The 1,153,433-nt window shown below is 48.7% G+C and overlaps 1 protein-coding gene and 1 non-coding gene across 3 annotated transcripts; both read left to right on the top strand.

Moving 5' to 3' along the window:
- Window positions 1-509,390: 509,390 nt before the first annotated feature.
- Window positions 509,391-1,006,922, top strand: CHD4 (chromodomain helicase DNA binding protein 4). Of its 2 annotated transcripts, none has more exons than XM_069650684.1 (40): window positions 509,391-509,476; window positions 512,516-512,720; window positions 620,344-620,468; window positions 620,738-620,923; window positions 621,515-621,633; window positions 621,858-622,099; window positions 622,267-622,391; window positions 622,598-622,733; window positions 622,860-623,041; window positions 623,304-623,537; window positions 632,399-632,602; window positions 632,804-633,006; window positions 633,269-633,400; window positions 633,588-633,684; window positions 633,892-634,083; window positions 634,502-634,702; window positions 700,912-701,049; window positions 701,165-701,286; window positions 701,779-701,952; window positions 740,723-740,864; window positions 751,842-751,973; window positions 772,444-772,561; window positions 772,706-772,830; window positions 811,704-811,938; window positions 858,137-858,318; window positions 859,134-859,317; window positions 859,477-859,563; window positions 859,802-859,890; window positions 880,377-880,510; window positions 880,799-880,943; window positions 881,028-881,190; window positions 884,928-885,034; window positions 885,117-885,231; window positions 887,135-887,200; window positions 899,739-899,897; window positions 960,587-960,695; window positions 961,611-961,743; window positions 1,004,558-1,004,753; window positions 1,005,426-1,005,589; window positions 1,006,217-1,006,922. In XM_069650684.1, the coding sequence occupies exons 2-40, from the start codon at window positions 512,636-512,638 to the stop codon at window positions 1,006,232-1,006,234; spliced, it is 5,700 nt and encodes a 1,899-aa protein (XP_069506785.1). In that variant the 5' UTR covers window positions 509,391-509,476; window positions 512,516-512,635; the 3' UTR covers window positions 1,006,235-1,006,922. The 2 variants fall into 2 exon arrangements, with proteins under 2 accessions (XP_069506785.1, XP_069506786.1); XM_069650685.1 differs by having other exon boundaries at window positions 859,137-859,317; window positions 1,006,217-1,006,534.
- LOC138581618 (small Cajal body-specific RNA 11) lies at window positions 886,856-886,992 on the top strand. Its single transcript, XR_011304680.1, has one exon. It is a non-coding gene; the product is annotated as a small Cajal body-specific RNA 11 (non-coding RNA).
- Window positions 1,006,923-1,153,433: the final 146,511 nt, after the last annotated feature.

The raw sequence follows: 1,153,433 nt of genomic DNA, 5'->3' as shown, positions 1-1,153,433 counted from the left end.
ACAGAGGGCCTGCAGGGCTTTGCTCCAACAGTATGCCTCTCTGTTTTCACTGACGCCAGGCCTTACACCGTGGTGTAGGCATGAAATTGACACTGGTGACAGTGTGCGTGTCAAAAGCAGGTGCTACCGTATGTCAGATACCATCAAGAACCACATCCAGGCTGAGGTCGCAAAGATGTTGGATCTGGGTGTTATTGAACCCTCAACCAGTCCCTGGTCCAGTCCAGTGGTCCTTGTCCCCAAGGCAAGTTCCCAGGCGGGTACCAAGGATTGGAGGTTCTGTGTGGACTACCGAGGAGTAAATGCCGTCACCAAAACTGACGCGCACCCATTGCCCAGGGCTGATGAGCTCGTGGACACCATAGGTGCTGCCAAATTTGTGAGCACCTTTGACCTTACCTCAGGCTATTGCAAATAGCTCTGACGGACCATGCCAAGGAAAAGACGGCCTTCTCAACACCTGAGGGACTCTACCAGTTTAGGGTCATGCCTTTTGGGTTGAAGAATGCCCCTGCCACCTTCCAGAGATTGGTGAACCATGCGCTCAGTGGGCTGGAAGCCTTTTGTGTGGCATACTTAGACGACATTGCCGTCTACAGTTCCACCTGGGAAGAGCATTTGACACATCTGGATAAGGTGTTGCAGGCCTTGAAAAGGGCTAACCTCACTATCAAGGCCACCAAGTGCCAGATAGCTCAGGGGAAAGTTACCTATCTTGGTCATGAGGTAGGAGGGGGTCAAATCCAACCTCTCTCCAGTAAAGTACAAGATGTACAGAACTGGGGGACTCCCACTACTCAAACCCAGGTGAGAGCCTTTTTGGGCCTCACTGGGTACTATCGCAATTTCATGGCAGACTATGGAACCATAGCTGCACCCCTGACAGCTCTAACTTCACCCAAACAGCCTAGGAAGGTTAATTGGACCGAAGACTGTCAGAGGGCCTTTGATGGCTTGAAAGAAAGTCTGTGTAGGGCACCTGTGTTGTGTGCGCCTGACTACAGCCGACCCTTTATCGTCCAGATGGATGCCTGCGACACCGGAATTGGAGCTGTCTTGTCCCAGTTAGATGACAAAGGGAGAGAACATCCTATCATATTCATCAGTAGACAACTCAAGGGTAGAGAATTTAGGTGGGCTACTGTTGAAAAGGAGTGTTTTAGCATAGTTTGGAGCCTTAGGCGTTTTGGGCCCTACCTTACGGGGTCTACCTTCAAGGTTGAAACAGATCATAAGCCCCTGAAGTGGCTTATGCAAATGAAGGGTGAGAATCCGAAATTGCTCAGGTGGTCCATTAGCCTGCAAGGGCTAGACTTCACCATAGAGCACAGACCAGGGAAGAGTCACGATAATGCAGATGGCCTTTCCAGAAGGTATGTTGACCGTCTGGATGAGGGTGTCTATCCTGTGGGAGATTAGACACCCTCCACCTCAGTCTGGGGGGGGCGACTGTGATGCTGGAAATGCATCAGAGGGACAGGGCCTCTGAATCCTTGTCCTTTAATGCTTTTTATCGTGTGTACTGTCATGTTTTCTGCCCGGGTGTCCATGTGGGACTCCTGGCAGTGCAGCTCTCTCTTTTGGTTTGGTGAACAGACCCATGGGATACCCTTATGGCACCCATGGGTAGGGGTACAACCCTGTACCCCCAGTGTATGTTTTTGGGCACCTGTGGGTGGCCCACAGAGCAGGGTATGGGCTAGTGGCAGCTCCATGATGAATTTGACAGGTGCTCTGGGTGTCCTCCATTTTGGGATACCCAGGCCCTGCCATTGGGATCAGTTGATTCCTGATAGGAAACAAGATGGCCCCTGTGGCCTCTTGCTTTCTATTGCCTGTTACCTTGTTTTCCCAAAGTCCTGGGAAGCCCTGACTCTGTCCCTTCCCCCCGACTGGCTGTTGGGTGGAAGTTCCATATATGGTGTTGTTGTGAAGGCCCAGCTAGACTGACTGGAGCCTTCCCAGTGACTGTATGTTGTGGGTACCTCCTGTGGGTGGGACCTGGGTGAATGGAGTGTGTGACCAATATACACACCTTGTTGTGGTTGTCTGGTTTCTGGCATGAGAGACAAAGACTGAGACAGCCCTGCCCGAAACTGGCCTGAATGCAGTGTGTAGTGTTGAATGGCTGGGTACTTGTCCCAATCCACATTCCTTGTTGTGAGTGTCTGAAAGGGAGGAGTGTGGCCTGAATGCACTGTGTGCCTGATTGGCTGACTGACTGCATGAATGCCCTTCTGTATGTTTGGCTGCTGAGTGTGTGCCAGCAGTGTGGATGAGAGACAGAATAGTATATCTGGGGACCTCTCACCACTGGTAATTGGTTCAGAAAGGTTCAGAAGCGTTCAGAAGCTGAGTCTTCACTCTAAGAGTAACTGGAACTGCTGATCCTCGACGTCCAGCTGGAAGAAGAAGACTTGCTGTTGCATTTGCTTCGACCGATCCGAAGGCTGCCGAAATCGTCGAAGACTGACCCAAGAGAGGACCTGGTAAGGCGCCCTCTTCCCGTGCTCCGAGGGACCATCGAGCACCACTCCATCTTCGCCGAAGCGCCCTGGAAGAAAGATCCTCGAAAGGCTGCCGACCCGAGACGGGACCGCCGAGGAGATCGAAGTGAAGCACCCGGACATCGCCGCCGTCGAAGTCCATTGCCGTCGACCAGGGTTCGCAGGTTTGTGTAACCGCTGGAGGCCCGTCGAAGTTGTGTTGCCCAGCCGTGGGAACCACTTGACGCCGTGCCACCGACGACCGGAGCCGTCCGCTCCTTTGCCTAAGAACATTCGAATCGAAGGACTCCCTCGTCCGCACCGTCGAACGCTTTATCCTGCCGGAGAAAGTCGTGGACGACCAACGCGCCGAGGAGAAACCTGCCGGTGGGTTTCCCGCCACCCGAAGACCACAAAGACTCGAACGACTCGACGCCCTTGCTGGGCCTCCGTCTCCACAATCTTTGGGGTCCAGAACTATTGTCACCGAGGTGCCCCGCACGCCTCTGCCTTGCAGGACGCCGACGCTCCGACGCCGACGAGCACCGCTCGGACGAAGCTGCCGCCTCATCGACACCGATCTACCCTGTTTGTCGACGGACGTTCGACGCCCCGTGTCTCCCGCTTGAAAGGGAAGGCATTCAAGAAGGGCCGTCGATTCCCCGTCGCCGAACACCGAGTTCCTCGACGCTTCTCGACGCCTCTCGACGATCCGTGACTCCCGCTTGAAAGGGGGTCGCTCAAGAAGGATCTGTCGACGCATCTTCGAAGAACTCGACTCCACCAGGTACATTGGGGGGGTAAAAACATTATAGGAGGGAATAAGACTTGCAGAACAATATATGGAGTGGGCTTGTGCTATATCTTTATTTTACAGGTTGCCCAGGTGGGGGGATCTCCACACAGAACTGTGCCTAGTGGTAGGGGCCAGTATTCTGCCTATTGCTCAACCATCTTATTTTCTCTCCTCTCTCTATTGCTGGTTTCACTCTATTGATCTGTGTGACATTGTTACAGTATTGTTGATGCACTTTAATGAGATCTAATACAAAGGGTGGTACCACTTTAGAATTGTATATATTTGCCATTGTTGATTTTCCTAAGTACAAAGTGAGTTATTATAAGTGTACATAACCTTGAATATTGATTATATAAAGACTGTGTTCTAACCAATACAGTGTGTGGACATTCCTTTGTGGGGGCTTGGGGACTACACTGTACTTAAGAACCAGCCTGCATCACCTCCTGAGAAGCTAGGCCTTGATTGCTCGTCCATTGCTACCGTAATAGAGAATCTTGGCTGGGGTCTTCTGTGCCTCTCTTCTACCATATAGAGAGCAGAAGTACAGACACCCCCCACCGGTCTTTTCTTCACACCAGCAGCAACCAAATACACATGTTTCAGCCTTGTTGGGCCTCATCAGTGAGGTGAAGCTGCGCCTCTCTGAGCACAGTGAGCAGGGAGTCCACGTCTGGTTGCCCCCAGGTAACTTAGGGTGACCAACCCCAAGTTCCTTGCAAATATTTCAAAAAAGGTAGCTGGCGCTCCTCTCCAGTATACTTGCTTAGGCGAACAACAGTTTAATACAATCGTACAATGGTGTGATACAGTAGTAGTGGCAACAGTACGTAAGCATTTGGCGGGGCTAGCGGAAGAGTTGTGTTTTGAGTGCCTTGTGGAAACACTGTGAGGGATGTCTCTTTCCTGAGGGCGGGTGGTAGCGCATTCCAATTCTTTGGAGCTAGGACAGCAAAACTAGAGCCTCCAGCTTTGGATCTTTTAAAGGTTGGGACTGCAAGCTGGTTGCAGTGTTGGGCCCGATTAGGTCTGTTTGAGGTGGCTTGGTGAATAGTTTCTGATTGGTAGGGAGGGGCTGTTTGAGATAGGCAGGAATGTGTGACGGAGAGAGTTTTAAAGAGAATGCGCTCTTTCACTGGAAGCCAGTGGGCGTCCCGTCTGGCCTGGGAGATGTGCTCTCTCTTAGGGATGCTGAGGACCGCTCTGAGTAAGTTGTTTTGGGTGGTTTGGAGTTTCTTCAAGTTTTTGGATGATGTGCCTAGGAATAGGACGTTGCAGTAGTCCAACTTTGCTCCCACAGTAGCTCTAGCTATGGACCAGCAGTTTTTGTGGGAGATGTAGGGCTTGACAGCGTTAATGATCTTCCTTGTTAGTGCGGCAGATGAGGCAATGGCGTTCACTTGTCGTGACATGGAGAGGGTGGGATCTATGTATACCCTTAGAGTTTTGGCTGCCGCCGCCACGGTGATACTCATGTTGTCAATGGCGAAGGATGTGTACTTACTATTCAGTTTGCTCAGGACTTGTTTGGGACCTACCAATAGTATTTTGTTCTTGTCTCCATTGAGACAAAGGGCCTCATTCCGAGTATGGAGGTAGCCATGCCGCAATTAGCAGCATGGCTACGCCCATACCGGGTACCGGGTCCGAGTTCCCTGAATGGGGAAATACCGGGCCATTCCGACCTTGGAGGGCCCAGTATTTCCCCATTCAGGGAACCCAGACCCCGTACATCCTCATTACCATTTGAGCCCCAAAATGGGAATGGGGAAGATGCAAACAACGGGCCCGTTAATGACGGGCCCGTTGTTTGCATCCTGGTCTGCTCGCGGGTCCAACTAGGGGACCTGTGAGCAGACCTTGTAATGAGGCGGTAGGTGGTTAACGGGGCCAGCAGCTCTACCGGCCCCATTAACCCCTACCGCCAGGGTCGTAATGACCCCCAAAGACCATTAGCTGCCATCGAAGCCTGGTCTTATTGAGTGTGGCTGCATCTTGTTCGTATGAGCCAGAAAATGGGAGTAAAACTTATCATCAGCGTAGTTTGTATAAGCTGTGCCATGATTGTCAAGGTCATTGAATAGTGGGAGGGTGAAAATGTTGTAGAGGGTGGGCGAGGTACAGGATCCCATGGGGGACTCCACAGTGGATGGAGGTGGGGGTGGCGCAGGCCTGGTCGGGGAATACTCTCATGAGTCTTCCTTCAAGAAAAGAAGTGATCCAAAACGTGGCTTGTTGGGAGGAGTGGCTCGCATCCTTGCGGTGTCTACAAAGGGTCTTGAGATCTACAAGATCGAAAGCAGCAGACACGTCTAGGCACAGGAGCAGTGCTGGTTTCCCTCTATCCATGATTTGCTCTATCTGAATTTTTAAGTCGAGTAGGGCGGTCTCGGTTCTGTGCCATGGCCAGAATCCCGATGGTCTCTTACCCAGGATGTTGTTGTCTTCCAGGAAGTGTTGAATCTGTTGGTATGCCGCCTTGTCTAATATCTTTAGCAGAAAAGGAACAGTGGTTATGGGTCTATAGTTATTCAGTAGGTCTGGATCAACTGAGTTTTTTTTTAGCAGCGGGCTAACCCATGATTCTTTGAGGAAGTGGGGGACGATGCCTGAGGAGAGTGAGGCAATGATAAAAGCTGTGAGGAACGGGGCTAGTGGTTCTGCACAGTCTTTTATGAGAGCAGCGGGGCAGGTATCCCCTTTACAAGGGAAGGGTTTAATGCATTTCATGAGGACTAGGACTTCAGTTTCGGTTACTTCTCTGAAGGAGAATGATTTTGTGTCTTTTTTGTCAGGGTGACAGGCTGAGGCTGCGGTGTGTTGGCTTTTGATAGGGTGTTGAGGTGGGCTTTTATTTTTTCCTAGAGGGTGTTTATTTTTTGTAGCATGGCTGTTTGTATGTTGTTGCACCATGTTTCATTTTCACAGTGTTGGTTGGTGGGGACGCAAGCTCCTTGTAGATAGCGAACATTTCCTTTCACTCAGATTTCGCATTGGACATTCTGGAGTTGTAGGATGAGGATTTAGCTAGGGTAATTTCATTTTTGTACCGTGAGGCAAGTGTTTTGTAGGCCTCTACAGTGGTGTGAGAAGGGCAGTTTTTTCATGTGGTAGGCTCCATTCGCTTCAGGGATCTTAGCTCTAGTAACTCTTGTGTAAACCACGAGTTAGAGTGTTTCCTATTTTTGGCTTTTTTCCTCATTAGTGGTGCGATGGCGTCTATGGCTGTTTTAATGGTCATGTTGTAAAAATCTACCAGCGCTACAGGGTCAGTGGAGAAGGGGGTTTCAGTGGAATCTAGGAGGGGGAGGATCCTATCTTTCGTGAGTAGCCTGGATGATCTAGCCAGAGCTGGGGTTACTGGTTTGGTAAGCTTGGACATGGTTTTGGTGGGGATGTGGAAGTATAAGAGGTGGCGGTCAGTCCATTGGCAGGGGGTGTTGGAACTGATGTCCACAGCACAGTTGTGGTCCGCTATCCTGTCCAATATGTGACCTTTGTTATGGGTAGGGTCTGTAACTCTTGATGAAGCCCATGTCGAGGAGTGCTTTGTCAAGGGCTTTGCTTTGTTTGTCCTTAGGGTCTTTAAGGCCTAGGTTAATGTTGCATAGGAGGATGGCTTTGGTGTTGTTTTTTATGTTGTCCCCAAGATGGTGAAGAAGATTGGCTTGGAAGTCTAATAGTGGTGCAGGGGGGCGGTAGATGCCATGCATGGTGATAGTATCGCTGGGAGATAGGGCAAGTTTGACAGATAGAGCATCAGTGTGCTCATCCAATAAAGAGCTGATTTGTCTGATGGTGAGAGAGTCTTTGGCGATGCGCAGCACACCACCTCCTTTGTTGGTGGTCCTGTCCTTATGGAACACCGTATGTAGCCAGGTGGGAGTGCAAGATGGATGGAGGGGCCTGAGGCTTCATGCAGCCAAGTTTCGGTGAGGGTGAGGATATCGAGGTCCAGGTCAATGAGCAGGTCATGAATCTCAGTGGTGTGGGCTGGGAGAGAGCAAGCGTTAATCAGGGCGCAATTTAGATGTGATGGCGGGGCTGATGGTGAGAGAGCATTCATGATCTGGCCTGGCACGGCAGTGTTGATCTTGGCAATGGATGGAGCCTTAGGGCTGGGTATGGTAGGTGAGGGGGTGTCTGATTTAGGTGTGGCTGTGGTTGGTCTGTGGCTTCAGTGGCCTTCCAGGAGTTGATTTCTCAATAGGGTAGGCCTGGGGTGTGAGCTAGGCATGGAGTGGGGATCTGAGCAGGAGAGAGTCTTGGCTGGTAAGATGCTGAGTGGGATGGTGTGTTTGTTGGAATGGGTAGGTATGAAGTTATGTAGGGCAGGGGGGCACAGAAAAAGGATGGTAGGAAGAGCGTGGGGAGTATTCTTTCTACGTGTGGTGGTGTATAGTTCACAATAGGGTGATGAGGCATGCCGGCTAGGCAGCAAGGGTTGCTATGCGCGCTTGAAGGAGCAATAGGGGCGAGCATGGTGTGGGGTGTAGCACCTGGGCATCTGTGGCAAGGGGGGGGTCTTCACTCGGCAGGTGCTGCGGAAGGTTTGAGCAAATGGTCATCAAGTGGAGGCTGGTCCTGGAGTCAGGGATGGGCAAGGTTGCTTGGCTATAGGGGGAGCGGTGCTAGGTGCGCAGAGCGAAGATCCTAGCGCTACATCAAATAGCGGTTAGGGCGGAATGACATTGTTAGATGCGCCGTACATTCATGCGTGCAAGACATTACCAAAACAGCATTGAAGGCTGATCAAACAGTAGCAGCGAATAAGTGTATGAGCCAATACTAACAATTGGGGCTGTTCCACAATGGCAGCGTTTAAGGCATTCTGGGTGTGTCGTACATTCATGCGTGTAGAACAATGGCAGTAGCAGGGCCGTTTAAGTAGAAGCAACATTTAAGGCAGGTACGTTTAAGGCTAGATATAAATGACATTAGTGTACGTTTAAGGCTAGATACAAATGACATCAGTGCAGTTGTGGCGTACAGTGCAGCGCAGACAATCAGGATGTGAAATGCTCGTAGCTGGGCGACAGCAGTGCAGAAAAAAGGTTAGATCATAACAGTACAAGTATGGAGCTCAGTGGGTGGGTGATACTGCAGCCTTTTGCACAGTGAGCGGTGCGGAGCCTGAGAGCAGGAAGTGAGTCGCTGTCTCTGAGAGGGAGCTCGGGAGATAATCAAGATACAGTGGGGGGTTAATAAGGTGGGGGCAGGTTACTAGGTAATAGTGTACTTACAGATTCTCTTCAAAGTTAGGCACAGTGGCAGGCCGAAGGCACGACCAGCATAGACAGGCTCAGACAGGTGCCTTTGTCGGTGGGCCGGCTTGCGCCTGCCGGTCCACCCAATTGGCTTTTGTTGCAGATGCAGGGCGAATCTGGACGGAGCACAGTGGAACTGGTTGAGGGCTGGTCGCACTGTTGGAAAATCCGGTGGCCATCTTAGAAGGGGGTTGCCACATGTTTCTATGGTGGCAGTGAAGCAGTATTGAAGCAGGTAAGGATCAGTTAGCAGATTTTGAGGTAGCAGTGAGCAGGCACTGAGAGCAGCAGGATCCGAGTGTCACACAGCAAAGTGTATAGAGAAGGAGCAAAGAAGGAGTGAACAACGGAGTGGTAGGTCAGCAGGAGCAAGAACAAAATTGCAATGGAGAGTACATTGGCGTGGACAAGCCGCGATGTAGATGGAGGTAACATAGTTAAGTACAGCAAGAGCGTGAGAGTGTTGTGGCGTGGGAAAATGCAAAGCTGGTGAAAGTAATGGTGTTAGAGCGGCAATTTGAAATGAGGGAGCCAATAACAGAGAAACACACGCAGCCCAGGGAAGGCATGGCTAAGAAGGACTTTGATGCTCTGTAGCAGGGCGGCAGGTTGCAAAGCGAGGAAAGGACAAGAAAATAAATTAAGCAGTTCCTGAACAGCGTCTGAGCTTAGAAAGAAGCAGTGCGAGGAACTTACCGTTTAGACTACATTTATTCGTTCTGCTTCTCAGCTTCAGTTAGTGATCACTGCAATAGCGTCCGGGTAACAAGTACTAGCATGAGCAGTTCGCTGCAAAGGTTGGGGGAAACATGGGCACCTGTTAGGTAAGAAATAGTACAGTCAAAATGGTGTGGGACTACACAAGACTTAGCTCTTGGTATTAGGTAACCCACCTTCTAATGTAGGCCTGTACTACACAAGTTGGTAGAGTGACTGAGCAGCCAGTCTTATCTTAAGATGGGTAATTTGAGCTGTACAGCTGTACAGATCAGTAAATACAAGTATCCAAGTAAACACCTACACACTTAAAGTTATAATATAAATATTTATTTATATATACTCAAAGATATTTAAAGCATTCTTTAAAAAGCAGCAACTCATAATAACATTAACCCCATGTTCGATTCAATTAAAAAAGTGAGCAATAAAGCAGGTGAGTAGTTCATTCACATATTACACATTTTCCAGCACCAAGGGTGATGTCATTTGTTGCCAGTAACAACACTTATTTTGCATCACCTTTGCAGTATTCAGTTATAAAGGAGGGAAAGGTTAGGGTTAGATCAGAACATGCTGGTATTCTACAAAAACAGTTAGCTTCTCCCAAAGGGATTCAGGCAGACTTTTATCCCAGAAATAATAGTGTTCAACAATTAAAACCTGTAAGGGAACCAGTACTGCCAAAGCCAATAGTTTCAGAAGGGGGCTTTTAGGGAGCCAGGACAGCCAAAGACAATGGGCCAGTTCAAAATTCTGATGCTTTCTTCTTAGAAAATGTTCTTAAATAGTCAGTAGTTTAAATAGAAAATCACAGAAACTCAGGAGGAGTCGCCTTGAAGAAGCACAAGCTGAAAGGACAGTGTAAGTGTGTTGAGGGCAACTCAGAGTAGGGTAAAATAGCACTCCCAAAGATATGAAGCACCCAAATGGAAAAAGGATGGTGTACCCCAATCCCCACAGTACCTGTGAACTGAAGAATTTGTTCCAGCTGGATACCTTCTGGTTACAGTGCACCAGACCCTTACTCCTGGTACTTGGTGGTGGTGATGAAAGGGAGAACGTCTGCTGGGCTCCTGCAGCAGCACTCGAGAGAGGTACTCGGCAGCAATAGATGTTCCTTGATTTATAGGCTCATAGTGGTTTTTGGTGCCTTTTGCTCAGTGCTTAAGAAGAACAAACAACTCTGGTTAGAAGTTCCTTGATCCTGGACTCTGGCGAGGGGACTCTTGATGATGTGGATTTCCTGCTTCTGTACGGTCCTCTGGATGCCGATGGAGTTTTGGCCGGGATCACACTCACAGATGGTGAAGGGACCCCCGGGTATTGGGCTTCTGCAGCCATGGAAAATCACAGCAAGTCGGGGGTTGCGGCAAAATACAGTTTGTCTTGAGGCTAGTTGGTCCCACCAGCCTAAGGGAGGAAGTCACTCTGTACGGGTCTTCCCAGTCGATACAAAAATGGGGTCAACACAGCTGCAGGGCTTCACCGGGCACTCTGCGGTCCAGGAGGGTGCTGCTGGCGTCTCTTCACATCTTCTTCATCAGATGTTGTCCTCCAGTGGTGGAATCTCAGCTAGTCCCAAAAACCTTGCCTTTTAAGCAAGTTCCGATTCATTCAGAGCCATAGGCTGTCAATTGCCCAGCAGGGTGGCTGTCCTCCACGACAGCCAGCCGGCCAATCAGAACTGGTTTCACTCAGGCACACCTAGAGACAAAGGACAGGAACGGTTCAGGACCCTCCCTCACTTCCTGCCTTTCCAGACACACTGCAAAACAAAAAAAGGACTCAAAACTGATTCCAACAACAGAGTAAAAGCCCAGAAGAAACAGACAAGAAATGCTGAAAAAAGAAGACAAGGGCCATTTTGAGAACATGGTCATCCATGGGTGCTGTACTGCAGCTGAGAAATCAGCCTGCAGATACATGGCACAAGGTGGTAAAAAATAAAACCACTGCCACCATCCATTCAAGTGAGTTAGTGTAACAGAATGTTACATGAGGAATGGGTGTGTGTGCAGGACCCACAAAGGAAAAGGTAAGTAAGACAGGGGTCATCTTACTATTCTTGGGAACAGTAATTCACCCAAGAAAATGTAGTTAAACATTAAGAGAAGTCCAACTGACTTCTCAGTGGCACTGCACAAACTGTGCTGTGTGTCACAGTGCAAAAAGCAGACACCTATGGAGTTTACCAGACTCCATACAACCGTAAGAAACACAAAAATCCTAGTCAGAAAAGCACATGAGAGAGTGAGAAAAAAGTCCCACTCACTCAGGAGTTAAAACTAAAAAGCCCTGAGTCCAGCAAACCAGCTGGGGCCTCCAAGGTTAAAGGGAATTGGCACATAAATGAAAATTCTCCCTAACAGTGCCATATTAAGTAGGACAAAGTCCTAATAGGATGACTATTGCGCCACAAGTGCCATAAGGTCATGAATGTTGATGTTTCCTATCAAGATAAGATTAGCTTAAAAGGGAGCTGGCCCAGGGAAGCAGCTGACTCAGGTGCCCAGTGGGAGCTGTGAGAAGCTGCTTCTAGACAGGAAGGGGAGGACTATAAAAAGCCAGCAGAATCAGTCTTCAATAAGAGGTATTTGGATGAGGTCAGGAGAGGACAAAGCAGGACCACAAGACCAGAGAGGAGTGTGCAGCAGGTGGAGGAGAACTTGGAGATGACTTTGACATGTTTGGAAAGAGTGAAGGGAAGGTGTTGGGATTGAGAGAGTAGTACCAATGTTGCCTGTTTGTTTGTTGGTGAACAATAGAAGGGGGAAGGAGTTTAGTGTCAGGGCACTATATCATTAGGCATGGTTTGGAGAAGGTGTTACGTGAGTAGGTCACTATACCCCCGACAGTAATTTAGTAAGCAGGGCACTATATGCCTGGGGCCAGTACAGTGTGCAGGCCAGGGCACAATCCCCCTGGAAGGTGAACAGGACACTGTATCCCTAGCATTGGTTAGAGGAGAGGAGAGACCGGGTTCGTGGTAGGAGGTATAGTATTAAGAGGAAGGTGGAGAGTAGGAACAGGAGAAGGGTGGGAGGTTGTACGGTCAGGAGACGGAGCACAGGAAAGTGGAGAGAGACAGAAAGAGAAAGAAGGCTGGAGACAAGTGGATACAGGAGAAAGTGAGGAAAAGATTGATGAATGGTCATCCAGAAAATAAGCACAGAAGAGTAAACAGAAAACTACGTTTAGGTCATCTAGGAAGTCCCTGAGAGAGTCAGAAAGATAAGGGGGGGTAGAAGCCTTTCCCAGCCCATGCATGTTTTCGAGTAGGAGGTTGGCATCTAGTTTGTGGAGTGCCATCCGTCCTCTGTGTGTGCCTGAGCTGTGGCATCTGCCATCTGGTCCGATCTGTTCAAGGTGGCCACCAGAGCCAATAGCAAAGCAACACCTAAAGGGTGTCCCCTAACCGTGTCACGTGAGAATAAAATAAAGTGCGCAGTTCTTTGAATCGACGCTAACAGGAGAGTGGGGATAGGGACAAATCCTTTAGGAACAATTTGCCAATGTTTGTGTCTGATCAGTGCCAAACTGTTGAGTTGGGGCGTCACTTGAAATAAATGGAAGATTTGCATATAAGCTACCACTCAATATTGCATTCTCTTTAATCGCGGTTTTGTGATCGATCACAAGGGAATATGCTTGAGTTTTCAAGGCGAGTAGGAGAAGACAACCCTCTGTGTCTATGTGCAGCTCTCAAGGTGTTTTGGACTATGATTCCCCTTGCCTCTCACCATTGAATATCCCTGGCTAGGGCTGATGGTAGTTGTAGTTCAAAACATCTGGAGAGAAAAAGTTTGCAAACCCATAGAAGGGCCTACCCAGGGCATTTTTTATAACTTCTATTTTTAAAATAACTCTTAATTGTGAGTTGGAATCGGATGGGGTATTTCCAGCTTGGGGTACATAGAAAGTGGTGCCTGTGGAAAATATGGCTTACATCCCCCATGCAGTACTTTCCATTTACCACATGCCGTAAATATCTCATTTGATCCCAAATTAATTAGGTGTTTTAAAAAAATCATAGGCATTTAAAATGCCACTTGTTTTTTGCCATCACCGTCATATCTGTAATGCGGCCCTTAGTATGTCCTCTTTTATATATCACTATCACATATTTTTTGGGGGTTTGTTACTTTTGCTTCAATGTTTCTTGCGTTTAGAGTTATCCTAGCTCTATTTTGTTCCATGGTGGCCATCTTGATTTGTAGTTTTTATCTCGACCTGAGAAATGGCAAACACACCCCTCGCAGGGGTGGCATTACCGGTTTGGTAATACCCCGGGGCTATTGTTAAAGCCCTCCCATCGCTCAGACCTGTAACCGACTCCCCAGGGCATTAAAAGTCCGGTAATGCCACTGCCCCCCCACACCCGTTAGAGGTTTATTGCTTAAATGGGCAACACTTCATCTTCTTAATCCTTTTATTCATTGTCCCCGTCACCCTTCGTCTGCAGTTAGTTGATAATCAACTGGAGAGTTGTCACATTGTTGCCTTCCTTTTCTGCGAAATAAGGCTAATCCTCCCCTGCTTCTTTGTTATTTTCTGACTATTAGTTCCGAGTGATTATGCTTGTTCTGGCTTTTCTTGCCTGCTCTTTACTTGTCAAGGTTACGTTCAGGTGCATGTCTGCCTGGGAGTTCCTTCTGCGCTAATCCTGCCCTACTTTTCAGATCACATTACATGCACCTTCATGTTTCCATTATTATGTTTTCCTGGATCATATGTTACAGTGTGCTGATCCGCCTTGGAGGAACCACTTTGTTTGCCTTCATCCTCTGTTGTATTCCTGTTTAGTAAAATGATTTGTCTATTGCTTTTAACGTTTTCCAATACGTCTCAAGGCAATTTTAACCTTCGAACAATATAGTTGGCTTTGACTTATTATAGTGGCCATTTTATTTAATATGCGGTGCATTTGTTATTGTGTTGAGCGCCCCTCTATCAACACTCCTCCTTCAGCTTCTTCTACTCGATTTGGAGGTCCTTGTGCTTAGCCCTTGGATTATAATACAAGTAGATCTTCACAATCCATGCTTTGGTTAGCACCTGGATCTCGCTAGATTCTTATGTTAATGTTAAGGTTAAAGGAGATTTGTACCATGCACTATCACCACCTGGAGTGGTCCCCTGGCGCTCTGGCGGCTCTGAAAGAGGAAGGGAAGGGGGTTAGTGGGAGGAAGCTGGAACAGTGCAAGAGAGCAGTGAGGTGCTGTTGGCGGCCTCAGCCCGGTGGGTCCGTTGGCTGGGCCGGGGGTGTTTGCGGCCAGAAGCCGTTGTGTACTGTTGTGCGGGTCTATGTGTGTTTTTGTTTTGTTGTTGTAATGTAGTGAAGTTTGTGCGGTTTGTTGTGCTGTAAGTTTGTGGATGTGTTTGGTTTAGAGTTTGAGAGGTGCATGCAGAGGGGGAAATTGTTAGTGCAATTGGTTAGTTGGCATCTCTATCCTGAATTGAGGCGCTGCGCTTGTGTAATCTCCCCAAATGGGGTTCAGGAGCACCCCTGCGCCTCTGTCCTGATCTGGGCCCGTCTGGCCTTCAAGGTCCCTTTCACATCTGGCCCCTCCTCCACCAGCGTCCCTCGCAGCCCTATCTGTCTTCCCTTCCCACTCATACGGCCAGTGCACCTGTCAATGTCCACAACTCAGCTAGTGTGGTGATTGCCAATATCCCGAAAATTCCAACTAAGTGGCGAGTGCGGGTGTTGAGTGGAATTAGAGTGGGGTTGTTGACTCCGTCTCCATGGGTGTCGCCTGTGTTCCACTCACTGTCCAGGTGCCGTGGGAGCTTCCCAGTCGGTTCTGGGAGTAGTCCGTTTCCACTCTAGTTTAGTCATCCCTTTTCCTTTCTGTTGTTTCGGTTTTCAGTTTGAATCGGTTGCGTTGAAGAGCCAGGTTTTTAGTGATTTCCTAAATTTTAGGTGATCTTTGGTGTTTTTTATTTCTTTTGGGATGGTCCAGGTTTTTGCGGCTAAGTGGTAGAAAGAGGTGCCTCCACATTTTTTCTTGAGGTATGCTTTTGGTTCCAGGTGGATTTCGTTGTTTGACCTGAGGAGTCTTGTTGGCTTGTAGATTGTTATTTTCTTTTGTAGGAATTCTGCTCCTTGTCCACTGATTGCCCTGTGTGTTATGCACATTGTTTTGAAGGTGATGCGATGTTTTACAGGGAGCCAGTGTAGTATTTTTAGGGCAGGAGTGATGTGTATTCTTATTATTATGCATATTCTTCCTAAGCTTTCATTATCTCTCTTCTTGTTTCAAATGTTGTCTAATCTCTTTTTGAGGAGTTATTCATTGAGTCTGATTGTACTCAGAATTATAAAAAATTGCTTGATTAAAATACGCAATTCTGTCATTTGTCTAGTAAATGCCACAACTGGGCAGCCGGCCGCAGATAGAGTGTCACATGTTGGCACTAAAGACGTTTGTCACAGATGGCCTCAAGAACAACACATCAACTCTCGAAGATGGTTGAAGGCAAGGGTTTTTATTAAGAATTTTAAAAGGGCCCAGCAAAGGACCATCCCTCTCTGTCTCATCGTCCCAGGGTCTCTCTCACCCTAGCCCAGACTACAGATTGGCAACCCATATGGTCTAGAGTCTGACTGGCTAGTGGTGGGGCCTAAAAGCAGCCATCCTATCTTTATTACTCTCTCTGGGGTCTTTTATATGGATATTAACCCAGCGTCCGACAAGAAGAGTGATACCAAGAAGTGGTGCCTTGCAATCACCCAGGTCTCACTCGATCCTTACCTCTCAAGCTCTCGTTCTTCTCGCCCTGATGTTCTTCCCTTTGTTTCCCTTGCTTCTTCTCTCCTCCCTTGTTTTGCTCCCACTCTCCTCTTTCTCTCCCGCTCTCTTCCTCTCGCTGTCCCTCCAATGTTTTTCTCTGTCTCCTCTACTCCTTATGTTTACACTCCTCTTTACTCCCTCCTTCTTTCCTCTCTTATTACTGTTTACTACTCTCTCTCCACTCTGCTACTGTCTAATTCCACTATGCTCATCTCTCCACTCCCATTATTATCCACTACTCTCCGCTCCCACTACCCTCCACGCTCAGTACTCTCTGCTACTCTCTCCTCTGACTAGTCGCCACTTTCTTCTCTATTTCTCTTCCCTTTCTCCACTCTCCTCCCATTCTACACTACACTTCACTCCTCTGCTGGTGGGCTCTATGATGACCTGTTCGCTGGCCTACGGAATTCTAATCTCAACAGTCCTGAAAGGCAAGAGAGAAAAACACTGGCTTGCATGTTGAACTACAGGGTTGGGGGGGGGCACAAAAGTGGTATTTTCAGGCCTGGACCGGTCCACTGGGAGTTTCCCCAGTAGATCTCGGGAACATAGGGCCTCTTTTCTTGGGGGAAGGATACCTACAATGCCTGTGCAGCTGCCGTCCATAATCAAATCATGTTTGCTTGATTCTTCCTTATATTTATTATGATTGCCTGGTTGCACTGACTGGGAACGGGGGAGCGGAAACAGATACATGAGTCTGACAACCAGATCCCAGCTTGGGTGGGTGTGGTTCATTAGCATTCCATTCTGCCCGTGGATTTGGGGTTCGCACCTGCGCATTCTGGGAGTCCTCGTCGGGAACAACGCACGTGCCCTAGTGTGCTGTGCCTATCATATGCGCAGGTGCGGGCCATGCTTGGCGCTCTGGCGACGAGCTGCATTCAAGTGCAGCAAAAGCGGCCTGTCTGCTGTGTGAGGCTGACTGTGGGGGTGAGGCCTGAAGCTGCCGAGCCAAGCATCTAGCTTAGCCAAGAGGAAGACGCAAGAAGACCTCTGGCGGCCCCGCCATCCTGCCCACGAATCACAAGGCACCAGTAAGTGGGTGAGGCTGAACTTTGAGCATAGCGAGAACCGTGCAGAGTCCGTGAGAGCGCTTCTTTTCAAAACTACACAACACATACATCACAGCACATGTTGCTCGCCTCTCACAACACGGCTGTTCATTAAACAATTGCAGAATGTAAACTGTGCACAGAACAATAGAGAGATGCGCCTTTTTTTTATCAGACAGGGCTATATCTGGGCAGCAGTAATCCTTAATTCCTCACTCTCTTCCGACCTTGATAGAACGAGTCTTGGAACATTTCTGTACCATAGCATATACTTCCATGTCTAGTTTGTACCCAACTACTTAGTCGACGCTGCACTCAAAAAAATACTGTAGGTGGTAGAATTGCTTTAGCATAACAAAGAAGCAGCTGCCCTGAAGGTTGCAGATTACACGCGCTCTCACACACCCCCTCACTACTCAGGTTTATCCACATACTGACCCATATTCATTTATTTTACATTTCTCACGCCTGCTGCCAAGTCGTCTGCCTCTACTGATTTACTGCATCCTTGCCAAGTTACATAACTCTTAAGCAACCCACTCTTATTTTTTGTATTCTGGGATTTGAAGTATTGACATTACACTGTGAAAAGCAAAACTACAATTAGCTGACCGGAAATGATCAAAACCCTAGTGGATGGTCTACACTGACCTGAGATTGCTGTAATTGAGATCTCAACTCTGCTCATCATGCTTTGGGCAGTGTTAGTGCTGTGCATCCTATACATGGAAGCCATATAGGGAAACAGCAAGTGTTAAATCTGTCAGACATGCATGTGCTTGCACACAACACGCAGGCACACTCAGAGGTACAGGGCAGCAGGGTGGATCAGTGCCTTAAGTGGCACAGCAAAACGAGCTCATCAGGGGGGCATAGCCTAACGGAAGGTGCTGGGGGGTGTCACCTGGGCTTCTTAGACCATGCCCCCTTGATGAGCCTGGCACCCCGCCAAACAGTCCTTAGTAGAGATCAGCACCCTCTCACCCACGGGGTAAAGGGTGCTGATCTCTGCATCTATTACCTAAAATTATGCCTTGTGGGGGAGAGCAGCCACATTTTCAGCCTTAGTGGTGGCGCTCCCCGCCGGCCAGGCATTTGACGCAGGGAAGCAGCACCATTAATGTTAATGTTAATGTGGCTGAAAAGGTGAGGCCGCTGGAAGCTGAGGCATTTTTTCCTAAAGCCTGAAGCTCCTGCGAATAAGCGGGAGCTTGGGGCTTTAGAGAAAAAAAACCTTGGCTTCTAGCAGCCTAACCTTTTCTTCTATAATGGTGACACCGGCCCACAGGCATCTCTTGATTAAATGGGATGCCTAGCAGGTGCCAGCGCCACCATTATAGAGAAAAGGCATTTTGTTTTCTGAAGCCTGAAGCTCTTACACATGAGTGAGAGCTTCAGGCTTTAGAAAAAAAGCCTTGTCTTCTGGCGGCTGGGGATGGACACCGCCTCAGACCCATATTTCTGAGCATCCCGGGGCTCTGCCGCAGCTAGCCCGGCCCACTTAAAGACCTGGTGTGGATGGGATGAGCAGTGCATATTTCATAATGGCGTGGCAAGTATGCTTTCCACTGCTGCCCCAGAATTCCGAAGCACCATTACATGGTCCCAAGTGTGACATATCTTCATTTTTTAAGGGCTCCCAGTACTCACTCTCAAGCAGTCTAGCACTTAATCTGTGTGTTTCCTGCAGGGCATGAGTTCATATTCTGCCAAGGCTGACCCAGACATATATCGGATCAAACGTGATGACGCACTACCGCTGCTACCCACCAGACTCACAGGGCCTACGCAGAGCCCAGCTGCCGAGGACACATGTCCTTGGCACAATCCCAGGAACCCGTCAGGGGCATCATTGCTTGATAACTAGCCTTGATAAAGACTTACGGGTCGGAACATGTGTCGGCTGGCCACCATTGGGACCAAGAGCCCGCGTAATAAACCCACAAAACAAGAAACGGTGTGGAAAATCCATTGTGTAAAACAAACCAATAGCGAGGTATCCAGGATACTCTCAGATCAGACATATATATTTCTAAGATACAATAGGTGCTTTCACACTGTACTACAAACCGGCAGCAGTTAATATACCAGTTGCTAAAACAAGCGAATTGATGATTACCAGCAAGTTTTTATTAATAATGTGAAGCTTGCAATAAATAGAACAGCCAATTTTCCCCAGTTCACAAGTAGGTTATTTGGGCCTGTTTTTATCTTTGAGTTCTTCTCGAAAATGTAAAATGGTAAAATTAAAACTGCAGCAATATTAAGTGTGGCTAGGACTTCGATTTAAATAAGGTTTGTCATTTTTTGTCAGCCCAAATAATGGGGGTTGTTTCTCAGTTCTCTGTTAATTTGCTGATTCGTTGGTCACAGTCAACCCTCACGTTGACCATAGGCGTTTCCCAAATGTCAGTGGTCGAAGTGGGCGGGAGCAGTTGGGAGCGGTGCTCCTCTACTTTTTCAAATTAAGTTTTACTGCTCCTAAACTTTTATTTTAAAAATAAACTGTTCCGGAATAGTTTTGTTAAAGGTGTAGGAAGAAGTTGAAACTTGCACTTCAGTGCACTGCACTGAACGTTCCCTTAAACAGCAGGGCATGTGTTTGAGGATTTGTAGTGTGTGTGGGAGTGGTGTGGCAAAAGGGTTTGTGAGGGAGCCAGGGCAGGCCAGCAGGGAACATAGTTCCACTACATCTTTTTGTACACTTCGACCACTGCCAAATGTTTTTTGATTTTTTATACTTGTTTTTATTGTTATGCATACACACAAACAACCCCACCACAAAGACAGATTTCCCCATATCATTACAATTGTACCATCACATGTCTATTCAAACTTCCCACGGGCCGTTGCCATTCCCTTCAAACCTGACCACCCCACCCAACTTAACCAACCATTGTAAAATTGTTCATTGTCGCTTTTGGCCACACACTCTATTATTAGTCTCTCTGTGTTCCTCCCTGCCAGGCCTGCCACCCATCTTGTGTGTTTCTTCCGGGTCCACTGCTTCAGGGCTAAACATGTCCTGTGTCAATGCATTCCAGGCTTCACTTCCCTCACTTCTTTCATGCATCCCTCTTCGCAGCGCTTCATGCCACAAGGCAGATTCTGCCAAGGACCATCTTTTCAAGTACACCCACCAAGCCTGCAGTGTAGGGCCTTTAGGCTGTTTCCATGCCACTGCAAATCTACGCTTCGCCAATATGCAGATTAAATCCTTCATTTGAGAGAGGTGGGCGACCTGTCTCCCGCCCTTCAGGAATACTCCCAGTAAGCAAAACTCTGGGGGCCATGTCTGCATCTGGATACCCCCTCTTGCTACCCTCCCGATTACCTCCACCCAGAATTCTGTGATCAGTGCGCATGCCCAAAACATGTGCATCATGTATGCCCCCTCCTGCGCGCATCTCGGGTAAGCAGCGCTCTCTCTCCCTTTTATATAGGATAGCCTGTGTGGTGTCATATAAGCTCTATGCACAACCTACAATTGGGTTGGTTTGAATCTGGTGTTTCTCGATACCTGTTTGGTGTACTGCAGTACCTTGCTCCATTCGGTATCTGTGAAGGCTTTGCCTATATCTGTTCCCCATTTCCCTCACACTTTCAGCTATGTGGCTGTGAAGCCGCCTAGAAACAGGTTGTACAGTCTTGAGACCATGTGTCCTCCCTCTGACACATCGTATATGGCGTCTAATGCCGCGTTGGTCTCCAGTGTCTCTTGTGGGCCCAACCACCTTTTCTTTATCCGCCTAGCCATTCCGAAGTATAAGAAAAAGTTGGCCCTCGTGTATGCCATATTCGCTTACCAACATCTGGAAATCCCTTAGAGGGCACCCTGGGACCTATGTGATCACTGCGACCACATGTAATTGCGACAGCCGAAAATGGTGATTTTTAAAAAAATTAAATCCCCTTTACACTGCATAGATATGTGGGGGGAGACCCCCGCCATATTTCTATAATATCCCATTACCCCCCACATATATATGTGGTGTAAAGGGGTGTTTAAAAAAGAAAAGACTGCATTTTCGGCCGTCACAATTCCCAGGTCGACATTTTTGTACGATTCTGGCACCCTGCTATCACAACGGAAGATGATAAAACTCAAAACTATTCAAACATAAGGCCCTACAGGTGGGCTTCTGCCCCTGTACCCTCCGTACCCAAACCATCCTACTACCAAGGACCTCAAAATGCCCCGACATAGAACTAGATGCCGCCAAAGAGAATTGGAACAAGAATCACTCTGAACGAACCCACACCCTCACCCTCCTCCAGTAGAACCCTCCTCCAGTAGAAACTGTCATGAATACAGAACCAACCACAACAAACACTACTACCAACAGAACAAACATCATAAGAGAAGAATCCTTATACCTTAGATCGTACCTCGCAACAACCACAGAACCTCGACACTTCAACGCCACCGACCTGTTTAGACACGCTGAGAACCTATTGGAACCCCTGCAAAAAAAGAAGAGCGGACACAAGAAGAAAAAGGTACGATACCAACGCCCTTACTAAATATATCACAAAAACACAAGGGTGCCGCTAACAACCACATCAAAACACAAAAGAGGATGAAGCTGTAGAATTCACCAACCCAATGAGCAATCTAACAGACCGCCGCCTCAGTGACGAAACAGCCTCCACTGAACCCCAATGAATCTGCGACAACAACACAGAAGCACTCCGACTGAACATCTGCAAGACAATACAAGGATACAAGGATCAAAAAACAAACCTAACCACATCAAAATGATCCACTGCAATCTAATCAACGCCAGGTCAAGGTCCAAACATGCCACAGAGATCTATTTCATAACCGAAACATGGCTAGACAACAATTATAAAATCACATTCTATAATATCTCCCTGACAACTTGAAGTGTTCACAAACAAACAGGAAAAACAAAAGAGGATGAGGGTACTGCCAATATCATACAAGGAACACCTGAAAATGTAAAACAGAAGACCCATTAAGCGTTGAAAACTGTGAATCCCTAATCCTTTGCCTATCAACAAACCCCAAAATAAACTTAAAATTAATTCTGGTACACAGACCACCAACATATTATGTAACCTTCGTGGACACCTTCAAGGAAGCAATCACCAACCTAGCCATTGAACAGGAACACCTGATAATCCTTGGTGACTTCAACATCTGGTTTGACGAAGAAACACACAAAATTCATTAGCCAAACAACTGAAGACAACAAAACTGTATAAGCTAGTCAATGGAGCAACTCGCAGCTGGACATACACTAGACACAATATTCGCCAACAAAAACCTCATTACCATGGCACCACCAATACAGATCCTCTGGAGCGACAACCTCATCATCATTGCAGTAGCTTTCTGTGTCTGAGAATTAAAGGGAGTGTAGCATCGCCTTGTCTTCTGGTTTCGCTGTAGATTGACCCAAAGCTATTTTGATCTTGACCATGTGATTGGAGACCACACTTTCGAGCCTTTTGCTGCATATAATACTATTAAATGATGAACTTTTGACGCCTTCAGTGTTTTTTCATACTGCTTCAAACAGAAGTTAGTTTCTTTCTCACGTTCATTGTAGCCTTTTGACAGGCAACCAGGCTCACTCTGGCCTCGATTCTTGGTGCTTGGCCAGCCAAGCCTTTCTCCAATTTCTCCTTCGCCATCAGCTTATTTCCAACTGTGCCACACTGAAATCCTTTGCAATCATGGGGTTTCAAGCCTTGCTAAAGTGCTTTGTGGAATATCCAAGCTCTATACATTGCTATATGTATACATTGGCGCATCGCCGCAATCTATTCACTACATAGCCAGCCTTACAAATACCTTGTCTGCTTGCGTTACTGCGTCTGTACAAGTGTAAAATGACTTGGCATTTTCTTTAGTGCTTCTTTGTACAAGCATTTTCATTTCGATCCCGAAATGTTGCTTAACTCCAATACTTCAAATTCAGTTTCTATAGAATGTTTATATCTTCTCGTCTTGTGTGTTTTTTTCTGGGTGCGTCAGTTCTGCTTCGCACAACGTCACCAGACTTCTTTCTCGTTCATATGCACACTTCTCCCGAACCCCATCCAGAAGAGCACTGTTTCTTCGTGTAAACATTTAGAGTTCTCTCAATGGGTACATTGTCTCAAAAATACTTTGCAGTATAGGCATTCTCACTTGAACTGCACATGTCGCCATTTGCGGTTCCTAACATATAGGCAACATAGGGGCAGAGCGTTTGGTGGGGGTAGTTGACTCCTCCTCTACAAGTAAAAGGCTCTTACAACCATATTAGAACACCTAGGGGAAAAGTGGTTAATTTAAAACCCTATCGACTCCCGGAAGCCCGTAAACAGATAGTGATGAGGAGGTAAATAAAATGTTGAAATCCAATATTATCGAGCCTTCTTCGAGCCCATGGTCCTCCCCTATCGTGTTGGTCAATAAACCTGACCGTTCCTGGAGGTTTTTCCTAGACTTCTGTCAAGTTAACGCAATTTCTGACTTTGATGCCTACCCCATGCCATGCATCGATGACCTAAGTGATAAACTCGGACCAGACACCTTTCTATGCACCTTAGACTTAACAAAGGGGTACTGGCAAGTCTCAGTTTATGGGCCATATAAAGAGAAAACTGTTTTTTCAACGCCCCTAGGACTTTCGGTTTACACGGCGCACCAGCCACTTTCCAATGCCTCATGAATAAAATCTTACAACCCTATTCCAATTTCTGCGGAGCTTATATTGACGATATCGTCATTCACAGTAAAACCTGGGAGGACCATCTCTTCCATCTTTATATTATTATGAAAGTCCTCAGAGAGGCCGGCCTAACTACTAATCCATCTAAATGCAGACTGGCCCAATCAGCCGTGAAATACCTCGGCTTCTTTGTAGGGAATGGGAACGTACAGCCTCAACATGAGCAAGTGAAAGCCATCTTAGATATACCAACGCCCTTAGAGATCCTAGAGCCTTTCTAGGGTTAATAGGATATTACCGTAGGTTTATCCCAAACTTTTCTCACAAAACAGCTAGGTTGACTGATAAACCTAAGAGCGCAGAACCCCAGAAACTGCATTGGACGGACAAGGATGATATATGTTATAACACCTTGAAGCATACCCTGTGCCAGAATCCGATCCTAAAGGTAGTAGACTTCTCTAAGGAGTTCATACTGCAAATAGATGCCTCCCTTACTGGATTAGGAGCAGTTCTGTCTTTAGTTTGTGATGAATTAGAACATCCCATCTTTTTTACAAGTCGCAAGCTTTTCCCACAGGCAAATAAATGCTCTGTACTGGAACTAGAGGACTTGGCTATCAAGTGGGCCTTTATCCAGCACAGATACTACCTTTTAGGAAGAAAGTTCACACTCGTCACAGACCATTCTCCCCTAGTTTGAATTAGCCAACGCAAATACTCCAACCCTCGTGTCATCCAATGCTTTCTAGACCTGAAGTCCTACTGTTTCACTGTGGAACACCGAAAAGGTAAGGACCAGGGGAATGTAGATTTCCTTTTCCGGATCCCCTGTGAAACAAAATGCAGCTGCATCGCATGGAGGAAGTTGTCATCCAAGTTGCCAGGACACGGCCATCGCTATTGGATCCAGTTCCTGGGGGTGGACCAGTGAGGGAGGATCACCTGGATGGGGGTCTTTGGGGAGGCGAAGTGGAACACTGAAGGTTGAGACGCAGTATCCTCTTCCTTATGACACCTATTCCCCATCCTGCCCAGTAGGATACTTACGAACTCTACCCCCCCACCCTTTTCCAACACAAACACTTTCTCACAGCGTGATCGACAACGGACAAATACTTGTTTAGCTGACATGTCCCAACAAAAGGGTCAGGCAGAGTCAGGCAATCACTGACAACTACATACACCCAACTACCCTTTCCCTTCACCATAGGGATAAAAGGCAGAGCACAAGAGCAAACTCCGAGCAAGACCGAACGCACAAGGAGGCAGCTATTCCAGGACCGCAGTTCAAATGGTGAAGAAAGGCAGCGAGACCTTAAAGGACGTCAAGGAGGGAGTTGCACTTGCCCTTTTCAGCCCAGACCCATGAAACCTCCGATGAAAGAAACATAAGACCGGGAATCGGAGCTGACCCATGGTGTGACAGATGTCAGTGGTACATGGCACCCTCCAGCACTGATAGCCATAGCGGGAAGACGAGGTTGCCATCCTGGTACCATCCTTGACTGCCGTGGCAAAGGAACCACTAATGAGTTCAGCACAGCCGGTGAGTTGGAAGAAGCAGATAGTCAACTGGACTGTGTTAGGCCCAAGGTTGCAGTGGCAACAGTAAGAAGATAATTAGACAAGAGGTCTTTTGTGAACACATTAGTACCAGAGATAGAGTGGTGCAGCGCCACGTGGGCACCCAGTCGAAGATGTCTGGCTGGTAGCCCTCTTATGAACAAAAAGACTGTATTGAACATTGGGAAGAAAGAAAACTATGAGTACCAAGAGGCTTTAGGGAAGGCCGGTATAGAGAGTTAAGGTGTTCATACCAGGGTCGAGCAAAATCCCTTGTACAATGGAGTCCTTAACCCATTGCCGTTTTGACATGGTGAAACAGGCGTTTCAGCCCGGCTGAGGGAAACGCAGTGCGAACTGTGAATGTGTGAAACCCATGCTTGCCGTAAGCAAACAGATTGACCCAACTACGCACACCCGACTACCCTTTCCCTTCCCCATAGGGATAAAAGGTGGAGCACAAGAGCAAACTCCGAGCAAGACCGAACGCACGAGGAGGCAGCTATTCCAGGACCGCAGTTCAAATGGAGAAGAAAGGCAGCGAGAACTTAAAGGACGTCAAGGAGGGAGTTGCACTTGCCCTTTTCAACTCAGACCCATGAAACCTCTGATGAAAGAAACATAAGACTGGGAATCGCAGCTGGCCCATGGTGTGACAGATGTCAGTGGTACATGGCACCCTCCAGCACTGATAGCCATAGCGGGAAGACAAGGTTGCCATCCTGGTACCATCCTTGACTGCCATGGCAAAGGAACCGCCAATGAGTTCAGCACAGCCGGTGAGTCGGAAGAAGCTGATAGTCAACCGGACTGGGTTAGGCCCAAGGATGCAGTGGCAACAGTAAGAAGATAATTAGACAAGAGGTCTTTTGTGAACACATTAGTACCAGGGATAGAGTGGTGCAGCGCCCCGTGGGCGCCCAGTCGAAGATGTCTGGCTGGTAGCCCTCTTATGAACAAAAAGACTGTATTGAACATTGGGAAGAAAGAAAACTACGAGTACCAAGAGGTTATAGGGAAGGCCGATATAGAGAGTTGCGGTGGTCATACCAGGGTCGAGCCAAATCCCTTGTACAATCGAATCCTTAACCCATTGCCGTTTTGACATGGTGAAACAGGCGTTTCAGCCCGGCTGAGGGAAACGCAGTGCGAACTGTGAATATGTGAAACCCATGCTTGCCGTAAGCAAACAGAGTGACCCAGCGAGACGAGCTCGCCCTTCGGAAGTCTCTGTTTGGATTGGCAAGTGCTCTGGTTGGTCTGAGCCTGACTGAGGGAGACTGACTACTGAGAGAAGGATCGGTGCCCAGCTGAGGGGGATCCAAGGGTGAAGGGTAATCACCCAACGCAAAAGCATAACGGAAGGAACTTTTGCTTTGTTGTTTGAAGTATCAGGCCCTCTGAAGCATGAGCCTTTGCATGAGAAAGAGACTTGAGCACAGAAAGCCCTGATACTGAGAAAAGGAACTGTAAGCTCATGCCAGAGAAGCCCAGGAGTGTGCTGTGCTCGAGAGTCCCGCCTTGTCCCGTGCTAAAAACATGGATAAGGGATTCCCTGGACATAACATCCTGACTTATCATTTTGTGAACACTTATTTCTTTTCTTGTGAACATTATCCCACACTCTTTTGTAGCATAGCAGTAAGGATTGTCAATAGATTATTTTAGTATAGGCCCTTTTGATGTCACTAGACTCCACTATGAGTGTATTATTATTATTTGATGGTCATAGCTTGCTCCCACCTTAGATTTAGGTTTAGATTAGACGTTTATCTCACCCATTTTACAGTTTATTAAACACCCTTGAACTGTGTTCACTTGATGCCATGCCTTTCTTACATTATATAGATCTTTTGACAGACACATACAATTGCATATACTACATATTTGCTTTTACAGTTAATACATTGTTTTATATCCATCTTCTGATTGTTTGCAGTACAGAATTGTTTTGTATTTGACATTGCATTGTCACACATTGTGCATTGTCCACATTTATGAAAATCCTCCAACTCTGTTTGCCACCAAGATGTCTGATCTTTATCATCCAATTGTTTTTTGTTCATAAATGAGGGACACAAGGTAGTGCATATAGTTGGTGCCGGACTGTATGTGACAGTTGGCTTTGTGCACACAAATGGTATTATTTCTCGACCAAGCTGTAAAATATGGCAATATGTTTTTAGTATTTTAGTAATCCATAGGCATCCTGTACAGCAAGCACCTGGTAAGAAGTTTCCAGCCTGTTTGGGGACTCTTTGGGGAGTGGGGGCATTGTCTGTGTTTTAGGATAGTTTCCATCCTGTTTGGGGTCTCTTTGGGGGGGTTTTGTCTGTGTTTTTAGTGGGATATCTTTGTGCTGGGGTGCCTGTCCTTTTTTTAGTGGTTTCCCTGGCTTGCTGATAGTAATCAATTGGCATAATGTACAGGAAGCACCTGGGAAGTAGTTTGCAGCCTGTGTGGGGTCTTTGGGGGGGGGTGTGGGGGGGGTTGTCTGTGTTATCTGTGGGATTTCCAAATCCTTTTTTCTGCTGGTTCAAATTCTAGAGATACCTTTGGGGATGTAGTCCTTTGTTTGTTTGGGGTCTTTTTATACTGTGTTTTTAGTGGGATTTCCAAATCTTGTGTGGTGCTGGTTCAATTTCTAGAGAGGACTGCCTATGGGGGTGTAGTCCTTTGTTTGTTTCTGCTCCTTTTCCCTCTCTCCTCCCATCTTGATAGCAATTGGCTGAGGGAGTCAGGGGGGCCTGTCTGTCATGACCTACAGAACACGCCCCTTTTGGACTTCCTGGTCCTTGTATCAACGGGGTTTACACTCCCTGGTACTCCCAACATGGCCGTCCACTGTGAAACACCTTTCCTCACTCTACACCTTGGACGTAGCGTGTTCTATTTATAGACCACGCCTCCCGCGGCTCAGCGCGTCTCAATGCTATTGCGAAGTAGCGACCAGGCGTGTGCTCCGTAGCTCGCGGTATTGTTTTCCTTGGTTCTTTCCCCGCCAACCCCATTCCTAGTCCCTTTCCTTCCTTTCTTGATTCCTGGACTCGTGTGCTGAGTAGCGCACTCTGTAAATTTCCCAGATTCCTGGATCTTTGCATCCCGGAACTTTGAACGGAAAACAATACCGCGAGCTACGGAGCACACACCTGGTCGCTACTTCGCAATAGCCTTGAGACGCGCTGAGCCGCGGGAGGCGTGGTCTATAAATAGAACACGCTACGTCCAAGGTGTAGAGTGAGGAAAGGTGTTTCACAGTGGACGGTCATTGCTTGAGTCAGAAGAGACTCGTACAGCCTTATTCAAGACCCGATCCGTCAGCAAGAAGGCATCGACCAAGAAATCCAGCAAAGATCGAACTCAGGTGAGAAGGGGGGAACTCCTTGACAGTTTGAGACGCCACCCGACCGAACTCGATATGAACATGGAAGCAGCCGTCCAGGCCCTGATGCGTGGCATGCAAGAGCTATCAACCGAGGTGCAGAATCTAAAAGCGGAAAACGCCGCTCTCAAACAATTAGTTCTATCCCATGATTCTGCCACAAAAGAAAGTGTGTTGCTGGGCGGCATAGTGGACAAATCCGATGGGTCAGCAAAAACCCTTAGCAGAGTCCTGGATTCATGTTTGGTCCACTTTACTTTTAAGCCCTACTACTTTTCGACTCCCAGGGCTAAGGTGGGGTTCATAATTTCCCACCTTTCAGGAAACGCCTTAACCTGGGCTACGCCCCTCGTTAATTCCGGCGATGCTCTCCTAATTGACTATGATGGGTTCATACAAGCCCTTAAGACCATGTTTGACCGTCCAGAGCAGGTCTATAGTGCCCAGGAACGCCTGTTAGACTTTCAGCAAGGATCCCAGGATATGCTCACCTATGTAACCCGATTCAAGCAATTAGTCAAGGAAGCTGATTGGTCCCCTGAGGTGAGTTTTACCCTTTTCAGGAGAGGACTGAATTAGGAGATTAAGGATGAGTTGGCCAGAGTGGCTCGCCCAAACTCATTCCAGGCACTAATGGACCTTGCCATGCAAATAGATTTCCGTATCCAGGAAAGGAAGGCAGAGAAGAAGAAATCCAGAGGTAATCCTCTGAAAGTGTCCTTTGAGAGTACCACCAAGACGTACACAAACCCAGGCTCAGTCTCTTAACCAGAACCCATGCAGATAGGAGTCTTCCATGGACCTATATCCCCGCAAGAAAGGATGAGAAGGATTCATACAAGGTTGTACATGTATTGTGCCTCAGACAAACACTTGGTTAGGGAGTGTCCTCTAGCCCCTCCTCGGCGTTCTGGAAACACCAGCTCCCGATCCTAGATGGAGCAGAGCTTCGGGAGAGAGATGTTTGCTCCACATCAATTCCATCCTTGAACTCTCCTGGACAAAACAATTTGGTGATACTACAGGCCTTCCTATCGCCCTCCAAGAATAAGACCTATCCCATTCTGGCCTTGGTAGACTGCGGAGCTATGGGAATTTTCATTGATCAAGATTGGGTTGTTAGTCATCATATTCCATACGAGACACGAAGCACCATGCAGCCGGTGGAAGCAATCGACGGAAGACCCCTCACTTCAGGACCCATAAGTCTGCAGACAAAAGAGATCCAGCTTTCTATAAACCATCACCAAGAGCGGATTACATTCGACATCATTAAGTCAGCCCATTACCCCATGGTATTGGGTATGCCCTGGTTACACCTTGGACGTAGCGTGTTCTATTTATAGACCACGCCTCCCACGGCTCTGCGCGTCTCAATGCTATTGCGAAGTAGCAACCAAACGTGTGCTCCGTAGCTCACGGTATTGTTTTCCTTGGTTCTTGCACAGCCAACCCAATTCCTAGTCCCTTTCCTTCCTTTCTTGATTCCTGGACTCGTGTGCTGAGTAGCTTACTCTTTACATTTCCCGGATTCCTAGATCTTTGCATCCCGGAACTTTGAATGCACGCTGGAGTCGGAAGAGACTCGTGCAGCCTTATTCAAGACCCGATCCGTCCGCAAGAAGGCATCGACCAAGAAATCCAGCAAAGATCAAACTCAGGTGAGAAGGGGGGAACTCCTTGACACTGTCCTTTGTTAGTAGTTGCCCTGGCTTGCTGTTAGTAATCCATAGGAATCCTGTACAGCAAGCACCTGATAAGATGTTTCCAGCCTGTTTTGGGGTCTTGTTATACTGCGTTTTATACAGCACAATAGGTTCCTTATATTCTGAAATAAGAAAAGAAAACACCTACCTGAAGCAAAGACTCTCGGGAAAGATGCTAAGAGAATCCTCCTGGGTGCCCACCGCCTACCTGCCTGAATGAATCGCAAGTCAGAAGTGGGTTTCCAGGGAAACCCTCTGGGGAAGAAACCCTGATGATTGTGATGTTGGGACGTCACCTCCTGGAGACGCTTCTGTTGGAGGTTTGTCTGGAGCACCTTCTGGAGCTGAAGATTCAAATATTCAAACATAGGGTTTTGAGAATGGGGATTCCACGAGTTTCTTCACGTACAGTTGGAATTCTGCTTACCCAAATGATAGCTAGATGTGGGGCTGAATGTGTTCCATGAAGCCTTTCTGTACCGTGAAGGACTCCTGGAGGGATTGGGTAGCGCTTAAGAATGAGAAAGAGATAGATTAGGTGAGAGAGAGGTTCCCGCATCTACTACGAGTTAAGGATACCTTAGGTTTGTATATGTTTTCCTACCAGCGTTCGAAGAGGCTGCTGGATATAGCAATATTCTGATTTCACTCAAGCTTTCGCAGACTTCCGGGTCTGCAGAATGCTTGGCTGTTTGCTGTGGAGACGAAATGTTCTGACCCAGGCGAGTACGTACTTGTGCCGGTGTGACTGTAAGAATGTCAGCGGGAGTGGGATTGGAGTCCCGGGAGTCAGACCGGTAGTTAGACGTGGCAGATTCTAACAGAGGGAAAAGAAGGATAGTATTATAGGAGTGTAGTGGCATAGACAGGATAAATAGCAAAGATGGGTAGAAAGTATCGACAAACTCACGAATCAAGGCTTTGGGGAGCTTAGCAACACACCGAAGCTCTGTTGTGGCAGCTTGATAAACGATCCTTGGCAACAGGGGCGGAGTCAGCCTGGAGGAAGCAATGCAGGACACTGGAATGCTGCATATTCTCCAAAGCGCCATCTTGGGGGAACCAACAGATGCGATGCCAATGTGTCTCCATCGCTGCCACACGGACCATCTGCGCCCACAGGCCATAACAGGTCTTTTGGGGAGGTGAGCGGGATTGTCTGTGTTATCAGTGGGATTTTCAAAATGTGTTTGTGCTGGTTCAACCTCTAGAGAGGAGGCCCTTTAGGGATGTAGTCCTTTGTTTCTGTTACCCTTTACTCTGTCCTCCCATCTTGTTAGCAATTGGATGAGGGAGTCAGGGGTGCCTATTCTTTGTTAGTGGTTTCCCTGCCTTGCTGTTTGTAGTCCATAAGCATCTTGTACAGCAAGCACCTGGTAACAAGTTTTCAGCCTGTTTGGGAACTTTGTGGGGGTTGGGGGGTGTTGTCTGAGTTTTTAGTGGGATTCCAAATCATTTTATGTGCTGGGGTGCCTGCCCTTTGTTAGTGGTTGCCATGGCTTGCTGTTAGTAATCCATAGGCCCTTGCCTGCTTTTCACTCCCTCCGATTGGCCTGTGTCCTTGGTCACATGACCAGGAAACACTCTTCTTCACAGGCCCTCCCAGAGCAGCCTTGCCCAGGCAGCCATCAGCAAAGGACCAGAGGCAAAGGGCAGCTCCCTACTGAGCACTCCCTGTTAGCCCGTGTTTGCCTGGGATACCTGAAGCAGATATAGACAGTGACTGATAAGGTAAGTGTGGTGTGGGCGGGGAGTGCAGAAATTACTGCACTCCAGTAAAATCCCTCCACTCTTATTACCTAATTATCCTATACCTACTTGCATCTAGCCTAACTGTGTAACTGGTATTTTGTTATGCTGCCAAAGTTTGAATCTAAGTGGTTTTTCATTACACTGTTGAATCTAAGTGAGTTTTGAATCTAGGTGCATTTAACCACTACTGTATATTTTGAATCTAGGTGCTTTTTCCAACTACTATATAATTTAAATCTAGGTGCTTTTTCCCAAACACCTACAACTGAGTTTTGAATATAGGTGCATTTTCCCACTACTGTATATCTTAAATCTAGGGTATTTTCCCCACTACTGTGAGTTTTGAATCTGGGTGCTTTTCCACTAGTGTACATTTTAAATCGTCTAGGTGTTTTTTCCCACTGTTGTGCATTCTAAAAGCACTCAGAATGTTTAATTAGATGGATTGTTGGGGAGTAGAAAAGGTGGTGTACCTAGTTGGATTTTTTGGGGTAGGAAATGTGCCGTATTCAGATGTATTTTGGGGGTAGGAAATGTGTTACACTTAGATGGATTGTTGGGGCAGGAATGCATTTAAACTCAGATGCACTGCTGGGGCAGGAAATGCGCTACACTTAGATGGATTGTCATAGGAATGTGTCATAACTAGATTCTGAGGGGTTGGAATTGTGTTACACTTAGATAGGCTACTGAGGTAGGAAATGTGTTATACTTATCTATGAAAGACAAGCAATGAGTTACACTCAGATGGATTGTGAGAGGAGTGTGCTACTCTTTATGAATTGTGAAGTTTAGCACATGCTTGTATTAGAGGAAACAGTGTAGTTTGGGTAGGCTCATTTCTCTTGAAAGACTTAGGCTGGCACCCATATGGCCAGTGTGCGCATTACATTGACCTGGAAATGGCCATTTATGCTGTGCCCATGAGGTTAGCTGCCTCTATACCCCAGATCTATGCTGTTAATCCGTCCATTACACTTAAAGATCCTAACCCAGCCTCAGTAGCCTGATATCGCAGTTAGTAGAGAGCTGTTTGGAGCGTACATAGAACCAGGAAGATATCTAGTAGTAAACTTTATTGATCAGATTTCCCCATTAGCATACATCATTACACACATAATTGTAAAACAAAAAACTATAACAATCTTAGAATCAGTTAAAACAGAATGTTAAAAAGGGAATTCTCCCCACTTAAGTTTCAATTTAAAATGTTCTTTGAATGTCTTATCAGGGCCTTGCTCACGTAGTTACCCAAGTTTTTAAAAAAGTAAAGGTCTGGGTAGTTCCAAATAAAATATAGTGCTGCTTTACAGACCCTAATCTGATTTTCCAAGAAGAAGGACCTTAACAAATCTATTCGCAGATCTGACATATTAGAAACAAAATGCTTAAGATCCTCCCTTACTTTTAGCCCACACGTACAATTTTTCGATGGGTCTCCCATTCCCCGATTGGTGCAGGCTTTTAGTGGTAACATGTTTAAAAAGCGCCTACAGTTGGGCGAGGGGATTCTACACGCATTGCCCCCCTGCTCGGCATAGAATCTCATAGCCGAAAAACAGATTCATAGAGCATAAGACCTGAATCGCATTCCATTCCTGAATTAGGTCCCTACTAAGTATTCTCTATTTGAATCTTGATTGTAACTTTGTCAGGCTCAGGTCTCTTGCTGACGTCAGGGACTCAATCCCTGCCTGCAAGGTGTGTTCAAACCCTCCCAAAACCACTTACATTTTAAAAAGAAACCCAAACCTGCCATCTCTGATAACAGGAACTGTATATTGTCATTTTTCTGGGGAACCCACACAACCTTTGAAAAGAAAGCTCCTTGTCTCACTTTCGCTTGTCTGGCTATCCTTGTGATCCCCAGCTCCAAACGCAGAGCGCAATTTAGGATTCCCATTGGAAGACCAGTCTTGTTTTTCATAATTTTATTTTGGATGACCTCCAACTTCTCACAGTTAGAACTCCTGCAGATCTCACTGCCATAAAGTATCATATTCCCCAACGTACACTTATAGACCTCTATTGCCGCACCCAGCATGTGCTGTGAGAAACCTGAAGGTGTCTCCCTCACCATTCCCCGGGCGTCTGTCATCCAGGTGGCCAGGACACAGCCAATGCTATTGAATCAAGTTCCTGAGGGTGGACTAGCGAGGGAGTATCACCTGGATGGGGGTCCTGTGGGAGTGGAAGTGGGACACGGACGGGTGAGACCTGGTATCCCCCTTCTTGTAACACCTTTTCCTAGCCCACCATGTAGGATACTCAAACACTCTATGCCACCCCCACCCCCTTTCCAACACAAACACTTTCGCACACCACAAAAGACGACAGACAAACACCAAAGCTGTTTACCTGACATGTCCCAACACCAGGGTCAGGCAATTGACCAGGATCAAACACACCTGACAGACAGCCATTTCCTTTCCCCACAGGGATAAAAGGTGGAGCACGAGAGCACAATACGAGCAAGACAGACCGCACAACGAGACAGCTATCCAGGCACGGCAGTTCAATAGGAGGAGAAAACCGTTGAGAACCAAAATGCTGACAAGGAGAGAAGCGACCTTGCCCTTTCCGACCTAGACCCGCGAGACCTCTGTGGAAGAAATCGTAAGACTGCGAACAATAGCTCAAGTGTGTTGCAGCAGATGTCAACGGTACATGTAGCAGGACTGGAGGAAGACGCCTTCTACCGTGAAACCGGCCTTGACTCCAGATACAAGGAAAGCCAAGCGGTTCATAACAGCCCGTGAGTTGAGGGGAGAACAGATAAAAGACCAAACTAGGTGCTCACTCGAGAGACTCTGGTTAATCCTGTGTTGATTGAAACTACTGCTACCAGATGGCCATATGACAGCCGCCAAGAAAGGTCAAAATCCCCATACAGTTGAAAGTCTTTGACCCACAAACCTTTGAGAACGCAAGGGAAGTGAATCCTGCATCAAGAGAAAGCAAAAGGAAATGTAAAGTGGCAAGAGTAAACCCGATGGAGAGACGCCAATAAAGAGGGGCGAAGTCTATAGTCCCAAGAAAAAATATGTTGACAAAAGTGAACCCGGCAGAGGGATGTCCACGGGAACGGTTTAAAAAGACATTGGGCCTCATTATGAGTCACCCAGTCCGGAAACATCGGTGGCAGTAAATCCGCCGCCGCCGTTGTTTCCAGACCGGCTGATTCCGAGTTCTGCAGGTGGGAGGTGTAACTCCCGCCAGGTCTGACCTGGCGGGTGTAACAACATCCGCCTGCAGACGGAAATGGAAACACCGGCTCCGTCATAGATTCCATTGTTTCTGGTGTTTTCCATTGTCCCCATCCCTATGGAGTCCTATGGGAATGGGGATTCATGGATTTCCGCCTCCGTTTCTTTCCAGCACGGCTACTGCCAGACTCGTAATGAGGCCCATTAAGATTTGTGAATGCTAAGGCGAAAATATCTTTGCAAAAGACAGAGTGAACTTGATGGAGGGAAGCAAACGTTCGAAAAGGATCTGAGCCCAGAAGAGGGAGATCTCGAGGTGAGAAGCCATCACACTAACGACATGTAAATGCAATGGAAGAAATAATTTTGAATATGAGCCAGAGTGAAGCTGATGGGAGGGAGGCTGATATTCGAGAGGGGTCTGCGCCCGGAAGAGGGGGACCCAGTGGGGAAGGATCATCACCTCAAGTGCAATCCAAAAGTAACATTTTGTTTGTTATTTTTGAGTCTATCAGGCCATCGGAAGCCAGAAAGCTAACCTCCGAATGTCCTGATATCCATAAGAACTGTTTGGGGAATGTGAGCCCGGAAGAGGGGGACCCAGGGGTGAGAAGTCATCACCCAACGTGTATACAGACAGGATCTTTTGTTTGTTGTTTTGACCACATCAGGTCCTCGGAGACAAGAGACTTTCGTAGAAAAGCCAGTTAACCACCGAATGTCCTGTTGGCTGAAGCTGGAATTGTTGTTTCGTGCTGAGAAAGCTCGAGCGTGTTCTGTGCTCAGGAGTCCCACCTTGTCCCATGCTCAAAACGTGGGGGAGGGAGACCCCCGGCTACCACATCCTAACTTATCATTTGTGAACACTTCTTTCTTGTGAATCCTATCCCACACTCTTTTTGGTATTTAGTTGTAAGGATAGTATGTACCCTTTTATTTTGACAAGACGCCACTAGGACTGCTTTATTTTGATTTGATGGTTGTAGCTTGCTCTCATTTTAGATTTAGGTTTAAATTACCTATACAGTTTATTAATAAACACCCTTGAACTGTGATCACTTGTGCCTGTCTGTTCTTGATACCATGCCTTCCTTACATCGCCCACCAAATTTGTGGTAGAATCTAATTAACCCATTTAGCCTGAACCTGGCTTTTAGACATTCCACGTCCAAATTCTTTCCCAACTTACCATTACTGTCAAAGGTCAGCCCCAGATAACAAAATGAATCCACAACCTCGATTTTCTCACCATTGAGATACCATGAATAATCTACCTTCTTCCTGCTGTTACTAAAAACTAAAATCTTTGTTTTACCCTTATTCAAGATTACCTTATTAGCCTTAAAATACTCAGCGGCATAGTCAAGACCCGCTTGGAGTCCCATGGGGGTCTGGTCGATCAGAGCTGTGTCATAAGCATATAACAGTGCATCAAAAGACTTGCCCCCCCCAAACGGGGTGGAATGGTCCTAGAGCTAGCTTCTGCAGGGTTGAAGTCGGCTTAAAATAGGAGGAACAACAACGGAGCAAGGGAGCAGCCCTGTTTAACTCCTTGATTCGTAGAGAATACCTCCGTTAGCCGACCTTGGTGTGATGCTGGAAATGCATTGGAGGGACAGGGCCTCCCTGTCCTTGTCGTGTACTCCTTTTTCATGTGTGTTCTGTGTTGTTTCCTGCACAGGTGTCCATGCTGGCAGTGCAGCTCTTTGTCTTTTTGGTCGTGGTGAACAGACCCTTGGGATACCCTTATGGCACCCATGGGTGGGGGTACAACCCTGTACCTCTAGTGAATGTTTTTGGGCACCTGTGTGTGGCCCACAGCGCAGGGTATGGGTTGGTGGCAGCTCCATGCTGAATTTGACAGGTGCTCTGAGTATCCTGCATTTTGGGATACACAGGCCCTGCCATTGGAATCAGTTGATTCCTGATAGGAGACAAGATGGTTCCTGTGGCCTCTTACTTTCTATTGCCTGTTACCTTGTTTTCCCAAAGTCCTGGGAAGCCCTGACTCTGTCCCTTCCCCCTGACTAGCTGTTGGGCGGAAGTTCCATATATGGTATTGTGGGGAGGTCCAGGCCAGACTGGCTGGAGCCTTCCCAGTGACTGTATGTTGTGGGTACGACCTTGGGGTGGGACCTGGGTGAATGGAGAGTGCGACCAATATGCACTTCATGTTATGGGTGTCTGTATTCTGGTATGTGACACAATGGGTCTCATTACGAGGTTGGAGGTAGCTACATCCAAACTCGGGTCTGGCTCCGGGTCCCGCGAAAGGGGAATTACCGGGACATTCCGACCTTGGAGGGCCCAGTAATTTCCCTTTCGTGGGACCCGGAGCCGGTACGTCCCCATTCCCATTTGAGCCCCCATAGGGCTCAATGGGAATGGGGAGCATGGTAGCAGCTGTACCGTTTATAACGGTACCGTTGCTACCATCCTGTTCTGCTCGGGGGTGCCGCTCTGCACGCCTGGTGTGACCAGGCGTGCAGAGCGGCACCCGCGAGCAGACCTCGTAATGTGGCGGCATGATAACAACGACGCCGGTAGCAGTACCAGCGCCATTGTTGCCTTACTGCCACAGATGTAATGAGGCCCAATGACTGAGACAGCCCTGCCCGAAACTGGTATGAATGCAGTGGGGAGTGCTGAATAGCTGGGTGCTTGTCCCAATCCACATTCCTTGTTGTGAGTGTCTGGAGGGAGAAGAATGGCCTGAATGCACTGTGAGCCTGATTGGCTGCTTACCTGAATACCCGTCTGAATGATTGGTTGCCTGAGTGTGACCCAGCAGAGTGAATGAGAAACCCAACAGTATATCTGGGGACCTCTCACTGATGGAAATCGTTCAGAAGCTGAAGTCGAAACTTGAAACTGCTTACTTTTGAGGCTGAGCTGAAGAAGAAGAATAGCCTCTGCTTTCATTCGACACAATCTGAAAGCTGTCCTGTCTTCAAGGACTGATCCAAGAGAGGACCTGGCTAGGAGACGTCTTCCCGAGCTACGAGGGAACATCATGCACCAGCTAACCTTCATCCAGGCTCCATGGAAGTCAGTCATCGTAAGGCTTCTGACCGGAGACGGGGACCGCAGAGGAATCTGAAGTAAAGTGCCAGGGCGTTGAGGCCATCGACGACCATCACCATCGACTGAGGTTCGGAGGACCTCTGTAACCTCGTCGCTCCATTGCCTAAAACACTTTGAATCAAGGACTCCCTTGCTCATCAACGTCAACTGTTTTGTCCCACTGGAAAAAGTCGAGGTCGCTGCCGAACCGAGTAGAATCCGCCAGTGGGTTTCCCGCCACCCGAAGTCCTCAAAGACACTGACAAAAAGTCAGCTGTGGTCGAGTCCCGATCGCCGACGTCAATGCTGACGCCCTTGCTGGGCCTACGTTCTTCATTGACTCTTTGTGACAATTAACTATCGTCGTCGAGGTGCACTGCAGGCCTCATCTTCGGAGGACATCCACGATCGATCGTCGACGAGCACCACCAGGACCAAAGCTGGTGCCTCAACGCCATTGTTCACACTTTTCTTCGAGAGATCTCGACGATCCATGGCTCCTGCCTTAAAGGGAGATCACTCAAGAAGGATCCGTCGATGACCTGACGTCGAACTCTGCTAAACCAGGTACATTGGGGTAGTAGAACATTTATAGAAGCAAATAAGACTCTGCTAAGCAATATATGGACTGGGCTTGTTTAAAGTATCTTATTTACAGGTTGCCCAGGTGGGAGGATCCTCACACAGAACTGTGCCTAGTGGGGGGGCCCCAGCATTCTGCCAACTGTTTAACCAACTTATTTTCCTCCCAAGACTATGGTTGATACCTCTTGCTATTGATTTGCATGCCATTTTAAACTGTCAGCAGTTGGTGCATTTTAATGGAGTCGGAGAGTAATTGTGGTGCCACATAGAAATTGTGCATTTATCATTATAGTGTTGCCTGAGCACAAAGTGTGTTATTGTATGTGTATATAACTTGAACCTTATTTATATAAAGAACTGTGCTATCACTAACATAGTGTGTGGATATTCCTTTGTGGGGGCTTGGGGACTACACTGTACTTAAGAACCAGCCTGCATCACCTCCTGAGAGTTTAAGCCTTGATTGCTCGCCCATGCCTACTGAAAAGAGAATCTTGGCTGGGGTTCTCTGTGCTTTTACTCTGCCATACAGAGGGCAGGAGTACAGATAGCCCCCCTCCAGTCTTTACACTTGGTTATTTACCCTTACAGCAGCTGAGTTATCTTGGTAGCTGCATAAAATCAACTGCAACAGATTTAGAGGTATATTCATGTCCCTAAGCTTCTGCCATAAAATTTCACTGTTCATTTTATTGAGCACCTTCTCAAGGTTCAAAAAAGCCACGTACATCCTACCCCCTCTTATCAAACACTACTTCTCAAATAGGATATATAAAACCAAGCAGTGGTCCATAGTTGAAACCCCACTACGGAACCCTGCCTGCGAGGTAGGTAGCACTGCATGACTGTCTTCAACTCTCCTCTTTATACATTTGTTAAAGATCTTACTGGGAATAACCAGGAGCGAGATTGGGCGGTAACAATGGGGGTCATTATACATGCCCTTCTTAAAAACCGGGACAATTATAGCTTTTTTCCAAGAACTGGGGACTACGTTAGAGTTCGCAATAGCGTTAAAAAGTTTTCCTAAAATAGTGGCCCACCAAGCAGGACTCCACATCAAAAGGTCCGACCGAAGACTGTCAGATCCAGCTGCTTTCCCCAATCTAAGATCAGCGATGCACTCCAAGATCTCGCTCTGTGTGAAGGCTACAGGCTCCCCCCCCTTCACCCTGGTCGCACTGTGGGGGAACACCCTCCCCTGCCACTTCCCGTAGGATGTTAGTGTAGTGGGACACCCACTTATCACCTGAGATGCAGCAGGGATCAGCCTTATTTGGAGTGTCAAACCATCTGCTAAGCTCCAAAAGAGCTTGTAGTTATTTAAAACTGCTTGCTCTAACCAATTTCTCACTTTTCACATGCTCTCTGTAATTTTCCTCCACGCTCCACTGCACTGTCCTTCCCTTTGCCTGGTCTCTCGATCTGCCTTCTCCACCTTTGGCCCTACCCAAACAACTTACACTGCCCAATTCCCTGTGCCACCCTTTATACTCCTCTACCCCCTCCCATTGATCCTGGCGCCCAGATGATTCTCCATGCCATACGTTACCTTATTTTACCCTAGGGGCCGGGTTACAGATATGGGAACACATAAAAACGTAACCCTCTGCCTCCTTTTTTAACGCGGTCCCGCCAGTAACCCGCAAAGGCACTAGTTCACACTCCCCGTGGAATCAATATCTGAATTGCCAGTCTGCCGCGAGTGACACTCTGCCGCCTTGACAAATACCACCGGCTCACTCGCAGATGGATTGGATATTCCCTCCTCCATACAGGGACTTCTGGACACTACACTCTGGGAATAGAAGAAAGAAAACACTGGCTAGGACGGGATGCTAAAGCTTTAAGGCAAGCAAAAGCGGTACTTAACAACTGCATCCAGGCACATGCAGAAGGGGCAGAGGCTGAGGCCCTCCCAACTCCCTCACCCCTCTTCTGGGGCAGGACTGGCACTGGAAAACACCCTTGTAGGCTTCTTGTCCCAGGTTGAGAGGGGTCCCAGTCCCCCTTAACAGAGGCAGCTGCCTGGTCCTCTCGCATCATGTGGACACACAGGACACATGGCTAATGGCGGCACAGGCGATACAGACATCGGGGAACGATTGGGGGATTGTTACATGCTCTAGATGGCTGTTCATGATGGAACTGAGCATGCGCAGATACTGAGAGACTACTCCTCCTATATTATGCTCATGCCCAGTTAGTATAACACTACTTCTGGCACATGGTTATTACGTAACCTCAACTCTATTGGCTCCAACTAAAGGGGGGTTTCCCAGACACAATGCCTAGTTCTGTCCGTTATTAACTGTCCTGCAACTGAGTCATGGTGCTCCCGTTTTATTTGCTTCAGGGCGTTGTCTGTTGTGGGGCAATCTCCAGGCCCTGTGATCACCCGTGAGCCCCCTCCCGCTACAGACGCTCACACGGACATGTCTGTGTAGTTCGGGCTCCCCGTTGGCACTACCAAGGCCAGGACTGCCCTGTTTATTTATACGCACGCAGGGGAGTGCAACTTCACTCTGCCACGTGCTCAACCCTTAAAGGGCCAGCACCACATTGCCTACCCCAGATTCCTATTGCAGCTGTGAACATTCTTGCGTTTGGTTTATGCTACTGTCTGTCAAGAGTTGTTGTGAACTGTTCCTCATAGCTATTGGGCGAATTACCTTTTGCTCCTGTTTCCGTTGTATCTTGGCTTACTAAGTATACCTATCTCCCCCAGGTCTTGTGGCTTTGTTGTCCTTGGAGTTCTCACCCTCTATTGGGGAGTTTGGCAGCAGGCCTTACTGCACAGTCTCCTCGACGGAGGCTGTCCCCACCATGACGCACACCTCTACATTATATCATGAGATGCCTTCTAGTGAACGGAGTTATAGGAGTATTTTAAGCATTTCTGAAAGTGGGTGGGAAATCTGGATGGGGCGGGGTCTCTAAGGCGGGTTTTACAATTATGCAATGGCTGAGTGCCTCAAGCAGTTAATCATGGCACCCTGGAAATGTGTATTTTGGTTCACTCAGCATGGTCTCTGGTGTCCTTTACATCCAGTCTGCATATTGTAAATAAATCTCTCTCTGGCTCAGTTTGTAGATACATAATTCTATGTCAAGACGGAGGCGAGCATTATGCTTCATCTTCTCATTTATTTGCTCTCCAGCAGTTTCAACAAAGTCAATAAAATAAACTTTTTTTTTTCTTTCAAACTTCCATTAAAAACTTCATTTCCCATCAACCCTAGGTCCCTGTTCCCAGTGTCCTGGTCATGTGACCTAGTCCTTCATCTTCCTGTAACCTCCTCTTCTTTTCCTGCTCTCCAGAGATAAGTACCCTTTTCATCTAGCTGCGTAACACCACAGCGTTTGTATGAGGGTTTGATAGTATTTAGTTTATATTTTAGAACTGTATATGAGCATATGAGCTGCGAAGGCAGGGACCGCGCAGCGTATCATTCCGAGTTCGGATTAGGTAGTTTTGCTAACGCGGCGGCCCCGTGCTGCATTTCCAGCACTTCAGGGGTGGCGCCAGAACGTTCCGGTTTCACAGCGAAGGAACCGTGAGCGGACCCGGAGGAGCCTGTGAGGGTCTCCTCGCCTCACACTTGCAGTCCGCGATGAAGGATTGAACCCCACCCTTCGGGTGGAGGAGGACAGAGGCTTCGAGCCTGTCTGCGCCGCGGCCCGCTCGCACGCGAGCGCGGCAGCGGCCCCCACCCTTGGGGGGGCGGAGCGAGAGCTCGAACAGAGCTCCGCTCGCAGCCCCCACCTTCGCGTGGGTGGAGCCTAACGCCGAGAGACTTGCGTTAGGATTGGAGGAGCGCTCGGCCCCCTCCCTTGGGTAGGAGGAGCCGGAAACGCTTCGGAGCATTTCGCGGGCATTGCGCTCCGGTCTCCCATCTGTGACACTCGTGAATAGTTTTACCTAGCGGCACGGAGCCTTCAAAGAAAATAATTCAAAACGAAATATTGCAGATTTACAGCTCAGTGAGAGCTTTTCTCATTACTACAGTGCCCTGCACTCACTATCATAGAAACTGCCTTGCAGCACAGGTGCAGCCTCAGGAGAGAGTGATTAGTGGACGTGCCAAGAAACCTACACAGGTATTACAGGGCACCAGCCAGCACACACATCATGGCTGAATATGAATGGAGTGAGGAGGAGCAAGAAGCCACATATTCAGAAGACTTAGCCCAAAGCTTCAAAGATGTGCTAGGCGAATCACTCATAGAGGCAGTGGCTCTTGGGGTTAGACCCTGCAGGAACGCCTGTACACGATCGAATCTTTCCTGAGCCAAAGAGATAAAAGCACCTCACCACGACCTAGCACGTCCACAAGGGCCGCGCCAGAGGGCCCTCAGGGGTGTAGTAAGGCCCGGAAGAGCGCAAACTCTTCTGACCCCCCGGGCCAACTTGACGGGGTAGATCTTAAGGCCCCAGAGGCATCCGATGCTTTGCTTAGGCTGAAAGAAGCTTTTATGTCCAAGTTGGGGGTTCCATGCCTCATGACCCCCTACCCAGGGGAAGATAATATGGGAGATACAGAAGAAGAGGTCCCTCTAGAAGAGGATCCCGCCGAATCGCCGACACCCTCGCAGGAGGAAGGTGAGAAAGAAGGAGATGACGGGAGCTTGCCACCTCCAAAAAGAGGCTGAGAAAGTTGAACAATATTGAGGAGGAAACCTCTGACATGTTTCAGCCAGAGGAGATCAGAAACCCGAAATCTTCAGAATGGGTGCCCTCTCCGAGAGTGGCGCGATATATGACACAGAGGCTTCGAAAAGCACTGGAAAAGGAGGTGAGGCAAATGATGAGGGCGGAATGCCCCAGACCGGAACTCCCAGGAAAGGTGGCAGAAGCACCGGAATTAGACCCCAAAATGCTAGCCTTTGTAGCTAAATCAAATAAAGATCTGAGAAAAGGGATTGACCGCTCCTCGAGGAGTTGCCAGGAGAAGGTCCTGGATCTAGCTGGGCCTCTGGCAAAGATTATGGACCTAGCAGAACGAGCGAAGGATACAGAAGAAGAGATCGACCCGGAAGTATTGGCAAACTGGGCTCAAAGAGCCGCATGTCTGTTAGGGATTATGGGCAAACTGTGCGATATCTTCAGAGCACAGAAGAGGCCTACTCCTGAAAATAGACCAGAAATTAGGAGACCTATCCTCTTACGAGGCGGGCGAAGCGGCTCAGGGCCTACTTTTTGGTGAAACATTCGGAAAGGAGATGGGGAGGTTCGTAGGGACCTACACCTCGCTAGAAAAAGCACAGGCCTCAATAAGAAAGATTTTTCCCGGAAGGGTTTTTGGAGGGACCGGTCGATACAGAGGCCAAGCGGCCGGTCGCTATCAAACGTCCAGAAGGCCTCATTCAAACAGAGCACAATACTGGGAGGATAAGAAACCAGACACCTTCTTCCAACCCAGAGGCCGTTTCCCCAGAGGAAAGAGAGGAAGAGGTCAAGGAAGAGGACAGTATGTCCCCTCAGGTGAGAGCATCCGTATATCCCGCAGTAGGGGGGAGGACAGCGAAGTACCGGGAAAACTGGCGCGCGCTTTCCAACGACGCTTGGGTGCTGCAGTCAGTCAGAGGTTTACATATACATTTTATCCAGACCCCGACCCAGTGCAATGCCCCCAGACCTATAGTGACGGCAAGAGTAGAGAGAGAGTTGTTACACGCAGAACTGCAGAGCCTAGAGAAGAAGGGAGCTATCGAGCCGTGCAGGGCTCCGAAGTTCATCAGCAATATGTTCCTGGTTCACAGAAAAGAAAAAGTGAGACCAGTCATAAATTTAAAGGACATGAACAAGTGGGTAGTTTACAACCATTTCAAAATGGAAGGGACGCACCAGCTGAGAGGCACACTCAGACAGGGCGACTGGCTGGCCAGAATAGACCTGAAGGATGCATATCTCACGATTCCAGTAGAAAAAGAATACCGATCCTTCCTGGCCTTCGACTGGGACGGGCGATTATGGCAGTTTGCCACGATGCCGTTCGGGTTGGCGTCCGCCCCCTGGGCGTTTACGAAACTGATGAAGCCAGTAGCAGCGGCGATCAGGGAGAAAGGAATACGGATTATCATCTACCTAGACGATATCCTAATAATGGCGAGCAGCGCAGATATTCTCCGTTACCAGACCAGCTGGGTAGCGAACCTCTTAACTTCCCTGGGTTTCCTCGTGAATAAAGAGAAGTCGGAAATGGCGCCAACAAGAAGGATAGAATTCCTAGGTTTTATCATAGATACCAGGACAGCGACCCTGGAGCTGCCGAGCAGGAAGATCAGAGACTTAAAAAGGGAGATAAGGAACTGTCTCGGCAGCCCGACCACATCTCTGCGAACAATAGCATGGATTGTGGGCCTGTTAGCAGCATCGATCCAAGCGATCTTTCCAGGACCCCTGCATTATCGAGCCCTACAGAGGCTGAAGATAAGACATCTGCAGCAGGAGCTCGATTATCACCAGCAGGTACCGGTGGACCAAGAGTCCAGAACAGAGCTGGAGTGGTGGCTCCAGAACATGGAGGCATGGAACGGCAGAGCCATTTTCGGCAATCGTCCAGACATAGTGATAGAATCGGACGCCAGCAGAGCAGGCTGGGGGGCCCGATGTGGGGAGCTCCAAACGGGAGGCAGATGGAGTTCGGAGGAACTCAAGCTACACATAAACTGCCTGGAGCTATTGGCATGCTCTTTTGCAATCAGAGCCTTCACGAAAGACAAAGTGAATTCTTGTATACTGCTGAAGATGGACAACATCTCGGCAGTCAGATACATAAATCACTTAGGTGGCACGAAGTCCAGATTGTTAGCAGAGATAGACAAGGATTTTTGGCACTCCTGTCTGGAGTCCGGGACGGCAGTGATAGCAGAATATTTACCAGGCGCCCAGAATGTAGTGGCGGACTGGAACTCCAGACATCTAACAGACTCCAGCGACTGGAGACTAGACAGGACAGTCTTTCTACAGATAGAAAAGCTCTGGGGACCGATTCACACAGATCTGTTTGCGTCCAGACTGAACGCTCAGAAGAGCAGATTTTTTCAGCTGGAGGTTAGACCCAGCAGCAGCAGGGACAGATGCCTTCCTCCAAGACTGGAGGGAGGAGATACTCTATGCGTTTCCACCATTCATAATGATAAGCAGAGCTTTGACGAAAGTCCGCAGGGAGGCAGCGAGTCTGGTAATAGTAGTCCCGATATGGAAGTCGCAAGTATGGTTTCCAGCGCTGATGGAACTAATAGCAGACTATCCGAGAATATTGCCACAAAGAGAAGACCTTCTCACGGACCCAGTTGGGTTGTATCACCCTCTGAGAGCGAAGGGGACGCTGCCGCTGATGGCGTGCAGGATAGCAGGAGACGCTGGAATCTCCCAGGAATTTCGGCAGAGGCTGCGAGTCTCATCGCAGAGTCATGGGCTCCGTCGACTAGAAGGAGCTACGACGCAGCATGGAGCAGATGGTCAAGGTGGTGCAGGAGGAGAGGTTTTCATCCCGTTTCTGCCCCTTTAGTAGAGATTCTGAATTTTTTAGCGGAGCTTTTGCAGGATGGCAAAGCCTATAGAACGATTGGAGTGTATAGATCCGCAATATCAGCAGGTCATACTCCTATAGAGGGATCCCCAGTAGGGGAGAATGTAGCGGTGATTAGGCTTCTAAAAGGGATTAGATTTAGGAAGCCGCCGCAGCCAAGATACAAGTCCCTATGGGACGTTACAGTAGTATTAAGGCTACTAGCAGACTGGCCCAGTAATAGATACTTGTCATTAGGCAGACTTTCAGAAAAGCTAGCAGTGCTTTTGTGCATGATTTCCTGTAGAAGAGTAGCAGATGTCAGAGCCCTTGATATAGACAGAATGGTATACGGCCCAGATGGAGTGACTTTTCATCTGGCCAGGAGGACGAAGACAGATTCTGTATCAATATCGTACCCGTATATGCAAGAGCATCCTAAATGGTGCGTGGCTGCATGTATAAGAGAGTACGTGCATAAGACAGCTGAGCTAAGGCCGATGGGGACGACGCAATTGCAGATAGCGCGCAGGAAGCCGCATAAAAGCGTAGCAACAGCCACCATAGTGAGGTGGGTTAGAGAAGTTATGACGCTAGCAGGTAAAGACATGGCGAAATTTGGAGCACACTCAGTTCGAGGAGCAGGAGCATCCAAAGCGCTGAAGCAGGGCGCAACGTTACAGGATATACTGAAAGCAGCTGATTGGGCTAGTGATAATACGTTCAAAACGTTTTACTTTAAACCTATTAGCTCACTAGCAGAAGCTATGGTAAAAAGCTTTGAACAAGCATAATGCTCGCCTCCGTCTTGACATAGAATGAAGATCGCCCCTGCTAATAGCGCAGGGAGCTCTTGATTCTATTAAAGACCAGGAGGCGAGCATTACTTTCCCGCCCTAGATACAAAGGAGAGACCGAGGGGGGACAAAGTAATGTACTGTGTTATGTATCTGAATGTATAACAAGATTTTCCTCTCAGAATAGGGTGTGTATCCGCCGCCCTAACATGTATTGTTGTTTCCGCCTTAGGAGACGATTCGAAGAACAACTGAAGAAGTTCAAGAGAAGAACGAGACAAGTTGATCAAGATCGCAAGTTAGAAGGCGAGGGATTGTTTTCCGCTGAGGTCTACAGTTCAGAGACTTTCCGGAACAAGTTGACAGTTCAGTATTGGTTATGATTGCAGTTGAAAAGCAGTCAAAGAAGAGGAGGTTACAGGAAGAGGAAGGACTAGGTCACATGACCAGGACACTGGGAACAGGGACCTAGGGTTGATGGTAAATTAAGTTTTTAAAGGAAGTTTGAACAAAAAAAAAAATGTTTATTTTATTGACTTTGTTGAAACTGCTGGAGAGCAAATAAATGAGAGGATGAAGCATAATGCTTGCCTCCTTGTCTTTGATAGAATCAAGAGCTCCCTGCGCTATTAGCAGGGGGAATCTTCATTGTCTGTAAATAAAGCCCTCAGTAAACAAACCATTAATCTCATTCTGTGAATAGATCACCTAAGGGAAAGAGGAATGGGACAAACAGCCCTAATGTGGGTTATTGGTTGCTTTGCATAACATCAACGTGCAAATTGGAAACATGAGAATGCCCGCAGATTTTTGTATTTTACAAATATGTCTGTAACAGTGATTCAAGCATACAGTCCTTATGGAAAAGCAATGCACACTTTGCTCGGTGCCCATTCTGTTTTTCGCAACAGAAACATTTCTATAGCTACACCCCCTATATACTCACTTGGACCACCTCAGCTCGCAGTGTCAGGATTGGGCTGTCCTGCTTGAGCAGAGGTGGTCTCCTCATTTGTATTGCTAGGTACCCGCCATTCTCAGCTCATTCTCAGCTCATTCTCAGCTCGAGCACATTTCGGACTCCTGACTGGTGCACAGGAGAAATTGCGTCTGGTGCATATTAATGGGGGGGCTGAATGTGCCCCAGGGACATTTTTTGAAGACCGCTGGGGTGCCACGGTTAGCCCTGGCCCACTTAAAGCCTTGATCATGGGAGGCATTCAGAGGCAGCTGTGAGAGTTATAGGGTTTTGTGTAGGTGGGTCAGAGAGTAGTATTTCAGTATGCCTTCTTGAGAGAACGACTGCCCACATATTTGGGGATGTCTGCATATAAAACGGACTACAAACATAACACTGCAGGTGTGTTCTTGTATAGATGGTGATGCCGGACCCAACTGCATTGTTTAAAGCAATGTAACTATTACCCTTTTTTAGTTGCACTTGTTTTGTGACCCAAAACAATGTTTTTCCAACGGTGGCCCTCCAGAATCCATGAAGATGAAAAGAGGAACCAGTATCCAAATTTTAGATGCCCTCCTGCCCCATTACAACCTCTATGGGACCAGAGCTCTGGGTGACATTATGCTATGTCGCTATAGGGGCAGTGGCTGGGTGAGCCATCTGTTGTGTCTACATGTATTATGGAATTCCTGTTGTTGCCGAGGCTGGCGTGTGAGTTTGGAGTGTCAGTTGTTGCAGCGAGAGGGTTCGTGAGTATTATCCGCGGGCTGTTCATTGTGCAGGCGGTGTACACACGCATTTTCCGATGGCTGCTTTTGCAGTCTGGCTGGGGTGGGCTTGCGTGAGCTATTTGCCTGTTGGGGTTGCTGTGTTCAGTGCTGGGGGTGTGCCTCTTGTGCCCTGGAGTTATTACTGGGTTGTGTTGCGGGGGAGGGCGGAGGAGCCCGGGCAGGGAGTTGTTTTTTTGTGTCGGAAGCAGTGCAATGTGAGAACGATGCCATGCCTGCCTGGCGGGAGGGAAGGAGGGAGAAGTTCCTGGCCTGATGGCCTCGGGGGTGGAGGGAGCGTGCACTGCAGGGTGGGGGCTGGGGGTGACTATTATGGGATGCCCTTTTTTGTGTGGTGTGGATGAGTATTATTGGATGTCTCGGTGTGGTTGAATATTATGGGATGTCAGACGGCGGACGGTGGGGAGTAGGGCTGGGAATATTATTGGATGTTCGCTCTTAGGCATGAGTGCCGCCCTGGACTGTGTTAGAATGCAATGTGTGATTGTGTGTGCATGTGGCGACGGCCGTGAGCCCGTGACCGTGTTTGTGTAACACAAGCGGCAGTAACTGTGTGTATGTGTATGAGCGAGACAGAGGGGCACTTGACGGTTTGTGAAAGAGAGAGGCAGACACGTGGCTCTGTGACAGGTACATACCTTTGTATGCAAAGCATGGCACGTTTTTGTGAGATTTGTGTTAAGTAAAATTCTGTGTGCTTCAAGGACCTATTGGGAAGGGAAGTTGTTGACTTCACCCGGGTTAGCCCCCCCTTTTCATGATCTTTTATAAAAGATGATCTGTTCCGTTATATCTCTTTTAGATCTGGTTTTATCAACCATTTTTGATGTTAGATTTGCTACAAAACAGGAGTTATAAGCAATTATTTAGTGGGTGGGAGGCTAACCCATGGCTAGCCCCCCTCAATCAAAAAAATGACAACATTGTTATGTCCTGGCCTGTGGTCATGCAGGCCAGGCAGACCAAGGCTGGGGGCACCCAGCCGACATGCTGGGGCACCAAGCACACACACACGGGCTGTGGTCATGCAGCATAATTGGGGCCAGGGATCATGCTGCTTATGTCGGGATCACCCTTCATTGGCTCAAGGCTGAGGGCACCCAGCAGACAGCTCTGGACCAGGCTCACCCAGTCAGCCTGTGAGCACACAGGCTCCTCCATGGCCTGGGGGCACCCAGGCCTGCAAGGCCAGATGATGGCGGTGTTGCCCAACATGGGCACCAGCTTCCACTGGTAGATTTGCAGAGCAGGGGCTCTACATACATGGCAGGCAGCCATGAGTGACAGCGTTGCGCGGCAGGGGCACTGTCATGGTGCAGGGCCCTGCAGGGCAGGCCTTCTGCCAGCTACGCAGCACCAGCATGGTGCTGCATAATAACGACACAGCACACCATGTCTGATTACTCTGAAGACTGATGAGCGGGAGGCCGCTCATTCCTTTTATTGAATACAGTCACGTGGTTACTGCCACAAGCCCCTGGGAGATACCAAGCTTCCCAGGAGGGGTGACTCATTACAAAAATGTATGTCATTTGTTAGATCTTCGTTAGATCCAGTAAGATAAACCATCTTCAAAGTTAGATCCGCTACAGAACAGAAGTTGGCGGCAATTATTTAGAGGGGTGGGTTCTAACCTGTAGTAAGCAAGTCAACCCCCTCAATCAAAAATAGTACAAAAACGGATGTCATTTGTTAGATCTTCATCAGATCCGGTATGATCAACCATTTTCAACATTATATTTGTTACAGAACAGGAGTTTTTAACAATTATTTAGAGGGCAGTCTAACCCGTAGTGAACTAGTTAGCCCAGCCTCAACCAAAAAATTCACAAAAATCGATGTCATTGGTTAGATATACGTTAGATCCGGTATGATCAGGCATCATTTTTGTTAGATCACAGACAGGTGCTGAAATATTTGGCTGTAAAGGGATGTGTGGGGGGAGCTGGCACCCCTCAACAATATTTTGGGAGAAAAGCCATTCATTTCAATACATATTCATTAGATCCGGTAAGATCAACCATTTTTAACGTTAGAACCTCCACACAACAGAATTTATAAGCATTTATTTAGAGGGGGGCTATGATATGATATGGAATTTATAACGCGCCTATGCACAGGTGTTTCAAGGTGCAACAAGGGAAGGGAACAGAGGGACAACAGAGACAACGATCTTACTAGGCCAGGTGAAATTGAGATTGTGCAAGTGCAGGGGATGGTGGAGGGGAAAAGTTTGGAAACGGGGGAGGGGAAGTGCAGCACATAGGATACACAATAATAAATAAAATAAGAAGTTTGGCCAGCTGGTGGCAGCTGCAAGGGTAAGTGCAGACATCAGGTGTCAAGTGCAACAGCCCCAGAGTGCAAGGGTTGTCAGGGGGGTAGTGCAGGAGTTCAACTGGCGGGAAGGGGACCTGTGCCCATGAACAGAGGGTAGCCAGGTGACCAGTGCAGTTTCAGTATCAGCCAGGAGTTCAGCAGGGGAGAGGAGGAGAGAAAACAGAAGCAAAGAAGAAGGTTTTAAGGTGCTTCCCGAACCAGAGATGGTTCTCCTCAATTTTCAGAGGGGCAGGGAGGCTGTTTCAGAGGGAAGCCCCTGCCAAAGAAAGAGATCTACCACCAACTTGTTACTTGGAGAAGCGACTGACCCTGAGAGAGTTGGCGGTGGATGAGCGAAGAGCTTGAGAAGGAAGATATTTAGGAAGTGAGAGTTGAAGGTATTGAGGCCCCAGAAGGCCTTGTGGACAATGCAGAGGGTTTTGAACTTAATCCTTGCAGCCACTGGGAGCCAGTGCAGAGATTTCAGTCCTGGAGAGATACAATCCCTGGGCTTGAGGCCAAGGACAAGTATTGCAGTTCTGTTTTGGATGAGTTGCAGAGGGCAGAGAGTAGAGGCAGGCAGATTTAGAAAATGGCTGTTGCAGTAATCCAGCCTAGAGAGAACCAGAGCTCTGGAGACAGTGAGCTTCTGGGGGAAGGAGAGGAAAGAATTCAGGAGGTGCAACTGGTAGTGTGCCTTCTTAGAGACTCTGGAGATGTGGGGAGAGAAGGAGAGTGTGGAGTCAAAGATGACCCCGAGGTTTTTAGCCCAACAAGTGGGTGCAGGAAGAGGGCCAAGAGAGGCCGGCCAGAGTGTGACAGGAAAGGAGGGAGCAGGTGTGCTCATGAGGAGAATCTCAGTCTTACTGGCATTAAGGCAGAGACCATTGGCGGCACACCACTCCTGGATAGCATACAGACAGTCAGAGATGAGAGAAGGAGAATAAATGGCAGAAGGGAGCCTGAAAATGAGGTCAATGCCATATGCATAGCACTGAAAGGTGGGGCAGAGAGCGGCAATGCGCTTGGCAAGAATTGCCAGGTATTGGTTGAACAGCCAGTGAGAGAGGTCAGACCCCTGGGGAACACCACAGGTAGAGATGGAGATAGAGGAAAGGAAGGACCCAAGTTGCACCTGGGAGGGCCGATCGGAGAGGAAAGAAGTCAGCCAATTCAGGACCTGATCAGTGATACCCAGGTTATCGCTGAGACGGTTGAGCAGGATGGCATGGTTGACAGTGTCACAATGCCTGCCCCCGGAAAGCCAGACCAGACCCAGCAACCCCGGAAGCAGGCATCATGCCACTTGAAGCATGCCCAAAAACCCCAGTTAGGGGCTCTTTGGCTACAGTCTTGGCGCCTATGGCGCCAGGCTCATAAGAATAAAGTCAGTCCTGGCGCCATGGGCGCCAGGCTCATTACAGAAATCTTACCTGTTGCAGACCATGCTGCATACCTACCTGATGCAGACCATGCTGCACGAAGCCACAAGCCAAATGAGGCTTAAAGGGACTACTTTACCTCAGGGACTCCTTTCCTCTCGGGTGGGGCTGTGGAAGAATACTTACCTGGGACTTCTTCCAAGGCTATTTAAGCCTCACCCGGACAGCCACACGTGCTTCGAGTTATTCTGCTTGCTGCAGCGTAACGCTCACCGTGTCTTCAGCAGCTCCAGTCTTCAGCCACGCCCGCTTCAGCCCTGGAACACCTGGAACAAGAAAAGGAGAAGGAGAAGAGGTCAGAACAAAACCCTTACCTGAATCCTTGATCCAGCACATCGTCGATCTGGAAGATCTACGCCTTCTCAGGTGCATTGCCACGCACCTCACAGAGCCGCGCTGAACTCACCAACCAAGGCTGTATTCCTTTACTCCTTCGTGAATCCAGCATCTCCAGGCCATTCTTCAACACCTGGGGGAGGCAACAACAGATAGGTGAGCAAGGGCAATACAAACCACCCCCAAAGACTTTCCTGATTTACCATAGGGGGATACTCACCTCATCTCGGGTCGGCGTAGTCAATTCTGCATCACTGCCGCACCCCGGCCCCTAAGGGGAAAAACAAGGATAATACAAATCACCCCCAAAGACTTACCTGATTACCACAGGGGGGTACTCACCTCATCTCGGGTCGGCGCAGTCGATTCTGCATCACCGCGGCACCCCGGCCCCTAAGGGGAAAAAACAAGGACAATACAACCTAACCCCAAAGACTTACCTGATTTACCACAGGGGGGTACTCACCTCATTTCGGGTCGGCACAGTTAATTCTGCATCATCGCTGTACCCCGGCCCCAAAGGGGAGAACCACAATAGACTTACCAGGATCTTACCAATTGCCACTTGGAACTCTTCTGGTGGTTTAAATCCGCAACCTGCAAGGAATCCTGCAGAGTGAAGATCAGACTTTTGAACTCTTACGAACAATTGGAATTAGAGTCAATACTGGAACTCACCAATTCCTCCACGCCAGTGAAGTAACTGGTCGTCTACGCGGCCCTGCGCTCGACGCAGGATGGAGAGCTCATCTTCCCAAATCTTCAGGTGAGATTAAGAGGGAACTTCAGGAGTGTTCTGTGGGCAGACAAGGGGAGTGGGAAGGCGGGTTAACGCTCAGATTACGGGAGGTTAATTCCCTTTCTCCATTGCAGAAAGATATTCGTACGAGTCCAACAAACAAAGCTAAGTGGGTCTGTCCAGTCTGTCATCTCGGCTCTACGTGTTACTCTGGTGGAAGCAACAGCGGGCCAGTCCAGATCGACGCCCCGTGGGAATCAAGTGAGCGTAACAGAACACGAAGCCTACCCACAAATACCCACCTGGGCGTCATGGAGACCTCGGAAACCGATCAGTTGGCCCAATTATTAGGGAAACTAAGGGCCAAAGTGCATTCCGCCCGCCAGGAAACCAATGCCCTCAGGAGGGAATTGATAGTGTCAAAAGAACGAACTGATGATTTGGCCAGACAGCTATTACAAAGCCAGGCTGGACAAACACCTCTACCTGGACTCGGGGCCAGCCCAGCTCCGGTGCCACCGAGTAACCCTGTGCAGATAAACCTTTCTGGAGCCGTTCCCTTGGCTCCGCCTGAACGCTTTGCCGGAGACCCTAAAAGGTTTGCTATATTCATGAATCAATGTCGCTTACACTTTTTATGTAGACCTGGAGCTTTCCCAAACGATCAAGCCAAGGTAGCTTTTGTACTGTCATATCTCAGCGGCAGTGCAGCGGACTGGTCCATTCCGCTAGTAAATCAGGAAGACCGCATTCTTCGAGATTTCCAAGGTTTTCGAACTAGCATGGAAAGACTGTTCGCCCGACATTCCCAAGGACAGGCTTTGGATAACAAACTTTTATCCTTACGGCAAGGTAATCAGGATCTTTTATCTTACATTGCAAATTTCAATAGATTAGTTGTGGAAACCAAATGGCCTGAAACCAAGCGAATTACATTATTCCATCGAGGGCTTCGGGGAGAACTCAAGCATGTTTTAGCCCAAGTCGTGAACCCGCCTTTAGACTGTGCTGAATATATAGATTTTGTGGTCCAGTTAGATCACAGACTTCAAACCAGAAAGGCTGATCGAACCAAGTTTGAAAACAAGGTCTTGGTTAAAACCTACGTACCCTCGAAGGGGGTAGATGCCTCAGAACCCATGCAAATCGGGGGGGTTAGAGGACCCTCAACCCAGAAGGAAAGGGAAAGAAGACGGCAACAGCAATTATGTTTATATTGCGGAGCTACTGGTCATTTCCTTCGGAACTGCCCTGTAAAACCACCCAAGAAAACTATAGGAGCAGCAGACAAAAACCACTTGAAACCTGACTCGGGAAACGATCACGCCCGGCAAGCGTAGAGGTCAGCTTGCCGAGCTTAAAGATGGACACTCTGACCTCACATTTCACCATACCCATGGTCCTTATAGATCCAGAGCAGCCATCACGCATGCGTGCGGTAAAGGTGTACGTAGATAGTGGAGCCATAGGAAACTATTTGGACTACGGATTGGCTTCCAGGATGAATCTACCTCTCACCCGACAGACCACTACCGATGTCGTCACCACTGTTGATGGAACTGAAATTGCCTCTGGGTCCGTAACTCATTCCACTGCAGAGATGACTTTGCTGGGTCAGGATGGACACCGAGAGGTTATGGTGTTTGATTTAATCAAGACTTCACAGTTTCAACTGATACTGGGAATCCGTTGGTTGGAAAAACACAATCCCTGTATTGATTGGCGAGAGAAGAGACTAACCTTCCCAGAATGTGCTAACACCTGTTACCCAAAGAGAACTCTAAATTCAGTACTGGCCCCAATAATCCCAGCTGCCATACAATTACCTGCTGAATACCAAGACTTTCAGGATGTCTTTCAAAAGGAGCAGGCAAGCACCTTACCACCGCACAGATTGTATGATTGTCAAATAGTTCTCATACCAGTAGAACAACCACCTTGCAGCAGAATCTATTCCCTCACGGAACCTGAAAATCTCCACTTGCGCCAGTACCTAGACCAGTATCTTGCTAATGGTTTCATCCGCCCGTCCAAGTCCCTGCATCTTCCGCTTTGTTCTTCGTGCCAAAAAAGGAAGGCGACCTTAGAACATGCATTGACTACCGCGCGCTGAATCAGATAACTATCAAGAATCGGTACCCATTGCCTTTGATCCCTGAACTACTAGACCAGGTAAAGAACACTTGTATATACACAAAACTAGACCTTCGGGGGGCATATCATCTGGTACGCGTCAAAGAGGGTGACGAATGGAAGACTGCTTTTCGCACCAAGTACGGATTATTTGAGTACCAGGTGATGCCTTTCGGACTGTGTAACGGACCAGCAGCCTTCCAGTTCTTCATGAACGATGTCTTCCGAGAGCTCATCGATGTTTGTGTAGTCGTTTACATCGACGATATCTTAGTATACTCCCTATCAGAATCCGATCATGTAAAGCACGTCCGAGCAGTCCTAGAAAAGTTATGTCAGTATAAGTTATACACTAAACTGGAAAAGTGCATCTTTCACACTACGGAAGTAGAGTTTCTTGGATTTATTCTGACCACGAAAGGAATCCGGATGGATACACGGAAGGTGGACGCAATTCTTAATTGGCCTTCGCCAAGCTCAGTCAAAGGAGTGCAAAGCATGCTCGGCTTTGCCAATTTCTACCGCAGGTTTATCCCGGACTTCTCACACATTGTACATCCCATTACAAAACTATTGCGAAAGAATAAACGCTTTACATGGACAGAAGAAGCTGAGAACACCTTCCAAGAGTTAAAAAAGAAATTCACGTCTGCTCCTGTATTACAACACCCGCGCCCAGAGCTTCCCTACATAGTGGAAACAGATGCATCCAGTTCAGCTATGGGAGCAGTGCTCTCCCAAAAGGATCCCGAAACTAACCAGCTGCACCCAGTGGCGTTTTGGTCAAGAAAGTTTTCGGCTCCCGAATTAAATTATGCTATAACCGACAAGGAACTGTTGGCCATCAAGTCCGCCTTCAAGGTTTGGCGGCACTATCTGCTGGGCGCCAGGCATACCATTACGGTCATCACTGATCACCGCAACTTACAATACCTAAAGGTAGCCAAGGCCCAATCTTCACGCCAACTCCGTTGGGCATTGTTCTTCGCCGAGTTTGATTTTGTAATAACCTATCGACCAGGTTGTAAAAATGGAAAAGCTGACGCCCTGTCCCGAATAGGAATGGGAGAAACAGAAAGAGCTTTAGAACCTGTACCCATAATTCCTGAACAGAGGATCCTTGGTCTGACATCCATACACTCTCTGGAGGACATTCAAGAAAAGGTCCATCAACTCTTTGATTCCGATGCCTTACAGGGCTGGGCAAGGAAAGGTCCAGAGTATTCTGTCACCAACAATCTACCTTATTACCAAGGCCAGCTATTGTTGCCACTAGAGGAACTACAGAAACTTGTCATTTCTCATTACCACGACACCTTGATGGAAGGACATCCTGGCATTGCTAAAACTGAAGCCAAAATCAAGAAACAGTTTTGGTGGCCCACCTGGCGAAAAGATGTCAAGTTGTTTGTCATGTCTTGTGGCATTTGCGCTCAAAATAAAGGGGAAAAGAAAAAACCCGCTGGATTATTACAACCGTTAGACATACCACCTACTCCTTGGCATACCTTGTCATTAGACTTTATCACGGATTTACCCCCATGCAAAGATTATAACACCATTCTAGTTATTGTAGATCTTTTTTCTAAAATGGCCCATTTCATTCCTTTAAAAGGAATACCTTCAGCTTCAATCCTGGCCAAGGAGTTCCTTGAAAATGTTGTCTATCTACATGGTTTTCCTTCCGTGTTAATTTCAGACCGGGGAAGTCAATTTATTTCACATTTTTGGAGGAAGTGCTGCTAGCTGGCACAAATATATGTTAGGCTTTCAACCAGCCACCATCCCCAGACCGACGGTCAAACTGAGAGAACCAACCAGACTCTTGAGCAATACCTACGTTGTATGCTACATCAATCTGAGGAGGATTGGAAAGACATTCTTTGGATCGCCGAGTATGCATACAATAATTCTGTACACTCAGGAAGTAAACAAAGCCATTTTTTTTACCATATATGGTCACCATCCTCGAACCTCAGACTCCCCAGCATTTAGAGATGCCTGCGGTGGACCATCTCCACGCTGTTATCACACAAGCCTTTAAAGAAGCGACTGCACATTTACAAAAGGCTAAGGATAAATACAAGAAAGATGCTGACCAACACAGGAGTGAAGCACCGCAATACCAAGTAGGGGACCAAGTATGGTTAGCCACCAAGTACTTACCACTCAAGGGAACACAGACTTTTAACCCCAGGTACTTGGGACCTTATTCTATTAAGGCTATTATTAACCCAGTGGCCGTCAAGTTGGACCTGCCTGGTCATATGCGTGTTCATCCTGTTTTTCACGTGTCTCTTTTGAAGCCTGTGCAAGCAGGAACTAGACTAACCACCCCACCTGAACCTATCCTCATAGACGGGGAACCCGAATTCGAAGTCAAGAATATTTTGGACTCTAAAAGGGTGAGATCAAAACTCTTCTATCTCATTGATTGGAAAGGGTATGGTCCACAAGAAAGATCTTGGGAGCCTAGTGACCATGTGCATGCACCTCAATTAGTGAAAAGGTTCCACCAAGAATTTCCAGACAAACCAAGGCCGAGAGGGAGAACAGCTTTAGGAGGGGCCTTGAGGGGGAGTGCTGTCACAATGCCTGCCCCCGGAAAGCCAGACCAGGCCCAGCAACCCCGGAAGCAGGCATCATGCCACTTGAAGCATGCCCAAAAACCCCAGTTAAGGGCTCTTTGGCTACAGTCCTGGCGCCTATGGCGCCAGGCTCATAAGAATAAAGTCAGTCCTGGCGCCATGGGCGCCAGGCTCATTACAGAAATCTTACCTGTTGCAGACCATGCTGCATACCTACCTGATGCAGACCATGCTGCACGAAGCCACAAGCCAAATGAGGCTTAAAGGGACTACTTTACCTCAGGGACTCCTTTCCTCTCGGGTGGGGCTGTGGAAGAATACTTACCTGGGACTTCTTCCAAGGCTATTTAAGCCACACCCGGACAGCCACACGTGCTTCGCGTTATTCTGCTTGCTGCAGCGTAACGCTCACCGTGTCTTCAGCAGCTCCAGTCTTCAGCCACGCCCGCTTCAGCCCTGGAACACCTGGAACAAGAAAAGGAGAAGGAGAAGAGGTCAGAACAAAACCCTTACCTGAATCCTTGATCCAGCACATCGTCGATCTGGAAGAGAGAAGCCTTCTCAGGTGCATTGCCATGCACCTCGCAGAGCCGCGCTGAACTCACCAACCGAGGCTGTATTCCTTTACTCCTTCGCGAATCCAGCATCTCCAGGCCATTCTTCAACACCTGGGGGAGACAAGAACAGATAGGTGAGCAAGGGCAATACAAACCACCCCCAAAGACTTACCTGATTTACCATAGGGGGTACTCACCTCATCTCGGGTCGGCGTAGTCAATTCTGCATCACTGCCGCACCCCGGCCCCTAAGGGGAAAAACAAGGATAATACAAATCACCCCCAAAGACTTACCTGATTACCACAGGGGGGTACTCACCTCATCTCGGGTCGGTGCAATCAATTCCGCATCACCGTGGCACCCCGGCCCCTAAGGGGAAAAAACAAGGACAATACAACCTAACCCCAAAGACTTACCTGATTTACCACAGGGGGGTACGCACCTCATTTCGGGTCGGCGCAGTTAATTCTGCATCATCGCTGTACCCCGGCCCCAAAGGGGAGAACCACAATAGACTTACCAGGATCTTACCAATTGCCACTTGGAACTCTTCTGGTGGTTTAAATCCGCAACCTGCAAGGAATCTGGCAGAGTGAAGATCAGACTTTTGAACTCTTACGAACAATTGGACTTAGAGTCAATACTGGAACTCACCAATTCCTCCACGCCAGTGAAGTAACTGGTCGTCTACGCGCCCCTGCGTTCGACGCAGGATGGAGCGCTCATCTTTCCAAATCTTCAGGTGATATTAAGAGGGAACTTCAGGAGTGTTCTGTGGGCAGACAAGGAGAGTGGGAAGGCAGGTTAACGCTCAGATTACGGGAGGTTAATTCCCTTTCTCCATTGCAGAAAGATATTCGTACAAGTCCAACAAACGAAGCTAAGTGGGTCTGTCCAGTCTGTCATCTCCTCTCTTCGTGTTACTCTGGTGGAAGCAACAGCGGGCCAGTCCAGATCGACACCCCCGTGGGAATCAGGTGAGCGTAACAGACAGTGTCAAAGGCAGAGGAGAGAACAAGTAAGATGAGGACACAGGGGGTGTTGGAATCAAGGTTAGAGAGGAGGTCTTCACGGATGTTGAGGAGAGCAGTTTCCGTGCTTCTGGCAACTCTGAAGCCAGACTGGTGGTCATGGAGACAACCAACAGATTCAGTGTGAAGATTAAGCTGGGAGATGGCCAGCTTTTCCAGGCATTTGTCCAGGAAAGGCGTGATGGCGATTGGGTGATAGTTATTAGCCGGGCAGGACTGGTCGGCAGAGGGTTTCTTAAGAAGAGGGTGTACAAGGGAGTACTTCAGTGGGGAAGGTAAGACTCCAGTGGCAAAGAGGTGGTTGCAGACGTTAGCCAGAACAAGGGCAGTGTCATGATCTCTGCTTCCAAAAGGTCAGGGTTTTCCCAACTCCCTTGGAAGCAGATCCATAACCCAGGTTCCGAGTGCCAACCAGTCCCAATTGGGACCTTTTGGACCCAGTCCTGGCGCCAGTGGCACCAGGCTCATAAATATGCCCAGTCCCAGCGCTGGAAGCGCCGGGCTCATAATGCTTGGGTGGACTTACCTGCAGCAGACCATGCTGCTTACTTGCCTGCCAGTTGAGCCTCTGATCCTCTTCTGTTTGGAACTACTTTTCCTGTTGGGTGGGGCAGGAGCCACTCCCTAGATTCAGAACACTGGAACTCTTCTGGAAAGCAGGAACTCTTTTCTTACCTAGGCGTGGCTGTGGAAGGAGACACCTAAGCACTACAGGAGGCTATTTAAACCACACCCGATGGATGAATCTTGCTTTGCGTTATTCTGCATCCTCTGCAGCAGAACGCTCATCGTGTCTTCTGCATCTGATCCTGGGCCTAAGGAAAAAGGCTTACCATCCTGAATCCAGTCTTCAGCAACACCTATAAAGACAAGAAAGAACAGGTTAGCATTACGGGCTTCAGTGACAGCTCTTCACTTACCTGGTCCATCGGCTGTCACCAACGCCTCGCTCTGCATTCCGGCATCTGAAAGACAAAGGCTTACCTACTCTTCGTGCGCTCCGGAGGTCTTCACACTGCATTCCGGCATCTGAAAGACAAAAGCTTACCAACTCTTCGCACGCTCCGGAGGCCTACGGCGCTGCATCCCGCATCTGAAAGACAAAACAAGGTGCGTTTAAAGACATTGGGGAACTTTAATACTCACGTGCCATTACTCCTTTCCACATCTAACCCAGTGGGTATTCCGGCACCCTGCAGCCGCCCCGAACTTGTACCTGCAAAATAAAAAGACAGTTAGAGCGCATCGTGAAGCAGGCAACAAGCGCTTACTTACGTGCTTCCAGGCGCTTCTATTCATCACACGGGCTCCATCTTCAACTCACTTCAGCCCGCCATCCGTCATCGCCGGAACCCTGCAAAACAAGAGACATCATTACTAAAGACTTTAAAGACATTAGAATTACTCGAAACTTACCGTTCGTGCAGTAAACGACGGACAGCAGTCCTCTGAAGTCAAGAGGCCTGCTCCCCTTATCCAGTGAAGAAACTGGTTACAGCACCCTGCCTCGAGGCAGATGGAGAGCACGGCGTTCACTTACCTAAGGTGAGAGCGTTAACCTTTGGGGTTCTACAGGAGAAGAGAAAGGGAAGAAGAGAGAGACATTCAATAACCCAGTTCATTAATCCCACATTTTCTATCTGCAGACATCTTACCCTTCGATCCAGACATACAGTGCACAGAGGTCCAGCCCAAAGAGCCAGCCGTGTGTTACACATCACCTTTGAAGATACGGTATACGCCCAGTCAAGACCGGCGCCTCTACGGGAATCAGGTGAGCGTTACAGAACGCAAAGCCTACCACAAAACTCCCGTCCAGGCGCTATGGAAACCTCGGATACCGACCAGCTAGCCCAGTTACTTGGGGAACTAAGGGCAGAAGTGCATGCAGCCCGTCAGGAAACGAACGCTCTAAGAAGGGAACTGATTATTTCCAAGGAGCGAACAGATGATCTCGCTAGACAATTGCTACAGTCACAAGCCGGACAGACCCCGTTACCCGCATCTGGGGGAAATCTTCCTTTTACATCCTCTATGAATCCAGTGCAGATCAACCTACCTGGGAATGTACCTCTGGCTCCGCCCGAACGATTTTCTGGTGACCCAAAGAGGTTTGCAGTATTTATCAATCAGTGCCGGTTGCATTTCTTATGCCGGCCAGCAGCCTTTCCAACTGATCAAGCTAAAGTAGCTTTCGTGCTTTCGTACCTTAGTGGCAATGCGGCAGACTGGTCGATCCCTCTAGTAAATCAAGATGATCCGGTCCTCCATGATTTTCAAGCTTTTCAGCTCAGTATGGAAAAACTGTTCATAAGACATTCACAGGGGCAGGCCTTGGACAATGAGCTTCTTTCGTTGCAACAAGGTAATCAAGACCTTTTGGCTTATATTGCGTCTTTCAACAGACTGATAGTGGAAACTCACTGGCCTGAGGACAAAAGGATTATGCTGTTTTATAGAGGTCTACGCGGAGAGCTCAAAGATGTGTTAGCCCAAGTAGTGAATCCCCCACAAGATTGTTTGGACTATATAGACTTAGTCGTTCAAATAGATCACAGACTGCAGAACAGGAAGGCAGATCGTTCCAAGTTTGATGCTCGAGTATTTTCCACCCGCCAACTCCTTCCAAAGGAGTAGACTCCGGGGAACCCATGCAAATAGGGGGTCTGAAAGGTCCTCTAACACAAAAGGAGCGGGAAAGGAGAAAACAGTTGCAATTATGCCTCTATTGCGGAAACTCAGGGCACTTTCTTCGAGACTATCCGGTGAAACCTGCCAAGAAGGCAGTAGGAGCTGCAGTTACCAAAGTTACAAACTCTGAGCAGGGAAACAACCTCGCCCGACAAGAATAGAGGTCCTCTTGCCGAGCGTGAAAACCAGTTCCGTGACCTCGCATTTCGTGATACCTATGGTCCTCATTAGCCCTGATAATCCGGATCGATTACATGCAATTGAAGCTTACGTCGACAGCGGTGCCATCGGCAATTATGTGGATCATGAAATGGTTTTGAGGATGAATCTAACTCTTTGTCCCAAGGCTGTAAAGGACGTCATTACTACGGTGGATGGTACGGAGATAGCCTCCGGACCAGTAACGCATACCACTCAAGAAGTGACGCTAGTAAGTCAAGATGGACACCTTGAGAAGATCGTGTTCGATGTGATCAAGGCCCCTCAGTTTCAGATTATTCTAGGAATACCTTGGTTAGAGAAACACAATCCTCTGATCGATTGGCGAGCAAGAACGGTCCAGTTTCCAGAATGTGTCTCTACTTGTCACCCTCCACCTGGTGTTGCACTGGCAGCAATTTCTTCAGAGACTCCCCAGTTACCTCCCGAATACCTAGAATACCAAGATGTTTTCCGGAAGGATCAGGCTAACTCTCTACCTCCTCATAGGTCTTATGACTGCCAGATCGACCTGATACCTGGATCTACTCCTCCTTGTAGTAGAATGTATGCCCTCACCGAGCCTGAGAACCTTCACCTTCGACAATTCCTGGATCAATACCTGGCAAATGGGTTTATTCGTCCTTCCAAGTCCCCTGCTTCTTCAGCTTTGTTCTTCGTTCCAAAAAAGGAAGGAGACCTTAGAACTTGTATAGATTATCGCTCCCTGAACCAGATCACCGTTAAGAATAGATATCCGTTACCTTTGATCCCTGAACTCCTGGACCAAGTCAGAAAAGTATGCATATATACAAAGCTGGATCTTAGAGGAGCTTACCACTTGGTACGAGTAAAAGAGGGCGATGAATGGAAGACGGCCTTCCGCACCAAGTATGGGCTATTTGAATATCAGGTCATGCCCTTCGGACTTTGTAATGCCCCGGCCGCCTTTCAATATTTTATGAACGATGTCCTCAGAGAGCTCATAGATGTGTGTGTTGTTGTTTACATTGACGACATCCTCGTTTATTCTTCATCGGAATCTGAACATCGGAAACACGTGAAAATGGTCCTCGAAAGATTGCGTCAACACAAACTTTTCGCTAAGTTGGAAAAATGTGTTTTCAACGTGACTGAAGTTGAATTCTTGGGATTCATATTATCACCTGGCGGAGTGCGTATGGATTCAAAGAAGGTCGATGCAGTTCTCAAATGGCCATCACCATCCTCCGTAAAAGATGTGCAAAGAATGTTAGGCTTCGCTAACTTTTACCGCAGGTTTATCCCCGAATTCTCTCGAATAGTCCAGCCCATCACTGCCTTGTTAAAGAAAAACAAACGTTTTGAATGGTCTACCGAGGCGGAACAAGCTTTCCAGGATTTGAAGACTAAATTTATCTCTGCACCAATCTTAAAACACCCTCACCCCGAACTCCCCTACATCGTGGAAACTGATGCTTCAAGCCTTGCCATGGGGGCAGTTCTATCACAAAAGGACCCGGTAACCAATCAGTTGCATCCCGTGGCATTTTGGTCCCGCAAATTCTCGCCTCCTGAAATCAATTACACGATTACTGACAAGGAACATCTGGCTATCAAGTCTGCCTTTAAGGCTTGGCGGCATTATCTGCTGGGGGCCCGACACACCGTTACTGTGATTACGAATCACCGAAACCTGCAATATTTGAAAACCGCAAAAGCCCAATCCTCTAGACAACTCCGTTGGGCATTATTCTTTGCCGAGTTTGACTTCATAATTACCTATCGACCTGGTACAAAAAACGGTAAAGCTGATGCCCTTTCTCGGATGGGAGTGGAAGAACACTTGATCAACCCTAAACCTGTACCAATCATTCCCGAACAAAGAATTCTGGGTGTAATCGCCACAGAATCCATAGAGGAAGTTAAGGATAAAGCCAGGCAACTGGTAACTCCAGCAGACATACAGAATTGGCATCTGCAGGGAAAGGACTTTGGAGTAAAGGACAACTTATTGTATTTCCAAGAACGATTATACCTACCCAGCACAGATTTACAGAAAAAAGTAATCTCTTGTTATCACGATTCTTTAATGGAAGGACATCCCGGTATGGCCAAGACCTCAGAAAAGATCAAGCGCTACTTCTGGTGGCCGTCTTGGAAAAAAGATATCAGAGACTTTATAATGTCCTGTGGAGTATGCGCCCAAAACAAGAGTCAAAAGGAAAGACCAGCAGGCCTCTTACGCCCTATTGACATCCCACCTCGCCCTTGGCATACGCTTTCTATGGACTTCATCACCGATCTACCTCCATGCTCCAGATACAATACGATTCTAGTAATCGTGGACTTATTCTCCAAGATGGCGCATTTCATTCCGCTCAAAGGCTTGCCAACAGCAGCAACTCTGGCCCGAGAATTTCTCGAAAACATCGTCCGACTGCACGGTTTTCCTTCGGTTCTAATTTCGGATCGAGGTAGTCAATTTATTTCTCATTTTTGGCGAAGTTGCTGTCGGTCGGCTCAAATTGATGTGAGACTATCGACCAGTCACCACCCTCAGACCGACGGACAAACCGAGAGGACCAATCAAACTCTGGAACAGTATTTACGCTGCATGCTGCAACAAACTGAAAAAACTTGGAAAGACATCCTTTGGATAGCCGAATATGCCTACAATAACTCTGTCCATTCGGGAACGGGGAAAACCCCGTTTTTTCTTTTGTACGGCAGTCACCCTCGAACCTCGGAGTTGGATCCCCTCCAAGATCTTGAAACACCAGCAGTAGACTACCTGCATTCTACAATCACCCAAGCCTTTAAGGAAGCTGTTTCTCACCTTCAAAGGGCTAAAGAACAATACAAGAAAAGAGCAGATCAACATCGGAAGGAAGCCCCTCAATATCAAGTAGGGGATCAAGTCTGGTTATCCACCAAATATCTACCTCTAAAAGGGCCACGCACATTCAACCCAAGATACCTTGGTCCCTATTCCATCACTACCATAGTAAACCCAGTAGCGGTCAAGTTGGACTTGCCCCCGCACATGAAGATACATCCGGTCTTCCACGTCTCTCTATTAAAACCCGTGCAACCTCAAACCCGACTAACTAAATCTCCAAAACCTATCCTAGTCGATGGAGAACTCGAGTTTGAAGTCAAAAGCATTCTGGACTCCAAGATCTCCAAATCTAAACTATTTTACCTAATTGACTGGAAAGGCTACGGCCCCCAAGAGAGATCCTGGGAACCTGCTGAATATGTCCACGCTCCTCGCCTAATCAAAAGATTTCACCGAACATTTCCTGACAAGCCAAAACCCCCGGAGAAGCCCGGTTTGGTAGGGGCCTTGAGGGGGGGTACTGTCATGATCTCTGCTTCCAAAAGGTCAGGGTTTTCCCAACTCCCTTGGAAACAGATCCATAACCCAGGTTCCGAGTGCCAACCAGTCCCAATTGGGACCTTTTGGACCCAGTCCTGGCGCCAGTGGCACCAGGCTCATAAATATGCCCAGTCCCAGCGCTGGAAGCGCCGGGCTCATAATGCTTGGGTGGACTTACCTGCAGCAGACCATGCTGCTTACTTGCCTGCCAGTTGAGCCTCTGATCCTCTTCTGTTTGGAACTACTTTTCCTGTTGGGTGGGGCAGGAGCCACTCCCTAGATTCAGAACACTGGAACTCTTCTGGAAAGCAGGAACTCTTTTCTTACCTAGGCGTGGCTGTGGAAGGAGACACCTAAGCACTACAGGAGGCTATTTAAACCACACCCGATGGATGAATCTTGCTTTGCGTTATTCTGCATCCTCTGCAGCAGAACGCTCATCGTGTCTTCTGCATCTGATCCTGGGCCTAAGGAAAAAGGCTTACCATCCTGAATCCAGTCTTCAGCAACACCTATAAAGACAAGAAAGAACAGGTTAGCATTACGGGCTTCAGTGACAGCTCTTCACTTACCTGGTCCATCGGCTGTCACCAACGCCTCGCGCTGCATTCAGGCATCTGAAAGACAAAGGCTTACCTACTCTTCGTGCGCTCCGGAGGTCTTCACACTGCATTCCGGCATCTGAAAGACAAAAGCTTACCAACTCTTCGCACGCTCCGGAGGCCTTCGGCGCTGCATCCCGCATCTGAAAGACAAAACAAGGTGCGTTTAAAGACATTGGGCAACTTTAATACTCACGTGCCATTACTCCTTTCCACATCTAACCCAGTGGGTATTCCGGCACCCTGCAGCCGCTCCGAACTTGTACCTACAAAATAAAAAGACAGTTAGAGCGCATCGTGAAGCAGGCAACAAGCGCTTACTTACGTGCTTCCAGGCGCTTCTATTCATCACACGGGCTCCATCTTCAACTCACTTCAGCCCGTCATCCGCCATCGCCGGAACCCTGCAAAACAAGAAACATCATTACTAAAGACTTTAAAGACATTAGAATTACTCAAAACTTACCGTTCGTGCAGTAAACGACGGACAGCAGTCCTCTGAAGTCAAGAGGCCTGCTCCCCTTATCCAGTGAAGAAACTGGTTACAGCACCCTGCCCCGAGGCAGATGGAGAGCACGGCATTCACTTACCTAAGGTATAGCGTTAACCTTTGGGGTTCTACAGGAGAAGAGAAAGGGAAGAAAAGAGAGACATTCAATAACCCAGTTCCTTAATCCCATATTTTCTATCTGCAGACATCTTACCCTTCAAGTCAGACATACAGTGCACAGAGGTCCAGCCCAAAGAGCCAGTCGTGTGTTACACATCACCTTTGAAGATACGGTATACGCCCAGTCAAGACCGGCGCCTCTACGGGAATCAGGTGAGCGTTACAGGCAGGGGGTCAATGTGGTCCTTGATGGTTTTGCAGGAACAGGGTTGAACCTGTTTTGACGAGACTTTCATAGATTGGTCTTGTCTACAAACCTCGTCTGCAGTGAAAACGGGAAAGGCAGAGAAGGCGGGAGGCGAGGTGGCTGAAGAAGGGCCATAGGGATAGCAAGTAGTAGAGGGGCGAGAGGGAGAGGAAGAGAGAGAGGACAGGATGTCCTGAGTTTTAGAGATGAAATGAGAAGCCAGAGTCGTGCAGAGGGCCTGGGAGGGGACAGGAGAGGTATAGACTGCAGCAGGATTGGCCAGCGCCTTGCAGATTTTAAAGAGTTCGGCCAAGTTATTAGATGCATCAGAGACGCAGGCTTGGATGTGAGCTCACTTTTTGGTTCAGACAGAGAGCCGGTATTGCCTTTGGAGCAGGGGGCAGGCCAGTTTGTCAGAGGATGTACCAGAAGCACGCCATTTCCTCTCAGCCACCCTGCACTTACGTTTGAGGGTGACAAGGTCTGAGTCGTACCAGGAATTGCACTTGGTTTTGGGCTTTAGGCGGATCCTCATGACAGGGTCAAAAACATCAAGCGTATCAGATATAGCAGAGTGGAGCAAAGAAAGGGCTGAGTCAGGATGTGAGTCAGTCAAAGGGGGAGAGGGGTGTGAAAGTGGCAGGGAAAGCCTCAACTGACACACGCTTCATGGGTTGGATAACCGAGAAGGTAGGTGGCAGTGCTGGAGGTAGCATGGCCTGAGCGTTAGAGAGGGCGAGCTGGGAGGAAAGGGGAAAGTGATCACTCCAGGACAGAGGAGTGGTGAGAGGGATAGATAGGGGAAGGTCTGAGGAGATCAGAACATCCAGAGTGTGCCCTGCAGAGTGAGTCGGGCCAGAGGGGAGAATAGAGAGTGAGAGAGGGTCGCAGAGGTTGCGAAAGAGTCCAGAGGAAGGACAGGAAGCATCCATGTGGATGTTAAAGTCTCCGAGAAGGAGGAGCTGAGTGGTTGAGACCAGGAGGGAAGAGGAGAGGTCCGTCCACTCAGAGAGGAAGGAGATCTGACAAGGTGGCCGATAGATGGTAGCCACAGTAAGAGAATGGCCAGGAGAGAGAGCAAGCCTGCAGACGAGGCATTCGAAAAAGGAGTAGACCTGCGTAGGAATGACAGAGGCGGGGATCCACTCAGGGAAGATCAGGGCTACAACCCTCTGGAGCGGTTGGATCTGGATCGAAGTGTTGATTTAACTGACACTATTTAAATAGCCAAATCGAGTTAGTTAAGAAACTCGCAACTGGTAAATTGTATACTGGCTTATTTTGGCAGGACATTTGGACATTAGTTCTAATTGTCCTTTCTTGTTTTTCTTTTTTCCGTAGGTAACAAGTGGATTCAACAAGGTTTTTGTTTTTTGTGGATGTATACCCTATAGAAAAATTGTAGTGGCACATTGATTTCACGCCATTATTTGTATTTCTATGTAGATAGAACTGAATTGTTAGAGACCCAATTGACGTGTTGGTTCTTATTTTTTATCTACCACAGCGCATTGGGCGCTACACAGTGCACAAATTGTAGACATAGACGTGACAGTTCCCTGACGAATTTCCCTACATTTGGTTTATACCCCTCTTTTTTTGTGTGGTTGACGGAAAGAAACATTTTGGATGATTGTATGTTGAGAAGGGTGTGTATGAAATATGTTGAATGAGAGAATGTGATATTGTTTGAGAAAACCCTGTTAACTTTGATAAACCCACTGAGTATTTGCACTTGCACAAAGACACTTTATGTGCAAAATACCTCAAACTTTGGAGGACAGTAACTGTGCCCTGCCCTCCACACCCTAGACTGACGGTTTTTTCTATGGTGTTTTTTCTATGATGTTGCACTGATGTCTTTCTCTCCTTTTATTGTTGAAACTGAAGAGCAAGGGAGGTCAATGTGAATAGAAGTAAATTACATTGTTCCTCTCTCTTGAATCACTCAATGCCAGTACAATCCTTACACATGTACTGCTCTGTTCTTCGTTTTGTGTATTGTCCTTGCATATTTTTATGATTGACTTTTTCGCTTATCAATAAAATGTATTTATTTTTCTAGAAACTGCCTGCTAATTTAATGAAATAAGGGCAGATCTTTCTTCAATCACGTTGTTGATCCATAGGTTACCGTTGTGGAATACAAACAAGATGCCTGTTTGACCCTAATGCAAAGTACTAAAGGTTGTTATTAACCCTTTTTTGGGGGCAGTCGATTACAGGCTTTTCTTCCCTTCTACCTCCTTCCGTGTTATTGGTAGCGGTTGGATCTGGCCATGGAGATGATCTTGTAGCCAATCAGGAAGGAGAGAGTCAAGGCTCGTGACAGAGCTGGCTGTGAACCATGTCTCGGTGAGACCGAGAACATCGAGGTCAAGTTCCTCCAGGAGGCGACAGATGTCAGAGGAGTGTTTGACAGCAGAGCAGGAGTTGAGAGTAGCAATATGGAGAAGTTTGCCGCCATTGAAAGACTTCCGGGTAAACCGTAGCCAGCCCCCCCTCAATCAAAAAATGTATGTCATTTGTTAGATCTTCGTTAGATCCAATAGGATCAACCTTTTTCGATGTTAGATCCACTACAGAACAGGAGTTAGAAGCAATTATTTAGAGATGGGGGCTAACCCATAGTAAGCTAGTCATCCCCCTCAATCAAAAATAGTACAAAACATATGTCATTTGTTAGGTCTTCGTTAGATCCAGTATGATCAACCAATTTTAACGTTATTTCCTCTACAGAACAGGAGTTATACACAATTATTTAGAGGGGGGCTAACCTGTAGCCAGCCCCCCTCAATCAAAAAATGTACCAAAATGTATGTCATTAGTTAGACCTTCGTTAGATCCGTTATGATCAATCATTTTCAACATTAGATCTGTTACAGAACAGGAGTTGTAAGAAATCATTTAGAGAGGGGGGGCTAACACATAGTAAGCTTGTCACCCCTACCAATCAAAAATAGTACAAAAACGTATGTCATTTGTTAGATCTTTGTTAGATCCGGTATGGTCAACCATTTTCAACTTTAGATCTGCTACAGAAAAGAAGTTATAAACAATTATTTAGGGCGGGCCTAACCCATAACCAGCCACCCTCAATCAAACAATGGACCAAAATGTATGTAATTTATTAAATATTTTTTAGATTTGGTATGGTCAACCGTTTTCAATGTTAGATCCACTACAGAACTTGAGTTATAAGCAATTATTTAGAGAGTGAGGCTAACCTGTAGTAAGCTAGTCACCTCCCCTCAATCATAAATAGTACAAAAACGTATTTCATTTGTTAGAACTTCATTAGATCCAGTCTGATCAACCATTTTCAACGTTAGATCTGCTACAGAACAGGAGTAATAAGCAATTATTTAAAGAGGGGGGCTAACCCATAGTAAGTTAGTCACGCCCCTCAATCAAAAATAGTACAAAAACGTATGTCATTTGTTAGAACTTCATTAGATCCAGTATGATCAACCATTTTCAACATTAGATCTGCTATTGAACAGGAGTTATAAGTAATTATTTAGAGGAGGGCTAACCTGTAATGATATTATCTGCCCCCCTCAACCGGGAAAATGCACACAAATCGATGTAATTGGTTAGATATATGTTTGATATGATATGATATGATATGGCATTTATAACGCGCCTATACACAAGTGTTTCAAGGCCCGACGAGGTAGGCAAGGGGGAAAAGAGGGAAGACAGACAGCGATTCTACTAGGTCAGGTGTCATTCAGATCGCGCAAGTGCATGGGAAGGGGGATGGGAGAAAGTGCACGGGGGAGGAGACAGTGCAGTACATGGGATGATAGAATAAAAACAGAAAGTAAAAGGTAAGTGGGTAAGTGCAGGCATCAGGAGTCAGGTGCTGGTCATTGGACTGTAGGGATACAGAAAACAGACCCCAAGTGCAGGGGTTGCCAGGAAGGCAGTGCAGGTGTGCAACGGGCAGGGGAGCGGACCTGGGGCCGAGATTAGAGGATGGCCAGGTAACCAGTGCAATTTTAGCCAGGATGTCAGCGGAGGAGAGGAGGAGAAAGGCAGAAGCAAAGAGAAAGGTCTTGAGGTGCTTCCGGAACCGAAAATGGTTCTCATCAAGTTTCAGGGACGCAGGGAGGCTGTTCCAGAGGGAGGCTCCAGTTGAAGACAGAAATCTACCACCACCTCGTTGCTTGGAGAAGCGACTGGCACTAAGGGAGTTGGAGGCGGATGAGCAAAGAGCTCGAGAAGGAAAGTATTTAGGAAGAGAGAGTTGCAGGTATTGTTGCCCCAAGTCCCAGAAGGCCTTTTGGACAATGTTTGATCCAATATGATCAGGCATTTTTTTGTTAGGTCACACACAGGTGCTGAAATATTTCACTGCAAAGGAGGGGGCACTTCCCAGAGCCCCCAACAACATTTTGGGAACAAAGTAATTCATTTCAATGCATATTTGTTAGATCCGGTGGTGTAGCTAGAGACATGGCTCTCTAGCCACACCAGGACGCATTTCTTCGGGAGCTCCCGCTGATCCGACACGATCCTGAATAGAAATAGCTGTAGCAACATGCGTTTGTGCACATAAATAGAATGCCAAATACACTAAACGACGGTGCAGCCCCATGATTAAGCTGGTGTCTGGATACGGAGAAATGGAATGAAATATGCTGAAGGAAGTTTGTTATCCAGCGCGAAACGGGCGAAACAAGATGGCCGGTGCTGTTGGACAAAGGACTGCATAGCAATGTGTAAGCAGCATGGAAGGTCGGCTGCAAATGGCTGGGGAAAGCACGCGATCTGCTGAGGACTCAATGCAGGTTTGCAGCGAAGACGAAAAGAGTCAGCTCAGATATTGTGGCAGGATTGTGCTACAGTAGCAACTTCAACCCGGCCGAGACAGAAAGGAAACTGCTGCGGGTCGTGATGGGCAGTGAGTAACTGGTGCCTATATACGAGATTAGCGCTAGCAGGGGGATCGCAGCGCAGACAAAGCAGAGAGACATCCCCCAAGGTTCGCTGCATGCAGAGCAGGTGGCGCAGCAGGCACGGGCAGTAAAGTAATGTACAGCGGCACAAGGGTCGTGACTGTCGGTAAAAACACACCAGCACCTGCATACGCTGCGTGTCCCAGAACATCAAAACACAACAGCGGTGGGAGGAAGGAGAGACCGAGGAGCCCTGCTGGAGATAAGAGAGGAAGATTTCATACAAAAGTTTCTAGCTGGCGAACGATGGCGAGTTACAATGTATCAGGGTCTGCCCGCATGGACGGGTAATCCGAACGCTGAGGAAGCTGAGCAATTCGTAAGGAATACATCAGAGCGGCTCGTGGGGGTTGGCCGCATAACAATAGTAGGTAAACATCGCCTACCATGACAAACAACCCAAGAGGGTAAAAGAGTCCCCCTTTTCTTTCTTTGTTTTGTAAGAACGTCCCTGCTTCACAAGATTGCAAGCCTTACCCATAGCGACATCACAGCTAGCTGGCAGGAGGATGCAAAAGCTGTAAAGTGGGCCCTGTGGTGAAGTTGGGGACAACAAGGACAAACAAAGGAGGTGCCAATTAACTCATATAACGACAGAGCAAGAGACGCTATAAGAACACTGTGTGCAAGGCGTCCAGCACTGCTTGAAAGCAGTAAGGAGCAAAGCTCAATGAGCACCAGTCTAGTGGAAGCAGAGACTGGATTTGGTCTAGATACGAGGTTAACTATGTTTAACACCAGAGGCTAATGACAGTAGCGTGGGGCAGAGCAAACATGATATAAATGTCATGATGCCTACCCCCGGGGACCCAGACCACGCCCAGCAACCCCGGAAGCAGGCATCAAGTTATCCTAAGCAAGCCCAACAACCCCTGCTAGGGCCTATTTGGGTTCAGTCCTGGCGCCATTGGCGCCAGGCTCATATGGAGAGTCAGTCCTGGCGCCTATGGCACCAGGCTCATAGATTAAAACTTACCTGATGCAGACCATGCTGAAAACTTAACTGATGCAGACCATGCTGCAAGAGCTCCAAGCCAAAAGAGGCTTGGAAGGGACTACTTTACTTAGGGACTATTTTTTACTCGGGTGGGGCTGGGGAGGAATACTTATCTGGGACTACTTTGGAGGCTATTTAAACCACGCCCGAAGAGCAGCACACACTTCGCGTTATTCTGCATCCAGCAGCGTAACGCTCACCGTGCCTGCAAGTCTGCATCCAGCCTTCTGCCACGCCCGCCTCGAGTTTGGAGCTCCTAGAAAAAGGGAGAAAGAAGGAGAAAAGTTTACAACAAGAGGCATACCTTTAATCCTTACCTGAATTCCCGATCCATCGCGCCCTCGAGCTGGAAGAAAGAAGTTATTTTATGCGCGTCGCAGCGCCTGCTGCAGCGCCACGCTGAACTCACCGGCCTTCGCAGCATCTTCACATTCCACCGCATCCTCCTGTGTGTTCCCGCCGCACTCGGGCACCCAAGGAGAAGATAAGAACAGCAAGGTGAGCCAAGGGAATACACAGAGGAATATATGTTACCCCCCATAGACTTACCTGATTTTACCACCGGGGGTACTATTCCTCCTCACGGGTCGGCGCAGCCTCCACTGCATCTTCGCCGAACCCCGGCCCCTAAGGGGAAACAAAAGGACAGCAAGGTGAAACAAACGGACTAACAAGGGGAACCCTCCTCACCACAATAGACTTACCTGATTTTACCGCAAGAGGTATTATTCCCCAAGACTTCATACTTTCTCTCAGCGCCTGAATAAGGGAGAAAGCAACAGGTTACATGTTGACATTATTTTATCGAACTGTGTTGGAAAATACAAATTCTTACCAGAATACTACCGGTTGCCACGAGGAACTCTTCATTAGGGTCAAGCTGCAACCTGCAAGGAATCGGACAAGAGTGAAAGTCAGGCATTTGAACTCTTACGAACTTTATACTTACGGCGTCTTGCCGGGAATCTCGGAGTCAATATTGTTCTGGAACTCACCAATTCCTTCGAGCCAGTGAAGCAACTGGTTATCAACGCGCCCCTGCGCTCAATGCAGGATGGAGAGCTCATTTTTTCAAACCATCAGGTGAGACTATAAGAGGGGACATCAAAGGCGATCTGTGGGGAGAACAGCAGGGGTGGGGGGATTTACGCTCAACTCCACGGGTGGTTAATTCCCTTTGTCCATTTGCAGAAGAATATTCCTACGGGCCAAGCAAACGCAGCTAGGTGGGCCAGTCCAGTCCGTCATCTTGGCCCTACGCGTCACATTGGTGGAGACCGCAGCTGTCCAGTTCCTATTGATGCCTCTGTGGGAGCCAGGTGAGCGTAACAATAAAGGCGGGCCACAGTAAGAAGGACCTCTAGCAAGTGAAGTCCAAGAACTCTGGGTACTTGGAGGAGTAAAAGGAAAGTGAGCCTCCACGCACATAAACGGTCTAGAGGCGGAAGGTGGAAGTACTGGGAACAGACAACCCCACAGTCCTGGGTGCACGTATAAAAGGCTAGTGGGAAGTCGAAGCAGGGAAACAGGTATTAGAACACATAAGCAAACTAAGGAGACCGTAAAGACACAGGCACAATAAAGCCCCCCACATTGGCAGGCTCTAACTACCGCTTGAACCACAGCGCATGCCAACAATCAGAAAGTGGTGAGGGCGAGACCACAGTTAATGGATAGAGTGCACTGGAAATGAAAAGACCCCGGAGACACAAAGAAGAAAATAGGGGAAAACAAAGAGAAATGGAACCGGGACCCTACAACACCGTGGAGAGGACATAAAGGGTCAGCGGAATTAGAACAGTGCACAGAGACCACATTAACCGATGGCCACAACAGAGCCACTAACCCCGACCCAAACACGAATACAGGAAGCAAAGGCACAAGATCGTAGCTCACAAGCAGAAAGAAACAAAGCGCGGCCAGACATACATCAAGACGTGGAAGGACGGGCCACTTTAGATTTAGAGGAGGAAGCCATTTAAGGCTAAGGCGGAGCACATGATGTCCAAAATAAACAAAACCAAAGGGAAGCACCCGCTGATGGATATATTTGCGAAATCGCCCCACACAGGAGAGATGACAAAATCTCTTGAACGCAATAAGCCGGAAGAAAACACCTCAGTGAGAGACGACCGACAGATCCTAGAAGCAATTGCCAACCTGAAAGTGACATGGGAAACTAAGCTGGGATCTGCCATTGCAGATTTAAAAACATCACTGGAAAGTAAAATAGATGCAGTCAACATATACGTCAACCTATTGAGACAGGACGTCAGAGGCCTAGCTGAACGCACAGGCAAACTAAAAGCAGAAGTGAAGATGAACACTAGTAACTGTACCACTAGCGTGAAGGAGATCACGACGCTCCAACAGCAAGTGAGTAATCTGGAGAACAGAGCAGAGGAAGCAGAGGGACGGGCACGCAGGAACTATGTCCGTATCGTTGGACTGCCACAGGGAACAGAGAGCCCAGACCCAACGAATTACATCGAGAATCTACTACTACAAGAGATCGGACCGGGTTTGCTCACACAGGGATTCATGGTCGAAAGAGCACACAGAGCCCAAACGAGGAAATCACCACCTGAAGCCCCCCTAGACCAATCATTGCCAAGATTCTAAACTATGAAGACAGAGAGAAAATCCTGAAATACTTCCGCAACGGAGGCACCATCAGCTGGGCGTCGGCAACCATAACAGCATACCCGACTACACCTTCCAGGTACAGAGACAATGGTTAAGCTACGTAGCAATCAAGAGACTGCTACGTAAGTCCAGAACTGAAATATATGCTGATGTACCCAGCCAGATTGAAAGTGCTACATGGAAACAAGACGCTTTTCGTCGAATCTCAGGAGGACTTATCGAATTGGATGGACACGCAGAATTGCCCAGCGACAGCAGATGACCAGACGGAAGGCGATGGGGATAAGTGAACTTACGTTTCGTTTATAGTAACTACGTTATGTACAGGGCTCGATTTTATAAGAGTGAATAAGTGGCGATAGATAGAGTAAACTAGAAGAGCTTTTGAAATATGGACTTGCACTAAGCAAGGGCGGCGGACACCGCACATGACTGAGATCCAACATTTTGAGACTATATTTTTAAAGATAATGTGGTTTATCCAGAAAGCAAAATGAAGCAGTACTTAAGATATATGAGTGGATAACATAATGTGGCAGCAATGCAGGAGCATGAAGGAGACGTGTCCTCACCCCCAGTAGTTAGTTTAGTTAGGAAATTAGTAGTATAGTATCCCCTTGCTGGGTTCTGAGTATCGGCCAAGGCCGCGGAAAAGGAGTAGATGCGGGGTAACCTGAGATCCAGGAATGGAGATCGGCAATTGTTGGAGGGGCTGAGAGGGATGGGGGTAGGGGTAGTTGGGACATGTAAAAGGAAGGAGGGAAGGGAAGTTGGGAATAATGGGAAGGGTAGAGCCTGCGATCACAAGCCAGTACACAATAAGAGAAGGACAGGAAATAAGGTCATGATGTACTTAAGGAGGCAGAGAATAGACATTGCATTGCTACAAGAAACCCACCTAACTAAGGATAAACTAATAGTGGCGAGGAAGAAATGGAGTGGGATTACAATAGGTGCAACGTATTCGAGATATGCCAGAGGGGTCATCACATGGATAGCACCACAGGTCCCGTTCAAATTGTGTTATGAAGTTTGTTATGTGTTATCAGTATGCAGGCTGTGCCATGCAATGCCAGGAGATATGGGAGCGTGGAACTGTTACAGCTTAAAGGTTCCGATGATGTCATAGAATATGAGTTGCATGTTCAGTCTGAGGATTCTATATTTGTCAGTTGAGTTGTACCTGTTTACTTAAGAGGCCTCTGATGTTACGGGGGTCTTTTTACCTGTTTTACTAAATAAAACCTTATGCTGAAGTCTTACCTGTTTCTGTGTGAAAGAGGAAATAGATATGGCTAAACCTTTGGGATGTTTTGATACGAGAAAATTGACTATCATTACGGTGGATGCTAGTGAGGGCGGTTTGGGAGCTGTTCTGGCACAGAAACAAGATGATGGTTCGGAAATCATTATAGCACATGCATCACGTGGTCTGAAAGGTGCAGAAATACGTTATTCAGTTCTTCAAAAGGAAGCCCTTGCATGTTATTGGGCGGTTGAAAGATTTAAAAAATTTTTGTGGGGTGTGGAATTTGTGATCCGGACGGATCACAAGCCTTTGAAAGTCATTTTTGAGACAAAGAGTGTGGACAAGATTTCGCGCAGAGTGGCTGGGTGGGTCACTAGGATGCAAGCCCACAAATTTGTTATGGAAGTGATACCTGGGAAAGAGAACACTCTGGCGGACAATTTGTCAAGGGTAAAAGTTCATTCTCAGGACAGGATTGAAGATGATAACATGGAGATGGTGTTTGTGAGCACAGAAGGCATTGTATCCAAGCAAGAGTGGTTGGATGAGATAAGGAAGAATGAGGAATTGAGTAAGGTGATCTCGTACGTTGTCTCCACAGTTTGGCCGAATAAATCGGTTTTATTAGAGGAAGAAAAACCTTTTTGGGAGGTAAGGAATGAACTGTCAGTTGCTGATGAGATGTTATTCAGATGGGAGAGGGCAGTGGCTCCAGTGGGCATTTGAGGAAAGATTATTGACTTGGCGCACAGTGGTCATATTGGTATTGCAAAGACAAAAGGGGTATTGAGAACTGATTACTGGTGGCCAGGATTTGATAAGGAAGTTGAAGTCCGGTTGAGTGAGTGCCAATTCTGCATGAGAAGCGGGAAGGGAGTAGAGGCTAAGAAGCAACCTTTAATTGATGTTGGTGTTCCGTCCAGGATCTGGAGTGATGTAGCCATGGACATACTGACACCTGTCGATTTGGGATATGGTCTGGGAAGGTTTGTGGTTCTGGTTATTGATTTGTTTTCTAGGTGGGTAGATTTCAAAGTTGTGAGAGAAATCTCGGGGGAAAGTATGGTTAAGGTATTGCAAGAGGTTTTTGCGAGCGAGGGTCTTCCAGGAAGTGCCTTACGGATAATGGCACGCAATTTACCGGTGGATGTTTTCCAAAGTACTTAGAAAAATGTGGTGTGAGCCATAAGAGGGCAGCTCTTTATCATCCTGAAACCAATGGAGTAGTTGAGAGATTGAACAGATGTGTGATGGAGAGCATTCGCATGGGGGAAGAATGTGGATTTGATAAATTGGCAACTATTCAAAATAGGATGTGGGCGTGGCGTATGGCGCCTCACGCTATCACCGGTTTGTGTCCGTTTAAACTAATGAGAGGTCGAAAACCTTATTCTATGGTGTGTCCGCCGTGGTTAGGCAGAAGCAAGGAATCTGACGTGGTCATTGACGAGGTGAGAAGGACTCTCAAGAAGAAGAAGAGTCAATGGGTCATGCGTAAAAACAAGAGAAGAGGAGGAAAGGAATTGCGTGTGGAGTGCGGTGAATAGGTGAGGATTAAGAAGGGAGTGGTAAGGAAGAAGGGTGATTTGCTGTATTCCGACCCAGTCAGGGTGGTTGCTGTGTTGAAGGGTGCAGTACGTGTGGCTGGTGGTCAGGTTTGGAATAAAGACCGAATTGCTACAGTGAAAAGGTGTCATGTGTGAGGTGGTAAAGTTGGGTGCGAAGGAGTTTAAAAAAAAAAGGGAGATGTGTTATGAAGTTTGTTATGTGTTATCAGTATGCAGGCTGTGCCATGCAATGCCAGGAGATATGGGAGCGTGGAATTGTTACAGCCTAAAGGTTCTGATGATGTCATAGAATATGAGTTGCATGTTCAGTCTAAAGATTCTATATTTGTCAGTTGAGTTGTCCCTGTTTACTTAGGAGGCCTCTGATGTTACGGGGGTCTTTTTACCTGTTTTACTAAATTAAACCTTATGCTGAAGTCTTACCTGTTTCCGTGTGTGGCATCGTAACAAATTGTTACAGCAAGAGATAGATACAGATGGCAGAAGGGTATTACTAAAGGGCCTGGTGGTGAATAAGGAGGTGAACATTATTAACATATATGCCCCGAATAATGACACTACGTTATATTTCAGGGACCTATATGCCAAGATCAGCTCATATATAGATGGAGCAGTCATAATGGGAGAAGATTTCAACTGCACAATGGACCCCAAACTTGACAGATCGGATGAGAAGGTAGTCAAGTCCAGCCCGGTGGCAAAGGCCCTGGGAGCGCTTGTGAATGATTTCCACATTATTGACGTGTGGAGGAGACTTCACCCACAACACAAGGAGTACTCACATTACTCTGCTCCACACAACCTACATACCAGGTTGGACTAAATATTTGCAGCCAGCACAGTAATTGAAGACATGAAAAATACAGAGTACAAATCAGCGGTCCTCTCGGACCACGCGCCATTGGTAGTGACGTGGCAGATCTCTCCTCCCAGGCCCAGAATTCCAACATGGAAGCTCAGGACCGAAGCGCTGAGAGACACAATATTCAGAGAGGACCTGAGGAAGGCTATAAAAGAATACTTCGTAAACAGTACAGGGAGTGTGAAGTCAGCCGGCCCACTGTGGGAAGCGTTCAAGGTGGTGGTGAGGGGAGAAGCGATCTCGAAAGCTAAAGGATTACACGGTGGTATAGTGCAGGAACTGCAAGACACTGAAAAGGAGATAGGAGCTAAAATGCAGAGAGGGGAGAATTCCCAGTGGGAGGTCAGAGGCCATACACCAACTACAAGAGAAATGCAGAGCCCACTGGGAAAGGCTAAGTAATTTAAATGATAGAAAATACATACAAAGACAGCATGCGGAAGGCGATAAACCGGGCAGACTGCTAGCCTGGTTGTGTAAGATTGAGACCCCCAGACAGGCAATCAGAGAAATACACAGGGTGGATGGGTCGGTGGAAGATACACAAGAAGGGGTGAATGAATGCTTCCATGAATATTATCAAGAGTTATACGCAAACAAGATTGTGGAAGAGGAAATTGACATATTTGACACACTGGCGGAGATCAATTTACCTAAACTCAGAGAAACTGATAGGGAGAAATTAGAGGCCCCACTCACTGTAGAAGAACTGGAGCACGTGATCCAGACACTACGACCAATATGGCCCCGGGGGCGGATGGTCTCCCAAGTGAGTTCTATAAAGCGTACAAGGCTGACTTGCTCCTGCCGATGTTGGCCATGCTGAACAAAGTGTTTGACAGGGGTAGGCTGCCAGAGACCCTCAGGGAAGCGATTATTATCCCGCTCCTCAAGCCAGATAAACCGGGCACGGACTGTGGATTTTACAGACCTCTGTGAATGCTCAACAAAGATAGCAAGATACTCACTGCAGTGATGACAAATAGACTGAAACCAATGATAAACAAACTCATACATCATGACTAGAGAGGGCATGCCCCACATAGGTGTATTTCCGATAATCTCAGGAGACTACACCACATTATAGACCAGACAGAGGGGAGATCCCAGGAAATAGCAATAGTCTCATTCGACGCAGTAAAAGCCTTCGACTGAAATGGGCACAATTGTTGTACAGTGAACCAGTAGCACAAGTCTGAACAGGACCGATCATCTCGGAACGATGGACTCTAAGTAGAGGCACCAGGCAGGGGTGCCCAAGGTCCCCGATGCTTTTCATCTTGTCACTGGAGCCTCTGGCCATATACCTAAGAAAACAATACAGAGAAGTGGGAATCAGTACGAAAGGGGGACAACATCTGATATCACTATACGCAGATGACATGTTGCTATATCTGCAATCACCGAAGGAAAACCTGCAATATATTCTGGAGGTAATGAAACGATATGCAATACTTTCTGTCATAACAATCAATCCTAAAAAGTCATCATATTCCCTCTCGGAAGGTATGTAAGAATATTACAGCATGAGCTGCCACTGCTACAGATAGGATGGACAATGGACACTTTTAGGTATCTGGGAGTAGATATATATCACAAAGACGAAAATGAACACAAATTTAACACGGAAAAGGCAGTGGGTAAAATCGAACGAAGCATAATATTCTGGGCCCGGTTACCTCTTACCATTTTGGGAAGGCACTACTGAAAATGGTAGTGCTGCCTAGGCTACTACACTACTTTGCGAATGTACCATATATGATACCCAAGCAGTTATTCACTAGGATGCAGAGCATATGCAGGGGGTTCATCTGGCACAACTCCAGGAATAGGGTAGCATTGTGGAAACTGCAGAACCCATATGATCAAGGGGGGATTAGGCTGTCAAATTTTGAGGTGTATTACCTAGCTGGCCAGCTTCAATATGCAGCACGATGGTTATCCGAAGACCCCACACCGGAGTCTAGATTACTGAGGGCTGAATGCACACCCTATTTCCTAAACAAATGGGTGTGGTTGGCAGAGCCCCCGAAGGGAAGGAAAGTGGCATTACTAGACCTGGGGAGGAGGGTCTGGCATAGAGCCTGCCAAGTGATGAGGAGTCCTCTTCTGTGCTCCCCACTAGTCCCTTTGGTGGCACTGGGAGGGGTGGATGAGCAATTAAGGAGGACTATCAGAGAGCACTGGGAACCGGTGGGGGTAACAACTGTGGGAGTTGTATGGCAAGAAGGGGAGAGGATAGAATTTGATACTCTGAGAGAAGACACAGGGTTGCATAGTGGGCAGTAAATCACTTACGCTAGGCTGCTGAAACTGATAGAGAAAACATGGTCTGAGGAGGAACTAACCCAGCAACCAGATGCTGCCATAGAAACGGTCCAGGCGGTATCTGAGGGGGGCCATGCGGTCTCCCTAATTTACAAAATAATGATGCCCAAAGTTGGGAAGGAGGTAGCTCAGATGAGAAGGGACTGGGAAGAAGATGGTGGGGAAACAAAAGATGACGAGCTGTGGGTGAGAATGCAAAGATATCCTAAGAAGGTGTCAAGAAATGTGGGACTACAACAAGGTGGGTGCCACAGTCCAGTAGGTGTCCCGTGGAAGTGCTACTGGGGCTGAACCAGAAGGACAGGTACAACAGCGGGGTTCACATAATCTCCTCGTCCACTCAAATAGACATGCAGTGTGGGGAAAAAAAAACAAAAAAAGGAGTCTTAAAAGTTGGACCCCGTACTCTGACAACGAACCAATACTCCAAAACTTACCGATATAACACCAGTTAGATAGCAAGAAGATTGAAAGTAAGATCAAAGGCCTCAAAAGAAATCAGGCCCAAGAATGGACCAATCAAATTGCTGACTGTAAATTCTCTAAATTACTTCTTTAAGAAGAACAGAAAGAACTATCAGACAGTGAAACCCTGGCAAGCATTTCTCGACATGAAATACTGACTGAACCACTTCAAACAACTATAACTAGTCCTACCTTCAATCTTCTAGCTAAAGAACCTGATGTGCTCTCATATCTGAAGAAGATAGAGAGCCTGCCGGTACTTTGATGGCACTGCAGCAAGAAAGCTGGAACAGATACCCGAGTGGACGGTCTGCGGATCAGCATGAAGGTTGGCCTTGCCACCCCCATGGAAAATCCTGAATTAGTAAAAGATGACGGAGATTCCAAGAGGCGAAACCAATTACTTGGTTTAAATCCCCCCTCGCAGTTTCCAAAGCAACGCATGGAAGAGAGTGGTTTACAGAAGGAGAAATCCTAGGAATTAACAATGACTGGGTCTCAAGAAAAATCAACCACTCCCCGCAGATAGTGAAAATTACAACAACATCGGGGTCTACGCGGAAAAATCCTGCCCTTGTCAAGGAAAGAGGTTCCATCAATCCATCAGAATTAATGCATACCACGATACTGATGCGAAGACTGAGTGAACTTCAACATCTTCCTCCCCAAGACTCCCCACAAAAAACAAAATCGACTTGTTAAGTATCATGTCTACGGTCACGATTGCGCTTGCGCCATTCAGCAAGCTCTACAAGAGTATAAATGATACCCTGCGTGACCAGGCGTCGCTTATAGCTTTGATGCACATCAAGCTGAACTACCTGGAAGGTTTCATTGTGGGGACAGAAGGGAGTCTGTCAGCCAGGATAGAACAGCCTACCAGACTGGCTCAACCAAGATCCTCTCGCCAATCAACCTCTGTCACGGAAACCTTCGGAGAACATACTTACAGACTATCAAAGCACACACAAACAAACTCGGACACAACGATAGCCGAAAACTTAGACCCAACTAGGATGTAGACCAACAAACTATGAGAACCATTGTCACTGATTCGGGGCAATCAACATACACCTTAGAAGAAATAATCGCTATAATAGAGGAAGAAGAGGAGAAAAAACAGCTTGACTCACCAAGTGTTGAAATCACTGAAGTTAAAAGAAAAGCTCCAAATCCTTTCTCATACACAAAGCCATCAGCATGTAACAGACTAAAATCAAAGGAACCGGCCAACACCCAAATGTATTCTCGTATGGCATATTGAATCAGCAAAAGCCGCTTGCACACTTCATCTCCAAACCAATCCAAAACAACATAGCTCTGACGCAGAGTTCACAAACCTGAAAGACCCGGGCCAAACCTTTGGACCATCTGTCAGCAGTTACAACCAAGCGTCAGTCTGACGCCAACCAATGGCTGGAAAACCACAGAAATGCACCCAAGAGCCTAGGCAACGAACGAGAGACACACCCGTTGATGATTGTGGACGACCAGTTGGATTGGAGTTCGCTTACGATTGAAAAGACACTTTCTGAAACCAGTGTGAGAAGAACCCCAAAAAGAAAAGCAGAAAAGATGACTACAGCAACTTCCATTCTGGAACCGCCAAGAAAAGTGCAAATAAATGACCTATCTCCATCGATAAGTAGGTCACTGCAACTTAGAAAAAAAGCCAGTGCAAGCTGCAAAGAAAAATCGAGGGTCCACACAACGCACCAAAATGAAGCAGATTCAACGTCTAAGGCTCGAGATACCAGCATAAAAAGACTGGGGTTGACGCACGAGAGTGCCCGTTTACAGGGACGTGAGCCGAAAGTCGGCCTAAAAACACCTAAATGAACTGAAGTACGTGGTACCGAAAACAGAAACAGACATTCATCACTGAAAACACACATTAGTAATAGTCAAAGAAGCTTGGGACGGCGTGAGAAGGAAAGAGATCAGAAAAACCTGTTCAAGCGAATAGAAAGTGACTGTATCTTAAGACTGAAACGTATCCACCACTAAGATGACGGAGAAACTTTGAATAAAACTACCATCCTGAAAGTCCTATCACAAATACCTAGCCTGAGGCATATTCAGAACAGGGATTTATGGATGGTGGAACCTAGTCCTTCAGGAGAAGAGACTATTCATATATACATTTGAACTCCAAAATCATCAAATTCCAACTAATGAAAGAAACTGAAAGCCTTTCGATCTTGGGTTACGATCTAACGGAAGTCAAATGCTCAAATAATCCAGAGAAAACTATGAGAAAAGTAGACTTGGAATTAGCAAGTCCCAAAACAACGGTGAGAACCATAGGTGGATCCTGTACACACTACACAAGTAGGTTGGAACATCTACGCACCTCTCATAATGATCAAGGTTCAGAGAGGCACAGAGTTCTCACATCCTATAAATCTGATGCAAACGGTCAGATGGATCGTACTCGTAAGGAAGACACCTCTGATCAATTAACGGACCGGCCACCGAGATCCCCATACCAATGGCAAAATGACATGCCATCCACAAGAACCAGAGGAACAGGTGTCAAAAACCCAGAACTGTGGTCTTGGAATAAGACATCCAACAAACTCAAACAAAAATACTAGCCATCATTGGTTAAGGACGGAATCCAACAAGCCCTAACTGTGATGAAGATTAATGGAGGAAAAATAATCTGAAGAAAGTGTATTAAATTTGGCTGCTGGAATACGCGTGGCTTTGAGCACCTAACTAAACCAACTGATGTCAATATGGGCCAATTTGACATACTTTGTCTACAAGAGACATGGTTGATTAATAAACCCCAGCTCGATGGTTACGAACTAATCTTCACGGCAGCAAAGAAAGGAGCCTTAGGTAGACCAACAGCCGGTCTCATAACCACAGTTAGAGCAGGATCAGGCGTTGATGTGTTCGAAGTCCTCTCCTCACCAGACTGGATCCAAGCAATGTTATTAAACTGGAAATACACTACCGGTGATCTTTACCATCTGAAAGAAGAGAAAAGTCTCCTAATCAACGTGTACTGGAACACGGATATAACATCTAACGAGGAATTTACGACCGTGATGCAGAACCTCTTAGACGAGGTAGATGCAAAAAATGTTGAACATTTTACAATAATCAATGGAGACTTCAATGCGGCATGTGAAGGGATAGGTCAACATGTCAAACATCCTGACCAAAATCTCCCAGTGAGAAAACGAGGGAAGCTTCTGGAAGAGTTCATGGCAGCCCGAGACTTGCATAATCTACACTGGCTGCGCCCAAAAATAAACCTAAAGATACCATCATGGCAGAGAGGATTTCAACAAGGAACGATTGATCACGTATATGTATCAAAAGACCTTCTCTCTGAGATCAACACCTTCAGGATCGAGTCGACGACGTTCAGTGATCATAATCTTCTCATCACAGAATGCCTTGCTTCTAGGCTCCAGGTCTTTTCGAATAATCCACCTATCGAAGTGTCAACTGGGGGGAAACACGTAAAAATTTCAGAAAAAGGCTTCCTCCTAATTGACACTCACTACAAACGACTGTCTGGGTCGAAATCTGTTAAAAGCAACATGGGCGATTTAGACTATACGCCCCTATTGACAGGGTATGCAATGACCGCTAAGAATCCAACTAAACCACAGTGAAACCATCTTCACTGCTACAACAAGGTCCTTGTGGAAAAAAGACAACTGCATAGATTCCTTAAGAAAATTTGTCAGAAGTCACTGTCACCTGAAAATACCGCGAGATGGGCAATTGCCATTCGTAATTACAGGAGCTGGCTCACGCACAAACTGTATCAGCGAGACGCTGAACAAATGCTTGGTGCAATTTGTGGAAACAAGCCGAAGGAGTTTTGGAACTTGATCAAGGGGGTATCAAACAAGACGAAATAACAACATTCAGAACAATGTGGGAGAGGCCCGCTGGATATCGCACTTTGCAGCCCTTTATGCTGATACCGGGTGACATAATCCAGAATAAGGCTTCTACGGGAGAGAAGATTGGAGCTAAAGTTACCTGGAACATCCCAGCTGATAAAGAATCGATCCTAAACAAAATTTCCATATTGAATAATTCAAGTGCTCCGGGGCCTAAAGGGATCTGCAATTCGGAACTAAAAAAACACCCAGAGCTGTGGGCAAATATAATGAGCAAGATATTCTCCAACTCCAACTACTGTAATAACATCCAGGTGATTCCATCATCTTGGAAAAAAGCTACCATCGTCCCCATTTTCAAAAGAGGTGCGACTGACGATCCAAAACACTACAGACCAATCGCCCTCTTGGACGTGATGGGGAAGGTGTTTGCCTCCCTGGCCCTGCATGTCTTTTCAACCTGGCTGCGCACAGCGAATTTTGCTGATCCGTTTCAGAATGGCTTTGTCAAAAATTCAGGAACCACTACAAACATCTTATTTCTTAGCACCATGAAGGCCAAAGTTTTGCAGGGTGGACCGTCTGTTTACATGGCTTTCATCAACCTGGTCCAAGCGTTTGACCAGGTCAACAGGCAACGCCTATGGACAAAACTACAAAACTAGAAACACAAAAGTACCCCCGCTCCATCTTGGACCCGATAAAAGCCCTTCATCAGGATACATCTGTACGAGTTTGTCTTAGTGCAGAAGGGCGCTTATCAGAGGAAATACAGACAGGAGAGGAGTAAAGCAGGGGTGCCCCCTTGCGCCTACCCTATATAATTCCTACATAGCAGATTTCGGGGACACATCTGATGCGGTCAGACACTTTCTACCATCTTTGGGAGGCTCCAAGATAGAGCGACTCCTATACGCTGACAACATCATTTGAATGGACCTTACTCCCATTGGCTTGCAACGCCAACTTGATAATCTGGTGCTTTATCTGACAAAAAACAACTTACAACTGAACAAAGGAAAAAACAAAATTCTGATAATGTGTAACATCGCAAAAAGGTCCCAGAATCTCTCGTGGTACTGTGAAGACCTCTGCCTAGAAAAAGTACATACCTTCAAATATTTGGGAATAACGTTGAGCAACGACAAGGAGGAAGCGGCCATGCAAGAGACGCTGTGAACGAAACAAAAAAATCTCACAGCACAAGCAAAGGCCATTGATAGGAAACACGATAGATTCTCCATTATCCCGACTTTAAGATTTATTAAAATGAAGGTTGTTACTTCCCTGATATACGGCATGGACGCTATGCCGCTGGCCCCAAACTCAATTTGGGTGAAATACGAAAGCTTCTTCTGGCGAGGCGTTTTGGGAGTGTCCTAATCAACACCAATAGCGCTGATAAGAAGAGAACTTTGTATGTCATCCCTACTAGCAACCAAAATGAGAGCAACACTTATGCTTTATTGAAAAGTAATAAATGCCCCGGAATCCAAAGTTCTGGACCTTATTCGAAGGGAGACAGAAGGTGGGGCTAACTGGATGCTATCCAGGTGGGAACAACTCAATTTAAACATACTGAAAGAACTTAATGTAACAGTGGAAACGCTGATTCAAAACCCCAACAAGTCTCAAAAAAACTCTTTGAAGCAGACTGGATTCACGCTCTGGAAGTAGCCAATAGCTACTCCCTGACGGCAAATTTGCCATTAACTCTGATGAAGCTCGACGAGGTACGTGGGTACCTAAAACAATACCCACACAAAAGGCTAAGGAGAACATTCCTAAGATTTCGATTAAATCAGTTGAAAACCAACAAAATCGTAACGATTCTAAATCAAGTCCAATCGAATAAATGCCAATTTTGCAAAATGCCTGACCAAGTTGAAACCACCAAGCACTTGCTGTTTGAAAGCAAAGGTATGGTAAAAGAAAGACGCAGGTTTCTTGTTGATCCACTGAAGAACTTTGCCACCCTCGATTTAGAAATTTATGGGCTCTGCTGACAAGTGGAAACAACAAACGAGGTGTGATCGGAGTGACTCTTTTCCTGAAGTTGCTGAATTTGTAATACTTCGGGGAAATAAGAAGAAGGGCGAGTTCGCTCTGACTCACCTCTATCTAACCATGGACTGGGGTAAAAGAAACTGGGACTTTGCATCTTTCTTTCTTTGAGGAGGATTTGTGAAATTCCTTCTTTGTTTTTTGTAAAAATTGTAATTCAATTCAATCAAAACTAATAATAAAAAAACAAGACAACAAACAGCAGCACGACTTGCCGACCAGAGGACAAGAGCAACATCCTCCAGGGCACATGAGACACGATAGCAAACTGAAGCAAGACTTGCCGACTAGAGGACAAGAGCAACATCCTCAATGGCACAGGGCACACCACTCGATCAGGACACGGGCAATGCCGGGTACCCCAGCTAGTTGCTTATAACTCCTGTTCTGTAGTGGATCTAACATTGAAAATGGTTGATCATACCGGTTATAATGGGGATCTAACAAATTATATAGGTTTTTGTGCTATTATTACCTGAGGGGAGGTGACTAGCTTACTAGGGGTTTGCCCCCTCTAAATAATTGCCTACAACCCATGTTCTGTAGTGGATTTAACATTAAAAATGGTTGATCTTACCGGATCTAACAAATATGCATTGAAATGAATGACATTTTTCCCAAAACTTTGTTGAGGGAGGCCAGCCCCCCCCCCTCCTTTGCAGCCAAATATTTCAGCACCTGTGTGTGATCTAACAAAGAAAATTACTGATCATAATGGATCTAACATATATCTTTGGTTGAAGGGGGCTAACTAGCTCACTACAGGTTAGCCGCCCCTCTAAATAATTGCTTATAACTCCTGTTCTGTAGCAGATCTAACATTGAAAATGGTTGATCATACTGGATGTAATGAAGATCTAACAAATGACATACATTTTGGTCCATCGTTTGATTGAGAAGGGGGGGCTGGCTATGGTTTAGCCCCCTCCTCAAAATAATTGCATATAATTCCTATTTAGTAGCAGATCTAACATCAAAAATGGTTGATCAAAACGGATCTAACAGAGATTAACGAAACAGATCATTTTTTGTAAAAGATCATGAAGGAGAGGGCTAACACGAGTTAGGTAAGGTGTGGCCATGAGATGTCATGTGTGGCCCGGCTTTATCTGTGTGTGACATGTTGCTTATAGGGCTCTGCTCCCTAGGTTACTTGCTTGACCAAATGAATTTTTGAGGAGCATGTGTGTGTGTGAGAGAGAGAGACACGTGTGGCTATGTATGACAGTGTGTGAAATCATGTTTGGTTTGTTTTAGTGTGTATATATATATATCCCAGTTTGCAACATGTGGATGTCTGTTTGCGGCTCATGGCTGTGCTGTGGATTATGTTATGTGGTGGGACCTGTGCTGTGACATGTGCCTGCTTTATTGTGTGCGTGTGTGTGAGAGAGAGAGTCTCCTTCAAGCAGCCCAACCCACACCCACCTACCTGTGATGCCAGTGGGCCTAGCGCACTGCGTTGTAGCGCGGGCCTGCCCGACGAACAGATAGACACTGTAGTAGGGTCTAACTGGGAGTCCCATTTTCGCAGGCTTCCCAAACTTTTATTCTTTCCTCTGTGTGATGATGTCACTGTCATCACGCCCTTAGGCTCTTTTCTCTATACCACTTCCCTCCCAACTTTCATGACAAACAACAAACTGGCCGTCAGGAGGCATTGGTGTAGGTGATACAAATAATACAATGCAACGTCATCTCACAGTTTGCCGATATACACCATACAGGACAAAGCCTCTTAGGTTTGTGGAGGGTTGCAGCCTTTCTCTCAGTGAGTACCTGGACTTGCTCCCCCATGGCATCTCGGGGCTGGTCGGTGGAGTCTCTAGGCTTGATTCAAGGGGGTCTTGGTTTGGTCAATGGGGGCTGGTAATCATGTCCTTTTCTTCACGGTCAATCGTCTGTCTTGGTGTTTCAGAGGGGTCTCGTTGGTTGGCATCCACTCCTTCCGTCCAGACTCTCGTCCCTCCACATCGCGGGTGGTACATGTCAGAAGTTACTGGTTGCTGTTTCTTGGCCTCACCGTCACCATCCCGTGGTCTTTGTCGACCACTATCCACGGGGTCAGTTCGTACAATAAGGTTATCTTTGTGGGGTGAGACCGGTTCTTGACCAGCACTGTGTCTCCTTTTGTTATGTTGCTTGGCGGGCTCGCCTCTCTCGCTCGTTTTGCTTTTGTCTGTCTTCCTCAATTTGTTCGTGGTCTATGCGTGGCACAGTCCAGCTGGAGTGAAAAGGGAGCCCCACATAAATGGGGGCCCCAAACATGAGGGCTGCCGGCAATGTGTGAGTCGATGAGTGTGGTGTCTGCCGATAGGTCAGCAGGAATCGATATACCTCTGGCAGCCACTGTGCTCGTTGGTTTTTGGCAGTGCGGATCACTTTGTTTAGTGAGGCAGTGAATCGTTCCGTGTCCCCATTCGCCTGGGGCCAGCAAGGGGTGATTCTGTGGTGTTGGATGTTCAGATAATCCAAATAGCCTTGCAGTTCTCGCCCTTTGAACGGGGGCACATTGTCGCTTTTGAGCTTGTTGGGTGCCATGTGTGGCGAACATTTTCTCGAGCGCAGTGATGACTGACGTTGCATCAGTGGATCTGACCGGTTCCACTTTGGGATATCTGATGAACTCGTCAACGGCTATGAGTAGGTATGCTTTGTTCACAACTGTGCAGAAGTCCACTCTGATTGCTTGTTGTGGTTGGGCGTTTTGCAAATCTGCTACTTTGGCCGGGTCAGGCGAGACCCCTTTTTTCGGTGAACATGTATCCAAAGAAAGATAGTTCTGGCTTGCCAAATTCACATTTTTTGGACTGAGGTCCCGAAACGCAGACCCTGAAAGCAGGAGAGACGCGCAACTGCTGGACTCGAACCTGCAAGCGAACTGGACTTGACTGGTGAAGTTTGGTCCGGAGTGCATTGAGGGTCGGGACTAGTTGCAACACTTACCAGTGACCCCTGGTGCATCCATAGACTTTAATGCACAAATGTCCCCCAAGGGCCATTCTCCTTTGTTAGGGTAACCTGTGCTACCATCCTATTCCCTATTCCTGGAAATCGCTCTGCCCTCTTGTGGAGACCCTCCTTGAATACTGGAACTTTATTCTTCATCACCTTACCCACCTTCCTGAGCCACTACAGCCTGTTGAAGAGACTTGTTTTGTACTTAACGGCATGATCGAGTGCTCCTGCGCTGTATGTACTTTTGAGCACAAGTCTCCAAAATTTGTAGGGATTGGACTGCCTATTAGTTAGGGTTTGAGTTGTTGAAGGACTGCCTACGGTATATTTGCATTGTATGACCCCCTTCTGTTTCAGGTTGTGGATCTCTACTTGTTGAAGTTACTGTATATATGTTTCCTAGTAAAGTTTTGTGTTAGTATTGTTAATATTGCTGTGATTTCACCTTGTGTTTGAGTTAAAAGACCTTTAATAAATGTATATGTATTTTTGATAGATACACCTCACTGAGAGTAATTTGTGGTCTTTACTGTGCGTGCTCATTGTGGGATTTCGATCACCCTCACCCCTCCTGAGACCTAGTCTTGATGCCGCCAACACTACCTTGATTGGTCTGGCTTGTACAGAAGGTTACCCTGTTCCAAGAAACTAGGCTGGCCTTCTTAACCTCTGCCCACCAGGTCAGAGTTCAGACATCCATTTTAACAGGAGCATTGACAGCGATCTGCGTGGACTATGCAGGGTGGTAGTCCTCATGGTATGTGAGCTGTGCGCTCCTCAGATGTGGCTTCAGATGTGTTTTTTCCAGAAACACAGTCTGCCGCCGTGCATTACGCTTGGTAGTGTTGTTGTGGGAGGCAGCGTGTGCCTATGGGCCACTTTGCATGAAGCAGCAGCGAGCAGGGTACAGGACTACCATCCTTGTCGGCAATGTGATGCCGTCAGGCCTAGCGGACTGTGACGCCCTTTGAAGTTTTGATTTCTCATTGGCGAGAGATTAGCATATTGGTCATTTACAGACGTGCATTGAAGGTTCACCAATTGAAGGTAAATCTTAGTGGTCTATTTGTTTTAGACCCGTGTGTGGTTGGCATCTTGGTTTGTGCCGGCCTCCCATTTACACTTTGTAATACTCCCTTCCCTTTGGAACTCATAAGTTTCCCCTTTCTTTTCCTTCACAGGCTTTGTTTGCCTGAAACTACCCATTCCACACGGTGTTGTGGAGAATAGTGGATGTTTTAATTATCCCCTGAAGAATGTTCGCCCAAAAGGGGCTTTGAAGAACAGAAACATGTTGGAATTATATGTTTTTTAATGACATATTGAGGTCTTTCTGTATTTTGTTATGTGTTATCGTTTGTGTCTTAGGTATGTGTATAATTTGAGGCCGAAGTTTTAGATACTGTGGTTTTTAGTGTTAGTTTTGGCACTGTGTTTAGGTGAGGGTAGTGTTTTATGTTTTAGTTGAAATATTTTGAATAAACAAAAATGTTTTTTGCAAATCAAAGTGTTGCACGCAGTCTATTTTGTCAAGACTTGTAGTGCCGGAAAATCTATCAGAGGTTCTTATTTGAGGTGAAGGGGTGTGAGTAGAGAAAATCTATCATTTTACTCTTTACTGTATGATATATATCGATATTCCTTTTGGTGGAGTAAGATGTGAATATATGAATAGGGATTTTTCTGTACCTATTTGAATATAGGTTTTATACTAGCATACCCTGGCAAAACGTATGAAATGATGGTAACTTGGACATGCAATTGTAGCGGTAGGCAAATTGTAAATGCACATGGGCATGTAATCTCAACCCTTCAACAGCAAGAAAGAAAACCTTTTAACTAGACTCATGTTAAAACTGTTGGCTTTGTTTTTTTTTCAACATATGTTTATTGGCATTTTTGTTAAGGCAAACAACAACAATCAACTTTTGAAGAAATCAAAATAACAAAGAACCGCCCCCCCTTTCCCTCTCCCTCCCCCCGATCCTGGAACTTGATATACTGTCTTTCTCGTATGCATTGTATCCCTTATGCCACTTAGCCCCCTCCTTGCTTTCCATGCTGAGGAAGTCATTAATCTCTTTCTTTTCCCTATCCTGGATCAGATTCCTCTTGCGGATCAATGATTCCCAGGAGGGTTACTGCCTTGGGGCACCATGCTCTATTCCACCCTCCTCCAAGGAATGCCAGAAGAGTGGACCAGTCTGTTGTAAATTCCATATGATGTCCTGTATAGAGTGCGTGAGCCATTCCATAGCGACCACATTTTGGTGACCCATTCATGTTCTTGGGGAGGCGTTTTTCGACTTCCACCTACGAGCCACCACCATTACCGCCGACATCATCATGAATACATATATTGTACGGAGTGATTTTGTATGTATTTCGACCAGAGCCCTGTACAAACATAACATATTCCGTCCCCTGTTTTACGCACCCACTTTCCCCATGACTTTGTGTTATAGCTTGATGTATGTATCCCCAATATGCATCTAGCTTCGAGCATTCCCACCAGATGTGGTCCCACGTACCTGCTCCTCCACACTCTCTCCAGCACTTTGGGGAGGAATGTGGGTACATTTTATGGAGTTTGACCGGGATTAAGTGCCATTGAAACATTATTTTTAGCCATGCTTCCCGGATTTGCAGAGACCTGGTGATCTTGGGGATCTGATTCCAGAGCTTTTGCCATTCCTGGTCCCCTATAATCGTGCCCGTGTCCGCCTCCCACTTGCACATATATAATCTGTGTGGTGCGTTTTCCTCTTCCTTGATATATTTGTATATGGAGGTGATCAGGCTTTTGTCTCCGGAATGGGTGTCTAGATATTTTTCAAAGGAGACCAGGGACCGCAATCCTGCTTTTTTCAAATCTGGGTGGGATAACCAGTGCCGCAACTGAATGCATCCATACCTATGTGTCTCCTCCAGTCCAAATTCCATTTTGCATTGCTCAAATTCTTTGACCTTGCCTCCCTCAAACATGTCTCGCACTCTACGACATCCCCCTTGATACCATCGATCAAAAACCAAGCTATCACAGCCCGGGGTGAACTGGGGATTTTCGAATAAGGGGGTATATGGGATGGGAACGTGGTAAACTGGGCCCATGCCACTGCGGTGTTCCAGGCCTGTCCCACCGCCGACACAATTTTACTGGCATACATTTGGGGAGTTCTGTCTGATCTTGGTTTCCATAGCATTTCCTCTAGCCGTCCTGCGACCACTGCCCTATCCATTCTCCGCCATATTTTGTCCCTGTCATCTTTTTGCCAGTATCTAAGGATTCTAATATGAGCCGCTATATAATATACCCTAAAATCCGGCTCCCCCACATCTCCACGAGAGGTGGACGTTTTCATGAGGGAAGCAGAGATTCTTGGATGTTTATGGTTCCAGATGAATTTGTTGGTGATCTTCTGCAGGATTCTAAAGAAGATACGTGGTAGATATACCGGGAGGGCAGTAAATAGATATAGCAGCCTCGGCAGTATCGCCATTTTTAAGGCGTTTATCCGTCGCAACCATGAGATAGTGAGCAGCCCCCAGTCAATCAACTAAGATTTAATCTTTTCCAGCAGCGGCGGGTAGTTTGCCTGGTAAATTTCTTCTACGGTATTAGTTAATACACCCCCAAGTATTTGATCTTAGTATTGGCCCACCTAAAGGCATGTGTGGCCTTAATTAGCTGTTCAGTGGGTCTGGGCAGGTTAAGGCTGAGTAGCTATGATTTGTTAGCATTGATTTTTAAGCCGGCTACTTGTCCGAACTGTGCTATCTCATCGCTGACCCCTCTCAAGGATTGTTCGGGACACATAAGGGTAAGTATTAGGTCGTCTGCGAAGGCGGCTACCTTGTGTTCCTGTCCCCCGAATGGTATGCCTATTATGGAATCTGCCTCGCTCACCGCTGCCAAAAATGGTTCAAGATGCAGAGCATATAGTAGTGGGGATAGAGGGCACCCCTGCCTGGTGCCCCTCTCTACCTTGACCGGGTCAGACAGCTGTCCATTAACTATCAATCATGTCGGGGTTTGATAGTTGGCCTTGGTCCTATCGATGTATTTTGGACCGAACCCCATCTTAACCATTGTGGCGAATAGGAAGCTCCATTCCACTCGATCGAAGGCCTTTTCGGCATCGATCACCAATAGTAGAGCCGGGACCTCCTTCCGATGTGTCTTTTCTTTTTCTTTTTTTTTTTTTTCAACTTTATTTAATAATTATACAGAAAATAATACAACTGAGTAACAACAGAATGGGAACAAGCAAGATATTACTCCATATACATCAGTGCAACAAAATGCAAATTACTACTAAATTAACAGCTATTCAAAAGGAAATCCGAAAACATCCCCACCCACCTATCTCATGGCAAGACGTGACAACACAAAACACAAAAAAACAACAACAACAACAGGACAAAACATATACCCCTACCAACCCCCCAACCTCAATATCCACAAAATAAACCAAAGCCTACACCTCATCCAAATAAATCACTGAATGACCCCCATCTCTCCTTGTACTCAGTTTCCCGATGTTGTCGAATTGCCTGAGTCTTCTCATACCAAGAGAGCGTCCGCATATCTGACACCCAGTTCTCGCAATGTGGCTTCTTCCTGTATTTCCACACCTTCATTATTTGTTTTATGGCCATCAACAACGCTCTATCAATCCATTCCGAACAATCCCACATCTCCACACTTCGACTATCAGTTGAAAGGAAAATCACTGACAGAAAAGTATGAGGCAGTGTCATACTAGTTACCATATCAGTGCAATCCAAAACCTCTCTCCAAAAGTCCAGCACTCTACTACACTCCCAGAGCATATGCAGATAGGTCCCTCTCGAGCCTCCACACCCCCAGCACAGATCTACATCAGGAAAAGCCTCTCTCCTTCATTTTCACTGGCGTCCAATAAATACGGCCTAAAAGACGTTGGTGAATATACCTCAGATTTAAATCAACCTTGGCCCTCAACGAAGCCCTCCAGCTATTATCCCACAAGCCATCAAAAAGATCAGTTTCCAATTCAGACACCCATTTCATTCGTAACTGATCCCAGGAATTCCTCATACAGTCCTGCAAAGGCATCAACCTAACATATGTAGAAACTGTCCTAGGAGACGTAGCAAAAATCTCACAAATCTGAGGACTACCACTTTTCTATTAGGTGGCTTATCCTCTGTACATTATCTGCCATTTGTCTACCCTTAATAAAACCTGCCTTGTCGGGTTTTACCAACTTGGGCATGATCGTATCTAACCTGGAGGCCAGGACCTTAGCATGAATTTTAGCGTCCACATTTCTCAACGCTATCGGTCGATATGAGGCGCACAACTCCGGATCCTTTCCCTCTTTGTGAATGAGTATGACCTTTGCCTCTTCCATTGACCTAGGCAATTCTTTGGTGGGGCCCAACCGATTAAATAGTCTTGCTAAGTATGGGATTAAGAATTCTTTATGGCGCTTATAGAACTCGGCCACATATCCATCGGGACCCAGAGCCTTATTTGTCGCTAAGGTGTTGATAGCTTTTCTAACCTCATCTGTTGTTATATCCTCTTCTAGTATGTCTCTATCTGCTTTTGATATTACTTCAAGCGTGACTTTGTCCAGATAGGACTCTTGCGCTGCTAAATCTGGGTTACTAGAGGAATATAGATTGGTATAGAAGCGGCAGAATTCTCTTTGTATCTCTTGATTGTGTGTAAACACCCTCGCCTATGATCCTCAGGATGTTCCTATCCTTATCCTTTTTCCTTAACATTTTTGCTAGGAGTCGGTCTGCCCTATTGGCCTTAACATAATACCTTTGGCACAGGCACAGAAGACTTAATTCCGCTGCCCTAGTGTGAATAAGATTTATTTGGCTACTGAGTGTGCAGACCTCCCTCTCAGCAGCTCTGGGGTGTTTCGTGGCCATGTGTTCCATTGCCTCTCTAAGTTTGAGCCCTAAACTTTCTTCCTCTATCGCTATTATCTTACCCCTTACCGTAGCCTTGAGGGCATCCCACCACACTTGGGGCGAAGTATCCTCCCATTTATTATGTGTCGCAAAGTCTTCCAGTTCCTGTTCTACCTCCCTCGTTAGTATGTTTTCATTGAACAGAGAGGCCGGGTATCTCCATCTCCACAGCCCCGTTGGTCCTCGTGGTCTATCAATGGTTAGCGTAAGGGGGGCATGGTCTGAGATTGTCATAGTGCCCAAGTTAATATCTTTTACAGTGCCCAATAAAGAAGCAGGAAGCAGACATCCATATATAGTCTATGCGTGAGTGGGATTTATGCGGATATGAATAAAATGTATATCCTGCCATGTCCCCCTTGATTTCCCTCCAGGCATCTACTAGGGCTAGGTCTCCCATTTTCTTTCTAAGATCCCCGGACGGCCCTCCTTGTTGTTCCCATATGGTCCTGCTTCTATCTATCAATGGGTTCTATGCCATATTGAAGTTAGTATGATTCGACCCTTGGCGAAATTGGACAGTCTAGTGAGGGACTTCTGGATGAAGGAGTCTTGACCGTTGTTAGGTGCATAAATAGTTGCGATCATAAGAGGCTCCCCCCTTCCCTCAATCAGGACCGGCAGGTATCTTCCCTGGTTGTCTTTTTGTGACGATTTGATTGGCATCTTTAGGCTCTTGTTCAGGGCGATTATTACTCCCCCTTTCTTACAGGGCTGTGTGGCATGAATCAACCTTTTGTATCCCCAGATTTGAATTTTGTGCAGATCCTTAGTTTGTATATGAGTCTCCTGGAGTGTGGCTATGTGTGGATTTTCTTTGCGGAGGAATATCTCAATTTTCTTTCTCTTAACAGGGGAGTTTAGTCCGTTGACGTTTAACGTCAGGAGTTTGAGGTGGTCCATGCTAGCCGGTAAAGAAGACTGCGATAGACTTGGCCCTCCCAGTAATTATGTCGTGAGATTCCCGAGGATCGGGGTGTGCTGCTGGGTCTTAGATGTCTAATTGCTTCCCCCAAGATCGCCCCTGCTCCCCCTCCTCCCTCTGCCATACCCCCTCACCCCCTTCCCCTCGCCGGGTGGGTCCAGTTTAAAAACCCAAGAGCCAGACCCTAGTAAACACCCGGTTTGACTCCACGCGGGAATTCCCTTTCCCATTCCAAGAAGCCGGAACATCTCCCTCTCCCCCTTACCTCCCGCACCTGTGCTGGTATTTAACTTTTCTGTTCATTTAAGCGCATTAATTCTTTAAGTGTACGCCCTCCCAAGGGATAACTCACAGCCATTGGACACGCTCTTCGAACTGATTATGTGTTCTTCATGCCGGGTTGGCCCCCCTGATCTGGTAGTTGGTCTTGGGGCCGAAGACCTCGAAGAAGGTGTCTCCGCTCTTTCCTTGATTTCTTTGGGCCCACTTCTGACCATTACCAGGGTTTCCGAGCAGCCGCCCGAGCCGTTGGAGACATGCTTGATGGCATGGAACCTTCTTCCAGGCCGAGTAACGATGTTCCTTGTTCACATGTTGTCATTTTATGGCTTTTCCCTTGCCATGTAAAATTGAGGGTGAATGGATGGAGCCATCTGTATCGCACCTGGCTATCTAAGAGATGTGCCAGAACCAGGGCCATGCGCCTTCTCCTGTTCAGGGTGGCTGGAGACAGGTCCTGGTACAACTGAATATCTGCACCATTGTGGGTAATCTGGCCCGCTTTTCTAGCCGCTTGCAGAATCCTCTCCTTCATTGTATAACTGTGAAATGGCACCAGTAAATCCCATGGCTTCGCTCCAGGTTCTTGATGTTTTGGCCCCACCCTATGAATCCGGTCGAACCTTATGTCCGCGTTCTGTTCCTCCTCTAACAGATTTCCGAAGATTGTTGTCATTGTTTCGGTCAGGTCATGGTCCTGCACAGCCTCCGGCAAAGATTTAATGCATATATTGGACCTTCTGGACCTGTTCTCCAGGTCCTCCGCCCTCAACTCTAGATTATGAGTGGCTGCGGCTAGAGTTTCTACAAGGACACCAGCCTTTCGCGCATCTTCAGACAGTTCTTGTATAGCCCTCTCATTGATGTCCACCCTTTCTTCTATTTTGTTGAGGTCCCTTTTTATTTCTTGCAGGCCTTAAACTAGGTCTTCCCGCAACCCTTCATTTGTTTCTGGCCAGCCTCTGTGATTTTTTTCTACAATTTCCCCTAGAAGAGCCTTTAGCATTGAATGGGTGATGGGCAATTCCTGTGAGTTCTGGCTGTTATCCGGTGTGGAGTCTGTGGTCCCCTCATTGGGGCGCCTAGACCCCTGTTCCTCCAAGTCTCTGGCCCAAATCTGAGCAAGAGTCCCTTCCTGGGACTTTTTCAGTGTTTTGGAGGGGCCTGGGGTGTCTTTGGACTTGTTTCTGGACATCCTGTAGGAGTGTGGGAGGGGTTTCCAGGCGGGGTGCGGATGTTATCAAGTGCCCAATTGCGCAGTGCCTCTAGGGCTTCCGTAACTTCTGGAACTGGCGTGATCCAGTAGCACCGCAGGTGTAGATGCCAATACAGGTTTCCTCTCTTACCTGCAGTTAATTGAACTCTTTTAGCTTTGGCCAATACCTGGTTTCTCATCTCATATTTATTTATTTTCTTTGTTGCATTTGTATCGTGCACCTAACCCTCAGACATCTGGGTGCTTGGCTTAAGAATATGGTTTCATTGGTTACAGAAGAAGACGACAAAAGAACATGAAAGACATCAAGTCAAAAGAAGCACGGTGTTTAGCGTGGCAGTCAAGCCCGAGTACGAAGAAACTGAGGATGCCGAGCCAGACGAGGAGTAATTATAACTCATGCTGGTCAGGCAGGCTACTTCGGATCGCCTGTTGGACGTTTGGTGACTCCATTGAATTTGTTTGGAATAAGCAGAAAAAGTAAATCATTACAAGCTTGCAGGAATACTTAGATGTTCTCGCCTACGAATTGGGTGTGAGCGAGCCCGGCTAATCTCTATACTCTATGAGACGCCTGAGGATCGAACCACAGAACTTGGAGTACATCCACCTGTGAAAACAGTATCAAGATCACGTGCCCACAGTGGTCTTGGGAACTATAACAAGGCTGAAGTAATACTTTGTTCCTCCTGAAGAAAGTTCTTGACTAAGCTTATAGAACTGAAACATGTTGAGGCAAGAGACTAGTAATGATGTATACTAGTTATATATGCGCTTTGTTTTCCTTTCAATCTATTTGAAATATGACTATGATTTATTGTTCCACTTGGTAAATGTTATTGTGAATTTTAAGGTGCAGTATACCGAAGTAATTTTGACATCAGAGTTTTTGTTTTTGTTTTCATGGTCAACAAAGCTTATAAAATTAGTAATTGTCACTTGCTTTTTGTTTTGGGTGTTGTTTGTTGTTTTTAAACAGATACTAAAATTTGTGTTTTTCTACATGGTATTTTTATGAGATTGAATAAAATGTTTTACATATTTTTATAATGAGACTGAATAAATTTTGATATTTTTGTACAATACCCTAAAAAAAAGTGTGGGTCTCACTGGAAAGGGGAATTTTGACTTTGTTGTCTTTCATGTTCTTTTGATTCTGATATACCCTTAGACAGACAAAGTCCATAGGAAAGAGTGTTTCCCTCTATAAATGTTTGTACATTGATTACAGGTCATACTTGGTTATACAGGTCAATTAGTACTGATAAAAAACAGTTGCACAGTAATGTTTTGTGCCATGATGAGTAATGACTAATAGCAGGTTGACAGTGTTGAATACAGGATAGAAAAGGATCTGTCCGCTAGGCAAGTCAAGGACTCTTAAAGGTAAGGAGGATACGACTTGGTGTCCTGTGTAAAGAGCCATGTTTTTAGTTTTTTGAAAAAGGACAATAATGAGGGATCCCACCTTAGTTCCGTCGGCAAGGCGTTTCAGTAGTTAGCTGCCATGACGGGGAAACTAGAGCCACCTGCTCTTTGTCTTTTATATCTTGGTTTAGTCAATTGCTCTAGGTAAGCTGTACGGGTGGGTCTGGCTGTTTGGTTTTTGGTGATCAAACTAGACAAGTAGCGTGGAGCCATGTTAGATAGGCATTTGTGCGTGAGCGTAAGTTCTTTGAATTAGAATACCCTTCTTGGTATTCGCTTGGCTTTGCCCATACTTGTGTCTCAGGCAATAAATTCTGTAGTGTCTGCTACATACACCACCTTTCTTTCACTCCACCCACGAGTGCTCATAACTTGCTTTTACTCTGTGTGGCATTCAAAAGTGCTTTTAATGACCATCTATTCGTTCAACATTCAAAAGTTCTTGTTTCGGTATTAATAAGTACATGCAATTATTTTCAGTTTGTGCAGTATGCAAAAGTACTTGTTTCAGCATTCAAAAGTACTTGCAATAACTTTCCGTTTGTTCGGGATTCAAATGCACTTGTTTTACATTCCCGGAGTGCCCTTTCATGAGTGTTTCCCTGGTTTCCACTCACCGGTTGCACACGGCAGCTCCTCGCTCCTCGTTCTGCTTTCCGGCTTTCACAAACTTTGGGATTCTTTCGCATGCCACAGCTCCTGCTGCGTGTACCCGATAAGCAGGGTTGCAGGACTTGCAGACCCTCTTGTGGCCAGCCTCAGCGTCTCTCTCTCTCCTGTTAGACACGGCTCCAGTGTCTTTAGCTCCCTTCTCTTCAGCTTGTTCCTTCTTCCTTCGTGTGGTGAGGATTTTTATGTGTTAGGTGTGTTAAATGACCACAGGTATGTGTCATTAAGTTTAATTGCCTGACTATGGCGAAAATCATTCAGTGGATGGGCTTGGCTGTTCCACCTGTATATCTCCATAGCCCTCTTCTTCGTCTCAGTACCAGAGTGGTGTTTGGAGATGACTGAATTAATAAAGAAAGTATGTATTACTCTGTGTTGTCTCCTCCTCGTCTTGGTACCTGACCGATGTGTGTTTGTATTAACAATATAAGGCTAACAGTTTTTTTTTCTCAACCAATTTAGGATGTGTCCTCCTAGTTGGTCTCTTCCTCATATCCGTGTTGAGTTTTTTTTTCTGGGGGATATTTTGGAGGGTTGGAAACGGAAAGGGCTGACAGTAGCCTACAAAGGCTTAAGGTATAGAGGGTTCATTATGAAAAGAGAATGGGGATACCATGTCTCACCTAAGGACGTCCTCTCCCCACTCCCCAAGCTCCCTCCACCCAGGTGATCCTCCCTCGCATATCCACCCGCAGGGTCAGGATCCAAAAGCGATGGCCTTTCACTGGCTACCCGAGAGGAGGCTACAGGGTGGAAAAGAAGTGAGGACGACCTCAGGTTCCTCACAGGTTCCTCACAGGACCCCGACAGACGGCAAGTTATAAAAATGCATACTCCATGGAGCTCCACTGATTTATAGCATATGGCATACGAATTCCCTTCCTTGCCTGATAATCCTACAGCATTCTTGGAACATTTAAATACTGCCAACACGTGTTATGGTCCTACCACTGGGGATTTGAAACAACTTCTCCATGCTGTTTTGAAAGACAATCTGTACAAACATATTAAGGATAAACTCCAGTGGCCTGATACACTGGCTCAGGGGGCCACTACTGTTCCTAGTTTAACTCAATCATCTGAACTCATTAGACAATAATATCCCACCACGTCTAATTGGTCGAAGTTTGAGGCTTGCAAGGTTAAAACACTCCAAACCTACTTCAGGCTACCTTTATAGGCTAACTGACAGTTTTATTAAATATTCCGGCATTGAAAATGCTGCTGAGCAAGCTAACACTGCCCTTGTCTCCCATTCTGTCACTGGACTCACTACTGAAATATCTAATAACATTCAAAATGTCCAAATTGGGTGGCAAGCTGAATCCATTGACAAAGCTTTGCAGGCTGCCCAACATTTCTATGATTAATAAAACACAGGAACAATATGGTGGTACTCGCCTCATTGCAGTAAAGGTACTACATTCTCAAACTAAAAAATCAGTCTCCAGGGGACGTCCTGGACCACCATACCAGCAATTTGCTCAACAAACCACAGGCCCCAGTGATATTCTCAACCATGTTTACCCCCCACACCCAGCAGACTCAACCTGGTCAACCTTTTTGCTGATATTGCAAGCAAAATGGCCACCTAATTGAACAATGTCCTATCAGGCCTCCTAGGCCATGCCAGTACGCGTCCTCCCAAGCTAACTTCTACACCCCTCCCACCCCGGGTTATCAACCGCCTGCTCTCCCTCCACCACCTCCAGCACCAAATTCTGGCTACCAGGACACACAGATTTTGTATGGCCCGCAATAGGATTCCCAGGGGGTCCCTCATGTGATATCAGCTGCTTTGCTCTACCGAGACAGTTCTGGTCCCTATTTGCATTGTAGTATTGAAGGTCAAAATTTTAAATGTCTTGTTAATACAGGGCCAGACGATCTACACTGCGCGCGTCTGAATTTTCAAATGTCTCTACTTCTAATGAAATTGTCAATGCTGCAGGGATTTCTGGCATGCCCTCTTGTAGGGGAGGCATGGTATCACAAGTATGACACTGATAAAATGGGTACAATTTGTAAAACCTTTATTGAATTGGTTGGGGTTAGAGAAACTGCTAGTCTGCCCTATAACTAAGATTGGAGTAGTCTTGATCATCAAATAATAAATAACGCAGTCCTAGTGGAGTCTGTCAAATCAAAATGGCCTATGCTAACAACACCTAATGCCTGCCCTATCTCTTGTACAAAAAAGTGAATAAGGGAGAAATGTATGCAAAAGGAATGATCAGTGTTCAAATTAATAAATGTGGTTGAACCAGCTCTCCTCCCCACGTTAGACCTCACAGAGTAACTCTGTCCCTGTAGGCAGGATGACACACTCTGGCATGGCTTCCAACACAAATACAGTTCCAGACCGTGGATCGAGGCCCGTCTGGCCTTCCACGTTTACGTATAATTTCTCGACTTCCAAAAATAATGTTTCAACCGAAAGGTTCACCAATGTCCCCCCCTGTCAGGCTCAGACCTTTCACCGGTCCCCCTCTGCTGGGCTCAGACCTCTCACAATAAAGTTCAAAACAAACTTGCAAGGGATCTCCCTTCCCCAAGCTTACTTCACTTCTGGTCTCTCTCTGTCGGGCTCAGACCACTTTCGAATGTCGAAGGCTTTTGAATGTGCGTGGCTTACTTTTCAGACCACTGCAGGACCACTTCAACGAACTCTGCCGTTTACCCGGGAGGGTCCTGGCATCCTTGAAACACAATGCAGTTTTCGCTTGCAGGATCTGGCCTTCTCCACATGTCTCTCGTGGCCTGTCGGAGATAGCGACCTCCAGTAGGGAACTCTGGGGTTTTCCGACCTGCTGCTCTCGCCACTTGGTCTGTCGCTCTGCTCCAATTGGTTTGCCTTCATCCCTGAAGCCCTGCTCGTTTTTGTGTCCCGCTTGCTCAGAGTGTGCCTTTGGGTTCTGCCTTTTATTCGTGTGAGGAGAGCTAATTGGTATCAGGTGTATGCAATTAGAATTAAATGCCTGACTTTGCCTGACGCTATTAGCGTGACTTGACCATTACGATGTGTGAAAGTTAATGTTGTTACTCTCAGTCACCCTCTTCCTTGGCTCAGTGTTTGTGTAAAAAGGGGGGGAGTTGGGACCTCGGAGCATCCTAAAATAAAGGATGGGTTGGATAAACAAAATAGGGGGGAATATAGCATCTCGCGATAGGCTGTCTCATCCCCACTCCCCCAACACCCCTCACCCAGGTGATACTCCTGCACTGGTCCACACCCAGGAACTGGATCCAAAAGCAATGGCCGTGTCCTGTCTACCTGGATGGCAAGGCCCTGAGGACTAGTGGGTGAGACACCCTTTGGTTTCTCACACTCCCCATCCCGTGTCAAATTAATTGTCTGTTTCTATTGGTCCAATTACAGATCAACTTGCCTTCCTGTTGAGCCCATGTTCACCAGCTAATTTATCGGGTATTGATCTGTTATGCAAAATGAATTGTAACATCTACTGCTCTCCTGATGGCATTGATTTGGAAGTACTACAAAAGACTGCAAGCTGAATGTTTATTTCTTTTGAAATTATCTCCCTCTTTGCCTCTAGATTGTGCTCCTCTGCTTACACCTACAAAGTCTGCACAGGTTGCAGATCTTTTGCTCACAGTTCCCGCTTAACTATGGGCATCTTATGCAAATGATGTTGGACAGATTCTCTCTGCTAAACCTGGGCACATCACACTTAAACATAATGTCTCTTTGCCTAGGACCCCGCAGTATAGGATCTCTCTACAGGCAAAGGAAGGTATTAAGCCTGTCATTGATTCCCTCATACAAAAGGGCAGTCTCTACCACACAACTAGTACCTGTAATACTCCTATTCTTCCAATTAAAATAAAAGGGTACTGTGAGGAACACAGACACAGACACAAGGACTTATGGTGTTGGCCATAAACATGTATTATAAATGAAGAGGGGTTTGGAAAATGCCTCACTGTCCCTTGTGAGGAATCCTGCGGGGTCATCACAGAATCAAAGCCTAATGACTCCTCCCATGTGGCCAGGGTAAGGTAGCCTCTGTCTGATCCTAACCCTGTGGGTGTTTTGAGGAGGGAGGATCACATGGGAGGAGAAAGCTGTCAAGGGAATGTGGTGACTTCATCAGGAGAGATGCAGTGTTCATCCTCTTCTGCGGATGAGGTTTCCCTAGTGCCTGAATATTTAATGGCATGTTATCACATTAGGGCCTCCCCTCCCAGACTTACCCAGGATGCCATGTATAAGAACCCTTTTTGTAAACATGAAATTATGTATGTAAGGGTCAGGGAGTTAACACTACTACTTCTAGTAGTTGTGATTCTCCATTGTGTTATAGACCCAAGAGAAAACCATTGCTTCCTTTAAAATCTCCCATTAAATACACATCATATAATTCACTCAATCAGAATGGATTAAATAATGTGAAAACAAATAAGAACATTATGGACGTCAAGTCCCATAATGCTCTAAGAAGAGGGGTCCAGAGTTACCAAACTGTAATGAGCGGTCTAGTGGTCGTAATGACCCACACCTGAGCAGGACCTTTAAACATTTAAAGGCCTTTTAGGTGCGGGCCAAAGAGGGGCAGTAGGAAGAAGCAGAAGTTGCCACTGTGGTGACAGTGGAATGCCATGCAAAAAACGTGGCGGAGAACGGAAGTCCTGTTTTATGCAGAGGACACGCAGCGGCAAGCAGTATTGTAGTCATCTACCCTGAGGGAGAGAAGATCTCTTGGCGTCCTGTATCCCGCTCTGGCATACGGTTCTCACCAGAGAGTGTACAGAGCTGCGAAAGCTCCATTGACAGTCAGTGCAAGCTGCAGCAAACTGACCGGAGCTGTCCAGCGCTGAGGGAGTCCAGATGCAAGTAGAAGCAGAACAGGTGAGTCAAAAGGAGACACCAGGACATGCCAGTGAGTTGGCCTGATGCAGGTGACCCTGGGGCACTCCGAAGGATACCGATGTGAAATTATGAACATTTTGAATACCGAACATTTGAATTAAAGCAAACTGGGCGCATCTCTTCTATTAAGAGATGTCGAATAGGGGAATATTGTAACCCGCATTCCCAAAGCAAAAAGGGACAATAATAAAGCAGAGTGAATATAACTTACCCAAAGAGGGATATCCAAAAAGAGAATATTGTAACCCGCATTGCCACGCCAAAAAAAGGCTATAGTAAAGCAAAGTGAACACAACTTTCCTAAAGAGGGATATCCAACAAAGGGACATTATAACCTGCATTGCCAAAACCAAAGAAAGCTGAGAGTGACACCAAGGCAATTTAAATAAAAGAGTCCCAGAACAAGATACCCATTTGAAGAAAGTTGTAAACCACATTGTCAGCAGCCAATAAGTTGTGCAAATAGAAATCAGAGAGTGCAGAAGAAAGACCTTCCTTGTAAAAAGGATCAAAGGGAGGAGAACTGTAACCTGCATTGCCGATGGCAAACAGATCAATATGAAAGTCATTATCAATTTGTGCAGTATACTTGTGGAAGAAGCTGTAAGCTAATTGTGTGGAAATTCAAAACACTAACCAGAGAAGCAGTTGTTGGTCCAACTTTCCTCATTGAGGATTTAAGTATGGAATGTTTGGAACAAACCTTACCGCAGAGTAAAAGTTGTAGTAGTAGGAGTTGTATCCTGGCAGGAGAGTAAACCAGGAAAGGGACAAATAGTAGTTAGTCCTGGCAGGCGCGTGCACCAGGAGGAAGATAATTTGAAGTACTGTGAATGTGGTAGAAGGTTGTGGTGGAAAGAAGTGGCAATTCCACTATCATGTTTTGAAGAACTGCTGTATAACCATCCTGACTAAAGTATATCTTTTTGAGAGACCCATCCTGACTATGGTGTTGCTTATGAAGGAGAAATATGATGTGATAAAAACGTGACATCTTTTAAAAGCAAAGAACATTTACACTGACTTCTGACTTGATGTGTGAAGAGAAAGTCTTTTGGTTTGCTAAGCAGAAGGTTGTGGAAACTTTAACAATTGTCCTTAAGTGTGAAGAAGCCCTTTTGAACTAAGATAGTTACTTTGCCAAGTTAAGGACATATTGAGCCTCATTACAAAGTTGCTGGTCCGGTAAAATCGATACTGGTATCACCACATTGGCATCCTTTACCGGGCCAGAGTATTCCGACTCGCGATGCCGGTGTCACCAGCATCGGCAGAGACCCACCGTGCCTGGCCACACTGTTACCGGCATCAGCGTTGCCACGCGGCAGCCGTGCCAGTGACACCGGCATCCTGCAATTAGGGCCACATTAAGAGGTGCACGGACATGGCCATGCCAGTAATAACGGATACAATGATGCTGTAAACACCAGCATCGCGTAGCAATCATTAATAGGGATCTGGTGTGTGAAAACCTGCCAGAGGTGCTCACAATCAGCACAGGTGGAGGCAATGGAGTCTGGCACAGCACAAAAGGAGCACTCCCACACACCACACCCCTCCAAAATCTACAATGCTACCATTAGCACTACCAGTACTGGAGTTGGAGGACATGCCTGCACAGTTACTCATTGAGGAGGCACTGAGCCAGAGTATCCAGTCGAGGCTCAGGAGGAGAAGGTGTGCAAGAATGGGCCAGCAGATACCCATTGCGCAGGCAGTTGTACCCGGAGGCAGTCACCAATCCCTCGCCTAAGGGACAGCTCATTCAATCTAATCCCTGCTCAGATCCACACCCTGTACCAGCTGGACAGGGACACCATCACCACAATAGTGGGGCTCATACATGATGACCTGGTGAGCCTAATCAATATCCCCCCTTTCTGAAGGTAGTGTCAGTGCTACACTTCCTTGCCACAGGCACTTATCAGCACAGTGGGGCAGCTGCATGGAATCTCACAACCCTGTTTCTCCTGTGTGCTCACCCAGGTGCTAGTTGCACTCCTGTCCCACGTACACAACCAAATCAGCTTACCACGGACTGCGGAGGAGGTTAATGCAACCAAAAAAGCATTCCATGGACTTGCAGGCATGCCAAATGTAATAGGTGTGCTCGATTGTACACATGTGGAGCTGGTTGTCCGGCATGTTGTGGAGGTAGTGTACCGCAACAGGAAGCTGTACCATTCCCTGAATGTACAGATGCTGTGAGATGCACACAAAATAATGACGCATTGCTGTGCAAGATTCCTTGGTTCCACACATGACTCCATGCTGCCCCGCTACATGGCACGACACGCTGGACATCGTACCTGGCTGTTGGGTGAGTGTAACCACAGGGGCATGAGGGGTGTTGAATGGGGGGGGGGGCAGTTACCAGCATAGGCAACCTGTCTGCTGGGTGGGCCATGAGGGGCATTGAATGGGTGGGGGCAGCAGTTACCAGCATAGGCAACCTGTCTGCTGGGTGTGCCATGGGGGCGTTGAATGGGGGGGGGCATTTACCAGCATAGGCCACCTGTCTGCTTGGCGGGCCATGAGGGGCTTTGAATGGGGGGGCAGTTACCAGTGTAGGCAACCTGTCTGCTGGATGGGCCATGAGGGGCGTTGAATGAGAGGGGCAGTTACCAGCATAGGCAACCTGTCTGCTGGGTGGGCCATGAGGGGCAATGAATGGTGGGGGAAAGCAGTTACTAGCATAGGCAACCTGTCTGCTGGGTGAGTCTGACCACAGGGCCATGAGGGTTGTCGGAGCATAGCATAGGATTGCATACATGATGAGCACAAGTGAACACTGCATGCATTAATCCATCATCACTCCTGCAAAAACCCGTAAACATTACATGTAATTGATTGCAGTGCAGAGAGACTGGGTAGGGCAATAGAACGCTAACTCAGATGAGGAATTAGACCTAGCAACCTCATCATTCCCAACCTGCACAACATGAAAGCACACACATTGAATGGAACAAGACCACACAAAGCGTACTGGGTGCCTTCAACTGTGATCATTGTAAATGAAACGCAATGTGCAACACAGCTAATGCATGCAGATGTGTAAGGCCTTCACAGCCGTGTCTACATGCAATCAACAGACACAGTGCACACACCAGCACATGTATCAGCTACATAACAAAACATGAACCACATGTACCACAATGCACCACTCTGTAGTGACACTGCATGACATACATGATCTCAGCAAAGCAATTCACAAGTCATGATGCCCTGCCAGAGAGACCACCATTTGTATTTGTATTTTATTTATTTGTAAAGCGCGGCCAAACCCTGGAGCATCTGGGCGCTGAAACGTACATGTTACAAAAGCACGAGTATACAGATAATATTACAGGTTAAAATATTAGCAATAACAGTAAGTGAAATCTATGGTACAAAGATACAATTCTGTATCAGGCCACCATCTGCCACACAGAAAAAATCAGTCACTGCACCAAGTCCACAGGTACACCGCAGATCAGTATGCCTGTCATGTCACCTTAAGGGACACCTCCAAGTTCAATGGGTCAAGTATGAAAATCGAAAAATGAAAATTATTGACTACCACCAAGATATGATTGAGAGGTGCAGCCCACGAACGCCATGGAACCGAGCCCGGGAACAGCGCAATGGCTGCCCCGGAGGCCGCAGGGTGGCACTTCCACCACCGACTATTAAGCCCCCACATAGTGGGGGCTTACGGAACCCGACCGGAGACAAATGTAGGCGCCAGCCGCACCGGCCGCGACGAGGCTCATCTGGTCCTCCGGCTGCCACTCGGGCCATCTGGTCCTACTCCCCTGGCCAGATGGCCCGCCAGCCCGCCGGCCGCGCCTGCCCTGACCCCACCGCCCGTGGGGCACAGGCTTAAGGTTGAGATCATGAGATCATTGAGAAGTAGAGGCTTTGAGCAGCGAGGCTGGAGCGTGCTCATATTTGTTATTTTTATGAAACGTATTCTGCGTAAATCAACAGTAAGTATCACCAGGGGGAGTGGCTACATGGCAACGGGCTAGGACATGATCCTTACGAGCTCCTGCTAATCCGACGCTGATCTGACCAAAAAAACATACTTTGAGCCTGCCGAGTGCTGCCTTATTGGAACTATGAATACGTGAATAAGTGTCACGCTCACCTGATTCCCACGGAGGCGCAGGTCTGGCTTCGAGTGCTGATGCTTCTTCAATGGTGAAGCGCAGGACTCTGAAGATGGACAGGTAGGGCCCCTCTACTCTGGCTTCTCTGGCTCGTAGGAATAGTCCCCTGTGCGTGAAAAGGGAGTATTACCTACTGACGGAATAATGCTCAAGCCTCCCACTTCCTTCCAACCCTCCACAAAACCCTTCCACGATTCCCCGTGAAGTCTCACCTTAGGGTCTGGAAGGATGAGTTCTCCATCCTGCTTCTGATGCAGGGGCGCGTTGAAACCAAGTTACTTCACTGGATTGAGGTTTGATGGAAGTTCAAATAAGCTTGACTATTCAGGTAAGGCGCTGGAAGAGTTCTGTTGCAAGTTCAAAAGTTCAAGCTTAATAATAATGTTCATTGTCTTATTGCAGCAAGCGCTAACACTTATGTCTTTTTCCCCTTAGGGGCCGGGGTTCGGAATGCCGGGGATATGGCGCCGACCCGAAGTGAAACGTGCAGTTCCAATAAATGACAGGTAAATTCTGGATGTGCGTTCGGGTAATGTCTTTGCATTCGCTCATTCAATGTCTTTGTCTTTTTTCCCCATAGGGGCCGGGGTCCGGAATGCCAGGAAGCGGCAGGACCCGAAATGAAATGGGAATGACCCAACTGGTAAGTCTTAGAAGGAAACTGAGCTTTTCCTATTCCCTTCCTTCTCTCACCTTGTGTTCTTGTCTTTTTTTCTCTAGGCACTGGGAAGTGGCTGCGGATCCGGATGATCGCTGCTGAAGATGGAGGTGCCCAGGAAAGGTGAGTGAAATGCAGCGCTGCAGCGATCGAAGCGAAATGCTTTTAAAAATGATGTCTTCCCCTTCAGGATCGTCGGAGTGATGTCTCCGTGATACAGCTTTAGCAGGTAAGGTCTTCTTTCTCCCCAATTCTCTCTTATCTCCCTTTGCAGGATGCTGACAGGCGTGGCTGAAGTCCAGATGCAGGAGCTGACATGGTGAGCGTCCAGCTGCGAGGAGCAGAACAACGCGAAGCAAGAGTTGCTGATCGGGCGTGGTTTAAATAGCTTTGGAAGAAGTTCCAGGTATGTATCCTTCCACCGATCAGCTATGTATCCTTCCCCGACCACACCCAGGTGGAAAGTATTCCCACAGGTAAAGTAGTTCCATTCAGGCCTCAAGAGGACCTGGATGTAGCAGCATGGTCTGCATCAGGTAAGTGCACATTGAAACACTTGAACACATGTCTAGCTTTATGAGCCTGGCGCCTAAGGCGCCAGGACAGGGGTCCAACATGAGCCTGGCGCCTAAGGCGCCAGGACTGTGTCCAAAGGGCCCCAGCTTGGGCCCGCTGGCACTTCCCTGGGGGGAATGATGCCTGCCTCTGGGGTTGCTGGGTCGGACTCGGCTCCTTGGAGGTAGGCATCATGACAGTACCCCCCCTCAAGGCCCCTCCCAAGGTTGTTCCCTCCGGGGGTCTTGGCTTGTTCGGAAATCTCCGGTGGAACCTTTGTATTAATCGAGGTGCGTGAACATGGTTACTAGGCTCCCACGATCTCTCCTGAGGTCCATATCCCTTCCAGTCAAGAAGATAGAAGAATTTTGACTTTAACACCTTGGAGTCTAAAATATCTTTAACTTCGAATTCTAATTCCCCTCCAATTTGAACTGGGTCTGGAGGCTTGGACAGTCGGGTCCCTGGTTGTACTGGCTTCAAAAGTGATGCATGAAAAACTGGATGAATCCGCATGTTGGACGGTAAATCCAGTTTAAAGGCCACAGGATTGATTATAGCCTTGATGGGATAAGGTCCTATGAATCTGGGATTGAAGGTTCGCGGGCCCTTGAGGGGTAAATGTTTCGTTGCTAGCCATACCTGGTCTCCTACTTGGTAAGGAGGAGTTTTACTTCGGTGCAAATCAGCGTTTTCTTTATACTTTTTCTTGACTTGCTGTAAATGAGTTGCAGCTTCTTTGAAGGCTCGGGTTATTGTGGAATGCAAATGATTTACTGCGGGCATTTCCAGGGTCAGAGGTGGATCTAGGTCAGAGGTCCGAGGATGGTGACCATACAAAGTATAAAAAGAAGTTTGTCCGGTTCCAGAATGCACTGAATTGTTGTATACATATTCTGCGATCCAAAGGATGTCTTTCCAATTTAACTCGGATTGGTGTAACATGCACCGAAGATATTGCTCGAGAGTCTGATTGGTTCTCTCGGTTTGTCCGTCGGTCTGGGGGTGGTGGCTGGTGGATAACCGCACATCTATTTGTGCTAGTTGGCAACACTTCTTCCAAAAATGGGAGATAAATTGACTTCCACGATCCGAGACTAATATGGAAGGGAAACCATGTATGCGAACTATATTCTCCAGAAATTCCTTGGCCAAGGTGGAAGCTGAAGGCAAACCTTTTAAAGGGATAAAGTGGGCCATTTTGGAGAATAGATCCACAATTACAAGAATAGTGTTGTAACCAGCACAAGGAGGCAGGTCAGTTATAAAGTCCATTGATAAGGTGTGCCATGGTGCCGGTGGAATATCCAAGGGTTGAAGTAGGCCGGCTAGCCTTTTCTTTTGACCCTTGTTTTGGGCGCAAATTCCGCAAGACAATACAAAAGACTTTATGTCTTTTCTCCAAGAAGGCCACCAGAAGTGGCGTTTGATTTTTTCCTCCGTTTTAGCGATACCTTCCATTAATGATTCATGATGATGGGCAATAACAAGTTCTTGCAATTCTTTACTTGGCAGAAACAACCGCTCCTGGAAGTAGGGTAAATCATCCTTAACGGTGTAATGAGGACCCTTTTGACTCCATTCCAGTAAGGCTGAAGAGTCTAGGAGTTGTTTTACTTGCGTTTGGATGTCCTCAATAGTTTGCAATGAAGTTAGGCCTAAGATTCTTTGTTCAGGTATGATTGGCACAGGTTCTAAACTCAAATTGGGTTCTTCCATGCCAATCCGGGATAAGGCGTCCGCTTTACCATTCTTGCAGCCAGGGCGATAGGTAATTACAAAATCAAATTCCGCAAAGAATAGAGCCCATCGGAGTTGTCGTGAAGATTGAGCTTTGGCCGTCTTTGAAAAAAAGTAAATTTCTGTGGTCCGTAATTAAGGTGATCGTGTGTCTTGCCCCGAGAAGGTAGTGACGCCAAGCCTTGAAAGCAGATTTAATAGCCAGTAACTCTTTGTCGGTAATTGCGTAGTTTATTTCAGGAGGAGAAAATTTCCTGGACCAAAAGGCCACTGGGTGTAGTTGGTTAGTTTCTGGGTCTCTTTGCGACAGGACAGCTCCCATGGCCGAACTGGATGCGTCGGTTTCCACAATATAAGGGAGATCTGGGTGCGGGTGCTTTAATACAGGTGCAGAGGTGAATTTGGTTTTCAGGTCCTGAAAGGCTTGTTCGGCCTCAAGAGTCCATTCAAAGCGTTTGTTTTTCTTTAGGAGAGCTGTGATGGGTTGGACTGTTTGGGAAAATTCCGGGATGAATCTTCGATAGAAATTGGCGAAGCCGAGCATGCTCTGAACTCCCTTCACCGAGCTAGGAGATGGCGTCCACCTTTCGCGAGTCCATTCGGACTCCTTGTGGTGTCAGGATGAATCCGAGAAACTCAACTTCTGTGGTATGAAAAACACATTTTTTGAGCTTTGCAAATAGTCTGTGCTGGCGCAATTTCTCAAGAACTGCCCTAACATGTTTTCTGTGATCGGATTCTGAAGAAGAGTACACCAGAATGTCGTCAATATAAACAATGACACAGACATCGATAAGTTCCCGAAGAACATCATTCATAAAGTACTGAAAGGCGGCAGGTGCATTGCACAAACCAAAGGGCATCACCTGATATTCGAAGAGCCCAAATTTGGTGCGGAATGCAGTCTTCCATTCGTCGCCTTCTTTTATACGTACCAGGTGATAAGCTCCTCGAAGATCTAACTTGGTGTACACACAAGCGTCTTTCACCTGGTCGATAAGCTCGGGGATCAGGGGCAGAGGATAACGATTCTTAATCGTTATTTGATTTAGGGCGCGATAGTCTATACATGTTCTAAGGTCGCCCTCTTTGTTCGGCACGAAGAACAAAGCTGAGGAGACAGGAGACTTGGACGGGCGGATAAAACCATTGGCTATGTACTGATCTAAATACTGACGCAAATGCAGGTTCTCAGGTTCCGTAATAGCATAAATCCTACTACAAGGTAGTTGAGCATTGGGTACCAGATCGATTTGGCAATCATAAGACCGATGGGGAGGTAACGTGTTAGCCTGTTCCTTCTGAAAAACGTCTTGGAATTCTTGGTATTCTGACGGTAGCTGTACAGGGGTGGAAGTAGCTGAGGCTAGACCCATAACTGGATTTCTTGGATAACAAGTTGGTTCACAATCAGGAAAACTTATCTTCTTTGCTCGCCAGTCAATTCTGGGATTATGTGTTTCTAACCAAGGAATTCCAAGAATTACTTGAAATTGTGGGGCCTTGATCACATCAAACACAATTGTTTCCCTATGTCCATCCTGACCCACCAGTGTCATTTCAACAGTGGAATGCGTTACAGGGCCTGAGGCTATTTCGGTTCCATATACTGTAGTAATGACATCTTGGGTTACTTTCGGGCGGAGAGGGAGCTTAATCCTGGAAGCCAATTCACGGACTATGTAATTTCCAATAGCTCCACTGTCAATGTATGCTTTTATAGCATGCAACTGCTGAGGCTGTTTTGGGCCCGCTGGCACTTCCCTGGGGGGAATGATGCCTGCCTCTGGGGTTGCTGGGTCGGACTCGGCTCCTTGGAGGTAGGCATCATGACAATAAGAGAGGCATGCAGAGGTCGTGGAGCTGGCAATAACCGTGCACGGAGTGCTGCATTGTGAGTTAAAGAAGGTAGCGAGCTTTGGTCGGCGAAAGATACAAAATAGTGTCCATGCGAGAACAAAGGGGAGAGCCTTTGGACAGCCGCATTGGGAAATCGCGAAAAAGGCGCAGCTCGCTAATGAAAGCGGATCTGAAATATTGGAGGCGACTTGGATACAAGTGAGCGGCTGCAGCAGGGATCATAGCTGACATGCTTCGGTAGTCTGGTAGATCAACACACATTGCGGCCTACACGTAACAAAGTATCGTCGTGAAGTGATACAGCCCGAAGCAGCGGAAAACGGTGCAGATCCAAACAAGATGGCGCCCGCTCCCACCCGAAGGTCGGTATCTACAGACCGAAAATAAACATAACGCAGGCTGGGGCGTGGAGGCCAGTCACACAGTCTCTGCTGGGGAAAAGTGCTGTATGTAATGGAAGAGCAGGCGGACACGCGTTGTGCACAACCCCCACGGACATATCAGTGCTGGTGGACGTTGGAGGGGCAGAGATCAAAATCCGGTCAGCACAACACATAAAGCAGTATTGATTTTGGATCCAGGACAAGGCCCAGGTGTTGGTGACTCGCAATTACTCATCCAGGAGTGGGATAATGTCGGTGAGAGGAGGCAAAGCGAAGGCTAAACAATCAATGATAGACATATTTTATAAGACTCCGACCACCCCGGCACAGACCTCCACCAGCGGGTCAGCGGAAATCGCCCCCTTGAGAGATGACCAGGCAATTCTAGCTGCTATCACAGAACTGAAAACCTCGTGGGGGACAACAATGGCAGACTTAAAAGTGGCACTGGAGACCAAAATAGACGCAGTGGGAATAGAGGTCAATCTTTTACGGCAAGACATGAGTGTGCTAGCAGAGAGGACGACTAGTCTGGAAGGTGCAGTGAAAACCAACACAGAAACCAGCACCAGCAATGCTAAGGAGGTCCACGTACTGAAGCAGCAAGTATCGAACCTAGAGAACCGAGCAGAGGAGGCCGAAGGAAGAGCGAGACGTAACACATACGTGTGGTGGGCCTTCCAGAGGGAGAGGAAGGCCAAGATCCAACGGACTACCTGGAGAGCATGATTATGCAGGAGTTTGGGGCTGGCAAGCTCTCTCAGGGATTCGCAATTGAACGCACACATAGAGCCCTGATGCGAAGGCCGCAACCAGGGGCGCGCCCCGAGCTATCATAGCAAAAATCCTAAACTATAGAGACCGAGAGAAGATCCTGGAGTTCTTCAGAAAAGGAGGGACGATAAAAAGAGCGGCAGCGACCATAACTGCATACCCCGACTACACCATGCAAGTGAAAAGACACCTGTAGTCGTGAAGAGGAGGCTACGCACAGCTGGCCCTAAATACATGCTTCTGTATCCTGCAAGACTTACGATAATACACAAGAGCAAAATACATTTCTTCGACACCCCGGAAGAAGCGACGAACTGGCTGGATGCCCATGGTTGCTTGGACGATGATGAGGATCAGAGACGAGAGGCACAAGGTAAGTGATATGAGGCAATGCAATGGGTTGCTGACAAAGGGATGTAATGGGGGCAGCCTTATGGCATGACATTGATTTCTCAAGATGAGTGATGCTGGACATACTGGCCTGGAATATAGATGACACTGTTAAATATTGATAATGATATTCCAATGTGATGACTAATGCAGGAGGCACAAAAGGGACGTGACCTACCCCCCGGTAAATAAAGTGAGGAGAAAAGCCGCTAGGGCTGAATAACCCTGCTGAGCCCCGAGCGCGCGAATTGTGGGGTTAAGGGCTAGATGCGGGGTGCCTGAGATCCAGGGATGGAGCTGGGCAACAGTTGGGAGGGTTGGGGAGTAGGGGAGGGGTAGACATTGGGCCCCATTCCGAGTATGGCGGTAAGGGATAGCGGCCACCGGTAATGAGACCGGTGGCGGTAATCCCTTACCGCCATACTCCGAGTTCCCTCTGCGCCCTCGCCCTTAACGCCTGCTTTGAGCAGGTGTTAAAGTCGAGGGCGCAAAGGGGCCTCCAAGCCAATAACGGTGACCGTAATGAACGGTCACCGTTATTTGCATCTTCCCCATTCCCATTGAGCCCTATGGGGGCTCATTTGGGAATGGGGGAGAGCCTTGGTGAATGGGGAATTACCGCCCCGCCAACCTTGGAATGGGGCGGTGATTCCGCCATCCACCAAGGCGCTGCCGGTCCGGGTACGGCGTCAACCAAGGCGTTAATAGCGCCATTGGTTAGCGCCGTACTCGGAATGAGGCCCATTGTGTTTGGGCAACTTGAGGAGGGGGATGGGGAAAAGGAGGGTGGGGCAGGTGTCAGGAAGTTGGATGTGTTGTTTGTAGTTGGGAACCGAGCCTATAAGAGTCCACACGCGGAAATAAATGTTTTGAATAGGAACTGCACCGGCAGGAGGGTGAGAGACAGATTGACAAATAATGGGAGAACTCAGAATTGTTACGTGGAACGTAAGAGGGCTCAATTGCTACCTGAAGAGGAACAAGGTTATGCTGTACCTGCGCAGCCAAAAAATAGATATAGCATTGATGCAGGAGACACACCTCACGCGCGACAAGTTAGAAGTGTTAAAGAAAAAATGGAGGGGCGCCACATATTCGGCCTATGCCAGAGGAGTGATAACATGGGTGGCGCAGCATGTCCCTTTCCAGCTGCTACAATCCACGGTGGCAGAGGATGGGAGGATGGTAACGATAAGAGGGCTGATATAAAATAGAGAAATAAGCATTATCAATACATATGCCACGAACCAAGAGACAGCGGCGTATTTTAGATCTCTGTATAGTAAGATGGGCAGGTGTCTGGGGGGCAGTGGTCTGGGGAGGAGACTTTAATTGCGTGCTGAATGCGAGAATCAATAGATCGGATGATAAAATATATAGACCTGCCCCAGCGGCCAGAGCGCTGCTGACACTGCTGACGGACTTGGGTTTGAAGATGCATGGAGAGCGCAACATATACCAGAGAGACAATACTCCCATTACTCAGCCCCATAAAATGTGCACACTGGGCTGGATTACATGTTTGTCACACATGGACTAATGTCGGAGGTAACACATACGGAATATAAAGCGAGGGTCCTATCGGACCACTCACTGTTAATACTGGATGGCAAAATCAGCCCCCGAGAGCAAGGATACTGACTTGGTGCCTCCGTGCTGAGGCGCTGAGAGATACTATATTTAGACAAAGTCTGAGAGACGATATAGTAAGCTATTTTGAAATTAATACTGGTAATGTTGAGTCTGCTGATATGCTGTGGGAAGCCTGTAATGTAGTAGTAAGGGGAATGGCCATTGCGAAATCCAAAGGACTGCAAGGAGGGATAGTAGCTGAACTACAAGAGGCTGAGAACGAGTTGGAGAAAGCGCTGGGAAAGGGTGGCACCACTGAGGCAGAGAACATAGAGATACTCGAACTGCAGCAAAAATATGTGGGATGCTGGGAGAGACTGTCTAATCTGAATTATAAGAAGTACATAGAGAGACTGCATGCGGGAGGGGATAAACCAGGAAGAATGCTGGCATGGCTCTACTAAAATGAGACCCCCAGTCCCATAATCAGGACAATTATGAGAGATGATGGGAGTACGGTGGACACCTAAGAAGGGGTTAATCAGGAATTTGTAGAATATTATCGAACCCTATATGGCGATAAAGTAGGGAGTGATCAGGAGAGAATAAATGAAACGCTAGAAGATATAGGCCTGCCACAAATTAGTTCGGAAGAACGAGAAGGGCTAGACGCCCCGATCACCTTGGAAAAATTGGAGGAGGTAGTGGTGCACTTACCCACAAACAAGACCCCGGGAGCTGATGGACTCCCGTGTGAATTTTACAAAAAATATAAAGATGAGGTGCTTCCCCCGCTATTGGCAATGCTAAACGAGGCATATGACAAGGGTAGGCTCCCGGAGTCCCTGCGAGAGGCGATAATTATACCACTCCGAAACCTAATAAGCCTGCCATGGAATGTGGATCATATAGACCATTGTCAATGCTAAATCAGGATAGCAAAATACTCACAGTGGTTCTAGCAAATAGGATGAGAAGAATTATCACCAAACTCATACACCCTGATCAGACGGGGTACGTCCCAGGCAGAAATATCACGAATAACCATAGGCGGCTCCATCGAGTCTTTGAGTATGCAAATGAAGAAGATGGAGAGATGGCAATCATATCACTGGACCCAATAAAAGCATTTGATTCAGTAAAGTGGCTGTGGATGATGGCTGCCCTGACCAGCTATGGGATAGGGCCGGGGTACCTTAAATGTGTCCAAATGCTATATAGCACGCCCCTAGCCAGGGTGAAAACAGGAGCGATAATCTCAGAGAGGTGGCAGCTTAGCAGGGGCACTAGACATGGCTGCCAATGGTCCCCAATGTTATACATTTTAGCTCTAGAGCCACTAGCAATATACCTAAGGCAACAGTACAATGTGATAGAGAGAGCGGTTAAGAGTATCTAAAGTAGTATGAAGTTCTGGGTGAAGCTTCCTCTGGCGATGGTGGGAAGAGGGGCAACGTTGAAAATGGTGGTCCTGCCGAGACTATTGCACTATTTTAGTAATAAAAGAACAAATTGGAAGAAAAAGTCACGATCCACAGCCCTTGTAAGTGTAAATTAGACAAAGAGGGTCAAGGCTGCAGGTATCTGAGTAGTGTGGGTATACTGCCAGTGTAATTCCACTGAGGTAAGTACAATTGCAACACAAACAGGTCCCAGTTTCACTGCAACAGCATAAAGGCTGTTGCTTGTACTAAACCTTGGACTTTAAAGGCTGCTCTTTCATACAAATCACTTGGACTCCCAATTTCTATTTTGCTATACTTGGCGCAGTGAAACTGGGACTTGTTTGTGTTGCTATTTTAGTAATATACCGCATATGATCCCAAAACGATTCTTTGCCCGATTACACAGTATATGTAGAGATTTCCTATGGAGTGGGACAAGAAATAGAATAGCCCTCTGGAAGCTACAAAATACACATGAGAAAGGAGAAATAAAACTGCCAAACTACGAGGTCTATTACTTAGCGAGTCAATTACAATATGTAGCAAAATGGTTATCGGAAGACTTGACCTCGGAATCTAGGTTGTTTAGACCAGAATGCGCACCGTTTTTCTTACAAGAAATGATGTGGCTGCCCAGAGCGAATATGGAAGAGTGTCCGAAAGTTATGTTGCTAGGATGTGACATATGGCACAGGGTCTGTCGGGTAATGGAGAGCCCTTCCCCGTGCTCCCTGCAGGTGCCACTCATGGCACTTGTGGGAAAAGACGCCCAACTAATGAAGACGATCAGGAGGCACTGGGAACCAGTTGGGATAGCAACGCTGGGTGATGTATGGCAAGAGGGGAAGATTATAGATTTTGAGACTTTGGTAGAGGAAACTGGATTACACAGGGGACAGTGTATTACATACCACAGGGTTGTGCGGCGGGTTAAAGAAAGGTGGTCAGAGATAATATTGGAAAGCCAACCGGATGCCACCCTGGGGGTTATATACGACATAGCAGAGGGAGGACATGAGATATCCAGACTATATGAGATGGTTATGTCCAAAGTGCGGAAAGAACCAATGCGATTTCGACAGGAATGGGAAGAAGAGGTGGGCACCCCTATGACAGATGGGATGTGGAAGAGAGCTCAAAGATATCATAAGAAGGTGTCAAGAAATGCTAGGTTGCAGCAGATACAGCTGTATATCACCCACAGAGCTTACATGATGCCCCAAAGAATAGCTCAATTTGCGAATGCAGGGCAGCAAGCATGCCCTAAATGTAACGAGAATAATGCTGGGATGGTGCGCATGTTCTGGGCGTGCCCAGTGATTGAAAGATTCTGGAGGGAAGTGGCGGATAGGCTGAACATAAAAGGGGTTAAGCTAATGATAGAATCGGTGTGGGCGTGCCTGATAGGAGGGTTCCCCAGACCACGTAAATTAAAGCACGTCAGTAAACTTAAAGACCTGGCGTATATACTTGCGAAACGTAGAGTTGCTATGAACTGGAAGGCATGCCATGGCCCGATAGTAGAAGTGTGGTGGAAAGATCTACAGAAGTGGTCAGAAGCTGAAACCGCAGTGTGGCAAGAAGCAAGTAACTCGGGTGGGGAGGAGGAAGCAGAAACCTTGACAGCTTGGAAGCATTTAGTAGCTACAGTATTTGGGCCCACGCACGATTGGTCGAGTGATCGCGACTCAGTAGAGAATTCAGATGAAGGACTTCGCCTGCAAGGCGCAGGAACAGAAGTTGTGGAAGAATAGGCTCGGGAGGTGGGTGGGCAGAGGGAGCAGTATATATTGTTGAAGAAAAGTAATATTGTAATAACGTTAACTGTACTGCAAGTTTGGTTGTATTGTTGTTAAAAATAATAAAAACTGTTTAAAAAAAAAGTATCGACAGTCAATTGAGACTTGTCACAATGGGGGATGTTACTCCACTGATGCACCTGTGCAAGACACTGCCAAAACACGCTCCTAAGCTTAAACAATATAGTGCGGAATGGGTAAAGGGACAGCAGACAAGATGTCCATTCCATGGCCACAAGGGGGATCGCTGTCAAAGGTGGTTTTGCAACACATGACCACATACTTGCATTCTGCATACACAGGGAAGAAATTGGAAAAGAGGTGCGCCCCCGGAAGTGCCTCTGCAAGGGCCTGTTGGCCTGGTGTGCCTGGGGTGCCCGGAGAAATTTGGTGCCGTTATCCTCTTGATGCTATGGTCTGTGTCATCTAACGAACTGAGTGATTTATCAGTGACTTATTACTGGACTTTACACCTGCTTGGACTTTGCTTAGGCTCTGCAATTACTTACATAACCATTTCCTTTTGATTTCTTGTTTCTTTTGCATATTTAGTTCATGTAACAGAGAAGTCCTGCCTCCCTTAGACGCACTTCCCCTATATTAGGCACGGACCCGCCCCCCTGCCTGCGTGCCCCCTATAAGTGCCTCTGCAAGTGCCTGTTGGCCTTTTTGCCGGCTTGCAGGCGGCAGAGGCGAGTTACTCTCTTTTTTTACTTTATTTCTATTTTTTTTTTTTTTCTTCTCTCATTTTATTTGTTTTCTTTAATCTGATTTGAAATACAAGATTATGATGTTGCGAAGAGCTAGGAGTGTGCGTATGGCCCCTCTGAAACCCCTGCAATCAGGTCCTTGCACGTGAAGTGTGAAACAACAAGGGGTGCGGATATATGACGATATATTATCCGCACCCTTTGTTTTCACCCCTGCGAAAAACACGCTTTGCATGGCAATGTCGCTGCCTCTCCCTCTGTCTCCGCCTGAGTTAAACGATTCTGCGCTACTACAGGCGGAGGGGGTTGAGTGTTCCCCGATCGTGATCGACTCTGGTTTTCCATTGTTTGATCCGGACGAGGAATCACCATCTACCCATTGTAGGAGGGGTGTGGGAGAAACGCAAAGCAGTTATTGGACCAGTCCTTCCTGGACACCCCCAGATTTCTTGCCTGGGGAGGTCACGCTACTCGCCCTGTCCTAGCACCTTCATGGAGAGGGTGAGTATGGGGATGACGCATTGCCCTCGGCCCAGGCTCAGTCTGCCCATCAGGGAGGATGGGTAGATTTGAGTACTATGGACATAATGGCACCAGTCCTAGCTGAATGAAAAACTCATACCACCTGCAAAACCGATACAAGGATCCTACTTGAAAGATTGATAGTGGCAGTTAAATCTCTCCCACTCCCATTATTAGGAAGTTATTAGGAAGTGTGCTCCTGTATTGGAAGTTATTGAGGAAGTGGTAAATAAGAGTGTTGTGTTTGTTGGGGATGTCTCTCTACAGGGCGGCACAGCCATCTCTTTTTCTGAACCTGTCAAACTATTGGAGGATTTATTAGGGACTACAGGACTAGGACAACAAAAAAAGAAGAAAAAAATAAAAAGCAAATGTGTAATATCTCCAATAAGCTCTCTAAAAACTAGCCCAGAAATTCTTGGCGAACATTTATTAGAGAGGATGTGATGATGAATGATGTCCTGGCATATGGGTTTGACATAGAACCAGAGGATGAGTCTCTGGTAGATATGGGGGAACATATCCCGGTGCTAAATACCATCTCAGATGAAATGTCACATAAAGGTAAAGCGAAAAGGAAAAATAAACTGAAAGTTCATAACTCGCGTAAATCCTTTAACCATATTGGGGGTATACTACACCCTTATCCTCCAAATCAGAAATCTGCAAGCACCTTTGAGGGTAGACCGGTGTATCAGCTGTTTACTAAAAAGCATATTAATCAATTGACATCTCCCTTGGTCTCAAATAGAACTTAATTACGTATTCAAGCCCTTGGCCCTGCGCCCTCGGTTAGTCGTGAGGACTCTGCCTCTACAGCAGATGTAGTTGGACTTTTCGAAGAATGATATGGATTCAATTGATATAACTGGGGTAGTAGGAACTTTGTACTCAGGCTTGCATCAAACTTAGAGAATCAGTCATGGTTGGAATCAGTGGGATTGGCGGGAGTTCATCATGTCCCAGTATTACAATCAATGTTGCTTAAGGTTTCTTTACTAATCCTAACCACGGAAAGCAGCACCCCCACCCCAGTTACCAAGTTTAAAGTCTGACTTGCCACTTCAGGGGAATTCCGATTTGGAATCCTTCACAAGAACAACTGTAGTAAATGTATTGGACCCTCATCATAATCCCACTGCCCTTGTCAATTCAACAAAATGATAAATGGGGGCTATTATCTTGGCAGAGAGCAAATCTTGTGACGGGGGTCTCAGGTGCAGGAGATGGCTATAGCTGCCACATTACCATCTCTGCCCCCAGTTCAATCGAAATTAGCTATTGCCCCAATCGGTCGAGTATTTTCTCAGGAAACTCCACACGAAAGGAAATTGGGCCTAATCCTGCCACCTCACTCTAATGAGAGGGTTTCAAACTCCCTATACCACAGTGAGCTAAAGGATATTCACTGGAGACAACCTTGTTATCCTGATAACCCGAGTGTAATACTCTATTTTTTTCATTAAGCCTCTTATCTTCGACACTACGTCAGAGTCCAGACTGCTGAGTCGGGAGTGTGGCCCATACTTCGTTAAAGAGATGATATGGCTCCCTAAGTCGGAAGTGAGAGGGTGCTTGGGGATGTTGGAGCTGGGATGGATGATGTGGTGAAAGGCATGACAGGTTATGGAAAACCCAGCCCGTGTTCCCCGCAAGTACCACTAGTGGCACTCACTGCAGGAGATGAACAATTGAGGAGGAGAATTCGTGGCCGATGGGAATCAGTGGGGATTGTAACAGTGGGAGACATATGGCAAGAGGGGAAGATAAAAGAATTTGGGGTGCTGGTGGAAGAGCCAGGTTTACAAGTGGGGCAATACAGCACTTATGTCAGAATGGTACGGCAAATTAATAAGACATGGTCCTAAATAATACTAGAGGGACAACCCGACGAAGCCATAGAAATGATGTATGACATGGCAGACGGAGGGTATGAGATTTCGAGAATTTATGAACTCCTGATGTCCAGAATTGGGAAAAAAGTGACCCAATTAAGGTTAGACTGAGGCAAGGAGGTTGGGGAGGCCATGAGTGATAGCCTATGGGAAAGAGCCCAAGGGTACCAGAAAAAGGTGTCCAGAAATGCGAGGCTTCAGCAGATACAGCTGTAGGTAACTCATAGAGCATATTTAACCCCGCAATGCATAGCTAAATTCGAGAAAGCGGAACGACAAACATGCCCCAAATGTGGAGAAGTAAATGCAGGAATGACACACATGTTTTGGGCATGTCCGGAAATTGGGAAGTTCTGGGGAGAGTTAGCCCTCCAGCTAATGGAAAAAGGGATTGAGATAAATGTAGAATCAGTATGGGCGTGCATGGTGGGGGGGTTTCCTAGGCCACGACAACAGAGGCATATAAGCAAGCTGAAGGACCTGGCATATATTCTTGCTAAACGAAGAATAGCCATGGGATGGAAGGCAAGCCACAGACCCAAAGTTGAGATATGGTAGAGGGACATGCAGAAATGGACTGAAGCCGAAACGGCAGTATGGCAAGAAGCGAGTAATATAGGGTGGGAGGAGGAATCGGGATCCCTGATGGCCTGGATACATATGGTAGCCATATTATACGTGCCCACTCAAAAAGACCCCAGCGAGCATGACTGAGCTGAGGAGCAGATTACAGGAATAGCTAGAAATGGAGGAGCAATGAGAAGCCAGTTGGAGTAAGCTCGAGTTTGGGGGGAGGGTTGATATTATACAGCAGAATTTAAATGCTAAGTTTCAGATGTCGTAAAACGATAATGTATAATGCTGGTTTGTTGAATGTTTGTAATTTGTTGTGAAAATCAATAAAAAATTGTTTTTAAAACAAAAAGCCTCTTATCTTCGACGTATAACAAGAGAGTCGATTTTATACATCCGACCCGGTTTGACCATGTGCGCCTAGTTTTTCATTCTCGCTCTGTTTATGATGCTATTGTTTCTGAAACCCATCAATTTAACCGTTTGGGTTATGATATCGTGATTTTTAGTCCTGGTTTGCTGCCTTCACAGTTCAGTCGTGAAACTGGCAATAATGAGGCACCTGTTCTGAGAGGACTATTTGACAACACTGAGTTAGAGGTGAAACCTGAAGCTGACTCAAGTTGGAGATGGCTTGCTTTATCTTTGCGAGAATCTATTTTGCAGCCACAACTACTGAAGTATTTAACCCAAATCCCAACCTTTTATTGACATCTTGGAACTCTATGGGGCATGCTCAATTGATCTCTTCCCCCGAACATTGTGCTAGGTTACTGAAAAGTAACATTTTATGTATCCAAGAGACTTGGATGACCACCCCATTATACTTAGAAGGGTTAGATGTCCATTTGATTTTAGCTGTTAAGGGTTATAGAGGCCGTCCGTCAGGCGGGCTCCTAACAGCCATTCAAACTGTAGAAGGAATTTCTATTCAGGATACTGTTTATCAGCCACCCTGTTTTTGGCAGTAGTGGTGGAAGTTACTGGTTGTACTCCTTCAGTTTTTATCCTTATTCTAAATATCTATTAGTCTCTGGCACTCAATTTAGATGAAACCATTGGCATGATCGACGGACTGATTTTGGAACTAATGATAAGGTTTAAAGGGTTACAAATTCTAGTCATGGGAGACCTGAATGCGGAAATCCCTTCTACTACAACATTGAATTTGCTTCATAAGTTGGAGGTTGGACTTCTTATGGCTACAATAGAAGGAGGGGATATAGCCATAATTGGGGGTCTTTTGGGGACTTCGAGGAAGATGTTACAGGGGCAGTTATGATATACTCATTTTCAAAATTGGGGTCTAAGTTCCATAAATTCTACTCTTAGGCCTGATATAGATCCTTATACATGGTCAGATGGACACAGGAGCTCTATAATAGATCACATTTTTATGTCTGACTTTTTATTTGATTTGGCCCATTCTTTTACTATTACTCCTACCTCTTTGAGTGACCATAGGATCTTAGAGGTTGCCGTTCATTTGGACCGGCAAACAACTCCTTGTATTAGAATGTTACAGGACCTGCAATTAAATTCTGCAAAAAATAGAGTCACTTGGCATAATGCAAATGTTTGAATATTTGATAGGGTTTTCGTAGCGGACTTCCATTCTCAACCTTTAGAATTGAGACGATCAATCTTTACGCATGCTAATGAAGATTGTACAGGCTTAACAGCTCATGCAGTCTTGATTCTATTAAAGACAAGGAGGCGAGCATTATGCTTTACTTCTTTATTTACTGCTCCCACAGCAATTCAACGTAAAAAACACATTTTTTAAAAAAAAACTTGGTCACACTGTTTTAACCCTCCCAGACTACTTGGAAGCTTACTATAAACATATGGGTATCATAGTTTGAAAAAATAACAGCAAATCTCTCTGGACTACCAATGCCCACAATCCCTTGTGCTCATGTAGTCCTGTATCATTCCCCTTGTCCAATCAGGGCAGACTCCTGTCTATAAGAGGAACCCTGCCTGTCTCCAAATCCTCTTTCTTTGGCTGGCAACCAATTTGAATTCAAAATCCAACAGTCAACGTGAACCAGCAATAGCGAAGCTGTAATCCTTCCTCTCGCTAAACCTCTGGCGTAGAGACAATGCAGCTGAACTTGTCCTCACAATCTCCACTATTCGTGATCACAGTTGTAGTCATGTCTGCTTCTGGTCTTCCCCTGAAAGTAATGGGAGACGTAATCATAAGGGTGGGTCTTTACTCAACACAATATCATAGTACAGTTCATGCTGTGTCATGACCCACAAGGGTGGGATATAATGCTCGCCTCCTTGTCTTTAATAGAATCAAGACTGCCTGAGCTGTTAAGCCTGGACAATGATCATTCTATGACAAGACGGAGGCGAACATTGTGCTTGTTCAAAGTCATTAATAACTCTATTAGCAATTTGTGAGATGGGTTTAAAATAGAAATTCTTAAAAGTACATTCATTAGACCAATCGGCTGACTTCATAATGTCCTGCAGAGACACGCCTGCTGGATGCCATCGCGCCTCTCGCTGAATGCGCGCCAAACTGAGTCAAATCTATTCCAACCCAATGCATAACCTCTCTAACCCATCTCGCTATGGTGGCTGTAGCTACTGCGTGGAAAGGCTTTCTACGCGCAATCTGTAACTGTGTCACTCCCCTAGGCCTCAGAGCCGCCGTAGCTGCCTCATAGTCTTTGATGCACTGTGCTACGCATAGCTTACCGTTATCTGGGAAATAAGGATACGAAATAATGGAAGAGTCAGACTTTGTTCTATTCGCTATGCTGAAAGCTGCTCCATCTGGGTAGAAAATCTTCCTGTCCACCTCTAAGGCTTTCACGTCTGAAACTTGTCTACACGCTATGAGACATACAAGCATGGCCAGCTTTCCTGAGGTGCCCAGTTAAAGTTTCAAAAACAAAAGGATCGAATGCAAAAGGTGAGAGTGCATTCAACCGAAAACCAAAGGATTGAAATTTTTTTTTAAATGTATTTTTTTTTTGCTCTAGTTTAGCTTTAAAAGGGTGTTTGTACACCAAAAACGGCGGTTTGGGGGGTGCCCCCACCCAAAATAAAATAATAATATTTAGATCCTTTTTTCAGTCAAATTTACTCGACCCTTTTGTCATTCAATCCTTTTGATTCGGTACTATGACCTATAACCCTTTCCTGATAATTGGGAACATGAAAGATCCTTGTTATCTGGCCAGGACATAAATAATCGAAAAACAGAACGTACATCACATAGAACTAAGTACTTGGGTTCTGGTGGTTTCTTTAGTTTTACCCCTTTCAGAAGTCTAATCACTGCAGGGTGCTACCCTATCGGGTGTCCTTCTACTTTGTCATGGCCTGCTGATATGGCAGACCTGTACACTCCGAAAGTTCTGTAAGCACAGCCCTCGCTGAACCTCTGCGCAAAAAAAATCAGCATGTGTACTAAAGGGGCTGAAATGGGATTAACACGGATGGTTGCACAGTACGACGACCATCGATCCCAAGCGGAACCATTGCTCCTAATGGTGGAAGGCGCCCATGAGCTCCTAATACAGCCTGCAGCGAGCTGCGTAATGCCTGGCAACTCCCAACGTCGCCCGAAACCCTGCATGCAAGCAACGTCAGCATGCCCTCCGCTATGAGCGGGTGAGACTGCTCGTTGGGGCTCTGCAGGAGGTTCGCTGTGTGAGGAATCACTCTCGGGAAATCCGTAGAAAGTTCCATCACTACTGGAAACCAGGGCTGTGACTTCCACAATGGTACTACGAGCACCAGCTCTGCCTGATCCCTCCTCACCTTCGCTAACACTCTCGTTCGCATAATAAATGGAGGGAACGCATAATGAACTCCTCCTGTCCACTGTTGGAGGAAAGCGTCCATACCCGCTGCTTCCGGGTCTATCCTCCAGCTGTAGAACCTGGGCAATTGGGTGTTGAGCCTGGAAGCAAACAGGTCTAGCTCCAACCGGCCCCACAGATGCTGGAGGTTGTTGAAGATGGATGGGAGTATCCTCCAATAGCTGGAGTCTACCAGATATGTATTCCAGTCTGCTATAATGTTCTGAGCTCCTGGTAAGTATTCTGCTGAAACTGATATCTGCTGGTGCAAGCAATGTTGCCAAAATTCTTTCGCTAACTCTGCTAGCATTCTGGAGGAGGTTCCGCCCAGCTTGTTTATATACCGGACCGCTGAAATGTTGCCCATCTTGAGGAGGACACAGCAGTTGACTCAGTCCCTGGTAAACGCTCTTACTGCGAAGGAACCTGCTAAAAGTCTGGAGGTACCCGCAGCGAGCTCCCCAGCCTGCTCTGCTGGTGTCTGACTCTACTACTAAGTCTGGGGTATCTCCAAAAATTGCTCTGCCGAACTCCATTGGTGTTCTGCAACCACCAATGGAGTTCTATCACGGCTTCTTGGTCTAGAGACACCAGGTGATTGTAGCCGAACCCCCCCCCCGTAGGTGTCTGATTTTTAACCCTTGAAGGGCCTTGTAGTGTAAGGGGCCTGGAAAGATCTCCTGAATCGATGCTGCTAGTAGACCGACTATGCGACCCAGATTGCGAAGCGAAATAACATTCTTTGCTATGACAGCCCTCAGTTCCTTCCGGATTGTTCGCACTTTCTGCGTTGGCAATTCTAGAACTGCTCTCTTGGTGTCTATCACGAACCCTAGGAATTCTATTCTCTGTGCGGGGCGGAGATCTGACTTCTCGGAATTGATGATGAAGCTGAGGGACGTGACCAGGGTGTATACCCAATCTGCTTGGACCTGCAGCTGAGCTGCGCTCTGACCCAGAATCAGTATAGCTTCTAGGTATATTATAATTCTTATCCCTCATTCGCGGATGGCCAACGCTACCGGGCGCATGAGTTTGGTGTAGGCCCACGGGGCGGATGCTAGCCCAAATGGTAGACAGGTGAACCTCGACACTTCAGCTCCCCACCGGAAGCGAAGATACCTCTGATGCTGTCCTGCAATGGGTATTGTCAGGTAGGCATCTTAGAGATCTAACTGGACGAGCCAGTCTCCTGTCCTGAGAAGATCCTGAAGGAGATGAATCCCCTCCATCTTGAAGTGCCTGTATACTACCCATTCGTCAGGCTCTTCAAATTTATCACGGGCCTGACCTTCTCTCATCTGTGAAATAGAAACATGTTGCTGAAAAAGCCTGGCTCCTCCTGTACTTCTCTTTCTATCGCACTTTTGACAGCTAGGATGCGTAACTCGCTGAAGAGTTGAGCCCTTTCGCTCTGCGACTTGAACATTGGTGTTGGTGCTTGCGCTTTTGAGGGAGTACCTACAAACTCTAGGTGCATACCTGACACCGCTTGCAGCACCCATGCATCGCTGGATAACTTGCGCCATGCTTGCCCAAACTCGGCTGTCCTGTCTCCTATTCTGTAGGGAGCTGGCATACTACTCACCACTCGGTGCGCCCTGCTGCTTATAGGCTCCTTTCACTCTTCTGTTTCTTGGGAAACGGCTCCTCGCTGGGAAGAAGTTGTCCTGCGGACGTGTTTCCCAGTACTGTGATCTTTGATTCTGGGGTCTTCTGTTAGAGGCAAAACGGCAAGACATCGACCCCTGTGGCGTCCAGTCCCGGAAAAAATACGACCGGGAAAAATCCTCCTGATGGAGCTTTGCGCCTTCTCCAGGGCAGAATATGTTCCCACAAACTGGTTCATTTCTTTGGCGAAGGTGGCCCCGAACAGCATTCCCTTCGCTCCTTCGCCTGTTTCATAAGAAGACAGGTCGCACAGCTTACTGTCAATCTTTAGTAGGACTCAGCACCTTCTTTTCGAAGAAAGTGCACAGTTCGCATTCCCCTATAAGTAGACTGCACGCTGTGCCCAGTTGGCCAGTATCTGGGGATCCATTGGAGTACCCGTGTCAATGGCCCTCTCGGCCAAGTCCATGATTTTTGCAAGGGGCCCGGAGAGGTCCAACAACTTATCCTGGCAACCTCGCCATTCTCTGTCCACCCCTTTTCTCACATCCTTGGAGGATTTTGTTACGAAGGTGACTATTTTAGGGTCGAGGTCTGGAGTGTCAGTGACCTTGCCAGGTAACTCTGGCCTGGGACATTCTGCCCGCATTTTAGACCTTATTTCTCATTTGAGAGGCTTTCTGATGTGGAGAGTCATATACTGGGCAACTCTGGGTGATGGCACCCCGTCTGTTGATCTAGGATGTCGTATCGCTTCTGGATCAAACATATCTCCCAAGGGTTCCTCGTCTGGGAGCTGATCCTGCGTTTCAGGCTGATGAGGGGTAATCTCCTCATCTCTGCTCTCGTCATCTGGAGTGTACCCGGCATCCTCTTTATCCCCTGTATTGTACAACCCTGGGGCTGGGGGTCGAGAGCCCTGGCACTGTTGCCCTTTTCAGAAAGGCTTCTTTCAGCCTGCTCACGGTATCCCTACAAAATATCCCCTCCAAAAATATCTCCTTACACATGGCCGTTTGTCTCGCCATAGGCGATATTTTTGGGGGGGATAATTTGTGGGAGCAGGGGTGTCCCCCGCACATTTTAAAATAATGCATGGATTGCAGGGGTGTCCACCACAGGGACAATGGGTCAGTATCGCCGCAAAAATATGGCGATATTTTTGTATTGTGATATTTTTGCGGGGATATTAACACATGGAACCCTGGTCACTAGGTCAACTGGCTCTTGAGGTATCAAGCCTACCTCTTCTGGTTTGCTCGGGGGCGTCATAGAGTCTCTGCTCTGCCAAGCCTTTTTACTGCCCTTCTAATCAACCCCAGGACCGGGGTGTCTCACTGAGGTCCCCTCGCCAGGGCTGAGCGCCCTCCTCTTCTTGGACTGGTCTTGCTCAGATCTCTGCTTGTTTAGCATAGCCTCCAGATGGTCAAGTCTTTGGGAAAGAGGGAGAACCCCTTCTGAGACTGCCTGGGATAATGAATCCCCTAGCACCCTTTTGAAGCTTAAGCTAAGGTCTTGGTCTCCTCTACCCATTCTTCTGAAGTCTACTCTGGGGATGTGGATCTGGGCTCATTATATCGTGCCATAATAGTATGGAAAAAATGGGACCTTAGTGTTCTCTATACTTCCTTGTATAGACTTCTAAAATCTTGTATTCTTTTTTTTTAAATATATGCCCAGCAATTCTGCACTCCTTAAATATGCCCACACGACTTCCACAAAATGTGCTGTTCAAGATAGAGCGTGATTATATAGCTCCGTACTCCTCCGCTCTCTGTTCGCCGTTCTCACTCTCTTTCTCTACTATGCAGTTCCGCGCTGCGCGCGGTGGCTGCTGGGGCGAGCCTGCCCGTGTCAGGAATCCCGCTGGGTCCTAGAGGCCCGACGGGAGGGCCGCTTGATGAGCGTCCGTGTACACCAAAGTGAGGAGGCGGGGCCGGGGGCCCTGTGAGAGCCAGTTCGCTCACAGCTCCAGCCCCGGCTCCTCTAATCGCTGGAAACGAAATAAAACACGACGCAGGGCCGCGGCAGTGATGACGGGAGAAAGGGTGCTTCTCCACACAAAATTTACATCGCGGGATGTATGTCTCCCGTCTTAGAGGTAATCAGTACGCTTGCGCCATACTACTCATATAGATAGAAAACTAAAACGCGCCGCGCTCTAACTCAATGACTAACACGAAAACTCTTCAAATAAACAACACTCCATTATTATGAAGGTGCACTTATCTGAGGGAGCAGCAACAAAAAAGAGGGTTTGGGGACAGGCAGGGTTCCTCTTATGGACAGGAGTCGGCCCTGATTGGACAAGGAGAATGTGTATCGCTCACCTGATTCCCGTAGAGGCGCCGGTCTTGACTGGGCGTATACCGTATCTTCAAAGGTGATGTGTAACACACGGCTGGCTCTTTGGGCTGGACCTCTGTGCACTGTATGTCTGACTCGAAGGGTAAGATGTCTTAGGTAAGTGAACGCCGTGCTCTCTATCTGCCTCGGGGCAGGGTGCTGTAACCAGTTTCTTCACTGGATAAGGGGAGAAGGCCTCTTGACTTCAGAGGACTGCTGTCCGTCTTTTACTGCACGAACGGTAAGTTCGAGTAATTCTAATGTCTTTAAAAGTCTTTAGTAATGATGTCTCTTGTTTTTGCAGGGTTCCGGCGATGGCGAATGACGGGCTGAAGTGAGTTGAAGATGGAGCCCGTGTGATGAATGGAAGCGCCTGGAAGCACGTAAGTAAGCGCTTGTTGCCTGCTTCACGATGCGCTCTAACTGTCTTTTTATTTTGCAGGTACAAGTTCGGAGCGGCTGCAGGGTGCCGGAATACCCACTGGGTTAGAAGTGGAAAGGAGTAATGGCATGTGAGTATTAAAGTTCTCCAATGTCTTTAAACGCACCTTGTTTTGTCTTTCAGATGCGGGATGCAGCGCCGAAGGCCTCCGGAGCGTGCGAAGAGCTGGTAAGCTTTTGTCTTTCAGATGCCGGAATGCAGTGCGAAGACCTCCGGAGCGCACGAAGAGTAGGTAAGCCTTTGTCTTTCAGATGTCGGAATGCAGCGCGAGGCGTTGGTGACAGCCGATGGACCAGGTAAGTGAAGCGCTGTCACTGAAGACCGTAATGCTAACCTGTTCTTTCTTGTCTTTATAGGTGTTGCTGAAGACTGGATTCAGGATGGTAAGCCTTTTTCCTTAGGCCCAGGATCAGATGCAGAAGACACGATGAGCGTTCTGCTGCAGAGGATGCAGAATAACGCAAAGCAAGATTCATCCATCGGGTGTGGTTTAAATAGCCTCCTGTAGTGCTTAGGTGTCTCCTTCCACAGCCACGCCTAGGTAAGAAAAGAGTTCCTGCTTTCCAGAAGAGTTCCAGTGTTCTGAACCTAGGGAGTGGCTCCTGCCCCACCCAACAGGAAAAGTAGTTCCAAACAGAAGAGGATCAGAGGCTCAACTGGCAGGCAAGTAAGCAGCATGGTCTGCTGCAGGTAAATCCACCCAAGCATTATGAGCCCGGCGCTTCCAGCGCTGGGACTGGGCATATTTATGAGCCTGGTGCCACTGGCGCCAGGACTGGGTCCAAAAGGTCCCAATTGGGACTGGTTGGTACTCGGAACCTGGGTTATGGATCTGCTTCCAAGGGAGTTGGGAAAACCCTGACCTTTTGGAAGCAGAGATCATGACAGTAACCCCCTCATGGCCCCTCCCAAACCGGGCTTCTCCGGGGGTTTTGGCTTGTCAGGAAATGTTCAGTGAAATCTTTTGATTAGGCGAGGAGCGTGGACATATTCAGCAGGTTCCCAGGATCTCTCTTGGGGGCCGTAGCCTTTCCAGTCAATTAGGTAAAATAGTTTAGATTTGGAGATCTTGGAGTCCAGAATGCTTTTGACTTCAAACTCGAGTTCTCCATCAACTAGGATGGGTTTTGGAGATTTAGTTAGTCGGGTTTGAGGTTGCACGGGTTTTAATAGAGAGACGTGGAAGACCGGATGTATCTTCATGTGCGGGGGCAAGTCCAACTTGACCGCTACTGGGTTTACTATGGTAGTGATGGAATAGGGACCAAGGTACCTTGGGTTAAATGTGCGTGGCCCTTTTAGAGGTAGATATTTGGTGGATAACCAGACTTGATCCCCTACTTGATATTGAGGGGCTTCCTTCCGATGTTGATCTGCTCCTTTCTTGTATTGTTCTTTAGCCCTTTGAAGGTGAGAAACAGCTTCCTTAAAGGCTTGGGTGATTGTAGAATGCAGGTAGTCTACTGCTGGTGTTTCAAGATCTTGGAGGGGATCCAACTCCGAGGTTCGAGGGTGACTGCCGTATAAAAGAAAAAACAGGGTTTTCCCAGTTCCCGAATGGACAGAGTTATTGTAGGCATATTCGGCTACCCAAAGGATGTCTTTCCAAGTTTTTTCAGTTTGTTGCAGCATGCAGCGTAAATACTGTTCCAGAGTTTGATTGGTCCTCTCGGTTTGTCCGTCGGTCTGAGGGTGGTGACTGGTCGATAGTCTCACATCAATTTGAGCCGACCGACAGCAACTTCGCCAAAAATGAGAAATAAATTGACTACCTCGATCCGAAATTAGAACCGAAGGAAAACCGTGCAGTCGGACGATGTTTTTGAGAAATTCTCGGGCCAGAGTTGCTGCTGTTGGCAAGCCTTTGAGCGGAATGAAATGCGCCATTTTGGAGAATAAGTCCACGATTACTAGAATCGTATTATATCCGGAGCATGGAGGTAGATCGGTGATGAAGTCCATAGAAAGCGTATGCCATGGGCGAGGTGGGATGTCAATAGGGTGTAAGAGGCCTGCTGGTCTTTCCTTTTGACTCTTGTTTTGGGCGCATACTCCACAGGACATTATAAAGTCTCTGATATCTTTTTTCCAAGACGGCCACCAGAAGTAGCGCTTGATCTTTTCTGAGGTCTTGGCCATACCGGGATGTCCTTCCATTAAAGAATCGTGATAACAAGAGATTACTTTTTTCTGTAAATCTGTGCTGGGCAGGTATAATCGTTCTTGGAAATACAATAAGTTGTCCTTTACTGCAAAGTCCTTTCCCTGCAGATGCCAATTCTGTATGTCTGCTGGAGTTACAAGTTGCCTGGCTTTATCCTTAACTTCCTCTATGGATTGTGTGGCGATTACACCCAGAATTCTTTGTTCAGGTATGATTGGTACAGGTTTAGGGTTGATCAAGTGTTCTTCCACTCCCATCCGAGAAAGGGCATCAGCTTTACCGTTTTTTGTACCAGGTCGATAGGTAATTATGAAGTCAAACTCGGCAAAGAATAATGCCCAACGGAGTTGTCTAGAGGATTGGGCTTTTGTGGTTTTCAAATATTGCAGGTTTCGGTGATCCGTAATCACAGTAACGGTGTGTCGGGCCCCCAGCAGATAATGCCGCCAAGCCTTAAAGGCAGATTTGATAGCCAGAAGTTCCTTGTCAGTAATCGTGTAATTGATTTCAGGAGGCGAGAATTTGCGGGACCAAAATGCCACGGGATGCAACTGATTGGTTACCGGGTCCTTCTGTGATAGAACTGCCCCCATGGCAAGGCTTGAAGCATCAGTTTCCACGATGTAGGGGAGTTCGGGGCGAGGGTGTTTTAAGATTGGTGCAGAGATAAATTTAGTCTTCAAATCCTGGAAAGCTTGTTCCGCCTCGGTAGACCATTCAAAACGTTTGTTTTTCTTTAACAAGGCAGTGATGGGCTGGACTATTCGAGAAAATTCGGGGATAAACCTGCGGTAAAAGTTAGCGAAGCCTAACATGCTTTGCACATCTTTTACGGAGGATGGTGATGGCCATTTGAGAACTGCATCGACCTTCTTTGAATCCATACGCACTCCGCCAGGTGATAATATGAATCCCAAGAATTCAACTTCAGTCACGTTGAAAACACATTTTTCCAACTTAGTGAAAAGTTTGTGTTGACGCAATCTTTCGAGGACCATTTTCACGTGTTTCCGATGTTCAGATTCCGATGAAGAATAAACGAGGATGTCGTCAATGTAAACAACAACACACACATCTATGAGCTCTCTGAGGAGATCGTTCATAAAATATTGAAAGGCGGCCGGGGCATTGCAAAGTCCGAAGGGCATGACCTGATATTCAAATAGCCCATACTTGGTGCGGAAGGCCGTCTTCCATTCATCGCCCTCTTTTACTCGTACCAAGTGGTAGGCTCCTCTAAGATCCAGCTTTGTATATATGCATGCTTTTCTGACTTGGTCCAGGAGTTCAGGGATCAAAGGTAACGGATATCTATTCTTGACGGTGATCTGGTTCAGGGAGCGATAATCTATACAAGTTCTAAGGTCTCCTTCCTTTTTTGGAACGAAGAACAAAGCTGAAGAAGCAGGGGACTTGGAAGGACGAATAAACCCATTTGCCAGGTATTGATCCAGGTATTGTCGAAGGTGAAGGTTCTCAGGCTCGGTGAGGGCATAAATTCTACTACAAGGAGGAGTAGATCCAGGTATCAGGTCTATCTGGCAGTCATAAGACCTATGAGGAGGTAGAGAGTTAGCCTGGTCCTTCCGGAAAATATCTTGGTATTCTAGGTATTCGGGAGGTAACTGGGGAGTCTCTGAAGAAATTGCTGCCAGTGCAACACCAGGTGGAGGGTGACAAGTAGAGACACATTCTGGAAACTGGACCGTTCTTGCTCGCCAATCGATCAGAGGATTGTGTTTCTCTAACCAAGGTATTCCTAGAATAATCTGAAACTGAGGAGCCTTGATCACATCGAACACGATCTTCTCATGGTGTCCATCTTGACTTACTAGCGTCACTTCTTGAGTGGTATGCGTTACTGGTCCGGAGGCTATCTCTGTTCCATCCACCGTAGTAATGACGTCCTTTACAGCCTTGGGACAAAGAGTTAGATTCATCCTCAAAACCATTTCATGATCCACATAATTGCCGATGGCACCGCTGTCGACGTAAGCTTCAATTGCATGTAATCGATCCGGATTATCAGGGCTAAGGAGGACCATAGGTATCACGAAATGCGAGGTCACGGAACTGGTTTTCACGCTCGGCAAGAGGACCTCTATTCTTGTCGGGCGAGGTCGTTTCCCTGCTCAGAGTTTGTAACTTTGGTAACTGCAGCTCCTACTGCCTTCTTGGCAGGTTTCACCGGACAGTCTCGAAGAAAGTGCCCTGAGTTTCCGCAATAGAGGCATAATTGCAACTGTTTTCTCCTTTCCCGCTCCTTTTGTGTTAGAGGACCTTTCAGGCCCCCTATTTGCATGGGTTCCCCGGAGTCTACTCCTTTGGAAGGAGTTGGCGGTTTGGAAAATACTCGAGCATCAAACTTGGAACGATCGGCCTTCCTGTTCTGCAGTCTGTGATCTATTTGAACGACTAAGTCTATATAGTCCGAACAATCTTGTGGGGGATTCACTACTTGGGCTAACACATCTTTGAGCTCTCCACGTAGACCTCTATAAAACAGCGTAATCCTTTTGTCCTCAGGCCATTGAGTTTCCACTATCAGTCTGTTGAAAGACGCAATATAAGCCAAAAGGTCTTGATTACCTTGTCGCAACGAAAGAAGCTCATTGTCCAAGGCCTGCCCCTGTGAATGTTTTGCGAACAGTTTTTCCATACTGAGCTGAAAAGCTTGAAAATCATGGAGGACCGGATCATCTTGATTTACTAGAGGGATCGACCAGTCTGCCGCATTGCCACTAAGGTACGAAAGCACGAAAGCTACTTTAGCTTGATCAGTTGGAAAGGCTGCTGGCCGGCATAAGAAATGCAACCGGCACTGATTGATAAATACTGCAAACCTCTTTGGGTCACCAGAAAATCGTTCGAGCGGAGCCAGAGGTACATTCCCAGGTAGGTTGATCTGCACTGGATTCATAGAGGATGTAGAAGGAAGATTTCCCCCAGATGCGGGTAACAGGGTCTGTCCGGCTTGTGACTGTAGCAATTGTCTAGCGAGATCATCTGTTCGCTCCTTGGAAATAATCAGTTCCCTTCTTAGAGCGTTCCTTTCCTGACGGGCTGCATGCACTTCTGCCCTTAGTTCCCCAAGTAACTGGGCTAGCTGGTCGGTATCCGAGGTTTCCATAGCGCCTGAACGGGAGTTTTGCGGTAGGCTTTGCGTTCTGTAACGCTTACCTGATTCCCGTAGAGGCGCCGGTCTTGACTGGGCGTATACCGTATCTTCAAAGGTGATGTGTAACACACGGCTGGCTCTTTGGGCTGGACCTCTGTGCACTGTATGTCTGACTCGAAGGGTAAGATGTCTTAGGTAAGTGAACGCCGTGCTCTCCATCTGCCTCGGGGCAGGGTGCTGTAACCAGTTTCTTCACTGGATAAGGGGAGCAGGCCTCTTGACTTCAGAGGACTGCTGTCCGTCGTTTACTGCACGAACGGTAAGTTCGAGTAATTCTAATGTCTTTAAAAGTCTTTAGTAATGATGTCTCTTGTTTTTGCAGGGTTCCGGCGATGGCGGATGACGGGCTGAAGTGAGTTGAAGATGGAGCCCGTGTGATGAATGGAAGCGCCTGGAAGCACGTAAGTAAGCGCTTGTTGCCTGCTTCACGATGCGCTCTAACTGTCTTTTTATTTTGCAGGTACAAGTTCGGAGCGGCTGCAGGGTGCCGGAATACCCACTGGGTTAGATGTGGAAAGGAGTAATGGCACGTGAGTATTAAAGTTCTCCAATGTCTTTAAACGCACCTTGTTTTGTCTTTCAGATGCGGGATGCAGCGCCGAAGGCCTCCGGAGCGTGCGAAGAGCTGGTAAGCTTTTGTCTTTCAGATGCCGGAATGCAGTGCGAAGACCTCCGGAGCGCACGAAGAGTAGGTAAGCCTTTGTCTTTCAGATGCCGGAATGCAGCGCGAGGCGTTGGTGACAGCCGATGGACCAGGTAAGTGAAGCGCTGACACTGAAGACCGTAATGCTAACCTGTTCTTTCTTGTCTTTATAGGTGTTGCTGAAGACTGGATTCAGGATGGTAAGCCTTTTTCCTTAGGCCCAGGATCAGATGCAGAAGACACGATGAGCGTTCTGCTGCAGAGGATGCAGAATAACGCAAAGCAAGATTCATCCATCGGGTGTGGTTTAAATAGCCTCCTGTAGTGCTTAGGTGTCTCCTTCCACAGCCACGCCTAGGTAAGAAAAGAGTTCCTGCTTTCCAGAAGAGTTCCAGTGTTCTGAACCTAGGGAGTGGCTCCTGCCCCACCCAACAGGAAAAGTAGTTCCAAACAGAAGAGGATCAGAGGCTCAACTGGCAGGCAAGTAAGCAGCATGGTCTGCTGCAGGTAAGTCCACCCAAGCATTATGAGCCCGGCGCTTCCAGCGCTGGGACTGGGCATATTTATGAGCCTGGTGCCACTGGCGCCAGGACTGGGTCCAAAAGGTCCCAATTGGGACTGGTTGGCACTCGGAACCTGGGTTATGGATCTGCTTCCAAGGGAGTTGGGAAAACCCTGACCTTTTGGAAGCAGAGATCATGACAGAATGATACAGGACTACATGAGCACAGAGGATTGTGGGCATTGGTAGTCCACAGAGATTTGCTGTTAATTTTTCAAACTATGATAGCCCTATGTTTATAGTAAGCTTCCAGGGAGTCTGTAAGAGTTAAAACAGTGTTACCAAGTTTTTAAAAAAAAAAAATGTTTTTTACATTGAATTGCTGTGGGAGCAGTAAATAAAGAAGTAAAGCATAATGCTCGCCTCCATCTTGTCATAGAGTTTTGTCCCCTATTTGGATACCTTGTAAGGGCCTTGTGCGCACACACCACTACGCATTTACACGTCTACGACTACTTGGAAAGATTATCTAAAAATGCATGTAATTGGGAGTTGAGAAGGCTCCGGTATAGTGGACTTGTAGGGGAAAAATTGAAAGCGGGATCAAGGAGACTGAAGCAAAAACAAAAGAAATTGGATTAAAGCCCATAGGTCTCTCTTGCTGAAAGCTGCCAATGAAGCAATGCTGATAGCTTTAAAAGATGGATCCTCGTGCCAATTTTGGCGGTTAATAAATGCTAATGATTTACCTCAATCTCCGGCTCAATCCAATAGTATATCGGAAAGCGCTTGGGCTGGTCATTTTATGCTCACTGTAACTGTAATTTCACAATTTCTGATATTAGAATTCAAATTCAAAAGTCAAGCTCATCCAGGGCAGCAGGCCCCAATCGATTAGCCTGCATTATATTGAAGGCGAACCCTGAAATTTGGGCAAAGGGTCTTTTTTTGCTATTTGCTGATATCGGCATCTATCACATATCGTCTCTATATACAAAAAAGGAGATAGAACACTTCCCCTACACTATCGCCCTATTGCATTGATCGATGCAGATTCAAAAATCTTTGCTGGCTTGGTACTGCCTCAACTAGAGGAATGGTCAACCTCAAACTCCATTTTGTCTAATATGCAATTTGGTTTTAGAAAAGGGGTTGGGACAGAAGCAGGTGGTCTGATAATGCCACTACTACAAGAAATTGCGTGGGATAAAAAACTGCTACTCCCATATATATTGCAGCAATTGATTTGCCCTTGGCATTTGATCTAGTGGACCGAGCAGTACTGTGGTCTAAATTAGCATCCATGGGGATGCCTGAACACATTTTGTCTATCTTATTCCACCTACATGAAGGCTCTAGGGTCCAGGTTCGCCTAACCAGTGACGGACTCCTCCCGTTTCCGATAGAGACCTCAAATGGCTTGTACCAGGGGTGTATCTTTTCCCCAGCACTATTTAATTTGTATATGTTTAATGTGGGAAGAAACCTCCAGAAAGCTTCCTTTGTCTCCTCAAAGATTGATGGGATTAGATTGTGCTGGTGTGCATATGCTGACAATATTTTATTAGTTGATAAAACTCCCTTGGGCTTACAACATCTGATCACTGCTTTTTCAAACTATATAAGCGTTAATGGCCTTGTAATAAATGCAAATAAATTTGTCATCATGCGCTTAAGTAATAGTAAGAAACCCACAACATACAACTGGTTCTTGAATAAAGTCAAGCTGGAGGTAAGAACATCAATGATATATTTGGGATTTCCATGGTTTGAAACCTCTAAGAAATTTCATATGCGAAACCATCTATTACAGAAGTCTATGCGACTCATAGCTCAAATGAGGGTAGTAGAATGGAACTATTGTGCATATTCATGGATCCCTCTGCTTCGCTATTACAAACTTAAGGTGATCCCAAAATTATGCTATGGTTTGCAACTCTCCTAAATTGGGGGAATCTAGACCGGCTTAAGATAGAATCAAGAATGTGGAGAGCCTTATGTTTTGTCTACTTAAATGTATTCCAGTGTCGGCTTTGAGGTATGAATTAGGCCTTCAGTCTCTCTCAAGTTTAGTAGAGTGGAGATCACTTTTTCTTTTTCGGAAACTGATAATGAATGAGGGTCAACATTTATTTTATGATTTGGGATCTCGTTTAAGGCAAGGCTGCCAGGAATTGGCACTCTTTTCAAAAATATCAGTGCTGCGTCAATTCCTGTTAGATAAAGTTTCTTGTGATAAGGAAACTCTTGTATCCAATCCAGGACGAGTTAAACGATTGTTACAATATGCAGATTGGGCGGACACAATGCATGATGTTTCCAATTCCACTCTCTATTATCATCTTGTTTCTAATTATAAACGTTTGGGCTCTCCCGAATTATATTTGTCACGCTTTCCAAATAGAAAGTGGCATAATTGTTTTAGGAGATTTCGATTTAATGTATTATTAACAGGAGAGATACTGGAGTTTCATGGGAATGTGCAGAGAGGGACTATTCTGTCTAGGTTCTGTAAAACCAACTAGTCACTGAAACTCTGAGACATTTGCTTTTGGAATGCCCCACAATCTCTCCTAATCGAATCTCGAGTTTTGGCAAATTTGTCCATGACATGGGGAGAGTGGATTTGGACTCATTATGGTGGGACATGTGGCATGGAAATTCAGTCTCTCTTAAGGTTGCTGTCATTAGCTTTCTATCAGAGGTGGGCAGACTAATTCAGTTGTAGTCCAGAGGATTGATTGTTCAAATTCTGGTGTCACTAATTCTGGTCTGCTTTAATAAGGAAGATAAATGGAACTAGAGATAATGGTAAAGAATTGCACCACTCGCATTGTTTGATGTACACAATTCTGAGTGAATGAACTCTAATGAAAAGATGGATGGTGAATTATATCTAAAATGGTGAATTATATCTAAAATGTCTATCAGAGGAGACGCTCTTGATTAATGAATTTGGAATATTATGCCAAAAAGCATGTTACTATTGAAAAGATAGATTAGATGGAAATTGATCTAATTGATTGAAGCGCGATGAATTTGAATGAGCAGAATTTTTAATAGAAGGTATAATTTGGAATGTTATGTTAAAGTTGATCATATTATCGAATGTGTAATTTGGATGTATCTTTGGTGTTTGGTATTATGTATTAAACTTAATCGCTGTTTTTAAAGCTAAAAAGAATACTTTCTGCATTTATATTGTACGCAGTGATGTATTTTGTCATGTCCTTATTTAAGTGCTTTTATTTTTGTATTCTAAAGGTTTTCTGTTGTAAAACCAAAACAAATAATAAATAATAATAAGAAAAGAGGTTCGCTAGTTTAGAGCTCTGGAAGATGTACCAGGAGGAACTGGAAAACCCGCCTCCTGAGGATTGGATGCTTAAACAGTGCAGGGAGGAAGGTGCTAAGCCTTCTGCTCCCCTTACCTAACCCGAAGTAAATGGCGATAGTATAAAATATCTAGAATTGTATCCGTTAAGGGAACTCAAAGCGGCAACAGGATATAGTAATCCGATACATGAACCGCCTGCTTACAGCAGTGACGATAGTCCAGAAGCGACTAAGAGAAAGGAGGAGATCTTTAAGGTTTTACAGAACAGGGAGGAGAAGAGTGAACGACCAAATGTATCAGTATATATAGAACGGGAGATTAAGAGATAGAAAGGAGAAAAGGATAAAGCTGGCGAGGTAATGCTCGTACAGAACGAATGGATGGGTGGACAGATATTGCCCAAGCTCGGTGGGAAAAATATCGAGGAAGTTAGGCAAAGAGAAGATCAAGACGAACAGGATAGAAAAGACAGGGAACGAGAGAAACGGTTGAAAGAAGATGAATATAAGAGAAAGAATAGACAGAGGCGAGAATGAATGTATCAAGAGGAGCAACACAAGAAGGAAGAAAGTGCAGATGAGCAAAGGAAATATGACAACAGGCAGAGAGCAATTGAAGAATGAGATAGGCAAGAAAAGAAGAGAGAAGAGGAGGAAGCACAGAGATTACGTTATAAAAGAATGCACAAACAAAGGGAAGAAGAAGAGCATAGAGTAAATGAGAGAAGGGGAGAGAAAAGACAAGAAGAGGAAAGGGTTAGACGAGAAGCGAGAAAGCGAAGGGAATTAGATAAAGAAATGGAGCAAAAAAGGAGACAAAGGGAACACAGTATTGATCGTATTCAGAAAGAGTGAATGGAGCCGAGTCCAGTACTATCATGGAGTCATATAGAGAAGTTCTTCCCGCCGCAGGGAACAAAGTCAGGGCCATCTAAAGTTACATTAGATGAGAATTTCGAGGTAGTGAGTATCGTAGATAGGATCGATAAAGCCTATCAAGTGATGAGAATAAGAGGTGAATCGGGAAGCAGAGGAAAAGAAGATCGATCTATAGTCGCCTAATCACTAGGTGAAGAAGGAAGCCTGTTTAGTCTCGAGCATAGAGCCTTGTCTTTAGACAGTCTGACATAAAATATGGATGAAAAAGACGAGAGTCATACTAGTTGGGGCCTAGATATGTCAGACGAAGACAGATGAGCAGGTGAAGGCACAATCATGAACATCCCTGAGATAGTGACCCCTGAATGGCCATTCTCATGCCTGGCCAAATGTAGATAAATGTGCCATGTAGCAAACGCAACAACAGCCATAGAGTCAGCCACAACCCATCACTGAACAATATATTACGTGTACAGGCATATATGATGGGAGCCTCATCCTGAAGTAAGGGATGCACCACTGTGGCAATGAGACACAGGGGGGTAGTACATGCAGTAAGTTCCCCATAAAGCAAATGGCACACATTGCAGAGCACACACGGTGCACATGAAGATACCATAATCAAAAGAAATATGGAAAAATGACCGGACTTGTTCAGCATGAGTGTCACACACATATCCATAAACATAGTCTTTGATACACTGCTGCGTGTACATTGACACCAAGTGCATGCAAATGTAACCTGCCACATAACACCTTACTCATTTACACAGGCTGCATGTATACGTCAGCCCTTGCATGTCCCTAAAGATGATGGATGTATACAAATATTGCAATGAAATAGCATGTAGCTGTTGCACACATACATGACCATAGTGCTTAGGGAATTGATGTGTATCCCTTGCACATCCACTGAACCAACCTAGGCTTAATATACACATTTTGTCCCCTGCAGGTGATTCCGGATACCCGCAGTACACCTAGCTCATGACCCCTGTCCGTAATCCACAAATTTCAGCAGAGCTCATAGGCATACATGCATCTGTGTGGAAATGGCATTTGTTTTGCTGAAGGCACGTTTCCGGTGCCTAGACCGTACAGGAAGGGCACTGATGTATGTGCCAGAGAAAGTGGGGAAAATTGTACTCACTTGTGCCATGCTGCACAATATCTGCTGCCACAGGCATGTGCCACTACCCCCGGATGCTGATGGCCAACCACCTGGGGATAGGAGTGACAATCAGCACGCACCCATAGCCATGGTCAATGCACACAGGGATGGGGTGAGAGAGGGGAGGTTAGCCAGACATGCATTGATTGACAATTATTTCTGATCTGGTGTATGGGTACATGTCACAAACATCACTTGTCAAATAAAGAGTCCTTTTGTACAGTCATGAATGTGCAAACCTTCTATGCAGTATGAACAAGATGTATTTTGTGTGGAACAAACCCCCCTGCTCCCACCAACACTCAAGCACACATTCCCCCCTCCGCCAACCAACTCGCCAGCATACATTTCCACCTCCCCCACCATCTCCCCAGCACACATTACCCCCTCCCCTCACCAACACCACAACACAGTGCATGTGGGTCCATGTGCCCGGCCCTCAGCCCAACAGTGCTCTGTCACTCTATGAAGGATATTGAAGCTTCCCACGTCTGGCACCTTCTGGTGAGCTCCGTTGGGGATGGTGCAAGGAACGTCGTCTGGGCGAACCCTGCAGGGATCCCTCAGTGGGTGTTGTCGAAGTCGATGGAATTGATGCCGCCAACTGCAGCTGCTGGTGGAGGAGGTTATTGCCCTCTCGCATCTACTCTGCATGAGCTGATTGGACCTCACAGAGTTCACAGACTCTCTGCCCAAATCCAGTGAGGGCTGCATTACACCCCTCAATGGCTCTACGGGTGTGGGCATTGTCCCACGCCATGGTCTTGGCTGCCCCCCGAATAGCACTGCTTATTTCCTTTATGTGGTGGTTGTGTGTGACCGCCATGTCCTCAATTTGTCTCTGACGTGTTTCAATGACATCCAGGCGTGCCATTACTGCTGCTGCTTGAGCTATGGGTCTGTCACATGTCGGGCTCATCGGCCTGCCAGGTCTACGCAGGGTGGTAGGGGAGCTGTTGTTAGATGTGGTGGCCTGTCTGGTGGGGCTGCCACAGATGGAGGGGCTGCCTTCAGGTGAGCCATATGAGGGGTTATCCACATCGGGCAATGGTGTGTGCACACAACATCCACGTGACAACATCAGTGCACCATGCTGTTCATCACTGGATGTGTGGCTGTCCTCTGTGTTGGTTCCACTGGTGGCCACCTCCACATCCTGTGACCCCCTAGTGGCTTGGGGCGTTTGAGGTGGTGACCCACTGGTGGGTTGGGGCCGTTGAGGCGGTGTGACTCTGCTACGGTGGGGTGAGCTGGGGTGTGTCCTACACCTTGATTTGTCATGCTGGTCCCTTCTCGGGGTGGTGGTGCTGGTAGAGGCGCGTCTGGGCGTGTGGCTGGATGGGCCTGCTTCCTCTTCTTGAACGTTGCCCTCCGATGATCGGGGCATGCCTGTAGGGAACATAGGGTCTGGTATGAGGACAGGGCAACTTACATTTGTATCATGCATTTCATGCTTTACAGGGGGTGAGGGCACATTTTGTATCATGCTTGGCCATAACATGTTTGTTATTCACAATGTTGGGATTGCTGCAATGTACTACAGGGGGGACACAGCTCAGACATGTTGGTGTGGCATCCTTAGATGTCTCATGTGAATGCACAGATCTCATGGCGCTGTAAGCGAGCGGAGGGCTTTGATACACACGCATACATGACGTTGCTGTGGCCAGGCCATGGATCTGTGTGCCTTGGTGCTTACATTAATACTTTGGAGGTACTTCAGGCCACTCTGGATACCTAGGGGTGCTAGGGTGCAGTGGTACAAGGGGCCACTCCTGGGTGGGTGCGGTACATCACGCGCAATGCACCCACAGTGCCTGGTTGTCAGCCATTCACACCGGGTAGGGAAGGGTTGGTACAGACACAATGCATTTTCCAGGGCGGGGGGTTACTCACCTGCAACCTCCTGGGTGTCAGTGCCTACCTCCGCTCCTCCCACTCCCTCAATCGTACCCATGTCGATTAGGGTGGTGATCTGCTCCTCCCACAGTGTTAGCTATGGTGGTGGTCGTGGTAGCCCTCCTCCAGTCCCCATGTTTTCACTCCTGTGCTGGGCAAGGAGCCCCCGAACACGGACCCGCAAGTCATTGAACCGCTTGCGGCAGTCCTCCCCATCCCTGGGCACACGGCCCTCCGATGTCACCTTCTGGCTGACCGCTCTCCAGATCTGTGTGCGTTGATGTGTGCTGGTCTTACTCTGCTGTGGGCCATACAGCTCATCCTGATGGCCTATTACCTCCTCTACCAGTGTATTTAATTCAGACTCAGAAAACTTGGGTTTTCTGACCCTGTCCAGGGCAGACTTGCCCCTGACACACTCCTGGGACATTTTGTAGTCTTTCCCGCAGTGGATGGCTTCCAGGGGCTTCGATTTTCAGTGGATTGTGATTTCCAAAATGGCCACTGCTTTGTTTCCGGTTCCGGCGTTGACGCATTTCCTGCAGTGCTAATAGCGCAGGACGCCGCCGGTAACGCAATGTGCTTTGGGTTGGGTTTCGGGTTCACAGCCACTGTTACCGCAGACGCTATTTGCATTAACACCACGGCCATGTGCGCATGCACACCAACTCTTGATGTGGCGTTGTTTACGCCACACATCGCAGCGTTAACGCAAATACCACTCTGCAGTAATACTGCATAGATACCGCCAAACTCGTGATTAGGCCCCTAGTGTATTCCACTCCAGAGATACATTATCTAAACGTGGACGAATTTATGTTGGCATTTAGAGGGCAAATGGCTCTGAGAGGAATGCCATTAGAGCCAGAAGTCTCTCTTCATAGGGTATGCATTTTGTTCACATGGATGCCCGGCTTAGTGGGAAAGATTATGAGAATACCTGATGAGTTCTTGTTCAGGCCCCAGGTACCTATGGACGAAGAGTGGGACAGACTATTCCCCTAGAGTTACATGCAGCCATGGTGTGAGGGGAATTGGCCAAGCTCGAAGGAACGGATGACGAGGGCAGGCCATGGAGAACAGTGATTGCCATTGGGGAAGGTTATAGATTGAATAACGTCACAGACGAAGACATGTTTAGAGATGATCCGTCAGCTGATGATTTAGTATTCGAGATGAGTATTACATTTAGTGCAGCAGCGTCCAGCATTGACGAGGACTTGGAAAAAGTGCCACCCTCTTAATGGACTACGGGCCCATATGACATAGGGCTATTTATGGTGGTAGGGGAGGTTAAGATTAAGCTGAAGCCAGGAGCAATTTTACCTCAAGCAAGACAGTACCCCATGTCCCGAGAGGCGGATGAGGGTATTTTTAAGACTAGTTCAACCATGATGGAACAGGGTATCTTAGAGATGTCAGAGTCACAGTGTAATACCGCAGTGTACCCTGTGAGGAAATCGAAAGGGGGGTTGTGGAGACTAATTCAGGACATGAGACCAATTAACCAGATTGTAGAAGCATAGTTTCCTTTAGTTCTGAATTTGGCGATGATACTATGTAACATCCCCACAGAGGCATGACATTTCACAGTGATTGACTTGAAAAATGTGTTTTTCTCAATCCCATTGCATAAGGATTCTCAAGATCTTACGTCATTTACGTTTTGTCAGACTAAGCTGAAAAGCACTCGTTTGCCCCAAGCGTGCTGTGAATCACCATCGATCTTTAATAGGGTCCTGCAGATGGACCTAAGCAACATTGATTTGCAAAGTGTTGTGCTGCAGTATGTAGATGACATTTTAGTTTGTAGCACGACAGAAGATGAGTGCAGGCAAGATTTGATTCAATGAATGACTATTCTAGCAGAAAAGGGATATAAAGTGGACAAGGAGAAGTTGCAATATTGTCAAGAAGAGGTATTGTACATAGGTCAGTTAATTCCACATGAGGGAAAGAAAGTCACACCTGAAGGAGCTGAGGTGATTATGAAAACAGCAAAACCGCACACGATAAAGCAAATGCAGCCGTTTTTGGGATTGTGCAACTATGTTAGAGCATGTGTGTTTGATTATAGTTCATACACAAGACCTCTTTTGCAGGCTCTGAAGAAGGCACAAGTAAGCAAGGAAAAAATAGAATGCACTGAGGAAATGGAGGGAGGGTTTGAAGAATTGAAGAAAGCTATTTGTACAACTCCAGTTTTAGGGATTCACAACTATTCTGAGGAGTTCTTTTTATTTTTGCACACAAATGGGACAGTTATAACAGCGGTACTTAAACAGAGGACTACACTACGGTACAAACCTCTGGCATATTATAGTGGGATTTTAGATACTGTCATGAGAGGACACTTTCCTTGTGAACAATCGCTGGCAGCAGCCACGTTCGCCAATGAGAGGTCTACCAGCATTGTGATGTGGTGTTCTATGATGTTGTTTGTTGAGCATGCATTGTTTGCCATTTTGGAGAAACCTAAGTGGACATTAGCAACGCAGAGGGCTTCCGCCTAACCCTGCCGGGCAGTGGGTGAGAATGTGCATGATTGCTCTAACTATTAGAAGTTCCATTATGATATCCCAAGAGTAAAGGAGAATGCTCTAGCAGGGGGGGAGGTTCTCTTCATTGACGGGTCTTCAAAAATTGATCGAATTGATGGGGAAAGGCATTCAGGTGCAGCCGTGGTACAGCACAGAGCTAAGCGAGAATTTCCAAGTTAAAATTGACATTGAAGAATGGATGGCTTTACTGCCTGCCCGTTGCCTTATATGCATTAAGGAATCAGCCCGGGTCGGACCACCACCTCACAACCCATGAGCTAGTGACAGGGAGACGAATGAGAATGCCTTTGTCTCCTCCATCGAGGAGCAGAAGTGATGCCCAGATGACTGCAGAATTTTTAGGAAATGAGTTACGTGTGTATTTGACATGTTTGACCACTAGTATCTCTGTCATTTCAGATCAACTCAAGCGCAAGGGGTGTCAGTCTCAGGACACATATGAAGACCATTCAGCTAGCAGGACCTAAAGAATTACTATCTGTACCTAAATTATTTGTGGGAGATGCGGTCCTAGTGCTCAACTTCACAAGGAAGTGGCACGCGCCCCGGTTTAGTGGTTCCTTCATAGTTGAGAACATAACTCCCTCAGCAGTAAAAGTCCACGAAAGGCACACCTGGATACACCTGGGCGACGTGAAGCCGTATGCTGGTGAGACTGATGCACCCCCATCTGTTGATTAGTTCAGCACTTGCAGACTCGATCGATGACGAGGAAGAAGGACGCTAAGATTGCTGATTAAATAAATGCAAGTGTGCATTTGGACTGTGGCTCACCCCGGACACTCTTTTTTAAAATTTCTTTAAATTATTTTATTGATTTTTACAACAAACAAAAAATAACTTACACTCCCGACATTTCCAGTTGCAGTTCTCATGTTATACATTCCATGCTTTTTCTTGAATGTCTTCCCCCCTTCTCCTTAAACTCAAGCTTTTCTCTCTGCACCTCTGGCTCCCCTTACTCAGGATTAGTTCTCTTCCTGGCCCTCAGGCAAGTCATCATCACTGGGGTCATTTTGGGTATACCCATGTAATGAGGCTATCAGTTGTCTCCACTCCATCAATGGCCCCACTTCCTCCCCCTCCCCTCTAATTGCCGCCTCGTACCATGTTACTGTCTCCGCATCTGCCCACTTTTGGAGATCCTTCCACCATATCTCTAATCTGGGTCTATGAGCGGCCTTCCAGCTCATAGCAATTCTTCTTTTGCCCAGAATATATGGCAGGTCTTTAAGTTTGCATACATGTCTCAGGTTTTGTGACCTGGTGAATCCCCCAGCATACACGCCCATAGGGATTCCACCTCTAGTTTGATACCCTTCTCAGATAGCTCATGTTTAATTTCACCCAGGAATTTCCCTACCTCCGGGCACGCCCAGAACATGTGAATCATCCCAGCTCCCTCCTCTTCACACTTGGGGCATTTGTGAATCCCTGCATTTCCAAATTTTGTTATCATTTGGGGGGTCATGTATGCTCTGTGGATTACATATAGTTGGATCTCCCATTGCCCATCTTGCATTGTCTCTCCCGCCTCCTCTTCCCAATCCCTCTGTAATTTAAGTGGCTCCTTCCCCACTCTTGACATTGTTAATTCGTATATCCTCGATATTTCATTCCCTCCCTCCGAAATGTCGTACACCGTTTCAATGCCAGTATCCAGTTGTTCTGCTAGGCTATTTCGGACCATCTTTCTTTCACCCTCTTGACTATTATACTGTATGTGATGTGCTGGCTGTCCCGCATGTACCTCGGTTTCATCCATTATTGTTTGGAAATCCATAGCCTCCCCCTCCTGTCAAACATCCCCCAGGGTGGGCAGGTCCACTGGCTCCCAATATTTCCGGATCGCTTTTCTTAGTTGGTCATCTGTGCCGCAGAGCGCCACCAGTGGCGCCTGTGGGGAGCACGGGGTGGCGCCTCCCATGATTCGGCACGCTTTGTGCCAGACCTCCCAGCCCAATGTCAGCAGTTTCGGCCTACCATGCATCTCTACCTTGGGCAGCCACACTAATTCTCGTAGGAAATATGGGGCACACTCATCTAGCAGCAGCCTGGATTCTGCTGTCTCCTCCTCCGCCAGCCACCTGGCGACATATTGTAGTTGCGCCACCAGGTGGTATATCGCAAAGTTCGGTAAATTTATCCCCCCTCTGTCATTCGCATTCTGTAGTTTCCACAGAGCCACCCTGTTTCTGGTGTTATGCCACAGGAACCCCCTGCTGTCAGGTGAGGACAAAGGCAGTGCTTATGGCAAGGGAAACGTGCATAAAATCACACAGTGAATAGCTTTGAGTCAAACAACATACACACAGGAGCCAAGACTCGTGTATACTAAAACCCAGGAGTGCAAACAGAGTGTGACAACAATACAAATATATGAAAAGGGATGTGGGGTAAAAACTTAGATGCTCCTTATGACTGCAAGGAAAGTCGGCAAGCTCCTTACCCACAATTGCTATTACAGGTACTGACAGCGCTAAGCCCACGTAGAGGGCAAGCAGCGACAGGATCTGTGATCTAACACTCTTGATGGTATTGAATAAGGAAACTTAAAAACAGTACTCACGAGGACAAGAAATACCACTTGAATGTCAGCAAGCCCACGAACCCTGTTGATCAAACAGGGACCCAGAAAGGCTGTAACAGCAATGGAAGGATAACTAAATACATAAGACTCAAGACAAGGGGCAAGTAGGAATAGTGTTTACAGAACAGAGAGGAAAACATAGGCATTCACACAGGAGTGAATCAGCAAAATCAGAAAAACAATAATAAATGGATTCATGCTCAACATTTATTATTGTTTTTCTGATTTTGCTGATTCACACTGTTTACTTCATTAGTCCCAAGAAGGTAGGGGTCCTTTGATTCTTCCCACTCCAGTGACGTATGCAGAATTATCTGTTGCTGTGATGACGCAGCATCTTCCACGGTGGTCCGTTTGGGGAAGGTGGCAACTCTGTCCAGCCATGGCTTCCTGTACGGCCAGGACCATCGCAAGGACTACCAATATGGCTGCCGCATGTTTTCACAGCGGTAGTCCCTTGTTTGTCTCTGATTTTCAAGGTGCTCCGTCATCGCCCTGCGCCCGTTCACGGACGCGTTCATGCTTCTTGAAAAGAGCTCTGGTACAACTGCTCCTTGTGTCTCAACGCTACAGTATTTTCCCTAGCTCAGCACTTGCCTGATCCTTGCTCCGGCCGCTCTGGTCTTGTCCTACCTTCTCTTCCTTGTCCTCGTTCTGTCTCCCTCTGGCTCTCTCCTCTTGGATTGCCGCTTCCTGCTGCTACCGAAGGAATGCTCCTTCTTGCTATGCTCTCTCCTTGCCTGGACTTCCACTTTGCTACTTCCAGTATTCCTCTGAGGCTGGCTTTTTATTGGAATACGCATCAGCCATTATCAAACCATCATATTGAGTTATCTGGAGGTTTTTCCCCCCGTTGTGTTTTTTTTCCTCTTGTTTGGAGGTTCAATCCGGGCGTCACCCCTCTGTTGCGCCTCGCCAGATGGTGTGCTGTCCCGAGAGGATCGCCCTTTTCTGCAGGACTCGCGTCTGCGCCACAAGTACCTTCAAAGCCTGCCTGGGAAGACGTCCACCAAACCACAGGTGAGCCTAAACCCTCACAGTTTGAGACGCCCAGAAAGTTCCGCAGACATGGAGTCCATGCAGGATGTTCTTAGGGCACTGCAGGAGCTCACAGCTGAAGTACATAATTTAAAAGCTGAGAATGCTGCTCTAAAACAAATGGTCCTAACACGGGACGTACTTACACAAGAGAATCCGTCTCTGCGGGTTACTTTGGAGAAATTCGATTTCCCCCAAGAAGTTACAACCTTTCCTGGATTCCTGCCCAATCCACTTTACCTTCATACCCCTATTCTACTCCACCAAAAAGGCCACAGTTGGCTTCCTGATCGATCACCTATCAGGGAATGCCCTTACATGGGCAACTCCCTTTGTGACTGGGGCCGATCCTTTGCTGGACAACTACGCAGGATGTGTGGCTGTCTTTTGGAACATGTTTGACCACCCGGACATTGCCTTCAATCCACAGGAGTCCTTGTTGGATTTACAGTAGTGTGCATCGGACCTGATGACCTTCACTAGTAAATTCCGACGACTAGCCAAGGAAACAGGATGACAAGAGAACACCTGCTATACTCTTTATCGTCGTGGCCTCAACTACGACATAAAAGACGAATTGGCTCGTGTGGCCCGTCCAACAAGCTTCAATGCTTTGGTTTCTTTAGTGCTGTAAATCGACTTTTGCCTACAAGAACGGAGAGTGGAACAGCAAAAGACAAGGTCCTACTCCTACAAACCCGCAATCGTTCCAACTGGAAGTCCTTCGAGTAACCCTCCAGAACCTGAACCTATGCAATTGGGAACGGCCTGAGGGCCCTTGACATCTGAAGAAAGAAAGCGCTGAACCGCCAAAGGATTGTGCATGTATTGCGGTTCTCGATCACACCTACTAAGAGAATGCCCTCTGGTTCCACCCCGACGGTTGGGAAACGCCAGCTCCCAGTCCTGAACGTAGCCGTGAATCAGGAGAAGGGTGAAAGCTCTGCATTTTCTTCATCCACCTTGGGATTCAGTGGTCCATCTCTACTGGTCCTGAGGATCGTTTTGACTACTCCACAACAAGACCTGTTGCACGCCTTAGCTTTAGTGGATTGTGGAGCAGCCGGTCTGTTTATGGACATCACGTGGGCCACACAAAACCACATACATACCGTTATGAAAACCATCCAACTACCCGTTGAAGGTATTGACAGCCGGCCTTTGTCTTCAGGTCCAATCACCACACAAACCAACCAGCTTACCATGGACATAGCCGAACATACCGAGGAGTTGTGTTTCCATCTCATAAAGGCCACTCATTTCCCTGTGGTTTTAGGGATACCATGGCTTCACAAGCATAACGCCTGTATAAATTGGGCAGTAGGGACATTATTTTTGGGCTCTGAATTTTGTACCACTCATTGCTCCAAATCTTTGGTTCCGTTACAATCCATCGTAACCCTGGTTGCACAGGTTCCCTGTGCAGCTGATCACCTCAATCTGATCCCAAATGAATATGAGGAATTTTCTGAAGTCTTTTCAGAGCCCAGTGAGAACCAACTTCCCCCTCATCGACCAGAGTATTGTTCAATCAATGTGATACCTCATTCCATCATCCCATTTGGAAGGATGTTATTCTTTCTGAGTCTGAAAAAATGTGTTACAGGAATACCTCCACAGGAGCATGAACAGTGGCCTTATATGTCATTTGAAGTCTCCCTGTCGTGCCTCTTTATTTTTTGTACCTAAAAAAGACCTCAGAATTAAGGCCATGCCTGGATTACAGAGGATTTAACTGTGTAACCATTAAGGATAAATGCCCCCTTCCTCTAATCTCAGACATACTAGAAAGCTTTTCAGGGCGTGGCCATATTTACCAAATTAGACCTTTGAGGGGCCTACCACCTCATATGGATAAAACATGGGGATGAGTGGAAAACTGCTCTTAGGACTCCCTTTGGGCATTTTGAATATCTAGTAATACCTTTGGACTCATGAATACCCCCTCCATTTTTCAAAGATTCATGGATCACACCTTTTCGGACATGCTGCATTACTTCGTAATGATATACCTCTATGATATTCTGATCTATTCCTCCAACTTGAAAGAATATCATCTACACGTGAAACGAGTGCACCAACGGCTAAAGGAAAATCATCTATTTGCCAAATCTGAGAAGTGCATTTTCCACCAGCCATCCATCCATTATCTAGGATATCTCATTATGCAAAACGGAATTTCTATGGATCCACAGAAGGTACGAGCGATCCTCGAATGGTCTTCCCCACGGAATGTACACCAGATCCAGTGTTTCCTTGTCCTCACAAACTTTTATAGGAAGTTAATTCCTGACTTTTCGCAAAGGGTCTTGCCTTTCACTAGACTACTAAAGAAAGGCGTGCCCTTTTTCTGGGATGATGAAACCAAAAGGGCATTCTCTTCTCTTAAGACCACCTTTACTTCAGCCCCGATCCTCTGTCAGCCGAACCCCACGAATGAGTTCATTGTCAAAAGCGATGCATTGGATTTTGCCATTGCTGCTGTGTTAAAACAGAAGACTGAGAGTCACACCCTATTGCTTACCACTCCAGAACGCTGAGTCCAAGTGAGATACACTACTCTGTGTTGGAAAAAGAGCTACTGGTTATCAAACATACGTGTGTAGAATGGAGAAAGCTTCTCCTCGGAGCAAGTAAACCAGTGATCATCAGGACCGACCACCGGAACATACAGTCCCTGCAGAACATTTAGTGTTGTAACAGTCGGCAGGCTCGCTGGGCTTATTTTTTTGCTCAATATCAGTTTGTCATGACATTCATTCCTGGGACTCGCAACACTATTGCAGATGCTCTCTCTAGAAAAGACCACCATCCGGGGCAATTGCCTATGCCCTATGAAACCGTCTTACAAAATAAAGTCTTTGTCCTTGCTGTGGAACCTTACCTGGACCAAGTACTCCATGAAACCTCTATCTCTAAGGTACTTCATGATGAACTGGATATACCCCAGCCCTTTAAAATGAGTAGCAATTAACCTGGAGATGGATGGGGATGCAGATTCTATTCATGCATCAATAATAGAGATGACTCAGGAAGTTGGCAAAAGGAAGACTGTTTTAATATAAAGTATCTAAAACAGGGAGCATAACAAACATCAACGAACTCGGTCAATCCTCTTACTCAAACATTCTTAGTAAAAACGGAGCTCTAATAAGCAATATTCGTCATCAATGACGTTAACCTACGTGTGTACTAACGTCATCCTACGTGGCAAACTACAAAAACCTAAGTGCATGGGTGATTGGCTCTGAGTGAACACCTAAGTGTACGATCCATACTAGTCTAAAAAAGTGTGACTATGTGATTGGTTACTTAACTGTCAGTTCACTCCAGTTTGATAAGACCTTGGCTTCTTGGCTCGTCCAGCTTCGTCTGCTGAGATTCACTTGGTAATTCAATTTGCTTTTTAACTGCGACACACGAGAAATGAGGCCTTCTTGCTACTGTCCAGCACTGTTATAATGCGTACTGGAAACATCCATCCTTTACTTGTCCATATGCATATATATATATATATATATATATATATATATATATATTCAATGAAAAAACGTTGTTAAAGGGATGTTATGGTTAAGTTGCGCTACTAAAAACCTTTGAAATTCAGTGAAAAAACATTGTCAAAGGGACGTTATGGTTCCAAGTAAAACCGAAAAACCCTTGAAATTCGCCAGTTATGGTAAGCTAAGCAACCATAACTCGCGCCACCACCGTGCACTGCTAAGACTAACACCCAGGACATCAAAGATGACATCACAAATGTCATTAATGACATCACTGATGACATCACATGTGTATGTACTTTTCATGAAATATGTGTGTAAGGGATTCTTATTATAAGGTTGCGAAACAAGTGTCAAGGATCATTGCAATAAATATCATACCCTAATTAGTGCATTGAACGATGCATTGATATAAATAGCATTCTATTATGGGGTTCTATCTAGTATAATAAGCTACTCATACAGAAACATAACATTGTGTGCAGCGTACAAGATGAAGGTATAATATTCGTAATGTTAATATGTTGAATAATGAAATGATAATGGCTTTCTTAATAGATTTTTGTGTACTGTGAAATATGTAATAAGTAGCTAATAAAACACATGTATTACATAATTGCATTACTATAGACAAAACACAAAGACACAAGAACACATACCAATATGGGTATATACAGGGAAAGTGAAGTTAGCAAAAAAGCACAAGTAGTAGCAGAAACAATTAATAACTTAACTGATTATTTTCATGCAAATAAATGATTGCTCTGTTTCAAAGCTGCTATTTACCCTATGTATATGTATCACTTGATGTGATTGGACCCTAAGGAAAGTAGTGTGAGTACAGTGTATACAAATATGACCATATACAAGTAAGCCACAGTACACAGTAATTTTTTTTATGGCTGTACAAGAAAGTACAGCCATAAAAAAAAAACTACAGAACTATCAGAAAGTGCTCATAAGTCTATTGATTATCTTTATGCACAAAAAGGATTGCTGTCTTCAAGCTTGTCTCTTCCCGTATGTATATGTTTCATATGATGTGAAAGGGAATTACTGTAAGAACCTACTTGAAGGATACGTCTACAAATAAACTAACATTTTTAGTTTCTGACTGTTACTGAAGAAAACCATGTGGCCTAGATATGTCAGCAAAAGAAAAAAGAATGAGCCAGACATGTGATGTCATCAGTGATGTCATCATTGACATTTGTGATGTCATCTTTGATGTCCTGGGTGTTATTCTTAGCAGTGCACGGTGGTGGCGCAAGTTATGGTTGCTTAGCTTACCATAACTGGTGAATTTCAATGGTTTTTCGGTAGAACCATAACGTCCCTTTGACAAAGTTTTTTCACTGAATTTCATAGGTTTTTATTAGTGCAACGTCACCATAACATCCTTTTCAATAGATGAAGACCACTAGCATCTTAGGTCCTCAAAGTGGAAAACCCGGGTGGTAAAAAAAAAAAAGAATTTCCTTCCTACACTGGGACGCTGTAGGAAGGAAAATCTTTTACCAAGATGGCCACCATGGTAAGGGAAGGCGGGGTGTATAAAGAGAACACAAGAGGGCATGAGCGGGGGGCGGGGGGGAACAGGGGAGACACATGGGCATGAGCGGGGGTGAGAGGGAACAGGGCACAAACGGCATGAGCAGGGGGTGGGGGGAACACGAGAGAGACACAGGGCATGAGCAGCGGGTGGGGAGGAACACGAGGGAGACACGGGGCATGAGCGGGGGGTGGGGAGGAACACGAGGGAGACACGGGGCATGAGCCGGGGGTGGGGGGGAACAGGGGAGACACGGGGCATGAGTGGGGAGTGGGGGAAACAGGGCACACATGGGGCAGAGCGGGGGTGGGGGGAACAGGGCACACGGGGCATGAGCGGGGGGTGGCGGGAACAGGGTACACACGGGGCATGAGCAAGGGGTGGGGGAATAGGGCACACATGGGGCATGAGCAAGGGGTGGGGGAATAGGGCACACATGGGGCATGAGCAGGGGTGGGTAGAATAGGGCACACACGGGGCATGAGCGAGGGTGGGGGGGAAAGGAGAGAGACAAGGGGCATGAGGGGGGGCTGGGGGGAACACGAGGGAGACACGGGGCATGAGCGGGGGTTTGGGGGGTAACAGGAGGGAAACACAGGGCATGAGCGGGGCGTGGGGGGAACACGAGGGAGACACGGGGCATGAGCGGGGGGTGAGGGGGTACACGAGGGAGACACGGGGCATGAGTGGGGGGTGGGGGGAACACGAGGGAGACACGGTGCATGAGCGGGGGTGGGGGGAACAGGGTGCACACGGGGCATGAGCAGGGGTGGGGGGAACAGGGCGCACACAGGGCATGAGCGGGGGTGGGGGAACAGGGCGCACACGGGGCATGAGCGGGGGGTGGGGGGAAAGGAGAGAGACACCGGGGGCATGAGCGTGTGGTGGGAGAACACGAGGGGGACATGGGGCATGAGCGGGAGGGGGTGGGGGTAACACGAGGGAAACACGAGGCATGAGTGGGGGGTGGGGGTAACACAAGGGAGACACAGGGCATGAGCGGCGGGTGGGGGGTAACACGAGGGAGACACGGGGCATGAGCGGGGGTGGGGGGTAACACGAGGGAGACACAGGGCATGAGCGGGGGTGGGGGTAACAAGGGAGACACGGGGCATGAGCAGGGGCTGGGGGGAACAGGGGAGACACACGGGGCATGAGCGGGGGGTGGGGGGAGGGGAGAGAGACACGGAGCATGAGCGGGGGTGGGGGGAAAGGGAGAGAGACACGGGGCATGAGCGGGGGGTGGGGTGAAGGGGAGAGAGACACGGGCATGAGCGGGGGTGGGGGAAGGGGAGAGACACACGAGGCATGAGCGGGGGGTGGGGGGAAGGGGAGAGACACACAGGGCATGAGCGGGGGGTGGGGGGAAAAGGAAGGAAACACGGGGCATGAGCGGGGGAGGGGGGAACACGAGAGAGACATGGGGCATGAGCAGCGGGTGGGGAGGAACACAAGGGAGACACGGGGTATGAGCGGGGGTGGGGAGGAACACGAGGGAGACACGGGGCATGAGCGGGGGGTGAGGAGGAACACGAGGGAGACACGGGGCATGAGCAGGGGGAGGGGTGGAAAAGGGGAGACACGGGGCATGTGTGGGGGAACAGGGGAGACACAGGGCATGAGTGGGGGGTGTGGGAAACAGGGCACACACGGGGCATGAGTGGGGGTTGGGGGGAACAGGGCCACACAGGGCATGAGCGGGGGGTGGGGGGAAAAGGGCACACACGGGGCATGAGCAGGGGGTGGGGGAATAGGGCACACACGGGGCATGAGCAGGGGGCACACATGGGGCATGAGCAGGGGTGGGGGATGGGGCATGAGCAGGGGGTGGGGGAATAGGGCACACACGGGGCATGAACGGGGGTGGGGGAAAGGAGAGAGACAAGGGGCATGAGTGAGGGTGGGGGGAACACGAAGGAGACACGGGGCATGAGCGGAGGGGTGGGGGGTAACACGAGGGAAACACGGGGCATGAGCGGGGGTGGGGGGAACACGAGGGAGACACAGGGCATGAGCAGGGGGTGAGGGGGTACACGATGGAGACACGAGGCATGAGCGGGGGTGGGTGGAACACGAGGGAGACACGGGGCATGAGCGGGGGTGGGGGGAACACGAGGGAGACATGGGGCATGAGAGGGGGATGGGGCAACAGGAGACACGGGGCATGAGCAGGGCGTGGGAGCAACAGGAGACACGGGGCATGAGCAGGGTTTGGGGGAACATGAGGGAGACACGGGGCATGAGCGGGGGTGGGGGGGTAACATGAGGGAGACACGGGGCATGAGCGGGGGTGGAGGGGTAACACGGGGCATGAGCAGGGGGTGGGGGAACAGGGCACACACGGGGCATGAGCGGGGGTGGGGGCACAGGGCACACACGGGGCATGAGCAGGGGGTGGGGGAATAGGGCACACACGGGCACGAGGCATGAGCAGGGGGTGGGGGAATAGGCCACACATGGGGCATGAGCAGGGGTGGGGGGATGGGGCATGAGCGGGTGTGGGTGGAAAGGAGAGAGACACGGGGGGCATGAGCGGGTGGGGGGAACACAAGGGGGACATGGGGCATGAGTGGGAGGGGGTGGGGGGTAACACGAGGGAAACACGAGGCATGAACGGGGGTGGGGGGAACACAAGGGAGACACGGGGCATGAGCGGGGTGGGGGGAACACGAGGGAGAAAAAGGGCATGAGAGGGGGTGGGGGCAACAGGAGACACGGGGCATGAGCAGGACGTGGGGGCAACAGGAGACACGGGGCATGAGCAGGGTGTGGGGGGAACATGAGGGAGACATGGGGCATGAGCGGGGGGTGGGGTGGTAACACGGGGCATGAGCGAGGGGTGCGGGCAACACGAGGGAAACACGGGGCATGAGCGGGGGGGTGGTGGTACAGGAGGGAGACACAGGACATGACCGGAGGGTGGGGGTGCAACAGGAGACACGGGGCATGAGCGGGGTGGGGGGAACAGGGGAGACACAGGACATGAGCGGGGGTTGGGGGGTAACACAAAGGAGACACAGGGCATGAGCGGGGGGTGGGGGGAGAGGAGGGAGACACGGAGCATGAGCGGGGGGTGGGGGGTAAAACAAGGGAGACACGGGGCATGAGCATGGGGCGGGGGGTAACACATGGGAGACACGGGGTATGAGCGGGGGGTGGGGGGTAACACAACGGAGACATGGGGCATGAGCGGGGGGTGGGGGGTAACACGAGGGAGACACGAGGCAGGGGGTGGGGGGAACAGGGGAGACACATGGGGCATGAGCGGGGGCGGGGGGAGGGGAGAGACACACGGGGCATGTGCGGGGGGTGGCGGAAGGGGAGAGACAGGGGCATGAGCGGGGGGTAACAGGGGAGACAACGCATGGGGGGGGTAGCACAAGGGAGACACGGGGCATGAGCGGGAGGTGGGGGTGACACAAGGGAGACACAGGGCATGAGCAGGGGGTGGGGGTGAAGGGGAGAAAGACATGGGGCATGAGCGGGTGGTGGGGGGAAGGGGAGAGAGACACGGGGCATGAGCGGGGGGTGGGGGGAAGGGGAGAGAGACACAGGGCATGAGCGGAGGGTAACAGTAGGGAGACACGGGGCATGAGCGGGGGTGGGGGGAAGGGGAGAGAGACACAGGCATGAGCGGGGGGTGGGGGGAAGGGGAGAGACACACGGGGCATGAGCGGGGGGTGGGGGGAAGGGGAGAGACACACGGGCATAAGTGGGGGGTGGGGGGAAAGGAGGGAGACACAGGGCATGAACGGGGGTGGAGGGAAGGGGAGAGACACAGGGCATGAGCGGGGGGTGGGGGATAACACAGGGGAGACACGGGGCATGAGCGGGGGGTGGGGGGTAACAGGGGAGACAACGCATGGGGGGGGTAGCACAAGGGAGACACGGGGCATGAGCGGGAGGTGGGGGTGACACAAGGGAGACACGGGGCATGAGCGGGGGGTGGGGAGGGTAACACAAGGGAGGCACAGGGCATGAGCTGGGGGTGGGGGGTAACATAGGGGAGACAGGTCATGAGCGGGGGTGGGGGGAACAGGGGAGACACATGGCTTGAGCGAGGGGTGGACGGGAGTGGAGAGAGACACGGGGCATGAGCGGGGGGTGGGGAGAACAGTAAGGAGACACGGGGCATGAGCAGGGGGTGGGGGAAGGGGAGAGACACATGGGGCATGAGCGGGGGTGGGGGGGAAGGGGAGAGACACACGGGCATAAGCGGGGGTGGGGGAAAGGAGGGAGACACGGGGCATGAGCGGGGGGTGGGGGAAAGGAGGGAGACACTGGGCATGAGCGGGGGCTGGGGGAAGGGGAGAGACACACGTGGCATGAGCGGGCGGCAGGGGGAAGGGGAGAGAGACACGGGGCATGAGCGGGGGGTGGGGGAAGGGGAGAGACACACAGGGCGTGAGCGGGGGGTGGGGGGAAGGGGAGAGAGACATGGGGCATGAGCGGGGGTAGGGGGGAGGGGAGAGACACACGGGGCATGAGCGGTGGGGGGAAGGGGAACGAGACATGGGGCATGAGCGGGGGGTGGGGGAAGGGGAGAGACACGGGGCATGAGAGGGGGTTGGGAGGGAAGATGAGAGAGACACAGGGCATGAGCGGGGGGTGGGAGGGAAGGGGAGAGAGACACAGAGACACGGAACATGAGCAGGGGTGGGGGAGGGGAGAGACACGGAGCATGAGCGGGGGGTGGAGGGGAAGAGGAGAGAGACACGGGGCAGGGGGTGGGGGGAAGGGGAGAGACACGGGGCATTAGCGGGGGTGGGGGGGAGGGGAGAGACACACGGGACTTGAGCGCGGGGCGGGGGGAGGTGAGAGACACACAGGCATGAGCAGGGGGTGGGGGGAAGGGGAGAGAGACACGGGGCATGAGCGGGGGGTGGGGGGAAGGGGAGAGACACACGGGGCATGAGCGGGGAGTGGGGAGGAAGGGGAGAGACACACGGGGCATGAGAGGGGGGGTGGGGGGAAGGGGAGAGAGACACGGGGCATGAGCGGGGGTGGGGGGAACAGTTGGGAGACACAGGGCATGAGCGGGGCGTGGGGGGAAGGGGAGAGACACACGGGGCATGAGCGCGGGTTTGGGGGGAAGGGGAGAGAGACACGGGGCATGAGCGGGGGGTGGGTGGAAAGGGGAGAGAGACACAGGGTCTGGCGCTGGCTCTTTAAGGGCGCGCACGCGACGGAGTGACGTTCACTCCGTCGCATGCATCCTATAAATAAACGGGGCGTTCCCGGCGGTGTTAGAGCCACCGTGGAGCCCACACGAGTATCATCTCTGTCTCCGTGTCTCTGTGCAACGGGGGTGGGGGGCTCACGGGCTGCGGTAGCGGAACACCGCTAACAGTGGTGACGAAGACCGGATCACTCCCTGGGACAGGCGGCAAAGTTTTCTCGTTGCGCAGATGATCGAAGGTGAGCGCATCAGGCAAAATCAGACCGCGGAGAGGGGAGAGACACACGCGGCCGGCGCCCATTTTGTTGAATAGGCCTTGGTTGATCACGGCTTCATAACGAAGCATTCGTGAGCCATCCAAGCCCAATTTTTGGACAATCCAGTGGCGGATAGCCACTAGAAGCAGCATGGGTCATTTCATAATGACTTATTGACAGTTTCACTGTTTTTAACAGAGTTTATGTGTGAGACTTCCAAGGAGGCTTGCTGGATGCAAGTTGTGGGGGCCCACCCTGCTCAATTTTTGGATCCTCCATTTCTGCCTGTTTGCCCAATCTACGATTTGTGGATCTGCATGTGCCTGGCTGCATCGGAAGAGCAGTGCCATCTGTAGGTGGCCTGAGGACAGAGTCAGGAGACTATCTACTGAAGAAGGTGTTGGCAGTATCTGGTGGTGAGTTGCAGCCCCATTACTCGGATATCTTTGGGGTGCCTGTGCGCTTACTACCATGAGCCAAGCTGCTGCGGTTGCTGCGCAACAACAGGCTGCTCCCGCACTTCAGCCTCCGCCCATCCTGCCACCAAGACCTCTGCTCAAGCCACCTGGCTCCCTACAACCAATGCCTGAGTTTGATATCTCGGGCAGGCCATCAAGTCTGGGACTGAGGTGCAAGATGTGGATGGACAGACTTGAGATGTACTTCAGGGCCACGATGGAGACTAGCGATGACAGTAGGTTAGCCACCCTCCTATATATCTGCAGGCCCGGCGGTGCATGAGATATTTCTGTCCCTGCAACCAGCGGATGGATCGTTTGCGGCAGCGAAGGATGCGCTCCACAACCATTTTCTGCCGATGTCAAATGCAGATTATGAACGTTTCCTTATGGGGGCTGCACGACAAAAGGATGATGAGACTCTTGATGTTTTCTATGGGCGGCTGCGCAGACTGGCGGCGCCATGTGCGTGGAACGACCCCGAAGTCATGATTCGTAACCAGCTCATACAGGGGTGTGCCTCTGGCAAACTGCGGCGCCAGATACTGCGAGAGCCTGCATCATCCTTCCCTGCATCCTGGAACTTGGAAGGTGCCATGAGGTGTCCGAGCTGCGGGCAACTCGAATGGAAGCGGGTGTGCGCCCCGGCAAGGTGGAGGAGGTCTGCGCAGTCAGCAGAGGCCGTGGATCTAGATGCCCCATGAACACCCAAGGTCCACGATCACAAGCAGGACACAACTCTTGCCTGAAATGCAGGTACGATCTCCCTCACCCAGCAGAGTGCCCAGCCACGGGAGTGAAGTGCGGCCGATGCGGGGGTGCAGACCATTTTGCCAGAATGTGCAGGACGACAGCTCCGAAGATAGTTCCCAGGGGACCTGTCCGGGCCAGTTTCTTCTGCCACCAGAGGGCATCTAACATTGCCCAGGTGGACCAGGGTGATGAAGGGGCACCTCAGGTGGGTGAGGAGGAAGAGAGGATGAAGAAAATGTCTTCTGTGTGTCCAGTGTGGGCATGCTGAGAACCCACTCCAAGAGACAGCCCAGGTGTAACGTGTTGGTCAATGGGGACTCGATGCCAATGCTAGTAGACAACGGTGCATCAGTAAATGTGATGGCCAGACAGCATTACAACGCTATGCAGGCCCCGCCAACGCTGGCTCCGCCGAGGGCACGCATCTTCACCTTTGGAGGCGACCAGCCCATCCCCCTGGATGGTGTGTTCGTGGCAGAAGTTCAGTACGGCGAGTCGTTCATCCGTGCCAGATTTTACGTCACACCGGTGAGCAACAACACGCTGCTGTGCTGTGCAGCTGCAGAGGCCCTTGGCATTGTGACATTCGCTTATTCAGTGTACCTGGACGACATACAGGTGCTTCTGGCCAAACACATCTCCCTGCTTGAAGGCATTGGACAGATGGTGGGTGAGCCTGTACACATTGATGAGTCGATCCAACCAGTGGCGCTGAAGCATCGGCGAGTACCTTTTCATCTCAGAGATCTGGTGGATCGAGAGCTGGATAACCTCGTAGGTTTGGGAATCATTGAGAAGGTTGAAGGCCCCACTCCATGGGTCTCGCCCATTGTCATTGCACGCAAGCCCAAGCAGCCAGACGCAGTGAGGATCTGCGTGGACATGCGACTCCCCAACAAGGCAATGAAGAGGGAGCAGCATTTAACCCCCACCATCGATGACATTATAGCGGAACTGCAGGGGGCGAAGTTCTTCTCTAAACTGGACCTAAGAGCAGGGTATCATCAGGTGGTCCTACACCTCGAGTCCAGCTACATAACGACTTTCACCACTCATCGGGGATTGTACAGATATAAGAGACTGAGTTTTGGGGTATCTTTTGCGGCAGAGGTATTCCAGAACATTATTAGGGGGGCATTGGCAGATCTGGATGGAGTCATTAACATCAGCGATGACATCCTGGTGTATGCCAAGTCAGAAACGGAACACCTGGCACGCCTGGCCAAGACCTTCGAGCACCTTCGCTCGCTGGGGCTCACCATGCACAAGGACAAGTGCGAATTTCTCAAAACCACTATTGAGTTTTTTGGATTTGTTTTCAAGGCGGATGGGGTGTCGCCTGATTGCCGCAAGGTGAGGGACATAAAAGAGGCTGGACTGCCAGAGAATGTCGCTGAGGTGAGGAGCTTCTTGGGCATGGTCACTTGTTGTGGCCGCTTCATCCGGAATTTGGCATCCCGCTCAGAGCCGTTGAGAACTTTGACAAAGAAGGACACTGTATGGCAGTGGGGGCCACTTGAACAAGCGGCTTTCGATGACATCAAGGGTGCTTTGGCGGCGGAGGACACCATGGCGTTTTTCGATCCGAGCCTACAGATGGAGATCGTCATGGATGCTAGCCCCTATGGCCTGGGTGCGGTGCTCACTCAGGTGGGGAGTGACCAGGAGGTCCGCCCCATAGCCTACGCAAGCAAGGCGCTCTCCGATACTGAGCAACGATTTTCTCAAATCGAGAGGGAGGCTTTGGCGGTTCTGTGGGGCTGTAGACATTTTCGCCTTGACATCCTGGGGCGACCTGTAACCGTGGTCACAGACCACAAGCCTCTGTTGCCAATCATGGTTGGCTCCTCCTCCAGACCACCAGTGAGAATAGAACGCTGGATGCTCGCACTACTCAAGTATGGTGTATCGTTAACATATCGTCTCGGGGCCAACAACGCTGCGGACTACCTCTCTAGACATCCAAGAGGGGGCTCTCATGCATCCACGTCAGCAGAAGAGGCAGACGAACACATTCGCCTGGTCGTAGAAACGGTATCTCCTAACTCCATGCAGGTGGAGGAGCTGGAGCTGGCGTCAAAGAAGGACGAGTGCTTCGCCATACTGAAAGCGGCCATGGAACAAGGTGCCTGGAAGATGGTGTTGGAGGCGTTGGACCGAAGAACGAGTGAGGCCAGAGTGGCTCTGGAGCACTATGGCTGGTGCGCGAAGAACTGACATTCTCGGAGTCGGGGCTCCTACTGAGAGGAGAAAGGATCGTGGTGCCCCAGACCAAGATCCCACAAGTCATCGCCCTGGCGCACTAGGGTCATCAAGGGGCCCCTAAGACAAAGGCTCGTCTCCACCAGAAGGTGTGGTTCCCAGAGCTGGAGCGGAGAGTGGAGGAGTTTGTGGCATTGTGCGTGTGGTGCCAGGCCGCGTCACCCGCCCAGCGCGAACCGTCCATCGAAACAATGCCAAGAGGGACAAGACCATGGGAAGTGGTGCATGTGACTCTGGATCCACAACGAGGGGCACTCACTTCCTGGTGGTGGTGGACGAATGGTCTCGATATCCTGAGGTCGAATTCATAGAGTCAGTGGCGTTTGACAAGGTGGTGATAGCACTGGAGAAGATTTTTGCCACTCATAGCCTACCCTCTGTTCTGTGCCCCGACAATGGGGCACCATTCCAAGGTGAGAGTTTCGCAGATCTCATGAAGGACTATGGCATTCAGCACAGAAGGGTCACCCCGCTCTGGCCTCGGGCAAATGGAGAGGCAGAGCGCATGATGCGCACACTCAACAAAGTATTCAAGATCGCTCAAGGGAAAGGCGAGTGTTTACAAAGGGTGCTGTATGTATTTCTGCTGGGATACCGGACTACACCCCATTCATCCACTGGTGTGGCACCTGCAGAGGCCCTATTCCAACGATGCCCGAGGGACGTCATACCTGAGGTGGGGGATCGAGAGCCGGCTGTCATTTACAACGACCAAGTGGAGGAGGACAGACGGGCAAGGACACAGATGGAAAATATCCAAAGAGGTCTGAGACCCCCAACTATTGCCCTGGAGGATGAGGTGCTAGTGAGGAATCGCCACCCGCAGGGCAAACTGTCCCTCATGTATGAACCCGCTCCCCTGGTGAAGGGATCTATGGTGACCGCCTCTGACGGGACATCATCAGTGACCAGGAATGCCAGCTTCTTCAAGAGGCTGGGTGAGCCGAGAGTGGAAAGCACGGACAACAGAGAGTGTGAAGAGGCACTGGACGAAGGTGGGGGTCAAGCCCCCGCAGTAGACTCTCCTGCTCGTGGAGGACCAGGCGACAGTACACCAGCCAGAGACGTCGGCAGGAGGTACCCCCTGAGAACAGGGTGTGGGAAACCTGCCCGTCTCACTGACTATGTGACAGACTGAGCTGGAAGGTTGGCTGGTGGACGTGTCTATGCTGTTGGAAGCACCATCGGGGGATCCAGGGTGGCTGTCAATAAATGGGGGACTATTAGGGTTGTATTGTGTGCTGTGAAATGTGTGATAGTTAGATCCTCTCTTTTTCAAGTTTTGTTGTTATGAAAAAGGAGGAGTGTGGCGCTGGCCCTTTAAGGGCGCGCACGCGACGGGGTGACGTTCACTCCGTTGCATGCATCCTATGAATAAACGGGGCGTTCCCGGTGGCGTTAGAGCCACCGTGGAGCCCACGGAGTATCATCTCTGTCTCCGTTTCTCTGTGCAACGGGGGTGGGGGCTCACGGGCGGCGGTAGCGTAACACCGCTAACACGGGGCATGAGCGGGGGGTGGGGGGAAGGGGAGAGAGACACGGGGCATGAGCGGAGGGTGGGGGGGAAGGGGAGAGACACACGGGCATGAGTGGGGGGTGGGGGGAGGGGAGAGACACATGGGGCATGAGCGGGGGGTGGGGGGGAGGGGAGAGACACACTGGGCATGAGCTGGGGATGGGGTGGGGAGAGACACACGAGGCATGAGCGGGGAAAGGAGGGAGACACGGGGCATGAGCGGGGGTTGGAGGGGAAGGGGAGAGACACGGGGCATGAGCAGGGGGTGGGGGTAACACAAGGGAGACATGGGGCATGAGCGGGGGGAGACATGGGGCATGAGCGAGGGGTGGGGGGTAACACAAGGGAGACAGGGCATAGGTGGGGGGTAACACAAGGGAGACACGGGGCATGAGCGGGGGGTGGGGGGTAACACGAGGGAGACACAGGGCATGAGTGGGGGGTGGGGGAGTAACACAAAGGAGACACAGGGCATGAGCGGAGGGTGGGGGGTAACACAAGGGAGACACGGGGCATGAGCTGGGGCGGGGTAACAAGGGAGATGCGGGGGGTGGGGGGTAACAGGGGAGACAGGTCATGAGCGGGGGGTGGGGGGTGGGGGGAACAGAGGAGACACGGGGCATGAGCGGGGGTGGGGGGAAGTGGAGAGAGACACGGGCATGAGCGGGGGTGGGGGGAAGTGGAGAGAGACACGGGGCATGAGAGGGGGGTGGGGGGAACAGTAGGGAGACACGGGACATGAGCGGGGGGTGGGGGAAGGGGAGAGACACACGGGGCATGAGCGGGGGGTGGGGGGAACAGTAGAGAGACACGGGGCATGAGCGGGGGGTGGGGGGAAGGGGAGAGACACACAGGGCATGAGCAGGGGGTGGGGGAAGGGGAGAGACACACTGGGCATGAGCGGGGGGTGGGGGGAGGGGAGAGACACATGGGGCATGAGCGGGGGGTGGGGGAAGGGGAGAGACACACGGGGCATGAGCGGGGGGGTGGGGGGAAGGGGAGAGACACACGGGGCATGAGCGGGGGAAAGGAGGGAGACACGGGGCATGAGCGGGGGGTGGGGGAAGGGGAGAGACACGGGGCATGAGCGGGGATGGGGGTAACACAAGGGAGACATGAGGCATGAGCGGGGGGTGGGGGGGAAGGGGAGAGAGACACGGGCATGAGTGGGGGTGGGGGGAACCGCTGGGAGACACGGGGCATGAGCGGGGGGGGGGGAGGGGAGAGACACACGGGGCATGAGCGGGGGGTGAGGGGGCAGGGGAGAGAGACACGGGGCATGAGCGGGGGTGGGGGGAAGGGGATAGACACACAGTAGGCATGAGCGGGGGTGGGGGGAAGGGGAGAGACACACGGGGCATGAGCGGGGGTGGGGGGGGAGAGACACACGGGGCATGAGTGGGGGGTGGGGGGAAGGGGAGAGACATGGGGCATTAGTGGGGGGTGGGTGAAGGGAGAGACACGCCGGGCATGAATGGGGGGGGTGGGGGAAAGGAGGGAGACACGGGGCATGAGCGGGGGGGTGGGGGGGGAGAGACACACGGGGCATGAGCGGGGGTGGAGGGAACAGTAGGGAGACACAGGGCAGGAGCGGGGGTGGGGGGAAGGGGAGAGAGACACAGGGCAAATGGGGGGGGTGGGGGGAACAGTAGAGAGACACAGGGTATGAGCGGGGGGTGGGGGGAAGGGGAGAGACACATGGGGCATGAGCGGGGGGTGGGTGGGAAGGGGTGAGACACACGGGGCATGAGCGGGGGGAACGGGAAAGAGAAACGGAGCATGAGCGGGGGTGGGAGGAACACACGGAGAATCAGCGAGAGGGGGAACATGGGAGACGCGGGCCATGAGCGGGGGGTCTGTGCCTCACTGCCTTTTCGTGGCCGATGCAGCCCACATCTACACGGTGCAGGCAGCAGATCCCGCTCCAATAAATAAAGATGGCGGGCGTCTCTGAAAATAGACGCACTGCACGCTTCACGGCAGCCAATAGAAAAGCACGTCAGATGTCCGCGGACATCATGCAAGCTGCTTGCCCAATCATCATCCTGTCCGCGGAGCGAACAGGGAAGTGTGTCCGCGAAGCGAACACAGATATCACTAATTTTTTCTGACCTACTTTTTGGTCATTTGAAAAAAAACTACTGGACGGATTCTCACCAACTTTTCAAAAGCACGCTTTCGGGACCAAGCCGCTGCTCCTGGTCCAAATTTGGTGAAAATCCGTTCAGCGGTTTGGGCTGTAGGCGCGAGCAAACATTTTTTCCCATTCAGTCTATGGGGAAAAAAAATGTTTTGGGAGCCCCCCTATAACTTTGCCCCCCCCCTGGACAAATCCTCACCAAACTTTGCAGAAAATTCAGAGTGGGCCATATACTTTTTTTGCAAAGTTTGGTGAGATAAGCCGCCCAAAAAGTGCTCTTCCTATGGAAACACCAACTTATCCATAACTACCGTGGCAACGTATATATATATATATATATATATATATATATATATATATTGGCGCTTGCCGCAATCTATTCACTTCAAAGCTAGCCTTAAGATTACTTTGTCTGCTTGCGTTTCTTTCGCATCTGTACACGTGTAAAATGACTTGATATCTTCATCTCTTTCTGTGGCATAAAATTCTTCACAATGATCCCAAGATGTCACTTATCCTTGATACTTTTGTGATGCCTTATAGAATATCTGCATTCTCTGGTCTCTGCATTTCTTCTATGTGCGTCATCTCAGCTCTGTGTGACGTTTAATGGCAATGGTTGACGTCTTTACCATTCGCCCTTTCTGTTTATTGGCTCTGCTTCTTCAGGGATTTCATTCAAATGGTCATCATATTTTCTTGTATGTTGGTATGGTTTTCTCAATGGGTACCTTGCCTCCTAGATTCTCTTAAGTATTGGTAATTTCACTGGTACATCATAGAGTCCATACTCTTCTCCTTGTCGATTCAACTGTTCTGTGCATGTCACATGCTCTGGTTTCCAGCATACAGGTGAAAGGGGCCGGACGGTTGAGGTAGGGGTACTTGGCTCCTCTTCTACACTCCCCCTTCTGGGCGATTTATAGACCACTCTCTCATCATCCTTCACATCCAGGCATTTTGGTCTGAAGAAAAGCTTCTTTGGGACCCATATCTTTACGACTCCCTTCAAGCATCCAGCTCATTTAACATGCTCATCTTTGTTCCATGTCATGAGACTACATTGTCCACTTGCACTGCTGTAGATCCATCTTCCCACATACTTCTTGTGATCCTTTGGATACAGGAACTTCGTCCCCTCAGGTGCATGGATACTGGCCTTCATAAAGTCTCTGATTTTTTCATTTGCGAGGTATCTGACTTTCTATCCTGAATTGACATTGAGCATGGTTTTCATCCCTATGGATTTCTTTGCTGTCTTCTTACATTGTGACAGTATTATCCTGATCACACAAACTCCAAGCAACACCAACACAATCAGGGCTTCAAGAAACTTGAACATATCTGCCATCCATTGTGGAACCCAAGAGAAGAGTGTTGCAAACCAGCTGTCATCAGCAATATCTTCTACTTCATCTGTCATCTGACCATGGAGCCTTGTCAGCATGTCTATGGCCTCGGTCAAGGTGCCCTTCTCGTCATCATGAGAAGGTACAAATGTGCAACATGATTCTCCGATTTCTGCACAAACACCTCAATCCATTGCTGTAATCATGTCCAGGACGCATCAGTCGTATGGCTCTCATCTCTTCTCTGAAAGCATTGAATCCCGTTATAGTTTTTTTTTTTAAAACAATTTTTATTATTTTAAACAAACAACACATCAAGCATTACAACCTTTTAGGACGTTCATAAGCAATATCAAAACATCTTGTTATACAGTGTTATTCTCTGTCCTCCTCCTCCCTCCCCATAAACTCGAGTCTCATTCGTGCCATCTGCATGAGCATTTTCAGGAATCTCAGTGCCTGTCGACTCATCTGAGTCGAGTCTCCCGTTTCATGATTGACCTAGTGGGGGTTAGCCATTGAGGTCACCAACTGCCTCCAGGCTATCAGGGGGCCCACTTCCTCCTCCCCCCCGGTAACAGCTTCAAACCATACCACAGTTTCTGCTTCTGCCCATTGCAAGAAATCTGCCCTGCTTCTGCCCATTGCAAGAAATCTGCCCACCATGTCTCCACTCTGGGCCTATGGGCCGCTTTCCAACACATTGCAATTCTACGTTTGGCCAGGACACAGTCCAGGTCTTTCATCCTACTAATATGTTTTTAATTACTTGGCCTGGGAAAACTCCCAAGCATCCATGCCCAAGCAGACCTTACGTCAAGCACCACTCCCCCACTGGCCATTCTCGTCCTTATTTCTTCCCAGAATCTCTGCACCTCGGGGCAAGCCCAGAACATGTGTAGGAGCCCTGCCTCATCCTCCCCACACCTGGGGCACTTCTGTATAGCCGAGCCTCCAAACCTGGCTATTCTACCGGGGGTTAAATAGGCTCTGTGAGTGACAAACAACTGGATCTGCTGGAGTCTCGCATTCCGGGACACCTTTTTGTGGTGCCTTTGAGCTCTATCCCACTGTCCCTCTGTCATGGGTTCTCCTACTTCCTCCTCCAAGTCATTCCTCAGTTGGAGGAGCTCCTTCCCTGCCTTTGCACTCAGGAGCTCACATATCCTGGATATTTCGTGCCCACCCTCTGAGACATCATGCATCATTTCCAGGGTGGCATCAGGTTCCTCCGCCAGCACCGTCTCAGGCCACCTTTCCCTCACCCGTTTCATGAGCCTTGTATAAGTAATGTATTGGCCTCTATGAACCCCAGTCTCCTCCTGCAACCTCTGAAATTCTAATGCCTCCCCTTCCTGCCATATATCTCCGAGGGTAGCTAGGCCCACCGGTTCCCAATATCTTTCAACAGTTGGGAGTCGTCCCCGCACAACACCGCCAGCGGGACCTGCTGAGATAGCGGATCTGGGTCACCCACAGTTCTCCATACTCTGTGCCAGACTTCCCAGCCCACCCTCAACAGTCCCCCCATACCCGTCATTTTAGTTGTATGCAGCCACACAGTCTCCCTCAAAAAATATGGAGCTGAGTCGCCTTGCAAGAGCCTAGCTTCTGCCAAGTCCCCTGCAGACAACCACCTAGCCACATACAACAGCTGTCCCGCCAAGTAATACAATTCAAAATTCGGCAGGTTAATGCCCCCCTTATCACATGTGTTCTGTAATTTCCACAGGGCCACCCTATTCCTCCAGTTGCCCCATATGAAGCCCCTGCACATGCTATGTAGTTTCGCAAAAAAGCATCTGGGATCAAGTACAGGACATTCACAAAAAAATGCAAGAGTCTGGGCAAAACCACCATTTTGAGCAGAGCCGCTCTTCCCATCATGGCTAGGGGTAAGCGAGACCAGAACGCCATGCTATTTGTAATTCCCTCAATTGCTTTCTCTGTGTTGTGTTTGTGCTCTACTTCTATCTTATGGTAAATGTTTACACCTAGATACCTGAATGTCACGGGCTGCCAGGGTATCTGCAGGATGAGCACTCTCTCCGGTGGGGTGCTCTTATACCTTCCCAAAGGGAACAAGCTAGACTTCCCTGGGTTCACCGATATGCCCGAGAGGGCGGCATAACGATCCATCACCTACAGCACATATTTCAGGTTCTCCTCCGGGTGGCGCAAATAGAGGAGCATATCATCTGCATACAGTGATATCAGGTGTGTGCCTCCTATTGTGCTGTTCCCCACCTCTTCGTATTGTTGCCTCAGGCAAATTGCCAATGGTTCTACAGCCAGAATGTATAACATGGGCAACCAGGGGCATCCCTGTCTGGTCCCCCTGCTGAGCTGCCATTTATCTGAAATTATATTTCCTTTTTTGACCCTCACAATCGGGGAGCTATATAGCATCTGGACCCATTTGATGTATCCTGGCCCCATCCTGTATCCTTTCAGGGTTGCCTTCAACCATGGCCACCGCACTGAATCAAAAGCTTTGACCGCGTCCAACGACACGATAGCCAGCTCGCCCAAGTCACCCTCAGCTTGATCAATGATATGGTGCAGCCTCCTATAGTTGTCTGTAATATTTCTGCCAGGGACATAGCCTGTTTGATCCGGGTCCCAATGTTTTGTGCCATATAACCAGAGATGCCCCAGCTACGTGCTACTTACCTTCTGCAACTTCTGTCTGGAAACCTGTTTCTTGGGGGCGACCCTGCATGTCCAACCAGTCCATGGCATCTTCCGGCGTCTCAAAAAACAGCGTTTTATTCTTGTGAAACACTTTGGATTTAGCTGGGTAAATCAGCATATATCTGTGGCCAGCCTCTCTCAACTCCTTTTCACCGACCCAAAGTTCATCCTGCTGCGTTGCACGTGCAAAGTGTAACCCAGGTATGCTGTGATTTTCCCCAGCCCTCTTTCAATCGTGCCTCCTTTCCGGAAGAATTCAAGTATCTTCTCCCGATCACGGTAGTTAAGGATCTTTGCGATCAGTGGCCGCGAGGAGGACGCCGGGGTTGGTCTCCTTGTCAAGGCCCTGTGCGCTCTCTCAACTGCAAAACCCTGGGTTAGTGTTCAGCCAGTTATTTCGTGCAAGAGCATGGATTCCACGTATTCCGTTGGATTCGGCCCTTCCATTCCTTCTGGCAATCCTACTATGCGGATGTTGTTGCGTCTAGCGCACCCTTCTGCCTCCTCTGCCCTGTTTTCCAGGTTGCCCACACGCTGCACCAGGGCATGCCGTTCTGATCCATGTGTGGCGCATGCTGCTGTGTTTGGGGCCATCTCCTTTTCCAAAGTTCCAGTGCACTCTGCGAGCGTCCTCACGTCCTGCCTCAGCAAATTAACTTCTTCCTGGACCGCTCCAATCTTGAGGTCAGTCCCACTTTGTTCATTGCCAGGACCAGCTTGGTCTCCCAGGCGACTTTCAGGTCCGCAATCACTGCAAGCACCTCCTGGATCGTGCCCGGCGTTTCCGTCGTATCCGTAGTAGTGTTGTCTTTGCTTTTGCCCCCTACCGCTCCTGGAGATGTCTTAGCATAGGCATCCAGCGTGGGCTGCTTGTTCCTGGGTTTGACAATTTTGGAAGACATTGTTCTGTGCTGTACAGGTTCAAGCCAGCAGAGCCGCCCCGCTTGCGACAGCCAACGTAACATCAGGCCACTCTCAGTACTCAGAGGTCGCTTCAGCCTTATTTGGGTATGTCCATATCACTCTCCGCTCTGTTAGAATGGACTGTGTCCTCCCACGTACCAGCTCTTATGCAGTATTACCAGCCAGTCCCTGCAGTGTTTCTACCAGCAGCTAGTGGTTAGGTGCCACTGACTGCACTTCCCCACTCCAACTCTTCATTGGCCCTAGGGCCTGCCAGCCCGCGGTCTTATGAGGGGTGATCCCCTCCGGCTCCACGGTACTTGTAGATATGCCGCGCAGCGGGTCAGCCCCCCTTTATTAGCAGGCCTGCACAGGTCCCCCCTGTTAGCACGTTCTATTTCTGCTGCTTCCCAGCGTGTGTGCAGCAGTTGGCGTCCTCCGTGGGGGCCCGTGCTCATCGGCCCCCACTTAAGCCTCTTATGCTTCTTCACAATTGCCCTGTGCGCTCAGTAACTAGGGTGCACAGATTTGCATTCCCCGGCCTGTATTTTTCGCCAACCTCTGGAGCGGGGGCTATGGTGTGGAGCCAGTTGCTCGTATCCAGGCCGTCCTCTTCTTTCAGCCACCTCCAGTCCGTGCGGTGGGTGGCCCCCTGTACTCTCTGGCCCACTTCCGGGCCGCATCTGACCTTATTCAATTTGTTGTGGCACCGCCGGGAGGCCAGCCAAGCACCACCCCCCAGGCGCGCTCGCAAGCAGCAGTGTCCTCGATGTTCAGAGGAACGCTGTGCCCCTGCACACTCATCCGCTGTGTTACATGTGAGGCCCCGCTCCAATGTTTCAAGGCCCCCGCCAGGGGGTACCGGCCTGATCCCGCCCCGTCTCTGCAGTCTGTTCAGGTCTCTGTTGGGGACCGCACCCCGCAGCTCGCCTGGCCTCCGGGGCTCGATCCCTCACAAGCCCCCGCTTCTCTTGTCTCCACACCTCAGGCGTTCCTCCCGGCAACCGCCCTGTCGATGGTGTGCCCCTGCGTCGCTCCGTGCCCACAGTTCCTTTGAGGGTGACCCGACGCAGCCCCCTGTTATGTCCCAGAGCCGGGGCGCTTGGGGCACTCCTGCCGCTCCTCCTCCTCTCCTGGTCCAGGAGTCCGCTTCCCATGCCAACGGGGCCCCCGCTGCCGGATCCTCTATCCGCGCACTGTCCGGGTGCTTTCTCGCACACAGGGCTGAAGCAGGCTCGCTTGGCCAATGCAGGCTCACGCTCCTATCCTCGGCTCTTCGGTCAGTTTATGACCCTTTGTTGGTGCGCCGCCATTTTTCGCGTCCACGTCGCAAGAGCCCAGCTGCATTCCGGTGGCCACGATTCACCCGGTTAAACTCTAATTTGCAGCACAAGTCTCTCCACTCTTGCGCTGGACCTTCCCCCCGTCTGGGGATGCATTGTCAGCTTGCTTTTACGCCATAATTGCAGCTTAATTCTCAGGATCTTTGTCAGATTAACGGGAGCTCCTCAAGAGCACGTCCCCTCACGGCGCCATCCAGCCACACCCCCAATCCCGTTATAGTTGTGTTCATTTTATTCAGCAATTCCCATCTGGTATTTGAAGCAATTTTATATTTGCTCCAACTTGGATTCTCAGCATGAAAATTAAGGTGAACACTGACGAGGTCTGGCTGAACAGCCTGTGCTCATAAGGAATAGAGTCAAAAGCTTCTATTGATTTGGCTGAGAAATAGTTCTCCCTCTTCATCCTCTTTATCAGCTCTACAGATCTCTTCTTCCTCAGGTGAGCATCTGCTTTTGGAAAACTGTCGAGGTTTAGATCACTCTTTGGAATCATTAATGCTGGAACATGGACATTTACCAATGTGCATATTCCTCCCCAATCCTTGGGTAACTTCATGTATGCCTTGGATCCACAAGCCCAATAATGATCCATGATCACTGCTGTCCCAATTTTCATTCCTGGAGGTTCAAATATTCTCCCACAGTTCTGATTCTCTCCAACTTTTCTTGTGCCATTGTTTCTGAAACACAGCTCTCAGCTTTGCACTCTCCAAAGGCACTATCTGCAAGGGTCCTCCTCTGTCTTCGACCCATGTCAGTAGCTTAGCAGGTTTTGACCATAGAGGCATGCACAACATCTGTGCATTCTCAATAGTTGGTTGGTAGCGACCCATTATCACCCAATGTCTGCAGATCACTACACCTTCTTCCCAGCCATCTGGTGATAACACAGTTCCCCAAATCTGCATCTGGCCTCTGTTTTATTTTATTTTTTATTTTTTTTATTACAAGGTTCAATCACCAACGTGATTTTTACAAGAGAGAAGCAAACAATCTTTAAAAGAAGTAAAGTAAAGATGGAGAAGTAACGATGAATTAGCAGAAAAAAGAAGGAAGTAGAAGTAAAAGTAAACACTGTTCTTCCATCAACGAATATCTTCTGCAGTCTTTCCTGAAACATCCAGTTTTTTATTTACTTCCCATCTGATTTCAGCTCCTTTTACACCAGGTTTTTCATATCTGATCACATGATTCTTAGTATGGGCTTTGTTTCTTGTCTTTGTGTCTTGGATATAGTCATCTTCATCTGGATCTGTCCATTCAGTTGCCCATTTGAGATAGGCTGTTCGACTCATGAACTGCCCTCTCATGCTACAGAATGCTAGATGAAATATGCGTAACATTTCTCCACACTTGGTTATGCGACACAACAAAATATCTAAATGATGCAAACTGAAGTTCAATTCAACTCAAATTTGTATTATTGAGCAGTATTTAAATGTTACAGTTGGCCCTCTGTGATAACACGTGTTTCGCATACACTATGCCTTTGTCAAATCAGGGCAAATCACAAATAAAACTGATTAATCAACACAATTTTACCAAAATAAAGTGTCAAATGCCATCATGGAAATTAATTTAAAAAAAGATAAAAAAAATATATATATATATAAAGAAGTGGAAGAAAAGCATAATTGTGCAAGTAAAACAAGTCTGTGTTAGCATAATCGTACATTACAATATTTCAAATTATTCACTGCAAATATAATAGGTACAAATACAATGGTATATGCCCAACCACATATCATTGTTTTCCATACCAGCCCATCATCACATTTCATTTGTGGTATCATTTTGCAATGGTTATTGTCAATGATCATATTATATCACATATTGCAATATGTAAATTAGTAATAGGATGATCTACAGAGAGGCGGGAAGGGGAAAGCGTAGGAACGTTTGGGATTTAAGAGAGAAAATGCACATGGGGAGAAATGGAATGAAAGAACATTTGTTAGCACAAATGAGCATTTAACGACTGCAATGGACACTGAGAGTTGTAGTGCCTTAATAAGCCTGTCCAAAAAGGTGGCATGCTGCACTGGCGTGCCATTGCTCGGAGGTAGCTCCTCCTTTTCCAATGTGCTAACCCTGCGTGCACTGTTGACGTCACATAGGCAGTGTCGCTGTACACTGTTACTTCCTGGTCGTGCACTTACCAATGTCTGAAACTCCCCATTGGCTGTTTGTTTTACCACAGCGGCACCTGTGTATCTTTGTCCATGATTTTGATCGATTCTTGAAGAACGGTCAATATAAACAATTTCTCCACCTGTCAAGGCATTTTCTTTTATTTTAGGAATTTCGTCATAGAACTCTTCATAGTTTAAACAAGCATGCATATGCTCATCGTCTGCCAGTGGTTCAGCTACAAATATGGCAGGATTCACTATTCTGCATCAAACTATTTTGATCGCCGGATTTGATATGACTACCTCTTAAGCAGAAGCCCTTTGAGAAGTCAACGTACCTTTTGGTTTCTCTAAAATGGCAAATAGTGCGTGCTCAACAACTAACGTCATAGAGCATCCCATCACTATGCTTGCAGCTTTCTCTATAGTGAATGCGGCGGCTGCCAGCGATTGTTCGCACGGAAACTGACCTCTCATTACTGGGTATAAGGTTCCACTGTAATATGCAAGGGGCTTGAACCCCAATGTGGTTCTCTGTGTAAGGACTGCTGTCATAACAGTACCATCTGTATGCGAGAATAAAAGAATTCCTCAGCATAATTAGAAATCCCTAAAACTGGAGCCATGCAAATTGCTTTTTTCAACTCATCAAATGCTCCTTCCATTTCCTCAGTCCACACAATGTTTTCCTGCGTTGCCTGTGCTTTCTTTAAGGCCTGCAATAAAGGCCTTATACATGAGCTGTAGTCAAAGACCCATGCTCTGACATAATTACATAATCCCAAAAATCTTTGCATGTGCTTTATCATGTGTGGCTTTGCAGTTTTCAAAATATCCTCAGCTCTCTCAGAAGTAACTTTCTTTCCTTCATGTGAAATCAATTGGCCAATGTACAGCACTTCTTGTTGACAATACTGTAACTTCTCTTTGTCAACTTTATATCCTTTGTCAGCAAGTATAATCATCAGCTGAACAGAATCGCGTCTGCACTCTTCCTCTGAAGTGCTGCATACTAAAATGTCATCTACGTATTGCAACACAACACTTTCTAAAGCAATATTGCTCAAGTCCATCTGCAGGACTCTATTGAATTTCGATGGAGACTCACAACACCCTTGAGGCAATCTCGTGCTTTTCAACTTAGTCTGTCTGAATGTGAATGTCGTCAGATCCTGCGAATATTTGTGCAATGGGATTGAGAAAAACTGATTTTTCAAATCAATCACAGTGAAATATTGTGCTCCAACAGGTAAATTACATAAGATTGTAGGCGAATTAGGAACTAGAGGGAACTTGGCCTCTACAATCTGGTTTATCGGCCTTAAATCTTGAATTAGTCTCCAAGACCCCCTTTCCCTTTTTTCACAGTGTAACTCTGATGTCACTAAAATGCCTTGATCAGTGTCCAGCCAAAGGATCGAAAAAAAAAGGATCGAATGCCCTTTTTTTCAGAACCAAAAGGACCGAAATAAAAAGGGTTGAATGTTTTTTTATTCATATATTTTTTAGTTTAGTATGCAAAAAAAGTTTTTTTAACAAAGAAAATGGGGGGTTGGGGAGTTGGGGGGACCCACCCTCCCCCATTAAAAAAAAGAAAAAAAAATTCAACCCTTTTTTTAGGTCCTTTTGGTGTCGAAAAAAAGGCATTCAATCCTTTTGTTTTAGATCCTATCACATATAACCGCCTTGATCCATCATGGCGGAAATCGTCTTAAAAATGCCTTCATCTGCCTCTCGAGACATGGGATACTGTTGTGCTAGCGGTAAAATTGCTCCTGGTTTTAATTTAATCTTTACTTCTCCCACCCCCTTTAACAGGCCTATGTCATACGGGCCGGTGGTCCATAATGAAGCTGGCACTTTCGCCATGTCTTCATCAAAATACTCAGGATGGTTTTGTGCTAACATCATTTTCTGAGGCACTTCTCGTTCGATTGCTCTCACCCAGAAAGTAATACTCATGTCAAATATCACTTTGTCATCAGATGGATGATCTCCAAATAGATCATCATCAGTGACGTCAGTCAATCTGTAACCTTCCCCGATGGCAATTACTGCACACCATGGTCTGCCCTTGTCATCATTCCCATCAAGCAAAGCCATTTCACCTTGCACTATGGCAGCTTGTATCTCTAAGGGAAAAACTTGTCCCTCTTCTTCACGCATAGGTATCTTTGGCCTAAACAGAAATTCATCAGGTATTCTCATTGTTCTGCCTACTAGGTCTGACAGCCATGTCAATGTCACATACTCCATAATGAAAAACCTCTGGTTCTAAAGGCATTGCTCTCATGACTATCTGTCCTGAAAATGCCATAATAAATTTGCTCACCTTTAAATAATGCATTCCTGGTGTTGAACACACTATGCCTTTATCGGTAAACGAGATTGTCATATTCAACTTTGTCATCAAATCTCGACCCAAGATATTGACAGGTGTCTGCCTCGAATATAGCAAAGGCACCTTCATGTCACATTCTCCTATAGAGACAGGTAATTCATCAGTAAAAGGAACTCTTCTAGTAGCTTCTGAAAAACCTTGAGTATTCATGGCATTGACAGACATTGAAGGCGTTCCCTCTTGTATACATGAGCGCATTGCACCCGTGTCTACTAAAAACAAAAAACATTTGCCTCCTATATTGATGTCTACCCTCGGTTCCTCGTGAGGATTCGGCGTCACGGATAGTATTGAGCACATCAAGTCTCCCAATGAGCTGTCCTATTGCGGGTACAGCCTCATTCTGTTACCTGTAAAAGGATTCCCTCCATCGACAGTGACACCCCCTACTATAGGAGTCATTAACTGTCCTGTACTTGTGCTCTGCTGAAGTTGCATGGGCAAGTGCTGCGACTGCCCTTGTGGCGGAGCCACTGCTACCTGCTGCGCTTGGAAGCCTTGCTGTACTCTCGGCGCTTGCTGGTGCAGCATCGTTTGATTCTGAGCAATCTCATCGTCATTCTGCTGCGAAAACGCAGGCGGGTTTGAAGTACCCCTTCTTAAAAACTGGCTGTTTTGCACAAACCCTTGACTTCTACACATACGGGCAAAATGCCCTGTCATCCCGCATGTCCAACATGTAGGTGGCCTCCTAATCTGCCAATCCTGCATGTTTTGTCCATCATTCTGCATATTTTTAAACCCACCTTGATTGTTCTGAAAGCTTCCCTGATTATTCTGCCAATTCCCTTGATTATTCTGAAAACCTCTTCCTCAAAACCCTCCCCTTCCTCGCGCAGTAAACCCATAATTACTCTGATCAAACTGAGTTTGGTTATTTTCCTGTGGCATATTTGAAATCTGCTGTGAATTCAATCCATCTACACTAGTCAACATTGCCCCTTAAATGGCATATTTAGACAATTATTCCTGCAGTAAGTTTGCCTCTTCGCTTTTCCGAGCATCGTCTTTTTTGTGATTCTTTTCCTGCAAGAGTCTGCAGTAATACGCAATGGTAAGTTGAATCTCTCAACACGGTTTAGCTTCTTTACCCACTAACTTCCTGTGCTGCTTCTGTACAGGGTCTGGCCGCCCTTGGCACAATACATGATAGAACACAGGTATAGATTTTCCCCAAGATTCGTGTGTCTCCAAGGACCACTGTGCCTGAAAATTCTGAATGTAAACAAGCAGATCATCTCTGTCCTGCATCTTTTTCGTCATTATGGCTCCCATATCGGACGTGCCTGGATACAATGCTCTAAGCGCTTTCCAGACTGCCGCTCTACAGTTATTGAATGGTGCTCTGTCGTGAGCAGTGTTAACTGTAAAAAAACACCAGCGTATCCTGCCCTCGTCCATACGTCATCAGCTCCCTCACCAAGTATGGCGATCAGGAGACCCTTTATGTCGCCTATAGCTAATGTGTTTCCTCCCGTCATTTTTTCTAACCCATGTATCCATTTCCCAGCGCCAGAAGTTAAACTCAGGAGTTTACACCTTAAATGATCCTTATCCATCTGTGTCCACAGTACATACTGCGGTCTGGCCCCTCCCTTTTCCAACAAGGGAAACTGTGAAACTCATTCTCATCTCTCATCATTTGTCTATCAGGCGCAGGGACAATATTCCCACATCGCCTTCTTCCTGATAATGATCTTAATCTGCTCACATAAATCGGTGACTTCCCCCTCTCACCATGGAGTCACTGTTTAGGTCGGTCTGACTGTGTCAATGGTTCTGACGCCCTAGTTACAGGTGCGTTTATATCTGACCATCTGACTTCTTTCTCCATTGAAAAACATCCTTCAGGACCACATACATTCTCTCTCTTTTCCCCATGGAAGATGTCTCTATCTTCATCTGACATTTCTTGTGCCCAACTCATGCAACTTCTCTCCTCGTCATCTTTATTTAGAGTCAGTCTATCTAGAGACAACTCCTTTTGCCTCGTATGTTGATAATTTCTTTCCTTCCCCTTTAACTCTTTCTGAGCTTTTATGTCATAATATACTTTATCAGTTGCTTCCTCAATGCTCCTAGAGTCAAACTCGTCTTCTAAATTTACTCTTGACTGGCCTGGTAATGACTTGTATTCTGGAAAGAATTCCTCTAGGTCCTCCCATGCTACTTGTGGTTCAGGGTCTCTTATCTCCTTTTCCAGGCAATCAAGATCGCATGCTCTCTGCCTTCTTTTACATTCCATATCATTGTCAAATTCTCTTAGTTTCCTTGCTTCCTCTCTGACTCTGTCTTCCTTTTTTTTCTTCATGTCTCTTCTCTCGTTTGCTCTGCGTACCTCCTAATCTTTTCGTCTTTGTATTCTCTTATTCCTTAACTTTTGTTCCTCCTCTTCCATTCTTTATCGTTCTAGCCTTTCCTGCTCATCGATCACTCTCTGTCTGTTATCATGTTTTCTTTGCTCTTCTGCTCTCTCTTGTTTTCTTGACTGCTCCTCTTCATATAATTGCTCTCTTCTTTGCCTATGCTTCCTTTTCGCTTCTTCGATTTTCAGTCGTTCCTCCTTTTCTGTATCTCTTATATCTTGCTCATCTTGATACTCCCTTTGTCTTACATCCTCAATGCCTTTACCATCGAGTTTGAGCAAAATCTGGCCACCCATCCATTCGTTCTGTAATAGCGCTATCTCGTCAGCTTTTTCTCTTTCTCCCTTCCATCTCTTTATTTCTCTTCCTATATCTAGAGATGTGCTTGCTCGATCACTTCTCTCTTTATCACATCTCTTTATCGCATCTCTCCTTGTCTGTTGGGACTTTAGAGATTACATCTCTCTCAGTATCTTTGTCTGGACCCTCGTCACTACTTTGCGTAGGCGACTCATATGCCAGGTTCCTATACCCTGTCGCTGCCTTAAGCTCTCTCAATGGGTATAACTCATCATCTTTCTTGCTCTCGTCTTCTATTTCAATTAGTGCGGGGGAGCAGAGGGCTCCTCACCCCCCTCTTTACATATATTAAGTATCCATCTCGCTCCTCCTGGTACATTTTCCAGAGCTCTAAGCTTATCTAGCTTTTTCCCTGTGTATGCTGCATGCAAATATGTCATCATATGCTGCAGGACTGCCTTCGATAGTGACCCTCCTTGCGACCATGGCATAAACATTTTATCCGCGGTTCCTTTAACCCATTTCGCACTGTACTGTCTAAGCTTAGGTGCATGTTTCGGCAACTGCTTGCAGGGATGCATAAGTGGAGTAATATCCTCCATTCACAACTTGTCTACTCTTAACCTGTTCAAGACTTTCTTATTTTTAATCACAGATTTAAAAAGTATGTTTCAGAAAAATAATACAATATGTGAAAACGAATTTGCTATAATATCGCCTGATAACATACGTTGGCCTAAGCACATTCACATCTCACCATCATATCGCAAATGAATTAACTTGAATAAGCTGACTGCAAAGCCATTTTGTTTTATCTGCCATTTTAGTTGCATTTTGTTACATGCATAGATTCTGTGTTTTCTGCTTGAACGCGGTAAGAAACCACTGCGTGAACTTTAGAATGCTTACATAGGCAGGAATGTCAAAGCTACTGAATGTATTGTTTATCCTACACTGAAGGACCTTGAAGCTAGGCAAGAGCTCTACTAATGATTAATGTAGGTGCCATCCTGTCCCGGTAGTGCCTTCTCCAGTAAGCAGTAAAATAGAATAATGTGCAGCTGACCGTTCTCCTCTGCAGAAAACCTAATTTTTGTTGCTGTAGAACTAACTGACCTTAACTCCAAGGAACAACAGCAGATAACATTAGCGAGTAAAACAAGGAATGTTACATTGTACCTTGTACTAGGAAAACATGATATGCCGGCCCCACATACGTATCCGCCTCATTCCCAGACAGTAAATTGACTGAAGGAAGACGGCAACCTATACAGTAATGATGTTTAAGTATAAATCAGTCACGTAGGCAGGTCACAAACCCCAGGCATTGCATTACATGAAGGGGGTTGGACAATGTCGTCCGGGGCTGTGAAGAAACCATATAAATGTATGTACTTGTGAAATGTGCGCTCTCTTTCGTCTCGCAATGTCTGCTTGCACACATTGTGGGGTGTTGAAAACCAAGTAGCTACTTGCTTAATAAACTCAATTGTATCTTTGTCCTTGTGACTGGCGTCTTTCTATTATGTGGTAGTAAGCCTTGATTTTGGTCTTTCAGGTGGCGCCCGAATAGAGACCCTCATGTTGATGCCACATCGCTTGGATGAAGACAAGGCCATCGGATCGGGATTGGAGAGTGATGGGGCACCCCTGCAAGGTGAGACGCGACTCCTCCACAGTACTGCCACACCCGATCTCTAGACGATGGCCAGCGTTTAGTGGGCATCGGGACGAGGATCCCAGTATCGATGCTTGTTTGAGGAGAGCGCCAGCCACAACGATTGATGTCTACTGGACTTTGTTGGTAGAAATCAGGTGAGTCGTGACCCGATTCGTAAACGTCCTGATATCTGAATTTGGTTGTAAGTGTTATATTTGCAAATATAAACATAGCCAGGTAAGACAGTGATGTTTGACATGCCTAGGAAATGGTCATCCTGCTTTGCAATATTTTTTCACTGAGGAAGACAATCTTTGGAACATGGTCAGTCGGCGCCACCCAAAGGGTTGCCGGCATATGAGATGTATTGTAAGTACAGCCTGGGAGTTATCGTATTTAATACTATTTGGCACAGACAAACCAGACATGCCCCCGAGCTTCAGTGGCCAGATTATGGCAGTTTTTGCGATCTCTCGCCTAGAGCATTTGGAATCTGTATTATTGCAGAAAAAGGCTAGGCTTGCAGCATTTGACGCTGTTAGAGATTGGAGGAAGGAAGCTATGCAGCGACTTAGAAGTAGAGAGAAGCATGCACGTAGACATATGACGAATGCCAAGAAAGCTTTATTGCATGATCAGCAGAAACAGTCAGAATCCATTAGAGGTATGGACAGGGCTTTCCAACTAGATATGCAAAAGATATATCCATCTCAGGATTTGCATGCATCAGACAAGTTAATCAAAAAATTATTGAATGAGTGTAGGACTGATTCAGGTACTGACCCAACTGTACCACCTCCTTATGCGCCCTCTCCCGTTCTTGTTCCTCCACCTTCACCGCGCCGACAGCTACCATTCCCATATTTCTATCTGCGCCAGTAGCGTTATTGAACACGATTTGTATACACTCGCTTTGCCATGTGGTTCTGCTCCACCTATACTGGTGGACAGGGCGGGAGGTGATTCAAGAATGGTGACTCGTAGCACGAAAACTATTAACAGAAAGAAAGAGTTGCATAGATGGGCTGAGACGTATATGGAGGGGGGGAGGAATCAGCCGCTTTAACTGCAATGTCCGAGCACACGGTTATTCCTGAGCAGAAGGTATTGATAGAGCAGATGGGAACATATCTCATTGAAATATGGAGTGATCTGACAGACACAAATGTCCCGCAGGAGTTGCAGGGTTTTTGAATTTCTTTGCCAATCAGGGGACACTGTGGCAAAAGGGCACGAGCATGTTGCGCATGTGTTTGTGTTTAAGAGAGAGCTTGACCGTTTGCATAAGGACAAAATTGATAAAGGTGAACGACAGGCTTCATATGTTCAGAAGCGATTTCTCCCATTAGTGAAGAGATACGTATTTGCACAAGAGACACTCTTATATGGATTTTGGATGTTTCAATTTCCCCCTTAGAAGTGCATGACATTAGTCAGTATACTCCGTCAATGCAAAGGAAAGTGTTACAGGTGATGGTTGAGTATTTGCAAGACGAATGTATGAAGAGAAAGGTATGTTGTCCCGCCGCTTTGATGGTTATTTATAAAAGAGCATTTTCACCAGATACTGCATTGACTTCTTTGTCACTTGATTTGGCTTTATTACTTAATAGACATTCAGACCTGCCTTCTTTGCAATTGCCAATGAGGGAGGTTCCGCCGACACTTGTTCTGAAAGTAGATTCCTGCCGATGGAGCGACACCTGCTTCCACTATTCCTGCACACTATATTTCGCAGTTTGTTCACATCCTGTTTTATAGACAGGAAGTGAATACCATTAGACAGTCAATCCCAGACATTAGAAAGAATCCGGCTGGGTTTTACAAAGAGATAGAATCTGTTTTGAATTGGTCAGTGTTCACACTAGTTGATATTGATTTATTGTTTCCTGTGATCCTAGCTGCTGACTTATGGAAGCAGATAAGGATTGTGGATGATTGTCAGGTTACGGAAGAAATCTCCATCTACACGTTCCACCTCAAAGAAAATGGATTTAGGCAATCAGCGCACTGGGAAAGTGCATCGCCCAGGTCTGTCGTACCAGACGCGCTGGGGATTGCCATGGCGACGATGGACCATGACGCGTATTCAGTCACGTGTTTTCCTGCAGTCCCGGTCACGTGTGCCCCACGTTGCTAGGACGCTAGGATAAAGCCACACCCCTAGCTTTGCGCGGTGCTCCTGATCTCTTTTGTGGATTCGTAGCAGTGTTGGATTTTGTTTGCTTCTTCGTTCCAGACCTCTGCCTGCTTTTTGACCTTGCCTTGTCTTGCCCCTCTGGTGTGTTGCTCTGCTGGTTTATGACTCGGATTGCTCCTGGATTGGCCTTCGTTTTTGCGGATCAAGTTGTTTTGTCTTCCTGGTTGACACAGATTGTTTACGGACTTCCTCGCCTTTCAGAACTGCTGTTTGGGCTCCCTCACAGACCTTTAAACATCCTGTATGCAAGACTGGATACACCTGCCTTAAAGAACTGGATTGTTGGACTTTAAGGATTTACATAGGCGTCCACGTGCTGACTGGAATAGGGATTGAAGTGCTTCCTTTAGCTCTATCAGACAGTAGGCATCCTTGTGCCGGCAGGATAGGTTTTCTGCCTCACCTCTTCCAGAGGATCTTCATCTACTGCATTGTCATCATCCACCGCATTTCTGACTAGAACTGGCGACCTGGTCACGTTGGTAAGAACAGTTCTATTTGTTTATTGTCAGCTCTGTTATATTCTCCTCATTTCCACTCTCATGGTAGTTTGAATTCTATCCTCAGGGTTAACAGCTAATTCCAAGGCTGAGAGGATTGGTACATTCCTCTACACCTCCAGAGACCTTTCAGTGTAGTCTCAGGTTGGTGGTCTTGACTTCTGTTTAGTTTTTTTGGTTCATTGTTTATTTGCCTTACACTGTGCTAACCACGCATTCTTTCCTTGCAGCCAGTGGAGTTCCAGTATGTCCAGTTCATCTTTCAACCAATTGAATGCTCAGCTTGTCCTTTTGTATTTCTGAGTGTTACATTGGTGGGTAGAACTCGCTTACTTCACAACGAGTTCAACAAACCACCAATCCTTGACTAATTAAGGACATCTGACAATGATCAAGCAGGGTTGGGTGATACATGGGATGCTTTGATACAAGCAGATGGGGCTAGGAAAGCCGGCGAGAAACCGCCACAGGTTATATTAATGTTGCCAAGCCACATAGTAGCTAAGTTAAAGACTTTGGTACCCAAGAAGAGGATTATATGGGACAAGCTCACAGCTTGTATTCAAGGGAAGTCAGAGGGTGCAGCAGAATATTTTAACAGATTTCAGCAAGTGTTTTCAGACTTTAGTGGCCAAGATTTAAGCACCGAACCAGGAAAAAGGTTGTTTGTTGACAAGTTTGTGCATGGATTGCTGCCTGAAGTACAATTACAGATTCAGACTTCTGAAAGTGCATGGCAAGCAAAATCATAATCCAAAGTATTACACATGGCTCAGTATTATAAAAACAGGGTGAATTCTGAGAAAGAAAATGGAAAAGAAGAAGGGCGATTTGAAGACTAGAGTGTTGTTACAGCAGATAGCAAGAGGTTCGAGAGGTGGGAATGCACAGACTAGGGGTCAATTCACACCGCAGGGGGCCACACAAATGGGTCCCGTGCACATAAACTAATGTGCATATTGTAGACAGGAAGGTCATTGGCAAGCACAGTGCCCGCTTCTTCAGCAGAGATTGAATGGCACGTATGGCACCATGAGTAGACGATCTAGAGGTCGTCCCGGAATAGGGGGTCCTGGTAGAAACCAATTTACACAGAACAAGCACCGCCGCAAGATAGTCAATGGGGGCTGCAACAGAATGAAAATAGCTGGAACATTTTCGATAATCCTTCTGATGCTTATTTTTCTGAGGACTTCATGTCTGACAATGTAGTGTTCCGCTAGGACAGCCCGAAGCAGGGTCTGGAACCGATACCTATTCCCGTCGATCAGAGAGGGCCCTACATTGAGATGAAAGTGGGGAATAGGGAGCATATCTTTTTAGCAGATACAGGGGCACAGAAGTGTTCTATTGATCATCTGCGGGTTCCAGATATTCCACTGTCAGGGCAGAGCAATATTTCTGTAGGGTTTTCTGGTACACCAGTGGTTAGTGCGGTCTCTCGGCCGGTACCCATTGCACTGGGACCATTCACTGATTGCTGTCCATTTTTATTAACAACCAATTGTGGCGAGAACTTGTTGGGATTGAATTTGTTGAAGACATTGAATGCTGTGATTTATTGTTCTCCAGATGGAGTATATTTGACGATTTTGCCCAACAAGGTCCCGTTGCACAGTTTGTGTCTATGCCTTTGCCAACTGAATTTAGTAGGGTTCCCACATGTTTATGGGCAGTGAATGACAATGATGTTGGGATTTGAGGATTGAGCCAGTTAGGATCATTTTGAAACCAGGTGTTACGTTGCCGCGTATTGCACAATATAAGATCTCGATTGAAGGGGAGCGTGTTTTGAAAAGTATTGTTTCAGATTTGATACACCGAGGTGTGATTGAAGAGATTACCGGGAGTGTGTGTAATAGCCCGATTTTACCAGTCTATAAGAAAGGGGATAATGCGATTCATTTCTGTTTCATTATAGATTTGCGTGCGATTAACAAGGTAGTAGCTCCACAGTTTCCAATGGTACCCAATGTCACCACTATTTTAACTATGATTCCGGCTACGGCTACACATTTTAGCGTTGTAGATTTAAAAAATGCCTTCTTTAGTATTCCAGTACATGCTGATAGCAGATATTTGTTTGCATTCTTCCTAGGAGGGCGATCATTCACATTCACTTGTGTTTCACAAGGATACACTGAGAGTCAGAGATTTTACAGTAGAGCTTTGAAAGAACAGCTCGACATGCTTGAATTGCCTTCCACATGCACACTGTTGCAATACATAGATGATCTACTTATAGCTGCCGATTCTGAGGCAGCTTGCAAGGAGGGCACCGTATCGCTGCTTATCCATGTAGCAGAGCATGGCCACAAAGCTTCATTAACAAAATTCCAGTATTGTCGACAGGAGGTCACATATTTGGGTTATCTCCTGTCGGAAGAGGGCAGACGGCTGACACCTGAACGCACTTAAAGCATATCTGATATGTCTGTTCCAAATACACAGAAAGAGGTCAGGGCTTTAATTGACATGGCTTCATATTGTAGACAATGGATCCCTGATTTTTTGCTATTGATATAAACCTATGTCGGCTTTGACAAAAAAGGATATTTGTTTGCCTTTACCATGGGACATGGATTGCCAGAACGTCTTTGATTTGCTTAAAGCTGCGTTGTGTTCAGCGCCAGTTTTGGGCATACCAAATTACGAAAAGGGCTTTGTTTTGTATGTGCATGAGCAAGACGGTTGCCCTTTGGCTGTTTTGACACAGGAACATGGGGGCAAGAACAGGCCGCGCGGCTACTTTTGCATGCGCTTTGCCAAAATGTTTGAGGTCTGCAGCTGTGAGTGAGTGTATGGTTTTAGGTCACTCTTTAACAGTGATGGTACCCCACTTTGCAGACGTTCTATTAAACAGAACGCAGACTCAACATCTCACATCTGCTCGACTTACAAGGTATGAGCTGATTCTGTTTGCACCGCATATCCAAATTAAGAGATGTTGTACCTTGAATCCGGCTGAACTTTTGCCGTCTGCCCAAGAGACGGGCCAAAATAAAGAGATGTCACATGATTGCCTATATGTTGCAGAGCAAGAGACTAAAGGTAGAATCGACCTGAGTGACACACCCTTGAAGAATCCAGAAGGGGAGCTATTTTGTGATGGCTCCTGTTTTAAGCCACCGGATGGTACATCCACTGCTGCTTATGCAATCACCACCTTGAACACCGTTGTAGAGAGCAAACGAATTCCGCACAATTCCGCGCAAGCTGCAGAGATTGTTGCGTTGACTACAGCTTGCGAAATTTCTGAAGGGCTTCGTGTGAACATCTATACAGATATCCAGTATGCCTTTGGGGTGGTTCATAACTTTGGACGATTATGGACTGAAAGGGGATTCTTGACATCACATGGGACGAAAAGTCGACATGGTACTCTGATAGTTCAATTGTTATGAGCCCTTGCGCTTCCTACACAACTAGCGATAATGAAATGCGCTGCACACTAGAAAGTGACGGATGATGTAGGAAACACCTTTGCGAACAGAATGGCCAAACAGACTGCTACCGATTCACACTCGAAAATGTATGTGCTTGATTCGGCTAGATGGATTACTGATACTTGCATGATGGAAGAAGGGATCAGCAGTGTGAAAGAGATTTAGGCTGAAGCTACTCCTGAGGAGATTAAACAATGGGCTGAGGGTCCAGCGGGTTTAGACGAAGAGGGTTGTTGGGTGGACAATGAGAAACAGAGATGGATGCTGCCCAACGCCTATGTCACTGCTATAGTCACCATGGCTCATGGCCCAACACACATATGTGCTAGAAAGATTTGTCAACAGTTAGATCCCGTCTGGCATAAGGCTAATATCCAGAAAGTTGCTGAATGGTTGGTTCAGAGTTGTATGATATGTTTACAACCTAACATTGGGAAGGGAACACCGACACCGAAGGGCAGTTTTGGTCCTCCCTCTATGCCATTCGAAGTGATTCATTTTGACTTTATTGAGATGGAACGTTGCCAGAACTACAAATACATATTGGTAGTAGTTTGTGCTTTTAGCAAAGGGGTTGAGGCTTTCCCGCGAAGGGACAATACAGCAGTGTCAACGGCTAAGACCATGCTTAAGGAATATTTTCCTAGGTTTGGCTTGCAGAGAGTAATTTGATCAGACAATGGCTCACACTTTATCACTGCTGTCATACTGCAAATATGTGCGGGATTACAGATCGACAAACGTGTCATGATCTCTGCTTCCAAAAGGCCAGGACTTACCCAACTCCCTTGGAAGCAGACTCATAACCCAGGTTCCGAGTGCCAGCCAGTCCCAATTGGGACCTTTTGGACCCTGTCCTGGCGCCAGTGGCGCCAGGCTCATAAATATGCCCAGTCCCAGCGCTGCAAGCGCCGGGCTCATAATGCTTGGTTGGACTTACCTGCAGCAGACCATGCTGCTTACTTACCTGCCTGTTGAACCCCTGATCCTCTTCTGTTTGGGACTACTTTTCCTGTTGGGTGGGGCAGGAGCCACTCCCTAGGTTCAGAACACTGGAACTCTTCTGGAAAGCAGGAACTCTTTTCTTACCTAGGCGTGGCTGTGGAAGGAGACACCTAAGCACTACAGGAGGCTATTTAAACCACACCCGATGGATGAATCTTGCTTTGCGTTATTCTGCATCCTCTGCAGCAGAACGCTCATCGTGTCTTCTGCATCTGATCCTGGGCCTAAGGAAAAAGGCTTAGCATCCTGAATCCAGTCTTCAGCAACATCTATAAAGACAAGAAAGAACAGTTTAGCACTACGGTCTTCAGTGACAGCGCATCTCTTACCTGGTCCATCGGCTGTCATCAACGCCTCGCGCAGCATTCCTGCATCTGAAAGACAAAGGCTTACCTACTCTTCACGCGCTCCGGAGGTCATCGCACTGCATTCCGGCATCTGAAAGACAAAAGCTTACCAACTCTTCGCACGCTCCAGAGGCCTTCGGCGCTGCATCCCGCATCTGTAAGACAAAAGAAGGTGCGTTTAAAGACATTGGGTAACGTTAAATACTCACGTGCCATTACTCCATCCACGCCGAACTCAGTGGGCATTCCGGCATCCTTCAGCAGCTCCGAACTGGTACCTGCAAAATAAAAGGACAGTTAGTGCGCATCGTGAAGCAAGCAACAAGCGCTTACTTACGCGCTTCCAGGCGCTTCTATTCCGCATACGGGTCCATCCTCAACTCACTTCAGCCAGTCAACCGCCATCGCCGGAACCCTGCAAAATAAGAGACAGCATTACAAAAGACTTTTAAAGACATTTGAAATATTCGGAACTCACCGTTCGTGAAGTAAACGACGGACAGCAGTCCTCTGAAGTCAAGAGGCCTGCGCTACCTATCCAGTGAAGAAACTGGTTACAGCACCCTGCCCCGAGGCAGATGGAGAGCTCGGCGTTCACTTACCTAAGGTGAGAGCGTTAACCTTTGGGGTTCTACAGGAGAAGAGAAAAGGAAAGAGATAGGGACACCCCAATAACCCCAGTTCATTAATCCCATATTTTCTATCTGCAGACATCTTACTCTTCGAGTCAGGCATACAGTGCACAGAGGTCCAGCCCAAAGAGCCAACCGGGTGCTACACATCACTTTTGAAGATACGGTAGTCGCCCAGTCAAGAACGGCGCCTCTGCGAGAATCAGGTGAGCGTTACAGAACGCAAAGCCTACCGCAAAACTCTCGCCCAGGCGCTATGGAAACCTCGGATACCGACCACCTAGCCCGGTTACTTGGGGAACTAAGGGCAGAAGTGCATGCAGCTCGTCAGGAAACAAATGCTCTAAGAAGGGAACTAATTATTTCCAAGGAGCGAACAGACGATCTTGCTAGACAATTGCTACAGTCACAAGCCGGACAGACCCCGTTACCCGCATCAGGGGCAAATCTTCCTTCAACATCCCCTATGAATCCAGTGCAGATCAACCTACCTGGGAATGTACCTCTGGCTCCGCCCGAACGATTTTCTGGTGACCCAAAGAGGTTTGCAGTATTTATCAATCAGTGCCGGTTGCATTTTTTATGCCGGCCAGCAGCCTTTCCAACTGATCAATCTAAAGTAGCTTTTGTGCTTTCGTACCTTAGTGGCAATGCGGCAGACTGGTCGATCCCTCTAGTTAATCAAGATGATCCGGTTCTCCATGATTTTCAAGCCTTTCAGCTTAGTATGGAAAAACTGTTCGCAAGACATTCACAGGGGCAGGCCTTGGACAATGAGCTTCTTTCGTTGCGACAGGGTAATCAAGACCTTTTGGCTTATATTGCATCTTTCAACAGACTAATAGTGGAAACTCAATGGCCTGAGGACAAAAGGATTACGCTGTTTTATAGAGGTCTACGTGGAGAGCTCAAAGACGTTTTAGCCCAAGTAGTGAATCCCCCACAAGACTGTTCGGATTATATAGACTTAGTCGTTCAAATAGATCACAGACTGCAGAACAGGAAGGCCGATCGTTCCAAGTTTGATGCTCGAGTATTTTCCAAACCACCAACTCCTTCCAAAGGAGTAGACTCCGTGGAACCCATGCAAATAGGGGGCCTGAAAGGACCACTAACACAAAAGGAGCGGGAAAGGAGAAAACAGTTGCAATTATGCCTCTATTGCGGAAACTCAGGGCACTTTCTTCGAGACTGTCCGGTGAAACCAGCCAAGAAGGCGGTAGGATCTGCAGTTACCAAGGTCACAAACTCTGAGCAGGGAAACGTCCTCGCCCGACAAGAATAGAGGTCCTCTTGCCGAGCGTTAAAACCAGTTCCGTGACCTCGCATTTCGTGATACCTATGGTCCTCATTAGCCCTGATCATCCGGATCGATTACATGCGATTGAAGCTTACGTCGACAGCGGTGCCATCGGCAATTATGTGGATCAGGAAATGGTTTTGAGGATGAATCTAACTCTTTGTCCCAGGGCTGTAAAGGACGTCATTACTACGGTGGATGGTACGGAGATAGCCTCCGGACCAGTAACGCATACCACTCAAGAAGTGACGCTAGTAAGTCAAGATGGACACCATGAGAAGATCGTGTTCGATGTGATCAAGGCCCCTCAGTTCCAGATTATTCTAGGGATACCTTGGTTAGAGAAACACAATCCTCGGATCGATTGGCGAGCAAGAACGGTTCAGTTCCCAGAATGTGTCTCTACTTGTCACCCTCCACCTGGTGTTGCTCTAGCAGCAATTTCTTCGGAGACTCCCCAGTTACCTCCCGAATACGTAGAATTCCAAGATGCTTTCCGGAAGGATCAGGCTAACTCTCTACCTCCTCATAGGTCCTATGACTGCCAGATAGACCTGATACCTGGATCTACTCCTCCGTGTAGCAGAATTTATGCCCTCACCGAGCCTGAGAACCTTCACCTCCGACAATACCTGGATCAATACCTAGCGAATGGGTTTATTCGTCCTTCTAAGTCCCCTGCTTCTTCAGCTTTGTTCTTCGTTCCAAAAAAAGAAGGGGACCTTAGAACTTGTATAGATTACCGCGCCCTGAACCAGATCACTGTTAAGAATAGATATCCGTTACCTTTAATCCCTGAACTCCTGGACCAAGTCAGAAGAGCATGCATATATACAAAGCTGGATCTTAGAGGAGCCTACCACTTGGTACGAGTAAAAGAGGGCGATGAATGGAAGACGGCCTTCCGCACCAACTAGGGGCTATTTGAATATCAGGTCATGCCCTTCGGACTTTGCAATTCCCCGGCCGCCTTTCAATATTTTATGAACGATGTCCTCAGAGAACTCATAGATGTATGTGTTGTCGTTTACATTGACGACATCCTCGTTTATTCTTCATCGGAATCTGAACATCGGAAACACGTGAAAATGGTCCTCGAGAGGTTGCGTCAACACAGACTTTTCGCTAAGTTGGAAAAATGTGTTTTCAACGTGACTGAAGTTGAATTCTTGGGATTCATATTATCACCTAGCGGAGTGCGTATGGATTCAAGGAAGGTCGATGCAATTCTCAAATGGCCATCACCATCCTCCGTAAAAGGGGTTCAAAGCATGTTAGGCTTCGCCAACTTTTACCGCAGGTTTATCCCCGAATTCTCTCGAATAGTCCAGCCCATCACCGCCTTGTTAAAGAAAAACAAACGTTTTGAATGGTCTACCGAGGCGGAACAAGCTTTCCAGAATTTGAAGACAAAATTTATCTCTGCACCAATTCTAAAACATCCTCGCCCCGAACTCCCCTACATCGTTGAAACTGATGCTTCGAGCCTTGCCATGGGGGCAGTTCTATCACAGAAGGACCCAGTAACCAATCAGTTACATCCCGTGGCATTCTGGTCTCGCAAATTCTCGCCTCCTGAGATCAATTACACTATTACTGATAAGGAACTTCTGGCTATCAAGTCTGCCTTTAAGGCTTGGCGGCATTATCTTCTGGGGGCCCGACACACCGTTACTGTGATTACGGATCACCGAAACCTGCAATATTTGAAAACCGCAAAAGCCCAATCCTCTAGACAACTCCGTTGGGCACTATTCTTTGCCGAGTTTGACTTCATAATTACCTATCGACCTGGTACAAAAAACGGTAAAGCTGATGCCCTTTCTCGGATGGGAGTGGAGGAACACTTGACCAACCCTAAGCCTGTACCTATCATTCCCGAACAAAGAATTCTGGGTGTAATAACCACACAATCCATAGAGGAAATTAAGGATAAAACCAGGCAACTTATAACTCCAGCAGAAATACAGAATTGGCATCTGCAGGGAAAGGACTTTGCAGTAAAGGACGACTTATTGTATTTCCAAGAACGATTATACCTGCCCAGCACAGATTTACAGAAAAAGGTGATCTCTTGTTATCACGAGTCTCTAATGGAAGGACATCCCGGTATGGCCAAAACCTCAGAAAAGATCAAGCGCTACTTCTGGTGGCCGTCTTGGAAAAAAGATATCAGAGACTTTATAATGTCCTGTGGAGTATGCGCCCAAAACAAGAGTCAAAAGGAAAGACCAGCCGGCCTCTTACGCCCTATTGACATCCCACCTCGCCCCTGGCATACGCTTTCTATGGACTTCATCACCGACCTACCTCCATGCTCCGGATACAATACGATCCTGGTAATCGTGGACTTATTCTCCAAGATGGCGCATTTCATTCCACTCAAAGGCTTGCCAACAGCAACAACTCTGGCCCGAGAATTTCTCGAAAACATCGCCCGACTGCACGGTTTTCCTTCAGTGCTAATTTCGGATCGAGGTAGTCAATTTATTTCTCATTTTTGGCGAAATTGTTGTCGGTCGGCTAAAATTGATGTGAGATTATCGACCAGTCACCACCCTCAAACCGACGGACAAACCGAGAGGACCAATCAAACTCTGGAACAGTATTTACGCTGCATGCTGCACAAAGTGAAAAAACTTGGAAAGATATCCTTTGGATAGCCGAATATGCCTACAACAACTCTGTCCACTCAGGAACTGGGAAAACCCCGTTTTTTCTTTTATACGGCTGTCACCCTCGAACCTCAGAGTTGGATCCACCCCAAGATCTTGGAACACCAGCAGTAGACTACCTGCACTCTACTATCACCCAAGCTTTTAAGGAAGCCGTTTCTCACCTTCAAAGGGCTAAAGAACAATACAAGAAAGGAGCAGATCAACATCGGAAGGAAGCCCCCCAATATCAAGTAGGAGATCAAGTCTGGTTATCCACCAAATATCTACCTCAAAAAGGACCACGCACATTCAACCCAAGATACCTTGGTCCCTATTGCATCGCTACCATAGTAAACCCAGTAGCGGTCAAGTTGGACTTGCCCCCTCACATGAAGATACATCCGGTCTTCCACGTCTCTCTTTTAAAACCTGTGCAACCTCAAACCCGACTAACTAAATCCCCAAAACCTATCCTAGTTGATGGAGAACTCGAGTTTGAAGTCAAAAGCATCCTGGACTCCAAGATCTCCAAATCTAAGCTATTTTACCTAATTGACTGGAAAGGCTACGGCCCTCAAGAAAGATCCTGGGAACCTGCAGAATATGTCCACGCTCCTCGTCTAATCAAAAGATTTCATCAAACATTTCCTGACAAGCCAAAACCCCCGGGGAAGCCCGGTTTGGGAGGGGCCTTGAGGGGGGGTACTGTCATGATCTCTGCTTCCAAAAGGCCAGGACTTACCCAACTCCCTTGGAAGCAGACTCATAACCTAGGTTTCGAGTGCCAGCCAGTCCCAATTGGGACCTTTTGGACCCTGTCCTGGCGCCAGTGGCGCCAGGCTCATAAATATGCCCAGTCCCAGCGCTGCAAGCGCCGGGCTCATAATGCTTGGGTGGACTTACCTGCAGCAGACCATGCTGCTTACTTACCTGCCAGTTGAACCCCTGATCCTCTTCTGTTTGGGACTACTTTTCCTGTTGGGTGGGGCAGGAGCCACTCCCTAGGTTCAGAACGCTGGAACTCTTCTGGAAAGCAGGAACTCTGGAAAGCAGGAACTCTTTTCTTACCTAGGCGTGGCTGTGGAAGGAGACACCTAAGCACTACAGGAGGCTATTTAAACCACACCCGATGGATGAATCTTGCTTTGCGTTATTCTGCATTCTCTGCAGCAGAACGCTCATCGTGTCTTCTGCATCTGATCCTGGGCCTAAAGGAAAAAGGCTTACCATCCTGAATCCAGTCTTCAGCAACATCTATAAAGACAAGAAAGAACAGGTTAGCACTACGGTCTTCAGTGACAGCGCATCTCTTACCTGGTCCATCGGCTGTCATCAACGCCTCGCGCAGCATTCCTGCATCTGAAAGACAAAGGCTTACCTACTCTTCACGCGCTCCGGAGGTCATCGCACTGCATTCCGGCATCTGAAAGACAAAAGCTTACCAACTCTTCGCACGCTCCAGAGGCCTTCGGCGCTGCATCCCGCATCTGTAAGACAAAAGAAGGTGCGTTTAAAGACATTGGGTAACGTTAAATACTCACGTGCCATTACTCCATCCACGCCGAACTCAGTGGGCATTCCGGCATCCTTCAGCAGCTCCGAACTGGTACCTGCAAAATAAAAGGACAGTTAGTGCGCATCGTGAAGCAAGCAACAAGCGCTTACTTACGCGCTTCCAGGCGCTTCTATTCCGCATACGGGTCCATCCTCAACTCACTTCAGCCAGTCAACCGCCATCGCCGGAACCCTGCAAAATAAGAGACAGCATTACAAAAGACTTTTAAAGACATTTGAAATATTCGGAACTCACCGTTCGTGAAGTAAACGACGGACAGCAGTCCTCTGAAGTCAAGAGGCCTGCGCTACCTATCCAGTGAAGAAACTGGTTACAGCACCCTGCCCCGAGGCAGATGGAGAGCTCGGCGTTCACTTACCTAAGGTGAGAGCGTTAACCTTTGGGGTTCTACAGGAGAGGAGAAAAGGAAAGTGATAGGGGCACCCCAATAACCCCAGTTCATTAATCCCATATTTTCTATCTGCAGACATCTTACTCTTCGAGTCAGGCATACAGTGCACAGAGGTCCAGCCCAAAGAGCCAACCGGGTGCTACACATCACTTTTGAAGATACGGTAGTCGCCCAGTCAAGACCGGCGCCTCTGCGAGAATCAGGTGAGAGTTACAGACGTTTCCACTTGGCCAGGCATCCTCAGAGTGCCGGTCTGGTGGAATGCCACAACGGTATTTTGAAGAATAAGTTGGCAAAAGTGTGCACACATAGCAAACTGAAATGGCCTGACGCCTTACCAATAGCCTTACTGTCTATGCTAACGACTGCACAGTCGAAAACAGGGCTCTCCCCCTATGAGATTGTCATGGGGAGACCATGTATGGAATGCACCCAGACCAAAACAATTGAGAGACATTGAATATCCGCTTTTGTCTGATTATTGTGATCAGTTGACTCAAAACTTGCGTTTGATTCACCAACAGGTGCAAGCAGCCCTTCCTGCTAAATATGAAGGGCCAGGCCATCGACTGGAAACTGGTTCCTGTTGAAAAATTTTGAGAGGGGCACCTGCCTTGCACCTCATTGGAATGGACCCTACCAGATCCTCTTGGCTATGCAAACAGCTGTACGAGTGAGCGGCAAGCCACATTGGATCCACGCGCTGCATGTGAAAAGAGTTCCTCTGCCACTGCCCTACGACAAGTGGGAAGAGAAGGAAATTGATGATCCCGACGCTCAAAAAGAGCCGGCTCTGATTGATACTAAATGTGCCATGAAAATGCTTCCTCAGCCCGTGAGGCCTGGGTTGACTGCAGCTTTTTCTTCATTGTCTACTTCAACATCGACCAATCCTGTTTCTTCATCTTCTACAGAGAACGACAACGCGTTGTTTGTTGATCATTCTGTACATGGAGTTTTAAGGTACAATCTGCATCCACAAAATCGGATTTAGTTCAGGGCCTGACATTACATTTTGGAATAGATTAGGAAAGTGTAGTGGGAATACTACACCCACAGGAAACCAACAAGAAACCTGCGTTGAGCTAGTCCCTCATTGTTCCTCTTCTAGATGAAACAAGAGGCAGGGACCATCATAGCTATCATGATCCGCAGAACACGCCCCTTTTTGACCTCATGGTCCTTGTCACAACGAGGCTTGCACTCCTTGATACTCCGAACATGGCCGTCTAACGTGCAACATCTTCCTTGTCTTTACGTCATTTACAAATAGGCCGCACCCGCGCGGGCCCGCGCATCTCAATGCTACTGCAAGCAGCGACTAGACGTGTGCTCCGTAGTTCGCTACACTGTTGTCCTTGTTCCTGTACCTCCTAATTCCATTCCCATTACCCTCTTCCTTCCTCCTTGTTTCCCGGACTCGTGTGCTGTGTGCTTATCCTCTTGGTTCCTGGATCCTGGAGTGTCTGAATCCTGGAGCTCTGAATGCACGCTGGAGCCAGAAGAGGCTCGCGTGGGCTTATACAGACCAGGACTGTGCGTAAGAAGACACCGCCCAAGAAATCGTACAAGGATCGCTCCCAGGTGAGAAATGGGGAATTCCGTGACAGTTTGAGACGCCAAACTACCGAAGTCGAAACTGACATGGAAGCGGCTGTTCAGGATCTCATGCGTGGCATGCAAGAACTAACGACCGAGGTACAAAATTTAAAGGCGGAAAACGCCGCTCTCAAACTATTAGTTCTATCCCGTGATTCTGCCACAAAGGAAAGCGTATTGCTGGGCGGCATTGTTGAAAATACGATGGGTCAGCAAAAACCCTTCGTGGATTCCTTGATTCTTGTTTGGTTCACTTTACTTTTAAGCCCTACTACTTTTCAACCCCTTGGGCTAAGGTTGGCTTCATAATTTCACACCTTTCCGGAAATGCTCTAACTTGGGCTACGCCCTTAGTCAATTCTGGTGATGCCATCCTGGATGACTACGACGGTTTCATACAAGCCCTTAAAAACATGTTTGACCACCCTGAGCAGGTCTATAGTGCCCAGGAGCGCCTGTTAGACTTTCATCAAGGATCCCAGGATATGCTTACGTATGTAACCCGATTCAAGCAATTGACCACGGAAGCTGACTGGTCTCCTGAAGCAAGTTTTACACTTTTCAGAAGGGGACTGAATGAGGAGATCAAAGATGAATTGGCCAGAGTGGCTCGCCCAGGCTCGTTACAGGCCCTTTTGGACCTTGCCATGCAAATAGATTTTCATATCCAGGAAAGAAAGGCAGAAAAAAGGAAATCCAAAGTATCCCCGAAGGCATCCTTCGAGATTACCTCCAAGGCTGACACAAATCCAGGGTCAGCTACTGAACCAGAGCCTATGCAGATAGGAGCCTTCCTTGGACCCATATCCCCGCAAGAAAGCATGAGAAGGATTCATACGGGGCTAGGCATGTACTGTGCCTCGGCTAAACACCTGATTAGAGAATGCCCTCTAGCCCCTCCTCGGCGTTCGGGAAACGCCAGCTCCCGATCCTAGATGGAGCAAGGCTTCGGGGGAGAGATGTGTGCTCCACGTCTATTCCATCCTTGAACTCTCCTGGACAAAACAGCCTAGTGATTGTACAGGCCCTTCTATTGCCATCCAAGAATAAGACCTACTCCATTTTGGCCTGGGTTGACTGTGGAGCTATGGGAGTATTCATTGATCAAGATTGGGTTACGTGTCACCACATTCCATACGAGACACAAAGTACCATGCAACCGGTGGAAGCGATCGATGGAAAACCCCTCTCTTCAGGGCCTATAATCCTTCAGACTAAAGAGATCCAACTTTCAATAAACCATCACCAATAGCTGATCAGATTTGACATCATTAAGTCTGCTCATTATCCCATGGTCCTGGGTATGCCCTGGTTACAGAAGCATAATCCTTATATCAATAGGGCAGCAGGATCCTTATTTCTTGGATCTGAGTTTTGTATGTCTCACTGTCTATTCCTGGAATCATCCGTGACACCTTCCAAAGAACCATCAATAGATCAGCAAGTTCCACTCATGGTTTCCAATATTGTATCGGTTCCAAAGGCCTATCAGAGTTATGCTGATGTGTTCTCAACTGCCATAGTCTAGGCTCTACCCCCTCACAGACCTGAAGACTGTGCCATAGACACAGAACCCTCAGCAGTGATTCCCTTTGGGAGGATGTTCATCCTATCCGAACCTGAAAAGAGAGCCCTACTAGAATACTTGTATACCAACCTTGAAAATGGCACCATAAGACCATCTAAATCCCCAGCTGAAGCCTCACTGTTTTTTGTTCCCAAGAAGGACACCAATGAACTTAGACCTTGTCTCGATTATTGTGGATTAAATCAATGCACCCTCAAGGACCGATACCCTTTACCCTTGATCTCGGATATCCTGGAAGCGGTGAGAGGAGCTGTAATCTTCACGAAACTGGATCTCAGGGGTGCCTATCATCTGATCCATATCAGGGAAGGAGACGAATGGAAAACAGCCTTTCGAACACCCTTTGGACACTTCGAATATCTGGTAATGCCCTTTGGACTTGCTAATGCCCCTGCCGTCTTTCAATGTTTCATGGATAGGGTGTTCTCCGATATGCTGTTCATCTTCGTCATCGTCTACCTGGATGATATCCTGATCTATTCCAAGGACCTTCTAAGGCATGAAGAACATGTTAAGGCTGTTTTACAACAACTACGTGAACATAGACTCCTAGCCAAACCCGAGAAATGCCTGTTTAATGTGACCTCTGTTCATTACCTAGGATTTGTCCTTAGTCCAGAAGGAATTGGTATGGATCAGTCAAAGGTAAAAGCCATATTATCTTGGCCGGCTCCCACTTCTGTGAAACAAGTTCAATCCTTCCTGGGGCTAGCCAATTTCTACCGGAAGTTCATACCCACCTTTTCTGAGATTGTTCAGCCGATCATTGCACTCTTGAAGAAAGACACTCCCTTTCTCTGGTCTACATCTCAAGACAAGGCATTCCAATGTTTAAAGATAGAGTTTACTCAAGCCCCCATCCTAGCACAACCCGACATAAATCGACCATTCATAGTGGATGTTAGGGAGAATTCTCTGTTTAGGCTGAATTTCCTAACCTAGTGAGTCCCCCAGCAGTTTTGCTGGATTTTTGGGGTTTATTTTCTTCTCCTGCCAAGAGTGAGACTCTTTTACCCTCACTCTTGGACATGATTTGAGTGTATTCCTGTGACTTGTAATGTGCTTATGGGCTTTGGGGTATTTTTCCCCATAGGCTATCATTGGTTTTTGTATGTGTGTTACACAGCACCCTCAGTGCAGTAACACAGGGGTGTCATAGTGACCCCCAAACATAGACTCCATACCCTGGGACTGACTACTGTCTCCCTGGGCATGTAAAGTCACCATTGACTTTACTAGTCTTAAATTGTGAACAGAACCAGTACAAACCATCATACTGTGGAAGTACTGGTAGGGGCAATTAGATTGCCCCTGGGTCTGTTTGTCGAGGGGGTACTGTCCCGTCCCCCCTCGCCGAGTTTCTGGCTGGTGGCAGTGGATACCACGGAAATATTCCACCGGAATATTTCCCAATGGGATTTCCCATTGATTTTAATGCACCGCTTTTTGGTGCAATGTTAAAGATACTGTCGGTTTATTTATTTAATATTAATTCACCGGTTGGGATTTTTTGCCAGAACTCGCCGCCACAATGGCGTCTGGGTTCACTTCAGTAACCCTGAACCCGAGTCTAGCCTTTGTTCCACTTTTGGCGGGCTTCTGCACAGAAGCCCTCCAAAGTGGTGCCACTGTGTCTGGGTCTACAGGATGTGTGGGAGGGGGATTTAGGCACCCTGGACTGAGTTGCCTTGGCAACTCAAGTCACACTCTTGTGTGATTGGCCCAGTGGTGAGCCCCCCGGCTCACCACTTAGCATGTTTGAGTGACAGCTAGGACTGGTGAATGGGGGTTTGCTGCATAAAAGCAGGGCTTTGGGGACTGGAACTTGAGAAGTCGCCACAGGACCTAAGAAGCCGAAGAGGGAGAAGCTGAGCTGGCCTGCCACGATGACACCACCGGTGGAGCCCTGCGGAACAGTCTCACCACTTCCCGACGACAGAGGCGATCTCCGGTCCGGAGAGTCTTCTTCCCTTGACTGGTGGGGACAACCAGTTTTTGCCTTCTTTTCGCATCCCTGGAGTATCTCGTGGCCACCTTGCCTGTGCAAAGAACCCCGGCAACCGGAATACCATTTTTTACCTCTACCGCGAAAGAGGGGTAACATCCTTTTCACCGGAAAACTCCACGGCTGGTTTCTTCCCTGGTAGTGGAACGACCTTCAGCTTTCCTCCACGTCGAGATCTTCTCTTCCTCTGGACGACGCCGCAACTTGCACTCACTACCAGGAACAACTGCCACCGCTGGAGGATCCTTTCCATTTTGAAGGTTCTGTGTTCCGCCCGGCTTCCCTTGCCACCGATTGTACGGGGTAGATTTAGCCCTCAGCTCTCGAACCTGGGTTAGCCTGGGACACCCTAACTAACCTTTTCTAAGCTTAACAGAACTTTTCTACTCACCTGTAAAGACTTTTTGAGACTTTGTGCCATTGTGTGATCTTGGGCATATTTGGCCTGGCTCTCCCTAAAGCGGGCCTGGCACTGAACTTCCTTGCTCCACAATAGACTGCCTTCTCTAAGACTTACTGTGGCTCTCTGAAAAGTGTTTTGCTGTATTGCTTTCTTAATTCTGCCTTTTCCCTCCCTTTTTAAACAACTTGTTGGAGTGCCATCTAACGTTAAGCGCTCACCTCTGTCTGGAAATAAGTGGAGTTAACTAAGACTTGTCCAATAAATAACTAGGGATGTACATATAGTAATTAGGACTGTGATTTGAATTTACTTACCTTTTTCTGTGCTAGTGTAATTTTACAAGTGTGTCTTTTAAATAAATAATTATATACTTTTACACAAGCTCTGGTCAGTGTTTGCGTGTGCTACCGTGCCTCTGTACCTATTATGTATGCTCTGTATACTGCCAAACTCTTCTTGAGGGAAGTCTGACTGCTCAGCCACAGCTACCAAGTGAATCTGTGTGGTACAAACTGCTACCAAGTGGGTTTACTGCCAAACACCTGTAGTCTTAAGTCTTTTGCAGTGGTCCCAGAGGAGATGGATGCCTCTAACTACGCCATAGGAGCAGTGCTGAAGCAAGAGTTTGAGGACAAGATGGAACACCCCATTGCTTATCTTTCAAGAACTCTGACTCCCAGTGAGACACATTACTCTGTCCTGGAAAAGGAACTGTTAGCCATCCGTCAAGCCTTCACCGAATGGCGACACCTACTCCTGGGAACGAGACATCCAGTCCAGGTCCGCACGGACCATCGGAATCTTCAAGTTCTACAATCCTTGGAGTGTAGGAACAGTCGTCAGGCCCGTTGGGCCTTGTTCTTTGCCCAGTACCAGTTCCACATCCACCATGTCCCCGGATCACGGAACATAATTGCTGATGCCTTATCCCAACGTCCTGACTACGAAACAATTGAAGAGCGAACCTATCCCAAGATGTTTCCCCACACGATTTTTGTAGCCCAAGCAGTCAGTCTCCTCGAAATTTGGATACAAACCCAATGCTCTGAACTCTGGAAGGATATTTCAAGGAAGAATCAATGGAATCTAAGAATCAAGGAAGGATACTTGTTCAAGGATAATGCTCTAGTCATCCCAACACAGAAATTACAACAAAGTATAATCAACCGCTGCCACGATACCCTTCATTCTGGACATCGTGGCATCACGAACACCCTCCGTCTTATACAAAGACAATTTTGGTGGCCTAGAATGAAGACAGACGTACACCTGTACATCCAAGCCTGTTCTATTTGCAGTCAGAACAAACACGATAACAAGAGACCAGCAGGTCTCCTACTACAACCTACTCTACCAGCAAGACCATGGGAATTCATCGCTACAGACTTCATTGTGGAATTGCCACCTTCCAGGGGATACACGACTATCATGGTTACCATTGACTTGTTCACTCACATGGCTCACTTTACACCCCTGCATAAACTACCGTCCTCATCAGAGCTAGCTGGAATCTTGCTGGAACACATTATCCGCCTACATGGACTTCCTTCCAAGATCATATCAGACCGAGGACCTCAATATGTCTCACAATTCTGGAAACATCTGTCGCATTCTGGGAATCCAACGCGCTCTCTCATCAGGTTATCATCCACAAAACAATGGAGCTACGGAATGTGTAAACCAGACCCTGGAACAATACCTTCGCTGTTTCGCCACTAAGGTTCAGGACGACTGTTCGCTCCTAATACCCGTGGCTGAGTTTGCGTACAACAATTCCAATCATTCGGCAATCAACACCAGCCCCTTTTATTGCAGTCAAGGATTCCATCCATCAGTGTTACCCTCTGTTCTTCCACATCCCACACCTGTTCTTACCGATGACTCCTGGATGGAAACACTCATCAATGTACATAAGGAAGCGAAGGAACACTTAGAGAAGGCCAGAATACGAACTAAACAAAATGCTGATTCTAAAAGAAGACCAGGGCCTTCATATGCAGTTGGCGATCAAGTCTGGTTGTCCTCAACGCTACTATCCCAACACTTACGGCCAAACAAACTCGCCCCCCGGTACTATTGTCCATTTCCCGTCAAGGAAATCATAAATCCTGTCTCATACCGACTCGAGCTACCGACTCCTGGAAAAAGATTCACCCAATTTTTCACACTTCTTTATTAAAACCCTACATCCGATCTTCCCGGAAATCTTGCAGACCCCCTGCGGGGGTGGTGAACGACCAAGTGGAATATGAAGTGTCCGAATATGCGATTCTAGAAATAAACGGGGTCAGCTTCAATACCTGGTTGAATGGAAAGGATATCCTCCAAGTGAAAGAACCTGGGAACCAGCTTCTAACCTGAATACCCCTCGATTGCTCAGAAGATACCATCTTATACACCCGGGCAAACCCGGTGGAACGAGTCTTCGGAGGGGGCATGCTGTCATGATCTGCAGAACACGCCCCTTTTGGACCTCATGGTCCTTGTCACAATGGGGCTTGCACTCCTTGATACTCCCAACATGGCCGTCTAACGTGCGACATCTTCCTTGTCCTTACGTCAGACGTAGCATATTTACAAATAGGCCGCGCCCCCGCAGGCCCGCGCGTCTCAATGCAACTGCAAGCAGCGACTAGACGTGTGCTCTGTAGTTCGCTATACTGTTGTCCTTGTTCCTGGACCTCCTAATTCCATTCCCATTACCCTCTTCCTTCCTCCTTGTTTCCCGGACTCGTGTGCTGTGTGCTTACCCTCTTGGTTCCTGGATCCCGGAGTGTCTGAATCCTGGAGCTCTGATACAGAGCAGGTCCGTGCGTAAGAAGACACTGCCCAAGAAATCCTACAAGGACCGCTCCCAGGTGAGAAAGGGGGAATTCCGTGACAATAGCTACCTTCAAGCAAGATTGGCCACGCAGTGAAGTGCAACCTACGGATGAACTAAAAAAAAAGCCTAACAGTGAGGCTTCTTAAACGGACTGTCGGGGGGGGAAATTCTGCCGGGGTCGGCCGGGCCGTCCGCAGACCTCCGGGCAGGGAGGCCCCAACTCCTCGCGTATATCCCAAAAGAGATAGAGTATGAGACACACACAAGAAGCAATGTGACTCTGCTGTTTATTAGACACAAACGGCAGGGATGGGTCAAGGATCATACGCGTCTGACCTGACACACACACAATCGTGGGGCTCGCAGGCCCTTTTTACTGTAGTATGACGCGCTACCTGCGTCACTTTAGAAAATTAACAAAAAACCTATCACCACTCTTAATTGGTTGCTCGAGTGGTAGGGTTAGTATAGCATACGTATAGAGAATAATATGAGTGGCTGAGGGCTAGTCAGGTGATATATCTGGGTTGTCCCTACAATTAGATACATGAGAATTGTTACATGAGGACTCCTAATGGTTGGTTGATGTTAATGGTGTCAGTGATAAGAGCCCCATGTTCTGATTGGTGCGCCCGTGAGCTTCCCAGCCTGGGACCATCGCTGTTCCCAGCTCTCGGTGTACCTGCAATTGCAACAATGTTTCACTATTGGTACATGTAGACAATGTGAAGACTTATTTGTGAGCTAGACGGCCGACTACTCCCATCGTTGCAGATGTCCATTGATCCTTTCAAGTGTATCTGCCTGTGTCTTGTAACGAGGGATCCAGACGCCTCCTTCCTCCTGGGCTTGGCATCTCGTCAGGTTCGGCTTGGTCACGTAGGATGGGACCATGTTTGAGGCAGAATTCTGCACAATTAATATTGTTTTTCCACAGTGTGCCTGGTCTAATTGCAGGTGCGACTTTGATGTTAGTGCGCGGCGTGCGAGGTTGCAACATCGTGCCCTTGATGGTCTGCTTTTGGAATGTGGGTTTGCAACATTACGACCTTGGCTGTCTGCTTTCCCCAGGCTCATTCTGCAGGATCAGCAACCTGACTCTTGTTCTGTTAACGTCCACGGGAGCTCTTGCTTGCGGCCTACTCAGGCCTAGTATATAGGTGGAACCGTCTGGTGCACAGGCGCTTTAGGTTAAAGTCTCATATTGTCTTAGGACCAGTATCGTGTCTTCGTTATAATTCTCATTATGGCACCCGAGTATAGGAGAAGCGTAAGCAAGCTCTTTAGGCGAGTTCATGATGCGTCTTGCGTTTCTGCATTTCTGAAAGCCTATATGGAAAATAATAAAGATGCACGTCCGTGAGTATGTCTGTCGCCTACGTCATAGCACTGAGTATATTCTTCATGTAGATTGGTGCGGGAGTGTCCAGTGTGTATGTTGGCACAGGTGTGCTATCCGTTGGCTAGGTCGTCATGGCATCTCTAACGACGTATAGTTTTAGTCCAGTTGATCCATGCCGCAGGCATCGGCATGGGCAGGGCGGGCTGCTGGGCAAGCAGATGGACACATCCGTATGTTCCTGTACCAGGGTATCTGGTCGTCTGGTAGATGGGCAAACTCTTCTCGTGGCGGGTGCTTGGGCCGTGAACCTTTAGGCCAGGCGCGAGAGGGGAAAGAGGGGAGTCTGTTTTTCCATTTTCCCACTTCAGTCCCCCCTCTGGTCGACTTGTCGACCACAAACATATCCTTTTCGTTATCTCCTCTTACTCTCCACACTTTAGTTATTCCTCCTAAATGTCCATAATGGTTGACATGATCTTCAAATGACCAATACATATACTCACAGGCTCCTCCAGGAGTACAGTATACCCATTTCCCTATGTAACTCCTGGGGTTTCTTGGATTCTCGACCTTCACCGATGGTGGGTCCAGATGGTTGGTGATGATCTGGTTGCGCAATTTCTCTCTCTCTTGTATTATTATGCCTGTGTGTTGGCCGTCATCTGCTGGCATCAGTGGGTGCATACCGACCATTTCAAGCAACTCGTCAGTGGTGCGTGCCTTCCGGGCTTTCCAAAATCCTATTATGATCAGTGTAGCTCCAGCCAAAATAATACAGCCAACTATAATTTTCAGTCCATCTGACAGCCAAGATGGCATCCATGACCATAATAGCGAAAAACCAGCTCTCGTCCTTTTTCACACCCTTACTTTCGTCCACCATTTTGGAGTGTAACTGGGCCAGTTGTGAAACTGCTTCTGTCAATGTGCCGTTGTCAGCATCATTGGCAGGAATGAATGTGCAGCATGATTGTCCTATCTTTGCGCAAACTCCTCCTTCCATAGCAGTGAGGAGGTCCAATACATATCTGTTCTGCAGTGCTACTATCCTTATTGCTCGCAGCTCTTCTTTTATTGCGTTGAATCCGTTTACTGTAGAATTGATGGTCATCATGAGTTCCCATCTAGTTATCTGGAGCCATTTTGCGTTCGCGTAAGCCTGCAGTCCTGGATGTATTATTGAGGAGAAGAACATTGCTGCTATGCTGAATAGTCTGTGTTCTGGCGGAATCGAAGTGAGTGCCGTTTCCGACCTTCCCCATAGGTAATTTCCTGTCAGAGGTTCCCCTTGTCTTTTCCGTCTGTTTAGGACAGTATCATTGCCGTTGGTCCTGTTACGTGGCTCCCCCTGAGGCGATGCAGATCTCTTATTTCTCTTGTCCCCTTCATCCATTTTGGGAAAGTTTGCCACATTCACATGCTTCTGGGGTACCACTAGCGATGGTACATTGATGTGCACCATCGTGCATACACCATTCCACAGAGGGGGCAGCGTGTGATATGCCTTTTCTCCACAGGCCCAGTAATGGTCCATTATCACTGCTGTTCCTGCTCCCCCCTCAGGTAACTCCATCACGCTTCCACAATTGGTGTTATATCCTACGTCCACCTCTCCTTTATGTTGGTAGCATACTTTAGGCGCAGTCAACGGCAGTATTGTTATCGGGTCTTCATCCGTTTCTATCCATGTGAGCATGGGCACGTATTTGATCCAAGTTGTCCAACATCTGTGATTGTGCGCATCGATAGTTGAAATAGTTTCTTTTGTTACCATGTTGCTGCCAACCACTCCTATCTCCCATTTGTTGTCCAAATATACTTTCCCCGTTATCGTCACCAGTGGCCTCTCCCAGCATCCTAATTTACCAGGGACTTCAGTGGCGTACCAATCACATGATAAGTACTGCAGTGTTACTTTCTTTGTTTCTCCTTTTGCAGGGCCACTTGTTATGTATCTAAATGCTTCAGCATGTAAACTGCTCTTGTGGTAACTCAAATAAGTCTTGAGGAAGTTGTTTTCGTATGGGTATGAGTCTCGTGTTTTCCACGTCATATGCACCACTGCTCCTTGAAATCTTCCTTTCGTTTGGAACAGTGCCAAGTATATTATGCACCGTGCCGTTTTTTCGTCTATTTCTGTGGCAACAAATGTTCGAGAAGCGCTCATGGCGTATGGTATTAATGAGCAAACGTAGCAGCTGTCTTCTGTTGTCTGCTTACCAATGCGGGTCATGTGTTGATACCATATGTTGTTTGAGACGCGTGCTGAATCTTGTATATAATTGTCAATACCTTTATTATCTGAGTATGTGCTGCATTGTACTCTATTCTGCTTGTGCGCAATTTTGCTGATATCACCTGACATAACACCTGTTGCAGCTGGGGATGGGGGTGTGTTAGGTTTGGGTACAGCAATAATATTGGTAGCATAGCTGTACTGCCATACAGAGGCAGCTACGAACCCGGTGATTATCAAAATCCCTATTACTTTTATTACATATGCTAATTTCACCGGCATTTTGCTCTTACCTTGCTGCAGTCCGGCAGCGAATTCTTGCGATGTTAGAGTTGCCCGCCTGAAAATTCTTAATATGCTGGTTAATGTTAGTTGTTAAGCTCTCCCTATCAAATAGTCATTCAGCGCCCAGGCGAAGAGCTGTTCCCAAGCTACTCTGAGCGATCTATCTCTAAGGGCAGGTGGAGGTGGGGCATCAAATATTCTATGGCCAAAAGGAACGCTGTGTAGTAAACTCGTACCCTTTTCCTTTTCAGGTAAGTTGGCCTTTTTATTTCATATACAAATTGGTGTGACAATTCTTCTGGGTAATTATCGTCTGAGGGTACCATCTACTCCTGGGCAGTGAATTTGTTAGTTATCTACTTCTTGGCAATACAATAATACGCGGTTCCTGCGTGTGCGAGAGAAAAAGAAAAGAGCATTCACGTGTTTACATGTGTATTTGTGCGAGGCAATGTCCTTTAGTACAGTTATGACTGTAATGGGTACAGGGGTCAGTACAGGGGTCAGTGGATGGTGGGCAGGGGGTGTTTGGGTTCAACCGGTGGGCGTTGTTTTACTCTTTGAGCGTGTGATCATGGGGTGGGCTGGATGGGGATCACCCCTTTCTTCTTCAGTTATTGTCTCTGGGGAGTCTGGGGAGTGACAGGGTATGGGAATACTTGAGCCGCTGGCTGTGGTAGAACCTCCTTCTTCTGTTGTTGATGTTGTTGCTGTTCTCTCAATGGACCTGTCGATGGCGCTGGGGCGGGTCTGTTGTCCGTAGATCTTTACGTCGTGTAGGTGGTTCCAGGCGCGCTTGTCCTGTAATTTTACTGCTCTTGTTGATACCTCCTCTACCAGATGGGGACCAGTAAATCGCGGGTCATTCCATCTCCTATTGAAGTTGCGAAGTAGTACGTGGTCACCTTTACCAATCTTACACAGTCCTTCCTTTTCTAGTTCTTTATCCGCGTCTTCTTGTTGGCTTCTATTAGACCCGCCCCGTGTGCGCTCGAGCTGTTGAGACACAAACACTACACTAGTAATCAAAGAAGACACATATTGGTACATTTCATCACCCAGAACACTTGCAGTGCTTTCATGGTCGCTAAATGCTCTTGACGTTGGCGTTAGGGGAAGGCGCATTTGACGTCCGGTAACCACCTCATGGGGAGTGGTGGTCGGACCCTGGCCTGTTCCTCAGCTCAAATAATGCTAATGGAAGACAATATAACCAACTCTTCTTTGTTGTTTGCTGTATCTTTGCAATTGCCTCCTTTAATAGGCCATTTAGGCGTTCACATACACCGTTGGCCTGTGGGTGGTATGCACATGCAAAGTTATGTTTAATGTTCAGCAGCGATGTGATGTGCTGAAACATCACGTTTGCAAAATGTGGGCCGTTGTCTGACCTTAACACCTCGCACACTCCCCACCTGGGGAAGACCTCCCTCACTAAGAACTTGGCTGCTCTAAATGCATCTGGGTGTGAACAGGGCCCTGCCTCAATCCACCTAGAGAATGGGCATACTACTACAATCATATACCTATTTCCTTGACATATATTGATCATATCAACATAGTCAATGTGGAGATGCCGGAAAGGTCCCTCTGGCCGGGGTATAGTACCTCTTATCACCTTTAGAGTGTGGCCGGCCGTAAACTGTTGACATGTGATACAGTTACTGATAAAATTCGACACATGCGAATTTAACTCGGGGCAGAACCAATCTTCCCTAATTCGTGCTGCAATTACTTCCTTGCCTGTGTGGGCTGGATAATGTAGTTGGCTCAGGGCAGTGTTCAAAGTGCCAATGGTATTACAACCTTTCCAGTGCCACCCTGGCGCCATAGTGCGTCAGTTGGGGACATTGTGCATCCTCTTTTTACCCATATTTCCTTTTCGGCCATTGGTGCAGCCGCTTGTAGCTCCATAATCTGTGTGGCTGGGAGATGGGTATACCCTTCTTTTAACAACATCTCTTTTGCTATTCCCCTCCCTCTCCCTCTCTGTGACTCTGGGGGGTTCCATATCTCACCAAAGTATGCAGCATACTTCGCATGTGCGTCTGCTGCTGCATTCCCCTTTGAGACGTAATCATCACCATTGGTGTGTGCGGTGCATTTTACTAAGGCTAGTTCCTGGGGGTCATTTATTACTTCAATCAGTTCAGCCAATAAGAGAGCATGTTGCACTGGGGTGCCATCAGCTCTCCTAAACCCTCTTCTTCTCCATTTCGACAACCCTGAGTGGACAGTTGATGTAACATATGCGCTGTCGGAATATATAGTTACTCGTTTGTCAAAGCTTTCCTTCAACGCCAAGATCAGTGCGACCAGTTCAGCTGCTTGAGCGGAGTAATGCTGTGGTAATTGTACACATTTCACTGCCACACACACCGGTACCTCCATCATTTTCACCACTGCTGCCCCAGTCCTCCTCACACCATCCCCCTGATCGATGGTTGATGACCCATCAATAAATAACAGCTCACCCCCCTCTAGTGCGTTTTCCTCTCCCCCTGTTATAATTATAATATCCAGCTCCTTGCATTGGGTATCCTCCTCCCAAGTTGGGCGTGTATGGTTGGAGTGGCGGCACCTGTTGTGTTGTAATCTGTGAAGGTGGTATTTGTGAGGAATCTTGTGCAGCCACTACTTGTGTGGGGCTTTGGGTCATTGTTGGAGGTGTAGTTATTAGTGCCCCTTCCATTGTGTACTTGGTAAGCTTTTTCTGTACTAGTTTAGCCTCTTCCGTTTTCCTGTCTTCTTCCTTTTGTTTCATTTTTCCTTGCCATGTCCTACAATGATGCACTATAGTCAGTTGTATTTCGGGCCATGGTTTTGCTTCCATTCCCACTACTTTCTTTAGTTGTTTCTGAACTCCTTCCGGGAGCCCTTGTACCAGTATATGGTAAAATATTGCTGGTGTTTTATCCCATTGTTCTCTAGTTTCCATGCGCCACTTCTCTTGGATTTCCTGAATATAATCAACAGGATCTTCGTTCTCATGCATTTTGCGAGATGTAATTGCTCCTATGTCTGAGGTGTCTGGGTACTGTACCCTCAATGCCTGCCATAGTGCATGTCTGCAGTTTGCGAACGGTGCCCCATCGTGCGATGTATTTGTTATTGTTACCCCATGAAATCCCGCTCTTTTCCATATGTCATCCGCTCTATCCCCTAATATTGATATTAAAAGGCCCTTTACATCTCCTACTGCTAGCTTCTGTCCTGCGGTGTGTTTTTCCATTTCATATATCCATTTACCCGCACCTCCACTTAATGATGGGAGCCTACATTTGATATTTTCTTTATCGGTATGCTTCCAAGGAACATACTGTGGTCTAGCCCCACCTCTCTCCAACAGTGGCATTAAATTATGTTCCGTTTCACCCTTTTTGTTCCATAATATTGAGTCCTCACATCCTTCCTCCACTTCTCTTTCTTCCGCATTTTCACTTTTGTTTGTATTTCCCCTGCTCATACCCCTTACTTCTCCATCTTCCTCTGTATTTAATGTGGGCATGTGTACACCTCTTTCCTGCCTGCGACTAGGGAGGTCTCTAAGCCGCCATGTATAGGGTGTCAGTTCGTCTGTGAAGGGAGCTAGTTTTATTTTGCGTAACGAACGGGAGGTGGTTGATCCTGTAGGGTGCGATAGGGGAGGGCGTGATGGAGATGATGGGGATGGGGATGTTGCGTCCTCATTTGCCCGTCTTTCCTCTACTCCTGTTTTTCCCCCTTCACTTCTCTCCATCTCATCCTTTCTCCTACTGATCCATGGTGAGTCCATATTGGTCCGGGTGATGTATAGTTTATCTAAGCTTTCCCTTTCACTCTTCCTCCCTTCACTTTCCACTCTCTCTTCCTCACTACAAAAGCTATTTATAAACGGCACCCCCCACTCGGTCTTTTCCCCCCTGATCGTTACTGTTTGTAAATCTATTAGGTCCAGTTCTCCTCTTTCTCTTTTGTCAACCGCTCCCCTTTGTGCTGATGTTGTTGCTATTTCTGTGTCATGATATATATTCCCCCATCTTCCACTCTCTCTTCCCCTATCTCCTCTTTCTCCTTCATACCTTTCCTCCATCTCCTTATTATTCTCCTCCCTCTTCCTTTTCAATTCCTCCATCACTTCACTTCTCATCTGTTCTAATATTCTCTCATCCTCTTTTTCCTTCTCCCATTTCGCCCTTTCTTTTTCTACTATACTCTCCATCACCCTCTCTTCTTCGTATTTCTTAGTTGATTCTGATAGTAACCTCCTCCTCCATATTGCCATTTCTTTTTCTTTTTCTTCTTCTTCCCTTTTCTTTTCCCGCAATATTACTCTTGATACCCTTTCTGCTGCTGCTTTTACCCTGTCAGCTTCTCTCCTTTGCTCCTCAGTTTGTTCCCTTATTTTTTCCACTTCGTTCTTACCTTCTTTCTTTTTCCTCGCTCTCTCTCTCTCTTCCCTCCCAAGCTGCTTTGTCAATTCATTCTGTTCATCCCTTAGTTTTGCTAATCGTTCCTCCAAAATCTCTTCCGTTTGTCTTAACAGCTCTTCCCCCCTCAATTCACTCTCCCTGGTATTATCCTCGTCTGTTTTCTTCACTACCTCCCTCTCTTCTCCCGTTAATGAACCTTGTAATTTTAATAATATCTGTGCAGCTACCCATTCATCATTTCCTATCTCCACAGACTGGTCTTCTCCAGTCCTCCCTTCCCCTGCTGGCATTTTCCTATGAGCCACATATGGTGGAGGGCTGTATCCCGGGTTCGAGTATCCCTCAGCCGCCCTTAACTGTCCTCTTTCTATTTCTCCCAATTCTCTTAAAGGGTACAACCCCCCTTCCTCTGTTTCTACTCCCGCTACTATGGGTATATCATTGCTCGGTTCCTTTTTTATTTCATCTGCTTTATTATTCTTTTCTCCTCCTTCACCTCTGTTCCCCGTGTTCTTTGGGTCCTCATACCCCTGTTTCCCATTCTCGTCTTCCTCCTTAATCTCTGTTTCTTTTGGTATTTCCCCCATAGTGAATATTCCATTTGGTCCTGGTCGGGACCCCTGGAACACCCTCCACAAGTTAAACACCTCCATGTGGTTTGCCATCTTCTTCCCTTTTTATATATTGTGCAGATGATTTAATAGTGAATGTTGGGCATATGGATCGAAGCTACCGTTAGGCGGCCACGGTGTTAGCATTTTGTTATCCGTCCCCTGGGTCCATTCTATGCTATACTTAATCAGTTTCTCCCTATGGGGTGGCAGTGTTGTACATATGTATTGTAGTGGCGTAGTGAGGGTGTTCCCCCACCCTCCTGATCCTGTTCCGTATGACATAGTAGCGCTCCACTCGCTACCCTCCCTTAATCTGGTGTCAGTTTATCCCACTAGTAGTTTACAATATACAACCTTATATCGTTACCTGGCCCCGTAAGTTTGGGGACTTACGATAGTTTGCTTAAGGGAGCTTATAAAAATATAGTATGTCACATTTGTACATTTTCCTCTGCCCTTCTTCCTTTATACAACACCCTTACGGCCCCCTGCGGCCGAGGTGCACGTAGCCCCCTGCGGCTGCGTACCCCTTATTACGTGCTTATACAATCATCCTGTTTTTACGTCCCCCTCCCCCTTCTACACTTGCCGTGGCCGGCGTTCTCCGTGCGCAGCCACGTTCCCCGTTTCACCTTTTCTCGATCAACTCGTTTTACCGTTTATCTCCGTTTCTACTCCCTTACCACCGTTCTCTTTCTCTACACTCTCACAACGAGGATGCCTCGTGTTTGCGATATCCTATGAAAACCCTATTGGTGACGTCACCGATCACGTAGAGCTACTGGTAAGTTCTCCATATATTCTTTAAATCCAAAATACGCCTGCAATCTACCCCCGTTAACCCCACAGCTGTCTTCCTGTCACTCCTGGAACAAGGTAACCAAATCAACACTATAATCGGCAAGGACACTGAGAAACTATGCCTGTGTTTGGGGCCGCTCATACTAATGATGACACTGACCGCTTTGCTTGAAATGGGCCTGTTTATCGAAGGCCATGGTCCCCTAGAACCAAATGGATACTGATCACAATAACAGCTTGTATTGTAATTACATTGATACCTGCATTATGGTACTTCAAAAGTATGCATCCACTCGATACTCTATTGCAAACTGCAAGTGCCTCCACTGTGTCTCCACTATATGTGCATTTGCATACCCTTCATCTGCCAGACCTCAGACATAGACAGGGTTATGATAATATCACCCTCTTGATGATAATGAATGCAACACATGCCATTTTGAACAAGACAAATTGCTGGGTCTGTTCACATCTGCCACAACATTGGGAGAAGGGGTTGGGCTGGTACATACATCCTCTCCCTTTAACCACTGCCTGTTATGCCTCACTCAGGGCATTATTCTTTGGGAGGTGGAATGACAGTATTACCAGAAATTTTGATGGTACAAATCTTAATGAATTTGAAAGATTGGTTCTAGCACTCCTGGGGTGTTCTGTGTTCTGTGTTCGCAAATAGGAGCAAGCCAAATGTTGTGTCTACTAGACCTTCTGATAGGCTTTTCAGGCCTTATCAATCTATGATCATTTTCAAAATGGCTGCTATGGGCATTAAGGATGCCATGCCTCCTTCTTACACTATTAACCATGGTCCACACTCTGTCCCATTCTGTATACGAAAGGAGGGTTCCCGGCCAATGGGTACATTCAATAGATGCATGAACACTGCTGTCCTGGCAAGCAAAGATAGGCCTCTGTATATAGGAGGTCCCGTCTATTTTGTTTGTAGGAACGAAGCATACCCATGCCTGCCAAGAGACTGTAAGGGTACATGTTATTTGGGGATACTCTTACCAGGTGTATATATATCGCGACTACTGCCGAAGTGTCCAAAGCTCGTCCTAGGCGGGATGAGGATGTTGACACTCCTATACAGATTCTGGGTGATGTTGCTAAACCCTTTGTACCATTTTGGGGGCAGATAATAAACTCACAGGGTATTAAGAAATTGGCTAGGGTTTTAGAGAAAACCATCAATGAAACTACCGACATCCTATATAATATGACACTAGAACAAAAGGCTATTTGATAAGTGGCACTCTAGAACAGGATGGCGCTAGACATCACTCTGGCTGAGTGAGGTGGTGTATGCAGAATGGTGGGATCTGTGTGTTGCGTTTTCACACCTGATTCCTCACCCACCATATTCAAAGCAATAAATACACACTTTGAGTACTGAAATACATGTTCCCGAGAGAAACTGCAACATTAGTGTATAGTTCTGGGACTTGTTACGAACCTGGGGCTGGAAGATATTCTCAGTCCTATCTATGATTCTCAGTATATGTTGTTCTGTTGTTGCTGTGTTCAGTGTCTACCTGTCATCTGTTCCATGATAGGGGGAGCTGTGCACAAGCCATTGTTAAACCGAAACCTAGTACACATTGGACTAAAACATCAATAATGCCTTGGTCATGCAGGATGTTACTATAAAGGAGTTTATGGCAATCAATGTTTATAATGACAGCGATTTGGGGTGTTCCGATGATGACACATGGTCTTCTGATGATGCTATGTTTGGATAAAGCTCTTGGCTTAGGCCAAAAGGAGGGTTTGTGAAAAATAAATTTGCTATAATATCGCCTGATAATATATGTTGGCCTAAGCACATTCGTATAACACCATCATATTGCAAATGAATGAACCTGAATAAGCTGACTGTGAAGCCATTTTGTTTTATCCGCCATTTTAGTCGCATTTTGTTACATGCATAGATTCTGTGTTTTCGGCTTGAATGCGTAAGAAACTGCTGCGTCAACTTTAGAATGCTTACATAGGCAGGAATGTCAAAGCTACTGAGTGTATTGTTTATCCTACACTGAAGCTAGGCAAGAGCTTCACTAATCAGTAATTTAGATGCCATCCTGTCCCGACAGTGCCTTCTCCAGTAAGCAGTAAAATAGAATAATGTGCAGCTGAACGTGCTCCTCTGCAGAAAACCTTATTTTCGTTGCTTTAGAACCAACTGCCCTTATATCCAAGGAACAACAGCAGATAACATAAGCGAGTAAAACAAGGAATGTTACCTTGTACTAAGAAAACATGATATGCTGGCCCCACATTCGAATCTGCCTCGTTCCCAGACAGTAAATTGTCTGAAGGAAGACGGCAAACTATGCAGTAATGATGTTTAAGTATAAATCAGTCATGTAGGCAGTTCACGAACCTTAGGCTTTGCATTACATGAAGGGGGTTGGACAATGTCGTCCGGGGCTGTGAAGAAAACATATATTTGTATGTACTTGTGAAATGTGCGCTCTTTCTCGTCTCACAGTGTCTGCTTGCAAACATTGTGGGGTGTTGAGAACCAAGTAGCTACTTGCTTAATAAATACAATTGTAACTTTGTCCTTGTGCCTGGCGGCTTTCTATTATGTGGTAGTAAGCCTTGATTTTGGTCTTTCAAATATGAGCGAGCATCAATCGTCCCAAGCTCCAATCCCTTGGGTCACAGTTTTTACTTTAATCTTGCTAGAAAACAACCATCAAGTTCAATTGTAAAAACAATCAATTTTTTCCGTTTATGACGTCATCATTCTTCAAAACCACATAAAACAAACAGACAAACTGAACCGGTCACATAAATCTCCTCCGATCTTCTCTTAAGACTCATCTTGCCCTCTAAAATACTTCATACGAAGTGTAAATTACCCCTTTAGATTCGCCTTTAATCGAATCCGATTTCTACGTGTTCCGCTACGGGACTCTGGGTTCAAATTTCTTCTGTTACGTTTGTAAAAAAACACAGGCCAGGGCGTATTCTCTTATCATGGCCTCTCTCATGATGTACTTATTGCTTGGCCACACTCAAGTCAATGGCCCTCATTCTGAGTTTGGAGGAAAGTACCGGTCATTACCGGCATGGAGCAAATACCGTGTCCGAGCTGGTAATAGACCGCTAAAAGCGGCCTATTACGACTTTGCGGGCACGAGCTTTGCGCCATGCCGGTAAAGTACCTAGCGCCATGCCACAAAAGGGCCCCAACAAGCCCTTACCGGCATGAAGCGCACCGTACATAACACTACCGCCATAGAGCAAAGCGGCAATAGCGGTGGCCGTAAATTACAGCTACTGTAAATGACGGCCACCACTAAATTGCGGAACCGGAAATATCGTCATCGCACAGGAATGGGAAGGAGCGCGGCGGCCATCTTTCAAAACACAATCCATTGCCATCCTCACCAGGCAGGACCCCTGGGACCATTGTGAACCTTGGAAAAGTCTAACAGAAGCACCAGGAATGCCAAAAGCACCCAAGAAGGGAGCAGACGGTCTCCTCAAGCAGCGCTTCAGCTCCGACGAATTGCAGATGATGGTGGACACCCTCGAGGAGCATGCCGACATCGTCTTCAGCAGAGACATGCGGAGAGGGCCAGTGCTCAGGAAGAAAAACATCTGGGCACTAGTGGGCCAGAGGGTGAGCGCAGTCGGCAGCACCCCCCGCACCTCCAAGGACTGCCGCAAGCGGTGGGACGATCTGCGGGTGAGGGTGCAGAGCATCCTCTCGGCCATCCGCAGCCAGGCCCAGGAGACTGATGCCATGGGAGGAGACGTGTGCCGGCTTGATCGGCCAAGAATCAATTGAAGGGGTCGGCAACATGGAGTTGGGGCACTGTCGTCCACTGATGAAGGTGAGTGTCCAAAGTCAACACTGCTAATGCCAATGCCATGATATACACTTGAAAGGCCTGGCCAAGGAGTCACCGCATGGTGCCCCCTTCCACCTTAAATTCATGCCAAAGCAACTGCGACCCAAGCAAGTTCCAAGTGCAAGGGCTTAACACACATTACACATACTGCAGGAAGTGGCCCATCCCATGAGGCACACTGGCCACTGTTGTGGACAGTGTGCTAGTCAGACAGCCCACTACCCGGCCAACATGAGTGACACCGATACCTGCATGCATATCCCACCCATAAATTGAATGTAGTGCTGTTGCATACCCAAATGCCCATAACCCCCAAATGACTGAATATGTGAATGTAGCCATGTATGAAAGTTGGCTCTCAAATCATCACTCATGTCGTCCCTCTCTTCTACCCCCACAGGCAGTGAGCATGACAGCGAGGGCCACGAGACCAGCTGTCCCACCACCTTCAGGGGCAAAGGCAGGGTCCACCGCATCCCAGCCAGGAAGGGCACACCTGGAAGCACAACACCGGCTCCTGCAAGGCCCATGGAGGGTGCACCACCCCACCCCTCCCTGCATTGGTCCCAGGAACATCGGCAACGCCAAGGTCTGAGGAGTCAAGCGTGGCTGGGGAGGTGGCAGCCACGGCCCCCCTGGAATCTGTAGACAGCTCCTTTTCCACCTGTGGAGCGGCAGAGGAGGAGACATTTTTAGTTGTCCACACCCTAGAAGCCAGCTCCTACCCACAGGTCTCATGCAGCGACTCGGGCGAGCCAGACACACCTGGCCAATGTGCCCGTGGACCATCACAGGAACAAGCCAATCCTGTGCCCAGTCCCCCAGGTGAAGCCCTGGCAGGTCATGGCTACACATTCCCCTGCAGGGATGACACACCATCGGCTGACGCACAGCGTGCAGCGCAGCTCACCGCCCTCATCACCGAGCTGATGCAGGACAATCGGCAAGGCAGGGAGGAGTGGCGGGAGGAATTAAGGGCAATGCGGCAGGTGGTGACCTGGAGGCTGCATGTCCTTCACAACAGGCCGAGCATGAGGACACCCCGTCGACCAGTAACTCGACACAGACAAACCCACTGCGTCGGTCACTCCGTTCACAGCGCCGTCAGGACATGGCTCCCCCTGGCCCCGGGAGCGCAGAATAACTTGCCTACCAGCCTACATGGACACCATGGGACTAGTGTTGGGGAGTTGGGGGGGTAGGGGGAGGGGAGTAGGGTGTGTGGGGGAGTTGGGGGGAGGGGGATGGGGTGAGGGTGTGTGGGGGAGTTGGGGTGGAGGGGAAGGGGGTGAGGGTGTGTGGGGGTGTTGGGGAGGTGGCGGAGGGGGGTGGTGTGGTGGAGGGTTTGTTATTCACTTAGGCATTTTCAATTTCAATACACCATTTGTGTTGCAAAGGTAAACCAGTGTGGAAACTCATCATGGCACATGTGTCTTTTGATATCTGACAGTACATAGTGTACATGTATCCCCACACCCAGTGCCCTATGTCCTCATGTCATGACACCCTCTGCTGACTTGTGTGTCAGTATTATTGTCCAATCAATGCTTGCCACACGGCATGTCCCTCCTGTGCATCGGCACCATGATGCTGTCCTGCCCCTTCTTCTTCCTCCTTCCCTTCATCATCATCTGGTGGTAGCAGTCCCATGTCAGGGGACAGGGGCATGTTCCGATGGATGCACATATTGTGCAGCATTACACATGCCATGGGGATCTTGGACACCTTCTCATGGCTGTAGAAGGGTGCCCCACCCGACCGGCTGAGGCAATGAAATCGTGCCTTCAACAGGCCAAAGGCCTGCTTAATCACCACACGTGTACGGGTATGGGAACGATTGTAGTCCTCCTCCTGCCTGTTCTTTGGGTTTCAGACAGGGGTCATGAGCCACGGCGTCAAGGGATATCCACCATCACCTGCATGAGAGGGGAATGAAGGTAAGTGTTTGTACATTCATAGTGGACAACTGAACTAGTCTTACATGGCAGCAGGTGATTTCTGCCCATACGCACATGTCCCTGGATGCATTGACCCCATTCCTGGCCCCGCTATGTGTCCTGTGCAATGGAATGATGGAGGGGCTAGCATCTTCAAGATGGTTTATGGTGTGCACTCACATCTTGTAGAACATGCATCGTATATGCATGCAGCAGTCTTGGGGTAAGATCCTTGAAGTGCTGTGTTCTGTGAGATTTGGTAGTAGCTAGTGTTGGCTGTAGTCAGTAGCATATTTGTCATTCTGCACTGATCCGTACTATGGTGACTTACAGCACTCCTATGGGTGTGCAGTACCAGTGACGCGCTGTGGTATCCCTGTTGGGCTCACATCAATGCACTCCCAGGGATGAGTGTCCTGTTTGGTGATATGCTGGAGGCAGCGACATAGTGCATATGCAGTGCATAGTGCTGGAAGCCCTTTGATGTGTGAGAGCCACCGATGACTGGTGCATGTGTTGTTGAATGCGGCCAGGTTACCTGCTAGTCATGTAGTGTTAGGTGTCGGCCTTACTTCCTCACTGTGGGATTTGGTAGTCATGTGCCCTTTCAATTGCTTTGGGGGCACAGTGTTCGGTGAGTTGCACATTGTGCACTGGCTTCAACATTTCCACCCAGGTGGAGTATGCATCTCCCCCCCCTTCCCACCCAGGTGGGTTATGCAGTCACCCACCTCACAACCCCTATACACTGCCATGGCCCAGTCAGGCAACTCACCAGGCAGCCAGACACGTCATCCTGCATGTCGCTCCATATGGCGTGGTAGCGTGGAGTTCCGCAGGACCAAATAGTCATGAGTTGATCCTGGATATCGGGCACAGCAATGTGTGATGATCTTGCTGGCATTGCATACCATCTGCACGTTGATGGAGTGGTATTGCTTGTGGTTGCGAAATGCCACCTCCATGCCATGCGGGACCACCAACTCCACGTGGGTGCAGTCGAGGGCACCTATACAATTTGGAATGTGTGCCAGTGCATGGAAGGCAACTTTTGTATCGACTATCTCCTGGGGAGTCTGTGGTAGGGATGTGTAGTCCCTTGTGTGCTTGTGTAGGGCATCCAGCACTTGGTTCAGTATCCGGGAAAATAAGGGTTGTGATATGCCATGCATGTGCCCCACTGTGTGCTGGTAGGTGCCTGTGGCAAGGAAGTGGAGCACAGACACTACCTTCAGTAGAGGGGGGATGGCAGTGCATATTTCTATGAGGCTCACTATGTCATCATGGATCAGGTCCACTATGGTGGTGATGGTGTCACGGTCAAGCAGGTACAGGGTGTGCATCTGGTCTGGTGTTAGGTTGAAGGGGGTGACACTGATGCGAGGGATTGGGGGCTGCCGGCGTGGTAACGGGGGCTGCACTGGTGGGGCATGCTGGGCTTGTCTCACCCTCCTTCTCCTCCTGTGTCTCCTCTGTGGTGGGGGCTGTGGTTGTTGTTGATGTTGTTGTTATTGCCTCCAGCTCCAGTAATGCCACTACTATTGGTATCATCTTGGTGTGGGAGGGGGTGTGGTGTGTGTGTGTGTGTGTGCCTTTTGTGCTGTGCCAGACTCAATTTCCTCCACCTGTGCTGATTGTGTGCAACTGTGGCTCTTGGTAACACTGCTCAGGGTTCTGAACACCTTCTCGGAGATGCCGTTATTTACTCCATGCCGGTAAGCTACCTTCAGTAGGCCGTTGTTTGCATGTCCGCAGGGCTTGTGATCAGCTCCAGTTTACGGCATGCCGTTAATGCCGCATGTTGTGTTGCGCACGCACGCATGGACCGCTATTTACAGCATCATATTTTATAGATGCCGTAAATAACGGTCTGGTTGGTCAGAATAGGCCGTAGCGGAAAGCGATGCCGGTATTCCTTTACCGGCATCGTTTTTCCCTTACCTCCAAGCTCGGAATGACGCCCAACATCTCATTCCCCACATATATATTACACTCTTACTCTCACGTTATGTTTTATCCCGCCACCCTCCGTTACTCACTTTGTTTCTTCACTCATCACCCATGCTTCTGCCAACTCACTCAGCTTTTTACTCACCACTATCATTTTCGTCTTCCGACTCTCAGGATCATCTGCTTTTTTTACTGCCTCTTCAACCTTCCGATCGATCTGTTTCTCGTAGACGTGGGAGGGGATTCTATGGAAACTAGGGGCCCCGTCACACCCAACTTGCAAGGTTTTTCAAATTACACTAACCACTATCTACGGGGAGCTTCATGAACTTTCAGCCAAATGGCAAAGGTCACCCAATATTGTCGGGACTCTAAAGTTTACTCATGCTGATGGCTCTGAACCATCCTCTGCTACCAAGTGAACTCGATATACCCCAGTCCTTTAGAATGAGAAGCAATTACCCTGGAGATGGATGGGGATGCAGATTTTATTCATACATCAATAATAGAGATGACTCAAGAAGTTGGCAAACTTCTGTTAGGCTTTTCCAAGGTTCTCAATGTCCCAGGGGTCCTGCCTGGTGAGGATGGCAATGGATTGTGTTTTAAAATCAAGTATCTACAACATGGAGCATAACGAGCATCAACGAACTCGCTCAATCCTCTTACTCAAACATTCTTAGTAAAAACTGAGATCTTATAAGCAATATTTGTCATCAATGACATTAAACTTTGTGTGTACTAACGTCATCCTACGTGGCAAACTATAAAAACCTACGTGCATGGGTGATTGGCTCTGAGTGAACCCTAAGTATACGATCCATACTAGTCTAAAAAGTGTGACTTTGTGATTGGTTACTTAACATCAGGTGGGGCAGCTAAGCCCTCCCCTAAAAATGACCACTATGAACCTCACTAAATACATGACTTCCCATTGCTTTACACAACTACAGGCCCCTATTTACATGGTCATCTACAATTGGTTGGCACTCTAACCTCCGTCAGTACTTTTCCACCTACGTCTAGCAGCATGCAGGCTGGCCATCCAGGTGCTGGTGAGGTCACTTCAACATTAGCTTCCCACCAATTAGCATATCAATCCATCATCACCTCAGTGGTCTACTGTCAGTAAGGCCTTTGAAGCTGGGCCTTGGGAGTGTTCTTAGCTCTGAGAAATTTAGGGAGTGAGAAGGACGGTCTGCCTTTGTGCGTAGGTGTGATCATTTCGTTCGTCCAACTTCATGGTTCCATGTGACTGTAGACCATGGAATCGAGCCTTTTTGTGTATTTAATACTATAAGCCTCTGACATCTTCCTTGTTATGTTCATGCCTTCTGAACAGTTTTGTTCTTTCGCAAGGTTTTGTATCCAATGTCAGTTGACTCCAGTTTGATAAGACCTTGGCTTTTTGACTCGTCCAGCCTCATCTGCTGAGATTCACTTGGTAATTCAATTTACTTTTTAACTGCGACACAAGAGAAATGAGGCCTTCTTGCTACTGTCCAGCACTGCTGTAATGCGTACTGGAAACATCCATCCTTTACTTGTCCATATGCATATATATATGTATATATATAATGGCGCTTGCCACAATCTATTCACTACAAAGCTAGCCTTAAGATTATTCGTCTGCTTGCATTTCTTTCGCATCTGTACATGTGTAAAATAACTTAATATCTTCACCTGATTCTGTGGCATAAGTTTCTTCACCTTGATCCCAAGATGTCACTTATCCTTGATACTTTTGTGATGCCTTATAGAATATCTGCATTCTCTGGTCTCTGCATCTCTTCTATATACGTCATCTCAGCTCTGTGTAACGTTTACTGGCAATGGTTGACGTCTTTACCATTCGTCCTTGCAATTTATTGGCACTGCTTCTTCAGGGATTTAATTCAAATGGTGCTCATATTTTCTTGTATGTAGGTATGGTTTTCTCAATGGGTACCTTGCCTCCCAGATTCTATTAGGTATTGGTACTTTCACTGGTACGTCATAGAGTCCATACTCTGCTCTTTGTCGATTCAAATGTTCTGTGTATGTCACATACTCTGGTTTCCAGCATACAGGTAAAAGGGGCGGGATGGTTGAGGTAGGGGTACTTGGCCCCTCCTCTACAATGACTTACCACAGAACAACCCCTGGAACCTAAACTTCGACATGGCTACCTCTTCAATGGAGATAGGCTCTAACTACCAGCTGACCGTGTTCAACAAGAAGCCTTGTACCTATGTCACACTACCTATCCTGCAGACCACAAAGGCACCTCAGCCACCTTGAAGACCTTGTCCAGACATTGCTGGTGGCCAAAGATGGGTCAGGATGTATACAGGTATGTTACTGCATATCCTGTCTGTGCCCAATCTAAAACTCCCAAAGGGAGTTCCGCTCGACTGCTTATGCAACCTGAACCACCATCCAAGCCCTGGGAAAAAATTGTGACAGACTTCATTGTTAACCTTCCTCCCTCAAAGGAGTACACCACCATTATGGTCACGGTCGATGTATTCTTCCATCTGGCTCATTTCACTCCATTTCCCAAGATACCTACGGCCCCTGAGATGGCATTGATCTTCTTTTCTGACATCTTTCGACTACATGGATTGCCCAAAACCATCATCTTTGACAGGGGTCCCCAATACATATCCAAGTTCTGGTCTGCTTTGTGTCAACACACCGGCATAAAGAGAGCGCCACCCTCGGGATATCATCCCCAATCCAATGGAGTTACCAAACGCTTGAACCAGAGCCTGGAGTTATACCTGTGCTGTTTTCTACCCAAGTCCAAGGAGATTGGGCCTCCCTACTTCTGATTTCAGAGTTTTGCTATAACAATACCCATCACTCATCTTTAGGACAAAGTCCATTCCTATGCACAAATGGATTCCATCCTATCATCTTTCCTACGGTCTTGCCAGATTAATCTCCGGTTCCCTCTGTTGACCAATGGATACTTAACATTCAAAAAGGACATAAAAAGGCAGCAGAGATGCTAGCTTTCGCTCAGGAAAAGAACCCTCCTATGTTGTGGATGATCGGGTTTGGCTCTCTTCCAAATACCTGCCGAGACACCTGGCCCCCACCAAACTATCTCCCAGGTATTTCGGTCCTTTCATCATCAAAAAAGAAAATAAACCCTGTTGCCTTTCGTCTTTCCCTACAATCTACTTGGAAACAGATTCCATATCTCCCTTCTTAAGCCATACGTTCTCTCACCCAGGAAAAACATCAACCCAGTGGTGCCTGTAATGATTTACGGGACTCCGGAATACATTGTGGAACAAATATGTGATTCCAGATACCGCCGGGGATGTTTAAAGTATCTCATACAGTGGAAAGTTGCTCAGAAGATTTAATTACCTCCATCTAGGTAAACCCGCAGGACTTCCCCATAGAGGGGGGCATTCTGTCATGACGCACCACCTTCCGCGTTGGTCCCTTTGCAGAAGCTGGCAACGCCCTCCAGCCATGGCTTCCTGTACGGCCAGGACCATCGCAAGGACTACCAATATGGCCTCCTCATGTTTTCACGGCAGTAGTCCCTTGTTTGTGTCTGAGTTTCAGGTTGCGCGTCATCACCCTGCACCCGTTCAAGGACATGTTCATGTTTCTTGAAAAGAGCTCCGGGACAACTGCTCGTTGCGTCTCAATGCTACAGTATTTTCCCTAGCTCAGCGCTTACCTCATCCTCTCTGCGGCTTCTCTGGGCTTGTCCTACCTTCTCTTCCTTGTCCTCGTTCTGTCTCTCTCTGGCTCTCTCCTCTTGGATTACCTCTTCCTGCTGCTACCGAAGGAACGCTTCTTCTTGCTATGCTCTCTCCTTGCCTGGACTTCCACTTTGCTACTTCCAGTATTCCTCTCAGTCTGCCTTTTTATTGGAATACGCACCAGCCATTATCAAACCATCATATTGAATTACTTGGCTGGGTTTCCCCCATTGGGGTTTTTTCCTCTTGTTTGGAGGTTCACTCCGGACGCCACCCCTCTGTTGCGCCTCGCCGGGCAGTGTGGCATCCCAAGAGGATTGCCATTTTCGGCCGGACTCCCATCTGTGGCAGAAGTACCGACAAAGTCCACCTGGGAAGACGTCACCAAACCACATGTGAGCCTTAACCCTCACAGTTGCAAAGAGTCCAAGGCCATATGTGATTATTCCTACACCAATGACACATGTGAAGACATCCCTTTCTCTGACAAGTGTTCCTATGATTCCCCCTGTAGGAAAGTCCATTTTTTATATACTCCATGACCATTATACATGAGCTCATCTTGCAAGAGGGAGACACAATAGAAACACAAGAGAAGATTATTATGAGTTAAATAATTATCTAGACAGTATAGCACATTTGGGGAATAACATGTGGTATCAACACATGACAGAGGTGGAAAAAGAACCTCCGAGGAGAATTGCTATGTTTGTGCTCTCTTACCTTATGCTATGGGGAAGTCCAAGATATTCATAGCTATAGAAATAGCAGTCCAGACAGCTCATTGCTTGACTCACCTTGCACTCTGCCATACAAGAGGTCAGTTCCAGGGTTGAACAGGATCCTTGGTATGGGTAACTGAATGGTGAACCCCAGAAGATGATGATTACGTCCAAGATTTAAAGAAAAGAGAAAGACTGCACACCAGAGTCCATGTGATAAGATACAAACAGCCTGGAATGAAGGGAGCAGGAATCAGATGGGAAATAAATAAAAAAGCCCAATTGCCAAGGAAACAATGATGAAGAAATACGAAGATGCAAGGAGAGAGGCCAGATGCAAATTTGGGGAACAGTACTTTCTCCAGATGGATGGGAAGAAGGCATAGTTGTATGCAGAGCTGTGGCAGTAACAGGACATCACAAACTAGTTATAAATCGTGTGGAAAAGGGATGCAAACCTCCGTGGCCGAAGCTTGAAAAGTTGCTGACATGGGTTGAGGAGGCCCATTGCAGATAGTGCCTCTGGCTAGTGCAGAACTATGCTTCAGAAACAATAGCACAAGAAAAGTTGGAGAGAATCAGCAGTACAGTCGAATCTTCGATGTACCAGAAATGAAGGATGGAACAGTAGTGATAATGGACCACTACTGGGCCAGTGGATCCAGAGCATACATGAAGCTGCCTAAGGACTCGGGAGGGCTTTGTTCTATAGTACTTGTCCATGTTCCAGCATTGGTCATTCCGAAGAGTGACCTGAACATTGGAGAGTTTCCAAAAGCAGGTGCTCACCTGAGAAAGAGGAGATCAATTGAATTTCTTAATCGAACAAAGAGGGAGAACTACTGTTCAGCTAAATTGATAGAAGCCTTTAACTCTATTCCGTATGAACACAGGTTGTTCAGTCAAACTTAGGCAGTATTCACAACAATCTTCATGCCAGGGATCCATACGATGGCGAATGCCCAATAGTTACAGTTAACCAGATGGGAGCTCCTGCAGACGATCAACACTACTATAAAGGGATTCAATGCTATCAAGGAAGAGCTGAGAGCCATAAGACTGATGACTCTTCAGAACAGATATGTCTTGGATATGATTACAGCTATGGATGGAGGTCTTTGGACTAAAATTGGAGACTCATGTTGCACATTCATACCTTCTCACAATGAAGAGAATGGGTCCTTGTCAGAGTTCATAACGATACTGACGAACTTGAACGTCAAGATGGAAGATGAAGTGGAAGATATTGCAAATGACAGCTGGTTTGCATCAATCTTCTCATGGGTACCACAATGGATGGCAAACATGTTCAAGTTCCTTGGAGCTTTGCTGGTGATGATCATCTTTGGATTTTGTGTGATCAGAATAATAATCACACAGTGCAAGAAGACAGCAAAGAAAGCAACAGGAATGAAGATCATGGTCGATGTCAAGCCAGGGTTTGGACCCAAAGAGCTGACAGATGAAGAAATTATAGACTATATAAAGACCAGCATTAATGCCCTGAGGGAACGAAGTTCCTATATCCAAGAAACCACAAGAAGTATGTGGGAAGATGGATCTACTGCAGCCCGAATGGACAATGTAGTCTCATAACCTGGAGTGTCGATGAACATGTAAAATCATCAGGATCTGTGAAAGGAGTAATGAAGATATGGACTCCAAAAAAGCACTTTTTCAGACAAGAATGTCTAGATATGAAGACTGATGGGAGAGTGGTTGATGAATCAACCAGAGGGGGGGGTGTAAATGAGGAGCCAAGTGCCTCTACCAGAAGTCCAGCCCCCATTTTGCCTATATGTTGGCAGCTGGAAATTGTGACATGCGCAACACCAGTGATGGTATCTATACCGCGAAGAGTACTTGAAACAAGGTATCCATTGAGAAAACCCTATATGTATCCACGAAGAAATGACAGTCTTTTCAAGGATGTTCCAGAAGAAGCGTGAAGATGAATGAAAGAGAAGACTGGTGACGTCACATGAAGCAGAAAGGACACACCCAGAAGAGATGCCAATGAAGAAGGTGAACAGACCTTATAGAATCTGATGGTGAAATAAAGAAGTGAGCAACATTTCACAAGCAAAATGAAGATTGCAAGTGCGAAGAGCACTGAAGAAAATGCAATCATAAGACTGGCTATACGTAGTGAATAGGCTGCAGGCGGTGCCGCCAATATATCTATAAGTGTGCATAGAATCTGGATGTTCCATGATGTATTTTAGCAAACTGGGATCCGGTGAATAGAAGGGCTGAAAGTGTTGCGCAGTTAAATAAAACAGCTGTCGGCAGAGAAAGATTCCAGAAGGCTTGTCTGGCCAAGTGTCAAGGGTTGGGGCAGCCAAGAAACTGGTTATCTATTTGAGAAGATACAATGAACGTGAGAAGCAAGACGTGCTCCTGTTGAGGTGTAATGGAAAAACACAAGAATTGCCAGGTTTTATTCATTTAATAGTATTAAATACAACAAAGGAGTGCAAAACACGGTCTTCTGTCACATGGTCAAGATGAGAATAGACTTTGGGAGAGCTACACCGAGACCAGAAGATAAGGCCATGCTCACGCTCCTTTTTATTCTCAGGCACAGTGATCCGTTGCAAGACAGAGTTCAAAGGACTAATTGAATGGCAGACCGTAGGAGTGATGATGGATGTTGGGCTAATTAGGTGGGGGGGGCATGAGCAAGCCAACCCTCCAGCACCTGGGGTACCAGCCTGCGTGCTGCTAGCGAGTGGAATATTCCAGAAGGGTCCAAAAGGGCCAACCAATTGTAGAGGGCCATGTAGCAAAAAGCCCTATGGTTTGAAAGGCAATGAAACGTTGTGTATTTTTATGACACGGAAGATGACTTGCTCTAAGGGTGGGCATAGCTGTCCACCTGACCTTAGAGACCCAATCACAGTCTAGTCCCCCATAGAAAGTATACTTGGATGGTCTTGTTAACCCTATCACATCCCATAGTAGGTTTTCTTATTTTGCCACGTAGTATGATGTCAGTGATGAAGAGGTTTTGCTATAAAAGAATGCTTTTTTATTAAATGTATTGAGAGAGAGAATACTTGTGCGACGTCCGTTGATGTCCATTGTACTCCCTGTTTTAGACAATTGCAATTAAAAAAAGTTGTGTTTTGCCAACTTCCTGAGCCGGTCTGATTATTGATTGATGAGTAATATCTGCATCTGCATCCATCTGAGATACTTTTACCTCGTCTTAAAGGGCATACCGGTTCATAAATCAAGCAGTTAATCACAGCCGGTAAGTCGAGGGGAGTGTTGGTAAAAAACAGAACTGTGTTGAATGAAAAGTAGCCAAAGGCCAAATTGAACTTTCAAAAGCAAAAAGATACTATTAAAGAAAGAGGGGGAAAAACAGATATAGAGGAGTCTGGCACCACGTGGGTGCTCACTTTACTTTACTTTACTTTTATTCATTTGTATAGTGCACCATAGGACCAGGAGGAATGATGGCGTGACAAACAAACAAAAACCGTGATCAGAACAAAATCAAATAGCAGAATACAACCCTTATTTAAAAATAACACCTTGACCTTTTTCCTGAATATTGCTATTGACTCAATATCTCTAAGGTCAGAGGGAATATAATTTCATACTTTGGGCACTGCCATAATGAAAGCACATCTAGTGACCTGAGTAAGATTGCATTTAGAAATGTGTTGCTGATTAGTGTTCTTAGACCTCAGCGTCCTAACAGTTGTTTTTTTTGTTAATGCGTCAGTTAAGTAACGAGGGCCAGATCCCTTAAGACATTTACGTGCAATAATCAGCAACCAAAACTGGATCCTAGCTTCAACTGGGAGCAAGTGCAGTCCCTGCCTGGCCTCAGACACATTGGGCCTCATTACGGGACTGGTGGTAACTGTGCCGGTGCTACCGGCGGGTTGCTGCCGGACCCATAAATATTTACTGGCACCTGACTTTCAGGTGCCACTGCGAGATTACAACCCGCGGCGACCCTGAATGTCAGGCGCCGGTAAAATGTAAGTCCCCATTCCCTTAGAGTCATATATGACTCTATGGGACTGGGGACATGGAAGCACCGGCACCGTTGCTAACGGTGCCAGTGCTTCCGTGACCGGTCTGCCTACGGTGGCCGATGGGCCTGGCACGGTCAGACCTGTCAGGCACGGCGGCTTTGACAGGCAGACCTGTAAAATGCCGTTCTAGAAACAACGGTGCTAGTATGTAGTAGTATGTTAGTATGTAAAGCACCAGAGGGAGGTGTCTGTGCTCCAGCTCTCTATATGGTAGAGGAGAGGCACAGAGGACCCCAGCCAAGATTCTCTATTTGGTATCGTGGACAAGCAATCCAGGCTTAAGCTCTCATGAGGGATGCGGGCTGGTTCTTAAGTAGAGGGTAGTCCCCAAGCACCCACAAAGGAATGTCCACACACTGTTTAAGTGAAAACACAGTATTTATATCATTTAAGGATCAAGGCTATACACAATCTCAATAACTCACTTTGTTCTCAGTTAATCTACAATGGCAAATATATACACAGTTCTACGTGGTACCACAATTAATATACAATTTCAATAAAATGCATCAACTGTACTTAGTTTAAATGTCACACAAATCAAGTAATAAAGGGAACCAACGATAGGCATAGGAGGAAAAGCAGTTGGGTAGAACAATAGGCAGAATAGTGGCCCCTACCACTGGACACAGTTCTGTGTGGAGATCCCTCCACCTGGGCAACCTGTAAATAAAAATATCATACAAGTCTATTCCATATATCGTTCACAAGAGTCTTATTTACTTCTAAATAGTTCTACAACCCCAATGTACCTGGAATAGCAGAGTTCGACATTGGGTCGTCGACGGATCCTTCATGAGCGGCTCCCTTTAAGGCAGGAGCCACGGATCGTCGAGATACCACAAGGAAAAAGTGTGAATACTGTTGTTGCGGCAGCAGCTCCAGTGCACCTCGACAACAAGTGTTCATTGCTGCAAGGAGTCAATGAAGAACTTTGGCCCAGCAAGGGCGTCGAGCCGTCAGCGTCTCTGCGGTCTTCGGGTGGCGGGACACCCACCAGCAGATTCTCCTCGGTCAGCGGCGGACTGACTTTCTCCGGCAGGACGAAAGCGGCCGACGAGGATGAGCAAGGGCATCCTTGTTTCAATGGTCTTAGGCAAAGGGAGAACTGTGGTTCCGGTCGGCGACGGTGGATGGTTGTCCGGGCCTTCTCTTCGTTCTCCTCGGCAGTCCCCTTCTCCGATTGGCAGCCTATCATAGGTCTGTCTACCAGGGAGCTTTGGCAAAGATCAGCTGGTGCACGATGATCCCTCGTAGCTCGGGAAGAAGTTTCCTAGCCAGGTCCTCTCTTGGACCAGTTCCTTGAAGGCACATGCAACTTTCAGATTAGCAAAGGAGAGCAGCAGCGGTTCTTCTTCTTCGAATGGGCTTCAAAGTTAAGCATTAGTTTCAAATTCAGCTGCTGAACGATTTCTAGCAGTGAGAGGCCCCCAGATATAGGGCCTGATCACGGCTTGGCCGTTACCGCCGGCGGTAATAGCCCTACCGGCGGACTCCCCGGCGCTAATAGCGCCGGATCACGAGTTCGGCGGTAAAGTAATTCCCCATTCCGCCCATTCGGGAATTCCCCATTCCCCATTGGGCTCAATGGGGAATTTTCTCGCTCTTACCGCCGGCGGATTTCCCCCTGGCTGTAATAGTGCGAATTTTCGGCGGATTTCCCCCCAGCTCAGAGCTGGGGCGAAATCCGCCAAAGCCCTGATTCGGCGGACCCTTAAATCCGGCGGTATTAGCGCTACCGCCAGATTTAAGGATTACTGCCGAAGTCGTGATCAGGCCCATACTGTTGATCTCCCATTCACTCTGCGGGGTCACACTCAGACAACCAATCACTCAGAAGGGCATTCAGGCAGTCAGGCAGCCAATCAGACTCACAGTGCATTCATGCCATTCTTCTTCATCCAGATCTTCACAACACGGGATGTGGATTCGGACAAGTATTGCGCCATTCAACACTCCGCACTGCATTCAAACCAGTTGCGGGCAGGGCTGTCTCAGTCATTGTGACAACCACCAGATACTAGACACCCATAATACGGAATGCGTATTCGTCACACACTCCATTTACCCAGGTCCCACCCCACAGGCGTACCCACAACATACAGTCATTGGGAAGGCTCCAGCCAGTCTGTCCTAGATTTCCCCACACCGCCATATATGGAACTTCCACCCAACAGCCAGTCAGGTGGAAGGGACAGAGTCAGGGCTTCCCGAGACTTTGGGAAAAGTAAGGTAACAGGCGATAGAAAGCAAGAGGCCAAAGGGGCCATCTTCTTTCCCATCCGGAATCCACTGATTCCAATGACAGGGCCTGGGCATCCCAAAATGGAGAACGCTCAGGGCACTTGTTAATTCAGCACGGAGTTGCCACCAGCCCGTAGCCACACACAGGTGCCCAAAAACATACGCTAGTACAGGGTCGTACTCCCACCCATGGGTGCCATAAGGGTATCCCAAGGGTCTGTTCACCAAACCAAATACAGGAAGAGCTGCACCGCCAGGAGTCCCACATAAACTCCTGCGCGCAGGGGCGTTGCTAGGGGGGGCTAAGGGGGCTATAGCCCCTGATCTTTTGGTTGTAGCCCCGGATAGAATCTCAGGAGCTACAGCCAAAAGACTAGCTAGCCCCCAGTCCCAACAGTTCCGACATCAGCTTAGCCCCGGGTCTTTTCCAGACCTAGCAACTCCCCTGCCTGCGCGGAAACAAGACAGAACACATGATAAAAAGCAATAAAGGACAAGGATTCGGAGGCCCTGTCCCTCCGATGAATTTCCAGCATCACATGGTAAGCTTACCGGCACCCTGTTTTCCAAAGTGGCAGGGTCATAATCAGTGGCGTAACATAAACTCTGGGGGCCCCCCTGCAAGCTATGCTGAGGGGGCCACCCCAACTCAGCAACAAATCACGAGTCGAGCCACACTCTGGGCCGTCCTAGATGACCACGCTTGCGCAATACGCACATACGTGTTGCTGAAGGGTTAAGCCACAACATGCACTAGGAGAAAGATATACATATGTGTTTTAATGCAATATACAGCACACTTTCTGAGACTAAAAAGCCACAGTGTTTGCTATTGTTGTGTAGGGTAAGAGCAATCCAAAACATGCAAGTCACCAACAGTGCACATGAACATTGGTGCTTTGCTATTAAAAATGCCATGCCACAATGAAAACATGTCCAACAGGCTGCACAATGTAGACCAGTGTAGACACATAATAACATTACATTAAAGCATCCCAGGCCACATAAAGACATACCTAGACTGGTTGCACCAAAATGCCAGTCGAAGCAATAAGACTCATCAAGAAGAGAGCACACATTCAAGCCTGTGTCTCTGCGGCCTCTAACAACACAGCCAAACTCTTTAAAATAGGCAAGGAACTGGCCAATTCTATAGCGTTTTCTACCTCTCCTGTTTCCTCAACAGACCTTTTGTACGGCTTTGGCCTCTCGCTTCTCCGCGAAAACTCAGGACATCCTGTCCACTAGCTCCTCTTCCTCTCCCTCTTCCTCTCTCGCCCCATTTGGCCATCTCTCCCTCTCCTCCTCCTTTCTCCTCTTTCTCCCTAAAACCTAACAAGGTTTCTAGACAAGTCCCTTCTATGGAAGTGTCATCGAAACAGGTGCTCGCCTGATCCTCCAGAACCATCAAGGACCGCATTGACACGATCCAGCCTTGGACGAATTCTGTAATCATTCTTTTGCCACTGGAACTTTCCCCTCTCCCAAATTCTTGGAAAAGCTGGCCAACTGCCAGCTTACTCTCCACACTGAATGTGTTGGTTGTCTCCATGACCATCAGTCTGGCTTAAGAGCTGCCAGAGACATGGAAACTGCTCTCCTGAACACCTGTGAAGATCTGATCTCTAACCTTGATTCCAGCATTCCTTCTGTCCTCATCATCCTGGAAATTTCCTCTGCTGCTTTCGACATAGTCAACCACGCCATCCTCATCAATTGACTCCATAAGAATCTGGGCATGGTGGATCAGGCCCTGGAGTGGCTGACCTCCTTCGTCTTGGACCGCCCCTCCCAGGTCCAACTTTGTCCCTTTCACTCGGCCACCTCTCTCTACATGTGGCGTTCCACAGGGCTCTATCCTCTCACCCTGGTTTTTCAACTTCTACTTGGCCCTTTTGACCCACCTGATCTCTACCTTCTGCTCTAACTTACAGTGTAAGTTTCCTTCAAGCTACCCTCAGCCTACTCTCCTCTCTCGCTCATTCCTGTTGTCATCTTCAACTCCACACGCTCTTTCTCTCCTCACATCTCGGACGTCGCCATGAAGTCCCACAACCAGCTGCACCTCCTCAAAGGGACTCTTCCATTTCTCACTTTCCCCCAGAAGCACACTGTCTACATAGCTCTGGTTCTCTCTAGGCTGGACTACTGCAACAGACACTTTCTCAATCTGCCTTCCTCTACTCTCCACCCTCTGCAATTAATCCAGAACAGGACTGCAAGACTTATCCTTGGCCTCAAGCCCAGGGACTGGATCTCTCCAGTCATGAAATCTCTCGACTGGCTCTCGGTGGCTGCAAGGCTCAAGTTCAAGACCCTTTTCATTGTCCACAAGGCTTTCTGAGGCTGGGATCCGCACTACATCCAACGCTATCTTCCAAAATACTTTCCTTCTCGAGCACTAAGGGTTAGATGCTTCTCCAGGCAGAGAGTGGGGAGGTAGATCCTTCTCCCCCGCAGATGCCTCCCTCTGAAATGGCCTCCCTGACCCTACCAAACTTGAGCCGGAAGACCTGAAGTTCCGGAAGCAGCTCAAAACATTCCTCTTCTCCTCTGCTTTCTCTCTCTCTCTCCCTTCCCTGCTGACCTAACTGTCTGCTGTACCAACTGGTTCCTTGGCTACCCTCTGTCTCACTGAGTCCAGGCTCTTTCTTGATCAGTCACGCTCGCACTGCCTCCAGGCCTACCACGCAGTTAGGGGCTGTAACTGTAACCCTACAGTCCCTTGTTCTCCTTGCACTACACAGAGCCGCGCTGCCCTGGCGGCACTTACTCAGAGCATTGCTGCCCTGTTTTCCCCTCCCCTCACTCTTGCACCTCCCCCCTCCTTTTCCCCTTGCACTTCTCGTTCTCGCACTTGCACAATCTGAATGACACAAGGCTTAGTAAGATCATTTATCTTGTCCTCCCACAGTTTTCCTTCTCTTGTCTTGTCGTGGCTAAAAACACTTGTGTATAGGTGCGTTATATATGACGTATCATATCATAACATATAATTTTATCATAGATGCCCAGAAAAATATACAGTGCCGCAGTAAGAAAGGGCTAGACTGGCAGAACCCAAATGCCAGTCTAATCAGGTACTTACACTTAGCAGGACTGCTTTATCAGAAATTCCCAGTTAAAAAAAGTCATACCAAACTGAGGAATGACTAGACTGGCTGCACCAAAATGCCTCTCTAGCCACTAATACCACAGATCATGCCTGCTTAGCATGGACATGGACGACCATTATGATTTATTGCACAACCCCACCCCCCCCCCACACATCCCTTCTCCTTCCCTCCCATCCCCTACCCCAACCTCCAAAATCAGCTCATTGGCCCAGAATTACCTCCACGTCCCTCTTCCTTGTCCCCGTTTTTACGTATGAGGCTCCTTGCATCACTGGTAAGTACTGGAGGAAGAGAGGGACTAGGGATAATGAAGATTACAGGTAGCTAAATCAGGCATTACCTTCATGTACCTCTACCTTATCCGGGTACTAGTGTATGAGGCATAGTGCCTCATACACAAGTATTGCCTCATACACAAGTGCTGGGCTGAGGAAGAATACGGCTAGGTGTAAAGAAGATTACCAATAATGAATCAAGGCATTAAACACAAGTAGTGGTGCAACACCATTGAGCTGACTGGGATTCAGCACTCCCCCCTCACTGAAATTGTGAGCTATGTTGACTTCACCTGGCTGAACTACAGAGCAGTTGCCGGACAGAAAAGGACACATATGTTAAACAGCACCTGGGTTTTGCTATTAACAAGGGCCCAGCCCAGAAATTACTAATGTACAGCATTTCACTGTTAGTACATGCGTTCAAATGCCACATTTTTTAAGCAATTGAAATTGTGATGTTGGTTTAGTACTTGCATGCCAGGGGAGTGATTGAAAGGGTAGAGTGGAAACAGAAGACCAGTTATTCTCACAGCAGCCCATAAGTGGGTGCTTTCAAACCTAAAGGAGAGAGTTAACTGCTTGTAAAATTGCACTAGAATAGTCTCATTAAAATGCGTAAAGAAGTTAGACGCCCCCACGCAAATAAGTTTGTTCCTCCCCAACACACGTGAAGTTAGCACCTCTCCCAACATTTGAAAAGTTAGCCCCCCTGAAATGTAGGTTTTGTTGCACCCCTGAACACAAGCACACACACCACTCACCATATATACACACGCACACCCAGCCATCCATATATTTAAGAGTGCACCCTTTCACCGTACAGGCACACCCAGGCAGCCACCCGTACATTTAAGTGTGCATCATTTCACCGTAAACACACACGCATACCCAGCCACCCATACATTTTGTGTGCACTTTTTCACCATACACTCACACACGCACACGTCAATACTTCAAAAATACATTGGGCCTCATTAGGAACCTGGCAGTGATGGTATGAACGGTGCCGGTAAGGCACACGCACCGTTCATACCGTCCCGCCGCATTGCGAGTTCTGCTTGCGGGTTCCTGACAGCCCTACCTGGCGGGCTGTGAGGCACCCACAAGCATAACTCATAATTGCGCCAGCACTGTTATCAATGGTGCCGGCACAACCATGCTACCCACCCCCATTCTGCCCTATTGGGCAGAATGGGGATTGGGAACCCGGCAATACCGCCACCCGCGAATGGGCAATTACCGGCCCATTCATCGCGTAATGGGCCGGTTATTGCCCAATCGCGGGATGCGGTGCAGGAAGCGGGCATGGCGGTAGCCATGCCTGCTATACAGGCACGGCTACTGCCATGCTCGTAATGAGGCCCATTCTTTCTTTTTGAAGTCACTCTGACTTCATAAAGAAATGTTCCCTTAAGGACTGAACCATAACGGAAATTATTTCTTTATGAAGGCGGAGTGACTTCAAAAATAAACTATTTATTTTTGAAGTCATAGGGCTTCCCCCACCCCATGACATGGAGGCCTCCAGCCTAGGGTCTTCATGTCACGGGGTGGGGGTAGCCATCAGAATTTTTGAATTCACTCTGCCTCCATAAAGAAATTATTTCTGTTACAGAAATCCTTTCTTTATAAATGCAAAGTGAATTCAAAAAGAAAATGTAAAAAAAAAAAATTGTGCAAAAAAGAATTCTTTTTTTTACTCCAAGTGGGGCCCCCTTCCAGAACATGTGGTCGCGGGGCCCCCCGCACCACAGGGGGTGCTGGGGCCCCTGTTACGCCAGTGGTCATAATGAGGCCCATAGTCTCTCTTTTTTAGGCCAACAATGATCCTAGTCATACTATTTTGCAGTGTTTGAAGTCGGGAGATGTCAGTCTTAGCCACTCCTGCTAAAAGACAACTGCAATAGTCAATCTTTGACCCAACAATAGCCCTAGCTACAATCTCACAGTTGGTTTGGTAAATGTAAGGCCGAAGTTGGGCCAACAATTTAGTATGATAAGCAGTAGACGACATCAAGCTGCCTATTTGTGCCTTCATATTTAAATTCTGATCCAAGACAACACCTAGGGTCTTCACTTTCTTATTGGTTTTTATGTTACAACCAGCTATTAAAAATGTTTCATAATTTTCACCCAGCTTCTTTAATTTATTTCTCGTGCCTATTACCATCAACTCAGTTTATTCCTTGTTCCTGACGCTCTAATTTCTGAGTGGGACCATCTATCAATGTATTATCTATTATATGACAGGATTTCCTGTTGGCTTTGATATTCTCTTTTATACTATCAATTTTCCACATCATGGCATCCTGAATTGTGGTACGCCACGCATCATTCTTTATAATAATGTCTGCATTAACTTTACATGGTTTTTCTAACTCCTTTAGCACTTTAAAAAGTTCTCTTGGACTCGACTGTGCCCTTGCAATCCCATCATCATAAAAATTCCTCTTAGCTGCAATCACTGCCTGTCTGAAATCTTTAGCTGCATTCCGATAGACCTCCTTCTCATGAATGCCTTGAGATGACTTATTTATTTTAATCACTTTCATCTTCTGTAGATCTGCTGAGAGCCAAGAATTAGTATTCCTCTCGACCACCTGCTTAGTTCGCAAAGGGGCCAGCGAGTCAGTGGCTTCCAGAATCGTCTGCTTATATACCCCTGCCATCTCATCAGCAGTTGTAAGATTCATGATTTTTTGTGACAGTGTTGTTAACCATGGTTTTAATCCTTCAGCTGGAAGCTTTTTCAGATTTCTAGCTGTTATAGTTATCTTTTCTTCTGTTTTTAGCATAATAGGTTTCTCAGTATTTATCCTACAATGTGTAAAAGAGTGGTCACACATATGCAAGGCAGGACATGCAAATCCTTTATTTTAATGTTATGTGTAGCTATCCAATCCAGAATATTTCCTTTTTCATGGGTTAGAGTTGACATATGTTGTTTAAAACCCATATTATCGAGAGAGTCCTCTAGCCTCGTAGCCATATGGTCGCTCTTATTGCCCAACCATAGATTCAAGTCTCCAAGGATCATTGCCCTAGTGTTGATTTTCAATATGGGCAACAGCATACTACCCAGCTCATTAGCAAAATCAGGCATAGGGGTCGGGGGTCTATACACTAAGAGCATATTTATAGTAGTTTCAGCATTGCTGATTAAAAACTCTCCCTCCCAGATATCAAGACTAGATTTAAAAAATAAATGCAATCCCTCTTCCTTTTCCTGTGGGTCTATATTGTTGTATCATGCTATATATATTTCTTTTTATTAGTAATTTGGTTTATTACAAACATTTTACTTAAACTCATCAATGAAGACTTTTCCACATTTCAAACAATCATTTGTTTGTCATTCAGTTGATTAAGGTAGTTAACTCTAACCAAAATTGTATGATCCCAAAAAAAAATTATATTGTTTGCTCAATAACAAAGATGTCCTGCGATCATCTGGATTAAAAGTTACTTCCCCTAGAGGGGGATCATCACAGTATTTTAGTCTAATCTGAGTTAGAGTGACACAGTCCATCAAGATGTAGTCTGCATGCAAGAAACATGGATTCAATTCTTGCCGGCCTGTAATGGGTATATGTCCTATTTAAATTCAGCCCTGAAAGGGAAAAAAGAGCGCCGTCTTCAGGATTGCTTACTCTAGTTAATTCAGCTTGAAGTCTAGAAGTTCAAGAAGAGTTGAATCCTAACCCCTTCATTCAAATCGTGTTTATTCTGAAGACCTTAACAAAAAAGGAACCTGCCAACTATTTCAAGCTGAATTAACTAGAGTAAGCAATCCTGAAGACGGCGCTCTTTTTTCCCTTTCAGGGCTGAATTTAAATACGACATATACCCATTACAGGCCGGCAAGAATTGAATCCATGTTTCTTGCATGCAGACTATATCATAAATCTGCAACATTCAATTTCCTTCCACGAACAGATGAGAGGAGCCGTGAGTGTTCAAACTGCACAATTTCAGTAGATATGCCACCAATATTCCTGGCTGCTAGTTTTTCTGTAGTAGTGCTTTTTTTGTCCAGCCTGGTTTATGGCCTGGTTCAACTCTCTACCTGACCAGATATTATCTAACAGCTTCTCTGATCTCGAGGAGTGGTCATCTTTATTATCAAAGTTCACTAATAGTTTGGGGAAATGATCCGTAGCTTTCCAGCTGCCGCCAGGGAGTTTGTCATTTGAGATGGCGGCTGCCTTTTGTCAGCAAGGGGTTAACTTCCCCTGTCTCGTAGGTTCTATGGTGGTCATTGAGGATCTCACATTCTTCTTAGACACTACACTTTGACTTAGCTCAAATCCTAATGTTAAGAATGCATCGCTTTGAGTGAGGATTGCTGTTTTCACTGCCTCTGAGAACAGATGTGTATGATTTTAATATCTTTGGAGTCTAGTTGTTCGAGTTTGGGGATGAATTGCAAAGGTTTTATCACATTGTTACAGCTTAAAATCAGGCCATCTGATGATTTTAATATGTGTATGATTATTACAGAGCAGAGTTGTCGTGTGGATCTCTCTAAGTCACATTTTTGAAATTTTTGGCTCAGTTCTTTGGGATCTTGCGCTCGATATTCACTTTCCTCTTGGTCGTCTTTATTAAGCACTTTCAATCGCTTCCAATATAGCTTCTGGAAAGCTTTTTCTCTAGTAGCAGCTAGGAAATACACAGCCATGAACTCTCTAGATGCGATTTGCATAGATAAAGTTGATACTTCCAAGTCGTCATCTGAGATTTCTTCTACCGAAATGTTCGGGTTTTGCCTGGCATCAACTTCTCTCTCAGGTTCTTCTTCAGTTGGGTAGACAGATAAGTTCAAGAGGATTGCTTGCTGTTCCAATTCTTCATCAATAGTTGCAGTTTCTTCTGGGGTTGTTTCTCGTGGTTGAGGCATAGATGTTTTTTCCCAAAGATTCAGTGTTATTTTGGGGGCTATTAAGAGACTCTCCACTGGTAGTCTTATATTGCGTAGAAAAGCTCTGGATTCATCTGTTCGAGGTTTAGGAACTTGCAGTTGATTTTTCTTTACTTCTTAGGTATAAACTTTGTGCTTTTGGTCTTTGGGCTATTTTTGTCGAAGATATTATAAAGTTGTTTGTTCAAAACCTCTGATGTGTCCATGCCATGTGTCACCTCTTGCAAAACAGGGGGTACATGGTCAAGAGAGATCAATGCAATCTGGGTCCTTCGTTGTGTATCCGTAAAATGATTCACCTCGGTCAATCAAGGACCTTTAACCCTGGAATTATTTGAAAAATTGGAACTATGTGTCTGTTTGTGTTTTGACACGCTCTGAGATGATTCTCAGAGGTTCCGAATTGGTATATTGATCAGGGAGGCATGTTGATCTACTGTACGAGGATTTGAGGGTTGATTTTGTGTTGTAGCATTGTGTCTTTCCTGGCGCAATATGTTCATCATATCTAGGATCGAATTCATCATCATTGTTTTATCTGCATGGTCTCCTCTTGCTATAGCAAAAACCTAGCTCGCCACTGTGCCATCTGTTCCGCCTCTTGATCTAGGCAAGATTGGATCTTTGCTGTGAAGGCTTCTAGGTGTATTTGTTTCGAGTGTACCATCGCTAGTAACGTTACCTGGTCTTTCAAGCCATCACTCATACTCTCATATAGCTTTAGAAACGGCACTAGTGAGATTGTTGGAGCACTTATTACCATATTCTGCAGCTTCATCGTGCCTGTTAACGAAAGACATGGTTCACCCCTTTTTTTCCTCTTTGTGGTTTAATGTATGGGTGAATCTTTCCATGAGGATCTAGTTTCACTGACGGAGTCATTAGCCTGGATCACTGAGCTTGTTCGTTGAAAGGGTGGTAGCTCTGTGGGTGTTGAGTGGTCTGCAGCTTTCTCTGTCGCATAGTTCATTGATATTAGCGCTTGAGCTCAAAGGAGGACGGCTGCAAAGATTCTTTTAGTCGTTGGCTAGTATCATATCCAATGTTGTTTTCTATTGCTAGTGGCGCCACTTCTGATTTGAGTGTGCTCGAGGTATTAGTTTGCGGGGTATGCTGACCGTTGAAAATCTTTCTGTTGGCAAGGTCCGAAGACCGCATTTATTTTCTGTTGGTTGTGGATTAGCACCTCAATTTCTTCCATTTTCTAGAGATAGTCTTGCCGCTCTGGCATTTGATCTATTTGGATTAGTCCTTGGTGCTGTCAGAGAAAAAGATTCCTCGAAAACGATTCCATGGTCAGCGCCTAAATGTGTGCTCCTAGTTAACATCAAAGTTTGAGTGGTCGTGGGTGGACCGAACGGACTCCCACTGTGCCTCAGTTCATTCTGCTTCTTAATTGCTATTGTCAGTGTTCCATTAGTGTTCTGTGTTTCACTAACCCCGCAGGTTAGAGGCAGTGTTACCCCAGCCACCAGCGTGGTTAAATCAACACGTTGTTTGTTTGAGATAACGCCATTCATGATCTTCAGCAGGTTCTCTGCACCCACGGAGAGTGTATTTTCCGATCGAGTTACAGACTCTGGTAAACAATTAGTCGTCACTCCCGGGCTAGTAGAGTGCAAAATGGCAGGCTGATTGCAATTTATGGGGGTGGTCTCTCTGCGGTAAAAGCAATTGAAGTCCTGCGAGTGAGTCTTGAGGAAGGATCTCTTGAACCGGGCTTCCTTCTAGGGGGAAGTTAAGGCTCTAGCCCCACGAGGCACTGGTATTGGACAGGTTGGGGGTAGGTGTTATAGGGGGGTACCATGACCTCCTTCAGCACTGGAGTTTTATTGGAGTTTGGTTGGCGCATAGGGTCACTCACTCGGTCACCACCCACCCTACTCACCTCTACATACCTCATTTTAGGATTCTACACATTTGATTAAGTTTCTCGATTTTCTGGGGAATCCAGAGCCATCTCAGATGCCATTGTAACAGTGTTTGGTTCCGCCGCATTCTTTCTCATTTGATTACTCAATCGCGGGCCGGCAGCGCTCATTAGGGGGTTGGGTCCCTCTCATCCCTCCGAGTTAACTTCAGTTAACTGTACGGCAACTCTTACGCCGGCGCTTCGCGCCCTGGGGGCAGCTTTGAAGTTACAGTCGGCGGAGCAAAGTTAAAGGGAAAGCACTTCCCATTCGATAGCAAGGAACACACGGCCACCATATTCCACAGCAATTACAGAGTATCCTCCGCCAATGCCGCCAGTTAACTGTAGGCCAAATCTCGTACCTCGGCTTTGTGCCCTGGAGGCGGCTATGAAGTTACAAGGGGCGGAGCAAAGTTAAAGGGAAAGCTCTTCCCAGTCGATCGCAAGGAACACGATGTTGCGTTGCAAGTACGAACGGCGCATGCGCGAACCTCGTTGTGGTCCGCGCATGTGCGTTGGCAATAATGAACGTCCGTGCGGGCAGTTGCCGCTGGGACGCCGAAAGGCACACACGCGCGTCCCGTGTCTCTCTGTGTGAGTGCGTGTCAGTGTGTGTGTGTGTGCGGGTTGGCCAGAGGCACGGGCTCACCCACAACATCTGGCGATGAGGTGGCATGCAACCGGAGCAACGTCATACTGGAGCATTGCCCGAATCCAACGCAAGCAAAGCGGATGGGTTTCTACGCAGGACATGTGGCAGTAGCGGCCTGAGAAGGTGCTTGTGCGCTGCTAACGTTTCACAGAAACTACAGCGAACACATTTTTGGAATCCTGACAGTTCTTGACGTCCAAGAGAACTGTCCTTCAAGCAGTGGTAAGTGGAGGGGTCCACGACCACGCTGATCACCACCACGCAGTGGCCCGAGGTACGCCTACCGTCGGATCAAGTCAGGTTTGCGGCCTCTAATTCCTGAGGAGGTGCCAGTGCGACCTGTGAACATGGCGGAGAGCGACAAAGACGCAGGGACAGCGCAGGTGGCGGTAGGAAGGAGACAACAGGGATCTCTACTACCCATGCAAGAATTCGACATGTCGGACCCACCCTCAAAATTGGGCCCAAGATGGCTGCTGTGGATAAGAAAGTTGGACATGTACTTCACTGCAACAGGGGAAACTAATGATAACGCAAAAAGGGCAACTCTACTGTACTCCGCAGGCATGGACGTCCTGCGCATTTACGAGCCCCTTAACCTTCAAGTAGTCACCTATGATGCGGTTAAGACTGCCTTAAAGAATCATTTTATTGGGGGTGTGGCTTGATGGCTACGTGAGAGGACGTTCCTTGGAGGAGCTCCCGATGATCCGATCCTGATCCTGGGAAGAAGTGATGGTTTTTGGCAGACTTTCGAGCCCACTGTGTAACCAAAGGCGTATGAAAGTGGGGGGCACATGGTGAGTGCCCTCCCCACCAGCGAGACTGCATATCCACGGAACTAGACTCTGAAGAAGGTGGCGGTCGTGCAAAGGAAGGGGAACACCCAAGATGGCCGTCTGTGGACAAAGGGCCATAAATGGTCCGATGAGCTGAGGAAGTTGGTCGGAACGTGGGCAAGCCCAACCAGACAGACGGGTCGCATGCGCCTCTGGCAGAAGGCAAAAACATAAGGGCGAGCCCACACTGAAGAGGCCCTGGATCGTGGTGGGCTAGCAGAGTGAACCCGGGTCCAGCACAACCTCACTGTGAAGAGGGCGGTGAGCGAACCCCGCGAGGATACAGCTGGGCACGTGGGCCCAACCGACTCCGCAGGATGTCCTCCAAGGTGGTGCGACCCCGGATCAAACAGCCCACGATGGAGACCTACGTTAGGTCGCCCTCGGGCGCGGAAGGGGGCAAGAGCAAAGAAACCCCTGTGGCGGCGACGGACCCACCGGGTACTATCCAGGAGGTGCTGGCAGCAATTGCCGACTTGAAGGTGGCCTGGGAGACAAAGCTGGGCCTGGCCATGAAAGAGCTGCAAGAGGGCCTAAACCTTAAGATAGGAGCGGTCGGTGAAGAGGTGAACCTGTTGCGCCAGGATGTGCGAACAATCGCGGAGCGCACTGGGGAACTGGAGAAGGAGTTGGCCCCGACCACGGAGGCGTGCAACACACACTCCAAGGAGCTTCATGCCCTTGTGCAACGAGTGGGCAATTTGGAGGACAGAGCAGAGCAGGCAGACGGGCACGCCAGGCACAACAACATTCGCATAGTGGGGATACCGGAGGGAATGGAAGGATTGAACCCCACGGATTTCGTTGAAACCATGCTTTTGCAGGAGATTACAGGCGGGGAGCTGACCCAGGGTTTCGCGGTTGAAAGGGCGCACAGGGCCCTGACCAGGAGACCGGCCCCAGGACCCCCCCGCGGCCGTTGATCGCGAAGATCTTGAACTATCGTGACTGCGAGAAGATTCTCGAATTTTTCCGGAAAGGAGGCACGATAGAAAGGGGGTCAGTGAATATAACGGCGTATCCGGATTATACGCTGCACGTACAACGGAGTCGAATGAACTTTGGAACGGTGAAGAGGAGGCTTAGAGAAGCAGGCCCCCGCTACATGTTGCTTTACCCCGCCAGGTTAAAGGTGTTTTATAAGAACAGATCCCTCTTCTTTGAGATGCCGAGCGAAGCGATGGAATGGTTGGATATGCAAGGTTGACCTCAGGAATCGGATGCCCTGACAGAAGCGGCTGGAGATAAGTAGCACGTTGCAGAGGCACCCGTGAGGCCATAGCTATGACATTGGGACTGGAATATAGTTTGATATTGTGCTTGTGTGGAGGAAGTCACGGCATCTGCCGGCGGGTCCCGGTGAATTCACTTCTCCTAAATAGATGACTGGGAGCTCCTGGGGAGCAACCTCTGCACCCGATAGTAGTATATTTAGTTAGGTCACTGTCAGATTGGTGACACCCCGCGGGGTCCTTGTTCTTGGTCACGAGACGGGTCCAGACGTGGGTAGGCCTGAGATCCAGGGATGGAGCTGGGCTATTGTTGGGGGTTGATGGGGAGGGGGGGGAGTTATGTGCAGTGGTGTGAGGTTGGGGAAGGAGGGAGGGGGGCACTGTTCGTGAATAGAAGGGAAAGAGCCAGGAAACAACCCTGCGTGGGGAACATTATGGGAAGGGGCGGGATGGAGATAGACCGACCGGATGGCATCGGGTAATCTCAGAATCGTGACCTGGAATGTACGGGGCCTCAACAGCTACCTTAAACGTAACAAAGTGATGTTGTATTTAAAGAGGATGCGCGTAGACATAGCCCTGCTGCAAGAGACCCACCTCACTAGGGAAAGGCTGGAGGTGGTCAGGAGGAAATGGAAGGGCACTGTTGTGGGGGCGGCGTACTCGGCGTATGCCAGAGGGGTTGTCACCTGGGTGGCGCCCCACGTGCCGTTTCGGGTGCTTGATTCTACGGTGGACCCAGAGGGTAGAATGGTGGTGGTAACGGGTCTCCAGAGAAGTGCACATCATAAATTTGTATGCCCCCAATAACGATACAGCGGCTTACTTTAGGACCCTCTACGGTAAACTTGGCCCCCTGGCAGGGGGTACGTTAGTGTGGGGGGGGACTTTAACTGTGCCGTAGACCCCAGAATGGACAGGTCCAAGGACAGGGCAGGAAAAACGGCACTGGCGGCTAAAGCGCTGAGTACCTTACTGAAAGACCTAGGCCTAGAGGATGCGTGGAGAAGGCTACATCCCACGGATAGACAGTACTCACACTACACAGCACCACATGATTTGTACACAAAGTTAGACTACGTGTTTGTAACAGCCGAGATAGTGAGAGATATAGAAGGAGCGGAATACAAGGCCCGAGTGCTGTCGGACCTCTCGCCCTTGGTGGTAGACTGGAGACACCAGCCCCCACGACCGCGGATTCCTACATGGAGACTTAGGACCGAGGCTCTGCAGGATGAGGGGTTTCGGGAGGGCCTGAGGGATGCCATTGAAGAATACTTTGATACAAATACGGAAGCGTAGGCTCTGTAGGCACACTGTGGGAAGCGTTTAAGGTGGTGGTGTGTGGGGTAGCCATTTCCCAAGCTAAGGGGCTACAGGGGGGGTCGAAAGGGAGCTCTGGGAGGCGGAAAGGGAGCTAGAGGAGCTCACGCGTTGCGAGAGCACCGCTTATGATAACAGAACCAAAGTAGAGGAGCTACAGTTGTCCTGCAGTGCACTCTGGGATAGACTGTGCAGACTCAGCTACAGGAAATATACGGAGAGGATACATGCAGGGGGCGACAAGCCGGGCAGACTGCTGGCTTGGCTGTATAAGAGTGAGACCCCCCGCTCGGTGATTAGTGATATGCAGGGCGAGGGAGGTTGCATATGCAACACCCAGAAAGAGGTAAATGAGGAATTCCTTAAGTTTTACAGACACTTGTATGAGGACACGGGGGAGGATATGGGTCAAGACATACTGGACACATTGGGGGACATTGAGCTGCCCACCTTAGATGATCTAGAATGTTCTGAGTTAGACTCACCCGTCACCTCGGACGAGCTGGAGTTAGTGATTCGGAACTTGCCCACTTGCAAGGCGCCGGGTTCGGATGGGCTGCCCAGCGAGTTCTACAAAACATACCAGCAAGAGTTGCTTCTGCCACTGCTTACTACTTTCAACGAGGGCTATGAGCAGGGAGAACTCCCGTTGTCCCTCCGTGAGGCTGTAATCATCCCACTCCTGAAACCAGGCAAACCGGCCGTGGAGCGCGGGTCTTACAGACCGTTGTCCATGCTTAACCAGGACAGCAAAATACTCACGACGGTGATGGCTAATAGACTGAAGAGCGTGATTAAGAAACTGATACACCCAGATCAGACGGGATATGTTCCAGGTAGGACCATCACCGATAACCACAGGAGGGTACACCATGTCATAGACCAAACTGAGGAAGACACGGGCCAGCTGGCTATAGTGTCGTTAGACACGGTCAAGGCCTTCGACTCGGTACGATGGCCCTGGCTGAAAGCGGTCCTGAAGGGGTATGGAATGGGACCTGGATACCTCAGATGGGTCCAGTTGTTTTATAGCACCCCGATGGCGAGGGTCAAGACAGGGTCCATAGTCTCAGATTCTTGGAAACTAGGCAGGGGGACCAGACAGGGATGCCCCTGGTCACCCATGCTATATATACTGGCATTGGAGCCGCTGGCAATATGCCTGCGACAACAATATGGGGAGGTGGGAATAAACACTGCCAGTGGAGAGCATCTGATATCATTATATGCGGATGATATGCTCCTTTATTTGCGCTACCCAGAGGAAAACCTACAGTACGTGCTAGAGGTAATAGAACGGTACGCCATCCTCTCGGGAATATCGGTGAACCCTGGAAAGTCCAGTCTGTTCCCCTTGGGCAGATATAGGAATGTCCCGGTGCAGAGGCTGCCTGTCCTGCCAATACCATGGCAGCCCGTGACATTTAGGTATTTGGGAATAAATATTTACCACAAGGTCGAGGCAGAACACAAGCACAACACAGAAACGGCGATTGAGGGGATCAAGAACAGCATGGTCTTCTGGTCCAGATTGCCCCTGACCATGATGGGGAGGGCAGCCTTGCTCAAGATGGTGGTCCTGCCTAGACTTTTGCACTTCTTCGTAAACGTCCCGTTTCTGATACCCAGGAGCCTATTTGCGAAACTTCACAGTGTGTGTAGGGGTTTCGTGTGGGGCAGCTCTAGGAATAGGGTGGCTCTGTGGAAGCTCCAGAACCCGTGTGACAGGGGGGGATAGGCCTGCCTAATTTCGAACTCTATTACCTGGCGGGGCAGCTGCAGTACGTGGCCAGGTGGCTCTCGGCTGAAGACTCGGCGGAAGCCAGGCTCCTGCGTGGAGATAAGCCCCATACTTTCTGATGGAAGTCGTGTGGTTGGGCAGAGAGAAACTGGTGGGCAAGGGGCGGCTACTGAGGCTGGGCTGGGAGATCTGGCACAGGACATGGAAGATTGGGGGGGACTCGGAGCCGTACTCCCAGCAGGCCCCTTTGGCGGCGCTGTGCGGGAGCGACCCCCAACTACTTGAATCGGTCCGCAGATACTGGGAACAGGTAGGCCTAGCCACCCTCGGGGACATATGGCAGGAAGGGGAGGCAGTGGACTTTCAGAGGTTGCAGGAAGAGACGGGAGTACATGGTGGCCAATATATAACCTACACTAGGCTTGTGAAAAAGACTAGAGAAAGATGGTCTGAGACAGTGCTAGCGGAAGACCCAGACACCTCCCTGGAAACCATGTATGACAGGCACAAAATATCGAGGATATATGAGCTCCTGCGAGTAAGGGCAGGGAAGGAGTTGCTCCAATTGAGGCAAGATTGGGAGGAGGAGGTGGGAGGACCCATGACGGATGGGCAGTGGGAACAGGCTCAGAGGTACCACAAAAAGGTGTCCTGGAACGCGAGATTCCAACAGCTTCAACTGTATGTTACCCACAGGGCTTATTTAACCCCCGGGAAGATTGCAAAGTTTGGGGGATCAGCTATGCAGCAATGCCCCAGGTGTGGGGAGGTGAATGCGGGATTGCTACACATGTTCTGGGCTTGCCCGGAGGTGCATAGATTTTGGGACGAGGTCAAGACGAAACTGGCCGGCGGGGGGGTGGTGCTGGATGTGGAATCGGCCTGGTCATGCATGCTTGGGCTTTTCCCTAGACCACGGCATTTGAAACACATAAGCAAGATAAAGGACCTGGCTTATGTCTTGGCCAAACGTAGGATTGCCATGGGCTGGAAGGCGGCCCACAGACTTAGGTTGGAGTAATGGTGGACAGACCTCTTGAGGTGGGCGGAAGCTGAATCCGTAGTCTGGTTTGAAGCAGTCACTAGGGGGGGCGAGGAGGAAGTAGGGCCCTTGCTGGCCTGGCGGCAATTGGTGGCCTCGTTGGCAAACCCTCACCAGGGTGACAACGAAACAGAGGACCCGGATGATGGCTGCCTAAGTATTGTGCCACCCAATGATGTTCCCGTAAACGACATGTGAGAACCGTCTCTAGTTTAAGGGGGCAGGGGGGAGTTGGGGAGTTTGAAAATGTGTTGGAATATGATGCTTTCTATGTTTTGAAACAGTTGTAGTGTGTTTGTTTGATTTTATAAAATAAAATAAAAATATTTAAAAAAAAAAGAATAATTTTATTCCGCTGCCCAATGTCGACTATGAGAGGTTCCTGTTCAACAGCGAGAAACAGCAGGAAGAAGAGTCGCTTGATCAATTCTGCGCTTGCCTAAGACAAATGGCAACGACGTGCAGATGGGACAACGAGGAGGCCATGATTAGAAATCAAGTTATCCAAGGCTGTGGCTCAGGAAAACTCTGCAGACAGGTGTTAAGAGAGCCAGGGTGGACGCTGACACAGATCCTGGACAGCGGGAGAATATATGAACTGGCAGAATCGAGGGGTGCCACAATGGACACGGCGGTGTGTCCCAGCAGGTCAGAAGAGGCGTTTGCAGTCGGGAGGCAGTCGATGTTAAAGAATAAGTGGAGCCAAAAACACCAGGAAGCAAGTCCAACGCACGGAGTGGCGTCCATTTGTCAATATTGCGGATATGATTTGTCCCGCCAAATCCAGATCCTGCAGCAGATGCAATGGACTCAGACACTATGCCCGGATGTGCCGCACTCCCGCGCCGGTGGCTATTCAGAGGGGTCCGGCCAGGTTGTTTGGCAGTGGGTCAAGGGGACAGAAGAGCATTGCAACAGTCGAACAAGATATGCAGCGGCTGAACATGGCCGAGGAGGAAGAAGAGGAGGAAGAGGTGTTCTTTATTTCGAGCATAGCTACAAGGACAAGGAAAAAGAGGCAGCCCAAATGCATCGTGGACATTCAAGGAGTCCCTACACAAGTGATGATTGACACGGGAGCCTCAGTGTGTGTACTGGCCTCAGATCATTACCAGTCGATCCCGGGACCACCACCATTGGATGTCTCGTGGGCAAAGATCTTGACATTCGGCGGCGACACGCCGCTCCCCATCAAGGGCGTCTTCGTGGCGCCCGTTTCAAAAGGCGGCAAATCCATAAAAGCACAATTTTTTGTCACTGACGTGAGCCCCCACTCCCTGCTTAGCTGCGCGGCGTCGGAGGCGTTGGACCTGATGCACTTTGCATTCGCAGTCTATCAAGCAGACATTGAGCAGTTAGTGGCCAGATTCGCACGCATTTTTGAAGGAGTGGGAAAGCTGAGAGCTCCTCCCGTGTGCCTCCACATTGACGACACCATCAGGCCTACGGTTCTCAAACATCGACGGATCCCGTTCCCTCTACGGGAGCAGGTGGAGGAGGAACTTTGCTCACTGGTCCGAATGGACATCATCGAAAGAGTGGAAGGCCCGACGCCCTGGGTCTCGCCCATAGTGGTGGCCCCCAAGCCAAAACAGCCGGGAGCGGTGCGCATTTGTGTCGATATGCGTCTCCCGAATGCGGCTATCAAAAGGGAGAGACACATTACACCCACTCTCGATGATATTATCGGTGAACTGCAAGGGGCGAGAGTTTTTTCAAAGTTAGGCTATCATCAGCTCGAGCTCCACCCGGACTCACGTTATATCACAACGTTTACGACGCATGATGGCCTCTCTCAGTTTAAGCGCCTGAGTTTTGGCATCTCGTCTGCTGCAGAAGTATTCCAAAATACCATCAGGGGGGCGCTGGCAGGACTGAAAGGTGTCTTGAATATGAGCGATGACATTTTGGTATTTGCAGACTCAGAGGCAGAACACATGAGGAGGTTGGAGTGCACGCTGAAGAGGCTCCAAGATCTGGGGCTTACCCTACACCGTGAAAAATGTGAGTTTTTCAAAGACACAATTGGGTTTTTTGGCTTCATCTTTCATGCCAACGGTGTGTCGCCCGATCCTGCAAAGATCAAGGACATTCGGGAGGCAGCAGCACCCCAGTCCCCAACGGAGGTAAGGAGTTTCTTGGGGATGGTGAACTACTGTGGGTGCTTCATTAAGGGTTTGGCCTCTTTGTCGGAACCCCTCAGAACGCTGACCAAGAATGACGCCGTCTGGGTGTGGGAAAGGAAAGAGCAAGAGGCATTTCAAGTCATCAAGAACGCCCTGTCTGACGGAGACACCATGGCGTACTTCGACCCCACCGCTGGCTGAGTCCGAGATCGTTGTGGACGCCAGCCCGGTGGGTGTAGGCGCAGTGTTGATGCAAGCGGACAAGAGAGGGGACATGTGACCCATTGCGTACGCGAGCAAGGCGCTTTCAGACACAGAAAAGCGCTACTCGCAAATAGAAAGAGAGGCCTTGGCCATACTGTGGGGCTGTCGCCATTTTCGTCTCAACATCCTGGGCAAGCCGGTCGTAGTGGTGACCGATCACAAGCCCCTCCTGCCCATCCTGGCCGGCGTGTCATCAAAACCCCCACCCAGAATTGAGCGATGGATGCTGGCCCTGATGGAGCATGGGGTTCGACTGGTGTACAGACCGGGGACCAATAACCCGGCGGACTATCTGTCGCGACACCCTAACCTGGAGAATGGGGAAAGCACCAAGGAGATGTCTGAGTGTCGAGGGCTGCTGTGTCACGTGGTGGAAGGTGCGTTGCCGGTGGCGCTGTCCAGACTCACCATAGCGACAGAGTCGTCCAAGGATGAAGTGTTCCACATCATCAAAGCGGCGGTCAGGAGCGGTGATTGGAGAGAGGTGCTTCAGAACAATGCAAGGCGGCAGGCTGACGCCCAGAAAGACCTTCAGGCGCTTTGGAGGGTGAGGGATGAGCTATCCATTTCTGATGACGGGTTACTGCTGAAGGGGGAGGAAAATTGTGATCCCACAGGCCTTGAGAAATCATGTATTGGAGCTGGCCCACATAGGGCACCAAGGGGTAGCCAAGACCAAAGCACGGCTTCCACCCAAGGTATGGTTCCCTGACCTCAAGGGTATGGTCGAGCTGTTCATAAAAAAGTGCCTGCCGTGTCAGGCTGCAAATCCTGGGGATAAAGCTCCCCTGATCAGCTCCATGGAACGGAGCGAAAAGCCCTGGGGAACTGTCCATGTAGATTTCGGCTCAACAGGTCGGGGCATGTACTTCTTAGCAGTGGTAGACCAATGGTCCCGATACCCCTAGGTCGAGATCGTAGAATCCACCGCCACCGAGTACACCACCAGGGCCTTGGACAAAATGTTTGCGACCCATGGTTTCCCCGAAATACTTTGCTCGGACAATGGACCCTCGTTCACGGGCAGCCAGTTCGCACAGTATTTCAAAGCGAGGGGCATCCATCACCGGAGAGTCTCCCCGTTGTGGCCGCATGCGAACGGGGAAGCAGAAAGGCTCATGCGCACGCTGAACAAGGTGCTGAGAATATCGGCAAGCGGTGGGGAGGACCTCCCGAAGAAGGTTGTGGAATTCCTACGAGAGTATCGGAGTACGCCACATCAATCGACGGGCGTGGCCCCTGCTGAGGCGCTATTCGGGCGCTGCCTTCGTGGCATGATACCGTAGGTAGACGGGAGAGTACCCGGGGTCATTGACAATGAAAAAGTGAGGGAGGAGCGGGCAGCCCGCAATCAGAGAGAGTGCGAGAGGAGAGGCCTCCAACACAAGGAAGTGGCCGTAGGTGATTCCGTGCTAGTTAGGAATCGCCACCCAGAAGGCAAACTGTCATTGGCTTATGAGCCTCACCCGTGGACAGTCACACACGTAAAAGGAAACATGGTCACGGCAGCATGCAACCGGGGGACCGTCACCCGCAACAGGTCCTTCTTCAAAAAAGTGGACACGTCAACGAGGGCCAGTGAACCGGACGAAAGCACGGCCTCTGAGGCTGTCCCCGAAGACCAGGCGGAGGACGCCCAGAGGGAGGATGTTCCGCAGGCAGATGGCCCCAGTGTGACTTCGCAAAATGGCCCTCACTACCCTGTGCGAGGAAACCGCAGACCGCCGGATCGCCTTAAGGACTATCTACTGGACTCGGGAGACTGAGCCGAGGGTACAGCAGCTGGCCAACCCACGTCCAGTTACCAGCTTTATGTTTAAAGGTATACTGTTCATCCTGGTTGATGTTATGTTGTTTTTATTGAAGAAAAAAAGGGATGTTGCGTTGCAAGTACGAACGGCGCATGCGCGAACCTCATTGTGGTCCGCGCATGCGCGTTGGCAATAAAGAACGTCCATGCGGGCAGTTGCCGCAGGACGCCGAAAGGCACACACGCGCGTCCCGTGTCTCTCTGTGTTAGTGCGTGTCAGTGTGTGTGTGTGTGCGGGTTGGCCCGAGGCACGGGTTCGCCCACAACCCACACGGCCACCAGTGTCCACTGCAATTACAGAGTATCCTCCACCAATGCCGCCAGTTAACTCTACGCCAACTCTCTATCCTTCTGGGATGGCTAGTGCCAATGTTGGTCCAGCTGCCTCGTGACTCCAAACTCCACCAGTAATTTTGTACATGTGCTACTGCCCCCGATTGGTCTCATAACACTAGGGCCATCCATTAAAATATCCTCCTTAGTACATAAACCTAATTGCTGTAGACATTCAATTTGAGCTGTTTTTTCATTCTGACATCTCTCCTTCCCACTCTTATCCAATGGGAGTTGTTCTATGTTCAACTCCAGACTTACTGCAGCTGATGCATTAATGCTCTCAACCTGTTGTTTGGAGTGTGTGAAGGTACACCCCATGGGTATAGGCCTATTTTTGTCCATTCCTTGGAGTAACATTTCACAGTATCATCTCGACATTTAGCTGCCGCTCCAAACGCAGCATCCATGAGCTCTCTGGTATGGTGACTCTTACTGGAATTTTCTATGGTAGATGGACGAGTCATAATAATGTCCCTGATGCCACGAAGTACCACAGACTGGCACAGACTGGCTTCTTGCTCATGCACCGGCTCTCACACACCTGGTTTGCTAATTTTCAGTTAGAAGGACTACAATACACCTGGGACTTGTAGTCCAAATGAACCTAAACAGGTGATTAAAGAAAGCAAATCTTTACAACTGCTAATATTTAAAATATAGCAGCACCTTAATGCTATTCACATTAAAACACACATTTCCTAATCCCAAACGCACATTTTTCTAAGTCATACCAACAACGCTAAACGTGCAAATTAGCAGTAAACTCTGGCTGATTACCCAATGGTAAAGACTACCGTAACCAGAAGACCTTGGGAAGAGACAAAGAATGGTCAAAGTGGTCATACAGGGGTCTCGTAAAATCCTCTGTACCGTTGAAAGTCTTTGACTGACAGAGAACGGGGAAAGCTAAGGGAAGTGAATCCCGCATGTTGAAAATTAGCACATGAACTAATGAAAAGGGGCAGAGTCTAAAGGTCCCATGAGGAATTGTTGTTAGAGGCTGGCAAGAGTGAGCCCGGCAGAGGGGAAGCCGACAATCCAAAATAATGCGTGAAACGAAGTGAACCCAACAAAGGGGTTTACATGAACAGTGTGTTACGAAAGTCGACGAGCGTGAACCCGGGCAGACGGAAGCCCACAACCAAATGTCAGCGAGAGTCAAACCCGGCAGAGGGAAGCTGACAACCAGGGGTAAAGGCGGAAAACCTGTTTAAAAAGACATTAAGATTTGTGAAAGCATGAGCATTGCAAGACAATGGGAAGGGAAGTGTCCCCCTTGTCTTCTGGAGTCCGTGCCCGACCAAGGGAGATTATGGGGTGGAAAGTTATCTCCCAAAGTTCACTGAGAAAGTAACTGACTTGTTAATTTGTTGAATACGTCTGAGGGGTCAGCGCCCAGAAGAGTGGGACCCAAGAATGAAGCCATCACCCAAAGTGTTCTTAGAACAGAACTTTGTGTTTGTTTGTTGAGAGTACCAGGCCTCAACAGCAATAGACTTTTCATTATAAAGAGCCTTAACCATTGAAGAACCTGATAGCTGATATGGAACTGTTAGCCTGTGCTGGGAAGGCTCAGGCGTGTGCTGTGCTCCAAAGTGCCACCTTGTCCCATGCTAAAAGCGTGGGCAAGGGAGACCTCGAGGCAATCATATCCTGATTTATTATTTGTGAACACTATCCCACACTCCTTCTGTAGTTAGTTATAAGGAATTGGCAATAGGTTGTTCTTAGTATAGGCTTTTTACTGTGACAAGACACCACAAGTACTGACTTATTTTTCATTTGATGGTCGATGCTTGCTCCCATCTTAGATTTAGGTTTAGGTTAGGCGTTTTTCCACCTTGGATTTACAGTTTAATAAACACCCTTGAACTGTGATCGCTTGTGTCTGTCTTTACTGTTGTCACCATGATTTCCTTATAAGACTCACATACAAACTTGATTACACAGAGGTCTTATACCACAATATGCGTCATCTATGATGTCATCCTACGTGGCAAACTATAAAACTTATTAGCAGGAGGGATTGGTTATGGGAACATATCTACTTATAGAATGTAAACGGGTTAGTACTTCATTAGCTGTCTCTTATCTGCGCGGCACGACTCAAACTACCTCTACGTATAATACTGATTATAGCAAACAAAATGGCAGTCTATTGGCCTGTGCAACATTGAATAGCAGGTTGCCCCATAGACCCAATGATTGGTTGGCATTGTCACCCAACCTTGAACTTTTGGCTCGGCTAGCAGTACGTAAGGAAACCGAAACCCAGGTGCTTGAATCACATCAGATTACTCCCCACTTTCCCAATTAGTCCACAATCTCTCATCAGTCCGGCCATGAGCCAAGATTTCCTGTCTATAGGTGACCTTGTAGCATGCTCTCTGTTCTGGGACATTCAAGAGAGTATAAGCACATCACTTTCTTCATCCGCGGCTTAATGAGTAGTCCTTGTTTTTGACCTCTGACTCACATGTGAGGATACCACATATTCAGCCTCTTTTATTACTGCTATTTGATTTCATTATACTGAGTGTCATTGCTCCTCTTGGCCTCTGGAGACTTGCTCACTCTACCTTGTATAGACTTTATACACTTTCAATTGTCCAATACTTGGCTCTTGCAGATATTTTCTTCTTCTTTAATCTAAGAGAAATATGTCTCATCCATGGCTTATCTGTCTGCCGCCCTTTGTGCTTTGCAGCTATTCCTTAAAAATAGCATCCTTGATCCCAATCTCACATAGACTCCTCTTTGTTTTGCACACAAAGATGTTCTTCTAGCGTCTCCTAACTCTGCAACCCTAATCTATTTCTGAGGTAGCTGAATTGAATATTAACACAAGCTGGCATCCATTTTCCAACTATGCCTGTCCTAGCCACGTTATATATTCCTCTATAGCAAGCTTCTATGTATCTTTTCTACCTTGCGTTACTCCGTTTTTACACTTGTTGATCAGCAAGTTACAATGGGCTTCATTATACGTTTGCCAGTCCGGAAACAAGGGTGCTGGGAAGCTCACCAGCACCCTTGTTTCCGGATCAGCAAACTCTGAGTGTGCCTGCCATGGCTGCTGTGCCCGACAGGTCTGACCCTGCCAGGACCAGCGGCCACAGGAGGCAGACCGGTCATGGAAGCACCGGCACCGGCGCAGTTAATGCTGCTGCTTTACACACAACCAATCCATAAGCCCATCCTTCAGGAGTAAGCACAGTTCCTTTATGGTGTAGTTGACCTCTTTCCCAGCATTCTTGTATTTCCTTCCCATTCTTATCCTTGGATTATAACATCTTCTTTTCTTCAATCTTGATTCCTGCTCCATTTATTCCAGGCTGTTTTCTATTTTATTATGTGATGCATTGTTCCTGGATTTTCTCTTGACTTTATGTCTTGTACATAATTGTCTTCTCTTTGAGATATCGCTTTATTCATCCACAGTATGGATGCTGTTCTTCCTTTGAACTGACCTCTGGTTAGGCAAAGTGCAAGGTGTGTAGGGCAATGTGTCTTTTTCACTAATACTTCTGCTCCTATGAATATTTTAGAGGGTCCCAAAGCATAAGGTATAAGGGAACACACATAGCAGCTTTCATCTGACAATCTCCTTCCCACCCTTTTCATGTGCTGATACCATAGGTTATTCTTTTAATGAACCGAATTATCAAGATATGTATTCATATCTTCATGATCTTCCCCAACACCTCTTTTAAATCAAAATAAATGCCTAGTAAGATTATAAAAATGTTGTTTATGATTTCATCAGGGGCATTGGTAAATGGTTCATTGTCACCCATCATATCTGTATAGTTTCTTATAACATGTCTAAATGTCATGCAAATTAGGAGGTAAACACAAATCATAATACAGATTGACACCACAATTATTATTCCATGCAAACTCATTTTCTTGATGGCAATGACACTCTTATATTCTGAAACCTCCTCATTTTTGCTCAAATTTTAATAATTAACTCCGTAAGTCTCTATGAATCACACCTTTAGATCAAGAACTGCAAGATGATTGCAATAATTATTCTAAAAATAATATGATTGTTTTTAGGATTTCCAAAAGACTTTATGATGTTGACGTATCTTCTTATTAGAGCTGGATAAGACTGTAATATTTAGGAAAAACAGCATACAAGAATGTGTGTAAAGTTATTGCAATAGGTGACATAAAGATGAAGTGTGCTTTTCTTCTTTCAACTCTGGTACTTCAATTCATTGCCTCTTGACCCTATCTAAAAATGTTCCAGGATAACTGCAAGTCTGTTTACTCCTTGTCAAATGTTAAAAGATATTGGCCTTTAGTCTAAGGTGCTGCTGTGTTCTTCACTTTCCTTGTCTTTACTCTTGGCCATAGAACTAGTCTGCATACGCAGAGCGTCTTCTCTTGCTTCACCTTGGGTAGTTGCAGGAGGGGTCGGGTTTTCACCTTTATATATGGCTTGATGGGGGGCATAGCTTGGCGGCCATGGCGTAAAACGTGCTTCAGACCGTCTCCTGCCGATCGGAATGATCCTTGGGTGCATTGGCACTGTAATCCTGAACATTCGCTACCAAAGGCAGATCAGAGTCGGTGGGAACACCAGCTGCTTCGAATGATGCCACTCTGCTCAAAATTCATCAAGTACTAGTGCGCCTACCGCAGAAATTGTGCTGGCAGTGGAGGACGGCGCCCGGAATCAAAGATGGCGGCCATGCAGGCTCTCCGAACAAAGGAACGGAAGGACTGAGGAGAGGGGCTCGCTGGCCATCCTGAGGGCAAGCATCTCTGGTCGGCCGAGATGGCGGCTTAGAGGATAATCACGAAGAGCCCAAGCTGTGCTGCTGTGGAACCCGAAGGAGCAGACACCTCAGCTGCTGATACAGGCGGCCATCGGAAACGGGAGTGCACGTGCACTCCACAGAACTGGCGGCGCACAAGCGCTGTGTGGACCTGAAGCAGTTGACATAGGATACCCCCGAGGGGCCCCGAGAGCGGTTGTGCATAAGTCGGTGGCACCCACCTGAGACTGGAGGGAAGCAGGGGCGAACAGCGGGCCCCCAATATAAGACTAGCCCATTGGCTGGCCGCCGAGATTGCGGACCTTTTCGATCTATGGCACCGTGACTAGGGGCCAGTAGGCCTCGCCTGTAACCACGGGAATGCCAGACGGCAGGAAGGCATCCAAACTGCCCAAATCCAAGGCGAAGCAGCCTACAATGGATGACTTCACCAAGATCCCACAACAAGCGGATGGGGCGCGACCTAAAGACAAGATTCCACCAGCGGACATCACTCATACATGCGTCGACCGGCAGATCCTGGAAGCAATTGCAGACCTTAAGGCAACGTGGGAAAGCAAGCTAGAGGCAGCCACTGCCGAGCTTAAGGCAGCGCTGGAGCACAAAATCGGTGCAGTACAAGAGGAGGTCAACTTGCTCAGATTGGACGTGCGGAAAATGGCGGAACGTACAGATGAGCTGGAGAAAGAAGTGACCATAAACACGACGGCCCGGACCTCGCACACTTTGGAGATCCATATCCTGAGGCACCATGTGACCAACCTGGAAAATAGAGCAGAGGAGGCCGAAGGGCATGCTCGAAGGACCAATGTGCGCATAGTGGGCCTTCCGGAGGGGGAAGAAGGCCCTAACCCGACGGACTATGTTGAGAACATGTTGCTTCAGGAGATAGGAGCTAGGATCTTCACACAAGGCTTTGCGGTGGAGCGGGCACACAGAGCGCTCACGAGGAAGCCCCCTCCGGGTGCCCCCCCCCCGAGGCCGATCATCGCCAAGATTCTGAACTATCGGGACAGGGAGAAGATACTGGAATACTTCAGGAAAAGGGGCACCATACAAAGGGCTCCGCGACCATCTCGGCATATCCTGACTATACACTTCAAGTGCAGAGGCGGAGCTGAATTATGGGACGGTGAAAAGGAGATTGCGAGCGGCGGGGTTGCGATACATATTGATGTACCTAGCTAAGCTGAAAGTATTCCATAAAGCCAAAGCTTTGTTTTTTGAGAGTCCGGAGGATGCGATGGAATGGTTGGATGGCCAGAATAGCCCGGAGGGTGCGGACGGCCGCAAGAGGGACAACACGGACGAGTGAGGCCCGATCACGGGACCGAGGGGCTGTACATATTGTGACTCTGGGACTTGATTATAATATAGAGTAGCGATGCGTAGATTCTCAGGGGCGAAGTATTTTATTGTGATATGGAGGAAGCACAATGTACAACGATAATCACCAGGAGACGAGTGGGAAGCACTCTTAACCCCAATAGTTGGTACATTAGTAAGGTCACCTAATATTGGTGACACACTGCCGGGTTCCCGACCTCGGCATTTCGAGGTGGGACCAAACGCAGGGGAGCCTGAGATCCAGGGATGGAGCTGGGCATTAGTTTGGGTGGGGTTGGGGGGCGGGAGGGTAGGGGAAGTGTGCAGTGGGGAATAGTTGAGTGGGGGGGGGGCTGGCTAGTTGGAGAGCCCAAGTTGAGGGAGGGTGGGGAACGAGCCCAATTCCATGCTGACCGGGACTGGAACGGTGACCCGGGGAGGGGGGAGGAGGTACATTTTTCACACGGCTATGGACAGTCTCCGGATTGTAACTTGGAATGTAAGAGGTCTCAACAGCTACCTGAAAAGGAATAAAGTAATGATGTATCTGAGAAGGCTGAAAGTCGATATAGCATTACTACAGGAGAGCCATCTCCCTAGGGATAAATTAGAGGTAGTCAAGAGAAAGTGGAGGGGAACCACCTCAGGAGCCACATACTCAGCATATGCAAGGGGGTGGTCACATGGGTAGCACCTCATATACCATTCCAGCTGCTTCAATCCACGCCAGACCCGGATGGGAAAATGCTAGTGGTGCGGGGGATGCTGGAGAATAGGGAGGTCAACATTGTGAACACATATGGTCCCAATGAGGACACAGCGGCCGATTACAGGGCCCTGTACGATAAAATTAGCCCCTTAATGAGCAACGCCCCCATCTGGGGAGGAGACTTCAATTGTACAATAGGTCTCAAGATGGACAGGTCTGATGAGAAATTGGGGAGACCCACCCCTGCGGCGAAGGCGCTAACGGCCCTACTGCGGGATTTTGCTTTAGATGACATTTGGAGGATGCTGCACCCGGGGGACAGGCAGTACTCCCTCTATTCAACCCCCCATAACTTATATACTGGACTGTACTACATGTTTGTGTCATCGGGAATAGCCGGGGAAGTCACAGGTTCGGAATACAAGGCTAGAGTGCTTTCGGACAACTCGCCCTTGGTGGTGGAGTGGAGGCATAGGACCCCCAGGGCGAGAATCCCGACGTGGAAACTCAGAGCAAAGGCTTTGTAGGATTCGGGATTTCGAGAGGACCCAAGGGAGGCCATAACTGAATATTTTGATATTAACACTGGCAGTGTGCAGTCGGACGGCACCCTATGGGAGGCATTCAAAGTGATAGTGCGGGCGTGGCCATATCTAAGGGCCTCATTACACGGACGGCGGTAAGGGTTTACCGGTACCGGTAAGGGCACCGGTACGGGTAGACCCTTACCGCCTTACTACGAGGTCCCTTTGCGAGTTGGTACTTTAACGCCTGCTGTTTAGCAGGTGTTAAAAACCAACCCGCAAAGGGACCAGGGTGCTAATTATGGTACCGCAATTTGGGGCACCGTAATTAGCGCCTTCCCCATTCCCATAGAGCCCTATGGGGAAAAAATGGGAATGGGGAAGGGTAATGGGGGAAGGGGGAATTACTGCCCCGCCAACCTTTAATAGGGCGGTATTTCCCCTTTCCTCCAAGGCGGTGACAGTATTTTACCGGCATGGACCAAGGTGCTAACAGCACCTTGGTCCTCCGCCTACCGTATAATGAGGCCATAAGTCTAGAGGGCTCCAAGGGGGCAAGAGCGGGAGCTACAGGAGACAGAGAGGGAGCTCAAAGAGATAATACAGAAGGGCGATATCTCACAGGAAGATACGGCGAGGGTGGCCCTATTCCAGCAGGCTAGCAGTGGGCATTGGGATAGGCTCTGCAAGTTAAATTATAAAAAGTACATTGAGAGGCAACATGCAGGAGGAGATAAACCGGGCAGGTTGCTAGCGTGGCTATACAGAAACGAAACGCTGCGCTCAGTGATCAGGGAGATAAAGGACGAAGATGGCCAGACCTGGGATACCCAAGAAGGAGTCAATGAGGGATTTCTCAGATTCTACAGGCGCTTATATGAGGACACGGGGGGAGGGGACGGGGCGAGAGACTCAGGAAACCCTGGAGGATATAAGACTGCCCAAGCTTAGTGACCAGGAGCGGGAGGACTTAGACTCCCCAATCACTCTTGAAGAACTAGAGATGGTGGTACAGCACCTACCCACGTGTAAGGCTCCAGGGTCAGATGGGCTCCCGAGTGAATTTTATAAAACATACAAGCAGGAGGTGCTCCCCCTGCTGCTCGCTATGTTAAACGAGGCGTATGAACAAGGAAAGTTGCCGATGTCCCTTAGGGAGGCGGTAATAATCCCACTCTTGAAACCAGGCAAACCAAGCTCGGACTGTGGATCCTACCGACCCTTGTCCATGCTTAACCAGGATAGTAAGATCCTTACTGCCGTGTTAGCACACAGGCTTAAACGTGTCATAGGGAAAATGGTCCACACCGATCAAACAGGAATATAATGGACAACCACAGGAGACTCTACCACATAATCGAGCAAACAGAAAAAGACCCGGGCGAAATGGCGATAGTCTAGTTGGACGCAATTAAGGCGTTTGATTCGGTGAGGTGGCCGTGGCTGCTGACGGCGCTGAGGGAGTATGGCATAGGGCCAGGGTACCTGAGGTGGGTCAAAATGATTTATAGCTCCCCAATCGCCAGGGTTCAAACTGGCGCCATGATCTAGGACATATGGCAGCTTAGCAGAGGCATGAGACAGGGTTGCCCCTGGTCACCCATGTTGTACATCCTTGCTCTGGAACCGCTGGCAATCTGTCTCAGACAACAGTATGGGGAGATTGGCATCCCTACGAAGGGAGGGACACACCTTACTTCGCTGTATGCGGATGACATCCTGTTATACCTGCGCTTCCCAGAGTAAAACTTGCAAATTGTCCTGGAGTTGATGGAACATTATGCCACCCTCTCGGGCATATCGGTGAACCCTAGGAAATCGAGCTTGTTCCCCTTGGGAAGATATAGAAGGGTCCCAGTGGAAAACTTGCCGGTCCTGCCGATACCCTGGCAGACCAGGACCTTTAGGTATCTAGGCATCGATATGTAACACTCGGTCAAGGACAAACACAAACCCAACACGGAGCGGGCAGTAGCAGGCATTAAGAACAGTATGGGGTTCTGGTCTAGGCTCCCTCTAGCCATGATGGGTAGGGCGGCGCTGCTTAAGATGGTGGTCCTGCCGAGACTGCTGCACTTCTTTGTGAATATTCCATGTATGCTCCCCAGACGGTTTTTCGGGAAACTCTACAGTTTATGTAAGGGCTTCATCTGGCACAATACCAGAAACAGGGTGGCTTTATGGAAGTTACAAAACCCGAACGACAAAGGGGGCATAAACCTACCGAACTTTGAGCTAAATTATCTGGCAGGACAGTTCCAGTACGTGAACAGGTGGCTGTCCGAGGAAGAGTTTGCACAGACCAGGCTTTTGTATAAGGACTCTGCCCCTTATTATTTGAGGGAGGTGGTGTAGTTGCCCAAAGCTAAGGTGCAGGGAAGGGCAAAACTCCTAACACTGGGCTGGGAAATCTGGAACAAAACGTGGCAGCTGGTGGAAATCCCAACCCCATGCTCCCCGCAGTTGCCGCTAGTAGCGGTATGCGGAGAGGACCCACAATTGACAGTAGCGGTCCGTAAATACTGGGAATCGTCGGGACTTGTGACCTTTGGAGATGTATGGCAAGAAGGTGAGGCATTAGATTTCAGTAGGCTGATGGAAGACACCGGGGTGCACGTAGGCCAACACATTACCCATACTAGAGTTATTAAACTGGTGTTGTACAGATGGTCTGTGGAAGAGTTATCCGAGCAACCAGATATGGCCATCCAGACAATGTATGATATCTCGGAGGGTGGGCATGAAGTGTCCCGCATATACGAATTACTGATGTCCATGGTGGGTAAGGAGGTGCTGCAATTGAGACGGGATTGGGAGGAGAAGGTGGGAGAACCCCTACTAGATGACCAATGGGACAGAGTTCAGAGGTACCACAAGAAGGTGTCTCGCAACAAAAGGCTTCAGCAGATACAGCTCTATGTCACCCATAGGGCGTATATGACCCCCGGTAGGATTGCCCAATTTGGGAACCCAGCGGCGCAAAAGTGCCCACGGTGTGGAGAGGCGGAAGCAGGGCTGATACATATGTTCTGGGCTTACCCGAAGGTGGGCAGATTCTGGACAGAGATCAAGTTGCGACTGGTGGAGAAAGGGATCATATTGGAGGTGGATTCAGTATGGGCATGTTTGCTGGGGGTGTTCGCCAGACCGCGCAACCTGAAGCATGTTAGTAAAATGAAGGACTTAGCCTACATTCTGGCCAAACAAAGAATCGCAATGTGCTGGAAGGCCGCCCAGCGCGCCAGGATAAAGGCGTGGTGGGCGTACCTCCTAAAATGGGCGGAAGCAGAAACGACAGTCTGGTATGAAGCAATCAGCAGGGGTGGGGAGGAAGAAGTTGGACCCTTGATTGAATGGAGGCAACTGGTGTCCACATTAGCAGGCACCCCCAAGGCGGGTCCTGCTGAGGACTCTGCGCAGGAGATGTGAGAGCATAATGAGATTATTTGGCTGGCGGCATGGCAATAGGGACTCGAGGTAAAGGGGAAGGAGGGGGAGGACCGTAATGTTTGATGTATGACTATATCGCAGCAGACTTGAATGTAAATGTCCTCCAAGTTGTAATGTTTGGTGTGTTGGCTATAAAAAAATATATATATATGGCTTGATGTTGTGCAAATGAAGCCAGACTCTTCGTCCTTTTAACTTGGCTGCTGTGGGTGTGACTTCTACCACCTTGCATGGACCTTCAAAGCCAGGAGTACTCCAAGTGTGTACAAATTTCGTACGAGCAACTGGTCTCCTGGGGATAAAATTGGTTGTTTTAACAAATCCTCTGCAACATCTGTGTCACTTCTCTTTGACCACTCCCTTCGATTCTTGACCTGTTGAAACATGAAAGAAACACTTGCAGTCATTGTTGTTAGGTAATCATGCATCTCATCACCTAGTGCCTTTGCTACACTATAGGTATCCACTATGGGCATCAGTTTCTAACCTAGTTGGAAGAGCAAGGGGCGTTCTTATGCAGAGTTCAGTCACCAACTCATGAGGACTTAGATGATATCTGAGCCAGGGTGGTTCCTGTAAGAAACCAAAGGATGTCTCACTTGCTAGTCCCCAGGGATCTCTCTCTCATGTGTCCAGAGCACAACCATCGCCTTTGGATCCAGACCCTGAGGGGGGACCAGTGCGAGATGATCACCTGGGTGGGGGGTCTTCGGGCAGTGGGGTGAGGCAATCGATGGTGAGACGCGGTATTCCCCCCTTTCCCATGCCCAAAACCCCATCCTATTTTATGGGATTCTCCAAAGTCCCAACTACCCCCGCCCCTTTCTACACAAACACTGGCCCAAGGAAGAGGGCGACTGAGGGTAAAAATGCTAACACTTACATATCTCATTGGACATGTCCTGCTAATCAGGTCAGGCAAAGTCAGGCCCTTGACTTTAATCATATACATCTGATACCCATTAGCTCTCCCCACACGGATAAAAGGTGTAACATAGAGACAGACTTTGAGCAAGGTGGAACAGGAGAAGGAGCAGATCTGCTGGAGCGAAGGCAAACACACTGTAGCAGGACAAACGATCGAGGGACTAGACCAAAGGGTAGAGAAACCCTGAAATTCCCTACAGGAGGTTGTTGCCTCCAGGAAGTCATAAAGGAGATGTGGAAAACGCCAAATCGCAGACAAGAGGAAGGCAGTATTGTGTTTCAAGGACGCCAGCGAGACTCCCGCATGAACGACAGAGTTGGAGAGGCCAGGCCAAGCCTTTGGTATAAACCTTGACTCATGAATCAAAGCCGCAGAACCAAGAAAGGAACACGCACAACCGGTGAGTTAGTGAAAGACATGAAAGGCCGGTTTGTGTCAAGGAAAGATTGAAGCCGCAACAGTGTACCTCACAATTTGCGCACATGCTGATGAGATGCAAAGGAAAGAAAACCAGTGATCAACTTTTAAGTTGCCGATAACTGTGAAGCCAGTGATAGAGAGTAGCGGACTGACTAGTCTGACGAAAGGAAGTAGCCCACCCAAAGGTCTCAGCAAAATGTTTGATGTCTTGTTATAAAGCGGCCAAGTGAACAAACTCTGAAATGTGCAATGGTCAAGATTAACCCCGGCGAAAGGGGAAGTGAACAGGTGAATGCTTTAAGAGAAAGATTTATTTTAACTTTTGTGCATGTGGTATGGAACTACCAAGACCAAGAGACACTGGAGAAAATAACATAATGGGAGAGCGTGAAAGTCAAAGTGGTCCTGCAGAGGTCTATAGTAAAAGCCTTGCAGATTCGAAAGTCTTTGAAGTCAGTGAAAGGACCAAGCCTGACTGAGGGAGACCTGGAATATGAAATAAGTTAGGGGAAGTGAACCCCTAATGAATGTGAATAAAGCTTGGGGAAGGGAACCCCTGCAAGTGCTGTGATTGCGAGGTCCGAGCCTGGCTGAGGGAGATCTATGTTGAATCCGGTACTTTTTTGATGAAAGGTCCAAGCCCAGCTGAGGGAGACCTACGTGAACTTTTGTTAAGCCGTGAAAGAAAAGCTTTTGAAAAGCTGGAATAAGTGACTTTAACGTGGAAGGCCAAGCTGGCCTCAACCCACGTTTTGAACTGCCTTTATTTTGATAACCTGAGCTAGAGTGCGTCATCCTGCTTACGGGGGCCACTTTACTCCTTTCTGTCCAACGTGGGGAGGAGAACTTACTCAGCCACTGTGATCTTTTATGTTGTAACACTAACTTTCCTTTGCATACACATTCCCCTTTTCACATTTTTTGTATAAAAGATAGAGATAGGGCAGGCATTAGGTTGTGTTAGTGTGGGCGATTTTGATTTAACATAGACTGACTAGGACTGTGTTTTCTTTATTATTTGATGGTAGAGACTACCCCCATCAAAGCTATAGGGCAAAGTAGGATTTTTTCCAAACCCTATGAATTTATTAAAGGTTTTGAAACTTGTAACTCTTGTGTCATTGTAATATTTGTGATACCATGATTCCCTTATATATGTGTCAGCAGTGTGATATGACTCAATTGAGACAAATTGGGGGACCTTAAAATTCCAGAAACTTAGCCACCGAGCATATATGTAGCTGTAACCCTTACCTGGACTCCTCAGGAGCATAATGCCTTCTCAGCCTGTGGAACTGGTGCTTGATACTTTTTGGATTCTCTTTCTGTTTAAACAACAATAACAATAAAAGAACACTATAACATCTACTGACTAAGATACTACTGCATGAGAAGTGTACTCTTTTAATCCCTCTCTTCTCACCTGTGTTTATTTTTTGTGGAGCTCTCCGTCCTGCTTTTCTACAGGGGCGCGTTGTGATGAAGAAAAGATGGGAACTTGGGTAGCTGAAGTATTCTATAGTCTCTTGTCACAAATGTCTTAACTTTTTTTAGGAAAGAGACTTGGGGTAAGTAACTGGAGAAAATACTGTGATCTTTAGGGCTTTGGATTAATTCCTACGTTGGAGAGATCTCTATTTCTAATAACTTGCTCTTTTTTCGTTCTTTTGCAATCATTTAGGGCTTTGGATTAATTCCTACGTTGGAGAGATCTCTATTTCTAATAACTTGCTCTTTTTTCGTTCTTTTGCAGGTTCTCTGAAGTTAGGAAAAAGAATTATGGCTGCCGAGGGCTGCGGAGTTATTCAGGAATGAGAAAACGTTTTAAAACATAATTTTGCTTATACGGAGCAACTGCAGCCTTCAGGGAAGTGCGCCGAAAGAACTGTGAGGTGAAAACTTGAAGAACTTTCAGGTACGTAAAATGCTTAGTAAACGTCTTCTTTCTTTAACTGTTAAATTCGTTATTGTTATTTTAAATAACTCTTGTCTTGTCTGCAGGTTTTCGGAAAGCTAAGGAAAAATACCTTTCAAAGATGTGGTGACTGCAGAAGAAACTTCTGACTGAAATTGCTGCAACTATAACCGAAAACTTCTGACGGAAGATGCTGCGACTAGGAGTGAAGACTGCTGACTGAAGATGTTGTGGCAGTGAGTGAAAACCTCTGACGGAAGATGCTGCGACTACAAGCGAAGACTGCTGACTGAAGATGCTGCGGCTGTGAGTGAAACCTCTGATGGAAGTTAGTTGCTTCGGAGATCACCTTAGACAGGTAAGTATTTTCTATTAACTTATTGTACTCTGTAGTTTGCTGTAAAACTAATGTCTCTATTATCTCCTTTTTCAGGTTGTGTGAGGAGAAACGCTGGTAGCATTACCCGCTGTCAGTGGAGCAGACGTGAAGCGCGTGTTCCAGCGGATGCGGGTCTTAAATAGCTCCCTCTGCAATATGAATAGAATGTGCTGCAACCTATAAAAAGGACCTTGCGGTGGCAGTGTGAAGTGTATGAATTACTGTAAAATATCTCAAATGTCTATGGAAGTGTATGCTGAGAATGATGTAAATGCCATGTGTTCCAGGCTCACACCCACCTTTGACCTGCTGTTGTGTCTAATGTTCTCTGCCTAGCCTGAAAGCCTGAATGAGGGCTATGTCCACTGACTGGGATCATGGCAGTAGCAGCAGAGAAGCCACTATGTTTCACCCGAAAAAAGGTATGATTCCCACTGACTTAGTTCCAATACCCCCTGTGGGTTGTTATATAAGACTGGCCCCAAAATCTAGAGTGGCCTGGAAATTTGGTCTGGATGTCCTAGCAGGTGTCATAGATCCAGACTTTCGGGGAGGCGTAAAAGTTATTTTACAGAACCATGGCGAGACCCCGTTTGAAATACATCCTTGGGACAAAATTGCACAGGGAATTCTTGAGAAAGTTCTATTTCCCTGTGTGATGCTAGAAATGCCTCAGAGGGACAGGGCCTCCGTATCTTTGTCCTTTATTGTCTTATCATGTATGTTCTGTCTTGTTTTCCGCACATGAGTTCATGTGCGACTCCTGGTGGTGCGGCTCTTCCTCTTTTTGCTTTGGTGAACAGACACTTGGGATACCGTTATGGCACCCATGGGTAGGAGTACGACCCTGTACTGCTAGTGTATGTTTTTGGGCACCTGTGTGTGGCCCATAGAGCAGGGTATGGGCTGGTGGCAGCTCCATGCTGAACTGACAGGTGCTCTGAGTATCCTCCATTTTGGGATACTCATGCCCTGCCATTGGAATCAGTTGATTCCTGATAGGAGACAAGATGGCCCCTGTGGCCTCTTTCTTTCTATTGCCTGTTACCTTGTATTCCCTAAGTCCCGGGAAGCCCTGACTCTGTCCCTTCCCCCTGACTGGCTGTTGGGCGGAAGTTCCATATATGGTAGTCCAGGCAAGACTGGCTGGAGCCTTCCCAATGACTGTATGTTGTGGGTACACCTGTGGGGTGGGACCTGGGTGAATGGAGTGTGTGACGAACACTCATTCCATGTTATGGGTGTCTAGTATCTGGTGTTTGACACAATGGGCCTCATTACACGGTAGGCGGTAGCCATGGCGCTTTTAGCGCCATGGCTATCCCCTACCGCCGTAGGAGTCCGGGTTCCCGGAATAGGAACTTACTGGTCTATTCAGACCTTTTTGCGGGACCGGTAAGTCCCCATTCCGGGAACCATTCCCCATTCCCATTTGAGCCCCCATAGGGCTCAATGGGAATGGAGAAGGAGCTAATAACGGTACCGCAATTTGCGGTACCGTTATAAGCTCTGAGGTCCCTCAGCAGGAACCGTCCATAACGCCTGGGCAGACCACACGTTAAGGACGGAACCCGCTGAGGGACCTCGTAGTAGCGCGGTAGGGGATTACCGGCACCGGTGCCCTTACCGGTGCCGGTAATCCCCTACCACCTACCGTGTAATGAGGCCCAATGACTGAGACTACCCTGTCCGAAACTGGTATGAATGTAGAGTGCTGAATGGCAGATTGCTTGTCCGAATCCACATTCCGTGTTGTGAGTGTCTGGATGGAGAAGAATGGCCTGAATGCACTGTAAACCTGATTGGCTGCCTGACTGCCTGAATGCCTTTCTGAATGATTGGCTGCCTGAGTGTGACCCAGCAGAGTGAATGGGAGATCAACAGTATATCTGGGGGCCTCTCACTGATGGAAATCATGCAGAAGCTGAAGTTGATACTTGATGCTTAACCTTGAGCCCACTGGAAGAAGATGGATTGTTGCTGTTGTCCTTCGCTAATCTGAAAGCTGCGTAACTGTCAAGGAACTGATCCAAGAGAGCGCCTGGCTAGGAGACATCTTCCTGAGCTACGAGGGATCATCATGCACCAGCTGATCTTTGCCAAAGCTCCCTGGACATAAGGCCCTCAAAAGGCTACCGACCGGAGAAAATGAAGCGCCCGGACATTGAAGTCCATCAGTGTCAACGACCATCGCTGACCGGAGCCACAGTGCTCCTTTGCCTAAAGAACATTGAAACAAGGACTCCCTTGCTCAACCGCTTTCATCCAGCCGGAGAAAGTCAAGGCCGCTGACAACCGAGGAGAATCCACCAGTGGGTTTCCCGCCACCCAAAGGCTGCAAAGACACTGACGACTCAACGGGTGTCTAGTCAAATGGTCGACAGACAAATGGTCGACACAATTTGGTCGACAGGACAAATGGTCGAATTTTTTTTTTAGTTATATATATTTTTTTAGGTTTTCGTTTAGGGAAAAAAGGGGTTTTTATCAAAAAAAGGGGGTTTTCACCTGTCGACCTTTTGGTGTCGACCATTTGTCCTGTCGACCATTTAAATTCAACCAGTTGACCTACAACTGACTCAATGCTGATGCTTTGCGGCAACAAACACTCGTCATCGAGTTGCACCACATGCCTCAGCTTGCAGGACATTTTCGACCAATCGTCAATGAGCACCACAAGAAGCAGAGCTGCTGCCGCAACGACTGTGTTCACCCTTTTTCTTCACTGACACTCCACAACCCGTGGCTCCTGCCTCAAAGGGAGTACACTCAAGAAGGGCCCGTTGATGACTCATCGAAGAACTCTACGAAACCAGGTACCTATGGGGTTGTGGAACCTTTTAGAAAGAGTCAAGACTATATTGAGCATAATTGGACTGGGCCTGTCAAATACACTTTATTTACAGGTCGCCCAGGTGGGGGATCCTCGCACAGAACCATCTCATGGTAGCGGGATAGTCTGTTCTGCCATTGTTTGATTTAACTTGCTTTCTTTCTGTGCTCTATCGTTGATTCATCTTACAATCTGATTTGTATGCCATTTTGAACTGTTAGCAGTTGATGCATTTTAAAGTAATCGATAGTTAAGAGTGGAAACACGTAGACCTGTGTATATTTGCTATTATAGTATTGCCAGAGTACAAAGTGTTTTATCGTGATTGTATGTATAACGTGAAACTTATTTATATAAAGGCTGTATTTTCACTAACATAGTGTGCGAACATTCCTTTGTGGGTGCTTGGGGACTACACTGTACTTAAAAACCAGCCCACATCACCTTCTGAAAGCTAAGCCTTTATTGCTCGCTACGTTTTACCAATATAGAGAATCTTGGCTGGGGTGCTCTGTGCCTCTCCTCTGCAATATAGAGAGCAGGCGTACAGAAACCCCCCTCCGGTGCTTTACACCCCATTTTGAGGAAGAAACTGAACTCGAAGAAATTGAGAGAGGTAACTTAGGCTTTGGATAGGCCGATGAGACACGTACCACCGAAAGAAAAAACGGAAAATGAACCTGCCAGCCTTTCCGACCTAGCCTTCGCCCAGTGAAATGATCCAGTACTTGCAGAGGCTTTCTTGCAAGTAATTCCTGAGGGTGAAGGACACGAAAGGGGAAGTCCCTTTTTCTTCCTGAAACAGGGATTACTATATAGAAGAGTAACCTCCAGGGAAGGCCTAAGTAAGACTCAATTAGTAATACCCAAACCCCATCGTAAGATTGTGCTAGAAATTGTACACTCTCACTTGACAGGGGGACACTTGGGACAATCTAAATCCCAAGCTCACATCAGTGGGAAATTATATTGGCTGGGTATCCATGCTGTCATAAAGAACTTCATTCAGACATGTGAGATATGCTAAAAAAACAGCTCAGAATATTCCCCTGCCTGTCCCTCTAAACCCACTCCCGATAATAGAAGTTCCTTTCTCTAGAATCAGGATCGATATTATTGGACCGTTAGAAACTTCTAAGCTGGGCATTAAAAATGTTCTCATAATTGTTGACTACGCTACCCGGTACCCAGAAGCCTTCCCCATGCGGAACAACACAACCCAGCAAATTTCAAAACAGCTGCTACCATTCTTTCTCTACGGTTGGATTCCTGAAAGAGATTCTAATGGATCAGGGATCCAATTTCATGAGTAAGCTTGTGGGTGAAGTTAAGGAATTACTACACCATAACACCTTAAAAACCTCAGTTTACAACCCCCAAAAGGCCAGATTGGTAGAGAGACCCTCAAAATGATTCTGAGAAAGTTAGTAGACGAGGATGGGACCCCTCAGGCATCCACCGGTTTCTCCCCTTTCGAGTTACTCTATGGTAGAGAACCAAGAGATGTGTTAGATGTGCTCAGGGAGACCTGGGAAGGAGAAGAAGAGGCGGCAATACCCCTCACACAGACAGCTACCCCATTGCGAGAGCACCTGAAACTAGTCCGAAGTCTAGTACACACTCAGATGGAGAAAGCTCAAGCCCAACAAAAACATACCTATGACAAGAAGGTAAATATAAGGTCATTTTCAGTAGGGCAGAAAGTGTTAGTCCTTTTACCTACCTCTGAAAATAGACTAGTTTAAAAGTGGCACAGGTCCTATGAGGTACTAGAGCAAACAGGAACCTGTACCTATAAAATAGCCCAACCCGATAGAAGGCAAAAGACCCTCCTTGTCATGAATCTACGCCATAATGCGCGCACTATACGTAAACAATGTGTCTCAGCATCTCCTTTACTACAACGCTGGCAGTTGACATGGCACCTAAGCAGACGCCATGCACACAGGCTTTGTATCGCAGCTGCTGCGCTCTTGCATTGAGTAACAGTATCACCATGGTTACCCGATGCATCACATAATGTCAGCGTGCCACACATTCTTTCCCGGAACCATAAAGAACAGCATCCCAATAGCGCTGGCACTTCTGATTGAAGTAAGTACCCACGCGTCTTGGTTTCCGTGTCCCTTTTCTTCATTACTCGCTTTGACCCTGTTTCTGCACTACAGACCGCTTTGGATCTCGATTTGGTACTTCTGTTCTGATTGCCTGGTAACAAACTATTGTTGTGTTTTGGTCTGCTTTCCGGATTGCCCCATGTTTATTGTGCTTTCTAACACTGTGAGTGTGTGGGTTTATGGACCCTAGCTTACTGCTGGACCATTGGGGGCTGTGTTGTGCACTGGACTAAGGACACTCTGCTGTTTTTCTGTGCACCATCCAGTCATTAATGCTTCCTCCTGCTGCCCGGAGTTAGGTCCCAATTAACCATACTAAGTCCTTCTTTCATCCCTTTTCCACTCTCATTTTTCCCTGGAACTGATATTCTGGTCATTGAACATTCACAGGACTACACTCTATTTCGATTTCTTTTTTTTTAATAACTCTTTTTATTATTTTTGGTAACATTACAGTAAACAAAACACTGGGTAGTGTTAGCAGTGGTTCCTCAAACACGTATACAGGTGAATCATTTGTGACATTGTAAAAGTTAATCATAAAGGCATAGTCCACTGCGGTCGGCTGAGGTGGGGCACCTCCCCCAACCTTCACCTGTTGGTCACCCTCTCCAACCCATTTCTGCAGTCCATTGGCTCAGTCGTGGGTTGTACGCCGACCACCACATTGTTGCAATAACTTTTTTTGACAGTCCTAGTGCAGTGGACAGAATCACCTTTTCATTTCTCGTGAACCCAGCCTCCCCCAGATACCAAGAGACCTCTGATCCAATCATTGCCGACAGTTTTTGAATAAATTTCCCCCAGAATACTTGTATCTGAGCACATTCCTACAGAGTGTGGAAATAAGTACCCCCACTCCTCCCACACCTCAAGAAGTTATCTAAGTCTATCACCCCCTGTCGCACCAGTGATGTTCGTGAGTAATATAGCCTGTGGAATATTTTATATTGAATCAAGCATATCTGGCAGCCATTCCAATCTAGCTTGGAAACATGAGCGCTTTGACCCATTCTACTGGTTCTAGTATCCCCACCTCCCCTTCGCACCTGCCTCTGAGCCGGGGCAGTTCCGGAGATCCGAAGGCTGTTAGTACCTGTTATAGGGTTGATGTGAACTTTGTGGGTATGCGTGCGGGGAAGACGTTTGCCTCTATGGGTGAACAAGTGGGTATCTTGTCTAGAGCAGGGAACTGAGGCCTTATCGCATGCCTTCATTGTATGTATTTATAGTAGTGCCTCCCCGTCACTCCGACTGTATTTTGCATTGTCGTGAATGGGATGAGTGCCCCATCTTGGACCACGTCCCAGAAGTTTCTCACCCCCCGTTCTTCCCATTGTCTGAAGTGTCCCATTTTCCTGAGTTCTGGGAGGAGTCTGTTGTTCCATAGAGGCTGTTCCAATTTGGGCCTCTTCCCCCACCCTGTGTCCTGGTGTGCTTCACCCCACACTTGCCTGGTGTGCTTAACCAGCCGAAGGAGGGACGCATCCATTGCCTCATCCCCGTACAGTATCTGTTCAGGTGGCCTCCCCCCATCAATCCTCTCTCCATTCCCACGTACAGCAGCCCTGGGTCCCCATGGAACCAGTCGTTCACTGTGCTGATTTGCGTCACCCAATAATACTGTTGCAGGCAGGGAATTCCTAGCCCCCCCTCCCACACTGAGCGCTGGAGCATCCTAAGAGCAATACGTGGTTGCTTCCCTCCCCACAGAAGCCCCCTTAAGGAGTTCTCAATCATGCAAAAGGTAGATTTGGGGATTGCCCTAGGAGTGTTCTGTAGCACATATAGGCATCTAGGGAGAGCCAACATTTTAAAGAGCACCACTTTGCCCATCAATGACAACGGGAGCGTTTTCCAGTGCATCACATTGGATGTGAACCGGTCCATCAGCGGGGTGTGATTGAGTCAGAGGCATTCTTCTGGTTCTGGGTCCAATTGTATGCCCAAATATCTGAGCCCTGAGGCCGAGAGTGGGAAGGGGCAACTTGGGAGGATAGCCCTTGCTCCCCCCAGCCAGCAGGAACAGTACTGACTTCTGCTGGTTCGCCTTGAGCCTGAAATAGGCCTGATACTCCCCCAATATCTTAATCACCGCAGGACAGGAGGTTGCTGGTTTGCCCATGTAAACCGGAAGCTCATCTGCATATAATGAAACCCGGTCCTTTCCTCCCAGGGCCAGCGGAAGCCAACCCAGGCCGGGTCATTCCTAAGTTTAATCGCAATGGTTCGATGGCTAAAATGGACAGAAGGCACCCCTGTCTCATCCCACGTGAGAAGGTGAACCCCTCTGATGGGACCCCATTGACCTTGATTGAGGCTTCAGGGGATACATACAGCAAGCGGACCCACCCAAGGAACTCCTCCCGGAAACCCAGGTGTCCCAAGATTTCCCAGAGTGCCTCCCATCTTACTGAGTTAAATGTTTTTTTTCGAAGTAAATTGCCAGGAGTGCTGTTGTTGTTTGTAGGTGCGCCCTCACGTCGATCGCCACTTGTACTCTGCAGATGTTGATTTGCATGGATTTGGTGGTCATAAATCCGCACTGGTTCAGGTGTACCAAAGAGTCAATGACTCCCAGGAGGCGATTGGCCAGCACACGCGCCAACACTTTGCCCTCTCTGTTGATCTCGATATTGGCCTATATGAGGAGCATCTCTCGGAAGCATTTCCTGGTTTTGGCAGGACCACTATGCAGGCCTTCCTCAGGACTGGGGACAAGACCCCTTCAGCTCTACAACACTGAAAAAGATGGTGCAACGGTTCTCTGACCCTTTCCCTGAGTCCCCTCTCTCTTTTTCAACCATCCAGCATCTTCCCAGTCTTGTCCCCAGACTCATGGACTTGGCTCTGTATAGCCCAGTGTGCCTGCCTCGCATTATCTAGTGCTAAATTGTTCATAGCGTCCTGTGCCGTGACCAGGGTCTTCAGTGTAGCCCGGGTACCGGAGGCAAGGAACCCCTCCTCTGCATTTAGAGCCTGGTTTTCCACCTCTTCTACTTCCTGTGTGTGTTCCTTTTGTGCAGCTGCTATCAGTGATATTGCCTCTCCCCGAAGTACTGCCTTGAAACCTTCTCAAAGTACAACTGGGCTATCTACAGATCCCTCATCTCTGTAAAGTATTCCCTATTTTTTTGGGACAACCCCTTGAACACTTCTGGAACCCGTAGGTAGTATGAGTTAAGCCACCACATTGCCGCTGGTCTAGTCCGGATTCAGTTCAATGAGGAGTAGTGAGTGGTTGGAAATCCTTGTAGCCAGACACTTGGCTGACATAAGCATGTGTGTGACCCCGTGGGGAAGAAAGAAGTAGTCAATTTGTGACATTGAGCTATGTGCATTCGAGAAAAAGGAACACCACACCTCAGATTCATGCAACAGTCGCCATGCATCCACTAAGCCCACCACTGTGGTAAATGATCGTAATTTAGTGGTGAGGGATGGGTTCTTGCTTCCGAGGTGTGTGCAGTCTGCCCTCAAGTCCATGACTTCATTGAAACCCCCCCCATCACCCACGAGTATGATGTGTCTAGGAGGAGTTGGGCTTGGAGGTCGTTCAACAATTCAAGCATCAGAGGGGGTGGGGCATATACGGCCATCACCCCCCACGCAGTACCCCACAGCTCCATTTGATTGATATGTATCTACCCCAGGGGTCCGATCTGACTTCTGTAATGTGGAATGGAATCCTCTTGTGAATTAATATAAACCCCCCTCTAGCTCCCCTTGAGAAGCCTGCATGATATGCCTTGGTGTAATTTGTCCTCCTAAACATTTTACACTTGCTCCCCATTAGGTGTGTCTCTGTGAGGAGCGCTATGTCCGGGGTGTGTCTATTCAGATACTGAAGTACCAGGCGTTGTTTAATGCTGGAGCCCAGTACATTAACATTCCACGTCAACAAGGATATTTTCCCATCATCCATCGTCCCGCCAGAAAACTAACTGGGCATCCCTGACCGGGGTTCTTCTCCCAACCCTGATCCATGTCAACCCGTTGATCCGTCATCCCTTTCGAAGCAACCAATCTTCCCAGTGCCTAACCATTACCCAGTCATACCTTACATAAAACATACCTTTCCCAACCCCAGAACAATAACCTGCCAAAATTGCCCTGAGAGTCCCCCTGTATCCCACCCCATACTTTCCCCCAACATGAAGCACCTGTCACCCAAAATCGTACCAACGGGTGCAAAAAACAGTGAAAACCATCTTTGGGGAGGCCGCTAAAACAGTCTCAGCGGCCCACACTCTGATTCTCTGGCTGCTTTTGCCCAAAAGTATTCTTCGTTGCATTGTTATGCTGTCTGCAGCTAGACTCCCCATGGTTGATTCCTCAGCCATTGCATCCCTTTTCGGATCGAGCCTCGTTTCATGCTGACTGCTCCGGAGGTTGGTTAGGTTACCGACTGCGTCCAGCGGGCCGATCTGGGACGGTTCACCATGCGGTACTGCGCTTGTCAGTTGGGATCCTGGTCCCAACAAGACCTGAGTCTCTAGCCAAGACCATGCCTCCTCAGGGTTGTAGAAGAGATGAATGGACCCTCCATGCTGCACTTTGAGTTGGAACTGAAAAAAGGGCATATTTGATGCCAAGTGAATGCAGTTTTCTTTTGATTGAGTCGCATGATTACCATACCTTTTGAACTTCCCTGGTGTAATCTTGGAAGAAGCCCACCCAGTGGCCATTGGTGGTGATTGGCCCTTTGGCCCTTGCCATTTGCAGTAGGGCGTCCCTATCGTGATAGTTCAACAGTCTTGCTATTATCGTGCGTGGGGACACTCCCGGGGTGGGTTGGCCTATTGGGACCCTGTGCGTCCGTTCCACAAGAAGAATTTTGAAAGTCTCTTTGGTGCAAACAGGTCTGCCAGCTAATCCTCCAGTAAATGCTCCATGCTGGGGCCTCTTCCTTCTCGGGCACACCACAATGTTAAGGTTGTTACGTCGTGCCCTACCCTTACTATCCTTCGACCCTATTCTCCAGCTGGATGAGCTTTTGGGTGACCGACATTAGCTGCTTCTCCAGTCGTTGGATTGCATCTTCAGTGTCGGAGATGCGTTATTCGACATCTCCTACTCTTGTTGCCAGGTTCGCTAGATCCTGTCGCAGGAAGGATACCTCTGCCGCAAGGCCATCAGGTTTGACTTCAATTAAGGTGCTGGAGTCCCTTATGGCCTTCATGACATCTCAGAGGGATCTTCCTCCACATCCTTGTTTCTTGCGTCAGAGCTGTGAGCGGGTGACTGGCCCCCACTGTAAATTGGTTGATTTTGCACTGTTGTCCAGATTTCTTGCCTTTATCTTTGACCATGACTTTCCTGATGCGTGTCAGCCACAGCAGCCAACCCCAGCAGGGTAGGTTCATGTATTTCCACACAACAGTAGTGGACCTGATTGTTTTCTTCCTGGGGTAAATCCACTTGTATGGACAGGTCCTCCGCAAATCAGGCATCTTGTGTACAGGTCCGTGCAGGTTGCATCCAGTGGCTGGTCCCTCCTTTCAAGTTGGGCCCCAGTCACAGCCTCATGCAGTATCTGTCTTCGACTGGGATGTAGAGCATGCCTGTGCTCTCAGGGGCGCCCCTTCTGCACCGTGTGGGCCCTATTCCAGTACAGTATTTCTCTAGCTAGAGTTCTCTTGTTTAATTCCCAGTGCATATAACTGCGCCAGGACTACCTGTCTTCAGCACCAGCCTGAGGGATCTTACTGCCCGGGTAGGTGTCCTTGTAGCAGCTTGGTCCAGTGTCCGGTGGGGCAGTCCTGAATGCTGCCTGAAATACTCCAGCAAGGAGGTCTGTGTGTACTTAACTCAGGCACCCCAAGCCCGATGTTGCAATGTGGTAGCTTGTTGTTAGTTTGAACGGCCGAATTTTCGTGGAACCTGTGCCCCCTCAGATGGTGGCTGATGCAGGGGCAGTGGTCCAGGTGCACCTCTATGCCGCCGGCGCACTCGCTCTGGTGGTGTAGCTGTTGACTCCTCTGTCTCCCCCGTATTGGCGGGTGTCCCTCAGCCCCAATGGTGGCTCACTTTGGATTCCCTCCGCCTCCTGCAGTCGCCTGCTACAGGAAGGTGGCAAGGAGGGCTCCGTGGTGCCTTCCAGCATCTATGCGGCACACAGCGGGCCTGATGGCATTAACGTTGGCTCCTCTGTCTCCCCCGTAGTGGCTGGTGGGTGTCCCTCAGCCCCATTGCCCCTTGGCGTGCAGCCGTCCTCCACAGGTGCCTCTCCTTACCTCTGGTGCTCGCAGGGTTGGAGCGGCCGTGTCTCATGACCCAGTTCCTGGGGAGGCAGTCCGGATTCTCACCGCCTCCCACATTCTCCTGCTGTAGGAAGGTGGGGGGTGAGGGCTCCTGGGTGTTTTCCAATGTTTGTGCGGCACACCACCGGTCCAGGATGGCGTTCCTGCTTCGAGGAGGCACAAAACAGTCCCTCTGGACTGATTTTAGTGTTGAATGCAGCGGCTGAGAGCTGGTGTGTTCCCCAGTTAAGTGGGGTCAAAAAATACCTCCCTAAGTAACGGCAATCACAGTATATGTTTCAGGATAACAGCGGCCTGGATGGAGCTCCTAGTGCTCAAGTCCTCATGCGTCCATGGATCAGCAGCGCCCCCACTCTATGTCTATTTCTTTGGGTAGTGTCAGCATTGGTTCCTCCGTCACATATTCACGTGAATCATATGTGATATTGTAAAAGTTAATCATAAAGGCATAGTCCACTGCGGCCGTTCTGAGGTGGGACACCCCCCGCAACCCTAACCTGTTAGTCACCCTCTCCTTCCCATGTGCCCCTCACCTTTTGAAATTTCCGTGGGCAGCCTCTGTCATTATAAATACATAGTTCGAGAGACATACATCTGTCCATTTCCGCAGTCCATTGGCTGAGTCGCGGGCGGCCCGCCGACCCCCACATTGTTGCCATTCATTTTTTTTTGACAGCCCTAGTGCAGTGGACAGAACACCTTTTCCTATCTCGTGAACCCAACCCCCCCAAGATACCAAGGGACCTCTGATCCAATCATTGCTGACAGTTTTTGAATATATATCCCCCAGAATAATTGTATCTGAGAACATTCCCACAGGGTGTGGAAAAAAGTACCCCCACTCCGCCCACACCTCAAGCAGTTATCTAGGTCTATCACCCCCCCATCGCACCAGTGATGTTCGTGAGTAATATACCATGTGGAATATTTTATATTGAATCAAGCATAATCTGGCAGCCATTCCAATCTGTCTTGGAAACATGAGCGCTTCGGCCCATTCTACCGGTTCTAGTACACCCCACCTCTCCCTCCCACCTGCCTCTGAGCCAGGACAGTTCCAGAGATCTGAAAGCTGTTAGTACCTGGTATAGGGTTGATGCGACCTTTGTGGGTATGCGTGCGGGGAAGACGTTTGCCTCTATGGGAGAACAAGTGGGTATCTCGTCCAGAGCAGGGAACTGAGACCTTATTGCATGGGTTAGTTGCATTTATTTATAGTAGTCCCTCCCCAGCACTCCAAATGTATCTTGCATTTTCGGGGTGGAGATGAGTGCCCCATCTTGGACCATGTCCCTGAGGTTTCTCACCCCTAGTTCTCCCATTGTCTGAAGAGTCCCATTTTCCTGAGTTCAGAGAGGAGTCTGTTGTTCCATAAAGGTTGTTCCAATGTGGGCCTCTTCCCCCACCCTATGTCCGGGTGTGCTTCACTCCATGCTTGCCTGGTGTGCTTAACCAGCTGAGGGAGGGACGCATCCATTGGCTTGTCCCAGTACAGTATCTGTTCAGGTGGCCTCCACCCCATCCACTCTCCAATCCCACGTGTAGAAGCCCTGGGTCCCCATGCAACCCGTCGTTCACTGTGCTGATTTGCATCACCCAATAATACTGTTGCAGGCAGGGAATTCCCAGACCCCCTTCCCACACCGAGCACTGGAGCATCCTAAGAGCGATACGTGGTTGCTTCCCTCCCCAAAGTAGCCCCTTTAAGGAGTTCTCGGTTGTGCAAAAAGTAGATTTGGGGATTGCCCTAGGAGTGTTCTGTAGCACATATAGGAATCTAGGGAGAGCCAACATTTTAAAGAGCACTGCTTTGCCCATTAATGATAACAGGAGCATTTGCTAGTTGCGTCACATCGATGTGAACCGATCCATCAGCGGGTGAGATTGAGTCAGAGGTATTCTTCTGGTTCGCGGCCCAAATGCATACCCAAATACCTGAGACCGAGACTGGGAAGGGGCAGCCCGGGGGGATAGCCCTTGCCCCCCCCACCAGCGGTAACAGTACTGACTTCTGCTGGTTCACCTTGAACCCGCAATAGGCCTGATACTCCCCCCAAGTCTTAATCACCACAGGACAGGAGGTTGCTGGTTCGCCCATGTAAACCAGAAGTTTGTCGGCGTATAATGAAACCCGGTCCTCCCCTCCCCAGGGCCAGCGGAAGCACACCCAGGCTGGGTCATTCCTAAGTTTAATCGCCAGTGGTTCGATGGCTAAGATGAACAGCATGAGGTGCAGGGGGCACCCCTGCCTCATCCCACGTGAGAGTGTGAACCCCTCTGAATAGACCCCATTAACCTTGACCGAGGCTTCAGGGGATGCATACAGAAGGCGGACCCACCCAAGAAATTCCTCGCCCATGTCCCAAGATTTCCCAGAGTGCCTCCCATCTTACTGAGTTAAAAGCTTTTTCGTAGTCAATTGCCAGGAGTGCTGCCAGTGTTTGTAGGTGTGCCTTCTGGTCGATCAGCAGTTGTAGTCTGCGGATGTTCATTCGTGTGGATTTGGTGGGCATAAATCCGCACTGGTCCGGGTGTACCAAAGAGTCGACGACTCCCAGGAGGCGATTGGCCAGCACCCGCACCAACACCTTGGCCTCACTCTTGATCAGCAATATAAGCCTATATGAGGAGCATCTCTCAGGGGGTTCCTGGTTTTGGCAGGACCATTATTCAGGCCTTCCTCAGGTCCGGGGGCAAGACCCCATCAGCCCTACACCGCTGAAAAAGATTGTGCAAAGGTTCGGTGACCCTATCTCCGAGCCTCTTCCAAATCTCTAACGGGAAGCCATTATGACCTGGTGTTCTACCCGATTGTAATTGCATGAGAGCTCTTGTAACCTCCTCCGCCGTTATATCCGCGTCCAACCCTGCTCTCTGATGCGCCGTTAGGCAGGAGAGATCCGTGGAACCAATAAAACCACAGTCCATTGGCCCAGTTTGATCCCTCAGGGTACTGTACAGCTCCTTGAAGAAGGAAGCAAATGCACCTGCGATCTCCCCATCACCGGTCAGTATTGCACCATTGGAGTCCTGTATAGCCCGTACCTGTCCCCTCTCTCTTTTCCAACCACGCCAGCATCTTCCCAATCTTGTCTCCAGACTCGTGGACTTGGCTACGTATCGCCCAGTGTGCCTGCCTCGCATTATTTAGTGGTAAATTGTTCAGAGCGTCCTGTTCTGTGACCAGGGTCTTCCGTGTAGCCCGGTTACCAGAGGCAAGAAACCCATCCTCTGCTTTTAGAGCCTGGTTTTCTACCTCTTTTACTTCCTGTGTGTTTCTCTCATGCGGCTGCAATCAGTGATATTGCCTCTCCCCAGAGTACTGCCTTGAAACCTTCTGAAAGTACAACTGGGATATGTACAGACCCCTCATTCTCGGTAAAGTATTCTGTAGTTTTTTGGAACAACCCCTCAATCACTTCTGGAACCCCTAGCTAGCATGTGTTAGGCCGCCACATTGCCGATGGTCTAGTCCGGCCATTTTTGAGTTCAATGAGGAGTGGTGAGTGGTCGGAAATCCCTCTAGCCAGATACTTGGCTAATATAAGCCTGTGTGTGACCCCATGGGGAAGAAAGTAGTCGAAGAGTGACATTGTGCTATGTGCATTTGGGAAAAAGGAATACCCTGCCTCAGATTCGTGCAACAGTCGCCATGCATCCACTAAGCCCACCCCTGTGGTAAATGATCGTAATTTAGTGGTGAGGGATGGGTTCTTGCTTCCCAGCTGTGTGCAGTCTGCCCTCAAATCCATGACTTCATTGAAATCTCCCCCTATCACAGACGAGTATGCTGTGTCTAGGAGGAGTTGGGTTTGGAGGTCGTTCAACAATTCAAGTGTCAGAGGGGGTGGCGCATATATGGCCATCACCCCCCACGCAGTACCCCACAGCTCCCATTTGATTGATATGTATCTGCCCCAGGGGTCCGATCTGACTTCTGTAATGTGGAATGGAATCCTCTTGTGAATTAATATCAGCCCCCCTCTCGCACCCTTTGAGAAGCCTGCATGATATGCCTTGGTGTAATTTGTCCTCCTAAACATTTTACACTCGCTCCCCATTAGGTGTGTCTCTGTGAGGAGTGCTATGTCCGGGGTGCGTCTATTCAGATACTGAAGTACCAGGCGCCGTTTAATGCCGGAGCCCAGTCCATTGACATTCCACGTCAACAAGGAGATTTTCCCATCAGCAATCGTCCCGCCAGAAAACTAATTGGGCATCCCAGACTGAGGTCCTCCTCCTAGTCCTGATCTAAGTCAACCCCTTGATCCGTCATCCCTTTCAAAGCAACCAATCTTCCCAGCGCCTAACCATTACTCAGTCGTACCTTACATAAAACCTCCCTTCCGCAACCACAGAACAATAACCTGCCAAATTCGCCCTGAGTGTCCCCCTGTATGCCACCCTGTACTTACCCCCAACATGAAGCACCTGCCGCCCAGAATCGCACCAATACGTGCAAAAAACAGTACAAAACATCTTTGTGTAGGCCGCTAAAATAGTCCCAGGGGCCCACACTCTGATAATGTGGCCGCTTTTGCCCAGTACTTTTTTGCATTGTTATTCAGTCCGCAGCTACACTTCCCGTGGTTGTTTCCTAAGCCGTTGCCTCCGTTTTCGGATCAAGCCTTGTTCCATGCCGACTGCTCTGGAAGTTGGTTACTGACTGCGTCGAGCGGGCCGTTCTGGGCCGGTTCACCTTGCGGCACTGCGCTTGTCAGTTGGGATCCTGGTCCCAACAAGACCTGAGTCTCTAGCCAAGACCATGCCTCTTTAGGGCTGTACAAGAGATGAATGGACCCTCCATGCTGCACCTTAAGTTGGGCGGTAAAAAAGGGCGTATTTGATGCAAATGCAGTTTTCTTTTGATTGAGTTGTATGATTGTCATGCCTTTTGGACTTCCCTGGTGTAATCTAGGAAGAAGCCCACACAGTGCCAATTGTAGGTGATGTGCCCTTTGGCCCTTGCCATTTGCGATAGTTCAACAGTCTTGCTATTATTGTGTGTGGGGGCACTCCCAGGGTGTGTCGGCCTGTTGGGGCCCTGTGCGTCCGTTCCACGGAGAAGAATTTTGAAAGTCTCTTTGGTGCAAACAGGTCCGCCAGCCAATCCTCCAAGAAAAGCTCCACGCTGGGGTCCTCTTCCTTCTCGGGCACTCCAACAATGCAAAGGTTGTTACGTTATGCCATACCTTCACTGTCTTCTGCCCTATTCTCCAGCTGGGTCAGCTTTTGGGTGACCGACTGTGATGCTGGAAATGCATCGGAGGGACAGGGCCTCTGTATCCTTGTCCTTTACTGCTTTTTATCGTGTGTTCTGTCGTGTTTTCCGCACAGGAGTTCATGTGGGACTCCTGGTGGTGCAGCTCTCTCTTTTGGTTTGGTGAACAGACACATGGGATACCCTTATGGCACCCATGGGTGGGGGTACAACCCTGTGCCCCCAGTGTATGTTTTTGGGCACCTGTGTGTGACCCACAGGGCAGGGTACGGGCTGGTGACAGCTCTGTGCTGAAATGACTGGTGCCCTGAGCGTCGTCCATTTTGGGATGCCCAGGCCATGTCATTGGAATCGGTAGATTCCGGATGGAGACAAAATGGCCCCCATGACCTCTTACCTTCCATCACCTGTTACCTTGAACTTCCCAAAGTCCCGGGAAGCCCTGCCTCTGTCCCTTCCCCCTGACTGGCTGTTGGGTGGAAGTTCCATATATGGTGGTGTGGGGAAGTGCTGACCAGACTGGCTGGAGCCTTCCCAAAGACCGTATGTTGTGGGTACGCCTGTGGGTGGGACCTGGGTGATTGGAGTGTGTGACGAATACGCATTCTATGTTGTGGGTGTCTAGTATCTGCTAGTTGACACAATGAATGAGACAGCCCTGCCCGAAACCGGTATGAATGCAGTATGGAGTGTTGAATGGCTCGGTACTTGTCCCAATACGCATAACTTGTTGTGAGTGTATGGAGAGAAGTGAATGGCCTGAATGCACTGTGTGCCTGATTGGCTGCCTACCTGCCTGAATGCCCTTACTCATGATTGGATGCTTGAGTGTGACCCAGCGGAATGAATGGGAGATCAACAGTATATCTGGGGACCTCTCACTGCTAGGAATCGTGTTCAGAAGCTGAAGTCCACTAAGATGAGTAACTAGAGTAAATGAAGCTTAACCTTAAAGCCCTGCTGGACGAGAAGAATTGCTGTTGCTCTCCTTAGCAATCTGAAAGATGCTGTGCCTCCAAGGACTGACCCAGAGAGGACCTGGTAAGGCGCCCTCTTCCCGAGCTACGAAGGACCATTGTGCACCAACTGATCTTCGCCGAAGCTCCCTGGTAGACAGACCTTCGACAGGCTGCGGACCCAATACGGGGACTGCTGCGGAACTCCAAGGAGAAGCACCCGGACTGTTGTCCGCCACTGTCGATGACAGCCGTCGCCGACCGGAGCCGACGTGCTCCAGTTTTGCCCCAAGAACTTTCGAATCCAAGGACACTCTCGTCCGCATCATCGCCGCTGTATCCTGCTGGAGAAGGCCTGACCGTCGATGCGCCGAGGAGCATCAACCGGTGGGTTTCCCGCCACCCAAATACCACAGAGACGCCGACGACTCGACGCCCTTGCTGGGCCCCAGTTCTTCAAACTCTTTGCGGTCCAGACCTATCGACACCGAGGTGCCCAGCACGCCTCTTCCTTGCAGGATGTTTACGCTTCCCCATCAACGAGCACCACTAGGAATGAAGCTGCCACTTCACCGTCGTAGCTCAACCTGTTCTCCGTCCGACGTTCGACGACCCGTGACTCCTGCCTTGAAGGGAGGGCACTCAAGAAGGGCCGTTGATTCCCCAACAAAGAACGCTACAATGCCAGGTACTTTGGGGTTGCAGAACTATTGGGAAGGCTGTTGAGAACAATATATGGACTGGGCTTGTATCTTTCTTTGCCCAGGTGGGGGGATCTCCACATAGAACTGTGTTTAACGGTAGTGGCCAGTATTCTGCCAATTGTTCAACCATCTTGCTTCCTTCCTCTCTCTACTGCTGGTTTCCCTTTATTTTATCTGTGTGTCATTCTGACCATATGCACTTTAATGAGTTCGGATAACGTTTGTGGTACCACTTTAGAACTGTATATATTTACCATTGTTGATTTTCGGAGTACAAAGTGAGTTATTGTGATAGTGTACATGACCTTGAATATTAATTATATAAAGACTGTGTTTTAACCGATACAGTGTGTGGACATTCCTTTGTGGGTGCTTGGGGACTACACTGTACTTAAGAACCAGCCTGCATCACCTCCCGAGAAGCTAGGCCTTGATTACTCGACCATAGCTACCAAATAGAGAATCTTGGCAGGGGTCCTATGTGCCTCTCCTCTACCATATAGAGAGGAGGAGTACAGACCACCTCCCTCTGGCGTTTCTTTACACTGGCGGCAGCGGTGGGATGCTTATGGTTTTAAGAATCAGTGTATAACCGTGCCACTTACGAAGGATATCTGCACTTTGTTAAATTAAGGTTTAGTTGTGTACCTGATAACTGCATTACAAGCAATGGAATCTATTGCGGATGGTAAATTGACTCGGATGAGCTTAGAGGCTCTCCAGAGTGCTTGTGAAGCCAGGGAATTAGACTTTGTGGATAAGTCTAGGGCTGAGCTGATAGCTGCCCTGGTGGACTAACAGATCGATTGTGAAACTCTTGAAGGGGGGGATGCAACCAATGAGGACTCTACCCGGGGGTTGTCGCCAAGTCCGATTCTGGGAATGCACCCAGCACTTCCTTGGAACTTGAGTTATTAAGGATGAAATTGGCCTTTGAATATCGCAAGTTGTAAATAGATGCTGAGCTTAAGAAAGAGGAGTTGGCACAGTAAGTGGAACTAAAGAATATGGATCGTGAACTCAAAGACAAGGACACTGAATTTCAGTGAATCCAGTTAGAGAAAGCTCACGTGGAGACTTCCGCTAAACCAGTTGAGAGTGTCAGGTCCCCAGCAACCACGTTTATGAAAGATTTGGTTGGTGTGTATGCGGAGGGTTCTGATATCCTCCAATGGATTGAAGCATTTGAAATGGCTTGTGCAATTCATGATGTTGATAAGAGAGATTGGGCTAAGTGTTTGTTAAGCAGAGTGCCTCAAACCGGATATGACTGTATTCTGAAACGGAGTGTGGAAGAAAGGGGTCAGTATGAGTGCATGAAGTCTGCTTTAATTGCCAAGTTTGGCAAGATGTCTACCCAATATCTTAAAAGGTTCAGGGATTTTAAGAAATGAGAGAATGTGTCTTGGATTGACTGGGTGAGTGCTGCGCACATGAACATGATGGGGTGGATTGATGGTTACAAAGTGAAAACGTTTGTTGAATTGTCTCACCTCTTGTTTTTGAGCATTTTTCGGAAGCCTGTTCACCAGAGCTGCATCAGTATGTTGCTGACCAGAACATTTTGGATCCCTTTAAGTTGGCTAGGTTGGCTGACAAGTGGGTCTCCCACCGGGTGTCCCCTAGGGACTCCAGTGGGAAGGACAAAGAAAAGGGGGCCTCCAAGAAAGCTGAGGAGTCCCAAACGCAGTCACAGTCGGGTAAACCAAAACCTTCCACTCCGAAGACCCAAAAACTTCATGCAGAAAAGTCTGCTGTGGGTGGGAGTAAGGGTAGTGGTCCGCCTGCTACAAAGCAGAGTCCCAGTGGCTCCAGTACTGTACCCCGCACTCCTGGTACTTGTTGGGATTGTGGGGCTCTGGACCACCGAAGGGGTGACCCCAAGTGTAAGGGTAGGACACTTGGAGTCCAGGCTGCCAGCCTGACCTATCCCTACTCCGTACCTGAGGTGGAGGCCACTGTCCTCCCCTCCTCTACCGGGATCACCTTTGGTGCTCCCGTAGAGATTTTCTTAGTGTCCCTTGGGGCCTGGGACCAGTACGCTCGTAGGTTTTTGAGAAGTGTCCTCTTGAATGGCCAGCCTTCTACTGGTTTGAGAGACACTGGGGCAAGCATGACAGTGGTGGACATGACCCTGCTCAAGCCAGAGGACTTTGTAGGTGCTCCTCTGAGAACCACCAGGTTAGCTGGTGGGCCTCCCAAATTATCGCCTGTATCCTTAGTCAACATTACGATTGGAGACAAGACAGCAAAGCTTCCGGTGCTGGTTCAGGACAATGTGCCTGTGAAAACTTTGTTGGGAAACGATTTGGTCGAGTTGGGGATGATCACGGATGGTCTATCCATGACCGCTGTGGTGGTCACCCGATCGCAGGCCACACAGGGTCCGGCTGCGAGCCCGGCACCTTCGCCGATGGGGAAACCCAAGGCACGAAGGAAACGGAAAAGTAAGAAGGCCACCTCTGTGGAGGGAGCCCCTGCTCTTCCTGCTGTTCCGACAGCACCCATTGGGATCCATGCTCCGGACGGGCCGGGTCCAGTGGTGAATCCCGTCTCAACTCCTGTGGGAGATGAGCCAGAAGACTTTCCTGTGGGAGAGGCTCTCAACCCGGAGGATCATCCAGACCTTCAATGCTTGTTAGCTGAAGGGGGACCCTCCGGGCAGACTTCTGTAAGGGACAGAGAGAGTGCCACACTCTCGAGGGTCTGAGGAAACAGGCCCTGTCCCAGGCACAAGGAGAAGTGCCTAGGACATTTCGGATCTATTGGGAGTTTGAGCTCGTTGTTAGTGAGCCCACTAAGCCTGAACCTGGTGCCCCAAAGAGGTTGGTGGTACCCCAGGTTTACAGGCCCTTCCTGCTGCAGTTGGCGCATGAGGTGCCCTTAGCTGGTCATCTTGGGACCAAGAAGACTAAGCAGAGGCTCTCTGCCCATTTCTACTGGCCTCGGATGGGAGTAGAAGTGGAGTCCCACTGCAGGACCTGCCCAACTTGTCAGTTGTCTGGCAAGACTGGAGGCAGTGTCATTGCCCCACTGCAGCCGTTACCAGTGGTTGGCACATCGTTTGAGAGGGTGGGCATCGACATCGTCGGTCCCCTTGACCCTCCCACGTCAGGTGGACATCGGTTCATCCTGGTCTTGGTCGATCATGCCACCAGGTACCCTGAGGCTATACCCCTTCGGACGGTTACGGCCAAGGTGGTTGCCCGGGCTCTCCTGGGCATTTTCACCCATGTTGGATTCCCTAAGGAGGTTGTCTCTGACAGAGGATCCAACTTCATGTCTAGTTACATAAAAACCATGTGGAAAGAGTGCGGGGTAACCTACAAGTTCTCTACCTCTTACCACTCCAGACCAATGGTTTCGTTGAGAGATTTAATAAAACTCTCAAGGGCATGCTAGGTGCTTTGGAAGAGCCCCTAAGGTAGAAGTGGGATCTTCTCCTGCTAAGCCTGCTGTTTGCTTACAGAGAGGTACCTCAAGAGAGTGTTGGTTTCAGCCCCTTTGAGTTACTCTTTGGACATCCCATGAGGGGTCCCCTTGCCTTGATCAGAGAAGGTTGGGAGGCCACCCCTCCAGGTCCCGCCAAGCAAGTGGGGGACTATGTGTTAGGCCTCAGATGGAGGATGACACAGATGATGGGTCAGGCAACAGCGAATCTTAAGGCCAGCCAGGAATTGAATAAATACTGGCATGACCTTAGAGCATCGCAAGTGGATTGGACTCCGGGACAGGAGGTCCTCGTGATGGAGCCTACCAAGCCTCAGGCTTTGGCAGATAAATGGACTGGACCCTTCAGGATCATCTCCAAGATGGGCGAAATCAATTATCTGGTTAACCTGGGGATCCCCGTGGTAGTCCCTCAGGTATTCCAAGTTAACAGGCTCAAGCCTTTCCACAGTCGAGCCGAAGTCTCATGTCTCTTGCTAGCTTCAGAGCAAGAAGAGGATGAGAGTGAGCCCCTTCCCGATTTGTTGCATAGCAACCCTCAGGATGGCGATCTGACAGCAGAGCAGCAGAGGGCCTGCAGGGCTTTGCTCCGGCAGTATGCCTCTCTGTTTTCCCTGACACCAGGCCTTACACCGTGGTGTAGGCACGAAATTGACACTGGTGAGAGTGTGCCTGTCAAAAGCAGACACTACCATATGTCAGATACAGTTAGGAACCACAACCAGTCTGAGGTCGCCAATATGTTGGATCTGGGTGTTATTGAACCCTCAACCAGTCCCTGGTCCAGTCCAGTGGTCCTTGTCCCCAAGGCAAGCTCCCAGGCAGGTACCAAGGATTGGAGCTTCTGTGTGGACTACCGAGGAGTCAATGCCATCACCAAAACTGATGCGCACCCATTACCCCGGGCTGATGAGCTCGTGGACACCATAGGTGCTGCCAAATTTGTGAGCACCTTTGACCTTACCTCAGGCTATTGGCAAATAGCTCTGACCGACCATGCCAAGAAAAAGACTGTCATGAACTTCAGATCATGCCCCTTTTGGACCTCCTGGTCCTTGTCTCAACGGGGCTTACATTCCGTACTACTTCCAACATGGCCGTCCAGAGCTGAAGCCCTTGCTCGCTCCATGCGCTAAACGCGGCGTGATCTATTTATAGACCACGCCTTCTGCGGCTCCGCGTGTCTCAATGCTATTGCAGAGTAGCCTCAGACGTGTGTTCATAGCTCGCAGTATTGTTTCCTTTGTCCCAGTGCTATTACCCGCTCCTGACCCTTTCCCCCTTCCTGATTCCGAGCATTACTAGCCTTTCCCAGACTCCCGGATTCCTGGACTCCGCGCTCCCGGAACTAAACGCAACCTGGAACCAGACGAGATTCGAGCAGCGCTGTTCAAGACCAGGAGCGTTCGCAAGAAGGCAGCGATCGAAGACACCGGCAAACACCGGACCCAGGTGAGAAGGGGGAACTCCTTGACAGTTTGAGACGCCACCCGATCGAACCTAAAAACGAGATGGAAGCCACCGTGCAGGACTTAATGCGACGCATGCAAGAATTATCAACCGAGGTTCAAAATCTTACGGCGGAAAACGCCACGTTCAAACAACTGGTCTTATCCTGGGATTCTGCTACAAAGGGGGGTGCACTGTTGGGCAGTATTGTTGACAAGTATGATGGTTCAGCAAAAACACTTAGCAGATTCCTGGATTCATGCCTGGTCCACTTTACCTTTAAGCCCTATTATTTCTCGACTCCTAGGGCTAAGGTGGGTTTCATCATATCCCTAAGGCAACGCCTTAACTTGGGCAACACCCCTTGTTAACTCCGGCGATGCCCTCTTAGATGACTATGATGGGTTCATGATATGCCTTGGTGTAATTTGTCCTCCTAAACATTTTACACTCGCTCCCCATTAGGTGTGTCTCTGTGAGGAGTGCTATGTCCGGGGTGCGTCTATTCAGATACTGAAGTACCAGGCGCCGTTTAATGCCGGAGCCCAGTCCATTGACATTCCACGTCAAGAGCAGGTCTATACTGCCCAAGAACGCTTGCTGGACTTTCAACAGGGCTCCCAAGATATGCTCACTTATGTGACCAGATTTAAACAATTGGCTAAGGAAGCAGACTGGTCCTCTGAGGCTAGTTTTACCCTGTTCAGGAGAGGCCTGAACGATGAGATCAAGGATAAACTGGCCAGGGTGGCCAGACCAAATTCATTCTAAGCACTTATGGACCTGGCCTTGCAAATAGACTTTCGCATCCAGGAAAGGAAGGCTGAAAGGAAGAAATCCAAGGGAAACCCACCCAAGACGTCCTTTGAGAGCACCGCCAGAACGGACGCAAACCCAAGTCCAGCCCCAGACACTGAACCCATGCAAATTGGAGCCTTTCGTGGACCCATATCACCTCAAGAAAGACTGAGAAGGATCCATACGGGTTTGTGTATGTATTGTGCTTCAGACAAACATTTGGACAGGGAATGTCCTCTGGCACCTCCTCGGCGTTCGGGAAACGCCAGCTCCCGATCTTAAATGGAGCAGAGATTCGGGAGAGAGATGTTTGCTCCACATCAATTCCAAGCTTGAACTCTCCTGGACAAAACAGTTTGGTGATAGTACAGGCCTTCCGCTCGCCCTCCAAAGACAAGACCTATCCCATTCTGGCCTTGGTGGACTGCGGAGTATTGGGAATTTTCATTGATCAAGACTGGGTTGTTAGTCATTATATTCCGTACGAGACACGAAACACCATGCAGCCGGTGGAAGCAATTGACGGAAGACCCCTCTCTTCAGGACCCATAAGCCTGCAGACTAAAGAGATCCAACTTTCCATAAACCATCATCAAGAGCAGATTACATTCGACATCATTAAGTCAGCCCATTACCCCATGGTTTTGGGAATGCCCTGGTTACAAAAGCACAATCCGTATATAAATTGGACAGCAGGATCATTATTCCTGGGCTCAGAGTTCTGTATGTCCCACTGTCTATCCCTGGACCCCTCCTCGGTAACTTCTAAAGAACCAACAAGAGACCAAGAAACACCACTCATGGTTTCCAATATCATACAAGTTCCAGAGGCCTATCAGGGATATGCTGATGTATTTTCTACTGCCATAGTCCAAGCCTTACCCGCTCACAGGCCCGAAGACTGTGCCATAGATACGGATCCCTCAGCTGTAATTCCCTTCGGCAGAATGTTCATTCTTTCTGAACCCGAGAAAAAGGCCCTTCGGGAATACCTAGACACTAATCTTGAAAACGGCACCATAAGACCCTCGAAATCTCCAGCGGGTGCTTCATTGTTCTTCGTTCCCAAGAAGGATACCAAGGAACTCAGACCTTGCCTCGACTATAGAGGCTTAAATCAATGCACCCTCAAGGATCGGTACCCACTGCCCCTGATCTCGAATATCCTGGAAGCTGTGAGAGGAGCCGTAATGTTCACCAAATTGGATCTCAGGGTTGCCTACCATTTGATCCGTATCCGGGAAGGAGACGAGTGGAAGACCGCCTTTAGAACACCCTTTGGCCACTACGAATACCTGGTCATGCCCTTTGGACTAGCCAATGCCCAGCAGTATTCCAATGTTTTATGGATAGGGTGTTCTCTGATATGTTGTTTCTCTTCGTCAGTGTCTATCTGGACGACATATTGATTTTTTCCAAGGACCCTCTGAAGCATGAAGGACATGTTAAGGCAGTTCTACAAAGACTCCGGGAACATCACCTCTTAGCCAAGCCTGAAAAATGTTTGTTTCACGTTACCTCTGTGCACTATCTGGGATTTATCCTTAGTCCAGAGGGGATTGGCATGGACCCTTCAAAAGTAAAGGCCATTCTCGCCTGGCCTACTCCCACATCCGTGAAACAAATCCAATCCTTCCTAGGACTAGCCAATTTCTACCGAAAGTTCAAAGCCACCTTTTCCGAGATTGTACAACCTATAGTGGCTCTGCTAAAGAAGGACACCCCATTTATCTGGTCAACATTACAAGAAACTGCATTCCAGCGTTTGAAGACCGAGTTCACACAAGCTCCCATTTTGGCTCAACCCGATACAAGTCGACCCTTTTTAGTCGAAACAGATGCCTCTAATTACGCTATAGGAGCAGTGTTGAAGCAGAAAATGGAGGACGAATTGGAACACCCCGTTGCTTATCTTTCAAGAACCTTAACTCCTAGCGAAACACACTACTCCGTCCTGGAAAAGGAACTCTTAGCCATTCTCCAAGCCTTCACTGAATGGCGACACCTTCTTCTGGGAGCCAGACATCCTGTCCAAGTCCGTACTGATCATCGAAACCTTCAGATTCTACAGTCACTGGAGTGCAGGAACAGTCGTCAGGCACATTGGGCCTACTTTTTTGCCCAGTATCAGTTCCACATTACCCATGTCCCTGGATCACAGAACCTGATCGCTGACGCCTTGTCTCGCGGTCCTGACTACGTGACCACTGAAGATGAGGCATTTCCTAAAATGTTTTCTCCCACGATCTTCGTAGCCCAAGCAGTTGATCTCCTGGAAGAAGTCCGATCGCAAACCCAATCCTCGGAAATATGGAGGACATTTCAACAAGAAATCACTGGAAATTAAGAGCCAAGGAAGGCTACTTATTCAAGGACAATGCACTACTCATTCCTGCACGGAAGTTACAGCAAAAAATAATAAACCTTTGTCATGACACACTCCATTCCGGGCACCTAGGTATCACCAACACCCTCCGTCTTATACAGAGACAGTTCTGGTGGCCTAAAATGAAGTCTGCTGTATAGCAATAGATCAAGGCTTGTATAACCTGTGCCCAAAATAAACATGATAACAAAAGACCGGCGGGTCTTCTTCTGCAGCCCACTCTACCCTCTAAACCATGGGAAATCATCGCTACAGACTTCATAGTGGAGTTACCACCTTCCCGAGGATATACTACCATCATGGTCACCATAGATTTCTTTACCCATATGGCCCATTTTACGCCACTGATGAAACTACCCTCCTCTTCAGAGCTAGCTGGAATATTTCTGGAACACATATTCCGACTACATGGGCTTCCTTCCAAGATCATATCTGACCGGGGTCCCCAATACATTTCACAATTCTGGAAACACCTCTGTCGGGTACTAGGAATCCCACGTGCCCTCTCTTCAGGATATCACCCTCAAACCAACAGAGCCACAGAACCCTGGAACAATATCTCTGATGTTTTGCCACCAAGGTCCAGGATGACTGGTCTCTCCTGATACCCGTTGCAGAATTCACTTACAACAACTCCGAACACTCAGCGCTACAGACCAGCCCTTTTTATTGTAGTCAGGGGTTCCATCCATCGGTTTTACCCTCGGTTCTTCCTTACCCTACACCAGTACCTACTGTTGACTCCTGGATCGAAACTCTTATCAACATTCACCAGGAGGCTAAAGAACACTTAGAGAAAGCCAGATTACAGACCAAGAGGTATGCAGATTCCAAGAGAAGACCAGGTCCTTCCTATACGGTCGGTGACCAAGTGTGGTTGTCATCAAAACTACTCCCCCGACACTTGCGACCAAACAAGCTTGCTCCCCGCTACTATGGTCCATTTCCCATCAAGGAGATTATCAATCCTGTCTCATATCGAATCAAGCTACCTGACTCGTGGAAAAGAATTCATCCAGTTTTTCACACATCTCTATTGAAGCCCTACATCCAATCCTCTCGAAAATCCAGTAGACCTCCTCCTCTACTGGTTGACAACCAACTGGAATATGAGGTGTCCTGGATTTGTGACTCCAGGTATAAACGGGGCCATCTTCAATACCTGGTGGAGTGGAAAGGATATCCTCCTAGCGAAAGGACCTGGGAACCTGTTTCAAATATCAAGGCTCCTTGGTTGCTCACAAGATTTCACCTAATACACCCGGGCAAACCTGGAGGGAAAGGCCTTCGGAGGAGGCATGCTTTCATGAACTTCAGATCACGCCCCTTTTGGATCTCCTGGTCCTTGTCTCAACGGGGCATACATTCCGTACTACTTCCAACATGGCCGTCCAGAGCTGAAGCCCTTGCTCGCTCCATGCGATGATCGCAGCGTAATCTATTTATAGACCACGCCTTCTGCGGCTCCGCGCGACTCAATTCTATTGCAGAGTAGCCTCAGACGTGTGTTCGTAGCTCGCGTTATTGTTTCCTTTGTCCCAGTGCTATTACCCGCTCCTGACCCTTTCCCCCTTCCTGATTCCGAGCATTACTAGCCTTTCCCAGACTCCCGGATTCCTGGACTCTGCGCTCCCGGAACTAAACGCAACGACGAGACTCGAGCAGCGCTGTTCAAGACCAGGAGCGTTCGCAAGAAGGCAGCGATCGAATACACCGGCAAACACCGGACCCAGGTGAGAAGGGGGGAACTCCTTGACAAAGACGTCATTCTCAACACCAGAGGGACTCTACCAGTTTAGGGTCATGCCTTTTGGGTTGAAGAATGCCCCTGCCACTTTCCAGAGATTGGTCAACCATGCACTCAGTGGGCTGGAAGCCTTTTGTGTGGCTTACTTAGACGACATTGCCGTCTACAGTTCCACCTGGGAAGAGCATTTGACGCATCTGGATAAAGTGTTGCAGGCCTTGAACAGGGCTAACCTCACTATCAAGGCCACCAAGTGGCAGATAGCTCATAAGGTAGGAGGGGGTCAAATCCAACCTCTTCCCAGTAAAGTACACGATGTACATGACTGGGAGACTCCCACTACTCAAACCCAGGCCTTTTTGGGCCTCACTGGGTATTATCGCAATTTCATGGCAGACTATGACAGCTCTGACTTCACCCAAACAGCCTAGTTGGTTAATTGGACTGAAGACTGTCAGGGGGCCTTTGATGGCTTGAAAGAAGTCGGTGTAGGGCACCTGTGTTGTGTGCGCCTGATTACAGCAAGCCCTTTATCATTCAAACTGATGCCTGCGACACTGGAATTGGAGCTGTCTTGTCCCAGTTAAATGACAAAGGAAAAGAACATCCAATCATATTCATCAGTAGACAACTTAAGGGTACTGAACTTAGGTGGGCTACTGTTGAAAAGGAATGTTTTAGTATAGTTTGGAGCCTTAGGCGTTTTAGACCCTACCTTACCGGGTCTACCTTTAAGGTCCAAACAGATCATAAGCCCCTGAAGTGGCTTATGCAGATGAAGGGTGAAAACCTGAAACTGCTCAGGTGGTCCATTAGCCTGCAAGGGCTAGACTTCACCATAGAGCACAGACCAGGGAAGAGTCACGATAATGCAGATGGGCTTTCCAGAAGGTATGTTGACCGTCTGGATGAGGGTGTCTATCTCGTGGGAGATTAGGCACCCTAACCTCACTCTGGGGGGTGACTGTGATGCTGGAAATGCATCGGTGGGACAGGGCCTCCCTATCCTTTACTGCTTTTTATCATGTGTTCTGTCGTGTTTTCCGTGCAGGAGTTCATGTGGGACTCCTGGCTGTGCAGCTCTCTCTTTTGGTTTGTTGAACAGACCCATGGGATACCCTTATGACACCCATGGGTGGGGCTACAACCCTGTGCCCCTAGTGTATGTGTTTGGGTACCTGTGTGTGACCCACAGAGCAAGGTACGGGCTGGTGGCAGCTCTGTGCTGAAGTGACTGGTGCCCTGAGCGTCCTCCATTTTGGGATGCCCAGGCCCTGTCATTGGAATCGGTAGATTCCAGATGGAGACAAAATGGCCCCCATGGCCTCTTGCCTTCCATTACCTGTTACCTTGATCTTCCCGAAGTCCCAGGAAGCCCTGCCTCTGTCCCTTCCCCCTGACTGGCTGTTGGGTGGAAGTTCCATATATGGTACTGTGGGGAAGTGCTGACCAGACTGGCTGGAGCCTTCCCAACGACCTTATGTTGTGGGTACGCCTGTGGGTGGGACCTGGGTGAATGGAGTGTGTGACGAATATGCATTCTATGTTGTGGGTGTCTAGTATCTGCTGGTTGACACAATGCCTGAGACAGCCCTGCCCGAAACCGGTATGAATGCAGTATGGAGTGTTGAATGGCTCGGTACTTGTCCCAATACGCATAACTTGTTGTGAGTGTCTGGAGAGAAGTGAATGGCCTGAATGCACTGTGTGCCTGATTGGCTGCCTACCTGCCTGAATGCTCTTACTCATGATTGGATGCTTGAGGGTGACCCAGCGGAATGAATGGGAGATCAGCAGTATATCTGGGGACCTCTCACTGCTAGGAATCGTGTTCAGAAGCTGAGGTCCACTACGACGAGCAACTAGAGTAAATGAAGCTTAACCTTGAAGCCCTGCTGGACGAGAAGAATTGATGTTGCTCTCCTTCGCAATCTGAAAGCTGCTGTGCCTCCAAGGACTGACCCAGAGAGGACCTGGTAAGGCGCCCTCTTGCCGAGTTACGAGGGACCATCGTGCACCAGCTGATCTTTGCCAAAGCTCCCTGGTAAACAGACCTTCGACAGGCTGCCGACCTGATTCGGGGACTGCTGCGGAACTCCAAGGAGAAGCGCCTGGACTGTTGTCCACCACTGTCGACGACTGCCGTCGCCGACCGGAGCTGCCATGCTCCCGTTTTGCCTAAATACTTTCGAATCCAAGGACGCTCTCGTCCGCATCGTCTCTGCTGTATCCTGCTGGAGAAGGCCTGACCGTCGACGCGCAGAGGAGCATCCGCCGGTGGGTTTCCCGCCGCCCAAATACCACAGAGACGCCGATGACTCAACGCCCTTGCTGGGCCACAGTTCTTCAAACACTTTGCGGTCAAGATCTATCGACACCAAGGTGCCCCGAACGCCTCTTCCTTGCAGGACGTTTACGCTTCCCTGTCAACGAGCTGCACTAGGAACCAAGCTGCCACTTCACCGTCGTAGCTTGACATGTTCTCCGTCGGACGTTCGACGACCCGTGACTCCTGCCTTAAAGGGAGGGCACTCAAGAAGAGCTGTCGATTCCCTGATGAGGAACAACGCCAGGTACTTTGGGGTTGCAGATCTATTGGGAATGCTGTTGAGAACAATATATGGACTGGGTTGTATCTTTCTTCTACAGGTTGCCCAGGTGTGGGGATCTCCACACAGAACTGTGTTTAACGGTAGTGACCAGTATTCTGCCAATTGTTCAACCATCTTGCTTTCCTTCCTCTCTCTACTGCTGGTTTCCCTTTATTTGATCTGTGTGTCATTCTGACCGTATGCACTTTAATGAGATCTGATAACGTTTGTGGTACCACTTTAGAACTGTATATATTTACCATTGTTGATTTTCAGAGTACAAAGTGAGTTATTGTGATAGTGTACATGACCTTGAATATTAATTATATAAAGACTGTGGTTTAACCAATACAGTGTGCAGACATTCCTTTGTGGGTGCTTGGGGACTACACTGTACTTAAGAACCAGCCTGCATCACCTCCCGAGAAGCTAGGCCTTGATTGCTCGACCATAGCTACCAAATAGAGAATCTTGGCATGGGTCCTCTGTGCCTCTCCTCTACCATATAGAGAGCAGGAGTGCAGACCACCCCCCTCCGGCGTTTCTTTACACCGACATTAGCTGCTTCTCCAGTCGTTGGACTGCATCTTCAGTGTCAGAGACGCATTGTTCGACATCTCCTACTCTTGTTGCCAGGTTCCTTAGATCCTGTCACAGGAAGGATACCTCTGCCTTTGACTTCAATTGAGACACTGGAGTCCCTTATGGCCTTCATGACAGCTCGGTGGGAAAGCTGGGGTTCCCCCATTTCTTCCTCTGCCTTCCTTGTTTCTTGCGCCAGAGCTGTGAGCGGGTGACTAGCCCCCACTGTAAATTGTCCGGATTACTTGCCTTTCTCTTTGACCATGACTTCCCCGGTGTGTATCAGCCCTTACAGCCAACCCCAGCAGCGTAGGTTCTTGTCTTTCCACACAACAGTAGTGAACCTGATTATTTTCTTCCTGGGGTAGGTCCACTTGTATGGACAGGCCCTCCGTATATCAGGCTTCTTGTGTACAGGCCTGTGCGGGTTGCATCCAGTGGCTGATACCGCCTTCAAGTTGGGCCACCAGTCACAGCTTCGTGCAGTATCTGTCTTCCACCGGGATGTAGAGTGTGCCTGTGCTCTCCGGGGTGCCCCTTCTGCACCTTGAGTGCCCTATTCCAATACAGTATTTCTCCAGCCAGAGTTCTCCTGTTTAATTCCCAGTGCATATAATTGCACCGGGACCATCTGTCTTCAGCATCAGCCTGAGCGGCCTTACTGCCACAGTGGGTGTCCTTGTAGCGCCTTGGTCCAGTGTCCGGTGGTGCAGTCCTGAATGCTGCCTGAAATCCTCCAGCCAGGAGATCTGTGTGTGCCTAACTCAGGCACCCCAAACCCTATGTTACAATGTGGTAGCTCATTGTTAGTTTGAATGGCCCACTTTTTTGTGGAAGCTGTGTCCCCTCCAATGGTGGCCGATGCAAGGGGAGTGGTCCAGGCACGCCTCTATGCCACCGGTCTACTCCCTCCAGTGGTGTTGCTTTTGGCTCCTATGTCTCCCCCATATTGGCGTGTGTCCCTCAGCCCCAATGATGGCCCAGTGTGAATTCCCTTCGCCTCCCACAGTCTCCCATTGTAGGAAGATGGGCGGGCAGGGCCCCCTGGTGCTTTCCAGTGTCTATGTGGCACACTGCTGGCCCAATGGCATTACCGTTGGCTCCTCTGTCTCCCCTGTAGTGGCTGGCGGTTTACCCTCAGCCCCAATGCCCATTGGCGTGCAGCTGTCCTCCGTGGGAGCCTCTCCTCACCTCGGGTGCTCGCAGGGTTGGAGCGGGCGTGGCTGATGACCCAGTCTCTGGAAGACAGCTGGATATTCACAGCCTCCGGCAGTATCCCCCTGTAGGAAGGTGAGGGAAGAGGGCTCCTGGGTGTCTTACAACGTTTGCACGGCACACCGCCAGCCCTAGATGGTGTCCCGGCATTCGAGACAACACAAAATGGTCCCCCTGGACTGACCGAATTTAGTCGGGAACGCAGCGGCGGAGAGCTGGTGTGTTCCACAGTTCAGTGGGGCCGGAAAATACCTCCCTCAGTACCGAGAATCAAAGTATATGTTGCGTGATAACAGCGACCCGGACGGAGCTCCTGGTGCTCACGTCCTCATGCGTCCATGGCTCAAGCGCGTCCCCCACTCTATGTCTATTTAGGTAAGGCACACATTCCTCATGAACCATACTTGCCCTTCGCAAATCACTCCAGTCAGCTCATCCTTCTATGCTCTCTTGTCTATTTAGAGTGAGAACAGAGCTTTTTCTGCCACCAGATGAACCCTTGAAATACTTGCTGAGCCCCAAGCTTCACCAAGTTTGTGCTGACCTATTTTCTTACATTTCATATGTACAATACAGTGTCAGTACTAAGACCTATCCTTATTTCCGTAGCTTGGCACATCCCTGGTTGTACTTTTGCTCTTTCATTGGACCTACACCTTTATTTGTGTTCAGTAAACAAACAGAGGGGTGTATCAAAAGGAAGGTCACCCTCATTGAGGAGACCCTACCTTTTAGGTTTGGGTTTGCAAGATCACCGGAGAGAACAATTGGTTCCATCTTCTCATCCTTTGGTGAGTACTGACAGAATCAGACGCCGAAATGGATGAGGCTGATACATTAACCACTCTTATGCAGATAGTCTCCGACCTGCGGAATGACATGACTGCTGCCCATGAAGCAATACGTCTCCGGATGGAGTCCTTACAGGATTCAGTGCAGCCTCAGCCACAGGTGGATGGACAGGCTGGAGTTGCTGCAGCAGGCCCAGCATATCCTTTACCCAGACAAAATCCAGTGCCAGTGTTAATGTCTACTCAGTTTCCATTAGCACCACCAGAAAGATTCTATGGCGACCCAAACGCATATCGAACCTTTATAAACCAATGCAAGTTGCATTTCCTGTGTTGCACTGCATCAATTCCTGACCACACCATGAAAGCGGCCTTTGTTCTTTCATACCTTGGAGGAACTGCTGCTGCCTGGGCTAACCCACTACTGGAAACTAACAGTTATGTGCTCTATGATTGTGACGCCTTAATCACAGCAATGAATCGTGTCTTTGATACTCGTTACAAGACCCGAGCTGCACATCTGGAATTCCTTAATCTTAAGCAAGGCAATACACTGTTGCCAGGTTTAATCAGTTAGCCGCCGAAACCGGTTGGCCGAAGGACAAAAAGGCAGCTGTGTTCTATAAGGGACTATCAGATGACATGAAAGAAGCTCTTGCTACGGTACCAGTGGTACCTGTGGGTTTCCCCAAGCTCTTAGACCTGATTCTACAAATTGATGCCCGAAAGGGCAAAAGGAGGCCACTAACTCCTTTAACCACGAAATCCGATTCAGTTCATCTGAACGTCACAGAAACCGAACATATGCAAATAGGGGTCATCGGGGGCCCTCTGTCAACTGCAGAAAGAGAACATCGGCGTAACGCATACCTCTGCATGTATTGTGGTTCTGCTGATAATTTTCTGTGCAATTGTCCAAAAAGACCCATCCGAAAACAGGGAAACTTCAAAACTCAGCCGTAGAAGGAGTCCCTCAGCCGTGTAGTATTCTCTTGGACTCCTAAACCTTATCTACCTTTTCTCCTGAATACCACTCTCTTTTGTTTCTTTTTCCTACCAAGGTATCCTTATAAACCTGTTCCGTAATTGACTCAGGGGCTACGGGTAACTACATGCATATCCAGTATGCCCGACAAGCAGGACTGCCTATTATTTCAAAAGAGAAACCTGAAGTTGTCAATGCGGTAGTCGGCACGGCTCTTGTTTCAGGACAGGTAATTGAAACAATCCGACTTTATTTGGTTGTCCACTGATACAGGACACCATGAACGCATTTCTTTTGATTTGATTTCAGCACCACAATACCGTGTAATTCTTGGTTTACCCTGGTTGCAGACACATAACCCACAAATCGATTGGGAAAAACATGAACAATGTGCACTGCATGGATTCTGAAGTTGTGACTAAGCACACTCCTTGTAAAGCCATTCTTGAGACAGCGCCTTTTATTGCAGTTGTTACCTCCAAGTCAAATGGTGGATTACCTAGGTTACAACCACCATACGCAGATGTTTTCGATAAAAGGAAGGCGGAACAACTACCACCACATCTGCCAGATGATTGTCTTAGTTAACTAGTTCTTGGGTCTAAGATCCCTAGTGGTTGAATATATTTGCTTACTATCCAGGAGGACGAGGTGTTAAATGTATATTTAGAGAAGGCTCTGACAACCGGGTTCATACAGCATTCGAAATCACTGGCTGCCCCTCCTTTATTCTTTGTACCAAAAAAGGAGGGTGACTTGAGAGCATATATAGATTACAGTCCTCGAAACGCCATCACTATCAAGAACCAGTACCTGTTGCCAATCAACTCTGTTCTGTTGGACCAGTTAGGTTCTTCTGTGATATTCACAAAGCTGGATCTATGAGGGGCATGCAACCTGATTCATATATGAGACGGGGATGAGTGTAAAACCACATTTAAACACGCTATGGGCTTTCAATACCTCGTAATGCCTTTTGAGCTTTGTAACGCCCCTGGACCCTGTCAGTACTTCTTGAATGATGTCTTCCAGGATATGTTGGATCAATATGTTGTTGTCTATTTGGATGACATCCTTATTTATTCACCTTCCTACGACCAACATTCAGTACATGTCCGCTCTGTCCTACAGAGATTGAGAGAACACCACTGTAGAGGAGGTCCCAAATAAAGCCTGCGCTCCAGTCGCCCATTTTGAAGTACCAGGAACGTTCACACCAAAGTATGTGGCATATGACGAGCAGATAAACCAGCAGAGAGCCGCAGTAGGGCTCTGCCCAGTACCTCAGAAGAGCAACGCCTATTCAAGTACCGATACCCAGACAACCATGGACAGTAAGGTATCCATTAAGAAAACCCTACCAGCAAATGAGACGAAACGAAGATCGCCCAAGTACTGTCCCGGAAGAAACCAAAAAAGTTGTAATGGAAGATGAATGGTGACGTCACGAGGACCCGGACAGACTCACAGATAGAAGAAATGACGACCCGAGAATGACACAAAGAGACAAAGCACCATGAATAAAGATATTGTGAACCTAAAGTGGAAGAACGATGTTGAAATGCAAAGAAGTTCAAGCTGTAAGCAAGATGAAGATATTCAATCAGTTTACACCTATAAATATGCTTCGAACCGCAAGAAATCTAAGAAAACAGTGCAGCTTGCTATGCTAAGTAGAAGAATAGTGCGACAAGCACCTTTATACATAAATCTACCTCAAACAAAGTACTTTAGTATAAGTATATTCCACTTTGCAAACAAAGCAGAATCAACTCAGGTTACTAAAGGCCGAATGAGCAGAGATTCCTATTCTAGCAAAACGAGAAGAGACGACTGAATTGAAACTCAGGAGATGCAACTCATGCCAGGAGAGCCAAGGTCATACCAATAGAAGGAATGAACAGTAGCTACATATAATTGAAACTTATGAACAGAATATCCTGTCTCTGAAATGTCAAGATAAGGAGGCATAGGCAGGTGGCAAGCTAAATAAGAATCTAATACACAAATTGAGAGAAACTAGACAAATTCAGCGAGAAGAAGCACAGGTTCACACCTACGCTTGGCATTCGCCCAGGCAGAGATACCAGAACTTTTCCAGACAGAAGATGCAGTTTCAAGGCCAACCACAGTGAAATAATTGACACATAGTGGCTGAAGCGATGATTGATTGTAACCTTAATTGGAGAAAGGCCGGGTAACTATGGGGCACCCCGCACCTGGCTGACCGCTCTACGTGCTGCTAAGCGAAGTGGAAGAATATGCATGGGGTTGGTGCCAACCCAATCACAATGGACCAAATAATCCAGGGTCCTATAGTTAGTAGAACCAATGAGACGTCGTACTTTTAGTGAAGTTTTCAGTAGTCATTTTTGAAGGTAGGGTTTAGATGCCCACCTGACAGTGTTTACCCAATCCCCTCACTTCCTTACCATATACAGATATAGTACCTATATTAAAGTTACCTTTTCCTAACCAATAGAATTGCATGTTAACTTTTGAGTGTTACACGTCAATTATTATGAGTTTTGAGTATACATGTTAAACTTGTATGAAGTTCATTGGAGTTGAAGCGAGAAGGACGATCGCATCACTGCTGATTTCCATGACTCCCCGTTTTTTAAACGGTCTCCATTTGCCAAACCATTGAGTTGTCCTTATTGATTGGTGTTGGAGTAATAAATCTGTACCCCAATCCATCTCAAGTGTGCAGCTATCTCGTTTTAAAGTACTTCAGAGCAAACCTCGACTCTATGGGCCAGCCGGGCGTCTCCGGAGTACACTTGGTAGCAGAGATTGATGGTTATCGATTATCAATTATTGATTAGAATAAGACACCCATTGACCGTCGACATAAAGTAACTCTAGGTCTTCGGCAATATCACAAGTCCTTTGCCATTCGGCTGAGTAGACCGTGAAGCTCGCCGTAGACAGTGGTAGTGTAAGAAAAAACTGCAGACCCGGGTCTGAAGGGACCCGTGTTCCCCACATTATCCCTTCCCATTCCTACAGGCAGCTGAGCGGATGAAAAGCCGAAGAAGGCAGTAACGAAGGCAGTGATCCCGAGGGTCCAGAGCGGAAATATATGAACAGAGAGTAAAAAAGATTGAGTGTTTTGGCAAAAGTGCATGCCTTAGAACAAGTAAAGTGAAAAGGTAACGGAGGGAGGTGGGAAAACAAAATATAGTTAGAAGTAGATAAGAATGTATATATATAAGGGGATAGTGACTCGAGGATAATTCAATAAATAAAGGTTACCAGGGAGGACATCCGAGAAGAGAGAGAGGTCACTGGGGAAGACTCCAGAGAAGTGAGAGGATTCGCCTTTTTCCTACGCTTTTAATACAAGCGGCTAGAAGAAACGTGTACCCATAGTCCCAAAGAAAGGGGAACAAATAGACTACCACAGCGATTAAAGACACTGTGAAAGGGGTACGTTTAGACTCTTTGAAGGGGTAATGATTAGAGGCGGAGATACCTGTGACCAGCTGGTGTTCATCTAGTCCAGTGGTATTCAAACTGTGGGGCACGACCCCCCAGGTGCAGCCCTGGGGGCCCTGAGAGCTCAGCATGAAATATTTAAAAAAAACTATTTTTGGTGGGTTTTTTTAGATTGGAAGAAATGGGCTGGGGTGGCTGACATATCTGACCTGGCAGGCCGTCCGGCACCCATCCGGCACAGCTCGTCGGATGCACCAGCACCGTTATTAACGGTACCAGTGCATCCGAGTTCCCCATTCCCATTGAGCCCTATGGGGCTGAAATGGGAATGGGGATCTACCGGTACCGGCACCCGCGAAAGGTAAATTATCAAGTGTCTGCCTAACTCGGCATTACCCGGTAATTGCCCATTCGCGGGTGCCGGACCCGGATGCAACTCCAGCGGCAGCCATGCCAGTTTTACCGGCACAGCTACCGCCAGGGTTGTAATGAGGCCCACTGTTTCAATAGTACCCAAGGGGGTGCTTTGTGTTAAAATGTAAGTAAATTGTTATATATTCAGCAACAATGGTCAAAAATACTAACTGCATAGTTAAGTAACTCATCAAACTGGTCCACATTGGCCAAAATGGTGGCCCATTTTGACTGGCCTACACTAGAATTTTAAATTTTTGGTACAGGCATTGCCCTATAGGCCAGTCCGAGCCTGGTGGCTCATCCATAATGGTGAGGGGGCGCCCACCCAGTAGCCCCTCACCCATTATGGAGGAGCTAAGGAGCCAGCCCAGTGAAACAGTGAGCACTCCCTCAGCTGCTTTTTCCAGCTGATGGAATGCTCCTGGGCTGGCTGAACTGTCAAAGGAAAACACAGTTTCCCTTTGACAGTTTAGTTTAGGTCCCCAGCCGCACATACTCACTGAGCAGTGCGTTTCAGCACCCACATGCAGGCCAATGCAGAAGGTATGGTTATGTTCACTATTTTTATTTAAACATCTGTATGGATGCGTGTATGCTTATGTTATGAGTGAGTGTATGGTGATGTATGCTCGTGTGAATGATAGAGTGATTGCTGTATGAATGTGCAGCGCCTTGCATACACACATAATCATGTTGATTGTGTTAGGCCCAGTGGGGCCCAGGGGACAGGGAAGGTATCTTTTTCCTGGACATCTATCATAGATGTCCAGTAAAAAATGTCATGCCTGCTCCCTGGGCCCCCCAGCACCAATTGCAAACTGTTTGGCTATTTACCCATTTTTTTGTTAAAAGTATGGTCTACAATGCAACATTTTAACCCATTATTTAAAAAGTATTCACAGGGGGAAACCTCCCCCCCTCGAACCTCCCTTTATTGGTTCGGGCTCCCTCACTATGCTCGGTCGCTATGGCATTTTTGGGGGAAATAGTTATGCCTCGCCACTTAAGAAAATCACCAGCCGCCACTGGCCCTCAGACTGTGTTGGGAACGGGATGGGGAAAGCCTGGGACTATGGTGGGAGCACAATGGGCGGGAACCATGGGATAGTGGTGGGAGCAGAGTGGGGAGAGCCTAGGGTGTGTGATGGGGTGGGGAGAGACCAGGGACTGGGTAGGAGTGCGATGAGGGAGCCCAGCAACTGTTATGGGAGCAGGTGACGGCATGTCCATTTGGCATTTCTGGGGGGTCCCGTCCTGTCCAGATTTTGCTCAGGGGGGCCCCGGCCAAAAAAGTTTGAAGACCACTGGTCTAGCCTGTTAAGCGTCTGTCTTACATGTTTTTTGTTGTGACGTTATACATCGAAAACATTTCCTTGAGAAAACTGATTTAAATTTTACGCGAATGAATAGCTGAGATAATATCACATATGAATTGATGTTTTTTGAGTAAAATAGAAAGTATAACATTTTGTGAAAAATCTGGATTGGAGCTTGCAGTGTTGGTGCTCGCTCATATTGTTGGAACTGTTTAAGTCACACGAAAGTGTTGACAAGTGTTATATAAGAGGAAAGGGAACAGATTTAAGCATGGAAGACATACACACTTATGCAAACGGTTGCCAAAACACGCACCCAAACTGAAGAAATACAGTACAGAGTGGGTTAAGGGAACCGCCCACAAAATGTTTATGCCATGGCCACAAGGTGGGTCCTTATCTAAAGCTGTCTTGCAACACATGACGACATATTTGCATGCCACATACATGGGCAAAAAGGTAGACAAACGCCTAGCTATTTTAGAACTTTGGAAAATATATGAACAAGAGAAGGGAGAGGAGCCGCCAATAGATTGGATACTTAACGTATGCACAGAGGGGGGTGAGAAGCCTACTGCGCCACCCGCTCCATCCGAAACGAAAGTTGAAGAAAGTAAAGACGAGGAATTATACCCGCTAAGAGAACTTAAAGCAGCCATGGGGTATTGCAACCCCGCATACGGGTCATCTATGCAAAGTAGTGACAAAAATCAAGGGAAAGATAAGGATAAGGATATTACCTCCACACTCCCACGGGACAAGGGGAGACACGATGACGAAAGAAGGGATCAGGCACAGACAAGTGCATCTCTCGACAAAGAGAGAGAAGGGAAAAGATGAAAGGGAAACGAAGATAGAACTGATGAGATAGCATTCGCAAAAGACAAATGGATGGGAGGGCAAATTTTATTGCAACTTGATGGCAAAGGCATTGATGACGCAAAACAAAAGGAGAGGTTAGATGATGTACAGAGAAAGGGGAAGGAGAAGGAGTTAAGAGACGAAAGAATAAGAAAGAAAGACAGACAAAGGCGAGAAAATCTATATCGCGAAGAGCAAGAATGACAGCTCGATCGCAAACCAAGAGCAGCCAATGATCAAGACAGACAGGAACAGCAAAGGTCAGAGGAAGAGCAAAGAATACAAGAGAAAAGAATAAAGAGATGAAGAGATGAGGAAATTCAAAGGGAAGATGAACGGAGAAATGAAAAAAAGGAAGAAGATAGAGTCAGAGAAGAGGCAAGAAAACAAAAAGAATTTGATGATGATGTAGAACGTAAGCGAATACAGAGAGCATGCAATCTTGAATATCTGGGGAGAGAGGTTAAAAAACCTGAACCTGTAGTAGATTGGGAAGATATAGAAGAATTCTTTCCTGCATACGATTCAGTACCAGGCCCGTCTAGGGTGAATATTGAAGATGACTTTGACACCAGAAGCATCGGAGAAACGATCGATAGAATATACAATGAAATGGGGCTAGAACAAACACCCCAAAGGGAGGGGGAAGACGAGCGCCTGGAGAGCACTCAGCTTTACGACACTGAGGATGTCACCCGAAGTAGTGGGAATAGGGAACTATCCCTGGATAGATTAGAAATAAGTAGGAACCAAGAAGATACAAGAAGTTGCACAAATTGGGCACAGACAATGTCCAACTCAGAAACGGAGGAATGCGAGGAAAATGAGGAAGAGATACGGAGCGAAAGACGACTCCCAAGGGAAAAAGGAATAAGATGGTCAGACACGAGCATGTCTGCACCGAGGGCATCAGAGTCAGCCACGCAGTCAGACCGACATAAAGAAGTATCTCATGGTCAGAGGGGGGTGTCTTCACCGCTCTACGTGGACAGACATAGGTCCCTATGAGGCAGGCGACGATGTGGAAATATTACCCCTGCCATAGATAGAAGAACAATGAGGGAAGAGAGAGAACTATGCATCACAATTTCCGTTACTTGAGAAAGGGGGAGTAAGACCACAATATATTCCATGGCCACACTGTAACGTTCACCTGATTCCCACTGAGGCGCAGGTCTGGCTTTGAGTGCTGATGCTTCTTCAATGGTGAAGCGCAGGGCTCTGAAGATGGACAGGAAGGGCCCTCTACTCTGGCTTCTCCGGCTCGCAGGAATATTCCCCTGTGCGTGAAAAGGGAGTATTACCTACTGACTGAGTTATGCTCAAGCCTCCCGCTCTCTTCCAACCCTCCACGGTACCCTTCCACGATTCCCCGTGAAGTCTCACCTTAGGGTCTGAAAGGACGAGCTCTCCATCCTGCTTCTGACGCAGGGGCGCGTTGAACCCAGTTACTTCACTGGATTAAGGTTGGATGGGAGTTCAGGTAAGCTTGATTATACTGGTAAGGCGCTGTAAAAGTTCTGTTGCAAGTTCAAAAGTTCAAGCTTTAAATAATGTTCATTGTCTTTTTTCAGGTGATGAATGAAGATTCCTTTGGAGACTTCTTGCAACAAAGCGCTGATGTTGATGTCTTTTCCCCGTAGGGGCCGGGGTTCGGAATGCCGGAGATATGGCGCCGACCCGAAGTGAAACGTGCAGTTCCAGTAAAGATCTGGTAAGTCCTAGATGAGCGCTCAGGTAATGTTTTTGCATTCGCTCATCTAATGTCTTTGTCTTTTTTCCCCATAGGGGCCGCGGTCCTGCTTGGAAGCAGCAAGACCCGAAATAGCCCACAGGTAAGTCTTAGAAGGAAACTGAGCTTTTCCTATTCCCTTCCTTCTCTCACCTCTTATTCTTGTCTTTTTCTCTAGGCTCTGGGAAGTGGCTGTGTATCCGGATGATCGCTGCTGAAGATGGAGGAACCCAGGAAAGGTGAGTGAAATGCAGCGCTGCAGCGATCGTAACTAAATGCTTTTAAAAATGATGTCTTCCCTTTCAGGATCGTCGGTGATGTCTCCGTGGTGCAGATTAGCTGGTAGGTCTCTTGTCTCCCTTTGCAGGTGACCCAAGATGCTGACAGGCGTGGCTGAAGTCCAGATGCAGGAGCTGACACGTTGAGCGTCCAGCTGCGAGGAGCAGAACAACGCGAAGCGTGAGTTGCTGATCGGGTGTGGTTCAAATAGCTTTGGAAGAAGTTCCAAGTGTGTATCCTTTCTCCGATCAGGTATGTACCCTTCCCCGACCACACCCGGGTGGGAAGTAGTCCCACAGGTAAAGTAGTTCCTATTCAGGCCTCAAGAGGGCCTGGATGTGGCAGCATGGTCTGCATCAGGTAAGTGCACATTAAAACACTTGAACACATGTCTAGCTTTATGAGCCTGGCGCCTAAGGCTCCAGGACAGAGGTCCAACATGAGCCTGGCGCCTAAGGCGCCAGGACTGCGTCCAAAGGACCCCAGCTTGGGCCCGCTGGCACTCCCCTGGGGGAAATGATGCCTGCCTCTGGGGTTGCTGGGTCAGACCTGGCTCCTTGGAGGTAGGCATCATGACAGACCCCCCCTCAAGGCCCCTCCCAAGGTTCTTCCCTCCGGGGGTTTGGGCTTGTTCGGAAATCTCCGGTGAAACCTTTGTACTAATCGAGGTGCGTGGACATGGTTGCTAGGCTCCCACGATCTCTCCTGAGGTCCATATCCCTTCCAGTCAACAAGAAAGAAGAGTTTCGACTTTACCACCTTGGAGTCTAAAATGTCTTTAACTTCGAATTCTAATTCCCCTTCAATTTGAACTGGATCTGGAGGCTTGGACAATCGGGTTCCTGGTTGTACTGGCTTCAAAAGTGATGCATGAAAAACTGGATGAATACGCATGTTGGACGGTAGATCCAGTTTAAAGGCCACTGGGTTGATTATAGCTTTGATGGGATAAGGTCCTATGAATCTGGGATTGAAGGTTTGCGGGCCCTTGAGGGGTAAATGTTTAGTTGCTAGCCATACCTGGTCTCCTATTTGGTAAGGAGGAGTTTTACTTCGGTGCAAATCAGCGTTTTCTTTATACTTTTTCTTGGCTTGCTGTAAATGAGTTGCAGCTTCTTTGAAGGCTCGGGTTATTGTGGAATGCAGATGATTTACTGCGGGCATTTCCAGGGTCAGAGGTGGATCTAGATCAGAGGTCCGAGGATGGTGACCATACAAAGTATAAAAGGGGGTTTGTCCTATTCCAGAATGCACTGAATTGTTGTATGCATATTCTGCGATCCAAAGGATGTCTTTCCAATTTAACTCGGATTGGTGTAACATGCACCGAAGATATTGCTCGAGAGTCTGCTTGGTTCTCTCGGTTTGTCCGTCGGTCTGGGGGTGGTGGCTGGTGGATAACCGCACATCTATTTGTGCTAGTTGGCAACACTTCATCCAAAAATGTGAGATAAATTGACTTCCACGATCCGAGACTAAAATGGAAGGGAAACCATGTATGCGAACTATATTCTCCAGGAATTCCTTGGCCAAGGTGGAAGCTGAAGGCAAACCCTTTAAAGGGATAAAGTGGGCCATTTTGGAGAATAGGTCCACAATTACAAGGATTGTGTTGTAACCAGCACAAGGAGGCAGATCTGTTATAAAGTCCATTGACAGGGTGTGCCATGGTGCCGGTGGAATATCCAAGGGTTGAAGTAGGCCGGCTGGCCTTTTCTTTTGAGCCTTGTTTTGGGCGCAAATTCCACAAGACAGTACAAAAGACTTTATGTCTTTTCTCCAAGAAGGCCACCAGAAGTGGCGTTTGATTTTTTCCTCCATTTTAGCGATACCAGGGTGTCCTTCCATTAAAGATTCATGATGATGGGCAATAACAAGTTCTTGCAATTCTTTACTTGGCAGAAACAACCGCTCCTGGAAGTAGGGTAAGTCATCCTTAACGGTGTAATGAGGACCCTTTTGACTCCATTTCAGTAAGGTTGAAGAGTCTAGAAGTTGTTTTACTTGCGTTTGGATATCCTCAATAGATTGCAATGAAGTTAAGCCTAAGATTCTTTGCTCAGGTATGATGGGCACAGGTTCTAAGCTCGAATTAGGTTCTTCCATGCCAATCCGGGATAAGGCGTCTGCTTTTCCATTCTTGCAGCCAGGGCGATAGGTAATTACAAAATCAAATTCCGCAAAGAATAGAGCCCATCGGAGTTGTCGTGAAGATTGAGCTTTGGCCGTCTTTAAATACTGTAAGTTTCTGTGGTCCGTAATTACGGTGATGGTGTGTCTTGCCCCGAGAAGGTAGTGACGCCAAGCCTTGAAAGCAGATTTGATGGCCAGTAACTCTTTATCGGTAATTGCGTAGTTGATTTCAGGAGGAGAACATTTTCTGGACCAAAAGGCCACTGGGTGTAGTTGGTTAGTTTTTGGGTCTCTTTGCGACAGGACAGCTCCCATGGCCGAACTGGAAGCATCAGTTTCCACTATGTACGGGAGATCTGGGTGCGGGTGCTTCAATACAGGTGCAGAGGTGAATTTGGTTTTCAGGTCCTGGAAGGCTTGTTCGGCCTCAAGAGTCCATTCGAAGCGTTTGTTTTTCTTTAGGAGAGCGGTGATGGGTTGGACTGTTCGGGAAAATTCCGGGATGAATCTTCGATAGAAATTGGCAAAGCCGAGCATGGTCTGAACTCCCTTCACCGAGCTTGGAGATGGCCATTTGAGGATGGCGTCCACCTTTCACGAGTCCATTCGGACTCCTTGAGTTGTCAGGATGAATCCGAGAAACTCAACTTCTGTGGTATGAAAAACACATTTTTCGAGTTTTGCAAATAGTCTGTGCTGGCGCAGTTTCTCAAGAACTGCCCTAACATGTTTTCTGTGATCAGATTCTGAAGAAGAGTACACCAGGATGTTGTCAATGTAAACAATGATGCAGACATCGATAAGTTCCCGAAGAACATCATTCATAAAGTACTGAAAGGCGGCAGGTGCATTGCACAAACCGAAGGGCATCACCTGATATTCGAAGAGTCCAAATTTGGTGCGGAATGCAGTCTTCCATTCGTCGCCTTCTTTTATGCGCACCAGGTGATAAGCTCCTCGGAGATCTAACTTGGTGTACACACAAGCGTCTTTCACCTGGTCGATAAGCTCAGGGATCAAGGGCAGAGGATAACGATTCTTAATCGTTATTTGATGTAGGGCGCGATAGTCTATACACGTTCTAAGGTCGCCTTCTTTTTTTGGCACGAAGAACAGAGCTGAAGAGACAGGAGACTTGGACGGGCGAATAAAACCATTGGCTAGGTACTGATCTAAATACTGACGCAAATGCAGGTTCTCAGGTTCCGTAAGAGCATAAATCCTACTACAAGGTAGTTGAGCATTGGGTACCAGATCGATCTGGCAATCATAAGAGTGATGGGGAGGTAACGTGTTAGCCTGTTCTTTCTGAAAAAAGTCTTGGAATTCTTGGTATTCTGACAGTAGCTGTACAGGGGTGGAAGTTGCTGTGGCTAGACCCATAGCTGGATTTCTTGGATAACAAGTTGGTTCACAATCGGGAAAACTTATCTTAAACTTCTTTGCTCGCCAGTCAATTCTGGGATTATGTGTTTCTAACCAAGGAATTCCAAGAATTACTTGAAATTGTGGGGCCTTGATCACATCAAACACGATTGCTTCCCAATGTCCATCCTGACCCACCAGTGTCACTTCAACAGTGGAATGCGTTACAGGCCCTGAGGCTATTTCGGTTCCATCTACTGTAGTAATGACATCTTAGGTTACTTTCGGGCGGAGAGGAAGCTTAATCCTGGAAGCCAATTCACGGTCTATGTAATTTCCAATAGCTCCACTGTCGATGTATGCTTTTATAGCATGCAACTGCTGAGGCTGTTTTGGGTCCACGAGCACCATTGGCATGACGAAATGCGAGGTCAAAGAGTTAGTTTTCAAGCTCGGCAAGCGGACCCCTACGCTTGCCGGGCTAGGTCGTTTCCCGAATCAGGTGTCACTAATTCGTTATCAGTAGCACCAACCACCTTCTTAAGTGGTTTAACTGGACAATTTCGAAGAAAGTGACCGGAAGTCCCGCAATACAGACAAAGTTGCACTTGCCGCCTTCTCTCTCGTTCTTTCTGCATTAATGGTCCTTTAACCCCACCGATTTGCATAGGTTCAGATACGTCGGTACTCTTGGAGGTAGCGTGGGTTTTGATCGGTGCTCGGTTTTCATACTTGAACCGATCTGCTTTTCTATTTTGAAGTCTGTGATCAAGTTGAACCACCAAGTCAATGTAGTCTGCGGAGACCTGGGGTGGGTTTACTATCTGAGCTAGAACATCCTTAAGCTCTCTGCGCAGGCCTCGATGAAACAATGTGATCCTTTTGCTTTCTGGCCATCCAGTTTCCACAACCAGTCTGTTAAAGGTGGCTATGTAGGACAGAAGATCCTGATTACCTTGTCATAAGGATAGCAGTTTGTTATCAAGGGCCTGTCCTTGAGAGTGTCGAGCGAACAATCTTTCCATGCTGGCCTGGAAGTCCTGAAAATTCTGGAGAATGGGATAATCCTGATTTACCAATGGAATAGACCAATCGGCAGCACTGCCACTGAGGTAAGATAGTATAAAGGCTACCTTGGTCTGGTCGTTAGGGAAGGCTCCGGGTCTGCATAGAAAGTGTAAACGACATTGGTTCATAAAGACGGCATATTTCTTGGGATCCCCCGCAAAACGTTCAGGCGGGGCCAAAGGCATGTGTCCAGGTAGATTAATTTGTGCCGGGTTACTCAAACCCATTGATGTGGAAATGTCTCCGGAAGTAGGTAAAGGAGTGTGCCCTGCCTGGGCCTGTAATAACCTTTTGGCTAGGTCATCAGTTCTTTCCTTAGATAAGATCAGTTCTCTTTTGAGAGCGTTAGTCTCCCGGCGGGCTGAGTGCACCTCTGCCCGTAATTCCCCCAAAAACTGGGCCAGCTGGTCAGTCTCGGAAGTCTCCATAGCGCCCGGGTGGGAAATTGTGGGTAGGCTTCGCGTTCTGTAACATTCACCTGATTCCCACGGAGGCGCAGGTCTGGCTTCGAGTGCTGATGCTTCTTCAATGGTGAAGCGCAGGACTCAGAAGATGGACAGGAAGGGCCCTCTACTCTGGCTTCTCCGGCTCGCAGGAATATTCCCCTGTGCGTGAAAAGGGAGTATTACCTACTGACTGAGTTATGCTCAAGCCTCCCACTCTCTTCCAACCCTCCACGATACCCTTCCACGATTCCCCGTGAAGTCTCACCTTAGGGTCTGAAAGGACGAGCTCTCCATCCTGCTTCTGACACAGGGGCGCGTTGAGCCCAGTTACTTCACTGGATTGAGGTTGGATGGGAGTTCAGGTAAGCTTATACTGGTAAGGCGCTATAAAAGTTCTGTTGCAAGTTCAAAAGTTCAAGCTTTAAATAATAATGTTCATTGTCTTTTTTCAGGTGATGAATGAAGATTCCTTTGGAGACTTCTTGCAACAAAGCGCTGATGTTGATGTCTTTTCCCCATAGGGGTCGGGGTTCGGAATGCCGGAGATATGGCGCCGACCCAGAGTGAAACGTGCAGTTCCAGTAAAGATCTGGTAAGTCCTAGATGAGCGCTGAGGTAATGTTTTTGCATTCGCTCATCTAATGTCTTTGTCTTTTTTCCCCATAGGGGCCGGGGTCCTGCTTGGAAGCAGCAAGACCCGAAATAGCCCACAGGTAAGTCTTAGAAGGAAACTGAGCTTTTCCTATTCCCTTCCTTCTCTCACCTCTTATTCTTGTCTTTTTCTCTAGGCTCTGGGAAGTGGCTGTGTATCCGGATGATCGCTGCTGAAGATGGAGGAACCCAGGAAAGGTGAGTGAAATGCAGCGCTGCAGCGATCGTAACGAAATGCTTTTAAAAATGATGTCTTCCCTTTCAGGATCGTCGGTGATGTCTCCGTGGTGCAGATTAGCTGGTAGGTCTCTTGTCTCCCTTTGCAGGTGACCCAAGATGCTGACAGGCGTGGCTGAAGTCCAGATGCAGGAGCTGACACGGTGAGCGTCCAGCTGCGAGGAGCAGAACAACGCGAAGCGTGAGTTGCTGATCGGGTGTGGTTTAAATAGCTTTGGAAGAAGTTCCAAGTGTGTATCCTTCCTCCGATCAGGTATGTATCCTTCCCCGACCACACCCGGGTGGAAAGTAGTCCCACAGGTAAAGTAGTTCCTATTCAGGCCTCAAGAGGGCCTGGATGTGGCAGCATGGTCTGCATCAGGTAAGTGCACATTAAAACACTTGAACACATGTCTAGCTTTATGAGCCTGGCGCCTAAGGCGCCAGGACCGAGGTCCAACATGAGCCTGGCGCCTAAGGCGCCAGGACTGCGTCCAAAGGGCCCCAGCTTGGGCCCGCTGGCACTCCCCTGGGGGAAATGATGCCTGCCTCTGGGGTTGCTGGGTCGGACCTGGCTCCTTGGAGGTAGGCATCATGACACACACATGGATTGAGAACATTTGAAGAACAAGCTTCCAATGCTGACATCAGGAGCCTGAAAGTGGATACACGAGTTAGAAAAAATGACAGGAGGGAACACATTAGCTATAGGGGATATTAAGGGTCCCCTAATCGCCATACTTGGTGAAAGAGCAGATGACACGGGCAGGCTACCCTGGTGTAACCACAATTAATACCGCACATGACGGAGCTCCATTTAACAACTGCAAAGCCGCAGTATGGAAAGCGCTACGAGTGCTTTACCCAGACACTTCCGATATGGGAGCTATAATGACACGAAAAATGAAGGAGTCTGAGGATCCGTTAATTTACATACAGAATTTTCAAGACGCATGGGTGCTCGAGACTCATGAATCTTGGACGAAATCTATATCTGTGTTGTACCATATATTGTGCCAAGGGCTGCCAGAGCCGGTACAGAAACAGCTCAAGAAATTGGTAGGAATTGAGGCTAAACCTTGGGCAGAAATACAGCTGACCATCGCACACTATTGCAGACTACTGCAAGAAAAGAATCGCAAAAAGGAAGCTGCACAAAAGGGTGAGGAAGCGAAATTGGTGCAGAAGAAATTGTCAAAGTATGCTCTTGAGGGAGCCATGATAACTAGCGCAGCTGAACCAAGCATGCAGCAGGTGACTAATCCACATCAGAATAATCAGGGTAGTACTGGGTTTTACCCACAGGGAAGAGGATTTAAGGGAAGAGGATGGCAGAGCAATCAGGGAGGCTTTCAGAATGACCTAGGAGGTTTCCAGAATATGCAAAATGGCAATCAAGATACGTCAAATGGGCAAATGATCTGACCACCGCCAGTATGTTGGGTGTGTGGGATGACAGGGCACTTAGCGTGCACATGCAGAAACCAAGGCATGATGCAGAACGTCCAAGGGACAGGAGCAGGCATGGCAAATCCACCTGCAGTTTTACAGCATGGTGTTGCACAAAATCAAACGGTGCAACAACAATCGCCAGGAGCGCAATAAGGCGTGCAACCTCAGAATATGGGGAATTTTCCACAAGGACAATCCCAACAGGCACCGATGCAACTATCGCAGACGATTGGCACAGGGCAGACCACAAACCCTGGAATGGGAAGTAACAAGAGGAATGGGGGAAATCCACCAGCACACAGTGGGCCAAATTTGTATATGAACTAGAACAGTTCCCTGGGAACCCTGATGTGTTCTATCCTATCAGTGACACAAGACCCTCACAGGGAACCAAGGGTGGATGTCGTTATAGGGAATAAAGAATATTCCTTCCTAGTTGACCCGGGTGCAACACGCTTCGTGCATACGTGAAGGCAAGTTTTCCTTGTCCGGCGAGGCCATAAATACTCAGGGTTTCACAGGAGCTACAAGTCGTGTTCCCTTCACAAATGCACTTCCAGTCTCCATACGAGAATGTGAAATTAATGTGCCTTTACTATATTAGTCAGACTCCAGTAAACATTTTGGGTCAAGATTTAATGACAAAGTTAAACATGACAATCTCCTTCACGGAGGAGGGCATAGTATGCTGAACTGCAGGAATGCACTATTCAAACGTATTCGAAATAATCAGATTATACGCAGGGCACACCGCCATGAGGGCTATACCATTAGAGCCAGAAATATTTGTATATGGTTTGCGTGTGCTTATGGCAGGACTGCCATGCCTTGCAGACAGAATCATGAGAACCCCAGATGAGTTCTTATTTAGACCAAGAATACCGATGCATGAGGAAAAGGAACAAGTATTTACCTTAATGATACACACAGCTGCAGTATGAGGGAGAATGGCCTTGATTGATGGTTATGATGGAGGGCCGACAATGGTGCACAGTAATCGTCATTGAAGAAGGGTATCGATTGACTGATGTCACCGATGACGATCTGTTTGAAGAACAAGCAGATATGGAAGAGACAATGGTGGAAGTGAGTCTCACCTTTTGGGTAAAAATGATCAAAAGAGAAGTGCCTCAGAGAATGATGTTGGCACAAAACCGTCCTGAATATTTTGATGACGACCTGGCCCAGGTGCCTGTCTCATTATGGACTACAGAGACCTATGACGTAGGCCTCTTGAAAGAAAGAAGTGAAAATTAAACTGAAACCAGGAACAATTCTACCAAAAGCCCGACAATATCCCATGTCCAGAGAGGCAGATGAGGGTATTTTTAAGACAATTTCTGCAATGATGGAGCAAGGCATCTTAGTGACATCAGAGTCGTCATGCAATACTGCGGTTTATCCAATCAAAAATGAAAGGGAGGGTCTTGGTGTTTAATCCAAGATCTGAGGTCAATAAATGATATTGTTGAGGCCGAGTTCCCTCTAGTCCCTAACCCGGCTACAATTCTATGTAATATACCTGTAACGCTCACCTGATTCCCGTAGAGGCGCCGGTCTTGACTGGGCGTATACCGTATCTTCAAAGGTGATGTGTAACACACGGCTGGCTCTTTGGGCTGGACCTCTGTGCACTGTATGTCTGACTCGAAGGGTAAGATGTCTGCAGATAGAAAATATGGGATTAAGGAACTGGGTTATTGAATGTCTCTCTCTTCTTCCCTTTCTCTTCTCCTGTAGAACCCCAAAGGTTAACGCTCTCACCTTAGGTAAGTGAACGGCGTGCTCTCCATCTGCCTCGGGGCAGGGTGCTGTAACCAGTTTCTTCACTGGATAAGGGGAGCAGGCCTCTTGACTTCAGAGGACTGCTGTCCGTCGTTTACTGCACGAACGGTAAGTTTCGAGTAATTCTAATGTCTTTCAAGTCTTTAGTAATGATGTTTCTTGTTTTGCAGGGTTCCGGCGATGGCGGATGACGGGCTGAAGTGAGTTGAAGATGGAGCCCGTGTGATGAATAGAAGCGCCTGGAAGCACGTAAGTAAGCGCTTGTTGCCTGCTTCACGATGCGCTCTAACTGTCTTTTTATTTTGCAGGTACAAGTTCGGAGCGGCTGCAGGGTGCCGGAATACCCACTGGGTTAGATGTGGAAAGGAGTAATGGCACGTGAGTATTAAAGTTCCCCAATGTCTTTAAACGCACCTTGTTTTGTCTTTCAGATGCGGGATGCAGCGCCGAAGGCCTCCGGAGCGTGCGAAGAGTTGGTAAGCTTTTGTCTTTCAGATGCCGGAATGCAGTGTGAAGACCTCCGGACCGCACGAAGAGTAGGTAAGCCTTTGTCTTTCAGATGCCGGAATGCAGCGCGAGGCGTTGGTGACAGCCGATGGACAAGGTAAGTGAAGAGCTGTCACTGAAGACCGTAATGCTAACCTGTTCTTTCTTGTCTTTATAGGTGTTGCTGAAGACTGGATTCAGGATGGTAAGCCTTTTTCCTTAGGCCCAGGATCAGATGCAGAAGACACGATGAGCGTTCTGCTGCAGAGGATGCAGAATAACGCAAAGCAAGATTCATCCATCGGGTGTGGTTTAAATAGCCTCCTGTAGTGCTTAGGTGTCTCCTTCCACAGCCACGCCTAGGTAAGAAAAGAGTTCCTGCTTTCCAGAAGAGTTCCAGTGTTCTGAATCTAGGGAGTGGCTCCTGCCCCACCCAACAGGAAAAGTAGTTCCAAACAGAAGAGGATCAGAGGCTCAACTGGCAGGCAAGTAAGCAGCATGGTCTGCTGCAGGTAAGTCCACCCAAGCATTATGAGCCCGGCGCTTCCAGCGCTGGGACTGGGCATATTTATGAGCCTGGTGCCACTGGCGCCAGGACTGGGTCCAAAAGGTCCCAATTGGGACTGGTTGGCACTCGGAACCTGGGTTATGGATCTGCTTCCAAGGGAGTTGGGAAAACCCTGACCTTTTGGAAGCAGAGATCATGACAGTACCCCCCCTCAAGGCCCCTCCCAAACCGGGCTTCTCCGGGGATTTTGGCTTGTCAGGAAATGTTCGGTGAAATCTTTTGATTAGGCGAGGAGCGTGGACATATTCAGCAGGTTCCCAGGATCTCTCTTGGGGGCCGTAGCCTTTCCAGTCAATTAGGTAAAATAGTTTAGATTTGGAGATCTTGGAGTCCAGAATGCTTTTGACTTCAAACTCGAGTTCTCCATCAACTAGGATAGGTTTTGGAGATTTAGTTAGTCGGGTTTGAGGTTGCACGGGTTTTAATAGAGAGACGTGGAAGACCGGATGAATCTTCATGTGCGGGGGCAAGTCCAACTTGACCGCTACTTGGTTTTCTATGGTAGTGATGGAATAGGGACCAAGGTATCTTGGGTTGAATGTGCGTGGCCCTTTTAGAGGTAGATATTTGGTGGATAACCAGACTTCATCCCCTACTTGATATTGAGGGGCTTCCTTCCGATGTTGATCTGCTCCTTTCTTGTATTGTTCTTTAGCCCTTTGAAGGTGAGAAACAGCTTCCTTAAAGGCTTGGGTGATTGTAGAATGCAGGTAGTCTACTGCTGGTGTTTCAAGATCTTGGAGGGGATCCAACTCCGAGGTTCGAGGGTGACTGCCGTACAAAAGAAAAAACGGGGTTTTCCCAGTTCCCGAATGGACAGAGTTATTGTAGGCATATTCGGCTATCCAAAGGATGTCTTTCCAAGTTTTTTCAGTTTGTTGCAGCATGCAGCGTAAATACTGTTCCAGAGTTTGATTGGTCCTCTCGGTTTGTCCGTCGGTCTGAGGGTGGTGACTGGTCGATAGTCTCACATCAATTTGAGCCGACCGACAGCAACTTCGCCAAAAATGAGAAATAAATTGACTACCTCGATCCGAAATTAGAACCGAAGGAAAACCGTGCAGTCGGATGATGTTTTCGAGAAATTCTCGGGCCAGAGTTGCTGCTGTTGGCAAGCCTTTGAGCGGAATGAAATGCGCCATCTTGGAGAATAAGTCCACGATTACTAGAATCGTATTGTATCCGGAGCATGGAGGTAGATCGGTGATGAAGTCCATAGAAAGCGTATGCCAAGGGCGAGGTGGGATGTCAATAGGGCGTAAGAGGCCTGCTGGTCTTTCCTTTTGACTCTTGTTTTGGGCGCATACTCCACAGGACATTATAAAGTCTCTGATATCTTTTTTCCAAGACGGCCACCAGAAGTAGCGCTTGATCTTTTCTCAAGTCTTGTCCATACCGGGATGTCCTTCCATTAAAGAATCGTGATAACAAGAGATTACTTTTTTCTGTAAATCTGTGCTGGGTAGGTATAATCGTTCTTGGAAATACAATAAGTTGTCCTTTACTGCAAAGTCCTTTCCCTGCAGATGCCAATTCTGTATGTCTGCTGGAGTTACAAGTTGCCTGGCTTTATCCTTAACTTCCTCTATGGATTCGGTGGCGATTACACCCAGAATTCTTTGTTCGGGAATAATTGGTACAGGTTTAGGGTTGATCAAGTGTTCTTCCACTCCCATCCGAGAAAGGGCATCAGCTTTACCGTTCTTTGTACCAGGTCGATAGGTAATTATGAAGTCAAACTCGGCAAAGAATAATGCCCAACGGAGTTGTCTAGAGGATTGGGCTTTTGCGGTTTTCAAATATTGCAGGTTTCGGTGATCCGTAATCACAGTAACGGTGTGTCGGGCCCCCAGCAGATAATGCCGCCAAGCCTTAAAGGCAGACTTGATAGCCAGAAGTTCCTTGTCAGTAATCGTGTAATTGATTTCAGGAGGCGAGAATTTGCGGGACCAAAATGCCACGGGATGCAACTGATTGGTTACCGGGTCCTTTTGTGATAGAACTGCCCCCATGGCAAGGCTTGAAGCATCAGTTTCCACGATGTAGGGGAGTTCGGGGCGAGGGTGTTTTAAGATTGGTGCAGAGATAAATTTAGTCTTCAAATCCTGGAAAGCTTGTTCCGCCTCGGTAGACCATTCAAAACGTTTGTTTTTCTTTAACAAGGCAGTGATGGGCTGGACTATTCGAGAGAATTCGGGGATAAACCTGCGGTAAAAGTTAGCGAAGCCTAACATGCTTTGCACACCTTTTACGGAGGATGGTGTTGGCCATTTGAGTACTGCATCGACCTTCTTTGAATCCATACGCACTCCGCCAGGTGATAATATGAATCCCAAGAATTCAACTTCAGTCACGTTGAAAACACATTTTTCCAACTTAGCGAAAAGTTTGTGTTGACGCAATCTTTCGAGGACCATTTTCACGTGTTTCCGATGTTCAGATTCCGATGAAGAATAAACGAGGATGTCGTCAATGTAAACAACAACACACACATCTATGAGCTCTCTGAGGACATCGTTCATAAAATATTGAAAGGCGGCCGGGGCATTGCAAAGTCCGAAGGGCATGACCTGATATTCAAATAGCCCATACTTGGTGCGGAAGGCCGTCTTCCATTCATCGCCCTCTTTTACTCGTACCAAGTGGTAAGCTCCTCTAAGATCCAGCTTTGTATATATGCATGCTTTTCTGACTTGGTCCAGGAGTTCAGGGATCAAAGGTAACGGATATCTATTCTTAACGGTGATCTGGTTCAGGGAGCGATAATCTATACAAGTTCTAAGGTCTCCTTCCTTTTTTGGAACGAAGAACAAAGCTGAAGAAGCAGGGGACTTGGAAGGACAAATAAACCCATTTGCCAGGTATTGATCCAGGTATTGTCGAAGGTGAAGGTTCTCAGGCTCGGTGAGGGCATAAATTCTACTACAAGGAGGAGTAGATCCAGGTATCAGGTCTATCTGGCAGTCATAAGACCTATGAGGAGGTAGAGAGTTAGCCTGATCCTTCCGGAAAACATCTTGGTATTCTAGGTATTCGGGAGGTAACTGGGGAGTCTCTGAAGAAATTGCTGCCAGTGCAACACCAGGTGGAGGGTGACAAGTAGAGACACATTCTGGAAACTGGACCGTTCTTGCTCGCCAATCGATCAGAGGATTGTGTTTCTCTAACCAAGGTATTCCTAGAATAATCTGAAACTGAGGGGCCTTGATCACATCGAACACGATCTTCTCATGGTGTCCATCTTGACTTACTAGCGTCACCTCTTGAGTGGTATGCGTTACTGGCCCAGAGGCTATCTCCGTACCATCCACCGTAGTAATGACGTCCTTTACAGCCTTGGGACAAAGAGTTAGATTCATCCTCAAAACCATTTCATGATCCACATAATTGCCGATGGCACCGCTGTCGACGTAAGCTTCAATTGCATGTAATCGATCCGGATTATCAGGGCTAATGAGGACCATAGGTATCACGAAATGCGAGGTCACGGAACTGGTTTTCACGCTCGGCAAGAGGACTTCTATTCTTGTCGGGCGAGGTCGTTTCCCTGCTCAGAGTTTGTAACTTTGGTAACTGCAGCTCCTACTGCCTTCTTGGCAGGTTTCACCGGACAGTCTCGAAGAAAGTGCCCTGAGTTTCCGCAATAGAGGCATAATTGCAACTGTTTTCTCCTTTTCCGCTCCTTTTGTGTTAGAGGACCTTTCAGACTCCCTATTTGCATGGGTTCCCCGGAGTCTACTCCTTTGGAAGGAGTTGGCGGTTTGGAAAATACTCAAGCATCAAACTTGGAACGATCGGCCTTCCTGTTCTGCAGTCTGTGATCTATTTGAACGACTAAGTCTATATAGTCCGAACAATCTTGTGGGGGATTCACTACTTGGGCTAACACATCTTTGAGCTCTCCACGTAGACCTCTATAAAACAGCGTAATCCTTTTGTCCTCAGGCCATTGAGTTTCCACTATCAGTCTGTTGAAAGACGCAATATAAGCCAAAAGGTCTTGATTACCTTGTCGCAACGAAAGAAGCTCATTGTCCAAGGCCTGCCCCTGTGAATGTCTTGCGAACAGTTTTTCCATACTGAGCTGAAAAGCTTGAAAATCATGGAGAACCGGATCATCTTGATTTACTAGAGGGATCGACCAGTCTGCCGCATTGCCACTAAGGCACGAAAGCTACTTTAGCTTGATCAGTTGGAAAGGCTGCTGGCCGGCATAAGAAATGCAACCGGCACTGATTGATAAATACTGCAAACCTCTTTGGGTCACCAGAAAATCGTTCGGGGGGAGCCAGAGGTACATTCCCAGGTAAGTTGATCTGCACTGGATTCATAGAGGATGTAGAAGGAAGATTTCCCCCAGATGCGGGTAACGGGGTCTGTCCGGCTTGTGACTGTAGCAATTTTCTAGCGAGATCATCTGTTCACTCCTTGGAAATAATCAGTTCCCTTCTTAGAGCGTTTGTTTCCTGACGGGCTGCATGCACTTCTGCCCTTAGTTCCCCAAGTAACTGGGCTAGCTGGTCGGTATCCGAGGTTTCCATAGCGCCTGGACGGGAGTTTTGTGGTAGGCTTTGCGTTCTGTAACGCTCACCTGATTCCCGTAGAGGCGCCGGTCTTGACTGGGCGTATACCGTATCTTCAAAGGTGATGTGTAACACACGGCTGGCTCTTTGGGCTGGACCTCTGTGCACTGTATGTCTGACTCGAAGGGTAAGATGTCTGCAGATAGAAAATATGGGATTAAGGAACTGGGTTATTGAATGTCTCTCTCTTCTTCCCTTTCTCTTCTCCTGTAGAACCCCAAAGGTTAACGCTCTCACCTTAGGTAAGTGAACGCCGTGCTCTCCATCTGCCTCGGGGCAGGGTGCTGTAACCAGTTTCTTCACTGGATAAGGGGAGCAGGCCTCTTGACTTCAGAGGACTGCTGTCCGTCGTTTACTGCACGAACGGTAAGTTTCGAGTAATTCTAATGTCTTTCAAGTCTTTAGTAATGATGTTTCTTGTTTTGCAGGGTTCCGGCGATGGCGGATGACGGGCTGAAGTGAGTTGAAGATGGAGCCCGTGTGATGAATAGAAGCGTCTGGAAGCACGTAAGTAAGCGCTTGTTGCCTGCTTCACGATGCGCTCTAACTGTCTTTTTATTTTGCAGGTACAAGTTCGGAGCGGCTGCAGGGTGCCGGAATACCCACTGGGTTAGATGTGGAAAGGAGTAATGGCACGTGAGTATTAAAGTTCCCCAATGTCTTTAAACGCACCTTGTTTTGTCTTTCAGATGCGGGATGCAGCGCCGAAGGCCTCCGGAGCGTGCGAAGAGTTGGTAAGCTTTTGTCTTTCGGATGCCGGAATGCAGTGTGAAGACCTCCGGAGCGCACGAAGAGTAGGTAAGCCTTTGTCTTTCAGATGCCGTTGGTGACAGCCGATGGACCAGGTAAGTGAAGAGCTGTCACTGAAGACCGTAATGCTAACCTGTTCTTTCTTGTCTTTATAGGTGTTGCTGAAGACTGGATTCAGGATGGTAAGCCTTTTTCCTTAGGCCCAGGATCAGATGCAGAAGACACGATGAGCGTTCTGCTGCAGAGGATGCAGAATAACGCAAAGCAAGATTCATCCATCGGGTGTGGTTTAAATAGCCTCCTGTAGTGCTTAGGTGTCTCCTTCCACAGCCACGCCTAGGTAAGAAAAGAGTTCCTGCTTTCCAGAAGAGTTCCAGTGTTCTGAATCTAGGGAGTGGCTCCTGCCCCACCCAACAGGAAAAGTAGTTCCAAACAGAAGAGGATCAGAGGCTCAACTGGCAGGCAAGTAAGCAGCATGGTCTGCTGCAGGTAAGTCCACCCAAGCATTATGAGCCCGGCGCTTCCAGCGCTGGGACTGGGCATATTTATGAGCCTGGTGCCACTGGCGCCAGGACTGGGTCCAAAAGGTCCCAATTGGGACTGGTTGGCACTCGGAACCTGGGTTATGGATCTGCTTCCAAGGGAGTTGGGAAAACCCTGACCTTTTGGAAGCAGAGATCATGACAATACCCGTTGAGGCAAAATATTTCACGGTGATTGACTTGAAAAATGCATTTTTCTCAATCCTGTTGCACCGTGACTCACAAGATCTGACATCATTTACATTCAGACAGATGCGTCTGAAAAGCACGAGGCTACCCCAGCAGTATTGTGCGTCTGCATCTATTTTTAACAGGGGTCCTGCAGATGGACTTGAGCAATATTGAACTAAAAAGTGTCATCCTGCAATACGTGGATTTGCAGCACAACAGAAGAGCAATGCAAGCACGATTCTGCTCAGCTATTGACTATACTGGCTGGGAAAGGAAGGTTGACAAGGAGAAGTTACAATATTGTCAACAAGAAGTGCTGTACATAGGCCAGCTGATCTCACATGAGGGAAAGAGAGTGACCCCAGAAAGGGCTGAAGCCATACTGAACACGGCTAAGCCACACACAATAAAACAGAACAGAGCTTTTTAGGCCTATGCAACTATGTCAGAGCGTGGGTCTTCGACTATGGCTTACACTAAGCCTTTACTTCAGGCCCTAAAGAAGGCCCAAGTAACGAAAGAAAAGATCGAATGGTCTGAGACCATGGAGAAAGGATTTGCTGAACTCAAAAAAGCCATTTGCACAGCACCAGTTCTAGGGATTCCCAATTAAGCAGAGGAATTTTACCTGTTTTCACACACGAACGGCACAGCAGTACTCACGCAGAGAACCACATTGGGGTACAAGCCCCTGGCTTACTACAGTGGAAATTTGGTCCTAGTAATGAGAGGTAATTTCCTGTGCAAACACAGTTTAGCTGCCGCAGCGTTCGCCATAGAGAAGGCTACAGCTATTGTAATGGGATGCTCCATGACGTTTTACATCGAGCACTCGCTATTTGCCATTCTAGAGAAACCAAAGGGCACATTGACATCTCATAGAGCCTCTGCTTATGAAGTGATCATATCAAATCCCTCGATTAAGGTAGTCCGATGTAAGATAGGGAACCCATCTACGTTTATAGCAGAGCCAGTCACTGAAGGAGAGCCAATACATGACTGTGCGAACTATGAAGAATTCTATGATGAAAACCCCAGAGTGAAAGAAAATACCTTGGTAGAAGGAGAGATCGTCTTTATTGATGGTTCTTCAAGGATTGATCAAAGTGACGAACAAAGATATACAGGCGTTGCTCTGATGAAGCACACAGCAAATGGAGAATTTTGAGTACTTCTAAGTGCATGAATACCATCTCACTATTCAGCACTGGCTGCAGAATTATTGGCTTTGATACTTGCCATTGGGAATCACACAGACCAGGAAGTAACGATGTACAGTGACTCCACCTATGTGACGTCGACAGTGCACGCAGGCTTAGCGCACTGGAAAAGGAGGGGCTAGCTCCGAGCAGACGGCACGCCAGTGCAGCACGCAGCCCTATGGGACAGGCTGATCAAGGCACTACAGCTCCCAGTGGGCATAGCGGTCGTAAAATGCACCGCCCACACAAAGGGGACAGATTTTAACTCACACGGAAATCAAGCGGCAGACACGGAAGCCAAGCGTATAACATCCAAAAATTAAACGATCATACAAGTGGAAGTTATCCATGCCAATGAGCGAATGATGTTTGCACAGATTGCACCTGAAAGTTACAGTAATTTGGTGCCAACACTGCTAATGGAACACCAAGGGGAGGCACCACAGGAAGAAAATAACCTTTGGAAACATCGAGGGTGTTCTTTAAACCCCTCTGACAGCTTGTGGAAACAAGACAGCACTGGTAAACCAATAATGCTTGCAGCCCTCTTAAAAATAGCGCTGGAGCAGTTACATTATCCGGCGCACATGACAAAAGAAAATTTAGCAGCAACACTCGCAGAAGACTGGTTCATACCGAATTTAGCCGAGCATGTTGCATTTTTTATAGTAAATTGTATAATATGCCAACAATTCACTGCTGGGCACACATTAAAAGTAATGAGAGGAGTCAGTCCCAAGGCCAAATGGGCCTTTCAGCACTTTCATGTCGATTACGTCGACATGATTCAAGTATATAACAGGTACAGATACTTAATTGTTGTGGTGTGTCCATTCTCTAGATGGATTGAGGCAGGTCCCTGTACACACCCAGACTCTACCTGTGCGGCCCCATTTTTTATGAGGGAAGTGTTCCCCAGGTGGGGTGTGTGCGAGGTCATGAGATCAGATAATGGCCCTCACTTTGTTAATGCAATATTCGAACAGATTAGCTTGCTGCTTGGTATAAAGCACAAGTTCTTGTTAGCGTATCATCCGCAAGGTAACCGAATCTGTGAGAAGCTCAACGGCTTGTTAAAGGAAAGGATAGCCAAGTTGAAGCTGACTCCAAGAAAGGGATGGTTGCACTGCCTTCCTTTGGCACTGCATGCACTTAGGAACCAACCCGGTTCTGAACATCATCTTACGCCACAGGAAGAAGAATGAGATCTCCCTTAACACCCTGAGATAGAGCTAGATGTGATGCCCAATCAACAGGAGAAATTTTAGGGTCTGAAATGCAAAACTACCTGAACTGCATGACATCTTGCCTTACTGTCATTTCAGACCAGCTGCAGCGACGACGAAAGGGGTGCAGGGCAGCATGGAACACAGAAGGAGATACCACTACATATGCAGCTCAAGGACTTTGTGTACCATCCGTTTTCCCTGGAGACACCGTCCTTGTAAGGAACCATACAAGGAAAAAGTGGGACGAGCCAAGATTTAACAGTCCCTTCACAGTGGAGGAATGCACTCCATCTGCAGTGAAACTACAAGGCAGGAGAGCTTGGATTTTTCTGGCCGATATCAAACCCTACATCGGAGAAGGCCCCCTGCCTGCACCGCAATGAGAGGAATCAACGAACGACAGGAAAGAACCACAGCACGTGCAGACGAGATCCATGACGAGGAAGAAGGACGCATGACAAGCCAAACAAAGACAAATAACTTTTTGCAAATTGTGGCTTAAATTGGATACTTCCGCTAAGCAAAAAAGGGGATAAGGACATAAAAACAGACACTCTGTGCATCCTAGTTGCAGGGTGAAGAAGAAAAATTGCATGTATAAGCCACAACATAGTCTATTGACTTTGAACTTTGGACTGAGGCACGCTTAAGCCTTGATGGAAAAGAATATGCCAAATTTTGACCGTGGACACCTACATACAGTATCCCAAATCATTCCACACCAAGACCCTATTCGGAATCACTTATGGTGTCCCACAATAGTGACATCACAAAAGACGTGATCACTTATTTTAATATAGTTCTAAGATCATACCCTTCATTGGTGGGAAGGCTCACCAGTATCACTGACTTTCTTCAAGATCCTGAAAATGAAAAGACAATAAAGAGATTGCTTACTGTTATTGCTAAACAATTTCTCTTACTTCCTGAGTGCAGTGCGAAAGAACCAAATGTCTGAAACACAGACAGAAATAAATGAGCTTATCAACACATTGGGCCTCATCAGAAGGTTGGCGCTAAAAATCTTGCCGAACCGGTATGGCGGTAATAACATGTCCGGCTTGGCACCAACCCGCACATAGCGGACGATGAAGAGTGCGCGGGCGCGCGCATCCCTGCATGCCGGTTACTGCCGTACCGGCATGCCGGTAACAACCCCCAAACCCCCACACAGCGGCATTGAGCAATACGCACAGAACGCTCCGCCCTCGGCAACCCCTAAATACCGATACCGTTATTAACATGATGCAAATAACGAGTGCGTCAATACCGGACCCGGAAGTAACGTCATCGCACCGGAACGGGAAATGCCATGGCGGCCATCTTTAAAAACACAATCCATTGCCATCCTTCACCTACAGGACCCTCTACACCCCAACTCCCAGGCCACCACTGACAACATGTCGAAGACCACCCGTAGAGGCACGGCCCGCCTGTGCAAACCACGTTTTACAGACGATGAGCTGAACATGTTGGCCGACACCCTTGTGGCAAATGCAGAAGTGGTGTTCTGCAACGACCTCAGGCGTCCAAACTAGATCAGGAAAAAGGCCATCTGGGAAGAAGTTGCCCAGAAAGTAAGTGCAGTCGGCACCACCGCACGCACAGTGCGTGATTGCAAAAAACGTTGGGACGACCTCAAGCTGAGAGTCCGGCACATATTGTCAGCTAATCGGAGCCAGGGGATGGCAACAGGAGGAGGACCACACTCCCCACTGAAATTGCCCAGATGGTAGGAGACCTGCAGCTCCATCATAGACGTGGAGTCCATTGAAGGAGTCGGTGAAGCAGAGTTTGGCGTGCCAACATCGGCAGATAAAGGTGAGTGCCCCTACTGAAAACGTAAAAATCATCATAATCACCCTCCCCCAATTGTGGCTGCTACACCAGCCAACAAATTGGCCATCATGCACACCTACACATATCCATGTACGCATTCTGGGTCTACCACCATCCCATCCCAATGCATGTTGCGGTCATACACAAATACACCCACAAGACACATATCATTGGCATGTGCCACCCAGGACGACCCTCCCAAAACACATCAATGTGCAACTGCACCCAACAATGTGTACATGTGGACACGACTACGCTATCAGAATCCACTCTTCAACATTGCATGTACACAGTCCCCTACAAATGCACGAATGCAACTGATCAGATGGCGCCACATGTCCAATGACTAATGCATGCACAATGCAAGCGGAACAATCATTGATATCCTGCCACTCTCTGTCCCCCACAGGTACGGATGCTGACAGTGATGAAGCGCAAGGGAGTGCACAATGCACAACACCAGCCAAAATACCTAGGAGGCAATCTGATGGCACAGGTCCATAAACCTCAAGTGGACCAAGGATGGGCCATGCGGGAAGCGGGCCAAGAACCGGTGCAAAAAAAGCATCACAGACAAGTACACAGGAAGAGCTGACACCTGCACCTGCATCCGTGGTCACACCATCCACACTGGCTGAGGACACAGCAGGGATGGAGGATGGCACACATTCTGCTGCTGCCCGCACAATTGGGGAGATGGCTGCATCGGCTGATCATAGTGTTGAAGAGGTAGCTGGGCCGGACAATGAGGGCGATGTAGGACGTGTCCACTCAGAGCCTGTAGTGCACACACCAAGCCCGCAGGCCACCCCACAGGACACACCTCAGCAGGACACATCCGACCAGGGCAGCCATGGACAGTGGTCTCCGGCCATGCACAGCCCCATGATCTATACTGTGCCACCACATCACCCACCAACCACAACCCACACTGCCAATCGGGACCTTGAGGGACATCTCTCCAGGATGGAGGCCCGGCAGGAGGTGATGCAAGGCTATGTGCAGCAGTACCTTGCTGAAGGAGAGACAACACGCCGTATTATCCAGGACAGCACCGCGTCCGTTATCCAGGCCATTAACTCAAATGCACAGCAAGTGCGTGATGGCTTCAATGCCTTGGCTCAGATCCTCACCAGGATTGCTGACCGCATGGACCAACGACAAACACAGCCCCTTGGATCACAACCATCTGGGTCATCCGCATCATCCACGCCATCGGACTCGAGGCAGACCAGCCCTGTGCGCATGTCCCTGTGGAGTTCGCGCCGCACAGAGATCCAACCCCAACTCCCAAGGGGGCTCAACAGTAGCAGGGCCACCCTGCATAACCCCTTTGGGCATATATGCAGACACACGTCGTGCCATAGTTGACTTTGGGTGTTAGGGGGTGGGTAGAGGGGTGGTGGTGGGTGTAGGGTGTAGTACTGGGGTGTTTGGGGGAATGGCAGTAGGTTGGGGGTTGGTGGAGGAGTGGTGGTGGGTGTAGTGTGTAGTACTGGGGTGTTTGGGGGAATGGGGGTGGGTGGAGGGGTGGTGGTGGGTGTAGTGTGTAGTACTGGGGCGTTTGGGGGAATGGGAGTAGGTTGGGGGTGGGTGGAGGGGTGGTGGTGGGTGTAGTGTGTAGTACTGGGGTGTTTGGGGGAATGGGAGTAGGTTGGGGGTGGGTGGGATGGGTGGTGGTGGGTGTAGTGTGTAGTACTGGGGTGTTTGGGGAATGGAAGTAGGTTGGGGTGGGTGGAGGGGTGGTGGTGGGTGTAGTGTGTAGTACTGGGGTGTTTGGGGGAATGGGGTGGGTGGAGGTGTGGTGGTGGGTGTAGTGTGTAGTACTGGGGTGTTTGGGGGAATGGGAATAGGTTGGGGGTGGGTGGAGGGGTGGTGGTGGGTGTAGTGTGTAGTACTGGGGTGTTTGGGGGAATGGGAGTAGGTTGGGGATGGGTGGAGGGGTGGTGGTGGGTGTAGTGTGTAGTACTGGGGTGTTTGAGGGAATGGGAGTAGGTTGGGGGTGGGTGGAGGGGTGGTAGTGGGTGTAGTGTGTAGTACTGGGGTGTTTGGGGGAATGGGAATAGGTTGGGGGTGGGTGGAGGGGTGGTGGTGGGTGTAGTGTGTAGTACTGGGGTGTTTGGGGGAATGGGAGTAGGTTGGGGTGGGTGGAGGGGTGGTGGTTATTGTAGTGTGTAGTACTGGGGTGTTTGGGGGAATGGGAGTAGGTTGGGGGTGGGTGGAGGGGTGGTGGTGGGTGTAGTGTGTAGTACTGGGGTGTTTGGGGAATGGAAGTAGGTTGGGGTGGGTGGAGGGGTGGTGGTAGGTGTAGTGTGTAGTACTGGGGTGTTTGGGGGAATGGGGTGGGTGGAGTTGTGGTGGTGGGTGTAGTGTGTAGTACTGGGGTGTTTGGGGGAATGGGAATAGGTTGGGGGTGGGTGGAGGGGTGGTGGTGGGTGTAGTGTGTAGTACTGGGGTGTTTGGGGGAATGGGAGTAGGTTGGGGATGGGTGGAGGGGTGGAGGGGTGGTGGTGGGTGTAGTGTGTAGTACTGGGGTGTTTGAGGGAATGGGAGTAGGTTGGGGGTGGGTGGAGGGGTGGTAGTGGGTGTAGTGTGTAGTACTGGGGTGTTTGGGGGAATGGGGGTGGGTGGAGGGGTGGTGGGTGTAGTGTGTAGTACTGGGGTGTTTGGGGGAATGGGAGTAGGTTGGGGTGGGTGGCGGGGTGGTGGTTATTGTAGTGTGTAGTACTGGGGTGTTTGGGGGAATGGGAGTAGGTTGGGGGTGGGTGGAGGGGTGGTGGTGGGTGTAGTGTGTAGTACTGGGGTGTTTGGGGAATGGGAGTAGGTTGGGGGTGGGTGGGTGTAGTGTGTAGTACTGGGGTGTTTGGGGGAATGGGAGTAGGTTGGGGGTGGGTGGAGGGGTGGTGGTGGGTGTAGTGTGTAGTACTGGGGTGTTTGGGGGAATGGGAGTAGGTTGGGGGTGGGTGGAGGGGTGGTGGTGGGTGTAGTGTGTAGTACTGGGGTGTTTGGGGGAATGGGAGTAGGTTGGGGGTGGGTGGAGGGGTGGTGGGGGCGTGGATTGTTGTATCATGTTGTACTTAATTCCTCACAAATACACCAGTTGTGTAACAAACATCACATGAGTAGACATTGCTGATTTATTGCATGTCAATTTATTGCTTCATGTTGATTCGCGCACATGTGCCCACACACCCAGTGCCCACAGTTCACAACACATGGCACCCTCTGCATCAAAGTACATCAGAATGATTGGTCTATGACCATTTGGCGCACTGCGCAACCCTCACGAGTTTCACGTCCTGGCCTATGTCCTACTTCTACTCCTTCCTCTCCTTCTACTTCACCAGGTGGTGGCAGCTCCACGTCAGGTGGCAGGGGTATGTTTCGCCGGATGCACATGTTATGTAGCATTACACATGCCGTGATCTTCTTGCCCACCTTCTCAGGCCCATATATGAGTGCCCCTCCCGACCTGCTGATGCAGCGAAACCGTGCCTTCAAAAGGCCAAACGTCTGCTCAATGACCACACGTGTACTTGTATGTGCACGATTGAAGTCCTCCTCGTGCCTGTTCTGCGGGTTCCTGACAGGGGTGAGTAGCCACGGCTTCAGGGGATATCCAGCATCACCTACATGGGAGCAGAAGGAGGTATGTGTGAGGATGAGGCTCAGTTGACAGGTGTGCTCAGCCTGTACATCATTCAAGGTCATATGCACTATCTCATCATTGGCAGCCACACTCACATGACTGTCAGCCCTGTACAGTGCATGCCAATCCATAGAGGGAGCCTTGTGTGACATACACGACCTAGGGTCCTAGGATTTTAAAGCACCAGGGAATGTATGTCTTGGCTAGGGGCATTTTGCATGCATATGTGAGGGCTGTGTGTCTGCGGATGACTTAAGAAACTACCATTCCCCCCAATCCATCTGTCCCCATGGTCCAGAGGGCATTCCCCTAGCATATGCATGTACCTCCCCCCCAATCCATCTGCCCCCATGGCCCAGAGGGCAGACTCACCCAACAGCCAGCCACTTCGTACAACGTCTCCTTCCATGTAGCGGGGTAGCGAGGAGTTCCGCAGCACCATGGCATCATGCGTGGATCCTGGGTATCTGGCACAGCAGTGTGTTATTATCTGGCTGGCATCACACACCATCTGCACATTGATGGAATGGTATAGGTTCCGATTGTGGTAGACCACCTCCACGACATGTGGGACTACCAACTCTACATGGGTACTGTCATGATGCTTACCCCCGGAACACCAGGCCAGGCCCAGCACCCCGGGAGCAGGCATCACGTCCCCGGGTAAAAGCCCAGCGGCCCTTTATAGGGGCTCTTTGGACATCAGTCCTGGCGCCATAGGTGCCAGGCTCATAAAGGGAAGTGTTTGGTGCACTTACCTGAAGCAGACCATGCTGCACACTCACCTGATGCAGATCATGCTGCATGAAGAACCAAGCCAAATGAGGCTTAGGAGGGACTATTTTTCTGAAGGAACTATTTTGTTACTTGGGTGGGGCTGTGGAAGAATACTCACCTGGAACTTCTTCCAAGGCTATTTAAGCCACACCCGGACAGCCACACGTGCTTCGCGTTGTTCTGCATCCCAGCAGCTGAACGCTCACCGTGTCTGCTCCTGCACCTGGACTCCAGCCACGCCCGCCTCAAACCTGGAACACCTGCAAGGGAATAAGAAGAGAAGGTGAAAACCAAGAACTATTTCAACCTTCTTACCTGCATCTGGAATCTTCACCCCAGCATTCCTGAAGGAAGACTTCCATTTAAAAGCACCGCGTTGCTCGCTGCAGCGCCGCGCTTCACTGACCTGTTCCCGAGACGCCGCCCGGCTCCATCGCGGCTCTCAGTGCCGGTCGCCACATCCCTGCACCGCACCTAAGGGAGAGAAGAAGAGACAAAAGGTGAGCAAGGGAATACAAGAGGAAAGCCGGATTTTCAGCCATATTACTTACCAGCTATTCTTGGTGAATCATTCCATATCTCGGGTCGGCGCCACATCGCTGGCAGGTACCACACCCCGGCCCCTATGGGGAAAGGACAAAAGACATTACTGGGGAATTATAAAGACATTTAGAGGGGTCGCCCTCATCACTGACTCACCTGATTTACCCCGGCAATTTAACCTCTCAACGCATCGCCTTTGTTCTGCACCTGAAATAAAGGACAGAAAAAGACAGCATAAAAGGAGGCTCACACTTGAACTTTTGCATCTTCATACTTACGGCGCATCGCTCAGTAAAGTCAAGTGAATTTGCCAACGCCATTCTAAAACCAGTGAAGTAACTAGACAAACGCGCGCCCCTGCACCAGAAGCAGGATGGAGAGTTCATCCTTCCAAACCATAAGGTGAGCTTAAACCGGGGGGTTTGGAGGAAGTCAGAGGAGAACGAAGGGGGAAAGGGGGGAGCAAGTACATTATTCAGCAGACAGTTAATCCCCTTTCTCATCTGCAGAAGGATATTCCTACGGGCCAGACAAGCAAGATTTGGGGGTCCAGTTCAATCGGTGGTCCGAATTCTGCGCATCACGCTTGAAGAGGCCACAGCAACCCAGACCAGACCAGCGCCTCCGTGGGAGCCAGGTGAGCGTTACAGGTACAGTCGAGGGCACCAATTACATTGGGCATGCCTGCCAGTGCATGGAATGCTATTTTGGTGGCATTTGCCGCCTGTGGTGTCCTTGGTAAGGATATGTAGGCATTTGCGTGCTTCAGTAGTGCATCCAGCACTTGGTTTAACACAACCGAGAAGCATGATTGGGACATGCCATGCATTTGGCCCACTGTGTGTTGATAAGTGCCTGTGGCCAGGAAGTGGAGCACAGATGCCACCTTCAGCAAAGGGGGGATGGCTGTGCGGATGTTGATCAGGCTGACCAAGTCGTCCTGTATTAATTCCACTATGTTGGTGATGGTGTCTCTGTCCAGGCGGTACAGGGTGTGGATCTGTGCTGGGGTTAAGTCAAATGGATTGGACCTTATACGTTGGATTGTTGGCTGTCTGCGGGGAGCGACTGCCTGCAGTGGTGGTATTTGCTGGGCATGTCTCACCCTCCTTCTCCTCCGGTGTCTCCTCTGTGTTTCCTGTTGTACTGCCTGCTAAAGGAGTAGCAGTGTAGGCATGTCCTCCAGGCCCAGTATGGCAAGTACAAGTGGTAGCATTTTGCCTTGGAGGGGGGTGTGGTGTGTGGGTGTGCTCCTTTTGTGCTGACCCTGACTCCATTGCCTCCACCTGTGCTGATTGAGTGCACCTGTGGCACTTGGTTACACAGCAGTTTGCTGTTTACGGGTGGTCCGCGATGCCGGCATTGCCGGCATCATGGTGGCCCTTCCTACAGGCATCTCGATGCTGGTATGTACTTGTACGTTTGACTCGTGGTCTCCCCTTCTTTGCGGCATGCCGGTATTAAGGCCTCCCCATATGCGCGCGTGCCCGCCTGCCGGTACGGTGGTGCACGGCCACAGCGGGTCCTTGGCGATGCCGGTAGCAACGGCATCTAGGGTCATGATACACCGGCCCGGTAATGGATGCCTGTATTGCCTTACCGGTGCCGTTCTTACCAGAGCGCCAACCTTGTGATGAGGCCCATTGTTCTTTCATATAATCAAAGACTGTCCAAACCTTGTCGGAAGAACAACAGACACACTCATGTTTCTTCGAGAACAAATACAGAGCTTCTGTTTGTGCCCTCCCCGTCTTTGACGTGCAAAATAATAAAACAACGCACCCCTGACGGGGAATAAAGCAAAAGAGAGCAGGCTGCGAGAGTTCAAGAAAAGATTTTATCTCTGGTGAATAGTATTCAAGAGATATCTGAGAGCGCTCTGCACAAGTTATCATTACATTACGTTTTATAGGGTAAATGATGCAACTAACATGGGATACTACGTTGGTCCCGGATTGGTCAGTTCACTTGATGTCTCAGGTGGGGTGGCATCTCTTCATCCGGGTTGGTAGCTTGGTTGGTGGGAGGATTGACGTCAGTCATCTCTGCTCCGCATGGGTGAAGGTCAGGTCGCTGGGAGGTAGGATGGTCACTATCTAAGCTAACATAATATATTCTCAAAGAATGCATGCACTAAATAATAATTGTTCAAAAGACCTTCAGTAGTTTATCACATCTCTATAAAAGTCACACATATATCTATACTATCAATAACATAGGATTATACAAGTCTTAGGTTAGGGGTCTTGACCGCTATAATACACTGGTTGAAGTTAGGGTCCACACATATAAGAATCTCTGGTATGTGGCATTTGTTAGTGGTAGGCAACGATATATTGCAGCAGGGGTCTAATGTTAGTTGAGGATCTGCTGGGTGGTCATCATGGCATGGTTAGTGGTCTGGCACATGAAAGGAATATCTTGCGGGGACACAGGGTCACAATGGTAGTACGTTTCCACTAGTGAGGGTGCGGGAGGGGCAATGACACATTTGTGGAGATGGATGAGCTATGTGCTTAGCTCATGCTGGTTCACATGCAGGACAGGTATCTCAGAGGAAGAGCGATGTTTTACATTTATTATTGTGTTGCGAGCATCTCCAGCTTCAGCGTGAGAATGGACCTGCAAAGTTTTCCAGTCAGAGTGAGAACGGGGGTGGGGCCCTGTGCCCTGCGCGCCTGGCCGGGCTTCTGCGAGAAAAGGGAAGAGAAGCGTTTTTGTACTATCGCAGTGAGGCCTAGTCACCAAGATGGAGTCGAAAGGGGGTATAAAAATGGATGGCCCGTGTCCTGCTCAGTGATCCCATCTACGCAGAAGTCAACCAAAGTTAACATTGCATAAGGGCAAGGGGCGAACCCACAACTGGAGGCATTTGGTCCGAGTTTCGTACTGAGAAGTAGAGGACGCGAGGGGCCTGATGGCCCATCACTCCCACACATTCCCCCTTTGGTTACATCTAAAGTAACAAATTATGACACTTTATTCTTTTCATTCTCCCTTCGGTAGTACTGAGCTTCAGCCACTGCTTCTTCCCAGGCAGGGGTACCCTTTATTGGCATCCATGCTCTGCATACACTTCTCAAACTATTCCCTCTTCTTGCATATTCATCTGGAGTGAATGTTAGGTATATCCCACCATCCCCGTCTAAGTCTACCCATACTCTGTTATACCATTGCAATTCTGTTGGTTCCTTTATTGTGGTGTGGTATAAATTATCAAGCCTGTCCCCGTATTGCCTGTAGTTGGCAGTCAGCCTGTACTTTGGAGGGTTATGTTCCCCTGTTTGTATTTGGGCGTCTATCATGGTTTATCATGGTTGTCGGTCGGCCCATTGTTACCATCATCATAGTCTGAACAAGTTGTCAAACCATGTACTTTCTTCCGCTCCGCCCTCTGTTCTCATCTTTTCTCCTAGATTGTGGACTGCTGTTATCACATGTGAGAGTGTCCCATTATCTGCATCTTCGGATGGCACAAATGTGCAACAGGCCCCCCCAATTTTTCGGCAAACACCACCGTCCATCACCGTAAGGAAATCTAGAACATATCTGTTTTGCATTGTCATTAGGCAAAGGGCACGGAGCTCTATTTTTATAACGTTGAATCCTTCCTCAGTGTCGTTGGCCAGTTGGATGAGCTCCCAGGGTACTATTTGCAACCATTTGGCATTTGCTCGCGCTTGGAGCCCTGGTGTTAGGAGCGATGCAAAAAATGTCTCTGCAGATGAGAACAGCTTGTATTTTTGCAGGATCTCAGCAAGGAGTTTTGATGATTCGGACGAAATGTAGTTGGATGATCTTTTGCTTCGTGACAATTTTCTTTTCAGCTCGTATTCTGACAATGGTTCATAAACTGGAAGTTCTGTGTTTTCTCGTTGGGGCTCTGTCGATGGACCAGTCGATTGCCCTGCTGCCGATTTGCCAGCCGAATCTCCTGCTGCCGACCTGCTAGCCGAATCCCCTGCTGCCCTTGGATATGGCTTTCTGGTATTACCATCAGTGCTGTATAGAGAGTGGCTAAGAAGATGCAGGTAGATGCAGGTATGCTTGCTTGCTGCAAACCCAGTACATGTCCATGAGGGCTGCAGTGCCTTTTTTCATGTCTGGTATTATTACTGTCTTGTTGCATTTTCTTGCTTCCCCCATATTCACCTTCCCTTCTCCATGGAAGCATAGTTTGTTCAGTATTTCCTTTTGCGTTTTTATGGGCTTCTCCAGCGCTGTAATCCATGTTAGCTTAGCAACATGCTGTGACCAGACAGGCGTGCACACTCCTTTTATCCATTGGAATGCGTCTTTGGCCAGCCCCCGGAGTGCTTCTGCTCTGCACTCAATAGTTTCATCGTGCCATTTGTTCTCAGCATACCCCGTTCCCTTTATGACAAGGAACGGCTCTTGGAGGCATATCACTCCTTGACACCGACTCGTGCATGTTCTTTCACTCTCCATTCTTTCCAGGCTGACTGTGTGTGCCTGGAAGGTGCTTTTTATCCTACACAGAACCAAATGAATTAAATACTGGGCCTCCGACAAGGGCACTTCCTGGGGTATCAACATTTTTGGTGTCCCTGATGCATGAGGAATGAGTGAACAGACATAGCAGCTTTCATTTGTTGCTTGCTTTGCCGTAGCACTCATGTCCGAGTACCATTTGTTAGATTGGTCAGGGTGGCGGGGGTCTTCTATTTCATCTAACCCCAGGTCATGATAAATGTTGTATCTTTTCCCTCCCGCCCCCCTTTTCCTTCTCCTTCCCTCCTTGTTGCTTCTCACTCTTTGGTAATGTGTTGGAAACATTAAGGCCCAGGTCGTGTCATTGCTGTTAAACATGGCATGTGTATCTTCTCTAGTGGTAGCAGCGTAATATGAGATAGGTTCTATATCTGACTGTGTATATGCACTTGTATTAGTTAAATCTTTCGCCAATAATAGTCGCCATCATATTCATTTGATTCATAATCATTACTCATATTTATGCCAGGATCTAACAATGAGACAATTGTTGGACCTGCAATGGCGTGTTCTGAAGATTGCATCACATTTGTACCGTTAATGCCAATGTTATAAGTTTCTTCCCACATTGTCTTTACTCCAGTCCATATTAGGGTGGAACCTTCTCGTATCATATTAACCCCGCTCAACCCTTTGTGCAAATCATTAACCAGAGATAAGAGAGTATAGTACCAGGCCATGAAAAATAGCATCACTGAAAACAAAATTGCAGCACATTTCAGAACACATTCAACATTGCTAAACCTTTTTGCCCTGATGGCATCCCTATCACTAGCTAACATAATTGCATTCGCCGTAATTATACTTCGTTGGGCCATTTGTCACCTGGAGGGACGATACAAAATTGTTAATTCACCATAATACATACATTTATTTATATATTTACATTTCATGTTTACTCATTATTTTCATTTTGTGCTTTCATTTTTATATGCATTTCTTAGCCCTGTGTGCCAATTATGTTCTCTGTTCTAGGCATTTCTATCGAGGGGGAGAGAGAGCGAGAGAGAGAGAGAGAGAGAGAGAAACAGCGAGAGAGAGAGACAGAGCAAGAGAGAGAGAGAGAAAGACAGAGGGAGAGAGAGGGAGAGAGACAGAGAGAGAGAGTGTGGAGGGGCATTGAAAGGAAATTGATACAAACATATGGCAGAGCAAACCAGAGGGCATAAAATCTTTTCATGTTTTATTAAATAACAGTGTCATTGTTTCTCAATATCGTTTGCAGTACCAGTTACACATTCCTGTTCGATCTGAGGGAGTGTACTATCGCGTGCCCTCCTCACATCTGAGAGGTGCACCCAATATTTCTGTCCCTTTACTTTGACTGCAGTCGGTGTACTATATATGACCTCATAGGTGCCATGAAACCTAGGTGAATTCCATCTCCTCACAAAGCTTCGGACGTACACCTGTGACCCTGGCATCAATGGCCCGATGGGGCTGTCTGTGGCTAGTGTGGTAGTATCAGTTGCCACATTTTCAGTGAATGGTGGTGCTATTTGGCGCGCTATGCTGTGAACTGCGTGCGTGAGCTGAGTTAAGTATTCCCTGAATTCTTCCCCCAGCACTGTGGCAGCCCTGTGTGTGTCTGACGCTCTTCTAATCGGGGAGAGCGGTGTGTGTATTCGCCGCCCAGTCACAATTTCATGGGGGCTCAGATGGTGGTCCTTGCTTGGTTGTGTTCTGAGTTGGAACAGTGCTAGGGGCAGGCAATACACCCAGTTCTTCTTTAGTGTGTTGTACAACTTTGATAATTTGCTCTTGAGCAGGCCGTTGATCTTCTCCACAACTCCATTGGCCATCGGATGATAAATGGAACACAGTTTGTGCTTTACCCCCAAGAGTGTCGTCACTTCCTTGAAGAGGTCATTCACAAAACGTGTGCCATTGTCTGACCGTATCACATCACATATTCCCCACCGGGAAAACACTTCTCGCATTAGAAATTTCGCCGCACACTTTGCGTCTGGGTGGGGACATGGACCCGCCTCCACCCACCTTGAAAAGGGACATACCACCACAATTAGAAATCTTGCTCCATTACATCTCTCTCCCATTTCGGCGTAGTCAATATGGAGTTCTCTAAATGGCCCTACTGGTCGTGGCAAGTACCTCGCAATGTCCTCAGTGTCATCCCTGAATTGTATGTTTGACGTGTTATACACTCTATGACAAACTTTGACAAATGCTCCTGTAGGTTAGGGACAAACCAATGTTCCTGAATGTTTGCTGTGATGTGTTGTTTCGCCACATGGGCTGGGAAGTGCAGCTGTTGGAATGCTACTTCTAGTAATTCTACCGGTATTACTACTTTTCCTGTTGTCTCCTGTCTCCATATGAGGTCTGTGGCTGATTGTTTGCACCGCCGCTTGCTCCACAACTCTTGCTGTGTTGTTGGTATGGGCCAGGCATTTCACCACTGCCACTACCGATGGCTCCGCTAATGCATCTATCAATTCATTCAATAGTGCAGCATGCTGTACTGGCGAGCCATCAGCTCGTTTGAACCCCCTCCTACGCCAACACAATAGACCTGAATGAACAGTGGTAGTTGCATATGCTGAATCTGAATATATTGTCACTGTGCATCCTTTGGCTGTGTGTAATGCTTCAATTAATGCAGTTAGTTCTACCGCTTGTGCAGAGTAATGGGACGGGAGGCGCTTTTGGACGATTGTTTCATAGCTATCTTCTTCCATTCGTACTACTGCCATCCATACATGTTTTTCCCCTGTTTCCGGATTTATTGATGCTGAGCCATCGATGAAGTATATTTCTCCTTCCTTCAGGACATTTTCACTTTCTTTGGGAATATCATCACCCTCCCCCTCATACGTTGCACAGTCATGTTCCTGCTTGTCCTCCATTGTGCATGGCTCTGTTATGAATGTTGCTGGGTTTACCGTTTTACACCTAACTACATGTACATTGGGGCTAGAAATTATTATTTCATATGTTGTTGCTCTTTGTGTTGTCAGTGTCGATTTTTACCGCTCGAGAATTGCAAATAATGAATGCTCGGCATATAGTGTTACTGAACATCCCATCACAATTATGGCACTCTTTTCAATGGCGAAGGCCGCAGCTGCGAGGGCCTGTTCACACGCGAAGTGACTTTGCATCACTGTGTCTAGCGTTCCACTGTAATAGGCCAATGGTTTGTGGCCTAATGATGTTTTTTGTGTCAGTACTTCTGTCATCAGTGTTCCATTGCAGTGTGAGAACAGGAAAAATTCCCTCTCATAATCTGGGTTCGCGAGGACTGGAGCATCTGCAATGAGGTCTTTTAGCCTAAACTACTGGGTCATCATGTCATGTGTCCATTTTATTGGGGCTCTGTTCTTATGCGCTTCTTTTAGTGCTTGCAGTAATAGACGTGTGTACGCTGCGTAATCAAGGATCCATGCACGGCAATAGTTACATATGCCAAGAAATGTTTGCATGTCTTTTACTCTTTTCGGTATGATTATGTTACGTATAGCAGCTGCTCTGTCTGGGAGTATTTGTTTGACATCTTTCGATATCAACTGTCCGAGGTATACAACTTCGGCATGGAAGTATTGTAATTTCCCTTTATCCACCTTGTACCCCTTTGCAGCTAAAACGTTTAGTAGTGTTATGGAGTCTTCCCTGCACTTTTCCTCTGTTTTGCTGCAGACGAGTAGATCGTCTACGTATTGTATAATGGTGCTCTCTACATTTATGTTCCCAATATCTTCACGTAGTACCCTGTTAAAAATGCTGGGGCTTTCGCAGTACCTCTGTGGGAGTCTGCAATGCTCATATCTGTTGTTTCCCAGTGTAAATGCTGTGAGGTACTGTGATCCTGGATCAAGTGGTATGGAGAAGAAAGCATTCTTCAAGTAAACCACAGTGAAACATGTTGATTCTTTGGGTATACTGCACAGTATTGATGACGGGTTAGGCACTAACGGAAATTCTTTTTGGATGACGTCATTGAGTGGGCGGAGATCTTGGATCATCCTCCACACCCCTCCTTTTGCTTTCTTTATCGGGAAGATCGCCGTATTACACGGGGAGTTTGATGGCACTATGATACCTTAGCTCAGGAGTGCATTTATTGTTTCCCTAATTCCTTCCTCTGCTTTTCTGGATATTGGGTTTTGTTTCACTCTCAGCGGTATGGCACCTGGTTTCAGTTTTATCTTTATGGGTGTCCCTTCATGCACTAACCGTACATCATGGGGGCCTGTAGTCCAAATTTCTGGCGCCACCTTGGCCATGTCTTCCTCAAATATTGTTGGTGGGGCACTAACACTGGCCATAAGCGGGTTGTGTACCTCTCTGTACTGGATCATAATGTCACATGGTATACTTATTTCCATTATTATCTCTCCATCGTCTAAGTTATCAGTGAATAATTCTTCATCAGTTATGTCTCTGAGCATTATGTTGGGATCTATACATAGCACAGTTCTCCACTCGCACCCATGCATGTCCAGGCCTATGACCACAATACGTTTACTCGATACCTGAACTGCCTCAATGTCTATGGACATTATCGTGCCTGGCACGACATCTACACTTGTGATTGGGCGAAATATAAAGTCTGATGGTGTCCTCCACTCTTTTCTTGTTATTTCAGGCACTACTCGGGCTAACACCTTGATACCATAGATAAACATGTCTATATCAATGGGTATCCTTTGCACTACAACTTCATTCATCATTGTACTGATCATCAACATTGCTCGTACTGGGCACACTCCTGGGGTGGAATACACTATTCCCCGTTCTCTAAATGAAATGGTCATATTCAATTTGCTTAACAAGTCTCTTCCCAGCAAGTTGATTGGCGTGTCTTTGTGGTACAGTAAGGGTTGCGCGCACTGTTTTTCTCCCCACCGTTATATCAAGATCTTTCGTGTAAGGAACTTTCAAAATAACCCCAGAGAACCCCTGCATTTCCAAATTCCTGCCTGAGAGCGGAAACCGCCCTTCCATAAGACATGATTTTTCTGCTCCTGAGTCTACCATGAAGATAAACTGCCTGTTTCCTATCTCTGCCCCCACTAGTTGTTCCTCTTCTGCACGTAGGGTGGTAGATAGGACTGGACACGCAAGTGCTCCCTGTGGGCTGTCCTAATCTGCATACCTTTCTTGTCCTGGCACTGAAAATACATTATCTCCAACTACTGTTACACCACGGAATAGGGCAGGTGCACCATTTGCAGCCGTTGTAAAGCTGTTATTGCTGGCCTTCCCTACAGTGTTTTGTCGTGCCATAGGCTGTGATGCACTGTGATGTGGCTGTGGGGGTGGCTGTCTTTGTTTCATTTGGGGTTTGTTATAACACTGGTCCTGTGGTCTTCCACTCCCCATTGGTAGTCCACATGGACTACCTGGGTATGGGCAGCCCCATACCTGTTCATTGTCCATGGGTGGTTGTCCTTGAAAGTACCCTGATGGCCTCATTCTGCAATCTCTTGAATAGTGTCCCCATCTTCTACAATTCCAACATGACCCTTGCTGTCCCCCTCTCATCACTTGCCCACCAAAACCTCTGTTTCCCATACCTCCAAACCCCCCTCTCAAGCCGCGGTACCCACCTCTTCCTCTGCTTGGTCTTTCTTGCCACTGCGGTCCTCTCTGTGGTTCTTCTCCGTTCCACTGTCCTTGTTCTCCTGCGGCCCACAGCGCTGCTATTCTGACTGGTCTGTTTCCCACACTTTCGTCTCCCTCGTTCTCTCTATCAGCAGTTACGCTGGCGTTTATGGCGGCGACCTTCACCAATTTGTTCTGCACTAGTTTCGCTTCTTCTGCCAACCTTTTTTGTGCTATTTCCTTTTCTCTCTCTTTGATCCTCCTACAGTGGTGTACAATTATACTCTGAATTTCTGGCCAACCCTTGGCTTCTATCCCAGTTATTTTCTCCAAGGCCTTCTGTACCTCCTTCGGGAGCCCTTTTTTGATAATAAAGTAGAACAGGCGCAGTGGATTGATTCCACGCCGTGCCAGTTTCGCTTCTCCACAAATCTTGCACTCGCAGTATGAATTGCGTAGGATCCTCATTCTCCTCCATTGTACATTGCATTACTAAATGTAAATCTGGAATATCTGGAAACGTGCACCGTAATGCGTCCCATACTTGCGCTCGAAAATTGTTGAAAGGCGATCCATCATGGCGGTCACAACTCATTGTCACTCCTGGGAACCCTGCTTTTTCCCACACAGCGTCTGCCTGATCGCCGACAGTGGACACTAGCAAACTCTTTACGTCACCTATCGCTAATGGAACTCCTGCTGTGTTTTTCTCAAATGCATGCATTCATTTCCCTGCCCCTCCCGCAGGTGGGGGGAGGAGCTTCAACAAGTTGTTTTTGTCCATTTGGGCCCATGGAATGTAGTATGGCCTACCTGCTCCCTTATGTATCAGCGGCATCTGCAACTTATGTTTCTTCCCTGTCTTATTTACTGTCCCTTTCTTTATCTTACTCACCAACATGCTCCCGACTCGCTGCCTTAATCTACCATGCCATCGTGGTGGTGATAGTTCGTCAAAATCATCGAGCTGAGATGTTAATGGGGACCCCACAGCTGCTGCTCCCTCTTCATACTCATCTAGATCACTCCATACCTCTTCTACTTCCTCTTCTTGCTCGCCATTCTCTTCGTATCCTTCCCCTCGCTGACTTTCTGGGGTGGCTGGGCGTATCATTTTCACTGGTTTATCATTCAGATGGAACAAAAATTCACCTGACCGCCATTCTTTTTCTCGCCCCTGTGACATATGTGTTCCATGAGATGATATGGATTGTGCTGGCTCTGATGTTGCTGGTGCCAATTCCCCTGTTGCGCTTAATGAGGGTGTAAGATCTGCTACGGATAATGGTGGTACTTCCCTCGCCCCGGGAGCATTTGGCCCTTATCACACAATGCTCTCAGCCTTGTTATTTCCATTGGTGCATGTGCTAGCTGGTGGTCTAGGTCTCCAGTTAATTGCGCTAAATTTACCGGGGGCACGCTCGTAGGGCCATAGAGGCCTCCTTTGTCATATGGCGGTGGTGCGTTGGCTATTGCTCCGTTAGAGGGAGTGGGGTGGGGTATGGCGGTATGTATGGAGGCTCGGTATATCCTACTGCTGGCCTTGTCATTAAGGGGTATATTTTGGTTGTGTCATTCTCAGCTGTGGTCGTCGTGCACTCACCCTTTGGTGTTCCGCCTACCTCTTCCTGCGTTTTCTCCTTTTCAATCGCCTTCCCTGTACTTACCTCTACTGTGGGGGCTATTTCCTCAAACATTTTCCACAGATCTAGCACTTCCCTTCTGTTCTGCAACTGTTTTCCCTTATATCTCGCCAATAAGTGTGTGGACACTAAATCTAACACCTGTTTGTCGAACGACCCGCCCTCTGGCCAAATTGGTGTCACGCTGTCCCCTTTTTTTTCTCTGTCACCCACTGATCGTGGTATTTTTGTATTCTATCAATATATAGCGGGAGGTGTTGGCAAATATGGGCTAGTGGTGTTATTCCTCCCATGATGATATTTCTCCCTTCACTTGTACGTGCACTTGCACCTGAGCCTGCCTTCTGATCACCCCCCTCCAACCACTTGTCCTCTTGTACAAATCAGCAATGTCAAGTATTTCTCAATTATAGGCAATTATTCTGTACCAATATTCAATGATACCCTTGTACCTATTGCATTTCTAACTTCAATAGTTCACTTTTAGCATGTATGACTTTTTACCAACAAATCACTTACAATATTTCAGCATATGCGACACAAAATGGACAAAAAGCAAAAACATATAACACATAACATGCACATGCACTACCTGCATGCTTCTATTTATCCCTTGTTCTCGTTACTGAGCACCTCTTCCCCTTCCCAGTTTTACCTACTCTACTCATTCACTCCCCACCTCTTACACTCTCTTACTTGTTCCCAAAAAGACCTTGCTTACATGGAAAGAGAATATTCTAAATAACTACTCTGAGTCTACTCAATGTACGAGACCCCTACTATTTTCTCTTTATCTTCACTTATTTATCTGCACTGGACGAGACAAGCTACGCGTTGCCGCCTTCTACCCCGTTCGGGCTAGGATACCTCTTCTTCTTTTCTTCTCACTTTTTCACAAAACCTAATGGCCATATAAAGGACAGATCAGAAAAGCCTCAACATCACTCTCACAGTCCCTACTTCTGGCTTTTAACCCACTATCACCTGTTCCCTTGTTCCTGTATTTTTCCCCCTTACCTTTCCTTGGAAACCTTTGCAACCGACACTCACGTGATCGGTCAGGTACTCCGAGGGTCACCGTTCTCGGTCTGACCCCAGTCAGGTCTGCACCCCAACCAAGCCGTGGCCTGCCTCGGCGAGCAGCTTTTCAGTCGGGTATTCGTCAACCGGGAACCCTTGACCCTTTCTTGTAGTGCACTCCCAGACTCTACCTGTGCGGCCATATTTTTTGTGAGGGAAGTGTTCCCTAGGTGGGGCATGTGCGAGGTCATGAGATCAGATAATGGCCCTCACTTTGTTAATGCAATATTCAAACAGATTAGCTTGCTGCTTGGTATAAAGCACAAGTTCTCGTTAGCGTATCATCCGCAAGGTAACAGAATTTGTGAGAAGCTCAACGGCTTGTTAAAGGAAAGGATAGCCAAGTTGAAGCTGACTCTAAGAAAGGGATGGATGCACTTCCTTCCTTTGTCACTAGAAGACAGCAGGTTAGCTCACAATGTCCTTTTTCGTCTAGTCACTGACTTTCCAGAGCTAGTGGGGAGACCGATCGATGTTGACATCCTCACATTCAGCAGAGATCCAGCTTATGTTGCACATCGAGCACCTGACACTCGTAAACACAGAACCTGAAAACAATATTGGTTAAAGGAGTATAATAAAGGTAGACATTTGGCGAATGATCGAGATGGGGGTCCAGAGCAGCAATCTGGTCCTCCCGCAGGAGGGAAGACATCCACGCTTCTTTGGAAGTAAATGCTGCCGCCTGACTTACAGGGGCGTAATGTATTTGTGTATCATATTCATCATTGTTTTACTGTCACTAACAATCAGAACTGCATTTTTATTGGTGCACAAAGCGTTCCAATTCCAGTGCACCCACGCACGCATGAAACCCACAAAAGCACCCAGATTTTACATAGTCATTCCAGTCCCTAGAATATCTGATGGAGGAATTCATGAACTTGAAATGGATTTGATTAGCAATGACACACACACTTGCGGTAACAAACAAATAGATAAGCCGGAGACAGGGGTCAGGAAAGAATGAATGAAGAAAGGTTACTGACAACCACACGCATGCAAACACTGAATGCACACAAAACAGGCCTAGTGTAAATGACTGCAGAACCACAAGCCAAAACAGTAGAAAAGAAAAGACTGCTTGCCATAAGAAATTCCACAGCAGAGGGTATGGAAAAACAAGGAGAGTTGGGAAGAAGGCCAACAGAAGCAGCCACGTCTGAAACTCTTAAGACAACAAGAGCCATCTCGGAGAAGCTCTCTTCACGAACACAACTGATAGTAGACTCGTTATGACCGTTCATAGCCAAAGCAAGGAAAATACAAGAGGAACCGAAGAATCAAACCACAGAGATTATATTGCCAAGCATATATGTTCCAACACAAGGGACAAATACCAGTTCTACGATACAACCATACACCAGACCAGCGTCAGGGTGGTTGGTATGGGCATTTGTAACTAGCAGGAGAAGGATGTATGAGGAGAGGGAAAGAGCTGCCAGACTCTTGTCCACTCAAATGGCGCAGATGAGGAAGCCTGCACCATGGACCGAGATACCTGAGAATCCTCCAGCAAGAAAAAGCCATACAGATGCATTCAGGCATGTAGTTATAGCAAACTACAGCAAAACACTAAGAATCAAGAGAAGCATGCATGGAGATGACAATGAACTAAATGACTACCTGGATAGCACAGCACATCTGGGAAACAACATTTGGTACCAGCACATGAAAGAAGGTGTAAGACGAAGTTCAGAAGGAGAAAGTTTTGTTTGCACACTCCTACCATAGAGCATGGGGAAGTCCAAGATCTTCGTAGCTGTAGAAATCGATGTCCAGACAGCACACGGTCTGTCACACGTAGCAATGTGCAAGACCAGAGGCCAGTTCATGGGTAGTGATGCCTCGTTGAAATGGGCAACTGAAGCAACGGATCCCAATGAAGACGACTATGTCCAGAACATAAAGACAAGAAACAATGGAAAGACGAAACACATTGTGATCAGGTATGAGAAGCCTGGAGTTAAAGGAGCAGAAATAAGAAGAGAAGCGAACCAGAAGCTAAATGTCCAAGGACAAACTCCAGAAGAAGCTCAGAAATGGAAGAATGGAGGCCAAATGCAAATTTGGGGAACAGATATTTCACCAGACGGATGGGAGAAAGGAGTAGTGAAATGTTGAGCATGGATAGTTTTTAGTCACTACGAGCCCACCATCAACATAGTTCGAAACAGATGCAAGCCATTGTGGCCAAAGCTTGCAAAACCTTTGACATGGGTCGAAGACAGAGGAAGACCCTTGCAGATATTCCCACTAGAATGCCCAAAGTTCTGCTTCAGAAATAACGGCACTAGAAAGATGGGAGAGAATAAGAACTGTGGACGAGTTTTTGACGTTCCAGGAATGGTGCATGAAACTGCAGTAATTATGGATCATTATTGGGCATGCGGATCCAAAGCATACATCAGACGCCAAGAGACTGGGGAGGCATATTCACAATAGTGAATGTCGACGTTCCAGCATTGGTGATCCCGAAAAGTGACCTGAATATTGACAGTTTCCCGAAAGCAGATGCTCACCTGAGGAAGAAGAGATCTGTGGAACTGCTGATCGAATGAAGAGAGAAAATTATTTCGAAGGGATTGTGTCCTCCGACGTATTCCTTATCTTAGATAGAAATCCTTCAGCTTTGCTGGCCTCGGAAAATTTTTTCGCCAGAGGGCGCTGCGCGTCGATGATCGCCGAGTCGATGACCCTCGACGGCCTCCGTGCCGACGTCGACGTCATCCTGCCTATAAAGGCCGCGCGCAGCGTCCGTTGCTCAGTTCCGTTTTTCCGCGCTTCGTTGTGCCTCGGAACACCGTTGCTCAGTTCTCGTCAAGATAACGTATATAATAACTACTATTTACCTCGATATCGATGGCATCCTCCTCCGACCCGACGACCCCTCGGTCCGGTTTCAAAAAGTGCCGAGACTGCGGGAAGAAAATGTCGTTGACGGACCCTCACAGGGTCTGTTTGTGGTGTCTGGGAATCACGCACCAGAGTTCGGAGTGTGAGGAATGCCTTTCCATGACGGCGAAAGCCTTGAAGGAGCGTAGGGGGAAGCTCGAGAGAGGTAGGTCAACTTTAACTTCCTCGAAAGCTTCTTCGGTAGAGTCGAGACGTTCGTCTCCTCACCATAAAAAACACTCTCGATCTAGATCACGAAGTGGCTCCCACCACTCGTCGACATCGAGACACTCGAAGAAGAGACGTAGGAGATCCCCTTCGTCATCTTCGTCGAGTTCTCCTGAGAGAGTTCATTGCCCCACAAAACGCAGCTCGCAAGCTGAGTGGGAGGAATTCAGGAAAAAGATGCTAAGCGTCTTCGAGAAAGCGGCCTCGTCCCCCTCGAAGACAGCTGAGGGTGATACCCCGGGTAAAAAACCCAAAAAATCTAAACGCCGCGAGTCGCAGTACCCGGCGGAAAAGTCAACCCGAAAGCGCCTCGAGCCATCGGGAGATAAAGCATCATCGACGCCATCGTCGAAAACTCCTTCGAAACAGAGGTCGGCGCCATCGACGCCGTTGTCGAAGGATTCATCGGCGCATCAGTCGATCGAGTCGACGCCGACGTCGACGCCGATATCGACGCCGGTGAAGGAAAGAACCACGGCTACTCCACAGCCAACGGTTAGACAAAAGACCTCCGACTCGACGCCGAGAACGTCGACGTCGTTCTCGAGCAAGACTCCGATCCTTTCGAGTTCTTCGAGGCCTAGTACACATTTCTCGACGCTTTTCACGGCGCCTTCGAGTACTTTCACGTCGGTGTCGACGACATCGACGTTTTCAAGGCCTGTGATGATGGCTCCTTCTGCATTGGAAATGGGGTTTATACCATTCCAAAAACCAATGTATCCCCCTTTAACCTCGATTTTTGAGGAAAGGGAGGATTCAGACCAAGATATTGATTTACAGAGGACCACATCACCAGAGCCAGAGACTTTCGCCTCTGAGGAAGGAAGATTAAAAAATCTTCAGGATGCACTTCAGGAAGCTAGTGGCTTGGACACTTCTCCTGAAGCAGAATTTATCAAACCAGACCCAGGAGAACATGCGGAGACTCCATATAGAGCTCTGATGTCTAGAATCATAGAATTTATGGGTTGGTCTGCACCTTCTCCTGCCTTTCAGCAGGATGACCTCACTGACATACTGGACAAGGGCCCACAGGAGGATCCTGTGGTTCCATTTCATTCTGCTCTACAGAGAAGGATTTTGACAAACTGGGAAACGCCAGAAATTATCCCGGCAGTAAATAAAAAACTGTCAACAAAATACAGGGTGGCTAGTTCTGACCCTGAATATTTGTCAAAACACCCTACTCCTGAGAGCTTGGTTGTACAGGCTGCAACCTCATCAGGCAGCACATCTGCATACCCCACTGCTCCGCAGGATAGGGATGACAAAAAATATGATGCCATGGCTAAGAAGGTTTTTTCTGCCTGTAGCATGGCGTTAAAGTCTATTAACGCGACCTGTACGCTCGCTAGGTTCAGCCACACCCTTTGGGAGTGCGCTTCATCAGCGGCTGACTGCCTCCAAGAAGGAGAGGAAAGGGACGCATTTTTAAACATCATCAGGGATGGTAAAGATGCGATGTGCGAGACCCTACAAACTGGCCTAGATTCTGCTGACAGTATCAGCAGGGCCATGGCGGCAAGTACCACAATCCGCAGGCATGCGTGGTTGAGGAAGTCTGGTTTTGCCTCTGACGTGCAGACCAGGCTTTTGAATATGCCCTTTGACGGTTCTACCCTCTTTGGAAAGAAGGCGGATGACAGTTTGGAGAAACTGCAAACGTCCAAGGCAGCAGCCAAGTCATTGGGAGCTGCTATCCGTCAGAATACCTTTCGTCCTTCGGGATCATCGTGGAGAGGACGGTCCTTTCGTTACTATTCCTCATATGGAAGGGGCAGGGGACGACCGGCTCAAAGAGGACAAGGAAGATTTACCCGTGGTGGACGGGGTAGGGGAAAGAAAGCCGCACCCGCAGGAGCAGGAGCCACTTTACCTTCGGCAACTGCATCAGCCGCTTCAAAACCACTCTGAGGTCTCCCCTCACAGAACACCAGTAGGGGGCAGGTTAACTCACCATCTGACGGAATGGCAGGCTATTACGTCAGATGCTTGGGCTCTGGAGACAGTAGCCCAAGGTTACTGCCTGCCCTTCCTACATATCCCTCAGAGTCATCCACCGGGGAACAACCCTTTGAAGCTTCCAGATCCGCTCCTCTTGCAGGAGGTTTTAGACCTGCTAGAGAAAGGTGCCATAGAACTGGTACCTGTAGCGGAAAGGAACAAGGGTTGGTACTCCCCCTACTTCATAATACCGAAGAAGGACGGAGGACTGAGACCCATCTTAGACTTACGGGAATTGAACAAATTCCTCCGAAAGGACAAGTTCAAGATGGTGACTCTCTCTCAGATCCTTCAGGCACTCCAGCTTCAGGACTGGTTGGTATCTCTAGACCTCCAGGACGCTTATTTCCATGTGCCGATCCATCCCAGGCACAGGAGATACCTGAGGTTCGCAATTGGCAGCTCTCATTATCAATTTCGAGTTCTGCCATTTGGGCTAACCTCCGCCCCGAGGGTCTTTACCAAGCTAATGTCGGTTGTGGCTGCAAGTCTAAGGAGGGAAGGGATTCATGTCTACCCTTACCTAGACGATTGGTTGATCAGAGCTGTATCTTCGGAACAGGCTCAGAGACAACTAGATTATGTTTGCCACTTCCTTCACAAGCTGGGCTTCTCCCTCAATTTAAAGAAGTCACAGATGATACCATCACAGAGACTCCAATTCATTGGAGCAGTCCTGGACACTTCCCTGGGAAAAGCCTTGCCACCAGAGGTGAGGGCTCGAGATATTCTGCAGATGGTCATCAGATTTCAGAATGCCCAATATCTCCCAGCCTACGACTTTCTGAGGTTGCTAGGCCTCATGGCATCCTGCATATTCCTCGTGCCGGAGGCTCGCCTGAGAATGAGATCCCTCCAGTGGGCACTGAGAACTCAGTGGTCACAGTTCTCAGGAAGGATGACAGATCTCCTTCGGATCCCGGTCAAAGTAGCCCGAGACCTTCAGTGGTGGGCCTGTCGGGAGAACATCCTGAAAGGAGAAATGTTTTGGCAACCATGGCCGGAGATAACAGTAGTCACGGATGCCTCACTCACGGGGTGGGGAGCTCACGCCAACGACTTGACCATCAGCGGTCGTTGGTCTCCATCGGAGTCCAGACTACATATCAACCTGTTGGAGCTGAGAGCCATCAGACTAGCGCTGAAGGCTTTTCTGCCGTCTGTACGGGGAAGAAACGTCCTAATAATGACGGACAATACAGTGGCCATGCACTACCTCAACAAAAGAGGAGGCGTAGGCTCACTACCACTGTGCAGAGAGGCGATGCAGCTCTGGTTTTGGGCAATTCAGGAAGGAATCTCTCTATCGGCAATTCACCTAGCCGGAGAGAAGAACTTGACAGCGGACGCTCTGAGCAGGCAGAGCACAGTCTCTCACGAGTGGGAGATAGCTCAGGAAGTCCTTCAAGAGATCTTCGCCCTTTGGGGAACCCCTCAAGTGGATCTGTTCGCCACCAGTATCAACAGGAAGTGCGACAGATTTTGCTCAAGGGAATTTCCCCCGAGAGGAGCTCTAGGAGATGCGTTCGTAGTGGACTGGGAGTTCCCACTTCTGTACGCGTTCCCTCCGGTCCCTGTCATTCCTCAAATGATCAGGAGGTTGAGAAGGTTTCGGAAGACCATGATCCTAATTGCCCCGGATTGGGCCAGGAGAACGTGGTACCCGGACCTTCTAGACATGTCCATCTGCCCTCCAATTCGACTGCCATACAGAGAGGATCTTCTCTCGCAGAAGGAAGGTCAGGTTCTCCATCCAGCCATCAAGACCCTCAACCTTCACGCTTGGTGTCTGAAAGGTTGAGGTACAAGGATTGGGACCTTCCGGATGATGTTATGGAGGTGTTGCTTTCGGCCAGAAGGCCGGCAACTAAAACTCTATACCGCTGCCGTTGGAACAAATTTTGCAGCTGGTGCAGAGAAAAGAATATTGAACCCTTTTCTTGTGGTACACCTATGGTGTTGTCATTCTTACTTTACCTGGCTAATTCAGGCCTACAGGTTGGCACAATTAAGGGCTATCTCGCAGCGCTATCAATCTTTAAGCGCACTGCAGAGGAGCCTTCATACTTCAAAATTCCATTGGTAATACAATACCTAAAAGGATTAACTAATGTTTATCCCCCGAAACCTTTTCAAGTTCCCTTATGGGATTTAAACCTAATTTTAAACTTCCTAAAGGGTGCCCCTTTTGAACCACTACACTCTTGTTCATTGAAGCTTCTCACCCTCAAAACTGTTTTGCTAATAGCATTGACATCTGCTAGAAGGGTTAGCGAGTTGCAAGCCTTATCGTGTAAACCTCCACATACAATCTTTTACAAGGACAAAGTTGTTCTTCAGGTGAAGCCTAACTTCCTCCCGAAGGTAGTCTCGGAGTTTCACATCACTCAGAAGATTATATTACCTTCTTTCTACCCTCCTCCTCATCCGGGGAAGGAGGAAGAGAGACTGCACAGGCTGGACCCTAAGCGAGCCTTGAGCTTCTATATCAGCAGATTGGCTAAGATCAGACAAGCAGACCAACTCTTTGTAGGTTATGCAGGACATAAGTTGGGCCTTCCAATAACAAAACAAACCATCTCCAGATGGATTATTTTAGCCATTCTGGAGTGCTACAAATTGGCAGGAAAGGAGCCTCCTCAAAATCTAAGGGCTCATTCTACCAGGGGTATCGCAACATCCTCAGCCCTTCAAAGAGGGGTGCCAATTCGAGATATATGTGCGGCTGCCACATGGTCGTCCGCACATACATTTACCAAATTCTATAGCCTGGATTCCTCCTCTAGTCAAGAAACTAGATTCGGCAAGGCTGTGTTACACTCTGTCCATTCTGGAAGGGTAACATAACTTTTATTACTCCCGCCTCCAGTCACAATACCACTGCTATGGGAGTCTATCTAAGATAAGGAATACGTCGGAGGACACAATCCCTTCGAAGAACTAGTTACTCTTACCTTGTAACGTTCTTTCGATGGGATGTTCCTCCGACGTATTCCTTATCGACCCTCCCATCCATCCCCGCAGTATGACTTCCTGTGGGTTTGCAGCCTATGCTCCTTCAAGGTGATTAGTCTAATCCAAAAACATTACTGGGGACTACAAAACGGAACTGAGCAACGGACGCTGCGCGCGGCCTTTATAGGCAGGATGACGTCGACGTCGGCACGGAGGCCGTCGAGGGTCATCGACTCGGCGATCATCGACGCGCAGCGCCCTCTGGCGAAAAAATTTTCCGAGGCCAGCAAAGCTGAAGGATTTCTATCTAAGATAAGGAATACGTCGGAGGAACATCCCATCGAAAGAACGTTACAAGGTAAGAGTAACTAGTTCTTCTCTGCTAAATCAGAAGAAGCATTTCATGCAATCCCATATGAACACAGGCTGTTCAGCCTCACCTCATCAGTGTTCACGACGATCTTCATGCCAAGGATCCAAGTTGGAGTAAATACTAAATGGTTGCATATAACCAGATGGGAGTTACTACAGACTATCAACACGACCATAAAAGGATTCAATGCGATCAAGGAAGAATTAAGAGCCATCCGACTGGTGACTCTCCAGATCAGATATGTCCTTGACATGATCACAGCTATGGATAGAGGAGTTTGTGCAAAAATAAGAGAATCATGTTGCACATTTATACCTTCTCACGATGAGAAGAATGGAATCCTAACAGAAGCCATAAGTATGCTGACAAACCTGCAGAACCAGATGATCAATGAAACTGATGAAATTGATGATGACAGCTGGTTTGGATCACTGTTCTCATGGGTCCCGCAATGGATGGCAGATGCATTCAAGTTGCTCAGAGTCCTACTAGTGATGATATTGCTAGGATTTTGTGTTATCAAGATAATAATCTCTCAGTGCCAGAAGACTGCAAAAAAAGCCATAGGGATGAAGATCATGATTGATGTCAAGCCAGGATGGAAGCCCAAAGATCTGACTGATAAAGAAATAAGAGACTTTGTGAAGGCCACCATTCACGCACCAGAAGGAAAAAAGTTTCTCTATCCTAGGAAGCACAGAAATTATGTGGGAAGATGGATTTACTGTAGCCCAAATGGACAGTGTCAACTAATGACATGGAATAAAGATGAACATGTAAGAACAGCAAGACGCCTAAAAGGAGTAATAAAAATATGGACTCCAAAAAGACACTTCTTCAAACCATCATGTATGGACCCAGAAGATAAAGACGGAATGAACCCAGGCGATGGAGTGAAGATAAATACAGAAGAATAAAGTAAGATGAATCCAAAGACAGAGGTGAAAGTGGTCGATGAATGGCCCAGAGGGGGGAGTGTAGAGGAGGTCCCAAATAAATCCTGCACTCCAGTCGCCCATTTTGAAGTACCAGAAACGTTCACACCAAAATATGTGATGTATGACGAGCAGATAAACCAGCAGAGAGCCGCAGTAGGGCTCTACCCAGAACCTATCAGAAGAGCAACGCCTGTTGAAGTACCGATACCCACACAACCATGGACAGTAAGGTATCCATTAAGAAAACCCTACCAGCAAATGAGATGAAATGAAGATCGCCTAAGTACTGTCCCGGAAGAAACCAAAAAAGTTGTAATGGAAGACGAACAGACTCACAGATAGAAGAAATGACGACTCGAGAATGACACAAAGAGACAAAGCGCCATGAATAAAGATATCGTGAACCTAAAGTGGTAGAACGATGTTGAAATGCAAAGAAGTTCAAGCTGTAAACAAGATGAAGATATTCAATCAGTTTGCACCTGTAAAAATGCTTGGAACCACAAGAATGCTAAGAAAGCAGTGTGGCTTGCTATGCTAAGTAGAAGAATAGTGCGCAAAGTGCCATTATACATAAATCTACCTCAAACGAAGTACTTTAGAATAAGTATATTCCACTTTGCAAACAAAGCAGAATCAACTCAGGTTACTAAAAGCCGAATGTACAGAGATTCCTGTTCTAGCAAAACGAGAAGAGATGGCTGAATCGAAACTCGGCAGATGCAACTCATGCCAGGAGAGACAAGCTCATACCAATAGAAGGAACGAACAGTAGCTACATATAATTGAAACTTAAGAACAGAATATCCTGTCTCTGAAAGGTCAAGATAAGGAGGCGTAGGCAGGTGGCAAGCTAAATAAGAATCAAATACACAAATTGAGAGAAACTAGACAAATTCACGGTGTGGGATGCACGTAACCAGCCGAGCGAGAAGACGCACAAGTTCACACCTACGCTTGGCATCAGCTTAGGCAGAGATATCAGAACTTTCCAGACAGAAGATGCAGTTTCAAAGCCAACCACAGTGAAATAATTGACACATAGTTGCTGAAGCGATGATTGATTGTAACCTTAATTGGAGAAAGGCCGGGTAACTAAGGGGCACCCCGCACCTGGCTCAACGTTCTGCGTGCTGCTAAGCGAAGTGGAAGAATATGCATGGGGTTGGTGCCAACCCAATCACAACGGACCAAATAATCTAGGGTCCTATAGTTAGTAGAACCAATGAGAAGTCGTACTTTTAGTGACGTTTTCAGTAGTCATTTTTGAAGGTAGGGCTTAGATGCCCACCTGACATTGTTTACCCAATCCCCTCACTCCGTTACCATATACAGATATAGTACCTATATTAAAATTACCTTTTCCTAACCAATAGAATTGCATGTTAACTTTTGAGTGTTTCACGTCAATTGTGACGAGTTTTGAGTATAAATGTTACAACTTGTATGAAGTTCGTTGGAGTTGAAGCGAGAAGGACGATCGCATCACTGCTGATTTCCATGACTCCCAGTTTTTTGTACTTGTCATTAAACTGACTCCCTTTACCAAACCATTGAGTTGTCCTTATTGATTGGTGTTGGAGTAATAAATCTGCACCCACATCCATCTCAAGGGTGCAGCTATCTTGTCTTAAAGTACTTTGGAGCAAACCTCGGCTCTATGGGCCTGCCACGTTCTCCGGAGTACACCACCTTTTTGCCAAAGACGAGAAATGTCTTTTAAAATGACTGACGTCGAGTTTTTGGGATATGACCTAGCTGACAAAGGCGTCAAAATGAATCTGTCAAAGGTAAAAACCGTATTGAATTGGCCAGTCCCGAATTCTGTCAAATCATTCATTGCTGTTGTTCCTTGGTTTTGCCAATTTCTATAGAATATTTGTGTATTCGTTTTCTTCTAACACTTCACCTTTTTTTTTTCTTTTTTTTATAGCTGTATTTATTTGGTTGAAACATGGAACATGGTCACAACAAACTTATACATAATACAAAGAAAGACAGTATTTTCAGCGAGGTCAGAGCTTCACATATTTCCACAGAATTCCATGTCAAGAACTGCCTCCTGCCCTGGGTACACCCACCGACCTAACAGTGGCCTTGCAAAAAGAGTTTTGCCAGTTTGGGTTTATGTGTCAAGGCCCGGACCTCACAATCGTACTCCAGCGGGGGCTCTCATGTGTCTGTAAATGGATGTAAGTGCAGGGTGGGGCCAAGAGGCGCAGACCTGGACCTTCACCCTGAACACATTAAAAAATAACCTTGGAAAAGCGGACACGGGCAGTCGGGTGACTATTGAAGGTATAGGCGACACTAACGCTGCATGTGAAGATTCCCCCCCCAATTGCATAGACAACACGCTGAGGGCATAAAAAATAAATATTGTACACAGACCAACAGATCCAGAAAGGGCCCGAGGTGCGCAAAAGAAATGAGCACAGCATAAAGCCCACAGAGTTAACAAACTAGACAGGCACTGGTGTCTGACTACATGCCGAAGATTGTGCATTGAATAGTCCACCAGACCCGTTGAACTGGCCAAGACTAGCAGAGAGACACAGGCAGTGGAAAACAACCTTTCGTGAGGGGGACTAGCCGATGAGGCAGAACCTGACTACCATCAAAGCCCCCCAGTTAGGATATGTCAAAACCACACACGCATATCACCAAGGTACTAACCTGCGCAATATGTCCCCGACAAAGAGCAAACAGAGGGCACCATGATGGATTTCTTTGCCAGAACAGGGAAACCCCTGACACCAAGCAAAGCAATGGGAGAAATGCTAGCTGAAACTCAGACGTCTACACCAGACACGGAAGAAGACAAGTTGCTTGCCGCCATTGCATCATTGAGGTCTTCCCTAGAAAACAAAGTCGATGAATTGAAAATAGACGTCCAATTGCTCCTTCAAGATGTGAGAGCACTTGCGGAATGCGTGACTAACATGGAAACTCTCTTAAAAGACACTGTGACTGCTACAGAAGATCTGGTCACTAGAATGAAATCTTTGGAGTCTAGGAACCGTATACTGGAACAAAGGGCTGAAGATGCTTACGAGATGACACCCCTCTGGTACAGCAGCAGAGAAATACATTTATCCTAGTCAAGGCTAGACTGAGAGAAAAAGGGAAAAAGATACATACTCACGTACCCGGCCAGACTGAAAGTTCTGCACAGCGGGAAGTTGCATTTCTTTAAGAACCCAGAGGCAGTGTCTATGTGGATGGAACACAACAACATTGAAGCCCTAGAAGACGCCCTGGGCCAAGACGAAGGAGCCTGTGCCTCCCAAAGACAATAGTGCATACACGCTAAACGACGCTACTGAGTCAGAACTAACAGAAAGTCCCAGAAGCAAGCCCAATGGTCTGCGTGTAGGCCAAGATGACATTTAAATAAGAAGACACTCTGTACAAGATGAGACAATATTACAACAAACCTGCAGAAGATCTTCTATACACTGGGAAAACTGATGCTAGCGGACTGGAGCAGACTGCGAAGTCGACTGAGAGAAGACTGAACTAGCCCCTAATCCAGATGGACTGTCGACATGACACTGTTGTCGGCCAGACAAACAGGTACCTGAGAACACTTCCTACTCTAGGAGACGCCAGACAGTCTCAACGGGGAAGACCTGTTGGACACTGTTGGTACCCCATGTTAAGGGGCCTGTTGTTTATGTTTTGTTACATATACCCACACGTCCTGCTGCCAGCTTCGAACCTCACAGCTAATGTTACAACACAGGTTATTCGTAATTTCCTGCTGAATTGCAATTTTAGGTATAAGGTGAACACCAAGCCCAGGACCACATCGGCCAGAGGTAACCCGCTACACACGAAAAAGTAATTATCGCTCATTGCCACAAGAAAATAATGCCAAACCACCATGGCGCACATTAAAATGTTGACATGGTACGTGAGGGGCCTTGGTACTTACATCCGTAGAAATAGAGTTAAGTCATACCTACAGCGCAAAAAGGTGTCCATAGATCTATAGCAAGAAACCCACTTAACAGCTGAATAGCAAGAAGTAGTGCTAAAGTGCTGGGGGGGGAACCATATATGGGTCCCCATACCCTAGGTTTGCTAGAGGAGTACTCCCATTTCAGTTATTGAAGCTAGATATAAATGCAACGGTCTGACACATTATCCTGCAGGGATACCTTGGTAACAAAGAAATATCCATAGCCAACACTTATTTTCCAAACCATGCGCTACCCACATTTATACAGAACTTATCCACACGCATCACCCGATACAGGGACACTCTTTTTATATGGAGGGGACTTCAACTGAATGCGAGACGTGACACTAGATAGGTCCACACCAACTCGAGGAGGGCAACCCCCAACAACAGCAGCCCTAAACACCATGATCACAGACCTGGACTTAGCAGACGTGAGGAGAGAGCTCCACCCAGGGAATAAGGAATACTCCTTTTACTCATCACCACACAAATTGTACACGAGGATTGATTATGTTTTGGTAGGCTCTGAGCAGGTACCAGAATTAATAGATGCCGAATACATGGGCCGCACCATATCTGACCACTCCCCCCTGATTGTCACATGCGACAGTGGCGCACCCAAGACCCCTGTCCCAACATGGGGTATGCCCACAGACGCTTTATTGGACACTGCCTTCAGAGAACAATTCCAACACATGCTAAGTTCCTTCCTACACGAAAACATTGGCAGTGTGAACAGCTGGGGAATCATAAGGGAAACCTTAAAAGTAGTGACCAGGGGCGAAATCATAGCCAAGGCAGGGGGTATATGAAAAAAGCTGAGAGGGGAGCTGGAGGCACTGGAGTTTAAAGTAAAGGACCTGGAGAGATCATACTTGGACGTGCAGCTCCCAGAGGGAGAACTTGAAGAAATAAGGTCACAATGCCGAACAGCATAGGACAGACTGGCAAAGTTCGATTACACTACTCGAACAGCATGAACACATTAGGAGGGACATAAGTCCAGGAAACGACTAGCCTAGCTATGCAGAAAAGAACATCCAAGAAAGCCAATTACGCTACTAAAAAATGGAGAGGGAACACAATGGCGAGCACAAGAGACAATAAACAAGATATTTGTCAGCTATTATGCTGCATTATATAGCCACGACACGCAAATTCCCCCTGGAGAAATCTCAGAGGTATTTGCAATGATTCAACTTCCGAAGCTCACCACTAACCAGCGGGATTGCCTGGACTGCCCCTTCACACTACAAGAGATAGGCGCGGCCACAGCCTCTCTGGCCTCAAGAAAAACACTGGGAGGAGAAAGCCTAACGGCTGAATTTTATAAAACGTACCAATCTACCTTGGAATCTGGATCACTCCCGAGTACTATGCGAGAAACACTGGTGGTCCATATCCTTAAATCTGTGACTCCTACTGCCCCATGGCTATGCTAAATTATGATGTAAAACTCCTTACCACTATGCTGGCCACGCGCCTTCACCGAGTGTTAGGGAGAATTCTGAGATAATGTGCCAATTCCCTCTACCTTATAGACCCCCAGCAACTTTGCTGGATTTTGCGGACTTGATGAGTGAGACCCTTTTTCCCACTCTCTCATGTGTTTTATTGTGATTTCTGAACTCTGTTTCTTTTGGTTGTGGAGTCTGACAAACTCCATAGGCATCATCTTTTACATTGTAGCACCCAGCACCTTTAGCGCAGTGACACAGGGAAGTCTCTTAGATTTCCCCATGGTTTAAATACATTCTCTGGGATAAACTACTGTTTCCCAGAGCAGTAAAGTGAAATTGACTTTACTTACATTTGTAACTTTCTAGACCCAGCACACACTATCTAACAATAGGGTGCTGGAGGGGTTCTTAGTATCCCCATTGTCTAGCTTCTCATGTAACATTTTTATGTTACCCTTTCCTCACTGAATGGCTGGTGGCAGTGGTTTCGTTTTTACTACCGCAGTGTGCGTTTGCAGCTGCAGTAAAGCACCCAAGGGTGACATTTTAATCAAAATGGCCCAGTCTTCTTTTTTCGACATTTCTTTGTGGAAAGGTCCTTCTTGAGATTTACTCTGCATGCCAAACCAGGTTTGGTCCATTTGTTCGTTTTGTCTTTGGCGGGATTCACGAGTGAAGCCTGTCTCTGACTCCAGGGTGTCTTGGGTCGGCAGGGAGTATGGAGGTGCCCCAAACTCCATGTGCTTAGTCTCCTAGGAGACCCAAATGCAATCTGTGATGATTGGCTGGCTGACTGTCCAGCAAGAACAGCCACCCTACTGGGTGACTGAAAGCTAGGCTGGAATTAAAGGGAGAGAACTGTATAAAAGGCAAGTTTTTTGGCTTGGAAGGCAGTGTCGCTGAATGGATGAAGGAACCGAAGAAGAACTTGAAGAGGACGCCTGCTGCAACTCCTGGACCGTTGGTTTGCCCGGTGAAGCCCTGCTGCAGGGCCGAAACGCCAAGTTAGCATCTACAGAGAAGCCCCTGCAAGGATGACTTCTCCCCTTGATTTGGTGGGACCAATCAACTCCAAAGTAAGCCACCTGCACATCCATCTCGGGGCTGGTTGAATTTCCACAGAGTTGCTGGTGGAACCCATAGAGCTAGGGAGAGGAACACCAGTTTGTGTGCGTTGCTTTTAAGTTGTCCAAGAGCTCTGTCAGGAACCAGGAGTGGAAATGCTGGAGTCGATGGAAGTTCCGAAACCGAGGATCTTTCTAGTCCTCATCCAACATGGCGCTTTGCCTTGGGAGTTCCGAAACCGAGGATCTTTCTAGTCCTCATCCAACATGGCGCTTTGCCTTGGGAGTTCCGATACCGAGGATCTTTCTAGTCCTCATCCAACATGGCGCAATGCCTTTAAAAGCAGGCTCCGCCCCCCTGCTCGGCGCGTTGTATCTGTTGCTGTTTCTTTCAACGCTCCGAGTGCTGTTTATTTGTATCGTCCTTCCGTGATTCAACTCCTTCTACAGCCCTCCCGTAGCGAGCCTGAACTACGCTCGTTTCCTTTCCTCTCTTACCTATCCATTCCGCCAGCAGTGTTGGTTCTACTTCCGACCTTTTGGACACAGTGCCTCTCCTTCGCACCGTGTTCTCTATTCCTTTTCGGCTGCCTTTCGTCCACTACCATCTCGGCAGCTCCTTTCTTACTTGATTCTGTACCCCAGTCCTATGCTGTGTTTTGCTCGCCTCCGCGAGGTTTATCCATTTTACCATTGGATTGTAATTTCACCTATCTGGATCCACAACAAGAGCAGCTGTGCCATCTCTTCGAATCATCATCCAGATCATCTATGAACTAGGGTTTTTTCTGCCTCGTGCTTTTTCCCTAGATTGGAGGCTGGCCCCCTGGGGTTCCCCTAGGACAGGTCTTTGCCTCTGTCAAGGTGGCCTCCGGAGGGGCTAGACCTTACCTGCACGAAAGGAAGATTCGAGCACCCAAAGGTGCAAGGATAAAAGAAAGGAGACTCCAGAAGACTGAACCTGGCCGTCAAGAATCCACCTCAGGAGAGTCAGGTGAGGAGAAGGGGGAGGTAGACTTAGAACTTGACAGAATACAACGCCCGTGTAAAACCATGGCCTCCTTGGAACAATACCAAGAACTAGTGGCAGCTATGCAGAATCTAACTGCAGAAGTCCAAGCACTGAGAACTGAGAATATCGCCCTCCGACAACAGGTGGTCTTACACCGTGACGACCGCGGGGATCTACCCGCTATGCCCCTTTCTTTTGGCAAGTATGATGGTCACCCAGGGGGATTAAAGGACTTCCTCGACGCCTGCAATGTTTATTTTGCCTTTCGCACCCATACCTATGAATCCGCCAAGTCCAGAGTCGGATTTATTATTGCCAACCTCATTGGCAACGCACTGGCTTGGGCCACTCCCCTGGTAGCCAGAAATGATCCTTCCCTGAATGACTATGACCGTTTTGTGGAAACCTTTAGGGAAAGGTTCGACAGACCAGAAGTAGTCTACTCTTCCCTGGAAGCTATATTAGATGTCACACAAGGGAACACAGACGTCCAGACCTACATATCCCGCTTCCAGAGATTGGCGGCTAAGGCGGATTGGCCGGACTCTGCTCAACAAACAATATTCCGAAGAGGGCTACACGATGAAATCAAGGATGAGTTAGCTCGTGTAGCTCGACCCTTGTCCTGCCAAGGACTGATGACTCTATCTCTACAGATCGAATTCCGTCTATCAGAACGGAGACAAGAAAGAAGACGAATCAGAGGCACCCCTCAGACTATCGGTCTACCAGCTCCTTCTCCCACATCCAGGTCAAACCTCACTCCTGAAGAACCTATGCAAATAGGAGCCACCCGAGGACCTCTCACCCCTGAGGAACGCAAACGAAGAAGAGAAGCCGGATTGTGTATGTACTGCGGTTCCTCTAAACATTTACTAAGAAACTGTCCGGAAGTTCCTCCTAGGCGGAAGGAAAACTACAACCCTCGAGCTGTCGCAAGGGAAGTCTCGGGGGAATTGCTAAGTACCCTTGCAACTGCTCAAGACCCATGAATAACCCCGAGGAAAACAGTCTGATGGTGTTCCGTGTCAAGTTGTGGCTATCTGACTCGAGTCCCACTGAAGTTCTTGCCATGTTAGATTGTGGAGCAGCCGGAAACTTTATGGACTCCAATTGGGCTAAGGAACATCAGGTTTCCTCAAGACCAAAGACAACTCCCATACCTGTAGAAGGTGTGGATGGGAGGCCTTTATCTTCCGGACCTATTACTAAAGAGACTATACCTTTGAGGATGGAATTGAGCCACCATTCTGAATATTTGGTGTTCGATCAGATCCGAGCTGCGCACTTTCCAGTGGTCATTGGTATCCCTTGGTTAAGACGACACAATCCTCAGATCAACTGGAAGACCAATAGAGTGAGCTTTAATTCGCACTTTTGTAGGTCCACTTGTATGAACCAGTCAATCAGCTTAACTCACCAGGGCGGAAGGGCAGGTCCTGCTCTAAGTCCGGCTATCATCGCTTTGGTTCCAACACATTACCAAGAGTATTCGGAGGTGTTTTTAGACATCCAACCACGTGAGTTACCTCCTCACAGGGCAGAGGACTGTGGTATCGACCTACTTCCGGATGCCACAGTTCCGTTTGGACGGATGTATCCCTTGTCTCTCCCTGAAAGAAAGGCTCTACGGTATTACCTAGACTCCAATCTTCAGAACGGGCTTATTCAGGAGTCTAGATCCGCTTGTGGTGCCTCCTTATTCTTTATTCCAAAAAAGGATAGTGCAGAATTACGTCCCTGTATTGACTATAGAGGTTTGAATAAGGTGACAATTCGGGACAGGTATCCCATGCCTTTGATCAGAGATATTCTGGAGGCAGTACAGGGGGCTATTTACTTCACCAAACTGGATCTAAGGGGCGCTTACCACCTCCTAAGGATAAGAAGAGGGGACGAATGGAAGACGGCGTTCCGCACCCCATTTGGACTCTTCGAGTATCGGGTGATGCCATTCGGACTTGTCAATGCCCCAGCCATTTTTCAAAGATACATGGACAAGGTATTCACGGATATGTTGTTCGTATCTGTTGTAGTGTACTTGGACGACATCCTGGTATTCTCCCGGACATTAACCGAGCATAGGGTACTGGTTAAGAGAGTACTACAACGTCTTCAAGAACACAAGCTATTAGCTAAACCGGAGAAGTGCCAATTCGAAACCACCTCTGTATCCTACCTAGGATTCCTTTTGTCAGAAAGAGGCATAGAGATGGATCCAGGTAAGGTTAAAGCCATCAGGGAATGGAGAGAACCCAATACCGTCAAGGAGCTACAAAGCTTCTTAGGGTTAGCAAATTTTTACAGAAGGTTCATTCCCAACTTCTCCAACCTAGTGCTTCCTCTGACCTCCCTGCTAAAGAAGGGTGTCAAGTTTGTCTTCGGAGAGGAACAACAGAAGGCTATGCTAACCCTTAAGGAGTGTTTTTCTTCTGCTCCTGTTCTGGTACAACCAGACCAAACCAAACCTTTCATCTTAGAGACTGATGCGTCGATAGGAGCGATAGGTGCTATCCTATTGCAGAAGGCCGCGGATGAGTGTGAACATCCAGTGGCATACTATTCTAAGACCCTCACCAGCAGCGAACGCAATTACTCTGTTCTGGAAAGAGAGCTATTGGCCATCAAATTAGCCTGTCAAGAATGGCGTCATCTCCTACAGGGCGCTGCCCATTGTTTTGTCATCAGAACGGACCATCGTAACCTTCGGGTACTCCAACAAATGGAGTGTACCAATGCCCGACATGCCCGGTGGGCTTATTTTTTTTTGCAATTTGATTTTGTGATAACCTACATACCCGGCTCTGAAAACAAGAAGGCGGATGCATTGTCACGAAGCATAGGGGACAGCTCAGGGAATTACGAAGGGCATGACCGTATTTTCCCCGATCTTAAGGTTTTAGCAACTACTGTCTCCTTCCTCCAAGACCTGATACCTCAATATCAGGCTTGCACAGAACTCCCTTCTTCGGTCCGCTTACGTAGTGATGGGTTGTACTACCATGAAGACGCACTTTTCATTCCCACTAAAGAACTGCAGAAACTCATTCTTTCCTGGTGTCATGATTCTCCTTTGACAGGACATCCCGGAATCCGAAAGACCTATGAATTGCTGCAACGAGGTTTCTGGTGGCCAAGGGTAAGAAAGGATGTGCACCAGTATGTCACTTCATGCTCTATATGTGCTTCTAATAAATACCGCACTGGCAAACCACTCGGTCTCTTGCAGCAGCATTCCTTACCATCACGACCATGGGAACACGTGTCTACAGACTTCATTGTCGAACTCCCTCCTTCTAACAACATGACAGTAATAATGGTCACAATAGATTCCTTCAGCAAGCTGGCCCACTTTTCTGCATTCAGGCAGATACCATCCGCTTCTGAGACCGCTGAGGTCTTTCTTCGAGACATTGTCCGACTGCATGGATTACCCCGGACTATTGTATCGGACAGGGGATCTCAGTTTACGTCCAAATTTTGGACTTCTCTTTGTCAGACTTTAGGAATCCACCGCGCTCTTTCCTCGGGGTACCACCCTCAGAGTAACGGGCAGACAGAAAGGCTGAATGCCAGCCTAGAACAATACTTGCGGTGTTTCTGCAGTCCACAGCAGGAGAGGTGGTACCATTTCCTCTCGCAAGCAGAGTTTGCATACAATAACACTCTGCATACCTCTATCCAAATGAGCCCTTTTTTGTGCACGTATGGGTATCATCCTCAACATCTACCGGGTCTTAGTTCTCCAGCCACAAGGATCCCTGCCTTGGATGGTATCTTACAGGAAATACAGGAAATTCATGGTCTTGCCAAGAAGGCACACCAGGCCAGTCTACAGACTCAAAAGAGATGGGCAGATAAGAACCGGGGATCTAATCCCAACTGGGGTGTGGGTCAACTGGTTTGGTTGTCAACCAAATTCCTACCTAGATGGGTTCATGCTGGGAAGTTTTCCCCTAGATATCTTGGGCCATTTTCTATCCTTCAACAAATCAATCCGGTAGCCTACAGGCTCAGACTTCCGGACTATCTCAAGAGAGTTCATCCGGTTTTTCACATATCCTTACTTAAGGAGTATAAGGAAGATCCGTTCCTTAGACCCATCCACAAGGGTCGCGCCCAGGTACGAAGTATCCCGGAAGAATACGAAGTGGCTTACCTGGTGGATTCCAGATACCGCAAGGGCAGACTCCAATACCTGGTACACTGGAAGGGCTATCCAGTGGAAGAAAGGACCTGGGAACCAGTTAGCCACATCCACGCACCCAGACTTCTCAGGAAGTTCCATTATCTCCACCCGGGCAAGCCGGGGGGCTCCCCGAGAGGAAGGAGGTATACTGTCAGGAACCAGGAGTGGAAATGCTGGAGTCGATGGAAGTTCCGAAACCGAGGATCTTTCTAGTCCTCATCCAACATGGCGCTTTGCCTTGGGAGTTCCGAAACCGAGGATCTTTCTAGTCCTCATCCAACATGGCGCTTTGCCTTGGGAGTTCCGATACCGAGGATCTTTCTAGTCCTCATCCAACATGGCGCAATGCCTTTAAAAGCAGGCTCCGCCCCCCTGCTCGGCGCGTTGTATCTGTTGCTGTTTCTTTCAACGCTCCGAGTGCTGTTTATTTGTATCGTCCTTCCGTGATTCAACTCCTTCTACAGCCCTCCCGTAGCGAGCCTGAACTACGCTCGTTTCCTTTCCTCTCTTACCTATCCATTCCGCCAGCAGTGTTGGTTCTACTTCCGACCTTTTGGACACAGTGCCTCTCCTTCGCACCGTGTTCTCTATTCCTTTTCGGCTGCCTTTCGTCCACTACCATCTCGGCAGCTCCTTTCTTACTTGATTCTGTACCCCAGTCCTATGCTGTGTTTTGCTCGCCTCCGCGAGGTTTATCCATTTTACCATTGGATTGTAATTTCACCTATCTGGATCCACAACAAGAGCAGCTGTGCCATCTCTTCGAATCATCATCCAGATCATCTATGAACTAGGGTTTTTTCTGCCTCGTGCTTTTTCCCTAGATTGGAGGCTGGCCCCCTGGGGTTCCCCTAGGACAGGTCTTTGCCTCTGTCAAGGTGGCCTCCGGAGGGGCTAGACCTTACCTGCACGAAAGGAAGATTCGAGCACCCAAAGGTGCAAGGATAAAAGAAAGGAGACTCCAGAAGACTGAACCTGGCCGTCAAGAATCCACCTCAGGAGAGTCAGGTGAGGAGAAGGGGGAGGTAGACTTAGAACTTGACAAGCTCCAGGAAGATCCTCCGGACTCCCAGGAAGCAGGACTGGCCGAGCCTGAGCTGCATCAACAGAGTGCGGGACTCCAGAAGCAAGGAAAGTCCATCTCGACAGCCAGGAAACCGCAGTGTTGCTATTTGCGGTAGACGTGAGGAGCTGAAACACTGAACAGCCACTGAAAGTGAAGTTTGCCACTACCAAGTTTTGACCGTCCCAGTGCAGTGCAGGCGTCCCCCGATGTCCTCCCTCTTGTCCCCACAACTGAGGCCCAGGAACAGTGAGACCTGCAGAACTGCACAGGAACAAGAGTTATCTGCTGCATCTTTTCTTCATTTTAAAGGTACTGTACAAAGTCTAAGAGGACTTACCTCTTGCTGTAGAGTTGCTTGCATATTCTACTACTCACAGGTCTAACAGCTTGTGGCCCTACATTGATTCATATTTTTGTTCAAAGACTTCTGAAACATTCTGCAAAGACTTTTCTACTTACCTTCAAAGAAGTGCTTCAGCCCATATAGACTCTTGCCTCTTGACTTTGGCTTAGCCTGTTTTAACTGAATGACTCTTATTGGGTGATCTGAAAGTATTTGCCTGCTTAGGAAATATTTGTGGTATCTTGTTTGCTCTAATAATCCGTTCCCTTTTGACTTTCTCTTAACTAATTCTGAATGCCAACAGTAATACATTAATGTCAACAGCACCCTAGCAATTGAAGTCATCTGTGGGTGTAGGTCTGTGCTGTATGCCATCCAAAATGGGTAGTTATTGATTCTGAACTTAAAAGGGTGTAACATTTTGAAGTATATTCATGTGGTGTTTTACGGTGGTCCCTTCTGAAGAAGGCTTACATTAACTGACTGGTAAATAAATGAATAATTGTTTTATCAAGAAACCCTGTGTGTAAGTGTTTGCTTTGATACTTGTCACTGTGAAACTCTGTGTAACTCCCTGTCATGAACCCTCTTGGTTGGCGATGGATGCCGCTGTTACGGCTTCGCCGCCATTAACACGGCCACCACGTTCCTTTCACGTTTCTCTGTCTACGGTCTAGTGTTTTCTCCTCTGTTCCTCATCCAGCCTATTTTACTTCCTGCTTCCCATGATTCCTTGCGTTGCAACCGTCTCCTTTCGTTTTCACGGTGAGACGCTTCCAGTGCTTTTCCCTCGCTTGCTCCTGTTTCCCCTGCTGGGGAGTTCTCTCCCTTCATTTCTCCTCCTTCCCCCGTCTCCCTGGCGGTTCCTCCTCTCCACCTATTTTCCCCTCTGCTTCTGCGTTCTTACGCTTACCGGCTACTTGCCAGCGTACCTTCCTCCCTGGTCATTTCCTCTCCTGAAGAACCTTCGTGTTGTTTACCCAGGGATTCCGAGGCTATAGAATTCCGCTTTCCATCCAGCGACGACTACAACTCCCATCGCAACCCAAGACTACAACTCAGGGGTTTTTTCCGCCTTTGGGCTTTTTCCCCTTACCCGCCTGCATACGGGAGTGGAGCCAAGGTGGTAACCTATACAGAGTTCCACCACGGCTTCCTTCCGTGTCAGAGCACTCACAACGAAGAGTAAAAAGGATTACCTTGCCCACAGACACGGCGTCGGAGCCCCAGACCCTGAAGACTCAGGTGAGGAGAGTGGTGTCTCGGGTGGGAAAGCGAAGCATTTGGACAATACCCCTACGGTGACTGCAAGTCATTCTCCAAACCGTGACAGTTTGCAACGCCTAAAAATACTCATGGCTACTCCAGAACAGTTGCAGGATCAAATCCAAGAACTATGGAAAGCCGTACAGTCCCTTTCTCAAGAGCTTCAGACTGTTAAGGCGGAAAATGTGGTATTAAAACAGTTGGTTCTGGGCAAAGAACCTTCCCCTCCCCCAGAATTGCCACCTATGGCCCTATCTTCGGGGAAGTTCGACGGTTCACCCAAGAAACTTAAAGAGTTCCTGGAAGCTGCCACCATATACTTCACTTTCCGCCCTCGTACGTTTTCTTCGGATCAGGCTAAGGTGGGCTTCCTCATTTCGAACATGGTGGGCAATGCCCTAGCGTGGGCTACACCTCTTGTGACCGGAGAGAATCCGGTTCTACAGAACTACGGGAGTTTTAAGATTCTTCTCAGGGAATCCTTCGAAAGACATGAACTCACCTACACTGCTTGTGAGGATCTCCTGGATGTCAAACAGGGAGCCTCAGACCTCCTTACTTACATAACTAGATTTAAGACACTGGCGGCAGAGGCCGGTTGGCCTGAACAGGCACAATTTGCCATTTTTCGCAGAGGTCTCAAAGAGGAGATAAAGGACGAACTGGCCAGGTCTCCCCGGCCTGCCTCTTTCTCGGACCTTTTATCCTCAGTCCTACAGATTGAACATCGTCTCCAGGAGAGACGCAATGAAAGAAGACGCTACAGAGAAAATCCCTTTACCACAGGGACATTATCCAACCCTCTTCCTCCATCTTCTAAACAGAGTGAAGAACCTATGCAGATTGGAACCACCCGAGCACCACTCACCATGGAAGAAAGAAGAAGACGAAGAGAAAGAGGGCTTTGCGCCTACTGTGGGTCTGACAAACATCTACTCAAAGACTGTTCCGAACTACCTTCACGGCGTTCGGGAAACGAATCACCCCGGTTTTAACAGGGACAGAAAACCGGTGGTTATCCAAAACTTCCAGTCCCTACGTTTCTTTGGCCGTATCCACTAAGAAGACACCGGAAGATTCCAGGCTTATGGTTATCAATATCAGTGTGATGATCCAAGACCAGTTCGTAGAGACTTTGGCACTCTTGGACTGTGGAGCAGCTGGTAACTTCGTTGATACCTTGTGGGTTGACAAGGTGGGCCTCAAAAGGCTAGCCAGGCTCGAAGACCAGAAGGTGGAAGGTGTCGATGGAACCCCCTTGTCTTCGGGACCCATAACACAGACGACTGAGGAGCTAGAAGTTCGAATTTTCCAGCATGTGGAGAAACTTCAATTTGACATCATTAGAGCTGCCCATTTTCCAGTTATTTTGGGAATCACTTGGCTCCGGAGACATAACCCACAAATCGATTGGGTATCTAATTTGCTACGTTTCGAGTCTGAGTTTTGCAAGAAGCATTGTATTCCCCAACAATCTTATCTTCAACTACAGGTCACCCCTGTCTCTAGTCAGGAATCCCCAACTATCCATAATATGGCACATCTTGGTGAGGCTTTCAGAGAGGTTTTCACAGAAGTCAAGCCAGCACCTTTACCACCCCATCGTCCTGAGGACTGCTCTATAGATCTTGAGCCCAATGCACTGGTTCCGTTCGGTCGTATGTTTTCCTTGTCCAGATCCGAGAAGGAGGTCTTGCGAACTTACCTGGATGTGAACCTGCACAATGGCCTCATTCAACCATCAAAATCTCCGGCCGGTGCTCCTTTTTTCTTCATCTCCAAGAGGGATTCCAAAGAATTACGACCGTGCATTGATTACAGAGGTCTCAACAAGGTCACTGTCAGAGACCGCTACCCTATGCCACTTATCACGGACATTCTTGAGGCAGTCCAAGGTGCACACATTTTCACTAAGCTGGATCTTCGCAATGCATACCATTTATTGCGCATTGCCAAGGGGGATGAATGGAAGACGGCTTTTCGAACACCCTTCGGATTGTTTGAATACAGAGTCATGCCCTTTGGACTAGTTAACGCCCCCGCAGTTTTCCAAAGATTTATGGACCGCTTGTTTTCAGATCTCTTATTTGTTTCAGTGATCATCTACCTGGATGATATTCTTGTATTTTCCGTCAACAAGGAAGAACACGAAGAGCATGTTCGGACAGTGCTTTCTCGTCTTAAGGAGAACCGTTTGCTAGCCAAACCGGAGAAATGTCAGTTCGGGGTCTCGAGCATTCCCTACTTGGGGTTTGTTTTGTCTGACCGGGGTATCTCCATGGACCCTCGCAAGGTGTCTGCCATTATAGAATGGTCTTCTCCCACCTCAGTCAAAGAGGTTCAGAGATTCTTGGGTTTAACCAACTTTTACAGAAGATTCATTCCCCGGTTCTCCGAAATGGTGCTACCCATAACCGCACTTCTCAAGAAATCATCTGGAACCTTTGTGTGGTCATCGACGGCAGAGTCTAGTTTCAGACATCTAAAAACTTTGTTTTGCTCAGCACCCATATTGCTCCAGGCCGATCAAACTAAACAGTTTATCGTGGAAACCGATGCCTCTTCCGCGGCCGTGGGTGCTGCCTTACTCCAGGAGTCCGAAGGTATAGAACATCCAGTCGCCTACCTCTCTCGCACTCTGACCATCAGTCAACTTCACTATACTGTCCTAGAAAAGGAGTTACTAGCTATGAAATTGGCCTGTGAAGAATGGCGACATCTGTTATTGGGGGCCAGTATTCCCTTCATCATTCGCACGGATCATAAGAATCTCAAGGTCCTGCAGTCCCTCGAGTGTGCAAATTCTCGCCAGGCACGATGGGCTTATTATTTTTCCCAATACGATTTCACCATTACCTATTTACCAGGCTCGCAGAACGTCCTAGCCGACGCCTTGTCGCGCAAGGAGTCGGTTACTGGTTCGGCCCACCACTCAATCGAACCCATGTTTCCGTCTACTCGCATAGTGGCACCTCTTCACACCTTTCTACAGGAGCTCAAAGAGGCTTCGGACGCTGAACCCTATTGTAAAGACAAAGACTTGGCGTCTCAGTTCCATACCAAGGATGGTCTCTGGTTTTACAAGAACCGACTCTACATACCTTCAGGACATCTCCGCAAGAGGATTCTCTACTGGTGCCATGACAGCCGAGTTGCAGGACATCGAGGCCAGGCAAACACCATTGACCTCGTACAACGCTCGTTTTTCTGGCCCAATCTTCGACGAGAAGTCCAGTCATACATCAAAGCATGCCCAGTCTGCGCTATGGCAAAGAATCCAACAGGCAAACCGTTAGGTCTCCTTACTCAGCCTGACATACCACAAAGGCCATGGGGGAACTTGTCTACGGACTTCATTGTGGATTTACCCTTATCAGAGTCCTGTTCTTGCATCATGGTAACCATAGATTCATTCACCAAGATGGCCCATTTCTCTCCACTAGAGGGCTTACCTACGGCCAATCACATGGCCGAGGTTTTTGCCAGAGATATATTCCGCCTTCACGGCTTGCCCGATAAGATTACTTCGGACCGGGGCAGCCAATATATATCCAAATTCTGGAAGGCCTTATGTTTCCGGTTAGGTATAGACCGTGCTCTTTCATCTGGCTATCATCCCCAGACCAATGGTCAGACAGAAAGACTCAATTCCACTCTGGAACAATATCTCAGATGCTACATAAACAAACTCCAAGATAATTGGGTACAACTCCTCCCCACTGCAGAATTCACCTATAACAACTCTAAACACTCTGCCACAGGTATCTCTCCTTTTTACTGCAACTACGGTCTTCATCCCAAGTCCATCTGGCCCATTGTTTCTCACGCCAGTAACTCTCCTGCTGCCGAAGCGGCTTTGTCGGAAATTTCTGAGGCTCACCGGACGGCCAGAGACAGTCTAGCGAGGAGCCTTAGGACCTACAAAACCCTTGCTGATCGACATCGCCAAACGGACCCCTCTTGGACTAAAGGGACGAAGGTTTGGCTTTCGACCAGATATCTACCAAGGTGGATCCGGTCCTCCAAGTTGTCACCTCGGTTCCTGGGTCCGTTTCCCATCCTAGAAAGAATCAACCCGGTGGCTTACAAGGTTCAACTACCCTCCTACCTTCGCCGGGTGCACCCGGTGTTTCATACTTCCCTTCTCAAAGAGTCACATACTGAACCACGTTTCAGGTCTACACCCTTGCAAGACATTTCACCCAGAGACTCCCAGGAGGAGTATGAAGTTTCAAAGATCCGTGACTCCCGCTACTACCGGGGACGTTTACAATATCTCATTTCCTGGAGAGGTTATCCCAGGTCTGAAGATTCTTGGGAACCCGTGCATTTTGTCAAAGCGCCCTGCCTAGTAGCTAGGTTTCATCGGTGCCATCCTGGTAAGCCGGGCGGGGTGGGCAGTAAGAGGGGGCATACTGTCATGAACCCTCTTGGTTGGCGATGGATGCCGCTGTTACGGCTTCGCCGCCATTAACACGGCCACCACGTTCCTTTCACGTTTCTCTGTCTACGGTCTAGTGTTTTCTCCTCTGTTCCTCATCCAGCCTATTTTACTTCCTGCTTCCCATGATTCCTTGCGTTGCAACCGTCTCCTTTCGTTTTCACGGTGAGACGCTTCCAGTGCTTTTCCCTCGCTTGCTCCTGTTTCCCCTGCTGGGGAGTTCTCTCCCTTCATTTCTCCTCCTTCCCCCGTCTCCCTGGCGGTTCCTCCTCTCCACCTATTTTCCCCTCTGCTTCTGCGTTCTTACGCTTACCGGCTACTTGCCAGCGTACCTTCCTCCCTGGTCATTTCCTCTCCTGAAGAACCTTCGTGTTGTTTACCCAGGGATTCCGAGGCTATAGAATTCCGCTTTCCATCCAGCGACGACTACAACTCCCATCGCAACCCAAGACTACAACTCAGGGGTTTTTTCCGCCTTTGGGCTTTTTCCCCTTACCCGCCTGCATACGGGAGTGGAGCCAAGGTGGTAACCTATACAGAGTTCCACCACGGCTTCCTTCCGTGTCAGAGCACTCACAACGAAGAGTAAAAAGGATTACCTTGCCCACAGACACGGCGTCGGAGCCCCAGACCCTGAAGACTCAGGTGAGGAGAGTGGTGTCTCGGGTGGGAAAGCGAAGCATTTGGACAATACCCCTACGGTGACTGCAAGTCATTCTCCAAACCGTGACACTCCCCTACAGCTCACATTGACCTATCTTGAGATAAGCCTGGCTACTCGTCCACACTACCAACTTGTGTAGTACAGACTTATACCAAAAGTTAGGTTACTACTGCCAGGAGGTCAGAGTTGTTTTAGTGCACCCTAAGGGTACTGCATACAATCTTGCCTAACACTGGTTCATCGCAACACTGATACACCCTGATCAGAGCGGATACATACCAGGCGTAACACTACCTCAAACCTGTGCAGGCTACAACATATTATCAACCAAACTAACACCAGCACAGAACAATGCCTCCACTCCATACCGGGCTCCAACACCGGGTTCCTGCAATGAGGAATTACCGGCTCATTCCGACATTGGAGGACCCGGTAATTCCTCCTGGCAGGAACCCATCCTCATTCCCATTTGAGCCCCCATAGGGCTCAATGGGTATGGGGAGGAAGGTAATAACAGGCACATTACAAATGACCCGTTATTAGCTCCATCTTCCCCTTGCGGGACCCGGAAAGGACGTCTGGTTTTACCAGATGTCTGTTCCAGGTCCTGCAAAGGGAACCTCGTAATAGGTGCTCCCGTAATGAAGGGTGCCGATCCCGTACCGGCACCCTTCATTACGGGAGCGCCAGGGTCGTCATGAGGCCCACTGTACACCACACCCATGGCCAGAATAAGGACTGGGCGACAAATATCAAAACAGTGGGACATGCAGAGGGGAACGCGACAAGGGTGCCCGCTTTCACCAATGCTCTACATCCTAGCACGTGAGGAGGAGAACTGACTCGGTCTAGGAATTGTTCCTCTCTCTTTTTGCAAATTGTGCCCTACAGTACATTTCTGGCACATGATACAATGTAGACTAAACTGTGCCACATGCTTTAAATGATTTGGTGAAAACCACTCTGAAAACCACTCTGCTGTTATTGTAGCAGCTATACTCTCTTGAGTCACATGCTCCAGCACTACCCTCAGTAATGCTAGAGGCATAACTGTCTTTGCAGTGCTATCCTGTCTCTAAATTGCCTCAGTGGGGGATAATAACACCCCTGTTTCTTCCAGAGTTTCTTCTCCTCTTGTATCTCAATTAACTGGACAATAGACAGCATGTTAAAGCCCTCCTTTACCAACATGCATCGTCCTATCATCTGTTTAACACTTTCTATTTCAAAATTAGAAATGGTTGGAAAATAGGCTGCCTTTTTGGCTTCTAAATCTGCTGCTTGGTTTCTGCAAGAAATTAAATCTGTCCCTTTAGAATGCGCTGTGAATTTTAAGACTGCTAGAGTCAATAGGAGTGACAGTTGTGTTGCTGGAAATGCATTGGAGGGACAGGGCCTCCCTGTCCTTGTCCTGTAGTCCTTTTTCAAATGTGTTTCGTATTGTTTTCTGCCCAGGAGTCCATGTGGGACTCCTGGCAGTGCAGCTCTTCCTATTTTGGGTTTGGTGTACAGACCATTGGGATACCCTTATGGCACCCATGGGTGGGCTGTACAACCCTGTGCCCCTAGTGTATGTTTCTGGGCACCTGTATGTGGCCCACAGAGCAGTGTATGAGCTGGTGGCAGCTCCATGCTGAATTTGACAGGTGCTCTGAGTATCTTGGGAGACCCAGGCCCTGCCATTGGAATCAGTTGATTCCTGATAGGAAACAAGATGGCCCCTATGGCTTATTGCTTTCTATTGCATGTTACCATGTTTTTCCCAAAGTCCTGGGAAGCCCTGCCTCTGTCCCTTCCCCCTGACTGGTGTTGGGTGCAAGTTCCATATATGGTATTGTGGGGAAGTCCAGGCCAGGCTGACTGGAGCCTTCCCAGTGACTGTATGGTGTGGGTACACCCTGTGAGTGGGACCTGGGTGAATGGAGTGGATGACCAATATGTACTTCTTGTTATGAGTGTCTAGTTTCTGGTATGTGACACAAAGACTGAGACAAGCCCTGCCCGAAACTGGTATGGATGCAGTGTGTGGTGCTGAATGGCTAGGTACTTGTCCCAATACACATTCCTTGTTGTGAGTGTCTGAGAGGGAGGAGAATGGCCTGAATGCCCTGTGAGCCCGATTGTCTGCCTGCCTGCTGAATGCCCTTCTGAGTGATTGGTTGCCTGAGTGTGACCCAGCAGAATGAATGGGAGTCCAAACAATATATATGGGGGCAGTTCACTGCTGGAAATCGTTCAGAAGCAGAAGTAGAAACTGATGCTCAATCTCGAAGCCGAGCCCGAAGAAGAAGGTTGACTGCTGTTACCTTCACTGCAATCCGAAAGCTGCCGTGCTGTCGAAACTGATCCAAGAGAGGACCTGGCTAGGAGACCTCTTCCCGAGCTAGGAGGGATCACAGTGCACCGCTAACCTTTGCCGAAGCTCCCTGGAAGTCAGACCCTCGACAGGCTGCCGATCAGAGACGGGGATCGCTGAGGAGAACGACGAGAAGCAACAGACATTCCGTCCACCATCGTCGACCAGGGTTCGCAGGTTTGCAATAACCGCTGGAGGCCCGTTGAAGCCGTGTTGGCCAGAAGCGGGGACCGTTTGATGCTGTGCTGCCAATGACCAGGGCCGCAACGCTCCACCTTATTAAGACACTTTGAATCCAAGGACGCTCTCGCCTGAACCGTCAACCGATTTGTCCCACCGGAGAAATTTGAGGGTGATGACACCAGGGACGTCATTTGGGGGTCGCCAGAGGTCGCAACTGCGACCTCTGAGGTCTCCCTTGCGACCTCTGTGGTCTCCCTTGCGACCTCTGTAAAAAAAAAAGAAAAAAAAAATCCCTTCTTCCGTTTTTTGTAATGCAAGGTCCTGGAGTGGCTGGCTCTCATGTTCAGGCCCTTTAAAAAATAAATAAATAAGAAAAATAAGAACAGGAGTGCCACAAGTCAGCACTGACCCGAAATAAGAAAGAATAGGAAACCAAATAATGTGTCTTTCTGGAATTCTGTACAATAATTGCTAGACTCATTAAAGGTTTATTTCAGGCACACTTCAGGGGGTGAGTCACTGATTTAGTCTGTTCTTAAACGCCTCAACTCAGCCTTTCCTCCTTCTGAGGTCGATAAATGAGTACCATGACAGGTCGGGTGATATTGGGTGTATATTATTTTCTATATAAAGCGCGTAAGTGCTATATAATAACATATCATGGTCATGGACGTCTGCTTGCATTCACAGTAATTTGGTAATCTGGGCCTATACACACTGATCTTAACGCTACATATGGCGATCCATTCTTGCATGAAATGTACATCACATTATAGTGATATCGTAACCATATTTTTCGTAGTGTGCAATGCTGTGATGTCACTTCCTGTTTTGGCAACGGGTGAAAGGTTGTGTTCCATCACTTCCCACGATATCACTTCGGGGTGGGGTCAAATGACATCACTGCCTGTGATGTCATCAGGGGGTCAAGGTTTGTGTGATGTCACTTCCGCTACCCCTGGCATTTTGGTGAAATGACGTCCCTGGATGACACGCCGAGCAGCATCCACCGGTGGATTCCCGCCACCCGAAGACCGCAGAGACGCCGAACAATTCGACGCCCTTGCTGGGCCAAAGTTCTTCTTCACAGACTCTTTGCAGTAACAAACTATTGACCTCGAGGTGCCCTGCACACCTCATCTTCGCAGGACGTCTACGACGATTGTCGACGAGCACTGCCAGGACTGTAGCTGCTGCCTCGATGCCATTGTTCACCATTTCTTTGAGGGATCTCGAGGATCCGGGGCTCCTGCCTTAAAAGGAGCCGCTTAAGAAGGATCCGTCGATGACCCAACGTCAAACTCTGCTATTCCAGGTACATTGGTATGGTAGAACTAAGTTAGAAGGAAATAAGACTCATAGAAACAATATATGGACTGGGCTTGTATTATATCTTTATTTACAGGTTGCCCAGGTGGGGGGATCCTCATATAGAACCGCGCCTGGTGGTAGGGGCTCAGTATTCTGCTAATTGTTCTAACCAACTGCTTTACTCCTATGTCTATTGTTGGTTCCATTTATTAATTGATTTGTGTGACATTTGACCAAAGTACAGTTGATGCACTTTAATGAAATTTGATAGTAAATGTGGTACCACGTAGAACTGTGTATATATTTGCCATTGTAGATTAACTAAGATTAACTAAGCACAAAGTTAGTTATTGTGATTGTGTAAATAACCTTGAACCTTGATTATATAAAGACTGTGTTTTCACTAATACAGTGTGTGGACATTCCTTCGTGGGTGCTTGGGGACTAAACTGTACTTACGAACCAGCCTGCATCACCTCCTGAGAGCTTAAGCCTTGATTGCTCGCCCACGTTTACCAAATAGAGAATCTTGGCTGGGGTCCTCTGTGCCTCTCCTCTAGCATATAGAGAGCAGGAGTACAGACACCCCGCTCCAGTCTTTACACTACTACTTCAATACGTTTATCCAATAGAGCCGCATGTAGCACCGGAGTGCCGCCTGCATGGAGGAAGCCCCTCCTTTTCCAGTGTAGAGAAGAAGCCAAGTACCCCCACCTCAATCGACCCGCCCCTTTTACCTGTATGCTGGAAACCCGAGTATGAGACATATACAGAACAGCTGAATCGACAAAGAGCAGAATATGACTCAGTCCAGTGCCAATAAAAGGGTCAGTACCTAAGAGGTTCTGGGAACCAAGGTACCCATTGAGAAAACCTTATCTGCATACAAAGAAATATGATGGCCATCTGAATGAGATTCCTGAAGAAGCAGAACCAATAAACGGCAAGGATAAATGGTAGTATTACTAGCCATTGCCCAGTGTATGTTATATAGAGCTGAAGATGAAGTACATAAAAAGATGCAGTGATCAGAGAATGCAAATATTCTATAAGGCATCAAGAACGCAATAAGGATAAGTGACATCTTGGGCTCAAGGTGAAGAAACGTATGCTTCAGAAATAGATGAAGATATTAAATCATTTTGCATGTTTACAGATGCAGAAGAAATGCAAGCAGCAAAGTAATCGTGAAGATAGCTATAAGCTTATAGTAAAATAGATTGCGGCAAGCGCCAACGTATATATACATAGGAATGAGAGAATTATGGATGTTTCCACTAAACGTATTAAAGCAGGTTGGACATTAGCAAAAAGGCCTCAGTTCAGTGTGTCGCAGTTAAAAAAGCAGACATTGAATTACAGAAGCGGAGCTCAGAAAGGCGAGGTTGGATGAGCCCCAAGAAGCCATGGTCTTATCAAACTGGAGTAAACTGACTTTGGATACAAAATCGTATGAAAGAACAAACCTCCTCTCCAGAAGGGGTAAATATAACAAGGAAGACGTCAGAGGTTTATTGGAATAAAATATTAAATACAAAAAAAGGCTTGATTTTATGGTCTCTAGTCACATGGAAGTATGAAGTTGGATGAACGAGATGACCACACCTGCGCATGAGGCAGACTGTGCTGCTCACTCCCTAATTTTCTCAGTGCTAAGAACATTCTCAAGGATGAAGTTCAAAGGCCTAATTGACAGCAGACCACTGAGGTGATGATGGATTGATATGCTAATTGGTGGGAAACTAAAGTTAAGGCAACCTCACCAGCATCTGGACGGCCAGCCTGCAGGCTGCTTATGTACGTGGAAAAGTACTGAAAATGGATAGAGTGCCAACCAATTATAGAGGACCTGCGTATTCAGGGGTCCTATAGTATGTAAACCAATGGGACGTTGTGTATTTAGTGACGTTCATAGGGGTCATTTTTAGAGGAGGGCTTAGTTGCCCACCTGATGTTAAGTAACAAATCACATAGTTACACTTTCTTTTAGACTAGTATGGATCATATACTTAGATATTCACTTAGAGCCAATCACTCCCTCTGTTAGGTTTTTGTAGTTTGCCACGTATGATGACGTTGGTAACACGTAGGTTAGAGTCATTAATGACACATTTTGCTTATAAAAGTACAGTTTTTTCTTAAATGCTTTGAGTTTGAAGATCAAGGGTTTGCGTTGATGTTCGTTATGCTCCCTGTTTTAGATAATTTACATTAAAACAGTCTTCCGTTTGTCAACTTCCTGAGTCGGCTCTATTATTTGGTCTATAAGTAAGATCTGCATTCCCATCCATCTCAAGGGTAATTTCTGCTCATCAAAGGGGCTGGACTATCCAGTTCACTTGGTAGCAGAGAGAGGATGGTTTAAGAGCCATCGATCTGAGTAAACTTTAGAGTTTCGGCAATATCGTACGACCTTTGCCATTCGGCTGAAAGAACGTGAAGCTCCCCGTAGATAGTGGCTATTGTAAAACCAAACAAGTCTCTTGCAAGACCAGGTGTGACGGGTCCCTTACTTTCAGATAGAATCCCCTCCCACGTCTGCGCGAAGCGGATCGATCGGAAGGTTGAAGAGGCGATAAAAAAGGCAGATGATCCAAAGAGTTGGAAGCGGAAAAGATGATATTGGTGAGTAAAAAATGTGAACGAGCTGACAAAAGCATGGGTGATAAGTGAAGAAAAAAGAGAGTAACGGATGGAGGTGGGATAAAATATAACCTGAGCGTACGTGTATAATATATATGGGGAACGAGATATTGACTCAAGTGTATCCGAGCAATGAAATAAATCGTGAGAGAGGCCACAATAAGAGAATACACCCTAGTCCGCATTTTTTATGACGTAACAGAAGAAGTTTAAAACCAAAATTCCATAGCGGAATATTAGGAGACGATCCTGAGTATTTTTAGAGGGCTATCGAGTATTAAGAAGAGAATTATAGGAAGTCTATGTAACCGGTTGAGTTTGTCTGTTTGTTTTATGTGGATTTTGTGCATGGTGACGTCATCAGCGGAAAACATTATTTGAATGTTTAGAATTGAACCTGATGGTTGTTTTTAGAAAGATTAAAATAACAATTGTATTTAGTGGGATTGGAGCTTGCGAAGGTTGGTGCTCGCTCATATTATGTTATTTTTCTGAAATTTGTTTTTAAAATCTGTGATTGAAAAATAAAACGAAGTGCCACACAAAGCTAAGGGTAAATGAGTTAAGAATGGAGGATATTACTCCACTTGTGCATCTCTGTAAGCAGTTACCGAAACATGCACCTAAGCTTAAACCAGTATAGTGTGCAATGGGTTAAGGGAACCATGGATAAAATGTTTATGCTGTGGCTACAGGGAGGCTCGCTATCGAAGGCAGTCCTGCAGCATATTTGCATGCAGCATACACAGGAAAGAAGCTAAAAAAGCGATTAACTAGTTTAGAACTTTGGAAGATGTACCAACAGGAGAAGGAGGAAGAACCTCCTATAGATTGGATACTTAATATATGCAGAGAGGGGGGAGAGAAGCCTTCTGCTCCCCCACCCCAGCTGAAACAGGAGACGAGAGTAAGAAAGACGATGGGTTATATCCATTGAGGGAGCTTAAAGCAGCAACAGGATATAGTAACCCAGCATATGAGTCACTGTGATGCTTGAGCTAAAACATGGAGATGGTGCGCAGTGCATTCTGGGGACACTCAGAGCCATAATGGATATTTATCCATTAAGCTGCTCTTGTACACAGATTTTCAGCTTGGTTGGCAGTATTTCACTAAAAAACATGTTTTCAATGTTATTCGTTGCTTGTGTTGGTTTGCCTGGCTCATCCAAGGACAAGGAGCTTGGAGAGGCTAGCATACTCAGGTTTTGGCTGGTACCAGATAAGAAGGTTTGTTATGCTCCGTGCCAAGGTTGAAGATGAGTTATGGAAGTGTTTTCCTTGGTGCTTTAGGAGAGGGAAGCGCTTTGCTCCTTGGGGTTACCATTGGTCGACCCGGCCAGCAACCAACGGTCACTCATCAACGCGCAAGCGCTTATGCCAGAAGGTTCAATAAATTTTCACCCCTTTTGAGGAGGGCATATAATGCTGAGCTCTGGAAAGGTCAGGCGGAAAAAGCACAAAGACCTCAGTCGGAGGAAGGATGCCTTGTTCCGACATACCTGTGGGCTGTTGTGCTCTCGGCCTGGCTGTTACCAGGGTCTTCCAGCCACTTCTGGTGAGATGAGGAATTCAGTAACGCCCATGGCGATGTATTCTTGTTAGCTTATTATCTTTTCTGTGGTTTATTCTCTGTTACAACTTATTGCTTTATGTATGCTTAACTATGACTAAATAGCTGTATAAGCGCTACTTATCTTCTAACTGTGCGTGTGGGAATGAATCATTGCTTCTGCCTACCTGCGTTCAAAGTATTTGCTCTGCTATGCAATGTACTGTTGATAAATAACTGTCTGTGCACTCTTGTCAAGCAAGACAATTTGGCGACGAGGATGGGATATTTGTGATGAATAGCTCCAAATAATAAAGAATCTGTGTTTGAAAGCAGACAGGCTCTGCTTACATTGGAAGCGAAAGTTTGTTTTTATTTGGCAGTGAGCGTCAGACTGTATTAATAAATGTTTTTTTTGTGTGCGTGCTTGCGCGAGTGAAAGAGTGACTGCAGGAAAAAAAAGAAAATGAGGTTTTGCTAATTATTGTAATGATGGATAGTTTGTTCAGGAAAAAGGGTGTTCCTGCTGGCGGTGAATGGCCCGATGCTATGATCACAGGGTGGGCTAAGGGCACATATGATAAGTTGGCCCAGGTGTGGGCATGTGGCGCAGGGCTGAGTGAACCATGGGACGATGGCTTAGGGGAGGCTGCTCCGTCAGAAGTAATGTTTTGTTTACAACAGATTTCAGTGGAACGAGGATAGAAATGCGCCGCGCTAGGCAAGCGGGGTTGGGTTCTCCTGCATGCCTACAGAAAGATACATCAGAAAAATGTGGAGTTGAAAGAGAATATTTTGCGATTAGAAAAATAGTTAGCTGCTGAACGGCAGATTGCTTTAATGCAGCAAATATAAATGAAGCTTTTTAAAGACAAGGCTGATAAATATCAGACTGTGGCAGAGAGGGCAGCAGTTAGAGTGGCCCGTTATAAATACAGGAAAAGACGAGGGGGGAGTCAACCAAAGGAAGTTGGAAGCTGTAATTGCCACAGCAGGTGTAGATTGGGACCCCGATAGGTGGGATGGAGACATTTTTGACTCAACAAACCCCGAGAGCAGCTCGGAAGGTGACTCAGATTCTAAAGCAGAACTCAATCAAAAGACAGTGACGGCTAAACCGGTTAGAAGACGGCGTGCCAGACCCCACTTGCAGAATCCTGCAGGCGGGGTTGTGGATTTAACCACGCTGGAAGATTACACTCAGTAGGAGGTTGGGGAAATCATTACTCGTTTGAGGCAAAAGTCAGGGGAACCTTTACTGACAATGATGGTGAGATTGCTGAATCGCGGGGCGGCAGGGTTATTGGTAGACGTGACAGATTCTCTGCGCTTCTTGCCTTTGTGAAATGACACCAGTATACAGGAGGTCTTAAGGGTAGGGCCGCCCCCTGAGGATGATGGGCAAGCTTCACATGTATCTTTGTTGCACTTAGCAGCCCAGGCATATAACCGCAAGTATCCTATTACCACAGATTGGCCTAGTGAGGAGAAGAGATGGTACACTTTGAAAGAAGTGATTCAAAAGGTCAGAGAGCATGCTATGAAGGAGGCAATTCACGTCAATGCACCAGGACACATGGGGGTCGTGCTGCTTTCAGTTTCAACCAGGAATATGGTGATCGGCACTGCCCCGCCCGCATACAAAAGTGTCATCATGACACTGCTCGTAGGTGTGACGGGCAAACCCACTGATGAAGTAGTGGATGCCATCCGGCAACTGGCAGAATTAGGGGAATGGGACAAGAGTGAAGAAAAGCCGCGGGAGAGAGAGGGGCGTAGTAAGAGAAGAACTGAAGGCAGGAGGCAAGATAGTAGAGACTCCAGAGTGTCCAGAAAGGACATGTTTTTGGGCTTGCTAAAAGATGGTGTGCCACGAGAAGAAATTGATGGCATTGAAACCAGGGCAATGTATGAACTATACAAAAAGAGAGGGCTTGCAGCCAAAGAGCGCTATAAACAGGTCAAGAAACAGGTGGTGACTAAGACACAGAGGGACACTTCACCTTCCGCCCCTTCTGAGGAAGAACAGTAAGAAGGGTCTATGGCAAAGGTCTTCAAACTATGGGCCGCGGCCCCCGAGGGGGGCGAGGCCGCATCACAGGGGGGCGTGAGAGCCCAGCATGAAATGTAAAAAAAAGAAAGATTTTTTTTTTCTTTTTTAGATTGGAGGAAATGGGCAGGGGCGGCTCACATGGTTGGACTGGACCATAAAACTGTCTCAGGCACCAATGAAAAAGTGGCCCGCAGTTGCAAATGGATATTCATTCCTTTAGTCACAGACTGTTTGAATAGTACCAAAGGTGGTGTTTGTTGTTAAAATGTAAGCAAATTGTGATATTTAAAGAATATTTATTCAGCAACAACGGTCAAAACTACTAGCTGTATAGTGAAGTAACTCATCAAACTGGGCCACATTGGCCAAAAAAGTGGCCCATTTTGACTGGCCTACACTAGCAGTTTGCATTTTTGGTAGGGGCATCTCCCTATTACCCTGTAGGTCAGTCCGAGCCTGGCAGCTCATCCATAATGGAGGAGCTGAGGAGCTAGCCCAGTGAAACATTGACCACTCCCTCAGCTGCTTCTTCCAGCTGAGAGAGTGCTCTTGGGCTGGCTGAACTGTCAAAACGGAAACACTGTTTCCCTTTTACAGTTCAGTTCCCCAGCTGCACATGCTCACTGAGCCAGTTTTGCTTCGCCAGCCTTGCATAGCTCATTGGAAATGCTGGCTGGGGCACTGCATGTCTGTATGTGCAAGGGGGAGCTCCTGCGCCTCCTTGCACATGCGGACAGAGCAACCTGGAGCGGGGCATTTCAGCACCCACACGCAGGCCAACTACAGAAGGTACGTTTATGTTCATTTATTTTTTATTTAAATATGTGTATGGATGCGTGTATGCTTGTGTTATGGGTGAGAGTATGGCGATTGGTCCTCATATGAATGATAGAGTAATTGATGTGTGTGTGTGTGTGTGGGTGGTGTGTGTGTGTGTGTGCATGCACGTGTGTGTGTGCATGCGTGCGTGCATGTGTGTTTGTGTGTGTGAGTGATAGTCGGGAAAGGAGGATTGTACAACAAAGGCATTTAAAAAATGCCTTTGTTACACAATCCTCCTACCCACCTGCCAAAATCAGCTCTCCTTCTGAGGTGCTGTGGAGTCCAGGGGACAGGGATGGTATTTCTTTTACTGGATATCTCCCTCACTGTGCTTGGTCGCGATGGCATTTTTGTGGGAAATGTTTTTGCCACTCCACTTAAAAAATTCACCAACTCCCACTGGCCCTCAAACTGTGTTGGGAACGAGGTGGGGGTAGCCCAGAGACTGTGGTGGGAGCAGGATGGGCATGAGCACTGGGATAGTGGTGTGAGCAGGGTGGAGAGCGCCCAGGGTCTGTGATGGGGTGGGGAGAGCCCAGATACTGGCTAGTAGTGGGATGAGGGAGCCCAGCAACTGTGATGGAAGCAGGTGAGGGAGCCCAGAGACTATACTGGGAGTAGGGTGAGTTGACGGTGTGCAATAGTTCATAGCCATTTGTACATACTGTCCATTTTGCATTTTTTGGGGGGGGGGGGCGGCCAAAATTTTGCTATGGGGGGGCCCAGGCCAAAAAAGTTTGAAAACCACTGGTCTATGGGGATTCCCTCCCCGTACCAGACAACATATGCTGATTTAAGGAAGGTGGTGAGTGCGATGTTAGAGGCAGAGTCAGGTTACACTCATTCAAAATTTGACTAGGGTTACGGCCAAGCTCCGGCAGCGTCCGCTCGCATCAACGTTGATAGGCGGACCTATGTTAATGTTAAGATTATTTGGAGGCCGGGAAATACGCAAGCAGTGCGAGCATTAATAGACACCAGGGCGGAGGCCTCTCTGATTCATGGAAATCCAACACGATTCAAAGGCAAACACTTTACCATTACAGGTCTAAGGGGGAAGGAGACCCCTGCAGTACAAACTGAAGTGGAGTTGAAAATAGGCAATTTGACTAGGTAGAAATACCAAGTGTTGATTGTCCCGATACCTGAGTACATAATTGGATTTGACATTTTAGAAGGATTGACTTTGGGACTTGAAGGTAAAACGTATCAGTTTGGGGTGAGTGCATTCACCTGCACATCCGTTACTGTAGGAAAATTGAAGATGCCCCCAGTGCAGGTGCCTGTGGCAACTAAGAGGGTAGCAATGAAACAATACTGCATTTCCGGGGGGCACAAGGACATTTCAGACACCATCGAAGGGTACGTAGAGGCGGGTGTGTTACGTCCTGTTACTACCGCGTGGAACAACCCGCTCTGGCCTGTCAAAAAAGGGAACGGGTCTTGGAGGATGACCGTGGATTACCGCAAATTAAATAAACACACTCCTCTTTTAATGCCTGCAGTCCCAGATGCCATTACTTTGATTGAGTATGTCCAAACGTTTGTGGGGACCTGGTATGCAGTGGTAGATTTAGCCAATGCATTTTTCTCTGTGCCAATTACTGAAGAGTGCCAAGAGCAGTTCGCATTTTCTTGGAACGGGCATAAGTACACCTAACCCGGCCATCTGTCACCTAGCCCGGCACAGCATTTAGACAAGATACCATGTAAACCTGACATACAAATCTCTCACTACATTGATGATTTTTTGATTCAGGGCAAGGATTAGCAAAGTGTGAGGACCCAGTGAGAAGTCATTATGGAAGGATTGAAGAAGGAAGGGTGGGAGATTAACCCGAACAAAATTCAAGGGCCAGCTGAGACAGTGATATTCCTAGGGATTCAGTGGCATAATGGCCATCGAGAGATGGTGCTGAAGGCCCAATAGAAAATACTTGAGTTCACCACTCCAATGAACAAAAAGCAAGCTCAGCAGTTCATAGGGCTGTTTGGGTTTTGGAGACAGCACATTCCCCATGTAGGGCAGACACTGGCCCCCCTCTACAAAGTGACACGAAAGAAATATGAGTTTCAGTGGGGGGAGGAGCAGCAAAAAGCATTTGATTTGACGAAAGACACAGTGCAGCAGGTGCTTGATTTGTGACCATTGAAGGAAGACGAAGTGGAATTAAATGTGTCTGTGCAAGACAATTACGCGAACTGGAGTGTGTGGCAGAAACAAGACAGGAAACGTGTGCCATTGGGGTTCTGGAGTTGTAAGTTGCCCGATGCTGGCAACACATACACTCCGTTCGAGAAGCAGTTGCTGGCATGTTACTGGGCCCTTGTCGATACTGAGCAAATGACAGTGGGGCATGATGTATTGATGAGGCTGGAAATCCTGATCATGCAATGGGCGTTGAGCTCTCCTAAAACACACAGAATAGGACATGCTGAAGAAGCTAGCATAATTAAATGGAAATGGTACATTCAAGACAGAGCTAAATCAGGGAAGGGTGGGGTTGCAAAATTACATGAGCAAGTAGCCAACATACCACCCTCACAATGCATACCACCGGAAGTGTCTGAGAAACGCGAGCCTCCCATGAAATGGGGAGTACCTTATGTCGATCTGACCGTAGAGCAGACAGAGCATGCCTGGTTTACAAATGGCTCGGCATGTGGGAACCGAGCGATACTGGAAAACGGTGTCATATAATCCCAAGACTAAAAAGATTTTGACAACATCAGGGAAAGGGAAGAGAAGTCAGTTTGCGGAAATGTACGCAGTTTACCAAACATTAAAACAAGAGACCCCTGGTCGATGTCATTTGTACACAGATTCATGGTCCGTGGCGAATGGGTTGGCGGTGTGGCTGCCAACCTGGCAATAGAATGGGTGGAAGATTCATTCAAAAGAGTTGTGGGGAAAAGAACTGTGGCAAGATATTGTAAAAATGTTATCACAAAGTGAAGTCACTGTGTATCATGTAGATGCGCATTGTGCTACAGATTCATTAGAACGTTGGTTTAATTCTGTTGCAGATGAACACACCAAGATATCATCTGTGGATGCAGAGGCTCAGGAAGACGATTTGGAGGGTTTGGCCAAGTGGGCTCACCAGAAATGTGGGCACCTTGGAGAAAAGGTTACTATCAGGTGTGCACAGGCTTGAGGAATCATCATTCCTTTAGAGGTAGAGAAGACAATCATTTTGCAATGTCCGGTATGCCAACACCAACAGCATAGGCCTATCCCTCATATAGTCCAGCGCATGTTGCGGAGAGTAAAGTTACCAGGTCACATTTGGCAGATCGATTATATTGGTACTCTGCCAATCAGCAAAGGCTGTCAGTATGCATGCACCATTGTGGATACATACTCTGGATATATGATGATTTTGCCGTGCAAACGTGCTACACAACTGAACACCATTACGTTGTTAGATCAGATCATGTTGCATTACGGTGTACCTTTGCAAATTCAAAGTGACAATGGGTCACACTTTAAAGCCAAATTGATTCAGGAATATTGTCAGGAAAAGAGTATTGAGTGGGTGTACCACGTCCCTTAACAACCGGAGGTGTCGGGTTTGATTGAGAGATTCAATGGGTTGTTGAAAGAACAGCTGCGCAAATCTGGAAGTGGCAGTTTAGCCGGCTGGCGCGATCGTGTGTTTGATGCAGTGCAGATTCTAAACAATAGGCCAGTGAATAATCATGAGACTCCATTGTTGTGATTAATGACTCCTGCTTTACAGATTCAACCCAACTCAGTTAGAGAGACCCTATTGTACTGGGAAATTACCCCAGGTTCTTTAGCTCCCTATCGAGCAACCCCAGAGTCAGCAGGGGTTGACTTGCACTCTCATGAAGAAATCAGATTAGACCCGAGAGATATTGATGTGATTGAAACAGGGATTGGAGTGCAGATTCCACCTGAACATATGGGATGGATTGCCTCTATATCTGGATTGGCATTGAAAGGTGTTCAAGTACCAAGGCGAGATCAAAGTCATTTTAATGAATAGTGGAGACCAAGTGATACTGATTCATAAGGGCGATAGAGTGGCCCAGTTGATTATTGTTCCTGTTAAGTTGTGAATGATCAAAAAGGGGGAGCCTCCCATGGTGTTAACTACTTGTGGGGATCATGGTTTTGGCTCTTCAGAGTATGGTACTGGGTACGAAGGTGTGGGATGAAAGCCAAGTGGCCCACCGGTGCCCGCAGATGTTATTGCATCAGGCAAAGACCAGGTAGTCTTGGTAATGGAACCCGGCAAAGAAAAATGTCAGTATGTGCCCACAGACAAATGTTACCTAAGAGAGTGATTTTCAACACTGATATCTCTTTTCTGGGTTTGCCTTGTAGATCCTGTGTCTGGCTGGTGTAATTGTGGGACTAAATGGACTCCGTTTGGGAGAGTCAAACGGCATGCTGCTACAGTGAGAAATGTCACACACATCTGTGCCAGTGATCCATGGGAAACTGATGCTGATGAGCAATGATGTCCGAAAGCAGCCCAATGCCGATGCCGAAAAGCCAGCCAGACCGACGAACTGGATTTGCGGAATGCGGAAAACACGTCAGGTGCAAGCGCAAACAACGTTGATGCCAGCTAGACAGGAGATGTCCTTAGGACGGCGAAGATATTCCCTGATGATTACCCAAACAGAGAATATGTGGACATATTTGGCACAACAGGTACTGAACATTACGCACTTTTGCCTTACTGACATGCCCAATGCCAAAGCTTTGCTGACTACTTGTTTAGTAGCGGTGCCGACGCCAGTTCCGGTTCTAAAGCACATTTTTGGCATCATGCACCATGATTCTGCGGTACAAGATTCCGACGTCAGACAGTCCTTTTCTGTCTACGAGTACTGCAGGTTTTGCCAGGAAACAGATCGCAAATGGAGAAACCTGACACGTATTATAACTTACAATGTGACACAAGGAGATGTCTGTTATTTTATGACCTGTCAACCAAGTGAAATTGGCAAATGCCAACAGCTGAATTTAATGAAACAGGAAATTCAAACTGCATTTGAGAAAAGGTTGCGTTAACGAGTTCCAAGCACATGTACCGATGTGAACAACACTATGTCCTGCAATCATACAGTGATAGCTGCCAGTCATCTAAATCATGTGAAACTTCCAACAAGATGATGTTCCCTTTACACCCAGCAATGTCTCGAAGCAAAGATCAACTTTTGAATCTGTGGGTCTATTTCCAGATTGTGATTCACATGTGCATTTGCTGTCAGAGGCTGAAGTTTTTGCATTAGCCCTTTCATTAGTGGGAATTTGGTGTTTAGCTGCTGGGGGTTACAAATCTGTAATTAAACTATCATGTTTAGTAGTAAAAGGACTTAATCACACTTCTCAAGCATTAGAAGAGTTGCTCCTTGATAGCAAAGTTATTAGAAAAGCTGCTTTGCAAAACAGGGCTGCAGTTGATTATTTGTTGCAGAAACATAACTTGGGTTGTAACTCAGTTGAAGGTATTTGTTGTTTTAATCTAAGTGACCATTCACGATCCATTGAAAGTCATATTCAAGGTTTGAGGGACTTAATGAAGATTGCCCATGCTAACTGCACTGGTCAGTCTTGATTCTATTAAAGACAAGGAGGCGAGCATTATGCTTAACTCTTTAATTTGCCACCAACACAGCAATTCAACATTTTTAATAAACTTTTTCAAAACAAATGTTTCTTTCTGCTTTCAGTAAAAGAAATCTTTAGTTTCAAAGTTTGTTTCTCTTTCCAGAGGCTCTATATCGATCTCCTACAAATCCCAGGAGCCTCCTTGTAAACAGTAGTCCTTCCTCCACCAATCCGGTGCCTGACTCCCCTATAAGGACTCCCCGTACAAGGTTCCTTCCTCTTTCTTTGTCTGCAGAAAATCTCGAGTCTGAATAACATTCCCACTTCAAATTCCTCCTCGAGGCAGTTGCGGTCGTGGCTTGCTATCCATAAGGTCCAAAGGGACAACTGGGATCACTTTTGCCTTAGCTAGCGATGCTTTCATGCGGGTTTCTGTTCTTCTCCTACGAGAGACACAAAATAATGTAAGGGAGGGAATGCGATGTTCTGACTCAATCTGAACAGTTTCATATACATTACAAAGTCAATCTTAATTCATCTTTTTTTGCATTCATTTGGGTGGGATATAATGCTCGCCTCCTTGTCTTTAATAGAATCAAGACTGACCAGTGCAGTTAGCATGGGCAATCTTCATTCTATGACAAGACGGAGGCGAGCATTATGCTTGTTCAAAGCTCTGTACCACCCTACTAGCCATTTCTGACACTAGCTTAAAATAGAAAGTCTTAAAAGTAGATTCTGAGGACCAATCAGCTGATTCATGATGTCTTGTAAAGACACTCCTACCGAAAAGGCTCTAGAAGCCATTGCGCCTCTAACAGAATGTGCACCAAAAAGGGTTAAATCAGTGCATGCCCACTGCATCACTTCTTTCACCCATCTAGCGATTGTCGCTGTAGCTATAGCATGATGGGGCTTCCTACGCGCAATTAGCAATTGAGTGCAGCCTCGTAGTTTTTAATGCACTGCGCTACGCATAGCTTTTTGTTATCGGGAAAATAGGGATAGGAAAGCACTCTGGAATCGGATTTCATCCTCTGCACAGTAGTAAACGCAATTCCTTCAGGATAAAAGATCTTTCTGTCTATCTCTAATGCTTTTACATCTGAAAATCTCTGACATGCTGTCAAACAGAGTAACATCGCCAGTTTCCCTGAAAGCTGAGATCTGGATAGCTGACTATTTTCTGGCCATCTCATAAACAACTGTAGGACGTCACGGACGTCCCATAAGGTAGAATATTTGGGCTCCGGCGGCCTCTTTAATCTAATCCCTCTCAGTAGCCTGCGGACTGCTGGGTGTTCTCCTACTGGAGCTCCTTCCACCCTGTCGTGTCCTGCAGATAGGGCGGATCAATAAACTCCCAGCGTCCTGTAAGCACAGCCTTCGAGAAATTTGTTCGCTAGGAAATTAAGGACCTGTACTACAGGTGCTGAAAGGGGATCCAACTGCAGGTTTGTGCACCATCGCGCCCAGGCATCCCATTCCGAACTATAGCTCCTAAAGATGGAAGGCGCCCAGGAATCTCTAATACAATCTGCAGCGATCTGTGAAATTCCTGGCAATTCCCATCTCTTCCTGAAATTCTGCATGCTAGGAGATGCAGGGAGCCCGCCTCCACTAGAGGGTGATACTGGCCGGATGGGCTGAGGAGGAGGTCCGGGCGATGCGGAATCTTCCTCAGAAAATCCAAGGAAAGTTCCATCACTACTGGAAACCAGGGCTGAGATTTCCAAAGGGGGACCACTAGTACCAACTCTACTAGGTCTCTGCGAACCTTCGCTAGAAGTCTCGTGATCATTATGAAAGGTGGGAACGTGTAATGAACTGCTCCTGTCCACGACTGTAGAAACGCATCTGTTCCCGCTGCACCCGGATCCATCCTCCAACTGAAGTAATTGGTTGTCTGCGCATTCAGTCTGGATGCAAACAGATCTGTGTGTAGGGGACCCCACACTTGGTTTAATTTGTGAAAGACTTGGGGAAGCAGTTTCCAGTCGCTGGAATCTGTCAGGTATCGAGAGTTCCAGTCTGCTACGTCGTTCTGAACTCCCGGAAGATATTCTGTCGCTCCTGTTATCTGATGCTGAAGGGTATAGTGCCAGAAGTCTTTCGCTAGTTCTGCAAGTATTCTCGATCTGGTACCCCCCAATTTGTTTATGTATCCTACTGCGGAGACGTTGTCCATATTCAACAGTACGGAGCACTTGACTCTGCCCTTGGTGAAAGACTGAACCGCGAACGAGCCTTCTAATAGCTCGAGGCAGTTTATGTGCAGATGTAATTCGTCCTCTGACCATTTTCCTCCGGTCTCTAACTGACCACATCTTGCTCCCCACCCTGCTCTGCTCAGGTCGGATTCTATTATGAGCTCTGGCCCGTCGCCGAAGATGGCGCGACCGTTCACGCTTCCATGTTTTGCAGCCACCAGTGAAGCTCTGAGATTGATTCGCTGTCTAAGATTATCAATTGATGGTAGCCCAGACCTCCTTGCAAGTGTCTGGTCTTGATGCTCTGAAGGACTCTGTAATGTAGGGGGCCCGGGAAGATGGCCTGAATGGAAGCTGCCAGAAGCCCTACTATTCTGGCTAGGTATCGAAGTGAGATGGTCTTCTTCGTTAGGACTGTCTTGATCTCCTTCTTTATCGCACTCACTTTCTGGTTCGGGAGTTCCAGTGCTGCTTTCACTGTGTCTATGATAAACCCCAGGATTTCTATTCCTTGAACTGGCTGTAATTGAGACTTGTCGAGGTTCACCAGGAATCCCAGCGAAGATAGTAAGGTGAAAACTCAGCGCACATCGTTGACTAGAGAGCATTTGTTCTGGTTTAGGATCAGAATATCGTCTAGATAAATTATGATCCGAATACCTCTTTCTCTTATGGCCGCAGCAACTGGCCTCATCAGTTTGGTGAAGGCCCATGGGGCTGAGGCGAGACCGAAAGGAAGGCATTTGAAATGCCACACTTCCCTGTTCCAGCGGAAGCGAATGTACCTGCGATGGGCTTCTGCTATGGGAACTGTAAGATACGCGTCTTTCAGGTCTAGACATGCTAGCCAATCTCTTTCGTGCAACAAGTCTCTGAGAAGATGGATTCCCTCCATCTTGAAGTGATTGTACTTTAGCCATTCGTTTAGGTTTTTTAGATTGATAACTGGACGGACTTTTTATTTTCTGTGGACGAGGAACATATTGCTTATAAACCCAGGGGAAGACTGCGTCTCGCGTTCTATCGCAACTTTCTGGAGAAGCTTCACTAGCTTGCTCTGAAGAAGCGCTGCTTCCTGCCCTGATAGGTGCATCGCTTGCGTCTCTTGGCATTGAAAGGGGTCACCTAAAAAGTCTATGTGCAAGCCTGCTACGGTGTTTAAAACCCAAGCATCGCTGGATAATGCGTGCCAAGCGTCCAGAAATTGTAGGGTCCTGCCCCCACTTGCACACTCGAAGTACTCACCACCAGTGGCGCCTGCATGTCTGTAGGATCCTCTTTGCCTGCAACCTCTCGGAAACCTCGTCCTGGAAGGGAAGAAGGCATCTTGTCCTTGGCTTTCTCAGCCAGATCCATAATTTTCATAAGTGGACCCGCTAAATCCAGTACCTTGTCTTGGCACCCTCTCCACGCTCTATCTACGCCCTTTCTAATGTCTTTAGAAACTTTCGTTACAAATGTGACCATCTTCGGGTCTAGATCGGGCGTCTCCGATAACTTGTCAGGGAGGTCTGGGCGGGGACATTCTGCTCTCATGCGAGACCTTACTTCTCTCTCAAGTGGCTTGCGTATATGTTGCGCCATGTAGAGCGCCACTTTCGGATGCCTAATGGCCTCCGGATCAAACATATCATTCGTGTACTCCTCTTGATCTAGAGTCTCCTCTCCTGCTGCGGGGTGCCCTGGAAGGTCATCCTCTTCCCCTCCTTCATCGTCGGGCGAGTAGCCTTTGTCTATGTCCCCTAAATTATTCACCCTTGGGGGAGGGGGTCTGGGCAGACATTCTTCTGACTTTTCCAGGAAGGCCTTTTTCAATCTTTCGACGGGGTCGTCTGTTTTGTGGGGGTCTTGGTCAACCCTCCTTTCTTTGCTCGGGGGGTCAAAGAGACTTTGCTCTTCCGAGCCTTACACCCCTGCTCAACCCCACTATGAGGGTGTCCAGTCGACGGGCCTTTGCCTGTGCTAAGCGCCCTCTTTTTCCTAGGGGATTCCTGCTCTTTTTGTAATATCCATGCTTCAAGCATGTCAAGTCTCTGAGCAATAGGTTGTACTCCTTCCGAAACTGCTAGTGAAAGGGAGTCACCCAATCCTTTTTTTAAACTGAGAGACAGGTCAGTTTCTTGAAGAGAAGGTTCCTCCTCCCACTCTTCCTCGGTATACTCAGGAGATGTAGAATGTTCCCCTTCATAATGAGCCATAATGTCCTTTAGTTAGCAGAGCTAACGTTCTTTGTCGACTGAGAAGATCAGGCTCACGCAATGAGGCAGCTGTAAGACTGCAGGCCTTCTGGAGTCACGCAAGAGTTACTGTAATCGCACGTGCTCCGTGACAGAAAGTAATTTTATTTAATTTTTTTTGGTCAGAGGGCACTCCACGCAGCTTTTCTCCTCACGCTCGCAATCGTAATACGAATGCCGGAGGGGCTCTGAGGAAGACCGGAAGGTTCGAGACCTCCCACTTACCCAGGATCCTAGCGCACGCCTGCCATGTGACGCGCTGTGGAGCGGGCCGGATGCCTCTCACAGGCGAGAGTGCCCGCGGCTCCGGCTCCGCCTCCACAGTCTCCCAAAGTTCGGGTTAGTACTATTCGTAGCATGCTTTAATTCATACTATTCGCTTTAATTCGTACTATTCGCAGCTCACTATAGAGCACTTCCGAGCCGCTTTAATATGATTTGGAGTCTATAGATACACTCGCAAGAGCACTAATCATGGAAGAAATATAATATAAATAATAATATTCAAAACTAGATATTTTCATATATATACGCTGCGCACTAACGTTCAATATAGTCGTTTTAATCGAATTCAGAAACAAAATTAACTTTAGAGTCACATTTAATAGAGAAAATAAGCACTTATCTCGTATGTTGGCAGCAAAAAGAAAGAGGAAGGAACCTTGTACGGGGAGTCCTTATAGGGGAGGCAGGCACCGGATTGGTGGAGGAAGGACTACTGTTTACAAGGAGGCTCTTGGGATTTGTAGGAGATCGATATAGAGCCTCTGGAAAGAGAAACAAACTTTTAAACTAAAGATTTCTTTTACTGAAAGCAAAAAGAAACATTTGTTTTGAAAAAGTTTATTAAAAATGTTGAATTGCTGTGTTGGTGGCAAATTAAAGAGTTAACCATAATGCTCGCCTCCGTCTTGTCATAGAATTTCCCAAGTGTCTCAAGATCATATGGGGAATTGGTGGGATTGGTTATTTTCATAGATTCCTGATATTGGGGGTACACTGCGTTATGCCTTTGCTTCCATTTGTATTATGTTAGCTATCATAATAGCTGGTTGTTGTTGTATTCAATGTATTCCCAACTTAGTTTTGATGTTTCTTCGGTTTCACAGACCGGCTCCTCTAACACTGGGCTATGGAAGGTAAATATCCAAGGGTGGATTGTGATGCTTGAGCTAAAATATGGAGCTGGTGCGCAGTGCATTCTGGGGGCACTCAGAGCCATAATGGATATGTATTCCATGCCTCTGTGGAAGCTGCACTTGTACACAGATTTTCAGCTTGGTTAGCAGTACTTCACTGAAAAACATGTTTTCAACATTATTCGTTGCTTGTGTTGGTTTGCCTGGCTCATCGAAGGACATGGAGCTCGCAGAGGCTAGCATCCGCAGGTGCCTGCTGGTACCAGATAGGAAGGTTTGTTATGCCCCGTGCCAAGGTTGAAGATGAGTTATGGAAGTGTTTTCCTTGGTGCTTTAAAAGAGGGAAGCGCTTTGCTCCTTGGGGTTACCGTCGGTCGACCCGGCCGGCAACCAACGCGGTCACTCATCAACGCGCTAATGCCAGAAGGTTTGAGAAATTGCCACCGCTATTGAGGAGGGCATATAATGCGGAGCTCTGCAAAGGTCAAGCGGAAAAAGCACAAAGACCTCAGTCGGAGGGGGGATGTCTTGTTCCGACATACCTGTGGGCTGTTGTGTCTTGGCCTGGCTGTTCCCGCGGTCTTCCAGCCGCTTCTGGCAAGATGAGGAATTCAGTTACGCCCATGGTGATGTATTCTTGTTAGCTTATTATCTTTTCTGTGGTTTATTCTCGGTTACAACTTATTGCTTTATGTATGCTTAACTCTGTATAAATAGCCGTATAAGTGCTACTTATCTTCTAACGGTGTGTGTGGGTGTGAATCATTGCTTCTGCCTACCTGCGTTCAAAGTGTTTGCTCTGCTATGCAATGTACTGTTGATAAATAACTGTCCGTGCACTCTGGCGAGCAAGACAGTCACCTGTACAAAGCAGTGACGAAAGCACAGAGAAAAATACTGAGAAAGATGTAATCTCTAAGGCCCAAGGGACAAAGAGAGACGCGATAAGGAAAGGAGTGATCGAGCAAGTGCATCTCTAGATATAGGAAGAGAGATAAAAAGATGGAAAGGAGAAAGAGACAGGGCTGATGAGGTAGCGCTTTTACAGAATGAATGGATGGGTGGTCAGATTTTATTAAAACTCGATGGTTAGAGCATTGAGGATGTAAAACAACAGGAAGATCGAGACAAAGTAGATAAGGAAAGAGAGGAACAATTGAAAGATGAAGGAGCGAAAAGAAAGTATAGGCAGAGGCGAGAGCAGTTGTATCAAGAAGAATAGTCGAGAAAACAAGAGAGAGCAGAAGAGCAAAGAAAACACGATAATAGAGAGCGATCGATGAGCAGGAAAGAATAGAACAAAAAAGAATAGAAGCGGAGGAACAGAAAATAAGGGATAAAAGAATACAAAGGCGAAAAGATGAGGCGATATGCATGGCAAATGAGAGAAGGGATATGAAGAAAAAAGGGGAAGACAGAGTAAGAGAAGAACCGAGGAAACTAAGAGAATTTGATGATGATGTAGAATGTAAAAGAAGGCAGAGAGCACGCAATCTCGATCGCCTAGAAAAGGAGATAAGAGATCCGGAGCCAGAAGTAGCATGGGAGGACATAGAGGAATTTTTACAGAGTATGAGTCATTACCAGGCACATCTAGAGTAAATCTAGAAGACGAGTTTGACTCGAGAAGCATTGGAGAAGCGATCGATAAAGTATATCATGAAATGAAAGCCCAGAAAGAGTTAACAGGGAAGGGAAAAAACGATTGACTCGAGAGTACTCCGTTGTATGACATAGAGGGAGCCTCATGTAACACAAGACCAAAGGAGTTGATAGATAGACTGACTCTGAGCAGAAATGATGATGAGAGAAGTTGCACAAGTTGGGCACAGGAAATGTCAGACGAAGATAGAGACACCTTCCATGGGGAAGGAAGAAGGGACGTATGTGGCCTGGAGGGATGTTTTTCAATGGAGAAGGAAGTCAGATTGTCAGATTTAAACGCTGAGAGAGTTGATGACGTATGGACGAGGGCAGGATACCCTGGTGTGACTATAGTTAACACTGCTCACGTTGGAGCACCATTCAATAACTGCAGGGTGGCGGTCTGGAAGGCACTTAGAGCACTATATCTAGACACGTCCGATATGGGAGCTATAATGACGAAAAACATGAAGGATGGAGATGATCCGTTGCTTTACGTTCCAAATTTTCAGGAATCTTGGCCTTTTGAAACACGCAAGTCTTGGGCAAAATCTATACCAGTATTTTATCTTTTTTATTTTTTTACTTTTATTTACAAGTTAACAAAATACAGACTACATCGTAGTTATGCTACCAAATGGTCTATATAATATCATATATGAATCAAATAAACAATACAGCTATTTACAGTGAAGAATGCAATTTCCACATTATCTTATAAATGAATCCATCCCACCTCCCTAATCACCCCACCCAAACACCCACCCCTACAGATACACTTTCTTATAATACATAGTTTAGTACAGTGAAAGAAATTTTCCCCAGATCTTTTCAAATAATCCTTTTTTCACCTCCATCTTGTACAGTACTTTCTCCATTTCTGCTAGTGCATGCATGTCCGTTGTCCAAGCCTCAATTTTCATGTTCAAAGCAGACTTCCAATTGCTCAAAATCACTTTCTTTCCAATCATGGCTCCTCTGAACAACCACTTTTTCTGACATTGAGTAAGATCCTCCAATGTTTCATCGCTCCCCAAAACCATTGTTTTGAAGTCCAGAACAGCTTTCCCTCAATCACCTTTTCGCAAACTGCACCCATCTCCCTACCGTTATTTGCTCCCTGGTCCCTTTGCGGCTCTGCTAAGGCCGCCTGGTAAAAGTAGTAGGGCACACAGGGATTACCGGCACCGGTGTCATTACCGGTACCCGGTATACCTTTGCGCCCACCTTGTAATGAGGGCCGCAGCCTTTTCCAAGAACGTCTCAGACATGTAATCAATGGATCTTTCTCACAACTTCACCTCGAGTTTGAGGTCAAGATTGCTCTCGGCGACAGAGGACCATTGTAACTAGTTTCTGCCAACACCCAACCATCATGTGAAGTTTCCAGGAAGGGAACAATAACATTAGAGATATATACCAGTATTATATCATATATTATGCCAGGGGCTACCAGAACCTGTACAGAAGCATCTTAAGAAATTAGTGGGTATTGAAGCTAAAGCGTGGTCAGAGATTCAGCGGACCCTTGCAAACTATTGCAGGCTCTTGCAGGAGAAGAATTGCAAAAAAGATGATGGCCGGAAAGGCAAGGAAGCAAAATTAGTGCAAAAAAAGCTGTCTAATTATGCCATTGAAGGGGCGATGTTGACGAGTGTAGATGGACCAACTCCACAGCAGAATGTAAGTATGCCACAGGTGAATAACCAGAGGCAGTTTGACCAGAGTAATAACAGGTTTACTCTGCGTGGAAGGGATGGATTTCGAGGAAGAAGTTTTCAGAATAATCAAGGAAATTGGCAGAATAATCGGGGAGGTTTTCAGAACAACCAAGGTGGGTTTCAATACATGTAGAATGACAGTCAGAACATACAGGATGGACAGGTTAGGAGACCACCCCTATGTTGGACATGCAGGATGACTAGGCATTTTGCTCACATGTGTAGGAGTCAAGGGTTTGTGCAAAATTACCAATTTTCAAGAGGGGGGAGTTTAAATCTGCCTGCATATTCGCAGCAGCATAATGATGGGTTTGCTCACAATCAAACGATGCAACAGCAGCAAGCGCTGAGAGTGCAGCAAAGCTTGCAGACACTGCAGGTAGCAGTGGCTCCACCACAAGGGCAGTCGCAGCATGCGCCCATGCAGATTCAACAGAGTACAAGTACAGGGCAGTTAACGACACCTAGGATAGGGAGTGTCACAGTTAGCGGTGGCAATCCATTTTCAGATAAGGGAACAAGTCTCTACCCGCAATAGGAGAGCTCACTGGGGGACTTGATGTGTTCAGTCCTATCTGTGACGCTGAATCCTCATGAGGAACCAAGGGTAGACGTCACTATAGGGGGCAAAATGTTTTTGTTTTTAGTAGACACAGGTGCAACGCACTCATGAATACGTCAGAGAAGGTTTTTAATGTCTGGCACCGCCATGAACACTGAAGGCTTTTCAGGAGCTACAAGTCGAGTTCCTTTCACTGAAGAGTTACCAGTTTCTATAGGAGAGTGCGACATGAAGGTGCCGCTGCTATACTCTAGGAATACACCTGTCAATATAGTGGGTCGAGATTTGATGACAAAGCTCAATATGACCATCTCGTTTACCGATGAAGGCATAGTGTGCTCAAATCCAGGGATGCATTATCTAAACATGTGTGAAATTATTAGAGCATTTACAGAACAAGTAGCCATGAGAGCAATAACTTTAGAGCCAGAGGCGTTTCATTATGGAGTGCGTGTTCTGTTGGCATATCTGCCAGGCCTAGCAGGCAAGGCAATGAGAATACCTGATGAATTTCTGTTTAGACCAAAGATACCTATGCGCGAAGAAGAAGGGCAAGTATTTCCCTCGGAATTACAAGCAGCCATAGTGCTTGATGGGAACGATGACAAAGGCAGACAGTGGTGTGCAGTGATTGCCATTGGAGAAGGTTACAGATTAACTGACGTCACTGATGAGGACATGTTTGGCGATCATCTATCTGATGATGAAGTATTATTTGAGATGAGTATTACTTATTGGGTAAGTGCAATCAAACGAGAGCTACCTCAGAAAATTATGTTGGTACAGCAACATCCCGATTATTTCGAGGAAGATATGGCAAAAGTGACAGCTTCATTATGGACTACAGGCCCCTATGACATAGGCCTATTGAAGGGGGTTGGAAAAGTGAAGATTAAACTGAAACCAGGAGCAATTTACCTCGAGCATGACAGTATCTCATGTCTCGAGAGGCAGATGAAGGTATTTTCAAAACAATTTCCGCCATGATGGAGCAGGGCATCTTAGTGATGTCAGAGTCACCGTGTAATACTGCTGTGTATCCTATCAAAAAATCTAAGGGGGGGTCATGGTGTTTAATCCAAGACCTTTGCCCAATAAACCAGATTGTAGAGGCCGCCGAGTTTCCTCTAGTCCCGAACCCGTCTACACTTCTATGTAATATACCTGTTGGAGCACGATATTTCACTGTGATTGATTTGAAAAAAGCATTTTTTTCTCAATCCCATTGCACAAAGATTCATAGGATCTGACGTTTGCATTCAGACAAACGTGACTAAAAAGTACTCGGTTGCCCCAGGGCTATTGCGAGTCTCCACCGATTTTCAATAGAGTCCTGCAGATGGACTTGAACAATATTGATTTGGAAAGTGTTGTTCTGCAATACGTAGATGACATATTAGTTTGCAGTATTACAGAGGAGGAGTGCAGATGCAATTCTGTCCACCTGATGATAGTACTTGCTGAAAAAGGATATAAGGTTGACAAGGAAAAGTTACAGTATTGTTAACAAGAAATGTTGTACATAGGCCAATTGATTTCACATGAAGGAAAGAAGGTTACTCATGAGAGGGCTGAGGCTATTTTGAAAACCGCAAAACCACACACGATAAAACACATGCAGAGGTTTTTGGGATTATGCAATTACATCAGTTCATGGGTCTTTGATTACAGTTCATATAAAAGGCCTTCACTACAGGCTTTAAAGAAAGCACAGGTGACACGGGAAAAAGTTGCGTGGACTGAGAAAATGGAAGAAGCATTTGAAGAGCTGAAAAAAGCAATTTGTACAGCTCCAGTTTTAGGGATTCATAATTATGCTGAGGAATTCTTTTTATTTTCGCACACAGATGGCACTGTTATGACAGCAGTCCTCACGCAGAGAACCACGTTGGGGTACAAGCCCCTTGCATATTACAGTGGGATTTTAGACCCAGTAATGAGAGGTCACTTCCCGTGTGAACAGTCTTTGGCTGCCGCCATATTCACCATAGAGAGAGCTTCAAGCATAGTGATGGGATGTTCCATGATGTTATTTGTAGAGCATGCACTATTTGCTATTCTAGAGAAACTTAAGCGCACATTGACTTCTCAAAGGGCTTCTGCCTACGAGGTAGTTATATCAAATCCAGCGATTAAAATAGTTCAATGCAGAGTAGTGAATCCTGCCATGTTTGTAGTCGAACCACTGGCAGAGGATGAGCATGCGCATGACTGTGCAAACTATGAAGAGTTATATGATGAAATCCCAAGAGTAAAAGAAAATACCTTGCCAGGTGGAGAATTATTTTTATTGATGATTCTTCGAGAAGCGATCAAAATGATGGGCAGAGATATACAGGTGCCGCTGTGTTAAAATACACAGCCAATGAGGAGTTTCAGACATTGATAAGTGCACGACTACTGTCTCACTTTTCAGCACAAGCTGCAGAGTCAGTGGTGCTGATTGTTGTGCTCGAGAATCATGCAGACCAGGAAGTAACAGTGTACAGCGATTCCGCCTATGTGACGCCAACAGTGCACGCAAGGTTAGCACGTTGGAAAAGGAGGGGCTACCTCCGAGCAGATGGCACGCCAGTGCAACACCCAGCCTTATTGGATAGGCTTATCAAGGCACTACAGCTTCCAGTGGCCATTGCGGTTGTTAAATGCACAGCTCACACTAAAAAGGCAGATTTTATTTCATTCGGGAAACCAAGCCGCAGATGATGAAGCGAAAATCGCTGCATGTTCAGAGAATATAATGTCTGTTGAAACACTTTATGTAAAAGAAAAAATGGTTATGTTGATGAATGTGGTTGAAAAATATAGTGATTTGTCAAAAACGCAGCTTATGGAGGTTCAGGGGGAAGCACCTCTAGATGAGAAGGATTTGTGGACACGAAGAAGGGGTTCTTTAAACCCCTCTGAAGCATTGTGGCGACAGGACAGCACTGGTAAACCAGTGATGCCTGTAGCCTTACTGAGGGTGGGGCTGGAACAGCTACACTACCTTGCGCACACAACTAGGGAGAACCTTGCTGCAACGATTGCTGAAGATTGGTTTGCACCAAATCTGTTAGAGCCTCATGAAACACAAGGCAAAGGGGTTGATAGATAGACTGACTCTGAGCAGAAATGATGATGAGAGAAGTTGCTCAAGTTGGGCACAGGAAATGTCGGACGAAGAAAGCGACACCTTTGGGGGAAGGAAGAAAGGACGTATGTGGCCTTCAGGGATGTTTTTCAATGGAGAAGGAAGTCAGATTGTCAGATTTAAACGCACCTGTAACCAGGGCTCCAGAGCCACTGACACAGTCAGATCGACCCAAGGGGCATTTCCACAGTGAAAGGGGAGAATCGCTGCCTTACGTGAGCAGATTAAGATAGCTGCCTGGTAGAAGGCGATTTGGTAATATCGTTCCTGCATTGGACAGACAAATGATGAGAGATGAGAATGAGTTTGGGGCTTTGCAGTTTCCCTTATTGGAAAAAGGAGGGACCTGACCACAATATATACTGTCTACCCAGATGGATATGGATAACTTAAGTTGTAAGCGCCCGAGCTTAACTTTGGGCGCTGGGAAATAGATACATGAATTAGAGAAAATTACGGGATGTAACATGTTAGCCATAGGGGACATTAAAGGTCTCCTCATCGCCATACTTGGTGAGAGAGTTGATGACGTATGGACGAGGGCAGCATACCCTGGTGTGACTATAGTTAACACTGCTCACATTGGAGCACCATTCAATAACTGCAGGGCGGCAGTCTGGAAGGCACTTAGAGCACTATATCCAGACACTTCCGATATGGGAGCTATAATGACGAAAAAGATGAAGGATGGAGATGATCCGTTGCTCTACGTTCCAAATTTTCAGGAATCTTGGCCTTTGGAAACGCGCAAGTCTTGGGCAAAATCTATACCAGTATTTTATCTTTTAAATTTTTTTACTTTTATTTACAAGTTAACAAAATACAGAATAAATCGTAGTTATGCTACCAAATGGTCAAAATAATATCATATGAATCAAATAAACAATACAGCTATTTACAGTGAAGGATGCAATTTCCACATCATTTTATAATTGAATCCATCTCACCTCCCTAATCACCCCACCCACCCCTACAGATACACTTTCTTATAATACATAGTGTAGTACAGTGAAATAAATTTTCCCCAGATCTTTTCAAATATCCTTTTTTCCCTCCCTCTTGTACAGTACTTTCTCCATTTCTGCTAGTGCATGCATGTCCGTTGTCCAAGCCTCAATTTTCAAGTTCAAAGCAGACTTCCAATTGCTCAAAATCACTTTCTTTCCAATCATGGCTCCTCTGAACAACCACTTTTTCTGACATTGAGTAAGATCCTCCAATGTTTCATCGCTCCCCAACACCATTGTTTTGAAGTCCAGAACAGGCTTTCCCTCAATCACCTTTTCGCAAACTGCACCCATCTCCCTCCAAAACACTCTTACCTTCCTGCAGTCCCACAACATATGTTCCAGGGTACCAGATTTATGAGTACGAGCCCAACAGTCTGACTTCTCCAAAATACCTCGCTTCCACAGTCTTTCGGGTGTCTAATAGACCTGATTTAGGATTTTAATCTGTCGTGATCTCTCTATGAATCCTAAAGAACAGAGCCGGACATTTGCATCCACAACTCCACCGAGATATCCGAACCAATTCTTCTACTCCATTTTCCCTTAATGAGTCATTACCTTTATACTCAGACACAATCATATTGTAAACACGGCTGGCTAATCCTCCTTCCCCGCTCACTGTTTTCCTTGTAAACAAATCTAGGTTTAGCCTTTTCTCCAAATCAATATCACCAATCGCACTCCTGAGCTTTCTGTAATCTGACATTTTAAAATTCTCAATGTTATATCGCATCTGTACTTCTCTCGCCTCCACTCCCAGTAAGACACACAGGCCCTCATTCCGGGCTGCCTCCAAAATCGGTCCGACTCCGGTCTGGTGAAGGGAGTAATTACCGGTCCAGTCCGAGGTCGGCGGGACCGGTAATTTCCCATTCACCAGACCCATTCCCCATTCCCATTTGAGCCCCCATAGGGCTCAATGGGAATGGGGAAGGTGCAAATAACGGTACCACAATTTGCGGTACCGTTATTTGCTTTTGGTCTGTTTGCGGCTCCTGCTAGGGCTGCCTGGTAAAAGCAGGCGGCCTTAACGGGACCCGCAAAGGGACCTCATAGTAGGGCGCAAAGGGATTACCGGCACCGGTGTCATTACCGGTATCACAGCTGCAGTGACAAGGGTGCATGGCAATACAGAACACAGAAGGTCATGCTTCAACAAATCAATTTAAAGAACTTTGTCTTCCCAAATTATTCGCCGGAGATGAGGTGTTAATTCGGAACCACATGTGAAAAAGGTGGAACGAACCTCGTTTCAACGGACCATCCATTTATCATAGAAGACGTCATGCTGTCTGCTATCAAAGTGCAGGGCAGGCGTGCTTGGATTTGTATTGGAGGCATCAAGAATTTTACTGGAAAATCCTCTCTGCCCCCCGCTCCACACTGAGAAGCAAGTACAAGCATCAGGGAAGAACCACAGGATGCGCAGACGAGATCTATGATGAGGAAGAAGGACGCAGAAGCTGACAAATAAGAAAGATAAAAAGTGTTGGACTGTGGCTTGATTCGGGACACTCCTTTTTGCTGGCTTTGAAAAGGTTAAGGGAAGCAAATTCGAACACACTGTGCAAATCTGTTGCAGGGTTAAGGGAAGATCTATATTCTTAAAGCCACAGTAGCTTATTGACTTTGGACTGAGGCATGCTTAAGCCTTGATAAGAAGAGAGATGCCAGACTCTGATCGTGGCTTTGATAACTGGAAGAGAGTGCAGTATCCTGATTGGTTCCATACTGAGTTCTTGTTCGGATTTGCCCATGGGGTTATCCAATGGCAACGTTTCAAGGATTATATTTGAAGTTTTTGTCTATGTGCTGCACTCATATCCAGCGATTGTGGGGAGAACTTCTAATATATGTACATTATTGCAAGATCCTAAAAATGGCCCGATTGTAAGGAGACTACTTGCAGCAATTATTGAGCAAGTGTTGCAGTTACCTGAATATAGTGGGGATAGCACAAATGCCCCTGTCACCTGAGGCTGCACACAGACTTGTTGGAAGGGTTTTCTTTCATCTGATTGAAGATTACCCACATATTGTTGGCAGACACACAGATATGCTCACATTTCTAAGGGATCCCAGTAACACTGAAAATGTGAGTGAGATCTTGGAGAGAATAATTATCCAAGTAAGCCTATATTCTGAGAGAACCCACAGGACGGTGGTGTGAAACTGTCCTTCGAGCGACAGATCGAGAAGGTTGCTGGCAAAGACAGACATTTTGTTTTATGCTGAAAGAGTTTCACCATGTCGTCTGGCTTAAAGCTGATTCGAGGAGTGAACTAGGAGTTGGTATATATTGTGGAACTGATCTAGACATATTGAGAGCAGCTTTCTTCTTGCTTATATTTTGCATGGTTAAAAACTAGTTGCAGAAGAATAAAGGTCAAGAGTTCATTCCTGTTATTCAGCAAGCAGACCAGTGGATCAAGGACGAAGGTGCCAAGGCAGGACAGCAACTTCCAGGAGGAGTGTGTAATGCTGATGTATTAAAACATTTCTTTTTCCATCCTTAGGCAATAAAGATGGGTAGTACTAGTTGCAACTTCATGATCCCAGACATAGAAAGACATTCACATTGTCCACGGAATAGGTGTTGTACATCAGCATACCTTTGCCTTATTTTGGATGCATTCTTTTAATAATCATACTGCTCTCACTCACAGTCCGCACATCCTACTACCTTGATATACATGGGGCTAAGACGCCATGAATCTTCCTGAGCAAAAGGAAGTAGCACTTGTGGCAACTACGAGACACCCAAGGCCCTATGTAGTTATTCCTGTTCCAAAAAAAGATGACCAAGTACCTGAGTTTGAGATAAGCACCATTAGCAATCATGCACATGCAAGAAAGGTTGTAGAAACTTTGGTTGCACACAAGAAACAGGTCTTGCAAAATGGGCATGATGAGAGGTTGCCAGACAATGTGCCTATACAAGTAATGCATGCAAATACACCTGCTCCTGTAATGAATAACCCAAAGATAACTCCTAGAAGACAGGCATATATATGGAGTTTATGCAAGACATTGTTATGCCTCAATGGGCAGCTGAGCAAAGGAAGCTCTCTGAACTTTCTCCTACCAGGGGAACATTAACAGGTGTGCCTCGTCAACTGACAGATGCGCCTATGATCTATCCAGAAAGAAGGAGATCTGATGGTACACTTAATGACATGATTCTGAAAGGTCACATGAGGAGAATGAGGACTAAAAGAAACACTCAAGAAGACAATTTTGAGCTAAATGATTACTTGGACAGTACAGCACATTTGGGAAATAACATTTGGTACCATCATATGAAAGAGGTAGGAAGAAGGACCTCGAATGAGAAGTGCTTTGTGTGTGCACTCATGCCATATAGTATGGGAAAGTCTGAAATCTTTCTAGCTATCGAAATAGACGTCCAGACAGCTCATTGACTTTCACACATAGCACTTTGCAAAACCAGAGGCCAGTTCATGGGTCGAGATGCCTACCTCAAATGGGCAACTGAATGGACAGACGCAGATGAAGATGACTATGTGCAAGATACCAAGACAAGAAACAGAGTCCACACTAAGAATCATGTGATCAGATATGAGAAGCCTGGAGTAAAAGGAGGTGGAATCAGATGGGAGGTGAATAAGAAATTGGAGGTTGCAGGAAAATCTGCAGAGGACGCTCGAAGATGGAAGAGTAGAGGTCAAATGCAGATCTGGAGATCTGTGTTATCACCCGATGGATGGGAAGAAGGAGTGGTCGACTGCAGAGCCTAGGTGATCATTGGATGCTATAAACCAGTCATTGACATTGTGCAGAATGGATGTAAGCCATTATGGCCAAGACATGCTAAATTACTGACTTGGGTTGAAGACAGAGGAGGACCTCTGCAGATTGTACCCTTGGAAAGTTCAAAGCTGTGCTTCAAAAATAATGCACAAGAAAAGTTGGAAAAAATAAGAATTGTGGTTGAATCTTTGATGTTCCAGGAATGTTATACGGTACAGCAGTGATCATGGATCATTATTGGGCTTGTGCAGCTAGAGCCTATATCAGATTGCCTGCAGATTGGGGAAGAATATGCACACTGGTGAATGTCCATGTTCCAGCTCTAGTGATTCCAAAGGGTGATTTACACATTGACAATTTCCCAAAAGCAGATGCTCACCTGAGGAAGAAGAGATCTGTGGAGCTGATAAAGAGGATGAAGAGAGATAACTATTTCTCAGCTAAGTCAATCCAAGTTTTCGATGCTATACCATATGACACAGACTGTTTAGCCAGACCTCATCTGTGTTCACGTTGATCTTCATGCCGGCTGTTCAGGTTGGAGCAAACACCAGGTGGCTACAAATCACCAGGTGGGAATTGCTGCAGACAATTAACACTACAATAAAAGGATTTAATGCAATCAGAGAAGAGATGAGAGCCTTACGATTGATGACTCTTCAGAACAGATATGTCCTAGACATGATCACAGCAATGGATGGAGATGTTTGTGCAAAAATCGGAGAATCATGTTGCACATTTACACCTTCTCATGATGACGAGAATGGATCATTGACATAGGCCATAGACATGCCGACAAAATTCCATGGTCAGATGATAGAGGAAGTAGAAGACATTGCTGATGACAGCTGGTTTGGATCACTCTTCTCGTGGGTCCCACTATGGATGGCAGAAATTTTCAAGTTCCTTGGAGCCCTGATAGTGATGATATTGCTTGGATTTTGTGTGATCAAGATAATAATCTCACAATACAAGAAGACAGCAAAGAAAGCCATAGGAATGAAGATCATGATCAATGTCGAATCAGGATGGAAGCCCAAAGACCTGACAGATGAAGAGATCAGAGACTTTGTGAAAGCCAGTATCCATGCACCTGAGGAGACAAAGTTCCTGTATCAGAAGAATCATAAGAAATATGTGGGAAGATGGATCTACTGCAGTTCAAGTGGACAGTACCAGCTTATGACATGGAATAAGGATGGACATGTGAAAACAGCAAGATGCCTGAAGCGAGTCATAAAGATATGGGACCCAAAGAAGTTGTTCTTCAGGCCAAGCTGCCTGGATGTGAAGGATGATGTGGAAGTGGTTGATGAATCGCACAGAGGGGGGGTGTAGTGAAGGAGCCAAAGACCCCCACCTCAATCGACCCGCCTCTTTTACCTGTATGCTGGAAACCAGAGGATGAGACATATACAGAGCAGGTGAATCGACAAAGAGTCCAGTCCAGTGGCAATAAAAGGGCCAGTACCTAAGAGGATCTGGGAACAAAGGTACCCATTGAGAAAACCTTATCTGCATACAAAGAAATATGATGGCCATCTGAATGAGATTCCTGAAGAAGCAGAACCAATAAATGGCAAGGATAAATGGTAGTGTTGCTAGCCATTGCCCAGTTTATGGTATATGGAGCTGAAGATGAAGTACATAAAAAGATGCAGTGATCAGAGAATGCAGATATTCCATAAGGCATGAAGAAAGCCATAAGGATAAGTGACATCTTGGGCTCAAGGTGAAGAAATGTATGCCATAGAAATAGATGAAGATATTAAATCATTTTACACATGTACAGATGCAGAAGAAACGCAAGCAGCAAAGTAATCGTGAAGCTAACTCTACGTTTATAGTAAAATAGATTGCGGCAAGCGCCAACGTATATATACATAGGAATGAGAGAATTATGGAAGTTTCCACTAAACGTATTAAAGCAGGTTGGACATTAGCAAAAAGGCCTCAGTTCAGTGTGTCACAGTTAATTACAGACATTGAATTACAGAAGCGGAGCTCAGAAAGACGAGGTTGGATGAGCCCCAAGAAGCCATGGTCTTATCAAACTGGAGTAAACTGACTTTGGATACAAAATCGTATGAAAGAACAAACCTCCTGTCCAGAAGGGGTAAATATAACAAGGAAGACGTCAGAGGTTTATTGGAATAAAATATTAAATACACAAAAAGGCTTAATTTTATGGTCTCTAGTCACATGGAAGCATGAAGTTGGATGAACGAGATGACCACACCTGCGCATGAGGCAGACTGTGCTGCTCATTCCCTAATTTTCTCAGTGCTAAGAAAACTCTGAAGGACGAAGTTCAAAGGCCTAATTGACAGCAGACCACTGAGGTGATGATGGATTGATATGCTAATTGGTGGGAAGCTAAAGTTAAGGCAACCTCACCAGCATCTGGACGGCCAGCCTGCAGGCTGCTAACGTAGGTGGAAAAGTACTGAAGATGGATAGAGTGCTAACCAATTATAGAGGACCTGCGTATTCAGGGGTCCTATCGTGTGTAAACCAATGGGAGGTTGTGTATTTAGTGACGTTCATAGTGGTCATTTTTAGAGGAGGGCTTAGTTGCTCACCTGATGTTAAGTAACCAATCACATAGTTACACTTTTTTAGACTAGTATGGATCATATACTAAGATATTCACTTAGTGCCAATCACTACCTACGTTACGTTTTTGTAGTTTGCCACGTAGGATGATGTTGGTAACATGTAGGTTAGACCTCATTAATGACACATTTTGCTTATAAAAGTAAAGTTTTTTCTTAAATGCTTTGAGTTTGAAGATTGAGCGTTTGCATTGATGTTCGTTATGCTCCCTGTTTTAGATAATAGACATTAAAACAGTCTTCCTTTTGTCAACTTCCTGAGTCGGCTCTATTATTTGGTGTATGAGTAAGATCTGCACCCCCATCCATCTCAAGGGTAATTGCTGCTCATCAAAGGGGCTGGACTATCCAGTTCACCAGCGTGACAGACCTGCGTGTATGGTTGACGTCACATAGGCAGAGTCAGAGTACTCCATCACTTCCTCATCTTTGAATTTCTGATAAGCGGGCACTAATTCTGCAGCCTGCGCTAAACAATGTGAAGACAATCTTGCGCTTGTAACTACTTCAAATTCACCTTCTCGGTTCAGCTTTACTACCGCTGATCCAGTATGCTTTTCGCCAGTCGTTTGGTCAATTTTTGAAGAACCATCAATAAAAACAACTTCCCTCTTCCAGAGGGCATTTTCCCTAGCTTGGGGAATTTCATTATAGTTTTTAGTATACATTCTGCAATCATGTACATAATCATACTGGTTCAGCTATGAACGTTGCTGGATTCACTGTTTTACATCTGCCAATTTTAATAGCAGGATTCCATATAATTACCTCGTATCCTGATGCTCATTGTGTGGTCAATGTACTTTTGGGTTTCTCTAAAATCGTAAATAATGCATGCTTAACAAATAATGTTACTGGACACCCCATTGTTATGCTTGAAGCTTTTTCAATTGTGAATGCAGCAGCAACTAAAGACTGCTCACAAGAATAATGCCATTTCATAACTGGATCTAAAGTTCCACTATAATAGGCTAACTGCTGTCATGACCTTCTCCATTTAAATGGGAAAATAAATCAAATTCTTCATGATGATCTGGAATCTAATTCTTCAAATCCTTCAGTCATTTCATCTGTCCATATTATTTTATTCTTGCCCACCTATACTTCTCTACGTCCTTTTGAAAGTGGTCGAATATAGGTACTGTAATCGAAAACCCAGGTCCTACAATAATTACATAGGCCTAAAATGTGTTGCATTTCCCTCACTGTTTTAGTTTCTAAGGTCTTCATAATTGCTTCTGCTCTTTAGGTGTCACTCTCCTCCCCTCATGAGAAATCAACTTTCCTATATACAAGGCCTCTTCCTGGCAGTATTGTAGCTTCTCTTTGTCCACTTTATATCCTTTCTCTGAGAGGATAGTCATAAGTTTAATTGAATCTTCTCTACAATCTCTTCTGAAGCACTGCTGTAAGGAAGGCATGGTATCAAACAGTAAGACAGACACAAGTGATCACCATTCAAGGGTGTTTATTGAACTTCAATTGGGTTTGAAAAACACCTATCTAATCCTAAATCTAAAGATGGGAGCAAGCTATGACCATCAAATAATAATAACTCAGTGCTAGTCGAGTCTTTCAAAATAAAAGGGCCTATACTAATAAACCTATTGCCAATCCTTACTTCTAAATACAAATAGTGTGGGAAACAATGTTAAGCAAAAGAAAAGTGGTCAAGAAATAGGTCAGGATATTGAAGCCGTTGGCTTCCCTTCCCCACATTTTCAGCGTAGGACAAGGCGGCACACTCGAGCTTAGCAACCTCTCTGCCTTCTCTAGCACGAGGATGCAGTTCAAAACTTCAACATCAGGGCCTTCTGTGCCAAAGTCTCTTTGCCATTAAAAGTATCTTATTTCAGAGGGTCTGATGCAACACAACAAACATTAAAGTTGCTTTCTTCTTAGGATTTCACATATACAACTTCTTGGGCTATTTACTGTTCACCCTGTGTCCTCCTACGCCGGGCTCAGTCCCACTTTAACACAAAACCTTCAATTGGTCTCCCTGCGCTGGGCTCGGACCAAACGTATCTACTTTTCAAAACTTTCTCTACTTCATCAAAATCGAAGACATTCGACTATGCGCAGGATTTTTCTTGACCCATCGCAGCACCACTTCGATTCTCTTCTTCTTCACATTCTCTTCTGCATATAACATTTTTCATACTTTCCCGTTTGCCACTTCTCAGCTGGATACCTTACAGAGACCTTCGATTGAGCGCACACGCAGTGCCGGACCATTCTTATCAAAGGTATTGTATCTTGCTTTTAAAGTTCAGTCACTCATCAGCAGTTCAACTTCACCTGCATCTCTTATCATACATGTTTTAACAATGTTCATTCCAGCTCTCGCAATACAATAATGCTGCTTACGAACTTTGACTTCAACAGAGATCGGTCTTGTATCGGTCTCCCCAACTGGCTGAGTTGATTTCACTGACGCTGCTTTGTTCTTGGAGCCAAGGTCGGTATCACGGCAGCTGATGATTATCCATACCTTGATTATTGACGCGAGAGGTCCCAGGTATCTCCTATACACAATGCAGGATTCTTGAGCCTGGTGTCCTGGTTTTTACGCTTTCTATTCTCGAGGTTTCTGCAAATTAGTGCTTCCTTGTCGAAAAGGTCACGGGAACTTCCCTCCTTGCGATCCCCTTCTGTTTTTCCATCTTTCTGCTCTCATTCAGCTACCATCTCGAAACTGTGGGTTTCTCGTGTGCATTGCCTCGCTCAGAGTGTGCTCTCGTGCTCCACATTTTATCTGTGTGGGGAAGCTTAAAAGAAGTCAGGTATGTGCGATGGTCAGTAATGGCCTGACCTCTCCTGATCATTGTATTGGAACACGACAGGTATACTGCTCGGGTGTTAGTCTGTTTTTTCTCATAGCGGGCTGTCCGTGAGAAAGTGTTTGCGTTGTAAAAGGCGGCGGGGGGTAGAGTTCCCAAGTATCCTACCTGGTAGGATGGGGTAAAGGTGTTATTGGGAAAGGGATATGGCGTCTCACCATTCGGTGTCCTACTCTCCGAAGACCCCTTACCCAGGTCATCCTCCCGCACTGGTCCACCCCCAAGAACTGGATCCAAAAGCGATGGCCGTGTCCTAGCCACCTGGATGACAGATCCCCGGGGACTAGTGGGTCACAGTGCACACCAAAATGTCATCTACATATTGAACTATTGCACTTTCGAGGTGAACATTGCCTTAATCCATATGGAGGACTCGTTTTAAGATTGAAGGGGACTCACAATACCCCTGGGGTAGTCGAGTATGTTTCAGGTGGATCGCTCCATACAAAAAGGAAGTCAAATCCTGTGAGTCTTCATGGAGGGGGATTGAAAAGAACACATTCTTTAAATCTATAACTGCAAAATATTTGGCCTTAGATGGGATGTTGCACAATATTGTTGCAGGATTTGGAACTCAAGAAAACTCAACTTCAACTATATTGTTTAAAGGGCGAAGGCCCTGAATAAATCTCCACCCCTGTCGATTTCCTCACTGGGTACACAGCCGTGTTATGTGGAGAATCATATGGTACCAATATTCCTTGCTTCATCAAAGCAGAAATGGTCACGAATATACCTTCATCCGCCTCTCTGGACATGGTATATTGCTGTGCACGTGGCAAACGTGCCCCTGGTTTAAGCTTGATTTTAACTGCTCCTACTCCTTTTAATAGACTCACGTCATATGGACTTGTGGTTCATAAAATCTTTGGCATTTTCTCTTTCTCTAAATCTTCCTGGAAAAATAATGGTTTATTTTTTTACCAACGCCATTCTCTGCGGTATTTCTCTATACTCTACTTTTATCCAATAAATAAGACTTATGAAGAATACTAATTCATAATCTGAGTACTCATCCTTAAACAGCTCCTTGTCTGTCACATCTGTCAGCCTATATCCTTTACTGAGGGCTATCACTGTTCTCCTTCATCTTCCCTCATCATCTGTCCCATGAAGAACCACCCTTTCCTCTCTAACCACTGCAGCTTCTACCGCCAAGGTGATAATCTGCCCTTCTGCATCATCCGTAGGGATTTCTAGTCTGAACAAAAACTCATCAGGTATTATTAATAGTTTACCTGTCAATCTGGGCAACCACAATAATAAAACAGTCACTCCATATAAAAATACTTCTGGGTCCAAAGGGGCCCCTTGTAATGCATTCTGGCCTGTAAAGGATAATATAAACTCTCTCACATTAATATAATGTATCCCTGGAGCGGAAAACACTATTCCCTCATCAGTAAAAGATATCGTCATATTTTTTGTTTGTAAGTCACACCCTAATATGTTAACTGGTGTTTCCCTTGAATAGAATAATGGCATAGACATGTCATGTTCTCCTATAGAGATTAGTAATTCGTCTGTAAAAGGAACTAAACTCATCGCCCCAGAGAATCCCTGCACATTCATTGCAATGCCTGATATTGGGTATTTTCCCTGACTGACAAAGGAGCAAGTTGCTCCATTGCCACAAGAAATGATAATATCTCGCCTTCTATCGTCACCTTTACCCTTGTTTCCTACTGGGGGTCTGGTGTCACTGATAGTACTGAACACATAAGGTTGTTATGTGGGCTGTCCTATTGTGGATATAATTTCATCCCTGTACCTGTGAAAGGATTTCCTCCTACCACAGCGACACTCCCTAATTTGGGTGCAGGTGCTTGCTGGACTCCCATAATCATATTCCATTATGGCACCTGAAGGCGAGCGTCCCCAGATAGCACGATCCTCCCCACAATGAGAGACAATAATAGACTCTCCAAGGATGGGAATAAGGCGAGGACAAAGTGCGGGTGAGCTTAAATGGGAGTTTATCAATCTGAATAGGGCATGCAAAGAACTCTGCAAACTCCGAGAGCGCTCTGTCTGACAATAGCAAAGACAGGCGTATATATTTACAAAAAGCGTCATAAAAACCTACATGCTATAGGGGGGCACAAGTTTGTGGGGATTGGGTGGCAACGCCTAACTATAGGTGCTGCTGCGATGTGGTTTGCCGTGGCTGGAGGACGTCACTGGTTACCCTCGTGGGTTGGGCTGGGCCTGGCAGGTCAGCTGGGCTCATCCGGACGGTGTTGTTGTGCCAACCGTGACCAGTGTCAGAGATTAATGTCTTTCCTGACTTTCTGCCCTAGGGCCACGCACACCACAGTCATTCAACATTGCAATATTGTCTTCCCTGGTAAATCTTCCAATAGGTTATTCTACAGGTTAATGCAACACAGGAGGAATGCCCCTAGAGTGGGGTCCTTTGGCAATACATCAATGCATGGTTACCATCGTCCTGTTGACCGGGTATCATAGGTCGCGGGGTTGGGTCTCAGGGCATGGGACAGGCGGTCCGTGTTATCATGTCACGTTAGAAGTCATTATGGATGTGTTCCTGCAGTGTTGCCATAATATTGGGTGTCCTAATTTTACAGGGGCCATTAACCTAAGGTGAGCTGGTGGGTCGTGGAGGCTAAGAAAGGGCGCCTTTGGATCTGTGTTTTAAGGCCGGGGTTTACTGCTGGGTTGTAAATAATTCAGGTGGCAGGCCGTGGCCTTGGGTGCTGCGGGGGAATGTGAAGGTTTGAAGCGGCTCCAGCCGAATTGGGGGAGTTTGAGCAGAGCAGCACAGGCCTCTGCTTTTACGTCTGACAGGCTTCACTGGGGGAAGGGAGAATGGCCTTGCATGTGCTCTCAAAGGTATTTTTCCTCGTGTGTTGCAGATTTAGGTGGAAGAGACATAAACATTTACATAATATACAATACTCATTGAGTCTTTTCAAAGCTCACATTTTTGACATTGCTAGTGCCATCCATATGGCCAATTCGAACATATTACTAATACGCTAGTTTTTTAACAACTGCAACATTTTGTTACATGTCTATACATGTGCGGTAAGTGAGGTAGTAGTAAGGTTGGTGGAGCACGCAGGAACAACTCGCCAATGAGACTGACGGCAGTGGCACATGGTGAGCTTGGTCATACATATGGTGCATTTTCATGCACCCCTTACGTGAGCTCACAATATGGTTGCATTTGTCTTCCTTTGCACTCTAGCAGCATTAGTTCATTTATGGCGCGGGACCGTGGGGTGCAGTCTTCTTGATGAAACACATAACACGAAAAACCCCCGGGACACTTTTACTATTTGCGCATAGCTACAGGGATGTGGGTGCTTCATCCCTAATTGTCACGCCGCGCGCTCGCTCGCGGGCGCCGGCGCCACTTACCTGGGTCCCTGGTCCACGGCCACAGCGGTCTCCTCCTTCATGGAGGCTGTATCCGCGGTGGCGACTCTCCTCACGCCGACCCGCGGTTCGGATGGGCGCCATGGACGCCACCATCTTGCGAGGATCTGCGCATGCGCGGATCGGCAGTATTCGACGTCCCGCGCATGCGCAGCATCGGAACATGCGTTCCAAGCCTCGTTTTGACCCCGGACCATAAATAGGCACCGCATACACAGGGACAGCGCGTCTCAACGCGGTTGTTACTGTGTATGCGCTGCTGGAGCCCTGGTGCTCGGTTTTCAGTCCTCCAGTTTCCAGGTCTACCTTTTCCTGCTCAGTCCTGCCTCTTCTCTTTACTTCTTCTTGCTTCCTGGTCCTCCTACCCTTTTTTCCCTTATTTCGTTACTAGCCAGTCCCTGGTTCAGGGTGGAGGAGGTTTGTCTGGGTTCCTAGTTGTAGGGGGGACCCCCTGTCAGTACTGCTTCTTCTTGCAGTTTGCTTTCCTTTGCCTGTCTTGTGCCCTGCCGGTACCTGTGCCTTACTGCCTTGGAAGTTCCTGAGTTCCTCCCCGTTTTCATCGGTGATTTCATCAAGCCTTCTCAGCCAGTGGAAACACTGTCCCGACGTCACGCTAATTCTGAGAAGTGCCATCCGTGGCGTTGGGAGTTGGTTCAGTGCCGTCCTGTCATATACCGTCAGGAAGGGATTGGGCTAATTTCTCGCGTTACTCTTTCATCGGCTATCAAGACTTCGACAGACTGGCAACCTCAACTCCACGGTCTACAGGAAAAAGAGGTAAATCACGATCCCGTGAAGATTCGTTTAACAGATTGAGACGCCTTAACCCCAGTTCCGACATGGACGACATACAGGAACTACGTGAAGAAATGCGTGCCATGCGTCTTGAAATGACCACTCTCCGCCAGGAGAACAACACCCTCAGACAGGCATTGGATCGGTGTTTGGCTAGTCCCGCACAACCTGTCACACCGCCAGAGAACTCCATGGCTTACACTACTCCGATGAAGTATGATGGTGATCCGCGTCGAGTGGCTGAGTTCTGTACTCATTGTCGGATCCATTTCCAGTTCAGGTCGACTCATTTTGCTCAAGACAAGGCCAAGATCGGGTACATCCTTGGCAATCTGACCGGCAATGCACTCGCCTGGGCCGCACCTCTAGTCTCTACTAACAGTCCTCTGTTGGGTGATTTCACTGCCTTTGAGAAAGCCTTTTTGGACGTCTTTAAACCACCCAATGTGGCAGCCATGGCTCAGAATCAATTAATGGAGATCAAGCAAGGGTCAGGTGACATAATCCACTACATCAGTCGGTTTCGACAATTAGCAACTGATTCACAATGGCCTGAAATTACTCAAAAAACCTTGTTTCGTCGGGGATTACGAGAGGAGTACAAGGATGAACTACTGCACATTCCGGAGCCAGAAACATTGCCTGCTTTGGTGGAACAAGTCTTACGCATTGACCACAGGTTGACCGAACGACGGAGTGAACGCCGCAGGTCTGACAGGTATCAACCGATTCCTCTTGCACAGCACCCCGGACCAGCTGTTTCTACTGAAGTAGGTCCAGAACCCATGCAGTTGGGTGCCGTCCGAGGTCCGTTGTCCGAGACCGAAAAGAAAAGAAGACGACAGAAGAATTTGTGCCTGTATTGCGGTGGTTCTGACCACTTTTTAGGCACCTGTCCGCTGCGCCCGCTGAAGAAACAGGAAAACTAACAGGCCCGTTGTTTGAGGCGAAGGCAGCAACGGGCCGCCCTTCTGATTCCGTCCTTCCTCCCATGAACTCAGTATCTTTGTTGATCCTGAAAATCGGTGTTGCCTGGCTTGGAAAATGTGTGCAGACCTGGGCCCTTTTGGATTGCGGAGCATCCGGCAACTACATCGATGCCTCATTCGCGATTGCCAATGGGATCCGTTTACATAACAAGGAACGACCTACAGTGGTCGAGGTGATCGATGGTTCTACTTTGTCTTCGGGTCCTGTTTGCCAACACTCTGATCCCTTGTGGCTCTCTGTAGAAGGGCATCTCGAACGTATCTCCTTGGACGTCATCAAATCCCCCTCATTTCCGGTGGTTCTGGGGTTACCATGGTTGTTGTATCACAATCCCCAGGTCGACTGGACCGCTCGCTCTTTGATGTTTACTTCGACACGTTGTCCTAGTGATTGCGTAATCCATGAAACCTTTCCTGCAGTTATGGAGTCCCTCAATCCTGCTGACGTATCTACTCGTCTATGTGCCACACAATCGGTACCTCATGAATATGCTGACTACCACAAGGCGTTCTCCAAGCCTGAAGACATACCACTACCACCTCATCGGTACTTTGATTGTTCCATTGACATTCTGCCTGGTGCGGTCATTCCCCACGGCAAGATTTATTCGTTGACTCAACTCGAGAAAGGCATCCTACAGGAGTACATTACGGATTGCCTGAACAAAGGCTACATTATACCCTCCAAATCCCCTGCGGGATTCCCGTTATTCTTCGTCAAGAAGAAAGAGGGCACTTTGCGCCCTTGTATCGACTATCGTCAATTAAACGAAATCACGAGGAAAGACAGGTACCCGTTACCACTCATCCGGGACATCATCGAATCTCTGAAATCAGCACAGATCTTCACCAAACTGGATCTAAGAGGGGCCTATCACTTGGTGCGGATTAGGAAGGGAGATGAGTGGATGACGGCCTTCAAAACGCCTATTGGTCACTTCGAATACAGGGTGATGCCGTTTGGACTCTGCAATGCCCCGGCAGTCTTCCAACGGTTCATGGACGATGTCTTTTCTGACCTTATTGGGATTTCTGTCTGGGTTTACCTTGACGACATATTGTTTTTTTCTGACTCTCGTACTGCACACGTAGCGCATGTTCAGGAAGTCCTCCGGAGATTAATACACAACGGCCTGTATGCCAAAATCGAAAAATGTCAATTTCATAAGGAAAGCATGGAGTTTCTGGGTTATGTGATCAGCAACACAGGAGTACAGATGGATCCCGCAAAACTGCAAGCTATACAAGAATGGAAACCACCACATGGCGTGAAGTCGCTTCAAAGGTTCTTGGGCTTTGCCAACTTTTATCGGCGTTTCATCCCACGCTTTTCTCAACTGGCCAACAGTCTAACTCGCCTGACCAGTACCAAGGTGCCGTTTATCTGGGACACGCAGGCCGAGGAGGCATTCCTGGAATTAAAGAAATCTTTCATGTCGGCTCCTGTTCTTAGACATCCAGATGATGAAAAACCATTTGTGGTTGAGACAGACGCTTCGGACTACGCAATCGGTGCGGTCTTACTACAGCAAGATGCAGTCACAGGAACAGAGCACCCGGTGGCATATTACTCAAGGAAATTGTCAGTGAGCGAGAGAAACTATGCAGTGATAGAAAAGGAACTACTGGCAATAAAAGCTGCCTTCGAGGAATGGAGACATCACTTGCTGGGTGGGAGGTACTCGGTGGTGGTTCGCACAGATCACCGCAATCTACAGTTCCTGCGCTCTTTGCAATGCAGAACTTCCCGTCATGCTCGTTGGGCCTTTTTCTTTTCACAGTTTGATTTCACTGTCACATACATTCCTTGTTCCCAGAACACGAAGGCCGATGCCTTGTCTCGTTCTTTGGAAAACAACGTTGAAGGTGTCAAGGAACCGGAACCTCTGATAGCATCCAAACATTTTCTATTGATGCTGACTCCCCGGCTCCAACAGTTTGTTGAGGCCACACGTACGGATCCCACAAGAGCACAGATACTACAACGTGCCGACATTAAGGAACGTGACGGCTTGTTGTTCCTCAAGGATCGTCTGTACGTTCCCACATTGGAACTCCAGAAAATCATTCTACAGAATTGCCATGATTCCGTCGTTTGCGGTCACCGTGGAGTCCGCACAACACAAGAACTGGTTGCACGACAGTACTGGTGGCCTGGATGGGCTACACTGGTAAAGCAATACGTGGACTCCTGTCCTGTATGTGCCCAGACCAAGATTCCTCGCAAAAGGCCAATTGGCCTTCTGAAACCCACGCCTACGCCTCCGTACCCTTGGCATACCATCGCCACGGATTTCATCGTTGACCTGCCCTTGTCCGGTGGATTTACCTGTATAATGGTGGTGGTGGATTGTTTCACCAAGACGGCTCATTTCTTGCCCTTTCCTAAGCTGCCCACTGCATCTCAGATGGCACGATGTTTTCTACATGAGGTGTATCGCCTTCATGGTCTTCCGGAGAAGATCTTGTCAGACCGGGGGTCTCAATACATCTCTTCCTTTTGGGGCCAACTGTGTCGGCATTTGGACATTCAGCGAGCCCTGAGTTCCGGCTATCATCCGCAGACTAATGGACAGACGGAACGTACCAATCAGACCCTTGAGCAATACCTACGTTGTTATGCCAATGCTACCCAAGACAACTGGTCGGAATGGTTGGACACCGCGGAAGCAGCTTACAACAACGCTGTTCATTCCGCTACTGGACTCAGCCCTTTTTTTTGCTCTACTGGTCTTCATCCTCGCCTGCTGCCTGTTCATCCAACGTATTCCAGCACCGTTCCTTCTGCAGATGCCCTGGTGTCCCTGATCCGCGATCAACATCGTCTGGCGGCCAGTACCTTGGCAGCGGCACAAGCACATATGAAGGAGCAGGCTGACAAGAGACGGAGCCCGGAGCCTGTCCTTCATGTTGGGGACATGGTTTGGCTATCCTCCAAGAATCTACCAGTACGCAACTTACCTGTGAAACTAGCCCCCCGCTTTTTTGGTCCCTTCCGCGTCTCTGAGCGTATTTCCTCTGTTGCCTTTCGTTTGTCTTTGCCTCGCTCTTGGAGGATCCATCCTGTCTTTCATGTTTCCCTTTTAAAGCCCTATGTGCCCGATGTTATGGGTCGTACCTGTTCCCGTCCTGCTCCGATATTGGTTCGGGGGGTCCCTGAATTTGAGGTGCAGGAGATTTGTGATTCACGAATTTGGCGCGGTGTTCTGCAGTTCCTGGTCAGCTGGAAGGGTTATCCAGCTTGTGACCGCACTTGGGAACCGCGCTCCTTCGTGCATGCACCGCGCCTGGTTCGGGATTTCTATCTCCGCTTTCCTTGGAAACCCGGTGCTCCGGGGTTGTCCGGGAGGGGGTATGGTGTCACGCCGCGCGCTCGCTCGCGGGCGCCGGCGCCACTTACCTGGGTCCCTGGTCCACGGCCACAGCGGTCTCCTCCTTCATGGAGGCTGTATCCGCGGTGGCGACTCTCCTCACGCCGACCCGCGGTTCGGATGGGCGCCATGGACGCCACCATCTTGCGAGGATCTGCGCATGCGCGGATCGGCAGTATTCGACGTCCCGCGCATGCGCAGCATCGGAACATGCGTTCCAAGCCTCGTTTTGACCCCGGACCATAAATAGGCACCGCATACACAGGGACAGCGCGTCTCAACGCGGTTGTTACTGTGTATGCGCTGCTGGAGCCCTGGTGCTCGGTTTTCAGTCCTCCAGTTTCCAGGTCTACCTTTTCCTGCTCAGTCCTGCCTCTTCTCTTTACTTCTTCTTGCTTCCTGGTCCTCCTACCCTTTTTTCCCTTATTTCGTTACTAGCCAGTCCCTGGTTCAGGGTGGAGGAGGTTTGTCTGGGTTCCTAGTTGTAGGGGGGACCCCCTGTCAGTACTGCTTCTTCTTGCAGTTTGCTTTCCTTTGCCTGTCTTGTGCCCTGCCGGTACCTGTGCCTTACTGCCTTGGAAGTTCCTGAGTTCCTCCCCGTTTTCATCGGTGATTTCATCAAGCCTTCTCAGCCAGTGGAAACACTGTCCCGACGTCACGCTAATTCTGAGAAGTGCCATCCGTGGCGTTGGGAGTTGGTTCAGTGCCGTCCTGTCATATACCGTCAGGAAGGGATTGGGCTAATTTCTCGCGTTACTCTTTCATCGGCTATCAAGACTTCGACAGACTGGCAACCTCAACTCCACGGTCTACAGGAAAAAGAGGTAAATCACGATCCCGTGAAGATTCGTTTAACACTAATGTCATATAAGCACACATTCTGTTATTTTTATGGAGTTTACAGGTTTTTAGTCAGGGGGGTCGTGGAGAGAAAAGTTTCACCACAGGTGGTTTGCTCATTAGTATTTGGGGACTCTGCTTTTGTCAGGGGACCGTTTTACAGTTCTTTTGCCACCCAGGCCCTGCTGGCCGGGTCATGCTGGAAACAGCGATACACTGCGGAAGGTGAAATGTTACAGTGTTGGTATCTAACACTAACTCATGTCCGTCTGTTCGTGGGAACGGGCTCTCAGTGGATCTGCCAGAGAGCTGCGGCCACAGGGATAATTGAAACTCTCCAAGGGTGGGGGCCGCGCTGCGTTGCACAGGGCTCAAACCATCTTTATTTCACAAAATGGTTTCCAGGGCCTAGCTAAATTCAGCAGGTTTGGTCAATGTATTCAGCCAGTGGCCCACCCACCACCTGGGCCCTGGTGGCAGGGGGGACCCCTGACGAGCCATGGACTTCACCGGGGGAGAGGATGCAGGGGAGGGGTGTCTCTTGGACCAATCCTCCCATACATTTCCCCCCTTTCGTTACTTAAGTAACAAATACTTTAAATCATCCAATCTCCTGCACTCTTCCTCGTCAATTATAGTGTCATCCCATGCAGGGGTGCCTTTTATGGGCATCCATGCCCTGCACACCCCTCGCAAACTCTCTCCTCTCCTAGCATATTCATCTGGGGTGCAGGTCAGGTATATACATCCGCTCTCCCCTTCCAAGTCCACCCACACCTCCTCGTACCATTCCAGTATACGGGGCTCTTTAATTGTAGTATGCCATCATTTATCTACTATATCCTTGTCGTGGTACCTGGGTACCATCTGGTATCTTGACGTGTCATCTGTTCCTGTTTGTACCTGTACTTCCTGCATAGTTTGTATTGTACAGCGGGCGTTGCCCATTGTCACCATCATCATTGCACCATTCGGCACTGCGTTAGCACAACATCGAAGACCCACCGGGCACAGGCAAAAAATGAAAAGGAGGAACACTACAGCCGGCATCAAAAATTTAACAGTTATTCCCAGCCACGATGGGACGCAGGAGAAGATATTGTCGAACCATGTGCTTTCTTCTGCTCCACCTTCCATTTTCATTCTTTCTCCTAGGTTATGTACTGCTTCGATCACGTGGGACAGGGAGCCGTTATCTGCGTCTTCGGAAGGTACGAAAGTGCAGCAGGCACTTCCAATTTTTCGACAAACACCTCCGTCCATTGCTGTCAACAGGTCCAAGACATACCTGTTTTGCATGGTCATTAGCCGCAGTGCTCGCAGTTCCACTTTTATTACGTTAAACCATTCTTCAGTATCATTTGCCAGCTGGATCAGCTCCCAACGTGTGATTTGGAGCCACTTTTCGTTTGCTCGCGCCTGGATGCTTGGGATGAGTGAGGCGAAGAACGTTTCTGCAGAGCTGAATAATCAATATCAATCCGGGATCTGTGCCAGCAGTTCTGATGATGCTTTTGATATGTAGTTCGATGATCGTTTGTTTCGGGACAGCACCCCTTCCTTGTTCCCGGAAGACAGGACATATACTTGTGACTCTGCAGTTGGCTGGGCCTCATTCTGTTGAGGTTTTTCTCGCGTTTTCTTGCTCCCATCAATGTGGCTTTCTGGGATTACCATTAGTGCGGAGTGTAGGGTGGCCAACGAACAGCTGCCACCCCAGGATTGTGGGAGGTGTAGGTATGCCAGGTTGCCACATACCCAATAGGTGTCCATTAGGGCCGCTGTCCCTTTTCTCATATCTGGGATGGTGAGGGTCTTGTTACAGTTTTTGTTTACCCCCATGGTGGTTCTCCCGTGTCCCTTGAAACACAGTTCATAGTTTATATCTTTCTGCAGCTTGAAGGGTTTTTCAATGGCCGTTACCCAAGTCAATTTTGAGATGTGTTCCTTCCATACTGGTGTGCATGTCTTTTCTATCCATTGCAGTTTCTCTGGTGCCACACCCCGCAGTGCTTCAGCCTTGCACATTATTTCTTCGTCCTTCCACTTGTTGTCTGAAAAAAGTGTCCCTTGTATTATAAAAAATGGCTCCTCCAAACATACCCCTCCTACCGCCTTCGTATAACAGGTCTTCTCATTCTGCAGCATTTTAAAAGTCACCTCATGTGCCTGGAAGGTGTTCTTAATTCTGCACAACGTGAGATGAAGGAGACACTGGGCATCGACAATAGGCAACTCTTTGGGTAACAATACTTTGGGTGTACCTGAAGCATGGAGAATGAGGGAGCAGACATAACAGCTCTCATTTGTTGTTTGCTTAGCCGTTGCACTCATGTCCGCATACCATTTATTTGTCTGGTGGGGGTGTCATGGGTCTTCCATTTTGTCCAATCCCAACCCATAATATTCATCATATTTCCTCCTCCCTGCCTCCCTTTTCCGTCTGTTATTTCTTTTTCTAAGGTATTTCCCAGCTTCATGGGCGATGGACAGTGTGGGTCCCCCTTTCTCCCTCTCCCCCCCTTTGCCCAGTCATATAACGCTTCATATTCCACTGTCATTTTTTCATTCTCTTTCTTCGTACTATCTAGCAGTGTGGTTTCTGTTGCGGGGGTGGGCGCGCTGGTGGGGGTGTTGTATAACCATGATATAACAGAGGGGTTCCGATCATTTAGGCTATGGGCATTGTAATTAGATACTTTTGGCGGGGACGGTGTGCTGTTTCGCATTTTGTCTTGCGAGCTTTCATTTGGCGAGATAGCAACATTAGGTGGTGTCGTGTAATATCCCCATACCAGCTTAGATCCGTCCCATACCAGATAATCACCTTCTTTTGTATTTACAATTGCTGTTTCATTTGTCACATTAATCCCCTTAATCCCTCCCCCCTCGTTCATCTCGATAGAGATGAACGCTATAAACCAATACGTAACCAGGCCAAACAAAATTGTAAAAAATAATGTAATGCATACAGACAATCCACACTCATACGAATATCTACATCTCTCAGCTAAAAATTCTCTATATCTAATAAATCTATCCGTTGCAGGCTGCCCGTTAGTTGCCATGGTAGTTCCTGTTTGAGATATAAAAGTGCATTAAGTGCATGTATGTAAACATTTTTGTTGGTACTACCAGTGCCAAGAGGTCATGGAAGGGAGATAGGTCTGGGTAGGGGAGGGGGGTTGGGATGTACAGAGAAGGGAGCAGACAATATACATATTCTTCACATTATTATTTACACTTAAATCGTTCTTTTTTTATCTTTATCGATAACCTGTAATATAATGTTTCTCGTTAATGATTTTATCTGTCAGTTACACTCCTCCATTCGCATGTTCACGTTCACTCATCATTTTCATTAGTATTGTTTGCTGTTGTTTGTGCCTCCTCATCCACCTCTTCCTGCACACTATTATATGCCTTTCGCACATCTGTCAAATGTATCCAGTATTTGAGCCCCTTAACTTTTACAGTTGTAGGGGTACAAAATACCACTTCATATGGTCCGTGGAACCGTGGGGCATTCCACCGGCGCACAAAGCTCCAGACATAAATGAACTCCCCTGGCATTAATTGTCCCTGTACGTCATGTTCTTCATGAGATCCTGTTGTGTTTCCTTCTTCCCTTGTGAATGGTGGAGAGAGCTGCTTTGAGATTGCGCGCGCTGCCCTAGTTAGCTTTTTCAGATATTCTGTGAACTCATCTCCCAATATCGTGGCGCTTCTGTGTGCATCTGATTGTTGGCGTAGCGGGGAATGTGCAGTGTGCATCCGTCTCCCTGTCACGATTTTGTGCGAGGACAAATGGTGGTCCTTGCTTGGCTGATTCCTCAGCTCAAACAGCTCAAGGGGCAAACAGTAGATCCAGTTTTTCTTTAATGAAAATCACAATTTGGACACTCTCCCTTTTAACAGTCCGTTCATCTTTTCTACAACGCCATTACTTTGAGGATGATAAATCGAACACAATTTATGTTTTATCCCTAATAATGTGGTCACTTCTTTGAAGAGCTCGTTCACAAAGTGAGTGCCGTTGTCTGAGCGAATTACGTCGCAAATTCCCCAACGCGGGAACACTTCCCTTACTAGGAACTTTGCAGCGCTCTTAGCATCAGGTCGTGCACATGGACCTGCTTCCACCCACCTCGAAAATGGGCACACAACCACTATCATGTAGCGTGCCCCATTACATCTTTCCCCCATATCCGCGTAGTCTATGTGCAGTTCTGTGAAGGGTCCTACCGGTTTTGGAATTGTTCCCCTGAGTGTTCGTAGTGTCATTCCAGAGTTATAGATCTGGCACGTTGTGCACTCCATTGTCAGTCTGGATATGTGCTCCTGGAGACAGGGCACGAACCAGTCTTCTTGTATCTCTGCTGCAATGTGTTGTTTTGTGTTGTGTGCTGGAAAGTGTAATTGCTGAAATGCTATTTCTAATAGTTTGACCGGCATCACTACTTTCCCTGAGTTATTTTGTCGCCATAGTAAGTCTGTGGCTGATTGGCTGCACCCTCGTTTTTCCCACACCATCTTTTCATCACCACTTGCCCCTTCCTGCAACTCTAATATTTGTGATATGGGCATGGCATTGTATCCTTCTGGGAGCTCTTCACTTGTCTTGTGCTGCAACATGTACTCACCTGTGTCATGTTTTTCAAAGTACGAGGCTTCCTTGGCAGCAGCGTCCGCTGCCGCGTTCCCCAAAGACACAACGTCTGTTTTGGACGTATGTGCTTGTCACTTTACTATTGCTACCACTGTTGGATCTTTTAGGGCCTCAATCAACTCCTTCAGTAGTTCTGCATGTTGCACTGGGGTCCCATCTGCTCTTCGAAACCCCCTCCGCCCCATCTTGCCAGACCTCCATGTACTGTTGTCGTCATGTAAGCTGAATCTGTATATATTGTTACTGCACAACCTTTAGCTGCATGTAATGCTTCTATAAGGGCAATAAGTTCAGCTGCTTGTGCTGAGAAATGTGATGGAAGGCGATACTGTACTAGTATCTCATACTCACCTTCTTCTAACCTCACCACTGCCAACCCCACATGTTGCTCTCCTGTGTTCATGTCAATCGATGCTGACCCATCCACAAAGTACACCTCCCCCTCGCTCAAGGCATTCTCGCACACCACGTGTCCTCCCCTGTTTCCCCTGTGTAAGTAAAATTTGCGTTCATAATCAGGGTTGGCGAGTACTGGAGCACTCGAAATCAATTCTTTTAGTGACTTAAATGAGTCGCTCATCTCTTCTGACCATTCTATTTTCCTGTTCTCTTGTTGGGCCTCCTTGAGTGCTTGCAGTAATGGTCTGGTGTAGGCTGCATAATCTAATATCCATGCTCTACAATAGTTGCACATTCCCAAGAATTTCTGCATCTCCTTCACTGTTGTGGGTTCTCTCACTGACCTTATAGCTTCCACTCTGTCAGGGATTATTCTCTTTCCGTCTCTTGATATCAGCTGCCCCAGGTACAACACCTCTGTCTGGCAGTATTGTAGCTTTCCCTTGTCTACCTTGTACCCTTTATTCGCCAGCAGCGTTAGAAGTGTTACTGAGTCTTTTCTGAACATCTCTTCATTCTGCGCGCAGACGAGCAAATCGTCTACGTACTGAATGATCGTGCTTTCAACTGATAAATTACCCAGGTCTTTGTGTAGTATGCGGTTGAATATGCTTGGGCTTTCACAGTATCCCTGTGGTAATCTGCAATGTTCGTATCTCTTTCCTCCCAATGTGAATGCTGTTAGGTACCTGCTTTCTTCTGCCAAGGGGATGGAGAAGAATGCGTTTTTCAAATCGACCACTGTGAAATGGGATGCCGTTTTCGGGATGCCGCATTATATTGAAGCAGGGTTCGGGACCAGTGGGAACTCTTTCTGCATGACGTCATTTAGGGGGCGTAAATCCTGGATCATCCTCCAGGCCCCTCCCTTTGCTTTTTTGATCGAGTAGATACATGTGTTACATGGGGAGTTTGAAGGCACAATTATCCCCTGTGCTAATAATGCATTTATTGTCTCTTTTATCCCTTCCTCGGCTTCACTGGACAATGGATATTGTTTCACTCGGGGCAAAATTGCCCCTTGTTTGAGCTTTATTACCACTGTTGTCACTCCATGCAACAACCCCACATCATGGGGGCCTGTTGTCCACAAATTGTTCGGCACCAGTTGCATGTCATCATCAAAAAACGATGCTGGCGATCCCACCACTGCCATCAATTGGACGGGAATTTGTCTCGTCTGAATCAAAATGTCACAGGGCATTGCTATTTCCATCATTATTTCGTCATCATTTTCTGAATCAGAAAAGAGATCCTCATCAGACAAGTCCCGTAGGGCAATGTTGGCGTTGATGCACAGTACAGTGCGCCATTCACACCCATCTATGTCTATCCCAATCACTGCAATCCTTTTTGCTGATACCTGTACAGCATGCAAGTCTAAGGATACCACTGACCCTGGTGCTATGTCTGGGTGCACTATTGGGCGGAAGACAAATTCTGCGGGTATTCTCCACTCTAGCTTTTTTAGCTCAGGAACTACTTGGGCCAGTGTTTTTAAACCTTCAATGAACATTCGTTCGTCCACTGGCAGGCCACGTATTTCCGGAGCAGTTGTTTGAGCCTGTATTACCAGTATTACACGTAATGGGCATATTCCTGGTGTCGAACACACTATTCCTCTTTCTGTGAACGATATTGTCATGTTGAGCTTGCTAAGAAGGTCCCTCCCGAGCAAGTTTATTGGCGATTGTTCATAATACAGTAAGGGTGTTTTTACCGTTTTACCCCCCACTGTCACATCCAAAGCTTCTGTGTAAGGAACTTCAATCACAGCCCCAGAGAACCCCTGCGTCTCTAACTTCCGATTAGATAACGGAAAACGGTCCTCCCTAATGCATGATTTCTCTGCTCCCATATCCACCATGAATATGAACTGCTTGTCTCCTATCTGCGCCCCTACCAATGGTTCCTCTGCTGCATCGTAGGTTGTAGATAGAAGAGGACACGCAAGTGTTCTCTGTGGGCTGTCCTATGCTGGGTGTCTCATTGCCCCCCCTGGATGAATACACTCCCTGAAACTACTGATACACCACTATAGAGGGCTGGTGCTGGGGCTCCATTTGCTGTCGTTGCGAAAGGGTTGCCTGGGGTGTAGTGCATAGTGTTGTTGTTCTGTGGGTGATTCTGTGTTCTGTAGTGATGTCCCTGCCTTTGCTCAGTGTACCCCTGCTCTGGTTCTCTTTGTTGTTGCCCCATTGGGAGACCATTGGCCTTGTTCATCTGAGCCCAGGGTATGCAATTTGGTCTCCCTCCTCTCCTGTGTATTAGTGGGAGTTGTAGCCCCCCCTTTGTCATTGTATCTGCACTCACCTTCGTTCCCTTTTTTCCTAATGGTGCCATTTTCCCCAACCTATTCCTCAGTCGTCCTGTCAACTCTTAGTCCATGGTTCTCCCTGAACATGCGCCATCCAACCCCTCGCTTTCCCCTCCCATCGCCATGCTTAGTCTTTCACTTTCCTCCAAATCTCCTCCTATATCACACAGTAGCTCTTCTCTACCTCCTGTAGTCCTTATCTCATCATCAGTGCACCCCTCTCTTCCCTCTAGTTCAACTATTCGGGTCGGTTCTTCTTGTATCCTAAACAGTATCTCTCCTTTTTTCCACCCTTCTTCAATTGTTTTATTCTCACTCTGCGCTCTTGATGCAGGCTCCGACCTAGCAGTATTCATTGCGGTCCGTTCACATGTGCTTTTTATTCTCGAGAGCTCGTCTTTTTATTCTCGAGAGCTCGTCTTTGGCTATAGAGAGCCTGGACTCTAGGTCTCATGTTAATTTCTCTATGTTCACCATTGGTGTACTTGTCATGATGCCTACCCCCGGAGCACCAGGCCAGGCCCAGCACCCCTGGGAGCAGGCATCACGCCCCCGGGTAAAAGCCCAGCGGCCCTTTATAAGGGCTCGTTGGACTCTGTCCTGGCGCCGTTGGCGCCAAGCTCATGTTGAACATCAGTCCTGGCGCCATAGGCGCCAGCCTCATAAAGGGAAGTGTTTGGTGCACTTACCTGAAGCAGAGCATGCTGCACACTCACCTGATGCAGACCATGCTGCATGAAGAACCAAGCCAAATGAGGCTTAGGAGGGACTATTTTTCTGAAGGAACTATTTTGTTACTTGGGTGGGGCTGTGGAAGAATGCTCACCTGGAACTTCTTCCAAGGCTATTTAAGCCACATCTGGACAGCCACACGTGCTTCGCATTGTTCTGCATCCCAGCAGCTGAACGCTCACTGTGTCTGCTCCTGCACCTGGACTCCAGCCACGCCCGCCTCGAACCTGGAACACCTGTAAGGGAATAAGAGAAGAGAAAGGTGAAAACCAAGAACTATTTCAACCTTCTTACCTGCATCCAGAATCTTCACGTCAGCATTCCTGAAGGAAGACTTCCATTTAAAAGCACTGCGTTGCTCGCTGCAGCGCCGCGCTTCACTCACCTGTTCCCGAGACGCTGCCCGGCTCCATCGCAGCTCTCAGTGCCGGTCGCCACATCTCTGCACCGCACCTAAGGGAGAGAAGAAGAGACCAAAGGTGAGCAAGGGAACACAAGAGGAAAGCTGGATTTTCAGCCATATTACTTACCGGCTTTTCTTGGTGAGCCATTCCACATCTCGGGTCGGCGCCACATCTCTGGCAGGCACCGCACCCCGGCCCCTATGGGGAAAGGACAAAAGACATTACTGGGGAATTATAAAGACATTTAGAGGGGTCGCCCTCATCAATGACTCACCTGATTTTACCCCGGCAATTTAACCCCTCAACGCATCGCCTTTGTTCTGCACCTGAAATAAAGGACAGAAAAAGACAACATAAAAGGAGGCTCACACTTGAACTTTTGCATCTTCATACTTACGGCGTATCGCTCAGTAAAGTCAAGTGGATTTGCCAGCGCCATTCTGAAAACCAGTGAAGTAACTGGACGAACGCGCGCCCCTGCACCAGAAGCAGGATGGAGAGTTCATCCTTCCAAACCATAATGTGAGCTTAAACCGGGGGGTTTGAAGGAAGTCAGAGGAGAACGAAGGGGGAAAGCGGGAGCAAGCACATTATTCAGCAGACAGTTAATCCCCTTTCTCATCTGCAGAAGGATATTCCTACGGGCCAGACAAGCAAGATTTGGGGGTCCTGTTCAATCGGTGGTCCGAATTCTGCGCATCACACTTGAAGAGGCCACAGCAACCCAGACCAGACCAGCGCCTCCTTGGGAGCCAGGTGAGCGTTACAGTACTTACCTGGTCTCGCTCTCTATGACTCTCATATGGTGGGGGTGCTGTTGGTCCTTGAGTGGTAGTGGTCGTTGTTGGGGGGTACATATGTTGGGTCACCATATCCTTCTGCGGGCACTGGCTTATTTAGTATTGGGTACAACCTAGTTACCTCCACCGGTGGCTCCCCTTCTGGCAACACCTTGTCATCTTTTGGTATCAGTAATGTATTGTCAGTGGTAGATGGCAGATCAGTACCTAATTCCCTTTTCTTAGGCGGGGGTATTTCTTCAAACAGTCTCCATAGGTCTAATATTTCTCTCCTATTGTGTAGCTGCTTCCCCTTGTATTTCAAACAAATGCATGTAGCTACCATATCTAGGACACTCTTGTCAAATGATCCCCCTTCGGGCCATATCTGAGGCAATCCTTCTCCCTTCAACTCTGTGATCCACTGATCATGATATTTCTTAATACGTTCAGCGTACCCAGGTAGACTCTTGCAAATATGCGATAAGGGTGTTTCTGCCCCCATACTTCGTGGTTTCTCGATACGGACGTATATCTGTATATATCTTAATATAGATGTATCACCATATGAGTCTACGTATTTGTGTCTTACTAAGCGTGGGAACCTTCGTGGTTTTCCGCCACCTGTACAGAATGAGAAATGGCTGCGTATAGCCTCTATTCTATACACGTTAGGGGGCACATACAAGAGCAAACTATCAATTACTTCAGCAATTTTACCCGACAAATCAAAGAAATAAACACTCACTTTACCACATTACACTCTTCTTTGTGATATTTCTTCTGGTCACACTTACCATAACCATACCATAATTATGCATTTCTGACCATCTTTACACACTCATTATAACAAATATGTTCTGACACATACGATGCTTACACACTCATAGGCAACACTCTATTCATAGCCCAGTTTGTCTTCCCTTTCCTCCCTTGCCAGCTGTCCCTTTCCGTTTTGCTCTGATATGTATTCGTCTTCTAGTTTTGATACAAACTTGTCTTTCTACCTATATTATCTTTTTGTTTGTACTAACCCTGTTTTTCCCCGTACCCAGAGAGAAGAATAGAAAAAATGCAGTCACTAATGTATTCTCCGTGTCCTCCTTTACCAGACACCTTTATCTCATTTTCTACTTCTTCATATATTCCCAGTACTAGTCAAGATAGCACTATGCAGCGCCGCCTTCTACCCCTTCGCAGAGCTAGGTTCCCGTCTCTTTATCTCTGTTCACCTCTTAATCCTAATGGCCATATGCAAAGAAAAAGCAAAGAAAGTTTAGAGTGGTCCTTAGTAGACCCAAAGTGTCCCCTTTCAACCAGCCTCGTTCCCTGTCCTATATTTCTTCCCCTACTCCCTTTATGGTCGCTCGCACTCAATAATCACGTGCCCGTCTTGAACCGAGAGTCTCCGAAACTGGGTCCGTCCAGGCAGTGTTGCCGTACGCTCAACGGTCAGCCCCGGCTCCGGCGAGCGGTGCTCAAAGGGGATTTTTCAACCGGGATCCCGTACCCTCTCTCTGTTGAGAGCGCACTTCTGAGCGTACCGGTCGCTGTTGGCGGGCAGCCTTCCGGAGCCAGCGCACCGTGCGTATCCCTTTTCGACCAGAGATTTTCGTGCCAAAGGGGACGGTAGGGATATATATATATGTTAGGAGAAAAATAATAATTACGCTTTCGGGGTCACCACTGAAGCCGGGCGTCTCCAGATAGCACAATCCTCCCCACAATGAGAGACAATAATGGACTCTCCCAGGATGGGAATAATGCCAGGACAAAGTGCGGGTGAGCTTAAATGGGAGTTTATCAATCAGAATAGGGCATGCAAAGAACTCTGTAAACTCCGAGAGCGCTCTGTCTGACAATAGCAAAGACAGGCATATATATTTACAAAAAGCGTCATAAAAACCTACATGCTATATGGGGGCACAAGTTTGTGGGGATTGGGTGGCGACGACTAACTATAGGTGCTGCTGCAATGTGGTTTGCCGTGGCTGGAGGACGTCACTGGTTACCCTCGTGGGTTGGGCTGGGCCTGGCAGGTCAGCTGGGCTCATCCGGACGGTATTGTTGTGCCAACCGTGACCAGTGTCAGAGATGAATGTCTTTCCTGACTTTCTGCCCTAGGGCCACGCACACCACAGTCATTCAACATTGCAATATTATCTTCCCTGGTAAATCTTCCAATAGGTAATTCTACAGGTTAATGCAACACAGGAGGAATGCACCTAGAGTGGGGTCCTTTGGCAATACATCAATACATGGTTACCATCGTCCTGTTGACCGGGTATCATAGGTCGCAGGGTTGGGTCTCAGGGCATGGAACAGGCGGTCCGCATTATCATGTCTCGTTAGAAGTCATTATGGATGTGTTCCTGCAGTGTTGCCATAATATTGGGTGTCCTAATTTTACAGGGGCCATTAACCTAAGGTGAGCCGGTGGGTCGTGGAGCCTAAGAAAGGGCGCCTTTGGATCTGTGTTTTAAGGCCGGGGTTTACTGCTGGGTTGTAAATAATTCAGGTGGCAGGCCGTGGCCTTGGGTGCTGCGGGGGAATGTGAAGATTTGAAGCGGCTCCAGCCGAATTGGGGGAGGTTGAGCAGAGCAGCACAGGCCTCTGACAGGCTTCACTGGGGGAAGGGGGAATGGCCTTGCATGTGCTCTCAAAGGTATTTTTCCTCGTGTGTTGCAGATTTAGGTGGAAGAGACATAAACATTTACATAATATACAATACTCATTGAGTCTTTTCAAAGCTCACGTTTTTGACATTGCTAGTGCCATCCATATGGCCAATTCGAACATATTACTTATACGCTAAGTTTTTAACAACTACAACATTTTGTTACATGTCTATACATGTGCGGTAAGTGAGGTAGTAGTAAGGTTGGTGGAGCATGCAGGAACAACCCGCCAATGAGACAGACGGCAGTGGCACATGGTGAGCTTGGTCATACATATGGTGCATTTTCATGCACCCCTTACGTGAGCTCTCAATATGGTTGCATTTGTCTTCCTTTGCGCTCTAGCAGCATTAGTTCATTTATGGCGCGGGACCATGGGGTGCAGTCTTCTTGATGAAACACATAACACGAAAAACCCCCGGGACACTTTTACTATTTGCGCATAGCTACAGGGATGTGGGTGCTTCATCCCTAATGTCATATAAGCACACATTCTGCTATTTTTATGGAGTTTACAAGTTTTTAGTCAGAGGGGTTGTGGAGAGAAAAGTTTCACCACAGGTGGTTTGCTCATTAGTATTTGGGGACTCTGCTTTTGTCAGGGGACCGTTTTACAGTTCTTTTCCACCCAGGCCCTGCTGGCCGGGTCATGCTGGAAACAGCGATACACTGCGGAAGGTGAAAGGTTGCAGTGTTGGTATCTAACACTAGCTCATGTCCGTCTGTTCGTGGGAACGGGCTCTCAGCGGATCTGCCAGAGAGCTGGGGCCACAGGGATAATTGAAACTCTCCAAGGGTGGGGGCCGCGTTGCGGTGCACAGGGCTCAAACCATCTTTATTTCACAAAATGGTTTCCAGGGCCTAGCTAAATTCAGCAGGTTTGGTCAATGTCTTCAGCCAGTGGCCCACCCACCACCTGGGGAGAGGAAGCAGGGGAGGGGGGTCTCTTGGACCAATCCTCCCATACACACCATACACACCATAGCCTGTTGTGTCTGTGCTTACTGCATTTGTACCTGTTGTGCTTGCATGGGTACTTGCTGTGTTTGGCCTTGTGGCGATTGTATTTGTAATGTCCCTTGATGCATTTGCTGTGGTTGCAGCACATATGTCTGAAACTGCGTGTGATTTTGCACATAATATTCCTTTGGTTCTGTATTATATTGTGGAGCATAGCCCATTTCCTCTCTTGGAGCTTGCCAATTTAGCTGCATGCCTCCTCTGCGTCTACATGTTCTGGCTACGTGTCCTATTCTTCTGCAATTCCAGCATTGTTGCGGCTGTCCACCATCAAATCCTCCTCTTCCTTAGGGTTTTGAAATCCGGCTCGTCCTCCTTTAGGCACATTTCCTCTTCCGCTAATCTGTGGGATACCCTACATTGTTTTGCTGCATGATTGCATCTCCTGTGTCACGCCACCTTCATCACTCATCAATAGCGCTCCCTCTATGGCTATTATTGACAACTTCTTCTGCATTAACTTCGCTTCCTGTCACGACCCTCGCCCAAAACCCCCTCTGGCAAACCCATTGGCCAGGTGGAGTCAGGACTCGGGCCTCTAGCGCCAGGTTCATCCACCATGAAAAACAATGTGCTTGGGAACTACTTTATTGTATTGTCAGCCAACATGGAGGCATCCACATAGCTTGGTCCCTACGAACCAAGCTATGCGGTCTAGTGTTTTGGGTGTGGTAGCCTAGGGACTACTTTACCTGGACTATTTTGCTGGGACTATTTAAACCACACCCGAGCAAGACAACATGCTTCGCGTTACTTTGCAGCTTGCAACATGACGCTCACCGTGTCCAGCTATTCCCTCGAACCTTGGAGAAGCAGAACCTGCAAGGAGACAAAAGGAACATCATTAGCAGCAGCATCCTACCTGCAGTCTTCATCTTTAAACACTCGCAGCTCCTGAGAACAGCTTCCTCGAATCTGCACGCCTCCCGGACAGAACGACCTGAAAGAGGAAGGTAGAGGCAACATTAAAGAAAGCAGTAGAGACATTTACAAATTACGAACTGCTCAAAAGGCTTACCTGGCTGGTCGCCTTTCAGCTGGCACCACTCCGGACATTCCACTCGTGCTGAAGAACACTGCGACCTACAAGGAAGGAAAACAAAGGTTAGCAAAGGCAAGACTTTGCAGCGCTGCGCATAGCGCTTACTTACCGCATCATAGCGCTCTTAATGCGCCATCATTTACCAGCAGGGAACAACCAAGCCAGTTCGCCGCGCTGAAGCTCCGCATACCTAAGGGAGAAAAAAGAGACATTTTAAACAAAGAAAGGCATGCAGGATAGCAACAAAACTAAAGAACAGCAATAAGACCTACCCGAACAATATCAAATGGGCCGGCGTCAGTGAAGTAACTGGACCGCACTCGCCCATCAAAGACAACGCGCCCCTGCAAAGAAGGCAGGATGGAGAGCACGCCTAATTCTACCACAAGGTGAGGAGAGGGTGCCAGAGGGACTGAAATCCTACGGGGGTGGAGGGAGGATACTTACCCCAGTCGGTCAGTCTTGAACACAGTCCTCCTGTATTTTCAGGCAGAACCTTCCCCGCAGACCACATCAGGGCAAAGCTGAGAAGCATACCAGCGAGTAAACCGGCTAGGTGGCGTCCCTGTGGATACCAGGTGAGCTTAACAGAACGCCAAAGCCTACAATAACAAATCCACCAGGGCGCCATGGAGACATCGGAAATGGACCAATTGGCCCAATTACTAGGAGAGCTTCGTACTGAGGTTCATTCTGCCCGACAAGAAACTAATGCCCTCCGGGGTGACCTAATAGTGACCACAGAACGCACTGAAGAGATTAGCAGGCAATACTTGCAATCACGGGCAGGACAGAAGCCTCTACCTGGAAGCAATCCAACAATGCACAACCCTGCCATACCACCCACTCCGGTACCGATCACGTTACCCGGAACAGTGCCCCTGGCACCACCAGAAAGGTTCTCAGGCGACCCACGTAAGTATGCAGCATTCATCAATCAGTGCCGCCTTCATTTTCTTTGTAGGCCTGGAGCATTTCCAAACGACCAAGCTCGGGTAGCTTTTGTCTTATCATACCTGAGTTGTAGTGCAGCAGATTGGTCGGTGCCGTTGGTAACCCATGACGATCCTCTATTACATGACTTTGGGGGGTTCCAGAGAGGAATGGAAAAACTTTTTGCTCGCCATACCCAGGAACAAGCAGTAGACAATGAACTCTTGTCCCTCCGACAGGGGAATCAGGACTTGTTAACGTACATTGCTACCTTCAACAGACTGGTTGCCGAAGCTAGGTGGCCAGAAAACAAATGAACCACGTTATTCCATAGAGGCTTACGAGGCGAATTAAAGGACGTCTTAGCCCAGGTGGTTGATCCACCCAGAGACTGTGCAGAATTCATAAAACTGGTCGTGCAGCTAGACCACAGGTTGCAGGACCGAAAGGCAGACCGGTCTAAGATGGACCCTCGGACTGGGTATATACGACCAAGGGAAAGCACACCCCGTGTACCTGAAAATAGTGTAGAACCCATGCAGATTGGAGGGATATGGCCTCCATTAACAAAACAAGAGCGGGACAAAAGAAGACAACAACAGCTTTATTTGTATTGTGGGAAACCAGGGCATTTCCTGAAGGACTGTCCAGTAAAACCCCCAAGAAGAACAGTCGGGGCCACAGAGAAGGGTGAAGCTAAGGAATCGGAAAAATACCAAGCTCGACAAACGTAGAGGTCAGTTTGTCGAGTGAGAAGAAAGAGTTGCTGACCTCGCACTTTGCAATACCAGTGATCTTAATTAACCACCAACAGTCATCAATAATGCATGCCGTTGAAGCATACATCGATAGCGGAGCAGTTGGAAATTATATTGATCAAGAACTGGCAGCAGAGATGGGGCTTCCTTTGTGTTCTAAGCCAACTATAGACAAGGTAACCACCGTGGATGGAACAGAAATCGCTTCCGGACCAGTAACCCAGTGCACAGCCAGGGTAACCTTGCTGTGCCAGGACGGACATCGGGAGTCTATTTCAATCGATCTCATCAAGGCACCTCAGTTCAGGCTAATACTATGGATGCCATGGTTGGTTGCTCACAACCCTTTGATAGATTGGCGGGCACGAAAATTAACCTTCCCTGGTGACTGCTCCCCTGCCTGCCATTACCAAGAGGAGAAACCTGACGTCTGTATCCCCATGACTCCCAGAGTGACAGTATCAACCCTGGGAGCAACTAATGCCTTGCCAAGTGAATACCATGATTTCCAGGATGTTTTCCGAAAGAACCAAGTCAATACTTTGCCGCCGCACAGGCCCTATGACTGTCAGATCGACCTTGTTCCTGGTGCACAAATCCCTTGCAGCAGTATCTACGCTCTCACAGAACCAGAAAACCTTCATTTGAAATCCTATTTAGACCAGTACCTTGCAAACAGATTTATCCATCCTTCGAAGTCCCGCGCAGCCAGTCCTTTGTTCTTCGTACCGAAAAAGGAAGGAGACTTGAGAACCTGTATTGACTACCGCGCATTGAACCAGATCACCGTGAAGAACCGCTACCCCTTGCCACTTATCCCTGAGATGCTAGACCAAGTTAAATATGCCCAGATTTATACCAAATTGGACCTTCGAGGAGCGTACCACCTGGTCCGAGTCAGAAAAGGAGATGAATGGAAAACCGCCTCCCGTACTAAGTACGGCTTGTTTGAATATCAAGTCATACCCTTCGTGTTATGCAACACTCCTGCGGCATTCCAGTATTTCATGAATGACGTCTTGAGGGAGTTAATTGATGTGTGCACCTTAGTGTACATAGACGACATCTTAGTATACTCAGCCTCGGAACAAGATCATGTCAGGCATGTTCGTTCAGTCTTCACCAAGCTCTGTCAACATCGCTTGTTTGCAAATCTTGAAAAATGCTTTTTTCACGTCACCAAAGTAGAATTTCTTGCTTTTATCCTTACTCCAGGAGGCATCAGAATGGACGTGCACAAGGTAGATGCCATTCTGAAATGGCATTCACCGACGTCTCTGAAAGGGGTACAAAGCATGCTGGGCTTTGCGAACTTCTACTGCCGGTTCATCCCAGACTTCTCTCAGGTTGTGCACCCAATCACAGTACTATTACGAAAAAACAATAAAAAGTTTGCTTGGACCGAAGAAGCAGAAGAAGCCTTTCAGGAACTTACACACATGTTTACCTCCACTCCAATCCTGCGACATCCTCGTCCAGACCTCCCTTATGTCGTTAAAATGGATGCGTCCAGTCTCGCAATGGGGGCTGTCCTTTCACAGAGAAACCCGGAAACCGGCCAGCTACATCCTGTGGCCTTCGGGTCGAAAAAGTTCTCACCTCGAGAGATTAATTATGCCATCACGAATAAGGAACTCCTGGCTATCAAATCTGCCTTTAATGCCTGGAGGCACTACCTTCTGGGGGCCAGACACACCATTACAGTCATCACAGACAAAACCTGCAATATCTCAAAACAGCCAAGTCCAAGTCCTCGCGCCAATTACGATGGGCCCTTTTCTTCGCCGAATATGATTATGTAATCACATTTCGACCAGGAGTCAGAAACGGAAAGGCAGATGCATTATCTCGCATGGGCATAGATGAAATAGTATATACAACTCCAGATCCAGTACCTATTATACCTGAAGACAAACTATTGGGTATCACGACAGACAGCCTTAACACAAGTAGAACTACGAAAAGAAATCCAACGGACAATTAATCCTGTTGCCTACCTCGCATGGCAAACTCAAGGAGAACAATATACCATCAGGGACCATCTCCCCTTTTTTAGGGATCGCCTATATGTACCCAAGAAGGAATTACAACAGCATATCATTTCAAACTATCACAATCGAAGGGCATCCTGGGATCGCCAAAACCCTAGCTAAGGTGAAAGAGAACTTTTGGTGGCCTACCTGGCGTAAGGACATCATTCAGTATATTCAGTCCTGCGGTGTCTGCGCATAAAATAAATCACAGAAACAAAAACCATCTAGTCTCCTACAATCATTGGACATTCCTCCAGTTCATGGCACACTCTTTCCCTTGACTTCATCACTGATCTACCTTCATGCCAAGGGTTCAACAACATCCTTGTAGTTGTGGACCTATTCTCGAAGATGGCCCATTTTATTCCTCTCAAAAGTCTCCCAGATGCAGCCACTTTAGCAAAAGTGTTCCTGGAGGGCATGGTTAAGCTACATGGCTTCCCTTCGGTTCTGGTCTCTGATCGAGGCAGCCAGTTTGTTTCAAACGTCTGGAAAGAATGTTGTGAAATGGCGCAGATCGACGTTCGGCTATCTACCAGTCACCATCCCCAAACGGACGGCCAAACCGAGAGAACCAATCAGACAATCGAGCAATATTTACGGTGCATGCTGCACCACGAACCTCCACTCCATCCATTGTAGGCCTTTCCAAAGGAATTGGAAAGACCTACAATGGATAGCCGAATATGCATATAACAATTCTTTGCATTCAAGCACGGGACAAACGCCCTTCTATACCCTTTATGTCAGACATCCACGTACCTCTGAACTAGACCTTCCAGCCAGCTTGGAAATGCCAGCGGTAAAGACTCTACACACAACCATTACTCAGGCTTTCAAAAGGGCAAAGGAACACCTTATTAATGCTAAGGAAAAACAAAAGAGATTTGCCGACCAACACCGGAAAAAGGCCCCTGATTATCAAGTAGGAGACAAAGTTTGGTTAGCCACTAAATTCATACCCATCAAGGGAACCCGGACCTTTCATCCCAGATTCGTAGGACCCTATACCATTAATGCAATTATCAACCCAGCAGCCGTGAAACTGGATTTACCACTGTAGTGATACACGAAATTGCAACCTTGCCAATCAGGGCTTTAGATGACAGCATTAGCCGCTGAAAGCCAATAGTGTATTCAAAGTATGTGCTAAAAATGCTGACAGTAGTCTGTTGTAGCACTTCCATTATGCAGTAGTGAGCTACAAGGAATATGATAGACAGGCAGGGAGGGCCCCCAGCTATGTAGCTAATAGGTTTTTGGAGTGTTTGGAACATCATGGCACCTATATAGCGCTTAGATAGCCAGTCTTAAGCGCTATAAACACTAAGCTATGAGTGCATGCCTTTTAGAGCTTGCAGATGGGGTTAATACATCCCTGCTTCCCTTAGAATATTCAGCCTCACTAACGTTGGCCCTGGCCCCAAGCTAATCTTCCTTTTCTCTGGGAAGGTACTGATAAGACATTCCTCAGCCAGCGCAGATGGGAACAAGGGAGGGGGTAGGAGCGAGCAGGGAGCATCTCAGAGAGAGCTGGGTTTTTTCCATGAGCCAGTTGCACAGGGAAAGTTCTGGAACTGTGCGTCATGGTGACTGACAGCAAGAAGTTATAAAATATCCATGCACACATGGATCAGGGGGAGATCGCCTGTGGACTTGATTCGTGCAGAAACAGGTGCCCGGCATTGGCTCATACGGTGTCCTTCAGCATTGTCCTCTGAGCGGGGCTTGTTTACAGCTAGCTTATGAGGGCCCAAGGTCTCCCCAGTGCTGATTAAAGGGACGTAAGACTGTGTTTCTCTATGTTTCTCTATATTTCTCTATGTTTCTCTATGTTTATCTAAGTTCCATGTTTCACTATATTTTGCATTGCTCTAAGTGTTATGCTTTCTAATATTCTGTAACTTGAATTATCCCAAATGTATATGAAATTCACTGCTTAGAATAAATATGCTAATAACACTTTGAGGGTGTCATTTGTCACTTGCATGAGATCACTGCTCAGCACAATAGAACCTGTATTTTGGGCTGAATTGGGTATTTTTGCTCTCAAAGGGCTGGCCCCGAGGAAGATTTTGCCCAATATCAAGACAACCACCTAATCTACACATCCACCCGGTATTCCATGTGTCCCTCCTGAAACCAATGCAACCCAGCACACGGATTGGGACACCACCTAAGCCCATACTTGTTGACGAAGAACCAGAATTCGAAGTCAAAGATATCTTAGACACTAAATACTCTAGGACCAAGCCATATTATCTCGTCGATTGGAAAGGATTTGGACCACAAGATAGATCCTGGGAGCCCAGTGAGAATATCCACGCACCACATCTAATCAGGAAATTCCATTGGAACTTCCCAACCAAACCTGGGCCAGACAGAAGGAACACCATGGGAGGGGCCTTAGGGGAGAGTGCTGTCACGACCCTCGCCCAGAACCCCCTCTGGCAAACCCATTGGCCAGGTGGAATCAGGTCTCGGGCCACTAGAGCCTGGCATCCTCTTCAAAAGCCCTCATGGGGCCAGTTGTGGAGCCTGTGGCGCCAGGCTCATACACCATGAAAAACAATGTGCTTGGGAACTACTTTATTCTATTGTCAGCCAACATGGAGGCATCCACATAGCTTGGTTCCTAAGAACCAAGCTATGCGGTCTAGTGTTTTGGGTGTGGTAGCCTAGGGACTACTTTACCTGGACTATTTTGTTGGGACTATTTAAACCACACCCGAGCAAGACAACACGCTTCGCGTTACTTTGCAGCTTGCAACGTGACGCTCACCGTGTCCAGCTATTCCCTCGAACCTTGGAGAAGCAGAACCTGCAAGGAGACAAAAGGAACATCATTAGCAGCAGCATCTTACCTGCAGTCTTCATCTTTAAACACTCGCAGCTACTGAGAACAGCTTCCTCGAATCTGCACGCCTCCCGGACAGAACGACCTGAAAGAGGAAGATAGAGGTAACATTAAAGAAAGCAGTAGAGACATTTACAAATTACGAACTGCTCAAAAGGCTTACCTGGCTGGTCGCCTATCGGCTGGCACCACTCCGGACATTCCACTCGTGCTGAAGAATACCGTGACCTACAAGGAAGGAAAACACAGGTTAGCAAAGGCAAGACTTTGCAGCGCTGCGCATAGCGCTTACTTACCGCATCATAGCGCTCTTAATGCGCCATCATTTACCAGTGGGGCTCAACCAAGCCAGTTTGCTGCGCTGAAGCTCTGCATCCCTAATGAAGAAAAAAGAGACATTTTAAACAAAGAAAGGCATGCAGGATAGCAACAAAACTAAAGAACAGCAATAAGACCTACCTGAACAATATCAAACGGGCCGGCATCAGTGAAGTAACTGCACCACACTCGCCCATGAAAGACAACGCACAGCTGCAAAGAAGGCAGGACGGAGAGCACGCCTAATTCTACCACAAGGTGAGGAGAGGGCGCCAGAGGGACTGAAATCCTACGGGGTGGAGGGAGGATACTTACCCCAGTCAGTAAGTCTTGAACACAGTCCTCCTGTATTTTCAGGTAGAACCTTCCCCGCAGACCACATCAGGGCAAAGCTGAGAAGCATACCAGCGAGTAACCCGGCTGGGTGGCATCCCTGTGGATACCAGGTGAGCGTAACACTTCCTCCTGCTTTCTACTGTCGGCTTTCTTCTTCTTATTCTCCTGCATTAATTGGCAGTGATGCACAATCGTCAATTGTATTTCAGACCATGGCTTTGCTTCCATTCCCACCTGTTTCTTCATTTGCTGTTTCACTGGCTCCTGCAGTGCCTGACACAAAATGTGGTAAAATAATGCTGCAGTTTTATCCCACAGTTCACGCGTCTCATGGCACCAGTGTTCTTGAATATCTTGAATATATGCAACAGGGTCTTCATCCTCCCCCATTTTCCTAGTCATAATTGCACCTATATCTGATCTATCTGCGTATTGTACTGTGAGCACCCATCATACATATGCTCTGCAATTATTAAATGACGCTCCATCGTGTGTCGTGTGTGTGCAGTCACACCTGCATATCCTGCTTGTTTCCAAATGTCGTCAGCACTCTCCCATATAATAGCTGCTAGCAAGCCTTTTATATCACCTATATCTAACGCCATTCCTGATGTTACTCTCTCCAGCTCATAAATCAATGTTCCCATACTGGAAGTTAAACTCAGTAATTTACATCTTATAATGTCCTTATCAATTTGTGGCCACGGTGTATATCACCATTTCTCTAATAATGTGAATTGTGAAAATCCTGGTCCATAATCATACCTGCCTAGACTTCTTGTCTTCCAGGCAGAGCTAGTCTTGCTCATTTGTCTCCGTCCTGGAGGTGCCCTTAATCTGCTTACATAAGGTGGAGATCTATCCCCTGCACTGCACGATCGTGCTTGTGGTCGCTCAGGATATGGTGTCGATTCTGGTGTTCTCTCTTTGGGGTCCTCTAAATCTGACAATGTTACCCCTTTTTCTACACGATTCTTTTGAAAATCTGCATGCGATGTACCTTTGCACTTTTGTTTTTTGCCTTTCTTTGTCTGACATTATCACACTCCGGCTTGTTTGACTATTATCTTTTTCCGCATCATCAAGATCTATTCTACTTAAAGACAGTGTTCTATGCTCATCTGTTATGACGTCATCTGACCTATCTCAGATTTCTCTTGAAAGAGATTCTTCTACGTTCTGTTGCATTTTATGTTTTTCTTTATCCCTCATTTGCCTATATAAATACCCAAGTCTTTTCTCTACGCCTTCTCTATCTCACACTTTAGCCCATGATGGTATTCTTGGTTTTCCTTGCAGCTCCCTGTGGGGCTGTTGTGACCCTCTCTCTTCCTCAAGTCGTTCTTGTGCTTTGATTAGCACTATGCTTCTCCCACATATTTAATCTACTTCATCATCTTTTAGTCCCCTACTTCCATTCATTTCTTCTTCCCTTCTCCTTGTCTCCCCTAATTCATCTTCCTCTCACCTTCTTTGTAACCTGCGCTCTTTCATTCTGTGCGCTTCTACCTCCTCTCGTCTCTTCACTGCTAGTCTCTCCTTTTCTTTCCTTGCCTCGTACCTTCTTTGTTCTTCCCTTCATTTGCATTCTCTCTTTTCTCTTCTTTATATTCTCTCTTCTTCATTTTCTTTCTTTTCCCACTCCTCTCTCTTCTCTCTCTCGACCCACATCAATGCCCTTATCATCCAGCCTGAGTAATATCTGTCCTCTCATCCGTTTGTTCTGTACTGTTGTTATTCCCTTATCTTTGGCCTTTATTTATTTCGGCTTCTTTGCTTCTTCCTCTATCTCTGTCTTTGTATCCTTCCTCTCATCATGCTGTTTACCTTTATCGCGCGTCAAGATATATTTGCATTCTCTGTTTTTTCTCTCTTCCGCAAAGTCCTCACTGTTATAAGCGGGAGGCTTGTATGTCAGATTAACAAACCTTGCCGCTGCTTTCAATTCCTTTAAAGTATAAAATCCCTTCTCGTCTGTGTCAATGCTCTTCTTTTCAGGAGGGCGAAGGGGAGCCAAAAGCGTTTTATATTCCCCTTTATGCGGATTAAGCATCTACTCCTTCTCCGCTGGATCTTCTTTCTCACTCTGGTACATCTTCCATAGCTCTAAAACAGCCAGCCTTTTCTGTAACTTCTTTCCCTTACATGTAGCATGCAAATACGTTGTCACATGTTGCAATACTGTTTTTGACAACAAACCCTCCTGAGCCATGACTGTTTTATTAGTCGTGCCTCAGACCCATTCCGAATGATATTTCCTTATCTTAGCTGTGTATCTTGGTAATGTTCTGCATACGTGTAGAAGAGAAGTGTCTCCCATGGTGACAAGTCGATTTCGACTGTCTATACTTACCCGATTTTTTATTCTTCTCTTTATGTTATCCAATACACAACACTGATCAATTTGAGTATGCACCATCAAATGCCGCTTAATTTTCAGAAAATCAAAAGATTTTATCTGCTTTTTAAAACTCTACACAACAATGTTCTTTTTGTTCCTTCGTTTACGCTTTCTATCAATTTTTAACATCTCGTTCTATTGTTGATATTTTAAGTCTCTTCTTTAATTATTTATTAGTTTCCTTTGATTTTTTTATCCTTCTGATTGACGTCATCCTCTTGATCAAAAAATCTAAAAACCACCTACATTTTTTACTACTGTTTTTTATCTACTAGTTTAAACACAATATAAACTTTACACTGACAAAGTTATCACCCCACACATGTGCACTTTAATACAGTTTTCTCATTTTTGCTACATTTTGGAGCTTGATGTGCACTCTTCTTGTTGGCTTTGCCTCAGGAATACTTAACACCCCTATTTGGAGTCTTTTTAGTGCATACCCTTCCATCCTCTCGGAACTGGAAATCAAGGTATATACTTGTCTTCTTAATAATCCCCAAACAATCCTGTTATATTTATATGTGTATATAAATTATTTACAACACAGTCCCTCCCCCTATTTTTGCCACTTCCAATGTTCTACTTACGTCTGTGGCTCAGCTGGAGTCCCTTGGCATTGACTCTCCTCTCCCTCAACCGACCAGTTCGCCTTCCATCCACGGGGCACCTTCAGGAATTTCGTCAAAGGGGAACCAGCCAACCGTATCTTTTTACAGATGTATTGTTTGCGCACCGTTCTCCACAGGAAGCTCTGCGGTCATCTGGCTAATGGCAGGAGCAGTCAAAAGTCCAAAGATCTGGATCTGGGCCTAGCTCAACAAGACCTGAACCATCCGCACCGCTACCGCTACCAACATGTACTCTAGCACCTTGAAGCGTCTCTTGTGCTAGATGGAATTACCATTAAAGATCTCAGACCAAATAATCAGACAGAATATGGCAAAGTACTTCTTTATTCTCAATTTAATAATGCTGGGTCAACTGGCGGACATCAGACGGCTGCTTGCACACTGACACACAAACTTGATTACTGTCAGGATCCCATGGCACATTTACAGATGTTCAAAGAGACATTACACTAGAAAACTTTCATTAAGTAGAGTTTAATAAACATTTATTTTTTAGCCTTCATCATCACATATTTATGTAAGAGAATTGATTGAGTGATGTTTGGGTTTTGGTTCAGATTTAAAGATGTCAATAGTTATATAAGTTTCCTTAATTATAAATATATAGAAGGTGCCAATTTCCCCAAGCCAAGATGGAGGTTCAGTTCAGCAACAGTGATTGGAGGAGAAGAATTGTGAGGTAGTTTGGAACATTGGCCGGAATTCTAAACTGCCCTTCATTCCAGTTTCCATAGAGGAAGGTTGCAGTTTTTATAGTTCTCATGATATTTAGTATAAGTAATTATAGTAATCCTTTTTGAGAAGAATATCTAGTGAGAATAATTACTACAGAAAAATCCTTTAAGAAGAAGTAATTGTTGTAATTCAAGAACAACTTACAGATGAAGCAAGCTAAGTTTTTAAAGTGAAATGTTCATACCTTTGGCTTAACTCAAGGAGAAGTTTATTTTCTAAGAACTAAGAAACTGTACTTATCTGCATTTTTTAAAATGAACTATTTATTACTTGTACTCTACTGCGCGTGGAACTTATGAAAGAAAACAAATGTACGTTTATTTTTCCTCTCGCGGATGCGTGTGCGGAAAATTATAGTAAAGTGTTTGTTTTGTATCGTGCATTTAAGATAGGATTATTTAGAGCGCAATATTTAGTATTGTATTAGTTTAATTAACTTTTGGATATCATGCGCGTGTAATTCTAACTTCTATTGTGTAGTATTTATTAGATTGCATGCGCGTCTCTTTCATATTCATTTTAACGCTTGAGTTCAGTTCGAGTAAAGGACCTGCTTGCGTAAATTGCGTACGTCCCAATTTTAGTGTTCTTCACTTCCTGGTTTGGCATACTAGCGTTTTCTAGTGGCTTTGTGTCGGAGTACGGCATTTTCTGTGTATTCGTTTCCTTGTGTGGAGCGGCTGAGCGTCGAAACGTGTAGCCAGTTACTTCCTGAGAGCGCGGTTCTATTTTTACTTTGTGTCTCAGTTTTCAACTCCGTTCTGATTGCGCGTAACGTCATGTTCTTCAGATCAGCTATTATTTTGTTTGCAGTGGGTCGAGTCATCAAATCCCTTCGGAGCATCAGAAGTCTACAGAATTGAACTAAATATATATGCAGATACATTTTTTCCTTCAAAGGAGTACAAATAAGTAAGAAAGCTGAAAGTAACTCAGAAGAGCTTTTATATTTCAGTGACTTATGAACTTTTATTTGAACAAATATTCTACCATATTTTGTTTTATCTGCAAAGAAAAGAAAAGTGAAAAGAATACAATTGACTAAATAAAATCTTCATCAGAAGGTTATTACAACTTAAATCTTCAAGCAAGTCAATTCTGATTTACAGCAACATTTAAGCCAAGGGAAAACCAAAGTTTTCAAGAATATAAGAATATTGAATTACACTTTATAGATATTTATTTGAAGAAAAATACGAAGAGTATCTTAAAACTATTAATGCCTATTAGCAATCAAGCATAGGCAGCAGGTACAAGATCATAGTTTATAATCATATAAATAGAAGTAGTCTACACACAGAATAGAGTAATATTAATCTGTGTATTCTTGTGTTTAGATTTCACAGACACATCATACTGATGAAACTTCATCAATCCAGTTCCAGAGAGTGAACCATCTACTGAGTCTAATTATTCTGGGAGCCTGTGTCATGTCTTGAGAACCAGTGAAGATCTGCAGTTGTTATTTTCTCCTCCATTCCCCTTTTCCCTTGGGTTTGCCAGTTTGGTAGTTTTATTTTTAAAAAGACTATTGAGCAGGCACATCAAGGGGGCCTGGTGGGCCAGCATCACTCCTGCAAGAAGATTCAAGACTGAACCTGACAATTACACAGAGGTCTTATACCACAATATGCGTCATCTATGATGTCATCCTATGTGGCAAACCATAAAACGTATTGGCGAGAGGGATTGGTTAGGAGAACATGCCTACTTATAGAATATATATGGGTTTAGTACTTCATTGGCTGTCTCTTATCTGTAATATATGCCTCTAAATACTTATAAAACAGATTTTTTATGTATTTAATTAATTTATTTATTTAAAGCATCGTGGAGCTGTTAAAGATTTCTTGCTTGGTTGTGCAGTTACATGACATTTCAGAAGTAGTGGGGACAACAAGAATGGCAGAGTAAAAATACAGGTTCTGTGGTTACAGTGGAACAGGATAGAGTGGAGTCTGGGTAGCGGGTTACAGATAGGTGGAGACTGGTCCAAGGGCAAGAATAGGTGAAGAGTTTTGGTTTTCAGAACTTTCCTGAAGACTGTGTATGATGTTTCGTTTCTGAGTGCGGTGGGGAGAGCGTTCCAGTTTTTAGGTGTTTGGTGTTGGAAACTAGCACCTCCTGCTTTGCCTCTTTTGAAGGAAAGCACATAGATCTGGTTGGTGAGGTGTGACCTTGTGGGCCTGGAAGAGGTGACAGGGGTGATTGTCTCTGATAGGTAGGGGGTGCATTGTGTGAAAGGCGCTTGTGTCTGATAGCAAGGGTTTTAAATAGGATGCGCTCTTTGACCAGCAACCAATGAGAGTCTCTCCTAGCCTGAGAGATGTGTTCCCTTTTGGGGATGTTCAGAGCTGCCCGTTGGGCATTGTTTTGTGTGACTTGTAGTTTTTTAATGTTTTTAGAAGAGGTGCCTAGGAGGAGAGCATTGCAGTAGTCGAGTTTGGTGCCTACTGTGGCCCTGGCAATGTTGAGGCAGTTTTTGATTGATCGGAATGGTTTGACGGCGTTGAAAATTTTTGCGGTGAGTGCCGCCGAGGAGGCAATTGCACTGACTTGGTGTGTCATGGACAGGGAGGAGTCGAGGTAGACTTCTAGCGTTTTGACAGAGGGTGATACTGCGATGGGTGTATTGTCGATGTTAAATGCCTTGTATTGGGGGGAGAATTTGCTGAGGGTCTCTTTACTGCCTACCAAGAGGATCTCAGTTTTGTCTCTCTTGAGACAAATACCATTTGCTGCCATCCATGTCTGAATGGCTGCATAAATGTTGGTTAAGGCTTCCGATTCTTGTTCGTAGGAGCCTGTGAGAGGGAGAAGGACTTGCGTATCGTCGGCATAGTTAGTGTAAGCTATGCCGCAATGATCCAAGTTGTTGAAGAGGGGGTGGGTGAAATGTTATGCAGGGTGGGTGCCGTGCATGAGCCCTGCGGGACTCCACAGTGTATGGCAGTTGGGGCAGCACAGGCAGAGTCTGAGAAGACCCTCATAAGCCTCCCTTTAAGAAAGGACTCGATCCAGGAGGTGGCTTCCGGTGAGAAGTGGGCAGCTTTTGTTAAGTTGTTTGCCGAGGATAGCGTGGTTGACGAGATCAAAGGCAGCCGATAAGTCAAGCAATAGGAGAAGGGCCAGTTTGCCTTTATCCATGATGTCTCCAAGTTGTATTTTAAGATCCAGTAGGACAGATTCTGTCCCATGGCCTGGGCGGAATCCAGATTGCCTTTTGCCTAGAATGCTGTTTTCTTCTAGGAATTGCTGGATTTGGGTGTAGGCTACTTTATCCAGGATTTTGAGTAAGAACGGGGTGGTAGTTATTGGTCTGTACCTGTTGGCTATCTCTGGGTCTAGCAAGGGTTTTTTCAAAAGTGGACGGACCCAAGCTTCTTTTAGAATACTGAATTGGATTTGAATGGGGCATTGATGAAGGTTTTGAGAAAAAGGAGCAAGGGTGTCTGCAAATTCTTTGATCAGCTTGGCTGGACAGGCATCACCTTTGCAGTTTGATTTTTCTCATGATGTCCAGTATTCCAGGCTTGGTTGCTTCTCTGAATGAGAAGAGTTTTTTTGCTTTGTTGCCTTCGCTTTCAGTGAGGGATTCTGTTATGATACGTTTAGAGAGGGTGGTGTGGTGGGCATGTATCATTTTTTGTAGGAGTTCGATTTTGTTGATTAGGGCTGTTTGGACACTGCTACACCAAGCTTTGTCTTTGACGACTTCTTGTGAATTGGTGATTGGTGTGATTACAATTCTTTGAAGATAGAGAAGAGTTCTCTGGATTCTGAGGGGGCATTGGTAATCCTATCATTATAAGAGAAAAATGTTGCTTTAATTATAGCTTGTTTGTATTACTTGGCTTCGTTTTTATAAGCGATGAGTGTGGATCCTTGCCATTTGCTCAGGGCTTTGCGTTTTAAGATATGTAGTTCTTTTAGTTCAGAGGAGAACCATGAGATAGAGTGTTTAATTTTCTTGCCTTTTTTGTTCTTAAGCGGGGCGATGGTGTCCACTGCGTTTTTGAGCATAGTGTTGTAGACATTATCCAGAACTGAAGGGTCTGATGAAGAGGGCTGATTGAGTGCTGGAATGTCTAAGAAGGGGAGAATCCTTTCTTTAGTGAGGTTGCGTGCACTTCTGGGTAGGGCTGGTGGAACAGAGCTAGGTTTAGTGGGGGTATTGGTGGGTATGAAAAAATGTATGAGGTGGTGGTCGATCGATGGGGTAGGGGTTGTATTGGAGGATTGGTCCAAGAGACCCTCCCGCATCCGCTCCCCCCTGTGAAGTCCATGGCTCATCAGGGGTTCCCCCTGCCACCAGGGCCCAGGTGGTGGGTGGGCCACTGGCTGAAGACATTGGGCCTCATTACACGGTAGGCGCTAAGAAATGTGATTTACCGTCATGGCGCTATTAGCGTGTCCGCCATCGTAGGAGACCGCTAATAGCGTTACATCACGAGTTAGCGGACACGCGCATAGGGCCATGACGGTAAATGACCCCACCGCCATGGCGGAAAAGCACCTTACCGGCTCCGACCAAAGTGCTGATAGCACCTCCGCCCTCATGCTGCACGCTATTAGCGGTCACCGCTGTTAGCGGTCACTGCTATTAGCGGTCACTGCTATTAGCGGTCACCGTAAAACACCGGAACCGGAAATAGCGTCATCGCACCGGAACGGGAAAGAGCCCGGCGGCCATCTTTAAAAACACAATCCATTGCCATCCCCTGCACTCAGGACCTGCAGCAACACCACGACTGGCAAAACCACATCCCAGAAGAACAAACAATGCCCAAGGCCCTAAAGAAAGCCGATGCGCGCCAGCGCAAAGAACGCTTCTCAAACGAGGAATTGAAAATGCTGGCAGACACCCTGGCTGCAAATGCAGACGTAGTGTTCGCTAGCGACATGCGGCGCCCGGCACTCCTGAGAAAAAAGGAAATCTGGGCTGAGGTGGCGCAGAAAGTCAGTGCGGTGGGCTCCACCCCCCGCACCGTAAAGGACGTGCGCAAGCGGTGGGATGATCTGCGCCTCCGTGTACGCAGCATTTTATCGGCCAACAGGAATCTGGCCATGGGCACAGGAGGCGGAGGTGGATCCCCGATGAAGATGCAGGAGTGGGAGGAGACATGTGCCAGCACCATTGGCATAGAATCCATCGAGGGAGTGGGCCGAATGGAGTGTGGTGTGGCAACAACGTCAGACGGAGGTGAGTGACCACGCAAGACACAGCAATGCCAAGCATGAGTCCCTCCCCCAAATGTGAATTGGGAATCAGCTAATGGATGGGGTCATCACACACACATGTACACAACCCTGCATATATGCCCTGCACATCCCCACACAACCACATGCATGCAGCACCTCACACACGTGTCACCCTGACACATGTCCGGATGACCCACCCATCTGGCCAACAACCTGCAGGCCCAAAGTAGATGTCCAAATCCAAAGAACTGCAGCAACAACAACATATGCATGATGCACGTTGACCCATCACTGATGTTATCCCTGTCTTGCTCCCCCACAGGGTCACAATCTGACAGTGAGGAGCTGGACTCTGCAACGCAGGCCCCACCACCCAAAAAGCAGGCCAAGGGAAAGGATGCAGGCACCAGGCCCAGTACATCGAGGGGCACTGGGATATCTGGAGTGGCCCAGCGTTCAAAAGCCACCCACGCAACGACCACACCAAGGGTCGAAATGCCATCCGACACTGTGGCAGCACCCCCACCACCCACCCCCACCACTCAGGAGCCAGTGCCAGAAGGCACGCCGTCCGCAGCCAATAGCTCCGTTGGGGAAGCAGCAGCCACGGCACCTATGAGTGATGTGGACGACCCATGTCCGACACCGGAAGGGCAGCGTACACCCAGCCCCCAGCTGTCCCCACTCCACAGCCCATGCAACACATCCAATGGCAGCATCCATGAGGTGCATGCCGGAGATGCAATGGATGGGTCATTCAGTCCCGTGGCGAGCTCACCTGATGTCGGCCACATGCAGCAAGCTGCGCCGAGGAGTAACAGGGGCAGGGCCGCAGACGACACCATGAGCCTGATACGCCAGCGCCAGGAGGAGCTCAATGCCCTGGTTGCCCGGCAAGTGAGCGAGGCTGCCTCGACCAGGGAGGAGATCCGGGTGTTGTCAAGGCACATGAAAGCTGCCATGGACATCAACACGACGCGCCTATGTGACGAGATGGCCGCTGTGAGGCAGGTCCTAACGCGCATTGCTGAGGCGATGGAGAGCATGCGTCACTCACAGGGAGCAGATCAACCAGCCACGCCCTCGTCTACTAGCTCCGACCAGACAACCATCCTGCGCAGGTCCAGCCGGTCCTTGCGGCGGTCAGACTCACAACCCCCCAATGGTGGTAGTGGAGGAGGGAAGTAGGGCCAGCCTGTCCCTGTTGACACTTGGGAACTAATGCAGCACTGATGTGCACACCATGTTCGGTGGAGTTGTGGGGGGAGGGGGGTGAGGGTGTTCGGTGGAGTTGTGGGGGGAGGGGGGGGAGGGTGTTTGGGGGAGTTGTGGGGGGAGGGGGGTGAGGGTTGTTGGGGTGGAGGGTACATGCACGTTTGAATGTCATAATGCTCAATACAGACGTAATGGCATGGATAATCACATGACTGGACATTGATAATTGTGTATGTGTGCTTTATTGTTGAAGGGTGCACTGTGATTATGTCCTCCATACACCCCGTGCCCTGAGCTGAACACCAATTGCACCCTCCTAATCCATGTGCATCAGAAACAATGGTCTATCAGGTGCTGCCGCACAGCACGTCCCTCATGGGCATCGCCACCTGCATGACCTGCAGCCCCCTCTCCTCCATCCTCATCCCCGTCATCATCCTCAGACGGTGGTCGCAGTTCTATGTCAGGGGGCATTGGCACATTCCGTCTGATACACATATTGTGAAGCATGACACATGCCATGGTGATCTTGGCCACCTTCTCATGCCCGTACAGGAGTGCCCCGCCCGACCTGCTGAGGCACCGGAAGCGTTCCTTCAATAGGCCGAATGTCTGCTCGATCACCACGCGGGTACGGGTGTGTGCATGATTGTAGTCCTCTTCGTGCCTGTTCTGTGGGTTCCGCACAGGGGTAAGGAGCCACCTCTTCAGGGGATAACCTGCATCACCTGCATGGGTGCAACAATGGGTATGTGTAAGTGTCTACATAATGTGGAGCGTGCACATATCACACAAACAAACATTGCATATTCAACGACATCCACTGATCCAAGCACGCATGGCAATCAGGGTAACTGCAATGTGGGAAGGTGAGGTGGTCCTTGCAAGTGGACATGCACCATGCATGCATACAGCAGGGATTGCCATGTCCCGCCAGAGTTTAAGTGATTTGTGTTTCCTGGCCCTGGCAACGTTAGTGCCACACTGCTAGTACACTGCCATTCCTTAGTTGATGTCCCCATGCTGTTTGATGGCAATTCTGTGGTGGGGTACGGGTGTGCCTCACCACAATGGCTACAGGGGATCCATTTGTATGCACTCATGTGCGCGGACCATTTCTGATGTTGTTCAGCGTACATTTCAGTTGTGATTTTGATATGCATGTTGCTGATTTGTGTAATGGGGGAATGGTGTGTTGTGCGGTGTGCATGTTCTTTGGAATGGCCTGTTTGGCATAATGGATTGATATGTTTGCCGTGGCACTCACTTCCGGCATGTGGTTTTGTCTCTGGTCCATTGTGGGCTGCCTCACTGTACAGTGATGCAAATATGTATGTCCATTCTTCTCATGACACAAGTTCACGCCCAGTTGGAGTATGCATCTCCCCCCCCCCATTCACGGCCAGTTGGAGTATGCATCTCCCCCCCCCATTCACGCCCAGTTGGAGTATGCATCTCCCCCCCCCCATTCACGCCCAGTTGGAGTATGCATCTCACCCCCCACTCACAATCCACATCACACTGACATGTGGTCGGCCTGCTACTCACCAAGTAGCCACGAACGTTGTCCAGCATGTCGCTCCATGTATCGTGGTATTGTCGAGTTCCGCAGGACCATTGCATCATGGGTTGAACCGGGATATCGGGCACAGCAATGTGTGATGATCTTATTGGAGTCACATACCATTTGGACATTGATGGAGTGGTATTGCTTTCTGTTACGGTACACTACCTCATTGGCATGTGGGACCACCAGTTCTACATGGGTACATTCGATGGCCCCGATGCAACTTGGGATGCCAGCCAGTGAATGGAAGCCAACTTTGGTGTTGGAGATCTCCTGGGCAGTCCGTGGCATGTATATGTGTTGACTTGTGTGCTGCAGGAGGGCATCGAGCACCTGGTTCAGTGTGCGTGAGAATACTGGTTGTGATATGCCATGCATCTGACCTACCGTATGCTGGTAGGTGCCTGTGGCCAAGAAGTGGAGCACTGTTACTACCTTCAGTAGAGGGGGGATGGCAGTACGGATGTCAATGAGACTCACAATGTCGTTGTATATCATGTCTACTATGGTGGTGATGGTATCCCAGTCCAGACGGTACAGGGTGTGTATCTGCTCAGGGGTTAGGTTGACTGGACTGGCTCTGATCCTGGGAATTGGTGGCTGCCTCTGTGGTATCACTAGGTGCACTGGTGGTGCTTGCTGCGCCTGTCTTGCCCTCCTCCTCCTCCTCCTGCGTCTCCTCTGTCCTGCCTGTTGTTGTAGCTGCTGCACAGCAATCATGTCCTCTAGCCCATGTAATGCTGCTAGTATTGCATCCATCTTGGTGTGGGAATGGGTGTGGGGAGGGGTGTGGTGTGCTCTTTTGTGCTGCCAGTCTCCATTGCCTCCACCTGTGCTGATTTTGTCCACCTGTGGCAGGTGGGAACTCTGCTGTGCTCTTTTAACGTGTGGTTCGCGATGCCGGTATTAGCGCCTTGCCGGTAAGGGTTCTTTGGGTCTACTACATGCCGGTATTGCCATGTACGCATGGCTCGTGATGCCGTGATATTAGCGCTATGCTGCTATTTCCGGTCTGAGGGGCCGCGCGCTCACGGACTTGCCGCTAATAGTGCCACCGTACTTTGCGGTGCCGCTAATAGCGGTATGTCCGGGTCGTGATTGGGGAGGGGATTTACCGATACCGGTAATCCCTTACCGGTAACGGTATGTCCCTACCGCCTACCGTGTAATGAGGCCCATTGACCAAACATGCTGTATTTAGCTAGGCCCTGTAAACCATTTTATGAAATAAAGATGGTTTGAGCCCTGTGCACCACAGCGCGGCCCCCACCCTTGGAGAGTTTCACTTATCCCTGTGGCCGCAGCTCTCTGGCAGATCCGCTGAGAGCCCATTCCCACGAACAGACGGACATGAGCTAGTGTTAGATACCAACACTGTAACATTTCACCTTCCGCAGTGTATCGCTGTTCCCAGTATGACCCGGCCAGCAGGGCCGGGGGGGAAAAGAACTGTAAAATTGTCCCCTGACAAAAGCAGAGTCCCCAAATACTAATGAGCAAACCACCTGTTGTGAAACTTTTCTCTCCATGACCTTTCTGACTAAAAACCTGTAACCTCCATGAAAATGGCAGAATGTGTGCTTATATGACATTCGGGATGAAGTACCCACATCCCCGTAGCTATGCGCAAATAGTAAAAGTGTCCCGCAGGGTTTTCATGTTATGTGTTTCGCCGAGAAGACTGCACCCCAAGGTCCCATGCCATAACTGAACTAATGCTGCTACAGTGCAAAGGAAGACAAATACAACCCTATTGAGAGCTCATGTAAGTGGTGCACGAAAATGCACCAAATGTACGTCCAAGCTCACTATGTGTCACTGCCGTCAGTCTTATTAGCGGGTTGTTCCTGCGTGCTCCACCAACCTTACTACTACCTCGCTTACCGCACATGTATAGAAATGTAACAAAATGTTGTGGTTGTTAAATACTTAGCGTATAGGTTACACGTTTGAAATGGCCATGTGAAAGGCACTAACAATGTCAAAACATAAGCTTTGAAAAGACTCAATGAGTATTGTATATTATGTGAATGTTTACGTCTCTTCCTCTTAAATCTGCAACACACGAGGAAAATACCTTTGTGAGCATATGCAAGGCCATTCCCCCTTCCTCCCATTGAAGCCTGCCAGACAAAAAAGCAGAGGCCTGTGCTGCTCTGCTCCACCTCCCCCAATTCGGCTGGAGCCGCTTCAAACATTCACATTCCCCCGCAGCACCCAAGGCCACGGCCTGCCACCTGAATTATTTACAACCCAGCAGTAAACCCCGGCCTTAAAACACAGATCCAAAGGCGCCCTTTCTTAGGCTCCACGACCCACCGGCTCACCTTAGGTTAATGGCCCCTGTAAAATTAGGACACCCAATATTATAGCAACACTACAAGAACACATTCATAATGACTTCTAACGAGACATGATAACTCGGACAGCCCGTCCCATGCCATGAGACCCAACCTCGCGACCTATGATACCCGGTCAACAAGACGATGGTAACCATGTATTGATGTATCACCAAAAGACCCTACTCTAGGTGCATTCCTCCTGTGTTGCATTAACCTGTAGAATAACCTATTGGAAGATTTATCGGAGAAGATAATATTGCAATGTTGAATGACTGCAGTGTGCGTGGCCTTAGGGCAGAAAGTCAGGAAAGACGTTCATCACTGACATTGGTCACGGCTGGCACAACAACACCATCTGGATGAGCCCAGCTGACCTGCCCGGCCCAGCCCAGCCCACGAGGGTAACCAGTGACGTCCACCGACCACGGCAAACCACATCTCAGCAGCACCTATAGTTAGTCGTCGCCACCCAATCCCCACGAATTTGTGCCCCCTATAGCATGTAGGTTCTTATGACGCTTTTTGTAAATATATACGCCTGTCTTTGCTATTGTCAGACAGAGCGCTCTCGGAGTTTGCAGAGTCCTTTGCATGCCCTATTCTGATTGATAAACTCCCATTAAAGCTCACCCGCACTTTGTTTTAGCCTTATTCCCATCTTGGGAGAGTCCATTATTGTCTCTCATAGACGGGGAGGATCGTGCTATCTGGGGGACGCTCGCCTTCAGTGGTGACCCCGACAGCGTGATTATTATTTTCTGCTAACATATATATATATCCCTACCGTCCCCTTTGGCACGAAAATCTCTGGTCGAAAAGGGATACGCACAGTGCGCCTGCTCTGGAAGGCTGCCCACCAACAGTGACCGGTACGCTCAGAAGTGCGCACTCAACAGAGAGAGGGCTGACCGTTGAGCGTACGGCAACACTGCCTGGACGGACCCAGTTTCGGAGACTCTCGGTTCAAGACGGGCACGTGAGTATTAAATGCGAGCGACCATAAAAGGAGTAGGGGAGGAAATATAGGACAGGGAACGAGGTTGGTTGGAAGGGGACATTTTGGGACTGCTAAGGACCATTCTAGACTTTCTTTACTTTTTCTTTGCATATGGCCATTAGGATTAAGAGGTAAAAAGAGATAAAGAGACGGGAACCTAGCTCCACGAGGAAGTAGAAGGCGGCACCGCATAGTGCTATCTTGACTAGTACTGGGAATATATGAAGAAGTGGAAAATGAGATAAAGGTGTCTGGTAAAGGAAGACACAGTGAATACATTAGTGACTGCTATTCTTTCTATTCTTCTCTCTGGGTTTACAGGGAAAAAACATGGTTAGTACAAAACAAAAAAAGGGAAATAATCTAAGTAGAAAGACGAGTTTATATCAAAACTGCAGGACGAATTCATATCAGATTAAGACGGAAAGGGACAGCTGGCGAGGGAGGAAAGGGATTACAAATTGAGCTATGAATAGAGTGTTGCCTATGGGTGTGTAAGCATCGTTTGTGCCAGAACATATTTGTTACGATGAATGTGTAAAGGTGGTCATAAGTGCATAATTATGGTATGGTTATGATAAGTGTGACCAGAAGAAATGTTACAAAGAAGAGCGCAATGCGGTAAAGTGATTGTTTCTTTTTGATTTTTTGGGTAAAGTTGCTGAAGATATTGATGGTGTACGTGGGGTGGTTAGCTTTTGTATGTGACCCCTAAAGCATACAGAATAGAGGCTGTGCGCGGCCATTCTTATATTGTACAGGTGGCGGAAACACACGCAGGTCTCCACGCGCAGTGATACACAAATGCTTAGATGCATCTGGTGATACATCTATATAAAGATATATATATATATATAAATATACCTCAGTGTCGAGCGACCGCGAACTATGGGGGCAGAAACACCATTATCACATATTTGTAAGAATCTACCTGGGTACGCTGAACGCATCAAGAAATATCACGATCAGTGGATCACAGAGCTGAAGGGGGAAGGATTACCCCAGATATGGCCCGAAGGGGGATCATTTGACAAGAGTGTCCTAGATATGGTAGCTACATGCATTTGTTTGAAATACAAGGGGAAGCAGCTACATAATAGGAGAGAAATATTAGACCTATGGAGAAGAGGTACCCCCGCCTAAGAAAAGGGAATTAGGTACTGATCTGCCATCTACCACTGACAACCCATTACTGATACCAAAAGATGACAAGGGCCCTCATTACGACCCTGGCGGAAAGCGACTGACCGGAGCGCCACAGCGTAAATAGCGTTTCCGCCATTGCACGAAGGAGCAAAGTGCGGCCCATTCCGACCCATCGGGCACGAGCACCACGGCATGGCGGAAGTGCAAAGTCCGCGATGGCGGAAATGACCCCAAAACGGCCCACACCGCCGCCGTACGGCGCCCTAGGTGCAATACCGCCACCCCTCTTAGCGGTCACCGCAGTGTGCGCCTACCGGAAAGTACGGTGGCCGGAAATATACGGAAACGGAAGCTAAAACATGGGCCCGGAACGGGAAACATCCCGGCGTACACCTATAAATACACCAAAACCACACAACCACTAAAATCACTACCCCGAAACACACCCCAACCCGCCAACCACCCTAGCGAAACCAAGAATAATGGGAAAAGCAGCGAAGAAAGCGTGCGACCGCAAGCGGCAGGTCCACTTCTCCCGTGAGGAACTCACCGTGCTAACAGAGACCCTCCAGGAGAATGCTGCCGTCGTCTTCTCCACGCAAATGACCAGGACGGCACTTGCAAACAAGAAGGCCATATGGGCTCTGGTGGCACAGCGGGTAAGTGCGGTGGGGACCGCACCCCGCACCCCACAGCAATGCCGCAAGCGATGGGACGACCTGCGGATACGCGTCCGCAGCATACTCTCTGCCAACCGCAACATTGCCACAGCCACCGGGGGAGGTCCTGAATCACCCATCAAGTTGACCCCCTGGGAAGAAATCTGTGCCTCCACCATCGGAATGGAGAGCATAGAGGGAGTCGGAGGGATGGAGAAAGGAGTGCAGACATCCGAAGATTCAGGTAGGTGGCCCAGATAAAACAATGCCAAATCCACAAAGTCCATTCATGTGAAGTACCATGTGTCCCCATAGTGCAACAGAAACACATGTCCAGGAGAACGTCCACACACATCGGCCTGATAGCGCACGTTAAAACCCACAATAAATACATAATTAATTAAAAACCCCTAAAACACGCACTACACGTGCAGCAGGCACACCCTAACTGCAGGCTGCCAAACAACTGCACCCTCACTCCACACACAAATGAAACCACCCCCAAGACCCCGACCCAAATCACCCTCAGGCACCACCCCAATGCATGTGATACAATGCCATTCCAATTCCCACTGACCCATCAATAACCCTCGCCCTCCTTTACTCCACCACAGGGTCCGATCCAAACGACGAGCTACAGGACACCCCTACCAGCACACCTGCAAAGAGGGCCAAGACCAACGGCCAGAGACCCTCCACCTCAGCTGCACGCATCAAGACACGGCAGCAGCACAAATCAGGTGGCAGCACAGAGGAGGGAACATCAACAGGCACCCCAGCAGCCAGCATGCCCACAACACCACCACCACAGGTCCCCCCAACGGATGCCACAGAAGGCACTGCCTCTGGTGGCAGCAGCACCATAGGTGACACCCCATTGATGGCAGCATGCTCCGACACAGAAGACGGGGATGTCGAGGTCAGATCCATCCATGACCTGTCCCAATCCCCCTGTCTGTCCCCTCCCGTACAACATGAGGATACCACGCAGGGGCACCCACAAGACGACGACTGGCCATCCCCCACAAGCCCTGTGGCAAGGCAACATGAGGACAACAGCCCCTCTGTGACACCACCGCAAATGGCCATGGCCCAGCAGAGGCAACAGTCCCTCGACAAGTTAATCGTCCAACAGCAGCAAATGGCCACACTCCTCAAGGGCCATGCCGATGAATGTGGGGGCACCAAGGCAGACATAGAAACATCAACAGAGACACTTAGGGCAGAAATGGAGAGAGGTACAGAGACGCTAAGGGCACAAATTGAGAGTAGCACCGAGAGCCTGAGAGTCCAAATGGAGAGTAGCACCGAGAGCCTGAGAGTCCAAATGGAGAGTAGCACCGAGAGCCTGAGGGGGGAACTGCATGCGACGTCCAAAGACGTATGTGCCGAACTTGCCGCAGTGCGCCGTGTGCTCACTGAGCTCTCGCAAACCCTTAGGGACATGCATGGACGTGAGCAGGCAGACACATCATCCGTTGCAAGTTCCGTCCAGGGCAGCCCCCAACGTAGATCTGGAAGGAACCTGCGCTCCACAGGCAGGGGTGCCCCTGATACCCGCAGAGGGGGCATGCAATAGCGACAGCCCACTGACAATGAGCATCTTTGGACACTGGTGTTCGGGGGGGAGGTAGGAGGGTGGAGGGGGTGTGTTGGGCTCACTTGGGTGGCGGGTCGATAGGGTGTTCAACATGATATCACATATGCCATAAAAAGTGCACGATCAACCAATGAGAAGTGTGGACATTGATCTTTGTGTACTAGGCCATCATAGGCGTACAGTCCATATTGTGCATGTCCCAGACACACGCAGTGCCACGAGTCCCGTGTCCATGCATCAGCCACCAGGCGTGAGTGCTAGAAGCATACATCAATGAGATGCTGACGAATGTCACGGCCCTCCGGTGCCTCGCAGACTCCATGAGGTGCTGCCACATCCCCACCCTCATCATGACCATCTTCAGGTGCTTGCAGTTCTGCGTCAGGGGGCATGGGCACATTTCTACGTACGCACATGTTGTGGAGCATGACACATGCCATCACCATCTTTGCAACCTTCTCATGGCGGTACAGGAGTGCCCCGCCAGACCTGCTGAGGCAGCGGAAACGACCCTTCAGTAGGCCGAATGCCTGTTCAATGACTACACGGGTACGTGAGTGGGCATGGTTGTAGTCCTCCTCATGCTGGTCCCGTGGGTTCCGGACTGGTGTGAGGAGCCATCTCTTCAGTGGATATCCAGCATCACCTGTATGTGGACGAGAAACGTATGATGTGGAATGCCATTGATACGTACGCACACCCCCCCCCCCCTTCCTGGCAGGTCATTGACAATTCACATACCCCACATCATCATGCATGTAATGAGACTCACCGAGTAGCCAGGATCTGTTCCCTGCGTGTCGTTCCATGTAGCGTGGTATTGTCGAGTTCCTCAAGACCATAGAATCATGGGTTGATCCAGGGAATCGGGCACAACAATGTGTAATGATCCTGTTGGAGTCACACACCATCTGTACATTCAGGGAATGAAATTGTTTTCGGTTGCGGTACTGGGCCTCCATGGCATGTGGGACGACCAATTCAACATGGGTGCAGTCGATGGCACCAATGCAACCCGGTATGCCGGCAAGTGCATGGAATCCCACTTTTGTGTTGGTTATTTCCAGCTCCGAGCGTGGTAGAGAGATGTAGTCGTCTGCGTGCTTCAGGAGGGCATCGAGCACTAGCAATAGTGTCCGTGAGAACAGTGGCTGAGAAATGCCATGCAACTGTCCGACTGTGTGCTGGTAGGTGCCTGTGGCCAGGAAGTGGAGTACAGACACCACCTTCAGTAGGGGTGGGATGGCGGTTGGGCTGTCTATCATGCTGACAAGGTCAGCCTGTGTCATGTCCACAATGGCGGCTATGGTGTCCCGGTCCAGACGGTAGAGGGTGTGGATCTGCTCATCAGTGAGGTTGAACGGATGTGCTCGGAGGCGCGGGATTGCGGGCTGCCTGCGTGGTGGTAGTGGCTGTGCTGGTGGGCCTTGCTGGCCCTGCCTTGGCCTCCTCCTCCTCCTGCGTCTCCTCCGTGCGGCTGGTTGTAGTTGGTGTTCGTCTACTTCTTGGAGTCGGAGCACTTGCAGTGCTATCAGGTCCCCCAGGGCCAACATCGCGAGTCCTGCCGGTAGCATTTCGGTGTGGTTGTGGGAGGGGACTGGCTGTGCAATTTATGTGTTTTCAGGCTGTATGGCCTCCACCTGTGGTGATTAATTCCACCTGTGCAAACTGCTCTCCCCTTTGGCCGAGCACGTCCCGCGCACAACGCTGCAATTCGGGGAATGGCATCTTGCTATTGCAATCATGTATTTGTACCCGATGGCCGTGTAAGATTGGTTGATATGTTCATTCTGCTGTGGTCCCATTGTTTCACGTACTATCTGTGCAGTCGCGAACACACTTGTGAGGGGTCAGTGGGACGTAGTACTCGGTTAACGGTGGGCCCTCATGCATCACTGTACCGAGTTGCAACGACGGGCGGGGCGTCCCATTCGTGGGTGAAGGCAGTTGCCATTTTCACACACAGCCGCACTCGATGGGATAATTAGTGATTTCAAACGGCCACAGATGCCTTTTCGACGTGATGTTGCAAATGAGGAATTCGAAGGGCGGCGCTTTCGGTTTCCAGCTAGCGGCGAGGAGATGCCCACAGGTCTGACTGCAAATGTAACGTTCTATTGTTCTATGTCCTTGAGACAGGGCCCATGGCGAGGGAGCAATGATTGATATGAATAGTTTGGGATGCGCAATAGCTACGTGGGCGATGAGGCCGTCCGTTCCCAAATACATGTTACTTCACAACACTGGAATTACGGGCTGGGGCACTGTGGATTTAGCAGGCTGCATAACGCACAGACTCAATGGATGTTTCTAATGTCATGTGAGTAATTATTCAGGCATTTTGATCCCGGGATGAGGGAATGATGGATGGATGCATGGGCAGGTGATTTGGTACAGAGTTTGCCATGTACAGGGCTTCTTGGGACCTATCCGCCTCCCCTACGCTATGTGATGCAGGGCTGCCATAGTGGGACCATCGTCCATCTGGCCTTGTTGAGCCCTCCCTGTCTCGAGGCGCCCTCAGACACTCGTTTGTGATGGTGTTTGCACCTCGATATAGATGGTTGTGAGTCGCAGGTGGTTTTGGGGTGGTGATGTTCCTTTGGAGTGGGCTAGCATGCATATTGCTGTGGATTTCGTGTGATCATTGAAGTGAGTTGTTGGTATGTAGTTCTGATGGCCATTCTGTTCTTTTTCTTTTCTTTTTGTTGACAGGTATCTCCTCCCCTTTTGCCACTGCCATCTGTATGCCACTCCTGCAGATGGATTTTACTCCCGACACCTGCTGCTTCGTGTTAATCAGTGGAGCAGCATTACGATCTTATGGGACGATCGCCAATGGCCCACATGCCCTTACGCAGTACTGGTGGCTCGGAGCAACATTTCGGCCTTTCAGCTGGACTAGTGCCTCCCCATTGGGACGGCCCTGCGGTTGTGTGCGCTTCCATGTTGCCTTTTCGTACGTGAATGTGGCTCTGTGTACCATGGGGGAACAGGGCGACACACAGGTAGTGGCTGGTCGTTTCTTGCGGAAGCAGCCCACAATGGTGGTTGGTGTTTTGGATTTCATGGCCTGATGGCTGTATGTGCTTGGTGATTTTGATGTGCATAAATGTCTATTCTGATTTGGCCCGTGTAGCGTTTTTCTTTGCAAGTGATGTGGCATATGCCTATTTGGGGGGCGATGTATTGTGAGGAGATCTGCATTGGGTTCCAGCTTCGGGGTTTAGTTGCGTGGTACTGTGCTGTGCGCGTTTGCCTACGAAGCCCAGTGAGGTCAGGGATGGGGGCTGCCAATATGCCAGTTTGAATGTTGTCATGCTCAGGGGCGGGGGATTGGGTTTTGTGTAACAGATGCCGGTCAGCCAGGTGGACTGGTTGAATGATGTGGTTTTCGGTATATTGCTGGTCACAGGTGCCTGTGTTTGCGTGCGTTTCTTGGTGGGGGACTGTGGTCATGTCCATTGGGATGGCTTGTGTATTCGTGCCATCTGTGCCCTGCAGCTCCCATTGGCCCCTGTTGTGTTTCTTTTGTTCGTTGGCATGCATGGGTGACTTGTACATTTCAATGGTTGCATTGTGGCTTCATTGCACCTACGGGGAGTTGTACTTTGTGGGCAGGGAGCGGTGTACAGGCACTCAGTGGGGCCGTTTACGGTTGATTCGCGATGCCGTACTTCTCGCCATGGCGGTATGGTCCATTCCGCCATGCCTGATGGCGTTAGGTACATGTCCGCTAGGGTCGGAATTGGCGTACCGTTGCACCATGGTGGTGTTTGCGGTTTGGCATGGCGCGCGCGCGCGTGCTTGGTGCAGTTAGCGTTGGCGTTCACTACGGTGTCGCTAATGGCATCGTACTTTGCGGTGACGGGTCATAGTCGCACCGAGCGCTATTCGATGGCGGTATTGCATTTCCGCCATCGTTTTTCGATTTCCGCCAGGGTCGTAATGAGGGCCAAGGTGTTGCCAGAAGGGGAGCCACCGGTAGAGATAACTAGGTTGTACCCAATACTAAATAAGCCAGTGCCTGCAGAAGGATACAGTGACCCAACATATGTACCCCCAGCAACAACACTACCACTCAAGGGCCAACAGCACCCCCACCGTATGAGAGTCATAGAGAGCGAGACCAGGTAAGTACACCAATAGTGAACATAGAGAAACTAACAGAAGACCTAGAGTCTAGGTTCTCAATAGCAAAAGATGAGCTCTCGAGGATAAAAAGTATATGTGACCAGACTGCGATTAATGCTGCTAGGTCAGAGCCCACATCAAGAGCGCAGAGTGAGAATAAAACCATTGAAGAAGGGTGGAAGAAGGGGGAGATATTGTTTAGGATACAAGAAGAACCGGCCCGAATAATTGAACTAGAGGGGAGGGAGGAGCGCACTGACGATGAGACAAGGACTACAGGAGGTAGAGAGGAGCTATTGTGTGATATAGGAGAAGACTTAGAGGAAAGTGAAAGATTAAGCATGGCAATGGGAGGAGGAAGTGAGGGGTTGGATGGCGCCTGTTCAGGGAGAACCATGGAAGAAGAGTGGGCAGGACGACTAAGGAATAGGTTGGGGAAAATGGCACCCCTAGGAAAAAACGGAATGAAGGTGAGTGCAGATACGACAACAAAGGGGAGGTTGCAACTCCCACTAATACACCGGGGAGGAGGGAGGCCAAATTACATACCTTGGGCTCAGATGGATAAGGCCAATTTGTTAAAATCATTGCCCCCGCTATCAGGAGGGGCAAGCAAGTGGATTTATGCATTCGAGAAAAACACAGCCGGGGTACCTCTAGCAATAGGTGATGTGAAGAGTCTGCTAGTATCAGCAGTCGGGGATCAAGCTGACAGAGTATGGGTAAAGACTGGCTTCCCGGGAGTAACTTTAGACTGCGAATGCCATGATGCCGCCTCTTTTAACACAGTACGTGCCAGGGTGTGGGACGCCTTAAGAGAGACGTTCCCAGACACCCCAGATTTGTAGTCAGTAATGCAATGTACAATGAACGACGGGGAAGATGCTATGGATTACATTTTCTGGGTCCAAGAGATGTGGAGAGCAGAAACGGGCTAGCCCTGGTATCAATCAACATCATTATTCTACTTCATAATAAAGGGGGGGCTCCCTAAAGAGGTACAAAAAGCACTTGACAAAATCGCAGGTATTGAAGCAAAAGGATGGCCCGAAATACAGAGCATAATAGTTCACCACTGTAAACGAATAAAAGAGAGGGAAAAGGAAATAGCGCAGAAAAGATTGGCAGACGAGGCAAAATTAGTACAAACGAAGCTGGTGAAGGTCGCTGCAGGCAAAATTAGTACAAACGAAGCTGGTGAAGGTCGCTGCAGCCGTAGCCGCGCTCCCACACAGCAGGGAGGGAGACGAGGAGGAGGAGGGAATGGTAGCAATACAGGGGAGGATGGCAACGAATTGGGCAGGAGCTGGGCAACGGCAGTGGAACGAGCAGGAGCTGAGTGGAGGTCCGCAGTGGCAAGAGTGGGCCCCTCGAGGGGGACGAGGTGGGTACAGGGGTCGTAGAGGGGGTGGACAAGGGTACGGGGGAATGGGAGGAAGTGGATGGCAAGGTCCCAGAGGTGCGCAGGGAAGCTGTTGGAACTGTGGGAGGTGGGGGCACTTTTCCAGAGAGTGCAGGAGTAGAACAAACAATGGATTTCCAGAGATAGAACACTATGGCCACCCTCACCCGGGAAGCCCATATGGTCTCCCAATGGGGCAACAACAAAGGGAACAAGAGCAGGGATACCCAGAGCAAAGGCAAGGGCATCACTACAGAACACAGAATCACCCACAAAACAACGACACTATGCACTACGCCCCAGGCAACAAATGCAAATGGAGCCCCAGCACCAGCCCCCTATAGTGGTGTATCAGTAGTTTCAGGAAGTGTGTTCAACCAGGGGGGATAATGGGACAACCAGCATAGGACAGCCCACAGAGAACACTTGCGTGTCCTGTTCTATCTCCAACCTACGATGCAGCGGAGGAACCATTGGTAGGGGCGCAGATAGGAGACAAGCACTTCATATTCATGGTGGATTCGGGAGCGGAGAAATCATGTATTAGGGAGGGCCGGTTTCAGTTATCTAACCAGAAGTTAGAGACGCAGGGGTTCTCTGGGGCTGTAATTGAAGTTCCTTACACAGACGATTTGGACGTGACAGTGGGGGGTAAAACGGTAAAGACACCCTTACTGTATTATGAACAATCGCCAATAAACCTGCTTGGAAGGGACCTTCTTAGCAAGCTTAACATGACAATGGCCCTCATTAGGACCCTGGCGGAGTGGGTTTCCGCCATCGCTAATCGCGGCGGACCCGTCCGCCGTACTACGAGTTCCCTTAGCGCCATGGAGGTTTTCTCCGCCTGGTTTTACCGGGCGGAGAAAACCATGGCGCTAAGGGACCTCATTGTTAATTACGCCGCCGTACTTTACGGCGGCGTAATTAACTCCTTCCCCACTCCCATTATACCCTATGGGGCAAGAATGGGAATGGGGAAGGGTAAAATGGGGATTGGGGATTTACCGCTCCGCCAAGGTCGGCATGGGGTGGTAAATCCGCCAACCCCCATGGCGCTATCGACGGCTTTCCGCCGTGCTTCGCGGTGCATTTAGCACCGCGAAATCCGCCAGGGTCGTAATGAGGGCCAATATCATTTACAGAAAGAGGGATAGTGTGCTCGACACCAGGAATATGCCCATTACGCGTAATGCTGGTAGTGCAGGCTCGGACAACGGCACCGGAAATACGTGGCATGCCAGTGGTTGAGAGAATGTTCATCGAAGGCTTAAAAAAGCTGGCCCAGGTAGTCCCCGAGCTAAAAAAGTTGGAGTGGAAAATACCCGCAGAATTCATCTTCCGCCCAATAGTGCGCCCAGACATAGCACCAGGGTCAGTGGTATCCTTAGACCTGCATGCCGTCCAGGTATCAGCAAAGAGGATTGCAGTGATTGGGATGGACATAGATGGGTGTGAATGGCGCACTGTACTGTGCATCAACGCTAATATTGCCCTACAGGACTTATCTGATGAGGATCTCTTTTCTGATGCGGAAAATGATGGCGAAATAATAATGGAAATAGCAATGCCCTGTGACATTTTGATTCAGACAAGACAAATTCCTGTCCAGTTGATGGCAGTGGTGGGAATGCCACCGTCCTTTTTTGACGATGACATACGACTGGTGCCAAATAATTTGTGGACAACAGGCCCCCAATATGTAGGATTGTTGCATGGAGTGACACCAGTGGTAATAAAGCTCAAACAAGGGGCAATTTTGCCCCGAGTGAAACAATATCCATTGTCCCGCGAAGCTGAGGAGGGGATAAAAGAGACAATGAATGCATTGTTAGCACAGGGGATAATAGTACCTTCAAACTCCCAATGTAACACCTGTATGTACCCGATCAAAAAAGCAAAGGGAGGGGCTTGGAGGATGATCCAGGATTTACGCCCCCTAAATGACGTCATACAGAAAGAGTTCCCTTTCGTTCCGAACCCTGCTTCGATATTATGCAGCATCCCAAAAGCGGCATCACATTTCACAGTGGTTGATTTGAAAAATGCATTCTTCTCCATCCCGTTGGCAGAAGAGAGCAGATACCTGACAGCATTCACATTAGGGGGAAAGAGATACGAGCATTGCAGATTACCTCAGGGATACTGTGAAAGCCCAAGCATATTCAACCGCATACTACACGAAGACCTGGGTAATTTATCAGTTGAAAGCACGATCATTCAGTACGTAGACAATTTGCTCGTCTGCACACAGAGTGAAGAGACGTGCAGAAAAGACTCAGTAACACTTCTGACGCTGCTGGCGAATAAAGGGTACAAGGTGGACAAGGGAAAGCTACAATACTGTCAGACAGAGGTGCTGTACCTGGGGCAGCTGATATCAAGAGATGGGAAAAGAATAATCCCTGACAGAGTGGAAGCAATAAGGTCAGTGAGAGAACCCACAACAGTGAAGGAGATGCAGAAATTCTTGGGAATGTGTAACTATTGTAGAGCATGGATATTGGATTATGCAGCCTACACCAGGCCATTAATGCAAGCACTCAAGGAGGCCCAACAAGAGAACAGGAAAATAGAGTGGTCAGAAGAGATGAGTGACTCGTTTAAGTCACTTAAAGAGCTGATTTCGAGTGCTCCAGTACTCGCCAATCCTGATTATGAGCGCAACTTTTACCTGTTCTCACTTTGTAAGGGAACCCTTATGACAGCTGTACTGACACAAAAGACTTCCCTAAAACACAAACCATTGGCTTACTATAGTGGTACATTGGATGCGGTGATGCAAGGCCAATTCGCGTGCGAGCAATCTCTCGCCACCGCCACGTTCGCCATTAAGAAAAGTGCCACAATAGTAATGGGGTGCCCTGTCACGTTGTTCGTGGAACACTCATTATTTGCAATACTCGCAAGATCAAAAAGTACACTGACCACACAGCGAGCCACTGCCTGTGAAATAATATTGTCCAGCGCCAACATTCACGTGGTATGGTGCAGGACAGTAAACCCGGCAACATTCATCACAGAACCGTGCACACTAGAGGACATGCAAGAACACAATTGTGCAACTTACACAGGGGATACAGGGGAGGACACGGTGGTGTGCAAAAATGCCCTGAGTGAGGGGAAGGTGTTCTTTGTGGATGGGTCAGCATCGATTGACATGGACACAGGAGAGAAACATGTGGGACTGGCAGTAGTGAGGCTAGAGGAAGGTGAGTATGAAGTACTAGTACAGTATCGACTTCCATCACATTTCTCAGCACAAACAGCAGAACTTATTGCCCTAATAGAAGCATTACATGCAGCTAAAGGATGTGCAGTAACAATATATACAGACTCAGCCTTCATGACGACGACAGTACACGGAGGTCTAGCCAGGTGGGGGCGGAGAGGGTTTCGAAGGGCAGATGGGACCCCAGTGCAACATGCTGAACTACTGAAAGAATTGATTGAGGCCCTACAAGATCCAACAGTGGTAGCAATAGTGAAGTGCCAAGCATATACGTCCAACACAGACGTTGTATCTTTGGGGAACGCGGCAGCGGACTCTGCTGCCAAGGAAGCCTCGTATTTTGAAAAACGTGGAACAGGTGAGTACATATTACAGCACAAGATGAACGAAGAACTCCCAGAAGGATACAATGCCATGCGCATATCACAAATACTAGAGCTGCAGGAAGGGGCCAGTGGCGATGAAAATATGGTGTGGGAAAAAAGAGGGTGCAGCCAATCGGCAACAGACTTACTATGGCGACAAAATAACTCATGAAATGTAGTAATGCCCGTCAAACTGTTAGAGATAGCATTTCAGCAATTACACTTTCCCGCGCATAACACCAAACAACACATTGCAGCAGAGATACAGGAAGACTGGTTCGTGCCATGCCTCCAGGAGCACATATCGAGATTGACAATGGAGTGCACAACGTGCCAAATATATAACTCTGGAATGACACTATGAACCCTCAGGGGGACAATTCCAAACCCATAGGGCCCTTCAGAGAACTGCACATTGATTACGTGGATTTGGGGGAAAGGTATAATAGGGCACGCTACATGATAGTGGTTGTATGCCCATTTTCGAGGTGGGTGGAAGCAGGCCCATGTGCGCGACCTGATGCTAAAAGCACTGCAAAGTTCCTAGTGAGGGAAGTGTTCCTGCGTTGGGGAATTTGCGACGTAATTCGCTCAGACAACGGCACTCACTTTGTGAACTAGCTCTTCAAAGAAGTGACCACTTTATTGGGGACATAAATTGTGCTCGATTTATCATCCTCAAAGTAATGGTGTTGTCGAAAAGATGAACGAACTGTTAAAAGGGAGACTGTCTAAATTGTGTTTTTGTTAAAGAAAAACTGGATCTACTGTTTACCCCTTGCACTGTTTGAGCTGAGGAATCAGCCGAGCAAGGACCACCATCTGTCCTCGCACGAAATTGTGACAGGGAAATGCACACTGCACATTCCCCACTACGTCAACACTCAGATGCACACAGAAGCGCCACGATATTGGGAGATGAGTTCACAGAATACCTGAAGAAGCTAACTAGGGCAGCGTGTGCAATCTCAAAGCAGCTCTCACCACCATTCACAAGGGAAGAGGGAAGCACGACAGTGCCCGATGCAGAACACGAAGTACAGGGACAATTAATGCCAAGGGAGTTCATTTATGTCCGGAGCTTTGTGCACCGGTGGAATGCCCCAAGTTTCCATGGACCGTACGAAGTGGTATTTTGTACCCGTACAGCTGAAAAGTAAAGGGGCTCAAATACTGGATACATTTGACGGATGTGCGAAAGGCATATAATAGTGTACAGGAAGAGGTGGATGAGGAGGCACAGACAACAGCAAACAAAAATAATGAGAATGATGAGTGAACGTGAACAAGTGAATGGAGGAGTGTAACTGACAGATAAAAATGTTAACGAAAGACATTATATTACAGGTTATCGATGGAAATAAATGAAAAAAAGGACAACTTTCAAGTATAAATAACGATGTGAAAAATATGTATATTGTCTGCTCCCTTCTCTGTACATCTCCCACCTTCCCCCCTCCCCTACCCAACCCATTTTCCTTCCATGACCTCCTGGCACAAATAGTGCCAACAAAAATGTTTACATGCACGCAGTTAATGCACTTTTATATCTCAAACAGGAACTACCATGGCAACAAACGGGCAGCCTGCAACGGATAGATTTGTTAGATATAGAGAAGTTTTAGCTGAAAGATGTAGATATTCATATGAGTGTGGATTGTCTGTATGCATTACATTATTTTTTACAATACTGTTTGGCCTGGTTACGTATTGGTTTATAGCGTTCATCTCTATCGAGATGAACGAGGGGGGAGGGAATAACGGGATTAATGTGACAAATGAAACAACAACTGTAAATAATAAATAAGGTGATTTTTTGGTATGGGAAGGAGCTAAACTGGTATGGGGTTATTACACGACACCACCCAATGTTGCTATCTCGCCAAATGAAAGACTGAAGGAGAAAATGCAAAACAGCACAACTTCCCCGCCAAAAGCATCTAATTACAATGCCCATAGTTTAAATGATCGTAACCCCTCTGTTCTATCATGGTTGTATAACACCCCCACCAGCGTGCCCACTCCCGCAACAGAAAACACACTGCTAGATAACATGAAGAAAGAGAATGAAAAAGTGACAGTGAGATATAAAACATTATATGATGACTGGGAAAAGGGGGGCAAAGGGGAGAAAGGGGGACCCACGCTGTTCCTCGCCCATGAAGCTGTGAAATATCTTAGAAATAACAGAAGGAAAAGGGAGGCGGGAAGGAGAAAATATGACGAATATTACGGGTTGGGATTGGACAAAATGGAAGACCCACGACACCCCCACCAGACAAATAAATGGTATGCGGACATGAGTGCAACCAACAAATGAAAGCTGTTATGTCTGCTCCCTCATTCCCCATGCTTCAGGTACACCCAAAGTACTGCTGCCCAAAGAGTTGCCTATTGTCAATGCCCAGTGTCTCCTTCATCTCACGTTGTGCAGGATTAAGAACACCTTCCAGGCACATGAGGTAACTTTTAAAATGCTGCAGAATGAGAAGACATGTTATCCAAAGGCGGTAGGAGTGATATGTTTGGAGGAACCATTTTTTATAATACAAGGGACACTGTTTTCAGAAATTAAGTGGAAAGATGAAGAGATAATGTGCAAAGCCGAAGCGCTGCGAGGTGTGGCACCAGAGAAACTGCAATGGATAGAAAAAACGTGCACACCAGTTTGGAAGGAGCACATCTCAAAATTGACTTGGGTGACGGCCATTGAAAAGCTCTTCCAGCTACAGAAAGAAATAAACTATGAACTGTGTTTTAAGGGAGACGGGAAAATCATCATGGGGGTAAACAAAAATTGCAACACGACCCTCACCATCCCAGATATGAGAAAGGGGACAGTGGCCCTCATGGACACTTATTGGGTATGTGGCAACCGGGCATACCTGCACCTCCCACAATCCTGGGGTGGCAGCTGCTCATTGGCCACCCTACACTCCGCACTAATGGTGATACCGGAAAGCCACATTGATGGGAGCAAGAAAATGTGAGAAAGACTGCAGCAGAATGAGGCTCAGCCAACTGCAGAGTCACAAGTATATGTCCTGTTTTACGGTAACAAGGAGGAGGTGCTGTCACGAAAGAAACGATCATCGAACTACATATCAAAAGCATCATCAGAGCTGCTGGCACAGATCCCGGATAGATATCGATTATTCAGCTCTGCAGAAACTTTCTTTGCCTCACTCATCCCTAGCATCCAGGCACGAGCAAATGCAAAATGGCTCCAAATAACACGCTGGGAGCTGATCCAGCTGGCGAATGACACTGAAGAAGTGTTTAACGTAATAAAGGTGGAACTGCGAGCACTGCGGCTAATGACCATGCAAAATAGGTATGTCTTGGACCTGTTGACAGCAATGGACGGAGGTGTTTGCCGAAAAATTGCAAGTGCCTGCTGTACTTTCGTACCTTCCGAAGACGCGGATGATGGTTCCTTGTCCCATGTGATCGAAGCAGCACATAACCTAGGAGAAAGAATGAAAATGGAAGGTGGAGCAGAAGAAAGCACATGGTTCGACAACATCTTCTCCTGGGTCCCATCATGGCTGGGAATGACTGTTAAATTTTTGATGCCGGCAGTAGTGTTCCTCCTTTTTATTTTTTGCATGTGCCAGGTGGGTCTTTGATGTTGTGCTAACGCTGTACCAAATGGTGCAATGATGATGGTGACAATGGGCAACGCCCGCGGTACGATACAAAACATGCAGGAAGTACAGGTACAAACAGGAACAGATAACACGCCAAGATTCCAGATGGTGCCCATATACCACAGCGGGGATATAGTAGATAGGCTATGGCACACTACAATTAAAGAGCCCTGTATACTTGAATGGTATGAGGAGGTGTGGGTGGACTCAGAAGGGCACAGTGGTTGTATATATCTGACCTGCACCCCGGACGAATATGCTAGGAGAGGAGAAAGCCTGCGAGGAGTGTGCAGAGCATGGATGCCCATAAAAGGCACCCCTGCATGGGATGACGCTGTAGCTGAAGAGGAAGAATGCAAGAGGTTGGAGGATTTAAAGTATTTGTTACTTAAGTAACGAAAGGGGGGAAATGTTTGGGAGGATTGGTCCAAGAGACCCCCCCGTCCCCTGCATCCTCTCCCTCCCTGTGAAGTCCATGGCTCGTCAGGGGTTCCCCCTGCCACCAGGGCCCAGGTGGTGGGTGGGCCACTGGCTGACGACGTTGACCAAACATGCTGTATTTAGCTAGGCCCTGGAAACCATTTTGTGAAATAACGATGGTTTGAGCCCTGTGCACCACAGCGCGGCCCCCACCCTTGGAGAGTTTCACTTATCCCTGTGGCCGGAGCTCTCTGGCAGATCCACTGAGGGCCCGTTCCCACGAACAGACGGACATGAGCTAGTGTTAGATACCAACACTGTAACATTTCACCTTCCGCGGTGTATCGCTGTTCCCAGTATGACCCGGCCAGCAGGGCCGGGGTGGAAAAGAACTGTAAAATGGTCCCCTGACAAAAGCAGAGTCCCCAAATACTAGTGAGCAAACCACCTGTGATGAAACTTTTCTCTCCATGACCTTTCTGACTAAAAACCTGTAACCTCCATGAAAATGGCAGAATGTGTGCTTATATGACATTCGGGATGAAGTACCCACATCCCCGTAGCTATGCGCAAATAGTAAAAGTGTCCCGGGGGTTTTCATGTTATGTGTTTCGCCGAGAAGACTGCACCCCAAGGTCCCATGCCATAACTGAACTAATGCTGCTAGAGTGCAAAGGAAGACAAATACAACCCTATTGAGAGCTCATGTAAGTGGTGCACGAAAATGCACCATATGTACGTCCAAGCTCACTATGTGTCACTGCCGTCAGTCTTATTAGCGGGTTGTTCCTGCGTGCTCCACCAACCTTACTACTACCTCGCTTACCGCACATGTACAGAAATGTAACAAAATGTTGTGGTTGTTAAATACTTAGCGTATAGGTAACGCGTTTGAAATGGCCATGTGAAAGGCACTAACAATGTCAAGCTTTGAAAAGACTCAATGAGTATTGTATATTATGTGAATGTTTATGTCTCTTCCTCTTAAATCTGCAACACATGAGGAAAATACCTTTGTGAGCATATGCAAGGCCATTCCCCCTTCCTCCCATTGAAGCCTGCCAGATGAAAAAGCAGAGGCCTGTGCTGCTCTGCTCCACCTCCCCTGTGAGGGTGTCTACTTTCTCACCGAGGGGTGAGGTTGTACATCTTGCTGCTAGGCTCTCTTTGACTATGAGGGCTACCCCCCCCCCTCTGTTAGCAGGTCTGTCTTGGCAAAAGTTGGTGTAGCCTGGTGGGAGGGATAGCGAGAGGGCCGGCCCTGAGGCTTCATGGAGCCAGGACTCTGTGATAGCTAGGGCATTGAGGTCAGGTTTAGTGATGATGTTGTAGATCTCAGTGGCGTGGGCTGGGTGGGATCTGGCATTGATCAAGGCACATTGTAGTGGGGTCATGTTGGGCTTGTTAGAGCCTTTGAGAGACTGTGTGGTGGTGTTGTCTTTGGTAGCCTCGGAAGGGGCGGGAATTGAGTCTTTGCTGTTGAGAGGTGGGTGAGATTTATACCTCTGAGCGTGGAGTGGGCGTGTTGGGTTAGGGACTTTGGCTGTAGAGGCAAGGGCATGACGTGACCGCTGGCCTCGGAGTATGTTTCTTGTGCCGACAGATCGTTGGGCGCTTGCGTGGCAGTGTGGATCTATAGTGCTGGCCTTGTAGATTGGGTATGTTGTCTGGATTTTGTGGCAGGGCATAGGGGCGCTGCTGAGAGCTCCAGTAGGGTAGGAGTTAGGGTGGGACGTTTGGAAAAGAAGGAGGGTAAGAAGGTGGTGGGCGGAATGTCTGTGTGTTATGGGAGTGCAGGGGGTGTCATGATGTGTACAGTAGGGGAGGCAACGGTGATGCATCCAATGAGGCAAATAGAGTGATATCAATACATGTAGAACAGGCAATGTAGGTTAATACAGGTACTGCAGGCAGTGGGAGCAGTCAGATATAAGATGATACAGGTATTACTGGCAGTGAGGATCAATGCAGGTAGTGGGTGCAATCAGGTGGCAGTCAATACATGTAAAACAGGCAATGAGAGTTAATATAGGTACTGTAGGCAGAGGGGCAGTTCGGTAAAAGTCAATACAGGTCTGTGCAGGAGTGTAGCGGCGGGCGTGGGATGACGGAGAATTGGTGGATTGAGGGATATCTCGCTACTAAGGCAGGGCAGTGGATGGTGGGTCTTACCGTGTAAGAGGAACTATCGGCATAAGGACACTTTGCAGAGAAATGATTGATTTCTTACTGCAGGTGTGCCTGTAGTAGACAGGGGCTTTCAGTGTTCCTTTAGGCGTTCAGATTCGATGGAGGATGGCCAGAGTGTCTGGCAGCCCTGAAGCCCTCCCGGCTTCGACAGGCTCGGTACAGGGTGGCCTTGTGCACTAGGCCTTTGGCAATAGCTCCGGCTTCCGCCTGCCTGTGGCTACGATTGGAAGTTGTAGCTGCGACGTGAGCAGTTGCTTAGCAACTGAATAAACAAAAATGCATCGGACGGGCAGCGATCAAAATGGCAGCGGATTGGTCTATGCAACATTGTATAGCAGTTGTCTCATAGACCCACTGATTAGTTGGCATTCTCACCCAACCTTGGACTTGAGGCTCGGCTAGCAGCATGTAAGGAAACCGAAACCCAGGTACTTGAATCACATCAGATTACTCCCCACTTTCCCAATTAGTCCTTGATCTCTCATCAGTCCGGCCATGAGCCAAGGTTTCTCGTCTGTAGTTGACCTTGTAGCCTGCTCTCTGTTCTTGGACATACTAGGGAGTTTGAGCACATCACTATCTTCATCCGAGGCTTACTGAATAGTCCTTGTTTTCGACTTCTGAGTCACATTTGAGGAGACCACCAATTTGTCCATTTCAGCCTCTTATTTACTGCTGTTTGATTTACTTATAATGAGTGTCATTGCTCCGCATGGCCTCTAGTGACTTTCTCACTCTACCTTGTATAGACTTTATACACTTTTAACTGTCCAGTACTTGGCTCTTACAGATGTTTCATCTTCTTTAATCTAAGAGAAATATATCTCATCCATGGCTTATCGGGTTTTGCAGCTATTCCGTAAAAATAGTATCCATGATCCCAAGCCAACATAGACTCCTCTTTGTTTTGCACATGAAGCTGTTCTTCCAGCGTCTCCTAACTCTGGAACCGTGATCTGTTGCTGAGGTAGCGGCGGAATTGAATATTAACACGAGCCGGCGTACATTTTCCAACTATGGCCGTCCTAGCCACGTTATATATTCCTCTAAAGCAAGCTTCTAAGTATCTTTTGTACCTTGCGTTACTGTGTATTTACACTTATTGGTCAGCAGGTTACTTTGTTTCTTTTGCATTCATGATTACTTTATCGTTTCGAAAGAAAATAAGTGGGCACCACTGGGTACATACACTTTAAAATGCAGTGATTTGTAAAGTGGAAATCTTGAATTCAGATGAGGTTAGAAAAATCGAGAAACATTTACAGGAGCTGGCTGCGATGAGTCTGGAGACACCCTGACCCGAAACACATGTGAAGCAGAAGACTAGATATCAAATGTAGTCACACAGCCGCTCTCCGTTGAACCCAACATGGGTAATGCAATTATGGAGATGAATTCCTCAAAAATATAGATGCTCTATTCTTGAGCAACATACATCAAATTTTGCAAAAATTTACAAAGAAAATCCAATTCTTAGTTAGATAGATGGTTGTTTATCAAAAAAACAGTTTAAAAAAACAATCACTAATTCATTCTTAGTGAGAACGCGGCTAGCACATCCCATACTGAAAATAGACTTGATGTGCCAATGCATTTCGGAGAATTCATCTCCTTCGTCAGGGCAAGTCTGTAATATTGTGATGCAATAATGACAAAAACCAATTGCAACATAACATAGTCATAACATGTGAATTAGTCACATACCAGAACGTGAGTATAATGTAATAACAACAAAAATACATTACAACATAACATAGTCATGAAATGAAATAGTCACATACCAGAGCGTGGGTAAATTCAGATCATATTGGGGTGCAGAAAAAGGAAAAAGAAGAAAAAGAGAAATAAATGCAACGATTAGGGATAGGAATAAGTGGTCATGTGTATACATGTGATTAAAAAATGAGTCAGAAGTAGGTTTACCTCTCGAGTTGTGTAAAGCCAAAGGGTTAAATGGTGCTGTACAAAAATCAGGAATGTGATCATCAATGGCGTTCAAAAGGAACACCCGATCCAAAACTGGACGAAACAAAGATGGCGTACTGTGGATGTAAGGCCATAGTAATTAAGGGGTGTGAATGCCAGGTACTTCAATCCTGGTAATGGAAGGAACTGCTATCGGGTATACTTGTGGTCTTAGTCCAAGAGCTGCGGCAGCCACGGAGATGCTGATTTGCATCGCCGAGTGAAGGCGTTGCTAGGGTAACGGTTACTAATATAACCACGTGACTGCATCACGTCCATAGAATGGCGCGATGCAGGTGGTGCGAGAAGAGTCGCTGCAAATGCGGTTGTTGGGCGATCAATGATCAAAAAAAAGTATTTATCTGGACTAATGCAAGTCGCTGTGGAATTATAGAGAGTACAAAAATAAAAAACAAAAATAAGGTCAAAGCATGGACATAGATGAGATACTAATCAAACATAAGCGCATGTGATGTGCCTGTATGCAAGGACATAAATGACTGAACCCAGTCAAACAAATGTTAGTATGTAAATGCTCAGGAACATGCATCATTGTCGCGGGTGGTGGCACCCATGGGTTCCACCTTGGGCCCCAGACAGGCCGTCCAGGATTAGCGACACAGGTGCAAGGTGCATGTGCGCTGGAAGTCAAAGAACCCTTCTTAACAGTAAGGCAGGGTAGTATGTACATATAATGCAAAATAGCGAAACGACTAAAGGTGGCATTGAACAACGTAAAAATGTAGGCATGAAACACATGAGGAGGTACAACAGATTCAAGATCTAACAATGATGGATGGTCTCATCATTGCGCAGGAGGTCAGTAGCGCTTATAAGCAGTAAGGCATGATAGTGTATACATGTGTTACAAGAAAGCGAAACAACTGAGGTGACATAAACAGTGTGTAAAACAATGCAAGGAATCCATGAGGAAGTACATCAGATTTTAAATATAACAATGGTAGTTGATCTCTTCATTGAGACCATTAGGAGAAAGACTCCCAAGTCTGTCAATCCAAAATGTTTCTCTTCTATTGATCCGCAGGCCCAGATCTTCATGTGGGTTAACTCTATTCAACACTTCTAGGATCAAGAACCTGATCTGTGTTCAGTTGTGGCGTTTCTCACTCCAATGCTGAGCCACTGCTGAATTACGGTTTGAGTTACGAATACAGGAGCGATGCTCGTTCCAACGTACTTTTGCTGCTCTCGTGGATTGACCTACATAATATTTCCCACAAGGACACTTGATGCCATATATAATGTTTACACTGTCACAGGTACCAAATGTTTTAAGAAAAATCTTGTTGCCTGTGCGAGGATGGTATACGATGTTGCCTTTGATTACCAGATTACAGTTGGCGCAGTGTAGACAGGGATATGTCCCAGTACGTTGGGTGATAGGTTCTTTTGTGGGGGGTCTTGTGCGAACCAATTCATCTCGTAGATTCCTGCTCCTCTGGTAGGCGAATACCGGAAGTTGATCAAATAAATTCTGTACTCTTACATCATTCTTAAAGATGCTCCAATGTTTTTTGATAGAGTTTTTAATCTTGTTGCTCTGAACAGAACATCTCGAGACATATACTGGCGATTTGAGTTCTCTTTTGGGTTTGGTGGTGCAGGATAACAAGGTGGCTCGGTCAAGGGCATTCACTCTCTGGGATGCTGAGTCTAGTTCTTCCTTTTTGTAGCCTTGTGCTAAAAATGTGTCTTTCATTGCCGATTGTTGAGCTACACAGTCCTCAGGATCACTAACAATTTTTTTGACATGCACTAATTGACTATATGCTAAGTTCTTGAGTAAACTGGGTTGATGGAAACTGAACCGGTGTAGTAAATGATTGCGATCAGTGGTTTTACGGAACAGAGTGGTGCTATAACTAGTGTTCTTCTCCTCTATTTGTACATCAAGGAATGTAATCTTGTCTTTGGATATTTCGCTAGTGAACTGAATGCACTGGACGATGTTGTTGAGGTATTCAAAGAAGTCATTGAATGTAGCTTCAGTACCTGTCCAAATTCCAAAAAGGTCATTGATATAGCGTGACCAAAGGTGTATATTACTACTCCATTCCTGATTGTTGAGTATATGATCCATTTCAAATTGGTGCATGAAACAGTTTGCATACAATGGTGCCATGGTCTGGTTAAACCTTCCGGAAGACCCATAGTTGCAGGCATGGACAGCATCAATCAACCGTTGGGAGTTTATATTGATTTCTTTCTTCAACCATTAAAGCAGAACACCTCCACTTATATTAGAGACACCACTCATTTTCAACAAAAGCTCAATATGACAACCTTCCAATATGATCATCTGATGCTTACTATTGATGTCAAAAGTTTGTATACATCCATACCCCATGACCTTGGCATAGAAGCAGTGGAATGGTTATTACTGGAAACACCAGTAGTTTGTGCACAAAAAGAATTCATACTGACTCTCCTGCAATTCATTGCGGAGAATTCATATTTCCAGTATTGCAATCAGTTTTTTCTGCAAATCCCCAGAGCATACAGGATACATTACGAAATTGGACAAGGCTATGTTCTGTAGGACCACTTTGGTGGTGAGGCACAGTACAAATGCTTGATAACGTAACAGAACATATCAACGGCTAACCCAATGATCCTCCTCATCCCAGCTCCCACTAAGAACTGCCTCTGACCCACTTGGCACACACCGCCACACTCAGAGTTTTGGACCATATGCATGAACAGTCCTCTCACCTACCCTCAAATATGCACCATGACTAGCAACCAAATCATAGGAATTTAGTGACCACAAAATAAGATTGTCTGTGGCACAAGATTGCCTGTGGCAGAGGTGTCCTATACCAATCCCACATAACATAACATGCCCTATGATCTTATGTGTGAGTACTACGGCATGTCCTTGGGCATGCATGCATCTATGTATACTGCCATATGATGTCCTGTGGTCCTGGACTATGCCTGAAAGAGCCATATGCCTGTAAGAAAGTATTGTTGGATACCCAGCAGTGCCCCAGTCAAGTGTGCAAGCATCGTACGTTGTCCGTGGGGCAGAGGGGATAAGGGGGTTCCATTATGCTGTGTATGATTAGTATGAGATGCCCATGGGTGCCTATGTTCCTAGGTGTATTATAGGATGTTCTGTAGTCAAGCATTATCATTCGATGCTACTATAATGGTAGGTGCTATGTACTGTGGTGCCTCATGCAGCATGTGCAAGTATTATTGTATGTTCTCTAGTACCCTGTGTTCCACTGTCTTTCACATAAAATGTCCTTGGGTGTTCTATACTCCTGTTTGTGCTCTACAGTATCCCCTATGGTGCGCAGCCAATCTATGGGTCAATATAATGGGATACCTTATCAGACCCTGTGATTCTGTGTGGTAGGGAGTCTCATGGTGTGTTTGGTGTGCCTGTTGCGTATTATAGGATGACAGGGGTCATGATAATGTGTATTTATTATGTGAGGGGCTATGGTGGCCCTGCCATTAATTATAATTGGATTTCCTTGGGTGCTACATGCTCTATTGTGGGAGTTGTATGGGATGTCCTAAAGTGACCCATGCCCATGTGTGCAAGAGCTATGGCTCTGTCTTTGGAGGCCTTATACACCTGAGTGTTATATTGGATTTCATTGGGCATCTATGCACGTTAGTGTGTGTATTAAAAAATAAATCACCATATAACAACCAACAAGAACACTCAGATCCAGCAATGACATTCGCCTGGAACCAAAACCTTACACAAGCAAAAAACTTGGGGGATCTACATTCTGCCAGCTGGCAGCAAAAACTTGGACCTCCCAAAAGAAATACGCAACATGAAGGATCACCTAATATTCAGAAAAGGACTCAATCCCTGGCTCGTCACTTCAGAACCAGAAGGAAACCTATGAAAAACACTGGCACCTCTCTAATACAATGTGCCCCAATAAAACACACACAGGCGGAGAACTACTGTGGTGGAAGGGAGCCCAGGGTACACCAACGCCTGTGTAAAACCCTAACTGAGACTCCTGTGACGGGACGGGTACCTAGCTGCAGTAGAGGGAGAAATGACTAACCAGGCAACCTCCAGAGCTGAGGCAGTCCCCCTAGAATTGAGGGAGGGGACCCTGCTCTAGAACGAAGAAGTCATGGCAGGCACACCCAGGATAATCCTAGAACCGACCCTATGTACATTCTCTAGTCTGCACCTATGGTTTGTAGGAGACCCACAGATAACGTGCCCCCGTGGAGGGGATCCCGCGTCTCGGAAACCAGGGAGGTGAAGGCAGGCATGCCCTACGATAATCTTAGAACGATCCCTATGTACACCCCTCATCCACGCATGGACGATGGAGTAAGCATCACCAACTTGCCCTAGAGACCAGCAGACAGTTAAGGAGAGGGTTTGGAGGAGGCCCACTGCTAACTTGCCCATAGAAGGAGGGAATCCCGCCTCCAGGAACCCTGGGAGGTGATGGCAGGCAGGCCCTGTGATAATCTAAGAACCGTCCCTATTTACACCCCTAGTCCACACCCGTGGGTGGAGGCGGCATCACCAACTTGCCCCACAGACCACTAGACAGTTAATGAGACATGTCACAACTATGCATAGACCTCAGAGAGTGACGCACGACGGACCAACTTAATACACAACACGGGCAACGATGCGTGACACAGATGTCCGAAGCAAGGAGGTACAATAGAACAACCCACTAACCCAAACATATCTTTCACACAGCAATCTGCACAGCACTTCACTACACTGCAACAACAAATCACACTTAAACTCGCACAACTGACTACAGACTCAGAAACCGCACCCATGCTCAGCAAACTGTGTTAACCGAACTCAAGCTCCCAACAGCACAACACAACTCTCTCTACCTTTTCTTGCTTTGCCCTACTAACTCATCCTACCCTCTTGCCTTTCAGATCCACCAGAGCACCAGGGGACCCCTCCAGTGGTGATAGTGCACAGTATAAATTTCCATTAACATTAACATATTCTGGCGTCCTGGGGTGTCGGTGCTCCTGTGTGCAAGTAATTATGATTATCCAGGTGTCCCCCAGTCCAATGGGTCGGGGGTATTGAGGAAGGACACCTTGTTATATGATTATTATTGTAGTCTGAGTATTGGATACATATGCCACTGTGGAAGCATTTTGGGCGGTTCTGGGTGCCCAGGTTCTTGTGTTTTGAATACTGTGCAATGCCTGGGGGAAGGGGGGGGGGCTTTGTAGAATGCCACACCAGCATGGGTTGCTGTTTTAGTATTATGGGATGTAGTGGAGCGCGTGGGTATTATGGGGTGCCTTGAGCTGACCCTTCTGACCCCTCCCTCCTGTGTTGAATATTATGGAATGTCAGTGGGGGGGTCATGGAGGGAATGCATATTATGGGATGTCTGTGCGTCTATTATGGGATGTTCGGCTGAGACCGTGCACTCTGTACAGGGAGGGGGCGGAATAGTACTGTGATTATTAGCCTGTCCCTCTCTGGAATAGTACTGTGATTATTAGCCTGTCCCTCTTTGGAATAGTACTGTGATTATTAGTCTGCGCCGCACCCTTAGAGATTTCTTCATATTGTTTGAATCACATCTAGAAAGCACCACACTAGAATAGTAATGTGATTATTAGCCTGTCCCTATCTGGAATTGTACTGTGATTATTAGTCTGCGCTGCACCCTTAGACATTTGTTCATATTGTTTGAATCACATCTAGACAGTACCACACTGGAATAACACACTTAACACTAGGCAGCGTCACATCCTCAGACACTTGGTATCAGGGCCCCAAGCCACATCTAGAGAGTGCCACACCTAGATAACACTGTGGTTACTAAGCCATTTGTAAACTGCATTGTGAAACCTAGGCCTCTCTCCCACTATACAGGGCTCTCAAGTCTAGGTGTGTTTTTCTCTTGTACTCAAACCGCATTGTGAAACCTAGGCCTCTCTTCCACTATACAGGTCTTTCAAATCTAGGTGTATTTTCTCCTGTATGTAAACTGCATTGTGAAACCTAGGCCTCTCTCCCACTGTGCAGGAATCTTAAGTCTAGGTGTCTTTTTCTCTGTACTCAACCCGCATTGTGAGGCCTGGGCCTCTCTGCCACTATGCAGGACTCTCAGGTCTAGGTGTGTTTTTCTCTTGTAATCAAACCGCATTGTGGAACCTAGACTTCTCTCCCACTGTACAGGTCTTTCAAATCTAGGTGTATTTTCTCCCCTATGTAAACTGCCTTGTGAGGCCTGGGCCTCTCTCCCACTGAGCTGGACTTGCAAGCCTACGTGTGTCTTTCTCTTGTACCCAAACCACATTATGAAGCCTCTATCCTCTGCTAGTGTGATTCACACCTAGAAGATGCCACACTGAGATGGTGCTGTGAACTGTTTGCGTGTGTCGTACATTTGGAATGTGTTAGTGTTTTATTGATTCACACCTAGAAAGTCCCACACTGATATAGTACTGTGATATGATTGCCTCTATAGAACTGCCCCCTGTATTAGGCCCTTTCTCCCTCTGTCCTGGTCTACCGAGTCTAAGCGCTGCTGTTACATCTAGGTTGATCGTATACTACTTGCAATTGCATTAGCTGGTGTCGCCTTGTTAGATTGAAAGTTGTTAAAACTGCATTGTGTCACATCTATCGAGTGCCACTTTGGAACTACCCCTTGTTAGGCCCTTTCTCCCTCTATCCAGGTGTCCCAACTCTAGGCATTGCTGTTTATATCTAGGGGGAGTGCATATTACTTGCGACTGCATTTCCTGTTGTCGTCGTAATTGCTCCCTCTCTCGATCCTGGTACCATGAATCTGGGATCTGCTGTTATATCCAGGGTTCTTGCATTCTCTGTTACTGCCTTTGCTAGTGTCCCGTGTTAGGCCTTTTTCCCTCTGTCCAAGTGTCCCAATCCGAGGCACGGCGGTTACATGTAAGAGTTGCCGCATCCTACTGTTGCCCCCAGTTTAACCCTCTCCCACTGCCCTGTTGTCCAGAATCTAGATGCGGGTGTTACATCTAGGTTACTGTATTTCCTTTTGTCACATGTTAGGCCTTTCTCCCTCTGCCGAAAGCATCTAAAATCTAGGCCCCACCATTACATGCAGAGCTGCTGCATTCTACTGCTGATCCCTGTTTGACTATTTCCAACCATCCTGATCTCCAGAATCTAGATGCAGGTTCTTCATTCTAGAGTCACTACATCTTATGTTACAAGTACATCAATCTCTAGGTGCAGCCGTTAACCTGCCCCCAGGATGGAGATCCCACTTCAACAAAGACCACCTCTCCGATCCGTCCTCATTGACCGCCTCCCTGCACTATACCTTCCCCCATTAACCTCCACCTTCCGGCGCATAACCCACACTCTAGCACACAACTTCATGAACCCCCCCTTCACCCAACATCTAGTCCCACTTCAACAAAGACCACCACTTCGACACGTCCTCATTCCCGGACGCCCTTCACCATAACCTCCACCCTTAACTCACCACCCCCGGCGCATTACCCATGCTCTATGTTAGGGAGAATTTATGGTTAATTTCCCTTACCTAGTGAGTCCCTCAGCAGCTTTGCTGGATTTCTGGGGTTTATTTTTTCCACCTGGTAAGAGTGTGAGCCTTTTTCCCACTCTTACATGTGTTTTGCCATGTGTATTTCTACCGTTTGTGTGATCTTGGGCTCTGGAGCCACACCACTCCATGAGCCCAACTTTGTGTGTGTGTTACACAGCACCTTCCGTGCAGTGACACAGGGTTGTCTTTAAGACTTCCCATTGACTCTGTTTTCCTGGGGCTGACTACTGTCCCCCAGAAACAGGTAAAGTTGCCATTTACTTTATGTAGTCATTTAAACTGCAGACCCAGTACACCCCATCTTACATGGAGTACTGGAAAGGGTTAATTCCTACTCCTTTTTGTCTGTGCCCTCTTGGAGCTTTGTTTCGCTCTCTTAACACTAAGACTTGGCTGGTGGCAGTGGTACCTACCCTATCTTTTCTACCGCGATTATAGTATATAAACATGGTACTGTTTTAGGCTATTGTATTAGCCTCGAACTTAAACCCTCTAGACCAAATACTTTTTCATTTGGCTCCGGTTGGGTTTTATCACCATTTCTTTTTGTTAAAACCCTTCTTGTGTTTTACTTTGCATGGCAAACCAGGTTTGCCTTCTTTGTTCGCCGACCTTTGGTGGGCTTCTGTCCATAAACCCTCCTTTGGCCTCTGGGTGTCTAGGTGGGCTGAATGTGAGGGAGGGGTTTAGTCACCCCCTGCACAGGGTCTCCTTGGAGATCCAATTTGCACTTTGTGTCGATTGGCTGAGGTGGTTGTCTGGGCCGGACAACCCCCCTGCTGAGTGATTGAAAGCCAGGCTGTGTAAATGGGGGATTTTGGCATAAAAGGCAGGAGTCTTGGGCTGGAAGTCAGAGTCGCCACTGGAACTGCAAAGAACTGAAGAGAAGCGGAGAAGAAGACGGCTGCTGCAACTCCCGAGTCCCAGTGAAGCCCTGCTGCAGTCCTGAGCTATCTACCCTTCAACGACAAGAGAAGTTCCAGTCTGGAGTCTTCTTCCCTTGAGCCTGGTGGGATCAACCAGCTCACCTTCTACAGTCAGAGGATCCTCTTCTTGGTCGAAATCGCTGCAAACAGCTGTAGTGGTCCGGATAGCCATCTGAAGAGCCTCTCCTGTTTTAAAGGAGCGCACCTTTTATTCACTGTTGCTTTGCTGCTGCTGGCCTCATCGCTGGGTAGTGCAGATCGCTCCAGATGTGCTCCTTCTTGTCCCCAAGACTGAAGCTCCAGGAACCGTGAGTCTGCAGGAACTACCAGGAACAACTGCCGTAGCACCAGCTTTTCTTCAAACGAATAAGGTACTGTGTCCGACTTCGAGGAATTGGGGTGAACCTTTTCTCCTCACCAAAGGCTTGTCCTTATCTTCCTTCCCTCTTATAACCTTTGCTTCCCCTTTGACAATATCTAAGTACTCCTGGCAATCTCGAATCGTGAACTGTTCTAATCTTGTGATCCTCGACAACAGGACCCCTGTCCCATTTGTCACTGGCGCAGGCCTATTGACTTTTATCTACATTTTAGAAAGTAGCTTTTGATTCTATCTGTCTTGACAAAAGTATTGCCTATGATTTTTATCCCTATTCTCTTGTGTTAATTCATGTGCTAAGTGTGTTTGACTTCGGTAAAATTTATCTTCGCAGGTATGCCTTTCTTTAGTAAGATCGAACTGTCATTACTGTCAAAATTGATTGTGTATTACCCCACTGTAAAGTCTTTGTTTCACAACACCGGTCCGTCAAATCCAATGTACTTACCTTGAATTTATCTGCACAAGGGGAATTGGTTGTGTGTAGTATATTTGAAGTGTGGTTTTAATTTAATAGAAGTGAAGTGTTTTATGAACAGATGGTTTAAAAATAACTGTCCTTATATTTTTTAACCAGAAACCTTGAGTCAGTGTTTGCTTGAGTCACAGTAATTGTAGTCCTTTGTGTAATCTCTACTACTGCTCATTTGCTCTTGAGATAGGTCTGGCTGCTCCGCTACTGCTACCACTCTAACTGTGTAGTACAGGCCTGTACCAAAGGTGGAATTGCACTATCACCTGTAGTCTTAATCTTGTGTAGTCCTGGTCCCTAAGGGTACTACACAGGATTCTGCCTAACACTGGTGTACAGCGGTGGGATTATTAAGTATAGTGATTACACAAGAGTGCTGCTATTACCTTGGGTCTACTAACCACAAGGCTAAACACCACAGAAATCTGTTAACTGAAAAATCATGTCTCTTAAACTACACTGCTGAGGTTTTAAGAACCATGTGTAGAGAGAGGAGCCTCTCTGGTAAAGGAAAACAATCTGAACTGGTTGCTAAGTTATTGGGAAAACAAAGTCTGGGGAGTGGGTCAGAAGGGCCTACACCTCCAGCAAATGTGGATACTGATGTTTCTGTTTCTGAACGTGTTGAATTAGAAGAAGTAGATGAGTCCTTGTTAGGAAACCTTACAACTCCCTTGCCTGCTCAGAAGCCACAACCTCTGTCCACAGGGACCCAACAGGTCCTACACTCACTCCTGAATTTATTGAACTTGAGAAAATGAGACTTGAATTAGAAGTGAAACGTATTGATGCACACACTGCCATGAAACATCAAGAATTAAGGCTCAGAGAAATGGAGATGGCTCATGCTTTAGAGATGAAGAAATTGTCTGTAGAAAATGCTTCTTTCCCAGGATCTTCTAGGTCTTCCAGTCCTAACAGACCCCGTATGCCAAAGGAAATAATTGGTATGTATGAGACTAAACTTAATGTTTTGGATTGGTTAGCAATGTTTGAATACAATCATGGGATTCAGGGTATCTCAGTGAATCAGTTGATTCCTTGGCTTTTCTCTAGGCTCCCCCTGTTGCAAGTGATGCTGTAATGGAGTTGGGGGAGGTGGATAAGCAGGATTATGAGTGTGTGAAGCTAGATTTGATAGCTATATTTGGGAAGACCCCTTCCCAGTACCTTAAGAGGTTTAGGACCCTCAAAAAGCATGATGGTACCCCTTGGGCTACCTGGGTGTGTGACTGTTTGAAAAACTTAGATGGTTGGGTTAAGGGTTACAAAGTGAACACTTATGAAGGTTTGAGGAATCTTGTTATGTTGGAGTCAATTTATGATGCCTGCTCTCCTGAGCTTAGACAGCACGTGGCTGATTCAAAGGAGATGAATCCTAAGAAGTTAGCTAAGGCTGCTGACTTGTGGGTTGCCAAGAGGGCTACTCGCAAGGATTCTGGGGCAACTCAGAAAAAGGATGAGGGAAAGCAGCCAAAGAAAGATAACAGAGAATTCCAATAATTCCAATCCAAAAAAGGGCCCCAAACAGAACCAGGGTAAGCCACAAGGGAAACCGAATCAGGCTAGTGTACCATCTGGTGCTAAACCAGGTGGAGGTCAGAGTAAGCCTCCATTCAATAGGGCAGTTGGTAAATGTTTTGTTTGTGAAGCTACTGACCATGTGAAAGGGGATCCCAGATGTAAGGGTAAACCTTCAGGGGTCCACACTGTCTCCTTAGCCTTCTCCCAGGTGGAAGAAGTACCAATGACAAGTAGAAACTTTCAATTACTGGCCGATGAACCCATGAGAGTCTCAGCTAGTGTTTCTTTAGTGTCCTTGGGTCTTTGGGAACAACAGAACTTAGATGTCTATAACTCAATCCCAGATAATACTAAAGAGTATTATAAAGATAGTGTTCTTGTGAATGGTCAGGAGACACCTGCCATCAGAGACACCGGAGCCAGCATAACTGTGGTTGATTAATCTTTTTTCAAGGTAGAGGATGTTGCTAAGGCACCCAAACACCTAACCAAGTTAGCTGGAGGCCCTGTGCAAATGGTTCCCCAGTTACCAGCTCTCATCCAGTGCAATGACATGACTGTCAGAATACCTGTTAGTGTGCAGAGTGACGTACCTGTGAGAGTTCTGTTGGGTAATGACCTGAAAACTCTTGGAGTTGTGTCTAGTACCTCCAGACCTCCCAGTAAAAGGAAGCAGGAGCTCACCAGGTCTGCTACGGAGAGAACCTTGAGAGGCTCTCCTGTGGACTTGATAGAAGAAGCTATCACCCCAAGTACACAGGACTTACTTACTGCTATTGCAAGACAAAAAGAGACAAAGGGGAAACCCAGGTCTACCAGCAAGAAAACAGCAAGCACCCCTGTGGCTACAAGGACATCACCAAGACTGTCCAAAATCACACCTGTGACTCCTCCACCAACTGAGGCTGAGTGTGAGGTTCAGCCCTGTATGGTTCCACCAGATACTGAGGACTCAGATCTGGAAGAAGATCTTACTCTGGTTGGAGATCTTGACCCTGTTGAACATCCTGAGCTGCAGTCTTTACTGGCAGAAGGTGGACCCAACAGGGCAGACTTCAGCAGAGGACAAAGAGAGTGTCCTATTCTTGAAGGTCTTTGCCTACAGGCAGCTTCTCAGCTCGATGGGGAAGAGCCTGGGAAGTATAGGTTGCACTGGGAAGATGGCCTCTTCTTCAGTGAACCGACTGAGTCAACCCCTGGGGACTGCAAAAGACTTGTAGTGCTGCTAGTGCACCGACTCCAGTTCCTACAGTTAGCCCATGAGATACCTTTGGTTGGTCACTTAAGTTTTAAGAAGACCAAGGAAAGGCTCTCACTTTACTTCTACTGGCCTAATATGGGTTCAGAAGTAGACACATTCTGTAGGAGCTGTCACACTTGCCAAACCTCTGGCAAGAGTGGAGCCAAGAATGTGGCACCCTTGGTGCATCTCCCAGTGGTGGGAGTCCCTTTTGAGAGGGTCGGGATTGACATTGTTGGTCCTCTTGACCCTCCCACATCTTCAGGTAACAGGTTTATCCTGGTTGTAGTAGACCATACTACTAGGTATCCTGAAGCAATACCTAGGGGAACTGTTACGGCTCCGGCTGTGGCTAAGGCCCTACTTGGTATTTTTACCAGAGTAGGTTTTCCTAAGGAAGTGATATCTGACAGGGGATCACATTTTATGTCCCACTACTTGCAAGCCATGTGGAAAACCTGTGGAGTCACTTAGAAGTTCTCTACTGCCTACCACCACAAACCAATGGATTGGTAGAGAAGTTTAACAGAACTATGAAGAGCATGATAGGTGCTTTAGAAGAACCCCTTAAAAGAATGTGGGACCTTCTACTGCCATGCCTTATCTTTGCATATAGAGAAGTCCCTCAGGAGGAAGTAGGTTACAGTCTCTTTGAACTTCTCTATCACCATCCAGTCAGAGGTCCATTGGCCCTGATTAAGGAGGGGTTGGAGAGTGCTCCTTCCCCCAAGCCAGTCAGAGTAACTGACTATGTGATAGGTCTCCGGAGGAGAATGTCACACATGATGGCAGAGGCAAGTGACAACTTGAGGGCTGGTCAAGCTCTGGTCAAACATTGGCATGACCAGAAGGCTAACATGGTTGAGTTTACTCAAGACCAGCTTGTTCTTGTTATGGTATCCACAAGGCAGAGGGCCCTGCAGGACAGATGGATAGGACCCTTCAGAGTTGTGGGTAGAGGTGAACTATCTGGTGGACTTAGGCAATCCTAAGGAGGCTCCCAGAGTCTTACACGCCAACCGTTTGAAGGCTTATGTCTCTAGACCTGAAAGAGGAGCTTTGCCTCTAGCTTCAGCTTCAGAGGAGGAGGAGAGTGAACCTCTACCTGACCTCCTGAGAGGCTTACCTTTAGATGAGAAAGTGGAAGGAGTTAATCTCTCTTCCAGTCTAACATCTGACCAGCAGGATGAGTGCAAATTACTGTTGAATCAGTTTGCCTCCCTGTTGTCACTTTCACCAGGCTTGACCCCTTGGGGCCAGCATGATATCCTCAATGGTGACTGTTTACCTGTGAAAAGCAGGGGGTACAGAATGTCAAACAATGTAAGAACCCACATAAAGAATGAGGTCAACAAGATGCTTGATCTCGGGATTATAGAACCCTTTACTAGTCCATGGTCTAGCCCAGTTGTGCTTGTACCAAAGGCAGGATCCAAGGAGTTGAGATTCTGCGTGGACTATAGAGCTCTAAATGAAGTCACAAAGACTGATGCCCATCATTTACCTAGGACAGATGAGCTATGGATAAACTTGGTGCAGCCAAGTACCTCAGCACATTTGACCTAACCTCAGGCTAATGGCAAATAGCCCTGACAGACCATGCCAAGGAGAAAACTGCATTCTCCACCCCAGCAGGCCTCTACCAGTTTAAGGTAATGCCTTTTGGACTAAAGGATCCACCGGCTACATTTCAGAGGATGGTCAATCAAGTTCTGAATGGGATGGAGGACTTCTGCATGGCAAACTGTAACGCTCACCTGGTATCCACGGGGACGTCACTCAGCCTGTTCTGACCTCTTACGACCTTGAACCCTTCCCTGGAGGCTATTCGACTGGAGACTGGGCCTGAAACACAGGATTGGTAGAGTTTAACTCCCTATTGTCTCTGTGTGCTTGAACCCCTTCTTCCCCGGGGTCCAACCCTTCCCTTTGATCCACAGCTCACCTTGTTTTCTTGGATAGTGTGCTCTCCGTCCTGCTTTCAGCGCAGGGGTGCATTGATTGATGCGGGCTCGTTGCTGCCTAGTTACTTCACTGTAAGAGTCCGACAGGTAAGTATAATGAGTCTTTTGAATGGTTCTCTAACTTCGCTCCTTTCTTTCCTTAGATGATGGCTGGCGTCCGGGGATGGCGGCGTGCTGCTGAGATGAGTAGCGCTGAAGGTGAGTGAGAGCGTGATGTGCGATGCACCCCTTTTGTATTTGTATTGAACTGAGTTATTTTCCTGTGTCTTTTAGGTGCTGCAACATTTTCAGCGTGGATGCCGATTATGAAGAACAAATGCGGTGAATAAGCGTGGTATGCAGCACCTCTGGATGTTTCCGCGCTAACCTGGAGTGTCTTTTCCCTCTTGCAGAACGATGAGAAGTTCCGGAGACAGAATTCTCCCAGAGCGGCTGGGATTCAGGTAAGCGTTTGAAGCTTGTACAATATTTAACAACAAGCAAAGATTTGTAGAATGCTTACTAATGCCTTTTTTCTGTTCTTTTCCCTTTTCCTTGGGAAGCGGCGTGCCGGGATGGGAATGACACCGCCGAAGATGCCCGCAGAACAGAAGGAGCAATGAATGATGGTCAGAAGCGCAGCAAGGTAAGGCTGTTCCTAACTGTGTTCTTGTTCTTCCAGGAGCTGAGCGCAGAAGAAAGATGCAGGCCTACTGGAGACCGATCCGAACACGGTGAGTGTCACGCTGCAGGTGCAGAAAACACAAAGCATGTTTCTCAGCCTGGGCATGGCTTAAATAGTCTCTGGGTATCCCAGGTGTATCTAGGCAGAACCACACCAAAAAGACTAGACTGCACATGCAGTTCTGGGAACCGAAATATGTGGGGGCCTCCATCTTGTCACCATCAATGCACTACCAGTCCAATCCCCAATGTTATCCTATGGGAGTGAGTGAGTCTGAACACAGAGAAGGAAGTCACCACCAAAATGCTGATGGTCTCTCTAGGATGTTTATAACTGACTACAGGTATGAGATCCATCCAGGAGTGGATTAAATCTTCCTGTCCCTTAGTCTGTGTGGGGGGGAGGGTGGGTGAGTGTTAGTGAGAATTCTTATTCATGGCTAATTTCCCTTACCTAGTGAGTCCCTCAGCAGCTTTGCTGGATTTCTGGGGTTTATGTTTTCCACCTGGTAAGAGTGTGAACCTTTTTCCCACATTTACATGTGTTTTGCCATGGGTATTTCTACTGTTTGTGTGATCTTGGGCTCTGGAGCCACACCACTCCATGAGCCCAACTTTGTGTGTGTGTTACACAGCACCTTCAGTGCAGTGACACAGGGTTGTCTTTAAGACTTCCCACTGACTCAATTTTTCTGGGGCTGATTACTGTCCCCCAGAAACAGGTAAAGTTGCCATTTACTTTATGTAGTCATTTAAACTGCAGACCCAGTACACCCCATCTTACATGGAGTACTGGAAAGGGTTAATTCCTACTCCTTTTTGTCTGCGCCTCTTGGAGCTTTGTTTTGCTCCCTTAAAGCTAAGACTTGCCTGGTGGCAGTGGTACCTACCCTATCTTTTCTACCGCAATTATAGTATATAAACGTGGTACTGTTTTAGGCTATTGTATTAGCCTCGAACTTAAACCCACTTGACCAAATACTTTTTAATTTGGCTCCGGTTGGGTTTTATCGCCATTTCTTTTTGTTAGAACCCTTCTTGTGTTTTACTTTGCGCGGCAAACCAGGTTTGCCTTCTTTGTTCGCCGACCTTTGGCGGGCTTCTGTCCAGAAGCCCTCCTTTGGCGTCTGGGTGTCTAGGTGGGCTGATGTGAGGGAGGGGTTTAGTCACTCCCTGCACAGGGTCTCCTTGGAGACCCAATTCGCACTTTGTGTCGATTGGCTGAGGTGGTTGTCCGGGCCGGACAACCCCCTTGCTGAGTGATTGACAGCCAGGCTGTGTGAATGGGGGATTTTGGAATAAAAGGCAGGACTCTTGGGCTGGAAGTCCGAGTCACCACTGGAACTGCAAAGAACCGGAGAGAAGCGGAGAAGAAGACGGCTGCTACAACTCCCGAGTCCCGGTGAAGCCCTGCTGCAGTCCTGATCTATCTACCCTTCAACGACAAGAGAAGATCCAGTCCAGAGTCTTCTTCCCTTGAGCCTGGTGGTATCAACCAGCTCACCTTCAACAGTCAGAGGATCCTCTTCTTGGTCGAAATCGTTGCACACAGCTGTAGTGGTTCGGATAGACATCTGAAGAGTCTCTCCTGTTTTAAAGGAGTGCCCTTTTATTCACCATTGCTTCGCTGCTGCTGGCCCCATCCCTGGGTAGTGCAGATCGCTCCAGACGTCCTCCTTCTAGTCCCCACGACTGAAGCTCCAGCACCCGTGAGTCTGCAGGAACTACCAGGAACAACTGCCGTAGCACCAGCTTTTCTTCAAACGAATAAGGTACTGTGTCCGACTTCGAGGAATTGGGGTGAACCTTTTCTCCTCACCAAAGGCTTGTCCTTATCTTCCTTCCCTCTTATAAATTTTGCTTCCCTTTTGACAATATCTATGTACTTCTGGCAATCTCGAATCGTGAACTGTTCTGATCCTCGACAACAGGACCCCTGTCCCATTTGACACTGGTGCAGGCCTATTGACTTTTATCTATGTTTTAGAAAGTAGCTTCTGATTCTATCTGCCTTGACACAAGTATTGCCTATGATTTTCATCCCCTATTCTCTTGTGTTAATTCATGTGCTAAGTGTGTTTGACTTCTGTAACATTTATCTTCGCGGGTACGCCTTTCTTTAGTAAGACCGAACTGTCATTACTGTCAAAAGGTGATTGCGTATTAACCCACGGAAAAGTCTTTGTTTCACAACACCGATCCGTCAAATCCAATGTACTTACCTTGAATTTATCTGCACAAGGGGAATTGGTTGTGTGTAATATATTTGAAGTGTGGTTTTAATTTAATAGAAGTGAAGTGTTTTATGAACAGATGGTTTAAAAATAAATGTACTTCTATTTTTTAACCAGAAACCTTGAGCCAGTGTTTGCTTGAGTCACTGTAATTGTAGTCCTTTGTGTAATCTCTACTACTGCTCATTTGCTCTTGAGATAAGTCTGGCTGCTCTGCTACTGCTACCACTCTAACTGTGTAGTACAGGCTTGTACCAAAGTTGAAATTGTACTAGCATCTGTAGTCTTAATCTTGTGTAGTGGTCCCTAAGGGTACTGCACAGGATTCTGCCTAACACTCTAGCACCCAACTTCATGAACCCCCCCTTTATCCCACATCTGGTTGCAACCCACAACCCCTCCACACACGCATCAGTACACCCACACGCCGCCTGCCCACCTGCTCACCATCAACCCCCCTCCAGCTCTAATAGCAGAGGAGCACTCTGGCGCACCAAACACCTGTCTCCTCAAACGCTCATCCCCCACTCCTCAAACCACCCGAACTCATCAACATCCACCTTCCCTCTAGCATCTACTGAGAACAATCCCACAGTCCCCATCCAGACACCACGCCCAATATCAAACTCACAAGCCAGAGGAGCTCTCTGGCACTCGAAACATTGTGAGTCCCCCACCTCTACCATGCCACCCTTGTGCCCCCTGAGGAACTCGCCACCCTCCCAACCTACCTCTCATGCCGCCCTCTCCGTCCCCCTCAGCCCATACTCGACCCCCACCCACAGACCTGCCCCTTCATATCCCTTCCCTTCTCTGAAAGCAACGTGTCTCGCTCTCTATAGAATGGTAGCTTCAACCCCTTGCCCCTCTGACCTTCCTACCCTCTTCCACACTCCTACGGCACCAAAACCCACAAAAAGCCAAAAGAGTGTCTGGTCCTCTCCATACCTCACCACTTCTCCATCAGTCCAATCTCCCAGCCTTTCCCACCTCTACCTTCAGACCTTCCCCTCCTCCTTCTCCCTGTCTCCACCCCCTTTATCTTGACTTCTCACCCAATACACTGAAACCCCCAGCGGCGTCCAGACTAGAACTAAAAACAACCCACCTAAACCCCCACACCTCAAGTGATCCACTCATCACCTTCCCAACTCGCCCTGATCCCCCTCCTCGTCTCTCACACACCTACCACTGCCCACCTACGCTTCCCGCCCCATCGACGTAACCCTCTCATGCAACACTCAAAATCTGCAGACTTCCAGCTCCTCCTCTACCCCCCGGCAAGTCTCGACCACCCAGAATGATCCCACCACATCCCCTTCCTCAACTGGCACCCATGTCCACCGAGCACACCTAGCAATGAGCATCAATAAAACAACCTCCCCTCACGAAGTCACATGCATCCTCTTTAATGCCTGCTCCGTTGCAAGAAACATGCACAGCATCTTTGACCTCCTATCCTCTGACAATCCAGACCTTATTTTTATCACCGAAACCTGGTTCTCAGATGATTTTGCACCAGTTGGTCATGAGGCCTTCCCCCCTGGCTACTCGCTTATCGCCCGCAAAAGGTCTATTTTGGCCAACAACGATCCTACTAGCCATGTAACATTAAGATCGTGCAAGTGCAGTGGGGAGGGGAAGGGGAAACGTGCGGGGGGAATGCCAACTCCTTTTACCTGGGAGCACCAGCATACCAACGTAGTAAACTCCGAAGAACCCAAAATGCTGCTGCCAAACTCCTCCTCGCCCTGGGACACAGAGACCATGTCTCACCCGCTCTCCGAACCCTGCACTGGCTCCCAGTTGGACGAAGGGCCACCTTAAAGACACTTTGCATTACCCACCGAGCAGACTGGCCCAACGTACATACAAGAGAAGTTAAAACCCTACCTCCCTTCTCACACCCTAAGATCAAGCACTGCACTATTTCTAGTGATTCCAACCTCTAATTCTGTACGGATCTAAGAATCCGCCTTCTCAACCTTAGCCCCAACTTACTCCCCCCTCATATTTGACACACCCACTACTACATGACCTTATGCAAAGCTCTAAAATCCTGGCTCTTTCCATAAAACCGACTAAGGCGACTGAGACATACAACTTGATGACAAATGTTCAATGAGATCAGGAGCTATGACGCCAATGAAAGCGCCTATTAAGTCACTAATAAGTTTACTCTGAACACAGCAATCACAAACGTGCACTTGAAATCCGGAATACCAAGCTCGTTAGATCAGAACTAGACACAGACATTCACCTCTCCTATCACTATGCTCACTCTCTACTCTATACCAACACACAATTAGAGCGCAGCTACACCCCTTCATCAATTCGGCCGAGCTGCTCACATACGAACAATACTCCATGAACACCTCAACATTCTGATAAAACACAGCTATACCCACGAACAATCGTCCTACACAGGCCTAATGCAGCCAAAACCCAGTCTTGGTGAACTGCCTCCAGACTGCACACATTCAACTGATATCAAATACCACCACACCTAATGCTAGAATGAAGCTACCATCAGGCATTGGCATCAGCTGCGCACATAATCGGTGCACCCAAGCACCCTGTTACACCCTATTCTCTGGACTGACCTGGACTGCGGTTCCCAAGGGCATTCAACCTACCAGCGCTTTGAGGTCATACCAGTGATATATTGAGTGCTATATACATGCCAAATAACATAACCTTAACATGTTCTGGCGTCCTGTGGTGTCAGTGCTCCTGTGTGCAAGTATTTATGATTATCCAGGTGTGCCCCAGTCCAATGAGTGGGGGGTATTGAGGAAGGATACTTCGTGATATGAATATTATTGTAGGGTGAGTATTAGATACATATGCCACTATTAATAGTGTTGTGTGTCCTGGGGTGTCCATGCTGCTGTGTGGAAGCATTTTGGGCTGTTCTGGGTGCCCAAGTTCTTGTGTTTTGAATACTATGAGAAGCCTGGGGCGAGGGGGCTGTGTATTATGCACACCAGCATGGGTTGCTGTTTTAGTATTATGGGATGTCCTGGAGCGCGTGAGTATTATGGGATGCCTTGAGCTGACCCTTCTGACCCCTCCCTCCTGTGTTGAATATTATGGGATGTCAGTGGGGTGGTGGAGGGAATGAGTATTATGGGATGTCCGTGCGACTATTATGGGATGTCCGGCTGAGAGCGCGCGCTCTGTACAGGGAGGGGGCGGTCTCCAGGGTGACGGGCGGCGGTTGCCGTGGTGACGATGGGGGAGGGGCCTTGTGGTGGGGGGGTCAGAGAGGAAGAGGAGGAGGAATATCAGCCGGCGAGGAGCACAGGAGGGAGCGGGACACGGAGAGGTGAGGGGGCGCTCAGCAACACACGTATAGCCCGTACGGGGACCAGGTGAAGGTGCCGGGCCCACAGGGGTCATGAAAAGTGAAACCCCTTTCGGTGTAGGTGGGTGGGGAAATAACCTCCCGGTGTGAGGCTCCGGAACCGAGTCCACTCCTCACGGATGGACGGTACCACGAGGAGGGGGCACAGGGACTGGGATGCTTTTGGGAGCGGGGATAGTGTTTCTGGTTGGAGAGTGTTTACGATTGCACCTCCCGGTCCGGGTTGTGGCGCTACAAGGCTTACTCTAGGGCACAGTCGCGGAGGCATGGGACGATGTATTGAGGGTCCTTTTCCGGAAGCGGCCACAAGGCCGGGGGTTCGGGTGCTCGCTGGTGGGGGGAGGGGGGGTCAACATGAGGCGCACCTGTCAGCTGAGCTGGGGGAGAAAATGGCGGCGGGTGGGGAAGCGAGAGTGGGGGGGGCGCGAGGTGTCACTGTAGCTGAGAGAGATGTACTGTCAGTCCTCTACGCGCGAGAGCGGCCTCGGGGGACCTTTTACTCCGAGCACCGAGGCCTCAACTCCCTCCGCCGTGCAGAGCAGAACGGGCTCCCCTGCCCGAGCCTCCCCCACAGTTCGCCGAGTGCGCCCCCTGTAGGGCGAGGACTGTCTAGGAGTGTGATGCACCCCCCGCCCCCTCCAAGCAGAGCGTCGAGGACAAAGAGCCCCCGCACACGCGCACAAAAACTCACATAATCCACCACAGCGACACGGCGGTACACATATCCCTGGGTCCTCGGAGAAACACCCCTCAAAGCTCCCCCTCCCGCCCCCTACGAAAGGCAGTCTTACAGCCTGCCAAATGGCTCTTTCAGACTTCTAGCTCTGAGCATGCACTGACATCCTGTTCCAGAAAATGCCTACTCGGCTCCCTTACCAAACCCAGTGACTAGTTCACAAACAGTAGTCTCATACCCACGACGAGACCCCCTACACGTACTGGACCTCCGAGAACCAAGCCCGTTTAATTTCACCGAGAATTAACCCATAGACAATAAGGACCATCCCACGAAGACCTTTATTCGGGCAATGGCACCCATAACATCCCCATTCAACTTAATTTCTCCACACCTGTACCCCCAAGCAAATGGTCCCAACGCATACAACCCTCCCTTACCTGTGGTAATTTTATCTGGAGGATGTCCTCACATTAAATTACTAGTCCAGCTGTTGGTGGAAGCCCATCCACTCGGGCCACAGTACGCACAAGAGCCCCCAAATCCACGTGGAGGGCACAGCCCTCGTTGGCAAAAGTAATGCATTCAAGAACAAAAGTCCCCAAAAAACATATTGGGCCCAGCTTACCTTATAGACGTTTGCTCATGATGCACCTTACTAGACGTTTGCTCATGATGCATGTCTCAAATGAGGAAATGCACCCCCCACTCACAGAAACCTCGTGGTGTACTTGTGTTGCACAATAAATATTTAATACTATAGCAGATCCACTCTAGTGGGCTTCAAGGCTTGTATAGAAGTTGGCGTATTGTTCCTGTTAATGGTATCCAGACCATTGTCATTTGGAGGAAATGGGATGGGGGGCGGGGATAGGGTGCCAAATAATAATCCTTACTTGGTTCTCTTACCTCACTGTAATAGACTTCCACCCGCTCACCATTGTGCAGCAATGATATTCAAAGTGTATTGCTTCTCCTCCATGTTACTTTAGAAGTGTGTACATCTCTGACCCCTTATAAAAGGCAAACTGGGCCCACCTAGCTCACAGGGTCGGGTAGCAATGGTATACTGTGCAAGTGACAACTTCTTGCAAGTCCCTTTACCTTGGACAAGGCTTTTGCAGACCCATAAAGTGCACCATCCAATTCTTCTTGAGACCCCAACAACTTAAGCCCATCCAAGGCCCCAACCCCCATGGGGCTTATCAATCTCGCATTCAACTCTGACCCGTTACGTGTTTTGCCTTGGCTTCGCAGAGTACCCTAATTTCACATGAACTAACTTGTGCAGGCATCCCACACGCACCCCAAACACCCTTGCTTGAGATACAAGTAATCTCTGGCGAGACCACTGAGGAATGCGTTCAATAGTTAACCTAAATATTATGCATTCATCAAGTACTTAAATCGCCTGCGAGACGTAACAATGCTAGGAATGACCAATTTTTATTTTTACAGCTTATCCATTTCTCCCCTCACCATTTAGTGGAAGGTATGGTTTAGCGCTGCACACACAACACAAACACTTTTGCACATCACCTCTGCTATAAAAATGAAGCTTCTTTTAACGACAAAAATTGGAAATTTAGCTTCCCGCATATCGCCTTAAACCAACCCCGCCCTCTTTAGTCCATAGCATTCTTTTGCTGTCCATACACACCCCTTCACCTAGACATCTGTGACTACCAGGGTCTTGGCCACCCTCGCATAACTTTAATGGTTGAAATGCGCACACGCACTATGGATCCTCCCAAATTTGGACTTCGGTTTCTCAAAGGGCTTTCAACCAAAAGTACGGTGGGGCCATAATTATGGTGAAAGGCGCTATAACAAATGAAAAATGAATTAATAACACTCGGCATCAGCCACTTGCACGTCCAAAGTAGTGCAGTGTGAACGCTCCAAAATCGCGTTTGAGTTAACTGATTGTGTTATAGCAAAGGTGAGGGAATGCCCCTTTGGTGATAGACTTCTCGCAGCCCTGTCCTTCAGTAGGTTTGGTTTGATAACCAAACAACCAGATCCACGACCATAAGCCTTACAGCCGTGACCCAGCGTCAGACTGCTTGCGCTTACAACACCCTCATGTAAGAACAAATTGTTGCCTTTCCCAAAGTGACTCGGCCTTCCCAATCAACTCTTTGAAATAGCAATTGTTCCCACACGAGGCAGACACAGCATCTTATAACTGTCTCCCTCACATTGTTGGGCGGACCATTGAAACAGTATGTGACCCCTTAAAGGTGTCACTGGGTCTGTTATGTTACCAACACCTGTGAACCGTTTATATGTACGTTTACATTTTCCTTCTCTTGCTCTTTTAGGTTGGCATCAAGTGTGCCATCCTGGCAGAAGGAATCACGTCCGCCGTGTACGCTGGCCAGTTTTGTGGAGTAGCATTGTGAACTTTTCCCACAGCAGACGTGGATTCATCTTGGAGAAGCATGGCATCGCCACTATCGCCTGGTTCCGGCAGTGAGGAGGAAGAGATGGACCTACTGATGAACAACACTGTCCCTCCCATGCCAGGTAAGAGGCTTTGCTTGTATATGTTGGGCATAGAGCCCAATGAAAGGAAGCGCCCCCAATTCAGCACGATCCTCCCCGCAATGAGAGACAATAAGGGACTCTCCCGTAGTGGGAATAAGACCAAGACAGAGTGCGGGTGAGCGTAAGTGGGAGTTTATCCAAGGATAAGGCATGCAAAGAACTCTGCAACCTACGAGAGCGCTCTGCCTGACAATAGCAAAGACAGGCGTATTTCTAATACAAAAAACGTCATCAACACCTAAACACTATAGGGGGCACAAGTCAATTGGGATTGGGTGGTGTCGACTAACTATAGGTGTTGCTGGCGCGGGGTTGGTCTTGGCGGGACGACGTCACTGGTCAGCCTCGTGGGTTGGGTTGGGCCTGGCAGGCCGGCTTGAGGTCATCCATGCGGTGTTGATGTGCTGGGGCAGCCTGTGACAATAACGAATACCTTTCCTGTCTCATTTGCCCTAGGCCATGCACACTACAGTTATTCAGAAAATGACATTTACGTTCATTAATAAATCGCTTCACCAGCTTATCTTATAAAATAAACACAACACATGAGGAATGCACCTCGTGAGAGGTCTGGTGGTTGTCGGTTGGGGTGAGATTTACCTGTGTCTTATTGACCGGTATTTTAGGTCACGGGACGGGGCTCTGGGACCTGGGCCGAGTGATACATGTCTGTCTGCTGCGTTAGAAGTTATTATATAGATGGGTCTCTGTGTCTTGTCCCAATGATGGGGGTCGTCCTTACACGGGGTCAGGATTCTTGGGGGGGGGGGTTCGTGGGGATTTATGAGAGGGTGCTGGTAGATCAGTGGGTTCATCCGTGGGTTTATTACCGTGCTGTAAATAACACAGGTGGCGGGCTGTGGCCTTGGTTGCGGCGCCGGGGCCTCTGACTCTCTGAAGTAACGCCAGCTTGGTTGGGGGAGGTGAGGGAGCGCAGCACAAGTCTTAGCTTTTTTATCTGGCAGGCTTGGTGGGGTGGGAGAGGGAATGACCTTGCATATACTCACAAAGGTATTTTCCTCGTGCGTTGCTGATCAGTGAATGCAGAAGTTTTATACTGTTCTGCCTTATTTTAACGTTATTCAGACACACATATATATATATATATATTTCATTTTCGTTACACATTTCTTTAATACAGTCGGTTCCAGTACCTTTTCATTACCTAACATTATGTTCACTACATTGTGTGCGTATTGTATGTACATTAGACGTTATACGAGGGATATCTAGGTTATGGCCTACAGAGATTGATGCTCGCCGCTTTGGGTGATTCAAAACATATATGAGTTCAAGTTTCTACATACTATTGAAAAACACTTTTACAAATAGAGGTTACACGTTTGGTCAACATCTTTCTCCGTGGTTATAGCAGCATTAGTCCAGACCTGGAGGGATATCATATAACGTTACATTTTTATGGTTCGTTCACATTTTAAACAGAGGTAGTTCATTAATACCAATACTTGAACTATTTTCTACCTTCTTCAGATAGTGATGCTTCAGCTTTTTTCCCCGTTGCCCCGGCCTTGCGGTCCGGGTCATACGGGGTGCAATATCACATTGTTACTAATATAATGTTGCCGTGTTGGCATCTCGGGTTTAGCTCATCTCCGACTTTCTCATGGGAACGCGCTCGCAGCGGATCTGCCAGGGCTGCTGAGGCGGCAGAGATGCATGAAAGGCCCTCCAAAGGTGGGGGCCTCGTTACAGTGTGCTGAACTCACACCATGTTTGCTGTGCAAGATGGCGTCTAGGCCTAACTTAAGTTTCGGTAAATGCAAAGACAGGGTGCGTGTGGGCAATGTCGTCGGCGGGTGAACCCCCCTCCACCTGGGCCCGGGTGGCATGAGGGTGCTCCCACCGAGCCATGGTCCTCACCTGGGGAGGGAGCTGTAGGTGAGGAGGGCCTCGTGGCCATTCCTCCCCTACATTTCCCCCCTTTCGTTACTTAAAGTAACGAATTTCTTTAGCTCTTCTAATCTTCTACATTCTTGTTCTTCTAACACTGCACCATCCCATGCAGGGGTTCCTTTTATAGGCATCCATGCTCTGCACACCCCCCTTAAGCTCTCACCTCTCCTAGCATACTCGTCTGGTGTACATGTCAAATATATACAGTCGCCGGTCTCTTCCAGATCTACCCAGACCTCCTCATACCATTCCAGTTCTACGTCTCGTGGTTCTTTAATCGTGGTGTGCCATAGCTTATCTACTATGTACTTGTCACGGCACATAGGCACTAACTGGTACCTGGGGGTGTTGTCTGTTCCTGTCTGCACATGTACTTCTTGTGTTGCTTTAATTGTACCACCGGAGTTGCCCATTGTCACCATCATCATTGCACCGTTAGGGACTGCATTAGCACAACATCGGAGGCCCACCTGGCACAGGCAGAACATCACAAGGATGATCACCACTATTGGTATCAGGAACTTCATTGTCACTCCAAGCCATGAGGGAACCCAAGAGAAGATATTGTCGAACCACGAGCTATCCTCAGCTCCACCTTCCATTTTCATCTTCTCGCCCAGGTTATGTACTGCTTCAATAACGTGGGACAGGGACCCATTTTCTGCGTCTTCGGAAGGTACGAACGTGCAGCATGCACTTCCTATTTTTCGGCAAACACCTCCATCGATTGCTGTTAACAGGTCTAGAACATACCTGTTTTGCATGGTCATTAATCGCAGAGCTCGTAGTTCCACCTTTATTATGTTAAACCCTTCTTCAGTGTCATTGGCCAACTGGATCAGTTCCCACCGTGTGATCTGGAGCCATTTTGCATTTGCTCTTGCTTGGACACTTGATACTAGTGAAGCAAAGAATGTTTCCACGGAGCTGAACAGGCGATACTTGTCTGGGATCTGTGCCAATAAATCAGATGATGCTTGTGATATGTAGTTCGAGGCTCGCTTGTTCCTTGAGAGCTCTTCTCCTTTCCCTCCGGAGGACAGGACATAAAGGTGCGCTTGTGTAGTTGGAGACGCTGCATTCTGGTTCAAGCCTTCGTTCATCGTGTTACTTCTGTCAATATGGCTTTCGGGAATCACCATTAGTGTTGAATGCAAAGTGGCCATTGAGCAGCTACCACTCCATGATTGGGGAAGGTGCAGGTACGCCTTGTTCCCGCATACCCAGTAGGTGTCCATTAGTGCTGCTGTTCCTTTTTTCATATCTGGGATGGTGAGAGTTTTGTTACAGTTCTTGTTCGTTCCTATTGCCATTTTTCCTTCTCCCTTGAAACATAGTTTGTTTTGTATTTCACTTTGTAGCTTAAAGGGTTTTTCCATCGCTGTTACCCATGTTAATTTAGGGATGTGTTCTTTCCATATTGGCAAGCACGTTCTTTCCATCCACCGCAACTTTTCCGGTTGAACACCCTTCAGTGCTTCTGCCTTGCACAGCACTTCTTCGTCTTTCCATTTGCTTTCGGAAAACAGTGTCCCTTGTATTGCAAAGAAAGGTTCTTTAAGGCAGATCACTCCAGACGCTTGCGAATAGCACGTTTTGTTGTTCTGTACCATTCTGAAAGAGACATCGTGTGCTTGGAAAGTGTTCTTTATTCTACACAGCGTGAGATGAAGGAGACATTGGGCATCCACAATGGGCAATTCTCGTGGCAACAATACTTTAGGTGTGCCTGATGCATGGGGGATAAGTGAGCAGACATAACAGCTCTCATTGGTTGTTTGTTTAGCTGTTGTGCTCATATCTGCATACCATTTATTTGCTTGGTGAGGGTGTCGTGGGTCTTCCATTTTGTCTAACCCTAGCCCATAATACTCATCATACCCTTTTCCACCAGTCTCTCTTCTCCGCCTACTTTTCTCCCTTCTTCTGTACCTTCTCGTTATAGGAGGTGAAGAACCAGGCCCCCCTTCCTCCCTCCCACCCCCCTTTTCTAATTCTTCATATAGGGACTTGTGTTCTGTCATCATAATCACTTTTCCATCCTCATTAATAAACAAGAGATCGTTGTTTGAAATTGGGGCGGGAGGGATCGTGTGGTTGTTGTATGTTCCAGGTTGGGACATTGTGTCATTATCTACATTTTTGGTTCTCCATTGTGAGAGGACAGCAGTGGGTGGTGTAGTATAGTATCCCCACACAAAGTGTGATCCATCCCAGATCAAGAAATCACCTTCTTTGATACCTACAGTCGGAATTGTTTTCGTTCCAGGAGCAAGGGTGGTGTTGTTCCCCCCTCCCCCCTCGTTCATCTCGGTAGAGATGAACGCTATAATCCAGTGTAACACCAGACAAAACATTGAGATGAAGAACACGATAGCACACATTGATAAACCACATTCAAATGAATATGTTAATCTAGCCACTAACATTTCTCTAAATCTAACATATCTATTAGTTGCAGGCTGCCCATTCGATGCCATGATAAATCCTGTTTGAGACACAAAAGTTCATTAAATACAAACATGTAAGCATTTCCACATTGTAACGTTTCGGTGATAAAATATAGGGTTGGGTGAGGAAGGGGGTTTGTTGACAGACAAGGTAGCTTTCAGTCAATATTATTCGTACCTTACTATATATATATATAAATAATAAAAAACATGACATTTTAAAAACAACAATAATAAAAAACATCTTAAAGAGTACAGGAAGGGAAAAAAGAACCCCACGCAAAACTTTCAAAAATTGTAAAAAGAAAATTTACATATACATGTGTACATGTTTTAGTCCAGGACATTTGTTGCGCGCTAATTGTGTTCACTGTTCATCTCATGAAGCACACAAAATTCCAATCATTCATTCCGCACAACTTCATCGTCCGCTGTTGCCTGTGCCTCATCCTGCACCTCACTCTCCGCAGCGCTGTAAGCTTTACGTACATCTGTCAAATGCACCCAATATCGCAGGCCCTTAACCTTTACTGCTGTAGGCGTGCAAAACACTACCTCATAGGGGCCATGGAAGCGTGGTGCGTTCCACCTCCGCACAAAACTTCTAACATATATAAGGTCACCAGGCATTAGCTGTAGTGGTTTTTCAGGCAAACCGTTTGGTTCAGTCGCGTTCCCCTCCTCTCTTGTCGAGGGGGGGCTAGTTGCTTTGAAATTACGCGCGCTGCCCGTGTCAATTTTCGCAGGTATTCTGTGAACTCCTCCCCCAATATAGCTGCGCTTCTGTGTGCATCAGAACGCTCACGGAGAGGCGAATGCGCTGTGTGCATTCTTCTTCCCGTGACGATCTCGTGCGGGGACAAATGGTGATCCTTACTTGGCTGGTTTCGTAGTTCAAACAAGGCCAAAGGCAGGCAGTACATCCAAGTCTTTTTAAGGGAAAAACAAAGTTTTGATAATCTGCTTTTTAACAGGCCGTTTATCTTTTCTACGACGCCATTACTTTGAGGATGATAAATCGAACATAATTTGTGCTTTATTCCCAATAATGTAGTCACTTCTTTAAAGAGTTCATTAACAAAATGCGTCCCGTTATCTGAGCGAATAACGTCGCAAATTCCCCAGCGCGGAAACACTTCCCGCACTAGGAACTTCGCGGCGCCCTTCGCGTCAGGGCGGGCACAAGGGCCTGCCTCCACCCACCTCGAAAATGGACATACAACCACAATCATGTATCGAGCCCCGTTACACCTTTCTCCCATGTCTACATAATCAATGTGGAGCTCTCTGAATGGGCCACTTGGTTTTGGTATCGTACCCCTTAGTGTACGCAATGTCATACCTGAGTTGTAAATTTGACATGTCGTGTATTCTAGAGCTAACCTTGTGACGTGTTCCTGGAGGCAAGGTGTAAACCAATCTTCTTGTATCTCTGCCATTATGTGTTTCTTTGTGTTGTGTGCAGGAAAGTGTAGTTGTTGAAATGCTATTTCTAACAGCGTGATTGGCATTACCACTTTTCCTGAACTCTCTTGTCGCCACAATAAATCAGTCGGTGATTTGCTGCATCCTCTCTTAGTCCACAGCAATTTTTCCTCTGCACTAGCTCCCTCTTGCAGCTCTATTATCTCCTGTGTGGACATCATGTTGTATCCTGTGGGGACTTCTTGGCTTGCTGTGTGGTGCAACATGTACTCTCCTATTTCACCTTTTTGTAGATATGAAGCTGCTTTGGCAGCGGCGTCTGCTGCCGCGTTCCCCAAAGATATAAAATCTGTATTTGCGGTATGAGCTTGACATTTTACGATGGCCACTGCCGTGGGGTCTTGCAGGGCCTCAATCAGTTCTTTCAATAATTCTGCATGCTGGACTGGCGTTCCGTCTGCTCGCCGAAACCCTCTCCGCCCCCACCGGGCCAACCCGCCGTGAACTGTTGTTGTCATGTATGCTGAGTCTGTATATATGGTCACTGCGCACCCCTTGGCGGCATGCAATGCTTCTATTAGCGCTATTAGTTCTGCTGCTTGCGCTGAATAGTGTGATGGGAGGCGGTGTTGTACTAGTATCTCATATTCATCTTCCTCTAATCGTACCACTGCCATACCCACATGCTTTTCTCCTGTCTCCATGTCGATTGATGCTGACCCGTCCACAAAATACACCTCACCCTCGGTCAGGGCATTTTCAAAAATCACTGTATCCTTACTTTCGTCACCTGTGTACGTGGCGCAGTTGTGGTTTTGCATGTCCTCTATGGTGCATGCCTCTGTGATGAATGTGGCTGGGTTCACTGTTTTACATCTTACTATATGGATGTTAGCGCTGGACAGTATTATCTCATATGCTGTGGCGCGTTGTGTTGTCAATGTGCTCTTTGTTCGCTCTAATATTGCAAAAAGTGAGTGTTCCACAAACAGTGTCACCGGGCAGCCCATTACTATCGTGGCACTTTTTTCAATTGCGAACGCGGCTGCAGCTAGGGATTGCTCGCAGGCGAAATGACCTTGCATTACTGCGTCTAGGGTGCCGCTGTAGTAAGCTAGTGGTTTGTGCCCTAAGGATGTTTTCTGTGTCAGTACTGCTGTCATCAATGTTCCTTTGCAGTGTGAAAATAAGAAGAATTCGCGCCCATAATCTGGGTTTGCTAGTACTGGAGCGCTTGATATCAGCTCTTTTAGTGAGTTAAATGCTGTGTTCATCACCTCTGTCCATTCTATGTGTTTGTGTTCTTGTTGTGCTTCTTTCAGTGCCTGTAGCAGGGGCCTTGTGTACGCCGCATAGTCCAATATCCATGCTCGGCAATAGTTACACATACCCAGAAATTTCTGCATCTCTTTTACTGTTTTGGGCTCCCCAATTGTTCTAATCGCCTGTGCCCTGTCTGGTATAATTCGCTTGCCATCCTTTGATATCAACTGACCCAAGTATAGGACCTCCGTCAGACAGTATTGTAACTTCCCCTTGTCCACCTTGTACCCCTTATTTGCCAATAATGTCAAGAGTGTTATCGAGTCCTGTCTGCATTCTTCCTCAGCCTGTGCACAAACCAATAAATCATCAACGTACTGAATCACTGTGCTTTCTACAGACAAATTCCCCAGATCTTCATGTAGTACCCTGTTAAATATGCTTGGGCTCTCGCAATATCCTTGTGGTAGTCTGCAGTGTTCGAACCTCCTTCCTCCCAATGTAAATGCTGTCAAGTACCTGCTCTCTTCTGCCAAGGGAATCGAAAAGAATGCATTTTTTAAGTCAATTACTGTGAAGTGTGATGCTATTTTTGGAATGTTGCACAGTATTGTCGCCGGGTTCGGGACTAAAGGGAACTCCTTCATTACCACATCGTTCAATGGGCGTAAATCTTGTATCATCCTCCATGAACCCCCCTTCGCTTTTTTGATTGGGTAAATGCATGTGTTGCATGGGGAGTTTGAGGGCACTATTATACCCTGTGCTAGCAGTGCTTCTATTGTCTCTCTGATCCCTTCTTCTGCTTCTCGCGACAGTGGATATTGTTTCACCCGGGGTAGTATTGCTCCTTGTTTTACTTTTATCACCACAGGCTGAACTTCATGTAGCAACCCTACATCGTGGGGGCCATTAGTCCATAAGTTAGCGGGTACTGAACTCATGTCTTCATCAAAAAATGTATGCGGTGCTCCTACTACCGCCATTAGTTCAACTTTAGTTTGTCTGGCTGTAACTACGATGTCGCAGGGCATTGCCAGTTCCATCACTACTTCACCATCTCCCTCAGTGTCAGAAAATAGCTCCTCGTCCGAGAGCTCTCTCAGGGGGATATTTGCATTTGTACACAATACTGTCCGCCACTCACACCCTTCCATGTCAATACCAATCACGCATATTCTGTTTGCTGATACATGTATTGCATGCAAATCCAATGATAGTACTTCCCCAAGAGCAGTGTCAGGGCTTGCTATGGGACGAAAAAGGAATTCTGCTGGTATTCTCCACTCCACCCTTTTTAGTTCTGGTACTATGAGAGCCAATGTTCTCATGCCTTCAACAAACATCTCCTCATTTCTTGGTACCCCTCTGATCTCTTTTATTATTGTGTGGCCGTGTATTACTGCTAATATACGGAGGGGGCATATGCCTGGCGTTGAACATACGATGCCGCTCCCTGTGAATGATATGGTCATGTTTAGTTTGCTCAAGAGATCTCTCCCCAGTAAGTTGATGGGAGAGTTTTCATAGTACAGTAAGGGTGCTTTCACTGTTTTACCCCCCACTGTCACATCCAATACCTCTGTGTAAGGAACTTCAATTACAGCCCCAGAGAACCCCTGCGTCTCTAACGTTCTATTAGATAACGGGAACCGGCCCTCTCTAATGCATGATTTCTCCGCTCCCGAATCCACCATGAATATGAATTGCTTGTCTCCTATCTGCGCTCCTATCAATGGTTCCTCTGATGCATTGTGGGTCGTAGACAGTACTGGACACGCAAGTGCTCTCTGTGGGCTGTCCTATGCGGGGTGTCTCATTGCCCCCCCTTGATCGAAAATGTTCCCCGAAACTACTGACACTCCACTGTAAGGTGCGGGGGCTGGTGCCCCATTAGCTCCTGTGGCGAAAGTATTACCAGGCGTGTAGTGCACATTGTCATTATTCTGTGGGCTGGTTTGTGTTCGGTATTGATGTCCGTGTAGTTGTGCGTTACTCCTTTGTACTACATTGTCTGGTTGCTGGTATTGTCCCATGGGGAGGCCGTAGGGGCTTCCTGGATGGGGGTGTCCGTACTGTTCTATCTCTTGGAAACCGTTGTTTTGTCTGCTCCTACATTCCCTTGAGTAATGCCCCCATCTCCCACAATTCCAACAGCTCCCCTGTGGACCTCTGGGACCCTGCCACCCATTTCCTCCCATTCCTCCATACCCTTGTCCTCCTCTTCGCCCCCTGTACCCACCTCTTCCTCCTCTTGGGGCCCACTCTTGCCACGTTGGACCTCCGTTCTGCTCCTGCTCTGTCCACTGTCGTTGCCCTTGTCCTGCCCAATTCGCTGCTATTCTTCCTTGTATTGCTATTTGCCCCTCCTCTCCTTCCTCTCCCTCCCGTATGAGTGGGAGTCCCGCTACCGCTGCTGCGACCTTCACCAATTTTGATTGCACCAACTTCGCCTCGTCCGCCAACCTTTTCTGTGCTACTTCCCTCTCTCTTTCTTTGATCCGTTTACAATGGTGTACTATTATGCTTTGGATCTCCGGCCAGCCTTTTGCCTCAACACCTGCTATTTTATCTAGTGCCTTTTGCACTTCCTTTGGGAGCCCTCTTTTAATGATGAAGTAAAATAGAGACGTGGATTGGTGCCAGGGCGTACCCGTTTCCGCTCTCCACATCTCCTGCACCCGGAGAATGTAATCCATAGCGTCCTCCCCATCATTCATGGTACATTGCATTACTGACTGCAGATCAGGGGTATCTGGGAAGGTTTCCCGCAGTGCGTCCCACACCCTTGCTCGCACGGTGTTAAAAGAAGCCCCATCATGGCGATCACACTCCAAAGTTACAGCTGGAAAACCCGCTTTAGCCCACACTCTGTCTGCCTGATCCCCTACTGCGGACACTAGTAGGCTTTTCACATCGCCTACTGCCAGCGGTATACCCGCGGTATGTTTCTCAAATGCATATATCCACTTGCTTGCCCCTCCTGACAGCTGTGGTAGTAATTTCATTAAGTTAGCCTTGTCCATCTGAGCCCACGGTATATAGTTCGGCCTCCCACCTCCCCTGTGGAGTAATGGTAGTTGTAATTTCCCTTTTGCCGTTGCAGCTTCCTTTTCCTTAGTCACTGCTGACTCTAATGACGCCATCTTCCCCACCCTATTTCTTAGTCGTCCTATCCATTCATCCTCTATAGTCCCCAGTGAACATGCCCCATCTAGCTCCTCGCCTTCTCCTCCTACTGCCATGCTCAATCTATCACTCTCATCCCCCCCTCCTCTGACATCACATAACAAATCCTCTCTGATCCCTCTCTCTCGCGAGACATCACCAATGCTTCCTTCTGCTGTCCCTACTTCTATTATCCTGGTCGGTTCTTCCTCAATTCTGAACAGTATTTCCCCCTTTTTCCATCCTTCCTCAATTTGTCTACTTTCGCTCGACGCTCTAGACGTGCGTCCAGATTGTGTGGGGGCGCACGCTGTGCGTTCACATATGTCTTTTATTCTTGAGAGCTCATCTCGTGCCACTGTAAGCCTCGACTCTAAGTCACTCGTTAACTTCTCTATGTCCACTCTCTGTGTGCCTCCCTGGGTGCGCTCTCTGGTGTTTTCGTATGGTGGGGGTGCAGTTGGTCTTTGTGGCGTGCTGGTTGAAGGGGGAGGCACATAAATCGGGTCGCTATATCCTGCTGCAGGGGCTGGTTTAGGTAATATTGGGTACAACATAACCACTTCCGCAGGCTGTTCTGTACTTAACTGTTCCTTTTCCTCTCGCGGGATCATTAGTGGATTGTCTGTGGTGGAGGGTAAATCAATATTTGGAGCTGGAGCTTTGGGTGGGGGTACTTCCTCAAACAATCTCCAAAGATCTAATATCTCCTTCCTGTTCTGCCATTGTTTTCCCTTATACTTGAGGCGAATACATGTACATACCATATCAAGAACGCTTTTGTCAAAAGACCCTCCTTCTGGCCAAATCTGGGGCAACCCCTCCCCTTTCAATTCTGTTAACCATTGATCATGATATTTATTTATGCGTTCAGCATATCCCGGCAAGCTCTTGCAAATGTGTGACAAGGGAGTTTCAGCCCCCATCCTTTAAATCGCTAGCGCTACCACGTTCGCTTTCGTTACCTTTTATTAGCTGTAAATATGCGTATGTATTCCTTTATGGCACAGACAAGAGCGGACCTCTTAAAATTATCACCCACCGTTATTCACTGCACAAATCTCTTCTCACTCACCATATCTCATCTCCTTCCCATTCCCAGGCACTCTTATGTGATCTCACTTGTAATTGATCAAGTACTGGTTATGGCCACACTCTCTGACACCACCTCGCGGCCACCCGTTCGTCTCTCACACTCGTACGGTGCGCGCACCCTTCACAATGCTTTCCACTCACACTCTTTGTCTTTCTCCTCCCTTTCCTCCCTAACCAGCTGTCCCTGTTTTCCTGCTAAGGTTACTGTGTTCACGTCTGTACGTGCCACTACTGAGTCCCCGCTTTTTAAGATGTTCTAACTTCTTTATACCCTTCTCATTTTCGCCCCCTACCCCGTGGAAATGGAAAAAGAAGAAATAGAGAGAGAGAGCACAATCACTAAAAAATATTCCCGGTGTCTCCTTTTCTAGACACCAATAACTTATTTCTCACTTCTTCATATATTCCCAGTACTAGTCTAGATAGCACTATGCGGCGCCGCCTTCCACCCCCTCTCGGAGCTAGGTTTCCGTCACTTCTACCACGTCACTTATTTCTTACTCCTAATGGCCATATGCAAAAGAAAGAATAAAGAAAATTTCAAGACCCGTCTGTAGTAGACCCCCGATATTCTTCTCCTCTACCTGTCCCCGTTCTGTTATTCCCAATTCCCTTTCTTTTCCCCTTGACGATCACTCGCACTCGGTACTCACGTGCCCGTCTTGAACCGATACTCTCCGAAACTGGGTCCGTCCAGGCGGCGTCACCGGTAACTCAACGGTCAGCCCCTGGCTCCGGCGAGCGGCACTCAAAGGGGATTTTTTTCCAATCGGGATCCCGTACCCTTTCTCATTGAGTGCGCACTTCTTATTGTGCCGGTCGCCGTTGGCGGGCGGCCTCCCGGAGACGGCTCACCGTGCGTATCCCTTCTCGACCGGAGATTCTCGTGCCACAAGGGGGTCGTTTAAGAAGGAGTTAGGAAAAATAGTTTGGAGATATCACGCTATCGGGGTCACCACTGAAAGGAAGCGCCCCCAATTCAGCACGATCCTCCCCGCAATGAGAGACAATAAGGGACTCTCCCGTAGTGGGAATAAGACCAAGACAGAGTGCGGGTGAGCGTAAGTGGGAGTTTATCCAAGGATAAGGCATGCAAAGAACTCTGCAACCTACGAGAGCGCTCTGCCTGACAATAGCAAAGACAGGCGTATTTCTAATACAAAAAACGTCATCAACACCTAAACACTATAGGGGGCACAAGTCAATTGGGATTGGGTGGTGTCGACTAACTATAGGTGTTGCTGGCGCGGGGTTGGTCTTGGCGGGACGACGTCACTGGTCAGCCTCGTGGGTTGGGTTGGGCCTGGCAGGCCGGCTTGAGGTCATCCATGCGGTGTTGATGTGCTGGGGCAGCCTGTGACAATAACGAATACCTTTCCTGTCTCATTTGCCCTAGGCCATGCACACTACAGTTATTCAGAAAATGACATTTACGTTCATTAATAAATCGCTTCACCAGCTTATCTTATAAAATAAACACAACACATGAGGAATGCACCTCGTGAGAGGTCTGGTGGTTGTCGGTTGGGGTGAGATTTACCTGTGTCTTATTGACCGGTATTTTAGGTCACGGGACGGGGCTCTGGGACCTGGGCCGAGTGATACATGTCTGTCTGCTGCGTTAGAAGTTATTATATAGATGGGTCTCTGTGTCTTGTCCCAATGATGGGGGTCGTCCTTACACGGGGTCAGGATTCTTGGGGGGGGGGGGTTCGTGGGGATTTATGAGAGGGTGCTGGTAGATCAGTGGGTTCATCCGTGGGTTTATTACCGTGCTGTAAATAACACAGGTGGCGGGCTGTGGCCTTGGTTGCGGCGCCGGGGCCTCTGACTCTCTGAAGTAACGCCAGCTTGGTTGGGGGAGGTGAGGGAGCGCAGCACAAGTCTTAGCTTTTTTATCTGGCAGGCTTGGTGGGGTGGGAGAGGGAATGACCTTGCATATACTCACAAAGGTATTTTCCTCGTGCGTTGCTGATCAGTGAATGCAGAAGTTTTATACTGTTCTGCCTTATTTTAACGTTATTCAGACACACATATATATATATATATATTTCATTTTCGTTACACATTTCTTTAATACAGTCGGTTCCAGTACCTTTTCATTACCTAACATTATGTTCACTACATTGTGTGCGTATTGTATGTACATTAGACGTTATACGAGGGATATCTAGGTTATGGCCTACAGAGATTGATGCTCGCCGCTTTGGGTGATTCAAAACATATATGAGTTCAAGTTTCTACATACTATTGAAAAACACTTTTACAAATAGAGGTTACACGTTTGGTCAACATCTTTCTCCGTGGTTATAGCAGCATTAGTCCAGACCTGGAGGGATATCATATAACGTTACATTTTTATGGTTCGTTCACATTTTAAACAGAGGTAGTTCATTAATACCAATACTTGAACTATTTTCTACCTTCTTCAGATAGTGATGCTTCAGCTTTTTTCCCCGTTGCCCCGGCCTTGCGGTCCGGGTCATACGGGGTGCAATATCACATTGTTACTAATATAATGTTGCCGTGTTGGCATCTCGGGTTTAGCTCATCTCCGACTTTCTCATGGGAACGCGCTCGCAGCGGATCTGCCAGGGCTGCTGAGGCGGCAGAGATGCATGAAAGGCCCTCCAAAGGTGGGGGCCTCGTTACAGTGTGCTGAACTCACACCATGTTTGCTGTGCAAGATGGCGTCTAGGCCTAACTTAAGTTTCGGTAAATGCAAAGACAGGGTGCGTGTGGGCAATGTCGTCGGCGGGTGAACCCCCCTCCACCTGGGCCCGGGTGGCATGAGGGTGCTCCCACCGAGCCATGGTCCTCACCTGGGGAGGGAGCTGTAGGTGAGGAGGGCCTCGTGGCCATTCCTCCCCTACACCAATCTGATGGTTTTTGTTACTTGGGTGGGCTTGCTGGGTGGTTCATGGCGTGCGATCGTCTTCTGATAAAGCAGCTATGTTTATTGAGGAGATGGATTACCCCCTGCATTCCTGCTAAATTACTGCGTGGACCGCATTAATCTAGTCCTGTCGGACTAGTATGTGGTTCCTGTGATGGAGAAAGTGGCGTCTGACCTAATTTCCGGTTTGGTTTATTGGCCGTGTCGGGTTTCTGGCTTACTGGACTCTTTTGGAGGGGGCTGATTTGACTGATTCATGTGATGTGGCCAGAGGACCTTTGCCTGGCCCATGTTTCTCAGAAGCGTAGTGGGTCCCAGTCTGCTAGTTAATGGGCGCAGGCTCTGCTTGTGGTTCGCTCAGTGGGTCACTGGATGGAAGTTTGTGCCTCCTTGTTTGGATTTTGCCGTGGGACCTGAGCACAGCACAGTCAATTGGTTTCATGGGTGGCAGAAGAGGGCACTGTTACTGGTTCTTGGTATGTGGTTGCCCCACTAGATAGTTTTGGATGGATTTGATTGGCTATTTGTGTGCAAAGGCGGTTGGAGGTGAAGGGATGTATGCGCTGTGGCAGTGTTTGTCAGGGCCACGTACGTTTTTAATGGGCGTCAGGTGTGGCCTAGCTTTAGGCCAACCTGGTTGGTTCGTGGGCGTTGGCTGGTCAGCACGTGATTGTTGGGGAGTACGGGTCTTCGGACTGCCGGGCTAGTTCTGGAATCTTCTGTATGATGTCGAACTTTTCATTTGGTCTGCTTTCTTGAGACTGGTCGAGAATTCTCATTTGTAATGCCACATAAGTAATCTCAAAACGAAAACGTGTGACTCGGGCAGATGCCTGCCTGCGATTGGTTATTTCTCTTGACCCTGGTGTGTAGTGGGTTGACTGGAAGTCAATGTACAATTTTGGGTTACAGTGGGAAGCATAACCTGGTGTGGCCAGGGATCTATTTTTCTTTTTGGGTGACCATGTGTTGTCAGATGTGTCTGATTATTGTTTTGATTTTTTTTTTTGTGTTTTTGATTATTTTATTTTTTCTCTTGGGTGCCATAGCTTTGACAAATGTGTGTACACTTGCCCCCTTCTCTTCTGCAAGGAATAGGGAATTTAACCGGCATATGAAAACCTGGATGTTATTTTCTGACATCTGTAGGTTGTCAAAGGGTCGGACCACTTCGTTTTCCTGCCAGTTGAACTTGCTAGTTGGGCTGTGTATCTAATTTAGCAAAGTGTGCAAAACTGTTAGCCAGACTTAAGCCACCATGCCATGATAATTTTGCATCTGCCGCATTATGTACTGAGACCTGGAGAGAAGGGGGCCCTCTCCCACACTGCCTTTTAATGCAAATGTATTTTGGCCACCCATTTCTCCACATCGTGCAGTTAAAATACGCATTCATGCAACCAGCATAAAAAGGTATATTTGCAGAGTGAAAATATATGCTGCAAGAGTCTCCTGCAAGGGGAAATGGTGAAGAGGGACGCATGGTGTGCTTGTGCGTTTCACAGGGAGATAGATACTCATGTAAAATTCACTTTGCTAGAAAAGGCTCTACTTGGGCAATACAGCTGCACATCACGCATATGAAGGACTGCAATGCTGCAACATGCTGGGTTTGCTAGTGTTTCATGTAGAGAAGCTGTATCCAACGTTTCTGGCCGCACTGTGGTATGAGGTGTTGGAGGGGCATGGGTGGTTTTTCTTCTGTAAATTCATTCCGATTTAAAATGGGGAAATGTAATCCTGCCCAGAAGAATTCCACCTGGCTAAGAAGCATTTGCTCCCACGTTCTCAACTACTTTTTGGATGAAAGGGCCCCCGGGAAAGCAGTGGGCACATATGCCATTTATATGCATATTGCGCATATGTTTGTAATGGTATTGCCGGATTTGTATTGTTGAAAAGAAACACATCCTACTGCCCTCTCAGAGCCATACGTTTTTGGGTGGGTGATTAACTTGGTTGTCAATTTTGTAGCAGTGTTATTTTCAAAACATTTTTGAAGAAAGTGTTCAGGTGGATTAGGCCAGGCCTTTGAGGCCCTTATGCAGTGCAATCCCCTTTGACACGCATATGTCAATTCTTTTTAAAATTTGGTGCTCCTTTTCTAGCCCAATGTTGCAAAAGAATGTTTCGGTACTATTTTTTTTTTAGGAGTGGCGGTGGTGCAGATGCCATCACTCTTGTAAAGTTTTATCTGTAACATGGTAACTGGGCTTCAGGTGTACTGCTTAGTCTTTAAGCTTGTCCTGCCATTTTGGGTGTTTCATTACATGCCGTCATATTTTTCTGGTTTGCTCGAGCATTGATCGTGATTGTCCAGTTCTTTCTCTTTCGCCCCCCCCCCCCCCTCCCTTTTCCTCCTCAGTCCAAGCCGACTTCAGCACTGCCACCTACCTTCTGACTCATACGACCCATGAAGCGTCAGTGGAGGCTTTTGCTGCTACTTTCTCTCCTCCTTCTGCACCTTTAGGCTGACTCGCACCCTGAGCTGACCACGACAGCTTGTACGCCTGACGCACCATTCGGCCCGGAATACGCTGAGTACCACGCCCTCCGCCTTTACTCAGGCGTTCTGTCCGTGTCGATCGGCGAGATCACTCGCACTGCTCTTCCTTTCAGGCAGTCATTAGGTTTTGTTTTACCTGATGCTTTCACGGCTAAGAATCACCTTTACTAACGGACCGTTTTTTTTGTAAAGCAACCCCCATTAAGCGGATCCGCCTCTTTGTAAATACAAATCAGTATTACCCGGGAACACTAATACTGAGACATACCGCATTTTGGACGAAGTATTACTTATCAATACGCCTCGTAGTCATTCCACATAAACAAATCTTTACAGCATTAAACACAGATCCCTCCTGCTCACTTGGGCCAAAAGAAAACCTGGCCTTGGATTCCTTGTCCTATTTAATAAATGGTGGGTTCCTTGTCACAAAAGTACGACTATTAAGTACTCCGCACCACCGAGTTGTCACATTGTTCTCTTTCTCTTGTCCTGAAGACGGCAGACAACTGTTGTGCAATTTTTTTTTTCTTTGTTTTTTTTTTCTTTTTTTTCTTGATGCCTTTAGCCGAAACATATGTCGACTCTCACAAAAAGAAACCTAAGACATATAATAGGTTTTCCTTCTGATGGAGCTGGTTTAATCATACAGTGCTCTACTCTTGAGTGTTTGATGTTGCACATCTAGTGCTTAAACAACACCACCTCTCGCGTACTAACCCCACAATACTTCTTAGTTTAGCAAATAATATATCAATTGCTGTGATTATCTTTATACTTATTGTGAAGACTGTTTTTGTTTTTTTTTCTCCTTTAACATAATTTTTAGATTTGTTTTATTAAGACGAAAAATAAAATTAGTTTTGTTATTTAGTGGTGGCTTCTTTTGTTTCTTTAAATGTTTTTTTTCACTCATTAATATACTCATATATTCAGAATAAGTGTTTCAGTGGTCCTGTCTTCTAACAATAGGCACATCGTTTACCTGAGTGTGGCTCTAAGAGATAGGGTCAACGCCCCCTTTTCTTGCTTCTCCTCATGACTCACACCCTGACACAGCCCTTTCCAACCTTCATCTTTCGATCTGATAATCTTGTTGTACGTACCCATGAGGATCTGCTTGAAGCCCACATCAAAGTGTAACTCCTGGTAAGACTCCGACCTAGTCCCCCTTAAAGGCAAGTGCAGGGGGATGGAGAGGAAGTGGGGGGGGGGGGCAACAGGTGCACCCTCTGACAAACTGGCCTGTCACTTGATCTAAAGGCATTACAGACTCTGTCCTCGCCAAAAAGAGCTCTCATCTAAGCCTGTGTCTGTGGCATCTAACAACTCGGACAAACTCTTTCTCTAGGGAGCTGGCCAATCCTGCTGCAGGCTCTACCTCTCCTGTTCCCTCTCCGGCCCTCTGTACGGCCATGGCTTCTCATTTTGTCACTAAAACACAGGACATCCTGTCCACTCTTCTTCTTCCTCCTCCACTCCTGGCCTTCCTTTGGCCGCATCTCCTCGTCCCTTCTCTTCCTTTCCCTTGTTCACCCCTGACAACGTTTCTAGACCAGTCCGATCTATGAAGTCTTGTAAAACGGGTTCTTCCAGAACCATCAAGGACCACATAGACACCTTTGCTCCAGCCTTGGCTGATTTCTGCAATCGCTCTTTTGCAACTGCAACCTTCCCCTCCCACCTGCAGAACTCCCTTGTGCACCCCCTCTTAAAGAAGCCCTCTGCCTATCGGCCCCCTCTAGCTAACTATCGCCCGATCTGTCTCTCCTTTCCTGGGGAAACTCTTGCAAAAGCTGGCCATCTCCCAGCTTAACCTTCACACTGAATCGGTCGGTTTTCTCCATGACAGTCTGGCTTCAGAGCGGCCAGAAGCACGGAAACTGCTCTCCTGAATATCTGTGAAGACCTGCTCTCTAACCTCGATTCTAACCGTCTGTCTGTACTCCTTCTCCTTGATCTTTCTTCTGCCTTGGACACAGTCAACCATGCCATCCTGCTCAAGCGCCTCCGTGATAACCTGGGTATCACTGATCAGTCCCTGGCCTGGCTGATCTTCTTTCTCACTGACCGACCCTCTCTGGTACAACTAGGGTCCTTACTCTTTTCTATCCCTACCTGTGGTGTTCCCCAGGGGTCTAACCATTCTCCCTGGCTGTTCGACCAATACCTGGCACCTCTTGCCCACAGCATCGCTGTTCTCTGCTTCAACTTTGTTATGCGGATGACACCCAGCTCTTTCAGGCTCCCCTCAGCCACCTCTACTCCTGATCTCATTCCAGACTGTCTGTCCGCAATTCAGGAGTGGTGTGATGCCAATGATCTCTGCCTTAATGTCAGTAAGACAGAGATCCTCCTCATCGGAACACCAGCTCCCTCCTTTCATCTTTCTCTGGCCTCCCACTCTGGGCCCTCTTCCTGCTCCTCACTGTGAAGAACCTTGCATGCTTCTTCAACTCCACCCTCTCATTCTCTCCTCACATCTGACATTTCTTGAAATATCAGCTGCACCTCCTCAGATGTATTCTTCCTTTTCTCACTTTGCCCCAGAAGCTCACGGTCGCCAGAGCTTTGGCCCTCTCAAGGCTGGACTACTGTAACAGCCTCTTTTTAAAATCATCCTGCCTCAACACTGTGTCCTGTGCAACTTATCCAGAACAGAACTGTGAGACTTGTCCTTGGCCTCAAGCCCAGGGATCGTATCTCTCCAGCTCTGAAATCTCTTAATTGGCTTCCAGTGGCGGCAAGGATTATGTTCAAGACCCTCTGGATTGTCCACAATGTTTTCTGGGGCCTGGGACCACACTACCGCCAACTCTCTTCCTAGTCTTTCATCGGTAGGGAGTAGGGGGCAGATCTTTTTTTTATTTTTATTAATTATTATTATTATTTTTTTTTGGGGGGCTGGGCCTCCCTCTGGAACAGCCTCTCTCAAACTTGAGCAGAACCATCTTCTTACTCTATGCTTCTGCTTTCTCTCTTCCTCTCCCCTGCGGATGACCCGTCTGCTCCGTGCACTGGTCACCTGGCCACCCTCTGAATTTGGGTTCAAGTACCTGCCTGTCCAGTTGCACCTCACACTGCCTCTTGGCTTCCCCAGCACGTGTGATTTGTATCTGTAATCCTACAGTCCCCTCTTTCTGCTCTTATGAGCCACCCGTTGGCTGCACTTTCTGATTAGCTGCACTCAGCCACCCGCTGGCTGCACTTTAGATTACATGGGTGTCGCATATACAAATTATGCTGATGATACCAAGGTTCCCATCACGCTGTTAGGGTGCTATGAAGAGGACTCAAAACTTTATACTTGGAGATCCAGGTGTGGATGGCAGACCAAGTTTGTCTCAAAGATGAGAAAACTGAGCTCTTGCTCGTTGGATCCCAATTACGACTAAACAAATTAGACCCACAATATGCACCCATCAACATTGATGGAACCTGATCAAAGTAGCCAAAGAAATCAAAACCTTGGGGGTCTACTTAGACTCCACAATCTCACTCAAAAAGCTGGTGAATGCCACTGCATCTACAATTGCCTACACCAACAAGCTGATCAATGCTTGCAAGTCATTCCTATCGCCCAGTTGTTGCATTACCCTAGCCAGGGCACTAGTGTTGTCCAAAATTGACTACTGTGACACCCTCTTCTCTTCCTAGGCACGACGGAACGTAACCTCCACAAACTCCAGGTTCTCCAAAACAATGCCTTAAGATCAGCATTGAGCATTCCTAGATCTTTTTCACCTCACTAGCTTCAGACAGGATGTACACTGGCTCCCAGACGATCACCCTTCTGTCACTTGTCATTGCCCATAAATGTATAACGAACTCTGCACCTAAGTACATGGCAGTTAAATTCAACAAACACCAATCCGCTAGACCAACGAGAACCATGTATTCGCACTGCCTCACCATCTCTCTAATCCAATCTAAAAAAAAGCTGGTGGAACGAGCTTCTCTGTCTTAGCCGCCAAACAGTGGAATGATTTCCTCTCCTTTTCAGAATGGAACCCCCATTCTGATGCTCCTACTTTGTGCTTTTAGGTCACGGTATTCCATGCCAGTTTGTGCTTTGGTTTCCACTAAGTGTGTGGGCTTAAAAAAAAAATTCCACAGCCAGATATCGTTGGTTTTCCATGCAATCGCAGGTGTTCCAGTACTTCTTCTCGCAGCCATCTAAATGGGATATTTGTGACTTGTTCGAAATTCAGAGATGATGAGCAGGAGCTAAAATCAGCTTCTGGGAGTCTGGCATCGCCCGTAGGGAGGAGCCACCACTAGGGTACCTGGAGTTGAGTGTGCAGCGCACTGCATGAAATGCATACTTTTAAAATAATTATCTGAATAGAAGGGGTTTCAGCTTCTTCCTAAACATGTAGATTGCATATCCCTCAGGTCTGGGGCAATAGCGTTCTAGGCTTAGGCGCTGCAGTAAAGAATGCACACTTGCTGACCTGAGTGCGTTTGCATCTTGGCACCATCAACTGATTAGTGTTTTTGGATCTTAGAGCTCTCATAGCAGGTTTGCTTTTCAGAGCCTCACCCAGATGCACTGGACTAGTGCCCACCAACCATTTGTAGGTAATAGGTAGTAGACAATATTCGATCCTGGCCTCTATGGGTAGGCAGTGCAATTTTTTTTATTTTATTTGTTTAGGTTTTACATAAAAAAACCTTTAGAAAACCACAGTAAAATATAAAACCGACACATATATATGAATACATACAAAAATAGAACGAGGAGAAAAATTCCAATAAAACCAGGGGCTGCGAAGGGAGACCAGACATGGCTCTCTTATGCTCATTTGGGTGGGCAGTGTCTTATAAACTTGAAAGTATGGAACATTTTTCCAAAACTTCTACAATTGTGGCTGTGAGCATAATTTCTTAACCAGGGATCAGTCTGCACCAAAAAAGATCTTGTAATAGACTCTCTTCTTTAACCACAAATCTCCCAAGTAGCAGGGATCTTGTTTCCCAAGTGCCTTCGCACTCCATTAGCAAGTGTCTAAGAGATTGTTGGCTTGGAGAGTCACAATGTCTGCAGAGTTTTTTTGCTGTATCCCCCTGGTTTCTTCGGACCAAAATTTCCCCCGTATGGGCTATATTCAGTCTTAGTCTCAGAGTTGTTTCTTATGCTTTTTTCAGGGAACTTTTGAAGATAACGCAGAAAGTGCCAAGCTTTCTGTCCACCTTTTTAAAAAAAGATTTGGAGAATTAAGGTTCCTTACTCCATCGATAGTGGTAATCCAATCTCTTATTTCTAATAGCTTTTTAACCTTCATGGGATTTAGAGAAATGGTTTCTGACGTTGGATTTCAGAGGATTATTTATAAGCCAGTTTAGTGTGGCATATTCGCCTAGTTTAGACAAAAGCCGCTGCAGACCAATCGCTGAACTATCCAGCAGGACTAAATCGTCCGCATAAGCCAACCAATGTAATCTCCTCCCGTTAATCCTGGGGCTGGCCAATGATGAAGAGGCCAGGAAGTCTCCTAGGTCTGACAGGAATAAATTGAAAAATAGGGGGGCACCCAGACATTTTTTCCCCCATATTTATATTTTACGACTCTCAGATTGCCCTTGAGACCTTAGAGTTCACGGGGCTTCTGTATATCGGGGAACTAAAGTTCCAAACTTGCATGGTCGCTACCCCCCTCCCAGTTTAGGTCTGGGACAAAGAACTGAGAGACCGGAAGAAACAAAAATGTAATCTAAGGTGGACTGAAGGGACCCTTGACACCAAGTTGTTCGCACTTTTTCAACTCCCTTGATCTTTTCGTGTATCATTTCAAGATCCCAGGATGTAAGAAAATCCCTCCAGTTTTCCCTTTCACGATGTGCTCAACTTGCGTTGCACAGACTTTCCACTCCCAGAGTTTACATGATCTGTATTTAGGTCCCCCTGCTAATAGGATATGTGCTCCCTCATAGTTGATCTTCACTGCCGTTGGAACGGAATACAAAGTTTCTAGGAAGTACTAGTCTTGAGCTGGCAGGATGCCAGTAAATGATAAGTACCATGGTGAAACGAGGGATATCAATTTCCAGTTCTACTTTACAGGCCTGGATTCCCACATCGTTATTGCAAAGTGGTATGATCTCTTTAATACTGGAGTTTTTAAGTGCAATTAATAGCCCTCCTGCCGGTCTCCCTTTTAACTTTTGCAAGGCCCGAAGTTTTAAAATTGTGAAGCCCTCTATCTCTATGGGATTGACGAGCCACGTTTCCTGGAGTAACGGAATATCATTTTGTCCTAAAAGTTCCTCTTTTAGTCTTTTCTTTTTCAGGAAGCTAGGACCTCTCGTATTCCAGGAAACTAGTCTTCAGCCCCTTTGTCTAAAGGCTATTTTCCTCCACCCCTAGCTTTATAATTATTTGGGAGATGATCTCTGGTAGTTTTGCTATAAGATTTCGATTTTATGTTTGACCCAGCAGCCATGATCCTATCTGACTCACCGATCCATCGTTTTTAACTGCATCCTCCGTCCCCATCTGTTTTATACTGGAGGGATTCTTGAGGCTGCCTCCTCCCCTGACTTATAGACCAACAGGCCGTCTCTGGCGAGTTCGTTTTTGTTGTTGAATAAGGCTTGTTGTGCTCTTCTTGAATTCAGTCCGATTTCCGCAAAGAACTTGCCTTCTTTAGTTGGGAAATGTACATACTCAATATCCTCCAAGGTAAAGCGAAACAGGTGTGTTTTTTAAATTTCCATCAATAACACTGATCTACAGAGTGATTTGTTCTTGTTTTTGTTTAACAAGCCTAAACCAAGCCTTCGGGATTGTGAAGTCTGCCGCGGCAGGTTCCACTTTTTTTTTTTTTATAGGTGTAATGGATGAAATTCCATCTTGCCCCTCTCTTCCTCCCCCCCCCCCCCCCTGAGGAGGGGACACGAGATTTCTAAATTTCCCTGAGCCATTCTAACAGTCCTTCTCGCTTGGTATAGGCCTTAAAACACCTTCTCTTGCGTATGAGTGGGATGATGGAGGTGGGGGGGGGGTATGCTGATGGCTGCAGAGGACACTGGTTTTGCCACTGGTTTCAAAGAAATGGGAGCCAATTTGACAGCGATCTTTGTGGTCTCTTTTGAGGTCCCCAGACTGGCCTTTCTTTTTGCGCCTTTTGTGCATTATTTTTAGAAATATTGGGGCGATCTTAATATTTACTTGCCCCAATTTTTGGCATTGATTATTCAAAGCCTTTTTTTCGGAGAGATTACGAGATCTGTTTGCATGCCAATACTTGATGTTTGCACCTTGAGACCCTTAGGGGCCTGTATTATGATGTGAAGAGCCCCCTCCCCCCCCGAGGAAGATTTTGATGGGAGTAGTTTGTTAGGGGCTTGAACTCTGAGATGATTTGGGAGCTGGTAATACAGGTGCACTGGTTTCTGGCAGTTTCTCATCAGTTGGTAATACCAGGTTTTTCAAAAACGAGTTTATTCCTATGTTCTTTGTGACAGAGTTTTTCTGATTTTGACTTTTCCTGGGCTTTTTTCAACTGCGGATGTGGGGTAATAGACTTTGCGCTGCGCCTGTTTTTGCCGCTTTCGTCCTTTAAAGTTTTCAGAAGCCACTGGTTCCAATTTGCTTCATTGGAGGAAGGATCTTGAGAGATTTTAGCATTTGCTTTCAATGGACTATCAGTGATATCTTCAACTTCATCAATGTCTACATTTGACAGTCTCCTAAATTCTTCCAAAGTTGATTCTGATAACTGGGTGTCATCGAAGATTGAACTATCGTTAAAACCCTCTTCACTAGTGGGCTGACCATGGGTTTGAAGGTTTTGGATTTTCAATGGAAGATCTTTTAGGAACTCCTGTGTAGCGACATTTCCCCTTGTCCCCTCCTTCAGTAAACTGAAGACTTGAGCAATGCCTAGCCCTTGTTTTACTCCCTCTACTTGTGTTTCTTTAAGGGTAGGGATCAGGATGGTGTTTGTGATGTTGCTTAGAGCTACCATTGCTGATTCATTCTTGGCCATCTCATTAGACGGTTCCAACAGTAATCCTGCTTGAGTTTGCACCTCAGATTTTAAAAGTTCGAAGACTGAAACCAGAGAATTTAACACATAGCTTAAAGCTGTCAACGTGCCATCAGTAGCAGGTGAGGAGGCGTCTAAAGGCGTAACAGTGGAACCATCTAGGTGATCCTGAGGTGTAGGCAATCTTGCGTCATTTTGCGGGTGTGCATCTAGTGGCAAGGGTTTTTTCTGGAGCCGTTCTAAGGGAGGTGCCCTTTCTTCACCCTCTTGAGCACAGTCAAAAGGCTGCCATGTAGTATCAATTATGTCAGCTAGATCGTTTACACTCTTATTTCTTTTACTGGAGAAGTGATAATTTATTCTGCAATTCTCGCCTTGCATCAGAGAGATTGGGGGTCATTAAGATTTAGGCGGTAAGGGGTTAACGGCGCTGGTAAAGGTGCTGGAGCCGCCAACCCCTTAGCCCCTCATTACGAGTTCTGCTTGCGGGACCCGCTAAGGCTGCCTGGTACTACCAGGCGTCCTTAGCGGGGTCCCGCGAGCAGACCAGGGTGCTAACGGGCCCGTTGTTGGCACCCTCCCCATTCCCATTGAGCCCTATGGGAGCTCAAATGGGGATGGGTTCCTTGAATGAGGAATTAACAGGCCCCCCGAGGTCGGAATGGCCCGGTATTTCCTCATTCAAGGAACCTGTACCCGGTAAGGGGGTAGCCATGCCTCTAATAGCAGCATGGTTACCTCTCGTAATGACCCCCGTGGTCTCTTTTTCAGTCATGCTATGACACTCACTACACTGTTTTGTGCCACCTGCAATTTCGCACAATTATTTTTACATATCCCAACTAAAAGGCTGCTCCAATAGTCCACCTTCGAACCAATAATGGCCCTCCTCACCATCTCACAATTGGCTTTGGTAAAATAAGGTCGTATTTGTGCCAGCAACTTAGTATGGTAGACAGGGGCCGAAGCAAGAATATTGACATGGGCATGCATGTTGAGGCTTTGATCTCGGTATATCGCTGACACTTTTACTCTTGGTTTGGTGGAAATCTTGCAGCCTGTCACCTGGAAAAACGAATGATCCGGCCCAAGCTTTAATATTTTGTTTGCTGAGCAAACTACCATCAACTCAGTTTTTTCCATTGTTCATAACTAATCCACGTTTGACCATCCAAACCTGTAGTGACCCATGTATATTGTCAATATTGTTGACGTCCTCATCCAGACAAGGGAATGACACATTTTGTCATCCCGCATAGTTCGTAAAACGTATGCCTTTTTCCTCCAGCATGAGGAGAAATGTACAGGAATGGTGAGAGGCACGCACTTTGTGGCACCCCGGACAACAGTTGTGGCACCCCGTACAACAATCGACTGGGCGTCTACAGGCCCTAAACAGCCTATTGTTGAGAGGACTTTATCCAGTCTGCAGCGCTGTCTGAAAAGGCATCAACTTCTTTAGCCTCGTATTTAAGGAGTGGTCCAAGTCAAATTCGGTGGACAATTCCATCAGCATGCGGGTGGCTGTTTGTTCTTTATCAATAACTTGGTGCCTGCTGGATTTTAAATCTAGCAGAGTAGTTTGTGTCGTACCCTTGCCTGAAGCCTGACTGATCAAGATGTTATGATTATTCAAATGCTCTGGTATTTGCTTATATGCCACACGATCTACACATTTTAATAGAAAAGGTGTGTTGGTAATATCCTATAGTTCACTGTCACCAATGGGTTTACACACATCTATTTTTTTTTTTTTTTTTTTTTTCCTTACCCATTAAATGGCTCTCCTTGAAAGACACATTCACAAATTTAGTCAGAATCCCTATTGGGGGACAGTGGGCGGTGGGAGAGCGGGCTTTAATTGTGATTGCTGGACAGGTGTCGCCTTTACAATTAGAAGGCTTAAGTTTGTTGATGTTTCCTAGAGGTATAAAACTAAACTGGCGCTCCAAAACTTTCTGCCTGGGTTCATTAATTAGATCTTCTTGTCCCATCATCTTCCTTCGGACCTCAATTTTCTGTTTGATCAGGCTCAGTTTTGACCCTCCTGTTTGTTGGTACAAGAATTCTCTAACTCTTTCAAGATCTTGAGTTCTTCGGAATTGTGTTGAGCATTAGATATCCTAGTATTGGACACAGTCATGATGGCAGATTATATATTTAGATAGTGTTGTATGATTCCTTATCTTTTTTTTTTTTTAACTTTCTTTATTGTTTTTCAACAGATTAAACAGACCACATACTCAATCTTGTATTGCACATGTACTATACGTCCACAACTTCCCCAATACCCCCCCCCCCCCCCCATGACCCCGGTCAACTCCCCCATCCGATATCCAGTCTGTTTAGAGGCCAGGGCTGGCCGATCGATCTGAGGGGTCGTCCCCCGTTCTGGGGTGGAGTAACGGCACGGTCAGCGACACCCAGCGGTGCAATTCCTCACTGGAGTCCAGTCTTTGTTCATGGATAGCGGTTTCCCATGCTCCGGTCTCGGCAGCAATCCACTTTGTGAGGTCTCCCCACCACTGCGCTTCGATCGGGCCTCTGGGGCTCTTCCAACCCATGGCTATGCGTCTTTTCGCCGTGATGTAAATTGGGTCTCTGAGTCTGTTTAAGGGCTTGTTTTTGTGGTCCCGGCTGTATCTGCCCAGGATACAGGCCGCAGGGTCAAGCACCCCTAGTTCGATATCTGCATTGGCCACCCTTTCCCGTACCTGAGTCCAAAAGGAGCATATCACAGGACAACCCCAGAACATGCGAGTCATTCCCGCCCTCGGTTCATTACATTTAGGGCATAGTTGGATTGAGGCGCCCTTGAAGTTCGATATAGTTTCCGGAGTTAGATAGGCCCTGTTGGTGATGTATAGTTGGGTAAGTTGTAAGCGGGCGTTTCTGGAGATTTTCTTGTGGTAGAGGGTTACTCTTTCCCATTCCTTGTCGCTGAATTCCAGGCCTAATTCGTATTCCCACTTTCCTCTACTTCTGAGCTCATTCCTGGTCGTGCCTAGCAATAGGGCTTCATAGAGCCGAGAGGTTTCGTGGCCTCCTTCGGCGGTGTTCAACAAGGTTTCTATAATCTCGTTGTCCGTTGCCAGGATGACGGCTGCAGGCCATCTGTCCTTCATAGCTTGGATCACTGCTCCGTGGAGCAGGAAGTGCCCTGCTGGCAGCCCCGTGGTCTCGCTGAGGTCGGAGAATGTAAGGATTTCTTGGTCCTGAACCAGGTCACCAAGGGTGGCCACTCCGCAGGGTTCCCATTGAGCACGCGCTTCCAGTAGGCCCCAAGGGCGGTGGGCCATGAGTGCTGCTATGGGGATCTGTGGGGAGTATGGATCTGGGGACCCCATTGTTCTGCAAGCCCTTCTCCAGAGCCGGATCCCAAGCTTCGCCAGGTATGGGTACTGCCTTAGGGTTCCATCCCTGACCCAGAGTAGGTCTCTGAGTAAGAGGCCGGACAGAGCTGGTTGGAGAATTCTGGTGTCTGTAGTGCTCATCAGCCATCCATCGCATCACGTCTTAGCTGGCATGCAAGGTAGTACAGTTCGAAGTTGGGGACCTTCATTCCTCCCCTATCGTAGGGTCTTTGAAGTGTCTCCAGCGCTACCCTGTGTCTGCCTCCCTGCCAGAGGAACTGCCTGCATAACTTGTTAATGTCTTTAAAGAAGGAGGGTGGAATGTTGTAGGGAACGTTGGTGAAATTGTGTAATAGGCGGGGAAGTGCCACCATCTTGAGGAGACCTGCCCTCCCAGCTACGGAAAGCGGGAGCTTCCCCCAGAAGTCCATGGATTTAACTAGGTTATCTTTGGCTCTAATCGTGTTGAGGATGTGTTCCGTGTGAGGGTTACGGTGTATGGTGATTCCCAGGTATCTAAAGGAGGTCACCTGCCATTGAAGATCTAAGGGGGGCAGGGCTCTGAAGTCTTCGTTGTATAGTGCAGCTAGCGGGTAGAGGCAGGACTTGTCTTTGTTAATCCGGATTCCCGTGTGCTTGTGGAAGCATTCTAGGGTTTCGAGAATGTAGGGCAAGAGGTGTTCGGGATTATGTAAGTATAACAAGGTATCGTCGGCGTACATGGAGACAAGGTGGGTTATCCCGTCAATCTCAATGCCCCCATCTCCGTATTCCTGTCTAAGGTATGCAGCCACAGGTTCGTTGGCGATGATATATAGCATCGGGGACAGTGGGCATCCCTGGCGGGTGCCTCTGTGGAGGGGCCACGGATCAGAGTATGTCTTGTTGGTCCGCACCCTGGCGGATGGATTGGTGTAAACCAATTTGGTCCATTTCAAGAAAACTGGTCCTATTCCCATTTTTACCATGGTGGCATATAGCCACTCCCAGCGCACTGAATCGAAGGCTTTGGTGGCGTCCAATGACGCAACTGCGTATTTCTGGGGCCTCAGTTCCGTACTGTATATAACGTGGTGCAACCTCCGCAGGTTTTCGGTTATGGAGCGCCCGGGCACATAGCCCGTTTGATCCTGATGTATTAAGTGTGATATTACCCTACGCAATCTGTTAGCTAGGAGGGAGGTTAGGATCTTGCTGTCAACATTTAACATGGAAAGGGGCCTGTAGGAGGCGCAGTCCGTACCGTCCTTTCCAGGCTTGAGGAGGGGGATGATAACGGCTTCCCTCAGGGAGGGAGCCGCGCTCATAAGCTTCATTGAACACCTGGGCCAGCAGGGGGGCTAGGGTCTCCTCATAAGTCTTGTAAAACTCTCCAGGGAGGCCATCAGTACCAGGGGCTTTACCGGATGGAAGGGATCTAATGATTACCTTTACTTCGTCGGGAGTGATGGGCTCGTCTAGTGTTTCAGCCATCTGTGAGTCCAATTTAGGCAGCTCAATGATATCCAAGACATCCTCCATACTGGCATCGGCCACAGGAAGGGTCTCGGAATACAAGTTGTGATAGAAGTCAGTAAAGACTGAGTTGATTTCTTTTTGGGTGTGTGCCGTGGTGCCGTCCGGCTTAAGAATTTGGCAAATGGGTGCACGGGGGGGGGGGGTTTCTCTTTTATACAGCCAGGCTAGGAGTTTCCCGGGTTTGTCACCCAGGGCATGGGTTCTTTCAATGTGTTTAGCGTAACTCAGTTTACCCAGGGATTCCCAGTGTGTTAAACAGGTTTGCTTAAGGTCGGTTATTTTTTTGCAGGAGTTCTGGGGTTGAGTCAGCTCTGTTTTCCAATACACCCAGCTCCCCTTCCGAGCGTTCCAGAGAGGACGTGATGTATCTACGGGCTCCACCTATGGACGCAATCATTTCACCCCTCATGACCACCTTGTATGCCTCCCATGCAGTGCCTATGTATCTGACGCTATTAGAATTTCGTTCCCAGTAATCCTCGGTACAGTTACCTATGTGTTCCCGGAGGGTCGCATCGTGAAGGGCTTCGGCTCTGATCCTCCAAGTAGGGATCGGGGGTCTAGGCGGGAATACTTCCCAGGTGGCCAGCAGCAGGGAATGGTCAGACAGCACCCTGGGCAGGTAAAGGGCGTCACCAAACATAGCTTGTTGTTTGTGGCTTACGAACAGATAATCCAGCCTAGTATGGACCGCGTGGGGTGGGGAGTAAAAGGAGAATACTCGTTGGTCAGGGTGCAGTTCCCTCCACAAGTCTCGGAGTAACAGCTGGCTAGTCAGTTTGGACAAGATTTTGGCCGGAGGGGACGGGCGGGTATGTTTATCATCCGATCTATCTTTCAGGGGGTCTAGAGTGCAATTGTGATCGCCTCCCCAGATCATGACGCTGTCCCGGTAGGGGCTGAGCCTAGGGTACAAGGAATGGAAGAAAGCTGTAGCGTCGTGATTGGGTGCGTAGGTGCTAATTAGGCATACCTCTCTGCCTTCGATGGTGCCGCAAGCCAGTGCCATCCTACCCTCATCGTCCGTTTTTGTGCTAGTTAGTCTGAAGGGGATGGTTGGATCAACCCATATCAAGACTCCCCTTGCATAAGAGGAGTAGGAGGATCCTATCGAGGTCCCACGCCAAGTTTTGGCCAGTGCCTTCAGTTTATCAGCAGATAGGTGTGTTTCTTGGAGCATGGCAATCCCGGCCTTGCATCTCTTCAAATATGCGTGGATGCGACGTTGTTTCACATAGCTATTCATGCCTCTGACGTTCCACGTAATGATTTTTATCGTGTCAGCCATGGGTAATTGGAGATAGGCGTCCATTTGGGGGTCTAGCTGGGGGCCATGTTAGTGGCAAGAGGCGTGTAGAGAATTTCAGAATCGCCAAGCTTAGGGGCTGTGTTGTCTTCGTGCTGTGTGTGGTGGACGTCTGTGGTCTAGTAGTTACCCCATTTCGGCACCTAACATACGTGCCAACTCCCGTTTCCCCACCCCCCCCGTAACCTTAAACACCCCAAACTAATAACCGGTCGAGCGAGGTGTCCCTCGTTGTGACTGTCCCGTTTCTGCTCCGTTGGACCGAACATTGGTCGCCAGGTGCCCTACGGGCGGGTATGTGTATACCCAAAAAGGGGGGAAAAAAAAACCTTCCGGGGGTGGAAGAGTGTTCGACTCTGGAGCCCCGCTGTGTAGGATCAGTTCAGCTGTGTCAGGCTGGCATTTGCATGGAGGGGCCCTAGTGGGTTCTAGGGCCCGGACGCCGCCATCGTGGTGAGGGTCAGCGCGGACGTCGTCCCTTTACCTCTATATCAGGAACCTGTTCCCTGTCCATCCAGTCCCGGGCCTCAGATGGAGTGTCAAATAGGTGGGCTTTGTTGCGTATTACTTTCAATCTGGAGGGATAGAGGAGCATGTAGCGCAGTCCGGCGGCCTTCAATCTGGCTTTGGTATGTATGAATTGAGCCCTCTTCAATTGGACCTGGAAGGTGTAGTCGGGGTAGATTGATATTTTAGCCGAGTCCCTGCGGATCTGGCCGCCAGACCATGAGTAGGCCAGGATGGTCTCCCGGTCTCTGTAATTTAGAACCTTCGCTATTATTGGTCTGGGTGGGGTGCCAGGGGGAGGTCTTTTAGTGAGGGATCGATGGGCCCTTTCAATCGTGAAGCCTTGGGACAGTTTCTCAGCACCAATCTCCTGTAGTATTAAGTTCTCCACGTAGTTCATGGGGTCGGATCCTTCAATGCCCTCCGGCAGGCCCAGGAGGCGGATGTTGTTCCGGCGTGCCCGCCCCTCTGCCTCCTCGGCCCTTTCCTCCAAATTCTTAACTCTTTGCTGCAGCTCATCAACATCTTTGAGGAGCACCACCTTGGTTTCAGTGTTTTCGCGCACCTGAGCCTCAAGTGTGTCAGTCCTGTTGGTCAAGGAGCGGAAGTCCTGGCGTAGGAGGCCCAGGTCTATGGCCACCGCATCAATTTTGTGCTCCATAGTGGTCTGCAACAGTTTAATGGCTTCCAGGATATGGGTGCTGCTGGGTTCGGTAGTCATTCCCTGAGGGGCAGGCTGTGCGTCTAAGATAGTGCCGTTGGGGGTTTCGGAAGCTGTGGGTCCCCCAGCCGTGAAGGTGTCAATGGTGGTTTGGCGCTGTTTGGACCTGGCCCCTTTGGTGGACATGGCGGGTGGCTTGTTGGTTCTCAGTCTTCTCTGGCGTGGGCTCGGGGTGAACGGAGCACAGCAGGGCTGAGTGGCCGTGTGATCTCCACTGAAGGCGTCAACGGAAGGGTTCCCTAGAGCTAAGGGCCTGCAGGGGGCTCCGTGGTGATGCGCCCCCTCCAGGGGGTCCCAGTGACTCAGGCGGGCGAGAAGTGGGGGGGGGGGGGGAGTGCAGGCACGGCACACCCCCGGCGATCCCGCTCGATAGTGGGCTTTCCCCCCGGCTCACCTCGTGGGCTCAGCGACGCCCGGGCTCTCCGCTCCTCCTTCTGGCTGCTACTCCAGGGGCTTTGCTCACAGACGGCCGCGAGCGGTGCCCAGGCCGCGCGCGTCCTCCGTCGGCTCCCGCTGCCGGTCGGACAGGCGCTGCAGGGATCCTTGTTCGGCTGAGGGGCCCAGGAGCGGACCCAGTGCCCCGGTCTCCACGCTGGTCGAGGAGGAGCAGGGCGGGGGGCTGCACGAGACACCAGAGCAGCCCACCGCCCGCGCGGCTCCACTCCTCAGCGCCCCCAAGGGCGACGCCCGCAGCCGAGGGGCATCAGCACACGGTCGGGCACCCAGTCGCGTGCGTCTTTCGCCGGCTTCTTGTGCAGTTCGGGCGGTGACCGCAGGCTCCACTGGGTCCTAAGGTGTCAGATCGGCTCAGGCGGTATGGCGCCGCGGTTCGGGTGCAGCCCTGATGTAAGGGCCGTCGCGTCTCTCAGCGCGAGGGAGCTGCCATTTTGTCTCGGATCAGCAGCGACTTTTCGTGCGGCGCTCAGTCGTCGTAGGGCGGCTTCGAGCACGAAAAAAAACAGCCAGCAGGTGCGGGAAGGTAGCGGCGTTCGGTGAAGAGGACCGCGGGCTTCAGGGTTCAGGTTTAAGTAAGAATAACAGCTTATGTTGATCGCATCGAACGGAGCGCAACCAGAGCACGTCTTCTTCACATGGCAGTTAGCCACGCCCCCTGATTCCTTATCTTTAATCTCCTTACTGTGTTTCCAGGAGTAAAACACTTATTCCTTACTTAATGACGTAAGCTTTTGCAGTTCCGACGAAAACCAAACGTTCACTGTGTGCTTTAGCATTTGTTGCCCTCAAAGTGGTTTCATGGTCTACTCCAACAATGTCATCCACAGTTTCCACATCGGCTACCTCGCTAGCTAATGGGGCAATCCATCCTTCCATGGCCGCTGGCTGTAATTTATGCTTATTCCTAGTGGTAGAGAAGGTTTTTTAATTTTTTTTCACATATGTTCACCTCGACCAATAAAATTATCGGACCATGCAGCTGGGTCATTGGTATGGCCACCCAGTCCGAGCGTTTCCCCTTTATGTGGATTGCATGATTGACAAGAGGTGTGTGTAACCTAAGTTACTCAGTGAGTCCTATGATCGTATCACTACCCAACCAAAGATTATGATCACCAAATAGCAAAACTTTGGTTGTTGGTTTAAGTCAAGGTAACGGCATGTTACATATTTGGGAAGTGAAGGCGGGCATAGATGTGGGGTGTCTGTATAACCGTATAAGAGTACCAATTTAACTGTTTCAGCATCCATTTTGATTTTTACGTGGAGCGATTCACGCCCCTCTAGGCCAGAGATGTGGGAATCCCAGACTTCCAAGTCTTTATAAATCATAGAGACTCTGTCCCCTCTCCCATCTTGTCTGTACGTGATGAGCTGTAACCTGTGGGCAACGCTATGGTAGGTCCAGCGGCCCTATGTAACTAGGTTTCGGCGAGGGCACATGTATCTAAATCTTCTACTGTATGGGGGCCACATCTGTGGTGCTTTTCAGCAAAGCCCTGTTTAATAGTGTAATGTTTGGGGCTTGAGGCTTCAGCTTCTTTGGATGTGGAAGCATAGTCTAAATCAACACGAGCGTTAGGACTGTTTTTGTTTACTCTGGCCTGGTGGACATATGTATAGGAGGCCAACCTATATTGTGACCGTGACACCTCCTAGGAGCTGTAGCCAAACCAGTTCAAGGTAGCAAGGTGAGTGGTCTAGGCTAAGTCTCAAGAGGTGGTGAGCTTGCAAGGGGCCATAATGAGTACATACAGTGCAGTAGTCAAAGATTATACTTTGACAAGCAGGTATACAAATACTTCTTTACTTATGACCAAAACACAGTGAAAAATGACTACAAATGGGTAATATCACTCCACACTGAAATTAGATACATACACACAATTACTGGTGTGGGGTGATACTTATCAAACCCCTGAAAAGGAATTTGCATGTTGCAGTCAGACTTCCCCCTCCTATCTCGGGTCTCCTTGATGCTAGGACCGCGATATTTCGCAGGGGTAAGCCTTATTGCACAAGCTGAGGATCCCCCAAGTTCCAGGCCTCAACTCGGAACTATGACATCTGCAGCGTGGTAGTCAAAACTCATAGCTGGTCAGCCACAGGGCGGTCCTGGGGCACTTCCAGAGGCTCTTCTTCGTAGGACTCTGAGCTGACGTCAAGAATGGATGTTTCCTCCACTCCAAGGGTCGCAGGTCCTTTAGCAGGACTGATGGAGATCTTCCATAAAACAGGGCTCTACCTGCGCAGCACCAGAAGTTGGGTCTCCAAGCCATCTTCCGACAGGTCCAGTCTCTTTGCAAGTGTTGTAGCTGGACAGGAGTCTTGACCCCATCAGTTTCTTCCAGAATCTCTTCAGAGTGGGTGGAGGGGTCCTCTTATCCTAAAAGCCAGGTAAGGGCAGCAGCCCCCACTAGCCAATGACAGATCGGGCACACGCACACACCCCAGCAGTAAAAACTGGCGGCAACACTCATTCATTCCACTCACACACTGGCACCAGTTTGTGGTTTGGGACCAACAGTCCCAGCCAGATACCATGAAAATAGAACAAATTAGATGTTCGAGGGAGAAAAAAAAAACATTTGAATGAAAATGACTTTGGGTTTTCACTCCCGCAAACATTTATGACTATTTTATTGAATAGGGAGCGGGGGACACCCCTGGTGGCGTTATAGTGAAAGAGTGCGGGAGACGCCTCTGCATCCCTTGTTGACTATAACACCGAATGGGCGATATTTTTGTACAGCTGGTTTTCCTGTAAATCTCTCCTTTAAAAAAAAAAAAAAAAAAATATATAAGGTCACAGCCCACTTCCTGCCAGCCTCCAAAAGCCTCTGCTTTCCCGGGCACTGGAAGTTCATAAAGGATTTTCCTGGCTTCACTAGACAGTGTAATTCCTTTTCTTTCTTACCGTTTTTTAAATGCCTGACAAGTTTTGGATACAGAATATCCTTCTAATCTGTGTTATAAATTACAATGCCCTAAAATACAAAATAGCGACGTTCTTTCAGGGTCCTTTATCATAATTCAACTAATTCACCAAACGGTGTCAATTGTTCCCTACTTAATTATACCTCACGAACCTCTTGAGGGTGTCCGCATGACTCCATTCCCTTGTGCCTAAAAATGGAGAAATTAAAATTGAATCATACCAAACCCAGATTCAGAGTACAATAAATAAACCATTAGGTGGCAAAGAACTGATCTTACCCGACATTCCTGACGGTTTGGGAACACTACGTCTGGTTTTCAGCTCACGAAATCTGGTGCACAACGTTCAGCGACCTGTGTGAACAAGCACTGCTGTCAGTGTCACTTCGACCCCGTGTAACCATACGTTTAGATAATCATCCTCCATCTATTTCAATTTAGATGTACTTGCAAGTGTCTGCACAGGGCCTCTGACCGGAAAACCAGTCTGGCGCCCTGCGTCAGTGTTCAGACGCTGCTTGCGCTTCCATGGGAACAGTCCTCACTAGTGATGATGTTACTTTGCATTTATATAGTGCCTTATGTATCACTGGTATGAGCTCAAAGAGCTGGTAGGTTGAACGCCCTCTGGAACCGTAGCGCAAGTCAGTTGAGAGAGACGTAAGGTGCTTGTGTGCACCGGATATGTGTGAGCCGGTGTTGCATTGTAGGTGCTTCTTAGCGTTGGGTGTGGTGATAGGCGCTTCGTCTGTTCATACACTTCGTCTGGTTCATCATTTAATTTACTGGTCTTTCCATTCATTTAATTTACTAGTCTTTCCATCCATTCTATCATTCAATCATTCATCCACATAAACTACTCCAATGCGTTGATCCATTTCATCCTTCCCAACTGTTTACTGTGTTCCATCCTTCCTATTCATTCGATCCGCTCTGTGTTCCACTCAATCTGTCCTTCGGCACCATCTGTTCCCTTGGCTCCACCCATTCCAACTTTTCGATCCACTCCCAACCACTCTGTGTTTCATCCATTCTATCAGTTGTCGGGGTGATTATCCCGGGGTCGGCTGGGCCGTCCGCGGACCTCTGGGCTGGGAGGCCCCAACTCCTCCCGTGTTCCCCAAAAATGAGTATGACACACACAAGAAGCAAGGCGGTTCTGCTGTTTATTAAAACTGCAGGGATGGGTCTAGGATCGTACGCGTCTGTCCAGACTCTCAAAATTCGTGGGGCTCGCAGGCCCTTTTTGCCTCAGTATGACGCGCTACTCGCGTCACCTGGGAAAGTTAGCGAAAAAACTATTGCCACTCCGGATTGGTTCCTCGAGTGGTAGGGTTAGTATAGCATACATATAGAGAGCAATATTAGTGGTTGAGAATGAGTCAGGTGGTATACCTGGGATGTCCCTTCTATTAGATAGTTGAAAATTGCTACACAAAGACCCCTGATGATTGGCTAATGTTAGTGGCGTCAGTGATGGAGTGCCCCCATGTTCTGATTGGTCCTCCCGCGAGCCCCCCAGTCTGGGACCATCGTTGTTCCCAGCTCGCAGTGTACCTGTCACTAGCAACAATGTGTAACTATGTGTTCATGCAGACAATGTGCGGATTTGCTCATAGGCTTGAGAGCAGACCATTCCCATCGCTGTAGGTGTCCATCGGGTCATTTCATTGTTGCAACCTGTGTCCCGGACGTGGGACCCAGGCGCCTTCTCCCTCGTGGTGGGGTCTGGCACCCTGTCAGGTTGGCTTGCTCACGTGTGGAGAGACCGTGGCTGGGGCAGAATTCTGCACATTTAAAGTTGTGTTTTGATTCTGTGTGCTTGGCTTTGCTTACAGGTGTGACCTTGGCGCCGGCTGGTAGCATACGAGTTGCAACATCGCCCCCTTGGCTTTGAGCTCTCGCTGGGCTCGTTCTGCGGGATCAGCACTTGTACTCTTGCTCATTCAGTGTTCATGGCGGTTCTTGCTTGCGGCCTACTTGGGCCTGGTTCATTGGTGGGGTTGTGTAATGCACGGCACCTGTGTTGCGGTGTGACATGGCTTCATAGGCAGTATTACGTCTTCGTTATATTCTCATCACGATGCAAGGGGTGGGAGAAGCGTCGGCAAGCGTATACGCGAGTGCTTTATGCGTCTTGCGTTTCTGCATTACGGAAAAACCTATGTGAAAAATAATAAAGATGCGCGTCAGTGGGTGTATCCGTCACCTACGTCATAGCACTGAATATATTCTTTGTGTGGGTTAGTGCGTGAGTGACCAGTGTGCATGGTGGCACGTGTGTTCTTGGCAGTTGGCTAGGTCGTCATGGCATCTCTAATGATGTGGGTGCTTGTTGTTGAGGTCTTAGTCGAGTTCATCCATGCCGCAGGTGTCGGCTTGAGTTGGGCAGGCTGGTGGGCATATCCTTATGTTCTTGAACCAGGGTATTTGGTCGTCTGGTAGATGGACAAATTCATCTCGTGTGGGTGTCTGGGCCGCGATCCTCTAGGCCATGGTCGCAAGAAGATTGGGGGGGAGCTTTTTCTCACATTCTCCCACTTCAGTTTTATCCGTACCATCCATTTAATTAGTTCTGTCACTTCATCCGTTCTATCCGCTTCCATTCTTTTCTTTTTTTTTTCTTCCTTCCGATCTGCTCCAATTGTTCCGGATTCCATTTGTCTTATATTTGTTTTGTACCATCCGTTCCAACCAGTACGTCTATTCCGTTCCATTTGTTTCGTCTGTTCCATTCGCTCTGTCGGTTCCAGCCAGTTCCTTCACTCCGGTTAGCACTCCGTTCCATCCACTCCAGCCAATACGTCTACTGTTCCATCTGCTCCATCCGTTCGTTCTGACAGGTAGACTTATTCCAACCAGCTCTCTGTTCTATTCGTTGCATTCACTATCTGTTTGATTCACTCAATCCGTTCGTTCTATCCACTCTGTTCCATCTATTCCCTCCACTCAATTCAATCTCCCTTTCATTCCTTTATCCACTTTATCCGTCCACTCAATCCTTTCCGCGCTTTCGATCTAATTTTCCGTTTTGTTTACTTCATCCGTTCTTTAGATTTCATCTGTTCGTTATATTTGATTTGTTAGTTACATTTTATCTGGTCAAGGCAAGGCAGTCATTTTGGTCTAGTTTGGTAATGTGTGGAAATCATTTTTTTTTTCTTCCTTATCTGGTCTTCCTCTCTTGGGTGTAACATCATGTTATATGCCACTATTGATAAACTTCTACCTCAATCTCCATTTTGACGTCGCCTATGGACCTCCCCTGCCCCGACATGTTTGACCACTAGCCACATTTGGGAGCCAAACACGGTAATGCTAAAATGAATTACACCAAAAAATAGGAACAAAGTAGCTTCTGCCACCAGCTTGCTTGTCCATTTAGCACACCTAGAGGGAGCAAACATATTAGAGTGTTAGTCTAGGGCAAAACAAAAAAGTGGACCCGGTTGTACTGTCTTGTAAGATGCTTTGTAGAATAAGTTACTACAAGTGATAACAAGTTACTGAAGGTAGTAACAAGGTTACGCGACTAAGGGAAACCATGTTTCCCGGTACTGACAGCCTGAAGGACATGTCTGTTTCCCCATAACAGATGAGTAAAATCACTGCACTGTTAAAAGAATAGATCTGGTGCAAGGGTTTGTGGGTCCCTAGAAATTGAAGGAAAGGTGCAGTAAAGGGGAATCTTTCCCAAACCCGTCAGGTGTCCCCACTAGGATCTGAAGAAACATGTCCTTGTCGAACGGTTCACCCAGGGCTCACCTTATTTGGCTGATCTTGAGGTGCGAAAATGGCATTCTGTCTGTATTTGTGCTGGGCACTTATCTCGTGCTGAGATGCTGCATAGGCCTTTGAAAAGTAGCATCCAGTACCTTTGGCCAGTTTGGTGCCTCAGCACAATCCGTTTTAGGATATGGTGTAAATAATCAATCCATTCAGTGGATATTATGGTGGTTGCTGTTCGCTGGGAAGGCTCCCTTGGTAGCTATCTCTTTTGCAGCTGGGTCCAGGCTATTATACCCGAGGGAGGCAAACACAAGGCATGATCTGGTGGCCCTCAAAGGGTGGACTTGGCTGTAGTGTCGCCCTCATTTACGATTAAGCCTTTAACGTGGCACAATTCTGTATCCTTTGCTCCACTTTGGCTCCAGGCAGTTCCCTTTTTTAAATATGGGCTTGATTATGGCTTTTTTTTTTCCACGATCTCGGAGTGGCGCACTCACAATTCAACAACTCATGTTTAATTGGGCTGTGACAGATTCACTTGTGTCACCAGTGTGCAACCCATGCTGCTCCAGGTGATACTGTTAGATCCGTGGCATTCTACATGGGCTCAGCTTGCAACACCCATTTTTTGGGTAGTGGTCCCTTTCTTTCCTGAAGTGAATTCCCTCTCCACTTGCAGCAGGAAGTACGGGAAAGGCTAGAACACGTTGGCAGGTAATATTAAATCCTCTCCATCACTCCCCATGTTCATTCCCATCTTCTAATTTTTATTTTCAAATTTGTTTATTGGCATTTATTAATGAACGCACTTGTAGGATAACATATGCCAGGGTACAAGGATGTTGAGAGTTAATGAGGAAAAACAACAACAAACAAACCATAAAACATTAACTATCTCCCAGTGATTCTGCGTGCTAAGTTGGGTTGGTGTCACCAAGTGGGTCGGGGGGGAAGGGTTCCAGGCGGTTTGGAGTGAGGGGGAAGGAAAAGGAGGGAAACAGCTTAATAACTGGCGGACTATGGTCTCAGGCCCATTGTACGGTTGGCTCTTATCGATTCACGGAGGCTTGTCATCAGAGGGATAAAACAGGGAGTCTGTAAGTTCCTTCCAAGCTTCCAGGGACGAGCTAGATTCGTCGGTCGATCTAGTTATGCTTTCCTCCCACGCTGAGGTTTCTGCTCGCACCCAGCGTTTCAACTCAGAGTGCCAGTGTTTCTGTTGGGGCCCTGCTGCCTTCTTCCAGGACATTGCCACGGCCCTTTTTGCCAGTATACACATGATGTCCATTAGTTTGGTGAAATGCTTGAGTTTGGCCGGCCTGGTATACGTGCCCAGTAGGCATTCCTCCGGGGTCCACTTGTATCTAGTCGCTCCCATGTTGTTGCTTGTCTGCTGAATAGTGGTCCACAAGAATTGCGTTTTAGTGCATTGCCAGAACATATGGATCAAGTCTGCATCATACTGTCCACACCATATGCAGTTAGAGGGTAGTTTGTTGTTAAGTTTTATTAGCCTGGATGGTGTCAGGTATGTTCGATGTAGGAGGTTAAGTTGAATTTGTCTGAATCTGTGGTTTCTAGAGACCGATTTAGGAAATGACAGGGCCCTTTCCCATTCTTCGTCAGACAATTCTCTGCCTATGTCAGTTTCCCATTTATCTCTCAAGTTGGCGCTGGGGATGTCGCTCAGTTGGGCGTATATCTGGGACACCGGTTTCCATCCTTCTCCCAGAGTATAGAGAAGCGTGATTAGGGGGTTTGGTTCCGGTTCCTCCGGCCATGACGACCATTTGGTACGTGCTGTGGTTCTCAGCCTCTGGTACCACAGAAACTGGCCCGAGTGGATTCCATCGTTTTCCTGGAGTGTTTCGAAGTCTTTGAAGGCTCCGTCCATAAACAGGTCCCCCCACGAGTATATCCCATTTCTTTCCCAGTGTCTGAGGTGTTGCAAATCAATGGCGGATCCACATAGGTCCGTGATTAGTGTTATGTCTGGGGCATACTGGTGTTTGGTGCATGTAAGGGTCTCCGTTCTGCGCCAGATTTTTTGTCCCAGTGCAGCTAAGAAGGGGGCACCGCGCATCAAGTGGGAGGGGGCCCAGATGAGTTCTTTTAAGTATAGCGGGGAGACCAGGGTCTGTAGTAGGGGGGTCTCAGGTGTGACCTCGTCTGCCAGCCATTTGGTGACGAAACTAAGCTGTGCCGCCAAATAATACTTTTCAAAGTTTGGGAGTTGGATTCCCCCCTGGGCGTATGGCAGCATCAAGGTGGAGAGTGCTATTTTGCATCTTCCTGTACCCCACAAAAAGTCCCGGATCATTCTTTCTAACAGGCGGAAAAAGGGCACTGTAATGTAAAAATGAATATTCTGAAACCCGTAGAGGAATCTAGGAAGGACGATCATTTTTATTATTGCCGCTCTGCCCATCATGGACAGGGGAAGCTTCGCCCAGAATTGCATGGATTTTTTCAGGGCTGGGACCACAATCTTCGTGTTATGCTCATGCATTAGAATGGGGGTGTGCAGTATGTGTATCCCTAAATACTTGAATGAGGCCAATTCCCATCGTATTCCTACCTCCGGGAGATCTGTTATGTCTCTCCCCCTGAGGCCTGCTAGGGGGAATAAGCAAGATTTCGCCCTACTAAACTGAATGCCAGAGTACTTTGCAAAGTTGTCTAGGACATTTAACATCGTGGGTACGTTGTTCAGTGGGTCCCTGACATACAGCAGTACGTCATCAGCGTAAAGGGAGATTATATGGTCAACTCCCCCTAGTTGTATCCCAGCATCGAAAAATTGTCTACGGAAGTAAACAGCAATAGGTTCCAGCCCTAGTACGTAAAGCATGGGGGAGAGCGGGCATCCCTGCCTGGTGCCCCTGCATATATCCCAGGCCTCTGATATGTACTTTCCTGTTTTTACTCTAGCTTTAGGTTTGGTGTAAAGGATCTTGATCCAACTGATGAAGCCTGGGCCAAAGCCAAAGTCAACTAGGACCGCCACTAGCCACTCCCAGTATATTGAATCGAACGCCTTGATGGCATCGAGGGACAACAATGCATACGTCTCCGCGCTAGCCTCTGTCTGAGCAATAATCTGTTGTACCCTTCGTAGGTTCATAGACGTGTTCCGACCTGGTATGAAGCCACATTGATCCTCATGTACCACCTCCCCTATGATTTTGGCCAGTCTGTTTGCTAACACCGTGGTCAATATCTTAACATCATAATTAAGCATGGCTATCGGGCGGTAGGAGTCACATCTGTCAGCCGGCTTATTGGGTTTGATAATTGGAATCAACAGGGTCTCCCTCATACTATCAGGGAGTATCCCCCTCTCCTGTGCTTCTTGGAAAACCTCGCAGAGCAAGGGTGTTAGGGAGGTCTCATAGGCCTTGTAGAACTCAGTGGGCAGTCCGTCGCTCCCCGGGGTTTTGCCCGTGGCTAGCGACTTGACTGCCTCAGTTATGTCTTCTGGTGTGATATCTGCATCTAGTGCTGCTGCCTGTTCCGGGGAGATTTTGGGGAGTCCTATTTCTCCCAGGGTGTCTATAATTTGTTCTCGGGGGACCTGGTCGCTATGAGAATAGAGGAGTTCGTAGAAGCCCTTAAAGGTGTCGTTTATATCTTGCTGGGTCTGTACTATCTCCCCTTCTTCGGTCTGTAGCTTGGTGATAGTGTGTTTAGGGTGCTCCTTCCTACATAACCAGGCCAGCATTCTACCAGGTCTGTCAGCCTCTCTGTGTGTTCTGTTTGTTTTAGCGGCATAGTCAAATTTGGCTAGTCTTTCCCATGCGAGGGCACATTTAGCTCTAAGTTCCTTCAGGCTGTCTTCCCTTAGGTGAGTGCTCACCGGGGCGGCTTCTAGCTGCTCAACCTGTTGTTCCCATTGAACCAATTCTCCCCTCAATTGTTTTCTGATGCCCCCTGCTTTTGTGATGATTTCGCCTCTCGTTACTACTTTGAGAGCATCCCATACCGTACTCAGGCTATCTACGCTTCCTTTGTTTCTTTCAACAAAGTTGTCTATGAACTCGTGCAGTTCTTCCCTGAACACAGGGTCACCAAGAGCGTCTATCGGCATCCTCCACATAGGGATAGGGGGCCTAGGACCAGTCTGATTCCATTCTATTAGGAGAGGGGAGTGGTCGGAGATGGTTCTACCTAAATAACGCGCTTCCTCTATCTGTGATAGGTGTTGTTTGCCTATGAAGACGTAATCTATCCTCGTATAAAGGTCGTGTGGGGAGGAGAAGTATGAGTACCCCTGGGAGTCAGGATGGCGTTCCCTCCAAATGTCGGCCAGGCTCAACCTATCTGTCAACAAAGACAGGGCTGTGGTTGCCGGTGAGGAGCCTTTCGGGTGAGGCAGGGAGCGATCTAGGTTCGCATCATGGACACAATTAAAATCTCCCCCCCAAAGAAAAATGCCATGTCTATAGGGTGCGACTTTAGTATACATGGAGTTTAAGTGTGCTGGGATGTTAGTATTGGGGAGATAAGAGTTCACTATGCATACTTCTTCTTGTTCCAGCCGGCCCCAGAGAATGACAAACCTACCCTCAGGATCTATGACTGACTCAACTAGGTGAAATGGGAGCTGGGGGTGGATCCAGGTGTATACCCCCCGTGCATATTTGGAGTATGTAGTGCCCACTCCCTGTCCTCCCCAATGTTCCCCCAGTTTGGCCAAGGCGTCCGCCGTACAGTGTGTCTCCTGTAGCATTGCTATTTGTGCTTTTTTCCTGTTCAGGTATGACTTGACTCTGTTCCGGCGTAAGTAGGTTCCCAATCCCCTCACATTCCACGTCACTATCTTTATTGTGACGTTAGATGACATGTCGGGTCTCTTCGATTGAGTTCAGATCGGTCCGGGAACCATCGGTTCCTTCCGAAAATGCTCCTGTTCCACCCCCCCCCCCCCCCCACCGGCCCATCCCCTCCTGCAGCTTCTATCGCATTCATGGGAGATTTTGTAATTTGAGTAACTCCCATTCCTTTGAATGGGGAAGATGAACAAAACAAATTAAACAGTGGAACAAAACCTTGAAATGCCCCCAGCAGTTGCTTCGAACTTGCAACGCTCAGGGGTCCCGAGCCTTCCAGGCCACTTTTGGTCTTCCGGGTCGGGAGGCGTGTGGGTAAATTGCCCACACAGTGTCCGGAGGGGTGGGTCATTCCGCAAATGCACGTGTGGTTTCTGGAGTTCCTGCCCGATCTAGCAATCATTACAGTAGAACTCTGATATAACATAGGTGTCTGCCTGTATAGGCTCACTGGTGGAAGTGCGGGTATATCTTTCAATTCAGTGTGGGGGTGATCATCTCATTCCCGATCCCGGAGGGTTTTCCTTGTCGTCAGCCAGATTATTATGTTCTAGCCACAAGTTTGCCGCGGCTGGGGTCTCCAGAAATATGGCTCTTCCTTTGTAGAGGATTTTGAGGCGTGATGGGTAAAGTAGCATGTATTTTAGGTTGAGCTTTCTTAATTGTGCTTTTATTGGGATAAAGGAGTTCCTTGCTCGTTGCACATTGGGGGTGTAATCTGGGTATATGACTATTGTCGAGTCCTTTCGTTTGATCTCTGCACCTTCTCTGGAGTGTCGTAGTATTATTTCTCGGTCTCGGAAATTCAGGATTTTAGCTATGATTGGGCGAGGGTGTGAGCCCGGAGGTGGACGCTTCTGGAGGGACCTGTGGGCTCTTTCCACAGAGAAACCCTGCGAGAGTTTCCCTGGGCCAATTTCCTGTAGTAGGAGTGTCTCGATGAATTCAGTCGGGTCTGAGCCTTCCAAGTCCTCGGGAACCCCCAGCAGGCGAATGTTGTTACGGCGGGCTCGGCCCTCAGCATCCTCCGAGCGCGCTTCGAGTCTCGACACCATTTGCTCTAGGACCTGGACTCTCGACTTCAGCTCCTGGGTGTCTTCCACATTCTCTTGTAGAGTGTTTTCAGCTGTCGTCACTCTTTCCGCGAGGTTGCGGGCGTCTTGTCGCATAAGCTGCATGTCTGTTCTCATCTCTTCAATTTTCCCTTCTACTGACGTGCGGAGGGCTGCTATTGCCTGCAGGACCTGTGCGTGCTTAAGATCTTCTCCCTGTTGGGAGGGTTCCGCTACCGTTTCCTGGGCCTGTTGCGGCGGTCTCTGGGGCTTGGCCGTCGTAAAGGAGTCCATTGTGACCAACTTCAGCTCGCCTTTGGGGGGGGGACATCACCCTCGTTAGATCGTAAAGCTTTAGTTCTAGTTCTTGTTGTGCTAGCTATGGTAGTCTCAACTGCGGCCCTTAGATCATGTCTCAGGATCGAGTCCGGTAAAGTTTCTCAGATGGGGCCTTCCATCTGGTCGATGTTCAAACGGCTATGGGTGCGGATCCCCTAAGTCCAATTGCCCTGACCGCAAATCAAGCGGGTGAGGTACAGTCCAGGACGGTCTCCAGCTATTTTAATTGGGTTCCGCTTTTCATGGTGTCCCAACTGCAGGTGTTTTAGTTGTTCTTGATGCCAGCCCCAATGGGTGGGGGCTTCTGGGTTTATCCGTCAATTAGTGGCATTGTAGCTGCGCTTATTGTGATGTTTTGTGATGTTCTAGGAGTTCCACCGCTTGGCAATGGGGCTAGGTGTATGGTAAGGCGGGCGCCAGGCTTCGGGTGAATCACAGGTCGCTATGATGTGCTTCTGGCTGCCTCAGCGGCAGGGTTATTGCTGGTCTGATGAGGTCCGCTCCCTCCCCCGGGCAGAGCAGCAGTCGTGGGGCCTAGTTGTGAATGCCTCCATGGTGTCCCTCTCTTAATAATGTATTGCGCCGCAATCCACCACCTTCCCAGCTGTGGGATTATGGTCCGGCTCACCTGTGTGTGGGCGTCGTCGAGTCGACCGCAAACCCTCGATCCACCTCCGTGTGTCGCTGTCGCTGGTGTAGCGGGGGGGGGTCGGTCAGTCTCCCGCCTGTGGGAGCCCGGACGAGGCCAAGGGGGAGGATTCCGCCTCGGCGGCCCGCAAGAAGGAAAAGTCCCAGGGACGCGATCGCACACCAGCCTCAACCCTCCTCGAGTGTTGCGGGTCCAGGACGTGCGGGCTCAAGTCGCTCTCCTCGAGTCACTGGCGCCTCCCGGCATCAACGTGGGTATGTTCCCGGCTTCTCCTTGTTCGTCCGGGTTGGCTCCGCTCCGTTCTGCCTCTGCCTAACGGAGCTTCCTCTGTACGTCGTCGCCGCTGGCGCCGAAAGGCTCCGGTCTCACTCCCTCCTTCAGCGCTTCCACCCTGTGGGCTGCCTCCGGGCGCCAGGGCCAGAGAAGTCGCTTCGTCGCAACGTCGCAGCGAGCTGCGGGGCGTCCTGGGACTGCGGTCTCAGTTGGCTTCACTTGATCGCGGGCGCCGCCATCTTGCTGGTCCGAGGGGTGCAAGTTTAAGCCTCTCGTTTCGACGCTTCCGTTTTCCGATTTTACTCGAAAACTCCGTCGAGCGCCGGCAATCTGTTTACGTTCCAGAATATATGTTTATAGCCCTTCACAGTGTGATTTTCAGCGATATTTATCCGTGTTACAAGGATCACGGGACGGAGCTCCGAAGGAACCTGTCTTCACGGCATGCGTGCTGGCCACGCCCCCCATTCCCATCTTCTAAAGTGGTTCTCAAGTTTGGTGTGAAATGTAGTGTGTTCGAGGAGCCCATGGATGATGCCTAGCATTCTATGGCTCTATACACCATGGCTGAGGGTAACTGCCTCGGTTTCCGTTAACATAGAAGCAGGGGTTGAGGGGCTTAAGGGAGTGGTTAAAGTTTGTCGGACCTGCTCGTCTGCCCTGTCTTGGCAAACCAGATGTTGTGTAGACCTGGACAACTTTAAAAGCTGAAAACAAAAGTGATCTGGTCTTGAGCTAAGCCAAGTGGACTTCCTTAACAGGTTTTTGTGGTAGACCAAACTGTCTGAGGCTTTCACATCTTTATTCTCCACCTGGCCAATTTTGTTTTTGCTGCCAAGAGCTGTGCAAATGCAGATTTTGGGGGTAGTGGGGGGGGGAGGGTGCAGAATAAAACGTAGTTCTCATATGTTTTTATACTAGCAAATAAATACTTATTTTTGATTGTGACAGACATAGATGTCTTCCTTGTAATCCAGACCACCTAGCAAATGCTTCCAATATAGTCTCTGCTCCCCAGTCAGCACTATGGAAGAATTCCTCTTTGCCAAAGGTGGAGCGTGTCACATTACAAGGCGGTCACCGTCCTACCCTGCTTATTTATTTTTAAAGCGCTACACTTCTGAGCTCTCCTCCAACACTACCACCCATTTCCCAGTAAGTCACTCAAGGATCTATCCATGTCATTTTCCTCGTCAGACCTCTTGTTATTGTAAGCTTCTCTCCTTCGGCTGAGTCTAATCGGCTCCTTCCTTTACACCTTAACTATCTTCTTTCTCAAAACTGCACAGCATCCTTTCCTCCCAATATCGCGCACCATCCCTGAGGCTTGCAACTTAGCCAGAATCAAAGGGAGGATCCCTGTTATTTGGAAGCCAAAACTGTTGGTGTAGCAGTACAGATGGGGGAGAGAGATGTGATTTTTAAAAAAAAAAAGGGACCCAAAGCTTGTGGGTGGAGTTAAGATTCGTAGTCCTCCGTTGACTGGCCATTGCTATTCCTTGTGACCTCCTTTCCTGCCCAAACGCATCCTAAGATCTTTGAGCTAGCGCTTTATCACAGTAACCACACATCTTATGCTGTATTTGGGCCTGCCAGTGTTATTGATGGGCATAACAGATCGGTTGCAGCTGTAAATGATATCCTGGGGTATTAATTTCTTTACCAGGTATGCCACCAGCCACTTGAAACCATGTGTGTACGCTCGCAGGTGTTTCTTGCACCGAAGTCTTTTTAAAAACAAGCCTTGGCAAAATAGATTTTTTTTTGGCTCATGGATTGTTATTAGATAGGCATATATTCATGCACTTGCACCTTTTTTCCATCTTCTGGCCGGATACTATTATGGCAGTGCCTGGAAAATGCCCAAATGAAGCCAAAACTGCTGGCTTTGACAGTGCTTATCTTCACATCGACCTCGCTCACACTGTTCAGTAACTTCACTTGTACATGGACTGGATCAACCCATCGACTAGCCGCACAATCCCACCCCACTACTAAAACCTAGACTTGGTTCTTCTCTTCAATAGCCTGGATAACTGCTCAAGCATCTTTTCTGGGGCTCTTTCTCTCCATCCCTCTTCCATTACAAAATGTACTTTTTAACATCCCTCGCAGCTTTTCTACTTCTGGCTATATCTTACCAGGTGACCATGCAGCACAGTAATCTCTCCAAGTTGGTTTCCTTTCCTTGTCTTAAAATCCTTTCATGGGGATTTGCCCTCCCTATCCCATCTCGTCAATTCCTCATCCCACTACCAACCCACACCTCACTATGTGACCCAATCCCTCATCATGCATTTGTTTTGTCCTGGTTTATTTTGGCAATTCTGTACTTTCAGGACTCCCACAAAATACTTTAATGTCAGGCTAGTGTGTGGGGGGCAAGACCATTTGATCGCTTTCCCTCATCCAGGAAAAAAATAAATTTGCTTCCATTGGAAGATTTATTTACATAGACTTGCTTGTTAGCTGATGGGTTGATCTTTATCTGGAGGTACGAGGGGTTTATATGTAGTCTGGAGGTTTTTCGATTACAAATGGTGAAATTTCACTGCTCCTCTTTCCATAGATCCTTTTCTGATGCAGCAGTAAAATGCTGTAACGTCTTTCTTTATGTGGCATTGATTGCTTTTTATAAATTTTTTGGCTTTTCTAAAACCTAAACCTACACCCTGTTTTGTAAACATACACCCTGTTTTGTAACTTCTCAACCTTGAATGTGGACACCCCGTGTCATCAATATCTCACCCGACCGTCTCTACTGTTCTATTGATTTTCTTGAGGTTGGGAACATTGTTGGAATCCGTATTGGTCTTTGGTGTAGCCAAAAACACCCATACTTCGATCACTGTACTGGTTGGCGGTGGACGATCGGGTTAAATTTAAAATTGGGTGTTTGGTCTACAGATGCCTGAATGTGTTGGCACTGGCCAACTTGATTGATAAATTGAAGCAATACCGACCCGAGCCCTCCAAACTAAAGACCAATTCTGTCTTGTTTTTCTGAGGACAAACCACAGATCAAGCAGTGATCACTTCTTTTCAGTGGCTGGACCTCGACTATAGAATAGTCTTCAATTGAGCCTAAATAATATCAGCTGCATCAGGAGTTTGTTGTGTGCGTATTACAAATGTTTCAAAATTCAAGCAGAATTTTCGTCTTTATTTTTTTTCCCGTTATGTATGATGTACTTTTGTCCTTTTTTATGAATTATGCTATTGTAGAAAGCTTGCACATAAATGCAGAGCAGTATAATGAGTATACCATCACATCCCATGCTACTGGAACTTCTTAATGCTGTTCTCTCTCCAGAACAACTGTTAAGCCTTGTTAATGTGTTTTTCTGCACCCAAGAGGCACAATGACCACCTCCCCAGACAGTCTTTGTATCCACATTTTGGACAGGATAGTGGATCTGCTTCATATCCTGCTGGTTTCGTCTTTGGCTAAAGCTCACAACAGCAATTTTAAAATTATGCAGTGCCCTCTTCGTTGTCTACTTTCTTGGTCCTTCAAGGTACTTTTCGGTTGTTGGTCTTCTTTCTCTGTTATTACAAATTGGTCACAAGTAACTACTGTTGCAGCACGGAGCCAAGAGCAGATGGATTTCTGGGTAATGGGTGGCTTATAGGGCATTTTCAGCTGTTGGTGGAAAATGCATCCTTCCCTCCCCATCCAAAAGTGCTTTACTACAGCCTGAAAACTTCTATTCAGGGCAATTCAAGTAAACTCCATACATGGGTTACTCTCTGTATATGGTAACGTTTATCATTAAGCTGTTATTCCCCCCCCCCCAAACCTCCTGTGGAATAGATGAGACCTGAGATCCAATGAGATGTGAATCTAGTTCAGTTAGTCTTGTGAGCCGGAAATTCCTGAGCACTTTCATTTTGCAGTCTTTCCTGGGTTGTTGGATTAGGATAGGTGGGTTTGTTTACCCCACTTTGAGTTATACTATTTGGCAGAACAGCTGCAGTTTGTCATGGGCTGGCTTGCAGATGATCCTCATTTAGTTACTAGTCTATCAGGCGGTATTTCCTTAAGCTGTGGGTATGTGAAGAAGCACTTTCGCGTGAGCCTTACCTCCTAGAGTTGGGCGAGGACTCCATGTAGTAGGTATTGGAAGCTGGCGTGGGTTTGCAAATCCTTATTCCCCTAACATTCACAGGTGGGGTTGGTGAGGGCAGGATTCAACCAAACTGGGGATCAGGAGACATTGAGAGATGAACCTGGTTGCCACGGTGGGAGACCTGTTGCAGGATGGAAAGTTGGTGGACTTGAGCACTCACTCGGACATAACTGCGTGCCAGTTCTGTGCACTCAGGCTTGGTGAGGTAGATTAGGAAACAATGCCCTGAACTTAGTGTGGGTTATGGAGTCTGACCCAGTATTGGAGACCATTTATGATAGGCCTGAGGGAGACCACAGTGTCTATAGAATATACAAATTGGTTTCCGGTAAGATGGCGGCTTCTGCGTTCGCAGTGGGAGGCAGACCTGGGCAGGACCTTTACAAACGCGGAATGGCATCCTCAGGCTCCGATTTATACCAGAAAGGTCTCCAGGAATGCCTGTTTCAAACTCCTGCAACTGTATGTTATGCATAGGGCATATGAAAGGCGAAGAAGAGTCCCAGTGTGGAAGCGTGGTGGTGATGGCGGAGACCTCTGTTTGGTAAGAGCTGTATATGTGACAGCCTGCAATGCTTTGACACAGACAATGTTGGTGCCCACTTGACGATTTGCCCCTTAGAAGACCAAATGGGGTGTTCACGTAGCTGGGACAGCGGGGGGGGGGGCGCTACCCCACTCATAGTATTCCCCCCTCACGCCCTGTTATTGATTGAGATCCCGGATAGCACGAACCAGTGTTAATGGATGTTATTTTAGGTTTACTGTAGTGGTGTTTGGCATGGCTATGGGTTTGCTTTGCTCGGAGATACTTATATTGTGGTCCATCTCTTGTTTTTTGCTCTCAATGTTTATTATTGATTATAGTGTTTGCGATGATTGTATGACTTGCATCACTTGCAAGCCATTTGTTTGTTTTGTATGTTAAAGGAATACAATAAAAACTTGTTAACCCATTTAAAGCCAAGAATTCAGGTTGGGATCCAGTGCCTCAGGCTTGGAACCGGAACGCTTTTAGGGCTGCATAAAGAACATTTCTAAGAGCAGATGTTGAGTGCTTCTGGGGCTTTCGAAGAAAACCGTTGCAATCCAATCGCAGTAAAGGCAGGGCCATGACCATAGCAGCATGAGTGCATGATTTCATAAAGGGCCAATAAAGATGTTGAAGCAAGACTGTAATGTGAGCACATCAGCGAGTGTTTGTGGGCAGCAAAGCGGCAGCATTCTGGATTGGTTTGTGGTGAAGGCTGGAGTTGTGGGGGAATTGAAGGCAAAACAAATTGCCATAGACCAGATGAGATCGAACAACGGCTACAGGACAACGTTGGGAGAATAGGAGAGAACGTAGAGAAAATGCCGAAGCACCTTTGAAAAGTAGAAATCTGAGGAAGCAATATGTTTGACCTGGAGAGTGCAGCTCTGTCCATCTTAAATACCAGATTTTTCCCAGCACAAATGAGAACAATTCACCAGGACTCGGGACCAGTCAGTATTGGTGTCCCCCAGCAGCCACTAGGGTCGCTTATCATTTCCTCTGTCTTGTTAATTTGCTTGAGGTAACCTAGACAGAGCTGGCACACCTGCTGATTGGCTGATGCACCCAGTTCGCCACCAGCTGGAGGAAGAGTTGATCGTTCTGTATGCACACATGTATAAGGAACGTGTCGGTGGACTGCACGAGATAAGCCAAAGAGGTAATGTTCTAACGCGACATGGGGGAACTCCAATAGTGGGTGGCTGACGAGTAGTGAAGGATAACCAGACCATGACCAGAAATGGAGGACGTAGGCTTTGCTACCTGATGGCCACTGCAGGTGAAGCTAACTAGCTGGTAGTATCGCTGGATGTATTGTAGAGCTGCGACTGACTTCTTCAATCTCTGTGAACATCCAAGTAGTTGGGTGAATAAGAAACCGGCTTGATCTGTTCAATAAGGCACCGACTTGGTGAACGTTTGATCCCTGTTCTTGGCATGGTGCTCTTTTCTGAGTGAGCTCAGTTGGTTGGTTGGTAGTAATGGTGGTTTCAGTGCACCACTTTGTGGGAGATGCACTAGCATTGTAAGTGAATTCTCTGGCTGGTGAGGAGCTGTCATTCCTTCTGCTTCTCGGGTTGACTGCTGTAGCTGCATTGTGGGGGGCTGGGCATAAGGGTAGGTTTGATGGGATTAGGATCTCCTGACGGGGAGGTTTGGTAGGGGTGAGCGTAGAGTGCGGAAGTGACTTCAGGTGAGAATTTCTTTCACTGTGACCCTGCCCAATAATCTTCTTAACCCTGTTCTTCCTGCGATGCACTTTGTCTGTGATCGAGTCTTCTGGTGTTCCTGCGGTAAGACATCACATGATATAACATGTGACATGCCCACCATTTGCAACTTTAATCACCTAGCCTGGCATGAAACCACCCTTTTCATCAGGTGTGGGGGGGGGGGGGGGGGCAGATGTAGGAGGGGTGCCAACATAGTTTCTTTTTTTCTTCCATTTGCTCACGCCTGTAGCCCAAACCACTGGACGGATTTTCACCAAATTTTGTGGCAGGAGCAGCGGCTTGATCTCGAAAGGGTGCGTTTGTAAATTTGGTGTAAATCCATCCAGTATTTTTCTTCGGTTTTTTTAAATTATTTATTTATTTTTTTAATGAAAAAGTGAGTGAAAAAAAAGTGATGGCCGGTCCGCAGACACATTTCACTGTTCGGTCTGTGGACAGGACACCGATTGATTCAGGGATTCACGTCATGTCCGCGGACACCCGACGCAGTCGTTTATTGGCTGGAGGGAAGCGTGAAGGGCATCATCATTTTGAGAAACGCCCGCCATCTTGTGTCCACGGATATCCGCGGACACAAGATGGCAAGCATTTCCCAAAATGATGACGCGGACAGGGCAGCAGTGAAAGGGCCTTTTAAAAATATGTTTTGGGTCATTTTGTGTTGGGAAGGAGGGCTGGAAAGGGTGGTGGAGTGAAAGGTGGATCAAAAGGTATATTTAAGTGTGAGACGGCACTGTTATGTTCACGGACATGGCGGCTGTTCGCGGACAGATCCTCAGGCACACAGTTCCTTTAGTGATTGTAAGCAGGGTTTATTAGGGTATGGGAATGCAGTATATGGTTTGTGTTTGTACTGTGGTAAGTTGGTAGATATTTGTGTGTATGGCTGTATTATGCTGCAGTGGTTGTGCTCAGGGCCTGGAGTCTTGGGTGCATAGCCTACACCCATGCACCCAAGACTCCAGGCCCCTGACCTCAACCACCGCAGCATAATATATCAATGTAGGCAACATTTTAATGCTGGTAGAAGGATTGGAGAATTATATGTAGAGCATGCATATTTTGAAATTTATAAAGAAGTGTGACATTAATAGTATACTTACTGTTTGTTTTGTTGAGGGCCTCTGCAGTTTTCTTTCATTCTTTTCCTCATTTTACTTTCATTGTGATAAAATGTAGCATGTTAGGGTTGGTACTTTGTGGTTGTATTGCATTACATTGTAGACATTTGTATAGTTTGTTGACCCTCATAGTTAGTACTTTACTATGCTTTAAACAAGTGTACTGTGCAACCTGCTCAGTTTGTGTTAATCCTGCACGGATTTTTTCCCACCGACCCAATGATTATGCTAAAAAACAAACACTTCTAGGTTTAATTTTTGTTAAATTCCTTAGTTTGGTTTAGTGACGTGAGCACAGTTTATAGTAATAGTTGGTTATTTCCATTTTGGAATTGTTATTAATATGGTTGTAGTTTGATACCAGTTGGTGTATTCTAACTGTTCTTTTTGTTCTATTTAGCAGTATTAGTTTGTTTTTGGTTGTTGACGATTTTTAAAGTAATATGTAGAATTGTGGGGGTAGTTGGATACCTGTTGGAGCATTCGAACTGTTTGAAGTTGAGGAGGGTTTGTTTGTAGCAGTGTGGTTCCTGAAGGTTGCTTTTGGTAGATTGATTGCTGGAAGAAATATTGAACTACTATAGTTGTAGTTGGATATCTGTTGCCGTATTCTAACTGTTTACAGTTTTGTAGTTTTGCAGGATATGTTTTCAAGCGCGTTCATTTTTGATGGTACTTTACACTTTTTTAGTATTGTGTGCCCCTGTTGCGTTACTCTATCTGTGGTTGGTTTCAGGACACTTTGTAGTTGCTCATAGAATGGATTTTTGTAAGTTATTATTCTTTTGTGGACTGGTGAGTACATTTTCGTTTCAAGAATATTAAGCAGGCATTTGCAATATTTGCTGGTAATCTTTGTTTTAGATTAATGGACGTATCATTGCATTCAAACAATCCACATTTCTTTTTAATGTATGCAGTATAGTGACCTGCATTGGTTGTGGTGCTGTGTGGTAGGTTATGCCTACTTTAGTGAAGGTTTTCTTGCCAAGTGTTTTTGGTACCATCTGTATTGTAACGTAAAAGCATTTTTACGTATTGGCTATGCAATTGTATGTGTAAAGTGGAACGATTATCGGAATTGCAAGTAGTACATAACATACCATGGCTTGCGCTTTCTACTAGCTGTTGAAATGGAATGGATTCAGTTAGGTATGGAGACATACACACAGCGCTCGTTGGGGACTTGTTCCTGCACTGCATGGTTGCACAGGGTGCATGTATGTTTCCACTTGTATGAAATTTGGAAGATTTCATTTATAGGTACATTTTTGTTTTCTAGTACTTGCAGTAAGTACATTAGACATTCTTGTGTATCCTCTTGGGTGTTTTTATTGTGAATTTCACGATTCCTGCGCAGTAGTCCAATTCCTGTTTTATTCCAGAAACAGTGTTAGGATTGTTTGCATTTCTGTGAATGACTAACATTTGCAAACATAACTGGTTGGCTCCAAGAATTGGTGGCAATTGGAACAGAATATTGATTGCTAGATTTGCATAGCAATTTTCACCAGTTGTATTGGAAAACGTAAATGGACAAGGTAGTTCGGTCTGTCATTTGATGGAAGTCCATGAGATTTCTTTGCAGAGCTCTCAACAACTTCGTTGACTACATCGGCACCGAGGGGCTTCGACACCGAAGCCGAAGGAGGTTTTGACACCTTCCAAGAAGCCGCCAATGCCTTCGGAGACTCCTTTGATTCCCTCGAGGCAAACTCAGACACAGGAAAGGAGGTTTACTCCCTTACCTAAATCGGACTTTGTTTTAAGTCAATGTCCTCTTTGAACGAGGAGAGTGCCTCAGAGGAAGAAGTTTCTCCTTGGAGTACAGTTTGGTAACGGATGGGTGCCAGAAGAATTAATCGATCCAGAATCAAAAATGAGACCTGTGTGACACCCTTCATTCTGCTAGTGGCATTGATCACGTCACCCGAGCTAGAATTTACAAAACCTGACCCTGCAGAACATGCAGATTCATGGTACAGGAGTCTAATGAATCTGGTTGTTCAATACATGGGCTGGAGTAGACCGCGCCCACATTCGATCAGGATGATATGACTGATATCCTGGACCAGGGCCCCCAGAAGGACCCAGTTCTCCCCTTCATAGGGCACTTCAGAGAACAGTGGAGAAAAACTGGGAGGCACCTGACATTGCTTCTGCAGTGAACAGTAATTTTCCTAAGAAATGGAGCTAGTTGTGACCCTGAGTACTTAGAGGCATCCCACGCCTGAGTCTGGTGAGTCAGGCAAACTAACAATTCGGGTAATACCGCAACTTCTAGACAAACTGCCTATCCATCTATCTCCCCAGATAGAGGATAAAAAAAGTGGATGCTTGGGTGCGTAAGGTCTTTACCTCGGGTAGCATGGCTCTCAAGTCAGCAAATGTCACCTGCACGTTGGCCAGGTTCACCCATACCCTGTGGGACTGCATTACAGCGGCGTCTGATCATAGGTGAGGAAAGGCTTCCTGAATATTGTGAAGGATGGCAATGGGGCAATGTCTCCAATCTGGACTGGATACTGCTGATAGTATCAGAAGATCCATGGCTGCAAGCACAGCGCTATGCAGTTTAGCGTGGTTGGAGAAGTCTGGGTTTGCAGCCGACGTGCAAGTCAGGCTACTCAACCTGCCTTTTGATGGTTTGAGGCTGTTTGGCAGTAAAGCTGATGCAAGCTTAGAAAACTGCAGACCTCCAAAGCGGCGGCTAAATCTTGGTGCCTCTATCCGACAGCCTCAAACTTTATTCGGCTCATTTTCCTGGAGAGCTCGTTATTTTCAATACTACTCCTCCTTCGGTAGAGGAAGAGGACAGACCATACAAAGGGGTAAAAGAAATGTCCCTCGTGGTGGACGAGGAAGTGCAAACCCCGCCTCAGGAACAGCATCTTTGCCCTCAGCTGCTCCTGCAGCCGCCTCCAAGTCACTCTGAGGCCTTATCACACAAGACCCCGGTGGGAGGCGGAATCTCACAGCATCTGAATGAATGGCGGGGCATTACTTCAGATGCTTGGGCACTGGCAACAGTAGCTCAAGGTTACTGCCTTCCCTTCCTAATAAGATCTCCAGGACCATCCACTGGGAACCAACACTGTCAAAATTCCAGATCCGCTCCTTGTGCAGGAGATTTTCACCCTGCTTAGAGAAAGGTGCAATAGAACATGTACCAAAGAAGGACTGAGGATTGAGACCCATCTTGGACTTAAGAAATTTGATCAAGTTCCTCAGGAAGGACAAGTTCAAGATGGTTACCCTTTCTCAGATCCTTCGGGCCCTCCAACTCCAAGACTGGTTAGTATCATTGAATCTTTTTATGCTTACTTTCATGTGCCAATCCATCTCAAGCACAGAGTACCTGAGGTTCGCAGTTCTCATTTCAGTTTTGAGTTCTGCCATTCAGGCTGACCTCCGCCCGAGGGTTTTCATCAAGCTGATGGCGGTTGTGGCAGCGAATCTCAGGAGAGGGAGCCGGGGGGAGGGGGGGGCAAGTCTACCCCTACCTGGACGATTGGTTTATAAGGGCTTGTTCTCTTCCCCCCCCTCCCCTCTGAACAAGCTCAGGAACATCTTTCAATCACCCGTCCCTCCTCTTCACAAGCTGGGCTTCTCCCTCAATTACAAGATATCCTGTATGATACCATTCCAAAGACTCCAATTCATCAGAGCAGTCCTGGATACTTCCTCGGGCAAAGCCTGAGGGCTCTCCAAAGACTGCAGATGGTAACAAAGTTCCAAAATGCCCAAAATCTTCTGGCCTTAGATTTTCTGAGGTTGCTCTGTCTCATGGCATCCTACATCTTTCTGGTGTCAGAGGCCTGACCCGATTTGAGGATGAGATCCCTTGAATGGGCTCTCAGGTCTCAGTAGTCCCAAATCTCGGGGACTATGTCGGATCTTCTGCAAGGTCCAAGCACAGTTGCTCAATACCTTCTTTGGGTTTACAACTACAACATTCTCAAGGGGGGATCTTTTTGGCAACCATGGCCGGAGATAACTAGTGACTGGCGCCTCACTCACAGGGTGGGGAGCCCACACAAACAATCTGACAATAAGCTGTCGTTGGTCTCCATCGGAGCGCAAACTACACATCAACCTGTTGGAGCGGAGGGAAATCGGACTAGTGCTGAAGGCCTTCCTGCCCTCTGTCTGGGGAAAGAATGTCCTAATAACGACAGACAACATGGTGGCCATGTACTATCTCAACAAGAGAGGAGGAATAGTTTCACTACCACTGTGCCGGGAGGCAATGCAGCTCTGGTTCTGTGCAATACGAGAAGGAATCTGTCGGCAGTTCACCTAGCTGGAGAGCAGAACACGGTGGTAGACGCTCTGAGCAGGCAGAGCAGTGTCCCACGAGTGGGAACTAGCTCAGGAAGTCCTTCAAGTGATCTTCACCCTTTGGGGAACCCCTCAAGTGGATCTGTTCGCCCAGGGTCAACCGGAAGTGTGAACAGTACTGCTCAAGGGAATTTCCTTAGAGAGGATCTCTAGGAGACCCGTTCGTGGTGGACTGGGAGTTTTCACTCCTGTACGCATTTCCGCCAGTCCCTGTGATTCCTTAAGTAATCGGGAGGTTGAGATGTTCAGGAGGACCATGATCCTAATTGTCCCGGATTGGGCCAGGAGAACGTGGTACCCGGACCTTCTGGACATGTCCATCTGCCCTTCAATACGTCTTCCACAAAGAGGATCTTCTCTCGCAAGAGGAAGGTCGGGTTCTCCAACCAGAGCTCGAGACACTCCACCTTCACGCATGGTTTCTGAGAGGTTGAGTGGGACCTGGGTGAGTGGAGTGTGTGACCAATATGCACTTGTTGTTGTGATGTCTGGTTTCTGGTGTTTGACACAATGACTGAGGCAGCCCTGCCCGAAACTGGTATGAATGCAGTGTGTAGTGTTGAATGGCTGGGTACGTGTCCCAATACAGTGTCTGGAGAGAAGTGAATGGCCTGAATGCACTATGCACCTGATTGCCTGCCTGCATGAATGCCCTTCTGACCGATTGGTTGCCTGAGCGTGACCCAGCAGAATGAATGGGAGATCAACTAGTATATCTGGGGGCCTCTTACTGCCAGAATTCGTGTTCAGAAGCTGAAGAGAAACTGGAGTTTGGAGTTGAAACTGAAGCTTGACCTTGAAGCCCTGCTGGAAGAGAAGTCTTGCTGCTGTTCTACTTCACCAATCTGAAAACTGCTGTGTCTCCAAGGACTGACCCAGAGAGGACCTGGTTTGGCGCCCTCTTCCTTAGCTAAGAGGGACCATTGTGCACTGCTAATCTTTGCCAGCGCACCCAGGTAGACAGACCTACGATGGGCTGCCGACCGGAGACTGGGACCACCGCCGAATCTCAAGAAGCACCCAGACACTGTTGTCCATCACTGTCGCCGACCAGAGCTGCCATGCTCCCTTTGCCTAAGTAATATTTGATCCAAGGACGCTCTTGCCTGCACCGTTGACTGCTTTTGTCCCGCTGGAGAAAGCAGAGGAGCATCCGTCGGTGGGTTTCCCGCCACCTAAAGACCACAGACACTGACGACTCTCCGCCCTTGCTGGGCCACAGTTCTTCCAACTCTTTGCGGTCCTGAACTATTGTCACTGAGGTGCCCCGCACACCTCTTCCTTGCAGGACGCCAACGCTCCGTCATCGACGAGCACCGCTAGGAACGAAGCTGCCACCTCACCGTCATCGTTCAACCCTTTTCCTCGTGGGATCTCGACGATCCGTGGCTCCTGCCTTGAAGGAAGCCGCTCAAGAAGGATCCCAGGTACATTGGGGTGGTAGAACTATTTTAGAAGGAAATAAGACTCTTGTGAACAATATATGGACTGGGCTTGTATGACATCTTCACTTACAGGTTGCCCAGTTGGGGGTAATCTCCACAAAGAACTGTGTCTAGGTAACGGGGCCAGTATTCTGGCAATTGTTCTAACCAACTGCTTTCCCTTTCCTCCTATGTCTATTGTTGGTTACCTCTATTAATTGATCTGTGTGACATTTAACTAGAGTACAGTTGATGCACTTTAAAGGAATCTAATAATAATTGTGGTACCACTTAGAACTGTATATTTTTTGACATTGTAGATTCACTGAGCACAGTGAGATATTGTGTACATAACCTTGAACTTTATTATATAAAGACTGTGTTTTAACGAACGCTGTGTGTGGCCATTCCTTTGTGGGGGCTTGGGGACTACAGTGTACTTGAGAACCAGCCTGCATCACCTCCTGAGAAGCTAGGCCCTGATTGCTAGTCCATTGCTACCAACGATAGAGAATCTTGGCTGGGGTCCTCTGTGCCTCTCCTCTGCCATATAGAGAGCAGGAGTACAGACGCCCCCTCCAGTCCTTACAGCCCTCACAACCTTTCACTGGGTATTTACCTTTTTTCTCATCTGGTTTAATATTTCTATATGAAGTGTTGGGCTATATGGTATAGGCACATTCTGTTTGGGTAGTATGTGTCTAACAAGTTGTTTTTCAGAATTTCCTTGCTGTTTGGATCATTTTTGGCTATTGTTTCTATATCTTGGTATGATTTAAGAACTCTTTTTCTGGATGCAGCAGGACCAAGGCTTAGCCAGACTGTTTTCAGATTTCCCATATAAGGCAGTGCTGGTTAAACGTCTACAGCTTCGTAGCAGCCGCATTCTCTATGGGATAGCATTTCTTTACCGAAGCTGACCATTTTTGTGTCGGTGTTTTGTCAGATATGTCATCCCAGAGGTCTCTTAGTTCTGTTTTCTCTGCTTTAGTTAAGTAGGCTGTGACATATTGTGCAACTGCAGTGGAATTGTCTGCAATGCACTGCACATTTATATTTGCATTCCATAGGAGGGAATGATTTTATTGTAGCGATTGTAGTACTTTGATGCTTCGGTTCTTTTTATGTTGTAAGTGTTCTTGGGTGATTTACCTTTCACTGTAACTGAAGACATGAAGCTGTTCACTTGGCCTGTTGCTGAAACTGGCCTAGGAAAACCAAAGCGGCATTTGGTGTAATATTTCCCTTTGTTTTTATATTTGCGCCGACACTCGCTATGTGCCACATTTGTGTTTTTGATATTGCAAAAGTTGGGCATGTAGGTCACTCTTGCAAGGCATAAATTAGTTTTCAAAAATTGATTAGCAGATTTTGCTAACATTTTTTTGATTAGCAAATTAACTCATTTAATTAGCAATGTTGTACTAATATTGAATGTCACCAGAATTAGTTGTACCCCAAGATATAGAATTAGCAGGAATGCACAAATGATTTCTATGAACCTCCTGAAGTATAACATCAGCGCAATGTCTGTAAAATGTAAAGGTTTGCTGCAGGATATTTTTAGAATAAAACGTTGGCCTAGGCTTACCTCTCAGGCCCGTTATCAAGTGGGAAGGTCCTCTCAGTCTAATCTTCCTCTAGACTGCAGACCAATTCCTACAAAATAGCCAAAAAGCAACTAATTTACTGGCTACCCGCAACAATGCACCTTCTAGTGGAGTGGGGGGGGGCTCGATCGACAGCCGAACAAATGCCAGTGCATCCAATTGCCAACGCCCAGCCCAGCAGTCGAGGACAGCGTTGGGGCCTTTCGCCTATACAAACAAGTGGTGCCTCTTGGGCGGGGGGGGGGGGGCAGGCTGTGAGGTCCAGCAACTGCCCCCATGGTTCCAGTCTGCAAACTAGCCAGTGTAAAGCTTCCTTCTGGCTCTGGCTGGTTGCCTCGTGATAAATTCTGCAGCTAACCTCCATGGACCACTGCAAGCTGCTCGGACTGGCCTATATAGGGCAATAGGCCCATGGCTTAACCAAGAACGCAAAATGCTTGTGCGGCCCCTTTTATTGGGTCAAAGTGAGCCACCTTTTTGGGCAATGTTGGCCAGTTTGCGTTACTGGAGTCCAGTATCTCATCAAACTGGTCCAATAGTTTTGACCAGTGTTGCTGAATTAAAATGTACCCCCTTGGGTTATTCAAACAATGTCACAAAAGGAATTCATTCACTGTGGAGCACTTTTTCGGTTGGTGCCCGAGACAATTGAATGCACTGTTTCCACCATCAGCAGTGGGTAGGCCGGGGGCACACATCAGAGTCCCCTCCACGGTTCTATATCGTCCTGCACCTTGGTATCAATAATGTGCTCTTATTTAATGACCTTCACTGTATGACCAGTGGCGTCGCTATGGGGGGGGGGCAGTAGCCCTTGTGCCCCCCCCCCACCTTACATGATGGAAAAACAACTAAGGTGAAATGTCCAATTTCGGTACTGCAAAATTCAGGGAAAACCTTTGTGTTGATTTTATGGAGGGCGAATGCCTTTTGTCCAATGCAATTTGGGTGGTTGTGAAAATGCAACTTAATGAAATGTGTATTTCAATTTGAATCGCAAATTTCTGACGTCACGTCACAACACAACAGAGTTTACCTTTTTGACATGTGGGCAGAGCCAGGTGAAAATGGGCAGGGTTTTGTGTGACTCACTGTGGGCAGGGAATAAATCTCAGCAATTTTTGATTTTCAAATGTAGGCAGGTATGGTTGCTCACACCAAGCGCCCACCGCAATAACACAGCCTTGTGCTTGTAGAAGAGGCCTGCGTTATTACGGCAGGTATTGGGTGTAAGTGGCTGAGAATATTTCTCCCGAACGGGTGGGAGAAATATTATCAGCCACTTACACCCAGCACCCAACAGATAAATTAATAAAAAGGCTCCGGCTCCCCCACCCAAACCTCCTTACTGTTGAAGCCGGAGTAGAGTGTGAGAGGGGCGGAGATCCTCCTCTCGCGTCACGCCGCACCCTGGCTGGGCTCACATTGATACAATGTTTTGAGCCCAACCGCTTCTGCCTGCAGTGCATGCTGTGCACTGGCAGGCATTAGAAGGAACCATTTTTTTGGTGCAAAATCATATCTCAGTAATTGCGACATGATCATAACAGCAAATGGGCTTAATTATATCGCAAATAGCGATGCAATGCCGCTTATTTTATGCCTTGCTCTTGTTAAGAATCTGAAGGAATTTCACATGTGACATATTTGTGAATGAAGTCCAAAACAGTGGTATCACTGTCTTGACCAAATTTTGGCACATTTTTAATCCAAAAAGCATGTGGATGTGTGGTGCTCCTCTGGCTTGATATTACTTTCTCCAAAAGAAGTGTTCTACTTTTTCCTAGGGGAGGAACTGTTTTATTACAAATGAAATGCAGCATGGCAATAAAGCGATGATGGAAGTACCTTGATACGTTTACTGAATCCAGAGAACGTAGTTCTCCTAGTGTTTTCATGTCAATACCTGCTTTGTTTTTGTTAGCTATGTGTAGGAAGTCCTGCAACTTCCCATGTGTATTCTGCGCAACTTAAAGTGATAAACCATGTGGGTGGGCCAAGGTTGCGAAGCATACATCGTACATCTGTGTGACGTCGAAACCAGTACTCTTTTGTTCCACGCATGTTTGCCAAGAGATTTGTAATACTGGACTGTAAAACTTCTTTCTTTTTTGAAGTAGCTGCGTAGCAGAAATGTTTTGAAAATTGGCACCTGTTAATGTGTGTGCAATTCCATAACAGAGTTGCTAGTTCACTTTTAAACAGGAGGTGGAATATATATTCGACTTTTTGTCTGAATCTGGGGTCTTCAGAATACATTCATAAGGAGCTGTTTTCTGATGCACTTATCTGGTTGCACCTTTCATCGTATTTTCCACCTTTTCCAGTAGGAAAAAGTAGAGGAAAGGCTTGTGTTTCTACGCTTTTTTTCCCCCCTATGCTGATTGGAGATCCTTCAGCTTGTTGCATTTGATATGTTTCCAGTCTATGCTGTCCTTGCAGTGCAATGGGTGAATTGTATAGTGGTCTAAAATATTGGAGGCTGCAGTGTGATCTAAACTTTGAAATTGTCCAGTTTCTGAGGAATCCCAAATTATTTCGGTGGTTTCCCTCAGGTTTTCTTAAATGTTTATTTCTTTGTAGTATTCATTGTCTTTAAGATGTTTTAGGGCTTCTCTAACTTTGTCTGCTAGTTGCCATTTTTTTTTCTTTTGCAGGTACACCATTCACTAAGATTGATCTATTTAACATTGTACCCCTAGAATATCTACATTTTCTTTTTCGATATAATGGCAAATAGACTACTTTGCCTCAAATTCCTTTTAGTAATTCAGAGGGAGGCAATTTTGCTGTTTTTGGTTGAAGGCGTATTATCGCTTGAAATGGGTGTACTGTTTGGATTATAATGCTCTCATATAAGTTAAGCTGTTGAGTGGTTTTGGCAGTGGGTACATTTCTAAGTTATTACTGATTGCTCGTGAAGGCATTTCATTATAGTCCAGTAGTTTAGTTGTGCAGTATTTGCACAGTACTGAGGGGTTGCTGATTTCATATTTGCTTTCTGCTATAAGGTAGAGAGCTAATTGGAACCATTGGGATGCCTCATTGTCTTCTATTTTGTGCATTACATCTATACCTTTTCAGTTTTTTTAAAAATAAAGTTCTGTGGCAACATACACATACTTCGTTATGTACTTCAGCAGATGTTCGCTTACACTTTTTCTTTTTTGTATGTCTGTAATAGAAGGTTGAAATTGGAATGAGTTTTGGTATTTTCTAAAGTTATTGGATTTTCAGAGCTCTTCATTTCCAAAATAATTGTTTTTGATGTGCTCCATTTCTTCGAGGAGTTGTTTGGCTGTATCATGTAGGAGAATGTTATAGAAATGATCCAGTGCCAAAGCAGGACTTTTTGCACAGCTTATGAATGAGATGTCTTACACCAGAATGGTGTGTTGCTAACATTTTGCTAGGGTGGAAGGTGCTTTTGCTAGCAGGTCCACATATGTAGTCTAATGAATGTCTTCGTAGTACTGCGTATTTGCGCACTGGATTAGAATCCATACTTTGTAGTTTTTTTTTTTTTTCATTTTTGCTTTGTCTTTGGCTTTTACATATCGATTCAGAAACTGTTGCAAAGATTTGAGTTTGTTTCTGCACTTTATACATTGATGTGCACGGCCATTTGTAGACGGGGCGTATTGGTTCTGTGATTTGGAGAGTTGTTAAATTTGTTGGGGGTATTTTTGAAATAAGTGACTGTCCCTAATTGTGTACTTTTTCATACCCTGGACCACTGCTATGTATGGCAATTTTGTTTGTTTGCTTTTGTTTGTATGCCTCTTCATTGAAATATGGTTCTGTGCTGGTTGTGTGACACCACTCACCTGTGCAGATGTTTCCAAAGTTATCTCTGCTGATATTGCATTTGTTTTTAAGTAGTTGTAGTTTAATTGTTGTTGGTTTCATTCTGTTCAAAGTTAATATAAAGATTTTCCTTTTGAGCAACATTGCACTGTGTACGAGAGCTTCCAGGATCAGCTTTCTGCGGTACGTTTTAAGGGTTGAGTGTGGCTTTTTGCCTGTTTTTAGAAAGCTTCTGAAGGACTCTGCATTTTATTTTTTTGTAAAATATATTTTTTGTAATGTTTTCTTGAAGCTATATTAACATTGGTAAGTGCAGTATTACCACCAGTGGTTGTTGAAAGTTTCTTAGGGAATTTCTTTTTACTCTTACATTTTGAAAGGGGAGTCAGTTTCTTTCTTACAAGTGTTTTAATTTGAGAATGGAATAGCTGTTTTAGTTTGAACCTTTTGGATTAATTCTGCTAGAGGATGCTTATTTTGTACGATTTTTAGTTTGATCCGCTTCTAGAAAGCAACGTAGGAGTTGCTTTTTGGTAGGCATTCTTTGGTGTCTGTTAAAAAAAACCTGTGGTTTTGGAGGTTGTGCATTGTATATCTGTGGACTGTGCAGGAGTGTCCGAGTACGAGTAGGCATAAATGTTGAGGTGTATGTTTGTGCAAAGGCCTGTTAGGTTGGGAGGGCTGTACTTGTATCTGTATGTTACTATGCTGGTATTCACATGATGATAAAGTGTGCACCTGTTGAGGTGCTATTAGTAATACTGCATGAAATAAGGTTGAGTTTTTATACAATTGTATGTCTTGCAATAAAATAACAGTGCACTATCTTGGTAATGGGCAGAACAGTACAATAGTATTGTACGTACTTTGGCTGCAAAAGGGTGGTTTCTTCTGGGTTATGTTTTGCACTTTAGACACCACTGGCCTTGAGGAGAGTGGTTTTCACTGTAACTGCAAAAGAAGGAATTGGTACATATATTGTGATGGAATTGCTTTTGAAAAACTAGATGAGTTAAATTTGCATAACGATTTATTGTGAAGTGGAGGTACTGTATGTGTTAAAATATGGATATGTGAATGGGTAATTTGGAGTTGTAGTGGCATAGTAAGGTAGTTGGTGGAGTATTTGTAATTATTTGGTTTGTATAAATTATTGCAAGTTGTAGGAGGGTGCGAAAAGGATTAGAAAGATATTTAGATTTTAGAGGAGAATGTTTGTCTGTAAAAATGAATTAATCTTTCTCTATATAGATTGCAAATATTGTGCCTTTTTGTTGTGCAACGGATGCACTTGGTATGGTTTGCTAATATATGCAGTTTACTTTAAGATACAAACTGGTTCCCTGTTGCATGGCCATTGTAGCTATTGTGTGTAAAGGAGTAAGTGGTTGTGAAAATTAGCAATAGAAAGAAGAAAACTAGTTTGCATAGTACAATGAGTGATTTTGATAAATGCAAACTAGTAAAGCAGATGGATTTGCAAGTGAAACTTGATGGGTGTGAGAAAATAACGTGGGTTTTTTTTTTTTTTTTTTTTTTTTTGCAGGGTAAGTGCAGATCTAGAGTTGTAATTCTAATATACAGAGTGTTCATACCTGTATTTTGTGTATGTAGATCAATCGAAGCAGAATTAGTAGATTTTGTTGTGGGCGTTTTCCAGTGACGGAGATCTAATCTGCTGAACTGGGATGATGGAGTTGGATATAGAGGTCTTGGTTGTGGTTGGTGGATAGAGTGACTGTTTGGCTACTGTTAATCAAAGAGTGCTGTAGAGAGTGAAGTGGAAAGGGCTGTCTGTGCTACGATGCCCGCGCACACCGCAGGAGTTCACAGAAAGGGCGTGCCACATCCGGGGCTTCTGAGTCTGGTTGGTAGGCATGGAAATGGGACTCTGCATGTTAGGGGATTGGTGAAAAAATGTTTACTGGGTGTGGTTTGTAAGGAGAGATTGTGTCAGAAGATCTGTGTATTTAGAGGAGAGCAGATGCTTATGACTGTCTTTTAAGAAGCAGAGTCTGAATTTTGGGAGACTCGTGGATACATTGGTTGGAGGTGCAGGCACAGAAATATGGAGTAGCTGCAGATCTTTGATTCCATCATGTGGATGTGGAGTGCGCGGAATGAAGTGGCTGGATTTGGTCCCTCTTTGTGCCACTTTGGTGACACACCGTCATCCAGACAATTATTACTCATTGTGGAGTACATCCACAAGATTTCGTCCAGGGTGGGCAAGGCAGCACGGAGGGGCGGGGGGCACCTTGGAGATGTAAGATTTAAGTTGCGATATTTCCCTGACTTTACCAGGGCAGTAGTTCAAAAGTCTAGATTTTGGTTGCTTCTTTGCTGAAGAAACTGCAAGCAGTGGGCATCGACTACAGTCAAAATCTGCCAAGATGAAGACTTACTACTTCAGTGAACCTCAACAGACCTGGGACTGGTCCAAACTACTCATTGACCAACACTACTTGTGGCCAATATCTGAATCCCACAAAATAGCACTAGCAACCAGTGATCGTAGTGAGTGGGGACGGTCTCATGCAGTGTTCCACTAACTTTTTTTATTTTTTCTTTCCTCTACTTTTTACGACCATAGTAATGATTCTGTATAGCAGATTCGTCCATTTGTGTCCCTGTGCAAAGTGTAAAGGTCTAATGGGAGCCTTAGTTACTAGTCACTTGGACTATTGCAATACCCCAGCCGCAACACCTTGTTTCATGTTGCAATAGGTTTCTGACTAGCCTCTCTTGCAGAGGCAATAGTTTCACTACCTTTTTCAGTACACTTCTACCACTGCTCGCAACAATAGAAGGGGCGTGACCCAAAAACCTAGAGAAATCTGAAGGATGACATTTGTCAAGAACGCTTTGATATTTGCAGATTCCGAATGGAACGTGTCCTCAAACGTATTCCACATCTTGGACATGTAATGTCCACAGCTGTGTACTTCTGAAACCTTTTCGGCAGAGTGCGGCCTGCATTAATGGCGTCAGGTCGATGTCCCTCAAAGGCCTTTGTAGAGGGCGATGTCACTGGATGTTATAAATCGAATGCACGGCGCCCGTAGCCTCAGTTCCATTTTCTTTCTGCAAACGTTTTTGCTTCAGAGACTGCTCGTCTCGTGTATTCCTCGTGAATGTCTTCTACCCCCTCTAACTCTGCGGTCTGGCTTTAAGACTTGCCGGGACTGCAAGTCTTAAGATGTCGATTACAGACCTGCATTGCATTTGTTTTTGGTGCCCGGGCAGGACAGTAAGGGGAATTTACAGGTAGGTAGGGGTTCTAAACACAGTAAGTCTTGTAAATCTACTAAGGGGATGTCCACCGACAATTCGATGGGAGACTCTCCGCGTCTGAAGGAATCCCGGTCCCAGAGTTTTTCCCGCCATTCGTCATCCTCATCTTGGCATTCCAGGAAGCGCCGTCACCGGTCGCCTTCCCCGACGTCCTCGGAGGATGGCGCAGCAAGGAAAGTGGCTTGCGCTATGAAGTCCTCGGCTCCGGAGGAATGGACAGCCTTCAGGGAGCAGATGTTGGCTAATTATTTTTATTTTTTCCCATTCTCGGGCTACAGTTCAGTCCGCGCCTACGGAAGAAGCCGGCAAGGAACGGTCTTGATCAGTAGCTCAAATGCCTTCGGGCTCGGGTCCTCTGCACGATTCTCATCCCGTTCGGATAAGGTTCACGCTGATCGCAAGAGACGTGCTTCCAAGTATCGGTCCTCGTCACTGGCGCGACGGCAGAAACGTAAGGGCTCGAGGTCGGCGCCGTGCCCCTCAGATACAAATGTCAAAGCTTTGCCTTCACACCAGTCCCCGGTGCCGTTGTCGACGCAGAAACAGTCACGTCCTCGACGCCTTCGGGGCCTTTTGGCCTGAATTTGCCGACTGAGGTCACTGGTATTGTGGAACCTCTGAGGAAGGCTACTTCCAAGTCTGGCCTGTTAAGGATTTCAGACCCTCTCTGTTCAAGAGGGTTTTTTTTTATTTTACATTTATTTTTCCTCCCTCTGGATGACATCTGAGGTCAGATTTAGACTTTGACCCTTTTGAGCCTGATGTGGCTTTTGTCTTTTCTGGGGACAGTCAGCTGGAAGAGTTAAGTCAATCTCTTCATGATGCAAGTGGCTTGGACACTTCTCCTGAGGTGGAGTTTGGCAGGCCTGAGCGTGGGGCTGATGTTGAGTCATCCTACAGGAGACCGATGGCTAGCGTCACTGAGTATCTTGGTTGGTCTAGTCCTCCTGAAGCTTTTTTCAGGATGCCTTAATGGATATTTTGCATCAAGGGCCATCCTCTGACCTGGTTTTTCCTTTTCATTTGCCAAGTCACCGGAATATCTTCCGGCAGTTTACAAATGGTTAACTAAAACATACTGCTTCTGGTAGCGACCCAGCTACCTTTCCTCTCACCCCACTCCCGAGAGTTTGGTTCAGGCAGCTACAGCCACCTCGAGGCAGGCGGTGTACCCTACCATCCCTCCTGATAGGGACGGCAAACGCTTCGATGGTTGGGCACGCAAGATGTTTTCTGCGGGGAGTATGGTGCTGAAGTCAGCCAACTCCACTTGTGCCTTGGCAAGATTTTCACACTCTGTGGAATTGTTTCTCTAGCGGCTGAGCATATTCCCCAAGGGGAAGAAAGGGATGGCATCCTTGCTCTCGTGCAAGATGGCAAGGATGCCATGTGTGAATCCCTTCAGTCAGGTTTGGACACGGCCGACCGTGTTAGCCGGTCCATGGCTGCGGGCACCGTTATACACAGATTTCCGTGGTTGCCGAAGTCGGGGGTTTGGTCCGGATGTGTAAGCCCATCTTTGGAACATGCCCTTTGATGGTGCGCATTTGTTTGGCAGCAACGCTGACAAGAGCCTTGAGAGGTTGCAGACCTCAAAAGCTGCGGCTAAGTCTTTGAGCGCAACTGTGTCAACCTCCACCTTTTTGTCCTAGGGGACAGCAGTGGAGGGGGGGGTTCTTTTCGTTACTACTCGTCCTTTGGTAGGACGAGAGGAACCGCCTGTCAAAGGGGTCAGCGTAAAAGTACCCCAGGTGGTTGGAGGAAATTGAGGTGCCAAAGCCGCTCAGGCAGCTGCCTCTTTGCCTTCAGGCTCTGCCGCAGCAAAACTGAGGCCATGTTCCATTTTTGGCCAGTTGGGGGTGATCTGTCTCAGAATCTGAAATGGCGAGCTAGTACTTCGGATGTGTGGGTTCTGGATGCAATAGCCCACCAGAGAATATCTTTGAAGCTTCCAGAGCCTCTCCTTGTGCAGGAAATCTTGACCCTGCTGGAGAAAGGTGCTATAGAACTTGTGCCTCTAACGGAGAGTAACAAGGGATGGTATTCCCCATATTATTTGATTCCAAAGAAAGACTGGGGATTGAGACCCATCTTGGTCTTGCGTTGGTTGAACAAACTTCTCAGGGAGGACAGTTCAAGATGGTCACTCTTTCTCAGGTCCTCCAGACCCTTCGACTTCATGATTGGTTGGTGTCTCTGGACCTACAGGTAGCTTACTTTCATGTGCCGATTCATCCAAAGCACAGAGTACCTGAAGTTTGCATGGCTGGCGACTTGCACTTCCAGTTTCAGGTCCTGCCATTCGGATTGACCTCTGCCCGAGGGTCTTCAACAAGCTCATTGTGGCGGTGGCGGCGTATCTCGGGTGTGGGGGTGCATTGGGGGTTCACGTCTACCCCTACGACTGGCTGATCCAAGCACGTTCTCGCGAGCAAGCTCTGGATCATCTCAGCCTCACCTGTTGCTCCATCCACAAGCTGGGCTTCTCCCTCAATTTCAAGAAATCTCATCTGACACCTTCCCAACAGCTCCAGTACATCGCGGCTATGTTGGACACGTCCTTGGTAAGTGCTCGCCTCCCAAGGTGAGGGCTTATCACATTGTGCAGATGATGGACAAGTTTCAACATGCCCAACGTCTCCCGGCTTTCGAATTCTTAATGTTGCTCGGCCTCATGGCATCCTGGATTTTTCTGAGACCAGACTCAGGATGAGAGCCCTGCAATGGGGTCCTCAAGATGCAGTGGTCACAATTCTCAGGCAAGATGTCGGATCCCGTTCACATTCAACTCTGTCTCAGACTATCTTCTGTGGTGGGCCTCTGAGGGGAACCCTGATGAAGAGCGGTGGGAGGGGGGTGGTGTTTTGGCAACTGTGGCCGGAGGTTACTGTAGTGACGGACGCTTCCCTCACAGGATGGGGTGCTCATGCCGATGATTTGACCACCAGTGGTCGTTGGTCTCCGGTCCAAACTCCACATCAACCTGTTGGAGCTGAGGGTCATCAGGCTGGCCCTTAAGGCTTTTCTGCCATCTGTGCGGGGACGTGTCCTGATCATGACGGACAACAGTGGCAATGTATTACCTCAACAACAAAAAAAGGGGGGCTCCTGTTGTGCAGAGAAGCGATGCAGCTCTGGTTCTGGGCAATCCAGCAGGGAATATCCCTTTCGGCAGTTCATCTGGCTGGAGAGGAGAATGCGGCGGCTCTCAAGTGTGGGAGTTGGCTCGGGCTGGGTTCTCCATCCAGAGGTCAAGACTCTCAACCTTCACGCTTGGTATCTGAAAGGTTGAGATACAAGGATTGGGACCTCCTGGATGACGTGATGGAGGTGCGGCCAGCAACCAAATCCCTGTACCGTTGGCGTAGGTTTTGCGACTGGTGCAGAGGACAAAATGTTGTTCCTTTTCAGTGTTCCATTCCCATGGTTGTCTGTCTTGCTTTCTTTGGCCCACAGTGGCCTTCAAGTAGGCACCATTAAAGGTTACCTGGCGGTGCTGTTTATCTTCAAGCGCTCGTCTGAAGAATTTTCTTATTTTAAGGTTCCTTTTGGTTTCCCAATTTCTTAAAGGGCTCAATAATGTGTTCCTGACGCCCCCGTTTCAGGTGCCGGTCTTGAAATTCCTGATGGGTGCTCCATTTGAACCATTGCACTTGTCCTTTGAGACTGTTGTCTTTCAAGACGGCGTTCTTGGTTGCAGTTACATCCGCTTGCATAGTGAGTGAATTGCAGGCACTTAAAGCCGCCTTTTACTGTGTTCAACAACGATAGGACTGTACTGAGGGTACGTCCTTCCTTTCTACCGAAGGTAGTGTCTGAATTTCATTTAAGCCAGAAAGTGGTTCTTCTCATCCTGGTAAGACAGAGGAGCGACTCCATAGGTTGTACCCTAGGAGAGCTCTGAGCTTTTATATTTCTAGGATGTACAGGGTCCGAGTGGACGATCAACTCTTTGTGGGATATGCTGGACACTGATTGGGCCAAGCTGTTAACAAACAGACCTTGTCCAGGTGGATTATCCGCACCATTACTGAATGTTCGCGATTGGCAGGCAAGGACCCTCCTGATGGGTTGCAAGCTCATTCCACTAGGGGCGTGGCTATTTCCACAGCCCTGCAGCAGGGAGTTCCTATAAGAATATTTGTGACTCGGCCACATGTGCTTCTATCCACAACTTTGTCAAACCATACTCCCTGGATACGCTCCATGGTTAAGATATGGCCTTTGGTAAGGCGGTTCTTTATTCTGCCATCTAATTGGGTATTCTAAATTCTTTTCCCTCCATCTTCTCGTACTGCTTTGGAAGTCTGTCAAAGATGTGGAATACGTTGGACACAATCCATTCGAAGAACAAGTTACTTAACTGGTAACGTTCTTTCGACTGGATGTTCCTCCAACGTATTGTACATCGCCCTTCCAGCCTGCCCCTCTGGAGAATTTCCTATGCTATTGCAGCTTAGGTCCCCTAAAGGCTATGTTCAGTCAAGCAGGCATGGTGTACAAGCATGTCACATGTTATGGAGGAAAAAACATAAACTGAGGCTACAGGCGCCGTGCGTCCTATTATATCCTGTGGCGTCGCCCTCAACAGAGGCCTTCGAGGGACATCGACACGGGACGCCCTCTGCCGAAGTTTTACACAGCTAGGGAAAGTTGAGAAACTTTTTCCCAAAACCCTATAGGTCAAACTTCCATCCCTGGTCTACAATGTAAAAACTACAGTACACCCTTTCCCAATTATCCACCATATATAACTGGCTCATCCTTTCAGAACTGTTGAGTGATTTTCCAAATTATCTGTATCGATCCACCTCAATGGACTCCATTTCCCCCAATCACCCAAATACTAGGATGAGGAAGAAGGAAAGAACATTGCAGAGCAGAAGTAGCATCTAGTTCAATGAGCATTCTAGTTTTCAGAATGCACCTGTGCGCGGGCCATTTAAAGTTCAAAAGTAAACTCTTAGACTGCTTGGGAGAAGTCGTTTCACCTCTCTGAGAGGATTGTGGAGTTGGAAGCAAGAAACAGGGTGGCAGAGTTGAGTGGCTCGCCAGCGAGGAAGCAGAGAAATGCTGCGACAGGACGTGCCACAGACACGCCAGGAGCCAGTGGAATACTCCTCGGCGTTCAGCGACTGAAGAAAGCGACGTTTCACCTACCAGGACCTGGATCAAGACAGACTTGGCAAGAGAGACCAGAAGGACGTGCGAGCAGTCCAGATTGGAAAGAAGGCAGCAAACCTTTGCCACGTAAGCACAAACGGGACAGAGGGTGCCAAGCAGAGCCGGTGAGTCAACCCATGCATAGTGGGGATCCCGGGGTGTTTCAGCAACCGCGCGAAGTACAGACTATAACAATTAAGGCCGCAGAAACATAGAGACTGACGAGGAATGTAAATATGGGTAACACAAATCTAATGATGTATCCAGAGATGTAATCTACCAAAAGGGGTATTCTGCCAGTAGGGGGAACCACATGTGAATAGAAGTAGTCCTGGCAGGGGAGTAGGTACTAGGCAGTTGTATACCTACTGGAAGTCGCAAGAAAAGATATAGAACTGTTTGCTCAACAAGAAGGAACTTTTGAAAGAAGTGGAACCACAAGGCATAGCAACTTTGGAAATAACAGTAATGTTGTGGGCCAAGAGGACGCAAAGAACTTGGACCAGGAATCATTTGTATTAAGGAAGAATCCAGGGGAAAGAAACCACCCGCTGGAACCAAGGCTCTTCAACTATGGAGAACTTTTATGTTGGAGCTGCAATACCCTGGGACCTCAAGCCTTTGTGCGCTGCATGGTATTCTGAATCAAGCTGTAACTCTTGTGGCATCCGGACTCTTGATTCCAAGCCTTGAAGTCCCCTCACCAGAGTGCTGGACCAGATTAGCGACGCTAATCCAATCAGCGATAGTCTGTCTTCTGGCTTGTGAAAAGGGCGGCAGAGCCACATCCAGCCACGAAGAAACTCTTGCCTGGAGCCTTCCCTGTTGATCCTTGCTGCAAAATCCTAAGTCATGTCTTTCGGCTTCATGACAAAGGAATCCATCAACTGGTTATTTGGCTGCAGATCCTGACGTCTCCCCTGCTGCAACTCTTCTTCTGTACTAAGGTACTGTGTTGGCTGGGTTATTAACCTACCTTAAGCCTAATGTTTCTTGTAAAGCTTTGGGGTGTTTCTTGTGATTGGAGTCCTTTCATCCAGGCCCACTGCTGGAATCCTCCTACGGTGTCTTCTCAGAAGTCCCTGGACCCTTTCAACCTCTAAAGTGTAATTCTTACCTGTGAACGGGCTTCCTTAGGAACTCGTGACATTTGCTCCTTCTGTGCCTATCCTGCACTGCCTTTGGGACACTAGAGACCTAGTGACCTTCCTTCTGCCACTGAAAGCTCATGCTCCAAGAATAAGGCAAAGACTTTGATTGGGCCTGTTGCTTCAAAAAGAGAACAAGTGTATAAAAGTTGACTGACTTGTAAATTAGTTGGTTGCTAACTGTAACTCAGAGTGAGCTGTTACAAAAGTTCTTACCTTGAATGTGTTGTGCCATTCTGAAATGTATGTGCATCTTTCCCAAAAGTAATGCTGTTGGCTTCACTTAACTACAGTTGTGGAAATGGAAAAAATGTGGTGGGGGATCCCACAAGTGCGGGTGGGGGAGGAGTTGGGGGAAGAGGGGGTGTGGTCTAGAGGGGGCGGGGTTGGTAGTGGCCATCCGATCAGATAAATACTTTAAAAAAAAAAGTGCCCACAAAGGCAACATTGCCTTTTACCACCGGCCAGGGCTTTAAGTGGGACGGGGCTCCGAAATTTCAATCTGAGGTGGGGCCCACTAATCTCCCCTGCCAGCCCCGGCCACTACAAGAAAAGGATTTTTTTCCGAAGCCTGAAGCTCTCGCTCGTGTGCGAAAGCTTCAGGCTCCAGAAAAAAATGCCTTTCAGCCATAATGGTGGCGCCGCACCTGCGAGGCATACCTTTAAGCAGGAGATGCCCGTGGGCTGGTGCCACCATTGTGGAGAGAAACGTGAGGCCGCTGGAAGCTGAGGCCGTTTTCCTGAAGACAAACTCCGTGAGTTTGTCTTCAGGAAAAGGGCCTCAGCTTCCAGCAGCCTCACCCCTACAGCCTTAATGGCGACGCTGCCCTTCCCCAGCTGCCGATGGGGAAGCGCCACCATTAAGGCTGAATAGGTGAGGCGCTGTCCACTGCCAGGCAACCCAATAGAAAATAAATGCAGAGATCAACACCCTCTCCCCTGGGGCGAGGGTGTCGATCACTACAAAAGGCTGCCTGGCAGGGGTGCCAGTAGCCCATTGAGCAGGGGCTTTTCAGGGGGGCATGGCCTAATGGGCCAGCAGGACGCCTGCAGTTAGGCCAGGCCCCCTTGATGAGCCCTGGCTCAAAAAAACACCCGCGAGGGCAGCATTGCCTTTTACGCGGCTCTGGCGTGTAAAGCACAATGCTCGCTACATGTATAACTGATTCCTTTCAGTTGTACATGTAGTGAGCATTGTGCATTACACATCGGTGCCAAAGCCGCGGTTAACGGCAATGCTGCTGTCGCGACGCTTTTTTTTTTTTCTTCTTTCTTTTTTTCAGCGCGGTTCATGGGCTTGGGCGGCTGACTCTGGCCGGATCCCGATATCCGGCTACACATCTGGTGACGGATCTCGGATCCGCCGAGAGCCGGCCCAATGACCAGCACTGCTTAACTAGTGCTTTCAGAATATTAGTGTGTACATTCACCAACAGGGTCGTGCTTCCCCTGACCTGCTGTATATCCTGTCTAAACGAAGTCTGCCTTGGGTTTTACCTACCTTGAATAATATTGGATCATTAAAGTGTAATGCTTTGCCTGTTTTTTTTTTTTTTTTTTGTTTTTTTAATGCAGATTCTAAAACTATCTTGGGTTTATACCCATCTTGAAGTTGCTCAAAGTATATGGGTTTTACTTGCCTTGAATAGCTGTCATGCTAAAATAACTTAGTTACTGCTTACCTTAGTGTTCCACTGATTAGGGTTTACCTGCCTAGAATAGCTGTGTGCCATTCTTAAAGGTTCTGTAGGTGTAACTGACCTTGGTGTGCTTGGTGCAATCCTAAATTAGCGTAGAGTTCTTGCTTACTTTAGTCTGTTCCACTGAGCTGAAAAGCAACTGTACCTGTATGTTACACCAAACAGTCTTACTCACCTAGCATAACTGTTATCCTGGTTATAGGTTTCTGTCCCTTGAATGAGTGTGCCACTATTCAGAAAGTATACTTGCACGTTGGTTTACTAAGTGATACCTGAACTGAGTGTCACTGCCAGCTGCTAGGGTCTACTACCTTTGCATTACTAAAACGAATCAAAGCAAGTTATGGTTTTACTCCCCAGGATTAGTTGTGTCCTGTACTAAATGTGTTTGAGGTCTGACTTCCCTAGAAATACTGTTGGTTTTCTGAACAGGGTCTGTGCTTTGGTCTGTGCACTTTAAAGCATTGTTGTGTTTTTATGTGTTTGACTCTGACAAAGTACTTAACGTGGCCGAATTGTATTTATAATGAGCCTTTTATTTTTTAATAATACTTGGTTGTGTTTCTGTTTAACCCTTGGTATACTCCTACTACTTTGTACCTTCCTACAGCCCTCTCTCCCACCTAAGATAAGCCTGTCTGCTCTGTCTACGTTACCCTGAACTCTGGTTCTACAGCTTTATACTAAGAGTTGAGTCTTGTACTGCCTCAGTTGAGTGGTTTTACTAAGCACTTAGTTGTAAAAAAAAAAAATTCACATCAGGAGACTAACCAACTTCAGTTTGGGATACTGCGGTAGGTGCTTTGCCGTTCCGTGTTTTGGTTGTCCTGCCAGATTTCAGTGTTCCAGCTTCCACAGGTCCTGAGATTGAAGACTTTCTTTGACTGCGACAACTGTGATGCCTGCTGTTGCCGAAACCAGCTTTCCTGCATCTGGTCCAGTGCCTCGAGGGGTTCTGCATCGGACCTGCATACCTACCTCAAGCGACTCTCCAAACAACCTGCAAGTCTGAGGCAAAAATCGGAGTGTGGGGGGTGAAATAAAAATACTTAGCGATAGCTCCATCTCCACCCTTTAAAATTTTGGGAAGAAAATGTTTTTTAAAGCTTGTACTAACTTTTGGAACAATCTTCACATCCTTGGGAACCCCCACCACACTTTTCCCAACTTCTAAAACTCTTTGGAAATTTCTGGGTACAAGGGCCCCATTCAACTTGGGGCTGGACTTTTCAAGTTGCGGTTAATATTCCTATGCATCGTTGGTGCTGTAACTGCCTTCCCTTCCAGGTATTTAGGGGGGTGAATTGATTATTCACCACTGTGACTGCGTGTTTCTGATGCTTCTGCTTAGAATCACATGCTGTTCATATAGCCTGTCATCTAGTGGTAATCGCAGAGTATTGCATCTTTCTTTCGAAGATCGAAATGTTACGCCAACATCGGCGTCCCTGTAACACTATCCCTAATGTGGCGTGTAGTCTATCCAAAATCCCTCATGTGTCGAGGTCCCTCAGTTTTTCTTTTTTACGTCTAACAAGTTGGCCGCCTAGTGCGGAGCGCGCAAGAGTTGATATTGCTCATTAATTACTTTTGTCCCCCGACCGATGGGCATCTAGTCTGACTACTTGTCTTCAACTGCTTCGAGGACTACCACCGCCAAAGACATCCACCTCTGCTTTTGGACTGGGATGCTGATCGACATCTGTCGACCGCATGGCCTCGGCCTTCCGGCCAGGCCTGTACATTAGGGAGAGTGGGGCCCAGGGTTTTATTACTTTCAAGAAAGCATTTCCTTTTTCCCCTCTTTACCTTTCTGGTCTTACTGCCGTTTCCCTCTTCTATGGACGGGACACCCTTTACATTTTGTTTGTCGCGTTGCAATATGTGTTTACCTCGTGACCACAACAAGCTTTCTTATAAGTCCTGCAAACTCTTTCATCCTAAGACGTTAAAGGACAGGCGAACAGTGGGCAGCCTACGCAATACAGGCTGAGGGAAATTCCCCCATTGGCACCATTGCTTCGGACAACAAGAATTCCAGTGGCACCCATGGCTCCATCTCAAAGCCATAGACCTTTCGGCGGAACCCGTGGGTTCCCAGATGCCCATCCTCAGCCCACCAGTTCTGTTATGGGGAGTCACACCCCGGTGATAGGGGCACACACGCACCGCCTAAGCCAAAACCCCTAAGGCCTCCTCGGACATGTCGAAGCGCCAAAAGCCTACAGGCCCGCCGAAACGTTGGTGCCTGCCGAACCTTGTGGCCCTGCACCCTCCCCGCATCTGTCTTCTCGGCATGCGACTGGGCCTTCCTCCCATAAGGCCGTTTCCCCAAAAAAGCACGAGTGCTGACACATCATCCAATGGTGCACAGGCACCCAAGGCGTCGGCAGTCGGCCACTGCGACTGCTCCTACAGGCATGTCAAAACCCAGCATTCAGCTGACAAAATTACATCTTGCAGCAGAACACCGGGGCACCCACTCTTGTCTAGAGGAGTATTCTGAATCCCCAGACCCCATCTTTATCGGGTAAATCTCCCCCCATACCCCATCCCCCCCCCTCCTTTCTGAACAGCCTTTTCCTCCTCCAGACCCCTCTGCATCTATTTAGATTTCTTAGAAAAGCCTTCCATCAAAGCTGAAAAAGCTTCCCATTCAGTCAGAAATCTTGCCTCTTCATCTGACCATATGTATATTCGAGTTCATGCCACACTGGACACTCCTCCCCCAGAAAAGGATTGCTAAAAACTCTATGCCCTAAGCAAACATTACCACATCTGCGGCCTGTTCAACCAGGATTGCGAATAATACGACCCTTCTCGCTAGCTACAGCGACGTACAGTGGGGCCTGCTCCAAGAAGGCCTCCAAGAGGTCCCTGAACCCATGCGATCAGACCTGCTGGCCTCGTCACTGAGGGCAGACTGGTGCCTCACAATATTTTAAAGAACAATTTAGACGCTGCTGAAACTGCAGGACGCACTCTAACACAAGACTCTCCTCAAGAGACCTGCCTGGCTGAAAAATTCAGGCTTCAAACCAGCCTCCTTGATCAATAAACCTGTAGAGGAGTCAAACTTGTTTGGTAAGGCTGTCGATGACGCCTTGGAGACGGCTAAAAAGAACATGAGACGCTGAAATTGCTGAACCAGATTACGGCCAAGCCTTTCCAACAGCGGGGAGGCTCAAATTTAAGTTCCTTTAAAGGTCAGTCCTCCTGATCGCCCTACGGTCAATATGGTGCTGGAGGTACCCATGGTCATCCGGGCAAGGCTCATCTGGCAACAGCCAGTATCAGCAGAGGACAGCGCAGCGGTAAGGGTAGAGGCAGGAGCTCTACCCCAAGGGGCTCACCGGCCTCCACATCAAAGTGACTCGCCAGTCCAGGTCCTCTCCCATGCCTCCCTGGTCGGGGGATGTTTGCCATTCATTCATGCATGGGAGGGGGGGCTCGTGGGGTATTACAGACATCACCCACTGTTATTGCATAGAGTTCAACCAGCCAAAGAGCAGACGCCTATCGCCAGCACACCTGCAAATCCTGCTGGAAGAGGTGCAGATACGCCTGGAAAAGGACACCATAAAAGTCGCCCCCCATTCACCAGGTAAATAAGGGTATGTATTAGTTTACTTCCTTGTACCCAAAAAAGGATCTCACCATGCGCCCTGTGTTAGACCTGCGCCCAGCAAACATGCCAAACCGCGAAAGTTCGGAATGACCAGGTTGCAGGAGGTAATCTCACTACTGGCGCAGGGGGATTACATATGAAAGATAAGTACTTTCATATTTCAATGTTGTTGGCACAGAAAGTACCTAAGGTTCATGATAGTGTGTGTCCTCTCCGTTCAAGGTTCTTCCATTCAGCATCGCCTCAGTTCCAAAGTTGTTCACAAAGTTACTGGCGGTAGGAGCTGCTCACCTGCGCAGGCAGTCCATTCCAGTCTATCTTTACCTCGACAACTGGCTCATAACCGTGGATTTGTACGGAACATGCCTAACAAATACCCAAAGGACAGACCTCTTCAGCCTAGGCTTCTCGATCAACAAGAAAGTCCAGTCTAGACTCCAGCCAAGTAAAACAGTTTTTGGGGGCCCAAATTCGGACTAAAGACTGCTTCGTGTTTCCCTCCGAGAGGGTTCAAAACATGCTGTTCCAAATCCCTCACTATGTAGCCAGTCACAAGGTGACCCTACACAAAGCCATGCCACTGTTCGGAATGGTGGCCGCCTGCATTTACCTAGTTCCACACACTTGCTTGCGCCCCATGCAAGAGTGGCTCTCGAGCCAATGGTGTCAGGCCAGCGGGCAATGGTACGATCTAGTGGTTGTCTTGGGTGCCATCATTCAGTCTCTGGTGTGGTGGTCAGAAGAAAACCTTCCGCAGGGGAATACCTTCACCACCCCTGCAGTAGAAGCCACTCTAGACGTATCTGACTGGGTTGGAAGGGCAGGGGTTAGGGGGGACTTCACCTCCTTCAACAGATAGCTCAAGGCATGTGTTCTCCAGCGGAAGCCTCCAATCACATAAACTTGTTGGAATTGCTAGCAGTGTTCAAGGCCCTGAAGGCATTTCACACACCTACAGGGAAGACAGTCCTAGTCCTCACGGATGGTACTACAGCCATGTATTACCCTCACACGGCTTGTGAGTTGTGGAAGTTTCAAGCACTTCTACAGCAAGAGGTAAGTTCTTACACTTCATTTACAGTACCTTTAGAAATGAAGAAAATATGCAGCTGATATCTGTTCTGTGCCACGCTCGCTGTTCCTGGGCCTCAGTCGTGGGGACAAGAGGGAGGACTTTGGGACTCCTGCAATGCACTGGGACGGTCAAAACTAACAACCAACAAACTTCACTTTCAGTGGCTGTTTCGCATTTCAGCTCCTCGCGACTACCACAAATGGCAAAAGCGCAGTTCCTGGCTGTTGAGGTGGGTTTTCCTTACTTCTGGGGTTCTACACTCTGTTGAGGGGGCTCAGGCTTGGCCATTCCTGCTTCGTGGGAGTCTGGAGGATCTTCCAAAAGCTCTAGGTCCGGTTAAAAGCCGCGCACGCACAATCTGGTGTTCCTCTCCCTGGCTATACGGTTTCTAGCTGCAACTGCAGTGGAAATTCAACCAGCTCTGAGATGGATGGCCAGGTGGCCTACTTTGGAGTTCATTGGTCCCACCAACTCAAAGGGAGAAGTCGTCCTTGCAGGGCTTCACAGGGCAAACCAACGGTCCGGGAGTTGCAGCAGGCATCCTCTTCAAGCTCTTCTTCGGTTCCTTCGTCCAGTGGTCGACTCTGCCTTCCAAGCCAAAAGACTCGCTTTTTATTCAGTTTTCTCCCATTCATTCCATCCTATCTGTCACTCACCCAGCAGGGTGGCTGTCCTTGCAGAACAGGCAGCCAGCCAATCACCACAGAATGCATTTGCGCCTCTAGGAGACTAAGCACAGGGAGTTTCGGGCACCTACCTGTGCCTGTCAATCATGCAGCTGGGGGGCTGTCCTTCCGGGATAGCCAGCCGGCCAATCGGAACTGGTTTTGATCAAGCACACCTAGAGACAAAGGACAGGAGTTTCGGGACCCTGCCTCACTTCCTGTCCTTACAGACACACTTGAGCCAGGGGTGGGCTTCAGGGCTGAAGCCCTCCAAAGGCAAAACGCACAAAGGGCTCAAACCTGCTTCAGCGCAGAGAGTAAAAGCCAAGAAAGACCTCACAAACAGAAAATGGTGAAAAAAGTAGACTGGAGCCATTTTTACAAAATGTTCACCCATGGGTGCTGTACTGCAGCGGAGGGTTCAGCCTGCTGTAGAATAGCACAATGGTAGGAAAAAGTAAACCACTGCCACCAGCCATTTAAAGTAGTGAGGGTAACACATGTTGCATGAGAAAGTGGGGTAAGGGGCTACTAGGTACCCCCACCCCTCCCGTACTCCACCTAACATGGTGTGTGCTGGACCTACAAAGTAAAAAGGTAAGTAAGGTCTATTTCACGTTCCTATTTTTGGCAACAGTAGTTCACCCAAGAAAAGGTATTTAACCTTCAGAGAAATCCAAAGGGGCACTGCACTGAGGGTGCTGTGTTGCTATTCAAAAAGCAGATGCCTATGGAGTTTCAGACGCCCAAAACTGAAACCTAAAATCCTTAGGAGAAACCCACATGTTTGTGGTGGCGGGGGGGGGTGACCTCACTCGGGAGTTGAAAAAAGTCCTAAATCCAGCAAAAGAGCTGGGGGTCTCTAAGGCAGGAGGAAATTAGCACAGAAATGAAAATTCTCCCCAACGCAATGTCCTATGTATTTCTTATGGGGGGGGTCTTTGGGGTTGTAGAACTTTGTTTCTGGAGGTGCAAGGGAAATCATCTTTATATCGGTACTTTCCTCATCCTGCACTTCTCCATTTGCAGTATTTGTCAATCATTATCTTCATTCCAACCGCTTTCTTGACTGTCTGGCATTGTCCCTAGATGATCCTTATGAGACAGATTCCCAGCAATACCAACACTAGTACTGCTCCAAGTATTTTGAAAGCGTTTGTCAGCCAGGTTGGAATCCATGATAATAAATATGAGACCCAGTCATCTACTGCTGTCTCATCAACTTCATCCTCCATTTTTGTTTGCAGGGTCGTCTGCATAGTTATAGCCTCTGTCAAGGTTCCTTTCCCTCCGTCATGAGAGGGTGTAAATGTGCAGCAAGACAGCCCGATCTTGGTGCGCACACCTCCTTCCATTGCTGTAATCCGATCTAGAATACATCTGTTCTGAGGTGTCATCAGCCTTTTCTGATTGCACTGAATACTTTTTATTGTTGCATTGATCGTCTGCAGAAGCTCCTATCTTGTAATCTGCAACCACTTGGTGTTTACTGCAGTCTAGGGTCATGGCAAAAATATACATGTCATTATTACTGCTTCTTGCTGAACAGTCTGTGTTCATCTGGGATATTATCATAGGCTGCCATTGATTTTGCTGAGAAATAATTGCTTCTCTTCTGCTGAGGTTGAGTGACTTCTCTTCTTCCTCATGTGGTCATCCATTTTTGGAAATTCAGCATTATGAAGGTAACTTTGGGGGGGATCAACAATGCTGGAACATATATAATTACCACAGAACATATTATTCCCCAATTCTTAGTCGGCTGCATGTAGTTTCTGGGTGCTCAGTACCAATATATGCCCATCAATACTGCAGTTCCTCCTTTCGTTCCTGAGGTCTTTGATTATCTCTCCACATCCTCTGTTTTCTATAACCAAGACCAGTCCATCATTCCTGAAGCATGTTGCATTCTTCATTGTGTAACCATGTGTGTAACTTTTTTTTTTTTTGATAACACATTTTATTACATTTTGTGTGATCACATTTTGTGCGATAATACAAGAACATAGAAAACGTAACCATATGACATTGCATACAAATGGCAGAGCAGTACGAGCAGTTATACTTTGGATATAAGCGAACGTAGAAACACATGCTGAAAGTTATAGATGTGGACAAGTCAACGAATGGCCTTTTACATACTGGTCTTACTCAAGCAGCACAAAAAACAATGTTATCGTGTGTGGCCTTTGCAGAGTTGCGTGACAAAGCCTGTTGTCCATGTTGTATCGGAGTTATGTCTGTTCCCATTTTCCCCAAATTTTATCTGCTTTGCCCGGACAACCTCTAGCCTGGTAGACTCGGCGCTCCATTAGGATGATAGCGTCCACATCTGATATCCATTGGTCGTATTTTGGGGTGTTTCCCGAACCCCACAATTGCGCAATGTTCCTTTTGGCAATTCCTGTGGCTGTCGAGAGAAGTAGCTTTTCAAAGCGAGACATTTCTACTGTATCTTCAATACCCAAAAGGAGGAGTTTGGGGTCTGTTGGGATCAGGCGACGCATGACTTTGGTGATTCTTTCGCTACTTTTGCGCCAGAAGTGTTGTATACGTGCGTATTGCCAGAGGATATGATAGAAAGACCCTTCTTGTTTGCAGCGCAGGCATTTGGGGTCGGTCGTTTTGCCCTAATTATACAAAGCTACTCGGGGATAGTATATCCTATGAAGTATCTTCAGTTGAACGAGCCTAATTCTTGCCGAGGTTGCAGAGTCTCTAGGATACATCAGGGTTGACATCCAATCTTCGGGTAATATTGGGCCCACATCTCTTTCCCATTTCATCTTCAGGTTCAGCAGCTCTTTCGTGGCAAATGAGGAAATCGCGTTGTACATAGTAGACGTGACCTTATTACTCTCACTGTCTATGACTATATTTCTTTCAGTAGGTGTACATTCCGGCATGTCCGCCATTTGGGCCCTATGCAAGGTGAGTGCATGTTGTAATTGTCTATAGTGTTCGGTGTCTGGTCGTTCATGAATACCTGCTGAAGTATGCCAGCTGTTACCCAGTTTGGCCATTTCGGGAGGTTACGAAGGCTCGAGAGGTGAGCATTGTTCCAGATGGGTTGGACTGGGGTCATTTTATTGTCCCATCCTAGGTGTTTGTATACTTCCTTCCACACGAGGGCTGTGTGCGCGCGCTACTATCGTGCGTTCAGGCGGGCAAGCCTGTTTACAGTAGAGGCTTTCAATCGGGGACATGCCATGTAGCTAGTTCGGCATTTATATGGGGAATGGTCGGGTCCCCGTGCAAAATGTCATTGACTGTCGCCATCTGTGTCGCCCAGAAGTAGATCTGGATGTTCGGAAGCCCTATTCCCCCCTCCCAGACTGAGCATTGGAGGGTTTTGAGGGCAATTCTCGGGTGTTTCCCACCCCACAGGAATTTACGTGTTGTGCCATCTATTCTGTGGAACTCTTCGGAGGGGACATGCAGAGGGGCATTTTGGAGGATGCATAAGAACCGGGGTAGGGCCAGCATCTTAAAGAGCGCCGCCCTGCCCAACAGTATCAGTGCTTGCAAGTGGGCTGCATCTTGCTCGAATCTTTTAACTAGTGGATGCAAATTTTGTTTTACTTAGCTATCCAGCCCATTAGTGATTAGAATGCCCAGGTAGCGGAACTGAGTGGTTTCAACTTGATATGGGGAACCCGATGCCGGTATGCAGTCTACCCCTTTTTACCGGAAACGACACGGATTTGGAAAGCCTCCATAGTTAATCAGTATTTGCGTGACCACGGGGCAGGAAATCGCTGGGTCCACCAGACCCCGCGCCCCCAACCATCTGAAGCCAGTCCGCGTGGTGGTGTCCCGCAAAAGGGCTGCTAGTGGTTCTATTAGTGCAAACACCATTGCCGAGAGCGGGCATCCCTGTCTGGTTCCTTTCCCAATTGGATATTACGCAAGGGCCACCCATTTACTCTTACCTCCTCCACTGGATTGTTGTAGAGGAGTTGCACCCATTTTATGAACGATTCCCCAAATTGCATCCTGCGCATTATTGCCCATAAGGCCTCTCAATGAACTGAGTCGAATGCTTTTTCGAAATCTATGGCCAACAATGCAAGTGATTGTTGAAAGGTAGGTGCTCTCTCCAGCGCTAGATGCACCCTGCGAATGTCTATTCTTGTGGACCTTTGAGGCATGAAGCCGCATTGGTCAAGGTTGATCAGTGACGTGATGACCAATTGTAGTCTGTTGGTTAGTATTTTGGCTTCACTGTTGATTAGGGATATAGGCCGGTAGGAGTTGCATTCCTCTGGGTTTTTTTTTGGGATCACTCTAATGGTGGCCTTGCGGAGGTCTGGTGGGAGTTTGCCCTGGTTTAGGGAGTGGTCCATGTGTGTAACTTTGAGTACTTGGCCCATGATCCTAGTCTTTTGTCACTCACTGTCTGCACTATGCTTGCAGATTCTGTCTTCAATAGATGTGCAGGGCAGGCCAATAGTCCTTCTTCCCATCCAGTACTAGTGTTAACACGTCCATATACCAATAGCTGAGCTCTCTTGACAACTTGGCTCCTGGTTTTTCAATCATTTCTGAACAGTTCATTGCCATCATCTGGACAGCCTTTATTTGTTCGCCAATCTGGGATGGATCCATTAGCTTCTTGTCCATACAAGTCCACTTTCCAACCTTGTTTTCACATGGGTGTTCATACGGAAATGCCACTTTTGATCGCCATTGTAACATTGCCCATTTTTCTTTGCATTTTCCTCTGGTTGTGCATGCTGCTAGATGATTGAGGCATTTTGCATCATGTGTAGACTTTTTTCTTGCAATTAATGTTCTTGCCACATTCATGGCCTACAGTATTGGGGAACAAACAGAACTTCCGTCTGGCGTTCCTTTGCCCGCCTTTCATGTGCTGGTAACATAGGTTATTTTTTAAATAAAGGGAATTATCAAGATGTGTTGCTCTTTTTGGTCTCCCTCAACGTCCCTTTTTAATTTTTTCCAACTCCTAGCGCCTCTGCACTGGCACTCCCTTCCTCTTGCAATCTGCTCTACCCCATCTTCACCCCTTTCCGCACTTCCCTTAAATCTCTCCTCCATTCTCCTCCTTGAAACCCACTCCCCCTTCTGCATCCCCTCCCTCCTTATGCTTTCCCCTTGACTATGTCCCTCACCTCCCCTGCCTCCCCACTCTCAACCTTCCCCTTCTCTCCTCCTCCTCATCACCACCCACCCAGTCCTACTTCTCTATTCTCCCAATCTCCTTCAGTTAATTGCTCTTCTCACTGTTTTGTTTCATATTGTAATTTTGCTTCCACCGTTACATTGTTGTTTTTTATGTATTAAGTTGTTCCGCTGTACATTGCTTTGGTGTAAGGCGCTCTATAAATACAAATATCTAAATGGGTGTCTAGACTTATTATGGAAAAAACTGTATACCTCCCATTGGTAACAATTGTTTTCATTAACTTCGTTCATCCCTGTATTGCCTCGTGTAACATGTCTAAATGCCATAATAAGAAAGAAAACACAAACCATAATACAAAATATTATGATCAACACTCCATGAAAACCTATTGACTTTCTGGATGCTAGTGAGTCACTCCTTTTTATTTTGCTTTAATATGCAAATGTGTTATCTTTTTAAACACTTTCATATCAAACTGTAATATGATTGCAATTATCATTCTCCAAATGATAGTTATTCTTGGTATCTCTGAGAAACCTTATTATTCCTCTTTCTTATATTGGCCGGGTGAGATTGTAATATGTAGCAAAAAACGGCATACAAGAGTGTATTGGTCACTGTAATAGGTAGCACACACGATAGACTAACGATGCTCTAATTATTTTTTTTTTCTCCAACCCTCAGATTCTTTGCTCATTGTTCCTTTGATCCTATCTAAAAAAAAAGTTCAGGTTTACTGCAAGTCGATATTCTCTTTATGCAAATTTTGAGAAACGCTGGTCTTTAGTCAACGGTGCTTGTGTGCACTTAATTTTCCTTTGTAGCCATTGAACGCTTCTGCATGCACAGAACTTCTTCTCTTGCTTTACTGTGGGCAGTTGCAGGAGGTGTTGATGGGTGGGACAAACTTCCTCTACCTCATGTGGCCGTTCAAAACGGGGGGTGTTCCAGGTGCGCACAAACATGCGTACTAGCACCTGGTCTCCTGGATACAGAATAGGCGGTTACATGAACTCAATGGTTGATGGTCTTTGGGTCGTCTTTTTTGGCCCCTCTTATGGTTTTCATCTGAGACAAACGTGGTTATTATGTAATTGTGCATCTTGTCACCTAATGCCTTCGCTACACTATGCATCAGTTCTTACTCTAGTTGTAGGAGCAAGTGGGGTTCACATACTGCGTCCATTCTCCAACTCCTGAGGAGTTGAATGGTGGTCTGAGCCGGGCTGATTTCTTAATGCATACAAGGCTAGGGGTAGGCAATTTAGCCATCCCTGCTTCAGAGGTATTTGCCACTTGGCTATTCTCTTTTTTAAATCTGTTTAATCTCGCAGACACTGTTGGGCTGTGGGTGATGAGCAGAAGAAACTTGTATCCATTCCCTAATAATGAAATAACTACTTGTTCAAATAGTTCATTCCATTATCAGACCGCAGGACCTCACACCCCCCAGCATGGGAACACCTTGCGCACAAGGAACTTGGCAGCAAACGTGGCATCAGGGTCCGTGCATTGACCTGTTTCCACCTAGAAAACGGAAATACAACCAGCATTTATCTGTAGCTGTTACATGTCTGTAACGTAGCTACATAATCTACATGCAGATGCTGAAGGAAGACATTGGGTTTAGGAAAGTATGTCCTGCAGTAAATATCTGGCACACGATGCAATTTACAATGAGCTGTGCCACATGCTCTAATGGATTCAGGGAATTGTGGCAGCAAGACTCTCGAGTTGTGTGTGTGTACTGGGTAGTGAAGCTTCTGCAGCGCAGCGACTTTTTTTTTTGTATTGGCATTTAGATTTTCATGAACAAATACCCATCCCACGTTAATCCAATCCCTCCCCCTCTTCCCTTCCCCTACTGCAATCATGGAATGTCCACACAAAATGCAATGCCTACAATCTGCAATTTGTGTGGGCAGAGTGCAACATTATAATCTTGTAGAAATTGCAGCATCATTCCCCATTCTTTTGTGAAAGCCTGTTGCGCTATCTGGGTAGTGTGTCACAATGTTGAGCATAATCACTAAAGCTGCCATCCGTAGAATAATCTGTGCTTTTCGTTTGTTAGGCCATTTTCGTTCCTAACAGGATGTCCTTCATGTGGGCCTGCGACTGCTTTCCAAGCATACAGTGACTGTTTATTGGTGGTTTCCAGTAATTGGCCAGTTTGGGACAGTCCAACCAAATATGGAGCCAGTCCCCTTTACTGTTGCATTCCCTTCAGCATTTGTCGGTGCGGATTAGTTTCATTTTATGTAGCCTATGTGGGGTATAATGCCATTGCAGCACAGCCTTATACCATGATGCAATCTGTAGGGAACATGTTAATTTAGGAATCTCTCTCCATAGTGCCTGCCTTTCTTCGATAGATATCGATATTCCCGGTGTTTGCTGCCAGTTCTGAACATACTTCAAACTACCTTCTTGGAGCTCCTCTTGTGAAAGGCGATGGCACGCTAAGAGCCGCGGATTTGTTCGGAGGAGCCAATAGCCAATGTTGAACCTGAAAGTATTGGTATCTATCTTTTTCCGATGACCCCATCTCCTTTATACTTTGTCCGAACTGAATAAAGTCAGTGCCCTGAAACATGTCCCTGATTTTGCTGCTCTTCGTTTCTTTACATTTAGCAAAGGATCCTTTTTCCAAGCCAGGTTTGAACTGTGGGTTATAAAATATTGGTGAAAAAGGGAAAGGATATGTAGTAATTAAGTATTGTCTTACTGCCCTGTCCCATATATTTTCAACCACGTTTGTAATCTGGCTAGCATGCATGTTTATAGGGCGGTCCTGTTAAGGAAGCCGCAGCAATTCCGCGATGTGAGGGCTGCAAATTGCTGTTCCCATTCTGGCCCATATTTTCCTCGGTCGTTGAGGAGAATCCTTCTCTCAATACCCGTAGGTGAGCTGCCTGATAATTAACAAAATTGGGAAGTCCCATGCCTCCCTTGTTTGTTGGCGTCATTGTTTTCATTGCTACACGCGGGGTTTTATTGTTCCATATACATTTAAGAGAACCTGAAATGGATATAGCACCTTGGGCAGTATTACATTTTCACAGCATTTATCCGCCTTAACCAATAGATCGTAAGTGGGCCCCACTGCAACAGTAAACATCGAAGTTCTGTAAGGATAGGGGGAAAGTTCTACTTGGGACGGTGTGAGTTGGCCTGCTACCCTAACAAATTTCTCCAATTACTGTCACCCCTATCAGTGATTTATCTGTAATCAACATATCATGGGCGTGTGCCATTATTTAGTGGTTTTCTGTCCCGAAAGGTACCCCCTTGAATTTGATTAGTTAGTGTTTTTGTTTATTTTTATTTTTTAGTAAAGGGCTTCCAAATGTATTGCATACAAAGGAGGGGATAGTGTGCATCCCTGCATCGTTACCCGATGTAATGTGATCAGAGTAGATGTCTGACCATTTATTGCTAACCTTATCTTGGGGTCAATATGATTCACGTGAATCCTATTAATGAATTTAGGGCCAACACCATAGCCTGTAGTTTGAAACTGGAATGACCACTCTACCCTGTCAAACGATTTCTCAGCATCTAAGAAGGGCTGGTTTTTGCTTCTTGCTTGTTTTGTCAATTAAGTGACATGCTCTTCTGACATCATGGGTTTGTCGATGTTTAATAAACCATGATTGATCAGGATGGACTACTAATCTGTTGGCAAGGATTTTTGTGTACATTTTTGCGTCTCGCTTGATCAGGGCGATCTGATACATACATTGTGGGGTCTTGCTGGGAAGGAGCCTTGTGCTTTTCTTTATTCCCAAGCGCTTTAGAATTAGGCAAGACTTCTTTTAACTGGTTTCCAAGCACTAAAAGAGTCCGGGGCGGAGGAGGATTTAAATATAAGGTGCAAATAACTATTTAGATGAATATATTTGTTAAACTGTAAAATTGTAGTTGGCTTTGCTCAAAGCACATGGTGAATGCAGCCTGTGCTAAAAATAGACTACAGGCATTGCCTGGTGTCGGCCAAGGCTGACAGAGCACATGAGGTAACTCAGCAGCTGTTCCCTGTCCATCACAATCCAATGGACACTAAAAAAGATTGCTGCACGACATATAGATCACTATGGGAAAACAGGGTTTTTTGGAGAATTACTGGACCAGATGAAATATAAGAATATTGAGTGGAGTGTTGAAAGTATGGCGGGAAGGTGTATATGATGCTAAATAAGAGCTACAATGTATTCCTGCAGCAGTATGTTAAGTAGATTAAACCTCACCATGCAACACTGAGACTGCAGCATCCCTTTTAAGGAAGAGCAACAGTTTTGGATGAGCTCTGGCGGTATGCAGTGACTAAGTTGAACAGTATATAAAGGCGCCTGTTTTCCATTCTGCAGGAGCCAGCCACGGAAGACGGAATGCTGGTTGGAAGGGCAGCGTCCTCTGCCCCTCCCCAATCCTCATTTATGTACAGATTAAAGTTTGTTATCCTTGAGAGATGGACTCATGGCCTTAATTCCCTGGAGGGGTGAATTTACTCTGGTGTGAGCTTGATCAGGAGTACCCCAATATATTTAAGGGGTGTTCCTGTAAATTGAGGTTCACTTTGTCTTTACTAGGTTTTGGAAAGAATAATTTTGGCTTCCTCCATAGAAGGCGTTATATGTCCGGTTTCTTTAAATGAGTTAGATCAGTTTGCCAGTCTTGGGGCAATAACAATTATGTTTTATAAAATGAGGCAGAGTATCCATCTGGGCATGGAGCTTTATTAAGGAGACTTCAAATTACCTGTGATATTTCTTTGATGGTTATCTATTGTTCCAAATGGTCACGTACCTGGGATGTAATTGGACGTTTAATTGAGCCTAGGTATATTTTTTGGGCAATAGTGTCGGGATTATCCGATTTGATATAATGTGGTGTAAAACTCCACACATTGAGTATCTGTGGGGTTGTTGTAACCAGTTCCCCGTGAATATCTTTTACACCTAAAATTGAGCGTGATGCTTGACTTTACCTTTACTGTCTGGCCAACAATAGGTCGGCTTTATTTGCTTTTATATGATTTTGTTTTGCATATAATAAGCCTTTTTCCACTTTCGATGTTGGCATAAGTTGTAGTCCCGCCCTCACGTTTCTATATGCTTTTTTTTTATAGCTAGCCCTCGGTTTCCGTTTTTTCTTATTCGTTTGTTTCAATTCGCCCTCTAGTTTGGACTGAAATGGCTGCCTGTTTGCGAATGAGCCCCCTCTGAAATAAGTTCCCCGCGAAACATAGCCTTAAAGCGTCCCATAGTGTTTATCGCTATCTTGCCTGCATCGTTGAATTCCAAACCTTGCTCGATCTTTCCTCCCAATTGCTCCCTCACTACCAAATCTCTGAAAAGTTCAGTGGGGCAAGCTCAAGACCATATCCCTGGTGTTCTTACTGGAAAGAGAAGCACCAATTCCAGGGGCGAGTGATCAGACAATGCAACCTGATGAATCTCCATTTTTATAATGTAGCCCAGCATCGTGGTTGATGACCAAATATAATCTATGCGTGAGACTGATTTTATGGGCATGGGAGTAATGTGTGTATCATTTCTCTGTCCCTTTCAGTGATGGCCTTACGTCGGAGATTGCGAACTGCTCAACTTTCATTCGTAACCATTGTGAGGGAAGGGAATGTCTAAATTGGGTTATCGTGCTTCTGTCCCTATGTGCCCCAGGCCATATTAAAAATCTGAGTATTAGCCGTTCCCCCTACCATGAATGTTTCCACCCCCGCTAATGTGTTCTTCAGAAACCCATCCTGACCAGTATTTGGGGCATAAATGGATGCAGGGTTATCATTGTTAATTCTAATTCAATTATGATAAATAGCAGCCTTCTCTATCTTCCTTAGTGTTGATTATTTTAAATTGTGCTCCCATCACGATTGCAATTAAAATACCGGTAGTTTTCTTTTCAGCATTAGAGTGAATGTCGTATGTATGTATGTATGTATGTTCGGACCTGTCCTATCTTATGTGGGTTTCCTGCAATGCTAATCCGGCCGATGGCGCGTTAGAAAACCCTCTAATTTCTTTAGTTTTACTGGGGTTTTAGCCCCTGAATATTAAGGTATAATATTAAAGATCCAACGCATTTGTGTTTATTTGTATACATTGCCTAGTTCCTAGACCTCGATCCATATTCCTGAATCCTTAAACACGGTTGCCCCCAAACTTTGTACCCATCTCCCCCCAACTTTTGTAACTAATTCCAAAACAGATCTTGATATAACTGTATATTTGAGCCATTATATCTGGTCTACTTGTCTGGCTGTCTCAAAATTAGTTCCTGTTGTGGATAGTCCCCACACGCTGCCAACATGTCCCTTGGGTGCATACCAGGATCGGATCTCTTCGAGCGTACCCTGTGGACGCGATCTAATGGCATCTTTTCTTCATTACCCAGTAGTTCTTTAAAGATAGAAATTATTGCATCTTTTAAATCTGGGTCACCGACTGATTCAGGGAGATTTCTAACTGGATGTTCGCCTTGCGAGACCGGTTTTCTAAATCTTTGCATTGTATCTCGAGGTTGAGTTAATCTTGACAAATTTTCCATCAGTTCCTCAGATTGCCTGTTGTCATGGGTCAGTTCTTGTATCACCCTTTTGTTTGCGTCTGTGTGTTCACCCAGATCTTTTTGATCTTTCTTGAAATCTGTGATCATTTGCTTAATCGCCAATGTAAATGCAGTGAACTGCGTTTGAAATGTCGCTGTAAATGAGCTCTAAAAAACTTGGAAACTTATCAAAATCCTCCTTAGCTCGTGCCATTGCTGCTAGAGTTTCCGTAGGTCACGTAGGAGTACTAGGTTGTTGGGACCTAGAAGTTCTGGCCCAAATATCCTGTAATGGGCTTGCTGTAGTTATTTGAGATGTAGAGCGACCAGCCAAATCATCTTTCTTTTTTGTGCCCGCCATACATTATTGGGGTGCCGGCCGGTCTGGAAGACTTGTGGCAATATCTAGTGACAATATTGTGAAAGCAATAGAATTCAACTACCTCCGATGGAAACAAATTCTGCAGTCACCCGCCTGCGCATCAATGAGAATCAAATGAAGCAATTAGTAAGTACCTACACCAACTCTAGGGTCATGGGCATGGAAAAGATAAATTACGAATGTATACTATCACCGTTTTTACATAAGAATCACAACCAAGTTTCTGTAAAGAAGTGCCACACACATGCTTATAACGCACAAGTAGTAAACAAAAAAAAAGAATTAAGGAAAGCAATCACAGAAATAAAAAGAAAGAAAGAGGTTAATCCCTGGCTCGCAATCAGACAAGTAAAACAAAGATACAGAAATTGGATAAAGAATGCGAATGCTTTGCTCCTACAACAAGATGCAGAAGCAATCCTAGCGCTTTTGAAAGCAAATAATACGCGAGGATTATGAAATCTATTGAACCCTCAAATGGATAGGCAACATAAACTAATCCAAGGGATCTCAAAATTTACATGGACTAATCACTTCAAGTCAATCTATAAGTCTACAGTGAGAAGGCATTCCATCAATAGGGAGCAACATGAAATGTCTGTGTGGACAAATGCTTGGACAGAGGAGGATATCCTGATAATCATTAAGAAGCTCAACTCCTCAAGGGCCCCCGGCCCAGATGGTCTAAGTAACATGCTCATAAAGAAACATCCAGAGGAGTGGGCAAAATTCTGCGTTCATCTATTCTCTGCGATTTGAAAATGGGAAACAAATACCCGATACTTGGACAACTGCAATCTTGATACCAATTTATAAAGCAGGTGACAGGCAATTACCCACAAACTACAGACAAATCGCACTTTTGGATCCGATTGGGAAGATCTTTGCAATGCTCCTATTAAACAAACTTAATATATGGATCAAGGAAAATAACCAATTTGACATCAGGCAGACGGGATTTACAAAGAGTACGGGTCCGCAGGTAAATCTCATGATCCTGAATTTACTGAAACATGAGGCATTGATCAACAACCATTCCACATATGCAACATTTATAGACCTGCACGTGGCCTTTGATTTGGTAAATAGGAGAACATTGTGGAAAAAACTTATGAAGTGGAAGTGTCCTTTAACAATAGTGGAACCCATTAAGCAACTATATACGAATACCACCTTAAGAATCAGACTATCACAACAGGGTCAATTATCTGCTCCCATTGAAGCGGGAAATGGTCTGAAACAGGGCTGTCCTCTTGCAGCAACACTATTTAAGCTGTATACGATGGATCTGCCCGATCCACCTCGTTTTCAGAAGGCCAACCCACCAAAATTGAATAATCAGCAGATCAATCATGTGCTGTATGCTGATGACATTGTCATCTTAGACAAAACAGAATTAGGGCTACAAAGAAGCCTTCTGGAGTTGGAAACGTATATGGTGGAAAATGGGTTAGAGATTAACACCGTCAAAACCAGAATCATGCCACTTGTTGCAAAAAAGGGTCAAAAACGAAAGCAACAGTCCTTTCAATTCTATATGAACGAACAAAAGTTGACATCGGTAACAGAAATCAAATATCTGGGTATTCTAGTGAATCAATCAGAAGTTGAGACTCTATGGATCAAACATCTAAGAACAAAAACAGCGTCTCTGGCGAGACAAGGATTATTTATACACAGAAAATTCGGAAAATACTCCTTAAAACCAATCCTCATATTTTACCGACAAAAAGTAACTGCAATTTTGAGTTACGGGAGTGAGGCCATGATAAATTTCGACCAAGCAATATGGGATGTGTTAGAAGCCATGTTTTGGAGGAAAATACTTGGGTTATCAAGCACATTTCCAATTAAAAGAATCAGACATGAGATTGCGATACAATCACTAAGATCCATAGTCGAGTGGAAGAAGATCGATCTCTATAGAAAGATGATTAATGAGGACAAAATACCAGCATACAAATTGTTTGAACAGATTCCTAACACAGTAGCTAACACGGCATTGGAGAAATGGAAGAACGTCATGATTGATGTGATGGCGACCAATGGTATTACAACTGAGATGCTTGTGTACCGACCCCAATGCGCTAAACAAAGAATACAGCGAAATGATTGGATTTCCACCATAGCAGACAAAGCACGTTATCAAATGAACTTGAATTGCGAACTGGACAACCGCGCACTTAATGAATTACCGGCTTATTTGCAGCAATTTCCGGACAGAAAGATCAGGGATCAATTCATTAGATTCCGATTGAATCAATTACCAACGCGGGAACTTATGGCAAATAATCGGCTTATGATGAAAGAGGCAGCATTTTGTCGATTTTGCAAGAACAAACAGATGTCTGAAACTATTCATCATATCATTATGATTTGCCCTGCATTGACTGAAAAAAGAAACTGGTTTCGAGAGATGTCGACTTCTGGAATTGAACTCGACAACCAGGACAGGTAAAATCTAATACTTTCAGGAAATAATAGGAACCTTACTACGGTCATAATTCAATTTTGGAACCATATTACTATCGTGGAAAGCATATAAATTGTCAACAGGAACTCATAGTAGTATTCAAAGTCACAAGGAAAATGAAACAAGATAGTTCGGAAACTGTGAACAATGAAAGAATGAGTTTTTTTTCCGTTTCTTGCTTAATATTCGAATTTTCTTTTGCTTTTTTTTTTATCATATTTGGTTCTTCTTCTTTTAAGGAATTGTATGAGCGTATAGATAAATGAAAAGTTTTGAATAAAACTACCATGTTTAAAAAAATATATATATCTAGTGACGCCAGGCTCTCGTGGAATTTGTAAGTAGACAGTGTTATGTTGCAAATCGACGCTGAATCTGATTCCACCGGTATGTTACAGGGCATACAGGTGCAGCTAACAGAATCTGTGTATGGTTGCAATATGTTAATATATAAAGAAATAGTCAAGTGTCTATGGAGTAACGCTGTAATGGAGCAATTTGTATTTCTATTGTGTTCATAGAATAGGCTGGAGCTCAAGATTTGGCTTTTGGTGTTTACTTCAGTGAAAGCCGAACAGAAACGTCTGTGAAGGTGGTGTAGTAGGATCCTGTGTCTAGTATGATGTTGGGTATTTGCTTGATAGCTATTGTGCCCTCCCAGAGTCGTAAGTTGAGTGATGGTTACGTTTGCTCAACAGGGTTTACCTTGCTCTAACCTTGTATGTGCGCATCTTTATCGGTCATGCTAGCCAGGGACCGAGGTGCCTTTTTTAATATTCAATCCACTGCACCTTGCCAAACGTCTGCACCCTTTCGAGATGTCGCAGAATGTGTTTGCCTGTACCAATCCCGCAAATGATGGGTACGGGTGCTTTCAAGTCTAATTCGTTTTTATCCCTTTTAGGGCTCCTTATCTCGGTGTGCTAATGCATATACTAATAGAAGTGGGGCCCACATCCTTTTTCACTTTCAAATATTGCGGGTCTGCCAGAGTTGCCACCTCAGTCTTGCTTCAACTTCCCCAAGAGTTTATGTTCATTGTACGCCCTGACTCTACCCAAATTCAGCTCAGCCGGTTTTCTATGAGGCAGGGCAATACCTGTAGACTGGCACCAGCATGATGTTAATTTATATAGCTGCTAATTTTGATTCTCAATGTCGGTTAACTCGCTATAATATATTGTATCCCACAGTAGGGTATCTTAATATTACCTCTTGTGTATAGATGGGCCACCAATACTCTTCAGTGTCCTTTAAATTGCACATCGATCTGCTTCGCGTGGACCGTGTGAACTATGGAGGTTTTCCAGGCTGTATTTGAGTGAAATGTTTTTCTGTATAAACGTTTCCCTATGGCCTGTCCTGCTGCACAGACTTCCCGACAATCACTTCCACCCTTATCTTGCCATCTACGAGAGTCTCGGAAGGTCGCATAGCTTTATACCTTCCAACTTCTCCCCGCTCCGGCAGTATCGTTATCTCGTACTTGGGGGAGAGCTGTGTCCCTGAAGTGCCCGTGCTTGCTATAAACAGGCCCTGCCTTACTGGATCTCGGGCATGGCATGTCCCTGTAGCTCCTTTCCCTCAGAAGATTTTGGGTCCAGAGTCCTCCGGACAATGGCAGGAGGGACGCAGACCTTAGTGGAGAATCTTCTTTACTTAAGACGGGAAACGGCTAGTTGTCTCCTTGATGTGCTGTTGGTGGGGATTTTGGGAGGAGGTCCGCCTGCACACAACTGTTACTAATAATGCTAGAGGCATAACTGGCTCTGCAGTGCTATCCTGTCTCCATATTGCCTCCGTGGAGGGTAAAGAAGACCCCTGCTTTCTCCATAAATCCTGTACTTGTGTAGTTCGACCTTGTATTTTAATTAACTGGACAATGGACAAAATATTAATTTCCTCCTTTTACCAACATGCATCGTCCTGTCATTTGTTTAACCTCTTTCTCTAAACTGAATATGGGTGGGGTAATGGGCTGCTTTTTTAGGTTTAGGTTGTCTGCGGCTTCGTTTCCACGGGAAACTAAATCTGCTCGTTTAGAATATGCTCTGCAATTTACGATTGCTAGGATTAATGTCAGACTGCATGTTGCACTGAGTGCCATCTGCACAGAGGAAGCCCCTCCTTTTCCAATGTGGCACACCTGCATGCACAGTTGATGTCACGCGGAATCAGAGTACACCGTCACTGCCTCATCCTCAAAGCTTTGAAATGCGTCAGACTCCCACTAATTCTACAGCCTCTGCTGAATAACACAAGGCAACCTCATGCTTGTTACAACCTCAAATTCACTGTCTCTATTCAGCTTTACTACTGCTGATCCTGTATGTCTTTACCCAGTCGTCTTTTCAACTTTTGAAGAACCACCAATAAAAACAACTCATCCCTCCTACCCTACCCTACCCTCCCATTTTCTTTAACTTGGGGAATTTCATTATAATTCTCAATTTAACTTGTACAATCATGTCATCCTCTCCTACTTGGTCTGCTATAAATGTGGCTTGGTTCACTGTTGTACATCTAACCATTTTTTAACCGTGGTGTTAAACATGATTACTTTGTGCCCCGATGCTCTTTGTGTAGTCAATGTACTTTTTGTTTTATTTTAAATTACAAATAATGCATGCTCTACAAATAACGTTACTGAACATCCCATCATTCTACTTGAAGCTTTTTCAATTGCGAATGCAGCAGCTGCTGAAGGTTGCTCCCAAGGGTAGTGTCCTTTTTATAACTGGATCTAAAATCCCACTGAAATAAGCAAATGGCTTGTGCCCATGTCCTGATGTCTTCTGTCATAACTTCGTTTGAATAGGAGAATAAGTAAAACTCTTTATGATAATCTGGAATCCCCAACCCGGGCTGTACTGCTAGATTTTATTTTTATTCAAATCCTGCAGTCATCATATATGGCCATGTTAATATTCTCTTGTCTACTTGGCTTCTTCAGGCCTTTAAGTGGTTGAATGTATACTGTAATCAACACCCATGCTCTGCAGTAGTTGCATAAGCCTAGAAATTGCATTTCCCCCTCACTGGTTTGGGTGCTGCGGTTTTCATGATCGCTTCTGCCCTTTCAGGTATCACTTTATTCCCCTCTTGAGAGAACCTGTCACATATACAAGACTTCTTCCTGACAATATTATTTTTCTTTGTCTACTTTATACCCTTTCTCGGTCATGAGCTTAATAGTCTTCTCTGCACCTACTTCTGTTTCACTGCTCAACAAAATGTTATCCACATAATGAATTATCGCACTTTCGAGTTGGACATCATCAAAGTCTATCTGGAGGACTCTGTTAAAGATTGAAGGGGACTCACTGTACCCTTGGAGCAGTATCAGGCGAGTAGTTCTATACGTAAAGGAAGTCAAATCTTGTTAGTCTTCGTGTACGGGAATCGAGAGATGCATTTTTCAAAGCTATAATTGTAAAAAATATGGCTTTTTTTTATAGATGGGATGTTGTAGGATTTGCAACTAAAGGCAACTGCTTGGACTATATGGTTTAGGGTGCAATGGTCTTGTATATATCTCCACTACACTCTCCCCCTTGCTACAGTCCCCACCCCCACAGGGTACACAGCCATGTTACATGGTGAGTCGGAAGGCCCCAATAGGCCTTGCTTCATTAAAGCGGAAATGGTCTCAAGTATGCCTTCATCTGACTCTCTAGACATGGCGTATTGTTTTGCCCGCCACAAAATGGCTCCTGGTTTGATCTCAATTTTAACTGCCCCTATTCCTTTCAATAGACCTACATCATATGGGCTTGTGGTACATGGAGAAAGTCCCGAATATTCGAAGTCCTCCTTTTAAAAAATTGCTGCTTCTTTCTTGCAAACGCCATTCTCTGCAGTATTTCTATATTCTTTACTTAAATCCAATAAGTGAGACTCGTAAAAAAATACTAGTTCATCTGAGTAGTCCACTCTAAACAGCTTTGTCAGTCAAATCTGTCAGTCTGTATCCTTCATTGAGAGCTATCGCTGTATCATCCACTCCCCTCATCTGTCCCATGGAGCAATTGACAATATTGCATTACTGCCGATTGATGTAGAATAAAAAGAAAGCTGAGAATAGAAAGGAGGAAGCAAAGTTAGTTCAGAAAAAGTTGTCAAAAAATAGCCATAGAAGGAGCAGCATTGAGTAATGAAGGAAGGGTGACATAGGGGACAGTCAGGACAGCAACAAAATGCAGGGTACCCCACAGAACAGAGTGAGTATAACTTTTGGCCTAGAGGAGTAGGACGAGGTGGATTTCAAAACCCTCAGGGAACAGGTGGATTTAATGGCAGACGGCTGCAACAATGTTGGACATCGCTAGGACATGCAGAAGCAGAGGAGGCATGCAACAGAATTGGCAAGCTGGAAGAGGGCGGGGGGGATGGGCTATGCTCCACAATATAATACAGAACCAGTGGAATATTATGCCCAAGATCCCACGCAGGCTCAGAAATCTGCAACGACCCCCACAAATGCAGTCAGTGCCACAGTAAATGCAAGTACCCATGCAAGCAAAACAGGTACAACTGCAGCAAGCACAGATAACAGGCTATGGTAGCACAATGAAATAGGTTTACAGAAGCTCAGCAAGCATCTGCACTCCAATTGTGGAGTATGACTGGTAGGAGGAAATCCTTTCACAGGTACAAGGATGAATTTATATGACCAACATCAGACTTGCAAAGCAGCTTGATTACACATAGGTCTTATGCTACAATATGCGCCTTCTATGACGTCATCCTCCGCGGCAAACCATAATGTATTAGCGGGAAGGATTGGTTAGGGGAACTGTCTAGAATGTATACGGGTTACTACTTCATCTTTAAGTCCCCCTCAAATTACCTCTAAATTACGTATAGTACTAATTATAGCAAACAAGATTGCAGCAGATTGGTCTATGCAATATTGTATAGCAGGTTGCCCCATAGACCTGCTGATTGATTGGCATCCTCACCCATCTTTGAACGCTCTGCTAGCAATACGTAAGCGAACGAAACTTCAGTGTTGCTGTCGGACTACTCCCTGTTTTCCCAACTAGGCCATCACCTTTTATTGGTAGGCCATAAGCCAAAGTCTTACTTTTGTAGTTGACTGCTCACTGGAACATTCAAGAGTGTAAGCACACCACTATCTTAGTCTGGGGCTCAATGAATAGCCCTTGTTCTCTTCTCTGGAATCATGTTAGCGGACCATGAATTTATCCATTTCAGTTTTCTATTTTCTGCGATTTGATTTAAATTATACGGTCATTGCTCCTCTTGGCCTCTAGAGACTTGCTCACTCTACCTCCTATGAACGTGCAGTGGTCGAAGTGTACGAAAAGAAGTAGTGGAACTATGTTCCCTGTTGGCCTGCCCCTGTTCCCCACAAACCCCATCACCACCTCCTCCCACACACAATACAAACCCCCAAACAAACGCACCTGCTATTTAAGGGAATGTTCTATGAAGTGCACTCGAGTGCATTTTTCAACTTCTTCCTAAACTTTTATTTTGAAGCTAAATCGATCCAGAAAGGTTTCTTTTTCACATAAAAGTATAGGAAGAGTAAAACTTAAAATAAAATGGAGGTACCGCTCCTGCCCACTTCGACCACTGACTTTGTGCACTTTTAATTGAATGGTTCAAAAACAGAACTTAGGGCTTTTGTGGATCCAAAAGTCATATCTAATCTAGGCCCAGCCTATTCTACATTTAACATTAAAGACTCCAACATCACAGTCACAAACAAAGTTAAAACACTCGGCATATACCCGCAATCCTCATTAGGCGCAGAGGCACAGGTCTCGTATCTAAAAACAAATTGCCAGTACTATCAGAGATTACTTTGTCGCATTAGGCCATATCTTAACGCCAAAAATGGCGCCACCATCGCTAGAGCCACTATTCTGTCTCGACTCGATTATGGTAACTCATTGATGCTTGGGTCTAGCAACAACTGCATTAAACAATGCCAAATAATCCAAAACAACTCTCAGATCCATCACCGGGAAACCCAAGCGTGACCATATTACCCAAGACCGAATTGGCCTTCATTGGCTCGCTAGAGGAGCGCATTAAATTCAAATCCTTGACGTTGGTAAACGCACGGCTCCATCATACCTCAAGGAATTCAATTGGTACGAGCCAAGCCGATGTTTAAGATCAGCTAAACAAGGGCTACTCAAATCCGGTCATACCGGAGTAAAAGCCACTGGACTTGGGAGGGCCTTTCCCACCAAGGCAATTGCTCTCTGGGATGAGCTTCCAGGCAATCCTAGGCTGTAAAGTAACTACCTTTTCTTTAGAAATCAGCTGAAAACATTACTCTTTCGGTAATCTGGTACATATTCAGCTTCGGACTCATATTGAGTCCATCTCTTCTGTTTTATGTAGTCCAGTGATCTCTGCACCCTTTGTGTTTGTCGCGCCCTGATGCTTGCGAGCTGTGGCACGTCATAAATATAATAAATTGACCGACAGTTGGCTTTTGCAGATGTTTTCTTCTTCTAAGGAATGTCCCATATTCAGAGCTTATCCATGTAATTGCCTTTGTGCTCTGTGCTTATTCCTGAAAGGAAACTATTTTAATCTGGGCTAACCTTATTGTCTGTTCTGCAGACGGTTCCGCGTCTCTTGATCTTGCAGCCTTAGTCTGTTTCTGAGGTAGTTTGATTGTATCGACTTGCATCGGCGTCCATTTTCCTATCATGGCTGTCCTAGGTATGTTTATACCTTTTTGTAGTAAGATACCTTGTGCTAATGTGTATTTGCAGTTATTGATCAGTAAGTAACTTCATCTTCTTTGTAGTCATGGCCACTTTAGCTTTGGGTACGTGTTTCTCTTCATGCTTTAGTTATATCGTTACTCTTAAGTGTTTTCATACTGTTTCAGCATAGGTTCAAATCGCTTCTATATGACATCACACTGTCCTCGTCGATTTTCACTTAATGCTCCGTGATGTACATAGGTGTGTGCTGACATCCTTCCATGCGGCTTACTTTCACTCTTTGCGATGGTACATTCCATAGGGTTGTCTGAGTGCATATCGTCTCTTGTACACTCAATGTGGTATAGGAACGACACGCGGGTGGGTTTTACTTATCTGGTCCTCCAGATGCCGCAAGACCTACTCCGGGGGCTCTAGGACAGGATGGGTCCTTTCGGGGTCTTTGCTTCCAACCTTTGGAGATTCTGGTGCAGTGTGGTTGGTCCTGGTCCACCACAAGAGTCTCCCCCCAAATGTGCCCTGCGAGTGGGCAGGGTGGCAGTTTTCCTCTGCATTCCACTGCTCCTTCACCTTGGTGGTTGAGGACTTTGGAAAGCCTGCCTCATCCAAAAGATGTCAAGTAATCCTTCTCAGTTGGTGGTCCAGACTGAATCAAAGGTGGTGCAAGATCTTTTAATGATGTAGTATTTAAACATTTTTAGGCTGAGCCCCACCCCATGCGTGAAAATGTGGTTGCTGCACCCCCTCCGAATGCAATATCTGTTTATACTCCCTTTTTAGAAGTGCTTTGTGCAATCAATCCTCTCTGCGATTTATTGGGTGGTGGGGGAATAGTGTGCCATCCCCATGTTAGGCAGAATCACACGCAGTACCCTTTGGGAACACTACATGCAATTAAGACTACAAGTGTCAGTAGAATTTCACCTTTGGTAAAAGCCTGTACTACAGTTATGGGGTAGTAGTGGCTGAGCAGCCAGACTTATCTCAAGAGTTGAGTGAGCAGTAGAACAAGTTACACAAAGGACCAACTAATACAGTGATTCAAATATACACTAACTCAAGGTTTCTTGGTAAAAGAATATACATTTATTTACACCATCAGTTTGAAAACATTACACTAGCAAGAGCAGCTCAATATCACACACTTGATATACTACAATTACACAACCGGTAAGTAACTAACAAGTTTAGCTCCCCTGAAGTGGGAGCAAAATGGCACTCCAGATATTAATAAAGGGGTAAAAAGACAAGGTTATAAGAATAGAGAGTCCAAATACATTCATAGGCAGGGCAAAGGGTTTCAGTTAACTACAACCAGCAATTTCTCTCAATAGGCCTGGGACAAAGTCAATGGTTCAGTCTTTGTGTAGGATAGCACAGTTCTGGTAGATAACGGTTAAGTCTTTGCCACAGAGATTAGAAGAATTTGGCTAGGCTAAACGTTTGACGCATGTTAAGGGAAGGACAAGCCTTCGTAGTTGAGGAAAGTTTCTCGATGGCCGAAAAGATTTCCAGACCGTGTTTGCACAGTATCTTGTCAATGAAGAGCTGTAGCTGAGGCAGTTGTTCCTGGCAGTTTGAGCAGATCTCGCTGTTTGTGGGGACAAGGAGGACGTCTGGAGGTTCCTGCACTGCCCAGGGAGGGGGCGAAAAAACTTAAGCTAGACGTCGGTTTAAGGTGTGAGTGCATTAAAGTGCACAAGCTGGTTTCCTTCCCTCTGGCTATCCGTTTTTCAACAGCACTCTGATGAAAATTCGACCAGATAGGGACGGTGTCCAGGTGGCTTGCCAGTTGGTTCTTCCCACCAAACTCAAGGGAAGAATTTAACATTGAAGTGTTTCTGTCGATGGATTTTCAGGCAATTTGGACCTGCAGCAGGGCTTCACCGGTCGTCCAGGAGTTACAGCAGTCCTCTTCTTTCAGCTAGTCTTCGGTTCTTTCATTCCAGTGGTCTGCTCTGCTTTCCAAGTCCCAGAGACCTGCTTTTAAACCGTTTTCACCCCATTCGTTCCAGCCCGACTGTCACTCAAACAGCAGGGTGGCTGTCCTTGCCGGACAGCCAGCCGGCCAATCGCACCAGTGTGCGTTCAGGTCTCCTAGGAGACTAAGCACAGGGAGTTTCGGGCACCCCTTCACACCCTGTCTACCCCAGACACCCTGGCGCCAGAGGAGAGCTTCAGCACTGAAGCCTGCTAAAGGCCAGTGAACAAAGGGGCCAATCCTGGTTTGGTGTTCAGAGACAAACACAAGAAGGACCTTTCCTAAAAGAAATACCGACCAAAGTCGACAGGACAGGCGTCTGTTTTTTACAGGTCTTGGGTGCCATATTGAAAAACATGACTGACCTGAATTTTTTTTATTTTATTTTTTTTAAGGTAAACATCCACAGGTTATTGGACTAAAGCTAGCCTGCTAATGGGGGTCCAGTCCCTGCTCTTAAAATAAGTGGGTTTAGCACTTCTGACTTTGCACCCAAAGTGCTTTGTTCTAAAGGAAGTGTAGGTGACTGGATGGAGACAGAGAAACGAGATGGCAGAATCTGGTCTACATTAATCCCTCCCTTTTCAATAGGGTCAAAGGCCCTTTGAAATGCAGCACCCTGGTGTGAGGCCAAGCGTTGGGTGTGCTCTTTAATACCTCTTCACAGGCCAGCTTCCTGCGTCATGGTGATCTTCTGTGAAGGGTGTTGCCAACGCTTACAAAAAGACAATCTGCCCGCCAACGCCACTCCCCCGCCTCCTGCTGTTTTGCCAGGAATGGGAAGGTCAGCCTGTCGGGGAAGAATACACCTAATCCTTTCACAGAGAAGGATAGTTAAAACATATATGAACCATATAGTCAATGTAGCACCTACACTGAGGTAGTGGAGCAGTTCACCAATGCACAAAACGGCCACCAAAGGTTATAACGCATTTAGACTCCTTATACAAGACCAACATGGTCTCAAAATACTCACTAGAAATGGTTGCTACAATAGAATAGGAGTTGGATCTAGTTCAATAGGCAGCAGGCATTTATTGCATTAACTCATTTATTAATCCTGAGGAAATGCTATTAAAAAACATGCTTTAATGAAAAAATCCAGGAATTGAAGGTTGACCAGCAAAATGGCATCCTTTTCAAGTCACTTTGGACTAGTTTCCATATGAATCGACGGAATAAGCCCATAGGCAAGACACAGTTATGTGTTAAAGATAGGCATGCACTTAGTTCTGAGGTGCGGACAAAGCCACCAACTCCAGAGACACAACGCTCCCCCCCCCCACACCCCCCAAAAAAGATTTTATAGCAGTATTGCGACTAGCTGACCCATGAAAGAAAGCAAACCAAGCAGAATTCTGGTCTCAAAGTCTCTGAACTGCATTAGAGGGCTTGCTTCACTATTTCAGGACCCTGGGTAATCGCTAGATTTTACCAAAGGCTATGACTGGACCTGGAGACAGGTACTCATGGTGCCAGTCGCTCGGGATTCGGCTCCCAAGAGGCAGGGGAAACTGGCAAGTATATGCCGCCTTTTACAGGGCTGAAGACACCATCTGGCACTTAAATCCTGGAACATTGAAGACTGGTGGATGAAAAGGACAATCTGTCTTTTCTGGGGTGACATCAAGGATGTCCGTCAGATCATCCTGCACAAACTCCCCTGGGGTAGCAGTAGCAGAAGCAGTGACTGAGATTTCCAAGAGGCAACTCTGGGCGGCTAGTCAACCAAGAACGTTACTATGACTGGAGCAACCATTGTGGGTGAACCAGGACTGCACAGAATCCTGTTAGTTGCGAACCACTACTTTTCCTTTATTTCTTTAATTTTTTTAACCAGCTTGATTTTGTTGGCCCTTCAGTAGATGTACAAAAGTACAAGAATCGTGAGCAATCTCAAGTTGCAAGTTGCATTCAAATATCAATGTTGTCTTGCAATGTTATTTTTCTGGACTGTAATAACTCAGAACCCTCTAAAAGAACCCCTGTCCTACGAGCTTTGTGGGCTGCCATACAACCGTACATTAAAGGGTTGCAGTGGCAAGCGGGCGTCCAAGTCCCTATGGCGACACAAAGTGAAATGGTAAGGAATAACCAAAAAGTTAAGGGAATCGCTGAAATGGGACAAACGCCCCCAAAAGGAGTTCTGGCCATACAGAAACCCGACAAATCTTTTCCTGCGATTCATTACTACCTGCCTACTACTGTGGGTGGAATGATTACAGTAAGCAGATTGAGCCTTAGTCCTGCTCAGACTCTTGCTGCTGCTCTGCTTTCATAGTACACAAACTGACAGACACTTTTTTGTTTCTACACTGGTCACAAATGTGTGGTCTGCATGACTGAAAGAAGCTACCCAAGTGAGACACTGAACATCCTTATTTTAACAACTTGTTGGCGATTTATCTGCTTTGATGTGATGTTCATTCAGGAGAGCGATACTCTTTTACGCAATGCTACCGTATGTGTTTTTTAAACAAACAGCTATTTAATGGCAGATTATGTGCATAGGGTTTGCAGTCTTATGATTGGAAGTCAGGCTGATTTGATGTCACCTCCTCCCCCCCCCTCCCTCTCTCTCAGAGATTGAAGAAGACCTGGACGAGGAGCTGTCTGAGCCAGAGACTCCAAAAGTGATCAAGAAAAAGAAAAAGCCGAAGAAGCTGCGTGAACCTAAGATCACTAAGCCCAAGCGCCCAAAGAAGGAGGTTTGTGGATAAGTTCACAACTGGGGTTCTGTAAATGCTTTCATGTTCGAAGGTTGACAATCGGTAGAAGGGGATGTCGGAAGTCAGTGCTTTGTGTCAGCAAGAGAATGTGTGGGCAGTATCGAACACACCTTGGAGTGTGGGTTTTGCATGGCCATAGGTCGCATCAAGGATTTTTTTGAAGCTCTGTCGATGTTTTAGATTCCAAGCCTTTTTTTTAATTTTATTTTTTTATTCCCGTTTTCATTTCTTTTACCTGCTCTTATAAGGACCTTGGGGACAGCTCCGGTGAAGGCTTGGAGTTTGGGGAAGATGAAGAGATCCGCTCTGAGAGTGAAGGCAGCGACTATACTCCAGGCAAGAAGAAGAAAAAGAAACTGGCCCCTAAGAAGGAGAAGAAGAGCAAAGCTAAGCGTAAGGAGGAAGAAGATGATGAGGATGAGGACGACTCTAAGGTAAATGGTGCATTCATCTTATGTTTTAGTTTGTTGTGCAAATCTCCATATCTAGTCCCTGGGGTTCTCCAGTCTATTCAGGGCACCACCTTTTTGCAGTGAGTATGTTGCTCTCTATGCTTTTGAGTTTGGGAGTGAAACTACTTAGAGTAAAATCATACCTATTCCCAAAGGGGGATTTTACTTTAAATTTTACTTTTTATTTTAGGTGAGTAAAAATATATACTTCCAAAAGCAATGTCTTTCTGTAAATTAAAAGATCAATTTTACCTTTTAAAGGTTCTCTCTAAACAGGCTGTAACACTTTTACAGTTCTATCATGTTTCACTGCTCTGCTGGTACTTCTGATCGGAAACATATCTGTGTAAGCGGTGGACGTACCTGTGTGCCCATGGTTTATTTTTTGGGGTGGGGGGTTGTGAGTAAACGTGTGTATGTGATCAGTAGTGCTGATTGCTTTGTCTTGTACTTTGAAAGTAGTTCTGTTGCCATTGGTAATGGTTTCTCCAGTTTTGTCTCCTTAACAAATACTGCTTTGTAGTTTGTCTGTGAAGGGCACCCACTTAATGCGTACTTTGATTTTTTTGGCAGGAGCCAAAGTCTTCAGGTCAGCTATTGGAGGACTGGGGCATGGAGGACATTGACCACACGTTCACAGAGGAAGACTACCGAACGCTCACAAACTACAAGGCATTCAGCCAGTTTGTCCGGTTAGTGTTCACGCTTGTGCGATCAATGACCTGTTGGGAAACAGTCACTGTCCCCTCTTTTGGAAGGACTGCATGCCCCTTCCCCACGGAGAACATCCACGGGCCATCCCCACAGTTTGAATATCACTGCTCTGGGCCAAAGGAGGATCAACCCATCTGGCACCTTCCTCTCCGTGAGCACTTTGGCTCTTCCCTGTTAATTTTTGCATCCCTTCTTCCCATAGGCCACTCATTGCTGCAAAGAACCCAAAGATTGCTGTGTCGAAGATGATGATGGTCCTGGGAGCCAAATGGCGGGAGTTCAGCACCAACAACCCTTTTAAAGGCAGCTCTGGGGCGTCGGTAGCTGCTGCAGCAGCTGCTGCCGTTGCCATGGTGGAGAGCATGGTGACGACTTCGGAGGTGGCTCCACCTGTGCCACCCGCTGATGTGCCCATCCGAAAGGCCAAGACCAAGGAAGGGAAAGGTGAGTACAGGCCCGTTTCCTAGTTTTTGCCACAAAGCACTGGTGTTAAGTTATTTTTCTGCCATGGCCTTTTACTTGGAGTTCTATTGGAGGCTGTAATTCCTTGGTGTGTTAGCCCCTAGTGATCTGGCACAGTAGTGCTTGAGACTCATTTATTTGTCTTTCAGGTCCAAATGCCAGGAAGAAGCCAAAGAGTCCTCGAGTGCCAGAGGTGAAGAAACCAAAAGCCAAAAAGGTTGCTCCATTGAAAATCAAACTAGGAGCCTTTGGATCCAAGCGCAAGCGGTCTTCGGTAAGTAGGGTGGGCTGCACTAGCGCATTGGAGGAATATCACAGGCGTTAAAATTGGCAGTTATCAACGGTTCTTTTGTTTTCCCATTAATGACTGTATTCAGGTTAAACAGACTCATGGTGGTGGCTGAATGTTATGTTTTACGTTTTCAGATTGTGTCAAATCTAAGCAATGATGTGCTTCACTACATGTTTTCTTTTTTCAAGAGTGAGGAAGAAGATTTGGAGGTGGAGTCTGATTTTGATGATGCTAGCATCAACAGCTATTCTGTGTCTGATGGTTCCACGAGTCGCAGCAGTCGAAGCCGCAAGAAACTAAGGGCTAGCAAGAAGAAGAAGAAAGGTAGGTGTGAGCCTGCTGTACACCTTTTGCTCAGTTTTTCCTTTCTTTCCCTACCCGTTTCTTTCCTGTCCAGTTCCTAGTACTTGCTGCTGTTTGACTGCTTTCATCTTGTATCCCCTTGGCCAGGTGATGATGACACTCCCATGCCCCCTGACGGCTATGAGACAGACCACCAGGACTACTGTGAGGTGTGCCAGCAGGGTGGTGAAATCATCTTGTGTGACACTTGTCCCCGGGCCTATCACATGGTCTGCCTGGACCCTGACATGGAGAAAGCTCCTGAGGGCAAGTGGAGCTGTCCCCACTGTGTGAGTCTTGTCTGTGGGTTGTAGGGAGTTATACTGGGTTGGTACATTCTTTTAGCCCTTGAGTGAGGTTTTAGGTGCTTGTGTGTGTGTTTCTGTTGCGTGGTGAAATCCTGGAGGAGGAAGGTGGAAAGTTGAAGACTCTTAAGTGAGAGGAGTTTCGTGGGTGTGGTCTCCTGGCACCTTGCGAGGGAGCAGTTACTAACAGTCTGGCCCCTTCTTTAGAAATATGCTGTAAAGCTCTTTGTTTACATTTCCATACCAGGAGAAGGAAGGGGTTCAGTGGGAAGCCAAGGAGGACTCGGAGGGTGAGGATGATTTGGAGGATGGTGCAGGGGACCCAGAAGAAGATGATCATCATATGGAGTTTTGCAGAGTCTGCAAGGATGGTGGTGAATTGCTATGCTGCGATATGTGCCCCTCGTCTTACCACATCCACTGCCTGAACCCACCGTTGCCTGAGATTCCTAATGGCGAGTGGCACTGCCCACGCTGCTCTGTGAGTTCCTGTTTACATTTTCAGATCTCTGTCTAGTCATTACACTTTGGCCCTTTTTGGTTCCAAAAAAGTTTCAGATTCTTGTAGAACTGGCGGTGACTTAATATTATTTTTTTTTCATGTTTTGCTCTTGTCTCATTTTTATAGGGCTGTTTTTGAGCTCTGGTGGGGGAGAGGTTTGTGTTAAATGTCACAGGGGTAATGTCTTAATAGTATGTTTGCATCCTGGGAGTGTTAGATTGGTAGGAGGAAATAGTGCATCTTGAAGTGTTCTGATAAGAGGGTTCCAACAGCAACATGTAGACAGCTTAATTTTGGTGTCTGAACCGGTTTTCCTAATGTACCTGCATGTTTTAAAGGGTTGTTTGCTCTCAACTATTGGATAGTTGTCATTTTAGTCCATGACCCCTGATGGAAGCAACTGGTTTGTTACCCAAAACACCAACCCAGGACATGTTGGGAACCCATATAGCTGCTGTTTGAAGCAATCTTCACAGGAGTGTTCAAGCACACAACCTTTCAGCATTCAAAGAAGCCCACAATGAGGCAGGGACTAAAATAAAATATTAACCTGTTCCACAAAAACCTAGTGGCAGACTGGGCATGCTTAAAGTGGTGTTGTGGAGACTTTCCTTAACGCCCAGGGGTTAGGGTCATCAACAGATCTTAATGAGTCTGGTACTATTACTAATTCCCTCAGTCATCATACTCTCACTGTTGGTTGTGACAAAATAGCTCCTGCTTAACTCTTAGGAAGTGGAGTGGGGGAGAGTTCACAGGTATTGCATGCCCACTGAGAGATGGTCCACACACGAATACTCGCAGGTAAGTAACATTGTAAAACCGAAGATGCCACAGCAAATTGGGTAAGTAATACCGTTTTAGGTAAGAGTACATTTTAGTCCAACCTATAAAGGAGCAGGCGGCTTCACTATCTATGCTGGCAAGGTCAAGAGGAGACTAAAAGACAAGTATTGCAAGTATGTGACACTTTGGACAGGAAAGTGCTACTGAAGCCTCCCTCTCCCGCCCCCAAGGAGCAGTTCCTGGAATACTGTTGGAGGGAAACACTCAAGAGCCTCTTGAAGATAAAGGTGACCTGGGTTAAAGAAAAAGCCAGAAAAAGGACTAGTCTACAGCGCCAGAGGATCAGTACAGCAGTACTCTGGAACCGAAAAATCGCTTCTGTTGCATGTGGTCAGTGGTTTGCAGATGTGATTGCTGTTCACGTTAAGCGACCACCAAGGGGTTCCAGTGACGGGTCAGCAATGCCAGAAGGACCCAAACACCCTTGGGAAGAGTTATGCCTGATCAGTGATTCACAGGTTGGGGTCAGAGGAGCTGAAGTGCAAACAGGTTGCGGCAGGGCATCTATTCAGGATTTTCACCACAGGCTCAGGATTCTGCTTCCGAGGTGGTTGTGAAGCGGCATGGAAGAACGATTGTGTTTGCTTGAAGAATCGTACTGGTGAGAGCTTGTCGGTGCAGTTGCAGGAATTGAGGCAACACAGGTTTATGATACAATAGGTTATTTATAACACGCTCAATACCCAATGGTTTCGAAGTGCGGACCCGGGGATGGAACCTGTGTTGCTTCATTTCGCCTTGCTTCCAATGCTAGCGTGCTGCCTCTGAGATATCCTCCCGAGACTGGGAGCTTCCCAGTTCTAAGGGGCAGTGTGGTGGGGGATGGAACCAGACCTTGCCAGATAACCTTGGATAAAGAGAGTCTGGTTTGGTTCATCGGATTAGTCAGTCCTGGCAGAAAAGGGGTACCCACTTCTAGGTTCAGCGATTCAGGCACACGATAAGGAGCTTCGGAAGAGTTGGCCTTTCAGCAGGAACTGTGATTAAGTTGCTGCACTGGATCTGGGTAAAGGAGCACTGCTGTAGGTTCCTTCTGATCATTCTGGAGAGGCAGAGCTTCACCACCTGATTTGGAGCATCAAAGGAAACCGTTACAGAGCTTCATTCCTTCCTTGAGTAGCAGGCCTTTGAGAGCCAGCTGTTGACAAGGTGAATGGGCAAAGGTGTCCTTTTATCCTTCTCTGGGAAGCAGTGGGGAAACTTAAGATGCATTTCTAAAATCTGGCCTTGTGGACAGAGTTAAGGATGCCACCCTAGTTATAGTGAATAGGGGAAACTCTGGGAGTTTAGCCAACCCAATCAAGTTAAAATGAATAATGGTCAAGGCTTAGTCAGAGATGGATGGGGTCAGGGGTCCCCAATGAGTCCACACAATGAAGCAAACCAGTGCTATCAAGGATAACCCTTAGCAGATTTATTTTTGAAATTTGTATTGGGCATTTGTATACCACCTGTTACCATTGGTATGATTCCAAAGCGCTGTGGGTTGAAAGCCATCGAGGACTACAGTCGAGGTCAGTGGAGAGAGTAATGTAGTAAAATGTGCTTGGGTGCACTCTGTATGCGTGCAGGCAGTGTGGAATAAGTGGTGTGTATTCGCATACTAGTGCTAGGTGTGGTGGTTGTGTGAGATCAGTAGACTGTGTGCAGCAAGGCCAATGGACTTGGGTATCGACTTTCTGGCGGCCATGGATTTTGTGAAGACCACTTCTTTCAAGAACAGGGATTAGAACACTAAAGCAGGCTGGCTTTAGTGCAGTTGCCTGTGGACTTACCTTTTTAAAAGGGGTTCTCCCACCACTTTTGATTTTACTCTAACACCCGATAATGATTCATTGGACCTCTATTTGGAGAGGTGTACTGACAAACCCCCCTGCCGCCCACCACTGGTGTGAATAAAGAGCAGTCCAAGGCAGAGGAGAGCTCTGCCACTACCCACTGAGGGCACATTGAGGGGGCGGGGGGGTGATATTTTTCTGTAGACCAGGACCTGCCATTCTACACCAGACTCTCCTAGGGCTGGGAGAGCAGACTTGAAGGGATTCACCCACTCTTTGAGCCCCTGAATTGGGTTTCACAGCACCTGGAGAACCAGATCTGATTCCCTAAAAACAGGTTGGACGGCGAGCGATGCAAATTCCATGCAGAGGGATCCCTCCAGTACTACTTTCTGTCAATCACATGCTAGGCTAAAATTAACTGCATGCTGCTGGGACCCGACATGAACCCCTGGAGAGTCACTTGCCGACTCAGACGAGGGGGTTATACCACAACTTGACCCTCAAACTACTGCTTCGCAAACCGCAACAGGATCACCATTTTGACAACTGCCTGTTGGGACTGATTTTCTATACTCTGGTCTGGTGGACAGATATATAGAAGGCTGACCTAGTATTGTGACTGGGACAACTGTGGGAGCTGCAGCCAAACCAGTTCAAGGTAGCAAGGCGAGGCGTCTAGGCTTAGTCCCAAGAGGTGGTGAGCTTGTAGGGGGATCCTCAATGCGCACACAGTGAAAGTCAAGGAACACACTTGGACAAGCTGGTATAAAAATACTCATTTACTTACGGCCAACTAACGCAATGAAAAATGACTACTAACTGGTAAAAATATGAACAAAAGGAGCAAGCCCGGCACGACATTGAGACTAGAAGCCTGAAAATGCAGGAGCAGGTGTCTTGTAGCACAAGCTGAAGTTCCAAGGATGTACTTGGAAAGGTGACTGGTGCGAGGAGGTAGCCGAGGTCAGTAGCTGGTCAGTACTGTGGTTGGTCCAAGGACACGGCCGATGACATCGATCCTTGAGCAGGGTTTGATACTAGTTGTTTCCATTAGACCACAAGTCGAAGAACTGACTATGTATTTGTTAGACTGGATTGCTAAACTCTAGTTGAATGCTTCACTTCACAGCAAAACGTCAGGACATATGGTCCATAAAATATGAAAGAAAAGTTGCTCGAAGAGAACTTTACTAACAGTTTTCTTGAGACCAGAGAGAGGAGCAGGGCTTTTCTGGGACTGCACTGAATTGATGTGGTCGCTGCAGGGGTTGACGGTGGCTACACTTCTTCAGGGTCTTTGCTCTAACGATATGTCGCAAGACTGCAGGAGTCCTCCTTTTATCCAAATGTGGACTGGAAGCTTGCCAGGACCACCAATGGTAAGGATCTGCACCATTCAAACTGGTCATGGCTACCCATTCACCACAGCATCTGCCCAGCAACAGACATTCCAGCAGCTGCATCTGGACTGGACAAGGCAGTTCCGGCTCCCACACGAGGCTTGCACAAACCATTTTTTCCCCTGAGAAAGCTGCTGCTTTCCCAGGCAAAGGGCTTCCCATATATGGCAAATCTGGACTGAGCGCAGGAAGAAGGGCAAAGCACAAAATGGAAAAGGACATGCAAAAATCTCCTGGCATGGCCCTTATAGGGTATATGGTTCTCTTAATAGGATTGAGCTCAAATGCAAAAGCGCAGGCGTAAAAAGTCAAACGTAGTAGAACATCTGCTGCCAGCAGCCCATCCTGGACCCATTGTGCCTGTAACCACGAAGTTACTAAAAGTTATAAACATACAAAGTATCCTGACAGCACTTCACTGATGTGTACATCTTTTAATAATACAAGATTTCCATCCAACAAGGGGGACTAGGTCTCCCAGTACTCGTAGTTTAAGGACTGATAAATGTCCTGTAAGCTGAGCGCTTTACTTACTCCAACAAGCCAGGTCCAGAAGCATACAGTAACAAAAAGATGGGGTTTCCCATAGAAGTCCATCAGTGGAAAAACAGCAAAAACAAAATCATAACGGTGAGCTTTGTCTTCTCCCAGAAAGTGTGGCCCCCGGGTGTCCAGAAATGATTGAAAAATGTGTGCTTTCTGGGATCCTTCGCCCTTGCTAATCTGTCCCCCAGCTCTCTCCCCCATTATTTATGTGCTTCTGGGAAATGTGGCCTTGGTTGGACTGACTGGTTGAGGCAATCATCGGTGTGTGAGGTTCAAATTGGTTGTGTAATTAACTTGATTTTCGAATTCTTACTTTAGGCATCTTTGCATTGGTCAATTTGGAAATGTTCCTCACCTGTTCTCTGCATCTGTAAATGTGGTCTGAAACTTTGCCACAATCTTAATCATTCTCCAGTGTCTGTATCCAAGTGAGTGGACCGATGCGTGAATGCTGTGTTATCTTTCTGGTCTGTGATACTGCAGTGCTCTCAAATACTTTGCCGGGGAGTTGGAACTTAAGTGGTGTTGGTGCAGGCTTCTCGCTCACGTTTTTCAACAGAATGTTGGCATTATTTCAACATCCTGGGATATTCTAGTGGTCATTCTTCCTATGGCTCCAGCACTGCAGGTCCCGGCTCGGCCCCTGCTGCCCTTGCCAGCTCTTTCGATTCTGGCTCCACTGCCTCCCACAGTCCAGGCGGTTCTACTCCAGCCTCCGCTTCAGCTTCTGCCTCCGGTCTCCACACCGCAGCCCTCACCGCCCCACACTCCACCACCCGCTCTGGACCAGCCGGACGCCCTGGTGGACACAGATTAGTATGAAGACCTGGACACACCGTCAGCCAAGGCCTTCCATGAACGGCTTGCCCAGGTTCTCACTCTACGCCCACGGCTAGAACAGGGATCCTGATGTAGAAGGACATGGTTGCACTGGCCAAAAGGGGGTGGCTCAAACACCACATGGGCCAGCCTGTCAATCGGCGCCTCAACGCTAAGTATAGGCAAATGGAGGGGGATCCACTCTGTTTTTGGCACACCCTCAACCGCACTCTTCAGTGATTGCTACGGGGTCACTCTACTCCAAGCCTTGGTCATCCTCTGCCACCTTGTCCTTGGCTAGGCAAGGACAAGATTTTGGAGGCGTACAGGAAGAAGCTTTATTCCAACGCCTCTCTGCACCACAATCTAACGCGGATGCCATACTGGCAGCCATTAACCCGAGGCTATGGCGGGAAATGGCAGACTTCCTTCCAGAACAGCCGGTTCAGAGCCAGTCATGTTTGGAGGGTAAATTGGTGGCGCAGGACACAAGTCCACCGTGGCCCACATACACCTCTGACTGGCCCATTTCCATTGCCACAGACGTGAGGACGGCCTGGCTTCGGGCTACTAAATTCAACCCAGACGTCCAGGAATGCATATTGGACCTTCCATTCGAGGATGGTGACCTTTCACTCCACCGATGAGGAGTTAGATAAAAACAAACTGCAAAGTCTTTATCTAGCCTTACGAAGGCCACGCCCAAGGCGTACACTCAGTTGCATCAATGCTCTGACAAAGGATGGCCATTTGGTGGGTTCCGGGGCTTCCAAGAAAAGAGGTCTAGACAGCCTGACCGTTCGGAGTCTGCACCAGCGCAAACAACAAAAAGGGGGAGGGGGCAAGGGCTTTCAGTCCCCCTCCGCAACAGCCTCAGAGGGAAAGAAGGCATGATGCGCCCCTACCTGTCTCCGGTAGGGGGCAGGCTTGCCCTTCATGCAGTTTTGGCACCAGAAGTTCACGGATCTCTGGATCCTTTGAGTGGTGTCCACGAGGTACCACTTACCGATTCCTCCCTCTCCTAGACCCAACCCCCCCCCCCCCACAGATTGGGACAGCAACTCTGTTGTTGGAAATCCATGGCCTGGCTCTTGACGAGCGACCGGAAGTTCCAACCTCCCAGAGAGGCTTGGGCTTATACTCCAGGATTTTCGCCATACAAAAGAACCAGGCTGGCCTGACAATTGTGTTGGACCTCTCCACCCTCAATCTCTCCCTCCCTCTTCAAAGATTCAAGATGGTTACCCCATTACCCCAGCACTCATAGCAGAGACACACTCCAAATACAATACAATGGAATGGCATGACAGCGTATGCATTCCTGCTCACACCACTGATCCACAGGGTAATCTGCAAGATAAGGGAATCCTCTCACCTCCCCGACATTCTGATAGCTCTGTGGTGGCCTTCCAGGCCATGGTTCTCTGAGCTCCTCAGCCTCTTGGACAGGCCTCGGATTCACCTATCGCTGGGCCCAGCTCCCCTCCTCTCGCAGCGGGGGGGGGGGAGGGGGCAAGGGTCATCCACCCTGCTCCACAGAAATTAGTGCTATCCGCATGGTACCTTAGCAGGTCACACTGAAGCATCTGAGCCGGTCACAGGCTAACCTGGAAATTATTCAGGAGGCTAGGAGCAAGGCTACCAGGACCCAGTACAAGTGTAAATGGACTAGGTTCTTTCATTTGGCGTACTGAGGAAATTGACCCCCTTACTTGCACATTGGGCGATGTGCTCTCCTTTTCTGCACACCTCGCTCGCTCAGGGGTGCAGGTGGACACATGCTGCACCTATTTGGCAGCCATCAGCGCTTATAGTAATTTGCAGGAGGATGTTTTCTCCTCCAACCCGGTGGTCAATCGGCATCTGGCAGGCCTCACCAGGCTCTACCTGCCCATCAAGAAGCAACACCCGGTGTGGGATCTCAATATAGTGTGGATGCACTGGCGTACAAAACCTTCGAGTCAATGGTGTCCCCGGACATCAGACTGGTCACCATTAAAACAGCTCTGTTGGTCGGTATCGCCTCTGCTTGCAGAGTCGGCAAGATACAAGCACTGGTGGCTTCAGAGCCCTACACAACCTTTCACAAGGATAAGGTGGTACTGAGAACGCACCCCGTGTTCCTATCCAAAGTAGTCTCTGCTTGCCATCTGAAGAAGGAGATAGTCTTACCTACCTTTTTCGCTAATCCAAAGGACCGTGCTCAGTGGGTCTCGCACTGTCTGGATGTCAGATGCACTCTGAAATTCTAGACAGGACCAAGGGGGGAGATCCAGGCCTGGTTATCAGGCATCCAAGTCCTCTATAGCAAGGTGGATGGTTGTGGCCATCAAGGAGGCATATGAAGGGCAGCACAAACCACTTCCAGCTAACATGCACGCCCACGCTGTCAGAGCCAAGGCCACGGCAGACGCTGTCCAGCGACTGGTCCCATGGCAGGTCATCAGGAGGGGGGGGCGCCACCTAGGTCTCCAGCGACTTTCTGTAAGCACTGTTAGAATGCAAGCTCTAAATCAGACACTGCTTTCATACAGGTGGTTCTAAGTAACTTGTTTTCTTAAGGTGGATCTCCTGTCCACTCTGGGGCTACATTCACTTGTAATAGCCCATGCAGTATGGAGGAAAGGGGACGGGACGTAACAGTAATTACTAGTTACTCACCATAGTGACTAACATACTCTTAGTCCATAGTCCCCTTTCCTCCATACATCCCACCATTCCCCCCCCCCACCTAATAATTCTGGTGTCATTAGGCAATGTTAATATTGTCGCTGCATCAATGGGGACCGAGGAGTGGCGCCGGTGGGTGGAGTCAGGAGTCATTTTCCCAGGGTGTCACTTAAGCCAAAGGAGATTTAAACCCTTTGACTGTGCCAATGCTAGAGTATGTGCCTTAGACGGAGCAACTGGATAATGCTGAAAAGGTTGCCCAAATCTGATCAGGAATATGCCTGTTTTAAGTGTGATCCTGCCAAAGATTCCTAATTTGTTTCTGGGCTCAGGACAAACAAAATTTGACCTAGGAAACTGAACTCGAGCTAATGGTTGAATGCCTGAACACTGGCGTTTCAGATAAAGGAGCATTTAATTCGTCTGATCGATTCTGCTGCTTGTCGTACGAGCGCAAGAATGGTTGCTAAGTTTCATGCCGGACTAGTAAATCCAACATGCTAAGATAAACTGCAAATGATGTGATCACATTCCATCTGACAGAGGGGACGTCTACAGATTAAGGAAATGCCACCTATGCAGCTTACTGTAATATGCTGTAGGTCAATTTACACAGTCATAATTATAACGCTTGCAGGTTGATTTAATTTGTAAACGGATGAATGTCCAGTTGACCAAAGCCTGCAAATGAATGTGATGGTGGTTGGGTTGCTGCGAAGGCATTGTCTCAGTCTGATGCCATAATGCCTTTTGGTTTTCCTTTTCCTCATTTTTGCAGTGCCCACCACTAAAGGGTAAGATCCAGAAAATTCTGACTTGGAAGTGGGGACAACCACCACCACCCACTCAGGTCCCCAAGCCTCCAACTGATGACCCAGATGCCCCACCGCCGAAGCTCCTGGTGGGCAGGCCAGAACGAGAGTTCTTCGTTAAGTGGCATGCAATGTCCTACTGGCATTGCTCTTGGGTCACAGAGCTTCAGGTGAGTTACTGAGATGCATACATTACAGGGTGAGCGGCTGGCCTTCCCTCTGGCATTGCCATCTAGTGAGCATGTTAATTCCAGTCACTGGGGGTTGTATAGGAAAGGAATTTCCTAACCACTACTCTACAACAGTTTTTGATTTCCGGTGTTGCTATCTGACTGTTTTACTGATCTGCCTTTTGATCCTGCCCTATACAGCTGGAAATTCACTGCCAAGTAATGTTCCGCAACTACCAGCGAAAGAATGACATGGATGAACCTCCAGGTGAATATGGTGACGAAGAGGAAAAGACCCGCAAGCGAAAGAACAAGGACCCCAAGTATGTGGAGATGGAGGAGAAATTCTACCGCTACGGCATCAAGCCAGAATGGATGATTATTCACCGAATACTGAACCACAGGTAATGTTCAGTCTGTACCTCATCCCACATCAGTTAGCTGGTGCCGGCTCACTGGGTCAGCTTGCTTGCCGTCTTATCGCCTACATTTATCAGTTCTTCCTTGCATAGGTCTAGCACCTTTCAATCACTTTGTTTTTCATTCCTCTGAGCTTCCCCCTCCAAACCCAAAACTACCCCAAATCCCCTATCCCCTTCCTCTACCCCAACGATCTTACTTGGACTTTCACAGCTGGGCCTGATTTGCTTTCTGCTTCTTTCTTAGCATTGACAAGAAGGGCAATGTTCACTATCTGGTCAAGTGGCGGGATCTCGCATATGACCAGGCATCGTGGGAGTCTGAGGACACTGAAATTCGGGACTTTGACGTCTTTAAGCAGAGTTACTGGAATCACAGGTAACTGCTGTGAGTTTTTGGTTGTCTCCCCTGCTTCCCTTTCAGTTCTTCAGGAACTGGATTTGGTGGTCACAGCAGGACAGGCACTTGTTCCCATGTGTCAGTCTCTCCAGATTGTGATCACTTATTCAGAGCTGTATTTGAGTGTGTCCCACATTGCACCCTTATATATTTGTTTTCACTTCAGGGAGCTGATGCTGGGTGATGAGGGCCGACCCCCGAAAAAGATAAAGAAAGTGAAGCTATCAAAACTAGAGCGACCACCAGATACCCCAATTGTGGATGTAAGTGTTTTTTATGGATGTGTACACATGGTCAGTGATCTTTTATCTTGCCCATGGTTTTGGAAACTGTACTGAGTGTGCCCAGAATGTGAGCAAAACAGACTTCTTGACCCCCTCTCCTTTACAAAATCTTGTTTCCTGATAGTGTTTCACAGACCTAGCATTACCTGGCACAGAGAAATGTTCTAATGTTTCCCTTTTTCACAGCCCACTGTGAAGTATGATCGTCAACAGGAGTACCTGGATGTGACCGGTGGCACACTTCACCCATACCAGCTGGAGGGTCTGAACTGGTTGCGCTTCTCCTGGGCGCAGGGCACAGACACTATCCTGGCTGATGAGATGGGTCTCGGCAAGACTGTGCAAACAGCTGTGTTTCTTTACTCTCTGTACAAAGAGGTAAGTCTGCAGAATCTTATTTCTTTTTAATAAAATGTTATTATTTTATAAACCGGGAACACCTCAAAGCTGCAGGTTCTTGCTGAGTATTTGGAGACTTGTTTTGGAATTACTCTAATGTCCAGAGCATGATGTGAAAGGCTACTTAGAGTTTTGTTTGACTGCAAGGGGACCGGCAGGGTGTATAGATTGGTGTTGACAAAATATGAATAAGCTAAAAGTATGTACTTCATTATTGACTTTACAAGCATAGTTCATGTTTATGTAGTTCTACTGCATTTTCAGAATTGAACAAAAACATCTGTCTCTGCAATTTCTCTCCTTAAAAAGTCGCAGACTCCTCCCTTTTGCAGTGCTCTCGCACTAAAGTTGCATGCTCAGGAAGAGCTAACTCTGACCCTCAATTTATGTTCCATAGGGTCACTCAAAGGGCCCATTCCTGGTCAGCGCCCCTCTATCCACCATAATCAACTGGGAGCGTGAATTTGAAATGTGGGCACCTGACATGTATGTGGTTACCTATGTGGGAGACAAGGACAGCAGAGCGGTCATCCGAGAGAACGAGTTCTCCTTTGAAGACAATGCCATCCGTGGTGGAAAGAAAGCCTCCCGGATGAGGGTGAGTAAAGAAGGCTGGTTAACTGAAGACTTCTTGTGTGTGTGTACACTGGTCTGGAAACTTCTTATTATACTGAATTGAAAAGGACTGGGGTATGTGGGGGGCATCAAGATCGATGACTTGGCATGAAATATCTTGTTTGCATAATGGTTTCGAATGGATTGGTTACTGTGCAATCACTAACTTTTCAGCTGTTACCGCTATTGTTTAGTCATCTGCTTATCTGTTAAGTGCTTAGGCTGATGTCCCGAAGGCTTACTGTTTGTTTCGCTGTTATTTCATGTAAGGTTGGTTGGGAGAGGGGTGGGATTGGCACAAGTAGGTTTGCAGGAGGAACAAAGGAGGGTGTTCGAGATGTTAGGACTGATTTTCTATAATACAACTCTGGGAGCTGTAGCCAAACCAGTTCAAGGTAGCAAGGCGAGTGGTTTAGGCTATGTCTCCAGAGGTGGTGATCTGGTAAGGGGTCCCCGATGAGTAAACCCAGTGCAAAGTCAGGGATAACACTTAAAAAATCAGTTATAAAAATACTGATTTATTTATGGCCACCTCACTAAAGATGCATATATACAATCACTGGAGATGGGCAAAATACATATACAATTCCCTGTAAAGGAAGGTGAGTATTCGAAGTACTACATGTCTGCCGAGATGCAATACTAGCTTGAGAAGTCCATTCCTAAGATGTATGGGGCCTTGTACACAAAAGTTCAGCAAAGTTTCATACAGTTTTGTGAGGCTGGAAAAAAGGAAGGTAGGGTCTCTGGGGTCCAATGGATTGTTCAGTGGTAGAGGGCAGCAAATGTGTCCCAACTTTCGGAGTGCTTGCACGCACAAGCATTGGCAAAGCCAAACTATGTCATTTATATAGCTCCTATACACTTAACAAGCTTTTCAAAGCACTCTTATGCAGGGAGAGTGAGTAGATGAGCAAACCGAATTGGTATTCTTAATAGGCATTGGGACATTCAGAATGGGCAAGTGCTATGTATTTGGAGGTGCAACATAGAAAAAGATTAATACAAACTGTATTTTATTTTTTATTTGGTTTGGTTTTACATGAAAAACATTTACAAAACCACAGTAAAACATAAGACAACAAATATATACAAAAATAGAACCAGGAGAAAGTCTGAAAAGAAACCGGGGGCTGCTGGGGGAAACCAATCCAGGCCTTCTATGTTCATTTAGGTTGGCAGTGTCTTAATAACTTGAAAGTATGGAAACATTTTCCAGAACCTTTACAATTGCAGCCGTGAGCATAATTTCTTGGCCAGTGATCAGTCTGTCCCAGAAAAGATCATGTGATGGGCTCTCTTCTTTGGCCACAAATCTCGTCTCGGAGATTGTTGGCTTGGTGAGTCACATTGTCTGCAGAGTTTTTTTGCTTTGTCCTTCTGGTTTCTTCGAACCAGAATTTCCCCACTGTGGGCTATGTTCAGTCTTAGAAAATTATTTCTTATACTTTTTCCAGGAAACCTTTGAAGATAGCGCGGGAGAGTGCCCAGCTTTCTGTCCACCTTTAGGAGGAGATTTGGAGGATTAAGGTTCCTTACTCCATCAATCGTGGAAATCCAATCTTATTTCTAGCAGTTGTTTTACTTTCATGGGATTAAGAGCAAGGCTTTCTGATGTCAATTCAAGCCTAAGCAAGATACCTCCCACTTTCTTCTCTAAACCGAGAAGTTGCTTCGATTTTGCTTTTTTTTTTAAGATGTTCATTTACATCAAAATAAAGAGTGGACTGGCTTGCTGTTATTATTTCGCGGTATAAAGACAAAAGTTTCCAGTCTGCTCGACAACCCAGAGAGGTCCATCCCAGTTCAAATTGCAGACTAACAAGTGGGGTGCACATTGGGAGATGTAAGGATTTTTTCCACAAGACCCTCAATTTTATTCCAATCAAAGTTCCAAAGCAGGGGCTTCGCTTCCAGACCATATAGAAGGACCGGGACTGCTTTGCCTATAAAATATTTAATAAGTGGAAGTAATGAACATTTTCAGAATTTTCCATTCAAATTCTTCATCTGCGAGGTGATTTTGGTGGCTTTGTCAAATTGCTGGAGTCACTATAGTCTGGGCTGGAGAAGCTAGAAATTCATAGCCCAAGTATGTGAGTTCATCGACACGGGGGACAACTTTTCCATCCAGAGTCCAGTTTCTAGAGCCCAAGTTCTTTTGAGGATGTTTAAATACTAGAATCTTGGACTTCAGAGGGTTGATTATAATCCCATTTAGTGTGGCATATTTGCCTAGTTTAGACAATAGGCGCTGTAAACCAATCGCTGAGCTGTCCAGCAGGACTACATCATCCGCATAAGCCAACCAATGTATTGTCCTCCCATTAATCCTGGGACTGGCCAATGATGAGGAGGCCAAGAAGTCACCGAGGTCTGACAGGAATAGGTTGAAGAATGGACGGGGCTCCCAGACATCCCTGCCGTACTCCTTTTGAAAACATGTATTATATCTGACAAGTGACCCAAATCGTCCAGCCTCAGCCTTATGGTGGTGTTCTTGTGAAACTCTAAGCATTGCCAAGAGGGAAGCTGGAATCCCCCAACCATTAGAAGGGATCTGTCCACTAGATTGAATGCTTTTGACAGATCAACCCAAGCCCCATAAATTGGGGTGCCCTTTCTCATTAGTTCTTTCACTGAGTAGGTTCAGAATGAGTCCGTTGAGGCTGGTAAAGAGCCTTTTTCTGAAGCCCGTTTGGTGTTGAGAAAGGATCTGCCTAGAGTCCACCCAGAATGTGAGTTTTTTTAGCAACCGCCGCATAAAGATTTTACTGTCAATGTCGAGGAGGGCGATTGGGCGGTAGCTTACCAGACTTAACCGATAGCCCCCCTTGAAGAATGGAATGACTAGTGCATTCTTCCATGATGGAGGGAAAACCCTATGCTTGAGGATTTCCTGGTAGAGATGATTTAGCAGCTTTGCCCACAATTTTGGGTTCTTTTTTAATAACCCGATAGGTGAGACCATTGGGCCTGCAGTTTTAGATTTGGAGGACGATGATGTAAGTTCCTCGATGTCCTGTTCGTTTGAATGTCAGGGCCAACTGGTATTTGGCAAGATGAAGTCTCTGCACCCCGTTGGTTCAACATTTTTAGACAAATAAGCCACCCATTGTCGCTCTGGAACCAGATTACATAAAGAGTTGTTGTAGCCGGTCTCAAGTTGGCTCAGCGCCGCCCAAATCATTTTGCGTTAAGTAAATAGAGCATTCTCTCGCCATCTTCTTGCACTTTCTGGTGTTTACGGTTCTTTGTCCAGTTTCTATAGGTTTGTTTAACCATTCTTAGTTATTGCTTGCAGGTAATGGGATTGTCAACCCTTTTTTTTATATATATATATATTTCTGATGTTTGTTAATCTGCTTAGAAGCACATGCTGTGCATAGGTCCGACATCCAGTGGTCACTGCGGAGTATTGCATTTTGTTTTTCGTAGTCGAAAAAGGGGACGTCGAAAAGGCGTGTCTGAAACACTATCCCTATAGTGACGTGTATTGTACCCACAATCCCTCACGCGTTGAGGTCCCTCAGATTGTTTTTTTCCGCCCAGCTTCTGGTCGCCTTCACGCGGAGCTCCTCGAGAGACATTGCAACCCTCGACCTTTGGTCGTTTTTTTATCATAATATTAATAAACCCTCCCTCGTCGCAGTTGTAGCTGTTCTCCGCCGAGCGAAAATCTTCGACGGAGGGTAGAGCGGAGGAAATCCTTCGGCGCTGCCGAACACGTGGCCTGGCCTCGCAGGCCATATACAGTAGGGAGAGTGGGGTCGTGGGACATCTCTGGGTCTTTCTGAGAATGCCTTTCCCTTTCCCCTTCCTTTCCCTTGGGGTGCTTATCGCGATTTATTGCCTCGGCTATGGAGAGGACACCCTTTAGGTTTTGCCCGCTTTGCAAAGGCAAATTTACTTGGAAGGACAAGCATTCACGGTGTAACCGGTGCTTGCCCCTCGATCACAAGGAGGAAGGTTGCGCGGCTTGTCGGCTTCTTAAGCCTAAAACTCTAAAAGACCGTAGGGTTAAAAGGTGGGCGGCCTACGCGATGTCAAAGGCCGAAGGTTCACCCGCCGCTTCTACCACAGACAGTGACGAGGAACGCGATAACACGACCTCCGCTACGGAAGTCGAAACCCCCTCTAAAGAGCGCTTGCGCGCTTCGTCGTCTGTCCCCGGCCCCGACGGGCTCGGCTCACGCCCTGCTTATGGGGATGAACACCCCGGCGACACTGACGCACACAAAGACACACATAAGCACACAACCCACGGCTCTTCTTCGTCTAAGACGAAAAGAGCTTCGGCGCCCAAGGAGACGCAGGTTCCACCGGCGGACTCCTCGGACCTTTCGGGTTCGAAGCCCCTCTCGCAGCCGCGACCAGCGACTGGGCTTTCGGCGAATAAGGGCGCCGCCCCCAAACCATCGGCCGGCGCGCATCAACAGAAGGCGCAGACCGCCGTAGAGCGTTCGACACCCATAGCGTCGAAAACACAAGCTGTCGCCTACAAACGAGTCGCCGACAAACGAGTCGCCGATAGCTTGGCAAGGATCGCTGTAGCCGACGCCCAGAAGCGTATGCCGAAGAACACGTCGAGCGCTACGCATAAGTCCAAAGACACGCCGAAAAAGCCCGAAGAAAGGCAGGGACTACCCCCTTCAATCGGGGGGGTCACCCGGCACACCTGAAGGTTTTTCGGAGGGCGACGGGACACTTTCCTCGACGCTTTGGGAGAGGTCGAGCCATTTCCAGTTAAATGACTCTATTTTTCCCCCGCCAGACCGCTCTGGGGTACCCCATGAAACTATGGAAAGACTCCACCTCTGTATGGAGAGGATGGAAAAGTTTGACTACCCAGACCTCTCAAACTCACAAGAGGACTAGAGAAGGGTCTCGGGAGGACCCCAGGGCCAAAAATCCGAGGCTAGTCGATCCCCAGCAGGACACAGCCTCAGACTTCCATAAGGTATACGACCTCACTGGGGGGGAACAATACTTGGAGGAAGAAGATGATTTCATGGACAATGAAGGACAGTACCAGGAGGAATGTCTGGAAGACAGCCCAGACATTATAGAAGAAGGCTTCGGAGAAAACCCAGAAGAAGGACCTTCGCACCCCTGGCAATCCCCATCAGTATGTTCCGACACTGATGTCCTAAACCTAACTCCTCCGGACATTTCTCCGGTTAGGAACACGTCTCCAATCGACGATCAGCCCACTTTCAATGCACTGTTGCGCAGAGCTGCAGCGCATTTCGAACTGGACACTGGGGAGCTCTCTCCAGAATTGGACTTTGTAGAAAGAGATATTAAAGAGAAACCCCCGGTCAGCCAGACCATTCCCCTCCTCGCTTCAGTGAAGAGAAGAATTATCCCTTCGCTGTCCACTCCCGCATTGATCAGAGGGGTCAATCCGAGAATTGAAAAACTTTTCACTCCTTCACCCTCAGACCCGCTCTACATTAGGGGACATTCCATACCGGATTCCCTAGTCGTATCTAATACTAGAAAGAGGGCTGGGGTACCACTTTCCACCAGTGAGGCACCCCCTGACAAGGAGGGCAAGAGGCTATATGCCCTTGCAAAGAGAGTAACTTCCTCGGCTGCCTTCTCCGCAAGAATTGCGAACAACAATTCCTTGCTTGCTAGCTACGCAGACGCGCAGTGGTCCAAACTGCGCAAGGACGCCGAGGAAGCACCGGAGCCTTTACGTACACGCCTACTTTCAACTATTGGCGAAGGAACCCAGGTGAACCAGAGCATTGTAAAAAACTCTCTGGACGCGGAAGAAACAGCGGGACGTTCCCTGGTGCAGGGAATACTCCTAAAACGCCATGTATGGCTGCGCAACTCAGGCTTTAAACCGGAGACACAGGCGTCTTTGATAAATAAACCTGTCGAAGACTCTAACCTCTTCGGAAAACCGGTGGATGAAGCTCTAGAGATGGCTAAAAAAGAGTTCGATACTATCAAGACTCTTGACCAAATCTCTAGGCCCACTACCAGACGCGGCTATGGCAACAAACGCTTTTTTCGTGGCCAACGCCAGCAACAACAACAAAGTCAACATCAACAATACCCTGCCACCAATTACCAGACCAATAGTGGGCAGTACAGCCAAAGAGGCCAACGCCGGGGTAAGGGGAGAGGTCGGGGATCCACCCCCAGAGGCTCCCAAGCCCCCAACAACTCCAAGTGACGCGAAGATTCGCGTCCCCTCCCATGCAACACCGGTCGGGGGCCGGATAACATCTTTTCTTCCTGCATGGGAGGAGATAACGTCAGACCGTTGGGTACTTTCCACCGTAGCCCACGGATACTGTATCAAATTCAACAGTTCCCCATCCTACAGACCCCCGAGGGGACGTCGCATGACACCGGAACATCTTGCCATCCTTCTCCAAGAAGTACAACATCTGCTGGACAAAGGAGCCATAGAGGTCGTGCCTCTATCTGAGGTAACGGAAGGTATTTATTCAGTGTACTTCCTTGTACCCAAAAAGGATCTAACCATGCGCCCTGTATTAGATCTGCGCCCAGCGAACAAGTTTATCAAACCCCAAAGGTTTCGTATGGTAACCTTACAGGAAGTGATCCCACTGCTTTCTCAGGGAGATTACATGACAACATTGGACATGAAAGATGCATACTTTCATATTTTAATGTTGCCAGCGCACAGAAAATACCTAAGGTTCATGATAGAGGGCAAACACTACCAGTTCAAAGTGCTACCCTTCGGTATAGCATCAGCACCAAGGGTATTCACGAAGGTGCTGGCAGTGGCAGCGGCCCACCTGCGCAGGTTGTCCATCCCAGTTTACCCTTACCTCGACGACTGGCTCATAACAGGGGATTCTTACGAAACATGCTTCTCCAATACCCAAAAGACGGTAGACCTTTTGTTCAAGCTGGGCTTCTCCATCAACGAAAAGTCCAGTTTAGACCCCAGTCAAATCAAACAATTCCTAGGGGCTCTAATTCAAACAAGGGACGGCCTTGTCTTCCCCTCCAAAGAGAGGGTCCAAAACATGCTGTTTCAGATCCCTCAATATGTAACCGGCCGAGAGGTGACGGTACGCAAAGCAATGTGCTTGCTAGGAATGATGGCATCCTGTATTTATTTGGTACCTCACGCGCGCCTGCGCATGCGCCCAGTGCAAGAGTGGCTCAACAGCCAGTGGTGTCAGGCCAGCGGACTATGGGAGGATCTAGTGGTGGTCTCGCAGGCCTTGGTTCTCTCGCTACGGTGGTGGACAAAGGAAAACATGGGAAAAGGGAAACCCTTTGCCACACCCGCGGCGGAAGCCACTATAACCACAGACTCATCCCTCACTGGATGGGGGGCGCACCTATCCCATCAAACTGCTCACGGAGTGTGGACTCCGAACGTAGCATCCAAACACATCAATCTACTGGAGCTACTAGCGGTGTTCAAGGCGCTAAAAGCCTTCCAGGAACACCTACAAGTTAAGACAGTAATGGTCCTTACAGACAGCACTACAGCAATGTACTACATCAACAAGCAAGGGGGCACCCACTCTCCAGGCCTGTCCAAACTGGCCCAGAATATATGGAAGTGGGCTCTCAAACAGGACATGTTCCTACTGTCACTACATGTACCCGGGGAACTCAATCTGCTGGCAGACAGTCTCAGCAGAGATTTCCCCCTGCCCGGAGAGTACGAATGGCGCCTGCACGAAGACATCGTCTTTGACATCTTCACAGAATGGGGATTCCCAGAGATAGACCTGTTCGCAACCCTGGAGAACTCACAATGCCTAAGTTACGCCTCCAGGTATCCCCAGAACCAATCCAAGGGGAACGGTCTGTCGATGCTATGGTCAGGGAAATTTGTTTACGCTTTTTCCTCCCGACTCCCCTTCTCAACAGAGTGGTGCACAAGATGCACCAGGAACAAGTAACCATGATACTAGTGGCCCCAATGTGGGCACGACAACCATGGTTCGCTCACTTGATGGAGATGTCTCTATCTCCCCCAGTAAAACTCCCCTGCCCGTACAACATGCTGTCTCAGGACAAGGGCAGGACCCTGCATCCATGCCCCAGAACATGAACTTAGCAGCTTGGCTCCTGAGATCATAGAGTTCGGACATCTACAACTCCCGCAAAGATGCATGGACATCCTCAGGGAAGCCAGAAAACCGAACACTCGCCACTGCTATTCTAGCAAGTGGAAAAGATTTGTCATCTGGTGCAGGAGTAAGAGCATCAACCCTATTGACTGCTCTCCCACACACGTGGTCCTATACCTGACCCACCTATTGGATTCAGGTCTAGTGTTTAACTCCATTAAAGTCCACCTAGCGGCACTTTCTGCATACACCACTTCCCAACTCAAAGTGTCGTGGTGGAGGATCCCTGTTATTAAGGCCTTCATGGAGGGAGTAAAGAGAATACACCCCCCGATAGCTGACCCAGCTCCCGGATGGGACCTTAATGTGGCACTTACCAGACTCATGGGCTCTCCATTCGAACCCATGCACAAAGCATCTCTTAAACACCTCACTCTTAAGACTGCTTTTTTAATAGCTATCACCTCCATCAGGAGAGTAAGTGAACTTCAGGCTCTTTCTATTCTAGACCCCTTCGTTACAGTTCACAGAGATAAGGTGGTTCTACGCACTCACCCTAGGTTTGCTCCGAAATTTATTTCTAAATTCCACGTAAACCAATCTATAGAACTACCAACGTTCTTTCAAAATCCTTCCAATTTGGGAGAAAGGACTCTGCACACACTAGATGTACGCAGAGCGGTCATTTTCTACATGGAAAGAACCAGACCACTGAGGAAGACTAATCAGTTCTTCGTCTCGGTGGCAGCAGGAAGAGAAGGAGATGCGGTTTCAAAGTCCACTATTTCTAGATGGATTGTTCAATGCATCACTCTCTGCTATACTCTTGCTAAGAGAGAACTGCCCTTTAGGCCAAGAGCACACTCTACTCGAGGCACGGGTGCATCCATAGCATTCATTGCAAATGTTCCCCTTGAGTCCATCTGCAAAGCGGCTACCTGGAGTTCTGTGCACACCTTTACAAAACACTACTGTCTAGATACACACTCTAGATCTGACTCCCAGGTGGGGCAGGCAGTATTACGACACCTTTTCTCTACTGTTCCTTCTCATAACCCACCGCCAACTCCGGGTACTGCTCGCTAGTCTATGCACAGCATGTGATTCTAAGCAGATTAACAAACATCAGAAGAGCATGCATTACTTACCGTAAAAGCATTTCTGATGGTTGTATCTGCTTAGATTCACATGCGCCCACCCTTCCTCCCCGCTCGGATGGAAGGAACATAGACTTCCTTTATATATATCTTTCTCTTTTCTGTACTCACTCACAGAAGGCTCCCTCAGGGCAGAAAAATACAAACAGAGGGACCTCGACGCGTGAGGGATTGTGGGTACAATGCACGTCACTATAGGATAGTATTTCAGACACGCCTTGTCGACGTCCCCTTTTTCGACTACGAAAAACAAAATGCAATACTCTGCAGTGACCACTGGATGTCGGACCTATGCACAGCATGTGAATCTAAGCAGATACAACCATCAGAAATGCTTTTACGGTAAGTAATGCATTCTCATATAACGCAGTGTTTGACGCAGGATTCTCTTTTTCTTATGTGTTCATCAAAGAGATGAAGATGTTCTTGTTTACCTGCGGCCTTTACTTCACTTGGAGGGTATATAGACCAAACAACGTTCCCAAATTTCCCTGGGTGGAATTAGTCATTCCAGATTGAAGATGGAACTGCTTCAAGTAGTTTATTCAACGTTTTTTCCCCCCCCATATTTATATTTTGCGACTCAGATTCCCCTTGATGCTTTCAAGTTCCTGACGCTTTCATGTTCCTGAGTGTTATTCTGAGCACGGGGCTTCTGTATGTCGGGGAACAAAAGTTCCAAACTTGCATAGTCGCTACCCCCCTCCCAGTTTAAGGTGAGACTGGGACAGAACCGAGAGACCGGAAGAAACAAAAATGTAGTCTAGGGTGCACTGGAGGGACCCTTGACGCCAAATTGCTCCCATGTTTCACACTCCCTTGATCTTTTCGTGTATCATTTCAAGATCCCAAGATGACAGAAAATCCCTCCATTGTTTACCCTTTCGCAATGTACTCCACTTTATTTGCCCAGACTATCCACTCCCAGGGTTTATATGATCTGTATTTAAGTCTCCCACTAATAAGATGAGGGCTACCTCATAGTCTATCTTCACCGCCGTTAGAACAGAGTCCAAGGTTTCTAGGAAATACTGGAGTTTTGAGCTGGCAGGATTCCAGTAAATGTTGACAAGTACCATAGTAAAGCGAGGAACATCAATTGCCAATTCTACTTTACAGACTCGTATGCCCACATCGTTATTGCAAAGTGGTATTATTTCTTTAATACAGGAATTTTTAAGGGTGATTATTATCCCTCCTGGCGGTCTCACTTTTAGTTTTTGCGTGGCCCGAAGGTTTACGTTTGTGAAGCCCTCTATCTCTATAGGATTGACGAGCCGTGTTCTCTGGAGTAACAGAATGTCGTTATGTCCTAAAAGGTCCTTTTTTTCTTTTTCAAGAAGCTAGGACCTCTCATATTCCAGGAGACTAGTCTTAAGCCCCTTTGTCTAAAGACTATTTTCCTCCACCCCAAGTTTTAGAATGATTTGTATAATAATCTCGGAGTTTTGCTATGAGGCTCTCATTTATGTTTGACCCAGCAGCTGTAGTCCTATCTAACTCTCTTGGTGTTCCTACAGATCCATTGCTGTTAACGATGTCTTCCGTACCCATCCGTTTTATACTTGAGGGATTCTCGTGGCTGCCTTCCTCCTCTGACCTGTAGACCAACAGGCCATCTTTGGCAAGTTAATTTTTGTTGTTGAATAGGGCCTGTTGGGCTTTTCTTGAGTTCCGTCCGATTTCCACAAAGAAATTGTCAACTTTAGACGGAAATTTGACATACTCTATATCCTCCGAAGTAAAGGGAAACGGGTTATGATTTTTTTTTTCTCTGTCAATCACACTGATCTACAAAGTGATTTGTTCTTGTTTTCACAAGCCTAAAACAAGCCTTCGGGATTGTGTAGTCTGCTGTGTAGGGTTCCATTTTTTTTGTGGCTTTGATGGCAGAGATTCCATCTTGCCCCTCTCTTCCATCCCCCTGGGGAACAGACCCGAGGTTTCTAGTTTTCCCTGACCCATTCCAACAATCATTCTTGCTTGGTGTAACTCTTAATGACACCTCCTCTTGGGTCTGAGAAGGATGATTGGGAACGCTAAAAGCTGTTGAGGATACTGGTTTTGCATCTGGTTTCAAAAAGATAGGAGCCAGTTTAATAGCGATGTTTGTTTGTGGTCTTTTTTTTAAGGTCTCCAAACTGGCCCTGTCCTTTTGCATCTTTTGTGCATTATTTTTTAGACATATTGGGGCCTTAATGTTTACTTGCCCCAATTTTTGGTTTGGATGATTCAAACCAGTTTTTGGGGGTATTGCAGGATCTGTTTGCATACCAATGCTTGATGTTCGCACCTTGAGACCCTTGGGACCTACATTATGGTGCGGAGAGGCCTTTTTTCCCCCCCAGGGGCAGATTTATTTGGAGTAGATTGGTTGGAGCTTACATTCTGAGATGATTCAGGAGCTAGTAATGCAGGTGCTCTTGTTTCTGGGAAATTCTCATCAATTGGTAATACCAGGTTTTTCAGAAATGAGTTTGTTCCTGTATTCTTTGCAGCTGCGTTTTTTGGATTTTTTTATTTTTTTAAATTTTTTAAAAAATTTTTTGTGACTTTTTCTGGGCTTTTTTCAACTGCGATTGTGGGATAAGAGATTTGGCGCTGTGCCCTTTTTTTCCGTTGTTGCTGCTTTCTTCCTTTTAAAGTTTTGAGAGGCCTCTGGGTTCCAGTTTGCTTCACTAGAGGAAGGATCTTGAGGGATTTCTTCAACTTCATCAATGTCTCCATTTGCCAGTCTCCTGAATTCTTCCAAGATAGATTCTGATAACTGGGTATCATCAAAGATTAGACCATCCTTAAGACCCTCTTCACTAGTACGCTGACCATGGGTTTGGAGGTTTTGGATTGTAAATGGAAGATCTTTTAGAAGCTCCTGTGTAACCATATTTCTTTGTCCCCTCCTTCAGTAAACTGAAGATTTGAGCAATGTCTAGCCCTTCTTTCACTCCCTCTACTTGTGTTCTTTGAGGGTAGGGATCAGAATGGTGTTCATGATGTTGCTTAATGCTACCATTGCTGATTCATTCTTGGACAACTCATTAGACCGTTCCAACAGTAATCCTGCTTGAGTTTGCACCTCTGATTTTAAAAGTTCGAAGACTGAGACCAGAGAGTTTAGAACATAGCTCAAAGCTGCCAATGTACTCTCACTAGCAGGCGAAGAGCCGTCTAGAGGAGTAACAATGGAACCTTCTTGGTGGTCCTGAGGTGTAGGCGATATTGTCTCGCTTCGCGGGTGTGCATCCAATGGCCCTGGATTTTTCTGGAGTCTTTCTGTGAGTGGTATCCTTTCTTCATCCTCTTGAGCACAGTCAAGAGGCTGCCATGTGGAATCAATTATGTCAGCTAGATCATTTGCGCTTTTATTTCTTTTCCTGGAGAAATGATCATTTAATCTGCTCTGAATCTTCTTTGTCGTGATTGTATATTCCAACCCTCGCTTCCATCCTTTCTGGATGAGGGAGGAAGGGGCAGTTTCCTCCATTATTTGCTGCCCATCTGTGTGAATAAGAGGGTGTATGGTGACAGGGGCTGGCTGAAATGGTATTGGAGCAGGAGTGTTGGGTGCCACTGACCCTGCTTCCTCCCCTCCACCCAAATATGAGCCTGCCTCCTGATCAGACATGTCTTCTAAGAGGGGAGAACTACGAAGTCTCATTTAATGGCCCAATGAAGAAGTAAAATAGTGGGATAAACCAGACTGAATGAGCTTACACAGAGAACTGGTTAGATTTGATGAGGGGGTTTGATTTCCAATTTTAACTTCACGTAAGTCCCAGAATCCCACTTCTGTGTGGGGTCCTGGTTTGTGAATGAAACGGCCCATGATCCTATGATCATAAATATACTTTATATGTGCCCTATACAAAGGGCCACGTTTGTGCAGGAGAAGTGTCAAGCAGCTATGAACGCTAGATGGTATATCAAAGAACCGCCACGCAGTTACCTTGTGAATACGCTCCTCCTGCGCCAAACAGCCGCACAACAGTCAGAGCCCTTTACCCCGTCGGGCTTAACGCCGCAAGGGTGATTTGGTCTGAGCTTTGAAGGTGTAAAAAGTCACGTGACCGCTGGCAAGCTCTGCCTCCTCCAGGAAGCAAGCGGTACTCAGCAAGTGCCCTTTACTGCTCGCAGTGCTGAGAAATTAGCAGCAGACAGATGTTCGTTTGTGGAACAAAATCAGTTCTTCACACTACAGCAGCACTCTGTTTACAGCATATGACGACATTATTGTATGTGCCAGACAGTTGTTTCAATAATGCAAGAGCTATACATAAAAAAAGGAAAGAGGGGACGGAGTGTAGTGTAAGACGAAGGGGGCAATGAGTCCATCATACCTGCCTGACAGCATTTCTTGAGTGCATGAGACAAGTAGTAGGGGAGGGGTGGCTGGCAGTCGCACTAGGCACACAAAACAAACATGGCTGCAGAAAGAGGAAAGTAAACAAAACTGGGCAGGGGGTGTGGGGGGGGGGGCTGCACAATCCTGGCCAATCTCTAGGAGGCCTATGGATAAGGAGAGGACACAGCTACAGAGCAATAGGTGTGGGTGCCAGGAATGTATTCCAGAAGGATCACAGTGAGTGCAATGCATGAAAAGGGGCAAGATGTAAAAACGCACACCCTCAAAAGAATTTAAACCGAACCCAATGCAATCTGGATGCAGTGATGTAAAAGGCACAACCACCTAGAATCGATTTTTAAACGGAGCAAGTGCAGTGAGAGAGGAGGAGGAGGAGGAGGAGGAGGAGGAGGAGGAGGAGGAGGAGGAGGAGGAGGAGCCATCACTCGCGCGATCCAAAAGTGCGCGAAAAAGGCCCACAAGCAAAGTTCATTCGGGAGCAGGGTGTAACAAGTGGGCCGTCACATGGGGCATGAAGGTTGGGGGAGTGGTGGCTCCGGCCTGCCCCGAACGGCTCAGACGGGCCTATGCCAGCTGGGGGCCAGGAATACACCTGCCGACTCCCGGATTGGCCCAGATGTAGCAGAGTCGGGGCCAATCACAATTGCAGTAGGGCTGGGAGAGGAGGCACTTCTCAGGTGGTGAGGGTGGCGGCCATGTTGGAAAATTTAAGGCCCAGCAGTTCACCAGCACCACTGGGCTATGCCGATTGCTGGGCCCTGTTGGGTAGAATTGCATGCAGTACCCTCTGGGACCACCACATACAATTTAGGACTACAGGTATAAGCAAAACCAACCTTTGGTATCGGTCTGTACCACAGTTTGTGGTAGCGAGCTGAGCAGCCTGGCTTACCTCAAGAGGGAATGTGAGCAGTAAATGATGTTACACAGAGGTCTTGCAACACAGTGGTTCAAGTATACACTCGAGGTTTCTTGGTAAACGTCTAATAAATTTATTAGTCATTTATAAAACATTCACTAGAAGGAGGCAACTTAATATTATAGACAAATACACTTCAACGCAAAACCAATATGTTTCTGAGTAAATTAGGATCCCCTGAAATAAGAGCAAAAAATTGCATTTCAGTCACTTTAAATAGGAATACAAAGGCACAAGTTAATAGAATAGATCACAATTAGTTTCTTAGGCAGTGCAAATAGTTTAGTTCGCTAGAAATTCGATTAAGTTCAATAGGCCTAAGCCAAAGTCAATGGGCTAGTGTCTTGGATAGGAGAGCAGTTCTTGTAGTAAATGGTAACATCTTTGCCAAAGTTGTATAAAAATTAATCGTATGTTGGGTCAAAAGCTGATTAGGCCTGCAAGTTGGGAAAGTTCCACAAATTTTCACTGCGAGAGGTAAGTGCTTTCAATCGGGTTGGCACAGTACCTTAATATGAAGTACAAGATGCAGCTGAAGACGTTGGTTCCGGCAGTTCCTGCAGATCTCACTGTTCCTGACCCTCAGTTGTGGGGACAAGAGGACGACGTCGGGGGACTCCTGCATGGTATTGTCGGAAAACGCGGACAAAATTGAGTCAGTTCAGTTCCATTAGCTGTAGTTCAAGCGCACAAGCTGGTGTCCCTCTTCCTGGTAAATCCTAACCAGCTTCGAGAATGGTATCCAAGTGGCTTACGAGTTGATTGGTCCCACCAACTCAAAGGAAGTCGTCCTTGAGGGGGTTTCTCTGTCGAGATTAACTTGCCAATTCGGACCGGCAGTGGGGCTTCACCGGGCAAACCAACAGTCCAGTAGTTGCAGCAGCCGTCCTCTTCCAGCTCGTCTTCAGTTCTTTCGTTCCAGTGGTCGACTCTGCCTTCCAAGCCAAGAGACTTGCCTTTTTTAAATAGTTTTCTCCCTTTCATTCCAGCCAGGCTGCTGCTCACCCAGCAGGGTGGCTGTCCTTGTCAGTCAGCCAATCACGCCAGAGTGCATTTGGGTCTCTTAGGAGACTAAGCACAGGGAGTTTCAGGCACCTCCCTCACTTCCTGCCCTCCCCAGACACTCGGACGCCAGAGGCGGTCTTCAATCCTGAAGCTTGCCAAAGTCACAAAGTAATAGGAACAAAGGGACCGAACCTAGTTTGACGCACAGACACACTAGAAGGTTTTTTTACCAAAAAGAAACACCGAAAAAAGACCGGAGGGGCAGGCACCATCTTGAAAAACATGGCTCCTGTGATTTTTAGCTACCAGTGTTCGCGGTCAGGAAAAATCATCGTAGTTCATTGTAAAACAACTTTCACCAGCCATTTCGATAGGAAAGGGTAGCATTTGACTGCTACCTGAGTAGCTAGACACAGGATGTTATGTAACCCCTCCATAGGAAGATAGTGTGTGCTGGGTCTAGGAATTTGAAAAGACTAGTGAAGTCAATTTCACTTTACATTCTCTGGGAAACAGTAGTTTATTCCAGAGAAGGTATTTAAACCTTTGGGAAGTCTAAAGACATCCCTGTGTCACTGCACAGAGGGCGCTGAAAAGATGATGCCTATGGAGTTATCTAAACCTCCATAATCAAAGAACACAAAACTAAAACATATCAAAATACATGAAAGAGCGAGGAAAAAAGGCTCACACACTTTCCAGGTAAAAAAATAAATCAAGTCCTCAAAATCCAGCAAAGTTGCTGGGGGTCTCTAAGGTGAAGAGAATTCTGCCTAACTGGCCCTTGCACTGACCGCTTGCCCCGCATGCACGGAGAAGCAGGTTGGTGTATGGAAGGTAGCCCTGCTTCAAAGCACTGCAAATGCAATGATTGTGAACGAGATGTAATACTCGCAATGTGCACAACATGCAGAAGCAGCCCAGCTGGGTCTCACCTGCATAGTCTGCTCGCTCCGTGATCCTCATGGTCTTGTGGAGGGGCTGCGACCACCAGCATCCAAGATGGAAAGAAGAAAAGGTTAAGGTTATATAAGTTACTAAAATGTATCAAAACTGTTCAGTTTCAGACGACAGCCACAGATGCCCAGCGACTCAATGGGATTCAATTGCCACGGTCTGACTATTTTGGCTCCCCTTGATGCTGTCATGATCTCTGCTTCCAAAAGGTCAGGGTTTTCCCAACTCCCTTGGAAGCAGATCCATAACCCAGGTTCCGAGTGCCAACCAGTCCCAATTGGGACCTTTTGGACCCAGTCCTGGCGCCAGTGGCACCAGGCTCATAAATATGCCCAGTCCCAGTGCTGGAAGCGCCGGGCTCATAATGCTTGGGTGGACTTACCTGCAGCAGACCATGCTGCTTACTTGCCTGCCAGTTGAGCCTCTGATCCTTTTCTGTTTGGAACTACTTTTCATGTTGGGTGGGGCAGGAGCCACTCCCTAGATTCAGAACACTGGAACTCTTCTGGAAAGCAGGAACTCTTTTCTTACCTAGGCGTGGCTGTGGAAGGAGACACCTAAGCACTACAGGAGCCTATTTAAACCACACCCGATGGATGAATCTTGCTTTGCGTTATTCTGCATCCTCTGCGGCAGAACGCTCATCGTGTCTTCTGCATCTGATCCTGGGCCTAAGGAAAAAGGCTTACCATCCTGAATCCAGTCTTCAGCAACACCTATAAAGACAAGAAAGAACAGGTTAGCATTACGGTCTTCAGTGACAGCTCTTCACTTACCTGGTCCATCGGCTGTCACCAACGCCTCGCGCTGCATTCCGGCATCAAAGACAAAGGCTTACCTACTCTTCGTGCGCTCCGGAGGTCTTCACACTGCATTCCTGCATCTGAAAGACAAAAGCTTACCAACTCTTTGCACGCTCCGGATGCCTTCGGCGCTGCATCCCGCATCTGAAAGACAAAGCAAGGTGCGTTTAAAGACATTGGGGAACTTTAATACTCACGTGCCATTACTCCTTTCCACATCTAACCCAGTGGGTATTCCGGCACCCTGCAGCCGCTCCGAACTTGTACCTGCAAAATAAAAAGACAGAGCGCATCGTGAAGCAGACAACAAGCGCTTACTTACGTGCTTCCAGGCGCTTCTATTCATCACACGGGCTCCATCTTCAACTCACTTCAGCCCGTCATCTGCCATCGGCGGAACCCTGCAAAACAAGCAACATCATTACTAAAGACTTTAAAGACATTAGAATTACTCGAAACTTACCGTTCGTGCAGTAAATGACGGACAGCAGTCCTCTGAAGTCAAGAGGCCTGCTCCCCTTATCCAGTGAAGAAACTGGTTACAGCACCCTGCCCCGAGGCAGATGGAGAGCACGGCGTTCACTTACCTAAGGTGAGAGCGTTAACCTTTGGGGTTCTACAGGAGAAGAGAAAGGGAAGAAGAGAGACATTCAATAACCCAGTTCCTTAATCCCATATTTTCTATCTGCAGACATCTTACCCTTCAAGTCAGACATAGAGTGCACAGAGGTCCAGCCCAAAGAGCCAGCCGTGTGTTACACATCACCTTTGCAGATACGGTATACGCCCAGTCAAGACCGGCGCCTCTACGTAGGACTTGGAGCTGATGTTGAGAATGGATGTTCCCTCTACTCAAAGGGTCGCAGCTCTTTCACAGGACTGCTGGAGCTCTTCCACAAGAGCCTCTACCACGAAAGCACTAAAAGTTGGTCGCCAGGCCTTCCAACGGGTCTCCTCACAGGTTGTTGGTGACGTTTTTTCTAAAGTCCAACTAAGGGCTTCATAAAACTATCTGATGCTGCGCAAAGATCCATTCATAGCATATAGGAAGAATGTGGGTAGTGTGGACAGGTCTGCCAGGATTATTTTAGGAGGGAGAAAGGGCTGTATCTTGGTACAAAGAAATTGTAGCATACATATTGTTGGGGAGAATTCACAGAAATGTGTTATTTACCTTCTACCCTGGAGACCCCCAGCTCTTTTGCTGGGCTTTAGGACTATGAATTTTTATCCTGGAGAGAGGGAGACCTTTTTCCCCACTCTCGTATTTGTCTGTATTTTGAAAACCTGTTTCTTTTGGGTTTGGAGTCTGCCAAACTCCATAGGCATCATCTTTTTACATTGTGACACACCGCACCTTCAGTGCAGTGCCACAGGGAAGTCTTTTAGATTTCCCATAATGTTTAAATACCTTCTCTTGGATACACTGTTTCCAAGAGCAGTGCAGTGAAATTGAATTGAATGCACTTACATTTCTATCTTTATAGACCAGCACATACTATCTTACAATAGGGTGCTGGAGGGGTTACTTAGTATCCCCTTTGTCTATCTTCTCATGTACCATTTTTGTTACCCTTTCTACAATTAATGGCATGTGGCAGTGGTTTACTTTTTCCTTCCATCAAGTGTGTTTACTGTAAGCTGCAATTGCAGCTGCAGTAAAGCACCCATAGGTGCCCATTTTGTCAAAATGGCCCAGGTTGTCTCTTTCCGCCATTTCTTGTTGGAAAGGTCCTTCTTGAGATTTCCTCTGCTTGCCAAACTAGGTTTGGTCCCTTTGTTCGTTTTTGTCTTTTGCAGGGTTGGCTGGGGAAGCCTGCCTCTGGCTCCAGGATGTCTGGCAGGGCAGGAAACGAGGGAGGTTCCCGAAACTCCCTGTGTGCTTAGTCTCCTTGGTTGCAGGAATGCACCCAAAGATGATTGGCTGGCTGTCCTTGGAGGACAGCCACCCTGCTGTGAGTGACAACTAGGATACAAATTAATGTGAGAGACTTGCATAAAAGGCGAGGTCTTTTGCAAGGAAGGCAGTCGACCACTGGACGAAGGAACCAAAAGAAGAACTTGGAAGAGAAGCTTGCTGCTACTCCTTGACTGTTGGTTTTCCCATCACCTTTACATTTCTTTTAATGAGCGAGCACACCCCCACCTTAAGTGGAGTGCTGGGGGATACAATGTATCCCCTTTCTTACATATGTTACAATTTCAAGTTTACTTCAATGAATGGTGGCAGTGTAACTACTTTTATGACTGCGTCATTTAATACTCACAGGCTGTCAAATCAGCCCTGTTAATGCACAGGACCACCGCAATTCTGCTAGAATGGTGGAATCCTTTCTACTCAATTTCTCGTCTTCTGACATTCTAGGTGGGAACAACATTGGTTGAAAGTTTAGTCTTCGGCGGGAATCCTTGTATTCCTTCCCCGCCTAGGCTCCAGAGTAAGAGTGAAGCAAATCCAACCAGCGATATTAGTTCTTCATCTGGCTCCTGTTAAAAAGTTACCATCCAGTGTCCGTTTCTTTCGTCTCCAGACCAAGAATCCAGGGACTGGGTCCTGCACTGTTGCATCCTGAAGGCATCCACCCAGAAGCTCTTTTCTTCCCCAGCATGGGGTCTGGCATGGATTCACATGCTCATGAATAGTCCCCGTCGTCAGGCTGGAAATCCTCGGTATAGAAAAAAATCAGTATCAGTTTCGTTTCTGATCTGTCTTTCTTAGTAGTAACCAATCACTGGTCTCTGGGTCATACTGCCCCCAGCCAATGACTGCCCTCTCCTTAAGCCCCGCCTCCGGCAGCCATCCTCAGATTTTACCGCACGTTCAAGTGTTGGGAGTCCTCGTGCTGTAGCTCTCGAGCTTTTGCTGCGTTTTTGCGCTTTTTCAGGAGATTTTTCTCATTTTTCGGTTAAATAGAGCCTCAAGCTCCACCGTTTCTACATCCGATCAACGGGGATCCGTTTCGGAGTTTTCTACGCCCCTCAAGGGTGAAGATTTCAAGTTACGCTTTTGGAGGATTCCAGAAGTTCCGAGGCCTACCCCGGACACGGCCCAGGAGAAAGGAAGCTCAACGCCCGGGAAGCTGTTCAGGACCTGCCCTGGATGCCAGCTTCAGAATGTTTTCAAGGAGGACAAGCATTCTTGATGCCTCTGTCTCCATGAGGACAAGACTCGCAAGGAGGACTGTGCGTTTTGTGGGAACATGTCGGAGCGGACCATTAAGGATCGCCACCTCTGTCTCGCCAACTGGCTGGAAGGGAAGAGCCCGTCAGGCGAGAAGAAAAAGGTCTCTTCCCCCCCCCCCCCCCAAGGTGAAGGCCCCAGGCGTCCAGAAGGTGACGATGGCCTTAATTCACCCTGCTAAGACCTCGATTGAGGGTGTCGCCGCGGCCCTGGCTCAGCCTGTGGAGGCTACACCAGTGGAGGCACCCTCAGGACCCAGAGTCTCCCTGCCGCCGCGGAGGGAGTCGTCTTTCAGGCCCATTGAGAAGACCCCCACGAAGTCCTCGTTGGAAAAGGTGGGGGAGGGGCTGGTGGCCATCATGGATACGGACACGACCTCTGAAGAGCTCATCGAGTCGTGGAAGAGGCCCAGCCCATCGGGAGGGATCCCGACGAGGGCGACGACTAGAGCGACGGTGTCGCCGACAAGGCTCCCCAAGAGCCCTTGCGCCCGTCGTGTTCGGCGCCGCAGGACACCTCAGCGGCCATTTTGTCAGCGATTCAGTCCTTATGCTCGGAGATCAGGACAAGGTTGCCCCTTCCCCCGACTGAGGTACCTGAGCCAGACCCGACAGGGGGAACCGGAGCCAGGACCTTCGGGGAGTCCACCGCATAAGAGGACGCATCCTACACCACCTCTCCCACCTCCGCGGCCTGCTCTGCCTAACCCCCCACCCCCCCCTGGTCTACTACCCACGGGGATGATACAGGCACGGACACGGCTACGACGGGTACAGATGACGACGGAGGCGATGACGGGACGTGTCCCCCTCGCCCCCTGCTCGGGCGTCTCCGCCCGACGAGATTGGATCCTTTCATGCCATGATCTCCAGGGCATCCAAGCTTTTCCAGCTCTGCCCAGAAGAAAAGAGGGGTTCCTATACCAGCGGCGCGAGGCTAAAAGGAAGACGGTCCTCGCCGTACCGCTTCTTGATGACATCTGGGATGAGGGGCTTGCCCTCGTCAAGAACCCTGCCCTGCTACAATGCCGGCAAAGAGGGGCCGGTACGAGAAGTACTGGGTCCCCGACGCTGCCCCCTTGTGCCTTCGGGCACAACCTACCCCGGATACGGTCGTCTCGGCGGCGGCAAAGAAGAAAGCTGGGGCATCGGCCTCGACATCTTCCCCGCCGGACGGCGAGGGCAGGAAGTTGGACACGATGGGACGACGGGTCATCTCATCCGCAGCGACGACTATTAAGGCGGCCAACGCCCTGGCTATCGTAGCTGCTACGACAGGGAGTTGTGGTTCAAAATCGCCCCTCTGTTAGACTTCCTTCCGGACGCCAAAAGGGCTGAGGCCCTTGAAATCCTACAGGAGGGGGAGATTTCTTCGGACCACGCCATCACGGTGGCAACGGACATCGCCGACACCGGTTTCCGTCAGTTGGGCAACAGCGTTTGCTTGAGACGACGAGGATGGCTCAAGGCCACGGATTTCCGCCAGGACGTACAAACCAAGGTTTTGGACATGCCCTTCGACGGCAACAACCTGTTTGGGAAGGCGGTTGATGAGTCCCTTCAGGCCATCAAGACAGACAGCCCGGGCACTGGGAGTGCTCCAACGACGACGGCTGTCCTTTCGGAGCTCCGGAGGCAGACAAGGTGCCTCCAAGGGATCCGGCAGTGGCTCCTCCACCTACCGCCAAGCGGCAAGATCTTCGTCCCAGGAAGCCTACAGGGGACGCGGCAAGTCAGGTGGTGCCCGTCGTCGTCGACAAGGAGGCAAGGTGGCCTCCAAACAAGATTGAACCGACCGTGGGGTCGGGCCCCCGCCGAAGCACCCCCGTGGGAGGCCAGCTGGCGAGGTTAGTCAGCGTGTGGGAGTCCATCTCCACCGACCGTTTGGTGCTGGACGCCCTGGCCCAAGGGCACGCCCTCGAGTTTCAGAAGTGCCCTTGCGATCGGGGGGCGCTGTTGAGCAGCCGAAGAAAATGGCTGCCTAGCCAGTGAGCTCAGTCTCTACCCACGGCAATCTGTTGGACATCGGCGGTATACTGAATACTTCCACTACGAAACCACAACGATTTTGGTCCGCCTATCATCCTGTCTACCCGAGTGAAATTTGGGCGAGAAAGGGAGGCACGGGCCTCTGGCCCTGTGGTGCGACGTCCCCTCCTCGCCAACCACGGAGGAGGCGACCTGCGGCCTTCTGACGCGCCGCCCTCGCTGGCCTGCTGGGCTCCCCGCTCCGAGGCGCCTCTGGACGGCGCTGATCCCCGGTGGGCCCAGTCAGCCGTGGCTTGCATACTGTGCGACTCTCACCCCGCTGCCGTTCCCGGGACGGTTATGGGCCCCAGACACCTGATCGGCTCCGGCTGCCGCGGATTGGGCTCCCGGCCATTGGCGCCCCATCTCCTCCTGGACACTCGCTGGCTCCGGTGGTGACGGGCCCCGGCCCCCTGTCGGGACGCCCCCGCCGGCGTTGTGGGGCTCCTTTGCTGCACCCCTACTCCGCGCGGCGAAGGCCTGGGCGGGCCCTCATCCAATATACCTCCTACGCGGTGACTGCGCCGGAGGCCCGGATTGCCTCCACTTGCTGCGGACTGGGCGGCCCGCACCCGCGTGTGCTCTCGGCCGCCACACCCGATCCTGGATCTTCACCCCTGGAGGGCTACGGCGGGGGATCCAGCTGCAAGGTGGGTGAACAAACCTGGACTGGGCCTCACTCCCTCCGGCCAGAAGGGGCCACCAAACACTCCCCTGCATCGCGCTGGGGCGCACTCACGAACGCTCGGCCTGGGGACGACACTTCGCCACTACCTTCCATCGGAGGCCTAAGCCGGATCTGTAAAATGTGATGTAAAATCTGGTGTGCGGATAGATCTGGGACCCCCCATCCAATCAAACGGCGCTGCACAACGTTCAGACCTGCTCCGCTGGTGAACCTTAGACACATATAGGCGATACCATATAACTGGCGACCGACTACCCCTTCCTGGATCGCCCCCAACAGTGCCCCCACAGCCTGGCTACATGATACTGCGCCTGCTGTTCCCGTGTGACTTAAGAGCTACAACTGTGGTCTAATCTCCGTCCCACCGGCGACGCGCCATCCTAAGGTGGTCATCGGGCGCACCCGGGTGGGTGCTCCCTCCGCAGCGATGCCCAGTAAGCCGAGGCCTAACAGTAAACCAGGCGCCATGGACAGATTCGCAAAAGTAGCGCCTAGAGCGGAGCACGCGGCATCCTCTCCGCCACCTGAGGAGGAATGCGCCCAGGACCCCCCTCAGGCACACCTTTCCACGATGATGGAATCCATGGCTAAAAACTTTGCTGCCTTCCATGAAAAGCTGGACGACATCAACGCAAACGTCGCCTCAATGAGAGCGAAGATCGAACAGCATGGGACCAGAATTGCCGAGACTGAGCAGAGGATCGGGGCAAACGAGGACAACGTCCACACCCTACAGTACACTGTCTCACAACTTGTCTGCGACATGAAACGGGTAAAGGCCAAATGTGATGACCTGGAATCGCGGTCCCGGAGGAACAATGTCCGCATTGTGGGGGTGCCCGAATCTGCGCTGAAGGGGCGCATGGAAACTGCGGTCGAACAACTACTTAAAGACCTCCTTGACAACCCGCCAAACTCGCCGTTTTTTACCGTGGAAAGGGCACACCGATCCCTAGCACCTCGACCCAAACCTGGAGATTTCCCTAGACCAATCATTGCAAAACTTCTGAGCTACAAGGACAGGGATCATATCCTCCGGTTGGCCAGGGAAAAAGGGGAACTCAGGATGGTCTCACGTCATCAGAATCTTTCCCGATTTCTCGGTGGCAGTTCAGACGGAAAGGCGTCAATTCAACGGAGTGAAGAAGCTACTGAGAGAGCGGAAAATTGAATATGCAATGCTCTTCCCTGCCCGCCTCAAGTTCACCCACCGCAACAAACACTACTTTTTCACTGTCCCGGATGAGGCCGTCAAGTTTGAGGCGCAGATCCTGCCGGCTGACCCTCCTGAGGGGCGGATGGAAGACGTCTAAGGTCTAAACCCGTAATAACCTGTAATGGGTGCTAGGGATGGTGGTGTAGGTACTAAGAGCTGCCCTGGTGGGCTCTGACCCTAACCCCGTCCCCACCCCCCCCCCCCACCCCCATCTGTCGGATAGCGGGCTCCTAGTGGCCCTGCAACACTGCAGTGGGAGCACATTTAAGTGAGGGGAATGTACAGGGAGATCCTACACTGAGCCTTGATCCGCAAAATGATACAACATTGTGTAAAAACGTACCTTAGGGATGTAAGACATACTTTGGCGGTTATGTATCAACTGGGTTTGTCCCGTGGAATCTAAGTGCTCCAGTATCCTCTCTCTGAAATTGTTTGCTTGACAGCTGAAGTCCAGTCAGATATGATGTTGTAACTGATACTAGTAAAAGTGGGTAGAACGGCTGCGGCAGCCCCCACTGCGGCTGCAATTTCTTCTGAGTCTAAATGTTTGTGTTTTGGCCCCGGTTGGGCTAGTTTCCCGGTGCCGCCAAGTTTGGGAAGGTGTGCAATTGGTCGAGGTTTGGGTGGGTTTTCATACACTGCTGGTTGGGGCAGGGCGGTGAGGGAGGAGGTGGCAGAAGTTGGGGTAGATTGTATACAAAAGGGCAGAGGAGTTGGGACCGGCTCCAAAGGGTGGCAGCTGTTTTCTGGGACGGCACACATCATGAGAATCCATGTTCGATGCTTAACCTGGGATGTTCCGTAAACCGGTGATTTGGCAGTCAGGATGATGTCCTGGAATATCCGGGGGCTGACAAATTTCACGAAGACACGAAGAATCGCGGCATATGCACAGAGACATAGGGTACTCTTACTACAGGAGACGCACGCTCAGAAACATTTATCATCCACTATAGCACACACCTGGGGTCTCAATAGGTATTACACTCAATATTCCACTCAAGCTAGAGGTGTCCTGACACTTATCCATAAATCTTTAAACTTCACACTCCACTCGTCCCACATCGACACAGAAGGCAGATATGTTATTTTACACTGCACCTTGGCTCATGAAGACTGCATACTGGTCAACTTATATGCGCCCAACACTGATTTGCCCGAGTTCTTTGATAATGTGGCCTCCATCCTAATGAGATACCCAGATATCCCTATCATATGGGCGGGAGACATGAATCTGATAATTGATAACACCCTAGATAGAACAACAACCACCCGCAGAACCACGACACGAACTGCAGCTCGACTCCGTGCACATATGGATGCCCTTAATCTGCACGATATATGGAGGACCCTCCACCCTCACGAACGGGACTATACATTCTACTCCACTGTACACGATAGTTCCTCACGAATCAATGTGTTTTTGCTCTCGGAGGGCTGGTGGGCAGGGTCTCGGACGCTAAGATCCTGGCACGCTGTCTGACCATTCCCCTGTGCTGCTACAGATCCTGATTGGCAATGAGGGCCCAACACGTCCTGCGTGGCGCTTTAAGTCTGCCGCCCTGGCGGACATTGTATTCAAAGCTGAAATACCAGCAGACGTTACCACATTCTTCGAAAATAACAGCACATCGGAGACATCGGAGGGGGTCAGGTGGGAGGCATTCAAGGTGTACATCAGGGGGATGTGCATCTTTAAAGAAGCAGGCATCCTGAAGGCTATGAGGCACTAAACACTTCGGAAACTAAGCTCAAGGCCCTTGAGCAGAAATACCTTGCTACACCGTCCCCAGAGATACTAGCAGAGATCAGAGCTGAGTTGGAACAGTTCGAGTCACATGCTATAAGGGAGGTGCAATACCACGCCCGTCCGGTCGCTGCCCGCAGATATGGAGAGGGGGACAGGCCGGGTAGAACACTGGCCAGAGCGGTGCGTGTGGAAGGCGGCTGGACCAGGATCGATTGTATTTTAGATGAAAGGGGACTCAAACACTGGTCTGACCGCTCCATCCTCGACATATTCGCTACCTTTTATGCCGAGCTATATGGCCCCCGGCCCGGACACTCAGATCAAGATCTAGATGACCTCCTAGAAAGCATCCCTATGACGGTTATCTCCCGGGATACCAGAGAGTCTTGAAGCCCCGTTCAGACTAGAAGAAATAGTTCAGGTAATATCAGACCTTCCCAAGAACAAGGCCCCCGGCCCGGACGGACTCACCTGAGTTTTACCAGGAACATGTGGCAGTCTTAGCACCGGCACTACACGGGGTCTGGACCGAAGCACTTGGGTTACGCATCCTCCCCCGCCCTCCTTACGGGAAGCCTCAATAAGTCATCCCCAAACAGGCTAAACCCCCGGCAGAGTGCGGGTCCTATAGACCACTATCCCTCATTAATACGGACATGAAAATCTTCGCCAAAATAATTGCAAATAGGTTTTTCCCTTTTATGACCCACATGGTTCATCCGGACCAGAGCGGGTTCATTCCGGGTAGGTCCACGGCACTCAACATCCATCTATTTAACGTAATGTCCAGGATTGACCCGAGCGCTGATGCGGTGGCTGTAACTCTTGATGCCCAAAAGGCCTTCGACATGGTCGCATGGCAATACCTGTGGGCAGTGCTACAGAAGATGGGTGTGGGCCCAAACATGCTCTCCTACATAAAGCTCTTATATACTGATCCAGTGGCCAGGGTCCTTGTAAACTCTGTTCCTTCCCCCCTCTTTAAACTACACCGGGGGACCCGCCAGGGCTGCCCATTCTCCCCCCCTCCTTTTTGCGCTTTCCATCGAGCCCATGGCAGACCATGTTAGAGGGTGCCACTCCAATAAAGGCATTTGGTTAATTGATCCGGAAGTAATCTCGCCATACGCAGATGACGTCCTCCTCTACATCAGAAATCCCTCCATACACTTGAACCAGATTATTAGAGACGTCACCAAAATAGGCACTTTCTCTGGGTTTGAGATAAACTACTCGAAGTCTGAAATTTTCCCCCCTCACTGCAGCGACACAACAGCCGACATGTGATGACCCCATTCGGAGACCAGCGGAGGGGGTAAAGTACCTGGGAGTGCAGGTGTCGCTATCCAAAAAGACCCTACTAAAGGACAATTATGAAGCTGCGGCTCAGCTCATCGTTTCCAAGTTGTCCAAGTGGCGACAACTACCACTATCCTTGGCAGCCAAACTATCCTTGATAAAGATGATAGTGGTCCCCAAGCTCCTTTACGTCTTTACTAATGTCCCGATATGGCCCTGAAAGCAGTATTTCAAAGAGCTCCACTCGGAGTGTGCCCAGTTCCTCTGGCACTCTGGGTCGGTCCGCATGAAGTGGCAACACATGACGGCTCCACATGATAAAGGGGGATTTACGGCACCAGACCTACAACTGTACTGGTACGCGGCCCAGGCCCAGCATGCCTCCCACTGGTATGCACTTCAGAAACTCCCTCCGCATGTAAAACTCGAAAAAATGGCCGGAGAGGGAACTAACATTATGACCCTATTGCTGCACCACGGGCACCAAACGGAAGCCCAAGTGGACCCGGTGACTGCCACGATAAGGGCTTGGACTGCTATCTTACACACTGAGCAGAGGCTGCCCCCGTACTATAAGTGGCTCCCCTTGTGGCGGTTTCCGGGACTCGCCCCCACACACGACCGGCACCTCTCCCAATACTGGGAACAACTTGGTTACCGGGGCCTGACGGACCTCTTCCCAGAGGGAAAGTTTATCACCCCCAAACATGGCGCCCTGAACACACTAACTCCCTCCTTGAGATGCTTCAGTACTACAGGCTCCGAGCTGAGGTTCGGGCCATGTGGCCCTCATATCCAAACGAACCCCCTGATTCACACATTGCGAACTCTGCGGGATCCAAGGGGGTACTATCCACTCTGTACAAAATGCAGCTTGGGAAGAAGGTGTTCGGGTCTCTCGGGCCCCGGGAGGCGTGGGCTGGGGAACTCGCAATAGAAATACCTGAGGGACTGTGGAGGAAGATGTGTGCACACACACGCACAGTCTCTCTGAGCGCCAGATTCCGCTGCATTCAATTTAAATTCCTCAACAGGCTTTACTACACACCGTCTAGGGTGTCGAAATTTGCTGGCGCCCTGTCCTGTGCATGCCCAAGGTGTAAATCTCCTGACGCTGACCACATTCACATGTTCTGGGCATGTCCTGCGATTCACGCTCTCTGGGTGGCTGTGGCGGGGGCACTCTCCGAAATAATAGAGACCCCAGTGGAGGTGAACCCACTTGCACTACTGTTTGGAATTTGGGAGGGGGAAGGTGCAAAGAAAATGTCTAAGTTCTTGAATGTTGGAGCCATTGTCGCAAAAAGGTGTATTTTGCAAAACTGGAAGAGGCACAGCACCCGTACCTTCTCGATGTGGCTTAAAGACCTTACTTGGACTCAATTGTGTGAAGAGGAATACATTGGGTCATTGCCTCCTACTTCACGACCCAAAAATGTGTGGACAGAATTCCGCAGTTATCTGAATAATAGAGACGATGTGGAGAGGATGGCCTCCCCTCCCCAAACACACTCCGCCACACCATGTCACTAACTCGTGTCTCTTCTCGCCCAAGCTGGGCTGCTCCAAAAGCTAAATGTTCTTCCTAATGAGGAGGTACCCTGCCTCTGTGTTGCTCGATGTTGTGCGATTATACCTGATGACTGTAATGTACCCTGTTGTACTTTCTGCCAATAAACAAAGTTTAAAAAAAAAGTGCCCTCGCGTTCCACCCGTGGCCAGGAAGGAAAATCACGTCCCTCAACTACTGCTGGAAGTAAGGGCGATGCTCAAGAAGGGTGCCATTGAGCTCGTCCCAAAGAGGCTTCGGGGCTCCGGTTTACTCAAGGTACTTCCTCGTAAAAAAGAAGACTGGAGGATGGCGCCCCGTCCTGGACCTACGACGACTGAACAAGTACATCAAGGCACAAAAGTTCTGTATGGTCACCCTCCAGCATGTGACATGGGACAGCTGGAGGAGGGCGATTTTCTGTCGTCGTTGGACTTGGAGGATGCGTACTTCCACATTCCCAGTCTAAAAAGACACCGAAAGTTCCTCAGGTTCGTGGTCCAAGGGCGGCACTACCAGTTCAAGGCCCTCCCGTTCGGATTGAAGTCGGCACCCAGGGTGTTCACCAAGTGCCTCGCACCGGTGGCGGCGCGGCTGCGCCTACAGGGGATCCACGTCTACCCCTACCTGGATGACTGGCTCATCCGGGCAAGGACAAGGGAGCTTGCCGTGGAGCACACTGCGAAAACAGTCCAGTTGTTCACAGACCTGGGATTCTCCAACTTTCCAAAATCCCACCTGGTTCCGTCACAATTCGCCCTGTTTCTGGGAGCCAAGATCGACACAGTGGCGCGGCTGGCCTCGCCGTCGGAGGAAAGGACCAGGACCATTCTGGGCAAGGTGCAGCGGCTGCTGGCCACGGACATGGCCAGGGTAAGATCTATCCAGTCCCTCCTTGGGATGATGTCCTCCTGCATTTATCTGGTGCGCCTTTGCAGACTTCGGATGGGACCCTTACAGGAGTTCCTCGATGCCCGCTGGATCCAGTCGACGGGCAGCTTCAAGGACAGGATCCCTCAACGAGACGTTCCGTCAGGCCATCCGGTGGTGGAGTACCCGCGCCCATCTGTCGGCGGGCACGGACTTTCAGACCCCAGCTCACCAGGTGACGATGACGATGGATGCCTCCCTGGAAGGTTGGGGAGCACACTCCGGAGATCTTCACGCGAGAGGCCTTTGGCTCCCGGAGGAGAAGTCTCTCCACGAGCTCCGTGCGGTGTTCTGGGCCCTCGGGTCCTTCCGTCCCTCAAGGGTAAGGTGGTGAGGATCTTCACCGACACCACCACGATGTTCTACATCCAGAAGCAGGGCGGAACCAGGTCCCTGGCCCTATCCAAGGAAGCCCCAGATCTGTGGCATTGGGCCGTCACCCAAGGGATGTTTCTGGTGCCTCCATCTGGCAGGAGTAATAAACACAATGGACGAATCACTCAGTAGGGAACTGCGCTCGTGCCACGAGTGGGAACTACGCCAGGATCAAGTGGATCGACTCTTCTGACGATGGGGCGAACCCCAAATCGATCTATTCTCGGAATTCCAAGTGTCGGAGGTTCGCCAGCAGGTTCCCCCCAGCCGAGGAGCATGGGCGATGCTTTCTCGTTCCCCTAGGACGGCCTATTTCTTTGTGTTCCCTCCGCTGCCGTTGCTGCTCCAGCTCATCAACCAGCTCAAGAGGTCCCGGTGCAGGATGATCCTTGTCGCACCGGCATGGCCGAGGCAGATCTGGTTCCCGGACTTTCTGGACTTGTCAACGTCCCCACCAGTCAAGCTGCCGACGGACGCAGACCTTCTCTCCAGAGAAGGAGGCGCCATTCTTCACCACAACTCTGAGTCGCCGAACTTGCAGGCCTGGCTCCTGCAGCACTAGTGTTTGGAGGATACGACAGCCTGGCCAACTGCAAAGAGGTTCTTGCAAAGGCCAGGGCGTCCTCAACTCTCGTGCTACGGACATAAATGGAAGAGGTTCTCTGTTGCCGTGCACAGATTAATCCTCTGCGGGTTACGGCCCCTCAAGTACTGCCGTACCTACTGTTGCTGGCCAAAGCTGGACTGGCTCACGCCTCCATCAAAATACATCTGGCTGCAATCTCCTGATATAACAGGACGACGGGACGGGCGTCCTTGTGGTCTCATCGCCTGGTGAAAGAATTCATGAAGGGACTATTCCGATCATTCCCGCCGGTGAAGGCTCCTGCCCCGGGGTGGGAGCTTAATGTGGTGCTGACCAAGCTCATGGGGGCCCCATTCGAGCCTATGCATTCGGCGCCTTTGAAGTTCCTGTCGTGGAAGACAGCTTTCCCCGTGGCCATCACCTCTGCACGACTAGTGGGAGAGATCCAGGCCCTATCTTGCAAGCCTCCATACTTGACTTTTCATGACACGAGGGTGGTGCTGAGGACACACCCATCCTTTATGCCCAAGGTGCCGTCGGACTTCCACCTCAACGCGCCCTTGGTGTTTCCTGTTTTCTTCCCGTCGCCTTTGTCGCAGGCTGAGAGGACTTTGCACTCGCTGGATGTAGCTAGAGCGCTGAAGTTCTACGTGGACCGCACAAAGTTTTCAGAAAACGTCACAACTGTTTGTGAACTTTGGGACTGTGAATCAAGGGAAGGCTCTCTCGAAGACTTCCATTTCCAGATGGCTCTCCGGCTGCATCATGCACTGTCACCGGATGGCAAACCGACAGCTGCCCGGCCGTCCGAGACCCCATTCGCCAGAGCGGTCGCTGCTACCACGGCGTTCCTGTCTGGTGTGCCCCTGCTGGACATCTGCAGGGCTGCGACGTGGAGGTCGACACACACCTTCACAAGATTCTACTGCGTCGATCGGGACTCCAGGGAAGAGTCTAGGGTCGGCCAAGCAGTGCTGCGCAACCTGTTCGCCTAAGGTGAGCTTGGTGAGGAGGTAAGAGATGCTTAATGTTGAGTTGTTGTATTGCTTAATGTTGAGCCTGTTGCCACCTCCCGTGGTTGTGCATGTGTGTACTGCTATATATATTCTTATTCATGAGCATGTGAATCCATGCCAGACCCCATGCTGGAGAAGGAACAAGTTACTTACCTGTAACTGTTGTTCTCCAGCATGGGTCTGGCATGGATTCACATGCGAACCCTCCCGCCTACCCCTCTGCGGCTCTTCACTTGGTCATACTGCCACTTTACGTGCTATCAAATCTGAGGATGGCTGCCGGGGCTTAGGGAGAGGGCAGTCATTGGCTGGGGGCAGTATGAGCAAGCCAGACCAGAAACGAAACTGATACTGATTTTTTTTATTTATTTTTTTATTTATTTTTTTATACTGAGGATTCCTGGCCTGACGGGGAATATTCATGAGCATGTGAATCCATGCCAGACCCATGCTGGAGAACAGTTACAGGTAAGTAACTTGTTCCCAATTTCACGTCACTCCTTTTGGAAACAGTAGTTTATCCAAGAGAAGGTATTTAAACCTTGGGAATTCTGAAAGACTTCCCTGTGCCACTGCACTGAAGGTGCTGTGACTAAATGTAAACGGATGATGCCTATGGAGTTTCAGACTACACAACCAAAAGAGTTCAAAATCACCTTTTAAAATACATGAGTGGGGAGGGAGGGGGTGGTCTCACTCTCTGTAGATACTTTCACAGTTCTGCAACAATCTCCACTCGGTACTAAGGAATGTGCCTAACTTAAGACCCTTATGTTTTAGCTCTCTACTTTCCTGGCTCTCCTCCCCCGTGAGCAGTTTTCCTCTCTAGCACCATGATTCTCTTGGGCGACCGTGCACTCTACAAATACAGATAACATAAGTTATGGGCATATTCATTCACAAAGCTTATACAATTTAAAAGTAGTGTGTTTACATGGGTTATACAGAGAATTTTTATTAGACACAAAATATTTACACAGTAGCACTAGATGGCAGTGAGAATATTCACAGGAAGGTAAGGTGTGGCAGGTTAGCTTTCATTCAGAATGAGCCAGGATTTTGCTTCTTTCCGGAATTTGTGGAATGAAGGTTCTAGTCTAATGTTAGGCGGTGGTGTTCCACGTTTTAGCTGCGAAGACTGGGAAGCTTTTTCCTCCTGCTTTTTTGCAGTTTCAACCTGGGTATGATAAGGTAGTTGGATAGGGATGATCTGGTTAGTCTTGCTGAGGTGTTCAGGTTGATTTATCGCAGATGTATTTAGGTTCTTGGTTGTATATACATTTATGAGAGGGAAAGGGTCTTGAGCTTGATTCTTTGGTTAATTGAGAGCCATTGAAAACTGCGCCTCATCTCCGAGATGTGCAGTTTTCTTGGGAAATTAGTGGCTGCTGAGTGGGTTGTTTTGATCAGAAGTTTGCGCAGATTGTATTGACTCGTGCCGAAGTATAATGCATTGCAGTAGTCTAGTATGGTTCGTACAAGTGCCCTGGTCAGAGTGATACAGTTAGCAGGTGTCGGGAAGGGTCTACGGGCGTTGATGAGCTTTCATCTGTAGGCATTAGTGGATGCTGTGGCATTGATTTGTCTTCCCAGTGAGAGTGGAGTCAATGTACATAAAGTTTTGATGTCTTTTTGTGACTTTGATGTTATTGCTGTCAGTGAGGAAGGTGTTGAATTTGTTGATTTTAGCTTGGATACCTACTAGGAGAAGCTGTCATGTTGTCATTGAGGAAGAGACTTTGTTGTGCCATTCATGCTTGGGTGATAAGATAAATGTCAGTCGTTGTGTCTGTCGTGGTTGCCCATGATGTGGATGAGAATTTGTCGTCGGTGTAATTAGTATGAGATGCCTAGCTGGTCAAGTTTTTCGAATAGGGTCTTTGTGAAAATGTAGAGTGTGGGGGAGAAACAAGAGCCTTGTGGTACCCCGCAGGTGACTGTCGAAGGGGATGTAGTGTCTGTTGGTGCAAATACTGTAGTTCCATTCTGAAATGATTGTATCCAGGCAATGGCATCGTTGGAGAAATGTGCTGCTGAGGAAAGATGGTTACAGAGGTTTTATGGTCGACTAGGTCAGATGTAGCTGATCTAGTAAGAGGAGGGCGAGGTTGCCTGAATCTTTAATATATTCAAACTGGGTTACTAGATCTATCGGGGCAGTTTCTGTGCCATGTCTTGGGTGGTATCCGGACTGTCATAGCCCTAACGGGTTGTTGCTTTCCACTTCTTTCGATCTAAACTAGGAGATGGTGTTGCCTAGGTTTTTTGGTGACCTTAAGGACGATGCTCAAAGGGTCTTGCACTGTCTGGATGTCAGGCGCGCTCTGAAATTCCTTCTGGACCGGACCATGAGTTTCCGCAAGTCGGATGCTCTATTGGTCACCTTCGGGGATGGGTGAGGTTAAGGGGAGGGGTGTGTGTAAGGCCCGGGTACCAGGCATCCCAGGCCTCTATAGCAAGGTTGATGGTTTTGGCCATCAAGGCTGCCTATGAAGGGAGGGCAGCACAAACCACTTCCAGCTAACATGCATGCCCACGCTGTCGGAGCCAAGGGCATGGCTGTCGCATTCCAGAGACTAGTCCTGTGGCAGGTCATCAGCAGGGCGGCCGGCTGGTCCGGGCCACCCCTTCGGCTTTCTGCAAGTACTACTTCCAGCCATCACCTTTTTGTTTTTGCTTTGTCACACCGAGTGGGGCGGGTATGCCCAGACGTGGGTCCCGTGCCTGCTGGGCCTAGAGACCCAAGCTGCTCCTCACTGATGAGGCCCAACCAGGCCAAAACATGTTTGGGGATGCTTGTGGTCTCGTGCAGAAGGGATGTGACCTAGCAGTTCGGGCTGGACTGCCCCTTTTGGGGTGGGGACCAAGCCTGATTTGCATATGGTCTTTCCCCTTCTGTAATGGCTTGGCAGACGAAGAACGATGGTCTGGAGGGTTGCCCAGGGCAATGCCGGTGGTTAAGATTCATTCTAAACCTTCCAGCCATCACCTTTGTTTTTGCTTTAGCACGTCTGCTTGTACATCAGCTCTAAGTCGGATGTGGCTTTCAGACAGGCGGTTCTAAGGAACTTGTTTACCTAAAGGGGGGTCACCGCTCCACCCTGGGGCTACATTCAGTTGTAATCGCCCATGCAGTATGGAGGATAGGGGAACGGGATGTAGGTGTAATTAAGTTACTCACTGTAGTAACGTACTCTTAGTCCCCTTTACTCCATACGTCCCACCATCCTCCCCTTAATACTGGTGTCATTGGGCAACGCTGAGAATTGTCGACGTGTCCATGGGGACTTGAGTGGCGCCGGAGTCAGGCAAGTGTATGCTCCCAGGGCTGCGCCCTTCCGCGCCTCTAAATTTAAAGGGGGAAGACTTTTTTCCTTGGTGAAAAGGTTCCATACCTCGCAATGGACCACCCATACAGTATAGAGGAAATAGGACTATGGGCTAGGAGTACATTAGTCACTACGGTGAGTAACTATTAATATATAGCAATGTCCAGTGTCCTAGTTATTGAAGTCACATCAGGGTATAGGAAGTTTGGCCCATCCCAAATGGGTAGCTACTGATTTATTGAAACTGTATTTTGAAGTATATTTAAGTTACATATTTGTTCCCTTCTAAAGAAGGCTTATTCAAACTGACTAATATTTGTTTAATCAAGAAACCTTGAGTGTAAGTGTTATTTGGATACTTGTCACTGTGAAATTGTTAGAACCCTACAGCTCACAGTGACCCATCTTGAGATGAGCCTGGCTGCTCAGTCACTCTACCAACATGTGTACTACAGACTTGTACCAAAGGTTGGGTTACCTATTTCCAAGAGGACAAGGCTGGTGCAGTCTCACACAGGGTACTGCATACACTCTTGCCTAACAAGCTGCGTTTGAGGGGATTGGATCCTCTGACGTCTTCCATATTTATGACCTGTAATCACCACAGCTCTGCTGCTTCGGAAAATCTTCGGCTCCTGTGTCTGACGTCGATACGCCGCCCTCGAGGACCTCCGCCGACGTCACTGGATGTTATAAGTAGGACGCATGACGCCCGTAGGCTCAGTTCCGTTTTTTTTGGAGATCTTGGCGCTCCTCGACTCTTTGGCGTTTGTTCTTTCTCGGTTCTTCGAACCTGTTCGTATTGTGAAGAATTACTTAGGACGCGGCATCTTCCACCCCGCGTCCGTGCTTTAAGAAGTGCGGGGACTGTGGGTCCAAGATGTCGGTGACGGACTCGCACAACGCCTGCCTCTAGTGCCTCGGGGAGGCCCATGACACGGGTGACTGTCTACTTCGAGTCGCTCACGTCCAAAGCCTTGCAGGGGCGCAAGAAGTTGTCGGTAGGTAAGGTGTCCAAGCCGCTGAAGTTGAGGTCTGCGGGGCTGTCGACATATGATTCGAGGGGCGACTCTGCATCATCGACGTAAGTTTAGTGGGTCTCGGGAGTCGGTCCCGCCACTCCGCTGCCTCTTCGAGGCACTCCCCGAAGCGCCGTCATCGGTCGCCTTCCCCGTCCTCATCCGAGGACACTGCCCGTCGGCGGGTCGCTTTTCCCACCAAGCCTGTGACGCCGGAGGAATGGGCTTCCTTTGGGAAGAAAATGTTAGCGAGTCTCGAATCGCAGGGCACTGGCCCGTCCGCGCCTCCAAGTGGGGTCGGTCATGATCGGTCGAGACACCGCTCGCACGCCTTCGGGCTCGGGTGGTCGGCACGATTTGCGGGAGAGGTCCCGCTCGGACAAGGGGAATCGTTCTCGTCATGCCCGGTCCATGTCCCGGTCCTGGTCCTCGACGCGCTAGAGACCGTGTGCACCTGTGGTGTCTTCGAGGAAGACGTCGACGCCAAGGTCGTCGACTGACTCTTTCGAGGCCCCGCCTCCGAAGTCATTGATACCATCTGCGCCCAGGCTGTCGGGTCACATTCGGGGCTCCGGCCTCGAAGCCTGTGTCGACGCCATCGATGCTGTCGGCGCCGCCGATTCACTCGACGCCTTTTGAGGCTGTTTTGACGGGGGTTCCCCAGGGCTCGGTGGAACACCCTAGAAAGGCTCTGGCCAAGGTCAAGCATGGCTTTGTTCCACATTCTGTGCCTTCTTACCGCCATCTTGAGTTTCTTTCAGAGGTGGGCGAGGGCTCTGATGATGGCATGGTTCCTGATACGGTGCCAGACGAGATTCTCTCGGGCCATAGCCAAATTGAGGACCTGCGGCAGTCCCTGCACGATGCCAGTGGGCTGGACACCTCTCCAGAGGTGGAGTTTTGTAGGCCTCAGCCTGGCACTCATGCCGACTCCTCGTACCAGCGCCTTATGTCCAGGGTCACAGAGTACTTGGGGTGGTCTGCTCCCGCAGGGGATTTTCTTCAGGATGACCTTACGGATATCCTCGACCAAGGTCCACCAACTGACCCGGTACTGCCATTCCATATGTAGACAGAGGAGGGCGGCGGCGGCTTGGACTGCTCCAGAGAGTCTCCCGGCAGTGGGCAAGTCTTTGCCGCGAAAATACCGCCCAGCCAGTAGTGACCCCTGCTACTTGACCAAGCACCCCACTCCGGAGAGTTTGGTGGTGCAGGCGGCTATGGCCCCGGCAAAGCAGGTGTCGTATCCTACCATCCCTCATGATGGGGACGACAAGCGTTTTGACGGCTGGGCGAAGAAAGGATTTTCTTAAGGGGGGTATGGCGCTTCAGGTGGCCAACTCCATTTGTGCCTTGTCTCATTTCACGCACTCTGTGGAACTGTTTCCTTAGCGGCTGAACATATTCCCAAAGGGGACGAACGGGATGGTTTCCTTGCCATGGTTCAGGATGGCAAGGATGCCATGTGACGCCGTTCAGTCGGGTTTGGACATGGCAGATTGCGTCAGCCAGTCCATGGCGGTGAGCACTGTAAAATGCAGGTTTGCGTGGTTGCAGAAGTCGGGGGGGGGGGGGGGGGGCGTTGGGGTTTGCTCCTGATGTGCAGGCCTGCTCCTCAACATGCCCTTTGACGGGGAACATATTTTTGGCAGCAAAGCTGACGAGAGCCTTGAGAGGTTGCAGACCTCAAAAGCTGCAGCGAAGGTGTGGGCGCTGCAGTTCGCCAACCTCCGCCTTTTCGTCCTAGGGGACAGCAATGGAGGGGAGGTTCCTTTTCGTTAATACTCATCCTTTGGTAAAGCGAGAGGAGCTGCCAGTCAAAGGGACCACCGTAGGAGTGCCAGAGGTGGAAAACAAGGTACTCGAGGTGCCAAGGCCGCTCGGGCTGTTGCCTCTTTGCCCTCAGGCAACGCCGCAGCCGCTTAAGCTCAGTCATGAGGCCATGTCCCATGGTTCGCCGGTTGGAGAAGACTGGCGCAGCATCTTGTAGAGTGGCGCGCCATTACTTCAGATGTGTGGGTTCTGGAGATCATAACCCACGGCTACTCTCTTCCTTTCCGGCAGAGGCTTCAAGACAATCCACCGTGGAATCTCGAGTCCGGATCTGCTCCTTGCGCAGGAAATTCAATCCCTGCTGGAGAAAGGCGCCATAGAACTGGTGCCTGTAGCGGAGAGGAACAAGGGATGGTATTCCCCTTATTTTTTGATTTCCAAGAAAGACTGGGGATTGAGACCCATCATGGACTTGCGCGGTTTGAACAAACTCAGGAAGGACAAGTTCAAGATGGTTGCTCTCGTCCTCGAGACCCTTCAACTTCAGGACTGGTTGGTGTCTCTCGACCTCAAGGACCCTTATTTTCATGTGCCGATACATCCAAAGCACAAGAAGTACCTGAGGTTCGCGGCTGGCACTTTCAGTTTCGGGTCCTGCCGTTCGGATTGACCTCCGCCCGAGGGTGTTCACCAGGCTCATGGTAGTGGTGGCAGCGCACTTCAGGAAAGGGGATTCACGTCTACCCTCACCTGGGCGATTGGTTGATCAGGGCGCGCTCTCCCGAGCAAGTACTGGATCATCTGTCAGTCACCTACCACACCCTCCACAAGCTGGGCTTCTCCCTCAACTTAAAGTAGTCCCATTTGACACCAACTCAGAGGTTCCAGTACATCGGAGCAGTGCTCGACACATCCCTGGGGCAGTGTGTTCCTCCCCAGGTGAAGGCTCATCACATGCAGCAGATGGTGCAAAAGTTTCAGCTTGCCCAGTGTCTCCCAGTGTTAGAGTTCTTGAGATTGCTCGGCCTCATGGCATCCTGTATTCTTCTGGTTGCAGAGGCCAGGTTGCGGATGAGAGATTTGCAATGGACACTCAAGCTCCAGTGGTCTCAGTTCTCCGGCAGGATGTCGGACCCTGTTCAGGTGCCGTTCCTTGGTCGACCAGGACCTTCTGTGGTGGGTCGTCTAAGAAAATCTGATGAAGGGGGCTCCATTTTGGCTACCCTGGCCGGAGGTGACCATCGTGACGGACGCATACCTCACGGGATGTGGGGGGGGGAGGAGGGCTCATGCCAGAGAGTTGACAGTCAGCGGTCGTTGGTCTCCGGAGTCCAGACTCCATATCAATCTGTTGGAGCTGAGGGCCGTCAGGCTAGCCCTGAAAGCTTTTCTGCCGACTGTGCAAGGGAAGAATGTCCTGATCCTGACGGACAACACAGTGGCCATGCACTACATCAACAAAAAAAGGGGGGGGGGGGTGGCAGGGTCACTTCCTCTGTGCAGGGAGGCGATGCAGCTCTGGTTCTGGGCAATCCAGCAGGAAGTTTCGATCTCGGCCAGAGACGGAAACGAGACGGACGCTCTGAGCAGGCAGATCGCGATCTCTCACGAGTGGGAGTTGGCTCAGGAGATTCTCCTGGAGATCTTTCCCCTTTGGGGACCCCTTAAGTGGATCTCTTCGCCTCCAGTGTCAACCGGAAGTGTGAGAGGTTCTGCTCGCGGAAATTTCCTCCAAGAGGAGCCTTAGACGCGTTCGTGGTGGAGTGGTCATTCCCACTGCTGTACATGTTTCCTCCAGTCCCCGTCATCCCGCAAGTACTGCGGAGGTTCGGTTCCCGGATGAGCCTCATTGCTCCGGCGTGGGCCCGGAGAACGTGGTCCTTCTCGACTTGTCCATCTGCCCTCCATGCCGTCTTCCCTACCGAGACGATCTGCTCTCACGGGAGGGGAGGTCAGGTTCTCCATCCAGAGGTCAGATCCCTCAACCTTCGCGCTTGGTTTCTGAAAGGTTGAGGTATAAGGATTGGGACCTCCCTGAAGACGTGATGGAGGTGTTGCTCTCAGCCAGATGGCCCGCAAAAAAGTCACTGTACCGTTGGCGTAAGTTCTGCGACTGGTGCAGGGTTAAGAATGTGGATCCTTTTGCATGGTGCATTCCCATGCTTCTGTCTTTTTTGCTTTCTTTGGCCCACAGTGGCTTGCAAGTGGGTACCGTTAAAGGTTACCTGGCGGCGCTGTCCATATTTAAGCGCTTGTCTGAAGAGTGTTCCTATTTTAAAATTCCTTTAATTTCTCAGTTTCTGAAAGGGCTCACTAATGTGTTCCCTCCGTCACCTTTCCAGGTGCCCGGTTGGGATTTGAACCTTGTTCGGTGCTCCGTTTGAGCCTTTGCATTCATGCCCTTTGAGACTGTTGACTCTTAAAACTGTATTTTTGGTTGTGGTCACTTCCGCTCGCAGAGTGTTACAGGCACTTTCAGTTAAGGCACCCTTCACTGTGTTTCATAAGGACAGGGTTGTCCTTGGAGTTCGTCCTTCCTTTCTTCCGAAGGAGGTGTCGAATTTCATTTGGCCCAGAAGGTTGTTCTTCCAGAGTTTTATCCTCCTCCGCATCCTGGTAAGGAAGAGGAGAGGCTCCATAGGCTTGATCTTAGGAGAGTGTTAAGCTTTTATATTTCACGCATGTCCCGGGTCAGAGTGGACGATCAACTCTTCATTGGTTATGCTGGAAAGAGTTTGGAACAAGCTGTGACGAAACAGACTTTGTCTCGCTGGATTGTTTTGGCCATCTGAGTGTTACCGCTATGCGGGTAAGGACCAACCGGTCGGCTTGCGGGCCCATTCTACCAGGGGTATGGCTGCCTCTACTGCCCTACAGAGGGGTGTTCCTATTCATAACATCTGTGATCAGCCACCTGGGCTTCGGTACATACTTTTGCACGTCACTACTCCCTCGATTCCATCCGTGGGCAGGATCTGGCCTTTGGCAAGGTGGTCCTTTACTCCGCAATTTGATTGGGCATTCTAAATTTCTGTTTGCTAAATTCTTTTCCCACCTCCTTGCATTGGTACTGCTTTGGGAGTCTGTCATAGATATGGAATACGTCGGAGGACCCAATCCCCTCGAAGTTACTCTTACCTGGTAACGTTCTTTCGATGGGATGGTCCGATGACATATTCCATATCGCTCCCTTCCTGCCTTCCCCGCTATAGAATTTCTTATGCGATTGCAGCTTACGTTTCCGCTAGGCTGTGTGCGTCAGACTGGCAGAAGACTGGTCCCACACGTTCTGGGGAAAAAACTACAATTGAGGCTACGTGCGTCCTACTTATAACATCCAATGACGTCGGCTGTCGGAGGTGCTCGAGGGCGGCCTATCGACGCAGGCACCGAAGATTTTCGGAAGCAGCACAGCTGTGGTGATTACATGTCATAGATATGGAATACGTCGTCAGACCATCCCATAGAAAGATCGTTACCAGGTAAGAGAGTAACTTGTTCTTCTAGCAGGATGTTGGTGTTCATGGGCTATTGTTTGCATGTGAGCAGCATGCCGAAATTGAGGGTTGTAGCTGCACTCTATTGTGTGTTGGTGTTGAGTAGAGAGTGAGCATAGTGATGGGAGAGGTTAGTGTCTGGAGTGGATGTTTTATTCTTACCAGCCCACTGTTCCAGATTAAATTAATGCGTTTCGTGATAGCTGCGATCAGAGGGAGGTGGCACAGGGGCAGCTAGGCATGTGAAGTAGACTAAGGAGGCGGGTAGTCTGCAGTCTGGTCCAGTGTAATTTCATTGAGGTCGTGGTTCTTGGTGGTGTTGGGTATCTGCAGCCTCAGATCGTTGTAGTCTAGTTTGTGGAAAGAGCCAGGTTTTTAGAGCTTTGCTGAATGCCATGTAGACTTGGGTGTGTCGAATGGGGGAGGGAGGAGTGAGTTCCACAGAGTTGGTGCCAAGGTTGAGAAGGCGGCTCCTCCAATCCTGACTGAATTGGAGGTTAGAATCACAAGAGGGGGTGGTGCTTTGTTAGGGTGTGTGATGGGTGGTAGGGTTTCATTTTCCTCTCGTAGGTATGTTGGGCCGGTCTTGTGCACTGCTCATTGGGTAGTGTATAGGGTTTTGAAGGTGGCCCTTCGTCCTACAGGGAAGCAGTGAAGGTTGCGGGGGAGATGTGGTCTGTGCCCCAGGGCGAGAAGGAGTTTGGCGGGAGCATTTTGGGTTCTTTGGAGTTTGTTTAGTTGGTATGCCGGTGCTCCTAGGCATAGTCCAGTCTTGACATGACCTAATGGACATAACTGCGGCGAGTCTGTTGGGTAGAGGTAAGGGAAAATGCGTCTAAAAAAAGTGGTAGTGACAGGATTTTGATACATTATTATTCTGATTGGAGAGGGTTGGGCCCGAGTCCATAGTGCAGCCAAGGTTTTTGACTATTTTGGAGGGGAGGGAACCATGGGCGTGGGAGAAGGGGGCCACGCACCATGATATGTTTTATCTGGGTTCAGAAGGAGGTGGTTTGTCATCCAACTGTCAATATCACTGAGGCAAGATTCAAGGTCAGGATGTTAGTGCACGGTACAAATATCCTTTAACATTATCGCCACCGGAGTGGTCCCCTGGGGCTCTGGCGGCTCTGAAAGGGGGAGGAAAAAAGGGGGGTGAGTTAGAGGGAGGAAACTGGAAAAGGGCAAGAGAGCAGTGAGGTGCTGTTGGCGGCCTCAGCCCGGTGGGGCGTTGACTGGGCCTCGGTTTTTTGCACTCTGTAGTCGTGTACTGTTGTGTGGGTCTGTTTTGTTGTCGCAGTGTAGTGAAGTTTGTGCGGTTTGTTGTTCTGTAGGCTTGTGGTAGTGTTTGGTTTAGAGTTTGAGATGTGTATGCAGAGGGGGAAATTGTTAGTGTATTGGTTAATTGGCATTTCTGTCCCGAAGTGAGGCGCTGAGTTTCTGTATTCTCTCCAGGTGGGGTGTGGGAGCATTTCTGGGTCTCTGACGTGATCTAGGTCTGTCCGATACTTGGTCCCTTTCACACCTGCCTTCCACTTCCATTCAAAACCTTACCTATCTCACACCTGTGTGACACCTGTTTGTATGTGGGGCCGGCAGGCGTGTGTGCGTCACTTCAAATCTAGCCCATTGAGCATTCCCAATATATTCAGTGCGCGGCATTGATTAGTCAAGGCTACTCCAGCCATATGTGGCATGTGGTGGCATTCTTCTTATTCAGTATTTTTTTGCAGGGTATCGTTCCTAGCCTTTTCACAATGTGGCACATGGCAGTGCTTGCATTATCTCTAGATGAGGTACCTGCCTTTATTCACAACTCATGCGGTCAGTGTCCATGCTAATGTCCACAACTTAGTTCGAGTGTGGTGAGTGCTAACAATCAAACAGGTCTATACCAGTATGATCCCTGATAGCAATTATGGGGTGGGTGAGGTTGTTGGCTGGAGTTAGCTGGGATGCTGATTCTGTCATTATGGGTGTCGCTTGTGTTCTATTTGACTTGACGTTGCCTATCATGTTGTGGTAAGAGTTTCTCTGGTCGGTTCTGGGTGTAGTCGGTGTCCTCTTAAGTTTAGTCATCCTTTTTGCATTTCCCTCTCGGTTGTTTCTGTTTTTCAGTTTGAATATGTGATGTTGAACAGCCAGGTTTTTAGTAATTTTAAGAATTTTAGGTGATCTGTGGTGTTATTTCTTTTGGGATGTTCCAGGTTTTTGCGGCAAAGTGGGAGAAGGAGGTGCTTCCAAGTTTTTTTTTTAAATAGGTATGGTTTTTGTTCCAGGTGGATTTCGTTGCTTGATTTGAGGAGTCTCGGTTTATAGATTATCTTCTTGTAGGAATTCTGCTCCTTGTCCGCTGATTGCCCTGTGCGTTATGCACATTGTTTAGAAGGTGATGCAATGTTTTACTGGGAGCCAGTGCAGTGTTTTTAGGGCAGAAGTGATGTGGTCTCTTCTTGATAGTTTGAGGAGTAGTCTGGCTGCTGTATTTTGGATCCGTTGTAGTTTCTTCAGGAGGTATTCTGGAGGGGAAAGGTAGGATTCTTCTTGCCGAGTGGAGGAGGAAGAAGCATTTCTTGGTGATTGCATTTATTTGGCTAATGGAATGTTGGTTTTGTTCTCTTCTCTTGGTTTTTGGATATAATCCTGATTCTCCAGCATGGGGTCTGGCATGGATTCACATGCTCATGAATTTTCCCCGTCAGGCTGGGAATCCTCGGTAAAGAAAAACATCAGTGTTTCGTTTCTGAACGGTCTTTCTCCTAATAACCATTCACTGGTCTCTGGGTCATACTGCCCCAAGCCAATGACTGCCCTCTGTCTAAGCTCCTCCTCTGGCAGCCATATTCAGATTTTTACCGCACTTCCAAGTGTTGGGAGTCCTTGTGCTATAGCTCTCGAGTTTCTGCTGCTTTTATTTATTTATTTTTTTTTCTGCCCATTGAGAAAACACCAGTGAAGGCTATGCTAATCATCTCCCTGAGGCTGTCGCCCCTGTCTGAGAAGGGGGGGGGGAGGGGGGAACACGGTAGTCCTGCCGGACTTGGAGCTCTCTGGGCTGGACAAGAAATTTGTCTAGGCCAGGTCCTACGGGGAGGACCCAGACGAGGCAGATGTGGAAAGCGAAGAAGAAACCGACTAGGGGCGGCAGGTCGGTGAGGACACCACGCCACTGCCCATGCTCCTGTCGCAGCCGCTTCCACCACCGACTGACAGGTCGGCAGACATACATACTGCAAGCGCTGCACACCCTGTGTACAGAGATCAGGCTTCCGGCGGGCGAACAAGTGGCACCTGGACATTCAAGCCCACCACCTAAGTGGAGACGAGTCCACCCGCTTCCACCCTGCAATTCTTCATCTCCATTCCCTCCGGCGAGTGACGAGACGGCGAAGACAGGGACGGACGGAATGGACCTCCCGTCGCCGGCACCAGGGCTTCGCCGCCTGACTATCGGCTCATTCCACGCCATGGTCTCGAGGGCCTTGGAGTTATTTCAGCTGAACCCTGAGGAACAAAAGGAGGGATTCCTGTATCAGCGCTAAGAGGAAGATGGTCCTCTCGATCCAGCTGTTGAATGACATCTGGGACGAAGGACTGTCCCCCCTGAAGAACCCGTCCTTGGACCGAGACTGGTACGACAAGAAATAGTGTGCAGACTCTGCACCAAAGTGTCTCAGATCGCAGCCCTCCCCGGACTTGGTGGTCTCGGCGCCAGCCAGGAAGAAGTCTGCGGCATTGACTTCCACTTTCCCACCGGACGGCGAGGGGAAAAGCTGGATGCCATGGGACGGGTCATCTCATCGGCGGCAACTACCATTAAGACGGCCAACGCTCTCGCCGTCGTGGCCCACTACGACGGAGCTTTGGTTTAAAATCACCCTGCTCCTGGACCTCCGGACGACAAGAGGGCACAGAGATCCTGAAATAAGGCCGTGGCATTGAACCATGCCATCCCGGTGGCGACTGACATCGCAGACACCAGTTTTCGCAAGATGGGCAACAACGTTTGCCTTTGGCGGCGTGGGTGGCTGAGGTCCACCAATTTCTGGCCATACGTCCAGTTAAGGGTACTGGACGTGTTCTTCGACTGGGACAACCTGTTCGGCAAGACAGTGGATGAATCCCTACAAGCCATCAAGGCAGACACTTGAGACGGCCATCCTTTCGGACCTCTGGAGGCAAGTCCCATGGTGCCTCCAAAGGATTCGGTGGCAACTTCTCGTTCCGCCAGCCATCCCGTTCCTCGACCCAGGAAGCCTACAGGGGCCGCAAAAAAGCCGGAGGAAATCGACATCGTCGAGGCCCCCAGAGTAGGTCGTCCACTACGAAGCAGGACTGAACTGGCCGTGACGTCGGGGCCCCACGTGAGCACCCCGGTGGGAGGCCGGCTGGCGAACTTCGGCATGTGGAAGTCCATCTCCACTGACCGTTGGGTGCTGGACGCCCTGGCCCACGGACACGCTCTGGCGTTCCATAGGAAGTGTCACTGCATTCTACCAGTGGCCAGGCAGGAATACCACGTCCCACAGCTACGTCTAGAGGTACGAGCGATGCTGAGAAAGGGCGCAATAGAACTCGTCCCACAGACGCTCTAGGGCTCTGGAGTATACTCGCGGTACTTCCTAGTTAGGGAAAAGTCCGGTGGTTGGCAGCCCATCCTGGATATCCAAGGGAACTCGCTGTCTAACACAGCGAGGACCGTCTGCCTATTCACGGAACTGGGGTTCTCCATAAACTATGCAAAGTCCTGCTTGGTGCTATCGCAGGACGCTCGGTTCCTGGGGTCCAGGCTAGATGGTGTTGTCTGGCGTCGCCAATGGAGGAAAGGATCAAGGCCATTCTGGGCAAGGTTCAACAGCTGTTGACCATGGAAATGGCCAGGGTGAGGTCCATCAAGTCCGTACTCGGCATAATGTTGTCATTAATCTACCTCGTGCGCTGTACAGGCTGCGGATGCGACCACTGCAGGAGTTCCTCGACGCCCATTGGATCCAGGTATCGGGAAGCTTCGAGGACAAGATTTCCATTGAGACATTCCGCCGAGACATTCAGTGGTGGGGCATCCACGGGCACAGATTTTCAGACCCCGGCACATCAGGAGACAGTGACGGACGCCTCCCTGGAGGGATGGGGCGCGCACACCGGAGATCTCCACCAAGAGGCCTTTGGCGCCCGGAGGAGAAGTCGTTGCACTTCAACGTCCTAGAGCTCCGGGCTGTGTTTTGGGCCCTCAAATCATTCTTGCTGTCCCTCAAGGACAAGGTGGTGCGGGTTTTCAACACCACCACGATGTTCTACATTCTGAAGCAGGGGGGCACCAGATCCCCGGCTCTCTACAAGTAAGTGCAGGATCTGTCACTGGGCCGTCACCCAGAGGTGTTCCTGGTACCCTTTCATCTGGCAGGAGTGAAGAACACAGTCGCCGACTCACTCAGCAGGGAGCTGCGCTCTTGTCACAAGTGCGTTTTGGCAGGATCAAGTGGATCTTCTATTCTGACGATGGGGCAGTCCCTAGATCGATATGTTTTGCGACACACCAAGTGCCGGAGGTTCGCCAGCAAGTTTCCCCAGCCAGGGAGCATGGGGGATGCATTCTCCTTCCCCATGGGACGGCCTGTTCCTCTACGCGTTCCCACTGTTGCTTCTGCGACTCATCAGACGGTCCAGGTGCAGGGTTATCCTCGTCACACTGGCGTGGCCGAGGCAGATAGGTTCCCGGATCTTCTGGACATGTCAGAGTCCCCTCCAGTCAAGCTTTCGGCAGACGCAGGTCTTTTCGCCAGGGAAGGAGGCGTGATGCTGCACCACGGCCCAGGGTCGCTGAACCTGCAGGCCAGGCTCCTGCAGCACCAGAGTTCGGAGGGTACGAGATCCCGGCAGACTGCAAGGAGGTACTTGATGTTAGGAAAGATTTCATAATTGTATGTAATTTTACCTCCATGTGTCAACCCCCAAACTTTTTGCTGCTGTTTTACACCCTGATCTAGACTTTGCCAGAGAAGCGCAGCCTTCCGCCGCACCCCTCTGGGCTCTCGCTCAATTCTGATGGGGAAACGGACATGCCCTTAAGACGGTCAGTACTGGGAGACTTTGTTTCCCTTAGTCCTTTCCTCATGTTGCGGCTTTTGTGCAACATAAAACAAGAGTGCACTGTAACGTCATTTACGCACTCTTGGGTCTCTAGTCATTCCAAAGGCCCTAGAAACTCTCGATGGACTTATTATGAACTGTGCAAGTGTGTTACAGACAGGACTGTTGGCAGCTATCGTTTCTCTTGTGTTTTGAACCCGTTTTTGCCATGTTATCTGCGCTTACTGCGTTTGGCACGAGTAAGTGGCCTGGCTCCAAAATGGCCATGCCACGAGGTTCTTTGTCCTGTCCTCTGACCATCTTGCCCCCTCACCTTCCTCCAGGTCGAGCCGACCCGGGGTCATCCTTATTTGGTCATGCACTTTCCCGCAAAACCCAACGCTTTTGTGGGCTTTTACAAGCCTTGTGTGTATGCCTCTAGGATGTGGGCTGGGATGTCTGTTTCCAATACACATCCTGGGTGCCATAGAATCTAGAGTGTCTGGAATGCCTGGGACCACTGTGGTCCGTGATAGGTCCACGTATGGTGTGAGTGTTTGTGAGCAGATCTCCCATTGGGTCCTCTCCGTTTTGGTGCGAAGGGAACCTTGGATAAGAGGAGACTGAAAACACCACTACCATGTCGATCTCCTGAGTTCACACCGAAGGAGGGATGAGGGGGATAAGGAGCCAAGTATCCTGCAACAAGAAGCTGAGACGAGGAACCGCTGGTGACCCGCTGAAGGTTTGGCACCCTGAGCCGCTGTCGTCCTGCAAGACCCCTCTGCATCTGATCGTCCTAGAAGGTCTGCGAAGGCGCTTTGACCCATTAGAATGGTGGGAACAACTATTATCGGCACCTTCATCAAACCCTGCGAGTAAGCCTCTTTGGAAGTGTCCCTGGGCCAACCAGTGGGCTGACCAGCTTATGCAGGATGTTTTGCTCTGTCACCGCCGCCGTTCCGGGGAAGCCCTTGAAACTTGGCCTACTGCTATCTCTGTGTCCACGGCACCCTCGCACCGAATTTCGTACACTTGGCATTCCCAGGTCTGAAGTGAGACGAGTGCTCCCGGACCAGAGTAAACGCGGTTGCTGTGTTGCCCTGCTGTGGTAACAACCTGTGCATGTTCGCTACATTTGGGACACCCTCGCCCCTGCATCTTGCTACCGTGGCATCGATACGTCCCGAACATTGCATCTGAACCTGCCTGCAACGTAAACTGAACTGGCGAAGTCTGGGTCTGCCTGTGTCGCGGACTGGTGAGAAGTCCATACCCCAACCGGTGGCCCCTCGCGCAGGAGCTCATTACTTGTCTACTGCTGTTGCAAAATAGCGGATCCTTCCCGCACGCTCACCCTGCCTCTGCCCGCAAGTAACGGCCTTGCTTGAGTAGTGGGGACATGTTCTGCATCGCTTCATTCACCTTCCTGAACTGTCAGAGACCCTTGAAGAGACCCTATTTTGTCCATTGGCACCAGCGCGTGCAGGTACTTTTGAGCACAACGCTCCTCTCTTCGTAGGGCTCGGACTTCCTCCTAGTTGGGTGTATTTCTGATGTCGAACTGGGTCTAATGATTACTTGCACTGCCTGTTTTCCTCCCCATCTAGGTGGTCTACATATTACGTGCTCATAACTCCTTAGACCCCCTCGGTCTTGTGTATTGATTGTGAAGTGTTGGTTTACTTGAGTATTATTGTGATTCTTTGTGATGGTCTATGTTACAAAGGCCTTGTAATAAATGTGTCTATATTTTTAATATAACACCTGTCTGGAATAATTTGTAAGTGTCCTTGCTTTGTGTGCTCATTGAGGTCTTTCAGTCACCCTCGCCCCTCTTGAGACTTAGTCTTGACCGCTGCCATTGCTACCCTGATTGGTCTGGCTTGTCCAGAGGTTACTCTGTTCCAAGAAACTAGACTGGCCTGCTGAACCTCTGCCCCTGCAGGTCTGAGTTCAGAAATCCGTCTTCACACTTGCCAAAGCCAGGGCTTCTTCGACTCTAAGTGCTACGGACATGAATGGAAGAGGTTTACTGTCTGGTGCTGTGCACAGAAGATGAACCCTCTACGGATTACGGCACCTCAGGTGCTGCCATACTTGCTGTGGGGCTGGTGCGCGCCTCCATCAAAATTCATCTGGCGGCGATCTCCCGCTATACCATAACTCCAGGGCGGTTGTCACTGGTCTTATCGCCTGGTTAAGGAGTTCATGAAAGGACTTTTCCGCTTGTTCCTGCCAGTGAAATCTCTGGTCCCAGCGTGGGAGCTCAATGTGGTGCTGACTAGGCTCATGGGTCCCCAATTCGGCACCTCTGAAATTCTGATTGTGGAAAACGGCGATTCTTGTGGCCATCACCTCTGCACAACGAGTGTGAGAGATCCAGGCCCTATCCTGTAAGCCACCATACTTGACATTCCACGGAACGAGGGTCATGCTGAGGACGCACCCCTCCTTCATGCCCAAGGTGCTGTCGGACTTCCATCTCAACAAGGCCTTGGTGTTACCTGTTTTCTTCCCGTCGCCGGCTGAGAGGACTTTGCACTTGCTGGATGTGGCTAGAGCGCTGATTCTACATGGACCGCACAGAGTTTTCGGAAGACATGACAGCTGTTTGTGAACTTTGGCCCTGTGAACCAGGGGAAGGCCCTCTCCAAGGCTTCCATTTCCAGGTGGCTCTCCGGCTGCATCACCCTTTGTCCTCGGTTGGCAAACCGACTGTTGTCTTGCCGTCCGACAGCCCATTCGACATGAGTGATCGCTGCAACTACGGCGTTCCTGTCTGGTGTGCCCCTGCTGGTCATCTGCAGGACTGCTAGGTGGAGGTCGACACACACCTTCACGAGATTCTACTGTGTCGACCGGGATTCCAGGGAGGAGGCCAGAGTCGGCCAAGCGGTGCTGTGCAACCTGTTTGCTTGAAGGTGAGCAGGTAAGAGATGCTTAATGTTGAGCCTTGCCCCCTTCTGTGGTTGTGCATGTGTGTACTGCTATGTATTCATCAGCATGTGAATCTATGCCAGATCCCATGCTGGAGAAGGAACAAGTTACTTATCTGTAACTGTTGTTCTCCAGCATGGCTTCACATGCGAACCCTCCCACCTACCCCTCTGCGTCTCATGGTCCTACTGCCACTTTATGTGCTACCGAATCTGAAGATGGCTGCCAGAGGGCAGTCATTGGCTGGGACAGTATGACCCAGAGACTGATTGATTGGTTATTAGGAGAAAGACAGTTCAGAAACTTTTAAAAAAAATGTTTTTATCCTTTACCGAGGATTCCGAGCCTGACGGGGAATATCCATGAGCATGTGAATCCATGCCAGACCCATGCCGGAGAACAATTACAGGTAAGTAACTTGTTTCTTTGTCTTTCCTGGGTTGGTTTTCAGGTTGTTGGCATTCATCCAGTTGAGGACTTCTTTTAGACACTCAATTAGGGTTGAGTGGTCGGCTTGGATGTCTTCGATTTTGTTGATTGGAGTGTCATCTGCGTAGTTGTAGCATGTAATGTTGTACTTTTTGAAGATTCTGATAACGAGTCTGGTAGATTTTGAAGTACAGTGGTGATAGTGAGGATCCTTGTGGTACTCCAGTCGTTAAATCGTGGGGTGGATTTGAAGGGTTTAATCCATACGGTTTCTGTTCTGTCTGCTAGGAATGAATTAATCCAGAGTAGAGCAATGTCTGTTATGCCTGTCTTCTAGTCTTATGGTTAGGCTGTCATGGCGAACTGTGTCGAAGGCCGAGGAGAGGTTGAGCAGAATCGGGGCTGAGTTGGTGTTAGTCTGGTTTAGTTTTTAGATCGTGCTAAAATGGATGGATAGTGCTGTTTCTGTTCCTCTTGCGGATCTGAAACCGACTTGAGCTTGGTCTAGCAGGTGGTGTTTTTCTATGTTTTCTTGGGTTAGTTTGTAGGTTTCAATGAGTTTTGCTGGGTAGGGAATGTTTGAGATCGGCCTGTAGTTGGAGAGGTCTTGTATGTCGCCACTTGTGTTTTTTAAAAGCGGTTTGATATATGCTGATTTGAAGGTCCTTGGTACAGTTCCTGTTAGTGATAGATTTAGGAGGGTTCTGTAATATTCTGCTGGCGTTCCTTGTGCGAGGATTGATTTGTAGATGTCAGGGGGACAGGGATCCATGGGTGATCCTGCTGTCTTGCTGTGTTTTACCAGCAAGGCGAATGCCTCTGCTGATATTTCAGGAAAGTTTTGGAGTTTGTACTGTGGCTCTGTTAGGTTCATTGGGTTGAATGTTGTGGTTGGTTGATCTGTTTTGTATGATTTGTCAGATGTTTTTGTTCTTGAAGTGGTCTGCCAGGTCGTTGAAAAGTTCTCTCTGGGGGTTGGGGTGTTGTCGCAGCCTGGTGGGTTTCTCATTTCTTTAATGATGTTGAACATTTCTTTTTGTGTGTTCGTGGCATTTGTGGTTCTGTCATAATGCCTTCTCTTCACTTTTTTGTATTTCTTTCTTGTATGCTCTGATTTGTTTCTGGAACAGTGTTTTTGTCTGGGTTGTATTCTTTCCATTCGCATCATTTTGTTTTCCTTTTTCATGGTGCTTAGTAGTGGGGTGAAGCATTTTGCCATTGCTCTTTTATTTTATATTTATTTTGATAAGGTGAATGGTTTTTCCGGGGTGATCTTGTCGATTGTATCAGCAATCTATTTGTGTAGTAGCTCCGCTTTCCCGTCTAGGTCAGCTAGCTCTAGTTCTATAGTTGAGGATTTGGTCATCTCGAGTTGTTCGAATAGGTTGCTTTCTTTGATGCTTTTCCAGTTTCTTTTTGTAGTGGTTGAGTTTGGGGCGTGGAGGGGGGGTTGGATGCAGACTTCAGTTGGCAGTGATCAAGAATGGGATGAAGAGATGGTCTCTCCACAGTATTTGTATTGGCGGTGCCGTGGTAGAGTTCTTCCTTGGCAAAGATTGCGTCAAGGGTGTGTCCTGCCGAGTGTGTTGCCCCTTTGACCAGCTGTTCTAGTTTCATGGTAGTGAGTTGTCCAATCAGTGAGTTTTGGAAGTTGGCATGACTTTTTTCAAACCAGATGTTGAAGTCCTCCAGGATGATTAGATATTCGTGCTTGGTGGCTATGTTGGTGATGGCTTCTATGAAGTTATCGACGCAGGTTGCATTGTATGTCGGTCTGTATACCAGGATGAATGTGATGTTGGTTTTTGGGTTTGCTGTTAGGTGTATTTCCATGGTTTCACAGTTGATGAGGTTCGTCTGTTTTTATTTTCAGTTGTCCTTTGAATTCTATTGCGATGCCTCCTCTTTTTTTTGTTTTCCCTGTTTATTTAAAGACATTTGAAGTCTGTTGGGAAGCAGCTTTGGAGTGTGATTTTTGTAGTTGTCGTCCAGCCATGTTTCTTTGATTAGGATGTCAATGCCTTGGTCATAGAGTAGGTCAAAGATCTGTGTTTTGACATGGATCTTGCGTTTAGTACATTGCAGGGGAGTTTGGAGGTGTAATTTGGTTTGGGCTTTCTTGTTGGGGTCATCTTCTGATCGGTGTTGAAGTTTCCTTACTGGTCGATCTCTTGTTGAGGTGTCGGTGCAGGGGCGTCTGTGTCGTCAGAGTTCTTATAGGATCTGTCTTGTTTTTTTTTTTTTTTACCCTATCTGGTTCGTCTTCCAGGAGTTGTGGAAGTTCCTCTTGTTTTGGTGATGTAAGGTGCTACTGCGTCTCTCTTTATTTTTTTTTTTTAGTTTTTTTTTTTTGTTGTTTCTAGGGTTGTTCATCCTTCTGCGTGGTTGTGTTTGCTTGTTTGATGTTGGTGCTTCTAGCGTTGGGTTGTTCTGCTAACCGGTTGTTTGCAAGGTATGGAGTTAAGTGGAGGGATTTGTCTCCTCTCAGCTTTGGTTCGGTTTTTGTTCCCGTCTGTGGGAGTGTGTTCTGTAGTTGTGGGCCTTTGTTGCTGTTCCGTGTGCTTTTTTTCCTTTCTTTCCCTCGGTATAGGTAGTTTGCGCAGCATTCTAAGCTTGACAGTTGTTTTGGTCTTTGTTTGCTGTTGTCGAGTTGGCTTTTTCTTTGGTCTGGCTGTCTTGTGGTGCGGTGTTCTTGGTGTGGAGGCTTGTTTAGTTGCTCTCTTGAGTAAGGTAGGTAGTTAGGGGTTATTGTTGGACGTTATCGGTGGCTGTCCTTGTCCATCTCCCCGGACGAGGTTCACTATGGTGAGCTAGCTATGTGGGTTTAAGAAGGATATCTGTTAACTAGAAATGGCTCTGACGGGCGCAGCTACGACTGTGTCGTCATATGAGGTGTGGGCCCCTAATCGCAGTGTCTCGTCACAGTAATTAGGCGTTGAGTTATGTCTCGCTTTACAGTGAGTTGGTCTGCGATTTGAGAGTTCTGTATAGTGGGAGTGAGGCCTATGCCTAAACACAGCTATGTTTGAGACACAGGTGATCAAAGAAATTACTATACTAAACACATCTAGATTTGAGACAGGATGAGGGTTGGTGTTTTGTTTTTGGAATTCTTCGGATAATTTGGGTATCATTGGCTTAGTTCGAACAGGAGAGGTTGTGTACGCAGATGATTGGTATGGGGTTTTGGTCGGAGGTTGAAAAGGAGAGCAGAGATGCAGGCGGCTTGGGGTACTCCAGTGTTCACAGCGCAGCGTGGGGGGGGGGGCAAGCGATTTGTTTCCTGTTGCTGAGGAAGGAGGCAATCTATTTGAGTGCCGAGCCACAGATTCTTAGGGAGTGGAGGTGGTCATGGAGGGTAGAATGGTAACTGCATCAAAGGCTGCTGCGCAACCCTCAGTCTGCCTCGACCTTGATCATCCAAGATCGCAATCGGTTTCTGTTCCATGCCGTGGTCCGAAGCCTGGATTGCGCAGGGTCAAGTAGTTTGTTGGATTCTGCAAAGCGGTAGAGCTGGGAGTATGCAGCCTGGTGAATTCGTTTTGCTAGAAATCTGGTGTTGGAGATCGGTGTGTAATTCAAAGGGGTCGAGAGATGCTTATTTTTAGAAGCGGTTTGACTTGCGCTGTTTGAAGGCTTCTGGAAAAAGTGCTGGAGGTGAGGGAGTCATTTAGTATGGACCTTGCATATCCTCCTGCGCAAGTAGTGGAGAATATTTCTTTCAAAAGAGGTGGGACACAGGGATCAAGGGGGATCCGGAGGGTCTGCTACCAGATAGTAGATCTAGGTACTTGTTTCTCAGGATGGGTTGGAAAGAGTCAAATTCTGGCATTGCAGTTGTCAGGGTAACTGGATCAGATGGGGTAGGTGTGGGCAGGAGCTGAGGGTGGAGAGTTTGGTGTTCAGGGTTGCCGTCCTATCAAGTGCAGTGTTGTAGAAATATAGCGTGAGGGAATCGGAGCAATTGCATGGGGGTGGTTTGGGCAGAGTTGCAATTGGGGTTCACGAATTCTGAGATTATCTTGTGGAGTTCTTTGCTGCTGCTTGTTAGGGAGAATTCTCATAAATGTGCTAATTCTCTTCACTTTAGAGACCCCCAGCAACTTTGCTGGATTTGGAGGACTTAGTTTTTTGACCTGGAAAGAGTGAGCCTTTTTTCCCCCCTCTTTCATGTATTTTGATGTGCGTTTTAATCTTGTGGTGTTTGATTATGGAGTTTTAGATAACTCCATAGGCATCATCTTTTCATGTGTTACACAACACCTTCAGTGCAGTGAGACAGGGATGTCTTTTAGACTTCCCAAAGGTTTAAATACCTTCTTTGGTATAAACTGTTTCCCAGAGAATGTGTAGTTAAATTGACTTTACTAGTCTTTTTAAATTATCGAGCCAGCACACACTAACCTCCCATAGAGTGCTGGAGGTGTTACCTAGTATCCTCCTGTCTAGAAACTCATGTAGCAGTCAGATGCTACCCTTTCCTATCGAAATGGCTGGTGGCAGTGGTTTTACAACAAACTACCATGATTTTGCCTGACCGCGAGCACCGGTAGCTAAAAATCGCGGGAGCCATGTTTTTCAAGATGGCGCCTTAAGCCCCTTTGTTTAAACAGGTCAGTTTTTTTTTCTTTTCTTTTTGGAAAGGTCCTTCTAGAGTCGGCTCTGCGCGCCAAACTAGGATTGATCCCTTTGTTGCCATGCTTTTGGTGGGCTTCAGGACTGAAGGCCGCCTCTGACGCCCGAGTGTCTGGGATGGGCAGGAAGTGAAGGAGGTGCCCGAAACTCCCTGTGCTTAGTCTCCTAGGAAACCCAAATACACTCTGGCGTGATTGGCTGGCTGACTGTCTGGCAAGGACAGACAGCCGGCCAAGGTGAGTGGCAGCTAGGCTGGAATGAAAGGGAGAGAACTGTTTTGAAGGTGAGTCTTGTGGACTGGAAAGCAGAGTCGACCACTAGAACCGAAGGCTAGCTGGAAGAGGAAGGCGGCTGCAACTCCTGGACCATTGGTTTGCCCGGTGAAGCCCTGCTGCAGGTCCTAATTGCCAAGTTCATCTCGACAGAGAAGCCCCTTAAAGGATGACTTCTTCCTTTTGAGTTGGTGGGACCAATCGACTCGTAAGCCACCTGGATGCCATTCTTTGAGCTGGTTAGGATTAACCAGGGGGAGGGACACCAGCTTGTGTGCTTGAATTATAGCTACTTGAACTGAAGGAACTCCATTTTGTCAACTTTTTCCGACGATCCGTACAGTGCAGGAGTCCCCTGACATCCTCCCTCTTGTCCCCACGACTGAGGCTCAGGAACAGTGAGATCTGCAGCAAATGCCATGAACCGACGTCTTCAGCTGCATCTTTTCTTCATATCAAGGTACTGTGCCAACCCGATTGAGAGAACTTAACTCTCGCTGTGAAAGTTTGTGAAACTTTCCCAACTTTCAGGCCTAATCCGCTTGTGACCCAACATACGATTTTCTTTTTCGACAAACTACTTAAGAGAACTTTGGCAAAGACTTCACCGTTTACTACAAGAACTGCTCTTTCCTATCCAAGACACTAGCCCATTGACTTTGGCTTAGGCCTATCGAACTGAATAGTCCTCTAGTGAACTAAAACAATTTGCACTGCTTGATAAAGTATCTGTGATCTATTCTATTATCTTGTGCCTTTGTACTCCTATTTAAAGTGACTGAAATGCCATTTTGCTCCTATTTCAGGAGAGCCTAATTTACTCAAACCTATTGGTTTTGTGCTCAAGTGTATTTGTGTATAATATTAAGTTACCTCCTTCTAGTGAATGTTTTCTAAATTACTGTGTAATAAATTAATAAGTGTTTTGTTAAATGTTAAAGGTATTTGTACCGCGCACCGTCACCAATGGAATTGGTCCCCAGGCGCTCAGGCGGATCTGAAAACGATAAAGGTGGGATGTGTTAGGTGAAGGGAGTAGGATAGTGAGAGGAGTGGTGTTCTGTTGGCAGCTTCAACTCAGTATACACCGGGTGCTGAGCTTTGGCGCGGGTATCGGATCGGAGTCAGTCAGCGTGTGCTGTGGTTCTGGCTTATGTGGTGTTGCCGTGTTGTGAAGTGCGTGCGGCTTGTTGTGCGAGAGATGGTTGTGTGAGTTTTTTGAGTGAGATAAGTATGCAGAGTTTGAGCTTATATTGGTTAGTGGGTTACCTGACCTTTTATCATGCTAACATTCGTAGTTCTGTCTGAGTGTGCCACCTGTTGGCCCTCATATTCCCATCTAGACGCAGCGCAGGCCGATGATTAGGACTCCATCCAGGTGTGGTCATGCCAGCCTTCACACCCCCATCCAGATGCGGCGCAGGCCAGTGTCTAGAGACCCGTCGGGTGTGGGCATGCTAACATTTACAACTCATCTGGGCGCCACGCAGGCCGGTGTTAACAATTCTAGGTCTGGCACATGCTAGCATTCACGTTTTTTCTGGGCGTGGGCATGTTATCCTTCAATCGATCCTATCCAGATGCGACGCAGGCCAACGTCTATCTAGGTGCGTCTGCCGGTCTGGATATGTTCGTCCGGTACGTATGAGTGGGAGAGTCACTTGGGGCTTTCGTCTGGGTCTAGGTATGTGGTCGGTCTCTGCAGCCTTCCTTTGTGGCTATTTTCCATGATGTCTTATGCAACCTTGAGTGCAAGTGTCTACTTGACCCCCTGTGATTGTAAGACCTATGTGTAATTTTATTTCTGATGCTTGTTAATCTGCTTAGAATCACATGCTGAGCATATGGTCCGACATCCAGTGGTAACCGCAGAGTATGGCATCTTGTCTTTCGGGACATAGGCATAGGCGTGTCTCTAACACTATCCCTATCGTGAGGTATAGTGGACCCAAAATCCCTCATGCACCGAGGTCCCTCAGATTGTTTTTTCCACCCAAATGACTGGTTGCCCTATGGCGGAGCTCTTACATAAGAGCCATTGTTTATCTTAAAACGATTTGCCGGGTAATCCCCCTTTAAGTCACTTCGGCGGCAGGAACAACTTCGAAGACTGCAGGGATTTGACTACAGCGGTGGATTTCGGCGCCTAAAATCCGGCGGCTGAAGCATCCATGTGGCCGTGCCCTCTGGCTGGCCTTCACAGTAGGGAGAGTGGGGTCGGGGGTATGTCTTCCCCCCCCCTCTTTACCCTCTAGGTCTGGTCATCTTTGTTTACACCTTTTGCTATGGAAAGGACTCAATTAAGGTTATGCCCTAAGTGTAGGGCATGATACCCGTGGAAGGACGAGCACAGGATGTGCAACTCCCGTCTCCCCTTCGATCACGAGAAGCGGTGTGTGGCTTGTAACCTCCTTTGGCCTAAGACCCTTAAGGAGCGCTGTGTAAAGCGGTGGGCCGCTTACGGTATGTCGCGGGCAGAACCCTCTGCAGGCCCCCCACTGCCACACCCACCAAAAGTGACGGGGGCACCTCCGATGACCAAACATCTGTTGCGGATGTGATGGACCTCAAGGCGGACACTTCTAGGTCTGCCACGCCCGTCCCTGACCCTTCAAGGCCTGACGCTAGTCTCGCTTCAGGGACAACACCCGGGGACAGGGGAGTACAAAGAACGCATTACACTAAACAACCCCTCCACCTAATTCGACGGGTATGTCGAAAAAGGAGAAAGCGCCAGCAGGGGCGTCAAAGATTTTGGCGGGTTCCTCTGATCGTTCAGGCCAACAGCCTTCTCCGCAGCAGTGTTTTGCGACTGGGCATTCCAAAACCAACAAGAGCGCTACCCCTAAATCAGGTTCATATGTCGAAGCGCGGAATTTCAACTCTTAACAGTCCCTAAAGGCCCGGTAGGCCCAAAATCTACAATTAGGCCTCAAGGCGAGAAACCTACCGCTAGGCCCTCTAACTCTGCGGTAGGCGGTGAATCTACCAATAGACCTTCGGACCCACTAACTCAAGGACTATTCGGTGGTGATTGAACACAGTATCACAAGAATTACTTAGGCGGTTGGGCTGATACCTATTCCGTTGAAAAACATGGGCAGGATGCGGACAAATCTATAGATACGCCATGGTGCCACGATTCTCGCAAGACCTACGAGGACAGTCGGGAGCCTCTTTACAACACACTGACAAATTTCGACGTCGAGGGGCGGAAGACTTTTTTCCACCTGTAGGCCCTTCTAGTTCCTAGAAGTGGACCAGGGAGAAATTTTAAGGGTGAATGGATCGTCTTGAAAAAATTATCAATTTTTCTGAACATCCTTCCCAGAAAAGATCTCGTGGACAACCCAAGACATCGTCCAGATGGATACTTATCGGGACATTTACAGTGAAGATGAAGCACCTTTATTCCTGCAGGGCTACAAAGAGGACCAGGCAGATGCCACGGACAATTGGGAAGAACGACCAAATGGCCTTCAATGCCATGTTAAGGAAGGCAGCAGATCATTTCCAAATCACTACTCAAGCGGTACCCGAACAGGACTTTGTAGAAGACATTCTCAAGGAGGACACCTTCCCCCCCCCGCCCCCCACAAGCCAGGCCATTTCCGCTCCTTAATAATAAAAGAAAGACTCGCCACTCCTGACTCCCTGGTAGTGATTACCAACCAGAAACTGGCAGGAGGCGCCTCTGGATCAAGAATCCAAGAGGTGGTATGCCTTAGGTAAGCGGGTTACCTCAGTTGCTGCATATACCATACGCATAGCGAATAACACTATGCTGCTGGCGAGTTATGCAGACGCTCAATGGAACCTAGTACAAGGTCTGCTGGAGGAACCAGAACCCGTCATGTCAGGCTTCTCACCATTGTGGCCGAAGGCAGGCAAGTAAACCACAATGTAATAAAGAACAATCTGGACACTGCTGAGACAGCAGGCTGGTCTCTTGCCCAGGGCACTTTACTTAAGTGGCACGCTTGGCTTCGTAACTCTGGTTTCAAGCCTGAGACACAGGCCGCTCTCATCAACAAACCCATAAACCCATTGAAGAAATGAACAAACTAACCTCTTCAGAAAGGCGGTCGATGAGGCCCTGGAAACGGCCAAGAAAAAGCATGAAACTCTAAAGTCCCTGCAACAGATTAATCAAACGCCCCCATCCTCCCCACCCACCCAAGGGAGGTAATTCTCGTCAGTCCTTTCAGGGGCAGTCCCGTGCAAGTCAGAGCTATAGCACGGGAAACTCTAATGCTGGAGAAACATCGGGAAGCCCTGCATACTACCCACCAAGGGGTCAGTGACGCGGCAATGCCAGAGGTAGAGGCCCCAATCCTAGAGGAGCCACAGCCTCTGGTCAGAAATGACCATCAGATCCAGGACCCCTCCCATGTCACCCAGGTCGGGGGGAGCTTAACATCTTTCCTCCCGGCATGGGAGGGGATAACTTCAGACCAGTGGGTCATAGACGGTTGCCCACGGGTACTGCATGGATTTCGGCAGACCTCCACAATTCAGACCACCGCGCCTCTCACTGGACCATCTGGAGATCCTGAATCAAGAGGTGGAAGCGCTGCTGGGAAAGGACGCCATAGAATCCGTCCCTATTCTTCAGGTAAACGAGGGTATTTTATTCAGTGTACTTCCTTGTACCAAAAAGGACCTCACCATGCGCCCTGTTCTAGACCTGCGCCCAGCGAACAAGTTCATAAAACCTCAAAAGTTTTGCATGGTAACGCTACAAGGGATGATCCCACTGTTGAAACAGGGGGGATTACATGGCAACATTGGACATGAAAGATGCATACTTTCATATTTCAATGTTGCCAGCGCACAGGAAATATGCAAGGTTCATGATAGAGGACAGGCATTACCAATTCAAGGTGCTCCCCTTTGGCATCGCCTCAGCACCAAGGGTGTTAACAAAGGTCCTGGCAGTAGCACACCTGTGCAGACCATTTGTCCCAGGTTACCCTTACTTCGACGACTGGCTCATAACAGGGGACTCGTACGACTCATGTTTTTTGAACACCCAAAAGACCGTAGACCTTCTGTTCAGTCTGGGTTTCTCTATCAGCGAGGAAAAAAAGTCTAATCCCCAGTCAAAACAATTTCTGTGAGCTCTAATACCTGACGGAAGACTGCCTCGTCTTCCCCTCCGAGAGGGTTCAGAACATGCTTTTTCAGACACCTTAATATGTAGCCAGTCAGGAGGTGACGGTGCACAGAGCCCTGCGTTTGCTAGGAATGAGGCGTCATGCATATACTTGGTTCCCCTTGTACGTCTGCATGTGTCCCATGCAAGAGTGGCTCAACAACCAGTGGTGTCAGGCCAGCGGACAAAGGGAAGATCTGGTAGTTGTCTCGCCAGCTCTTGTTATCTCTCTGCAGTGGTGGTCAGGGGAAAGTCTCTTGAAAGGGAAAATCACCACCCCTGCAGTGGAAGGCACAGGGCTCACCTGCTTCAGCAGACAGCGCATGGAGTGTTGTCCCCACAAGAAGCGTCCAACCATATAAATGTACTGGAGCTATTAGCGGTGTTCAAGGCATTAATGGCCTTTCAGATGCAACTACAAGGGAAGACAGTGTTGATTCTAACAGACAGCACTACAGCCATCTATTACCTGAACAAACAGGGGGGCACTCACTCTCCAGGGCTATCCAAGCTGTCCCAAAACATTTGGATGTGGGCCCTCAAACACGATGTTTCTGTTGTCCCAACATGTATCATGGGAACTCAATCTTCTGGCAGACGTGCTCAGCAGAGATTTCCCTCTGCCCATAGAATATGAATGGCATCTGCACGAAGACATCGTGTGCATCGTCTTTGCGACTTGGGAGAAATCCCAATGCCTCCAGGTACCCCCAGAACCGCTCCAAGGGGAACGGTCTCTGGATAACATGGTAAGGGAAATTAGTCTATGCTCCGTCCCCCGCAACCCGTAACCCCCCCCCCCCCCCCCCCGACTCCCCTTCTCAACAAGATAGTGCACCAGGAACCAGTTACCATGATACTGGTGGCCCCATGTGGGCCCGTTAACCCTGGTTCGCTCATATAATGGAAATGTCCCTCTACCCACCAGTACAACATGTCTCGGCGGGGTATGGGGGAGACCCTACAACCATGCCCACAAACTCTGAACTTAGCATCCTGGCTCCTGAGGTCATAGTTTGGACACCTACAGTTCCCTCAGAGGTGCATGGTCATACTCTTGGGGGGGGGGGGGGGGAGTTAGAAAACCCAACACCTGTTATTGCTATGCCTGCAAATGGAAACGTTTTGTCATCTGGTGTAATACCAAGGGCGTCCATCCCATTGATTGCTCACCCACACACATTGTGCTGTACCTAACCCATTTGTCGGACACAGGGTTGGTCTACAGTTCCCGAAAGGTTAATCTGGCTGCTCTTTCAGCCTACACCACATCACAACAAAAGGTGTCGTGGTGGAAGATACCAGTGATTAAGGCCTTAATGGAAGGGGTTAAGCGGATTCATCCTCCTTTCTCACCCGGCTATGGGATCTAAATGTGGTTTTAACCAGGCTCATGAGAACTCCCTTTTCGCCAATGCATAAAGCCATTCTAAAATACCTGACCTTATAAGACGGCCTTCCTAGTGGCTATTACTTCTATCGGAAGGGTTAACAAACTACAGGCACTTTCTGTGCTAGACACCTTTCTTACAGTCCACAGGGATAAGGTAGTTCTGCGCACTCATCCCAGATTCGCACCTAAATTTATCTCTAAGTTCCATGTGAACCAATCGATTGAACTACTTACCCTTTTCCAGAATCCCACTAGCATGGCCGAAAGAAGCCTACACACACTGCGCAGGGCAGTCATGTGCTACCTGGAAAGAAGTAAACCACTGAGGAAGACAAACCAATTTGTTTCAGTGGCAGCTGGTAGAGGGGGGGAGCCTGTCTCTAAATCGGCTATCTCAAGGTGGATTGTTAAATGCATCACTTTTTCTCTCTTGCTAAGAGAACTGCCCTTCAAGCCTAGAGCACATTCTACTCTGGGCATTGGGGTGTCCATAGCATTCATTGCAAATGTTCCCCTAGAGTCCATTTGCAAAGTGGCAACCTGGAGTTCTGTACACACCTTTACAAGACACTATTGCCTAGACACTAATTCTAGGTCTGGTTCTCAGGTGGGACAAGTAGTACTAAGACATCTTTTCTCTACTGTTCCTTCTCACAACCCACCTCCAACTCGGGTACTGCTCGCTAGTCTATTCACAGCATGTGATTCTAAGCAGATTAACGAGCATCAGAAGACATGCATTTCTTACCGTAATAGCATTTCTGATGTTTGTATCTGCTTCGATTCACATGCGCCCTGCCTACCTCCCCGCTCGGGGTGGAAGAAACATGGACGTCTTACTACTTTATCTCTTCATGTACTCAAAATAGCCTTGGGCTCCCTCATGGCAGAAAAACTACAATCAAAGGGACCTCAACGTGTGCTGGATTTTGGGTACACTACACGTCAAGATGGGTATAGTGTTACAGACACACCTATGCCGACTGCCCCTTTTCGGTCCACGAAAGACGAGATGTAATACTCTGCGGTTACCACTGGATGTCGGACCACCGGATGCATGTGAATCCAAGCAGATGCAATCATTAGAAATGCCATTACAATAAGTAATGCATGTCTTACTTCTCACATTCCCTCTTCATGAGCCTGGCTGCTCAGCTTCCTACCACAAACTGTGTAGGACAGACTGATGCCAAAGGTTGGTTTTGCTTAGACCTGTAGTCCTAATTGTATGTGGTGGTCCCAGAGGGTACTGCATGCAATTCTCCCTAACACTGCTGCATTTCAGAATTTCTTTATTGTAATAGGACTTTTTGGCCTTTCGTATTTGTAATTACTGTGATAGGCGACTATAGATCTGTTGAGGGCGGTTTTAGATGCTCGCCATTTGCGCTCCAGAGTTATTTTGACTTTTGAAAGTCTTCAGGTGGGCCGTGATCCATTTGGGGGATGGTCCTTTGCATGACGCTGCGGGGTGTGATGGAGTGGGAGGGATTAGTGCTTCTTAAATCCAGGAGTCAAAGAATTTGATGAATAAGGGTCGACCACAGGTCAGCATCGCTGGCAGACAAAGTAGCCGGGTTTCAGCTAGGTCAGGGAGTACCTTGACTTTGTTCCAGCGTTTTTGATCAAAGGGGAGGGCAGGGGGAGCCGTGGGAGAAGGGGCTGGTGTGTGGATAGGGAAAGGGATGGCAGAGTGGTCTGTCCAGATAAGTGGTTTGGGAGCGGACTAGGTCCTAAGTGACGAAGATCGCATCTACGGTGTGACCACCCGAGTGAGTTGGGCCAGTGGTATGATGGGAGAGGTTGAGTGCCTCAAGGCTGTCGACCAGGGGATGGGGTCATGGGGTTGTTAGGCACATCGAACCATATATTGAAGTCTCCCAGTAGTGTGAATGTTGGGTGAATTACCTGGATGGTAACTATTGAGTCAGATTGTTGGCAAAATGTCTGTCATATCCAGGGAGGCCTGTATAGGAGTAGGAAGCTGTGAGTGTTGATGATGGCGAGAGCTTTATTAGAGGTATTCAGTTAACATTGCATGTCTTGGTTTCAGTGAGAGATGAAGTGCGGTTTGTAGAGAATTGCCACTCCACCTCTGAAAGGTCTGTTGCGGGAGATAAGTGAGAAGCAAGGGGTTGGGGTGGGGGGTGTAGCTGGGGAAGGCCTTGTGCGCCACTAGTGCAAAATCGTCGGAGAACCCGGTTTCAGTGATAAAGGTGAGGTCACGTTTGTCAGAGGATAGGTCAAAAATGCCGTTTTTTTAAAAAAAAATTATTTATTTTTTTTGCGCCATGGAGCAGGCTTTGAAAAGGAGGCATGTGATTTCATGAGGTGAAGGGATTCTCTTGATGCTCGTGGCAGGAAGTGTTCGGTCTACATAGGTGCCCTTTGCAATGTTGGGAGTGATCAGATTCGTTTGGCTAGTTGAGACTGACGGAGGTGTGGTGGGGGGGGGGGTTTGGGGTGGAGGTGAATGGGTTGGATCGATGGGGTGTGAAAAGAGTAGGCAGGCGGAGGTAGGTATGTGAGGTGGGGGGGGTGTTAGCGGTCGGGGTGTGGAGTGGAACATGTGAGGTGTGTAGGGTTTGGCACGTTGATTGTTGTTTGAGTCTGGCGGGCGCTAGGATTACTGGGAGGCAGAGTTCAAGGGGTATCGGGAGCGGGGGAGGTGAAAGCTGGGTGGTTGGACCAATGAAGTAGTGAGATATGAAGAGTTGAGGGAGAGGGCCGGTCACGTTTTCTGGATCTGACTGGCAGGGGGCTGTGAGGGTAGGAGGGTCAGAGGGGAAGGAGGATGAGGCGACAGTTATAGAAGGAGCAAGACCATGATACTTTGAGAGACTGGAAAGGATTTGAATGAGGGGTTGGTTGGAGGGTGGGGGTAGAAGGAGAGCAGAGGGAGCGAGTGAGGGGGTTTCTTAGGTGAGGTGGTGGAGCTCCGAGTTGTGTGGAGTTTGTGTGGTGTGGTTGTCTTCGTTAGACCGCAATGTAGGGGGGGTGCTGCGTTTTTGAGGCTGAGTGGGTGGTGAGGAGCAGTGGGGTTGATGTGGGGGGTGTGGATGGAGTGCATGCAGGGAATGCCGCTAATGGTGTGACGTGGAGCTCTAGACAAGTGGGTGGGTGCAAATGCGGGTGTCAAGTGGGCTTTGGCAGGGGCCAGGAGGATTGGGGTGGTGGGGTGTTCCTGAGTGAGCGCACAGATGCCATGGAATTTGTGTGGGGTAGGTGGCTTATGATTTTGAAACTGCGTGGGGTGTGAGGGATGGGAGAAGGGTGGTGTGATCAGTAGATGTCTGGGGGGTGAAAGGGTGGTGAGAGGGCTGGTTGGGCTGAGATGTGGGGAATGAGGGTATGAGTCATGTGATTAGTGCTCCAGAGTGCTTCCCTGATCTGAGTTAGTGGTGGGGTGGTGATTAGGACGTGGGTGGGTGGGTGGGGGGACGGCGGACGCAGAGTATCAGTGATAGAATACCATGGTCATAGGTGGTGAGATGATGTGGGGTTTCGGGAGGGGGGGGGGGTTACTAAAAGAAGGCGCTAGTACAGTGGGCATACGCCGGGGGCAGTGCATTAAGGCAGGAGGGAGGTGTTCAGAGGAGGCAGGGTTTATGCCCATTTTGGGAGGCAGGAAACCTTGTTGAATATAACTGATTCCCAAAGATTTGTTCTTTGAAGGGAATAATAATCTCCCCAGAGTGAAAGCTCCATGGGAAGGATGTATTTGTTTTAATTTGTCTTGACATTTATTATTTTTAACTTTCCATATTCAGAAAGATTCTTCTGTAAAGTTCCATGTCCTGCTTACCTCTTATGAGCTTATCACCATCGATACGGCTGTTCTGGGCTCCATCGATTGGGCATGTCTTGTTGTGGACGAGGCCCACCGGCTGAAGAATAACCAGTCCAAGGTAAGGGTGGTTAGCTTAAATATTGTGGATGCAGACAGTCAAGAGTAACATGGATGTCTGGTACAGTAAGGGAGAACAGTTATCCTCGACTTGTTTTAATTTTGCCTTTCTTTAGTTTTTTAGAGTGCTGAATGGCTATCCATTGCAACACAAGCTGCTGCTCACTGGTACACCCTTGCAGAACAACCTAGAGGAGCTCTTCCATCTGCTAAACTTCCTCACACCCGAGAGATTTCAGTAAGATTAAGTTTTGTCCTGTGAGATGCTATTTGGTCTTTTGTTTATGGATCCTCTGCGCTCCCTTTTTATTTGTTTAAAGCTGAGCCTACTCATAAATGGCATACTTCTGTAATGGAAGTCATAATCTGGAGTTTACCCTGCTTCTCTTAAATGGGAGATCCCCATAGGATTGTCAGACTACCTTGTAAACCCTGTGTTCTTTCAATTTTGTGCTGGAGTTCCTTTTGGGTCTCTACTCATGTCTACTACAGAGTTTCTGATTTCACTTTTGCGTATCTATCACTCCCCCCGGACACTCCTTCCTGAGAGTTTCCGTCCTCCAACTTGTTTATCGCCCATTGGCAATTTGCTCCTTCCTATCCATTTCCTTCTCATCTTGCGTGGACTGATTCCTAGCCGAGCTTCCTCCTTGCTCCCCTTCCTCAGTAAGTTTGTGTTCCTCGCAGAAAATATATGCTCATTCTTCTTTCTCTGCTCTGATTTTCACAGTAATCTGGAGGGCTTCTTGGAGGAATTTGCAGATATTGCCAAAGAAGACCAGATCAAGAAGCTGCATGACATGCTGGGGCCGCACATGCTGCGGAGGCTAAAGGCTGACGTCTTCAAGAACATGCCTTCCAAGACCGAGCTGATTGTCCGTGTAGAGCTCAGCCCAATGCAGAAGTAAGCACCATTCTCTTGTCATGGACTTGACCAATAAAGAAGTCTTGCTGTGCTGAAGAAATTGGGAGGAGTGGGAAACCTTTACTTGTCACGAAACAATATTTGGGGCAGGGCCTGAAAGTGTTGCACCTCAAAGTCACAAGTAGCAAAGGAAAGTTTGGGGGGAGGAAACAGTTCCATGTAATTCATTTAGTGGCCTAACCGACTGGAGTCTTCATACCTGGAAAGAAATGCAGCAGTGCCAACAGGGGAATGGCTTTCGGCCCGCATCACGTAGGCCGGCCACTGTTTTGTCGACCTGTCCTTTAATGTCTTGGGACGAAAGAGCTTGCAGGATTTTCAAGAACGCTTGCTTAGACCCCTGTCAAATCGAGCAGTTCCTAGGGGCTCTAATTCGAACAAAGGACAGCCTTGTCTTGCCCTCCAACGAGAGGGTCCAAAACATGTTTCAAATCCCTCAATAGGTAGCCAGTCGGGAGGTGACAGTACGCAAGGCTATGTGAGTGTTAGGAATGATGGCGTCCTGCATTCATTTGGTTATGCACGCGTGGCTGCACATTCGTCCAATGCAAGAGTGGCTCAACAGCCGGTGGTGTCAGGCCAGCAGACAATGGGACGATCAAGTAGTTGTCTCGCCAGGCCTCGTTCTCTTGCTGCAGTGGTGGTCGAGGGAAAATCTCTTGAAGGTACCCCATCCCCGCAGTAGAACCCACTCATGACAGATGCATCTCTCACGGGTCGGTGGCCTCACCTGCTGCAGCAGACAGCGCACAGCGCTTGGTTCCCAGAAGTAGCATCCAACCACATAAATCTATTGGCGCTATTGCCAATATTCAAAGCTCTGAAAGCCTTTCAGACACAGCTGCAGGGAAAGACGGTCCTGATCCTTACAGACAGCACCACGGCCATGTACTCTCTGAACAAATAAGAGGGCACTCGCTCTCCAGGGATGTCCAAATTGTCCCAGAACATTTGGAAATGGGTTCTCAAACGCATGTTCCTGTTGTCACAACATGCTCCAGGGGAACTCAGTCTTCTGGCAGATGTACTCCGCAGAGATTTCCCACAACCCATGGAGTACGAATGGCGATTATACGAAGACAGTGTCCAATGTTTTCGCAGAATGGGGCTTTCCAGAGATCGACCGTTTAGAGAACGTTTAGTGTCAAGAACGCCTCCAGGTACCCCCAGAACCGTTCCAAGAAGAATCGACTGTGGATCACATGGTCAGGGAAAGTTGTTTATGCCCTAACAAGATCTTAACAAGATTGTGCACAAGATGCACCAGGAACCAGTCACCTTGATATTGGTGGAACCCTGGTTTGCTCATCGGATGGAGATGTCTCTCCCCCAGTGAAACTACTTTGCCCATACAACATGTTATCTCAGGACAAGGGAGAAACACTTCACCCGTGCCTGCAAACTCTGAACTGGCTCCTGAGGTCATAGAGTTTGGGCACCTCCAACTCCCTCAGATGCATGGACATACTTGGAGAGGGAAGGAAACCTAACACCCAATATTGCTATTCCAGTAAGTTGAAGCGCTTTGTCATCTGGTGCAATTCCAAGAGCATCAATCTCATTGACTGCTCACCTACCTACATTGTATTGTACCTGACTCATTTACTAGACTCGGACTGGTTTTTAACTCACTAAAGGTTTGCTTAGCTGCTCTTTCAGCCTACACTACATCACAACAGAAGGTGTTGTGGTGGACGATACCAGTTATTAAGGCTTTCATGGAGGGAGTAAAGAGAATTCACCACCCCCCCCATTTCTAACTTCTAACCCGGCTCCTGGATGGGATACCTAAAACACCTAATACATCTACTACTCCATCCCCCCAAGCCACAGAAGTCAATGAGACCCCAACTATCGTTGGAGCACTCCTTAACGTGAGATCGCTTGCCGACCTAATCTCAGAAGGCAACCTCGACTTTCTTGCAATCACAGACTTGGCTACACAATGCAGCAGGACTGTCGCATCCCGGATGGCTACACGATAATCTGACGCGACCGAGAAGGTGCAAGAGGTGGCGGCATCGCCATAATCTCTGAAATGAGCCTCTCACTCAGACTAGTACCCACCCAATCGATTCAATCCTGCGAGACCCTATCTGCCAAACTCCAGATAAATAATCGAGCACTCACCATTAACCTTTTATATAGACCCCCAGGCCCCTTAGGCACCTTTTGAAAAGGATCTCCATAACCTACTCGCTAACCTCAAACCTTGTTCTCAACTAATCCTCCTTGGGGACTTTAACTTAGGTTTCCATGACACCACGGATACTAATGCTACAGTGATAGGCCTAGTGCGTGAATAGTATTGGCTAACTCAGAGTTGACAAGCCTATGCACCTGAAGGGAAGAACGTTAGATTGGATAGCTAACTGTAACTGTTCAGCTACTATTTTGTCCATAATGCCCTTACCTTGGACAGACCATTCTTTGGTGTCCTTTAACCTAGCTACTTCCAGACCTAACCCCACGGCCCTTCCACTAGCCCCACCTTGCTTAACCAGAAATAAAAAATGTATTACTGCACAGAAAGTGATCCCAGCTATATTACCGACCCTCAACGCATTATCAGCAAATCTAAACCCCAGCACCCTAGTACAAGAATTTAATATCATGCTCTCAAACTTAGATCAAGCAAACCGAAACCTCATCTAAACAAATGGTTTACTCCACAGCTAAGAGACCTACGCATTCTGAAAAGAGTGAAACCACCTGGAGGCTCTTCCCCTCAGTCGGTAACCAAGCTAAATTAACTTCTCTCGCTTCACTTTACAAAAAAGACGTTTGCCAGGCAATGCGTAACTCGTATGATCGTATAGCCAAATCAAATTCCAATATGAAAGCTTTTTTCCATTCTAAAGGAACTTGTCTCCTATCGCCACACCGGACGCCTGTACCAAGGACAAACCTTGGTGCACAGATATCCAGTAAGCCCTAACAAATAAAATTATCACACTCCAAAATAAAATCCAGCAAAAAAAAGTACTTAAAATTCAGGATTCGCCTAAAATGCCCCATACCAATAACTTATTGGTGCACAGTAATACCTTCCACTTATCCAAAATGACCACCTTGGAAGTAGAAAAAATTATCCTGTCGCTTAAACCATCTAATTGTAAAGGTGACATCTACCCGGCACAATTAATAAAAGACGCTGCCAGAGAATTATCTCCCTTTATCACTAAATTGATTAACGCCTCCTTTACCTCAGGCACCATCCCTGCCAACCTTAAACAGTCCTGGGTACTCCCCCCACCTCCTTAAAAAGCAGACATTAGACCCCCCCTCATCCCCACTAATTACTGCCCTATCACTACAGTACTTTCTTCTCAAGATTCTGGACAAATCTGCATACAACCAAATTCAAAAGCATCTAGAACTACACAACCTCCTAGGAGAGCGACAATCGGGCTTCCGTCCCCTACATGGAACAGAAACTGCCCTTATTAACTTGAAATCCCAAATTGACGAGCTGAGAGACAAAGGCAGAACAGTACTTTTGCTACTCCTGGACCTCTCAGCTGCTTTTGATTTGGTGGATCATAAAGTCCTCTGTAGTCACCTGGATTCCGCCGCCCATTTCTCCCCGGAAGCCATTGGATGGATCGAGTCATTCCTGAGTGAAAGAACGATGAGTCTTCTCCCCCTCAGCAGTGGCAGATCGCACCCCCATCTCATGCGGTGTCCCCCAGGGCTCTTGTCTCCCCAACTCTATACAATATCTTCGCCAAGCCCTTGTTTGATGATTTGGACCATCTCGGTATCACCTACACTAATTATGCAGATGATACACAGATCCTCCCGCTTTCTGGGGATCATGCGAAAGACACGGAATTGGTGAACAAGGTATATCTTATCATCCAGGCATGGATGGCCACTCATGGCCTCTGTCTGAACGATAAGACAGAGTTGATTATCCTGGGCACCCAAGCCAGTATCAAAAAACTAGACCAGGAATTCTCCTCATTCATCATAGATGGGAATATCATCCAAGTGTCCAAGGATGTAAAAACCCTGGGATTCTATCTTTTTTCTACCCTATCACTTGATAAACCGCTAAAATCCCTTGCCTCCTCTACGGCTTACACATGCAAACTGATAAGAGCCGGTAAACCATTACTCTCCAATAAGAGCTGCTTAATCCTGGCTAGAGCCTTAATACTCTCCAGAATTGATTACTGCAACGCTCTAAATTCCAGAGCTAATAAAACAATAACTCAAAGACTACAAATACTACCAAATAATGCCCTGAGAGCAGCACTAGGCATAAACAAAAGATCACATATCTCCTCCGCCAGACACCATCACAATTGGTTGACCACGAGAGAACAAAATAAAACTCGGTTATCCCTGACCCACAAAGCCCTTAACTCCGCCCCTAGATACCTGATTGACAAATTCCACAGGAGAACATCTCTCAGACCGACCAGAGCTGTCAATTCTAATTGTTTGACAATGCTGAACTTTAGACTCACTACGATCGGAGGAAATAGCTTCCCGGTAAAGGCTGCAAAAACCTGGAACTCGCTACCACAAGACTTCAGTGGACTTGCCCTACCTTCGTTTCAGAAAAAATGTCATTCAACTCCTCACCTCGACTGACCTCAGTTGACCTGTCACCTACCTCCTACTGGAATCACTTGCACTAATTCTTGACTCTATACATCTGCAACTCTGATTGACCTTACTTGAACTTTGCATATTTTGTAATTATTTGTGTTCCAGAGACCTTATTGTATTCTCTACTGTACGTTATGCTATGATGTAACCTGTAAGTTTTGCATTTCTCCAGCATGGGGTCTGGCATGGATTCACATGCTCATGAATATTCCCCGTCGTCAGGCTGGGAATCCTCGGTAAAGAAAAAAACAGTATCAGTTTCGTTTCTGATCTGACTTTCGTAGTAATAACCAATCACTGGTCTCTGCGTCATACTGACCACAGCCAATGACTGCCCTCTACCTAAGCCCCACCTCTGGCAGCCATCTTCAGATTTTTACCGCAGGTTCATGTGTTGGGATCCTCGTGCTATTGCTCTCGAGCATTAGTGCTATTTTTTTCACGTTTTTTCTCAAAAACTTCGTTTTTTTCGGTCAAAAGAGCCTCAAGCTCCACCGACTCTCTATCCGATCAACGGGGACCCGTGTCGGATTCGTCTGCGCCCCTCAAGGGTGAAGATTCGTCGAGCTACGCTTTTGGAGGACTCCAGAAGTTTCTCAGGCCCGGTCATGGCCCAGGAGAAGGGAAGCTCGACGCCCGGAAAGCTGTTCAGGGTCTGCCCTGGATGCCAGCTGCAGAACGTCTTCAAGGAGGACGAACACTCTTTTTGTCTCTACTGCCTACATGAGGACAAGACGCACGTGGAGAAGGACTGTGCGTTTTGCGGCAACATGTCGGAGCGGACCATGAAGGACCGCCATCAACGTCTCGCCAACTGGCTAGAAGGGAAGAGCCCGTCCGGCGAGAAGAAGAAATCTGAGCGGTCTTCTAAGACCTTTGAGGACGCCCCGGCGACGGGGGTCCAACATAAGGCCAAGCACCGCGAGTCCGCTGGCACCGGGAGCGCCGAACGGTAGGGCTCTACGGGCGCCAGGCAGGGCGCACCCTCCCCTGCGCCATCAACCACGAGCCAACGCTCTGGGTCGGGTAAGAGGAAGGCCGAGCACCCGGCGAAGCTCCTGGAGAGGCCCCGGTCGAGCTCGAAGGCGGAGGGGGAGCGAGGCGGTGTCCCCCCCCCCCCCTCAAGGATAAGGCGGTGAGCACACTTAAGGTGGTGAAGGCCTTAATCCATCCGGCCAAGCCCTCTATCGAAACTGTCGCGGCGGCCCTGGCTCAGCCTGTGCAGGCTACACCAGTGGTGGCGACCTCGGGGCTCAGTCTCCCTGCCACCTCGGAGGGAGTCCTCTTTTGTGCCCATCGATAGGACCCCCGTGAAATCCCCCGAGGGGAAGAGAAAGGGGGGGCAGGGCGTCGTCGTAGATTCGGCTTCAACCTCGGAGGAGGAACTGGTCGAGGTCTTAAGCCACGGCCTCGGCGTGGAAGAAGAACGGCCCGTCGGGATGGATCCCGACGCAGGTGACGACATCGTCGAGGGTACCGACGGGGCCCCTGATCGCCCGTCGGATTCCCCTCTGCCAGCACCGCAAGACAACTCGGCGGCCATTTTGTTGGCTATACAGTCCTTATGCTCAGAGATAAGGACGAGACTACCGTTGCCGACGGAGGAACCTCTCCCGTCGGGGGACCCAGAACCGGGACCTTCTGGTGTTCCCCCTAAGAAAAGAAGGATCCACCCTCCACCTCCTTTTCAGCCGTCGCGCCCCGTCCAGCCCTCCTCCCCGTCCACCCGAGGGGATGATACGGGGACTGACACGGCAGCGACGGGTACGGACGACGAGGTATACGACGAGGATGTACCGTCGTCGCCTCCCACCAGGGCTTCTCCGCCCGACGAGACTGGATCGTTCCACTCCATGATCACCAGGGCATCCGAGCTTTTTCAACTCTGCCCTGAGGAGAAGAAGGAAGGTTTCCTTTATCAGCGGCGCGAGGCCAAGAGGAAGACGGTCCTCTCAGTGCCTCTATTGGACGACATTTGGGATGAGGGCCTCACCCTCCTCAAGAACCCTTCCACGACGCCAGCTAGAAGAGACCGGTACGAGAAGAAGTACCGGGTCCTGGACACGGCCCCCCTGTGCCTCCGGGCGCAGCCTACCCCGGACTCCGTCGTCTCCGCGGCGGCCAGGAAGAAAGCGGGGAGTGGGTGCGGCCTCCACATCGACTTCCCCACCGGACGGTGAGGGAAAGAAATTGGACGCTATGGGACGCAGAGTCATCTCGTCGGCAGCGACGACGATTAAAGCGGCCAACGCCTTGGCTATCGTGGCCCGCTACGACAGGGAGCTCTGGTTCAAACTGGCTCCCCTGCTGGACTTCCTGCCGGACGACAAGAGGACAGAGGCCCTGGAGATCCTGCAGGAAGGTGAGGTGGCTTCGGACCACGCCATTACCGTTGCGACGGACATCGCCGACACTGGGTTCCGCCAGTTGGGCAACGGCGTTTGCCTTAGGCGGCGTGGATGGCTCAAGGCTACAGACTTCCGTCAAGACGTTCAGACCAGAGTCCTGGACATGCCCTTCGATGGGAACAACCTGTTTGGTAAAACAGTGGACGATTCCCTTCAGGCCATTAAAGCGGACACTGAGACGGCCCGGGCCCTGGGAGTTCTGCAACAACGACGTACGCCCTTTCGGAGCAGCGGAGGCAAGGGCGCCTCCAAAGGTTCCGGCGGCGGTTTCTCCACCTACCGTCAAGCGGCCCGCTCGTCGTCTCAGGAGGCCTACAGAGGACGAGGCAAGTCTGGCGGACCCCGCCGTCGCCGCCAAGGAGGTCAAGGCGGCAAAGCTTTGTCGAAGCAGGATTGAACCACCCCGGTGGGAGGCCGGCTGGCGAGCTTCGTCAGCGTGTGGGAGTCCATCTCCACCGACCGTTGGGTGCTGGACGCCTTGGGCCGGGGCCACGCGCTCGAGTTCCAGAGAAGGTGCCCGCGCGTCCCCCCCGTGGCCAGGAAAGAACTTCACGTCCCTCAACTTCTCCTGGAGGTAAAAGCGATGCTCAGGAAGGGCGCCATCGAACTCGTCCCAAAGAGGCTTCGGGGCTCCGGAGTCTACTCAAGATATTTCCTCATGAAGAAGAAGACTGGGGGATGGCGCCCCATCCTGGACCTGCGACGTCTGAACAAGTTCATCAAGGCGCAGAAGTTCCGGATGGTCACCCTCCAGCACGTCCTGGGTCAGCTGGAGGAAGGAGACTTCCTGTCGTCGTTGGATTTGGAGGATGCCTACTTCCATATTCCCATCCTAAAGGGGCACCGAAAATTCCTCAGGTTTGTGGTCCAAGGGCGTCATTACCAGTTCAAAGCCCTCCCCTTCGGACTATGGTCGGCACCCAGGGTATTCACCAAGTGCCTCGCACCGGTGGCGGCGCAGCTGCGCCGCAAGGGGGTCCACGTCTACCCCTACCTGGACGACTGGCTCATCCGAGCCAAGACGAGGGAGCTCGCCGTGGTTCACACGGCAAGGACCGTCCAACTTCTCACGGACCTGGGATTCTCCGTGAACTACGCCAAATCCCACCTGGTACCCGCGCAAGACGCTCTGTTTCTGGGAGCGAGGCTCAACACAGTGTCCCTTCTGGCCTCCCCGTCGGAGGAGAGGACCAGGACCATCCTGGGCAAGGTGCAGCGGATGTTGGTGGCCGACGCGGCCAAGGTGAGGTCCATCAAGTCCCTCCTCGGAATGATGTCTTCCTGCTTCTCCAGCATGGGGTCTGGCATGGATTCACATGCTCATGAATATTCCCCGTCGTCAGGCTGGGAATCCTCGGTAAAGAAAAAACCAGTATCAGTTTCGTTTCTGATCTGTCTTTCGTAGTAATAACCAATCACTGGTCTCTGCGTCATACTGACCACAGCCAATGACTGCCCTCTACCTAAGCACCTCCTCCGGCAGCCATCTTCAGATTTTTACCGCACGCTCATGTGTTGGGATCCTCGTGCTATTGCTCTCGAGCGTTAGTGCTATTTTTCGCGCTTTTTCACAAAAAACTTCGATTCTTTCGGTCAAAAGAGCCTCAAGCTCCACCGATCCTACATCCGATCTGCGGGGACCCGTGTCGGATTCATCTGTGCCCCTCAAGGGTGAAGATTTCGTCGAGCTACACTTCGGAGGACTCCAGAAGCTTCTCAGGCCCGATCTCGGAGATGGCCCAGGAGAAGGGAAGCTCGACGCCCGGAAAGCTGTTCAGGGTCTGCCCTGGATGCCAGCTGCAGAACGTCTTCAAGGAGGACGAACACTCTTTCTGCCTTTACTGCCTTCATGAGGACAAGACGCACGTGGAGAAGGACTGTGCGTTTTGCGGCAACATGTCGGAACGGACCATGAAGGACCGCCATCAACGTCTCGCCAACTGGCTGGAGGGTAAGAGCCCGTCTGGCGAGAAGAAGAAGAAATCCGAGCGGTCTTCTAAGACCTTTGAGGGCGCCCCGGCGACGGGGGCCCAACATAAGGCCAAGCACCGCGAGTCCGCTGGCACCGGGAGCGCTGAACGGTCGGGCTCTACGGGCGCCAGGCAGGGCGCACCCTCCCCGGCACCATCAACCACGAGCCAACGCTCTGGGTCGGGTAAGAGGAAGGCCGAGCACCCGGCGAAGCTCCTGGAGAGGCCCCGGTCGAGCTCTAAGGCAGAGGAGGAGCGTGGCAGTGCCCCCTCCCTCAAGGATAAGGCGGTGAGCGCACCTAAGGTGGTGAAGGCCTTGATCCATCCGACCAAGCCCTCTATCGAAACTGTCGCGGTGGCCCTGGCTCAGCCTGTGGTGGCTGCACCAGTGGTGGCGACCTCAGGGCCCAGAATCTCCCTGCCTCCTCGGAGGGAGTCTTCCTTTGTGCCCATCGATAGGACCCCCGTGAAACCCTCCGTGGGGAAGAAGGGGGGGCAGGGCGTCGTCGTAGATTCGGCCTCAACCTCAGAAGAGGAACTGATCGAGGTCTTAAGCCACGGCCTAGGCGTGGAAGAAGGCCAGCCCGTCGGAATGGACCCCGACGCAGGTGACGACGACCTCGTCGAGGATACCGACGGGGCCCCTGCTCGCCCGTCGGATTCCCCTCTGCCAGCGCCGCAAGACAACTCGGCGGCCATTTTGTTGGCCATACAGTCCTTATGCTCCGAGATAAGGACGAGGCTACCGTTACCGACGGAGGAACCTCTCCCGTCGGGGGATCCAGAACCGGGACCTTCTGGTGTTCCCCCTACCAAGAAAAGAAGGATCCATCCACCACCTCCTTTTCAACCGTCGCGCCCCGTCCAGCCCTCCCCCCCCCCGTCCACCCGAGGGGATGATACGGGGACTGACACGGCAGCGACGGGTACGGACGACGAGGCATACGAGGATTTTCCGTCGTCGCCTCCCACCAGGGCTTCTCCGCCCGACGAGATTGGATCGTTCCACTCAATGATCGCCAGGGCATCCGAGCTTTTCCAACTCTGCCCTGAGGAGAAGAAAAAGGAAGGCTTCCTTTACCAGCGGCGCGAGGCCAAGAGGAAGACGGTCCTCGCAGTGCCTCTGTTGGACGACATTTGGGATGAGGGCCTTTCCCTCCTCAAGAACCCTTCCACGACGCCAGCGAGAAGAGACCGGTACGAGAAAAAGTACCGGGTCCCGGACACGGCCCCCCTATGCCTCCGGGCGCAGCCTACCCCGGACTCCGTCGTCCCCGCGGCAGCCAGGAAGAAAGCGGGGGGGGGGTGCGGCCTCCACGTCGACTTCCCCGCCGGACGGCGAGGGAAAGAAATTGGATGCTATGGGACGTAGAGTCATCTCGTCGGCAGCGACGACGATTAAAGCGGCCAACGCCTTGGCTATCGTGGCCCGCTACGACAGGGAGCTCTGGTACAAGATAGCTCCCCTGCTGGATTTCCTGCCGGACGACAAGAGGGCGGAGGCCCTTGAGATCCTGCAGGAAGGTGAGGTGGCTTCGGACCACGCCATCACTGTGGCGACGGACATCGCCGACGCTGGGTTCCGCCAGCTGGGCAACGGCGTTTGCCTTCGACGTCGTGGATGGCTCAAAGCTACGGACTTTCGGCAGGACGTCCAGACCAGAGTCCTGGACATGCCCTTCGACGGGAACAACCTGTTTGGGAAGACAGTGGACGATTCCCTTCAGGCCATCAAGGCGGATACTGAGACGGCCCGGGCCCTTGGAGTACTGCAGCAACGACGGACGCCCTTTCGGAGCGGCGGAGGCAAGGGCGCCTCCAAAGGTTCCGGCGGCGGTTTCGCTTCCTACCGTCAAGCGGCCCGCTCGTCGTCGCAAGAGGCCTACAGAGGACGAGGCAAGTCTAGCGGACCCCGCCGTCGTCGTCAAGGCGGCAAGGCCGCGTCCAAGCAGGATTGAACCGGCCGTGGGGTCGGGCCCGCACCGAAGCACCCCGGTGGGAGGCCGGCTGGCGGGCTTCGTCAGCGTGTGGGAGTCCATCTCCACCGACCGTTGGGTGCTGGACGCCCTGGCCCGGTGCCACGCCCTCGAATTTCAAAAAAGGTGCCCGCGCGTCCCCCCCGTGGCCAGGAAAGAACTTCACGTCCCTCAACTTCTCCTGGAGGTAAAGGCGATGCTCAGAAAGGGCGCCATCGAACTCGTCCCAAAGAGGCTTCGGGGCTCCGGAGTCTACTCGCGATACTTCCTCGTGAAGAAGAAGACGGGACCTGCGACGTCTGAACAAGTTCATCAAGGCGCAGAAGTTCCGGATGGTCACCCTCCAGCACGTCCTGGGTCAGCTGGAGGAAGGAGACTTCCTATCGTCGTTGGATTTGGAGGATGCCTACTTCCACATTCCCATCCTAAAGGGGCACCGAAAATTCCTCAGATTTGTGGTCCAAGGGCGTCATTACCAGTTCAAAGCCCTTCCCTTCGGACTACGGTCGGCACCCAGGGTTTTCACCAAGTGCCTCGCACCGGTGGCGGCGCAGCTGCGCCGCGAGGGGATTCACGTCTACCCCTACCTGGACGACTGGCTCATCCGCGCCAAGACGAGGGAGCTCGCCGTGGTCCACACGGCAAGGACCGTCCAACTCCTCACGGACCTGGGATTCTCCGTGAACTACGCCAAATCCCACCTGGTGCCCGCGCAAGTCGCACTGTTTCTGGGAGCGAGGCTCGACACAGTGTCCCTTCTGGCCTCCCCGTCGGAGGAGAGGACCAGGACCATCTTGGGCAAGGTGCAACGGATGTTGGTGGCCGACGCGGCCAAAGTGAGGTCCATCAAGTCCCTCCTCGGGATGATGTCTTCCTGCATCTACCTCATTCCCATGTGCAGGCTCCGGATGCGCCCGTTGCAAGAATTCCTGGATGCGCGCTGGATCCAGACGACGGGCAGCTTCGAGGAAAGGATCAAGCTCGACGAGAGTTTCCGACGAGCGATACGGTGGTGGGGCACCCGCGCGCATCTGACGGCGGGCATGGACTTCCAGACCCCAGCCCACCAGGTGACTGTGACCACGGATGCCTCCCTAGAAGGGTGGGGAGCGCACACCGAAAATCTGCACGCAAGGGGACTCTGGCTCCCGACGGAGAAGTCCCTGCATATCAACGTCCTGGAGCTCCGTGCAGTGTTTTGGGCCCTCAGGTCCTTCCTTCCGTCCCTCAAGGGCAAGGTGGTGAGGATCTTCACCGACAACACCACCACCATGTTTTACATCAGGAAACGGGGCGGAACCAGGTCCCCAGCGCTGTCCAAGGAGGCGCAGGACCTGTGGCATTGGGCCGTCGCCCAAGGGATTCTTCTGGTGCCGTTTCATCTGGCAGGGATAAAAAACACCATCGCCGACTCACTCAGCAGGGAGCTGCGCTCGTGCCACGAGTGGGAACTACGGCAGGATCTGGTGGATCGCCTCTTCCGACGGTGGGGCACACCCCAGATCGACCTGTTCGCGACGGCGACGAACACCAAGTGCCGGAGGTTCGCCAGCAGGTTTCCCCAGACGAGGAGCATGGGCGATGCTTTCTCGTTCCCCTGGGAGGGCCTGTTCCTCTACGCGTTCCCTCCCTTGCCTCTGCTAATCCGGCTCGTCAACCAGCTCAAGAGGTCACGGTGCAGGATGATCCTCGTCGCACCTGCGTGGCCGAGGCAGATATGGTTCCCGGACCTTCTGGACTTGTCAGCGTCCCCGCCAATCAAGCTGCCGGCGGACGCGGATCTACTCTCCAGGGAAGGAGGCGCCATCCTCCACCACGACCCGAAGTCGCTGAACTTGCAGGCCTGGCTCCTGCAGCGCTAGAGTTTGGAGGATACGACATACCGGCCGATTGCAGAGAGGTTCTTGCAAAGGCCAGGGCGTCCTCGACTCTTAAATGCTACGGACACAAATGGAAGAGGTTCTCTGTCTGGTGCCACGCACAGAAGATTAACCCTCTACGGATTACGGCTCCCCAAGTACTGCCGTACCTGCTGACGCTGGCCAAAGCTGGTCTGGCACACGCGTCCATCAAGATTCATCTTGCTGCGATCTCCCGATACACCAGAACCACGGGCCGGACGTCCTTGTGGTCTCATCGTCTGGTGAAAGAGTTCATGAAGGGACTGTTCAGATCGTTCCCGCCGGTGAAGGCTCCGGCCCCGGCGTGGGAGCTCAACGTGGTGCTGACCAAGCTCATGGGACCTCCGTTCGAGCCTCTGCACTCGGCCCCGTTGAAGTTTCTATCGTGGAAAACAGCTTTTCTCGTGGCCATCACCTCCGCACGACGAGTGGGAGAGATCCAGGCCCTTTCCTGCAAGGCCCCGTACTTGACTTTCCACGACACGAGGGTAGTGCTCAGGACGCACCCCTCCTTCATGCCCAAGGTACCGTCGGACTTCCATCTCAACGAACCCTTGGTGTTACCTGTGTTCTTCCCGTCGCCTTCGTCGCCGGCTGAGAGGACTTTGCACTCGCTGGATGTAGCTAGAGCGCTGAAGTTCTACGTGGACCGCACGAAAGGTTTTCGGAAGACGTCACAACTCTTTGTGAACTTTGGACCTGTCAATCAGGGGAAGGCTCTCTCGAAGGCTTCCATCTCCAGATGGCTCTCCGGCTGTATCATGTACTGTCACCGGTTGGCAAACCGACCGCTGCCTGGCCGTCCGAGAGCCCATTCCACCAGAGCGATCGCAGCTACCACGGCGTTCCTATCTGGTGTGCCCCTGCTGGACATATGCAGGGCTGCTACGTGGAGGTCGACGCACACCTTCACGAAATTCTACTGCGTCGACCGGGATTCCAGGGAGGAGTCCAGGGTCGGCCAAGCAGTGCTGCGCAACCTGTTCGCCTGAGGTGAGCCTGGTGAGGAGGTAAGATGCTTAATGTTGAGTTAATGTGATGCTTAATGTTGAGCCTTTGCCACCTCCCGTGGTTGTGCATGTGTGTACTGCTATGTATTCTTTATTCATGAGCATGTGAATCCATGCCAGACCCCATGCTGGAGAAGGAACAAGTTACTTACCTGTAACTGTTGTTCTCCAGCATGGGTCTGGCATGGATTCACATGCGAACCCTCCCGCCTACCCCTCTGCGGCTCTTCACTTGGTCATACTGCCACTTCACGTGCTTCCAAATCTGAAGATGGCTGCCGGAGGAGGTGCTTAGGTAGAGGGCAGTCATTGGCTGTGGTCAGTATGACGCAGAGACCAGTGATTGGTTATTACTACGAAAGACAGATCAGAAACGAAACTGATACTGGTTTTTTCTTTACCGAGGATTCCCAGCCTGACGACGGGGAATATTCATGAGCATGTGAATCCATGCCAGACCCATGCTGGAGAACAACAGTTACAGGTAAGTAACTTGTTCCTTCCTTGCCACTGCGCCTTGCTACCCTGATCTGGTGCGCATAAAAAGTGAATAAAACAAACCTAAATGTGGTATTGACTAGACTTATGGGGCCTCCTTTCGAGCACATGCATAAAGCAAGTCTTCAGGATCTTACCTACAAGACCACCTTCTTAATAGCTGTCACTTCCAGAAGAGTCGGTGAACTAAAGGCCCTCTCAGTTCTAGACCCCTTCGTTACAGTTCAGAGATGGTGGTTCTTCGCACTCACCCTAGATTTGTGCCTAAATTGATTTCAAAGTTCCATGTGAACCAGTCCATAGAACTACCAACCTTCTTCCAGAACCCCTCCAACGTGGCGGAAAGAAGCCTGCGCACGCTAGATGTACGCAGGTGAAGGCAAGCGTTCCCAGATAGCACGACCCTCCCCGCAATGAGAGGCAAGAATGGACTCTCCCACGAATGGGAATAAGGCTAGGACCAAGTGCGGGTGAGCTTAGGGGAAGCTTTATCTAGGTCAAAATAGGGCATGCAAAGAACTCTGCAAACTCCGAGAACGCTCTGCCTGACCATCGCAAAGACGGGCGTTTATATTTACAAAAAGTGTCATAGGCACCTACACACTATAAGGGGCACATGTACATGGGGATTGGGTGGCGTCGACTAACTATATGTGCAGCTGTGATGCGTCGCTTCGTGGTTGGTGGACACCGCCGGGTGCCAACGTTGGGTGGGCAGGTCAGCTGGGCTCATCCGTGAGGCGCTGTCCGGTCAGGCGTGATCAGTGTCATTGATTGACGTCTTCCTTGGCTTTCTGCCCTAAGGGCCAGGCACACCCCATTCATTCAATGCTGCAATGTCGGTTGCCCTGTAAATCCTACAATAGGTTATTCTACAGGTTAATGCGTATTGGGTGGGGTGCTGTGGCGATACATCAATACAGGGTTGCTGATATCCTGTTGACTAGGTATCATAGGCCATGGGGTCGGGTCTCGGGGGCACGGGGTAAGCTGTCCAAGCTTTGGGTCTCGTTAGAAGTCATGATGGATGCTTTTACACAATGTTGGTGCAATATTAGGTGTCTTCTTTTACAAGCTTCTTTGCACCGTTACATAGTCATTTCAAAACATGTTAACTATACCAAAATTTCTATTAATCACTACAGGGTAAGTATATGCAAAAATAGCAGCTCTTGCATTATATGGTAAACACGATACGTGAGGTAGCATTAGGGTTGGTGGAGCACGCAGGAGCAACAGACCAATATGGTTGACAGCAGTAATACACGTTAAATTCGTACATTCACATTTAATGGCATTCCATGTATCTCTTTAAACAATTTACATGAGCTCACAATACTGTCGCGCTTGTGTTCCTTTGCACTCTAGCAGCATCAGGGTAGTTATGGCATAAGGACTTGGTATCACTCACTTTACATTACCCCTAGAGAAGCACATAGTAGGCGGCCAGGGGCCCCGAGTGTGTGCACATACTGAGAGGGGTTGAGTGTCGTGACCATTTGGTCACACAATGACACATTCTTTTGTTTGTACAGTGTTCGTAGATTTTTGACACGGTCATGCAGAAGGGATATCATTGTAATGCAATATATGTATATATGTATGAGCAGTTGCTCGGTGTGGGATTAAGGCTTTTGTTTCATCGGGGACGGTTTACAGTTATTGTCCAGGCCAGCCCCGCTTCCCGAGTCACGCTGAGGATAATGATGCACTGCGGAAGGTGAAAGATGGTGTTTTCTCTAACACTAGCTCATGTCCGACTGGTCGTGGGAACGGGCTTTCAGCGGATCTGCCAGGGAGTGAGGCAACCGGGTAGACTAGGACTCTCTGAAGGTGGGGGCCGTGCTGCAGCGCACATGGAGTCATGTCTTAAGATGGCGTTCTTGTTTTCAAAATGGTTCCCAGGGTCTAGCCTCCTACAGTACATTTTGGTCCATGTGTCGGCCAGTGGTTCACCCACCACCTGGGCCCTGGGGGGAGGGGGGGGGACCCTGACGAGTCATGGACATCACAAGGAGGGGACTGCAGGGGGGGTCTCTTTGACCTGTCCTCCCATACACAGGGCAGTCCCATTTTACCTGGAAAGAACTCGACCACTAAGACAAGCCAGTTTTTCATTTGTGGCAGCAGGTGTAGAGGGAGACCCTGTCTCGAGGTGGATTGTTAAATGCATCACAGTCTGCTACACTCTTGCTACGAGAGAACTGCCCTTCAAGCCTAGAGCACACTACTCTAGGCCCAAGGGCTTCCATAGCATTCATTGCAAATGTTTCCCTAGAGTCCATTTGCAAAGCGGCATCCTGGAGTTCTGTACACACCTTTACAAAACACTATTGCCTAGACACTAGGTTTGATTCTCAGGTGGGACGAGCATTACTAAGACATCTTTCAGTTTTTTTTTCACAACCCAACTCCTGGTACTGCTTGCTAGTCTATGCACAGCATGTCATTCGAAGCAGATTAACAAGCATCAGAAGACATGCATTACTTACCGTAAAAGAATTTCTGATGATAGGATCTGCTTAGATTCATACGCCTACCCTTCCTCCCCACTTGGATGGATGTAACATAGACGTCTACTGCTTTTTTTTTTTCTTTTTCTGTACTCACTCACGATAGTCGTAAGGCTCCCTCACAGCAGAAGACATACCATTGGCGGGACCTCGATGTGTGAGGCATTTTGGGTACTCTACATGCCACATTAGGGATAGTGTTACAGGCACGCCCATGTCGACGTCCCCTTTCGATTCTGGAAAGACTAATGCATGTCTTATTGTCCAGTCACAAATCCAAGACATTAAAATACAAAATCAAAGCAAATAAGCCCATGTGCATTACAATTCTCCAGCATTGGATCTTTCATGGATTCACATGCTTAGAATATTCCCGTCGTCAGGCTGGGAATCCTCGGTAAGTTATATAGACCTTTTCCATAGGAAAACTCTCGTTTTGGGCCGCATATGGCAGCGCCACTAGGACGTAGAGGTATAAATAGCCCCGCCCTGCTGCTCCCTCAGATTTCAACCGTCTTCCAAAGTAGTGGGATTACCTCGAGTATCTACTATTTTATTAGGTTGAGCGTTCTTCTTCTTTGACTGTTTCTTTTCGAAGAATATCTGGAAAGGCGTTATTTCGTCCATGTGCTACTTGCGGTTTTAAAGTGTATGAAGGAGACGAGCATATGGACTGTATTTACTGTCTTCACCCTCATCATACGGCAGACACGTGTGAAATTTGTCAGGACTTCTCACAAAAGACCCTAAAAGACTGCAACAGACGCCTGGTTACTTGCATCAATGAAGGAGCGGGTGCGTACCTGGCATTGGAGGTAGGCTCTACAGCCTCGAGATCTAAGTCTCCTGTGCCCCCTTGTCGCTCAGTGTCGGCGGAGCCTCCGGCGAAGAAATCACGCTCATCTGAAAAACGCCCCTCGGAGAAACATCCTGCAAGGTCCTCTTCACATAAGGTTTCATCGTCTTCCTCCTCATCAAAAAAGGAGGAGACCCATCGAAATCCTCCTCAGGAGACCGTCATAAGTCTACCTCGAGTCGAGAGTCCTCGTCCCACAAGTCGAGGTCAAAAACGGCGGGAACGCCTCAAGGCCCTGCGCCACAGACTTCATCGACGACGATCCGGTCGTCGACGGCTCTTCCTACGGCTATTTCGTCAGGTCAAACAGCGCCTATGGAAAAGATGTCATCGTCGACGGTGCCCCCGTCGGTGGGATGGCAACCAGAGGTTTTTGATCCGATCCCGCCTGAGGCCTTGCTGCAACCAGAAGCGGATTTCTCCATCTCGTCGGCGGAGGATGACCATGATCCGGTCGCACATCCAACCGATCTGGGATTACAACCAACTGGTTCGGGGTCGCTCTCGAGTGGAAGTGCCATTCCAGTTACCTCTTCATTACTGAATCCCCAGGCTGTTCTGTCCCTGGAGGTGTTGAACACATTACAGAAGCTGTTGGAGCGGTTGGACACTCGGTTACTTCCGCTTGTCCCGACAGTGTTACAGGCTTCGCCAGTCGTCGACGACCCAGGTCTGGCACCTCGCCCTCCATCCAGAATTCCTACCGCTTATCCGGTTGAGGAAGATGGTTCTCGTCCGCAGGAAGGAGAACTGTCAGTCGGAATGTGAAGGGTCGGGTTCAGACATCTCGTTATCCCCCTCAAGGGACCCTACATGGGACTCTGAAGCGGAGATGGAAACTCCAAAGAGTCCGGCTCAGCCATCACCACCTGATGACGTGGGTGCTTTCCATGCCATGATGGGTAAGGCATGTGCGGAGTTTGGCCTAGTCCCAGAAGAGAAAAAAAGATTGTTTTCTGTTCAATCATATGGGCAAGAGAAGAAAGGCGATATTTGCTATCCCCATTTTAGACCATGTCTGGCAGGAGGGACTAAAAACCATGCGTCACCCTTTTTCAGAACCAGCAGTAAAAGGTCGATTGGAAAAGAAATTCAAGGCTCCGGAACCAACTCCCAAGTGCTTGACGTCTCAACCTTCCCCGGAATCAGTGGTATCCGTCGCGGCGGCCAGAAAGGCAAGGTCGCCACACAAATGCATGACCCCGCCAGACAACGAAGCCAGGAGACGAGATGCTTTTGGGAAGAAAGTGCTATTGGTTGGAGCGATTACAGTTAAAGCAGCGAACTCCCTGGCTATTATGGCCAGGTATGATGGGGAGATGTGGCATCGGCTGGCTCCTATCTTGGACCATCTGCCGGAAGAACACAGGAAATCTGCCATGCTGCTTGTACGTGAGGGAGAAGAGGCTTCCAATCATTCCATTAACATTGCTGTCGACCTGGTGGAATCAGGCTTTAAGCAAATCAACAATGGCGTAGTGTTACGAAGGCAAGCCTGGCTTAAGTGCACGACTTTCAGACCAGAGGTACAATATAAGGTAATGGATATGCCGTGCGAAGGCGAACACCTGTTTGGGGAGAAAGTGGATGAAGCCTTGAAGGGCATGAAAGAAGATTCTGACACGGCTCGTTCCCTTGGAGCCCTCCAGAGTGGTAGGAATTTTCGTTCCTTTCGTCCCTTCAGGGGAGCATCAGGTAACGCCAGGTTTGGATCATCTAGAGACCGAGGTTTCAGCAGACCCGCCTACTCTTCCCAAGGCTACAGACGTGCAGCCCAAGCTACTCGTAAAGGCAGAGATTACCAAACCTCCAGACGACGAGGCGCCTACTCCTCGTTGACGAAGGATAAACAGGCCAGAAGCCAGCAATGACAGCTTACAGAACGTCCTGGGGGGCAGAGTGTCTTGTCACATCGACGAGGGGGCGCGCATAACAGACCAATGGGTTTTGGACACGATGCATATGGGCCATTCTCCACAGTTCAAGGGCAAGCCACCGCGCATTCCACCGGTGTTCTCGACGAAGCCCCACCTTCAAATACTAATGCAAGAGGTGGCGCTCATGCTGCAGAAAGGGGCTATAGAACTGTTCCCGGTGGCAGAAGGACAGGGAGTGTACTCCCGTTACTTTGTCGTCAAGAAACCCAATGGAAAATGGCGTCCCATTCTAGATCTACGAGCGCTCAACAAACTGCTCAAGAATCTAAAACTCAAGATGCTTACACTCCAAGAAGTGATCCTTTCGATACAACTGGGAGATTATTTGTTGTCGCTAGACCTTCAGGACGCATACTTCCATATCCCGATGCGTCGACGACACACAAGATTTCTACAGTTCGTCGTCGGACAAACCCACTATCAGTTCAAGGGCCTCCCGTTCGGACTGAAATCGTCTCCCAGGACGTTCACGAAATGTCTGGCTCCAGTAGCAGCCTGGTTAAGGAAAAGGTCATCATGTGTACCCTTATCTGGACGATTGGCTTGTGAGGGGATTGTCTCCGGAAAAGGCACAGGAAAGTCTGAATGCCACCATGTGCCTCCTACAACGTTTGGGCTTCGCAATAAACTTCGGAAAGTCCTCCTTATCGCCATCAAGGACCTTGGTCTTTCTGGGGGCGGAGTTCCAGACGCAGTCAGGACTGGTAAAGCCATCCGTCGAAAGGGTTCTGAAACTGCAGCAAAAAGCATTGGATTGGAATGTCGACACCAGAGTGTCAGTGCGAATGTACATGTCCCTACTGGGGACCATGTCGTCCTGCATACCCTTAATCAACGATTGTCGTCTCTTCATGAGATCGATTCAGGAATTCTTGGCGGATCGATGGGCACAGTCAAGGGCATTGGTCGGACAAATTGACCATCAACCGCAAACTCGTGCAGGCGCTTCAATAGTGGAGAGTTTCCATAAATCTGACAAAGGGAATGCCCTTGCTGGATCCGGTGTTCCAAATGACAGTGGGGACGGATGCTCCTCTAACTGGATGGGGAGCTCATCTGGATTCCCTACAGGTTCAGGGTCGTTGGTCATCGGAGGAGTCCGACCTTCATATCAATTCATATCAATGTGCTGGAATTAAGGGCGGTGTGTTGGGCCCTGAAAGCCTTTCTCCCACGGATAAAGGGATCAGTTGTATGGATTGTGACAGACAACACAACAATGTCAACAACAATGGTTTATCTAAGGAAACGGGGAGGAACTCGCTCCAGAACTCTGTCGACCGAAGCCCAGGAGATCTGACGGAGCCCTTCAGCAGAAGATACATCTATTGGCGTTCCACTTGCCAGGAGTCAAAAACGTGCAAGCAGACTCTCTCAACAGGGAGATGAATGGACTACACGAATGGGAACTGAACGACCAACAACTACACCGTGTCTTCGAGAAATGGGGTCGTCCGGCCCTCGATCTCTTTGCGATGAGAGACAACAAGAAATGCCCACAATACGCGAGCAGGTGGCCACAGCAAGACTCACTAGGGGAAGCATTCTCTTTCCCGTGGACGGACAAGTTTCCACAGATATCCATGTCGGGTGATCCTGGTGGCCCCGTACTGGGCCAGACAAATGTGGTTCTCCGATCTACTCCATCTTTCAGCGGCAGAACCAATGAGGTTCCAGAAAATCCCGAACCTTCTGTCTCAGGAGAAAGGGGTTGTTTGGCATCACGACCCCGACGGCCTCAGTCGGACAGCCTGGCTCCTGATTTCTCGGAGTACGTTAGAGATTCCAGCAGACTGTCGTCGCATTTTGCAAGCAGCGAGGGCGCCGTCCACGAACGCTTCATATTCATACAAATGGAAGAGATTCTGCATATGGTGCGCAGGTCAACCAGGTTTGGTCCCGTTTAATATCACAATGGAACAGCTTCTACCATACTTGCTACTCCTAGCTCAAAATGGCTTGTCTGTTTCATCCATAAAAGTGCACCTGGCTGCCATTTCGAGATTTACTCGGAAGAGACATTCAACTCTGTTATTTAGTGACCGGCTGATTAAACATTTCCTTAAAGGATTGTTCCGAACCTTTCCTCCCACGAAAAAGTTTCCTCCAATCTTAACCTGGTTCTGGCAGCGCTGATGAAGGCCCCTTTTGAGCCGATGTCATCGTCATCATTGAAATTTTTGTCGTGGAAATTGGCTTTTCTGGTGGCTATTACTTCGGCTTGACGACTGTCAGAAATACAAGCTTTGGTGATCAATCCACCGTACTTGAGGTTTTTCAATAATAGTCGTGTTGGCTACTAATCCTCATTTCATTCCTAAAGTGCCTACCATGTTCCATAAGCACTCTTCTATAGTGCTGCCGACGTTTTTTCCTACACCTTCGTCGGTTGCGGAGAAGACTCCCTCATTGGACGTGAAAAGAGCTTTAAAATTTTACCTCCATCGCACTCAAAGCTTCAGAGACACGCGACCACTATTTGTGGCTTATGGCCCTTCGGCTAAAGGTAAACCGATCTCAAAACAAGGCCTAGCCCGATGTCGTCTGCTATTTCCTTTTGTCACTCAAAAGCTGGAAAACCGCTGGAGAAGCGTCCAAGGGCCTATTCGACAAGATCCACTTCTTCGACTGCATTGTGTTCCGGAATTCCGCTGGGAGATAGCTGTCAGGCGGCTTTCTGATCGGTACCACACACGCTTACCCGGCATTATTGCCTCGAACAGCAACATGCTGAGGATACACAGATGGGTCGTGCAGTCCTACGGCACCTGTTTCATTAAGGTAAGCCCCGATAAAGGGGTCACATCCTTCGGCTATTGTACTTTTAGTGTGGTGTTTTCACTGTTAACATACTATAATGTGATGTTTTGCCATGATAAATATGCATTATGGTTATTGTGATTTTGGTTTGCATATACACCTCCAATGTTGGGGGATACTGCTATACAATCTATTCTAAGCATGTGAATCCATGAAAGATCCAATGCTGGAGAAGGGAATAGTTTCTTACCTGTAACTCAATTTCTCCAGCATTGGTATCTTTCATGGATTCACATGCGCCCGCCAGCCTCCCCTACGCATGCAAAACAGAGATCCCCCTCCCTACTACTTTGGGGGTCGAGCGTACGCGGCCCAAAATGACGTAGATGGGACACAAGTGTCGGAAGTTTTATTATGGAAAAGGTCTATATAACTTACCGAGGATTTCCCAGCCTGGCGACGGGGAATATTGTGTGAATCCATGTGAATCCATGAAAGATACCAATGCTGGAGAAATGGAGTTACAGGTAAGAAACTATTCCCTTCCTTTGGATGGAAATCCAGGTGTCTTGTGGTTATATTAAAACCATATGACTGCATTATACCAAGTTGCAAAAAACAATGTTTCTGATGCTTGTGAATCTGCTTGGAATCACATGCTGTGCATATAGTCCGACATCTAGTGGTAATCGCAGAGTATTGCATCTTTTTTTGGAAGATCGAAAAGGGGATGTCGACATGGCTGCGACGGTAAGACTAGCCCTAACGTGTAGTGTACCCAAAATCCCTCATGCGTAGAGGTCCCTCAGATAGTTTTTTTCCACCCTACTAGTTGGTCGCTTATGCGGAGCTCGCAAGAGTTTATATTGCTCAATATTCTTAGTGTCTCCCGCGTGCTATGGTCGTCTAGTCTCCCGACTTCTTTTCGACGACTGACTCGTGGACTTCCTGCCGCCGAAGACATCCACTACTGCTCGGCGACTGGTGTACTGATGGACGTTTGTCGACCGTGTGGCCTCGGCCCTCCGGCCAGGCCTTTACACTAGAGAGGAGGCCCAGGGTTTATTCTTTTTCAAGAGGCCCAGGGTTTATTCTTTTTCAAGCATGCATTTCCCCTTTTCCCCCTTCTCTTTCCCTATTTGGTCTGGGTGCCGTCTCACTCTGCTATGGAATAGATGTCCTTTACATTGTCTGTCGTGTAACAGCAAGTTCCCTTGGAAGGACACCCATCGCTGTTGCAATAGGTGTCTACCTTGAGACCACAACGAGCATTCTTGTAAGTCCTGCAAGCTCTTTCGTCTGAAGACATTAAAGGACATGCGGACAAACCAGTGGCCGGCCCACGTGATGCAGGCTGAAAGCCATTCCCCCGTTGGCGCCGTCGCTTCGGATGACGAAGAATCAATCGGCAGCCATTGCTCTGAACTGGAAGCCATAGACCTTTCGGCGGAACCCTCGGGTTCCCAGATGCCTGACAAACAGGCCACCGGCTCCGTTATGGAGAGTTCACACCCTGGCAACAAGGGCACACACGCAGCACCTAAACACAACCCCTAAGGCCTCCTCGACTGACATGAACTACGTAACGCCAACAGGCCCACCAAACACATCTGTGCCTTCCAAACCTCGTGGTTCGGTGCCCTCCCAACAGTTTTCTCGGCATGGTCGCTGACACGCCGCCCAAGGGCACGCACGCTCCTAAGGCTTCAGCAAAGTCATGAACCACGAAGGCGCCGGGAGGCGCGTCGTAACCTACCATTCAGCTGCCGAAAATACGGGTGTGTCTCACGGCTATTTCAGCAGCAGGAGAACACTGAGGCATCCCCCTCTCGTCGAGAGGAGTATTCTGAAGCCCCAAACCTCTCTCAAAAGGCTTTATCAGGATAATCTCCCCCATTTGACAAGCCTTTTCCACCTCCAGACCCTTCTGCATTTTCACTGTGGCACTAGGCAGAGATTAGATAATTGTATGGACAAGATGGCCCAATGTATAGATTTCTCCAGCATCGGTTCTGGCATGGATTCACATGCTCGTGAATATTCCCCGTCGTCAGGCCGGGAATCCTCGGTGTAGAAAAAATCAGTATCAGTTTCGTTTCTGATCTGTCTTTTTCAGTAGTAACCAATCACTGCTCTCTGGGTCATACTGCCCCCAGCCAATGACTGCCCTGTCCCTAAGTCCCACCCCTGGCAGCCATCCTCTGATTTTTACCGCATGTTCAAGTGTTGGGAGTCCTCGGGCTTAGTTCTCGAGCTTTTTCTGCGTTTTCGCGCTTTTTTTCAGGAGATTTTCTCATATTTTCGGTTAAGAGCCTCAAGCTCCACCGTTGCTACTTCCGATGTTTTCTACGCCCCTCAAGGGTGAAGATTTCGTCGAGTTACGCTTTTGGAGGATTCCAGAAGTTCCGAGGCCTACCCCGGACATGGCCCAGGAGAAAGGTAGCTCGACGCCCGGGAAGCTATTCAGGAACTGCCCTGGATGCCAGCATCAGAACGTTTTCAAGGAGGACGAGCATTCGTTATGCCTCTATTGTCTCCATGAGGACAAGACGCACAAGGAAAAGGACTGTGCGTTTTGTGGAAACATGTCGGAGCGGACCATGAAGGATCACCACCTCAGTCTCGCCAACGGGGAAGGTAAGAGCCCGCCAGGCGAGAAGTCCGAGCGGTCTTCTAAGTCCTGTGAGGGTGCTCCGGCAACGGGGGCCCAACAAAAGGCTAAGATCCGTGAGTCCCAGGCACCGGGAGCGCCAAACAGTCGGGCTCCTTGGCTGCCAGGCAGGGCGCACCCTCCCCGGTGCCATCGACCACGAGCCAACGCTCTGGCTCGGGTAAGAGGAAGTCCGAGAACCCGGCAAAGCTTCTGGAGAGGCCCCGGTCGATCTCGAAGACTCCAGCAGAAGGGGAGCGAGGCTCGGACCCCCCCCCTGAAGGTGAAGGCCGCAGGCGTACAGAAGGTGACGTTGGCCGTGATTCACCTTGCTAGGCCCTCAATTGAGGATGTCGCCGCGGCCCTAGCTCAGCCTGTGGAGGCTACACCAGTGGAGGCGCCCTCAGGTACCAGAGTCTCAGAGGAGCTCATCCAAGTCGTGGAGGAGACCCAGCCCATCGGGAGGGATCCCGAGGGCGACGGTGACGCAGACGAGGCTCCTCAAGAGCCCTCGCTCCCGTTCGTTTCCGGCGCCACAGGACACCTCGGCGGCCATTTTGTCAGCCATCCAGTCCTTATGCTCGGAGATGAGGACTAGGTTGCCCCTTCCCCCGACGGAGGAGCCTGAGCCAGACCAACGGAGGATCCGGAGCCAGGACCTTCGGGGAGCCCACCGCCTCCTCTCCCGCCTCTGTGGCCTTCTCTGCCTTCCCCCGGTCCACTACCCACGGGGATGATACAGGCATGGACACGACTACGACGGGTACGGATGACGATGGAGGTGACGACGGGACGTGTCACTCGTCGCCCCCTGCCCGGGCGTCCCCGCCCGACGAGATTGGATCCTTCCATGCAATGATCTCCAGGGCATCCAAGCTCTTCCAGCTCTGCCCCGAGGAAAAGGAGGGGTTCCTTTACCAGCGGCGCGAGGCTAAAAGGAAGGCGGTCCTCGCCGTACCGCTTCTTGATGACATCTGGGATGAGGGGCTCGCCCTCCTCAAGAACTCTGCCACGGCTCCTGCGAAGAGGGACCGGTACGAGAAGTACCGGGTCCCCGACGCTGCCCCCTTGTGCCTTAGGGTGTAACCTACCCCGGACTCGGTCGTTTCGTCGGCGGCCAAGAAGAAAGCGGGGGGGGGGTGCGCATCGGCCTCGACTTTACCCTCCCCTCCGGACGGCGAGGGTAGGAAACTGGATGCGACGGGTCATCTCATCTGCAGCGACGACCATCAAGGCGGCCAACGCCCTGGCCATCGTAGCCCGCTACGACAGGGAGTTGTGGTTCAAGATCGCCCCTCTGTTGGACTTCCTTCCGGATGCCAAGAGGGCTGAGGCCCTGGAAATCTTGCAGGAAGGTGAGATCGCCGACACCTGTTTCCGTCAGTTGGGCACAGCGTTTGCCTGAGACGACGAGGATGGCTCAGGGCGACGGATTTCCGCCAGGACGTTCAGACCAAGGTTTTGGACATGCCCTTCGATGGGAACAACCTTTTTTGGCAAGGCGGTTGATGAATCCCTTCAGGCGATCAAGAAGGACACGGAGGCGGCCCGTGCACTGGGTGTGCTCCAACAGCGACGGCCGTCCTTTCGGCGCTCCGGAGGCAGACAGGGTGCCTCCAAGGGAGCTGGCGGCAGCTCCTCTACTTACCGTCAAGCGGCAAGGTCTTCGTCGCAGGAGGCCTACAGGGGACGCGGCAAGTCAGGTGGATCCCGCCGTCGTCGCCAAGGTGGTCAAGGAGGCAAAGCGGCCTCCAAGCAAGATTGAACCGTCCGTCGGGTCGGGCCCCCGCCGAAGCACCCCGGTGGGAGGCCGGCTGACGAAGTTAGTCGGCGTGTGGGAGTCCATCTCCACCGACCGTTGGGTGCTGGACGCCCTGGCCCTGGGGCACACCCTCGAGTTCCAGAAGAGGTGCCCCCGCATTCCTCCCGTGGCCAGGAAGGAAAATCACGTCCCTCAACTGCTGTTGGAAGTATGGGCGATGCTCACGAAAGGTGCCATCGAGCTCATCCCGAAGAGGCTTTGGGGCTCCGGAGTTTACTCAAGATACTTCCTTGTGAGGAAGAAGACAGGAGGATGGCGTCCCATCCTGGACCTGCAACGACTAAACAAATACATCAAGGCACAGAAGTTCCCGATGGTCACCCTCCAGCACGTGCTGGGACAGCTGGAGGAGGGCGATTTCCTGTCGTCGTTGGACTTGGAGGATGCTTACTTCCACATCCCTATTCTAAAGAGGCACCGAAAGTTCCTCAGGTTCGTGGTCAAAGGGCGGCACTACCAGTTCAAGGCCCTCCCGTTCGGGTTAACATCGGCACCCAGGGTGTTCACCAAGTGCTTAGCACCGGTGGCGGCGCGGCTGCGCCTGCAGGGGATCCACGTCTACCCCTACCTGGACGACTGGCTCATACGGGCAAGAACAAGGGAGCTCGCCGTGGAACACACTGCCAAGTCCGTCCAGCTGCTCACGGACCTGGGGTTCTCCATCTTTCCAAAATCCCACCTGGTCCCGTCGCAAATCGCCCTGTTTCTGGGAGCACAGCTCGACACAGTGGCGCGGCGGGCCTCGCAGTCGGAGGAAAGGATAAGGACCATCCTAGGAAAGGTGCAACGTCTACTGGCGTGGCCAGAGTGAGGTCTATAAAGTTCCCTCCTTGGAATGATGTCCTCCTGCATTTATCTGGTGCCCCATTGCAGACTTCGGATGCGGCTCTTGCAAGAATTCCTCGACGCCCACTGGATCCAGACGACGGGCAGCTTCGAGGACAGTATCTTGCTCGACGAAACGTTCCGTCAGGCGATACCATGGTGGGGTGTCCGCGCTCATCTGACAGCGGGAACAGGCTTCCTAGCCCCGGCCCACCAGGTGACTGTGACGACAGATGCCTCCCTGGAAGGTTGGGGAGCGCACACCGGGGGTCTCCACGCGAGAGGCCTTTGGTGCTCGGAGGAGAAGACTCTCCACATCAACATCTTGGAGCTCCACGCAGTGTTCTGGGCCCTCGGGTCCTTCTTTCCGTCCCTCAAGGGCAAGGTGGTGAGGATCTTCACCGACAACACAACCACGATGTTTTACATTCGGAAGCAGGGCGGAACCAGATCCCCCTGCCCTGTCCAAGGAAGCCCATGATCTGTGGCATTGGGCCATCGCCCAAGGGATGTTTCTGGTACCCTTTCATCTGGCAGGGATAAAAAAACATCATCGCCGACTCTGCAGGGAGCTGCGCTCGTGCCACGAGTGGGAACTGCACCAGGATCAAGTGGACCGACTCTTCCGACGTTGGGGCGAACCCCAGATCGAGATCTCCGCGACGGCGGCGAACTCCAAGTGCCGGAGGTTCGCCAGCAGGTTTCCCCAACCGAGGAGCATGGGCGATGCTTTCTCGTTTCCTTGGGACGGCCTGTTCCTTTATGCATTCGCGCCGTTGCTACGCCGGCTCGTCAACCAGCTCAAGAGGTCCCGGTGCAGGATGATCCTTGTCGCACCGGCGTGACCGAGGCAGATCTGGTTCCCGGACCTTCTGGACTTGTCAGCGTCTACACCAGTCAAGCTGCCGACGGACGCGGATCTTCTCTCCAGAGAAGGAGGCGCCATTCTTCATCACGAACCAGAGTCGCTGAACTTGCAGGCCTGGCTCCTGCAGCACTAGAGTTTGGAGGATACGACATCCCGGCCGACTGCAGAGAGGTTCTTTCAAAGGCCAGGGCATCCTCAACTCTCGTGCTACGGACAGAAATGGAAGAGGTTCTCTGTCTGGTGCCGGGCACAGAAGATTAACCCTCTGCGGATTACGGCCCCTCAAGTATTGCCGTACCTACTGTCTTTGGCCAAGGCTGGCCTATCTCACGCTTCCATTAAGGTACATCTGGCTGCCGTCTCATTTTACACCAGAACTACAGGAAGGGCGTCCTTGTGGTCTCATCGTCTGGTGAAGGAATTTATGAAAGGACTGTTCCGATCACTCCCGCCAGTGAAGGCCCCTGCACCGGTGTGGGAGCTCAACGTGGTACTAACTGGGCTCATGGGGGGGGGGGGCCCCATTCGAGCCTATGCATTCAGTGCCGTTGAAGTTTCTGTCGTGTAAGACAGCATTCCTCGTGGCCATCACCTCTGCACGACGAGTGGGAGAGATCCAGGCCCTGTCTTGCAAGCCTCCATACTTGACTTTTCACTACGCAAGGGTGGTGCTGAGGACGCACCCCTCCTTCATGCCCAAGGTGCCGTCGGACTTCCATCTCAACGAGCCCTTGGTGTTGCCAGTTTTCTTCCCGTCGCCTTCGTCGCCGGCTGAGAGGACTCTGCACTCGCTAGATGTAGCTAGAGCGCTGAAGTTCTACGTGGACCGCACGAAGAGTTTCCGGAAGACATCACAGCTGTTTGTGAACTTTGGACCTGTGAATCAAGGGAAGGCTCTCTCGAAGACTTCCATTTCCAGATGGCTCTCCGGCTGCATCGTGCACTGTGACCGGTTGGCAAACCGACTGCTGCCCGGCCGTCCGAGAGCCCATTCGACCAGAGCGATCGCTGCTAATACGGCATTCCTGTCTGGTGTGCCCCTGCTTGACATCTGCAGGGCTGCTACGTGGAGGTCGACGCACACCTTCACGAGATTCTACTGCATAGACCGGGATTCCAGGGAGGAGTCCAGAGTCGGCCAGGCAGTGCTGCGCAACCTGTTCGCCTAAGGTGAGTCTGGTGAGGAGGTAAGAGTTGCTTAATGTTGAGTTGTTGTATTTCTTGATATTGAGCCTTTTGCCACCTCCTGTGGTTGTGCATGTGTATACTGCTATGTATTCTTATATACATGAGCATGTGAATCCATGCCAGACCCCATGCTGGAGAAGGAACAAGTTACTTACCTGTAACTGTTAATCTCCAGCGTGGGTCTGGCATGGATTCACATGTGAACCCTCCCGCCTACCCCTCTGCGGCTCTTCACTTGGTCATACTGCCACTTCACGTGCTACCAAATCTGAGGATGGCTACCAGGGGTGGGACTTTTGGTCATACTGCCCCCAGCCAATGACTGCCCTCTCCCTGAGACCAGTGATTGGTTACTACTGAGAAAGACAGATCAGAAACGAAACTGATACTGATTTTTTTCTATACCGAGGATTCCCGGCCTGACGACGGGGAATATTCATGAGCATGTGAATCCATGCCAGACCCACGCTGGAGAACAACAGTTACAGATAAGTAACTTGTTCCTTCTCAGAAATCCTATTCCCAAGCCACCTAGGGAAGAGGAGGTCTTTGATTACTCAGAACAGGATACATGCAAGGACAATCCTTTTGATCAGGACACAGCTGACCTAGACTGGGATCAGGATCAGCCAACAGATCAGGGGATTTGGCGTTCACCCACACAACCCTGATCCAGACATTTGTCTAGATCACGTTCACCTCAAAGGCCCTCATCGCCTGTGGATGACCAAATGTTTATTGCCATTCTAAAGAGCCGCATATCATTTTGACACCGCTAACATGAGGCAGCCCCCTGATTCTGACTTTGTTGAAAATATTCTCATGGAGAAGCCTCCCACTAATCTGGCTATTCCATTACATAATACAGTAAACGCCTAGTTCCTTCTTTGTCACCATCCATCACATGGGCAGTCAACCCTTGGGTTGAGAAATAGTTCTGCCACTCCATCTGACCAATGTATATACATGGTCATGCCACACAGGACTCCCTGGAAGCTCACCCGGATAAAGATTGCAAAAACAATATGCCCTAGGGAAAAGTATTACATCTGCAGCCTATTCTACCAGAATAACTAATACTACAACTCCTCGCTTGTTACAGCAACGTCCAATGGGCCTGCTCCAGGAAGGCCTTCAAGAGGTCCCATAACCCACGCGATCACGCCTACTGGCGTTCGTGTCTGAGACAGGTGACTGATAAAATATTAAAGAACATTCTAGATGCTGCTGACACTGCTGGATGCACTCTAGCCCCACAGGCTCTACTTGAGACACGCCTGGCTGAAGAATGTGGGCTTCAAACCAGAGACTCGGGCCTCTCTGATTTTAATAAACCTGTCTAATACTCCAACATTGTATCTTTCATGGATTCACATGCTTAGAATATTCCCCGTCGTCAGACTGGGACCCCTCGGTACACATATATAGCCTTTTCCAAAAGGAAAACTTCTGACACTTTTGTGTCCTATCTACGTCCTTTTAGGACCCACCTACGCATGCTCCGTAGGCCGTCCCCGTATAAGAGGCCCGCCCCCGCGGTTCCCCTTCAGATTTCAACCGTCTCCAAAGTAGTGGGATCTCCTCGCGTTGTCTTACTATTTTGTACAAGGTTGCATTACTGGAATTTGAGTACAGAAAATGTCCTCCGTGTCAGGAAAAGCGCTGTTCCGCCCATGCGCGGCTTGAAAAAAGTTTGAGGGGGACGGACATATGGATTGTATATATTGCCTCCACCCTCATCATTCGGCGGATAACTGCGACATATGCAAAGGGTTTTCTCAAAAAACCCTCAAAGACCGCAGTCGACGACTGGTGGCATGGCTGAATGATGGAGCGGGGGCATACCCCCCTTCGGAGGTAGGCTCCACACAATCGGCGAAAACATCACGCCGCGCTACCTCGTCGGAACCACTGGCAAAGAAATCTCGACCGACGGAAAAAGAGTCGTCTGGAAGTCACTCAACTAGAGACTCCTCGTCAAAGAAATCATCATCAAAAAAGCATGAAAAGGAAAGGAAATCCTCCTCGGGCGATCATCATAGATCGACCACGAGTCGAGAGTCGAGTAAAAGCAAGCAAAGTGTGGAAAAGGCGGGACCGCCAAAACCACCTGCTAACTCACCGTCGACGGCGGCCCAGTCATCGGCATCCACCCTCCCACTTACGCAGGTGGCATCCACCGTCCCACCGACAACGACGTCGACGATTGCCTGCAGTTTTTGATCCGACCCCCCCCCCCCCCCCCCCCCCCCCTGGATACTTTACTACAAGAACAGGCTGTGTTGCTGTCCTCGGAGGACGAGAATGAGAGAATAGCTGGCCCAGCAGACCTAGGGCTACGAGTGGCTGACAAGTCGGCGACGAGGGGATCCGTTATACCGGTATCTGCCCCTCTTCTCAATCTGTTTAGTCGTTGGAAATTCTGTCCACGCTTCAGTCATTGTTAGTCGTTGGACCAGAGACTACCTCAGGCAAACCTACCACAGTCGCCCGTCGACGAGCCGGGCCCGTCCCGTCAACCGACCCACCTACGCACGCCAATCTCAGCGCTGGCACAAGAGGAAGGTGAGCTGCCAGATTCGGAGTCTGACAGGGGAGCCATGTCGGATATCTCATCCCCTCCAGGGATCCAACCTGGGAGTCAGAGGTGGAGTTGGAAACCCCTAGAAGCCCAGCTCACCCGTCCCCTCCGGACGACATTGCGTCATTCCATTCTATGATGGAGAAGGCATGCAAAGAATTTGGTTTGTCCCAGGAAGAACAGAAAAAGGACTGTTTTTTTGTTCGACCACATGGGTAAGAGAAGGAGGTCTGTGTTCTCGATACCAATACTAGACCATGTATGGAAGGAGGGGTTGCAGACAATGCGTCACCCGTTTTCAGAGCCGGCAGTGAAAGGACGCCTGGAAAAAAAGTTTAAGGCTCCAGAGTCTACCCCCAAGTGTTTATCCTCCCAACCAACGCCAGACTTGGTGGTGCAGCGGCGAGGAAGGCGAAGGCCCAGCACAAGTGCACGACTCCTCCTGAGAACGAAGCGAGACGCCAAGAGGCCTTTGGCAAAAAAGTGCTATCCGTGGGAGCGACCACAGTAAAGGCCGCAAACTCTCTGGCAATTGTTGCCAGATACGATGGGGAGATGTGGCACAGGCTAGCTCCGTTGCTTGATCATCTTCCGGAAGAGCATAGGAAGGCAGCGATGTTACTCGTCCGAGAAGGTGAGGAAGCCTCAAATCACGCAATAAACATCGCGGTGGACCTCGCCGAGTCAGGCTTCAAGCAAGTCAATAATGGGGTCGTATTACGTCGACAGTCATGGCTTAAGTGTACCTACTTCAGGCCAGAAGTACAATACAAAGTTTTAAATATGCCCTTTGAGGGAGACCTTCTTTTCGGTGAGAAGGTGGACGAAGCCCTAAAGGGAATGAAAGAGGACACGGCACGTTCATTGGGTGCCCTCCAGAGTGGCAGAAACTACAAGTCTTTTCGTCCCTTTAGAGGGGCTTCAGGTAATTCAAGATTCTCTGCATCTGGAGACAGATCCTTTGGCAGATCAGCTTACCCCTCCCAGGGATACAGACGTGCCTCCCAAACGGCAAACCGTCGCCGGAACTTCCAGACTTCCAGGAAAAGACCATCATATCCGTCGTCGTCGAGAGACAAGCAAAATAAAGATCAGCAGTGACATACAACACACCGTTCTGGGGGGAAGAGTTTCAGCATATGTCGAATGGGAACGAATAACGACTGATCAATGGGTGCTGGATACTATAAGAAACGGACATTCAAACACAGCCCTCCGCAAATTCCACCTGCGTTCACCGCTCATTCCCATCTGAAGATACTGCAACAAGAGGTAACACTCATGTTAGCAAAGGGCGTGATCGAATTAGTTCCAACATCACAGAGAGGTCAAGGAGTCTACTCAAGATATTTCGTCGTAAAAAAGCCGAACTGCAAATGGCGTCCCATTTTAGACTTGCGCGATCTCAAGTCTTTAAAGAGCCTAAAATTCAAGATGCTCACTCTGCAGGAAGTGATACGCGCCGTTCAAGAGGGGGATTTTCTAGCGTCCCTGGATTTACAGGACGCATATTTCCATATTCCAATGTGTCGGAAACACAGGAAATTCCTAAGATTTGTAATAGGGCGGACTCACTACCAATTCACGGTTCTTCCTTTTGGGCTCAAGACCTCCCCCAGAACGTTCACGAAATGCCTGGCTCCAGTAGCGGCCTGGCTAAGGAAGCAAGGCCACCATGTATACCCATACCTCGACGACTGGCTGGTAAGGGGATCCTCCCCAGCGTCGACCAACACAAGTTTACAAGCCACCATGCAGCTTCTACAACAGCTGGGATTCGCCATAAACTTCGAAAAATCCTCTCTGCAGCCATCGAGATCGCTGGTATTCCTGGGGGCACAGTTCGAGACCCATTTAGGGCTAGTGAAACCTTCTCTCGACAGAACCTCAAGACTCAATCAACAAGCATGCCGACTACGGCGAAACACCAAGATCTCAGTGAGAAAATACGTTTCGGTCCTAGGGGCCATGGCATCCTGCATCCATCTGGTGGAAAACTGTCGCCTATTCATGAGGCCAGTCCAGGAATTCCTCGCGGACCGATGGACGCAGGCTCAAGGATCGTGGTCAGACAAGATAACCATCGACGACGACAAGCTGCTTCGGACCCTTCAGTGGTGGCAGTTTCCACAATCTGAACAACGGCGTACCCCTACAGGAGCCGGAGTTTCAGCGAACCATAGTCACGGACGCGTCCCTAACCGGATGGGGAGCTCACATGGGTGCTCTCCAAACACAAGGTCGCTGGTCTCCAACGGAGTCACTCCTACACATAAACGTGTTAGAGCTCAGAGCAGTACGATGGGCCTTGAAGGCATTCCTCCCACACATCAAGGGCTCGCGAGTACGGATACTGACCGACAATACAACGGCCATGTTTTATCTGAGGAAACAAGGAGGGACGCGATCAAGAACTCTTTCCATAGAAGCCCAGAAAACATGGCATTGGGCATTAAAGCACGACATTTCCATCGTGGCTCATCACCTTCCAGGAGTGAGGAACTCCCAAGCAGACTCCCTCAGCAGAAGCATGGCCCAGATACACGAGTGGGAAATGGACACAGTTCACCTGATGAAAGTGTTCGAGAAATGGGGTCACCCCCCTCTGGACGCCTTCGCGACCAAAGACAACAAGAAATGCGAGCAATTCGCAAGCAGATGGCCTCAAGAGGGCTCCAGGGTGGAGGCATTCTCCTTCCCATGGACGGACATGTTCCTCTATGCTGTTCCCCCTCATACGGAGGACAATACAGTGGATACGCAGATACAATTGCCGGGTAATTCTAGTGACACCATACTGGCCAAGGCAACCGTGGTTCTCCGACCTGCTTCACCTGTCGCTGGAACATCCCATAGGGTTTCCCAAAGCCCCGAACCTACTATCCCGGGAAAAAGGCACGGTGTGGCATCACGACCCGGACAGTCTCAACCTTACAGCCTGGCTCCTGACTTTTCGGAGTTCGGTGCTTTAGACGTTTCGGAGGATTGTCAAAAAATTCTGCAAGCGGCTAGAGCCCCTTCTACAAACAAATCCTACTCCTATAAGTGGCGGAGGTTCTGTGAATGGTGTAGGGGACAACAGGGCCTACAACCGTTGTCGGTGACGCCGGAACAAGTTCTACCTTACCTGCTCCTCTTAGCGGAGAGGGGATTATCCTTCACATCGATAAAGGTGCACCTGGCGGCCATCTCGAGGTTCACAAGGAAAAGGCAGTAGTCTCCTCTATTTAGCGACAGACTTGTAAAACACTTCATGAGGGGTTTATTTCGAGCTTTTCCCCCGGAAAAACGTTTCCCCCGAGTCTCAGCACAGTGTTGGCAGGCTTAATGAAACTGCCTTTTGAGCCTATGGCCACGTCCGACATAAAATTCATTTCGTCGAAGTTGGCATTCTTGATTGCTATCACATCAGCTAGAAGAATCTCGGAATTGCAAGCGCTGGTCGTAGACCCGCCATACCTAAGATTCTTTAAGGACAAAGTAGTCCTGGCAAGTAATCCTATGTTCGTCCCAAAAGTTCCGACAGTGTATCACAAACACTCGTCCATTGTTCTCCCTACTTTCTTCGCCACACCATCGGCAGCAGAAAAAGCTCTTCATACCCTGGACGTTAAGAGGGCGCTGAAATTTTACCTACATCGTACACAGGAATTCAGGTCTACTAGACAACTGTTCGTCGCGTATGGTCCGTCGACGAGAGGAAAAGCAATCTCTAAACAAGGATTGGCTCGATGGGTCTCATCGACGATTGCGTTTTGTCACTCTAAGGCCGGAAGGCCACTGCAAGGACATCCTAGAGCCCATTCTACAAGATCGATGTCCTCAACAGCTTTATGGGCAGGAATTCCGTTGACGGACATATGCCAAGCTGCGGCATGGTCATGCCCCGCACGTTTACCCGCCACTACTGCCTTGCCAGGCAGCATGCGGACGAGGTGCAGATGGGAAGAGCTGTCCTGCGCCATCTGTTTCAGTGAGGTAAGCTCCACGCTGTGGAGAATCTGTTGTCTACCTTTTTAATGACAGTTTATTTTATGTGGGTAAGTTTATATGAGGTAACTTATTCCTACTGTACATATGCATTGTGTAGTATGTTGAGGGTATATTACATTACATTCTCACCGCCGTCTCAAGTGTTACTGCTATACAATCTATTCTAAGCATGTGAATCCATGAAAGATCCAATGCTGGAGAAGGGAATAGTTTCTTACCTGTAACTCCATTTCTCCAGCATTGGTATCTTTCATGGATTCACATGCGCCCGCCATCCTCCCCGGAATGTAATGTATTTCATTGATAAATTTAACCCTTCCTACTTTGGAGGGGCCGAAATCTGAAGGGGAACCGCGGGGGCGGGCCTCTTATACGGGGACGGCCTACGGAGCATGCGTAGGCGGGTCCTAAAAGGACGTAGATGGGACACAAAAGTGTCGGAAGTTTTCCTATTGGAAAAGGCTATATATGTGTACCGGGGGTCCCAGTCTGACGACGGGGAATATTCTAAGCATGTGAATCCATGAAAGATACCAATGCTGGAGAAATGGAGTTACAGGTAAGAAACTATTCCCTTATTTGGCAAGGTTGACGTTGACGCCCTGGATACTAAGAAAGAGCATGAGATGCTGAAATCACTTAGCCAGATCACGGCCAAGCCCTTCCACCAGCAGGAGGCTCAGATTCTCGCTGTTCCTTTCGTGGTCAATCTCTATCCTGGTCTCCCCATGGTCAATATGGCTCTGGAATGCACGCTAAGGCCCATCTGTTAACGGCCAGGATCAGCAGCGGTCAACGTAGAGGCAAGAGTAGAGGTAGGCATGTACTCCAAGAGGCTCCCTGGCATCCACCTCCAAAGTGACTCACCGGTTCGTGTCCCCTCCCAAGTCGGGGGATGCTCGTCATTCATTCACGCATGGGAGGGGTCACAACAGACCAGTGGGTGTTAAAGACAGTCACCCACGGTTACTGCATAGAGTTCCACTGACCATCTTGATACCACCCACCAAAGAGCAGACTCCTATCTGAACTGAACGTTTTACTTACCAGACTAATGCAGCCTCCCTTTGAACCAATGCACAAGGCTAGCCTTAAAGCACTCTCCTACAAGACCGCCTTCCTGGTGGCGATCACCCCGTTAAGGAGTTAGTGAACTGCAGGCCCTTTCAGTTCAGGACCCGTTTGTCACGATTCACCAAGATAATGTGGTCCTCTATTATCTGGAAAAGACAAAGCCACTAATGAAAACAAACCACTTTTTCGTTTCAGTGGCAGCTGGTAGAGAAGGGGGACCGTGTCTCTAAATCAGCTATTTCAATGTGGATCGTAAACTGCATAACTGTGCCAAACTCTTGCCAAGAGACCTGCCCTTCGCGCCTAGAGCACTCTATTCTGGGCATAGGGGCGACCATAGCATTCATTGCAAATATTCCTCTTAAGTCAATTTGTAAAGCAGCAACCTGGAGTTCTGTATACCCCTTTACACAACACTACTCCCTAGATACACTATAAGCCGGATTCTCAGGTGGGACAAGCAGTACTAAGGCATCTCTTTGTTACTGTTCCTTCACGCAGCCCATCACCATCTCTGGGTACTGCTTGCTAGTCTATGCACAGCATATTATTCTAAGCAGATTTACAAGCATCAGAAGACCTGCATTACTCGCTGTAATAGCATTTCTGATTATATCTCCTTGGATTCACATGTGCCCACCCTTCCTCCCCTCATGGATTAGAAGGAACATAGACCTCTTACACCTACTCTTCTATAGTCGCTCATGCTGACTATAAGGCGCCTCACGGCAGAAAAAACGCAACCAGAGGGACCTCGACGCGTGAGGGGTTTTGGGTACACTACACATCACGTTGGGGATGGTGTTAGTCACGCCCATGTCGATGTCGCCTTTTGATCTTTGAAAGAAAGATGCAATACTCTGATTACCACTAGATGTTGGACTATATGCACAGCATGTGAATCTAAGCAGATACAATCCTCAGAAATGCTATTATGGTAATGCACGTTGTACTTTTCTATATTTTCTGTTCGCAAAACAATCTAATTTTATTTAAATCCCTGGTGATGTGATGCACAAATTGCTGATGGTTATGTCTGCTGGTGATTAATATTGTCACTGATCCCTGCCTGTTCCCAGCTCACTCATCTGGTAAAACCTTTGGTAGCCATTTATCTAATCAGTAGTAAGGTCTAAGCAGTCAGTAGTTTTTCAGTGAGTAGGGTACATTGTGATTATTAGATGGGATTATATATATTGTTTTATATAAGGGCTGCTAGAAGATTTGTCTCCAGTTTGTTTTGCACCAACCGGTGGCAAACCTAGCTGTTTGCATTCACACATGCTTTTTACTGCGCAGGAAATACTACAAGTTCATCCTGACTAGAAACTTTGAAGCGCTCAACACTCGCGGGGGAGGTAACCAGGTATCGCTGCTGAACGTGGTGATGGACCTGAAAAAGTGCTGTAACCACCCGTACCTGTTCCCGGTGGCTGCTATGGTATGTCAAGATCAAGAGTTGTAAATGTGAAAGTTGCCCTGTATTGTCCACAATTTTACAGCTTGTTTTTTTATTAATGTCTGCATTGGGTCAGAGCAAGTGAAAAGCCTGCCGTGCTGCTCAACTTTCCAAAGCTGTTCATCCTTTTTAAAATACGACCCATCTTCCCTCATTCAAAACCTGTCCATCCTTGGAATTATAGTGGACAGCTGTGTTCATGCGACCGAGCTACTGCCTGACAAACCAAGACCCTGTTTCTTAGGTTCAGTGGCTCTTCGTGGTTTTAGCACTTTTCAAACAGCACTGATGCAGAACGAATATCCCCAGTTGGACTTTCCTTGCTCCCTCGTCCTGGTCCTCGACTCTGGATCGGGTTTTTCCTGCTTGCTTCTGGAGGTTCCTTAGGAGGCCCCTCAAGCTTTTGGCTGTATTCGTTCCGCGTAAGAAGTTGCACTTGGTTAAAAAAAGTCTCTCACTCCAGGGTTAAAATTAAAATGTCTGAAGTCCAGCAAAAGAGCTGTTGGTCTCTAGGGCAGAAGGGAATTATCACAGACATGAACATTCTCCCTACAAAGATCTACTTGTTAGGTTGAGGAACATCGCCAAAATAAATCCTGTACCACATTGTTTAATATGAATTTGTGAGTGGAACTACATTCCTCACTACGACCAATATCCCCATTCTCACGCGAACCCTCATGTCGAAAATGGAATACTGCAATGTGCTTTTATCTTGGGACTAGTCAACTGAATTTAAGCAAGTTACAGGTTACCCAAAACCATGCCATCAGGGCGGCTCTCAATATCCCTAGGAATCAGCATATTGCCTACACTGGCTTTCTGTTTCCCAAAGAATCTCCCTCAAAACTCTTGCACTCACACATAAATGCTTGGCCAACAAGGCTCCAATATACCTAGCAAACCGCTTCACACGCCACACATCCACTCGCCTTCAGAGACTAGCCCAAGCTCACTGCCAGTCAATCCCTAAGTTTAAGCTCCAGAAAGCAGGGCCAGGTTCCCTGTCCTCGCTGCCAAACTGTGGAACTCGCTACCTAACTCTCTCAGATCTGAACCTTCCTTCCACTCATTCAAGAGCAAAGCTAAAATGTGTCTCATAGCACAAGGATGTCAAAACACCCACCTGCCTCACTGTCCGTAACAGCCAACACTGCTTATCGAATGTTTGATTTCCCGAAGCCTTGCTGGTTTGACTAAACTCCTTTGTAAATATCTTGTGTATTCTGTGAATGTTTTGAACTTTTATTGTAGAATATGTTGATATGTCTGCTGCATACTATGTCATGTAACCTCAAGAAATGTGCCGGATGTCTTCGGGCCAGGCACGGTATACAAAGAAACAAAATACAAATACACATTATTTGTTTTATTTGTTTTATTTTGTTATTGTTTAATATGAATAACATTAACCTTTTACGATTTCATCATGTATCCAAATCCTTCATGATATCATACTACAAAAACATTATTTAAAACAAAGTAAAATATACATGCATTCCAAATTCAAAGTTAAAGTAAATGCTTTCCCACCCAAAACAGGAGAAGACGATGCCCTGATAACATATAATCTCCTTTTGCTATGTCAGGCAAACACTTGCAGTGATTTTGAGCAACGTTCAGTCATTTTACAATGCAAATTCAGCTGTCCATTATAATAGTTAATTTCAAACTTGATCCTGATTTTCAGGCTATGACTCAATTTTGCTGCTCTCCAACATATGTATCACTGCGATTGTAATTTCCTGTGATTTACCACCAATAAGTCTTTCCCACCAGGATTCTTCAGAGTATAGAGCAGAATGAGCAAATTTACTAAAGTGTTGTCTGGCTTCTACTGTGCCTTCACAGAACAGTAGATGTTTAATAGACTGTCGTTCTGGGTTTTCACAGATCTTACAGAGCTTTACTGCCTGATCGCCCATTCCTCTTTTTGCTAGGACCTCTCCTGTTTTAACCTTCAAAGAACTTGGTCCTAATTCTCCAGTCAGGGAATCTTACTAAGTATTTATTCAAAACACCCAATTTCGATCTGTCCTCTGGAGAGGATTCGGGCGTGTGCATGTTCTTATTTTCTCAATAGTATGGATCCAGTCCATTTCATCCCATTTTTTTTTTCCGCTTTCATCGTGTCTTTTAATAGAAGCTTAATTTCAATGTCAGTATTCAACAGTGACTATTCCACCAACAGCTTTAGATTGTCCAAAATAAGTGATTTTCCTGACTTCATGTGGGCATCTATGACCGAATATAATGAGTCTTCTTGCGCAGTGGTGATCTTTTGCCAGAGTGATATTAATTTCCAACCTGCTTGGGATGCGTGAGACCAGAGGCCTAATTCGAATCAGAGATTGTCTATTGATAAACTCAAAGGCAGCCCCAATGCATGCTTCCAAACGAGGCCTTCCCATCTGTGCCACTGTGTCCCATAAGTGAGGTTTTGCCTCCAAACCATACAGCAAGATCGGGACGATTTTCGCTTGATAAAATGTTATTACTGGGATAATGGAAAATCTTCCATATTTCCCAAGTATCTTTTTCATCTGGGCCGTCAAAGGTTTAAGCTTCAGGGAAATCTCATGCTCCATCTTATACACTGCTGGGTTAGCTAATATTTTATAGCTGAGGTAGACCAACTCTTCTACTCTCTATTCTTTCTCCCTCAATGACCAATGGTGGAAGGTGACATGTTTATTTTTCTGTCTATACACTAGAATTTTTGATTTTGTAGGGTTAATTGAAAGCCCATTTATATTCACATATTTGAAGAGTCCATCCAACAGTCTTAGTCCTATCTCAGTTCTGTCTAGGATAACAACATCGTCTGCTTAAGCGAGCCAATGTAGTTGAACCGCATTCAATACTAGGCTTGCTAATGCAAAGGGAGCTAAAAAGTCCCCCATATCAGATGTGTAGAGATAAAAAAATTGAGCCCCCGAACACCCCTGCCCTCACCCCATTTCACCCTCATTTGTTCTGGTAAATGGCCCTCTTCGTCGAACCGGACTCTGATGTTCTTCTCCCTGTGGAATTCTGTTAGCATGCCCAATAATCCTTCTGGTATTCCTTTTTGAGCCTTCCTCTATCAACTTGGTCAAAGGCTTTGGAGAAATCCCCATATAGCTGTTTTTCCCCATTCTTCTGTGTTTTCTCGCTTAATAAATTCAACATAATGCCATTTACAGCAGTGGAGAGCCCCTTCCTGAAACCTATCTGGCATCTTGATATAAACTTCGCCTTTCTTTCCGAAGCTTCTAATTCACCTACCAATAACTTCATGAAGATTTTACTATCAATGTCCAGGAGGGCAATAGGACGGTTTTGCTGCCACCGTTCTGTCTCCCCACCTTGAACAAAGGAAGTATAGTTGCAGAGCTCCATGATGAAGGAAATTGCTTTCTAGCTATGATCTCTACAAAAAGCCAGTTGAGCAATTTTGACTAAGTCCGGCCTATTCCTCATTACTTGGTAGGTGAGACTGTTAGGGCCTGCTGCTTTTGAGGAAGATCCTTTCATAATCAAATCTTTGTAAGTTTCGTTAAATGACAAATGCCAGCTTATCTGCATGTCGCGTTCAAATGTAGTTTTAATCGGTTTCCCAAAAACATGTTTTAAATGGCTGATCCAGTCTTCTTTAACCAAACTACAAAGCTGGAAGGCGGAGTTTCCCTCCAGTTTATGGATAACAGACCAAAAATCGTTCTTTTTTTGCGAGTAAATCCAACATAAGTTCACCATCTTTCTGATGTCTATTTTCCTTGACGTAGACCAATCTTTTTAATTTCTTTCAACAGTCTCATATCATCTTTGATCGCCTCCATATTCCCCTTATGTTTTTTTAATCAACCGTATGTTCCTATTATGATTTTTTTCAAATGCACATGAGGGAAATTACTTTTTTTTTTATAGCTTTTTATATCGCTCTTCATGCCGGAGACCAGGATTCAAACCTATGATGCTCTGCATTGTCTTGCTTCCAAGCCAAACTCATAGTCCCTGAGCTATCCTCGGAAATATTTGTTTTGGCCTAAAATCTGCCCAGTTGATTGGGAAACTTTTTTATATATATTTTTTTTTACTCCCTAGACAATGTTGCTCCCCTCTCTAGGGAAAGAAAAGGAAGTAAAAATGCTGCCACTTCACAATCTTATCTGGAGAGTCCAGGCGCCTTTTGGATTTGTTTGTACTAAGCAAAATAAATTATTTTTGATTTGAAGTCCAAAAGACCACCATTGGCCACACACTGCTGTCATTTTCATGATCCCTTTGTTGGAATCACTACACTTTGTTTTCTCGTGTGTCAATATTTATTTTCTGTAGCGATGGCTCCAGCATCTTCCTGGTATGTCGAAGGGCTTTCTTGCAAGAACCAAAATTATGTGAAACCGTCATGTTTGAACTTAAATATTGAAGTTGCATCAAGTTTCCCTTTCAGTTCCATAGCAACTGAAAATCTGTAAAGCGCACTGGCATAAATGTGTAATCCAAATGTTTTCTTGAACTTGGCTGGGCACACATTGAAACTAGACTTCCATTCAGTGATGACTTTAGACTTTGTTTACAAATGTTGGTGTCGCCATGTGTTGGTGTAAAGTGTGCTGTGGATTTCTGCCAAACCACGAGGCAGGCTTAAAATGGCCGTTTTGCAAAGATGTGCTGCTGGGGCTGATTTTCTATACCCTGGCCTGGGGGCCAGATGTACAGAAGGCCAACCTATATTGTGACTGGGACAACTCTGGCGAGCTGTAGCCAAACCAGTTCAGGTATTTTGTATTTTATTTGTATAGCGCGCCAAGCCCTTGAGCATCTGGGCGCATGTTTTACAGTTGCATAGCAAAGTTAATCTACAGTTGCAAACATTAATTTACAGGGTATAAGGCAGATATTTACATGGTGAGGATACCAAGATACAATTGGCAGGTATACAGTAGGAATTACACAAGGATATAGGCAAACTTGCAATTGAGTAAAGGTAGTCCTATACAATTGAAAGCAATAATGTTACAATAGGATAGAGAGCATGATTATAGTATAGGGTAGTAGGAGGATGTAGGTGGATGTAACTTTAATGCATGTTTCTATGATTCGTTCAGTGTAAGCCAAGTTTGTAAGTTATTTTTGAAGGTGTGGAAGGAAGGTTCGACTCTGATTGTTGCAGGTAGGGAGTTCCACGTTTTGGCTGCTAGGGCCATGAAACTATCTCCTGCCTTTTGGAGCTTGAAACCAGGCAGTTGGAATGAGTGGATCTAGTGGGTCGATCAAAAGACTTGCGTGTGAATTTGTCACATAGGTACTCGGGTGCTAGATTGTTTAGGCATTTGAATGTGAGTGACCGTTTTAAATCTGATTCTTTGGTTAACTGAGAGCCAGTGCACACTACGTCTCAACTCTGAGATGTGGTGTGATATCGGGTGGTTAGTCGCCGATTTAAGCGCGTTGTTCTGCAGTTTTATTTTTTTAGGTTGTATTGGTTGGTGCTGAGGTAGAGGGTCTTGCAGTAGTCGATCTTGGATGAGACTAGAGCCCTGGCTAGGGTAAGGCAGTTGCCTGTGGTCAGTAATGGTCTACAAACATTAATTAACTTGCACGTGTATGCCATGGTGGAGGCAGTCGCGTTAATTTGTTTTGACAGGACGATGGAGTCAATGTAGATGCCTAAGGTTTTTAAGTTTTTGGAAACTGATATTGTTGCCGTCAATATTGTATTGAATTGTTTGTCCAGTTTGAGTCTGGCTTGGGTGCCTACAAGGAGCAGCTCAGTCTTTTTGTCATTGAGGCATAATCTGTGTTTAGCCATCCAGGCTTGGATGATGAGGTAAATGTTAAGTCGTTTGGAATCGATGTTGTAGTTGCTGGTAATGGGGATAAGGGTTTGGGTGTCGTCCGCATAGTTTGTGTAGGAGACACCCAGCTTTTCTGAAGATATTGTGGGGCAGGTGCATGAACCCGTGGGGAACTCTGCAGGTGACGGGTACTGGTGTCGCGGAAGCAGTTGTAGCAAATACTCTGATGGTCCTATTGCTTAGGAAACACTGAATCCAGGTGGTGGCTTTGTTGGAGAAGTGGGCTGCAGATGAGAGGTGGTTACATAGGACTTTGTGTTCCACCAAGTCGAAAGCCGCCGATAAATCTAGTAACGAGGAGTGCTAGGTCGCCATTGCCTTTTATGATCTCCGTTTGGGTTACTAGGTCTAGCAGGGCTGTCTCCATGGCATATCTGGGCCTGAATTCTTGGTTAGAAGAGGGGGTCGTGTTTTCAAACTACGCAGATGATACTCTGTGTGTAGGCCCTCTTACCGGCGTCCATGAGCAGGATGAGTTGGAAGTCAATAGTATCTTCACTCCAATTGAGAAGTCGATGTTGGACAACTATCTAGCCCTCAACCGGAGGAAGACTGAGCTTATGATTGTGGGTAGTCCACATGCTCTGCACAAACTTTATCATTCTCATAGGTCAGGTAAATTAGGAGATTACCTTATATCCCCTCTGACCAAAACAAACATTTTGGGAGTGACACTCGACCAGACACTAAATATGAGGGCACATGTCACTTTGGTTGTCTCATCAGCAATTTATTATGTTAAACTACTATCACATTTGAGACCCTTGTGGCATGTTACGACTGGGAGCTATGGATCAAGATCGCTCCCATCCTGTACTTCCTTCCCGACAAGAGGGCAGAAGCTTAGGCGATTCTACAGGAAGGCGAGGTGGCATTGGACCATGCCATTACAGTGGCCTCGGACATCGCCGACACAGGGTTACGCTAAATGGGCAACAGCGTTTGCTTTCGGCGGGGCTGGCTGAGGGCCACTCATTTTTCGCCAGGATGTTCATTCGAAGGTGTTGGACTTGCCCTTTGACAGGGACAATGTGTTGAGGAAGACTTGGATGAGGCTCTTCAAGCCATCAAGGCGGATACAGAGACGGCTCGTGCCTTGGGCATGCTTCAACAGCAACGGCTGTCCTTTCGGACTTGGGCAGAAAATCCCAAGATTGTTCTAAAGGAATCTGGATTCTGTGGAGGTGCTTCGCCCTACCGTCAACCCTCCCGCTCTTTGGCCCAGGATACCTACAGGGGGTGCACCAAATCTGGAGGACGACGACGTAATCGCCAAGGTGGCGCCTCGATGTCAGAACAGGATTGAACTGGCCGTGGTGTCGAGGGGGGTGGGCCCCCACCTGTGTAGCCCGATAGGAGACCGGCTGGCGAACTTAGTCGGCGTGTGGACGACCATCTCCACCGACCGTTGGGTGCTGAACGCTCTCGCACGTGGACACACCCTGGAATTTCAATGCAAGTGTCCCCATATACCACCAGTGGCCCGGCAGGAAAACCATGTCCCTCAGCTGCTACTGGAGGTGTGGGCCATGCTAAAATAGGGTGCGATAGAGCTCGTCCCAAAGAGGCTCCGGGGCTCCAGAGTGTACTCTTGTTACTTCCTCGTCAAAGACTGGTGGTGGTTGGAGGCCATACTAGACCCCTGTCATCTGAAGTACGCCAAGTCCCAAAAGTTCCGGATGGTGACTCTTCAGCACATACTAGGACAGCTAGAGGAGAGGGACTTTCTATCGTCACTGGATTTAGAAGATGCTTATTTTCACATCCCCATCCACGGCTACCGCAAGTTCCTGCGCTTTGTGGTTCAAGGGCAGCAGTACCAGTTCAAGGCCCTTTCCCTTCGGGCTGAAGTCGGCACCAAGGGTTTTCACCAAGTGCCTGGCGCAGGTGGCGGCGCAGCTGCGTCTATGAGGGATCCATGTACGGTTACCTGGAAGACTGGCTCATCCGTTTCCCTTAAGGGACATCGCTGTCGAACACACAGCGAAGACCGTCCGACTCCTGACGGATCTGGGGGATCAGTGAACTAAGCAAAGTCCTGCTTGACGCAATCGCAGGACACGCTGTTTCTGGGATCCCGACTCGACATTGTGTTGTGCCTGGCGTCTCCGTCGAATAACGGCCATCCTGGGCAAGGTGCAACGGCTGTTGACACTGGATATCGGAAGGGTAAGGTACGTTAAATCCCTTCTCGGCATGATGTTGTCATGCATATACCTTGTTCGACAGCGCAGGCTGCAAATGCGGCCACTGCAAGAGTACCTCAACGCCCATTGGATCCAGGTATCTGGAAGCTTCGAGAACAAGATCTCTCTCGATGAGATGTTCCGTCAAGCGATAGTGGTAGGTTATCTGTGCACATCAGTCGGCAGGCACGGACTTCCAGACCCCACCTCATCTGGAGACGGTCATGACGGACGCCTCCCTGGAAGGATGGGGCGCGCACATCGGAGGTCTGCATGCAAGAGGCCTGTGGCTGCCGGAGCACTAGTCGTTACATATCAACATTCTGGCGCTGCAGGCAGTGTTTTGGGCCATCAAGTCCTTCCGTCCCTCGAGGCCAAGGTGGTATGGGTCTTCACGGACACCACCACCACGATGTTCTACATCCGGAAGCAGGGGGGGCACCAGATCCCCAGCACTCTCCAGAGAGGCTCAGGACCTATGGCACTGGGCCGTGTCCCAGGGGAGATTCCTCGTCCCGTTTCATCTGGCGGGAGTGAAGAACATCATCGCCGACTCCCTCAGCAGGGAGCTGCGCTGGTGCCACGAGTGGGAGCTTCGGCAGGATCAAGTGGATCTTCTGTTCAGACGATGGGGCAATCCCCACATCGATCTGTTTGCGACGGCGACCAACACCAAGTCCTGGAGGTTCGCCAGCAGGTTTCCCCAGGCGGGCGGGGAGCATGGGGGATGCGTTCTTTCCCCTGTGACGGCCTGTTTCTCTATGCGTTCCCTCCGTTGCCATTGCTTCTGCGACTCCTCAATCAACTCAGACGGTCCCGGATGATCCTTGTTGCACCGGCGTGGCCGAGACAAATATGGTGCCCTGACCTTCTGGACTTGTCAGCGTCCCCGCCAGTCAAGCTTCCGGTAGCCGCAGATCTTCTCGCCAGGGAAGGAGGTGCAGTTCTGCATCACGACCCAGGGTCGCTGAACTTACAGGCCTAGCTCCTGCAGCGTTAGAGTTCGGGGGCTACGATCTCCCAGCGGACTGCAAGGAGGTTCTTACCAAGGTCAGAGCATCGTCTACTCTAAAATGCTACGGACATAAATGGAAGAGGTTTGCCGTTTGGTTCCGTGCACAGAAGATTGATCTTCTACAAGTCACGACTCCGCAGGTACTGCCATATTTTCTGTTGTTCAAGGCTTGACTGGCCCATTCCTCCATCAAAGTTCATCTGGCGGCTATCTCCCGCTACACCAGATCTCCGGGACGGTCGTCGTTATGATCACACCATCTAGTTAAGAAGTTTGTCAAGGGACTGTTCCATTCATTCCTGCCGGACTCAATGTGGTGCTGACTAGGCTCATGGGTCCTTCATTCGAGCCTATGCATTCGGCGCCACTGAACTTTCTGTCATGGAAAACAGCCTTTCTTGTGGCCATCACCTCCACACGACGAGTGGAAGAGATCAGGCCCTCTTGTAAACCACCTTACTTGACCTTCCACGAGACGAGGGTGGTGCTGTGGACGCACCCCTCCATGCTCAAGGTGCTGTCGGACTTCCATCTCATCGAGCCGTTGGTGTTACCGGTTTTCTTCCAGTCTCCTTCGTTGCCGGCTGAGAGGACTTTGCACTAGCTGGATGTGGCTAAAGCGCTAAAGTTCTACGTGGACCGCACAGTGTTTTCGGAAGACATCACAGCTGTTTCAACTTTGGCCCTGATTCTTCAAGGCTTCCATTTCCAGGTGGCTCTCCGGCTGCATCACCCACTGTCACTGGTTGGCAAACTGCCCGTTGGAGCCCATTTCACCAGAGCGATCGCAACTACGGCGTTCATGTCTGGTGTGCCCCTGCTGGACATCTGCAGGGCTGCTACATGGAGGTCGACGCACATCTTCACGAGATTCTACTGCATCAACTGGGATTCCAGGGAGGAGTCCAGAGTCGGCCAAGCAGTGCTGCGCAACCTGTCAGCTTGACGGTGAGCTGGTGAGGAGGTAAGAGATGCTAGATGTTGAAATGCTTGAGGTTGAGCCTTGCCACCTTCCGTGGTTGTGCATGTGTTATGCTATGTATTCTTTATCCATGAGCATGTGAATCCATGCCAGACCCCATGCTGGAGAAAGAACAAGTTACTTAACTGTAACTGTTGTTCTCCAGCATGGGTCTGGCATGGATTCACATGCGAACCCTCCCGCCTACCCCTCTGCGGCTCTTTCTTCTCTTGGTCCTACTGCTACTTTGTGCCACCAAATCTGAAGATGGATGCCAGAGGAGGGGCTTAGGTAGAGGGCAGTCATTGGCTGGGGGGGTGGGGGGGCAGTATAATCCAGAGACCAGTGATTGGTTGTTAGGAGAAAGACAGTTCAGAAGTGAAACTGATTTTTTTTTTTTCTTTACCGTGGAGTCCCAGCCTGATGACGGGGAACATTCATGAGCATGTGAATCCATGCCAAACCCATGCTGAAGAACAGTTACAGGTGAGTAACTTGTTCCAGAAGTACCTTTTTAACTTAACATATAAAATTTCACCAGTGCGCCCCCCCCAACCACAAGTCATCAATATGGTGCGTGCAACGTAAACCCTTTGTGATCATGAAGGCCCCCCCCCGACCACAACATTTACAAAGCGCTGATCGGACATTCACAAATTGTGGGTCACCACACAAACCATGCCTGAAGCAAAGCCACTAGCCCACAGAACACTCTACACAACCATAGCGCTCAAACTTGGATGCACAAGATGTGTATCCACCCTATCCCAGTGGATGAAACCCACATGAAGGCTTACCTTGCAGAAGAACCTTTTTGAATGCATGAACAGAAATTAATCTTGTACTGCGCCCTCAGCAACAAACCAAATCGAACAGGTTTTCCTGCATGTCAAGAGTCAAAGTTTTCAGCAGTGTGATGTATAAAACCCAATAATGTAAAATGTATTTTTCCAGGAGGCGCCAAAGATGCCTAACGGGATGTATGATGGCTCGGCCCTGATTCGTGGAGCTGGAAAACTGTTACTTATGCAGAAAATGCTGCGCAAGCTAAAGAATGATGGGCACAGAGTACTAATCTTCTCCCAGGTAACCTTTTGTTATTTCATAGAATAACTCCTTTTCTACTGGAAAATGGCACTTTGCCCAGAGGTTTGCAAGTTGCAAAGATTCCAGCTGCATGTGTCGGGTTGTGATCACTTATCTTGATCTACTTTTTGTTTAAACTTTTTTTAAATGATTTCCTTAAATATGGATTGTGATGGCAAGTCTAGAAAGGTTTCAAGGTTAAACTATCACAACTTAAAGTGCAAAGAAAACAGCTGTTGGTAAAGATTATTTTATTTTTTTTAAATAGCAACTTTCCCTCCATTTTGATGGACCCCACATTTTTTTTTTTTTTCACTGTCCTTGCCTTTTCCAGACAAGTGAAGTCTTCAGCTTCACACCACCTTTGCTCATTGTTATGGGGCAACTGACCAGTCCTTAAGGCTGTCAATACTGGGAAACTGTTCTTTTTTGGATATGTTAGCTATTTTCTGGGCAACCTTTTATCATTGCACAATGCATCCTACAATGCCGTGCAATGGGGATTATTTTTTATGACCCTAGCCTACACTTCAAGGGATTTTTGGTTACTTCGGATGTGCTAAACGATAAGCTGGTGGCAGCAGTAGCATTTTGACTAGTTTTAAAATCTTTCTTTAGCCCTACCGCATTTGGCTACTAACTGTGGCTAGTTCCCAACATGGCCTTGTTTTTTTTGCCATCTTGTCCTGTGGCCTTCTTCCTGCCAGGTCAGGTGTTAGGTTATTTTCTATACTCTGGCCTAGTGCACAGATGTATAGAAGGCCAACCTAATTTAGTGACTGGGACAACTCAAGGAGCTGTAGCCAAACCAGTTCAAGGTAGCTAGGCGAGTGGTCAAGGCCACGTCTCAGGAGGGGTCCTCGATGAGTAAACAGTGAAAAATCAAGGACGCACAGCTATAAAAATATTTATTTATGGCCATTTAACACTGAGAGAAATGACTGCTAGCATGTTTTATTATCACACATGTAAATAAGATACATGTATATACAATCACTGGAGTAGGGCAAAATACATGACAACCCCTTGCAAAGGAATACACGTATTCGTATGCAGCACTACAGGTCCAGAGAGATGCAACACTAACTTTAAAAGGCCTTCGCTAAGATGTATGGGCTCTTGTGCTCAAACGTTCACCAAAGTTCCACATAGTTTTATGAGACAGCAAAATATTAGTGATTGTCTGCTCGGGTCAAATGCCGCGTTCTAAGGGATAGAGGGGGAAAGTTATTCTAGCCAAGTGTCACATACTTTCTGAATACTTGCGTGAGCAAGCAGTGGCAAAGCCAAACCGTTAGAAAACTTTCCAAACATTAGCAACATTTATAGGGAGTGTGATGCTGGAAATGCATTGGCGGGACAGGGCCTCCTTGTCCTTTATTGCCTTATGTATGTTCTGACTTTTCTGTGCACAATTTCATGTGGGACTCCAGGCTGTGCAGCTCTTCCTGTTTTTGGTGTGGTGAACAGACCCTTGGGATACCCTTATGGAACCCATGGGTGGGAATACGATCCTGTAATCCTAGTGTACATTTTTGGGCTCCTGTGTGTGGCCCAAAGAGCAGAGTATGGGCTGGTGGCAGCTCCATGCTGAATTGGACAGGTGCTCTGAGTATCCTCCGTTTTGGGATACCCAGGCCCTGCCATTGGAATCAGTTGATTCCTTATAGGAAACAAGATGCCCCCTGTGGCCTCTTCCTTTCTATCGCCCCTTACCTTAGTTTTCCCGAAGCCCTGACCCTGTCCCTTCCCCCTGACTGGCTGTTGGGTGGAAGTTCCATCTATGGTATTGTGGCGTAGTCCAGGCCAGACTGGCTGAAGCCTTGCCAATGACTGTATGTTGTGGGGACGCCCGCGGGGTGGGACCTGGGTGAATGGAGTGTGGCGAATACGCATTTCATGTTATGGGTGTCTAGTATCTGGTGGTTGACACAATGACTGAGACAGCCCTGCCTGAAACTAGCATGAATGCAGTTTGTAGTGCGGAATGGCTCGGTACTTGTCCGAATCCACATCCATTGAGTGTCTGGATGGAGAATAGCCTGAATGCACTGTGAGTCTGATTGGCTGCCTGACTGCCCTTCTGAGTGATTGGTTGGCTGAGTGTGACCCAACAGAGTGAATGGGAGATCAACAGTATATCTAGGGGCCTCTCACTGCTAGAAATCGTTCAGAAGCTGTAGTTTAAACTGATGCTTAACTTTGAAGCCCACTGGAAGAAGAACCGCTGCTGCTGTCCTAAGCTAAATTCGAAAGCTGCTCTGCCTTCAAGGAACTGATCCAAGAGGGGGCCTGGCTAAGAGACCTCTTCCCGAGCTATGAGGGACCATCGTTCACCAGCTGATCTTTGAAAAAGCTCCCTGGACACCAGACCCTCGAAAGGCTGCTGACCGGAGACTGGGACCACCACGGAATCACGAAGAGAAGCGCCTGTACTTTAAAGTCCATCACTGTCGCCGACCACAGCCGCAGTGCTCCTTTGCCTAAGAACATTGAAACAAGGTCTCCCTTGCTCATCCTCGTCGTGCTTTCGTCCTGCTCGAGAAGGTCAAGGCCGCCGACAACAGGAGAATCCGCCAGTGGGTTTCGCGCCACCCGAAGACCGCAGACGTCGGACGACTCGACGCCCTTGCTGGGCCAAAGTTCTTCATTAACTATTTGCGGCAATGAACACTTGTCGTTGAGGTGCACTGCACACCTCAGCTCCAGGATGTTTTTGACCGATCGTCAACGAGCACCGCAAGAACCAAAGCTGCTGCCGCAACAGTGTTCATCCTTTTTCTTCACTGAAACTCGACAAACCGTGGCTCCTGCCTGAAAGGGAGTGCACTCAAGAAGGGCCTGTCGACTCACCAAAGAACTCTGAGACCAGGTACTTCGAATGGATTGTGTCCTCCCACGTATTCCTCATCTATATTCATATCTCGTCAGCTTCGGTAAAATAATTCTCGACAGAGGGCGCTGTGCATGAGGTTGTGGCGTCGATGTCCCTCAATGGGCTCCGTACCGACGTCACCATCCTCGGAAGTAGCTTGTGCCGCGCCTGTTGGCTTCAGTTCCGTTTTTCCAATTGTTTCGCTCTCGAACGGCACGCTTCAAAATTTTCATCAAGAAAATGTCTTCTACTCCCAAGACGGGTTCAAAAAAATGTATCGACTGTGGATCGAAAATGGTGATTACATACCCTCGCCGCTTGTCTTTGGTGCCTAGGTTCAGACCATCGAACCGGAGACTATGGCTCCTGTCAGTTGATGACTGAGAAGGCTCTTCGTCAGAGAAAAGCTAAACTGGCAGTGGGGCGGGAAGCTTCCAAGGCCTCTTCGAACGCCTCGTCAAAAAAACATAGTAAGTCGGGCGTCGAAAGATTCGGACCGCCGAAAACATTCCAAGCGGTCTCGATCACGTAGTAGATGGAGACGTTCTTCATCTTCTTCAAAGAAGATTGAGGAGACCTAGGTCTCCCTCTGATACGGCTACCAAATTGGTAAGATGTCCGACTAAGTCGGATTCCCCAAGAAAATGGGATGAATTTAGAAGGAAGATGTTGAAGGTCTTTGAGAATGCAGCCTCGATCCCCTCAAACATCAAGAGCCAGACCCCGGTTGCTCTGTTGGACGACGCAGGAGAGTCAGGACCTACTGTGGAAAGATCCAGTAGTAAGGGTGAATCTCGAGCCAATCTCAAATCGTCGAAGACTCATCGAGAATAGAGTGATTCCCCCGACATGGTCTAAGAAACATAAGTTGTTGAAATCCTTGATGCCATTGGCGCCAACGACTTCGACACCGGAGCCTTCAACACCTTTGTCGAAGTAATCATCGGTGCCTTCGAAGATTCCTTTGAGGCATACTCATACACAGGCAAAGGAGTAAGTCTCCTTTCCTAAATCAGATTTTTTTAAGTCTGTCAATCTTTGAAAAAGAAAGTGCCTCAGAAGAAGTTTCTCCTTTTGGAGTACAATATGGTGCGAGAGGTGCCAGAGGAATTAATCGATCCAGAATCGAAAAAAGAGAGCCTTGTGTGACACCGTTCACACTGCTAGTGGCATTGATAGGCCACCAGAGCTAGAATTTACAAAACCTGACCCTGCAGAACATGCAGATTCAGGGTATGGGAGTTTGATGAATAGGATTGAATACTTGGGCTGTGGTAGATCCTCACCCACATTTGATCAGGATGATATGACTGATATACTTGACCAGGGCCCCCAGAAGGACCCAGTTCTCTGCAGTTAACAGTAATTTTCTTAAGAAGTACAGAACTTCTACTTCTGACACTGATTATTTAAAGAGGCGTCCCACTCCAGAAAGTCTGGGTATTCAGGCAGCAACTTCGTCGAGGCAAACAGCCTATTCGTCTATCCCCTGGATAGAGGATAAGAAGGTGGACGCTTGGGCCCGTAAGGTCTTTACCTTGGATAGCATGGCTCTCGAGTCAGCAAATGTCACCTGGCCAGATTCACCCATACCCTGTGGGACTGCGTTTCGGCGGGGGCTGAACATATTCCGGAAGGCGAGGAAAGGGAAGGCTTCCTAAATATTGTAAAAGACGGAAAGGAGGCAATGGGGGAATGGCTCCAGTCTAGACTGGATACTGCTGATGGTATCAGCAGATCAATTGCTGCAAGCACAGTACTACGCAAATGTGCGTGGTTGAGGAAGTCTGGGTTTGCACCTGATGTGCAGGCCAGGCTACTCAACATGCCTTTTGATGGCTTGAGGCAGTTTGGCAGTAAATCTGATGAAAGCTTAGAAAAACTGCTGACTTCGAATGCAGTGGCTAAATCTCTTAGCGCCTCTATGCAACATCTTTCAGGCTCCTCTTCCTGGCGAGGTCGTTCTTTTCGATACTACTCCTCTTTTGGTAGAGTAAGAGGACAGGCCATTCAAAGAAGAAATATCACTCCTGGTGGATGAGTAAAAGGTGCAAAACTAGCCTTGAACCGCATCATTGCCCTCAGCCGCTCCTGCAGCTGCCTCCAAGTCACTCTGAAACCTTATCACACAAGACCCTGGTGGGAGGCAGAATCTCACAGCATCTGAAAGAATGCTGAGGCATTACTTCAGATGCTTGGGCACTGGAGGCAGTAGCTCAAGGTTACTGCCTTACTTTCCTAAAAAGGCCTCTGGACCATCCACCGGGAACCAACTGTCAAAATTCCAGATCCGCTTCTTTTGCAGGAAATTTTAACATTGCTAGAGAAAGGTGCAATAGGATATGTACCTGTAGCGTAGAGGAACAAGGGTTGGTATTCCCCATACTTTCTCATCCCAAAGAAGGACTGAGGATTGAGACCCATCTTGGACTTAAACTTGAACAAGTTCCTCAGCAAGAATAAGTTCAAGATGGTAACCCTTTCGCAGATGGTAACCCTTTTGCAGATCCTTCAGGCTCTCCAACTCCAAGACTGGTTGGTATCATTGGACCTTCAGGATGCTTACTTTCATGTGCTAATCCATATAAAGCACAGAGTACCTGAGGTTTGCGGTTGATGGTTCTCATTATCCGTTTCGTGTTCTGACATTCGGGCTGACCTCCGCCCCAAGGGTTTTCACCAAACTGATGGCGGTTGTGGCAGCGAGTCTCAGGAGAGGGGGGAAATTCACATCTACCCCTACCTGGACAATTGGTTGATCAGAGTGCGTTCGCACGAACAAGCTCAGGAACCTCGGTCATTCACTTGTCGCTCCTTTCAGACTCCGCTTCTCCCTCAATTTCAAGAAGTCCCACATGATACCATCCCAAAAGCTACAGTTTATCGGAGAAGTCCTGGATACCTCCTCCGGCAGAGCCTCGCCTCCCGAGGTGAGCGCTCTGCACATTCTGCAGATAGTAACAAAGTTCCAAAATGCGCAACATTGTCCGGCCTTCGATTTTCTGAGGTTGCTCAGTCTCATGACATCCTGTATCTTTCTTGTGCCAGATGCTCAATTGAGGATGAGATCCCTTCAATGGGCTCTCAGGACTCAGTGGTCCCAATTCTCAGGGAATGTCGGATCTTCTGCAAGTTCAAAGCACAGTTGCTCAAGACCTTCTTTGGTGGGCTTGCAATGACAACATTCTCAAGGGGGAATCTTTGGCAGTCATGGCCGGAGATGACTGTAGTGACGGACGCCTCACTCACGGGGTAGGGAGCCCACACCAACGATCTGACAATCAGCGGTTGTTGATCTCCATCGGAGTCCAAATTACACATCAACCTGTTGGAGCTGAGGGCAATCAGACTAGTGCTCAAGGCCTTTCTGCCCTCTGTACAGGGAAAGAATATCCCGATGACGGACAACACTGTGGCCATGTACTACCTTAACAAGAGAGGTGGTGTAGGGTCACTACCACTGTGCAGAGAGGCAATGCAGCTCTGGTTCTAGGCAATACGAGAAGGAATCTGTCGGCAGTTCACCTAGCCGGAGAGCAGAACACGACGGTAGACACTCTGAGCCGGCAGAACAGTGTCACACGAGTGTGAACTAGCTCAGGAAGTCCTTTGAGAGATCTTCACTCTTTGGGGAACCCCTCAAGTTGATCTGTTCGCGACCACGGTCAATCGGAAGTGTTTCCACTTCTGTACGCGTTGCCGCCAGTCCCCGTGATTCCTCCAGTAATCGGGAGATTGAGAAAGTTCAGGAGAACCATGATCCTAATTGCCCCGGATTGGGCCAGGAGGATGTGGTACCCAGACCTTCTGGACATGTCCATCTGCCCTCTAGTATGTCTTCCGTAAAGAGAGGAGATGCGTCTTCCAATTACGGATTATTTGCTAAGGTGGTACTACATTCTGTTCATGAGAAAAATTAATTAGTACTCCCACTTCAAATTATCACTGCTATGCAAGTCTATCGTAGATGAGGAATAAATGGGAGGACACAATTCATTCGAAGAACAAGTTACTTACCAACTGTAACATTCTTTTGACTGGATGTTCCTCCCATGTATTCCTCATCCAACCCCCCCCGATCCTACCCCGCAGTGCAGTTTACATAAGTTACACTTCTCGCTCACAGAGCTTTTCAGTCATCAGGCATGCCTGGGTGTTCCTTGAATATTTCCCCCAAAAGCAGAACTGAAGCCAACGGGCGCGGCACAAGCTACTTGTACTGATGGTGACACGGTACGGAGCCCGTCGAGGGACATAGACGCCACGATCTCGTGCACAGCACCCTCTGCCAAGAATGTATTTTTCAAAGCAGCAAAGCTGACGAGATACAAATATCATAGATGAGGAATACGTGGATCATTCTGTCGAAAGAATGTTACAGTTGGTAAGTAACTTTTGCTTTGAGGTCGTGGAACCTTTTAGAAGGACTCAAGACTATATTGTGTATAATTGCACTGTGCTTGTCAAATAAGCTTGATTTACAGGTTGCAAAGGTTGGGGGGGTGGGGGGGGGATCCTCGCACAGAACAGTCTGTAGGTAACTGGAGTCTGCGTTCTGCCATTGTTCAATCTAACTTGCTTTCTTTCTGTCTCTTGTTGCTTCATCTTACAAACTGATTCCTATGCTATTTGGGGCCGTCGGCTGTGGGTGCATTTTAAAGAAATCGATGAGGGGTACCTCGTAGACCTGTATATATTTGCCATTATAGTATTGCTAGAGTACAAAGTGTTATTGTGTACATAATGTGAACCTTATTTATATAAAGACTGTTTTAACTGTGTGTGGACATTCCTTTGTGGGTGCTTGGCGACTACACTGTACTTAAGAACCATCCCGCATCACCTCCTGAGAGCTAAGCCTTGATTGCTCGTCCATTGCTACCAACAATAGAGATTCTTGGCTGGGGTGCTCTGTGCTTGGACTGCAGGGGATGCAGCAATGCAGGGGGACTTGTCGCAGCCTGACTTTGAAGCCTGTCTCCGGTCCCCTTGATGCTGGAACCATGCAATTTGGCATAGATGAGTCCTGTAGAATAAGCTGTCTTACTCTTGCGTCCCGTCACCTTTCATCCATACTGTATCGGCGTCCTGTGTGAGGGACGGGACACGGATCCTTTTTCACCAGAAAAACCACCTTCCCCTTTAAATGTAGAGTTGGGCGCGGCCCTGGGAGCATGCTCTCAATCTGACTCCGCCGACCGGCGCCACTCCTCGGTCCTCTTTTTCCACATCGACCGGAACAGGCCCATTTCACCAGCGCTCCTGGGTTTGGCTTCGGCCATGTAATACCACGCGCTCTTCCCCAGGTATTCAATCTTGTCTTGTCTTTTTTTTCTAGATAGTTGGTCCTCCAACGCCACGCTCCTCCCCAGCGCATCCCGACTTCAATGGGCTTCAGCAGGTGCCCAGTCTGCGAGGGGCTCTTCCCCCACATCAGACCACCACCCCCTTTGTCTCTGCTGCCACGGCCCCAACCACAGCTGGGAAGGTTTCTCAGCGTGCAACGCCTTGACACCTCGGGCACTGAAGAACAGGCTAGGTAGGTGGAGAGCTCTTCCAGATTTCACCTCATAAGGACCTAAAATAATTTGCCTAAAATAAGGCCTCTATTCACTGTTGCACCCGTAAGGGTAGCTCCTTTCCGAAGAAGCACCCGACCGGGAGGGGCCTGCACATGTACCAAGGCTAGCCCATCTACCGGCCTTGCGTCCGAGGGGTCTCTGGATCCTCCTGGTATCAGTGCTGAGGGACTGCAAGCTTCTTGTACCGAGGGGCAACACCCTGGTACCATCATCATGTCCGAGGGGGCGCCTTCATGCAGCACTACTGGCAGTTCTGCCGAGGGCCCCACGCCTTCCAGGCCCCACGCCTAAGCTGCGGGATAAGCCTTATGATGCAACAGTGTCTTGGACGGGGCTGGTTCCAGCGAGCCAGGCACCACGACTCCGCTCCACAAAATGGCCATTGCGCCAAACAAAATGGCCGCTCGTCCGATAACTCCTCTAGCAGAGTGGGTCGACGAATGAGTCACAAGGTGGGACTGTGGTCAACCAGGTACGTGGCCTACAGCGTATCAATCAGCAGCGCAGGGCAGGTTCCCCCTGCGTTCCAGACAGTGCGCCTTGGCTCCAGCAGCCTGTTGCCACTGCATCAAGATCTCCAGCCACCTGCTCAGCCTCCGAAGACTGGTTCTTCAAAAGGTTTCTGGTGCTGATGCGAACGCCTCAGATGGGATATATCCTTCAGGATGCTATCCGGGACATGCTCCCGCAGGTCACCCCACCAGTAGCCTTTGTCATTCCTCCAATGGCTCTGGTGCCTAGGCCCCAGAGCTTCCTGTGCCTCCGCCATTACAGGCGGTTCCACAGTCTCTGGTTTCCACACCACAGCCCACGGCATCCAGTACCCCTCCACCAGTTCTGAAACCTCAGAGCACACCGGCGGACACAGACGACGACCCCGACACACCATCGTCGGCGAAGGCTTTCCATTAACGCCTTGTGGCCCTGGCAGAATACCTGGGCCTTCCTCAGCCTAAGGTTGAGCAGCCCGAGGAGGTGGTCCTGGCAGAAGTCCTCACGCTAAGGCCCCCCTCCAAGACGGGGATCCAGATGCAGAAGGATGTTGTTGCCCTGGCCAAGAAGGGGTGGCCTAAGCCGCACTCAGCCCAACCTGTCAACCTGCGCCTTGATGCCAAGTACAGGCAGCTAGAGGTGGAGGATACTCTTGCTTTCGGCTCATCCTCAGCCGCACTCCTCGGTGATCACTGCGGCGTGTCACTATTCTCCAGCATGGGGTCTGGCATGGATTCACATGTTCATGAATATTCCCTGTTGTCAAGCTGGGAATCCTCGGTAAAGAGAATCTGTTTCACTTCTGAACTGTTTCTCCTAACAATCAATCGCTGGTCTCTGGGTCATACTGCCCCCAGCCAATGACTGCCCTCTACCTAAGCCCCTCCTCTGACAGCCATCTTCAGAATTTTACCGCACAAAGTGTTGGGAGTCCTCCTGCTATAGCTCTCGAGTTTTTACTGAGTTTCGGGATTCCCCAGCCACAAGAAATCTGAGCGGTCTTCTAAGACCTTTGAGGGCACCTCGGTGACAGGGCCCCAATTTAAGGCCAAGGTCCGCAGGCCAGGGTGTGCACAGCGTCTTCGGCACCCTCAACCACGAGCCAACGCTCCGAGTCGGCTCTGGAGAAGCCCTGGATGGGCCAGTCTGAGAGGCCAAATGGGAGCGGGGTGCTGACCCACCCACCCTTAAAGATGAAGGCCCCTAGTTCGACCAAGGTCGTGCAGGCCCAGATTCAACCGGCGAAGCCTTCCATCGAAGGCGTGGTGGCATCCTTAGCGAATGCCGCAGACGTGGGTTTGCACGATAAGAGTCCCCAAGGCGAGAGGTTCCCTGCCTGCCAGGAGGGAATCGTTTCAGCCCAGAGAAGGCAACTGAGAAGGCGATGCCAACCGTCTGCCCCTGGTCGAAAAGCAGGTGGGGGGGGGGTCATGGTAGTCCTGCAGGGCACAGACATCTTCCTCTGAGGGGGAGCTCTCTACTCCCCAGACCATTTTGATAGATAAATTTGCCAAGGCCTCTGGGAAGGACCCTGATGAGGGAGACGTCAAGAGTGGCGATGAGACCGACAAGGAGCAGGGTGTTGAGGACTTGGAAAACCCTACACCACTGCCTCTGTCGCTTCCACCTCTGCCACCTCAGCAACCACCTCATCCCCCAGCGGACATCTGTGGACATCCTCCAGGTGCTTCACACATTGTGCTCGGAGATTTGGACGAGGCAGCCTCTTCTGCTGATTGAGGACCCAGCACCACCAGAGGATCTCTCTTCACCGGGGCCATCAGGCGTGCCCCCTACCAAGCAGAGGAGATTTCTTCCTCAACCGCCTTGCCACCCTTCGCCCCCCCCCCCCCCCCCCTCCTCCAACGAGGGAGGATGCAGACCTGGACATGACTGGCATGGTCAACGACGGCGGGTTAGGGGACCTCCCGTCTCCCAGAGTGTCACCGCCCAACGAGATGTGCTTGTTCCATGCCATGATCTCGAGGGCCTCGGACCTCTTTTAACTGACTCCAGAGGAAAAGTTTCCTGTACCAACGCCGCAAGGCGAAGAGGAAGACAGTGCTGTCAATCCCTCTGTTGGATGACATCTGGGACGAGGGACTTATGAAGAACCATCCTCGGCCCCAGCGAAGAAGGACCCGTACAAAAAGTACAGGGTGCCGGACTCTGCACCCAAGTGCTTGAGGTCCCAGCTTTCCCCGGATTCAGTGGTCTTGGTGGTGGCAAAGGAGAAATCTGCTGGTTCTTCTGTGTCAACAAACGCGCCCCCCCACCGTACGAGGGGAAGCTAGATGCCATGGGACGGGTCATCGCATCGGCAGCGACAACCATAATGGCGGCCCTCGCCATCGTGGCGTTACAACGGGGAGCTCTGGTTTAATATCGCTCCCCTCCTGGACTTCCTTCCCGATGACCAGAGCTGAAGCATTGGAGATCCTGCAGGAGGGCGAGGTGGCATCAGACCATGGACATTGCCGACACAGGATTCCGCCAAATGGGCAACAGCGTTTTCCTTCGGCGAGGATGGTTGAAGGCCACCAACCTTCGCCAGGAGGTGCAGTCGAGGGTATTGGACAACTTGCGGATAAGTTGTTTGGAAAACCATGCACAAGTCCCTTCAGGCCTGCAAGGCGGATACCGAGACTGCTCGTGCCTTGTGCACGCTCCAACGGCGACAGCTGTCCTTTCGGATTTCCGGAGGCAAATCCCAAGGGGTTCCGTCAAGGGTTTTGGCGGAAGCTCCTCTTCCTACCGTCAAAGGTCCCGCTATTCGGCCCTGGAGGCCTATCGGGGCCTCAGCAAGTCCGGAGGAGGTCGCCATCGTCACCAAGTTCCCCAAGGCGGCGCCTCCATGGCGAAACAAGATTGAACAGACCGTGACGTCGGGCCCACACCTGCGCACCCTGGTGGGAGGCCGGCTGGCGAACTTCGTCAGCATGTGCAAGTCCATCCCCACCGACCGTTTGGTGCTGGACGCTCTGGCCCACGGACACACTCTGGAATTCCAACGTGGCCAGGCAGGAAAACCACGTTCCTCAGCTCCTGATGGAGGTGCGGGCCATGCTGAAGGGTACGATAGAGCTCGTCCCAAAGAGGCTCTGGGGCTCTGGAGTGTACGCTCAGTACGTCCTTGTCAAGAAGACAGGCGGTTGGAGGCCCATCCTAGAACTCTGCCGTCTGAATAAGTACATCAAATCCCAGATGTTTTGGATGGTCACCCTTCAGCACATGCTAGAACTGCTGGAAGAAGGGGATTTTCTATCGTCACTTGACTTGGAGGATGCATATTTTCACAACCCCATTCACAAGGGACACCGCAAGTTTCTGCGCTTCGTAGTTCAAGGCCCTTCCCTTTTCACCAATTGCCTGGCTCCAGTGGCGGCGCAGCTGCATCTTCGAGGGAGCCACGTCTACCCCGACCTGGACGACTGGCTCATCCGAGCGAAATTTAGGGAGATTGCCATCGAACACACAGCAAAGACCATCCAGCTGCTGACAGAGCTGGGGTTCTCGGCGAACTATGCAAAGTCCTGCTTGGTGCCATCGCAAGACGCGCTGATCCTGGGGTCTCGGCTCAACATGGTGTCGTGCCTGGTGTCTGTCGGAGGAGAGGATAGCGACCATCCTGGGCAAGGTACAATGGCTTTTGACCCTGAAGATGGCATGGGTGAGGTCCCTCAAGTCCCTTCTTGGCATGTTGTCATGCATATACCAATCTCATTTGGTTGTGCAGGCTACGGATGTGCCCTCTGCAAGAGGTCCTTGACGCACGTTGGATTGGGGTATCGGGAAGCTTCGAGGACAATATCAGGCTCGACAAGAGTTTTCGTCGAGCGATGCGCGCGGACTTCCCACCACTGTATCTGTCGGCGGGTGCAGATTTCCAGACCCCACCTCATTAGGAGACTGTCGCGACGGACGCCTCCCTAGAAGGATGGGATGCGCACACCGGAAAGCTCCACGCAAGGGGCCTGACGAAGTCTCCTTTCCCTGGGACGGCCTGTTCCTGTATGCGTTCCCTCCACTGCCTCTTCAGCTAGTCCATCAACTCAGACGGTCCCGGTGCAGGATGATCCTCGTTGCACTGGCGTGGCCGAGACAGCTATGGTACCCGGACCTTCTGGACTTGTCAGCATCCTCTCTAGTCAAGCTTCCGGCGGCTGCAGATCTTCTCGCCAGAGAAGGTGCGATTCCACACCACGACCCAGGGTCGCTGAACTTGCAGGCCTGGCTCCTGCAGCGCTAGAGTTTGGGGGGATAGGATATCCCGGCGGACTGCAAGGAGGTGCTTGCCAGGGCTCCGTCTACACTGAAATGCTACGGACATAAGTGGAAGAAGTTTGCCGTCTGGTGCCGTGCACAGAAGATGGACCCTCTACGAATTACGGCTCCGCAGGTGCTGCCGTATTTGCTGTCGCTGGCCAAGGCAGGTCTGGCTCATGCTTCCATCAAGGTTCATCTGGCGGATATCTCCCACTACACCAGAACTCTAGGACAGTGGTTGTTATGGTCACACCACCTGGTCAAGGAGTTTATCAAATGACTTTTCTGTTGGGAAGGCCCTCTCCAAGGCTTCCATTTCCAGGTGGCTCTCCGGCTGCATCACCCATTTTCACCAGTTGGCAAACCGACCGTTGCCTGGCAGTCCGAGAGCCCATTCGACCACAGCGATCGCTGCAACTGCGGCATTCCTGTCTGGTGTGCCCCTGCTAGACCTCTGCAGGGCTGCTACGTGGAGGTCGACGCACACCTTCACAAAGTTCTACTGTGTCGACAGGGATTCCAGGGAGGAGTCAGTGTCGCGCAAGCAGTGCTGCGCAACCTGTTCGCTTGAGGGTGAGCCTGGTGAGGTAAGAGATGCTTAATGTTGAGCCTTGCCACCTCCTGTGGTTGTGCATGTGTGTACTGCTATGTATTCTTTATTCATGAGCATGTGAATCCATGCCAGACCCCATGCTGGAGAAGGAACAAGTAACTTACCTTTAACTGTTCTCCAGCATGGGTCTGGCATGGATTCACATGCAAACCCTCCCGCCTACCCCTCTGCAGCTCTTCTCTTGGTACTACTGCCACTTTACGTGCTACCAAATCTGAAGATGGCTGCCAGAGGATGGGCTTAGGTAGAGGGCAGTATCCCCCGGAGACCAGTGATTGGTTGTTGGGAGAAAGACAGTTTAGAAGTGAAACTGATTTTTCTTTTTCTTTTTTTTTCTTTACCGAGGTTTCCCAGCCTGACGATGGGGAATATTAATGAGCATGAATCCATGCCAGTCCCATGCTGTAGAACAGTTACAGGTAAGTAACTTGTTCCTTCTAAGCCTCAGTCGTCCTCAGCCACCTCATCCTTGGTGCTGCTAGGCAAGGAGAAGATCTTGGAGGCGTACAGGAAAAAGCTGTACTCAACAGCTCCCTGCGTCAAGCCAATGCTGGCAGCTGCTAACAAAAAGCTCTGGCGGAAAATCGCGGGCTCCCCCCGTATATTGATGCCTCTGGCCGGGCCATCTGCATCACCACGGACATGAGGAGTATGGTCTGGCTCCGGGCTACAAAGTTCAAGCCCGACGCCCAGGAATGCATATTGGACCTTCCATTTTTGAGTAGTGAACTTTCACTCCTCCACCGATGAAAAATTTGAAAGACTTAGCGGACTGGGAGCTGTCCCTTTTATCTATTCTTACGAAGGCCATGTCCAAGGCGTACACCCAGTCCACTCCATGTTCCGCCAAGGGGCGGGTGTCTGGAGGGTTCCGAGGCTTCCAAGAACTGAGGTCCAGGCAACCTGACTGTTCCCCGAATCAGCATCGGAGTAAACAAAAGGGGGTGTGGGGTGGGGCCCCCCCAAGGGTTTTTTTCCAATCCCCCCCCCTTCCTCAGCAGCCTCAGAGGGGCAAAAAAGGCATGATGCACCCCTTTGGGTCCACGTGTCTCCAGTGGGGGGCAGACTTTCCTATTGCATGCAATTTTGGCACCAACATTTTTCGGACCCCTGGATCCTATCTATAGTCTCCACGGGGTACTGTCTACCGGTCCCTCCAGCTCACAGTCCTCTCAGATTGGGACAGCAACTCTGTTGGCGGAAGTCTGTTCGCTCGTCGAGAGCTAGGCAGTGGAAGAAGTCCCAGCCTCCCAGAGAGGATTGGGCTTCTATTCCAGGATTTTCACCATACAGAAGAGCCACCAGGCTGGCCTTAGAGTTGTGTTGGACCTTTCCACCCTCGACCTCTCCCTACCTCTACAAAAATTCAAGATGGTTACGCCAGCTCTCATTGCAGAGATTCTGAACAGGGGAGACTGGATGTGCTCCCTGGATCTGAAGGACGCTTATCTACATGTCCCGATTTGGCAGCATCATCGGTCCTTTCTGCGCTTCAGGATCAGGGGCTGCCATTTCCTGTACAAGGTTCTACCCTTCGGACTCAAATCAGCCCCCAGTGTATTCACCTGACTGGTGAATGCAGTGGCGGCTCTCCTCAGGGCCACCACATATACCCATACCTTGACTGTCTCGTCAGGGCCACATGGTTCTTCACACCTCCGCGCTTATGAACCCACCCCACGAACTGGGGTTTACTATCAATCTAAGACTTCTCAACTGCAACCCATGCAAAAGTTGACCTTCATGGGCTTCATCTGGGACACCGTCTCTGAGAGGGTGTTCCCCTCAGAGGAAAAGATCACGTCCATCAAGATAGCTACTACTCACTTCCTCTTCAGGACTGTTAATTTAGCCTGGTGGTACCGACATCTACTGGGAAGTATGGTGGCGGTCCTTCTGGCCGTCCCCCATGCGAGACTCAGGATGAGGAGGTTGCGGCTGCATTTGCAGCTTCCTGGAATCAGGAGAGATGCTCACAATCGGAGCCTGTGGACATTCCCACGTCTCCCCACCCGGACCGCCTCTGGTGGTCTGCAGACTTCAACCTACGGCGGGGCAAGCCCTTCTGCAGCCTCTCCCTCAAGTCACTGTCACGACTGACTCCTCCCCCGAGGGCTGGGGAGACACTCTGGACAACCACAGCTTCCATGGAGTCTGGACCCGGCAGGAACAGGAGTCCCACATCAGCTGGCTAGAGTTGAAGCCATATGACTGGCCCTCAAAGCCTTCCTCCCCCTCATAGAGGGCAAGACAGTACTTCTCCAGACAGACCACTCCAACAGGATGTACAATGTAAGCAGAGTGGTACCAGATCCCCTCCACTTTGCAACCTCGCGATCAGCATGTGGGAGTGGGACCTGGAGAACGAAATTTACCTCATGGCTGTCTTCCTCCCGGGGGAAGCCAACCGCGAGGCGGACACTCAGCAGACTTGGCGCAGACAATTACAAATGGCAATTGAATGACCTAATACTGGAGGAAATCTTCCGCAGATGGGGGGCACCCCCAAGTGGATCTGTTTGCCTCCCAAGTCAACAAGAAATGCCAGCAGTTTGCCTCCTGGCATAGGCAGGGCCCCGGCTCCCTTGGCGAAGCCTTCCAGCTACAGTGGAACTACATGAGGGCGTACGCCTTCCAGCCCACCCCCATACCCCACTCCCGGTCCACAGGGTGATCTGCAGGATAAAGCAATCTTGTCACCTCAGCATCATTTTGATAGCTCCGCTGTGGCCAGCGAGACCATGGCTCTGAGTTACTCAGCCTTTCAGACAGGCCTCCCAGTCACCTACCGCTGGACCCAGTTCTGCGCCTGATACAGCAGGGGGGGGGGGGGCAGGGTCCTCCACCCTGCTCCTCACAAGCTAGCCCTTGCAGCATGGTTCCTGAGCAGGTCACTCTGAAACACTTGAACCTATTGCAGGCTAACCTGGAGATCATACAGGGCGCCTGAAGCAAAGCTACCAGGAGCCAATACAAGAGCAAATGGTTTAGAGTCTGTCATTGGGCCAGCTCTAAGGAGATCGACCCTCAAGTGTTCTTTGGATGATGTCCTCTCCTTTTCGGCACACCTCGCACACTCCGATGCAAGTCGACACATGCCGCACTTACCTGGCAGCCATAGGTGCCTACATGTATTCAGAGGGTCTCTTTTCCTCCCCCTAACCTGGTGGTCAAGCGACACCTGGCAGGACTCTACCCGCCCATAAAGAGGCCTAACCCAGTCTGGGACTTATTGGGCATATTGGCCCACAAACCATTTGAGCCAATGGTGTCCGCTGACATCAAGTGGGTGACCCTAAAAGCTCTGCTTGTGGGCCTCACCTCAGCGCGCAGGGTCAGCGAGATCCAGGCCCTCGTGGCCTCAGAGCCCTACACCAGTTTTCACAAGGACAAGGTGGTCTTACACTCAAGGTTTCTTTGTAAAAATACTTATATTTATTTGCTCCATTTAGAAAACATTCACAGTTACAAATCAACTCAATATTAAACACCAATATGCTACAGTAACAAACTCTTAGTTGTAGGGACAGTTTGAGCTCCCTGAAAAAGGAGCCAAATGGCACTTCAATTACTTTCAATGGGAATAGAAAGACATAGGTTTGTACAACGGGTTTAGAAAACACTACTTATAGGCAATGCAAAGGTTCAGTGTACCAGGAGGGTCAGTTCAATTCAATAGGCCAGCCCAAAGTCAATAGTCTAGTGTTCTTGGATAGGACAGAGCAGTTCTGGTACAAATGGAGAAGTCTTTGTAAAAGTTCTTAGAAGTAGTGTAGACGAAAAAGAATGTGCTGGGTCGCAAGCTGATTAGGCCTGCAAATTGGGAAAGTTCCACAAACTTTCACTGCGAGAGTTAGGATCGCTCAACCTGATGGCACAGTACCTTAAAGTGAAGCAAAAAGATGTAGCTGAAGGCGTTGGTTCCTGGCAGTTCCTGCAGATCTCACTGTTATGGAGCCTCAGTTGTGGGGACAAGAGGAGGACGTCTATACTCCTGCACTTCACGGGATCGTCATCGAAGCAAACAAAATGGAGTCACTTCAGTTCAAGTAACTGTAGCTTCAAAACACAAACTGGTTTCACTCCACCTGGTTAAACCTTAACCAGCATTGAGAATGGCATCCAGGTGTCTAACCAGTTAATTGATCCCACTAACTCAAAGGAATAAGCCGTCCTTAAAGGAGCTTCTCTGTCGAATGGAGTTCTGGCAATTCGGATTTGAAGCAGGGCTTCACCGGGCAAACAAACGGTCCAGTGGTTGCAGCAGTCGTCCTCTTCCAGCTCATCTTTGGTTCTTTTGTTCCAGTGATCGACTCTGCCTTCCAGTCTTGGAGACAATTTTCTCCCAGTTATTCCAACCTGGCTGTCCTTGCCTGACAGTCAGCCAGCCAATCACGCCAGAGTGCATTTGGGTCTCCTAGGAGACCAAGCACAGGGAGATTCGGGCACCTCCCTCTCTTCCTGCCCACCCCAGACACTCAGACGCCAAGGGCAGACTTCAGTCATGAAGCCCGCCAAAGGCCCACGAACAAAGTGACCAAACCTGGTTTGGCACGCAGAGACAAACATTAGAAGGACCTTTCCACAAAGAAACGGCAACAAAATGATGACCAGAGTCTGTACAGAGAGGTCTTGGGTGCCATTAAAAAAAAACATGGCGGTCCCCATTTTTAGCAACCGGTGTTCGCGGTCGAGAAAAATCATGGTAGTTCGTTATAAAGCCACTGCCACCAGCCATTTCAATAGTAAAGGGTAGGTTTTGACCGCTACAAGAGTGTTTAGACATAGGGGATACTAAGTAATCCCTCCAGCACTGGGCTGGGTCTATGAATTTAAAAAGTCTAGTAAAGTCAATTTAACCTTTACATTCTCTGGGGAACAGTAGTTCATCCCAGAGAAGGTATTTAAACCATGGGCAGTCCAAAGGACATCCCTGTGCCACTGCACTAAAGGTGCTGTGTGACACAACAATGAAAAGATGATGCCAATGGAGTTATCTAAAACTCCATAATCGAAGAACACGAGTAAAACACACATCAAAATACATGCATGGGACAAAAGGCTCACTCTCTCCAGGTAAAAATATCAAGTCTTCAAAATCCAGCAATGTTGCTGGGGTCTCTAAGGTGAAAGGAAGAAGCACATTTATGAGAATTCTCCCCAGCAGTTCTTACAAACCTGTGTGCTTAAGGAGGGGTCTCCTCTTCACCCTGGGGCTACTATCAGTTGTAATCGCCCATTCAGTATGGAGCAAAGGGGACGGGACGTAAGAATAATTGGAAGTTACTCACCGTAGTGACTAACGTGTCCTTAGTCCCCTTTCTCATACGTCCCACCAACCCCCCCCTGCCTCCCAATAAAACTGGTGCCATTAGGCAATGTTAAATCTATTGTCGAAGCGTCTATGGGGACCGGGTTGTGGCGTAGGAGGATGGCGCCATGGCAGCACATGCTCCCAGTAGTGCCGCACCCCTGCACGTCTCTAAATTTAAAGGGAAGGTTTTTTTCTGGTGAAAAAGTTTCTGTGTCCCTTCCCTCATGATTGACGCCCGTGCAGTATGGAGGAAAGGGGATTAAGGACTAAGAGTATGTTAGTCACTACGGTGAGTAATTTATAATTTCTCAGGTGGGACAAGCAGTGCTAAGACATCTTTGCTACTGTTCAGTCACACATCCCACTGCCTTCCCTGGGTACTGCTCGTCTATGCACAGCATGCGATTCTAAGCAGATTCACAAGCATCAGAAGACATGCATTACTCAGCGTAATAGCATTTCTGATGATTGTATCTCCTTAGATTCACATGCACCCACCCTTCCTCCCCTTGTGGAATAGAAGGAACATAGACCTCTTACACCTTCTGTCTTCTGTACTCGCTCACGCTGACTATAAGGCTCCCTCACGGCAGAAAAAAACACAACCAGAGGGACCTCGACGCGTGAGGGTTTTTTGGTACACTGCATGTCACATTGGGGATAGTGTTAGTCATGCCCATGTTGACGTCCCCTTTCGATCTTGAAAGAAAGATGCAATACTCCGCAATTACCACTAGATGTCGGACTATATGCACAGCATTTGAATCTAAGCAGATGCAATCAGAAATGCTATTACGATGAGTAATGCATGTCTTTCTATTAGTGTTGTGAGATACTTCTACCTGTTAGTCATTTTTCCTAGTGTTATTTGGCCATAAATAACTGTATTTATGTACTTACTGCCTAAGTGTAATTTGTGACTCCCATTGTGTGTACTCATTTTGGACTGTTTACAAGCTCACCACCTCTTGGAACTTAGCCCACTCGTCACTGCTACCTTGAACTGGATTGACTACAGCGCCCAGTTGTCCCTGTCACAATATAGGTTGGCCTTCTGTACATCTGTCCCCCAGGCCAGAGTATAGAAAAATCAGTCCTAACATATGCACAGGATATTTTAAAGAGCAGTGGTTTTACTGACAAAGCTACTCTATAGTATTGCTATGTAGACCAATGCATTTACATGTCTATTGCAGAGTTCAAATAGTAAGCAACTTATAGGAATACCTAGTTACCCCTAGTAATGGGAGGATGTAACGGCTGCATAGAAGGCTCCCTTCAATGGTCCTCTCTGCCAGGGTTCACATCTTGCATTCTTTTTCCTGCAGATGACTAAGATGCTTGACCTGCTCGAGGACTTCATGGACCATGAGGGATACAAGTATGAACGAATAGATGGTGGTATTACGGGGAACATGAGGCAGGAAGCGATTGATCGTTTCAACGGTATGTATGTAGGTTTGGGACGCTTGGCCATAGTGCACAAATGTTGGGATCTATTTCTCCAGCTTTGGTTCTCTTCAAGCATGGATTTTCTGTGTGCACCTGGAGGTCTGTCTGTTTGTCAAATGCCTCCCGTCTCCCTTGCAGCTCCTGGCGCTCAGCAGTTCTGTTTCCTGCTTTCCACTCGAGCCGGCGGTCTTGGAATTAACCTTGCTACAGCTGACACAGTTGTCATCTATGACTCGGACTGGAACCCACACAATGACATCCAGGTTAGACCAGGGAGGATATTTGTAATTAGTCTTTCGGGATTGCTATAGGTTTGAAGGTATTGCTCAGTATGGAGGCACTGTATAACATATGCTGGTCTCTGGTGCTTTTGCCTTTGTGAACCTGACTGATTAATCCATGTACCTTCAATATCTTAGCCTCTTTAAAATGACACATGCTTCCTTCCTGGATACTGCAACCTCACATGTGACGGGCAGCTGTATTGTATATTTCTCCAGCATGGGGTCTGCCATGGATTCACATGCTCATGAATATTCCCCGTCGTCAGGCTGGGAATCCTCAGTAAAGAAAAATCAGTTTCGTTTAAGAACTGTCTTTCTCCTAACAACCAATGATTGGTCTCTGGGTCATACTGCCCCAGCCAATGATTGCACTCTACATAAGCCCCTGCTCTGGCAGCCATCTTCAGAATTTTATCGCACGTTCAAGTGTTGGGAGTCCTCGTGCTATAGCTCTCGAGCTTTTACTGCATTTTGCCATTTTTCAAAGAGTGTATCCGGTCAATCGAGTCTTGAGCTCGATCAGTCCATCATCCGACTAACGGGGACCCGTTCGGAACTTTCTGCACCCCTCAAGGGTGAGTTCGTCGATTTACCTTCTTGGTGGATTCCATGAGATTCTTTGAGGCCTACCCCGGGTGGAACTGGCCAAAGACGCCTCTGTTCAGGATCTGCCCTGGATGTGGACTAAGGAACATTTTCCTGGATGATGGGCACTGTGCGTTCAAGGATATGGTGCCCCGCACCATGAAGGACCGTCGCAAGCAGCTCTCCGATTGGCTTCATACAAAGATCCATGCTGCGGGTGAGCCCCGAGCCTCACCCAACAAGAGGACATCTGAGCGGTCTTCTAAGACCTTTGAGGGCGCTCAGTTGACGGGGGTCCAACAGAGGCAAAGTACTGCGGGCGCCATGGGGATGGGCTCCTCGGTGGCCAGGTCAGGAACAGCGTCCCTGGCACCTTCGACCACGAGGCGACGAAGAGGAAGTCGGACCATCCGGGTGAACTTCTGGAGAAGTCCCGGTCGATTCCGACGGAGAAAGGCAAAGGGGAGCAGGGCACTGACCAGACACCCACCCCCAGCCCTCCCTGCCCCTGATCAGCCCACCAATCGAAAAGACACCAGTGAAGACAATGCCGATCATCTCCCCTAGACCGTCACTGCTGGTCGAGCAGAAGGGGGAGGAGCCCTGTAGTCCTGCAGGTCTTGGACATCTCCTCCGAGTAGCTTTCTACCGTACGGGGCAAAGTTTGTCGAGGCCAGGTCCTATGGGAAGGACCCCGGCGAAGCTGATGTGGAGAGCGTCGAGAATACCAACTAAGAGCAGCAGGGTGGTGAGGAGCCAGATTACACCACTGCCATCGCTCCCGTTGCAGCCACCACAGCAACCAACAGCAGACGTGTCGGTGGACATCCTACAGGCACTGTACACCTGGTGTTCAGAGATCCGGACAAGGATGCAATTGGCACTGGTGGGAGATCCTGCGGCATCTGGGCCATCGGGGGAAACCCCTGGCAAGAAAAGGAGTCCATCCTCCTTGCAATCCTTCGCCACATCCCCTCTCCCAAGGGATGAGACAGACCCGGAGACTGCAATGACGGGCACGGGTACAGATGGCGACGGAGGGGACCTCCCGATGCCTAGGGCCTCTCCTTCCGACGAGATTGGCTCGTTCCACGCCATGATCGCTAGGGCCTCGGAAATGTTTCAACTGGCCTCCGAGGAGAAGGAAGACCATACTTTCTATCCCTCTGCTGGACGACATTTGGGACAATGGACTGTCACTCATGAAGAACACGGCCTCGCCCCGGCGAGGCAGGAGCGGTACGAGAAGAAATACAGGGTGCCAGACTCTGCATTCAAGGGTCTCGGATCCCATCCGTCCCTGGACTCGGCACTGAAGAAGTCCTCTGGATCTTCCACGTCTTCTTCCACCCCCCCCCCCCCCCAGGACGGCGAGGGAAAGCAGCTAGACTCCATGGGAAGACGGGTCATCTCGTCGGCTGCGACGACGATCAAGGTGGCCAATGACTTAGCCATTGTGGCCCGTTATGACAGGGAGCTGTGGTTCAAGATCGCTCCCCTCCTGGAATTCCTGACGAGAGCGGAAGCGCTGGAGATCCTGCAAGCAGGCGAGGTGGCATCGGACCATGCCATCACGGTGGCCACGGACATCGCCGACACGAGCTTCTGTCAGATGGGCAGCAGCGTTTGCCTTAATCAGCGGGGTTGGTTGAAGGCCAGTAACTTCAGCCAGGATGTACAGTCAAGTGATTTGGACATGCCCTTCGACAACTTATTCGGCAAGCCTGTGGACGAGTTTCTCCAGGCCATCAAGGCGGATACTGCAACGGCTTGCTCCAACAGCGACTGCCGTCCTTTTGGACATTCTGAGGAAAGTTCCAGGCTTCCTCCAAGGGTTTTGGTGGCGGCTCGTCGTCCTATCGTCGAGCGTCCGCTCGTCGGCCCGGAAGCCTACAGGGGCCACAGAAAGACCGAAGGAAGCTGCCATCATCCCGAAGATGGCACCCCCACGGCAAAGCAGGACTGTACCGGCTGTGACGTCGAGCCCCCACCCGAGCACCCCGGTGGGAGGCCAGCTGGCGAACTTGGTCAGCGTGTGGCAGTCCATCTCCACCGACTGTTGGGTGCTGGATGCCCTGGCCCATGGGCACACCCTGGAATATATTACGAAAATGCCTGCGCCTTCCACCGCTGGCCAGGAAGGAAAACCACGCCCCTCAACTTCTTCTGGAAGTACAGGCCATGCTGAGGAAGGGCACGATAGAACTTGTCCCGCAAAGGCTTTGGGGCTCCGGAATGTACTCCCGGTACTTCCTCAACAGAAAGAAGATTGGCGGTTGGAGACCCATACTAGACCTCCGCCTCAAGTACACCAGGTCCCAGAAGTTTCGGATAGTCGCCCTTCAGCTCGTGCTGGGACAACTGGAAGAAGGGCACTTCCTATCGTTGCTGGACCTTGAGGATGCCTATTTCCACATTCCCATCCACAAGGGGCATCACAAGTTTCTGCGCTTCGTGGTCCAAGGACCGCATTACCAATTCAAGGCCCTGCCCTTTGGATTGAAGTCAGCACCAAGGGTTTTCACCAAGTCAGGCGGCGCGGCTGCGCCTACTTGGGATTCATTCTGTCCCCTAACTGGATGATTTGTGCATCCGAGCTAAGTCTAGAGAGACCGCCATCGAGCACACAGTGAGTAGCGTCTGGCTAAGTCCTACTTGGTGCTATCGCAGGACGTGCGGTTTCTGGGGTCCCGGTGTCGTGCCTGGCGGCCCTGTCGGAGGAGAGAATAGCGGCCATCCTGGGCAAGGTACAACGTCTGACTCTAAAGGTTGCAAGGGTAAGGTCCATCAAGTCCCTCAGCATGATGTCGTCATGCATATACCTCGTACGCCTGTGCAGGCTGCGGATGCGACCACTGCAGAAGTTCCTCAACGCCTGTTGGCTCCAGGTATCGGGAAGCTTTGAGGACAAGATTGCCCTCGACGAGAGATTCCGTTGAGCGATTCGGTGGTGGGGTGTCTGCGTGCATCTGTCGGCGGGTGCGGATTTCCAGACCCCGCCCTCATCAGGAGACAGTCATGGCGGGCGCATCCCTGGAAGGATGGGGAGTGCATACCGGAGGTCTCCACGCAAGAAGCCTGCGGCTACCGGAGAAGTTGTTGCACATCAACGTTCTGGAGCTACGAACAGTGTTTTGGGCCCTCAAGTCCTTCCTTCTGACCCTCAAGGGCCAGGTGGTGCAGATCTTCAGACAACACACCACAATGTTTTACATCCGGAAGCAGGGAGGCACCAGATCCCCGGAGCACTCCAATGAGGCATAGGAATTATGGTCAGAGGCCGTCACCCAGGAGATGTTTCTTGTGCCATTCATCTGGCAGGAGTGAAGAACACTGTTGCCGACTCTCTCAGCAGGGAGCAACGCTTGTGCCATGAGTTGGAGCTTCGGCAGGACCAAGTGGCTCTTCTATTCCGATGATGGGTCAATCCCCAGATTGATATGTTCACGACGAACAAAAAGTGCCAGAGGTTCGCCAGCAGATTCTGCAGCCGGGGAGCATGGGGGGGGGGATGCGTTCTTTCCCCTGGGACGGCCTGTTTCTCTGTGTTCTCTCCGTTGCCATTGCTTCTGCGACTCATCAACTCAGGCGGTCCCGGTGCAGGATGATCCTCGTCGCACCGGCGTGTCAGACAAATATGGTAACCAGAACTTCAGGACTTGTCAGCGTCCCCTGTAATTCTATGCGTTCCCCTTCCCCATTGTGGTTGCTTCTGCGACTCGTCAGTCAACTCTGGCCTAGGCAGGTCTGGTACCGGCAGACGCAGATCTTCTCGCCAGGGAAGGAGGTGTGATTCTGCACCATGGCCCAGGGTCGCTGAACTTGTAGGCCTGGCTCCTGCAGCGCTAGCGTCCGGAGTATACGATATCCCAGCAGACTGCAAAGAAGTGCTTGCCAAGGCCAGGGCTTAGTCTACACTGGAATGCTACAGGCATAAGTGGAAGAGGTTCAGTCTGTTGCCGTGCTCAGAAACCCAACCCTCTACAGATTACGGCTCTGCAGGTGCTGCCATACCTACTGTCGCTGGCTACGGCAGGATTGGCTCCTGCTTCCATCAAGGTCCATCTGGCGGCTATCTCCCACTACACCAGAACTCCTGGGTGGGCGTTATAGTCACACCGCCTAGTCAAGGAATTCATAAAAGGACTTACTGTTCGTTCCTGCCGGTGAAGGCTCCGCCGTGGGAGCTCAATGTGGTGCTGACTAGGCTCATGGGTCCTCCGTTCGAGCCTATGCATTCGGCACCTGAGGTTTCTATCGTGGAAGACTGCGTTTCTTGTGGCCATCACCTCCGCACGACGAGTGGGAGAGATCCAGGCCCTCTTGTAAACCACCCAACTTGACATTTCACGAGACGAGCGTGGTGCTGTGGACGCACCCCTCCTTCATACCCAAGGTGCTGTCGGACTTGCATCTCAACAAGCCCTTGGTGTTATCTGTTTTTTCCCGTCGCCGGCTGAGCGGACTTTGCACTCGCTAGATGTGGCTAAAGCGCTGAAGTACTAGGTGGACTGCAAAAAGTGTTTTCAGAAGACATCACAGCTGTTTGAACTTTTGGCCCTGTGATTAAGAGAAGGCCCTCTCCAAAGCTTCCATTTCCAGGTGGCTCTCCGGCTGGCAAACTGGCCGTTGCCTGGACGTCCAAGAGCCCATTCGACCAGAGCGATCGCTGCAACTACGGCGTTACTGTTTGGTGTGCCCCTGCTGGACATATGCAGGGCTGCTATGTGCAGGTCGACGCACACCTTAACGAGATTCTACTGCGTCGACCGGGATTCCAGGGAGGAGTGCAACCTGTTTGCTTGAAGGTGAGCCTGGTGAGGAGGTAAGAGCTGCTTAATGTTGAGCCTTGCCACATTCTGTGGTTGTGCTTGTGTACTGCTATGTATTTATTCATGAGCATGTGAATCCATGCCAGACTTATGCTGGAGAACAAGTTACAGGTAAGTAACTTAATCCTTATATAGTGAGCTTTCCCCACTTGTGTGGCCTCAATGTGCGCTTTTTCTTTTTCTTGGTTGGAACCCCGTTGTTGACCGTAGTCGATGTGGTTGGAAATTCTAGGGAGTTTAGCTTATGAGATGCATATGTGCATGTTGCCGTTCTAAGACTTAGGTGGCTGGCAAGGTTCGACTAAGCGGCCCAAGAGAGGTCAGACACATTGGTGGGTGCTGTTGAGGGATAGAGATATATTGTGATTGTTGAGAAGCGAAGGGCCCCAAAGCAAAGGGCGGCTCCAGATCGTGTCTGCAGATGGGAAGTCAGTGGCAAGCCATTAACCTGCATTCGACCAAAAAGGCAATTGTAGCCAAGGCTACTCCCACCTCATAAAACACCCAATCTCATGCAATGTTAGTCTGCGTCATTCCTTGCTAATCATTTCAAAGTGACCTGTAGTAAAAGGTATGCATCACTGACTCCTAAAACTACCCCCTCCTTCTCCACTCCTAGATACACCCTTAAAACTAGTGTACTGCTCCCTTCCTGTGCTTCAGCCCTAAGACTGCTGTACCTAAGGGACTTCTGTGTTATATTCCACCGGTCTAACCGCCTAGAAACTATTCCTGGTATCATCTCTCGCATCTAGTTGGTGTGCCTAAGAGATTTGTTTGCATCACACCCTCTTAGCCTGTCTCAAATCTAGTTTGTGTGCTCCAATATTTGTGTTCTATTCTGCACTCTTAAGACTCTCACATCTAGATAGTACGCCAAAAACGAATGTAGTGTATTCTACCCTCTAAGGAGTGTCCACTCAAAGATTATAGCGTTGTATTCTACCCTCCTAACCTGTATCACATCTAGACTGTGCGCTCAAAGATTGCTTTGTTGTACTCTGCCATCTCAAGAGTGTGCGCTAAAAGAGCCTAACGCCACTCGCCCACTCTCGTGCCACCACCCTGCATCCAACTCTAGTATCAGAGGTGCACTCTGGCGCACCAAGCACCTCCCTCTGCAGAAACCTATTCCCCCCTCCACCCTTCCCACCCAAACTCCTTGCCCCCTTCCTGCCTCTGACCGCTATTGAGAACTCCCCAATACCCCACGCCAAGACACCTTGCCCCCTATCAAACTCCCAAAGCAGAGGAGCCCGCAGGGCTCTAACCAGCTCAAGCCCTCATCCTCTTCCACTCCTTCCTTGCACTGCCATCAAACGCCCCCTAACTCCAAGACCCTCTCCCCTAACCCACCACAACCATCCTGTCTCCCCCCACCCACCTTAATGCCCTCCTGACCCCCACCTCCTGGAACGCACCTCAGAACTACCCACCCTTGACCCTGCCTCCTATAGCTTCCCCTCTCTAAAAGCAGCATGTCTCGCCCTTGCTAGAACAGTAGCTTCAGCTCGATCGCCCTCTTGCCCCCCCACCCTCACACCCCCATCGCACCAAAATCTATGAAGTAGAAAACGAGCCTGGTCCCCCTCCGCGACTGGTTACTCCTCACCACCCTACCTCTCAATCGCTCCATCGCCTACCCCATCGCAATCCCCCCTACCCTTGCTCTGCGGCCCCCTTTTGCTCTAGACTTTTGCTCCCTGCACACCAGACCCCCGATCCCTTTGAGACTCACTGCAATTCCTAATCTGCCTCACACCCACAGACCATCTGTCCACTTGCCCGACCCTCCTCGACACTACCCACACCCCTAGCGTATCCTCTTGCCGCCTACTCTTCCCAGCCTTCACCGGTGTAACCGATCTAACCCCATGGCCCACCTCTCAAAATCTGCTGGCACCCTACCCCCTTTCTATCCCTCCTTTCCCAGTCTCAGAGACCCAGAATGCCCCCCCAAACTCCACCAGCTCACCTCCCGATGTCCTCCATGACCACATCCCACGCCATAGTCAACAGCATCCTTTTTGATGCCTGCTCCGCAGTGAAAAATATACACAGCATCTTCGACCTCGTCTGATAAACCAGACCTAGTCTTCATCACTGAAACCTTGTTCTCAGATGACTTTGCCCCTCTTGCACATGAAGCATTCCATAAATATTTGGCTGGACATTCCCACCAACCCCATGACCCATCCTCTGGTTGACAGCATTGATGCGCTCAACCTCTCCCTCCCATATGAACGGTCCAACCCAAAGGGGCACACCCTAGATGCAATCTTCAGCTGCCACATGATCCATCTATCCCCCCATACCTCATCTCGTCTGACCACTTTGTCATCCCTTTCTCCATCCTCAACCCCATCCCCCTGAGACCTCAAATGCTGGAAAAAAGTAAAAATCCTTCCTGACCCCGCCGAAGCCCTACTTAGATCCCCTTATGTCTCAAGCCCCCCCCCCTCCCAATACCCCCCCCCACCCCCCCCAGACAGATGCTTAACCATTGACACCTTCGACTCTTGGCTGAATGAATCACTAATTCCTCACGCCCCGCTTCTTCACGCAATGGACCATTTCCCAAATGGTTCACACCCGAACTGAGGAGCGCCAAAAAAAAAAAAACTTCTGGTACGCAAATGGCGAGCAACAAAAACAGATCCGCTTCCGCCTTGCACCATCGTAACTACAAAGCCATAATCCGGAATGCCAAAGTATATTATAACAAACAAATTCTCAACTGTGGAAACAGCAGCAAATAACTCCATAAACTAATTTCTGAATTTGTCAAACCCACTTGCACCTCTACCCAATCTGCTCCGTCACAATCACTGACTCCCTATCACTTCTACACCACCGCTCTTGACAGGATGACCACCCTTAACAAACTGTGCCCCCCACCCCCTCAAACGACTGAGCAATCCTACAACCCCTGCACCCCCCTCTGCACCAATCTCCAAACAACCCACCTTCAACTCATTCAGACCCATCGCCAGAGAAGAGTTTCATGACCTACAATCTGCTAGGAAACTGTCTGGCGAATTCCCCTCCCCCACCCCCGAGCCCTGCCCCACCTCTGTCCTAAAAGAAATATTCTCATCCGCCTGCACGGGAGAACATGCCAGAACAGTACTGAACGATTCTCTCAGCTCTGGCATCTTCCCCGATTCCTTCAAAATTGCTCATGTCAAGCCTCTTAGTCATCCCTCAACCCCAAAAACTACAGACCCATCTCGAACACCAGATTCATTGTAAGACTCGTTGACCGAACAGCGTACTCCCAGCTAAATGCCTTTTTGTTTAATCTAACAACCTCCTCAACCAAGCAGTCAGGGTTCAGACCACGGCATGGAACCAAAACCACGCTGACCTTAATCTGGGATGATCTTAAGGTCACTGCAGACTCTGAAGGATGTGCTGCACTAATTCTCCTCGACGACTTGGCAGCCTTTTGATACGATTAACCACTCAATCCTCCTTGACCGTCTCCACTCCTCTGGAATCCGTGGCACCGCTCTCGTGGATTGCCTCCTTCCTCAGCAACAGGAAACCAATAACCCTCCTCTCACCTTTTTGTCTCAGCTGCTCGCTCGGAGTACCGCAAGGGGCATGCCTTTCTGCCCTCCCATTCAACCTCCATATGTCCACCCTTCCTGGAATCATCCGCCGCACAACATCTCGTGCTACAACTATGCTGATACCCAAATCATCCTTAAAATCCACAATTCAGACACCAACCCCCAGCCCGACCTTGAAGCTTGTCTCCTAGATATCGACTGATAGATGGCAATAAACCATCTCCTCTTAAATCCCCACAAAAAACGAAATCATGTTTTGTTTGTTTTATTTGTATAGCGCACAGCAGCCGGTAGACATCGTGGCACTTGTTACAGAAACATGCTTAGTTACAGAGCAATATCAGTTTAAAACATTTGTTACATATTGTGAAGAATTTGAATAGAATATAATTGGCAAATAGTTCTAGATGGTGGATACAATATATGTACATAAATTACATTGTATTTACATTACACTTGTATTACATTTATATTATAATACATATTACGAGTAGTGGACGTAGTAGCGTTCGTTCGAGAGTGGTCTTGAGGTTTTTGCGGAAGGCAGAGATGGAGGCTTCAGCTCTAAGGGGGGCAGGGAGTGAGCTCCAGAGTTTAGGAGCAATGTATGAGAAACCTAGCCCTCAGACTGTGCCTCTCCTGCTACGTGGTGTGTAGTTGGTTGGCGTACTGAGTTCTGCAGGGGTGCGTTGAAACAGTTCTTGATATGGCTTCAGTTAGGTATGTGGGAGCTGTGTTAATGCATCTGTGTGTGATGGTGAGGATTTTGAGTAATGTGGTCTTGGACCTGTAGCCAACGTGCATCTATTCTGGCTTGAGATATATGGTCTCTTCTGGGGATACTCCATGGCGGCTCATAGGGCATTGTTTTGTGTGGTTTGTAGTCTGCGTATATCTTTGGATGAGGTGCCGGCCAGTAGAGCGTTGCAATAGTTGAGTTTGGCGCCTATTGTTGCTCTGGCTATTGCAAGGCAGTTGGGTGCGGATAGGAATGTTTTAATGGCATTGATAAGTTTCGTGCTGTAGGCTGACGCTATGGCGCTAACTTGTTTGTTCATAGATAAATTTGCATCAATGTGGACACCCAGAATCTTGACAGATGAGGAAACAGTGATGGTGGAGTTATCTGTTAAAGTTGGGGTATTGGGGACTTAGCTTTGTTAGTATGTGTTTCTGTCCAAGAATAAGGAAGGAGAGGTAGGGGGAAGATGACGTTTGAGATGGTAGTGGCAGCATTTAGACACATTGTTGATTTGTTGGGAGAGGGTTAACTCCACGCTTCTACCTCATCCTCTCCCTTGGTCCCCTTCCCTGGGCCAACCCTGAACCTCCCCCTCAACCCCCTCCGACAGTTAAAAACCTAGGCGGCACTATGGACTCTGGCTTAACCCTCTCCCGACAAATCAACAATGTGTCTAAATGCTGCCACTATCTCAAACTTCATCTTCCCCCTACCGCTCCTTCCTGAACAGACTTGACGCTGTTATGTCGATATTGTAATGTCGAGGCTGGACTATGCCAACTCCCTATACCTTGGAGTTTGTTTAGGTGGTATGTTGGGACTCCTAAGAGCGCCGACGCTGCTGCTAAGCTGCTCCTCTCCCTGGGTCCAAAAGACCACACCTCTCCCGCTCTCCAAACCCTCCACTGGCTCCCAGTTGGATGTAGAGCCACTTTTCAAGACCCTGTGCATCACGCACCGTGCACAAGACCAGCCCATTATACCTGCAAGAAAAGCTAAAACCTTACTTCCCACCGCGCACCCTAAAATCAAGCACTCCCTCCTTTTAGTGATCCCTACCACTGTCGGGATCTGTGGGTCTGCTTTCTCAGTCTTGGCCCCGACTCTGTGGACCTCGCTTCCCCCACATAGTAAACAAACCCAAGACTACAGGACAGTCAGCAAAGTACTAAAAATGTGGCGCTTTCCGTAACACCATCCTCAACCTTAAGATTGAATTGAATTTCCAAGACACCGAAAGACTACTATTTGACCCAACCATGCCTTCAATTAACACAAACATTGAATCTGCCATCGACAACCCTATCCCTTAATACCGAATAATGGATCTCCCTGGATCATCACTCGTTCCAAGTTTGTGCCCCCAGCCTGGATCCCAGTGATATCACCCAAGATCAGAGATTGCTGTGTACCCTACGGCCCAGTACCGCCACTATATGCCCCATTCGCTCCAACCCACTGTGTATCACTACATGCCCCATACCCTTGGTTCCCGTGCCTCACTGTCCCCCACCCCTTCATCCCCTGTGTTGTCGCAGCGCTCTCCACCCTGGCTATGGTGAGATCGCCATTTACCCTAGCGACATCGTGCAACCTAACATGCTGTCGAGTCCTGTCGCTATGTACATCTGTTACTCTGGTTATTGCTGTCTGTCCAACCCTCTTATCCCTGTGATGTCTTGATAACCCCCAGCCCCTTTGTCCTGTACTCTCCCTGTGTCTCGCGCCCACTTACTACCCGTATATTCATGGCAACCCCCTGTGCCACCATGTTATACCCAACCCCTCTATGCCCCTCTAATCACTTCGACAACCCATCTAGTCCCGTGATGTCACTTTGTGCCCTGTGCGTCTCTGTACACTCCTATACCTGCTCCCGTCCTGGTGCTATATCACTCTATAATGCCCTCCTCTCTAGTCCCCATGATGTCGCTGTAAGCCCCACTGCGCCTATGTGTCGCTCTGTTCCCTGCCCCCTCCCCACGTCATGTATCCCTCTAACCCCTCCGACCTGTCACTATAACCCCATCCCTCTGTGTGCCCCTTTGTGCCTGTCTGTCGCTGTGTACCCCTGCCCTCCTGATCTTGTAATACCCCATATATCCCTCTGCGTCGCCCCCCTAGTCCCCATGACCCCGTTGTGTGCCCCACTGTGCCGGTGTCCCTGCCTTCTTGTTCCCCATGATGTCGCTATGTATCCCTCCGACCCCTGTCCTGTCTGTAACCCGGGCCCCTGCATGTTTGCTGTTTGTCCCTACCACGTGTGTACCCAGCCCTCAAGGTTCTTGTGTACCGTTCCTCGCATGTCCTCCCCGGTCCGTACCTCACCACTTGCTTCGAAGCGCATTAACCTTAGACGCTTTATGCATGAACCATTATGTCATATCACTACGCTTACACTCTACACCATCGCTCAGAGTGCAGCTATACCCCCTCGATAAATTCGGCCTAGCTGCTCACATAAGAACACTACCCCACAAACGGCTCATCTCTAATAAAACACAGATGTATCCCATGACAAACCGGCCTAGCTTCCCACGTAAGAGTCCCACACGCCTAACGCAGCCAGAAAGCAGTGAGAGTGTCAATCCACCAGACTGCACACTTTCAACTGATATCTCCACCACCACACCTAATGCTAGGATGCAGCTACCACCAGGCAATTCCACCAGCTGGACACAACTGGTGCACCGACGCACCCTACGACACTATCTCTCTAGTCGCTATACTGGCCTGCGGTCCACGAGGGCGTTCAACCTACCAGTGCTTTGAGGTCATACTAATATATAGAGCACTATAAAAATGCCAAATAGCAGAACATATGTGAGGCCAGCTATACCGGGTTCCTTTCGGGTAGTGGTCGCTGTATGCTAGTGGCAGAGGTACGTCGGGTGTTTCAGTCTGGGCGGCTATGTGTGAAACTAGACCGGATGTGCTAAGCCATAGCCGTATGCTATTGTGCATGAATGCTTGGCCGTGCCTGCGGCCTGTGTCCACGCTAGTGGTGGTATATACGTACTGTAGGCTGCGAGATTGCTCGGCTGGGGCAATATTTGTCCAGCTTTAGAATTAAGTCCTGTACCAAAGGGCCTAGATTTCATACTCTAGCAGGTATCCGCATATATTAAATCAAGATGGAGGCTACACCTAGATTTGGGAATCCTGTAGAGTGGGAGATATGCCTGTTTCACAGTGCAGTAGGATTAAGCATATGGTAAACAAAGACTGAGGATAAGCCTAGATTGGAGTAATCATGTACAGTTGCAGAGAGGCCCAAGTACCACAATGCAGTAGGCCCATCATACAGTAAACCAGGATGGAGGCCACACCCATACTTGAGAATCATGTATGGTAGGCAGGAGGCCCATGTTTCAAAATGCAGTAGGCCTCATATAATAGAGGAGGCTATGCCTATTTTAGGCAAGATTGTATGCAGTACCCTTTGGGTGTACTACAACAACCCTGTCGTCGTCCTGGCAATAGTAACCCAAATGTTGGTATAAGTCTGTACTACACAGGTTGGTAGCATGTTGAGCAGCCAGGCTTATCTCAAGAGGGGTCAATGTGAGCTGTAGAGGTGTAACGCTGAGATTCACAGTGACGGGTATTCATAAAAAAACGTATACGCAAGGTTTCTTATTAAAATAATTATTCAGTAACAGCCCGTTTTTAAAATGAGCCTTTTTTAGAAAGGGAAATGGGCAACAATAAAATACACTTCAAAAATACACTCCTTCAGTTAAGTAAATACCCTTTTGGGATGTCTCACACTTCCTACACCCTGAGGGTACTTCAGTTACTAGGACACCGTGGACATGATATATCACTACACTTAAAGGTAATTCTGAGGTTGTGGAAAAAGGAAACGGGTTAGGGAAGGAAACAAAGGTTAACAATTTTCTCTGAACAGGTAAGTACTTTACGATTCACCTATTGAAGTATAGGTTAACCCTTTCCCAGCTATACAAGCAACTTTTGTATGACTTATTGAGGGACAGATAAACACAGTCCAAGGGTAAGTCTTCAGGGAGCCAGGACAACCAATGTCAATTGAACAAAGTCTAGGGGGTTGAGGCACTTTTTGAGGATAGCACAAAAGTCTTGCACAGTGTTATAGTTTGTGAAAAAGAATCACTGTTGGGTCACAAGCTGGGAGGCTTGTTAAAAGCAAAGATGCAAGCAACTGTGCAAAAGGCAGCAGATTCAAGTCTCCAGCTACACACACGAGGCAACTACCCCTAGTTAGACAGTACCTTGGGTCAATAGAAAAGGGTCCAGCCGGCTTATGTTCCTGCTGCAGTCCTGCAGATCCTGTGTTCCTGGGCCTCAGTCATGGGGACAAGAGGGAGGACATCTCGGGACTCTTGCACTGCAGTTTGAAGGTTAGCAGCAGCAATGGGCTTACTCCAGTTCAGCGGCACTTCATGGTTTCACCTTGTTAGGGAGAATGCTCAAATGTGCCAATTCCCCTGTACCTTAGAGATCCCCCAGCACTTTTGCTGGACTTAAGGACTTTTTAATTTCTTACCTGGAGAGAGAGACCTTTTTCCCACTCTCTCATGTATTTTAATGTGATTTGGATTGTTTCTTTTGACTTTGCAGTCTGACAAACACCATAGGCATCTTTACATTGTCACAAAGCACCTTCAGTGCAGTGGCACAGGGAAGTCGCTTAGAGTTCCCAAATGTTTAAATACCTTCTCTTGGTGAAACTGTTTCCAAGAACAGTCAAGTGAAATTGACTTTACTTACATTTTGTAACTTATTAAACCCAGCGCACACCATCTTAACATAGGGTGCTGTCGGGGTTACTTAACATCCCCTTGGTCTAGTTTCTCATGTAACTACCCATTCTACAATTAATGACTGGTGGCAGTGGTTTACTTTTTACTGCGGGCTGCGTTTGAAGCTGCAGTAAGGCACCCATGAGTGCCCATTTTGTCAAAATGACCCGCTCTTTTTTTTTCGCCATTTCTTGCTGGAAAGGTCCTTTGAGATTTACTCTGCGCGGCAAACCAGGTTTTGTCCCTTTGTTCGTTTTGCCTTTGGGATTCACGAGTGAAGCCCGCCTATGGCTCCAGGGTGTCTGGCGGGGGCAGGAAGCATGGGAGGTACCTGAAACTCCCTGTGCTTAGTCTCCTAGGAGACAGGAATGCACTCTTAGGTGATTGTTCCCCCCCCCGCACCCCTTCACCCCCCCTCTTTGAGTTGGTGGGACCAATGAACTCCAAAAGTAAGCCACCTGGACACCCTCTCGAAACTGGTTGAGTTACCACTGCCGTCACTGCTGGAGCCGGTTAGCCAGGGAGAGGAACTCCAGTTTGTTTGTGTTGCTTTTAAGCTGGCCAAGAGCTCCAGGAAGATCCTCTGGACTTCTAGGAAGCAGGACTGATCGAGCCGGAGCCCCCTCAACAGAGTGCAGGACTCCAGATGCGAGGAAAGCCCATCTCGACAGCCAGGAACCAGTGTTGCCGTTTGCGTTGGACACAAGGAGCTGAAACACCCAAGTGCTACTTGTTTGAAGATTGCCGGGTGCGACCGGTGACGTCCCATTGCAGTGCAGGAGTCCCCGAAGTCCTCCCTCTTGTCCCCACGACTGAGACCCAGGAACAGAAGTAATCTGCTGCACTTTTTCTTCAACCTAAAGGTACTGTACAGTCTAAGAATGTACCTCTTGTTGTGTAGCCACTTGTCCTAATTCGAGACTTGCTTGGTTGCATGTGTATAGTTGCTTGCAGCTTCTTTACTTCACAAGCCTGATCAGCTTGTGGCCATACTTTGATTTTCTTCTATTCTACAAAGACTCTTTAAACATTAGAAAAGACTTTCTACTTACCTGAAAGTGCTTCAGTTCACCTTCTGAACTCTTTCTCTTTAACACTACTCCAAGAATATTCTAAATGCAACAGTGATATAGTAATGCCAACAGCACCCTAGCTATTGAAGTCACTTGAGGGTGTAGGTAGTGCCTGTGTGTCATCCCAAATGGGTTTTTGCTGCTTTAGATAACTGTGTATTTTTGGAGTGAATTTGTGTTGCTTTATATTGCTCTCTTCTGAAGGCTTACTCTGATAAATTAATAATTGTTTAATCAAGAAACCTTGTGTGTAAGAGTTTATTTGAATATTTGTCACTGTAAATCTCTGTAACCACGCTACTGCTTACATTAAGCCCTCTTCAGATAAGCCTGGCTGCTCAGCCCCACTACCAACCTGTGTAGTACAGACTTATACCAAAGGTTGGGTTCCTATTGCCAGGATGTCAAAATTGCACTAGTCTTCCCAAAGATACTGCACACAATCTTGCCTAACACAGCTACTGGCAAATGGCACCGCCGTGGTTCTTGGACACCTTGTGGACTCCCCTTTCTTCTGGGGTCTACCACTCTGTTGAGGTGGCTCAGGCTTGGGTCACCCTGCTTCGGGAGGGGCCTCAGGATCTTCCTGGAGCTCAGGTCCGGCTTAAAGATGATGCACTCGTTCCTGGTGTTCCTGCCCCCTGGCCAGCAGAGAGGGGTTCCAGGCAAGTTTGTCTTCAGGTCAGTTGGTCCCACCAACCCAAGGGGAGAAGTCGTCTGGGCTTCTCTAGTCGATGCGAAATTTGGAGCTTGGGCACTGCAGCAGGGCTTCACCGGGCAAACCAACGGCGCAGGAGGGTGCAGCAAGCTTCTCTTCCAGATTTTTCTTCGGTTCCTTCGTCCAGTGGTTGACTCTGCCTTCCTTGCAAAATACCTCACCTTTTTATGCATGTTTCTCCCATTCATTTGCAGCCTAGCTCACTCACATAGCAGGGTGGCTGTCCTCCAAGACAGCCAGCCAATCACCTTTGGTTACAGGAATGCACACAAGAAGACTAAGCACAGGGATTTTCGGAACCTCCCTTGCTTCCTTACCTGCCATACATCCTGGTGCCAGAGGCGGGCTTCACCAGTGAATTCCACCAAAGTCTGTTACATCTCTACAGCTCACATTGACCCCTCTTGAGTCTAGCTGCTCAGTCACACTACTAACCTGTGTAGTACAGTCCTATACCAAAGGTTGGGTTATCTATTGCCAAGAGGACAAGGCTGATGTCTGCCACAGAATTGCTATATACAATCTTGCCTAACATTTTCGGCGGGACATCCTCCTCGCACCGCTACCCCCCCTCCCCCCCTGTTTCACGACCCAGGAGGCGTACACTGGTAATTCCAAGGCGTTCAGAGGTGGCCGGCGTCGTCTCTCCCAAGGCGGCACGCAGGCTCCGAAGCTAGATTGAACGGGCCAGGATGTTGGGTCCCCACCCATGCACCCAAGTGGGAGGCCGGCTGGCGGGTTTAGTCAGTGAGTGGAAAAAGATCTCCACTGAGTGCTGGACGCTCTTGCCTACAGACACAATCCCAGCTGAAGTGTCAGCGGATACCACCAGTGGCCTGGCAGGAGCAGCACATCCTTCAGCTCCTGCAGGAAGTACGGGCCATGCTAACAAAAGGGGCGATAGAGCTGGTTCCAAAGCATTTCCGGGCTCCGCAGTCTACTCCATACACTTCATGGTAAAAACAGAATACCAGGAGCTGGAGGCCCATTGTCAACCTGCAGCATATAAACATGTTCCTCAAGTCCCAAATGTTCAGGATGGTCGCGTTGCAACATGTGCTAGGCCAACTGGAGGAAGGGGACTTGCTGATGTCGCTGGATCTAGAGGACGCTTACTTCCATGTCCCCATTCGTTAGGAGCATCTGAGGTTCCTGCACTTCATCGTGCATGGCAAGCACTACCAATTTAAGGCCCTCCCCTTCGGATTGAAGTCTGCACCCAGGGTGTTTACAAAGTGCCTGGCACAAGTGGCGGCCCTTCTACGTCTGCAAGGGATACATGTGTACCTGGACGACTGGCTCATCCACGCCATGCCTAGGGAGATCGCTGTCGAACACACTGATAGCACCGTCCGGCTGCTGACTGATCTGGGATTCTCAGTGAACTATCCAAAGTCCTGCTTGATGCCATCGCAGAATGCGCTGTTCCTGGGTTCCAGTCTCTTGCCTGGTGGCCCCCTCTGAGAGAATAGCGGCCATTTTGGGCTCGGTGCAACGGCTGTTGGCACTGAAGATCTCCACGGTACGGACCATCAAGTTGCTGCTCGGCATGATGTCGTGCAGCTCCCCGATGAGGGTCTGCAGTTTGTGGATGCGGCCCCTTTAGGAATTCCTGGACGCTCGGTGGGTCCAGGTGTCCGGAAGCTTTGCAAACAGGATTGTGCTCGACGAGGAGTTCAGTCGAGCGATATGGTGGTGGGGCGTTCGCTCCAACATCGCCGGGGGGCACAGATTTCCAGAGTCCCCAATACCATGAGACGGTCACCACAGACTCTTCCCTGGAGGGCTTGGGAACCCACGCCAGAGGCCTGTGGCTACCAGAGGAGAGGGGTCGCCACAACTATGTCCTGGAACTGCAAGCAGTGTTCTGGGCCCTCAAGTAATTCTTCCTTCCCTCAAGGGCAAGGTGGTGAACAGTGTTCTACATCTGGAAGCAGGGGGCACCAGATCCCCAGCGCTCTCCAAAGAGGCGCAGGACTTGTGGCACTGGGCCGTCGCACAGGGGGTGTTGCTCATTACTTTTTCACCTGGAGGGAGTCCAGACCACCATTGCCGACTCCCTCAGCAGTGAGCTGCACTCTTGCCACGAGTGGGAGTTTCGGCAGGATCAAGTGGACAGCCTCTTCCTCTGGTGGGGCAGGCCCCAGATTGATCTGTTTGCGACGGTGACAAACTCCAAATGCCAGAGATTCACCAGTGTCACGCCGAGCCTTTGAGCCATCGCAGGAGCTGCTGAGCCCCACAGTCCACCCAATCAGAATGTTTCCCAAAATAACACACCATAAATATTTACCTGTAATCTCCTCTAAAACAGCGTAGAGGATTCATATCCTTGTGTTACTCTTAACTTCATGACACCCAAGACTCACAGTTTGAGCCAAAATGGAACTTGAAATACTAAACTCCCAAGTTGCGTTATGCTTCTGAATTAAGTTGTTCTTTTAATTTCCAGCAGGTAAGTAGTTCTTGAACTAAATTTGAATCCCTTCTAGGAAATAATGATTAACTCCTGCTTCCTAATGAATAAAAAAAGAATAACCAATACTGTGTTCTGGTCTACAATTTCTGTTTCTTAGAATTCTTGAATTGGCATTAAAGAGTGAGTTAGTTTCAGAAAGCACACATGAATTAGTCTCTTCACTGGTAGCTAGTATTCATGTTGGCTGTAGCTTTTATAATTAAAGTTTTACGTCTGCCTCAGAGTTGGTTTTTTTCATTTATTCAAATGCTGGTAACTACCGGCACTGGGAAAAAGTCAATCACATTTTACGTACGAGTTGCTTTTACAGTTTTGTTCAACAAGCATTGACAACTTCCTGCTTCCTACAGTTCCTAAACCATTACAGTGCGTACTGCACCAATAGAATTAGTCAAACTAGAAATGGTTGCAAAGGAAAAGAACCGCTGCAGGGGGCAGTTTGTTCCGTGTCGCTGCGCACACCGCGCTCGGTAAAGGATAGTTACTTAAAAAGGATTTCAAAATGTAATGAACCGTGTGCGTCACCGTGCTGTCGCAGCAGGAATTACATATTCATACAAATGTCTGGAGAAAAAAGAGCAATACTTACCTCTTTCATGAAAAGGAACCCGGAAGGAGTTTTCCCTACCTCACCAGAAGACGCCCGTAGCAGGAAAGGAAAGCGCTGACTGTAATCCTCTTATTTTCCTGTCTCCGAGGAGCACAACACAGCTGTAGTTCTCTCCAACGTATTACCGATGTGGCAAGGAACAGACAGAAGCCGCCTAGAGGTAAGCATAAGTAAATTTGGGAGTTCCGACGAGATTCTTGTGGATAAAACCGCTTGCGCACACACGCAGTGTGTCCTGGCAACCATTGACCCCTGAAGAACCAAAATGCTGAACTGTATTAAAGTTAACTAGACAGACTCTAGCTTTCAATTAGTGATCTTTGGAAGTTGTTACCTGACAGTTTTACTTTGCTTTTTTTAAGTGAAAACTTCCTTATCAGAATTCAATTCTTGTTTTCTTCAAGAAGACATTTCTTCTCCTGATGAAACTTTACTGGTTCCTTGAAAGGCAGTTTAGAATATTCATCCTAGTCCCTTGTTCTCCCTCCCACCAATCATGACTCCTGCTACTTTCCTCCATTTTGGCTTGGGCTCTCACTAGCATTCTGGATACACCTAGCTATACTGAAATGCAAGTGTAGGGCAGCGGAGAGGAAATGGGGGGCCTTCTTGCTCATCCTGACAAACTGGCCTGCCACCTGCTTCAAAGACAATACCGACTCACTGTGGGCACTAAGAGTCCACATACAAGCCCCCGTCTCTGCGGCTTCTTACAATTCGCCCGAACTCTTAATAATCTGCAAGGAGCTGGCCAACCCTGCTGCAGTCTCCACCCCTCTCTTCTCCCAGGCTCTTTGCAATGCCCTTGCCTCTCACTTTATCTCTAAAACTCAGGACATCCTGTCCACCCTCTCCTCCTCTCACCCTCCCTCTCCCTCTTGGCTAGCTGACCCTCCCTCGGCTACCCCTCAGCCCCTTTTTCCTCCTTTCCTCTTTTCTCCCCCTTTCCTCTTTTCTCCCCTGATGCGCTAGCTAGACAAGTCTGATCTATGAACCTCATCAAAATGTGTCCATCCCTGTTCCTCTAATCTAAAACCATTAAGGACCATGTTAACTCCCTTGCTGAGTTCTGCAACCTCTCCTTTGACTCTGGCTCTTTCCCCTCCCCTCTTAGGCACTCCCGTGTGCATCCTCTCCTCAAGAAATCCACAGCTGATCCATCATGTCCGGCAAACTACCGCCCAATTTCCATTGCTCCCTTTTTGGGTAAACTCCTGGAAAAGCTTCCCATCTCTCAGCTTAATCTTAATTCCGACTCTACTGGCTCCCTCCATGACCACCAATCTGGCTTCAGAGCTGCCAGAAGCACGGAAACTGCTCTCCTGAACATCCGTGAAGACCTGCTCTCCAACCTCTATTCTGATATTCCCTCTGTGCTCATCCTACTCGAGCTCTCCTCTGCATTCGACACTGTCAACCGTACCACCCTGCTCAATAGTCTGACAACTTGGGTATCACTGATCAGGCACTGGCCTGGTTGACTTTTTTTTTTTAATGTCCTTGATCGACCCTCCCAGGTACAACTTAGGTCCTTCCGATCTTCCATCTCCATCTGCCTATGTGGTATCCCCCATGGGTCTAAGCTCTTGTCCTGGCTTTTCAACCAATACTTGGCAACTCTCGCGTACTGCATCTCCATTTTCTGCTCTACTTTCCAGTGCTATGCTGACGATACCCAACTTATTTTCAGGCTTCCTTCAGCTGCCTCCTCTCCTTCCCTCATCTCCGATTGTCTAATCGCCATTCAAAACTGGTGGGCCTCCAACGATCTAGGTCTAAATGCCAACAAGACAGAGATCCTCCTTATTTCGCCATCCTTTTCACACTCTGGCAGGCCTCCGTTGGCCCTCTGCCTACTCCAACCTGTGCGGCTAAGAACCTCAGGGTGATCTTTGACTCCACGCTTTCCTTCTCCGCACACATCTCAAACTTTGTTTTGCACCTCCTTAGAAGTGCTCTGCCTTTCCTCTCCGTCCCTCAAAAACTCAGTCTCCCAAGCTCCGGTCCTTTCCAGACTGGATTACTGTAACAGCCTCTTTTCTAAAATCTACCTGCCGCCACTCTGCGCCCTCTACAACTAATACAGAACAACACTGCCCTTGGCCTCAAGCCCAGGGATTGTATCTCTCAGCCCTGAAATCCCTTCATTGGCTCCGACTGGATGCAAGGATTAAATTCAAAATATTCATTGTCCACAAGGCTTTCTGTTGCCTGGGTCCAAAATACCTTCAATGGACTCTTATGTCCCGCCCCCTTTCCTCGATACTGTATAGGGGCGTCCTTTGCAAGGCACGGGGAGATGGATCCTTTCACCCGAAAACCTTCTTCCCCTTTAAATTTAGAGGTACGTGGCCCTCTGTGCATGCGCTTGCCTGACTCCTCCCACCGGCGCCATTCCTCAGTCCCCTTTTCCACGTCGACGGGTGTTACTGCTGAATTGCATGCAGTACCCTCTGGGAACACCACACACAATTAGGACTACAGGTGTAAGCAAAAACCATCCTTTGGTATAAGTCTGTACCACAGTTTTTGGTAGCGAGCTGAGCAGCCAAGCTTATCCCAAGAGGGAATGTGAGCAGTAGATGAAGTTGCACAGAAGGATCACAGTGGTTCAAGTAGACACTTAGATTCAAGGGTTCTTGGTAGAAAATACATTTATTTACACAATCATTTAGAAAACATTAACTAGTAGAAATCAACTTGATATTAAACACCAATACACTACAATAACAAACTTGTAGAACCAGTTTGAGCTCCCCTGAAAAAGAAGCCAAATGGCACTTCAATTACTTTAAATGGGAATAAAAAGACATAGGTTTGTACAATGGATTAGAAAACACTTATGTTAGGCAATGCAAAGGTTCAGTGTACCAGGAGGGTCGGTTCAATTCAATAGGCAGGCCAATAGTCTAGTGTTCTTGCAGATCTGACTTCCTGAACCTCAGTCGTGGGGACAAGAGGGAGGACTGAGGGCGGGGGCGGACTCCTGCACTGCACGGGATCATCGTCGAAGCAAAATAAATGGAGTCACTTTAGTTCGAGTAGCTGTAAATTCAAGACCACAAACTGGTATCACTCTCCCTGGTTAAACCTTAAACAGCATCGAGAATGGTATCCAGGTGTCTTACGAGTTGATTGGTCCCACCAACTCAAAGGAAGAAGCCGTCCTTGAAGGAGCTTCTCCGTCTAATGAAGTTCTGGCAATTTGGATTTGCAGCAGGGCTTCACCGTTCTCTTCCAGCTCGTCTTCGGTCCTTTCGTTCCAGTGGTCAACTCTGCCTTCCAGTCCTGGAGACTCGCCTTTTAAACAGTTCTCTCCCTTTCATTCCAGCCAAGAGGACAAGGCTGGTGTGGTCTCCCACAGGGTTACTACATACAATCTTGCCTAACAAGCCTGTAGGTGCCGCCGACCCATGAATTGCTGCTGCTGCAGGAGTCCCCAGACGTCCTCCGTCTTGTCCCTACGACTGAGGTTTGGGAACACAGGATCTGCATCGCTGCAACCAAACGGAAGCCAGCTCGACCCTCTTCTAACCAAAGGTACTGTCCTGACTTGGGGTACTTACCTCATTGCCTGTAGCTTGCTCTTCTCAGTTGAGATTTGCAGTAGCTGGTTTTCTGGAGTTGATTTCAGCTCTAACTTTCACAAGTGTAACGGCTTGTGACCCTACAGTAATTTCTCTTCAACAAACTCTGATTTTGTGCGAAACCTTTACTGTCGAAGTGCCTCAGCTTCATAGACTTTGCTCCAATTGACTTTGGTTGTACTGGCTCCCTGCAGACTTCTATTCCGTTTGACTTTGATTCTTAATGTCCCTCCCTCATAGGTGATAGGTTTTGAACTAAACTACTGAGAGTTTTTATTTTATTTTTTCCTTTTTTTAAATCTAGACTTCATTGTAAGATTTGAAAGTGGTCACATGCTCTGAGAGCCTGTTTAACCGTTTTCCTTCCTGTTACCTTTCCTTTCTGCAAACCCAGAATTTACAAAGTGTACTAGTGATAACTGTCCTAGTTAGTGAAGTCACCTCAGGGTGTAGGAAGTGTGTAAGAAGCATCTCTAAAGAGTATCAACTAACTTTGTTTCAATTCCGAACAAGTATTTTAAAGTGTATTTGATTGCTACATATGTTGCCCTTTTTAAAGAATGCTCATTTAAAAATGACTGATAAAGAGGGAGGACATCTGGGGACTCCTGCAGCATCAATTTGGAGGTCGGCAGCAGCTATGGGCTCTTTTCGGAACAGCTGCACTTTGCGGTTTGAGCACTCCGTAAACAGCGCCACCACGGATCTTGGATACCGTTTGGGCATCCTTCACTCCGTGAGTCCTGCACTCTGGCCGTCCTGCCTCTGGAGGGTTTTGTGGAGACTCCTGGAGCTTCTGCCTGGATCACAGATGTTGCACTCAACTATGGATTTCTCAACCCCTGGCACTCTGTTCCTGCAGCAGCAAAGAAGTACAGCCGGTCGGGGAAGGTGGTCCAGTGGAGTACGCCTCGGGGTTAGTTGATCCCACTAACCCAAGGGAAGATTTAGTCCCTTCCAGAGCTGTAGGGAAGGAGTGCACTCCAACCCTTCCTTGATCAGGGCCGAAGGACCTCTGACTGGATGACCATAGAGAAGTTCAAAGGGGCTGAACCTAACACCTGCTTGAGGGACTGCTCTACAAGAAAAGAGAAGGCATGGCAATAGAAGGTCCCACTTTTTTTAAGGGGTTCCTCTAAAGCACCCATCATGCTCTTCATAGTTGTTAAACCTCTACACCAGGGGTGCACAACTGATTTTGACAGAGGGCCGAAAGTACCTTACATGAGGGCTATAGTGGGCTGAAAAGTAAAAGTGGGCGGGGTGGTAGGCGGGACATGTCGGGAGGCTTTTTCAACCCCCAATTTGTATTAAGCACATGGAAAATGTTTGAGGGGTAACGATTTTTATTGCATTTCAAACGTACATTTTGTACTATACATTTTCCATTGTTATCATTTATTTCGATTTAGTTATTGTATATCGTCTGTTTAATTAAAATATATATATATTTTATTGACCCTTGATTGGACATTCCGTTATTTTGGAGTGCTATAGTTTGCTGTTTGGGTTGCCCAAGAGGAGTATGGCCTTCGTTGAGTCAGGTTTCCTCAAAAAAGCAAAGGATGTACATCTCCTAACTGTGCCTGTTTTAGCTTTATTATTGAGTTCACTCTTGACCCCCTCACCCCCAACCAAACACTATGCCCCATGGCTCTCACCCCCAACTAAACTCTATGCCCCATGGCACCCACACCCAACCAAACACTATGCCCCCTGTCCCTCACCCCCCAAGCAAACACTATGCCCCCTATCCCCCACCCTCAACCAAACACTATGCCCCCTATCCCCCACCCTCAACCAAACACTACGCCCCATGGCTCCCACCCCCAACCAAACACTATGCCCCTTGTCCCTCACCCCCAAGCAAACACTATGCCCCCTGTCCCTCACCCCCCAAGCAAACACTATGCCCCATGGCCCCCTAACCCCCAACTAAATACTATGCCCCAAACACACTCTCAAGCATGCACCCATACAGACCCGAACCCCCCCACCCCGGCACACTCTCAAACATGCACCCATACAGACCCGAACCCCCCACCCAACTTAGCACACACTCTCAAACATGCACCCATACAGACCCGAACCCCCCCACCCCCAACTCGGCACACTCTCAAACATGCACCCATACAGACCCGAACCCCCCACCCAACTTAGCACACTCTCAAACATGCACCCATACAGACCCGAACCCCCCACCCTCCAACTCGGCACACTCCCAAGCATGCACCCATACATGCATCTCAACATACACAACACAAACATTCAAAAACAAATAGTCATACACATCCGACACGCCCCTCACCCCCCATCTCAACATACACAACACAAACGTACAGCAGAACAGACCCGACACACAGACAACTTACCGGGACGTGCTGGAAGGCAGGTAAGCTGGAACGCTGGCGAGGTAAGTGGAGTGGTACTACGGCTGGCGTGGCCAGCAAGGCTGAAATGCCTTCCGGCATCAAGCCTTACTGGCCACGCCAGCCGTAGTGCTGGCCCTCCATTGTTGCGGCACACACGCACTACGTGGCTCGTAGGAGCAACGTGGTGCATGTGTGCTGAGCCAATGAGGGCCAGTGTTTTGTCCAGCCCGAAAGACAAAGTTCCTCCTAATGGAGGGCGGCCGATCCTGCTTACGGGCTGCCCTCCATTAGGAAAGTCTTTGTGCCTCGCGGGCCGGACAAAAGAGCATGGCGGGCCGCAACTGGCCCACGGGCCGTATGTTGTGCACCCATCCTCTACACCAACCCATTGGTTTGGGGATGGTAGGCTAAGAACTTGTCGGTCACTCCACTGTTCTTCCACATGCTATGCATGTAGTGGGACATAAAATTGGATCCCTGGTCAGAGATGACCTCCTTGGGAGAACCTACCCTGGTAAAAATACCAAGGAGGGCCTTAGCCACTGCCTGAGCAGTAAAGGTTTGCATAGGCATGGCTTCGGGATACCTGTTAGCATGGTCTACCACAACCAATATAAATCAGTTGCCTGAAGTTGGAGGGTTTATGGGACCAACAATGTCAATCCCCACCCTCTCAAAGGTGACCCCCACCACCGGGAGGGGCACTGAAGGGGCCACATTCTTGGACCCACTCTTGCCAGAAGTCTGACAAGTGTGGCAGCTCTTACAGAATTGCTCTTAATTGGCCCCCATCTTGGGCCAGTAGAAGTACAGAGAACCTCCGTTTGGTCCTCTTGAACTCAAGTGGCCAGCCAAAGGAATCTCATGTGCTAACTGTACCAACTTCTGTCTCGCCTGTAGTCTCCTGGGGTAGACTCATTTGGTTCACTGTAGAGGAGGCCATCATCCCAGTAAAGCCTATGCTTCCCGTGCCCTTCCGGCTGGAAAGTTGTCTGCTTGTTCAGATCTTCTGGAGAGGGACACTTGGTCCCCTGCTGAAGTCTGCCCTAGAGGGTCCACCTTCTGCAAGTAAAGTCTACAGCTCGGGATGGTCTCTAGGGTGCAGATTTCCTACACAGGGAAGGTTTTCTTCCAGCTATGTCACTGGTAGCTGTCTCAATAGTTTGGTTGGTGCTCCTACTCTGCCTCAGCTGGGGAAGGGGTCACTGGATTGACCTGGGACAGTCCTCGCAGGGATTTCCTTGTCCTCTGAACCGGTTTAGGTATGAAACCTTTCTTTCTCCCAGAGACCTTGGATTCCTCCTTTGTCTTTCTTTGGCTTGGAAATAGAAGGGTGGCCTTCCTGTGGACTGGAGGTATTGGAAATCTCAAACTGCAACTGAGATTCTCTCAAGCTTGCCTCTTTGACCAATCTTGTTTGCTCCTGCTTATTTTTGCTGGGAGGCCTGGGGGTACTAGATACAACTCCTCCAAGAGTTTTCAAATCATTTCCCAACATTACTCTCCCTGGCACTTCATTCTGTACACCAACAGGAATTCTAACTGCAATATTATTGCACTGGATGAGAGCTGGCAGAATAGCCCCCCGCCCCATTAAGCGCCAACTCACCAACCCAAAGCAATTACTGTTTTGTAATTTTTCTTTTATCAAGGAGTCTTCTGGAACCGTGCTTCTCCTCTGTTTCTATAAGTGAAAAAGCAGATCTGTCATTGTCACATGCTATCAACAATAACTCATTGCTAAAGCTGTTTGTCTATCTCAAGAGAGTCTCATTGGGGGGTGAGCAACTTTTGACGATGGATAAAAACATGAAAGATGCAATCGACATCAATTTATCTAATACTCCGGACATGGGGGCCTTTGCCTCTTGCTTGGACTCTTAACTCTCTGATGAATCTAGAAGAGCGTGTGAATTACACATCTAAATGAAAGCATCAAGGGAGGCACAGCGGCTCCTCCGAGCATCTCCAGTATGGTAGCAGATGAGATAGAAGCCCAATCCTCCATATTGGTTACGCTTAAGGCTGAACCACGGGCAGGCAAAGCTTTGTTGATCCAAATGTTAGACCCATTTGCTGCCCTGGCAAAAAAAGTATCAAACACGAGAGACGAATTACAACAAGGGAGCTGATTTTAAAAAAAGAAACTATGGAAGCTTCTAGTCAAACCTGCTCTGAAGAATGCAAAGCGTCAGATGAAAAGCTATAAGGGAAACTGTCATGTCAAGCTCTGAAACCAACTTCACTGGGTTGGGACTTTGAAGATACACATATCCCACCCCCTTTTTATCTACAGAACAAAAAACCTTCTCCCGTTTCCTTACCATTTTATGACCTGACTAAATCTGTAACAAATACTGTAGCATGAAAATCAATTGGTTTCGGCTTCTAAGGCTGCCTCCACTGTAAAGCGATTTTTGGTAGAAAAAAAGTGCTCCTGGTAGTCCGATCCGGTACGCTCACCTCAATTGTCCACTCAAGATAGGGGGCAAGAAAACCCCAGTTCATCAGATCTGTGTGGTCCTCACAACAGAGTCGCATAGGAAAGAACTGGCTACAGAAATATTTGAACCAATTTCTATATCTACCAGTACAGTCCTAAATGGGCTGGTACCTAAACTGGCAACGTCAGTGGCGCGAATGATGGAAGATCCTTATCTGCCTATTCCAATTATCAATCCTAATGCCCTAAAAGATTTGCACACCTGGATTATTTTGGAAGAAAATTGCCCAATGAACAGGCCATTTTTGAATAGGTCAACTTTTTTTCATTTTTTATATTTTTTGTTGGTATTTCAAAATAATGTAATCCTTTGGAAGATTATCTATGGACCTCTTGAAAATTGAGCTATCATGGAATAGTTCAACAAACTGGGTGTTGGCAGATTTTGCCTCCCCTTTAATGGTGGCTTTGTTGAGAACTCATGCAGACCTATTTTCTGACTTTGGTTGTACTTTGCCTGTAAGAAAATCAAAAGAAGCACTAACCTATCACAAGCACACGTCCCACAGTCAGCTAAACAAGTGGACTTATTGAACTCTGAGAGGGGGGCTCTTCGAGCATTACAGATATAAAGCACCAAAGTAAAAGAGGACAAGACCAACTGATTTCTGGATTCCAGTGTGCTCCCAAAGTGGGGCCAACTGGCCTCCACTGGTTTATAACTGGTTTAAGATGGCTATCTTGGAACAGTAGGTTCTTTCACTCATTTCTAGTGCACACAAAGGGGCAAAAACTATTAGATGAGGCAGATGTTTTACGTTACAGGAGACTTGGTGCACAAGGAAATTAGCCATCGACTGTGTCCACATTTTGAACCAAAAGGCAATCCCTTCAAAGAAAGGGTATGTAGTGGTGGTCTGGCCATATGCGCCAAAACCAATTTGAAATCCATTCCTAGTACAGTACAGTTCGGACAGGTATTTTGCGGGGGCCCCCAGATAAAACCATGGACATATTGATCATCAATATATAGCATCCACGGGGGGAGAGGGGGCTAGCAAACCAGATCCATTCAGAACAGTGTCTTTCCATTTCTCAATGGCTCAAACTAACTCTGGCTGGTCATGTGATGCTAGTAGGTGACTAACCAAAGGGATTTGCATTTGGAGGTTGCTCTAGCGATCCAGGGCATTGGGTCTTGGCATAAAATTGCAGATTTCTTTGACCTAATATTGTGGTTCTCCAACATGGGGTCTGGCATGGATTCACATGCTCATGAATATTCCCCGTCAGGCTGGGAATCCTCGGTAAAAGAAATGAGTTTCACTTTCGTTCATAAACTGTCTTTCTCCTATAAACCAATGACTGCCCCTCCTCTGGCAGCCATCTTCAGATTTTTACAGCACGTTCAAGTGTTGGGAGTCCTCGCGTTTTGCTCTACGGGCTTTCTGCGTTTTTCCGCGCTTTTTCGTATGGGGAAAACCTTTTATTTTTTTGTTCAATCGAACCAGTTTGCTCCATCGCATATACATCCAATCAACGGGGGCCTGTGTTTCGGCTTCCTTCACCCCTCAAGGGCTTAAATCATTGAGTCTTTCTTCTTGGAAGTTTCCAGAGGTCAATCGGACCTACACCGTGCAGGATCATGTTGGAGAAGGGCGGGGCTTCCCTCTTAAAGCTCTGCACCTGCTGCAGTTTTTGGAATGCTTTCACGGACCAGCATTCCCAGTGCCTGTATTGTTTGCATCTGACGCACGAGGAGGAAGTTGGTGAAATTTGCCGTGGCTTCTCCAAGTGCACGATGAAGGACTGCCACGTTCGACACAACGTGGCTCAAGGCCAAGGCCTCCACCCAGTGGTCCTCCGGGGCATGCCTCATCCGGATCCAGCTAACCTGAGCGGGCGAAGTCCTTTGAGGGCGCTCCATCCGTGGGGGCCCAAGACCAGGCCAATAGCTGCGATTAAACTTCTGCCGGGTTCGCTGCGCACGCGGGTCCCCTAACAGTCAGGGTGTGTTTATCGTCTCCATCTGCTTAGATCTCAAGTCTGCTACCCTGGGGAAGGTGCGGGAGAAGCCAGAGAAGGCCAGACAAGACACAGGATCTTTCCTTCTGGCACAGGCCAAGGCGCTCCAGGGCAAGTCGTCCGCTTCCATCGAGATTCTTGCTGCCGCTCTCTCAGCCCAGGGCACCCCAGTGGCGGCCAGAGTGGTGCTTCTGGCCAGGTACGACCGGGAGCTTTGGTACAAGATGGCTCCGATCCTGGGCTGCCTCCCCAAGGACAAGCGGGTAGAAGCAATGGAGATCTTTCAGGAAGGCGAAGTGACGTTGGACCACACCATCACCGTGGCCCTGAACATAACAGACACAGGGTTCTGCCAGATGGAGAACTGTTTGCCTCCGTAGTCGTGGTTGGCTGAAGGCTACCAATTTCAGACCAGAGGTCCAGACGAGGGTCCTAGATATGCCGTTCAGAGACTACCTTTTCGGCAAGGCAGTCGACTAATCTCTTCAGGCCATCAACACTGACACAGACTGCCCGTTCTCTCAGCAAGCTGCAGCAGCACAGTCTGTCCTTTCGTCCCTCAGGAGGGAAGTCTGGGAGGTCTTTGACTTTCTGCCGTGGATCCTCTTACTGCCAACCCTCCCGTTCAAGACTCAGGAAGCCTACAGGGGTCGTTCCAAGGCCTGTCGTCGTCCAGGCTCCCAATGCGGCACGCCGGTCTCCAAGCAGGGTTGATTCAGCCAGGACATCGGGCCCCCACCCCTGCACTCCGGTGAGAGGCTGGCGAACTTGGCCAGCATGTGGGGAAAACATCTCCACCGATCGATGGGTGCTGGATGCTCTTGCCCACGGACACACTTTGAGTTTCTACGAAAGTGTCCATGAATGCCACCAGTGGCCCGGCAGGAACACATCCCTCAGCTGCTGCTAGAGACCTGGGCCATGTTAAGGAAAGAGGCGATGGAGATGGTTCCAAATCGACTTTATGGCTCTGTAGTGTACTCCAGATACTTTCGGTAAGAAAGAAGACCAGGGGCTGCAGGCCCATTCTTGACCTACGACTCAACTACATCAAGTCCCAGAAATTCAGGATGCTCACGTTGAAACACGTGCTCGGCCAACTGGCGGAGGGAAACTTTGTTGTTGTTCGATCTAGATGACTCATACTTCCATGTCCCCATTCACGTAAAGCATTGCAAGTTCCTGGGCTTTGTCGTACAGGGGAAGCCTTACCAGTTCAAGGCTCTTCCCTTTGGACTGAAGACCTAGCCCAGAGTCTTCATGAAATGCCTGGTGCCGGCCCATCTACCGCTGCAGGGACTTCATGTGTACCCTTACCTTGACTGGCTCATCCGGGCCAAGTCGAAGGACATCGCCATCGATCACACAGAGGACCGTCCGGCTGCTGATGGATCTGGCCGTCTCTGTGAATTATGCAAAGTCCTGCATGACTCATCGCAGAAAGTGCTGTTCCTGGGGTTCAGTCTCAGTACAGTGTCCTGTCTGGTGGCTCCGTCGGAAGAGGATAGCAGCCATTTGGGGAAAGGTGCAACCACTGTTGGCACTGATCTGGAGACTTCCAGCCCTTTAAGATGAGGTAGCAATACCCATGAGATGGATGGGAATGCAGAAATTATTCAAACATAAATTGAAAACGACTCGGGTAGTCAGCAAAAGGATAATTGTTTTAATATCAATTATCTAAAACGGGGCGTACAACGGACGTCTCAGTGGAAGATCTCTCAATGCATCTTTTATAGCAAAAAATCGTCATAGGTGACAACCTACCTAGTGGCAAGTGTGATGGGGAATAAGGGAACATCCAAGTATACGATCCATACTCTTCTAAAACAGTGGAAGAAAGGGATTTGTTTCTTAAGATCAGGTGGGGCAACTAAGCCCTCCCCTAAAACAGGTCACTATGAACGTCAATAAATACACAACGTCCCATTGGCTACTCAAACTATAGGACCGTTAATCACGGATCCCCTATCATTGGTTGGCATTCTAACCTCTGTCAGTACTTTTCCACCTACGTTTTGCAGCATGCTGACTTGGGGTTTCCAGGAGCTGGTGAGCTAGTCTTCAACCATAGCTTCCCACCAATTACCATAATCATCCATTATCACCTAGGGCTTTGTACTGGTCCTTGGGAGTCGTTTTAGCTTTGGAGAATTCAGGAGTGAAGGCATGCTCTGCCCTCATTTGTAGGTATGACCATGTTCGAACTTCATCCCTCCACGTGACTGAAGACCACAATATTGCTACTTTGCCATTTATTTCCTTGTGTGCTAAAGGGAAAGGTGCGTGCTTGTATTGTTGCTATGTGGACTTTTCCAAGGCTTTTGACCTGGTGTCAAGGCAGACGTTGTGGGAACAATTGAAGAAATGTGGTATTGACCCCCAATTGCTTTATTTCGTTCAATCTTTTGTTTACAAACGCATCAATAACTGTCAACTCGGATGGGCACCAATCTAAGCAGGGTTGTGTTTTGGGCCCAATCTTGTATAACGCTTACACAGCTGATGTGGATGTTTTCCTGCTTATCATAAGTAATTCCTCTCCAGAAATGAATGGAACCAATATCACTTGCTTGTCCTACAGATTTATTTAAAATGTGTAGAGCTGCGCTGATCTAGTTTTATCGTAGTGAGTATTGTATGGGGTTCTTACAACAATGGGACCAGTCTTCCAACTTTGAGAAACTTCATCAAAGCAAAAGATATAAATAATATTCATGTCAAAGTTTCAAGGGTAACACTCCACACAGCTACTTAACCAAAAGGAGCAGCTTTGAGCTAAAGCGTTTTTTTACATCTTCGTTTTAACATACTGCCCACCAAAGAATGTACTGGTTGTTGGAGCGATGTTTCTTCTAAAGATGCTTTGTGCAGATGTTGCAAGATAGACTGCTGGACATGTCCTAACGTTATGTACCACTCTAAAGGACTTTTATCAGAAGGGATACAGTAAGTTTGTGGGCTCTATGTATAATATGAGAGGACCAATTTTGGTCTACAATAATGGGTGCTCAATCAGTTGTGATTTGCGCTGCAGCATTTAAGATTTGGAATATATTCACAAATGCCATGGAGATTTGAGAGATTTTAAAAAGACTCCTTATGATGTAGCTTAATTTGAGTCTAAATGACATGGATTTTAGATTTGACTGATTGTATTTTTTGTATGATTTTATTGTTTTTGATTGAAGATAAATGTCATTTTAAAAATTGATGAATAATTATTTGAATTTTGTAATGTGCCTAAAGTTTATTTGTAATTAAACTAATGCTAAATAAATTTCAATTTCAAAAATGTACATTCTTTTCCCACATACCTAGGGACACTAAAACACTGGCTTGAACTCCAATGGGATCTTCAGCCAGTAATTGAAAGTGTGCAATTGCCATTTGTGCGTCTCCCTCAGGGATGAAGACTAATTTTAGGGAGAATTTTCATTTCGGTGTGAATTCCCTTCAACCTTAGAGACCCCCAGCTCTTTTGCTGGACTTTCTATCCTGGAGTGAGTGAGACCTTTTTCTTACACTCTAATGTATTTTTGATCTGGTTTGAACTGTTTCGAAGGGATTGGTTCCTCCGACGTATTCCACATCTATGACAGGTAATCGCCACAGCTGTGCTGCTTCGGAAAATCTTCTGCGCCCTACGTCGATAGGCTGTCCTCGAGGGCCTCCATCGAGCCGACGTCACTGGATGTGACGCCCAAAGCCTCACTTGTAGTTTTTTCCAAGAACGTGTGGCACCAATCTTCTGCCAGGATGACTACAGAAAGTCTTGTGGAAACGAAAGCTGCAATCGCATAAGAAATTCTGTAGAGGGACGGGTAGGGAGGGAGCGATGTGGAATACGTAGTCAAAACATCCCATCGAAAGAACGTTACTAGGTAAGAGAGTAACTTGTTCCTCTTTGGTAGTGGAGTCTGACAAACTCCATAGGCATCTACCTTTTTGTATTGTGACACACAGCACCTTCAGTGCAGTGTCTGAGAAGTCCTTTGGATTTTCCTTAAGGTTTAAATACCTTCTCTTGGGTGAACTACTGTTCCCAAGAGTAGTAAAGTGAAATTGACTTTACTTACCTGTTTTTCATATGTATCTCCAGTACACTTCCTCTTATGTGGAAGTACGGGGGGGGTAGTTACTTAGTAGCCCCTTTTCCTACTTATTCATGTAACATGTTTTATGTTAACCTCACTACATTTAATGGCTGGTGGCAGTAGTTTAATTTTCCTACCATTGTGTGTTTTTACCGCATGCTGAATCCTCAGCTGCAGTATAGTGCCCATGGGCGCCCATTTTGTCAAAAGGGCCTAGTCGTCTTTTCACTTTCTTTCTTGTGAGTCTTTCTTGGGTTTTACTCGGCGCGCCAAACCAGGTTTATACCCTTGTTAGTTTTGCCTTTGGTGTGCTTCAGTGCTGAAACCCGCCTCCGGCTCCAGTGTCTGGCATGGCAGGAAGCAAGGAAGGTGCCAGAAACTCCGTCCTTAGTCTCCTTGGTTACCTGAATGCACCCAATGCTGATTGGCTGGCTCTTTGCAGGACAGCGCCCTGCTGTGAGTGACAGCCTGTGCATGAATGGGAGAAACCTGCATAAAAGGCAGTCTCTTGAACAGAAGGCAGAGTTGACCACTGGACGAAAAATCCGACGAAGGAAACTGGAAGAGAAGCTTGCTGCACCCTCCTGAACCGTTGAATTGCCCGGTGAAGCCCTGCTGCAGTGCTGATGCTCCAAACTCCGAATCGACTAGAGAAGCCCGAAACGGATGACTTCTTCCCTTTCCTGAAAGGCCAGCCAACCAATCGGGACTGGTAGCATTCAGACATTCCTAGAAACAAAGGACACGGGAGTTTCGAGAACCTCCCTCACATCCTGTTCTTCCAGACAAACTGGAGCCAGAGGCGGGTTTCAAGACAGAAGCCTGCCAAAGGCAAAATTAACAAATGGCTCAAACCTGGCTTGGCGCACAGAATAAAACCCAAGAAAGACCTCGCAAACAGAAAATGGAGAAAAAAGACCAGGGCCATTTTGACAAAATGCTCACCACTGGGTGCTATACTGCAGCTAAGGCTTCAGCCTGCGTTAGAAAAGCACAATGGTAGGAAAATTAAACCACTGCCACCAGCCATTTAAAGTGGTGAGGGTAACATAAAAAAAATGTTACATGAGTAGGTAGGATACGGGGCTACTATGTAACCCCCCCAGCACTCCACATAAGATGGTGTGTGCTGGACCAACAAAGAGAAAAGGTAAAGTCAATTTCACTTTACTATTCTTTCGAACAGTCGTTCACACAAGAAAAGGTATTTAAACCGTATGGGAAATCTAAAGGATTTCTGACACTGCACTGAAGGTGCTGTCCCCCTACAAAAAGTAGATTCCTATGGAGCTTGTCGGACTCCAAAAAAAGAAATGTATAATCCAAATCAGGTTAAAACACGTGAGTGAGAAAAATGTCTTACTCAAGGGTTAAAATTAAAAAGTCCAGTTAAAGAGTTGGAGGGAAGACGGGGGGGCTCCAAGGTGGAAGGGAAGTAGCACAGAAATGAGAATTCTCCCCAACGGCTATACTTCATTAATTCGGCCGAGCTGCACACATACATGATCACCTGTTAGGCAAAGTTTGTAGTCTTCCCAGAGGGTACTGCATTCAAACAGCTATGACTACAGGTGTAAGAAAACCAACCTTTGGTATAAGTCTGTAATACACAGTTTTGGTAGCGTGTTGAGCAGCCAGACTTAACTCAAGAGGGGAAATGTGAGCAGTAATTATGTTGGTCCACAATCACAGGTGTTCAAATAAACTTACACTCAAGGTTTCTTGAATAAACTTATTCATTTATCAGTCAGTTATAAAACATTCACTAGGAGGAGGCAATTATATAATAACACAAATATACTTCAATACTGTACACTCATGTTTCTGAATCAGATAAGACCCTTTTGGGATGGCCCACAGACACAACCTACAATCACTGGTAACTTTAGTAACAAAGGTGCTGGGGACATGAATATCTTACTGTTGGCATTCAGAATACTTTTCAAGAGGAGTAAAAGGCAAAGGCTATCAGAACATAAAAGATTACAATTATTACAGTGCAAATATTTTTAGCTCTCCAGAAGAGTCAATTCAATAGGCTAGGCCAGAGTCTTGGATAGGATCAAGCAGTGCTTGTAAGTAAACGGAAAAGTCTCTGCAAAAGTTCTCAGAAGTAGTTTGTAGAAAGAAGAATCATATGTTGCGTCACAAGCTGATTAGGCCTGTGAGTTGCAAAGGTTTCAAGCACTTTCACCGCGAGAGGTAAGTACTCTGTCTGGTTTTACAGTACCTTACAAATCAAGAAAGAGGCAGCTGATGACTTCTGTTCCTGGCAGTTCCTACAGATCTCGCTGTTACTGGACCTCAGTCGTGGGGACAAGAGGGAGGACCTCGGGGGACTCCTGAACTGGGAAAGTCAAAAGCACGCAACTGGCAAACTTCAATTTCGGTTCTCTGTAACGCACATAAACTGGTGTGCCTCTCCCTGGTTCTACGGTTTCCTGCAACAACTCCTAGGAAATTCAACCAGCTCAGAGATGGGTGTCAGGGTGGCTTACATTGGGGTGGATTGGTCCCACCAACTCAAAGGAAGAAGTTGTCCTTTCAGGGGCTTCGCTGTCGATTCGGGCCTGCAGCAGGGCTTCACCGGGCAAACCAACGGTCCAGGAGTTGCGGCAAGCATCCTCTTCAAGCTCTTCTTTGGTTCCTTCGTTCCAGTGGTCTACTCTGCCTTCCAAGCCAAGAGGCTGTCCTTTTATACAGCTCTCTCCCATTCATTCCAGCCTAGCTGTCACTCACCCAGCAGGGTGGCTGTCCTTGCTGGACAGTCAGCCTGCCAATCACCAGAGAGTGCATTTGGGTCTCCTAGGAGACTAAGAACGGGGAGTTTCGGGCACCTCCCTCACTTTCTGCCTACCCCAGACACTCAGGCGCCAGAGGCGGTCTTCACTCCTGAAGCCTGCCAAAGGTGAATGAACAAAGAGACCAAACCTGGTTAGGCACGCAGAGAAACTCGAGGAATTTTTCCACAAAGACATGGCGAAAAAAGACCGGGACATGTTTATAGCAACGATGGCTGTGCACCATCTTGAAAAACCTTGCTCCGGCGATTTAACGTTACCGGAGCTATGAATAGTTCGCAATCAGCTGAGAGGAAAGGGTAGCATTTGAATGCTCCATGAGTATCTAGACACACGGGATACGAAGTAACCCCTTCAGCTCTCTATTGTAAGATGGGGTGTGCTGGGTCTAGGAATTTGACTAGTGAAGTCAATTTCACTTTACTTACTCTGGCAAACAGTAGTTTATCCCAGAGAAGGTATTTAAACCTTGGGAAAGACTGGAAAGGCTTCTCTGTGCCACTGCACTGAGGGTGCTGTGACACAAATGAAAAGATGCCTATGGAGTTGTCTAAAACTGTAACCAAATGAAACGCGAGTATAAAACACATCAAAATACATGAGTGGGGGCAGATCACTCCAGGAAAAGAATAGTCCTCAAAATCCAGCAAAGTTGTTGGGGGTCTCTAAGGTGGAGGGAATTAGCACATTTTTGAGAATTCTCCCTAACGGTGCTGTGACACAAATGAAAAGATGCTTATGGAGCTGGTTAGACTCCATAACCAAAAAGAAACAAACACATTGAATTGAAAAGTTCTAAGTCACAAAGTTTAGCAAAGGAGCAGGAGGGCTCTAAGGTAGAGGGAATTGGCACATTTATGAGAATTCTCCCTAACAGAGCCCAGGTATAACCCCACGAAAATCTGCCTAGCTGCACACAACTCATTCACAAAGGTTGCTGCTGCAGAATGCAGCTACCAAAGTCCAACTGTGCTTGCTGCACAGATTCTACTGATCTCACACGTCCACTGCACCACGCCTAGCACTAGAATACAGCTAAACACCACTTAATCCACACAAGTGCACCTAAGCACTATACTACTCTATCCACTGACAATGACCACGGTCTCCGGGGGCATTCAACCCACAGCGCTTTGGAATCATACCAATGATAAAAGGTGCTATACAAATGCCCAATATTATAACATAACAGAGCTGGACTTCGGTCCCTGAGGTCATACAAATGGGGATGGGGGAGGCGCTTTATAAATGACAACTACAATACTACGGTGAGTAATGTTTAACATCCTTTACCATGTCTGACATGTACAAAGAGCCGTTGAACAACAAGACCATTCAATTCCAAGTCCTTTGTTCTCCAGCCATTCATTGGGTTCACTGTTCTTTCTAAACCTTTAGTGCCGTACTCTTTCGACCCCCTCCCCATCGCCAAGTCTCAACTGCAGGTTTGAGCAGATGGCCATGCTTTTTCCAAAGAAAACACGGGACAGTACAGAGTGACCGACAATGCTACTCAACACCCAGAGATCACCTAAAACCAACTGACGCCCCCCTTTTCTTTTCCACACCCTCGCCATCCTAAACATGCTTAGAGGGCTAGTGAAACCACCCACCAAAAATACTCAAACCGCACACACCCTCTAATGATTACAATCCCAACACCTGCAGACAACAAATAACTCTGGTTCTGGACGCCACCCTTGGAACAAGTCCAGTGCACATAAAGCACATTTAGAAAGCTTGCACCACAGGCGCCAGTTTCTCCCGTTTCTGCGTGCTTCAACATATGAGCATAACCTCTCTCCCACACTAACCAACTCTACCCACTTTTCTTGAATAGCCACGTAAGCGCCTGGAGACCATGCAAATGGCAGCGGTGTGTGGTATAAATCAACATAACATTTTCGCTCCGCGCTGATAAATCGCTGATCTTAGACCATCACTTGGCCTTCGAATTGTGTGTGCATGTCTGTTGGGTTTATAAACATTTTTTATTTTTTATTCTGTAACCAAAAGGTTTGCTGTGACGGGGTGGGAATTGTTAGTTGTCATATGAAATTGCTAGGTTTTTGCCATTTTTTTTTCTTTGAGCCTTTGTGTCACTTTGTTCCCACCATCTTCTTGTTCAGGCGTTCAGCAGAGCCCATCGTATTGGACAGAACCGGAAGGTGATGATCTATCGCTTTGTCACACGTGCCTCAGTGGAAGAGCGCATTACGCAAGTGGCCAAGAAAAAGATGATGCTGACCCACTTGGTGGTGCGTCCCGGCTTGGGATCCAAGACTGGTTCCATGTCCAAGCAGGAACTGGATGACATCTTGAAGTTCGGCACAGAGGAACTCTTCAAGGATGAGCAAGCTGAAGGTGAGTATGCGGCTATTTGGGCACTTGTGAGTTTATCTGCAATTTTTATGAAACTTGCATTGCATGCTGTATTTGCAGCTACTGTAAGGGACACATGGGAGACCATTGATCCAAAATGGTTTGTTTTATTATTTTTTATTTACCAACTCACAATGGTTTTTCTTGGTCCTTCTGCCGTACTGGGTGGGGTAGGTACTTGTTTGTCTTTTGTCTTTGCCGGGTAGCTTTGTGAATCCCGCCAAAGGCGCCAGTGTGTTTGGGAGGACACTGAAACTTTGCAGGTCTTTGTCCTTTAATGTGCCCTCCTTGATCCAGTTCAAACTGGGTGCCTGCTGTCCTTTTGAGGACCGCCCCACCACTGTTTGAAAGCATGCCAATTGCATGGCTGGGTTCCTGCATAACACACAACACTAGTAAACATAGATGCATTCACCTGTAGGGCATAATACATATCACCAACTCCTGCAAAGGTATGATTCGTATTATGCACTCAAGGTTCACAGTGAATGATGCCCAACTTAAATTGTCCAGCCCCAAGTTGTATGGGGCCTTTTCTCTAGCTTGGGCTCTGGCATGGATTCACATGCTCGAGTGTTGCTCTGTGAGCTACTTCAGTTTTTTGATTATTTTTTTTTGACGGAAAGAGGTTCTTTTTTTGTTGAAAAATGAAAAAAAAACGTAGCTCACAGAGCAAATCTAATGAGCATGTTAATCCATGCCAGACCCATGCTGGAGAAAAATAGTTGGGTAACTTTTTCCTTGCAGGAAAAAATGCAGGTATTGTCTCTGGGGTCCAGTGAAGGGTTCTTATGGTTTAGAGTACCAGTTAAACTAGCTAACAGTAGTAGCCCCAACTTTCAGAAGTCTTGCGCGAGCAAGCAATGGTAAAGCCAAAAGTGTTAGAATAATGTTTTATTACAAGTGCATTGACTTATAATGTGAGTATAGGGGGTAGGTAAGAAGCTCTGTAATTTACCCCCACCTGTACACCGATTCTTTAACCAGACTTGGCAGGACAAAGGACGAGGGTCTGGGGTTGCTTTTTCGCCTAAAGTCGTAATCCTCGATTCACAGGGGATGCAGGTTCTAGTGGATCTCCGGTTGGTGTCGTTCACTGTTGCAAGGACGCTTGATGGAAGAATGGAGCAACACTATTCAGTCCTGATGGGTCCTGGACTCGGGTCAGTTACGCGATTTCGGGCAGTGGTCACCACAGCACGGCAACGCAGAGGGATTTAACTGCTGTGGTCAGACTTTGCCTCTTATCTCGGGTCCCCTTGGTGCTAGGACACCAACATTTTTCAGAGGTTAGTAGGGCTAGCTGCCAATCCCCCATGTTCCAGGTCGAAACAGTGACGTTCTCTTGTCCACCTGCCTTGAACTGGTTTGGCTAGAGCTCCCAGAGTTGTCCCAGTCATTAAACTAGGTTGGCATCCTATACATGTGTCCACCAGGCCAGAGTATAGAAAATCAGTCCTAACCTTTCTTTTTGCTTTGAGCCCTATCCTGACTTTTAGGAGGCAAGTAAACCCTTCTGCTTTACGTTCCTTAACCTTTTGCTCATTCTTATGGGAAAACTGGGTTTATAGTGTATGTCGACTGCAAAAATGTCGAAAAAGAATGTAGAAGAAAAACATTTGGAATGTTTTTTTTAAAAATCTTTTTGTGTGGGGGACACCCCCCTAATCCCCCCGGTTATTTTTACTACCTAAAGCCAAAAAAAATACAAATTAAAAAAAACACTTTTTTTTTGACATTTTTGCATTCAACTTTTTTTTTTATTCGATATTATAACTGGATACCGGAAAAATGATCAGTCAATAAGAACAGACGTACTGAGAGATTGTCGCTTTGTGAATTTCTTGTATTGTTACAATTGCACACATCACCTTAAAGTGAAGTGCGGTTAGGATACTTTGTATGCTTAACTTTTTCTGTAATGGTTATGGTTGCTTTTACAATGAGACTTTTGTCATGTTTTTATGCGGACACTTTTGCATTTACCACAAAGGGTACTAACCACCCTTAGCCATAAAATGGTTGTCACAATGTTTTTGCTTGCCCTTTGGCCATCCTGTTCTTTGGTCCTCTTCCTGCATTCTCTGGTTCAGGAAGTGCCATATATGGAATACCCTTTTTCGGGGAAACCTGCTGCTTTCACTGGCAAATGCGTGGTTTGTCTGTGAGCCCGTACATGGGGGCTGGAGACTGTCTGGTCGCAGTACATATCCAGTTGCTGGGCAGATGTTGTGATCCATGATTGTGCAGCCGCTGCCAGTTTCAATGGTGCATAACTTTATGGTGGGCTTGGGCAAACTAGGGCCAAATTTTGGATAAAAGGGAAGCCTCTACATCCATTTGACAGATCAGAGTCAGATCCTCGATGAAGAGCAGCCAATGAACGACCCAAGGACGACCCCTGCAGCTGACCAGCACCAACTCCAGTGAAGTCCCGGTAAAGCCCTGCTCCTCTGATCTCCAGAAGACCTTTGTCGGTGCTCTCACCCCTGGACCGGTGGGAACATCCAGTCTCAACCCCTGCTTGAGCATCCATGCCTTCTGAAGTGTCCCTGGCCAACCCGTGGACGGGCCAGCTCTCCTGGGCTACCTTGCCGCAGTAGTCAACATTCCGAGCAGAGCCATTGAACTTTGCAGATCTTCACCTTGCGCCACAACTCTCCTGCACTTTCAGCCACCTCACTCCAAACTAAGCTGTGCCGGCCCTGATCCTGTGTTCGCTGCCTAAGGATTGCCTGTCGTTGCCTGACCTTGGTGACTCCTGTTGCAGCATTCCTTCAATCTTTTGCCCTGGGGCGGGTCTGCACATCAGAAGTTTTTAATCTTTCCTCGTTTGGGTCTTTTACTGGAAGTGGTCTGGAACAAATTTCTTTGCTGTGACAGACCAAAACTAAATCCTGTTGCTGAAAGTGATGGATTCTGTAAAGCCTGCAGTGTTCGCTGGAAGAATCGAAGTGTGAGTGCGGGTTTCCTAGATTGAGTTGAGTGCTTGCCTGAACTTAGAACGAGAACCGAGGAGCAGGGCTTCTCTCGGACAACAATGGAGTTGATGCTGGTCCGCTGCAGGGATCAGATTTTGGTAGTCAGTAGGCTGCTCTTCTGTTTTCTTGGTTCCAGTGTTGATCTCCTGAACTGTTGCAGGAGCCCCCCTTTTAGCCAAATTTGAGGCTGGGAGCAAGCCCACGCCCACCAGTGGAAAAGATGTGCACCGTTCAAAAAGCCAGTGGCTAGCCAATGATTAATTCAGCCACTGGTCGCCACAAATGCCTGTTGAGATAGTTTTTCTAAAGTACAACTAAAGGCTTCATAAAACCATACATCTGAGACGGTACATAAGATCCACTACATAAGGCTATACCAACGGAGAATGTTGGTTGCATGGACGAGGAGCCAGGCTTTTCTTGAGAGGGAGAGCAGGCTGTAGCTTGGCATAAATAAATTGTAGCATACATATGGTCCAAAGAACCACAAGCTAGGTATTGTGAAAATATATATTTTTTAAAATACAAGTAGCCCCAGATACATCTTGTGGGGAAAGAAGGAATATAACATATCATATAAACTAACTCTACTTGAGGGATACAACCCAAATTATAAGCTCATTAACAATAGCAATCGGCAGTTCAAGGCACGTCAAACCTATTACACATTCCGAATGCAATCGGTTATACTCCAACGCCCGTCCCCTTTCCTCCATACTTTTGGGACATTCCATCCTGTGGGACGGGACTTTAGCACTTTTTGTAAAAAAAAACATAACATTGAAAAAATGTCTTTTTACGCGGGGTACTGCACGCGGCCGTAACCCCGCCCTCCTTGGCTCCACCCCGTGCATCGTCCTTCAGTCCTTTCCTCTGCGCGGTCGGGGCTGTACGCACTTGCATCACTGGGAAGACCTTTTTCTTCCCGTTGTCCTTTTCTCCTGCTCCTGTTCTGCAGTCGTGTAGTCCTCCGTCAATGCCAGAGCGTCTGGGATTTGCCACTTGTTCCTCTTGCGAGCATCACTTTGCTAGGACGGATCCCCATTCTCTACTTGGAGTGTCTGGGACCGGATCACCGTTGGGACTCCCTTTCGTTGTGGGCACTTGAACGTCGTCTTCGTCGGTGGGACATCTTCCAGAAGGTTCCTCAATCTCATTTCCAACTCTTCATCGACGGAAAGAGAAGCCCGGTAAATTCCTTACTTTTCAGGGCATCCTGGCCAGGGGGCTCCTTCTCAGGGTCTTCCAGGTCCGGGTGGGGCTTCAAAAGCTCTGCTACCAGGGTTCTCCCTGAGGTGCCTCGCAGGCCTAATGGGCATACCAGGGTTTTCTCGGAGGGTTCCCGCGAGGGGCCTGCCTACACCAGATCATGATCCGAGGTTCACCGATCGGGTGCTAATAACCAGCATATTCGTGCTGAGGCGTTGGGTACCAGAGTTCACTCTATGGTCTCCTTGTCAGGAGATTCCCACACAGACACCGGGGTGTGCCCTGGGGCTTCTGTACCGAACCACGATTCGAGGCCCCTCTCCGGGGAACGAGTAAGACTGGACTCTGTTCCGAGGTTCCTCTTAACAAGGCTAAGGTGTGTACCAACAGAACTGAGAGGCCTGTTAAGGTCTTGTCTGTGGTGGATTCCTCAACTTTCGCTGTCACGGAGTCACCGGTTCTGTTGAGGGGGGCACAGGGAGAGCTAGTCTACCATAACTCCTGTTACCTGCATTGCTGAGGTTCCTCCTTTTGGAGGCTAATTCAAGGGACAGGATGTCCAGTAAACATCTGAGGCCCGATTGTACCGGCTTTGCCGAGGATCCTTGTGTCAAGGCTATCCTTTCTGGCAAGTCCCCTGACCAGCCTGTGGAGTCAACTGACTCATCTACACATGTGACGCAGTTCTCTTCAGATGTTAACAAAATGGCGGGCCTTCCCGCATGGTCTATGGCAGCCATTTTGTATTCCTCCCTCACACCCACGCTATCGACGGCGGGTGCTGGGAACCTTGCTTTCGGTGGACAACCTTTTCCACGCAACAGTGAATCGTTCCGCCCTTCGTATGACTGGCGTGCTCTGATGCCACTACCACATTCAGTCTTGCTTCCTCCTACATCTGCCCCATTCTATGTAGACCCGGTTGGTGGCGGGCCTCTTGGCAGCCCTCCTTACTACATTTGTGCGGTTATGCTCCTCAGGAGAGACCTCTGCCCACTCCAGCACCTAAGATCTCAGAGGATGCCTTTTTTGGGAAATTTCATAGTCTAATAAACTATGATCCCATGAGGGAGTACTTTAAGGGCCTCTTTAGGGAAATCTGCCCTCAGACTCTGTTGCCTGCCCCGACTGTGCCTCTGCCTCCTGGCCCCCCTCCGCCTCTTCCGCCTCATCCTCCCTTGTCACTGGTGGACAAGACTTCAGCTGAGCGTGATGTAAATCTGACGCCGGTTGCATCGCAGTCGGGTGATCCGGATGCTCTAGACGACCCTTTTGGCATATCCGGACAGTGGGGACCACCCCCGCTCTGTCTGAGCATTTCACGACCGTGTACTGGACATGATGTTGCCCCTTGACATAACAGTGCTTGAGGCACCCGCTCCCCAGGAAGGTGTGCTTTCAGGGGTGCTAACCTTCTTCACAAGAGCGCACCGGCCTGTTCCATCAGAGGGACGTCCTGGCCGAGGCCTGCAAGGTCTGGGATAAACCCCACACTGGGCTGCACATAAAAGGGTTGACGCACGTTAGACGTCACACCTCCGAGGAAGTAGCTTTGGCATCCTGTCCGCTCCCGTCCACGACCTTGGTAGCAGCCGCCACTCTTCAATCCAAGCCGGCCTCTGCGACCTCCACAGCTGCGGCTCAAGTTTTGTCCAAGGAGGTCAAATTGCTTGATTCCTTGGGCAAGAATTACAATTGCGTTAGGCTAATGCAGAGCTCATTTTGGCGGCTGCGCATATGAAACTGGAGATTTGGCTGACTTCCAGGAGTTCATTCCAGGTGACAGATTGGAAGACTTCAAGGGCGGTTTGTAAGGGTCTTGGCGCAGGATATGCTGCTGTGCACCATGTCGACACCTCGGCTCGAGGCCTCATGCTGGGGGTGGACACCTCGTCAAGCTTGGCTTCATGCAACAAAGTTTTTGAAGGAGGTCCAAGATAAAGTTCTGGACCTGCCTTTTGACGGCAAAGAGCGGTTTCGTTCTTCAACGGATGATGAGCTTACTAAGACAAGCACGCAGACTGTCAAGTCTGTCTGTGCTAGTGAAGCCCCCAGTCAACGCTCAGATCTGAATCCCAGTCTCAGTCCTCCTCAGGCTTCAGAGGGTTCCAGGACCGCAGATCTCGTAGGACTGATCGCCAAGGGGTAACTCCCGTCGAAGACAGCAACGAGGTTGGTTTTTCCTCTCGGTCTTCAGCCTCCACGTCGAGGACAGGTAGTCTCTCTGCCGAAATGTCTGCAAAATTATATTTTTTGGCGCTCACACGAGAGTCCGGTGGGAGGACGAATCTCGTCTCATCTGGAGGCGTGGCAAACCATCACCGAAGACCGGTGGGTTTTGTCTATCGCTCTGGCGAGCTTCTGCTTGCCCCTACCCCACCCTTCAATCCTCCCTTTCAGTATTCTGGGATAACATTCCTTGGAACCGAGGTCCAGAATCTTCTGAATCTCAGGACGGTAGAATCCGTTCCCCTAACGGAACGAGGAGAGGGCTTCTACTCGGCAGTTTATGGTGCCAAAACCCAACCAGGCTGACCTGCGCACCATTCTAGACCTTTCTCAGTTCAACCTTTCTCTTCACCAAGAGAAATTCAAGATGATTACGCCCTACGAAATCAAGTCCTTTCTTCAGAAGGGCGACTGGCTCAGCGTTGTGGACCTTCAGGATGCTTATGTATATCCTGATCTGGGGCCCGCATCAGAAATATCTGCAAGTTTCCCCGGGAATGGAGCACTATAAGTTTTGTGTGCTCCCTTTTGGTCTCAGCTCGGCGCCACGAGATGTCAGTCATTGCACCTTTTTTTAAGGCTACAGGGTATTCATGTGTATCCATATTTGGACGACTGGCTTCTGCGCAGTCCTTGTCCGGTGAAGCCTTGAGCAATCTTCAGTCCCTCCTTCAGCTCCTGTTCAGTCTTGGGCTATCAGTGAACTGGCAGAAATCCTCCATGACGATCTCCTGATATTCCTATGTTTCCGTTGGAACACAATCGATTGCATCGTGTTCTTGACGGTGGACAGGATGGCTGATCTGTTTAACCACGTGTCAAGTCTTCATTTAGTGGGAGAGCATGTCTGCCTGGTGGTTTCAGAGGCTTCTGTGCCTCATGGCCTTGTGCGAGCTTGCTCTTCCCCTTGCACGTCTGAATATGCGACTTAAGCCGTTGGCTCTTCGGAGCTCCTGGCTTCAGGCAGTGGACCCAGACACCAAAATGGTTCCGGTTCCACCCTGCATGATGACAGATCACCTATGGTGGTCTTCTTCCAGCAATCTGTCGGTGGATGCACCTTTTCAGGAGCCCTCCGCTCAGGTGACCATTACGACTGGCTCCTCCCTTGTCGGGTGGGACGCGACGATGGATCATCTTCAGATTTTTGACCTGTGGTTGCCGCGGGACAGACAATTTCACATAAATTATCTGGAGCTTCTGGCGATTTTCCTGGCGCTCAAATCTTTCAAGCCAGGAATTTTTAACAAATTGGCTCACATCCGCACAATGTGATATCCATGTTTCACATCAACAAGCAGGGGGTGTACCAGGTCACCTCACCCTGTAGATCTAGCCATTCAGATTTGGGAATTCACCAGAGCAATTTGCAGATGTCACCCCTCCCCACAATCATTCAGCTTGGTGTCCTGGTGCTCGAGTTCAAATCCGTAGTTTCAACTTCTCTGCGGATAATATGCGTATTATCCAGGTGGATAGAAAAACTTTGACAAGGTCTCCGTATAGGAGCAAATGGCTTGGATATTGTCACTATATTGGTTTTATTTATTTATAGCGCACAGCACCAGGGGCATCAGGGCGTGAAAAGTTGGAAGTTATTTATAAACATAGTTGCATACATATATTTACAGCAGCAGTTAGAATATCATATGTCAAAACATGTATATACAAGCTAAGATCAGTGTGATCAAAGTATATCAAAGTGAGTATGAAATGGTAATCATGGTATTAACGGTTAGGCAAGTATAATATGCCATACATTAGAGTCGGAGGGCAAAACAGGCGACTGAGAAACTATGGCGCATAAAGCAATCAAGGACTGCATCAGTTCTGATCAAAGAGCCATGTTTTCGTTTTCAACTTAAATGAGTCCTTCCGATCTGATGGTAGCAGGGAGCGTGTTCCACAACTTAGAAGCTAGGACAGGGAAGCTCGTGCCCCCATGAACCTGGGTATTGATAGGCTGTGTGTCTGGCCAATTCTTTGAGGTCGGGTGGGGGTGTGGAGGGAAAGACTGTTAGAGGTAAGGGAGGGGGGGCTTGTTTGCCAGGCATTTGTGTGTGAGGGCAAGTGTTTTCAATGAGATTCTCTGCTTGACAGGTAGCCAGTGTAGGTTAGTTCTAAATTCAGAAATGTGTTGGTTTCTGGGAATGTTTAGTGCTGCCCTGATGGCATTGTTCTGGGTGATTTGTAGTTTATTCAAGTTCCCTTGGCTAATCCCTAACTAGAGGGCACTACAAAAGTCCATTTTTGACATGATCAGAGCTCTGGCTAGTGTGATGCTATTCGGTGTAGTCGGGGGTCTGCAAGCTGCAATAAGTTTACAGGTGTAGGCAGAGGCTGATCTAACTGCATTTGTTTGTCGTGCCAAAGACAAAGTGGCGTCAAGGTAGAAACCTAGTGTTTTTGTGTCTTTAGAGACCTTGATGATACCATCTATGATGAACGACTGATGGGAATTATCTAGTTTGAGATGTTGCGAGGAGCCCAGGATGAGGAGCTCCGTCTTGTCGTCAAGGCACAGTTCATGTTGGGCCATCCAAGCCTGGATGTCAGCTATGTAGTCGCCAGTGATGGGAAGGAGTATCTGGGTGTCGTCAGCATAGTTAGTGTAGGAGACACCCAGATAGTCAAGTACATCAAAGAGCAGTTTAGTGAAGACGTTGTAGAGTGTAGGTGACACGCAAGATCCTTGAGGGACGCCGCAGTGAATCGGAGCGGGGTCCGCAGCTGCAGCGGGGGAGAAGACCCTCATGGATCTGTTACTCAGAAAGGATTTGATCCACGCGGTGGCTGAGTCAGAGAAGTGGGCAGCAGAATGAAGGTGCTGGCATAGGATTTGGTGATTGACCAGATCAAAGGACGCGGACAGGTCTAGGAGTAGTAGCAAGTCCAGTTTTCCATTGTCTTTCAGGACCTCGATTTGGGTTTTGAAATCTCAGAGCCATTTTGGTCCCATGTCTGGGACGGAAGCCTGATTGTCGTAGACCCAAGAGATTGTTGGATTCCAAGTAGTCTTCGATCTGCAGGTATGCAGCACAAGCTAATATTTTAAGCAAGAACGGGACAGTGGTTATGGGTCTGAAGTTGGTGGGTAAGCTTGGGTCTAATGATGGTTTTTTAAGCAGTGGGATCACCCATGCGTCTTTAAGGTTGTCAGGGACAATACCTGTTCTAAAAGTGGAGTTAATAAAGGCTGTGATGAATGGGGCCAGGTCGTGGGCAGAATCCTTAATGATGGGAGCAGGGCAAGGATCGCCTTGCCAGTTAGACGGTTTGATTCTATTGATGTCTTCCACCTCAGCAATAGCAAGGGGGGGAGAAGGCAAAAGGTTTAATGTTAGAAGCTAGAGGGGCAACCCTTAAAGTGGAGGATGGACGGTTATCCAGCTTCAGACTGTCTTGTTTGTCTTTGATTTTGGATTGCAAGGTAGAGATTTTGTTCAGTAGAGCAGACTGAATGTTAACACACCATTTACTATCTTTAGTACAGGTGTCAGGGGGGTGGGGTGGCTGGAGATTCAAGTTACTTTAATATCTTGAAAAGTTCTTTCGTGTTTGAGTCTGCTTGCATGATACGGTTATTGAGAGACTACTTTTTTTGCTAGGATAATAGCATCTTTGTAAATGAGGGAGGCGAGGAAGAAGCTGTCTTTATGCGCATCAGACAGGTGACTCTTCCAGTGTTTTTCAGTGCAGCGTTTAGCTTTGCAGAGCACTCTTAGCTGGGATGTAAACCAAGAGTTGAGATGTGCATGAGGTTTAGGCTTCCTAAGTTTGATGGGGGCGGTTGAATTTATGGCTGTGAGCATGGTACAATTATAGGTGTCTGCAAAGGTTGTAGGGTCAGTGCAGGAGTATGTGGCTGTATTGAGAAAAGGGATTAACAGTGGAAGTAGTTTCTCTTTGGTTATGTCCCTTTTACTTCTAGTGGGGAGGGCTGGTGCCATCATAGGAGGAGAGCGTGGGGCTGCTTCAATATTAAAGGTAATGATATGGTGGTCCGACCATAATCTGGGAGTGTTGGAGAGAACACTAATAGTGCAGTTGGTGCCGGCTATGGTTGGGTTCTTGAATGTGAAGGGTGAAGCCGAAGTCCGTTGGTACATTCTCCAGGACAGTGACAGTCTTTGGGGTCACCAAGTCCCAGGTTAAGGTCACCTAAGAGGATAATTTGCAAGTTGGTTTTGGTTTTCTCAAGAAGTAAGTTGGACATTTCGCCAACAAAGGAAGGTGTAGGACCAGGAGGTCTGTAGAAGGTGAAGGGTGGCAGTTTGGTTGGGCGTTAGTGGTAGTTTGACAAAGTAGTTCAGCATACTCAAGTTTGGAATTTGTAGCCACTCTTAAAACAAGTGAGTTTTAATGAATTAAGGCAACTCCGCCCCCTCTAGTTTGGGAAATGTTGAGATCGCATCGAGTGATATAGTCTGCCGGTAAGGCCAAGGACAGTGATGGTCCGAATGCGGCATGCAGCCATGGTTTGGATATAGCAATAAAGTCAAGTTCTTGGGGCGTGATGAGGTCCGTGATGTCTAGTGCGTGGGCCGGGAGAGATCTGGAGTTAATGAGGGCACCCTTGATCTGTAGAGATTTGGCTGCTGGAGTAGGGGTTTTAGGATTAATGATAGGTGGGCAAGGAGGTTTGGGTGTAGTATGATTGGAATTGTTGTTGCAGGTGTGTAATTGACAGAATCTTGAACCTAATCTCTTGTTTCTGAGCGAAAGGGAGCAGGGTTGATTCGGTGTGGGTTTCCTTGGAAAGTGTTCCAGCCAAAGAGCAGGGTCATTAAGGTATTGGTTGGTATGGTTGCCGCTGTGGTTGTGCTCTGGCTGTAGTCACAGGGCAACCCATTGTAGGTTCGACTGGGAGCAGTAGCTGGCAGTAGGGGATAGGTGCAGTAACACTATAAAAATGCTAGAGGAGCCGTAAGGGGGGTGGGGGGGAGTTTGGAGAGAGTGCATGCATGGGCTGTTTAGGTGATGCCACAATAAGTAGCTGGGCAATGATGGATAAAGGTAAGGCCATGTATTGATAATGGGTCAGGAAGGTCCTCAAAAGCATGATGGTGTTAAAGCAGCTGGATTTTCAAAAGGAGAGCGCGCAGGTGCACCCAACAAGCAGCTGGTGAGCAAGGTTCCTATGAATCAATTCAGAAGGTACACAGGGAGCACACTGGCGCTACAAGTTAATTAGTCAGGGACACGGGCCAGTTTAACTAATGTGGCACACAACTAGCCCTTAGTACAGTGCTAAATGCAGCATAGCTTAAATAGTATAAATAGGTGCAAAGCAATAGTGGTAGCATAGATGTTTTCTCAGAATAAAGTGCAGTGCACAGTAGGTCAGCATCATAGGTTAGTGCCGTGCGGTGGCACTTATTTAGGTGAATATAACGGCGAACAAATTGTAGCGAATACATACAAGCTGCCTGGTGTGTGTGTTAGTTAATTAATTAGTGCTGGCATAACGGTGAATAGGTGAGCCGGGTGTAGCTTACCATGCAGTATCATAGCATGCAGCCTTGGCCGTGATTGCAGAAATGTCAGACGTGATGTAGAGTTCCAGGCCCTGGCCTCTGTAGTCTCTGGACAGGCTCGGGACATGCAGGATGAAAGCCTTTGTGTTGGTGTGCCTTCATGTTGTGGGCCGGCTCAAAATTGCCTGCCGGCTCACGATAGGTGCAGAAAAGCACCAGGAAACCAATCAGGGGCACAGAGTAAACTTAGCAGAAGAAAGGGAAGAGGGTGCACCTCACATGCGGGCAGCCATCTTTGAATTGCCAAAGCTTGTGGTGAGTAATGGTGGCTGAGGCACATATGCAGATCAAAATGAATGTAAACTTAGCAGATAAGGGCATGGGCGGTTAATGCTGAATGCAGTTGAAATGTACTGCAATGTCACAGCATTCCGCCGTAGCACGGGAGAAAAGCTTCTGAAGTTGCACTCATGTGTGCAATGCAGCCCGGAGGCTTACCTTCCTAGTGGGTTCCTGGGCACTGCTCGTGCAGTGTTGGCAGCTCCTGCGCCTCCGATGAGGGGGAAGTGTAGTGCTGCTCCAACTGGTGTTTAGCTAAGCAGCTGGACCTCAGAGAAGCTACCATCAACAGGCCTGTTTGTTTCTCATCTGGCAACGTCGGGCATACATGTCTTGTAGGACTTATTTGTTGGCTATCGCCGCTTACCTGTCCAGACTCTTGCTCTTTTTCTTTGACAAACTCTGTCATTAAAAGGCATTTTGCAGGTCTATTGCATCTCTATCCACCTGCGCGTAACCCGCATCCTAAGTGGGATCTGAATGTGGTCCTTGCTGCTTTATGCCATAAACCCTTTGAGCCCATGGCTACAGCAGATTTGAAATTCCTTTCATGGAAAATGGCTTTTCTGATTGTGGTGACTTCGGCCTTGTCGGTAGAAAATCCATTCCTCCCTATTCACAAGGATAAGGTTGTCCTCTGGACCAATCCGTCTTTCCCTCCAAAGGTTGTATCATATTTTCATCTGAACCAGTCTATTTCCTTACCAGTTCTCTTCCCAGAACTGGCTGCAGATGCCGAGAGGGTTCTGCATAATTTGGATGCAAGGCGAGCGCTTACGTTTTATCTGGACAGAACATCTAATCTTCAGAGCTCTTCCCAGCTCTTAGTGACTTTCGGAGCTCCAAAAGGAAAGCCGGCTTCGAAGGCAACTATCTCCCATCTCTGAGGCTGTTGGGTAAGATTTGCACAGATCTGTTAAATCTTACTTTCCTGGTTCAACCCCAGAACTTTTTTGCTTTACTAGTGGGATATTTTTCATTAATACCTGTGAGTGGGAACCTTTTTCCACACTCTTATAATCTTGAACTCTTTATGGGTGTCATTTTTAAGACTCTCCATAGTGTCTTGTTAAAGTTATCATCTTTAACAACGTATTGGCAATAAGTGCCTGTTATTGCTGGGTTGCCCTAGCACCTTTTAACTTTCTTGTGCTAACCTTGAGTGAACTACAGTTCCCATGGGTAGAAAGGATCTTTCGATCACTTTTTACATTTTATTCTGTGGAGTGCTGGGGAGATGCAATGTATCCCCTTTCACACTAAAACAATTCTGTTAGTGACAAGCTTACATTCAATGGCTGGTAGCAGTGATAACTTGTATTAATTTGGTGCACCTTTACCGCGGGCTGTGTTCACAGCTGCAGTAAAGGGACCCAAGGGTGTCCATTATTACCAAAATGGCCTGTCTTCTTTTTTTTGACATTTTAGTGTTTCTTGTCGTTTATTGTTCCTTCCCCTGACATCCAAGGCGGGCAATTCCTTTGTGTGATTTGTCTTTGGTGGGAGTCCCCGGGACTCCCCGCCCAGGCTCCAGTCTGTCCGTGAGAGCAGGAAGTGAGGAAGTAGTCCAAAACTCCCCAGCCCTTTGCCTTACGCCTTGCTTGAATGGGGACAAATCCCAGTGGGGGGCTGGCTGTGATTGGACAACCAGACCTCCCCGTCTTGTAAAATGCAGAGAGCATGCAGAGGTTGTGCTGCAATTCCTGATCAATACTGCGAAGCTGAAGATCTGTCGACACCTGGAACTTAAACTGAAGAGGAAGATGAAGGAAAGTCGGCTGAGACGATTTCCAGCGACTGGAGAGCCTGCTGTGTAACCGGAGCCTGCTGTAGCCCTTCCTTCTAATCGACCTCGGGACTCCGAAAACGACGACCCAGAGCCTGCTGAGACCCACTAGACTCAAGAACTGCATTTTGAGCCATACCACACGTTGCTGCGACCTTGCGTTGTTGCAATACCCTGGGACCTCGAGCCATAGTGCGGTGCACAGTGTTCTGAATTCCGAATCTTGCTGAAACTTCGTGGGCATCCTGGTGGATCTCTCGAAATACGAATAGAGGCCGAAAAGTCCCCTCAAGAGTGCTGGACCTTTAAAACGAAGAGAATTCAACCGCGATTTTCTGTCTTCTGTGCTCCCTGAAAAGGCGCCAAATCGAAAGAACCGCATTCAGCCGCGAGGGAAACCTTACCTAGAGCCTTCTTCATCGATCCCTGCTGAAAGTCCCTTCTGAGGTCTTGTTTTCAGTCTCCACGACAAGGAACCCATTGACCAGTATTTGGCTGCAGACCCTGAAGTTCTCTTGCTGCAAAAGCTTCTTCAATGTTGTGGTACTGTGTTGGCTTGGGTATGTAACTAAGCCTGTTAGGATTTCTGTGTAGGTATGCGGTGTGTTCTGTTATTGGGAGGTCCCTTGTCCAGTAGACCCAGTCCCACTGTTAGAATCCTGCTAGGGTGTCTGTGAAGCCCCTGGACCCTCTTCTAACTGTAAAGTGCAGTACTTACCGGTTTGCCCAGTTTTGCTAAGGAACTCTGACTTTTGCTACTAAACCTATTCTGACACTGCTTGTTGGTGATTCTAAGTGATCCGGCCATGGCTGATATTGCTGCGGCTGGAATGTTCGCATGAGAAAGGTGTGAACTACCAAATGTTTGCACCTTTCTCATGCGAACACACTTGCATACTACGGGGGCTGCAGGGGTCCCCCCCTGCAACAACCGCTCACTATACTATAAAGTATAGTGAGCAGGGTGTTGTGGGGGACACCCCGGCAGCCCTCCTTTTTTTTCCCCCTTTTTTTTTTCTTACCTGCAATGCTACCACCAAAGGTTCGAGCGTTTGGTGTTTGAACCTTTGGTGGTAGCATTTTGTTCGGTCGCATTGTATGGTTGGACCTTTTTTTTTTTCGGTCCGATCGTACAATACCCCTGTTGGTCACTAGTCCTAGTTACCCCCCCCCCCCCTTTCTGCCACTGAACACTCATGCTCCAAGAATAAGGGAAGACTGTCAAGGGATTGGGACTTCTGCCTACAAAAGAAAATGTGTTTCAAAGTTACTTATTTGTAAAGAGTTGGTTGGTAACTGTAATTCTAAGAGTGAACAGTTACAAAGGTTCTTACTGATCTTGAATGTGTGAGGCACTATACTTAAAAGTTTGCTTAACATCTTTTCTTCCTTAGCAACTGTTTTGCCAGTTTAATAGAAAGTAGATGTGAAGGTATTTTACTCTCCTGTGATTAGGTTCTGCCTCTTCCCAAAAGTAAAGTGTTGGTATTACCAGATTGGTCCTGGTGATTAGAGGATAATGGTATGGGTGTTCCCCCAACTGGGTCTTCCTTCCCCTGACTTGCTGCTAGCCTGTCCTAAATAAGTCTACATTAGGTTGTTGCCTATGTAGAATAACTATTCAGTAAAGTTTAACATTAGGTTTTACTTTCCCCCTTCATTGTGAGGTTGAACAAAGTATGTGGGTTTTACTTGCCTTGTGTTAGCTGTGTGCCATCCAAAATAAGTTAGAAGAGTTACTGCTTACCTCAATCTGGGGGTTCCCTAGGTTTTTACTGCACCTAGAATAAGTGTTTCTCTATTCATTAAAATTATATTGTCCATTTAACGAAGTTATTTGTGCTAAGAATCATTATACAACTGTAAGGGTCTAATGCCCTTACATTACTGAATGTAATTGTAAAAAGTAACCATAGGTTTTTTTACGGCCATGTGCGGTACCCCGCGTAAAATGAGGACTACACATTTTTCAATTTGATGCTTTTTTTACAAAAAGTGCTCCGGTCCCATCCCACAGGACAGAATGTCCCAAAAGTATGGAGGAAAGGGGACTTTGGACTAGGAGTAAGGTAGTCACTACAGTGAGTTATTTATTCTTGGAGTAAAACCAGGATATATATACTTTTTGAATAGTCAGTAATTCAAGGGTAGTAGACCCTGTGAGTCATGCAGTGGCAATCGGTTATGAAATCGCATAGGAAACCAACCCAGTTAAAAGTATCCACCTTGCAGCGTTACTTTTTAGAACTCAGTTCAGAGTTAGTAAAACAACTGACTTTCTGGCTGGGCCTTAAGCTACTCAATACGAGCACACAACTATTTCTGAATGCTCTCAGCAATTAAAGGAAATTAAAACCCAATTGAACTTTAAGGAAGACCCATGGTATTTCAAGCTAAGTATTTGACCTATTGGTACATAACTAGCTACTACCTCCCAACTAGTTATACCCAGTATACTTTTAAGTGTATGATACAGTTTCTAAGGTAAGTAAGGACTTTCTGGAACTATTTAGAATAGCACCAAAGCAATTCAGGGAAGTGCAACCCAGTGTTACAAGTTTAGATGAGCAATAGCTAATCAAGGTGAGTAAGACCCATATACTCTTCAAAGGAGTCTCCAGCTAATTAAAGGTAGGTATGAACCCTAAAACAGTTTTAGAATCTGTATTAAAGCAGACCAGGGAAAGCAAAACCTAATGTTACACTTTAATGACACACTCTTATTCAAGGCTGGTAATCCTATTGGTAAGCTTTTACTCATTCAGCTAAGCTATGATAAAACAGTTCCAACAATTACTTTGCAGAAGGTGGGGCGGGGGGGGCACCATTCAAAGTAATGCAACTTATATACTTCTTAGAGTGCACAATGCAACTCAAAGGTAAGTATAATTTAAGAACACTAACCGATATAGTTACCACACTAATTCTTTCAGCGAATAAGTACATTAACACTAGTTATATTTCAAGTCAAGACAGGAGGCCTTTTCATATCCAGTCCTTCCCTAGTCTATTTCATGAGTTTTCTCAGAGGCAGAAGGTTGAGATATGTTTCAGTTGCAGGAAAGTCAAAGTTCCAGATGATGATATCTTAAACAAGTAGCAGCTTCAGAGTTTAAGTGGTCAGGGAATTCTTAGAAGGCTCCCTATATGCACACCAGCCTTGGGCCTGGGCAAGTGGTACAAACTCCCAACCACACATCACCCACTCAGACTCACAGTATGCACACCAGACTTATGGTAGGTATTACCCAACCGCACAGTGCTTTAGGAGAAAAGAGCTTTGGAGTGGCATCCTTCAGGATGCAGCAGCACAGGACCCAGTCCCTGGGTCTGGAGATGAAGGAACTGAACACTGGATAGGTACTTGCAGCAGCTATCAGAGGAGACTTCCAGCAACCGATACTTCAGATTCTCTCGGCTCTGTAGATTTGGCACCTTTTTACAGCAGCCAGATGCAGAGAATCCGACCAGCGATATTCGTTCATCTCCCTCGGTCCTTGTGAGGACTTCAGATCAGGTATTCGAATCATGTCTCCGGAGCACCAGGAGGCGGCCGCCAAAGTTTCAGACGGATTCGGACTTCAGAAGACCATGCACCGCACAATGGCTCGTGTTCCTAGGGTATTGGTATATTGCAGCCCAGCAAGGTCACAGCATGTTGTGGGATAATATGCGCCTGTGTACACAAGGCAAGGGAGGGAAGATGCAACAAACTATCCTACTCCAGGCTGGCATGCATTCAAATGCTCATGAATATTCCCCATCTGGCTGGGAATCCTCGGTAAAAGAAAAGTTTCACTTACAAAATGTTTCTCCTCTAAACCAATTACTGTACTCTAGATCATACTGCCTCCAGCCAATGACTTCCCTCTCCCTAAACCCATCCTCTGGCAGCCATCTTCAGATTTTTACTGCACGTTCAAGTGTTGGAGTCCTCTAGTTTTGCTCTGTGAGCTATTCTACGTTTTTGTCACGCCTTTATTTGTGAAAACCGCCTATTTTTGTCAAAACTGAGCCTGTGTGCTCTTCTCTCTATCAGCCGACAAGCGGGGATCCGTTTGTCGTTGAATTTTGGTGCCCCTCAATGGCAAGGATCATTGAGTCTTCTTCGAAATGTCCAGAAGGCCATTGTGCCTACTCTGCACCTCCGACCATGGCAGAGGAGGGAGGTTCCCTCTAAAAGCTCTGCTTCAGATGCGGACTGCAGAATGTGTTTGTGGAGGACACAAACCTTCAATGCCTCTGTCTTCACCCGGACCACAAATAGGGGGATTGCGAGATCTGCATCGGGTTCTCCAAGAGAACGATGAAGGATCGTCACAGTAGACTGGCGGCGTGGCTAAGTGCCAAGGCATCTGACCCGGCCCAAAGCAGCGTGAAAGGTAGGCCCTAATTACAGGGGTACCCCTTAATTATACGGCTACCTGTTACACTCACCTGATATCCACAGGGACGCCTGTATGCAGTGGCGTAACACAAAATGTGGGGGCCCCCCTGCGAGCCATGCTGAGGGGGCCCCCCAGATCGGCAAATAATCATGGGTCGTGCCACACTCTGGGCCGGCCTAGATTATTACGCTTGAACAATACGCATGAATGTGCTGCTCAAGGGGTATACCGCACACTGTACTAGGAGAAAGATATAAATGTGTTTTAATGCAATATACAGCACACTTTCTGAGAAAAATTGGCTAAAAAGCCAGAGTGTTTGCCATTGTTTTGTAGGGTAAAACCAATCCAATACATGCAAATCACGCGTTGCTATTAAAAATGCCATGCCACATTGAAAACATGTCCCACTGGCTGCACAATGTAGACCACTGTAGACACATTATAACATTACAGTAAAGCATGCCAGGCCACATTTAGACATACCTAGACTGGTTGCGCAAAAATGCCAGTCGAATCAATAACACTCAAGAAGAGAGAGCACACATTGAAGCCTGGGTCTCTGCTGCCTCTAACAACACAGCCAAACTCTTTCAAATCTGCATGGAATTGGTCAATCCTGTTGCGGTCTCCACCTCTCCTGTTCCCTCCCAGACCCTCTGTATGGCTCTGGCCTCTCACTTCTCTGCTAAAACTCAAGACATCCTGTCCACTATCTCCTCTTCCTCTCCCTCTCTTGGCCCATCTGTACCTCTCCTCGTCCTTTCTCCTCTTTCTCTCTGACAGCACCTGACAAGGTTTCTAGACAAGTCTGATCCATGAAAGTGCTGTCCAAACGGTGCTCCCATGCTCCTCCAGAACCATCAAGGACTATATTGACACCCTCGCTGCACCTTGGCCGATTTCTGTAATCACTCTTTCACCACTGAAATGTTCCCTCTCCCCTTAAGCACTCCCTTGTGCACCTACTCCTCAACACGCCGTCTGTCGGTCCTACCTGTCAGGCAAACTATCACCCAATCTCCATCACCCCATTCCTGGGCAAACTCTTGGAAAAAAGCTGGCCATCTCCCAGCTTACTCTCCACATTGAGTCTGTTGGTTGTCTCCATGACCATCAGTTTGGCTTCAGAGCTGCCAGAGGAACCAAAACCTCTGAGCACCTGTGAATATCTGCTCTCTAACCTTGATTCCAGCATTCCTTCTGTCCTAATCCTCCTTGATCTTTCCTCTACTTTCGACAGTCAACCATGCCATCCTGCGACTACGTGAGAACCTGGGCATCACGGATAAGTCCCTGGAGTGGCTATCCTCCTTCCTATTGGACTGCCCCTCCCAGGTCCAACTTGGTCCCTTTCTCTCTGCCAACTCTCTACCTGTGGCATTCCCCAGAGCTCTATCCTAACCCTTGTTTTTCAACCTCTACTTGGCTCCTTTGGCCTACCTTCTTCTCTAACTTTCAGTGTTATGGGGAAGGCACTCGCCTTTCCTTCCGGCTCCTCATCTCTTGCTCATTCCTGACTGTGATTCAGGATTGGTGCACCGCCAATGATATCTACCTTAGTGCCATTTAAGATGGAGATCCTTCTCATTGGGACCCCTGCCCCTGCTTTCCCTCACCCTGGCTGCCCACCTAGGGCCCTCTTCCTTCACCTTCCTGCGAGGCAAATAAACGTTTGTCTCCTCTTCGACTCCACTCTTTCTCTCACATCTCAGGCATTGCCAAGAAGTCCCACTACCTACCAGCTGCTCCTCTTCAAAGGGACTCTTCCCTTTCTCACTTTCCCCCAGAAGCTCACTGTCTCCAGAGCCCCGTTTCGCTTTAGGCTGGACTACTGCAACAGCCTCTTTCTCAAGCTGCCTTCCTCTCTCCGCCCTCTTCAACTAATCCAGAACAGGACAGCAAGACTTATCCTTGGCCACAAGCCCAGGGATATTATCTCTACAGCCCTGAAATCTCTCTACTGGCTCCCAGTGGTTGCAATAATCCAGTTCAAGACCATTTGCATTGTCCTTAAGGCTTTCTGGGGTCGGGCTCACACTACATCCAAAGCTCTCTTCCAAAATACCTTTTTTCTCGAGCCCTGTCCTCCTTGCACTACCTGGAGCCTCACTGTCCTGGCTGCATTTACTCGGAGCATTACAGCCCTGTTTTCCTCCAACTCTCTAAGGGCTAGACGCTTCTTCAGGCAGAGAGTGGGGGGTAGATCTCTTTCCTCTGCAGATGCCTCCCTGCCCCTCCCAAACTTTAGTGGACCACCTGATGTTCTGGAACCAGCTCAAAACTTTACTCTTCTCCTCTGCTTTCGCTCTCTCCCTCCCCGGCTGACCTATCTGACCTACCTGTCTGCTGTACCAACTAGTTGCTTGGCTACCCTCAGTCTCACTAGTCCAGGCTCTTTCTTGATCAGTCACCCTTGCACTGCCTCCGGCCTACCACACACTTAGGGACTGTAACTGTAACCCTACAGTCCCTTGTCCTCCTTGCACTACCTAGAGCCTCACTGTCCTGGCTGCGCTTACTCAGAGCATTGCTGCCCTGTTTTCCCCTCCCTTCTTCCTTGCACTTTTCCCCTTGCATTTCTCATTCTCGCACTTGCACGATTTGAATGACACAAGGCCTAGTAAGATCATTTGTCTTGTCCACCCTCTATCTTTACACCATTGCTTGTCGCACCAAGAAACACGTGTATAGGCATGCTATAATAGACTTATCATATCATTTTATCACAGATGCTCAAAAAAATATACAATGCTGCAGTAAGAAATGGCTAGACTGGCAGCACCCAAATACCAATCTAGCCAGGTAATTACACTTAGCAGGACTGCTTTATCAGAAATGTGATGTGCAGTTAAAGGTCATAATAAACTGAGGAATAACTAGACTGGGTGCACCAAAATGCCTCTCTAGCCACTAATACCACATCATGCCTGCTTAGCCTGGACATGGACAACCATTATGATTTATCGCACAATCCCACCACCCACACATCCCCTCTCCCTCCCATGCCCTACCCCATCCTCCAAAATCAGCTCCTTGGCCCAGAATTACCTTCATGTCCCTCTTCCTTCTCCCAGAGCTTACGTTTGAGGCTCCTTGCCTCATAGGTAAGTACTGCCATGAGGAAGAGTGGGATTAGGAGTAATGAATATACAGGTAGCTAAGTCGGGCATTGCCTCCATGTACCTCTACCTCATCCCAGTGCTTGTGTATGAGGCCTGGTGCCTCATACACAAGTACTGCCCTATACACAAGTACAGGGGCAAGGAAGAATAGGGCTAGGACTAATGACTATTACCAAATAAGTAATTAAGGCATTAAACACCAAGTAGGGGCTTAACAATATTCAGTTGACTGGGCTGCAGCACTCACCCCCAGAAAATGTGGGCTATGTTGACTCAACCTGGCTGACCTTCAGAGCAGTTACCCGACAGAACAGCACACAGATGTTAAATGGCACCTGGGTTTCGCTGTTAACAAGGGCCCAGCCGTTACTAACGTAAAGCATTTCACTGTTAGTACCTGCATCCAAATGGCAAATTTTTTAGGCTATTGAAATTTGAAGTAGGTTTAGTACTTTCATGCCAGGGAAGTGATTGGAAGGGTAGAAAGGGAACAGGAGACTGTTTATTCTCACAACAGTTCATAAGTGGATGCCTTTACACTTAAAGGAGAGAGTTAACTGCTTGTAACATTGAAGCTGCACTAGAATAGTCTCATTAAAACGCGTAAAGAAGTTGGATGCCCCCACACAAATAAGTTTGCTTCCCCCACCACCTGTGAAGTTAGTGCCTCTTCCAACATTTGAAGAATCAGCCCCCCGAAATGTAGGTTTTGTGCCCCTGAACACAAGCACAAACACCATTCACCAATACTTGCATGCATTCATGCACGCCCGCCCAGCCATCCTTACATTTAAGTGTGCACTCTTTCACCATACACGCACACCCAGTAACCCATACATTTGTGTGCACCCTTTCACCATACACTCACAGGTATCCACCTCCACATTTAATTGTACACCCTTTCACAATACACTCACACACATCATTGGTTTGAGGGGAGCCCTATTACTAAAAAAGAAATTGGGCCTCAGTATAAGTTTGCTGGTCTGGTAACAACGGTACCGGTAAGCTTGCCGAGCTTGTTCTGCTCCCGGGTGCCGGGCGTACCGGGCACCCGGTAGAGCATGTCGGATGCAGCGGCACCATTCTGAATGGTGCTGGTGCATCCGAGCTCCCCATTCCCATTGAACCATATGAGGATCAAATGAGAATGGGAGCATTTTTTCCGGCCCCCGCGAATGGCCAATTACTGGTAATTGCCCATTCGCAGGTGCCAGAAGAAAAAAGTGAAAGTTTGGCGGCAGCCTACCGGTTTTACCGGCAAAGCTACCGCCAAACTTGTAATGAGGCTGATTGTCTCTTTTTGAAATCGCTCTGACTTCATAAAGAAATTATTTCTGTTAAGGACCAAACCATAACTGAAAACATTTCTTTATGAAGGCAGAGTGACTTAAAAAATAAACTATTTCTTTTTTAATCCATAGGACTTCCCCAACCCATGACATGGAGGCCTCCAGCCTGGGGTCTTCCATGTCATGGGGTAGGGGGAGCCCTCTGACTTCAAAAAAGTTTCTTTTTGTAGTCACTCTGTCTTCATAAAGACATTATTTCGAGGGGATTGGGTCCTCCGACGTATTCCATATCTATGACAGGTAATCACCACAGCTGTGCTGATTCGGAAACTTTTTTCGGCGTCTGCATCCGACGTCATCCGATGTGATAAGTAGGACGCCCGTAGCCTCAGTTCCGTTTTTTCCACGAATGTGTTGCTTCGTGAATCTCGGTTAACGCCTCGACTCTTTGGAGTTCTGTTCTTCTCGGTTCTTCGAACCTGTTCGTTTTTGTGAGAATTTCCTTCGTGTGAAGATGTCTTCTACTTTGTCTTCGACCCCGCGTCCGGGCTTCAAGAATTGCGGGGAGTGTGGGTCCAAGATGTCGGTGACGGACTCACACGACGCCTGCCTCTGGTGCCTCGGCGAGGCCCACGACACGGATGACTATCGACTGCCAGTCGTTCACGTCCAAAGCCTTACGTGAACGTAAGAAGTTGTCGGTAGGTCGGGTGTCCAAGCCCCGGAAGTCGACCACTCCTCGGCCTCTTCGAGGCACTCTCGGAAGCGCCGACAGCGGTCGTCTTCCAGATCCTCTTCTGAGGACTCTGCCCGGCACGTCGCTTACCCCACCAGCCGTGCGACGCCGGAGGAATGGGCTTCCTTCGGGAAGAAAATGCTGGCGATTCTCGAGTCGCAGGGTACTAAGCCGTCCGCGCCCCCGAGTGGGGTCGGTCGTGAGAGGTCAAGACACTGCTCGCAAGAGTGGTCGGCACGAGTCACGGGAGAAGTCCCGTTCGAACAAGGGGACTCGTTCTCGACGTACCCGTTCCAGGTCCCGGTCCTCGGCGTGTTCGAGGCCGTGTGCACCTGTGATGTCTTCGAGGAAGACATCGACGTCTGAGGCGTCGAGGGCGTCGACAGGCTTTCTCGAGGCTCTGGCGAAGTCGGCGACGCTCAGGTCGTCGAAGGACACGCTCGGAGCTCCGGCTTCGAGGACTGTGTCGATGCCGTCGATGCTGCATCTGACGCAGATTTACTCGACGTCGACGCCAGTCCTCTCGGCGCCGATGCCTGTTCTCTCGACACCGGCGCCAATTCACTCAACGCCTTTCGAGGCCGGGGTGTCGGAGGTACCCCGTGGCACGGGGGAACCCCCTAGGAAGGCTCTGGTTAAGAGCAAGCACTCTCGGGTGCCTTCTTTTCGCCACCTGGAATATATTTCGGAGGTGGATGAGGATTCTGATGGCCTGGTTCCTAGTCAGGTTCCGGATGAAATTGTCTCGGGCCATAGTCAGTTTGACGATTTGAGGCAGTCACTGCATGATGCCAGTGGACTGGACACCTCTCCGGAGGTGGAGTTTTGTAGGCCTGAGCCTGGCTCTCATGCCGATTCCTCGTACCGGCGCCTTATGGCTAGGGTTTCCGAGTACTTGGGATGGTCTGCTCCCCCAGGGGAGTTTGTGCAGGATGATCTCACGGACATCCTTGATGTTGGTCCCCCAACTGACCCGGTACTGCCGTTTCATATGGCTCTACAGAGAAGGGTGGCAGCGGCTTGGACTGCTCCGGAGAGTCTCCCGGCGGTGGGCAGGTCCTTGTCGTGAAAATACCGTCCAGCCAGTAGCGACCCCTGCTACTTGACCAGGCACCCCACTCCGGAGAGTTTGGTGGTGCAGGCGGCCCCGGCAAAGCAGGCGTCGTACCCTACCATCCCTCCTGATAGGGACGACAAACGTTTTGATGGCTGCGCGAAGAAAGTGTTTTCTTCTGGGGATATGGCGCTTCAGGCGGCCAACTCCATTTGTGCCTTGTCTCGTTTCAAACACACTCTATGGAACTGTGTTGCGTTAGTGGCTGAACATATTCCCGAAGGGGACGTTTTCCTTGCTATGGTCCAGGATGGTAAGGATGCCATGTGTGAGTCCGTTCAGTCGGGTTTGGACATGGCTGAATGCGTCAGCAGGTCCATGGCGGCGAGCATCGTGATACGCAGGTTTGCGTGGTTGCGGAAGTCGGGGTTTGCTCCTGATGTGCAGTCCCGGCTCCTCAACATGCCCTTTGACGCTGAACACCTTTTTGGCAGCAAGGCTGACAAGAGCCTTGCGAGGTTGCAGACCTCAAAAGCTGCAGCAAAGTCGTTGGGCGCTGCAGTTTGCCAACCTCCACCTTTTCGTCCTAGGGGACAGCAATGGAGGGGTGGTTCCTTTCGCTATTACTCATCCTTCAGTAAAGCGAGAGGAGCTGGCAGTCAAAGAGGCCAACGCAGGGGTACCAGAGGTGGACGACAGGGTACCTGTGGTGCCAAGGCCGCTCGGCAGTTGCCTCTTTGCCCTCAGGTAGCGCCGCAGCCGCTACCACTCAGTCATGAGGCCATGTCCCATGGTTCGCCAGTTGGGGGAAGGCTGGCGCAGCGTCTTGTAGAGTGGCGTGCCATTACTTCAGATGTGTGGGTTCTGGAGATCATAACCCACGGCTACTGTCTTCCCTTTCTGCACAGGCCTCGCGACAATCCACCAGGGAACTTCTCTTTGCAGAGTCTGGATCCGCTCCTTGCGCAGGAAATTCAAGCCCTGCTGGAGAAAGGCGCCATAGAACTGGTGCCTGTAGCGGTGTTACGCTCACCTGACTTCCACGGAGGTGCTGGCCTGCTTTGCGCTGCTGTGACCTCTTCTAAGGTGATGCGCAGGGTTTGGAAGACGGACTGGATCGGGCCCCCAAATCTGGCTTGTCTGGCTCGCAGAAGTATCCTTCTGTAGGCGAAAATAGGGGATTAACTGTCTGCGGAGTAATGCAATCGGCCTCCCACTTTCCCCTCTCACCCTCCTCGAAACCCTTCTGTGATTCCTCGTAGCATCTCACCTTAGGGTCTGGAAGGACGAGCTCTCCATCCTGCTTCTGATGCAGGGGCGCGTTGGTATCCAGTTACTTCACTGGATTTTCGGATTGGTGAGAACCAAACTTGCTTGGCTTCCAGGTAAGTTTTTTGATAAGAAGTTCCCCTTGTGTACATGCATTAATGTACTAATGCTAGTGTCTTTTTCCCCATAGGGGCCGGGGTACGGAATGCCGGGGAACAGGCACCGACCTGAGATGAGAGGTGAAATCCTTGTAGAAATCGGGTAAGTCTTTAATGTGCGTTTTTTGGTAATGTCTTTTCATTCGCTCATTAACCCTGATGTCTCTTTTTTTCCCCTTAGGGGCCGGGGTCCGGAAATGCCAGGATGCGGCGCGGACCCGAAATGAAGAGGGAATGAATCAAAAGGTAAGTCTTAACATGGAGATTTAGCTTAACTTATTCTCTTCTCTCTCCCCTTTTGTTCTGGTCTTTTTCTCCCTAGGCGCTGGGGCGTGACTGCGAATCCGGATGATCGCTGCAGAACATGGAGGCGCCCTGTAAAGGTGAGTGGAATGCGGCGCTGCAGCGATCGACGCGATGCGCTTTTAAATAAGTCTTCCTTTTCAGGATTGTCGGCGAGATGTCTCCGGGATGCGGATTTAGCAGGTAAGGACTTTTCCTTCTTCTGTTCTCTTCTTTTCTTCCTTTGCAGGTGATCCAGGATACTGGCAGGCGTGGCAGAAGTCAGGATGCAGGAGCAGACATGGTGAGCGTCCAGCTGCTAGATGCAGAACAGCGCGAAGCACGTGTGGCTGTTCGGGTGGGGTTTAAATAGCCTTGGAAGAAGTTCCAGGTATGTATCCTTCCCCGACCACGCCCGGATGGTAAATTAGTCCCACAGTTAAAGTAATTCCTTTCAGGCCTCAAGGAGGCCGGGATCCTGCAGCATGGTCTGCATCAGGTAAGTGCACCCAAGCATTCCCATAATGAGCCTGGTGCCTATGGCGCCAGGACACTGTCCAAAGGGCCCCTATATGGGGTTGCTGGGTCCTTCCTTGGGGACTGAATGTCCGCTTTCGGGGACGCAGGGTTTGAACCAGCTCCCCGGGAGCGGGCATAATGACGAGCGGAGAGGAACAAGGGATGGTATTCCCCTTATGTTTTGATTTCGAAGAAAGACGGGGGATTGAGACCCATCATGGACTTGCGCGGTTTGAACAAACTCCTCAGGAAGGACAAGTTCAAGATGGTTACTCTCTCTCAAGTCCTCCAGCTTCAGGACTGGTTGGTGTCTCTTGACCTCAAGGATGCTTACTTCCATGTGCCGATCCATCCCAAGCACAAGAAGTACCTGAGGTTCGCGGTTGGCGACTTTCAGTTTCGGGTCCTGCCGTTCGGATTGACCTCCTCCCCGAGGGTTTTCACCAAGCTTATGGTGGTGGTGGCAGCGCATCTCAGGCAAGGGGGGATTCACGTCTACCCCTACCTGGGCGATTGTTGATCAGGGGGAGCTCTCCCGAGCAAGTCCTGGATCATCTGTCCGTCACCTGACACTCCCTTCACAGGCTGGGCTTCTCCCTCAATTTAAAGAAGTCCCATTTGACGCCAACACAGCGGCTCCAGTACATCGGAGCAGTGCTCGACAATTCCCTGGGGCAGTGTTTTCCTCCCCAGGTGAGGGCTCTTCACATTCAGCAGATGGTGCACAAGTTTCAGCATGCCCAGACGCTCCCAGCGTTCGAGTTCTTGAGGTTGCTCGGCCTCATGGCATCCTGCATTCTTCTGGTGCCAGAGGCTCACCTGCAGATGAGATCTTTGCGGTGGGCACTCAAGATGCAATGGTCGCAGGCCTTTGGCAGGATGTTGGACCCGTTTCAGGTGCCGCCCTCGGTCGCCCGGGACCTTCTGTGGTGGGCCGTCGAAGGCAACTTGATGAAGGGGGCTCCATTTTGGCTTCCCTGGCCGGAGGTGACAATCGTGACGGATGCATCCCTCACGGGATGGGGAGCTCATGCCAACGGGCTGACAGTCAGCGGTCGTTGGTCTCCGTCGGAGTCCAGACTGCATATCAGTCTGTTGGAGCTGAGGGCCGTCAGGCTAGCCCTGAAGGCTTTTCTGCCGACTGTGCGAGGAAAGAATGTCCTGATCCTGACGGACAACAGTGGCCATGCACTACCTCAACAAAAGGGGTGGGGCAGGGTCACTTCCTCTGTGCAGGGAAACGATGCAGCTCGAGTTGTGGGCCATCCCGCAGGAAGTTTCGATCTCGGCAGTTCATCTGGCCGGAGACGAAAACGTGACGGCGGACGCTCTGAGCAGGCAGAGCACGATCTCTCACGAGTGGGAGTTGGCTCAGGAGATTCTCCTGGAGATCTTCGCCCTTTGGGGGACCCCTCAAGTGGATCTCTTCGCCTCCAGTGTCAACCGGAAGTGCGATAGGTTCTGCTTGCGGGAATTTCCTCCAAAAGGAGCCTTCGGAGACGCGTTCGTGGTGGAGTGGTCATTCCCGCTGCTGTACGCGTTTCCTCCAGTCCCCGGCATCCCGCAAGTGCTGCGGAGGTTACGGAAGTTCGGTTCCCGGATGATCCTCATTGCTCCGGCGTGGGCTCAGAGGACGTGGTACTCGGACCTTCTCGACTTGTCCATCTGCCCTCCACGTCGTCTTCCCTACCGAGACGATCTGCTCTCAAGGGAGGGGGGGGTCAGGTTCTCCATCCAGAGGTCAGATCCCTCAACCTTCACACGTGGCTTCTGAAAGGTTGAGGTATAAGGATTGGGACCTCCCTGAAGACGTGATGGAGGTGTTGCTCTCGGCCCGAAGGCCAGCAACAAAGTCTCTGTACCGTTGGCGTAAGTTCTGCGACTGGTGCAGAGTTCAGAATGGGGATCCTTTTGCATGTGACATCCCCATGGTTCTGTCCTTTTTACTTTCTTTGGCCCACAGATGCTTGAAAGTGGGTACCATTAAAGGTTACCTGGAGGCGCTGTCTGTCTTTAAGCGCTCGTCTGAAGAGTGTTCCTACTTTAAAATCCCTTTAATTTCACAGTTTCTGAAAGGGCTCACTAATGTGTTCCCTCCATCACCTTTCCTGGTGCCCGGTTGGGATTTGAACCTTGTTCTTAAGTTTCTTATGGGTGCTCCGTTTGAGCCTTTGCATTCTTGCCCTTTGAGGCTGTTCTCTGAAAACTGTGTTCTGGTTGCGGTTACTTCCGCTCGCAGTGTGAGAATTACAGGCACTTTCAGTTAAGCCACCCTTCACTGTATTTCATAAGGACAGGGTTGTCCTTCGAGTTCGTCCTTCTTTTCTTCCGAAGGTGGTTTCGGAATTACATTTGGCCCAGAAGGTTGTTCTTCCGGCATTCTATCCTCCTCCGCATCCTGGTAAGGAAGAGGAGAGGTTCCATAGGCTTGATCCTAGGAGAGCTTTAAGCTTTTATGTTTCACGCATGTCCCGGGTCAGAGTGGACGATGAACTCTTTATTGGTTACGCTGGAAAGCATTTGGGACAGGCTGTGACGAAACAGACTTTGTCTTGCTGGATTATTTTGGCCATCTCGGACTGTTACCGCTTGGCGGGTAAGGACCCGCCGGCTGGCTTGCAGGCCCATTCTACCAGGGGTATGGATGCATCTACTGCCCTGCAGAGGGGTGTTCCTATTCGCAACATCTGTGATGCAGCCACCTGGGCTTCTGTACATACATTTGTACGTCACTATTCCATCGATTCCATCCGGGGACAGGATCTGGCCTTTTGCAAGGCGGTCCTTTGCTCTGCTATTTGATTGGCAATTCTACATTTTGATTCTAAATTCTTTCCCTCCTCCTTGCTCTGGTACTGCTTTGGGAGTCTGTCATAGATATGGAATACGTCGGAGGACCCAATCCCCTCAAAGAACAAGTTACTTTCTTACCTGGTATCGTTCTTTCGATGGGATGGTCCGACGACTTATTCCATATCGCTCCCTCCCTGCCTTCCCCGCTGCAGAATTTCTTTTGCGATTGCAGCTTACGTTCCGCAAGGCTGTGTCTGACTGGCAGTTGACTAATGTCACACGTTCTTGGGGAAAAAACTACAACTGAGGCTATGTGCGTCCTACTTATCACATCGGATGAAGTCGGAGGAGGTCCTCGACGGCTCATCGACGCAGACGCCGAAAAAAGTTTCTGAAGCAGCACAGCTGTGGTGATTACCTGTCATAGATATGGAATACGTCGTCGGACCATCCCATCGAAAGAACGTTACCAGGTAAGAAAGTAACTTGTTCTTCTTTTACAGAAATAACTTCTTTATGAAGGCAAAGTGATTTCAAAAAGAAATGTTAAAAAAAATATATTTTGAGAATATTTTTTTCATTTTTTTTCTCCAAGTGGGGCCCCCTCCCAGGCATATGCTAGCAGGGCCCCCCGCACCTTGGGGACTGCGGGGGCCCCTGTTATGCCAGTGCCTGTATGCCCTGGTTGCCGGATTTACCCCAGATGTACTCAATTCGGGATGTCTTCTATGGCAGGTGGGCCTGAAAACACAGGAGGACTGGGCTTAGGTTCTGATTTTGTTTCCTCCCACCAGCCCCTTGGACTCGACCTGAAGGCCCCCCTCCTCACCTTGTTATGTTTGGCGTGCTCTCCGTCCTGCTTTCTGCGGGTTGAAGCGACCGAGTTAACTTCAATGATGCCAACCCATTCAAGTGTCTTTAAAGAGGTAAGTTCGATTATAGTAGTCTTTGAGGGCCTTTGCTTTCTTGCGGGCTATTAATGTCTTTCCCTGATTGTTTACCCCTTAGGTATGCAGAGGTTCGCTGGGTGCGCTGCTTGGGTTCGGCTCCTGCCGGGATTTATGGACGCGGAGCGTATGAAGAAAGGTGGGTTCAGCGCAAAGTGTGGCGCTCTAATGTCTTTTTGGGCTAACTTGTGTTTATTCCTTTTCAGGTTACGATGGTCTTTCTGGGCATGCAGTGTTTTCCAGAGCGGAACCGGCCAAGATGTGCCCAGCTAGGTGAGGAGATTTTGGTTACTGCTGAGTTTGCCGTGAGTAACCTGTTCAACGTTGTCCCCTTTTCTCTCCTCCCCAGGTCCTTCGTTCCGGTGCAAGAGCGATGTCCTGAAGATGCTACTAACGGGATAGGAGACCGCGCAGCTGGGAACGAACGATGGAAGACTGCTTGTAAGCTGGAACTGCTAATGATCTTTTGTCTCCGCTGCAGGTCCGCGATTCCAGGAACGCCGGATGCTGGTCTCTGAACACGGTGAGCGTTACGCTGCTGGCTGCAGAATAACACGAACCACGTTCTTTAGCTTGGGTGTGGTTTATATAGACTACCCTGTAAAGTAGTCCAGGTAAAGTAGTCCGGGCTACCGCACAGTCTGGTTCTTAGGGACTAGACTGTGTGGGTGCCTCCATGACGGCTGCAGACCTCCATTTGAAAAGTAGTCCCTTCAAGTCCCATTCCTAATATGAGCCTGGTACCAAAGGTGCCAGGACTGATTCCAGGAGTGTCTCCGGTGACAATGCAAGACCCTTGGGGCCCCAAATGAACCCCGAGCCCTAACCCTACCTGGCATGTGACCATGCCAGTGGAGTTCTGGGTCACGGGTCGTGACACTACCCCTAATCATGCTTACACCAGATTAAAGTTTACCTCTCTAGGGCATTAAGGCCAAGAGTCTATCTTGCGAGGAAAGAACTCTGCTGCCTGAACGGTGTTCCTCAACCATCCCATTCTCCTGCAGACTGGAACCAGACAGGAGCTTATATACACTTAACTTGCTGTAATGGCATCTCTGGATATGGGCATGGCTCCATCCAAAATGGTCCTTCTTTCCTACAAGGGGTGCAGCAGTCTTCCTTCATGATCAGATTTCTGTTTAGGGCATACTACTTAACATACTGCTAGCCAATGCAAGAATACACTGTAGCACCTGTTTTTCCATTTTGCTACATTGTGAACATTTTATATATAAAAATATTTTCCTGTCATGCTCTCCCTATTTCATTAATTCTCCTCATATTTTTATCTGGTTCAGTAATTCCCCTTAAACCCTTGTTTTCCATGATTCTGCATGTTAAAATCCCCTAGCATAGATGGGGGTCAGGGGGGGGTTGCTTTTGACAGACAGCAAATAGCTGTTCAGCCACTTTGTGCTCTGCCAGAGCTTCGCTTCAGTGACGCAACAGTGCATGAGCTCTGCGATCCATTTTTAGCGCAGGCCACATTCCTTTGGCAGAGAGCCTGCTTCTGTCATGCGTTCAGATTTAAAAAAAATGTTTTTAACATTTACCAATTTATTCAGGTAAGTTATTTCCACCTTATTTAATTGCCTTCTCTGTGCCCCTTCTCCACCCTGGTATTTTGTAGTCCCTAGAAACAGTCAGAAGTCTTGCCTAATTCTAAAGCACTTGGGAATGAATGAATGAAGGAAGGTTCTAGCTCCTTCCCAAGAAGGGTCATGCCTCACCCAGGACGGGCGGGTACGTGGAGCGGGCTTCTAAATCCTTCAAGGGCGCTCCATCCATGGGGGCCCAAAACAAGGCCAAGCACCCTGAGTCCGTTTCCATCAGGTTTGCCAGGTCCTGCGATGGGCAAGCACGATCACCCTCACCACCATCGCTCCTTGAAACACTTGTGTATAGGCGCATTATAAACGCCATATCATCTGCCCCCATCTCCAGCCATCGATGGAGTTCCTCCTCAAAAAGGAAGCCTAGGGTGGAAGAAAAGACGGCTGATGTGCCCAAGTAGGTAGGCCCAGCCGGCACAGGACAAATTGTTGACGATTGAGATGGTAGCGGATGCTCTCTCAAAGGACAAAGGGGCAGACACTGTGAAGGTAGCCCCGACTGCCCCCAAGGTGGGAGGCCTCAGCAGGGGCGGTGGCGAAGATGCCAGTGTTGGGGAGAATTCTAATTTCTGTGCAATTTTTCTTCAACCTTCGAGACCCCTAGCTCTTTTGCTGGACTTTAAGACTTTTAATTTTTATCCTGGAGTGAGTGACCTTTTTCTCATTCACGTATTTATCTAATTTGGACTTTGTTTTTGTTTTGGAGTCTGACAATCTCCATAGACATCTACCGTGTTGTATTGTGACACACAGCACCTTCAGTGCAGTGTCACAGAGAAGTTCTTTCGATTTCCCATAAGGTTTAACTACCTTCTCTTGGTATGTAGGTCCAGCACACCCTATCTTATGTGGAAGTGCTGGGGGGGGGGGTTACTTAGTAGCCCCTTTTCCTACTTACTCGTGTAACTTTTTTATGTTACCCTCACTACTTTTAATGGCTGGTGGCAGTGGTTTAATTTTCCTACCATTGTGCATTTTTACCGCAGGCTGAATCCTCCGCTGCTGTATAGCACCCATGGGTGCCATCTCGTCAAAAAAGGTCCCGGTCGTCTTTTTTCACCATTTCTTGCTTGTGAGGTCGGTCTTGGGTTTTACTCGGCACACCAAACCTTCTTAAATCCTTTTGTTCATTTTGCCTTTGGCGGGCTTCAGTACTGAAACCTGCCTCTAGCTCCATTGTCTCGGGCAGGGCAGGAAGCGAGGGAGGTGCCCGAAACTCCCTGTCCTTGGTCACCTTGGTTACCTGAATGTACCCAGTCCTGATTGACTGGCTGTCCTTGGAGGACAGCCACCCTGCTGTGATTGACAGCTTGGCTGTGCATGAATTGGAGAAGCCTGCATTAAAGGCGAGGCTTCTGGAACCAAAGACGGTCAACCACTGGATGAAACATCCAACGAAGGAAACAAATCTTGCTGCGCCCTCCTGGACCATTGAACTGCCCAGTGAAGCCCTGCTGCAGTTCTGAAGCTCCAATTCCGAATCAACTAGAGAAGCCCCGGAACTGACTACTTCTTCTCTTGGGTTGGTGGGACCAACTTAACCCCAAGACAAACTTTGCTGGAGGACCTTCCCTGACTGGCTGTACTTTGCTGCTGCTGGAACAGAGTACCATTGGTCGAGAAATCCATAGTCTAGTGCATCATCTTTAAGCCGTACCAGAGCTCCAGGAAGATCCCAGAGGACCCTACTGAAGGACGACCCAAGCCATTCACCTCAACAGAGTGCTGGTCTACAGAAGCAAGCAAAGCCCATCAAGTGTCCAAGAACCGTGGTGGTGCTATTTGCCGGTAGCTGAAACCGCAAAGTGCTGCTGATCTGAAAAGAGCCCGTAGCTGCCAACGACCTTCAAACTGCAGTGCAGGAGTCCTCCAGAGGTCCTCCCTATTGCCCCATCACTGAGGCCCAGGAACCCAGGATCTGCAAGACTGCAACCAGAACTGAAGGCAGCTGGATCATCTTCAAAGCTAAGGTACTGTCTTAATCAAGGGTTACTTACCTCTTTTGTCGGTAGCTTGCTTGTTCTCACTGAAAACTTGCATTAGCTGCATTTTGCTGAGTTGATTCCAGCTCTGCTCTTCACAAGCCTAGCAGCTTGTGGCCCAACAGTGATTCTTTTTTTTTTTTTTTAACATCTTTATTTTTAATTTGCTAACAAATACAACAAGGAATAATAGCATAGAAGAGCAACAGAAACCATTCTAACCTTCCCATAAAGTATTACATTAAGCATTTTCCAGAATAAGATATTTGAAATAAGCATCAATTAACAAGTCCAATGACAAAGTAAATAAACCTGAAACGAGAATATTTGCACAGTAGAAATGACCCAAATCCACAACAGATAGACGAGAAGACAAAAACACAACAAACAGCACAAAAAAAGATCCCTCTCATACCTCGCTTCCTCCATCTTGTGTTACTTTACCATACATATCAGTGAAAGATTTCCATAAAGACCAATATTCTTTTTCTTTACCTTGCTTCTTGGATAGAACCAATTCAAATTCCGATAATACTAATACAATCACATAATTAAACCAGTCCTTAACAGTGATTCTTTTTCTACAAACTCTAATAACATAGTTGAAGACATTTTGTGCTATGTAAGAAGTGCCTCCGCTCCATAGACCTGGTTCAAATGGACCTTGTCTGTCCTGGCTCCCTGCAGACTCTTTAGACCCGTTCACTTTTATTTCAACTGTCCCTCAGAGATGATGCATAAGTTTAAGTTGCATTGCTGGCAAATATCTAATCTAGACTTCATTGGGAAGTATTCACATACTCTGAGGACCTGTTAACCTTTTTCCTTCCCTAACCTATTCCTTTTCCACAACCGCAGAATTGTATTAAATACCAAAGGTGATATATAAATGCCGAAACTGTCCTAGTAACTGAAGTCACCGCAGGGTGTAGGAAGTGTGTGTGTGTGAGGCATCCCAAAAGGGTATCTACTTGCTTATCTTAAATCTGAGGAAGTGTTTTTGTTGTTGCATATTGCCCTTATTAAAGAAGGCTTATTTAAAACTGACAGTTGAATAATTATTTTAATAGAAAACCTTGAGTGGAAGTGTTATTTGGATACTTGTAATTGTGAATCCCAGTGTTGCATCTCTACAGCTCACATTTACCCATCTTGAGAAGTCTGGTTGCTCAGTCACTCTACCAACTTGTGTAGGACAGACCTATACCAATAGGTGGGTTACCTACTACCAAGAGGATAAGGCTGGTTTAGTCTCCGACAGGATTACTGCATCCAATCTTACCTAACAGCCGGAAAAGAGCATGCCGTTGCTAAGCCTGGCGAGACCCCTCAAGGTGCAAAAAAGGGGGGGACGGGGGCAGGGGTATACGTGTTAGGCAAAGTTTGAATGCAGTACTTTCTGGGTACACTACAAACAACTAGGACTACAGGTATAGGCAACCCAACCTTTGGTATAAGCTTGTACTACACAGTTTTGGTAGCGTGTTGAGCAGCCATGCTTATCTCATGAGGGGACATATGAGCTGTAGTGGAGTTAAACGAAGATTCACAGTTATAGGTATTCAAATAAACTTGCACTCAAGGTTTCTTGCATAAAAAATGTATAATTTATCAGTCAGTTATAAAGCCTTCAGAAGGGAGCAATGGAATAGTAACACACATCTACTTCAATCTGTACGCTTTGAGTTTCTGAATCGGACAAGGCCCTTTTGGGATGGCCCACAGACACTACCTACACCCACAGGTGACTTCAGTAGCAAGGGTGCTGGGGACATTCATACCTTACTGTTGGCATTCAGAATACTCTTTTAAACATTAAGTAAAAGGCAAAGGTTATTGGAACACATGAATTTACATATATTCATAAGCAGGGCAAATACCTTCAAATAGCACTGAGAAGAGTCGTTCAATTCAATAGGATAAGCCAACGTCAATGGGCCAAAGTCTTTGTATAGGATGCAGTACTTCAGGAAAGTAAATGGAAAAGTCTTTCTTTGGAGTCTTTGATAAAAAGAACCAAATGTAGGGCCACAAGCTGATTAGACTTGCGAGTTCCACAAGTTACAAACACCTCCACAGTAAGGGGCAAGTTCTCTTAGGTGAGCTTTACAGTACCTTAGTAAAGAAAAAGATGCAGCTGAAGACTCCTGTTCCTGTACAGCTCTGCAGATCTCGCTGTTCCTGGACCTCCGTCGTAGGGACAAGAGGGAGGACGTCGGGACTCCTACACTGTACTGGCATCGTCAAAACTAGCAAACTTTACTTTCAGTGGCTGTTTCGTGTCTCCGCTCCTTGCGGTACAGCAAATGACGATAAGCGCGGTTCCTGGCTGTCAAGGTGGACTTTACTTACATCTGAAGACCGGCACTTGACTGAGGGGGGGCGGGGGGTGTCAGTCTTGATCAGTCCTGCTTCGTGGGAGTCCGGAGGATCTTCCAAAAGCTTTATGCCAGCTTACAAGCAACGCACACAATCATTGATCCCACCAACTCAAAGGGAGAAGTTGTCCTTGCATGGCTTCTCTGTTGATGCGAACTTGGCGATTCGGACCTGCAGCAGGGCTTCGCCGGGTAAAACAACGGTCCAGGAGTTGCAGCAGCCGTCCTCTTAATGCTCTTCGGTTCCTTTGTCCAGTGGTCGACTCTGCCTTCCAAGCGAAGACTCTCCTTTTAATCAGTTCTCTCCCATTCATGCCAGCCTAGCTGCCACTCGCCCAGCAGGGTGGCTGTCCTTGACGGACAGTCAGCTAGCCAATCACGCCAGAGTGCATATGGGTCTCCTAGGAGACTAAGCACAGGGCGATTCGGGCACCTCCCTCACTTCCTGCCTACCCCAGACACTGGCTTCACTCCTGAAGTTCGCCAAAGGCGAATGAACAGAGAGACCAAACCTGAGTAACTCTAGAACGACCTTTCCACAAAGTCCTGGTGAAAAAAAGACCGGGCACCATTTTAACAAGGATGGCTGGATGCCATTTTGAAAAAGATGGCTCCCGATGTTAAAGTTACCGGGTCCGCGAACGGTCACTGTAAATGCAAACCTTGGTAGTTCAAACCACTGCCATCAGCCAGTCAATTGAGGAAAGGACAACATAAAAAATGTTACATGAGCCTTTAGACACATGGGATACTAAGTAACCCTTCCAGCACTCTATTGTAAGATAGGGTGTGCTGGGTTTAGCAAGTTCAATGCAAGTAGAGTCAATTTCACTCTACTGCTCTGGGAAACAGTAGTTTATACCAGAAAAGGTATTTAAACCTTGGGAAATCTAAAAGACTTCCCTGTGTCACCGCACTGAAGGTGCTGTGACACAATTGTAAAAGATGATGCCTATGGAGTTGTTAGACTTCATAACCAAATAGAAACTCGGGTAAAATTCACACAAATTCATGATTGGGTGGGGGGGGGGGGCAATTATCACTTTCTCTCCAGGTTTAAAAAATCAAGTCCTCAAAATCCACTAAACGAAATTGGCATATTTTTGAGAATTCTCCCCAAGAGTACCCCAGGTCATGGATATTTCCTCGTCTGGCGAGGAGGACCGGGAGTCCGTAAACACAATGACAAATCGCACGTGGCGAAGGAATGCGTTCTGTAAGAATGTCTGAATGGACAATGCAGGATCGTCTTACTCGACTCACCAACTGGCTGGAGGGGAAGAGGCCAGCAGGTGAGGAGAAGTCAGATCGTTCTTCTAAGACCTTTGAGGGTGCTCCGGTAGCGGGGGCCCAACATAAGGCAAAGCACTGTGTCCGCAGGCACCGGGAGCGCAGATGGCTTGGGCTCTTTGGCTGCTAGGCAGGGCGCGATGTCACTGACGGCATCAACCACAAGCCAACGCTCTGGCTCGGGGGGGGGGGGGGGGGGGAAGAGTTGGAGAACCCAGGTAAGCTTCAGGAGAAGTCCCGGTCGATCCAGACGGCAGCAGCTGAGGGGGAGCGAGGCAGCAACCCCACTTTCAAGGTGAAGGCCTCGGGTGCGCCCAAAGTCGCGAAGGCCCTGATTTACCCAGCTAAGGCCTCAATCGAGGGAGTCGTGGGGCCCTGGTGAAGCCTGCGGAGGCTATCCCAGTGGAGACTACCTCCGGCACTAGAGTTTCCCTGCCACCACGGAGGGAATCCTCTTTTCAGCCTAACGATAAGACCCCTGTGAATCCCCGGGCGGAGAAAGAGGGAGGGGGTGGGGGGCACGGTAGCCATTATGTACACAGATACCACCTCTGAAGATGAGCTGGTTGGCGTCACAAAGATCCTGGACAAGAAGTTTGAGGTCCGGTCCTACGGGAGGGATCCCGATGAGGCGGACAAAGAAGGCGACGGTGGTGCCAACGAGGAGCCACAGGCTGTGGAGGAGACGGAGATCCTACTCCCCAAACGTTGCTCCCGTCGCAATCGGTGCCTATGCCACAAGACAACTCAGGAGCAATCTTGATGGCTATTCAGGCCTTGTGTACGGAGATAAGGGCAAGGTTGCCCTTACCCCCAGCGGACGACCCAGCAGAGCCTGGACCGTCGGGAAGCCCACCGAGCAAGTGGACGCGAGTCCATCCCCCTCCTCCCTTCCAGCCGTCTCAGCCCTCCCCTCCTTCCCCTCCACCGAGGGAGGAGACGATGGGGACAGACGACGGTGGTGGTGGTGGTGATGGAATGGATCTCCCTTCACCACCTCCTCGGGCCTCTAACCATCCCATTCCCCCCCTGCCCCCATCCTCCAATACCCCCTCATCCCCTCCTCCTCCCCCCCCCCCCCCCCCCCCCCCGCCCCGACGACAAGATTGGCTCTTTTCCACGCCATGATCGCCAGGGCATCTGAGCTCTTCCAGCTCTGCCCCGAAGAACAGAAGGAAGTTTTCCTCTACCAACGGCGGGAGGCCAAGAGGAAGACTGTCCTCGCAGTCACGTTACTGGATGACATCAGGGACAAGGGGCTGGCGTTCCTGAAGAACCCATCCACCGCTCCTGCTAAAAGACCGGTACGAGAATAAGTATAGGTTCCCGGACTCCGCCCCTATGTGCCTTAGGGCACAGCCGTCCCCGGATTCAGTGGTCTCTGCGGCGGCCAAGAAGGCGGCAGGGGCGACAGCCTCAACTTCAACATCCCCGCCGGACAGCGAGGGGAAGAAGCTGGACGCCACGGGACAGCGGGTCATCTCGTCGGTGGTGACGACGATTAAAGCAGCCAACACCCTAGCGATCATGGCATGCTACGACGGAGCTGTGGTTAAAGATCGCTCCCTTGCTGGACTGCCACCCGGACGACAAGAGGGCTGAGGCCCTGGAAATTCTACAGGAAGGCAAAGTGGCGTCGGACCACGCCATTACAGTGGCCACGGACATCGCCAACGCTGGCTTTCGTCAGATGGGCAACAGCGTTTGCCATCGCTGGCGCGGTTGGCTCAAGGCCACCGATTTCCGCCAGGACGTGCAGACTCTTGGTATTGGGTAACTCATCTTATAATATAGGCCTGTACTACACAAGTTGATAGTGTGACTGAGCAGCCAGGCTTATCTTAAGAGGGGTAATGTGAGCTGTGCAATGAAATCAGTAAATACAAGTATCCAAGTAAACACGTACGCACTAAAAGTTAGTATTTATTTATGCGCAGATTTGAAGCATTCTTTAAAAAGCATTAATTAGCTGTAACATTAATCCTGTTCGGATTCAGTTCAGAAAGTGAACAATAAAGCAGGTGAGTAATTCATTCATATGTTCTTCTTAGAAAAATGTTCTTTAATAGTGTTTGAAGGAGAAATCGCAGCAACTCAAGAGAAGTCCACTGTGGAAAGCACAAGCTGTAAGTCCAATGCAGTTAAGTTGAGGTCAACTTAGTGTAGGGATAAATCGCACTTCCAAAGATGGGCGGCACCCCAAATGGCAAAAGGATAAAATAACCGAAGACCCACAGTACCCTTTGAAATGTAGTGTTCCAGCTGGTTGCCTTCACAATGCAATGCAGTGGTCCCTTGTTCCTGGTCCTTGTTAGTGGTGACGAAAGGGAGGATGCCTGGCGGTCTCTTGCGCCAGCACTCAAGGGAGGGACTCTGCAGCAATGGATTTCCATCGATTCAGTGGCTTTCTGGTTTTGGCATCTTTTTTCAGTGCCAAAGAACTAACCGCTCTGGTTAGGATTTCCTTAATACCTCAGTCCTGGACTCTGGTGAGGGGACTCTGGATGTGGATTGCTTGCTTCTGTAGGGTCCTCTGGATGCCCCCGAAGATCTGGCCGGATTCAGACTTCGGAAGACAATGCACTCACAAGTGGTCGAGGTACCTCGGGAATTGGGCTTCTGCAGCCTTGGGGCTGTTGGGAAAGAGCCTAGTGCTTTTCTTCATTCCCAAATTTCCCAAGCACTTTAGAAATAGGCAAGACTTCTGTTAACTGTTTTATAAGCACTACAAGAGTCCAGGGGGGAGGAGGGTCACTAAATAGATGGCTAGTATTTAAAATATACAGTACAAATAACCATTAGTTGAAAACACGTGTAAATGTTGTTCTGTGTAGTTTTAAAATCAAATCTCAAATCAAGTTCTCTGCCAGAAGGAATGCAGCTTGTGCTAAAAGTAGACTACAGGCAGGCTGTCCATCAAAAAAGCCATTGTATACGAAGAATGGCAGTGTTAGTTTCAATGCACGACAGAGTACTATAGGAAAACCGGTTTTTTGTAGAAATTATTGGACCTGATCAAATATAATTTTGAGTGAAGTGTTGAAAGTATGGCAGGAAGATGTTTATGCATGAATGTTTATAACATAGCAAATGATGCTAAGCAAGAGCTACAATGTGTTCCTGCAGATGGAGCAGTATGTTAATCAGGATTGGTCTAAATATAAACCTGACCATGCACACTGGAGACTATAGCATCCCTTGTATGGCAAGAACAGATTTGGATGAGCTCTGCCGGTATCCAGTGACCAAGTTGAATAGTATATAAAGACGCCTGCTGGCCATTAGTCTGCAGGAGCCTGCCAAGGAAGACAGAATGCTGGTCGGAATGGCAGTCTGCCATTCCCTCCCAATCCAAGGTTAAAGTTTATCCTTGCAAGATAGACTCATGGCCTTAATTCCCTAGAAGGGTGCATTTAATCTGGTGTGAGCGTGATCAGGGGGTACCCCAATATATTTGAGGTCTACAAATATGGCCTACCTTTCAGGGCTGCACCAAAATAGTTTCTCGAGGCTAGTTGGTCCCACCAGCCTAAGGTAGGAAGTCTTTTTGGGTCTTCCCTGTAGATTTGAAAACGGGGTAAGCACAGCTGCAGAGCTTCACCAGGCACTTTGCGGTCCAGGAGGGTGCTGCTGGCGTCTGCTTAGTCCCAAAAACCATGCTTTTTTAATGCAAGTTCCCATTCATTTACAGCCCTAGGCTGTCGGTCACACAGCAGGGTGGCTGTCCTGCAGGACAGCCAGCTGGCCAGTGGGAACTGCACACCTAGAGACAAAGGACAGGGATGTTTTCGGGACCCTCACTTCCTTGCTTTCTGCACAAATACTGGAGCCTGGGTGGGCTTCAGAGCTGAAGTTTGAAAATGGGGTAAAGTATTCAAAACCCCATGGCAGTAATATGGTGATGGAATATTGAGCATCGCAACAAAAAACTTCCCACTCGTTTTAGAAGACTGTCCTGATGAAAGTGGTTACACCACTGAAACCGGTAGACGGTGGTTGTCACATGGTGGAGAACCAAAATAGGCTCTACCTTTACCATGAACAACCTGTTTTATGTCTTTTTGAGGTTTCATGCCCCCTTCCTACCATTCAAACACTCCATAGGAATGGCCAACGTGGCCCACATGTTTGTCTTCATGTTTTGTCTTTACTTGAAACTGGCTCATCCTCACCAGGGGGTATTTGCTGGGATAACCAGCTTGGATTACAGCAATACAACACTGTGTTGAGCCCTTTGCTCTATAATTTGCTCTATAATTTTATTTGTAGAGTCACCTTGGGAAGTCTTGACCCGTCTATGGGATAGTAATAGTGAAATGTACCCACAATAGACAGCTCAGATTTGTACTGATCTATTTGGATCTCTAGACCAAGGTGTAAACTTTACTTTTACACCTCTCCTTTTTGCTCATTATATTTTTTCCTCTGTGAGGACCTACAGTGACCAAGGACATGCAGGAGTCTAACAACCTTCATGTTGTTTTTCAAAAATGAATTCTCTTTTCACTTCTTTTACTGTCCCCCCCCCTGTTTGTAAGTGGCACATCAGCGCTTCCTAGGGAAAGGGTTTTCTCCTAAACCTCAGGGTTAGGGCAGGTTCAGACAGTTTTTCCCTTTCTATCCTACTGTCTTCTGACTGACCCTGTATCTCCTTGGCCACTTCATTCTAGTGTTTTTTGCCCTATACCTAATGGGGTTTCTCCCACTGCCTAATCTTAATGACATACAGTTGTGTGTTGCCCTCTTTTGTGATACAACACTAGTCCGTTAGGGCTTCACCCTGTTTACTGCACCTTTTACTGCACCTTGAGTGCCCTTCTGTTTATAACCTTCAGGGCTGAAGCCCACCAACAGCAAAACGCACCAAGGACTTGAACCTGATGCAAACCGAGTAAAAGCCTAGAAGAAATTAACAAGAAATGGTGGGGGGAAAAAAAGGTAGGGGCCATTTTGAGAAAATGGTCACCCTTGGGTGACGCACTGCAGCTGAGTTATCAGCCTGCAGATGCATGTTACTAGGTAGTAAAAAAGAAACCACTGCCACCATCCATTCGAGTGAGTTAGTGTATTCATGTTACATGAGGAATGGGTTAAAGGAATTACTAGGTAACCCCCCTAAGGTGGTATGTGCTGGAGGAGGTGGAGGTGGGTGGGGAGGGGGTGTGATGGCTGTCCTTTCAGGACAGCCAGCCTACCAGTTGGAACTGGTTCCAGGAAGGCACAGCAGAAGACAAAGACCAGCAGAGATGTGTAGTCTTCCACTGTTTCCTGTCTTCAGACAACCTGACACATTGCCAGGCTTCCCCAACAGTCTGCGAGTAAAAACTGCACACAAGTTAGTAAAATACAGTCACTGCCACCAACCATCATATACCTACCACCCTTGCATGTAATTCGGGGCTCCAAATGCACTTGATGCCACTTCAATTTTGATGTGTGTTCCACCTGATGTGAATGCTATGTGCCCCCCACATTGACACTACCATGGGTGCCGCACGTAATGTCAATTCCACACTTGACTATACGTATTGTATTTTTATATAGCGCCCTTTCCCCACTTATGTGGCCTCAATGTGCTTTTTCCTTGGTTGAACGCCCTTGGTGACCATAGTCGATGTGGTTAGAGATTCTAGGGGAACAGCTTAGATGCGTGTGTGAATGTTTGCCATTCTAAGACTTAGGTGGCTGGCAAGGCTCGGCTAAGCAGCCCAGAAGAGGTCAGGCACGTGGGTGGGTGCATGAGGGTTAGAGATAGATTGCTGATTGTCAAGTCTGAGGCCAGCTATACCAGTTCCTTTCGGGAGGTCGTCCCTGTATGCTAGTGGCAGAGGTGTTACGGTACGTCAGGTGTTTCAGTCTGAGCGGCTATGTGTGAAACTAGGCTGGATGTGCTTAGCTGTAGAAGTGTTCTAGCCTGCATTGAGGTTTGGCACAAAAGTGATGTTTGCATCGCCTGAAACCATAACGGTGTGCCCCACATTGACATTACTATGAGTGCTGTACAAAATGTTATCTCAATACGTGTTCCACCGTTCTACAAAGTGTTGCATATGGCGCCTCTTGTCACTGCCATGTTTGATCCACATCCTCTCATCCACCTTCCTGTGCCCAGCCATGTTCCCCACCTCAGTTTTGCTTGGCTGTAGTAGTGCCCTGCCACCTGCGCTACCCCTGCCCACGAGTGCCCTGCCACCTGCACTATCCAAGCCAACTGTTGCACTGTCTGCCAACTTTGCGCCTCACACTCCGACTGCCCAGAACAAACCACTCAACTGTGCCCTGATCAACATCAGATCCATGGGCGCTCATGCTATAGAAGCCCATGACCTCATCAACAATCATATTGACATTTAGAAACACTTGTGTACAGGCGCGTTATAAATGCCATATCCTATCATATACCCGTTACATAACATCAGCTACATAGTGCCTTGGGCCCAATGCTCAGCCTTGCCATCCCCCTTAACTACTTAATCCACAGAACCGACTGTGCCAGATCCATTGGTGGCTGCATGACCTCCAGATCCACGCTCTTCTCTCCCCCACGGGGGAGGGGGGAGATTCGAAACATGACTCAAAACTTAAGACCATCCCAAACTTCACCATTCTCTTGCTCTACCGACAACCTAATGCTTATTAGCCCTATTCTGAAATCCTCATAACACCCTTCCTCAAACCAGCCACCAAATACATAAGTGATTTCAATCTAGGATTCAATGATCCCACGGATCATAAAGGTACCACCGTGGTCCAAGCCCTCCACAACATCAATTTCTCACAACTTGTATCTGCCCCACCCAGGTGAAAGGGCACACCCTCGATGGGATACTTACTTCTAACTCGACCATCGACATGTCGCTCATCAGCCCAGTCCCATGGTCCAGTCACCATCTGATGGAATTTACACTACACCACTTGAACCCCATAACCACTTCCGGCCACCACCAAACCAAATTCTAGTGAGAAGCACTCGGAAGTTCATCCACGAAACACTCAAACCCACTTTAGTCTCCCTCATTGAAACGCGGCCTCCCATCTGTGTTAGGTAGAATTCTCAGAAATGTGCTAATTCCTCTCTACCTTAGATGCCCCAGCAACTTTTGAGGACTTGAATTTTTAACCTGGAGAGGGCGAGACCCTTTTTCCCACTCTCTCGTATTTTTATTGATTTGCACACCGTTTCTTTTGGTTGTGGAGTGTGACAAACTCCATAGGCATCATCTTTTACATTGTGTCACACTGCACCTTCAGTGCAGTGGCACAGGGAAGATTTTAGGTTTCCCCAAAGGTTTAAATACCTTCCCTTGGATAAACTGTTTCCAAGAGCAGTGAAATGAAATTGACTTTACTTACACTTTTAACTTTCTAGACCCAGCACACACTATCTTACACTAGGGTGCTGTAGGGGTTACTTAATATCCCCTTTGTATAACTTCTCATCTAACAATTTTATGTTGCCCTTTCCTCGATGAATGGCTGGCAGTGGTTTACTTTTAACTACCATGGTGTGCTTTTACCGTGGGCTGCGTTTGCAAATGCACTCTGGCTTGATTGATTGGCTGGCTGGCTGACAAGGACAGCCACCCTGCTGGGTGAGTGACAGCTAGGCTAGAATGAATGGGAGAAAACTGTTTAAAAGGCAAGCCTACAGGACTGGAAGGCGGTCGACCACTGGAACGAAAGAACCGAAGACGAGCTGGAAGAGGACGGCTGCTGCAACCACTGGACCATTGGTTTGCCCGGTGCACACAACGCTGATAGAAGGGGCCCCTGGCTGCACACCACAAAGTAGGGGCTAAGAGGAGTGCTGCCAGAGGAAAACAGCTGCCGTAACAAAGGGCCGAGGTCCTTCCCACATAGAAAACTCAAAAAGGGGACCAGTGTCGGCAAAAGAAGTCCATGCAAGAGGTGAGGGAGAGTCTTACTTTTCAAAGTGAAAAGTTCAGTGAGTCCAGCAGTAGGGCTGAGGAGTGATTTACAAAAGGAAACTCGCAAACACTCTTGTAAGTAAATGTACAGTTTAGCTCTGGTTCATGCATGGATGACTGTATGCATGTTCCAAGGCTCCACCAGCTTTTTAAGGAAATTAAGCTTTATAATCTGACCAGGGTCTGCACGTAGAGACCGAGCAGATCAGGAAGCGTAACTGAATGTACAAAATCACCTTTTTACTTGGCCTGTGAGCTATACTTCATGGCTGTGGTGCTCTTTTGAATTTTGTTTACTTTGCTGGGACACCAAGCATTGTTTTTCCTTCTGCTAGAGTTTAAAGATGCTGGTTATGTCCTGGGTTTCTAACCCCTGCTTTCCGCTATGTCATTTTGTAACAGGGGGTGACATCAAGGATGGCGACGACCTCAGTGTCATCCACTACGATGAAAAGGCCATTGACCGACTGCTGGACCGCAACCAGGATGAGGTTGAGGAGCCGGAGCTTGATGTTCAGGGCATGAATGAGTACCTCAGCTCCTTTAAAGTGGCTCAGTATGTGGTGCGGGAGGAGGACAATGCGGTGAGTGGGCACGTCCTATCTGTCATTCTCTTCTGGGGTTTCTCTTGCAAAGAGGTAGTACTTTGAGTGGAGGTGGGGGAAGACGCATGGGTTTCCTGGCTTTTACTTATTTCAGCTCTTCTCCTGCTGTTAGGTCACCCTCGCCTCGGTAACAAGACATGTTTGCAGTTGAACACTGAAAGACTTTAGTTCACTTCTCAGTCCTGGTTCAGTTGTAAAAGCAATACTTCGAGGACATGTTCCTTAAAGATTCTTCTTTTCTTCAAACTGTCTTGGAATGTTGTGATCGGCAATATATGGATGTTGCAGGCATTACTGGACGCGTCACTAAGTCCAGTTTCAGCCTTTTTGTGTGCGCCCCTGTGTAAAAGCAGTCTGGTATATCCAGTACTCATTTGGTGTCAAATGGAAAGAGGGCAGGCATGATTCACCAAGCTCTGACCTGGGGTTTTTCTGAAATAGCTGTAAATTGGTCGCCTTTCTTCTTGAAGGGGCAACCGGTTGGGGGCAGTGTTCAAGAAATCTTTTCTTGAACACTGCCCTCAACCTTTCGCCTCAAAGAAATCAGTGCAACACGTTTAGATTCCTCTGCCTACACCACTTTTCCCATGATGATTTACCAAGCTTCAGAGTAGCCGGGAGTGCAGCTATTGAGCACGCCCAACTGGTTTTAGTATTGGCGTCTCAGCAGATTGCCGTCTACCCATCCTCTAGTGTATCCTGTGTGTATATGATCAGCGTTCAACCTTTCCTTTTGTCCAGCCTCTCTTCCTCTGACCCCCATTTCTTTCTTGCGTTCTATCTGGGCCCCTTAGCAGGACGAAGAGGAAGTGGAGCGTGAGATCATAAAGCAAGAGGAAAGCGTGGACCCGGATTACTGGGAGAAACTCCTTAGGCATCACTACGAGCAGCAGCAGGAAGATTTGGCACGCAATCTGGGCAAGGGCAAGCGCATCCGGAAACAGGTCAATTACAATGATGGCTCCCAGGAGGACAGAGGTGGGTGTGCTTCCTGTAATTTAGAATATTGTCTCCCACACCTAGTTTTATTTTCAAGACCCTACCAAAAAACCTAATCTCTCAAGCTTCCATTCCACTTTCAGCATCTCATCCCATCCCCCTCAAACTTCTACCTTAACTGATACCTTTACTTCTCAGATTGGCAGGATGACCAGTCCGATAACCAGTCTGATTACTCTGTGGCCTCAGAGGAGGGTGATGAAGACTTTGATGAACGATCTGAAGGTGAGCACTTGGCTCCTTGCAAGGGCGGACAGATGGTAATTTCCTGTAGTTTCAAGGTTGGGAACGGCAATCTCGAAATAGAATTTCTTTTCATTACTGAATGTTAAGTGTTGAGGCTGTGGAAATGATAGAATTGAACGGGGTGAAAGAATGGACATTGTGCTGCATAGCATCGAATAGCTGCTTCCCTAAAATATGGACTCTGCTGTAAACTAGCTTGCCTTCCTTTTTTTTCCAGCTGCCCGTCGGCCGAATCGTAAGGGGCTTAGAAATGACAAGGACAAGCCTCTGCCGCCTCTGCTGGCGAGAGTTGGTGGTAACATTGAGGTGAGTCAGTGATTACATGCCTTGACTGCCTTGTGCCTTAGCTCCTCATTGACCACAGCGCACAACCTGCCTGCCCTCCTTCCCACCCCCTCTTGACTGTTAGGCAAGCATTGATGTAGTAACCCTGGGGTAGACTACACAGCCCTTGTCCTCTTGGTATTGGGTAACCCACCTATTGGTATAAGCCTGTACTATACAAGTTGTAGTGTGACTGAGCAGCCAGGCTTATCTCAAGAGGGGTAAATGGGAGCTGTAGCAATGAAATCCATCAATACAAGTAGCCTCAAGGTTTGTTATAAATAATTAACAGTAGTTTTCAAATAAGCATTCTTTTAAAAGGGCAATATATGTAGCAATCAAATGCACTTAAAACTTTTCCAGAATCAACACACAGCTGGTAGGTATTCTTTAGAGCTGCTTCTTACTGTCACGCCGCGACTCTGGAAGCTGTGGCAACCATGGAGGCTCGGTAGTTGGCCTCTCTCAGCCTCCCTTTGATGGTCCAGCCTTCATGTGATCAGGTGGATAAACAATAGCCATGCCCCTTGCTCATAGCATTGCAACTTCACGGTTACCGACGCTCAAGTTGTTTGCCTGCTGCTCTGTTGTCCTCCGTGCTTTCCCTCCTTGCAACTCCCCTGGTACTACACCTTTTCGGTGTACCTTTTTCCCCCCCTAGACTCCTCTTACCTTTTCGCTAGCCCATTGCCCTGCTTGAGTCACGCCGAACCCTGTTCTTTTTCTTCAGCGGAGCCTGCGCTTTCAGACCCTCCTCCCTCCGTGGGAGTTTGTGTTCGGCTTGCTGGTGCTACGCCTGCCTCTTTCCGCAGGCGTTCTCCGGCGTGGATGTCCTCGACTCTTTGGGGTGCTCTGTTCCATTACCCTTGATTCCGTTTCTGCTTTGTTTCTATTCTTTCGGAAAGCAGAGCTTTCTCTCTCGCTCTCAAACTCGCCCCACCCCCCATCCTTCCTATCTCCGAGGTTTCCCTCTGAGGATTGTAGATAACGGGCTCTCCACATACTGGTCTTTCTGGTTCCTGATTGTTTCCTTTGTCTTTCGTTTCACTTTCACTGACCAATAGCTCTAGGTCAGTAGTTGCAGTCTTCCATTACTGCAACCATTATTCTGACCCCTGGCTTATTCTGAGTCCTACTTGCACTCTGCTGCTGATTCTCGCTTCTATACAATCTCCTGGAGGGTACAGTGTCCTTCAAAAGCAGCCATACAGCAGCACAGGGTTTTTTCCACCTATTAATGCTTTTTCCCCTGTTTGGGGGCTGGCTCCTCTGTATCCCTCTTTGGCTGTGTCCCAGCTACAGTCAAGGTGGCCTCTGGGGGGGGCTCATCCTTACCTTCACGAGAGGAAAAAAGAAAAGAAAGAGGACGAGGAAGACTCTAGGAAGATCAGAAGAAGAAAGCTCCAGACAGAGCCACAGAAGTCAGGTGTGGAGAGCCCAGGGGAGGATTCTCTGAAACGGACACTCACACACTTCTGCTGATCCCATGGATAATTGTGAAGACAGCCATCTGGTTGATAACCTTAGGCATCCCCTACTCCGGACCCTGACGCTGTGTGTATGGACTCTCCTCCTACCACTCTAGTCCGTCAGGCCTCACCTGTGGATGATCAAATGGCGTTTAACGCCATCTTAAAGACGGTAGCTGAACATTTTCAAATCGCCACAGAGGAGGCTGTGCAGGATTCAGATTTTGTAGAGGACATACTGAAGGAAAAGCCTCCTGCCAGTCAGTCCATTCCCTTACTGAACTCTATCAAGAGACGTCGGCGTCTTCATTAACATCAGCCCAGACCAGGGAAGTTAATCCCAGGGTAGAAAAGTTGTTTTGCCCTTTCTCCTTCTGACCCACTTTAATATAAAGGGGATGCCACTCCACGTTCCCTGGTAGTTACGACTATGAGAAAGAGGGTAGGTGTTGCCCTGTCAACATGTGAGGCACCACCTGATAAAGAAGGCAAAAGGTTGTATGGTCTTGGAAAAAGGGTTAAGACTACTGCATTCTCCACCCGAATAGCCATCACCACCACTCTGTTGGCTAGCTACTCAGATGTACAGTGGAATTTTCTGCAAGAGGTCCCCAAACCAATGCGGGCTAAACTGCTCACGATTGTATCGGAGGGCTAACAAATCAACCACAACATTCTGAAGAACACTTTAAATGCTGCTGAAACAGTGGCTCTCTCAGCCTACACTACGTCACAACAGAAGGTGTGGTGGTTGAAAATACCGGTTATTAAGGCTTTATTGGAAGGGGTCAAAAGGATACTTTTACGTCCCGTCCCTTTGCCTCCATACTGCATGGGGGTCCCCTCCAAGGGACAGGAGACGGAACCTTTTTCACCAGAAAAAACCTTCCCCTTTAAATTTAGAGGCGCGCTGGGAGTGCGGCCCAAGGAGCATGCGCTGCCCTGACTCCGCCCTCCGGCGCCAGACCTCGGTCTCCTTTTCCACGTAGACAGGAACGTGCCAAATTCACCAGCGCTCCTGGGTTTGGCCATATAATTCCACGCGCAGATACTTCTGTCTTTTCCTTTTAGCATTTAGGTACTTGGTCCTCAGGCGTCACGCTCCTCCCTGGCGCATATCGACTTCCACAGGGATCAGCAGGTGTCTGTCCTGCAACAGGCTCTTCCCAACTTCAGACCCACACGCCCTACCTACGTTGCCTTGGCCCAGACCACGGTTGGCAAGCTTGTACAGCGTGTGGCTTGCTGTCCTCGAAAGCGCTGAAGAACAGACTAGCCAGGTGGAGGGAGCTCTTCCAGAAGTCGCCTCCAGAGGACCTCAAGAATTTTGTGAAACATTGAGCGAAGGTAGGGCTGCTATTCTCTATCGCACCCCGCAAAGGAGACTCCTTCAAGGACGGGCACCGAGGCTTCTGCAGCTACCGGCCAAGGGATCCTTGGATCCTCCTGGTGGTATAGTGTCGAGGGACCGGAAGGTTCTTGTACCGGATTGTCATCCGAGGGGCTCTGGCCTTGTACCGGCAATGTGGCCGATGGGGCTATGCCCTAGTACTGGCAATACGTCCGAAGGGGCACCTAAACACAGCTGTCGACCCCCGGGTCGAGGGTGTCACACCTACCGGGCCTAGGCCCGAGGAGCAGGGTAGGCCTCGTGATCGACACGCAAGAGTCTTGGAGGAGGCTGGGCCCAACGAGCCAAGCAACACATCGCAGGCACGTGGCAGGCAGCTCGACAAGATGGCCGCCGCACCAGACTGAGGCACCCGTCCGATGCCATTCCAGGAATTGGGCGAAGAACGAGTGTCCAGGTGGGTCTGGCCTCAACCGGGTACATGGCCTACAGCCTATCCCTCTTATGCGCAGGGCAGTATGCAGCTGCTCGCGTCTACCCCGTGAGTACCCCCTGCCACCTCTACAGCCAGTGAAGAGGGGTTCTTCGAGAGATTCCTCAGCCTCATGAAGTCACCTCAGATGGGGGTTATCCTCAAGGACACCATCAAGGAAGTCCTCCCTATGATGCTAACAGCACCACGAGCGCTGGCCAGCACCACGAGCGCTGGCGCAGCCGCTGCCGCCGGCTCCCCAGCCAATTCCTCAGGCAGCTCCATACCGGCCGCATCCTCAGCCTCTGGGCGCGGCCCCGGCACCCCAGCCTCCGGCGCCAACTACTACTCCACCTCCGCAGGATCCTCCTGATCCACAGGATACGGATGAGGAGGATCCGATACGCCATCCTCAGCCAGGGCCTTCCACAAACATCTTGCAGGACTGGCAGAGTATCCGGGCCTACCGCAACCAGAGGTTGAGCAGCTGGGCTTCTGGCTGAAGTCCTCACGCGACGCTCGTCTCCCAAAACGGATTCCACTGCAAACCGATGGAGTCTCCCTGGCCAAGAAGGGTTGGCTCAAGCCCCCACTCGGCCCAGCCGGTCATTTGACGCCTGGACGTACAGACAGAAGGGGCTACACTCTTGCTCTCGTCCCATTCTCAGCCACACTCCTTGGTGATCGCTGCGGTATCAGTACTCTCCAAGCTTCAGTCATCCTCAGCCGCCTCCTCTGCGGCGCTGCTAGGCAAGGAGAAGATCTTGGAGGCGTACGGCAAAAAACTCTATTCCAACGCGTCCTTGCATCTTCGTCAGGCCAACGCAGTTGCCATGCTGGCGGCCGCTAACCAAAGGTTATGGCGGGAATTTGCAGACTTCCTCCCTGAACTCCCTACGCAGAGCCAATCAAGTTTTTAAGGTGGGGCATGCTGAGGCCAAGCTGGTGGCGCAGAACCTCATGGAATCCACTGTGGCCCATATTGACAACTCTGTCCGTGCCATCTGTATCGCCACGGACATGAGGACGACAGCCTGGCTCCGGCCGATGAAATTCAACCCTGACGTCCAGGAATGCATATTAGATCTACCGTTTGGGGGTAGGTGGAGGAACGGACGAGGAGCTGGAAAAGAAGAAAAATAGCTCACAAACAGCCAAATATTTATCCATCTTGACAAAGACCACGCCCAAGTCGTTCACCCAGTCACAGCAGCGATCTGACAGGGGGGCGTACGTATGCAGGGTTCTACAGGTTCCAGGAACGGAGATCCAGGTAGCCCGAGCGCTCGCCGTCTCAGAACCGGCGCACACAAAGGGGGAATGTGGGGGGCAGGGGGATTGAGAGTAAGGACATTTTGTAGTCGCGAGCCCCCAACGACAGCCTCCATGGGAAAGCAGGCAGGACATGCCCCTTCGGGTCCACGTGTCTCCAGTGGGGGACAGGCTTGCTCTACACAGGCATTTCTGGCACCAGAATTTCATGCACTCCTGGATCCTCTCCGTAGTATCCATGGGGTACCGCCTCCCTATCCCAGCCTCTCCTCCCTCCCCTCCCATAGGTTGGGACAGAAATTCTTTTGGCAGAGAGCCAGGCAGTGGAGGAAGTCCCAGCTGCCCATCGAGGCTTGGATTTTTACTCCAGGATTTTCGCCATTCAGAAGAACCAGGCGGGCCTGAGAGTTGTGCTGGACCTTTCCACCCTCAACCTCTCCTTACCCCTGCAAAAATTCAAGCTGGTTACCCCACCTTTTATAGTGGAGACGTTGTGCAAGGCAGACTGGATGTGCTCCCTGCATCTGAAGGACGCGTACGTACACGTCCTAATTTGGCAGCCCCATCGTTCTTTCCTACGGTTCAGGATCCTGGGCTACCATTTACAATACAAGGTACTTTCTTTCAGCCTCAACTCGGCCCCCAGGGTCTTTACCAGGCTCATGAATAAGGTGGCGGCCCTCATAGCGCAGGGCCTCCACATCTACCCATACCTCGATGACTGGCTCGTCAGGGCTACATCTCCGGAAGCGGTTCACCACTCTTCCCATGCCCTTATGAACACACTGCACAATCTGGGCTTCTCGCTCAATCTCAAGAAGTCGCAGCTGTAGCCCACGCAGACTGACATTCTTGGCCTCATCTGGGATGCATGCTCCGAGAAGGTATTTCCGTCAGTGGACAAGATCTCGGCCATCAAGAGTGCCACCACCCACTTCGTCAGCAGAGAGATGACCTCGGCATGGTGGTACTAACATCTCCTGGGTCTATTGGCGGCGGTCCTATTAGCCGTCCCGCACACGAGATGGAGGATGAGGATTCAGCTGCACTTCACGGCCTCATGGAACCAGGAGCGGGGCGCTCAATCCGAGATGATCAACGTTTCTCCATCTCTCCACCCGGACCTAACGTGATGGTCCAGGGATTGCAACCTATGGACAGGCAAGCACTTTCGGCCGGCCACCCACCCCACAGGCCACCATCACCACGGATTCCTTGCTCAAGGGCTGGGGAGACACCCTGGCCGATTTCTCAGTCCATGGCACCTGGACTCGACAGGAGCAGGAATACCACATCAATTGTCTAGAGCTGAACGCTATCTGGCTAGCGCTCAGGGCATTTGTACCACTTCTCAGGGGCTAGGTTGTCCTCATCCAGACAACTCGACCAGCATGTACTATGTCAACAAGCAGGGAGGCACCAGATCCCCCTCCTCTGCGCAGACTGGCAATCAGCATGTGGGAGTGGGCCATGGAAAACATCTACCTTGCAGCAGTCCACCTCCCGGGGGAATCCAACCTGGAGGCGGACATGCTCAGCGGGCTTGGAGCGGACAATTACGAGTGGCCGGTAAAAAACCACGTTATTCAAGAGATCAACAGGTGGGGTCATACCCAGGTAGATCTCTTTGCCAACTGGCACAATAAGAAGTGCCCTCAGTTCGCCTCCTGCCAGGGACGGGGCCCTTGCTCCCTGGGCGAAGCATTTCGGCTTCAGTGGAATAGCATGAAGGCTGACGCCTTCCCACCCAAGCCGCTGATTCAGAGTAATTTGCAAGATCACGGCGTCTCGCCAACTCAACATCATTCTAATAGCTCCATGGTGGCCGGCCAGGCCATGGTTTTCGGAGCTACTCGGCCTCTGAGATGCCCATGTTTCACCTCCCCACGGGCCCAGCGCATCTTCTGGCACAGCAGAGGGGCAGTCATCCACCCCCGCGCCACAAACTTGCCCTCACAGCATGGTACCAGGCTAATCTGGAAATCATACAGGGCGCAATGAGCAAGGCGACCAGGGCCCAGTAATAAAGCAAATGGACCAGATTCTGCCTGTCTCCCCTGCCTTTTTCCCGCATCCCTTCTCCCTCCTCCCGCCTCCTGGCCCACCCGCTCCCTCCTGGGCCCTGGGGAGCAACATCTCGGCCTATGTGGCTGACCACCTGCCCCCGATCGCCATCCTGCTTCCCCTGCCTTTTTCCTGCGTCCCTCCTCCCGCCTCCTGGCCCACCCCCTTCCGTGATTGGTGGAGCCTGACTCCTCGTTGGGCCTAGCGGCCGCAGTGCCCCCTGCCTGCCTCCTTCACACCCAGAGGCAGCAGGTGAGTGCACCCCCCCAGGACCCTCCTGGGCGCTGGGGAGCAACATCTCGGCCTGTGTGGCTGACTCCCTGCCCCCGATTGCCATCCTGCTTCCCCTGCCTTTTTCCCGCATCCCTCCTCCCGCCTCCTGGCCCACCCCCTCCCGTGATTGGTGGAGCCTGACTCCTCGTTGAGCCTAGCGGCCGCAGTGCCCCCTGCCTGCCTCCTTCACACCCAGAGGCAGCAGGTGAGTGCACCCCCCGCAGGACCCTCCTGGGCCCTGGGGAGCAACATCTCGGCCTGTGTGGCTGACCCCCTGCCCCCGATCGCCATCCTGCTTCCCCTGCCTTTTTCCCGTGTCCCTTCTCCCGCCTCCTGGCCCACCCCCTCCCGTGTTTGGTGGAGCCTGACTCCTCGTTGGGCCTAGCGGCCGCAGTGCCCCCTGCCTGCCTCCTTCACACCCAGAGGCAGCAGGCTTTTGTGGCTGACTCCATATCCAGAGGCCTTTCTGATCCCCCAGCAGCCCGCTCCCACTCCGCACCCTCTTCCTTCTCTCCATTCCCTCCCGCCTCCCAACCCGCTCAGGCCCGTTCTCATTGGTCCTCTCACCCTTCATCACTGGTCCTCCCAGGGCAGCCCTCTGCCCATGCAGCCCCCGGCTAAGGGCCCCAAGGCCAAGGGTGGCTCCAACAGAGGCGGCTCCAGGAAGTGTCAGCAGGTGTCCGCAAGGGGACGCCAAGGAAGCCAGCAGCCAACAGACACCAACAAAAACCGTGAGTGTGGCATGGGTGGGGAGTAGAGCAATCACTCTACTCCAGAAAACCCCTGCCACTCTATCTTACCTACCAATAACATAGAGTGCCATAATACTTCCATGCCCACTCTTAGATAGAATTGTGAACATTGGCCTGCGTCGCATCTAGATGGAATTGTGAATGTTAACATGTCCACACTTAGACAGAATTGTGAATATTAGCTTGTCCACACTCACACAGAATTGTGAATATTAGCATGTCCACACCTAGACAGTTGTGAATATTAGCATATCCACACTTGGACAGAATTGTGAATGTTGGGGCAGACTAGAGTACGCAGGGCGGACCCGAGCGTGCAGGGTGGGCCGGAATGCATGAGTGCATGGAGCAGACCGGAATGTATAGAGCAAACTGGGGTGCATGGAGTAGATAGGAGTGCATAGAACGGACAGGAGCGCATAGAATTGCGTGACGTGTATACTATGGTCTGAAATGCAGATAACGTTTGAAAGAGCATATAACCCATCATATCACACCATCATGCTTACTCTCTCCTTTACATCACCACTCAACTAGAACACAGGGATACTATGACACCATTCGGTATAACTGTTCTCATATCAACATCCGCCGCTCACTCCACATCATTCTAAGTAAACACTGCTGGTTACACACACCCCAGCCAGGCGTTCTCCTCAGGCCTAACGCAGCCACATCCGATCTGGATAAATCCTGCCAGAACGAACACATACTCCTGACCTCTCAACCATCACACCTACCGCTAGAAAGCAGCTATTACACGGATACCGCACGAGCTGCACACATACCCGGTGCTCACACGCACCTTTTGACCCTCTCTACTCCCTCTACTGATATGAACTTCGGTTCCCAAGGGCGTTCAACCTACCAGCGCCTTCAGACCATACCAGTGGTATATAAGGCGCTATATAAATGCAAAATAACATAACAACACTGGGCAGACTCCAAGGGAATTGACCCCCTGGCATGTACTTTGGACGACATGCTCTCCTTCTCGGCACACCTCGCCCACTCTGGCGTGCAGGTTGACACTTGCCGTACATACCTTTCAGCCATCCGAGCTTACAGGAACTCAGAGGACGGGGAATCCTTCTCCTCCAATCTTATCGTCAAACATTTGACAGGGCTCGCAAGGCTCTACCCGCCTGTCAAGAGGCCGCACCCGGTGTGGGACCTCAACATAGTCTTGGGCGCCCTGGCGCACAAACCGTTCGAGCCGATGGCGTCCATGGACATCAGGCTGGTCACCATAAACACTGCCTTCTGATGTTTGTTAATCTGCTTAGAATCACATGCTGTGCATAGGTCCGAGGCCATGAAATCCAGGCGCTGGTCGCCTCGTAACCATATACTACCTTTCACAAGGACCAAGTCCTGCAGACACACCCAGCATTTCTGCCCAAGGTGCTGTCTGCTTTCCACTTGAACGGGGAAATAGTCCTTCCTACGTTTTTGCCGATCCCAAGGACGAAGCAGTGTGCTGCACTGCCTGGATGTCGGGCGTGCCCTGAAATTCTACTTGCACCGGACCTGCGGATGCCCGGTTAGTCACTTTTGGAGGCTCAAGACCAGGCTATCAGGCCTCCAAGGCTTCCATATCCCGCTGGATGGCCTCGGCCATCAAAGAAGTGTACGAGGGACAGCACAAGCCGCTTCGGGCCAACATGCACTCCACGCAGTCGGGGCCAAGGCAACGGCCATCGCATTCCAGCGCCTTGTCCCTTGGCAAGTCATAAGCAGGGCGGCCACTTGGGCCACTCAATCGGCTTTCTGCAAGCATTACTGTTTGGATGCTGGCTCTAGATCTGATGCGGCTTTCGGACAGGCGGTTCTTTTCTTCTATTTGCTTAAGGAGGGTCTCCTGTCCACCCTGGGGCTACATTCAGTTGTAATCGGCCATGCTGTATGGAGGAAAGGGGACGTGAGAGTAATGATTACTCACCGTAGTCTCCACTCCTCCATACGTCCCACCAACCTCCCCCCACCACCCTAATACTGGTGGGATTAGGCAATGTTAAATCTATTGACTCGTCAATGGGGACTTGGGTGTGAGGCCGGGGGGCGGAGTCAGGGCAGCGCATGCACCCTGGGCTGCACCCCTTCGTGCCTTTGAATTTAAAGGGGAAGGTTTTTTCTGGTGAAAAGGGTTCAGTCTCCCGTCCCTTGGAAGGGACGCCCATGCAGTATGGAGGAAAGGGGACCAAGGACTAAAAGTATGTTTGTCACTACAGTGAGTGACTTATAATTTTATCCCCCCATTTCTAACCCGGCTCCCGATGGGACCTAAATGTGGTTTTGACTAGACTTGTGGGGGTCTCCCTTTGAGCCTATGCATAAGGCAAGTCTCAAGGATCTTACCTATAAGACAGCCTTCCTAGTGGCTATCACTTCTATAAGAAGAGTTGGTGAACTACAGGCCTTTTCAGTTCTAGACCCTTTCGTTACAGTTCAGAGATAAGGTGATTCTGCGCACTCGCCCTTGATTTGCACCTACATTTATTTCCAAGTTCCATGTGAACCAATTAATAGAACTGCCTGCTTTCTTCCAGAATCCCACTAACGTGGCTGAAAGAAGCCTACACACATTAGATGCGAAAAAGGCAGTCATGTTTTACCTGGAAAGAACTAGACCGCTGAGGAAAAAAAAACAATTTTTTCAGTGACTGCTGGTAGAGAAGGGATCATGTCTCTAAATCAGCAATCGACCTGCCCTTCAAGCCTAGAGCACATTCTACTCGAGGCACTGGGGCTTCCATAGTTTTCATTGCAAATGGTTCCTTAATCCATTTGCAAAGCAGTAACCTGGTGTTCTGTACACCTTTACAAAACACTATTGCCTGGACACTCATTCTAGGTCTGATTCTCTGGTGGGACAAGTGGTATTAAGACATCTTTTCACTACTGTTCCTTCTCACAACCCACCTCCAACTCCGGGTACTGCTCGCTAGTGTATGCACAGCATGTAATTCTAAGAAGATTAACAAGCATCGGAAGACATGCATTACTCACCGTGATGGCATTTCTGATGATTGTATCTGCTGAGATTCACATGCGCCCACCCTTCCCCCCCGCTCAGGTGGAAGGAACATGGACGTCTTACTCACTCCCGATATTCGATAGTCGTTCCCTCATGGTAGAAAAAATAACAATCTGAGGGGCCTAGACGTGTGAGGGGTTTTGGGTACACTGCACGACAGGGATAGTGTTATAGGCACACCAATGTCGACGTCCCCTTTTGATTCTCGAAAGACAAGATGCAATACTCTGTGGTTACCACTGGATGTCGGACTATATGCCCAGCATGTGAATCTAAGCAGATACAATGATCAGAAATGCTATTACGGTGAGTAATGCTTGTCTTATATATCACTAGTACACTTTGTAGATTCTGAGGTTTGTAGAAACGAAAGGTTAAAGTAAGGAAAAGGGTTAAACAGTTTCTCAAAGCATGTGACCACTTTAAATCTTCCAATGAAGTCTAGTTAAAAGCCTTTCCCAGCAATATTAGTTTAAAACCAATGTATCACCTATGAGGGACAGGAAGTAGCAAAGTCAAATGGAATAGTCTGCAGGGAGCTAGGACAGTCAATTGGAACAAAGTCTAAGGAACTGAGGCACTTCTTAGATAGTAAGTCTTGTACAAAGTTAGTTTGTTGAAAAATCACTGCAGGGTCACAGGCTGTTAACTTGTGAAGAGTAGAGCTGATATCAACTCAAGCAAAGCAGCTACTGTAAGTCTCAACTGAAGAGCAAGCTACAGACGCTGAGGTAAGTACCCCAAGTTAGAACAGTAGCTTTTTGTTAGAAGAGGAGTGGTCCAGCTGGCTTTTGTCTGGTTGCAGCGGTGCAGATCCTGTGTTCCTGTTCCTCAGTCGTTGGGACAAGAGGGAGGACGTCTGGGGACTCCTGCAGCAGCAATTCGGAGGTCGGCGGCAGCTATGAGGGTCTTTTCAGAACGGCAGCACTTTGTGGTTTCAGTGCCTGGTTAACAGCACCACCGTGGATCTTGGATACCTGTTGGGCTCCAGCTTTGGTCGTTCTGCTTCTGGAGGGTCCTGGGGAGACTCGAGGAGCTTCTGGCCGGATCACAGACGGTGCACTCTACTACGGATTGCTCGACCCCTGGGACTATGTTCCTGCAGCAGCAAATAAGTGCAGTCTGTCTGGGAAGGTGTTCCAGTGAAGTTCGTCTTGGGGTTAGTTGGTCCCACTAACCCAAGGGAAGAAGTCGTCCCTTTCAGAGCTTTTCTTGTCGATCTGAAAAATGAGTTCCAGCACAGCAGCAGGGCTTCACCGAACAGTTCAACGGTCCAGGTGGATGCAGCAAGCTTTGTTCACGGTTTCTTCGTCTGGTTATTCTTCCAAGTGGTCGACTGTCTTCAGTTCCAAAACCTTCGCCTTTTAAGCAGGTTTCTCCCATTCATGCCCAGCCTAGCTGTTAATCGCACAGCAGGGTGGCTGTCCTGCAACACACAATGGTAGGAAAAGGTAAACCACTGCCACCAGCCATTAATTGTAGAAACGGTGACATAAACATGTTAGATGAGAAACTAGACAAAGGGGATACCAAGTAACCCCTCCAGCACCCTATTGTAAGATGGTGTGTGCTGGATCTAGAAAGTTACAACATGAAAGTCAATTTCACTTCACTTCACTGCGCTTGGAAACAGTAGTTTAACCAAGAGAAGGTAATTAAACCTTTGGGAAATCTGAAAGATGAATCTTCGTATGGCATACACAACCGTGAGCCCATGCAATTCTCGAGAAAACCAAGCCTCATCCAATAGGCAACTAGATACAAATACCAATAAAAACCAACAACCTTGTTTATGCTCCGGAACAAAGAAATAACTAGATCTAACAAAAGTAACTCGATGCCCGACACTAGCTAGCTGGAATACGAGGGGCTGCATGCACCTGCTGAGTAATGGCAAAAACCAATTGGAAACATTTGACAGAATTACATTGCAAGAAACGTGGTTAACAAACTCCGTCTTGGAATGACCATGACATAATATTGCATGTCGCCAAACGCGCCAGCAAGGGCAGACCAACGCGTGGTCTACCGATGGCTACCAAAACTAGGTATAAATCTGTACTACAGTTTTGGTAGCACGTTGAGCAGCCAAGCTTATCTTGAGGGGAAATGTGAACAGTAATGATGTTACAGAGGTCTACAATCACAGGTGTTCAAATAAACTTACACTCAAGGTTTCTTGAATAAACACTTATTAATTTATCAGTCAGTTATAAAACATTCACTAAAAGGAGGCAATTGGATAGTAACACACAAGTATACTTCAATACTGTACACTCTTAAGCTTCTGAATCAGATAAGGCACTTTTGGGATGGCCCACAGTCGCAACCCCTAATAACAGTAAACTTTAGTAACAAGGGTGCTGGGGACATGAATAGCTTACTGTTGGCATTCAGAGTACTTTTCAAGAGGAGTAAAAGGCAAAGGTTATTAGAATATGAAAGGTTACAATTTGTTGTGCAAATATTTTGGGTTCACCAGAAGAGTCAATTCAATAGGCTAGGCTAAAGTCAATGGGCTAAAGTCTTGGGTAGGATAAAGCAGTTCTGGTAAGTAAATGGAAAAGTCTCTACAAAGGTTCTTGGAAGTAGTTTGTAGCAAGAAGAATCAAAGGTTCGGTCACAAGCTGATTACGCATGCGAGCTGCAAGTTTCAAGCACTTTCACCGCGAGAGGTAAGTACTCTGGTTTTACAGTACCTTACAAATTAAGAGAAATAGGTAGCTGATGACTTCTGTTCCTGTCAGTTCCTGCAGATCTCGCTGTTCCTGGGCCTCCGTCGTGGGGACAAGAGGGAAGACGTCTGACTCCTGCACTGGGACAGTCAAAAGCTTGCAACTGGCAATCTTCAATTCCGGTTTCTGTAAGTAAAGCACACAACCTGGTGTCTCTCTCTGGTTCCAAGGTTTCCTGCAGCAAATCGGAGGAAAGTCACCCAGCTCCAACGTTGTGTTGATTGGTCCCACCAACTCAAAGGGAAACGTCATCCTTGCAGGGGCTTCTCGGTTGATGCGAACTTGGCAATTCGGACCTGCAGCATGGCTTCACTGGGAAAACCAACTGTCCAGGAGCTGCAGCAGCAGCCGTCCTCTTCAAGCTAGTCTTCGGTTCTTTCGTTCCAGTGGTCGACTCTGCCTTCCAAGCCAAGAGACTTGCCTTTTATCCAGTTTCCTCCCATTCATTCCAGCGTAGCTGCCACTCGCCTAGCAGGGTGGCTGTCCTTGCCGGACAGTCAGCCAGCCCATCACGCCAGAGTGCATTTGGGTCTCCTAGGACACTAAGCAGAGGGAGTTTCGGGCACCTCCCTTACTTCCTGCACATCCCAGCCACTCGGGCACCAGAGGCGGTCATCACTCCTGAAGCTCGGCGAAGGAACAAAGGGACCAAACCTGGTTTGGCGCGCAGAGACCAACTCTAGAAGGACCTTTCCAAAAAGAAATGGTGAAAAAAGACCGGGATTTGTTTAAACAAAGGGGGCTCAGACGCCATCTTGAAAAACATGTCTCCCGCGATTTAACACTACCGCTGTTCGCGGTTGGGTAGAATCATTGTACTTTGTTGTAAAACCACTGCCACTAGCCATTTTGAGAGGAAAGGGTAGCATTTGACTGCTACATGAGCGTGACACAGGGGATCCTAAGTAGCCCCTTCAGCGCTCTACTGTAAGATGGGGTGTGCTGGGTGTAGGGATTTGAAGACTAGTAATGTCAATTTCACTTTACATTCTCTGGGAAACAGTAGTTTATCCCAGAGAAGGTATTTAAACCTTGGGACAGCCTAAAAGGCTTCCCTGTGTCACTAGTCTGAGGGTGCTGTGTGACTCAAATGAAAAGATGATGCTTACGGAGTTGTCTAAAACTCCATAATCAAAGAACACAAGAGTAAAACCCATTCAAAATACATGAGTGGGTAAAAAAGGCTCACTCTCTCCAGGTAAAAATCAAGTCCTCAAAATTCAGCGAAGTTGCTGGAGGTCTCTAAGGTGAAGGGAATTGGCACATTCTTAAGAATTCTTCCTAACAGCTCTCGAGCTTTGACTGCATTTTTGCTTTTTGGAAGAGTTTTGCTCTATTTTTCGGTCAATCGAGCACCTGTGCTCCATTGATCTACCTTCCGGTTAACAGGGACCAGTTTTTCGGATTCTTCAGCACCCCTCAAGGGTGAATTTCATTGAGTTTCTTTGTGGAGGCTTCTACACCACGTGGATCATGGCGGACGGGAAGGATTTCCCTCTTTTCAAACTTTGTACCGACTGCAGCAGAATGTTTATATGGACGATAAACATTCCCAGTTCTTCTACTGCCAGCACCCAACGCACAAGGAGGATTGTACGTTTGGCCGTAAACTCTCGAAGTGCACATTGAAGGATCGGTGTAAGCGGCTGGAGAAGTGGCTGCAGGCCAAGGCCTCTGCCCCGGGTGCGTCCAAAGGGCATGCCTCTCCTGGGTCCGGGAAAGCAGAGCAGGCTTCAAAGTCCTTTGAGGGCACCCCTACCACTGGGGTCCAACCAAAGGCCAAGCACCGACACTCTGCTACCGCTGGGAGGGCTGTTGCATCGGGCTCCTCGGCAGCCAGGGTGCGTCAGATGTCTCCAGTTAAGTCACCAGTCAACGCTGAGGATCTTTGTCCAAGAGGCAGTCTGACCATCCGGGCAAACTCAAGATGGCCCAGGAGAAGTCCAAAGCCAGCTTGCTCTTGACGGAGAAGGCCAAAGGGGGGGACCCGAGGCTCCAACCCACCCCCTAGGAGAAGGCCAAGCAGGACAAGGCGTTGGGGATGACCACGAAGACCAAGCAGGACAAGGGACCAGTTCTGACCGTGAAGGCCCAGGTACACCTGACGAAGGCTCTGCCTTCCATCAAGGTGGTGGCTTCCCTTTCGAAGGTTGCAGAGGAGGACCCGCAGGGTGCACTTCCGAAGGCAAGTCTTTTTTTTTTTCCTCTTCTCCCCCCCATTGAGAAGTCCCCAGAGAAGATGCCAGTCATCTCCCCGAGACCATCCCCTATGGGCGCGAAGAAAGGGGGGAGTAGGGGAGAGGCATGGCGGTCCCCCAGGGCGCGGATATCTCCTCGGAGTGGCTTGTCTACCTTTGGACAGTCCAGGAGGGTAATGGCGACGAGGGAAATGTCGTTTGCACCCTCCGTCGAGGAAGGCGATGGAGAGCCTCAGAACGACGAGGCCCTTGGCTCTCTTCCTGCGGCCCAGCTTTCTATTTGCCCTACGCCTCAGCTGCCCCCTAGAGACCACTCAGTGGACGGTCTCTACTCTGCATACACTGGTATCTGAGATACAGAAGAGGATGCCGACTACCCCGCCCGCGGCTCCAGTGACGGCCGATCCTCAACGGATGGAACTGCCGGCCAAGAAGAGGAAGAGGCACCCACTGCCTCATTGACACCCTTCGCCACCCTCTCCTCACCCGAGTGATGAGGCTGATCCTGACACAGCGACTGGTATGGACAATGGTGGGATGGGGGACCTCCCGTCGCCTCCACCCAGATCCTCCTCGCCGGACGAGATAGGCTCGTTCCATGCAATGATCTCCAGAGCTTCGAAGCTCTTCCAGCTCGCGCCAGAGGAGGAGGGGGGCTTCTTATACTAGTGAGGCGAAGAGAAAGACAATCCTTTGTCCCACTCTCAGATGACATTTGGGACAAAGGCCTGTCGCTCATGAAGAACCATTCTATGGCCCCAGCGACGAGGGACCGCCTAGAGAAAAAACACAGGGTGCCAGACACTGCCCCCAAGTTCTTGTGGTCTCAACTTTCACCAGAGACTGGTCTCTGATGCGGTCAAGAAGTCAGGTGCTTAATCTTTGGCAGAGTCCACCCATCCTGACGGCAAGGGGGGAGAAGGCGTATTAGATGGAACTAGTTTACTCTGCAGCAACGACCATCCAGGCCGCCAACGCCCTCGCTATCGGTAGTGCTCTATGACCGGGATTTGTGGTTCAAGCTCACACCTCTGCTGGACTTCATCCCTGACGACAAGAGGCCAGAGGCATTGGAGATTCTGCAAGAGGGCGAGGTGGCGTCAGACCATGCAATCATGGTGGCGGCCCATCTGCGACTCCAAGGGATCCACGTCTACCCTTGGACTGGCTCATTTGGGAGCCAGGAGCATCGCCTTTGACCGTACAGCGAGGACTATCCGCCTACTGACAGATCTTGGGTTATCTGTGAATTTTGCAAAGTCCTGCTTGACTGCTTCTGGGATCCCGGCTCAACAGTGTCACGCCTAGCCTCACTGAGGAGAGAGTGGCGGCCATCCTGGGTAAGGTGCAACGGCTGCTCGTTCTGAAGATCGCCACGGTGAGGGTCATCAAGTCTGTGCTCGGCATGTCGTCATGAATTTATCTCGTCTGACTGTGCAGGCTATGGATGCGTTCACTGCAGGAGTTCCTCGACGCACATTGGATTCAGGTGTCCGGAAGCTTCCAGGACAAGATCGCTCTCGATGAGGGGGTCTGTCGGGTGATGTGATGGGGCGTGCACTCATCTGACCGGAGGCACGGATTTCAAGGCCCCACCACACCAGGAGACGAGTGACGGACGCCTCCCTGGTAGGATGGGGAGCCCATACCGGAAGTCTTCAGGCTTGAGGCCTGTGGCTGTCAGAGGAGAATATATTTCACATCAGCGTTCTGTAGCTACGGACAGCGTTTTGGGTCCTCAAATCGTTCCTGCCATCCCTGAAGGGCAAGATGGTGCGTGTCTTCAGACTATACCACCACAATGTTTTACATCAGACTGCAGGGGGTCACCAGGACCCCAGTGCTCTCCAAAGAAGTGCTGGACTTATGGCATTGGGCCATCGCTCAAGGGATGTTCCTCATCCCGTTTAATCTGGCAGGAGTCCTGAACAGTCGCCGACTCTCTGAGCAGGGATTTCACTCGTGCCACGAGTAGGAGCTTCAGCAGGACCTAGTGTAGAACCTGTTCCGCAAAATTGGGCAATCCCCAGAGCGACTTGTTTGCGATGGCGACCAACACCAAGTGCCTGGGATTTGCCACCAGGTTTCCCCAGCAGGGGAGCATGGGGGACACGTTATCGTTCCCTTGGGAAGGCCACTTTCTGTATGCTTTACCTCCGTTGCTTTCGAGTGATCAGTCAACTAAAACTGTGCCGCTGCTGGATGATCCTCGTCGCACCGGCGTGGCCGAGGCAGATATGTGCCTCAGACCTTCTCAGCATGTCAGGTGCCATCCTTCACCACGAGCCAGGGTCCCTGAACCTGAAGGCCTGGCTCCTGCAGCGCCAGAATTCGGTGGCTACAATCACCCGGCGAACTGCAAGGAAGTTCTCGCCATGACTAGAGCATAGTCTACTTTGAAATGCTACGGACTCGAGTGGAAGAAATTTGCTACTTTGTGCCATTCCCAGAAGATTGACCCACTGAGGGTCAAGGCCCCTCAGGTACTTCCATATTTGCTGTTGGCCAAAACTGGGCTGGCCCACGCCTCCAATGTTCATCTGGCAGCTATGTCCCACTACACCAGATCCCCAGGACGACCATCCTTGTGGTCGCACTGATTGATCAAGGCATTCGTCAAGGGACTAGTCCGTTCGTTCCCGCCAGTGAAGGCTCCGGCCCCGGCGTGGGAGCCCAATGTGGTGCTTACTAGGCTCATGGGACCTCCGTTCGAGCCTATGCATTCTGCACCACTCAAGTTTTTGTCAAACAGCTTTTCTCGTGGCCGTCCCCTCTGCATGACGAGTAGGGCCCTCTCCTGTAAACCACCTTACTTAACTTTCCACAAGACAAGGCTGCTGCAGACGCACCCCTCCTTCATGCCCTAGGTGCCGTCAGACTTTCATCTAAACGAGCCCTTGGTGTTACCTCTGTTTTATTCCGACTTCTTCGTCGCCGGCTGAAAGGACTTTGCACTCGATGGATGTGGCTAGAGTGCTGAAGTTTTATGTGGCCCGCTCAAATTTTCTAGAAAACCCCTCAGCTCTTTGTACTTTGGTCCTGAGAGCCATGGGAAGGTCCTGTCCAAGGCTTCCATTTCCAGGTGGCTCTCCGGCTGTATCACTCACTGTCACTGGTTGGCAAACCAACCACTGCCTGGCCGTTTGAGCCCATTCTATGAGAGCGATTGCTGCTACAACGGCATTCCTATCTGGTATGCCCCTGTTGGACATCTGCAGGGCTGCTAAGTGGCGGTCGACTCACACCTTCATGAGATTCACCTGCGTCAACAGGGATTCCAGGGAGGAGGCCGGAGTTGGCCAAACAGCGCTGCGCCACCTGTTCGCTTGAAGGTGAGCAGGCAAGAGATTGCTTCTGTTGAGCCTTGCCACCTTCTGTGGTTGTGCATGTGTGGGCAGCTATGTATTCTTTATTCATGAGCATGTGAATCCATGCCAAACCCCATGCTGGGGAAGAAACAAGTCAATTACCTTTTTAACTGTTCTCCAACATGGGTCTGGCATGGATTAACATGCGAACCCTCCCGACTGCCCCTCTGCGGCTCTTCTCTTGGTCCTACTGCTACTTTACGTGCTACCAAATCTGAAGTTGGCTGCCAGAAGAGGGGATTGGGGTAGAGGGTAGTCATTGGCTGGGGGCAGTATGACCCAGAGCTCAGTGATTAGTTAGGAGAAAGACAGTTTAGAAACTAAACAGACTTTTTCTTTTACCAAGGATTCCCAGCCTGACGTGGAATATTCATGAGCATGTGAATCCATGCTGGAGAACAGTTACAGGGAAGTAGCTTGTTCCATCCGCAACCACTGGGCATCTCTCACCGGAACAAAGGGCGGAAGATCGAGCCTTCGGCGACTCAAACCAACCTCCCCAACACAATCCATACCGACATCTGGCAAAACCTTGAGCTGGGGGAGGGGGATAGCATCATGTGCCTGTTGTGCAACCACAGACCCCCTCCCTATGTCCCCTCGATAGGATAACATTGGGAGCCAGTCCCTTTTGTTTTCTGTGTCCTCACCTTTCATCGTCGAACCTGGGGCTGGTATCCTGCTGTTGGGTTAGCCTTTGGTCTGGAAGAAAGGAGAGAACATGCCTATCCTTGGGTAAATAGTTAACATTTTAAAATAGTTTGAAACGTATCACCTCAACAAGGCCATTGCATTTTTTTTAACGAGAACTCCTACTTGTGAGAAACATTGTGTTGGACCCCCATGACTGTTGGATTTGACTTGGAATATGGTACTTGTGACTGGGTCCCATCATTTTATTGCATCTACAGTACTTGCCTGCCTTGCTTGATTAATTTGATCATGTCTATTATGTGAACTTAATGTTGATTGTATATATTTGTATTGTAGAATATTGTTATAATTAGGATATTACTACCTGCTAGTTTAATTTTTTTCAGTGTTCTAAATGCTTATTTATAACCGTCTAAATTGAATTTGGTAGTGCTCTCAATGAGCGAGGGCCTCTGTCCCCACCCAATCTCCTAAAACTATTCTGACTGCTTATCCACTTACCTTAATTGGGTTTTGGCTAATCTCTCAGAGCTCCCGGTTCATCTCTAGGATGGTCTCTAGAATCTGTCCTCCAGGCAAGGTTCTAGAAATTCATCGCAACACTCTCAACCTCTATTAAGCCCAATCCTTTCTCTGTGCATTGCAACAAATGTCTCCAACCCATTCCTCTCATCAACTTGATAGCCCGCTGACACCCTTCTTCCCCTTATGTATTGACAACCTACTGAAGCATTGATGGTCTAGAACCCTCCTCTGTTTAATGGTGTATTCCTTTGGTATGATTGCCACACTACTATAATACTAGAGCATTTTTCTCTCCTAGGTACTTGGATTTAATGCCCGCCAGCGCAAAGCCTTCCTCAATGCCATCATGCGGTATGGCATGCCACCTCAGGATGCTTTTACCACCCAGTGGCTTGTTCGGGACCTCCGTGGCAAATCTGAGAAAGAATTTAAGTGAGTGAGGGCTCCTTTTCGAAGCTATACAGTGGTATGTGGAGAGGGGGTTAAAAACGACTTGATGTGAGGTTAGTTTCTTATGGAGTGCATTTCTGATCTTTTCTAACCTTGTCCTGACATGCGGGTTGAATACTCTTAGTATTGCCTTTCTTGCAGTTCTGCAGGACAGTTACTGAGACTGATGGTGATACTGTGAATGTTGTTGGCAAGTCTTGTGTGAGAAATGCAGGGTGTGTAATGTTTGCGACAATGCATTAACCTCTGTCTCGCAATCCCTCACATCAGAGCATATGTGTCCCTCTTCATGCGTCACCTTTGTGAACCAGGAGCGGATGGTGCGGAAACCTTTGCAGATGGTGTCCCCCGCGAGGGATTGTCCCGCCAGCATGTCCTCACAAGGATTGGAGTGATGTCTCTCATTCGGAAAAAGGTGCATAAGGAGTTTTGTGTTGAGAAAGTAGCCTAATTTTAATGCCTGTCCTTTATCAGTTTAACCTTTTACCCTCTGTTGCAGGTCCAAGAGTTTGAGCATGTAAACGGCCGATGGAGCATGCCAGAGCTGGCTGAAGCAGAGGAGAGTAAGAAAGCGGTACACCCAGACTCTCCTTCACCAAAAACTCCAACACCTTCCACCCCTGGTGACACGCAGCCCAACACACCTGCTCCCAATGTCCCTGGTGAGTTACTGCACTAGATCCCACTGCCTTGGCCCTCTTGCCCTCTGTGAAGTAGGTTCTTGTTGAGATTCTGCTGTACCTCCCCATTTTCCTTGCAATACAGAGTACGAATTCAGTTAGATATGTTATTAGGAGTTATACCATGCAACCATTTGCATGGTCTCCAGACACTAACGTATATGGAAGAGTGTGGGTGTGTTTGGTTTGTGGGAGGAAAGGGTAAGGCAATATTGCAGTGCTTTGTGTTGAGGCTGCATACCCTGACGGTGTCCAGTCAACTCGTCGAAAAAAAACTGGTCGACTGCAATTTGGTCGACGCAATTTGGTCAAACCATTTCGTCAAAATTTTTTTTATTTATATATTTATTTTTGGGTTTTCGTTTTGTTAAAAAATGGGTTTTTAGAGAAAAAAAGGGGGTTGGGGGGGGGACCCCCCCCAAAAAAAAAGGGTTAAAATAGAAAAAAAAAAAAATTCGAGAAAATGGTTTTCGACCAATTTGATTCGACCATTTGTCTGGTCGACCAATTTTTTTCGACAAATTCACTGGCAACCTACCCTGACCACTTGTATGCATGTAAGCTTTCTAGGTGATTGTAGTTTGTCATGTCAGAAGTTTGGAGCAAGGTTATTTTTTCTTTTTTTTAAGCTCTGTGCAAGTGGGTGGTGTTGGCAATGTTTGTATGCAGTACCGTCTGGGAACACTACAAACCACTCCGACTACAGGTATAGGAAACCCAACCTTTGGTATAAGCTTGTACTACACAGTTTTGGTAGCGTGTTGAACAGCCTGGCTGATCTCAAGAGGGGTCAATGTGAGCTGTAGTGGAGTTAGAGATTTACAGTTACAAGTATTCAAAATCTCCTAACTCAACGTTTCTTGAATAAACAATTATTAATTTATCAGTCAGAATAAGCCTTATTCAGAAGGGAGCAATATAACAGTAACACTCAAATACACTTCATGAAATGCACACTCTTAATATATCTAAATCAGTAGACCCCCCTCCCCCCCTCTTTGGGATGACCCACAGACACTACCTACACCCTCAGGGGACTTCAATTGCTAGGATCCTAGGGACGTTAATATATCACTGTTGCATTTAGAGTCATTTAGTAATAAGTCAAGGAAAAGATTATTTAGAAAATACAAGAGACCACAAATATTCTTAAGCAGGCAAATACTTTTAGATCCCCCAATAAGAGTCATTCAGTGAAAAGAGGCTAAGCCAAAACCAATAGGCAAAAGTCTATATGAGCTGAAGCACTTCTTTGTAGGTAAGTAGAAAGTCTTTGGACAGTGTTTTAGAAGTCTTTGAAGAAAAGAATCAAATGTTGGGCCACCAGCTGATTAGACTTGTGAGTTGTAGAAGATACAAGCAACTCTACAGTAAGAGGTAAGTTCTCAAACTTTACAGTACCTTTAGAATGAAGAAAAGTGCAGCAGATGACTTCTGTTCCTGTGCAGATCTCACTGTTCCTGGGCCTCAGCCGTGGGGACATGGAGGACTTCTGGAGACTCCTGCACTGCAATGGGACGGTCACCGCTTGCAACCGGCAATCTTTAATTCAGTGGCTAAGAGTTTCAGCTCCTCATGTCTACCACAAATAGCATCACTGCAGTACATCATTCTAATAGCTCCATGGTGGCCGGCCAGGCCATGGTTTTCGGAGCTGGTCAGCCTCAGAGATGCCTCAGATTCACCTCCCGACGGGCCCAGCACATCTGACGCAACAGGGAGGGGCAGGGTCATCCACAGCACAGAAACTAGCCCTTACAGCGTGGTACCTGAGCAGGTAACGCTGCAGCACCTCAGCCTTTCTTAAGCTAATCTGGAAATCATTCAGGGCGCAAGGCTAGCAGGGCCCAGTGTAAAAGTAAATGGACCAGATTCTGCCACTGGGCAGACTCCAAGGAACTCAATCCCCTGGTGTGCATGTTGGATGAAGTGCTCTCCTTCTCGGCGCACTTCACCCATTCTAGCATACAGGTTGACACTTGCTGTACATACCTCGCAGCCATTGGAGCTTACAGTAACTTTGCGGAGAGGAATCATTTGACTGGGCTCGCAAGGCTGGACCCATCCGTCAAAAGGCTGCACCCGGTGTGGGACCTCAACATAGGCTTGGGCGCCCTGGCGCACAAACCATTTGAGCCAATGGCATCCGCGGACATCGGGCTGGTCACCATCAAGACGGCCTTACTAGTCTGCCTCGTCTCGTAGTAAGCGAAATCCAGGCGTTGGTCGCTTTGGAACCATATACTACCTTTCACAAGGACAAAGTAGTCCTGTAGACTCATCCAGCATTTCTGCCCAAGGTGCTGTCTGCTTTCCACTTGACATAGGAAATAGTCCTTTGTATGTTTTTTGCCGATCCCAAGGACGAAGCAGAGTGCTGCACTGCCTGGATGTCGGGCGTGCCCTGAAATTTTACTTGGACAGGACCAAGGGCTTCCGCAAATCGGATGCCCTGTTCATCACTTTCGGAGGCTTAAAACCAGGCTATCGGGCCTCCAAGGCTTCCATATCCCTCGTGATGGTCTCGGCCATCAAAGCGTACGAGACCCAGCACAAGCTGCTTCCGACCAACATGCACACCCACTGAGTCGGGGCCAAGGCCACGGCCATTGCATTCCAGCGCCATGTCTCTTGGCAAGTCATCAGCAGGGCGGCCACTTGGGCCACCCCCTCGGCTTTCTAGAAGCATTACTGTTTGGAAGCCGGCTCTAGATCGGATGTGGTTCTCGGGGAACCTATTTTCTTAAGGAGGGTCTCCTCTCCACCCTGGGGCTACATTCAGTTATAATCGCCCATGCAGTATGTAGGAAAGCGGATGGGACGCAAGAGTAATTATAAGTTACTCACCGTAGTTACTCTTAATCGTTAGTTCCCTTTCCTCCATACATCTCACCAACCAATACTGGTGTCATTAGGCAATGTTAAATCGATTGTCGACGCATCAATGTGGATTGAGGTGTGGCGCGGGAGGGCGGAGTCAGGGCAGCGCATGCTCCCTGGGCAGCACCCCCACGTGCCTCTAAATTTAAAGGGGACGTTTTTTTTCCTGGTGAAAAAGGTTCAGTCTCCTGTCCCTTTGGAAGGGACGCCCATGCAGTATGGTGGATAGGGGACTAAGTCGCTATGGTGAGTAACTTATCATTTCTCCAGCATGGGACAGGCATAGATTCACATGCAAACCCTCCCTCCTGCCCTTCTATGGCACTTCTTGATTCATACTGCCACTTAACGTGCTCGACCAAATTGGAAGATGGTCACCAGGGGTAGACCTTAGGGAGCCTGTCATCGGATGGGGGCAGTATGTCCCAGGGGACAGCGATTTGTATAGAGGACCAGCCGTTTTCACGCTAAAGCAAAACTGCTTTTCTTTTTAACTGAGTATTCCCAGCCTGACAGGGAATATTCATGAGCATGTGAATCCATTCCAGACCTATGCTGGAGAACACGAGTTACAGGTGAGTAACTTGTTCCTTACATTTCTTAGACTCTCATTTCAGAAATTGATAGAAATGCTGTTTTTATGCAAATTTTATGTCTTGGGCACAACACTGTTTGCTGACATTAAAAATAATGTACCAGATTGCTAATCAAATAAGGTTGTTTGCCAATTAAAGTGTTGATTATAACTGATAGCAGAGATTGGTAATCTATGTATGCCTTGCACATGATTCTATGACCTGTTTCATGCCAATGGTTACATGTACAATGTTTTATTGTAGAGGATGGCATCAAGGTAGAAGATGGAGTAGTGAAGGAGAAAGCGGAGAGTCCCGCTATTCTAGCAGAGGCTGAGAAGGAAGCAAAGCCTCCTGGTGAGACGATAGAGGTAAGCACGTTTGTTTCCTAGTCCAGCCTACACCCAAAGGTACAACTTGTCTCACCATGACTTCTCTGATCTGTCTTTGTAGGACCCGGCCGCTACAGAAGACCTTAAGTCTCCACCTATCAAGACCGAAGTAGAGGAGAAAAAGGAAGAGGTGGAGCAGAAGAGCGAAGCAGAACCTATGGAGGTTGAGACCAAAGGTACAAGGCTGGCGGCTGTTAGACTAGCTGGAGTTGATGGATGCAAAAAATAGTTAGTCAAGCCCAGCCAGTGAGGCCATGCCACTTTTATTTACAAAAACATCAAATAAAACGAGGAGAGCTGTAAGTCGAATAAGAAAGTAAAAAAAAATCATACTTTTTAAGACATCAGTTAAAATCGTTCAATATAAATTAAACAGATTACATGATTACATATAGATACTGAACATAATAGAACCAAAGAGCAAAATGTAATATTTGTCAGAACACATAAAAGTAGTAGCATAAACATTGACATTGTTGCATCAACATAGAAACAGAACTTCAGAACAATGTGCCATTTTATGGTTGAGTTCATTGGCACTCTGTCTGATTCAAGTTAGTCAGTGTTTCTTCTAATTTAAACAAGTATCTACTCAATGCCAGTATAAGCCGTGTGCTGTCGCCTCTCATAGCTCTTTCCCAGAATGATTGAAGTGCAACAAATATAAGATCTGGGTGAGAGTCGCCCATAAACTGCACTCTATTTTCAAATGGATGGGCAATACACAAGTAAATGGTTTGTTTAATCTTGAGGGGGACAAGACAAAATAGACATGAGCCAGTTTTCCATTCTAACAATGGACATTTGTAGTACACACGCTCTAAGGTCGGTATTTGGTTTAGTTTAAACCTCATGTAAAAATGACGGACCCTGGGACAAGGACATTTAAGCATATACAAAGGACGAATGGCTCTTTTGCTTTGCAATGTGGCATAGTCCTTGTAGGTCTTATGTGTAGTTCGAATCAATGGTTAGGATCCAATCCATTTCGTACAATTTGAGTTTGACATTTGGGAGACCCAGCATGAAGTCATCAGACGACGAGTTTATATTTGCAAGAATGTGCTGCATTTGGTTAACAAATCAAACAAGTGAAGGTACCACTTTTTAAAATATATTCTCATCAAAGATACATATTTTGGAAAGGCACAGAAGGTATTGATTTTGTGACAAAGTGCTTTTAGAATTAAGAAGTCTTCTCTCAAGCTCCATTAACGCAAAATGTTGCATTGTAGCTTTCTTTAGCTGTAGACTGACCTTATGATCTGCACCATAGTTTCTTTGCTAAATTACTGCTTTTTGTTTACGACTCCTTTGGACAAGGTACATTTTGCCTTTTGCTGATCAAGGCTTTGGGCTGAACCAAGAAGTGAATGGCTCAAATCAGATAAATGCAAGTCTAGGGCAAAGTTGCTGGTCCAGAGATCCTGTCCGTTGCATTAAATGGGTCCCTTGCCCTATATGCAGGGGATCAAAATAAATGTGCCGGAGCTAAAAGCAGCACTTGTGTATGAGCCATCAACTGATAAGGAGGAGCTAGCACAAATAATTCCCTGAATTGAACTACTGTCCCTTCAACTATAACTTTTTGAACATTTATATATGACCCATTGTACTTCAAATGTCTCTTAGAAGTGTCCCGATACTCATATATGCACATTCCATACACAGTTAATGTCCAAAGGTTTGTGTGGCACCAGTTGGCCTGGGGAGTCAAACCACTGCTTTGGCCAAGCTTTTTAGGTTGGACCTAAATATTTCACAGCAGTTTCAATCCATGCTTCTAGAAAGGTGTTGGGTGTGTCTGATCTGTGTCCCGTTGCCTTCTCACCCCAGACATGGTGGGTAGAGCCAGCAGACAGACAGAGAGAAACACTGTCTCTTTTGGAGGGGTACACAGAGCTGTGAGTATACTCTTAAAGGCAAGACAGAACATGCAGTCTGAGCAGGCCACATAATGGTTGAAGTGTTCGTACATATGGCTTCCTATAGCAGGGTGCATTGCACACCTCTCTGGGGTGCAATTATTTTCACTGTGTGATCTCTGGCATTGAACTTGCCATCTTTCTCTACCTACAGCTGAAGTGGAAAAGACAGACGAGAAGGCTGCCCAGGTTCCCATTGTAATACCAGATGACAGAAAAGGTGAGTACCCTGTCGCTTTATTAAAATGCTAGGGTTGTGTGTGCACTGTCTTTTGAGGGCAGGTTGTATTTGAGTGTTCCTGTAGTGTAAATGAGCATTGTACTTGTTCAAAGGCAGATGGCAATTGTTAGGCAAGATTGTATGTAGTAACCCTGTGGGAGACTAGACTTGTCCTCTTGGCAATACATAACCATCTATTGGTATAAGTCTGTACTACACAAGTTGGTAGAGTGACTGAGCAGCCAGACTTATCTCGAGGGTTAATTGTGAGCTGTAGAGATGCAACATAGAGATTCACAGTGACAAGTATTCAAATAAAACTTGTACTCAAGGTTTCATATTAAAATAATTATTTATTTCCGTTTTTTAAAATAAGCCTTCTTTAGAAAGGGCAATTGGCAACAATAATATACACCACCCTGAGGTCACTTCAATTGCTAGGGCACTGTGGACATAGATATATCACTTTAACACTTAAATGTAATACTGTGATTGTGGAAAAAGGAAAAGGGTTAGCCCTGATTGGGTGCCTGCTAAATGTTTGTGGTACACTGCTTTATTTTGGAGCTGGATTCGTCTCGGCCACTCGGAGTTTCAGCGTCCTCAACTCTCAATTCCACCGGTGCACGTGGTGCAGCCGCACCTGCCTGTCTTGTGGCAGGAGGTAGAACTCATGTTGGCGAAGGGGGCGATGGAACCAGTCCCAGTGTTGGAATGGGGCCAAGGGTTGTACTCTTGGTATTTTGTCATCAAAAAGCCCAATGCAAAGTGGAGGCCTATTCTAGATCTTCGGCTGTTGAACAAGAATCTGAAACGCCTGAAGTTCAAGATGCTTACGCTGCAGGATGTGATCCGGGTAGTGCAGCCGCGAGAGTTCCTGGCGTCGTTAGATTTGGAGGACGCTTACTTCCACATCCCGATGCGGCCAAACCATTGCAAGTTCCTGCCATTTCTGGTCGGGGACGGTCATTACAGTTCTGTGTTCTCCCGTTTGGGCTGAAGTCTGCTCCCAGAACGTTCACAAAATGCATAGCTCCAGTCGCTGTCTTCTCCCACAAGGGGGGGGGGAGAGCATCATGTGTACCCGTATCTGGACGACTGGTTGGTATGGGGGCTGTCACCGGAAAGGGTGTTGGAGTCTCTGCAAGTGTCCATGAACCTGTTACAACGGCTGGGGTTCGCAGTCAACTTCGCAAAATCCTTTCGGACGCCATCCAGGGATTTGGTTTTCCTCGGTGCTCAGCTTCTCACACAGGACAATCTGGTGAAGCCTTCGGACGGGTGAAGTTGCAGTCGTGGCCGAATGGGGCCTAGGAACAGTGGTCTCGGTCCGCAGTTACATGTTGCTGCTGGGTTCTCCAGCATGGGGTCTGGCATGGATTCACATGCTCATGAATATTCCCCGTCATGCCGGGAATCATCGGTAAAGAAAAAAATCAGTATCAGTTTCGTTTCTGATCTGTCTTGCTCAGTAGTAACCATTCACTGGTCTCTGGGTCATACTGCCCCAGCCAATGACTGCCCTCTCCTAAGCACCACCTCTGGCAGCCATTTTCAGATTTTTACTGCACGCTCAAGTGTCGGGAGTCCTTGTGTTTAGCTCGTGAGACTTTGCTGCGTTTTCACGCTTTTTCAAAGAGAATTTCTCATTTTTCGGTCAAATACAGCCTCAAGCTCCACCGTGTCTACATCAGATTAACGGGGATCCGTTCGTATTTTTCTACGCCCCTCAAGGGTGAAGATTTCGTCAAGTTACGCTTCTTGGAGGAGTCTAGAAGTTGCTGCGGCCTACCCGAACATGGGCCAGGAGAAAGAAAGCTCGACGCCCGGAAAGCTGTTCAGGGTTTGCCCTGAATGCCAGCTGCAGAATGGGTTCAAGGAGGACGAGCACTTGAAATGTCTCTACTGCCTTCAAGAGGACAAAACGCACGTGGAGAAGGACTGCGTTTTGCAGGAAAATGTCGGAACGGACCATCGGGGACCGACACCTTTGTCTCCAACTGGCTGGAAGGAAAGAGCCCGTCGGGTGAGAAGAAGTCAGAGCGGTCTTCGAAGTCCTGTGAGGGCGACGGGGGCTCAACAGAAGTCAAAGCATTGCAAGTCCGCGGGCGCCGGGAGTGCCGAACGGTCGGGCTCCTCGGCTGCCAGGCAGGGCGCACCCTCGTCAGCGCCATCAACCACGAGCCAACACTCTGGCTCAGGGAAGAGGAAGGCCGAGAACCCGGCAAAGCTTCTGGAGAGGCCCCGGTCAAGCTCGAAGGATCCGGCTGAGGGGGAGCGAGGCGGTGACCCCCACCCCCCCCTCCAAGCTGAAGGCCACAGGCACACACAAGATGGTAAAGGCCTTGATTCACCCGGCCAAGGCCTCTATTGAGGAAGTCGTGGCGGCCCTGGCACAGCCTGTGGAGGCTACACCAGTGGAGGCGACCTCGGGGCCCAGAGTCTCCCTGTCTCTGCGGAGGGAAGCCTCTTGCAGACCCATCGAAAGGACCCCCGTGAAGACCCTGGCGGAAAAAGTGGCAGAGGGGCCGGTGGCCATTGTGGACACGGATACAGCATCCGAGGAGGAGCTGTTAGAAGTCTTAGAGGGCCTTGACGAGGGCGTCGAAGAGGCCCGTTCCCACTGGAGGGATACCGATGAAGGGGACGACTAGAGCGACGGCAGCACCGGCGAGGGTCCTAGTCACCCGTCCCTTCTGGAGCCACAGGATAACTCGGCGGCCATTTTGTTGGCGATACAATCCTTATGTTCAGAGATAAGGACGAGGTTGCCCTTAGCATCGACGGAGGATCCGGAACCAGGCTCGACGGAGGAGCCACAGCCAGGCCCGGCGGGAAGCCCCCCCCGAACAAGAGAAGATGGATCCATCCAGCCCCGCCTTTTCAGCCCTCGCTGCCTGCTCAACCTTTGCCCACGTCCCCCGTCCCTGGGGATGACACGGGAACGGACACGGCCACGACGGGTACCGATGACGGCGGTCCCTGCCCGACGAGATCGGCTCTTTCCATGCAATGATCGCCAGGGCATCCAAGCTTTTTAAGCTCTGTCCTGAAGAGAAGGAAGGTTTCCTTTACCAACGGCGCGAGGCCAAGAGGAAAACAGTCCTCGCCGTGCCTCTGCTGGATGACATCTGGGACGAGGGGCTCGCCCTTCTCAAGAACCAGTCTACGACGCCTGCCAAGAGGGATCGGTACGAGAAGTAGTACCGGGTCCCCGACGCGGTCCCTTTGTGCCTTAGGGCACAACCGACCCCTGACTCGGTCGTCTCAGCGGTGGCCAAGAAGAGAGCGGGGGGAGGGTGGGGGTTGGCATCGGCCTCAACGTCAACTTTCCCGCCGGACGGCGAAGGAAAGAAGCTGGACGCAATGGGATGAGTTATCTCGTCGGCGGCAACAACGATTAAGGCGGCCAACGCCCTCACGATCGTGGCCCGCTACGACAGGGAGTTATGGTACAAGATCGCCCCCCTGTTGGACTTCCTACCGGGCGACAAGAGGGCCGAGGCCCTGGAGATCTTGCAAGAAGGCGAAGTGGCGTCGGACCACGCCATTACGGTGGCAACGGACATTGCCGACGCCAGTTTCTGCCAGCTAGGCAACAGCGTTTGCCTTAGACGACGGTGGCTCAAGGCGACGGATTTCTGCCATGACGTACAAGCCAAGGTTTTGGACATGCCGTTCGACGGGAACAATCTGTTTGGGAAAACAGTGGATGAGCACCTCCAAGCCATCAAGGCGGACACGGAGACCGCTAAGGCCCTAGGCGTTCTCTGGCAACGAAGGCCGTCCTTTTGGAGCACCGGAGGCAAGCAGGGTGCCTCCAAGGGATTCGGCGGTGGCTCCTCTACGTACCGCCAAGCGGCCCGCTCCACGTTGCAGGAAGCCTGTAGAGGACAAGACAAGTCGGGTGGACTCCGCCGTCGGCGGCAAGGCGTCCTCCAAGCAAGAACCGACAGCGGTGTCGGGCCCCCACCGAAGCACCTCGGTGGGAGGCCGGCTGGCAAAGTTCGTCAGCATGTGGGAGTCCATCTCCACTGACCGTTGGGTGCTGGATGCCCTGGCCCAGGGGCACGCCCTCGAATTTCTAAAAAAGTGCCCCCGCATTCCAGGTACTTCCTCATGAAAAAGACAGGAGGATGGCGCCCCATCCTAGACCTGCGACGACTGAACAAATGCATCAAGGCACAGAAGTTCCAGATGGTCGCCCTCCAGCACGTGCTGGTCGTCGTTGGATCTGGAGGATGCGTACTTCCACATCCCCATTCCAAAAAGGACACAGTCCCTCAGGTTCGTGGTCCAAGGACAGCACTACCAGTTCAAGGCCCTCCCGGACGGATTGAAGTCGGCACCCAGGGTGTACACCAAGTGCCTCGCACCGGTGGCTGCGCCTGCAGGGATCCACGTCTACCCCTACCTGGACGACTGGCTCATCCGAGCAAGGACAAGGTAGCTCACCGTAGATCTCACAGCGAAGACCGTCCACCTGCTCACAGACCTGGGTTTCTCCAACTTTCCCAAATCCCACCTGGTCCCGTCGCAAGTCGCACTGTTTCTGGGAGCCAAGCTCGACAGTGGCACGTCTGGCCTCGCCGTCGGAGGAAAGGACGAAGGCCATCCTGGGCAAGGTGCAGCGTCTGCTCGCCACGGACGTGGCCAGGCTGAGGTCCATCAAGTCCCTCCTCAGGATGATGTTGTCTTGCGTATATCTCGTGCGCCTGTGCAGGCTTCGGATGTGCCCTCTGCAAGAGTTCCTCGACGCCTGCTGGATCCAAGTGATGGGCGGCTTCGAGGACAGGATCCCGCTCAACAAGACCTTCCGATGAGGGATCCGGTGGTGGGGCACCCGTGCTCATCTGACGGCGGGCACAGACTTTCAGACCCCATCTCACCAGAACGGTCACAACAGATGCCTCCCTGGAAGGGGTGGGGAGCGCACACCGGAGAACTTCACGCGAGAGGCCTTTGGCTCCCGGCGGAGAAGCCGCTCCGCATCAACATCCTGGTGCTCCGTGCAGTGTTCTGGGCCCTCTGGTCCTTTCTCCCGTCCCTCAAGGGCAAGGTGGTGAGAATCTTCACCGACAACACCACCACGATGTTCTACATCCGGAAGCAGGGAGGAACCAGATCCCAGCCCTCTCCAAGGAAGCCCAGGATCTGTGGCATTGGGCCGTCGCCCAAGGGATGTTTCTGGTGCCCTTTCATCTGGCAGGGATAAAGAACACCATCGCCGACTCACTCAGCAGGGAGCTGCGCTCGTGCCATGAGTGGGATCTATGTCAGGATCAAGTGACTCGACTCTTCTGACGATGGGGGGGGGGGGGTGGGAACCGCAGATCGACCTGTTCGGGACGGCGACGAACTCCAAGTGCCAGAGGTTCGCCAGCAGGTTTCCCCAGCTGAGGAGCATGGGCGATGCTTTCTCGTTCCCCTGGGACAGCCTGTTCCTATATGCGTTCCCTCCATTGCTGCTCCGACTCGTCAACCAGCTCAAGAGGTCCTGGTGCAGGATGATCCTTGTCGCATCGGCGTGGCTGAGGCACATCTGGTTCCCGGACCTTCTGGACTTGTCAGCGTCCCCACCAGTCAAGCTGCCGACGGACGCGGATCTTCTCTACAGAGAAGAAGGCGTCATACTTAATCACGACCCGGAGTCGCTGAACTTGCAGGCCTGACTCCTGCAGCACTAGAGTTTGGAGGGTACGGTATCCCAGCTGACTGCAGAGAGGTTCTTGCAAAGGCCAGGGCGTCCTCAACTCTCAAGTGCTACGGACATAAGTGGAAGAGGTTCTCTGTCTGGTCCTGTGCACAGAAGATTAACCCTCTACGGATTACGGCCCCTCAAGTGCTGCTGCACCTACTGTTGCTGGCCAAGGCTGGACTGGCTCACGCTTCCATCAAGATACATCTGGCTGCGATCTACCGATACACCAGAACCACAGGACGGGCGTCCTTGTGGTTATCTCGTGGTGAAGGAATTTATGAAGGGACTGTTCTGATCGTTCCCGCCGGTGAAGGCCCCTGTCCCGGCGTGGGAGCTCAACGTGGTGCTGACCAGGCTCATGGGGGCGCCATTCGAGCCCCTGCATTCGGCACCGTTGAAGTTCCTGTCGTGGAAGACTGCGTTTTTTGTGGCCATCACTTCTGCACAATGAGTGGGGGAGATCCAGGCCCTATCCTGCAAGCCTCCATACTTGACTTTTCACGACACAAGGGTGGTGCTGAGGACGCACCCCTCCTTTATGCCCAAGGTGCCGTCGGACTTCCACCTCAACAAGCCCTTGGTGTTACCTGTTTTCTTCCCTTCGCCTTCGTCGCCGTCCGAGAGGACTTTGCACTCGCTGGATGTGGCTAGAGCGCTGAAGTTGTACGTGGACCGCACGAAGAGTTTTCGGAAGACATCACAGCTATTTGTGAACTTTGGACCTGTGAACCAACGGAAGGCTCTCTCGAAGACTTCCATTTTCCAGATGGCTCTCCGGCTGCATCATGCACTGTCCTCGGTTGGCAAACCGGCCATTGCCTGGCCGTCCGAGAGCCCATTTGACCAGAGCTATCGCTACTACCACAGCGTTCTTGTCTGGTGTGCCCCTGCTGGACACCTTCACAAGATTCTACTGCGTCGACCGGGATTCCAGGGAGGAGTCCAGGGTCAGCCAAGCAGTGCTGCGAAACCTGTTCGCCTAAGGTGAGCCTGGTGAGGAGGTAAGAATTGCTTAATGTTGAGTTTTGATGTAATGCTTAATGTTGAGCCTTTGCCACCTCCCGTTGGTTGTACATTTGTGTACTGATATGTATTCTTATATTCATGAGCATGGGAATCTATGCCAGACCCATGCTGGAGACGGAACAAGTTACTTACCTGTAACTGTTGTTCTCCAGCATGGGTCTGGCATGGATTCACATGCGAACCCTCCCTCCTACCCCTCTGCGGCTCTTCACTTGGTCCTACTGCCACTTTACGTGCTACCAAATCTGAGGATGGCTGCCAGAGGCGGGGCTTAGGGAGAGGGCAGTCATTGGCTGGGGTCAGTATGACCCAGAGACCAGTAATTGGTTACTACTGAGAAAGACAGATCAGAAACGAAACTGATACTGATTTTTTTTTCTTTACCGAAGATTCCCAGCCTGACGACGAGGAATATTCATGAGCATGTGAATCCATGCCAGACCCATGCCGGAGAACAACAGTTACAGGTAAGTAACTTGTTACTTCCATGGCGTCCTGCATCCTGCCTATCCCGAATTGTCGCTTGTTCATGCGGCCGGTGCAGGAATTTCTCGTAGACAGGTGGTCGCAGAGTCAAGGGTTATGGTCTGACAAGGTGGTAATCTCCAGCGAACTGGTGGAGGCCCTGAGATGGTGGGCATGCCCAGACAATAGTGTACGGAGCATGCCCCTGCTGGAGCCGGACTTTCATTTCACGATAGTGGTGGATGCCTCCCAGGTGGGTTGGGGGCGCGTCTCGGCCAGTCGCAGGTCTAGGGCCTGTAATCTCTGGAGGCGACATTGCACATCAACATACTGGAATTGAGAGCGGTGCACTGGGCCCTGAAATCCTTTCTTCCTCGCATCCAAGCCGCAGTGGTTCGAGGGTTGACACAGTACCACCACAATGTTCTATTTGAGGAAGCAGGAGGGGGCACGCATTCTCTGCTCCTTTCCAGAGAGGCTCAGGAGGTGTGGCATTAGGCCATTGCTCGGGGAATTCGCATTACAGCTTACCATCTGCCAGGGGTCCAGAATGTCCAGGCAGACTCTCTCAGCAGAGACGGGGAGCAGTTGCACGAGTGGACGCTGAAGAAAGAGCAGGTGACTAAGATCTTCAGGAAATGGGGGTTCCACCTCTTGACTTGTTTGCCACGCCAAGGAAAAAGCAGTGCCCATTGTTTGCCAGCAGAGTGGCTCATCCAGAGTCAAAAGGAGACGTGTTCTCGTGGACGGGCCTCTTCGGCTATGCATTTCCGCTGGTTCGGCGGACAAACCAGTGAGTGTGCCAATACCCATGCAAAGTGATCTTAGTAGCCCCATTCTGGCACAGACCGATGTGGTTCTCAGATCTCCTTCATCGAGCGGTGGAAGAGCCACTTCGTCTGGGGGCGGAACAAGATTTGCTGTTGCAGGACGAAGGGAGTGTGTGGCATCACGATCCAGCATCTCTCAGCCTGGCACCTGACCACGCAGAGTTTGGTCATCTAGGTATCTCACAGGAGTGTCGTCGGATCCTGGATGCGGAAAGGGCGCCTTCCACTTAGAACGTAGAAAATGGGCGAGTTCTGTGCCTGGTATAAAACAGCAGCCGGGCGTGCAGCCATTGGAGGTTTCACCGGCCCAGTTTCTTCCATAATTGCTGCATCTGGCGCAGGGGGGACCGGGGAAGGAAAAAGGTTAACAGGTTCTCGGAGCATGTGAATACTTTTCAATCTCCCAATCAAGTCTAGATTAGATCTTTCCCAGCAATACAATTTATGCACCACCTATGAGGGACAGTTAGAACCAAAGTTAATGGTTGAGTCTGCAAGGAGCCAGGACAGCCAAAGTCAATTTGAACAATGTCTAGGGAGATGAGGCACTTCTTTAGATGGCACAAAGTATTGCACAATATTTCTAGAGTGTAGAAAAGGAATCACTGTTGGGCCACAAGCTTTTAGGCTTGTGAAGGGCAGAGTTGAAATCAACTCTGCAAAAAGCAACTATTGCAAGTCTCCAATGAGAACAAGCAAGCTTCAGACCTACCCCTTAGTCAAGACCGTACCTCAGGTTTGAAGAAGATACAGCTTGCTTCTGTTCGAAGATCCTGGGTTACTGGCCCTCTCTCGTGGTGACAAGTGGGAGGCTGTCTAGAGGACTCCTGCATTGCAGTTTGAAGGTTGTCAGTGGCTACGGGCTCGCTTCAGCGGATTATGGCAGTTTCAGCTATGGACACTTGATGAGCTTCCCTTGCTTCTGGGATCCAGCACTCTGAGGTGGCTCAGGCTTGCGTCGTCCTGCTTCGGGAGGGTCCTCCAGGATCTTCCTTGAGCTCGAGGTCTAGCTTAAAGATGCACTCGATTCTGGTTTTCCTGACCCCTGCCACTCCGTTCCAGCAGCAGCAAAGAAGTACAGCCAGCAGGGAGAGTGTTTCCAGCAGAGTTCGCCTTGGGGTCCGTTGGTCCCAACAACCTAAGAGAAATAGTAGTGCGTTCCGGGCTTCTCTAGTCCATTCGGAGTTGGAGCTTCAGCAGGGCTTCACCGGGGCAGTTCAATGGTCCAGGAGGGTGCTGCAAGCTTCTCTTCCAATTTCCTTCATCGGATGTTTCGTCCAGTGGTCTCTGCCTTCTGTTCAAGAGACCTTGCCTTTTATTCAGGTTTCTCTGATTCATGCACAGCCTAGCTGTCCCTCACACAGCAGGGTGGCTGTCCTTCAAGGCCAGCCAGCCAATCACCACTGGGTGCAGTCAGGTAACCAACGAGACTAAGGACGGAGTTTCGGGCACCTTCCTCGCTTCGTGCTCTGCCAGACACACTGGAGTCTGAGACGGGTTTCAGCACTGAATCCCACCAAAAGCAAAACTAACAAAAGGGTTAAACCTGGTTCGGCGCACACAGAGTAAAACCCAAGAAAGACCGCACAGGCAAGAAATGGTAAAAAACGACCAGTCCATTTCGACAAAATGGGCACCCATGGGTGCTATACTGCAGCGGAGGATTCAGTCTGCGGTTGAAAAGCACAATGGTAGGAAAATTAAACCACTGCCATCAGCCATTAAAAGTAGTGAGGGTAACCTAAATGTTACATGAGTAAGTAGGAAAAGAGGCTACTAAGTAACACCCCAGAACTTCCACATAAGATTGGGTGTACTGGACCTACATAGGAAAAACCTGCAAGTAAAGTCAATTTCACTTTACTACTCTTGAAAACAGTAGTTAACCCAAGAGAAGGTGGTTAAACCTTAGCAGAAATACAAAGGACTTCTCTGTGCACAATACAGAGGGTAGATGCTGGAGTTCGTCAGACTCCAAAAACCAAAGAAACAGAGCTGGCAGTCTCTAAGGTTGAAGGGAATTAGCACAGAAATGAGAATTCTCCCTAACATTCCTCATCGCTTTTCACCTGGCAAGATTCAAGAGCACCATCGCGGACTCCCTCAGCAGGGAACTGCGCTCCTGCCGTGGAACTTCGACAGGACCAAGTGGATTGCCTCTTTAAGTGGGGCGCACTCCAGATCGATCTGTTTGCGACAGCGACTAACTCCAAATGCCGGAAAACCGCCAGCAGGTTCCACCAGCCGAGAAGCATGGGGGACGCATTCTCCTTTCTGTGGGAAGCTCTGTTCCTATACATGTTCTCTCCGTTGCCTCTCCTGCGAGTCCTCCAACTCAAATGATGATGCTGATGCAGGTTGAGGCAAATTTGGTACCCAGACTTTCTCAGCCTGTCAACGTCATCTCCAGTCAAGCAGCCAGTGGTCGCGGATCTGCTCACCAGAGGAGGCGGTGCAATCCTGCATCATGACCCAGTATTGCAGAACCTGAAGTCTTGGCTCCTGCAGCCTTAGAGGTCAGAGGGTACGAGTTGCCGACGGACTGCAGGGAGGTCCTTCCCAGGGCCAAAGCGTCATCGACTCATAAGTGCTACGGACACAAGTGGAAGTGTTTTGCTACGTGGTGCCGGACACAGAAGGTCAATCCTTAGGTTCACGGCCACGCAGATTCTTCTGTACTTGCTGTCCTTGCCCATGGTGGGGCTGGTGCACGCTTCTATCAAAGTTCATCTGGTGGCCATCTCCCGCTACACCGGGTCTCCAGGACTGTTCTCTTTGGTCCCACCGTCTCATCAAGGAGTTACTCAAAGGACTGTTTCGATCGTTCCCACCTGTGAAGGCGCCTGCCCCGGCGTGGGAACTCAACGTGGTACTGACGAGGCTCATGGGGCGGTGGGGTGTGTGGTCCCTTCGAGCCTATGCATCAGGCCCCTCTTAAATTCTTATCATGGAAAATGGCTTTCCTTGTGGACATCACATTTGCTGGGAGGGTGGGTGAGATGTAGGCCTTATCCTGCAAAGCGCTGTATCGGACTGTGCTGCAGATATACCCCTCCTTCATGCCAAAGGTTCAGTCGGGAACCCAACCTCAACAAGCCTTTGGTGTTGCCTGTGTTCTTCCCGAAACCTTTGTCGCTGGCTGAAACGGCTTTGAACTCGCTGGTTGTGGCTCGTGCTCTGAAGTTTTCCGTGGCATGCACAAAGTTTCTGCAAGACGTCTCAACTATTTGTGAACTTGGGTTCCCCATGAACCATGGGAAGGTATTGTACAAGGTTTCCATCTCCAGGTGGCTCTCTGACTGTATCACTGTCATTGGTTGGCTGTCCGAGAGCCCATTCCACTAGAGTGATCGCTGCGACGACTGCGTTCCTGTCTGGTGTGACCCTGCTGGCCATCTGCAGGGCTGCTACATGGAGGTCTATGCACACCGTCATGAGATTCTATTGCGTCGACAGGGATTCCAGGGAGCTACGCAGCCTGTTCGCTTGAAGGTGAGCCTGTTCCAGAGGGAAGAGTAATTCCTTCTGTTGAGCCGTGCCACCTCCCGTGGTTGTGTAATATTGTACTGCTATGTATTCTTCATGAGCATGTGAATCCATGCCAGATCCCATGCTTGAGAAGGTACAAGTTACTTACCTGTGACTGTTCTCCAGCATGGGTATGGCATGGATTCACATGCGAACCCTCCTGCCGTCCCCCTTGTGGCTCTTCTTGGTCATACTGTCGCTTTACGTGCTAACCAAATCTGAAGATGGCTGCCAGAGGAGGGGCTTAGGGAGAGAGCAGTCATTGGCTGGGGGCAGTATGACCCAGTGCTCAGTGATTGGTTTAGAGGAAAAATACAATTTAAGTGAAACTGTTCTTTCTTTTAACCATCCTGATGGGGGGAATATTCAGGAGTATGTGAATCCATGCCAGACCCATGCTGGAGAAAACCAGTTACAGGTAAGTAACTTTTTCCTTGCCTAATACTAAGCAGATAAGAGTTGTGTAGTCTCGTGCAGTGGCTACATACATTCTTATATAACATTGGTTAATCAAGATTTATCTTGGCCCACTTGTATTTATTTAAAAAAAACACTAATTTTATAATAGTCTTTCAATGATTCTTTGGACCATATGTATGGTACAATTTCTTTGTACCAGGCTACAGCCCCCTCTCCTTCCTAAAATAAGGCCGGCTGCTCTGTCTACGCTATCAAATGGTCTCAGGTGGTACAGCCTTATACTAAGAGTTAAGCATGCGCACTGTCTCAGATGTATGGTTTATGAAGCCCTTTAGAAAAAAAGTCCTAACACACTTGCCATTCAGACATGGGTGACTAGCAGGGCCTTGTGTAATGGCCGAAATACACACACGCATAAAAGCACTCCCATTTTTTCCATATCTGAACTTTGGTCCCTCCCCTTAACCTCAAGCACCGCGAAGGGATTTGTTTTTAAATGAAGCGCTACAAATTTAAATGAAGATGGTCCTATACAGGGGGCATGACCTAGTATTTTATCTTGTTCCAGATGAGAAAGGGGAAGAAAAAGAGAAAGAGGAGAAGGATAAGGACCTAAAGTTGCCCAATGGTGAAACTCCAAAGGAGGCAACTGAGGAGAAGCAGAAGAAGGCTGCAGCTGCTGCCAAACAGCGGTTTATGTTCAACATTGCAGATGGTGGCTTTACAGGTACGGTTTAGGATGGAGCAGAGGTTCTGAAGCCAAAAGCATGCTGAAGCCAGAATAAACTTAAGGGGTCTAGTCTATTCTAAGAAAAGCGCACATTGTTTATATTTTGTGTATTTCTTTCAAATTACTAGTACACATGCATTGCATTTCTTTACTTTTAAGATCTCCTTAAGAGTAATAGTTGGCTAGATTTTTTTTTAATTATTATTTTGGTTGGTTAAAATAAATTAACCTTTCAAAACAGATCCATTGGTTCATTAAAATACAAAATTTCCATTCTCAATCATCCTAGTATACTAAATATCGTTTCAGTATTTTCAGAATTTCCCAAAAGGGAGAAACAAAATTACATAGATAAACACAGATGACATTATTTGCAAGATTACAAGTTACATTCATGAAAGATTTCATTCATATACATAATCATTAACTAATTAAATAACACCAATCTCATTGCTACAATAATTCAACATAAAGTTCCAATGATAATTTCATCTGTATGCAAAATTGATTTTAGAAACTGCATAGTAGCTATTCTTATTGAAATTTTAGATGTAGTAAACAATTCATTTAGATGTAGTAAACAATTCATACCATAATTCATTGGCAGAGCGTGATACATAGTGCGATCGTATTAGTTTATGGAAGATCATTTCTTTGCAACACAAACAATCAGTATATGTTTAAGAGTCTCTTCCATTCCAACAAGTTTACAGAATCGACATTGTGCAACTTCTGCTTTAATTAAGCCTCTTCTTAATATTTGATTTGTTGGCCATAAATTCAAGCAGAATCTTATAATTTGATTTCTCAATGTGGCCGAAGGACACTTCAATAGATATTCAGCCGCCCGACGAAATTTCAGTGCTCTGTCGAAGTCTTTTAGTTCTAGACATTTTTGCTGAGTATATTGCCAATCAAATTGAAATAACTTCAATTTTGCCCTGTTTGGATTGTTAAATAGCAAATCCAATGATACATTTGCTTCACTCATATTGTCCTAGACAATAGTTTTCCATTTTGTTGGAAACAAATGTTAAGAACGCAAAAGGTAGTCTGCTATTCTCCAGCATGGGGTCTGGCATGGATTCACATGCTCATGAATATTCCCCGTCGTCAGGCTGGGAATCCTCGGTAAAGAAAAAACCAGTATCGGTTTCGTTTCTGATCTGTCTTTCGTAGTAATAACCAATCACTGGTCTCTGCGTCATACTGACCACAGCCAATGACTGCCCTCTACCTAAGCACCGCCTCTGGCAGCCATCTTCAGATTTTTACCGCACGTTCATGTGTTGGGATCCTCGTGCTATTGCTCTCGAGCGTTAGTGCTATTTTTTCGCGCTTTTTCACAAAAACTTCGATTCTTTCGGTCAAAAGAGCCTCAAGCTCCACCGATCCTACATCCGATCAACGGGGACCCGTGTCGGATTCATCTGTGCCCCTCAAGGGTGAAGATTTCGTCGAGCTACACTTCGGAGGACTCCAGAAGCTTCTCAGGCCCGGTCTCGGAGATGGCCCAGGAGAAGGGAAGCTCGACGCCCGGAAAGCTGTTCAGGGCCTGCCCTGGATGCCAGCTGCAGAATGTCTTCAAGGAGGACGAACACTCTTTCTGCCTTTACTGCCTTCATGGGGACAAGACGCACGTGGAGAAGGACTGTGCGTTTTGCGGCAACATGTCGGAACGGACCATGAAGGACCGCCATCAACGTCTCGCCAGCTGGCTGGAGGGTAAGAGCCCGTCTGGCGAGAAGAAGAAGAAATCTGAGCGGTCTTCTAAGACCTTTGAGGGCGCCCCGGCGACGGGGGCCCAACATAAGGCCAAGCACCGCGAGTCCGCTGGCACCGGGAGCGCCGAACGGTCGGGCTCTACGGGCGCCAGGCAGGGCGCACCCTCCCCGGCACCATCAACCACGAGCCAACGCTCTGGGTCGGGTAAGAGGAAGGCCGAGCACCCGGCGAAGCTCCTGGAGAGACCCCGGTCGAGCTCTAAGGCAGAGGAGGAGCGTGGCAGTGCCCCCTCCCTCAAGGATAAGGCGGTGAGCGCACCTAAGGTGGTGAAGGCCTTGATCCATTCGACCAAGCCCTCTATCGAAACGGTCGCGGCGGCCCTGGCCCAGCCTGTGGAGGCTGCACCAGTGGTGGCGGCCTCGGGGCCCAGAATCTCCCTGCCTCCTCGGAGGGAGTCTTCTTTCGTGCCCATCGATAGGACCCCCGTGAAACTCTCCGTGGGGAAGAAGGGGGGGCAGGGCGTCGTCGTAGATTCGGCCTCAACCTCAGAAGAGGAACTGATCGAGGTCTTAAGCCACGGCCTAGGCGTGGAACAAGACCAGCCCGTCGGAATGGGCCCCGACGCAGGTGACGACGACGACATCGTCGAGGATACCGACGGGGCCCCTGCTCGCCCGTCGGATTCCCCTCTGCCAGCGCCGCAAGACAACTCAGCGGCCATTTTGTTGGCTATACAGTCCTTATGCTCCGAGATAAGGACGAGACTACCGTTACCGACGGAGGAACCTCTCCCGTCGGGGGATCCAGAACCGGGACCTTCTGGTGTTCCCCCTACCAAGAAAAGGATTCATCCACCGCCTCCTTTTCAACCGTCGCGCCCCGTCCAGCCCTCCTCCCCGTCCACCCGAGGGGATGATACGGGGACTGACACGGCAGCGACGGGTACGGTCGACGAGGCATACGACGAGGATTTTCCGCCGTCGCCTCCCACCAGGGCTTCTCCGCCCGACGAGATTGGATCGTTCCACTCAATGATCGCCAGGGCATCCGAGCTTTTCCAACTCTGCCCTGAGGAGAAGAAAAAGGAAGGCTTCCTTTACCAACGGCGCGAGACCAAGAGGAAGACGGTCCTCGCAGTGCCTCTGTTGGACGACATTTGGGATGAGGGCCTTTCCCTCCTCAAGAACCCTTCCACGACGCCAGCGAAAAGAGACCGGTACGAGAAAAAGTACCGGGTCCCGGACTCGGCCCCCCTATGCCTCCGGGCGCAGCCTACCCCGGACTCCGTCGTCTCCGCGGCAGCCAGGAAGAAAGCGGGGGGGGGGGGTGCTGCCTCCACGTCGACTTCCCCGCCGGACGGCGAGGGAAAGAAATTGGATGCCATGGGACGCAGAGTCATCTCGTCGGCGGCGACGACGATTAAAGCGGCCAACGCCTTGGCTATCGTGGCCCGCTACGACAGGGAACTCTGGTACAAGATAGCTCCCCTGCTGGATTTTCTGCCGGACGACAAGAGGGCGGAGGCCCTTGAGATCCTGCAGGAAGGTGAGGTGGCCTCGGACCACGCCATCACCGTGGCGACGGACATCGCCGACACTGGGTTCCGCCAGATGGGCAACGGCGTTTGCCTTCGACGTCGCGGATGGCTCAAGGCTACGGACTTTCGGCAGGACGTCCAGACCAGGGTCCTGGACATGCCCTTCGACGGGAACAACCTGTTTGGGAAGACAGTGGACGATTCCCTTCAGGCCATCAAGGCGGATACTGAGACGGCCCGGGCCCTTGGAGTACTGCAGCAACGGCGGACGCCCTTTCGGAGCGGCGGAGGCAAGGGCGCCTCCAAAGGTTCCGGCGGCGGTTTCGCTTCCTACCGTTAAGCGGCCCGCTCGTCGTCGCAAGAGGCCTACAGAGGACGAGGCAAGTCTGGCGGACCCCGCCGTCGTCGCCAAGGAGGCCAAGGCGGCAAGGCCGCGTCCAAGCAGGATTGAACCGGCCGTGGGGTCGGGCCCCCACCGAAGCACCCCGGTGGGAGGCCGGCTGGCGGGCTTCGTCAGCGTGTGGGAGTCCATCTCCACCGACCGTTGGGTGCTGGACGCCCTGGCCCGGGGCCACGCGCTCGAGTTTCAAAGAAGGTGCCCGCGCGTCCCCCCCGTGGCCAGGAAAGAACTTCACGTCCCTCAACTTCTCCTGGAGGTAAAGGCGATGCTCAGAAAGGGCGCCATCGAACTCGTCCCAAAGAGGCTTCGGGGCTCCGGAGTCTACTCGCGTTACTTCCTCGTGAAGAAGAAGACGGGAGGACGGCGCCCCATCCTGGACCTGCGACGCCTGAACAAGTTCATCAAGGCGCAGAAGTTCCGGATGGTCACCCTCCAGCACGTCCTGGGTCAGCTGGAGGAAGGAGACTTCCTATCGTCGTTGGATTTGGAGGATGCCTACTTCCACATTCCCATCCTAAAGGGGCACCGAAAATTCCTCAGATTCGTGGTCCAAGGGCGTCATTACCAGTTCAAAGCCCTTCCCTTCGGACTGCGGTCGGCACCCAGGGTTTTCACCAAGTGCCTCGCACCGGTGGCGGCGCAGCTGCGCCGCGAGGGGATTCACGTCTACCCCTACCTGGACGACTGGCTCATCCGCGCCAAGACGAGGGAGCTCGCCGTGGTCCACACGGCAAGGACCGTCCAACTCCTCACGGACCTGGGATTCTCCGTGAACTACGCCAAATCCCACCTGGTGCCCGCGCAAGTCGCACTGTTTCTGGGAGCGAGGCTCGACACAGTGTCCCTTCTGGCCTCCCCGTCGGAGGAGAGGACCAGGACCATCCTGGGCAAGGTGCAACGGATGTTGGTGGCCGACGCGGCCAAGGTGAGGTCCATCAAGTCCCTCCTCGGGATGATGTCTTCCTGCATCTACCTCATTCCCATGTGCAGGCTCCGGATGCGCCCGTTGCAAGAGTTCCTGGATGCGCACTGGATCCAGACGACGGGCAGCTTCGAGGAAAGGATCAAGCTCGACGAGAGTTTCCGACGAGCGATACGGTGGTGGGGCACCCGCGCGCATCTGACGGCGGGCATGGACTTCCAGACCCCAGCCCACCAGGTGACTGTGACCACGGATGCCTCCCTAGAAGGGTGGGGAGCGCACACCGAAAATCTGCACGCAAGGGGACTCTGGCTCCCGACGGAGAAGTCCCTGCATATCAACGTCCTGGAGCTCCGTGCAGTGTTTTGGGCCCTCAGGTCCTTCCTTCCGTCCCTCAAGGGCAAGGTGGTGAGGATCTTCACCGACAACACCACCACCATGTTTTACATCAGGAAACAGGGCGGAACCAGGTCCCCAGCGCTGTCCAAGGAGGCGCAGGACCTGTGGCATTGGGCCGTCGCCCAAGGGATTCTTCTGGTGCCGTTTCATCTGGCAGGGATAAAAAACACCATTGCCGACTCACTCAGCAGGGAGCTGCGCTCGTGCCACGAGTGGGAACTACGGCAGGATCTGGTGGATCGCCTCTTCCGACGGTGGGGCACACCCCAGATCGACCTGTTCGCGACGGCGACGAACACCAAGTGCCGGAGGTTCGCCAGCAGGTTTCCCCAGACGAGGAGCATGGGCGATGCTTTCTCGTTCCCCTGGGAGGGCCTGTTCCTCTACGCGTTCCCTCCCTTGCCTCTGCTAATCCGGCTCGTCAACCAGCTCAAGAGGTCACGGTGCAGGATGATCCTCGTCGCACCTGCGTGGCCGAGGCAGATATGGTTCCCGGACCTTCTGGACTTGTCGGCGTCCCCGCCAATCAAGCTGCCGGCGGACGCGGATCTACTCTCCAGGGAAGGAGGCGCCATCCTCCACCACGACCCGAAGTCGCTGAACTTGCAGGCCTGGCTCCTGCAGCGCTAGAGTTTGGAGGATACGACATACCGGCCAATTGCAGAGAGGTTCTTGCAAAGGCCAGGGCGTCCTCGACTCTTAAATGCTACGGACACAAATGGAAGAGGTTTTCTGTCTGGTGCCACGCACAGAAGATTAACCCTCTACGGATTACGGCTCCCCAAGTGCTGCCGTACCTGCTGACGCTGGCCAAAGCTGGTCTGGCACACGCGTCCATCAAGATTCATCTTGCTGCGATCTCCCGATACACCAGAACCACGGGCCGGACGTCCTTGTGGTCTCATCGTCTGGTGAAAGAGTTCATGAAGGGACTGTTCAGATCGTTCCCGCCGGTGAAGGCTCCGGCCCCGGCGTGGGAGCTCAACGTGGTGCTGACCAAACTCATGGGACCTCCGTTCGAGCCTCTGCACTCGGCCCCGTTGAAGTTTCTATCGTGGAAAACAGCTTTTCTCGTGGCCATCACCTCCGCACGACGAGTGGGAGAGATCCAGGCCCTTTCCTGCAAGGCCCCGTACTTGACTTTCCACGACACGAGGGTAGTGCTCAGGACGCACCCCTCCTTCATGCCCAAGGTACCGTCGGACTTTCATCTCAACGAACCCTTGGTGTTACCTGTGTTCTTCCCGTCGCCTTCGTCGCCGGCTGAGAGGACTTTGCACTCGCTGGATGTAGCTAGAGCGCTGAAGTTCTACGTGGACCGCACGAAAGGTTTTCGGAAGACGTCACAACTCTTTGTGAACTTTGGACCTGTCAATCAGGGGAAGGCTCTCTCGAAGGCTTCCATCTCCAGATGGCTCTCCGGCTGTATCATGTACTGTCACCGGTTGGCAAACCGACCGCTGCCTGGCCGTCCGAGAGCCCATTCCACCAGAGCGATCGCAGCTACCACGGCGTTCCTATCTGGTGTGCCCCTGCTGGACATATGCAGGGCTGCTACGTGGAGGTCGACGCACACCTTCACGAAATTCTACTGCGTCGACCGGGATTCCAGGGAGGAGTCCAGGGTCGGCCAAGCAGTGCTGCGCAACCTGTTCGCCTGAGGTGGGCCTGGTGAGGAGGTAAGATGCTTAATGTTGAGTTGATGTGATGCTTAATGTTGAGCCTTTGCCACCTCCCGTGGTTGTGCATGTGTGTACTGCTATGTATTCTTTATTCATGAGCATGTGAATCCATGCCAGACCCCATGCTGGAGAAGGAACAAGTTACTTACCTGTAACTGTTGTTCTCCAGCATGGGTCTGGTATGGATTCACATGCGAACCCTCCCGCCTACCCCTCTGCGGCTCTTCACTTGGTCATACTGCCACTTCACGTGCTTCCAAATCTGAAGATGGCTGCCAGAGGCGGTGCTTAGGTAGAGGGCAGTCATTGGCTGTGGTCAGTATGACGCAGAGACCAGTGATTGGTTATTACTACGAAAGACAGATCAGAAACGAAACTGATACTGGTTTTTTCTTTACCGAGGATTCCCAGCCTGACGACGGGGAATATTCATGAGCATGTGAATCCATGCCAGACCCATGCTGGAGAACAACAGTTACAGGTAAGTAACTTGTTCCATGTTTCCAACACATTATTTGTTGTCAGAACAAAAACATTTTCGAAGGAGACTGCATCTTTTCCAAACTACTTGAATGTGTATTGAAAAAGTACCCACTTCGAAACGCAAAAGAGCATTTGGATTCGAATTGGGAAGATTAAGTATTTTTTCCAAAATTGAGCTTCCATCTTATCCCAATACTCTCGTTTTTGAGGAGTCAAAGTTTCTGCTCCATAAATAATAATGGGAATTACCTTTTGTTGGTAAAATGTAAGAACATGGGAACAGGAGAACTTACGGGAACAGGAGAACTTACCAAACTTAGCTAGAAGTATTTTGGCCTGCGAAATTAAAGATAAAAGTTTTCTGTTTCTCCAGCATGGGGTCTGGCATGGATTCACATGCTCATGAATATTCCCCGTCGTCAGGCTGGGAATCCTCGGTAAAGAAAAAACCAGTATCAGTTTCGTTTCTGATCTGACTTTCGTAGTAATAACCAATCACTGGTCTCTGCGTCATACTGACCACAGCCAATGACTGCCCTCTACCTAAGCCCCACCTCTGGCAGCCATCTTCAGATTTTTACCGCACGTTCATGTGTTGGGATCCTCGTGCTATTGCTCTCGAGCGTTAGTGCTATTTTTTCACGTTTTTTTCTCAAAAACTTCGTTTTTTTTCGGTCAAAAGAGCCTCAAGCTCCACCGACACTCTATCCGATCAACGGGGACCCGTGTCGGATTCGTCTGCGCCCCTCAAGGGTGAAGATTCGTCGAGCTACGCTTTTGGAGGACTCCAGAAGTTTCTCAGGCCCGGTCATGGCCCAGGAGAAGGGAAGCTCGACGCCCGGAAAGCTGTTCAGGGTCTGCCCTGGATGCCAGCTGCAGAACGTCTTCAAGGAGGACGAGCACTCTTTTTGTCTCTACTGCCTACATGAGGACAAGACGCACGTGGAGAAGGACTGTGCGTTTTGCGGCAACATGTCGGAGCGGACCATGAAGGACCGCCATAAACGTCTCGCCAACTGGCTAGAAGGGAAGAGCCCGTCCGGCGAGAAGAAGAAGAAATCTGAGCGGTCTTCTAAGACCTTTGAGGACGCCCCGGCGACGGGGGTCCAACATAAGGCCAAGCACCGCGAGTCCGCTGGCACCGGGAGCACCGAACGGTCGGCTCTACGGGCGCCAGGCAGGGCGCACCCTCCCCGGCACCCAACCACAAGCCCAACGCTCTGGGTCGGGTAAGAGGAAGGCCGAGTACCCGGCGAAGCTCCTGGAGAGGCCCCGGTCGAGCTCGAAGGCCGAGGGGGAGCGAGGCGGTGTCCCCCCCTCAAGAATAAGGCAGTGAGCGCACCTAAGGTGGTGAAGGCCTTAATCCATCCGGCCAAGCCCTCTATCGAAACTGTCACGGCGGCCCTGGCACAGCCTGTGCAGGCTACACCAGTGGTGGCGACCTCGGGGCTCAGTCTCCCTGCCACCTCGGAGGGAGTCCTCTTTTGTGCCCATCGATAGGACCCCCGTGAAATCCCCCGAGGGGAAGAGAAAGGGGGGGCAGGGCGTCGTCGTAGATTCGGCTTCAACCTCGGAGGAGGAACTGGTCGAGGTCTTAAGCCACGGCCTCGGCGTGGAAGAAGACCGGCCCGTCGGGATGGATCCCGACGCAGGTGACGTTGCCCGTCGGATTCCCCTCTGCCAGCGCCGCGAGACAACTCGGCGGCCATTTTGTTGGCCATACAGTCCTTATGCACTGAGATAAGGACGAGGCTACCGTTACCGACGGAGGAACCTCTCCCGTCGGGGGACCCAGAACTGGGACCTTCTGGTGTTCCCCCTAAGAAAAGAAGGATCCACCCTCCACCTCCTTTTCAGCCGTCGCGCCCCGTCCAGCCCTCCTCCCCGTCCACCCGAGGGGATGATACGGGGACTGACACGGCAGCGACGGGTACGGACGACGAGGTATACGACGAGGATGTACCGTCGTCGCCTCCCACCAGGGCTTCTCCGCCCGACGAGATTGGATCGTTCCACTCCATGATCACCAGGGCATCCGAGCTTTTTCAACTCTGCCCTGAGGAGAAGAAGGAAGGTTTCCTTTATCAGCGGCGCGAGGCCAAGAGGAAGACGGTCCTCTCAGTGCCTCTATTGGACGACATTTGGGATGAGGGCCTCACCCTCCTCAAGAACCCTTCCACGACGCCAGCTAGAAGAGACCGGTACGAGAAGAAGTACCGGGTCCCGGACACGGCCCCCCTGTGCCTCCGGGCGCAGCCTACCCCGGACTCCGTCTCCGCGGCGGCCAGGAAGAAAGCGGGGGGGGTGCGGCCTCCACATCGACTTCCCCACCGGACGGTGAGGGAAAGAAATTGGACGCTATGGGACGCAGAGTCATCTCGTCGGCAGCGACGACGATTAAAGCGGCCAACGCCTTGGCTATCGTGGCCCGCTACGACAGGGAGCTCTGGTACAAACTGGCTCCCCTGCTGGACTTCCTGCCGGACGACAAGAGGACAGAGGCCCTGGAGATCCTGCAGGAAGGTGAGGTGGCTTCGGACCACGCCATTACCGTTGCGACGGACATCGCCGACACTGGGTTCCGCCAGTTGGGCAACGGCGTTTGCCTTAGGCGGCGTGGATGGCTCAAGGCTACGGACTTCCGTCAAGACGTTCAGACCAGAGTCCTGGACATGCCCTTCGATGGGAACAACCTGTTTGGTAAAACAGTGGACGATTCCCTTCAGGCCATTAAAGCGGACACTGAGACGGCCCGGGTCCTGGGAGTTCTGCAACAACGACGTACACCCTTTCGGAGCAGCGGAGGCAAGGGCGCCTCCAAAGGTTCCGGCGGTGGTTTCTCCACCTACCGTCAAGCGGCCCGCTCGTCGTCTCAGGCCTACAGAGGACGAGGCAAGTCTGGCGGACCCCGCCGTCGTCGCCAAGGAGGTCAAGGCGGCAAAGCCTCGTCGAAGCAGGATTGAACCGGCCGTGGGGTCGGGCCCCCACCGAAGCACCCCGGTGGGAGGCCGGCTGGCGAGCTTCGTCAGCGTGTGGGAGTCCATCTCCACCGACCGTTGGGTGCTGGACGCCTTGGGCCGGGGCCACGCGCTCGAGTTCCAGAGAAGGTGCCCGCGCGTCCCCCCCCCCGTGGCCAGGAAAGAACTTCACGTCCCTCAACTTCTCCTGGAGGTAAAAGCGATGCTCAGGAAGGGCGCCATCGAACTCGTCCCAAAGAGGCTTCGGGGCTCCGGAGTCTACTCAAGATACTTCCTCGTGAAGAAGAAGACGGGGGGGATGGCGCCCCATCCTGGACCTGCGACGTCTGAACAAGTTCATCAAGGCGCAGAAGTTCCGGATGGTCACCCTCCAGCACGTCCTGGGTCAGCTGGAGGAAGGAGACTTCCTGTCGTCGTTGGATTTGGAGGATGCCTACTTCCATATTCCCATCCTAAAGGGGCACCGAAAATTCCTCAGGTTTGTGGTCCAAGGGCGTCATTACCAGTTCAAAGCCCTCCCCTTCGGACTACGGTCGGCACCCAGGGTATTCACCAAGTGCCTCGCACCGGTGGCGGAGCAGCTGCGCCCTGAGGGGGTCCACGTCTACCCCTACCTGGACGACTGGCTCATCCGAGCCAAGACGAGGGAGCTCGCCGTGGTTCACACGGCAAGGACCGTCCAACTTCTCACCGACCTGGGATTCTCCGTGAACTACGCCAAATCCCACCTGGTACCCGCGCAAGACGCTCTGTTTCTGGGAGCGAGGCTCAACACAGTGTCCATTCTGGCCTCCCCGTCGGAGGAGAGGACCGGGACCATCCTGGGCAAGGTGCAGCCGATGTTGGTGGCCGACGCGGCCAAGGTGAGGTCCATCAAGTCCCTCCTCGGAATGATGTCTTCCTGCATCTACCTCATTCCCATGTGCAGGCTCCGGATGCGCCCGTTACAGGAGTTCCTGGACGCGCGCTGGATCCAAACGACGGGCAGCTTCGAGGAAAGGATCACGCTCGACGAGAGTTTCCGACGAGCGATCCGGTGGTGGGGCACCCGCACGCATCTGACGGCGGGCTTGGACTTCCAGACCCCAGCCCACCAGGAGACAGTGACCACGGATGCCTCCCTGGAAGGGTGGGGAGCGCACACCGAAAATCTGCACGCAAGAGGCCTTTGGCTCCCGACGGAGAAATCCCTACATATCAACGTCCTGGAGCTCCGTGTAGTGTTTTGGGCCCTCAGGTCCTACCTTCCGTCCCTCAAGGGCAAGGTGGTGAGGATCTTCACCGACACCACCACCATGTTTTACATCAGGAAACAGGGCGGAACCAGGTCCCCAGCACTGTCCAAGGAGGCGCAGGACCTGTGGCATTGGGCCATCGCCCAAAGGATATTTCTGGTGCCGTTTCATCTGGCAGGGATAAAAAACACCATCGCCGACTCACTCAGCAGGGAGCTGCGCTCGTGCCACGAGTGGGAGCTACGGCAGGATCTAGTGGATCGCCTCTTCCGACGGTGGGGCACATCCCAGATCGACCTGTTCGCGACGGCGACGAACTCCAAGTGCCGGAGGTTCGCCAGCAGGTTTCCCCAGGCGAGGAGCATGGGCGATGTTTTCTCGTTCCCCTGGGAGGGCCTGTTCCTCTACGCGTTCCCTCCTTTGCCACTGCTAATCCGACTCGTCAACCAGCTCAAGAGGTCACGGTGCAGGATGATCCTCATCGCACCTGCGTGGCCGAGGCAGATATGGTTCCCGGACCTTCTGGACTTGTCGGCATCCCCGCCAATCAAGCTGTCGGTGGACGCGGATCTACTCTCCAGAGAAGGAGGCGCCATCCTCCACCACGACCCGAAATCGCTGAACCTGCAGGCCTGGCTCCTGCAGCGCTAGAGTTTGGAGGATACGACATACCGGCCGACTGCAGAGAGGTTCTTGCAAAGGCCAGGGCGTCCTCGACTCTTAAATGCTACGGACACAAATGGAAGAGGTTCTCTGTCTGGTGCCACGCACAGAAGATTAACCCTCTACGGATTACGGCCCCCCAAGTACTGCCGTACCTGCTGACGCTGGCCAAAGCTGGACTGGCACACGCGTCCATCAAGATTCATCTTGCTGCGATCTCCCGATACACCAGAACCATGGGGCGGACGTCCTTGTGGTCTCATCGTCTGGTGAAAGAGTTCATGAAGGGACTGTTCAGATCGTTCCCGCCGGTGAAGGCTCCGGCCCCGGCGTGGGAGCTCAACGTGGTGCTGACCAAGCTCATGGGACCTCCGTTCGAGCCTCTGCACTCAGCTCCGTTGAAATTCCTGTCGTGGAAAACAGCGTTTCTTGTGGCCATCACCTCCGCACGACGAGTGGGAGAGATCCAGGCCCTTTCCTGCAAGGCCCCGTACTTGACTTTTCACGACTCGAGGGTAGTGCTCAGGACGCACCCCTCCTTCATGCCCAAGGTACCGTCGGACTTCCATCTCAACGAACCCTTGGTGTTGCCTGTGTTCTTCCCGTCGCCTTCGTCGCCGGCTGAGAGGACTTTGCACTCGCTGGATGTGGCTAGAGCGCTGAAGTTCTACGTGGACCGCACGAAGTGCTTTCGGAAGACGTCACAACTCTTTGTGAACTTTGGACCTGTCAATCAGGGGAAGGCTCTCTCGAAGGCTTCCATTTCCAGATGGCTCTCCGGCTGTATCATGTACTGTCACCGGTTGGCAAACCGACCGCTGCCTGGCCGTCCGAGAGCCCATTCCACCAGAGCGATCGCAGCTACCACGGCGTTCCTATCTGGTGTGCCCCTGCTGGACATATGCAGGGCTGCTACGTGGAGGTCGACGCACACCTTCACGAAATTCTACTGCGTCGACCGGGATTCCAGGGAGGAGTCCAGGGTCGGCCAAGCAGTGCTGCGCAACCTGTTCGCCTGAGGTGAGCCTGGTGAGGAGGTAAGATGCTTAATATTGAGCCTTTGCCACCTCCCGTGGTTGTGCATGTGTGTACTGCTATGTATTCTTTATTCATGAGCATGTGAACCCATGCCAGACCCCATGCTGGAGAAGGAACAAGTTACTTACCTGCAACTGTTGTTCTCCAGCATGGGTCTGGCATGGATTCACATGCGAACCCTCCCGCCTACCCCTCTGCGGCTCTTCACTTGGTCATACTGCCACTTCACGTGCTTCCAAATCTGAAGATGGCTGCCAGAGGTGGGGCTTAGGTAGAGGGCAGTCATTGGCTGTGGTCAGTATGACGCAGAGACCAGTGATTGGTTATTACTACGAAAGTCAGATCAGAAACGAAACTGATACTGGTTTTTTCTTTACCGAGGATTCCCAGCCTGACGACGGGGAATATTCATGAGCATGTGAATCCATGCCAGACCCATGCTGGAGAACAACAGTTACAGGTAAGTAACTTGTTCCTTATACTACTTTGTTGTGGTCTATTCGTGGTAGAGTTACTAAACAAAACACCAAGATATTTATATATTAATTACCGTTAATTTTTGTAGAACACAATCATTTTGTTTCTGATATGAGTAGCGACTGAAGTCCACTTGGTGTTTGCGAAATTAAGACCAGGTCGTCTGCATAAAGAAGCCATGCGATGATTTGCTTACCAAGTTTAGATGCATCATTAATTATTTTCAAAAACTCTATTCCTAAGTCGAAAATAAGCAAATTAAATAGAGTAGATGCAAGAATGCAGCCTTATTTAAGGCCACGTTTAGTGTGGATGATTTCAGATAACAGCCCATTCAAATTCAATTTTACTCTCATTGTGGTGTTAGAGTGTAGTAATTTTATTAGTGAAGTGAGAGATATTGGGCAGCCAAAAGTCGACAATTTATTAAATAATAATTGTTGATCAACAGAATCGAATGTGGCACCAAAGTCGATAAAGGCGAAGTTGAGAGATTGCGGTTTTATTGCATGGGCTGCTTTAATAGCATTAAGTATATAGCAGTACCTAAACCTGCTACAAAGCCCGTCTGAAATGGATCACGTCGGTTTTCGTTAACAGACCAAATATTAAGATCTCGCAGAATGATTCTGGAGAAAAAATTTCCGGGTGCGTCAAGAAGCGCTATTGGACAATAGCTCGCTGGATTCATACGGTCCCCTTTCTTATAGATGGGGGACTATCACAGCTTTGCACCAGAATGGAGAAATGCTTTGCTTTACCAGAATAGAAAGAAGTCTAGTTTCTGATGTTTGTTAATCTGCTTAGAATCACATGCTGTGCATAGTCCGACATCCAGTGGTCACTGCAGAGTATTGCATTTTGTTTTTCGTAGTCGAAAAGGGGACGTCGACCAGGCGTGTCTAACACTATCCCTATAGTGATGTGCAGTGTACCCACAATCCCTCACGCGTCGAGGTGCCTCTGATTGTTTTTTTCCGCCCAGTTATTGGTCGCCTTTATGCAGAGCTCTTCGAGAGACATTGCAAAATCATTTCCTCAACCCTTGGTCGTTTACTATTATTTATAACCATACACATAGATCCCTCCCTCAACGCGGAGGCTGTTCTCCGCCGAGCAAGATCTTCGACAGAGGGACGAGCGGAGGAGATCCTTCGGTGCTGCCGAACACGTGGCCTGGCCTCGCCGGCCTAATACAGTAGGGAGAGTGGGGTTGTGTGGTCATTTCTTTGGTTCACTCTAAGAATGCCTTTCTCTTTCCCCTCCCTCTCTTTCGAGGTCGTAATCACATTTCATACCCTCAGCTATGGAGAGGACGCCCTTTAGGTTTTGCCCGCGCTGCAAGGGCAAGTTTACCTGGAAGGACAAGCACAAACAGTGTAACTGTTGCTTGCCCCTCGATCACAGAGGACGGCTGTGCGGCCTGTAAGTTACTTAAACCTTAAAAGACTGCAGGGTCAAAAGGTGGGCAGCCTATGCGATGTCTAGGTCTGACTCCTCGTCGACTGCCGCCGTAGCCGAATGCGACGAGGAAAGTGATTACACGTCCTCCACAACGGAGGTTATAGACCACTCGAAGGAGCGTTCGCGCTCCTTGGCGTCCGTCCCCGGCCCCGACAAGCCCGGCTCACACCCCGCTTATGGGGATGAACACCCCGACGACTAGGACGAACACAGGAAAACACATAAGCACATACCCCATGGCACGCATTCGTCGAAGACGAAGGCAGCCATAGCGTCAACGGAGACGTCGGGTCCAGCGGTGCCTTCCGCCGACCGTAAGGGTCGCAAGCCCTCCCCGCCACCGCTTTCGCGACTGGGCTTTCTGTAAATAAGGGCGCTAACCCTAAATCCTCAGGCGACGCGCCTCGAAAGAGTGCGTACGTCGCCAGTAAAGACTACACTGCCTACGGCGAGCGATCCCTCGATGGAGAAGCTGCTCTCCGAAAGCCTCACGCGTATAGCTTCGAAAGATGGCCAGAGACGGACGGCGGGTAACACGTCGATAACCGCTCACAAGGCCAAAGAAACGCAGAGGACGCCGGAGGGTAGGCTGGGACAGCTCCCACCGTCGACAGAAGACCCTAGCCAGCGAGAAGCCTTCTCAGACGGCGAAGGGACGCCATCTTCGACGCTATGGGACAGAACTAAGCAACTACAGGGAGAAGGAACTCCCTTTTCACTCCCAGACCGCTCTGGCCTACCTTACTGGACTGCAGAGTGGTTCCAGTCATGTATGGACAAACTAGACAGGTTCATGGCCATCCCCGAAAATAGGACACCTAAGAGGCCAAGGGAGGTACTCCAGGAGGGGCCATGGGATAAATACCCGAAGCTCTTTAACCACCTACAGGAAGACATGAACTCTTACGACCTCACTGAAGAGGACTCTCACTTCCAGGAAGAGGATGAGTTTGTGAATAATGAAGACCAACAAGAGGGAGAAGGTTTTCATGATTACACTAACATAGGTGAGGAGGGCTACGAGGAGGACCCAGGTGAAGGTGGCTTACAGCCCTGGCAGTCGCTGCCATCAGGGTCTACAGACTCCGACATTATAGACATTTCTTCTCCTCAGACCACACCGGTCAGGAACCCATCTCCAGTAGACGATCAGCCCACCTTCAATGCGCTACTGAGGAAGGCAGCAGCGCATTTTGAAGTTGAAACTGGGGAGGTCACCCCAGATACTGATTTTGTCGAAAGGATTATTAATGAAAAACCTCCCACTACTCAAAGTATCCCTATCCTCGCCTCGGTTAAGAGACGACTCACCCCATCGCTGTCCACCCCCGCGCTGGTAAGAGGGGTCAATCCAAGAATAGAGAAATTGTTCTCACCCTCTCAGTCAGACCCATTATATATCAGGGGTCACTCAGTCCCAGACGCCTAAGTGATTACTAGGAAGAGGGCTGGGGTTCCACTGTCAACCAGCGAGGCACCCCCAGACAAAAGGGAAAAAATGTTACGCCTTGGGCAAAAGAATTTCCGCCTCGGCAGCGTTTTCAATTAGGATTGCCAATAATAATACATTGTTGGCAAGCTATGCCGATGCTCAATGGGGAAAGCTTAAGCAGGACATAGAAGAAGCCCCTGAACCTCTAAGAACACGCTTATTGGCTACAGTTACAGAAGGAGCTCTGGTCAACCAGAGCATCATTAAGAACACTCTTGATGCGGCAGAAACTGCTGGCCGTTCTTTGGTGCAGGGAATTCTGAAGCTTCACGTCTGGCTTCGCAATTCCGGTTTCAAGGCAGAAACGCAGGCGTCACTCATTAATAAGCCAATAGAAGAGTCAAATCTCTTCGGAAGGGCAGTGGATGATGCACTGGAAAATGCGAAGAAAGAATTCAACACCATAAAGTCCTTAGACCAAATCTCAAAGCCTCCAAACAGGCGGGGATTTGGGAACGAGCGCTTTTTTGTGGCCAACGCCAACAGCATTACACTGCGGGCAACTGGCCCTCTAATCAGGGTACCAGTAACCAGTATAACCAAAGAGGACAACGCCGTGGCAAGGGCAGAGGCTCCAGCCCCAGAGGCACCCCTGCAAGTAACTCCAAATGACCCGAAGGTTCGGGTCTCCTCCCATGCGTCTCCGGTTGGGGGCCGGATAACATTGTTCCTTTCAGCATGGGCGGGAATAACATCAGACCGGTGGGTATTGTCAACTGTAGCCCACGGGTACTGTATAGAGTTCAATCGGTCCCCCACCTACAGACCTCAAGGGGACGACACCTGTCACCAGAATACCTCGTCATCCTCCTGCAAGAATTAGAACAGCTGCTATAGAAAGGAGCAATAGAGGTTGTGCCCCTATCTCAGGTAATGGAAGGTATTTATTCAGTGTACTCCCTTGTACCCAAAAAGGACCTAACCATGCGCCCTGTTTTAGATCTGCGCCCAGCGAACAAATTTGTAAAACCACAAATTTCGCATGGTAGCATTACAGGAGGTGTAATTCCCCTGCTATCTCAGGGGGACTACATAACACTAGATATGAAAGATGCATACTTTCATATTTTGATGTTGCCAGCGCACAGAAAATACCTCGGGTTCATGATAGAGGGCAAACGCTACCAGTTCAGAGTGCTACCCTTCGGCATAGCGTCTGCACCGAGGGTATTCACGAAGGTAGTGGCAGCGGCTCACCTGCGCATGTTGTCCATACCGGTATACCCTTACCTCGACGATTGGCTCATAACAGGGGAGTTCTACGAGACATGCCTCTCAAACACCCAGAAGACGGACCTTTTATTCCAACTGGGCTTCTCCATCAACGAGAAGAAGTCCAGCTTAGACCCCAGCCAAATCAAACAATTCCTAGGGGCTCTAATTCGAACAAAGACAGCCTCGTCTTCCCCTCCAACGAGAGGGTCCAAAATATGCTGTTTCAGATACCTCAATAGGTGGCCGGTCGAAAGGTGACTACGCAAAGCAATGCGCTTGCTAGGAATGATGGCGTCATGCATTTATTTGGTACCTCACACGCGCCTGCGCATGCGCCCAATGCAGGAGTGGCTCAACAGCCAGTGGTGTCAGGCCAGCGGACAATGGGACGATCTAGTGGTGGTCTCGCAGGCCTTGGTTCTCTCGCTACGGTGGTGGTCGGAGGAAAACCTGGTAATAGGGAAACCATTCGCCGCCCCCGCGGTGGAAGCCACTCTAACCACAGACTCATCCCTCACAGGATGGGGAGCTCACCTATCCCATCAGACTGCTCACGGAGTCTGGACTCCGAGCGTAGAGTCCAAACACATAAACTTATTAGAGCTACTTGCGGTGTTCAAGGCATTAAAAGCCTTCCAGACACACCTACAAGGGAAGACCGTGATGGTCCTCACGGACAGCACCACAGCCATGTACTACTTCAACAAGCAAGGGGACACTCACTCTCCAGGACTGTCCAAGCTGTCCCAGAACATCTGGAAGTGGGCTCTCAGACACATGTTCCTATTGTCACAACATGTACCAGGGGAACTCAATCTGCTAGCAGACGAACTCAGCAGAGACGTCCCTCTGCCCTCAGAGTACGAATGGCGGTTACACGAAGACATCGTCTTCAACGTCTTCACACAATGGGGCTTCCCAGAAATAGACCTGTTTGCAACTCTGGAGAACTCACAATGCCTAGATTACGCCTCCAGATACCCACAGAACCGCTCCAAGGGTTACGGTCTCAGGATACCATGGTCAGGGAAATTTGTTTACGCTTTTCCACCAACTCCTCTGCTGAACAAGATGGTGCACAAGATGTACCAGGAACCAGTCGTCATGATGCTGATAGCTCCGATGTGGGCCCGCCAACCATGGTTTGCTCGCCTGATGGAGATGCCTGTCCGTACAACTTGCTGTCACAGGACAAGGGCAAGACACTACACCCATGTCCACAGAACATGAACCTAGCAGCCTGTCTCCTGAGGTCCTAGAATTTCGCCATTTACAACTCCCTCAGAGATGCATGGACATTCTCAAAGAAGCTAGAAAACCCAACACTCGCCACTGCTACTCTAGCAAGTGGAATAGATTTGTCATCTGGTGTAGAGGTAAGAGCATCAACCCAGTCCATTGCTCTCCCACACACATTGTCCTGTACCTGACCCATTTACTGGACTCCGGTCTAGTGTTCAATTCTATTAAAGTCCATCTAGCTGCACTTTCTGCATACACCAACTCTCAACTTAAGGTGTCATGGTGGAAAGTCCCTGTTATCAAAGCCTTCATGGAGGGGGTAAAGAGAATACACCCTCCGATAGCAAACCCAGCTCCCGGCTGGGACCTTAATGTGGTACTTACCAGGCTCATGGGCTCACCCTTTGAACCCATGCACAAGGCAACTCTTAAGGACCTCTCCCTTAAGACTGCTTTCCTAATAGCTATCACCTCCATTAGGAGAGTTAAGTGAACTACAGGCTCTTTCTATTCTAGACCCCTTCGTAACAGTTCACAAAGATAAGGTGGTTCTACGCACGTACCAAGGTTTGCACCGAAATTCATATCGAAATTCCATGTCAACCAGTCAATAGAACTACCAAAATTCTTTCAAAACCCTTCCAATTTGGAGAAAAAAGCCTGCAAACACTCGATGTGCGCAGAGCTGTCATGTTTTTTATATGGAAAGAACTAGGCCACTTAGAGACTAATCAGTTCTTTGTCTCGGTGGCAGCAGGAAGAGAAGGAGATGCAGTCTCAAAGTCCACTATTTCTAGATGGATTGTTCAATGCATCACTGTCTCTCTTGCTAAGAGAGAACTACCCTTCAAGCCAAAAGCACACTCTACTCGAGGCACTGGGGCATCCATAGCATTCATTGCAAACGTTCCCCTTGAGTCCATTTGCAAAGCGGCAACCTGGAGTTCTGTACACAGCTTTACAAAACACTGTCTAGATGCTCACTCTAGATCTGATTCCCAGGTGGGACAAGCAGTATTAAGACATCTTTTCTCTACTGTTCCTTCTCACAACCCACCTCCAACTCCGGGTACTGCTCGCTAGTCTATGCACAGCATGTGATTCTAAGCAGATTAACAAACATCAGAAGACAATGCATTACTTACCGTAAAAGCATTTCTGATGGCTGTATCTGCTTAGATTCACATGCGCCCACCCTTCCTCCCCGCTTGGATAGAAGGAACATAGACATCTTTTTACATCCCTCTCTTTTCTGTACTCATGTATAGAAGGCTCCCTCAGGCCAGAAAAAATACAAATAGAGGGACCTGGACGCGTGAGGGATTGTGGGTACACTGCACGTCACTATAGGGGTAGTGTTAGACACGCCTTGTCGACGTCCCCTTTTCGACTACGAAAAACAAAATGCAATACTCCGCAGTGACCACTGGATGTCGGACTATGCACAGCATGTGAATCTAAGCAGATACAACCATCAGAAATGCTTTCACAGTAAGTAATGCATGGTCATATAGAATATTGGCCCACAGGATTGGATTTTGTTTTAGAGTATAATTTGACAAACTATCCGGGCCCGGGGCCCTAGATGAACTTGCACTGTTGATATAAAATATGTCATTCCGATCAAATTTTAAAGTAAACGGGGAATCAACCGACCTAAGTAACTCATGATCGCAATTATTTTGTGGAAGATCATACATATTCGTGAAATGTTCAACCCAACATTTCTCGGATACATCATTGATTTGGGATGATAATTGTGAGCACGTTGTGCTTGAGTTAATTAACTTCCAGATCTGTAAGGTGATTTTTGTCTGAGCCACATGTAGCCACTGTTACCATCTTTTCGATACATGCTTGCTTTATGTGCTCTAAGCCAATTTTTGTAATCAGTCTTTATTTTACGTAGAGCCGCATCACGATATTTTGGCAGGAGAAGCAAAGATTCTTTTCTGTTTTCGAAATACAGACTTTCTATGTCTGATTAACTGATCAAATGCATGAATGGGACGGATGTTATTAGATGTTTTATGACCAGGTTTGCTAGAAGAAGCAAATAAATGCATTTTGTCATAATATTCTAATGGAATTACTGCTTCCTGTAAAAAGCGGTGATGATCTTTAATTAGATCTTCGCCTAACGCTTCTAGGTCAGGCTTTGTCCAATATAATCTGTTCAGCTGAGGTTAACATTCAGATTTGTTAGCTGTTGTTGGAATACCCATAGTTTACCCTGATCGTGCATCATGAATTCAAATGTCCGCATTAAATGATCACTATTCAAAGAAAATAGAATGATAAACTTGGTGATCTGGTTGAATAGCGCTCTATTTACATAAACATAATCAATAACTGCTTTCTGTTGTCCACACGACCATGTATAGTGAAGGCAAGCGTCCCCAAACAGCACGATCCTCCCCGCAATGAGAGACAATGAAGGACTCTCCCAAAATGGGAATAAGGCCAAGACAGAGTGCGGGTGAGCGTAAATGGGAGTTTATCAATCAGAATTGGGCATGCAAAGAACTCTGCAAACTCCGAGAGCGCTCTGTCTGACAATAGCAAAGACAGGCGTATATATTTACAAAAAACGTCATCAAAACCTACATACTATAGGGGGCACAAGTTCATTGGGATTGGGTGGCGACGACTAACTATAGGTGCTGCTGCGGCGTGGTTGGTCTTGGCTGGAGGACGTCACTGGTCGCCCTCGTGGGTTGGGCTGGGCCTGGCCGGGTGGCGGAGTTCATCCAGGCGGTGTTGTGGGGCCATCGTGGCCGGTGGCAGAGATGAATGTCTCTTCCTGACTTATTAGCCCTATGCCATGCACACCGCAGTCATTCGAGCATTTTTAGTACTCTCTTCTTCAGTAAATCTTACAATAGGTTATGCAACAGGTTAATGCAACACAGGAGGAATGCACCTTGTGCGGGGACTGGAGGCAATACGTCGGGGCATGATTACCAGTGTCCTGTTGACCGGGGCCATAGGTCGAGGGGCTAAGCTTCAGGGCCTGGCACGGGCGGTACATGTCTTTCTGCCTTGTTAGAAGTTGTTATGGATGTTCCGCTGTGTGTTGTCAGAGTGTTGGGTGTCTTTATTGCACAGGGCCATAAGTCTGAGGTGGTCTGGTGGGTTGTGAGGTTTACGAGGGGGAGCGCGTACGTTCAGGCGGAGGTTTACTGCTGTGCTGTAAATAATGCAGGTGGCGGGTGGTGGCCTTGGGCGCTACAGAGGGGGTTACAAGTCTTTGAAGCTCCAGGCTAGTTTGGGGGAGGTAAAGCAGCGCGGCGCGGTCTCTGCTCTCATGCCTTTGGCAGCCTTCACAGGGTGGGAGGGGGAATGGCCTTGCAAATATTTCACAAAGGTATCTCCCTCGTGTGTTGCTGAATATAAGTAAAAGACATTGCAAATATTTAAACACTTTCCATAATACTTATTTAAAATCACGTCAAAACATGCTTTTAACCTTTACTGGGTGCGTTTTGATTATACCCAGATCGAGCATCATATTTGTACATTACACTCTAGCAGCTACAGTGTTTCAGTTACATGCATATACATTCGCGGTAAATGAGGTAGTGGTTAGATCAGTGGGGTACACGAAAAACGATCCGCCACCGTTTGTGACGGTGGCGGCATATGAGAGGCTCAGACATTCACACATGATACGTGCACTCTTGCGCATTCTGTAATGAGTTCATAGTATAGTTGCATCCGCTTTCTCGTGTACTCTAGCAGCATTAGCTTTAGTTATGGCGTGAGCCCATGGGGTGTAAGTATCTCAGCAATAGGTGTAACACATAGTTTCTTGGTGTGCTCCTTTTGTTATTAGCATTCAACTGCAATGGTGTGTGTTCATTGTTGTATACATCGTGGGGGCATGATCTCTTTTAGTTATACATCTTACAGGCTTATATACTGTAAGGGATTATATTAAAGGAAAGCATCCCTTGCAAGCAGTTTAAACATGAATATACGAGGATTGTCGGGCCTGTGACGCCTAAGCTTGCTGGCCGGGTCATGCTGGGAGCGAGGATACGATACACTACGGAAGGTGACTGTTACAATGTTGGTACATTACACTGGCTCATGTCCTTCTGGTTCGTGGGAACGGGCTCGCAGCGGATCTACCAGGGTGCTGCGGCAACAGATGTTCTCCAAGGGTGGGGGCCGCGCTACAGCGCACTGAGCTCACACCATTTTTACTGGGCAGAGAATGGTTTCTGGGCCTAACTAAATTTGTGTTGTGATCAATAGATGTGGGCATTCGATACGTGCGGGCAATTAATACGTGCGGGCAATGTCTCCAGTGGGCGCGCCCTCCACCACCTGGGCCCGGGTGGCATGAGGAGACGCCCAAGAGAGCCACAGTCCTCACCTGGGGAGAAAGTGCAGGCGAGGGGGGTCGTTTTGGACCAGTCCTCCCCTACAATAGGAAGGTGGGATGTCAGTTTTAAGAGCACCATTCAACATTAACAGATCCCAAGTTTCCACAAAAGAAAACCACTGAGAAACCCGTTCAGAATTCCTTTTTTTAGTTGACAAGAGGAGATGGATGTTAAAATCTCCAGCCAAAATAATATGCGTGATGCCAGACGAAGCAACAATATTTTCCATAATTGTATTGAGATCCTTGGAAAAAGAATGGAAGTTATAATAGCCACAGGATTCCAATAGAGATTAATAATTGTGGTTTTTGTGTTCTGAATCGAAATTATAGACCATTGCATAAAGGAATTCGTAGAGGGACAGTCGGCTATGTTAGTTATAGTGGAAATATCAGAAATTGTTGCTAACCCTGACATTGGTCTGCCTCTCTGGCCTTTAATCGCAGGAACCAGATAAACATGATTATCCCAAGTTGGTGAAACCATTAACCACGTCTCTTGTAGGAGCGCTACATCAAAATTTGGTAATACACAATTTGGATTATTCAGAAGATGCTTGTGTCCTCTGGTATTCCAACTCAGAAATCTGATTTTATGTGTAAAAGGACATGACTCATCAAATGCTAGTTATGCATTTTTACAACAGCAACAACTAGTAGCTGTTGTTACAGATGTTATACTTTCTTTTGAGAGAGTTACAGGAATTGTTTCCGCAGTTTCCATTCTCTCAGAATGTTGTATATTCTCATTTAAGGGATTTTCACCATTGATAGGGATTAGTTTGAATCCAAGTTCATAGAGTGCCGATCTCGCAGACCATATGATGTTAAAAATGGCACAAGATCTTATCCAGAGACACGAAACAGTCAAATCATTTTAGTCAGGAAATTCAACCCAGTCAATATCTCCTGAGGCAAGACTCTCCAACATGGGAATATCAAAGAATATTTACATGATACTCCTTCTATTCATAATATATGTTGGAAAGGATCCTCCTCGACAGCTTAGAAATATTGGGTATAATTGAGGGTTCTCCAGCATGGGGTCTGGCATGGATTCACATGCTCATGAATATTCCCCGTCGTCAGGCTGGGAATCCTCGGTAAAGAAAAAACCAGTATCAGTTTCGTTTCTGATCTGTCTTTCGTAGTAATAACCAATCACTGGTCTCTGCGTCATACTGACCACAGCCAATGACTGCCCTCTACCTAAGCACCGCCTCTGGCAGCCATCTTCAGATTTTTACCGCACGTTCATGTGTTGGGATCCTCGTGCTATTGCTCTCGAGCGTTAGTGCTATTTTTTTTTTCGCTTTTTCACAAAAAACTTCGATTCTTTCGGTCGAAAGAGCCTCAAGCTCCACCGATCCTACATCTGATCAACGGGGACCCGTGTCGGATTCGTAGGGTAAGAGCCCGTCTGGCGAGAAGAAGAAATCCGAGCGGTCTTCTAAGACCTTTGAGGGCGCCCCGGCGACGGGGGCCCAACATAAGGCCAAGCACCGCGAGTCCGCTGGCACCGGGAGCGCCGAACGGTCGGGCTCTACGGGCGCCAGGCAGGGCGCACCCTCCCCGGCACCATCAACCACGAGCCAACGCTCTGGGTCGGGTAAGAGGAAGGCCGAGCACCCGGCGAAGCTCCTGGAGAGGCCCCGGTCGAGCTCTAAGGCAGAGGAGGAGCGTGGCAGTGCCCCCTCCCTCAAGGATAAGGCGGTGAGCGCACCTAAGGTGGTGAAGGCCTTGATCCATCCGACCAAGCCCTCTATCGAAACGGTCGCGGCGGCCCTGGCCCAGCCTGTGGAGGCTGCACCAGTGGTGGCGACCTCGGGGCCCAGAATCTCCCTGCCTCCTCGGAGGGAGTCTTCTTTTGTGCCCATCGATAGGACCCCCGTGAAACCCTCCGTGGGGAAGAAGGGGGGGGCAGGGCGTCGTCGTAGATTCGGCCTCAACCTCAGAAGAGGAGCTGATCGAGGTCTTAAGCCACGGCCTAGGCGTGGGACAAGACCAGCCCGTCGGAATGGGCCCCGACGCAGGTGACGACGACGACATCGTCGAGGATACCGACGGGGCCCCTGCTCGCCCGTCGGATTCCCCTCTGCCAGCGCCGCAAGACAACTCAGCGGCCATTTTGTTGGCTATACAGTCCTTATGCTCCGAGATAAGGACGAGACTACCGTTACCGACGGAGGAACCTCTCCCGTCGGGGGATCCAGAACCGGGACCTTCTGGTGTTCCCCCTACCAAGAAAAGAAGGATTCATCCACCGCCTCCTTTTCAACCGTCGCGCCCCGTCCAGCCCTCCTCCCCGTCCACCCGAGGGGATGATACGGGGACTGACACGGCAGCGACGGGTACGGACGACGAGGCATACGACGAGGATTTTCCGTCGTCGCCTCCCACCAGGGCTTCTCCGCCCGACGAGATTGGATCGTTCCACTCAATGATCGCCAGGGCATCCGAGCTTTTCCAACTCTGCCCTGAGGAGAAGAAAAAGGAAGGCTTCCTTTACCAACGGCGCGAGACCAAGAGGAAGACGGTCCTCGCAGTGCCTCTGTTGGACGACATTTGGGATGAGGGCCTTTCCCTCCTCAAGAACCCTTCCACGACGCCAGCGAAAAGAGACCGGTACGAGAAAAAGTACCGGGTCCCGGACTCGGCCCCCCTATGCCTCCGGGCGCAGCCTACCCCGGACTCCGTCGTCTCCGCGGCAGCCAGGAAGAAAGCGGGGGGGGGTGCGGCCTCCACGTCGACTTCCCCGCCGGACGGCGAGGGAAAGAAATTGGATGCCATGGGACGCAGAGTCATCTCGTCGGCGGCGACGACGATTAAAGCGGCCAACGCCTTGGCTATCGTGGCCCGCTACGACAGGGAACTCTGGTACAAGATAGCTCCCCTGCTGGATTTTCTGCCGGACGACAAGAGGGCGGAGGCCCTTGAGATCCTGCAGGAAGGTGAGGTGGCCTCGGACCACGCCATCACCGTGGCGACGGACATCGCCGACACTGGGTTCCGCCAGATGGGCAACGGCGTTTGCCTTCGACGTCGCGGATGGCTCAAGGCTACGGACTTTCGGCAGGACGTCCAGACCAGGGTCCTGGACATGCCCTTCGACGGGAACAACCTGTTTGGGAAGACAGTGGACGATTCCCTTCAGGCCATCAAGGCGGATACTGAGACGGCCCGGGCCCTTGGAGTACTGCAGCAACGGCGGACGCCCTTTCGGAGCGGCGGAGGCAAGGGCGCCTCCAAAGGTTCCGGCGGCGGTTTCGCTTCCTACCGTCAAGCGGCCCGCTCGTCGTCGCAAGAGGCCTACAGAGGACGAGGCAAGTCTGGCGGACCCCGCCGTCGTCGCCAAGGAGGCCAAGGCGGCAAGGCCGCGTCCAAGCAGGATTGAACCGGCCGTGGGGTCGGGCCCCCACCGAAGCACCCCGGTGGGAGGCCGGCTGGCGGGCTTCGTCAGCGTGTGGGAGTCCATCTCCACCGACCGTTGGGTGCTGGACGCCCTGGCCCGGGGCCACGCGCTCGAGTTTCAAAGAAGGTGCCCGCGCGTCCCCCCCGTGGCCAGGAAAGAACTTCACGTCCCTCAACTTCTCCTGGAGGTAAAGGCGATGCTCAGAAAGGGCGCCATCGAACTCGTCCCAAAGAGGCTTCGGGGCTCCGGAGTCTACTCGCGTTACTTCCTCGTGAAGAAGAAGACGGGAGGATGGCGCCCCATCCTGGACCTGCGACGCCTGAACAAGTTCATCAAGGCGCAGAAGTTCCGGATGGTCACCCTCCAGCACGTCCTGGGTCAGCTGGAGGAAGGAGACTTCCTATCGTCGTTGGATTTGGAGGATGCCTACTTCCACATTCCCATCCTAAAGGGGCACCGAAAATTCCTCAGATTCGTGGTCCAAGGGCGTCATTACCAGTTCAAAGCCCTTCCCTTCGGACTGCGGTCGGCACCCAGGGTTTTCACCAAGTGCCTCGCACCGGTGGCGGCGCAGCTGCGCCGCGAGGGGATTCACGTCTACCCCTACCTGGACGACTGGCTCATCCGCGCCAAGACGAGGGAGCTCGCCGTGGTCCACACGGCAAGGACCGTCCAACTCCTCACGGACCTGGGATTCTCCGTGAACTACGCCAAATCCCACCTGGTGCCCGCGCAAGTCGCACTGTTTCTGGGAGCGAGGCTCGACACAGTGTCCCTTCTGGCCTCCCCGTCGGAGGAGAGGACCAGGACCATCCTGGGCAAGGTGCAACGGATGTTGGTGGCCGACGCGGCCAAGGTGAGGTCCATCAAGTCCCTCCTCGGGATGATGTCTTCCTGCATCTACCTCATTCCCATGTGCAGGCTCCGGATGCGCCCGTTGCAAGAGTTCCTGGATGCGCGCTGGATCCAGACGACGGGCAGCTTCGAGGAAAGGATCAAGCTCGACGAGAGTTTCCGACGAGCGATACGGTGGTGGGGCACCCGCGCGCATCTGACGGCGGGCATGGACTTCCAGACCCCAGCCCACCAGGTGACTGTGACCACGGATGCCTCCCTAGAAGGGTGGGGAGCGCACACCGAAAATCTGCACGCAAGGGGACTCTGGCTCCCGACGGAGAAGTCCCTGCATATCAACGTCCTGGAGCTCCGTGCAGTGTTTTGGGCCCTCAGGTCCTTCCTTCCGTCCCTCAAGGGCAAGGTGGTGAGGATCTTCACCGACAACACCACCACCATGTTTTACATCAGGAAACAGGGCGGAACCAGGTCCCCAGCGCTGTCCAAGGAGGCGCAGGACCTGTGGCATTGGGCCGTCGCCCAAGGGATTCTTCTGGTGCCGTTTCATCTGGCAGGGATAAAAAACACCATCGCCGACTCACTCAGCAGGGAGCTGCGCTCGTGCCACGAGTGGGAACTACGGCAGGATCTGGTGGATCGCCTCTTCCGACGGTGGGGCACACCCCAGATCGACCTGTTCGCGACGGCGACGAACACCAAGTGCCGGAGGTTCGCCAGCAGGTTTCCCCAGACGAGGAGCATGGGCGATGCTTTCTCGTTCCCCTGGGAGGGCCTGTTCCTCTACGCGTTCCCTCCCTTGCCTCTGCTAATCCGGCTCGTCAACCAGCTCAAGAGGTCACGGTGCAGGATGATCCTCGTCGCACCTGCGTGGCTGAGGCAGATATGGTTCCCGGACCTTCTGGACTTGTCGGCGTCCCCGCCAATCAAGCTGCCGGCGGACGCGGATCTACTCTCCAGGGAAGGAGGCGCCATCCTCCACCACGACCCGAAGTCGCTGAACTTGCAGGCCTGGCTCCTGCAGCGCTAGAGTTTGGAGGATACGACATACCGGCCGATTGCAGAGAGGTTCTTGCAAAGGCCACGGCGTCCTCGACTCTTAAATGCTACGGACACAAATGGAAGAGGTTTTCTGTCTGGTGCCACGCACAGAAGATTAACCCTCTACGGATTACGGCTCCCCAAGTGCTGCCGTACCTGCTGACGCTGGCCAAAGCTGGTCTGGCACACGCGTCCATCAAGATTCATCTTGCTGCGATCTCCCGATACACCAGAACCACGGGCCGGACGTCCTTGTGGTCTCATCGTCTGGTGAAAGAGTTCATGAAGGGACTGTTCAGATCGTTCCCGCCGGTGAAGGCTCCGGCCCCGGCGTGGGAGCTCAACGTGGTGCTGACCAAACTCATGGGACCTCCGTTCGAGCCTCTGCACTCGGCCCCGTTGAAGTTTCTATCGTGGAAAACAGCTTTTCTCGTGGCCATCACCTCCGCACGACGAGTGGGAGAGATCCAGGCCCTTTCCTGCAAGGCCCCGTACTTGACTTTCCACGACACGAGGGTAGTGCTCAGGACGCACCCCTCCTTCATGCCCAAGGTACCGTCGGACTTTCATCTCAACGAACCCTTGGTGTTACCTGTGTTCTTCCCGTCGCCTTCGTCGCCGGCTGAGAGGACTTTGCACTCGCTGGATGTAGCTAGAGCGCTGAAGTTCTACGTGGACCGCACGAAAGGTTTTCGGAAGACGTCACAACTCTTTGTGAACTTTGGACCTGTCAATCAGGGGAAGGCTCTCTCGAAGGCTTCCATCTCCAGATGGCTCTCCGGCTGTATCATGTACTGTCACCGGTTGGCAAACCGACCGCTGCCTGGCCGTCCGAGAGCCCATTCCACCAGAGCGATCGCAGCTACCACGGCGTTCCTATCTGGTGTGCCCCTGCTGGACATATGCAGGGCTGCTACGTGGAGGTCGACGCACACCTTCACGAAATTCTACTGCGTCGACCGGGATTCCAGGGAGGAGTCCAGGGTCGGCCAAGCAGTGCTGCGCAACCTGTTCGCCTGAGGTGAGCCTGGTGAGGAGGTAAGATGCTTAATGTTGAGTTGATGTGATGCTTAATGTTGAGCCTTTGCCACCTCCCGTGGTTGTGCATGTGTGTACTGCTATGTATTCTTTATTCATGAGCATGTGAATCCATGCCAGACCCCATGCTGGAGAAGGAACAAGTTACTTACCTGTAACTGTTGTTCTCCAGCATGGGTCTGGCATGGATTCACATGCGAACCCTCCCGCCTACCCCTCTGCGGCTCTTCACTTGGTCATACTGCCACTTCACGTGCTTCCAAATCTGAAGATGGCTGCCAGAGGCGGTGCTTAGGTAGAGGGCAGTCATTGGCTGTGGTCAGTATGACGCAGAGACCAGTGATTGGTTATTACTACGAAAGACAGATCAGAAACGAAACTGATACTGGTTTTTTCTTTACCGAGGATTCCCAGCCTGACGACGGGGAATATTCATGAGCATGTGAATCCATGCCAGACCCATGCTGGAGAACAACAGTTACAGGTAAGTAACTTGTTCCAACTTTTTGGTCCCACTGCTCAGTCATTGGAACCACTTTCTTTACACGTGATACTTTTTGAGTGGAGTTTAATTTCTCACTCACTACTGAAAGCTGAAAGGAAACATTTCTAGCATTTAACCTCTGGACTGGGGTTGATGAGTCATGATTGGGGCCACAAGTAGATGTTTTCATGGCAGACTTGAGTTTTTTGTTCTAAGGTTAGAGCTACTATGCAATCCCTAATGGAAGATAAAATATCAATTTGCCGGTTTAATTGCTCTATTGGTACAGTTGGCGTGCTAGGAAGAATCTTTGTACCTGTAGCTGTCTCTTCATTTTGAAAGGACAGGATATTTGACTTATCAATGATTTTTGAATCTTCTATTAGATTTTTGGGCATGATATGAGTGGATTTCACCAATGGGTGTGTCGTGACTGGGTTTGGTTGAAACTGGCGCATAAAATCATCCACGGCCTTCCTAAATTCAACATGAGAAAATAGGTCGGAATGACCAGAATTATTTTTGGTAATAAGATTGTCTGTTGGTATGGACTTCATTTCAGCAAGCGAGTTTGTACTCATTTTCGCATTCTTCTACCGCCTGTACCAGTTCATCTAGTGGTGAATGATTTAGGTTCACCTGCAAGTCTTTCGTCCTGTCATTGGAAGTTCTTTTTTTTCCTGTGCCATATTGATATATTTTTTAGTTATAGCATTAGATGCCAATCTTAAACCACTCACTGGTTTAGAGAGTGATTTAATAAACTGTTTAGCTTGACCAGTAGACAAAGTTTTCCTAGATTTTTGATTTTTTTTTTTGTTTTTTCCTTATTTAAAGTCAATTCAGTTTTTTGTTTCTTAGAATTTTTATCAAAAATCATATGTTTCTTTTGTCTGTACACTTTTCATTGTGGGAAGTGCATTAGCAGAGGAAATCATAGGTAGTTCATCCATAGGTAACGAAGGCAACAAAGGCACTACAGCTGGTAACTCCACTGGGGTCTCACGAATAATGCCCTCCACGAACGGAACAGCTACTTTTAAAGGGGATGTGGCTTTAAGTGAGCATCGACTGCAATGTAAGCCAAGATGATCAGTTACCAGTTTTAATGTAGATATACACTCTAGTATCTGATTAAATGCTAGCAAAGCAGCTTTTTCATCAAACATCTGCCTCTGGGCCAAAGAATCAGCAATAGATTTTTGCCAAATAGCACAATTTTTAAAGTTTTCAGCAATAGCGTTTACTTTTAAATCAAGAACTTCAAATAATTTTGCAAGAGATGTTATGGCAATGTTCATCATTTCTAGCGTTATCGGGGATTTTTTCAAAAGTGGTTCCCTGCTTGGAGCAGAGTTGGCTTGATCTGGTCTTCTTGGAGTTGGGGGAATAAATGAAATAGAGGTTTCAATTTCAGATATACTTTCATTCTGGAAAAGAGCAGGAGATTTGGAAAGGTCATGACGATCTTTCTCCGAAAAGCATGAGTTTGACGAATGAAGATCAATGATGGCATTGTCAACTGCATTGATGACACTTCTAGATTTTTCCAATAAGTTCACAACATTGCCAGTACGAGCATTTTGTAGGATCAGAGTGTCTGATAAAGAGATATTACATGGTTCTTCACAGACTTTGACTGGCATTAAGATCTAATGTTGGTGAACTCAGAATTGTTTGACCACTAAACCATTAATAACAGATACTGATTGAACCTCTACATTTGAAACATTTAAATGTACTATTTTAGGCATCTTCGCCACCGAACGCTTAGCATGCAATGCGTTAAACCCATAATCTCTATCCCCAGTCTGTGTATTAGAGCGAGTTCGCTTCCTCCCAGATTGTCTATCCGATTGAAGGTTCTTTGTAAAAGGGCGAGCCAACTTTGGAGTTAAGATAGAACTATCTTTATGTAATGAATCACATAACGCACGTATTCGTGAGGGACAAGGCATATCAGTGCCTAAGTTATAGATTTTTCCTCTTATCAGTCATTGTTCAGCAGAGATATAGTGAATGGATTAGATATATGGATGTCCCTACAGTTAAGCATACAAATAATCAACAAAATAAACAAAACATTAATTTAAACCTTTCTAGGGTTATGTGTACCCAGAGATTAATTAAATATGCACAGAATGTATAAGTATTATCAAACTCATAATGAGTAACACATTGTAATTAAAAGCACAATTTTGAAGTTCTAGGCCACCCCACATACCCCAGGTGTGGGGTGAAGCGGACTGAATAATACTACCGTCTTGAACTTACGACCGGGATCAAAGCGGGATCACCTCCGCAGTCTCCCAGCCAACGTACATGCCAAACAGCGCCGCACAACAGCCAACAGGCTTATCTCCACCGGGCTTAACGCCGCAAGGGTGAATGGCAGGGTGCTTTATGGCTGGAATCAGTCAAGTGGTGATCCGCGTGACTAGCACAGGCCCCGCCCCCTCACGGCAACACTCGGAATCCTGCAAGAGCGTTGTATGGGCTCGCAGTGCAGGTTTGTCCAAAGTGAATGAAAAACGTTCGCTACAGCAGCAGTTCCAACACGACGTGCAGGCAAAAGAATACCTTCTTGAGTGAAATTCTCCCACTTCGAGTCCCCCAGCGTTTTTGCTGGTCTTTTGGATTTTTTGACTGATTCTCCAGAGTGGGAACCTTTTTCCACACTAATTCTTTTACTCTAACTCTGGGAACCCTTTTTACACTTTTTTTTGGGGGTACTTTTTAATGGAATTATGCTTTCGTCCATGTTTTCTGGCATCTACATTTTATTATTGTAGCACACACTTTGTGCCGTGTTGCTGGCAGCTCTTTGGGCAGAAGAACTCAATGCAGGGCCCCTCTCGACTGGATGCAGGAATGCTGTTTCAGGCGTGGCCCTGCAGTAGCCCGCGAAAAGCCTCTGCTTTCCCGGGCACTGGAAGTCATAACCGGATTTTCCTGGTCTCATAGGCAGGAAAAAGGGCTGGTGACAAGATGGCCAAGGGGCAAACAAAAAAACATGTGGGGCAGCCATGTTTGGACACTAGCCACAGTTGGTAGTCAAAAGCGGTAAGGCTAAAGTAAATTACACCCACAAAAGGAAGTAGTAACTGCTGCCACCAACTTGTCTCTTAGGCACACCTAGAGTAACCAAAAATCCTCCGAGTTAGTCTAGGGCAAAGCAAAATGTGTACCCCATTGTACTGCAGTGTAAGATTCAAAGTAACCAGATTAAGGCAAACAATGTTTCCCAGTACTGAGCCTGAAGGACATGCTGCACTGCAAAAAGAGCAGGGACAAAAATAAAAAGCGAAATGTGTGACTGGTCTGTTGGTTAAGATTTTCATAGAAATGGTAAATCTTCCTGACCTGGGTCAGCCCCAGAACATTTTGCTTTACTGGTGGGATATTTTCCCTGAATACCTCTCGAGTGGGATCCTTTTTCCACACACAGAATCTTTTCCTCTTTATGGGTGTCATTTTTTTGGCTCTCCATAGTGTCTTTTTAAAGTTATCCTCTAACAACTTTTTGGCAATAAGTGCCTGTTGCTGGGTTGACTAAGGGGCTCCCCTTTTTAAACTTTCTCTGGCTAACCTTGAGAGAACTACAGTTTCCAAGGGTAGAAAGGATCTTGGGATACCTTTAACATTTTGTCAGTTGAAACGAGCACACCCCACTTTATTTGAAGTGCTGGGGAGATACAATGTACCCCCTTCACACTAAAACTAACAATTTCTATTACAGGGACAAGCTTGCCTTCAGTGGCTGGTGGCAGTGATACCTTGTATTAATTTGGTGTACCTTTACTACGGGCTGTGTTCGCAGCTGCAGTAAAGGCACCTAAGGGTGCTCATTTTACCAAAATGGCTGAAGGGTAGGCCATACTTGTACCCCTTAAATACATCGGGGTACCTCTGATCATGCTCACACCAGAGAACGTGCACCCCTCTAGGGAATTAAGGCCATGAGTATCTTGCAAGAGATCACAAACTCGAATCTTTACAAAGATGAGGATTGGTCGGAATGGCAGAGTCCTCTGCCATCCCCCCCAGTCTTCCTTGGCTGGTTCCTGCAGACTTAACGGCAAGCAGGCACCTTTATACTCTTCAACTTGGTTACTGGCAGAGCTCATCCAAAACTGTTCTTCTTGCCATACAAGAGATGCTGCCGTCTCCAGTTTTGCATGGTCAGGTTTACATTTAGACCAATCCTGCTTTAACGTACTGCTGCCTCTGCAGGAATACCTTGTAGCTCTTAACATCATTTGCTATGTTATACACATTCATACATAGAGCATTTTCCCGCCATTCAAAACTTCACTTAACATAATTATATTTTTAGTCTCATTGGCTTGCGATGGACAGGGACAGCTGCTCAGCCAGTGTGCTCTGCCAGCCTGTCTGTAGTCTATTTTTAGCACAGGCTGCATTCACTGTGTGCTTTGAGCAAAGCGAACTACAATTTAACGGTTTTACAAATATTTCCTTCGAATGGATTGTCCTCCAATGTATTCCTCATCTTAGATGCATTCGTCCAGCTTTGTCTGCTTCAGAAATATTTTCTCGGCAGTGGGCGCTGTGCGTCAATGTCATCGAGTCGCGGTCCCTCGAGGGTGAAGTCATCGGGATATACAAGTAGCATGTGTGACGCCCGTTGGCCTCGGTTCTGTTTTTCCGCAGTACGTATTGCTTTAGAGACTCAGCGCGTCTTGATAGTTCTGTGACAGTTATTGTGAAGATATTCGAGATGTCCTCATCGTCGACCCAGACTACCCCGTGTTCGGGGTTCAAGAAATGTAAAACCTCTGGTTCCAAAATGTCGATCATGGATCTGCACCGAGAAGGTCTGTGGTGCCTCAGCAAAAGCCACGACATGGAGGCCTGTACGAAGTGTCAGGCAATGACAGGCAAGGCCTTGCAAGAGTTAGTTCGAAAACCCGACCGAAAAGCCTCAAGCATTGAGTCGAGAACCCATGAGGAGAATTCTCTTCGACGGGAAAGGTGAAAACGTAGGTCTCGGTCCCGAAGTGGTTCCCACCACTCTTAGTCTTTGACGAAAGAGTCTAAAAAGAGACGTCACCGGTCCCCTTCCACCTCGTCTTCTGATGAATCCCCCAACAAAATGAAATGCCCCACAAAACATTCTTCCTCTGAAGAATGGGAAGCATTTAGAGTTAAAATGATGGAGGTTTTTCAAAAGGCTAAGCCTTGGTCTACGCCTTCCTCGGAAGCCGGCCGAGAGCATTACCGTACCGACACTCGCGCGCCTTCGAGCCCAGGTAATCGAAGGAGAAAAGATCGGGAACCTTCCAGGACCCCGAGTGACAAAGATCACGCGAGTCGAACGCTCATGGTAATCAACGCCGTCCGGAACCTGACATACCTTGAAGGACGAGCCTTCAAACAGCGTCTCGATGCCCTCAAAGCCAGCTCCATCGACGAGTGTTATTTCGTCAACGCCTTTGTCGACGTCCACCCCGAAGCCTTCGGTGCCAAAAGTTTCAAAGGCTCCAGTTCAGCCAGAAACTGACAAAATAGCAGCAAAAGAAAAAGCTGCAAAGGTTACAAAGCCTTCAGTCTCCACTGTAACAGCTTCTCCAAATAAAAAGTATAAACCTCTGCTAAGGAAAGAATATTTTAAATCCTTGACTTCCATTTTTTAAGAACAAGAACGTTCTGAGGAGGAGGATGTTCCTTTTGTCCTAGAGTATGGCACCCTTAATGTCACAGAATGTCTAATTTTTGAGGAAAGCAGAATGAGGGATTTAGTGGAAACTTTGCATAACGCAAGTGGAGTTGACACATCACCTGAGACAGAATTTGGCAGGCCAGAAGCAGGGGAACATGCCAGTCCCTCAGACAACTGACAAAGGTGGTGGATTATTTAGGATGGGCTAGATCACCAATTTGGTTCATCCAGAATGACCTGACTTTACTGGATCATGGCCCCACCGAAGATCCGATTTTACCCTTCCATGTAGCCTTAAAAAAAGGGGTGGCCAATAATTGGGAGACCCAGACTCAATTTCTCCTGTGAAGAAGTCCCTCACTTCAAAATACCACCCTTCCAGTAGCGACCCCCGGCTATCTGTCCAAACACCCCACTCCCGAGAGTCTGGTGGGCCCGAGAGTCTGGTGGGCCAGGCAGCCACAGCTACATCAAATAAGGTGGCGTACCCTTCCATCCCTCCAGATAGGGGACGATAAGCGTGTGGATGGTTGGACATGCGCGGTATTTTCAGCTGGGAGTATGGCATTCAAATCGGCCAACTCCACATGTGCCCTGGCAAAATGTTCGTACACTCTGTGGGAGTGCATTGCAATGGCGGCGGAGCACATACCAGAAGGGGAAGAAAGGGAAGGATTCCTAGCCATCGTTAGAGATGGAAAGGAGGCCATGCAGGAATCCCTTCAGTCTGGATTGGACACTGCAGATAGTGTGAGCAGGTCCATGGCCACTAGTACAGTGATACGCGGATTTGAGTGGTTGCAAAAGTAGGGTTTCGCACCAGACGTGCAAAACCATCCTTTGAACATGCCTTTTTGATGGGTTTCACCTTTTCGGCAACAAGGCTGACGAGAGCCTTGCGAGGTTGCAGACCTCAAAAGCGGCTGCCAAATCTTTAGGAGCTGCCATTAGGCAACCTCAGCCTTTTCGTGCATCAGGACAATCTTGGAGGGGACGATCATATTGTTACTCCTCATATGGAAAGGCGAGAGGAATGGGCAGTCGGAGGCCAGAGAAAAGCCACTTCTGGTGGACGAGGTAAACGTGCTAAGCCAGCCCCAGCTACAGCTTCTTTTTATCAGCAGCTGCAGCAATTGCCACAAAACCACTTTGAGGACTTGCATCACAAGACACCTGTAGGAGGCAGGCTGTCCCAGCATCTGCAAGAATGGCGAGCCATTACTTAAGATATTTGGGCTCTAGAAATAATAGCCCAAGGTTACTGCCTTCCATTTCTAACGCAACCTCAAAGCAATCCACTGGGGAGACACTCTTTGAAGTTTCCAGAACCGCTCCTTCAGCAGGAAGTCTTAACCCTGCTAGAGAAAGGCGCTATAGAACCAGTACTTGTAGCGGAGAGGAACAAGGGATGGTACTTCCCATATTTTTTGATTCCCAAAAAGGAGGGCGGACTGAGACCCATCCTGGACATAAGAGGCTTGGACAAGCTCCTTAGGAAGGACAAGTTCAAGATGGTTACTCTCTCTCAGATCCTTAAGGCCCTTCAACTGGACCCTCAGGATGCTTATTTTCTTGTGCCAATTCATCTCAAGCACAGAAAATGCCTGAGATTTGCGGTTGGTGACTCGCATTATCAGTTTAGAGTCCTACCATTCGGGTTGACTTCCGCCCCGAGGGTCTTCACCAAGTTGATGGTAGTGGTGGCAGCGCATCTCAGGAGAGGGGGATTCACGTCTACCCCTACCTGGAAGATTGGTTGATCAGGGTGCGTTTTGCCGAGCAAGCCCTGAATCATCTGAAAGTCACCTGCCACGTCCTCCACACATTGGGCTTGTCAAGTCACAAATGACACCTTCCCAACAGCTCCAGTGCATAGGAGCTGTATTAGACACATCCTTGGGTAAAAAGCTTGCCTTCTAAGTCGAGGGCTCAAGACGTTCTTCAGATGATATCCAAATTTCAAAATGCCCAAAATCTCCAGGCCTACGACTTCTTGAGGTTGCTTGGCCTCATGGCATCCTGCATTTTCCTAGTACCAGAAACACGCCTGAGGATGAGATCCCTTCAATGGGCTCTAAAGACTCAATGGTCCCAATTCTCAGGACAAATGACGGATCTCCTTTCAGATTCCAAACAAGGTTCGGCAGGATCTTTGGTGGTGGACTCGCACAGAGAACATCCTAAAAGGAGAACGTTTTGGCAACCATGGCCGGAAATTACAGTAGTGACGGACGCCTCACTCATGGGGTGGGGAGCGCATGCCAACGATCTGACAATCGGTGGTCGTTGGTCTCCAACGGAGTCCAAACTGCACATCAACATTTTGGAGCTGAGAGCAATCAGACTAGCGCTGAAGGCTTTTCTGCCATCTGTCAGGGGAAAACAAATTCTTGATAATGACAGACAACACAGTGGCCATGCATTACCTAAACAAGAGGTGTAGGGTCACTGCCTCTGTGCAGAGAGGCAATGCGGCTCTGGTATTGGGCAATTCAGGAAGGCAGTTAATCTAGCCGGGGAGGAGAATATGCCAGCGGACGCTCTGAGCAGGCAGAGTAGTTTCCCACGAGTGGGAGCTAGCGCAGGAAGTCCTTCAGGAGATCTTCACCCTTTGGAGAACCCCTCAAGTAGACGTGTTTGTGACTGGAATCAACCAGAAGTGCGAGAGGTATTGCTCAAGGGAATTTCCCCCTGAGAGGAGCCCTAGGGGACGTGACGCATTCATGGTGGAGTGGAACTTCCCACTGCTATAAGCGTTCCTTCCGATCCCCGTCATTCCTCAAGTCATCAGGAGGTTAAGACTGTTAGGAAACCACATGATCCTAATTGCCCCGGATTTGGCCAGGAGAACGTGGTACCCGGACCTTCTAGATATGTACATCTGCCCTTCGTTACTTCTTCCTCAGAGAGGACCTTCTCTCACAAAAGGAGGGCCAGGTTCCCCATCCAGAGGTCACGACTCTCAACCTTCATGCTTGGTATCTGAAAGGCTGAGATACAAGGATTGGGATCTTCTGGATGACGTCGTGGAGGTGTTGCTTTCGGCGAGAAGGCCAGCGACTAAATCTTTGTACCGTTGCCGCTGGGAGAGGTTTTGATCCTTTTCTGTGTTCTATTCCATAAGTGTTATCCTTCCTCTTATCATTGGCACATAGGTCTCAATGTTGGGACCATTATAGGTTATCTTGCAGTGCTTTCCATTTTCAAGTGCTCTTTGGAAGAATGTTCCTATTTGAAAATTACTTTGAGTCCCTTTAAGAATTGTATTATCAATGTATTTCCTTGTCCTTTCCAAGTCCCAGTTTGGGACCTTAATCTGGTTCTAAAGTTTTTGATGTGTGCCCCTTTTTGAACCTTTGCGCACATGTCCTTTAAGATTACTAACGTTGAAAACCGTTTTCTTGGTTGCTTAAACATCTGCACGAAGAGTGAGCGAGTTGCAGGCACTGTCCTCTGGGCCACCCTATACGGTGTTCAACAAGGACAGTTGTATTGAGGGGTTAAACTCTCGTTCTTACCTAAAGTTGTCTGATTTCCATTTGAATGAGAAGATCATTCTGCCCGCGTTCTATCCTCCACCTCATCCCAGCAAGGAGGAGTAAAGATTGCACATGCTGGACCCTAGAAGAGCTCTAAGCTTTTACATTTCTAGGCTCTCCAAGCTTAGAGTGGACAATCAACTTTTCATTGGCTACTCCGGAAGGAAGTTTGGTCAATCGGTGTTGAAACAAACCCTATCACGTTGGATTGTGCTTTGCATCTCAGAATTCTACAGATTGGCGGGCAAAGATCCACCAGAAGGCTTAAGCGCCCATTCAACCAGAGGCATAGCCTCTTCGACAGCCCTTCAAAGAGGTGTTCCCATCAAATCTATTTGTGAAGCGGCGACTTGCTCTTCGCTGCACACATTTTCTAAATTCTATAATCTGGATGCTTCCCACTCTAAAGAGCTTGCATTTGGTAAAGTAGTGTTGTATTCAGCTATATAATATTAAAAATCTACTCCTTCCTCCAAAGAACCTTTACACTGCTTTGGGAGTCTATTTTAGGAGGAGGTTGGAGGAGACAATCCATTCGAGGACAAGTTACTTAACTGGTTACGTTCTTTCGACGATGTTCCTCCAACGTATTCCTCATCGCCCTCCCATCATACTCCTCTGTAGATTTTCTGGTGTTATTACCACTTCAACTCACGCCTAACACCTGACTACCAACACTATCTATACAGCAGAGGGGAAAAACAGAACTGAGGCCTCCGGGCGCCATGCGTGCTACTTGTATACCCAATGACGTCACCCTTGACGGAGGCCTTTGAGGAACCTCAACGACATCGACGCACAGCGCCCTCTGCTGAGAAATTTCCAAAGCAGCCAAAGTTGGACGAATCGATCTAAGATGAGGAATACATGGAGGAACATCCAGTCGAAAGAACGTTAGCAGTTGGTAAGTAACTTGTTACTCTAAATAGTTATTTGCACCTTATATTTCAATCCTAACTATCCTTATTTAGTGACCCTCCTCTTCCCCCTGAGCTCTTGTAGTGCTTACAAAACAGTTAACAGAAACCTTGCCTAATTCTAAAGCGCTTGGGAAGTTTGGGAAAGGACTAGGCTCCTTCTCATGGCCCCGTCTTCTTTTTTCGCCATTTTAGTGTTTCTTGTTCCTTCCCCTGACATCCAGGGTGGGAAATTACTTTGTGTAATTTTTATCTTCCCCCACCCAAGCCTCCAGTCTGTTTGTGAAGGCAGGAAGCGAGGGAGGAGTCCAAAACTCTGCAGACCTTGTCTTCCTCCTTGCCTGAATGGGGTTAAATCACATTGGGGCGGGGGGGTTGGTTGCTGGCTGTCCTGATTGGACAACCAGACAACACCACCTTGTAAAATGTAGGAAGAGAATGCAGAAGTTCTGCCGTAGTTCCTGTTAAATACTGCAAACCTGGAAGTAAAGTCGAACACTGGAACCGAAGTGGATGCTTAATGAAAAACAAACTATTTACAGCGACCGGAGCGCCTGCTGTAGCCTTTCCTTCCAATCGACCTGGGGACTCTGAAAACGACGACCCTAACCTGACCCAGAGCCTGGTGAGACCCACTAGACTCCAGAGGACCTGCATTTTGAGCCATCCCACACATTGCTGCGACCTTGCAGGGCTGCAATACCCTGGGACCTCGAGCCATTGTGTGGTGCATGGTCTTCCGAATCTTGCTGAGATGTCGTGGGCATCCTGGTGTATCTCCAGAGACACAAATAGTCTGTAAAGTCCCCACAACAGTGCTGGACCTTTGTAACGAGAATTCAAATGTGATTTTCTGTCTGCTTCTGTGCTCCTTTGAAAAGGTGGCAAATCCAATGAACCGCATCCAGCCGCTATGAAAACCTTGTCTACAGCCGTCTTCGTTGATCCATGCTGCAAAGGCCCTTCCAAGGTCCTGTTTGTAGTTACCACTACAAGGAATCCACTGACCGGGTATTTGGCTGCAGATCCTGAAGTTCTCCTGCTGCAAAATCTTCTTCAATGCTGAGGTGTACTGTTTTGGCTTGGGTATGTACTTATCTTAAGTCTCTTAGGATTTCTGTATAGCTGTGGGGTGTTTTCTGTGATAGGGGAGGCCTCTCATCCAGTGCACCCACTCCCACTGCTAGAGTCCTGCTAGGGTGTCCTCTGCGGAGCCCCCGAGTCCTCTTCTAACTCTAGAAGTAAAGTACTTGCCTGTTTGCCCAGTCTTCCTAAGGAACTCTGACTTTTGCTACTTAACCTATTCTGACACTGTCTGTTGGTAACTAGATCCTAGTGACCCCCCTTCTGCCACTAAAAATACTCATGCTCCAAGAATAAGGGAAATACTTGTAAGGGATTGGGCCTTTTGCCTAGAAAAGAAAGTGTCAAAGTTACTTTCTTGGAAAAGTGTTGGTTGGTAACTGTAACTCAGAGTGAACAGTTACAAATGTTCTTACTTAACTTGGATGTGTGAGGCACTATTCTCAAGTATGGTTAACATCTTTCCTTCCTTATAAACCGTTCTTCCATTCCAATAAAAGTAGATGTGTAGGTATATTACTCACCTGTGATTATGTTGTGCCTCTTCCCAAACCTAATGTTGGTATCACCATATTAGTCCTGTTAGGATAATTGTATAAGTGTCCCCCAACTGGATCTTGCTACCCCTGACTTGATGTTAGCCTGTCCATAATCAGTCTGTATTAGGTTGTTGTCTACCTAGAATAGCTTTGAGTCATTCAGTAAAGTGTAACATTAGTGTTTACTTTCCCTATGCTATCAAAACCATTGACTTTGGTTCTAACTGTCCCTTATAAGTCATACATAAGTAACTTTTATTGCTGGGAAAGGTTTAACCTAGACTTCATTGGGAGACTGAAAAGCTATATGGGTTTTACTTAGCTTGAGTTAGCTGTGTACCATCCAAAAATAAGTTAGTCATTGCTTATCTCAATCTGTGTTTCACTGATCTCAAAAGCACCTGTAATTAAATTTCTGATGCTTGTTAATTTGCTTAGAATCACATGCTGTGCATATGGCCTGACATCCAGTGGTAACCAGAGTAGTGCATCTTGTCTTTCGGGGACCGAAGGGGGACGTTGGCATAGGCGTGTCTGTAACACTATCCATATCGTGACGTGTAGTGTACTCAAAATCCCTCACGTGCAGAGTTCCCTACGATTTATTTTTTTTAGTTTTTATTTATTTTTTTTATTTTTTTTCCTCCCAGATAACTGGTCACCATATAGCAGAACTCTTCATAAGAGACATTGTTTATCTTCCGACTTTGTTGGTAATTTCCCCTTACGTCACTTTGGCGATTCAAGCAACCTCGATGACTACAGGAAGTTTTGATGGCAGTAGATTGTGGCACCTAAGATCCGGCGGCTGAGCCATCCACGTGGCCGGGCCCTTTGGCCGGCCTACACAATAGGGAGAGTGGGGTCGGGGTGGCCATACATTTTATGTCTTTCCTCTTTCCCCCTCTTTGCACTCTAGGTCTGGTCATCTTTGTTTATACCTTTCCCTATGGAAAGGACACCATTTAGATTCTGCCCTAAGTGCCAGAACGTGTAATTCTTGTCTCCCCCTATATTACGACGAGAAGCGGTGTGCGGCTTGTAAGCTCCTTTGGCCTAAGACCCTTAAGGAGCGCCGTGTAAAGCGGTGGGCCGCGTACTGTATGTCACGGGCTGAACCCTCTTCCCCAACCGCCACACCCACCGAAAGTGACGACGGCACTGACGATGACCTAACATACCTTGAGGTGGACACTTCTATGTCTGCCATGCCTGTCCCTGACCCTTCAAGGCCTGACGCAAGTCTTGCAGGGGCGTACAGAAAACGTACAGAAAACACTAAGCATACAACCCACCACCGGTTCTGCCGAAAGGTGAAAGCCCCAACAGGGCCGTCAAAAATGTCAGCGGATGCTTCTGATCGCGTAGTTCAGCAGCCTTCCCTACATCCGCAGCAGTGTCTTGCGACTGGGCACTCCAAAAACAAGGGCGCTACCTCTAAATCGTGATTAAACGCCGAAGCGCCGTCATTCGACACTCCGGTGCCCCCTAAGGGCCCGGTAGGCCCGAAACCTTCTACTAGGCCTCCTAGCCTTTCCAAAGGCGAAAAATCTACCACTAGGCCCTCTGACCCGTTAAGTTGCGCCGATTTGGCGGAGATGGAAGAAAATATCGCAAGGATAACTTTGGCGGTTGGTCTGGTAACTAAGACGCTGTCGAAACGCATGGAGCGTGCTGCAGACAAGTCTAAAGACACGGCATGGTGCTCCAATACTCGCAAAAACTACAAGGACAGGAGCCTCTGTCCAACACCCTTGGAGACCAATTTCGACGCCAAAGAGCGGAGGACAAGGTTTTTCCACCTTTGGGTCCTTCTGGTTCCTCAAAATGGACCAGGGAGAAGTTCAAAGGGTGCATGGATGGTCTTGAAAGGATTCTCCCTTTCTGAGCAGCCTTCTCCTAAAATCTTGTGAAGACCCCTCTTTTGAGATCTGCTTCACGTTTTCAGGAAAATTCGCTCAGCCTTCGGCCCACCATGAAGATGTGGTCCAGATGGACACTTAAAGACATCTACAGCGATGAAGACGACCCACCCTTTCGGCAGGAATACCCTGAGGACCAGGCGGATGCCATGGACAACTGGGAAGAAATCCAGCAAGTGGAAACGGAACCATGGACGCTCCCCACGCAAGTTCTGGACACTGTTCTATACCTAGATTCTCCTCCAACCACCCCGGCTCCCCAGGCCTAACCTGTAGACTATCAAATGGCCTTCAATGCCATCTTAAAAAAGGCAGCAGAGCACTTTCAAATCACTACCCAGGAGGCGATGCCCAAACTAGACTTTGTGGAAGACATTCTCAAGGAGAAACCCCCTTCAAGCCAAGCCATTCCCTTCCAAACTCTGTTAAGAGAAGATTGGCCCCCTCCCTGGTCATGCCAGCTCAGACCCGGACAGTGAACCCAAGAGTGGAAAAACTATTTCGGCCAGCTCCTTCAGACCCTCAATATATAAAAGGCCTCGCCATCCCGACTCCTTGGTAGTGACTACCACCCGGAAACAGGCAGGGGTACCCCTTGCTATGGGGGAGGCACCTCCAGATAAGAAATACAAAAGATTGTATGCCCTAGGTAAACGTGTTACCTCGGCAGCTGCATATATCACTTGCATAGCGAATAACACCACGCTGCTTGCCAGTTATGCAGACTCGCGATGAAACCTTGTACAAGAAGGTCTCCAGGAGGTTCCTGAACCTGCTATGTCCAGGCTTCTCACCATCGTGGCCGGGGGCAGGCACGTAAATCAGAATATAATCAAAAACACTCTGGCCACTGCTGAAACAGCAGGCAGGGCCCTAGCCCAGGGCACAATACTCCACCGTCATGCTTGGCTCTGCAACTCTGGGTTCAAGCCTGAAACACAGGCTGCCCTTATTAATAAACCCATAGAAGAGACCAATCTCTTCGGGAAAGCGGTCGATGATGCTCTGGAGACGGCCAAGAAAGAGCATGAAACTCTTAAATCATTACAATTAACTCAGAAGCCGTCCCCCAAAAGGGGAAGCGGTTCTAGTCTGTCTTTCAGAGGGCAATCCCGTGCAGGTCAGAAATATAACACGGGGAAACGAACTCTGGGCAAACATCCGGAAGCCCCGCCAACTACCCACCTCGGGGTCAGTGAAGCGGCAGAGGCTCCTACCCCAGAGAAGCCACAGCCTCTGGTCAGAAATTACCAACAGATCCAGGTCCCCTCCCATGTCACTGCGGTCGGGGGGGGCGTTTAACATCTTTCCTCGCGGCAAGGGAGGGGATAACTTCAGACCAGTGGGTTTTAAAAACGTTCGCCCACGGGTACTGCGAGGAATTCGCCCGACTGTCACATTCACGACGCCTCTCGCCGGACCATCTGCAGATCCTGAATTAAGAGGTGGAAGCGCTTCTAAGAAAGGACACCAAAGAAGCAGTCCCTATTCTTTAGGTAAACTAGGGTAGCTATTCAGTGTACTTCCTTGTACCCAAAAAGGAACTCGCCATGCGCCCTGTTCTAGATCTGCGCCCAGCGAACAAATTTATAAAACCTCTAAAGTTTTGTATGGTAACGCTACAGGTAGTGATCCCACTGTTGAAACAGGGGGACCACATGGCAACATTGGACGTGAAAGATACATACTTTCGTATTTCAATGTTGCCAGCGCACAGGAAATATCTAAGGTTCATGATGGAGGATAGGCATTACCAATTCAAGGTGCTCCCCTTTGGCATTGGGTCAATGCCAATGGTGTTTACAAAGGTCCTGGCAGTAGTAGCAGCACACCTGCGCAGACCATCCGTCGCGGTTTACCCTTACCTCGACGACTGGCTCATAACAGGGGACTCTTAGGATACATGCTTTTTGAACACCCAGAAGACCTTAGACCTTCTGTTCAGTCTGGGATTCTCTATCAACGAGAAAAAGTCCAGTCTAGTCCCCAGTCAAAGCAATTTCTGGGGGCTCTAATCTGGGCGAAGGATGGCCAAGTCTTCCCCTCCGAGAGGGTTCAGAACATGCTTTTTCAGATCCCTCAATATGTAGCCATTCGGGAGGTGACGGTACGCAAGGCAATGCGCTTGCTGGGCATGATGGTGTCATGCATATACTTGGTTCCCAGCCAGTGGTGTCAGGCCAGCGGACAATGGGAAGATCTGGTAGTTGTCTCGCCAGCCCTCGTTCTCTCTACAATGGTGGTCGAGGGAAAACTCTTGAAGTGGAAGTCCTTCACCACCCCCGCAGTGGAAGCCACTCTCACGACAGACGCATCTCACGGGGTCAGGGGCTCACCTGCTTTAGCAGACAGCGCATGGAGTGTGGTCCCCACAAGTAGCATCCAACCATATAAATCTGCTAGAGCTATTGGCTGTGTTCACTGCACTGAAAGCCTTTCAGACTCGACTACAAGGGAAGACCGTTCTGGTTCTGACAGCACCGCAGCCATGTACTACCTGAACAAGCAAGGAGGGACACTCTCCAGGGCTATCCAAGCTGTCCCAACACATTCCAAGGGAACTATACGGTTAGGTCCATTTTGAGCGCGTTATAAATTCCTCAATCAAATCAATCTGCTGGCGGACGTGCTCAGCAGAGATTTCCCACTGCCCGTAGAATACGAATGGCGTCAGCACGAATACAGTCCGTCTTCACAGAATGGGGCTTCCCAGATATCAACCTGTTCGCAACTCAGAACGCCCAATGCCAAAACTATGCCTCCTGGTACCCCAGAACCGCTCCAAGGGGAATGACTCTGGATAACATGGTCAGGGAAATTTGTTTACGCTTCTCCCCCGGGCTCCCCTACTCAAGATACTGCACAAAATGCACCAGTCGCCATGATATTGGTAGCCCCATGTGGGCCCGCCAACCCTGGTTCGCTCATCTGATGGAAATGGCCCCCTCCACCAGTGAAACTACCCTGCCCGTGCAACACGTCTCAGGACAGGGGGAGACCCTACACCAATGCCTACAAACTCTGAATTTAGCAGCCTGGCTCCTGAGGCCATAGAGTTTGGACACCTTCAGCTCCCTCAGATGCATGGACATTCTCAGTGAAGCTAGAAAACCTAACACCCGTTATTGCTATTCCAGTATATGGAAATGCTTTGTCATCTGGTGTAATACCAAGGGTCGTCGATCCCATCGATTGCTCACCCACACACATTGTACTGTACCTAACCCATTTGTTAGACTCCGGACTGGTCTTCAATTCCCTAAAGGTTCATCTTGCTGCTCTCTCAGCCTACACCACGTCACAACAAAGTGTCATCTTGGAAAATACCGGCGATTAAAGCCTTTATGGAAGGGGTTAAGAGAATCCGTTCCACAAACCCACCACCCCCCTGACCCCCGCCCCCATATCTCACCCAGCTCCTGGATGGGATCTACATGTGGTTTTAACCAAACTCCTGAGATCTCCTTTTGAACCAATGCATAAAGCAAGACCTTACTTCCAAGACAGACTTTTTTTGGCCATCACTTCTATTAGCAGGGTTGGCGATCTACAGGCCCATTCTGTTCTAGACCCTTTTTGTTACAGTCCACAGGGATAAGGTACTTCTGCGCACTCATCCCAGATATGCGCCTAAATTCATCTCGAAGTTCCATGTGAACTAATAGATCTAACTATCCACTTTCTTCTAGAATCCCACTAGCAAGGCTGAAAAGAAGCCTACACACACTAGATGTGTGGAGGGCAGTCATGTTCTACCTAGAAAGAACGAAACCACTGAGGAAAACGAACCAATTTTTTGTTGTTGGCAGCTGGTAGAGAAGGGGATCCTGTCTCTAAATCGGCTATCTCAAGGTGGATTGTCAAATGCATCACACTGTTTCTCTCTTGCTAAGAGAAAACTGCCCTTCAAGCCTAGAGCACACTACTCGGGGCACTGGGGCTTCCATAGCATTCATTGCAAATGTTCCCCTAGAGTCCATTTGCAAAGCGGCAACCTGGAGTTCTGTACACACCTTTACAAAACACTATTGCCTAGACACTCGTTCTAGATCTGACTCAGGTGGGACAAGCAGTATTAGAACCTCTTCTCACAACCCACCTCCTGGTACTGCTCGCTAGTCTATGCACAGCATGTGATTCTAAGCAGATACAAGCATCAGAAGACATGCATTACTCATCGTAATAGCATTTCTGATGTGAATCTGTTTAGATTCATAAGCGCCCTCCCCGCTCGGGGTGGAAGGAACATAGGCGTCCTTTCTACTTTCTCGATTCATGTACTCTCACAATAGCCCTGGGCTCCCTCATGGCAGAAAAAATACAATCTCAGGGACCTCGGCGCGCGAGGGATTTTGGGTACACTACATATCAGGATAGGGTTAGTGTTAGACACGCCAATGCCAACGTTCTCCTTTTGGTCCCCGAAAGACAAGATGCAATACTCTGCAGTTACCACTGGATGTCGGACCATATGCACATCATGTGGATCTAAGCAGATATAATCATCAGAAATGCTATTATGGTGAGTAATGCATGTCATTACATCCTTGGGTCTTACATAGTATAACTGTGTTTTATCACAAAAGTAGTTATAGGTTTTTATTGTACCTAGAATAAGTGCTCCGCTATTCACAAAAAGTAGATTGTCCAGTTGACTGACAGCGATTTGTACCGAGTCACTGTACAACTGGTAGCGTCTACTGCCCTTGCATTACTGAATGTAATTATGAAAGTAACTATTGAGAATTCTCAGAAATATGCTAATTACTCTCTACCTTGGAGACTCCCAGCATTTTTGTTGGACTCTAGGGCTGTTTAATTTCCTAACTGGAGAGAGTGAGACCCCTTTTCCCACTCATGTATTTTTCTGTGATTTGAACTGTTTCTTTTGGTTGAGTTTGCCAAACTCCATAGGCATCATCTTTTGACATTGTGACACACAGCACCTTAAGTGTACTGGCAGTGTTGGGCAGAGTTTGTATGCAGTACCCTTTGAGACCACTACACACAACTAAGACTACAGGTGTAAGCAAAACCAACCTTTGGTATAAGTCTGTACTACAGTTTTTGGTAGCGGAGCTGAGCAGCCAGGCTTATCTCAAGAGGGAATGTGAGCTTGTAATAAGGTTACACAGAGGTCTACAATTACAAATATTCAAATAGACTCTTGTACTCGAGGTTTCTTAGTGAAACTTATTAATTTATTTTACAGTCAGTTATAAACACATTCAATAGAAGGCAATATATAGCACACACAAATATACTTCAGTACTTTATACTATAAGATTTTGAGCCATTTAAACTACTTTGATGGAGGAGCAAAATGGCATAGGTTAATAAAATGAAAGTTACAAGTATTCTTAAACAGTGCATATGTTTTGAGTTCACCAGAGTAGTTGATTCAATGCAATAGATTAGGCCAAAGTCAATAGGCTAAAGTCTTGTATAGGATAAAGCAGTTTTGGTAGTTAAACGTAAAAGTCTTTGCCGAAGTTCTCCGAAGTAGTTTGTAAAAGAAGCGTCTGTTGGGTCACAAGCTGATTGGGCCTGCAAGTTGAGAAAGTTTCGAGCACTTTCACAGTGAGAGGTAAGTACTCTCTCGATTCACAGTACCTTAACAATGAAGAAAAAGATGCAGCTGAAGACGTCTGTTCCTGGCATTTCCTGCAGATCTCGCTGTTCTTGAGCATCAGTCGTGGGGAACAAGCAGTAGGACGTCGGGGGGGGGGGGGGGGGGCGCCTGCACTGCGCAAGGACTCGTCAAAAAGATGGCACTCGCAAATCTTCGATTCTGGTAGCTGTAGACAAGCACACAAACTGGTGTCCCTTTCCCTGGTTATTCGGTTTCTTGCAGCACTCTGAGGAAAATACAACCAGCTCTGAGAATGGTATCCAGGTGGCTTAGTGTCGAGTTGATTGGTCGCACCAACTCAAAGGGAGAAGTCGTCCTTGCAAGGCTTCAGTCGAACTTAGCGAATCGGACCTGCAGCTGGGCTTCACCAGGCAAACAAACGGTCCAGGAGTTGCAGTAGCTGTCCTCTTCAAGCTAGTCTTTGGTTATTTCGTTCCAGTAGTCGACTCTGCTTTCCAAGCCAATAGATTTGCCTTTTATCCAGTTTCCTCCCATTCATTCCAGCCTAGCTGCCACTCCCCCAGCAGGGTGGCTGTCCTTGCCGGAGTGTGCATTTGGGTCTCTTAGGAGACTAAGCAGAGTTTTGGGCACCTCCCTCACTTCCTGCCCACCCCAGACACCCAGGCGCCAGAGGCAGTCTTCAGTCCTGAAGCCCGCCAAAGGCGATGGAACAAAGAGACCAAACCTGGTTTGGCGGGGAGAGAAACTCTAGGAGGACCTTTCCAAAAAGAAATGACGAAAAAAGACCACTGGGACCTGTTTAAACAAAGGGGGCTCGGATGCCATCTTGAAAAACATGGCACCTGTGATTTAATGCTACTGGTGTTCGCGGTCAGGAAAAATCATGGTAGTTGTAAAACCATTGCCACCAGCCATTTCGAGAGGAAAGGGTAGTATTTGACTGCTACATGAGTTACTAGACATGGGGGGGGGGGGTTGATATTAAGTAACCCCTCCAGCACTCTATTGTAAGATAGGGTGTGCTGGGTCTAGGAATTTGAAAAGACTAGTAAAGTCAATTTCACTTTACTTTCTCTGGGAAACAGTAGTTCATCCCAGAGAAGGTATTTAAACCTTGTGACAGCCTAAAAGGCTTCCCTGTGCCACTGCACTGAGGGTGCTGTGCGACACACATGAAAAGATGTCTATGGAGATGTCTAAAACTACATAATCGAATAACACAAGAGTAAAATGCACATCAAAATGCATCAGAGAGAGGGGGGGGGGGGAAGGCTCTCTCCAGGTAAAAAAAATCAAGTCCTCAAAGTCTTTCAGATTTCCCCATGTTTAAATGCCTTCTCTTGGATAAACTGTTTAATTGACTTTACTTGTATTTTAACTTTCTAGACCAGCACACAATCTCATAATAGGGTGCTGGAAGGGTTACTTAGTATCCCCTTTGTCTAGTTATTCATGGAACATTTGTGTTGCCCTTTCTATAATAGATGGCTGGTGGCAGTGGTTTACTTTTAGCTACCATTGGGAGTTTTTACCATGGGCTGTGTTTGCAGCTGCAGTAAAGCACCCATGGGTGCCTGCCCATTTTGTCAAAATGGCCATAGTCGTCTTTTTTTCGCCATTTCTTTGTGCAAAGGCCCTTCTTGAGATGCACTCTGCGCGCCAAACCAGATTTAGTCCCTTTTTTTGCCTTTAGCGGGATTCGCGGGTGAAGCCCACCTCTGGCTCCAGTATGTCTGGCAGGGGAAGGAAGTGAGAGGTGCCGTAAACTCCCTGTGCTTAATCCCCTAGGTTACAGGAATGCACCCAAAGGTGATTGGTCGGCTGGCTGTCCAGCAAGGACTGCCACCCTGCTGTGACTGGCAGCTTGGCTGGAATGAATGGGAGAAACCTGCATAAAAGGTGAGGTCTCTTGGAGAGGAGGAAGTCGACCACTGGGCAAAGGAACCAAGAAGAAACTGGAGGAGAAGCTTGCTGCACCTTCCTGGGCCATTATTTTGCGTGTTGAAGCCCTGCTGCAGTGCTAAAGATCCAAATGACATATAGACTAGAGAAGCCCGGAACTGACAACTTCTTCCCTTGGGTTGGTGGGACCAACTGACCCCAAGACGCACTTGACTGGAATCCCTCTCTCGGCTGGCTGTACTTCACTGCTGCTGGAACCAAGTGCCAGGGGACAGGAACACCCGGAACGAGTGCATCATCTTTAAGCCGGACCAGAGCTCCAGGAATTTCCAGAGGACCCTCCCGAAGCAGGGTGACGAGCCTAAGCCACCTCAGTGCTGGACCCCAGAAGCAAGGGGAGCCCACAAGGTGTCCAAGAACTGCAGTGGTGCCATTTGCCCGTAGCTGAAACCGTGAAGAGCTGCTGATCTGGTCCATTGTCGACCTTCGAACTGCAGTGCGAGAGTCCTACAGACGTCCTTGTCCCCTCAACTGAGGCCCAGGAACACAGGAACTGCAGGGCTGCAACCTCAACAGAAGCCAGCAGGATACTTTTTTACTAGGGGTACTTGCCTCTTGTTGCTAGTAGCTTGCTTGTTCTCACTGGAGACGTGCACTAGCTGCCTTTTGTAGAGTTGCTTGCATCTTTGCTTTTCAAAAGACTCCCAGCTTGTGGCCCAACTACAAACTCTCTCTATTTTAACAATGTGCAAGGCTTTTGTGCCATCTACAAGAAGTGCCTCGGCTCCCCTAGACTTTATTCAATTGACATTGGCTGTCCTGGCTCCCTGCAGACTCTTCGGACCCTTTGACTTCGTGTTTTTCTGTCCCTCCTAGGTCATACATAAGTTACTTGTATTGCTGGGAAAGGGTTAATCTAAACTTGTTAACCTTTGTTTCCTTTCCTTCCCTAACCTTTTCCTTTTTCCACAACCTCAGTATTGCATTAAGTGTTGATCTATCACTGTCCGCAGCGTCCTAGCAATTAGTCACCTCAGGGGATAGGAAGTGTGCGACACATCCCAAAAGGGTATCTACTTAACTGAAACTGAAGGAGTGTATTTCTGAAGTGTATTTCATTGTTGCATATTGCCCTTTCTAAAGAAGGCTTATTTTAAAACTGACTGTTAAATTAATACATTATTTTGATAAACCTTGAGTATGTGTTATTTGAGTACTTGTCACTGTGAATCTGTTACATCTCTACAGCTCACAATTATCCCTCTTAGATGAGTCTGGCTGCTCAGTCACTCTACCAACTTGTGTAGTACGGGCCTATACCAATAGTTGGGTATCTATTGCCAAGAGGACAAGGCTGGTGTAGTCTCCCACAGGGTTACTAAATACAATATTTCCGTCTTTTTTTCCATTTTAGTGTTCCTTGTCCTTTCTTGTTCCTTTCCCTGACATCTAGGGTGGGAAATTCCTTTGTGTGATTGTTCTCTTCGGCAATACATAGTGTCAGTATTTCTTTGAACCATTTGTATTACAATTACATTTGTGCAGATTGTACAGCCCTCTCTCCCTCCTAAAATGAGCCTGGCTGCTTGGTCTACGCTACCAACAAACTCTGATGGTACAGCCTTATACTAAGAGTGGAGTCTTGTACCGTCTCAGTTGAATGGTTTTACATAGCTCTTAGTTGGACTTCAGAAAAACTGTCCTAACGTGCTGCACCATCGACAAGTCGGTTGCTGCTCAAGGGTAGCCGTTGTTCACTGCCTGAGGGGTTACTGGTGGATTTGGATCACAGTGGGCTGAAGTTGGGGCCCATCGCCAAGACTGCTGTCCTCTATGGTCAAGGGAGTTTCACTGGTGCTTATAGAGCGCGCTGAACCCTGAGGTAGCTAGGCGCTTGACTTGGTAGGAGTTACATACATGTTTATACATTTACACGGTACAGTAAATACAATTGTCCCTGAGGTGATTGGGTGCTTGAAATTGGTTAATTTTACATACAGGTTAGTTACAAATGTGGTACAATTGATACAATAGAAGGTGCAGATGTCGTTTTAGGTGCAGTAGCATATGCAGATAGAGTAATATACATAAAAGGGTGAACATTAATAAATAAGATGAGGGTGAGGTGTAGTAGGTAGCTTGATAGTCTGTGGCAGTCATTTATACAGAATATACACAAGATATTTGTACATCTAGGGTGTTAATTATCTAGAATTTGGAAAAGATGTACAAGCTGTGGTAGGATGGATGTGGGGTTGGATTGGGTGAGGAGCCAAGATTTTACTTTGGCTGTCTGGAATAGGTTATGTGGTTGTGACGTGGTATGTTTAGAGCTACTCGAAGAGCATTGTTTTGGAGGATTTGAAGCTTGTGGATATTTTGTTTGCTAGTGCCTAGGTAGAGGGAGTTGCAGTAGTCTATTTCTGATAAGATTAGGGCTCTTGACAGTATGATGCAGCTTGGTGTAGACAGGAATGGTCTGCAGGCAATTATTAACTTGGTAGTGTAGGCCGAGGCTGTGGCGTTCATTTGTTTTGAGAGAGCTAAAATGGAGTCGAGGTAGACCCCCCAAGGTTTTGGCGTTTTTGGTGACATTGATGTTTCCATCTATGTTGAAGGCGTTGTATTGTGGGTTGAGTTTGATTAGTCTTTGCCTGCAGCCAATGAGTAAAAGCTCGGTTTTGTCGTTGTTGAGACACAAACCGTGCTTGGCCATCCAGTCCTGGATTTTGTTGTAGATTTCATTGAGGCGGGAGGAGTCAGTCACGTATATGCCTGTGAGCGTGATGAGGATCTGTGTATCATCAGCGTAGTTGGTGTATGGGACATTCATGTCGTCTAGGTCGTCGAATAACATCTTGGTAAAGATGTTAGAATGTGGGGGAATACGCAGGAGCCTTGGTACTTCATAGGTAATGGGTGAGGGTTCAGCTGCTGCAGTGTCTGAGAAGACTTGTGGATCTTTCGGAAAGGAAGGATTGTATCCATTTGGCTGCATTGGGTGAGGAGGCGGCTGGTGGTAAGATGTGAGGTTAGTATGCTGTGGTCGACTAGGTCGAAGGCAGCAGAGGTCTAGCAGGAGGAGGAGGGGGGGGAGGAGGGATGGGAGGCCGTTGTCTTTGGCCATTTGGATCTTCAGGTCGAGAAGGGCTGTCTCTGTGCCGTGTCTCGTTCTGAAGCCCGATTCTCGGAGGCCTAGAAAGTTGTGTGATTCGAGGTGGTTCTGAATTTGGATGTAGGCTGCTTTATCAAGGATCTTTAGCAGAAATGGGAAGGTGGTGATGGGGCGGTAGTTTGTGGGAATGTTGGGGGTCTAGAGTGGGTTTCTTAATCAGGGGTTTGACCCATGCGTCTTTAAGATTCTTGGGGACAGTACATGATGCAAAGGAGGAATTGATAAGAGGTGATGAAAGGTGGGAAGTTTTTGGCTCCTTATTTAATAATGGAGGCTGGGCATAGATCTCCTTCACATTTAGAGGGTTTGATGCTGGCAATAATTGATTCTACCTGTGTGGTGGTGACGAATGAAAAATTGAAGAGGTCTGTGGTAGGTTTGCGCTGGGTAGGGGTGGCAGTGTTGGTGCTTTTGGAGGCTAGGAGTTTTCTTTTGTTTTCTATTTTGGTCTGGAGGAGTGCTATTTTGTCAGAGTGCTTTCTGGATGTGGGCACACCAGGTGGCATCATTGTCACAAGTGGATTGGGGTGGTATGGGCGCTTCCATTTCTCTAATAATTAAGAGTTCCTTTACATCGGATTTGGCATTTAGATTTCTATTGTTAAAGGTGTCACTTTTGGTTTTAACAATGGCTGTTTTGTAGTTAGTAGCAGCGGTTTTAAATAGGGCCATGTTTTGGGGTGCACAGTCCTTCCATTTGGTTTTTAAGGCTCTTTTTGCTTTCCTTGGGGGCTGTCGGGCTTATGATGGGCTGGATGTGGGGGACGCAGGGTCTCCAGGGTGATGGCCTTTTTGTTTCTAGTAATGGCTGGAGGAGCTTGGGCAGGTGGTGTTTGAATGAGGGGATTGCTTCTAGTTCACATTGGATGATGTGCTGGTCAGACCAGGCCCATGGGGTGTTGGAGAGTAGGCTAAGGTTGCAGTTTAGGTTGGCGATCCAGTCGAGCGTTCTGCATTTGCAGTGGGATGGCTCAGATATGAGCTGGAGGAAACATAGATTGAGGAGGGATTGTTCAATGGTAGATGCGTGGGTGTCTAATGGATCTTTGTATCCTAGGTTGAAGTCTCCGATTAACAGGATTTTGGATGTTTGTTGTGGTTTGACAATAAGTTAAAGATGTCATCTGTAAAGATGTCATCTTCAAAGGTCAAGATTGGGTCAGGGGTCTGTAGATCAGGTGTATTAATATTGTAATTTGGGTGGAGATGGGTCATTTGACAGACATGAGTTCCCCTGAAGGGAAAGGTAGTGAGGTGAGTTCTCTAATGTTAAGTTGTGTTCTGGGTATGATGGCATTTCTCAAGCATTGGATCTTTCATGGATTCACATGCTGTGTATATTCCCCGTCAGGCTGGGAACCTCAGTCATTTTAACTTAGCGTTTTCGTATGGAAAACTACGACACTTCAGTGTCCTATCAATGTCCTTTTTGGGTGCTTTAGCCACCACCAATAGGACGTAGGGTATAAATAGCCCCACCCCTGTGGCTTCCTTTCATTTTTTTTTTTTTTTATATATATTTATTGCATTTTATAACAGTACAACCAGCAGGGCCTCAACACGGCCTCATATAACTCCCTTAGAACACCCTCCCTCCCTTCTTTTACCTCCCTCCCGCCTATCCAGGCCGTTGCTAACTACACCATAAATTATATATATGTTTTTTCAGTCTGGAATGGTCGTGCTTTCGCCCGAGGAGTCCACCATCTTGGGGCTGAATAGCGTCACCGTGAGCTCCACCCATTGCATTAGATCGTCTGAGGAATCCTGTCCTTGTTGACGTTGGGCGATCTCCCAGGCCCCAGTTTCGGCCTGTGTCCATTTGTGGAGGTCTTCCCACCATGTTGCTAAGCTCGGGGCCCGGGGTGCTTCCAACCCATGGCTATGCGTCGTTTCGCGAGTATATACATTAGGTCTTTTAGCCTATTCAGTGGCCTGTTTTTCCTCTTCCCGGGATATCTGCCCAGAATACATGCTGTGGGTGTTTGCACCTCCAGGGTGATGTCGGCCTCGGCAACCTTGGTTTTGATTTGTGCCCAGAAGGACTGTATAGTGGGGCACTCCCAGAACATATGGGTCATGTTCGCTTGGGGTTCGTTACACTTTGGGCATCCCGTGGTGCTGGCTCTGCTGAATTTAGAGAGGATATCAGGTGTGAGGTATGCTCTGTTCGTTATGTAGAATTGTATCAGCTGGAACCTGGCATTTCTAGATACTTTTTTGTGGTATCCAGTGATGGTTTCCCACTCTGTATCCTCGAATTGCAATCCGAGTTCCGTTTCCCACTTCGCCCTGCACTTGAGGTCGTGCTGTGCAGCGTTGTGAAGCAGCGTTTCATAGATCCTAGAGGTCTCATGACCCCCCTCTGCTGCCGCTAGCAGGCTCTCGATCCCTTCGTGTCCAGTGTCTAAGTTTTACGTTGATGGCCAACGGGAAGCTAAACTTTTTACTACAGCGTTGTGCAGTAGGAACTGTCCCGTGTGTATTCCTGAGACCTCATGTAGTTCAGCAAAGGTCAAGATGCCCTGTTCGTCCACCAGGTCCCCCACGGTGGCAACGCCGTATAGCTCCCATGTGTCCCTAATTATTTTCTGACTCCCCGGTCTGTTTGCCATGATTGCAGCTATCGGAATCTGTGGGGAGTAAGGGTCTTTTAGGTCCATGGCTTTGCATGTTCTTTTCCAAATCTCGATCCCGAGTAGGATCAGATACGGGTACCGGTTTTTGTGGCCTGACTTAGCCCATAGCAGGTCTCTTAGCAGTATTTGGGTGGTTCCTGGCTGCAGCAGGCGGGTATCGGTGGAGGCGTCGTCTGCCATCCATTGAATCACATGTTTCAGCTGTCCAGCCAGATAGTAAAGTTCGAAATTGGGGACCTTTAGGCCGCCTTTGTCATAGGGTCTCTGCATCGTGTCCAGGGCGACTCTGTGCCTTCCTTCCTGCCATAGGAATTTCCTACAGAGCTTATGCAGGTCGTTAAAGAATTGTCGTGGTGTATTGTATGGCACGTTGGTAAAGTGATAGAGCAGTCTGGGTAATGCTACCATTTTGAGCAGTCCCACTCTGCCGGCCACCGATAGCGGGAGCCTGCCCCAGAAGTCCATTGATTTCACTAGTCCTTCCTTAGCTCTGAGTGTGTTGAGAGCATGTTCCCTATTGGGGTCTCGATGGATCGCGATACCCAAATATTTGAAGGTGGTGGGTTCCCATTTTAAGGTTAGTGTGGGGAGCTCTTTAGCCCCCAGCCCGCTTAGGGCCGCTAGGGGAAACAGGCAGGATTTACTGTGGTTTATTTGAATCCCTGTGACTCTGTGAAACCCTTCTAAAGTCTCCAATATATAGGGCAGTATGTGTTCGGGGTTTCTCAGGTAGAGGAGCATGTCATCTGCATACATAGAGAGCAAATGGGTAACCCCGTCTATGTTAATGCCCGCATCTCCATATTCCTGCCTAATGTATGCTGCAACGGGTTCGATGGCAATAATGTACAGCATGGGGGATAGGGGGCAGCCCTGTCTAGTGCCTCGGGATAGCCTCCATTTGTGTGAAAAGGTGTTGTTGATGCGCACCCTGGCCGCTGGGTCGGTGTAGATGAGTGTGACCCATTTAATGAAACTGGGCCCCATTCCCATTTTTGACAGGGTGGCTAGTAGCCATTTCCAGCGCACCGAGTCAAATGCTCTGGAGGCGTCTAAAGACGCCACAGCACATTTCTCCTGTCTACCTTCGGTGCTGTGAAGTGGCTTCCTTTCATATTTCAACCGTCTCCCAAGTGTTGGGCTCACCTCGTGCTCGTGGTTTCTGCACATGCTTGTGTGATTGTTTTTTGCAGTGTCTTCAGGAAAAACTTTGTTCCGGCCCTGTGCTACTTGCGGGCTGAGCAAGGTGTATAAGGGAGACTGGCATTTGGACTGCCTCTATTGCCTTTACCCCCATCACTCGGCCGATTCTTGCGAGATCTGTAAAGGGTTTTCACAGAAGACACTTAAGGACCGCAATCGGCCGTTGGTGTGTTGGCTGAATGAGGGTATCTACCTTCCTCTGAGGTGGGGTCGGTTCGTAGCCTGGCATCTGAAAGGCCTGTTCAAGTGGCTGATCATCGCCGGGCGACGAGCCTCCGGCTAAGAAGTCCCTGCCTGCCCCTGGGGCGGAGGTCGGGAAGAGGGGTCGCTCCTCTTCGAGTAAACACCTGTATAAGGGGGGCGTCTTTGTCCAAGCTTGGTCGATCGGACCAGTACCGAGGGTCTGGAGGTAGGCCCGAGAAGTCGGCGTCGCAGGTGAAGGCCAAGATGGACTCGTCATCAAAACTCTCCTCTTCAGGGGACCATCACAGGTCGTCCGCGAGCAGGGGGGAGTCTAAACACAGGTCCAGTGGGGCCAGGCAGACGGGAGGTGTGGGGGGGGGGGGAGAGGGTGGATTGCCTGGAAAATCTACACCACAGGTTGTGGTTCCAACTAAGTCATAGACAGGAGTCCCGTTGTCGACGGTTTCTCTACCAGCTCCGATGCCGTTGACCGTTTTGGCTCCGGCGACGACTGGGGATAAATGCCTGATGTTCTCGTTGACCAGGATTGATACGGACAGTTTACTGCCGACGGGTGAGGCTTGGCAGTCCTCTGCTCTGGTGAGTCCGCAGGCGATGTTGTCGCTCCAGGTCCTGTCCACGCTGCAATAATTGTTGGGCTAGCTGGATTTCTAGAGTGAGCTACGAGGATCTGTCATTTATGAGAGCACATTTAAGATTAGGTGGGGGGGGGGTGCTTGTAGTGGGTGAAGGGGTGTGATCTGGCGAGGCAGGTGGTATGGTTGGGTGTGCAATAGCCTAGGAGGTGGTTCCTGCAGATGGTGTTGAGGGATGGAGGGATGGAGGGATGGAGGGATGGATGGATGGATGGATGGATGGATGGATGGATGGATGGTGTAGTGTGAGTTGCTTGTGTTTTGGTGTGAGGTGAAACTGGTGAGAGGTTCCATGTCTAACCTTTGGATCTTCAATGATGGAGAGATGTTGAGCAAAATGGTGAGTCTGTCAGGAGCCATGGAGTTGTAAGGGAGGAGGTGAGCTCGGGTGATGATAGGCTGCTGGTTAGTGCAATGGAGGGTAATGCTGGTGAGAAGGCATAAACAATAGCATTGGGACGGGCTAGTATAGATGTGTGTGGGCAGGCAGGTTACGACAGCAGCATGTAGTACTAAAAGTAAACACTTCAGATATTTAGCGTAAACATGGGTAGCAATTACATCATAAGTATAGCTTATAGCAGTTTACAGATCTCTGGCTGTAAGGGTGGGGTGGTGAAGCTGTACCGAGATACATAGCGGGAATATGCTGTATTTGTTTTCAAAGCTATAGGTGAGTATGCAGGCTGCGAAAGCAGCAATTGGCAATGCAAGCAGAAACTTCAGACATTCACAAAAGTTTAGAATTACAAATCTAAATCTGTAGATGCCGGGTGGTACCGCTGTACTGCGTAAAATAGGCGTGTACTAATTCAGTATATTGCTAATACTGAGTGCGCCAGCTGGGAATAGTGCGTGGAGCAATTCCAGTACATGCATGTGCTATTGCAATATTGATATTTTATTTCGATCATGCTCATACACAAGTGTTTCAATACTACCGGTGTCTAGCTGTAAGTGCCGAGAAATGCAGCAGAGGGCATCACTGAGTGTGTACATACAAATATGAACTTTCGGTTTAGATAGAGGTTGTGGGCTGGTCAACAGTTTGATATTAAATGCAATGTTGGAGAGAAGGGCTATTGCGATATATAAAAGTGAATTACAAAGGCTATTACAATTTTAAATTTAAACATAGGCTATTGACAATTGGTGAGAACATGTAACTGCTGAATATGAATTTGTGGAGCTGGAACACGGAGTGGTTATGGAATTGTGGTGGGCTGTAGAGGGTCATAGGAGAGATACTAAGTTGGTTGAGTTTCAGGTGGGCAGGAAATGTGACTCCTTTTTTAAAAAAATAAAAAATTGCAGATGCAACATCGGTGCTGCTTGAAAAGTAGGGTCTTGAATAATGTTCCCTCTTCAGGGAATGCTGATAGCCGGGGGAAGGGACGCAGGAAGAGTTGAATGCAATTTACAATCCTAATATGAGCCTCTCCCCCAGGCCCAGAGCTGAACAGATTTTCTTTAATGTTTCTAGAGCTTCATTCATTGTGGCAGAACGAAGAGCGAGCGGCCACAGTGACGAAGAAGACATACGAAATTTGGCATCGGCGGCATGACTACTGGCTGTTGGCTGGTATTATAAAGTATCCTTTGCACTCTGTTCTCCAGATAGCACGTTGGTCCTCACTGAGGGCAGTAGCAGTAAAAATGGTCAGTATTTTAAACAATATGGTTCACTGCCCACTTGATTATGGGCCATGTGGTATAGTGGCATTCCCAGGAATAATTGATTCACATTCTGTAAACCACTCCTGTGTAAGTAAATTACTTCCTATTTTATCTCAATTGGAACCCCCTACCCAACCTCTCACTGCAGTCCTCCACCTCCTAGATGTTCATATTTCATTTTAATGAAACGGTGCTTTAGTGCATCCCTTCAACTTCCGAGGATAGAAATTTGTAGTGGAGAGTTGATCACCGAAAGTGGGTGAAAAAGCAGGCATTTTGAGTGCCCATCTTGTCACCCCTTTTTTGCATTGTAGTGTAGAGATGGGCAAATGACACTACTTGTTTGATAGTGTGCAGGATTATCCACTTCATCAATTTCCACGCCCCAAGCAGAGGTGGAAATGAATAAAGTTTCAAATGCTACATACAGTAATTCAGAGCATCTGAATCTGTTACTGCGGTACCAGCAGTATTCTCGTAATGTGGCTTTCTACATGTGATGGCAGGAAACTGTATTGGCTAATGTCAGAACAAAATGCAATACTGAATACTTTTGTGTAAATGTGTGCATCTTCATGCTACGGTGGAAGGCTTTAGTATAGGGTCTGGTGGTGGCTTTTTCAGGCTTGTATCTTCATATGTGGTGAATGTAGAAGTGTGAGCAGGATTCAACCCAGAGAAAGAATCTGTTGTATTGGGACTGGTTGAATTGTCTGGTAGCTTAGTGTGGCGATATTGCCATCCGAGGGCATTGTCAGTGCGAGACCAGGGCTTTTGTATAAATTCAGACTTCATTGTGCTTTATTTTTTCCTTAACTTCACTTTTTTAGTCATGGTTATGCCCGTTGGCAGGATATCCAGAATGACGCACGCTATGCCATCCTCAATGAACCCTTTAAGGGTGAGATGAACCGTGGTAACTTCCTGGAGATCAAGAACAAGTTCCTGGCTCGCCGTTTCAAGGTTAGTAAAGTCACCTAGTGCTGCGTGCTTCTTCTGCCCCTGGGAGAGAGTAGAGTGCACCATTGCACAGCACAGGCATGTCCCTTTCAAATAGAGAAATACCAGACTCTTGCCTGGCTTACTGCCCATGTCCCACCTGACCGTGCCTGGTAATTTTGCATAGTGTCACTCCTTTCTGTCTAGAGCGAGCAACTGTGTGTATTCTTCATCCACATATTTTTCTGCCTGGCAGACTAGGAAAACTCCCCCAACAGGCAAGATTTTATCAAAGTCCTACTGGCAGTAAGACTTTAGTAAGCTATGGTTTGTAGATCCCCCAACTTTTCGTATCGGTCTATACTAGCTCAGGACCTTGGTAGTGTGGCAGAGCAGTCAGGCTCATCTTAAGAGGAAAATGTGTTCTGTTGGCAAGTACTCTGAATCTTAGACGGCACAACAAAGAAGCACTTAACACATGTTCGCTATTTATATAGCGCTCTATATATCATTGGTATGACCCCAAAGCGATGGTCGGTTGAACACCCCCTGGGACCGTAGTTGAGGTAAGTCTAGAGTAAGGTGTAATGGGGTGCTTGGGTGCACCGATTATGTGCGCAGATGATGCAATTGTCTGATGGCAACTGCATCCTAGCATTAGGTGTGGTGGTATTTGATATCAGTTGAATGTGTGCAGTCTGGAGGCTGGTCACCAAGACTGGGTTCTGGCTGTGTTAGGCCTCTGTAGGACGCTTATGTGTGCAGGTAGGCCGATTTTCGTGGGGTATAGCTGTTTTTTATCACAATGTTGAGTTCATGAAGTATTGTTCGTATGTCAGCAACTAGGCCAAAATTGATTGAGGGGTGTAGCTGTACTCTATTGTGTGTTGGTGTAGAGTGAGCATAGTGATAGGAGAGGCGAGTCTGGGTGGAGGTTTTGATCTAACAAGCTCACTATTGGGATTTCAAATGCGCGTTTGCTGCTTTCAGAGTAAACTCATTAGTGACTTAATTCGGTGGCATCATTGCTCGGGCTCTCGAACATTCGTCAGCAGCCTTATATGGTCTTAATCAGCATTATGGGAAGCTTTGCGGAAGGCCATGTAGTCTTGGGTGTGTCGAATGTGTGTGCTGAGGGGAGAGTTCCAGAGTTGGGGCCAAGGTTGAGAAGGAGGATCCTCCGATCCTGACAGAATTAGAGGTTGGAATCACTAGAAAGAGGGCAGTGCTTCATCTTAGGGTGGGAGATGGGAAGTAGGGTTTTATCTTTTGTAGGTATTGATATTTTATTTCTATTGCGCTCATACACAAGTGTTTCAGAGCGCAAAGTACATCGGGCCAGTCTTGTGCACTGCTCGGTGGGTAATGCATAGGGTCTTGAAGGTGGCCCTTCATCTGACTGGGAGCCAGTGGAGGGTGCAGAGAGCGGGTAGATGTGGTCTATGTCCCGGGGCGAGGAGTTTGGCAGCAGCGTTTTGGGCTCTTTGGAGTTTGTTCATTTGGTATGCTGGTGCTCCCAGATATAAGGAATTGGCATAGTCCAGTCTTGACATAACAGCAGCAAGTCTGTTGGGGTAGGAGAGGAGGAAAAATGCATTTAAGAAGTTTGAGGGGGGTAATGACAGCATTTTGAAACATTGATCTGAAGGGAGAGGTTTAGGCCAGAGTCTAGTGCAGCCTAGGTTTTTAACTATATTGGAGAGGGGCCATGTGAGCGGTTGTGGGAGAAGGGCAGTATTGCTGCACACCATGATTTGTCAACATCAAGGAGACAAGCTTCAAGGTAGAGGTGGGTTGGTGCTTGTCTTGGGGATTCTTCTGATAATTTGAGTACCCTTGGCATAGTTGTAATGGGGAGAGGTTGCATGTGCGGAGGATTCCTGGTAGTGGTCAGATAGAGGTTGAAAAAGAGCAGAGAGGCATGTGCCTTGGGTACTCAGTGTTCACATCGCAAGCAGTTGAGACAAAAGGGGAGAGGATTCCAATTTGTTTGCTGTTGCTGAGGAAGGAGACAATCCATTTGAGTGCCGAACCACAGATTCCTAGGGAGTGGAGACGGTCAAGGAGGATTGAATGGTTAACGGTGTCAAGGCTGCAGTGAGATGGAGGGTAATCAGCGCTGCGCAACCCTCAGTCTGCCGTGACCTTGATTATCCCAGATCGATTTCAGAGTGGTTTCTGTTCCATGTCTGAAGCCTGATTGTGCGGGGTCGAGGAGTTTCTTGGATTCTACGAAGCAGTTTGGAGTATGCAGTCCGGTCAATGAGTTTCATGAGAAATCTGGTGTTGGAGATCGGTCTGTAATTAGGGCCAAGGGGATCGAGGGATGCCTTTTTTAGAATTCACTTGACATGCGCTATTTTAAAGGCTTCTGGAAAGATGCCAGAGGTGAGGGAGTCATTTAGTATGGCTCTTGCATGTTCTCCTGCGCAGGTAGAGGATAATATTTCTTTCAGAACAGAGGCGGGTCAGGGGTTGAGGGGTGACCCGGAGGGTCTGCTGGCTGATAGTAGGTCAAGGAACTTGTCTCTGGAGATGGGTATGAAAGGGACGAAGATTGGTAAAGTGGGCGTCGGGGCAATGGGATCAGGAGGGGTTGGTGTAGGGCGTTAGGCAAGATTGTATGTAGTAACCCTGTGGTAGGCTACACCAGCCTTGTCCTCTTGACAGTAGGTTTCCCAACCTTTTGGTATTGGCCTGTACTAAACAAGTTGGTAGTGACTGAGCAGCCAGGCTTATCTCAAGCGGGGCCAATGTGAGCTGCAGGGTTGTAACATAGAGATTTAGTGACGGGTATTCAAATAACACTTCTACTCAAGATGTCTTGAATAAAATAATTATTTAAGTCAAGTTTTTCAAATGAGCCTTTTTATTTTTTTTTTTTTGAGGGAGCAATATGCAACACTTAAAAAATACACTCCTTCAGTAAAGTAAGTAGCCTTTTGGGATGGCATGGAGACACTTCCTACACCCTGAGGTAACTTCAATTGCTAGGACACTGTGGACATTAATATATCACCTTTTACACTTAAATGCACTACTGAGAACATGGAAAAAAGGAAAAGGTTAGGGAAGGAAACCAAGGTAAGCAAGTTTCTCAAAACAGGTAAGCACTTTCCAATCCCCCAATGAAATATAGGTTCACCCTTTTCCCAGCTATACAATTAAGGTTTGGAGGGACATATCAGCACAAGGTTGGAGGGTAAGATGAGTCTGCAGGGAGCCAGGACAGCCAATGTCAATTGAGCAAAGTCTAGGGGAACTGAGGCACTTCTTGAAGATGGGGCAACATTTTGTTATAAAAGAAATGACTGTGTGAAGGGCAAAGCTCTGCAAAGGACAGCAAATGCAAGTCTCCAGTGAGAGCAAGCTACACACAAGAGGTAAGTACCCCTAGTTACAAAGTACCTTGAGTCTGAAGAAAAGGTTCCCGCTGGCTTTTGTTTTTTAATAACTTTTTTTATTGTTTTACATTCAAAACAACACAACAGCTTGTGTGGATTAGCATGTCCTTCCAAAATTCAAACATTAACAGATCAAGTATCAATCACCCATGACATTACCCCAGGTTTTAGTGCAATCCAACCATATCCCCCTCACTGCACACAACAGGGTCCAGCCGGTTCTAGGGTCCATTCTCTTCCCACCTTCCCCATATCTTGTCCGCCTTAGTAGGGCATCCTCTGGCAGTATATACTCTGTGCTCTATAGTGGCACAAATGTTCATATCTGTTGCCCATTGCTCCATCGTTGGGGACTCGGGGCTCCCCATTTTTGCGCTATGTTGCGCCTCATCAGTCCCGCTGCTGTGTGTATGCGCACAAGACATTGCCGAGTACAGTACAGCATTCACTCCAGAAGGTGCGGATTTGGGGGCATGCCCACAGGATGTGGAAGAAGGTCCCCTCCTCATCCCCACAGCGGAGACAATTCGGGTTCAAGGCTCTCTCCCATCTATATAGTATCGTCCTGGGGTAATAGACCCTGTGCAGGATCTTTAATTGAACCAGCCGAATCCTGGATGAAACGGCCACCTCCCTTGGGTGCATTAGTACTTGGATCCAGTTTTCTGGATCTATCACCCCTACATCCACCTCCCATTTAGCTTTCAGGGTCGTGAGTTCTGGCGTAGCAAAGGATGTAATAGCATTATATAGGATGGAGGTGCATTTGGTGGGGATGAGAGCTGGTAATATGTTACGCTCTATTGGTGTGTAATCCGGGATATTGGTGCCTGCAGGTATGTGGTTTCTTAGGGCGTGGGCCAGCTGTACATAGTGGTATCGCTCAGTGCCCGGGAGTTGGAATTTTTGCTGGATAGTTTCAAACGAGGCTATGTCCCCCTCCTCAAGAATGTCCCCAACCCTCAGAATCCCAGCCCTTACCCATCGGGGCCACGGTTGAAGCTTCTTTATCTCGGGCAGGTTACAATTTCTCCACAGGGGTTGTGCCACAGTTACACTATTAACCCACCCAACGAATCTATGCGCCTGTTTCCAAACCACAATAGTATGAACCGTGGTCATTGGTGGAAGGGGTCTCGGAAGAGTTTGGTATAGCAGTTGCCATGGGTCGGTATCGTGCATGGCTGCAACCTCGGCCTTGATGTGGGGGAGTTCCCTATCTCCATGAAGCAGGTCGTTGACCACTGCCAGCTGTGCAGCCCAATAATATGTTTGGAGGCGTGGAGCTCCTATCCCACCTTCCCAGACCGATCTTTGGAGCTTAGTTGGCGCTATCCTCGGCTGACCACCCCCCCCATATTAGTTCCCGAAAAAGGGATTCAACCCGCCTAAAGTCGGAGTCTGGGATCTTTAGTGGGGCATTTTGTAAGACATAGAGAAACCTTGGGAGAGTCATCATCTTAAAGAGTGCGGCTCTTCCCATGGGCGTAAGAGGAAGAAGTCTCCAGTGGTGGACGTCATTGACAAAACAGTCAAGGACCGGTTGAAAATTGTGTAGTGTGTATTCACTCAGGTTTGTGGTCACCCAGATCCCCAAGTATCGAAAACCTTGCGGTTCTGTTCGGTACGGACATTCCCGAGGGTCAGCCTGCACATTGCCTTTCACCGGGAAGAGAACTGATTTTCCCCAATTGATTTTAAGCCCACTAAGGTCACCAAAACGGGTAAGCATCTGCGTCACCTTGGGGCAGGACCGAGCTGGGTCCCCCAGGTAAATCAGGAGGTCATCTGCGTACAAGGAGACGCGGTCCTCATGTCCTTCAGGCCATCTGAACCCCGTCCATGCAGCGTCTTGGCGAAGCCAAAGGGCTAGAGGTTCAATTGCCAGGGCAAAGAGAAGGGGAGAGAGGGGACAGCCCTGTCTCGTGCCCTTTCCCAACGGGAAGGACCGGGACGGCCAACCATTCACCCTGACCTCCGCTCGAGTGTTAGTGTAGAGTAATTTCACCCATTTCAAGAAGCTGTCTCCGAACCCCATACGCCGCATGACTTCCCAAAGGCAGTCCCACCTAACCGAGTCGAAGGCCTTTTCAAAATCTACTGCCAGTAGGGCGAGAGGGGTGTCAATGATCGGGGCCCACTCCAGCGCCAGATGGAGCCGGCGCAGGTTCATACGCGTTGATTTGTGTGGCATAAAGCCACATTGATCCGGGTGGATCAAGGTATGGATCACTGATTGCAGCCAGTTAGCAAGGAGCTTAGCCAGAACCTTGGCTTCGCTGTTAATTAACGAGATAGGCCGATAAGAGGCGCACTGTTCCGGGGGCTTATCGGGTTTGGGAATGACCACAATGGTGGCTTTACATAGGTCAGGTGGGAGGGTGCCCTGGTCGCGGGCGCCAAGAAACATCCTGTAAAGGGGGATCGCCATTTTATTCCCTCCAAGTTTTTGCCAGGTCTCGGCCGGGAAACCATTAGGGCCCGGTGTTTTCCCTGTTTGGAGTTGCGCTAGGGCTTCGGCTATTTCGGATTCAGAGAGATCCGATTCTAGCTCCTCCCGTTGTTGTGGTGTCAGTGCTGGGAGTGTAATTTCATCCAGTAGGGTCGGGTCCCGCTGGCTTTTGTTCCTGTTGTAGTCCTGCAGATCCTGTTGTTCCTGGTCCTCAGTCGTGGGGATAAGAGGGAGGACGTCTGCAGACTCCTGCACTACAGTTTGAAGGTCGGCAGCTGCAATGGGCACACTTAGATCAGCAGCACTTTGCGGTAAATGGCACCACCATGGTTCTTGGGCACCTTGTGGACTTTCCTTGCTTCTGGGGTCCAGCACTCTGTTGTGGCTCAGGCTTGGTTAGTCCTGCTTCAAAGGAGTCTGGAGGATCTTCTTGGAGCTCGAGGTCTGGTTTGAAGGTGATGCTGTAGTCCTGGGGTTCCTGTCCCCTTGCACTCTGTTCCTGCAGCAGCAAATTAGTGCAGCCAGCAGAGAGGGGTTCCAGGCAAGTTCGTCTTGGGGTCGATTTGTCCCACCAACCCAAGGAGAGAAGTCCTCCTTTCCAGGCTTCTCTAGTCCGTCAGAAATTCGGGTCTTCAGCACTGCAGCAGGGCTTCACTGGGCAAACCAACGGTCCAGGAGGGTGAAGCAAGCTTCTCTTCCAGTTTCTCCTTTGGGTCCTTTGTCCAGTGGTGGACTCTGCCTTCCTTGCAAAAGACCTCACTTTTTATGCAATTCTCTCCCATTAATTTGCAACCTAGCTGTCACTCACACGGTGGCTGTCCTCCAAGGACAGCCAGCCAATCCCCTTTGGGTGCATTCCTGTAATCAAGGAGACTAAGCACAGGGAGTTTCGGGAACCTCCCTCACTTCCTGCCCAGCCAGACGCACTGTAGCCAGAGGCGGGCCTCACCAGTGAATCCTGCCAAAGACGAAACGAACCAAGGGACCAAGCCTGGGTTGGTGCACAGATTCAATCTCAAGAAGGACCTTTCCAATAAGAAATGGCAAACAGAAGAGTGAGCCATTTTGACAAAATGGGCACCCATGGGTGCAATACTGCAGCTGAGGATTCAGCCTGCAGTACAAACGCACAATGGTAGGAAAAAGTAAACCACTGCAACCAGCCATTAATTGTAGAAAGGGTAGCATAAAAATGTTACGCGAGAAGGTAGACCAAGGGTATACTAAGTAACCCCTCTGTTAGGGAGAATTCTCAGAAATGTGCGAATTCCTTTTTACCTTGGAGACCCCCAACTTTGCTGGATTTTGGGGACTTGAATTTTTAACCTGGAGACTGAGACCCTTTTACCTCCCTGTCATCCACCAAATTTTGGTGATTTGACCAGTTTCTTTTGGTTGTGGAATCTGACAAACTCCATAGGCATCTTTTACATGGTGTCACAGAGCACCTTCAGTCTTTTTAGATTTCCCAAGGTTTAAATACCTTCTCTTGGCTAAATTACTGTTTCCAAGAGCACTGAAGTGAAATTGACTTTACTTACACTTTTAACTTTCTAAACCCAGCGCACACTATCTTACAATGGGGTGCTGCAGGGGTTACTTAGTATCCCCTTTGTCTAGCTTCTCATGTAACATTTTTGTTAACCCTTTCTACAATTAATGGTTGGTGGCAGTGGTTTACATTTTTACTACCATAGGGTGCTTTTACCGTGGGCTGTGTTCGCATCTGCAGTAAAGCACTCGTGGGTGCCATTTTTGTCAAAATGGCCCCAGTCGTCTTTCACCATTTCTTTGTGGAAAGGTCCTTCTTGAGATTTTACTCTGCTTGCCAAACCAAGTTTGGTCTTTGTTTTGTCTCTGATGGGATTCATGAGTGAAGCCCGCCTCTGGCTCCAAGGTGCCTGGCGGGGACATGAAGTGAGGGAGGTGCCCGAAACTCCCTATGCTTCATCTCCTAGGAGACCGGAATGCACTCCTAGGTGATTGGCTGGCTGTCCGGCAAAGACAGCCACCCTGCTTAGTGACTGGCAGCTAGGCTGGAATGAATGGGAGAAACCTGCATAAAAGACGAGGCTTTTTTGCTTGGAAGGCAGAGTTGACCACTGGATGAAGGAATCCGAAGAACAACTTGAAAGAGAACCTGCTGCAACCATTGGACCGTTGGTTTGCCCGGTGAAGCCCTGATGCCGTGCTGAAGCTCTGAATTTGCCTCAACTAGAGAAGCCCTGCAAGGACGACTTCTACTCTTGAGTTGGCAGGACCAATCAACTCCAAAGTAAGCCACCTGGACATCCTCTCGGAGCTGGTTGAAATTCCACTGCAGTTGCTGCTGGAACTGAATAACCAGGGAGAGGAACACCAGATCGTGTGCGTTGCTTTTAAGTTGGCCAAGAGCTCCAGGAAGATCCTCCAGACTCCCAGGAAGCAGGACTGACCAAGCCTGAACCACCTTAACAGAGTGCTGGACCACAGATGCAAGGAAAGCCCATCTTGACAGCCAAGAGTCTGCAGTGTTGCTATTTGCTTAGCCGCGAGGAGCTGAAATTGTGAAGTGCCACTGAATAGAAGTTGACCCTTTTCTGTCCCCAACCATCCCGTTGCAGTGCAGGAGTCCTCCAGATGCCCTTCCTCTTGTCCCCACGACTGAGGCCCAGGAACACAGGATCTGCAGAGCTGCACAGGAACAGAAGCCAGCCAAAGCCCTTTTCTTCTAACGAAAGGTACTGTAAAGTCCAAGAATGTCCCTCTTGTTGTGTAACCTCACTTGTTCTCAGTTGAGACTTGTCGTGGTAGCTTCTGTAGAATTGCGAACAGCTTCTTTACCTCACAAGCCTAATGAGCTTGTGGCCCTGCTTTGATTTCTTCTTTACTACAAAGACTTCTAAAACATTGTGCAAGACTTTTACTTGCAAGAAGTGCTTCAGCTCGCCTAGACTTTTGCACAATTGACTTTGGCCTAGCCTTGCTCACTGAATGACTCTTCTTCCCGCTGACATTGTATTTAGTCTTCCTTCCAGGAAAGGGTTAACTAACTTTGCATTGAGGGGGTTTACAGAAGTACTTGCCTGCTTCAGTGTATTTGTGTGATCCCTTGTTTTATTCGAATAACCTTTTTCTTTGACATTCTCTTAAGTCTGGTTCTATATGTAAACAGTGGTATATTAATGTCCACAGTGTCCTAGTTACTAAAGTCACCTGAGGGTATAGAAGTGTCTGTGTTCCATCCCAAAAGGGTACTTACTGATTTAGCAATATTGAGGGTGTGTATTTTGGAGTGTATTTGTGTTACTATTATATCGCCCCTTCTGAAGAAGGCTTACACAGACATTCACAGTGACAAGTATTCAAATAAACGTACACACAAGGTTGCCTGATTAAACAATTGATGTAATAGTTTGAGTAACTCCTCTACAGCTCACATTGACCCTTCTTGAGATGAGCCTGGTGTTACGCTCACCTGACTCCCACAGAGGTGCTGGCCTGGTTCGCGCTGCTGTGACCTCTTCTAAGGTGATGCGCAGGGTTCGGAAGACGGACTGGACCGGGCCCCCAAATCTGGCTTGTCTGGCTCGCAGAAGTATCCTTCTGTGGGCGAAAATAGAGGATTAACTGTCTGCGGGGTAATGCAATCGGCCTCCCACTTCCCCTCTCACCCTCCTCGAAACCCTTCTGTGATTTCTCGTAGCGTCTCACCTTAGGGTCTGGAAGGACGAGCTCTCCATCCTGCTTCTGATGCAGGGGCGCGTTGGTATCCAGTTACTTCACTGGATTTTCTGATTGGTGAGAACCAAACTTGCTTGGCTTCCAGGTAAGTTTTTTTGATAAGAGGTTCCCCTTGTGTCCATGCATTAATGTACTAATGGCAGTGTCTTTTTCCCCATAGGGGCCGGGGTACGGAATGCCGGGGAACAGGCACCGAGATGAGAGGTGAAATCCTTGTAGAAATCAGGTAAGTCTTTAATGAGCGTTTTTTGGTAATGTCTTTTCATTCGCTCATTAACGCTGATGTCTTTTTTTTCCCCTTAGGGGCCGGGGTCCGGAAATGCCAGGATGCGGCGCGGACCCGAAATGAAGAGGGAATGAATCAACAGGTAAGTCTTAACATGGAGATTTAGCTTTCCTTATTCCCTTCTCTCTCACCTTTTGTTCTGGTCTTTTTCTCCCTAGGCGCTGGGGCGTGACTGCGAATCCGGATGATCGCTGCTGAACATGGAGGCGCCCTGTAAAGGTGAGTGGAATGCGGCGCTGCAGCGATCGACGCTATGAGCTTTTAAATTAGTCTTCCTTTTGAGGATTGTCGGCGAGATGTCTCCGGGATGCGGATTTAGCAGGTAAGGACTTTTCCTTCTGTTCTCTTCTTCTCTTCCTTTGCAGGTGATCCAGGATGCTGGCAGGCGTGGCAGAAGTCAGGATGCAGGAGCAGACATGGTGAGCGTCCAGCTGCTAGATGCAGAACAACGCGAAGCACGTGTGGCTGTTCGGGTGGGGTTTAAATGGCCTTGGAAGAAGTTCCAGGTATGTATCCTTCCCCGACCACGCCCGGATGGTAAATTAGTCCCACAGGTAAAGTAGTTCCTTTCAGGCCTCAAGGAGGCCGGGATCCTGCAGCATGGTCTGCATCAGGTAAGTGCACCCAAGCACTCCCATAATGAGCCTGGCGCCTATGGCGCCAGGACACTGTCCAAAGGGCCCCTATATGGGGTTGCTGGGTCCTTCCTTGGGGACTGGATGTCCGCTTTCGGGGACGCAGGGCTTGAACCAGCTCCCCGGGAGCGGGCATCATGACACCTGGCTGCTCAACACGCTACCAACCTGTGTTGTACAGACTTATAGCAAAGGTTGGGTTCCTACTGCTAGGTGGTTAGGGTTGTTGTAGTGCACTCAAAGGGTACTGCATACACTCTTGCCTAACACCCTCCAGCACCCTATTGTAAGTTAGTGTGTGCTGGGTCTACAAAGAGAAAAAGGTAAGTAAAGTCAATTTCACTAATCTACTCTTGGAAACAGTAGATCATCCAAGAGAAGGTATTTAAACCTTAAGAGAAATCCAAAGGACCTCTGTGACATTGCACTGAGGATGCCGTGTGTTACAATATAAAAAGATGCCTATGGAGTCGACTACAAAACCAAAAGGAACACAGGGTTCAAATCAAAGAAAAATACCTGAATGGGGGGAAATGGTCTCCCTTTCTCCAGGCTATAAATTTAGTCCTAAAGTCCAGTAAAAGAGCTTGGGGTCTCTAAGGTAGAATGGAATTAACACAGATGAGAATTCTCCCTTCTCCAGCATTGGATCTTTCATGGATTCACATGCTTGGAATATTCCCCGTCGTCAGACTGGGACCCCTCGGTACACATAGCCTTTTCCTATAGGAAAACTTCGACACTTTTGTGTCCTATCCTCCTTTTAGGACCCGCCTACGCATGCTCCGCAGGATGTCCCAGTATAAGAGGCCCGCCCCCGTGGTTCCCCTTCAGATTTCAACCGTCTCCAAAGTAGTGGGATCGCCTCGTGTTGTCTTACTATTTTGTACTAGGTTGCCTTATTGGATTTCGAGTACGATATGTCCTCTGTATCAGGAAAAGCGCTGTTCCGTCCATGCGTGACGTGCGGCTTGAAAAAGGTTTACGAGGGGGACGGACATATGGATTGTATATATTGCCTCCACCCTCACCATTCGGCGGATGCCTGCGACATATGCAAGGGTTTTTCTCAAAAAACCCTCAAAGACCGGAACCGACGCCTGGTGGCATGGCTGAATGAGGGTGCGGGGGCATACCCCCCCCTCGGAGGTAGGCTCCACACAGTCGGCGAAAACATCACGCCGCGCGGCCTCGTCGGAACCACCGGCGAAGAAATCTAGACCGTCGGAAAAAGAGTCGTCTGGAACTCACTCCTGCAGACTCCTCGTCAAATCATCCTCAAAAAAGCATGAGAAGGAAAGGAAATCCTCCTCTGGCGATCATCACAGATCGACCACAAGTCGAGTAAAAGCGGGCACAGTGTGGAGAAGGCGGGACCGCCAAAACCACCTGCGAAGCCTGCGTCGTCGACGGCGATCCAGTCACCAGCCACCTTCCCGCCACTAGCGCAGGGGGCATCCTCCGTCCCGTCGACAATGGCGTCGACGAGAGCCTCGTCGACAGGGGTCCTACTGGAGGCCTGAAGTCTTCGACCCTACGTTGCTGTCCTCGGAGGACGAGAGCGAGAGAGTGGCTGGCCCAGCAGACCTAGGGCTACGAGCGGCTGCCAAGTCGTCGACTAGGGCATCCGTTACACCGGTATCTGCCCCTCTCCTCAATCGGTTTTGTCGCTGGATATTCTGTCCTCGCTTCAGTCCTTGCTACGGTCGTTGGACCAGCGACTTCCCCAGGTCAGCCTGCCACAGTCACCCGTCGACGAGCCGGGCCCGTCCCGTCAACCGCCGCACCCACGCGCGCCAATCTCAACACTGGCGCAGGAGGAAGGTGAGCTGCCAGATTCGGAGTCGGACAGGGGAGCCATGTCAGAGGTCTCTTTATCCCCCTCCAGGGATCCTACCTGGGAGTCAGAGGCGGAGTTAGAAAACCCCAGAAGCCCAGCTCACCCGTCCCCTCCGGACGACATTGTGTCATTCTATTCGATGATGGAGAAGGCATGCAAAGAATGGTCTGTCCCAGGAAGAACAGAAAAAGGACTGTTTTTTGTTCGACCACATGGGCAAGAGAAAGAGGTCGGTGTTCTCGATACCGATACTTGACCATGTATGGAAAGAGGGGTTGCAGACAATGAGACACCCATTCTCAGAACCAGCAGTGAAAGGACGCCTAGAAAAAAAGTTTAAGGCTCCAGAGTCTACACCCAAGTGTCTATCCTCTCAACCAACACCAGACTCTGTGGTGTCGGCGGCGGCAGCGAGAAAGGCAAAGGCACAGCACAAGTGCACGACTCCACCCGAGAATGAAGCGAGACGCCAAGATGCCTTTGGCAAGAAGGTGCTCTCCGTGGGAGCGACCACAGTAAAGGCAGCAAACTCTCTGGCAATTGTAGCCAGATAAGATAGGGAGATGTGGCACAGGCTGGCTCCGCTGCTTGACCATCTTCCGGAACAACAGAGAACGGCGGCGATGCTACTGGTCCGAGAGGGCGAGGAAGCCTCAAATCACGCAATAAACATCGCAGTGGATCTTGCTGAGTCGGGCTTCAAGCAAGTCAATAATGGGGTCGTATTACGTCGACAGTCATGGCTGAAGTGTACCTACTTCAGACCAGAAGTACAATACAAGGTCTTAGATATGCCCTTTGAGGGAGACCTTCTTTTCGAGCATGATATCTCCCTCGTGGCTCATCACCTTCCAGGAGTGAGGAACTGCCAAGCCGACTCCCTCAGCAGAAACATGGCCCAGATAAACGAGTGGGAAATGGACACGGGTCACTTGAAGAAAGTGTTCGAGAAATGGGGCCACCCCCCTCTGGACGCTTCGCGACCAAAGAAAACAAGAAATGCGAGACATTTGCAAGCAGTTGGCCCCAAGAGGGTTCGGTGGGGGAGGCGTTCTCCTTCCCATGGACGGACATGTTCCTCTATACTTTTCCCCCGTTTCCCCTCATACGGAAAACAATACAGTGGATACGCAGATACAATTGCCGGGTGATTCTAGTGACGCCATACTGGCCGAGGCAACCGTGGTTCTCAGACCTCCATCTATCGCTGGAACATCCCATAGCGTTTCCGAAAGTCCCGTACCTTCTATCCCGGGACAGAGGCACGGTGTGGCATCACGACCCGGACAGTCTCAACCTTACGTCCTGACTTCTCGGAATTCGGGGCTTTAGACATTTGAGAGGAGTGCCAAGAAATTCTGCAGGCGGCTAGAGCCCCTTCCACTAACAAATCCTACTCCTATAAGTGGCGGAGATTCTGTGAATGGTGTAGAAAACAGCGGGACCTACAACCATTGTTGGTGACGCCGGAACAAGTTCTACCTTACCTGCTCCTCTTAGCAAAAAAGGGATTGTCCCCCTCATCGATAAAGGTACACCTGGCAGCCATCTCGAGGTTCACAAGGAAGAGGCAGTCGTCTCCTCTATTCAGTGACAGACTGGTGAAACACTTCACGTAGGGTTTATTTCGAGCCTTTCCCCCGTTGAAACGTTTTCCCCCGGCGTGGAGCCTCAACACAGTGTTGGCAGGTTTGATGAAACCGCCTTTCGAGCCTATGGCCACGTCCGACATGAAATTCATTTCGTGGAAGTTGGCATTCCTGATAGCTATCACATCAGCCAGACGTATCTCGGAACTACAAGCGCTGGTCGTGGACCCGCCCTACCTAAGATTCTTTAAGGACAAGGTAGTCCTGGTGACTAACCCTGCGTTCGTCCCTAAGGTTCCAACGGTATATCATAAACGCTCATCCGTGGTTTTGCCTACTTTCTTCGCCACTCCATCGTCGGCAGCAGAAAAAACTCTTCATACCCTGGACGTTAAGAGGGCTCTGAAATTCTACCTACATCGCACACGACATCAGGGCTACTCGGCAACTGTTCGTCGCATATGGTCCGTCGACGAGAGGTAAAGCCATCTCGAAACAGGGACTGGCCAGATGGGTCTCGTCGACGATTGTTTTTTGTCACTCAGGCCGGAAGGCCACTGCAAAGACATCCTAGAGCCCATTCTACAAGGTCGATGTCATCCTCAACAGCGTTATGGGCCGGAATTCCGCTGACGGACATATGCCAAGCTGCGGCATGGTCAGTGCCCCACATGTTTACCCGCCACTACTGCCTTGCCAGGCAGCATGCGGATGAGGTGCAGATGGGAAGAGCTGTCCTGCGCCATCTGTTTCAGTAAGGTAAGCTCCACGTTGAGGAGAGTGTGTTTTCTACCTTTGATGACAGTATACTTTCGGTGGGAAAGGTTATATGAGTAAACTTATTACTGCTGCGCATATGTGTTGAGTAGTAGGGTGAGGGTGCGTTACATTGCATTCTCACCACCGTCTCAAGTGTTACTGCTATACAATCTATTCTAAGCATGTGAATCCATGAAAGATCCAATGCTGGAGAAGGGAATAGTTTCTTACCTGTAACTCCATTTCACCAGCATTGGTATCTTTCATGGATTCACATGCGCCCGCCAAGCCTCCCCGGGACTGCAATGTATGTGATGTATAAGTTTAACCCTTCCTACTTTGGAGGGGCCGAAATCTGAAGGGGAACCGCGGGGGCGGGCCTCTTATACTGGGACGGCCTGCAGAGCATGCGTAGGCGGGTCCTAAAAGGACGAGCTTAGGACACAAAAGTGTCGGAAGTTTTCCTATAGGAAAAGGCTATATGTGTACCGAGGGGTCCCAGTCTGACGACGGGGAATATTCTAAGCATGTGAATCCATGAAAGATACCAATGCTGGAGAAATGGAGTTACAGGTAAGAAACTATTCCCTAACATAGGGTAAGGGGTGAGGGAGGACAATTTGGTGTTAAGGGTTACCATCCTGTCGAGTGTTGTAGAAATGTAGCCTGAGTGATTGTGTGGCAGTGGATTGGTCAGAGGTGTTAGTAGGTTTCACAAATTCAGAGATGATCTTGTGGAGTTCTTTGCTGCTGCTGCCACAGTTCAGAATTAGTTTATTGTAATAGGCTTTTCTGGCCCCTCGGATTTGTAATTACGGTGGTGGAGGGCGAACATGGATCTGCTGAGATCGGTTTAGATGCTCGCCATTTGCCTTCAAGAGTTATTTTTTTAATGTCCTCAGGTGGACCATGAACCATTTGGGGGACGGTCCTTTGTGTGAGGTTGCGGGGTGCGAGGGGGGGGGGTCTGGTGAGAGGAATTAGTGATTCATTAAGGAAGGAGTCGAAGGATTCAATGGTTAAGGATCTACCACAGGACAGCGTTGCAGGGGGACAGAGTAGCAGGGCTTCAGCTAGGTCATGGAGTACCTTGACTTTGTTCCAGCATTTGTGATCAAAGGTGGGGGCAGTGGGTGCTGGAGGAGATGGAGCTGGTGTGTGGATAAAGAAAGGGATGGCAAAGTCGTCTCCATGTAAGCGGTTTTGGACAGGATATAAAGACCAGGTCATAGGAGCTGACAATCACATCAATGGTGTGCCCAACTGAGTGCGTTCGACCAGTGGTATGTTGGGAGAGGTTGAGTGCATCAAGACTCAACCAGAGGATGGGTCAAGGGGTTGTTGGGCGTATCGAACTAGATATTGAAATCTCCCAGGAGTATAAGAGATGGGTGAATCACCTGAATGGTAGCTATTGAGTCAGAGATTGTTGGCAACATTTCTCTTGTATCCAGGGGGTCTGTAGAGGAGTAGGAAGCTGTGGGTGAATGTCGATGGGAGCCAGTGTTTTACTAGAAAGGATTCACAAACGTTGCATGTCTGGGATTCGACTAGTGAGATGGAGAAATGGGGTTTGTAGAGGATTGCCACTCCGCCACCTCTGGAGGGTCTATTTTGGGAGATAAGAAAGTAGCCAGGTGGTGTGGGGGGAGGCCTTGTGCGCAACTGGCTCAAAATCATCAGAGCCAGGTTATTCTGTGATGCAAATGAGGTCTGGATTGTCAGAGGATGGGTCAAAAATGGTGTCTGGTTCTTGCTACGGAGCGGGCATTAAAAATGATGCATGTGACTTCATGAGGGGAGGTGTTTTTCGTGACGCTCATCGCAGGGAGTGCTCGGTGGACATGGGTGCCCGGTGAGATGGTGGGGGGGTGGTGTTGTAGGATCATTCTGGGTGCTTGAGGGGGGACTGCATGCCTATGCACTTTGGGGTCTGGTGAGAGGGTTAAGTCGATGGGAGATTTGGGGGGGGGGAAGAGTAGGTGGCTGGTGTTGGGTATGTGAGAGGCGAGGTGGGGAGGATCGGGGGGGATTGGGAGGGTGGTGAGTGGAGCACTTGAGGTGTGGGGGGTTAGGCGGGTTGTTTCTAGTTTGAGTGGAGGGTGCTGTGGGTTTAGGTGTACTGTGACAAGTCAAGAGCAAGGGGGTGGAGACTGGGAGAAGGAGGAGGGTTTGAAGGTAGGGGGTGGGAAAGGCTGGGAGGTTGGACCGCCAGCAACTTTGCTTGATTTTGAGGACATTATTTTTTTACCTGGAGAGTGACCCTTTTTTCCCACTCATGTATTTTGATGTGTGTTTTACTCACTTGTGTTTCATTTGGTTATCGAGTTTTGGACCACTCCATAGGCATCTTCATTTGTATCACACAGCACCCTCAGTGCAGTGGCACAGGGAAGCCTTTCCAGACTTGCCCAAGGTTTAAATACCTTCTCTGGGATAAACTGTTTCCCAGAGTAAGTAAAGTGAAATTGACTTTCTAGTCTATTAAATTCTTAGACCCAGCACACCCTATCTTACCATAGAGTGCTGGAGGGGTTACTTGGTATCCCCTGCGTCTAGATACTCATGTAGCAGTCGAATATTACCCTTTCCTCTCAGAATGGCTGGTGGCAGTGGTTTTATAACGAACTACCATGCTTTTTTCCGTCTGCAAACTTTAAATGGCTCCAGTAGCGTTAAATCGCCAGAGCCATGGTTTTGAAGATGGCGTCAGAGCCTTCTATGTTTAAACAGGTCATGGTCTTTTTCTCCCCCCCCCCCCCCCCCCCCATTTCTTTTTGGAAAGATCCTTCTAAAGTTTCTCTGTGCGCCAATCCAGGTTTGGCCCCTTTGTTACTTCATCTTTGGCGGGCTTCAGGAGTGAAGACTGCCTCTGGCGCCTGAGTGTCTGGGGTGGGCAGGAAGTGAGGGAGGTGCCCAAAACTCCCTGTGCTTTGTCTCCTAGGAGATCCGAATGCACTCTGGTGTGATTGGCTGGCTGACTGTCCGGCAAGGACACCCACCCTGCTGGGCGAGTGACAGCTAGGCTGGAGTTGGTGGGACCAATCGACTCCAAAGTAAGCCACCTGGATACTCACCTGAGAGCTGGTTGACTCTTCTCAGCGTGCTGCAGGAAACCGTAGAACTAGGGAGGGAGACACCCGTTTGTGTGCTTGACTTACAGCTATCGGAATTGAAGATTTGACAAGCTTTTTGACTGTTCAAGTGCAGTGCAGGAGTCCCCCGACGTCCTCCCTATTCCTCACGACTGAGGCCCAGGAACAGCGAGCTCTGCAGGAACTGCCAGGAACAGAAGTAATCAGTTGCCTCTTTCTTAATTTGTATGGTACTGTAAAACCAGACTGAGTACGTGCCTCTCGCGGTGATGGTGCTTGAAACTTTCCCAACTCACAGGCCTAATCGGCTTGTGAACCAGCATATAATTATTCTTGCTACAAACTACTCCTTAGAACTTGTGCAGAGACTTTTCTGTTTAACTACCAGAACTGCTTCATCCTATCCAAGACTTTAGCCCATTGACTTTGGCCTAGCTTATTGAATTGACTCTTCTGGTGAACTCTAAATATTTGCACTGCCTAAGAATAACTTGTAACCTTTCATGTTCTAAACAACCTATGCCGTTTTGCTCCTCCTTCAAAGTATTCTGAATGCCTCAAATTTAGTGTATAGTACTGAAGTCTATTTGTCTGTGATATATATTGCCTCCTTATGAATGTTTTATAACTGACTGTGAAATAAATTAATGAGTATTTTAACAAGAAACCTTGAACACCTGTGATTGTAGACCTCTGTGTATCATCATTGCAGCTCACTTTACCCTGATGAGCTGAGCCTGGCTGCTCAGCTCCGCTACCAAAAACTGAGTAGTACAGACTTATACCAAAGGTTGGATTGGTTACACCTGTAGTCTTAGTTGTGTGTAGTGGTCCCCAAGGGTACTGCATACAAACTCTGCCTAACACATATGGAGAAGTGGTAAGGTATGCAGCGTCAAGAGAGGCCCAGTCACACTTTCTGCGTTTTGTGGTTTTTGGTGCCATAGGAGTGTGAGAGGGGGCAGGAGGGTCAGAGGATGAAGCTACTGTTCTAGAAAGGGTGAGACAAGCTACTTTCAGGGAAGGGATATGAAGGGGTGAGGTGGGCACGGGTCGCGTAGGGGCTGAGGGAGAGGGTGGCATGGAAGGTAGGTTTGGAGGGTCGAGGAGTTCCTCAGTGGGCACAAGAATGGCGTGGTAGTGCAGGGGGACTCGTGAAGTTTAGAGCGCCAGAGAGCTCGCCTGGCTTGTGCATTTGACATTGTTAGGCAAGATTGAATGAGGTACCCTTTGGGTGCACTACAACAACCCTGACCTCCTGGCAGTAAGAACCCAACCTTTGGTATAAGTCTGTACTACACAGGTTGGTAGCCTGTTGAGCAGCCAGGCTCATCTCAAGAGGGAGTCAATGTGAGCTGTAGGGAAATTGCACAGATTCACAGTGCCAAGTATTCAAATAAACTTTTACACACATGGTTTCTTGATTAAACAATTAATTTATTTAACAGTCAGTTTGAGGTAGCCTTCTTCAGAAGGGGCAATATAATAGTAACACACAAATGCCCTGCAAAATTCACTTAGTTTTCTAAATCAGCAAGTACCTTTTTGGGATGGCACACAACTTCCTACACCCTCAAGTGACTTAAATAGCTAGGACACTGTGGTCATAAATGTATCCCTGTTGCATTTAGAGTAATACTTACAAGTATGTAAAAAAAAAAAAAAAAAATTTCTCCAGCATGGGGTCTGGCATGGATTCACATGCTCATGAATATTCCCCGTCGTCAGGCTGGGAATCCTCGGTAAAGAAAAAACCAGTATCAGTTTCGTCTCTGATCTGTCTTTCGTAGTAATAACCAATCACTGGTCTCTGCGTCATACTGACCACAGCCAATGACTGCCCTCTACCTAAGCACCGCCTCTGGCAGCCATCTTCAGATTTTTACCGCACGTTCATGTGTTGGGATCCTCGTGCTATTGCTCTCGAGCGTTAGTGCTATTTTTCGCGCTTTTCACAAAAAACTTCGATTCTTTCGGTCAAAAGAGCCTCAAGCTCCACCGATCCTACATCCGATCAACGGGGACCCGTGTCGGATTCATCTGTGCCCCTCAAGGGTGAAGATTTCGTCGAGCTACACTTTGGAGGACTCCGGAAGCTTCTCAGGCCCGGTCTCGGAGATGGCCCAGGAGAAGGGAAGCTCGACGCCCGGAAAGCTGTTCAGGGTCTGCCCTGGATGCCAGCTGCAGAACGTCTTCAAGGAGGACGAACACTCTTTCTGCCTTTACTGCCTTCATGAGGACAAGACGCACGTGGAGAAGGACTGTGCGTTTTGCGGCAACATGTCGGAACGGACCATGAAGGACCGCCATCAACGTCTCGCCAACTGGCTGGAGGGTAAGAGCCCGTCTGGCGAGAAGAAGAAGAAATCCGAGCGGTCTTCTAAGACCTTTGAGGGTGCCCCGGCGACGGGGGCCCAACATAAGGCCAAGCACCGCGAGTCCGCTGGCACCGGGAGCGCCGAACGGTCGGGCTCTACGGGCGCCAGGCAGGGCGCACCCTCCCCGGCACCATCAACCACGAGCCAACGCTCTGGGTCGGGTAAGAGGAAGGCCGAGCACCCGGCGAAGCTCCTGGAGAGGCCCCGGTCGAGCTCTAAGGCAGAGGAGGAGCGTGGCAGTGCCCCCTCCCTCAAGGATAAGGCGGTGAGCTCACCTAAGGTGGTGAAGGCCTTGATCCATCCGACCAAGCCCTCTATCGAAACTGTCGCGGCGGCCCTGGCTCAGCCTGTGGTGGCTGCACCAGTGGTGGCGACCTCAGGGCCCAGAATCTCCCTGCCTCCTCGGAGGGAGTCTTCCTTTGTGCCCATCGATAGGACCCCCGTGAAACCCTCCGTGGGGAAGAAGGGGGGGCAGGGCGTCGTCGTAGATTCGGCCTCAACCTCAGAAGAGGAGCTGATCGAGGTCTTAAGCCACGGCCTAGGCGTGGAAGAAGGCCAGCCCGTCGGAATGGACCCCGACGCAGGTGACGACGACATCGTCGAGGATACCGACGGGGCCCCTGCTCGCCCGTCGGATTCCCCTCTGCCAGCGCCGCAAGACAACTCGGCGGCCATTTTGTTGGCCATACAGTCCTTATGCTCCGAGATAAGGACGAGGCTACCGTTACCGACGGAGGAACCTCTCCCGTCGGGGGATCCAGAACCGGGACCTTCTGGTGTTCCCCCTACCAAGAAAAGAAGGATCCATCCACCACCTCCTTTTCAACCGTCGCGCCCCTTCCAGCCCTCCTCCCCGTCCACGCGAGGGGATGATACGAGGACTGACACGGCAGCGACGGGTACGGACGACGAGGCATACGACGAGGATTTTCCGTCGTCGCCTCCCACCAGGGCTTCTCTGCCCGACGAGATCGGATCTTTCCACTCCATGATCTCCAGGGCTTCCGAGCTTTTCCAACTCTGCCCTGAGGAGAAGAAAAAGGAAGGCTTCCTTTATCAGCGGCGCGAGGCCAAGAGGAAGACGATCCTCGCAGTGCCTCTGTTGGACGACATTTGGGATGAGGGCCTTTCCCTCCTCAAGAACCCTTCCACGACGCCAGCTAGAAGAGACCGGTACGAGAAAAAGTACCGGGTCCCGGACACGGCCCCCCTATGCCTCCGGGCGCAGCCTACCCCGGACTCCGTCGTCTCCGCGGCAGCCAGGAAGAAAGCGGGGGGGGTGCGGCCTCCACATCGACTTCCCCGCCGGACGGCGAGGGAAAGAAATTGGATGCTATGGGACGTAGAGTCATCTCGTCGGCAGCGACGACGATTAAAGCGGCCAACGCCTTGGCTATCGTGGCCCGCTACGACAGGGAGCTCTGGTACAAGATAGCTCCCCTGCTGGATTTTCTGCCGGACGACAAGAGGGCGGAGGCCCTTGAGATCCTGCAGGAAGGTGAGGTGGCCTCGGACCACGCCATCACCGTGGCGACGGACATCGCCGACACTGGGTTCCGCCAGCTGGGCAACGGCGTTTGCCTTCGACGTCGTGGATGGCTCAAAGCTACGGACTTCCGGCAGGACGTCCAGACCAGAGTCCTGGACATGCCCTTCGACGGGAACAACCTGTTTGGGAAGACAGTGGACGATTCCCTTCAGGCCATCAAGGCGGATACTGAGACGGCCCGGGCCCTTGGAGTCCTGCAACGACGGACGCCCTTTCGGAGCGGCGGAGGCAAGGGCGCCTCCAAAGGTTCCGGCGGCGGTTTCGCTTCCTACCGTCAAGCGGCCCGCTCGTCGTCGCAAGAGGCCTACAGAGGACGAGGCAAGTCTAGCGGACCCCGCCGTCGTCGCCAAGGAGGTCAAGGCGGCAAGGCCGCGTCCAAGCAGGATTGAACCGGCCGTGGGGTCGGGCCCGCACCGAAGCACCCCGGTGGGAGGCCGGCTGGCGGGCTTCGTCAGCGTGTGGGAGTCCATCTCCACCGACCGTTGGGTGCTGGACGCCCTGGCCCGGGGCCACGCGCTCGAGTTTCAAAGAAGGTGCCCGCGCGTCCCCCCCCCCGTGGCCAGGAAAGAACTTCACGTCCCTCAACTTCTCCTGGAGGTAAAGGCGATGCTCAGAAAGGGCGCCATCGAACTCGTCCCAAAGAGGCTTCGGGGCTCCGGAGTCTACTCGAGATACTTCCTCGTGAAGAAGAAGACGGGAGGATGGCGCCCCATCCTAGACCTGCGACGTCGGAACAAGTTCATCAAGGCGCAGAAGTTCCGGATGGTCACCCTCCAGCACGTCCTGGGTCAGCTGGAGGAAGGAGACTTCCTATCGTCGTTGGATTTGGAGCATGCCTACTTCCACATTCCCATCCTAAAGGGGCACCGAAAATTCCTCAGATTCGTGGTCCAAGGGCGTCATTACCAGTTCAAAGCCCTTCCCTTCGGACTACGGTCGGCACCCAGGGTATTCACCAAGTGCCTCGCACCGGTGGCGGCGCAGCTGCGCCGCGAGGGGATTCACGTCTACCCCTACGCGGACGACTGGCTCATGCGCGCCAAGACGAGGGAGCTCGCCGTGGTCCACACGGCAAGGACCGTCCAACTCCTCACGGACCTGGGATTCTCCGTGAACTACGCCAAATCCCACCTGGTGCCCGCGCAAGTCGCACTGTTTCTGGGAGCGAGGCTCGACAGTGTCCCTTCTGGCCTCCCCGTCGGAGGAGAGGACCAGGACCATCTTGGGCAAGGTGCAACGGATGTTGGTGGCCGACGCGGCCAAAGTGAGGTCCATCAAGTCCCTCCTCGGGATGATGTCTTCCTGCATCTACCTCATTCCCATGTGCAGGCTCCGGATGCGCCCGTTGCAAGAATTCCTGGATGCGCGCTGGATCCAGACGACGGGCAGCTTCGAGGAAAGGATCAAGCTCGACGAGAGTTTCCGACGAGCGATACGGTGGTGGGGCACCCGCGCGCATCTGACGGCGGGCATGGACTTCCAGACCCCAGCCCACCAGGAGACTGTGACCACGGATGCCTCCCTGGAAGGGTGGGGAGCGCACACCGAAAATCTGCACGCAAGGGGACTCTGGCTCCCGACGGAGAAGTCCCTGCATATCAACGTCCTGGAGCTCCGTGCAGTGTTTTGGGCCCTCAGGTCCTTCCTTCCGTCCCTCAAGGGCAAGGTGGTGAGGATCTTCACCGACAACACCACCACCATGTTTTACATCAGGAAACAGGGCGGAACCAGGTCCCCAGCGCTGTCCAAGGAGGCGCAGGACCTGTGGCATTGGGCCGTCGCCCAAGGGATTTTTCTGGTGCCGTTTCATCTGGCAGGGATAAAAAACACCATTGCCGACTCACTCAGCAGGGAGCTGCGCTCGTGCCACGAGTGGGAACTACGGCAGGATCTGGTGGATCGCCTCTTCCGACGGTGGGGCACACCCCAGATCGACCTGTTCGCGACGGCGACGAACACCAAGTGCCGGAGGTTCGCCAGCAGGTTTCCCCAGACGAGGAGCATGGGCGATGCTTTCTCGTTCCCCTGGGAGGGCCTGTTCCTCTACGCGTTCCCTCCCTTGCCTCTGATAATCCGGCTCGTCAACCAGCTCAAGAGGTCACGGTGCAGGATGATCCTCGTCGCACCTGCGTGGCCGAGGCAGATATGGTTCCCGGACCTTCTGGACTTGTCAGCGTCCCCGCCGATCAAGCTGCCGGCGGACGCGGATCTACTCTCCAGGGAAGGAGGCGCCATCCTCCACCACGACCCGAAGTCGCTGAACTTGCAGGCCTGGCTCCTGCAGCGCTAGAGTTTGGAGGATACGACATACCGGCCGATTGCAGAGAGGTTCTTGCAAAGGCCAGGGCGTCCTCGACTCTTAAATGCTACGGACACAAATGGAAGAGGTTCTCTGTCTGGTGCCACGCACAGAAGATTAACCCTCTACGGATTACGGCTCCCCAAGTACTGCCGTACCTGCTGACGCTGGCCAAAGCTGGTCTGGCACACGCGTCCATCAAGATTCATCTTGCTGCGATCTCCCGATACACCAGAACCACGGGGCGGACGTCCTTGTGGTCTCATCGTCTGGTGAAAGAGTTCATGAAGGGACTGTTCAGATCGTTCCCGCCGGTGAAGGCTCCGGCCCCGGCGTGGGAGCTCAACGTGGTGCTGACCAAGCTCATGGGACCTCCGTTCGAGCCTCTGCACTCGGCCCCATTGAAGTTTCTATCGTGGAAAACAGCTTTTCTTGTGCCCATCACCGCCGCACGAGTGGGAGAGATCCAGGCCCTTTCCTGCAAGGCCCCGTACTTGACTTTCCACGACACGAGGGTAGTGCTCAGGACGCACCCCTCCTTCATGCCCAAGGTACCGTCGGACTTCCATCTCAACGAACCCTTGGTGTTACCTGTGTTCTTCCCGTCGCCTTCATCGCCGGCTGAGAGGACTTTGCACTCGCTGGATGTAGCTAGAGCGCTGAAGTTCTACGTGGACCGCACGAAGGGTTTTCGGAAGACGTCACAACTCTTTGTGAACTTTGGACCTGTCAATCAGGGGAAGGCTCTCTCGAAGGCTTCCATCTCCAGATGGCTCTCCGGCTGTATCATGTGCTGTCACCGGTTGGCAAACCGACCGCTGCCTGGCCGTCCGAGAGCCCATTCCACCAGAGCGATCGCAGCTACCACGGCGTTCCTATCTGGTGTGCCCCTGCTGGACATATGCAGGGCTGCTACGTGGAGGTCGACGCACACCTTCACGAAATTCTACTGCGTCGACCGGGATTCCAGGGAGGAGTCCATGGTCGGCCAAGCAGTGCTGCGCAACCTGTTCGCCTGAGGTGAGCCTGGTGAGGAGGTAAGATGCTTAATGTTGAGTTGATGTGATGCTTAATGTTGAGCCTTTGCCACCTCCCGTGGTTGTGCATGTGTGTACTGCTATGTATTCTTTATTCATGAGCATGTGAATCCATGCCAGACCCCATGCTGGAGAAGGAACAAGTTACTTACCTGTAACTGTTGTTCTCCAGCATGGGTCTGGCATGGATTCACATGCGAACCCTCCCGCCTACCCCTCTGCGGCTCTTCACTTGGTCATACTGCCACTTCACGTGCTTCCAAATCTGAAGATGGCTGCCAGAGGCGGTGCTTAGGTAGAGGGCAGTCATTGGCTGTGGTCAGTATGACGCAGAGACCAGTGATTGGTTATTACTACGAAAGACAGATCAGAGACGAAACTGATACTGGTTTTTTCTTTACCGAGGATTCCCAGCCTGACGACGGGGAATATTCATGAGCATGTGAATCCATGCCAGACCCATGCTGGAGAACAACAGTTACAGGTAAGTAACTTGTTCCATATAGGTTAATAGAACAAAACAAGAGATCTCGCAAACAGTCTGAAGCAGGTAAGTACTTTTGGTAACCCCAATGCTAAGCAAGTTAACACCTTCCCGGAAGGAAGACAAAACCGTCAGAGGGAAGAGGAGTCATTCAGGGAGCCAGGCTAAGCCAAAGTCAATTGGACAAAAGTCTAGGTGAGCTGAAGCAGTTCTTGCAGGTAGGTAAAATTCTTGCACAATGTTTTAGACGTCTTTGTAGAAAAGAAGAAATCGAAACAGGGCCACAAGCTCATTAGGCTTGTGAGGTAAAGAAGCTGTTTGCAACTCTACAGAAGCAACCAAGGCAAGTCTCAACTGAGAACAAGTGAGGTTACACTACAAGAGGGAAGTTCTTCGACTTTACAGTACCTTTGGTTAGAAGAAAACAGTTACAGCTGGCTTCTGTTCCTGAACCTCAGTTGTTGGGACAAGAGAAAGGACGTCTGGAGGACTCGTGCACTGCAATGGGATGGCCGGTGACAGAAAAGGGACGACTTCTATTCAGTGGCACTTCAGTTTCAGCTCCTCGCGTCTCAGCAAATAGCACCACTGCAGACTCTTGGCTGCTGAGATGGGCTTTTCTTACATCTGTGGTCCAGCACTCTGTTGAGGTGGCTCAGGCTCAGTCAGTCCTGCTTCCTGGAAATCCAGAGGATCTTCCTGGAGCTCTTGGCCAACTTAAAAGCAACACATACAATCTGATGTTCCTCTCCCTGGCTCTTCGGTTCCAGCAGCAACTGCAGTGGAAATACAACCAGCTTCGAGAGGATGTCCAGGTGGCTAACTTTGGAGTTGATTGGTTCCACCAACTCAAGGGGAGAAGTCGTCCTTGCAGGTCTTCCTTAGTCGAGACTAATTCAGAGCTTCAGCACAGCGGCAGGGCTTCACCAGGCAAACCAACAGTCCAGGAATTGCAGCAGGCGTCTCTTCCAAGTTCGGATTCCTTCGTCCAGTGGTTGACTCTCCCTTCCAAGTCAAAAAGCCTCTCCTTTTATGCAGGGTTTTTCCCCATTCATTCCAGACCAGCTGTCAGTCACCTAGCAGGGTGGCTTTCCTTGCCGGACAGCCAGCCGGTCAATCCCCTAGGAGTGCATTCCTGTCTCCTAGGAGACTAAGCACAAGGAGTTTCGGGCACCTCTCTGCTTCATCTCCCCGCCAGACACCCTGGAGCCAGAGGCGGGCTTCACTTGTGAATCCCGCCAAAGACAAAAGGAACCAAACGTGGTTTGGCACGCAGAGTAAATCTCAAGAAGGACCGATCCACAAAGAAACGGCAAAAGACTGGGGCAAAAGCACACCACGGTAGTTGAAAGTAAACCACCGCCAGCAGCCATTCATCGAGGGAAGGTTAACATAGTTGTTACATGAGAAACTAAACAAAGGGATACTAAGTAATTCCTCCAGCCCCCTATTGTAAGATGGTGTGTGTGCTGGGTCTAGAAAGTTACAAATGTAAGTGGTCAATTTCACTTCACTGCTCTTGAACAGTAGTTTATCCAAGAGAAGTTATTTAAACCTTTGGGAAATCTGAAAGACTTCCCTGTGCCACTGCACTGAAGGTGCTGTGTGACACAAAGTATTGATGATGTCTATGTATTTAAAGTTAAAGGATATTTGTACCGAGCACTATCACCACCGAGTGGTCCCCTGGCGGCTCTGAAAGAGGGAGAGGGTTTGTCTGACTCCATACTTAACAAAGAAACAGAGTTCAAATCACATTAAAAATACACAAGAGAGTGGTAAAAGGTATCTCGCTCTCTCCAGTTTAAAAATCCAAGTCCTCAAAATCCAACAAAGTTGCTGGGTGTCTCTAAGATGGAGAGGAATTGGGGAGAATTCTCAGAAATGTGCTAACAGATATTGCACGGGGGGTATGGACAGGGGCGTGTGGGTTGTTCTGAAAGGAGGCGAGAGGGAAGATGGATGTAGTGTTCAGGTGGGTTGAGTAGTGGGGGATGGCATTTGAGGAGACTAGTGTTCTTCTAGGTGGAGGTGGAATGATGGTCGGGGGGAGGACAGGAGGGGGGTCCGAGTGTATCGTTCAGGGGTCGTGGTTTGCAACCAGATGCGGGATACGGTTCATGAAGTTGGGCACTAGAGCATTGTTTATGCGTCGAGAGGGGTGAGTTATGGTGGGAGTGTATGGTGCAATAGAAGGAGGCAATATATATCACAAATATACTTCAGTACTTTATACTATAACGTTCAACAGAGGAGTTGATTCAATGCAGTAGGTTAGGCCAAAGTCAATGGGCTAAAGTCTTGTAAAGGATGAAGCAGTTCTGGTAGTTAACGGTAAAGTCTTCGCCAAAGTTCTCAAAAGTAGCTTGTAAAAGAAAGAATGATATGTTGGGTCACAAGCTGATTAGGCCTGCAAGTTGGGAAAGTTTCAACCACTTTCACTGCGAGAGGTAAGTATTGTCTCTTTTCACAGTACCTTTACAATTGAAGAAAAAGATGCAGCTGAAGACTTCCTGCAGATCTCACTGTTCCTGAGCCTCAGTCATGGGGACAAGAGGGAGGACATTGGAACTCCTGCACTGCACAGGGACTTGTCCAAAAGCTGGCAAATGGCACTTCTTCAATTCCGGTAGTTGTAGACAAGCGCACAAACTGGTGACCTTCTCCCTGGTTATTCGGTTTCCTGCAGCACTCTGAGGAAAATACAACCAGCTCCGAGAATGGTATCCAGGTGGCTTAGTGTCGAGTTGATTGGTCCCACAAACTCAAAGGGAGAAGTCGTCCTTGCACTGCTTCTCTTTCGAGATGAATTTAGCGATTCGATCCTGCAGCAGGGCTTCACCGGGCAAACCAACGGTCCAGGAGTTGCAGCAGCCGTCTTCAAGCTCATCTTCGGTTCTTTCATTCCAGTGGTCGACTCTGCCTTCCAAGCCAAGAAACTTGTCTTTTATCCAGTTTGCTCCCATTCATTTCAGCCTAGCTGCCACTCACCCAGTAGGGTGGCTGTCCTTGCCGGACAGCCAGCCAATCACGCCAGAGTGCATTTGGGTCTCCTAGGAGACTAAGCACGGAGTTTCGGGCACCTCCCTCACTTCCTGCCCATCCCGGACACTCGGGCGTCAAGTGGCAGTTTTCAGTCCTGAAGCCCGCCAAAGGCGATGGAACAAAGGGGCCAAACCTGGTTTGGCATGCAGAGACAAACTCTAGAAGGACCTCCTGTTTAAACAAAGGAGGCTCAGACGCCATCTTGAAAAACATGGCTCCCGCGATTTAACGCTACCGGTGTTCGCGGTCGGGACAAATCATAGTAGTTTGTTGTAAAGCCACTGCCACCAGCCATTTTGAGAGGAAAGGGTAGCATTTGACTGCTACATGAGTATCCAGAGACAGGGGATACTAAGTAACCCCTCTGGCACTCGTTATTGTAAGATAGGGTGTGCTGGGTCTAGGAATTTGTAAAGACTAGTCAAGTCAATTTCACTTAACATTCTCTGGGAAACAGTAGTTTATCCCAGAGAATGTAGTTAAACCATGGGAAGGTCTGAAAGGCTTCCCTGTGCCACTGCACTGAGGGTGCTGTGTGACACACATGAAAAGATGATGCCTATGGAGTTGTCTAAAACTCCATAATCAAAGAACACAAGAGTAAAACACACATCAAAATACATGAGTGGAGAAAAAAGCTTACACTCTCTCCAGATAAATAAATCAAGTCCTCAAAATCTAGCAAAGTTGCTGGGGGTCTCTAAGGTGAAGGGAATTAGCAGATTCTTGAGAATTCTCCCTAACGGCCCACAACCTAAATGTTCGTATCAGCTGCACATGCAACGCTATGCAATGACCGTGCTGTTGGAGGTCCACAGCGACCTTGGAAGGCTAAACCGCTCTATACTTTCAACGCGGTACCAGGAGCAAATCAATGGGTCTGCATTTGATCTCGGTTATGCCTCCAACTACATCCACAGCTGAGGGGGGAGCTATGTGAACACTCAAGCACGGGTATGGCACACGGCCTGCACGGCAGGCTTGACCTACCGGCATCCGAACACCAAAAAACTTCGACCTAAAGATCCCCTCCACCTCCACGTTGATGCAAATTGAGCCCGGGAAATGCCCGGAGGTCCTCCCTCCAACTCGCGTACAGTCATTGCAACCGAAGTCATCCGGACCGGCACCCTGGCAGGCCCACTTTATTCCACATCCCAGGTGGAGGGATCTTCATTATGCAAGGCAAGGAGTACAGCCATGCAAGCTAGTACATTAAATCCCTGTGCATGGGCTTTATTGCCTGGTATTGGCATGTAATGGAATGTTACAAGGGGAATTTTGCTCCCCTAAGTTTTGGTTAAGGTTCATAGATCAACCACAATATCGGGATCAGGAGAAAAAACATGGCAGCCTAGAGGTATGTTGAGCTATAACATACTGCCCCGAAGGTGCCCTATACACGCTCCAAACTCCATGAGGGGGCTGACGGGAAGAGGCCCATGCTATTACACAGATGGCTAAGATCACTCTAACCCTGAATGTTCAAGGGATGTGACACCCCATCAAACGAAGGCGGGTCCTGAACCACTTGCAAGACCTTCAAGGGGATATTCTGTTCCTCTAGGAAACGCACCTCAATGAGGTGGAATCAAAAAAGCTAGAGATGGGCTGAGTGGGTTTAGCTGCTCATGCGCCCTTTAGGGGAAGAGGGTAGTCTCCATACTGGTCCACAGATGTGTACCCTTTGTGATTCAACAGTCGTGGCCAGAGAGGGGAGATTTATTTCGGTTCAGGGACTACTACACCAACACCTGCTTACCCTCATTAACATACACACCCCAATGACAGACACCCCAGCCTTTTTAACTTACACCTTTGTGGCCTGTGCCCCTTTTATGAGACTATTTACGCTAGTCGGAGGGGACCTAAACATTGCACTGGACCCGGAGTTAGACAAAGTGGGAGCTCAATTAAACACGCTCACCACCATTCTCTCAGACCTGGAGCTGAAGGATGCATGGAGGACCAAACAGATCTGAGACTACACTTTCTACTCCTGCAAACCCCAGAGTTATTCTCGAATAGACTACTGGCTGGCCCCAAATAGAGCTTCATACACTAGAAGAGTGCTCCATACTCCCCTCCACCATCTCTGACCATGTGCCCGTTCTGATTAGACTATCTCTATACGACACACCCAGAACCCCATACCTACCCAAGCTGGCCCCCGAATATGAGAGCCTTGGCATATCCAGACTTTGTAGGACTCGTTAGTGGAGACATGATGGTATTCTGGGAAACTAATCTCAATCCCTCCTACAATATGCTTTCAAGGCCTTCATGAGAGGCCAATGCATTTCCAGGTGGGCAGGCAAACTCAAACAGTGGCGAGACAGGGAACACCAACTAACACTAGCTTTACAAACTCTAGAAAAACAGCACAAAGGCCCCAGACCAGCAAACACTTTTACAGCTACACAAAATACATGCAAACATTAAGGACACCACGACCACCAGAATACAATAATACTCCTCGTGTTGGACCCAAAGGTACTGCATGGAAACCGATAGGCCCCTGTGCCTCATGGCGCTCTCCTTGAAATGTTTGACAAGCACAGCGATCAGCTCCATCTGGGATAGGGAGGGCAACCTGATTGTAGGAGACAGACATTAATTCTAGATTTGCTGTATTTTATGCAAACCTATACGCAAAGCCAGATTCACTCCGCCTGCAGGCGTTGAAGGGATTCCGGAGCTCAATCCATCTGCCCAAAATTACCCAAATACGATGCGTTTGATGCCCCGTTGACAGTAGCCGACATGGGGCAGGCGATCCACGCCATGAACCCAGGCAAGGCCTTGGGGCCCCGATGGTATCCTGATAGACTTCTACAAACTCTGGCTGCCGATTATAGCCAGGCAACCAACAATGGCTGTCTGTAAAGTCGATACTGAGAGCTACCATAGTGGTGTTCCATAAGAAGGGGAAGCCTGCGGACGAATGTGGGTAATATCGACCCATTTAATTTATAAACTTGTACACTTAAGGTCCTTGCGAAATGCCTGGCACAGAAGATGGATGCTTTCCTACCTCATCTGGTACATGACGACCAGACAGGCTCATCCGCAAACGATACTCTGGACATGTTTGCTGGCTGCTACATGTCATTGCGGGGGAATTGGGCCAATAGGATTCTATCCTCACAATCCACGCCGAAAAGGCATTTGACAAAGTCCAATGGGACTATATGTTCTTGCCCTAGCGGATTATGGTCTCCCCCTGTCGCTGATTTAACCTGATCTGCTTACTGTACACAGACCCTGAAGCGACAGTGACAACTAACAGTATTACTTCCGTTCCCTTCGCTCTTTATTCAGGCATGCGCTAGGGATGCCCACTTTCGCCCCTCATCTACGCCCTGGCCATCGAACCAGTAGCCGTGATACTGTGGACCGACCCACACCACCTAACCACAGCCCTTGCCATTGTAGAACACCGGGGTCCCTATATACGCCGACGGCCTCTTTCTGTACATAGGTGACACCACCACCACCTCCCTCCCCAGAGAGAGAGAGAGGCCTTCTGCAGCAACTCGGTCCAATGGCGGGGTACCGGGTTAACTGGGCCAAGTCTGAAATAGTACCACTGAGACCTGCCATCCCCTGGGATGGGTATATGGGGTGGAGTAGGGCTTCCCTGGCATATGAGCAGGATGACATGACGGACATCCTAGGCCAGGGACCCCAGAAGGCCCCAATATTGCCCTTCCATAAGGCCTTTCAGAGGAAGGTTGTGGCCAATTGGGAAGCTCCAGAATCTGGATCTGCTGTGAACGGAAAATAGACCCTCAAGCAGCAATCCAGACTACCTCACCAAACACCCTACACCTGAGAGTTTAGTAGTGCAGGCTGCTACTTCAACCAAACAATCTGCCTATCCCTCTATTCCCCCCCGGGATAGAGACAAGACGGTTGCTACATGGGCTCGCAAGATCTTCACATCAGGCAGCATGGCCTTGAATGTCACCTGTACTTTGGCTAGATTTTCTTATACCATGTGGGACTGTTGCCATGGCGCCTGAGCACATCCTGGAAGGAGGAGAGAGACTGCTTCCTGAATATAGTTAAGGATGGAAAGGAGGCAATGGGAGTGTCTCCAGTCAGGATTAGATACTGCAGACAGCATCAGCAGATCCTTGGCTGCAAGCACCATACTGCACAGATTTGCGTCGTTGATGAAGTCTGGGTTTGCACCGGACGTGCAGGCCAGACTGCTCAACATGCCCTTTGACGGCTCATGGTTGTTCGGCAGCAAGGCTGGTGAGTCTCTGGAGAAGCTTCAGACCTCCAAGGCGTCAGCTTAGTCCCTTATTGCCTTCATTAGTCAACCTCAACAACCCTATTCAGGCTCATCTTCCTGGAGGGGTCGTTCGTTTTTATTCCTCAGTTGGTAGAGGAAGAGGAAAGGTTGGATAAGGGGAGAAAAGATTCCCTCGTGGTGGACGAGGAAGGGGTACCAAATCAGCAGCATCATTACTCTCCACCCACTGCTGCAGCCGCATCTAAGCCACTTTTAGGCCTTGACCCACAAGACCCCGGTGGGAGGCAGAATCTCTCTGCATCTGAACAAATGGCGGGGCATTAATTCAGATGCTTGGACACTGGAAACAGTAACACAAGGTTACTGCCTTCGTTTTCAAAAAAGGTCTCAAGATCATCGACCAGGAACAAACTGTCAAAATTCCAGATCTGCTTCTTGTGCAGGAAATGTTAACCCTGCTAGAGAAAGGTGCAATAGAACAAGTACCTGTAGTGGAGAGTAACAAGGGTTATTACCCCGATTTTCTCATTCCCAAGGAGGACGGAGGATTGAGACCCATCTTGGACTTAAACAAGCTTCTAGGGAAGGACAAGTTCAAGCTGGTTACCCTCCCGCGATTACAAGAAGTCCCATATGATACCATTGCAAAGACTCCAATTCATCGGAGCGTTCTTGGATACTTCCTTGGGGAAATCTCCGCCTCCTGCGGTGAGAGCTCATTCTGCAGATGCCAGCTTCAGAATGTCTTTAAGGAGGACGAACACTCCCTTTGCCTCTGCTGTCTGCATGAGGACAAGACGCACGTGGAGAAGGACTGTGCGTTTTGCGGCAATATGTCAGAGCAGACCATGAAGGACTGCCATATGCGTCTCGCCAACTGGCTGGAAGGTAAAAGCCCGTCAGGCGAGAAGAAGTCGTCTGAGCGGTCTTCTAAGACCTTTTGAGGGCGCCCCAGCGACGGGGGTCCAACAGAAGGCCGAGCACCGCGAGTCCGCTGGCACCGGGAGCGCCGTACGGTTGGGCTCTACGGCTGCCAGGCAGGGCGCATCCTCCCTGGCGCCATCGACCACGAGCCAACGCTCTGGCTCGGGTAAGAGGAAGGCTGCGCACCCGGCGAAGCTCCTGGAGAGACCCCGGTCGAGCTCGAAGGCCCCATCGGAGGGGGAGCGAGGCGGTGACCCTCCCCCCAAGGAGAAGGCAGTGAGCGCACCTAAGGTGGTGAAGGCCTTGATCCACCCTGCCAAGGCCTCTATCGAGACAGTCGCGGCGGCCCTGGCTCAGCCTATGGAGGCTACACCAGTGGAGGCGACTTCGGGGCTCAGTCTCCCTGCCATCGCGGAGGGAGTCCTCTTTCAAGCCCATCGACAGGACCCCCGTGAAACCTCCGTCGAAGAAAAAGGGGGGGCAGGAGGTCATTGTGGATTCGGCCTCGACCTCTGAAGAGGAGCTGATCGAAGTCTTAAGCCACGGCATTGGCGTGGAAGAAGACCAGCTCGTCGGGAGGGATCCCGACGTAGGAGACGACGAGAACGTCGAGGGTGCCGACGAGGCTCCTGACCGCCCGTCGGAATCCCCTCAACCAGTGCCGCAAGACAACTCGGCGGCCATTTTGTTGGCTATACAGTCCTTATGCTCGGAGATAAGGACGAGATTGCCGTTACCACCAACGGAGGAAACGCTCCTGACGGGGGACCTGGAGCCAGGCCCTTCTGGGAGCCCTCCTAAGAGAAGGATTCATCCTCCACCTCCTTTTCAACCATCGCGCCCTGCTCAGCCCTCCTCCCCGTCCACGACCCGTGGGGATGATACGGGGACGGACACGGCCGCAACGGGTACAGATGACGAGGATCTTCCGTCGTCACCTCCTCCCCGCCCGATGAGATTGGATCGTTTCATGCCATGATCGCCAGGGCATCCGAGCTTTTCCAGCTCTGCCCGGAAGAGAAGGGTTTCCTTTATCAACGGCGCGAGACCAAGAGGAAGACGGTCCTCGCTGTACCTCTACTGGACGATATCTGGGATGAGGGTCTCGCCCTCCTCAAGAACCCATCCACAACGCCTGCGAGAAGGGATCGGTACGAGAAGTACCGGGTCCCGGACGCGGCCCCCTTGTGCCTTCGGGCACAGCCGACCCCGGACTCGGTCGTCTCCGCGGCGGCCAGGAAGAAAGCGGGGGGTGAGGGGGGGCTTCGGCCTCTAAGTCGACCTCCCCACCGGACAGCGAGGGAAAGAAATTGGACACGATGGGACGCAGAGTCATCTCATCGGCAGCGACGACGATTAAGGCTTGAAACGCCTTAGCCATCGTAGCCCGCTACGAAAGGGAGTTGTGGGACAAGATCGCCCCCCTGCTGGACTTCCTACCGGATGACAAGAGGGCTGAGGCCCTAGAGATCTTGCAGGAAGGAGAAGTGGCGTCGGACCACGCCATTACGATAGCGACGGACATCGCTGACACTGGTTTTCGCCAGTTGGGCAACAGCGTGTGCCTTAGACGGCGTGGATGGCTCAAGGCAACAGACTTCCGGCAGGACGTGCAGACCAGAGTTTTGGACATGCCATTCGACGGGAGCAACCTGTTTGGGAAAACAGAGGGCGATTCCCTACAAGCCATCAAGACGGAGACGGCCTGGGCTCTTGGTGTTCTCCAGCAACGACGGCCACCCTTTCGGAGCGCCGGAGGCAAGCAGGGTGCCTCCAAAGGTTCCGGGGGTGGATATTCCACCTACCGTCAAGCAGCCCGTTCGTCGTCACAGGAAGCCTACAGGGGACGAGGCAAGTCGGGCGGACCCCGCCGTCGTCGCCAGGGAGGACAAGGCAGCAAAGCATCATCGGAGCAGGACTGAACCGGCTGTGGGGTCGGGCCCCCCCTAAAGCATCCCGGTGGGAGGCCGGCTGGCAAACTTCGTCAGCGTGTGGGAGTCCATCTCCACCTACCGTTGGGTGCTGGACGCCCTGGGCCAGGGCCATGTGCTCGAGTTTCTAAAGAAGTGCCCGCGCGTTCCCCCCGTGGCCAGGAAGGAACATCACGTCCCTCAACTTCTCTTGGGTAAACTCCGGAGCCCTGAAGCCTCTTTGGGACGAGCTCGATGGTGCCTTTCTTGAGCATCGCCTTTACCTCCAAGATACTTCCTGGTGAAGAAGACAGGAGGATGGCATCCCATCCTGGACCTACGACGACTGAACAAATTCATCAAGGCACAGAAGTTCCGGATGGTCTCCTTCCAGCATGTCCTGGGTCAGCTGGAGGAGGGCGATTTCCTGTCGTCGTTGGATTTGGAGGATGCCTACTTCCATATCCCCATCCTAAAGGGACACCGAAAGTTTCTCAGATTCGTGGTCCAAGGGCGTCACTACCAGTTCAGAGCCCTTCCCTTCGGATTGAGGTCGGCACCCAGGGTGTTCACCAAGTGCCTCGCACCGGTGGCGGGGTGGCTGCGCCTGGGGGGGGGAATCCACGTCTAACCCTACCTGGACAACTGGCTCATCCGAGCAAAGACAAAGGAGCTCGCCGCGGAGCACACGGCGAGGACCGTCCAACTACTCACGGACCTGGGATTCTCCATAAACTACACCAAGTCCCACCTGGTGCCCGCGCTAGACGCACTGTTTCTGGGAGCGAAGCTCGACACAGTGGCGCTTCTGGCCTCTCTGTCGGAGGAAAGGGCGAGGGCCATCTTGGGCAAGGTGCAGCGGATGCTGGTTGCGGACGCGGCCAGGGTGAGGTCCATCAAGTCCCTCCTCGGAATGATGTCTTCTTGCATTTATCTCATCCGCCTGTGCAGGCTTCGGATGCACCCGTTACAGGAGTTCCTGGACGCTCGCTGGATCCAGACGAGGGGCAGCTTCGAGGACAGGATCACACTCGAGAGCTTCCGACGAGCGATCCAGTGGTGGGGCACCCGCGCGCATCTGACGGCGGGCATGGACTTCCAGACCCCGGGCCACCAGAAGACAGTGACCACTGATGCCTCCCTGGAAGGGTGGGGAGCGCACACCGAAAATCTGCACACGAGGGGCCTTTGGCTGCCGACGGAGAAGTCCCTCCATATCAACGTCCTGGAACTCCGTGCAGTGTTTTGGGCCCTCGGGTCCTTTCTTCCGTCCCTCAAGGGCAAGGTGGTGAGGATCTTCACCAACACCACCACCACCATGTTCTACATCAGGAAGCAGGGCGGTACCAGATCCCTAGCCCTGTCCAAGGAGGCGCAGGATCTGTGGCATTGGGCCGTCGCCCAAGGGATGTTTCTGGTGCCGTTTCATCTGGCAGGAATAAAAAACACCATCTCCGACTCGCTCAGCAGAGAGCTGCGCTCGTGCCACGAGTGGGAACTAAGACAGGATCTAGTGGACCGCCTCTTCCGACGGTGGGGCACACCCCAGATCGATCGATCGATCGATCGGTTCGCGACGGTGACGAACTCCAAGTGCCGGAGGTTCGCCAGCAGGTTTCCCCAGCCGAGGAGCATGGGCGATGCTTTCTCGTTCCCCTGGGAAGGCCTGTTCCTATATGCGTTCCCTCCATTGCCGCTGCTGATCCGGCTCATCAACCAGCTCAAGAGGTCACGGTGCAGGATGATCCTCGTCGCACCTGCGTGGCAGCGTCCCCGTCAATCAAGCTGCTAGTGGACGCGGATCTTCTCTCCAGGGAAGGAGGCGCCATCCTCCATCACGACCCGAAGTCGCTGAACTTGCAGGCCTGGCTCCTGCAGCGTTAGAGTTTGGAGGTTACGACATACCGGCCGACTGCAGAGAGGTTCTTGCAAAGGCCAGGGCGTCCTCAACTCTTAAATGCTACGGACACAAATGGAAGAGGTCCTGTGTCTGGAGCCACGCACAGACGATTAACCCTCTAAGGATTACAGCTCCTCAAGTACTGCCGTACCTGCTGGCCAAGGCTGGACTGGCGCAAGCTTCCAGCAAGATTCATCTTGCTGCGATCTCCCGATACACCAGAACCACGGGACGGACGTCTTTGTGGTCTCATCGTCTGGTGAAAGAATTCATGAAGGGACTGTTCAGATCGTTCCCGCCGGTGAAGGCCCTGGCCCCGGCGTGGTAGCTCAACGTGGTGCTGACCAAGCTCATGGGACCTCCGTTCGAGCCTCTGCACTCAGCTCCGTTGAAGTTTTTGTCGTGGAAAACAGCGTTTCTTGTGGCCATCACCTCCGCACGACGGGTGGGAGAGATCCAGGCCCTTTCCTGCAAGCCTCACGACACGAGGGTAGTGCTCAGGACGCACCCATCCTTCATGCCCAAGGTGCCGTCGGACTTCCACCTCAACGAACCCTTGGTGTTGCCTGTTTTCTTCCCGTCGCCTTCGTCGCCGGCTGAAAGGACTTTGCACTCGCTGGATGGGGCTAGAGCGCTGAAGTTCTACGTGGACCGCACGAAGAGTTTTTGGAAGACGTCACAACTTCTTGTGACCTTTGGACCCGTCAATCAGGGGAAGGCTCTCTCGAAGGCTTCCATTTCCAGATGGCTCTCCGGCTGTATCATGTACTGTCATCGGTTGGCAAACCGACCGCTGCCTGGCCGTCCGAGAGCCCATTCCACCAGAGCGATCGCAGCTACCACGGCGTTCCTATCTGGTGTGCCCTTGCTGGACATCTGCAGGGCTGCTACGTGGAGGTCGACGCACACCTTCACGAAATTCTACTGCGTCGATCGGGATTCCAGGGAGGAGTCCAGGGCCGGCCAAGCAGTGCTGCGCAACCTGTTCGGTAAGAATTGCTTAATATTGAGTTTTGGATGTAATGCTTAATGGTGAGCCTTTGCCACCTCCCGTGGTTGTGCATGTGTGTACTGCTATGTATTCTTTTATTCATGAGCATGTGAATCCATGCCAGACCCCATGCTGGAGAAGGAACAAGTTACTTACCTGTAACTGTTGTTCTCCAGCATGGGTCTGGCATGGATTCACATGCGAACCCTCCCGCCTACCCCTCTGCGGCTCTTCACTTGGTCATGCTGCCACTTCACGTGCTACCAAATCTGAAGATGGCTGCCAGCTGCCAGAGGCGGGGCTTAGGGAGATGGCAGTCATTGGCTGTGGTCAGTATGACGCAGAGATCAGTGAAAGACAGATCAGAAACGAAACTGATACTGATTTTTCTTTACCGAGGATTCCCAGCCTGACGGGGAATATTCATGAGCATGTGAATCCATGCCAGACCCATGCTGGAGAACAGCTACAGGTAAGTAACTTGTTCCTTCCCTCTGTCCTCATCCTCCTCGATATCTCTCTTCTGCCTTCGACACAGTCAACCATACTATCCTGCTCAACCGTCTCCGTGAAACCTGGGTATCACTGATCAGGCTCTGGCCTGGCTGACCTCTTTCCTCTCAGATCGACCCTCCCAGGTCCAACTTGGGTCCTTCCTTCCTTTCATCTATCTTCCTCTCTACCTGTGGTGTTCCCCAGGGGTCTAACCTCTCGCCCTGGCTTTTCAACCAATACCTGGCAACTCTCGCCCACTGCATTGGCATTTTCTTCTCAAATTGCCAGTGCTACGCTGACGACACTCCCTCTGCCACCTCCTAACCGATTGCCTAACCGCCATTCAAGATTGGTGTGCCGCCAATGATCTTTGTCTGAATGCCAGCAAGACGGAGATCCTCCATCGGCACACCTTCACCATCCTTTCCCCTCACTCTCTGGCCGGCCTCCCTTTCCCCTCCTCCTACCCCCACCTGCGAGGCTAAGAACCTCAGGGTCATCTTTGATTCCACCCTTTCCTTCTCCGCCCACATCTCTGGGGTCTCTAAAAAGTCAAATTTCTGACTTCACCTCCTCAGAGGTACTCTGCCTTTCCTCTCCTTCCCCCAGAAGCTCATGGTATCTCAAGCTCTGGTTCTCTCTAGCTTGGACTATTAGCCTCTTTCTAAATCTACCTGCCTATACTCTCCGCCCTTTGCAACTTATCCAGAACAGGACTGCAAGACTTGTCCTTGGCCTCAAGCCCTGGGTTCGTATCTCTCCAGCTCTGAAATCTCTCCACTGGCTCCCAGTGGATACAAGGATTAAATTCAAAACCCTCTGCATTGTCCACAAGGCTCTCTGGGGCCTGGGTCCAAAATACCTTCAGCTATCCCTCTGCAAATACCTCCCCTCTCAAGCTCTTCGCTCCTCTACCTCCAACTCACTAGGAGTCAGTCGTTTTTCTAAGGAACGAGCTGGGGGTAGATCTGTCTTCAGCTGGGCCCTCCTTATGGAACAGCCTCCCTGCCACTCTAAAACTTGAGGAGAACCATCTCCGGTTCCGGAAGCACCTCAAGACCTTCCTCTTTTCTTCTGCCTTTGCTCCCCGCTGATCTTTTCTCTCTTGGCACCGTGCACCTGGCCACCCTCTGTCTTTTGGTCCCAGGTACCTGCTCATCCTGTCACCCTCCCGCACTGCCTCCGGGCCACCCCTTGCACTGGGGTCTGTATCTGTACCCACACAGCCCCCCTTTTTCTTCCTGCACTTATCGGACCTACCCTGTCTGCTGCCTTAAACCTAGCACTTGCAAATTGCTGGCTGCATTACCACCGTTTGTTGCCTTTATTAATTTATTGCTATTTATCTGTTTCTCCTCTGCTTCGCACTTTCCATCCCCCCCTTCCATGCACTGTTCCCCATCCCCCCCCTCTCGCATGCACTTGCGCGTTCTCAATGTCACTTGGCCTAGTAAGATCGCTGTTTTGTTCTCCCCTGTTCCCCTCCCCTCCCTTGCCTTGTCGCGCTCTGAAACACTTGTGTAAGAGCGCGATAGAAATAAAATGTCAATCAATGGTCCCAATTCTCAGGAAATGTGTCAGATCTGCAAGCTCCGAGCAGAGTTGCTCAGGGTCTTCTATTGTGGGCTTGCAAAGAGAACATTCTCAAGGGAGAATCTTTTTGGCAGCCATGGCTGGAGATGACGGTCGTGACGGACGCCTCACTCACTGGGTGGGGAGCCCACACCAACGAACTATCGGCAGTCGTTGGTCTCGGAGTCCAAACTACACATCAACCTTTTAGAGCTGAGGGCAATCGGACTAGTGCTGAAGGCCTGCCTGCCCTCTGTACGTACGGGGAAAGAGTCCTGTTAAGGATGGACAATGTATTACCTCAACAAGAGAGTAGGTGTAGGGTCCCACTGTGCAGGGAGGCAATGCAGCTCTGGTTCTGTGCAATACAAGAAGGAATCTGTCGGCAGATCACCTAGCCGGAGAGCACACGAGTGGGAACTAGTTCAGGAAGTCCTTCAGGAGATCTTTGCCTTTTGGGGAACCCCTCAGGTGGATCTGTTTGTGACCGGTACCAACCGGAAGTGCGAGCTGGATTGCTCAAGGGAATTTCCCCCAAGACGAGCTCTAGGAGACGCGTTTGTGATGGACTAGGAATTTCCACTTCTGTATGAGTTTCCTCCAGTCCCTGTCATTCCTCACGTGATCAGGAGGTTGAGAAAGTTCAGGAAATCCATGATCCCAATTGCCCCTGATTGGGCCAGGACATGGTACCAGGACCTTCTGTACATGTCCATCTGCCCTCCAATAAGTCTTCCACAAAGCGAGGATCTTCTCACACAAGAGGAAGGTCGGGTTCTCCATCCAGAGGTCAAAACTCTCAGCCTTCACTCATGGTTTCTGAGAGGCTGCGATATAAGGATTCGGACCTCCCGGGTTAAGACATAATGGAGATTTTGCTTTCGGCCACAAGGCCAGCAACCAAATCCATGTACCGGTGTCATTGGAATGAATTTAGTTACTGGTGCAAGGGACAAGCATGTGGACCATTTTCAATGTGGCACGCCTGTGGTGCTTACTTTCCTGTTGCATTTGGCTAATCTGGGTGTTAGGCAAGATTGTATGCAGTACCCTTTGGGTGCACTACAACAACCCTGACCGCCTGGCAATAGGAACACAACCTTTGGTATAAGGCTGTACTACACAGGTTGGTAGCGTGTTGAGCAGCCAGGCTCATCTCAACTGACTGTTGAATAAAGTGTTTTACCAAGAAACCTTGAGTGTAAGTGTCTATCTGAATACTTGTGATTGAAGACCTTTGTGTAACATCCTTACAAGCTCACGTTCCCTCTTGAGAAGCCTGGCCGCTCAGCTCGCTACCAAAAACTGTGTGTTACAGACTTATACCAAACATTGGTTTTGCTTATACCTGTAGTCCTAGTTGTGTGTAGTGGTCCCAAAGGGTACTGCATACAAACTGTCTAACAATTTTCTAGCCTCTTTTGGCTATTTGGCCATATGTTTTTCACTAGTTTTTCCTCTGCAGTGGTTGAGCTCAGGTGGTGGGGAGAAAACATGGGAACTGAGGTACAGTGGCGTAGTGACACAGTATATCTACAGCGGTCAATATCCTGTCTGGAGCCGACGACCAAGCCTAATCAAGGCAGGTCGATGGCTGAGTTGTGATCCTCTACACCCCTGTCAAAGTTTTCTGAGCAGCGGGTGCGATATCTATCTGATGAGGAATATGCAGAAGAATCATCCATAGAACATTTCGGTAAGTAATGTCTCCTTCTGTGGTCCCTCAGCATCAGAGTACTAGGGAGAAATGGTAGAACTGAGGTCACTGGACGCAGCGACTCTATAAATGCTGCCCCAACAGCATGGTGGGTAGAGGCTTTGGGTGGAGCAGACGCAAAGCCTTGCTGTGCCCCCTGGCAGCCGAAAAGCTTTCCTACCAGTAGCTGGCACTGGGAGATCATAGATAACTTCCCATCAGAAAGAACATTATAGACGGTAAGTAACTTCTTTTTCTGTGCACAATTGCTCCAGTCCTGTAGGGACAACCTCCCACAAGTGTGGAGGAAGAGGCACTAAACTAGGAGCACATTAGTCCTTATATTGAGTAACTAGATTGCATGCCCAATGTCTGTGGTCCACCCCATTGCATGTACAGCCATTTCAATTTTAAATTCACTGTATACTGTGCATAGGGGGGATATTGGAGGCTAGTAGTGTACTTAGTTGGTTAATCCACCACCTTCATCTCAATCTTCAATCCTGAACAGCTCCTTGAGCAGGCACTGGTGATTGAAGAGCAGCTGCGGCGGGCTGCCTACCTGAACATGTCCGAGGATCCCTCCCACCCCTCAATGGCCCTCAATACAAGGTTCGCTGAGGTGGAATGTCTGGCTGAGAGCCACCAACATCTTTCCAAGGAGTCTATGGCAGGAAACAAACCAGCAAACGCAGTCTTGCATAAAGGTACATTCTAGAAATGAGAACCTGCCAGCTATGTTAACGTTGAAGGATATTTGTACCGCGCACTATCACTGCCGGAGTGGTCCCCTGGCGCTCTGGCGGCTCTGAGAGGGAGGGGGGGTGAGTTAGTGGGAATAAGCTGGAAAAGTGAAAGAGAGAAGTGATGTGCTGATGGCAGCCTCAGCCCAGTGGGTCCGTCGGCTGGGCTTGGGGTGTTTCATGGTCGGTAGTCGTGTGCTGTTGTGCAAGTCTATGTGGGATTTGTTTGGGCACATGCTATCTAACCGCTACATTCCTTATTTTATCGGGAGGGGTAGGTCAGATTCTTAGTGGGAGGCTGCTGCCATATTAATGAGTAGTTGGTGTTGCGCTCCTACATGAACTATTTCTCTGGGGGCATTCTCAAGGTGGGGAGAGGGATTTATATGTTGGTGCTGCGGAAGTGACCAGATATAGTGGGTTTGTGGTATGGTGGAACAATGATAAACTGTTGCTTTCCCTATTGTGTGTGTATTGACCATGTTGACTTACATGGGTTAGACATTTGGTGGAAGTTCTACATTGCAGTCATTTGCGGCACGAGGACCCCTGTTGCTTTTGTGTTGTAGGAATATTCAGAGCTAGTATTTTCTGAGGACTTCATTCTCTTATGTGGCTCCTTTCTTTTTCTTGCAGTACTAAAACAGCTGGAGGAGCTTCTGAGCGACATGAAAGCAGATGTAACGCGCTTGCCGGCCACCATCGCTCGGATTCCACCTGTAGCTGTGCGTCTGCAGATGTCAGAGAGGAATATACTCAGCCGGTTGGCCAACCGTGGCAGCGAACCCCCACCCCCTCAGGTGAGCAAGAAGTTTTACCCTGACCTTGGTTTGTCTTTCCCATCTCAAATGGTGAATGAGATGGGTGCTTGCAGCCAATGAACCAGTTTGAAACTTGGTTAATTGCCTACCCATCTACTGGCCGACACAAAGTGTTGACTTATTGTTTGCAATCCGACCTTTAAATGCTCATTTATCGGTTAACCACCAAGATAGCTCTGCAAGTTAACTTGCTCCAGACATCAGGGTTTAGCCTGAAAGTTTTGAATCCCAGTATTGCCTACTAAGCCAATCATCCTTCCAAGTTGGATGAAATGGAGCATTATTAACTTTGGTAAGAACACCCATTATTGCAGCATTTTGAAGTGTAAAGCACTGTAAAAGGTTTTCGCTCTATCAAAGTCCCCCCCTCAATCCCCCAACCCCAGTTTCCTATGGACTCGCCGACTAAGTTTGTATGCTTTGCTTCAGGTAAATCTCATTGGCGCCTGAAGAATGCCACCTAAAGGCTTTCAAGGTTATCTGTGGGTGCATGTGTCTAGTGCTCATGTTGAACTTTCCCAAAAGACCTCCCCATTACTCTCTTTAAAATGTTTGTCACGTGAACTGGTTCTTCCCACCAAGTGTTTTTCTGTTCTTAATTTGTAGGCAATAATACAGCAGTGATGACTTTGGATCATTCCCCCTGGCTCAGCCGATCGAAGATCCTACCGCATCTGCAGCCCAATGTCACATTCCTGTTGGAGCAGAGCACGCGGAGGATGCCCAGTCGTGGGTGGGCGCAGTGAGACACCCCACCACCAAGCCTCCGGCTTTTCCTCTCCAGCGATTGGTTCCTTAATTTCAGTGAGGACGGAGGAAAAGTCCTCGGTTGCAAAGACCAAGAAACGATGGCCTTTCTTTTTTTTTTAAAAAAAACGTTTTTTTTGTTTTTTAATTATTAACAATAAACTGAAATGACGAAGATTTCGGCCATGGAAAGTTTTGTACATAGTTCACACGTTCAATGGCAGAAGCTGACCCTGCAGGGGAGACGTGACTGGGAGGCCCAGATAACCCGTTTTCCTGCCAGGCTCTTGGGGTTAATGGAAAGTTCTCATTTAAGGATTTAGGGAAGAGACCCACTTGCTAACGCACTGTCAGTTTTTAAAAACAAGGTTTTAGTGGGTTTTTCCCCTTTTTTTCAAATATGGGAATAAGCACTTGAGACATTTTTCTCTTGAAAAGAAGAAAAAATGAGACCTGTAAAAAAAAATCAAACTGAAGAAACGACACAGCTACCTCCGTCGTGCTTTTTTTAATACACCCTGCGCAGACTGTAAAGTAATCAATAAAGTGAGATACTTGTACGGAATGAGATGCCTTGCCTTCCTCATGGTTGCAGTTGGGTGGGGAAAGGATCGGTTTTAATCTAGCAATGGTGTGCTTGTAAAGCAAAGAAATCGGCATTCTTTCCAGATATGTCCATGTGGTTCAGGCATCGGCCTAGAGCAGAGTGCTGCCAGTGTGAGTCTAAAGTGGCAGTGTGTACAGGTGGTTCTGTAGTATGTTAATAGGAATAAGTAAGAAAAGCTTACTCACCTGTGATTAGTTCTCATACATTCTACAGCCTTCCTTTTCTCAATGCTTTTAGGTGTCGAGTAGTAATCCAAGATAATTGCAACTGCCCCTGTAGAATATACATATAACAAACATCCAAGCATGGACAGGTTTATATCTACCTATAGATGCCAGGAAAACCACATTGTAATGGACTCCTTCCTCCCACAGATTCCTAATCTACGATATTGGTTGCTCATTGCCTTTTCGGAAACGTTTCGCCAGGGGGCGCAGGGCGGTTTTGCCTGAAGCCTCTATGCACCCAGAGCTGGACATCTGGGGCAGTATATATCTCCATCACCCCACAAGAAACTACAACTAAATAGCCCCTAGGATGTTCACCCCACGGAAACCAAAGAACAGAAAGAGAGTCGGGACAGAAGGAAACGAACAACTGAATACACAGGCTAACCGAGACTGATGCATTAGGACGCCACATCCACGCCACTCCGACCCTGAACCGGCCGACCAGGGTCACACAAGATAACCTGAGAATAGATATTACCCACCCAGCCCCACACCCGAAGATAAGGTCCAGACGCACCTACCAATCAAAATAATACTCACTATGACCCAGCTGGATCAGCGCAGCACCACCAAACCGAGTCAGCCCCGAGGAACCAGCAACAACCCAACCCACAGGTATACAACTCTAAAGGAACCATAAGTACCTCAATCAAGATACAGACCCCACTAACCCAACCCTCAATCCTCTGCATACTTAAACCACACAAAGATCTCCCCCAGCAATCCGCACGCACTTTACCACACTGCACCAACAACACACAAACATCACCCACAGCACTCAAGGCCTCGCCCAATCTGATACTAGCACCAAAGCCCAGCACTCAGTGTATACCGAGCTGAAGCTGCCAACAGCACACCACTTCTCCCACTCCTTCTCCCCTCATCCCATCTATCCCTACCCGTCCTTCCTGTTTACAGATCCGCCAGAGCAAACTGTAATGTAAACTGTAATTGTACTATCATGTCTGCCTTATGTTGTAACTAAAATACGCGCCCGGATGCCCTTGGGCCTGTTGCGCCCTATAAATAAAATAAATACAAATACAAGAGTGCCTGGGGACCAATTCCGTTGGTGACGGTGCGCTATGCAAGTACCTTTTATTTATATATATATATACTAAAGGGTTCAAACCCTGTGCAGATTGCGGGCGCAAAATAACTCAAACCTGATCCGCATATGCGTTTACTGCCTTTGTGACGGCCACGACATGCACGACTGCAAGTCATGCCAGTCAATTCACTCCAAAGGCGCTCGAATGTAAAGCAAAGCTGTTCACCTTCCTCCAAAAGGAGGAGGCGGGGGGGGCGCTTAGTGGAATCTCTCAAACTCTGGGTGCAGTGCATGTTCCCATGCCATTATACATTATACTTGCCATTATACTCTCCCACTTAGATTATGCCAACTCCCGTTATCTAGGTGTCCCAGCACAACAGCTCAGGAAACGTCAACTAATCCAAAATTCTGTGGCCAGACTCCTGCTTGCCCTCTCACCTAGAAAACCTATTACCCCCACCATCCAAACACTTCACTGGCTCACTATCAGCCGACGGGCCACCTTTTAAAGCCATGTGCCTCACTGACCACAATAGACCAGGCCAAGGTCACTTGCTACCTTCCAACCGGATCTCTCATCCTGCTCGCCACTCCTTCTCGTAATTCCACCCCCCCCCCCCCTCCTCCCGCCCCATCATAACCAGATTGGGAGGATCCGCTTTCTCCATCTAGGCACCATCCATCTGGAATTCCCTTCCACTATAAATCTGCAGCCACAATCACTACGTGAAACGATCAGCATAAAAGCCACATCAACAACACAAGGTCTCACATCGATCCGATATTCGCGCCCAAGCTCGGTGCACAGTGAAAACTGAACTGAAGCTTCCAACAGGATGTCACCCTCTCACTTTCCTACTCCCGCGCCACCCGACTAACCATTCCCTCCTCCCCCCCACCTTCTTGTTTGCAGATCCACCTGGGGACCAATTCTGTTGATGACGGCCTTCGGTACAAATATCTTTACCATTAACTTCTTCTCCAGAAAGGATCTAAAATGTGGCTATTTCCAGCTGCTTCGGAAGCAAGTAGCTGCAGCGAGGCCCCCCTCCCCCAAAACCCTGTCTCCATCACAACATAATCACTCTTCCATCCACAGTCATGTCCCTATACAAACTAGTCTGCTCTGCAGTTTGTACAGAACATGGACCAGCCGTCCCCCCACAATGACTGCAAACTCCTCAAGGACATAACTGGCAACCTCAGGCAGCGCCGGCCGTTATTGCAGCGGCCCGCTAGTGCTCCAGATAAGATTTTGAGGTGGGAGTATTTTACTGCCTATTTTTAAACTTTGGGAGTAAATGTGATTTCAAGAGTAAAAATGTATGAGACATCGAGCCGACATGTTCAAAAACTGTATGGAAATCATTACCATTCGGCAGATTTCTGCATTGTGACAGAATACACCTTTCATTATTTCTTCTAAGGTCTGGCCATTTGATCTCTCCTGTATATTTAAATGTTGAAAACACAACCTAGCCAATTACACAACACAAACATGAATTGTATTGTGTTTTGAGGTTCGATAGCAGAATTGTATTCGTTTTTAATGAAGTCCTCATTTCCTGGAACTATTACGATCTAATACTATGCCAATGTTATGATGCAACAGTGCAGAGAGGCAAGGAATCCATGCTAAATTCTATAACTAATCTCATAGTTATTTATATAGCGCTTTTGGGAAAGCGCTGCACATAGAACATATTTATCACAATTATCACCAGACCAAAGTTGGTACTCCATTTCGACCTTGAAAGGATGAAAGGCTGAGCTGGCCTTGCTGGGATTCGAACCTACAGATCATGCACAGATCACAGCAACGAGCACTCAACCGGCTGAGCTATCTTATTGGCAAACATCCTTCAGAGGTCAGTAAAATGATTATCGACAGAGGTTTAATAATCAGTGCCTAGATGTTGGACGAACAAAGTATGAATCGCTACATAAAGTAAAATACTTATCTGGATTATCTAACAGGTTTTGCTGAGTTTCTATTTCAATTACAAATGTAACTTATTTGTTTAGCGCTTGCACTTCCTGGAGAGTCACATTTTGGATGTTTTAATTGTAGTCTTGAAGATTTGAAAGGCTATATAAAACCTGTGATTGGTGTAACGACAACCACTCAAACATGAGCAAAGACTCTGCTGCCACTGACCATTTATAGTAATGTACCCCATTGACTGCAAGGTTGAATGGATGTAAACTAGACCATTCATATTCCTCATTCTTGCGTCCTGCCCCCTTTCCTCCATACTGCATGGGCGTCCCTTGCTAGGGACGGGAGACGGAACCTTTTTCACCAGAAAAAAAACCCTGCTTTAAATTTAGAGGCGTGGCCCTGGGAGCATGTATGTTAGGACAGTTGAGGGCTTAGGAAAACCATTCAACTGAAACAGTACAAGACTCCACTTTTAGTATACGACTCTACCACCTGAGTCCATGGTAGCGTAGACTGAGCAGCCAGGCTTATTTTAGGAGTGAGAGGGGGCTGTAGAATCAGTACAAAGGAAATTGTAATACAAATGATCCAAAGAAACATTGAAACACGGTTTGTAAACGGTTTTTTAATTTCATTTAGTTATTACAAACTTTTGAAACTATTTTTACATTTAAAGCACAGTTTACAGAACCCTTTTCATCCAAGTTGCCTTGTTTTTAAAAAAAAAAAGATCTTATCCTTTTTCTGTTTCGATGAATTTACTAGTTATGTTTGCTGTTTCCTTCAGTCAGTTCGTCAGGTCGCTTCCATCATTTTGTTTTCGATCTGTTTCAGAAATAATGTGAGGGCAAGTGTCAGCTTTTTTTATGGTTGCTGCTGTGCATATGTGACCACCATTCATGGGCGCTATACGTCATGCCGGTGCACAGCTGTGGGCCCAAGTATTTAGATCTTTGCACTTTTAGATCTGGACAGAACAATACCAAATGTTTGTTTCATCTTCTTTTTGACATAAATGGCATTTGATGTCGACCACTAACAGTTTCCTTCTATGTCTTTGGATTTCTCTTGTTCCATAGAGGTTTAACCTGAATTACAGGTAATTTCTCCTTAGGAACTTGCACAGAAACACTTTCATATATTGCAGTAAGCTGTTAAATACCTTTGCTTCAAATGGCGTGTTTGCCATTCATTTATGTGTCCTTCTCTTCTCAGATGTTTAAATACAAGTAGGCCCAGATAATCTAGGGCTAAGTAAGCACTAAAACGTATGAAATCACAGTATAAAAACACAACACTATACTTCAAAGTACACAGACCTAAGTATAGACCCTATTTGAAGTACATAACAGTAATTCTAGGGAAGTCAAAACCTTTTCATACACATTCAGTATAGGTCAAGCCTATTCTTGGGGAGTAAAAGCCAATGGTTACTTTTTTACAATTGCATTCAGTAATGCAAGGGCAGTAGACCCTTACAGTTGCATAATGATTCCCAGTACAAATCACTTAATCAGTCAACTGGACAATATACTTTTGGTGAATAGTGGAACACTTATTCTAGGTGCAGTAAAAACCTACAACTACTTTTGTCGTAAGTTATACTAGGTGAGTAAAACCTAAGGATGTAATATACAATTACAGGTGCTTTTGAAATCGGGGATCCCCCAGATTGCAGTCAAATGCTTGCGTGAAATCTACGAACACGACGAAAAGACGATGACAAGTTGTAAGGCGTTGCTTTTCAGTATGCTGAATATTAGTATTTTACCTGCTGTCCCAGCATGTTATTTAAAGCCTGATTGCAGATGGTCATTGCCATTTGCAGAGGCGGCCCAGGTTTGAAATTTCCTTAGGAGTAGGGATCCGTAAACCTTTCCTATAGCGTCAAGCAAAGCTATCGGCCGAAGGTTTAAAGGATCCAAATGTCTTTTTTTGTAAATTGGAATTATCGTCGTTGTGGTCCATGATTTGGGCACTGATCTCGTGTCTGCACAGCGTCGTAAAATTTCGCTGATCAAGTCAGCCCATTCTTCAGGGTGCGCTTTTAGTTCGAAGTTGGTGATTCCGTTGGGTCCGGGTGCTCTTGAGTTTTTCAATTTTTTTTTATGACCTCCAAGATGTCTTCCTTTTCTTCAAGATTTATCCACTTTGAGTTGTTATGCTGGAGCTCTCCATGGTTTTCAGTCGTAACGGGTTTGAACACTTGAGCGAAATGGTTTTCCCAGGTGATCTGATTTATGTTTGTTATTGAGTTTTCAAGTGGGGTTTCTGAGGCTTAGTAGGGACCAGAAGTCTCTGGAGTTATTCCTTAGTGGTTTTGTGATGTTTTCAGCGTCCAGCTGGTAGTTTGCTTCGATGCACTCGTACCCAAGCTTTGTACTCTGTTTTCAGATCTTTGACTTTTGCATTGCGGTTTGCAATTGGTTGTAGTTTTTTTTGCGATCTTCATTGCTCTTCTGTACTTGTGTCGTCTCTCAACCAGATCTTTGTTGTAAATGTTTTTTTAAGTGGGTCCTGTTATCCTCTGGCGTGTAGTTGGACGCGTGTATGCCACTAGTAGTGGTTGGTAGTCGACTGCGTTAGTTTCATCCAACTGGACGTTTCCTATATATTTTTGTGTTAGATCTTTGATCGCTGTGACACTTAATTTGAGCCATGTTACCTGTACGTTGCTCTCAATAGGCATGCCTGCCCGAAGGTTCTTTTCACTTGAGATTAACCAGCAGGTCTCTAATAGGTTGTGATTGCTAGCAATTGTGCAACGTACGTTCAACGAGACTGTGGTGCAAAGCCGCGGTTTCGAGACGAATATATAGTCGATTGTCTTAGCCGAGTCTGCTCATGCCCAAGTCAGTGTTCTATTTGGTTGTGAGAAAGCGTCATCAAGATTGTGTAACTCACGTGATTGAGTTAGGTCGAGCCATGCTCTGCCTCGCTGTACTGCTGCCGTGTGCTGATTTTTTTTTTTTTTTCTTGATTTGTCTGGATTTTGTAGACTGCATTTAGATCACCGCATATCATTAAAGAGGTCACCAATAGTTTAGCCATTGCTTCCGCAATTTCTTGTTTGCACATTGTGATGAATCTTTCCTCGCTGATTGCTGCTGGATTCCAGTAAGTGTTGGCAATGACTACTGTATTTGCTGTCTCTGGTGTTGCTTTTTGGTTTCCAGGTAACACTTACTGCCAAAATTGACAGGTTAGCAATCAGGGTTGGTCCCATGGAGAGTCCACATCCATTACGGCATGCAATCATAAGACCTGATATTGGTCGTCCTAGATGGCCTTTGGTTGCTGGAGCTAATGTGATTTGGTAATCTTCCATAGTCGGCGGCTGGGTCAACCAGGTCTCCTGGAGGCATATGATGTCACGTCTCCTGGCATAGTTAGGTGGGAGTGCCCTCTTGTATTCCATGAGCAAAGCGTTACTTTGTGGTTATGATCTTCTACTTGTAACGTCGTTGTTGTCTTGTAATCTTTGTGAATGGATTGCTATTTTTTTCGGTGCATTGAGTGCTTTTGGTAACCAGGCCCAGATTCCTTGTTTATTGTCAGAGTGTTGATTCGGTTCCTGGAGTGTGACAGTGTTGTATTGTTTGTGAGATGGTTCTTGTTGTTGCGCTGTTTACTTTTTGTACTTGGGTTACTTTTCCCTTGGTTATTGTGGAAGTCACTAGTTACTTTCAAACTTTCTACCTTCAATGCTTGTGCTTTGAATTTTTTTCTGTTCCTTTCTTGTATTGGTTAGTTCTGCGTCGTTGTGATTCTTTTTCGTTACGTACTTTTTTCAAGCCCTTGTGTGGTTTTGCGTCGTTCGTTTTTGTCACGATCGTTTGTACGTGCTGTATGTCTATCATGGTTTACATTTGTCCCGTTATGTTAATCTCTTTCTCTTGTGTGATCTTCTTGGTGCATTGGGACTTCCAGGTTGTAACCAAGGCTGTAGATTTCTTGTTGACTTTTGTATATCTGTTTGTATATTGTGGCTGATCCAATGTGTAAGAGTGTTGCCGCTTTGTGATTGTCATGCCAAGGTTCGACAATTGTCAGATCTTCTGATTTTAGATCCTTTAGGTTAAAGATCTGGTGGAAGATCGCCATGACTGATCTTCTATTTAGGATGAGTTTGTCCTTGTTACTGGCTTGTTCCATTTTGAGTGTCCACTTTGTTTTTGATCGTTTGACGTTTAGTCTTTCGTTAGTGTCTGTTCTTGATCTATAGTGAACTTTCTGGGCGGTTCTTTCTGGTTCTTCTCTGGACCTCTTTTGTGTCTTTGACTCTTTTCTTCGAGCTTCGTCGAGCTTTCGGAATGGAGGGCGTTTCACTGTGAGAGAGCCGCCTTTGTGTCTTGATTTGTGAACTTGCGGCCGGTGTCATGGCTTGCGGCAGTTCGTCGTCTGAGTAGACGCTGACGTTCATTAATATGTCATCTCTAAGGAAGTCTGCTACTGATTTTGGTGAATCCGTTTTCACTTGCTTTGAGTTGGATTGCTGGTCCTTGGTATTTGTTCTGTGTGCCACCATGTTGTTTGGAATGCTCGACGTTTGCGCTTGGGCCTGCATGTTGGTATTGTTTTTTGGTAGGAGGGCGACGTCATGCGTTGTGCTTATGGTGTTGCTCGGTGTTTCCCTGGTCTTTGGGTTTGCTTTTCCAAAAATTAAATATGCCGGCTCAGGTACCTCAATATGTCTTAGAGCTTGAGATTTTTTTTTTTTGTCGTCCAGAACTAGTACCACCGTGGATATGTTGGATGTTGTGTTGGCTGTTGCTTTGGGATCGGTTCCTGTTTTTATGGGGTTCTGTCCGGTGACTGATTTCGTCTTGTTGTCTCTGGTTAGATCAATGAATGCTGCCGTTTGTGAACCTGATTCTTTGGTTGTGAATGTGGTGGTGTTCTTGATGTCGTGCAGATCTTGTTTTGCCATTTTTGTTGTGATTTTGTCTATTAGGTTAGCCGCCAGATTGTCCAATCTATTGTCATGGGCGTTATTCTCCTCTTTTGCTTCGATATAGCCCTCCAGATAAGTTACTTTAGTCAGAATCATGGCTTGTATGGTTTGTTGGTCCTTTGTGGTATCGTTAATCGCCTCATAAAGTTTACAGAACGGGGCTAGGGCTATTATTATTGCAGACATTATGCTCAACATGTCCGTTTTTTTTGCTAGGTGTTTCAGGGATAGTGAATACAGTCTGTGAAGTGGAGTCCTTGCCTGTTGGCAAGTTGGTCGCTGGCTCTTCTTGGCTTTTGGAACGGATTGGTAGAGCTATGTTTGTGGGCTGAGTTGTTGGCAGGATACTCTAAAGAGTTTCTCCTTTTAGCGAGAAGCTTGGCCTGTTTCTCCTTCCTGTCGTGCTCTTCCAGTCGCTGATTGCGTAGTGGGAGAGATTTTGTCTGCCGGTAGCTCTTCTTCCAGGAGTGGTGTTAAGGCTGCCGCCCCATTGCTGTTTTCTCCCACAGGAATGTGTCCTGCGTTTTGTTGCTTATCATAGGCTTGCTGAAGGCTGCCTGTCGGTGGAGCGGCTGGAGGTTCTATTTTGGTTGCTGGTCGTGGATTCTCTGTGTTCAATTCAGGACCAGTTAAAGCTTCCTTTGGTTCAATCCTTATCTCTTTTGTGTTTTTCTTATTGAATGCGGTTTCGCTATCCGCTTTGCCATTTTTTGCTGTCTTTGGCAGGTTCTGTTGTTGTGGTATAGTTGGGCTACTTTCCTGATGAGATTCAGTGTTGACAATGAGGGGTGTTTTTCTCTGGCCATGCTTCTGGCGGGGTCTCTCGTGGTGCTATCAATAGGGCAGACTGCGACTCTGCTGGTTGTTCCTGCGTTGTGGTTTTACCATCGTCAATTTTACAATGTTTAGGGCAGGGAAAGTTTTCCTTTACAGCAGCAAGCATTTCGGCGTCAGAGTTCTCTGTAGTCTTTATTTTTTGTAGACCACTGTATTCGCATTGTGGTCGGTTTTGTTGGATGTGCAGAGCTTGTGATGTTTGCTCTGCCTTTTTTATTTTGAAGTTGTGACTTATTGGCTGTGCTGTTACATTCAGAGAGCAGTCCATTTCTTCTTTTTTTTTTTTTGTTTTTTTTTTGTGTTGTACCTGTGTCCAACTGTCGTCTCTAGATCTTTTGTGTTTCTTGTCGGAGTATAATCTGTAACGAGGTTGGTATTGTCTTCAAATCTTGTGGGATGTCTGAGCATGTATTTGGGTGGTTCTTGTTAGGACTGCTCTGGGCCCCGCCAGCTCCCCCTCTGAAGCCGACATTGCGTGAGCTTCAGCGACAGCTGCGCACTCGATCGCGACCAGGCGCTGCTCCGTACTCGTGCCGGGAGCGCGGAGATGTCAACGGTGATGTTAGCTGCTCCGCCATTGAGCCTCCTCCCGGGCTCTCCAACGAGCCCCCAGCGACTCGCTAGCTAGCCAGACAGCCCGGCATCGGCCACTCCAGCTCACTCTGCCCCTCCCCCCCCCTCCGGAAGGCATCAGCGAGACGATTGTTTAGATGCCGGGCTGCGGCACTGTTCTCCACACTGGGGGCTCCGCAAGGCGGCAGCGCGGGCGTGATGATCGCGTCCAGTGCTTCCCGGTCGTCGCAGCATCCAGGTAGGTGGGCAAGGCTTGATTTCACAACTGTGTTGTCTTTCGAGCCTGACGGTTTTTGTGGACCGCTCGACTGGTTGGTTCGCCCTGCGGGTTTGTTGCTGGGTTGCAGACCCTGTGTGATTGTTGAGATGCTCATTCCCTTGTCGCATGGTGGGTTGCCGTGAGGTTTTCCTCCAAGTCTCAGTCGTGAACTTCTGAGACAATGCCCGTCTTCTTCGGGCCCCAAGCTGGATGACAGTTCTTATAGTTTTAGTCGCCATTGCCTTTGGCAGGGTGTCAAGTTTTCTGGTGTTCCTGGGGACGGAGGTGTTTGCAAGTGTTTACAAGTCGGAGGATTGGGTCGTTAGCAATCGTGCATGTTTTTGCAAGGATTCAGGTGTTAAAATTCCACTCACACCGCTTACCTGGTCCAATTGTGGATCAGGAGGTACAGTGTGAACACGTTGCTCTGTGAGTTGTTGTTTTGAAGAGTGCCTCCGTCCTCCGGCACCTGACGGACCACGACAGACCACTTGTCGCGCACTTTCCACGCGCGCTCCGCACTGTAAATGCTGTAAAATAGTGTCTGTGAACTCTGTGGATCAGAGTCTCTGCCTCCTCAAACAATGAAAGTGGTAAGCAGACTGTTCCACGACAGATCACTTGTCGCCCACTTGCCTGTCAAATTCAGGAAGTGGCATACTTATCACACATTCAAGATCATTGAGAAAGAACATTTGTAACTTAACTCTAAGAATTACAGTTCCCAACCAACTCTACAAGTAAGTATGTTTGAAACACATTTTCTTTTCTAGCCAGAAGTCCCAATCCCTTGAAAGCCTTTCCCTTATTCTTGGAGCATGTGTGTTCTCAGTGGCAGAAGTGCGGTCACTAGGGCAAGTGACCAGCAGACAGTGCCAGAATAGGTTCCTTAGTAGCAAAAGTCAGAGTTCCTTAGGAAAACTGGTAAAACGGGTGAGTACTTCACTTTAGGGTTAGAAGAGGGTCCAGCGGCTTCACATAACACACCCTAGCAGGATTCTAGCAGTCGGACTGGGTACACTGGATGAGAGGCTGCCCCATCACAGAAAACACCACACAGCTACATAGAAATCCTAACAGGCTTAAGGTGGCAAGTACATACTCAAGCCAACACAGTACCTCCGCATTGAAGATTTTGCAGCAGGAGAACTTCAGGGTCTGTAGCCAAATACCCAGTCAGTGGATTCCTTGTCGTGGAGACTGAAAACAAGACCTCAGAAAGGACTTTGCAGCAGGGAACGATGAAGAAGGCTCTGGGCAAGGTTTCCCTCGCGACTGAATGCAGTTCTGTGGTTTTGGCACCTTTTCAAGGAGCACAGAAGACAGAAAAATGCGGTTGAATTCTCGTTGTTCCAAAGGTCCAGCACTCTGGTGAGGGGGCTTTTCGGACTCGATTTGTGTTTCTGGAGATCTATCAGGATGCCCACAAAGTTTCAGCGAAATTCGGAAGACCGTGCACTGCACAATGGCTTGAGGTCCCAGGGTATTGCAACAACACAAGGTCGTAACAAAGCATGGGATGGCTCAAAATGCAGGTCTTCTTGAGTCTAGTGGGTCTCACTAGGCTCTGGGTTGGGGATGTCATTTTCGGGGGCCCCAGGTCAATTGGAAGGAAGGGCTACAGCAGGCTCCGGTTACACAACCGGCTCTCCGGTCGCTGGAAATCATCTCGGCTGCTTTTCCTTAATCTTCCTCTTCGGTTTAAGTTCCAGTGGTCGACCTGTCTTCAGCTTCCAGGTTCGCAGTATTTATCAGGAATTACAGCTCACCCTCTGCATTCTCTCACAGCATTTTACAAGAAGGGGCTGTCTGGTTGTCCAGTCAGGACAGCCAGCCCCCCACTGGGATTTGTCCCCATTCAAGCAAGGCGTAAGACAAAGGGCTGGGGAGTTGTGGACTCCTCCCTCACTTCCTGCTCTCAGACTGGAGCTTGGTCGGGGCGTCCAGGGGACTCCAGCCGAAGATACAAATCACACAAAGGAATTTCCCGCCCTGGATGTCAGGGGAAGGAACAAGAACCACTAAAATGGTGAAAAAAGACGACCAGTCCCATTTTGGTAAACATTTACACCCTTAGGTCCCTTTACTGCAGCTGTGCATACAGCCCGCGCTAAAGGTGCACCAAATTAATACAAGGTATCACTGCCACCAGCCATTGAAGGTAAGCTTGTCACTTTAACGGAATTGTTAGTTTTAGTGTGAAAGGGGATACATTGTATCTCCCCAGCACTCCACATAAGGTGGGGTGTGCTGGCTTCACAGAATGAAATGTAAAAGGGATCCAAAGATCCTTTCTAACCTTGGGAACTGTAGTTCTCAAGGCTAGCAAAAGAAAGTTAAAAGGGGAGCCCCTAGGGCAACCCAGCAACAGGCACTTATTGCCAATCAATTGTTAAAGAGGATAACTTTAAACAGACACTATGGAGAGTCTAAAAAATGACACCCATAAAGAGTTAAAGATTATGTGAGTGTGGAAAAAGGTTCCCAGTCACTGAGATTATGGAAAAATATCCCACTAGTAAAGCAGAAAGTTCTGGGGTTGACCCAGGTCAGGAAGATTGACCAGTTCTGTGAAAAACTTACTGAACAAAGCGCTCCCCTGACTCCACCCACTGGCACCACTCCTCACTCCTCTTTTCCGCTTGGGGAAAGGGCCGATTTCACTAACACTCCTGGATTTGGCTTTGGCCTTGTAATACCACGCTCTATTCCCTGGATACTTCTGTCTTTTTGTCTTAATCGGCTATGTGGTCTTCTGGTGCCACGCTCCTCCCTGGCGCATGTCCACGTCAGCAGGCTTCAGCAGTGTCCAGCCTGTGAAGGGCTCTTCCCTATGTCCGGTCCCCACGCTCTTTGCCTCCGCTACTTTGGCCACTGCTGGGAGGGTTGTAGGGCGTGCAACGCGCTATTCCGTGTGCTCTGAAGAACAGGCTAGCTCAGTGGAGGGAGCTCTTCGAGAAGTCGCCTACAGCGCACTTGAAGGACTTTGTCAGACCTAAGTCCAGGCCCAAGGGTGGGCTGGTTTTTTCCATCCCACCCTGCAAGGGCGACTCCTTCCCAAGGAAACGCCCAAGCAGGAGGAACCTTTCTGGTTCTTGCACCAGCACAGGTATCGAGGCTATTCCAGCTACTGGCCACCAGACCGAGGGGTAATTTGGATCCTTCCGGAGACAGTGCTAAAGGACTGCAAGGTTTTTACCGGGTGTACACCAGAGGGGCTACACCCTAGTATCGGGCCCCGTCCTGAGGTGCAGGGTAGGTCTCATGCTCCACCGCCAAGAGTCCTGGAGGAGGCCGGGCCCAGTGAGCCAAGCAGCACGACTTTGGCACGTGGCATGCAGCTCGACAAGATGGCCGCCGCGCTAGACAAAGTGGTTGCTCGTCCTATACCGCCCCCTGGGAACGCAGCAGGTGGGAGAACAAGTTACAAGGCGGTACTGGTGTCAACCAGGTACGTGGCCTACAGCTTATCCAGCAGCATCGTGCGGCAGATTTATCCAGCAACCGGCTAGACGGAGTACGCACCGGCCCCAGCAGCCACCCGCTACCCTGTCTACATCACCTGCCACCCAACTGACCTGTGAGGACAGGTTCCTTGAAAAGTTCCTCGTATGAGATCTCCTCAGATGGGGGCCATTCTTTGGGATGTGATCGGGGGCATGCTCCCTCCCGCCCCTCCGCCTGTAGTCATTCTTCCTATGGCTCCTGCGCTGCAAGCCCTGGTGCAGCCCATCCTTCGATTCCGGCTCCCCTGCCTCGCACAGTTCAGGCGGTCCCACACCAGCATCCGCAGCAACCACCTGCTCCGGTTCCTACACCGCAGCGCCCAGCACTCCTCCACCCGCTCTGGACCAGCCAGACACCCTGGTGGATACAGACAAGGAGGACCCTGGCACGCCGTCATTGGCCAAGGTTTTCCATGAAAGGCTTGCAGGTTTGGCAGAGAATTTGGGGCTCCCTCAACCCGAGGTCCAACAACCGAAGGCGGGGGTCCTGGCCAAGGTCCTCACTCTACGCCCCGGGATAGAACAGGAATCACGATGCAGAAGGATTGTTAGGCAGAATCCTGTGCAGTTCCCTTGGGGAGCACTACAGAAGATTAAGACTACAGGTATGAGCAATAAATCCCCTTTGGTATCAGTCTGTACCACAAAGATTTAGTTGGTAGCTTTGGCTAAGCAGTCAGACTTATCTCAAGAGGGAGATGAGCAGTATTCAGGGTTTACACAATAGGACTACAGTACTGTGGTACAGGGAAAACACTGACCAAAGCTTGGTATTAAAAAGAATATATAGATTTATTTTACACACTTCTAGTTCAACACATAAGTAAGTTATTAAAGCAAGTTAAAATCAGTCAAAAGTATACACAACTCCCTGGTTAAATTGTAGACAAGTTTGAGCAAGAGTGAAAACTGAGCAAAACGGCACAGTAAAAACCAAACACAAATGGCACTCTAGCAATTTCTCACAAGGGGGGGAAAGAACAAGTTATATAGGAATATACTTAGTCACCCTAGCAACACTTCCCAATAAGATTGTGAACAAGTTTAGGCAAGGCAGTACTTTATCATTTATAATATTTAGGTGAAAACTGAGCAAAATGGCACTTCACAACTTTTAAAAGTGGGAAGGAAAGGGTGGTTATAAGATTAGGTGCACCAACACATTTCTAGGTGAGAAGCAATCTATTAGCCAGAGTCAATAGGCCTGTGCCAGAGTCAGTGGTACAGGGCAAAGTGCCCAGTAGCAAAAGGTTCTTGTAGCTGCAGTCAAGTCTTTGTTAAACGATTCGAAAAGGTGGTTGCAGAAGGTGAAAGACAATGTTAGAGGATAGGGGCGGCCAACCCAGTAGTTGGGTAAAGGATTTAAAACACCTTTATCGCTACCACACGAAAAGGGAGGCCTGGCAGAACAAAGTACCTTAAAATGTAGAAGAGGCTCCTGCGGTGGCGGTAGTTCCTGGCAGTTCCTGCAGTTCGGGAGATCAGCTGAGGAAGAGAGGCTCTCGTCGTGGAGGAAGGATCGAGTTACTACACTGCCCAGGGATGAAACCAGCCACGGTGCTGCCAAACAAAAATAAGTTGCGCTCCTTTAGATCGTGGTCCGGGTGGACTGGTGCCTGGCTATCCGGTCTCCGAGTGCAGGGCGCTGGTGATTCAACCAAGGCAGGTCCTGGAAGGTGATTGGCAAACTAGTTGGCCCCACCAGCTCAAGGGAAGAAGGCTCTTGCAGATGAAGAGCCTCTCTAGTCGTGTGGAGAAAAGTGGTGAGCCGCTGCAGCATGGCTTCACCGGTGGTTCAGTTGATGCAGATGTCTTTGGCTTCTCTCCTCTTCGGCTTCTTAGTTCCTGTGGCGACGTCTTGCTCTTCCAGTCCTCAGGACCCTGCTTTTATGCAAAAAGATCCCCATTCATACAGCCTAGCTGTCCCTCACACAGTGGAGTGGTCATCCTGGCTGGAGACCCTCCAGCCTATCGGGGCAGAGTGCGACATGGGTTGCTGAGGCAACGCTGTCCAGGGGTCCTACTTCCCCCCCCCCCCCTCCTCCGCTCCTCCCACACAATGGGTCCACCCCAGACTGTGGCGCCGAAAGGAGGGCTTCTTGGCACAAGCCTGCCAAAAGGACAAACAAAGGATCCCCGACCTGGGTTAGGATCTTCGAGAAAGACACGAGAAAGAATGTATATAAAAGTTCTGGCAAATAAAACTACCGGAGTAAAGTTAATATAAAAATAAACCGGCGGTATGTTAGAGGCTGTCAGTAAATGTGGTAGCCTCGAACAATGGGAAAATCCCATAAAGAAATATTCGCTGTCGAATATTTTTGGTAGATACCACTGCCACCAGCCAGAAACTTTCGAGAGAGGGACTGTACGGTACCCTCTCGAAAATGAACATAAGGGAAAAACTATTAACCCTTTCCAGTACCTCCATAGTAAGATGGGTTGCACTGGTTTTGTTCATAAAGAGTGACTAGTAAAGTCAATGGTGACTTTACATGCCCTTGGAGACAGAAATCAGTCCCAGGGTATGGAGTCTGTTTGGGGGTCGCTACGACACCCCTGTGTTACTGCACGGAGGGTGCTGTGTAACACATGTGGATAAAGATGGTTCCTATCAGGGTGAGATAAACCCCATAGACATTAAACACAACAAATAGCCTAGAACACACATAGCAAATATGCCTAAGAGTGGGGAAAAAGAGTCTCGCTCTTAGCAGGAGAAAAAAAACAAACCCTCCAAATCCAGCAAAGCTGCTGGGGGACTCTAGAAGGGAAATTAGCCATAGAATGAGAATTCTCCCTAACAAGGATGTTGTCGCCTTGGCCAAGAAGTGGTGGCTCAAGCCACACTCTGCCTAGCCTGTCAGTTGGCGCCTCGACGCCAAGTATAGGCAAATGGAGAGGGATCCACTCTTGCTGTCGGCACACTCGCAACCGCACTCTTCGGTGATTGCTGCAGCGTCACTCTACTGAAAGCCTCAGTCATCCTCAGCCACCTCGTTCTCAGAGTTGCTAGGCAAGGAGAAGATCTTGGATGCTTACGGAAAAAAAGCATTAGTCCAACCCCTCACTGCACGTTCATCAATCCAACGTGGATGCCATGCTGGCAGCCGTTAACCAGAGGCGTTGGCGGGAAATAGCTTCCTTGCAGAACCTCCGGTGCAGAGCCATGCACACTTCGAGGCGGGGCTCGCAGAGGCCAAACTGGTAGCACAGGCGGACATCATGGCATCCACCATGGCTGGCATAGACACCTCTGGCCGGGCCATATGTATCGCCACAGACCTGAAAAGCACTGCCTGGCTACGGGCTACTAAATTCAACCCAGACATCCAGGAACGCATATTGGACCTTCCTTTCAAGGGTAGTGACCTCTTTCACTCCACCACCGATGAGGAACTAGATAAAAAGAAAGTTCCCAAACTGCAAAGTCTTTATCCTTATGAAGGCCACACCCAAAGCGTACACCCAGTCGCATCAACGCTCTGATGAGGGGTGGCCGTTCAGCAGGTTCCGGGGCTTCCAAGAACAGAGTTCTAGACAGTCTGACCATTCTCAGTTAGCACCTGCTCAAACATAAGGGGGGGGTGGGCTTCTTTCAGTCCCCCTCCTCCGCAACTGCCTCAGAGGGAAAGAAGGCATGGCGCCCCTCCGGGTCCACGTGTCTCCAGTGTGGGGGCAGGCGTGCCCTTCAAGCACAGTTTTGGTGTCTGAAGTTCGCGGACCCCTGGAAACTCCATAGTATCCATGGGGTACCGCCTACCAATTCCTCCCTCTCCTCCACTCCCACAGATTGGGACAGCAATTCTGTTGGCGGGAATTCAGTCGCTTGTCAAGAGCCAGCCAGTGGGGGAAGTCCCAACCTCCCAGCGAGGCTTGGGCTTCTACTTGAGGATTTTCACCATACACAAGAACTAGGCTGGCTTGAGAGTTGTGTTGGACCTCGCCGCCCTCATCCTCTCCCGGCGTCAAAAATTCAAGATGGTTAAGCCAGCACTCATAGCGGAGACACTGTGCAGGGGATACTGGATGTGCTCCCTGGATCTGAAGGATTCTTATCTACACGTCCCGATTTGGCAGCCTCATCGATACTTTCTGCAGTTCAGGATTGTGGGCTTCCATTTCCAGGACAAGGTTCTAGCCTTCGGCCTCAACTCAGCCCCCAAAGTGTTTATCAGATGAATGAATGCAGTGGCGGCCCTGCTCCGGGCCACCACATCTACCCATACCTGGACAACTGGCTCGTCGGGCGTGTTAGGCAGAATCCTATGCATTTCCCTTAGGGAGCACTACAGAAGATTAGGACTACAGGTATATGCAATAAATCCCTTTGGTATCAGTCCGTACCACAAAGATTTAGTTGGAAGCTGTGGCTAAGCAGTCGGACTTATCGCAAGAGGGAGATGAGCAGTATTCAGGGTTTACACAATAGAACTATAGTACTATGGAACAAGGAAACACTGACCAAAGATGTGTATCAAAAAGAATATATATATTCCACACACATCACTATTACTGAAGTAAGTTAAAACAGTCAAGAAAAGTATACACAACTCCCTATTTAAATTGTAGACAAGTTTGAGCAAGAGTGAAAACTGAGCATAATGGCACAGTGTAAACCGAGCAGAAATGGCACCCTAGCAATTTCTCAAAAGGGAGGGAAAGGACAAGTTATACAGGTTTAGACTCAAAATCACACAAGCAACACTTCCCAAGTGGATTGTGAACAAGTTAGGCAAGGCAGTACTTTAGAATAGGCAATACTTTGGTGAAAACTGAACAAAATGGCACTTCAGCAATACTTACAAAGGGAAGGAAAGGTGGTTGTAAGAGTTTAGGTGCACCAACACATTTCTCGAGGAAAAGCAATCTAGAGAAGGCAGTTGTAACAGATTTAGCCAGAGTGAATAGGCCTGTGCCATTGTCAATGGTGCCGGCAATGTGCCCAGGATCAAACTGTTCTAGTAGCTGCAGTCAAGTCTTTGTTTAACGATTTGAAAAGGCGGTTGCAGATATGAAAAGACTTAGACGATAGGGGCGGCCAACCCAGAAGCTACGTAAAGTATTTAAAACGCCTTTAGCAGTACCCAGCGAAGCGGGAGGCCTGGCGGAACAATGTACCTTTGAAAGTGGAAGAGGCTCCTGCGGTGGCGGCTGTTCCTGCAGTTCAGGAGATCCAGCAGAGGAAGAGAGGCTGTTGTCATGGAGGAAGGTTCGAGTTGCTGCACTGCCCAGGGACGAAGCCAGCCGCGGTGATGCCAAAACAGAAATAAAAGGTACACTCCTTTAAGTCGTGGTGGACGGGTGCCTGGCTATCCAGTCTCCTAGTGCGGGGCACTGGCGATTCGACCAAGGCAGGTCCTGGAAGGTGATTGGCCCCACCAGCTCAAGGGAAGAAGACTCTTGCAGGTGAAGATCTTCTCGGGTCGTTGGAGAAAAGTGGTGAGGATCTGCAGCAGGGCTTCACCAGTGGTTCAGTCGTTGCAGTCCTCGGAGCCCTGCTTTTATGCAGAAAAACCCCCATTCATACAGCCTAGCTGTCACTCACACAGTGGGATGGCTATCCTGGCGGGATAACCCCCCAGCCTATCGGGGCAGAGTGCAACTTTGGTTGCCTAGGTAACCCTGTCCAGGGTGCCTGTTCCCTCTCTCGCACATCCTGTCTACCCCAGACTCAGTGGCGCCGAGAGGAGGGCTTCTGTGCAGAAGCCCGCCAAAAAGGACGAACAAAGGATTCCCGACCTGGGTTAGGATTTCAGAGAAAGACACGAGAAAGAAATACTATTAAAGATCTGGCAATAAAAACCTACCGGAGTAAAGTTAATATTAAAATAAACCGGCGGTATGTTAGAGGCTGTCAGTAAAAGTGGTAGCCTCGAACAATGGGAAAATCCAATAGGAAAATATTTGCCGTCGAATTTCTACGGTAGTAACCACTGCCACCAGCCAGAAACTTTGGAGAGAGGGACTGTACGGTACCCTCTCGAAAATAAACACCAGGGAAAAACTATTAACCCTTGCCAGCACTTCCACAGTAAGATGGGTTGTACTTGCTTTGTTCATAATTGTTTACTAGTAAAGTCAATGGGGCGTTTACATGCCCTGGGAGACAGTAGTCAGTCCCAGGGTATGGAGTCTGTTTGGGAGTCACTATGACACCCCTGTTTACTGCACTTAGGGTGCTGTGTAACACACATGTGAAAAGCTGATACCTATGAGGGTGAGAAAAACCCCATAGACCATAAGCACAAAAATAGCCTCAAACACACATCATCAGTCTAAGAGTGGGGAAAAAGTCTCACTCTTAGCAGGAGAAAAAACAAACCCTTCAAATCCAGCAAATCCTCTGGGGGACTCTATAGGTAAGGGAAATTAGCCTTAGAAGAGAATTCTCCTCAACAGGGCAAGATCCCTGGATGCAGTGCTTCACACTTCCTCCGCTCTCATGACCACTCTGCAGGAGCTGGGATTTTCTACCACCCTTAAGAAGGCTCAGCTGCAGCCTATGCAGAGCCTGACCTTTCTGGGTCTCATCTGGGACATGAGCTCCGAGAGAGTTTCCCCTCTGAGGACAAGATCATGATCATAAAGAGGGCTGTAGGTCACTTCCTCAGCCGAGAGGTCACTGGGGATCATGGCAGCTGTCCCACTGGATGTCCCCCAAAAGAGACTCAAGATGAGATTATAGCTGCACTTCGCAGCCTCATGGAATCTGGTGCGGGACTCCCAAGCGGAGCTTGTCTGCATTCCTCCTTCTCTCCACCCTGACCTCACCTGGTGTTCCAGGCACTGCAACCTGCTGACTGGCAGGCCCTTCCGGCAGGCACCCCCCTCAAGTCACCATCACCATGGACTCCTCCCTGGAAGGCTGGGGGGCTATGCTGGACAATAGGTTTCCGTGGAGACTGGTCCCTGCAGAAGCAAGTGTCTCGTATCAACTGGCTGAAAGTGATCTGGCTAGCTCTCAAAGCTTTCCTACCGCTCCTTGGTGTCAAGATTGTCGTCATCCAGACAGAACTCCACCAGCATGTATTATGTCAACAAGCATGGTGGCACCAGGAACCCTGACACCCCACCCCACCCCCTGCCTTGCTGTGCACCCTAGCACTCAACATGTGGGAGTGGGCCCTGGAGAACAAAATCTACCTGACCGCTATCCACCTCCTTAGGATTCCAATCTGGAAACGGACAGGCTCAGCAGACAGAGCAGACAATTATGAATGGTAATTGAACGATCAGGTCCTGCTGGGGATCTTCAGCAGATGGGGACATCCTCAGGTGGACTTCTTTGCCACCAGGTTCAACCGGAAGTGCCTGCAGTTCGCGTCCTGGCAGGGGCTGGGCCCCGGCTCCCTGGGTGATGCTTTTCAGATACAGTGGAACGGCATACACCTTCCCTCCCACTCCCCTGGTCCACAGGGTGATCTGCAAGATATGTCATGTCACCTCAGCATCATTCTGGTAGTTCCATGGTGGCCAGCGAGACCTTGGTTCTCTGAGCTCCTCAGCCTGTCGGGCAGGCCACCCATTCACCTGCCGCTGGGTCCAGCTCACCATCTCTCTCAGCAGCATGGCAGGGTCATCCAGCCTGCTCCACAGAAATTAGTCCTAGCAGCATGGTTCCTGGGCAGGTCCCACTGAAGCACCCGAGCCTGTCTCAGGCTAACCTAGAAATCATTCAGGGCGCTAGGAGCAAGGCTACTAGGAGCCAACACAAGAGTAAATGGACTAGGTTCTGTCACTGGGCAGACTCAACCCCCTTGCACGTTGGGCCATGTCACCTTTCTCTGCACACCTCGCTCTCTGGGGTGCAGATTGACACATACTGCACCTACTTGGCAGCCATCGGTGCCTACAGGAACTCTGAGGTGGAGATTTTCTCCTCCTTCTCACCCAGTGGTTAAACGACATCTGGCGGGCCTCACCAGGCTCTACCCACCCATCAAGAAACCACACCCAGTGTGGGATCTAAATTTAGTGTTGGGCACCCTAGCCTTTCGAACCAATGGGATCTGCGGACATCAGACTGGTCACCATTAAAGCAGCTTTGCTGGTGGGTCTCACCTCTGCTTGTAGAGTTGGCGAGATCCAAGCACTGGTGGCTTCAGCACTCTATACTACTTTTCACAAGGATAAGGTGGTCCTGCAAACGCACCCCGCGTTCCTACCTGAAGTAGTCTCTTCCTTCCATCTAAACGAAGAGATGGGGTTACCCACCTTTTTTTGCCGAGCCTAAGGATGATGCTCAAAGGGTATTGCACTATCTGGATGTCGGACGCGCTCTGAAATTCTGTCTGGACAGGACCAAGAGCTTCCGCAAGTCAGACGCTCTATTTGTCACATTCGGTGGGGTCTGGGGTCAAGGCCTGGGTATCGGGCATCCAAGACCTCCATCGCAAGTTGGATGGTTTCAGCCATCAAGGAGGCCTATGAAGGCAGCACAAACAACTTCCAGCTAACATGCATGCCAACGCTGTCAGAGCCAAGGCCACGGCCGTCACATTCCAGAGACGGGTCCTGTGGCGGGTCATCAGCAGGGCGGCCACCTGGGTCACCCCTTCTGCAAACACTGCTGTTTGTATGCCAGCGCTAAGTCGGACACGGTTTTCACATAGGCAGTCCAAGGAACTCGTTTTCTCAAAGGTCACCGCTCCACCCGTCGGCTACACAGTTGTAATTGCCCATGCAGTATGGAGGATAGGGGATGGGGGACGCAAGCGTTTATTTATTTCTATAGTGCACCCAACCCCGGAGGTATCTGGGCGCATTTTGCAGGTAAATTTCAATTTACATACTACATACAAGAATAGTCCATTTCGGTTTTTCAGGTTACACGCAGGGATAGTTAGTCTATATATACATTAATGCAATAGGGATCGGACACAGAATACTAGTGGGTACAAAAGAAAAATGAATAAGGTAGGTCCACATAATGGGTCAGTGTCCTGGATCATATCATGAGTCTCTATTGACTAGCCAGCTTTCAATGGTTTTTTAAAGCTATGGAATGTTTGATCTATTATCAGAGAGGTAGGGAGGGAGTTCCATCAGTGGCATAACACAAAATGTGGGGGCACCCCAGTGAGCAATGCTGAGGGCCCCCGCTCCCCCAACTCGGCAACAAATCACTGGTTGTGCCAAACTCTGGGCCGGCATAGATTATCACGCTTGCGAAATACGCACAAACGTGCTGCTGAAGGGATATGCCACACACTGCACTAGGAGAAAGATGTGTTTTAATGCAGTATACAGCACACTTTCTGAGAAAAAATGCCTAAAAAGCCAGAGTGTTTGCAATTGTTTTGTAGGGTAACACCAATCCAATAGATGCAAGTCACCAACAGTGCACAGGAACATTAATACTTTGTGTAACGCTCACCTATCAATCTGCGGGAACGCCAGAACTCCTCCCTGGAACTTCAGTAAATCACTATCCCTGTAGAAAAGGATGACCAGAAAACAACCCTCCTTAATAATGTTCCTACCCTATTCTGAAATAACTCTCCAGTACTGAAAAAAGGAATAATGACCAACTACAGGAAAAGCTCACCTAAGGTTCTTTTTAGTGAGCCCTCTATCCTGCATTCATACAGGGGCGCATGTCCTGAAGAAACGGTGTAGTCTGGATGCCAATAGAATTCTTATATAATGGAATAAAGGCAACTAAGTGGCAAGGAGGAAATGATTCCTATTTAGTCATAACCAATAAGAGTGTAGCTGTGAAAAGGAAGTACAAAAGCTATGATGGTTCCTAAAAATAGAAAAAAATTTCAAACTGGAGAGCTATAGTGAAATTTCAGATGACACTCTGTTCCGTATAAGTGGTGTAGCGCTGTTGAATAGGGAACTAACTAAACAACTACCAGCAGAGTGTAATACGGAGTGAGATGAAAACCCTTCTTGCAATATAGCGAGTCACACGAAGTAAGTGAATGTTGAAGCTAGCTACACAGCTTGGCTAAATTTACGGGCAGTGTGACGGCAACCTGGCACAGCAAATGAGTTTCAAACATTGGCGCGCGGAACAATGCGAATAAGCATAAACACAAAATGTGAAATGCACAGTAACTAATCCGTTGCTAAAACACTTGCAACGAAAAACAACAAACGCTGGTAACCCACGGGAAATCTTGAAAACAGGTACTTGCGTGTGTGTAAGGTGTACTCCTCACGGAACTCTGACAGGAAAACTCTGGACTAGAACTAAGGACACGGCAACTAGGGGACAACAAATAATGGAAACTACTGGCTGTGAGCAGAGGAGGAGACTATTGGACAGAACGAAAGAATTCTGACTGAAAATTGGGAGGGCAGGGAAACTCTGACTGGAATTCTACGGAGACCGCGGTGAGCGTCCGTACTGCAAGGCAGTCAGCAACGCGAAGCGCGAGTCTCCTCAGAAAACGAGTACTTGTAACAGAGGTTGCAAAAGACTAGACCTACAGATTAGTTCCTGGTTGACACCACTAGGCGGCCATTTTGGAATACCAATTTCCCCATGACTTACTATATGGATCTGAATGGGAACAATACCTTCTCTCAAATGACAGAGCAATAATAACCTACGGAAACATGGGCTTAATCAGGGAACTCGTTGGGAAATCATGACACTTTGCTATTAAAAATGCCATGCCACAATGAAAACATGTCCAACTGGCTACACAATGTAGACCAGTGTAGACAAGTAATATTGTTACAGTAAAGCATGCCAGGCCACATTTAGACATACCTTGACTGGTTGCGCCAAAATGTCAGTGGAAGCATTAACACTCATCAAGAAGAGAACACACATTCAAGCCTGTGGCCTCTAACAACACCGCCAAACTCTTTAAAATCTGCAAAGAACTGATCAATCCTGTTGCGGTCTTTACCTCTCCTATTCCCTCCCAGGCCCTATGTCATCTCACTTCTCTGCTAAAACTCCTGTCTTTCGTCTCCTCTTCCTCTCTCGGCCCCCCTTTGGACATCTCTACCTCTCTTCCTCCGTTCTCCTCTTTCTCTCTGACAACACCTGAGAGATGTTTTTAGACAAGTCCGATCTATGAAAGTGTCATCCAAACAGGTGCTCCCCCAAAACCATCAAGGACCATATTGACACCCTCGTTCTAGCCTTGGCTGATTTCTGTAATCACTCTTTTGCCACTGGAATGTTCCCCTCTCCCCTTAACCACTCCCTTATGCACCCACTCCTCAAGAAGCCATCTGCTGATCCTGCCGGCCCAGCAAACTATCGCCCAATCTCCATCACCCCTTTCCTGGCCAAACTGTTGGAGAAGCTGGCCATCTCCCAGCTTACTCTCCACACGGAATCTGTTGGTTGTCTCCATGACCTTCAGTCTGGCTTCAGAGCTTCCAGAGGCACGGAAACTCCTCTCTTGAACACCTGTAAAGATCTGCTCTCTAACCTTGATTCCAGCATTCCTTCTGTCCTTATCCTCCTTTATCTTTCCTCTGCTTTCGACACGGTCAACCACGCCATCCTGATCAATCCTGATCAATCGACTCCATGAGAACCTGGACATCACGGATCAGGCCCTTGAGTGGCTGACCACCTTCCTCTTGGACAGCCCCTCCCATGACCAACTTGGTCCCTTTCTCTCCGCTCCATCTTCTCACCATGGTTTTTCAACCTCTACTTGTCCCCTTTGGCCCACCTGAACTCTACCTTCTCCTCTAACTTTCAGTGTTATGCGGCAGACACTCTGCTTTCCTTCAGGCTCCCCTCAGACTCCTACTCTCTTGCTCGTTCCTGACTGTCTATCCACGATTCAGGATTGGTGTGCCTCCAACGATCTCTGCCTTAATGTCAGTAAGATGGCAATCCTTCTCATTTGGACTCCTGCCCCTGATTTCCCTCTCTGGCTGCCCGCCTTGGGCCCTTCCTGTGAGGCAAACAACCTTGGTGTCATCTTTGAATCCACTCTTTCTCTGCTCACATCTCGGACGTCGCCGAGAAGTCCCACTACCAGCTGCTCCTCCTCAATGGAACTCTTCCCTTTCTCACTTTCCCCCAGGGGCTCACGGTCTCCAGAGCCTTGGTTCACTCTAGGCTGGCCTAGTGCAACAGCCTCTTTCTCAATCTGCCTTCCTCTACTCTCCACCCTCTGCAACTAATCCAGAACAGGACTGCAAGACTTATCCTTGTCCTCAAGCCCAGGGATCGTATCTCTCCAGCCCTGAAATCTCTCCACTGGCTCCCAGTTGCTGCAAGGTTAAAGTTCAACACCCTTTGCATTGTCCACAAGGCTTTCTGGGCCTGGGGTCCGCACTACATCCTACGCTTTCTTCCAAAATATCTTCCTTCTCAAGACTTTCGCTCCGCTACCTACAACTCTCTAAGGGCTAGACACTTCTCCAGGCAGAGAGTGGGGGGTAGATCTCTCTCCTCTGTAGGTGCCTCCCGCTGGAATAGCCTCCCTGCCCTTCTTAAACTTGAGCTGGACCACATGAAGTTCCGGAAGCAGCTCAAAACTTTCCTCTTCTCTGCTTTCTCCCTCTCCCTCCCCTGCTGGCCTACCTGACCTACCTGTCCGCTGTACCGACTGATTGCTTGGCTACCCTCCAGACTCTTCTTGATCAGTCACCCTTGCACTGCCTCTGGGCCTACCAAGCACTTAGGGGCTGTAACTGTAACCCTACAGTCCCTTGTTCGCCTTGCAATACCCAGAGCCACGCTGCCCTGGCTGCACTTACTCTGAGCATTGCTGCCCTGTTTTTCCCTCCCCTCTCCCTTGCACTTCCCTCCTCCCTTTCCCCTTGCACTTCTCGTTCTCACACTTGCATGATCTGAGTGACACATGGCTTAGTAAGATAGTTTGTCTTGTCCTCCCTATATCGTCCCTCACCTTTTCTTGTTGCGCCTAGAAACACTTGTGTACCGTCGCGTTATTAATGACTTATATCATTTTCACAGATGCCCAGAAAAATATACAATGCCGCAGTAAGAAACGGCTAGACTGGCAGCACTCAAATGGCAGTCTAGCCAGGTAATTCACTTAGCAGGACTGCTTTATCAGAAATGCCCAGTTAAAAAGTCATACCAAACTGAGGAATGACTAGACTGGCTGCACCAACATGCCTCTCTAGCCACTAATACCACATATCATGCCTGCTTAACCTGGACATGGACAGCATTATGATTTGTTGCACAATCCTGCCCCCCACACATCCGCTCTCGCTACCATCCCTACCCCAACCTCCAAAATCAGCTCCTTGGCCCAGAATTATCTCCATGTCACTCTTCCTTGTCCCAGAGCTTACATATAAGGCTCTTTGCCTCATATGTAAGTACTGGGATGAGGAAGAGTGGGACTAGGATTAATGAAGAGTACAGGTAGCTAAGTCAGGCATTACCTCCATGTACCGCTACCTCATCCCAGTACTTGTCTATGAGGCAGAGTGCCTTATACACAAGTACTTTCTCATACACACCACTGGGACGGGGAAGAATAGGGTTAGGAGTAATGAACAATCAAGACATTAAACACAAGTATTGGTGCAACACAATTGAGTTGACTGGGATTCAGAACTCCCCCTGAAACTTTGGGCTATGTTTGTTGATTCGACCTGGCTGACCTTTAGAGCAGTTGCCAGACAGAACAGGGCACAGATGTTAAATGGCACCTGGGTTTCCCTGTTTATAAGAGCCCAGCTAATACTAACAAAGCATTTCACTGTTAGTACCTGCTTTCAAATGCCAAATGTTTTATGCAATTGAAATCGTGATGTGGGTTTTATACTTGCATGCCAGGGGAGAGATTGGAAGGGTAGAGAGGGAACAGGAGACCGCTCGTTCTCACAGCAGTCCATAAGTGGGTGCTTTCAACCTTAAAGGAGATAGTTAACTGCTTGTAATATTGAAGATACACTAGAGTAGTCTCATTAAAATGAGTAACGAAATTAGATGCCCCCAAACAAATAAGTTTGCCCCTCCCCCACCACCTATGAAGTTAGCGCCTCTTCCAACATTTGAAGGTTTAGCCTCCCGAAATGTAGGTTTTGTTGCGCCCCTGAACGCAAACACACACACCAATCACCACACACACGCCCAGCCATCCATACATTTAAGTGTGCATTACTTCACCATACCGGCACACCCAGGCAGCCATCCATACATTTAAGTGTGCACCCGTTCACCATACACTCTCACACATCATGGGGTTAAGGGGAGCCCTAATACTTCAAAATGAAATTGGGCCTCATTACAAATATGCCTGTCTGGAAACAACGGTGCCGGTAAACTTACCGGCACCGTTGTTTCCGTACAGGCATATTACAGCTCTGCGGGCGGTTCCCGTACCACCCAGCAGGTCAGACCTGCCGGGCAGAATGGCACCCACCCGCAGAGTTTTCATGGAAGCACCGGCACCGTTGTTAACGTGTTAAAGTTGAATCTAGAACTGTACCTAATACCCTCTCTGTGCATGACCTGAATTCAGAAGTGTGCCTAACATCCTCGCTGAGTAAAGTTGATTTTAGAATTGTGCCTAATAACCTCTGTGCAAGACTAAATTTAGAACTGTACCTAATCCCCTCTGCACAAAGTGAATTTTGAAGTGCCCCTAAAATCCTCTATGTAAAGCCGAAATTAGAACTGTACCTAATTTCCCCTCTGTGCGAAGTCGAAATTAAAAGTGTACCTAATATCCTATCTGTGCAAAGCTAAACTCAGAAGTAGACCTAATATCATACTTTGCCCGAATTTAGAAGTGTCTAATAACGTACCCTAGTTGAATTCAGAAGTATCCCTAATACAATCTCTATGCAAATTGAACTTAGAAGTGTGCCCAATATCCTCTGCGTACATAATATCCCTCTGTGCAATAGTGTGATTTATTAGCTGAATACAGAAGCAACACTAATATCCTATCTGTACAAAAACTCAAATTTAGAAGTGGGCCTGTTATCACCCCTTCCTTGAATCCAGAAGTGTGCCTAATAGCCTGCCCTGACTGAAGTCGCTACATTAAATTTCTCCCTAAAAGCTTACCCGTATTCCAACTTACTAGAAGAAAGTCTACCCAACAGCGTAACTGTGCTGTATTTGCAACTAAATAGGCCGCCTAGCAGCATATCCTAAGGTCTAGCTACACCTCAAAACGGCCTAATATCTGCAGCCAAGTTACAATTAGTACACTAAAACCTAGAATAAGTGAATAATACAGCCGGATTAGTGAAACCCTGACTAATCTCTCCCAGTAATATAGCCGAACTTATAAAGTCCAATAAAGTATAAGTCCACATCCTGATTAAATTGCCTGATTCCTGCATGCCATAAAGGTACAAACACTCCTGACGGGTGTCGGATACCCCTGAGCAAAAGCGGGGTGAAAAGCAGCTGAAAACGCGGCCGAACCTCGGAGCTGTGGGCAAGAAGAAATCCGAACGGGCGCCAACCGGCCCGACTTCAAGATGGCCGCCTGGGGTAAACACTGACTCTGAACCCGGGAAGCAGGGTTGTACTGTAGCGAGACCCAGCTCGCCACTTGCCCGCTAACGGCGTCGGAGGCGGGCGAAGCTCCAACCCGTGTGCAGTACTTGACCAGCCTGCAGGAAGAATTGCAAACCCAGCGCACCACCGCTGGGAAGTCACCCTGGGCAGTGGCGGCCGTGTTACGTGGCTTACGCCGGTGGAGGGAGAGCGGGAACTGCCTGCGGGAAGGAGAACGTGCGCCGCCGATTACACTTGCCCGGTCGCGGGCCTGGAGGGTCAGCGGTGAGTGGGAAGACGAGTGCCCACCAGCGGCTGGACACGGCAAGGACCTGGAGCACAGCAGCACACACACCTCTGTTGGAGCGGGGCCTGGAGGCCTGCCCTGAGTGGGCGTTAAAGCGTGGCCAGCGTGCAAAAGACACTGACGGCTCCCGCCGAAAAGGGTTAGCAGGAGGATTGCGCCGCACGGGAGTGGCAGCCGCACTGCCTCTGGCTCGTGGGCAGGCCCTCGCCAGCCTACCGAAAAGTCATAAACCTGGCGCTCCTCCGCTGGTGGGAGACACCCTGGGCTGGGGTGGCGCTGGACTACGAGAGCCCACCAGCGGCTGGACGCAGCAAGGGCCCTGAGTACAGCAGCACACTCACCACCCAGGGAGTGGGGCCTAGATGCCTGCATCGAGTGACAGCCGAGGCGCAGTCTGCGTGCGGGGACGCCGGTGATACCTGCCGAGGGGATTGCAGGAGCGCTGCACCGCACAAGATCAGCAGCCGCACCGCCTGAGGCGGGGGAGCTGGTACCCCGAGGCGAAGCACAGCCTGGACCACATCCCAGAAGCAGGCGGGCGGCACTGGAGAGTGGATGTGAGTAGCAGCCCCTCAGCCCTACCAATCGCACCGGTGGGGGCAGCTGGCAAATGCTCTGCTGGGGAGGGGGAAAAGACACGCAACGGGCTAGCCTAGCCAGCGAAACGGCGGTGCGCCCCCCGTGACGGCCACCCAAACCGGCCGCGAATACACCAGCAAGACCCAGAGGGTAAAATCCACCCCCCCTGGTTGGCGCAGGACCAAAACACATTCCTTCACTCCGCAGATAGCAACAGTAAGTGAGCTCCAGGGACGGTGGTGGTACAGTTTGGATGCAACAGCGTGGCGACCGGAGTGGTGGGACACACTGGTGCCGGACTGGGCAAGCAAGTCATAACCAGTCCCTACGCCACAGCAGACCCCGTATGCAACCACAGTAGCAATAATTCGAAGGAGGTGAGCGCTCCTGCCAGTCTTCCCACCCAAAAACTTCCCACCCAAAGCAGTATGGATCAATACACTATTCCTCCACCACAAGCTCCCAACATCCACTCGCTATCCTCGGAGGAGGTAGAGACAGACGATACGCTCTCCCTCAAAGACGTGATGGCCCCCATAGTGGAATCCCGCACATCAATGGAACAAAAAATGGACGGAATAAGCATGGACGTGTCCCTCCTCAGATATGACCTCCAAAAACTAATGGCACGCACTGGAGAGGAAGAACAACGCATCTCTAACACAGAAGATGGGATTCACAATATGAGACAACTCGAGCGTCACGTCCAAGCTCAAGGTGCTGGAGGATAGAATTGAAGACTGAGAGGGGAGATCTAGACGCAACAATGTGCGAATACTTGGCATCCCCGAGAAAGCAGAAGGCGCCTGCATGGAACTGTTTCTGGAGCAGCTGCTCTCTGACCTGTTCGGCCCGGACTCATTCTCCAAGTTCTTCTCTATAAAGCGAGCGCACAGAATACCCACAGGCAAGCCGGCACCCGGGGCTCCCCCACGCACAGTAATAGCAAGGTTTCTAAACTTCAGGGACCGAGACGCATTACTGCAGAATGCACGCGCCAAGGGCACGATCACCTTCAATGGTTCTAGAATCGCCTTTTTCCCCTGACTATACTAGGGAAGTACAGAGGGCGAGACAATCCTTTGACCACCTTAAGAAGCAACTACAATCAATGGGCGTGAACTATGGTCTGCTATTTCCCGCGCAGCTAAAGATCTACCACAAGGGAACCACAGTCCACTTTAATGACCCCCAAAGAAGCTTGGCGCTGGGCTGAACAACACATAGGAGGAGACTGGTCGTCCTCGCACGGCAGGAGGGGAAAGAATCGCAGACTACCGCCTGACAAACAGCGCGCGCCCCGGCAGCCTCCAGCACAAGACCCGCTGGAAGACATTGGGGGATGACCCCCGCCTAGGCCTCCAATCAGTGCCCTGATATTCAGCAGTAAGCATGAACTGTATCACGTCACGGTACCTCCTGCAACATACCGCAACACCCAATTTAAGGTAACACACACTTGAATGTGGCGGTTGCGGGAACGCTTTGCACACGCGCTTTGAAGGCCCCCCCTCGACTAGTAAACGTCACGTTAGCGCTAATGGTTTTGCTCCCCCCACCCCCCACAGTTACATTCTTGTGGGGGAACCACCTAAACCTTAGGTTGAGAATGTCCTATGTAAGTTGTCCAGTTGACAGCTGGTAGTGTTAATGCTCGGGAGACTGATGCTTCTAGTTGGGAGAAGTATAGGGTGGGAGGGGTTGGGATTGTTGAGTTTAGTTAGGGAAAGGGCCAGTCTAGCACGCAACATACTAAAGTCAAACAAGAGGGTAATGGCACAGGAGCGCAAAGTAACCAGGTGCCTGGCATCGCCATCAGCAGCACACTTTCTTAGCCACAGACAGACATGGCATCACGTAACACCAACACAGCCAGAACGCTGAAACTCATGACATGGAACGTCAATGGCCTCGGCAATGGAATCAAACGCCGATTGGTGGGGCAATACCTGAACAGGCATGCACCAGATGTAGCTTTTCTGTCCGAAACACACCTCGCAGGCACAGAGTGTTCCCTATTCCGACGCACAAACTATAGACTCGCAGTCCATGCAGTCTTCACAATGGGCTCAAGGGGTGTCATGATACTGATACACAGGAATCTCCCTTTCCATCTGAACACAGTAACCCAGGACACTGGAGGCAGATACAGATTCAACGAAGTCATGGACACAACCTGGGATCGCTCACACCTTCGTAATAGAAATCCCAGTCTACCCACCAAACTTGCCACATTCACGAACGCCATGAGCCTGTGTGACGTATGGAGAGAACTCCACCCTAACACCAGGGGGTTGGGGGTGGGGTTCCCCCACGCCTCGCTCTCCAGATTGGACTACTTCTTTCTCACATCAACTGATCTACACAGCGTACATGAAGCATGTCTGCTCCCCAGAGGCATTTCCGACCACTCCCCACTGGTGATGCAAATCAAAACATCCAGGCCGACTCCCCCGCCTAGCTGGCGCCTGAATAATAATTACTACCTGGGCAATCCAGACCTAGTAGTCAAGCTCCAAGAGGCAACGCAGACATATTTTGAGCTGAACATGGAGTCCGCATCAGAACTCGTGTCACTATGGGAGGACTACAAAGCAGTACTGAGGGGTGAACTCAGAGGTAGCGCACATAACCCAGGACACGCTCGACACAAACCGAGCCCTGCTCTTGGCACAGAAGCAGCTTGAGAACACTTAACTAGATAATGCCAGACACGCACACACTACAATGCGGGCAAGAGTTTATGAAACGGGCGATAAAGCCGGGAAAATGCTAGCGTGGCTGGAACGCAAGGAGCAGGGACGCAGCCATGTCCAGCAGCTACAGACAGGGGGTACAAACCCACTAGTGGCAGATCAGGACATAACGAGGGGTTTCGCAAACTATTATGTTGAACTGTACAAGTCACCCAACACCCCCGCAAACACTTCAATCATAGAGGAAATCAAGTTCCCCACTTTGAACATAACACAACAAGAATTACTAGAGAGGGACATAACGGAGGATGAGGTGTCGAATGCCATGTCTGCCCTCCAGGCTGGCAAGTCCCCAGGCCCAAACGGCTTCCCGATCGAGCTGTGGCGGAAAGTGGGAACCAACGTAATCGCTCCACACCTACTGCAAATGTTCCAACACGCAAGAGAACAGGGCATCCTTTCCCCAGATCTGAGGGAAGCCACAATAATAGTACTACCCAAACCGGATAAACCCCCTGAAAACTGCAGTTCATACAGGCCCATTTCACTTATAAACAGCAAAACCAAAATACTAGCCAAGATCCTGGCAGACCGACTACAACAAGTCATCCCCTCCCTGGTCCACCCTGACCAATGTGGCTTCATACCCGAGAGATCGACGTGCATGAATCTCTACAGGCTGCACTCAGCACTAGAAAAAGCTGACAGCCCACTGGTTTTGTTGGCAGTAGACTTTGAAAAGGCTTTCGATTCAGTGAGATGGGAGGCCATCTGGGACATAATGAGGCATATGGGTTTTGGCGTGAACGTTATCAGCTGGGTGCAACTACTATACAAATGTCCAATGGCCAGAACTAAGGTGAACGGCTGGCAATCGGACCCTTTTAGTCTGGGCAGAGGGACGAAGCAGGGTAGTCCCCTACCGGCCATGATTTTCACAATAGCCATCGAACCACGCTATCCTCCTACGAAATACCCCACTCTGGGAGCGCTTCTGCTGGTCGGAAACATGGGAGGACAAAGTCTCCCTCTATGCGGACGACCTGCTCATCTACTTGAAAGACCCACGCAACTCCTGCCATAGTCACTCAAATGCTGAATAGATAGTCTTTAGTGGCCCTCGTGTGAACTGGTCAAAATCCATCCTATTCCCCATAGGAAGCATGGCAGCCGCTTGTCCCGTGGACTGCCCCTACCAAATCGTTACTGATCAGTTCAAATACCTAGGGGTAAAAATCACAAAGCACCTTACAGACTACACAGCTCTGAATCTACAACCAGTCGTGTCGAGATTCCATTGGCTCTCCCTACCACTGACACTGATGGGCCGAGCTGCCCTATTCAAAATGATCGCTCTTCCCAAGTTTTTGTACGTCCTGCAAAATGCACCGCTGCACATCCCACATCAGGAATTCCTCAAAATAGATTGCATCCTTCGAAAACTTCTTAGAGCGATCCGCGGGGGCCCCCCGCTCCAATCTGCCCTCCAAAGGTCCATCTTGGGGGGGGGGGGTCGGGCTGCCCGGGCTGCAAACTTACTATTGGGCCAGCCAGATGGCGATGGTAAATGACATGCTCCATGGGGAAAGGAACCTGCCGCACATCAGCAGGTTCAACACTAACAGTATAACAGCACCCCTGGAACTCCTGGACTGCGGCCTGGGCCGCACATCAGCTCCTAACAAGGAAACGCATATCGCACGAATCTGGGCGGAAACACACTGTCACGTAGGCTGGTAATCGAAACTGACGCTGACCCAACCGCGGTGGAACAACAGTCTTCTCCCCGAGTTACAGAAGCTGCCTAAATGGCCCGCTCGGGCCCAGCGTGTTATCACCAAAGTGGGAGACGTAATAAGAGAGGAGAAACTGGTCCCGTTTGAAACACTACGCTCTGAATTCGCCCTCCCAACCTCTGAAGGATACCACTATACTCAACTGAAACATGCACTGCATGCCCACCAACAGATCATCAGCGACACGCTAGAGTGTACCCCGCTAAAGCGCAACATAGTCCAGGACCAGATAGAAAGAAAAGTCACTTCAACCATGTATAACGTAATCACATCCTTTGCTACGCCCAAACTCGTCAGCCTGAAGGCCAAATGGGAGCGAGATGTTGGTCCTCTACAACAAGAGGACTGGACAGAAACTTTGATGTACCCCCGAGAGGCGACCATTTCGTCGAGGCTCCGACTGGTCCAACTTAAGATCCTTGTAACGCTCACCTGATTCCCGTAGAGGCGCCGGTCTTGACTGGGCGTATACCGTATCTTCAAAGGTGATGTGTAACACACGGCTGGCTCTTTGGGCTGGACCTCTGTGCACTGTATGTCTGGCTCGAAGGGTAAGATGTCTGCAGATAGAAAATGTGGGATTAATGAACTGGGTTATTGAATGTCTCTCTCTTCTTCCCTTTCTCTTCTCCTGTAGAACCCCAAAGGTTAACGCTCTCACCTTAGGTAAGTGAACGCCGTGCTCTCCATCTGCCTCGAGGCAGGGTGCTGTAACCAGTTTCTTCACTGGATAAGGGGAGCAGGCCTCTTGACTTCAGAGGACTGCTGTCCGTCGTTTACTGCACGAACGGTAAGTTTCGAGTAATTCTAATGTCTTTCAAGTCTTTAGTAATGATGTCTCTTGTTTTGCAGGGTTCCGGCGATGACGGATGGCGGGCTGAAGTGAGTTGTAGATGGAGCCCGTGTGATGAATAGAAGCGCCTGGAAGCACGTAAGTAAGCGCTTGTTGCCTGCTTCACGATGCGCTCTAACTGTCTTTTTATTTTGCAGGTACAAGTTCGGGGCGGCTGCAGGGTGCCGGAATACCCACTGGGTTAGATGTGGAAAGGAGTAATGGCACGTGAGTATTAAAGTTCCCCAATGTCTTTAAACGCACCTTGTTTTGTCTTTCAGATGCGGGATGCAGCGCCGAAGGCCTCCGGAGCATGCGAAGAGTTGGTAAGCTTTTGTCTTTCAGATGCGGGATGCAGTGTGAAGACCTCCGGAGCACACGAAGTGTAGGTAAGCCTTTGTCTTTCAGATGCCGGAATGCAGCGCGAGGCGTTGGTGACAGCCGATGGACCAGGTAAGTGAAGAGCTGTCCCTGAAGACCGTAATGCTAACCTGTTCTTTCTTGTCTTTATAGGTGTTGCTGAAGACTGGATTCAGAATGGTAAGCCTTTTTCCTTAGGCCCAGGATCAGATGCAGAAGACACGATGAGCGTTCTGCTGCTGAGGATGCAGAATAACGCAAAGCAAGATTCATCCATCGGGTGTGGTTTAAATAGCCTCCTGTAGTGCTTAGGTGTCTCCTTCCACAGCCACGCCTAGGTAAGAAAAGAGTTCCTGCTTTCCAGAAGAGTTCCAGTGTTCTGAATCTAGGGAGTGGCTCCTGCCCCACCCAACAGGAAAAGTAGTTCCAAACAGAAGAGGATCAGAGACTCAACTGGCAGGCAAGTAAGCAGCATGGTCTGCTGCAGGTAAGTCCACCCAAGCATTATGAGCCCGGCGCTTCCAGCGCTGGGACTGGGCATATTTATGAGCCTGGTGCCACTGGCGCCAGGACTGGGTCCAAAAGGTCCCAATTGGGACTGGTTGGCACTCGGAACCTGGGTTATGGATCTGCTTCCAAGGGAGTTGGGAAAACCCTGACCTTTTGGAAGCAGAGATCATGACAGTACCCCCTCCCAAACCGGGCTTCTGCGAGGGTTTTGGCTTGTCAGGAAATGTTCGGTGAAATCTTTTGATTAGGCGAGGAGCGTGGACATATTCAGCAGGTTCCCAGGATCTCTCTTGGGGGCCGTAGCCTTTCCAGTCAATTAGGTAGAATAGTTTAGATTTGGAGATCTTGGAGTCCAGAATGCTTTTGACTTCAAACTCGAGTTCTCCATCAACTAGGTTAGGTTTTGGAGATTTGGTTAGTCGGGTTTGAGGTTGCACGGGTTTTAATAGAGAGACGTGGAAGACCGGATGTATCTTCATGTGCGGGGGCAAGTCCAACTTGACCGCTACTGGGTTTACTATGGTAGTGATGGAATAGGGACCAAGGTATCTTGGGTTGAATGTGCGTGGCCCTTTTAGAGGTAGATATTTGGTGGATAACCAGACTTGATCCCCTACTTGATATTGAGGGGCTTCCTTCCGATGTTGATCTGCTCCTTTCTTGTATTGTTCTTTAGCCCTTTGAAGGTGAGAAACAGCTTCCTTAAAGGCTTGGGTGATTGTAGAATGCAGGTAGTCTACTGCTGGTGTTTCAAGATCTTGGAGGGGATCCAACTCCGAGGTTCGAGGGTGACTGCCGTACAAAAGAAAAAACGGGGTTTTCCCAGTTCCCGAATGGACAGAGTTATTGTAGGCATATTCGGCTATCCAAAGGATGTCTTTCCAAGTTTTTTCAGTTTGTTGCAGCATGCAGCGTAAATACTGTTCCAGAGTTTGATTGGTCTCTCGGTTTGTCTGTCGGTCTGAGGGTGGTGACTGGTCGATAGTCTCACATCAATTTGAGCCGACCGACAGCAACTTCGCCAAAAATGAGAAATAAATTGACTACCTCGATCCGAAATTAGAACCGAAGGAAAACCGTGCAGTCGGACGATGTTTTCGAGAAATTCTCGGGCCAGAGTTGCTGCTGTTGGCAAGCCTTTGAGCGGAATGAAATGCGCCATCTTGGAGAATAAGTCCACGATTACTAGAATCGTATTGTATCCGGAGCATGGAGGTAGATCAGTGATGAAGTCCATAGAAAGCGTATGCCAAGGGCGAGGTGGGATGTCAATAGGGCGTAAGAGGCCTGCTGGTCTTTCCTTTTGACTCTTGTTTTGGGCGCATACTCCACAGGACATTATAAAGTCTCTGATATCTTTTTTCCAAGACGGCCACCAGAAGTAGCGCTTGATCTTTTCTGAGGTCTTGGCCATACCGGGATGTCCTTCCATTAAAGAATCGTGATAACAAGAGATTACTTTTTTCTATAAATCTGTGCTGGGTAGGTATAATCGTTCTTGGAAATACAATAAGTTGTCCTTTACTGCAAAGTCCTTTCCCTGCAGATGCCAATTCTGTATGTCTGCTGGAGTTACCAGTTGCCTGGCTTTATCCTTAACTTCCTCTATGGATTCTGTGGCGATTACACCCAGAATTCTTTGTTCGGGAATGATTGGTACAGGTTTAGGGTTGATCAAGTGTTCTTCCACTCCCATCCGAGAAAGGGCATCAGCTTTACCGTTTTTTGTACCAGGTCGATAGGTAATTATGAAGTCAAACTCGGCAAAGAATAATGCCCAACGGAGTTGTCTAGAGGATTGGGCTTTTGCGGTTTTCAAATATTGCAGGTTTCGGTGATCCGTAATCACAGTAACGGTGTGTCGGGCCCCCAGCAGATAATGCCGCCAAGCCTTAAAGGCAGACTTGATAGCCAGAAGTTCCTTGTCAGTAATCGTGTAATTGATTTCAGGAGGCGAGAATTTGCGGGACCAAAATGCCACGGGATGCAACTGATTGGTTACCGGGTCCTTTTGTGATAGAACTGCCCCCATGGCAAGGCTTGAAGCATCAGTTTCCACGATGTAGGGGAGTTCGGGGTGAGGGTGTTTTAAGATTGGTGCAGAGATAAATTTAGTCTTCAAATCCTGGAAAGCTTGTTCCGCCTCGGTAGACCATTCAAAACGTTTGTTTTTCTTTAACAAGGCAGTGATGGGCTGGACTATTCGAGAGAATTCGGGGATAAACCTGCGGTAAAAGTTAGCGAAGCCTAACATGCTTTGCACACCTTTTACGGAGGATGGTGATGGCCATTTGAGAACTGCATCGACCTTCTTTGAATCCATACGCACTCCGCCAGGTGATAATATGAATCCCAAGAATTCAACTTCAGTCACGTTGAAAACACATTTTTCCAACTTAGCGAAAAGTTTGTGTTGACGCAATCTTTCGAGGACCATTTTCACGTGTTTCCGATGTTCAGATTCCGATGAAGAATAAACGAGGATGTCGTCAATGTAAACAACAACACACACATCTATGAGCTCTCTGAGGACATCGTTCATAAAATATTGAAAGGCGGCCGGGGCATTACAAAGTCCGAAGGGCATGACCTGATATTCAAATAGCCCATACTTGGTGCGGAAGGCCGTCTTCCATTCATCGCCCTCTTTTACTCGTACCAAGTGGTAAGCTCCTCTAAGATCCAGCTTTGTATATATGCATACTTTTCTGACTTGGTCCAGGAGTTCAGGGATCAAAGGTAACGGATATCTATTCTTAACGGTGATCTGGTTCAGGGAGCGATAATCTATACAAGTTCTAAGGTCTCCTTCCTCTTTTGGAACGAAGAACACAGCTGAAGAAGCAGGGGACTTGGAAGGACGAATAAACCCATTTGCCAGGTATTGATCCAGGTATTGTCGAAGGTGAAGGTTCTCAGGCTCGGTGAGGGCATAAATTCTACTACAAGGAGGAGTAGATCCAGGTATCCGGTCGATCTGGCAGTCATAAGACCTATGAGGAGGTAGAGAGTTAGCCTGATCCTTCCGGAAAACATCTTGGTATTCTAGGTATTCGGGAGGTAACTGGGGAGTCTCTGAAGAAATTGCTGCCAGTGCAACACCAGGTGGAGGGTGACAAGTAGAGACACATTCTGGAAACTGGACCGTTCTTGCTCGCCAATCGATCAGAGGATTGTGTTTCTCTAACCAAGGTATTCCTAGAATAATCTGAAACTGAGGGGCCTTGATCACATCGAACACAATCTTCTCAAGGTGTCCATCTTGACTTACTAGCGTCACTTCTTGAGTGGTATGCGTTACTGGCCCGGAGGCTATCTCCGTACCATCCACCGTAGTAATGACGTCCTTTACAGCCTTGGGACAAAGAGTTAGATTCATCCTCAAAACCATTTCATGATCCACATAATTGCCGATGGCACCGCTGTCGACGTAAGCTTCAATTGCATGTAATCGATCCGGATTATCAGGGCTAATGAGGACCATAGGTATCACGAAATGCGAGGTCACGGAACTGGTTTTCACGCTCGGCAAGAGGACCTCTATTCTTGTCGGGCGAGGTCGTTTCCCTGCTCAGTTTGTAACTTTGGTAACTGCAGCTCCTACTGCCTTCTTGGCAGGTTTCACCGGACAGTCTCGAAGAAAGTGCCCTGAGTTTCCGCAATAGAGGCATAATTGCAACTGTTTTCTCCTTTCCCGCTCCTTTTGTGTTAGAGGACCTTTCAGACCCCCTATTTGCATGGGTTCCGCGGAGTCTACTCCTTTGGAAGGAGTTGGCGGTTTGGAAAATACTCGAGCATCAAACTTGGAACGATCGGCCTTCCTGTTCTGCAGTCTGTGATCTATTTGAACGAGTAAGTCTATATAGTCCAAACAATCTTGTGGGGGATTCACTACTTGGGCTAACACATCTTTGAGCTCTCCGCATAGACCTCTATAAAACAGCGTAATCCTTTTGTCCTCAGGCCAGTGAGTTTCCACTATCAGTCTGTTGAAAGACGCAATATAAGCCAAAAGGTCTTGATTACCTTGTCGCAACGAAAGAAGCTCATTGTCCAAGGCCTGCCCCTGTGAATGTCTTGCGAACAGTTTTTCCATACTGAGCTGAAAAGCTTGAAAATCATGGAGGACCGGATCATCTTGATTTACTAGAGGGATCGACCAGTCTGCCGCATTGCCACTAAGGTACGAAAGCTACTTTAGCTTGATCAGTTGGAAAGGCTGCTGGCCGGCATAAGAAATGCAACCGGCACTGATTGATAAATACTGCAAACCTCTTTGGGTCACCAGAAAATCGTTCGGGCGGAGCCAGAGGTACATTCCCAGGTAGGTTGATCTGCACTGGATTCATAGAGGATGTAGAAGGAAGATTTCCCCCAGATGCGGGTAACGGGGTCTGTCCGGCTTGTGACTGTAGCAATTGTCTAGCGAGATCATCTGTTCGCTCCTTGGAAATAATCAGTTCCCTTCTTAGAGCGTTCGTTTCCTGACGGGCTGCATGCACTTCTGCCCTTAGTTCCCCAAGTAACTGGGCTAGCTGGTTGGTATCCGAGGTTTCCATAGCGCCTGGACGGGAGTTTTGTGGTAGGCTTTGCGTTCTGTAACGCTCACCTGATTCCCGTAGAGGCGCCGGTCTTGACTGGGCGTATACCGTATCTTCAAAGGTGATGTGTAACACACGGCTGGCTCTTTGGGCTGGACCTCTGTGCACTGTATGTCTGGCTCGAAGGGTAAGATGTCTGCAGATAGAAAATGTGGGATTAATGAACTGGGTTATTGAATGTCTCTCTCTTCTTCCCTTTCTCTTCTCCTGTAGAACCCCAAAGGTTAACGCTCTCACCTTAGGTAAGTGAACGCCGTGCTCTCCATCTGCCTCGAGGCAGGGTGCTGTAACCAGTTTCTTCACTGGATAAGGGGAGCAGGCCTCTTGACTTCAGAGGACTGCTGTCCGTCGTTTACTGCACAAACGGTAAGTTTCGAGTAATTCTAATGTCTTTAAAGTCTTTAGTAATGATGTCTCTTGTTTTGCAGGGTTCCGGCGATGACGGATGGCGGGCTGAAGTGAGTTGAAGATGGAGCCCGTGTGATGAATAGAAGCGCCTGGAAGCACGTAAGTAAGCGCTTGTTGCCTGCTTCACGATGCGCTCTAACTGTCTTTTTATTTTGCAGGTACAAGTTCGGGGCGGCTGCAGGGTGCCGGAATACCCACTGGGTTAGATGTGGAAAGGAGTAATGGCACGTGAGTATTAAAGTTCCCCAATGTCTTTAAACGCACCTTGTTTTGTCTTTCAGATGCGGGATGCAGCGCCGAAGGCCTCCGGAGCGTGCGAAGAGTTGGTAAGCTTTTGTCTTTCAGATGCCGGAATGCAGTGTGAAGACCTCCGGAGCGCACGAAGAGTAGGTAAGCCTTTGTCTTTCAGATGCCGGAATGCAGCGCGAGGCGTTGGTGACAGCCGATGGACCAGGTAAGTGAAGAGCTGTCACTGGAGATCGTAATGCTAACCTGTTCTTTCTTGTCTTTATAGGTGTTGCTGAAGACTGGATTCAGAATGGTAAGCCTTTTTCCTTAGGCCCAGGATCAGATGCAGAAGACACGATGAGCGTTCTGCTGCTGAGGATGCAGAATAACGCAAAGCAAGATTCATCCATCGGGTGTGGTTTAAATAGCCTCCTGTAGTGCTTAGGTGTCTCCTTCCACAGCCACGCCTAGGTAAGAAAAGAGTTCCTGCTTTCCAGAAGAGTTCCAGTGTTCTGAATCTAGGGAGTGGCTCCTGCCCCACCCAACAGGAAAAGTAGTTCCAAACAGAAGAGGATCAGAGACTCAACTGGCAGGCAAGTAAGCAGCATGGTCTGCTGCAGGTAAGTCCACCCAAGCATTATGAGCCCGGCGCTTCCAGCGCTGGGACTGGGCATATTTATGAGCCTGGTGCCACTGGCGCCAGGACTGGGTCCAAAAGGTCCCAATTGGGACTGGTTGGCACTCGGAACCTGGGTTATGGATCTGCTTCCAAGGGAGTTGGGAAAACCCTGACCTTTTGGAAGCCGAGATCATGACAATCCTACACCGCACCTACTATCCAAGAGTGGCACTCTTTCGATGGGGCAGGGAAGGAACCTTCTTTCGCATCATATGGGAATGCGACAATATACAACTACTATGGCAGGAATGCTGTGACAAACTGTCCAGAGTCATGGGCAAGCCTATACAAAGGGAGCCAAAACAACTCTCGTTAGGGATTTCCGACGAATGTGATCTGACCCGCTATGAGAAACTGTTCTGGTCAACTGCTACAGCGATACTGAGAAGGAACATTGCACAGCTATGGGGATCGGAGAGAACACCTAGCTACAACCAATGGATCACGGATGTGGACATTTGTCTAATAATGGAACGCAGGGTGTACGCAGCAAGGGGTTGCCTGCAAAAAGCGAGTAAAATATGGCAGAGATGGGAAGAAGATAGCTAAGTTCCCGAAGCAATGTCATAAGCAATAGGAGCGTAATAGGCGAGGAGACTATGGGCTAACGAGCCTGATACCCGGAAGCTGTTTCCTGTGATCCCTCATTGAAGACTAGATGGTCCAAGGGGCAGAGGCCCCATCCCCCTTTGTCACCCTTTATTGTTTTACCCTCTGTTTTCTTCCTTCCCCTGCAATGCACAGTGTAATTTGTAATGTTTATGCATGTTTGGAAAATCTAATAACATTTTTTGATCAATAAAGTATAAGTCGCACCTGAAACTACACCTAATAGCACGCACTAACCATGAGTGCACCCAATACATCAGGGTCTACCGGAAACGACCACCGTGGACTGCCTCCACTCTCCGGCCCGCCTTGCCTCCCGTCCCCCTCTTCCCAAACCATCCCACCCTCCTTCACATCCCCTACCCTTCCCCTCTCCAAACACCAAGCCACAGGGGCACGGTGGCGAGTCAACCGCCCTAAGACCACTGCTCCCCCAAACCCCACCACCGACCAGCCTACGTTGACCATGCCCGCACCCCTCACTATCATACCGGACACACCCCGGCCTGCAATCATGCACCCCATGCTCTTCCCACTAACCTCCTCCATTATCCCCCCTGAACACACCCCTTCCCCTCCCTAAAAACCACACGCCTAGCCCTATCAAGAACAGAAGCCTCATCCCGCACCCCCTCTGAAGCCCCTACCCTCTCCCACACCCCAATCGCAACAAAGACACTAAAGGGGAAACGTACCGGTCCCCCTCAATCTCTCACCACTCATTGCCTCCCTTGTCTCGACCCATCACCTCATTCCCCCAATCACCACCATCCCCCCTCGCTTCACCCTTCCTGAAACCCCTCGCCCTCAATTTCTCACCAACTGCAACTGAAACTCCTAACCGCCCACACCCCACCTTCAAATCCCCGTGCCAAACCCAATCACCCTAACACACATCCAACCACTCCCACCAGAAACCCGCCAACTTTTCTGCTCACCCACTTTTCCCATCGATCATCAATCACCCCACTGCTCTCCCTCTCCAGTTTCCACGGCTCTCCTCCCACCCCCTCCCACTGCAGCTCTGACACCAACCTCACCTACCGAAGTGAATTGCATCCTATTTAATGCCTGATCCATAGCAAAAAACAGACACTGCATCTTTGACCTCCTCGCCTCTGACAAACCAGACCTGGTTTTCATCACCGAAACTTGGTTCTCTGACCACTTTGCCCCAATCGCCTATGAATCCTCCCACCAACCCCCCCCCCCCACTCCCGACTACTCCATCATCCCACTGAATCGTCCCTCTAGAGGTGGGGGAATAGCATTCGTCTTCAAGTCTCACTTCCACGCCTCAATCATCGACAATCAACCATCCATTCCTTCCTCCGAATCACTCCTCGTTAAACTATCCCTCTCCCCGTCGTTCTCACACAGCTTCCTAATATACAGACCATCTGGCTACGATAGACAATTCTCAAACCACCTCTGCAACTCTATTGCCACCCTTCAACTAAACCATCCCAACCTCACCCTTCTTGGAGATTTCAACATATGGCTCGACACCCCCACCAACCCTATGACAAACTCTGGTTGACGGTCTAGACGCGATTAACCTCCAACCCCACATAAACGGCCCGACTCACTATAAAGGACACACTCTTGATGCCATCTTTAGCTCCCACAACCTGATACATCTAACCCCCCCCCACCCCTATCATCTGGTCCGATCACTTCATTGTTTCTTTTGCCATTTACTCACCTGACCCGCTTCCCGTACTCAAATCTGAACCCCTGAATCTCCTCCACCTACCTGCCAACACAATAAACAACTAACCCCCACGAGGGCGCTAGAGAGCCATCCAAGATGGCTGCCTCCTAGAGAGCTCTGTGTGGCTCTCCATTAATCCTGCGACATCCTTCCCTCTGCGGTGTCCGTTTCTCCCACAACTACAGCCAGGTGCATTCATGAGGCGCCGACGAACATTTTAAGCCCAAAATCGTCTTTGGCGGCAGAGCAGCGGCCGAGTCCCGGCCTGGCCAGCAAGGCCTGCGGTTCACGCCGGTGGTGAACCTCGGACGGAGGAGGGGATCGAGAGAGAGGTGCAAGAGCTCCCTATCAAAGCTCGAGCGGAGGCGTCGGTGTAACACTCGACACCCAGAGCCAGCGGAGACCCGTGGGAGTGTAGAGCTGGGCCGCGTCAAGCAGCGGGTAGACGTGCGCGCCGGAGGCGCCAAGAGAAACACAGTCTCCGTCCCTGCAACAGCCCGGCCGAAGCTCAAGAAGAAGTGCGACGAGCAGCGATGCTCTCGCCGAGCACCCAGGTAGGATCTCCCCCCAGCGTGCGCAAGCTGCCTCCCCGATCTGTCTGACTGCAGAAACCCTGCGCTTCCGTCAAAATCCTTTGTGAACGAGGGAGGCACAGTAGGATACGCCTCGCCAGCAACCGTCCCCAATGCCCAACCGGCTGCCTCCCCTCCGTACGAGGGCCGCACCCGACCGACCCCGGGCTTCCACGCACTGCGAGAACACCGAGGCCCCCCCCCTTAAGGCAGAGCGGAGCGGAACACGCAGCGACAGGGGGGTATCACCATCATTCCCCGCAGCCACAGCGATCAGCCCATTTGGCCGTGGCCAATACTGTCAAACCCCACGGCAGCCGAGAAACAGGGCCCAGATCAGAGACCCTCAGCACCCCATAGTATACAGCAGAACGGCAGGCATAGGAGACCCGGACTAACAGTATCACCTCTAGGGATTTAGCTACGACATATGGCCATACGGGCCCCGCTGATCGGCGACACAACTCCTCACACCGAGGCCCGGCAAAAGCCCGGCAGCTCACAACCAGAATACCTGCAGCCTGAGGAGCACAGCGACCCCGTCTGAGAACCTCAGAGGAGGCCTCCGCAACCCGCCTCGCCAGGAATTCACTCCAAACCTCCCCCAAATAGCAACCCGACGCCGACCCAGCTTCTTCCCTAACGCAGCCACCATAACGAAAGCAATAGGCGTCACTCGATCACCAGCGTTTGACCACCAGTTATCCGCCTGTTCCATTTTCGAGTGCTCAGAAGCAGAAGATAGTTTAAAATGGGGAAATTAGACAAATCCCAAAAGAAACTGAACTTTGAGTCTGGCTCCACCAGCAAACCGCATTCCGAAGCGAGCGGAGCAGCGTCACCAACACCCACTATGTCCCTGCCAGAAGAGCAATTACCAAGTTTCGATATCAGGGAAATTCTGATGGACCTCAAAGCTGGAATTGGCGACCTAGGCAGTAAACTCGACAACCTATCATCTAAAGAAGACCTGCTCCAACATCGCCTCGACAAGCACGCCGATAGGTTAGATACAGTGGAGCAACGAGTATCCGACCTGGATGATGGCGCAACAGGCCTTACCACAAGAGTCACCGCCCTCGAGTCCCAGATGAAAGCAGTCTGCGCCAAGAATGAAGACTTAGAGGGACGCTCACGAAGGAATAACATCAGAATCATTGGAATCAGAGAACAACAACTCCAAACGAAAATGGAGGACCATGTCGAACAGATCTGCATAGACCTCTTCGGGAAAGAGCTTCTCTCCAAATTGTTTGTAGTTGAACGAGCCCACAGAATTCCGAACACCAGACCAATCCCAGGCGCAAATCCACAGCCGATTATTGCAAAACTATTAAACTATAAAGATAGAGATGCGATACTCAAGGCAGCCAGAGAAAAGGGGAAACTGCAATATGACGGAGACCCAATCCAGTTCTTCCCAGATTTCTCCCCTACCGTTCAAACACAGAGGCGCTCCTTCACGACAGTTAAGAGAAGGCTACAAGACAACCAGATACTTTACTCAATGCTCTACCCAGCAAAGCTTCGCATTCAACATGAAGGGAAAGCCCTCTTCTTCCACACACCTGAGGAAGCCAGCGACTACCTTGATCACGCCGGCTGCAGATCCGCCGCTAATAACCCCAGACCGCAGCGTGAACACCAAAGTCGCAGAGAACCGCCATAACGTTCGACCCAGGCACCCAAGGGAACAGGATTCATACCCCCGGCACCAATGCATAAACCTAATACCGCAGAGACTCACTCCCAGTGCGTTGGAGAGCCACCCTCCCCTCTCGGGAGGCACAAGTGCCCCAAGCGCAGCAACCCTTATAGTTTAGTTATGAAGAGGGAACCTCGCGGGTCAGTTGGGGGTTACCCGCGCGCGGGAGGGAAGTCACAGTTGCCACACCACCTCCAGTTGAGGTGCGTATCCTCACCTTCGTTTAGCCGTGAGGAGCGGCCAAGTTGTGCGCCACCAGTTCCACGCCGTCCTCCGACCCTGCATCCCCTCCGCTCGCCACCACCTCTATCTCACCTTTCATCCACCGAACCTCCTGGCAAGACCATAGGGAACAAAAAACGAATCAATGTTGACCCTGACCCGTTCCATTCAGAATCATAACCTGGAACATAAGAGGAGGCAACATCCCATCTAAAACTAGGAAAATCCTCCAGTACCTTAGAAGACACGAAGTCGACGTTGCCATGCTTCAAGAAACTCACTTACTCCCAGGGAAGGATCATCAGTGGGCCAAGAGCTGGGGTTGCCATAGATACTTCTCCTCGTACTCATCTTACTCCAGAGGAGTCGCGATCTTAATACACAAGAAGATCAGCTTCCGGCTTGTCCACACCACAAAAGACAACGAAGGAAGAACTCTCCTTGTGAGCGGCATTATAGCAGGCCAGAAAATTACCTTTGTTAACTCGTACGCACCAAACATAGACGGCCCCGACAACTTCAGCTGGGTACTATCCCGTCTATCATTCCAAGAACCTGCAACCATAATCTGGGGTGGGGACATGAATACAGTGCTGGACCCGGTGAGAGACAGATCAAGAGCAACCCCACAACCTCCATCCAAAGCCAGCCTTCAAATAAAAGAAATCTGCAAGGCATTCAATCTGAAGGATGCCTGCAGAACGTCTAAAGGGGAGCTGCGTGAATACACTTTCCACTCCGCCGTACACAACTCGAGTTCCAGGATCGACTATCTGTTCACCTCTGTGAACGGCCCATGGACCAGCGGCCCATGCGATATCCATCCAAGAACTCTCTCAGACCACTCCCCGGTAACTCTCGTTCTAAACCCAGCACACCCCAAACCCCCCCTACAACGGTGGCGTTTCAAAACCGGCTCAATGCGGGATGAGGTATTCGCTGCCGAACTAAGAGAAGAGATCGCGTTGTTCCTCGAAGTCAACACAGGATCTGTGGCCTCACCCAGCACACTGTGGGAAACTCTAGTGTTTCGTTAGAGGGGTCTGCCACGCCAAAGAAAATGGCATATTGAAACTCATATGGCGGGAGCTGACAACTTGTGAAGAGAAACTAAAACAACTTGAACTCCAGCGCTCCAACACAACCAACCCGAACATACCAGTCGCCCTGAGGGAAGAGCTACAAAAATTCAGTAACGCAGCGGATCGAGAAGTGAAATTTCTAAATCGCAACAGTCTAGTCAGACAATACGGCGAGGGTCAAAGACCGGGCGCCCTCCTGGCAAACTTGGTCAAGGCACACAACAAACAATCGCCAATAGAAAGGATTCGGACCAGGCAGGGACACTTCGTCCACACTGACGAAGATATAGCGGAGGAATTCAGGCTCTTCTATCAAGACCTATACAGCAACAGTCACAACAGCGACCCACAAGTCTCGTTGGAGTACCTCGAAGATGCAGAGTTGTACTGGGTCGAGCACTCCCTGCGGGAACCACTGAACGACCTAATCGCACAAGAGGAGATCACAGAAGCTATCAAAACCCTCCCTAGCTCAAAAGCTCCTGGCCCAGATGGCCTAACAGGGGAATTCTACAAAGCCTTCGCCACCACCCTCACCCCCCTTCTGGCGGCAGTATATGCCGAGGCACTAGAAAAAGCGTCTCTCCCCCACTCCTCCCGTGAAGCCAACGTCATCCTCCTGCATAAGCCAGGCAAGCCACCAGAGGACTGCATCGTACAGGCCCATTTCCCTCCTCAATCTCGACAACAAAATACTCGCAAAGGTGCTTACCAATAGGCTACTACCATTGATGCCCACCCTCGTCCTGGCAGATCAGGCAGGCTTCATCCCAGGCCGCAACACGACCTTCGGCATCAGGAGGCTGTTCAGCGTCATTGAAGCACTAGACCCCTCAACTCAAGCAATAGCGGTCCTCCTCGACGCCGAAAAGGCATTCGACTCGGTGGAATGGCCGTTTATGTTCGCTGTACTCACCAGAATGGGGCTGGGAGCCCGCTTTATCAAACTAGTATCGTTATTGTACAACGAGCCGCGCTCCAACATCATCATAGGTACGGCAAAATCGGCTCCAGTGATACTCCAGCGGGGCACCAGACAAGGCTGCCCACTCTCAGCATTGATCTTCGCCCTGGTGATGGAACCGCTGGCCTCCATCCTAAGAGAAAATCGACAACGAAGAGGACTCGTTATTGGACCGCAAATGCTCATCATATCCCTCTACACGGACGACGTGGTCCTGTTCGTTCGCGATCCCGAAGAGAACCTGAACCCAGTCATGAGGGAAGTAATCGAATTTGGGACAGCCTCCGGCCTGAAAATCAATCAATCAAAGGTCATCATATTCCAGCTGACCCCAGCCACCAAACCCTTCGAAGATGACTTCCAATTCACATGGAAAACGTCCAATGTCCGATACCTGGGAATCCAAATGTCCCTGAGCTACCACGAGGTGTTCCGCGACAATTACGAAGAGGTGGCCAAGTCCCTCCAGGAAAAAGTGACAAGATGGAAGACCCTACCACTAACACTCTGGGGAAGAGCTTCCCTGGTCAAGATGGTGATCCTACCAAAATTACCAATATTTACCAATATTCCAATATTCCTTCCTCAAACTTATCTGAAAAGACTAAAAAGCATGGTCCTCGAACTACTATGGGCAGACAAACCGGCCAGAGTGGCATATGCAACACTAACACTTCCAGTGGCGAGCGGTGGCCTTGCCCTCCCAGACCTGGAAAAGTACTTTTGGGCAGCGCAAGTGCAATTTCTCAGTCACTGGTATGCCTCCCACACAATCAGACCTCACGTTCAGGTGGAACGGGCGCTAGCAACACCGAACCTGTTAACCGCAGTCATCTTCAGTCAAATTCCCGTTCCCAACTCCACCATGAACGTAATGCTTTCAACATATAGAGTTTGGCTGAGATTGGCCCAAAGGTACGGGGTAAAAACGAGATACTCTCCCCTGTTGCCCGTTAAATTCATTCCAGGAGTTCCGCTTACGTCTGAAAAAGTATTTCATCAGTGGGCTGATAAACTGAAAATTGAGACGCTGGGGGATCTCTTCACAGAAGACGGCTTTATAACTCCGCAGCAAGCAAAATCGAAAGGCGGCAACACCTCACTCGATGTATTCCTCTATTTTAGGACCCGATACACGTTTCAAGCGCTCTTGCCGGACTTCCCACGTCAGCCACAGACCTGGCAATTACTACACAACGCCATTCAAGCACAAGGTGAATGCAAGCTGGTGTCACAAATCTACAAAGCTATTATTACTGATACATCACCTAAACTCTACCAAGCGAAGACCAGATGGGAAAGGTCCCTGCACAGTACAATATCAGAGGAGGACTGGACCTGCATCCTGAAGCAGACTCAAAAAATCGCCCTCAACTCACGCTTTAAACTAATCCATTTCAACTTTCTACACCAGACCTATTACACACCTGCGAAAGCAAACAAGCATCACCCTGAAACAGCTGCAAAATGTGAAAGATGTGGAGAACATTCAGCAGACTTCGTCCATTTGGCATGGGACTGCCCCGAAATAACACCGTTCTGGAATCATGTCTTGGAGACAACAGCAGCAATAGTGGGAGAGGCGATACAACCAAGCCGGACAGCGGCCTTGCTGGGTATGACAAGGCTGCTCTCTGCCCCGACAAGGAAACTGACGGGACTTCTGCTGACACTGGCCCGGAGGAGTGTGGCCATGTCCTGGGGCCGAGGCCCCCCCCCATCGTACATCGCCTGGCGCAAAGACATCCTTTATTGCCAGGATGTAGAAACAGACTTTGTCAAACAACTTCCCCCTACATGCCCGTCCTCCAGACATCTGGGGTCCGCTGATAACATTCTTGCTAAAAGAATCAGAGGAGGACTCTACCAGCCAACCCGATGCCTCAGACACAGGAGAAAGGTCACAGTGAAGGCACAGAACTAGCAGCACCATTTCCATGCTACATCGACCTGGAATCAGGACGGCACAAACAGTTGAACTATGGGCCGAGCTGGCGGGTGGAGGGGGGAGGGGGTTGCGGAGGATGGGTGGTGGGACACGGCGCAGAGTTAAGTCCACCCTAATGTGGGTGTGTATTTGTTCTTATGTCTTTATAGAATAATACAAAAACCAAAAATAAAGGTTTAAAAAAAAAAACTAACCCCCGACGCCTTTGACTCATGGCTCAACACCTCACTAATGCGCCAAATACCCTCTTGCAAACCATCGGCTCCGCCGTGGCCTGTTCCCTAGATGGTTCACACCTGACTTGAAGACCACTAAATAACTATATAAATACCTAGAGGGAGTTGAGTGTGTATATGGTTATGGGGAGTTTAAGTTTTATTATGAGCCTATATGGAAGAGTCAGTGTTGTATTTGTATTGCATGAACAGGCGGGATCGGCTGGAAATCAGGGGAGAAAATATCAACGACCTATGGGAGATCTCAAGATAATAACATGGAATGTCAGGGGCCTTAACAGTTACTTGAAAAGAAATAAGGCCATGCTGTATCTGAGAAGGCAAAAAAATCGATATTGCACTATTACAGGAGACGCACTTGACGCGGGAGAAGCTGGAACTGGTGGGGAAAAAATGGAAGGGGACTGTGGTGGGTTCGCCATATTCCGCCTACGCTCGAGGAGTGCTGATCTGGGTGGCGCCGCATGTCCCGTTCCAACCAATACAGGAAGTGGTTGAGACAGATGGGAGGATGGTCATACTGAGAGGGATGGTGGAAAACAAGCAGGTGTGCATTGTAAATACGGATGCCCCCAACCAAAACACGGCGGCATACTTCAGAACTCTGTGCACCAACCTTAGTATGTGTAGGGAGTGCGGTGATTTGGTGTGGGGACTTTAATTGTGTGGTAAACCCTATGGTGGACAGATCTGATAGCGGGATGGATAGGCCCACCCCAGCGGCAAAAGCGTTGCAGACACGGCTAGTGGATTTTGGCTTGACGGACGCGTGGAGAATGAAACATCCTAATGAGAAGCAATATTCGCATTATTCGGCCCTGCATCAACTGCATACAAGGCTTTATTATGTCTTTGCCACAGCAGATGTAATGTCAGAGATTACTCAAATCGAATATAAGGCGAGGGTCCTGTCGGATCACTCGCCCCCTGATCCTCATATGGCAATATTGCCCCCCGAGGGCGAGGATCCCTACATGGCGCCTCCGAGCAGCGGCGCTTAAGGATCCAGTCTTTAGAGAAGATATAAGGGAAGAGATTACTAACTTCTTTGGGGAGAATACTGGTAGTGTTGATTCTGCGGGCACATTATGGGAAGCCTTTAAGGTGGTGATGCGGGGGTGGCCATTGCTAAGTCAAAGGGGCTACAGGGTGGGGTCCTGGCTGACCTACAGAGGACAGAAGATGAGCTAGAAACAGCATTAAAGAGTGGCAGTGTGGACACTGAGCTGGTACTCAAACTACAGCAGCAATGTGCAGAGCACTGGGGAAGGCTTTGTAACCTCAATTATAGGAAGTATATTGAGAGGCAGCATGCGGGTGGGGATAAGACAGGCCGCCTTCTGGCTTGGCTATACAAAAACAAGACCCCTAGGCCCCAGATTAGGATAATAACTAGAGAAGATGGGGATGTAGTGGCCACTTAAGAAGGGGGTCAACAAGGAGTTTGCGGATTACTACAGGGTGCTATACAGAGACGAGGAGGGGGTTGACCGACAAGAGATAATTGAAACGTTAGAAGACATGGGACTGCCCAAGATCAGTGAAGAGGAGAGAGAGGAGCTTGATGCGCCAATTACCTTGGAGGAGTTAGAGGAGCAGTTGCCTACCAGTAAGACCCCGGGAGCAGATGGGTTCCCTAGCGAATTTTATAAAGTATACAAAGAGGAAGTTCTCCCCCCAATGCTGGACATGCTTAAAGAAGCGCTTGAGATGGGAAGGTTGCCGGAGTCGCTCAGAGAAGCGATCAAAATACCGCTTCCCAAACCCAACAAACCAGGGCATAGCTGCGGCTCCTATAGACCTTTGTCGATGCTGAACCAAGACAGCAAGATACTGATGGCTGTCCTGGCAAACAGATTGCGTAAAGTAATTGGTAGATTGATACATCCCGACCAATCGGGTTATGTCCCGAATAGAAATAGAACCCGCAACCATAGGTGACTCCACCGGGTGGTCAAATGGGGTGGCAGGAATGAGGGTGAAATGGCGATTGTGTCTTTAGACGCAGTAAAAGCTTTTGACTCGGTTAAGTGTTCATGGTTATTGGCAGCCCTGGGAGGGTACGGAGTGGGGCCAGGTTACATCAGGTGGGCGAAGATGCTGTACAGTGAGCCGCTCGCCAGAGTCCGAACAGGATCGGTGATATCTGAGAGATGGCAACTTAGTAGAGGCACCAGACAAGGGTGCCCCCGGTCCCCGATGCTTTACATTCTAGCCCTGGAACCCCTGGCAATATACCTAAGCAACAATATGATATGATAGGTATTGAGGTAGGGGGAGAACGACACCTGATATCCTTGTATGCAGACGATTTGTTATTATACTTGCAATACCCGGAATAAACTCTCCAATATATACTTGAAGTGATGGAGAGGTATGCAGAGCTGTCAGGTATAGCGGTGAACCCTCAAAAGTCCAGCATATTCCCGCTAGGTAGCCATAAGGGGACCCCTGTACCGGTACTACAAATACCATGGCCGACTAGCTCCTTTTGTTACCTTGGAATAGACGTGTACCACACGGTGGAAGAGGAACATAGACATAACACAGAAATAGCCGTTGGGAAAATTAGGAACAGCATGAAGTTTTGGGAGAAGCTGCCCTTGGCAATGATGGGACGAGGGGCTATGCTCAAGATGGTGGTCCTACCTAGGCTCCTGCATTACTTTAGTAATATTCCATATATGATACCCAAGAAGTTTTTTACTAAGCTGAATAGTATGTGTAGGGACTTCCTGTGGCATGGTACCCGAAATAGAGTGGCGTTATGGAAATTGCAGAACTTCTATGAAAAAGGAGGTATCAGACTGCCTAATTTTGAGGTTTATTATGTGGTGGGTCAGCTACAGTATCTGGCTAAGTGGCTCTCTGACGAAGTGACCCCTGAACTCAGGCTGTTTGGGCAGGACTGTACCCAGTTTTATTTGAGGGAAATAATTTGGTTGCCTGAAACCGAAATGAAGGAGCACCCTGGGATGATGATGATGCTTGGGTGGAAAATCTGGCGTTGAGCATGCCGGTTGATGGAGGATCCATTCCCATGCCTCCCGCAGATACCGCTGGTTGCTTTGACGGGAGGGGATAAACAGATGAGGGTGATTATTAGGACCTACTGGAAATCGGTGGGGTTGGTAATGCTAGGGGATGTTTGGCAGGAGGGGACCATCAAGGATTTTAAAGAACTTAACGAAGAGGCAGGACTACATACGGGCCAATATGTTACGTATAATAGGATGGTGTGGAAGATTCGGAAAATGTGGCCGGAAGCAGTATTGACAGAGGAACCAGATGCAGTTGTGGGGGCCATATATGACGTATCGGAAGGGGGGCATGAGATCTCTAGATTATGAGATGATGATGATGGCTAAGGTGGGAAAGGAATTGATACATCTGAGACTGGACTGGGAGGCGGAAGTGGGAGCCCCGATGGAGGATGGGGTGTGGGAACGTGCCCTGGGTTATCACAAGAAGGTGTCGAGAAACGCCAGACTAAAACAAATACAGCTGTATATAACGCATAGAGCATACATGACCCCCTTGAGGATATGTAAGTTCCATAATACTGGAAGACAAGCGTGTCCTAAATGTAACCAAGAAAACGCTGACATGACACACATGTATTGGTCATGCCCAATAATTGAGTGCTTTTGGGGAGAAGTAGCACAGAAATTGGCAGACAAGGGGGTTACGCTCGTCATAGATACGGTCTGGGCCTGTTTGCTGGGCGGGTTCCCCAAATCACGGAAACTCAAGCATGTTGGGAAACTGAAAGATCTGGCATATGTGCTCGCAAAACAGAGAATTGCCATGGGATGGAAGAAATGCCACAAACGGGTGGAGGTATGGTGGAAGGAATTGCAGAAATGGGCGGAGGCTGAACAGTGGTATGGCAAGAAGCGAGCAGTGTGAGTGGTGAGGAGGAGGCGGGCACCTTGTTGGCATGGAAATCACTAATAGCAGAATTGTTTGGAGTAATAGCAGACCCAACAGACTCCGAAGAAAATTAGACCCTGCCGCATGTAGCAGACACTGAATGGGAATAACAAATAGGCTCATGGAGGGGGGTGGGACTGGGAGGGCAGTGATCAAGATAAAATGATGTGTAATGGAATTATTACAATTGTTATACTGCTTGTTTGGTTTGTATTGTTTAGTTTGTAGAAAATTAATAAAAGTATTTAAAAAAAAAAAACTATACAAATACCTAGAACGCAAATGGCAGAAAGACCAACCCCAAGAGAGCAGAGCCACCTTGGCCCGACACCTTCATCAGTGCAAGGCCGAAATCCGGAAAACAAAAAAAGCCCACTACAACTCCTGAATCCTAAACTGCAAAAACCCCAGCAAAGAACTTCACAAAATCCTCTCCGAATTCACCAAACCGGCATGCACTACCACCGTCCCGACCCCCTCACAATCACTGTGCGACTCACTCTCTCTCCACTTTTATGCCATGGCTCTCGAAAGAACAAATGCGCTATCCACCAAACTGGCTCTCTTACATCCACCAGGCAACCCCCAGGCAACCCCCCCATCCCTCCCATACCGGCCAACCCCCCCGCCTGCGACCACTACACAATCAACGTTCGATTCCTTTAGTCCAATATCACCCGACCAATTTCTCAAACTTCTCTCCGCCCGCAAACCATCCGGCTCTCCGCTAGACCCTTGCCCCACCACAACCCTCAAGGAAATTTTCGCTTCTACCTGCGCAGGAGAACACGCAAGATCCATCATAAATGACTCCCTTTCCTCAGGTATTTTTCCAGACGCATTCAAAACCGTTCATGTCAAACCTCTATTAAAAAAACCTTCCCTCGAGCCCAAAAACTACCGCCCCATCTTAAACACCAGATTCCTTGCCAAACTCATTGACCGAACCGCCTACTTTCAACTAAATGCTTTTGTTGAAGCCAACAATCTTCTAGACCCTGCGCAATCAGGTTTCAGAGCCCATCACAGAACTGAAACCACCCTAACTTCAATCTGGGATGACCTTAAAATCACAGCAGACTCTGCAGGATGTGCCGCATTAATCCTTCTTGACCTATCCGCCACCTTTGACACTATCAATCACTCAGTCCTCCTTAACCGCCTCCTAGGAATTTGTGGTACCGCTCTCAAATGGTTTTCATCCTTCCTCAAAGATGGGCACCAAATAACAATACTCTCCACCTATTTCTCCCAAGCCTGACCAGTCAACACAGGAGTCCCACAAGGAGCATGCCTATCTGCCCTCCTGTTCAATCTCTACTTAACCACCCTCCCACCAATAATTCGTTCACACAACATCCTGTGTTACAACTACGCGGATGACACTCCACTAATTCTAAAACTCCTGAACTCAAAACCCAACTCCCAACCTGACCTCGCTTCCTGCCTCCTTGACATAGAGCTCTGGATGACCCAAAGCCACCTCTTGTTAAATCCCTCCAAAACTGAAATCATGGTATGTGACCACTCCGAACTTCTTCCACACCCACTACCCTGGCCATCCGCCATGGGCAACTCACCGACTCCCTTTAACTCAGTAAAAAACCTTGGATGCACCCTTGACTCTGATCTAACACTCTTGCGCCAAGTAAACAACGTCTCTAAGTCCTGCCACTACCATCTTAAAACTCTTAGGTGCATCTTTCCATATCTCATCTTTCCCAACAGACTCTCCGCGGTCCAATCAATTGTTACATCAAGACTAGACTATGCAAACCCCCCTCTACCTCGGAGTCCATGCTTACCAACTGAATAAACCTCAAAGGGCCCAAAACGCTGCAGCCAAACTGCTACTTGCGCTTGGCCCGAGAGACCACATCTCCCCAGCCCTTAAGACTCTGCACCGGCTTCCAGAGGCCCGAAGGGTGACTTTCAAAACCTTATGCATTTCTCATCGAGCATTGCATAAATCCGGACCTCAATATCTTCAAGACAAGCTTAAACCCTATCACCCTCCACGTCCCCTAAAATCGAGCTCAGCCGGCCTCCTAGTCATATCTAAAACAAACTCAGGTTAGGCGGATCATTCTCAGCCTTGGCCCCCACGCTGTGGAACGCACTGCCACCCCACATCCGCCTAACTGAAAATCTAATGTCAAACTACTGAAAACTTGGCTCTTCCCCTAAAACCAACCCGTACGCAAACTAACCCAAACAGAATAACAGCAGCTCAATGACACCAATCCAACAAACTACTAGATCCTGGATAACAATGAGACAAGTAACATTACAACATCAAGATCCATGTGAGAAGGACCACCAAGGGGCGCAGACGCGATGGTCGCTTGAGCCACCGTCTCCCTCTTCAAGCCCGATAAAATCGCCTTTTCAAGCAGTGCAGGGGAAACCAAAGCACGGAAAAACCAGCAGACGAAGAAGATAAGGCGTCCTGGCACCCACCCAGCCATAACCCAGGTGACGAGGCTGCGAGGAAAAGCAAAAATCAGCCTCCGATCGGAAGCCCCCGGGCAGCACAGAAGGCCCGTACTCAGAAAAGCGAGGAGAGGGGAGAAGGAAAAAAAAATGGCCGCCGTCATCTGAGATACGCGCCGCGCGCGTATGAAGACACCCGACAAGGACTGAAACCAGCCCACCAGTAGCAACCTGCGCCCAGCGAACGGGAGAACTCCAGCCCTACAACGAGGTGCAGCTACGAGAACAGCCACAGCGGTCCGTAGCGCCCGGCTTACTGGAGGAGGTTAAGCGACCGGCCAGGCAGGCAGCAACCGGAGTGAGCGGCCCGGTGCGGGTAAGCAGTGCCCCAAGCGGGCCTTTCCGCTCGGGAGCCAGCCCCCCCCCCCCATCGGAGCCAACTCCTAAGACTCTGCAGTCCCACTCTACGGCGCGAACCGCAAGCGAGGGTCATATCCCTCCACCCACGCCTCACCTCAACACTTGCACGCTCGGGCCACGCCGCACCTCCATTCAGCAACTCTCGAGGGCCCAGGCACACAGCCACTATACGTTTTCTCCTAGGGGGCCGTACACGGCAGTAGGCCACAGACACCAAGCCGCCTGCGGAAGGAGGCCCGTGTTTCCTCCGCCCAACCGAGGCTCCCCCCTCCTCACCAAGCATCAAGAGCGCAGAGCGGCCATTCCCGCAATCCCAAACACAGAGTGACCACAAAGTCTACCCCAACAGCTCCAATCCGCCGCTCCCACATCACGGACCCCCACGGGTACCATACCCTGTGGTAGCTCGTCACCACTAGCGGAGCCTCGCAGCCAACCTAAGGACCATCAAGGGCCCTCCACGCACCTTGCGGGGCGCAGAGACAGCCGTACAGCGAGGCACCCGACCCACCCGAGCAGTGCTTTTGGGGGGTGGGGGCGATACTGAGTCCGTACCGGAGTCACTTAGGGCAAAAACGCAGGCAACGTGCCACGAAGTCCAGGGCAGCCCACCACGGAGCTGAGAGTGTCTCCACCCGAACATCCAACCAACCACAGAAACACGATCGTGGGTATAAGCACACCTCGGCACAGCAGTCCTTGCTCACTGCAACAATAGCCTGGAGCCTCCATAGGTATCAAAGCTGGATCCACAAACCTTGGCAACCCTGAGAAAGTTTAGACGTAATAACGCAACCATGGAAGCGGAAGAAGCCCAAAGCACTTCAGATATTCCAGGCAATGACGGCGACAGTGCAACAAAGTCGGACATCCGCCTGCTGCTTGGGGAGATTAGATCAATGAGAAATAACCTAACTGAAATAGTATCAGACCTACAAACGAAATTGGCCAAAGTTGAGGACCGCCTGGAAGCGGTTGAAAATAACCAACAATCAGGAGACATCGCCACCATGCAATACGAGGCTAGACTACTAGACCTCGAGCAGAAGGAAAGGGACATGGAATCAAAAGTGGACGACCTTGAAAATCGGGAGCGACGCTCCAACATCCGCATAATCGGTCTGGAAGAAGAGCGAGGAGAGACACAGTCAAGCCTGGAGAGCACGGTGAAATCCCTAATCTTGTCTCTCTATGATGAATCCGCCCCCCCGACCCTCGAGTTCGACAGGGTGCAGAGGGCAGGGGGCTCAGCGAGAGGCCCTCGATCGGTCCTAATCAAATGTCATTACTATATGCAAAGGCAGGACATCCTACAAAAAGCAAGAACGAAGGACACGATCAATTTCCGTGGCTCAACAGTCAAGATATACCAAGACCTCTCAGCGATGACCCTCGCAAAAAGAAGAGGGTGTCGTCCCCTCACGATCTGGCTCCGAGAGAAAGGCGTTAAGTACCGATGGGGCAACCCATTCTCCCTCACATTTGAGTTCGACAGCGAAGAATACAGGCTTACCTCGGTGGAAGAGGCGGAACGAGCTCGTCGCCACCTACAAGGTCCAGCAAGAGACTCAGACGCAGAGGGCCGAAGGGAACCAAAGGGCCCGCGCCGAGATCCAACTGAAAAGCCCTCGAGAAGAGGCCGTGCGCAACAGAAATGGAAATTCAAACGTTTGAACACTCCTTGAACTGCCTACACTGCACCTTGTGTCTGTACACTGTTTAGGGGATCTAACTCGGGCCGAAATGGTCGCCATGAAGCTCCATGGAAGTTTTTTTTTTTTTTTCTCTCTTTAAAGTTTGTTTGCCTAGACGGGGTTAGGGGCTGGGAGACACTCTAGGTCTATGTCCACCATTACGATCTCCTATGCATTCTGTCCCTGCACAAAGAACAAAGTTACACCCAGGGCTTGAAGAGGGGTTCTCCTAAAGTGGCCCTCTTTGAATGAGGGCGTCTCCTTTCTTTTTTCTTTACTCTTCCCTTTCCGTGGGGTGAGGATGTCCCGTATAGCACTCCACACTAGGGAAGGGGCGGAGGGAACGGGGGGGATCCAATTAACCACTCGACAAAGCAAGCTCGTGAAGCACAAAGAACCAACTCAAAAGTACCACAACACAAGGCAGTTATTCACTAACTCTAATATGGAACAAAGGGGTCAAGCAAGCCACAATACGAAAAATGCTATCCAAACCCTAGAGTATGGCTAACTCACAGGGCATAGTCTTCGGCTCCCTCAATGTCAAGGGCTTAAATTCCCCGCAAAAGAGATCAATGCTAGCGAGACAGTTTGCGCAATCCAAACTAGATGTTCTCTTCATACAAGAAACAAAATATATTAAAGGTGGAGAAAGAAAGATCTTAGGGAAAGACATAGGGGAAGCATTCTGGGCATCTGGACCGGAGAAGAAGGGGGGTGTGGGCATTTTGCTGCGTAGGTCCCTGGGAATGCAGGTTCTTCATATACACAGAGACACGCACGGGAGATATGTCGCACTCAAGGGGACACTGAGAACACGTACCATCACACTGTGCGCAGTCTACGCCCCCAACCAGGGGCAAGCGAGCTTCACTGACCCCCTGTTCGATTTCATTGCGGAATGGAGGGAGGGTTCACTAATTTGCGGGGGTGACTTTAACGTAGCTACAGACCGTGAATGCGACTGGTACTCAGCTCGACCAAATTCCCTACCCCCAAGCACGCTACAGGGCGACAGATTCGCAAGTCAGCTCAGGGAACATCATTTAATAGATACCTGGCGTGTAACTCACCCAGGGGAAAAAGCCTTTACTTTTTACTCTCCACCACACCACTCCTTCTCCAGGATTGATTACCTACTACTGGGGGCGGAAAACGAGGGTGACATCTTAAGTACATCCATCCAAATAGTAGCCTGGTCAGACCACGACCTGTGCGGCCTAGAATTAGACCTGGGCCCACTCCCAACCCTGGACCGCCGGTGGCGATGTAACGACCTGTTATGCAGAGACCCAATTTTCAAGGACTTCCTTTCGGAAGCCATCACAGAATACTTTGACATCAACGACACTGACGGTATGTCACTGAACACAGTGTGGGAAGCAGGTAAAGCCACATTAAGGGGCATTCTTATATCAGAGGGGGCCGCCAAAAAGACTCCGGCTACTCAAGGAGAAAAAACTTAAGGAAGAGATCACTCGACTGGAACGCTCCCTTAGGGAGCTCCCCACTAGCGATATTGATACAGAAATGAGAATTAGGAAAATGAGAGAGGAACTAAAGGATATATGGAAAGGCAAAGCCCTCACTCAGATTAAATACCTCAAACAGAAGTTCTTTGAAAAGGGGGACAAAGCGCACACCATGCTAGCGAACAGACTCCGCAAACAGAGGGCAGATAGAGCAGTCCACAAAGTAAACGATGACCAAGGCATCGCACTCACAAATCCCCAAGACATAGTGTCTCGCTTCTCCAATTTTTGTGCAGACCTATACGCTGCTGAGACTGATGGCACCTCCCCCGACATCAAAGAATACCTAACCAATATGTCACGCCCACCCATCACGGAAGAACATCTAGAAATGCTAAATGCCCCAATCTCGGCACCAGAGGTGCAGGGAGCGATCTCAGCCCTCAAGGTGGGCTCAGCCCCGGGACAGGATGGTTTCACGCCAGCCTTTTATAAGAGAAACGCCGGCACACTTGCGCCATTCCTCGCCAAACTATTTACTTCCATCTTAGAATCGGGTCGAGCTCCCGACTCCTTCACTGAATCTATTATCATAGTAATCCCCAAAGAAGGTAAAGACCCCATAGAGTGTTCATCATACCGGCTAATTTCTCTCATAAATGTAGATGCGAAAATTTACTCCAGCATACTGGCCGCCCACCTCGCCCAGATTCTCCCGTAACAAATCCACACTGACCAGGTAGGGTACGTAAGAGGCCGGCAAGGGGCAGATAACGTTAGAAAAACCCTAGACCTCATGGCAACTCTCCGAGAGGCCGGCGAGGACCCCCTCTTGTTATCAGTAGACGCCGAAAAGGCTTTCGACCGTGTAGAGTGGTCCTTCTTGAGAGCTGTTCTAGAGTGGGTGGGTTGGGAGCTGCATGGACACAAGGAGCGAAAGCACTATACCGATCTGCCCGGGCCAAAGTTTCGATCAATGGTATCTCATCGCGAACCTTCAACCTTACTCGAGGTACAAGACAAGGCTGTCCGCTCTCCCCTCTCATTTATGCCCTGGTCATTGAACCCTTCGCCCAAGCCGTCAGGTCCAACCCGAGCATCAGAGGAATCCCGCGAGGCGGCAGGGAGTACAAACTGGCGATGTTTGCCGACGATATCCTTTTATATCTAACCGAACCCTCTACTTCTATCCCCGCTTTTTTCCAAGAGTTGTCGCGATACGGTCCCCTATCAGGCTTCCGGGTCAACCTACAAAAAACCATAGCTGTCCCCTTGAAAGACAATACTGACCTAGCACTACGTTTAAAGACAGATTGGGATTTCAAGGTACAAACCGACTTAGTCCGCTACCTAGGGATTAATATAACGGTCTCCCTGTCTGACCTCTTCGAAGCCAACTACACACCACTGTGGGTAGCCATCCAAAATGACATCTCCAGATGGCGCAAACTCTCCATGTCATGGGCGGCGCGTTTTACTGCCATCAAAATGAACATTCTCCCACGATTCCTATTTTTATTTCAGTCCCTCCCAGTCATTGTTCCCGATTCCTTCTTAGTAGAGGTAAAGCGCATACTATTAAGATTTCTATGGGCAGACAAACGAGCAAGGATCCCATATTCAATGTCAAACAACTTTATTCGGCCAAAAAAAAATGGCCATCAAAGTACATTCTACACAAACATTTCTAAGGATAGGAATACGGTTCTTATACAAAGTTATATAAAATCAACCACAGAGAAGACTACAGGGCAGTGTGAGCAATCCACCCCCTCCAATGGGAACCATAAACAGATCTTTAGGCCCAAAATCAAGTCCCACCATCCCCATGCCTCCTCCAACACCCATGGCGCCTTGGGCCTAAGGCAGTCAAATTAGCACCTGAAAGGAGGCTGTTACTAGGAAAGATCCCAGACTTTACTATGGCAGATCTGGCAGGGGTGACAGGGTTGAGGAAAGGGGGCATACTGATTGAGATCCCACTCTTCGATGACTTGCCAGCCCGACCACCACCTCCCCAAACCCTGTGTGCTATACTGTGGTCCCAAAAAGTCAATTTGATGCTGTCCAGAGAGTTTTTGCCCATGCTGGTAATTCTGCTGCACCCCGCCAAAGCCTCTCTACGTACAAACGGGCAGCCTCCAGTAGTATTTAGCCAGAATAGGCATTTGTTAAGTAAAGCGTCCCTTGGCTCTCGCTTGTCTGGTGCCAGTTTGGGCACCCCCTGAAGAAAGACTGTTGTATGATTGGGGTTTCCTGATTCCAGCAACTTAGGTTGATCCCCCGACTTCCATGGACTCTGGGCTTTGGGTTCGGTACAGTCGGAGACCATGAGGGCAGAGGCCTGTGCCTGTATTAGGTCAACGGCAGTCCTGTTGGGGGTGGACAAAACCAGAGGGACCTCTGCAGGTGGACAATCTGAGGGACTTTCCAGGGGTGGGCACATGTGCCCTTTGACAGCTGGGGTGTTGATCATGGGCTCCTCCACTTGAACAGTTCCAACTCCTTTCCTTTGAGCCTCTAGCAAAGCATATAACAGATCCTTGATGATGGCCAGTTCCGCCAATACTTGGGTACACCCACACCCTCTATGCAAGGGCGCTTCTTCTGTAGGTAGGTCAGAGGTCAATTTGGGCTCATGGTTACTCCCACCAGATGTATTGTTTTGGATAATGTCCTTGACCGACCGGGAAGGGGACACACCAAGGGGGGAGCTACCCTCTAAACTTGTAGATGAAAGTATATCGCTCCACGAACTATTGTGGGAGCTTGAGGAGGATATGCCCCTTTGGGCAGTTTGGGCCGGTAGTGACAGTCTGTCCCCAGCAGCCAAAACAGATGAAATGGGAGAGTCCAGCCGGAGCCCAGAGGGTAAAGCAACCAGACTCTGTGCGGGTAAGGGGAAGGGCTCTACCCCTGGACTGTGCAGAAGGTGACGGATCTCATTGAGCAGGAAGTGGGTATCCCCAAGATTTGCGGGTGCGGGTGCTATGGCCTCATGGATGGTTCCTGGTGCACAATGTGTTGTCAAGGCAGCTAAGGGACCCGCTATCCGATTCCTCTTTAGCAGCCTGATTTTCCTCTTGGCGCCGGGAGGGGGACCCGGGCCAAGCTCAGGGCCAAAAAACACAAGGGGTACAGGGGCTGGGATCCCCCCGGTGGCATGAGCATGGTTGTCCGGCATAAGGACCCAGAGAATAGACTCAGGAATAGGGCAGAAAAAGGCGCCAGTGAGAGAATGACACCTAGGTTACCTCCTTGACAGACAGCAAGTGGCAGCAGCTTCCATACGGTGAGCAGCGGCTTCAAACTCCAACCTCCCTCTGATCAGTGTTGGGGTGACATCTCTGCGGGCAAACCAGGAGTGCAACGCTCCCCCTCAGCGTTCCGCGAACACCCCTGCGGGACGCAAACACCCCGCGCCCTTTCCCCGCGGGCTTCACCCGGCGGGCTTGAAGATCCAGGCGTAAGTAGTGGGGGGGGGGCGTGGCCAATGTTCGAAGGCCCTCCTGGGCCAAGCAAAAGTCCCCCTGCGGGACGCAAACACCCCGCGCCCTTTCCCCGCGGGCTTCACCCGGCGGGCTTGAAGATCCAGGCGTAAGTAGTGGGGGGGGGGGCGTGGCCAATGTTCGAAGGCCCTCCTGGGCCAAGCAAAAGTCCCCCTGCGGGACGCAAACACCCCGCGCCCTTTCCCCGCGGGCTTCACCCGGCGGGCTTGAAGATCCAGGCCCATATTCCACACTGATCCAACCTAAAGAGATGGGGGGGGCATGAGCTTTCCAGACCTGGGAGAATATTATAGAGCGTCACAACTCCGCATACTCCCGGATCATCTATGGAAAACCCAGAGAAACAGTGGGTGGCAATAGAGAACGACATCTTTGATCCGGTCACCCTGGGAGAGTGGTTGTGGGTCACAAGATCGGCCATGACACAAAGGATTAAACAGCACCCCATTCTGAAGGTATTATGGTCTCTCTGGCGTCCATCCCGGGCCATGCAGGGAATCACAACATGGCCTTCTCCTTTGAGTTGCATCTGGTCCCCACCTATTCAAAACTCACTGAGAGCAGTCCAGCAGTCACAGTCCTGGTACGAAGCGGGTCTAAGTCGGGCGGGACAGCTTTGGAAAAATGAGGTGTTTACAACCCGGGAGGAATTACAGGCTGACTTGCAGGGCACAAGTGTCTCCCCTTTGTCCTTCCTCCAGTTGCGAAGTGCCATGCACGACCCAAGGTGGGGCAATTCGTTAAAGCGCCCTTTGACACCATTCGAGCAAATCTTAAGCTCCCCCCAAGCATCGAGAGGTCTCATATCAAAGTTGTACAGAGCACTAGTCACGAGGGGTCACAGTCCACGCCCACCTTCAGAAGTGAAATGGGAAACCGACCTATCCATAGAAACCCAAGGGGAGGTATGGAAAGGAATATATAGAGCGGTATGGTCATCATCGGTCTCCATGAAATACAAAATGCACAATGTGCGATTACTGATGAGATGGCACTACACACCCCTTCGCCTATCCAAAATGTTCCCCGGGACATCTCCCTGCTGCTGGAGGGGTTGCGGAGAGCAATGTGACTACTGGCACCAATGGTGGGGTTGTGACAGAGTCCAGGTGTACTGGCGGGAAGTGCTGGGCTGGATTCGAGACATAGATGGGGTCCTCAGAAACCCAACGCCCACACTAGTTTTGTTTGGAGTTGAGTCGGAAGATGATGAAACATACGAATCTCTAATGTACCTACCACGCAATCTTCTATTAGCAGCCCGAGTGTGCCTGACCATAAAATGGAAATCGATGGTCCTACCATCAAAGAGAGAATGGTTAATAAAGGCCCACGCAATATACGAAATGGAAAGCCTAACGGCAGCGATAAATGAATCTCGCAGAAATATCGAAATGATTTGGTTGCCCTTTCTAGAATACTACACGACATATTGGGAGCCCACAGACTAATAACACTTGCTTACCATCTCAGCCAACCAAAGGAATCAGGGCATCGCCCTATGTCACCGGACGATTTCTTACCCCAAGCCCTGTAGGGGCTTCTTCCTTTCTTTCAGTAGCAACTTGCAGAGCCCATGCAATGCTGTAATGCCTAAAGTGGTGTTGAACTTTAATTTAGAGTGGTGTACAAAGCGACCGTGTCGAGTGGAGGGGGTGTGGGGGGAGGGAGGGGAATCAGAAACATAAGACTACAGTTCATCATTGCTTTGCACTTCTCCCCTCTTTATGTTTCCTATATATATGTTACATGAAAATAATACAAGGGATTTTTGTTGAAGTAACCAATATTGCTATTGTCTTGATGTTGAAAATGCAAATAAAAACATATTTAAAAAAAAAAAATATCCATGTGAGAAATTGACAACTATTAACCGCTAATGTAAACTAAAAGAACAAACGGAATAGAACGAGTAAAGTAGCCCAAAGCAGAGTATAGTAGCCCAAAGCAGTGAAGTGGGTAAAAAGAATAAATTGCACAGAAACAGTAATGAAGTTTTAAATTAATGAAATGGATGTAATTAGTGCAATGGACAAAAAGAACAAAAACTGGCAAAATGAAGAAACAGAATAAGAGCGAAAGATGAATACAAGAGAATAGGAGAGAAAGATGAATACAAGAGACTGATGAATGCACAGACAGATGACTCCAACTGTATGAGTGCATGGCATAAATGGAAAGTACAGAATCGAAGATCTAAGGTACAAGAGACGAGAGCAGTGCATGAACTAGATAGAGAGCTAGAACGGATCCGGTGCGGATGACAAGTAACATGGCCTGAATCGATAATGCATGATTGAACGAAGTGAATGGAGCGGATAAAACCGGTAGAATGGATGAAGCGAGTGGAACGGATGAGCACGCTAAGCGGACGAATGCGTTGAGCAAATGAGTGTGTAGATCAGATGAGTGTGTTGAGCGAATGAGTGTGTTGATCGGATGAGTGTGTAGAGTGGACGATTGTGTAGAGCAGATGAATGCATATGTGTGGAAGAGTGTATAGAACGCAGGAGGTCATAGAGCGGATGAGTGTGTAGAGCGGACGAGTGTGTAGAGCGGACTTGGCTGTAGAGCGGATGAGTGCAGAGCTGCAGAGGAGTGTGTAGAACGCAGGAGCAGATGAATGTGCATGGTGCGGATGAGTGCATGGTGCGGATGAGCAAACGACTTTGTAGAATTTATATAGCATATAGCAGATGAGTGCATGGAAAGAACGATTTCATAGAACGGATGACTGTGTGGAACGGATAAATGCGCAGAGCGGATGGGTGCGCAGAGCGGAAGAGTGCGCAGAGCGGTCGAGTGTATAGAGCAGACAAGTGCATAAGAGCGAATGAGCGCATAAGAGGAGGGTTGCGTGAGAGCGGGTGAATGCATAGAACGAGCGAGTGTGTAGTGTGGACAAATGTGTAGAGCATGCCAGGGCATAAAACGGACGAGCAGACAAATGCCTAGAGCACACGAGTCAATAGAGAAGACAAGTGCACAGGGCGCATGAATGCACAGTGCGGATGACAGCGTAGAGCGGACAAGTTGCGTAGACCGAATGAGTTGCGTACATAGAATGAGTTGCGTAAAGCGGGTGAGTGCATAGAGTGGATAAATGTCGAATGCATGTAGAGCGGATGAGTACGTTGAGCCGCTGAATGCGTAAAGCGGACGGAATGGGTGAAGTATGTGGATGGAATGGACCATGTATATGGATAGAACGAGTGATGTATGTGAATAGAAAGGGTGACGTATGTGGATGGACGAGTGCGCAGAATGGACAAGTGCGTAGAAGGGATGGACCAGGTGAAGAATGTGGATGGAATTGGGGACGTATGTGGATGGAATGGGAACGTAGGGGAATGGAACGTAGACGTATATGAATTGAATGGATGAAGTAAGTAGAAGGTACCGATGTAACATGTGAAAGGCAAGGATGAAATATGTGGAAGGTACTGATGAAAAATGTGGACCGGGTGCATAAAACAACTTAGAATTCACGGAAATGATCGGATTACATGAACAGATCCGAGTGCATGGAACGGACTGGATTGCGTGGAACAGTTCGGAGTGCGTGGAACGGACTAGAATGCATGGAGCGGATTGGAATGCATGGAGCAAACTGGAGCGCATGGAGCGGACTGGAATGAATGGAGCGGACTAGAGCGCATGGAAGTGCGCGACATACATAAATGGTATGGCATGCACGTAATCTTGAAAGAGCATGTAAACAATCACATCACCATGCTTACTCTCCTCTTTACACCACCATTCAACTAGAACACAGATACTATGACACCATTCGGTATAGCTGTTCTCATACCAACATCTGCCTCATACTCCACATCACTGCTGGTTTCACCCCCCCCAGCCAGGCGTCCTCAGGCCTAACGCAGCCAGAACCAGTTTGGATGAAACCTGCCAGAACGAACACATAGTCTGATCTCTCAAGCACCGCACCTACTGCTATGAAGCAGCTACTACACGAATGCCACACCAGATGCACACATATCCGGTGCTCACAAGCCCCTTTGACTCTCTCTACTCTCTCCACTAACTTGAACTTCGGTTCCCGAGGGCGTTCAACCTACCAGCGCCTTCAGACCATACCAATGGTACATAAGGTGCTATATAAATGCAAAATAACATAACATAACGTTGAAGGATCGGTGTAAGCGGCTGAATTAGTGGCTGCAGGCCTCTGCACTGGGTGGGACCCAGGGGCATGCCTCTCCTGGATCTGGGAAAGCTGAGCAGGCTTCTGCCCTTTGAGGGCGCCCCTCCTGCAGGGGTCCAACAAAATGCCAAGCACCGCGAGTCCACTGCCACCGGGAGCACCGTTACGGCGGGCTCTTCGGCGGCCAGGGCACGTCCTACTTCTCCGGCTGCATCGTTATCCAGCCAACGCTCCGGATAGTCATCCAAGAGGAAGTCTGATCACCCGGGAAAGCTGAAGGTGGCCCCTGAAGCAGCCAATGAAAAGTCAAAACCGGGTATGGCGTCCTGCCTACCCTGGTCGGAGAAGGCCCCTAAGGACAAGACCAAGCAGGAAAAGGTGTCTGGAGCGACCACGAAGGTCAATTAGGACAAGGGTCCTGGCCTGACCATGAAGGCCCAGGTGCACCAGACGAAGATGGCTCACCCATCGAGGTGGTAGTAGCATCTCTTTCGAAGGCCACGGAGGGGGACCTGCAGGCTGCCCTTCTGAAGGCAAGAGTGTCCCTTCCTGCCAGGAGGGAGTCTTCATTCCAGCCCATTGAGAAGACCCTGGAGAAGAAGATACTGGTCATCTCCCCGAGACATCCCCTCTGGATGCGAACAAGGGGCAGTGGGGGAATCAGTGAATTCCTCCAGGGCAGGGATATCTCCTCTGTGGAGGAGGAACTCTACCTCCAGACCAACCAGGAGGTCGGTGATGAGGAAAATGTTGGGGTCACGCCCTATTACGAGGGCGATGATGATAAAGATGACGTTGAGGAGGACAGAGTGCCTCTGGACAACGAGAGCCTGGGCCCTGCGCCTGCGCCCCTGCTGCCTGTCTGTCCCTACAGTGCAGCTGCCACCCAGGGATCTGTTGGACATTCTGCGCACCCTCCATACACTTGTATCTGAGATACAGAAGAGGATGCCGGCAACGCTGGCCTCTGGCTCTCCCAGCGGCGCCGGTGCCTGCCACCCCGCTGACGACTGGGGAAACACCGTGCAAGAAGAGGAAATGGCACCCGATGCCTCCTTGCTACCTGTCTCCTCCCTCTCCGCTGCTCCCCACTGGTGAGACGGGGTCGAGCACGGTCAACAGCGGTGGTATGCGGGACCTCCCGTCGCCTCATCCCAGATCCTCCCCGCCGGATGATATAGGCTCATTCCATGCGATGATCTCCAGAGCTTCAAAGCTCTTCCAGCTCGCGCCAGAGGAGGGGGATTTCTTAGATCAGCGAGGCGAAGAGGAATACCATCCTTTCAGTACCACTCTTGGATGACCTTTGGGATGAAGGACTGGCGCTCATGAAGAACCCTTCACCGGACCCAGCGAAGCGGGACCGCCTAGAGAATACAGGGTGATGGATTCTGGGCTCCAGTGCTTGCGGGCCCAACCATCACCGGGCTCCGTGGTCTCTGCAGCGGCCAAGAAGTCGTCTGGCTCTACCTCTTCTGTGGCATCCACCCCTATTGGATGTGATGGGAAGGCGAGTTATCTACTCTGCAGCGACGACCATCAAAGCAGCCAACACCCTCGCTATCGTAGCACGCTACGACCAGGCGCTGTGGTTCAAGCTCGCACCTCTGCTGGACTTCCTCCCCGACGATGAGAGGTCAGAGTGTTGGAGATTTTGCAAGAGGGCAAGGTGGCGTCCGACCACTCCGTCGCAGTGGCCATGGACATCGGAGACGTCGGTTTCCGCCAGATGGGCAATGGCGTTTGCCTTCATTGCCGTGGTTGGCTCAAGGCCACCAACCTTCGATAGGAGGTCCAAACTAGGGTTTTGGACATGCCCTTTGACAGAGACAACCTTTTCGTGAAGGCTGTAGATGAGTCGTTACAGGCCATTAAGGCGGACATGCTACAGCAATGACGGCCATCCTTTCAGTCCTCAGGAGGCAAGTCTGCCTGTTCTTCAAAGGGTAACGGTGGGGCCTCCTCTTCTTACCGCCAATCCTCCCGATCCTCAGTCCAAGAGACCAACAGGGGCCGTTCTAAGGCCTTCGGAGCAGGATGCTGTCGTTGAATGAACCAGCCGTGACGTCTGGCCCCCACCCGTGCACCCCGGTGGGAGCCCGGCTGGCGAACTTCGTCAGAGTTTGGCAGACCATTGTCACAGATCGTGGGCGAGAGCATCCAGCACCCAACGGACACTCTAGAGTTTCAACGGAAGTGTCCCCAAATACCACTGGTGGCCCAGCAGGAAAACCACGTCCCTCAACTGCTGTTGCAGGTTCGGGCCATGCTAAAGAAAGGGGTGAAAGTTATTTCCAAAGTGGCTCCGGAGTTTATTCAAGGTACTTCCTTGTGCTTGGACAGCTAGAAGAGGGAGACTTTGTCGTCCTTGGACATGGAGGTGTCGTAGTGGAATATACCAGTTACTAAGGCTTTCATGGAGGGAGTAAAGAGAATTGACCCCGCCCACATTTCTAACCCGGCCGTGGTATTGACTAGACTTATGGGGTCCCTGTTCGAGCCCATGTATAAAGCAAGTCTTAAGGATCTTACCTACAAGACCGCCTTAAGAGCCATCACTTCCATAAGAAGAGTCATTGAACTACAGGCCCTCTCAATTCTAGACCCCTTTGTTACAGTTCACAGAAATAAGGTGGTTCTGCGCACTCACCCTATGTTTGCGCCTAAATTCATTTCAAAGTTCCATGTGAACCAGTCCATAGAACTACCAACATTCTTTCAGAACCCATCAAACGTGGCCTGCGCACACTGGATGTACGCAGGGCAGTCATGTTTTACATGGAAAGGACTCGACCACTAAGAAAGACAAACCAGTTTTTTGTTTCAGTGGCAGCAGGTAGAGAGGGAGACCCTGTCTCCAAATCTACGATCTCAAGGTGGATCGTCAAATGCATCATACTTGGTTACAGTGTGACTATAGCATTCATCGCTAATGTTCCAATGTTGCAAAGCGGCAACCTGGAGTTCTGTACACAGTTCTGTACACACCTTTACTAAACACTATTGCCTAAACACTCATTCTAGGTCTGATTCTCAGGTGGGACAAGCAGTACCAAGACATCTTTTCACTACTGTTCCTTCTCACAAGCCACCTCCAACTCTGGGTCCTGCTCGCTAGTCTATGCACAGCATGTGATTCTAAGCGGATTAATCAGCATCAGAAGACAATGCATTACTTACCGTAAAAGCATTTCTGATGATTGTATCTGCTTAGATTCACATGCACACCCACCCTTCCTCCCCGCTTGGATGGAAGGAACACAGACGTCTACTGCTTTTGCTCTTCTGTACTCACGACAGTCATAAGGCTCCCTCACAGTAGAAAAAATACAATCAGAGGGACCTCGACACGTGATGGATTTTGGGTACACTACACCTCAGGGATAATGTTACAGGCACGCCCATGTCGATGTCCCCTTTGGATTTTCGAAAGACAAGATGCAATACTCTGCGGTTACCACTGGATGTCGGACTATATGCACAGCATGTGAATCTAAGCAGATACAATCATCAGAAATGCTTTTACGGTAAGTAATGCATGTCTTACAGGTAAGTAACGTGTTCCTTACTCACCGTAGTGACTAACATACTCTTAGTCCATAGTCCCCTTTCCAGCATACGTCCCTTAATAATACTGGTGTTATTAGGCAATGTTATCCCAGTGCCGTGCGCCTCTAAATTTAAAGGCTAAGGTGTTTTTTTTCTGGTGAAAAAGGTTCTGTCTCCCATCCCTAGCAAGGGACATCCATGCAGTATGGAGGGAAGGGGACTATGGACTAAGAGTATGTTAGTCACTATGTTGAGTAACTTATAATACTCTGACGTCCCGTCCCCTTTCCTCCATACTGTATGGGCGTCCATTCCAAGGGACGGAAGATGGAACCTTTTTCACCAGAAAAAAACCTTCCTGTTTAAATTTAGAGACGTGTGGGGGTGCGGGCCAGGGATTATGCGCTGCCCTGACTCCGCCCTCCGGCACCACACCTCGGTCCCCTTTTCCACTTTGACGGGAACGTGCCAAATACACCAGCGCTCCTGGGTTTGTCTTCGGCCATGTCATTCCACATGCGGCTACTTCTTGTTTGTTTTCTTTTTTGTCTTTTTGTCATTCAGGTACTCGGTCCTCAGACGTCATGCTCCTCCCCAGCGCATGTCGACTTCTACAGGGTTCAGGCTATTCCCAACTTCAGACCCCCATGCCCTCTGTCTACGTTGCCTTGCCCCAGACCACCGTTAGCAAGCTTGTTCAGCGTGTGGCTCACTGTCTTCGAAAGCGCTGAAGAACAGACTAGCCAGTTGAAGGAAGCTCTTCCGGAAGTCGCCTCCAGAGGACTTTAAGTAGTTTGTGAAACATAGAACCAGACCCAAGGTAGGGCCGATATTCTCCATCGCACCCCGCAAGGGAGACTCCTTCCCATGGACTCTCCCACGCAGGAGGGACCGGTTAGGTCCTTCTACCAGCATGCGCACCGAGAAGGTTGCAGCTACCGACCTCCGAGCTGAGGGATCCTCGGATCCTCCCGGTGACAGTGTTGAGGGACCGGAAGGTTCTTTTACCGGGTCTTTACCCAAGGGGCTCTGCCCTTGTACCGGCAGTATGGCCGAGGAGCTACGCCCTAATTCCGGCAATATGTCCGAGGGTGTGCCTAAATGCAGTTCTACCGACCTCCCCCCCTCCCGGGTCGAGGGTACCACACCTACCGGGCCTAGGCCCGAGGATCAGGGTAGGCCTCGTGATCCACACACAAGAGTCTTGGACGAGGCAGGACACAGCAGGCTGAGCAACTTGTCGCAGGCACGTGGCAGGCAGCTCGACAAAATGGCCACCGCGCCAGTCAGAGGCACCCGTCCGCCATTCCAGGAATTCGGCAAAGAACGAGCGTCAAGGTGGGACTGGCCTCAACCAGGTACGTGGCCTACAGTCTATCCCTCTTTTGCGCATGGCAGCTTTCCTTTGCATCCATATGGACAGGGTATGCAGCAGCTCCAGCAGCTCCCTGCTACCCTGTCAGCATCCCCTGCCACTTCCGCGGCCAGTGAAGTGGTTCTCTTCAAGAAGTTTCTCATCCTCATGAAGTCACCTTGGATGGGGGTTATCATCAAAACCGCCATCAGGGACGTCCTTCCCGCAATGCTAGCGGCACCAGACACCTCCGCCGGCTCCCCAGCCGACTCCTCAGGCGGCTCTGTATCAGTCTCGCCGCCTCCTCAGCCTCTGGCCACAGTCCCTGTACCCCAGCCTCTGGCGCCAACTACTCCTCCTCCACAGGATCCCCCAGATCCACAGGATACGGATGATGATGATGATGATGATGAGGAGGAGGCGGCTCCGGACACAGCATCCTCAACCAGGGCCTTCCACGAACATCTTGCTGGGCCGGCAGAGTATCTGGGCCTGCCCCAACCCGAGGTTGAACAGCCGGCCAAGGGGGTCCTGGCGGAAGTCCTCATGTGGTGCCCCTCTGCCAAAACAGGGATTCCAATACAAACCGATGTAGTCTCCCCGGCCAAGAAGGGTTGGCACAAGCCCCACTCGGGCCAGCTGGTCAATCGACGCCTGGACGCCAAGTACAGGCAGATGGAGGGGGATACACTCTTGCTCTCGGCTCATCCTCAGCCACACTCCTGAGTAATCACTGCGGCATCACTGTACTCCAAGCCTCAGCTGCCGCCTCTGTGGTGCTGCTAAGGAAGGAGAAGATCTTGGAGGCGTGCGGCAAGAAACTCTATTACAATGCATTCTTGCATCTTCGTTGGGCCAACACAGATGCCATGCTGGCTGCCGGCTTCCCTTGAGCTGGTGGGGCCAACCAGTTTGCCAATTGCCTTCCTGGACATGCCCTGGTCGAATCGCCAGTACCCTGTACTCTGAGACCGGATAGCCAGGCACCAGTCCACCCAGACCACGATTTAAAGGAGTGTACCTTTTATTCGTCGGGCAGCACCGCGGCTGGTTTCATCCCTGGGTTGTGCAGTAACTCGAACCTTCCTCCACGACGAGAGCCTCTCTTCCTCTGCTGGATCCCCCGAACTGCAGGGACTACCAGGAACAACCGCCACCGCACGAGCCACTTCTTCATTTAAAGATACATTGTTCCGCCAGGCCACCCTTTTTGCAGGGTAGTGCTAAAGGTGTTTTAAATCCTTTACCTACCTGTTGGGTTGGCCGCCCCTCTCTTTTAACATTGTCTTTCACCTTCTGCATCCACCTTTTCTAATCATTAACCAAAGACTTGACTGCAGCTACTAGAACATTTTTGCTCCTGGGCCATTTGCCCTGTACTACTCACTCTGGCACAGGCCTATTGACTCTGGCTAAAACTGTTAGAACTGCCTTCTCTCTATTGCATCTCAACTAGAACTGTGTTGGTGCACCTACTTCTTATAACCACCTTTTCCTTCCCACTTTTAAAACTTGTGAAGTGCCATTTTGCCCGGTTTTCATTTAAGTATTCTCTATGCTAAAGTACTGCCTTGCCTAAACTTGTTCACAAACTTATGGGAAGTGTTGCTAGGGTGTGCAAGAAGATATTGCTGTATAACTTGTGTTTTCCCTCCCTTGTGAGAAATTGCTAGAGTGCCATTTGTGTGTGGTTTTCACTGTGCCGTTTTGCTCAGTTTTCACTCTGGTTCCCTTGGTCTACAATTTAACTAGGGAGTTGTGTATACTTTCCTTGACTGAATTTAACTTGCTTAATAACTGTTATAAATGTGTTTAACTAGAAGTGTGTAAAATAAATATATATATTATTTTTAATACAAAGCTTTGGTCAGTGTTTCCTTGTGCCATAGTACTGTAGCCCTATTGTGTAAACCCAGAATACTGCTCATCTCCCTCTTGAGATAAGTCTGACTGCTCAGCCACAGCTACCTACTAAATCTTTGTGGTACGGACGGATACCAAAGGGGATGTATTGCTCTCACCTGTAGTCCTAATCTTCTGTAGTGCTCCCTAAGGGAACTGCACATGATTCTGCCTAACACTCAGCAGGCTGGGAGTGGACACTTACGAGTGGCAGTTAAACGACCTTGTTGTTCAGGAGATCTTGAACAGGTGGGGTCACCCCCAGGTGGATCTCTTTGCCACCTGGCACAACAAGAAGTGTCCCCAGTTTGCATCCTGGCAAGGTCAGAGCCCAGGCTGTCTGGGCGACACATTTCACCTCCAGTGGACCGGCATGAAAGCCTACGCCCTTCCGCCCACGCCCCTGATTCACAGGGTAATTTGCAAAATCAAGGAGTCTAGCCAACTCCTCGTCATTCTAATTGCTCCATTGGTGGCTGGCCAGGCCATGGATTTCGGAGCTGCTCAGTCTCTTGGAAGTGCCCCCGATTCACCTCCCGATGGGCCCAGAACATATTCTGGTACAGCAGGGGGGCAGACTGGTACCTAAGCAGATAACGCTTCGGCACCTCAGCCTCTCTCAGGCCAATCTGGAGATCAGAGTCTAGTCTATTTTCCAAAGTCGGGTAAACAACCTGTTCATCGGAATAAAACCACCGTGGTTGAGGGCACAATTAGTTGCTACTGAGGGAGGGAACTACTGTGGGTTTTAACACCCACAGGGGCAAGGCTGTGTGGGAAGACAGAAAAGGTTAGAATGAGATTCTAAGTATCCCTTCCTAGTCAGCTATTCTGTCCCTGTGTAGCGCTGCTGGACTGCCTACAAAAAACAGGGGATAGAATAAGAGGAAAAACTAGCTTCTTCTAAATGTAATACACCATTCAGCCTTGCAGCAAATGTGACCTACAACCACTCTCTCCCGCTATGTGTTTGAATGGGGAGAGACAAATACCAGATCTAAAAACAGTGTCATTGTGATGGGGAGCAACAGCATCCTATGGGTTATATACAAATTTATTTACCCAAGGATTGTTAGTCACAACTCATCCACTGTGATTTTTAAAACAAATATCACAAGGTCAGGTTGAAATCACTCTGAGCTAGTGTTTAGACCAACAACAAAAAAGACAACAATTACAACATTCTCCACTCCGCCTTCTTCTAGAACCTCCTTATTGATCTAGCTAGTGGAGGATGGTAAAAATTGCTCATAAATAGAAAGTGAATGTGGTGTCTATCTTATGTAGCAATTACTGTCTACCGGTTTCAGCGGCTCATGTTTATTAAGGTAGCTTTCTTCAGGACAGTCTTTTTCTATGTGTTTAACACCACCGGGGAAGAGAGATGAGTGCTATGCCCCATGTGTAATTTCTGGTATGGAAAGTGGATAGTAAATACTTTACCACCTCCTTTCTATGGCACGGCTGGACCAGACAGGTGACCTGTGTAAGAAAACAAGAACATATTCACTACACGTCTCCATAGGTTGTTCACTGCCAATCAATGGCTTTAAGGATTAGCAATTTTTTAGTGCCAATCCTGATCTAAAACACACTACGCAGGGCGTGATATGGGTTACCTCTTTAGCAAAGTTATGAGTCAAAGGATAAACAGAAACCAGTTGTGACACCCAGGGGACCCCCGACTACCACAGGCTAGCTAGAGTATTAAGTAGCCTGTTGCACGGCCCAAACCGCTCTTTCATGAGTATGCTACTGAGCTGTGCTGTCTATTGTTAGCCTGGTCCTATACAGACCTAGGTATGGGTCTCTTCATGTGCCTCGGATGTGTTCACAAGTAGCGAACGCTTGGTCTCACCCTGGATCAACTGTGTTGTCGTATTCCTGGATCAAAACAAACAATACAAGCTGTGTTTAGATTCAGCTGTTCACATTGGAGGGCCGTAGCTATAGGGCACTTCAAGGTGCATTTGGTGCTGACAAATGTCCATTTAAGCTCGGACCACGTAGACTCTGGTTTTTCACTTAAATTGGAATACATTTGGTAATTGTCCATACCTTTCGTGTTATAAATTGCTTCAATAAGGGCATTCCCTGTCAACCTTACCCTTTGCCCCCATATATTTTGCAATCTGGAGATCATACAGGGCGCCAGGAGCAAGGCTACCAGGGCCCAGTACAAAAGCAAATGGACCAGATTCTGCCACTGGGCAGACTCCAAGGGAATTGACCCCCTGGCGTGCACCTTGGACGACTTGCTCTTTCTCTGTGCCCCTCGCCCACTCAGGTGTGCAGGTGGACACAAGCTGCACATACTTCGCAGCCATTGGGTCTTAGAGGAACTCGGAGGAAGGCATCTTCTCCTCCTCCAATCCTATCGTCGACTCGCAAGCCTCTACCCGCCCATCAAGAGACAGCACCTGGTGTGGGACCTTAACATAGTCTTGGGTGCCCTGGCGCACAAACCGTTCAAGCCAAAGGCATCCGTGGACATCAGGCTGGTCACCATCAAGACAGCTTTACTAGTCGGCCTCACCTCGGCTCGTAGAGTCAGCAAAATCCAGGCGCTGGTCGCCTCGGAACCATTTACTACCTTTCACAAGGACAAAGTAGTCTTGCAAACTCACCCGCCATTTCTGCCCAAGGTACAGTCTGCTTTCCATTTGAACAAGGAACTAGTCCTTCCTATGTTCTTTCCCAATCCCAAGGAGGAAGCACAGAGTGCTGCACTGCCTGGATGTAAGGCGTGCCCTGAAATTCCACTTGCTCAGGACCAAGGGCTTCCACAAATCAGACGCCCTATTTGTCACTTTCAGAGGCTCAAGACCAGGCTATCGGGCCTCTAAGGCTTCCATATCCCACTGGATGGTCTCTGCCATCAAAGAAGCGTATGAGGGCCAGCACAAGCCGCTCCCCGCCCACATGCATGCCCATGCAGTCAGGGCCAAGGCAACGGCCATCGCATTCCAGCGCCATGTCCCTTGGCAAGTCATAAGCAGGGTGGCCACATGGGCCTCTCCCTCGGCTTTCTGCAAGCATTACTGTTTGGATGCCGGCTCTAGATCGGATGCAGCTTTCGGACAGGCGGTTCTCTGGAGCCTATTTGCTTAAGGAGGGTCTCCTCTACACCCTGGGGCTACAATAAGTTGTAATCGCCCATACAGTATGTAGGAAAGGGCACGGGACATAAGAGTAATTATAAGTTACTCACCGTCGTGACTAACATACTCTTAGTCCATAGTCCCCTTACCTCCATACATCCCACCAACCTCCCCCCTAATAATACTGGTGTCATTAGGCAATGTTAAATCTATTGTCAACGCGTCAGTGGGGACTGAGGTGTGGCACTGGAGGGCGGAGTCAGGGCTGTGCATGCTCCCTGGCCCGCACACCCGCACGCCTCTAAATTTAAAGGGGAAGGTTTTTTCTGGTGAGAAAGGTTGTGTGTCCCGTCCCTTAGAAGGGACGCCCATATAGTATGTAGGAAAGGGGTCTATGGATTAAGAGTATGTGAGTAACTTAACATTTTTTATACATGTTTTTTTTTAAATTAGTGTAAATTAAATTAGAAGTGTAAAAATGATCTGCCTCCACATGATTATGCACACAGCACAGGAACTCTGAAAAATACAATTGTTAAATACTGGTTTGCTTTCACTGAAATGAAATATTTTATTGATATCGCGCTCATACACAAGTGTTTCGGAGGGCAACCAGGCAAAAAGGGAGGGGAACAAGCGAGAAATAAACAGAAAAACAGCGATCTTACTAGGCCCAGTAACATTTAAGAAAGTGCAAGTGCATGGGAAAGGAAAATGGGGGGGAAGTGCATGGAAAGTGGGTGGAGTGGAAAGTGCGAGACAGAGGAGAGAAAACATAAATAAATATTAAATAGAATAAAGAATAAATCGGGGCAATAAACCATGGTAGTGCAGCCAGCAAGTGTCAGGTGAAAGTTAGTCAGAAAGGTATCTGATAAGTGCAGAAGAAACGTGGGAGGGGGACTGTATGGGTACAGATACAGAACCCTAGTGCAGGTGGCCTGGAGGCAGCGCAGGAAGGTGGCAGGGTGAGCAGGTATCTGGACCCAAAAGAGGTGGCCAGGTGCACAATGCCAAGAGAAGAAACATATCAACAGGGGAGAAGGGGGGCAAAGGCAGAGGCAAAGAGCAATGTCTTGAGAAGTTTCCGGAACCAAAGATGTTTTTCCTCAAGTTTCAAGGTGGCCGGGAGGCTGTTGCAAAGGGAGGCACCAGCCGAAGACAGAGATCTACCCCAGCTCGTTTTTTTGCAAAACTACTAACCCTGAGGGAGTTAGAAGTAGAGGAGCGAAGGGCTCCAGAGGGGAGGTATTTACAGAGGTATAGTTGAAGGTATGTTGGACCCAGGCTCCAGAAAGCCTTGTGGACAATGCAGAGGGTTTTTATTTTAATTCTTGCATCCACTGGGAGCCAATGAAGGGATTTTAAGGCTGGAGAGATACGATCCCAGGGCTTGAGGCCAAGGACAAGTCTTGCAGTCCTGTTCTGAATTAGTTGTAGAGGGCAGAGAGTGGAGGCAGTTGGATTTAGAAAGAGGCTGTTAAAGTAATCCAGTCTGGAAAGAACCAGAGCTTGGGAGACTGAGCTTATGAGGGAGGAGAGGAAAGGCAGAGTACCTCTAAGGAGATGAAGTAAAAAGTTTGATTTTTTTGGGAGATATCAGAGATGTGTGGGGAGAAGGAAAGTGTAGAGTCAAAGATAACCCCAAGGTTCTTAGCCGCGCTTGTGGGTGTGGGAGGGCCAAGGGAGGCCGGCCAGAGAGTGAGAGGAAAGGATGGAGATGGTGTACCAATAAGGAGGATCTCAATCTTGTTGGCATTTAGACATAGATCATTGGCGGCACACCAATTTTGAATGGCTTTTAGACAATCGGAGATGATGGAAGGGAGGAGGAGGCTGAAGGAAGCCTGAAAATGGGTTTGGTGTCAGTATAGCACTGGAAAGTTGAGCAGAACATTAGGATGCAGTAAGCGAATGTTGGCAGGTATTGGTTGAAAAGCCAGGGCGTGAGGATAGACCACTGGGGGACACCACATGTGGAGAGGGAGATAGAAGATAGGAAGGACCCAAGTTGTACCTGGGAGGGTCGATCAGAGAGAAAAGAGGTCGGCCAGGCCGGAGCCTGCTCAGTAATACAGAGGTTGTCACGAATATGATTGAGCAGGGTGGTATGGTTGACCGTGTCGAAAGCAGAGGAGAGATAAAGTAGGACAGAGGGAATGTTAGAATCGAGGTTGGAGAGCAGGTTTCCACAGATGTTCAGGAGAGCAATTTCCATACTTCTGGCATCTCTGAAGCCAGATTGGTGGTCATGGAGGGAGCCAACAGTCGGAATGGAGATTAAGTGGAGAGTGTTTAAGAGGGGAGGGAAAGAGCCAGAGGCAAAGGAGAGGTTGCAGAAATCAGCAAGGGCCGGCGCAAGGGTGTCAATGTGGTCCTTAAAGGTCCTGGAGAAAAAAAGCATAATTTGCTAGAAAATATTAATTCTCAATTGCAACCTACTTTTCCGTCTTAATAATGAAACAATCCTAAAATGCTAGGAAAATAAATATGCAGAGTGTTTCCATAAGCATCTACACACAACACAGCAAAAGTCGAATGGAAAGAAACCATTCCTTTTATCAGTGTGCAGGTTGTTTATTTAAAAAAAAATGTTTTAATAAAGGCTTCAGAGAAATACATTCTGTTTCAGGGGCTTTTCTACATGGCTTGCAATTACATCCATGTAGATAAAAATCAAAAGAAAAGTTTCTGGTCAAGAAAACCTAACCTTTGCACTGCCCTCTGCTATAAACTTGTGTGTAAATGTACACAGGAAAATAATAAAGCTGTTGGATTCACCAGGTAAAAAGGCCTAGTACAAACTTTATATGGAGACCTGGAGCCGCCTATCAAATTGGCAACACCAATCCACTATCCAGACTACTCAATCTTCCGCCGACTATGGACACACAAAGCTTTGGCCAATTGCTGCAACTTCTTAACTGCTATAGGTATGAAATGGTTCAGTTGGATTGCTGAGGGTAGGAAACGAATTGCACTTAGATGGGCTGTGAAGGATAGGAAAGGTGTTACACTTAGGTGGATTTCTGGGGGTAGGCTATGCGCTACACCTTGATTGCTGGTGGTAGAAAATGTAGTGCACTTAGATGGTTTGTGAAGGATACAAAATGTGTTGCACTTGGATGGATTCCTCAGGGTAGGAAATGTGTGAGGTACATGAAAAATGTTACACCTGGATGGATCATTGGGGGATGTGAATTGTATTGCATAATGGATGGATCTTGCAGGGGGAAACGTTGCACTTGGATGGTTTTTGGGGGCTAGGTAAGGACCTTATGCTTAAAAGACTGCACATGTAGGCCAACACGTATGTTGCACCCGAAGCAAATGGTGCAAGTTACAACATGCACTGCACTTGGATATCTAAGACTAACACTTGCTTGGCAGTTAAAAAAGACTGGTAAGACAGCATGTAATGTTAGCCCTCCTTCACACTCAAGATGTACACTGGTAACCTTTGCACATATAGATCCTAATACTCCTATGTCCCGTCCCCTTTCCTCCATACTTATGGGACATTCCTCCGTCCTGTGGGACGGGACCGGAGTACTTTGTAAAAAGCATCACATTTTTCCAAAATGTGTCCTTCTTTTTACGCGGGGTGCCGCACGCGGCTATAACCCCGCCCTTCCTGGCTCCGCCCAGCGCATCGCCCATGAGTCCTTTAATCCGCTCGCTCAGGACTGGACGCACTTGCATCTTCGGAAGATTTTTTCCTTCCAGTTCCTCCTCTCTTGCTCTGGCTTAGCGGTCACGTGGTAGTCCGTCTATGCCGTTTCAGCTAGACTTTCCAAATTGTTCTTCTTGTCGGCGACGCTTCACTACGGTGGATCTCCATCCTCTTTGTTTACAGTGTTTGGGTCCGGACCACCGGTGGTACTCGTGCTTTTATTGCGACTCCCATTCGGTCTGGGCGCTTCAACATCGTTTGGAGCGGTGGGAGGAGGTGTTTCAACGTACTCCCCCAGCACATTTTCAAACTTTCTGTAACGCTCACCTGATTCTCGCAGAGGCGCCGGTCTTGACTGGGCGACTACCGTATCTTCAAAAGTGATGTGTAGCACCCGGTTGGCTCTTTGGGCTGGACCTCTGTGCACTGTATGCCTGACTCGAAGAGTAAGATGTCTGCAGATAGAAAATATGGGATTAATGAACTGGGGTTATTGGGGTGTCCCTATCTCTTTCCTTTTCTCCTCTCCTGTAGAACCCCAAAGGTTAACGCTCTCACCTTAGGTAAGTGAACGCTGAGCTCTCCATCTGCCTCGGGGCAGGGTGCTGTAACCAGTTTCTTCACTGGATAGGTAGCGCAGGCCTCTTGACTTCAGAGGACTGCTGTCCCTCGTTTACTTCACGAACAGTGAGTTCCGAGTATTTCAAATGTCTTTAAAAGTCTTTTGTAATGCTGTCTCTTATTTCGCAGGGTTCCGGCGATGGCGGTTGACTGGCTGAAGTGAGTTGAGGATGGACCCGTATGCGGAATAGAAGCGCCTGGAAGCGCGTAAGTAAGCGCTTGTTGCTTGCTTCACGATGCGCACTAACTGTCCTTTTATTTTGCAGGTACCAGTTCGGAGCTGCTGAAGGCTGCCGGAATGCCCACTGAGTTTGGCGTGGATGGAGTAATGGCACGTGAGTATTTAACGTTACCCAATGTCTTTAAACGCACCTTCTTTTGTCTTACAGATGCGGGATGCAGCGCCGAAGGCCTCCGGAGCATGCGAAGAGTTGGTAAGCTTTTGTCTTTCAGATGCCTGAATGCAGTGCGATGACCTCCGGAGCGCGTGAAGAGTAGGTAAGCCTTTGTCTTTCAGATGCAGGAATGCTGCGCGAGGCGTTGATGACAGCCGATGGACCAGGTAAGAGATGCGCTGTCACTGAAGACCGTAGTGCTAGATGTTGCTGAAGACTGGATTCAGGATGGTAAGCCTTTTTCCTTTAGGCCCAGGATCAGATGCAGAAGACACGATGAGCGTTCTGCTGCAGAGGATGCAGAATAACGCAAAGCAAGATTCATCCATCGGGTGTGGTTTAAATAGCCTCCTGTAGTGCTTAGGTGTCTCCTTCCACAGCCACGCCTAGGTAAGAAAAGAGTTCCTGCTTTCCAGAAGAGTTCCAGTGTTCTGAACCTAGGGAGTGGCTCCTGCCCCACCCAACAGGAAAAGTAGTCCCAAACAGAAGAGGATCAGGGGTTCAACTGGCAGGTAAGTAAGCAGCATGGTCTGCTGCAGGTAAATCCACCCAAGCATTATGAGCCCGGCGCTTGCAGCGCTGGGACTGGGCATATTTATGAGCCTGGCGCCACTGGCGCCAGGACAGGGTCCAAAAGGTCCCAATTGGGACTGGCTGGCACTCGGAACCTGGGTTATGGGTCTGCTTCCAAGGGAGTTGGGTAAGTCCTGGCCTTTTGGAAGCAGAGATCATGACAGTACCCCCCCCCTCAAGGCCCCTCCCAAACCGGGCTTCCCCGGGGGTTTTGGCTTGTCAGGAAATGTTTGATGAAATCTTTTGATTAGACGAGGAGCGTGGACATATTCTGCAGGTTCCCAGGATCTTTCTTGAGGGCCGTAGCCTTTCCAGTCAATTAGGTAAAATAGCTTAGATTTGGAGATCTTGGAGTCCAGGATGCTTTTGACTTCAAACTCGAGTTCTCCAACAACTAGGATAGGTTTTGGGGATTTAGTTAGTCGGGTTTGAGGTTGCACGGGTTTTAAAAGAGAGACGTGGAAGACCGGATGTATCTTCATGTGAGAGGGCAAGTCTAACTTGACCGCTACTGGGTTTACTATGGTAGTGATGGAATAGGGACCAAGGTATCTTGGGTTGAATGTGCGTGGTCCTTTTAGAGGTAGATATTTGGTGGATAACCAGACTTGATCTCCTACTTGATATTGGGGGGCTTCCTTCCGATGTTGATCTGCTCCTTTCTTGTATTGTTCCTTAGCCCTTTGAAGGTGAGAAACGGCTTCCTTAAAAGTGTGGGTGATTGTAGAGTGCAGGAAGTCTACTGCTGGTGTTCCAAGATCTTGGGGTGGATCCAACTCTGAGGTTCGAGGGTGACAGCCGTATAAAAGAAAAAACGGGGTTTTCCCAGTTCCTGAGTGGACAGAGTTGTTGTAGGCATATTCGGCTATCCAAAGGATATCTTTCCAAGTTTTTTCAGTTTGTTGCAGCATGCAGCGTAAATACTGTTCCAGAGTTTGATTGGTCCTCTCGGTTTGTCCGTCGGTTTGAGGGTGGTGACTGGTCGATAATCTCACATCAATTTGAGCCGACCGACAACAACTTCGCCAAAAATGAGAAATAAATTGACTACCTCGATCCGAAATTAGCACTGAAGGAAAACCGTGCAGTCGGACGATGTTTTCGAGAAATTCTCGGGCCAGAGTTGTTGCTGTTGGCAAGCCTTTGAGTGGAATGAAATGCGCCATCTTGGAGAATAAGTCCACGATTACCAGGATCGTATTGTATCCGGAGCATGGAGGTAGGTCGGTGATGAAGTCCATAGAAAGCGTATGCCAAGGGCGTGGTGGGATGTCAATAGGGCGTAAGAGGCCGGCTGGTCTTTCCTTTTGACTCTTGTTTTGGGCGCATACTCCACAGGACATTATAAAGTCTCTGATATCTTTTTTCCAAGACGGCCACCAGAAGTAGCGCTTGATCTTTTCTGAGGTTTTGGCCATACCGGGATGTCCTTCCATTAGAGACTCGTGATAACAAGAGATCACCTTTTTCTGTAAATCTGTGCTGGGCAGGTATAATCGTTCTTGGAAATACAATAAGTTGTCCTTTACTGCAAAGTCCTTTCCCTGCAGATGCCAATTCTGTATTTCTGCTGGAGTTATAAGTTGCCTGGTTTTATCCTTAATTTCCTCTATGGATTGTGTGGTTATTACACCCAGAATTCTTTGTTCGGGAATGATAGGTACAGGTTTAGGGTTGGTCAAGTGTTCCTCCACTCCCATCCGAGAAAGGGCATCAGCTTTACCGTTTTTTGTACCAGGTCGATAGGTAATTATGAAGTCAAACTCGGCAAAGAATAGTGCCCAACGGAGTTGTCTAGAGGATTGGGCTTGTGCGGTTTTCAAATATTGCAGGTTTCGGTGATCCGTAATCACAGTAACGGTGTGTCGGGCCCCCAGAAGATAACGCCGCCAAGCCTTAAAGGCAGACTTGATAGCCAGAAGTTCCTTATCAGTAATAGTGTAATTGATCTCAGGAGGCGAGAATTTGCGAGATCAGAATGCCACGGGATGTAACTGATTGGTTACTGGGTCCTTCTGTGATAGAACTGCCTCCATGGCAAGGCTCGAAGCATCAGTTTCAACGATGTAGGGGAGTTCGGGGCGAGGATGTTTTAGAATTGGTGCAGAGATAAATTTTGTCTTCAAATTCTGGAAAGCTTGTTCCGCCTCGGTAGACCAATCAAAACGTTTGTTTTTCTTTAACAAGGCGGTGATGGGCTGGACTATTCGAGAGAATTCTGGAATAAACCTGCGGTAAAAGTTGGCGAAGCCTAACATGCTTTGAACCCCTTTTACGGAGGATGGTGATGGCCATTTGAGAATTGCATCGACCTTCCTTGAATCCATACGCACTCCGCTAGGTGATAATATGAATCCCAAGAATTCAACTTCAGTCACGTTGAAAACACATTTTTCCAATTTAGCGAAAAGTCTGTGTTGACGCAACCTCTCGAGGACCATTTTCACGTGTTTCCGATGTTCAGATTCCGATGAAGAATAAACGAGGATGTCGTCAATGTAAACGACAACACATACATCTATGAGTTCTCTGAGGACATCGTTCATAAAATATTGAAAGGCGGCCGGGGCATTGCAAAGTCCGAAGGGCATGACCTGATATTCAAATAGCCCATACTTGGTGCGGAAGGCCGTCTTCCATTCATCGCCTTCTTTTACTCGTACCAAGTGGTAGGCTCCTCTAAGATCCAGCTTTGTATATATGCATGCTCTTCTGACTTGGTCCAGGAGTTCAGGGATTAAAGGTAACGGATATCTATTCTTAACGGTGATCTGGTCCAGGGCGCGGTAATCTATACAAGTTTAAGGTCCCCTTCTTTTTTTGGAACGAAGAACAAAGCTGAAGAAGCAGGGGACTTAGAAGGACGAATAAACCCATTCGCTAGGTATTGATCCAGGTATTGTCGGAGGTGAAGGTTCTCAGGCTCGGTGAGGGCATAAATTCTGCTACACGGAGGAGTAGATCCAGGTATCAGGTCTATCTGGCAGTCATAGGACCTATGAGGAGGTAGAGAGTTAGCCTGATCCTTCCGGAAAACATCTTGGAATTCTAGGTATTCGGGAGGTAACTGGGGAGTCTCCGAAGAAATTGCTGCTAGAGCAACACCAGGTGGAGGGTGACAAGTAGAGACACATTCTGGGAACTGAACCGTTCTTGCTCGCCAATCGATCCGAGGATTGTGTTTCTCTAACCAAGGTATCCCTAGAATAATCTGGAACTGAGGGGCCTTGATCACATCGAACACGATCTTCTCATGGTGTCCATCTTGACTTACTAGCGTCACTTCTTGAGTGGTATGCGTTACTGGTCCGGGGGCTATCTCCGTACCATCCACCGTAGTAATGACGTCCTTTACAGCCTTGGGACAAAGAGTTAGATTCATCCTCAAAACCATTTCATGATCCACATAATTGCCGATGGCACCGCTGTCGACGTAAGCTTCAATCGCATGTAATCGATCCGGATGATCAGGGCTAATGAGGACCATAGGTATCACGAAATGCGAGGTCACGGAACTGGTTTTAACGCTCGGCAAGAGGACCTCTATTCTTGTCGGGCGAGGTCGTTTCCCTGCTCAGAGTTTGTGACCTTGGTAACTGCAGCTCCTACCGCCTTCTTGGCTGGTTTCACCGGACAGTCTCGAAGAAAGTGCCCTGAGTTTCCGCAATAGAGGCATAATTGCAACTGTTTTCTCCTTTCCCGCTCCTTTTGTGTTAGTGGTCCTTTCAGGCCCCCTATTTGCATGGGTTCCCTGGAGTCTACTCCTTTGGAAGGAGTTGGTGGTTTGGAAAATACTCGAGCATCAAACTTGGAACGATCGGCCTTCCTGTTCTGCAGTCTGTGATCTATTTGAACGACTAAGTCTATATAGTCCGAACAGTCTTGTGGGGGATTCACTACTTGGGCTAAAACGTCTTTGAGCTCTCCACGTAGACCTCTATAAAACAGCGTAATCCTTTTGTCCTCAGGGCATTGATTTTCCACTATTAGTCTGTTGAAAGATGCAATATAAGCCAAAAGGTCTTGATTACCCTGTCGCAACGAAAGAAGCTCATTGTCCAAGGCCTGCCCCTGTGAATGTCTTGCGAACAGTTTTTCCATACTAAGCTGAAAGGCTTGAAAATCATGGAGAACTGGATCATCTTGATTAACTAGAGTGATCGACCAGTCTGCCGCATTGCCACTAAGGTAGGAAAGCACAAAAGCTACTTTAGCTTGATCAGTTGGAAAGGCTGCTGGCCGGCATAAAAAATGCAACCGGCACTGATTGATAAATACTGCAAACTTCTTTGGGTCACCAGAAAATCGTTCGGGCGGAGCCAGAGGTACATTCCCAGGTAGGTTGATCTGCACTGGATTCATAGGGGATGTTGAAGGAAGATTTGCCCCTGATGCGGGTAACGGGGTCTGTCCGGCTTGTGACTGTAGCAATTGTCTAGCAAGATCGTCTGTTCGCTCCTTGGAAATAATTAGTTCCCTTCTTAGAGCATTTGTTTCCTGACGAGCTGCATGCACTTCTGCCCTTAGTTCCCCAAGTAACCGGGCTAGGTGGTCGGTATCCGAGGTTTCCATAGCGCCTGGGCGAGAGTTTTGCTGTGGGCTTTGCATTCTGTAACGCTCACCTGATTCTCGCAGAGGCGCCGGTCTTGACTGGGCGACTACCGTGTCTTCAAAAGTGATGTGTAGCACCCGGTTGGCTCTTTGGGCTGGACCTCTGTGCACTGTATGCCTGACTCGAAGAGTAAGATGTCTGCAGATAGAAAATATGGGATTAATGAACTGGGGTTATTGGGGTGTCCCTATCTCTTTCCTTTTCTCCTCTCCTGTAGAACCCCAAAGGTTAACGCTCTCACCTTAGGTAAGTGAACGCCGAGCTCTCCATCTGCCTCGGGGCAGGGTGCTGTAACCAGTTTCTTCACTGGATAGGTAGCGCAGGCCTCTTGACTTCAGAGGACTGCTGTCCGTCGTTTACTTCACGAACGGTGAGTTCCGAGTATTTCAAATGTCTTTAAAAGTCTTTTGTAATGCTGTCTCTTATTTTGCAGGGTTCCGGCGATGGCGGTTGACTGGCTGAAGTGAGTTGAGGATGGACCCGTATGCGGAATAGAAGCGCCTGGAAGCGCGTAAGTAAGCGCTTGTTGCTTGCTTCACGATGCGCACTAACTGTCCTTTTATTTTGCAGGTACCAGTTCGGAGCTGCTGAAGGATGCCGGAATGCCCACTGAGTTCGGCGTGGATGGAGTAATGGCACGTGAGTATTTAACGTTACCCAATGTCTTTAAACGCACCTTCTTTTGTCTTACAGATGCGGGATGCAGCGCCGAAGGCCTCCGGAGCATGCGAAGAGTTGGTAAGCTTTTGTCTTTCAGATGCCGGAATGCAGTGCGATGACCTCTGGAGCGCGTGAAGAGTAGGTAAGCCTTTGTCTTTCAGATGCAGGAATGCTGCGTGAGGCGTTGATGACAGCCGATGGACCAGGTAAGAGATGCGCTGTCACTGAAGACCGTAGTGCTAGATGTTGCTGAAGACTGGATTCAGGATGGTAAGCCTTTTTCCTTTAGGCCCAGGATCAGATGCAGAAGACACGATGAGCGTTCTGCTGCAGAGGATGCAGAATAACGCAAAGCAAGATTCATCCATCGGGTGTGGTTTAAATAGCCTCCTGTAGTGCTTAGGTGTCTCGTTCCACAGCCACGCCTAGGTAAGAAAATAGTTCCTGCTTTCCAGAAGAGTTCCAGTGTTCTGAATCTAGGGAGTGGCTCCTGCCCCACCCAACAGGAAAAGTAGTCCCAAACAGAAGAGGATCAGGGGTTCAACTGGCAGGTAAGTAAGCAGCATGGTCTGCTACAGGTAAGTCCACCCAAGCATTATGAGCCCGGCGCTTGCAGCGCTGGGACTGGGCATATTTATGAGCCTGGCGCCACTGGCGCCAGGACAGGGTCCAAAAGGTCCCAATTGGGACTGGCTGGCACTCGGAACCTGGGTTATGGGTCTGCTTCCAAGGGAGTTGGGTAAGTCCTGGCCTTTTGGAAGCAGAGATCATGACACTTTCATCGACGAGAAGAAGAAACACCCAGTGAGTTCTTTAGTTTTTAGGGCACCCCGGCTGGGCGACTCCTTCCCGGGGTCTTCCCGGTCCGGGAGGAGCGTCAAAAGCTCTATTACCGGTGCTTGACCTGAGGTGCCTTCCAGGCCTAAGAACTGTACCAGAGATTTCTCCGAGGGCTTCCGTAAGGGGCCTATTGACACCGGATTACATTATGAGGCCCCTCCTCTGGGGGCCATTTGTGGGCCGAGTTCTACTGAGGCGTCGGGATCAAGAGCTTGCTTCAAAGGTCTCCTTGGCTGGAGGTTCCCATAAAAACACTGGGGTACGCCCTGAGGCCTCTTTTGAGGTTGTTGATACTGAACGGAAGTTCGAGGCCCCTCGTGAAGAGGCTTTTACCGGACTCTGGTCCGAGGCACGTCATTTAGAGGCTAAGGTGACCAACAGTTCTGAGAGGCCTGTTAAGGTCTCATCGGTGAGGTGTGTTCCTCATCGTTCCTACCTCTTGCAGTGACTCCAGATCTATTGAGGGGGCACGGAGTGAGGTTTTGGACCGTAATCTCTCCGTTACCAGCAATGCCGAGGTCCTTCCTTTGAAGGCTAGTTTGGCTGTTAGCATGTCACAGAAACATTCTAGACCACACAGTACCGGTTCGGCTGAGGTTGCTTGTGTTAAGGCTAAAATGAAGACCCCGTACCCACCTGTGGGGACCCCTGCTTCACTTCCACACGTGTCGCAGTTCCCCTCAGGTGCCGACAAAATGACGGCCGTTCCCGCCAAGACCACGGCAGACATTTTGGATACATCCCTTACAACTAAGCCATCGGCCCTAGGTGTAGGGGGTGGTTTTTCAGGTGAACATAGGTTTCCTTGTGCAATTCCGTTTCATGCAGTTTGACTGGAATGCTCGGATGCCCCTACCGCACAATGTCTCACTTCCTGCGGCACCAGTGGGGAAGGTCCCTCTTGGCAACCCTCTTCCTTGCGCCCCTGGAATTACTCCGCTCATGAGAGGCCTCCTCCTGTCGCGCCCAAATCATCAGTGGAGGATGCCTTTTTCGGCAAATTTCAAAAGCTGATGCGTTCCGACCCCATGAAGGGAGTACTTTCGAGTCTTGTTTAGGGAGATATGCCCATCTGCGCTGACAGTCCCAGCTGCGGTTCCTGTGGCTCCACTGGCGCCGCCCTTACCGGCTCAGCCTCCCTCAACTCTTCCACCCCTGCCTCCGTTGTCCCCAGCTGACAAGGCTATTGTGGTGCCGGATGTGACTCAGCCTGATCCGGACTTGTCGGACGACGTGCAGGGCGATCAGGACAGCGAAGACCAGCCCCGCTCTTTCAGAGCCTTTCACAACTGGGTGCTGGACATGTCTGTGGATGTTCCAGTACCAGAGGCACCCGCTCCAAAGGAGCGCGTGCTTTCAGGAGCGTTCACCTTATCTCCTTTAGAAGGTACCGGCTTGTTATTGCAGAAGGACGTTTTGGTCGAGGTACGTAAAGTCTGGGAGAAACCACACTCTGGACTGTTTGTCAACAAAAAGATTGACACGCGTTACAGGTTTCATTCTTCGGAAGAGGTGGCCTTAGCGTCGTGTCTGCCCCCCTCCACTTTGCAATCCAGACCTGCATCATTCTCTTCTACGACGGCTACACAGGTTCTGGCCAAAGAGGACAAGCTTCCCGACTCCCTTGGGAGGAAGATTTTCGCTAACTCAGCCCTGCAGCTGCGTCAAGCCAATGCAGAACTGGTGTTAGCGGGGGCGAATATGAAAATGTGGAAAGGTCTGTCGGAGTTTGAGGAGTTTATTGAAGCTGAAAAGCTGGAAGATTTCAAAGCGGGATTGTCAGACGCCAGGGTCCTGGCACAGGATCTGCTGGAGGCTGCGGCGCATCATGTCGACACCTCGGCCCGGGGCCTTATGCTTGGCGTGGATACCTCTCGTCAGGCTTGACTGCATGCCACCAAGTTCTCTAAGGAGGTGCAGGATAAGGTTTTGCACCTGCCTTTTGATGACCAGGAGCTCTTTCATTCTACAACAGACGTGGAGCTGACCAAAACTAAGGACAGCACTCAGACCGCCAAGTCCTTGTCTGTCCTGGTAAAACCTCCTTTCAGGACACAGAGATCGTTGTCAAACCCTCGGCCTTCATCTGGTTTCAGGGTTTTTTAGATCAGAAATCCCGCAGGGTTGACACCCCTTTGAGAAATTCCCGCCGAAGGCAGCAACGGAGTCGGGTTTTCTCCCGCTCCTCAGCCTCCACCTCAGGTTCAGGTGGTGCTGCCACCGAGAAACCAGCTAAATGAGGATTTTCTGCGCTCGCATGAGACCCCGGTGGGAGGACGCATTGTGTCTCATTGGGAGGCGTGGAAGACTATAAAAGAGGACCGGTGGGTCTTGTCAGTCACTCGGGCGGGCTTCCGCTTACCCCTTACTCCTACCCCACCCATCGATCCTCCCTTCCAGCAGTTAGGGTCGTCCTCCCGAAATTCAGAAATTGCTGGATCTCAAAGCAGTGGAACCGTTCCCCTAGGGGAGGGCTTCTACTCCCGACTGTTTACGGTGCCCACACCCAACCAGGCTGGCCTGCGCTCCATCCTAGACCTTTCCCAGTCCTTGTCAGATAAAGTCCTCTTTGCAGAAGGGCGATTGGCTCAGCGTGGTGGACCTTCAGGGTGCATATATGCATATTCTGATTTGGAATCCACACCGGAGATACCTACGGTTTTCCGTGGGGGAGGAGCACTTCCAGTTCTGAGTGCTCCCTTTTGGGCTCAGCTCGGCACTGCGTGTCTTTACGAAGATGTCTGTTATTGCAGCTTATCTTTGGCTTCAGGGTATCCATGTGTATCCGTATTTGGACGATTGGCTGTTGCGCAGTCCTTGTCCGCTGAAAGCCTCAAGCAATCTTCAGTCTCTCCTCGAGCTCCTGTTTCACCTTGGGCTGTCGGTGAACTGGCAGAAATCTTCCATCATAGTCTCTCAGGACTTTACTTTCCTGGGGTTTTGTTGGAACACGATCGACTGCAGAGTCTACCTGACCGGGGACAGAACGCCGGATCTGTTGGCCATGTGTCAGATGTTTGCGCAGGCGTAGAGCATGTTGGCCTGGTGGTTCCAGCCTCGTGCGTATTGGCTCTTCCTCTTGTCAAGATGAGGCGGACGCAGATGGCTCTTCAGAGTTCTTGGCGTCAGGCTATCCGGACTCCAAGATAATGATTCCGGCTTTCATGAGAGTGGACCTGGTGTGGTGGTAGCCTTTCAGCAACCTGTCGGTGGGTGCAGGTTTTCAAGACCCCGCTCCGAGGGCGACAATCATAACGGACTCATCCCTTCTGGTGTGGGGTGCGACGTTGGATCTTCTTCAGGACTCCGACCTCTGGTTGCCCCAAGACAAGTTCCTTCATATAAATCTGGAGCTTCTGGTGATCTTCCTGGCGCACAAGGTGTTCAGGCTGGTCATTGCCAACAAAGTGGTTCGTGTCCGCGCGGACAATGTGGAATCCATGTTTTACATCAACAAGCAGGGGGGCACCAAGTCTCCTCCTCTTGTGGATCTTGCCATTCAGATTTGGGAATGGGCGGTTCAGCATGGTGTCTGGCAGGTGGCAGTACACATCCCGGGCCAGCTGAACGTTACGGCAGATGCCCTCAACCGCAGACAAAATATGGACAGCTACAAGTGGGAATTGAAAGCGGAGGTCCTCTTACAGATATTCCTGTGTTGGGGCACTCTGAAAGTGGACCTCTTCACAACATCGGCAAACAAGAAACTTCCTCTTTATGCCTCCAGAAATAGGCTGTGAGCCTCCTCCCTGGGAGATGCTCTCGAGATTCCATGGCACAACATGAGGGCCTACCCTTTTCCGCCTCTGCCTCTGATTCATCGGACGATTTGCAAGCTGAAGAACCCGGTGAACCGTTCTCTTCTGCTCATAGCTCTGTGGTGGCCGGCCAGGTTCTGGTTTTCAGAGCTTCAACATCTGTCGGTGTGTGCAGCGATCAGGCTTCCGCTGGTTCCCGATCTACTTCAACAGAGAGATCGGCAGCTGTGGTACCCCTCCCCACAATCGTTCAGCTTGGCAGCATGGTACCCGAGTTCAGATCTTTAGAACATCTCAACCTGTCTGCTGACAACATGCGTATTATTCAAGCAGCCAGGAAGCCCTCGACGAGGTCTCAGTATAGAAGCAAGTGCTCTGGTTCTGTCACTGGTGTTTAGCCAAACAGCTGGACAACAGGGTGGCTACGATTGACACAGTGCTGTCCTTCGTCTCTCATCTAGCAGAGTCGGGCATTCATGTCCTGTCATGCAGGACTTATCTTTCGGCTGTGGCCGCCTACCTATCCACGGACTAGTGCTCTTTTTCACTGTCAAATCCAGTATTAAATGGCTCTTTGTGGGTCTAATGCGTCTTTACCCTCCTGTTCGCAAACCGCATCCTTTCGTGGAAGGTGTCTTTCTTGGTCGCCATTACCTCGGCAAAGCGTGTGAGTGAGCTCGAAGCTTTGTAGGTGGAGCATCCCTTCTTGTGGTCTTCCACAAGGATAAGGTTGTCCTTAGGACAAATCCTTCTTTGTTACCAAAGGTGGTTTCTGATTTCCATCTAAATCAGTCAATCTCGCTTCCTGTCTTCTTTCCAAACCTGGCTTCTGAAGCTGAGAGGGTTTTGCATTGCCTGGATGTTAGAAGAGCTCTTACATTCTATCTGGACAGAAAATCTGAACTTAGGAGTTCTTCTCAACTATTGGTGACCTATGGTAAACCGCAAGGTAAGCATGCCTCCAAAGCGACTATCTCCAGATGGATTGCTGCCTGTATTACGGAGTCCTACACTATTCAGGGTCTCCAGCCTCCTAAACTAATTCATGCACATCTGGTACGGGGCATGGCAGCTGCTGTTGCTTTTTCAAAAGTATGTCCCCTGGGAGACCATTGCGAAAGCGGCTACTTGGGCTTCCCCATCGGCTTTTTGTAAACATTACTGCTTGGACCTGAGCTCCAGATCTGATGCTCAGTTTGGCCAGGCTGTGCTGAAAAACCTTTTTCAGTAGGGGGTTTCTATCCACCCATAGTTCCTGTGAGGAGTGCTTGGGAATCTCCCATAAGTATGGAGGAAAGGGGACGGGACGTAGGAGTATAACCAGGTTACTCACCGTAGTGACCACCTTACTCCTAGACCATAGTCCCCTTTCCTCCATACGCCTGCCCACTGTCCCCTCTAATAAGGTTCCTCTATTATTGCTTAAAGGGCTCTGACCTGGCGATAGAAAAGAACTGATGGGCGATGCGCTGGGCAGAGCTAAGAAGGGCGGGGTTACGGCCGCATGCGGTACCCCACGTAAAAAGAGGAAGGACACCTTTTTGAAAAATGTGATGCTTTTTACAAAGTGCTCCGGTCCCGCCCCACGGGCCGGAGGAATGTCCCATAAGTATGGAGGAAAGGGGACTATGGACTAGGAGTAAGGTGGTCACTATGGTGAGTAACCTGGTTATTCTCCAGCATGGGGTCTGGCATGGATTCACATGCTCATGAATATTCCTTGTCTTCAGGCCCAGAATCCTCGTTAAAAGAAAAAAGTTTCACTTTCACTTACAAACTCTTCCTCCTAGAAACCACGTTTTCAGACTTTTTTCAATAAAAAGATTCCCATTTTTTGTCAAGTAGATCCTGTGTGCTCTTTTTTCCTTTGCTCAGCAAGCCGGAATCCGTTTGCCGGCGTCTTTCAACGCCCCTCAAGGGCAAGAATCGTCAAGAGTTCATCGAAGATTCCAGAAGGCCATCGGGCCTACACAGCATGCCAGACCATGTGGGAGGGAGGCAGGCTGCCTCTACAAGCTCTGCTCCAGGTGCAGATTAAGAAACGTGTTTGTGGAAGACACACTCCCAGTGCCTCTGTCTCCACCCGGACCACAGGGAAGCGGATTGTGAAATCTGCCTTGGGATCTCCAAGCGCACTGTCCAGGATCGTCACAGTAGGGCACCGTGGCTCAGCGCCAAGGCCTCTGCCCCGTGCGGCAAGCAGGGGTATGCCTCACCCAGGACCGGCTGGTCTGAGGAGCGGGAGATTCGAGTCCTTTGAGGGTGCTCCATCTGTGGGGACTGAAGACAAGGTCAAGTACTGGTAGTCTGCTTCCGTCTGGGTCACCGCGCAAGCCAGCCGTGCTCCTCTTCACCATCTGTCTCCATCTCAAGTCATCTCTCCAGCTCCTCCTCAAAGAGGAAATCTGCTAACACAGTGAAGCTGCGGGAGAAGCCCAAGGCACAGGGAAAGCTGTCTGACCTGCCCCTGAAGGCCCAGGTGGTCCAGGCTAAATCATCCTCGATGATCGAGCTAGTGGCAACCGGCCTCTCGAAGGCAAAAGGGTCTGACCCAGTCCAGGGGACCCCAGAGTGGCCCCCTTCCCGAGGCAGGAGGCCTCAGCCAAGCCAGTGAGAAAACACCGGAGGAAAGGATGGCATCCTTAAGTCCGAGACCTAAACCTCAGGATGCAAAAAGAGTGGAGGCTTCAACCATGTCCCAGGGCACAGATACTTCTTCCTCAGACAGGGAGGAGTTGATGTCTGCTCACACAGTCCCAGAGGACGTGTGGAACAGCGGCAGAAACGCTGACGACGGCAATGGCAGAAACGCTGAGGAAGGCGATGTGGACACTGGGCCCAGCAAGCCTACTCCCCCACCCCCCGACACCTTAAGGGACATCCTTTCAACTCTCCACACATTGGCCGCCTGTGAAGAGAAAGCTACATCAACTTCTGCACATGTCCTCCCCCTTAGGGATACGGGGATGGCAATTACGGACAACAACGGCACAGAGGGCTTCTCCCCCGGACAAAGCTGGTTCGTTCCACGCTTTGGTTGCCCATGCATCTGAGCTCTTCCAGCTGACGCCAGAAGAGACCAAGAAGGAAGGTTTCCTTTCTCAATGTTGGGAGGCCAAGAGGAAGACCATTCAGGCGACGTCCCTCCTGGACGATGTTTGGGTTGAGGGCCTGGTGCTGGTGAGAATCCCAGCAACAGCCCTGGCAAAAAGAGAGAGAGACTGGAGAAGTATCGGGTGCTGGAGTCTGCGACCCAAGTGCTTACAGTCGCAGCCCTCCCCAGATTCAGTGGTATTGGAGGCTGTGAGGAAGAAGTTTTCCAAACCCTCATCTTCAGCCTCCGTTCCCCCAGACAGCAAGGGGAAGAAGTTGGATGCCACGGGTAGGAAGGTGATCTACTGTGCGGCGACAGTCAAGGCAGTGAATGCCCTTGCGATCCTGGCCAAATAAGACAGGCGGATGTGGTATAAAATGGCCCAGAAAGGATAGCAGCCTGCTGGGCGAGTTGCAATGGCTGACACTGAAGACCGCCACAGTGTGGACCATCAAGTTGCTGCTTGGCATGATGTTGGGCATTTAACTGATACGACTCTGCTGGTTGTGGATGCGACCCTTTCAGGAATTCCTGGATGCTCTTTGGATCCAGGTGTCCGTAAGCTTCGCAGACCAGATTGTTCTCGGAGTTGTGTCAAGCGATCTGGTGGTGGGTCGTGTGCTCCAACATCAGCCTGTCGACCTTGCCTGCGGTCAAGCTGCCAGTGGTCGCAGATCTGCTCACCAGGGAAGGAGGCGCAATCCTGCATCATTATCCAGGATCACTGAACGTGAAGGCTTGGCTCCTGCAGCCTTGGAGTTCGGTGGGTATGAGCTGCTGGCAGACTGCAGGGAGGTCCTTGCCAGAGCCAGAGCATTGTCGACTCTTAAGTGCTACGGGCACAAGTGGAAACGCTTCATGACGTGGTGCAGAACACAGAAGATCAACCCTCTGAGGCTCTCTGCTCCGCAGATTCCTCCATACTTGTCCTTGGCCAAGGCGGGCCTGGTGCACGCCTCTATCAAGGTGCATCTGGCGGCTATCTCCCGCTACACCAGTTCTCCAGGACGGCCTTCTTTGGTCCCACCGTCTAGTCAAGGAGTTCCTCAAAGGACTGGTTCACTCGTTTCACCGGTGAAGACACCTGCCCTGGTGTGGGAACTCAACATGGTGCTGACAAGGCTCATGGAGGGTGGGCTCCCTTCGAGCCTATGCATCAGGCCCCTCTCGTTCCCTTCGTGGAAGACGGCCTTTCTCGTGGCCATCACCATTGCCAGGACGGTAGCTGAGATACAGGTCCTTTCCTGCAAACAGCCTTATCTGACTTTTCACAACAGGATGGTGGTGCTAAGAGCGTACCCCTCCTACATGCCAAAGGTCCGGTCGGAGTTCCACCTCAATGAGCCTTTGGTGTTGTCTGTGTTTTTTCAAAAACCTTTGTCACCGGCTGAAAGGACTTTGCCCTCGCTGGATGTGGCTCATGCACTGAAGTCCTATGTGGCACGTACAAAGAGTTTCCGTAAGACATTTCAACTATTCGTGAACTTTGGTCCTGTGAACCATGGGTAAGCCTTGTCCAAGGCTTCTATCTCCAGGTGGCTCTTCACTTGCATTACACACTCACCGGTTGGCAAACTGACCGCTGCCCGGCTGTCCGAGAGCCCATTCCACCAGAGCGATCACTGCAACGACTGCATTCCTGTCTGGTGTGCCCCTACTGGACATCTGCAGGGCTGCTACCTGGTTGCTCCACGCACACCTTCATAGGATTCTACTGCATCGACGGGGATTCCAGAGAGGAGTCAAGGGTCAGCCAAGCAGTGCTTCACAACCTGTTCACTTGAAGGTGAGACTGTTCCGGAGGTAAGAGTGTTTGCTACTGTTGAACCTAGCCACCTCCCGTGGTTGTGTAACGTTGTACTGCTATGCATTCTTTATTCATGAGCATCCATGCCAGACACCATGCTGGAGAAGGAACAAGTTTTACTTACCTGTAACTGTTGTTCTCCTGCATGGGTCTGGCATGGATTCACATGTGAACCCTCCCTCCTGCCCCTCTGCGTCTCTACTTGATCATACTGCCACTTTACGTGCTACCAAATCTGAAGATGGCTGCCAGAGGATGGGCTTAGGCAGAGGGCATCATTGGCTGGGGGCAGTATGACCCAGAGCTCAGCGATTGGTTTATAGGAGAAAGCCAGTGTGTAAGTGAAACTGTTTTTTCTTTTACCGAGGCTTCCCTGTCTGGCGACAGGGAATATTCATGAGCATGTGAATCTATGCCAGACCCATGCTGGAGAACAATAGTTACAGGTAAGTAATTTGTGCCATCTGCATTGGTATCCTGATCCTGCAGTTGGTAGATGGCTGCTAGTAGCGCTCCTAGGAACTGGGTAGATAGTTTCAGCAAGAATTTCAAGGTTGCTTGCTTGGCTCTTGCAGAATCCTATATACTTGATCCCAAGGTAGCCTGCTTGCACTTATAGTGCATAGAAGCGTCTACGAATGGTAGCTGGCTTTTTGTTCCCACAGACACGACGATATCCAAGATAAGATGCATCGGAGCCCCAGGTACATATAAATGCACCACTTTGGTGGGCATCTGCTGCAGGCCCAGCTATCCATCCACGCACATTAGAATGCAGCTACGACCTACAACAACATGCGGTCTAGCCGGCCGCCTAATGCTTTTAAACCTACTCACCCCAAACTTGCCTGAACACCTCTGCCATTGGAATACAGAGACAACCTGCACCATAATTCTAGTTTAACTGGACGCAAGTCTCTTGCACATAATCGTGACCTCTTTCTGCACCCACCCACATGCCTGATCTATTGGGTTGCTTACTGCAGCGTAGCTAACCCAACCCATCCCTAATCTTGCCCATATGAACACATGCATTCTAAATCTCTGAGAATGTCCTGTACTCTGGACTGAGGTTTCCGAGGGCGTTCCCACCACACGCACATTGAAACTACAGTAATGGTAAAAAGGCGCTATATAAATGACAATTGCAAGAGGTCTAGGTCACCTGACGGTTCTTCTCAGCATCACTTATCTTCATCTTCGAAGTGGAGCCACCATGCCAAGGAAGCCCAGGAGGAAGAAGCCCAACAGGTACCTTTTTATGACTAAATCCTCTTCAGAGGAATGGGAGTTGCTGCTTCCCCTAAGCTGACTGCGCTGACGGCTCTGGCTTTAGCCGAACTGACGGATCCCACACCAGCTTGAAGGAGCCATCAGGGAGGGCACAGGACAACGTGACAAAATCGCAAGAATGGGGTGCACCATTTACTCTTTGCATGTTGGTCCACCTGTATTTGTTCCAGGGGCTGATGGTGCCAGATTTACTAAAGAGTAAGGACATTTATGACGAAAAGGGTGATGTCCCTTTTGGTCTGGAGCCCTTCCATCCCAGGGAGGTGAAAGACTTACCAGAGGAGTTTTACGGGGAAGAGGGTGACTTGATTGACCTGGCAGCTGACTTGCAGGAAGCAAGTGGCATGGACACTTTGCCAGATGTCGACATGCCTGCTGCCAAACCACAGGTGGCTTTTCTGCACCTAATGGCAAAGGTAGTTGACACTCTTGGGCTGTCAGTCCATGCTGGGCCTAAGGTGCAGTGTGACCAGTGTGACGTTATGGAGGGTCTGAAGGAGACCTTGCTGCATTTCAATCGGGCAGTGAAGGGACCCATCTTGGAACTGTGGGCCAAACCGGCATCTGTTCTCACAGTGGACCGTGACCTGGCCAAGAAGCATACACCGGCCCCTTTGGAACCCACTGGTCTGCCCATACTTCTCCGAAACGTTTGGTGGTGTAGGCTGCTATACGAACCTAAAGTCCACAACTTTTCCATTGTTGCCCCTAGATGGGGAGAGCAACGGTTGGATGCATGGGGCAGGAAGAGTTTCGGCTCTTGGAGCCTAGGTCTGTGATGTTACGCCTCTTGCATTATCCAAATTCTCCTTTGGCCTCTACTGTATTAAGAGGCGACGGAGCACATCCCAAAAGGGGAGATGCAAGACTGTTTCCTGACCATTGTTACAGATGGCAAGGTGGCTTCCTGTCTGCTAGTTGTCTGGTTTGGATACTGCAGACTGTTGCTAGTACAATGGCTACCATCACCTTCTTGAGGTGCTTTTCTTGGCTGAGGACGGTTCTATGTCATTTCAACGAGAAAAATGACTTAGTTGTAATTTACTTCATGTCCATTACTTCGAATTGTGTTTTGTTCTTTTTTAAAAAATATATTTTTGGGGGGTTTCCTCTTCAGTACCACCCCAAACCTCTCCCCACCCCCTTTAACCCACAAATACCTACACAAATTCAAGTAATATACATGAAGTAAATTACAACAAAGTAGTTTACTTTGTGAAAACAACGGGAGACCCTGAGGACATCTGGGTTCACCACTGACGTCCGGGAGAAGCTCCTGGAAATGCCCTTTGATGGCATGAACTTGTTTGTCACCAAGGCTGACCAGTCGCTCCAAACGTTCCAGGCCTCTAAGGCAACAGCCAAGTCATTGGGCCTGGCTGTGCAGCGGGCAGGGGTTTTCTTCCCTTTTGCCTCCTACAACCACAGGGGTAGTGGTCTGTCTTACTCTGGCAAGCAAGGACAACGCCATCCCTAGGAGGTGCTTCTCCATGCCCTCTGCAACACCCAGCACAAAGCTTCTGTGAATCAGGCTTCTGCCATTCATCCCCTGTGGGGGGCAGGGTATCCCAGTTTGGCGAGGAATGGAGAAATACCACCTCAGACACCTGGGCTTTGCAGGTTGTCCAGTGGGGATACTGCCGCCCCTTTCCTGCTCGTCCTCCAGATCACCCCCTTGCCATCAACCATTGCCTGCGCAACCTCTCCTGCTCGAGTACTGTCAGCTCCTGACAGAAATGGTCATAGATAGGGTAACCTGCTCAAAACTAGGCAGGGGTCCGTACTCCACTTTATCGTACCAAATGAGGATGGGGTTCTAAGACCCATCATGGAAGTGTGGCTTCTGAACTTGTACTTGCGCAAGGACAAGTTCAAGTTGATCACTCTAGCTCAGATCCTCCAGGCCCCAAATATGGACGATTGGCTAGTATCCATTGATCTTCAGGATGCTTACTTTATGTGGCTTATCTGCAAGAAGCACAGGAAGTATCTGAAATTCAAAGTGGGGAACTGTCATCACCAGTTCAAAGTCCATCCTTTCGGTCTTTCTTTCGCACCCAGGGTTTTCACCAAGTTGCTAGCAGTAGTGGCGGCTGGCCTCTGGAGGGAAGGCATTAATGTCTTACCCTACCTGGATGATAAGCTTGTCCAAGCCTGTTCACCAGTTCTAGCATCAGCACTTCTAATGGTTTCATCAGCACGTCTAATGGTTTCATCAGCACTTCTAATGGTTTCTTTAGTGCCACAGATTCCACATCCATCCCAGGGCCAGGGGGCACAGCGCAGCTCTGCAACAGTTTGCCCACTTTCTTGTGCCCCGGATGACGTTGAGGCATATATCTATATCTGAGGCTTGTGGAATCTGCTTAGATCACATGCTATGAATAGGCCGACATTTAGTGGAAGCTGCAGAGTTTTACAGTTGTTGTATTCGAAAAGGGGCGTCGACAGGGCGTGCCAGTAATACTATCCCTAGTGTGACGTCCACTGTACCCATGGTCCTTCATGTGTCGAGGTCCCTCAGATTGTTTTTTTCCGCAATCGTTAGCGTCGCTTATCGCAGAGTGCAATTTTGGCTAACGCCATTGACTTTATCAAAGTTCAAAAATAGCTACTCTTCCTGTCCTTTTTCGACTGCTGTGTCTCGATGCAGTGTAAAATCAACATTCGAAGGACAAGACGAACCGTCGGACGAAGAAACTGTCACTATTCCTTCGGCCTTGGAAGGCCCAACGGGCCTAGGCCCTTACAGTAGGGAGAGTGGAGGCCAGTCGTAACACAATGTATTTCTCCTCTCCTCCCCTTCCCTTTGTTGCCCTGCCACAACCATGGATAGGACACCTTTCAAATTTTGCCCATCCTGTAACAAAAAATGTCAGTTGATCGATAAGCATATGGTGTGTAACCTGTGTCTTAATCGGGACCACGACGAAGGGCACTGTCAGGCTTTCAAGCTCTTTTGACCCAAGACACTTAAAGATCGTAGGACAAAACGCTGGGCCCATCACGCCATGCAGGCTGAGGCCGCCATGGACATAGAAGGGAGCGTTCAGCTCCGGCAGCAACGTATTCATTTCGGACGGTAAGGGTAACGGGGGAACTTCCAAGTTCCCAAGTGCTAACCCCAACCCTGGAAGACAGGCCGGTGGCTCTGTTGTGGGGACTACACCCAGTGGCAAGAGCACCCCATCTCCCCACACTAAACACATGCCCCACGGCGATGTGTAAAGCACAAGCCGAGATTCGGCATCTAGGGGCAGATCTGCGGATTCGCTGTCCTCTGGGCACTCCAGGAGTCGGTCGCCTTATGACAGGCCCCAAAAGACTAAAGACGCCGCCCATAAATCCTTGTCTACCGAGTGCCGAAAGACGCGGTGGAACACCATCCCAACCGCCGAACGTCAAAGGACACGCGAAGGCCCTTCCCAATACCGAAACTCGACCTGTGTCGCCAAAAACTACTCGTAGGTCAAAAAAATCCTCCTCTAAGAGCTTTGATCATGGGGTTAAACAAAAAGACAAGGATAAGTCCCACAAGGACCTTGTCTGTCTCCTCCCACCTCCCCTTACTGTTATCCCCCACTCCCCCATCCAGCACTATCTGAAATGTTGTAAGGCCTAGTACGATAGTCGCTTGTTTTGTTCCTCCCTTCCCTTTCTGTACTCCTCTCCCTCACCTTTTGTTTTTCTCCAGCTCTACCAAAAATGTCATCTGGCCTGGTACGGTAGTCTCCTGTCTGTTTCCATTTCCAACCCACTCTCTTCCTCCCTTCCTGATCTAGGTCATAGCTCTTGCACTATCTGAAATGTCGTCAGGCCGAGTACAATAGTTAATTTCACATCCTTACTGTTCATGGCCTGTAAGAATGTCATTGTATTTTCCCTTGTTCCCTTCCCTTACCTTGAAGCACTTTGAAACACATTGTGTATAGGCGCTATATAAATTAAATAAACTATCATAAGTCCCTTAAGGACAAACCTCAGAGTAAAAGGCCTATCCCTGACAGATACCTTACAGGAAATTGAAGGTACCCTACAGGAGGATAGTGAGAGCCCTTTAAGTGAAGCCCTACATAATAAAGGCCTGCCTACATCTGCTGTTCCTTGCCCAGGCATTATTCCCAGTTCAGCCAAATGGTCAGCTCAGGACATAGACTAATGGCCAGAATGACTTTCTTTGCTAACTTCTTTGAAGAGCATCCTCAAGCCTTTGAGAGCTTACAAAATACACCTCCCACTGATTAGGCTACCACGTCTCAGCCCAGTCAATCATCCCAGCCATCAGGGAAAATATCTCTGATCTCTTCTGTTACTTATGATACATCTACTGCTAAAAAATATTGCATCCCTACAGATCTTTGACATTCATGTAAACACAGAAGAATACCAAGAAGATACTTAGTACTATGACGAAGAGGATGAGGGGGATAATGATGACTGAGGCAGAGGTTTATGCTATGGACTCTCCAGTTCCACAGGATTCACCGTTACCCTATTACCCAGTGGATAATCAACCCCTGTTTAATGGCATTTTAGTCAAAGCAGCTGAGCACTTCGGCATTGAGACTCAAGAGACTCTGCCAGACAAAGTTTTTGTCGAACATCCTGGGGGACAAGAAGGCTGCCACCCAGTTTATACCCATTTCGTAGTCCTTCCAAAGGAGAATCCAACCTTCTCTGGAAACACCCAATCAAACTAGGGCAGTTAACCCAAGAATAGAAATTATTCCGCCTGGCCCCATCTGACCCCTTATATATAAGAGGACAGCTTAAGCCAGACTCACTGGTGGTCACAACAACCCGAAAGAGAGCTGGTACACCCTTGGCCGCCTCGAAGCTCCACCAGACAAAGAGAGCAAAAAACTCTACGCCATGGGTAGGAAGGTGGCTACTTCCTCAGCTTACCAAGCAAGAATCGCCAACAATTGCACACTGGTGGCAAGCTAAGACTACTAAATGGGACAAGGTTACTGCCCTAGCTGACTCTGCTCCTGAACCTCTGAAATCCAAACTTGCCCTTGTTGCAGCCGAAGGCAGGGCCACTGCCAGCAGCCTGCTCAAGAACAACCTGGACGCAACGGATAATGCCGGACGCGTTATCACAGAAGGCACTATCCTGAAGCGCCATGCCTGGCTTCGACAATCTGGTTTTAAAATAGAGACTCAGGCATCCTTGCTCAATATGCCAATAGAACATAACGTGTTATTTGGCAAAGCAGTGGAGGATGCTTTAAAGTCTGCCAAGGATGAGTATGAAACACTCAAGTCCCTTTCTCAACTCACTAATAAACAGACTGTACAAAGGGGTGGAAACAATTTTCACTGCTTTCGCAGCCAAAGTCAAAGAGGCTCCAGTTACAGCGAAAACCAGAATACATCTTGGAATTACAACCAAGGACAAGCGTCCCAAGGTTATCCTAGAGGCCAGCGCAGAGGTCGTGGCCAGGGGAGACCTTCCAAACAATGACGCTGCGCTACAGGTCCCCTCCCATACCTCCCCAGTCGGGGGATGGATTTCAAACTTAATCCACCCATTGGAGGGCCTAACCACGGACAAGTGGGTGTTATCGACAGTAGTGGGATGTTATTGCGTAGAGCTCCTAGAATCACCATCAAACCTCCCCCGCGCCAAAGGAAAACATCAAGAGAGGAACAACTCATCTTGATAGTCAACACGCTACTCCTCAAAGACGCCATCGAGATCGTGCCGTCCAACGAGGTAAATAAGGATATCTATTCAACATACTTCCTTGTACCAAAGAAAGATCTGCGTCCTGCGAACAAATGTTAAGCCACAAAAGTTCTGCATGACTACGCTACAAGAAGTAATCCCTCTGCTAAAGCGGGGGGATTACATGGCAACATTGGATATGAAAGATGCTTATTTTCATATTTCAATGCTCCCAGCGCACAGAAGACTCTCTTGTGATTCAAAGTAGCGAACCAGCACTACCAATTCAAGGTGCTACCCTTCAGAATATCCTCGGCAGTAGCAGTGCACCTGCGCAGGGCGGCAATCCCAGTGTACCCCTACCTGGACGACTGGCTGATCACAGGAGAAGCGCCCCATCTTTACAAACTAAACACTCAAAGAACCATAACTCTTCTCCATCAATTGGGCTTCTCGAGAAACAAGAAAGTCCAGTCTTGTACCAAGTACATCGACACAGTTCCTAGGAGCTGTATTAGATACCCAAACAGGCTTACCCTTTCCGTCCATGGAAAGAGTCCTAAACATGCTTCAGCAAATACACCAGTATCATGCCGGTCTCCAGATAAGCGTACGCAAAGCAATGCGATTACTAGGCATGATGGCATTGTGCATTTATCTAGTCATACTCGCACATCTGTGCATGCGACCAATTCAGGAGTGGTTGGCGAAACAATAGTCTCATGCAAGTGGTCAGTGAGACGATCTAGTGGTCATTTTGCCAACACTGATACAAAACCTACGCTGGTGGTCGAAAGAAAATCTGTTAAAGGGAAAACCCTTCCACGATCTGGAAGCGCAAGTGGTTGTCACAACAGACGCGTCACTTTCCGGGTGGGGGGCTTATTACCTTCAGCACATGATCTGTGGACACAAGTCACTGCACAGAACCATATAAACCTACTCGAACTATTAGCAGTACTCAAAGCACTTCAGGCATTGGAGACGCAACTGACAAACTAGTCGGTTCTGATTCTAACAGACAGCACAACTGCCAAGTTCTATATCAACAAACAGAGGGGGCACACACTCTCCAAATCTATCCAAGTTGGCACAAAGAATATGGAGATGGGCACTCAAACGGGATATCCCTATCCTCCCAACACGTTCCATGGGGTAAGCGACACTCTAGCAGACTCTGAGCAGAGATCCCCTACCAGAGGAACATGAGTGGCAACTACACTGAAGCGTCGTAGACCACATCTTCTCTCAATGGGGTTATCCCACACTAGACTTTTTCGCTACAAAAGAAAACTAGCAATACCCAGACTTCGCGTCCAGGTTCCCCCAGCCAGACTCCAAGGGGAACGCCTGGTGGATGAAATGGTCAGGGAAATTTGCTTACGCTTTTCCCCCCGACACCATTAATAAGCAGGATTGTTAACAAAATACACAGAGAACAGATGACGCTCGTCCTAGTTACTCCTATGTGGGTGAGACAACCATGGTATCTGCATCTGCGCAAACTGGCGATATGCGATCCCATCAAGCTCCCGTACCTAACCAACCTGTTAACCGAACATGGAGGAACAACGGTACACCCTCAGCCACTCAATGAACTTGGCAGCATAGCTATTGAAGTCAGAGTTCGGACACCTTAATCTACCACAGCAGTGTATGGACATCCTCAAGGAGGCAAGAAAACCTAACACTAGACACTGTTATTTCGACAAGTGGAAGAGATTCGTAATTTGGTGCCAGTCCAAACAAATAAACCCCATAGAATGTACTCCTTCTCACATTCTCAAATATATACTCCAATTGTTAGACTCTGGGTTAGTATTCAACTCTATAAAGGTCCACCTGTCGGCTTTATCAGCTTATACCACCTCTCAAAGTAAGGTATCGTGATGGAAGATTCCAGTCATTTAAGCATTCATTGAGGGAGTCAAGACTCCCCTCCTATTTCAAAACCACCACCAGGATGAGATCTCAATCTAGTGTTAGCAAAGCTCATGTGGGGCCGCAATTCGAGCCTATGCATAAGTCAAGCTTTAAACACCTGACATACAAGACTGCCTTCTTAGTGGCTATTACTTCCATAAGAAGAGTTAGTGAATTGCCAGCGTTGTCAGTGCAGGACCCTTTCTTTATCATACATAAAGCTAAATTGGTTTTACGTACTCATCCTAGGTTCTCCCCTAAATTAATTTCTAAATTCCACGTGAACCAATCCATTGAGCTTCCAGCTTTCTTTAAGAAACCAAATAGCTCAGCTGAGGTGAAACTCCACACTCTAGATGTGAGGAGAGTGGTCCTTTACTACGTAAACAAGACCAGACAGCTTAGGAAAACAGATGAACTGTCTCCAATGCACCAGGCATTTCGAAGAATGCCATCTCCAGGTGGATAGTAAGATGTATTCTATTATGCTATTCATTATCTAACAAAACACTGCCTTTTACACAAGAGCTCACTCCACAAGGAGCACTGGAGCTACTCTGGCCTTTATCGCAAATGTCCTCCTAGACAGCATTTGCAAAGCAGGTACATGGAGCTCAGTACATACTTTCACTCAGCATTACTGCATTGGCGCACATTCCAAAGGGGATACACAGGTGGGACAAGCAGTTCTAAAACATCGATTTGCTGATGCGCCTTCTCACGACCCACCACCTTCTTATAACACTGCTAGCAAATCTATGCATAGCATGTGATCTAAGCAGATTCCACAAGCCTCGGAAGGGATACATTACTCACTGTAATCCCATTTCTGATGCTTGTATCTGCTTAGATTCACATGCGCCCACCCTTCCTCCCCTGGGAGAAGGTGCATAGATGTTATGAGCTTTCTGTCTATATCTGCTTTGATGCGACTGTACTCGCATTAAACTTCAGACAACCTCATGTCAGAACAAAACAGTCTGAGGGACCTCGACGTGTGAAGGACCATGGGTACAGTGACATCGCACTAGGGCAGGGGTGCACAACTGATTTTGACAGAGGGCCGAAAGTACCTTACATGAGGGCTATAGTAGGCCGAAAATTAAATGTGGGTGGGGCGTGGCAGGAGGCTTTTTTAACCCCCAATTTGCATTAAACACATGAAAAAAGAATGTTTTTGAGGGGTAACGATTTTTATTTGCATTTCAAACTTACATTTCGTACTACACATTTTCCAATGTTATAATTTATTTCTATTTAGTTATGAATATCGTCTGTTTAATTAAATTATATATATTTTATATATATATATTTTATTGACCGTTGATTGGATATTTCGTTATTTTGGACTGCTATAGTTTGCTGTTTGGGTTTCCCAAGAGGAGTATGGCCTTCGTTGATTCAGGTTTCCTCAAAAAGCAAAGGATGTACATCTAACTGTACCTGTTTTAGATTTATTATCGGGTTCACTCTTGGAGTGCAACACTATGCCCCATGGCCCCCTCATCCCCAACCAAACAATATGCCCCATGGACTCCTCAGCCCCAACCAAATTGTATGCCCCATGGCCCCCTCACCCCGAACCAAACACTGTGCCCCACGGCCCCCTCACCCGCAACCAAACACTATGCCCCATGGCTCCCTCAACCCCCAACCAAACACTATGCCCCATGTCCCCCTAACCCCCAACCAAACACTATGCCCTATGGCCCTTCACCCCCAACCAGACACTATGCCCCATGGCTCCCATCCCCAACCAAACACTATGCCCCATGGCTCCCTCACCCCCAACCAAACACTATGCCCCATGACCCTCGCCCCCCAACCAAACACTATGCCCCATGGCCCCCACCCCTCAAGCAAACACTAGGCCCCATGGCTCCCACCCCAACCAAACACTATGCCCCATGGCTCCCACCCCCAACCAAACCCTATGCCCCATGGCCCCCTCAACCCCAAAACACTATGCACCATGGCCCCCACCCCTCAAGCAAACACTATGCCCCATGTCCCTCACCCCCAAACAAACACTATGCCCCATGGCTCCCACCCCCAACTAAACACTATGCCCCATGGCTCCCACCCCCAACCAAACACCATGCCCCATGGCCCCCTCACCCCCAACCAAACACTATGCCCCATGGCCCCCTCATCCCCAACCAAACACTATGCCCCATGGCTCCCTCACCCCCAACCAAACACTATGCCCCATGCCTCCCTCACCCCCAACCAAACACTATGCCCCATGGCCCCCTCTCCCCCAACCAAACACTATGCCCCATGGCTCCCACCCCCAACCAAACACTATGCCCCAGGGCCCCCTCACCCCCAACCAAACACTATGCCCCATGGCTCCCTCAACCCCCAACCAAACACTATTCCCCATGGCCCCCTCACCCCCAACCAAACACTATGCCCCATGAGTCCCACCCCCAACCAAACACTATTCCCCATGGCTCCCACCCCCAACCAAACACTATGCCCCATGGCCCCCCACCCCCAACCAAACACTATGCCCCATGGCCCCCTTACCCCCAACCAAACACTATGCCCCATGGCTCCCACCCCCAACCAAACACTATGCCCCAGTGCCCCCTCACCCCCAACCAAACACTATGCCCCATGGCTCCCTCAACCCCCAACCAAACACTATGCCCCATGGCCCCCTCACCCCCAACCAAACACTATGCCCCATGGCTCCCACCCCCAACCAAACACTATGCCCCATGGCTCCCACGCCCCCAACCAAACACTATGCCCCATGGCTCCCTCACCCCCAACCAAACACTATGCCCCATGGCTCCCTCAACCCCCAACCAAACACTATGCCCCATGGCCCCCTCACCCCCAACCAAACACTATGCCCCATGGCTCCCACCCCCAACCAAACACTATTCCCCATGGCTCCCACCCCCAACCAAACACTATGCCCCATGGCTCCCACGCCCCCAACCAAACACTATGCCCCATGGCTCCCTCACCCCCAACCAAACACTATGCCCCATGGCCCCCACACCCCCAACCAAACACTATGCCCCATGGCCCCCTCACCCCCAACCAAACACTATGCCCCCATGGCCCCCTCACCCCCAACCAAACACTATTCCCCATGGCTCCCTCAACCCCCAACCAAACACTATGCCCCATGGCCCCCTCACCCCCAACCAAACACTATGCCCCACGGCCCCCTCACCCCCAACCAAAGACTATGCCCCACGGCTCCCTCAACCCCCAACCAAACACAATGCCCCATGGCCCCCTCACCCCCAACCAAACACTATGCCCCATGTCCCCCTCACCTCAACCAAGCACTATGCCCCATGTCCCCCTCACCCCCAACCAAACACTATGCCCCATGGCCCCCTCACCCCAACCAAACACTATGCCCCATGGCTCCCACCCCCCAACCAAACACTATGCCCCATGGCTCCCACCCCCAACCAAACATTATGCCCCATGGCTCCCACCCCCAACCAAACACTATACCCCATGGCCCCCTCAACCCGCAACCGAACACTATTCCCCATGGCTCCCTCACCCCCAACCAAACACTATGCCCCATGGCCCCCGCCCCTCAAGCAAACACTATGCCCCATGGCCCCCGCCCCTCAAGCAAACACTATGCTCCATGCCTCCCACCCCCAACCAAACACTATGCCCCATGACTCCCACACCCAACCAAACACTATTCCCCATGGCTCCCACCCCCAACCAAACACTATGCCCCATGGCCCCCCACCCCCAACCAAACACTATGCCCCATGGCCCCCTCACCCCCAACCAAACACTATGCCCCATGGCTCCCACCCCCAACCAAACACTATGCCCCAGGGCCCCCTCACCCCCAACCAAACACTATGCCCCATGGCTCCCTCAACCCCCAACCAAACACTATGCCCCATGGCTCCCTCACCCCCAACCAAACACTATGCCCCATGGCTCCCACCCCCAACCAAACACTAGGCTCCCACCCCCAACCAAACACTATGCCTCATGGCTCCCACGCCCCCAACCAAACACTATGCCCCATGGCTCCCTCACCCCCAACCAAACACTATGCCCCATGGCTCCCTCAACCCCCAACCAAACACTATGCCCCATGGCCCCCTCACCCCCAACCAAACACTATGCCCCATGGCTCCCACCCCCAACCAAACACTATTCCCCATGGCTTCCACCCCCAACCAAACACTATGCCCCATGGCTCCCACGCCCCCAACCAAACACTATGCCCCATGGCTCCCTCACCCCCAACCAAACACTATGCCCCATGGCCCCCCACACCCCCAACCAAACACTATGCCCCATGGCCCCCTCACCCCCAACCAAACACTATGCCCCCCTCACCCCCAACCAAACACTATGCCCCATGGCTCCCTCAACCCCCAACCAAACACTATGCCCCATGGCCCCCTCACCCCCAACCAAACACTATGCCCCACGGCCCCCTCACCCCCAACCAAAGACTATGCCCCACGGCTCCCTCAACCCCCAACCAAACACAATGCCCCATGGCCCCCTCACCCCCAACCAAACACTATGCCCCATGTCCCCCTCACCTCAACCAAACACTATGCCCCATGTCCCCCTCACCCCCAACCAAACACTATGCCCCATGGCCCCCTCACCCCCAACCAAACACTATGCCCCATGGCTCCCACCCCCCAACCAAACACTATGCCCCATGGCCCCCTCACCCCCAACCAAACACTATGCCCCATGGCTCCCACCCCCAACCAAACATTATGCCCCATGGCTCCCACCCCCAACCAAACACTATACCCCATGGCCCCCTCAACCCCCAACCAAACACTATATCCCATGGCCCCCTCACCCCCAACCAAACACTATGCCCCATGGCCCCCACCCCTCAAGCTAACACTATGCCCCATGGCCCCCGCCCCTCAAGCAAACACTATGCTCCATGCCTCCCACCCCCAACCAAACACTATGCCCCATGGCTCCCACCCCAACCAAACACTATGCCCCATGGCTCCCACGCCCCCAACCAAACACTATGCCCCATGGCTCCCTCACCCCCAACCAAACACTATGCCCCATGGCTCCCTCAACCCCCAACCAAACACTATGCCCCATGGCCCCCTCACCCCCAACCAAACACTATGCCCCATGGCTCCCACCCCCAACCAAACACTATTCCCCATGGCTCCCACCCCCAACCAAACACTATGCCCCATGGCTCCCACGCCCCCAACCAAACACTATGCCCCATGGCTCCCTCACCCCCAACCAAACACTATGCCCCATGGCCCCCACACCCCCAACCAAACACTATGCCCCATGGCCCCCTCACCCCCAACCAAACACTATGCCCCCCTCACCCCCAACCAAACACTATGCCCCATGGCTCCCTCAACCCCCAACCAAACACTATGCCCCATGGCCCCCTCACCCCCAACCAAACACTATGCCCCACGGCCCCCTCACCCCCAACCAAAGACTATGCCCCACGGCTCCCTCAACCCCCAACCAAACACAATGCCCCATGGCCCCCTCACCCCCAACCAAACACTATGCCCCATGTCCCCCTCACCTCAACCAAACACTATGCCCCATGTCCCCCTCACCCCCAACCAAACACTATGCCCCATGGCCCCCTCACCCCCAACCAAACACTATGCCCCATGGCTCCCACCCCCCAACCAAACACTATGCCCCATGGCCCCCTCACCCCCAACCAAACACTATGCCCCATGGCTCCCACCCCCAACCAAACATTATGCCCCATGGCTCCCACCCCCAACCAAACACTATACCCCATGGCCCCCTCAACCCACAACCAAACACTATATCCCATGGCCCCCTCACCCCCAACCAAACACTATGCCCCATGGACCCCGCCCCTCAAGCAAACACTATGCCCCATGGCTCCCACGCCCCCAACCAAACACTATGCCCCATGGCTCCCTCACCCCCAACCAAACACTATGCCCCATGGCTCCCTCAACCCCCAACCAAACACTATGCCCCATGGCCCCCTCACCCCCAACCAAACACTATGCCCCATGGCTCCCACCCCCAACCAAACACTATTCCCCATGGCTCCCACCCCCAACCAAACACTATGCCCCATGGCTCCCTCACCCCCAACCAAACACTATGCCCCATGGCCCCCACACCCCCAACCAAACACTATGCCCCATGGCCCCCTCACCCCCAACCAAACACTATGCCCCCTCACCCCCAACCAAACACTATGCCCCATGGCTCCCTCAACCCCCAACCAAACACTATGCCCCATGGCCCCCTCACCCCCAACCAAACACTATGCCCCACGGCCCCCTCACCCCAACCAAACACTATGACAGTTGGAAAAAGAACACCTTTTTGGAGGTGTACCATTTTATTTGTATTTAAAACGTACATTTTGTACTATACATTTCCCCAAATCATACAGGATGAAACAGTGAACCAGACATAGTTGATCAGTGAGAAACATTGCAGCGTTTCTCAGCTGTCAGTTTCTGGATCTCGGGCTCCAGTGAGGTTGTTCCTACTCTCAGGATAGCATGGAGATGTTGGTCAGTGAGTCTTGTCCTTAGGCTGGATTTATGTAGTTTCATTTGTGAAAAAACGTGCTCATAAATGTAAGTACTGCCAAACATAGATACCATCTTTAATGCTTCCCGTGACAGATTGGGGAATTGAGCAGTGTCCAGAGACTGATAGAAGACTAATAAAGGAATCTGTCTGTGCTTATTTTTGAGGGCACTACAGCACTGAAGTTCAAGCAGTTCCAGTTGAAGTTCAGGTGGCACACTCTCAACATCAGCTGAGAAAGGGTCTGCAAAAAGTTTAAAAGAGGCTTGCTGGGATTTGAATCGTGAGAAACTATTCTCAAAAACATTTTGCAGTTCCTTCAGAACCTTAACATGCCGATACCATCCTATATACTTGTCATGGTGTAAAACCTCTGCACATGCGGGGTAGTGTACCAGCATCCCTTTCTTCTGTTGGGCTGTCAGAAGCCTTAACTTTATTTCAAAGGCACAAACTGCCTCACACAGATCCGATATGAGATTTTGGCTTCCTTGCAACTTTAAATTTAAATCATTGAAATGGCCTGTTGGGTCAGTCAGAAAAGCAAAGTCAGCTACCCAGTCAATATCTTGCATGACAGAAGTGTCCATTCCCTTTTCATCAAGGAATGCTTTTATTTTGTGCCGTAAAGCAAAAAATCGCTTCAGCACATTGCCACGACTAAGCCATCGAACATCGGTGTGATATAGGACATCACCATAATCCGCCTTTACCTCTTCTAAAAATGCCTGAAACAATCTGTGATTTAAAGAGCATGCACGTCAAAATTAACCGTTTTCACAACAAAGTCCATCACTTCAGTGAATTTCAAATGTTTCGCCTCCTGGTGGATGATGAGGTGATAATTTATTTTATGGACAGCCTTCTCGCCCACGTGCCTTTTCAAGCAGCCAATAAACCCATTTTGCTCCCCAACCATGGCTGGCGCCCCATCAGTCGTCACGCCTACCAAAGCATCCCATGGCAAATTTAAATCATCGATGTCTTTTTGAAAGGCATTAAAAATGTCAGCACCAGTAGTCCTGCCATGCAAAGATACCAGGGAAGCCAGTCCCTGAAATACTTTTCATTGATTATCGAACCCCCGAATGAAAATTAAGAGTTGGGCTGTGTCACTTGCATCTGTGCTCTCATCAAGGGGAGCTGAAAAGAACTTGACATGCTTACACCGCATTTTCAGTTGGCTGTAACAATTGTCAGCCATGTCTACAATACGCCGCTGGATACTCATACGTGAAAGGGGAACATTTGTAAAGCATCTTTTTTTTCTTTACACACTGCCTCGCAAATCTCCATCAGGCAGTCTTTAACGAAATCCCCATCTGTCAAAGGACGTGCTGACCTTGCAATAAGCTGTGCAACCTTATAACTCGCAAAGGTGGCACATTCAGATTTATTTTTTCTGTTGCTTAGTCAGCTGTGTTTTTAGCTCCCCAGCTTTCTTAATTCTCGCTTCCCCCTGCAAATCCTTATATTGTGAATGTTTTGTTTCACAATGGCGGCGGATATTCTATTCCTTGGGGACTGCTATGTGTTCGAGACAAATGAGACACGAGTACACATTAGGTTTGGACTCGATGAAAAAAAAACTTCAGTCCACTCATCCTTAAATTGACAGTGCTCCTGGTCAATCTTTCTTTTTTTTACTGCACTGAACATTGGCAGGGACATCTTTGGATACAGATACAAACTCCACTGTTGTGCTCCCACTACGACGGTCAAAGTCTAGAGTATATACAAATTATATATTTTTTTGAGAAGCCTAGAAGCGACAAAAGAACAAGATCAGATAAAGAACATAGCCTTGCCAGCATACCTTTTCATACACTTATTGATGGATACTTTCAGGAATAGCGGGCTGCATAGCATATCAAACTGCTATGTTTGAGATTAAGGTGGAAAATGAGGACATTCTTTAAAAAAAATATTTCAAAGCACAAACTGTTGCCAAATTATGAGCTTTTGAAAGGAATGATCACAGGATGACCAATTACTTTAGTGAACATACAAAGAAACTGATCTCAGTTTCTTCCTGGCCAGAGCAAAACTGACAGGAGCTCTACCATATTGTGCCAGAGAAATAGGTTCTTCTGGGAGTACCACCAGGTTGAATATTGCAAACCATTTCCTTCCACAAAATCTGGATCAGATAACTCAAAGTGTCCACCTGAATGTATGATTCGTAGTGTGCAGCAAGTGTCCTTTTGCAGTTAAACTTGCCCTCAAAGAGCAGTTACCTTCTCTAATAAATTTCATTGTGCATCTATCCCCTGAACAATGCTTGATGGGGTTGTAGAAAGGTAACAATTACCCACACTCAATGGGTCTCGAACGCTTGATCGAGGTTTAGTTGCAAAATTACAGGAGCATACATCATCCGGGACCATACTAGAAAAGGCTGCAGCCGGTTTTGAAAGCTTTAGGAATGTACAAATAAACCACACCCACTGCTGAATCTTGACACTCTGGCCCAACATCTCTAATCAGGTACGAACTCGCACCCCCACACCCAACTCAGCACACACACTCTCAAGCATGCACCCATACAGACCCAAAACCCCACCCCCCCAACTCAGCACACACACTCTCAAGCATGCACCGATACAGACCCAAACCCCCCACCCCCCAACTCGGCACACACACTCAAGCATGCACCCATACAGGCCCGAACCCCCCACCCCCAACTCAGCACACACACTCTCAAGCATGCACCCATATAGACCCAAAACCCCCACACCGCACCTCAGCACACACACTCTCAAGCATGCACCCATACAGACCCGAACCCCCCAACTCAGCATACACACTCTCAAGCATGCACCCATACAGACCCGAACCCCCACCCCCGAAATAAGCATACAAACTAGCAAGCATGCACACATACAGACCCTGCATCTCAACATACACTGTACTTACACTCCAAAACGAACATTCATGCACACCCGACACCCCCCCCCACCCCCGCATCTTAACATACACAACACAAACATTAAAAAACTGTTACGCTCACCTGGCTCCCACAGGGGCGTCGGTCGGACCCGGACAGCTGCGGTCTACCACGTGGTGCATAGTGCAGAGATGACTGACTGGATCTGCCCTCCTAATCTTGTCTGCTTAACCCGTAGAAATATTCTCCTGCAAGTGGAGGGATGGATTTAGCCACTTGTGGATTCAAGTGATGGCACACCCACAGTCCTCCACAACTAATCACCTCCGAAATGCCCTCACAGCAATCTCACCTTATATTCTTGAAAGATGAGCTCTCCATCCTGCGTGGATTTGCAGGGGCGCGTCGATTCCAGTTACTTCACTGGTTTGAAGGCTCGGGAGAGTTCCGGAGAGTATTGACTCTGAGGTTCCTGGTGAGGACCAGTAAGTATTAAGTTCATAGAGTTCAATATGTCCGATGTTCACTCTTGTTTCCCCCCCCTTCCTTTCTTGTCTTGCAGCTGGCTCGTGAAAAGATGCTCTTGTGGCAGCTGGTGGCGTTCAGGTAAGAGTCTGTATTACCCGGCGCTGTTGGTAAATGTTGCACGAGGAAAACGAGTTGTTTTGTCTCTCTTTAGAGATGCTGCACGTGAAAATATGGAGAGTCACAAAGGGATGCCTCCGGTGGTAAATCAGTTAAGTCTATGGTGGTAAGAATTATATTTGTTGGTTCCCTCGGCTCACATTGTTGTTTTCTTTAGTCTCCTAGGTGCCGAAGTTCGGCGAAGAAATGATGGAGGCAGCGCCGACCCGAAGGATGCTGTGAAGACTGGTGAGTATGGCGCGGCGCTGCAGCTGGAGGTGCGGCGCGTGCAGAAATGATGTTCTTTACAGGTCCGGAGACAAGATGGATCCAGAATCAGGTGTGGAATAGAAATAAGTTTGTTTTCTAACCTTGTCCCTTTCTTTCCTCTTTGTTTTAGGAGCTCCGGATTCGAGGAGGGCATGGCAGAAGACTGGATGCAGGCTGCAGGCACAGCGAGTGTTACGCTGCTGGATGCAGAATAACGCGAAGCGTGTGTTGCTGGTCGGGTGTGGTTTAAATAGCCTCAAAAGTAGTCCCAGGTAAGAAGTACCTAGAACCACACCCGAGTAAAAAATAGTCCCTGTAGAAAAATAGTCCCTTTCAGGCTTCATGTTGGATTTGAGTCATTTGCAGCATGGTCTGCCTGAGGTAAGTAATGACTATGAGCCTGGCGCCTTAGGCGCCAGGCCTGATAACTACTATGAGGCTGGCGCCCAAGGCGCCAGGACTGAACCCAGATAGCCCCTAGCCGGGGCTGCTGAGGTTTTGCTAAATGTCTAGATGCCTGCTCCCAGGGCTGATGGGCTTGGTCCGGATGCTTGGGGGTAGGCATCATGACAAAAACAAACATTCATGCACATCCGACACCCCCCACCTCCGCATCTCTACATACACAACACAACCATTCAAAAACAAACATTCATGCACACCCGACACCCCCCGCATCTCAACATACACAACACAAACATACAAAAACAAACATTCATGCACATCCGTCACCCCCCACCTCAACATACACAACACAAACATACAGCAGAACAGACCCGACACACAAACAGACCACTTACCGGACGTGCTGGAAGGCAGGCTAGCTGGAACGCTGGCGAGGTAAGTGGAGTGATACTACGGCTGGCGTGGCAAGGCTGAAATGCCTTCCGGCATCAAGCCTTATTGAGCACACATGCGCTACGTGGCTCGTAGGAGCAACGTGGTGCGTGTGTGCTGAGCCAATGAGGGCCAGTGTTTTGTCCGGGCCGGAAGACAACAAAGACTTTCCTAATGGAGGGTGGCCGATGCTGCTTGCGGGCTGGCCTCCATTAGGAAAGTCTTTGTGCCGCCTGCCGTATGTTGTGCACCCATGCACTAGAGATAGTATTACTAGCACGACCTGTCGACGCCCCTTTTCGAATTTCGAAAACTGTAATACTCCGCAGCTTCCACTAGATGTCAGCCTATGCCTAGCATGTGAATCTAAGCAGATGCAAGCATCAGAAATATCATTACGGTGAGTAATGTATCCCATATATAATATAGCTGCGCAGCGCCCTGACCTTGGTTCCTTTTTTCCATGTACTGTTCGCTAAATGTGAACCCGCTCGTCGGGCTTATTTTTGAAAACGCCATGTCGACTGTCGCAGGCTTCTGGTTTTAAGGAGTGCAGATTGTAGCCGGTAGATGTCGGTCTCGTATTGGCACCGGATATTCTTGTTCTGCTTGGCGTGGACCACAACACCTAGGATTGCGTGTCATTTCAGTCCATGCACTGGTAGGACCTATGGGAATGGGCAGCAAAGATCTTGGCATTCATCCACAAGGCGGAGGGTGAGGTTCTGGCCGAGATCTCACGGCGCAATGCTCCGAAGAGTCCGGAGTAGAGTCCAGTCTGCTCCAGTCTTTATTGCTTTTTGCATCCCGAGAGGAGCTGCAGCAACGTGCAGTGCTTTTTTGTGGAGAAAGCTGCTTTGGAACACTGAATCTTTCACTGGTGATCCCTCCCCTTAAATAGAGACTCCGGGCGTGGAGCCCTGATAGTCCAGTCTGCTCCAGTCCGCAAAGGTACAAGGGGGAGATAAACCTATGGCGGTGGTTCCTGGCCCGCTGACCCACCAAAAGACACTGCCACGTCGGCGGCTTGAAATAGACCAACTGCAAGACTCTCGAGCAGAGGTAAGCACTGTTGAAGACCTAACCAATGCGGACTAATGCGGACATGGCCGCCCCGTTGATGTCGGTGCAGCCTCTGTATATGCTATCTGCGGCTCGCCTTGCAGAGTTGAAACTGCCTGTCTCTGTTCAAGAAATAACCTGGGCATTTGTCCATTAGCCATGCCACTTGTATCAAGCATTTCTCATTTTGCAGGCCGAAACGAAATCCTCCAATTTTGTCGGGCGCCCGGCTGCTGGAAGAGCTGCAAGTGCTCCTGTGCCGGGCGCCCGCCGCTTATGTAGCCCAAGCTCCTCCCCCTTCTTTTGTTGCCCTTTGCGGGCTTCTGAGGGCTTTTGGCGCCCTTTCCTTTGTTGTCCTTGCCGCCCTCTCCCCTGCCCCTGTGAGGGGAGGGACGAGAGAACGGAAAGGAGGAAGGCCCCTGCCCCGGTTATCAGGGTGCCTCCTCCATTCTCTTCGCTTCCCGTTCGTCACCTTCACACTTTCTACTAATTTAGCTGCTCACAGCGACTTAGTATTCAAAGCCGCCGCCGTAAAAGAAATGAGGGATGTGCAACCTGTTGAAGTAAACACAGCAATGTTTCAGTCCCCATTCAATATTACTGACACCTAACTACTCGATACAGGAAATCCAAATGTTTTCCAAAATCATCTTGATGTTGTTTTGAACTCGCCAGCATCTGTGACAGGAGACGCCGAACCGATGGAACATGCATTGAAAAAAGGGCGAACAGCCTTTGCATTCTCTCCGACATGGCGTCTCGACGAAACTGAAAGACAGTTTTCCTCGAACATATCATTGATTATACATTCAATGCTGGTGCGATGAGTGGAACGAGGCATTGATTTATCACAAGGCAATAATGGCAAAGTAAAAGCCATGAAGGCTGTAAGCAGCGCCCTGACTGAAAAGCAAAGACGTTTAGGCGCCGATGGAAACAAGAGCTCGATAGAAAATTTACAAATTCCCGCAAACATGTCTGGTCCTGGTAGTCGAGCACTGCCACCAGTCCCATTCACTGTGTCTAACGCACTCAGTGCAGTTGCATCGCCTCAATCTCAAGCAAGTTCGAGCATTTGACCTTCTGGCACATGAAGCTCGCCTAACCGAGCGATTAAGAGCAGATTTTAATCGTACGAGAAAGGCTAAACGAGAGTTGTTACAACGTTTGGAAACACTTCCCGGACACACAAAGAAGCCTCATACTTTGATTTCTTGCCGCCTCACAGGCAATCTGGCACGATGATTAACAGTCAAAGACCTGACGCGTACACCGCAAAGGACGTCCCGATTTGACATTGCATCTGGCGTTAAAAATAACTTGGCTACAATAATGTCAACAGTGGAAAAGGCACAAGACAAAACCACCTCTCAACACGAAGCCCAATCTATAATTTGTCCGACACCACAGACCATGCACCCACTATCTCGAACTCGTCAAATGTGAGACTGCATGAGCCTGAGAATGAAGTGCGGGGAGTGGATGAGTGCGTAGAGGGGATGAGTGCGTAGAGGGGATGAGTGCGTAGAGGGGATGAGTGCGTAGAGGGGATGAGTGTACAGAACGGATGAGCGTAAACCGGCTGAGTGTGGATAGCAGATGAGTATTGAAGTGCGTAGATCGCTGGCGCAGATGAATGTGCAGACCTAGCAAATGTTTAGAGCAGATGAGTGTTTAAAGCGGATGAATGTATAGAATGGATGAGCGGATGAGCGCATAGAGCAGACGAGCGCGTAAGAGCGGACGAGCGCATAAGAGCAGACGCGTGGATAAAGCGGGCGCGTGCATAGAGCGGACGCCTGATTAAGAGCGGATGAGTGCGGGGAGCAGATGAGTTGAATGTGTGGAAAGCACGAGTGCACAGAGCGGATGAGTACATAGAGCGGATGAGTGAGGCGAGCGGACGAGTGCGAGGAGCGGATAAGTTGAAAGCGTGGAGATCACGAGTGCATTGAGCGGTGGAGTGCATTGAACGGAGGAGTGCATTGAGCAGATGAGTGAGGGGAGCAATGAGTGCGGGGAGCGGATGAGGGGATGAGTGCGTGGAGGGGATGAGTGCGTGGAGGGGATGACTGAGCAAAACAGGTGAATGCATAGTGCATGTGAGGGCATAAAACGGACGAGTGCCTAGAGCGAATGAGTGCCTAGAGTGGAGTGAACGAGTACCCAGAGAGAACAGACGTGTTGCGTAGAGCAAACGAGTTGCTTAGGGAGGATGAGTATGTAGAACAAATGAGTGCAGATTGCATTATGCAGTATGGATGAGTCTGTAGAATGGATAAGTACGTAGAGCTTCTGAATGTGTAGAGCAGACGGAACGAGTGAAGTATGTAGATGAATTCTGTATGGATAGTACAAATTATATATGTGAATCGAACTGATCACATATATGGATGGAACGCGTGCTGGACGTGGATGGAACAGGTGACGTATGTGGATGGAATGGTTGACATATGTGGATAGAACGGGTGCCGTGTATGGATGGATCGGGTGCCGTAGGTGGATGGATTGAGTGTCGCATGTGGATGCAACGGGTGACATAAGTGGATGAAACGTGTGAAATAGATGGATGGAACGGATGAATTATGAAGATGCTATGGGTGAAATTTGTAGACGGAGGGCATAAAACAACTTAGAATACACGGAATGGCACAGATGAAATATGTAGACGGAGTACATAAAACAACTTAGAATACACGAAACGGATTGAAGTAAATAGAGCGGTTTTGAGTGTGAGTGGCGGACAGGCGTGCGAGTGGCGGACAGGCGTGCGAGTGGCGGACAGGCGTGCAAGTGGCGGACAAGAGTGCGAGTGGCAGACAGGAGTGCATGCCTGGGGCGGACAGGAGTGCATGCCTGGGGCGGACAGGAGTGCATGCCTGGGGCAGACACGAGTGCATGCGCAGGACAGACAAGAGTGCATGTGCGGGGCAGTCAAGAGTGCATGCATGGGGCAGACTAGAGTATGTAGGGCGGGCTGGAGTGCATGAGTGCATTGTGCAGACCGGAGTGTGTAGAGCTGGCCCGGGTGCATGGAATGAATAAGAGTGCATGGAACGGACTGGAGCGCATAGAATTGCGTGATGTACATAGTACGGTTTGGAATGCAGGGAACGTTTGAAAAAGCATATAACCCATCATATCACACCACCACGCTTACTCTCTTCTTTACACCACCACTCAACTAGAACACAGAGATACTATGACATCATTCGGTATAACATTTCTCATACCAACATCCACCGTTCACCCCCCATCATACTAAGTAAACACTGCTGGTTACACACCCCCCAGCCAGGTGTTCTCAGGCCTATCGCAGCCACATTCGGTCTGTATAAATCCTGCCAGAACGAACACATACCCCTGATCTCAACCACCACCACACCTACCGCTAAAAAGCAGCTATCACACGAATACCGCGCCAGCTGCACACATACCCGGTGCTCACATGCACCTTTGACTCTATCTACTCTCTCTACTGACCTGAACTTCGGTTTCCAAGGGCGTTCAACCTACCAGCGCCTTCAGACCATACCAATGGTATATAAGGCGCTATATAAATGCAAAATAACATGCCATAACATCAAAAGCAATTTATCCATTGCAGCAGGCATTCAAATACATAATAATGTATTGGCTGCAACGTCAATGGCTCTCATTCCATTCGTGAAACTTTACGAGTCTCTGAACAAGGCCATAAAAGATCATGGCTCAATGATTGGTAACCTAATTTCAAAGCTTTCCAACGCGGACAATTTCAATTTACAGCTGCAACATTGTCTTGGCGGCGAAGTGGAAGCTTCTACAAAATGGCAAAATCGTTTAAGCGATCTTGCAAGGAACGAATTAGCTGAGGAATCTGATCTAATGGAGGCAGTATTGGAGTGCACCAAATGGATGGGGCATAATGTTACTTAAGACTCACATTGCCCCTCCAGCTCATTAGTGCACAAATCTGTCACCTTCACTCGGTGACCGCACCGGCCTTGTTGCCGCAGACGATTGCTACCTCAATCCCTCTGTTAAGGACGGATAGTCCATCGGAATCATTGGGTCAAACTACCGATTTAACTACGTTAATATTGCATACCAAAGTGGGATCCACGGCCGCAGTAAAACGTGCAAAGAAACTGTCAGAGGCAACGGCTCAAACCACCACAATGGTTCCAACGCGAAAACCTGTCTCTTCCCCAAGTATGTCTACAGGAGGGATCCGCCTACAAACCGGTGCCACCCCATCCCCATAAACAAGTCCCTTGTGCAGTGCCTGTAATGACCCAAACGCCTTTGTTTGGAATTTTCGCCGGTCCGGTCAAAACTTTGGCAAATAATGTGAGTGAGGCATGTGTGGTCAAAGCAAAACAGTATTGCTAAAACCAGAACGGAAAAACAGCGTGTTGCTCCTAAGTCACGATCTAACAATTCAAAACAATTAGGAACCTGTCGACTCAGCCTCAAATTGGGATCTTTGAGCGCCCTGGTAAGGCTCCATCCCAAGCAGAAACGCGAAGCGACCCAACAATCTTTAAGCAAGCACAGCATGTACCACTGAACTGAATAACACAAATAAACGACCTAGAGTGGAATTTGAGGATATGACGATTTGCCCCTCGCCTGCCTCCATCAATCTGTGATGTATCCACCTACCCAATCGACGAGGTAGTTGGTTCGGTGGATGTTATATCAACCATAGACGACTCATTCGTTTCCATCACACTCATCGGTAACTGCGGTAAAATCGACCTCCTCGCTGAGAGAGTGCAGAGAAGCCCCAGCGGGCAGAAGTGGTTTTGGTTGAGATTGCCAAAATGAGACTTTCAATGGCAAAGGCTTGGATAAGACCAACCGAAACACAGAACCCAAATCAAATGACAAATATGCGGAAAGTGTCTTCAAAATTTAACAATGGCCCAATTACAAAAACAAGAAAAACGCACAGGGAATGCGGTGTCTCATCGAAAGAAGGAACCAGCAAAGACCTCATGGAAATTACAACTAGAAAATATTTTGAACGATAAAAACGAGGTAAACCTTAATATAGGCAAATCCAGGGGTGGACTGGGAACTAAAAGAGGCCCTGGAAATAATTACTGGGGACCAAAAGAGGCCCTGGAAATAATGTTCAAAGTGGCCCCATATGACACATTTTCAGCAAGCCCAATGCTTTTCCTGTGAGAAAATTTGAAATGCCACACAAAAGAGGCCCAGGGTGCAGAGGCCTACTGGGAAATCTCCAGAGTTCTCTACAGGCCAGTCCAACCCTGGGCAAATCAGAGAAAGGTGGGCTCTACGATCGAACACCCCTGTGCTAAGCTTAATGTTTGATCTGTTGGTTTAGATGGTACTATGCAAGGTCACAGGTAGGCAGAGGTGAACCCAACACATCTTGTAAAGTATATATTAAGAGATCCTGGCTACCTTGCAGCAATACGTTTTCATTGAATCTTGTGACTACAAAGATTTACACGCTGAATGCAGTTCAAGGTGTGGTGTTCATTAATGTTCAAATAGTAGACATGTCTAAAAGGTGGTCAGCCAACACGTGTTTCGAACCTGTAGGTCCTTGATCAAGGCAAGTTTGTAATGTAGATATGGGTGTAATGACTGTTTCAGTTCAGTGATGCCGGGTGGCAGGGATCAAGCATGAAATGTAGAATTAGCTGGCTGGTGCCTTTGCTCGTGCAGGTATGCTGCAGGAAGAAACCATAGAGGCAACCTAATGAAATGATTGCACTGCATTCCCTCATTACGGACCATAACATCAGATGATAACATTATAATTGAATATCTCTCAGAAAATCGTTCTGAATGGGTTATGATATGATATGGCATTTGTAACGCGCCTATAAACAAGTGTTTCAAGGCGCGACGAGGCAGGGAGGGGGGAACAAGGGGAAGACAGACAACGATCCTACTAGGCCAGGTGTCATTCAGATCGCGCAAGTGCAGGGGTAGGGGGGAAGGGAAAAAGTGCAAGGGGAAGGGGAGGGGGGGAAGTGCTGAACAGGGTAAGTAGAATGAAAATAAATAAATAAATAGGGCCAGCTGGTGGCAAGTGCAAGGTAAGTGCAGACAAGTGCTGGGAGGGGGGCGCTGTAGGGATGCAGAGACAGTCCCGCAGTGCAGGGGTTGCCAGGGAGGCAGTGCAAGTGGAGAGTGGCTGGGCCAAGGACCGAGGTCGGTGCGAGTGGCCCCGGTGCAGGTTCAGTGCAGTTTCAGTGAAGAATTTAGCAGGGGAGAGGGAGGGAGAAAGCAGAAGCAAAGAGGAAGGTTTTGAGGTGCTTCCGGAACCGAAGATGGTTCTCCTCAAGTTTCAGGGGGGGCAGGAAGGCTGTTCCAGAGGGAGGCCCCTGCCGCAGAGAGAGATCTACCCCCAGCTCGTTGCTTTGAGAAACGGCTGACCCTGAGGGAGTTGGAGACAGATGAGCGAAGGGCTCGGGAAGGAAGATATTTAGGAAGAGAGAGTTGAAGGTATTTAGGCCCCAGACCCCAGAAGGCCTTGTGGACAATGCAGAGGGTTTTGAACTAAATCCTCGCAGCCACTGGGAGCCAGTGTAGAGATTTCAGTCCTGGAGAGATATGGTCCCTGGGCGAAGTCTCGCAGTCCTGTTCTGGATGAGTTGCGGAGAGTGGAGGAAGGCAGATTAAGATAGAGGCTGTTACAGTAGTCCAGCTTCGAGAGAACCAGGGCTCTGGAGACCGTGAGCTTCTGGGGGAAGGAGAGGAAGAGAAGAATACCTCTGAGGAGGTGCATCTGGTAGTGTGACTTCTTGGAGATGTCAGATATATGAGGAGAGAAGGAGAGTGTTGAGTCGAAGATGACCCTGAGGTTTTTTGCCTTGCAAGTAGGAGCAGGAGGCGGGCCAAGAGAGGCTGGCCAGAGCGCTGCAGGGAAGGAGGGAGTGGGTGTGCCGATGAGTAGAATCTCAGTCTTACTGGCATTAAGGCAGAGGTCATTGGCGGCACACCATTCCTGGATAGCAGACAGTCGGAGATGAGGGAAGGAGAGGAGGAGGCCGAGGGTAGCCTGAAAATGAGCTGGGTATCGTCCGCATAGCACTGAAAGTTGGGGCCGAGAGTGGCGATGCGGCGGGCAAGGAGTGCCAGATACTGGTTGAACAGCCAGGGAGAGAGATTAGATCCCTGGGGGACACCACAGGTAGAGAAAAAGATGTCAGAGATGAAGGACCCCAGTTGGACCTGGGAGGGTCGATTGGAAAGGAAAGAGGTCAGCCACGCCAGAGCCTGACCAGTGATGCACATTAAATACCAAATCATCAGGAAAACGTTATAAGTAGCTAACAACTTTTCTTTGGCTTCGATCTGTTGCTAATAAACAACGATAAGGAACATTGCGCTGAGAGTTCTTCCCAAGAGCATGATAATACATCCTCAAACGAACACCGGCGTAACATCCTGCGGAACTTAATTAAAACCAAGTTGCATGAGGAAAGCCGCGGAGATCATAGTTTCATTCAATCAAATAGGGCGACTGCAGCCCCCAGTGGAGATGTAACTCGAAATTAGCTAGCTACTAACCATCAAGAGGAGTTGTCCTCCCTCGTTTCCTGGAACACTCAATGGTTTATGCACCTATTTAATGAATCCTGCTTCACACTTTTTGTGATCTGTCTCCAGTAAACCTGGTTATGGGATGTACCTATTAGAGATGGATACTGTATTTTGTTAAACACAGCAGGAAAAAATCGTACAGGACGACCATACTCTGGTTTAGTAACGATGGTCAAGATTAACAATAGGTGGAAAATAATAAAATCGAATCCAAACCTGTTTGTGCAAAGTACTACATTGCAATATAAGCAACTAGCATCGAATATGAGTAAACGGATCCTCATAATAAACACTTACTGGAATCAAGCGATGATTTCTTTGAATAATTATATAACATCTCTAATTGATGAATGCATAGATCCCACAATTATCATCTGTGGTGATCTAAACTTTTCCTGGTTTGATAATGACAATTAGCCTCTTGTGCTTCAAATCAGAATATGCAGAAGTCAATTTGGGGACAATGATGGAAATCAGAACTCAAGATGAGGAACTGCTTCATGCTAAATGGTAACACCAGAGGTGACATTCCAGCGAACCACACTTGGCATCGGAACCAGAGCCACAAAACTTTAGATTACATTTGGACTTCATGGAATTTGCTATTCAAAATTGATTAGTTAACAATTCTAAGAAATATTGAGAAGCGATCACGACACCCTCAAGTTAACATGGCAGATCTGTTGGGGGGATTCCTGCTACAAGATATGCTGGAAAGCTAGCGATCAATCAGGGCGCGAATAGGACACGGATTAACAAACAACAAATTGTCGCTTTAAGGGCCAACATAATGTCCAATGCAGTGCCCTTGAGTAGTCAAATTATGCTCCACTGTTAGTACAATTCCAACCAAAGAGCATGGAAGAAAAGTGAATTTTCAATCAAATAAACACTTGTACAGTACGAAAGTCAGCGAAGAAAATAAAACTCTTCATAAAGACATCAAACCTTTGAAAAAAACGTTGGCGGCAAAGGCACCAGATGTCATCAAAAAAATGCGTCAGCAATATCAAAATAAGGTGAAGTCTTTCACGTTAATTCGTGATCAAGAAGGAGCCGAAGAGATCTTGCGACTCATAGCAAAGCACAACACAAGACAAATTTGGGCTATCTTAAACAATGGATCGTTGAATCAAAATGCACTGCTGGCAAACAGTGTCATTTCTAATGTATGGGAGACTGACGTTGCATTGGTATTTAAAAAATCAATGACAGCAATAGAACAACCGGAAGTAGTGAGCCATGCAATGTGGAATGTCTGTGAGTCAGCAGAGGACATCGCCATAACAATTCAAAATTTAAAAATTCAAGGGCTGCCAGCCTGACTGCCTCACCAACATTGTTGAAAGCGAACAAAGATAATTGGTCCAAATTTATAAAGGCGCTCTTCAGAAAGATCTCAATGGCGAAAGAACTTCCTCATTCATGGGCCTCTGCAGTGGTAGTACCAATTTTCAAGAAGGGCAATCGGGACGATCCAGCCAACTATCGCCCAATTGCCCTACTGGATACCATTGGAAAATCTTTTGCTGCGTTCCTCCAAAAAAAACTGTCAACATGGGCAGCCAGTGCGGGAATCATAGATTGCGCCAAACTGGTTTCTCAAAGGGCGTAGGCACAGAAGTGAATCTAATTCTCCCGAACATATTGAAATTGGAAGCCTAGAAAGGAACAAAAAAGCTATTTTTCGCTTTTGTGGATCTCCGGCAAGCTTTTGATAGTATTAGTCGGAACTTGCTGCGGACAAAACTGAAGAACTGGTCCTGTCTGGCTCAGCTCCTGCACCCGGCGATGGCACTACATTTAAATACCATGATTCGGGTCCGATACAACGATCAGGGAGAGCTGACAAACGAAATACCTACATAAAAAGGCATAAAACAAGGTTGCCCCCGAGCGGCTTTACTGTTTAAAGTATTCATCGCTGATTTACCAAGAGCGTTAAAGGAAACTAAGTACTTTCCACCCAAAATAAATGGCCAGCAGATAAGCTCGGCCATCTAAGCCGATGATTTAATATTGATGGACACTACCCAGATTGGGCTGCAAAGACTCTTAACTCATCTACAAGTTTACCTCCAGCAGAATGACCTGGAAATAAATGTAAATAAGACAAACATTATGACCTTTGGCCCAAGGCTGGGGAGAAGAGATAAAAACTTTAAATGGAAAGTTGCCAGCGAACCCATTGAGACCACGCATTGTATACGATATTTAGGTATACTCTTCAACAAATCAATCCGTGAATGGGATTGGTTGCAAGATCTGAAATGTCGAATGCGAATGCTGTCTTTACAAGGAGCAAAACTCCACACTGGCTATGGGAAATTTACCCTAATACCGGTGTTGACATTCTACTCACAAAAAGTTGTCCCAACCATCACCTTTGGGAGTGAAGCTGGCCAGAACCTAAGTCAATACATCTGGCCATACTTAGAGGGTATGTTTTGGCGAAAAGTGCTTAAACAACCCTCTAACATCTCAGTAACAGAAATTTGCTACAAACTGTGTCTGGAGCCATTGGATGGATCAGTTCTGTGGAAATCAATTGTGGCTCTGAGGAAAATGTGCTTAACTCGGCCGTCTCCCCTGTACCGAATCTTAGCCTCAGATAAGGCAACACCTCATTCTGGACTTTTAAAGATGTGGGTAGATAAAATTGAAAATATTCTGCTGCATGGAACTGGATCAAAAATTGTGAGAAACGCAATAATTTGGCTTTGTCAATGTACAATGGACATGCTGCAAATAGCATTGACTGGACTCCGTATTATTTACCAAAATTTCCCTTGCGTTATCATAGAAATCAGTTTCTGAGGCTATGGCTCAATCTATATAAGATTAAGGAGATGCTATTTCTGAAACGAGACAAAGGAACTCGAAACAATCTATGCAGATTCTGTAATATTGCAATTGAATTTTCTAAACACTTAATCACAGAATGCTTGGAGTTAAATGGACAAAGATCTATATTTCTAAGCAGATTTGCCACCCCAAATGGCAACATGGAGGAGTGGTGGTTCATGCTGCTTGTGGGAAATAACATTAATTTAGTTTGTGCTGTAATTGATTATATGGACAAATGGACAAAATCCTAACAGATTAAAGTCTGCTGATCCAGCGAATTAAGACGAGGATCCATGTGTTATGCGGGTGGTGATGGTTTGCATTGACGTATTCATTTTGAAAGATGTAAAGTGAAAGGTGTGTAAATGTAATAAAAGTTTTTCATAAGCTATGTTACAATAAAATAAAAATGCTCCGAAGATCGGTTGGATGCGCGCGTGGAGAAGAAAGCATTGAAAGAGTTCACGCTCCCCGAGAGATCCTCATCGCCACTCTGCTTCCAAGAACCACCGCTCTAAGGGTTCCCCTGAGTGGCTGTCGCGGGTGCCTTTTCCAACCCAGTCCTTTATGCCGGAGCAATGGGGGGCCTTCCGCCTGAACTGCTTGACATCTTTGCAATGGCGCCAGCAACTATGGCGCTGATGGGTCCAACAGTTTTCTACAATGGGCAGGCTATCCTCAGAAGCCCAGTCCCCTATGCCTAAGGGCTATGGCCTAGTCCAGAAGGAGAGCGTGGTGTCTGTGCCTTTAGGCCCCACTTTGGGGTGTCGCACCACAGCACCTGCAGCAGCTTTGGGGTTGTGGGCTTGTGAGAAACCAGAAGGTGTCTCACCCACTAGTCCCCGGGATCTGTCATCCAGGTGGCCAGGACACAGCCATTGCTTTTGAATCCAGTTCCTGGGGGTGGACCAGTGCAGAAGGATCACCTAGGCGAGGGTTCTCCAGGGAGTGGGGCACCGGACAAGTAGGATATTTAGGAACTCCAACCCCCCAACCCCCTGTATTTGGTTATATGAAAACCTTTTACAAAATGTTTACATTTGCATTCACAATACTAAAAAAGAAATGTCAAATCACAATCCTACTTTACTAATCCACTTAAAATAACTAATCAAATCTGACAGCTAAAAATCTAAATATTAAACATCACAAACACTTTCTCCCGGACAGCCCTCTATGAGAGAAAATGCACTAACATCTGAGCCGTATACCTGACGTGTCCCAATACAATGGTCAGGCAATTACTGACCATCACACACCTGACTTCCATAAAGCTTCCGCATAATAAAAGGCGGAGCACGAGAGTACACTGAGCGAGGCAAAGCACACGAGGAAACAGCAGTTCCAAGATGGCCGTTTAACAAGAGGAGAAAGACGGCGAAACAGAAGAGGATCACAACGAGGGAAGCTTCTTTGACCTTTTCGACAAAACTGTTGCTTTCATGAGCCCTCGGGATTGGAAAGCGTAAAGCCAGGAAACAAGGCTGAAGAATCCTGCATTGTGGGAGATACCCAGGACCCTCACTCATCAATAATCAAAGCAGGGAGAATTCACAGCCACTGTGGTACTGTCCTTGGCTCCAAGAACAAAGTAGCGTCACTGAAATCAACACAGCCAGTGAGTTAGGGAGACTGATACAAGACAGGTCTGTGTTGAAGCCAAGGTTGCAAGCGGCAACATGGTATAGAGAGCACTGGAACAAACATTGAAATACGTGTGATAAGACGCAAGTAAAGTTGAACTGCTGCTGAGTTATTGAACTTTGAAACAAAGATAAAATACCTTTGACAGTGGTCCGACACCACGTGTGTGCTCAATGGAAGTTTTCTGCAAGGTATCCAGCTGAAAAGTCAAATCGTTGTAGAGAATTGTGACTCGAAGTGGTTCTACGTCAGGTCAAGCTAAATCCTGTGCACAATCGAAAATTTTTTGATGTTGATACAGTAAAGAATTTGTCTGAACCCGGCAGAGGGAGATCAATTGAAGGTTTTTGTGGTAAAGTGGGTCTGAGCCCGGCAGAAGGGTGAACCGGGGTGAACAGAAATTCACCTGACAATTTGTATGTGTGAAATCCTAAGAAGAAAGGAACTTTGGTGTTTGTCCTATTGCATCAGGCCCTCTGATAAAGAGACTGTGAATGGCAAAGAGATTTTGACACAGAAGGCCATGATGTTGAAGTTTTGAACTGCAATGTCGTACTAGAGAGGCCAGAGACACTGCTAAACTCAGGTGTGCTACGTTGTCCCATGCTGAAAACGTGGGGGAAGGGGAAGCCAACGGCTTGAATATCCTGACATATAATTTCTTGAACACTTCTTTTGTATAGCATTGTTTCCTACACTATTTGTATTTAGAGATAAGGACTGGCAAACGGTTTATTAGCATAGGCTCTTTTAAACTGTGATTACTTGTGTCTGTCTTACTATTTGATACCATGCCTTCCTTACAGGCTCTGCATGGTTGTTCCACTCGCCAGGGACCGCTTTATGTCTAAGATGTGTGACATATATGACAAGGACAGTGACGAGGTCCCTTTTGGGCTTGAACCCATGGGATTCATGGGTGAGAGCCTTCCTGGAGGAATTTTATGCGGGTGGTGTGGATGTGCTGGGCCTGGCAGAGGACCTGCATGGAGCCAGCAGCCTAGACGTTTCCCCTGAGTTGGACATTTTACCAGCGTTCCCTCCTCCTTCCCGTCCTTGCCCCCCAGGTAAGCCGCAGTCTGCCTTCCAGCACCTGATGACTAAATTGGCTGATATTGTAGGGCCCTCTGTGACATTTTGGACAATTTCCCAAAGAAGCAAACAGTCCTGCCCTTTAAATGCGTTAGTGGAGGGAAAGCCTGGTGGTTCAGGCCTCAACGACTCTATCCTTCTGTCCCTTCCACTGGACACGAAAAGTAAGGGGTACAAACTCCATAAACTAGAAGACTTCAAAGGACCAAAATATGCCACGACACACAATGGGACGATGCAAGAGAAAACTGGGAGAAAGAATAAACCAAATGGAACCACAACACGCCAACAAACCGACACAGCAACGGAACACACACCCATAAGCGTGACAGAAAATAGAACACACTCTGAAACAAGACAAAATTCTTTATACCTAACACATACCTCTCGACGAACCACCCACCAGGGCAACTTATGACCACCAACAATGCAAAACACTCCAAGATACAAGGACCGCAAAGGAAAAGAGCAGAAACATCAGGATGGAGAAAGAAACGACAGTCACTCTTTATATTACCAAAACTTTAGGGGACCGACTGCAGCAGCAAGTTACAGAAGAGGAACCAGAAGTATTATTCCAAACCCAATACTAAACTTAGCCGATCTATTCAATGACAAAACAGATCCTACTGAACACACACCCCACATCTTGAGTAACGAGGAAACTCGCCAAAAAGATAACTCGAAGACGAAACCAAGAACAAAACTAGCCACTATAAAGAAAATACACTGCAATCTAATCCACGCAAGATCAATGTCCAAATTCTACGACTGAGGAATCGACATATTATTTGTCACAGAAATCCAGTTAGATGACAACTACAAAGTCACACTACACAGCCGTCTACCTGATTACTTAAAATGCGCACAGGCAAATGGAAAAGGAAGAGTAGCCTACAAAGAACACTTGAAAATAAAAACCGCTGAACATCAGAAATTCGACTCCCTCATCCTCCATCTGACAGCGGACTCAAAAACGAACCTCATATTCATACTCATACTCATCTATAGACCACAGACCTACGAAGCTACCTTCGTAGACACCTTCATAGAAGCCATCACAAACCTGGCCATCAAACACGATCACCTAATAATCCTCGGGGACTTCAACATATGGTTTGAAGAAGAGGACACAAACTCAAATCACTAAGCAGCTTGAACCAATGAAACTGCAACAGGTAGTGAAAGGAGCAAAACACACACCAGGACACACTAGATGCAATCGTCTCCAACAAAAACCTGATGATCTCATTGCTCTCATGATCCAACTGCCATCTAAATCACCCAAACAGCCCCAAAAGTACTTGGTCCTCCGGCGCATGTCGACGGCTGACTCAGCGTGCACTGAAGAACAGGCTAGCCAGGTGGAGGGAGCTCTTCCAGAAGTCACCTCTGGAGGGTCTAAAGGACTTCGTCAAGCATCGCTCGAGGCCAAAGGCAAGGCATCTATTTACCATTGCACCCCGTAAGGGCGACTCCTTTCCAAGGAAGCGCCTGTTCAGGGGGAACCTCTCAGGTTCTCACACCAGCACACGCACCAAGGCTAGTCCAGCTAACGGCCTTACGGCCGAGGGGTCTCCGGATCCTTCCGGTGCCAGTGCTGAGGGACCGCAAGGTTCTTTTACTGGGGTTATTCCCGAGGGGCAACGCCCTACTACCGGCATGTCCGAGGGGGCGCCTTAACACAGAACTGCCGGCAGTTCAGCTGAGGGCAATACGCCTTCCAGGTCTAGGCCTGAGGTGCGGGATAGGCCCTATGTTCCAACACCAAGCGTGTTGGACGGGGCTGGGTCCGATGAGCCAGGCACCACGACCTAGGCATGCAGCTCGACAAAATGGCTGCTCGTCTGATACCTCCTCTTGCAGAGGGGGTGGAAGAATGAGTCACATGGTGGAACTGTTGTCAACCAGGTACGTGGCATACAGTTTATCCATCGGCAGCGCAGGGCAGGATTCCCCTGCACCCCAGATAGAGCGTGCCCCTGCTCCAGAAGCCCGCAGTCACTCTGTCAATATCACCTGCCACCTCTTCAGCCTCTAAAGACAGGTTCTTTGAAAAGGTTTCTCGCGCTGATGCGAACCCCCCATATGGGGGGGGCATCCTTCGGGATACTATCAATGAAATGCTCCCTCCGGCCCTCCCACCAGCACCCATAGTCATTCCTCCATTGGCTCCGGTGCTTCAGGCCCCAGCGCAGTCTGTGCTGCCCCTGCCCTCTCTTCCGATTCCTGTACCCCCGCAGGCAGTTCCTCAACGGCCCCTGCAGCAGCCACCGGCTCCGGTCTCCACACGGCAGCCCAAAGCACACAGTACTCCTCCACCAGCTCTGGATCCCCCGAGCACTCGGGTGGACACAGACGAGGAGGACGACCCTCATACGCCATTTTCGGCCAAGGACTCACACAAACACCTGGCAGCACTGGCAGAGTATTTGGGCCTCCCTCAGCCTGAGGTCGAACAGCCCGAGGAGGGGGTCTTGGCAGAAGTCCTCACCCTAAAACCCCTTACCAAGACGGGTATCCTGATGCAGAAGGATGTCATTGCCCTGGCCAAAAAGGGGTGGCACAAGCCGCACTCGGCCCAGCCTGTCAATCGGCACCTCAATGCCAAGTACAGGCAGAAGGAGGGGGATACTCTTTGGCGCATCCTCAACCGCACTCTACAGTGATTGCTGAAGCATCACTCTACTCTAAGCCTCAGTCATCTGTGGCTACATCGTCCTCGACACTGCTAGGCAAGGAGAAGATCTTGGAGGCGTACGGGAAAAAGCTTTACTCCAACGCCTCCTTGCACCTGTGTCAAGCCAAGGCTCTGGTGGGAAATTGCGGACTTCCTCCCGGAACATCTGGCACACAGCCACGCTTGCTTCAAGGCGGGATTAGGAGAAGCCAGGCTTGTAGTGCAGGACATCATGGAGTCCACGGTGGCCCATATCGATACCTCTGGCAGGGCCATCTGCATCGCCACAGACATGAGGAAGGCCTGGCTTCGGGCTACTAAGTTTAACACTGACGTCCAGGAACGCATATTGGACCTTCCATTAGAGTGTAGTGATCTCTTCCACTCCACCACGGATGTGGAATTAGATAAAAAGAACAGCTCGCAAACCGCAAAGTCTTTATTCTTACGAAGGCCATGCCCAAGGCGTACGCCTAGTCACCTCAACACTCCAACAAGGGGCGGGCATCTGGAGGGTTCCGTGGCTTCCAAGAACAGAGGTCCAGACAACCTGACCATTCCCCGAGTCTGCACTGGAGGAAACAACAAAAGGGTGTGCGGGGGGCAAGGGCTTTTTTTTTTTATTTTATTTTTATTTTTATATGGTTTACAGAAAGAAACCTTTAAAAAGAAAGCAAAAATTAAGAAAGCCATTTCCATTTACTTTGCTCCATACGAACCCACACCGTTTGTCGTTACAGTCTTTCTCCAAGTTTCTTAATTGGTGCGGAGTTCGATTCATTCAGCTGGAGTTTCAGGTCCTTCAAAAACATCACTAAGCCAAACATAGTTTTTCGATCAGAGCCTTCACACATAACTTTCCACCAGTCATTAGCCGTGTCGGTACCGTGAGTCTCAAAGAGAGTTCAGAACAATTTTGTTCGTAAGGAGCGAAACTTTGGGCAGTATAAAGTCAAATGTTTTAAAGTCTCTGTTGGAGACGACAAGTCAGGTCAACAGTTTCTTTAGGGGACCAAGTGCTTGTACGATCTCTGGTCAGAAAAAGGTCAAGTCGAAAGTACAAGTATAATAGTCTTGAATTCTGATCCAGAGATTGTAACAAGTACGGTTGTAGTTTGTCCAACTCTCTTGCTTCAGGTGGAATGTCTCTTAAGAGGCGAGAGTTAGATCTATCGGCACACGTTTGGTGCCAATCAGCACCCCACAGTTTAAGTTTCGCCTTATTAGGATTTTCAAGAAGAGTGGTGATTTTAATGTCGTTAGCATCCACAATTTCCATACATAACTGATTCCATTTTGCGAGCATTGTATACTCTGGGTCCGAGTCCGGCTTGTATAATATTTTGAATGGTGGGGCTGAGTTCGAGAGCTGAGACTTTTTGTATTGAGTTAAAGCATTCCAACATACTCTCACTTGTATGGATGTCAAGCCCAGTTCAAATCTTATGTTACTAGTCGGACACCCTTTAGGAATGTGCAGCGCTCTGGTCCAAAAATTGTTTTCTAATATGTTCCACAGCTCGTGTGGGCAACCAAACATGTTTTCAGCGCTGTAAATCAATTAGGATTTTCCAATCCCCCTCTTCCCCAACAACCTCAGAGGAAAGCAGACATGACACACCCCTTTGGGTCCACATGTGTCCAGGTGGGGGCAGGCTTGCCTTCAACTTGCAATTTTGGTGCCTACATTTTTCAGACCCCTTGATCCTCTCTGTAGTTTACACGGGGTACCACCTGCCGGTCCCTTCCTTACCTCCCTCTTCCCCTCCTCTCCCACAGATTAGGACAGCAACTCTGTTGGCGGAGATCCGCTCGCTCGTTGAGAGCTAGTCAGTGGAAGAAGTCCCTGCCTCCCGCAAGGTTTGGGCTTCTATTCCAGGATATTCACCATACACAGGAAGAACTAGGCTGGCCTGAGAGTTGTTGGACCTTTCCACCCTCAACCTCTCCCTTCCTCTACAAAAATTCAAGATGATTACTCCAGCACTCATTGCGGAGACACTGAACAGGGGAGACTGGATGTGCTCCCTGGATCTGAAGGATGCGTATCTACACGTCCCGATTTGGCAGCCATATCGGTCCTTTCTTCGGTTCAGGATTATGGGCTGCCATTTCAATACAAGGTGCTACCTTCGGCCTCAACTCAGCCCCTAGGGTATTTACCAGGTTAATGAATGTGCTGGCAGCCCTCCTCAGAGCCCAAGGCCACCATGTGTACCCATACCTGGCTTGTCCGGGCTTCAACTCAGGAGGATGTTCTCCACACTTCCTCTGCACTTAGGAGCACACTTCACGACCTGGAGTTTACAATTAATTCCAACAGGTCTCAGCTGCTACCCACACAGAGCCTGACCTTCCTGGGCCTCATCAGGGACATCAGCTCCGAGAGTCTTTCCCTCGGAGGACAGGATGACGGCTATCAAGAGAGCCACTACTTACTTCCTCTCCAGGACAGTGACATCGGCCTGGTGGTACCAACACCTGCTGGGTATTGTGGCAGTGGTTTTTTGTGGCCATACCCCACACAAGAATCAAGATGAGATTACAGCTGCACTTCGCAGCCTCATTGAATCAGGAGAGGGTCTCCCAAGCGGAGCCTGTCAACATTCCTACATATCTCCACCCGGAGCTCACGTGGTGGTCTGCGGATTGCAACCTGCGGCAGAGTAAGCCCTTCCGGCAGCCTCACCCGCAAGTCACTGTCACTATGGACTCCTCCCTAGAAGACTGGGGAGCCACGCTGGACAGTCAAAGCGTCCATGGAGTCTGGACTCGGCAGGAACAGGAGTCCCACATCAACTGGCTAGAATTGAAGGCCATATGGCTGGCCCTCCATGCCTTCCTCCCTCTGATAGAGGGCACGACAGTACTTATCCAGACGGACAACTCCACCAGCATGTACTATAACAAGCAGGGGGGGGTACCAGATCCCCTCGGCTGTGCAACCTAGCTGTCTGCATGTGGGAATGGGCTCTAGAGAACAACCTCTACCTCACCGCTGTCCACCTCCTGGGGGAGTCCAACCTGGAGGCGGACAGGCTCAGCAGACTGGGGGCGGACAATTACGAGTGGCAATTGAACGTCCTGGTCCTGAAGGAGATCTTCCTCAGGTGGGGACAACCCCAAGTGGATCTGTTTGCCTCCCGGGACAACCGGAAAGGCCAGCAGTTCACCTCCTGGCGGGGACAGGGCACGGGTTCCCTGGGCCACGCATTCAAAGATACAATGGAACTAGATGACGGAATACACCTTTCCTCCCAGACCCCTGGTAAACGGGGTGATCTGCAAGATAAAGCAATCTTGTCACCTCAGCATCATTCTGATTGCTCGCTGGTGGCTGGCGAGACCTTGGTTCTCCGAGCTGCTCTGTGGACACCCCCCATTCAACTACCACTCGGTCCTGCTCCTCTCCTGACCCAGTAGGGGCGCAGGGTACTCCACCCCGCGCCTCACAAGCTAGCCCTCACATCGTGGTTCCTGAGCAGGTCACATTGAAACACTTGAGCCTATCTCAGGCTAACCTGGAGATCATCCAGGCCGTCGCAAGCAAAGTTCCCAGGAGCCAATATAAGAGCAAATGGTCCAGATTCTGTAATTGGGCCGACTGTAAGGGGACCGACCCCCTTAAGTGCATGTTGGACGTATTCTCCTTTTCGGCATACCTCACCTACTCCGGAGTTCAGGTGGACACATGCCGCACCTATCTGGCAGCCATAGGAGCCAAGGATACTACCTTGACAGGCCCTATGACTTCTGCAAGTCGGACGTCCTCTATCACTTTTGGTGGTTCAAGGCCCGGCTATCAGGCCTCCAAGGCCTTCATAGCAAGGTGGATGGTCGCGGCCATCAGGGAGGCCTATGATGGGCAGCACAAACTAGTGCCGGTCAATTTGTATGGTCGTGCGGTCAGAGCCAAAGCCACGGCCATCTCGTTTCAACGTCATGTGCTGCGCCAGGTCATCAGCAGGGTGGCTACCTGGGCCACCCCCTCAGGTTTCTGTGAGCACTACTGTTTGGATGCCGCCTCTAGATCAGATGCATCTTTTGGGCAGGCGGTTCTAAGAAACCTGTTTGCTTAAGGAGAGTCTCCTCTCCAACCTGGGGCTACATTAAGTTGTAATCGCCCATACAGTATGGCGGTTGTGATTAACATACTTAGTCCATAGTCCCCTTTCCTCCATATGTCCCACCATCCACCCCCCTAATAATACTGGTGTCATTAGGCAATGTTAAAAATTGTATATGCGTCTATGGGGACTGAGTGATGCTGGTGGGCGGAGTCAGGTGAGCGCATGCTCCCAGGGCCGCACCTCTAAATTTAAAGGGGGAAAAATATTCTTCAATATTCTTCGCGAGGGACGCCCGTACAGTATGGAGGAAAGGGGACTATGGACTAAGAGTACATTAGTCACTACGGTGAGTAACTATTAATAATTTGAACTAGACTGGAGGAAAAGCTACGACCAAGCCAAAATACATTATCAAAAACAAATCCGAGCATACAAAAGGGAAACTCTCAAAGCCAAAAAGAAATATGACAACCGAATCACAAAAGTCACCAACACCCAGAAAGAACTATTCAACATTGTAAATGAGATGTGAAAGCCCCCTGTATGCAATAACTATTACCTTAACAAAAACTGTGATCTCGCAGACCATTTTAAAAATAATATCACTGCGATACATCGGATCATACAAAGTAGACCAATCAACCAGACCATGCGCCATCCTTACCCACTCAGGAACCAAAAAACAAGCTGCAAAGCATCACCCAAATGTCGAAAGAGAAATTCCTCAGTGGTGAAACAAAGCAATAAAGCAGGCTCTCCAATGGAATGCCACATCCACCTCTTCAACTTATCACTCAACAGGGCTTTCACATCTGCATACATCAAATTACTCCGAGGGTAGAACGGGCGATGTGGAAGATCTCTCTAACTACAGACTATTAGATGTCCCCTAGCCGGCAAAACCCTTAGAGACCTGTATCCATCCACAAAAAAATCAAAGATGCACAAGAGAACTCAACACTAATAAGTGGTTTCAAACTCGAATGGATGAACACTAACCACCTCAGTCAATCCTGGGCAAGACTCAAATCATGATTATATCCAAAAACCAAGGAAGCAACCAATACATCCCATGGCCCAGAGAACTAGGAACACCACCCACGCCATCCAAAACGATCAAAAACCTTGGAATCCTAACGGACAACGAAATAGCCCTAGAACCGCAAGTAAACTCGATAATCAAGAAATGCTTCTTCCACCTACACATGATACATTAGATTCTACCATTCTTCTCCTTCAAGCAAAAAACACTAGCAGTCATCTCCCTCATGTCCAGTATAGAATATGCCAACAGCCTTTACCTTGGAATGCTGGATTATTTACTGAAGAAACTGCAATGTATACAGAACACAACTGCCAGACTTCTCAAACTCTCACGAAGGGTCCACATCACTCCAGCGCTAAAGATGCTACATGGCTGCCAGTCAAAAAACGAATTACTTTCAAAACAATGTGCATAACACACTGATCAATCCATGACCATGGAGCAGAATTCATACAAAAGAAAAATCACTGTTTGCCAGCGGACCAGAACACTCCGATCCGGGAAGGACATCTGCCTAGAACCTAACCATACACAAGGAAGCAACTTGGTGGTTCAGCTTGCCAAGCCACTAAACTTTGGAACTCCCTTCCGAGAGAAATACGAACCATGAAGGACCATCTAAAAGTCAGAAAATGTCTAAAAACCAGTCTCTTCAAGAACAGTATGAAAACGAATGAGCAATACCCACTCCCCATGGAATGAACACACAACTGGAAAATATGGGGGGGGGTTAGGTAGACCACAGCGAAGTGCAGGGAAGTAGAGAGACCTCTAAATGGAAGGGAGACCCAGGTGCAGCTGTTCCAATATAGGGGCTCTACCAGAAACAAAGAAGAGAGATGGGACTGACCTTATTGAACCACAGATAGAGGGTATTAGAATTAAAGGGGCGAGAATTGCGACCGAACAGATGGGGCACGGGTAGCTCAAGGGCGCAGGGAAGAGGTGCACCCTTAAGGGGCCCGTGGAGGTGATGGTTGATGCACACCGGGATGTGCCAGGGGGTAAAGTAATGTGGACATCCATTAGTCTGAACATGGGGGTGGAGAGGGTACCACCACTAAACAGCCCTGTTAACGACCCACAATCCTGCACAGAAAATAGAAGTTGGAATTGAAGCACATCACAATGTACAACATTGGAAGGGATATGTGGCAGCCAAAACTGAGGCGGTATGATATCACCACTAACCAACCTCATACCAACAGTATACCACCTTCTCACTTTCCTATGCCCTCTTCACTCACTAACCCACCCCCACCTCTTTGTTTACAGATCTGCCTGAGTGCATGGAGACCAACTCGGTTGGTGACTGTGCGCTATATAAATACCTTTAACATAATATCCATCTGCATAAACATCTCAAACTCTAAACACAACCATATCTCTACAGCACAACAAACTGCACGTCCTTCAATACACCGCAACAACAAAACAAACCACAGCCTCGCACAACAGAACATGGCGGCTACCTGCAGGTCCTTTAATACACCGCAACAACAAAACAAACCACAGCCTCGCACAACAGAACATGGCGGCTACCGACCGAAATTTCACACCTACACTCAGCGAACGGTGTAAACCGAACTAAAGCTGTCAACAGCACATCACAGCTCTCTTGCTCTTTTGTCCCACTCAGTCCTAATAACTCACCACCCACACCTTACCCTCTTGCTTTACAGATCCACCTGAGCACCAAGGGACCATGCATGTGGTGATAATGCGCGATATAAAAACACTTTACTCTTACGTCCCGTCCCTTTTCCTCCATACTGCATGGGCGTACCTCGCGAGGGACGGGAGATGGAACCTTTTTCACCTTAAAAACCCTTCTTCCTCTTTAGATTTAGAGGCGTGGAGGGGTGCGGCCCTGGGAGCATGCGCTGCCCTGACTCCGCCCTCTGGCGCCAAACTTCGGTCCCCTTTTATGCGTCGACGGGAACGGGCTCAATTCACCAGTGCTCCTGGGTTTGGCTTCGGCCATGTAATTCCACGCGCGGATACTTCTTCTCTTTGTCTTTTTTGTCTTTTTATCATTCAGGTACTCTGTCCTTAGGCGTCACGCTCCTCCCCAGCGCATGTCGACTTCTACAGGGTTCAGCAGGTGTCTATTCTGCGACGGGCTCTTCCCGACTAAAAACCCCCATGCCTTCTGCCTACGGTGCCATGGGCTTGACCACGGCTGGCAAGCTTGTACCACGTGCAACATGCTTTCCTCAAGGTCTTTGAAGAACAGACTGGCCAGGTGGAGGGAGCTCTTCCACAGATCGCCTCCAGAGGACCTAAAGCACTTTGTCTATCATCGATCCTAGCCCAAGGTAGGGTCACTCTTTTCCAGTGCACCCCGCAAGGGAGACGCCTTCCCAAGGACTCGCCCACACGGGACGGACTGTCCCGGTCCTCGTACCAGCACAAGTATTGGGCTACCGGCTGAGAGGCCGAGAGATCGGACGATCCTCCCAGGGAGGGTGCTGAAGGACCGGAAGGTCCTTTTACCAGGTCTTCACCTGAGGGGCTACACCCTAGTACCAGCATCATGTCCGAAGGGGTGCCTTTATGCAGTTCTACCGGCAGATCTGCCGAGGGCGTAACGCCTATTGGGCCTAGGCCTGAGGAACAGGGTAGGCCCCATGATCCACACTCGAGTCTTGGAAGTGGCGGGCCCAGTGAGCTGAGCAACACGACGCAGGCACGTGTAAGGCTGCTTGACAAGATGGCCACCACGCCATAAAATCCAGACATCCGGCCGACGCCCCTACAGGGAATGCAGGCCGAGGACCGTGTGTCGAGGTGGGACTGGTGTCAACCAGGTATGTGGCCTACAGCTTATCCTTCCTTTGCGCAAGGCAGGTTCCCGCTGCGTCCATATAGGCAGAGCATGCATGTGCTCCAGCAGCTGCCCGCTACCCTGTCGATATTGCCTACCACCAATCCAGCCTGTGAGGACAGGTTCTTTGAAAAGTTCCTCGGGCTCATGAAATCTACACAGATGGGGGTCATCCTCAGGGGCGCATCAGGGACTTGCTCCCTCCAATTGTCCTGCCGGCGCCCCAGGCCCCAGTACTGGCTCCTCCGGTCCCTGTTCAGCCTCAGCAGCCCGCTCCGGCCCTCAGCCCCAGCCGATTGCGCAGGTGCTTCTGCACCAGTCTCTGCCACAGCCTCCAGCTCGGGTCCCCGTACCGCAGCCCCCGGCTCCTAGCACTCCCCCACTGGTGCCAGACCCCCCGGATCTGCAGGTGGACACAGATGAGGACGACACACTGTCTTCAGCCAAAGCCTTCCACGAACATCTGGCAATGCTGGCAGAGTACTTGGGCCTTCCTCAGCCCGAGAAACCAGCAGAGGGGGTCCTCGCAGAAGTCCTCACGCTACGTCCTGTTGCCAGAACAGGGATCCGGATGCAGAAGGACATAGTTGCCTTGGCCAAGAAGGGTTGGCTCAAGCCCCACTCAGCCCAGCTGGTGAATAAACGCCTGGGCGCCAAGTACAGGCAGATGCAGGGGGATACACTTTTGCTATTGGCCCATCCTCAGCCACACTCCTCAGTGATCACTGCAGCATCACTGTACTCCAAGCCTCAGTCGTCCTCTGCTTCCTCCTCTGTGGCGCTGCTAGGCAAGGAGGAGAAGATCTTGGAGGTGTACGGGAAGAAGCTGTATTCCAACGCGTCCTTGCACCTTCGTCAAGCCAACGTGGATGCCATGCTGGCAGTGGCAGCCGTTAACTAGAAGCTCTGGCTGGAAATTGCAGATTTCCACCCAGAGCTTCCGGCGCAGAGCCAATCATGATTCAAGGTGGGATTGGCGAAGGCCAAGATCATGGTGCAGGACATCATGGAGTCCTCAGTGGCCACATCGACACCTCTGGCCGTGCCATCTGTGTTGCCACGGACATGAGAAGAACGGCCTGGCTCTGTGATACGAAATTCAACCCAGATATCTAGGAACGCATACTGGATCTTCTGTTCGAAGGGGGTGACCTCTTCCACACCACAACGGACGAGGAGTTGGATAAAAAGAAAAACAGCTCTCAAACGGCAAAGTCTTTATCCATTCTAACAAAGACCACGCCCAAATCGTACACCCAGTCACATCAACGTGCTGAGAAGGGGCGTACATACAGAGGTTTCTGCGGCTTCCAAGAGCGGAAGTCCAGGCAGCCTGACCGTTTGCCGTCCCAGCATCGGTCCAAACAACAAAAAGTGGGTTGGGGGGGTTGAGTAAGGGCTTTTTCCAGTCCCCCTCCGCAGCAGCCTCAGAGGGAAAGAAGGCATGACTCGCCCCTCTGGGTCCACGTGTCTCCAGTGGGGGGCAGGCTTGCTCTCCATGCACAGTTTTGGCACCAGAATTTCACAGAACCCTGGATCTTCTCTGTAGTCTCCACGGGGTACTGCCTCCCTATCCCAGCTTCTCCTCCTTCCTCCCCTCCCATAGGTTGGGACAGCAACTCTTTTGGCAGAGATTGGTCGCTCGTCGACAGCCAGGCAGTGGAGGAAGTCCCAGCCTCCCAGCTAGGCTTGGGCTTTTACTCCAGGATTTTCACCATTCAGAAAAAGAACCAAGCGGGCCTGAGTGTTGTGCTGGACCTTTCCACCCTCAACCACTCCCTACCTCTACAAAAACTCAAGATGGTTATGCCAGCTTTGATAGCGGAGACATTGTGCAAGGGAGACTGGATGTGCTCCCTAGATCTGAAGGATGCGTACCTACATGTCCCGATCTGGCAGCCTCATCGTTCTTTTCTACGATTCAGAATCATGGGCTTCCATTTCCAATACAAGGTGCTCCCTTTCGGCCTCAACTCTGCCCCCAGGGTCTTTACCAGGCTGATGAACATGGTGGCAGCCCTCCTCAGGTCGCAAGGCCACCACATTTACGCGTACCTGGACGACTGGCTTGTCAGGGCTACATTTCCGAAAGCAGTGCACCATACCTCCCACGCTCTTATGGACACACTGCACAAGCTGGGTTTTTCTTTCAACCTCAGGAAGTCACAGCTGCAGCCCATGCAGACACTGACCTTCTTGCACCTCATTTGGGACATGTGCTCAGAGAAAGTTTTTCCCTTGGAGGACAAGATCACGGCACTCAAGTGAGCCACGGCGCACTTCCTCAGCAGAGAAGTGACCTCGGCCTGGAGGTACCAACACCTACTGGGTCTCATGGCAGCAGTTCTCTTGGCCGTCCCCCACACGAGTCTCAGGATGAGGAGGATACAGCTGCACTTTGCTGCATCCTGGAACCAGTAACAGGGTCATCAGTCAGAGATGATCAACGTTCCTCTATCACTTCACCCAGACCTTACATGGTGGTCTGGGGACTGCAACCTGAGGACGGGCAAGCCTTTCCAGCAACCTACACCACTGGTCACCATCACCAGACTCCTCTCTCGAGGGTTGGGGGGGCCACTCTGGATGACCACTATGTCCATGGCGCCTGGACCCGACAGGAGTACCACATCAACTGGCTCGAATTGAAGGCCATCTGGCTGGCGCTCAGGGCCTTTCTCCCAGTCATCGAGGGTAAGATCGTCCTCATTCAGACAGACAACTCGACCAGCATGTTCTATATCAACAAGCAGGGAGGTACCAGATCCCCCCCCCACTGTGCAGGCTGGCAGTCAGCATGTGGGAATGGGCCCTGGAGAACATCTTCCTCATGGCGGTCCACCTGCTGGGGGAATCCAACCTGAAGGCAGACAGGCTCAGCAGACTGTGAGCAGACAACTACGAGTGGCAGTTGAACAACCTAGTGCTGCTGGAGATCTTTCACAAATTGGGCCACCCCCCAGAGGCACCTCTTTGCCCCACGGCGCAACAAGAAGTGCCAACTGTTCGCCTCCTGGCAGAGCCATGGGCTTCCTGGGCGATGCCTTTCTGATCAAGTGGGATGGAATGACGGCATACGCCTTTCCACCCACTTCCCTGATTTACAGGGTGATGTGCAAGTTCAAGGAGTCTCGCCTCCTCAGCATTATCCTAATAGCTCCATGGT

Source organism: Ambystoma mexicanum, chromosome 3p (assembly GCF_040938575.1).
Source record: "Ambystoma mexicanum isolate Mex_15411 chromosome 3p, UKY_AmexF1_1, whole genome shotgun sequence".
Classification (NCBI taxonomy): Eukaryota; Metazoa; Chordata; class Amphibia; order Caudata; family Ambystomatidae; genus Ambystoma; species Ambystoma mexicanum.
Note: the sequence above shows the minus strand (reverse complement) of the source record. Positions and strands in the feature narration are given on the sequence as shown.

Excerpts from the sequence above, each read along its gene's own strand:
- CHD4 (XM_069650684.1), top strand. The coding sequence starts at position 512,636 with ATGGCATCGCCACTATCGCCTGGTTCCGGCAGTGAGGAGGAAGAGATG. Across the intron at positions 859,318-859,476 it reads TGGCTCCCAGGAGGACAGAG|ATTGGCAGGATGACCAGTCC; the intron begins GTGGGTGTGCTT and ends TTTACTTCTCAG. Across the intron at positions 885,232-887,134 it reads TATGGAGGTTGAGACCAAAG|CTGAAGTGGAAAAGACAGAC; the intron begins GTACAAGGCTGG and ends CTCTACCTACAG.